The sequence below is a fragment of the Staurois parvus genome, unplaced genomic scaffold (assembly GCF_062004578.1).
Source record: "Staurois parvus isolate SC_StPar_1 unplaced genomic scaffold, SC_StPar_1.0 ptg000229l, whole genome shotgun sequence".
Lineage (NCBI taxonomy): Eukaryota > Metazoa > Chordata > Amphibia > Anura > Ranidae > Staurois > Staurois parvus.
Window position 1 is genome coordinate 758300 of NW_028318025.1, and position 1153433 is coordinate 1911732.

A 1153433-nucleotide genomic window follows, 5' to 3' on the forward strand; every position below is an offset into this window, starting at 1 on the left:
AACCCAAACCCTCATAAATACGCATATAAATGCGGTATGCAAACACGGCTAAACAGACGTTTTTAACCTATGTTTTCCAGTAGTTAGTTTCCATTGTTCAGAAGTGTCCCGTGTACATGGAGCCTTAGATGCAGAGCTAAATTTTAGACAATAAAATCCAAAATCGCCATGCAAGTTCACTGCAGTTAGTTGAAGTAGTAGAAAGTCAAACTGGTGTGGTTGTTTCACGTGGCACAATACGGCATACACTGCAGAGGAATGGCATGCATGGGTGTCATCCACGAAGGAAGCCTCTCCTAAAGCCCATGCACAAAAAAAGCCCACCTAGAACTTGCCAGGGCCCATGCTAAAAAAGAAGAAGGCTACTGGGACTCTGTACTCTAGTGATGAGACGAAGATAAATGATGTTGGAACTAATGGCTTCAAAACTTTACGGCGTCTCAAAAGTGAGGAGTACAAAGAAAATTTATGGTGCCTACAGTGAAATATGGTGGTGGCCGTGTCCTTCTGTGGGGCTGCATGAGTGGTGCTGCTAGTGTCCGGGAGCTGCATTTCATTGATGATATCATAAATTCACAGATGTACTGCTCTATATTGAAGAGAAGATGCTACCATCACTCTGTGCCCTTGGTCGTCGTGCACTTTTCCTACATGAAAATTATCCAAAACACACATCTAAGGTCACTGTTGCATTTCTGAAGAAGAACAAGGTGAAAGTGATTCAATGGCCAAGTATGTCTCCTGATCTGAACCCAACCAAACACCTATAGGGAATTCTGAAGAGACAAGATGAGCATCACTCTCCATCCAACATCTAGGCTCTAAAAGAGGTCGTTCTTGAAGAATGGAAAAAGATAGATGTTGCAATATGTCACCAACATGTTCATTCAATGCCTAGACTTGGTACTTTCCTTACAAATCATTGAGGTCATACAAAATACTAGAAGCACAGTAGTAGTATTTGTTGTGGGGTGTATTAATTTTTGCATCAACTAATTTGAGGAAATATTTTGTAATCTAAGTTATATTATTAACCTTACTTTTACGTAATGAGCAAAACAAATTTTTTATAAAACTCAGTTTTGTCAAGATTCTGAAAATAGTTTTTCAGTGAGAGAATTTTTTTTTAAATCTCAGGCACATGTAGAGATTAATGCTTCAGAGCAACTACATATATTTTTTCTTTGATGACAGGCTGTGAGAGGAGCTGCCCATATAAGACTTAGGAGGGGCAGCACTGACGGGGCTAAATATCCCTGGACTACACTACAAAAATCAATCAGTCTCACAAATACCAGCTTCCTAAAAATATTTACTCCATTCCCGTACAAGCCTTCAACAAATCCTGCAAACATAAAATGTGTATATTAGCTTTATGTTTCATTTAAAATTCACAGTAAAGTCTGCAAAGAGCATTTGTGCCTGGCCATTGTTCTCTTTAGTACATTTAGCTTTCATTCTTCAAACATTTCTATTTACAAGACACAAAAAAAGAAAAAGAAACATTCTATTCAATCATTATAAATCTATATCAACAGAGATGTGGGAACTATAATTGCAGTGAGCAATTACATATCATAGAAAACACTTTGTATGGATTTCAAACCAAAAAAAGATAATGTGAAATGATTTCCTAGAGACATAACAATACGATAAGGAAATGGCAACTTTGTTAAAACATTTGACGTGGGAACATATTGACCACTCATGCTTTCCACTGTTCCAGTCAGTCTATATATAATAGTTATAAAGGGAGGAAAAAATAGAATACAATAAACAGTGGAAGATAGACCTGACTTGATTTCATATATCCGGACTGCACATTGACAAGAGGAACTGAAGAAATATTAGTTACTGTAAGGAGCAATAAAATAGATTTAAAATAATGCTTACAAAATGAAAGCAGAAATAGGTCCACAGCTCTTTTGGCTCTACTTCTGCTGTGGGTCACATGAGTGCAGTTAGTTCGGCACTCTTCAGCCAGCAGCAGGCTAAAGTCTCCTGTTGACTGCTGTCATTCAACTGCTCCAGACTCTGGAGGGATCCCGACTTTAATGTTGGGATCTGCAGAGATTCCTGACCGGCAGCTGCTTCTGAGCCATGCTGATGAGAGCCTGAGCCAGCCATTCCTGCCCCCTCCACATTCTGGAACTCCAATGAGTGCTATAAGTGACTGAGTCCCTGGCTCTCTGATTAGAAGGCTGAGAACTGAGCGATCAGTGGTTTTTCATTGCTCATTTCTTAGTCTCAGAGGTGGCAGGGGACATATGCAGCATTGGATGGATGGTGTATCCATCTGAGTGATCTAAGTTTGTTCTTGAAATCCTGTGCTTCTCTTTTAATATAAACTGATGTTCTAAGACTTACAGTACAACCATAACCAAGGCTGTAGCAACAGTGGTCTCACTGATATGTTAGGTTCCATTGGTAGTTTAAAAAAAAAAAGCAAAATTGCTGGATATACCTTGTTCCCCTGATTCCTATTGCTCCAGAGACATCAGCTTGGGCAAAAAGATGGTGCACTGTTGTGTGGGCCAGTAGCATACAGAATGTGACAAATTGTAGGTGTGGCTTTATAAAAATGTTTTGTTTTGTTTTTTATGACATAATTCCATTTATTATTAAAGGATAAGTCATACTTGATGCCATCTATCCCTTGTGCCCTATGTAACCCTTTACATTTGTACCCCCATGACAGTTCTCAGTGGCATCATGCACCCCACTCTTTCCAGGAGCAATGTCTGGTGGCCTCTACAGCTTGTGCTCCACAACCATGAACATGGTCAGCAGAGCTCCTGTTATCTGCCAACCTCTAGTGGTTATCACAGTCTGGCACCCTGCATAAAAGAAATCTTCTTCTAGACTTTTACCATGCTGAATGTCCTTTGGTCTATATATAGTATGTGACAAATAAAAAACATCAGGAGATAAACTGTATGCAATTGTTGAATACCAGTTGAGGGTGGACAATTCCCCAACTATTTATTATTAATACTAAATGGTTAGCACTTCCACCTGGCAGTACTAGGGTCTTTGGTTCAAATCCCAACCATGACACCACCTGCTTGGAGTTTGCATGTTCTCCCTATGCCTGTGTGGGTTTCCTCCAGATACTCCGGTTCCCTCCTACACTCCAAATACATGTTGGGAGGTTAATTGGCTCCGGTCTAAATTGGCCTAGTATGGATATGTATGAATGTGAGTTAAAGACCTTAGACTGTACACCCCTTGAGGGTTAGGAACTGATGTGAATGTACAATATATATACGTATATATACACACATGTAAAGTGCTGCATAAATTGATAGCGCTATACAAGTACCTGTGATGAATAAACAGAAATAAACAGAAACATACCATTATTATTATTATTATTTATTGCAGACAAACCCCACTTATTCAAAGTATAGTACCGTATTTGCCGGCGTATAAGACGACTGGGCGTATAAGACGACCCCCCTACTTTTCCTGCTAAAATGTAGTGTTTGGGCTATATTCGCCGTATAAGACTACCCCTCTTCCAATGCACACCAGTGGGAGGAATAGTGCCCCATCATTGATGTCAGTGGGAGGAATAGTGCCCCATCATTGGTGTCAGTGGGAGGAATAGTGCCCCATCATTGGTGTCAGTGGGAGGAATAGTGCCCCATCATTGGTGTCAGTTGGAGGAATAGTGCCCCATCATTGGTATCAGTGGAAGGAATAGTGCCCCATCATTGGTATCAGTGGAAGGAATAGTGCCCCATCATTGGTATCAGTGGGAGGAATAGTGCCCCATCATTGGTATCAGTGGGAGGAATAGTGCCCCATCATTGATGTCAGTGGGAGGAATAGTGCCCCATCATTGGTATTAGTGGCAGGAATAGTGCCCCATCATTGGCATTAGTGGCAGGAATAGTGCCCTATCATTAGTATCAGTGGAGGAATAGTGCTCCATCATTGGTGTCAGTGGGAGGAATAGTGCCCCATCATTGGTATCAGTGGCAGGAATAGTGCCCCATCATTGGTATCAGTGGGAGGAATAGTGCCCCATCATTGGTATCAGTGGGGGGAATAGGTGCCCCATCATTGGTATCAGTGGCAGGAATGGTGCCCCATCATTGGTATCAGTGGCAGGAATAGTGCCCCATCATTGGTGTCAGTGGGAGGAATAGTGCCCCATCATTGATGTCAGTGGGAGGAATGGTGTCCCATCATTGGTGTCAGTGAGGGGTGGAATAGTGCCCCATCATTGGTGTCAGTGGGGGGTGGAATAGTGCCCCATCGTTGGTGTCAGTGGGGGGGGGGGAATAGTGCCCCATCATTGGTGTCAGTGGGGGGGAGGAATAGTGCCCCATCGTTGGTGTCAGTGGGAGGAATAGTGCCCCATCATTGGTATCAGTGACACCAATGATGGGGCACTATTCCTCCCACTGACACTTGCTGACCCTGTTCTCGTATGGTGCTGCTGCAGCCAGCATATGTGGTTGCAGCAGCACCTCTACACAGCACACTTACCTGCTGCTCCGGCACTCAATTTTCGCGGGGCCGCTCGGCTCTGCCCCCTCGCCGGTGATTGGCCGCCTGTGTGCCTTTCCTGAGCTACAGTTCTGGCGGCCAATCACCGGTGAGGAGGCGGAGCCGAGCAGCCGCACGAACATCCAGTGGCCGAACTGAAGGAGACGCCGCGCTTCCTGGACCGGATCGTCGTGGGACTGGATCCAGGTAAGAGACATCAGCCCCTGCAAACCCCTGTACTTAATGCCGCAGCCCCCCTAACATGTGTACCGGCGTATAAGACGACCCCCGACTTTTGAGAAGATTTTCAAGGGTCAAAAAGTCGTCTTATACGCCGGCAAATACGGTATATCACAACCCAGTACATTCATCATATATCAATGATAGTTTAGACACTTTAAAGACACTTATTGCAATATATGTTAATGTACAATATTTTATGTATTTATTCATTACAGGTATTTATATAGTGCTGTCAATTCATGCAGTGCTTTATATATATATATATATATATATATATATATATATATATAGTGTACTTTCACATTAGTCCCTGTCTTCAAGGAGATAAAATCTAAAGTCCCTAACTTACATTCATACACATACGACCACCAATTTAGTCAGGAGCCAATTAACCTACCAATATGTCTTTGGATTGTGAGAGGAAACTGGAGTACCCAGAGAAAACCCACACAGGCACAGGGATAATATACTCCAGGCAGGTAGTGCTATGATTGGGATTCGAACCAACTACTGTAGTGCTGCTATGTGGAAGTTGAAAGGCCTGTCAGCCAATGAGGCCCATCTTGGGTCTGTAGAAATTTGTTGTAAACATGTAGGAGCTGGTAACATCTGATACTACCAGGAAAAGTTGGAGCTTTACTGTTCAGAAGGGCCCAGCATTCAGACATGAGTGAGGCATTAGGTACTTCATAGTAACTTAAACTTCTAGGATTTTTAATAGCAAAGTTGCCTAAAGGTGTTTTCAACTTTACCTACTGATTTTTGCAATGTTCTCTAAAGTTCTTAAAATTCTAAAGAAAAAGCTTCACCTACAGGTTTTAGGATTTCTAAAACATATTACATGTTTACAACTTCTTATTGGCCGATTATTTATCAAAGGCAGTAACTTGTACAGCTTCAGAGCGCCTCATCCTTCTAGAGATAGAAGATGATAGAAGAAATTTTATAACTTGGTCTGTACAGTAGTCTTGCATGCAGCAATCATTTTCACAACAAAAGATGTAAAAAGTAATATGAATTGAATGAATGATATGAATGAATCTGTACAAAGAAATCTATCCATTTGCACAAATATTAAAATACATCTACCCACTCAATGGAACATTACCTTACACAGGACCAGTTCTAATGTGTCATGCATGGTTTATTTGATGGTCATAAGGGCATCTTTTTTGCTTAGAGCATGGTCTGTTGTGTTCTCTACTTACCCAGTTCTTCTCCAAAACATGTTCAGGTTTCCTCACCTCCTGTTACATCACCCTCCTTCTCCCCTTTACATCACCCCCCTTCTCCTCCACCAGTCTTCCATCCAATTGGTAAAGAAACTTCATAAGTATTTAAATAAAGGGATAAACTAACCACATTTAACAGTGTAATTCCCTTGTATTTTAATGGTGTCCACAGGCAGAAAGATCTTGTAGAATTGAGAGGCAGAATTATATTTATAGTAGCTTGAAATATTCTGTTCTCAAAAAAATTTTTGTGGAAGACGTTTGCTGCTTGTTGTATTGGGTTTGATAAATCCTTAAATTTACTAGATTATTTTACATAATCTATTCTATGTCAACTAAACAGTATTGGAAAAAGAAAACTCAATGGAGTCCCAAAGGGTCTGGTATGGCTTTTAGGGGAATCCCAAACACCTTTTAAAAAAAATGTACTGTGGGGTCCCTCCTAACCTTCCTACCAGACCTAAAGGGTCTGGTATGGATTGGGAGAGAACCCCCACGCTGTTTTTTTATTATTTTTATTTTATAAAAATGTCATATAAAAAAAATGTCAGTGCTGCTGCAGCAGGCCCTATACATTGTACAGATGTGCAACTCTGCAAATAGTTTAAGGGGACTCCCCCTTATACTTAAAGGAATTTTAAAGAAACTGATTTAAACCACTCAATGCCACATCCATAAGTAACAGATATATATCAAGACAACACAAAATATAGGACTTTACTGGCATTGAAGAAGAACCCACACATTTTTTGTACAAAAGTAAAAATTTTATTCATTACACCAGAACAACACTAAAAAAATGTTCCAATGCTTCCTACTGCTGACTCACTCTACCACAAAAATAGCAATACATATGTCAAAATATTGATAGTATGGTATCTACAGCAACCATCATGGTGGTGAGTCCTTATGAGTCAACGCGTTTCTCTCAGGCTTCCTCAGGATGCATGAGACTACAGCACTTAATTGAGCATGTATTTGCAACGTGGGTAGTCCCCTTGGGTGGATGTTTGCTACTACCAAAGAGGTCACTAAGGTTTTCTCAGAAGCCCGTCTCACTACCTTCCCCCTGGATCCTGTCCCCTCACAACTATTACGGTCACCCTCTACTTCCATCCTATGCTCCCTCACTCACATCTTCAATCTTTCCTTCTCTATTGGTGCCTTCTCCTCCCCTCTAAAGCATGCACACATCAGTCCCATATTTAAAAAGCCATCTCCCTGCTGCCATTTACCTCTAAACTCCTAGAACGCTTAGTCTACAATCGCCTGAGTTCCTACCTCACTGACAACAACCTTCTTGACCCTCTACAGTCTGGCTTTCGCTCACTCCACTCCACTGAAACTGCCCTACTAAAACTAACTAATGATCTACTAACTGCTAAAACCAATGTCCACTACTCTATACACTTACTACTTGACCTCTCTGCGGCTTTTGATACGGTTGACCATCCCTTCCTCCTCAAAAAACTCCACTCTCATGGCCTCAGAGACTCTGCTTTCTCCTTATTCTCCTCCTACCTATCGCAGCGCTCCTTCAGCATTACCTATAACGCTGTCTCCTCCTCTTCACTCCCTTTTTCTGTAGCGGTCCCTCAAGGTTCTGTCTTTGGACCCATTCTCTTCTCCATCTACACCTCCTCCCTTGGTCACTTGATAAACTCCCATGGCTTTAAGTACCATCTGTATGCTGATGACACACAAATCTATCTTTCTATCCCTCACCTCACCTCATCAGCCTCCTCTCGCATTACTAACCTACTAAGTGACATGGATGTCACTCCACTTCCTCAAACTCAATCTTTCCAAAACTGAGCTCTTAGTATTCCCTCCAGCCCGTGACCCCTCCTCTGACTTCTCCATCAAGATCAATAACACAATCATCAGTCCCTCCCCTCATGCCAGGGTACTAGGTGTAATCCTAGACTCCAATCTGTCCTTTCAGTCCCAAATCCATTTGTAGACTTCACCTCCGCAACATCTCCAAAATACGCCAGTTCCTAACCTCGGAAACCACTAAGCAACTTATTCACTCCCTTGTTATAGCTCACCTTGACTATTGTAACTCCCTCCTCATTGGCCTACCTAATCGCAGACTATCCCCTCTTCAGTCTATCGTGAATGCTGCTGCCAGACTCATCCACCTTACTAACCGTTCTGTATCTGCCACTCCTCTCTGTCAATCCCTCCACTGGCTTCCCATTGCCCAACGGATAAAATTCAAAACATTAACAATAACTTATAAAGCCATTTATAACTCTGCCCAAAATTACATCACTGATCTTGTCTCTAAATATCACCCAAACTGTACTCTCCTAGCAAGACCTCCTGCTCTCTAGCTCCCTTGTCTCCTCCTCCCATGCCCATCTCCAGGACTTCTCCAGAGCTTCCCCCATCCTCTGGAACTCTCTACCCCATTTATCAGATTTTCGCCTACTCTGCTCACTTTTAGGCAATTTCTGAAAACCTATCTCTTCAGGGAAGCCTATCCTGCCCTCAGCTAATAATGGAATTGTCAAGAGAACCAGAGAGCACCCAGAGCACACAGAGACAGGTTACACGGAACTCAACCTGCAGGCGTTTATTGGGGAGGCTTTTGGGGCACAGACAACAGTTCCTTTAGTCCACAGATCCACACCAGACACAGCAACACAGCAAAGTTCTTTGGAAGGCAATATGGAACAACAGGGGTATGGTAATCCACAGGGTTCAGTAAGGCAAGGGCGGGGTGGTTTTGTGGGACTTCGGGTTCCTGGGGAGAATTGGGCTCAGTCTTTTGGGCAGCATGGGGTTAGTCCACTTACTGGATGCGGGGAGCCAGACACAGAGGGCTATAGTCCACACCGGCAACACAGGGTTAATCCACACAGGCAGCTCCAGGCAGGGAAGGGTTAAGTCTGTTCGGCTCATGGGCAACAAAGAGTTTAAATCTAGGCAGTGAAGGGATTCCAGGCAGCAGAGAGTTCACCCCACACAGGAGGGGGATCCAGCAGCAGACAGGCAGTCAGGTCAGCCAGGGAGAGGAGAAGGGGAATGGGGGATGGTCGTATGAGAGAAACTGGCACTCAGCACAGCCTTCTCTCACACATGCAGCCAGGAGAACACAAAGGGGGGTTGCCCTGCTCTCTCTTAAGTATAGAGCTGGGCACCTGGCTGCTGCAGTGATAACCCGAGACTTCGTGTTGGGTTACCATGGCAACGGGCCCTGTCTCCCAGGTCTCCGGACCCAGCCAGGGAACACGGCCTTTGTCCCTGTCCGCCATGGAGCCAGGGAAGATGTGCAGAGGGGGCAGGGAGGGGGGGTGGGGGCCTGTTTGTGGATTCCCTCAGCAGGGGGCCAGACTGCCAGGGACAGGGGCGTGAGGGGCTGCTGAGGGGTGGGGGGTGGCAATCAGAAAGCCTAGAGGATAGGGGGGGAGGGTCAGCTCCGTGACAGGAATCTTCTACTCATCCAACCAGTCCATGCCCCACAGTTACTACCTTTTGTACCACTAGCCCCTCCCTCCTAGATTGTAAGCTCCAAGGAGCAGGGCCGTCCTATCCCTCTTGTATTGAACTGTATTGTTGCTGTATTGTCTCCCATTATATTGTAAAGTGCTGTGCAAACTGTTGGCGCTATATAAATCCTGTGTAATAATAATAATAAAGTAATAATGATCTTGTACAGGTTACCGGTCAGAGGAATTATGGTGGCCCTCATGCGGATTGGGTTGGCAAAGCTCTTCTATTTGGGACAGAAATATTTATGAAAAATCTTCCTCAAGTAATCTATGAAGATAGACTGGTTCCACTGTTGGACTATTGTATGGGTTTTGTCTTATGATGGACAAATTATACAAGTGAAAGCAAACACCTGATAGGCAGCATGTCTAATGGACTTTGTTTATTCAGGGGTGGGTTTATTGCCAGTCTGTGTTCTCCCTGATTAGTTAAAGCATTGTCTGGGTGCCTGGCTGTTGATTAGCTTACTGTTAATTAGATCATTAGATCCCTTTTAGCTGTTGGCTGTACTGTTTACCTTTTGCATTGTTTAGGATGATGTGATCAAGCTTTTACCTAATCAGTAGGGAATGCTTATTACAATGTGTAATAATTGTGGGGACTACCCCTATTTCTGAGTGTATAAAAATCTGCGTTTCTGTTTAATAAAGCAGTCCTGCTTGGCATCTAAGCTAGTCTCTTGTCTAGTCTTGGGTATAATGCCCAGCTATAATACCTTGGTCCTGTGTCCCAGTGGTGAGGAAGCAGTTCTCTGATTGAAGGCACAAGTTGGGTGCCAGGCGTTCTGTCACAACCACTACTCTCCCATTTAATCTTACCCAAAATAAGACAAGACATGTTAAATGGTCACAGTAGCTTTTTTTTTTTACAAATAAATACAACATTTTAAATAACAATAACATGGCAATAAGAAAAAACTATGATAAGGTTGCATGTGCTTGAAGGCACCATAGGAATATTACAGAATCCTTGTGTCATTGTCACAAGTTACCTATTTTAGGCCCCACCATCTGCAATACACTGCCTTGGGGTTGATGTCCGCTACCTGCAGACACATACTGGTCCCTAGTTACCAAGTCACTACAAGCTGACCACACTAAATAAATAAGTGAAATAACACCAAATTAACCATTTGATCTCCAGAAGGTTTTACCCCTTTCATGACCTGGGCATTTTTTTTGCTATTCAGCACTGTGCTACTTTAACTGGTAATTGCTCAGTCATGCAACACTGTACCCAAAATGAAATTTATATGAAATTTGTTAGGACAAATAGAGCTTTCTTTTGTTGGCAATTGATGACCGCTGGTTTTTTTTAATTGTTTAATTACATAAATGATAAAAGACCAAACATTTTGAAAAAAAAAACAATATTTTCTACTTTATGTTCTAAAACATATCCAATAAAAAAATCTTCATAAATGTAATGTAAAATGTATTCTGCTACATGTCTTTGGTAAAAAAAAAATCCCAATAAGTGTATATTAATTGGTTTGTGTTAAAGTTATAGCATTTAAAAACTATGATATATACACCAAAATGAAATGTATGCAATTATAGACACTATACTGGTAATGGTGGTGATCAGCAACATATAATGGAACTGTGATAGTGTGGCGAGCAATCTGGTGGACACTGACACTGGCTGGGAGGGACACTAACCGACACAGGCTGAGAAGGGGTTAACATCTAGGGGCAATCAAGGGGTTAACTGTGTGCCTAACAAGTGTAATGTGTGTAATATGTGTTGCTTTTACTCACAGATCTGGCTGTTTTTTCTCCCTGCCTTTCAGGAAGAAGAAACAGCCAGATCGCCCTTCTGTTTACACAAAGTTGTACTTGTTTGTAAACACAGAACTTTGTGCTGTGATTGGACAAATCTGATCAGCGGGTTTCAGCCAAAATCATTTGATGATACCTGCTGACAAACTTATGCTGTGCCCAATCACAGCATGGTTCAGCAGGGGGCATGCACACAAGCTCTCGAAACCTGGAAGGCAGGTGGCAGCATGTGGGTATGTCCCCTAGCCTGACTGTGCCACCTGCCTGCAGTATATGTATTGTGGGATAGCGGCAAGTGGTTAAACCACCTGCAAAGACCTCAAACTGCACACCAGCATCTGTGACTTTCATTCAGACTGTCTAATGGCAATATTTCAGGATGGATGTGAGGGAAGATCTCTTGTGTCTGCAGATTGCCAGCTGGACTTTTTGTCACTCCTCCCTACAGACCACCCCTTCACCCCTAGCTTCTCCTAACCAGCCCACATCTGTACAATCAGGAAAGTGAGCTTTATTTAACCATTTTAATCTGAACTTTGGGCTAGAACACAGTAATACCCTTTCAGGTGGATATCCCCACAGGCAGTATTACTTACCCTGTTCCCCATTCCAACAGACTTCAGTGCTGTCTTCTTCTCCATCAAACTTTACATTAACCCTGCATTGTATGCAGAGGGGGAAAGCACTGTGTGAAGGTAGCTTTGGACCAGTTACACAGATAGAGGAAACCTACGGGGAATAACTTAAAAGTGAAGTTTGTGAATTAAAAACACAAACATACATACTCACCTTGGAGGATTCAGCATTGATCTGACACTTCATTTGTCCCCTGCCACCTCTAAGACTGAGAACTGAGTAATCATAGAACTCTGAGATCTCAGTCTTCAGTGAGTAGAGAGACAGTGACTGTCAGTCACCGGCTCTCTGCTCTGCCCCTCCAGCACTCACTGGAGTGCAGGGCTGTGGAGGGGGTGGAAGTGTCTGGCTCAGACTCTCAGCATAGAGCCAACTGCTGGTCCAGTCAACTGGGTGGATCCCTACCTTAAAGTCGGAATCTTTCCAGAGCCTGGACTGGCTCAGTGACGTTAGCTGGCATCGGACTTTAACCCACACTGTCTGCTGAATATGGAGACACAGGAGAGGTAGGGACAAAAGAGCTTGGGCCCTACTTCTGCTTTAAGTATTTCTATTTATTCTGGCACCCCTAGACATAATAAGTATTTAACCTTTTGCAATGTGGGGGGAGGCACTGAAAGAGTATTTTTTGTTACAGCTTTAACCCTAGTTTCAGTTTTAACCTTTTGTTGCTTTGCTCTCATCTCACCAAGTCATATAGGTGCTTATTTTTTTCTTAATTTTTTTCTCTTTTAGCTCCAAGCTTATCTTTCAGTGTGTACCATGCTGAATTTTGCCATTCTCTAGGTAAAATACTTTGAGCCGCAATCTTAGTTAAATAGCACAGCAATAGAAAAACTAAAAAGAACAAGCCCATTTAAGGAAATATAGGTTGGCTTGTAAATGCTGAATGATCATAAAGCTATTTTCCCATTAAATATTTTTTTCCTATTCTCTAAATATCCTAGCTCATTCCAATGAGATTGTAGAATGTAAATATTCAGATTTTAGACAATTTTTCTATTTGATTGACACCATCTACTGAAGTGTTGCATGGGAACAACTCATGTTGAATGGGGACACTCATGACACTTTTACATTTTGGCATGAGAACTGAGCATAGCAGTTTATTTAATGTACATTTTTTACTTCCAATCTAGCCTGAGCAATAAACCCTATAACATAAAACTTAATGCTCATGTGCCAATCCTGTTTATACTGTAGTTTATAGCGTGATTAAAATTGGATTTTCCTTAACTTGATTAGAGGGCATATGCTATGGACAATGGGTCTTTATGGACAGGTTTATTAACTGTGCTGCAAATTCCACTATGCACTTGATAAATTTTGTTTACAGTTGACTGTTGTATTCAGATGAAAATATGACTGTGGTAAAGGATCTAACGCAGATTTGTAGTAGAAAATTTAAAGCAACATTCATTTTTTTTTTTTTTTTTTCAATACAAAGTTAAAATTTGTGCATGCATACATGCACACTTGCAAAAGTATCTCTAATATCTGCTGTGCAAGTGAAGTGCAAATCCAAGGATTCCCTATAACTTTTTGGCGTCACCTCTGGTAATATGCTTTCCAAGCTTTAGGTCCACACATTTGGACAATTGACTAATTTCCAACAGTTCAAAGACAATTTTATGATATGAATGCTTAGCACTCTGTTTTCACTTTTTGCCAGCTAAAAGCACTTCACATTATGTGACATCTAGGGGTCTATGCATTAAAAACTTGCTTTGCGAGCATCTCAACATTTGCTCAAAAGTCAAAAGTGAAATGTCAGTTTCTATTTGTTGTCTTTTACAGGGTGGGTGACATTCCCTTACATCTGATTCTAAAAGAAAAAAGCCTTAAAGCAGAACTAAACTCTCTTAGTCAACATTAAGTATTTTTAATCCTTAAACTGCTAGCATTAGCAAATAGATACTGCAGGAAGATACACTTACTTGTTTGTAACTTTTTTTTTTACATTTCTTCAGTTGCTTCCTGGGTTCTGACCTAGGCCAAAATGATGTCATACCTCCCAGGAGTCTTCATGGGAATATTTTTCTTTCATCTGGAGCAGGGGAGGAGGGGCATTCTCAGCTAAGCAAACCCTCCTACTTACATGCCTGGGTTGCCACACCCCAGTGACAGTGACAAAACATGCAAATATTACTGACAGAGCACATTTTTTTTAATGACAACATGAAATATGACAGATACTCCTATTATAAACTAAGACAACCAGGAAAAAAATGCGCATTTATTAATTTTTCCCACAAGAAAAGCATTGCACCCATGATTGGTGGATCACAGGTGCAGTTTCAGGCTCCTGCAGACACTTGTTTAGGTAGAAAGTTGGAGGAAGTGTCAAAGAACTACGAGGGCCCTGATCAGGGGGTGAGGGTTGGAGTGCTTAGCAACATGTTCCAAGTATGCAGCAAGATACTGCACAGCGTTTTTTCAAAAAGTTTGTTTGTATTCACTAAAAACACCACTAAAATACCGCATTTTATGAAGTCATGTGGTGTTTTAGTAGTAAAAATATGCAGGTTTCCCACTGACAGCTGTATGTAAAAAACTAATTCCCAGCAATTACAAATTTGCCTAATATGGTTTAGAAGGGGGCGCTAGCTCACCCCCCCCTTTCCTGACCTGCGGGGCTGATATGATAAAGGTCTGATATGGATTTTGGGGGGACCCCACAGCATTTTTGGCAAGATTCCCTTCAAAGGGCCTGGTAGGGATTGGGGGACCCCACGCTGTTTTTTTTCTTAATTTGTAATTGCCGGCAATTCTTTTTTTTTTCCATTCAACTGTCAGTGGAGAACCTCACTGACAGGTGGTGACTCATCGATTGTTAAGAAGGTGGCAGCCACCCCCTCCTTAGCAAGCATGACAGCTAGCAGTTGTTAAGGATGACAGCAGCCACCCACTCCTTAACAACCAGTACATACCACATGCTTTTTGCAGTAAATACAGCATACTAGCAATAGCAATAGTGAATTGACATTTTCAGTATTGCATGCGATATGTGGTCACATGACCAACATAACGCATTTGATAACCCTTGAATTGCCCCCATGATGTGTGCAAGATTGTGATTATAAAAGACATGGGGGTGTAATGGTAACACGTACTGAGCGCTCACAAAACTGTGTGAAAGGGTGCAATACACAACTGTTAACTGGTGCCAGAGACCAGGACAGATACAGGCCCTCTCATGCCTATTAGCCCAATCCACCATTGCAGCCTGGAAACCCTAATAAAACTGTTGCCCTCACTAGCTTAAGCTATCCAGAGACCTAACAGACATTGGACCTTAAATACCTTGGTGGAAGTCTGTGGAATACACATTCTGATAGACTGCTTATCAGCCGAGACTTCAAAACTTCAGCATGTTTCATAACTTCTGAAATTATAAAAGTATAGCCAGAATAAAGTAATATTCATCTTCATCAGTTATTGGATAGCTTTTTGAACCCAAACACCCCTATGCTAGGAGGTATCAGAGTGGAGTAGACCTCCACTCCCCTCCTATGAGGATCTCCAAGACCTATCAAATCTATATCAATTTTGAAGCTAATTTCATGCTGGACAATATTCTGCATAGTAGCAGACTTTAAATGGTAAGTATTCAGAAATATGAATGCATACATTGGTCTACAAGGAGAAAGCCTCGGAAATGAAGGTAGCTAAATTTTACCAGAATTAGGTCACTAATAAAGGAGAATTAAGTCCTGAGTATTAATTGGCTCCAATTTTCAAGATACAGCTTCAGGTCAAAATTGCATCAAAATAATTACAAGGGGCATGTGCGCTTATGCTCCATAACTTTTCTGAAAAATTTGATATAGCAATGAGAATGGTGCCACAGCAATCATTATAAATGTATCTTTTTATTCAAATCAACAACATAATTTTCCATTCATTTATTGGTTTTTCATGTAACATTTTCATGCTTTTTGCTGACATCCCCCTGCAAGAGGTTCCACTGTTGTGATCTGGAGCACAGTAGCTTTGCCTTACTCTTTTACTCAATTCCAGTTCCCTGATCAGGTCATTTGCTTCACTTTGTGAAATTAGATGTGGTTCAGGAGGAGCATGCAATGGGCTACACTTTGGCTCCGCTGACATAGATGGCTCCGGATCATCTGCATCCTGCTCATCATCTTTATCATGATCTGAGTCTAGAGAGCAGGATTCTGGTGGATCAGGAATTAGCAAGTCTTCACCATGGGGTGGTACAGGATGCAGTGCAGATGGAATGTTTGGATATTCCACGGTCCATGTCTTCTTTCTTGAGATCCCTTTTGCAATTGGGCCAACCATGCAAAAATAGCAGTTGCTACTATAATTGGTGGGTTCCCTCTACACCACTGGGACTGTGAAAGGCATGGACTTTAGAAAATAATGCAGATACGTTGCACATGTAATGCAACAATAATGAGGGCCCAGGTCTTGTCCTGATCCCCAATTTTGCATCCAAAATATAGGAGGTATGCTCTTTTCACCACTACCATCATACTGCACTTTTGAGATGAAAATGTAACCTTGCCACAAATGTAGCAGAAGTTATTTGCATTGTTCACAGTTTCAAGGCATCTTGGCTTCTGAGGAAAAATATTACCCAACTGTTCCTTGGAAATGTTAGGCAATGACACTTTCACAAGCCACCAGATTTAACTGAATGATGCATAGATCTTACCAAGACAAATATACCTTGCAATAAAAGAACAATACATTACAGTTAGGTAATAATCTTTAGTCTCAAAGTGAAGATAAATGTATACACTTCCATATGATACCATTTTCGTTGTACTACCGTTCTTTGTCGAGAAGTTATGAGGCATCATGATCATCAGACACTTCCCTCCCTTGTAGGCAAATATACTCACTTGTGTATAAATCCTTCTTTTAAATCATCTTGAAAACTTTAGCGAACCAGTACCTTTATCACCTGTTTTTTAATTCATCCAATCAAAATATGTAAGAATTAGCACATTTTATCTCAGAGGTCGATAATTTTCCAAAATTTGTAGATCAGTGTTATAAGAACTGTATTTGGGACTTGGTCATAAACATGCTAACCTCCCAGCACCTACCTCTTAAACTGGATGATTGTTCAGATGGTCTCTGTCAACACCAGGGGCGGACTGACCATTTGGAAACTCGGGCACTGCCCGAGGGCCCGGAGTCAGTAGGGGGCCCCATGAGATGCCCCTGGTACCTTTTTCATAGGCTTTTTTGAGTTTGGGCAAGGACACAGGGGCCCCATGATCCCCTATTGCCTGGGGGCCCCGTGAGTTGTCAGACCCCCCTTGATGTCAGATAAAAAAGAGACTGCAAGCATATTTGATAGCTCTGTTTTAACATCAACCAAGGAACACCGAACCAGACTTGAGAGAGCCACTGTACCATTTTTTCTTGATCGATTGGACTCTGCTAAAACCGAGGACTTTGCAAGTATTCATCATTTTCAACTATTTTTAATTCTCTGTTGCTTTATTGTCTCTTTGTTTCCTTGTAACACCCTTTTTTCTGTAAATATTTTATTTGCACCCCTTTGACCTTTTCATTATTAAACCCTATTTTTAAAAGTGTTGAAATTGTCCTTAAGGCTTTTAATGTAAATGAAAGAATCCCTGTCTCTTGAAGAGTGCTACTGTATATGATAAATCTCTGAACATACCTGTCTGTGGTGACAGTGTGTACAGTATTGCAAACATTTATTCTAACATCATTGTTGTTACTGCAATGACTGTGAGTTTCCTCCTTCTCAGTCAAAAGGCGGTGGTGATAGCTTAAAGAGTTAATTTCTTAGTTAAAATAACCCAGTGATAATCACTCCCAGGCTACTGGCACCTAGATTGTCTGGAAAATCTTTGCGCAGGGTACAGCTGAGAGGGGCATTGTTACATAAGTGACAGCACAGTGTGAGATTGTCTGTCCTTTGTCATGAGTTGGTGAGAAGGGCAGGAGTTGAGCACCCCATTCATCACAGAGAGCACCCTAAGAAACAACAGAAAAATAAGTTTGAACAATGGACATGGCCAGTGGTATTGCTTTAAAGGGGATTGAACATAATCTGTGCCTGCTGTATACACTGCACACATATACCACAGCCCTTGTACCATAAAATACTAATTATTGTGCTGCAAATTACAGTTTTACAGACACAAATAAATCTCAGGACAATTTTTATTTAATTAAAGAAGAACTACATTCATATCATCAACTGTTCAGAAAAAGAACACCTTCATCAGGCCTATGCACAGCAGGAGTAAGTAACTAACAAAGCAACACATGGAGTGCAGCAGTCAGGATGAGTGTTACGTTCACACCAGAGTCCTCTCTTATATCCTTGTCCCTAAAGTCCTACCTACATCAGCATCCCCAGAGTGTCACCTTGCATCACAGCATCCAGAGTGCCCACCCAAATCCAAGCCTACAGCTCCCCAGGAAACTCTTAAGCTGGCCATAACTGTGGAATTTTTTATTCAATTTCAATCAATTTACTATCCACCAGGACTTACAAATTTGATGGGTATTTGCCAAAACCCCAGCAATATACTACCTATAAATTCAACCTACCACCAGAATTCAGTTGACGTCAAAATTGGGCCTGTATCATTTAAATGCATGTTCCAATTTGTGAAGCTTAAATATTTTTAGCACCAATATTTATATCTATATGGTTGGAATATCATCTGCACTAAAGTTTATTGAAGGAGATGATGAAGGAAAATTGCAATCAAATGATCATTTCATGATAGTTATTATTAAATTGATCATTTGATCATATTCCCACATACATACAGTATGGCCAGCTCAAAGTGCTGTCAGATCGCCTGCCCTGGCCTCATCAGACTTCCATGAGGATACAGTCCATGCTACTACACACAGGAGTCTGAACCTTCTTGTTGGGTTTAGGGATCAGATACACGTTTGAAGCTGCTATAGGTTTGAGAGAATCTTGATTGTTTATGGTGAATTTTGCCGGGCCAAATTCTCTAAAACCATAATTCACTGCCAGGGTTTTTGAACTTAGGTCGGCTGGCTTATAGTGAGAATTTTGTTACGTGCCAGCCCCTTCACTAAAGCGAAGGAAGGGGGGGGGGCGCTGTTGCAGGGAAAGGATAGAAAAAGCTAACCGTGTTGGGAGTCACTTTGGGTGGGGGGCCCATGGAACACAGCCCCCTTTGGAGGGGTGGGGAGACCCCTGTCTCAGCTCCCCATATCCCTATTATGTGTAAGTCACCCTGTGCCTGTTAGGGGTACAGGGTGAAATGTTCTAATATTGGTGACGGGGTTGTTCATTGTTTACTGCCATGTGGTTGCATCCCATTGTTCTATTGTGTGCCTTGCTTGTGAGCAAACTATTATGGAATGTATGTGCTTGTGTATTGGCTTATTGGTGGGTGTTTCCAGCAGTCCTCCTGATGGGACTGTCTGCTGGTATGTGTCTCTTGTTGCTAAGTATAGATTGCCCCGCCCTGTGTAATTATGCAGGGAGGGGGGATTTGTCCCAAGTGTATAAAAAGCCAGTTCGAGTTTCAAATAAAGAGTTCCATGTTTATACAGACTGGTGTTGTCTAGTCTTGTTTGGTCAGCTGTGGAGTCTGTGGTCAGTGTTCGGACGGGGAAGCGGTAGTATAACGGAAATACCCAAGTGCAGACTGGGTCCGGTTCCATTACACTAATAGCATATGGTAAGATTGGGGTTAGTTGGGAAGCTGTACTTTATTTCTGATTGCTAGTTGTTTGCTTTCATTTTTTTTCTATTATTGTGGGCTTCTTTGTCTATAATTTTATTTTGTGCTTGATTTGACGTCAGCAGTTAATTTTAGCTGCTGCCTCATCCATAGCAACCTTTTTTTTTTGCAAGGGTTCCCTTAAAAAAGTGTGATTTTCTTTAGGGGGGTATTTTTGGGGGGTTTTCATTAATAATGAGACTTTGATAGAAATTGGACAATGGTGGGACAATTTTGCATCAGTGAGAATAAGGAGAGCCTTACTGGAGAATTGTTATCTTCTAGTCACAGCGTTCCTATTACCATAGAATGGTTGATCATAGAGTAAAACAATGTTTAAAAATTAAAATGGTAATACTCATTTATAACAGAAAAAAAGGCGTAGGGTTTCCCATAATATTTCAAACAGACTCTTATCCAGGCATGCAGTCTGGATGGCACGGGAGAAAAGGAGGGCTACTTTGCAAGAGAGAGTGGCAAAGCTTCTTCCCCTTTGCAAAGTACTCTTGTCTCAATGTTGAGGGACAAGATCTTCTAACCCAACTCTGGGGCGCCAAAAAGGAGGTCGACATGGGGGCACTTCTTTATAACAGTGGGACAACTGGATGTCCCTTCCCTCTCTGGGTAATGAGTAGTACAGGGGTAGTACTCATGGAGGTACCCTTCCCACATAAAGGTAAAAGTAAATACACACAACAAATTAAAAAATGTTAATTAAAATAAAATACAAACATATACTTACCTGCTTAAAAAATACACTTTATTAATGTCCCCAAAAATTAATTCAACATTCATGATGACCCATTGCCCGACGGTGTTAACACACCGCATTCCTGTCGCAAATAGCCATTGATGTTGCCCAGGATTCTCATATGTCAGTTTACATTACAAGATCTAGGAATCTGTCTTTTAATGGAAGTGCAATGCATTCATATCAGCAGGTAATATGTCATTGAAATGAATACTGGATTTACATACAGTAGCTGGATGTTTTGATTGTTGTGAATTACATCACTAGATGCCATGATTGATGTGGTATGTGGTATCTTGGGACATTTTTTGAAAACAGTTAAGTATGTGTTTCTGTTTTATTTTCAGTAAAGCACTTTTTAATGAAGCGGGTGTGTGATTATTTACTCTTGCAAGGAAACTCCCTATATTGAAAGCCATGCGGTCTGCTATGGTACCAGAAGGGGGGAGGGGGGTCCTGACCACACAGTCTGCCTTCCTTCCTGCCTTGCTGCCTGGAAAAAGGTCTGGTTGAAATGTTAAAGGGAAACCAATGCTGTTTTTTACATTATTTTGTTTCATTTTAATTACCAGATTTAATCTGAAGGGAATCAGATTTTTATACTGCTGCTGTATGCAAACCAAATTAATTGTAAAAGAAAAAAGAATAATTCCACAGCTAAACATGCACTGTCAAGGCATGCTGTTGTCCAGACTGTCCATGAAAATCAAACAGTTCTGTTAGGCTTCATTGACACAGGTGCCCCATTCTATACATCCTTGTAAAGGGCCGTCTTCACCAGCAGGGGAACAAAGACAGGTGGCAGGCTGCATGGATCTGCAGGGATCTCAAGCACATACTGAAGTGTACATCTGCGCAGCACCGGTGCAGGGGTTAGAATGCACACTGCATTCTGATCTCTGCATTGGTCCTCCACAGATACAGTACAGTCCAGTGAGACTGAAGATGGCCCTTTGCATGGGTGTATGGATCAGTACATTATTTTAGGAATTGGTGTACTTTCAATGTTTCCTTTGAAAGCACATGAAAAAACCTCTTCCCACTCTACTATATATATATATATATTTTTTTTTTTTTTTTTGCATTAGTACATGTACCCTATGGCAGTGCTCAGCATCTCATGTCTTTTTAACAGTAGTTAGCCTATTAGTCTTAAAAATGGCCAGAACCTACTAACAAGCTTGGCCTCCAATAGATTTTAATGTGGTTCAATGGTAAGTTCTGCCTTCCTGAATTTCAATAGGATTCTCTGAATGTTCAGAATCAGAGCCAGACAGTTTCTCTCATCCCTAGTTCAGTTTAGTTTTTCACTAAAATCCTCTTTAATAACTAAGAAACTGTAAGGATCTCATTATAGACAATGCTTTCCTGGATATGTCTGGCATATGTGTCATAATTCTCCTGTCTGAAACAGAAAATGCTGAGATTTCCTGAAAAAAGCGTCTGTCAATTTTTATGTAGTGAGAAAGAATGGTTATCTTCACATTTAATTAAAACATTGCATATGGTTTCAATATTACCATCAATTTACATACATAAGATGATTTTGTCTTCGTTGAACAGGGAAATTGTTGTAATCACTTGTGTTCTGTTCACATACTTCACACAGTACAATGGTTAATAAATATCTCTTCTATTTTTATCTCTTTATTGTAGCAAATGGTATGTACAGAGCTGGCTGTTTCTTTATGTAACCAATTGGACTTAAAGTAAAACTCCAGTCTCACCTGTTCCTGTCTCATCTGCTTTTGGCTCTGGTGCTTGCTGTAAAACTGCTTCTCTTTAATCTCATCATCTCTCCTCCTCATTGTGTGCCTTCAAATATGTTTAAGGGATATTGCACCAGGCACTCTTCCTGTCTGTGTGACATCCAGCCTCCCACAAGACACCGACTATCATAGACATACTCCCGGGGCATGGGGGCCAACAGCTGTTGAGGCCTCTGTGGTCCACACAACTTTCAAAGAATCAGTTTTATTTGGATCAGAAAGTGTTGCAGTGCAGATTATCATGATCACAAAAGATGAATATCAGAACAGATTTAGACTTAAAGTGGTTGTAAATCTCTGAAATTAAAAATGTACAAAGCATACCCTTTTATATATAATCAGCACAAAGCGCAAAATAATTTGATATAGTGCTGAATAAAATATATATAAATAATAATAAATAATTAATAAAAAATATATTAAACATATAAAGTTCCACTCCAAAATTCGTGAAAAAAATATATAAGTGAAAAATTGAAGAAAACTCCTTGGATATTCAGAAAGTCCTTTTTCCAAAGAAGTGTGCTTCCACCAAAAATTAGTGCTCAAACCATTAAATACCGCACTCATCAGATTATGGTGGCAAAAATGCCTTTTAGGTATTTATGGGATCCTAGACCCTTATAATATGCCTCCAGATCTCCACTCCACCACAGGAAAGCTTTCCTCCAATTTCCAAGACCACCAGATTTCACTTCCCAGAGATACTCAATGTAATGTAGGGAAAAAACAAAATAACATAGCGTAATACTGCAACACCTGGTTAAACCAATCATCAAATACCAGGCCACTCACATTTTTAAAGATAAAAACCAGCATTTTAATTCTATAAAGTTAATCCACAATTGTCACAAACTCCAGGGTAGTTTACAGAGATCCCACAGTCAGCAGCAGATGACAGCTTACAGAATCTCCCATACATAAGATGGCCCCCTGGAACACAGAACACCGGCGTGCATTCCACTCACTGGAAGTGACATAGTACGTAGGACCGTGGAACTGGAAGTTCGTCAATGCGTTTCGCCCCTCCCACAGGGCGTTTTCACAGACAGGTTTTTTCCCTACATTACATTGAGTATCTCTGGGAAGTGAAATCTGGTGGTCTTGGAAATTGGAAGAAAGCTTTCCTGTGGTGGAGTGGAGATCTGGAGGCATATTATAAGGGTCTAGGATCTCATAAATACCTAAAAGGCCTTTTTGTCACCATAATCTGGTGAGTGTGGTATTTAATGGTTTGAGCACTAATTTTTGGTGGAAGCACACATCTTTGGAAAAAGGACTTTCTGAATATCCAAGGAGTTTTCTTAAATTTTTCACTTATATATTTTTTTCACAAATTTTGGAGTGGGACGTTATATTTTTAATATATTTTTTATTAATTATTTATTATTATTTATATATATTTTAGTCAGCACTATATCAAATTATTTTGGGTTGTTTGTGTTGATTGTATAATTTTTGGTGTAGGTTTACACTCATGTACAGCAGCATTTAATTTTTGTTTTTATTTTAATTTTGGCGCTGGTGATTTATGTTTATACATACCCTTCTATGGTCTGTACATCCCCTCCAGCACAGCGAAGATTGACAGCCTCAGCTGTGCATGTTTCTCTATGAGACTGTATATCCCCTCCACTCAGATTTCAGATTACACTAAGCTTCCTGTTCTGTGCTGTGCAGGGTGTGACCTCAGATCCCCGCCTCCTGTCTACTGGAGCTGAAAAATAGCCATAGATCTGTATACTTTGAATGGCTGTAGAGTAGAGATGGCTGCAAATAAACAACAACTTATGTAGGAAGATTTGATTAATCTCTATGTATCACTTGAAGAAACTAGTCATTTAACTGGATATATGAAAGGGTCTACAACCACTTTAAGCTTGCCATAGACAAAGTAAAAATATGTATGATTACTGTTGAATCAGCTGAAATTCGACAAACTTCACTTGAAAAATCATCTGAGCGGAGTGGAAAACTGTCAGCTGAGCAGTGACTACATCCACACAGATGCAGTCATCTTACAGCTATCAAGCAGCCACCAGTGTTTCGGCTACTAAAATACAATGTCCGACAGTGCATATTCCTTCATCCATGCAGCTTAGTGTGGAACAAGAGAAAGAGATTTCTCTTGTTCAGCTATACATCTAAGCATATGCATGTATTGCTAGCCTTGTATTACTATAACTAGCTAATCCAGCACTTATTATTATAATTATAGTTGGAAAAGCCAATTCTAGTTTTTAAAAAAGGAATCTAATCAACATAATTAACTTGCACTGTTAGACATGACCAGCTCCAATCACCATTCCAATGTTGAGCCCTTTTCTGTGCTGCTGGCAGAATGGTTTCTTTTCAAGCTGTCACCTTGTCACTTGTACAGTCTGATAGGTGAGAAGCTAATTATAGAGGTTTTTATACTGACCTCTTATATATGTAAACAATTAATTAACTTTCTTCAAAGAACTCTATCTTTTTATTATCTCAAGCACTCCTACATGGCCCTCTCCATGTAGATAAAGGCCAAAAAGTGGTGCAGTGTATGCTGAAAGCAGTTTAACAAAGCTCATATGCAGTGGTAAAACTATATTTTACTGCTTTTTATTCAATTCCCCTTCTAATAAAACACATGATTTTGCTAGCTTTTGTAGCAGCTTCTCAAGATTGAGTACTGCTGTTCATCTTCTTGTATATGCAAACAGAAAGCTTTATCTGTTAGCAGAGTAGTTCTTAGACCAAAATGCCAATTTAACACCTGGGATTTTTGTTTGTGATTTTAAAACCTCATTCACAATGCTTTTTTACTAGATGTAAAAGCTATCGTCAGGTTTGAAAGTCACCCTAGCTTGTCATCTACGAAAATCAAAGCAAGGAACCATTTATCCGATGCTCCAGCAGTACTCATCACATATTACTGGACTTTATGATTATATGGAATATTTGAAAAATATTTACTTTATTAAACCCTTCCCACCTCCTCCTAGCCCTTTAAGATGTTCTAAATGTACAGAGACGGAGGTGGGCATTGACATTGGCTGTATATTTGGGGTTGTTGTCCTGCTGCAGAATAAATTTGGGGAAAATCATATGCCTCCCTGATGGTATGGCATGATGGAAAAGTATCTGCCTGTATTTCTCAGCATTGAGGGCACATAGATCCTGATGAAATCTACAACTTTATTTTAAGGAATGCAGCCCCAAATTTGCAAGGAGCCTCCACCATGCTTCACTGTTGCCTGCAGTTTCTCAATATTATACAGCTCTCTAGACCTTTGTGAACAAACTGCCTCCTGCTACAACCAAATCTTTCAAATTTTGATTCATCAGATCAGAGCACCTACTGCCATTTTTCTGCACCCCAGTTCCTATGTTTTTGTACATAGTTCAATCACTTAGCCTTGCTTCCATGTCGGAGGTATGGCATTGTGGCTGCAGTTCTTCCATGAAGACCACTTCTGGCTAGACTTCTCTGAATAGTAGATGGGTATACCTGGGTCCTACTGGTTTCTGACAGTTTTGTGCTGATGGCATTGCTGAACATCTTTCAATGACAAAGGAAAGTAAGCATGCAGTATCTTTCATCTGGTGCATTAAGTTCCCTTGGCTGACCATTGAGTCTACGGTCCTCAATGTTGCCTGATCAATGGTGTCTTCAATGCTGAGAAATATAGGCAAATACTTATCTATCATGCCATGAAATCAGGGAGGCTTGTGATTGGCGCCAAATTTATTCTGCAGTAGGACAACAACCCCAGAGATACAGTCAATGTAATTAAGAACTATCTTCAGTGTAAAGAAAAACAAGGAGTCATGAAATGATTGTTTTGGCCTAATCTCAACATCATCGAATCTGTTTGGGATAACATGAAGCAAAAAAAGGATTTGAGGCAATCTACATCCTAAAAATATCCGTGGTTAGTTTTCAATGATGTTTGGAGCAATCTATCTGCCGAGTTCCTTCAAAAACTGTGCAAATGTACCTAGAAGAACTGATGACGGTTTGGAGCCAAAAATTAGTCACGCCAAATATTGATTTGATTTAGATTTATCTTCTGTTCACTCACTTTGCATTTTGTTGATAAAAATAAGTTGATAAAAATAAACAATTAAAATATATAGTTTAGAAGCACTCTTACTTTACAACATGTCTTCACACCTGCCTAAAACATGTGCACAGTACTGTGTATATACATATATATATATATATACATACTGTGCGTGTGTGTGTATATATATATATATATATATATATATATAGTGACAGTAGGCAGGTGAAATCACCTGGTTGCTTCCTGGATGGACAATACATTTGTCCAAGGTTTAGCCTATATGGGGATTTGTTCCACTAGGGGGAAGTGCTGAGTCCTTCATCACTAAGGTAATGAGCCCAGCTGAAGGTAGTGGGCTCATTAAGGCCTTGATAAAACTTCCCAGCCTGCTTAGGGAGTTTCTCCAACCTGGAACCAGATCTGTGCCTGAACTGACTGGGGAGCAACCTACTATCTGAGTGCAGTGAGACAAAAGCCTGTGTGGCTAGCCTCCAACTAACAGGGACTAGGTATAGCATCAGGCTGTACCTAGTGGATAGCTAGGGAAGCTATTTGTACAGTAAGCAGCCAAGTTGGCCAAGAATTGCTTTGGTGTTTCTTTTTGGTTTGACGGTTTCCTGTAAATATTGCAAATAAACTGCACCTTTTTGTTTTTCACCTCCACTGTTGTTGTGCTGTGCCTGTGTTTTTGTGTTGTGCACACATCCAGGGGGTCACACACACCCACTGCCGAGCAAACCCTGTTTGTATATATATATATATATATATATATATATATATATATATATATACACCCAGGATTCTCAACAAGTCAGGTTGAGGGGCTCCAGGTGTTTGCTTGATTAGGAGCAAACTGGCTTTTCAGTTTCCTCATTGTTTAGAAAGTCCATTTTTGGGACCTGGAGCCTGGAGATTTCTTAGCAATCCGGGAGGAACAAAATCTCCAGTTCTGGGTCCAGGTTTCGTAACTTCCAGCACACTGATTGGTCATGTGTGTGCTGGGCTATTAGTAGTGACAGACCATAGTTCTGGGCTCCACTCTCCCAAAGAGTCCAGGTGTGCAAGGGAGCAGCCAGAGGGGCGCATGTCTGTGCTGGAAAAGAGAGAGACCCCAGCCTGAGGGCCAGAGCAGCAAGGGTTTGCTGTCTATGTGGACAGTGTGGACAGAAGAACATTTGTGAGGTCAGGCACTGATGTCTGACGAGAAGGCCTGGCTCATCGTCTCCACTCTAATTCATCCCAAAGGTGTTCTATCGGCTTGAGGTCAGGACTCTGTGCAGGCCAGTCAAGTTCCTAGACCCCAAACTTGCTCATCCATGTCTTTATGGACCTTGCTTTGTGCACATTTGTGCACAAAATGTTAATTTGTTAACATTTTGATTTGAGACATATAAATTTGGTGCATGCAATATACATATCACATTTCAACCTTTTGTTATTCATCACTAGCATAGGACTGACCAAAGAAGGAGCCATTTTGAAAGCTTTGGCCAACCTATTTCAAGCTGCAGCATGTAGAACAAAGTTTTCCTGTTGACATTATAATGGAAACGCAAATGGAAAAACCTTTGGTTTGGTTTTAGACATATAACAGAAAGGCTGCATCATGTGTCAGGTGTTCTAACTGTGCCCCTTCATTTCCTGCTCCATGACCACCAAGTCAAGGATGTCAGCTGAAATTCCTATTTAGACTCCATGAAGTGCAATTCTCACATGTTCCTTTGGAGGGATCGGAGACAGTATCACCAGTTCCTTGGTGGATTCGTCTTGGGTATATAAATGTAAAATATAAATAGAATGTACTCCAGAGAAAAGAAAGCATGGAAAGCATGACTCACATCAATATTACAATGGTCACTAGGAAAAAAAATAAGGGGTAATCTCCGCTCAATAATTGCACAGAAAGAAAAATTAGATACAGATTATACACTTTTAATCAGGTGCTGCAGGAGTCACTAGCAAGTGGTTTCACTCAGCATAGCCAGAATGGCATTGGGATTTCCCCCTCTGGGTGCTGATGAACGTGATAATTTCCTAGGAGTATAGGCTTGAGCTTAGCTATTCTTCTGCATTCAATGCAAAGCATTTCAGTAAGAACATGTCCTGTTCAGATGTTCTCCACAGTGTTTAAGAAAAACAACCAAGCATAATTTTAGCATAACAATAAAGGAAATTAGCTGAATTGGAGCTCTACTATGTGCACACACGTTCAAGTAGTACAGTCTATAGTTATATGTACACATGTCCGTATGAACCTGACAAAGAATCTAAGCCTTCTTTTCCGCACTTCAAGTGGAAAAAAGAATTCATTTTTTGCTCATATTTTTTGTGTGGCAGTCTACAGTGACACAGATCTTCTTTGTTGTTGTCACCTTTTGCTACCTGGAAGCAGCTGAATAGTCCTCTGTCATCGTCTTTCAATACGAAGCCACCAAAGCAAATGGATATACAGTAAATGTCACACAAATAAAAAGAAGACCATATTCTTACTAAGTAAGTTATATATGACTTTTTTGCACTTTCAAGCTTGCACGTAATCAGTAGGATAAAAGTAACCGAAAACATGCTTTCAACAATTAAATGTGACAAGTGCTAATTAACATTAGGGTCCTACACTCTTCTCAGAAGATGCCAAAGGCAATTTAACAAGCCGTGTTTATGTAAAATAAATACTTGCCAATGGGAGACATGTCACATACCATACCAATTATAGCAGTCATTTGCATCAAACTGTATAGTAACGGTGACAATTATACTATTATTATTAGGCTGTTACTTAACTCTTGTATAGAAATCAGCAAAAGAAACATAAACTGCTCAGATACTGAAAAGGTCTTGGGTGAGATGTGAAGGCATCTCAGTGCATTATTTTACATCTAAAACATAATAATGTTTGGAATAACACCAGTATTATTGTGCACATATCAGTTTTCGCTATCTATTCTTGTAGGAATTATTATTTATAAAAGAGTACTGCATATTTTTGGGGAAAGTATTGTGGGTGTTCAGTAAGTTTTAAAGCTCAGTTCCGGGCACAGTGTTTATTACATTTTTAAAAACCTTTAAATAATTTCTTTGGGTAAATCCATAACCTATTTATTACATAGCTGTTACTAAATCTCACTAATCTGTTGCCTTAGTACAGTACAAGGCACTGCTTCCCTCTCCCTCTACTGTGTCATCAGTGTGCTGTTCTGGACATTGATGAAACATTGGTGGAAATACTAATTACATAGATATTGCCTTCCAGACTGTGTATAACTGAACATAAATAGATTTTTCTAAATGACACACCCAAATTAATTGATCTCATTTAATGTAGCCATTTGCTTTTAATATTCATTGTGCAGTGCTCCTAGACAGGAGGCACAGCATGCCTATCAAACAATCAAATCTTCCTACATACTGTATACATATATTATTAACATTAAATAACAAAACGTTCTAAAAAAATCAACAAATGTCTTTGGTATTATTTACATTAAAATGTGTCTAAGGTAAATTTTTCTTATTAATCTTAAGATAAAATAGAGAATGGTTAATATCATATTTTTATTTTTATATAAAATAGGAAATGGTTAAAGACCACCTTAGTTTATTCCTTTTTTTTATTTCATGTTGGGAAGATTTTCCTGAACTTCCTTTCCTGGAAACACAACAGATTTCCCCTCACCTCTTGTTCCAGTGACAACTGTAATACAGTGGTTTTCTCATAACTTTTTGTTCCAAAGACAGCAGTCATCAGGAAAAATACAGAAGGTGAATCTGACAGATGTTCTAACCCTTCCCTGCCCTCAGGGCCGCTGTTAGAAATAATGGGGCCCCATATAGCCTACATGATGCGGCCCCCAAAATCCCACCCTGACCCCACCCACCCATCTAAAAAAAATGCAGCTTTGTCTTCAAAGGATAGTTATCTTTCTCCAGCCTGTTATAAATTTACAAGGAATACTGTTTTTAGATGAGAACAGACCTTTAATAATTACATATAATATCAACCATGAATGAGGCAGTATGAAAAAAAGTTTGGGAAATTAAACAAATTAAAAAGGTGGAAAAACACATCAACAAGCCAAGTCTGGTTAAAGATGGTTTACTGCACCTAAATCCAATAAAAGTGGCAGAGTACATAAAACGTATGAAAACACTTTCCCACTTAAATCACCAAATGAGGTGGGAAAGTAATAAATGTAATAATCACACATCCACATTGCCTCTCTGGAAGACGTCTGCAAATGAAAAATGTTAAATATGAAGAGAAAACAACCTGATATACAGAAAACACTGAGTGAAATCTCCAGTAGCTTGACATTACTCAGGTACCTTAAATGTGCCAAAATAAACTGAATAACAGGTGTTGTATAAACCAAATTCAGTTAGAGCTTCATATACTGTTAATTCTCAAAAAAAATTTGAGACACTCTGGTGCAGCCTTAATAAATCTAAATAATACTCTACAGAATAATACTTTAAATACAGGTGAAGCAAATGCCCAATTACAGTTTTTTGTTCCACCACCAAAAAAAAGCTCTATTTGTGGGAAAAAAGGACATAAATTTCATCTGGGTGCAGTTGCATCACCACACAATTGTCAGTTAAAGTAATGCAGTGCCATATCGCAAAAAATGGCCTGGTCACTAAGGAAGGTAATTCCTTTGGAGGGCAACGGGTTAAAGTAGTAATAAACATATAAGAAAACAGTCGGATGTAAATGGACAGTGGAGTCCATTTACTCCTGGCTATCCCATAGAGCAGAGAGGGCTCTGTCTGTGTCCGCTCTGTATAAACTGAGAGGACATGGACCAGTCATTCACCTGCTCTGCTGGGCAAAGCGGAGTCCATCCTGCGTGATAGGGGCATACAGTAGATGATGCAATTTTCTTTCTTGCAACCATGTGTTGAAGGAAAGAAGATCGCTCAATTCCCCCATCAACACAGTCAGTGTTGATGGGGTAATCCCTCCTGTGGAGACAATGGAGCTATTTTGTTCTCCTGGTGGGGAATAATTACTGCTAAAATACAGTTGCAAGAAAAAGTATGTGAACCCCTTGGGATTACGTGGAGTTTTGCATGAATCGGGCATAAAATGTGCTCTGAACATCATCTAAGTCACAACAATAGAAGAACACAGTCTACTGAACATAATACTACACAAACATTAGATGTTGCCATGGTTTAATTGCACATAACATGTAAACATTCACAGTGCAGGGAGGAAAACGTATGTGAGGCCCTAGCTTAATGACTTCTCCCAGAGCTAATTGGAGCCAGGAGTGAGCCAACCTTGACTCCAATCAGTGTGATGATATTGGATGTGTTGCTGACAGCTGTCCTGCCCTTAAAAAACACACACCTGTTTTGGGTTTACTGGTTTCAAGAAGCACTGTCTGATGTGAACCATGCCTCGCAGAAAAGAGCTCTCAGAAGACCTACCAACAGAGCTCTGATGAAGAAGGTATGGCCTTCGAAACGCGTCAGCTGAACTGAGTGTCTACCCCCACGATGGGACTCGCGCTGGCTCCTTATCTTTGAAGTCCCTGTGAGGACTTACAAGCCTGATTTTATTCGCTGTTTGTGAGTACCTTTTCTTATTAATACATTTTTGTTTATTGAGGTAATGCGCAAGGTCTGTGCGCTTCTCGTTTTTGTTTCGCTTTGTAGTGTTGGTCGGGCTTCCCCAGCCTTGTTTGGAGCTGCACAACCTTTGATGCACTGGTGGTCACTTTTTTCCAGTTTTGGTTCCATCTATTTGCCACCCGCCTGGGTCCTAGAGCGCAGAAGAAATCGTGTATGAAAGGAAGCCATCCATTGTTTACAATTGTTATGCGACCTGCTGTGATTGGTCACAGCGGTCACATGGTACTGGCAATGAGCCAGTACACAGATCTCGTTGCAGCGTGGCCCCCATGGGCACAAGCGAGGCAGCAATCCAGGAGGATGTCTACGAATGTCTCGCCTGGCCGTCATTTTACTATAGGCTAGGTGGGAACTGGTTAATATCATCGCTTTGACTTATCTGAAATCATAGCTAAAATATTTTTCTAAACTGTCACCCAAGTTCTAAAAAAAGTTGAACTGGCTTAGGAGTCTCATAAAGAGAAAGATTCTACACCCAGATGGATTCCCTATGGACTGACAGTGCTCCTGCTCAAAGTGTCTTCTCAACACTAAAGCAAATTTAAAGTAAGGAGTGAAGGGCAGGCAACTCGTCCTTCTGAAGAATTACTTTATAACGTCGAGTAGAGTTTACACGTAAAACTGGCTTATGTGTTTTGGAAATAAGCCTTACTCATAGCCATAAAAACATAGTTCAGGACACAACATTTATTGTATATACAACAGAAAGCTGAGAACAAACAAAAAATAGAGGTTAGTCAGTGAAGACAAGAGCTTACTGCCAATGGAAACTCCCTGGCATTTAAGGTAAAAAATAGAGATGAGCGAATTATTCAAAAATTCGGTTCGGCTGATTCGCCGAATTCGCGGAATAAATTCGCTGCGAGCCGAATATATTCGCTGCGAATTTAACTTATAAAAAGGGTGTTTCTAGGCTTCAGAGAGCCTTTATATTAGTGCAGAACACTGTACCTTTAATTTAAATGCCCTTGGAGTCTGCTGGGGAAGAGAAATAATACTGTCAGTCAGTATGACATGCAGATGAGTGCCGTCGATCTTAGAATCACCGCACACTTCACTCATTTGGGCAGTCACGGGGCCAAAACCAGAGTGTGGAGCCACAGTGTGGCGGTGGAGGCAGCAGCAATGGGAGGCCATACAGCACCCTATGACAAAATGGAACCCACCAGCAGTGTGAGGAGACATTGTGGGCCATTTGTGCCAAGGAATGCGAGGGACTCCCTGCCTCCATCTCCACAGCATACTGCCACGGTGCGTCTGGGTCATCTGTCTCCTCCTCCTCCTCCTCTACCAGATGCTCCTGCTCCTCCACTCCTGTCCGCTGAGTGGAAAAACCACCCATTTCACTCAATAATTCCTGAGCACCAATGTCCTTCTCTACCTCCTCCTCTTCTTCCTGTCCTGCCCCCACAGGGGTCATGTGGCGTTGAGATCTGTGCGCCACGTCTACCGCACCCTGACCAGCCATTGTTAACAGCATTTGTTCCAGGACGTGCAACAGAGGAATGACGTCGTTCATCCCATAGTCCTGCTGACTCACGAATAGCGTGGCCTCCTCAAAGGGCCTTAGCAAGCGGCAGGTGTCACGCATGAGCTGCCAATGGCTGACATCTAAGTTACACAGGGGAGTACCTTTATCCGCTTGTAACATCAGGAAATCGGTGATGGCCTTTCGCTGTTCGTAAAGGTGGTCTAACATATGTAGGGTTGAATTCCACCTTGTTGCAACGTCGCAGATCAGGCGATGCTGTGGAATTCCGTTCTGCCGCTGCAGCTCAAGGAGGGTGTGCTTTGCGGTGTAGGAATGGCTGAAATGCATGCAAAGTTTACGTGACATTTTAAGGATGTCTTGCAGTGGGATGGTGGATTTTAGGAACCGCTTGACAACCAGATTGAACACGTGAGCCATGCATGGCGCATGGCACAACCTTCCTTGACGCAGAGCAGACACCATGTTCTTTCCGTTGTCAGTCAACATGGTTCCTATTTTCAATTTGCACGGAGACAGCCATCTGTCGATTTCTCTGTTCATTACACTCAGAAGTTCCTCCCCTGTGTGACTACATTCGCCAAGGCATACCAGGTGCAGCACAGCGTGACACCGTTGCGCCCTGCACATGTGATATGCCGGTCGGGTAATGGGACTTGGCACGGGGGTGGCGGCTGAGGACACGGCGGAAGAAGAGGTGGTAGAGGCGGACATCTTTGCTGGACCAAGGACGTGCAAACGTGGAGGCAAAAGCGGCGTGACCTGTCCAAGTTGCTGGTGCGGCTGTGCCGGCACCACGTTCACCCAGTGGGCCGTAAATGACATGTACTGTCCCTGACCGTAGTTACAGCTCCACATGTCGGCGCTGCCGTGCACTTTGGCAGAGACCGACATGCTCAAAGACTGGTCCACCATCTCTTCTACATGTGAATGCAGGGCTGGCACTGCCTTTTTGGCGAAGAAATGCCGGCTTGGCACTCTCCACCGCGGCTCGGCACAAGCCATCATTTCTCGGAAAGGTGCTGAGTCCACCACTTGGAAAGGGAGGGACAGCAGCACCAGCAACTTGGACAGGAGGACGTTCAGCTTCTGCACCGTCGGGTGCGTGCTCTCAAACTGTTGTCTCTTGGAAACGGATTCCAAGAAAGACTGCTGACGGAATCCGTGAAGAGGAGTAGCAGGAGAAGGAGCATCTGAATGAGCGGAAGATGCCAACGAGCGACAACTCCCCTCAGCAGAGGTGTTGGAGCCTTGACTGGCTGATAGAGGGCGATTGACGTCGGGTGACGGAGCAAGTAACGGAGCGGGTGATGGAGCGGGGGCTGGGGCAGGCAGATCCGCCGTATCTTTATCACGGTTTTCCCAGGCCACCGAATGGTGACGCTGCATATGCTGACGCAACGCTGTAGTCCCAACATTGGCCCCCTGGCCACGCTTGACTTTCTGGCCACATAGTCGACATACGGCTAAGTTTACTTCCTCGGGCGGCTTGACGAAAAATTGCCACACCGCCGAGTAGGAAACTTTGCCCCCGCTACTCCTCACTGGCTGACTGCTACTTCCTCCGTGCACACCGGCACCACTACTGGCCGTGGTGGTAGGCTGCAGTGGAGCTGGTGCTCTACTCCATGGCCGTTTGGCTCCACTGACACTGCTGCGACCCTGCTGCCTCCTGGGCAACCCACCGACTGTTTTGCTCGCTGGCAAGCTGGCACCCTCTTCTCCTGATGATGCGAAAGCAATAGCCTGATGACGACGAGGCTGCCAAGTGCGATCAGCCTCATCATCATCAATTAGGGTCTCCGCGTCACTACTAGCCTCCTCGGCTGCGTGTGGGTCAGGAGACAGACCTGTCTCTAGACCGGCTACCGAGCCACTCTCCTCACCAGTACTTCTTCGCCTGGCTGCTGAAGAGGCGGATGTCTCCCCCCGTTCCTGACCGCCCTCTGTTAGCTCTGTTAGTGTCGAGGACACGTGATTTCAGTGGGCTTGCTCCCGGGCCATGCCAACTAACGGTTGTGTCTGACGTACCCACCGACCGTTGGCTGTAGGTGTCAGAGGTGACCTGGGAAGAGGAAGACGACCTAGTCAACCAATCGATGACGGCAGGGTTGTCGGTGGAGACACGACCGCTGGATGACACCGGGAGCACTGGCCTCTGGCTGCGACTAGTGCTGCCTCGACCCCTTCCTCTGCTGCCACGTCTGCTCGCTCCTGAAACATTGCCTCCTCTGCCACTCCTCTGCGTGTTGTCTGACATACTCTTTAATTCAATAAGCACCCCAAAAATAACTCTTTGAACGTACAATAGTGGTTGTGAAGCAGAAAGTCAGTTTATTTAGCACAATCGGTCAATTGCAGCTTGCCGTTGGCTGTAAACTGTACGTTTATGTCACTGGAATGCACTAATCACCCAAAAAATATTACCGCCACCCGGCGTGTATATGGATTTAACTCTTTGAACGTACAATAGTGGTTGTGAAGCAGAAAGTCAGTTTATTGTACACAATCGGTCAATTGCAGCTTGCCGTTGGCTGGAAACTGTACGTTTAGGTCACTGGAATGCACTAATCACCCAAAAAATATTACCGCCAGCCGGCGTGTAAATGGATTTAACTCTTTGAACGTACAATAGTGGTTGTGAAGCAGAAAGTCAGTTTATTTAGCACAATCGGTCAATTGCAGCTTGCCTTTGGCTAGAAATTGTACGTTTATGTCACTGAAATGCACTAATCACCCAAAAAATATTACCGCCAGCCGGCATGTAAATGGATTTAACTCTTTGAACGTACAATAGTGGTTGTGAAGCAGAAAGTCAGTTTATTTAGCACAATCGGTCAATTGCAGCTTGCCGTTGGCTGGAACTGTACGTTTATGTCACTGGAATGCACTAATCACCCAAAAAATATTACCGCCACCCGGCGTGTATATGGATTTAACTCTTTGAACGTACAATAGTGGTTGTGAAGCAGAAAGTCAGTTTATTTAGCACAATCGGTCAATTGCAGCTTGCCGTTGGCTGGAAACTGTACGTTTATGTCACTGGAATGCACTAATCACCCAAAAAATATTACCGCCACCCGGCGTGTAAATGGATCTAACTCTTTGAACGTACAATAGTGGTTGTGAAGCAGAAAGTCAGTTTATTGTACACAATCGGTCAATTGCAGCTTGCCGTTGGCTGGAAACTGTACGTTTCTGTCACTGGAATGCACTAATCACCCAAAAAATATTACCGCCAGCCGGCGTGTAAATGGATTTAACTCTTTGAACGTACAATAGTGGTTGTGAAGCAGAAAGTCAGTTTATTTAGCACAATCGGTCAATTGCAGCTTGCCGTTGGCTGGAAACTGTACGTTTCTGTCACTGGAATGCACTAATCACCCAAAAAATATTACCGCCACCCGGCGTGTAAATGGATCTAACTCTTTGAACGTACAATAGTGGTTGTGAAGCAGAAAGTCAGTTTATTGTACACAATCGGTCAATTGCAGCTTGCCGTTGGCTGGAAACTATACGTTTGTGTCACTGGAATGCACTAATCACCCAAAATATATTACCGCCACCCGGCGTGTAAATGGATCTAACTCTTTGAACGTACAATAGTGGTTGTGAAGCAGAAAGTTAGTTTATTTTGCACAATCGGCAAACTGCAGCACCAATTGTGCACGACAGCCACCAAAAAAAAAAGGGTGTATGTCAGTTTAAATTTTCAATTCTTTGATAGCTGTGGCCCTAAGTAACGATTCTGTGTCCCTGAGTAACGATTCTGTGTCCCTGAGTAACGATTCTGTGTCCCTGAGTAACGATTCTGTGGCCCTAAAGTCTCTGTGGCCCTAACTCTGTCCCTTAATACACACAGGTCTGTCTCTCTTGAATGACCGGAGGCTAATGGAGAATTCTAAGATGGCCGCGATTTATAGCTCCACCATTACACAGTGCTGGCTGGCTGCTGATTGGCTAATGCGATCACATGTCATGAATGCATTATGGGTCAGCGCGCCTTGTCTGCGCGCCTTCCCAGAGATCCCCGCCCCATCTTCTCTGTCCATTTTCTCCGTCGCCACACATGTCGCCGCCATTTTTGGGAAAATTCGATTCGTGCATTCGAATTTTGCTAATCTTCGAATTCGTCGCGAATAGAATTTTTCCAAATCTTCAGAACGAATTCCACTTCGTCATGTTCGATTCGCTCATCTCTAGTAAAAAACTCTGTCAAAAACTCTGTCCAATAAGAATGAGACTACATGCACCAAATATTCTTTTAATATTAGATCATAACTAGCATAGTGAGACAAGTGGTGTTGCAGTGCTTCAATGGCTAGATTATGAAGGATGTTAGAGTAAAAAGGGCTGACATTGTAATCCACACAAAGTTTCCATGCCATTCAATGTTCTGTACATGAGCCTGGTAACCTCACAACAAGGGGCTGTAGACACTGGTCCACCCACTCTCCCAGCCTTTTGAAGAGAGACCCTGCTATAGGTTGTCCATTCACAAGGATATTGCCTTTGCAAATTAAGGCTTAGGAGTCTTACGAATCTATTGAAGGCTAGGTTAAAATATCTGTGGGTGGAAAACACACACAAAATAAGTGCATGGGGTCCCCAAGCACTGACAAATGCAGTGCTTTTTGCCCACGTCATACCACATGGTGCAAAAGCAACATGCAGCTCTATATGGTGCAATTTAAAAAAAGGCTTGGGGACTTCTTTCTCCATGTTTTTGCTGGTAGGGCAGTCTATCAAAATAAATGGGCTGCCTACATGCAGTTCACAATAATCTGAACCGAGCATAAAACTACAGCTTTAGTACAACCAATGCTTTAAAGAAAAGGCATTCACACATTTATGAAGCTCCCATGGCCAGTAAGGCGAACATTAAAAAAGCACTTTTCTGGCTTTAGGAGTCCAAAGCAGGTGGAGATTAATAGAAATTAACAACATTTGTTACAAAAAAGAGATCTCCTCCAATCACAGTTCTTTCTCCTGCTATCAACCGAGATAAGTCAGTAGGTCATCAATAATTCCACACCATGACTCAAATTTAATGAATTGGCCATTAAATGCAGGCTGTGTTGTGAAGATCTCAGTAAAGTATAATGGAGAGTGGTTAGCAATATCTGCTTTCCATTATAACTTTCCCCCCTTCGAAACGTTGTCAGGATTTTACTGGTGTCTTTTTGTTATCTGTTGGTCCTTGTTAGGGAGATACAGTATATCCTCATTTTCTACCCTAGAGAAGGAAAATCTAAATCTGACAATTTTCAAATGATCAGGAGGGGCAAAATCCAAATGGGAAAACATGTCCTACAAATAATTTCACTTTGGAGAGTCTTGCTTTTCATTATGTTACCAGAACAGAACAAGAGAGATAATCAATCAGCTCATATAGTTTTCCAATCAATGTGCAGGTCTTTTGTTGCCACGATCTTTTCAAGTCTTTTCTTCTGACATATGCGAGCCTCCAGCTCCTACTGTGTAAAGCATTTCCCTGCGTCTGAGTGCCAGATGAGAAGGCTTAGACATTATCATGGGGGGGGGGGGGGGGTGGAGCAAGGTACTGTATGTATGTATTAATACATTTATCAATATCCAAGTAGCTGCGTTCAGTATTTGAATAGACACATGGGCAGGAAGGTGGGCAGAGGAGGAGCTGTACATCACTGGGAAAAAAGAATGTGCTAACTGCTTATGCCACCAGCTCCTAATCTGTATACCCACAGCTTGAAGAAAACATACTACAACTGAAATGATTAGTTGGATGATGTTCCAAAAAAGTTGGGATGCTCTGTAAAATCTACATAAAAACAGAATGCAATTATTTGCAAATCCCATAAACTCATATTTTAATTTATTTTATTTATCCATTTTAAGAAACAATAAGGTAATTTTGAAATTGATGGCAGCAACACATCTCAAAAAAGTCAAAATGAAAGTTAAGCCTTCGTCTGCTGTAGCACTCCTGTAGCCAGCTTTGTTTAAACTTTCGCAGGAGCGCTGATAGTAGCTTCTGTATAAAGGAATCAATCATTGCAAGCTTCGTTTATTCAGAAGCTGCAAGAATCAGGTATCTTTTTTGACAGCTGGATCTTAGTAAATGTTGTTGGAGCTCAGAAAGCTGCACCTGTATCGAAAAACATTGCAGACAGATTCTGTTTTATAAATACATTGCAATATTAATGTCACAATATATTTTTTCAATTCATTTCTTAATTTTCAAAATCAATCTTCAATTCAAATTTAAAATCTATCTGCACATAATGCCATTTAAAGCAGCCTGGTGAGTAAAAAAATGTTTTATTGTTTTTATAAAAATTGCATATACAGTATGTAGCCCACTATTAATTCTGCATTAACCTTAATCAGTCCTGTTTAACTTATTTCTCTTTTCCACTAGAATACAATTTCACATTTTATCTACAGTAGCACTAGTTGCTCTAAAGCTATGCCTGCATAGTGATGACATCGCACAGTTGAAAAAGACACTTGCTGAGTCGATGCCAAACAAAAGATACAGGTCGCATAAAGAAACAAATCACTGTAATCCACACAAAAAAAAATCCTAGCTGAAAAGTTTATATACACAACAAATACAAAATAGGTCACCCAACTGCAATTTGCAGTATAAGAATAGTTTCTGTGGCATAATAGTTTATAGGCTTACTCCAGATTTTACTGAAGTTTAAAGTAACTATTTACTTCACTAAAAAATGCAGTGACTGTGTGCACTTTTATAAAAACTGTGTAGCATCAGCTGCATACAATGTACAGTGCTGTGTTCTGGCAGAGGGATGGGAACGTCATGTCCCCCTCTTAAACAAAATCAAGGCGGGCTGAGAACTGCTCATCCATTAACAGGGAGCTTGTATTCTATGGGACTGGGGCTACATACAGTTTATATAGAGCACACAACTGCTGCATGTGTTGGTAAAAAGTACACTTGTACCAGCTTGGTCCAACAAACTATTTAAACTTCCATAAAACCTAGAGTTAGGCTTTAACTTTATAATGAATACAACTTTTTACTGCATTGCCCATTTACAGCTTTTCTTGCCTATTTTTATATCCAGTTGATATTTTGTTTGAGTGTGCTACAAATCATTTTAGTGTACAAGCATTGATATTATCAATGTTTACCATAAGAATTGTAGTTCATAGAGGATCAAGCATGCCATCCTTTCTATAGGGCTGCAGTTTGTAGCAGTCATTTGATGCTCAGCCACACAGGGAGTTTCCATTCACTCTATTCAGTCTGCAGGGCACCATGCTGATGATAAAGTGTGAATAGAAAAGCAAATACTCACCATTATCCTTATACACATTCACTGCAGAGCAGAGCTATGCCACAGCCTTGCAGTGACCTGACATGTAGACACCAAAAAAGAAAAAAGTTACAAGCGTGAAACCTTAGGCACCCCAGACTATTGATAACACAGTATTTATAGACTAGGGCACTACTATTGATAAGTGTAGTAAATATTCAGTATCACAAAGTACTGTGTTTATGTCTCAAAAACACAAACCTGAGAGGTTTGGTTTTCTTATGTTTTGGTGTGCTTACTGTGACAGTCAATTTCTGTTTCAAGATGAAAAATGAACAACCATGTTGGAAAGTATTTTTTGAACAAACAATTTTCTAATCATTTGTAGGTTAATTGTTCGAAAAAATGTATAAATAAGTGAAATAAATATTAGCAGGAGGTGTAATAGTAGAAATCGATCAGAAAAAAAATCATGTTTAATGTTGAAAACATTTGGAAAAATGTTAAAGTTTGGTAGAAAATTTCCTATACACTGATTGGGCCATAGAATGTTAGATCAAAATAATGTTTTGATTTTTGTTTTAATTGTTTGTTTTTCTTCTCATCTTTTGCCAGTTTTAGATGGATGTGCAATTTCAAATAGAAGTAATGAAAGTAAATGAGGAACACATTAAAAAGCGACTTCAGAGACACTTGCGGAATGTATGCACCCCTATGCATTCATTATGGGCTCCATATCTTCTGTTATCCTGTATTACTCATTTTTGAAATTGATGATGGTGATTTGTTGTATTATGTTAAAACTTCAATAAAAACGTATTGAAAGTAAAAAGTGACTTCAGCTAACTCTCTTAGTAATCACAGCAACCGTTTTTTCTCTTTAATCCATATAAATAAAAACTGACCATTGAAAGCACCAGCAGTATTAGATGGTTCATCTCTACCCTTGTAACTGCCACCTTTGCTAGATGGTTTGTTCTGCACTTCAATGCAGTAAAAATATTAGTGCAGGTATGTACAACAAAATATAATATATTGAATATCATCAATCTAGACATTAACCACTACTACCAGAATACCATATTTTTTATATAGTTGCCCTACAATGATTTTGAAAGATATATTCTTAGATAAAAACACAAACACAGTTAAAAAATGTAAACTACCTAGTAAATTAGCAACTAAAATTGTATTGCAAGTAGAATATTTATTTCTTTCAAATTGGGTATACAAAAGGTGTGGCCAGAGAGCTTTTAAACTACAGGTTTCAAGGCAGCTTGCTCTGCTCAAGAGGGCACTGATAAAATCAGGCTTGTTGACAGGTACTAGCATTGGAAGTTACAAGAAAGTAATTTTTGGAGGAATTTTTAAAGAGCTGGACCTTCAGACTACAGCTCCATAGGTATTTGTTTTTTTTATTTAAATTTACAATAAATAGTCCTGACTTTTTTTTGTGAAACTGAAGAAAATAAACACTTTTAATGAAGGTAGCTCTAATATTGTTTAAAAGTACAAAGAAGTACAATAAAATACACAGAAAACATATAAAAATAACCTAGTTTTTCAAAAGTTTATTTTAGGTTTGAAGACTAGACAATGTCATACTCATTTTACATCAACCTAAATGATTTAAATATTTACAAAACATATCAATATTATATAGCTTTAAAAGTTGCAAAGGTAACCGTTTTCGATATTTGTTGAATGGCTAACAAGTGAGATCCCTAACCCTCATCATATATTTTATATATTGTACAGTACCTTTTAGTCTTCAAAGCTTAAATATTTATATCAAAAGAGAAAGTCAACATAAAACTAAAACCAGTTTTTGTGACAAGCCCTTTGGGTAAGTGGATAAAATATATTGGGGGTCATAAAAGTAAAATAAACAGGCAAAGTAGAATGCATAAAATTATTTAGTAGTGTTTAAAGGTAATCTGGTCTTTATATTACCACATTATGTCCTGATTTTGATATATAGCTCCCATAATGTTTCTAAAACAAATCAATTATTTGTTTCTTTTTGTATTAAAAAAATACATAAACATACTTTACAAATGCAAACAATAATCTAACCTCATTCATTTTTTTAAATAGTTTATATAGAAAACTCTTCTTGTGATGATATGAACATATATTTTATTATTACACCACATGGTGAAATATTAAGTAACATAGAAGTAAACCTTCTTTCTGTATTCATACATAGACATTTATACTTAATCTACCATAAGTACTTCATTTGAGAGAACCTTTTCAACAATAAAGTGGACCTGAACTCAAGAAGTGAAGAATATTTAGAAATGTTAATTCGGCATTGGCAGTACCCTGAAAAATCTTTTTGTCTTAGATTCCTTCTGAAAAAGAGCAGTGTACTTTCTGGCATATGAGGGTGCCTAGGCACACCTGTACTTACAGCACCATAGCTGTATATATGCTGTGCAAAATTTAGGGCACTGCTGCCACTGTTGATATTTTAATCAGTTTTGGAGTAAATTGGATAATCTCACTATTGTGCTGCTCACTGTTCTCCTTTCTGTATTTTCTGAAATAAGGAAGCAAAGCCTCGCCTCTACCAGGATAGCTACCTCCGCACAGAGACACAGTGCAGAACATGGTTTGGTAAGTTAGTAATAGGAGAACAATCAGCTATAGGGAGCCCACAGATAATACTGGTGATCAGTTCATTACCCTTCCTGGCACAGCTTCCAGAGTTCAGATCCTCTTTTTGAACAAAAATAAAAACATTCACAATTTGATTAATCTGGAAAGTGCCATGTGGTGTTTTCTGCAGGAAAGAAACATGCTAATTAAAAAAGAATAATAATTTCATAAATAAGAGAAAAATCAATGGATCTTGCACAAACAAAATGATGAGAAAGTGCATTTGGTCAAAAAAAGCAACATTCAACAGCAAACGTAGTTGAGGAAAGTCACGACTAATGTTTGTAAGTACTATAGCATAAAGTGCATTGTATGGGCTGCTTTCTTAATGAATGATCTTTCATCATATTTTCTTTGCTATAGGTCATTATGTTTGACTTTCTCTTTAATATTGTTCACCAAGGTTGAATACAACATCATACACAATATATATCTTTTGAAGGACATTATACAGACAGACAGGACATTGACATCTAGCGGCATTTTGTATGCAGCACAATTAAAAATGAAACAAGTAAAAAGTTTTTGTTACACAGGACCTCACCATTTTTCCACAAGTGGACGCATTCTTTTAACAATGCAAGGGAATTGCTTCTGTTCATGTGAATTTGCAGGGCCCATGCACCCCTCCATCTCTTATTCGACTTCTAAACTCATCTTTGCATTTTAGAATGACTTAACAGATATAAAACAAGATTGCATACAACCAGTTTAAATGAAGAACACGTTGAGTAGGTATTACCACATTATCACAGTCTCTATCGACAGGTGTTTTCAAAAACCAGCATTTCCATCTACACCAATACATACTGTATGTAGGTCCACAGCTGTCAAAAAAACTGCACATTTTCCATACAATAAGTCTGATTTTCAACTATTGTATAACCCGAAAAATATGCTCCAGTAAACTGAACACATGAGACATATAATGACAAACAAAAGGTATGCACACAAACCTATCATTATTCTCATCTCCCTCCATGCAACATTATGATTCGTACCAAAAAAGATACATGAATATGTAATATTGCAAACTAAGTAAAATGGTTAGCACTGTTCTGATGCAGAAAAAATGTTTAAAGAACTATAATGCCTTGAGCGAATTCAGAAGAGATTTGCTAGTATAATAATCTTGGGCGTCAGTGCATTCTATGTGATAAACTAAACAGGAATGAGATATTGATGTATTGCTGTTTTTATGACATGCAGAAAAGAAAGCCTATTCTCGTAGTTTGCTCCTATTTAGTATTCAGGTCACTAAGGAAGGAAATGTCTCTAACACAAGTAATAACATGCCTCAAGAACATGCACAATAGGAATGAAATTAAGAGGAAAGAAACATTTAAAGTTTGCAATTTCATAGGTGTAAGTCAAATGGATTTCTAAGATCTGAGATGTAAATATTAATATTTTGATAGGCACGAGGGAAACAATTAGGATAATGCAGTCATCCCAGAGAAATCTTATTGCTAAGCCGCAGCATCACTTCTTACAACTAAATGTGTAATGTAGATAGGAAAACAGGTTTTCAGTTGGTGATATTTTTTTTTCTCTTTTTGGCTCTGAAGAGAATTGTTATAATTGCATTTTCCTGGCTCATAAACAAAAAAACCCCAAAAAACTGTAAAAAATAAAAATGATGCTGTCTTTCTTCCTCAACGTATTTCAACCAGTGTGAACAACTTAGAAGAAAATTAAAACATTTCATTACAAAGGGACAATATTTGAAGGACATAATCTGGTGGGTTCATTAAGGGCAGGCACAGACTACCTCGCAAAAAACAGTTACCAGCCTACCAAAAGGTGAGCACTTATTCAATGAAAATCCATTCATGTTCTCATTCAGGTTTTTCAGTTTTTTATTTTTCAAATGATGACTTCTTTTAAGTGGTTGTTTGATGGGTATTTTCAGTCCTCCTCAGTGCACCCTAATAGCTCAGCTCTTAATGTAATTCGGCCGTACCATGACCAAGGAAGGATCCTTATAAATCTTGCATAGATTGGTGGATCGATCACATTCTTTCTATGTGTATCATTGTCAAAATTTCCCTGAAATACCTGCAAATTAAAATAAAATCTGTTTTAATTGTCACATCACAAGAAGATATAAAGTCAAAGTGCTTTGTCAGAATATTATTAAAGTGACACTAAAGCTTTAGGTTTTTTTTTTTTAAATAACAAACATGTCTATACTTACCTGATCTCTGCAGTGACAAAGAGCAGCCCAGATCCTCTTCTTTTCAGGTCCCTGCTGGTGCTCCTGGCTCCTCGACCTTAAGCAGTGCCTCCAGGGACAGCATGCTCATCCCTGAGCCGGTGCTCTATGCATTTATAAAACACATAGAGCCTTTGCTCAGCCCCGCCCCCCCACTCTCTCCACATTGGCTCACTGGCTGTGATTGAAAACAATGGGAGCCAACGGGCTCTCACTGCTGTCTCAGCCAATGAGGGGAAAGAGTCCCCAGACAGCAGAGGCTGTCGAGAAGATCGCTAGATCGGAAGGGGTTCAGGTAAGGATTGGGGGGAGGGGGTGCACACAGAAGGTTTTTTACCATCATGCATAGAATACATGAAGGTAAAAAACCTTGAGCCTATACAACCACTTCAAGAATTTGCTCTGTTTTAATGGCTCACTTGCAGCACATTTTTCCATCTGTACTTTGAATAAGCAATGATGTGACATCATGTTTTCTTTTGGGCCTCTGAAATCAAAGAAGCTGTTTTCAGCAGTGGAATGACACCTGTTCTCAGACTATGACACTAGAATATTTACATATTCTGAACATGCAGCAGAAGCAAAACAAACCCCCCTCACCTCTGTAGCTTTAGACATTCCCAGGTCACCAATTTGTTGTAGCAGGAGACTTTCCAGGACAAATACTGTGTGTATATATATATATATATATATATATATATATATATAGTGTGTGGCACCATCAAACAAATTGAATCATAAAATATGTACCATTTATTATACAAATATTTGACTTCTTCAATAACGGGCACTTTCACCCCCTTCCTGCCCAGGATAATTTTCAACTGTCAGTGCTGTCGCACTTTGGATGCGAATCATGCAAAACTGTACCCATGTGAATTTTTTGGGCATTTTTTGAGACAGCTAGAGCTTTCTTTTTGTGGTGTTTAATCACCACTGGATTTTATATCTTTTCACTAAACAAACAAAAAAAGACCACAAATTTTGAAAAAAATTTTTTTCTTACTTTCTGTTATAACATTTTGCAAATAAGTAATTTTTCTCCTTCACTTATATGTGCTGAGGAAGCTGCACTGATGGGCACTGATGAGGCTGCACTGATGAGCACAGATGGGCATTGATGAGGCTACATTGATGGGCATTGGTGAGGCTGCATTAATGGGCAATGATGAGGCTGCACTGATGTGTACTGATGAGGCTGCACTGATAAAGTGGCACTGATGGGCACTGATGAAGTGGCACTGATGGGCACTGATAAGCTGCCCTGATGGGAACTGATAGGCACTTATGAGGAGGCACTGAGGGCGTGACCATCTGTGACGTCAGCACGCACGCCGGGACCACGTGGTGCAATCACGTAACCACTGTTGCTGGTAATCCACAGGAACCAGTGTGTGGTGAGACTGTCACCAGCCATACTAGCGGTGGTCATTTTATTGGAAGTGCTTGCTTACAATGTGCATTACTTTTTTACTCAATTTGAGTACATTTTAAAGGGGGGGTTTAAGGCAATAAATATGTTTATGGTATCACACTATGTGGCTGTTTTATTTTGCCCATATATGGATGGTTGTCACCTAATCGGGCTGATAAGGAGATCAGAGCATGAGCGATTAATAATCCATTGATTGAACGTTGTTTTTGGGTTGCTGGCTGATTAGCCAATTGTCATTTTCACAACCATTCAGTATTAAGGCGATTGATTTCGTACTGAGTTTCCACTGCTGGTTATTCACCAGCTTCTAATGAGTGTTGAATTCAATGGGGTGATAATCACTGCAGGACCACATTGATGGTGGATCAATGCTACTTTAAAGAGATATCACATCAGTGAAATGAACTGAACTTTTTCCCTTTTTCTATTTTTGGTGGAAGTTTCTTTAGTATTTCTTTGTTAATTTTTCTGATTGGATATTGTTTTATGTCAGATTCATTTCTTTATGACAATTTATTATGACAGAGCGCTGTTTATGTGAATCTTTCCAGTCACTGTATATTGATTTATTAGTTATTTAAAACGGCTGCTTTGTTTTACCATTTAATATTTGTGTGACACTTTCACCACCACTTTAGCATGGAGATATAGGCTGGGACCTCCAGCTTATATATAATGTCTATACTTACCTGATCTCTGCAGTGACTTTGCAAAGAGCAGCCCCGATCCTCTTCTTTTCAGGTCCCTGCCGGAGCTCCTATCTCCTCGACCTCAAGCAGTGACCCCAGGGAAAGCCGCTTGCCCTGGGGTCACCATTGCATGCTCATCCCCAAGCCACTGCTCTATGCATTTATAAAACACATAGAGCTGTTGCTCAGTCCAGCCCCCCACTCTCTCCTCATTAGCTCACTGGCTGTGATTGAAAACAATGGGAGCCAATGGGCTCTCACTGCTGTCTCAGCCAATGAGGGGAAAGAGTCCTCAGACAGCAGAGGATGTCCAGAACATTTGGATTGGAGGGGGTTCAGGTAAGGATTGGGGGGAGGGGGTGCACACAGAAGGTTTTTTACCATCATGCATAGAATACATGAAGGTAAAAAACCTTGAGCCTTTACAAACACTTCAAGAATTTGCTCTGTTTTAATGGCTCACTTGCAGCACATTTTTCCATCTGTACTTTGAATAAGCAATGATGTGACATCATGTTTTCTTTTGGGCCTCTGAAATCAAAGAAGCTGTTTTCAGCAGTGGAATGACACCTGTTCTCAGACTATGACACTAGAATATTTACATATTCTGAACATGCAGCAGAAGCAAAACAAACCCCCCTCACCTCTGTAGCTTTAGACATTCCCAGGTCACCAATTTGTTGTAGCAGGAGATTTTCCAGGACAAATACTGTGTATATATATATATATATATTATAGTGTGGCACCATCAAACAAATTGAATCAGAAAATATATACCATTTATTATACAAATATTTGACCACTTCAATACCGGGCACTTTCACCCTCTTCCTGCCCAGGCCAATTTTCAACTGTCAGTGCTGTTGCACTTTGGATGAGACTCATGCAACACTGTACCCATGTGAATTTGTTTTTGCATTTTTTGAAACAGCTAGAGCTTTCTTTTTGTGGTATTTAATCACCACTGGATTTTATATTTTTTGCTAAACAAACAAAAAAAAAAGACCACAAATTTTGAAAAAAAAATGTTTTTCTTACTTTCTGTTATAAAATTTAGCAAATAAGTAATTTTTCTTCTTTACTGATGTGCGCTGAGGAAGCTGCACCGATGGGCACTGATAAGGCTGCACTGATGAGCACAGATGGGCATTGATGAGGCTACATTGATGGGCACTGGTGAGGCTGCACTAATGGGCAATGATGAAGTGGCACTGATGGGCACTGATAGGCACTTATGAGGAGGCACTGATGGGTACTGATAGGAGACACTGATGGAGCTGCACTGATCATCAAAACAAAAATGTATTGACAGCTTTGCTTTCCTCACACAGACACAGCATGTGAAGAAAGGACTGCTTATAACTGGCAAGTCTGTTTACATGTGATCAGCTGTGATTGGACACAGCTGACCACAAGGTAAAGGACCACTATGATTGGCCCTTTTCCACGGTCTCTGATCAGCTGTGTAGGTAACAGAGCGCACCCGATGGTCTCCCCAGGGGGCATACGGACAGAGGGGTTCTGGGTGGATGTCCATGGACGCCCTTCCAGAACTGGAGGCCATGCTGTAGCCATCTTTTGGCTATAACGTGGATGGGAAGTGGTTAAAACATACACTATATTGCCAAAAGCATTGGAACACCCATCCACATCATTGGTATTAGGTGTTCCAATCACCTCCATGGCCACAGGTGTATAAAATCAAGCACCTAGGCATGCAGACTGCTTCTACAAACATTTGTGAAAGAATGGGTCACTCTCAGAAGCTCAGTGAATTCAAGCGTAGTACCATGATAGGTTGCCACCTGTGCAATAAGTCCATCTGTGAAATTTCCTTGCTACTAAATATTCCACGGTTAACTGTTAGTGGTATTATAACAAAGTGAAAGCAACAGCAACTCAGCCACGAAGTGGTAGGCCACGTAAAATGACAGAGCAGGGTCAGCACATGCTGAAGCGCACAGTGCGCAAAAGTCACCAACTGTCTGCAGAGTCAATAGCTAAAGACCTCCAAACTTTGTGTGGTCTTCAGATTAGTACAACAGTGCATAGAGAGCTTCATGGAATGGATTTCCATGGCTGAGCAGCTGCATCCAAGCCTTACATCACCAAGTGCAATGCAAATCATCAGGTGTAGTGGTGTAAAGCACACCACCACTGGAGTAGTGGAGACGTGTTCTCTGGAGTGACAAATCTCTGTCTGGCAATCCAATGGATGTGTCTGGGTTTGGCGGTTGCCAGGAGAACAGTAATTGCCTGACTGCATTGTGCCTAGTGTAAAATTTGGTGGAGGGGGGATCATGGTGTGGGGTTGTTTTTCAGGGGCTGGGCTTGGCCCCTTAGTTCCAGTGAAGAGACCGCTTATGGCATCAGCAGACCAAGACATTTTGTACAATTTCATGCTCCCAACTTTGTGAGAACAGTTTGGGGATGGCCCCTTCCTGTTCCAACATAACTATACACCAGTGCACAAAACAAGGTCCATACAGACAGTGATGAGTGAGTTTGGGGTGGAGGAACTTGACTGGCCTGCACAGAGCCCTGACCTTAACCCAATAGAACACTTTTGGGATGGATTAGAGCAGAGACTGCAAGCCTTCTCGTCCGACATCAGTGCATGACCTAACAAATGCGCTTCTGGAAGAATGGTCAAACATTCCCATAGACACACTCCTAAACCTTGTGGACAGCCTTTCCAGAAGAGTTGAAGCTGTTATAGCTGCAAAGGGTTGACCAACTCAATATTGAACCCTACGGACTAAGACTGGAATGCCATTAAAGTTCATGTGTGTGTAAAGGCAGGCATCCCAATACTATTCGCAAAATAATGTACATGAAACCAGGTCATACAACAATGGGTTAACCTAAATGTTCCACATCATTAAATAATATGCAGACTTATACCACAATATAGCTTGACACATTTTGTATGATGATATAGTATATCTTCATCAGCAGAAGTTGGACTCTCAGTGTATGAAGAATGCTTTCTTTAAGATTTTACTCTGACATCTGAAATAACCTTATGGGTTCTCTCCCTTTTGAAAATGTCCTGATCTTCAGTAGCTGTTTTGGAAGTATCCTTTGGGGTTTAACTACTTATTGCCACTTTTCTTTGCCTATATTTCAACCTGGGACCAAATCACTTAGAATATTACTCTGTTTTGTGAATTTACCATTTTTCAATAGTGGTTTTGGATGTAACCTGTGGGACAAGATTAGAGTGTGTCCAGCTCTCATTTTTGGGTCTGGCAGCTTCTAATGGGTATCCCTTGTGAATAGGCAGATTCTTTCTAGCTCTGTGCTGCTCCATGATGCTCCCCTGTTGGGAAATGATGGCCTTCATATTCCCCTTTTTGTTGAGTTTACTATATACATACTTGTTTTTCTGGGGTTGACCACATAAGATTTTATCCACAAATGCCCCTGATGAAGATTTATTATTACTTGAAATGCATTGAGATATATTGCAATATAAGTCTTTATACCATGTAATAATTTGGAACATTTAGGTTAACTTGTTGTATGACATGGTATTCATATATGTTTTTAATACTTGCATAATAAATGTAATATATTTTATTATTCTGTTTGTTTTGATGGTGCCACACTATATAGATATACCCTGGAAAAACCCCTGCAACAACAAACTGGCTACCTAGGTATGATATATGAGATGTAGGCATAGTTTGACACATAAACATTATAATATGCCTGTGTAGCTTTAGGCATTGTGGAGAAATTTAGGTTCAATAGCCACAGAAACCTATTTTCTATGGAGAGCAGAATTATGGTAGCTTGCCAGCCTTTGGATGTAAACACACAGAAGACATTTCTAAACTGGTAAAAAACAACTGAAACCTAACTGGAGAGTCCTTGTTGAGATGTTTAAGAATCTTTGAAAATTAATTACTTCATAGTACATGCAGCTAGAGAGATCAAACATTGCTTATGTTAAAGCTCATTTACTACTTGTTAAAATACTTGAAAATACCTTATTGTCCATAGTCTGGGCACAGGTAAACTTAAAGTTTCAGAGCAATAAAAAAGGACAATGTGACTTTTGATCATGTGTATGTAATTGGCACCAACTGAAATTGTGCACATCACTATTTGATGTATGTTAATTATAGCTGAAAACCCAGTACTTAACATCTTCAACTTAATGTTACACCTGAAAATAATCCCTAACCTTCAGTCAAAGCCTTGGCCCTCAAAGTGCAACCTAACAACTAATCTTTTTTTTAGCTTTATCCTATTCCCTTTGAGCTGCTAATACATAGAAATCTTTCCAGCCCTTAGAGAAGTGCATCCTTTCTGTTACAATCAAGGCAAAACACCTGTGGGAGATGCAACAGTTTTCTCTGGATTCTTATGCCGACAATCGTGTCTGGATCCACCTCTTTTCCTTCTCCTGTGTTTGATTGATATCAGCTCTGGGATGTCAGCTCTCCCCTTTTTCCCCCTTCCCCCTCCCTCATCCTCTCACACAACACACAGCTCAAATCAGTTCTCTTCCAGACCCCTTCTATCTGCACACTGGGCAGATGCCTGCTATTCTGCAGTTCTGACATGTAAAGATAAAAGCAGATGTGAGCTGTGTGTTGTGTGAGAGGGGGAGAGCAGACAGCCCCAGAGCCGACATCAATCAAACACAGGAGAAGGAAAGGAGGTGGATCCAGACAAGATTGTCGGCATAAGAATCCTAAGAAAACTGAAGACTTCCCCTCCTCCCTTGGATTTTAACAGAAAGGGTGCACTCCTCAAAGGGCTGGAAAGATTTTTATGTATTAGCAGATCACAGGGAATCGGATTAAGCTAAAAAAAAGAAAACCCATACTCTTTTACGTTTTTTTTTTACAAGTTGCCTTTCTTTTATTTTCTTTAAATGTGGCCCTGATGAGAAATTCTAAATCTATCGTTTTGTTGTGAGGGTTCAGAAGGATCATTGGAAGTAAATATTTTATGTGAATAAATAAATAGGGTGTAGTGCTACCTAATCTATAAATAATAATATGAAAGGCGGGAAATAATTGTGAAAAAGTGTAAATAAAACCTCCCCTTTACCTAGTGCGAGTGTGACTAAAATACTGTGAGCTGGGGGTGTGGCTTGCCGGTGTCACAGATAGCTGCCTAAGCCTTGAGCTCTGCCGACTAGAGAGATTAACACAGCAACTGTCAGCCTCTCCTGCACTCCTTGGTGTACAAACCGGCTGCAGTGACCCTCGAGCAGCGCCGAGCAACAATGTTTCGGAAAAGAAAGGAGGACCGCTGCCCATGGAGTTCTTCCTTCAATCTGCAGACAGAAGAGACTGCAGCCAAGATGGCGCTGCCGCCTCATCTTCTCACACTGCTGCCTCTTACACAGATCTCCCAGATGCAGATCATGACTCCACTGAGCTAACAGCTACACAGCTCTCCTTCAGCTATTCTCCACCTCACAGTCCAGGTCCCTGTAGCCCAGCAAAAGCCCACATAAGGCTAGAGCCCCCTGCATCAGCATCAGCTCCTACAGCATCGAGCCAGGAGTTTAACCCTCCAAGCCAATAATTTTTTATTGCAACATCCCAAATACACAACAAAGCTCTCAAATCATCTTTTTGAATTTTTTATTCAAAATGTGAACTCAGTCCCTGACCCCTTTGTGGTATGGAATTCACACAAAGCGTTTATTAGAGGTTTGTTAATACAAATGGGTTCTATGGAAGAGGTCACAGCATTAAGATTTCTTATTGAACTCTGTTAAAGATATCAAAACCCAGAATAAAGCACAGCCCACCCAAACTCTTAAAACAAAGCTAATATTGTTGCATCAGGAACTCAGATCTCTCCTATTAGATTCCTTTGAACACATGCAACATACAGTCAGGTCCATAAATATTGGACATCGACACAATTCTAACATTTTTGGCTCTATACACCACCACAATGGATTTGAAAAAAAAAAGGAACAAGATGTGCTTTAACTGCAGACTGTCAGCTTTAATTTGAGGGTATTTACATCGAAATCAGGTGAACGGTGTAGGAATTACAACAGTTTGCATATGTGCCTCCCACTTATTAAGGGACCAAAAGTAATGGGACAGAATAATAATCATAAATCAAACGTTCACTTTTTAATACTTGGTTGCAAATCCTTTGCAGTCAATGACAGCCTGAAGTCTGGAATGCATAGACATCCCCAGACGCTGGGTTTCATCCCTGGTGATGCTCTGCCAGGCCTCTACTGCAACTGTCTTCAGTTCCTGCTTGTTCTTGGGGCATTTTCCCTTCAGTTTTGTCTTCAGCAAGTGAAATGTATGCTCAATCGGATTCAGGTCAGGTGATTGGCTTGGCCATTGCAGAACATTCCACTTCTTTCCCTTAAAGAACTCTTTGGTTGCTTTTGCAGTATGCTTTGGGTCATTGTCCATCTGCACTGTGAAGCGGCGTCCAATGATTTGTGAAGCATTTGGCTGAATATGAGCAGATAATATTCCCGAAACACTTCAGAATTCATCCTGCTGCTTCTGTCAGCAGTCACATCATCAATAAATACAAGAGAAGCAGTTCCATTGGCAGCCATACATGCCCACGCCATGACACTACCACCACCATGCTTCACTGATGAGGTGGTATGCTTAGGATCATGAGCAGTTCCTTTCCTTCTCCATACTCTTCTCTTCCCATCACTCTGGTACAAGTTGATGTTGGTCTCATCTGTCCATAGGATGTTGTTCCAGAACTGTGAAGGCTTTTTTAGATGTCGTTTGGCAAACTCTAATCTGGCCTTCCTGTTTTTGAGGCTCACCAATGGTTTCCATCTTGTGGTGAACCCTCTGTATTCACTCTGGTGAAGTCTTCTCTTGATTGGTGACTTTGACACACATACACCTACCTCCTGGAGGGTGTTCTTGATCTGGCCAACTGTTGTGAAGGGTGTTTTCTTCACCAGGGAAAGAATTCTTCAGTCATCCACCACAGTTGTTTTCCGTGGTCTTCCGGGTCTTTTGGTGTTGCTGAGCTCACCGGTGCGTTCCTTCTTTTTAAGAATGTTCCAAACAGTTGTTTTGGCCACGCCTAATGTTTTTGCTATCTCTCTGATGGATTTGTTTTGTTTTTTCAGCCTAATGATGGCTTGCTTCACTGATGGTGACAGCTCTTTGGATCTTATCTCGAGAGTTGACAGCAACAGATTCCAAATGCAAATAGCACACTTGAAATTAACTCTGGACCTTTTTTTTTTTTTTTTTGTTTTACATTTTATATTTAAATGATTTTTATTGAAAGATTATAACATAACAAGGGTATATATAAACAACAGCTTAGAATGGTACACATTAGAGAGAACAGTAATAAAGGAAACAGGTAAGAGTGGAGGTTCTCCACCATCTGGCTGGAGAAACCATAAGTCTTGATTATGCTTACATGAGAAGTATGCTCAGTATTCTGTGTACCTTTTAAGAGCAAGTAAGTTGTAAATGGGGAAGGGCTATGAGGTGGGGGGGAGGAAGAGGGAGGGAAGATACACTTGTAGCATAGATAAGTACCTTATAGTATTATAGGGTAGTATTCAGTTTATGGAGCAATTAGGATTTTTCAACCATCGAGACCATTGTATTGCAAATTTCTGATATGATGAATTTTGAAGGGCTGTTCTTCTTTCCATCTCACACTGGAAGTTGAGATCAGCCATGAGGCGGGGCAGGAGTGGGATGGTAGGGGATCGCCACAATTTAGTAATGTTGGTCTTTGCAGCTGCTAGAATATGTATGATGATGGTGCGTGAGTTTATGGGGAAACTATCTATTCCGATGTGGAGGAGGGCTAAGGCCGGGTTTGGGGAAACTGGAATTCTTGTAATTGAGGAAATTATTTGGAAAACTTTGTTCCAGTAGGATTTGAGGGACTTACATGTCCATAGTAAATGAAGGAGGGAGCCAATTTCTCCGCAGTGTCTCCAGCAGGTCTGGGAGCGCTGAGGGTAATATATGGATAATTTAGTGGGGGTTAGATACCATAGTTCTTTGTCTGGAAGGTGAAATTTCTCTTGTGTTGTATGAAATGAGTTTAGTTTATGTATAGTATACAGATCTCGGATGTAATGTATGCCCCGAGCATTCCATGATGTCAGATTTAAGTGAGGAGAGATGAGGTGCAGGGATGAAAGTGGGGACAGAATATGTATGTTGTCTTTATGTGCTTGATTACAAGCTAGGAAGTCATGCCAGGCCATCAAAGAGGCTTGTATGCAGGGGTGATTATGCAAAAAGTGGGACTGAAATGTTTGAGGTATGAATAGTATATCTGATAATGAGTGAGGTAGGTGCAGGGAGGTTTCCATGACAGTCCAGGTTTTTTCAATAGTAGGGTGCCATCAGAAGAAGAGTTGGTCCAGTAAGGCGGCTTGGTAATATGATTTTAAATGAGGTAGACCAGCTCCACCTCTGGAGGGCGGGCGGATTAGGAGATTTGTATTGTACTTGGGTTTTTTTGCGTTCCAAAGAAATTTGTTCAGTATTTTTTGAAGTTTAGAGAAGAAAGAATAAGGAACTGGTATAGGGAGTGTACGAAATATATAGAGTATTTTAGGTAGTATGCACATTTTTATGGTTGCTACTCTGCCTAGTATCGACAGAGTAGTAGTGCGTAGGCTCTTAAGGTCCTGGGGGATTGTGTCAAGTAATGGTTTGAAATTAGAAGTGTAAAGTTGGTTAATTTTGGTTGTAATTTTAATTCCCAGGTAGGGAATGCTATGTTTTTCCCAAGTAAAAGGGAAGTGTTTAGAGATTAAATTCTGTGTTGCTATGGGCATATAGAGGTTTAGCATAGTTGATTTAGATTCATTCAATTTGTAGTATGAGACTGTTGCGTAGTTGTGGATTTGCGTGCGTATCGTTTGGAGCGATTTATAGGGGTTTGTGATCATTAGGATAATATCGTCTGCAAATAGACTAATTTTGTGTTCATTTTTAAGAAATTTAATTCCTGTAAAATTTGGGTCGTCTCTAAGGTTGGATGCTAATGGTTCAATGAGTAAGGCAAAAATAATAGGGGAAAGTGGGCAACCTTGTCTGGTTCCGTTTTATATGCTGAAGGGCTGTGAAAGTGTGCCATTGGTCAGTACTCTAGCAGTAGGGTTAGAGTATAGGGATAGGATCGCCGATAGCATCCAGTCTGTTATTCCATATTTCCGGAGTGTAAGTATCATGAATTGCCAGTGAATTCGATCAAATGCCTTTTCTGCATCGAGTGATAGAAAAAGAGAAGGATGGTTAACAGATTCTAGTTGGTGTATTAGGGATATAATTCGTCTAGTAGCGTCAGGGGCCTGTCTACCAGGTATAAATCCCACTTGGTCTGGGTGAATTAGTGTGGGTAGATATGGGAGTAGACGCAAGGCAATTATTTTGGCATATATTTTTATGTCCGTATTAAGTAATGAGATTGGTCTGTAATTCTGGACTAATTGGGGGTCTTTGCCCGGTTTTGGAATAGTGGTAATTAATGATTGTAGCATGTCAGAGGGGAATTGTCCATTAGAAGCAACGTGGTTATATAGGTCAGAGAGATGTGATGAAAGGTTAGATGCAAATGTTTTGTAAAATTCGTTAGTGAATCCATCGTTCCCTGGTGATTTGTTTAGAGGTAGAGAGTTTATGGTTTTTCCAATCTCTGTGGGTGAAATCGGCACAGAGATAGATTCAAGTTGTGGTAAGGTGAGCTGGGGGAGATTCGTGGTCTGTAGAAATTTTTCAATAGAGGGAATTGTTGGTTGGACAGTGTTCGGATCGTCTTTTATATTGTATAGGTTCTGATAGTAAGAAGCAAAAGCGTTGGCTATATCTAATGGGTTTGTCACTGGAGAGTGTGTGGTAGGGTGGTGAATCGTGAATATTTTAGATTTGAGTCGTCTTTGTTTGATGATTTTAATGAGGAGGGAGTTTGGTTTGTTACTAAGCGAGTAAAATTTGGTTTTCGTTTTTTGGAGATTAGTGTCATACGTGTGTAGTAAAATGGTGCGCAATTTATTTCTGTCAGTGTTTAGGGCTGCGGATGTGGAAGGATTTGGGTTCTTTTTGTTAATTTCTTCATTTATGTGGATGGAAGTCAGTAGTCTGTCAATTTGTTGGGACCGTTGTCTTTTGATTCGAGAGTTTAGTTGTATGAGGATACCTCTCATGTAAGCTTTGTATGTTAGCCAAAGTGTAGTAATAGAGATATCAGGGGTAGCATTAGTTTCAAAGAAAAGGTTATGGGCTTCAAGTATATGTTTCTGATTTTCTGGAGATTTCAGGATTGAAGAATCAAGTCTCCAAATAGGCGGGATCGTTGTGCGTCTATTGTCGTCTAAAGATATGTTGATTGGAGCATGGTCCGACCATGTTATAGTTCCAATAGTGGAGGATGTCACTTGTTGTAATGTCCATTTGTCGGTAACAAACATATCAATTCTTGAGTATGATAGGTGTGGGGGTGAGAAGTAGGTATAATCCTTTTCGGTTCCATGTTGACATCTCCAGATGTCGTACAAGTCATGGTTATGTAGGAACTGGTTAAAGTTAAGTTTGGCAGGTTTTTTATTGGAAGATGAGTCCATAAGAGGGTTACCCAGAACATTAAAATCACCACCTATGATGAGTCTGCCTTGTTTATACTGCGAGATGACTTTGTAGAGTTTGCTGTAAAATTGCATCTGTTTATTATTTGGACCATATATGTTCACCAGGGTGTGGGTTAAGTCATTTATTTGGCAAATCAAGACATGGTAGCGTCCTTGTGGGTCGGCTATGCTGGAAATAGTGCGAAATGAGAGAGAGTCATTAATGGCCGTGATAACTCCATTTTTCTTTTTGATGTTGGTAGCCATGAACAATTGAGAAAAACGGTGGAGATATAGCTTAGGGGTCTTCTCAGTAGCAAAATGTGACTCTTGTATGAAAAGAATGTCTGCTTGGGATTTTCGGGCTTCTCTGGAGAGCATTGATCTCTTGAAAGGAGAGTTTAGGCCTCGGACGTTGAGAGATGTAATGTTAATCATTAATAAATCTATTTGCTAGGTATCTGTTCAGTTGGGTTGTTGTTTGAGAGAGCATTGACTCAGTAGTTGTCTTGCTGAGGAGGAAAGTAATAGTGTAACTATGGTATATAGTAGGCTCGATTGGAGAGGCAGAATGCATTTTCCTTGTAAATTTGAAGGTTGTGGAACTTGTGGCATAGATGCGTAGCTGGTTGTGTCTTAAAGGGAGAAGGATAAGGAAGTAAAGAATGATAAAAAACCACTTGCGTAAGACGCAAGTAAACCGAGTAGCATGCATTGCTACTACAAAGATGGGGGGTATGAACAGGCTTTGACCTCCTGAAGGGTCATGCCAACTGTAAACTGGTGTAGTAATCTTCGTCGGATCTAGGCCGATCGCCAGATATTGATATATCAAAAGGTGGCCTCTGGAGGGAGATGCAGAAGCGCTTGATAACAGAAATTGTCCTGGTGCCCGTTATGATGCTTCCATATTTTGGATAGAGCCAGGTGCATTTTCTTGTGGGTCTGCGGGTAGGATATTCCAGACTTTGAGTAGGTCTAAGCCTGCTGCTAGGGATTTGATAGTATAGATCCTGCCTTGTTGTCGTACCGTTCGTTTTGTGGGGAAGCCCCATTGGTATGCTATACCATGGTTTCTCAAAGCTTTAGTAATAGAGACCATTTTTTTCCTGTGAAGAAGTGTGGCTTTGGACAGGTCTGCATATAATTTGAGGTTTGTGTGGGATGGCGGTAATGGTGGAGGGTTTCTGGCCGTCGTCATAATTTTCTCTTTGACGTGGTAGAAATGTATGTGGGCTAGTACATCTCTTGGAATAGATGCCGCCAAGAATGTGGGTTTAGGTAACCGGTGAGCTCGATCAATCGCCAGTTCTACATCAGAGAGTGACGGAATAAGGATTTTAATGAATTGCTGTAGGTAAAGTAGCAGTGAATCGTTGGTAACTGATTCCGGGATCCCTCTGAATTTAATATTGTTACGGCGTGATCGATCCTCTAAGTCGGCTAACTTGAGGTTGATTTGTTCTATATCAGATGAGTGGTCTGCATGCGCGTTAATCATGTCATTGTGAGCCGTGATTATGTTACCCATGCTAGATTCAATATGGCAAATTCTGTGTTCTTGTCGTTGTATTGCGTTAGTAATTTGATTTAATGATGCAGAGATGTCATTGTGCAGTGTTTGACGTAGTGACGCTAGCATATTTTTCATGCATATTTCTGTTAGTGGTTGGTCCGCTGCTGGAAATGCGTCTATGTGAGGCAGGCTTATTTGAGGTGACTGAGGAGGAAGGTTTGAGGCCTGATATGAGGGGTCAGGGTCCTGGTCAAGTCGTGGCCGAGATTTGGCAGGGCTGCTAGTCGTGGGGGACATTGGGGGTGACAACTCACCAGGGTCCCCTGGGTATAGCTGGTGTTGCAGCCTCGGATCCGCTTGCTGGGCCCTGTAGTCCTCCTCGTGGCCGCCTCCTTCCCCCTGCTTATGTGAATTGCGGGCGCCATCTTGGATTCCCGGCATGACAGCCGGGAAGAATTGAGTGAGTTTCTCCGGCTGCTCCGGTGTTTTCCTCCTGCGGGGCATGACTCGTGAGGTGCGGGCACGCTTCAGGGATGTAGCTGAGGTAATTTCCCCCTCCAGGGCTGGTGTGTGCCGCTACGATACTGGCAGATGGACGGAGCTCACTTTACAGCGCGTCCATCTCGTAGCCGGCCGCGCATGCGCCCCAACTCTGGACCTTTTATCTGCTCGTTGTAATTGGGATAATGAAGGAATAACACACACCTGGCCATGGGACAGCTGAGAAGCCAATTGTCCCATTACTTTTGGTCCCTTAAAAAGTGGGAGGCACATATGCAAACTGTTGTAATTCCTACATCGTTCACCTGATTTGGATGTAAATACCCTCAAATAAAGCTGACAGTCTGCGGTTAAAGCACATCTTGTTTGTTTCATTTCAAATCCATTGTGGTGGTGTATAGAGCCAAAAATGTTAGAATTGTGTTGATGTCCCAATATTTATGGACCTGACTGTAAGTTGCAAGTCTCCTTCTGCTCCACCTCTAACAAGCAGGAAGAGCCTTATCTCATAAACTTAAAGGTCGCAGAATCAAATCAAGAATACCTTTTCTTTATGACTCCACTTCCAATAACAACATTTTTAATCCCCAAAACATTGCAGATACCTTTAGTACCAACTATAGTTCACTATACAATATAAAACTGGATGATTTCATACACCAAGTCTCTCTAGACGAAATTACCACTTTTCTTGAAAAAATCAAACTCCTTACCAGGGGCGGACTGACAACTCATGGGGCCCCCGGGCAATAGGGGATCATGGGGCCCCTGTGTCCTTGCCCAAACTCAAAAAAGCCTATGAAAATGGTACCAGGGGCATCTCACGGGGTCCCCTACTGACCCCAGGCCCTCGGGCAGTGCTCTAGTTTCCAAATGGTCAGTCCACCCCTGCTCCTTTCCTTATCTGAGACACAACTCAGCTCTCTTAATGCGCCGTTCACCCAACAAGAACTGACCTCGATAATCCGAAATCTTCCCAATGGCAAATCTCCTGGGCCTTATGGCCTAACAAGTGAATACTACAAAAAAGTCCTCTCTATTCTAACACCTCATTTATAAGATCACTGCCTCCTCCTCATCATTTCCCCCAGAGATGCTCCAAGCCCTCAAAATAACATTTCCGAAGCAGGAAAGGAGCCTACCTCCCTGCAAAACTTTAGGCCAATTTCCTTATTAAATCTAGATATGAAAATTTATGCTAAACTAATAGCCATCAGATTGAACAATATTCTCCCACATTTGATACATCGAGACCAATCCGGCTTTACAAAATGTTGTCAAACCTCAGACGCAACCATATGATTAATAAATCTTATATATTACTCTGAGATCTCTTTCTATGTTGGAGGAACTGCAGGAAACCTGGGGACATTATTCACATCTTTTGGCTTTGTCCACTCCTAATCAACTTCTGGTCTACGATTTTCCAAATTATATCTACTATTTCACAGTCTCATGTTTCCTCTAATCCAGATCTATTGTTACTGAATTTACATATTGAAACTATTAATCCCCATGTCAGACACTCTGTCACTCACATCCTTCTGTCAGCCAGACTGAGCATCACGAGATCCTGGAAAAATTCTCACCTGCCCACAGTGTTTGATGCTCTTATTTGAGTTCTAAAAACACTGCTCTTATGAGCTTATGATGGCCTCCAGCAAAGGTAAATATAAAAAAGTATTCTCCCTTTGGCAACCATGGCTCAGATGGTACCAAACACACTCACCTGTGTAAACCCCTTACTCTTGTAGATTGTCCTCTGGCTGCTCCCTTTAACCACTTACCCTCCTTCCTGACCAGGCCATTTTTTGCGTTATGGCGCTGTGTTACTTTAACTGAGGATTGTGCAGTCATGCAACGCTGCACCCAAATTAAATTTATGTCCTTTTTTTCCCCACTAATTGAGCTTTCTTTCAGTGGCATTTAATCCCAATACGTGTAAATTAATTAGTTTATGTGAAAGTTATAGCGTTTACAAATGGCGGTATAGATACTGGGATATTTTTTTCTACTAGTAATGGCGGCGATCAGCGATTTTTAGCGGGACTGTGGGACTGCAGCAGACATTCTGACACTGGTGGGAACTGACTTGGTGTCACTGACATCTCCAGTGACACCAATACAGTCATCAGTGCTAAAAAAAAGCACTGACACTGTACTAATGGCACTGGGCAGGAAGGGGTTAATATGAGGGGAGATCAAAGGGTTAACTATGTGTAGGGAGTGTTTTACTAGGGGGCGAGGGGTGTGTGTTTCACTGTAATTACACTACTCTGGATGGTTGTGCTGTTAGTAAACAACACAGCCTTCCTCCCTGTCGGAAATGCTTGGTAATCACCATCCAAAACCCAGTGATTGACAGCCACGGCAGTGCGGTTAGGGCACGCACATGGCTTGCACGCTCCCCCTACCTGGAAGTGCAAAATCACATACTGTATATATGCGTGATTTTTCAATCCTTCCCCTGCGGGGAAGCGGTTAAGTTATGAAACACTGCGCCTTCCGGGTGGTGTGGGGTGTTTAGCAGCCACCGTAACTCATATATATATATGCACGCTTTTCAATATTCTACATTTTCCGAGTTTATTAAATATTTTAAGTGGTTTGGGAGATAGGAAAGGAAGAGAAAAGAGGCAGAACCATAGTCCTTGACATGCACAGGTCAATGTACCTGCCTGCCCCTAGACAGGAGAAATGTAAAACAGAGGGTTCTTTCTTAATGGAAGTTCTTGAGTCCTGCTGATTTGGCATTTTTATCTCCTAGCTATAAGCAAGTACTGCACAAATCTGAGTAAAATAGAAAACAGAATGTTTAAGGTATGTCCTGTTTATTGTCTCCTTGAAAGCTCAGCTTAAACCTAAATGTTTTTATTTTATTTTAAGCCAAGTAAGCAAGGATATGACCACTGTCAGTGCCCTATCTTCAGTTCTTGTGATGAATTTATGGGAACAGGAAGTGACAGCAAAATCCCTTTAATGAGAACAGCAACAAAACCATGTTGCAGCAGAGTGGGGAAGGTTACTTTTTATTATTTATTTATTTATCGAGTTCATATAGCGCCAAAGGGTTTGCTCAGCGCTGTACAATAGAGGGGGGGACAATACATGAAACAGTACTGTAACATCAACCAGGACACAAGGGGTAAGAGGGCCCTACTCTTTCGAGCTTACAATCTAGGAGGGAGGGGGTAGAGGTACAGGAGGAAATGGCTGTGGGGGATGGAGTGGAGGGAAGGGCAGCGGCTGTTAGGTGAGGGTGGGGTAGGCTTCCCTGAAGAGGTGGGTTTTCAGGGAGCGCCTGAAGGTGAGGAGGGAAGGTGACAGTCTGATGGATTGGGGTAGTGAGTTCCAGAGGATGGGGGAGGACCTGGAGAAGTCTTGCAGTCGTGCGTGGGAGGAGGAGACCAGGGAGCAAGATAGAAGGAGGTCCTGTGAAGAGCGAAGGGTACAGGTAGGGTGGTACCTGGGAATCAGGTCGGTGAGGTAGTTAGGGGCAGTGTTGTGAATGGCCTTATAGGTCAGAGTGAGCAATTTGAATTTAATGCGTTGGGCCATGGGGAGCCAGTGGAGGGAGAGGCAGAGGGGGGTGGCAGAGGTGGAGCGGCTGGTGAGGTGGATAAGTCTGGCAGCTGAGTTCAGGATGGCCTGAAGCGGGGAGAGTTTGCACTGGGGTAGGCCGGTGAGGAGGGAGTTGCATTAGTCAAGGCGTGAGATAATCAGGGAGTGTACGAGTAGTTTAGTGGTGTCTGGGGTAAGGAGGGAGCGTATCTTGGCGATGTTCCGGAGGTGGAGCCTGCATGTGTTTGTAAGTGATTTGATATGAGGTTGAAAGGAAAGGTTTGAGTCCAGACCTTGGCTTGGCTTGCTGGGCGGGATTGATGGTGGTGTTGTTGGTAGTGATGGAAAGGATGGGGGGGGGGCGCAGGCTGGGGGGAAGACGAGAAGCTCGGTTTTGGAAAGGTTGAGCTTGAGGAAATTGAGCGACATCCAGTCAGAGATGTCGTTTAGGAGGTGAGTGATGCGGGCGGAGAATGTGGGGGTGAGGTGAGGGGTGGATAGGTAGATTTGAGTATCATCAGCGTAGAGGTGGTAATTGAAGCCGTGGGAGTGTATGAGTTTGCCAAGGGAGGAGGTGTAGATGGAGAAGAGAAGGGGTCCAAGGACAGAGCCCTGGGGGACCCCAACAGAGAGGGGGAGGGAAGAGGAGGTGGCATCGTTGTAGGAAACGCTGAAGGAGCGTTGGGATAGATAGGACGAGAACCAAGAGAGAGCGGTGTCTCTGATGCCAAGGGAGAGTAGTTTATTAAGGAGGAGGGGGTGGTCGACTGTGTCAAAGGCCGCGGAGAGGTCTAGGAGAAGGAGGACAGAGTAGTCGCCTTTGGCTTTGGCGGTTAGTAGATCGTTGGTGATTTTGAGGAGGGCAGTTTCGGTGGAGTGTAGGGGACGGAAGCCGGACTGTAGTGGGTCAAGGAGGTTGCTGTCAGTTAGGTGGGTGCTTAGGCGATCGAAGACCAAGCGCTCAAGGAGCTTGGAAGTGAGTGGCAGCAGGGAAATTGGTCTGAGGTTGTTGAGGTCAGTGGGGTCCAGGGAGGGCTTTTTGAGTATGGGGGTGATGTGCGCATGTTTTAGGGGGGAGGGGAAGACGCCAGTAGAGAGGGAGAGATTGAAGATGTGGGTAAGGGAGCGGATGAGGGAAGAGGGGGGTGACCGGAGGAGTTGAGAGGGGATAGGGTCCAGGGGGCAGGTAGTGAGGCGGGCTTCTGAGAAGACTCTGGTGACTTCCTCAGTGGTGGTAGGGCTGAAGGAGTGCAGTGATGGTAGGCAGGGCCTTGGGTGTGGTGGGGGGCAGTGCCGTTGCGAGGTCAGAGGAGGGGAGAGATGAGGGGGTGATGGAAGGGGGGAGGCTAGATGGGGGGTAGATTGCAAGTTGACTATGTCCTTGCGGATTGCATCAATCTTGTTGTGGAGATGAGTGGCAATCTCGTGGGTGGTAAGTGAGGTACTGAGTGGAGGAGGGGGGGAGAGAGCAGGGAGTTGAAGGTGGAGAAGAGTCGGCGAGGGCAGGTGGAGAGGGTGTTGATCAGGTTAACGAAGTAGGCCTGCTTGGTGGCGTGGAGGGAGGAGGTGTAGGTGAGGAAGGCAGATTTGTAGAGGGAGAATGCATTAGGGGACCTGGTTTTGCGCCATAGTCTCTCCAGCGCACGACTGCGACGTTTGAGGCATTTAGCATGGTCGTTCTGCCATGGTTGGAGCGGTCTGGGTTTGATGTTGCGTGTGGTTAGGAGTGCCAGAGAGTCTAGGGTAGCTGATAGTGAGTCGTTTTACGCGGTGGTGGCTAGGTCAGGACATGACAGTGGAAGGATGCTGTCGTGTAAGCGGTCGGCAGCCAAGTGGAGGAGGGCCGGGTGCAGGTTGCGGAGGTTGCGGCTGGTGATGGTTTGGCGCTCTGGGGGGGGGAGTTAGGGGAAGGGGAGATGGAGAACGTGAGGAGGTGGTGGTCGGAGAGAGGGAAGGGGGTGTTAGTGAAGTGGTTAAGGGTACAGAGGTGGGAGAAGACGAGGTCCAGGGTGTTCCCATTGATGTGGGTGGAGGATTGAGTGTATTGTGTGAGCGCGAAGGAGGAGGTTAGGTGGAGGAGTTGGGAGGTAGCTGGGGTGTTGTCGTTGTCGTTGATGGGGATGTTGAAGTCCCCGAGGATGATGGTCGGTAGCTCAGAGGAGAGGAAGAAGGGAAGCCAGGCGGCAAAGTCATCCAGGAAGCGGGCTATGGATCCGGGGGGCCTTTAGATCACTGCGATCCTTAGGGGGGTGGGTGAGAAGAGTCGGATGCAGTGAGCCTCGAAGGAGGAGAAGATTAGGGAGGGGGGGTTAGGGAGGACCTGGAAGGTGCTCAGCGGTGATAGGAGCAGGCTGACACCACCACCTTTGTGACCGCTCAGTCTTGGTGAATAGGACCAGAGGAGACCTCCATGGGAGAGTGCCGCAGGGGAGGTAGTGTCAGTGGCCTGTACCCAGGTTTCGGTGATGGCTAGGAGGTTGAGGGAGTGGGAGATAAAGAGGTCATGGATGGCAGTTAGTTTGTTGCAAACCGAACGGGCGTTCAGAAGTGCAACCGAGAGAGGGGGGATGGATGCGGGGAGGAGGTGCACAGGTATGAGGTTGAGGGGGTTGCGGCGGCTGGCGGGGGCAGGGGGGTCCCTGGAGGGGGGGTTCCTGGAGGGGGGGAGAGGTGGTGAGGGGCCAGGGTTCGGGGAGATGTCCCCAGCGGATAGGAGAAGGGTGAGGAGGGTGGCATGGGAATGGGAGGTGCAGGAACGTGTGGGTCTGGTAGTGGTGGCACGTGGGTCGACCGGGGAGTGGAGTACCAGGAGGAGGTGGTGAGTGCCGTAGTGGGGAGAGGGCAGAAGTGAAGGGGCAATGTAGAGCTGTTTTGGGGGGTGTTATTGATATATGTGCTTTCCTGTGCCAGTTTACCAGTTTTTTTGCTTTTTGCTATGAGTTCATGACCCAGGGGGACATTGTGGAAATATGTCAGCACCTTGTATGATTCCAACTCTGTTTCTGCATCAAACTTTAGTGTATAACCTGTAGACAATCTCCAGTGAATGGTGAAAGAATCTGCATCCTTAGATAACCTTAGCTACACCAATACATTTACCTAATCTATTTAATAAGATTTAATTTAAAAATTATAATTAAACAGGAACATACTGTGTTTTACAAATCCCTTCTGCCTGTAACCTTTAAGGCCACTCCATTTGCCTTAATTAAAGGTCCAAACAGATGAACATGCAGTAAGTAAATCCACCATTGTGTGAACCAACAGTTTAAGCCTAATGATGAAATGATACAATACCCAGTAGAAAACAGTTGCTGTACTGAACCTTATCTTCAAAACAATCATAAGTTAGGCAGCAGCTGGCTTAAAACATACTGATGGGCCTGAGACATTAATATTTCTCATAGGATGTATAATTCTATTCTTAAAGACCATATGTTGACTAAATACACAAATCTACATGGCACTAATCCATCTATATGGCAATTATATATTGCCATGCAACGTTTTTAAGACACAATTCCTATTTAAGATACTGTCTTAAGCTAGTTACAAAATGCATTCACAAAAGGGCTTGATATGTACAGTAATTATTACCATCATCGTTTTTTTTTTTACTAAGACATTAGACTGACCTGTTCTATGTGACACTTCAGGCTTTGATCAGGGTAACACCACATGTGGCGTTTATTCAGTGGCCCCAGAGGAGCAATGTACAAACAGTATGTGGCATCCAACAATTCTTTTATGGAGCATAGGCTGGATTTGGATGTTTATTGGCATACATTTGATCAAGTTGTTGAGATAATGGAGCCAGCTAGTGCTGCAAAGTGCCAGAGGTACACCCAAGGATAATGCTGCTGAGATTGTGGATTTATTCCATCATTTATATATATATATATATTGATGCTATACTGACGTCCTATAGCATAGAAGTCTGCTTTCTGTTTGCACACTTGAAGGTGGTGGAGCACTTGGGGAGGCACTATCAGTGGCTGGAAATTTCACAGCACCAGCTTGGGATAATTTTGAGGACTATACATTTACTGTTGGACTTTTATTTATTTATTCATGCAGTATTGCACTTTATTTACTTTATATGGTGTATGAAATGTATTCATTTATGTATTTTCACATATATTTTTTAGTTCATGAATTGTTACATTTATTGCTTCCATCACATGCATGTATAAATTAGTTTGTGTGTTTATTTATTTATTTATTGAGTTTCACATCATATGATTGATCAGATTTCTATTGAGTTATCACATTATAATTAAAGAGACAGCACATCTCCATATCTTCTGTCCTATATTTTGCCAGAGTTAAATGCTACATAACAGATGCTCAAAACGTATACTGGGGCCTTTTAGCCTGACACAAAGAGGTCTACTTATAAAAAAAAGTCGTTGAATAGTAGTTCTCACAGTAAAAGTACATTTAAAGTACAATAAAAGTAAATTTGTTCTGTGCAGAAGGGGAAAAAAGAATGTTATTTGGCTTTCTTATGCTAGTCCAGTGTTTCTCAACCTTTTTTCAGTCAAGGCACCCTTTAAAATTATGGACAATTTCAAGGTACCCTCTAAAATTATGTAAAGTCCAGAGGCACCTTTTAAAATTATGGACAGTACTGAGGCACCCCATTCTAAAATGTGAAAAACGATTCTAGTAGTTTTATATAACGCAGCAACATCCACACATGTAGGACACCCATTGCTAGAGGTGATTTATTCTTCCAAATCAAATACACTTTTTCACACTGGTCCTGACTGGTATTATTATTATTATACAGGATTTATATAGAGCCAACAGTTTGCTCAGCGCTTTACATTATAGGTATTACAGTGTTTACTCCATCACTGAGCTAATGTGACCCCAGCACTGATGGAGAGGGGCAGGGGAGGGTCAAACAAGGATACTGTGCAGGCAACTGACATCTTATCAACTGCTGATGTCATTGGTTGTCAGGACGCTGGAGGCTAGAAGGTTGTAACGGCATACAATGAAAACTTGTGGCTTTGTGTAACTAAAAGTCAGGATTCTTCTACCCACTGGCTTGTATACAAGTTTTGAGCAACTTTTAGACATTTTGCCAAGGCACCCCTGAAGAAACATCAAGGCACCCCGGGGTGCCTGGGCACCCTGGTTGAGAAAGACTGTGCTAGTCAAATAGTTTTGATTTTTTCCATTTAAAATGGAAAATAGTACATTTACCACTAGATGGCACTCACTAGGGACCTAAATGTCCCTTTTTCCATTTTAAATCAATGAATAATAATAAATACAATTAAACCAGCACTGGAAACGCCTAATATTATTTTTTCCCCCATTTGAATAAATGCACCTGAACTTTCACAGGTAGAATTGCTATCCAATAGTTTTTTTTTTAAAACAGGGAGATGGTTAATAAGGTGGCAGTTTTGCTCTAACAAGGAAATACTACAACTAAATAACAGTACACAGTATTATACTTGAGAAGTAAAACTGCAATATTATAATAATGTAATGTAATGTAATGTGACTGGTTCTGTTTAAAGTATATGTCAAGGCAAAATATAAAAAAGATGCAGTACATTTCTGCGCTCCTTTCACATTTCACAATGTTTTATCCCTTAAAACACCCTTCAGGTAAGGAAGAATAATTGCTGATCTGCAAAGTATGCACTCAACTCCTGCATTCGATTGGGGGGCTGACAACACAGAGCATTTTGGTGAACTAAGTGGTGTCAGCTGTATGTGCTTTTGTTAAACTACTCAAACCCTCCCACTGTACTGTCTCTCAATAGAAATTAGAGTGCTAGTAAACTCTACTTTGTCACTTTTACCTACAGGTAAGCTTGTTAGGGCTCGTTCACACTAGGCTGTTTTGCCAACGCTTGCCAAACGCCCCTATAGCGTTTGGCAAGCGTTGGTCCGGTGTTTGCGGAGCGTTTTTAACGCTCGGCAAACGCTCCGCAAACGCCGCATGCACGGTTTAGCGGCGGTTGCTAGGCGTTTGCCGAACGTTAATAACGCCCCACAAACGCCTATAATGCATTTGAGTGGTGTTACCGCTCCGCAAACACCCCGCAACCGCGTCGCAACCGCACCGCAAACGCCGGCCGGGCGTTTGTGGAGCGGCACCATAGACGAGAATAGGAGGCTTCAAAGCCTCCTGACTCGACCAGAGGCGTCCGTTTTGCCGTGACACAACGCGACGCGACGCAAACGCTCCTGTTAGAACAGCACCATGTGCTGTAATGTGCAGAATTGGCAGAGGCGTTTGGGAAGCGGTAAAAACGCTTCCCAAACGCCTCTCTGCCGCCTGCACACAAGGCTAGTGTGAACGTAGCCTAATAAAGTTTACCTGTAGGTAAAATGAATATCTCCCAAATGTGCACTGTTTAGGAGATATTTGCATGTTCTGCAGCTGGTAACGTCACCAGCACATAAGCACTGCACTCTGAATTGAGGGCACAGTGAATGTGCTGTCAATCCAGAGCTCTGTGCCGCAACCATGACTCTAGCCGGAGCCTCAAACCTAGAAGGAAAACCAGGTGAAGATGGAAGCCCTGTCAGCGGTGACAGCTCTGCTGGAGGGCTTTGTTTTACAGGTAAGTCTTCATTGTGTTGTGATGCATACTAGCACATTATGCCATTAATTTTCAGGAGAAGTGGCTTTTTTTTATCTGACTTTATTACCTCTTTAATCATTCTGTAGTTTCAGAGAAAAACAAGGAGAAATACCTTTTCCCCTGGAGGTAATACAGGGAGAATGCACATGACAAAGGACAGCTTTGAATTTCTGATAAGATCAGCCAGGTTTTTATTTTGCACTTTTCAAACATTTTAAACTTATATAATGGTATATTTAACAAACCAAACGGGAGAAAATAAGAAAAGTTAATTGTTATGGCCTGGTAGCCATTGCCACCGGGACACAGGAGTTGATTTATTATTTGCAAGTAGGCTGTTCACTTTGCAAGTGCATTTTCACTTTTTTTTTGCCAATTTGCAGTTCATAATAACTCTCTTAATCCCTGAACTTATCTTGCAAAGCCTGTATGCCCAAGGTTTATTGTCTATGTTTACAAACTTTGTCCAGTGCTACCCTTCTATTAGATAATTTACTAAAGGAGATGAAAATGTTCCCTTTAAAGGAGTGAAGAGTGCCTTCAATTCTCCAATCACGTACAGATAGAATAATTGAACAAAAATGTGCTTTTTATATGATTGGATAATTGGGGAGAATCTTCACTCCTTTTTGTGTGAATATCCTTAACTTCTTTAGTATATCAGCCTAATCGTGTATCTAAAGCAAAAATGTTTTTTTCATTTTGTACATCATAGTTTTTTTTTCCATGTGTGTTCCATCACAGAGAAATCCCTTTACTTTCTTTCCTGAAGACCCTGTAGAAAGTGAGAGGATTCTATATTCTTGTACTAGAAAAACTCAAAACCTGGATAGAGAGGATGAATCTCACCAACAGCAACAGAAATAGAAAAAAAAACTGACAGGGATTCCAGTCCTTCCTCACACTGCCGAAACTGAAAAAAAGTTTTGCTGCTAGAATTAAATTCATGAACTTCATGAATGTTTAGTTCAAACCCAAGCATTTATTTATATTAATCCATTGCTTATTGAAACAGATAATTTAATCTAAATATAACTGTGATTAATGTTCAGTATTCAGACCAAGCAGGAAGGAGGGGTTGTTTATCTAGGAATATTTATGTTTGTTGTTAAACTAATTCAGCTCTAAAATCTCTTTGGATCATGTTCTATTTTGTTTGTAGCTTGGATTGTATACATCAAAGCAAAACCACAAACACATGATAAGGGAAAATGAAAAATGTAATTGAAAAGTTGCTTTTTGGCATATTACCATACTTCTTTAGGTTCCACCTTTTTTCTCCTAACCTGAACTGGTATTTAAATTCTCTTTGTGTATTGCTGTACTTCCTTCTGTGCTATTTGCTAAAAACCTGAACCTGCTAGACTTTAAAGCCCCTATTGATATTCACTATTTGGCATGATGAAGTTATATAAAATATATAGCATCAGAAATCTAGCATGCTGACACAGTTTATGTAACTAAAAGAACTTTGCATTTGTTGTAAAGGCAAATATTACAAGATCAAATGTAATGGTAAACTCAGTTATTCAGTAGATAGGCTATTCAGCTAATCGACCCTTTTATAAAGTTTCAGACTGCCCATAGACTGCCAAACATTTATTATGTAAGATTAATTTAATATATACTATTTTGAATGGTAGCACTAATAATAATACAATAATAATAATAATAATAATAATAAGAAGAAGAAGAATAGATAATAAGAACAATATTCTTTTGAATACTGTTGATACTTCCTCTTGATATCAGCATATGACCTTATAGTTGTTACAATGCTGATTGTTTAGTAAATCCACAGACATAAATTCTTTGGCACCACTCCTATCAGTATAAGTTTACTCACTAGAGGTCCAACAGAGTTTGTGATGGGGGTATTTAATGGATCCCCAACAAGTTTGAGGTAGATGTACTTACTGGATCTTCAACCAAGACTGAGGTGGGTGTACTCACTGAATCTCCAACAGAGTTTGGGTTGGTTGTATTTACTGGGTCTCCAACAGAGTTTGAGGAGGGAGAGTACACTAAGTACAAGAAGTGAACATGTAGGTATACTACCTACCTAGAAGGAAGGGTGTGGAAGGCCACAGACACTCAATAATGCAATGTGTGCTGGTAATCAAGGCCAGTAACAGCACACAGCTGAGTCAACTCCTGGCCACTCTCACTGGCAGCTGACCATCCAATGCTAGCCACCTCAGCTTCAGGATTAGGCATTGACTTGGAGCTCTACCAAGACCTCTAAAGATTAATTGTCCCCAACTGACTTTCCATCATTTATTGACAACCAACTGACCCCCAAACATTTACTAACAATATAGCAATATACTGTATATATATTATGCAAACTTGAGTTTGGGCAGCATCTTACATTTCTGAACCATATAATTCCTCTTGCTAAAGAGAAATGACAAGAGAAATGGAGTAAAACGTTTATATGCACAGCTACTGTTACAGTCAGGTCCATAAATATTGGGACATCGACACAATTCTAACATTTTTGGCTCTATACACCACCACAATGGATTTGAAATTAAACTAACAAGATGTGCTTTAACTGCAGACTGTCAGCTTTAATTTGAGGGTATTTACATCTAAATCAGGTGAATGGTGTAGGAATTACAACAGTTTGCATATGTGCCTCCCACTTGTTAAGGGACCAAAAGTAATGGGACAATTGACTTCTCAGCTGTTCCATGGCCAGGTGTGTGTTATTCCCTCATTAGCCCAATTACAATGACCAGATAAAAGGTCCATAGTTCATTTCAAGTGTGCTATTTGCATTTGGAATCTGTTGCTGTCAACTCTCAAGATGAGATCTAAAGAGCTGTCACTATCAGTGAAGCAAGCCATCATTAGGCTGAAAAAACAAAACAAACCCATCAGAGAGATAGCAAAATCATTAGGCATGGCCAAAACAACTGTTTGGAACATTCTTAAAAAGAAGGAACGCACCGGTGAGCTCAGCAACACCAAAAGACCCGGAAGACCACGGAAAACAACTGTGGTGGATGACCGAAGAATTCTTTCCCTGGTGAAGAAAACACCCTTCACAACAGTTGGCCAGATCAAGAACACTCTCCAGGAGGTAGGTGTATGTGTGTCAACGTCAACAATCAAGAGAAGACTTCACCAGAGTGAATACAGAGGGTTCACCACAAGATGTAAACCATTGGTGAGCCTCAAAAACAGGAAGGCCAGATTAGAGTTTGCCAAACGACATCTAAAAAAGCCTTCACAGTTCTGGAACAACATCCTATGGACAGATGAGACCAAGATCAACTTGTACCAGAGTGATGAGAAGAGTATGGAGAAGGAAAGGAACTGCTCATGATCCTAAGCATACCACCTCATCAGTGAAGCATGGTGGTGGTAGTGTCATGGCGTGGGCATGTATGGCTGCCAATGGAACTGCTTCTCTTGTATTTATTGATGATGTGACTGCTGACAAAAGCAGCAGGATGAATTCTGAAGTGTTTCAGCAATATTGTCTGCTCATATTCAGCCAAATGCTTCACAACTCATTGGACGCCGCTTCACAGTGCAGATGGACAATGACCCAAAGCATACTGCAAAAGCAACCAAAGAGTTTTTTAAGGAAAAGAAGTGGAATGTTATGCAATGGCCAAGTCAATCACCTGACCTGAATCCGATTGAGCATGCATTTCACTTGCTGAAGACAAAACTGAAGGAAAAATGCCCCAAGAATAAGCAAGAACTGAAGACAGTTGCAGTAGAGGCCTGGCAGAGCATCACCAGGGATGAAACCCAGCGTCTGGTGATGTCTATGCATTCCAGACTTCAGGCTGTAATTGACTGCAAAGGATTTGCAACCAAGTATTAAAAAGTGAAAGTTTGATTTATGATTATTATTCTGTCCCATTACTTTTGGTCCCTTAACAAGTGGGAGGCACATATGCAAACTGTTGTAATTCCTACACTGTCCACCTGATTTGGATGTAAATACCCTCAAATTAAAGCTGACAGTCTGCAGTTAAAGCACATCTTGTTCGTTTCATTTCAAATTCATTGTGGTGGTGTATAGAGCCAGAAATGTTAGAATTGTGTTGATGTCCCAATATGTATGGACCTGACTGTAACAGTAGCTGTGCATATAAACGTTTTACTACATTTCTCTTGTCATTTCTCTTTAGCAATCCCTGGGTATCACTGAGAAATTCTGTGCAAAAATATATGTGAGGTTTCTTATTTATCCAGGTCATAGTATAGCTAGTAGTTAGTCACTTTGGGGTTTATTTACTAAAGTCGGAGAGTGCAAAATCAAGCTCACTTAGAAACCAATCAGCTTCCAGGTTTTATTGCCAAAGCTTAATTGAACAAGCCGAGGATATAAGCTGAGTGGTTTCTATGCAGAAGTGAGCCTGCATTTTCCATCTTTAGTAAATAAACCTCAGTAACATGGACTTTTTTCTGTAATGATGAAGATGTTTTGTAGGAATCGATTTGGTAAGCTAGGAAATGTCTTCATTGCAAAAATCAATTTTTATACTTGTACCTTTTCTTCCTTCATTCCTCCTTTCCCCATTGGCCTAAAATAACATAGTTTTTATTGGCTGAACCTAACAAAAAAAAAAAAACAACACAAAAACAAAAAACAATTCTAATCTTGGAAAGGAAGGGGCCAACTAACTTTATGTCTAATTTATATAAGTCTAATTTCCAGTCTGGGATTTTACATCTGTTATCTAGGAATCTCTAGAGAGCTGTAAGGTGAGACTGTGAGCATTAAAACGCTCACAACAGTCTCTATGCACAGGTACTGTTATATGTGATATCAAAAGGGATAGCATGGTTTACTTTAAACAGCCTTTACACAAACACTGGGGTTAATTTACTAAAAGTAAATAAACTGTGCACTTTGGAAGTGCAGTTGCACCAAAGCTTAGTAAATGAGGTAAAGCTTCACTTTGTAAAGAATACCCAATAACATGCAAGGAAAATAAAAAAACACAATTTTTGCTTGCATATGATTGGATGATGAAAGTCAGCAGCACTTTCCCTCATTTACTAAACTCTGGAGCAACTGCACTTGCATTGTGCACAGTATTTTTGCCTTCAATAAATCAGCCCAACTATCTTTACAATGGACAAGCTGAAGGATAATGAGTTTATTTTTTTCTTTAAGTTTAAAAACTTTCCTTTGACCACCATCTTTATTGAAATACTTTACATTACTTGTTCCTCCACATCTGATTTTATTTTTAATATCACAGTTTAAAAGTTAAAATGCATAAAACCAATTTCTCCCACCCCTTCCCACAAAATGAATTTGTTCCCATGTTTAACATAAAAGTAACACGGTTGTAGAACATCATACAGCTTCCTCTGGGCTCCCAGTCCTTACTGATTTAGAAGCATTTGGCTGATTAAATTCATTTTTATCTATATCAAGCCAGTCACTCCTAACATTTATGGTTTCTGCAGTGTCAGCCGTCATCTTTAGCTTAAAAAGATTACTTTGTCTATTCTCACACTTGTAAAGGAACTTTGTGTTGGCACTTATCACATTCTGTCTAGACTGTTATGGTCCTTCCACATTCTCTGTTTTCCTATGTAACTACAGTATTTTTTCCTGAAATGTGCTTTAATGAAGAAAAAGAAGAGGTAGAATGTTTCCCCCTTCTTCTTATAATAGATCTTGGTTCATTTTTTTTAGAAGCCATCTGCTCTTTGCTGGCCAAGTTCACACAATACTCTAGTCTCTGACAGATTTATCGCAGTAATGTCTGACACACTGTAGATGCAAATTTAATTTATTAGCCAACATATCATCACCCTATCTGTATCCTTATATTACCTTGTCTTTTCTTTGTTTCTCATCTTGATAGACGGTCCAGTGTTCTCCATTATTACTGAAGGCGAGCTTGTAAGAACCTACAAACTGCACATGTCCAAAATCTTTAGCTCCTTGTGTAATGATCCCTGTGACCTTTGTAGGTCGAATGAGATCCACCTAGAAAGATACAAAGGCAATATTTCATTGTCAACAAAAACGTGGAATACAAAAACATGTCATTTTATGTTACAGATTTATTTTGGGTAACTGATAATGTACTTTATCTGCAGTGGCCATATTGCAGCACAGTACTGACAAGAGATATAGTGGAGACAGGTCAGACAGGAAGACAAAAAAGTGCCGACCATGAAACAGAGAGACAAGCAAAAAAGAAGAGATTAGAGATGAAGTATAGAGATGTAAAGGACAACGTAGACGAGAAAGATACCACAAATTCAGGCATACAAGTCAAAGGAAGTGGTAAAGGCATAATATACAATATACTGTTTGTACTTTACCTGTGACCTACCCAACTCTTTAAAGTGATCCTGTGTCATTGCTAAATGAACTAAAGTAACAGTGCAGGCAAAAAGCTGACAATATGAGCTGCGAGCACATATCTTTTCTGTCAGGTATTGTCCTACAAATTATGATCCCACAGGACAATGCCCAGGCTTGTTGACAGATAACTAAGGCACTGACCATTTTATTGCATGATGAAAGTTTAGGATTTTCTTCAGGACAAAACCTGCAAACGAATATATGTGCAGACAGCTTATGATATTAGATTTGCCTGCATTTCTACAGGATTTAGAATGCATATAAGTTTAGTTGTGAAGCAGACCTGAACACAATGTAAAGACTTGCTATCATATAGGGAACATCTCAAAATAATAATTGCGCTTAACCAGTGTCCTAAAAAAATAGACATTTTGTATTGAATTCCTCCTGAAATTAGCTTAGCACAGTCTGTGCCTTGAACCTTATAGCTGTATAGCTGCAGTGTGAGATCATTTAAGGCACTGATGCCTCAGAACTGCTAACTTTACTAAACTGTAAATGAAACTTGGAGATGCCACTACTTCTCTGCAAAAGAAGGTGTACCTGAGGACCTTCACTGTATGCATCACAATACTGTTTCATTATTTCTGCGGTTCTGTTCCTTTTTTATGTCGAGTCCTGATGCTTTCTCATCATGGCCCACCACTCTTTTATTCATCAGGGAAGCAAAGCCCTGCCTCTACTAAGATGGCCACCTCCCCGCATCCACACAGAGACACCATGCAGAATAACATACTATAAGTCAATAATAAAGAAAAAAATCAGCAGAAAGGAGCCTAAAACACTACTAGTGAACAGTAATTTTCCCTCTGCTTCCCTTTTTTTTGGGCACAGATGCCACAGTTTTGCCCTTCTTAAACTTGTTTTTCTCCAGAGGTCAATGATGCCTAGATGCCCAGCCCAAATTTTGCAGTGTCAGTTAAATAAACAATAGCTCTTACTGGCACACCTGAATACACCTATGTACTAGTATACATACAGTATTTCTGAAGAAGAGATAATGTTTTTATTTCATAAACTGTTTTAATAAAAAAACACTGCACTGTTGTAATTACAGGCTGACAAATGCTCACAAACAGGGGCGGACTGACCATTTGGAAACTCGGGCACTGCCTGAGGGCACGAGGTCAGTAGGGGGCCCTATGAGATGCCCCTGGTACCTTTTTCACAAAGGTTTTTTTTTTACATTATTAAAAAAGATAGCAATGCAGATGAACACTATTGTCTCAAAGTGGTTTATTTGAAGACTTTAATTTTCGTCAGTGGAGCCTTCAGCCTGCATGTGATCACCATGTTAGAACTGACATGGTGCTCACATGATCAGGAAACACTCTGACTGGTTCCTGATAGCCAGTTGGGACTGAGAGCCAGCAGCAATGGTAAGTGTGAGCTGCTGGCTCTCAAAAGGGAGAACATTTATTATTGTGTGGTCAGCACAGGGCATCATGCTGGGGTACATGAACAGACCTATAATTAGAGTTTACCCTTTTTCCATATGTTTGGCCTGTGCTGTGTTCCAGCTTTGCTTACATTTGAAACCTAGTTAGCATAGAATTTATCATATACAAGATACATAATTTCCCTCCCAGGGCTTTCGTTTTCCATCCAGGCATAGCTACAGTGTTACAGGGAACCACATAGCTTACAATCTACATAACCTGGTGCCAATCACAGACACACATACAAACACCCACACTTTAAGCTTCCTGCTGTTTTAGAGACAGGTGGAAAGAACAGATAATTGCTTGGCATAGAATCACATGTGAAGAAACTTTTGTCCCATTCAGAATGATAAGAAAAGCTTAGAGAAACTATCTTCAAAATAATACAATCTTATATAAAGACACCGTAAGTTGACTTTCTGATGTGGATATTGACAAAGGTTCCTGAATGCAATAAGTATAAAACTGACTGATTTCCTTCTTTCCTACTGTTGCCTTTTAATAAATAAGGAAGGCTGACTTTCAAATACATTTATTCAAATACCAGGAACCTGTAGCATCACAGATGTATTCTTAAAAAAAATGGGGTGACATAATCTGGAACATCTGTGTCATTTTGTTACGTCTAACATTGTGTGTGCACAAGACAGTCATGGTGGGCTCCCAAAGCTTACACAATTTCAGTATGCAGGGAGGAGGAAGACTGCTGAGGAAATAGGATACAGAACTGAGGAAAAAGCAAGCATGATGTGGAAAACGGGGTAGAAATTCAGAAGATTCAAATCACAAAATAAAGAGAAGGATCACAAGTAGAACAATAAATAGATAAATGTGAAAGATAAATGAGAAAGCAGGACCAAAGGAAAAGTCTGGGTTAAAGTATACATGAACCATCGCCTTAAAAAACAACCCATTCAGTTTAAAATAGAAATGAAAGGCAAAACATTTGTGTATAGATATAAAAACATTACAAATACCTTTTCCCCTTTTTATAGGTGATCACATGAGGATCACCTATAAAATGCATAGGGAAGCTCAGAGAGCTGGGGGAGGAGAAACAGGAGCACACCGATGAATTGTTTTGCGGGGGGGGGGGGAGATATTGTGTAAACACAATTCTGATCATTGGGGGAGAGGAGGTCTATTTCTCAGCACAGCTAGAGACCTGACCACTCTGTGCTCTCATGACTAGTGTGATCTGTTTTTTAAAAAGCAGAGGGACTAGCAGGAACACCAGGGATTTCACACAAAGGAAGCAATACAAAGAGAACAGGATACTTTTTCATATAAGTACATGTACAGCAGGCACGTATCAGGAATTTGAAATGTTGGGTTGGTTAAAAGAGAGTAGATTTATAAGCATTGATAGTTTTGGTTGAACACATGGGCAAGATAAAGATAGGTGAACAAACAGGTAAAGCAGGAGAAGGTGGGAAGTATTAAATAACTCCCACTTGTAAAGCAAAGACATTCACACACAGCAGCCAACAATTTGCTTGGTGGGTTTGGACATATGTTGCTGTTGTAATGGTGTTTGAGTGACAGTTGAAGCAATGTTTGGGTCATTAATCTAGGTTATTATTATACAGGATTTATATTGTGCCAACAGTATGTGCAGCTCTTTACAATATAAAGAGAGACAGTACAGTTACAATACAATAAAATACAGGAGGGTTAAGAGGGCCCTGGTCATAAGAGCTTACAATCTAATAGGGTGGAGCAAGCAGTAGAAAAAGTTATAACTGTTGGGGATGAGCTGATGGAAGTGATAAAAGTTCAGTTCCCTAAAGAAATTAGTTTTCAGGGATCGCATAAAGGCAGCCAGAGGAGGAGATAGTCGGGCAGACTGCTGTAGAGAGTTCCAGATGATGGGAGAGGCTCTGGAGAAGTCCTAGAGATGAGCATGGGAGGAGGAGAAAAGGGAACTTGAGAGCAGGAGGTCCTGGGAGGAGCGAAGAGGATGGTTTAGGTGATGGGGACAAGATTAGTAATGTTGCTCAGGGCAGAGTTGTGAATGGCTTTGTATGTTGTTGATAGTATTTTGAATTTAATATGCTGGGCAATCAGAAGCCAGTGGAGGGATTGGCAGAGAGGTGTGGCAGACACTGAGCGGTTGGTAAGGTAGATCTGGAATTTGTACTTTTCCACACCTGTGGAAGCAGATGGGTAGCCCTTACTGATGCTCTGACCAACGCTCACTTAATGAGTTAGAGCCATGCAGTATAACTATACTCCAGGGGGCAGATCCATAACAGCTTGGTCTCAGTGAAGGTGGGTTAGACAACAATGGCCATTAATCATCCCAGAAAATTGAGGACAACTAATGTCAGAAAAGAAGTACTGCAAGGAAAAGCTCCAGATTGAATGTCAGTATTGCAGAAAAGGGTGTTTTTACATTTTATCTTTTAAAGAGCTATTAATTTGTGATTTTTATGTTTGGCTAGAGGTCTGCTTTAAGTATTTGTTTTATTATTTTGCATTGCTATCAAAACAAAACAAACAATAAAAGACAACCTTCTGAAAAAAAGTGAAATCAGTCACTGAATTACTTATACTATCCATAAAGCTTTGTTTGGATACTAAATTAATGAAATAAATACATTTTGTGTATTGTATTTCATAGTGGTATGATGTTACATGACCGCACAATTGTCATTCAAAGTGTGACAATGCTGAAAGCTGAAAACTGGCCTGGTAAGGAAGGGGGTTTAAGTGCCCGGTAGGCAAGTGGTTTAAACATGATAGGTAAAGTTACACTTTGTAAAGGTTAAGAATGATTACCGCCATTATGGTGTTGTGAAGTGTGTTTGCCCTATACACATCTTGAACTGAAACTTATTGTTTATTATGTCTCATGAATATATATGAAAAGTTTCAGATATAAACACATGAATAAAATGACTAAACACTGTCTGCACAATAATTTGATTGATAGCTAAAAGTTGCTTCCAAATTCAGCTAATTTCAAAATTAATGTCTGTCTGTTTAATACATTGCAGTGAGTAAGTAGTAATGATCATGACATTTAAAGTGCAACTTTTATTCTTCAGGGTACCTGAGAAAATCAGTATTCAGGAGAGGAGACTTCGGGAAAAAAAAACATACCTTGAAATGAGTTAGAGAAAGTTGCAAACTCCCAACAGGTTTCTGGAAAGTGACATTCTCCCCCAATAAATATCATTATTACTGTACTGCTTCTCTCTTAGATAGATGGGCTAAATTTGTGCTGGCGCAGTTCACAGTTGGCATTTTTAAGCAAATTACATTATAAGCTAAAACCAATTTCCTTTCATGAAGAAAGGAATGATATAGCAGCTACATTTATTGAACCACTGTACTTTACACAGTTACAGCCTTCAGAAACACTCATAAATGCTTCTCTTGTTTTGCTCTGTGTTCGTGTGGAAAAACTCTCTCTCCGTAGATCAATACTTTAAGGAACAAAAAACATCTTTGTTGCAATGAAAGGCTATTACATGCCAGTACAAATGTATACATTATACAACCAGCTTCCCTTTACATGATCAATGAAGAATTCGGGTTTTAAATGGTCTCCTGAGAAATTAACTTGGTCATAAAGGATTTCACTGTACGCGTAGCTAAAATTTCTTTTCAAACGTTATCTTCCACACCATTTATAATTATGAAGCCAGATTTTGTGACGGTAATGTACTTGCTTTGCACTATAAAACAGGCATTAAACAACTTTTGAAATCAGGCACAGCATTTTGGGTAAGTAGCTCCAGGTTATTTGGCTGAAACTTTGTTTATAGTTGGAAAGACTACAGTGTAGTATACAGTTTTCAGGCTCAGGTTTCTTCATAGGAAGCTATATTACACCAAGTAATGGGAACCTTTACAATTCTCATTTGCATTTCCATCACCTATAAACTTTAACTTTACTTCTGTGGAAAAAGAAAAACCTGACTGGTGAGGCCACTTTTATGTACGCTCCAAAGCACTTTACTAATGAACAAAATAAAGAAAAAAAAGGTGCTTAGTTTGCATTTTAAAAATTGTGCCGTTTGCAATTCATGTAAAGTTATATATATATTTTTTTGTTTATTAAATATTTGAATATCTTATACATGTTCTAAACCTGGATGTCCTTTTGCATCTCTTTATTTTATTGCAACTGGGAAAATATATGAACAGCACATTTTTTAATACAATTGAGTTACGTTACTAAAAGAAAACATGCCATTCACTTTGCAAGGAAATTTTCCATTAGCTTAGTGAAGGAGGCAAATCTCTAATCACTTCAATCATCCAAACATGTGCAAGCAAAAATACTTTTTTATTTTGCTTGACTGTGAATGGGTATTCTTTGCAAAGTGAATTTTCACCACATTCACCAGGCTAAGGGCAAATTACCTTGCAAAGTGAACAGCCTATTTGACTATAGTAAATCGATCCCAATGTGTTAGGTGATTGAAAAATACAGCAGAATTGAAATAAAATATAAGAACATGACTCAGTACCTATAGTTTACTGAAATATTTAGAAATGTTTCAGAATGAGAGGTGTGGTGGGGAAGATAAGATAAGGGTAACAAAGTCATATGTCTGTTTCTTTAGGTGGATTGTTTTGGAGTTTTTTTCACAGCTAGGGGCTTAGTTTTCTACTGAAAAACTTTATCCAGCAGACCCTGTTCTGTTCATTAAAAAAATAAATTTCAATGCTCCTTGTGAGCTGGGAGGAACATAATCATTTCATATGGCACATGGTAAATTATTTGTAAGCCAGATACACCCAATAGAAGGGCAATAGCTCACCAATAATTATTATATTATATTATAATGAAAGGAAGTTGGGGATCCCCCCATATTCTTTTTGACCTCAGAAGCATGAAATTGTTGATTCCTCCTCTATGGAGCATGTATCTGTATGTGAAAATGATCACTTTCTAAGCTAAAAAGGACTAATTGTTATAATGCCTAATTATCATAATTAAAAAAATACATCTTTTTAACATTGACCTATGCATGCTTAAGCTAAGCTCACACAAACTAAAATATTTGTAGGTTAATGAAACATCTGATAACTCAAGATATCTCCCAATAGGGACTGTCTAATCATAGACATTCAAATCTTGATCTGCTTCTGGCTGAGGCCCAATAAGTTGTCAAGTAGTTGACAATTTAGCCAGCTATTCCATTTTGCATTCATTTTGTTATAGATGAACATGAAAGTTCAGTAGGGTAATCAGGCCACTGCAGTTCTGAGGACACACATACAGACATTTAAATGCCTACATGCCACTATCTAATGGTGTCAACCTAAATACATACAGTATGAAGTGGATTTAGCTTTCTTTAACCACTTCCCGCCCAGGCATCATTTAACTATATGATTTTGGTCCCTCTGGGAGGGGTTCATATGACGTCCTTCCCAAATCGCGCTTTGGGCATGCCTGCAGGGCCACGCTGTGGCAAGATCCGTCACCGGCTGTGTACCTTGGACACGGCAGATGACAGATCTGTGTACCGGCCCCACCAATCACAGCAGGTCACATAACAATTGTATACAATGTATGGCTTCCTTTCATGCCATCCATTGTATACAAGTGTGTCTAGCTGTGAATGGTCACAGTGATCACATGCACAGGTTTGGCCAGTCACAGCCCATCTGTGTCATGTGATTAGCCATGGCCAATCATAGATAATCACAACAAAAAAACCTGAATGAATTGATTTCATTCAGTTAAATGCTTGCTTATAGTAAAGAAATTCTTTGCTATAAGCGATCAAATTGTGTAAAAAAAAAATACAGATCACTTCCCCAAAGTAGTACAATGATACTCTGGTAACATTACACTACTTTTTTCATAGTATAATATGAAAACAAAATCTTAAAAAAAGAGAAAAAATTTAATAAAAAATTAAAAACATTTTTAAAAAATATTTTTTTTTTCGTACTGTCACCAGTCAGTGTCCCTGATCACCATCACACCAGTTATATGATGATGCTGTACTGCACTGGTGACAGTATGTAAAAAAAAATTGTGAAAATAATTTTTTTAATTTCTTCATTTTCCGAAAAATTATGACAAAAAGATTACAACTTCAAAAAACTCACAATGCCTCTTATGAATTACGTCGGACTGTCTACTTCACAGGGGGATATCTGTACTGTTCTGATATTTTTGGGATTCAAGAAATTAGATTGGCCGTCAGTACTTCAGGATTGATCAATTTTCAGATATATCCCATAGTTTGTGAACTCTATAACTTTCCTACAGACTAAATAATAAACACTGATTTAGGTTATTTTCACTAAAGAAATGTAGCAGAATACATCTTTGTCCTAAATTTATGAAGAACAGTTATTTATTTGCAAACTTTTATAACAAAGAAACGTGTTTTTTTTTCAAAATTTTTGGTCTTTTTTTTGCTAATTTAGCAAAAAATAAAAACCCCAGTGGTGATTAAATACCACCAAAAGAAAGCTCTAGTTGTGTGAACAAAATTATAAAATTTTACTTTGGGTACAGTGTTGCATGACCGCGCAATTGTCATTCAAAGTGGGAGGGCGCTGAAACCTGAAAATTGGCCTGGGCAGAAAGGGGGTAAAAGTGCCCGGTATTGAAGTGGTTAAACAATACTGGTTAACCGAAATCAAGTTGAGACAGGTAGTCCTTAGAATTAATCATTGACTGGTTACACTTTTCTTTCCCATAAAAACGGACCTTCCTTCAGACACTGTGCTAATGCTATAAGATACCATGAGTAAATAATAGAACATTCACTCTGACTGTGATTCAGTAGACCAGACCTAATTATTCACTTCACAGGGTCAATACTCAATTTCTCCAACGTGTACAGTAAGTGAATTGATAGAAGTGGTCCAAAAGGGTTCTGTAGAGTAGGAGTAAAACTCCTTCATTCCTGAAGAAGAAAATGCATGTTTCCTTTCCGCAAGGTGACCAGTTATGCCATAGGGAGTTGTGGTGTTGAAATGTTCACCCCCTGTAATGTAACAGGACAAATATGAAAGCAATATATCTCCTTATTATGTGCTATCTGAATAAGAAAATATATATTACTAGAAAGGGATGCCTTTCGTTAAAACAAATACACCTCATTTTAACTTTCAATGCTGAAATTAAAACCATTAACTGGTTCTTTGTGTTTCAGAGTGAACCAGATCCAACAATAAAACAAATTGGCACTTCCAGGCAAATGCCAGCTTAGAGCAAGGGAACCAGATTAGTGACATTAGTCTATCTCACGTGTATCAACTGATTCATCTCTAGCTATAAGCAAGTAGTTCATTTCAGCACAGGGCTTTCCGTGCTGACAGCTCAGGGTTGCAAATGGTATATATGTAATAACAGGAATTAAAGTACAATGTAGAATTAGGAATTAGGATGAGGGATAAAAAATGAGGGACAAAATAAGGCTGTAGCGAAGAATGTGGCTACAGGTGGGTAAAAACTGTGATTTGTTGGTGGAAATGAGTGGGGGTTGAAGAGACATTGATTATGGCTCATTTGGCTCTTTCACACCAGAAATGTATACTGTATTAATGTCAATATGTAAGGTACCACTATCAATCCAGTTCTGATGTTCTGATATCATGGATACCAATATCAAAGGAACGAGTTGGTCTCTCACTGAACTGTCAATATTCCTCTACTAAAATCACTTTCATTTTTCTTCTATTGATATTTTGTAATGTCTTTGCATAGAGGTATGACATGCATCACAATATAGACATCCTTTCTTATTATTTGACCATATGCCCCTAAAGAATTCTCTGAACAACCTTGCTGGTATAAGAACGTTATGATGTATATAGTTGATGCTGAATAAGGATTTGCAGTTTTCCAAAATGTATCTTGATATACTTTTGCATACTTGAGCTGTGCTGCGCTTCCCCCTGAATCTTTTTTTTTTCAAAACATTGTTTTCTCAAGTATGCTCAGTTAAAATAAATATATAGAACCTACTGAAATACAGAAACATGATATATCCCAAACCTTTATATATCAGATTTCATTGTTATGTTTGTGATATGGCTCCTGTTTGAAACTCTAATCTTTATTCCCTATATGTATATAGTGCTGACATATTATGTAATTCTTTATGGAAGTACACACTTCATTCACATCCGTCTGTGTCACTACACCAGCTTCTAATGTCCCTAACAATATACACTTCAGGATAAATAAGGTCAGACATAATTTAATCTAGCAATTGTTTTTTGGGTGAGAGCCCACACAAACACATGGAGGACGTCCAAACTCCATCATCATTGGGTGCTCCTTAGTGAGTTTCAATGTTTATCCCCTACACAGTCACACTGTTTCTCTATTATAAAGAGGATTATGTGCATAATGATCTAAGTCACTTTAATGTGCTACTTGGACAAGGTGGAATGAATTGATTAATGAAAATGGCAATTATGGCAACCCAGATATAAAACTTTCTGCACTGGGTTATTGGTTATTGGCAGGTAATCAGTATGGTTAGTGCCCCTACCACTTATTGACTGTGCGTAGCCAGCAAATCAGGGACACATAATCCCCAAAAAGGTTATAGAAAAACAAGTTATTATCTGTAAACAGGTACTGCGCATGATGCATTCAAAGCATGATGCAAACAAACAATATTTTTACTAAAGTTTTCCATAGCATGGGTCAAGCTTTTATTGTTGTCTGTGTTCTCATTGGGGAGATTTTCTTATGCTTCCTATACCATTATCACTAGGACAAGAAATGAGTTAGCACAGGTGGGCAAAAGGCAATAAAAACCTGACAGAAGTTCTAAACAATTTATTGTCTTTGCCCCCATCAGAGAGGTATCTAGTTACTTCATTTTCTGTCTAGCATTAGTCCTTAGGAAGTGAAAATAAATCTCCCCAAAAGGGGTGGCACAGACAGTCAATGGGTAGTGATGTTTCCATGGGAGACACCCACTCCGCTGTGTGTAATTCCTCTCCAGAAACTGCCCTGCCAACTACTAGTGAAATGAGCTCTGACAAGAGTAATTTTGATATTGATAAAAAGGGAAATGTATTGATGAATTTGGATTGTCTGATTACTGTGTGTGATAACAAAAAGAATAGTAGACCAGGTGGTCAGTTTGACATGGTAGCTGGTCATCCTGAAAGAGGTAATGAGTGCTTAACAGACACAAGAGAGGTTAAGAGTATAGTAATAGGCCCCCTACAGGTTCAGGAAGGTCACTCTGGAAAAGTTTTCCAAAGGTCCAGTAAACGCCCAAGTTGTAAGAATGAAAGGTCTAAGGGAACTGGCCCAAAGCTTAACAAGGGGATGTTAAAAGAGTTTGATGCCACAGTAAAAGAGCCCGTGTCTGTTACTAAAGGGTTTAAAAATATATCCCCTGTAAAAGTAAATGAAGCAAAAAGGGATGGCCTAGAGGAAATTGAGGGAGCACGTTGTAATATTACAGGTACCAGGCACTTAAAGCTTAGGAGGCAACCCCAGGTTATAAAGGGTACTGAGATTTGTAAACCCCCTAGTGGTAAAAGGACTAGCATAGTCTTAAGGAAATTAGAAAGACCGCGCTTTTGGAAGCGCACTCTTAAAAAGGCACGGGGATGTCGTAGAGCCCAAGTAAGGGGAGACAGGGGAAGTCACCTCTTGGGGCAGGGAGTAGTGTCTCCCTTTGATGAAAATGAAGTCAGCCAGGATTGGCCCTTTACAGGTGATAGCCCGCACAGAAGGTCTAAAGCAAGGGTTTTAGGTTTGTATGTTCCGCCCCCTATGGGGTCAAAACAAAGGGGGGGGATATGTGGCAGTGCGGTGTCCTGCCACGGTCAAAATAAAGCTGAAAACCCTGGATTCTCAACCAGGCAGGTTGAGGGGCTCCAGAGAGTTGATGTACTGCAGAGGAAACTGGCTTTTCAGTTTCCTCATTTATTCATTAAGTCTGTTTTGGGATCTGGAGCCTGGAGATTTCAAAGAGATCTGGGAGGGATGAAATATCCAATCCGGGGTCCGTGTTTTGAGAACCCCCAGCACACTGATTGCACAGGTGTGTGCAGGCCTTTTTATAGAGGCCTAACCATGGTTCTGGGCTCCACCCCGGCAGATAGGAGTCAGGAGGGCTCCACCCCGGCAGATAGGAGTCAGAAGGGCTCCACTTGGAAGACAGGAGGTCACTGCCTTGGAGTCAGGTGGGCTCCACCTAGGAGAGGTGGAAGCCAGACTAGCTGTGTGCTAGTGGCCATAATCTGGGAAGAGTCTGCAGGAGACAGACATTGAACTGTGTACAAGCCAGGAGGCTGAATACTGTTAATTTGCTTGATGTTGGATACCCCTGCGTGGGAAGCATTTTTCTTTATGGAACTTTTTTCTGTTAAATAAAAGTGGGCAAAAAAGCCCTTAAAGAAGCGAGTTGCTGTGTGCTTTAACAAGAAGAGCTCTACCATTTAAAGCGAGTTCCCACAATATATATACTGTATATTGTGACAGTGTGGTGATCTGTCACGATGTAAATAGGATATTTTGCTCAGGATTCTCAACAAGGTAGGTTGAGGGGCTCCAGGGTGCTTGTTTAAGTTGGTACAGCGTTTGTGTGTGAATGGTCAAGAGGACCGAGGCATAAAGCCTGAGCAGCGGTGCTGCTAAAGAGAGCCAGGAGGCTGAATCTTTTTCTTTTGCATTGATGGTAGATACCCCTGCGTGGGAAACCTATATTTGATTGACTTTTCTTGTTGTTTTTAATAAAAGTGGGCCAACAAGCCTTTAAACAATAATTTATGGTGTGGACTCACTGGTAAGCGCCACCCTGAGCTAAACAACCCCCAAATATCAATATATATATATATATATATATATATATATATATATATATGTATATTCTCAAGGAATTTAACGCAATACAAAATAATTTTTTTTATAATTCTATTACTAGCCTGCTCTCTATCCAGTTTCTTATACTTTAATCTTTGTTCAGCAATAAAAATACCTGACAGAGATGAAAAATCAAGATCAAAGTTTCCTGCAATAAAATAGATTTTATATTCACCTCTCCAACAGCCCAGGTCTCCTACCTCCCCTCTATTCCAGCACTAATCTCAGCAGCACCCTTTAGCATTTACTGCATCTGAGAGTGTTTGATGCCTGTTCTTCTGTCCTCTCACCCCTATGTCACTAACACAGCAGTGATGTAGGAATAGGAGGATGAAACCATAGCATGGCAGAGGATACAGGCATCCAAAACCCCAGAAGGGTTGAATCTCTAAAAGAATGTCAGAGGTTGCAGCACTGGATTGAATGTAAGATACATGGACCACCATAGTTATATAGAGGTTCTTCCATTGAAGGAACCTTTGCCACATGTCTCAACATGGGGAAGGTACTTGGCCAGGTCCCCCCGCCCCTTCCACAAAGCACCTTGTCCTTGCACTTTGTAACAAAGAAGTAGTAAATAAACACACGGCACATTTGTCAAAGTCCCGCCATGTAAATTAATCGTCAATCACAGCATCCACATCAATCATGATAAATGGCTGCCCGCTGACCCACCAAAACAATGAGCTCCCGACAGACTCTCGACATGCATGACATTTTCTAACCAGGTAGCTGGATGTAAACAAAGAAGCAGCCTGGTGATGAAATTGACCGAATATACTGCCACTAAATATATGACGTCCTGCAATATACGGAGGTCCATTTTATCAGACGGGTGAACAAGCCAGTTAGTTCACCCTCAGGACAAACAGTGAAAAGCCAGAGTTTGTTGGAAACCCTGTGTATCTGTGGAATTCTGACCTCATCACTATAGCCTATAGTAACCAATCAGAATTATCTAATTTTTATTTTTAGAAAAATGAAAGGGAAACCTAAATACTTCAGGTTTGTTCTAATTTTCTTCTTCCAGTTTTAATTTATCAGTCCCGGTGAGGAAACAGTTAATTAATAGCAGTCTTGTTCCGCTTAAGATAAAACGTTATTGTACTTTCCAGACTCCAGAGACATAAAATTTACAGTAGCTGTAACAATGACATTTTTGAAATGTAACTATTCTCCTATGATCTAATTACACAAGCTTCAAATACTGATTTTATTATGAAAGAGACAGTTTTCTGTTTATATAAATCAGGTTCTATGATACACTCATTAATATTCTGTATGAGATTCATCATTAGAGAAACATTTAGCTTTGGAATAAGCCCAGATTCAACAGCTTGACTGTATTAGGTGATAAATATACTTTTTAACCAGCTAATTTACCATAAAAATTCAGTTGCATTCTTTACTATATTGGACATACTGGGTGGACAAAGCACTGTTCAGTATGTTTATTAAAAAAAATTGGAAAGGGAAACAGGCTTTGTGTGTGGTTTACACTGCTATGTAAGGCTATCCAAAGCATTTTAATGCATGCAGAGCAACCACTGTACTGCAGGAGCAAAGGGCATTTATTTCAATGCACATTTAGAACAATAATACCTGCAGGGTATGTAAAGGATTTGTACCAATGGCTCCTGAGTGCGATCCAATGCTCAGAAATGTTGACAACTCTCACATAGCACACATCTCTTATGATTTATAGCAGCCATCTACACAATGAATGAAATAGAAGGCTGCTAAAAAGCATGATAAGTGCATCAGCCTGATCAAAATCACATCTAACTTCAACCAATATATGAGGACTCACTATGCAACATCTAAGATTGGCTCTGAAGAAGAGGGGATCTCCCCTCAAAATGCATCAGACATTTTAAAGGTCTTATTGTGTTTCAGACTCCCTCAGTTGACCAGCTCATTTAGGAAACTGTGAATATTGATGCGCCCTTAGGGGGCAGCAAAGTTTTGCCAACATTGAAGTAGCTGAAGAGCTATGGTCTATCATTACCAGTGCACTTCTCTGGAGTACAGGAGATTGTCTTCAACCGAGTAAGTTCAAAACAACTACTTATTATCCAATATAGTAAACTGCTAAATACCGTTTCTCATCAGCAGTTAGAGCAGTCTTGTGACTTCAGCTGAGCAGTGGATAAAGCCTGTAGGAGGAGTTTTCTTTCTGCTCTAGGAGGATGCAAAACTCCTGACCTCTGTCTGGAAAGTAATTATTGGCCCTGTGCTGATCACATGCACTCTCCCAAGGGAAAAAAAAACTCTCTAGCAATACGCACTAAACTGAGCGTGTGCAAAAGGGCTACGGGTTCAGTCTGTCTTATCAGCTTGAACATTTGAACAAGAGGAGGGGCAGAGAATTCAGGATCAAACAGCCTTTTTACTCAATGCACAGGATTAACCCCTTAGGTTCCACAGTGATTATAACAAGCATGCTTTAATGTATACACAGACTGATTTTATTGTTGTGAGTTTAGTAACACCTTAAGATAAACTTTTGTTGCAAAATATCATCCCCCCAGCCCCCTTTATACTTACCTGAGCCTGATCTCAATCCAGCAAAGTGAATGAGAGCAGTGTCTCTCCCAGCTCTGTCCTTCCTCACTGGGAAGATTGTTAGCAACTGTCAATCAAATCGTATGATGAGGGAGCAGGGCACAAGGGTCAATAGAGAACATAGTGTGAGTTTAGGATGTCACAGTTCTGCCCTCAAGGTAGCGTTACCACTGTGTAATGGTGCTGAGGAATTGTCAATTCAGTAGCACTCTCTGAATCACTGAGCACCTGATGCATCATTTGACCTGCCAGAAGACTTTATAAAGAGGTAATTGTAAAAAAGAAAAGTAGGGGGTATGGGGCGGTGCCCAGAGATCTATCTGTATATGGTATAACATTCATTTGGGTACAGTGTTACATGACTGGATAATTGTTAGGCAAACTATCACAGCACTGAAAACTGAAAACAGCCTGAACAGTAAGGAGGTGAAACATGCCAGTCATCAGGTGTTAAACTAGTCACAGACATTAGACATGAGCATGTTGATAATATTTTGTGACTGACCGGCACATGTATATGCACAAGTCAGTTGTACACACAAAACATAATAAACATAAAGATAGATAGATAGATAGATAGATAGATAGATAGATAGATAGATAGATAGACTGTACACTTCATACACTGTTTTACACTTTCCATTCATAGCTCTGCGATAATGGTTTCTGGCTGAAAACCCCCAATTTCAACCAGCAGACATACTCCTTGAAAAAGAATTGGGCAAAGATCATCGAATGGAACCGAAAGACAGCAGAAATTGTTTAGAAGAAATTCTAAATGTAAACTTCTAAGAATACTGTCTTGACAGCTTAGCAGTTTTGTTACTGCAAGTCAGAACGATCAGCAAACAGTTCAGCAGCTTTGACTTTTAGTTCAGAGATCAAATATTGTACCTTTTGATCTCATAGCTGCTTTTGATTCCAGCAAGCCTCTCAAATTCAGGCAAAAGTAAGAACACATTTCCATCTTTATTCAGTGAAACAAACAGTAAAGGAGAGCATACATTTCTGCCATACACATGCGATAGATCCCCGGAGACTTTGGTGACAAATTATTGACCTATCTATGGTACTACAACTGAATAGATAAACACCTGCCTTTTCTGTGCTTTAGGAATTTAACAGTGAAGTGATATTATCTGCAGTATCCATGCCCTTCATTTTAAGCAACCACCTTCACCAGAGAGCCTAACAGTTGTCACATGCACTGCATTAAATTATCTATAATTAACCAAAGGCTAAAATCCTGCATGTAACCAACAGCAACAGCAAAACAGACAGCACAAGGGTCAAAACTAGAAGCTTCATGCATTAAATGAAAATCACTAACAGATAGCAGTGTTAGGAATGCCAAGATTAGGTCAGACAGCACTGACCACAGATAAAGAAATAAGGAATGCAAGAGGATAATCATAAATAAAGGCCTTATCAAGCCCAAAGATCTACAAAGCTCCAGGACTTATAATTTTGATCATTCTTTTGTTGGTTCCCTGAACTGTGCTCCCACAAATTTAAAGTCTTGCAGAACCAATATACATTTTATGACCCTTGCAGTGTTCCCTTTATTTTGAACCATCCTCTGTAGCAGAAAATAGTATCTAATCAATTGAAACTGTCGGCCCAAAAGGTAACTTCAACAACTCTAGTACCCACTTTATGGCTAGACACTCCTTTTTTGTCTCTTTCCACAATTAATTAGTTTGTCTTTACAGGGAGTTAGCTTCTGCTGCTACTGGATGTACTTCTCCAATTTCCTGGGACAAGAATATTCTTAGCTAAACATCAGAGGAATCAGTTTGTACAATAAATTTTTTACTGGGGAAGTTAACACTGATCCCTTCCACAATAATGTCTTTAGCTCTTGAGAATCTCTCTTAGTCTATCCATTAAATTTTACCATGTGAGCTTGCTCCCTTTGGTGAGATCAGTAAGTAAAGCTAAAGTCAGGCACAAATCTCTGGTAGTATACTACAATCCCTAGGAAAGCACTAACCTGTTTTTCAAACTGTCTTAGGCCAACTTTGAATTATTTAATCTTGCCCATTACAGACTTTCTGATCTCCTGCCCACTGCTGTAGCCAAAATGCCAAGCTTCTTTGAGACCTGTTGCATATTTTTTGGATTGGCTGTTAACCCTGTCTTATGACAAGTATCTAAAACTTAGTCTTAGTCTTAGTCAATGCGCTCACTTTGCAAAAACCATAATGTAGGCAGCCTATGAGGAGGAGTCAAGTTGATGATGAAACGTGGCAGAAGGAAGTGATATCAGACGCCAACCGGACGTGCCGCGCTGGCAATTTTGGAAAAGGTTGTTTTGTATCCGGAATCCATGTAAGCACATCTTAATAAAGAAGCGTCATTTTATGCATACTGCTGCACTATGGGATTTTGTATTTGATTTTACATATTGGTAGGGAAGATGTGAAGAAATATAGAGAAGAGGTGACAGCGGAGACAAAATGGAGAATTTAAAGAGGCACATACTTATTCACGCAGGGTAAGGTGCATGCCCTAAAAGGGAAGTGAGGAGTCCGATTGAGGGCTTGAACACTGGAGGTGGCACCTTATACACTAAGAAGAGCGTGAGACGTATTGTTGAGGATATATATATATATATATATATATATATATATATATATATATGTTGCATGCATGGAATTAAATACTGGAGGGTAAGAGTACATATTGTGAATAGTGGTTGATGTTGATTACACGGTGAATTATAGTTTTGGAGCATGATATTGTTTTTGTACAGTGAGCACATTGTTGTATCATATCATAGATCCAATTAGAACATACTACACTATATTGGTTATTTTTTTTATTTTTGGGGAGTATGAGCAGTGGAGTGGACAGTAAAGAAGAGGAGAAAAGGAAGATTGAATTGTATACAACGCGCACTTGATATGATGAATCTCGTGATAGCATATGGAGATCTATGAATATGCCTTTGTGAGGTGTGGCTTCTTGCCATTAAGTTTCCTGGGCTATATCCAGAAGTCTCCAGGGACATCTACCTTACAAAATTCTAAACAGGGAAAACCCTGTGAAGGACTGAGGCACGTCCCTTATTGAACACATTAAATAACAGTTTGCGTGTCTAATGCACCACTGTATCTTGTGACCTTTCGAGCTAGGATTTCTGAAAGATACTTCTGGGAATCTGGAAGTTGTAAGTCAAAATAGGCTTTTTGGTGTTCTACTAGTAAAAAGAGTGCTAGCACCTTAACTCACTACTCCATGGATAGCTTTTCACATTCTGTGACTCTCTCATAGGTGCCAAGGTAGGCTTCAACATCATCCTTCAGGGAAAATTTCAATGAAGTACTCAGCACAAGCTGTGGAAATATACACGTTGGCTCTGTGCCACCATCTGCCAATCTAACAGGGTCTGTATCTACTGCTGTAGAGGCATAGTCAAATGGTTGAGTGGTTTGACTCTTGTAGCATCTTAATAGTCTGTGTTTGGTTAGTGTTTGCCAATAAAAGCTGTTTTATAAGCTTCTAAATTTTATTCATGCGTAAGGGGGGCTTAACTGGTATTGGCAATGCTAAACATGCAGGAGACAGGGATATCCAGCAGATAATTGTACAATCCAAACGCACACGTTCCTGCGTTAAAAATGGCTGTGTGTATAAGTGAGTGCTGCAGCGACCGTCGGCTGGAACCGAACAGAATCAGCAAGGGAGAATGTCACCAGAACACTGAGGATCACAAATATGGGTCCAAAAGTTTTAATAAATGATCACATAGTTACAGCAAGGGATATCCAGCAGGGGTGTCGCATCAGGGGTCACAGGGGGTTGCACTTGTGACCCTGCCTCATACTCCAAGGGGTCCATGTGGCTCCCCTGTACACCTTGATAGGAGGAACGGCCAGGGTGGCATATAAAGGAATCGATGCCCCCGAGGAGCAAAGGGGTTCAGTTCCTCTACATTTGAAAAGATGGCAGGAAGGAGGCCTGCTGCAGAACAAGTGAAAGCCTCCCGCTGAAGGACTGAGATAAAGGGCACAACACCTGTTTGTACAAGCCAATAACTAAACTCATCAAAACAAACTGACAGCACAGCATATATAACTTTACACACACACAAACGCACACATTCACATACACTACTGCTACATTTAAACGTTTAAAGCAATATTAAGCAATCATTTGTGGAATTACTGTGGGCATATAAAATGGGACACTATACAGACATTGGTGTGATGTCTTGTGCTTAAAAAAAAAAAACATAAAAAAAAAACCCTTTTAAAAATATGAACAAAATGTCCTATGACAAAGGAAGATACAAAAATGAAAAATTCCATGTGTTCCTGGCAATTTAAATTATATCAGTAACACATTTTCATTTGTTTGAAGTGAGACAACAATAAAATACATAGGTGAAAATCTGACAAGCCCTAGATGATATGATCCAGCATCTGAAATCAATCACAACAACAGCTTAAGGGCCCATTCACACCTGTCCATTCTGGTGTGCTGTACTAAAAGAGAATGCATTGAGAACTGTATATATTTTTTATGATTATTAATTCTGTTTTAAATAACAAAAATAATACTGTGTATATGCATATTTGCATATGACTATAAAACTGCACATACAGTAATTAGTCACTGCACAGGTATGTAATCATTATTTTTCATGAAATTGATATTGTAAGTCTTAGATTAAACTATGGCTGTGTAGTTTTCGCATAAATCAGTATGTTTTTCCTATGTAATGTCATTTTAGCTCTTTTTCACATGGCTTTACTCTCTGCTCTCCACATAAATACTTCATAAAACTTAACATATAATATCAGGCAGAAGACAGCAATATTTTGAAGAGTAAAAACCTGTGTGATATATTTATATACTGTATGTCTATTGCAAAAATGAATACTGTAAATGATCATGAATGCACTTGACCTAAAACTGCAGATTGTGAACTGAACAATTTCAATTGTAAAATTTCACAGATAATTCATAGTGGAGAAAATTACATCTTTATTGTTTAGTAATAATGAAATGACCTGTGTGCAGGATAAAACCTCCCGTACAGAAAATTCTTTGTAAACACTGCCTACATCATAAGTTTCCTATGTGGTCTAACTGGGCCTGAGCCTGATAATTGTTCTCATGGATAGCCATACAGGGTAAGAAATAGATATTGTACAACGTACTGTACTGTATATGATGTATTATATATGATAACAACTTGGTGACATCTAAACTGCTGATCTAGTTCTATTAAATGACTTTATCTTCTATAGTGTTCACTACTACTGCCAGACCAAAAGAACTATTGGCCTTATTCACCATAACTTGGTTACATCAAATTAGAAGAACAAAAAGTGCTGGAAGATATTTTCAGTTTTCCAGACAGTCTTGCTCTCAGAATACAGTGGTCAAGGAGAGGGGGAGGATGAATGAAAAAAAAGAATGATCCATGGCCAGCTTAAGTGCCATTCAAAATGAGTTGTGGTGCATTACTGCACACAAATTACAGTGCAGTATTTCAGGCAGTAAATGAATTGCAGTAAGGCAGCTAGCTGCCCACACACCACAATGCATCTTTTAATGGACAGAAGCTTTTTTTTTAATGCAATGCATCACACTGCACACAAGGCTCACATCTTTGCATTGTTGTTCATTAAAAAACTTGTGTGTAGGTGCACTAGGCTTCCATTTAAATTTAGTGACATCACCAAACTCTGTATTGTTTGTTAAGGTGTTTTACCACAATGCTTAGCCTGAATGGGCCTTTAAAGTTGAACTACACCCTCCAGTCTTTTACAGTCAACAAAGCTGACATTTTAACCTCTGTTTGTCCTGCAATTGCGATGTTACTGCACAGGTGATCAGTTGTGACACCCACCATTTGATGGCTTAATAATTTAGGGTGAGAGCACAAGCAACTGAGACAGTTAGCATTCATGGCATGCCTTTAATGAGGGGGCCAGCAACCAGTAGATCTCAGCCAGGTGACTGGTAGATCATGATCAGGGCTTGCTGAACCGCCATCCCAGAGCATCAAACAGAATGCAATGCAGAGGGACTGCCTGTAAAGTTGGAGCTGTGGGACAAAGCACAAGTCTCCTCTGTAGTGCTGCTCCTACGCCCTGTCATGGTTGGTGGGTGTAGAACCTGCCAAGCATGACCCATTCAAGTGGATGAGACCACTCTGCAAGTGTTCTGCAACCGTGTGCAATACAGCAAACAAGGGGCAGTGATGTGTTGCTTTCTCACCACCTGATTTAACCCCTTGAACCCCGCAGAAACATGCAGTTGAGGGCACTTGCAGTGTGGCCCCATTTACTTGAATGGGTCTCATTGGAAGGGCGATAGCACCCACCAAAAGCAACAGGGTGTGTAATTCCTGCTGTAGCATGTGTACACCTTTGGCTGCTGCCTCAGCAGCTAAAGGGGGTAGGGATTGGGGGCAGTAAAACTATGACTCAAGCGCAGGGTTTTATCAACTCCCCCCAACATTACATGTGAATGAGCCCTAAGAGTGCCACTGCCAGGTGCAACTAAGGGCTCATTCACAAGTGCAGCAGGCACTGCTGCTCCTTTGCAAAGCAATCCAAGTGTGTTTGACAGGTGGTGAGGAGGCGATATGTTGCCTCCTCACCACTTGATGTAAACCTATGATTGTTGTGCAGTGCACACAATTATTAAATGGTAGTACTGTAATTAGAGGTTTAAATCAGGTGGGAGGAGGTGACACTGGCCAACACTGTCCCAGTGATCTTTGACTTCTCTCATGGTGTTCAGGTAGATCTTTGCCTCTTTAAGGTTTCCATCTACTGCTCTAATGTATCTGTTTTTGAAAACCATTGGGTCAATGGGGTTACTTCTGCTTAAAGTGGTAGTAAACCACAGCTTAAAAAAAAAAAAAACCCTGCAAGGTACTGTCATAATGTGCTAGTATGCATTGTGAACTAGCACATTATGAAGGACTTACCTTAAAACAAAGCCCTCCAGTGACACGCTGTCATTCCTGCAGAGGCTTCAGTCTGACTGGCCAAGCCACGATTATGTCACTCCCACACATGCGCGCGGGAATCTTGGGCCACAGCACAGTGCTCTGAAGCACCTTCAGAGAGCATGCACTGGCTCTCAAGAAGAGCTAATATCTCCTAAAAGATGAATGTTTAGGAGATATTCATTTTACCTACAGGTAAGCTTTATTATATGCTTACCTGTAGGTAAAAGTATAAAAAAGAATTTTTACTACCACTTCAAGTTTATGTGTACTGGCTTAACGTTTGACTGGAACCCAGAAAGCCATAACAACATAACAGTCCCCTGCCCATAACTTAATTTCATCTTGAGTATTCCATTCACGTTTTGGTACTTAATGTGCAGAAAAGCATGTAGAGAAGGATTACTCTTTTATTAATGTCATGGATGACTTTATTTATAAAGATGAATTTCCAGAATTAAATATTTTTACATTAGAAAACATAGGAGATCCAATCATTGTGTATACATCTATAAAGGGCTTATATAGAAAAAATTCAGACACCATTGAAAAGGGTTCTTTACCATAAGTGTTTTGAAACACATATATACACACATAATAATATGTTGATCCACAAGATTTGTCTGTTGTCTGTTCTGGGGGTCAGTAAAGAATTTTCTCCCTATTATGGCAAATTGGTATATGTTTTAAATGGGCATTTGCTTTTCTCTGGATCAGCTGTGCTTAGATGTAAAGGTCAAATAGAATTTTATTTTGTTTAAGATTAAAGACTAAACTGTGTATTTATATGTCTTTTTTATTCAAACAAATTGTGTAACTACAGTACATAAAAAAAGGTTGGACCTCCCTGCCTCTCCTTTGCAGCTGGAATTTTCAGAACATCAGAAAAAGTTAATAAAACCATGATGCCATAAAGTGAAGAATTTGTACAAGGGAATGCATAGCAATTTTGTATATATTTTCTGTCTTTATTGAGTTTTTATTTCACAAACATTACCTGATAGCATAAGTAACTCACTGATTTTTTTTAAAACTTATGCCTAGCATTGCATTTTAAGGTAGAACCATATTAATTATATCTCTAAACAAAATGTATCCTGAGACCTTGATTACATTTCATTCATGTTCCAAACTCTACAAAGAAACTGTTAAACTGTAACATATCTAAGGCAGCTGTAAATTAAAAAAAAAAAAAACACTGTTTCTTCCATCAGAGAAGCAGCCATATGCAGGTGGCATGGTGTTGCAAATGTGATTAGTAGAGATGAGCGAATCGAACTTGGCGAAGTGGAATTCGTTTCGAATATTAGGAAAAATTTGATTCGCACCGAATCCGAAAATTAGCAAACTTCGGATGCACGAATCGAATTTTTCCCGAACTGCCGATTTTCATCCCTTCTACAGCCGGCAAAAAGTGTCCCTGCAGAGAGCTCCGCTATTTCTGACAGTTCTCTGACAGTTCCTTCACATTTACAGCGGTTGAAACATTGTATCTATTTGTTTCCATTTAGGATACAGATGTTTTTATTCGGAAACAAATAGATACAATGTTTCAACCGCTGTAAATGTGAAGGAACTGTCAGAGAACTGTCAGAAATAGCGGAGCTCTCTGCAGATACACTTTTTGCTGTACTGGAATTCTTCTTATTTTCATCCTACTTCTTCTTCTTCTTCTTCTTCATCCTCATCCTCATCCTCTTCTTCTTCTTCTTCTTCTTCTTCTTCTTCTTCATCCTCATCCTCTTCTTCTTCTTCTTCTTCATCATCATCCTCTTCCTCTTCTTCTTCTTCATCCTCATCCTCTTCTTCATCCTCATTCTCTTCTTCTTCTTCTTCTTCTTCTTCATCCTCATCTTCTTCTTCTTCTTCTTTTTCTTCTTCTTCATCCTCATCATCTTCTTCTTCTTCTTCCTCATCTTCTTCTTCTTCTTCATCCTCATCTTCTTCTTCTTCTTCATCCTCATCTTCTTCTTCTTCTTCTTCTTCTTCATCCTCATCTTCTTCTTCTTCTTCTTCTTCTTCATCCTCATCCTCTTCTTCTTCTTCCTCATCCTCATCTTCTTCTTCTTCTTCTTCTTCATCTTCTTCTTCATCTTCTTCTTCATCTTCTTCTTCTTCATCTTCTTCATCTTCTTCTTCTTCTTCCTCATCTTCTTCTTCTTCTTCTTCATCCTCATCTTCTTCTTCTTCATCCTCTTCTTCTTCATCCTCTTCTTCTTCTTCTTCATCCTCATCCTCTTCTTCTTCTTCCTCATCTTCTTCTTCTTCATCTTCTTCTTCTTCTTCATCATCTTCATCTTCTTCTTCATCTTCTTCTTCTTCATCTTCTTCTTCTTCATCATCTTCTTCTTCATCATCTTCTTCTTCATCATCTTCTTCATCATCATCTTCTTCATCATCTTCTTCTTCATCTTCTTCTTCTTCTTCTTCATCCTCATCTTCTTCTTCTTCTTCTTCATCCTCATCCTCTTCTTCTTCTTCCTCTTCTTCTTCTTCTTCTTCTTCTTCATCATCTTCTTCTTCATCATCTTCTTCTTCATCATATTCTTCATCATCATCTTCTTCATCATCTTCTTCTTCATCTTCTTCTTCTTCATCTTCTTCTTCTTCTTCATCTTCTTCTTCATCTTCTTCTTCATCTTCTTCATCTTCTTCTTCATCTTCTTCTTCTTCTTCATCTTCTTCTTCATCTTCTTCGTCGTGCCCCGTGACTGCCCAAATGAGTGAAGTGTGCGGTGATTCTAAGATCGACGGCACTCATCTGCATGTCATACTGACTGACAGTATTATTTCTCTTCCCCAGCAGACTCCAAGGGCATTTAAATTAAAGGTACAGTGTTCTGCACTAATATAAAGGCTCTCTGAAGCCTAGAAACCCTTTTAATAAGTTAAATTCGCAGCAAATAAATTCGCATCAAATCGAATTTATTCCGCAAATTCGGCGAATCAGCCGAATCGAATTTTTGAATAATTCGCTCATCTCTAGTGATTAGCTATGACTCCAGCTACTTGATGGCTTGACAAATTTAGTTGAGAGCTAACATAAGTACACTAGTAGCTGTAATGGTTACCATTCGCTTTACAGGCATATACATTCAGATCTTGAATGTATCTGTTTGGGAGGCATGTACATCAGTGGGTTTATTTCCTCCTAAATGCATTTTGATGCCTTTTCCCTATTCATTAGTTTACCGGAACATCAGCTGAATTGTTTTGTCTAACATTTTGCCTGATCCTGGAGCATCTAAATAACTCCAAACAAATCTAGTCTTAAAGTGGAACTTCATCCAAAAGGGGAAGTTCAGTTTTAAGTCCTCCTCCTCTCCCACCACCATTCCTCTCTTTTTTTGGGGGGGGCAGATACCTAGTTTTGACAGGTACCCGCTCCCACTTCCATGCAGGTCACCTAGGCCCCCTCCCTCCCCGCTGTCTTCTGGGACACTTCACAGGTCCCAGAAGACTATGAGACCATTCACAAAGCGCAGCTTGCTGTGAAGCTGAAAGCAGCATAGCTGGCTGCCCACAATTAGGATGCTGGTGCCGGGAACCTGAAGAACCAGTCCAGGTGAGGACGGCATTGGATGCCTGGACAGGTAAATGTCCTTTTATTAAAAATTAGCAGCTTCAGGATTTTTAGCTGCTGAATTTAAATTTTGTTTTGTTCTTTCTGGGGTCCACCAATACCAGAGAACCTGGAAGGACCGTGTCACTCCTCAGGTGGGTATCACCCAGGTATGGTTTGCCCTCTCCCGTACCTCATAGCAATGCCAGCTTCAGCTGTGAGGCCTTAGACTGTCCAATACTCACAATTACATAAGGAGATTACTGTTCTGTAATTGCTATGTGCTAATTATTTTGGAGTATCCCATGTCCTCACCCCTATCCTGGTAAAATTTCTTCAAGCAATAAATTCCCTAGACTGTGTTATTGGAACTGGTGTGAATAGACTGGTGCTTGCTGTGATGGGCAGCCTCTGTACTATCAGGGAAGAACCAGTTTTTACCAGCAGCTTCTTCAAGGGCAGCACTATACACTTGTTTTGGCAAATTTAAATTAAAATGCTATTAGTAAATCCATCTAAAAATCTTTAATAAGATGAAATATGACAAAATTGTCAGAAACATTACCCTAGTCTGGACCATACCTATTGTGCAAATGTTTAAAGCTACACCCTATATGTTCAATACTGGGGCAAAGGAAGTGAGACAGAATCAAAAGTGCTGTCCTAAACAACTAAATCTACTGAGTACATGCTGATACTGCATGGCAATAAGTTTAGAGTTTTTAGCAACTTTCAACTGCATAGCAAAAATAAAAATACATAAGAAAAATATGCAAAATAAATTAAAAAGGAAAAAAAAGCAGAGATTAGATATAAACAAGTAAAATTACCACATTAGGATTTTGTGCAGTTATTAAAGGTGCAGGTTATGGAATTCCAGTAGTAAAGACAAGGAATAGCCTAGGAAGTAACAACATATGAGAGCCTTGTTACTTCTGTCCATATTTTACATTTATTGAAAATAAAGCCCAGATAGTAGACATTCAAATTAAACTTGTCCTAATCAATATAAAATAAATAAATAAATGGAGACATTTGTACAAACTCCAATTACCATAACGAAAAATACTGTAAACCCTAGCCAGGTAAATGTAGATCACGTTGAGTTGGAAAACAAGACTTGAATTATGCATGTGGTTGCATTCTACGTTCTTGTGGAAATGAGGCCACAGGCATTGCTCACATGATTACTCCCCTGCCTCATTTCCTAAAGCCAACACAGAGTCAGTCCTCAAAAGCAGTCATGAAAAACATCATTCTGATGTGACTGCAGCAGTAATACAAAAAAAAAAAAAAACTGACCTACAAATCAATCCATGTATGTGTTCAACACACCCATGTTCTAATTAATGATGTTGTTCCTTTTAGAAAATTAAATTTCTCTCCCTAATTTAATCAAGCCACTCGCCTCTACTCCTTTATACCAGAAGGTATTACAAATTAGTTGAATTCTTAATAAACCCTTTACTTTTTTAATAATTGGCTGCAAGAATGGATGTGTGCACGGAAGAGCAGACTAATTATTCAACTGGAAACTACATTCAGTATTCCATCGGGATATAAAAGGCATATAAAATGTTATTCAATTGCTTTGAAGTAATAGTTTAAAAAAAAAAAAAGAATCGCTTCACAAACAAACTATGATATATTGCTAGAAGGTCGCTAGGGAAAATAGAACTGCACTCTGCAAGCTTGGTGTCAGAATGTGCAAAAGGGGTGAATCCTTCGGTATTTTCCCTACAGGGAAGTGAGAATTGAATAATTGTTATTCAGCATTAAATTGGTAAAATCAAGTAATTTATGAATTTATAATATGAACTCGATAGCACTGTAATGGAAGCTATAGTTTTTTTCCTTAACATATCTAATAAACGTATTAAATTTGCTTTTGCCCAGTATTTGAGTTTTAAAGGAGAGCATTATTTACGTGAAAAGTTAGCATTACATTTACATAGGATTACATTACTGCTAGCTTTTTTAGTTTAACATGAGCTTTAAAGTACTTTTATTAGTAATTTAAACTGAATAATGCCTAATAGGGAGAAGTGATATGGGGTTCCTGCTTTGTTTCAGCTCACATGCACATCTATATGTAACCTATTTGAACTAACCAACTAGAATATATTTTACAGTGGTCTGACTTTGGCAGAGTGATGTCTGATTGGTTTCTATGGGTTACCTTAGAGTGGACCTTGCATGAAATAGACCCATATCCCCTAAATAAAAAAAATTCTTACAAAAACGTACCAAAATTAGACATGGTTAAAAAAAAAACCCCAAACAAACAAAACTCCTTACATCCCTATTTTCGTCTATTTTATCACTGTGCTTTACTGCCTCCTTCTGGGAAGGCTGTGTGCTTGAAATCCCATGAGAATGCACTCTAGCACATTACAAATGCATAGTCCTTCAAGATTTAAAGTGCTCAGGGACCTAAAGGTCTTTGAAATAATGCTTCTCAGGGCAAAACATGTCAATGGTGACCCCTTCTGCAATTTAGTGAACAGCAAAAGTTGCAGCAACTCAAAGTGCAGTGATTAGTTTTCATTTCTGATTGATCTGACAGATTACAAAGAGCAGAACATCAGTGGAACCTGTAAGGATCCATTCAGCTTGAGCTGTATACATACTGTATATCTTTACCTGGGAGTCTTATTCGACAAGGCTTTGCCACTACTTACTCATTTTGAAGCCAGGCTGCGATAAAGCAGGGCCCTGCTTCTTAGAGCTTACAATTCAAAAGGGAGGGTAAAAGGACACAAAGAGTTTTACCAGTGGGGTATGTGTTGTTGAAGAAAATTAGAAAACAATTACAGTTGTTAGGTGGGGGCATGATAGTATTCTCTCAAGAAAAGAGTTTTCAGGATCAGGGGGACAGAATAAGAAATACAGTAGTCAGGTAGATTGGGATGGGGAGTTCCATAAGATGGAAGAGACTCGGGAGAAGTACTGGAGGCGAGCATGGGAAGAGGTGACAAGGAAGATAGAGAACAGGTTCTGGGAAGAATGAAGAGAAAGATTTGGTCGGTATTTTTAGACTAAGTTAGTGATGGAGCTGGGTCCAAGTTGTGGATGGGTTTGTAAATTATTGTTAGTAATTTGAACGTAATTTGTTGGGTGAGCAGAAGCCAGTAGAGGGATTGGCATAGAGGAATAGCAGACACTGAATGGTTGATGAGGTGGATGATTCTGGCAGCAGTATACATGATGGACTGACGGGGGGATAGCCTATAAAGCAATCCAATGAGGAGGGAGTTCCAGTTGTCAAGGTGAAAGATAACCAGGGAGTGAATCAGAAGCTTTGTGGTGTCAATGGTTAGGAAGGAGTATATTTTGGAGATGTTGTGTAGGTTGAGGCGGCAAGCTTTGAACAGTGATTGGATGTGGGGCCAAAATGAAAGTTCAAAGTAGAGAATTACAACTGATACATTGCCATATGTGGACGGATTGATAGTTGTGCCATTGTTCTTGACAGAAAAGTCAGGGGAAGGGGTACATAGAGGAAGAAATATTATGAGCTCAGTTTTGGATAGACTGAGTTTGAGGAAATGATGTGACATTCAGACTGAGATAGTAAATTAGTGATGTGTGATTATACTGATGGAGTAAGCTGAGGGGTAGAGAAAAATGGCATAGAAATAGTATTGAAAGCTAGCCCAGAAAGGAGGTGTAGAATGAAGATAGGAGAGGTCCAAGAACAGAACCTTGTGGGACCCCAACAGAAAAAGAAAGAGGAGAGGAGTACAGTCACAAAGGAGGAGATGGTCAACCATATCAAAGGCAGTCAAAAGGTCTTGGAATAGGAGTACAGAATAGTGTTAATTGGTTTTAGCTGTTAGTAAATTGTTTGTGAGTTTTAGGAGAGCAGTTTCTGTGAAGTGTTGAGAGCGCAATCCAGACAGAAGGGGATCAAGAAGATTATTCTCAGTGAGGTGGTCACTCAGTTGTATAACAGATGTTCGAGGAGTTTTAAGGAAAGGGGGAGCAAAGAGATGAGGTGTAGGTTAAGATTGGTGGGGTCCAATGAGGGCTTTTAAGTATGGGGGTAACTATTGCATGTTTTAGAAAGTTGAGGAAGATGCCAGAAGAGACAGAGAGATTTAAGATGTGAGCTAGAGGATAGAACAAGAGGGTAACTGTAGCATTTAAGAGGAAATAAAGTCCAGGAGGCAGGTGGTTAGGTGGGTGTTAGAAAAAAGTTTAGCAACCTCATTTATAGTAGTAGGTTTGAATGAGGGAAGTATTGAAGTATTGCCCCTGTGGGCATGGGGTGTTAAATGGGGGAGGCACAATATCTGTACAGTGGATATCTCTTCACAAATTGTATCAATCCTAATTTTGAAGTGATCGTTGATCTCATGGGCAGTGAGTGAGTTAGTGGGTGAAGGAAGTGGAGGGGGAAATGCAAATTTGAAGGTAGAGTCAACAGGAACTATATGAGAGGATGACCTACATCCTTCCCCACCTGGCTAACCATTCTTACCTTTGGTCTGTGGCTTTAATATTTGAGAATAAACTAATGTTCTCACAAAAATGCATTTTCTAGTGTGTCTTCCATTCCTCTGCCCAGGTGGGCACTCTCCCAGATAGCATACTCATTCCTAGGCTTCCACCATTACTCACATCAGAGGACTCTCTCCAGGCCTCCAAAGCCTTAAGCACCCTGCTGCTGGACCTACAATAGAAGGTCAGTCGAGGCAGGGCAACTACATCTGTTCCTACAACCTCGCCTGGGACTTCAGTCCTGCAAAGGGGCCTTTTGATCAATACTGCAAGATGCTACATTTTAGCATGTCTGGGATATCTGTCTCCCATGTCTCATTCACCCTGGGATCCACCCACCCCTGGCATTTATGTGGGCACTTATTCCACCCATACATCACTGGAGGAGGGATTACTCTAAAAGGGGAATTAACACCTAGTTACAACATTCTCCTGACCATACCATAATGTCAGCAGAGCCATCTAGTGCCTGGCAAGCTAACTGCACCTGCCAATAAGAGTATCTAATCAGACCCTATTCAGTTCCTCAACACACATAATTCTATTTTTTCTAAACACACCTGGACACATCTAAATACAAGTTGTGAATTATATCATTAAGTATATTCACACTATTGGCTTTGACACCAGTCACTGCAATGACCTATAGAAAACAATTGTTTTCTATGTGCCTCGTTCACACCACAATACTGATGTGATGTGTGGTATGGTGCAGTTCCAAAAAATGCAGATATGCTACTTTGTTCTGAAGCACACTGGATGGTACTGCATGTCATTGAAATGCAATGAACCAATCTGCTATGTGGATACAGGAGTGAAGTAAACAGTGTGATGTGCTGAAATGTGCACTGCCTCTTCCCCACAGTTCACTGCAGCATTTAGTGTGCAGGCAGTGTGAATGAACCTTAAACATCATGGTATATATTTATATGTGTTTAGAAATGTTCTGTAAATGCAAATAAATGCATGTATCCCACTGCCAGTGTGAATGAATTTTAAGGAAATATGTCTAGAAAAACCTCTGGCATGTACTTATATAGGGCTAAAATGATATATTATCATTATATTTATTATTATGTTATTTATAACAAAACGTTTTATTAGTCCTATTAATTATATTGATGATTATGCTTATAACATGCTTGTTTATTCACACAGATTCCATAATTCTTTTGCTGGTAAGCCATGCTTATTAAATAAAGCATACACATAAAATAGCATAAAACAATATAAACCACTGTATTCCAATGTTGGTTGTACACACTGCGTATCCTGAAGGCACTTGTACTCAGCTGTTATAGCCTCAGGTAGTTGAGTTGAACACAGCCCTGATCATGTCTTCTCTGCTTTTTCACAGGTAAATGCTGCTGTTTGCTGTCTAAATCCATTTTAACTGTTGCACTACTATGCACTGACTCTCTGCAACACTTAAGGTAATTAGTATAAGAGTCTGTTAGTGGTAACTGATTCTCACCTCCTTTTTGCCTTTTTGTGAAGAATCAATATCATCCTTTATGACTTTGCCCTGTGTCTGTGGCTGGTCTTTGACCAATCCTCCCCCCCCCCATTCATATGCTCCTTAGCAGTTCCTAATTGGGGCAGGGAAGGATTCCTCATTTGATCATCTCCCTATAAATTAAGATCAGCTCAGGGGGAAAGTCACAGCCAGGGGGCACAGTCACAGATAGGGCATTTTCCAGTGTGAGTGCTTTTTCTACAGGAGTGCCCAGCAGCAGTTGCACACAGCAGTTTAACTAAAGCAGAAAGAAGCCACAACAAAGAACTCTACTCCACTCTGGATGGACTGCAAGCAAATCACCTTGGAAAGCTTCTCTTGCAAGTTTGATTCCCACTCCAGATACCCTTAATATGTCACCTCTACTCTTTCTTCTCATACTCGTATCCTCTGTTCTCAAAATCCCATTTCTTTACCCTTATTCTTCACCCCAAAGCTTATATATATCACCCTCCCTATCCCCTCTAAAGCATGCTCAGATCACTCCCATACTTGAAAAGCCCTCACTGGACCCCACCAACCTGAACAACTTAAGACCCATATCCTTGCTCCCATTTACCTCCAAACACTTAGAATGCTTAGTCTACAATCGTTTGAGCTCTGACCTCACTGACAACAACTTTCTTGACCCCTTATAGTCTGCCTTTCGCTTGCAGCACTCCACTGAAACTGCCCTACCAAAACTCACTAATGATTTTACAACTGCTAAAACCAATAGACACTACTCCATACTCTTACTACTCAAACTCTCTGTGACTTTTGATACTGTTGACTATCCCCTCCTCCTCAAAAAACTCCACTTTCTTGGCCTGCGAGACTCTGATCTCTCCTGGTTCTCCTCCTATCACAGCGCTCCTTCAGTGTTACCTATAACTCTGTCTCCTCCTCTCCACTTCCTCTTGCTGTAGGGGTCACCCAAAGTTTTGTCCTTGGACCACTTCTCATCTCCATCTACACATCCTCCCTTGATCTGTCCTTTCATCCCCAAATCCAATCACTGTCCAAATCTTATAGACTCCATAACATCTTCAAAATATGCCCCTTTTAACCATTGAAACCACTAAGCACTAAGCACCTTATTCACTCCCTTGTTATCGCTCGCCTTGACTATTGTAACTCCCTCCTCATTGGCCTACATAATCGCAGGCTATCCCCTCTTCAGTCTATCATGAGTGCAGCTGCCAGACTCATCCACCTTACCAGCCGTTACATGTCTGCCACCCTTCTCTGCCAATCCCTCCACTGGCTTCCCATTGCCCAACAAATACAGTTCAAAACATTGATAATAACATATGAAATATGGCCCATGATGTGCAGCCTACTGGATTCTCTACAATTTTTACTGCAGGGCTACCCTGTCCTTTTCCTGTTGCTGACTTCACAGTTTGGGGTTTCCAGGCTCAGCTTCACTAAAGATGATTCAACCAGGACATGCCCCCTCCTGCCCTCTACTCCACTGAGCAAAGTTATTTTACTGATTACACTGCCTGGAGCACACTCTATGAACAAGGAGAGAGAATCCTGCAACTGATCAGAGTATTCCCCGGTCACAGATCATGTTACAGGCAAGGTAATCAGTGAAATAACTTTTCTCAATGGAGAAGAGGACAGGCGGGGCGTGTCCTTATCAGATCACTTTTAGTGCAGCTGAGCCCAGAGACTTGAAGCTTTTAACACCCGCAATGCCAGAACGTCAGCATCAGGAAAAAGACAGTAAGGACCTGCAGTGTAGATTATTTCCAGAATCCAGCAGCCTGCACATTGTGGGACATACTTCATTACAGGTAAGTAATGTAACTAAAGTTGCAGCAAAAAAAACATTCTTTAATTCTTTCGCTGCTAAGTATGGACATGACACTGGGATTGTGTGTAAATCTGACAAGCAGACTTCTACCTCCACATGCCCCCGGTAACAGCACCTCCCTGGCATGGCCTCGCCATGTATCCTGGGCTTCCCTTGCCCATCTGGGGGCGTGGGACAGACATAGCGGGTTCCATTGGGTAGAGGGGAGGGAACAGAGCAGACACACGTCCACTCTTCTCCCCTACTTCTTGCTAACACTGAAAGCATCGTGTTTGATGTCACTTCCGTGTCTACCTCTCAGTGTCCCCAGCCAATATACTTGGGAAAGAATGTAATGCAATGCAGTCTGCATTGCATTACAATCAGTGGGGCACTGGGGAGACATCCAGGGTCTTTTAGACCCTGGATGTCTCATTAAAGAGAACCTGTCACCGAAAAAGATATCACACAGGGGACTTTTTGTCCCCTTTTTGATGAAAAAAAAAGTTAAGCAATACATTATTTTTCATTGTAAAAAATTAAGGTTACACCCAAGCACATAAAATCCCCCCCCCCCAAAAAAAAGAACATTTGCCTCCCCCCACCCCCACATAACACATGTACGAATGTAAATGCACGTTCCAGGAGCGCCTATGCATGAAAACACTGTATTGGAGTGACAGAGATATTTCTAGCAGGTGTACAACCACCGCTGTATAAATATTACATATCCTTACTAAACTTTAGCTTTAATTTGTTATTGAATGAAATGTGAGACCTGATTGAATGCAATTGGCAGCATCACTACTTTTGTTCTCATATTTTTTTCTGCAGTTTTATTCAATCAGCCTTTTAGTATCTATTGACAGATATGGGTACAGGTGCGGTACTATTTATGTCTACCATATAAAAAAACTAGGCTGTAATAAATCAAATCAGGGAGATGATCTAAACAGTAATTTTGCAGATTGGTTCATTTATCTATCTACATTTGACATTTTGTAGGCATACTTTTTAATTATTTGACTAGAAAGGGCATGCTGGCTCCAGGACAAAACTGTTTTATTTTTCGTAATTTAATTTTTGTGCTTTTTGTTTGCAGTAACGAGCTGAGATTATAAAAATGAGACGTCACAGTAAACAAAGCAAACATTTAATACTTCAAAATCCTGGCATTAACGTTGAGTGTGTACGATTCTTTAACCTGTTTAAATCTCAACGCTGAATGTCTGTTTAAAAGAAATAATGAAGTTCAAGGCAAAAATAAGCTAAGAAAAGTATATTCTCAAAGAAACTATTTAAATCAACCTGGTGCACACATTTGCATTCTGATTGAGAAAACACTGGTCCTTGTATTCAGTTATACTGGAGTCTTGTTGCATTGGAGGAAATAGTTGTTTTTGTGAATTCCTAGCAGTTTTGTGGCTGTCTAGTCTTACTGGGGTGAGTTAGAAGTCTGCTGCCCTCAAGTGGCTGATTGTATGCAAATTGTGCTTATAGATTGCTTTTGAAAAATATTTAAAGTGTCTATACTCAAAAAGTAAAACCATATATTCATCTCCACAATGTATTTCAATTATTTCTAGCCTACTCCTATTAATCTGAATGATCTTGAAGTTTGTAAATGTACTTTGTGAAGATCCCCATATATTAAGGGCTCCTTTACACATGCATCCACCGCAGATTACTTTTCAAAGAGTGGCGAGGGGACAACTGGCAAGCATTTAGGAGGTGATTTTTGCAATATTTTGCCAGGTGAATGGGTTTTTGGTTGCAAAGCAGCACCATTCAGTTGAGTCGGTCTTGTTCGGCAGCAGTACTGCCTGCTGAACACGATGGAGGGGGATTTTTGCCATGCAGCATGTGTACACCCCTGTACAGCTGCCTTTGTAGCTTAAAAATGAACCTAATTTTTTCAAATGCTTGGAGTCTAGTGATGTCTTCCCACAGTCGATTTTTACCACTGAAAGTCCCTGGCACCAGCATCTTGGATATACGAGTTGGCTATGGCTTGCTATGAAACCACCAACTCCTCACTGTGCATGTGCAACCTCATACGGTGCTCTGTGAATGGTCATGTAGCCACTTTTAACATCTGACGTGTTCCAGGAGGCTGTGAGAGGGGAGAAGGTGGGGCAAGCAGCATCATCCTTTCCTAGGTGATGATTGTGGAAAGGGGGTGGGTACTGTTAAAAATTGGTATTTGCTGCCCCTTCCAAAAAAACTGCAACTCAGTTACAGGCTGTGAACGAATCAGCGGTAGTTCGGTTCTTAATTCTGATCTAAGAGGGGTTAGAGGTGGTAAAAATGCAGCTTAACTGTCTATTTTTACCAACCCCAGGTGAAACCTAGGCCTTGGTTTCTCAAACTTTGTGACACACATTCACTATGTCCTGCTAGTAAGCACTGCTGTGTCCCAGAATTCACAGAGGTTGCCTTCTGAACTACAGAGGTGCTGAGGGGAGAAGTTTCAGTACAGGAATCACTGCTTTCAGGCAGCAAGGTACTATATGATATGTAGTCCTAAAAAATTGAATGCAAGATGGAGAAGCTGCAAAGAATGCAGAGAATCAAGGAAGTTGTAAATGTCAGCAGACAAGCAACAATCACAATGTGAAATGAAATTTTTCTAGTAAGCTTATATTGGATTTTCAAAAACAGCTATTCTTTGTATTAGTATTAGTATTACAAGGCTGACGTTATAAAATTGAAGTGTATTGTGTGACCATAGATGTCCTTTAATTACCAGAAAGCAGTAGAATACTGTAACCAGATGTGTACTATCCAGAGTGATCTCCCTTTATTTATAAATATAATTTATGAATGCTTTAGAAAGAAACAAAGTGACTATACAAGGTAGATAGTAGTTGCATGGAAGATCGCTGGACAATCTTGCTATGTCTTTAACACTGGACCAGGGGCGGACTGACAACTCATGGGGCCCCTGGGCAATAAGGGATCATGGGGCCCCTGTGTCCTTGCCCAAAATCAAAAAAGCTTATGAAAAAGGTACCAGGGGCAGCTCATGGGGCCCCCTACTGACCCTGGGCCCTCGGGCAGTGCCCGAGTTTCCAAATGGTCAGTCCGCCCCTGCACTGGACACAAAGTGCGTTGGAGAATTACATCCAGTCTTTGCTTATAGGCAGAGGAAAGATGAATAGAGATATGGTGACAACATAGTAATGTTAGATCGTACAGTATGGACTTATTTGTAGATGTTAAAGTGAACCTAACATCAGATATATACACAATATATACAGGTTAAATGTATGCATGCTGAGTAATGTGTATATGTAGCACCTTCAGATATAAATGATATTTCACAGAAATCCCAGTATTCCAGTGTCAGCATCGGCCTCACTTAGTAAAGTAAGGCTCTGGTCAGTCTGAATCGCAGTCACATCTGGGGAAATTTATACAATCTGGATTTTGCTTTGCACATTATTAGATCATTGAAGTGAACACAGCTTTACTTTGCTAAATGAATAGTCATGCTGCTATGTAAAAATCAACCCCATCATGCAAATTGTGATGCTTGACTGTGTTCACAAATGTGAAGGAAATGATTCCACCTCGCTAAAGTCAGTGGGCTGTAGCTTAAGGTTGGCTTGAAAATGATGCAAGGTACAGTTTTTCTGCCTACGCTGACAGAAGCGATCTAACAGGTCTTAAAACTTGCATCTCAAATAAATTTAAAGTGAATTTCTGTTTTTGCAGTCAAATTTGAGAAAGCCTATGTTTGCTATGTGTTGTTAGTCACGCAGAATGTCTAAAAATGCTTTTTTTAAACATTTCTTACCTTTTATGTGTTTCTTAGGAGTGGGTGTCATTCCTGTCTGCAAGGTTTTTAGAACAATGCTAGAGTGAGCCTATCCCAAGTCTGTCCTCACTAACAAAAATGCAAGAAGCCCTGTCTCTACACCGCTAACCCTTTGTTAGGACCAACAGTGTTCAAATCTGTTTACAATTGATAATGACATTGACAGGGTTAATTATGGCAAACACAGATGTCCAATTTCCTCATAAATAAAGAAAACTACCTAGGATTGTTTCTTGCTGGAGGGTCCAGAATTGAGCATCTAAAAAAGGGAAGCTACATTTTTCTTAGGTTATGCTGTGTGAATGGGGACATGTGACAAACACATAGTAGGTGTTATCCTAATTAAGTAAGTGCTATTTTTCAATTTTGACATCATGTGTGGGGGGGAAGAAACCCCACCTGCTGTCATGGTGTGGGGAGATCAGGGTGTGCATGGTAACATGTTACACCCAAAATACAGGTGTAACATGTAACCCGTTACTAAAGGTGAACCTAACATCTAGGGCTCTTGCACACGGGCACCCTGGGTTCTTTCAACATAAATTCTAGCATATTTCCCCTGCCCAGGAAGCCCACCTGCCCATAGACATGAATGGCTGGACACGGCTGTACCCAGGTATATGTCAGTACTCACAAAAAAATAGTGAGTATAGCATATGGGCATTATCCAAGCATATAACATGATCTATTCTTGGAATACACTGGTATTATAGAAAATCATTTATGCATGTATAACCCAGTATAGCCTTGCAGTTATGGGTGGCTGTATGCATTGGCTGCATTTCCTATGCAAGGGAAATACACTAGAGATTACATTGCACTGGATCAGGGCGCTCATGTGCAGAAGCACTAAATATGAAATAATTCTCATAGATCCTACAAGTTCACAATAAAAAACGTTTGGTTTTAGACACTTCCTAACAGCTTAGAAACACCTGCTGTGTGTTTTAATTAGAAAACTGGCAGGCTGCCAAGATATACTCTTATAGAAAAAAGCTGAGATTTCAGTTCCTCTGTTGTGAACTTTTTAAAACTCAAATTCAACAATGCCTATAGCTACAGAGCTGAATGAGGGTTTGCTTTAAAGTAATTTTACTGCTTGTTCAGAATGTGTGGATACTTTAATGTGCTTTGTCTGGGCACAGCTTTACTTTATGTTAGCCAATATATATATATATATATATATATATATATATATATATATCAGGTATACTCCAAACTTTGAAGAACTATGGCTAACACAGTACAAGATTCTATCATTGTTGTAGTAAGTAGAAAATGCCTTTACAGGAAACCTATTATATAACTAATCACTAGCAATTTCTATAATAAAGAACCCTTATTTGGCCTGCCAATGGGGTTGATTTACTAAAGACAAATAGGCTGTGCAGTGAAAGTGCACTCCAGGGTTGATTTACTAAAGGCAATTAGACTGTGGACTTTGCAAAGTGCAATTGCACTCTGCAAGTACAGTTGCTCCACAACTTAGTAAATGAGCAAAAGCTCATCATCCATCATCCAATCATGTGCAAACAAAAATGCTGTTTTTTTTTTATTTTCCTTATATGTGTATGGTTATTCATGATAAAGGGAAGCTTTATCTCATTTACTAAGCTCTGAGCAACTGCACTTTCATAGTGCAATTGCACTTTGCAAAGTGCACAGTCTATTTGACTTTAGTACATTAACCCCTCCAAGAGCACCTGGAAGTGGATTGCAAGTGTACTGAAAGTTCACTTGCTCTAGGTCTGAGGGGAAGCTCTGAAATGAAGGGAAGCTCTGCTGATTTCTATCATCCATTTATGTGCAAGCAAAAATGCAGTTTTTTTTTTCTCGCATGTTCCCCTCAGATCTAGAGCAACTGTACTTGTAGTGCACTTGCAGTGCTCAGCCTATTTGCCTTTAGAAAATCAACCCCAATGTGTATTCCAGTCGGTACTTTTTACAGCTAAAGAACACCAACACTAGAGAAACTAGACTGCCATTGCTGACCTCTTTGAAAATGCTATTGGTCTGGAGATAATGCTGATTTTTTGGCCTCAGTCATTTCTGAATTGTAGAAACAGAAAAAAGACTGTTGACAATGAAATCAGTTATTGGTCAGTGTCTATTTAAATATTGAAGCTACTGGATTGGTATGACAGCAAAGCAAAAAACATTTTTAGCATTGGCAGATTCAGCATTTCACCACAGCTTTTCTTTATTCGCAAGAAAAAAAAAATTGCACCAATCTTTCACCGTTATATTTGTGATTCATTGTAGGTGTTACGAACATAAAGTATACCAAGTGGTAGTTCTAAAAGGACATGGACACCATATTATTGTTAAACTATAAGCCAGGGCTATTTATATGCATAGGTCAAAACTTCACTGTTGATTCCGCCTGTTAGCATTTATTGCCATCATCTGAAAGAAATGCTAATGTTGCCATTCTCTAATCCATCTTCTCGCCATTCTCATCCATATACAGCTGAACTGCTAGTTAAGGTGTTAAACGATACAGAAATGTATTGCTGTATTCCCCCCTTCTGAATTCAATTTATTAGAATCTTTTATCTATAACCTTCCCTACTGTTCATGACTTAGCAATATCATTCTCAAAGATTAAAATGTTGTATGGATATGATAAAAGTCACAATGACAGCGTTTGATTTATTGCACATATGTTAAGTGTTTATACTAACGCAGTAGACACAATTGCAATCACGCCACATTCCAAGGTTGCTTTATCACCAGCAAACAGTAGCCATAAATCAATGTAAATGTTTACAATAAAAGGGAGAAACACAAGCACAATCAACATATCACAGAAATACAGATTGCACATATAAACTTTAATTATATGCAGATGCAGAGGGAAACAACATTTCCTTAACCAGTCATTCTGTTCATGTAGCATGGGTCAGTCTCAGATCACTTGTGACTAAATGGTGACTCCCTGCGGACTACCAGGGAAATGGTTGTGTTTTTGTAGTGGAAAAAGTGAATCTACCATCCAGTGTTAAAGGTAAACATGAGTGCGCATGCAGCTACAATGGGTTATTCTTTGACAAACTAGCTCAAATTTCCAGAGAAGCTGAAAGCTCTCTCCAGAACATTTAATATGTGTAAGCACATAATGAAACACATTGAGGCTGATTTACTCAATCTGAAACTCTTCATTCAAAAATGTTTGTAATGCTGGCTATACATTGTTAGAAAATCATTTAAAAAAATGCTTCATACACTTGATCGTTTGACGTTCAAAACATTAGTGGCAAAGTGCAGAGTTTTATGGCAAAAGAAACAAAAAGTCATGTCAGATTTTTTGAGCCTAAATTACTGATTTTCTTTGAGCATTAGCAGTGAAATCGATCGAAAAGAGTTCGAAAAAATCTACAGCATATGCGCATGTTCAAATATAACATCGTAAGTGTAGTCAATCGATGAAAAATTTACCATTTATATTGTTATCCATTGATAATATGTCAGTAATTGGCGGCCAATTATTGATACAATTACATAGTTACAAAGTTAGTTTGGCTGAAAAAAGACAAAAGTACATCCAGTTCAACCATTAAAAAAAAAAAAAGTTATCCTATATCCATAGTTGAAGGCAAAAAACCCCCAGCAAAGCATGGTACAATTTGCTCCTGCAGGGAAAAAAATTCATTCCTGATCCCCAGAGAGGCAATTGGATATTCCCTGGATCAACTTTACCTATAAATGCTGGAGTTATTGCAAATCTTTATAAATCCAACCATTTTTTTTTTCAAACTATTTTCTAACTATATACAGCCAGCATTAATGTGAACAGGAATTTGCTTTTCATATGAATGATTAATTGAAATGCATGTGCACACAATTTTTTGAATGAAGATTCTAAACTGCTTTAGTAGATCAGCCTTATGTCTACTTGTAAAGCTAATATAAACACCAGGCATAAAAGACAAGCATTAATGCAGCTAGTTATTTGTTATTAAATTTATCAATTTCATTTTATAATCACAAAGTCCCAAAGGTTAACAACCCTAGGGATCCTAAATACTTCAATCATCTACAAAATATGAATAATATACTGTAAATAAAATTCCCATATAATAGAATATGACACAACCTAAAAAATAAAGTGCTCAGGGATGTGGATAGTCAAACTAAAATTTTGTGTCACAGATTTCTGTGATAGCAATATTGTGCTCTTCCCCTTCACCAAGTGTTTGCACACAGAAGCTGTTGACCCCTTTAATTACAAAGTAAGTCAAATGTGCTTTATTTCCTCAACTGGTAAGTTCCCATTCCAATCAATCTCCAATCCATCTCCTCAATCATCTTGTACACATGATCGAATGTATACCAGTGCATCTTTAAGCATTCCTGTGCCTCTAAGAAGCTTGATGGTAAGCCAAGTATTATATACAGAAAGAGATGGGGAAGCCTTTCATAGTGTAGTAACTTAGTTTAAAGGGAAAAACACTTAAAGTTGCACTTACATTAAAAAGTAGCACTCAGGCATAAATTACAGGATGGAAATGCCAATTTTCTCTCCATCTGCATTCCAAAAAGCGGAATTGACATATCCCAAAAGCCCCTTCCTACGCATTTCATCAGCAACTTGTGATGTAATCAGAACTCCTATGTCAATTTCACTTGCAATTCCCTACACAAAAGCACTGAGACTTGGAGAGGAAGGAACAAAATTAAGAGCCCATTCTATGTGCCACATGCAAATATGCTGACAAGGACCATGCTAAGTGGAAGAGAAAGCAGAGAGAGTAGAGACATAGCATTTGCCGCATGCTGCCATCTATCAATTTTAGGTGAACCTGTCTCTGGGTTCCAAATCTGAGGAAGTCAAAGTGAGCATGTGGAGGTAAAAGAGTTGGAAAGGACAGGGCCAAACTCAACTTTTACAAAAAAAAACTTCAGCTGAAATGGATTGTTAATTTGCATTAATTTAATTAAATTACAAATGGGTTGCTTATTAATTATTAATGCTATATAAATAGTTTAGCAAAGTTTTCTACCTATCTTGCATGCATAAAACATGATAACAAATGTTCTCTGGGCAAAGGTAATTTTGGTGTCCAAAGTAACTAGTGTCTGGGGAACTTAGGATTGGTCATATACAGTATCTATAGCATCAGATAGGGCTTTATGATACTGGCTTCCAAGTATTGATCCACTAACTATCCATCTATCACCTGTAGAACAATGTGACATCCCTGTCTTTATGAGTCATGACCTAGCATGCCTTTAGATGCAAAAAGCATCTAGGGCTTGATGAGCAGGGTCGTAAACGAAAACCCCAAAAGGTTTAGGAAATAACAACCTCATCTTTATGTTCCTTAGTATCAGGTGAGTGTGCTATGATATAAAATACAGTCTGCAGGCATTCTATTTATTTGGTGGGAAAACTAAGAGAGTTTATCGGATGGGGGATTCCAGGGAGTGATCCCAAAAACTCAAGGAGTAGCCTCTTTGGGCAGCACACTAAACAGGATTCTACTTTGGCTGCTTCTCTCTTATTTCATTGTATTTGAGATATAAAAACATGGATGGCCCACAATTTTCTTCAGTTAAACTTTGACAAGACTGAAGTCATGCTTTTTCGCATAGACTTTAAGATACTCTTGCTCACCTATAAGGCTCTTCAAGGTTTGGCATCTGTCTAAACATTCATCAACTTACTTCCCTCCTCGTAACCTCCTCTCCTCAAATTCTGGTCTTCTGTTTGTCCTTCCTACTCACCTACTTTCGATGAGAGACAAAGCCTTCTCCTGCTATGCCTCAAAACTCTGGAATTCACTTCCAAACAACAACAGGGAATCATATTCTCTAAACTCATTCAAATCAAATCTAAAAACATTTTTCTTTAGACAAGCTTTCACACAATTGTCCCTTTTTTCCTTTTTTTTATCCCGTATATTTTTTCTTTTCCTTGTAAAGCACTTTGAGAAGCTACAGGTATTATATAAAATAATGTTTATTATTATTATTATTTGTATTACTAGTGGGGTATTGAAATGATGAGTACTGCCTGAAACCATTGCATAATAGGGATGAACTGAACATTCACTCTGGTTGCTCAGGTGTTCAGATGAACGCCCAAAGATTAACCTGTTCGGTGGGACCCAAATGTCAAGCACAATAGCGGTATTACTTCGGGTAAGCAAGTGGTATTACTTCGGATAAGCAAGTCCTTAACAGCCTGTGACATCACCAGCCCTATTCCTTACATGCCTGAGGATCCCCAGCTACCATCCCAGATGTAATGGCCATAGCTGCACTGCAATTTACCTTTTGGGAATGTTTATTTACTGATCAAGGTGAGAATGGAATTTAGGGGAGGGCAGGACAAGCAGGGTTGACACTTTGTTTAAGAGTTGCAAGTATAAAAAAGGAGTCTTGGTAAAAATAGGACAATAAATTGTCCAACAAAATGATAAAATGAAGTCAGGCTTGGAACATCTGCATCAAACCTTTGCAATGTGTCTCTTTATGATGCAGTGTGCCTCATGGCATGAATAAATGCAAGCCCATGGAAGCAAAAGTTTATATATTCACAATCAACACTTCTATACTTGATTGCAGCAGAATATACTTACATAAATACATTTGGTCTTTCATAATATCTTACCCCATTCATTTATCTGTCATCTGTTAAAAATGATACACTCTTTATCTGAAGAAATATAATTCAGTAAAAGTGCCCCTTAATGAGCTATTATCAAGGTAGCACATTGGTTTAAATGGCCTATTGTGCTAAAGTGAAAGCAGTACAATACATACTATATGAGCTTTATTGTTCATCGTAAAGTGCATGTACAAATGATATCATCAGATATATTTGGATGATCATTATCTGGACAAACATCAATCTGCAATGTTGGATTATGTTGTTCTTTGTGTGACTGTATCTTGTACACAAACCTTGTCAGATCACCAATAATCCTACAGTCTAATACTTTCATATAAAGGGTACAAGTGAAAATTGGATGTGAGGATCTAAGGGCTGAAAATTGCATGTTTTTCCTGAATGCATACTTATTGCATACAATTTACCATTTCCAACATAATACTGTAAATGATAGTAATACTCACAATATAAAAAATCACAATGTCATAAAAGTATTTTTTCAGTATGGTTAGTATTGTCTCACTGCATACATTTTTCTTAAGCAAATCGATTAGTTAATATTTTGCAAATTTTCTCACCTGTAGATCCAGACAGTAACAGCACTTACCTGCTTTGCAGTTAGCAGTAGTGCTGTCAGCTTGCCATGTGCATTCCTCCAATTGGCTCTTGGGCTGCTTATCTTATCATAGCTGATAAGCAGCCCAACATCCATTTGAAGGAATGGTCATGCTAGAATGACAACACTGCTGACAATTGCCACAGTCAGCCTGCAACAGAAAGTTATGTTTTGCAGAATCTCCAGGAAAGTCAAAAATTATTTCATAAAAAATGCATATCATGACACATGTTTCAAATGGAATAATAGATGTTGGGCTTACATGCATTTGGGTATTAGACATTTAGGTTTAGGTTAAAACCAGTTTTGTATCAACCATCTGATACCGATCTGTGGCTGCTGCCCTTCTCTGCCAATCCCTTCACTGGCTTCCACTAATCCAGCATATCAAATTCAGAATACTAACCACAACATACAAAGCCGTTCATAACACTGCCCCCTGCTACATTATAGACCTCATCTCGAGATATCACCCAAATTGCTCCTACCAAAACATTTTGCTCCCTAGCTCACCTCCTCCCATGCTCACATTCAGGACTTTTCTAAAATTTTTCCCATCTTCTGGATCTCCCTAACCCAGTATGTCCTGTTAGCTCCTACCCTGACCACCTTTAGGTGATCGTTGAAAATGCATTTATTCAGGGAAGCCTAACCCACCTCCAAGTAAAAACTGCACTTCAACCACCTCCATCAGATCATCCCCTGCAGCTGTTACCTTGTTTAGCACTTCCCCCTCCCTTTAGATAGTAAGCTCCATGAGCAGGGCCCTCCAATTCCTTCTGTATAGAACTGTAACATAATTATACTGTCTCCCTTTATATTGTAAAGGGCTGTGCAAGCTGTTGGCACTCTATAAATCCTGTATAATAATACTTTGTTTTAAAAAAAAGAACATAAGTACTTTATTGTAACTCTCATTTTATGTGTACAAAGAAAATCTGTCACTGCTAGGCATACTTCTTTCTGTTGTGTTCATTGTAACAAGATATGAATGAAAATAAAGAGATAAGTGAAAGATATACATTCTATGTCCACAGTTACGTCTAAATGTACTCTAAGATAGTCATCAGTTTAAGTGTCAAACTGATCATCATAAATATGGAATGAAAAGAGCTTTGCTGCTTATCAACATCCAGCCAACAACTATCAAGTGTGAATATGATAACTACACTTGTTAAAGCATTGTTAGGATATCGAGTGTTGGTATCCAGCAACAGCAGGGGTAACTAGATCTGTGTGCTGCATGTAAAGAAGCTGGGACCAGACTGTGTATGATTAAAGTAAGGTTTATTAATAATAAAGTAAAAACCCATCCAACATAGCAAATAGTATTCAAGGCAAAAGTGAGAATATACGTGAACAGTGAAACAAGTGACAAAACACCTAGCAAGCAATCTAACTATAATACAATATACACACTGCTCAAAAAATTAAAGGAGCACTTTGAAAACACATCAGATCTCAATGGGGAAAAATATCATGCTGGATATCTATACTGATATGGACTGGATAATGTGTTAGGAACGTTAGGATGCCCCATTGTTTGATGGAAATTAAATATAACAACCTACAGAGGACTGAATTCAAAGACACCCTGAAAATCAAAGTGAAAAAATCATGCAGCAGGCTAGTCCATTTTGCTGAAATTTCATTGCAGCAACTCAAAACGGTATTAAGTAATTTGTATGGCCCTCAATGCTTGTATGCATGCCTGACAATGTTGGGGCATGCTCCTAGTGAGACGACGGATGGTGTCCTGGGGTATTTCCTCCCAGATCTGGATCAGGGCATCACTGAGTTCCTGGACAGTCTGAGGTGCAACCTGGTGGCGTGGGATGAACCAGAACATGATATCCCAGAGGTGTTCTATTGGATTTAGGTCAGGCGCGTGTGATGGGGCCATTCAATGGTATCAATTCCTTCACCCTTTAGGAACTGCCTGCATACTCTTGCTACATGAGGCAGGCATTGTCATGCACCAGGAGGAACCAAGGACCCACTGCACCAGTGTAGGGTCTGACAATGGGCCCAAAGATTTCATCCCAATACCAATACCTAATGGCAGTCAGGGTGCCATTGTCTAGCTTGTAGAGGTCTGTGCGTCCCTCCATGGATATGCCTCCCCAGACCATCACTGACCCACCATGAAAATGGTCATGCTGAACGATGTTACAGGCAGCATAACGTTCTCTGCCAATGAGTAGGCAAAAAAATGTCAGTGGTCTCCACCTGTAAAACCATTCCTGTTTCGGGGTTTGTCTCATTGTTGTCCATCTAGTGCACCTCTTGTTAATTTCATTAACACCAAAGCAGCTGAAACCGATTAACAACCCCCTCTACTACTTAACTGACCAGATCAATATCCCAGGAGTTTAATTGACTTGATGCTGTACTCTGATAAAAAAACGTTCCTTTAATTTTTTTGAGCTGTGTACACAAATGGGGGGGGGGCATGAATAAAAACAGGGGTAAGACAGGAGATGTGAGGAACAACCAGGGAGATGGATCAGGAAGGGGACCAGAACTGGGATCAGGAATCAGGGGAGCAGATATGCGGTAGCAGGGTACAGGTACTGGAACATCATCATGATTACAATCAAGGTTGAGGTCAAAAGCGGGATCAGGAACTGAGCATCAATAACCACGTATATGGCACACAGACAAAACACTGAGGCACTGAGGAAAGCTATGAGAGGGGTAATATACCTTTCCCATCAACCAGTATCATGTGGAGACTGATTAATGGGATTTGCTGGCTTCTGGGAGACACCAAGTGGAATTACAATCTTCAATAAAGCATATCTAAACCTAAACAAAATAATATATTGCAGTTTACCAGTCTTTAGATAAGGTAGCTGCATATGTTTTTAACATACGTCCTGTTTCTGTGTGGCGACCCTCACTGTATGTATGGAGAGAGCCATAGGTGCCACCCAGGCTGGACTTCAAATATATTAAATCTCCAGTACATGAAAATATACCAGAACTTGCTAAAACTGTTCTGATAAAAGGAAAGAAATGCAGGCACCTCATTTAAAGAGTGGTTAGTTGCAATATACTGCAACTTTGTTCTTAGGTTTAGTTACATTTTAAGAAAAATGTAAATGAGCAATGTAAATGCTTTATACATTATACTTTAACTGCTTCCTGACAGCCCTATAGCAGAGATACTGCTACAGGGCGGCAGGTCTGCGCAAAATCACCTATATGTATATGTCATTTTGTATTTCCAGGTAGGGGGCGTACCCGCACCCTGCCCTACCCACACCATCATTGGCAGCTACAGATGTCACTCACTGAGTCCCGGAAGGAGATTCCCCGCTGGCACCCAGCAATTGCCGAGTAACACTGACAGGGGAGAGACCTGTGTGTAAACAACATAGGTCTCTCTCTTTCCAGGAATAACATGCTGCTGTGTATTTCTCTGCACAGCAGAGAAATACACAGCAGCATGTTTCCCTAGTAAAACACACACAGCACATAATGTAAAACAGCACACAGTTAACCATTTGATCACCCCAGATGTTAACCAATTCCTGCTCAGTGTCTTTAGTACAGAGTCAGTGCTTTTTATTAGCACTGATCACTGTATTAGTGTCATTGGGATGTCAGTGGCAGTTAGCCAGTTCCATAGCAATATTTATTTATCTGAATTTTCATAGCCTGACCCCGGTTCTTTTTTCTATCTTCACAATTAAAGCCTCCATATTGTTGCTGTAACAGCCAGGCTGTATATGCTCTTCTTTCTGTGTAATTTTACAAAGCAAGTGCTGCAACAAGCTTTGAAATACACTGTGCTAGCAGCATGTTGGAGAAGTGAACTCAAACTCAAGATGCTACCCAGGTCCCTAGTGATCCAACTGCCCGCTGCATCCAGCTCCCTGAGCTTGTAAAATACACAGAAAGAACAGCATATTTATTATTGTATATGCAGCCTGACTAAACCTAAAGCAACTGATGATAAAAACGAAATGTTACTTTTAGATAGACTAAGCAGCATTGAATTAGCAGCGTTCCTGTAAACCTCACTTTTTTTGACCCATTGAAGCAGTTCCATGATAAATGGATGACAGCATGTGTTTGGAACATGGAGGACCTAATTAACACTGTACTTCAAATGTTATTTAGGTTTAATTCATCAGCTCAAATAAATTTATTAGTGGAACCATAGTGTATTATTTGAGCCACCTGCTCAATTCTCACTAGACAAACTAAAATAATAAACACACTGTAAATGTCATTTTACAGCTTACAGAATATTGACAATGGTCCAAAGTGATTTAATTGTCCCGGAATTCTCTGTTTTACCACCCTTCAGTTTACTCATGGCGCTGTGCTCATGCCACTGTGATCCTTTACAGTAAGATTCATTAAATATCCATTATGACCAAATGACTTATGTTTCTATACCATGGTCTGTTTTCGACATAATGTGAAAACATTTTCAATAGCCAACCTAGTGCAGGTCAACAAGTAAATCATAACTTTCTCTCTTCCATCCTCCTGCTGTTTGGTGTTTGTTGAGAATGTTTTTCCAGCACTGTAAGAATCCATCAATTTACAGGAGATGAATCATCCATCACATTCCTCCCAGATATCATTATTGTGGATGGCCAGAAAAATAGTTCCTAAATGTTAAGGTTTTGCAACCTCAAAGAGGTGCCACAGATGTATAAACTTGGTGTCCTGGTTTGCAGAATTTAGAGATGAAATTTACTTATTATTCGGATACACTGGGAGATATAAGCTAAGAGTTCTTATTTGAGCAAACCGAGCAAAAGTCACAATATTTTTTTTATTTCCACTTGCCATAGTCCAGCCTTGCAACAGGATGATGGACAGTAAACCAGCCCTTCATTTGAAAAGTTTGAGGACCCTTTTCCATTTACCTAATTTAAATTATCATCTGGAAAAACATTGGGGGTAAAAATAAACAATAAGTATAAATGTAATATTAAGTAAAGTTACCGGATTGTTTCATACGCTTTAAAGAATAATTCTCAGCATCAATGTGTTATCCATAGTTACAATGGCCCAGTTTGTATATACACTGTATACCATACCTGACTGATGTCCCTGGAAGTAGGATATCACTGAAACAGAAACTGCTAGACATGCGTGTTTAATTTTGATTTGCTTTTTTGGATAAAAATTTCATTTTCAGAAATTCTGATGCATACAAATCTCAGAATGGACATAGTAATGAATGTCAAAAAATCTGAAAAAAAATAAATTAAGGAATGCATTCATTTCATTCAGATGACGTCACATGATGTGATAGTAGTTTCGGGCCCATGGGGAAGTGAATTCAGTTTTCAAATTTGTTTGATAATTCGGATTCAGATAATGAATGGATCCAAATTTAACTCTATTCATTCATTCATTCATTCATTCGGATGCACATGATGCCAGTTGATAATGTCCAATCAGCTCATGCCATTTCTCTTGGTGGGTTGAATTAGCATCCAAAATTATGAAACCCGTCTGATTTGAATCCATCCACTTTGATAATATTTAGCAATCTTCCTGAAAAACTAACATTTATAGAATCCACCCAAACCATCGATTATACGAAATGAACGCTGCAGATACAAAACAATTTCAGAAAATGGGTCAACATAACGAATTTGACGAAATTAAATTCTTCAATGAACGAATGCATCCAAAATGCTAATTTCCAGAGTGCATGTCTAGATACTAATACTTCAGTGATCTCCACTTTTTTCGGGGTCCCAGAATGAATACAAAGCATCTCTGATTGGATGAGGTGGAAAGGCAGGGCAGTACAAAGAGTTTTGTGAATGGCGGCCAACAATCTGTATTAATAGTTCAGGAGAGCAGCCACTTATGCACAGGACCCAGAAGCAAGTGAAGATCAATCAAGCAGTGGTGTCTCTTTCAGTGATTTCCAGCTTCCATGGGCACCGTTCAAGTATGGTATATACAGTACTTAGTTCACTTGGTCCAAGCTCGGCAATAATTAATCTGCAGTCACATACTGTGTGGAATGAAAACTAGACATGGTTGTATCATAAATACAAATTAAATTACTTATGCCCTAATAATATAGAGTCCATCATCAAGGAACATTTGTTGGAAATGTTTTTTCTTCTTCTTTTTTTATCTTTCAGTTTCTCCTTTCAATTATTGAGTTTTCCCAGTGAGCTAAACATGCTCAGTGTGATGATCTTCCTTATGGATTGTGTTTAAATATTTAACCATGGCTTATGGTATGCTTTCTGTGCATTGTTTTATAATAACCAAGAACAATCAGACATTGGCATTGTATGTTATACAATTATTTCTTATATAGCTAACAGGAGGCAAAAATACTATGATGTGTCCTAATATATCCTGGACAGTGATGTCATACCTGTAAAACACATTAAGTGAATGTGTATAATGTTATTTAATAAGGCAGCAAAATAGAGGAATAGTCATTTTCGCCCACAGAAACCAAAATGAATGTTTCATTGTTATGACTTCAGTCTGTTGTTATGGACTATTATATGAACACCAACGTTAGTGTCATTAAATCTAATCTGCTGGGGATTTGATAGAGCAGAGGCTGACCTTTACTTTGCCAGGCATACATTCATCCATCCATTACACTTGTGGAGGGTCTAAAGAACCCTGTACTAGTTTACTCAGGGAGCCTTAGCATTGTTCCAGCATTTGGCATCCATATACTATATGTATCTTCTTTTACCCTAATAGGAAGTATGCTACCACCTTACTAGGGAATTATGACAGAGAAAAGTCATTGTGACTCATAATCCACTGCTTCATCTGCCAATCAATAAAAGTAGGATTCCCACTAGCAGTGGTGGGGGTTAGACAAGTGTATGTATCACTGAAATTAATGTAGTGGTTGTGGCATGTGCTGCAATGATTACAACCTTTTATCGAGGAATAAGAAACTTGTTTTAATTTGTGTTGGAAATTATGGCATCTTTGGTATATTTTTTTACTTAGACTTAGTTTACACTTGTGGTTGGGGAGCAGAAAAAAACGGTTGAGCAGTGTTTTTACTGCCCCCACCCAACCCCTAAGTGGCGAAAACAGCTGTATGAAGGTACACGCATGCTACGGCTGTGATGCTTGCATTGTAGCTTGGCAAAAATAATCCCCTGTTATGTTCGGTGGGCAGTACTACCTGTAGAATTATCAAGTGAATTGGGCGATCCCAAAACTATGTGCAGTGTATGGTTGTGGCACAGTGGTGTGGGCTTTTAGGGGTTAAAGCAGGTGGTGAGGAGGTAATATATTACACTCTACTTATAACACCCCCCCTTAGCATAATTCTGTGCATTGGTATGTGTTTGGAAAGGGATGGTTAGCTCTGATTAGAGAACTATAACCCCCTGGCTGGCTGTTATGTTGACCCACTATCTTCAGTACTTTCTGAACCTTTGACCTAAAACATGTACATCTGTATTTTGGTATCTTACTATGTCTGCACATTTTTTCCTTTTTTGGATTTATTTACTCTGTGTATGTTAGTAATTTTGCGACGCACTGGATACATCTTCTTTAGCCAGTGTTTTTTGTGTTTTTCTTTGTTAGATTTGTTTATTTGTCATACTGCCCTGCATACAACTGCCTCATATTCAGAATACACCAACATGTCTTTACGACTGTACTCATGTAATGTTAAATGTTTATTATTATTATTATTATTACTACGAGTTTATATAGCGCCAAAGGGTTTGCTCAGCGCTGTACAATAGGGGGGACAATACATGGCACAGTACAACAAAGACAGACAGCGTACGAGGGGTAAGAGGGCCCTACTCTTACGAGCTTACAATCTAGCAGGGAGGGGGTAAAGGTACAGTAGGAAGTGGCTGAGGGGGATGAAGTGGTAGGAGGAATGAGGGAGGATGGCCGTTAGGTGAGGGTGGGGTAGGCTTCCCTGAAGAGATGGGTTTTGAGGGAGCGCCTGAATGTGAATAGAGAAGGCGACAGTCTGATGGATTGGGGCAGTGAGTTCCAGAGGATGGGGGAGGACCTGGAGAAGTCCTGCAGTCGTGCATGGGAGGAGGAGACCAGGGAGCAGGATAGAAGGAGGTCCTGTGAGGAGCGAAGGGTACGGGTAGGGTGGTACCTGGTGATCAGGTTGGTGAGGTAGTCAGGGGCAGTGTTGTGAACGGCTTTGTAGGTCAGGGTAAGGAGTTTAAATTTGATGCGTTGGGCAATCGGGAGCCAGTGGAGGGAGAGGCAGAGGGGGGTGGCAGAGGTGGAGCGGGTGGTAAGGTGGATGAGTCTGGCAGCTGAGTTCAGGATGGTCTGGAGCGGGGAGAGCCTGCACTTGGGTAGGCCAGTGAGGAGGGAGTTGCAATAGTCAAGGCGTGAGATGATGAGGGAGTGTACTAGAAGTTTGGTGGTGTCTGGGGTGAGGAAGGAGCGGATCTTGGCAATGTTGCGAAGATGGAGCCTGCATGTGTTTGTGAGTGATTTGACATGCGGTTGGAGGGAGAGGTTCGCGTCAAGAATGACGCCAAGGACTTTGGCTTGCGGGGCGGAAGTGATAGTGGAGTTGTTTAAATGTTTAAATTCAATGAGCAAGAGGTCGATAGCTCTTAGGGAATTCCGTCAGTCTAAAACGGATATTATTCCTATCCAGGAAACACATTTCAAAAAGGGAAGCTCATTTAACTTTGCCCTCAAGTATTTTCCTGTAGCATACTCTGCCATGGATTGAACTGGTAAAGTAGGTGCCGCTTTTCTTATTAAGAAATGTTGCCCTGTCCGGGGGCTGTCTTCTGTACTAGACACCCAGGGCAGATTTATACTACTGCAGTGTCAATATGGTAATATCTATATTTCAATTTTTAACGTATTTGCTCCTGATACTAATCAATTAGAGATACTATCTCCCCACTTTTAGCATCTTCACTCCCTTTCACGATTATTGCAGGAGACTTTAATTTATCTATATCAACTGCTCGTGATAGGAGATCCCTTCGGGGCCAACTGCCCTCAAACCATGTTTTGAAACAGTCCACCTCCTTCCGTCCGTCAATGGATCAGAGGACATAAGCTGTTTGATATTTGGAGAATACAACACCCAAATACTAAACAGTTTACGTTCTTTTCCCAGGTACACCACATATACACCAGACTAGATTACTTTTTTTTTTAGCCCCCCTACTTAAACAGACAGTTGGCTCCAATATTGTCTCCACCTCCTGGTTAAATCACTCTTTTCTGGCTTTAGATCTGTTTGTAGATCGATTAAATTCACGCACATGCAATTGGTGCCTGAATGACACACTTCTAGCAGGAGTCAACACTTCTATTTCGAAAGCATTGCGTGAGTTTTTTTAACTCAATGCTGGATCTGTGTCAGCACAATCAACTTTGTGGGAAGCTCATAAAGAGTTTATTAGGGGTCATTTTATAATGGAAAACTCACATCTTAAGAAGTCCCTGCTTCATCAGAAAACTGACCTTATGAACAGATTGTCGCAAGCGGAAAAAAAACTCATCAATTAACCCTCTCTACCTAAACTTCGCTTAGTGGTACAACTTAAAGATCAACTTAAGACACTTAAGGCCAGTTCTATAGTGAGGAAACTGTTATGGATGAGACAGAAATTTTATCAATACGGTAATAAACCTCATAGGATGTTGGTTAATACATTGAAAACACATTTGACTAGTCACGCTCCTGACGTTGGTTTCAAATGGACGGCACCCCTACGTTCTGCCCCCAACAGATAGCCCATGTGTTCGGGACTTCTATTGTAAGCTTTACAACTGCTTATTGCCAGATGTACAACCCACTTTCCATATAGATTCTTTCGATACTTTTTTCTCAGCTTTTCATCTCCCTAAACTTAAAAGGGAAAACAGATTAATCTTAAACGCATCCATCACTATGGAGGAACTGTGTGCAGTTGTTAGGAAACTACCATCGCACAAAGTGCAGGGCCCAGACATGTTTTCCGACACATACTACAAGCAATTTATTGAGGATATAGGTCCTGCTCTATTGGAATTTTACTCTTCTTTGTTGAACGGAGAAGAACCTCATTCGCAATTCCAACATTCTCATATCACAGTCATTCTCAAACCAGGGAAAAACCTTACGACCCCAGCTAACTACAGGCCCATAGCTTTACTAAACACGGATTGTAATATTTTTACGAAACTCTTAGCAAATCGCTTAGCTCCTTTGCTTCCAAAAATCATACACAATTATCAGGTGGGATTTATCTTGGCGAGTCAGGCAGGAGACAACAGTAGGCGTACGATCAATTTAATGGATATACTTAATGGCTCACGAACACCGGCTCTGTTGTTAAGTTTAGACGCTCAGAAGGCATTTGACAGGTTGGGGTACTTCATGCGATTAACACAAGTTTGTCTGACAGGTGCTGGAGGTGCATGGGAGGAGCGTGCATCTTAGTACACATTTTTTGGTTTTGTCCACAGACTGCGGGTTATTGGGCCACGGTTAAAATGGTCTTATAGCAAGTACTCAATGTTACCCTTCCCCTAGACCCGCTACATTATCTTTTGGGACTACCCTTAAGGGGTATTTCTAAGCAATCTAAGAGGTTGGGAATACATATTCTGACGGCTGCTAGACGGGTGATACCACGATTCTGGAAATCAGTCGATGTCCCCACACTAAATCATCTTTTAAGAGCGATATCTGAAATTAGAGAAATGGAATATCTTACAGCTCTATTGGGTGACTACTCGATCTATTTGGGAACCATGGGATCATTCTTCCTTTGGCAGAATTTCTTCCCCCCCCCCCCCCCTTATTAGCTCAGATACCTCTTTACTTACCAAGCCTCTGACAACTAATGTAACCCAACAATGTGTAGGTTTATGTCGTCTTGTGTTTTTGTATTGTACAGTTTACCATACTGTCTAATTATGTTCATATTTCTTTTGTTTCTGTTCTCTTTTATATTAAATGTGTTTTTTTTTTTTACTGCAACGTGCACACCTAAAGTGTTGTTGTAACTTGAAAAAATGTTGAAACGTTGAAAAACTGGGCTTTGGACTTTAATAAAAAACAACCACAGCTATTCACAATTAATTAGGACAATTTTCGATTTAATTAAAAATTGATGTCATCTAAATGAAACAACTGCATTTATTTATTTTTTTTCATTATAACTTTATTTGGGTTCGTTTTCATTCATTTCTATGTCCATTCAGAAATTCGGATGCATATGAATCTCCAACAATGACATTTTCATCCAAAAAATTAATGTAAATGAACCAAATCTCAGTCTACCTACTGCATTTATCAAAGCAAATCAGATTCATATTGAAGTTTGGTATAGTTTATTGTGTCATTTCCCTTCCATGACCAACAGATGAATGATGTTTTCTTTTTATTCTTAGTCTGTTACCATGTAGGCAGTGGGACAACCACATTGGGTTGTAGATGTGTAGCACATTATTGGCTTTACACTTACAAGGAAGTGGGGGGGGGGGTTTTGGTACCCAACATGCAGGGTAAATCTATCCTGGTTGTGTTTGTTTATGGGTATGAATACAGTTTTTTTTATACATACATACATTGTGTACAGTAAGGATTGCTTTTTGTTTTCAGACATTTTGGTGATAGGTCTTGGCTCTAGCCTAAACCCTCCCTAACCCTTCATTTTTTTTAAGTTCCAGCCAAACAATTGTACTTTGTATATACAACAGGTGAGACTACACAAAAAGATCAGGGTGGTACAACACATATACTAAATTACATCAAAATATACCTGCCTGGATCTGAACACTAATGAAGGCCATAGACGGGTCAAAAATTTGCCAATTTTTTGCCCGAAAAAAATCGGACAATTTTTGCACCATTAGTGGGTTAATTGGTCGGCCATTTTTGGGGGTTTTGGCACATTTGTTTTATCAGTCAAGTTGGAAAATTTGCGGCCGATTTTGACAGTCGGCTGATTTTCCCGGCAATGATGGGCAAATCGGCTGATCGTTTTACCGATAAAAAATATACGCATGAGCCGTGACCTGCAAGAAGAAGAAAAAGAAGAAGAAAAAGAAGAAGGAGAAGAAAAAGAAGCAGAAGCAGAAATAGAAGAAGAAGAAAAAGAGGAAGAAAAAAAAAGAAGAAGAAGGAAAAGAAGAAGATGTAGAAAAAGAAGAAGAAGCAGAAAAAGAAGAAGAAGAAAAAGAAGAAAAAAGAAGAAGAAAAAAAGAAGAAGAAAAAAAAAGAAGAAAAAAAAAGAAGATGTAGAAAAAGAAGAAGAAGAAGAGGAAGCAGAAAAAGAAGAAGAAAAAGAAGAGGAAGAATAAGAAAAAAAAAAAAGAAGAGGAAGAAGAAGAAAAAGAAGAAGAAGAAAAAGAAGAAGCAGAAGAAGAAGCAGAAGAAGCAGAAGAAGAAGAAGTACAAGAAAAAGAAAAAGAAGAAGAAGAAAAAAGAAAAAGAAGAAGAAGAAAAATAATAAGAAAAATAAGTAGAAGAAGGAGAAAAAGAAGAAGATGAAGAAGAAAAAGAAGAAGAGGAAGAAGAAAAGAAAAAGAAGAAAAGAAGAAGAATAAGAAAAAGAAGAAGAAAAAGAAGAATAATAATTCCAGTCTGCTATTATATTATATATATGAAAAGTCTTGCGGTTGCAACAATGTATCAATTTGTATCCAAATAAAAACATCTGTATCCGAAATGGATACAAATGGATACATTGTTGCAAACGCAAGACTTTTTCATGTAAAATATAATAGCGGAGCTCTCTGCAAGGGACAGAAGTAATTAAATGCCAGCCGCAGACGGGATGAAAATTGGCCGATTTTTTTACCGGTGGTGGTAACGTTGGCCAATCGAACGACCGATTTTTCATTTTTTTTATTTAAAAAATGGACGATTTTCATCCCGTCTAGGGCCTGCATTAGACCCTGTTCGCACTTGAGCATTTTTCAGCTCAAAGCTTGACGCTCAGAAACACTCACCAAGTAAAATTCCATTATTTCCAATGGCCCCTTTTCACACTTGAGAATTCTGTCAACTGTCGCTCACAAAAGTACTTGCATTAGTTTTCAGGCAGATCTGAGTGTTTTGTCCCCATAGACTTCACCTCAAACAGCAAAACTGCTGAAGAAAATGCTCAAAAACGCCTGAAAAAACACTTGAAAAATGCCTGAAAAAATATTTTCTATGTTGTTGTCTTCGTCATTTCTTTCAGCGCATTCAAATGGTTTGTTGATAGTGCTGATTGTAATGGACAATCTGTTCAAGCTGCTCCTTTTGTATGAATACAATAATCAGTGCAAATCAAATAATTTTAGCAGTTGTTTAGGTCTCTTTTACATGGATGTTCTAATCGTGTTTTTAAGGCGAACCCAATCAAAATCTCCATTCTCCTCTATGGAGTGGCGGGTGTGAACAGACGTGTCCGTTTACACCTGCCGACATCCAATCTGATCTGACCCACAAAAGGGACGGATGGGGATCCAATTCCCCTTCTGTCCATTGGACTGGGTTGGGTGGAAACTGACAGACAGTTCATTTTTATCTGACTGCCCATTGAGGAGAGCGAGCTGCTCTGTGTCCACTCTGCAGCAGCAGAGAGGATGCAAACCTGTCATCTGCTTGCTCAGCGGGGATCAGTGAAGAGATTCCCGCTGAGCAGGCAGATCTATTAAATGGGTCCGCCCCATGTAAAAGGAGCCTAAGAACCTGAGCAATTAGACTCTAATACTCTTCAATGTCTGCAAACAAGGTAGGTACCAATTTGGCCTACAAACCTCCAGGGATATGTTGCGCCCAACGATATCTAGCCAACATTACACAAGTGACTGAGTGTTTTTAGCAGGAGTAGAATTACCTAAAAATGTACAGGATCCTACTGTCTCAGTTGTAAATTATTGCTCTTTCCTCTGTGGAGTGAAAAAACACACCACGTGTTGCCCCACCAGCTTCAATATTCATAAGGCAAACAGAGGTGCACAATCCACTATGGATGTAGATACAAATAGTTTACGAGTGTGAAGAGCACCAGCATGATATAATCAAAGGGTGTATGCATGCAACCAGGTGTGTTACCAGCAACCACCAAAATAAACAAAAAGAAGGAGATCTGAATAACAATTTTGATTTAGATTTGTTTCTTCAATGTATATTTGCTTATTTTCTCTGTTACAGATTTCTTCTAAATTAAGAAACATCTGCCTGAATCTATAACTAGATAAGTGGTTACATCTGGTGCAGACTGATGTTATTGTGTATCTTGTTGATGTCCAATGATTACTTCATTACATGTTATTTCCAGTTTCATATGTTATATGCTGATAATTGAATTGTTAACTTTATCTTAATAAAGGACAGGGATGCCTGAAACTTTGCTAGATCATATGTAATTTAACGAGCAACAAATATTACCACCTGTGCTGCAACGTCTTCTTCTTATTGTTTATTTTGGTGGTTGCTGGGAACACATCTGGATCTTGTCTATTTGATTATATCTTGCTAGTGCCCTCCACTCTAAAAAAAAAAATAACTATATATATATATATCCAACTCCTATATATAATATACATATATGGGTAAAAGGACGTAATCTTTACCTAATATGGCATTGGATCACTTTGGCATCCAAGATGGCCTGAATTCTCCTGGGAATTGACAAATATGAGTCTTGGATGGTAAATAATGGAATCTGATCCTACTCTTAATAGCTCTATGACATTGAGGTCAAGCAACTGCAGTGCCCTGGGAAGGTGAACGACTTCATCTGCATACTCATCAAACCACAATGTGACAACACCAGGTGTGTGAATCTGAGAATTAACGTGTTGCAAATGTCTTCTGGAAACGTCTGCACCATGGGGTACACATGGTCAGCCAAAATGTGTACATTGTCACTGGCAGTGACTCTACCTTTCAACAATTTGTCCTCTTTAAATCTTAGTAAGCTCTGACATGACTACATATGTCAAATTAATAGCAGCACCGCAGTGAGGAGTGACAATAGTGAGGCTTTCCACCTGTTAGCTAGGTGTCTCATCAAACAGCGGGAGCAAAAGAATGTAATATCACTTCCGCTTTCAATGCAAAACATGTCGTCACTTTCACAAATGAAAATAATGTAGTGTTTCCATATTTTTGTCCAACCTCTGTATATATATTTATATTACACCTTCACTATTTCAGCACAAACATCCCCGACTTTCACTCAAATGTTAGCAAGTACTAGGCATTGAGGTACATTTTCTGTTAACAAACATTGTCTGTAGCTTAGTAAATGCTTTATTTTCATGCAGATAGGCTTCTCTTACAACAAGTGGAGTGCCTATCTCATAAAAATTCATTGCCTTATTCTGGCTCTTTGCAGATACAAAACAAGTATCTCTTGTACTTGCATGCTTCAACTACTAGGCTTGTGTAACTACTGGTAAACAACCATTTAATTCAATTTAAACTGTAGGTAGAAAAGCCACAAAGAGCCATTTGACAAAATTAGTTCTTTTATGAAAACAAATAGGCATGCATTTGACAATGGCTTGCATTTTCTGCTTTTTGCCTTTTCATTCTGTTGGCTCACAAAAAAAAAAAAAATGTAAATGAGATTAACAATGGAAGACAAGCAGAAATTAGAACAAAAAAATACACACAGAATGGAAACAATTTAAGAAGTGCTACATGCTAATGCAAAGCAATCTTGCTTTTTCAGTTGCCGCCTAAAAAGTATTTCACCACCAGTACTTTCAGAGGTAAGCAACTAATTTCCTTGCTGCCTGATGCAGTCATCATGTGCTGTGCAATTTTATCATTATGTGATGTTCTAATTCTCCATTATATAAAGGGTGCATTGTTGGGCTTGTTATTCTACAGTCGCCAGTACATATTAGTGCGTACCAATGAGTAAGTCATTTTTACAGATTGGAGAGTGTACAAAGCAAACAGGCAAACCTATATTTCAAGCAATGCTGAGTCACCCAGTAAATCCATATATTTCTTGGAAACTCTAGTGAAGAGAACTTTATATCTTTGATCCTATCTTTACCAGCCTACCATAGCAATTATCAAAGAGTTTCAACCTCCATTCTGGATTTTGTATTAATGTTACTTTTTGAAGATTTTATATAACCTGGGTGGAAGCCAGACTCCAAGCAAAACAGCTAAATACACCATTAAAACATACAAGGGACCTGTCAAAGGTTTTGTAATTTTGTCCACCCAATCCTGAGAATTACAGCGGTCTACCAGAGTACAGCCAGCCTGGTGACAAAACCTCTACTGCAATTAAGCAATTCAGCTAGGTCACTTTTCTGCCTCCTGCTTGTGACTGTACAGTAAAGAAGCTAAAAAAGACTGATGAGCTTTTCTCTGTTATTTCTCCTCATCATTCACTAAAATTTCTTTACAAAGCCTAACTTCCCTTGCAAAGTGCACAGTCTATTTGCCTTTAGTAAATCAGCCTCAATGGGGACAATTCACTAAAGGTTATAGCATGCGTTATGTCAGTCAGGTGACCATATATATTGCATGTGATACTGAAAATGTCAATTCATTGAGAGAAAAGAGGAGACACTAGAAGAAGGGGAGGATCTGAGAAATCAGAATCGAAGAGTGTTTTTACACAATTTAGAGAATTAACCCATTAGGTTCCATAGTGAGTATATCAATTATGCTTTACTGCATATACAGACTGATTTTACTGTTGTGGATCTAGTAACACTTTCATATCACCAGTGGTGTATTTAGCTCCTGTGCTGCACTAGACAACACTAAAATTGGGCGCCCCCCCCCCCACCATCACCAGCACCCCCCCTCCAGGCCCCTCCGCCACTCTCTGCCAAACAAATCCCTCCAGCCCCTGTCACTGCCCGCAGAGAGAGAGAGAGATAGTTAGTCCAGCACTAACCTTAACCTCTCCGGAGCCAAGCCCAGTGTCCCATCCTCCAGTGGCATGTAACCTCCATGGATTCCATGGTGGAGCCTCACCAGTTCCTCAGCCAGTGCCCCCACCTCCCCAGTTTGTGAATACGCCACTGAATATCACTTTACAGACTGCATTCCCTACTCTCTAATAAAAGCCGGTATGCTCTTGAGAAAACAGTGCTCTGTCTATTAGGTACTAAAATAATAACACTGAGACCCTGAGTACAGATCAGGCAAGCTATTTCCTTATTTAGTAAATTTCACTTTGCACAGTGAAGATAAACTTGCCGTAAATCAACCACATTGAATCGGTAGATGTAAACCTAGCCAAAAAAGGCCTCAAATAATCTTTAACACACTAATTTATTTTCAAAAGTAATTTTTACTCTTTCTGAAACCTATACCTTTTATTAAAATAATTCTTGATCTTACCATGAAGTGTCTTCTCACACACGTCCTGTTATATTAAATTATGGAAAACATGTGAGCAATGCTTTAACAAAGTATATGTAATCTAGTCGGGGTTTACATCTAATTTAATATACCATATGAATGATTTAAGCAGATCATGCGACAATCTGCAAAATTCCACTTCTGGCCTCAAGACTCCATAAATGCCTCTGACAAAGATGGAAGGCAAAACTATTGGAAACAGAATTGATTGTCTGCCCTACTCTTTTTATACTACAATTGTGAGTTTAATAGAAGCTCTCCTTACTGTATGTATTATAATGTAGATAGAGGTTCTCTGTGTTCCTTTCTTGATATCTTCCATTCAGACTAAAGCAGCTCAGGATCCAAAACTCTTTCGGGGGGATTGGTTACCTATCTAAGATGCATGAATGGTGTTTTTTCTTTACATCTATATAATTTAGGCTGAAATGAAAGTGTATCTAAACCCAAAACCTTATTTTATTGCAGATTACCATATCTTAGGTGTGGTGGCTGCATCAGTTTTCTGTTTTTAGGCTTTTTTCTTTTTTTTCACCTGGTGATCCAGCCAATACCACATTTCCTGTCTTACAATGGCTCCTCTAGCTATGGAGGAGCAGCAAAGACATCTATAGCCAGCTACACTATCTTTAGAGGATAGTGGTAGATGGACTAATAGATTTAAATGGACTTTAAGATAGTAACTAACTTATTAAAACCCTCCAGCTCCACTCCAGCTAACACTTTTATTCCTTTTGTGATAAAGGTTTTATTATTAAATGGTTTGCCTTAGCCCTCTAAAGCTGGCCATAGGTGGATAGAAATTGTGCTAGTTCAGCATGAACCAGACAAATCTCCATCCATATATGGGCATTCTGGTTGTCCTGAAGTCAATCTGTTGATCGATTTAAGGACAACCAGCCTGTCTTTTTATTCACTTGAATTGTTATAGCCAAAATTAGTGATCATTGTATTCTGATAACTGGGAAACCTCCTGCTGTCAAAATACAATAGCTCTGTGGGAACATTCAGTGTTGCAGCGGGAACTGAGCAATTTTCTTTCCTTCAACCATGGGTTGACCATGACCAAAAATGTTGGTTAATGTACAGCCTGCCTAACTTTAATTTTTTCTGGAAAGAAAGTTTAAAAATAACAGCAAGACTGCCAGGTAAAAATTAAACTAAGGGGAACTCGGAAGCAAAGACGACTCCATTAATGCTAGTGACAGATGGCATCATATATGTCATTTCTTATTTTGCCCCTAGTACCACTAGTATCACTTTACCTATACTCTAGCCTGTATGACTGATGTTTTTTAGTAGAATCATTACACATGGGGAAGGTGACCAAGGCTTATTTGAACATTTAATGTGAAAGGTAGCCAAGCAGTCAATAATTGTCCATGAGATATATATATATATATATAAAACATTTTTTTTTTACACTTACAATCACATTTTCAGGACAAACTTGTGGACTGAGAAGACAGGAACACATCCAAAAGTCTGTCCTGAAAATGTAACTGTTCGTGCAAAAAAAAAAGGATCATGGACAGTACTTAAAGCAGATCTCCACTCAAAAGGGGATGTTCTGCTTTAAGTATTGGTCCTCTGCTCCCTGTGAGGAATTGACACCTTTGGGGAGTGGGTACCCAATTTCGACAGGTACCCTCTCCCACTTCCACTGCGATCTTCTAGTTGGTCGGAAGTGGAAGTTGTTCTCCTCTCTCCCCGTAGACTTCTGGGACATGTAACAGGTCCAGAAGACTATGGAACCATTCTCAAGGCGCAGCACTACTTGCCCATGCACAGTGGGCATTCGGCTGTGACAGCATGCCTACATGCCCACACTAAGATGCCAGTGCCGGGGAGAGAGGATGGCCGATGAAACTGGCTGCGGTGAGTACACCACTGGATCCTAGGTCAGGTGGAGGTGGCTGTTTTTTTTAAAGTCAACAGCTACAGTTTTTGTAGCTGCTGACGTTTCTTTTTGATAGGTTTAACTGGAGCTCCGCTTTAACTGTGTAATAGGAATACAGCAGATAAATACATGTTCCTAATCAATTTGGGAAATACAACAGTGGTGTTTTCCATTGTAAGTTACGAAGAAAATATGATTTTGAATGGTTCTTAGATACAGTATGTGCTCAAAATGTGTTCCATCTTATAGAACACTGATAAAGAATCCAAAACTGCACCATCTCAAAACACCTCCTGATGCACTTTGTTACACATATAACTTAGTGAGGCACTGGCAATAGAGGTTAATGTGGGTGAGACATAACAATCCTGAAATAAACTGCCTACATACTGCTTGAAAGTATGCAGTACTAACACAGCAAAAGCTGCCCAAATCCTCTACATTGTATCAGCTGGCAAATCTGTGCCAGAAGACTGCTTGTGTATCTAATTGTTTATGCATGAGAGCTATTGTGTAGGTAGTATGAAAGATCATGTCAACCATTTGTGTATTTAAGTGTGTATTAAAGGGCAACTGTATGCAAAGTAATCAAGTGGGAAGTGTCAAACAGTCTCAGATTTAATCATATCTTGACAATCATTCAGTATGGTATCAATAGCACATTCAATCTCACTGAACCCAAACGCAGTCCCAAATTTAGGCAATTCATATTTCAGTTTGCATAGACTTAGAAAAGTAAATACTCCTATCAAGTTTTTATCGCTATCTTATCAGGGAAATGTCACCTGATCTTATATCATATACATATATATATATATATATATATTTGACAGCCTGTTATAGCAGTACAAGGAGTACAGAGGGGAGGTTGTCATGTAACATGTTCCAGCTCCTGTTTGCAGTTCAGCCAATCCCCCCCTTAGTATGACAGTAGGCATGGGATCTTCTCCCCACACCTGCTGTCACTTTGTGAAAATAGCAGTGCGTGGTTCTGCCCACATGTATGCATCATCCATTCACCTGTGAATGAATGAAGTTCAAGTACTGTCAGTTAAGCACACTTGTAGTTCATTCGCAGGCCCTACAGCTTTCAAACAATCAGCCCGTATGGAGATGCAGGCAGAAGGCTACCTGACCCTACACCCCTGATGCACTGGTGACAAATGCAATACCTTCTAGGCCCCTCCAGTAAAAAATAATAAATGCACATTTTTTTTCATGCAAAACTGTGTGCATGTGTTATTTTTTCTGGAAAAGTTACCTTATCCTTTAAAGAAGAACTCCAGGATAGACAAAATAATCACTTATTAGTATACCCCCTACACAAAACACTAAACAGTGAATACAACTTTGAAAATCTTTACCATTTAGAAGAAAAGTCTAATTGAATGTTCATTACCCCATCTCTGTAATTCAAAAGATAACAGCATCTTCTCTGCCAAGGAGGAGGTGTAACAGCCGGGATTACATCATATCCTTTCCTTGTTCTCTGCAGTAAAAAGAAACTGCAGTTCCCTTAACCCCAGGGAATTGTAGTGAATGTGGATGGGTACACTAGGCCTGCACATGTTGAATGTGTTTGGAATTCTTGGTCTGCCCATCACTGCTTCCTGGAGAAATAACTACAGAAGGATTGTGTAAAGATCAGTGGCTGGGAGAATAGGAGGCATAGCAGCCACCGGTCTTACAACAGGAAACCAAAGAGAATTAACGATTTGATTTGAAAATGAATAGGCTATTTCAGAGCAAGTACTGAGTGAACCAGAAGATGGATGACATATTCAGTGAAGGTAGGAAATCAGCAAGGAGGACATGTAAAGAAATGTTTGCCCGGAGTTCTGCTTTAATTCCCTGAAAATGGAAAATCTTTTTTCAAACTAAGCCATGGATTACTATCTGTAATCTTTCTTTCTATTACATTTATATTACATTGATATATTTTACAATATATTTATCTTGTTACATGTCCTAATATCACTTCTGCTTTATTCACTAGACATGTTTTCAAGCCCATTTCCAGTCAAACGCTTCTTTGGGGGATAGAGCAGGTCACAAATAGAAATTCACTTTTGGCTTTTTTGACTATCTGTATCTCCACTGGAAATTTCTCTACTTCCTCTGCAATCCGTGGGACTGGACGTTAAGAGTCTCCACAACAGAGACGCAGACAGAAATAGAAACACAACTGAGGCTCTATTCCAGCTCCACTCCGACAAAACCAAAAAGAAAAAAAGTTTGCCTGGAGTTTGGTTTTCAATCATGATGACTTAGTAGCAGTACAACCGCTGGTTACTAAACACAATCATAATTATAGTCTCCTTTATGCAGCTGAAATTAGTTTCTCATCCATTGACAGTGGGTGAATTTGGTATCAAGGCAGCCTCAGAGTTCATACACAGGTCAGTATATTCCAGGAGGTGTAATAAGGAATCCATAGAAAAATGATTGTTATAGGCCTCAGATATCAAAGTAGAGAAGCCACGGAGAGCAGCAAGGACTGGCTGCAATGAAAGAGAAAATAATATAGGAAGGCATTTGGTATTTTAACTGTTTGAAAGTATGCCTTTTTATCTCTAGATAGCAATGTGTCTTTAAGAACTGGTTTATTATTCTCTTGAATATATACAAAAAATGGAAGTTTAAAAAAAAAAAAGTATTGAAAGAATAGAACAAATGAAAATGGAAAAGGCATTGAAACAGCCACAATGAGATTATTTAAGCATTATGTATGTATAGAACCTACCACACTACTATACTACTTTAGTTGCTAAAGCCAACATTATTAAACAATGGAACTTAATTCTTCCCTAGAGGATGCTTTTCTACTACATGTTATTTCAATGTTAGTAAATCTCCAGGATTTATATTGTTCTGTGCATCATGGGCTGAACAATATCCCAGCTCTATACTTTATATAGCATTTTTTGTCATTTTATGTGGTTACAGAGAAAGTCATGTGGGAAATGTACAATGCAAAGGAAGAGTGGGGACTGAAGAATATTTTAACACCAAGAAAATAGAGTAAATGAGCTACAAATCACAAGCTTAAATAAATCCCTTGCAGCCTTATAAAAATATAACAGGCTTATGCAAGCATAACTATCTGTCCCTGTTAAGCACAGAATATTCAGAAGTAGTTATAAACAACTGACATAAAAAAAGTTGCATAAGTGATATAGCTATATATATATATATATATATATACACAGTATATATATCAAGTTTGCAACAGGAACAGGTATAGTGTACCACCTATGTGATCATAAAATTGATTATGAGGATATGAAGATGCATCTAAAGAGTAGAGAGCCTCAAGGTTATTACACTGCAAGTTCTTACAGAGTTACTGATTGAAAAAAAGAAACTACAAAACTCTTCGATTGCCTCCATAGTTGGTCAAGAGAAAAAAATTAAGGGGTTAGATTAAGTTCACAAGGACGTTAAAAATGAAGCCTTGACTCAGGGATGAAGATGAGATAGTAATAAAAAGGGTTACATCAATTTTAGTGCAAGGTCCAAAGCTGGTTTACAGCAGCATAGACTGCATGCAAGTCAAAGCTTACAAATGCGCATTATGTTTAAATTTGATATCTATTTCTACATCCATGGAATTATAACTTAAGCCATGTAATTTTTTCCTTTCTTAGGAGGCGACTTCTGTTTAAGTGCTCTTATAGTACAACTGATAATTTGTATATACACATAATTTATGTAAAAAAAAAACACTTTTCAAGTAAAATATTTTCTGAAAAGAACACATTTTACATTAACAGAAATGAGGAAGCAGACATCTGGATTTAGCTTGCTAATAATCCTAAACCTATGCAAAGTATTTTTAATTTATTTTTACAGTGTGCAGTTTTACATCTGCTAGCAACCAATTAAACAAATCTAGTTTCTTGTGAACAGGCAAAGTCAACACTTAGCTTCAAAGAGCAGAAAATTTAAAAAGTGACACACAGAAGGTTATTTACTAAAACTGGAGTGTGCAAAATCTGGTGCGCCTCTGCATACAAACCAATTACATTCCAGGTTTTATTGTCAAAGCTTAATTGAACAAGCTGAAGTTAGAAGCTGATTGGCTACCATGCACAGCTGCACCAGATTCTGAGTGCACAAGTCTTAGTAAAACCCCCATCCCTCACTCCCGCCACTTTATACCCTCCAAAAATGGCATCATGTCTCACTCACCAGGATTTTACTTCTTTTCTTCTTTTCCTCTGCTATTTAACTATTTTAAGGCCCCGCACAGCTGTGTTATTCTTAAATTGTATCAGCTAGCGGGGAGGATAAGATTACCTGCTAGCTGTCACAATGGGGAGAGGGTAGAAGCGGGGGCTGGTCCGTTTGTAACTTATTACATGTTACACCTTTATTTATTTATTGCAAGTACTTACATAGCGCTGTCAATTTACGCAGCACTTTACATATATATTATACATTCACATCAGTCCCTAACCCTCAAGGGGCGTACAATCTACAGTATATGGGTGTAACATGTTACATGTTCGAAAGGTGAACATATTCTTTAAGGTAGCATTGCTAGAATGATGGATAAAAAGAACTGCTGAAATACTCACCTTTCCTAGAGAAAATATTTTCTAGACTCCTTCTATTACACGACACACATTTAAAAAGTATTAATCACATGAACTCTGATGAGATATAGCCAAGGTTGGATCCAGCCTGTCTGATGTGGGGGTGCAGTGAAAAATGTCAGGCAGGAAGAGGATACAAAGTCAGCAGGACAGTGCATAGGAGTTGGTAGGGCAGTGCACAGGAAGTCAGAGGGGTGGAAGATATGTTTAGCAGTTTGTAGGGCAGTGTACAGAGGCCTTTAGTTTGTAGGGCAGTGTACAGAGGCCTTTAGTTTGTAGGGCAGTGTACAGAGGCCTTTAGTTTGTAGGGTAGTGTACAGTGGGTTATCAGGGTAGTGTACACTGAACTCTTATCCTCTTCTTTAATGGAGATCATGTAACCAAATACCTAGGCTTTCATTCTTGTGATCTGTGCATAATGGAAACTAAAACAGCATTTTTTTTACAGAATAGTTAACATTTCAGCCATTGCATTGCTCTTTGCATATTTATCTTTAATTAAAATTAAATTACACCTTCCATGAGAAAAAGCTGGGGGCTGCTATAGCTGACATGTAAAATGCTAGCTTTCTAGTTCTAAAAATGCTATGTTTCTAGAAGAAAGTCAATAATCATACTGGTATAATGTTTGTGCGTCAGTACCTAAAACTATTGATGAAAGAGGATCAGGTTGATGGCCATATCAGAAGAAGAGGTCAGCATTAAAATACCTTCATGATTTTCTCATTTAGGGCTTCACTGTCCTAACCATGCATGATTCCTGGCCTAGCCTGAATTGACACTTGACTCTGTCTGAGTACCTGCACTTGCATTTTGTATCCTACAGTCCATGGTTGGTAACCCACATGGTTCTGAAACTATACTCTTCTATCACCTGCTCTGACTTTTGCTCTGATCATAAGTATAATTCTGCTTTACAACTTTACAGCTGACAATCCATTAGTGATGAGTTGCACACACCTGGGTTTGGTTTGAGGTGGGTTTGGGGAACATGATTAAAGTTTGGTGTAATGGTAACACGTACTGGGCCCCTCACAAAGATGTGTGAAAGGACAAGGATGCCATGTTGTTCAGAATTCAGCCATGACAGTTTCTAACACAAGTTGGTGAAGAACAGCAGTGATCCCCTTTTCTATAGATATCTGCCAGACTACCGCATTGAAAATACCTTAGCTGAATTTTTCAGAATACACATTTCTGTCTCTCAGCAGAATCCATAATCCCAGTATATTTCATAAATTTTGAAATAATGACAGTACAGCCATAATAATGACATGTTTACTTTCATCAGTTAATTAATAATGTTTAAAGTCCAAACACCCCTATATTGGCCAATATGGGGAGCTAAGGAGACACATTAACCATGCTAGGTAAAGTAGACAATCGAAACCTGTCCTATTTATATCCATTTCAAAGCTAATTTCATGCTGGACAATAATATGCATGTTAGCAGATTGTAACCTGTAGGTATTCAGAAATATTAATACTTATAGAAAACTGTACCTAGGATACAGTCATAAACACAAAGATATCCCAAGGACACTCCTCAGCCGCTTAATTGGCCAGGCAGTCTTTGTCAACACCCCTTTGATATCAAAGAAAAGTGTGCTGCAACCACATTGAACAGCTCTTGTTTAGCGTTTAACCAAGGAATACCTAACAGGACTTAAGAGAGCCAATGTACCATCTTGCTTATTCATTGGACTCTGCAAACGCTTGCAACTATTTTCATTTTTAACCCGTTTATCTTGCTGTTGCATTATTGTACCTTTATTTCTTTGTAATTCCTTTTTTTTGTAAATATTTTATTTGCACCATATTTTACCTTTTCATTATAAACTAGAAATATTTGAAAAGTGCTAAAATTGGCTCTAATGCCTAATGCAAGCTAAAAGAATCCCTGTCTCTTGAAGAGGGCTACTGTAGTGTAAATCTCAGAATACAACTGTCTGTGGTGACAGCATGTGTTACAGATGTTTATTCTAAAATCATGGTTGCTATTGCTAATATTGGGAACATGTCCTACTTCTCAGTAAACAGACGCAGGTGTTGGCAGTTTGAAAGGTTCATTGCTTAGTTAACAAAACCCAGTGATAATCACTCTCAGTCTGTTGGCACCTAGATTGTGGTCTCGTAAGCTGGAAAATCTTTGTGCAGGGTAGGACTGACAGTGTCAATGTTGCAAATCAGTGACAGTGCAGTGTGGAGTTGACCAGTCATTGGTCAAAAGGGCAGTGGTCTCACCCACGTTTGTCACATTTGCAAAATCCAAAACCAAAATAAAAATGGATAAAAATGTGAGCGCTCTAAAACACAATAAAAAGCCGCTGTGCACAAAAGGTAACCAAAAAAAAACCTTATAAAATATACTGTGAAAGGGGTGCAGCGCTTAAGACATATAAAATCAACTAAAAAAATATGTTTCAAATGCAAAGTTCATATATATATAAAAACAGTTCAAAAGTGACTTTTGTGCTCCTAAAGTGTTTGATATTCTGTAAGCGGTGTTCGTGCAGTATTAGTGTAAGTAATGCGCACTCACCGGACGCCCATATATAATGCACCTTTATATCAATACTCCAGGTGTCATCAAGGGGGGTCAGGAACTATGTAGCCTTCCCTCTAAGGGATGGATGGTCATCAGACAGGATCCTTATGGCTTTATTGGTGATCCACGTCCACCAGAGTTCCCCTTAAGGGGTTAAACGGGTGTTGTTCCCTTAATGTCAAATGTTGCTTTGGTTGCAAAGTCAGCATAGTTGCGGGATGCCACCATAACACGGACAGCAGTGAGAGGCTTGTGCGCCAAGCCCTGCAGCACCCAGGAGATCAGTGACAGAATCCTTTGCATGGGCGGCCGATCAGAAGCATATCTGGGTCACTTTCCAGGCCGGGATTCCAGTGCGGTGACACGGACGACCTCGAACCTAAACAGCCGCCTGTAACCTTCCCTGAGCTTCACTAGTGTTGGGCGCGTGACGTCATGTTGTGCCTGCCACCTTCCTTTGGAAAGTGGTGGCACAACATTAACTTCTTTAGAATTTGTATCTAAAAGATACATCATGAAAAAGATTATCACATTTTTTAGGACACATCTTTTATGCCCAGCTTCTTTCCTCTGCCACTGCCCCCCAACTATTACAGGTTGTAAAAATGACCTTTGGGAATTGTTTTGGCAAAATACCACTTGCAGATAGTCAGCATATGTCAGTGCGTAAATACAATAAACAATCTACAGTTTCTTTGTATTTAATATTTCATTATTATGACATTCATATGGCTTTATCTAAAGAAACTTTACATGCCTTTGCCATACTTTGTTTTTGCAAGACATTATTGCCAAACGATTGTCCAGTTGTCCCTAAAAAAATGTATGTCTTACTATGTTATCTTAAATAATTACAGTTATCACCCGTTAAACAGGGCAAATTAGAGCTGAAATGTTAGCAATGCATAACACCCTCTCAGAATGTTCTTTGCAAGCTCAAATGTAATACTAGTTAGCCCCTAGTACTGTCCTTTTTTCCAGGCTTAGTGCTATTGTACAGGGGATTAGAGGAGGCTAGTAAAAGTCAAATTCAGGTGCTTGCAGTAAACGTTGTAGTTGCATTTAAACATTTGTTTTTGTATTAAACATTAATTAATTGGTGTTTTTTTCTGCTTGGAGTCCAACTTTAACATGTAGAGGTGCCAATTACCTGAAGCCACTGTGACTGATCACTTCTTCCAGATGTCCAGGCATTCACCTTGCCTTGCTTGTCTAACCGGGCTTTCCTGGGCTCCCAAGTGAACATGTCCATGTTTAGTGTTCTGAAAACGCTGGAGGCTGTGACTTGGTAATCCTGTATATGTCCTGATTTCATTCCGAGCGGTTCCGAGCAGCCTGTGAAAACATTGAGCAAAAGAATGGATGAGAACAATGGCTTACAGGAAAACAAACATATTTGTGTTCTTTAAAAACCAAGAACTCTACCGGGAAAAAGAAGAGATATTACAGCAGGAGAGCAGATTACAGTAAATGAAATTTTCTTTCTAGAAAAGACTAGGAGATTGTGAATATGAAAAGTATTCATTATATTTGCCTTAGGAAAAATTCTAAAAGAAAATGAGCTAATTCCAAAGAAGTACTTTGTTGGCTGTCTTTCTATGATGCTCACTATCTTTTTAGAAGATAGCACTATTCTGTTTCTCACTGTATTTCAGAATTGGAAATCATTACCCAAGCGGAGAGCAGCTGTGATCTCGCTTTTCTCCCTCTTTATACAGTAATTTTCTTAAGTATAAAACTGGAACCAATCAGTATTACATTTACCTGCACATTATGCTCAACACTTTGTTTTCCAATCATGTGCACATTGTTATTTACATTTCTCGTATGCCTCTGCACTGAAAACTTTTTTGATTAAGATGACACAGGTGTAGCAAAAGCTGGTGAAACTCTTTAAATTGGATAATAATCATAGAATGAGATAGCAAAGAACTTGGCATGCTAGTTTCTGACTGATCTGCACTGCAGGTCTCTAAAAACCTGTAATAGAAAAGTATCAAAAATATGAGTCAAGTTTATATTTTGTCAGTTGGGTCCTTTACTGTTAAAGTGTATGTGCAGGTAAAACCTTATTATTTAGTTTTGGATAGATTAGGGAAGGGTTAAAACACTTGTATGGCTTTCATTTGTTGTGTGTGTTGTCCCATTGTGGAGATTTCCCTTCACTGTTCATTGTGAAGATATAAGAGAATGCAAGAGGAAATGTCTTAAAGGTGAGGAAATATTCCCTCTTAGACAGCTATCATCAGAACCTACTTCCATTCAGAAGGTTTTCCCTCATCTGTTTTGGAGATTTTTGGAAATTTTCAATCTTCCTTTACTTTCTGTCCAGTGCAATGGTCACTAGGACAAAAAGAGGTGATCCTCTCTAGTGATGACCCAGATGGCAATAAAAAGCTTCCTAGTTAGATCAAGTATTGATGGGTTCTATCACTTCAAAACATTATTCAAAGCAAAACAACTAAAAATACTTTTGCTTTAGCTGCACTTAATAATAAGAAATTGTGAAAGAAATACAATTTAGCTAGTACGTTGTTCCTCATACTTGTCTGAAGAATTCTCAGCAGCTTACTGCACTAAAATAATAAAGTATATAATTTGTCTATTACCTAGAAATGGCAATGACTGGCAGTTCTAAAGTTAATCATAAAGAAATCCTAGAAGGAGAGGGAAGGGAGGCAAACACCTTTTAGTTCTCCAAAGAGATCAATCCCTAAAGGCCTTTTTATATGTACTTCTCATTTTGTATCCCCATAGGATAACAGATGCTGGGGGTATGTATATTGACTGGAATATTGGGGATACTTTCTTGATATAACTGAACATGACATGAAACTTTGAGGTTTCCAACAATGTATTAAACTAACAACAGAAACTAACAACAACAGAAAAGGAAAAAGGGATGTGAGTCGTCTGGACATCGTAAAAGAACACTCATCCTATTGCATGGAAAAAATAATGTCTACTGTAATTTTGATGTTACGGGTTGGCCGTCTTTTAACCATACACTAGTCTAAACTATTTAGAAATGCTCTGATTAAGGAAATTTTTTAATGTTACAGAAAAAGCAAAGCCCTTACTTTATCAATCCCCCCCAGTACAACAAAAAGCAGCCTACTTGAGTCAAAAAGAGGACACGTTCAGCGTAAAATGCATTGAGACTTGAGCTGCACATCTCTCTTCCAGTTTCCTCTGACTTCACATCTGGTTGCTGGAACGCACGCCAGCCATGGGAATAGCAGCGGTGTAAGGAGAGGGATCCCCTTAGTGAACTGTTTTGCTTGGTGCTCGCTGTGACATCAGTAATATGTGACTGCATAATATTTATTCCTCTTTGTATCATTTAAAAAAAAAAAAACTACTGCACTATGAATATTTCTGTGGGCTTTTTCCTAAGGCTTATGCTGATAATGGAGAAGATGCTAAAGGGGTGCTTGATTGGACGGGCTTGGCAGGGTTCAGCAGAACTGGGCATCCCACCCAACACATGCAATATCTGATCTTATATGCTTGCTGGCTACTCTGCTGGTCTATGTAATCTGGTGAGTTTATGGTATTGCCACACACATAGATGGAACATGGTTGAAGTTGCAAGATGATTTGGTCACTGTCACTGTCATATTGATTTGGTGCTTGTGAACCCCTTTTTTTTTCATCCACTATTTTGGACTTTAAATTATTAATTACTTAATATATATGTTTGGGGGCTTTTTTCATTCACTATTTTTGGTCTAAAATATTTATTACATTGCATATAAATTTTTATTGTATATGGGAATATTTTGAATAAAAAGTATTACTGTGGTAGATTTGGTTAGCGCCAACTTTCACTTACTTCATGCAGAATGAAAGTGTATTTTTCACTTAAAGGGGCAGCTGCCTGTATTTATATATTTGAGTCTACAACTTTTCTGGAGTGGATTTTTTGGTGTGGGGATGGCACTTTGGCATGTTTAATTGGATACAAGTTATGAGCTGACATCATATGCTGTCAGTTAAAGCTGCTAGTTTGCATAGTTACACTAATCCACTAGTTTGCCATAATGTACACTTTTTCAAGATTTTTGCAATTTAAATTGTGCATAATAAAAGAAAAATCTATACAATATTACCATCAGTACAAATCACAAGTTATAATGATAAGCATTTTCCAAGAACTAGGCAGTTGCAATTAATTGGCAATCCTGACTTTTGCTATATCAGTTGAGTTTTGACCTTGATACCTGCAGAGCCCTCCTACTGACTATTTAATATAACTGGTGGTGGTAATCATGGACCAACAAGGAGGTTTGGAAGGTTGAAGTGTGTGAAGGTAACATCAACTGCCTATATCACAGTCTTCACTGGAGGTAACCTTTGCTCATTTTTATTTTCTTTTTATAATTTGATCAGTTTCAGATGTACAGAATTGTGGGCTTTTTTTGGCAATTCTAAATGGTTATAAATACTCAAGATAAATCAAAATAAGTTGAAAGAAAAAATAATAGAAACAGAGATACAAAAAGTAAAAACAGGAAAAAAGAAAATATGTCTATCATACTTGTTTGACAGATCCTAAAATATATTCTTTTCCAGTATTAACAGGCACTATATAGGTTGCACAGCTTTAAAAAAAAACAGTACGGTTCATTGTTATCAGGCTAACTGTTACATATTGTGTAATTATTTTATCTATTTTAATTATACAGCTATGATGCTGAATTACAGCACATAAAATATAAAAAGTCTAAAATGATATTCCACATAAACTGCTCTATAGCAGTAGTAAATGATGTAGAACACTGTGTGATACAAGACAGCTCTACAGGACGCACAACACACAGTCTTCCCTGCCTAGTTGCTATAGCTAATCCTGCCACTTCTTCGAAAAGCTCATATAAATATTGAATGTGTCTATAGGCATACTAAAATTACTTTAGGCCACATTATACAGTGCTTTCCATTAAACTGACTTTAGGTTTCTACTGTATAGGGATGTAGCCATCAGGTTAAATCAACGGTAATATAATATGGTTTCAAATTACTGTTTTTAAAACCAGCCTTCTATGCCTAATGACACAATCAGCTGTGAGATGTCATTTGTTTTTTAAATATACTGTCAGATTATACTCAGAGTAAAATCACTCAGACTCTCCATAGATCAATACTATAAATAACTTAGATACAAAAACACGTCGTATGAGGCAGAAGCTAGCATTGCCAGTTGGCTATGCCTCAACTTAACAAAGCCAAGAGCATCATTACATATGCAAAGCTGTAACAATGACTGTATAAATAAACTTTTAGTGCACGCACTGTATTTGTAATATCATACTTTTCCTAGCCAAATATTCACTGTAATAGACTGCATAGGTGATATAATAATAAAAGGGACTGTTCGATTACCTGGGCACATTATTGTAGTAAAAGGAGATTGAATATGTGGTTCATTTTTTTGGTTTTTAATATTTATTTTCAAATTATATTTAAACTCAATAACTAAAATCACATATCATCTTTAACATGTCAATGACCGTTCAAAATAACATAAATTTTTTTTAAATCTGCAGCTTTCCTTTAGATTGTAAAAAAGTCATCCTATTTCATTCAAATTGCAAAAACTTTCCAAGTCCATATCGTGTTAAGAGCACATGCTAGCACTCCTCCCATTTTAAATGGTGTCATTACAGATGCACCTGTTTGGGGGCCTCTCCACAAAACCATTGGCCCCTCATTTCTTTCTGTCCTTCCATTTGCAGGATGGGTTGAATGCTAAAATAATGCACCCCCTAGTCGCAGTCCTGGGCTGTTCACACTACACATCCTTGCAGTGTGCTCTCCCCTCTCCAGCTAATCTCAGTAGCAACTACTCCAGACATTCAAACTGCCTTCATGTGCAGTGCATGGTCTCCTTCTGTAGATGAGGTCAGCTGGAGCGGGGAGAGCGCACTGCGCAGGTGCATTGTTTGAGTGGCGCAGGGCAGCATCTAGGGGTGCATCATTGTAATGTTTAGCCTATTCTTCAAACAGGAGGATGGAGAAGGGGCCAGCAATTTTTGTGAAAAGGCCCCTCAACAGCTGCATATAAGACATGCACCACTTAAAACAGAAGGAACACTGATATGTACTGTTCACAGGATATGGAATTACATAGGGGGAGTTTTAGAAAATCATGCTAAAGGTGAGCTTACACTTTAAATAATATCTGGTGATCCTGCCATGAAGTTCCTTTTTCAGGCATTTTCTGTTATAGGGCAATAACACTCCATTCCTTGTTTTTCAATTGTGCTCCTGTATTGTCACCATGGGACATTAGGACATTAGGCTTCTGATGGAGACTACAAGTGGCCATTTCAACACACATTACCCAAGCATGGTGCACTGTTCCCACCATCAAATAATGCACTCTGACAAATGCCATACAGCCATTGCTGGAGAACATGTATGGACCGAAAGTGTTTGTATGTGGTGAACAGCACTGTGATGCTACAATTATGAAAAAAAGGTAAAAACTATGTTTAGTTTTTTTAATGGCAATAGTTTGATACACAATGACTTAACAACCTAAATGTCATTAATTTAGGGCAGTCGTTGATAACCTATGAACTAGGTTGAGTCCCTGACCTCACCAAAGGGCCTTGCATAATGTTCAATATATGTAATGCTTGAGAGAACTGTCAGAAACTGCAGACCTAATAAAGGAAAGGAGGGTCAGAGAGTGTGGACATGATACATTTTTGGCTGATGATATGCTGCGGAATACAATATGAAGCTGGAATTGTGTTACAAAAGGCTAGGGTAGATCAATGTTTTTACCCTAATCAATGTTCCTACTGCAGACTACTAAGATCGAGTGCCATTAAACATATACCAAAGGGCTGCATGTGGCCCTAGGGCAAGTAGGTTGAGGATTTAGGGTTTACTTAAATGTATTTAGTTAGAGAGTGTTTTTATATTGGAGTTTAGATTTGATGCACTATAAAAGCAAGCATGAAAATGTATTGGCGGGGCGGCATGAGTCTCCAGGCAGCCTAACCTTGTCACAGGAGATACAATATTAACTGGCCAAAGAAATCCATCTTGGTCAGTTGGCTATTCCCTGTATATCCTTTAAAGGGATAATCCTTGCACTGTAACCATGATGAATATAGTGAGGTGCTAAGAAACAACAGATTGACATGGGCAGATAATACAGGTACGATGAAGCCAAGGTAACCTTTAAAAGCTTTGTTGATTAAGCAAGAATTTAGCAAAAAAACAAGCCTGGAAATGCAAAAGTGGCTTTTATACCTTACTACTACAAAGTATTTCTCTGAGTTACTAGGCTGGGATACAAAAGCAAGCATTCTCTAGCAGCATAGCCTTTGTTAGATTTTTTCAAAATAAGCTCTTCACAAACAAATACTCTACTTACAATTTACAAAAAGCTATTTCAATACATCGTAAGAGGCAGGAACAATCTATACACATCTCTTGTATTTGCAGGTAAAGAGGAGCTACAACCTTTTAACTTTTTTTTTTCTACAATGAATTATAAATAACCTTTTTAGTAGAAAATAAAGCAGATGTAAACCCTAACTGAATTGCAATTAGTCTGCTAAAGCACTGTGTATCATAAGCATGTCCTTTTTTAATAAAATACTTGTGCACCCCTTTTTTTTCGTCCCCTGAATCCAACTCTCTTTATCCACACCAACCTTGAAAGAACAAGTAGAGAGCATCTAAATCAAGCCTTAGGTGGCACATGAGAGGGGGAAAAAGGCACCTGGGCATTACAGTGACTAAATAAAGTAAGACCTAAAAAAGAGAGGAAAAGAAATGCTACGGACACAGCTGATCACATGACTGGTAAAAGAACAATCACAGCAGCCTTTTAGCATATGATCAGCTGTATCCAATGACACTGCTGATCACAATGTAAATAGAGTTGCTGGTTATCGGCAGCACTTTCCTTGCGCTGTCACAGCGTGAAGAAAGTACTGCTGATAACCATCAAATGTCACAGAGCAGATCTGCACTGATATTCAGTGGTCAGCAGTGCCACCCAGCAGTGCCACCCATCAGTGCCCAGCAGTGCCACTCATCAGTGTTGCCCAGCAGTGCCGCCCAGTAGTTGCACCTGCCAGTGCCCAGCAGTGCCACCCATCAGTGCTGTCAGTCAGTGCCGCCAGTCAGTGCCACCCATCAGTGCCGCCTATCAGTGCCCATCATAGCTGCATATCAGTGTAGCATCATCAGTGCCTCCTCATCAATCATTAATACAAAATGCAGTGCTGAGAAAAGACCAAGATAAATCTAACGTGGGCGCTTAATAGCGCTAAAGGTGATTATTACGCATATAGTGAACCGTCATGTAATGACGCATGTGACCGTGATAATAAATAAATACATAAATAAATATAAAGTGACTTAAATGTATAAAGAATATTGACATAAATTTAGCAGGATAAAAAAGTCCAAAATTCCAAGTGATCCGTGATGGAAACCGATAATGTGATTGTACTCACCAGAAGCGCAAATTTAAAGCGCATATGTATATATATTATTCTATTGTGGTCATCAGGGTACAGGCAAGAATGGTGGAATCATCTGGCACATGGTCAGCATACAAGGCAACTCCAATCTCACTCACAGGAACCTCTCAGCATCCAGGGACAGCTCCAGGTAAACCTCAGACCATCGGATAAACTCCTCAAAGAAGTAAAGATCTCTCCACCTTGGAGGCTCGTTAATACCAAGCTAAAGACAATGAGGTACTAACAGTGTTGTATTTTTATTGAATTGAAGAAAATAACATTGCAGATCCCTTCAATAACGTGCTTGGGCAAAAAACGAGTCAGGGAGGAGCCTGCCATAGTGAGGTCACGCCGCAGATGACCGCATGGAAGGTCGGTGGCCATTTTAACTTTTCCCTAATGTGAGTGCTGCTTACATATTTTACTCTGCAATGTGATTTTCTTCAATTCAATAAAAATACTACACTATTAGTACCTCATTGTCTTTGGCTTGGTATTAACGAGCCTCCAAGGTGGAGAGATCCTTACTTCTTTGAGGAGTTTATCTGGTGGTCTGAGTTTTACTTGGAGCTGTCCCTGGATGCTGAGAGGGTCCTGTGAGTGAGATTGGAGTTGCTTTGTATGCTGACCATGTGCCAGATGATTCCACTATTCTTGCCTGCACCCAGATGACCACAATGGAATAATATATATATATGCGCTTTAAATTTGCGCTTTTGGTGAGTGCAATCACATTATCGGTTTCTATCACGGATATCACCAGCACGGATCACTTGGAATTTTGGACTTTTTTTATCTTGTTGAATTTATGTCAATAATAATCATACACTTAAGTCACTTTATATTTATTTATATCACGTTCACATGCGTCATTACATGACGGTTCACTATATGTGTAATAATCACCTTTAGCGCCATTAAGCGCCCACGTTAGATTTATCTTGGTCTTTTCTCAGCGCTGCATTTTGTATTTATGATTGTTTAGAGGGTAAGAGGTTTCACCTTTAATGCCAACAGCTATATAACCAATGCACTCACTTTTACCTCTTATACACATTTGCCACCTCATCAATGCCCACCAGTGCTGCCTCATCAGTGCCACCTCATCAGTGCAGCCTATCAGTGCCCATCAGTGCTGCCTATCAGTGCAGCCTCATCAACGTACATCAGTGAAGGAGAAAAATTACCTGTTTGCTAAATTTTATAATAGAAATAAAGAAAAACCTTTTTTTTTATTTTTTTGTTCTTTTTTTGTTTATACTGCAAAAAATAAAAACCCCAGTGGCGATTAAATACCACCAAGAGAAAGCTCTATTCGTGTGAAAAAAATGATAAAAAATGATGAAAATTTCATGTGGGTACAATATTGCATGAACACGCAATTGTCATTCAAAGAGCACTGAAAATTGGCCTGGGCAGGAAGGGGGTAAAAGTGTCCGGTAGGCACGTGGTTAATTACTGTGCTAGTTTAACAGACACACATAAACCATGGCACAAATGATAATTTTAAAAGAAGGAAAATCCATCTATCCATCATATATGCTTTTCTGCACACAGAATATAAACAGCTAACACTTTGATTCTACCTAAAAATAGAACTTACATTTGTTGAGATTGTTGTTGCAACCAGTTAAGAAAATAAACCCCTTGTTAAGAATTATGTAATGAGCAGCAAAGCACATAAATTGCAGTGATCAGGACTGTAACGTACAACACAGTGTAAATAACGGAGTGGTCAGGGCCATCTAATAGATACACAGAACAGCAGTTTGGTCTATGTAACAAACAAAATAGGATATAGAATGATTAGTACTAGCTAATGTACAACATAGTGTATATAATGCAACTCTCAGAACATTGTAACATACCACATATCATATGTGGTGCAGTGGTCAGGACTACATAACATACAACAAGGAGCATAGCAGCCAGGACTATGATCAGTGTGCCCCAATTATTCTGTGACATACAACAATGCATATAAAATAATTAGGGCAGAACTGTGTAGCATATAGATTGCAGGCATCAGGACTATGTAAAATATTAGATGTTCAGTGTGCCCCTTACATTGGTGGTCAGCACTCAGTTTAAACACTTATGTTGGTGATCAGTGCTTAGTGAGACCCTTTACATTGGTCGTCAATGCTCCCTCTTACATTGGTGGTCAGTGCGTGTTCTTGGGGCTCACTCAGACAGGTGGCTGGGGAGCAGTAAAAGCATGCAGTTGAGCTGTGGTATTACTGCCCCCTGACTGCCAACCAGAATAACAAGAGTAAGCCTTGTTTTGTACATGTTACAGCTATGATGTTTGCTTCACAGCTACAGCAAAAATTGAATGGCATGTTGATTCAGCAGATGGTACTACTGCTGAATGAAACCCATTTAAGTGAAAGGAGCCATGCCGGAACTGTCCATGTGCATTTATGGTTATGGCACAGTGGGTGCGCATTGTACCCCTCTCCTTATATTGGTGGTTGGCATGTTCCTCTTTATTGATGGGCAGTTTGCTCCACAAAAAAATTACAATATGCTGCTCCACCACAAACATTACAATATGCCTCTCTACAAACATTATGATAAGCTGCTTCACCAACAACATTACAGTATCCTCCACCACAAACTTTACAGTATGCTATTGCCACAAACACTACAGAATGCTGTTCCACCATAAAAAAATTACACTATGCTGTTCCACCACAAACATTACAGTATGCTGCTCCACCACAAATATTACACTATCATGCTCCACTACAAGCATTACAGGATGCATATCAGAATCTTCCATTACATAAGAGTCCCCCTTTACATCAGGAGTACCACCTTAGACTAAGCTGCCCATATAGATCAGGAATGTCCTCTTAGATTGCAGTGCCCATATGGATTAGGATTCCTGCTTAGACAGAGTGCCCAGATCAGCAGCACCCAATTAGATCACAATGCCCATATAGATCAGGATTCCCCCCGTATAGATCAAGAGTGCCCTCTTAAATCACAGTGCCATATATACCAGGCATTTCCTCTTAGATCATAGTGCCCATATAGATAAAGATTCCCTCTTAGACAGAGTGCCCCATTAGATTACTATGTCCATATAGATCAGGATTCCCCCTTAGACAGAGTACCCAGATCAGGAGTGCCCTCTTACATCCCTGTGCCCCTATAGATCAGGATTACACCTTACAGTAGATAGGGAGTGCAGATTAGGAGTAACCTTAGATCACAGTGACTGTCTATACAGTATAGATCAGGAGTTGCTGCTTGTCTTGGCCCTGTAAACCAATGATTTCTGCCTCACTGGCTGATGTTGTGGTGGTGAGGGGCAAACCTTCTTTAATGGCTTCCTTTGTGCCCAAATACAGTGGCGCCACATCTCACAGACCTCTTACAAGCTAGCTGCTAGCAGGGGTGGACTGACAACTCAAAGGGCCCCCAGGCAATAGGGGATCATGGGGCCCCTGTGTCCTTGCCCAAACTCAAAAAAGCCTATGAAAAAGGTACCAGGGGCATCTCATGAGGCCCCCTACTGACCCCGGGCCGTCAGGCAGTGCCCGAATTTCCAAATGGTGAGTCCGCCCCTGGCTGCCAGCTACCTGTGCACAGCAAGGCATATCAATGCGCCCCTGAAACAGATGCACCACCCAGGCCCCCTCCAGAACTAAGTAAAGATAATCGGCTTGTACATCCAGGGCAGCTGTACCTCTCAACACAAAGGAAACAATCCCCTGCCTGGCATCAAAGACACAACATTTTTTTTAGATTGCAGTGCCCATATGGATTCCCGCTTAGACAGAGTGCCCAGATCAGGAGCACCCAATTAGATCACAATGCCCATATAGATCAGGATTCCCTCCATATAGATCAGGAGTGCCCTATTAAATCACAGTGCCATATATACCAGGCGTTTCCCCTTAGATCATAGTGCCCATATAGATAAAGATTCCCTCTTAGACAGAGTGCCCCATTAGATCACTATGTCCATATAGATCAGGATTCCCCCTTAGACAGAGTACCCAGATCAGGAGTGCCCCCTTACATCCCAGTGCCCCTATAGATCAGGATTACACCTCAGATAGGGAGTGCAGATCAGGAGTAACCTTAGATCACATTGACTGCCTTTACAGTATAGATCAGTTGCTGCTGCTTGTCTTGGCCCTGTAAACCAATGATTTCTGCCTCACTGGCTGATGTTGTGGTGGTGAGGGGCGAACTCACTAGTGAAAGAACAAACCTTCTTTAATGGCTTCCTTTGTGCCCAAATACAGTGGCGCCACATCTCACAGATCCTCTTACAAGCTAGCTGCTAGCTACCTGTGCACAGCAAGGCATATCAATGCGCCCCTGAGACAGATGCACCACCCAGGCCCCCACCAGAACTAAGTAACTATAATCGGCTTGTGCATCCAGAGCAGCTGTATTTCTCGACACAAAGGAAATAATCCCCTGCCTGGCATCAAAGACACAACATTTACAGGTAAAATGATTTTTAAAAAAATATTGTGACATCATGCAACCACTGGATGATGAAATTTGTGGGTGTTATGTGGATGGTAAAATATTTTTGTGGGTGCTTCAGCACACCAAAGCACTCCCTGGCACCACCCCTGAGCGAATGCCTTTTTTTGTGAGTACCTGCTATCACATACTCAATCCTTGCCTAGGGAAGTATGAAGTCACCATCCCACCATCCTTCCCAGCTGCAGAGTCCTGGGACAAGTCACCCAGGGTGCAGGACCAGTCTCCCTGTTCCATACAATCTCACACATGTACAATGGGGAGCCATCAGAAAGTAACAGCCAGCCCGCAAATTCAAGATGGCAGCACCAAGATCCAGGAGTGGTGAGAAGAAGTGGCTGCAGGAAGATAGAAATGGGCTCCACGGGCTACTAAGTACCTGTTTTTAAAAGTCATTAGCTACAACATTTATGGCTGTTGACTTTTATTTTTACAATACTGGTGAAATTCCTTTTTTAATTCAATGAGATCACAAGGGAGCTCAAGAGCAGCCTTGTATTAAAGTAGGAGGTATTTATTTATTTATTTATTACTCAAAATAATAATTTTATCTGGTAACGCAGATCTGCCCTATTGAGATTAATAAAAAAGAATGAATTTTAAGTTGGTTTTAAGATGGCGCCTGTACAAAGGATGAAAAAAAACCTACTTTCCCAGGTTGTATGGAGATTGGATGAGCATTGACCAGGGCTGTATTGATAATTTATTCATTGGGCAATGCCTAGGATAGCAAGTTTAGAGGGTCATTGACATTTGCTGAGACACATCATTTTATTCCCCCTCCCACTGTGAACAGAATTCCAGTACAATTTAGTGGGGCAGCTAGTGAGGGGGATGCAAGTCCTTTCCAGTCTTGCGTCTGGGGAAGCCAGCATATTTCTCCCATATCAACTATAAGAAAATGTCAATATAATTCTTAGCAGTGAGAAAAACAAATAAAATAAATGGATTTTTTTAGGGTACTTGGAAAAATAAACTTTCTAAAAATACAGTTTCTTTTTCTAGCAAAAATATTTTTGAATTGCAAAACTCTGCTCTTCCAGGGAAAAAAAGCAAGCTGATTATTTCTGCTACATAGTTATAGCATTATCAAAGCAGAGAATCTCATAAAAAAAAAAAGCAAAAACAAAAAAAAACACCTCTATTTAGTCTCAATATGGTGGCACAACAGGATGCACAATTTTAGCAATCTGCAAATATACTTGCCTACAGCAAAATTCTGTGTTATAAAAAGCCCTATGGTTAGTTCAGGTTTGCATGGTGCTATGATTCTCAGTGTTACAACTGTAGCTGTGTTAGTGGAAATAATTTTTTTTCTGCAGAATCAAAGGATATCTCTGCTCAACTGTTAACACTGAGCTATTTAAATTGTCTTACAGGGATGAATAAATAATAAGTAATAAAAGTTCTAAAAAAAAATTACCTTTTCTGGAGAAAATGCTGCTCAGGGTTACTGTCAGTGCTAGCCACACATTTTAAGATCTAGGTACAGTATTTGGTCACGTGACCTCTGCTGAAGCAAAGATTTAAAGTGCAGACTGGCTGACCCTCCCCTTCATTGGAGATTAAATGACCAATTACTGGACTTATCATCAATATATACACTATAATGCCAAAAGTCTTGAGATGCCTGCCTTTACACGGATATGAACTTTAATGGCATCCTAGCCTTAGTCTGTAGGCGTCAATATTGAGTTGGCCCACCCTTTGCAGCTATAAAAGGTTCAACTCTTTTGGGAAGGCTGTCCACAAGGTTTAGGAGTGTGTCTATGGTAATGTTTGATCATTCATCCAGAAGTGCATTAGTGAGGTCAGGCACTGATGTCGGACGAGAAGGCCTGGCTCACAGTCTCCGCTCTAATTCTTCCTAAAGGTGTTCTATCGGGTTGAGGTCAGGACTCTGAGCAGGCAGTCAAGTTCCTCCACTCCAAAATTGCTCATCCATGTCTTTATGGACCTTGCTTTGTGCAATAGTGCACAGTCATGTTGGAACAGGAAGGGGCCATCCCCACACTGTTTCCACAAAGTTAGGATCATGAAATTGTCTAAAAGGTTTTGCTGACACCTTCAGAGTTCCCTTCACTGGAACTAAGGGGCCAAGCCCAACCCCTGAAAAACAACCCCACACCATAATCCACCCTCCATCAAACTTTACACTTGACACAATGCATTCAGGCAAATACCGTTCTCCTGGCAACCGCCAAACCCAGACACGTCCATCAGATTGCAAGACAGAGAAGCGTGATTCCTCACTCCAGAGAACACATCTCCACTGCTCTAGAATCCAGTGACAGCGTGCTTTACACCACTGCATCCGACACTTTGCATTGCACTTGGTGATGCAAGGCTTGGATGCAGCTGCTCGGCCATAGAAACCCATTCCATTAAGCTCTCTACGCACCGTTGTTGTCCTAATGTGAAGGCCACATGAAGTTTGGAGGTCTTTAGCTATTGACTCTGCAGACAGTTGGTGACTTCAACGCACTGTGTGCTTCAGCGTGCGCTGGCCCCTCTCTGTCATTTTAAGTGGCCTACCACTTCATGGCTGAGTTGCTGTTGTTCCCAGTTGCTTCCACTTTGTTACAATACCACTTACAGTTAACCGTGGAATATTTAGTAGCAAGGAAATTTCATGGATGTACTTATTGCATAGGTGGCAACCAATCACGTTACCACGCTTGAATTCACTGAGCTCCTGAGAGCGACCTATTCTTTCAAAAATGTTTGTAGAAGCAGTCTGCATGCCTAGGTGCTTGCTTTTATACACCTGTTGCCATGGAGGTAATTGGAACAACTGAATCCAATGATTTGTAGGGCTGTCCCAATACTTTTGGCAATATAGTGTATATTTCATGTTAAGTGTAACACGCTAAGTAATGAATCAGTGTCACTTCAAGGTATTTATAACCTCTTACAAAGATCATATCACACCCCTTTGTGATGCCCTTATCTTCTTTTTTCACTCAACAAGATCAGTACCAACCATCTTTGTTCAGGCATCACCCAAAGTCAACATCTGCTGACTATGTTCACAGATGTCTGACGCAAATCAACCTCTACTGCAGCATCTCATCATAATAACTTCTCAAAGTTACCATGTTGTAGTCTGATCACTGGTGAAGAAAATATACAGAACACGTTTCCTCCTGCATGCAGGAGACTGATATCTTCATATCAGCTTAGGGAAACTCAAAAGGTAAAGCTTTTGTTAAAAAAAGTACTGTTGCTGCATACTGTGACAATTCAGAAATTTATTTAGGCTCCATCCACACTTGTGCGACCTGTCATGTGACTTTGGTCACATAAAGTGGATTGACCATCCCACTGTTTTCAATGGAAACCGCTCAGATTGGTGCAACTTAAAGTCTCAGCGACTTTGAAAAGGTGCCTGCACTACTTTGTTGCAACTTTTGATGTGACTTAGTGGCAGAAAGTGTAAAGTCGGATCAAAGTCTCACTCAAAGTTGCATTAAAATGGTGCACAAGTGTGAATGGAGCCTTATGCAGACTTGTAATGTTACTAAAAAGTCCACTTTAAGCCATCACATATGCACAACATTAAAGGGAGCCAGGAACAGCTTTTTGTTAAAACAAAAAGTAATTGTTCAATAGCCATACTGCAAACCAATTTCAGCTAGACTGTTATATTTTTGGATAATCTGAAATACTGTTTCTGAACAATTTATTTCTACCTTTCTGCTAAACGTCACCTGGGCATACTCAAGGAATTCTTGAAACATTTGATGGGACACTAATTTTAATAGGAAAGAAAGAGAATAGTGCAGGAGCAGTGACTGTTGTACCTTACAGAGTCATGCTGATGGGTCTAACATAGCTGCATTTGAGCTAAACTCTGTTTTAAAATTCCAGAAGCTTACAAAATGACATACGTAAATCTTGACTAAATATTTGACTAAATTATACTACAGAATAATTTATTTACAGAAATTACCAACAGAACTAATACACAGCCCCAGGGCAGTGAACGATTAAGTCTTTCTAATCACGTTCTTCCGCAGTTCATTCTTTCTTGCTGTATTTCTTATTCCATGTTTTATAAATGCCAGGTCTTGGGTGTTTAAATCTCACAAGTCACCGTGTCAATATACTGCATAGCTCGGAGAGTTACCTGAGGTCAGAGGTCAGGCACCGCACAGCTTGTAATTCATTTTAGGAAAAAAATTGCAGCCATGACTCTATATTGTTTGTGCTTAAATTCTTAATATTTACGCAGCAATATGAACCCAGAGTGTCTGGTCTTCTGGAAAACTGCATATATTTATTTCCACATCCTCTTACTGGATGTAAGAAAGCTAAAGCAAATTTTTTCGTTTCTTGCAGCATATTTTAACCTTTAAAATGTACTAAAAAAAATCTTTCTGAAGTTTTAAAGCAAATATTTAATGAGAGAAGGCTGCCATTGTTGACCCCTACTTCCTAAAATGCTGGATACCTGTCTATCATGTTGGTCTTCACTCTTCATTACATTAAAATGGAACTGAAGCTTTCATATTTATTACTCTAATGCAGTGAGGCGACATACTGTATATATTAATAAATATGTTCATCTTTTGTGCTGTGTCAAGGGTTAAAATACCCTGTAAAAATACTTTCACCAATTCCACACTATGATCTATCTCACAATCATGCGGACAGCTGAATCAAACAAAATGTGTGCTAAAAATATATATATATATAGTGGTAAAAAAAAATAAAAGGTCAGCTGCTGTGCTTAATAAACATCTATCATATAATATCCTAATGGAAAAAACACTTCATAAAAGCCCAGCGCTAAACATTTTGGTCACATCCAAAAAACAAAACATAAAAATTCACAAAAAACATATATATTTAATTCACACATAACCAGCCACAGTTACAAAAAAATCACATCTATTTACAAGACTTCAGAATATGGTGCAGCTGTGCATGGTATCCAATCAGATTCAAACTACAGCTTGTTCAATTAAGCGTTGACAATAAAACCTGGAAGCTGATCGCTTTCTTTGCAGAATTGCATCAGATTTTGCTCACTCCAGTTTAAGTAAATCTCCACAAAATTGTCCTTTAAAACTTCAAGCATCCATTTAAACTTTACAATGAGAATAAACAGTGACAAAAGCTCCACCACATGATTTTCTGCAGCATGCAAAAGATCCACTATGTTCCCCTTCACTAGTGCACATGCCACACCAGATCACTATGACTATATGACTATCTTTCTAGAGAAAGGCATTTGAGCTTCATACCTCTTCCAGGGACATAGTCCCTCAGTCCGCATACAGCCTTACCTCACATTTGACAAAAAAATTCTTGATTATTCCCAAGGCTTTTGGGAAAATAATCCGTGGACTGATGAGAAAAAAGTTTAACTTTTTGGAAGATATGCATCCTGTTACATCTGGCATAAAACTAACACAGCATTTCATAAAAAGAACATCATATGAACAGTCAAACATTGTAGTGGTATTGTGGAGGTGTGGGGCTGCTTTAGGACCTGGACAACTTGCCATAATAGATGGAATCACTAATTCTGCACTCTACCAGAAAATCCTGACGGAGAATGCTCGGCCATCAGCTTGTGACCTCAAGCTCAAGCGCACTTGGGTTATGCAGAGGAACACTGATCTGAAACACATCAGCAAGCCCACCTCTGAATGGCTCAAAAATAAAAATAAAAAACAATATTAAAGTTTTAGAGTAGCCTAGTCAAAGTCCGGACTTAAATACGATTGAGATGCTGTGGCATGACCTTAAACAGGCCGTTCATGCTCAAAAACCCTCCAATGTGGCTGAATTAAAACAATCCTGCAAAGAAGAGTGTGCTAAAATTCTTCCACAGTGATGTAAAAGGCTCATTGCCAGTTATCACAAATGCCTGATTGCAGTGTTGCCACTAAGTGTGACACAACCAATCAGAAGATTGCTGGTGTTATGTAGGTCTCCAGGGGACCTGTATATCTGCTTGTCCATATGGGATGTATGGGCAAGGAGATATGCTGACAGGAAGAATCAATGAACTACCGCGGTCGCATTTTTAAAAAAAATTTGAAAGCTAGCGGGAGCGGAAGATCTCCCAGTAGCTGTCAAAGTGGGGGAACGGGGGCCAGTCTATTTATAACATGTTACATGCTACACCCTGAATATGGGTGTAATATGTAACATGTTATTAAAGGTGAACTTATACTTGAAGTGTGACAAATATGCAAAATCTAAAAAATCAGAAAGCAGCATATACCTTTTCACAGCACTGTATGTAATGTTTCTAGTCTAGCACCACTAATGTTTAGCTGACTGAAAAGTCAGCCTACAATGAACTAATATTTCAGTATGGGCGCCAGTGCACTGAACCAATTATATTATTAAAGAACTTCAGATACAACATTTCCTTGCCAAAGTCCCTAGTTCTGAATCTGAAAACCCTTCCCCCTCCACTATGAGATATCACTTTTTGCATATTCTTTTGCAGTGAGACACCCCAAGACATATAAATAAATGGTGAATAATTAAAGTGTCCCTATACTGTACATAGCAAAAATGCATTCAACAAAACTTGTGTAAATGGTAGAAATGTTCTTCTGTCTGCAGATGATAGTTACAATCTTCAATGTGCCTCTGTTGCACCCATGAAAAGTTCAGCATAGGATAGGCAAAGCATAGGTGCTAACCTATTACAGTGCAATTCAAGCACACCCCTATTGGTTTCAGAGTCACCCACAGTGCATTTTTGGGAAGCAGTGACTTTTGGAAACCGCATGGAAACTTTTCAGGGTGCAGCAAAGTAACAGGCACCATTCCACATTTTTGCAATTTTAGAAATGAACCATATGAGCTCTGGAAAGTTTTACCCCCTTCACGAACAGGGTTATTTTTTGCTATTCAGTACTGCCCTACTTTAACCGTCAAATGATTGTTTATGCAACATTTTTATCATCAATTTTTTTATATTAATTTTGTTAGAATTTTTTTTTTACAGAAATAGAGCTTTCTTTTGGTGGCATTTGATCACCACTGTTTTTTATTTTTTTGTGCTATAAATGAAAAAAGACCGAACATTTTGAAAACCAAAAAAAATATTTTCTACTTTCTGTTATAAAACATTCCAATAAAAAAAAATCTATTTTTTTCCAAAATTTAGGCCAAATTTTTTCTGCTAAAAACCCAATAAGTGTATATTAAATGGTTTGTGCAAAAGTTATAGTGTCTACAATCTATGTTTTATATATATATATATATATACACTTTACATTATTATTATTATTATAATAATATTATTATACAGTATTTATATAGTGCCAAAGGGTTTGCTCAGCGCTGTACAATAGCAAGGGGGACAGAACATGAGACAAGACAGTAACAATACAATACACGAGGGGTTCGAGGGCCCTGCTCTTTCGAGCTTACAATGTAGCAAAGTGTCCTTTCTTCAGTGCTGTCACATGCAAAGATATAATAAAATATTTACAAAAATGTGAGGGGTCTATTCCCTTCTGTGAGATACTGAATATATATACTAGGTTTTTTGCAGCTTTGACACTATACTAGTAATGGCAGTGACTTATAGTGGGACTGTGATATTGTGGCGGGCAATCTGGCACTAGCTGATGCTGGCTGGTACACTAACTGACTAACTGACATGAACAGTGACACTCATACAGTGATCATTTATAATACTGTACACTGTCACTGTGCTAATGACAATGGCTGTGAAGGAGTTAACATCTAGGGGCAATCAAAGGATTAATTGTGTACCTACCAATGTGTAATGTGTGTAATGTGTGCTGATTTTACTTTACTGTATGGTTGTTTATTCTCCCTCTGTTCCTTGTACATAAAGTTCTGTGTAAACACAAAATTCTATGTGTGTTATTGGACACAGCTGATCAGCTGAAATTTGCTGAAATTAGCTGTGCGCCCCAAACCTGAAAGAAAGATTGTGACATACAAGTACATCTCTCATCCTGGAGCTGCCGCTCCCCTGCAATACAATTACTGTTGGTGGGCGGCGAGAGGTTAATGTGTTTACAGTATAATACAGTTTGTGTATAGCATAGCATATAGCATGTATAGCGTATAGCCAATACTTTGTGTTTTGGATAGAGTTATTTTTTGCTGTCTGTGTACCAACCAATGGGGAGATCACATTTCACTTCCAGTCCCTGAGATGCAACAGGGAATTAGAGAAAATCTCCCAAAGTGAGAAATATTTCCCTCTTAACAGTTATGGAACAGGTAACCCAAGATTTTCATTCACCTCTGATTTTGGGGAGAACTCTAACATTTTTGATTGTACATCCCTTTCTGTCTCAGTAAAAATGGTCACCAGGACAAACAGAATGGGAAAGTTTTCCCAGTGAGCACACAGACAAAAAAAAATAAAAATGGAAGTGTTTCCATCCAAAACTAATAAGAAATATTTTGCCTTTACATACAGTTTACAGTGTTACTAAACCCAGGACCCTGCATTCACTACATCCAGTCTCCCACAGTACACAGAACATGGAAATGCAATTATTTTAGTAAATATAAACTCAGACATCAGATGTAACCGGAAGTGCCACGGTGCCCATGTTTGTACAGGTTGTTTGTACTTCTCTTTCATGTAAGAGCAATTTTATAATTAAATTGATCATTTTACATTACTGCTACACTATGGGCTTGTATGTTTGCTTTTTTATGGTCAGTGAGTGTTTATGAAGAGCGGGTGAGAAGAAAACGAAGATTACACTGAGTATTGAAAAGCACTTTTCAATGTAAAGTGCAGGGTAAGGTGCTTGTCTGAAGGGGAAGGGAACGAGCATGTGGATCTATTTGCACATTGGAGTTGGATGGAGCATGGTCACACTCTTATTTAGGAGGATAATTATAGTGATAGAGAGTGGTATGCACATTCTCACTCTGTGAGGGTAAGAGTAATTAGTATGGATAGTGGTGGATACGATTCACACAGTGTTCTATATTTTGCACGGGTGTATCACGTATTATATTATATGTGGAAATTACTACATTATATTAGTTTTTTTGTTTTGGAGATAGATGGTCAAGAAGAAAGAGAGAGGAGATCATATGATACATAACGTATTCTGATTGGGGAGACTCTGGTGAGAATATATGAAGACCTGTGAAGGATAGTTGTGCGCTCTTTATTTATATGAGACTTTTGTACCCAGGGGGGTTCGGATTTTCAGCCGCACACTGTTGACTTTGGGCGCTTGATTTTAAATATAAACTGCTGAATACCTTTTCTCATCTATAGTATATAGCAGTCTTGTGACTTCACTGGTTGATCTTGTAGGAGTAGTTTTCATTCTCCTCTGATTGCTCTATGAAGCTTCATAACCCCTGGCACTCTGTCTGGACAGTGCTGATTAGCCCTGAGGCAATCATATGCACCCTCCCCCCCCCAAAAAAAAACTTTCTAGCAATACAAACCAAACAGAGCATGTGCAGACTTGCCACTGCTGCTCTAACTATGGCAGATTGATTGGGGACAGCAAAAGAAGGGGAGGATCAGTGTCCAGCAGAGCATTGGTTTAAGCTTGTAGGAGGAGTTTTCATTCTCCCCTATGAGGCTGCAGGACCCCTGACCCTCTGTCTGGACAGTGCTGATTGGTTCTGTGCTGATCAAATGCACTCCCCCAAGAAAAAACTCTCTAGCAATGCACACAAAACTGAGCATGTGCAGGCTGCCTCCAAGCCTCTGTTATATCAGGAGACATATTGGGGACAGTAGAAGAATAGGAGGATCAGAGATGACAGGATCAGATAGCTTTTTTACACAATACAGAGGATTAACCCCTTAGGTTCCACGGTGAATATAACAAGCATGATTTACTGCATATACAGACTGATTTTACTGTTGTGGATTTAGTAACACTTTAACCTCCCTGACGGTATTCCCGAGTGTAGCTCGGGGTAACATTTCAGTACCAAAAGCGGTAACCCCGAGCTACACTCGGGCTTACCCTGAGGCACTGCTCCGGCATGTGTTCTTCACTTACCTTACCCTGCGCTCCCACGATGTGTCCCCTGCAGCGTCCCCGGCCATCTCCTCCGGCCGATGCCGGCATCCGGCTTCTGTGTCCTGTCCCTGTGACGTCGGGACGTACGGGCGCCGCTGGCGGCGGGAAATTTAAAAATTTTAAAAAATGTCATTTTTTTTTTTTTACATTTTACACAGTAAAACATTGCTGTTTCAACCTATTTCACATACATATTGTCCCTAGTGCTTTGTCCTGCGCCCTGCCTGCATTTTGTCTGTTCTTTCTGTCTGGAAACTGAGAAATGTCCATGGCGTCCAAAAAGTGTCCCTTTAGGTCAAAAGCGGTTTAGATCAGCTAGAGAACAGCGATAGTAAATCAGAACCACTTGCAGAATTGAGTGATAATGATTCGTGGGGGAAATTCGTCATCAGAAACTGAAAACGATTTTGCGACTGAGCTCAGCAATGTGCGAACTTGGCGCTCTATTTCACATTTCAGTGTTTTTGGTTTGATTACATTATTGAATTAAATTTTTTATTATTTTTATATTATTTTTATGATTATTTATTAAATTATAGTTTATGATTTTGTGTTTCAAATTTTATCATACCCGGGATGTTTACTAGACTCTTGTTCGGACAGATTTCAGTGAGTTTTTCCTAAAAATTACAGCCTACAATAAAAAAAATACATATTTCCATGCAAAAAAATGGTACCGCTTTCAGCACCAAAAATCTGAAATAATCATACCGCCAGGGAGGTTAAAGTCTCTTTCACACCTTTGGGGTCTGCTGTGATTGTTTTGTATTTTGTACATGGAAATATATTACATTCAGACAGCACACTCATTTTAAATCAGTGGGAAGCACATGGAAAAAATCAGGCACAGTATTTTTTTTAGTGCAGTGGACCATACTGCAAAACATGTGCTGGGCTACAGCAAGGGTCCTTTGGCACCTATTCTACTCGTACAATGGAGTGCATGAAAGTCTGAAAGAGCCTTTGAACTGAGGGGATATTCTTAAACTAGAAATGTCATTTTTAAATGCGCTGACCCTACAAGTAACTGTATAAAATATTCTGGAAGAATTCAGATTCTCTCATATAACCCCAAACTAAACTCCACAAGAAGACATCATTAATTGGCTGTCAGTTAGAGAACTATTTGAAATGTATTGGTATTTATGTGTGTTTTTTTCCTTTTTACTGCTATAATATTGGTCTAAGTACAATACCTTATCACAAAGGAATATCAGAGGACAGGTTCACAAGTGCACATTAGCTAGAAGTTTCTTGACATCTCTTTTTCTTCCCAACTAATTAGGAAGCTTTTCAGCCTTCAGCCAAAGGTGAGGAGATAATCTCAATGTTTTCTTTTGGCTGCCTCAGCATCAGTCACTTAGTCACATGACTGTAGCAGAAATCTTTCATTTAATAAGTGGAATGAAACATCTGAGTATGTCATGCAGATGTTCCTCATTATTCGGCTTTATCTAAACACAGCTTGCAGTTATCTATGAAGAAGTGTTGATCCTTTCAGCAGATTTTGTATCTAAAATTATTGACCTTGATGTTCTGCAATTATATCTCTAAGGAATAGAGCTCTAATTACATAATCTACTTTAAATCTTAAATTTGTTACACATAAAAACACAAGCAATCTGTTTGTCGGTAACATAATACACTGGGATTATTGAGAACAGATAACACATGATACAATGAATCTAACTGACATCTAAAGAAGTGATATGTTGAAAACTCTGAGCTTTTCCATTTTTTTGCAGGCTGTCAAGCTGCCAGAGCCTTCTTTAATTGTTAAATACCTATCTCAAAAACAACATAAATATAAATGTGGAAAAACACAAACAGTAATAATAACAACACATGACATTTGTGAAAAAGGACACATACTGTAGCTATTTTATCCAGCTACCTATCTCTTGGCTTACAACCCAACAAGACAAACTAAGATCTCCAGGGTCTGGACAAAATACAACAAACATTATATTAGAGCGCAATTCAAGGTATCAAAGGAACGCAAACAGCGAGCTACTAATGCAATCAAACACTGAAACTGTGTCTTAAATTTGATGTAGACCCTAACTGAATGAAATATTATTTGTTAAAGCAAAGTGTATCCGAAACAACTACATTTTCTTATAATAAAACACTTGTTTTCACCTGCTGACCTACTTCAGTTTCTTTGCAGCGCCTATCTGTCTAAAAACACTCCAATGATGGCTACATGGCATTCTTAGGATGGGTTTCCTGATAGTGACAACATGCCTGTGTAATGTGTGTTGAAACAGTTCCTTGTAGTCTCAGTTGGAAGCCCATGTGACAAGATGACAATGCAGGAGACAAGCAAAGAGCACTGCCGCCACATAGCAGGAAGTGCCCAAACAAGTACATTTTGGCAGGATCATTATTTTATAGATATTATTTTATTGATAGCTGCAGATTCAATCATATTAAAAATTACATTTTCTTATTACTTTAACATGTTAACTGTTACTAGGGATGGACTGACAACTCATGGGGCCCCCGGGCAATAGGGGATCATGGGGCCCCTGTGTCCTTGCCCAAAAAAAAAAAGCCTATGAAAAAGGTACCAGGGGCATATCATGGGGCCCCCTACTGACCCCGGGCCCTTGGGCAGTGCCCGAGTTTCCAAATGGTCAGTCCGCCCCTGACTGTTACCTAAAATGTTACTTATTGAGTTTGCACATACTTAAACATAATGCATATGGACAGCAGCAAAGAAGGCAAACTTTAACGCCCATGTGTTGCAGAAGTATGTGTGCTGAGAGCACACTTAATACGTGCTTCCAGCACAGAGACTGAGCTGTCAAAGACAGCTTCCAGTCTCTATAAGGCTCCATGCACACTGGGAGTTTTGATAACGCTGGTAATGTTAGCTGTGTAAAATCACATTAAAAACATGAGTTGTTCAGCTTTTTTAGTGTTTTTGCATTACTGTTTAGCAGTGTTTTGTCGCGATTAGCTGCGTTTTCCAGCATTTCCATTTTTTAGCTTTTTTTAACCATGAAAAAAAATTTTGAGGGGGGGACAAAAAAACATCCAAAAATGCTGGTTTGCTGTGTTTTACTGCGTTTTCAGCATTTTTACAGCTAAAAAAACTCCTCTAGAAACCCACTAGTCCTGTTTTTTTTTCAGTCAAAAAACATCCCTGCCAAAAACGTTGATTACAGTCTATGTGTGCATGGACACATAGGATAACATGCTGGGGAGTTTTCTGGCTGTTGAAAAAAAACATCAAAAGCCAAAAACAGCAGCTGGAAAAACATCAAGTGTGCATGAGGAGTTAACCACTTGCCCTCCAAAGGATTTACCCCCCTTCCTGACCAGGCCATTTTTTGCGTTACGGCACTGCATTACTTTAACAGACAATTGTGTGGTCATGCAATGCTGCACCCAAATGAAATTCACGTCTTTTTTTTTTCCACAAATTGATCTTTCTTTCGGTAGTATTTGATCACCTGTGCGTTTTTTATTTTTTGCGCTATAAAAAAAAAGACTGACAATTTTGAAAAAAAAAAAATATTTTGGACTTTTTGCTATAAAACATGTCCAGTAAAAAAATTAAAAGATCAAATTTCATCATAAATTTCGTCCAAAGTGTATTCTGCGACATGTTATTGCTAAAAAAAAAATCCAAATACGTGTAAATTAATTGGTTTACGTGAAAGTTATACCGTTTACAAATGGCGGTATAGATACTGAATTTTTTTTAATACTAATAATAGCGGCGATCAGCGACTTATGACAGCAATCAGCGACTTATGGCGGTGATCAGCGACTTAAAGCAGGACTGCGGCGGAAATTCTGACACTGGGGGGAAACTGACTTGGGCTCACTGACATCCCCAGTGACACCGATACTGTGATCAGTGCAAAAAAAACCACTGACACTGTATTAATGGTACAGGGGAGAGAGGGGTTAACATTAGAAGGCAATCAAAGGGTTAACTGTGATGGGAGTGTTTTACTAGGGGGCGGGGAATTTGTACTTCACTGTAAGCACACTGATCTGGAAGGCTGAGCTCAGCAATCCAGATCAGTGTGCTCAAACTGACAAGGAGGAGAGCTCCATTGAAAACAATGCAGCTGTGCTCCATGTCAGTGTTTGCCGGCAATCACCGGACTCCGGCGGGTAATCACCGGCCGAGACGCGGTGATTGCCTCACATGCGCCCCTACCCCGAAATCAGGATGATGTTTATAAACGTGATCCTGCACACAGGGGCCGCCTTGCCGCAGTATATGTACTGTGGGCAGACCCTAGTGGATAAGCAAGCAGGGTAGCCACTTAGCACAGGACCCAGAAGCTAGTGGTAATCACTGTAGTAATATAGTGATTCCCAGCTTCCACAGGAATTTGCCAGGTTTGAAATATGCACACTTACATTGTATTACCGATGTTACTTTGCAAATATATCCATAACTACTTTAAAAAGGTGTGCAAAACCAATATCTCTGTAGTGATCAATAAAATATATGTAAAGAAATAAGGTTAACACATATTAAACTCTAACTTTTGCGAGCATAGCTAATTCTAATAAATCATGTGGTTTTAACATACTACTCTACAGTCCTTTGTTCTTTCTCCTACCCAGTATTACTTTGAGGTGTTGGCTTTGGAAAATCAGTGAAGAACCACGGAGTCAGTGCTCTCCTGAGTGGTGGCCCCCCATGATTTCTACACTGTTGTTCTCTTATCACTTGGAGATCATTACTGTTTGGTAAGGGAACTGTCACCCTTGTCTTTGAGGTGGTTTGGGATTCTTACATGTGGACTTTCATCATTTTCAAGATTTCACATTTGGAATTTTCTATATTTTTCTCTGACATTTATTTTGTTATGCATAAGAGAGTTATATTATGGGGCAGCTATTTTATCATTTATTTGATGCACATTACTTAATATTTATTAGAGGTGCTTATATAGCAGTGTCAATTTACATATATATATATTGTACATTCACATCAGTCCCAACCCTCAAGTGGCATATAATCTAAACTCCCTCACTTACATTCATATACATACTAGGGCCAATGTAGACAGGATCCAAATAAGCTACCAGCATGTCTTTGGAGTGTTGGAGGAAACCCACACAGGCACAGGGAGAGCATGCAAGCTGCAGGCAGGTGCTGCCATGGTTGGGATTTGAACCAATAACCCTAGTGCTGCCAGGTGGAAATGCTAACCATTTAGCCACTGTGCTTCCCCTATTTTTGTAATTTCTTTGTACCTGGAATATAGGTTGCTGCATTACCTCTTTTTGCACTAAGTGCACAGTTTTCTCTGAATTTATATTTAAACATATCAATAGCTGGAGATCAGATTTATTTTTCAGTACTAACAATAATATCAGGAGTCTAATAAATAGCCAATAACTGCTGAATCATTTTTGACGTTTTTGAACAATGTATATTTGGATTAGATATTATTTTTTTTATCAAATACCTTCAAACTTTGCATTGTAGAACTTCTTCTAAAGGTTTAATAATGAATAAAGTGGTTGTAAACTTCAGATATTTAATATGAACAAAACATATGCCTCTACAGTGCGTGCTTGTCTCAGTCCAAAGCACTTAGTGTAATTTCCATCTGTTATCAGAATTTCTGTTGAGTTTTCCTAACACCTAGAGAAAAATGGTGATGGGGAGGGCTGTGACTGACAGCCTTGGCTCTGTTCCTGTGTGCTGTGTGAAGGGGGGTCCCTTCCATTCAATTTTCACTTTTCTTTTCACTGAGTGTAGTTTCAGCTCCCCACCCCCTGCTTTTCAGAGGCTGAGTAAATTCTCCACTTTGAATGTATGTAGAAGACAGTCGGCTGTAGATAAATAGGTACAATTTATGTAGGATGATTTATTTAATCTCTGCATATAATCTGAGGCATCACTTCATATGCTGCTAATGTTTTTATAAATGTATGTTTTAATGTAACTGTGAAGCACTTTGGGCAACAACATTGCAATTAAATGTGCTATATAAATAATTAAAAGTTGAAATGCATTTCTCACTCTATCAAGCTTGCCATGTGCACTTTTTAAATTTGATCAATCAATTGGTTAGTGTAATGTTTACTATCTTTACACACTCCACACAGTTACTCTGCCCACTCTATAAAGTTACTCTTCCCAGTCCAACCTTTTCACAGCCAGCCAATTCTTGATGATACTGATCCAGTGGTCTGACGCTTGCTTAGAGCTGTCCCTGCGAGCAGAGAGTGCCCTGTGAGTGATTGGAGTTGCCTTGTGTGCCTATGGTATGCCAGACGATTCTGCCATCCTTATCTAGGCCCAGATGACCACATTTGGATATTATATATATGCGCATACCTTTTGTGCTTCTGGTGAGTGCATTCATATTACTGGTCCACGTCATAGAGATCACTAGCACGAAGCACAGATCACCGTTATATTTGGACTTTTTTTCATTTTATCTGAAAACGCACTTTAGTCACTTTATATCAGTTGACTGTATTAGCTGGATGCATCATTTCATGATGGCTCACTCACTATTTAACACTTTTTAGCGCTTCATAGCGCCTCATAGCGCCCACTCCATTAGTATCATTAGTATTATTATTAATATTATTATTGTCTTTTATCATCTATATATTGCAACTTTTTAGCTCTGCATTTATATTTATTGGATTGTTTGGAGGTTAAGAGGTTTTACCGTTAATGTCAGCTGCTTTCCTGACCTTGCGCTCGCATGCAATTTTATAAAATTTTTATAAAAGTCTACACTGTTTCCACCTACAGTAGTTAGCTATGTAGTAATGCCGAAGACACAACCATACAAACAAATTGTATTTTTAATAGGAATAACCTAAAATGTAATTGTGCACAAAGCATATAAAAAGCAGCAAAATACATTGTTTATGGTGTATGGTTATATGTTTTAAAAACATGAAGGCTCCTTTCACACAACAGGTCTGATCAGGTCCACCTGTCAGTTTTTCAAGCAGACCTAAACGGATGGTCCATTCAACTCTATGGACTTCATTCTTTTACTCCTGCCTACCTCCAATCCAATCCAAAAAAAAACAAAAAACGGAAAGGGATCAGCTGCCTCCGTCTTGGCACACCAGATTGAAGGGCAGTCTGATGTAATTGGACAGCAGACTCTGTTTATTCCAACTGCTCATAGAGCAGAACTGGCTCTGTCTCTGACCTATCATCCACCCCTTCTGCTCTGATCAGGGGACAGATCCTATGGTGATCAAAATGAAGTCTGTCCCCTGAGAAACTGTTCCTAGGGGCATATTTATAAAAAAAAATGCATTTATCACAAAATATACACCTCTGTAAAAAGTGTTTATATTTATTTGATAATTCCCTGTAGTGTTCTCCAGACTTTTTACATTCCATCTGTGCAGATGTGCATGTATTTTCTATTGCAATAAATCCCAACTACTCTACTACAAGGCTCCCCTCACTGCTTACCCAACCAGAGGATCCAAAATGGTCCATAACCAGTTAGTATCAAATTCAGACAAAAAATGGATGGAGCTGCTCAACTTCAAAAAGTCCATGATACATTTATGAGTATCACCCAATACACGCATTTTACTACAACAGAAGCTGAGTCATAGAATGACTAAGGCCCTGTTGGAGTGAAGCATGTAAGTGCTGATTCACACATGCGCAGTGCGGATTGAAGATCAGGTTTCACAGCTAATTGATACAGTAGTTATTCAGCAGTTAAGGCTAGGATCACATCAGTGTACTGCACTGGTAACAATATGTAAAGAAAAAATTGTGAAAATAATTTTTTAAATTTTTTCATTTTCCAAAAAATTATGACAAAAAAAATACAACTTCAAAAAACTCGCAATGCCTCTTATGAAGTAAGTTGGACTGTCTACTTTGCAAAAAGTGGTCATTTGGGGGATATCTGTACTGTTCTGACATTCTCGGACCTCAAGAAATTAGATTGGCCGTCAGTACTTCAGGACTGATCAATTTTCAGATCTATACCATAGTTTGTGAACTCTATAACTTTCCTACAAACTAAAAAATACATCCTAATTTGGGTTATTTTCACCAAAGACATGTAGCAGAATACATTTTGGTCTAAATTTATGAAGAACAATTATTTATTTGCAAACTTTTATAACAGAAACAAAGAAAAACGTGTTTTTTTTTCAAAATTTTGGGTATTTTTTGTTAATTTAGCAAAAAATAAAAACCCCAGTGATGATAAAATATCACCAAAAGAAAGCTCTAGCTGTGTGAAGAAAATGATAAAATTTTAGTTTGGGTACAGTGTTGTATGACCGCGCAATTGTCATTCAAAGTGTGAGAGCGTTGAGACCTGAAAAATGGCCTGGGAGGAAGGGGGTAAAAGTGCCCGGTATGGAAATGGTTAAAAAACAAACTTTAATGACTTTTAGTGCACACAAGCACAATATAATACACAATTTTTGTTAACTATAAAAGATGATGTTATGTCGAGTAAATAGATACCTAACATATCACACTTTAAAATTGCATACATCCATGGAACAGCAACAAACTACAGTAACCCAAAATTTCCATAGGTGACACTTTAATAGCCATTATAGGTTACCAGTTTAGAGATACACAAGATATCTGGTGCTAGACCTCTGTCTATTTATCTCTTCTCTGCCCTGACAGCATCTGCTGAAACCAAGATCGGTTTGTTCAGTTCAGATGCTTTACAAGCCAGCAATGGCTTGTAAACTTTAAAACAGAACCAGAAGTGATGAAATCCTCATTACTTCCAGTTTCTTACACCACAGAGGGGAGGTGGGTATGGATGTACCTTCCTCCCCTCTGAGTGCACCAATCTGAGATCCAAGAGGTGGCGGTAGGGTTGAACCTCTTCCATGACCTGTAGAAGAAGCTATACAGTCAGCTGGATCATTTCTAAATAAAAGCCCATAACTAGATGAAAACTGTTGATACTGGGATGATACTTGCAGGTGCAGGCATCATCCCGGTATAACTGCTTTCTGAGGATGTATGGGTACGTCCTAAGGGGTCAAAGTGGTTAAATTGGTTAAACATCAGGATATTCCTGTTATAAACATAGTAAATTGTTTCTTTGTATGATGATATACCATTGTGAAGCACTTGAAGTAGAAGGAAAGACAAAGTGCACCAAGCATCTCCAAGCCACCTGACAATACCATTTCAAGTAAAAACATTAAAAACACTAAAAGATTTTAGGTGTTTTTAGTGGCAGTGACACAAGTGCAAACTTTTAAGTTACACATTCTTTTGCAAGCAGTGGGCAGAGCTAGTCTGTCATAGTGTTCAAAAGTAACATGTTCCAGAGAGCATTCAGAGCAGGTGCACTGGCGAAAGTGTGCAACATGTACAGACACTATACATAAAAAATTGGGAAAGCTTCTGGGTGCCAATAACACTAGGGGAATTATAGACTTACATGGTAGCTGCATAGCATTGTAGGTCTGGAACCAGGAATACATTAGTTAATGGGGAACTGGTAGGATCAACTAGTTATTGATTTATTATAACTAAGAATTTAAAACTGATAATATTTTTATTTTACACTCACCGACCACTTTATTAGGTACACTTGTTCAATTGCTTGGTAACAATAATTGCTAATCAGCCAATCACATGGCAACAACTCAATGCATTTAGACATCTAGATGTGGTGAAGACAATTTGCTGAAGTTCAAACTGAGCATCAGAATGGGGAAGAAAGGAGATTTAAGTGACTTTGAACGTGGCATTGTTGTTGGTGTCAGATAGGCTGGTCTGAGTATTTCAAAAACAGCTGTTCTACTGGGATTTTCATGCACAACCATCTCTAGGGTTTACAGAGAATGGTCTGAAAAAGAGAAAATATCCAGTGAGCAGCAGTTGTGTGGATGAAAATACTTAGCTGATGTCAAGGTTGTTGAGGTTAGAGGAGAATGGGCAGACTAGTTGCTTCGACATTCAGATGATAGGGTCAGAATTTGGCGTAAACAACATGAAAGCATGGATCCATCCTACCTTGTATCAACAGTTCAGGCTGTTGGTGGTGGTGTAATGGTGTGGGGGATATTTTCTTGGCATTAGCAAGGTGTACCTAATAAAGTGGCCTGTGAGTGTATATGGAACTATCCAGAGAAGACATTTTATTTTTTCCTGGAGAAACACTTTAAGCAGACTGTACAGTATCAGTTATTCTATCATTATTGCTACAGAAATAACCATAACACTGAAATAAATTGGTATATTTTCAGCTAGTTAGATGTAAATGGTTCAAGCATGGAAATGTTAGCAAGTTAATAAATGAAATGAAAGGTTAACTTCAGCTAAGCTTTTTTCTAGCTTTCAATTGAGTGGGGATGGGTTAGAAACCCTTAGTTATTTACTACTGTACTTAATGTCTTCATTGCCTTTTACGTTATTGGATAATTGAAGTGAACATTCACACAATTTATTGTGGAAAGATTCTTCATTCCTTTAGTAAATCAGCTTCAATGTGTCAAGTTATGACATGGCATCCCGAGATTACAAAGTGTAGGGGGATCTGTCCAACATGGACTCTGGAATCAAAGAAAAATGTTTGCTGGCTCTAACACTTCTCTACTCTACTCCACCCTTTTCAATTATTTCCCCACCCTATTCAAACAAAGAATAGATTGAACTTTAAATATGCTTCTTTTTTTCTATTTTCTTTTAGAAAGTCTCTTAATGTTTAACTGTAGTCACATAATAGTACCTGCACACACTTTTACACTGCGACCAATGTACCACAGATCTTTGGGTGCTTGTATGTGTCAATTTTAACACTTTCTTGCTTGCCATTTTGAGTGCTGTTCTGCCCTTTCTGCCTATGACACCTTCCTATTGGCTGGTCAGGTCATTATAGTAAAGGACCAATAGGAATAGGACCAATCCTAACATGTCAGAAGAGGATACTGATTGTGTATTGAAGGAGAACGATGCTCTGTGACAATGACTGCATTGAAGAAACATGTAACTACAGAGGTGGGGAAGACATATATAATTGGAGCAGTGCTGTACAAGAACCGTGAGCAGATTCTATGAAAGTACTGCAGCATTGGGCTGAACTAAGGTAGAGGGCCGGGTCAATATCCTGGAGGAGGAGGGCAGGAACAGGGTGCGTTTTAATGAGGTCAGCTGCTGAAGAACTGATCGATACCATGAAGTCATGGAGGAATTTTCTATAGAAGAAATCAAGGCTGAGGTGAAGCATGCTCCAGAACATAGGGACAGCTTTTGTGTTCTGCAACAGAGGTACAATAATAGATAAAGAAAGGCATACTTAGCCTTTTAATTTAGCTGTTATTAAAATAGGTCAAAATGTTTTTAAACTATATCCTTTATTGACTAACAAAGACTGATTTAATTGCAAGCTTCTAGGAGTCATTAATTTAGAACATTTAACTGTTAATATAACAGAGAGGATCAAAAAGCTGATTATCTACAACTGTCTAACTAGCCAATAAAAGGAACATTTTTTAAACCTATTTTTCCTCAAAATATATTGACTACTAATACTTACTGGGAATTTTCTTTCTTAGTTTCTCAAATTCCACCACATAGAAATCTGATAGACTATTTACTAGAGCTATTACAACCTTTGGCAGAAGGCACAAGGAATATAATTTGTAAAAATGCTTTGCGTTAGAAGACATAATTTGACTCATCCAGGTAAGGCTATCTAGCCAAGAGCAAAGTATAATGGTGTCATGAAGCAAAATGAAAGATATTTCTGCTTGCCAAAAACTAGTTGTTCCAATTTAAGGAGACCTGCAGCATCAGATATATCATTTAGGAAACTAATAAGAATTTCAAAGGCATCAGAAGATATATTATTGGATTATACTGTATGTCTCATATATGAAGATAAAATCATTTTTTTTAATGTACTTCTAGGAATTATGCCCTTTTGTTAGATTATTCCCCATTAGAGAATAATCTAACAGAGACCTTGAATGGTTATTTGGCACTTACCAGATCAACCCATATGTCTACATTGACTTGAACTATTAGAGACTGTTTTCATTAGCTATGGTATCTACAATTGTATCACATAAGCAAATCATAATTAAACTCTACTTCACCATTAAGGTTAGTATACTCTGATCATGTACGCAAACATGGACTGATAAACTTTATATGTCAATTAAGCTGTTTATTTTTTAGTTCACCTCATTCACATGTCAAGAGGCATCATTGTATCATTATATCATTATGTAATCATATTACATTTCTGAGTAGCCATCAAACAATTTTATTTATAATAACAGTTTTTACATATATGCTGTCGTACAGTTCTTGAATTTCTTTAGCGGTATGATGTGTTGCTTTTTTAGATTTTTTTTGTGCTTCACTTTGTCCCACAACTTTAATTTTAGTGGTTTCTTGATTCAACAGGTCTGGCAGTAATCTGGCCTGGCTGCGGCAAGTGAAATTTACCTCAGCTTCCAAACAAATGTGGATAATCACAGTTTGTTAATGATTTAACAAGGATGGCAATTACTTTTTCACATACAGCCAGGCAGATTTGCAGAGCATTTTTTTCTTTACTAAATTAAATCATCATTTAAAAACTGCATTTTGTATTTAGTAGGGTTATCTTTGTGTAATTATATGTAAAGTAGGCGCTATCCCTTTAAACCAAATACATAAATGCAAAATAATCAATATAAAGTCCACAAAATCTTGTGAAAAGTTCTCAATCACCGCTTTCTTGACAAAATAATTAAGTGATGACAAATCTCTCACCAGATTTATATGGTCAATATATGCCTTCTGAAATTCGAATTTTGACTAGAATGAATTTGAATTCGAACAGAATGCATTAGAATAGACTATAAAAAAAAGAAAAGAATAGAATAGATATACCATCAAAAACACATATGGATTGTGGAATATGTTAGAATTATTATCAAATCCATTGGAATCATTTTCGAATCTGTTGGAATTATTTTTGAATTCTTTAGAATTATTTTCGAATCCGTTAAAAGTATTTTTGAATCCGTTCAAAATTTTGAGTTCGGTCGAATTCGAATAAACAAAACGAACAGATGTTTTCATTTTGTGCATGTCTAGCACTCATGAAGCTAGGTGCCAATAGAGGGCACCAACATAGACAGCTCACTTGTAGGAAGCTCAGGCAAGTACCTACAGAGTCGGCATGTGTTTCATGGAAACCGAACATGCCGTCAGGGATAGGACTGGAAGTGATGGCATTTTGCGCTCTGCACATCATCAGGAAGTCATTTGGGCATGAAATGCTTTAAGGTCAAGAGTCTGACATCACTTCCTGTCCTAGTTCTGACATCACGTCCAGCTCCCATGGAACGCATGCCAGCTCTGTAGGTTCGAGCGGCGGTGCTTTCCTGAGGTTCCTATGAGTGAACTGTTCCTATTCCTATTTTTGTGTTTTGGGTGTATGATAGCTACTCAGTTACATCTCTGGTTGGACTGAATATGGCTTTTCTGGGTTATGAGATCTAAAGTGTGCAGGCTACATTGTTGGCCATATGAATCTGGTGGGTGAGCAATTCACCTATATCTGCACGTAGTGGAGCACTTTGTCCAAATGAAGATTTGTCATCACTTCATTATATTGTCAAGAAAGTGTTTGCTGGTAACCTTTCACAAGATTTTGTGGACTTTATATTGATTATTTTTGCACTTATGTATTTGTTATATGTGTGTTATTCAGTTTTATTTTGCTTCAAGATATTAGATTATAATTATTTTGGTTTAAAGGCCTAGCACGTACTTTGCATATAATTCTTCACATGGTGGAAAGTGTTTGTTATACTTTAAAAGGCAGCTGCCTAGCTGAATTTCACTTACACATTTTTAGGGTGGAGCCCTCTTAGTTTCTTTTATATATCTTTGTGTAATATTCAGATTTATTCGATGATATGAATCATTTAAGTGTGACAAATATCCATTGATTCTGCTTATTGGAAAACAGAACTTTAAATTTTGAGTACATCACGTACTATGTACACCTTCCCACATACCCTTCTACACTTTTTCAGATGCATTAGAAAGTGCATTCTTCAATCTGGTGGATTAATTCTAGAAATGTGACTCAGATGATCTGATGATCAATAATGCTTGTTGAAATAGACAGTTGGTTTTACAACATCCCAGTACAAGCATGAAAATACTATATTTCCATATCAGAATAGTATCTAAGTGGGTATAATCCTTATGCTATAACACAGAGCTGCATATCCCCTTTGATGCTTACTGCATACCCCCCCCCCCACCTTTGATGCTTACTGCAGAACTTAGATGATAAAAAAATACAGCGATTTATTACTTACATAATGGGCCTTAATGATACACTGTATTTTGGAAGCTGTACTCAAAAATACAGGAAGGGGGAAAAGACTATCCATCAGAATGGCCTGTGGTCTTCCCAGAGATGATCTTTTCCCATTTACTGACTTACCATGCCTTGTTCTGCACTGTGTCTCTGTGTGGAGTGCCATCTTGGTAGAAGCAGGACTTTTGCTTTCTCATGTCAGAGCCTCCCCCCAAAAAAAACAATAGCCAGCAGCACAGTAGTGGCATCACCAAATCTCATCCCAAATCTGGAGAGGCAAGCCAGTAGATCCTTAATTTCACACTGGGGATATACATACAATATACACGTAAAGCGCTGCATAAATTGATGGCACCATATAAGTACCTATAATAAATGAATAAATAATATTTTAATACATTTATATAATAACTTTGATTGGGGTATACCTTTATACTTTTTATTGTTGTGAAGCTTATAATACTGCCTTATATATTCCTAGTGGTGCTCATTAGTACACAACATGGTTGGCACTAAGTAAAAAGTCTAAGAAGAATGCTTTTTTTTAATTTGGAGAAGTAACTTAACAAATTATTAATTTTTAATTACATACTCATATTGTGTTTTCTTGTACTTACCTTGTGTAATAAACTTATCATTCCTTAACACGTCCTTAACACATATCTCTTAAAAAATCCAAATATTGTAGGATGTAAGAAAAAAAGGCTAGTCACCATACACACAGCCTGTTGTCTTATAGTTACAATATGTACTTTACTGGTTGCAATATACTACTGAACCATGATAAAATACAACCTTATAACTCTTCCACCTTCAACAAAATAATAACACCTTGCAGCAATACTGATAACCATTGACTTGATGTGGAATTACAAGTGTGACATGCTAATACAGCAAAGAATCCTTGACATACAACACTGCTTTCTAGAAAGAGAGGACAGGAAATTGTCTGAAGAACTCCATGCTACATAAATAGATCATGGACACTTAATCAGACACACTTAAAGTACTGAGGTAGGATTTTGTTAATGGCTGAGGCTTTAAAGTGTGTGATAAGAGATCAGAAACTAACACATAGTCTGTGGAGGGTTCCTATATGAAGTCATTAAGTTTATCATACACTTAGAAACCTCAGCCTGTAAACTGACTCATATATGTGACATGTGAGTGTTCATGGGAAATATAACTGCTGTAGAGCTCCTAGATAACTTACTATCATCTGTTCCTGGGAAGCAGAGAAATATCTCAAGGACATAAAAGCAACCATTATATACATTTATTATATCTGGCTACTTTGTCCACTGACATTATAGTAGGGGCTTTTATTGTGGTAATAGTGGAGAGGTTGGGAAATCGTCTATGTCTTTTGTGACTACTGTATCCAGTAAAGTACAATTTTTTATGGAAAACCATTTATGTGGTTATCTTTTGGCTGTGGATACATTTGGGAAGGACGACAGCTTCTGAAAAATTTGTTTTGTTGTCTTTGGCCTCACTGATGGGACTTCCTTTCAGATCCTTTCCTGGATATAACCAAGAGAGAAGTCAAAGGAAATATCAGTTGGGAACACAGATCTAAATAAATAAGTAAATAAACAATAAAGATAAATGAATACAGATAAGCCAGGCTGTGGACTGGGATGCAATACTTCTACAAGCTGGTTTTGGGTTTCTACTTCCATGCATGTAGAAAAAATGGAAGATTAATTTTGTGTTGGTGCTAAGTAAGTTATAACAGTATCTCTTTAATCATGGCGGAGGTCTCTAATATATCTGGTAACATGCAGCCTTCTCTGATCCGACAACCTCTTGAAACATTCAGAAGCCTTTTGCACATGCTGTCATCACTTCCACACATAACAGTATTATGTTATGTTTGGCTTTGATATAACATGGTAGCTAACTAAGCATTCTCCCAAATCACAGAAATAATAAAAACACATTTCCTTGCAGGTGCAAATATTATAAAGAAGGCTGGGCTTCAAAACAGGTTGCACATAAGGCTGTGGCTTGTTAATTGTGGGTATAGATCATGATTGTTTTTTCAGAACGGCACAGGTATACATTTTCATATTCTATAATAATATGGAAATTATATGTACCTGTATATAAAGCAATCAAATTATAGGAAAATAAACTATCAATTTGTATATTTATATAACTGAATGATCAGAAGTAGCTTAAAATATAACTGAGAAAAATAAACTTCAGAAATTCAGATTGTTTTGTGCCTTCAAGCGCATATCCTGGTGTCACACAGATGATGGGTAACATGCTGATCAAGGCTGAACTTCCTACAAAGTATTGATCAAAAGTGGATATGGCCCAAAGGCAGAGAAGAAAGCAGATCTGTTGTTATAGCACCTAGAGGCTGCATGCTATTTGAGTGTACACATTACAAGACTTAAAAAAACTTTACAGCACAGCTAATCTAGCTAACCTCAGTGCGCTAACCTCTACTATTGCACTGTGCAGCTGTCACTGGCACCACCCAGCCTGTCCCACTTTGCCTCTTTTTTTTGGTGACAGCTTTTTGTTCAGGTAGCAGCAGCACTGTCTATATATGACGTGTAGGGGAGATAATACCAAATGTATCATATTGCAGACAAGCAATGAGAGGATATAAAATATTTTAGAAAAATGAGGAACAGCAATTGTTTATTGATTGCAAGAAGTTTCTCAATGCAGGTTTCCTTGTCCAAGTAACAATTTTAAAGGCAGCACAGTGGCTAAGTGGTTGGCACTTCCACCTAGCAGCACTATGGTTGTCACTTCAACTCTTAACTGCAACACTACCTGCCTGGAGTTTGCATGTTGTCCCTGTGTTTGTATGGGTTTCTTCTGGGTACTTCGGTTTCCTCCTACATTTCAAAGACATTATGGAAGGTTAACTATATCCTGCCTAAATTAGCCCTAGTATGTATATGTATGAATGTGAGTTAGGGAGCTTAGATTGTAGGCTCATTGAGGGCAGGGACTGATGTGAATGTATAAATACATATGTAAATTGACATAGCTATATAAGTACCTCTAATAACTAAATAATAAAGACACATGCATGTTTGACTTTAGGTAACCTTTAAGTAAAATGTGCTTAAAAACCATAACATAGATGTATTTTCTAACAAAGCCAAAATATGTTGAGGTGGTAGGAGCTACAAGCTGCCATCATCCCTTAGAGTAATGCATGTAGGGAAATGGTCTCCCCTGGAGATGGGACTTTAAAGGGCAGCACTGATCAATGAGCCAAATATCAGAGACAAAAACATTATCCAAAAAGCACAATAGTTCATTGATACAAAAAATTTAAAATGAACAACAGTATTCAACAAGCATGATTACAGAAGATTGCATGCACAAGTACTGTGTATGGTCAGTTTAATAGTCATACATCCAACGCATTTCAAGATTACAACTTCTCTTCTTCAGGGATGTAATATATGACTATATTTGTATTCTATAGTGTAAAAATAGTACACATTGACATCTTCATAACACATTGGACAAATGTGCCACAAATGGACAGGGAAAATGTTGAAAAATGTTGACCCAAAGAACATTTTCCTACACGTATTTCTAACAAAGCCATGTGATTATCATGTCATTACTGATTTGGCAATCACATGGCTTTATTGATAGACAAAGGGTTAGGGTTAGCATTAGGGTTAGTGTTAAGGTTCCTCTGTTCCCCAATACTTAACAGCATGTTCCCTGCTACCAAGGGACAGATTTTTGGCACCAGGACAGGTCCAGAATAGTCTCAGAAGCCAAATAAAAGCTATTGTGCCATAGAAAAACTAACTTAATTTGCATGTTTCTCTTGACTCCATTGCATTTTGCTGAATGGCAACCTTTCACTGAAAGGTCAGTTTTTGCTGAAATATTGTCAATGTAAAAATTCCCATAGTTTGCTGATCCCTACCACCAAACATCCATGTCACCTTATAAAGCGCCTGCTGAAATACTTACCTTCCTTCTCACCTAACGAAATTAATATGCAGTAGGAAGAGAATCCAATGGGGGTGGATTGGTTAAAAAGGTAGTTTAGTACCAGACTGAGCTGCACAGTGAATATCCAAGGAATGACATTTTCCCAGGCATGCTGCACACATGGAGGTGGGTTAATACATAAAGAATCTATCTATCTATCTATCTATCTATCTATCTATCTATCTATCTATCTTTCTAATTCTATCTGTTTGTTCCATCTTGTCATTTAGTGTACCCCCTCTGTTTGCTATGGTTTAAAAACTTCTAAAAGGACGAGTATGTGAAAGCCCCACAGAAAATCATAATTCACTCTTATGTCCTTTCATGCCTATAAATCCAGGAATGAAAATTAAGTGCACTAAACCAATGCACAGAAAGCAGTGCAGGTACTTCTGCATTAGTATAAAACATCAGAGCTGACTTAGAGGTGAAGTGTCATGACCTTGAAAATAAAAACAAAGCAGAAATCCAATTAACTTAGCAAGACCATCACTGATAACTTGAGTGACTTTGGAATTAGGTGTCAAGAATGAAAGACAACAAAGAGCTAATTCACCAAAGTACCTTTATTAAACCTTTTGTTCACTTCACAAAATCCTGATCTACCTGAAATGGGAAGATTAATGTGGCATATTTTCAATTCTGAATCATTTTTTTGTGTGGCACTAGAAGGGCAAAAATCATTTAACGCAAATTGTTTTGCTGTATCACACTTGAACTCAATGACCGCCACTTATACAGTAAGAGAAGTCATCTAAAACGTTACCTGAAAATGGATTTGCTGCCTGCGCTGGCAAAAAAAATACAAATGTGGAAAATGAAATTGCTTTACTGTTTTAAAAGCAATATGTCCATGATACTCCGTGAGAAAGAGGTCAACCTACAGGTATTGTTTGCAAAACTTTGCTGGAAGGGTCAATGAGTTAGGTCATGTATCAATTTGTTTTTTGGCCAAAGTGCATTGAATAATAATAGTTTAGAATTTGAGCATAGGAGAAGGCATTTTTCAGTTGCTAAATGTGAACTCCAAAGAGGATAGTGGGAGAAAATTAGAATATACGAATATATGAATATTACTTGCCTCATTGTTGCAACAGTCCTCTTATTTAAAATGTCAGTTCCATATATTTGTGTACAGCATACACTGCCTATGCTGTATGTATAGGCTGGAATATGTAGACAAGCCTATCACAGTGGGGGTAGGTGAGACTTTACAAATAAATGTTTTTTTTTTGTTTTTTTTTAGGGCAGAGAATGTTGTTGTTCCACTTCAAAGAGGGGACATTTTTGTAACTGTACAAAAACTATTACACATCTGCCAGAATGTGGTCATGAGATTTGTTCTTTCATATGTCCATTTCAGCTTTTGTTGGTGAGGTTGGTGAGATATAGAACTCATTCAGAAGGTAGATGACTAACTGCTGCTAAACTGTGCATTGCCTCAAACCACAAAACCATGCAAAACACAACATAAAAGCTCCAAACAGTGTTTTACAACCCTGGTATTTGTGTGACTGCTCTCATCACAGTATAAAGTGGTTACACAGAAAAAAGCCTTAGACTGGACACACAAGGATTGTTTTATTTGTGATCAGCTGACAGGCTGATAAAAAAAAAATATCCTATCCACACAACTGAGGTGGAATCCCACCCACTGTGTCACTGTAATCTGACATCGGGACTCCTCTGCTGACAGGGGAGTCATGGCGTATTCCGTCAGCTTCTAAACTCAGTCACTTATATCTGTGTGTGGTGGCTGAATGATAGCGTGGATCCATCAAGCAGTGGATCCATCAAGCAGGTAGGGTGGGAGCACATTACATGTTGTTTTACATCTGAGTACTCAGGGAATCAGATAGTACTGATGAATTAAAACTTCCAGGCGATCAGGATTTAGCATCTGTCCATGTATTATCCAAGGGGAGGGTAAGGAGAGGATGTGGAAAGAGCAGGAAAGGAAGAGCAAAAAGAGAATGAGAAGGAATAGAGTGGAAGAAGAAAAAAAAACAAGGGGAGGAGGAAGTGGGGGTGGGGGGGACAAAGGGGGTAGAATGAATTACCAGAAAATTAGAAGGCGCACCAGCTCTGAGTGAAGTTGGCTTTCATGTCAAAAAGATCATTCAAAACCTCTGGACAGTTAGTATTGGCTGGCATGTGGTAAACTCAGCAGTACATATACCGGTATCACCGGGACATAGGGCAAACTCATCAGTCACAGTAAGGTAGTGTGTAAGCGGTGGATATATCTCCTGTCTTACCTAAGTAAACAGTGTGTCTATGGGTGTAGTCTCACCAAACGTGTAAGAGTGGACCAATCCCTTGGTGGTATCTCCACCAAGAGTTGGAAATACTCTGGTCGAATCTATGGAGATGGTATACTCTATACCATCTTGAATATAGTTTGTAGTTGTTTTCTTGGGTCGAGACGCATATTGAGCCTTTATGAATGTTACCGTGTATGCGGTCCCAATCGTTTAGTGATTAGTTTAGTTGCAAGTCCCTACTCCAGGCCACACATGTCTTTCTAGAGGTGACCTCATTTTTGCTTCCCAGAGAGGCAAATAACACCAAAACAATATGTCTCCGTGGGGTATCCGTGGAGCAGAGTTTTTCAAATTGGGTGAGGGGGCTTGCAAGTGCCCTCTTATGAGCTGGCTGTGTAGAAAATTATGAAGCTGCACATACGTCCATGGGGTCAGTTTGATGGGATCTCGACTGGGCAAGAGGCAAGGCTTCGGACATGAATGTATTGGACATTCCAAGGGAGAAATCTGGATTCATTTGGACAGGTGTAAGAAGACCCGGTGTTGAAGACAAGCCTGATTTCGCACAGACCAGTTGATATGAGGGAATCATTGATGCGGAAGAGGCGGTTTGCTATAGTAAGATTGCCGCTCGTCCCATGTAAGAAGCGGAAAGGCCGAATGGAAATTTCCAGCGGTATGGTATGCCACATGAACAAAGCAGCTCGAACAAGGAACGTTAATCCTTTTTGCATTGAAGGGTAATGTGTGAGAGATCTTGAAACAGCTTAATTTCTGCTCCATTGAAAAGGATGCGATTTCTGTTTCTTGCTCTGCATAATATCTCTTTCTTGAGCCTAAAATCAACTAGGCAACAGATTACATCTCACAGGGGTTCAGCTTCTCTACTTCATAGTGCCCTATGGAGATGCTCTATCGCGATAGGTGACTCCTGGTGTCTTTCAAGGAGTTCATTGCAAATTGCAAGGACGGTTTGCGATAATTGACCCACCTCCATCGCCTCAGGAATACCGCATACCTGTAAATGATGGCGTCTCCCCCTGTTACGATGATATGATGGTAGATTTTGCGTAGGTGGGTGGCATGGGTATCGACCAGCTGGCGGGTATCTTGTATGGCAAGATCCTGTCGGATTACCTTATCTTCCACATCTTAAAGCCTCTGTGCCACGGCCTGCATGTCTAGGTGCAAATCTGCTATGGCTGCAGATAGGGTATCTTTTATGTCCGATGCCACTGCCCTGAAGTCCACAATAGTGAGCGGGGACCCAGCAGGCATATTATAGGTAGCTGACTGCGGAGGGCAGGGTGTGGCCATGCTGCTACTGTGGGAGCAGAATGCTCCAGACGTGGAGTGGGAGGAATATATATGAGTCCGGAATGCTGCAGCTTTACTAGCTGTTTCGTTGGGCGGGGGGACCGCGATCGATTGGCGGTGACTTTGCGGTCTGCTTTCCCCATGATTAGGCAAGCTTTCCCTGCTTATACCTGCTGTCAGCTTCTCCGTGTGTCGGAGCGAGAGGATCAGGTGGCCATCATTCTCCGGTCTCAAGCCACGCCCCCATGTGTACCAAGCTTTAGGGTCTGTTAGCATTTTTGGTTTATATTTTGGGATAAAGATTACATGGCACTGGGGATTTTGGGGTTGGAAGGTAAAAGTTAGATTTCCCCTTTACCAAAATGCTGCCTATGTAAATAAAGGGCATCTTTAGATAAAAAAAAACTGCAGCATTGACCAAAGTTGAATAATGCTTTTGTTATCAGTGTAGCAGAGTTTGTTTTTGTTTTATATATATATATATATATATATATATATATATATATATATTTTTTAATATAGATTTAATCAAATTTTGGCATGTTTGCTCATCTCTAATCTATAGACACGATGGTGCCATTTATGATTAACCTTAGTAAAAAGATTTTTCTTTTGACCTGAATGGTTGATGAAATGCTTGAGGCAAAGCTTTTATATTAACATATCATGGAAATGACTAAACAGAGACAAATCATTATTACAATTTGCTTTTGTAAGTCCAGGTTCACATCTGAGTAAAAAAAAAGTATTAAGAGAAACCTAACAAGAAAGATTTGGGTGATAGGAAAAAACAAGATTTGTCGTCTGAATGGTTAGCATTTTCTTATATGATTTCTGACAACACACTACAGCTGGAAGAGAAGATGAATTACAAAATAAACAAAGGCAATCCAGGAGCTTCAAACTTCTTATCATCAACTAAAATAAATATGGACGATCTGTCACTTTCAGATGGTTTTTAACCTTTGACTGCAAATGTTCTACTCCTCATATGTATTTTCTAAGTTCCATCATCTCTATGCAATACTTCATTCTGTCACAGCAACAGCCCACCAGTCATCTGCTCTCTTAATTTCTTGTTTTATTGTGGAGAATGCATAGAATTAGGAATAATTTAAGTGGACCTTGCATTTAAAAGTAATACTCAAACAGTATTATCTACATTGTGCCTATATACAAAAGGTGAAATATGTAAATACATTACATGTTTTATTTTTCTGGAATACAGGGCCTGGCCTTACCCCAGAGGCATAACTAAAACCTTCAAGGCCCCAGTGCAAGAAACCATGAAGGGCCCCCCTGCCATCTGGTACTAGTGCCCTTCTCACTAATGCCGGGGACCCATTACTCCTGTTGCAGGGCCCTTTATTATGACCCCGCAGTGACCGTTTCACATGTCCTACAGCAGGCCCCCTTCCTTTCATCTTGCGTAGGGTTGCCACCTTTTCTTCAAGCCAAACTCGATCACTTTAGTGGCGCATGGCAATTTTGTTTTGTAGTAAACACTATACAGTTGCAAGAAAAAGTATGTGAACCCCTTGGGATTACGTGGAGTTTTGCATGAATTGGGCATAAAATGTGCTCTGAACTTCATCTAAGTCACAACAATAGAAGAACACAGTCTGCTGAACATAATACTACACAAACATTAGATGTTGCCATGGTTTAATTGCACATAACATGTAAACATTCACAGTGCAGGGAGGAAAAAGTATGTGAACCTTTGGACTTAATAACTGGTTGACCCTCCTTTGGCAGCAATAACCTCAACCAAACGTTTCCTGTAGTTGCAGATCAGACCTGCACAACAATCTGGAGTAATTTTGGACCACTCCTCTTCACAAAACTGTTTCAGTGTAGCAATATTCTTGGGATGTCTGGTGTGAATCGCTCTCTTAAGGTCATGCCACAGCATTTCAATCGGGTTGAGGTCAGGACTCTGACTGGGCCACTCCAGAAGGCGTATTCTGTGCTGTTGCAGCCATTGTTTTGTTGAATCACTTTGGTCCTCGCTTTGGGTCATTGTCCTGTTGCATCACCCATCCTCTGCGGAGCTTCAGTTGGCGGACAGATGGTCGTACGTTTTCCTGCAAAATGTCTTGATAAACTCTGGAATTCATTTTCCCATCAATGACAACAATCCGTCCAGGCCCTGAGGCAGCAAAGCAGCCCCAAACCATGATGCTCCCTCCGCCATGTTTTACAGTGGGGATGAGGTTTTGATGTTGGTGCGCTGTGCCTTTTTTTCTCCACACATAGTGTTGTGTGTTCTTCCCAAACAATTCAATCTTGGTTTCATCTGTCCACAGTATATTCTGCCAGTAGTGCTGTGGAACATCCAGGTGCTCTTTTGCAAACTTCAAACGTGCTGCAATATTCTTTTTGGACAGCAATGGTTTCCTCCGTGGTGTCCTCCCATGTACTCCATTCTTGTTTAATGTTTTCCTTATTGTAGATGTGTCAACAAAAATGTTAGCATGTGCCAGAGATTTCTGTAGGTCTTTAGCTGACACTCTGGGATTCTTCTTTACCTCATGCAGCATTCTGCGCTGTGCTCTTGCAGTCATTTTTACAGGACGACTGCGCCTAGGGAGAGTAGCAACAGTGCTAAACTTTCTCCATTTGTAGACAGTCTGTCTTACTGTGGACACATGAACATCAAGGCTTTTGGAGATACTTTTGTAACCCTTTCCAGCTTCATGCAAGTCAACAATTCTTGATCGTAGGTCTTCTGAGAGCTCTTTTCTGCGAGGCATGGTTCACATCAGACAGTGCTTCTTGAAACCAGTAAACCCAAAACAGGTGTGTGTTTTTTAAGGGCAGGACAGCTGTTAGCAACACACCCAATATCATCACACTGATTGGAGTCAAGGTTGGCTCACTCCTGGCTCCAATTAGCTCTGGGAGAAGTCATTAAGCTAGGGCCTCACATACTTTTTCCTCCCTGCACTGTGAATGTTTACATGTTATGTGCAATTAAACCATGGCAACATCTAATGTTTGTGTAGTATTATGTTCGGCAGACTGTGTTCTTCTATTGTTGTGACTTAGATGACGTTCAGAGCACATTTTATGCCCAATTCATGCAAAACTCCACGTAATCCCAAGGGGTTCACATACTTTTTCTTGCAACTGTATGTATATTTTGTGATTGAATAACATATGCATTTATTCACAAGAGTCCACCCTTACATCCACAGAGTTTCCCCTTTACATATGAATCCACAAAGTTCCTCAGACACACATAGGAGAAGAGGGGCAGGAAAAGGAGGAGAAAGTCCAGGTTTTTCTATCTCCTCTCCCATCTGTGTGAGGGAAGGAGGGGGCGGGCTGTCAGTGCTGGTTCAGGGCAGTGAGAGAGAGAGAGTGCAATAGACACACTCTGCTTATAACTGCAGCCAGCAATCCTGCCATGGAGCCACAATCCGTGCTCTTGGGGTCCCCCCACAGTGGCAGAACTTGAGGGCCCAGGTGCAAGCCTGGTAGTTCTGCCACTGGATCAGTATCAGCGGTGGTGAGGAGGAAGGGACCGTTGTCAGCAATGGTGGTGGTGGGGGGATGAGATCAGTAGCAGCAGTGGAGGGATGGGATCAGTGGAAGCAGTGGTAGTGGTGGTGGTGGTGAGAATGGGATTAGTGGCAGTGGTAGTGGGGGGATGGGATCAGTGGCAGCACTGGTGGTGGGGGTGTGAGTGTGTGATCGCTGGCATCGGTGGTGGGGGTGTGTGATCACTGGCAGCGGTGGTGGTGGGGTTATGGGATCAGTGGCAGTGGTGGTGGGGGGATGGGATCAGTGGCAGCGTTGATGGTGGGGAATGGGATCAATGGCAGTGGTGGTGGGGGGATGGGATCCATAGCAGTTCTGATATGGGGTCCCTCAGTCAGTGGCAGTGCTGATATGTGGTCCCTCAGTCAATGGCAGTGCTGATATGGGGGATGGGATCAGTGGCACTCACTTCGAGATCACTTGGTTTCCTCTCCTTGCTCAGTTATGTTTATCTCCAGCTTCCTTCCCTCATGTGTCTCCAGCTCCTCCCCTTCATTCTACAGGCCCAGCCGGGGTAAGCTGGCTTTCTCTTACAGTAGAAGAGCTTTCAGGTGGCAGGTAGCATTCAGCAGGCAGTGGGAGGAAGGGTGGGTGGCATGTAGCAGGCAGTGGGCGGTGGGGCCTCTTACAGTGGCAGACTTCCAGGGCCCGGTCGTAAGAGCAAACCTGGCAGTTCCGCCACTGTCCTACCCATTGCATGTCGCTGGCTGTATATCAGCAAATCTCTATGGTGGTAACCAGAGTTTGTGGTGTGCTGATCATGTGATGTGTAATGTCAGCAATCTCCATTCTCCTCAACCATGCTGCAGTAATATTTGTGTGGCTGAAGACTCAGGAGATTTCAAGGGTTGTGAGAAAGAGGGAGGAATCAGGAAGTAAGCATTCTCTAGGCAGTCTACACAAAAATGGCTGTTCCAGAAAGCTGTCCTCCACAGGAAGATGCAAGTAATATCTGACAGTGGCACTAGCAACTCTAAAATGTTTAAATATTAATTTTCAGGGATATAAATGAGATCATAATGCAAGGCTCACATTAAGTAGTATAGAAAATTGATGACAAGCCGTGTATTCAGCCATGTTGAAAATAGGACATACCTGATAGTTCACACCCCAGTAGCTCCATTCGTAGCGTACAATGCCGCCTGCACACCTGTGGGTATAAGCGAATGTACTGAGCTTCAATTGGCGGCGTGAAGGAGTTGGCATATGGCGTGTTGTTGTCCACATTACCCCGAAATACCTGCAAGTAAGGAAAATAAAGCTTGATTTTCCCATCTGTAATTTTTACCTTTTTCTGATGTCTCATGATTTCTTTCTCAGATGACTGAACCAGTTATCACCTTGTCAATGTGTACTAATACAGAAAAAAGTTACCAACATCATGATTACCCGAAGTCCTATAGAATTAAAGCTGACCTCTAGATGTAGAAGACAAGCAATTATTGCAACTCTGTATTCATTAATCCCTTCATGACCCAGGTCAAAACACAATTTAATGCCCAATCTTAAGTTTGCATCTTTGACAGGTGTTAGTAAAACTATACACATCATAGCAACTACTTTGTGTATCCAAGTGGATTGTTCCTTGTTGTTTCAAGATATATTATGCTTTCATTTGGTGGTAAATGTTAATAGATATCTCCTGATTTTTGTCCCAAAAAAGTAAAAAAAAAAATCATTTTTTTACATTTTAGCTGTATATTTTTATTCCATTACCGTGACCTTCCACTAAAAAATCCCCACAAAATAAGTTTTCCAACTCCTATCTTTACACACAGATGTGTGCAGCATTTATTCTTTATACTCACAGGGCCTAGAAACAATAGTATGCCTTTTTCCTAACTAAACACACTAACACTGATACTAACACTGACATATAATACCTTTTTTTGCCTACCTGAAACGCGCTGAACCTGATGCTGCCACTAACTCACACTAAGGAGCTGATTTACTAAAACTGGATAGTGCAAAATCTAATGTAGCTCTGCATAGAAACCAATCAGCTTCTTTTTTTTATCAAAGCTTAATTGGACAAGCTGAGGTTATAGTAGAAGATGATTGGCTGCCATACATGCACTTACTGTATACTGCCACACACTAAACTCAATCAATCCCTGATCTAGACAATAGACCTTTTTTTTTAATTTTTGCAGACTTTTCCTCTAGTGATTGGGGTAGGTCTTCACAGTAGTGACCACAGTGATTGGCTAATCACAGTGATCATATAATCTGGGAAAGTGAGTTCTCCCAGCTCCTGATTAGAACAAAACCAAAAGTTGTTGCCAACAGTGCAGTGAGCACGCTATTGAGCACGCTTCCAGCACAAACACATGAGCATTATAACCCTAACAAATACCTTCACGTGTTTTCTTCCTTTTGATCTGTTAATCATAACACTAAAACATAACATTGCACCTGCCTGGAGTTTGCATGTTCTCTCTGTGCCGGTGTCGGTTTCCTCCGGGTACTCCGGTTTCCTCTCAAACTCCAAAGACATGCTGGTAGGTTAATTGGATCCTGTCGAAATTGTCCCTAGTATGTGTATGTATGAATGTGAGTTAGGGACCTTAGATTGTACGCCCCTTGAGGGTTAGGGACTGATGTGAATGTACAATGTATATGTAAAGTGCTGCGTAAAATTGACGGCGCTATATAAGTACCTATAATAAATAAATAAATACTTTTTTTTTAAATTGTTTTATCTGCTCCATAAAGAAATTGGGTTATCTCACAGAGCATAATTAGCCCTCCCATCTTTTTATCTTTTGACTTGCCTGTTTTTTTACAAAATAATTAGTGTCTATGATCCAGAGAAGAGATTGGGAGGGTTTGAGTGGTTTAGCAAATGACAACTGGGCAAGGCTGACACCGTTCAGTCTACCAAAATTCTGTGTTATTAGCTGGCAACAGGATGAAGGAGCTGAGTGTATTTCTGGCAGATCAACAGTTTTGTGTACTTGCAGGATTTGTAACCGATTCCCACCGTGTGTACACGTATATGCGACCTCACAGAAGTGGGTCTTGTTCCATGGAGCTGCAGATATACGTACATGTGTTTCTGCTGGGACATTTACAGAACAGGAGAGAAGCCTGTAAAACTGAATGTAAGGCTGGGACTCAGCTTTAAACCAAGCAAGCACAAGAGCCTGTCAAATTTTCATGGAATCATTCAGCACAGGCTTTCATTCATAATGAGCTGTTCTCCATCTGCAGAACACAAGTCTCAGGAACACATGTAAATGCCCGGTCATTTTCTAATTCAATTTGCACCTGAAATTGCATCTAATGAATGTGAATGTCAGTGTCTTAACATGTGTGATTTGCTGCAGTGCAATTTCTAAAGTAGTCCTTCCATTACTTTTTCTCTAGTTTTGTTTCCTATTTCACATACATAGAATATAATAGAAATCTCACTGCAAATTGCAAGAAATTGTGATGTTTTCTAATAAATTAATTAAAGTGATTCTAAAGGCCCTGCCCCTCTTACTTCTCATTGGCTCACTGGCTGTGATTGACAGCAGTGGGAGCCAATGGCTCCCACTTATGTCTCAGCCAATGAGAAGAGGGACTCCTGGGATAAACGAGACTCCAGTGCAAATCGCTGGATCGGAGGGGGCTTAGGTGAGTATTAGGGGGTGCTGGGGGGGATGCTGCACAAAGAAGGTTTTTTACCTTCATACATAGAATGCATGAAGGTAAAAAACCTTGAGCCTTTACAACCACTTTAAATAATTAAAGATTGACAGTCAGTATCCTGGGGTATGTCTCAGAGACTCCCATATTTCAGGTATTTTAGTGAACTTTATTCAAGTATTTTGCTTCTCTCACCCAGAGGCTACTAAAAACAAAATGTTTACAGAAAATCTTTCTTATGCTGAAAATATACGTTATGATGATATATTCACATGTACTGTATACCTTAATGATGCGTGTGTGAACAGTTTTTAGACCTGCCACAAACATTGCAAATATAAACATTTTCAGTAATGTAGTGGGAGAAAAAAAGCACAGTGACCAAACTATACCACTTAGGCCTAGTACACTTGCAGTCGGGGGGGGGGGGGGGGGGGCAGTAAAAGCAGGCAGTAAGGAGCCAAATTTTTACTGCTTCCCAAAATCTAACACGAAAGCTGGAAGGGGTTGAACGTATCCCCCAGCTAAAATGCTTTGCTTCAATGTTATGGAAAAAACTATACTTCCTGTTGCACTAGACAAGCAGTAACACCACTCTGTACGACCATTGAACTGTCTGCCATTTTAAACTTTTAAAAGCTAAAATGTATGTAAACCCTAATAATAAACTTCTCGAATTTGCCCATTTTCTATCAGTTATATATACAATTGAAAGTATTTTGTTATATTTATTTAACAAGTGCAACAAACAATAAAACCTGTTAACCCCTTCCTGCCTGCCCACCATGGCCCTATAGCATAATATAAATCTTAAGGTGGGGTAAGCAGGGAGGACCTCTTGATAACTTGACCACTGTGATTGACTGTGACAGTGGTCACATGATCAGGAGCCTGTCATGCTGGCTCCAAATCATAACAAGTGACTGGGAACTGCCACTGACCGTGCTTCAAGCATAGAAACCTTAGCACCATGGAAGCGCATGTACAGGCCATCGGTATTAAGGACTACCCACTTTGCAGCCACACTAGAGTTCATTATTTCCTGTACTCTCTCTCTCTTTGCTGATGGCTATAAGTTACATTGTTCTAAGTTCTCTCTGTGGACTTTATAACACCTGACCCTGCGTTATGGAAAATAGGAGAGGTTGAGGTGTTCTGGAGGAGTACTTCTGTAGAGTGTGCAAGCAATATCACTCTAGGATAGGAAGTGTGTTACTGGTAGAATCACCAGGTGAAATAAAGGAAAAAAAAGCCAGAAAAAAAACTAATGCAGCTACATCATCTAAGGAAGTCTTTCTCAACCTTTTCAACACAGAGAAACCCCTGAAACAACTTTCTGCTTTCTGGGAACCACTGCTAAATATGACTATATCTACAACTCATAATTTATTAGTGTGATGGTCAATGGGAAGAATTACCCCCTTACAGAAACTTAATAGATCAATGGTGTCAATAGGAGCTTATCTGAGAGGCAGAAATTGCTCATTGGTCAGGGAACCCCTAGCAACCACTGGAGGAACCCTAGGGATCAATGGAACCCTGTTGGGAAAATCCTGATCTAAGGACTAGTAAGCTGCAATATATTCCATTTTTATTCTTGGGTTTATATATCCTTTAAAGTGTTACTAAACCCAGGACCTTACATTCACTATATCTGGTCTCACATAACATGGAACTGCAATTATTTTAGTAAATTTAGTTTAGTTGTTTTAGTATATACACTGCTCAAAACAAAATAATAGAGAGTCCTTACGAGGTGCGGCATTCTTATGGAGGATTTACTTCCGACTACTGTTCTTATCTGCAGTGCATCAGGATAGTGCACTTTCTTTGTGAGTGTGTGATTTTTACATATATTTTACAATAAATTGAATATACTGTTACATACTATGTTAGTATATGTTTTTCTTATATATACAGTTGTGGCCAAAATTATTCAACCCCCAATGCTGTAAAGGGGTTTAGGGACTATAGTGTACATTTGGAATTGTATTCAGAATCAAATCCTACAAGGACGTTGTAACTACCCAAATGCAACTAAAATGACATCAATTGTTTATGTAATACAGTAGTAAATGGTTCTTATGTGGTTTCTTCATTGCCACAATTATTCAACCCCTTAAAGACTACCACTCTGAAGAACAGAGGTTCATACAGGTGCTTTCCATCAGGTATTGAAAACACCTGTGGATGTCACCGAGCAGCAATCAAGCATAATAAGCACCAATTAGGCAGCTTTAAAATGACTGTGATACTCAGCTCCTTCTAGACATTTACTGGTGTGGTTACAAACATGGTGAAGGCAAGAGAATGGTCCAGGAAGACAAGAGAAGAGGTGATTTCTCTTCACAGGAAGGGCAATGGCTATAAGAAGATTGCAAAGATGTTAAACATACCAAGAGACACCTTAGGAAGCATCATTCGCAAATTCAAGGCAAAGGGCACTGTTGAAACGCTACCTGGTCGTGGCAGAAAGAAGATGCTGACTTCGACTGCTGTGCGCTACCTGAAGCGTAGAGTGGAGAGAAGTCCCCGTGTGACTGCTGAGGAACTGAGAAAAGATTTGTCAGATGTGGGTACAGAAGTTTCAGCCCAGACAATAAGACGCACACTGCGTAATGAAGGCCTCCGTGCCAGAACTCCCAGGCGTACCCCCTTGCTGTCTCCAAAGAATAAGAAGAGTCGACTGCAGTATGCCAAAAGCCATGTGGACAAACCACAAAAGTTGTGGGATAGTGTTCTGTGGACTGATGAAACAAAATTAGAACTGTTTGGGCCCATGGATCAACGCTATGTTTGGAGGAGGAAGAACAAGGCCTATGATGAAAAGAACACCTTGCCTACTGTGAAGCATGGTGGAGGGTCAATCATGCTTTGGGGCTGTTTTGCTTCTGCAGGTACAGGGAAGCTTCAGCGTGTGCAAGGTACCATGAATTCTCTTCAGTACCAGGAGATATTGGATGGAAACGTGATGCAGTCCGTCACACACCTGAGGCTTGGGAGACGTTGGACCTTTCAACAGGACAATGATCCCAAGCATACCTCCAAGTCCACTAGAGCATGGTTGCAGAGGAAAGGCTGGAACATTTTGGAGTGGCCATCGCAGTCACCAGACTTAAATCCGATTGAGAACCTCTGGTGGGACTTAAAGAAAGCAGTTGCAGTGCGCAAGCCTAAGAATGTGACTGAACTGGAGGCCTTTGCCCATGAAGAATGGGCGAAGATACCCGTAGATCGCTGCAAGACACTTGTGTCAAGCTATGCTTCACGTTTAAAAGCTGTTATAACTGTAAAAGGATGCTGTACTAAGTACTAAGATTGAATGTCACTTGGGGGTTGAATAAAACTGATAATGCTGTGAGCACAGAAAAGACATTTGTGGTTATTTCATTATAACTGTTATGTTATATTTGTCTGACCTACAAGTGCCTCTTTAATGTAAATGTAAGCAAGATGACTGAATGATCAAAAGCAATGTCAAACTGGCCAAAACACTCAATTTCAGTGGGGGTTGAATAATTTTGGCCACAACTGTACTTCGATTATTAACTTGCACCAGAGTCACTGAGCATAAATAGACCGAAATTCAGTATTCATATATATCAGGTGAGAGGCTGATGGTGACGGTATCTCACAAGTGGTGATTTCATTAGTTACAGCTTTGTGCACATGGATGGGATGGATTCAGTTTATATGGAAGTTGAAAAGAACTTTTCCCCATGAGGATTTGTATTATTGAGGATGCAGAGATATCCAGCAATTTCAGTGTTTACCTGACTTTTATGAGGATTTTAGCACTGAGATATAAATAGCGCTGTCCCAGACGTGGTATTGTAATGGGGAAAAACATCATGCTGGATATCTATACTGATATGGACTGACTAATGTGTTAGAAACATAAGGATGCCCATCATTTGATGGAAATGAAAATTATCAACCAACAAAGGATTGAATTCAAAGACACTCCTAAAATCACAGTGAAAAAATGATGCAGCAAATCAGTCCATTTTGCTAAAATTTCATTGCAGCAACTCAAAATGGTTGTTTGTATGGCCCCCACGTGCTTGTATGCATGCCTGACAATGTTGAAACATGCTCCTAATGAGAAGACGGATGGTGCCCTGGGGTATTTCCTCCCAAATCTTGACCAGGGCATCACTGAGGTCCTAGACAGTCTTAAGTGCAACCTGGAGGCGTTGGATGGACCGAAACATGATATTCCAGAGGTGTTCTATTGGATTTAGTCAGGCAAGCATGGGGACCATTCAATGGTATCAATTCATTTCATCCTCTGGAAACTGCCTGCATACTCTCGCCACATAAGGCCGGGCATTGTCATGCACCATGAGTAACCCAGGACCCACTGCATCAGCGTAGGGTCTAACAATGGGTCCAAGGATTTCATCTTGATACCTAATGGCAGTCAGGGTGCCATTCTCTAGCCTGTAGATGTCTGTATGTCCGTCCATGGATATGCCTCCTCAGACCATCACTGACTCACCACCAAAACAGTCATGCTGAACGATGTTACAGACAGCATAACATTCTCCACGGCTTCTCCAGACCCTTTCACGTCTGTCACATGTGCTCAGGGTGTACCTGCTCTCATCTATGAAAAGCACACGGCACCAGTGGTGGATCTGCCAATTCTGGTGTTCAATGGAAAATGCCAATGGAGCTCTATGGTGTCGGGCAGTGAGAACAGGGCCCACTAGAGGACATCGGGACCTCAGGCTACCCTCATGAAGTCTGTTCCTGATTGTTTGGTCAGAGACATTCGCACCAGTGACCTGCTGGTGGTCATTTTGTAGGGATCTGGAAGAGCTCATCCTGTTCCTTCTTACACAAAGGAGCAGACATCAACCCTGCTGATGGGTTAAGGACCTTCTATGGCCCTGTCCAGCTCTCCTAGAGTAATTGCTGGATTCTCCTAGAATCTCCTCCATGCTTTTGAGACTGTGCTGGGAGATACAGCAAACCTTCTGGCAATGACATGTATTGATGTGCTATCCTGAAGGAGTTGGACTGCCTGTGCAACCTCTGTAGGGTCCAGGTATTGCCTCATGCTACCAGTAGTGACACTGACCCTAGCCAAATGCAAAACTAGTGAAAAACAGTCAGAAAAGAAGAGTAGGGAAACAAATGTCAGTGGCCTCCACCTGTAAAACCATTCCTGTTTTGGGGGTCATCTCATCATTGCCCATCTATTGCACCTGTGTTAATTTCATTAACATTAAAGCAGCTGAAACTGATCGACAACCCCCTCTGCTACTTAACTGACTATATCAATATCCCAGGAGTTTAATTGACTTGATGCTATACTCTGATTAAAAAGTGTTCCTTTAATTTTTTGAGCAGTGTATAAACTGCTAAATACCTTTTCTCATCAGAAGTATATAGCAGTCTTGTGACTTATATCAGTGTCCAGCAGAGCACGTGTTGAAGCTTGTAGGAGTTTTCTCTCCTCATGCGCTCTCAAGAAAAAAAAAAAAACCTCTCTAGCAATGAACACCAAACTGAGCATGTGCAGAGTAAATCCTCATAATAGGCCTTATCAGGAGATAAGAGGAGGGCACTGGAAGAAGTGGAGGATCAGAGAAGTCAGGAGCAAACAGCAATTTTACACAATGCAGAGGATTAACCCCTTAGGTTCCACAGCAAGTACAGTAAGTATAACAAGCATGCTGTACTGCATATACAGACTTTAGTGTTGTGGGTTTAGTAACACTTTAAATTCCTTAGGGATAGAAACCATATGGATCCTAATATCACTTTTATTTGCCAAAAACCCACCGTCTAAATCTGTAACCCTCTATTGATTTAGATTTTCCTTCTCTTTGCTAATTTAGCATTTTGTAAATGAACATGGAATCAGCATAGAATACTCTTCTACCTCTAGTATAGTAGTTAAATTCAATCAATTTTATATCAATTTATATTATTTGAAAAGCATACATTTAAGACAAAAATATTTTTTTTTAGAACATAAAACAGGTAACAGTTTTGGAGATGGCAGATACAGATTACTTACATTTTTATTTTTAATTTGGAAGATCTGGGAAGAGCATTTGCAGCACTCTCTAATAATAACACAGCAGAGGTATATAAAACAGAGCTTGAAAAAGCCGCTCGCCCAATGCGAGGAGAAATTCCTCTGTGGCGAGCTGTGAGCAGCGAGCACAGATGAAGCATGGAGCAACTGCACCTGTGCTTCAAGCCTCATTGTGAAGCCGAGTTCCGGTTTACAACTTCCGGTTTCCAGCTTCTGCGGCACCGCCCCTGAGGGGACAGGTGCAGGAGAGGTCCGCTCTCCTCCGCTGAGAGGAGACACCCTCTCCACCGCCGCGGGTGACTCGGAGTAAGTACTGTATACAACATGTCATATTACTATAATGGAGTACAGGGAAGCTGGGATATACATTGCTCAGTAATGTATATCCCAGCTCCCCTGTACTCCATTATAGTGATATGACATGTAAACAGTAATGTATATCCCAGCTCCCCTGCACTCCATTATACTGACATGACATGTATACAGTAATGTATATCCCAGCTCCCCTGCACTCCATTATACTGACATGACATGTATACAGTAATGTATATCCCAGCTCCCCTGTACTCCATTATAGTGATATGACATGTATACAGTAATGTATATCCCATCTCCCCTGTACTCCATTATAGTGATATGACATTGATAGAGTAATGTATATCCCAGCTCCCCTGTACTCCATTATAGTGATATTACATGTATATAGTAATGTATATCCCATCTCCCCTGCACTCCATTATAGTAATGACATGTATACAGTAATGATTACTGTATATATGTCATATCACTATAATGGAGTACAGGGGAGATGGGATATACATTACTGTATACATGTCATATCACTATAATGGAGTACAGGGGAGCTGGGATATACATTACTGTATACATGTCATGTCACTATAATGGAGTACAGGGGAGCTGGGATATACATTACTGTGTACAGTTTTATATTTTGGACTCTTTATTCTAAAGAAAAATGTAATTTCATAAGGTTTAAGGTTTGAGGATGGTCCGGGGGTGGGGTTGGAGGCGGACCTGGGCAAGGTTGGGTTGGGCAACTGATGAAGTGTAAGGTTTGTGCCTGGCTAGTAGGTCTAGACTCGAAATTTTAAGCCCTGTTATAAGTGTAGCAGGAAAGATTAATCCTATCTGTGATGGCTGTGATCTGCTGACTGGCCTCTCCTGTGTAATCTGACTCTTGCACTGACACAGAGGAAGCATTGAGGGATTTCAGGCCCACTTCTCCTCTCAGACTGTAATAGAGAGAGAGAGCCAATCATAAGAGCCATTAAAGGAGCCAATGACAAGGACTTTCTCAAGCAGGGAGGTGCAGCTGAAAAGCATTGTGGAATATGTAGTCCTGAACAGAAATGGCCTGATAGGATTATATTGCAATGAAACTACAAAGGCCAGAATGCTGAGTGAGAGCAAAGTGAAGGACTCTCCATCTTGTTTCTCCTGAGGAGGGGGGACTGCATGTGGCAGGAGAGAGATTGGACCTGGCAAAGAAGTGCTTATGGGCAGTGCACTGCAGGCTTGATGATCTGCATCAGCCAAGGTAGCATCCAAACTGAGAGAAGTGGCCTACAGTACAGTGCCCACCCTGACAGTGTGAAGTGCTCATCATGAGGTGATCGGAGGAGCCTGTCATTTCCAGGACGATCGTTTGGGCCTTAGTCACAGGATCTGGTGAGAGGGATTTTTCCCACTGGCAGATGACAGGAACACTGCACACATACTGCATCATACCTTGCTCATATTCACCAGGCACTGGGTTGTGTAGATGGCCCTGCTGAACAGACACAGTATGCGCTTTGCTATACAAATACTGCCACAGGATTACAATTATACTTTAAGTGTTTAAGGAGTTTAAATGCACAAATGAAAGTGGCTAGCTGAAGACCCCAAGATTCATCCTGTTACCAAGAGACTGAAGTTACTGGTGCCATATGGGCCCGCGCATGCGTATTCAGGCCTCTATATTGCATGGTGTGTGAGGGAATAGCTTTACCTTGGAAAGTAGCTATTAAGCATCAGTTGGGTACAGTTATTGCCTATTGGGCTTGTGGTATCGAGGGTTAGAAGGGAGAAGTCTGACACAACAGAGGGTCATTTTTCTGCTCTCCTCCTGCTTGGACATCATAGAGCCGAATCTATGTAGAGGAGGTAAACCCACTTTGAGGTCGCCATTTAAGTGTTTCCTCTGCTCTTGGGGTTATTCACGGTTGGAATGCCCTGAAAGCAGCCTGAGTGTAAAAGTGAGCTATATTGCGTTCGGTCACAGTATTTGCTGTTCTTTTGATTCACCTAATGTATACCTGTTGTTATTGTTTATTACTTCCCATAGAGGTCTTACAGTAAAGCTGATCTGTGTGTTTTAATATAAAGTGTGTGCTTTTCATTGGTCCTTGCACTTACACTATTGCCAGGTGTGTCAGTTGGGGCTGAGACAGTTCTTGGGGTTGAGAGGCAGAGTGGCGGAGTGAACAAACTTAAGCAGCCCCTTCGGGGGTATCGCTGCATAAGGATATCCTCTTTCCATTGTTATTGCACAATATTGCATCTTTTTGAGCTCAATTTATTACTTGCCTCTATGTATGAAGCAGTATTGGTGGCTATTTTGAAACCACTAAGGATGCAACACATCCAGATTCATAGAACCTGATATTCTTTTTTACAGTAGATGTTAAATTAATAGCTACAATGTTAGCATATCACGTGGTTGCACAAATACATACTAGAATATATCCCAATCAGGCTAAGCTTGTCTAATAAATCTATGGTCCATATAATTTCACACTTTTTAAAATATACAAATACAGATAATATGGGAGCTAGGGCTATAATATTACTAAGGCTATATTATTTCTAAAGATTGATAGCATAAATGGTCTTATTTGTTGGTAGTGATAGAAAAATTTTATTTCAGACTAAAATTTATTAACTGTATTTCAATTTTATACCAGGGTCCTTGTATAAGAATTAGAATAGTTTGTCTCCACAATTTTACTACAGTGTGGCATTTTTCAAGGGTGCCTTCTATCTCCATTATTATTATTTATTACAATAGTTAATGAACCATTGGCAGCAATGATCAGACATTTCTTGAACATCAATGGCTTTAAATGAGGTCTAATAGACATAAATTAGCACTATATGTGGATGATGTTCTTTTATATTTAGGTAATACAAGTCACTCTTTGGAAAATGTAATAACTATAATTATAGCCTTTGATCATTTTCAGGATTATTAAAGTGGTAATAAACCCAAAAGCAAAAATGTATTATATTGCAGCTTACCAATTCTTAGATGTGATAGTTGCATTTGTTTTATTTTTTTAGCCTCTCTTTCCTTTACATTCATCTGGTGATCCAACCAGTAAGTCTGTTATTTTTCAACAGAACAAGCTGTCTTACAAATGTAGCCATTTGAGTATTGAGACAAACCATTTACTGCTGACAAAGGTACTTACAATGATTAGCTTTTACTTATTCATATAAAACATTTATCTAAAAAAAAAACCTGTTGCTGTAACAGCTTGTGTAACTGCAGCGTGAGCTGGAGTTTAGTTTCAATTTGTTAGTGTATCTAAATCTGCTAGTATATCTAACACTCCCCTCCCCTCAGACTGACAATGCTGCTGCCCAAAGGTGTCCCTGGGCCTGTGCAACAGGTGCATTAACAGCCAGACCACAAGCTAAAGAAGGAGGGAAAAAAGCCAAAAAAAAGAACACTAATGCAGCCATCACATCTAGAGATTGCAATATATTACATTTTGGTTTTAGGTTTTACGCCTGTTTATTTATTGGAGTAAGTCTGTATTGTTACTTATTGATTATTTACAATCATCCTTGCTTAATGGGAAGAAACAAACATTGGATAGCAGTAAATGGACTTTACAGGCACCACACCAATGTATCATAAAATATACTATTTTTTATTTGTTTGTGTATTTGATGCACAATTAACATAATTTGTTTAAAAACTATTTTACTTAAAACAAAATATCATCCTGCACCATTATGTTGATTAGGGTGGTGGCCATATATTTTAGAGGTGGTACATGATATCCAGACAGTACTACAAATATGATCATTTAAAAGATTTTAACGTTTACAGCCATAGTGATCTTGTTTCCATTCATTTATCATCATCCTTGCTTAGCACTACCGCATCAATTAAGATGTTTACCTCTTTTAAATATTTAGGCCCCATGTACACGGGACATTTCTGAACAATGGAAACGGACTGCTGGAAAATGTAGGTTAAAAAATGTCTGCTTAGCCGCGTTTGCATAACGCGTTTATGCTCGTTTGTGTGCATTTGCGTTTAGAAGTGTTTTTCAAAGATAAGCACAGGAGAAGCTCCCAATGCCCAGAATGCACTGAAAAGTGGTAAATTATTAACTATTTCAGACTATTTCAGAAAAACACAGAGAGTAGAAGCAGAGACAGCAGTATGTGTTGAAATTAGCTTAGGTATGAGTCATTAAGACCACCTGGCAGGGGGTCTTCATGAGGAATTTGAGGTATGAATGGTCATTAACATATCTTTTGTTTCCAAGGGTGGGAGAGGTCTGAGGTGTGAATTAGTCATTACAATGTGTGACAAGCTTGGTAGAAACATCCTGTTTTCAGTGTTTTGTCCATCTAAGTACCTTGAAAACACTTTGCATGCATTTTTCATGATGAAAAAAGGCTCTGGACAGCATCGGGAACTGGAAGAGTAAAAAAAAAATGTCAGATGCAAATGCTCATAAACGCGATTTTCTGCGTTTAGCCGCGTTTTCCTGATAAAGATCGACTGCTGAATGCAAGTTTTCTGCAGTCAAAAAAACAACTGTAAACTCAAATGCCTGTAAACGACTGTAAATGAAGATGTGTACATTGGCACATAGGAAAACATTAGGGTGAGTTCAGGAGCTGCTGAAAAAAACGCTGAACAGCTCCTAAACGTGAGTTCATCAGCTGCAGTGTACATGAACCCTTATTGAAAAAAGCTGAGATTTCAGTTCCTCTGTTGTGAACTTTTTAAAACTCAAATTCAACCATGCCTACAGCTACAGAGGTGAATGAGGGTTTGCTTTAAAGTGATTTTACTGCTTGTTCAGAATGTGTGAATACTTTAATGTGCTTTGTCTGGGCACAGGTTTACTTTATGTTAGCCAATATACAGTGTACATGAGCCCTTAGGAGTATGATTTCTAGGAATCCTAAAATGTATGCTTAACTAAATGTGGATCCAAATTACTAGCGCAGTGTAATCCATGGTGTAACTTTCTTTTCCTTTGTCTATAGCTAGCAGGTACAGTCTTGTAAAGAGGATCTGGATGCCTAATTTATTATACATACTGTATAATTCACCAGTGTGGATTGTAAAAAATACCTTTAGTAAAATAAGTAGATTTTTTTCAGATCTTATATTAAGAACCCCTTCTCCAAATTACATACAGATATATATCAGAATCTAAGTGATAAGGGCAGCTACATTAATCCATGGATATATTCTAGCCCTGTAGGTGCAACATTCTGTAGTCTGATGTAAATGGATCCACCCCTTATATTAGTTGATAACAGCATGTGTGGGAGGGATGGATTTGTTAGAAGTGTCAGAGAAGAGGATTTTCTTTTCCGTAGGTGAAGCCCCTATTTTCTAATTGTTGAATACATTTTGGAGATTGGTTATAGAACAATTACGTATACGGAAATGGCAAAGCTGAAGGGATTTGCCCTTTGGAAACAAATGCATGTTTTAGGATTCTAGCAATTCTATTGCAATAATTCTATAAAGTTATTTCATCATGTGATATTATAAGATGCATGTAATAGAGGATGTGGTGCAGTCAGGTTGCACTGGTTATTATTTCTTTTGTATACCTAATTAACTAACAAATATCTGATGAAATATCGCTTTAAATACGAAGAGCACTGGTTTTGAGACATACAGTCGGTTGTGTTGAAGAGGATAACTGGTCAGAGATATAAAGAGTGATTATGTCTGTCTTGATTATCAGCTTCTAAAAAACTCATTTATTCTCCATTGGACATTTAGCAACCTTTTCACTTTACAGTGAAGACCTGGGTGATAGACATAACTGTATCAGATGTGGACAGGCCCTGGAAGACTTTACACATCCTATCTGGAGATGTCCCAATAGAAAGATGTTGTTCAACATTTTAATGCTATTTTTAAATAAAATATTGTATGTAATCCACATATGTGTATTTTGGAATTTGTGTATTTAGAGGATTAAATTAACTTGAAACTGAAGGTTTCATACTAGACTATACAATTGATTGCACAAAAGTGGATTTTTCCACATCCACTGACAATGGAAGAATGGATATTGGAAGTCAATTTGATTTTGAGACTACAGCAGTTGACAAGGGAAGCTTTATATAAATTTTATTTGGAAGGAATGGCTTCAGATATCCGTTTTGGTCCTAATTAAGTGAGAATATGAACGATGCTACAGGTTTAGAAATGTAGGAGTATTTTTTTTATGGGAAAAATAGAAGGATGGGATAAAATAGAATGCGTAATGTTTAAAATGCATAATGCTGAGTTTAGTTTAGTGTTTATTTTTTTTATTTCCTAAATGTGGTTTGGTTGAGCTATTTGAAGCTATTATTGCTTTACATCCACATATCTGAAAGGTTAATCATAGGAACCTGTGAATAAACAAAAAAGCAATAAAGCTTAATTACTAATTAAACGGTGGTTTTGAAGTGTTTTTGCATTATTTTCAAAGAATAAACTTTCTTATAGTTTTAAGATTAACTGTGGCTGTTACTTCTATTGTTTATTTTAGGCCTATTAACCCTCTTTCAACCTGTAGGGTATTTTAACAAAAATGTGTTTGCTTTGTTAAATGTCCCCTATGGCAGTGCTCAGCTCCCCATGATTTTCTTTGATAATAGCTTGCCTATTAGTCTTGAGACAGGCCAGAATATAGTATCAAGATTCAACTACCTCCTCTATAGACTTCAGTACTGTTTGTTGCTATGTTTGGGTTTTTGCACATTTTAAGCAGGGTTCGACAAACCCCCACAAACTGAACTCGGGCAGATTTAATCATCCTTAAATAAAGCATACAGGGGTTGATTTATTTCCAAGATTTCCCCATTTTTAAATTGTATTCAATTGAACAGGCCAAGGATAATTGCATTAAACTTCTGTAATTCACGGGGACCATCTAAATCCCATTGCACCTTTATAAGCCCAAAACACCATATTTTTGTACTCCCCTTTGAACGCAACGGGTTTTGCCAAAACAATATTAAGTCAAAATATAAAAAAAGATAATACAATATTTTGTGCAAATGTTAAACTGTAAAAACAGCTCCAACCTTACTCTTAAAGACAAACCTAAAATGACCGGAATGTTCTGTATTTAACTGACATTCTATTCCCAATGCAAGCACTGGCTTCAATTACAGAAAATCATTAACTAATTTTTATACTGTCAATTTACCTTAACCAAGACAAAACTGATTACTTGGTATTAAAGCTGAGAGAAATATAAGAGCTGATTATGTTGAGTTGTTTTTGAAATGAAACATCCCATGGGGCTTATTAGAGGAGCTGAAATTTAGTTTCTTCTTAAAGTCGGATGATAATGAAAGAGAAAATGGTTAGGGCCACATTAACATGTAGGCATTAGAAACTGCCACACCCAAGTGAGAATAAGAGAGAAATAATGAGCAAGGTTATGGGAGAAGGAGTAGAGCAGTGATTAATTGCAATTACTAAAGAAATGAACTAAGAGATCTGCTGGAGATCTTTGTTCAAAATCAGGTTTAGTCAATGTATTCTACTATTCCTTCTTCCATTCTGTGACTTTTATCACAAAGCAGAGGTGATGACTAGGTTAAAATGTCTAAATCAAAATATCTTTGAAAAGAACTTCAGATGGGATTTTCAGGAGAAATGGAAAATATCAGTCTGATTGGAAACCCTCTTTTCAGTAACAGCACTTCCCACCGACTTTTGTCATGTGATCCCATTGCATTGTTCTTTACAGGATTTGATAGCTCAATGTGTGACTAGTGACTTACAATAGTTCTGTCAAGAAATAATTTGATTTTACTGCTGCAATGCATTTACTGTTACAATGCTTCTTGTTAAATGAACTAAAATGTCCCTGGTGTGATATTAAAGCTACATATCTGTCCCTAACATGTGATAGAAGGCACTTGCATGTGACTGTACACAATTCAAGCACTCTTCCAAAGCCTCCCATGCGATTTCTAACACCTGAAGCACATTTATATGCAACAACATCTTCCTCTAGGAAGACAAAACATGGACCCACCCTCTCCCACCCAACACAGCACCTATGAAGCAGCCATAACATTGCCAGATCAATGTTTGTTATTACACATGAGGGATAGATGACAAATGTTGTAATCAATACAGGTTTTGCTTTAAAGTGACTCCAGGGCTTCCAAAAAATATACCCTCTTTTATATTGAATACTTACCTTTCCAGTGGGTGGTATATCTGAACTCCACTGCCTTCGTGTGCTACAGCCTCCAGGATTGTTGAATGCCTAGAATCCCACTGTATTGATTGGTTCCTCCCATTGGCCCTTACATTAATACTGTGCCCTGTAATTACATAGGACTGAAGGATAAAACCACTATTGTAGGCATTCACCATTCCTAGAAGAGTCGAAAGCTAAATACTTTGTTGAAGTCTGTAGAGCTCCCCATTTGTGTACCAGCCTGCAATAACCCTTCATTACCAGTCCATTTTTCAGTTTTCAGTGCTCTGATAGTTTGATTGACAATTAATACATTGTGCAATGCTGTACCCAAATACATTTTATATTTTTTATTTTTTTTAGATGGAGCTGTCTTTTATTTAATACCGCTGGGATTTAGAATTTTTACTATAGAAAGAAAGCATGTTAGGAACTGTTTCCTTACCTTTTGTTAAAGGCTAAGTTCACCTTTGGAACATGTTACATGTTCCACCCACATTAAGAGTGAAGCATGTAATTTTTTTCTACTCCTGCCTCCTCTTTCCCTGGTTACCTGGACAAAAATGGCATTTAGAGGGTTGGGGCAAACCCTTTAACAGTGACAGGGGCACTTAAAATGGTCAGCTTATATTAATTTATGTAAAATCTTTATCTAAAAAAAAATGATTTATGTGACTGGTTTAGCAAAACCGCTGGAGTGCAATTTTTTAGCCAAGTCCATCCATGCTATTGTATCTAACACTATCCTTTCCCCAGATTGGTGATGATGCTGTCCAAAGGTGTTTCTGCTGCTCCTCTATCCAGAGTACACCCTAAGCCTGAAAGTGAGCTTGCAGGAACACCAGGTGGAAGTAAAGGAAAAAAGCATAAAAAATAAACCCAATGCAACAACCACATTTAAGGATTGGTAAACTGCAATATATTACATTTTTTGTTTTTGAGTTTAATACCACTTTAAAGATGGTGGAGTTCATATACACCACCCATCTGAGAGTCTGTAGTATGTAGAAGCTTCTATTGCAGGAAGCCTTTATTATACCTTACATTCTATCAGTAACAGGGCCACTTTAAGAAGCAAAGCATGAAAATTCTGATGTGTCTCCCAGAATGATTTGCTTCAATGACTCCATCAAACCTTAGTGAGATTCAGTAATACTGTGGCTGAAAAATATCACGTTTGGATCTTTATTCTCTCTTTAATCCTAGCCAGGGGAAGTGTCATGGACCAGGGAACACTGAAGAGCCTCTTTTTTTAGCTTAAAAAAAATGGTCAAAGAATTGGAGATGTTTGTTACATTTTTAAGAAACTTTTTTGAAAAAGCATTTCTTTAATGTTTGCCTATGCATTGTGTTGCGAGTGTAAGCTGTAATTTCTTTGTTAGGCAGGGTACGACACCTTAAATGCACACATGTTTAAATGGACAGGAACCCATATGCCTACGATACTCCATTAACCACTTGCCTACCGGGCACTTATACCCCCTTCTTTACCAGGCCAATTTTCAGCTTTCAGTGCTGTCGCACTTTGATTGACAATTGTGCAGTCATGCAAGATTATACCCATATGACATTTTTAGCTTTTTTTTCTCACAAATAGAGCTTTCTTTTGGTGGTATTTAATTGCCGCTGGGCACTGTACTTTTTGCGCTATAAACAAAAAAATTGCAAAAAATTTGAAAAAAAAAAAGTTTCTTTGTTTCTATTAAAACATTTTTCAAACAGGTAATTTTTCTCCTTCACTGATGTGCGTTGATGAGGCAGCACTGATGGGCACTGATAGGCGGCACAGATTGGCACTGATAGGCGGCACTGATGGGCACTGATAGGCAGCACTGAAGGGCACTGATAGGCAGCACTGATAGGCAGCACTAATGAGGTGGCACGGATAGGCAGCACTGATAGGCAGCACTAATGAGGTGTCACGGATAGGCGGCACTGATAGGTGACACTGATGATGGGTACTGATAGACAGCACTGATAGGTGGCACTGACTGGCATCACTACTGGGCACTGCTGGCGGCATCACTGGCGGCACTGCTGGGCACTGACTTTCACAACCGCTGGGCACTGACTGGTGCCACTGACTGGCAACACTGCTGGGCTGCACTGATGGGCACTAATGGGCACAGGTGGGTGGCACTGGTGTGCACAGGTGGGTGGCATTGCTGGGCACAGGTAGGTGGCACTTCTGGGCACACTTGTGTGTCACTGCTTGGTGGCACAGGTGGGTGCACTTCTGGGCACAGGTGGATGCACTGCTGGGCACAGGTGGGCGGAGCTAGTGGGTGCACTGCTGGGCACCGATCATCAGGGCATTGATCATCAGTGCCCTGATGATCGGTGCCGATCCCTGCTGTAACAACTGCCAGTTCTCGGCAGTACTTTCCTCACGATCTGACAGCGTGAGGAAAGTGCAGCCGAGAACCGGCAATTGCATTTCCCCAGTGATCAGCGTGTCATTAGACACGGCTGATCACGTGGTAAAAGGCCGCTGTGATTGACCTTTTACCACATCACGTGATCAGCTGTGTCCTACGGAAACAGCGATCACGGAGATCGCCGGGTGCGCGCCCCCAGGGGTGCGCAGGAGAGCGCGTTCTGGGAGGACATCATATGACGCCCACCCAGAACTGGCCGCCACAGTGCAGCCGTCATTCGGCTATCTGCGGTCGGCAAGTAGTTAATATGCTTCGGGGTAATACAAAGCCCCTTTTAAAGTTTATTTTTTCTTCTTTTAAGGTTTTGGGTTTAGAAGCCTTGTAGCCTGATGTAGAGATATTCTGCTGGCCATATACAAGCCTTTATGTTACTGTGACTTCCATTGCTTCTGTATGCTATTCTCAAAAGAAATACATTACAGGGTCTATTTTTTGCCGTACAGCAGAAACTGAAAAAACAGAGAGAGCACAGATAATGCTTATGCTTAGTTTTGCATTAAAGCAAAGTGGTTAGAAAGTTAAAATGTTTTTTACCCTAAAGGTTAAGTGTATCTTTTAACATAAAATAATAAATGCACATATTTTTTGCAGCTAAAAAATGTGCATTTACTATTTTATGTTTTGGGAACCTATAAAGCATTGCACCAGTGATCAGCAGATCGCTGGTGCCATGCCGGACTCCTGTAGATCTGTCAGTGTATCTGTGTGCTTGTACCTCGTATGGGCAAGCAGATACTCACTGACAAGAAGAGACAATGAACTACTTCCGTGCTCAACAGGGCCATGGTACTTTACTGAGAGCTACAAGCCGACAGCAGCAAAGGCAGGGGCTGGTCTTTTCGTAACGTTACCAGGGCTCTTTTTCTCAGAGAATAGGTGCAGGTACTCCTCTCTTCTGAGTCTTTCCTTGTCTCCACTCCCTACCCACCTCCAAGCACCGACCTTTGATCCCACCCCCTACTGACCTCCCGGTACCACCCCCTATAATTCAGAATTAAGTATCAATTTCTGGTGCTATGCTATTTGTATGGCATTTCTTAATGATAGCAAGTAAAGCAGTAAAATAGATGCCTGCAGGCAGCAACAATAGACCTCCCTTGCAATAATAGACCTCCCTAGCAACAATAGAACCCCCAGAAACAATAGATCGGCCCAGCAACAATTGACCCCCAGCAACAATAGACCCGTCAAGCAACGATTGACCCACAACAACAATTGATCATGTAGCAACAATAGATCCCCACTAGCAAGAATGGGTCTCCCCAGAAACAATAGATCCCCCAGCAGACAGCAACAATAGACCCTGTAGCACACCCCAGCACCCCTTGCAATTATATACATTCAGTGCTGGAGGTGCCGGAACTGCATTCCCCCACGTTCCTGCTGAAACAAAGCCCTGCATGTTACACCCTGAATATGGGTATAACATGTAACATGTCAGAGTGAACTTATCCTTTAATACAGTCCCTAAACACTAACTTGAGTCCTCTTTCAATGAAGTGCTGTGCCTGGCTGTAGCTCTTCTCTCCCCTCTTCCTAGTCTCACATGAGACTCAGGTAGCAGTAGGTGCCATTGGCTCCTGATGTCATTCAAATCCTATGAGGAGGGAGTGGGGGGGAGGGATTCGGCTGATCTGGACTCACGCAGCGCAGCTCGGGAGCGCACCTGCACATGTGCCCCTATAGCACATGGTTTGCTATGTGAACAATAGAGGAGGGGCAAACAGCACCAGTGGGTTACTCTGGCAAAGCAAGTAAGGTACAGAGCAGAAAAAAAACAAAGGATACTCAAGTGTGCTTTCAATAAAAAAAAAATGTAAGGCTAAAACAGATAAAAGACTACATCATTAGTCCAAACAAAAGTCCAAAAATATCATATCAGCAAAAATTTAAAAATGTGAAAAATTTTGATAAAAACAAAACAAAAACACCTAAATTCCACACGTGATTTTCTTAATATAGTGTCCAAATTAAATCTTCTTCATAATGTAATCTTCTTAATTATTATAAACCTTCACAAAAAGGTGAAGATGACAAAAAACAGAGCCACAGACCCAAAACAACATATTACGTATGCACAATATACCACTTCCAGTAATGACTAAGGACCGGAAGTCACATCACTCGCCTTCCGTTCAGACGCATTGCATCTCAATACCACGTGACTTATTCTGAGCGAAGTTCTTTTTGTCATCCTCATCATTTAATAAATCAATTGCACTATGAGAAGCGCTTCTTTTCCCTTTTTGAGTATTAATATGATCCTTGGGCTACTGGCTGTGACTGCTACTTAAAGGGATCTACACCTAATTCCCTTGGGGGACCCATCTATACAGCTTATACTGGGTTAGTAGGGCAAAAGGGGTTTTGCTGTTTCACCTTTAACCTCAGTTCATTATAATTGGAATGTGTATGTTTTTATGCATGTTTTATTTATTTATTATGTATGACTTTTTCACTTAATTTTGAAGTCACTGATTATGTGTCAGTTAAGCATGGGTGCTGTTATCACATTTGTGTTGATATTCTGTGTTACTTTTTAGACACTTATTTTGTATAATTGAGTGGTAGATGGTAAGGACTGTGTTTACTTACATGTTATTATTTGTGCAATGAGTGGTTGAAGCAGCACAGCACTATTTTTTTATTCAAGGTACAGAGCAGTTAAGTATACACTTCTTTATTTTACCTAAAAATAGGCTTCACAATCACTTTAAATGTATACATATGAATAGTTTACATGGGAATGCCTTTTATTTAAGAAAAGTATAATCAGATTTCTTACCATGTCTTCATTAGTTTTTTTTACTTTATATGTTGACCATGACTTTCCATCATCACTGTACGCAATCTTGTATGACTTGATATATTCTGGGCTGCCTATTCTTTTTGCTCCTTGTGTGATGACTCCAGTGACTCTCATCTTTCTCTGTAAATTTATCTGTAAAAAGGCAGAAAAATATTGGTTATGGCCAGCTTTTACCTAGTATCTATGTCCAATGGAGAACATATGCCAACTTCACATAGGTGCATTCCCAGTTAATTTAGATATTCAGCAAATGGGATGCTGCTGGAATAATGCTGGCATGTCATCATTGGACCCCAATGCAATTAGATTCATGATGGAGATAACATGAAAATATGATTATTTAGCTCTGTCAAGGATTCTTTGCGGAATAAAGGATTTCTTGCTCATAGCAGCAATCTACTAAGTGTACAAAACCTTTTCAGAAAAAAAAGCAATAGATCCAGTGTGTATTGTGTTTCTTACAACAAGAAAATCTTGAACATTTCCCAGAGAGTTTATGACATTTCGCAGGCATGAAGTAAACATGTTGACAATAAAGATTATTTCAAAAGTTCAGATTATCACTGCACCTGTCTGATAATATCAGATTAGTGAGTCAAAGTAGAGCTGAACTTTAAAGGCCAATTCCAGACATATTTTTAATCACCTGCTAACTGCTCACAGTAAATATACTGCGAGTGGGCGGCAGGTACAGGCACAATCACATATCTGTACACCGGGGCTTTCTTCGGGTTGGGGGTGAGCATGGGCGTGCCCCCTGCTTCAGTGTGTTACAATTGGACACAGCAAGAGTTTGGCAGCTGATTTCACAATCATTGATTCACAATGATTGTACACAAATGATGTGTACAATCATACAGAGTTCTGTGTTTACAAACACACAGAACTCTGTGTGCACAGGAACAGCCATCTGACTGTGTCTTCTCTCTGCAAAGCAGAGAAAAAACAGCTAGATCTGTAAGTAAAAGCAACACATATTACACACATTACACTTGTTAGGCACAGAGTTCACCCCTTGATTGCCCCTAGATTTTAACCCCTTCCCATCCAGGGTCATTATTACAGTGTCATTGTACAGTATTATCACTGATCCCTGTATTAGTGTCACTAGCAACATCAGTGTCAATGACCCTCCCAGATAGTGTCTGTTATCACCAGATTTCACGCCACCCTATCACAATATTTCCAATATACACTGCTCAAAAAAATTAAAGGAACACTTTTTAATCTGCGTATAGCATCAAGTCAATTAAACTCCTGGGATATTGATCTGGTCAGTTAAGCAGCAGAGGCGGTTGTTAATCAGTTTCAGCTGCATTGGTGTTAATGAAATTAACAACAGGTCCACTAGATGAATGAAATGACCCCCAAACCAGGAATGGTTTTACAGGGGGAGGCCACTGATATTTTTTTCGCTACTCATCTTTTCTGACTGTTTTTTGCTAGTTTTGCATTTGGCTAGGGTCAGTGTCACTACTGGTAGCATGAGGCAATACCTGGACCCTACAGAGGTTGGACAGGCAGTCCAGCTCCTCTAGGATGGCACATCAATACGTGCCATTGTCAGAAGGTTTTCTGTGTCTCCTAGTACAGTTTCAAGAGCATGGAGGAGATTCCAGGAGACAGGCAGTTACTCTAGGAGAGCTGGACAGGGCTGTAGAAGGTCCTTAACCCATCAGCAGGATTGGAATCTGCTCCTTTGTGCAAGGAGGAACAGAATGAGCACTGCCAGAGCCCTACCAAACGACCTCCAGCAAGCCACTGGTGTGACTGTCTCTGACCAAACAATCAGAAACAGACTTCATGACCGTGGCTTGAGGGCCCGATGTCCTCTAGTGGGCCCTGGCCTCACTGCCTGTCACCATAGATTTCAATTGCCATTATCCATTGAACACCAGAATTGGCAGGTCCACCACGGGCGCCCTGTGCTTTTCACAGATGAGAGCAGGTTCACTCTGAGCACATGTGACAGACATGAAAGAGTCTGGAGCAGCCATGGAGAATGTTATGCTGCCTGTAACACTGTTCAGCATGACTGTTTTGGTGGTGGGTCAGTGATGGTCTGGGCAGGCATATCTATGGAGGGACACACAGACCTCTACAGGCTAGACAATGGCACTCTGACTACCAGTAGGTATCGGGATGAAATCCTTGAACCCATTGTCAGACCCTACACTGGTGCAGTTGGTACTGGGTTCCTCCTGGTGCACGACAATGCCTGCCCTCATGTTGCGAAAGTATGCAAGGCAGTTCCTGGAGGATGAAGGAATTGATACCATTGAATGACCCCCATGCTTTCCTGACCTAAATCCAAGAGCACACCTCTGGGATATTTATTTATTATAGGTACTTATATAGCGCCATCAGTTTACACAGCACTTTACATATATATTGTACACTCACATCAAGGAGAGTACAATCTAAGGTCTCTAACTTACGTTCATATATACACATACTATGGCCAATTTAGACAGGATCCAATTAACCTACCAGCATGTCTTTGGAGTGTGGAAGGAAACAGGAGTACCTGGAGGAAACCATGTTTTGGTCCATGTGACACCGCTAGGTTGCACCTCAGTCTGTCCAGGAGCTCAGTGATGCCCTGGTCCAGATCTGGCAGGAAATACCCCAGGACACTATCTATCGTCTCATTAGGAGCATGCCCCGACGTTGTCAGGCATGCATACAAGCACATGGAGGCCATACAAACTACTGAGTACCATTTTAAGTTGCTGCAATGAAATTTCATCAAAATAGACTAGTCTGCTGCATCAAGGTGCCTTTGAATTCAGTCCTCTGTAGGTTGATCATTTTCATTTCCATCAAACGATGGGGAATCCTTACATTCCTAACACATTACCCAGTCCATATCAGTATAGATATGCAGCATTTTTCCCCATTGAGATCTGATGTGTTTTCAAACTGTTCCTTTAATTTTTTTTAGCAGTGTCCAGTATATACTATAGTTTGTAGATGCTACAACTTTTTCACAAACGAATTTATATACACTTATTGGAATTTTCTTTTACCAATGACATACATTTTAGCCTAACTTTATGAAGACATTTGATTTTTTTTTACTATTTTTTGGATATTGTTATTGTTTTTTTTCAAAATGTTCTGTTTTGGTTTCACTTTTTTAATTTATTTCATAAAAAATAAAAAACCCAGTGGTGTTCAATTATCAACAAGTTAAAGCTCTATTTATGTGAAAAAATTATAAAAATTTCATTTGTGTACAGTGTTTCATGACTACTCAGTTGCCAGTTAATGTAGAAGAGTGCTAATTAGCAAAAAAATGAAATAAGTAAAACTTTACGGAGGTCAAGTGGGCAAGTGGTTAAATAATTGTAGGAAACTAGGAAAGAGTTAAAGCAGAGTTCCAGCACTTTCTGTGTTTATTAAAAATCAGCAGCTACAAAAACTGTAGCTGCTGACTTTTAAAAAAAACCACATACTTACCTTCTCTCCATCCACGGCGCCGGCATCTTAACTGTGGGCACCAGGCTGTGACAGCTTGTGGCTTCACAGCCAGGTGTCCACTGCACATGCGCGAGTTGCACTACCCATCCTGATTGGTACGGCAGTCTACTGGGACCTGTGAAAGTTCCCAGGAGACTGCGGGTAGAAGGAGGGTGCCGAACGTCCGTTTCACTTTGCCGTGGCGAACTGAGCCGGAAGTGGGAGCGAATACTTGTCAAAGCCAGCTACCCGCAGCCCCCTCCCCCCCAAAAGGTACCAAATATGGCATGGAGGGGGGGAGGCAAACAAACAGAGTTTCCACTTTTGGGTATAATCCAATTCCACTTCCCATTCCAATTCCACTTTAATATTCCTTTCAGATGTTTATTTCTGACTGTTACACCATTACGGAATTGCTTAAAAAAATTACCAAAGTTCAAATCCTTCCCACACTTCACTGAAAATGTTTTTATTTTTTCTATGTTACCATTGGAGAAATGTCACATCACATCTTGTCCTGACAGGAAGTGAAAATAAATCTCTGCTATAAGGATATAGACTGCTTATACAGTATGTATGTACTTATATCATTAGACAACTGTAAGTGGGTATAAATACAAATGTTGGTTACAAACGTTTGTTATCAATTGATATGTTGTAAAATAATTAATGATTTTGTTGTAGATACTATATAGCATGTATATTAACAATGAAGAAGAAATTTTTCAAAGTACATTGGGTCTGTCTTGGCCTTATATATTTACAGAAACATCAACCATAATGCAGTGATTGCATGATCCCTTTCTGGGTCAAATTCAGACTGCACCACGTATGAAAAGTTGTCATGATGTACAAAATGTCAGCTGCTATGGGATTTTAATTGTGCTAATTCTTTATATAGTGTAAATTAAAAATTATGCATTTTATGATACACTGTGAATGTTAGTACCTAAAATGTCCTAATGGAGATGAAAAACCTGATTGAAGCTCTAACTCTTCTCTGTTCTATACAAAATTAAAACTGAACTCCAGCCCTACTTTGAGTTTTGCACAGTTATGTGGGTTCCTCTCCTGTACTGACTTTGTTTACATTGTATGCTTTTCACAGTGTTCAGTAGAAGCTGCAGCAAGTCAGATAGAACCAGTCTCATTTTCTAGCTGGAGGATGTCCAGCAGAGAGAAAAGAACTACTGTAGTTTTTTTTCCTCCATTCTTCCTGTCCCTATCCTGCTGCTTTCATTAATTGAATTTCAGTTCTTTCAATCATGGAGGCTTGGCATCATATGTGGGCATTTCTTAGTGAAGACTGTAAGCAAATCTATCCTGCCTTGGACTGCCTACACCTTTAGACTGGCATCAACCCATAAAGGTGATATTTTCATATTTGCATCCTTCTAGCAGCTTCCATTGCCCACACAAGACCTGTAGTGCCTAATAAAGGATGTGTTAGTTTGCTATGTTAATTGTGCACACAGGCATGTGTATCAGATGGCGGTCCACTAAACAAGAACATTGAGCTCCCTTGAGCAAACATGTTTAACTGAAGAGTAAAAGAAGGAAAAAGAGCAGGTGTACATCTTCAGATATCATTTACCTTGTGGGGAACAGCAAAGATCAGATGGGAATTTTTAAATTTACAAAGTGCACTGCAACATGTGCAAAACACATTAACATATGCCAACACTTGTTAACTTGTAATTTAATGTGTTTCCATTGATTTCAATAGAGAATACACCAGGCCTTAGCTAGTGTGTTAACTTTGTGAATTATTCTTAACCACTTGCCCTCCAGAGGATTTACCCCCCTTTCAGAACAGGCCATTTTATGCCTGCGATAACTGACAGTTGCACAGACATGCAATGCTGCACCCAAATTAAACTTTTTTTCTCACAAATAGAGCTTTCTTTCAGTGGTATTTGATCACCTCTGTGTTTATTTTTGCACTATAAACAAAAAAAAAATTTTTTCTTTTTGCTATTAACCACCTCCCGTCCAGCCGTTGTATATAAACGGCCAGACGGTGGCAGTGCAGGGTCGGGTGGCCGTTTATAAACGGCCTCCCTGCCCCCTGCTTGTGCGCGCTCCCTGGGAGTGTGTAGCACCGCAATCCGGTACCCGATGTGTCCTCCGGACACAGTGGAACACCGATCATCAGACAGGACCTCTGTACGAGGTCCCGATCATGTGATCACTGATTGGCCAATCAGTGATCGCATGCAGAGTAGTAAGCAAGATGTCACTTCTGACATCATTGCTTACTATGTGTGAAATCTGTGAATGATCACAGAGGTCACATAGTACAAGGCTATTCACAACAGCCTTGTACCATGTGACAAGCTGTGACCAATCACAGCTCACACAGTAGTTCTCAATGGCTGCAAGAATGCAGCCAGAGAGAAGGAGAAATGATTGCTTTTACAGCCTATATGGGTGTAAAAGCAATCAGTGTAAAAAAAAAAAAATCTTCATCAACCCCCACAAGTAGTACAGTGTCACCATGGTGACACTGTACTGCTAGGGTGACAGTATGTAAAAAAAACAAAAACAAATAATAATATAGAAAAAAATAAAAATGTAAAAAAAGTTTGAAAATTATAATTTTTGGTTATAAACTAATTTGGGTTATTTTTTGTTACTAAAAAAAATAACGGAATAAATTTTGGCCAAGATTTATGATGAAATATTATTTATTTGCAAAATTTTATAAGAAAAACATTTTTTTTCAAAATTTTTGGACATTTTCATTTACATAGCAAACAAAATAAAAATCCCAGTGGTGAATAAATACCACCAAAATAAAGCTTTATCTGTCTCAAAAAATGCTAAAAAATTCATATGGGTACAGTGTTGCATGACCGCGCAATTGTCATTCAAAGTGTGATAGCACTGAAAGCTGAAAATTTGCCTGGACAGGACGGGGGTGAAAGTGTCCGGACATGAAGTGGTTAAACATGTCCAGTAAAAGAATTTAAAAAATCTAATTTTGTCATAAAATTTAGCCCAAATGTATTCTGCTACATGTCTTTGCTAAAAATAATTCCAATACGTGTAAATTAATTGGTTTACGTGAAAGTTATAGCGTTTACAAATGGCACTATATATACTGGAATTCTTTTTTACTAGTAATGGCAGCAATCAGTGACTTATAGTGGGACTGCAGGACTGTGGTGGGCATTCTGATACTGGGGGGAACTGACTTGGTGTCACTGACACCTCCAGTGACACCAATTCAGTGATCAGTGATAATAAAAAGCACTGACACTGTACTAATGGCACTGAGCAGGAAGTGGTTAACATGTGGAGCGATCAAAGGGTTAACTATGTGCTGTGTGCTGTTTTACTATGAGGCTGTGTGCTGTGTTTCACTGTAAGCATGTTATGCAGAGCCATACAAAGCAGTGTGCAGGAGCTGACAGTGGAGAGATCTGTGTTTTTTATACACAGGTCTCTTCCCCCGTTGCTCCTACCTGGAACTGCAAAATCATGTATATATACATGTGATTTTGTTCACCCGTGCCACCCTGTAGCAGTATTTCTGTGGTTCCTGGAAAATTACACACTGACATTTCCAGGTGCAGAGTCTGCTTCTGACTGCCTAAGTGCACTTGTGCATTACAGTCATACAAACACAGTTATGGGTGCTACCTGCACAAAGATTTCTCTGCAGAATTATTGGAGCTATGCATCATTACAACCCCAATTGCAAAAAACGTTGGGAAGCTGTGTAAAATCTACAAAAAAAACAGAATGCAATGATTTGCAAATCCCATAAACTCATATTTTATTCACAATAGAAAATAGAAAATATATCAATGTTTAAACTTAGAAAATGTATCAATTTAAGAAAAAATAAGATCATTTTAAAATTAATGGCAGCAACACGTTTCAAAAAAGTTGGGATAAGGCCATGTTTACCATGATGTAGCTTCCGGTCTTCTTTTAACAACACTCTGTAAATTTCTTTGAACTGAGGAGACCAGCTGCTAGAGTTTTGGGAAAGGAATGTTGTCCCATTCTTGCCTAATAAAGGATTCTAACTGCTCAACAGTCCTAGGTCTTGTCATATTTTTAATTTCAAGATGCACCAAGGTCAAGTTTATCATAGTGACAACTGTGGCAGTACAGCAAAACATCACAGAAACCCCACTGCTCGTTTCTACTGAAAGGTAAGAACTGAACTGGTTTGAATCTTATTCAGATGTCTACTAGGAGAATCCTCTTAAGTATTTACAAGGCGCATTCAACTTGGAGGAGAACCTAATACAGAACTTGCATAAAATGACATTATTATCCATATTGACCTTGAAACACCCTGATATCCACATGCTGGGGCCTGTTGTCAGGCAAAAGTCTGCATCAGACAGCAACCATTACAGAGTTTAAGTCTTTAAATTGATAATAGTGCACAGTATATAGTGCTGAATAATTCTACAACATATTTGAACATTTAGCTAATTTAATTTGTTATAAAATTCAATTGGAAAAAAGTAATTAATCTAAATAGTTGTGTCAATATAGTTAAAAAGACAAATATTTACAATTATTTATAGTTAATGTTATGTGTTCTGAGTTGCAAAACAGCTTTGACTTTACAGCATAAACTTTATGACGTACCATTGACAGCATTAAAATTCTTTATTTATTCCAAATCTATTAACTTTTCACTTTTTACTTCTGTAATGTTATTTCATGTGATCTGAATTTATATACAAAGTTTAATCCCTAGAAAAAACACTGTTCTAATAGATAAGGTAAAGCTATATAAATAATCCTTTGTAACTGGTGCAGTTATACCAGAGAATCACAATCAATCATTCATATGGCCTTTGCATGGTGAACAAAGGCACGGTGTAACAATGACAGCACTTGTTACATGCAACAGTGTTCCTTGAGATCAGTGCTCAAGGGCAACCAACATGCACTATAAAGCCTTGCCCTGGTAAAAATTAGAAACCTTGCCACTTGTTCATTTTTAAGAAAGAAATAGAGGAACCTTGGAAGCATGGATGCAGCTGACTTGAATTTTCAATATAAAGTGAATGATCAATGATAGTGATAAATTGCTAAGAGGTGGACAACTGCCTTTCCTTTACAGGCGAGAAGTTTGCAAAACATCCACATAAATCATATACAAAATATTCTATGAGCAGAATCTGAATTCCTTTTTTAATGATGAATTGTTTTAACTTCCAATAAGCAGTATGCAGGACTTAATTTTATGAAGGATGTGAGCAGAATACATGAAATACAAGTTGTCTTAACATTCCAAAAGCATCATCTTAGCATAAAAGGCAAATTGCCAACTCTTGTGGGATTTTCTACCTTCTTCCAGCAGTTTAAAGCAGACTGTATGAATAGAAGTAAAGGAAGAATAACAATTTGTCTCTTTGCTCTGCAGTGAGACAGTTTACTGACATTAATACATCAAGGAAGAAGTTCTCTTGTTTTGAACAATATAAGCAGATTAGCAAGGGCTAAGTCAGGTCAGTACAGGCCTGAGGACAATATCAGTGGAAAAATAAATAAAAGAGGAAAACCCCTAAACTTGACAGGTCTTAAAAAGAAAATATTTATATACTAGGAAAAGAAAATATTACCGTGTATGGCTTAATGGTTAACAGGGAGAAAATGGCTGAAAAATAATAATCTTTGAACTTGAAACCAGGAATGTTAGATCACATAATGCTGAAAAATATACTTCTGGATTTATTTGGTGATTCCAAAGACTGAGCTACAAAGTAGACATTGAAAGAAAGAAAATCACAATCCAGCTTCCCATCCTTTTTTTCATATTTGAATTCCTGTATAAGCAAGTACACTTGGTTCACTTAAGTGGGGATGTTTATATCAATGGACATGAAAGAAAAAATGTGCCCAGAAACCACAGGGTGTTCTCTCAGGCAAAAGCAAGGGAAATAGGTAGAAATTACCCAGTGGAGGCTACAGCTATTTTCCTTGTGGGTAGTCCAACGGGTGTACCTGGTACAGTTTGCTAATGTCTGCAAATATGAGGATCATCTCAAGTTTATGGCCACCTATACCTGGGTAACCTTGTACACCAAGACTTAAGGCTTGATTTCTGGATTCATCCCAGCACAGGAATATAGAAATTACAGTTGTTGAGCTAATCAGACTATCAGAGGTCAACTGAAGCTGGATCTTGCTGGCCTATCCACAACCTCACCTCACAGAAAACCTCTTCCATCTTCTAAGGGTGTTAAGCAGTTGATAGACAGCAACTAACACTCTTGTTAAAGTGTCAGATTTTGAAGTAAAGCTAAATAAGGCACAATATAAATCTTTCCTAAATAAGCCGGCGCTTGTTATAATTATTACACACTAAGTCCAACACAAGTCTAGTCATTACAGGTTCTCTTCAAAATAATGAATCATCCATTTGTTTACCCTTTAACAGCTGACACTTTGCAGACCACCTAGGCCAAAATGTTTATTGAGCTTCAAACCCATTAATGCAAAAAAATCAACACAGCAACACTTATCATAATTAGAGCTGCTGTTCCCTGCCTTCGACCTTTTAATTAAAAGTCCAATATCTTGCAAAACAAATATGAAAACAGTTGCTTGTGAATGTTTATCAGTGTCACATGTGACAACGTGTTATATTGGATAATATTTCTGCAGGTACTCAGCCACTTCAATACAGCTGATGAGAATTAATGGCTGCTTTTGCGGCAAAAAAGAATTTTAGCTCAATATTTACAACATATCCGGAATGTTATTTTTATTTGCTAAAGTGAATAAATTGCTTTTAATACCATTACATTTCATCTTATAATAAAACCAAGGGGGGAACTATAGCAAAACATGTAAAAGAATAGGATCTTTTCTTGGCTCTGTTAGCATTTTTGTTTATGTCGTATAATGAGAGGCATCTGCATTTGAGCAAAGTTCAAATTACCCAACTGGATCTCCACAGACAGACTTAACTCTTTTGTAACAATATCCAGCCATTCTGCTTGTCATTAAAGTACAGATCGGGTCAATATCAAGAACATGGGGACATGACTTCAAACTAGCAGGAGGAAAGTTTAAAACTAACCTTAGAAAATATTATTTTAAAGGGCAGTTGATGCATGGAATAGACTTCCAGCAGAGGTAGGGAGTCAGTCAACAGTAAGTGGATTAAACATGCTTAGGACAACCAAAGATTTAAACTCAAACACAAAAAAGTAAAAAAAATGCATAAAATAAAAAAAAGGGGACAGACAACTTTGTCTTTTTTTGCCATCACTCACTCTTCTCTACTAGAGCACATTAAAACGTGATAAATAAGAAAACTGAAATATAAGAAACACACGGAGCATGGGACTGCACAGAAACATATGTTATTAACTAAAATAATATAGAAAAGTAATTGGAATTACAAAAAAAAAAACCTTGATTCAAGCATATCAACAGGCAGATACCCAAACAGATGTAGGTTTTTCACCTCCTCTCAGTCACCTTTTGCCCTACTATTTGCTAGCTAACAATGTTTTTTCCTGGATCCCTCTTAGCTTCGCCACATGTTTTGCTTTTCTTGTCTGCCTCTTCTCCTTTTTTCCTTCTTGTAAAATGTGATTGGTACATCTGAGTTATAACTAGCAGCAGAGCTCACTCTGAAAGCATCATACAAGACTACACTATACTCCCTGTCCATAACATGTCATCACTATAATTATTAATACAAAAAGGGAACTTAATCATTGCCCATCAGTCAGAGAGTCTATAAAAAACTATATATATATTGCTCAAAAAAATTAAAGGAACAAATTTTAATCAGAGTATATCATCAAGTTAATTGAACTCCTTGGATATTGTTCTGGTCAGTTAAGTAGCAGAGGGGTTGTTAATCAGTTTCAGCTGCTTTGGTCTTAATGAAATTAACAATGGGTGCACTAGATGGGCAACAATGAGATGACCCCCAAAACAAATAGAGGCCACTGACATTTTTTCCTTACTCATCTTTTTCTGCCTGTTTTTCACTAGTTTTGCGTTTGGCTAGGTTCAGTGTCACTACTGGTAGCATGAGGTGATACCTGTACCCTACAGGAGGTTGCACAGGCAGTCCAACTCCTCCAGGATGACACATCAATACGTGCCATTGCCAGAAGGGTTGCTGTGTCTCCCAGCACAGTCTCAAGAGCATGGAGGAGATTCCAGGAGACAGGCAGTTACTCTAGCAGAGCTGGACAGGGCTGTAGAAGGTCCTTAACCAATCAGCAGAACCGGTATCAGCTCCTTTGTGCAAAGAGGAACAAGATGAGCACTGCCAGAGCCCTACAAAGTGACCACCAGCAGGCCACTGGTGTCAATGTCTCTGACCAAACAATCAAAAACAGACTTCATAAGGGTGGCCTGAATGCCCAATGTCCTCTTGTGGGCTTTGCGCTCACTGCCCAGCACCATAGAGCTTGAATGGCATTTGCCATTGAACACCGGAATTGGCAGGTCCACCACTGGTGCCCTGTGCTTTTCACAGATGAGAGCAGGTTCACCCTGAGCACATGTGACAGCTGTGAAAGGGTCTGGAGAAGCAGTGGAGAAGTTTATGCCGCCTGTAACATCATTCAGCATGACTGTTTTGGTGGTGGGTCAGTGATGATCTGAGGAGGCATATCCATGGAGGAATGCACAGACCTCTACCGGCTAGACAATGGCACCCTGACTGCCATTAGTTATCAGGATGAAATCCCTGGACTCATTGTCAGACCCTACGCTGGTGAATTGGGTCCTGGGTTCCTCCTGGTGCACGACAATGCCCAGTCTCATGTGGCGAGAGTATGCAGGCAGTTCCTGGAGGATGAAGAAATTGAAACCATTGAATGGCCCCCGCGCTCGCCTGACCTAAATCCAAAAGAACACCTCTGGGATATCATGTTTCAGTCCATCTGACACCGCCAGGTTGCACCTTAGACTGTCCAAGAGCTCAGTGATGCCCAGGTCCCGATTTTGGGAGGAAATACCCCAGGACACCATCTGTCATCTCATTAGGAGCATGCCCCGATGTTGTCAGGCATGCATAGAAGCACATGGGGCCATACAAACTACTGAATACCATTTTGAGTTGCTGTAATGAAATTTCAGCAAGATGGACTAGCCTGCTGCATAATTTTTTTCACTGTGATTTCCGGAGTGTCTTTGAATTCAGTCCTCTGTAGGTTGATCATTTTCATCAAATGATGGGGCATCCTTAGGTTCCTAACACATTACCCAGTCCATATCAGTATAGATATCCAGCATGATATTTTTCCCCATTTAGATCTGATGCGGTTTTAAAGTGTTTCTTTATTTTTTTTTTAGCAATATACATATATACTGTATATATATATATATATATATATATATTTCTTTTATTTCTGTATTTACAAAACTGGACTTACAGGAAAAAAAAACTTGATTCAAGCATATCAACAGGCAGATACCAAAATAGATGTAAAAGTCTCCTGTGTCTAGATGTTGAACCCTCTACATCTGAAATTCTGGCAAAGGGAGAAATGAGGAGAGAGTTGGCACTGAGACAGAAACCTCATGACAAAAGATGAAAGAAGAAGCATGGGGTACCAAAACCACCACTGGTTTTGTAATGAGTACCTTGCTTTCTTGACTCCAAATACCCATTGGTGAATTACCGTTTTTTTGTCACCTCTGTCTCCTTTTAGCCCACTATTTACTAGTTAACAATTTTTTTCTGGATTCCTCTTAGCTTTACCAGATGTTTTGCTTTTCTTGATTGCCCCTTCTCCTTTTTTCCTTCTTTTAAAATGTGATTTGAGTTAAACTAGGTACAGAGCTCCCTCTGAAAGCATCATACAAAACAAAATTATACCCGCAGTCCATGACACCATAATTAATCATACAAAAAGGAACGCAAATCATTGCCCATCAGCCTATGTGATGTCTATAGAAAAAAAAAATATATATATATATATTTCTAAAGGTGCTACTGACATGAACTGTCCACCACATGTCAGTAACAACCCATGAGATTAATAAATACAAAGAAACCAAAACAAATAAGTTCAGAAATTAAGTTATGTGTAAAAAAAGGGAAAAAAAGTATTGAACACGCTAACTGAAATTTATTTAATACTTCATACAAAATCTTTTATTGGTAATGACAGCTTCAAGATGCTGCCTCCTATATGGAGAAACTAGTTGTATGTATTGATCAGGTGTGATTTTGGCTCTGTCTTCCACACAACAAACCTTGAAGGTTCCATTGGCCTCTTCTGTGAACTCTGATCTTTAATTCTTTCCATAGATTTTCTATTGGATTCAAGTCAGGTGATTGGCATCTTCATGATCCTGGTAGATGGCAGCAGATTTTTTATCAAGAATGTTTTGGTGCATTATTCCATTCATCCTTCCTTCAATGAAACTAAGTTTGTCAGTACCGTATGCTGAAAAACAGCACTACACCATGATGTTCCCACCTCCATACTTCACTGTTGGTATAGTGTTTTTGGGGTCATGTGCAGTGCCATTTGACCTCCAGACATGGTCTGTATTATGCCATCTAAAGAGTTCAATTTTGGTCTCATCTGACCAGACTATATTCTCCCAGTATTTCACAGGCTTGTCTAAATGTTATGCAGCAAACTTTAAATGAGTTTTAACATGCTTTTTCTTTCTTGCATGGTGAGCATGCATACAGGAGTGCATTCATAATTGTTTTCTTTGAAACAATTGTACCTGCTACTTCCAGGTCTTCCTGAAGCTCTCCACAAGTGGTCCTTGGCTCTTGGACAACTCTTCTGATAATTCTTTTCGCTCCTTTGTCAGAAATCTTGCGAGGAGCACCTGGTTGTGGCTGGTTTATGGTGAAATGATGTTCTTTCCACTTCCAGATTATAGCCCCAACAGTGCTCACTGGAATATTCAGAAATTGAGAAATCTTTCTGTAACCAATGCCATCAGCATGTTTTGCAACAATAAGGTTGCAAAGGTCTTGCGAGAGTTCTTTGCTTTTACCCATCATGAGATGTTTGTGTCACACCTTGGTAATGAAACACCTTTTTATAGGCCATCAGTTGAGACTGAACCAGATTATGTTAATTTGCACTGACAGGGGGCAGGATTGTTTTCTAATTACTGATAGATTTCAGCTGGTGTCTTGGTTTTCAATGTCTTTTTGTACCTCCATTTCTTCATGTGTTCAATACTTTTTCCCTGTGTCATTCCATTTTATTACACATAATTTACATAACTTATTTGTTTTGGTTTCTTTGTATGCATGGATTGCATGGGTTGTTACTGACATGTCCTGAAAATGTCATGTCAATAGCACCTTTAGAAATACAGTATATTTACCTAGAAAAGTGATGACGCGTTCTTCAATACTTATTTTACCCGCTGATATGTATATATATATATATATATATATATATATATACACACTTTCTGTTTTTACAACATTGCTATTCATTATAACTACTACATCTTTTTTATTGGTTGTCATTGAGTTATTTTTTACCTATTTAACTAAATGTACTGATGACATCCCTGTACTATTCCTTGAAATTCCATTTCTACAGAACCTGATGTTAGGATTCATTAAAAGTTATCTGTGTTTACTGTACATTTTGCCAATTCCAAAGAAATGCCATATTTCAAAGTAAATACAAAAGGTCATAGAGAGTCATATTGTCGATACTGCACCATATCTATTTTGATCTCTGCAAATGTTGGTAACATCATTAGCTTGTGTGGAGTGGCTCCCCCCAATAGTAATGGGTTGGGATACAGCAGCTAGTAAGCTAAAATACAACTGCAGGCCCTGAAGAGAATGCTGGTGCTTAGCCACACAGAAACAATTTTATTACTTTCCATGGTAGGTGACAGCATGCATTACTTGGCCCTCACTGGTAGTGATGCAACCCATATCTGTTCCCAGATGTATCCATGTGATTTAGGGCTATGCTATGTCACATATGAGGGTATGGAGGCATAACACAGAAATCCATTGAAGACAGCTAATATAATAACAGTATTTGGCATATTCCATGAAACAATGCAAGCAAAAAGTTTCCAGCAACAACCAATCAAAATTCAGCTTTTAGTGGTTAGGCTTTAGTAGTTCAAGTGAATTCTAAACAGATGCTATAGGTTTCTGCATATTGTAATTAATTAATTTGTTCTTTGTTTAGTTTATTAAAACAAAAAGGCCTTCTTTTTTTTCACATGCCTCAGGACCCAATTACAAAAAGCTATGCCTTAATCTGTGGACATTTGCCTGGTGAAAAGCCGTAATCCACGCAATTTTCTGTCTGAGATAACTGACAGCAGTAGGTTGTCTTTGTTGCTGTCTTCTGAACACTGCTACAATATATTCAGTGCCTGACTTCATTGCATACCTTTGCACTAAGTTATTCTAAGTAACATGCTGCACACTAACTGCTAACCAGAGAACCTGAACACCCTGATAAATATGTATTTTCGATAGCAAAATTGAAAATGTCCATCCTCAGATTTAGATACATATCTAAGCAGTGCTACTTATTTATTTCTTGTTTTTGTAACAGTAAATGCAATGTAACCACAGACTCAACACTGTCTTATCTATGTAAACAGCTGCTTCCACCCGCCTTGCTATTTATATCAAAGAAAAAGTTGCTGCCTAAAATACATTGTTTTCAGTTTCATTCTGTATTGTGTCTCTATTGTTTTGATATTATCAATAATGAATGTGGAGATTGTAGATGCTTTATTCAAAAATCTGCCTTAGATTGAATTGTACGGAATTATAAGAATGTTCCAGATAAGGTCAAATCTAGATTACTGTTGAAATGGAAATAAAGTGCCCAGAATAAAGGAATAGTTTAGAATAGAAACCCCTTTATAATGCATGTTATCAAGACCTTCATTTGTAAAAATAAACCATGAAACTACCATTTTTTTTAATCAGGTCACATGATTTTGATAACCTGCTAACTGCTAACCTGCTCATTTCAAAATGCAATGGCTCAAACTATTACCATGTTATGTAACTGACAATGGAAGGTTATTGGTAAGCTTAATGCAGGTATTATGTTGTCAGCCGGTCTTAGAGAGAATGTCACTAGAGGGTTCCATCCGTAATGTACAAGTGACAGAGTTGGTGCTATTTTTACTACGTATGTATTTATATATATATATATATATGTATATATGTATATATATATATATATATAATTTTGTAAAGCACTGCGCAAACTGTTGGTGCTATATAAATCCTGTATATATATAAAATGCAGCTGGTGTTTCTTATTGCTAAAGGACATTTAAGGAGTTTAAATTAAGTATTCTGTTCCTCTGTGAAGAGCCAAAGTTTAATTGATTAAGTATCTTCAGTTCAGTTCAGAGATTGGTTCAACTATCTTGATTACAAAAAAATATTGTTAGAGACTTTGACGCTTAGCTGATAATTAGAAATTGGCTCTGCTTTGTTCTTGGTTCAAGTTATTCATAGCTATTGTTACTAACGTTTTTTTTCCACTGATTTATCCGATAATTTAAGCCAGAATAGAACCATCAAGTACACAAGAGTGTTTGATCTTCATTCCTGCAATAAAGACGTCAGGATGAGAGAGAAAAATAGCCTTTTTTGTTTATGTCTCTTACTAGCTAATTCATCAAATTTCATAGAAATGAGACTCACAGTGTAAGATAATGCTGTATGGAGGTATAAATAAAAAGTGTCTTTTTGCTTTGTGTAATTAGGTAAACTTTGGAAAGATATAGAGGAAAGTTGCAAAGCCCCTTTATGCTAGAAATTCTTTTGTGTAGTACATAAAAGAGTATCAGCTATGGATTTATATTATAGCTGTCAGACCTCAAAATGCTTTGTTCTTGTTTTACTTGCTCCATGTCGGTCAGCCATTTGCTACCCTTTATATGGGTGCTATGAAGGGGGGGGGGGCTACCAGCAACACAAAGGGGGCGTAGTTAAACAAGAAATTTATATTTTTTTAAAGATCCCTGATTTTCTTTACAGTAGGCTTCAGGGGCAGATTGTACCCATCCAACACCTTGATCCATCACAAAAGTACCCAAATATTCCACACACCGTTAGAATAAGAATGAGATTCTGGTTTGCCACTACCATGGGTTTACGATAAATCCCTGGGATTCAGAAAGTTTGAAAATTGAGAACTTTTTGCCAAAAGGTTTGTAGGATCCCAGCAGAAATAAAGAAGAGCTGAGTCACAAAAGACAATTGTTTGAAGGATTGGATAACTCAGTCCCCTATCTATTAAAGTAAACCAAAAAATCGCTGTGCTGAAAGTAACAATTCTAATTATGATTGAGCAGCCACCACAACAAGCACAAGACACACTATACCAAAAGCAATAAATTACAAAAAAGTGCAGCACCTAAAACAAGTGAGATATAGAACATTAATATACAATATCCACAAAAACAATGAAATAAATATGAATAATCTTCTAATAGTCCACTGTGACATCTGTGAAAAACCAGTGGGTTCATAAGAGGCTAGTATATGTGATCTTCTTCTTTAAATCCACAATGAGTACAAGCAGAAACCAACTCGTGCCCTCACAACCACTCTGAGGCTTACCAGAGAAATTGTGACTTCACCTAAGAAATTTATAAGCGCTTGTTGTTATCAATATGCAGCAGCATGGAATTGGGTAGATCACAGGTCCACTTTATTCCTCCACGCAATTAAGGCCAGGAATATAGTATAAAAAAATAAAACGAGACCACTTCCCAAACTGTAAATCATATGGTAATTTATGCTACAATAGGTTAAGAACACTCACATAAATGCTCAGCATAAAAATGCATGTATACTACAACTCCTAGAATCCTTGAGGATGCACACTAGCGTCTTGGTCTCTAGCTCCACCTTACGTGTTTCATCATAAATGTCATCATCAGGGGGTAAGGAGGCTGCACAGAGTCAATCGCCTTATATGACAATAACAACAGGAAATTAGAGAAACCCAGGAACAGGTCATCTTTAAAAAGGGGTGTAGAAAAAATATGACCTAATCTTCCCAAAGGACACCACCACCAGAGAGACATCTAGTGGGGAAATAAGAGAATACAAAAATAATCCTATCAAAAATACTAATAATTGAACAGCCTTTTACAACCTTCAAATTAGACCTTAAAGAAGTATACTAACAAAATATATAACAATTGGTCATAAAAGGCTGTTCAATTAACAAAAATGGCCCCTATTATTAAGATGGCCATTATGGCTTCATGTGTTTCCTGTTCCGGTTCAAGGATTTTCGTTTAATATCCTGTGTTATTGCTATATAAGGCGATTGGGTCTGTGCAGCCTCCATACTCCTGATGATGTAATTTATGACGAAATGCAAAGGTCATGCATGTGCACCCATGAGGTATTTTGTTCAGCTTTTGATGCATTTGTTAATGGATCTATCAATTTTTGGAATTTGTGTTATACCTTCAGCATAAGTTTTGATTTATTTGAAATAATGGTTGTTAAGGAGCAGGCGACCACCGTTTCCTTAACTACCATGACTCATCTGCTGTTATCAGGAATTTCCTGCTGTCAGTACAATCAAAACAAGGGCCAATTAAAAAAAAAAAAAAAAAAACCCTGCATGTCTGTCATTCGGCCAATGAGGTGTCTCACGTAGAGACACTCGCCCAAGGACAGGTAGACATGGGGGGGCGAGGTCAGCTGGTGATGTCGCCTAGTGACCCCCATATTTAACTGTAATTTGGACAGGACACGTCATGTTTGGTGGTTGGTGTTTTTTTTCTCTGTGGGTTGGTGTTCCTTGTGATTGACATTGGATCTACTTCAGGGGACATTTATCTTTTTGAAGAGTTTTTTAATAAAGGATTTGTCAAACAGTGTCTCTGTGTTGTTGTTTTTTTTTACTTTTGACACTTTTTTTGGTCAATTCGCATGGGGGGAGGCTAGGATCTGGGGACCCCTTTATAAAGGGAGCTTCCAGATTCTGATAAACCCCCCTATCCACAGACCCCCACAACCACTGCCTAGGGTTGTGGGGAAGAGGCCCTTGTCCCTATCAGCATAGGGACAAGTTGCTTTGGGTGGAGCCCTTCTCCCCCAAAGCAACCCCCATGTTGAGGGCATCTGACTTGGTATGTTTCGAGGGGTGCGCTCACTTGTCCCCCCCTTTCCTGGCATGCTCAGATCTGGTAAGGATTTGGGAGAGATCCCACACCATTTGTTTTATTTTGACATGGGGTTCCCTTTAAAATCCATACCAGACCTAAGGACCCTGCCTCCTGTCCTTTGGTAGGGGGCCCAGGCAAACTTGGGGGCTTTGACAGCAGAAGAATCAGATGTGGGCAGGGCAGAGAGATGGATCGGTGTGGAGGGGGGTTGACAATTACAGGAACTATGTGTGTCTCTCCCTGCAATACCTGAAAGCTGGTTTCTCTCCCCTACCTCCTGCTGGCTTTCAACTGCTACAAGGAAAGACACAAGGCATTGTTCTTGTAATTGCCCTCCCACCACGCCGATTCCCCTCCCTATTCTGCCCACATCTGATTCCCCTTGCTCTGTGCCCCTTCATGTGCTGGCCCCCTTCCCAGTGAAATGTTGCTGACCATCAACTCCTAGGTACACAGGGAGATGTTTAGGATGGATACTGAGGAAAGGGGCCAGTAGGGAATGTACACAGTGAGTGATTAGTACCGACCATTCCAGTGTCCATTCATAACTGAAGCATAGTAAACTGTGTTTACTCTGCCTCAGTGTATAAATGAACAGGAACCTCTGTCTCTTGTTCATTCATCTTCAGTGCAGCAGCAGTTACAGAGAAAGGAATTTAAGAATTTGTGTCCTCATTTCTTTGTCTCAAGGGTGAGATGACAGGGGTTTAGACCCCTGATATTTCATCCAAGCCCCTTCCTCCTAACAGTATTATAAAGAATAAAAAGTGAAAACAAAAATTAAAACTGTAAAAAATAATAAGATTGTAAAAAAAATATGTTTTTAATTATAAAGAATAATTTATAAATGTTTTTAAAAATGATTTAAAAAAATTAAGGGCTCATTTACATGGTTTCACTAGCCCATACAGTGTGAATGAGTGCTCTGTGTGGTTAGAGCCATCTGTGATTCTATGAGGATACAGTGGCTGTACGAACACAGCTGCAGGTCCTAATTTGATAAATATGCAGGTGTGTTGGTAAGTGGCTCCAAATACACACTGTCATTGTTAGGAGGCCATACACCTGCATTCACATGCCTGTCCACCTATCAAATTAGGATCTGTGGCTGTGTTCATACAGATGCTGCATCCCCATAGCATTACATAGACTGCCTGCAAACAGAAATAGCCACATTAAAAAAAGACACTAGTTGACACTGTACAGGCCACAGCACCTATGTGAATGAGCTCCAAGACCTCATTAACACACATAACTTTATTTATTAACAAAGTACAGTTTTATCTTTTAGATTTAGCAGGAATTGTGTAAGTTGTTATGTTATTGTTTTGATATATTCATATTCAGACATTAGAATATATATATTTATATATTTCCAAAAGTATTAGATTCAGGTGTTCCAATCACCGCCATGGCCACAGGTGTATAAAATCAAGCACCTAGGCATGAAGACTGCTTCTACAAACATTTGTAAAAGAATGGGTCACTCTCTTGAGCTCAGTGAATTCAAGCTTGGTACGGTGATAGGTTGCCACCTGTGCAATAAGTTCATCCATGAAATTTCCTTGTTACTAAATATTTCACGGTCAACTGTTAGTGGTATTATAACAAAGTGGAAGCAACTGAAAACAACAGCAACTCAGCCACAAAGTGGAAAGCCATGTAAAATGATGCAGCGGGGTCAGCACATGCTAAAGAGCACAGTGTGCAGAAGTTGGCAACTGTCTGCAGAGTCAATACCTAAAGACCTCCAAACTTCATGTGGCCTTCAGATTAGCACAACAGTGTGTAGAGAGCTTTATGGGATTAGTTTCCATGGCTGAGCAGCTGCATCCAAGCCTTACAACACCAATTACCATGCAAATAGGACTCTAGAGCAGTGGAGATGTGTTCTCTGGAGTGTATAATCATGCTTCTCTGTCTGTCAATCCAATGGACGTGTCTGGGTTTGGCGGTTGCCAGGAGAACAGTACTTGCCTGACTGCATTGTGCCAAGTGTAAGTGTGGTGGACGGGGGATTATGGTTTGGGGTTGTTTTTCAGGGGTTGGGCTTGGCCCCTTAGTTCTAGTAAAAGGAACTCTTAAGGTGTCAGCATACCAAGACATTTTGCTTCCAACTTTGTGAGAACAGTTTGGGGATGCCCTCTTCCTGTTCTAACAGGACTGCGCACCAGTGCACAAAGCAAGGCCCATAAATACATGGGTGAGTGAGTTTGGGATGGAGGAACTTAATTGGCCTGCACAGAGTCTGGACCTCAACCCAATTAAACACCTTTGGAATGAATTAGAATGGAAATTGCAAGCCATGCCTTCTTGTCTGACATCAGTGCCTGACCTCACAAAAGCGGTTCTGGAAGAATGGTCAAATATTCCCATAAACACACTGCTAAACCTTGTGGACAGCCTTCCCAGAAGAGTTGAAGCTGTTATAGCTGCAAAGGGTGGGCCAACTCAATATTGAACCCTACAAACTAAGACTGGGATGCCATTGAAGTTCTTGTGCGAGGCAGGCGCCCCAATACGTTTGGCAATATAGTGTATGTGGAGACAGCAAGACCTTTGCATAACAGCATAATAGTGCATCAATAGTTCTAACACACTTCCTTCAAGCACATGTTGCAAAAACATAAACACATCCTAGGCTTGCTCTATATAATAGATTTGTCATCAACACAAGCTTTTCATATTCTACATGCCAGTTCCAATGTACTTATCAAAGTTCCAATGTAACAGAAAAATATTGTGAGATTTAAATGTGAATTATAAGGTGGTTGTTTGAGTATTAGCTAGGTTTTTATTCTCTCTGTTAGATTATTATAGTTTAGGAAAAATTAAGCATTTTTCTCTTTGCTTTACAAATTGTCTCTAATAAAAGTTAAATGTCAGGTTAATTATGTCTAATATATTAGGAGAGCTTTCAATTTTGAACATCAACAAAAATGTCACTAACCATCCAATCACAATATTAAGAAGCAGGAAAATTGTAACAATGGATGTTTTTTTTAACTGGCATTACATTTTTAATTTATTTTTTATAGCATAATAAAAATACTGTATCTTTCAATAAAATGTAAATGAACAACCACAAGCACATTCCATTTTGACTTAAACTCCAACACATTGAACTTACCCCCTTCTTACCTTTTCACCCCTCTTCATGAACCCCCAGTGACCCACACTGCTTTTAAGGGCAATTTTCACACCAGTCCATTTTGGTGTGCTATGTTGCATCAACTTGCATGCTAATGTGTGTTAAGCCTGGTACACACAAGACCAAATATCGGTTAGTATTGGACGGTTTAACAGAAGTCAGTCGACATTTGGCCTGTGTGTACAGCACCTGTTGTACAGAGGCTAGCCAAATATCTGGCTTCTGTCAAACAGGCATTCTGGAAAAAAAATCAGCATCCAATCAGTGTTTTCAGCCAATGGTTGTGAGTGCTGACTGGTGTGTTCTGGCAGTCCACCTCTTCTTACCATCTAATGATGTCAGCAATAATGACGTGTGAGTGATATTTTGTGCTACAGTATGGTAAACCCAGGCCAGAGTGATGACACATGACAGCCAGAGTAATGCTGGCCATCCTTCAGCTGAGAAGAAAAGACCCATCTAGTGGAGGAGAAAGATTTCTGTGGGGAACAGTCCATAGAATGAAGGCAAGTATTGCAGCCAAAGCTGTTTTTTTTCATTTTAACTTTTGTTACTTGGTTATTGTTTTTATATATATATATATATATATATATATATATATATATATATATATATTAATCCTGCTTTAACTCTTTAGTTTTTAGCCTTAACTGAATTTTTTAAAACTTGGGGTAAGCACCAGTTTACTACATTACAGGAACTAAAGAAAGAACACTGATAATGTAACTACCATTCTGTATACATATTTTTACTATGGTAATGTCTGTCATTGTTTGCATTGTGTTTAATCCAACCTGGATCTAAAGTCAATTCTTCTCGTAAAGGCAACTAATGTAAATATTGCTTAATATAGCACATGGGAACGTTATGCCTTACTAAAGCCTATTTCAACAGCCTTCTATCGTGATTTTTGTAGCTTGAATTGACATGATGGAACACTTGGTAAACCATACAGTCAGTTAAATGGACTATTGAGAATTCATTCAGTAGCAGTGATTTCCTGCAGTCAGAGAATTGTTAAGCCAACCTGTGTGTTCAGTTGATCCTCCGTACATTTATTTCATGTGTAAAAATGAAATATTTTGTTTCTAGTGTTGTTGAGATTTTACAATTAATAAAAAATGTTTCTTGCTTGTTTTAAAAAAAAAAAAGCACCAGCCGTAGATTTCTAAATACGAAGCCAACAATAGTTTTCATAAGGTTTTATACTATTTGTACTATTTTATACATTTATACTACTGATAAGGGCAAAAATGTCAGACAACATTTGCTGGCTGTGCATGAAAAAATCCCAGCAACTGTATGGCTGTGGACCAGTCACATCATCATACCTTCTCCAAAACAATCAAACTGGTCAGAGGGTTTCCCAGTAGCACAGTAGACAGCACAGAGGTATGGTCAATATCACTAGGCCTTTGTTAATGTGTTGTAATTCCAGCAGGTGTACTATCTGGATATATTAATAAAAGAAAAATATTAACTTCCCTTGGGTCCCATGGCAGTGACCTACATGGTAAGACATTTACAAAAGCCTCTTGCATTTGGTTTATTTAAATGCTGGGGAAATTATCTGGGAAGTCAAAACCAACTTTATGCTTCCCAGATCAAGTTCTATTGCATTTAAGGCTCCATGCACACTGGACGTAAAAAATGCCAGTTCTCAGGGTAGAAAAACGTTGCTATAGAGCATTTTTGTACACTGTTTAGGTGAGTTTAGGCAAGTGTAAGAGAGTTTGGCATTTTTTCTGCCAGAAAGCTCCAATCAAAAACACAAACCAGAAGGGTTTTTTCTGCCTATAATTGTCCTAATTTGCATGGACACATAAGATAGCACTGAGCTGCTTCTACAGGCAAAAAACAAAACTCCTTTAGAAGCAGCAATTTTTAAGCCAGTGTGCATGGGGCCTTAAAGTGCTAAAGTACATTTATTTTGATGAGTTTGTGTGGATTTACATGCATTTATGTGCATTTACATGTGTTTAGACATGTTCAAAGTATCTAATCTGCCCATGGATGCACAGAATTCTATTTTCTCTAAACTCAGCTAATCTGAATGCATCCAAATACATGTAAGTGTGGCACTACCCCCTTAAGAGTTGCAGACGTTTTGGGTCCCCCTATAGTGCAGCACAGCCAAGCAACATGTATTTCCACATCAAATTGCATCCAGGAGACAGTAACCAGTCCCTGAGCTTTGTTTGAAGTTTTATTAGGGGGGTTTTAACTGGGATAGGGTTAGGGGTGTATGGGATGCCCAATGGAAGAACTTCCTCGAACTATAGATCGATTTTTTTTACAGCAAAATTCTCTTCTTGGAGATCTAGCCAGCATCATCTCTAGTACCACCCAAGACCCCATATTCTCCTAATCTGGCTCCCTGAAGGAATTCCTGAGCAGGGGATCCAGTGCCTGACACTTTAAAGTAAGACAGTCCCGGGTAGTCGCTAATCTGATTTCCACCAGAGTGTTCTTTACCGTATCTGGCCCAGGGGGTGCAGGTTTACTTACTTAGTCCTTCTCTTGTGTTGCTGGTGGGTCGGTGGCTGCTACTAGGCCTTCTAGCTGGGCCGCTCCTTCCCTACCACACTAGTGGCCCTCTCTCAGGTGGTAAAATCATTACATGTGTTTTTATGCATTTAAAAATTCCCTATACATTATTATTATTATTATTATACAGTATTTATAAAGCGCCAATAGTTCGCTCAGCGGTGTACATTACAAAGGGGGACAGAACATGTGACAGAACAATACCAATACAATGCAAAACATGAGGGGATTGAGGGCCCCGCTCTTTGAAGCTTACAATCTAGGAGGGAGGGGATAGTGGTACAGGAGGAGATAGCTGTGGGGGATGGAGTGGTAGGAAGAGTGGAGGAGGTCGGCAAGTTAGCAGGGGGTGGGGTAGGCTTCCCTGAAGAGATGGGTTTCAGGGTGCGCCTAAAGGAGAGGAGAGTAGGTGATAATCTGATGGGTTGGGGCAGGGAGTTCCAGAGGATGGGTGACACCCTGGAGAAGTCCTGGAGGCGGGCATGGGAGGAGGAGACCAGGGAACTAGAGAGAAGGAGGTCTTGTGAGGAGCGGAGTGTGCGTGCTGGGCGGTACTTGGATATTAGGTCAGTGATGTAGTTCGGGTCAGTATGGTGGACAGCTTTGTACGTCAGTGTTAGGATTTTGAATTTGATCCGTTGAATTTGATCGGAAGCCAGTGGAGGGATTGGCAGAGGGGGGTGGTGGAAACGGAGCGGTTGGAAAGGTGAATGAGTCTGGCAGCCGTATTCAGGATCGACTGAAGCGGGGATAGCCAGCGGTGAGGCAGGCCAGTGAGGAGGGAGTTGCAGTAGTCGAGTCGAGATATGATGAGGAAGTGGATGAGCTGTTTAGTGTTTTCTGGGGTTAGGAACTTGCATATTTTGGCAATGTTCCGGTGGTGGAGTCTGCACAAGTTTGTTAAAGATTGGACTTGGGACTGGAAGGATAGGTTGGAGTCCAGAATGACACCAAGTACTCTGGCCTGCAGGGCGGGTTTGATGGTGGCGTTGTTGGATGTGATGGAGAAGTCAATGGGGGTGGTGTCCGGGCTGGGGGGAAGACAAGAAACTCGGTTTTGGAGAGGTTCAGTTTAAGGAAGTGGAGCTACATCCAGTCTGATATGTCGCTCAGTAGGTGTGTTATTCGGGCAGAGACTGAGGGGGTGAGGTGGGGGGTTGAGAGATAGATTTGTGTGTTGTCGGCATAGAGGTGGTAGTTGAAGCCCTGAGAGTGTATGAGTTGGCCAAGGGAGGAGGTGTAGATGGAGAAGAGAAGGGGCCCAAGGACAGAGCCTTGAGGGACCCCAACAGAGAGGGGGAGTGAGGGGGAGGTGGTAGCATTATAGGTAACGCTGAAGGAGCGTTGTGACAGGTAGGATGAGAGCCAGTAGAGAGCAGAATCTCTGAGGCCGAGGGAGTGTAGTTTTTTGAGGAATGCATGTATGTCATTGCCAGTGTGAAAGAGGCCTAAGCTTCTTTGTTGGCAGGAACAAAGGTGACTGGTACAATGAAACAATACCAGTGGAACTATAATTATCTTAAGAATTTTTCATACTGTGACTTTTACAGAAAAAGCTCTCATGTGACGCATACAACATGCCCATGCCCCTGTGTTTCCAAAGCCAGGCTACATGGGGGTCTTGTAATTTGGAATTCATGTTTGTGCAATCATTGACCTGGAACTCATAGAAACTGCAGGAAAACTGAAATATTTAACCTTTTGTTTATATGCAAACCATTAATAGCCAAACAGTGTTTTAAAAATCACCCACAGTTTGCTGAAAGATTTTTTTTTTAATTGGCAATTTTTAGAAGTCATCCATTCAATGTGTAGATGTTCAGTTAAGATTATAAACTGTCCCAAATATTTCAGTAGTTATCGATATTCTAAATGTTCAAAGCCAATATGAACTTATGTTAGCTTTCATAAACATTAAACATCCTAAATTTATACACTGAAAGCTTACTAAAAATGATGCATTGAAAGATTGTTCCTATTATTGATCTTCAAGAAAAGCAGAAGATAAGTGAGCGCTTATGTAAATATATAATAAAATAAGCAGCGGCTGTACACCAAAAAAGGCACCGTATCAAACCTTCAATGACATAAATATAAAAAAGGGGGGAGGTGCAGCGCTATATAACTTAGCAAAACAATAATGAATAACCACCGATAATACACAATAATAATAATAGTGACTGTGTGTTAATAACGCCACTGAATGGTGGCTATGGAGTGAGGGAAGTGAAACAGTCCAATGGAGGAGTGCTCTTAAGATCCAGGATGATCTTCAGACGTCCAATGCTAGGGACCGTCAGGTGATAAAATATAAAGACTGCGCACTCACCAGATACGCAATCTTTATGCGCATTTGTGTAAATATCACTAGATCTCCTGTGTCATCATCCTGGTCTGGTCAGATCTGGTCAGCCTATCCCTCATGGCCTGGTACCCGGATAAGTGCAGCTTTTCTGTGGATTTGGCCGGTTCTCACCAGAACTCAAATAAATAGAAAGGGCCACATAGTGTAATATCCTTGGGTATCTTTATTATTGGCACAGGATAGTAGAAAATCCAACATACAAAAATAGTACTCACCCAGATGCAAATCCAAGATGGCCGCCGGGGCCCCTCGTGGCGCCGGCGGTGAGGCGTCCAACCTGCTGTAGCTTTCTGACGCGTTTCGAGCGAAGAGAAGGAGAAATGATTGCTTTTACACCCTTTATGGGTGTAAAAATGATCATTCTAAAAAAAAAACAAAAAACAAATATTCATCACCCCCCACAAGTAGTAGTGTCACCATGGTGACACTGTACTGCTAGGGTGACAGTATGTAGAAAAAAAACATAAATAATAATATAAAAAAATAAAATAAAAATCTAAAAAAAATTTTTTAAAATTATAATTTTTGGTTATAAACTAATTTGGGGAATTTTTTTTTTTTGCTAAAAAGATAACTGAATACATTTTGGCCAAGATTTAAGATGAAATGTTATATATTTGCAAAATTTTATAAGAAAAACACTTTTTTTCAAAATGTTCAGACTTTTTCATTTATATAGCAAAAAAAATAAAAATCTCAGTGGTGACTAAATACCACCAAAATAAAGCTTTATCTGTCTCAGAAAAATGCTAAAAAGTTAATATGGGTACAGTGTTGCATGACCACGCAATTGTCATTCAAACTGTGATAGCGCTGAAAGCTGAAAATTGGCCTGGACTGGAAGGGGGTAAAAGCGTCTGGACTGGAAGTGGTTAACTAATCTAAATGGTATTTTAAATCATACCTATGGGATGCCACCCATTTTTACTGTATCCCCTGTCTCATATATTGGAAATTAAGCAATTTAAATATACATTTAATCCTTTGGGTTTCAAAGTATCGATCTCATATATCCAGAAAGCTTCATTTTTGGAAATCTCCTTAGTTTTGTTAGTCCCCCTCCAGTGGTTCTCAATCTTATCGATCCTACAAAACTTTAGCAGAGAAGGATCAAAATTGTGAACATCTCTAAAATGCTTAGATAAATTATGATCCTTTTTCCCTTTCCTAATACTCATCACATGCTCTCTTAATCTAATATACAATTGCTGTGTAGTTTGACCCACATACTGAAATTTACATGGACATTCTAATAAATAGGTGACACAAGGGGTAGTGCATGTTATACATTTCTTAATATTATATTCCTTACAAGTCATTTGAGATCTAAACATTTCTATATATCTTTTTTTAATTCCTGTTGTTCTGCAGATGTTATATTTCTTGCACGGAAAAAAAAACCTTTTAGATCAAACATCCTATTGTTACTTTTTTAGTTACGGTTAACTAAAAAGTTAACCAACTGGGTGTCGATACAGTTAGAGAACCCCACACCATAACTGTTATTTTCTATATGTTCCAGAAATAGGTTTAATGAGTCCATCACCCTCCCAAATGACTAAAATATCATTGATAAATCTTTTCCATAATTTTAACCCTTTTCATTCCTTTCCAAAAATTTCCTCATGCTCCCACCTAGACATAAAGATGTTCGCTAGGCTTGGTGCAAATTTGGCCCCCATTGCCACTTCCTTTTTCTGAATATAAAATTCACCACCATACCAAAAATAGTTGTTATATATTCCAAATTCTAACAGTTGGATAATGAATTTCCTTTGTTTTCTATGGATCTCTGTGTATCTCCTAAGTGCCCATTTTACTGCACTTACCTCATCTTCATGTTTAATGCTTGTATAAAGAGAGTTAACATCTATAGTGACCAATATCATGTTTTTCACATCCTCCATATTCTCAATTAAATCAATTATATCCTGTCCATCTTTAAGATATGCTGGCAGCTGTTTCACTATAGGCTGTAGAAATATATCCACATATTCCCCAATTCTGGAGTGTACAGAGTCTATACTACTTACAATGGGTCTACCCGGAGGCTGAGTTAGATTTTTTGTAGATCTTTGGCAAGTAATAGAATATAGGAACTTTGCAACACGAAGGAATTAGATATTGTGCTTCCTTTTCATTTATTATTCCCATATTCTTAGCTTTAGTTATTAAACTACTATGAATTGAGTGCTTGTATTGTTTGGATGCTGAAAAAGAACTGTATGTTTTGACTTCCTAGGGAAGAAGAGATTACTTGGTGACAAGGGACTGAACACGTTCGAAAATTTATTTTTATTGAGTATATGGTTGAATAATATTTAGGGTAAATTGATTTCACATTGTGTATAATTCTTTTATGTTTATTGGAAGAATTTAAACTAAATAAAAATTATTGAAAAAAAACAAAAATTATAAACTGTAACATACTGCAACAATCCAGTGCTCCAGAGGTATAAACATCCGAAAGGTATCGACCTTGTGAACAGTAATGATTCAATGATGCAGCCCTCCTCAGACAGGGGAATCTTGACAGTAAACTGTAAACACACACAGGAGGGTAAGAAACATCTAGTGTATTACCAAGCAAGCTTTATTCAAAATTCACACACCAAAATACTCACAAATGTATTGTGAATCTTGATCCAGCTCCGGAGCGACATAGCACTGCCCAAACTGTCAAGCAGATGGATAAGCTGTGCAAACCTTTGCTCTGCCTGCTCCCACTCCAGGTGGTAGTGGCCAATGCAATGGACAAAGTAAACAAAATGTCCCACAGAGCATACCATACTTTATAAAAATGCATTAGTAAATTTTGTTCTTTTTATAAAGTATAGCATGCACTGTGGGACATGGCATGGAAGTGGACAGAAAAAGCATTTGTACATCAGTCTATAAAAAAGAAAGATATGGATCTCAGATGGTTTTTCCTCTGGTGAAGGGGGAGCTCCCCTGAAATGCGTAAGCTTATTCATCTGCTTGAAGGTTTGGGCAGTGTGATGTTGCTCCTGTACTGGATAAAGATTATGTGTTGCAACACACTTGATTCACATTACATATGTAAGTATTCTGCCATGTGAATTTTAAACAAAGCTTGTTTGGTAATGCACTAGGTGTTTGCACCCTCTTCTTTGTGTTTAAAAGTGACAGATATGATTTAACCGATTCCCCTCTGCCCTATAGCAGAAGTACTGCTACAGGGCGGCACGGCTGCGCAAAATCACGTATATATACATGATTTACATCTCTGGTTAGGGGGCGCGCGTGCAGCCCTACCTGCACCACCATTGGCGGCTACGGATGTCAGTCACCGGGTCCCAGCTGGAGATTCCCAGCCGGCACATGGCGATCGCCGAGTAACACTGACAGGGCAGAGACCTGTGTGTAAACAACACAGGTCTCTCTCCTGCCAGCAAGTACATGCTGCTGTATATTTCTCTGCACAGCAGAGAAATACACAGCAGCATACTTCCTTAGTAAAGCACACACAGCACATGACGTAAAACAGCTCATGGCACACAGTTAACCCTTTGATCGCCCCAGATGTTAACTCCTTCCTGCCAAGTGTCATTAGTACAGTGTCAGTGCTTTTTAATAACACCGACTACTGTAATAAAGTCATTTGGATGTCAGTGGCACTTTGTCAGCCCTCCCCCCCCAGTGTCAGAATGCCCACCGCAATTGCGTAGTCCCGCTATGAGTCGCTGATTGCTGCTATTACTTGTATAAAAAATTAAATTAAAGAGATTTCAGTATATATACCGCTATTTGCAGACGCTATAATTTTAATGAAAACAAATTAACTTAACGTAACTTATATGTATTGGGATTTTTTTGTAGCAAAGACATGTAGCAGAATACATATTGGCCTAAACTTGTGATGAAATTTGATTTTTTTTTTTTACTGGATATGTTAAAAAATATGGATATAGCAAAAAGTAAAAAATATTGTTTTTTTTCAAAATTGTTTGTTTTTTGTTTATAGCGAAAAAAATAAAAACATACAGGTGATCAAATACCACCAAAAGAAAGCTCTATTTGTGGGACAAAGGACATAAATTTCATTTTTGTACAGTATTGCATGACCACGCAATTGTCAGTCAAAGTAAAGCAGCACTGTATCACAAAAAATAAGGAAGGGGGGTAAATCCAGGGGTGTATTTACCACAAGGCAAACAAGGCGCTTGCCTAGGGTGGCATTTTTCAGGGGGGCAGCACCTCCCCCCAGAAGAAGGGATGAAAGAAGGGACATGTGCACCATGAGAAATGGGTGGGATCTGATAGAGGCTGCGGGCGGCTTGATAGTGTATGTAGAGCCCGATTCTCATTTAGGGGATAGCTGGAACTGTGAAGATGAGTGTCTTTCTCTCTATCAGCAAGAGGGGTAGTGGAAGGCTCTCCCAGGTGGGGTGGCAGGGGTGTTGGTCGGTGTCCATGGGGGCAGACGATTTTTGTGTTGCCTAGGGCAGCACAAAACCTAAATACACCACTGGGTAAATCCTCTAGAAGGCAAGTGGTGAAAGTGTAACTGAGGACAAAAAATAGTTTGTGATTAGTATTAACACAGCAGTTTTTGTTTTTCGGAGTCCACATATGACATAGTTTTATAACCTGTTGATCTTGACAGTAAATCTTTTATTTTTCTATATCCTGTAAAAGACCAAGTTGTCCAGCAAAGATGTCAGTTACAGGATTATGAAAAATCATATTACACTTACAGGTGTGTTTTTAACTCTCAGCTTTTATTCATATAGGTTAACCCTTTTTTCAAAAGAAAAACAAAGTTGCTCTAACTCCATAAAAAGGATTAGCTTAAATTGGGTTTTAATCTGTTTATGTGATACTGAAAGTGTATCTGCCATAAAAATGAGAGGTCCACTCTACTCACAGACTTCCACCTCTTAATACAGATGGCTTAAATAAGCCATTAAGCTCAGGTTCACATATATGCATTCTGAAATCACTGCATTTTAGTAGTGCATTTCTTCCCTGTGAATCACATGAGGTTTATATTTTTGACACGATTTAGCAAGTTCTCCATTTTTGGATCTGCATTGTTTCTCTCTCTCTTCCTTTCTTCTATGCCAAAATGCATCTGAATTGCTCAAATCTAATCACTGATCTCAGAATGTCAATGTATTCTATGGCCTGCAAATTTGGAATGCACCACTCCAAACTCGCACAGGACCCTGTTTAAAATACACTTAAAATGCATTGCGGTTCAATCTCATGTATACTGTATGAACACAAGTTATCTGCAATGTCCATGGTCATGAAAACAAATGACAAATCGCATATGTGTGAACAAGGTCTTAAAGGATAAGTTAACCTTTTAACAAAAAATATTGAATGCACAGTTTTTTTGCAGGTAAAAAATGTGCATTTACTCATTTTTTGTTTTGGGACCCTGGAAAGCATTGCACCAGTGATCAGCAGATCGCTGGTGCCATGCAGGACTCCTGTAGACCTGCCAGTGTAATATGTCTGCTCATACCTCATATGGGCAAACAGATACACAGTGACAGGAAGAATCAATGAACTACCACAGCGCTCAACAGCGCTGCATCACCTGCATACAGAAGTGCTGGAAGCTGGGGTAATTTGCTTTTCACAATCTTTGTTTTTCAATAGCTTTTTTAAGTCATTTTTATTTAGGGGAGGGGTACGTAGAATTAGCATTTTCATAGAAGGTCAAATTAAAGCTACACGTCTATCTAAGACCACTATGCTTGGAGATAGTACTGTTGTTCAAACCCACTGTGGAACAAGTAGCGTTTCCACCATATTACAAAAAGTGGAAAAATACCAAATCTAATAGCAGGATAAACAGGCAATAAAACTATATTACAGAGGAACTTAGAAAAACAAAAACTTATGTAATGCTAGTGACAGGTTGCATCATATGTCATTTTTCAATTTTAGTTTAGGATTTAAGCATTAGTAAAAATTGCTTTTGGAATTTGTTGCTCCTTTAAGTGCCCCAAGAAGAGATGTTCTTTATTTCGGACTCATTCATTGAGTGCAACTTTGGTGCGAGCTGCTTGTGACTTTGGTGCAACTTGCTTGTGACTTTGAGACCTTGGCTTTGGCCGATCAACAATACAGAGTGTGACACATATTATTGAATTTACGAAACGCTGCGGAGTCACAAACAAATGAATACAAATTAATGTGTTATTTTAGTTATATTTTATTTCGGATTTGTTGAAATTTGTTACTATCAGGATTTGGAGATCCAGATACATCTGAATCTCCAAATAACAAACATTTCATTCATATTTCAATTTGTAACTAAATGAATTGCACATGTCAACCCATGAGCTTCTTAATTTTTGGCAGGTTTCAAATGATGCACATGTATACTCTTTACACTCTACAGACTATACTATTATATTATACTATATTATCATAAGAAAGCACCAAAGTAAACTGTAACTTTTTGCATACCATGGTCTTTCAGTCCAAGGACATTAAAGCTAAGCCCAAAACCAAAAATATAATATTTTGCATCTTACCAATCATTAGATTTGATGGCTGCATTTGTTTATTTTAGGCTTTTTTTTTTCTTTTCACCTGGTGATCTTGCCAGTAACACACCTCCTGTATTGTCTATACTCTGGATGAAAGAGCAAAGGGGGCACCTACCCATGTGGAAGAAAAATATATTTTAAATATATTTTTAAAATATTCTTTCCAGATATATTGACATATATTTTAAATACTACAATTTTGTCCATATTCAATATATTTCAAAATATATTTCAATATATATATACTGTATGTAGAAATATGTTTTTTATATTTAAAAAAAATATGAAAAATATTTTTAAAAATACATTTTCAAATATATGTCTTTGAAAATATATGCCTTTAGAAAATATATTTAAATTTACATTTTTTAGAATACATGTTAAAATATATTAGCGTAGGCCAACATATTGTAAATATATGTTAGATATATAATCTTTTTTCAAAATATATTGGAAATATATTTTTCTTCCATGTGGGTATGGGCATCAACATTGTCAATCTGAGGGGAGGGGGTGTTAGATGTTCTAACAGATTTATATACACTAACAAATTGAAGTCAAAGTCCAGCTCAAACATATATTCAGTTACAGCAGTGCTTCTCAATTATTTTCTGTCATGCCCCCCCTAGGAAGAAGAAAACATTTTGCGCCCCCCCCGCGCGACTGTAAATAGTATCATTTGTCTATAAAATTGTTATAAGTAGGAATAGTGCCCCATCATTGGTGTCAGTAGGAGGAATAGTGCCCCATCATTGGTGTCAGTGGGAGGAATAGTGCCCCATCATTGGTGTCAGTGGGAGGAATAATGTCCCATCATAGGTGTCAGTGGGAGGAATAGTGCCCCATCATTGGTGTCAGTGGGAGGAATAGTGCCCCATCATTGGTGTCAGTGGGATGAATAGTGCCCCATCATTGGTGTCAGTGGGAGGAATAGTGCCCCATCATTGGTGTCAGTGGGAGGAATAAAGCCCCATCATTAGTATCAGTGACACCAATGATGCGGCACTATTCCTCCCACTGACACCAATGACACTTGCTGACCCCTGTTGCAGTATGGTGCTGCTGCAGCCAGCATATGTGGTCGCAGCAGCACCTCTGCACTGCACACTTACCGGCTTTTCCCTCACTCGATTTGCGCGGGTCCGCTCGGCTCCGCCTCCTCGCCCGTGATTGGCCGCCTGTGTACCTTTCCTGAGCTACAGTTCTGGCGGCCAATCACCGGTGAGGAGGCGGAGCCGAGCGGCAGGAGTGAGGGAGTGGCCGGAGTGATGGAAGGAGCAGCGCTTCCTGGATGGATCATCGTGGGAGCCAGGTAAGAGACAGCAGCCCTCTGCCCACCCCTGTACGCGCCCCCCTTGACGGAGCCTCAGTATTTGAGAAGCACTGAGTTACAGCGAACATTTTTTTTTCTTTTGGGATAAAGGTTTTACATAAATAAAAAAAGGTTTTCATTGTAAGCACCCCTTTCATAGGTAAATGGTTTTTCTCATCCCTACAACTGCTACATCTGAAAGATAGCTTGTTCTGGTGAAAAACAAGACTTACTGGCTGGATAACCAGATGAAATCAGAAAAAAGAAAACATAAAATATGAAACTAATGCAGCCATCATATCTAATAATTAGTAAACTTCAATTTAATAAATACTTGCTTTTGGGTTTAATACCACTTTACCAACTTAAATGTCTAGAGCTGCCACTTTCCTGAGATGTCACTGCACTCCACACTACAGCAGATAGTATACTTTTCTGGTTTCAAGTAGGAGCATGCTGACAAAAGATCATGACTCTTCCTTTGACATCGATCTCCCACTGACATTAAAGGTCCGTTCCTAAACTAGTGTTCATATGTTAGGTCTGTCTATAAAGACAAACAAACCATACTAGGGTTCACCGCTGTACATGACTACTTCATACATACATAACCCTATGCGTGCTCTGTTTATTAAAACAGCCCTGTATCATTTTACATTTCCTTTCACAAGGACGACCGGCTGTGTATGAAATGCAATTGTTCCTTTGAATAAAAATAGATATCACAAAAGCCAGTGCTGACTGACTACACTTTCTGCTATTCTGCATGAGTGCTTCAAAGCATTAAAGACAGAGGAAGCCTGGTAGTCTATATGTTTCTCTTAGGTATACTTTCAACCTAGCGTTAAAAAAGTAATAGATAAAGCCCTATGGAATTCCAAGTTCATCTATGGAGCTCTGAACTAAAAAGAAACTGAGAGCATTTAAGATGCTTTCCAAATTACCATCTCTGCATAACTCTAAGCTAATATTTTAATATCATAGACAAGAAATTGTTTTCAGTTAATTTAATAAGAAAAATATTAATCTATGCTGTGCACATTACAGTCCACCTTTCAAGATGTTAAGTGCTTTTTGCCTGGCAGACAGGACTCTGGAATAAAACACTCCAGCACATTTGGATGATATTCTAGCAATACATACATATAATTATATGCTGAAGTGCTTTTATCTCACATTTTAGTGAATGTGCTGGAGATTTTGTAAATTAGGTTGCTAATATTCTGCGTGCATCACCTTATATAACAGTGCAAAAGTTCTCAGAGACAGAAAAAGAAATACATTTTTCCTCCCAACATTTTTTTCTCATCTTTAATACCATAAGGTCACAATGTTCTTAGCAGTTACTAACTATATATCAGGATATGTGCAACTGATTCTGTAGCGCTGAATGAAAAAGTGTGCAAATTACTGTCTTCTTGCTCATCAGTAAGCAAGAAATATATTTGCCTAGAAAAGTAATAATGGTGATAATTCTATGGAATGAGCATTATAATCTTCCCAGTCTGACATTATGTGCTAACACTGCAAGGATAAATGAATGTTTAGGTGATATAGACTAAAATAAGCATGTTTAACACTCATGAGCTGCAGGTAATGATCAGTTGGACATAAGGTTTGGATGAACGAAAATGAGGCTATTCATTTTCTCAGCCTAGATAAGACAATGGAGAAGAGACATTCTTAAAAAGCGGCTTGGTGAAATAAACAACGGTTAAAAGTTGTTTGTTTTTGTAATGTTTTACAAATCCAATTACAGGATTCTCTCTACAGGATAAACGATAGGCAGAAATATACAAAAATGCAAACAATGGCAAGCTGCCTCAGGAGTGGGGCTTGACAAATCTCTGCGCTGGGCTAGATTTTGTCAGACCTCTAGCACAGATTTCTCTTTTTTTTTTTAATCAGCTTTGCCTTTTACCGTGATCACACTGTAGCACAATCTTCCTTACACTTCCACCATGCCTACATTTGCATTTCCTGCACTGTAGCTACGATCAGTCCATATGCCAAGTTGTGATCAGCTCAGGATGATTTGTGCTCCAAAATAATCATAGTAAAAAGCAAATCTGAAAATAAAAACTCTGTAGGGCTTACAAAACTGGGCTTAGAGTCTTAAGTTTTTAAGCTCTGCTGTATGAAATCTGAAAGGGAAACTATAGTACGCATGTCCTCCTATTAACCTTGCAAGTCGATTGTGCTGTAAATGCAATGGAATACAGAGAACTCAAATAAAACAGAACTCCGAAACAAAATAGCAATAGAAAAATAAAAAGTCCATTCAAAGTTTCAATAACAAAACAAGCGTTGGATGCTATATTCAGCTTCAATCCAGAGATTTACCTTGAAGTACTTTTCTGCTGATAAATGTCCTCCATTTAAGAACCAGCATTATTCAACTCACCTTCCCCTAAGTTGAGGTCAACCTGGACCGCCCTAACCTGTGACTGGAAAGTGAAAGGAAACGCATCATTGTGAGGAGCTCCTCTCTCTGTCACTCAGCTTTCTACTTCTATCAGTATTACCCGTGTTGGTGAATCAACTGACTGGCTTTTTGCAATACTTTATCCTCTAAAGCATGCCATAAACGATGTGAAAACTGAACAAAAACTTTAAATTGTTCATTTTTCACATCATTATTGTGCCAGCTGCAACACATGATTTTCGTGTGGCAATCAAAAGTGCCTGATCCAACATGGTGGATTTTTACTAGAAAAAAAAACAATTGATGGCACAATCGTATGAGCTATTTTTGTTTTTTTCACAACAGCGAGTCATCTATGACCTGCCTTATACTCCACCCTTACTATATAGTGACAACAAAAGACTGATAATAGGTCATATTCAGCTACTTATACTGCCTACATTTAAAAAATCTTTTGATGACGTAATGATGTATTACCAATTACAGAGCCATTTCCATTTTCATCTTGTATATGTATCCAGAGTTCAGCTTTAGGGTAATTTAAATTAACCCTCAGATATAAAATACAAGTGAAATGCATTAGTAGCTCGCGGATTGGTTTGATTGTTGTCAGGAATTGCTCTTTATCTGCTTAATGTGAAATTATGGACAGAGTAAAAAAATATGATGGAGTCTGTCAGTAGCATTAACACAGCAGTTTTAGTTTAGTTACTAGTTTTCAGCCAACAGTGGGCTAAAGCCTACTGTTGGCTGACATCATAGAGCTGGTCCAGGTAGTTGGGATCCACCCAGATGTCTAGACTGGCAATTGACTCAGCCTCTCAGTGAGTTGCTGAGAGCCAAAGCTAGATGCTCCCACCCTCTCCACAACCTGGCGCTCACTAAAAGCTGAGAACTGAGGGATCAGCATTCTTTGATCACCTAGTTCTCAGTGTTAGAAGTAGCAGGGGACAGATGCAACAAAGGAGCAATGCTGAATTCACCTAGATGAGTATGTAGGTTTGTTTTCTTTCAAACTCATACTTCTCTTTAATGTTGATCTCATCAGTAGGTCAGTTACTTTTCAATTTTTTTTATAAGGGTAAGAATGCTGTTTGTTTTGTAAATAATTTATTATGCAGTGCTGTCAACCTGTGGACAGGGCAGTTTTACATGGTCTTTAGGTTAACAAATTTAAGCCCACATCTAGCTAACACAGTTTAAGCAGTTTTTGTTCTAAGAAAAATGGTTTAACTAGTTCAGCTGTACATCCAAAGAGTAAAGGGTTAAGAACAAGCACTCATTGATGACCTTCACCCCATCCCCCCCCCCCATGTGGTTCCTGGGCTCTTCCACTCTTACCAGGAGCTCTAGACCACATGAAATGGTAGGCAGGAGGAGACTAAGGAATAGCCAATCTCCAATCTCTTCGGCCCAGAATGAAACTGGAAGCAACAATGATCATCACTTACAGGTTCAGAGCCATCATTCTCTGGCTTATACAGCAAGAACCATGTAACTGAGAAGATCTCTGTTGGTTAGATGCTTTATAAAGCAGGGAGACATTAGAGTCCCTCAGACCCCAATGTCTCTGAATGTCGATAGCAATAATTTTAATACTTAAACTGATGAGCTGTAAATTCTTTTATAACATCACCTCTGGAGGTTTTTGGGTACCATTGTTTTTCCCAATATCATGGCCGCACACAATTTTTAAATTTGGGATGTTTGCTATCTATTTAATCGATGCAACTCCTTCTTTGAAATGTTATCAATAAAATTAGTATAATGTTGTGCTGCACTAAAATTAATTTTATTTTTTCCTTAAAATATGTGTTTAACACAAAATATGTGAACGGTTGCACATATATCGTGCAACATAAAAATTGCAACTGCTGTCCTTTTATTATAAAAGTCAGTTTTATAGCGAAAAAGCAGATTTTAGTGTGCAAAAAATGAAAAAATTGCTATAGAGTTGTTGTTAAATAATATAAACAGAAGAAACAGAAACTGACCATTTTAACAATCCCTGGCAGTTCTACTGTATATGTTAGTCCAACTCTGCAACTGTCACTTCTGCTGGATTGTTTAATTTGCATATAAATTAGTGAAAAATATAAATAAAGTAATATAAAACAAAATAAGCAATAATACTAAATACTGTTAACAGAATGCAATATTTTTCACTATAGTGATCCTTTTAGGCCTTGAACATCCCTGATATGTCCTTGAGTCCTTCTATACTATGCCCCGCTGTCAATGAGGTAGTTGAGGTCCTGACTTGTGTTGCAGATATGCTATTAGCAGCTGTATTAAAACTAATTGGCCGAAATAGATGTTTCTGCTCAGTGCTTGTTAAATTGTGAACAAACACTGCAGGAAACTTGAACTCTCAGAGCAGCTGAAACATATCTTAAACTTTTTATGTTTATAGAAAAACGTTGCGTAATAGAATAAATAAACACCATTTAAAAATGCTCAATTTAATTTCTAAATAACTATGCCATTATTTTTATCAGAAGCATATTTTTGGTGTCATTACAAATTGCAAAATAAAACTGACATTTCACGTCTATAATAGAAATCCTTGGAAAAATTTGGGAAAAAAACCCATAAATTAAATAGAAATAAAAATTTAATCCAATATAGTAAGTCTTTTTGTCCCACCCCCAAAAAATTTATATCTAACTTTGTTATCCTAAGTGATACCAAAGTTAATAATGAATTATTAGACGCATACTTGAAATTTCAACATTACACATTTCCATTAAGGGCAAGTTCAGAATGTGCCAGATTTACCAGATTTACCAGCTTTCTAGTAAAATTATGGCCATCATTGCAAACCCAGTATTTGGAATTTACTGTAAGGACCAGAAAAATAGCTGCATACTAAAGGTGTTAAAATATATTTGCTATAATATTGTTTCATAAATATAAGGATAAAAAATAAATCTGTACTGATACCAACACTGAAAAAACATCCATCTAGCAGTTAACCGAATAAAATTTCTTCTGAGCTTAGGCAATATTTCAGAGAATTAGTGAAATCTATGTTCAGATTCTCAGGAGGGAGGTTTGATATTTAATCTTCTTTTTTATGTGCAAAAGTACATTTAATTATGACATCCACAGGACAAAAATGATTACTGAGCAATAGAATGTATTTTATGTAAAAGCACCTCTTAAGTGACTATTCTACAGGGACCTGACACTTAATAGCACTACATTCCTTTCCACTGCTTTTAACATTTTTCTTCATAGAATTGGTTTGGATCCGTTAAATCACGTGTCAACCATTCATGCTTTTCCTATAAGTCAATGTTCCAGATAAAATAGCAGTTGGAAACCACATGAATGAAAAACTAGGACATGTAATTGAAAACTATGGACTATACCATTATTGACAGAAGAAAAGAAACAGGAGGCACCCGTCTCAGTGTAGTATACACTGTATTTAATAGCAAAGAATTAAAAAAACTCGCAAAGGAAGTAATAAAACAAGCTCATCTGTATATGAGAGATAACCATTCCTCAAAACGTCCTACAGGTGCCACCGATGGTTAGTGCAATAGCAGCTGGGCTGATGGAGATGGTGAGAGACACCGTAGTGGTCAATCCTACAGAGTGGCGGTGTTGTAGAGCTGATCCAGCGGTGTTTGTGCAGGAAGGAGCCTAGTAACCAGCCTAGAACACACCGGCAGGATGTGACATCACAGGAAGAGGCAGAGGATCAGTGGGGAGGAAGAGCACAGATGTGGGAAAGTCAGGCTCCACGCTTGGAGCATCTAGCTCCTTGTACAGGTCAATAGAAGGAGCTAGAGGCTCCGAGCATGTAGCCTGACTTTCCCACATCTGTGCTTTTGCAAAATCCAGGTACACCACATCCACAGGCCGTCCCTTATCTACATGGCAGCTCACATCCTCATAGAATGTTAACAGAGTGGTTTGGCAAGAATGACCTTTCATAAAGCAAAATCTTGGATATAGTCCCTTATCATCCTCTCCAATAGTTTACATTTTATCAATGTTAGACTGACTTGCCTATAGTTTCCAGGAATATACAGTATATTGCCAAAAGTATGGAGTTCAATATTGAGTTGGCTCAGCCTTTGCAGCTATAACAGCTTCAACTCATCCGGAAAGGCTGTCCACAAGGTTTAGGAGTGTGTCTATGGGAATGTTTGACCAATCTTCCAGAAGCCCATTTATGAGGTCAGGCACTGATGTCGGACGACAAGGCCTGGCTTGCATTCTAACTCATCTCAAAGGTGTTTTATCAGGTTGAGGTCAGGACTCTGTGAAGACCAGTTAAGTTCCTCCACCCCAAACTCGGTCATCAATGTCTTTATGAACGTTTCTTTGTGCATTGGTGTGTTGGAATAGGAAAAGGCCATCTCGAACTGTTCCCACACAGGAGCATGACATTGTCCAACATGTTTTGGTATGCTGACGCCTTAAGTGTTCTCTTCACTGGAACTAAGGGGCCAAGCCCAACCCCTGAAAAACAACCCATTGCCCACTGGGATATAAAATTGTTTGGTCCACTGTGGTATGTATTTAAATGTACCTAGCTTTGCTACAAACAATTCCAACGCTTAATGTGATTTTCCGCCATAATTAATTGATTTGGTATTGTAAGGCTGACAATTTTTTCTTTATCTTTTTAGGGGTTGTGGTATGATACCAGTTCCCCTGTTTGTTACTGTTGTCCCCTTTTCTTTAGGGTTTAGATGCACAACTAGTCTGGGGAGTAGGGGTGTAGTTTGGAATGCCCTGGGACTCTCTAAATTTTGTGATTTTGATGATGTTTCAGCCTTTCATTATGGATCGATTATTTAATCTGGCTGGCGGATCGATGATTTCACCTGGCTGGCGGATATTGATACCTTTGGTTGAAGGGTTCCCCTCTATCTATGTCTGAATCAGATGCTCGTCTCATTTCATTGGCCTTATATGAAGTCACTAATATCACCAACTGGTAAAAGCGAATACTGTTTGTGTCCTTTTTATTATTGTAACTTGTTACGCACTTATGGCTTATATTTTTGGCCTACTTTTTTTATATAATTTCAGAAATATATGCTTTGTCTTCCTGAAGAAGTGGGCTGAATCCCACGAAACGTGTCGGAGCAACTTAAAGGTATTAATTTGGGAAGGGTTATGTCAATTTGTTGTATGTGCCAGTAGGCCATTTCTTGCAGTAATGTTTGACAAATTTGTCCCAAGCATGTTATGCTTTTTAAATGAACATGTGTATATGTTATGTTCCACCATTTTGGTGGCTTATTTTTAACAATAAAGTGGTAATTGTTATACAAATTTTGATTTTCTATTCTTCGGTATGGTACCTTCAAAACCCCATTTGTTTTTTCTAGTTAGGGCCCCTATCTCCTGAATAACAACCCCACACACAGGCAAGTACCATTGTCCTAGCAACCACCAAACCAAGACACATTCATTGGACTGTCAGACAGAGAAGCGCAATTCGCCACTCCAAAGAACACATCTCCACTGCTCTAGAGTCCAGTAGTGGCATGCTTTACTCCACTGAACCAATGCTTTGCATTGCACTTGCTGATGTAAGGTTTGAATGCAGCTTCTCAGCCATGGAAATCCATTCCATGAAGTTTTCTACACACTGTTGTTGTGCTAATCTGAAAGCCACACGAAGTTTGGAGGTCTTCTGCACACTGTGCGCTGATCCTGCGCTGTCATTTTACGTGGTCTTCCACTTCGTGGCTGAGTTTCTGTTGTTCCTGGGTGGTTTCACTTTATTATAATACCACTAACAGTTGACCGTGGAATATTTTGGTAACAAGGAAATTTCACGGATGGACTTATTGCACAGGTGGCAACCTATCATGGTACCAAGCTTAAATTCACTGAGCTCCTGAGAGTGACCCATTCTTTCACAAATGTTTGTAGAAGCAGTCTGCATGCCTAGGTGCTTGGTTATATACACCTGTGGCCATGGAGGTGACTGGAACACCCGAATACAATGATTTGGATGGATGTCCGAATACTTTTGGCAATATAGTGTATCTCTGCCCTTTTTTAAATATTGGTACCATGTTGGTCCATTGCCAATCTGCTAGTACCATTCCTGTCAGTATGCTGTCCATAAAAATTAGGAATAATGGTCTGGCTATAACCTGACTGAGTTCTTTATGGACTTTTGGGTGTAAGCCATGTGGCCCTAGTGATTTATTTGCATTAAGCTGTCCAAGATTTATTTTCTGTTAGCTACAAGGGTACACTCTGTGATGTGTTACTAATGATACAGTCTTAATTACTATAACCCTCCTTTTCCTTAGTAAAAACTGAGAAGAGGTTATTTAGTAAAATTGCCTTCTCCTTGTCATTTGTAACCAACTTACCTTCATCATCCTCTATGGGACCAATATGTTCTGACTTCTTTTTTTACTATTAATATATTTAAAAACTTTTGGGGATTTTTCTTACTCTCCTCCGCTATGTGTATCTTGCTGACAATGACCCCCCTACCTTGTGTTTTTAAAGGTCATTTTTTTCTCTTTAATATGTCATTTTACATTAAAGTTTAGCCACCCAGCTTTAATCTAAGCTGTATTATATTTGATACCCATTGGAATACACTGGATAATACCCCTATTTAATATGTTCTTAAAGTGTAAATCACTTCATACTATACTACAAGAAAAAATTATGTAACAAGCGGTGTATATTCTTAATTAAATAAACTGGGCTTTTGGCACATACACAGGTCAACAACAACTTAATTCACAGGTGTATACCATAGGCAAACTAAAGAGACACAAATGGTATAGCTTGTCATAGATAGTCACATTCAACTAGACTTGTTTTGTAATGCTGAATATGTTATGTTTTTACCACTCATCCTGTTTAAAAGACAATGACAAATATGAAAACTATTTACCCAGGAAAGAGAATTAAAGAATAAGTTAACTTTTTAGAAAAAAAATAATAGATGCCCATTTTTGCAGGTAAAAAAAAAATTGCATTTATTTATTTTTTTTTAGCCTGGAAAGCACTGTACCAACGATCAGTAGACCGCTGGTGCTATGCAGGACTCCTGAAAACCTGTCAGTACATTTGTTTGCCCATTCATCACGTACAGGTAAGCAGATACAGTCTGACAGGAAGTCTCAATGAACTACCACAGCTCTCAACAGCCACTCAGAAGCCAGCAGCTGCAAAGGCTGTTGGGACTTGAAGTTCATTCATTCACAGAACTCTGTGAATGAATGATGTGCCCTGCACGGCCACGCTGCTTTCAAAAGATGACAGATAGTACGGGGAACTTTTGTTGCTGTCACAGGAAGAGAGGACAGCGGGCGAAGGCTGCAGCAGTGGGAACATGTTACATGTTCCACCCTAAAAACAAGTGTAACGTAACATGTTCCCAAAGGTGAACTTATGCTTTAATTTTGTACTTTAGATTTTTTTTTACCCATTCCAGCAAGACTGGTAATATAACTTTAAAGTAAATCTGTGGTCAGGCTATGGATGTTTAAATATTTTAATATTCTGTAAGAGGAACTATACCTTCTTAAGCTCTAGAGATGTGATGTCCGTTAGCTCCCTTACTGGCACTGATATCTTCCAGTAACCTTTCCTGGGTTCAATGTCTCTGGTCATCTTGACTGGCCAATGTAGGATGACATATTTCCCACACATGCACACAGAGTTCTAGGGATTACCTCCTATAGTTCTACTTTAATAAGCAGTACATGAGCTTTAAAACAAACCTTCATTGACCTATAGGTACTGTGAAGCAATTAACCCTCACATTTTACATGACTTTTACATGACTTACATGACATGACAAACTGTTTCCAGGAAAAAAGTAGACTCAAATTCATGTTAGTGCAAACAAAACACAATATAATGCCCACTTGTTTGTAGAATACAACATATGAGTTTTTATGGTGTAATATAACAAGCCTCAAAATTGTGGATACCTGTAAAATGCTGAAAAACTCATTCCACTGTAAGTGGCTATACCTAATATGTGTGCCACAATTGTCATTTTCATATGCGTGCACATCCAATGTGAGTATTTGCATTTGTACATCCTTGTATTTGGGGGGGCAGAGAACTTTTATTTTATTTTTTTTTTGGAGGAGGAGCTTTTTAATTTATTCGATTACATTTTTAATTTTTGTCTGTTTATGTGCTGTAACTGCCACCAATGTAATAGTTGTGCGGTGCCGGTGGCAGTGAAAGGATCAAAGATTTGTTAAAGGGTTTATAGCTGCAGTGAATTTGTTTTGTGTGTTTGCTTGTATGTTAAAACAATAAGAATGTGTATACAGTATCACTTTTTCCTTACAGATTCAAAAAGCAAAAGGTTAGTAGGTTAGGGACATGAAACATATTCCTTTGTTCTGTCTGACCAACCATGCTTTCACCAGTGCTAGTTTAGAGCAGAGATGCTCATTTTTAATGATGTAGGTCCCCCCAAGTAACCATATAACATTTTATCAAAACTCCAACTTAATTTTTGCTTTCATCTTGGGACCTTCAACGGAACACTAATGACTAAACACAATTTCTAACAATCTATGAACCACAACATTTCATATTGGTCATGTCCTCTTTGCAGGCTAGTAGGGATGCACACTGGGAAATGTTACATTGTGTTGCATATAACAGGCAGTATAGGTGTTGAACATACTGATTTACTTAGGGCAAATGGACTGCTCGCTTTGCAAGGAAAATTGCACTTTGCAAGGAAATTTGCTCCAGAGCTTAGTGAATGTGGTGAAGCTCTGGTGACATTCATCATCTAATCAAGGTGCAAGCAAACTGCTGCTTTTTTTTCCTTGCACATGATTGAATTTTATTTGCAAAATTAAACTTCAACACATTCTCTAAGCTCTATGGAAAATTTCAATGCAAAATAGAAAATAAGCAGTTGCCATGGGCAAAACTTTGTGTAAATTACAGTATTTAGTTCAATATAAATAAACAATAGGAGCATAAATTTTGTAACTACTAAGGTGTTAGATTAAGTAACATGAGTGTGTGATATGCAACACTAACCACCATATTAATTGGTATCAGATATTAGGATACGTTGCTAACAGTTTTCCTTGCCTTTTGTTATTTCTTATTAATTTCATGACCCAAGCATGGATTTTCAGTAAAAATATTGCTGGCCTAGCTTGTGACTATAAATTAAAAAACAAAAAACATATTATATATATATATATATACACAGTGGGGCAAAAAAAAAGTATTTAGTCAGCCACCAATTGTGCAAGTTCTCCCACTTAAATAGATGAGAGAGGCCTGTAATTGGCATCATAGGTAGACCTCAACTATGAGAGACAAAATGAGAAAAAAAATCCAGACAATCACATTGGCTGATTTGGAAATAATTTATTTGCAAATTATGGTGGAAAATAAGTATTTGGTCAATATCAAAAGTTCATCTCAATACTTTGTTATATATCCTTTGTTGGCAATGACAGAGGTCAATTGTTTCCTGTAAGTCTTCACAAGGTTGGCACACACTGTTGCTGGTATGTTGGCCCATTCCTCCATGCAGATCTCCTCTAGAGCAGTGATGTTTTGGGGCTGTCGCTGGGCAACACAGACTTTCAACTCCCTCCAAAGGTTTTCTATGGGGTTGAGATCTGGAGACTGGGACCTTGAAATGCTTCTTACGAAGCCACTCCTTCGTTGCCCGTTGTATGTTTGGGATCATTGTCATGTTGGAAGATCCAGCCACGTTTCATCTTCAATGCCCTTGCTGATGGAAGGAGGTTTGCGCTCAAAATCTCACAATACATGGCCCCATTCAGTCTGTCCTGTACATGGATCAGTCGTCCTGGTCCCTTTGCGGAGAAACAGCCCCAAAGCATGATGTTGCCACCCCCATGCTTCACAGTAGGTATGGTGTTCTTTGGATGCAACTCAGCATTCTCTCTCCTCCAAACACGACGAGTTGTGTTTCTACCAAACAGTTCTATTTTGGTTTCATCTGACCATATGACATTCTCCTAATCCTCTTCTGGATCATCCAAATGCTCTCTAGCAAACTTCAGACGGGCCCGGACATGTACTGGCTTAATCAGGGGGACATGTCTGGCACTGCAGGATCTGAGTCCCTGGCGGCGTAGTGTGTTACTGATGGTAGCCTTTGTTACGTTGGTCCCAGCTCTCTGCAGGTCATTCACTAGGTCCCCCTGTGTGGTCCTGGGATTTTTGCTCACTGTTCTTGTGATCATTTTGACCCCACGGGGTGAGATCTTGCTTGGAGCCCCAGATCGAGGGAGATTATCAGTGGTCTTGTATGTCTTCCATTTTCTAATTATTGCACTCACAGTTGATTTGTTCACACTAAGCTGCTTGCCTATTGCAGATTCAGTCTTCCCAGCCTGGTGCAGGTCTACAATTTTGTTTCTGGTGTCCTTCGACAGCTATTTGGTCTTCACCATAGTGGAGTTTGTAGTGTGACTGTTTGAGGTTGTGAACAGGTGTCTTTTATACTGATAACAAGTTCAAACAGGTGCCATTGATACAGGTAATGAGTGCAGGACAGAGGGGCCTCTTAAAGAAGAAAGTCCAGGTCTGTGAGAGCCAGAAATCTTGCTTGTTTGTAGATGACCAAATACTTATTTTCCACCATAATTTGAAAATAAATTCTTTCCAAATCAGCCAATGTGATTGGATTTTTTTTCTCATTTTGTCTCTCATAGTTGAGGTCTACCTATGATGCCAATTACAGGCCTCTCTCATCTTTTAAAGTGGGAGAACTTGCACAATTGGTGGCTGACTAAATACTTTTTTGCCCCGCTGTATATATACACATTATATCACAGGGGCACAGTTTTCCAACTGTGCAGGTATTTTGGATCATAAATCCCAAGAGTACAAGCATATTACTGTCTGAAAGACACAACGTTATTTTCCAAGCAAGAAATTCTTTTATCACCAGAAGAAAAAAATAAAATAAAAAGGGCTAAAAATAAACTGAATGGTAAATGTAATATATTCATTTTCTTCTTCTATAAAACAATATTTAATCCACCCCCTACTCTCTATAGTTTATTAACATTGCAGATTGACATAATTTCTCATCTGCTATTCTCCCACCACTACAACCTACCATACTTATTTTGCTAATATATGTTAATCCACCCTAAATTCCATTTAACATTTCCTGTGAAATTACTTTCTGGCCCGTCTCATACATTTAAATTAGTGTTTTTTTTCTTACCACAATGTGTTGGTTATATTAACAAAAAAATAATCTGCCTGTAAGGTTTAATTATGATAAAAGAAAAATTACAATCAGGTGAATAGAAAATACCAACAGTCATATTATGCCTGCTTAAGAGCTAGGCAGTTATGCCTAAATTATTACTGCTGGTGTCCTTTTTCTGTACATGGTTTCAATTGATGTCCATTCAAAACTATATTCTTATGCAGGCCATAGATGAGGAGAAAAACGGCAGATTTTTCTTTTAAAAAACGAAAATTCGGTCGTTCAAGCGGCCGACGTTACCATCAATGGTAAAAAAAAATCGGCCGATTTTCATCCCTTCTACAGCCGGCAAAAAGTGTCCCTGCAGAGAGCTCCGCTATTTCTGACAGTTCTCTGACAGTTCCTTCACATTTACAGCGGTTGAAACACTGTATCTATTTGTTTCCATTTAGGATACAGATGTTTTTAGTCGGAAACAAATAGATACATTGTTGCAACCGCTGTAAATGTCAAAGAACTGTCAGAAATAGCGGAGCTCTCTGCAGAGACACTTTTTGCTGGACTGGAATTCTTATTTTCATCCTACTTCTTCTTCTTCTTCTTCTTCTTCTTCATCCTCATCCTCTTCTTCTTCTTCTTCTTCATCCTCATCCTCTTCTTCTTCTTCATCCTCATCCTCTTTTTCTTCTTCTTCCTCATCCTCATCCTCTTCTTCTTCTTCATCCTCATCCTCATCCTCTTCTTCTTCATCCTCATCTTCTTCTTCTTCTTCTTCATCCTCATCCTCTTCTTCTTCATCCTCTTCTTCATCCTCTTCTTCTTTTTCTTCTTTTTGTCTTCCTCTTGCAGGTCACTGCTCATGCGCAGATTTTTTATCAGCAAAAAATCGGCCGATTTGTCCACTATTGCCGCGAAAATCGGCCGATCGGCAAAATTGGCCGATTTTTTTTCCAACTTTACAGAACAAAAAAAAAACGGCCAAAATACCGAAAAACGGCCAACCAAATAGCCCACTAACGATCCGAAAATCGGCCGATTTTATTTTCGGCCGAAAAATCTGCCGATTTTCGACCCATCTATGGCCTGCATTAGACTAGGTAAATATTGTAAATCTGTGGCAGCTTATCAGAAAATCATAGAATGACACAAGAGATATTTAAGAAAAAAATTATGTTAAAGAGGAATTTGAGCTAGTGCAGCTCTTATGAATAGATCTGGAGGGGTGAAAAGGGCAGTCATAGTCGTCATTCATTTCCGCAACACACCCTAGTGGAAACAAGCTCATAGGGAGAAACAAGAGTGGATGTGGGAATATAAACTATGGAAGATGAGTAGCAAATGGTGTGGATAGGTGTGTTGGATGTCAATAAGAAAGCTTTAACAGCTGCAGAATGGCATGGCCAACAAGGAAAGAACACGGAAGGAACAAGGAAGGAACAAGGAAGGAACAAGGAAGGTGGGAACAGAATGACTGATAATAGTGTTCTGGCTTGATCTATCAATGGCTTTCTGGCTGGACAGAGACAACCAGGAAGCAGGTCTATTTGTAGAAGGAGGAGCTGCTGTTCAGGCAAGTGAGGGGTAGGCAACACTGTGTCACACATTATTTTCCAACAAAAATTCAATATAAGGCACTTTAAACATTCTCACAATATTCTTAGCCTGGAAAATGATTAAATAGTTACCACACTTTTCTCAGATGTCCACCTAACCAATTGTCCCCTGGTTCCTGTTCCCTTGCAACTACTACAGTCACCCTCTTCTTCTGCCCTATGCTCTCTCTCTCACTCACATCTTCAATCTCTCTCTATTTACTGGCACATTCCCCCCCCTATAAAGCTCTAAAGCATGCACAGATTACTCCCATACTTAAAAAGCCCTCACTGAACACCACCATCCTGAACAGTTTAAGACCCATCTCATTGCTCCCATTCAACTCTAAAGTTTTAGAACGCTTAGTCTACATCTGTCTTAGATCCTACCTCACTGAAAACAACCTTCTTGACCCCTTTCTGTCTGGCTTTCCCTCACAGCACTCCACAGAAACTGCCCTACTAAAACTCCCTAACGATTTTCTAACTGCTAAAACCAATGGCCACTACTCCATACTCTTACTGCTAGACCTCTCTGTGGCCTTTGATACTGATGAGCACCCACTCCTTCTCAATAAACTCTACAGCCTTGGTCTCCAAGATTCTGCTCTATCATGGTTCTCCTCCTACCTATCACAGGGCTCCTTCAGTGTTACCTATAACTCTGTCTCCACCTCTCCACTTCCTCTTTCTCTAGGGGTCCCCTAAGGCTCTATTCTTGGACCCCTTCTCTTCTCTATCTAAACCTCCTCTTTTGGTCACTTGATAACCTCCCACGGCTTCCAATACCACCTCTATGCCGACGACACCCAAATCTATCTCTCTACTCCTCACCTCACTTCTTCAGTCTCTTCCCACATTACTAACTTACTAACCGACATATCAACATGGATGTTGCACCACTTCCTTAAACTAAATCTCTCTAAAATCGAGCTGATAATATTCCCCCCACTCTTGCCCTCTTCCATGACTTTTCCATCAAGAACAATAATGCAACTATCAGTCCCTCCCCTCAAGTCAGAGTACTAGGTGTAATTATAGACTCTGTAATGAACATTTGCCTGAAAAAATATTTTTTACAAAATCCCCGTGTTAGGAATTCTCAAGGATCCAATGACACTAGGTATTCAAATTTAAGAAATGCTTCTTTATTTAACCCTCCAGCTGGCAATAATCCCCACATTACTACTTTTAAAACCATGGTCCTCAAAGTTTTGGAAACTTTAAAGGTTAGAAATACAAAACAGACCCATAACGTCTCAATAGGCATTTTGAGCCTTTTGGATAGAAAAGACTTGGATATTAGACCGGCTGATAAGGGGGGAGGGGTAGTGATAAAACAGATTATGTGAAAGAAGCTTATAGAATCCTTGATGATAAAGATACCTATCAAATTTTACCAAAAGATCCTACAGCAATATATATAAAAAAAAGACTTAAAAAAGCTTACCAAATGTTATAACAACGGCATAATTACTAAAAGGGAAAGGGACTTTTCATGTCCGTAAGCCCCTAGACTCCCTATCCTTTATTGGCTTCCTAAGATTCATACAGACCCTGTCCATCCCCCTGGGCGACCCATTATTAATGGGATTGGCTCTTTGTTCTCTAGAGCTGGTGAATATATAGATGTTTTCCTGCTTTTCCTGCAACCTTTGGTAACTGAAACTCCAGCTTTTCTAAAGGACACTAAACAAATGTTGAGAGACGTCAAAGATATTGTCAGTACCCCTCCACTTTTTTGGTAACAGCAGACTTGCCTCTTCATATAGTAACAATGGACATAAGGATGGGATGGAAGCTGAGGAATATTACTTAATGGGAGCAGAAAACATTAATGATACACATAGATCTTTCATACTAAAATTACTTGACTTTGATATGTCCCATAACTATTTTTGGTTCAGTAATTTTATTTACAAATTAGAGGGGTGGCGATGGGCGCTAAATTTGATCCCAGTCTGGTCAATCTTTTCATGGCCAGATGGGAGGAGGATCTAATTTACTCTCGAGTTTGGCCTGAATTGACATTCTATCATCGATATATCGATTATGTTATATTCCTATAAAAAGGGGATGAGGAATCTTTGAATAATTTCATTGGTACCCTTAGTAATGACAGTTTGAATATCAATTTAACTCATACATACAGCCAAAGAGAAATTAATTTCCATGATCTAACGTTGATTAGCGATGGCACCATGATTATTACTAAGCCATATTTTAAACCTACGGATAGAAATGGTTTTATTCCTATTGACAGTTGTCATCATCCATTTTGGTTGAAAAACATACCTAGGGGCCAATTTATAAGGATCAGACGTAACTGTCAAGATATGAGAGATTTTTACTTACACGCTAACATCTTAAAGAGGAGATTTCTTGAAAAAGGTTATCAAACAGCCATCTTGGATAATACTATTGAACAGGTAGCTGGGTTAGATAGGGAGCCCTTATTAAGCATTCAGAGGACCAACATATGTTCTAAAATGATTTGTCCCTTTATTACTAAGTTTTCAGTTCAACATTCGCAAATTAAGAACATCATTACCAAACATTAGGGTATATTAGAAAACGACTCTGTTTTAGGAGACTGTTTACCAGAGAAGCCCGAAGTAATCTTTCGGAGAGCTCCAACTCTTAGAGATAAAATTGCACCCAATATAGTTAATCCCCCTAAGGAAATTTCCCTTTTTTCTGACCTTAAAGTTTTTTTTCCCTGCAACCATTGCATGATCTGTCAATTAAGGGGCAACAGGAGAAAAGAGATTGTCTCATTTGCTTCCAGTATTACCAAAAGAAGTTATAGCATCGATTCCTTTATCTCCTGTAATAACTGTTATGTGGTATACTTGCGGGAATGTTCCTGTAATAAACAATATATTGGAAGAACAACAAGATGCATGAGAGATAGGATAAGGGAACATTTGTATAATATTAAAAAAGGATTTAAAGAACATTCTCTATCCAAACATTGTAGAGATTGCCACAGGAGAAACCCACAAGGCATTAAGTTTACAGGCATTGATATTATACATCCCCACTGGCGAGGATGTAATAAACGTAGGGAGGTGTCCAAACTTTAAACTAAATGGATATATGAGATGTGTACATTGGTGCCCCATGGCTTGAATATAGATATCGATATTAACTGTTTCATAGATAATATCTGAGATATCTGGTATTAATTTCTTATTGTTAACATATTCATTTCTTACCGTTAATGTATTAATTATAATACAACAGTTTAAACAGCCTGTCTTTTTAATTTTTTGGTTACTAATAGTTTGATTTTTATTCACAGTATGATTGGTTTTATTAATCAGTGATGCATCCTATATGTTCATTGAGATATGTTCATGGATCACTGACTTAATAATTTTCTGATATTAGATTATACACAAGTATATATAAATATGTACTATTATACTGAGGTTTGGTACTTTGATAATATATAAATTTTTTAGGTTTATTTTTCGTTTATTTTTCATTTTTTTTTTTTAATATTGCCCACAATTAAATGGCACCTGAAAGGGTGCTGTCAACCTGAACTTAAAAAAAATGGTGCCCAATAATTCTGGATGTGCCTCGTGGGGTATTTAAATATTTCCAGTGTTTTATACTGATAGCAGTATGGTACCCAGTACAATCGAACAATCTTTTTATACGCTTATTTATTGTATACTCCGATTAATTGAGACCACTCTATTATGGACTATGAAAAAATGGCGTTCAGTAATTTCAGACGTGCTCTGCAGGATGTTTAAATGGTGTCACTTTCTGACGTTGGCAATGGGTGTACCCATGAGTATGTGCATTTCATGCTGACGTCACGCTGCCAGCTCTGTGCCTCAGAACAGCGGACATCTTGGTATGCTGCATGTCTATGTTGTCTAGCTTTTTCCATGTGGAATGTTTTTATGGGTGTTTTAAATAAATACTACACTATATACACCAACTCATTGAGCTCCGTGTGAGCTTTTCCCCTAGGAGTCAATCGGACCAGCGGATGTTGGAGAATGATTGCTACCTAACAAGTAGCCTTCATGTGAATGCATAGTGGTGGTGGATCACTCTGTGGATTCCAGAGCACTGTGTGGAACCAGACACTTGTTGTGACTAGCAATATCACATCACTTTTTCACCGATACACATTGGAAGTACTTTTCTATGCGATGTTTCATTGTTTGCACTGATATATATCTATTGTCATTTATACTTGTGACATATTCACTACTGTTTTATGCGCTGCACTCTGTATATATTTGTTTATTGACATTTATTTTCACTGTCTCAGGTGCTAGCTGCTTTTATTTATTAACGCTCACCGTTTTATTATTTTTTGAAATCCTAGATTCTGACTCAGTCCCAAATCCAATTGCTGTCAAAAGCTTGTAGACTTCACCTCTGTATCATCTCTAAAATTTGACCCTTTTTAAATAATGAAACCACCAAGCTACTCATTCACTCCCTTGTTATCTCTCATCTTGACTATTGCAACTTCCTTCTCATAGGCCTAATTCTCCATAGGCTATCCTCTCTTCAGTCTATCATGAATGCTGCTGCCAGAATCAACTACCTTATCAACCGCTCAGTGTCTGCCACCCCTCTCTACCAATCCCTCCACTAGCTTCCGATTGCCCAGGTAATTTAACACAAAATACTAACAACATACAATCTTGTCTCCAAATATCACTGAAACTATCCTCTCCATTCCTCTCATGACCTCCTGCTCTCAAGCTCCCTTGTTGCCTCCTCCCATGCTCATCTTCAGGACTTCTCCAAAGCCTTTCCCATGCACCTCAATCTGTCCGGCTATCCCCTACTCTGGCTGCCTTTAGGCGATTCCTAAAACAAATCTCTTCAAGGAAGCCTATCATGCCTCCAACTAAACTTATATCATATCCATCAGCTCATCCCCTACAGTTATAACCTTTTGTACCATTTGCCCCGCCCTATTAGACTGTAAGGTCCAATGAGCAGTGCCCTCTAACCCTCTTGTATTTCATTGTATTGTAGCTGTACTGTTTCCCTTTATATTGTAAAGCACTGAGCTTGTTTTGGCTAAAAAAACTGACAGAGGATACCAAGTGACATCACTGACCACAGCTTGTCAACAAGCATTGTTTACTGCAATTGACAAATGAGCAATGCGATTGATGAGGGATTTTCTTTGTGGGACAACTTTTTTGTGTTTTTGTTTTTATAAAAGACTTGACAAAAAGGGGTTTATTTACTAAAGCTGGAGAGTCCAAAATCAGACTCCCTTCTGCATAGAAACCAATCAGCTTCTAACCTCAGCTTGTTCAATGAAGCTTTGGCAATGAAACCTGGAAGCTGATTGGTTTCTATGCAGAAGAGAGTCTGATTTTGCACTCTCCAGCTTTAGTAAATAAACCCCAAAGTGTCAGTGTGTTTATTTACTGTTATTTTTTGTGAATTCACATGGGGGAGTTGGTACTGAAAGCACCTTTAATTTTAAAGGGGGCTTCCAGATTCTACTAAGCCCCCTGCCAAAAAATCCCCACCATCACCAGACCAGGCCCTTTTCCTCATCATCATGGGAGCAAGGTACTTTACCAGGGGAGTCTCTCCCCTATGTTGAGGACATGTGGCCATGTAGGGTTTAGAAAGAGGGGCACACACTCATCCCCTCCTTCCTGAACTGCCAGACTGCATGCTCGGATAGGGATTTGGTATGAGTTTTTGGAGGACCCCATGCTTTTCTACTTGTTTTGCATAGTGTTTGTCCCTAAAATTCAAAAAAGGCTAAAAGGATCTGTTATGGAATTTGAAATAGACCTCACGTGTTGTGTTTTTTTTTTTTTTTGGCATGGGTTCCTTGACATCAATACTAGAGCTTAATTTTTAGGGGAACCCCACAACATTTATTTTGTGCAAGGGATCCCACATTAACATCTATTTCAGACCCCCATCTAGGATTAGAGTCTAGTATAGATGAAGGGAAACCTTAGCTGTTTGTTTCTGAACAAAGGAAGCAGTCTGGAGCTGTCATTTACCAACAATTTAAAAGGCATTTTTTGTAAATGTCAGTTTTTCTGTAGTAGGTTGTATGCATTGCACAGATGAGCCACTTCAAGGGCATGTTTAAGACATTCCCCAGGGATGGATTTTTTATTGTTTCACGTTCAGCATTAATAACATCCTTGCAGCCTGCCAAACTGATTTAGATTTTTTTTGCGTTGGTACATGTCCTCCAGGGCAATGTGCAGCCCCACCTATGTAAAATGGCCAAAGTTCACCAAACTCGACCCAAACTAAATGCAGGTATATTTGGCTCATCACTAACAAAAAGTAAAAAAAAAGCAAGCCCTGCTGAATAGCTATTTCACCTGTACTAGTTTTACAGTATTCTCAGATATAAGAGCATTTAAAATACAGAACTCTTATATTAAATGAAATTATATAAGAGCAAGGCCTCCATGGGTGAAATTATAATTAATTTTATACGGGATTACATTGCTATATATAAAACATCACAAGGTACTGTAAGTATAATAAACAAAACATTATCACAGAGTATCAGAGATTTCCATTAGTAAAAGCCAGATTCAATTCAGACATAGAAAAGGTGAAAAAGTTTTTGCACCTTTTAGTGACTCACTAAAAATATAAAAAATGCCAAGCTTTCCAAGCTCCAAAACTCTTATTCGGTATTATGTTTGATAAAATAATGTCACAATACCTGAAGGAGCTTTACAGCTTCTAAAGCTTGTATTTTTTAACAATTTGAGTTCAACAACTTTTTTTTTTCCTTTTCTAAGGCGGTCGTTATCTTTTTATCTACAGTAACACTAGTTATTTATGTTTCAATATTTTTATTGACTTTTTCAGGGAAATGGAGAACAAGGGAATAAGACATTGTTCATTCATACCATAATGCAATAAAATAAAACATTGTACATTTGAGCAGTGTAGTTGTTATTCCACTCTTTAGGCAATGATGAAGTTGGTTTTAATTGGTTATATCATCAGAGGTATTTATATATGAATGGAAAACTTTGGTGAGGGGTTGGGATGCTAGGGGGGTTATTGGTAGGGGAGATGGAGGAGAGGGGGGCGGGGAAGGTATAACTAGGTGGAGAAGGATGTACCAGTCAGGGATTAGGTGATGTTTTTAAATGTTGAGTGTTATCAGGGTTGTACAGAGCATTTTGGGTGACTTAACCATCGGGTCCATTTGTGACTGAATTTAAGGAGGGAGGAAGTGTTGATTGCAAATTTTTTCTCCATTTCGCATTTGAAGTTGAGGTCTGTAATCAGTGAGGTGATTGAGGGGGCGTTTTTTGAGTTCCATAGTCTAGTGATGTTTATTTTGGCAGCAAAGAGAATGTGGGTGATAATTGTGAGGGAAATTTTTCAATCTCAATATTTAGGAGTGCTAATGAGGGATTAGGGGCAATCACACTTTTGGTTATGTCAGATATTAGTTGGAAGGTAGGTAGTATTCCAGAAGGAGCTAAGTGATTTACAAGACCACAGGATATGTATCGTTGAGCCTGTTTCCCCGCATTGTCTCCAGCAGTAGGGGAGTGTTTTGGGTAGTAGAGAGAGAGTTTGACCGGAGTCAGATACCATTGGTGGAGTATTTTTAGATATGACTCCCAGTTGGAGCTACATCGGGTAGCTTTATATGTATTTTTGAAAGCATTTTCCCAGCATTGTGTGGTTATTGGTTCTGGTAGGATTTTTTCCCAGTTGGTAAGAGAGGTAGTTTGTAGCGTGAATTGTAGGTTAGTGAGGTACACGTAAAAGGTAGAGATGCCTTTACCTGGGTATTTAGATTTGGTGAGAAAAAGGTATGCTGTAGATGGTAATTTGGTAGTGTGAGGTATTATTGTTGTTTGTAGGTAGTGAGTAATTCTTAGGTATGTGAAGTTTTCAGATATAGGTAGATTATAGTTTGTTTGAAGATCATGGAAAGGGCGTATAGATTGGTTGGTGTAGAGGTCTGAAATATTAATTATGCCTTGTTTTGTCCAATGCGATAGTTCTAACGAGGGTATAAACAGATGTAGTAAATTAGTTGGAGTAGGGATTTGTTTGATGTCTTTGAAATTGGTGGACAGGAGGTCATGCCAGGCTTGTAGGGAGGCTTGTATGCAGGGGTGTTTTATTTTGTGTTCTATGTGGTTGGTTGGTGGAATTATGGTTACATTTTGGGGTTTCAGGGGGTAAAAGGACAGGGTTTCCATTATGGACCAAATTTTTTCTTTCGATGGGTTCCACCAAAAATACATTTGATCCAAGAGAGTCGCAGTGAAGTAAGATTTAAGGTGTGGGAGTCCTGCTCCTCCTTTCATTGTAGGGCGTATTAAGAGGTTTGTGGTGCATCTGGGCTTTTTCGAATTCCATAGGAATTTTGTGAAAATTGTTTGTAGGCTAGAAAAGAACGAGTTGGGAATTGTTATTGGGAGTGTACGGAATATGTATAGGATTTTGGGTAGAATGAACATTTTTATGGTTGCCACTCGGCCTAATTTGGAGAGTTCCGAAGTACGCAGTGTGGTTAGTTCTTGAGGAATATTTTCAAGTCGAGTTTTGTGGTTTGCGGAATATAGTTGATCCATTGCTGGTGTGAGTTTGATACCTAGGTAAGGGAAGTGGTTTGTTTCCCATGAGAAGGGGAATTTGGTTGCTAGTAGGGTTTGGAGATGCGGTGGAATGTGAAGGTTTAGTATGGAGGATTTGGGTTCGTTGAGTTTATAGTATGATACTGTCGAGTAGTCATGGAGGTGTGAGCGAATCGTTTTAAGGGACGTTTTTGGGTTGGTTACCATCAGTATGATATCGTCTGCAAATAGTCTAATTTTGTGTTCTACGTCGAGATGCGTGATGCCTGAGAAAGATCGGTCTTCTCTGAGTTTGGATGCTAGGGGTTCAATAAGGAGTGTAAATATTATTGGGGAGAGTGGACAACCTTGTCTGGTGCCGTTAGAGATGTCGAAGGGGTCAGACAATGTGCCTCTGTCAAAACTCTAGCGGATGGTTGTGAGTATGATGATAAGATGGCATTAAGCATCCAGCCTGTGATACCAAATTTTTGGAGAGTGAGTTGCATAAATTGCCAATGTATCCGGTCGAATGCTTTTTCTGCATCCAGAGATAAGAGTAACGAGGGGTATTTGGTGTTTTCTAAATTGTGTATGAGGGAAATAAGTCTTCTGGTCGCATCGGGTGCTTGGCGACCTGGGATGAAACCTACTTGGTCTGGGTGGATAATAGTGGGGAGGTATGGGAGAAGTCTTTGAGATATGAGGGATTGTGTATGAGGGAAATAAGTCTTCTGGTCGCATCGGGTGCTTGGCGACCTGGGATGAAACCTACTTGGTCTGGGTGGATAATAGTGGGGAGGTATGGGAGAAGTCTTTGAGATATAATTTTCGCGTATAATTTTATGTCAGTATTGAGTAGTGAGATTGGTCTGTAATTTTGGACAAGTTAAGGGTCTTTGCCAGGTTTAGGAATGGTCGTTATAATGGATTGTAGCATGTCCTTGGGAAATGAGCTTGTTGCGGCGGCGTGGTTAAAAAGTTTGGACAGATATGGGGATAGGTCTGTGGATAGATGTTTGTAGTATTCGTTAGGGTATCCGTCATTTCCTGGAGATTTGTTGAGTGGGAGTGTTTTGATGTTTGTTTCTATTTCTTTGGGGGAGATAGGGATAGAGATGGCGTCAAGTTGGCCCGGGGATAATTGGGGGAGGTTGGTCATGTGGAGAAATTGTTGAATGGATGTGACGGTCGGTTGGGTGGTGTTTGTGTCATTTTTGAGGTTGTATAGGTTCTGATAATATTCTGCAAAGGTGTTAGCTATCTCTTGTGGGTTAGTGTGAAGGGAATTTGTAGACGGATGTTTAATTGAAGCTATTTTGGATTTTAAACATTTTTGTTTTATTGTTTTGAATAATAGTGAGCTGGCTTTGTTACCTGAGGAATAGAATTTGGCTTTCATTTTTTGGAGATTTAGATCATATTTGTATAGTAGGAGGGATCTTAGTTTGTTTCTGCCTGCAGTGAGGGATGCGGAGGTTGCTTCGTCTGGGGATTTTTTGTTTTTTTCCTTGTTTGATTTAATTGATGCGAGGAGTTCGTCTATTTGTTGGGTTCCATTTTTGGTAATACGGGAATTTAATTGAATCAAAATACCTCTCATGTATCCTTTATAGGTTAACCAAAGAATGGATATGGAAATATCAGGAGTATTGTTAAGTTCAAAAATGTCTTGTGGGCATCTAGTATTTGTTGTTTGTAGTCACGATTTTTCAACAAGGTCGCATTTAGACGCCATATTCGGGGAATCTTGGAATGTTGTATGTCATCAAGGGAGATGGTGATTGGAGCATGGTCTGACCATGTAATAGTTCCGATCTTGGAGGAAGTGACGTGTTGTAGGGTCCACTTGTCAGTGATGAAGGAGTCAATTCTCGAGTAGGAAAAGTGGTATAGAGAGTAATAAGTAAAGTCCTTTTCTGTACTGTGTTGACATCTCCAGATATTGTAAAGGTCATTGGAATGAAGAAATTGGTTAAGGGACTGTTTTAAAGCTCTTTTTTTTGATGAGGAGTCCAGAAGAGGGTTGCCGATGATGTTAAAATCTCCGCCGATGAGTATTCTGCCTTTTCTATGTTGAGCGATGATGGCATTAAGTTTGTTGAAGAATTGGAGTTGGTTGGTGTTGGGACCATAGACGTTCACCAGTGTGTATGGAGTATCGCTAATTTTGCAGATTAATATGTGGTAGCGTCCCTGTGGGTCTGATATTTCAGAGATGAGTTGGGATTCTTTTATGGCTGTAATGACGCTATTTTTCTTTTTGGGATTTGTTGCCATGTACATTGTGGAGAAGTGGAGAATGTTGAGTTTAGGAATTTTGGATGATGAAAAATGGGTCTCTTGTAGGAATAGAATATCAGGTTGTATGGAGCGGATTTCTCTTGAGAGCAAAGATCTTTTGAAAGGGGAGTTGAGGCCCTGGACGTTTAGCGAGGTTATAGTAATCATATTGTTGGTAGTAGATGGGTAGAATCTCGTTGCCGTGGTGATTCAGGAATTGTGAAGATGTGCATTGTTCCGCTTGATGGAGGTGGTGGACCGTTGAGTATGTAGTTTACTGGGTTTGGGTTGGTCTTGGTTGTAGTGAGAGTGTTCACTTGTGTAAGTGGGTTCGTTAAGAGGGGTGATGTTGGCGACTGTTGACTGGTAGGTTGGGGAAAGAACAGGGGTAAAAAAGACCTGTAAAAAACACAGGTAACATGTGTAGCAAAAACAGCTACTGTAGACTGAGGAGGCACGGATAAGCATGACTCACACGGGAGCTCATGCTTGAGATGAACTTGAAAGATTGACGTATTCGATCTAGGGCCGATCGCCAGCTAATGCTTTGGTGAGGCCCAGGGTATTGGGCTAGAAGAGAGTAGATTTGTGTGTGGGTTTATGACCATTCTGCTTCCATCCGTTGTGGCCTGTTGGGTGTTGGTTGGTGGGAGTCCACTGGAATGATGTTCCATGTTTTCAGTAACTCGATGCCTGCTTCTAGAGATTTGATTGTGTAAAATTTGCCTTGGTGTTTGACATTTAGCTTTGTGGGAAAGCCCCATTGGTATCCAATCCCATGGTTCCGTAAAGCTTTAGTTATGGTGACAAGCTTTGTACCGTTGGCGAGTGTGGCTTTGGATAGGTCTGCGAACAATTTAATGTTTGCTTGGTCTGAGGGAGTTGAAGTGGAATTTCTTGCTGCGAGCATAATTTTTTCTTTTACATGATAAAAATGTATGCGCGCCAGTGTATCTCTGGGTACCAACGCTGGTAGAAATGACGGTTTGGGGAGTCGATGTGCTAGATCTATTGCTAGCTCCACGTCTGTGAGGGCAGGGATTACATTTTTCATATACTGTTGTATATATGGGACGATGGTTTCTGAGGTGACGGATTCCGGTATGCCACGGAATTTGATGTTGTTTCGCCTGGAGCGATCTTCTAAATCTGCCAATTTGAGATTGATTTGTTCGATGTCATCTGTATGATCTGTGTGGGCATCTATGAGGTCATTGTGTGTGGTACACATTTCTCCTAGTTTGTTCTCGATATGGCGGATGTGCTTCTCATGCATTTGAACTGTATTTGAGATTTGCGATAATGATGTCATCATGTCGTTATGTATTGTTTGGCGCAGAGATAGGAGCATGTTTTTCATGGCAATCTCTGTGATAGGCTGGTCAGAGGCAGGGTAGGATTCAATTAAAGATGGAGCGCTTTCTGTCAGAATTGCGGCTGGTGGGATGACTGTCTATCAGGGGGTGATCCTGTGTCCACTCTGGGCCTGGATTTAGCAGGGCTACTAGATGTGGGGCACAGGGGGGGAGACAACTCAACCGGGTCCCCTGGGTATAAGGATCTCCTCAGCTTGGCATCTGGGTGATATGCTGTCTGTGATCCTGTGTTCTCCTCCTGCTGTGCTGTGAGACTGTTTACTGTGCATCCAGTACCATCTTGGGAGCCTGAGGAGATTGCAGGGAAGAAGCTCGTCATTTTCCCTGGACTCCCTGGGGTCTTGCGGTGGTGGGTCATCGCCCGTTCCGATGGCGAGGGGTAAGTGAGCAGTCGGCGGTGGTTTGATTCCCTGGGGTCTGAGTGTGCCGCTGTCAGGCTGGCGGGAGGACGGAGCTCTCCTCACTGAGCGTCAATCTCTGGAGCAGGCCGCGCATGCACCCCAACACTAGTTACTTAAAAGCATATCTGATACAACTAGAAAAAAGTATAATTTTTCATTTGTGTTTATCACTAAAATATTTAGCATTTTTGCAAAACAGTATCAGAAAAGGAAAGCTTTGTTTTAAAAATATACAGTATGTATTACCTTGGTATAATAAGCAATGCAAAGATATTTCAGTAGGATGTGGTAAAATGAAATATAAAAATTCCTCTGGTTCATAAGGGGTATACAGGTGTAAAAGCTAAAGTGGTTAATAGCAATGTCAACATTTTTCCAAAACTCCATAACTAAAGTACAAGATATTTATATAAACATATTTGCTTAAGGGCAGTTCACACCATGCCCGTCTGTATATTCCTGTGAGAATCACATGCAGTTCTGTGTGGTGCGAATTCAGCCCATTCATTTTGGGCTGAAATTGTACCACACTGCACCAAAAATCAGTGCATGGACTACTTTTTAAAAATGCATTGCATCTGGATTGCATGGTACAAAAGTACCATGCAATCCGGTACAGGCATGTGTGGGCGACTGATGATCTGCGCTTGGGGTGTCATTAACTTTTTATTGAAACCCGCTGCAGATCGCAAATGTAGTGCATTTTGCATGTAGTTTGTGTGATTCAGATGCAGGCATAGTCTGAACCAGCCCTAGCTCCTGGTTCACACTGATGCAGTACATTATTTGCAGCAATTCCTGAGTGTTTCCTGCACCGCATCACAATCGCACTCCATTCATTTTAAGTTAACAACCCCCAAAAACAGGTGGCAAAACACAGTGCAATTGGCTGAATCGGATCATATGGGTGTGAACACCCTTGCGATTTGATTCCAGTATGGCAAAAAAAAGGTGCCTGCACCTTTTTTGTGTGGGTGTGGTGCGATTTGAGCCATACAAAATGAAGTTTCTCACATCACACTGCAAAGTATCACGTGATTTGAACAGGAATGCAGTGCGATTCCTGTCCAAATTACATGCTGTTTCCCAAACCACATCAGTGTGAACCAAAACTTAACCCCTTGACGCCGACGTAACACAAATATGCGGCCTCACGGACCTGGGCTTTTTTCCGTGGGGCCGCATATTTGCGTACCTGTCTTTGTGCTGGGAGCGCGCCGCTCGGCGCGCTCTCAGCACCAAGACCGCGGTGTCACTGAGAGCCCCGGGTCCCGTTCTAACGATCGGGACCCGGGACTCCCGATTCCGGGTCACGTGATCGCTGTGATAGCCTCTGATTGGCTATCACAGTGATCAATCACTGTGCAGCCCGGCCCCCTTGTTTTCTCTCTCTCTATGAATGGAGAAGAGAGATACATTGTATCTCTCGAACTCCTGACATAGAGAGATAATTAAAAAGTTTGTAAAAAAAAAAAAAGATAAATAAATATTAAAAAATAAAATAAAAAATAAAGAAAAATACCTAGATCAAGGTTTGATCTAGTTCAGTACCAGGGTTAGTGTTTGGGTCAAGGTCAGGGTCAAAGGTCAGGGTCAAGGGGAAAGGTCAGGGTCAAAGGTCAGGATTAAAAAAAATTGGTATCAGTGTCAGTTAGTGTTAATGTCAATGTCAGTGATAGTGTGTTTTATGTAAAAAAAAAAAAAAAGACAAAAACAAAATGCGCACTGTTGTTTCTGGACTGTACTACGGGTACAAACAACAAATAACATACACATATATGGTATCGCTGCGATCGTCAAGAACTGGAGAATGTATTTTGGGTTGTTCTTTGGTGGTAGGTTATGGTCGTAACAAGAAACACACAGTTAAATTTAAAAAAAATGATTTTTTTTACTATTTTGGCCCAGTTTTCCTTTAATAATAAAAAAAAATTAGGAGCTATCCATTACCATTTACCACCAAATGAAAGCCCAATTTGTCCTGAAAAAAACAAGGTATAATCCACCTGGATGTACAAAGTAGTTGTGACGATATGTACGGTTTTACTAACACGTCAACGTTGCAGAATTGTGCTTAGGCATTTAGATTTGTTTTACCCTTAGGCGTGAAGGGGTTAAGCATAAAATTAATAAACAGTTTGCATGCACTGTAACCTTTGTCCACTCACACTGCAGATCTGTGTACTGTTTGGGTTTGCATTCCATCTGTATAGTTTGAGAAGGGTGATGAAAGGGAATTGTCACATGTGCAACAACAACTCAAATTCCTAAGAAACCCCAATGCAACATGGAGTTTTGCTGCAAGTAAGCCAAAAAAGTATGCAGAATTGACTATTTACAGTGTTAAGTGTTGGGTTATGGGTCACATTTTCCAAGGGGGTCATATGACAGATCTAAAAATGTTTTTGAACCTAAAAAGTCAGGTATGTTTAACCCCTTGATGCCGATGTAACACAAACACAGAACTGGGCTTTTTTCTGTGGAGCCGTATATTTGCATACCTATCTTTCTGCTGGGAGAGCGCTGCACGGCACTCTCCCAGCACAATGACCGCGGTGTCACTGTTCTAACGATCGGGACCCGGGACTCCCGATTTCCAGGTCACAACGGTCGCTGTGATAGCCTCTGATTGGCTAGCACAGTGATCAGTCACTGTACTTTTTGTTAAAAAAAAAAAAATCAAGGTTTGATCTAGTTCAGTGCCATGGTTAGTGTTTGGGTCAAGGTCAGGGTCAAATGTCAAGGTCAAAAGGTCAGGGTCAAAGGTCAGGATTTTAAAAAAATGGTATCAGTGTCAATTAGTTTCAATGTCAGTGTGTTTTAGGTAAAAAAAGACAAAAACAGAATGCGCACTATTGTTTCTGGGCTGTGCTATGGGTACAAACAACAAATAACATACACATATATGGTATCACTACGATCGTCAAGAGCTGTAGAATTTATTTTGTAATGTTTTTTGGTGGTAGATTATGGTAGTAACAAGAAACACATAGCTAAATAAAAACAAATATTTTTTTTTACTATTTTGGGCCAGTTTTCCTTTGATAATAAAAAAAATCAGGAGATATCCATTACCAATTTGTCTTGAAAAAAACAAGGTATAATTCACCTGGATGTCCAAAGAAGTTGTGATGATATGTACAGTTTTACTAACACATATCAATGTTGCAAAATTGTGCTTAGGCATTTAGATTTGTTTTACCCTGAGGCATGAAGGGGTTAAAGTTTGATATAACATAATTATTACTATGTCTAATATTTACTTTTAAAACAAGCCTACTCTACAAGTCCATCTGCACTGGAAAGAAATGGCAACTTTATGTAATACAGACAGCTTGGTTGATAATCTACCAGGTCATCTCTAGTCTGAAATAGAGTCTAGCAAAATTTGTTTCCATGCAGATAGTCTATCTTTGACCGAAAACTGGATGGAACCCCTCTGGGAGTGTTTGTTGGAGGAAGGGAGGAAAAAGAAGTAATTTCCTAATTTATGTAGCTTGCACTTCTGTAGGGGCCGCTGGAAATAACCCGGGTGTCCCTTACCTGTTCAGAGGCTGCCATGCCCAGTTTCCAGTTCCAAAACACTGACATAATTCAGAATCAGTCTCTGGGTGTCTTTTTGAATATTTATTCCAATACTTAAACACAGACGAGTAGAGGGAAAAGTGTGCAGGATACTTCAAAATGCTCACAGGCATTCGATAACAGATTCTCAAGCAAAGTCCTTCAGTAGCAGCCTTAACCACTTGCCTACCAGGCACTTATACCCCCTTCCTTACCAGGCCAATTTTCAGCTTTCAGCGCTGCCGCACTTTGATTGACAATTGCGTGGTCATGCAACATTGTACCCATATGAAATTTTGATAATTTTTTTCTCACAAATAGAGCTTTCTTTTGGTGGTATTTAATCGCCACTGGGCGCTTTACTTTTTGCGCTATAAATAAAAAAATTGCAAAAAATTTGAAAAAAAAAAAAGTTTATTTGTTTCTTTTATAAAATTTTTCAAACAGGTATTTTTTCTCCTTCACTGATGTGCGTTGATGAGGCAGCACTGATGGGCACTGATAGGCGGCACTGATGGGCACTGATAGGCAGCACTAAAGGGCACTGATAGGCAGTACTAATGAGGTGGCACGGATAGGCGGCACTGATAGACAGCACTAATTAGGGGTTACGGATAGGCGGCACTGATATGCAGCACTGATAGGCGGCACTGATAGGTGACACTGATTATGGGTACTGATAGACGGCACTGACTGGCATCACTGCTGGGCACTGACTGGTGGCACTGACTGGCACAACCCCTGGGCACTGACTGGTGGCACTGACTGGCAGCACTGCTGGGCTGCACTGGTGGGTGGCACTGGTGGGTGGGCACAGGTGGGTGGCACTGGTGGGCACAGGTGGGTGGGCACAGGTGGGTGGCACTGGTGGGCACATGTAGGTGGCACTTCTGGGCACAGGTAGGTGGCACTGCAGAGTGGCACAGGTGGGTGCACTGCTGGGCACAGGTGGGGGCACTGCTGGGCACAGGTGGGGGTACTGCTGGGCACGGGTGGGCGGAGCTAGTGGGCGCACTGCTGGGCAGAACTTGCGGGTGTCACTGCTGGGCACCGATCATCAGGGCACTGATCATCAGTGCCCTGATGATCGGTGCCGATCCCCGCTCTGACAACTGCCGGTTTTCGGCAGTACTTTCCTCACGATCTGACAGCGTGAGGAAAGTGCAGCCGAGAACCGGCACTTGCATTTCCCTGTGATCAGCGTGTCATTGGACACCGCTGATCACGTGGTAAAAGGCCGCTGTGATTGGCCTTTTACCACATCACGTGATCAGCTGTGTCCGTAGGACACAACGATCACGGAGATCGCCGGGTGCTCGCCCCCTGGGGCGCGCAGGAGAGCGCGTTCTGGGAGGACGTCATATGACGTCCACTCAGAACTGGCCGGCCGCGGTGAAGCCGTCATTCGGCTATGCGCGGTCGGCAAGAGGTTAAAGTGGAGTTCCAACCAAAACTAAAAGCTCTTCTTATCTTCCTCTGACCCGCCCCCTTCTCTGCCACATTTGGCAGCTTTTTTTTTGGGGGGGAGGGGGAAACCCCTAAATATTTATCTCAGCCACAGGTCATATAAGTAACCATAACCCAGTGGCTAACCCTCCTATCCTAGTTCTGGAAGCTTCTTCCATTGGCAGGCAGGAGCAATCAACCACCTGGCTTAGGGAGACGATGTCAGCCTAGGGTAGGACACTACTCATAATAAATTGTATATGTAACTTTTAGTTTAAACTATTGAGCTCTATAAACAAATATTTCTTCCACAAAAGTAAGGTGAAAAAGCATAGAACACCACCTGTTGGTTAGATATACAAATACAAAATAATTATGTGCAATGTTTAATATATTTTATTTTTTAGTCCTAACCATAATAGAGATAATATTCAGTATGTGCCACCTTTATGGAATGCTTTTGCTATAATAAAAAGCTTACATATATATTTAATTTTCCACTATTTTAGCTGTACTGCAGTTTACAGTTGTGTCCCATTAGACATCAGGACTGTAGCACTTTTTTCTATCATTCTAAATAAAATGAGTATTTTTTTCCATTTGGGATCACTTTGTGAAAAACTGGAAACTAAGCAGGAAATTAATCAACTGCAGTAACTGAAAAACCTGAGGGCCTTAGAAAATACTTAATTGCAGACCAGATATGCATTATGACCTACATTTTTTTATACTGCACAATTCTTTCGATGAGGCTAGCCATGTTAATTATTAATTAAAATATAGTTGCTTCGGGTAATTGAAATCCACTCAAAAATTATTTTGGTGACTTTTTCTGCTCTTCATAATCATTAGTATGCAGTATTATCATCGTCCAAAAAATAATTAGAAACTTACAAGCTATTGTCATATTACTCATTAATGATAGTGATATTTTTCCAAAGCTAGATTTTGCTGTGCTCTTAGCAATTTGTGATATAGTGGATCATTACAGTGCCTCAGTCAAAAAAAAAAGAAACAACACAAAAAAGAAAGAAAAGTTTGAATTGCAGTTAAAGGAGGAGTAACTCAAACAAAAATAGGCCAACTCACTGCAGTGTTTAACCACTTAAGCTCCAGAAGATTTTTATCCCCTTAATGATTAGGCCATTTTTTGCTATACTACACTGCACTAGTTTATCTGGTAATTGCGCAAGTTATGCAATGCTGTAACCAAACAAAATTTATATAATTTTTGTCACACAAATAAAGCTTTCTTCTGGTGGTATTTTATTATCCCTGGGTTTTTTAAAAACTTTTGAAAAAAAAAAAACACTTTCTGCTATAAAACATATCCCCATATTTTTTTTAATCTAATTTCTTCATAACGTTTGGCTAAAATATTTTCTGCTACAAGTGTTTGATAAACAAAATCCCAATAAGTCTATATTGATTGGTTTGTTGGAAAGTTATAGCACCTACAATCTATAGTATATATACTACATCTTTTTTTTAATACTACTAGTGTCGGTGATCAGTGACTAATAAGACTGCGGGAGTGCGGCGGGCAATCTGACACTGACACTGACTAACTGACACTGAGATCACCAGTGACATTAATACAGTGATCAGTGAAATACTACACACCATCATTGTACTAATGACACTGACTGGGAAGGGGTTAACATCTAGGGCAATCAAGGGATTAAATGTATGCTTAACTATGTGTAATGTTTGGAAAGTGTGTTGCTTTTACTAAACGATCTCTAAGTTTCTCATCCCTGCTTTGCACAGAGCTCTGCAGGTCCAGGCCGTGAATCATTGACCAGGACTTCCTGACAGGCTCCCACTGTGTACAATCACAGCAACTGCTGGTGGGGGGGCATGAGCACCTGAAATCTGGAAGTAGGCAGCGGTGTACTCGTATGTGTCCTTGCCTACAGTGGCTGCCCCTCTGCAGTACATTGCAGGCGGGCGTAAAGTGGTTAAAGTGTATATAAAGCGAAACAAAAAATGTAATATATTGCAATCTATCAATCCTCAGATGTAGTGGCTTCATTACTATTTATTAAGCTTTTGTCTGTCATTTTCTCCTTGTGATCTCTTAATTTATTTTCTCTCCAAATGACAATACCAACTCACTGCACTCTATCTACGTAGAAGCAGCATTATTGCCCTAGGATAGAGCTACAAAAAATACATGATACTGCCGCAAAAAACCTATTGTGCAGACAACTTCCTCTACACTCTGCCACTGCTGTTTCCAGTCAGCATTGTGCTCAGCTCACTCTGTTGACTACAGAACACCTCCTCTCTTATGTTACGGGGGGGGGGTGTTCTGTAGTCAACAGTGAGAGTGCTGAAGACAATACCAACTGAAATGAGCCAGAGTGCACATGAAGTTGGGGAAGCACAGGGGCTAAGTGGCTATCACTTCAGCCTAGCAACAGTGGTGCCGGTTCAAATCCCAACCATGGCACCAACTGCCTGGTTCCATGTTCTCTCGGTGGCTCCATAAGTTTCCTCCCACACTCCACAGATATGCTTGTAGGTTAATTGTCTCTTGTCTAAATTCACCCTAGTATATGTATATGAGCTAAGGACCCTAGATTGTGAGCTCCTTGCCGGTAGGGACTAATGTGAATGTACAATAAATATAGAGTATATGTAAAAGCTCTGCATAAATTGTTGGTGATATATAAATACCTATAATAAATAACTCAAGATTTCTGGCTGTATTTTTGCACAACAGGTATTTCATGATTTCAATGTATTATTTTTTTTAAATGGTATATTTAACAAGTCAAAAGGGGGCAAATAAAATGGCATACAATTTACATACATAATAAAGGTGATGCCACTATAACTAGAATTGAATGTCACCCTATCAACTGGGGATAAGAGCTGCTCTCTATTATCAGCCGTGAACCTTTCCTACAGAAGGCAGTCTCGGCTGTGTAAACACTGGCAAGAATGACTTGCTGCAGATTTTACTTCACCACACTACTTTCCCTGTATCAATAAGGGTGCAAGAAATTTGGAAGCCTGAAGGCAAGGTGAAATATGATAATATGATCTGCATCAAGGTTCTCACCTTGCCTCAAGGAAGAAATAACCCCAGTAAGCAGCATAACAACCTGTCAGATACCATTTTAATAAAGCCAATGCAGTAAAGATTTTGATTCTTAGCTATGGGTAAAGTACTTTACACTTCTTCAACTGTTATTACTTAGAGCACAGTTGTCAAATTGGTGGCCCTCCAGCTGTTGCCAAACTACAAGTCCCACGAGACATTGCAAGATTGACAGTTACAAGCATGACTCTCAAAGGTAGAGCTATGATGGGACTTGTAGTTTTGCAACAGCTGGAGGGCCGCCACTTTGACATCCCTGACTTAGAGTATTCTGTTCCTGTTAGGAATTGTTTTTGCAGAGGTGCAAGGGCTAACAAATACATGAGTCCACCTAGATGACAATAGATGTGAGATGTTAACAGTCTGCTAAGACCACTTTAACACTTACTGAACACCTAGGGGTCTCATAAAAAAATGCATTGCAGAAGTCTCAAAGTGTTAGTTCACTTTTTCAAAAAAAAAAGAAAAGAAGAACAAACACTGCACACCTACCCCCCACTTGGTCCCAATTTCATACCTCTGGGGATTCTGAGCTGTTAATGCCTACACAGCTGTTCCAGTGGTATGCAGATTTGAAATCTCCACTCTCCTCTCTCTTCTTTGTGCAGCACTTCTGAGACAATTCACTGTGCAGGCACTGACCAATGACAATCACCGTGGTCTGTCCCAAAAGTACTGCACAAAGAAGGAGAAGAGAGAAGATTTCATATCCCCAGACAACTGGAGTGGCTGTGTGAGCACTGACAGCTCAGAGTCACTGGAGGAAAGTACAGCGGGAAACACAGGTGCAATGAATGATCCCTGTATTCTTTGTAATAGGATCATCCCCTATGATCATCAGCTTAATTTAGTGGTCATAATGTAATACTTTCCTGAAAACTTCAATAAAATAAAAACAAACTGCAATATGACTACTTGAAGAAGACCCCTTAGCAAACTGATTATTCTTATGATAGCAAATCTAAAAGAAGGATCACATCCTTCTGCCATTTTACAACACTGTACTGATAATGCTATGATTGTTACCTATGTTTACCTATAATTTTACCTTGAAAATGCCTTAATCACTTTATTGCATCTGTATGGCCATCTGTGGATTTAACTGTTTGCTTGAATTTTAGCTTTAAATTATTACTAAACCCAGGACCCTGCATTCACTATATCTGGTCTCCCACAGTACACAGAACATGGAATTGCAATTATTGTAGAAAATATAAACCTGCTATAGCTAGACTTGTGAGTTCTAACAGTGTCCGGACGAGCACTGGTTAAAGCTTGTAGAAGTAGTTTTTATTCTGCTCTGACTGTAAAATGAGGCTGCATAACCCCTGACCCTCTGTCTGGACCCTCTGAGAAGACAGGATAAAACAGCCTTTTTACACAATGCAGAGGATTAACCCCTTTACTGCATATACAGACTAATTTTACTGTTTTATTACTTTTGGAGAGAGAGGAGAGTGATTAGAACACTTTTATTACGTCTAAACCCCTATTATGGAGGTTCATTATCTCTGTTTGTCATGTTTACGGTTATCAGCAAAAGTCAAAATGAAAAAGAATCCCAAATTGTGGCTAGTCACCAGAATAGGAAAAGAGGGGTAATCTTCAAATGGAGACACTAGTTCTAGTGACCCTTATGACAATCAGGGATTACTTCACTTTGGAAAGCTTTCTTCTCACTTCCTGTCCTGTCTATAGTAAAGGAAGTAAAGGGAAATCCCACCGATGGGACACAGATGACAAAAAAAAAAAACAAGGGTTATAACCCTCCTTTACTCTATGCAACATTTAACGCCTTCCCATCTGGCCTATTGTAGGATGACGGCCGAGCAGGATCCCAGTAATCCTGGGAGGATGTCATATGCACGATCTGTCACCAGCTGTGTCCACAGGACATCTCCGATGTCAGATCACTAAATTGGCTCACTGCCAGTGTCATTTGAGTGCTGTGACCAATCACAGCAGATCACATGATAGCTGTAAACAATGAATGGCTTCCTTTCATGCTTGATGGCATTTAATCACCACTTTTTTTTGCGCTATAAATGAAAAAAAGACTAAAAATTTAGAAAAATTTGTTTTTCTTTGTTTCTGTTATAAAATTTTGCAAATAAATAATCTTTCTACACAAATTTAGGCCAAAATGTATTTTGTTACAATTCTCTGGTGAAAATAACCCAAATCATTGTTTATTATTTAGTTGGAAAGGAAAGTTATAGAGTCCACAAACTATGGTAGTATGTATACTGTATATCTAAAAATCGATAAATCTTGATGTACGGACAGCCTCATCTCATTTCTTGAAGACTAAAAATGCCAGGACAGTACAAATACCCCCAAATGACCACTTTTCAGAAAGTAGACAGTCTGAGGTATTTAGTAAGAGGCATGATGAGTTTTTTGGTCATAATTTTGTGGAAAATGAAGAAATGAAAAAAAAAATACAATTTGTTTTTAAATACTGTCACCAATGCAGTACAGCGTCAGGGACTGGCGACAGTATGGAAAACAAAATAATAATAATAATTTACATTTTATTAATAAATTACATTTAAAAAAATGTTTTTGTGTTTTTTCTACTCCTGTGACCAGAGCAATACAATGTTACCCTAATAAAATTGTACTACTCTGGGCAAGTGATCAGTATTTTTTTTTTACACATTATGATTGCTTTACCCAAAGAATTTCATCTCAAAGGAAGCCATTCATTGTTTACAACTGTCATGGGATCTGCTGTGATTGGTCACAGTGATCACATGACAATGGGCCGATGTAGTGATCTGTCAACGGCCGTGTCCAGTGGACACAGCTGGTGACAGATTGCTCCGGAGCACAGTGAAGCATGATCCTGGTAGGACGGAATAGCAGGGATTCCGCTCAGCCTTCATCTTACAATAGGCCGGGCGGGAAGAAGTTAAACTACCAATCATAAGGCAGTAGCATTTTTATATAGTGAAAAAAGACCAGCACTGAGGAAACTAAGTGTTCAATAATGACCCCACAATGTGCCTCATAGGGGTAAAGATTTATTCCATGATAATTGATTATTTAAAAGCAAGAAACACATCCACAATTAAAGGTGGAACGCTGGCTTGGCTAGGTGGAATATCCACTCACCTAAGTCCCCAGGCCAGGATATTTGGTAACGGTGATCACTGTATGCAGCTGTCCCGACCGGGGACTTCAGTGCTCTGGAACTGAAGTCACAAGGTCCTGGGAGGAAGAGGAAGTCGGCCGCTAAGCCAGACTGGACCGCAAGCTCGGCTGGTAACCACGAGAACACGTTTCGCGCGCATGCACTTTCTCAAGTCATCTATACTCAAAAGATAATGTAAAGCTTACAATCTTGGTGAAAAAAAATAAATACTAGAAATATATTTAAGCCCATATTTTACTTTTTGTTTAACCATTACAGATTCGCTGTTAAAATTATACCAGCACAAAATGAGAAAAAATCTTCTCAACAGGAACACAGTAAATGATAAAAACTTAACAAAGATGTTATTCTTTCACAATTCTCCAAAGCATAAAAAAATCATTTAGAGTTCTATTGCAATTTAATATCAAAATATAGGCCCACTTTCAAGTCATTTATTTGACTGTATTGTCAATAAAGAAAATTAACATTGTCTTGCTGACTGCATCTAAATATACTTTTGCCTTTTATTTTTATTTGCCGATAATGGGACACAACACCAACTACCATTATAGACAGGAAGTGCATTTAATATTCAAAATGCATAACGGTTTAAAGTGAATTTCTTTTAAATAACATTCATTGACCCTTTAACTGTCTAACCAATTATCACTAATATAACACCATAACTAATTACATGCTTTGGATGAATATATAAATAAAGCTTTTAATTTACCTCGTATACAGTGAAAACAAGTTAATGGAATTATATGGTAATTGACTGATGTCTATCTCCAACAAAAAAAAGCTAAAAAAAAAATCAGAAATTAACTCAAGTGAAACACCAAATATCCTTGGATGTTGACCTAAAGTATATGCATTAGCAATAAAGCAAACTAACATGAAATAATAATTGTGACTTTAACACTTTAACATAACCTACAGTATGAATATACTAATAAAGTCATAAAAGATGCAATACATTCCACACAGAAAGTGCTAGCTCAATATTTTTCTTTCTCTTCTGATATGAGGAGCTCTGCAGACTCAATTAATGAAAAGTAAAATTTCTTACTAGATAAGCACATTCTCAAACACAGCAGACGACCAAATCTAAATCTAAATAAAATAAATACACCACCAGTAGCAATGCAAAGCATTGTTAAAGCCCAGCTCAGGACTTCATGCCCCCTCTCCTCCAAACTGACCTCCTTGTGGTCCCCAATGGCAGTATGTTATGCCTTTTGAATTTTAAAACTTATCAGCAAAACGCTGGTGCCATTCAGGTCTCCTGCAGATCTTTCAGTATATCTGCTGCCTATACGGGATGTACGAACAAGTAGATATACTTACGGGAAGAATCAATGAACTATCACGATGCTCCGCAGCGCCATGGTAGTTCATTGAGAACTACAAGCGACTGTTGGGACTTGTAGTTTCTGATTCACACAGGACTGCGAATGAGTGACATGGCTGACATGGCTGGGTGGGCGGAACCCTGAACAGCCACGTTTTTTTCTAATTTGACAGTTAGCAGGGGGAGAGAAAATGTTACATGTTATACCCTGAATATGGGTGTAACATGTAACATGTTATGAAAAGTGAACATATCCTTTAAAATGAATGTTGGATAGGTAACACTTTGTGCAACTCTCAAAGTGACAAAATCTGAGAAAAAAATCCAATATTACAATCCACAGTATACAGTATGAAATGCAGCAGCATTGTAGGCACATTCAGATACAAAATCAAAATAGCTCAAGTACAAATGCAGTGCTTCAACATACAATAATCTAAGTTACAGATATTTACAGATAAGTTTTACAGATACGTTACCGAGATTAATGGGGCTTAGGCCACAACCATGGAGGCCATAGCTTTTAAAACTTGCCTGAGCACCCCCTGTGCTGATAGAGAAATCATTCTAATCTGCAATAGTTGTTTTCAGCCACACTGCAGCTTGATCTGTTATGGCTATTTCCACTAGACAGCAATCACATGTCAGCTGTACACAATGAATGGCTTTCATTCATAGCCATTCACTGTTTACTATTGTGATGATCACAGTGATCAGTATTGGCAGGGCCAATCACAGTGCATCTCTATTATGTGATAGCTGTGACCAATCACAGCTATCACAATAGTACACAGTAGTTGCTATTCGTAAAAAATTATTGCTTATAACAGTGACCATCACTGGTATAAACCCTGATCACCTCCCCAGAGTAGTACAATATCACTATAGTAACACTGCACTGCTCTGGTCACAGTATGCAAAAAAAAGAAAAAAAATTTTTTTGTAGACTATAACTTTCACTCTGACTAAATAATATACACTGATTTGGGATATTGTTTACCAAAGAAATGTATAAGGATACATTTTGGCCTACATTTATAGAAAAAAAAATGTATTTGCAAAATTTTAGAGAAAACATGTTTTTTTCAAAATTTTGGGTATTTATTTGCTTACCTAGGAAAAAAAACAGTGGGGATTAAATACCATCATACGAACGCTCTGTTTCCAAAAAATGATACAAATGTAATTTGGGTACAATGTTGCATGACTAAGTAATTGTCACTCAAAGTGTGACAGCGCTGAACTCTGGAAATTAGCCTGGGCAGGAAGGGGATAAACGTGTCTGGCGTTGAGGTGGTTAAACAAAATAAAAATATATTATATGAGCAACAATATCTGTTCTCCACAAAGCTGAAATGTCACTTGAGAGTGAAGTTCCACTTTAAATAGGGAAAGGAGCATTTATATTAAATACACAGAGTAAATGTTAAAAAATAATTAAAAACTTTTAAAAAACACAGTCCCACTACTAGCATGATCCTGCTATGCTGTTACAAAATGTATTGTCTGGGATTACATTTTTTACTTCTAAAAAGTACCATTGCAAGCATTATAATTATCTGTCAACACCAACTTATGAAAGTCCATAAACAATAAGGCCATCCAGCAATCATTGTAGGCGCATTAATTATCTGATTTATTGCTGCAAAAATACAAGAGTCTGCCAAAAGTATGGTATGGACCCAAACTTATGAATAATTAATTTCAAAACAAGTCTGTTAGATCCTTTTATCTGAATAATGGACATGCATAAAACAGTTTTAAAGTCAGATCACATTCATAAGATCAAATGTAATATTGCAATTGAAATAGAAGAATACTGTAGATAGGAAATCCTCCCATGAGGACACTTATTCTGGTGGCAACAGCTTAAAAAAGGATATCCTTTACTTTGGAGTGATCGTTTCTAATTTCCTATTTAGAAGAGTTGAATAAAATCTCATCAAAGAGACACACAATAAATAAATACATAAAAACAAAATTGATAAGGATATCAGATATGTCCTAATCTATCCAAAACTGGCTTTAGATATACTTAATGGGCTATTTTAAAAAATTATTTTTAATTTTTAGGTGTGTAAAATTAGCATTTTGGGTGTTATAAATCCTGAGAGAATTATCACATATAGCATATCCATCACTGTCAAACACATACAAATGACAAAAAAACCTCATATAAAACTGCTTAGTGTCAAAAATTGATGTGATATAAATCTACCACCCACACACCCACATTAAAAACAACTATATACATTTTCAGAAACTGAAAAAACCGATACCACGATCATTGTAATACTAAATGACACTTCATATTTAGAACAGCAGAAACTAGGCAAAACTACATTATGAGTGAATCTGTCCAATCAAAAGGTCAATAAAAGCTACATGAAAACCCATTACAAGTGTGAAATTGACCATCCGAATTCACAGGCTAGCAAAATTTTTGTTTTCTATTGTAGGCTGTTCATGCTATAATTGCCCACCAAACAGAAGCTTCTTGGGATCACAATAGAATGACAAGATAACGTAACAAAATAATTCCTTCACATACATGTAATGCGATAAAGAAAAACATGACAAAAACCTGCAGTGTTGAACAAGATGCGATTTCAAAGCTATTTACAATTTTGCCCCAGAGCAGTAATAAAACAGATGTGTTTTGCTGAGGTCTCAGCCTATTCTGACTTTTATTGCTGTGTTTCTGTTTCTCTAGACCAAATCAGACTTGACATATAACACCAGCAGCATTTTCAGCAAAAAATATCTGTAGCATGTACATATAATAAAACTTTTTAGTTGACAAACTTTTTAGCCATGAAATACTGTTAAAAATATCTCCCAAGCCTTACAAAAATCATAAAAATTATAGAACAGTGCATTAAGATTGTAATGTCTCTGACTGCAGGAAATGGGAAGCTAATGGAATCATTTAGAGAGGGATTGAGAGAGATTAAGAGAGAGAACTAATATATTATATATGATAAAAATATTAAAAACTGACAAATATTTCAGATGTTGCTAGCTTCCACTTGTATTTTACCTGGCTATCCTGAGAATAACATTATTCTTGGGAGGCTACACTCACTCCTCCATTTATATACTATATGGAGGGAGCAACAGTTGCCTCCCTGGACAGACGTCAAACATATCTGCCTTTTTTCATCTCTAATATATGGGATTAGTGGTTTACACAAGAAAGATAAGATTACTTTTGCTTTCAGTTCATCTCAGAGAAAGAACAATGAATTTCAAGTAAGACCAGCAGGTATTTTCTGTATTTGTTAGAAATGTTCTTAGCAGAAAAGCATATGCAGCCGCCACATATGAGAACTGGTAAACCACATTATATTAAATGTGGATTACTCCATACAATAATGCAATCATACAATAATAGTCAGATATTAACCACTTGCCAACTGCATTATAGCTGAAATACTGATAAAATATGGAACAGCACTTGCTTGCACTAAAACCACAACCCACAATATATGTCACTCTTAAAATATATAATGTGTAAAACTCCAATCTCTATCCCTGTCAACAATACTCTCAAAAAATATCCTTAAACATACAAATAGTCAATGTGCAAATTATATATGACACCCCCATACATTATTAAAAGTGCAATGTACTAAAAAAAGTGCAATAAGTGCAGTAAATAATCAGCATTCATTACTATAAAGTGCAGAGGGTCATCAATTACCCTCATTTATAAAGTGCATATAAAAGTGCATAATAGTATATAACATCCCCTTATTTTTTTGTAAATTGTGCAATATACTGATATAAAGCCTAAATTGCTCAAATCAAGTGCAAAAAACTTATACAAATAACAATGCTAGATAAAAAAGATTATGAAGAGGAGATGGAGAGAACATTAGCAGTTAGGAATATGTATAAGAATTTATCTGGAAACCCTACCAGGAAGTTGAAACATCAACTGAAAAAAATCATAAAGAAGGGGAAGAAACTAGGGATCCTTACAGAAAAGGAAGCTAAGTATTTGATACCAAAGGTACCTTGGATACCAATAATTTATTACCTCCCAAAAATTCATAAAAAAACACGGAAAAACCTCATGGGAGACCCATTGTAAGTGGGATAGATTCCCTTTTTTCGAAGGATGGGGAGTATCTGGATTTCTTTTTACAGGGCATAGTAATTAAAAATGAAGACTTTTTAAAGGATAGTGGAAAACTTATTAAATTGTTAAGGGCTATTAGTATAAAAGAGGATTTTTTTTGTTACAATAGATGTTGATACACAAGTATTGACCCAGATGATGCTAGGAAAGCTGTAAAATAGGCATTAGAGAATAAAACGAATTTAAAGAGGAAACAGAGGCAATGTATTATTGTGCTGTTGGAGTTTGTCCGACAATTTTGATTGGTGATGGTTACATCATGCACATGGTGATGGTTACATCATGCAGAATAGCAGTGGGAGTGATTATATTGATTGATTTTTTATTGATTTTTAAGCACTATTTTTCCTGTGGCACATTTCCATAATATATTTTTATAGCTGAAATACGGATACATCGTGGCCGGCTAGTTCTGGGAGAGTGCATCAGGTGTGCTCTGTGACCGCTGTGTCCTTTGGACATAGCTGGTCACGGATCGCGGTAAAAGGCCAAGCGGCCCTTTGTCATGTGATCAGCTATGTCCAACCACAGCTGATCGCATTGTAAATAGACTTGCAGGCTATTGGCAGTCTATTCCTTACGCGCTGTTACAACATGGGGAAAAGAAAGCCAGTAACCAGCAATTCTGACAGGGAGCATTTACACCGATAATCAAGGCACTGATCATCAGTGAACAAACATCCACTATCTCCTGCGCTCAAGGACTCCGATCAATGGAAGATTATTTAAAGAACAGTGTGTTCATCCAATGCTGATCAAAGGTTGTGCAGCTCTATCATGAAGCTAGTTAAGCTTGATAAAACTGTAGAAAGGGATAAAAGAAAAGGCGCACCTACCTTGCGTATTACCTCAGTAAACAGTGAACAATTTTATTGAAGAAATATACTCACAAGAGTAGCGATCAAACAGGCATAAAATAACCATAGTCAACACAGGGTTACAGGTCTCTTCTTCATCAGAGCTGGGTTTGACAGATAGAAAACCTCAATTAGGTAGAATTCACATAGTTAGGAGGCATTCAGCCACTGAGTGTCAGTCACTCAGTGGCTGAATGCCTCCTAGCTATGTGAATTCTGACTAATTGAGGATGGAATTTGTACGTGACCTGTAACCCTGTGTTGACTATGGTTATTTTATGCCTGTTTGATCGCTACTGATCATCAGTGCCCTGATTATCAGTGTAGCCCCATCACTGCAGCCTGTCAGTGCCCATCAGTGCAGCCTATGCGTGCCTATCAATACAGCTTACCATTGACCATCAGTGCTGCCTATCTGTACCACCTATCAGTGCCTATCAATGCCTCCTCATCAGTGCTGCCTATTAGTGCGGCCTCATCAGCGCCCCCCTATCAGTGCAGCCCATCAGTGCTACCTATCAGTGTCCATAAGTTTAGCAAAAAAAAAAAAAACCCAGTGGTGATTAAATACCACCACAAGAAAGCTCTATCTGTCTCCAAAATGATAAAAATCCAATTTGGGTGCAGTGTTGCATGACCGTGGAATTGTCACTCAAAGTGAGAGCACTGAAAGCTGAAAACTGACCTGGGCAGGAAGGGGGTGAAAGTACCATTAGGCAAGTGGTTAAACCTCTTGAGTTCCTAGTTCACTGCCATCAAGTACAGATTTCTGCATAGTTGTAAGGGTCTCATCTGTTTTAAGAAAAAGTGGGACAACATTTTGTAATGCTATTTTGAACATTGAGAAACAGAGATCTCAATTTCAGAGAGTGGAGGGCCCAGAGTATTCTGGGTTGGAAGATGACAGGTTGAATGTGAAGGTTGAAAAGGAATAAATACATAGTGTAGGGATAACATAAGTGGGACAAGGCACAATGCGTGGTCAAAAAAGAAAGAAAAAAATGTTCTTTTCTGTATTTTGGTATATTGGTTCATACCTGGGCCTTGAAAGCATCAGTGTCCCTATAAAGAATCCATGGAATCCATTTGATTTGAAATGCTTTGTGCCTATCACATTGTTGGGCAAACAATTCCTCCATCCTCATCAAATTATAGATTTCAGCTAACCATTCTTCATTCGTACAGTTTATGGTTGGGTGCCAATGTCTAGGTATGCTTGTTAATAATATGGTAATGTCTGAATGTGTATAGCCAGAGATTCACTTTACACCAGTATTTATTCATGTATAATTACCCTTTCAGAAATGTCTTAAGGCCAGTTGCAGACCTCAATGTACTTTACAGTAAGGCAGCCCATTGTTATTGCTAATGCACCAGATTGTGTCCTGTGATGCACACGTGCCTTTATTTTCCCAGCAAATCACAATTGCTCACATCTGTGCCTTGTGGTGCATTAAGACGCGGGTCCACTGTGGTGCATTGTGTTATTCTTTTCATGTGTCACTGTGTTTTGTGATTATGCAGTGTACAACACTTATTTTGATGCATGTCACTGCCATGCAAATGTGAAGGGCTGCCCTAAAAGTACCCCTTGCTACGTTACCCTTTTATAAAGAAGTCCTTGACATGTGTACATTCTTTTTCAGTACCTTGTGTATAAATGTTTTCCAAATAATTCTTAATGCATGTAAATCATTACAAAAAACTTACAGGGATCTGACTTGTAGAATTACTATTTATTATAGAATTATTATTGGATGAATCTCTGTATTGGATGAATCTCTGTATTAATATAATTACATGTTTTTTTCACAAACAAGAAAACCCCTTGCCCTATTAGAAAATATCCTCTATATTACACTAAGTTTGAGAATTTATACTTTAAATCAGCAGAAATACTAGAAACTGGCACAAATGTATTCTTAGACTGCAGGCTATATGCAATAACATGTTACCAGTGCATTTATTTCTTATATTTATTTATTCCCTTAAGATTTACTTTAGTTTTCCTTTTGAGCTAGCCATTAACTAATGGGAGTTGTGTGCAATATGTTAAATCTTTTATCGAGTTTAAATTCTGCTGTTTCCATAGCAACCATCCCCTTTTGACACTTTTTAACAATTGCTAATCTCTTGACAACTGTATGTACAAGAATGTTTTCACCTACTATACTTTACTTCATAAATGATGACAACGTGCAGTAATTTGTATAAAGCTATAGGAAAATGAATAACAGCTACCAAATAATATTAAGTAAATAAGGCCAAAGAAGGGAAAAAATATTTAGCATTTTAAAAGGACATGTGGGATTTTTGGTGAACCTCACAAATAGCCTTTTCATTTGTATGCTATGTTGACAATTAGTATTAATAATGAGCTGCTAGAAATTTATAAAGGGCATATATGTGATGCTTATTACAAAAATGAAATCATCATTATTGTTCACTGTACAGTGAATAAAGAATATTTTCTTATGGGCTCCGCAATGTAATACATGATAGTCAATGCAATCAGTTCAGAGCATCAAGGTCCTTGCATGCTAAATTCTGTTTCGCCTTATCCCCAGGATGCTAAAACAGTTACTATTTTGTTACAAGTAGAAAGTAATTACAAATTTGTATTACTATTTTTTACTATTTTATAACAAAATAAAACAATGTTTAATGGCTGATAATTGATATTCTAAAATTGTAAGCCTTTTTAGGGTAAAGAATGCTCTGTTTTAGTTTGAATATTGATAATATGTCGGGTGGGAGTTAAGGATAGATGTTGGGAGAGTTTTGCCTAGAGTGAGCTAAACACACAATCATGTAAAAAGGAAATAAAAAAAACAGGGGTTCATCTTGAACATGTGTGACTGACTGAAGATAAAAGAACAAAGTTGCAGTTAACTAATGAACATGCTACAGTATATACATGAAACTTTTTTTAAAGTTCTATATTTCTTTATTTTCAGAAAGAAAAAGACTTACACAATACACCAAAAGGTCACATATTCCTTCTTTGAAATGTATACCAAGCAAGGAATTACAGAACAATCAAGTTTTGCATAGATAATAGGATCATTCAGAAATGACAAGAAGTGTTATAGAGTAATTGATCAGTAAGTGATCTAAATGGGGGGAAAAAGTGACCAAGATGGAGAGAAGAATGGAAAGGGACATGGGGGAGAGGGGCGAGAAGGCATAGGGCATTACAGGGGCGGAAAAAAGAAAAACGAAAAAAAACATGCCCAGGGTGACAAACAGTTAAGGAGAAGATTTAAGTGTCCTCAAACATGAGGGCTTCACCTTCTTTTGAAAATATAAAGTCTACCCCTTAAAACCAGGCCTTCTTAAAGGTTTCATGCTTATTCTGGGAGGAGAGAATAAGGTCCTCTATAATACAAATTACATCAACTCTGTGTAACCAAAGATAAACCACAGGAAAATCTGTGTATTTCCATTTTAGAGGAATGTATGATTTAGCAGTATTCAAGATATGATGGAGGATAGATTTTGTGTACATTTTGTTGGGATTTGAAGAATGACAAACAGAAAGAAGGCTTTTACATCTGGAAGTGTGAAATCCTTGAATTTCTGGAAATCCTTGAAATCTCTCATACTTTGATCCAGAAAGGGGTCAGTTCAAAATATGTGGAGGAGTGAGCCCATCTCTGAGTAACAATGCCAGCAGGTATTAGGAATTTTGTATAGGACAGAAGGGGTTCTGTACCACCTTGATATGATTTTATAGTTAGTTTCCTGGAGACTGCAGTTTATAGAGGTTTTTACAGAGAAACAGTATCCTTTGACTTTGTGAAGAGAGAAAATCATTTGTAGATCCTGCTCCCATTGAGAAAGGAAGGGAGCCTTGTAATGTTCCTGCAGTTGGAAGAACAGAGCACAGACCAGGGGGCAGTAGCATGCACAAAAGGAGGGGTCCTTTTCTGCTTTGGGAATAACAGTCACATTGGCTCTCAGGGAGTCTTTAGAAAAATGAGAATGTGAACTGAGCGACTGTAGTACTTTGGTTTGGTGAGGTACTATTTGAGGAAAAAGAGTTTAGTGAGTGGTGATGCCATGAGGGCCAGGAGATTTACTTGGTTTCAAAGAGTTAACAACCTGAATTTCCTCTTGTGAGACAGGGGCATCTGAGACTGAGTATTCCAGTTTAGACAAATTAGATGAGGTGATATATAGCCTTTGATTTTGGTATGTTGAGAAAGGGACTCGGTGGATAGAATCTGGAGATCGTAGAAAGAGGAGTAAACAGATTCAAATGCATTTGCAATTTTTTAAGGATTTACTATGGCTGGCACATAGGAGAGAAGGCTTTGATCTTTAAGGGCTGAAGCAAGAAGACAATCACACTTGTTACCTTGTTCATAGTATCATCTCCAGCAACGAGCTTTGACTTTATGGAATTAATGGGAGAAAGTTGGTTTTGCAGCAAGAGAAGCTCAACTCTCACTGTCAAGTGGAGTGGAGTTTTCTGTGCAAATTCAAAGCGATGGATGTCATCAAGAAGTTGTCTCTCTTTTTCTTCCCTTTCATGTTTAACCCTAGGACTTCATTCATGGGCTTATCATACGATCATGGGATAAGAGTCATCTGTGCAATTGTTTTTTAAAGTACAGGGCCAGTTCTTAAACAACATCTACCAAGATCAGTGGTTCCTAAAGTAAACTTTCATTCAGGCACCATTCCAATGCTTTGTTTGATTTGTTAAGCGAAAGAGTGGGCTCGACAGATATTGGGGAATGGTCCGACAGATTATAGAGATAATTGAGGAGGTATGAACTAAGGTGATGGCTCTGTGTGGGATCAGAAATAAGTCAATATGACAGTACTGATTGTGTGAAGGTGAGTGGAATGTATAATCGTTTTCATCCAAATGCTGTGGATGCCAGATATCAATCAGCTATGCTTTATGGAGTAACTGGAGAACATGCCTGCAAGCACAGTGTGGAACAAAAGAACTACCCGATGAAGCATCCTGGGACTGGTATAGAGGGATGTTCTAATCACCACTGAGAATTAGGGTACCTTCCATACAAGGCATCAACCGATTTATGAGAGATTCAAGAAATTGGTGTTGAGTTAGTGCTTGGGTCACAGAATGCCACAAGGTATTTGCCATTAGCTTTGCATCTTGTATCAAGGAGAGTAAAGGACTGATTTGAAAAATATCATTGAGACCCCTTTAGATTTGGATAACTATGGAAAGAGATGGGGAAATGATTATCACAGGGTGTGGGGGATTTTTCTTCTTTTTTTCAAATGTGTTTCCTGGATAAACACAAGTGTGTGAAATCTTTTCAGTCCCTAGAGCAGAGTTTTGTATTTTTCAGGGAAGTCAGATCTCCCCCTCGTGACCTGCACACCCGAGCAGATGGAGGATAAATAAGCTGGGGGGCAGGTAATAAGTAAGGGAAAATAAGTAGGAAAGGATATAGGTTAGAACTGAGGGGACCAAGGTGGCCTAATAGCAAATAGTGGAGTGTCTCAGCACCCAGACAATAGGTGCAGTGAGTACTCTTAAACCTAGGTGGGGCAGAGGTTGGCAATCAGGGGTGTTGAGAAGCCTCACGGTGACTGCCTACCTAAGGGAAACATGCAAATAATGAAAATAAACCCTTGTGCTGTGTAGGAAACTAACAAGTTACTATTGTGCAAATAAGGAGGAGAGGGTATGAGAGGTGCATAATGGAACTACCCATCATTCACAGAGAGTGTCAGCCATAGGGCAGATTGATAGGGCTCAGGTGAGAAATATCTAATGCAATTAACCAGTGTACCTTGGGTATAGAAATATGCTGCACCTTCATACAAGTTGTGATACAATCCACCACATGTAATCAAGTCCACATAGGCAGTTCAATTCAGTGAGAACAGATTGTGTGATAGCAGACATGCCCCTTTTGGGCACATGCTCACCTTATGCATTGGCCCTCATTACAAAGGTCTTATTGCACCTTTAATCAAATGAATCAGACTCCATAAACCCAGCTGGACTCTCCCAAGGCTCAAACAAGCCTCCCTAAAATACATACTCATTAAATCCAGCAATCCTCTCACTTTAGGTGAAAAGCAGGTTTCCTTGTGCCCCCTTGATGTCAGACCAATGAAACCCATAGGGCGTTACCTTGAGCGTGGCTTGGTAGCAACTGTTTGAGAGGTTTTCCATGCTGCTGGAGGTATTTGTATATTGCCAGTGTTACAGCCATCAACCTGAGCAGCATTGGAATGGTTTTAAACTGACATTGCAGATTTTATTATGTGAGTGCATTTTCTCCTTTCTTTTATCACAGTGAGCCCCATGTCAGCTTTTGTATCTTTTGGAGCACTGAGCCAAGCTTTATCACTTGATCCGAGAGGATTACATTTACCGTATATTTCTGTAACATAAATGTAATATATTGCAGCTTACCAATCAGATGTGGTGGCTGTATTAGTTTTTTGTTTTAGGCTTTTTTCCCTATGATTTCTATGGTGACCTGGCCATTAATGCAGTCGTAAAAAAAGAAAACAAATGCAACCCCCACACATAAGGATTGTAAGCTGCAAAAGAATAAACGTTTGCTTTTGGATTTAATACTGCTTTACGTGATCCTGACATTTGTCACTGACTTTTTTTGTCCCTCTAAGTGTTTTAGACTACATGAGATTGAGGCTAAACAAAAAGTGTACTTTTTGCTGCACAGGATTAAAGTGAAGAATGTAAGCAGGAAAGTCAGTCTACTGTACACCAATTACCTTTACTCCAGGGTTGGACCCTGTCACGTTTCGTTTCAGAAGAAATGTATTATATGAATTTGTATTTCCACAATCATTATAAACTAAAATACCAGAACATTTGTTGTATGCTATTGTGTTTGTAAATTAAAAAAAAAAACATTCAATGTTACTGACACTGCTAATTCCTATGGTGCCTACAGATATTAGACTATGATCATATTGTATTTAAATGTTTGTAGGTACCTCCACAACCCTGGAAATGCCTGCCTAGGGGAAAATTAATTGTTACTATTGTTACCACATAAATACGTAGCAGGTGCCTATCTATAGGAAAACAGGTAAGCTCACCTGATAAGCCATCTGCTGTTTGCTGGGATTGTTAGTGAATAATAATATATGCTAACATGATTAGTGAATAATTGTATGAAACAATTGCCTTTGCTGAATGATTTTTACAACTTCACAATATTCAAAAATACACCAGGTCAACCCATGTACAAGAAAAGTATAATTTCCTCTTTTATCAAGCAGGTCACATTATCGCTACACAATACCTGTAGAAACAGACAGTTGAAAGACACATCAATTAGGAAGCATCTAAAATGCAGTTAGACAGAATGAATGGATAGTGTGTCAGCAGTTCCTTAAATCAAGAAAAGATACATTCCAGAGAAAGCTCCAAACAAGGGTAAATGCAAGTGTAGAGATGGGAAGAAAAATAGAGATGACAATGAGCTAAGATTTTAGTTGTTACACTGCCAATTAAACAGCCAGACATATGTGTATGAGATGCTTAGAAGGAATGATCAAAAAAGAATTCTTAGATTACAGATATTGTTATCAGAGGTACATCGGCAGAAATTTTACAAGATAAAAGGGAGACAAATTTGAAACATACTGATCTAAATGGCATGCTTTGAAAAAGCAGCTGATTGTGTCTATGAGATTAAAAACTATTAAACAAAATAGGATACAAATTATAGAAAGTTTGGGATAGCATCACGGTTAGGTTTGATGACCACCAGTGTGAAGCTCATGGTAGCTTGACACTTGCTACATGTGTTCTTATTTGAAAAACGTAAACAGCTGTCAGCAGAAGCAAGAGAATTTCTGGTCATTCTGTAAAGAAGGGAGGCACACAATGACAGCCTGTTCTAGACACATACTGGTATACAGTATGAAGAGAACTAGATAAATATGTCTCACTCTTTGGATACTTGATGTTCTTCCTGCTTCAATTTTCAAACAACTACATGTCTACTGCCTTGATCAATTTTAATATTCCATATTGCTAATAAAGGCTGAACTCATGTCTAATGATCAAGAGGTTCAAGAGTGATTTAGATAAATCCAAAAAAACAAAAAAGTATTTTAAAAACTGATTTCATTCACACATATTTCTAAAAACACAAGTCAATGGTTAAGCCCGTTTTCAAAAGCATACTGTATATATACCTGTAACATACTCTGTAATGACCATTTTGCATAATCAATATTGGGTGATAAATAATTAATGACCAAAACATCATAAAGCTCCAGTGAAATGAAAAGAAGATTCTTGTGCTCTGTGATCAGCTAGATATATTCTAATCAACAAACATGGTCTGCAGTTGCAACTATCAGTAACCGGAGAGATCAAAAGGCTGTACTGCCCCACTAACCAGTATTTTATACAATTTTAATGAAGGGTTAGCCTGATACAGTTACATGTATTAATATATCCTAACTGATTGCCAATACACCTAAATTACATAAAATATGTACCCTGAAATCTCTTAATCCAAGAACAAACAAACTGCATTTTAGCATTATTTAGGTGCAATGACTCCATTTACTTCCTCTTTTCAACCATTTTTCTTTTATTGTCACCTGGTGATCAATACAATAACACAGTTCCTGACCTAGGGTAAAACACTGAATCACTGTATTGTATCTGTGGAGTAGCAATATTTGTCAGCTCCTATCTGGACTACAATACACACCTCATCTCCATAATTTAAAGGGGAGGTGTTCTTTAGTCAACTGAAGGTAACTGGGAAAGAATGCAACACTGCTTGAAACTTCAATGCAGCAAATGTACTGTGCAAGAACTTGTTGGACTTCATTTCCCATAAGGAAAAACAAATATTTTGGCACTTATTAAACAGATATAACAAAACACTTTCAATTTCATATTTTAAGTGGTTCTAAAGCCAGGACATTTTTTTACTATAATGCAGGGCTGGCTTTAGAACTACTTTAACAATGAAATTGAAAGTGTTTTGTTATATCTGTTCAATAAGTGCCAAAATATTTGTTTTCCTCTGGGAAATGAAGTTATCTCACAAGTTCCTTCACAATACCTTTACTGCACTGAAATGCCCCAGTATTTGTATCACCCCTTCACCCCCCCCCCACTTGTACTTACCCGAGTCTTCACTCGATCCAGCTCTATGCCCATCTCTAGTGGCTCTCTCCTAAACACCTACATTCACAGGACACATAGGCAGAAGCGGGAGCCATTGACTCCTGCTGTAGTCAATCAAAGACTGTAAGCAGAGAGTGGAGGGGCAGGACCTATGGATGCACACAGCCCAGCTTGGGAGCGAGTCTGCACGTAGGCCTCCATTGTAAGTGGCTTCTTATGGTGGCACACGGAGAAGAGAAGGAGCCAATATCACCAGTGGGGAACCCCAGAAGAGGAGGGTCAGGCTAAGCATAAAATGTTTGTTATTTAAAAAATATATATCTTAGTCTTTTCAATCACTTGAAGGAAAAGTTCATTCTTACGGTTTACATACAGTCAAAATCCAAATCCAGCAAGTTTATTTTTATTCTGAATAGAAGGGGGAGGGGGGAGGTTATAAAACTTTTGTCAGGTTTTGTTGCTCTCTGTGTACATTTCAGAGATTTCATCTTATGTCTTGTTCCTATGAAGGGAGCCAAGGGGTAAAAACTGATAAAATTCTCAATTGAAGATACAGAAAGCAGAAAATATATATTTCTGTAAATAGCAGTAGGCCCTTCCCTTTTCCAGGGTGAACCTGTTCCTTCCATTTCTTGCCCTGGTGGAAAAAAGGTGTGGCTAAGTCTCTTCATTACATTTACAAGAAACAAGTCATAATTCTTCTCCACCCTACTGAAAACTAAAACAATGGTTTTGCTTAAATTGAGTTTTAATCCTAATACAAATTGCTCATGATCTTTTATTGTATACATTTTGCATTCCTCAAAAACAGATTGCTTATGGAAAACAAAGTTGAGGATACAAATATTAGTAATAATTAGGGATGAGCTTAAGGTTCACCTTGGATGTTTGGGCATTTGGATGGACACCTGAACATTTTCTGTGGGAGCAGAACAGCATGAATAATAGCTGTATTACTTCTGCTCTTTTACATGACAACTCCCCGCTGTTAATGGTTGTCAAGGACGCTGGAGCTTTCAGGCAATATTTACTTAGCAACTGGAAGATGTTTTTCTTGTTCACATTTTTTATTAATTCTGTGTAAGAGGCTCAGTTTACAGAGTACAAAAGGCATAAATATAAGGCTAATAGCATATACACACGATAAGAAAATTGTTAGAAAAGTTTCATATGAGGACCAATTGTCTGATAATCTGATCAGTAGTACACAGCTTTCAAGAACCGATCACGACAATTCATGCGACAATATCCGAAGGGACATGTTTCTCGTACGATACCAGATCGTATGATTTTCGTTTAATCAGTACAGTAGTCGTCGGAAAATACAATACAAATACAACTCAATACATTACTTCACTTTCATAATTTTTTTCTTTCTTATGAGAATTTTCGTAAGTTTAGTACCCTTTTCATTTTCAATATCGAAACTAGCATGCAAAAATAAAAAACGATGCTCATTTGTTTGACATTCTTATCGTGTGTACGGGGCATAAGTCTAGCCATACATTATACAATTTTCTTGTGCAAATTTCCTTTAGATTTACCAAAACCATATAATATGAGGTCAAACCTAAACACTTTTAAACTGTATGCATTCAGTCAGGCCCTTACATTATATAAAACAGAGGGCGCACAGGCCTAGTGCATTACCATAAAAAATGTTTAATAAAAAATAAAGTATGTGTTGTACTCACAAACGACAATATAGTCAAGGCACATCATAAAGAACAGCTGGGTCAACACCGCGCTCAGTAACAGTCCGCAATAGGGAGTTTAGACATCCAAAAGGCTGACGCGTTTTCAGGACTTGCCTCTTCCTCAGTGCCCTATATTGTCGTTTGTGAGTACAACACATACTTTATTTTTTAGTAAACATTTTTTATGGTAATGCACTAGGCCTGTGCGCCCTCTGTTTTGTCTTTCCTCATTCAGTATATTTGTATTTCCCCGGTCCATTTGAGGGCAGCAAGGTGTGCATGTTCCAGGACATTCTTAATGTGGTTGTAGCCTGCATCGAGTCCATCCCCAAGTGCAGGAGCATTTGTGTTTGCTGGTCCTTACATTATATAGTTAAATCTGAGGGAAATTGAATAAGAAAAATTTATAACGTATGTATTGTATGTAGAGTACATGTAATGTAATGTATGTACTGTACATGTAATGTATTTAGAGTACAGGACAATCATATATTGAGACTTTGTCAATATCATTAGTCAGATAGCAAGGAAAGGTATGCTAGCTTACGTAGAAAACCATACAAAAACAGCAGTGCAGGGTTACTGGTGGTGCAAAGAAAGAAAATTTCATGATTTATGGACTGCTTTAGAGTAAAGGTTTTCACTACATTGCACACATCAGCACAGGTCCAATCACCATATATTATGTTAATTAAAATTGGCTTAACTTGTTCCTTTTCTGCCTCAAATCACATTACTAGTCTGGCTCTCTCTTTCACAATCACTGTCCCCCTTCCCCTTTAATCGGGTTCCAGTGGCCTTTCAGGCAGACTCAAATTCTGAACTCAATTTATATACTTTAGGAAGGGCCACTCTCTGTATATAACTACCCTTTGGGCTACCCAAGGTAGTTTGTCACAGCATATACAGGATTAAATGAACAAAATAGCACCTAATTATTTACTAAGTGGACGCTTACCCTCCCTTGAAATATTACATTTGTCAGCATTACATTGGTTATACTACACAAGAAAGTCATTAGCCAATGGGCTTTAAAACTTGCCTGCAAAGAAAAAATATATAGGTGCATTACCTGAATCCATGGCCACCTGTCATTTTCTGCAGAAGTCCAGGCATTGACAAGTCCTTTTTTATTCAGTCGGGCAAAATATGGGTACCATTTTTGTAATCCAAAAAGAGCTCTGTGAGTTGAGGATGCTGTTATTTGTTGGTTTGAGATGATCCCTCCTTCCATACCCAGTGGTCCAGAACACCCTAGTAAAAGTAAATTAAAGTCAGATTATGTATGAAACATTTATTTTGCTTACAGGGAATTCCTTCCTTAATTAAGAAAGGGGTGAAAGTACTTTGTAGACAAGGGAGGACTGAGAACATTTGGACTACTAGGAAAGCACAACAAACTAACCTTTTCATGGTATACATTAGATAGTTTTCTGTGAGCTAACGAATATGTACCTCACAAACGAGGGAATTCAGAGACAGGTACACAAATGTGTCCATGTCCCCAGTGAGTTTGCCAGTGTCCACAGTGAAAATTACCCAGTGCACTCACTTTTGCGCTACCACCTTGGCCACTGCTCCCATCACACTGATGAAAGATCCAGGAGTTGTGTACTAGGGGTGAACAAAGCTTGATGTGGAACTGGAAGACTAGTTCCCCATCATGTCTGCTTTACTTTTGATTGACAGCACAAAGGGATGGGTGAATCCAAAGCCGCTATTCAGTCCAATAGCTGGTTTACAATCCACCTAATGCTGTGCACTGTTAATCAAAAGTAAAGCAGAATTGATAGGAAACTAGTTTCTCAGTTTCCCATCAGGTTCCACTCACCCAGTGACAAATCATTTCCCAAATATTGGCATTGCCATATTTGAGTAATGATATCACATTTACTTACATTTAGCTTTTGGCTGGGGAATCTCAAAGCAAAAGCTAAATAGGGTAATGAATTCAGCCCTATTTAGGAAGCTGTCACATACGTGACAGCTTCCATGCACAGGGAAATCCTGCTTTTAGTACTTGTGTACCTCCTGTATATCAGTTCAGAGCTGTTCATATTTACAGTCAGTTTTGTAATATAAGAACTGGTGGTAATTCCTTTAAGAATTTGTTGAAGCCATAGGGACAGGTTATTAAAGTGGCAGTAGAAAAAATGCTTGCCTGAATTAGGTGCAGGTAGTTCTTAGGAGAACTACCACAACATATCTGTCAATAGGGCTAATTTGAATTCCCCTTTTAGTGTCCTGTGGTGCCAAGGTGACAAAGTGATTGTTGGTCATAGTAGAGGGTGGGTGTTGTCATAAAAATGTCCTCAATTGTAAGTTACCTTTTCACATACAGTATACATGTTTACAAAAAGGGGGATTATAGAGGAGGGAGTACACAGTAGGCAGCAAGTTGAACCAGATGACTGCTGCTCTCAGAAATAGATATGGATTCACCTAACTAAAATAACAATTAAAACACAGTGAAATCATCACAAAACATCCTCACTTGCAGCTTCCTTTGGTAACTGAGCACAACCCATTTTACAATTTTGCATTACACCATCATTGGCTTCCTTTGTATTTCACATACTCTGGGTCTGCACAGCTAAAACCAAACTGCTATTACTATAGCGCAACAGTTACAGTAAACTGGGTATACACGTTCATTATTTTTTTTTCCAACCAGTGGGTTGAATAAAATAAATAAATAAATAAACAGACCCCCCACATCAACACTTCAATGTGTGATACGGGAATCTTTAACACTGTGATATTGTATTTTGACCAGAGAGACTGAATACATTGATCAACTGCTGGTTTCCAGCAAGACCATTCGACAGAAGCTAGCCTTTAGACTGTCTTCTATTGAATAGACAGCAGTGCACATGTACTGTACCTGTACTGTACATGTGTACGAGGCTTTACTTTTCAAAATTGTAAATTAACGGACACAAAGTGGGTAAATTGTCTCTTTCAACCTCTCTACTTCATGATAGTGTACCTTGCATAGCTCTGACATCTACATTTTTTCCATGTGACACTAAGGGTAGTGAGTTGAATGTAGTAGGAGGGAAATGGCATAAGACAGTTAAACTAGCAGAGAAAAAAAGAATAAGTCTAGTTGTGTAGGCAAACGCTGTGATCATAGGTTTGAATAGGGAGCAGATTACTATACATGAGAAAAAATGTTTTGTAACTGATTGCAGCTGCAAAAGGCATGACTACAGTATACACAACATACTGTATACAGTATATAAATGCATATATCAATGCCCCACAATTCTAATAAAAATATGTTTATATCAAAATTTTAAAAACTCTTAGTTTCATAATACGGCAGCTAATGTATAATCCATCAGTGTACAGACTGTGCCAATAAAGCAACAATCATCACTATAATAAAAAAAAAAGGAACCAAATCAAATAAGTTGTAACATAAGTATAATAGGATAACATAAAAGTCCAGTAATCTATAGTCTCTGCAGTTGCTTGCAAATCCTCACTGCTGTGCAACAAAGAAACGGTGTATATTCTTGTAAATAATCATGATTCTTTACCACAATGGGATCCAAAACCAATATCAGTGTGAGTCCCAACACACTGTGCAAAAGAAGAACTCAACAGAACAGAATGAACTATGTATTGTAGGAAAGTCTAGCAGCGCTTGTTTGTTTTAATCCTCAGTTCTGATCTTAGAAGTTCTTGTCTTCCACTCTCCATCATGCCAACAGAATAAAAGAGCTCCTATAGTGTAAAACCTTCTTAAACCTTTTATTGAACATTAAAACCAAATGCACTCACTTGTATATATGCTACATAACTGTACTGATTTTAAAGCACATGTGTATATTAAATCTGCCAGTTAAATAAGATGACTCTCTCTCAATGCAGACTGGCAGAAACTGAGTCGTATAGCATGTGTTTTGTAGCTCCACTTTCTGATACATTACACCAGACCTCTGTGTCATGGAGTGTTCAACAATGGGGCTGAATTCAATCACCCACTGGCTTTTGTTGCTCATTTGTTGTCATTGCTCCCTCTTCTCCCCTGCATTAGTTACTCCCTGGCACAGTGGATCAGAAGCTTCTGCATCATGTGACTTCAACAGAGCACTTGACAACGGGGCTGAGTTGCAAGAGCAATGACATCACCCGCTAACTTTTATTGCTTATTTGTTTTTGGTGCTCCCTCCACTCCATGAGACAGAGGATCAGGCGCTTCAGCATCATGTGACTGCACCATAGCAAACTGAAAATCTGGATTTATATATATACTGATCTTGGCTGATATGCTGCACTTACTTTCTGAAAAGCAGAGGTCCACATAGTGATACAGTGGAGCAGATATTCAATGTTTTTATTTTCTAGTTTAAAGTTCCACTGTCATCTTCTGTCCTTTTCCCTGGTCTGATATAATTTGACAGAACTAAGTTTTCAAATTGAAAGGATACTCTAACATGCACAGGAGGTTTTTAGCTCTAAGGCAATTGCATAATGCCCATCAATCCCTCTAAAGACTATTGTTAGTTTAAAGTGATTGTAAAGTTAATAAATAAATGTCATGCTTAACAGTTCTGTGCACAGAGCAGCCCTGATCCCCCTCTTCTGGGGTCCCCCACGGGTTCTTTGGGCTTCTCCTCTTCCCCGTGTGCCACCATAGGAACCCGCTTCCTATGGTGACAGATGTGTGGGCTTGATGCCAAGCCATTCACCGCGTGTCCAGTGACAAACAGTGTGGCTCAGCCCCACCCCTTTGTCACTGGATATGATTCACAGTAACAGGAACCAATGGTTCCTGCTGCTCTCACTGAGTCCAGTGAGGAGGAAGAAAGAGAGCAGCGCCGTTGCTCTCGGGCACAGCGCTGGATCAAGAGGGGGCTCAGGTAAGTATTTTGGGGGGCTGGGGAGTGTCTGATCACAGAAGGATTTTTACCTTAATAGAGAATGCAGCGTTCAGCCTTTAAACCTGCAGCCTTTACAACCACTTTAAGGGATAGTAAGGCACATTTCCAATAAGCAGTAGGTATATAATATATATAGCAAATACAGTATATAGATATTATTGTAGTGTTTACCACGTTGGCTTTTAAATGCTTTTGTTCATACAATATTTTTGTTATTGTGTTACATGCAGAGTTTTGCTACTATAGGAAAGTCTCTGTAACTTACTAGAATTCATATGCCTCTGCATTAGATGTATTGTTTTCAGACAGCCAAAGGTTCCAGCTGTCTGAATACAATAGCTGGCAGGGAAGATACCCTGTGCTGAATGGGGGAAATCTATGTATGTGGAAGGATCACAGCTAGTGGACAGCATTGCAAAGCATGAAACCAATCCTACTGTAACATAATAGATGGGGGTTTTTTTTAACGCCAGGATGGTTAATAGCCAGCATTCTCCAAATATGCAAACAGTAAACAGAAAATATATGCAAATAATACACATGGGCATTTGATTTTAGTTGCTTAACACTCCTTCATTATTCCACCACCTTCTGGATTTACTCTACTGGATTGATGTGACCTCATAATAGGAGCTATTACATGCTTTTTTGATTTGTCCTGCATCACAGTGTATCCATCCATTTGTCAACTTCAATCCACTTTCGTTTGCTCTTTTCACTCCTTTGTCTCTCCTCTGCTTATGTTTCCAAAAATGATTAACTCCCATGCAGTAGTATTCCTAAATTTGTTAAAATTTCAGCTCAATAACCTATTTCAAAAAGTCTGTTTAGTTGTTGATTTGAATAAGAAAGGCTACAATATTATATTATTTTGTTCTTGAATTTAAATATGCTTTGTATATGTTCACAAGTACACGGTCACAGTTACCCCCACCATAAGTATGCACTTACAGTATCTGTATGTACTCTTTCTGAAAAACTATATAAACAGAGAGCAAGTAAATTTTGCTTAATGCATCCAGGCAGTACACTGTATATATATATATATATATATATATATATAAACTTATAAGCACGCATTCTTTATTAAACTGTCATAGTCCCCAGTAAAACAATTTTGAATTTGTTTTATATATCTGCAGCCACATAAAGTAGAAAAGATATATTATAACGTTGTTCTAACATGTCAGAACCACCAGATTTCTAAAATTGCTCAGTGAAGTTAAATATTACATATATTTAATGTACTGTAATGACTGAAAATTACAAGTTTCTGTTGTTCTTCTGACCTGAAACATTACGTATGACAGCTTTAGCGGAGCTCACAATTTCACTTGTCAATCTGATGCAATTGAGGGAATAAAATAATAAAAAGTAGCAAAGAAAATGCTTAATCACACAAAATATGCTAAATAAATGAATGATACTGTATGAACTGAACAAATAAAAGGAAAAGGAACTAGAGGACCTGATTTGTCTAATATATAGTCCCCAGCATAAATGAGTACACCCCTTTTGAAAAGTAAGATTTTAATCAATATCTCAATGAAAAATTTCCAAAATTCTGACAAAACTAAGTTCTATAGAGCATTTTTTTAGCTCTATACATGAAAGTAAGGTTAATAATATAACTTAGATTACAAAATCTTAATTTTTACTCAAATTAGTTGATGCAAAAATTAATACACTCCACAACAAAATCTACTACATCTAGTATTTTGTATGACCTCCATGATTTGTAAGGACATCACAAAGTCTTCTAGGTATGGAATGAACAAGTTGAAGGCATATTACAACATCTATCTTTTCCATTCTTCAAGAAGGACCTCTTTTAGAGCCTGGATGCTGGATGGAGAATGAAGCTCAACTTGTCTCTTCAGAATTAACCATAGGTATTCAATTGGGTTCAGATCAGGAGACATACTTGACCACTGAATCACTTTCACCCTGTCCTTCTTTAGAAATGCAACAGTGGCCTTAGATGTGTGTTATGGATAATTGTCATGTTGGAAAAATGCACGACAACCAAGGGCATGGAGTGATGGTAGCATCTTCTCTTTCAAAATAGAGCAGTACATTTGTGAATTCATGATATCATCAATGAAATGCAGCTCCCCGACACCAGCAGCACTCATGCAGCCCCACAGATGAACGCTGAAACCATGATGTTTCACTGTAGGCACCATGTATATGTCTTTGTACTCCTCACCTTTGCGACGCCATACAGTTTTGAAGCCATCAGTTCCAAAAACATTTATCTTAGTCTAATCACTCCAGAGTACAGAGTCTCAGTAGTCTTCTTCTTTTTCAGCATGGACCCTGGCAAATTCTAGGTGTTTTTTCTTGTGCATGGGCTTTGGGAGTGGCTTCCTTTGTGGACAACACCCACGCATGCCATTCCTCTGCAGTGTATGCCGTATTGTGTCATGGGAAACAATCACCCCAGTTTGGCTTTCTACTTCTTTAGCTAACTGCTGTGAACTTGCAAGGTGATTTTCTGCAACCCTTCTCATCAGAAGATGCTCCTGTCGCGCTGTTAACTTCCATGGACGGACTGGACGTCTGTGTGAGATGGTTGCAGTTCCATCTTTGGTAATGTTTTGTATCACTTTTGCTACAGTATTCTGACTGAAAAGTAAAGCTTTGCGCATCTTCTTGTAGCCTTCACCTTTTTTGTGTAAAGAAATGTTTTCTTTCTCAGGCCTTGTGACATTTCTACTCCATGTGGTGTCATTGCTGACAGCATGAAATAGGAAGGGGCTTTTTTTGTTAAGTAATGCCCTTTTATATTCAACTGTCTCCTAGACACCTGTTTAATGAATAACTAGACTATTTAGGATTTTGTTGTCTAAAATTTAGCTTTGCTCCTACAACTTTCACTGGAGTGCATTCATTTTTGCTACATGGTCTTGGAATGAATTTGTTAAGAAAAATACTTTTGTGTTCAAATTAACAAATCTTTTTTGCAACCAATGGCCCACATTTGTGGGAGTATTTTATAGCATAGTGTCCCATAGAAAATGTTGATTCTGAAAGGAAAGTAAAGGTTTTCTGATAAATCTGTTGGGGTGTACTCATGTATGCTGAGCACTGTATATATACACTCACCGTCCACTTTATTAGGTACACCTTGCTAGTGCCAAGAAAATATCGCCCACACCATCACACCACCATCCTGAAGCGTTGATACAAGGAGGGATGGATCCACGCTTTCATGTTGTTTAGGCCAAATTCTGACCCTACCATCTGAATGTCGCAGCAATCAGTCTGCCCATTCTCCTCTGACATCAACAAGGCATTTTCGTCCATACAGCTGCAACTCACTGGATATTTTCTCTTTTTTGGACCGTTCTCTATAAGCCCTAGAAATGGTTGTGCATGAAAATCCCAGTAGATCAGCAGTTTTTGAAATAGTCAGGCCAGCTCATCTGGTACCAACAACCATGCCACATTCAAAGTCACTTAAATCCCCTTTCTTCCCCATTCTGATACTCTGTTGAACTTCAGCAAGTGGACTCCACCACGTCTACATGCCTAAGTGCATAGAGATACTGCCATGTGATTGGCTGATTAGCAATTTGTGTTACTAAGCAGTTGAACTGCTCATATATATATATATATATATATATATATATATATATATATAGAGAGAGAGAGAGAGAGAGAGAGAGAGAGAGGGGGGGGGGGGAGAGAGATTTAAACTAAGGGGCATGGGCAAACCTTTAATTTCCCATAATACATTTTTTATTAAAAGCAAAATGCCAAACAGTTAAATGCAGGGTTAAAAGGCATATTGGTGTATCTGTTACTAACCAAAATATTGTCATTTTGTTCATCCCCTCTTTTTATACCTTAGCCACTCTATGTAGGAGGTGAAAGCACTGTTCAGAGCTGTTGTCTTTGCAGCTTCTTGCATAAACTCCCTGTCTTTAGCATGTTCACTGGACTATAAATAAGCATCACAACCCTCTCTTGGTTCACAATGCTGACATTCCCTTTTTTACCATTATTTTCAATGTTAAAAGAATTATAGAAAGTTTATTTCCTAAATAAATCAAGTAGAAATTTACTGTTGAATCTTGTGATGATGTAAACAAAATCCTAGGCTTTTGAACATCACAGGATCAATACTGGAGGCAGCCTAGAGGAACATTTTTTCCAGGAAAGTATTTTTTGCTCTTCATATTTCCAGCCCAGTAAGACATTTAACAAAGTTTTAAACCCCATGAAAAATCCACTAGGAGGGAAATGGATAAAAGGTTTATATATATATATATATATATATATATATATATATATATATATATATATTATATAAATATAATAATAATAATAATATATGAAGTTATTATTTCATATGCCACATGACTATGGGGTCACACAATTGTACTGGTTAGACTGTATCTGTTAAATTTGGAGAATCTGGCCAAATGTTCAAAACTGTTTGATAGATTCACATGCTCTGTGTGTATTAATCAATTTTTAAAGTCAAGAAAGTGATTTAGCATGTTTGTCCACGCTGTTATTGGGGGTAGATGTTGGGGATAGCTAATATTTAGTAAACAATGTTTGAAAGACAATGTTGGCATAACCATATGGATAAACATTTAACTCAATAGGAAACAAATCACAGGAAGCATACATCTCTGGTTTGCTGTTGCCACAAATAGTCACTTGATTATGTGATATAGGAGCCACTTACACCAGATTAGTAGATAGATTTTCAGTTCGGGAGCTTCTAGAGAGTCTTCCAAGTCCTATCCACTTAGTTCAAGAATATCAACTATATAGGCTTCTTTGTTTGGAAAGATGTTGTGTGGTAAATGCAGAGTATTTAGACACTTGTTCCCTTAGTAGCAGGTAATAGCACTATTAGTAGGCATGAATGTGTCAAACAAGGACTATGTAAGCTAACCCTTCATACGTAGTCTCCACCTGTAACTAGAAGTTCCCAATTCTTGTCCTCTAACCACAAGCCGTATACTTCAAAAAGAAGACCTGAACATCCAGGAAAGTATCAAAAGTGCATTTGTATTATATCCATTAAAAGTAATACAGTAGTGCTGTGTTCGACCCTGTTTAGTCAAAAGATGTTACTTAGAAGCATTGCCATATAGCTTTCTTTGATACACAAACCTCAACTACCGAGGATGCACTACTTATCTTTATAAAACATTTGAAGTGTGCCCTAATTGAAGGTATCTGTAATACAACTTGTGTGAAACAGATATTTTCAAAATGAAGACCTTTGAAAGATCTAAAAAATGTTTTTGTGGTAAAAAAAATAATTCAAACAGCACAGTGTATGTCAAAATTTCCAACCTTACTTGGATTAAACAGGGAATGAGATTTTCCTGTTATGGTGTATTGTATAAGGAACATTAGTCTTTTCTAAAAAAAATACATCATAGCGAGAGAATGGACTGCAATGTATTTTATTGTACTTGTCCTTTAGGTACATAAATCATAATGATATTGGTTCTCAGATAAGGCATTAAATTCATAGGTCCACCTAAAAAGCTGATACACATTGCCAGATGCAAAAAACAAACTACATAAATTTGGCAGTATAAGCCACCCTTTCGCCTCTCTTTCACACTCCCCTTTGCAAATGTAATTTTACATAGCTATGAAATATTTTTACAGCAGTCCCTTTTTATCTGTAGCTGCCTGATGGCCAATACCACTGCCTTGCGAAAGTAAATTTTATTTCAGCAAATGGCACTGGTTTTTGGCTTATTATCATTATATATATATATATATATATATATATATATATATATATATATATATATAACAAATTTCATCAATAGTATATAGTTTGATCAATAATATATATATTATTGTAAATGATTTCATCAGTTTTTAAAACCATGTTGCTCATGCCTACATGTTAGAGACTCAATGACCTGACAGGTACATCCTTGGCAAACAAACTCTAGAAAAGCATCACAGCTCCTCATCAGAGGAGGAGCCAGCCTTTTGGTTTCACTTTCACACTCATGTAACCATATGTGCAAACAGTAAAACAAGCCATAGGTTGAGAGAACTAAACTAAAATGTTTCCAGTTTCTCAAAAATCAGACACCCTATTTCTTACAATGGAATAAATCATAAAAAAATGTAAAAAAAGATCTTCTGGGAACCTTCTGAATAAACGTTATCAGAAAGTGGATGCCATTTAATTAGATATTCTACCAGTGATGGATGCAGCAGCAATGCGCCTGCAAAAAATGTTACCATCCTCTATGTCATTTGGAGATGTCCTAAACAGATCTGCACCTTAAAATAAACTATGAGGCAGCAGGTGGAGCATGCAAGACAGCCCTTGCCCTTACCCCAGTGGCTAATGTTACCCAATCTTGCTCCCAAAATGTAGAAACAGAAATTAATCAAGATCTGCAAAAAGTGGACATCATGCAAGCATTGGATAAGCTTAAACTCACAGCAAATTTTATGGAAGAAGCAACAATTGACACCAGCAGATGGTGCTTTATGCTGTTACTTACAAAAGGCCTCTGTGGCTGACATCCTGAGCTGCTGATTCCTCAGCTAAACAAAATTTGTGCACTTTTTTTGGAAAGAAATTAAAGAAGGCCATCTCTAGAGTCATGGGAGGAAAATCAGGGATGCTTTTAGAAGACAAAGGATTAGGAAGTATATCCATCTCAGACAGATTCCACAACCCTGTTTCAAAGAATCACATCTGTTTCCACAAGAAAAACATTTTAATAAATGCTGGAAGAGTACACAGATGATATTACTGAAATCACAGTAGTAACTGCTGGCTCTCAGGATCCTTGGAAGTAAGTTTGACCATCATTTTACACAGACAAGTGCCGCAGACGAATCCTACTGAATCATTTCATGCAGATATTGATGGACCTTTGCAAGCATCCTTGGGTGGTCTCAACAGTTACATTTGGCCACTTCTGGACATTCAAACATTCTCCACCTCCTCATTTTTTCCTACTATCAAGAATCCCAGAGTTGCCCCATAAGGCAGATATATTATTGAAAGAGTTGACAAATTTACTACATAGTGTATATCTCGAAAGTTTCAAAATGGAATCTCTACAGACCATAACTCAAGCAGTTCAACCTGGCAGCCAGATGCTGTCAGTGGATCTTCAAGATGCATACTTACTGTATACATTCCCATCTTTCCATCATTTCAAAAATACCTCAGGTTTGTGGTAGATAAAACTCATCTCCAGTTCCAGAGTCTAAGAGTGGGGTCTCTCAGCTGCATCTGTTTATGACTCTGGGCAACCAGTAATGACTAAAATTCCTGCAACAACTTCCACTTTATCTGTCTGATAAAGATGATTCACTGTTACCAGTGAAAGTGCAGTCTTACCTATGTTTTCATTATTTGCCTCCCATCATCTGATTCTTAACAAGGTTGCTGATGGAGGAGATGACAGTCATTGTCATTCTTCCCTACTGATCACTCAGGACTTGGTTTTCCCTAGTCCTTCATCTCAGTGTTTTCCCTCCAGTTCCTCTTTTGAGGAGGAGGATGGAAGACTTAGGCGGCTTGTCAGAAATCCTCCAAGAAGAGCATCTATAAAGAACATTTATTCAAAGATTTTAGATAAGTTGGTTTTCTTTGCAGCAGGTGAAAACTATGACCCCATCACTCTGTCCATATCACAATTTTTGTCCCTCCTCCAGACAAGCTTGAACATGGGACTTAGTCTTAGCTTTCTAAAGCATCAGGTTGCTATAATCTCAGCTGTTACCAAGAAGACATTTAGTAATGAACTTTTGTTGGTACAGTTACTCAAGACAGTCCTTAAAATCCATCCTCTTAGAAGAAGCCCCTTTCCCCAATGGGATCTGTTGCTTGTCCTGCTCATATTATCTAGAGATTCCTTTACTCCAACAGAGGAATGCTCTCTGTGGAACATCACCTATAAGGCGGTGTTCAACATAGCAATTACTACTGTCAGAAGAGCATCCGATCCTTGGACTCAGAGGAATCATACATCTATTCTTTTCAAATACAACAGAGCTATGACCAATACAGCACTTTGTCTTACCTTACTGCTGCAACTTCATTCAGGTCCTCAAACATACCATGTGTCTTCCCAGGAGGGAGATACCAGGGGAAGGAAGTCACTTCTAAGACTCTGGCATCATAGACAGTAAAACTAATCTAAATTGCATACAGGGCAGAAAGATGCCTTGATGACTGTTGGGTTTGGAAGAAGGACAATCCAACCCTGAAAGGCTAAGTTCACCTATAGTAAAAAAAAATAATAAGTGCACACTATTCTGCAGGTTCAGCAAAAAATGTGCATTTATCTTAATTTTTCCAAATCCAAAGAACCCTACCCACTGACGCAAGGGAGGCGGGGGGGGGGGGTGCAGGGGTACTGCATAGCAATATGTGATGTGTTAAACCCTAATTATTTGGTGTAACATGTAACATGTTACTAAAGGTGGACTTATTCCTTTAATTTCTTCCACATAATAAACCATTTTCCATACAACCCTCTTGTCAGCTAGTTGTTTACCACTAGTATGCAACCATGTAAGAAAATTGTATCAAATACTTTATAATTCTCCTATCCTGGTGCCCATCCACATCAGCATACTTACTCTTCTCAGCTTGGAGCTTTTCATTAGAATACCAGGGGTTCTTTATGTTTTCATTTTTAAGCTATTTGTTGGTCTTGTTGGAAGGGTTAGAGAAACTAGTATGCTGCAATGGATAGGAATCAAGAAAGGCAAATTAATGCCAATATTTGATACAAGTTTTCTTTTTTTTTGCTGCCTGTGTCCATTTGGAGAAATATACCTTCAGTTCCTATAGTGGAGACACAACAGCAAATGAGAGGAAATTTCTGCAAATAGAGGAAAAATCCCCCATTCGACACTCATCACTGAAACAGATGTCCATTTATTTCATCTAATGTTTGGGTGAAAATTTTAAATTTTGTCCTACTTAATAATGTCTTGTGATTGCGGCTGCCAGGGAAAATAGAGAAGGTGATTCTCTTTGGCATCAATCCAGACAGCAGTAAACATTTGACAAATGTTCTTATCCTTTACCATTCTATAAAAGAAAAGGTTTGGCTAAAGCTACACTTGAACAAAAAGATGCACTGGGGCAAATATGTAGGCTACCATTGCTAAAATGTTGTTCTGCATGCTCTCATGTTTTCAGTGTTTTAAAATCTCTACCCTTGAACATGCATGCAGATCAAGAATTTTGACTTCACTCTGTCTCTGCTTACTGTATGGTTTTTCAAAGTCAATTGCTCAAATTATTCAAGCCAATTGGTAAACAGCATTTCAGAAGGAAGTTGGCAATAAGAACAGTCAAAAATGGATAACCATTTAATGTTGGGATATCAGTTAAAGGCAAATCTGCTATTAAAGAGAATTTGTCATTTCTCCTATTCAAGACAAAATGGCAGGTTCTCTTAAAACTCAATCCAACTCACGGATACTCTCCGGATCATTCTGTTCCTTTATAGGAAATATATGGGGCTTTCAGATATGGGAAAGCATGAGAACTTATATAAAAAATAACAAATAGTAGTATCTGCTTAGAAATAAAGTGATTAAATGCAAGATCTGATGACAAATAACACCTCAATGGATAACAACTTCATTGTGTTCTCTCCAGTTAATTGGTTATTGATTCACTCTGTAGCATGGTATGTAAAAAGCAAAATCATCAATGTACAATTTATAGGTCCTTGCCTCTGTTATGATCACACGAAAGAGAGGCAGTTATCAAAGAGCAAAGCATCAAGCTGACAAAATCATATTGATGTTCATTCTAAAAAGGAACTACAGAAAATATATCTGGAAATCTATAGATCACATGCTATTTTGTTTTTAAAAAAAACCTTTTTGTTCTGAAATACTGTGAGATTTTATAGAGATATGACTTGTATTATAAACTCTACACTGTATATAGCTTTTGATTAAAAGAAATTTTGTGCCACATAAAATTTTTTGTCCAACTTTTAAAGTCCATCAACTATGGAGACATGGGAACGCACTTTTAACTCTACTTCCTTCTTACAATGGAGCTTAGCAACCGAAAGACCCCTCAAACTCTCTAAATGCATTTCTCACAGGGAATTCACCCAAAACAATTATTCACATGTGGTATTATCCCTCAGACAGTATAGCAATTTCCTAATCATTCTCCTTTCTGCTGGAGAAAATGTGGCTCAACAGGATCACTTGCTCAAGTGTGATGGAGATGTCTGATTTTCAGAGACTTTTGGAACTCTGTTTTTACTTTGTCCTCACTAATATTATACCTGTTCTGGATCTGACATTAACCCCACTGGGGGTAGGCATGGACATCTTGCTCTATGAATACTATATCTTTCTTACCCATTTATTCATATCAGCCAGACTATGCATAGAATTTGGAAACAATTAAAACTCCCAACTATTCTTATAACTATTCAAATAAATGACAAACAAGCACTCAGGAAAAATGTAAGCGGCTATGGTCTCCTTAGCTTGAAAATCCTTATTGCACTATCCCACCTTAAATCAACTGCATCATTGACCTTCTCAGTTCTCCCACCTTATTATAAAGAACACCTGCTAGTGTGTCAATGCCTAACATACCAGGATTGACTTAGAAAACCGAGACCTCTTCACCCATGCTTTTGAAGCCAACCCATATACTCACTATTTTGCTTATACTGGTTCTTATTATATTCCCTACTTTTTTGTTTCCTTTCCTTTCTTTTATTTCTATCCAGTTTGCTGTATGTTTGTACTGTTTGCATGTGATGTACATCTCAATACACCTCTGCTTTGTACCCAGGGATATGTGGTAAAACATCACTTCCACATACCCAATCTAATGTATTGTTTGTATGCTGGATTGGTTTACTATGTTCTGGCTATGTAAACTTTATTTCTTAGTAAAATACATTTTTAAAGTCTTCAAGTATTCCATAGCTTTGGTAAGTCTCCAAGGACTTCATGTTACAATATAATTATATATTAAGTAACATGTTGGATTGAGTTTTAAGTAACATGTGTCTGCCTTTATCATCTTAGAAAGTAAGGAGGTAAAGCCTTCAACAGAATTATAGGACTATGGAATGGCTTTATACAACACTGCAGGGGTTGGCAAATCATTAGTGTATGTGTATTATTTTACAAATCTTTGGATAAAGAAATCCACCACCACTTAAAATAAATGTGCAGTGTAATACAAAAGCCTAGTTATATGTTATAGGTGAAGAAGAGAAAATATGTAACAATCGGCTTCAACTAAAGACAATCCTGGTGGGAACAGAGTGGGCCTAATTTTCATTATATATATATATATATATATATATATATATATATATATATATATATATATACACACATACACACACTATATATATATATATGTTTATATATTGGGGCACCCCTTTGAATCATTGGATTCACGTGTTCTAATCACCTCCATGCCCACAGGTCTATAAAATCAACCACCTAGGCATGCAGACTGCTTCTACAAACATTTGTTAAAGAATGGGTCCCTCTCAGGAGCTCAGTAAATTCAAGCATGGTCCCAAGATAGATTGTGCAATAAGTCCATCTGTGAAATTTTCTTGCTACTAAATAGTCCATGGTGAACTGTTAGTGGTATTATAACAAAGTGGAAGCTCCTGGGAACAAAAGCAACTCCGCAGAGTCAACATATAAAGACCTCCAAACTTTGAGTGGCCTACAGATTAGCACAACAGTGCGTAGAGAGCTTCATGGAATGGGTTTCCATGGCCGAGAAGCTGCATCCAAGCCTTACATCACCAAGTGCAATGTAAAGTGTTGGATGCAGTGGTGTAAAGCACACCACCACTGGACTTTAGAGAAGTGGAGCCGTGTTATCTGGAGTGACAAATCATGATTTTCTGTCTGGCAATCTGATGGACGTGTCTGGGTTTGGTGGTTTCCAGGAGAACGGTACATGCCTAACTGCATTGTGCCAAGTGTAAAGTTTGGTGGAGGGGGGATTATGGTGTGGAGTTGTTTTTCATGGGTTGGGCTTGGCCCCTTAGTTCCAGTGAAGGGAACACTTAAGACGTCAGCATACCGAGACATTTTGGACAATTTCATGCTCCCAGCTTTGTGGGAACAGTTTGGGGATGGCCCCTTCCTGTTCCAACATGACTGCGCACCAGTGCACAAAGCAAGGTCCAAAAAGACATGGATGAGCAAGTTTGGGGTGGAGGAACTTCTCGCCTGACCTCACAAATGTGCTTCTGGAAGGATGGTCAAACATTCCCATAGACATACTCCTAAACCTTGTGGACAGCCTTCCCAGAAGAGCTGAAGCTGTTATAGTTGCAAAGGGTGAGCAAACTCAATATTGATCCCTACGGACTAAGACTAGGATGGCATTAAAGTTCATGTGCGTGTAAGGCAGGTGTCCCAATACCTTTGGCAATATAGTGTAGATAGATAGATATGAATATATACATATCTTTAATTAATGAGTAAGGATGATGGACCGTTGTTAATCATTTGTACTCCATACTGAAATCTTGAATGTTTTTTTTTTTAATCTAACCCATTTACTTTTAGTCAGCAAAGGGGCAGTTAACTTGAAGCATTGAGAATCTGGCTGTACATCTTTTCCAATTGTAATCTATAGACCTGGACTAGAGGTGCCCCCCTCTTTAACCATACAAATATATATTAAAAACTGCGTACAAACAATTTTAAAGTCACAAAGTTGAATTCACAAAGTTTTACCCAATGGTAAGAAACTTCAGTCATACGAGTGTAATTTTAAAATCTCATTGAACTTAGCTATTTTTTTTTCAAATAAGGAGCCTTTATCGGGTATTACCAAACAGCCACGATACTCTGACTTTAAACTACCCACCCACACACATTCTGCCCAGAAAAGGTAACTTAATTTAGAATGAGCGATGACATGAAAACCCAAATCAAGAGTTTCAAGAACACTTTGAATTAATCTTGAAGGGGAAATTTTATATGTTTTATTTAAATCATACTTACCTAGCTGGACACAGCTTCAATCCGATGCTGCATCTGTCCCCCTCTGGCTTTAAGAATGAGAACTCAGTGATCAGACACCACTGATTGCTTAGTTCTCCCTGCCACTCACCTGCCAGTCACCACTCTCTGGTCTGCCCCCCCCAGCACTCACTGGAATGCTGAGCTGTGCAAGGGGCAGGAGCAGCTGGCTCAGGCTCTCAGCGGCTCGCTGAGAGGCTGAGTTAGATATTAGTCCAGACATCTGGGTGGATCCGAAACTCTAAAGTTGGGATTTTTCCCCAGCCTGATCTGACTGATTGACGTCAGCCGACAGCAGACTTCCCACTGTCGCCTGAAAATGAGGCACAGGACAAGTACAGCTAAACAAGCTTTGGCTGTACTTCTCCTTTAACTCAAAGTTGAAATGATCTTGCTACAAAATATATATTTTTTTGAACAAGAATATAGCTTTATATCATGCATTGTAGATTTCATCAACAAAACATGTAAACTGCAATTCACTAGAAGATCTTTTAATTACAAACATACATCTACATATCTTGTTTTAATATTAAAAGCCAGCACTCTCAGTTACAACGTGTCCAATTTACTACAGGACTATTTTACCTGGCTCCATTGCTTTTGCATTTAATATGCCAGTCCCTGGTTCCATTAGATGTCCAATGCCATTCTCCTGATCTACTTAACATGTAGCCAACCACTGAAGCCTTATGGGATACAAGAATTGTTTGCAATGTCAACTGTCCCTCCTGCTGTCAAGCATGTGTGTCCATTCAGCAACCAATTAATAGAAGTGTCACCACTCAGTGACTTCCACTCTCTAGATGTTCTTAACTTACAATTACCTCCTGTACAGGCTAAGCAAATCAATCCCTTAAACTAAAGATAAAACCAGGTAATACCATAGCTAAAATGCTATATTACATATTACAATATTGGGTTGATCTACCAAGGGATCTGCATTAACAAGCAAAGAATATGGTCACATAATTTATTAAGTGCTCATAATGGGTGCAAACTTATATCATGAATTACAAGTTAAAGGGGAGTGGAGGCAACTAACCTCCCTAAAAAAGTCTAAAGTCATATGGGTACCACCAATGTATAATTGCAACTAAGATCCCTATAGACAAAACTACGCTGGACTTTTAAGGTGCCACACCACATTTAAAACATATATAACAATTTTATTACATCATAGAAAAATGAAAATCCCCAATAGTTGCATAGTATCAATTCCTAAGTTGCATTACACATGATTTGTACATGAGATAGCAAATGCATATTCGGTGTTAGAGACTCCACATGGAGTCATCTCACTTGTTCAATATGTTTCAAAGGTCAGCGCCTACTTCATCAGGAACATTAACACCCTAAAACATCTGCAACAGTAATAGGAGTAACTCAGTATAGAAGTTTGCTTTGCTATGGAATGCATGCCAACTAAGCTGTGGCATGCCTAAATAAAAATTAAATTTTCACCTCTGTTTTGGGTCTTACCATTGTTACCAATTTTAGTTGCACATATAGTATAGAAATAAAACAGCACCAAGTGGGTACAGATACCATTTAAACAGACTGTAAAAACCTTAATGTGTGAAAAGTTTAATTGAGCCATAACTACATACATGTGCACAGAAGTTCAAGCACTAGCTTGTGTACAAGATTACATAACCTGATGCTCAGAAAAGAAGCAAATACCTCTGTATATGCTGTTTTTTTCCTACAAAAGCATAGCATACAGGGTCTTTTTACATACCATTTAACTTTGCATGTGTGCAGTTCATTAATTAGCTAATTGCTTTATTTTTTATTTCAATTAATTTTCCATGTAGCTATGGTTCCTTTTTCTCCTACTGCTCCTATACTACTCCTACAATTTTATGCACTGAGCATTTTATTAACTGGTCATTTTATCAGAAAAAAGATGGGACTGTGTTTATTAAAATGACTTCATATGTATATTTATTTCCTGTGGGGTAATTGATGTGTTTTACATTGGTGTGGGTTATTATGTGTGGCATTTTCTTTTCTGGATGCAGTTACTTCATCTGAGCACAGCATGCTCTCCATTTTGTTTTGCTGTGCCAAATTTTTGCTGTTGTGATTGAAGTGGTTGTAAACCTCATACATGAAATATGAACACAAAGCATCCCTCTACAATGTGTACTTGTCTTAATTAAGAGTGCTAAGTGTCATTTGTCTCTGCTGCTTTGTTCTTCTGCTATCAGCATGAATCATTTCTTATAAGTTTTCCTGACACCAAGAGAAAAATGGTGACGGGGAGGGACCTCCAGCAATTGACAGCCTTGACTCTGTCCCTGTGAGCTGTGTGAAGGGGGTGTGTCCCTTTCCTTCAATCAGCTATCAGAGCTCTCTGTGACGATCGCGGCGTCAGACCTCAGCCCTTCTCACCAAACTTGTGACCGAAGGACTAGCCAATCTAAAACCGCGCTGTCACGTGCGTAACAATGCCACTCCCAGCTGCACCCTGCACAAAGATTTTCCAGCTAATGGACCACCAATCGATGTACTGGCAGCCTGGGAGTGATTGTTACTGGGTCAGGTTAATAATGCAATTAACCCTTCACACTGCCACCACCTCCTTTTTGTACAGAGAAAGAGGAAACTCGGCAATATCAGCAATAACACTATGATGTTTGCATAAGCGTCGGTATACCACTGATACCGCAGGCAGAGATAAACCGAAGCTTAAAACACGCACACAGTAGAGCTCTTCAGAGGCAGGGGTTCTTAGTTTGCATTGAAGAGCTGTAGAAACAGTTCAACACTTTTATAAAGTAAGATTTATTACTAAAAGGTCAAAAGGGTGCAATAAAAATATTTACAGAAAAATATGTAGCCAATATATATATATATATATATGTAAATATACAAAGAGCAATAGCACAGCAAAGAGATAACAGAAAGGAATTTAGGGAGGTAAAGTACTTGCCAAATGGCCTGGTTTAAGCAGATCAAGTTTCCTGAGCCAAAAAGGTGCTTTATCTCCCAAAGTTAGTTCCGATATTAAAAGGGAGAATCTTCAACTTCAACTCAACTCAGCTTAACTTAGCTTTTTCTAGGAACTCAGCAGGGTGTCTCCCTGAAGCCGAGAACCAATTGCCTCATTTGGGTGGGTGTTTGGGCAGGCAGAGACCCAAGCTATGACTAAAAACCCTCCCAGTTGATGTCATGGTTCATAACTTACCCTGGATACATATAACATTCTATCCACGAGTATATTAATACGCAGAATCTTCTGCTGAACGTCTGCATATGAAATATGACATACCTGTTGTGACGGTTAAGGAGATATCATTTCTGCTTTCCTGTATATGTCAGATAGGGGGTGTAATATATCAGACGACTTGTATTAAAGTGACCGGGTTGAATATCTGCCTGGTTTTTATGTAAGTCTCTCATATTCCAAGATATGTAATCATAGGAGAAAGTGGGTCTTGAATGTGATGTCTGCTTTATTGCTTATCTGGAATGTCTTTGAGGCTCAGTGAGGGACTTGGTTTATGGCTTTATGATCCCTTTCAAAGAAAGGGTCTCGCAGACATATGGGCACCAGCTAATTGGGGTTTATAGCCAGGACACCCTCCCAATGAGTTTGCTGCCTGTGATCTCTGCATCAAACAGACCACATGTCACTCAACAAAGAGGGAGGGGGATATCGGAGGAATCTGATTTGGGAGAGAGAGATACAAGATGGAGGGGTTTGGAGCAAAATGGATGACCGCATCCATCTCTTTGTGCACGATTGCTACACTCTCCTCACTGAGCTCTACAGGGTGTAACTTCAGCTCTCTGCCCCTTTTTTCTGAACTCTCAGACACGTTTTATAAATTCAGCACTTTGAACAAATGTAGAGAAGAGAAGACTATAGATATACAGGTACAACTTATGTAGGAGGATTTGTTCATCTCTGTGTATCACCTGAGGCCAGTCACTTCACTGGGTATATGTGAGGATTTGACAATAGGTACTCCAAGCTTATAGTTTTTAGCCATCATGATATTTTACATGGTATCCTCTGGGCAGGTATAAAACATAAAAACATATTAAAATGATCACTTTGAAGGAAAATGTATAAAAAAAGGGAACATTAAAAAAATTAATATAAAAAAACCTATCTTTAATACCTGAAGGGGCAGATGATCTTTATAAGCATGCCTGAAAAACTGTATAGCTTTAAATTATCTGATTATTTTATTTACAAACAAGTAAAATATAGAAAAAACACGAAATAAGATTCAGCGAAATGGTTATCCCATTATTCATACAAAAATAATTCACTTTCAATACCTTTTTTCATCTGGTTTATCAGAGATTTAATTAATATAGTAAAATTAACAATACTTAAAGTGTTTTCTAAACCCTTACATACACTCACTGGCCTCTTTATTAGGTACACCTGTCCAATTGCTTGTTAACACAAATTGCTAATCAGCCAATTACATGGCAGCAGCTCAATACATTTAGGCATCTAGACGTGGTGAAGACGACTTGCTGAAGTTCAAACTGAGCATCAGAATGGGGAAGAAAGGGTATTTAAGTGACTTTGAACATGGCATGGTTGTTGGTGCCAGGCGGGCTGGTCTGAATATTTCAAAAACTGCTGATCTACTGGGATTCTCATGCACAACCATCACTAGGGTTTGCAGAGAATGGTCCGAAAAATATCCAGTGAGCGACAGTTGTGTGGACAAAAATGCCTTGTTGATGTCAAACCTCAGAGGAGACTGGGCAGACTGGGCCGAGATGATAAAAAGGCATCAGTAACTCAAATAACCACTTTTTACAACCAAGGTATACAGAATACCATCTCAGAACAAACAACACATCAAACCTTGAAGCAGGTGGGCTGCAGTGGCAGAATACCATACCAGGTGCCACTTCTGTCAGTTAAGGACAGGAAACAGAGGCTACAATTCACACAGGCTCACCAAAGTTGGACAATATAAGATTGGAAAAATGTTGCCTGGTCTGATAGGTCTTGATTTCAGCTGCAACATCCAGATGGTAGGGGCAGAATTTGGCATAAACAACACAAAAGCATAGATCCATCTTGCCTTGTATCAACGGTTCAAGCTGCTGGTGGTGGTGTAATGGTGTGGGCCCCTTCGTACCAACTGAGCATCGTTTAAATGGCACAGCTTACCTGAGTATTATTGCAGACCATGTACATCCCTTTATGATTACAGTGTACCCATCTTCTGATGACTACTTCCAGCAGGATAATACATGCCACAAAGCTCAAATCATCTCAAACTGGTTTCTTGAACATGACAATGTGTTCACTGCACTCCAATGGCCTCCACAGTCACCAGATCGCAGTAAAAGAATCAGGAAATAAGAAAATAGGAGTCGATCTGGCACATGATTTGTTGATTAAGGTCCATTTATGATAACAGTGCATAGATCAATCAATAAATCAATCAACCCCAATACTGTTCCCTGACATCATTCATCAAACAGTGTCTGCACACAAATTTAGCTCTTTGAAGAAATTTGAATGTGTATTCTGAACTCAGAACACCAAAGAACAGTATGAGAGCCTTTTTATTGGTCATTTAAGCACCATATTTGATTATCATGCCAATCAATATGAAAGGGGTGGATACAGATGAAAACTTTTTGAGGGTGTCAAATATCAGCCTATATATTTATTGACTTACAGGCATAAAAGAGAAAATTGTTAATATGTGCCTGTGGTCACATGTGAAGTCATAGGTTTGATAGTATTCCACATTGCATTTCAATTATTTCTAGTCTACTATTAATCTGAATGATCTTGAAGTTTGCAAACTTACTTTGTACTGTTCCATGAATTCTGTGACACCTCTTTGGTATGCCCTATTGATAGGCACTGTGGTGTCACAGAATTTACAGACCCTGCCTTCTGAACCACAGAGGTGCTGAGAGAGGGAGTTCAGGAAACGGAGTTAGTACAGGAATCACTGCATTCAGGCAGCAGGGTACCAGGGGCGGACTGACAATTCATGGGGCCCCCGGGCAATAGGGGATCATGGGGCCCCTGTGTGCTTGCCCAAACTCAAAAAAGCCTATGAAAAAAGGTACCAGGGGCATCTCATGGGGACCCCTACTGACCCTGGGCCCTCGGGCAGTGCCCGAGTTTCCAAATGGTCAGTCCGCCCCTGCAGGGTACCATGGGACATGTAGTGCTTAGATATTGAAAGTAAACAGCAAAGGAGAAGCTGCAAAACATGCAGGGAATCCAGAAAAGTGTGTAAAAAGATGGCAAGCAGACAGACAGCACCAACATGAAAGGTGATTTTTCAAGTAAGCATATGTTGCATTCAAAAATAACTATTGTTTGTATTGTTATTACAATGCTGATGTTGAAAATGGAAGTGTACTCTGTGACCATATAAATCCTTTAACTGGACACAGAGTAAATGTTAATAGCTCTGATTTTAAAACAACCTCTTGCCTTTAAGTTTATAGCGGGAATTGTTTAAAGAAAGTCCTCTGTGGTAGAAGGAGAAGATCGGGAGTTAAAGAAGGAATATGATGCCTCCTGGGAATGTTATTTCAGAAGCCATTTGTTCCCATCATCTTAATGTTTGATTTTATTGTTTTTGGTTATGGACTAAATGTTACATCATGCTGAGAGGTGTTCAGCCAACCATCATTTGCAATAAAGAGCCTATTACCCTTTCAGACCATATCACTACATATTATGATATTCCTGTCTGACAGTGGGAACATTGAGAACTCCCAATAAAATTATTTCCTTTTTTGTTTCGATGGAGTCAAAGGAAAGCAGTGAATTTATTGACTTGAATGTAAATGAGTAACATCATAACGTACACACAGAAGAAGAACCATCACCAACTGTTTTATGACCTTTTATGCCTTTTTTTTTATATCATGCCCACAAATAAGACTAAAAGTAGTTGAATGTAACACTAATTTAAATTTACAATGTAGTAGAAAGGAACTGTTTAGAGAATGTTTATATACCAGACAGTAACCATATTCTGCACAGACCATGCTACATCTTTAGGGCCCAGCAGTACAAGGAGACCCATATTATATAAAGCTTTTGTCCAGGCTGCAATACAGGGGCTGCAATAATAACTGGCTACATATATATATATATATATATATATATATATATATATATATAGTAACAGGGTTTGCTCGGCAGTGGGTGTGTGTTACCCCCTGGATGGGTGCACAACACAAAAACACAGGCACAGCACAACAACAGTGGAGGTAAAAAACAAAAAGGTGCAGTTTATTTACAATATTTACAGGAAAACGTCAAACCAAAAAGAAACATCAAATCAAATACTGGCCAGCTTGGCTACTTACTGTACAAATGGCTTCCCTAGCTATCCACTAGGTACAGCCTGATGCTATACCTAGTCCCTGTTAGTTGGAGGCTAGCTACACAGGCTTTTGTCTCACTGCACTCAGATAGTAGGTTGCTCCCCAGTCAGTTCAGGCACAGATCTGGTTCCAGGTTGGAGCAACTCCCTAAGCAGGCTAGGAAGTTTTATCAAGGCCTTAATGAGCCCACTACCTTTAGCTGGTCTCATTACCTTAGTGATGAAGGACTCAGCACTTCCCCCTAGTGGAACAAACCCCCATATAGTCTAAACCTTGGACAAATGTATCGCCATCCAGGACACAATCAGGTGATTTCACCTGCCTACTGTCACAATATATATATATATATATATAAAAATAATGAGATTGGACAGAAAATGTGTGAGCTAATAGAGCTACACTGGGGCAAAGTGGCGGTGGTGGTGGTGGTGGTAGGGGTGGTGGGGGATTATAGGCACTTCAGATCTTCTCCTTGTGGTTGCAGTTCCTTTATGACACAGACAGCAGAGCTGATGTCATGCCAATAATACATTATGCTTCTCTCTGCATCCATACACTTTGAATGAAGGGCATCGTGGTGAAACTTCTTCGGAGGCGGGTCCATGATTCTATGCATTCATAGAATGTTCCGAGTCTTCCAGGTTAAATTAGTGAGAACATCTTGTTATGAAAAGCAATTACTGCAGGGGAAAACACCAAAAGTGAGGTAAGCCACAGCTTTTCTTAAATTCAAACTGCCAGGAGGACTTAAAAAAAAAAAAAAACAATTTTAGTCTGGAGTCAAATTTTAAAGAGCAATTGCAGGAAGTGGTGAAACCAAACCATACGCTGCTAATGCTACTCAGCAGATACTGAAATAGTCTAAATTTTTAAAGACCACTTGGTTTTCTGTAATCCCCCTCATTAAGGCTTACAGGTACATATATGGATTCTTATTCTGCTGGTAATGATATCAGACTTTCTGTATATGAGAGGCAGCAAAGGTTTTAAAAGGAAATATGTCTTCTGTATTACAAACAGATAAGCCCAGATCAGTAGAAAATAAGGGGCTGGGGAAGGTGTGTATAGCACAGCTATGTTTGGACAAAGACCTAAACTACTGAGAATGTTGGCTATGTTTCTTGTATGTATTTGAAAGCTTCCAGTTGAAGAATCTATATTCTTACTTTAATTTTGAAGTTCTTTGTGCCTTTCTTCCAGATCTGTGCAGTAGTCCAGAATGAAACAACTCCTGCCTCAGTGCAATAGTTTCTTGTAATAATGACCGGTCACTTCTGACCTCTCTCTTTGTGCATGGTGACTGATCTTGTATCTGCCCCCTATTCTAGTTTGTAGTTGGTGGAGTCTGCCCGGTTCTGATCACAGTTCCGCTCCCTGCACAGGCTATGTGCAGCACAATGATGATATCATTGCTACTAATATATGAGTTTACAATAAGATTTGGCACACACAAAGAAGATTTGTATTCTTTGTGACCATTGAAGAATATTTAAATGAATTTTACATATTTTGCTAGATTTCAACTTTCATGATCATTTATGATTGTAGAATGCCATTAATCTCACAATACCGTGCTGTTTCAGTCTGTTGAGCAAGTCCTTAAAGTGAAACCTAACTGTAATTGAGCACCACAAAACAAAAATGCTATTTAGCCACCTCCCGTCTGGTCGTTGTATATAAACAGCCGAACGGTGGCAGTGCGGGGGCGGGTGGCCATTTATAAACGTCCTCCTCGCCCCCTGCTTGTGCGCGCTCCCTAAGAGCACAGATACAATGGAACACCACCAGACACAGTGGAACACCAATCGTCGTATGGGACCTCTGTGTGAGGTCCCGATATGTGATCACTGATTGGCCAATCAGTGATCACATGCAGAGTAGTAAACAAGATGTCACTTCTGACATCATTGCTTATTACGTGTGAAATTTGTGAATGATCACAGAGGTCACTTGGTACAAGGCTATTCACAACAGCTTTGTACCATGTGAGAAGCTGTGACCAATCACAGCTCACACAGTATTTCTCAATGGCTGCCAGAGAGAAGGAGAAATTATTGCTTTTACAGCCTTTATGGGTGTAAAAGCAATCAGTGTAAAAAAAAAAAAATCTTCATCACCCCCCCCCCCCACAAGTAGTACAGTGTCACCATGTTTACACTGTACTGCTAGGGTGACAGTATGTAAAAAAAATAAAAATAAATAATATAAAAAAATAAATAATGTAAAAACATTTTTAAAAATTATAATTTTTGGTTATAAACTAATTTGGGTTATTTTTTTTTACTAAAAAGATAACTGAATAAATGTTGGTCAAGATTTATGATGAAATATTATTTATTTGCAAAATTTTATACATTTTTTTTAAATTTTGGGACTTTTTCATTTACATAGCAAAAAAATTAAAATCCCAGTGGTGAATAAATACCACCAAAATAAAACTGTATCTGTCTCAAAAAAATACTAAAAAATGCATATGGGTACAGTGTTGCATGACCGCGCAATTGTCATTCAAAGTGTGATAGCGCTGAAAGCTGAAAATTGACCTAGACAGGAAGGGGGTAAAAGTGTCTGGACTTGAAGTGGTTAATTTGTTTTTATTATTCAAAACAATATCACCCACCAATCCATGTCTCCATGCTTTATTTTCTTGAGAAAACATCTTCCTAGAATATTTAGCAGCGGCTACCATGAGAAAAGGCAAATGATTCATGCAGCATTTACTTCCTGGAATCCATCCACCCTTAGCTCAGGAATGCAGGAATGAGGGTGTGCTTAGCTGAGAAAACCTCTCCTTCAGAAAAAAAATCAAAGACTCTTGGAATGCATTACTTCATTTTGGTCTAAGCCAGAAACTAGGAAGCAACTGAAAAAATAAAAAAAAGTTTAAACGAAAGTAAATATAATATAACTCTCTATCTATTTACTAATGCTAGCAGCATAAGGATTAAAAGTTGTTAATGTTAATTGAGAGAGTAAAGTTCCACTTTAAGAAAGCTGAAACCCAACTTAATGTAGGGCGATAAAACTCTTAAGACTATGCAGCTATCTTACAAGAGGACAACATTTCCCCATGGATACACTGTATATCACTTACGTAGGTAATAGTAAGATTCAAAAATAAGAAGCAATGTTGCTGGGCCTAATTTTCATACAGCAAAAGGTATGATTTGTTAAATGCATTTTACACAATAGAAGAGCATATGCATACCAGGGAAATAGCTAGTTGTAGCTGGTCACATTCATCTCGACTTGTTTTGTAATATTTTAAGGGCTAGTAAAGTCAGTTTTTGTACTTGTACCTACAGGTAAACCTAAACAAAAGCATAACTGCAGGTACTGTAAATAACTAGTAAATGTGCACTGTTTAGGAACTATTTACCTGTGTAGAGCACTGGTGCATGCGCTCTGAAGGAACCCTGTGCCATAAAAAGTGACTCCCTAGCGCATGAGCAGGAGTGACATCATCTTAGCTTGGCCATTCAAGCCGCTGGAGCCCATGAACCCAGAAGAAACACCAGGTGAAGATGATAGCCCTCTCAGCGATGACAGAGCGCCGCTGGAGGGATTTGTTTTAAAGGATAAGTTCACCTTTTGGACAAAAATAATGAATGCACATTTTTTTGCAGGTAAGTGGTTCTCAACCTTCCTAATGCCGCGACCCTTTAATACAGTTCCTCATGTTGTGGTGACCCCCAACCATAAAATTATTTTCGTTGCTACTTCATAACTGTAATTTTGCTACTATTATGAATCGTAATGTAAATATCTGATATGCAGGATGTATTTTCATTGTTACAAATTGAACATAATTAAAGCATAGTGATTAATCACAAAAACGATTCTAATTATAGTTCATGAAGTGTCATTTTACCTCCAACACTGCCGCTTTCAACACAGTAGCTGCTTTTAACAGAGTAGCTGCTTTCTTCACAGTAGCTGCACTTTACATATGTGTGACTGGTCCACATAAGTACATTATGGCTCCAACCCTGTCACATACACCTGTATTTGTAAGGGTGTATGTGATGGGGTTGGCGTGATGATGTCATCACGCCGGGTACTCAAATGTGGGCGTATCTGCATGTGGGCGGGCCCACCTGGAGACGGATAGAGGAGCAGTGTCTCGGTTCCTAAGACCATCGGAAATATGTGTTTTACGATAGTCTTAGGTGACCCCTGTGAAAGGGTCATTCGACCCCCAAAGGGGTCGCAACCCACAGGTTGAGAACCGCTGCTGTAAAGCATTGCACCAGTGATCAGTAGATTGTTGGTGCCATGCAGGTCTCCTGCAGACCTGTCAGTATATCTGCTTGCCATATGGGATGCACAGCCAAGCAGATCTTCTGACAGGAAGCTTGAATGAACTACCATGGTGCTCCAAAGTGCCATGGTAGTTTATTGAAAACTACGAGCTGACAGCAGCTAAGGCTGCCAGGACTTGCAGGCACTCATTCCGAGAACTCTGTGACTGAGTCATGTGGCCGTGTTGGCGGAGCCCCTCATGGCCACACTGTTTTCAAATCTGACAGATAGTACGGGGACAATACAACCTGGAAGCTGATTGGTTTCTGTGCAGAGCTGCACCAGATTTTGCTCTCTCTAGATTTTAGTAAATCAACCCCATTGTGTAGCTTATCCAAGGCATTTCTTCCGTTCTAATGAGTGGCAGGAACATACCTTAGCATTTATATTCACACAGGTAGTACAGGCAGTTGATCATCCCAGAATAGGATAGATGTTGTGAATGTTGTGGAACTACTCTGTTCCAGTTACATAATCCCAGCTAGGGCATCATTCTGTACAGGTATCAATTATTTGAGTCACACAGCTGAAGGCATGAATTATTGTTAAATTGTGGGGGTTTGGGTATTATAATGGAACTATATGTGGAAGACAGATGTTTTTTAAACACTTGACCTCAAGTTTTACCCCTGTCATGACCAGACCATTTTTGCGCTACTTTAACTGGCAATTGCTCTGTCATGCAACACTATGCGCAAATAAAATTGATATAATTTTTTTCATACAAATACAGCTTTCTTTTGGTAGTACTTGATCACCACTGGGTTTTAAATTTTTTTTATTATATACATGAAAATAGACAGAAAAAAGCAATATTTTCTAATTTCTGTATAAAACATACCCAATAATAATACCCATTTTGCTACATGTCTTAAATTTAAAAACAAATCCCAATAAGTGTAGAATAATTGGCTTGTGTAAAAGTAAAAGACACTATCTTGGAGGGTCAGTAACTGACACTGACATCACTAGTGACACTAATACAGCGATCGGTGATAATAGTTTACACTGACACTGTACTAATGACACTGGCTGGGAAGGGGTTAACATCTAGGGGCAAGGAAGGGGTTAACTGTGTGCCTAACAATGTGTAATGTGTAATGCTTTTACTTTACTGTCTGGCTGTTTTTTCTCAGTCTAGGTCATTTAATACAGAATAGGTCACTGCTGTGATAACTCCTTGAGCTCTATAAACAATGGGCTTATGTTAGCATAGTGATACAATGCTTCATGTATAAAGAGGAGACAGGGACTCTACCTGTTGGCTGGATGGAAGACACCATAGTTTTAACAAGTAATACCTGATATTTATTCGAGTGAAAAACATTTTTTTAAAACAGTTTTTTAAGTCCTGACCATAATAAAAAATAAATAATAAAGACATGTACATGAGATGCATTGGATAGAGTGGAGGGGGATTAGCAAACTTGTTAGGTTTTTACTGCTGTCTGTGTCCCTGTTATGGAGATTCACCCTCTAAATTGCCCTATTTACTGTTATTCCCAAAAGTGGACCTAAAAGAAAATTCTGGGTTGGGTTGGGCTGCCACCACAACAGTAACATAAAAGACCAATGGGGACATTGGTTTTTGTGACCCTGGTGACAACCAGAGATTCCCTCACTTTGGAAGGATTTCCTCTTACATCCTGTTTTGGCTATGGGACAGGAAGTGATGAGAAATCTTCCCGATAGGACACAGATGGCAAAGAAACAAAAAATAAACAGAGGTTATGGCCCTCCCTGTACTATCCAAAATGAAGTAAAAAGTTTCACCTTTAGCTATAATTTAAGGAACAACCTCAAATACTTGGGTCAAATGTAACAAAATGTTGTTTTAATATCAAATCAAATTTTTGTTAAGCAAACCTGAAAGGATGAAAGAATAGAAGATAATTATTTTAGTTAGGACTCATATTAATATAGGACAAAATATATTGTTTGTATCAAGTAAAAGGGACTGATATTGCCATAGACCTGGCGTGTCTCCAAACCTATTAAACATAATAAGATATTGAAACATTTATGCGTTGCCTTAATTCACCCAAAACCCAGTATTTGCACAGCTATGCTTCCAAAAAGTGTGACTGTTTTGGCAAATTAAAAGCATTTTAGAGCTATGGTTGGCATTGGCAAAAAAGCCTTGGAAAAGCCCACACTGAAATCCATCCCTGTCAATTATCCATGCTTATTTTCTTCTTGGTTTCTCAGAACAGATTGAAATAAACATCTTCTGTTTTTAAACATGTGCATCATATAATGACAAGCAATATTTTAGAGGATGTGTGGACTCAAAAAGAGACTTAGGAATTAAAATTCACAGTAAAGACACCAATTATGACAACAAGTGAAAGACACATACTGCAAGCAATACATTAGCAATGTTTTAATCAACAATACTATTTTTGAAGCTAATTTACATACAGCACAATCTCAGTTTAAATAATGAACACAAACTTTCAGCAGAAAAAAGATTATTTTAGAGATCTATGACCGCAGTATAAACTTTCATTTTATAACATCCGCATTGTAATAACAATACAAACAATAGTTATTTTTGACATTTCAATATAGACTTACTTGAGAAATGTACTTTCCCTGCATGCTTTTCAGCTTTTCCTCTGCTGTTTACTTTCAATTTCTAAGGACTACATATTCTATGATACCTTAACCTGATGATCAGTGCCCAGCAGTGCTGCCCACCTGTTCCCAGCAGTGCCGCCCACCTGTGCCCATCTGTGCCCATCAGTGCCACCCACATGCCCTGCAGTGCCACCCACATGGCACCATCAGTGCCACCCACATGCCCTGCAGTGCCACCCACCTATGCCTAGCAGTGCCACCCACCTGTGCCCAACCTGTGCCCATCAGTGCCACCCACCTGTGCCCATCAGTGCCACCCACCTGTTCCACTCAGCACTGCCACCCACCTGAGCCCATCAGTGCCACCCACTTGTGCTCTGCAGTGTCGACCATGTGTGCCCATCATCAGTGCCAACCACCTGTGCCCATTAGTGCCACCCACATGTGCCCTGCAGTGCCACCCATCAGTGCTGCCCACCAGTGCTGCCCACCAGTGTCACCCATCAGTGCTGCCCATCGGTGCCATCTATCAAAGCAGCATCGTCAGTGCCACCTGTCAATGCTTCATGTCAGTGCCCATCAGTGCTGCCTATCCGTGCCACCTCATCAGTGCCCATCAGTGCTGTCTATCCGTGCCTATCAGTGCCGACTATCCATGCAGCCTCATCAACGCACATCAGTGAAGGAGAAAAATTACCTGTTTGCAAAATTTTATAATAGATACAAAGAAAAACTTTTTTTTCACATTGTTTGCTCTTTTTTTATTTATAGTGCAAAAAATTAAAAAAACCAAGTGGTGATTAAATACCACCAAAGAAAGCTCTATTTGTGTGAAAAAAATTATAACACTTTCATATAAGTACAATGTTGCATAACCATGCAATTGTCATTCAAAGTGCGAAAGCACTAAAAGCTGAAAATTGGCCTGGGCAGGAAGGGGGTATAAGTGTCCAGTAGGCAAGTGGTTAAAGAGTCATTAAGCCCACACCATTAAAATCAATAAATGATGTATAACCTGCTGTTCATACCTACCCAGTCACTATAGAATTTCATTTCTGTATTCTGCTATCTTGCTATTCTACATTTCTCCTTCTGTCCATGCCCCCACTGCAGTTTGGGATTTTGCAGAGCAGTGTTATCATGCTCAGTTCCAGTGTATTTTATCCTCAGCATTTCCTCCCTAGCATATCTGAGCAGCCCATGTGACTATAAAATCACAAATGTGGGTGTATACAATAAATGACAGCTCACTTCCTCCTCCTCCATGCCCACTAATCAGCTATACATAATGTGGGGGTGAGATATTACATCTTAATTGATGGAGGCTTCACCTCCCTTTTTATTCTAATACACAGGCTGCAGGGGCATGTCACAGCCTGTGACTGGCAGAAATCCACCCACATCATGTTATTGCCAAAAAATAATAAAGATTTGTTTTATATATATATATATATATATATATATATATTTGCATGACAAATTAAAACAGCGTATTGGTATTAATTATTTATTTTCACTTTGTATCCCGAAATCTGTTTTTTATTGTGAACATGTGACCAGAAGCAGAAGACTGGGAGCTTCCCCTGCCACTGTTTCCCTGCACACAGGCTGACAAAGAGCTGGGTCATGTGACAGCTGTATATCGATTAAAAAAAAGGTACTGAGATTTTTATTTTTGTCAAAATAATCACAGTGCCATCATCCACATACAGAAAGAGGACTAATGTAAATTAAGCAATGTGTGTTTAGTATCACTTTAGGATCATTCAGATTATTAGAAGTAGGCTAGAAATAAAAAGGAAAACCATGTAGAAATGATTATACAATTTTACATTTTAACCATAGATGTATTAAACTTTAGATGTAAACCTTCCACAAAACCACACTTTGAGGATCTGTTGGTCATCTGAGCATTGTTGTCCAGTACCAGCCTGTTTCCATGAGTGTGATGTGAACCATATCCTGTTCCAAATGACCTAATAAACCGAAACTTGGAAATCATAATGTGTACACTAAACCTTGGCAATCCCAAGCTTTTCCCTTGAACCATTAGAGATTAGAGAAGCACAGATCTTCCAGCATTCCAAACAGCAAAAATGACACAGTGGATCAGCAACATAGACCATTTTAATGACATTCACAGCCTGCAGCTGTCAAATCAATTGTTCCTATATGGTACAACTAAAACTGACAACAATAGAAACAGGGTTGTGACACTTTTCACCTATCAAAATGGAGGCTGGAAAATGGTATTTGTTATCACACCCAAGCCAAGAACTAGCACTATATTATATCCTCTACACAACATGCAGTATAGGAAAGCTGTCTCAATTCCTGCACTGAAATAACATACTGAATACATGTCACAGAATGCAAGGAAGTAAATGTGTAGGGATCTTCACAAAGTCCGTTTACAAACTTCAAGTTCATTCAAATGAATAGGTGTAGGCTATAATAATTGAAATGCAATGTAGAAACAAATATAAAATTTTATATTTTGACCATAGAAACGCTTAAAAACAGAAATATACAATGAAAGCAACATTTCACTTTAAAGAAAGTGTAAACCCAACATTGCATTAATATTAATTCATTGTTACACTGTGTTTAAAGCGGAATGTTGCTTTCATTGTATATGTCTGTTTTTAAGTAAAAAACTTCAGTGCAATTATCAAAAATATCTTCCTATAAATATTAATGCTGCTGACACTCGCATGTGTTCCCACATACGTATACAATAATATCATATATTAGTGCCGCGCACTTAGCAAACAACTGTGTGCAATATAAAATATCCATAAAGTGCATCAATGATGGTATCCTCATATACAGTATATACCATATATTCAAAAGAACTACAACCCTTTATGTGTGATAAATTCAGTGCATATAACTTAATCCTTGTGCAAATAGGTGCTCCTTTCTTCCATGTGCTCAAAAACCACATTTCTTTTGTGCTCCTCACCAATGTCATACATATGTGCTCTCACCCGCTTGTTTTACCCATACATAGGTCAAACAGCGCTTTTCCCTATTGACCTAGGTAGGTATAAGGCTTTCCAGAATCCACTCTCCTCCTCACTTTGCTCCAAATGGCTTCACCTGCTTCTTATCCACCATATCCTCCACATATGTGAATGAAAACGCTCAACATAGTGTAGCATATGAATACTATAATGTTTATTTAAAGCAAAGAGCACACTCACATTAAAAAGGGACACTGCAGTGAAAATGCCTGTATCTGTTATTTTCGGTAACATTACTGGGACACTGCAGTGTAAATGCCTGTATCTGTTATTTTTGGTATATTACTGGGACACTGCAGTGAAAACGCCTGTATGTTATTTTCGGTAACATTACTGGGACACTGCAGTGAAAACGCCTGTATCTGTTATTTTCGGTAACATTACTGGGACACTGCAGTGAAAACGTCTGTATCTGTTATTTTCGGTAACATTACTGGGACACTGCAGTGTAAATGCCTGTATCTGTTATTTTTGGTATATTACTGGGACACTGCAGTGAAAACGCCTGTATCTGTTATTTTCGGTATATTACTGGGACACTGCAGTGAAAACGCCTGTATCTGTTATTTTTGGTACATTACTGGGACACTGCAGTGAAAACGCCTGTATCTGTTATTTTCAGTACACTACTGGGACACTGCAGTGAAAACGCTGGTATCTGTTATTTTTGGTACATTACTGGGACAGTGCAGTGAAAACACCTGTAATCTGTTATTTTTGGTACATTACTGGGACACTGCAGTGAAAACGCCTGTATCTGTTATTTTTGGTACATTAGTGGGACACTGCAGTGAACATGCCTGTATCTGTTATTTTCGGTACACTACTGGGACACTTCAGCGAAAATGCCTGTATCTGTTATTTTCAGTGCACTACTGGGACACTGCAGTGAAACCGCCTGTAATCTGTTATTTTCTGTATACATTACTGGGACAGTGCAGTGAAAACACCTGTAATCTGTTATTTTTGGTACACTACTTGGACACTGCAGTGAAAAAGCCTGTAATCTGTTATTTTCGGTATACATTACTGGGACAGTGCAGTGAAAACACCTGTAATCTGTTATTTTCGGTACACTACTGGGACACTGCAGTGAAAAAGCCTGTAATCTGTTATTTTCAGTATATTACTGGGACACTGCAGTGAAAACGCCTGTATTTGTTATTTTCGGTACATTACTGGGACACTGCAGTGAAAACGCCTGTAATCTATTATTTTCAGTACACAATAGGGACACTGCAGTGAAAACGCCTGTATCTGTTATTTTCAGGATATTACTGGGACACTGCAGTGAAAACGCCTGTAATCTGTTATTTTCAGTACACTACTGGGACACTGCTGTAAAAACGCCTGTATCTGTTATTTTCGGTACATTCCTGGGACACTGCAGTGAAAACGCCTGTATCTGCTATTTTTGGTACATTACTGGGACACTGCACTGAAAACGCCTGTATCTGTTATTTTTGGTACATTACTGAGACACTGCAGTGAAAACGCCTGTAATCTGTTATTTTCAGTTCACTTCTGGGACACTGCTGTGTAAACGCCTGTATCTGGTTTTTTTTGGTATATTACTGGTACACTGCAGTGAAACGCCTGTATCTGTTACTTTTGCTACATTTCGGGAACACTGCAGTGAAAACGCCTGTAATCTGTTATTTTTGGTACATTACTGGGACACTGCAGTGAAAACGCCTGTATCTGTTATTTTTGGTACATTACTGGGACACTGCAGTGAAAACGCCTGTATCTGTTATTTTCAGTACACTACTGGGACACTGCAGTGAAAACGCTGGTATCTGTTATTTTTGGTACATTACTGGGACAGTGCAGTGAAAACACCTGTAATCTGTTATTTTCGGTACATTACTGGGACACTGCAGTGAAAACGCCTGTATCTGTTATTTTTGGTACATTAGTGGGACACTGCAGTGAACATGCCTGTATCTGTTATTTTCGGTACACTACTGGGACACTTCAGCGAAAATGCCTGTATCTGTTATTTTCAGTGCACTACTGGGATACTGCAGTGAAAATGCCTGTATCTGTTATTTTCAGTACACTACTGGGACACTGCAGTGAAAACGCCTGTATCTGTTATTTTCGGTATATTACTGGGACACTGCTGTGAAAATGCCTGTAATCTGTTATTTTCAGTACGCTTCTGGGACACTGCTGTGAAAACGCCTGTATCTGTTATTTTCGGTATATTACCTGGACACTGCAGTGAAAACGCCTGTATCTGTTATTTTCAGTACACTTCTGGGACACTGCTGTGAAAACGCCTGTATCTGTTATTTTCGGTATATTACTGGGACACTGCAGTGAAAACGCCTGTATCTGTTACTTTTGCTACATTTCTGGGACACTGCAGTGAAAATGCCTGCATCTGTTATTTTCGGTACACTGCTGGGACACTGCAGTGAAAACGCCTGTATCTGTTATTTTCGATACATTACTGGGACACTGCAGTGAAAACGCCTGTGTCTGTTATTTTCGGTACATTACTGGGACACTTCAGTGAAAACGCCTGTAATCTGTTATTTTCTGTATACATTACTGGGACAGTGCAGTGAAAACACCTGTAATCTGTTATTTTTGGTACACTACTGGGACACTGCAGTGAAAAAGCCTGTAATCTGTTATTTTCGGTATACATTACTGGGACAGTGCAGTGAAAACACCTGTAATCTGTTATTTTCGGTACACTACTGGGACACTGCAGTGAAAATGCCTGTAATCTGTTATTTTCAGTACACAATAGGGACACTGCAGTGAAAACGCCTGTAATCTGTTATTTTCAGTACACAATAGGGACACTGCAGTGAAAACGCCTGTATCTGTTATTTTCAGGATATTACTGGGACACTGCAGTGAAAACGCCTGTAATCTGTTATTTTCAGTACACTACTGTGAAAACGCCTGTATCTGTTATTTTCGGTACATTCCTGGGACACTGCAGTGAAAACGCCTGTAATCTGTTATTTTCAGTACACTTTGGGACACTGCTGTGTAAACGCCTGTATCTGTTTTTTTTTGGTATATTACTGGTACACTGCAGTGAAACGCCTGTATCTGTTACTTTTGCTACATTTCGGGGACACTGCAGTGAAAACGCCTGTAATCTGTTATTTTCAGTACACTTCTGGGACACTGCTGTGAAAACACCTGTATCTGTTATTTTCGGTATATTACTGGGACACTGCAGTGAAAACGCCTGTATCTGTTATTTTTGGTACATTACTGGGACACTGCAGTGAAAACGCCTGTATATGTTATTTTCAGTACACTACTGGGACACTGCAGTGAAAACGCTGGTATCTGTTATTTTTGGTACATTACTGGGACAGTGCAGTGAAAACACCTGTAATCTGTTATTTTTGGTACATTATTGGGACACTGCAGTGAACATGCCTGTATCTGTTATTTTCGGTACACTACTGGGACACTGCAGTGAAAAAGCCTGTAATCTGTTATTTTCAGTGCACTACTGGGATACTGCAGTGGAAAAGCCTGTAATCTGTTATTTTCGGTATATTACTGAGACACTGCAGGGAAAGTGCCTGTATCTGTTATTTTCAGTACACTACTGGGACACTGCAGTGAAAACGCCTGTATCTGTTATTTTCGGTATATTACTGGGACACTGCAGTGAAAACGCCTGTATCTGTTATTTTCAGTACACTACTGGGACACTGCTGTGAAAATGCCTGTAATCTGTTATTTTCAGTACACTACTGGGACACTGCTGTGAAAACGCCTGTATCTGTTATTTTCGGTACATTACTGGGATAGTGCAGTGAAAACGCCTGTAATCTGTTATTTTCGGTACACTACTTGGACACTGCAGTGAAAACGCCTGTATCTGTTATTTTTGGTACATTACTGGGATAGTGCAGTGAAAACGCCCATAACTGTTATTTTCGGTACATTACTGGGACACTGCAGTGAAAACGCCTGTATCTGTTATTTTCGGTATATTACTGGGACACTGCAGTGAAAACGCCTGTAATCTGTTATTTTCGGTATACTCAGAGAAATCCCAAGATGGCGGCTTGTGAACTTCCGGTATTACAGCTTGACGTCATTGGCCCACCCTACGCATTATATTCCTGATATGTGCCTGCTTTATCATGTACTTGTATAAAAAAGTATCCAGGTGCAGGTTAAGAGGTTCAGTGCACCCCCCCTCCTGGACGATTTCCATTGTGACTGGACAAAGTAGGATTTTGTCAACATGATTCATGTCTGAGACCTGAGATTTGCTGTGTCCAATCTCAGCCCAGAGCCCTGTGTTGACAAACACACAGGGCTCTATACAGAGGGAACAATCTGTTTGTTTCTTCTTGCAAAGCAGATATTCAGTAAAAAGCAGCACACATTACACGTATTAACACACTTGTTAGGCACATACTCGATTAACCCGATATGTTAACCCCTTCTCAGTCAGTGTGATTAATACAGTGACAGTGTATAGTATTAACACTGATCACTGTATTAGTATCACTGGTGAGGTCAGTGTCAGTTAGTCAGTTAGCGTACCTCCCAGCCAGCGTCAGTTAGTGTCAGATTGCATGCCACACTACAGTCTCACTATAAGTCACTGATCTCTGCCATTACTAGTATAAGATAAATAAATAAATAAAAATGCCATTAATTATACCATAGTTTGTAGACGCTATAAATTTCACACAAACCAATCAATATACACTTTTTTTTTTTACCAAAGACATGTAGCTGAATATATTTTGGCCTAAATTCATGAAGAAATTCTATTTTTAAATTTACATTTTTTATTGAATATGTTTTAGAACAGAAAGCAAAGTATATTTTTTTTCAGAATTTTTTTATCTTTTTTTGCTTATATAATAAAAAAGAAAAAAAACCCAGTGGTGAAGAAATACCACCAAAAGAAAGCTCTATTTCTGTGAAAAATATATATATAAATTTCACTTGGGTACAGCATTGCATGACTGTTACCAGTTAAAGTAGCCAGTGCTAAATAGCAAAAAATGGCCTCTACGACATTGACTTTTGCAATTATGTTTTCTGATTCTTTACAGATCTCTGGGGAGTGCTCCCCAATGCAGAGTTGTAGATTGTTTATTAATTATATTTATGTACCAATTTTGTATTTTTATTGGGTACTCTAATGTGGCTACTAATAGTCTGATTTTGTTATGTACATGTTTCCTTATATCTTTAACAATGTTTTTGTGGAACAAAAAAAAATGGTCTGGTCACGAAGGGGGTAAAACCATCTGGAGCTCAAGTGGATAGAGAAAAGGAAAAATATATTTATAATATTTTATATGTATACATATGTGCTTTGGTACTATGGGTACTATGTTCCCCTTATTCATTCATGAAGGGGGGAGGGGGTATTTCACTCTGCAATACTGCAGTATGATGACTGTCATCCTACCTTACAAACCTCTCATTCCTTAGTAGAAACTTTGGCTTCTGCTGCTAGTCACAGAACTTCAAATTGTCTTCTACACAAGCAAATAATCTAAAAATGTACAGTATTTCATCTGCTTATTTATTTCAATACCAATGTCAGTGAAAAAAATCCCTAACAGACAAGGCATATTTTCCCCTTAAGCAACAAAAATAATGTGTGTGTGAAGCAGGAATATGGAAGTAAAAGGCTGATATAAATACAATTTAAGGCCTATTAACATCCACACTCTAGTAGTATTAAACATTTGCATGTGTGCAACAACACATGAATAATAATTGGACTGATTCCACGCAATAAAGGTTTTATAATGGTCAGAACACAATGAGAACACAGCAAGAGCACAGCAGATTCTGCAGTGATATTTGCTTATAATATTAATAAACCAGCATTTGCCTCATTTATTTCTATATTTCACTACTTAAGCAACACCAACAAAAAATCACTATGACGAATTTAAAGAGCTCCTTTACTTGTCCTTAAAAAAAGCCACTCCGACCAAATTTAATATTTAAATTTTTCATAGATAGCTATAAAAGTAAACTGAATACCACCAAAAGAAAGCTCTATTTCTGTAAAAGAAATATGTATATAAATTTCACTTGGGTACAGCATTGCATGACTGTTACCAGTTAAAGTAGTCAGTGCTAAATAGCAAAAAATGGCCTCTATGACATTGACTTTTGCAATTTTGTTTTCTGATTCTTTACAGATCTCTGGGAGTGCTCCCCATTGCAGAGTTGTAGATTGTTTATTATTTATGTTTATGTACCAATTTTGTATATTATTGGGTACTCTAATTTGGCTACTAATAGTCTGATTTTGTTATGTACATGTTCCCTTATACCTTTAACAAAGTTTTTGTGGAACAAAAAAAATGGTCTGGAGCTCAAGTGGATAAAGAAAAGGGAAAATATATTTATCATATTTTATATGTATGCATAAATGCTTTGCATTTGTTTATATTTGAAAAATAATGGGTTGTTTTATAAGGTGAGGGTTTATTCTTTAAGATGAAGCATTATGCATATCACAATGAACAAGTCTAAAGGATAACTTTACTTTTTATATCATTTATTCCCAGCTAACCTTGATCACCAATTCATTAATTACCTTTAGATAGGAAAATGACCCTGTTCTGTAAGTTCTGACTTTTGGTGCTTTTTTCTTGGATCTGGGGGTTTACTTTACTGCACTCTACCTTATTATGCATTATGGACAGCTCATACAAATCACTGTCTCTACATTTGGTGTTTCCAACAGCAATATTTTTGAGAATGGGAAACCATGGGGGGGGGGGGGGGGGTACTATGTTACCCTTATTCATTCATGCGGGGGGATATTTCACCCTGCAATACTGCAGTATGATGCCTCTCATCCTACCTTAGAAACCTCTCAATCCTTAGCTGAAACGTCGGTTTCTGCTGCTAGTCACAGAACTTCAAATGGTCTTCTACAAAAGCAAATAATCTAAAAATGTATTTCTTCTGCTTATATATTTCAATACCAATGTCAGTGAAAAAAATCCCTAACAGACAAGGCATATTTTTCCCTTAAGCAAAAATGATGTGTGTATGAAGCAGGAATATGGAAGTAAAAGGCTGATATACAGTTGTGGCCAAAATTATTCAACCCCCAATGCTGTAAAGGGGTTTAGGGACTATAGTGTACATTTGGAATTGTATTCAGAATCAAATCCTACAAGGACGTTGTAACTACCCAAATGCAACTAAAATGACATCAATTGTTTATGTAATACAGTAGTAAATGGTTCTTATGTGGTTTCTTCATTGCCACAATTATTCAACCCCTTAAAGACTACCACTCTGAAGAACAGAGGTTCATACAGGTGCTTTCCATCAGGTATTGAAAACACCTGTGGATGTCACCGAGCAGCAATCAAGCATAATAAGCACCAATTAGGCAGCTTTAAAATGACTGTGATACTCAGCTCCTTCTAGACATTTACTGGTGTGGTTACAAACATGGTGAAGGCAAGAGAATGGTCCAGGAAGACAAGAGAAGAGGTGATTTCTCTTCACAGGAAGGGCAATGGCTATAAGAAGATTGCAAAGATGTTAAACATACCAAGAGACACCTTAGGAAGCATCATTCGCAAATTCAAGGCAAAGGGCACTGTTGAAACGCTACCTGGTCGTGGCAGAAAGAAGATGCTGACTTCGACTGCTGTGCGCTACCTGAAGCGTAGAGTGGAGAGAAGTCCCCGTGTGACTGCTGAGGAACTGAGAAAAGATTTGTCAGATGTGGGTACAGAAGTTTCAGCCCAGACAATAAGACGCACACTGCGTAATGAAGGCCTCCGTGCCAGAACTCCCAGGCGTACCCCCTTGCTGTCTCCAAAGAATAAGAAGAGTCGACTGCAGTATGCCAAAAGCCATGTGGACAAACCACAAAAGTTGTGGGATAGTGTTCTGTGGACTGATGAAACAAAATTAGAACTGTTTGGGCCCATGGATCAACGCTATGTTTGGAGGAGGAAGAACAAGGCCTATGATGAAAAGAACACCTTGCCTACTGTGAAGCATGGTGGAGGGTCAATCATGCTTTGGGGCTGTTTTGCTTCTGCAGGTACAGGGAAGCTTCAGCGTGTGCAAGGTACCATGAATTCTCTTCAGTACCAGGAGATATTGGATGGAAACGTGATGCAGTCCGTCACACACCTGAGGCTTGGGAGACGTTGGACCTTTCAACAGGACAATGATCCCAAGCATACCTCCAAGTCCACTAGAGCATGGTTGCAGAGGAAAGGCTGGAACATTTTGGAGTGGCCATCGCAGTCACCAGACTTAAATCCGATTGAGAACCTCTGGTGGGACTTAAAGAAAGCAGTTGCAGTGCGCAAGCCTAAGAATGTGACTGAACTGGAGGCCTTTGCCCATGAAGAATGGGCGAAGATACCCGTAGATCGCTGCAAGACACTTGTGTCAAGCTATGCTTCACGTTTAAAAGCTGTTATAACTGTAAAAGGATGCTGTACTAAGTACTAAGATTGAATGTCACTTGGGGGTTGAATAAAACTGATAATGCTGTGAGCACAGAAAAGACATTTGTGGTTATTTCATTATAACTGTTATGTTATATTTGTCTGACCTACAAGTGCCTCTTTAATGTAAATGTAAGCAAGATGACTGAATGATCAAAAGCAATGTCAAACTGGCCAAAACACTCAATTTCAGTGGGGGTTGAATAATTTTGGCCACAACTGTAAATACAATTTAAGCCCTATTAACATCCACACTCTAGTAGTACTAAAAATATGCATGTGTGCAACAACACATGAATAATAATTGGATTGATTCCACACAATAAAGGTTTTAGAATGGTCAGAGACTCGGAACACAATGAGAACACAGCAAGAGCACAGCAGATTCTGCAGTGATATTTGCGTATAATATTAAAAAACCTGAATTTTCCTCAGTTTTTTCTATATTTCACTACTTAAAGCAGAGTTCCACTCAAAAGTGGAAGCTCTGCTTATTTGCCCCCCCCCTCCACTGCCATAATTGGCACCTTTTGAGGGGGAGAGGGGAGCGGATACCTGTTTTTGACAGATACCCTCTCCCACTTCTGGCTCAGTTCGCTGTGTCGAAGTGAGCCAGAAGTTCCCCCTTCTCCCTCCTGCAGTCACCTGGGAACTTTCACAGGTTCCAGAAGACTGTTGGACCAATTAGGAGGCGCAGCACGACTTGCGCATGCACAGTGGGCACCAGGCTGTGAAGCTGCAAGCTGTCACAGCCTGGTGCCCACAGTAGAGATGCTGGCACCATGGAGGAGAGAAGTGGAGAAGGGACAGCGTGGGTGAGAACATCGCTGGACTCCGGGACAGGTAAGTGTGTGTTTATTAAAAGTCAACAGCTACAGTTTTTGTAGCTGCTGACTTTTAATAAACACAAAAATGGCTGGAACTCCTCTTTAAGCAACACCAACAAAAATTACTCTGTGAAATTTAAATAGCTCCTTTACTTGTCCTTAAAAAAAGGCAACTCCAACCAAATTTGATATTTTGGTTTTTAATAGATGGCTATAAAGTTAAACCACCTGACAGTTCCTTACATCTCTCAAGGACTCTGTTGGTCAGATATCTGAACCTAATTTCTTCTGTCTCTGACTGCACACCTGCTAGGGCAATTCATAATCTCCCTGTTTCCTGTTGGGGAGTTTACACCCAAGTGGTAAGGAACAGGGTCAAGAATGAATGCAGAGAGATTTCTCTTTTTAGTGGAGTGCAAGGTACAGTATCTGATGGCATAATTTGAATGTGTATTTGTGTTCCCATTGCACTGCCCCATGTGAGGGCCCATTCACACCTGTTGCGTTAACACATGTTTTACCATGAATCTGAATACAGCTAAATAGGTTAGGGATCCAATTGATTAGTTTTTTCTATAATTGACAGGGATAGCCAAGTTGCATATAATTCAGCATAGTTTGAATTCCCTGCATTTCATTGCTGACCTGAGCAAAGAAGTGGCATGCTTGCCATTTTTTGCTGTAAGGGAATACTCCTGCATCCCAGGAGCTTTGAAATAGGGTACAGTGAAAGGAAAAAATACATTTACATTATATATAGTCTATAGGTAGGATGGCAATATAACTGTTACTAGAGTACTTTACTTGTTATGCTATCTATTACCTTATTCCTTTCTTTCACAAAAATGCCTTCACTGCCTCTCTCTATGAAATAGTGACATCAGTGGAAAGTAACCAAGCCACTTAAGGAGGTGGCCCTTTCACAAGTGTGAACACATCTCAAAGATAATAGAAGGTTAGTTATCAAAATGCTTTAGTTTTTAATTGCATTCACTGTTGGCTCCTTAGTGCAAGCTTTACCATTCTATGCATAAAAGCAAGTCAATGTGTACCACAGCGTTGTAAAAATGTGGACACCAAGGGGTTGATTTACTAAAATTGGAGAGTGAAAAATCTGTTGCAGCTCTACATGGTAGTCAATCAGCTTCTAACTTCAGCTTGTTCAGCTAAGCTTTGACAAAAAAAAAAAACTGGAAGCTGATTGGTTTCTATGCAGAGCTGCAACAGATTTTGCACTCTCCATTTTAGAAGATCAGCCCCAAGCTGGCACTTTGCGACTATAGTTTCCATTTGGAATACACAAAACAGAATATGTTTTGGTAGTGATTTCACCCTATTTATAGGTCAGTCTCTCTAAATATGGGTTCCTTCAGAGGTTGCTAAGGATTCAGTGAGCAGTTGGCAATGGAAAGTTACAGCACCAATTACACTCAGCAAACCTAGTGACCAGTGGAGTCTCTTTTTTGTTCTCCAAAACAAGTTGTCTGTATGGCTGCCTTTTCCTAAATGACCACTAGTATGACCTTCAGTGTAACTCCCACCAAAGTAAGGGGGTATTACACTAGCCACTAAAATAAGGGGTAATTTTTCTTTGACTGCCAATAAAAGGAGGCACTTTTCCACTGACTGCCAATATGAGGGGGGGCACTAAATGTACCTCCAAATTAGGGGGATTCCACTGGCCTTCATTTAAGAGGGGGCACTACTGTGACCACCAGTATATAGGAGCGCTTTTCTACTGATCACCAATATGAGGAGACACTACGCTAATCAATAAAATAAGGGAGCATTTCTGCACAGAACATCAATGCAGTGGGGGCACTTCTCCACTGACCACCAATGTAGAGGGGCACACCAGCAATGACCACTAATATATGGGGGGCACTTCTACACTGACAATCAATTCAAGGAGGCATTACTCTACTGGGAAATTATGCAATGGAGCATTTCATCACTGACCACCAATAACCACCAATTTAAATAACCTCTTCAATCCACTGTATGCATTCATTGTTGTAATTATTATTTTTATTACATGATGATTACCTATACCTAACTAATCTTAAAAATGCTGTCTGCCCCCTCCTAAATATATACTTACAGTATGTGTTTTCAGGCCACAGTCCAGTCATGTGATCTCCTCCGTGTCAACCAGCAGTGGCTGCAGGGGAGTGGAGAGAGTGCTCGACAATGGCTGGTAATGCCTGGGAGTGATGACATCACCCATATACTCCTGTGGCCCATCTGTTGTTGGTGCTCCCTCCTCTCCACTGCAGCCACTGATGGTTGATCACATGACTGGACTGAAGCAAACTGAAAATATGTAAGTATATACATCTTTCCTACACTGACGTCTGCATAGGTGTTGGGGAAGGGGGGGTGTTGCATTTTAAAGATTAGTTAGGTATAGCCTGGAATTTTGCTTTAAATAGAATGTTAAACTAAAATGAGCAGCGGGTGTTAAAATATCTGCTTTTCTTTGTCTAATACTTTAAGTACACCACACTCCTTATTCTGACATTATCAATTTTCTGATCACACTAATGTACAGTGAGCTGTAGATATAATCATTTCTAGCAGGGGTTCCCTGAGACCTAAACATTATTTCAAGGATTCCTCTGTGGTAAAAAAAAAGGTTGAAAAGGGTGTTATACTGTAGGTTATGAATAATGTATGTTTTGAAACCAAGAAAGAAAGAAAAAAAAACACCATACAAGAGCTCAGAACTGGACTACCCAGCAAATATAAGCACTTACCAAATATTTAAAGCCTCATATCTTCTTTTACAGTAATATTAGTGCAAAGTACTGCTTGACATGATCGTCCAGTACAGTTTGTAATCATCATCTGCATCATTTTTACTTCAAAAGGAAACTCTAAAACTTTCTATTCACATTTCTACATTTCTTTAATCTTCAAGTGTATAACCATTTATGCCAGGGTGCAGTCATAATTCCAAAACATTCTGTTCTTTCCTATTAGGAAACCCAGCACTGCCTGCATGTTTTTGGCAGCCCCTGCAGATGGACATATTAGGCAAGCCATAGATGATTCGATTTTCTTTCCTGCAATCATGGGTTTCAAGAAAGAAAATCACTCAATTCTCCCATCAACACAGTCAGAGTAGATGTGGGAATCCCTTGTGCAGAAACATTGTGTTCTGCCAGTGGGGAGCCTTCTCTGAAGATGATCACAATGATAGCTGCTGGCAGCTATAGCTGCAGCAGCAATCACTTGCAGCCTTCTGATAGATGGATTGAATCTCGGCTGGTCTCTGCTGAACCAACTGAGATTCGATCCATCTATGGCAGGCATTAGGGTATTCCCATCTCTGCTAGGAGAGAGGGAAGGTTGTGTCGCTCTGACTCAGCTGTCTACTTTTATCAAAACTGCTAGAACAAAGAGTAAGAAAACATAGAGTTTGCACAGTTATATAAGAAAGATCCGTAGGAGGAAATAAAAAACTGCAAATGTTTTTGTTTAGTACTTAATGTATTAAATACTTGAGAAAAATATACAAAAATACATTTCTTTTAATGATTTTTTTGTATCATGTACCGGTATATTATAGCATACATTGTGTGAAATTACTTTTTATGTGTATACTCAACATCACAAGCTTTTTTCTATTTTGGATTATAATGTCCTATTAAACATGAAAAATGGGAATAAAAAATCTTTTGTGGCTGGCTGTGAAGATTTACATTCAATTAACAATACAGCTGTCCAAAAAAAAAAAAAACATCATCATAATAGATAAATCTAAGATTACAATAGGAAGCTAAAACAGATTAACAAAAAAGCATTTGCTTTAGTATACTAATAGGAAAATAGATGTGAGATGCTGGTCCCTATCATGGAAACAAGCTCTGATTTCCAGAGGAGATAGGAGCCTTCTGTTATGTTTGATATGCAGAACAGTTTGATAGTAATTTAAGCAGGCACCAGACTAGCGTGATTGATATCTCTTCTATTCTTTGGAAGCAACAGGCTTTATACAAAATAAATCACATTCACAGCCTGTTCATGTATTGAAAGCAGAATGCGTACAAAAGATGACCCCTACATCTGAGCAAAAGTGTAGATGTTTTTGATACACTTGTCTATTCACATTAAAAGCATACAGGTATAATTATATCAAACACATGATCAAGAAAGCTCTGCTTACTGTACTGGCAGTTCCTTCCCATGTATTCACCGGGGCATTCACACGAGTAGTTGGCGACCAGATCTGTACAGATTCCACCATTCCGACAGGGTTCCCTTTCACATTCATTGACATCTGTAGAAATGTTTAGACATGATTAAGACTGGTATGAAAACCAGATAAGGAATGTGCACAAGACAAATCCATAAATAAACAGCACATGCTGCAGATTATGTTGAAATGATTCCTGTGTATTAAAATGTAACAAGACAATCAAATATGTAATTAAAAGCTCCTGAACCTTGGTGCCAAATTTGCAACGTAAGTCAAGTAATCTAGATTGTAAGCTCCAAGGAGCAGGGCCCTCTAACTCTTCGTGTATCGCAGTGTATTGTTATTGTACTGTCTCATGTATTGTCTCCCATTGTAATGTACAGGGCTGAGCAAACTGTTGGCGCTATATAAATACTGTATAATAATAATAAATAATATTAATCAAAAGCGCCTATCCAAGGTGCATACACACTCCCATAAAATGTATAAATGATATTTTCACTCTACACAATGGGGTTTATTTACTAAAGCTGGAGAGTCCAAATCAGACTCCCTTCTGCATAAAAACCAATCAGCTTCTAACCTCAGCTTGTTCAATGAAGCTTTGGCAATGAAACCTGGAAGCTGATTGGTTTCTATGCAGAAGTGAGTCTGATTTTGGACTCTCCAGCTTTAGTAAATAAACCCCAATATGTCTACCTTGCAACAACCGTTTCCTTTCAGGTTCCCATTCCTTTATGCACATATACTGTATGCTAAGCTCAGTATGGGTAGGCCATTATTCTCTTTAGGCATGGTTGGCCCATGTATGGAGCAGAACGGGATAACATAAGTTTGAACCATTGCCTAGGTATAACATGCAAGCAAACCTCTGCAGGTATAATGTGCAAGGATCTCATGTGTAGAGTTGCAGCAACCTTTGACATTTTAGCCCCCCCCCCAAGTACACATTCCTACGGGCCCATCACAACAATGCCTCAATGGCCAATAGAGATGTGCAGAAAGTTGAGAAAAGCCAAAGAAAACGGCAATGTGCAGAACACTGGAAATGAGTTCATAGAGGGTGCTGCAGGTATGTGTAGGTAACTTTAGTTTTCTGGTTTTTATACCTATAGCATTTTTTTTTTTTAATGACAGATTTTCTTTAAGGTTTACCATTCTTATGGTAATATGCCTTCTTCTGCTTGTTTTCATTTTCAATAGACGAATATACTGTATCCTAAAAATTTTTGTTGCCCTATAAACAATCAATCATATTCAATTTCAAATGATGGCCTGCGGAGAGTTATTTTCTTGCAAGAAAAAACAAAAACAGTTTGACCAATATTTTACATTTGTATAAGTATTTGGTGATTGTTTTTGCACCAACAATGTTATGGATGTTTTATAGTCCCTTGACTTTTGGTCGAACATTCTAAAACATTGGCTCATATATGGCCAATCTAATAAAAAAATTATCATTAGCCCAAGTGGTGTTCCTTGGTTTGAGCCAGCTGCATTGGGTACCACTGCTTAGAGGTGCCCCATGTGGTTGTCAGCCACATGCAGAGTGGCTGTGGTGTGCCCTGTGTTGCAATGATTCTCTCTGCATCCCAGCATTCAGCACTGAAAGAAGCAAAACTGTCAGGCAGAGTGATCTCTGACTGACAGTAGAACTATAGTCCTTGGGAGAAAGAGCTCAGTTCAACTCAGGCTGTGTGTTTAGGTGAGTAAGCACTGGCACTGCTGTGGGGGGGAGGATTATTGTTCCAGTCATCCATTGCCCACCGGTACGGAGAGGGGGGTTTATAGTACCAGCAACTGACAATAAATACAAGGGTAAGATTTTATGTTGTAGCCACTGGCCAATAATACTGGAGGGGGGGAGGGGGGGTTGGTTATTGTTACAGTCATCTAGTGAACACCAATGCTGAAGAGAGGGTTCTTGGTAAAGCCAACCACTTACCACCAATGTTGGGAGGGCTATTGTTACAGCCAGGCACTGGCCATTAGGGATGACATGGGTTTGGATCCAAATGTGGTCCAAATCCAGCTTGTCTATACTTGTGGAAAGCTGTGACATCACCACTGGCCCAGTGATCTGTGGGTGGGGATTCCCCACCCTGCAGCTGCACATAATAAAGGAACATGCATTCTCATGACATCCTTGACCTAACAGCCATATTAGGTCAATGATGTAACAAGCTTCCCCATCCCTTTGTATACATGCAACTACATGGAATATCCCACCCACAGCTCATAGGCCCAGTAACACACCTAATTTCTGACTTTGGACTGAACACAATAATGCTGAGGGTGGGGAGGCTTATTTTTATAGCCAGGCAGGGGCCATCAACGTTGGGAGGCTAATGTTGCTACACATGTCATATTTCCTCCTTCTTACCTTCAAGGTATCCCTTTTATTTTCAAATGTTGACAACTATACAGGTGATGTCAATTCTCAGCTGCTGTACGTCAGAAGATTTGAAATGTTAAATTCTTCTCTCATTCCCCAGCATGCATGATGTTTAATTTCATAGTAATTGAAAATAATTTTGATATATGTGGGGGCATGTAAAGGAAAAGGGCATTTCCAAACTGGGGTTTCATACTAAAGGCTTTATACTAAAGGTGAGGCAACACAATTAAATTAATTAAAAGAAAATATTTTTATTTCATAATTTAATATAAAATATTGGGGTCCTTCAATAGTGCTTGAATGTAATAAATCAATATCATAAAAGTGACGCCTCTGAAGCCGCCCCCTGCCTTCTAGTGGTGGGAGTTGTCTGATGTGCCTTTTATGTGGTGTCCCCTTGGGAATATGGTGATCTGTGCAAATCTGACACTGAATTATATTGTGGTAAGCCTACAGATATACAGTATATTGGTGATGTATTCTGTGTATTTATTGTACAATAATTTCTGTACTGTGAATGCTTTTCAACTTTTTAGATGCTTCTCCGGTTTCTCTGATGAAGCATTTGTCAACTACAAAACGCATTAGTAAAAGACCAACGGGTTCTTTCCAGCATCAATTTTGAAAATTATCTACAAGCTTTTATGAGTTTTTTTTATGACATTGATTACAACGAAAAGGTCTTGAAGGACCTCAAATTTTTAAATTCAACTGTGAAATAAAATTATTTTCTTTTTTATTTAACTGTGTTGCCTCACCTTAAGTACGAAGCCTTTAAAGTCCTCAGTTTGGAAATGCCCTTTTCCTTTTTGTTGTACTAAGTATATTTTTGGGATGTGCATCGCACGTTTGTTCTGAGATATGGTGAATGGGGGAATGTTAAAAAAAAAAGAACCAACCCAGGTTCAAGACATGTTAGTGATGCCACTGACAAGCCCATAAACAGTAAATAGAGTAGCAGCAACACATTATCATGAATGTCAGATAAACAGGGAAATTCTTTTCTGAATGACTAAATCTCACATATTCGTCTGACTAATCAAAATCTCCTATGTTCTTCCAAAATGACAGCTAGAGCCTGATTGGTCATTAGAGACAACTCCTCTACGCTATTCCCCTAGGTTTGATTTAAAATTCCTACTATATTTATAAAGTATGTACTAGTCTATCCTATCTATCCATTATAGAATTATTTTCTTTGCAACAAGAAATCTTTAAATGTACAGTCAAGATATTGAATTCACCTACTTGACATTGTATTTATAATTATAGCCATTGTGTTCCATATTGGTTTGCAGTTTAAAAATGAGCTCAATAGAAACAGCTGACAAAGTCGGAAAAATGGTAGAAAGTGCTGTGTGCAGTGTATGCAGATTATGTTTCATGATAACATTTTCTACAGGTCTAGTGATTTAAAAAACTGAAGAGTGATTGTCACTTAATTACACAGTCAGTTTGTAAACCTGCCTGCTTTTATAAGTGGTGGGAGACACATGCTGGAAACTTGCAGATATATATTTATTCCTCTGCTATGTATTTGTGCAACATTATCATTATTCTTTGTATAATTACTCAGATTGTAAAGATGCAGGAAATTCAAAGATTTTTTTAACATAAAGGCAATTGCTATGCAGTTTTATTCTGCAAAAATATACCTGGAGGGCAATTCTTACCTATCATCTCCGGTGAACCTGATTAAAGTAATTGGCTATTTTTTTTTATCACAAGTGCTTTTCACAAATTGCTTAACTCAGTTATTCAGGAAAAAAATGTTCTTTAACTAAAATTGTCTGCAACAAGACAAGCTATTTAGAAATTATCATTATATGGTTTATTCAGTGAAATAAACCATATAAGTCACAGTACACTGGTCATTCTCATGTAACAAACACAATACATCTTGGACAGAGAGTGGCTTTATTTTACGGAAACGGTATGCATTGTGTTTAACAACTGCAGCCAATTTTGCCATACAAAAGAAACCACTGAATAGATACTGTAGATAAAAAGATAGATAGATAGATGGCGTGATCTGCTTTTTTTAAAATAACTGAGGGAGTTTTTACACACAGATCAAAATAGTATATCAGTGCATAGTGCTGCCAGTCTAATACTGGGATCTTCCAGACTTGGGGAGAATGCAAAGTGTTCTGCTGCTTCTTCTACAGCACAGGTGTCAAACACAAGGCCCGCGGGCCAAATCTGGCCCTCCAGGCCATTTCATGTAGCCCTTGCACCTCTTCTGCAGGTACCACTTTGTCTCTGACCCCACCTTGTCTCAGCAGTCGGCAGCAGAGAGGAGAATAGAACTACTTTGCAAAATCCTGCACCTCTCAGTGCAGCTGCAGCACCTCCTCATCTCTGCCTCCCCTGGTCTCAGCATTCAGCAGACACTGGTAACGGACTCCACTCCTCCTTTGGTCCTCCTCCAGACCCTGTACTTTCTGCCCCCCAAAGGGGGTGCACGGTGATGTTAGGGAGGGTGTGGAATTCTTGACATCTGATGTAATGGGGGGTGGGGTGCTCTGGACATCTAGTCTTACAGATAAATTGGCCCTTTGAGTGTAACCATAATGCTGATATGGCCCGTGATGAAATGGAGTTTGACACCCCTGTTCTACAGTATGTCCAGTTACAATCTGCATGGGGTTCAGTAGAGAGGGAGAACCTGGCTGTATCATCTATCAGTAATGCCTAAATCAGAAAACTGTCTGAAAAGGATTATGAATGCAAATCAGCTGACACTAACATATATGGATCTCAGCCATATATTTATCTGTTTGCCTCAACTTCATCTGAGCACAGCAAATCAAAAATGCTATTTAATTCATTTTTAATATTCAAAGCAAATTACCCATAAATCCATGTCTCCATGCTTTATTTTGGTAGGAAATCATTTTGACACCCCCCCCCCCCAGTATTTCTGGCCGTGGCCATCTTGAATAGGGGCAGATGATTTATGTAGCAATTATTTCCTGGAATTTGTCTGCCCTTAGTTCAGGCATGCAGGTGATAGGGTGTGCTTAGCTGAGAAAAACCCTCCACCCTCCTCCGCTACTGAAGACTACTGGGATGCATGACATCATTTGCCTAGACATGGAAACCGGGAAGAAACTTAAGAAATATTTAATAAACAAGGTTAAAACAAGTAACTATAATATACTTTCCCATCCATTTAATAATGCTAACATCATAAAGATTTAACATAGTCAATGTTGATTGAGAGAGTGAAGTTCCACTTTAAAGTAGTTGTAAACCTCTGAAATGAAAAATGAACAAAGCATATCCTTCTGCAGTGTGTACTTGTCTCAATCTAAAGCACATAATGAAATTTCTGTCTATTGTCTTCTTCCTCTGCTATCTACATAAGTCACAGCTTATACGTTATCATCACTCCAAGCAATCACAGATAACAGGAAGAGCAGCCCCAGCACACAGCTGACAGTCTCAGTTGTGCATGTTTCTCTATGAGCTTGTGTGGAAGGGGTTGTGTCCTTTCTCTCCAGGTCTCAGATTACACGCAGCTCTTCTCTCTGAGCTGTGCAGTGTGTGACATCAAATCCCCATCCCCCGCCTTTGGAAGCTCAGAAAAACTGTATAAATTATGCACTTTGAATTTATGTAGAGGCGGGAGTCACAGATAAACAGGTACAACTTATGTTTAATATGATTTGTTTCATTTCTGTGACTCATCTGATGGTAGTCATTTCAGCTGGTATATGTAAGGGTTTAAAACCACTTAAAAAAATGAATGTAAACTTATTTGAAATTTTTGGGCCATTTACCTCAAAGTGAATTTCAATATGACTCCATCTTGTGAACATAATACAGGTGGACAGTAGGTGAAAAAGATTGATAGTTTTTTCTAGTGTTTAGGGTAGAGTTTGGCTGCAGTATACATCCTGCCAAAGCTAGCAGAAATGTAATATATTTAAGTGGAGAAAGCCTTTAAAGATGTCACTTTTTTTTTAATCGTAAATTACTTATTGGTCACACGGTACCATTCTTTATTTGATAAATAATAATTCAAATGACAAAGAAAAATGACTACTTTTGTTTCCACCAGCCCAGCAGATGAATTATAAGCCCGTATGTAAAGGAAAATGATGGCCCAATATATTTGGAGCACTGTGGAAATGGGAGATAGCTGGAATAATGCAGCGGTGCCATCAATAAAGAATGTAATTGATGAAATATGCTGTATTACAAAAGTGTCCCTTGCTGCTCATATGAATAACAGTACATATTTATTCTATTCACCCTGGACTGTGTGTGATGGCTCATTCACTGCATACTTGTCCTACATCTAAGATTTACTGCTCTTTCAAGACAATTAAGCACACTCTATATTATTTTTCTTATTAGCAATAGCTCAAATGCCAATTAATTTAAGTTTACAGTTGCAGTCTAATAAAATGTCACGTTTTTAACACTTCTGCAAGCTTCTACAATATTTATTAAAAAGCCTACATCAGACAACTCCCTTTTGGCATGCATTGCATTTGTGCTATCAGCACCATGGATAGCTCAGGTTCTGGCTGGTATGTTTAGTCATTTAGACAGCTGTTTATCGTCAAGTATTTTATACAAATTCAGCAACTCATATATTGTAGATTACACAGGTTCTGTGGCTGAATAAATGCAACTAAGATGCTGACTCCAGTTAACCAGAACATCTTTATAATTTAAAACCCTGAAACAATGCAACAATGTTTACATGGCCACAGTCCAGCAAGTTTGAAAAGTAGGACCCATATCGGTAGAATAATTGCATTATTATTGCTTCCAGTTTATATAGCAGCCATAGAACATGAAGGACACTGCTATAGCCAAGGACTGCCTTTACCAAACAAGTAACAGATTTTACACATAGAGAGTCCTCAATATAAAAAAAAAAAAAAAAAATGAGATGTGTTGCATGGCAAAGAGGCTAGTGATACTTCTAGAGGCACTGGGGGGAATATTTGAAACTGGAGCAACCAGAATCTGGTGCAGCTGTACAGGGCCCAATCAACTTTTAATGTCAGCTCATTCAATTAAGCTTTGACAATAAAACCTGGGAGCTGATTGGTTTCTTTGCAGAGCGGCACCAGATTTTGCATGCCCCAGTAGGTTTAGTAAATACCCACAATTTACTGCAGACAGGCGGCACGTACAGGCACAGTGACATACCTGTATGTCACTGGCCTCTTCCAGTTTTGGTCTTTTTTGTTTATACAATAAAAAATTGATGACCCAGTGATGATCAAATAGGACGAAAAGAAAACTCTATTCATGTGAAAAAAAATTATATACATTTAGCTTGGGTACAGCCTTGCATGACCACACAATTACCAGTTAAAATAGAGCACTGCTAAATATAAAAAAAGTGGCCTGGTCATAAAGGTGATAAAACCTCCTGGAACTGAAGTGATTTAACCTCTTGCCGACCGCGCATAGCCGAAAGACGGCTTCACCGCGGCCGGCCAGTTCTGAGTGGACGTCATATGACGTCCTCCCAGAACGCGCTCTCCTGCGCGCCCCAGGGGGTGCGCACCCGGCGATCTCCGTGATCGCTGTGTCCTACGGACACAGCTGATCACGTGATGTGGTAAAAGGCCGATCCCACCGGCCTTTTACCACGTGATCAGCGGTGTCCAATGACACGCTGATCACAGGAAAATGCAAGTGCCGGTTCTCGGCTGCACTTTCCTCACGCTGTCAGATCGTGAGGAAAGTACTGCCGAGAACCGGCAGTTGTCAGAGCGGGGATCGGCACCGATGATCAGGGCACTGATGATCAGTGCCCTGATGATCGGTGCCCAGCAGTGACCCCCGCAAGTTCCGATCAGCAGTGCGCCCACTAGCCCCGCCCACCCATTCCCAGCAGTGCCCCCACCTGTGCCCAGCAGTGCCCCCACCTGTGCCCAGCAGTGCACCCACCTGTGCCACTCTGCAGTGCCACCTACCTGTGCCCAGAAGTGCCACCTACATGTGCACAGCAGTGCCACCCACCTGTGCCCACCAGTGCCACCCACCTGTGCCCACCAGTGCCACCCACCTGTGCCCACCCACCAGTGCCACCCACCAGTGCAGCCCAGCAGTGCTGCCAGTCAGTGCCACCAGTCAGTGCCCAGGGGTTGTGCCAGTCAGTGCCGCCAGTCAGTGCCCAGAAGTGATGCCAGTCAGTGCCGTCTATCAGTACCCATCATCAGTGTCACCTATCAGTGCCGCCTATCAGTGCTGCATATCAGTGCCGCCTATCCGTGACCCCTAATTAGTGCTGTCTATCAGTGCCGCCTATCCGTGCCACCTCATTAGTACTGCCTATCAGTGCCCTTTAGTGCTGCCTATCAGTGCCCATCAGTGCCGCCTATCAGTGCCCATCAGTGCCGCCTCATCAACGCAAATCAGTGAAGGAGAAAAAATACCTGTTTGAAAAATTTTATAAAAGAAACAAATAAACTTTTTTTTTTTTTTCAAATTTTTTGCACTTTTTTTAATTTATAGCGCAAAAAGTAAAGTGCCCAGTGGCGATTAAATACCACCAAAAGAAAGCTCTATTTGTGAGAAAAAAATGATCAAAATTTCATATGGGTACAATGTTGCATGACCGCGCAATTGTCAATCAAAGTGCGGCAGCGCTGAAAGCTGAAAATTGGCCTGGTAAGGAAGGGGGTATAAGTGCCCGGTAGGCAAGTGGTTAAGACAGAAGTAAATATTTCAGTAGTTACATTTCGGCAACTGTGTTGTATAGAGTAATAAACAGGGGCGGACTGACCATTTGGAAACTCGGGCATTGCTCGGGGGCCAGGGTCAGTAAGGGGCCCCATGAGATGCCCCTGGTACCTTTTTCATAGGCTTTTTTGAGCTTGGGCAAGGACACAGAGGCCCCATGATTCCCTATTGCCAGGGGACCCCATGAGTTGTCAGTCCGCCCCTGGTAATAAATCAAGAGAATTTTACTGACCACATTTAGACAACAATGAATTTTTCAATTCATTTATTATTTTCCAGATAGCTGTATCAGGGTATAATGGCCAAAATATAGTCATGTTTGATTGTCATGTCCATGGCTTTTGTTTTTCTGTCCTTTGACATTAAGTAGAAAGGATTATGTTCAGTGAACATACTACATCAAAGAGGATTCTAATAATAAGGACCTGAAAGCCAGTAAAACCATCTGATACTTGGATATACAGATAGTGGGTATCAAATAAAACAGCAAACCCTGGCATTAGTTTGAGATACAGTATGTTCCATAGAGTCACATTTATTATCCAGACTTTACTTACATCTTATTAAAAATATGCAAAGAAATTCCATCCACCACCTACATTTTATGAGTGGATGATAACATCCTGAAGGGTAGCAGTCTACAGCACCCCAAATGAGCATGTGGAAGGAACAAGCAATTGTTGACTCTCCTAATGAAATCAATATAAACAGAGTTAATTCCAAATCATGAAATTACGCAAATTATATACTGTATGCTGTGTTGTACATACAGTATTAGGAGTTGTATTGGGAAAGAATACAGAGGCACAAAATAGTGTCTATACTACTCACTATAGCTATATACTGGTAAGACTGTGTATACTTTTATGTTTGCTGCTGCAGTGTTTGTGAAATATTTGCAGGGGAAATTACCAGCAGAAGACCTGATTATACCAAAATGCTATTGGCACTTCTCAAAAATGAGTGTGCAGATTTGACACATGCTGGGGCTGAAAATATAAAACTTAAGATCTCTTAGCATATACTCATCTAAGAAAAAAATAAAATGAAGGGATGCCTAAATAGGAAAAGTGTGGGAACAGCACTACACAGGCTATATACAGTTGCAAGAAAAAGTATGTGAACCCCTTGGGATTACGTGGAGTTTTGCATGAATTGGGCATAAAATGTGCTCTGAACGTCATCTAAGTCGCAACAATAGAAGAACACAGTCTGCTGAACATAATACTACACAAACATTAGATGTTGCCATGGTTTAATTGCACATAACATGTAAACATTCACAGTGCAGGGAGGAAAAAGTATGTGAGGCCCTAGCTTAATGACTTCTCCCAGAGCTAATTGGAGCCAGGAGTGAGCCAACCTTGACTCCAATCAGTGTGATGATATTGGATGTGTTGCTGACAGCTGTCCTACCCTTAAAAAAAACACACACCTGTTTTGGGTTTACTGGTTTCAAGAAGCACTGTCTGATGTGAACCATGCCTCGCAGAAAAGAGCTCTCAGAAGACCTTCGATCAAGAATTGTTGACTTGCATGAAGCTGGAAAGGGTTACAAAAGTATCTCGAAAAGCCTTGATGTTCATGTGTCCACGGTAAGACAGACTGTCTACAAATGGAGAAAGTTTAGCACTGTTGCTACTCTCCCTAGGCGTGGTCATCCTGTAAAAATGACTGCAAGAGCACGGCATGCTGCATGAGGTAAAGAAGAATCCCAGAGTGTCAGCTAAAGACCTAAAGAAATCTCTGGCACATGCTAACATTTTTGTTGACACATCTACAATAAGAAAAACATTAAACAAGAATGGAGTACATGGGAGGACACCACGGAGGAAGCCATTGCTGTCCAAAAAGAATATTGCAGCACGTTTGAAGTTTGCAAAAGAGCACCTGGATGTTCCACAGCACTACTGGCAAAATATACTGTGGACAGATGAAACCAAGATTGAGTTGTTTGGGAAGAACACACAACACTATGTGTGGAGAAAAAAAGGCACAGCACACCAACATCAAAACCTCATCCCCACTGTAAAACATGGCGGAGGGAGCATCATGGTTTGGGGCTGCTTTGCTGCCTCAGGGCCTGGACGGATTGTTGTCATTGATGGGAAAATGAATTCCAGAGTTTATCAAGACATTTTGCAGGAACACGTACGATCATCTGTCCGCCAACTGAAGCTCTGCAGAGGATGGGTGATGCAACAGGACAATGACCCAAAGCATACAAGTAATTCAACAAAACAATGGCTGCACAGAATATGCCTTCTGGAGTGGCCCAGTCAGAATCCTGACCTCAACCCGATTGAAATGCTGTGGCATGACCTTAAGAGAACGATTCACACTAGACATCCCAAGAATATTGCTACACTGAAACAGTTTTATGAAGAGGAGTGGTCCAAAATTACTCCAGATCATTGTGCAGGTCTGATCTGGTCAAAACTCCACGTAATCCCAAGGGGTTCACATACTTTTTCTTGCAACTGTACAATATTGGGCAATGCTGTTTAGTTTCTAATAAGTGATGTGTTTTTTGGTGCTTATTATTTTGTACCTTCTATAGGAAGCAGTAATGATAAATTTGATTATTAGGGGAAAATACTAAGCTATTGTGAGTGCTCCACTCATTCTTTGCTGCTTTTTATGTAGAAAGGTGCTTGGCTAGATACAGGGAGCGATCTAGGACACTGTGCTGTAGTGCTGCCTGTGCTCCCAATGGACATCAGCTGAATGGGTTAACACTACCTCACCTCCATCCACCATGGGGAGCTGACAAGCAGAAGAAGCTCAAGAGACTTGATAATTGTCAGTACTGAATCATAGGAAATTATTTTCAGGAAATAAACTTTACTGTGGCAGTCTATGGACCCTAGGACTTCAATTCCCAATGTGACCCGGGTATAAGGGGAAAGAGAGTTGTATTTTCTCAGGCTGAATAGTAAGGAACTTTCTCTTTACTGTGAGGAGACTGAGGTGCGCACATTGCTGCTCATGTGTGCACATTAACCTGCCACAAGTCTTACAGTCATGTGTTGAGGACTGGAGTTGTGAAGAAGTGGAGAAATGAGCTGACAGTACAGTGGCTAAATGGTTAGCATTTCTGCCTGGCAGTACTAGGGTCTCTGGTTCGCATCCCAACCACAGCACCACCTGCCTGGAGTTTGCATGTTCTCCCTGTGCTTGCGTGGGTTTCCTCTGGGTACTCTGGTTTCCTCCCACACTCCAAAGACATGCTGGTAGGTTAACTGGCTCCTGTCTAAATTGACCCTAGTATGTATGAATGTAAGTTAGGGACCTTAGATTGTACAGCCCTTGAGGGTTAGGGACTGATGTGAATGTACAATATATATGTAAAGCACTGCGTAAATTGACAGTGCTATATAAGTACCTGAAATAAAAAAAATAAATTGTATCGCTGGGACTGATGACAGTGCTAGGAGAGAACATAGGGAGTGGCCATCAAACTAGCAGCATTATTTAGTGCATGCAAAATCTACTAGGACTGTGCACATGTGCATCACCATAAAGACTGGGCCCCTACACTAGCCAGCTGAAGAACTAGAGTTAAGACTGCTCACTCAGATAGCTGCTTCACAAAAACTTTGCCTATTGTCTATTGTCCCTAGTAAGAGGTGCCTTTTTAGGAGGTCTTACATTTCATTGCTGCCACTCATAGAGTGCGCTGTAAAGAGGAAATAGTATACAGTTTACAGAGGAGTTATCACGGTATTATTATTTCTGTTACTGTAATGTGGCAGTGTCCATTTGCTTAACGTGGTGTGTCAGTGGGGCTGAAGTTGCTCTAAGAGTCAAGGCAGAAGAATAGAAAACAGGGGTAGCGCTACATATACAATGAAAATATGAGTGTGGCATCCACCTGAAATCAGGGTGCTTGTGTGACCTCCATATGAGCAGTTTTAAAAACCGAGGAAAAAGAGTTCACCTAAGAAACACACTTTGATTTGTAGCTGTTGACATAAATATGAACAGACCATTACTTTTTTACATTTCACAGACAAAACAAATCCATAAAGATAGCAAAGCATATAATCAAATGGTATCATCTTTGGTTCATTCCTACACATCTGTGAATCCATTTTTCATCAGTATCGCATTTTATGTCCACAAAATTGATATCAGAGCTATATGTGGATGATGGGCAAGCCCCTTAATTCTTAAATCCCTTGAAGTTTCTGGACAAAAAAAACCCTTAGCTCCATCCATTAGCAACAGACATTATGGAGATGAAATGTCTATGAAAAGAGCACCAGTTGAAATTTGTGATTGAAAATATTATTTTATTTTCCATACAATCTCTAGACAAATAAAAGTAAAAAAAAAAATTTTTTTTTTGTTTACTTTGACCAATGTTAGTTACATGTATCCAATAATTTGTCTCCTCTATATTTACAATAAATGATGATTCTGGTATAAAGTATTGTATAGTTATTTATAAATTAAATAAAGACATTTTTCTTCAATGTTGCACTTTTTTTAGTATGACACAAAAAAGATTACTAAAAAAAACAAAAAGACAAAAAAAAGTTTAAATACAGTATTAGTGGTTAATAAATTAGTAATAAAAAGCTAAGGTGAGAAGGAGATGAGGGAGTTGAATGGAACTGATTAGGTTTAACTAGGAATTTAATAAGGTGTTAAATTGGACCAAATTTTACTTGAAAAATATATTTTTGTATGTAAGGTAGCTTTAATGACATCATATAGAGATCAAAGGTCACCCCCTGATCTGCATATGAATGAGTAAATACAGTGTAATTGTAATGTTGTTACATTGTATTTCTCAGTAAATCGTCTGAAAATTTTTTGGACACTGTTCAGAAGTGTTTTTTTTTATTTAGCAGTAGCTGAAGCCACTGCTGCAATACAAAGATAGTCCAAACTTGCTTTGTATTGCAGCAAATTTTTGACACCCAGATTCACCAGCAATAATGTTGGACAGAGTGGCCATGGGCATCAGCTACTAAGCTCCTTAATAAGATACTGTTCCACCTCTGGCCCTTGTATTCTGTGTATTATACACTAGTGACCCTTGCACTCTGTGCACTATGCACGCCTGAACTCCTGAATTCTGTGCATTGTGCATCCTGAGACCTGCACTCTGTGTGCTATGCACTCCTGACTCCTGAATTCTGTCAGGAACCCTGTACTGCAGACATTGTGTTGTACATTTCATACTGCTGACTACTACCGTATTTTTCGGACTATAAGGCGCACCGGATTATAAGACGCAGTATTAGTGAACGGATCTATTTTCATATATAAGACGCACCGGATTATAAGGCGCATAAAGCGAAACAAAATACCGGTAGTCGGATAAGTCAGACTTTATTCAAATCATTAACAATAACTGTCAATATTACACAATAGATCCAGTCAGACCACAATATTACACAATATTAAAGCGAAACAAAATAGCCGGATAGGTCAGATATTACACAAGAGTATGCTCACTTTTTCAATCATTCATATTCTATGAATCCATCAAATTCCTCGTCTTCGGTGTCGGAATTTAACAGTTGGGCGATAGCGGCATCAAGCAAGCCCGGATCCCTCTCGTCATCATCCGATTCAGTCTCATTGCTGTTGCTTGGCTGTTCATTGATGATTCCGGCCTTCGTGAAAGCTCGGACGACAGTTGAAACCGATACCTTAGCCCAGGCATCGACGATCCATTGGCAGATAGTGGCATAACTAGCCCGGCGTTGCCTGCCTGTGTTGGTAAATGTGTGCTCACCTTCTGTCATCCATTGCTCCCATGCGGCTCGCAATTTAGCCTTGAACGCCCTGTTGACACCAATATCTAGTGGTTGGAGTTCTTTGGTCAATCCTCCAGGAATGATGGCAAGCTCCGAATTGGTTTTCTTCACTTGGCTTTTGACAGTGTCAGTGAGATGAGTGCACATAGAGTCGTAGATCAATAAGGCCGGAGACTTGTGGAAGAAGCCATCTGGTCTCCTGACGTAAACTTCTCTCAGCCACTCACTCATTTTCTCCTCGTCCATCCAGCCTTTTGGATTGACCTTGACGATGATCCCAAGAGGAAATGTTTCCTTTGGCAAAGTCTTCCTCTTAAAAATGACCATGGGTGGTAGTTTCTGGCCATTAGCCTGGCAACCGAGAACTACAGTGAAGGATGATTTCTCATTCCCTGTGGTGCGTATAGATACAGTAGACGTCCCTGTTTTTTCTACAGTACGGTTCGCGGGGATGTCAAAGGTGAGAGGGATCTCGTCCATGTTTGTGATGTGGTCTGACTGGATCTTCTTTTCGATGATCTTGTCCTTGCAGTAAGTGCGGAAGATGGCCATCCTTTCTTCATAATCCTTTGGCAGTTGCTGCGAAGTGGTAGTTCTTGTGCGGATGGAGAGATGACGCCTTTTCATAAAACGGAAGCACCAAGAAGGACCTCCTTGAAATTCGTTGATCTTCATATCTCGTGCCATCGCTGTTGCCTTAAGTCGAATGGAGACTGTAGAGACGCTTCTACCTGCTGTTCTATGTTCAATAATCCACTGCTCAATTTTGTCCTCTAATTGTGGCCATCTTGCCTTGTTCCCTTGGAAACTCTTCTTCGTCTTCTTTACTTGACGCAGGTCATCTTCTTGTTTCCTCCACTTCCGTACCATTGATTCATTAATGTTGAATTTTTTCGCTGCTGCTCTATTCCCATGTTGTACTGCTTGGCTGATGGCCTTGAGTTTGAAATCCGCGTCGTAAGCATGTCTCTTAACGGGTCTCTTAACAGGTGCCATTTTGGGGTCCTTAATTTGGAAGCACAGTACATATCAGGAAATGTAGTTTTTGGTAAGTGAAAAAGCTTTGATTTGTTGTTGATTGCTTGGCTCTGATTGGTTTATCGTCGTTTATCGTCGCCAGGATAAGCTCGAATAAGCAAGGGGAGTGGCTTCGTCGCTTACCAAAGTCATAATAAAACATTTTGACAGATTGTTCAGCACAGTGTGAACATACACTGTTCATACATAAGGCGCATCGGAATATAAGGCACATTGCCGATTTTTGTACAAATATAGGGATTTTATGTGCGCCTTATAGTCCGAAAAATACGGTACTCTATGTACACTGGACTTTATATGACATGCTCCATATTATATTGAAGTTCTTCTCTGAATCACACCCATCCAGCCAATGTATATATACAGCCAGACAGAACAGCGTCAATGCGGTTGGACTGAACATACACCATCCTGCAATGCCTGTTCATAAGCACTCTCAAAAGCATGAAGCGGTGTGATCCACTAGTCCACTAGACTAGTCCACTAGGCACAGTGAATCACAGATCAAAGTACAGGGCCATTGATATTGATCTTGTACCAGGTGATTGTTGTGATTTTCACTTTCTTTCCACAAATACCTTAGAGTGTTTGCCCTCCAAAACTGGGGTAACTTTTTTGGCATTTCTCCTGTCCTGACACTTCAGGGACTCAAGAAATATGATAGGTAGTCAAGAAATTAAATGCGTAAAGTATGCTGGTTGAAAGCCCAAAGGGCCTCAAGAAAGTAGATAAGCAGTCAGTATATATACAGTGGATATAAAAAGTCTATACACCCCTGTTATAATGTCAGGTTTCTGTGATGTAAAAAAAATATAAATAATTTCAGAACTTTTCCCACCTTTAATGCGACCTATAAACTGTACAACTCAGTTAAACAACAAACTGTAATCTTTTAGCTGAAGGGAAGTAAAAATAAAAAACTAAAATAATATGGTTGCATAAGTGTGCATACCCTTAAACTAATACTTTGTTGAAGCACCTTTTGATTTTATTACAGCACTCAGTCTTTTTGGGTATGAGGCTATTAGCATGGCACATCTTGATTTGGCAATATTTGCCCATTCTTCCTTGCAAAAGCACTCCAAATCTGTCAGATTGTGAGGGCATCTCCTGTGCACAGTCCACTTCAGATCACCCCACAGGTTTTCAATTGGATTCAGGTCTGGGCTCTGGCTGGGCCATTCCAAAACTTTAATCTTCTTCTGGTGAAGCCATTTCTTTGTTGATTTGGATGTATGCTTTGGGTCGTTGTCATACTGAAAGATGAAGTTTTTCTTCATGTTCAGCTTTCTAGCAGAAGCCTGAAGGTTTTGTGCCAATATTGACTGGTATTTGGAACTGTTCATAATTCCCTCTACCTTGACTAGGGCCCCAGTTCCAGTGTTGTCACATGTATCACACAGCCAGTACTTGCCAGATATTCCTGCAGCTCCTTTAATGTTGTTGTAGGCCTCTTGGCAGCCTCCCTGACCAGTTATTCTTCTTGTCTTTTCATCAATTTTGGAGGGATGCCCAGTTCTTGGTTATGTCACTGTTGTGCCATATTTCTCCACTTAATGATGACTGTCTTCACTGTGTTCCATGGTATATCTAATGGCTTGAACATTTTTTTGTACCCTTCTCCTGACTGATACCTTTTAACAATGAGATCCCACTGATGCTTTAGAAGCTCTCTGTGGACCATGACTTTTGCTGTAGGATGCGACTAAGAAAATGTCAAGAAAGACCTACTAGAACAGCTGAACTTTATTTGGGGTTAATCAGAGGCACTTTAAATGATGGCAGGTGTGTAATGACTATTTAACATGATTTTGAATGTGATTGCTTAATCCTGAACACAGCTACATCCCCAGTTAAAAGAGGATATGCACACTTATGCAACCACAATATTTATTTTCCTATGTTTACTTCCCCCCTTAAAGATTTCAGTTTTTTTTTCAATTGAGTTATACAGTTTATAGGTCACATTAAAGGTGGACAAAGGTTCTGAAATTATTTATCTTTTTCTCATTTTTTTACATCACAGAAACCTTTAATGGGTGTGTAGATTTTTGTAAACTTTAGAACTTTTACACAGACTAAATAATATACACTGATTTGGGTTATTTTTACCAAAAAATATTTTAAAAAAAGTACTTGCCAAAAACTAACAAAAACAACAACCCCGGTGGTGAGTAAATACCACCAAAAGAAAGCTCTATTTGTCTCAAAAAATGATATTAGATTCATTTGGGTACAGTTTTGTATGGCTCAATAATTGTCATGCAAATTATGACAGCCCTGAAAAATGGTCTGGACTGGAAGGGTCCAGACTTGAAGTGGTTAAAGTGGCTGCAAATGCTGAAGGTTTTTCCTTCGTGCATTCTATTTATGAAGGTTAAAAAAAATTCTGCTCATAGCCCATCTAATACTCACTTGAGCCCATTCTTGATCCAGTGATGTGCATGAGAACCTCAGCTGTCTCAAGTCTCTCTCTGCTCATTGGCTGAGACACAGCGGCAGTAGAAATTGGCTCCCACTGCTATCACAACCAATGAGCCAATGAGGAGAGAGCATGGGGACAGGCCAAGCCACGGCTCTATGTGCCTTATGGATGCACAAAGTAAGGCTTGGGAGAGAGAACGCATCAGTGCCCCCATAGCAAGCAACTTGTTATTGGGGGCACTGGTTAAGGGGGAGGAGCCAGGAACCCCCGGAGCAAGACCCGAAAAGAAGGGGATGGAGCTGTGCAAAACCATTATACAAAGCAGGTAAGTATGACATGTTTGTTATTTAAAAAAAACAACAGAGCTATAATATCACTTTAAGGTAGGTTGTGTGCAGAAAAGCATATGTAATGGAAGAGTTTATTATTTTTTTTTAAATGATTGTTTTATGTGCCTCTTGCTTGTGGCACAGTAATTAAAGCACATTTTGTGGGTCAAAGGATTATGTCATGTGTGCTGTATATACAGTGAGTAGGCTTAGGTTTTATTTATCATGCCCCTTTTAACCCTTCCTACTACACAATCTGGACACACCTCCAATTCAGCATGCTGCCTCTTTATTACTACAGATAGTCGTTTGTGGGGAGGGGGGGGATACTTACTAACGCCAACTTAAAAACTATTGGCAGAAATGTCAGATATCAGAGAGGGGTATTCACAGTACAGTTAAGTCAAAGCACAGTTTTCAGAAATTTTGCTCTATTGTGCTGTATTAATGTGTATAGTACAATCAGCTCCATCCGCTCCTCAATAATCTGAGAAGCAGATTTTAAAATCCTGATGAAGTGATTTATATGCAACATAGCATGTGACAGTTAAATCAATAGACACCATGTCTGTTTTCAGTCTCATCAGAAAGTGGTTCCAAATGAGTGCAGTGAAAGGAGCCAATTCCTGGTCAGCAGTGCAATGACCCTGCTAAAATCAGCTTGTTCAATCTGTGCTTTCTGCCTCTGTATTTCTCTGGTGGATTGACAAACTGTGTAATGAATTACTTAATTATTCCACATCCCCTAAACAAAAAAACAAAGAAAAAATTATTTGCCTTGCATGATTTCAAAGATAAGGGTTTTCATATTTAAACATTTTGGAGAAAGGCATGTAGGCATGTAGTGTATATACATTTATAGAAATGTAAAATATGGGGCTTGTTTTCTATTTTTATTACAGGAGAGTTTTATGTCTGAAACACTCCTGGACACTGTATTTAAAATGAAAATTTTTTCTTTACACAATAATTCTGTAGGTCATAGAAAGTAGAATGATGTCACCAAGAATGTATACACCAACATTTACATTGTCACAGACTTACTGCTAAGGTTCTGCACTCTGCTTAATGTTCTTTGATACAGTTTTAGCCTGCCATCTTTGTCGAGAATACAAAATGCCATAAAATCTAAGTGCCAAACATGATGCAAAAATACCAGTATTTGTCCCTACTATCCAGTAAAAAGGACCTAACTAATAAATACATTGACCGCAAAGGTTCTTACCAATGGCAGATCCACATTGGGGAAATTCAGGCCACCACCAGGAGCCCAAGGTTTAGTGGCCAATGCCTGCCCATAGTTGGACCTTTGGAGTATAGAGGCATACCCCTTATACCCAGGGTTTCCTACCCTGACACAGCTATTATACTTGATAAAATTACTGGGATCAGCTTCATAATATGTGGCAACAAATGTGAAAAAACATTTTCTATATAATAAAAAATATTTTGCTTAAACGAAAAAAAAATTCTGTTAAAGTATCTAAAGGCTCTTGTGTGGTAGTTCAGACAGGCTCAGATATAGTTACTATGTGATGCAAGAGTCTCATAAATCAAATAAAAATAATGTTACCGCTATTGAGTCAAACAAATCTATTTGTGTCTCACAAGTCCTCCATCCCAGACACTGCACTTCACAGTGGGAGGATTTCAGCAGAAGTGATAAGCTAACCAAGCAAGGTTAATTCATTGGACATTTACTGATCATTTTAAAGCAAATGACATTTTAAAAGGCCACTTTGCAATCTTTTGTTAAACATTGGCATTTGCTGGGGAAGCTGGGTGATGTCGTTGACCACATTTGATCAGTGATGTCACTCTGGTTTCATGGCCTGTTTGTTTGTTTGTTTGTTTGTTTGTTTACATGCTAAAGGCAGCAGGGGCTGTCATTTGTTATGGGAGTGATAGAAGGAGGAGATCATTATGGTGGTGGATTATCAAGGCATAGCTCATTATGACTGATCAGAGGACACTGCTTATTATTTTATTTTTTTTAAGTAAAGGACCTTTTTCTATAGTGTCTGTATTTATTTACTATTTAACTTTTTGCTGTGAATGTGTAACAAGGGGTATCCTGGGAGCCACCTTATTGTAAGGGGGCTTCTAGATTCTGATAATTCCCGCTGCAGAGCCCCACATCTACTGTGCTAGGGTTGATAAGGAAAAGGTGCCTTGCAGACTAGAAGGTTTTACACCTTACCCACCCCACAAGTTACCCACCCATAGTTGAGGATGTGGGCCTGCTATGGTTCAGGGGTGCATCTTTGCTCCCCTTTCCTGGTGGGCCAGGCTAAATGCCTGCATAAGTGTCTGGTATGGATTTTGAGGGGGACCTCAGGTCATTTTTTTAAGCAATGGTAGAGATACACATTTTTGTATGCAATGGTGGAGATTTTCTAAAGCTGGTGCACATAGAATCTGGTGCAGCTGTGCATAGGAACCAATCAGCTTCTAACTTCAACTCGTTCAATTATGCTTTGGTAATAAAACATAGAATCTGATTGGTTACTATGCACAGCTTCACCAGATTCTGTGTGCACCAGTTTTAGTAAATCATCCCCAATGCATACTATCCTTTTCTGAGAAAAAACAGCATTGAGACTCCCTTAAAATCCATGCCAGAACCTATTCAGTAGATTGACCCAAACCAAAAGCCCATCCCTATTCTTCAGCACAGTAAGTTTTTCCAATCCAGAAAGCAGTGTTCAGGGCTATGTTGTCCCCTGCAACAGCTTCTCATCTCATTTTAGTGTAAGCAGCAACAGCTTACATTAGGGACAATGCTGCTTTGAATTCCTCAACAGTACTGTGGAGTTGGCCCCAGTGCCAGGTCAAGGTCATCTAGCACCCAGGGAAAAGGTGCCAAATGGCTCCACCCCCCAAAAAAAAAGTATGAGTATTATGTGTCAGAAATCCCCCCCCAAAATAAATGTGAGAACTACTCTTCACACTGACCCCTAACATAAATCCCCTTTGCAAAATTCTCCTCAAACATAAATTCACTTTCTTCCAGTACAAATCCCTCCTCTCAGCATCAAATCCTCACCTTCCACAAATCCCCCCTCCTAGCACAAATCCTCTACCCCTCATATTTTCCTATTGAACATAAATCCTCCCCCCTCTACAAATCCCCCTCTCACAGCACAAATCCCCCTAAATCCCCTAATCGCCTAGCACTAGCACTAATCCCCTCCCAAATTTCCCCTCCTAACCCCCCTCCCGGTCATCCCTACTAGCACAAATCCCACTTCCTAACAGAAATTTAGTTTTGGATGAAGAGCGGAGGGATAAGTACACTTGATGCAGTTTTTATTGCTGTTTATCCCCCCGTTAAGATGATTTACTCCCTCTATCCCTCTTGTCCTGTTTACCATTTTTATTGAAAGTAAAAGAAAAACCCACATTTTTTGTTTTCCCCAGAAATGTACTAGATGGGACATCTTCCAATGAAGACACTAGTTCTGGTGGCCTGGGAGTCCCCAATGAATTCTCTTAATTTGTAGGGATTTCCTCTCACTTCCTGTTTTGTTTCTGGGGTTATAACCCTCCCTTACTCTCTAATCTAAAATTAAAAAAAAAAGCTTTGCCTATAGTTCTACCTTAGGTGCTGCAGCTTTTTTTTAATAGGAAGCCATAGTTTTATTAATTAAAGAGTAAAGATTGACAAATGGAAGTGGACTGAACCCATTTACTAAAGGCTCAGAATTTAATAAATCAGTAGAGCATATTAACTTTTACGTGAATTTTCACTTGGTGTAGGGAAGCAGGCAAAGACAAAGTAAAATATAGTCAACACAGCTTCACGTCTTTTACTAAGCTAAGTGAAAATGTAGTTTGCAAAGTGAAAATTCACTTTGCTCAATCAACACCTGCCAAGCCTTTAGTAAATCAACCCTGCTGCTTATAAAGAGATTTCAAATTTGATTTTGGCTAGTATGTATTTTTTAAATGACTAAATATTTGTTTCTTCTACAAAGCACATTAACTACATGCATCTTTTTGATTTACATTGTATTCTACAATATTAAATAATCATGCTGCAGTTGTGGCTGAAAGGGACCACTTATTAATGTGATTTGGTATTATTTGGTTGCCTAGTGATGAATTTGTTATCTTTCATTAGCACTTACTTCATCGATGTCAGTGTCAGTCTATGTAAACTCTAACTGTGTGTTACTGTATGATGGAAGGATGTATGAGTCATTTTTTTTTACCTTACAATAATCTTCTCATCAACATAGTAAATTTACTTAAATATATAAAATATGTGATACATATCACATAGGTGTGATATTGTTATTTTGCATGATGTCATTTTTTAACTATTGCAAGCCTTTATTTCCAGCGAATGCCCATTTTTTCCATTCAACATTTTATTTCCATCAAAAATGGTTCCATCTTCATAAGTTACAACAGAAAAAGGCATACAAATATAATTAATGCCATTCAGAAGCTTGTGGTATTTGCAGCAGTATTAAACCCAAAAGCAAATAATTGCTATTTTGCAGCTTATTGATTCTTAGATGTGGTGGCTGCATTAGTTTTCCTTTTTAGACTTTCTTTATTTTCACTTGGTGATCCTGCCAGTATGTCTCTTGTTTTTTTAACAAGCTTTCCTGCAGATTAGATAGTGGGTTGAGACAAATTTACCACTGACAGATTTTATTTATTTATGTAAAACCTTCATCCCAAAAGGAAAAAAAACTGTTTGCTGTAACTGCTTAAAAGTGTTAGCTGGAGTTTGGCTTCAATTTTGTGTACTTAAATCTGCTAGTACATCTAACACTCCCCTCTCCTCAAACTGACAACGCTGCTTTTCAGTAGTGCCCCTGTGCTCCTTCATCCAGAGCATAGGCGCTCTAACACAGGAGGTGAGTTCCTGGCCATATCACCAGGTGAAATTAGAGGGAAAAAGCAAAACAAAAAGAAAACTAATGCAGCCATCACATCTAATGATGTGTAAGCTGCAATATATTCCATTTTTTAGTTTATGTTTCATACTGCTTTAAGGAGTGAAAACCTTTGTAATCATTATTTGATAACCTGCTATAGGACATGCAAATAGTAAATTATTCTAATTTGCATGATAAACCTTTAAAGAATTTAAAAAATATATTTTTGATTGAAAACATTAGAAACATGGCAATGAAAAGATTGTGTTACTTGTGATATTCTTTTTCTCCTAAAATAACTCACACACATTCACCACTTAAATGGAACTTCACTCTCTCAATAGACACTGACTGTTTTCAATCCTTATGCTGCTAGTATTAGTAAATAGATTTTTACATTTCTTCAGTTACTTATGGTTTGCAGGCCTCGTAAATGATGTCATACATCCCAGTAGCCTTCAGGAGAGGAGAAGGGGCTTTCTCATCTAAGCACAACCTCCTGTTTATATACCTGAGCTAAGGGCAGAGGGATTCCAGGAGGTAAATGCTACATGAATCATCTGCCTTTACTCAAGAAGGCCACGGCCAAAAATGTTAGGGGGTGTTTTTCAAAGTGATTTCTCAGCAGCATAAAGCATGGACACATGGATGGATGGGGGAGTTTGCTTTGAATATTACAAATGAATTCAATTGAGTTTTCAGCTTGTGGTGCTCAGATGTAGTGTAGTTCAACTTTAATGGCCCTGTAATTATTTTTATTGAAACATGCACAGCAAGTTAGTTGTGATCTACCCATCGCACACTACCCATCTCACACTCTATAAACCATAGTCCATCTCAGGATCGAGCAAGAAAGGGTGGCTACATTCTTACATACAATGTGACCTTAGAGAATGACTGTAGTCACCCACTAAGAGGAAGTCTGATCACAGCAGCAAGCAAAAGGAATATTGAGATTTGGAGGATGCTGTGAGAAATATAAGATACTTTTCTGAGTTAAGAGTGCATACCTAAAATTATTATTTTTTAAATCCGAGTTTAGTGTCACTTAAAGTCACTGATCCTACATATGTTTTTATCAGTAGGATCTTCCAAGATCCTGTCATTCATACCATAGAGTACCATAGAGTTTATCATTTTCTCTTCATTGATTGCTTTTTAAATTGTGTGTTTCATTCAAAATACCACAAAAGATGTAATACACATAAAATTCATACAGTGTTAATAGGCATCATACATAAACACTATTATTATTTTAACACTGTATTGAGCATCATTCTTTATGTGCGGATCAAACAGGATATCTTGAATCAAAATATGTATATGACATGTAAATAGTAATTTTAGATGATATGCGTTATAAAATCTTAAAGCAGAACCATACTACAAAACCAAAAACGCTATTTAATTCATTATTTAAAGAAAACTCCCTCATCCATCCATGTCTACATGCTTTATCGTGCTGAGAAATCACTTAGAACCCCCCCCCCTAGAATTTCTGGCCATGGTCATCGTGACTAAGAGCAGATGATACATGCATCATTTACTTCCTGGAATCCACCTGCCCTTAGCTCATGCATGTAGGCAGAAGCGTGTGCTGAGCTCTCCTCCTGAAGACTCCTGGGATGCATGACATTTGCCTAGGCATGAAACCAGAAAGTAATTGAAGAAATGTAAAATAAATGTTTAACTACTTGCCAACCGCAGATAGCCGAATGACGGCTACACTGCGGCCGGCCATTTCTGGGAGGGCGTCATATGTGCGCCCCCGGGGGATCGCACCGGCAATCTCCGTGATTGCTGTGTCCTACGGACACAGCTGATCACGTGATGTGGTAAAAGGCCAATCACAGCGGCCTTTTACCACGTGATCAGCCGCGTCCAATGACACGCTGATCACCGGGAAATGCAATTGCCGGTTCTCGGCTGCACTTTCCTTGCGCTGTCAGAGTGCGAGGAAAATACTGCCGAGAATCGGCAGTTGTCAGAGCAGGGATCGGCACCGATCATCAGGGCACTGATGATCAGTGCCCTGATGATCGGTGCCCAGCAGTGCCACCCACCAGTGCCACCCACCTGTGCCCAGCAGTGTGCCCACCTGTGCCCAGCAGTGCCACCCACCTGTGCCCAGCAGTGCCCACCAGTGCCACCCAGCAGTGCCACACACCTGTGCCCAGCAGTGCCACCTACCTGTGCCCAGCAGTGCCACCCACCTGTGCCCACCCACCTGTGCCCACCAGTGCCACCCACCTGTGCCCACCAGTGCCACCCACCAGTGCCCATCAGTGAATCCCAGCAGTGCTGCCAGTCAGTGCCACCAGTCAGTGCCCATCGGTTGTGCCAGTCAGTGCCCAGCAGTTGCGCCAGTCAATGCCTAGCAGTGCCGCCAGTCAGTGCCCAGCAGTGATGCCAGTCAGTGCCACCTATCAGTGCTGTCTATCAGTACCCATCATCAGTGCCACCTATCAGTGCTGCCTATCCGTGACACCTCCTTAGTGCTGCCTATCAGTGCTGCCTATCCGTGCCACCTTATTAGTGCTGCCTATCAGTGCTGCCTATCAGTGCCCATCAATGCTGCCTCATCAACGCACATCAGTGAAGGAGAAAAATTGCCTTTTTTGTTTATAGCGCAAAAAGTAAAAATTAAAAATGAAATACCACCAAAAAAAAGCTCTATTTGTGAGAAAATTGGCCTGGTAAAGAAGGGGGAATAACTGCTCGGTAGGCAAGTGGTTAAGGCAAGTAAATATGATATACGGACTTGCCTATCTATTTACTAATGCTAGCGGTATGAGGAATAAAAATAGTCAATGTTGATGTATTTTTTATAATATGAGTTTAGAAAATAAGCAGTAGGAATTTGTGACACCCTGTCATTTATGTTATATAGTTCATAATTTTTGTTTAATTAAAGCACACAATCTTTAAAACACATTTTACTATTGTGTGGGCATGCAGTGCAATGATAAAGTGTTACAGTTTTAAAAGGAAACTGATCCTTCCTAAATGTAAAAAGCAACAGTTCAGTTTGACATATTCGGTCATTTTACACACACACATATATACACACACACTAATTGTATGTGAAATCAAACAGTTAAAAGCCCCCACCGATATTAGTTCAACTTCTGATGAACTTTAATTAACTTCAGCCTCACTGGTCTGTGACATTTCATTTCCTATAGAGTATTGACTTATTCCAAGATTGGAGTGTCACTTCAAGTGTAAAAATATATTAAGCAATATAGTAAATCCTTTTTGTTGCCCCAAATCAATATACAGACTATTTTAATATCCACATCATGGCATGTATACATGTTAATGCACTGCTGACTTCCATTTGTAATATCATAAAATTCTTTATTAAATTTTGAAGGCAAACATTTCTTCCCTTCTCCACAAGCGTGTTATTTTTGTGCAAGTAATTCCATTCTCCTGATTAACACAAACTTCCTACTTATAGAGGTATAGGTCATTTATTTACTGTACTCATTTATATCGTAAATCAACAAAATAAGGATTTTTATTTTAAGGGTTTGTTTGGGGGAGGGTATTTCTTAAATCCAAAATGTATACATCCTTTATGTATTTGAAAGACTATGCACAGAGGAAGACTGAAGATGATAAGAATGAGGAAGTGGGATACCTTAGTAAAGTCTGTAAAGTCTTGTGAAAATTTTGGCCACAATGTCACTTCGGGGGATTTACTAAAATTGGAACACACAGAATCTAGTGTAGCTGTGCGTAATAATCAATCAGCTTCTAACTTCAGCTTGTTCAGTTAAGTTTTGTCAATAAAACCTGGAAACTGATTGGTTACCATGCACCAGATTCTGTGTGAACAGGTTTTAGTAAATCCCCTCCATGGTGTGGTACGGTAGGTAGGAGGACACCTGTACTGCAGATTTGGCCATTTTGTAGACCCAGTAATTCTTGAACATCATCAGTGGTTTTAGTGACCTTCCTTGTCCAGCTTAAGAACTAACATGATGCTCACAGAGTGAGTTGCACAAAGGTAGAGCAGCAAGATGGGACTCCTGAACACAAAAACAATTGGCACCATTCCATAGGCATTTACAAAGTAGGACTTACCATAAAAGATAAGTACGTTAGAAATTTAGTTAGCAAAGAAATAAACTTGTACCTTTTTAATGGAGTTTACAAATGTAAGCCTAGTACACATGATCAGAAGATCATACTAAAAATACCGCTTTCAAAGCAATCGTACGGTAATCTGATCGTTAGTACACAGCTTTCGTCCAAAATTATTTGAAGGGACAAGTACGAAAACGTTTATCGTTCAATACCAGATCGTACGATCTCTGTTTAATCAGTACAGTTTTCATATGAAAATACAATACAAATAAAGTACATCACTTCTGAATTTTTATTCTGTCGTACAAGAATGTTCAAAACTTTAGTAACCTCTTCATTTTTGATATGGGACAAGCATGCACTAGAAAAAAGATGATCATTTGTTCGATATTCTCATTGTGTGCACAGGGCTTTAGTCAAACCCTGACAGATCAGCAAGTCAAGACTGGTTTACAAAAATAGAGCTGGTACCTTTCACAAACAGTTTACAATGTGGTTCAAATCAAAACAGAGCTCTAAGTCAATGAATAAGAAAAAAATTATATCTTTAGTGAACTAAAAAATAGGTCACCTCACATAATGCTTTTTATATACATTTGATATAAAACACATTTTGGAATTCATGTTCAAGCTGTTGAGAATGATCAACTGGATGAGATTTCAAAAATGGTAAACAGTGAACAAACTGGGCATATAATGAACCCTCCTCAAAAAACTCCACTCTCTTGGCCTCCGAAACTCTGCTCTCTCCTGGTTCTCCTCCTATCTATCGCAACGCTTCTTCAGCATTACCTATAACTCTGTCTACTCCTCTCCACTTCCTCTTTCTGTAGGGATCCCTCAAGGTTCTGTTCTTGGACCCTCTCTTTTCTCCATCTACACCTCCTCCCTTGGGCAATTGATAAACTTCCATGGCTTTAAGTACCATCTCTATGCTGATGACATCCAAATCTATCTTTCTACTCCTCACCTCACCCCTTCTGTCTCCTGTTGCATTACTAGCCTAAGTGACATATCAGCATGGATGTCACTCCACTTCCTCAAACTAAATCTTTCCAAAATGGAGCTCATACTATTCCCTCCAGCCCATGCCCCCTCCCCTGACTTCTCCATCAAGATCAATAATACAACCATCAGTCCCTCCCCTCATGCCAGGGAACTAGGTGTAATCTTAGACTCCCATTTGTCCTTTCAGCCCCAAATCCAATCACTGTCCAAATCTTGTAGACTTCACCTCTCTCCAAGATATGCCCATTCTTAAACTCTGAAACCACTATGCAACTTATTCACTCCATTGTTATCTCTCGCCTTGACAATTGTAACTCCCTCCTTATTGGCCTATCTAATCGCAGGCTATCCCCTCTTAAGTCTATTATGAACACTGCTGCCAGACTCATCCACCTTACTAACCTTTCCATATTTTCCACCACTCTCTGCCAATCCCTCCACTGGCTTCCCATTGCCCAATGAATTAAATTCAAAACATTAACAATAACATATAAAGGCATTTATAACTCTGCCCCAAATGACATCACCGATCTTGTCTCTAAATATCACCCAAACTGTACTCACCGCTCCTTGCATGACCTCCTGCTCTCTAGCTCCCTTGTCTCCTCCTCCCATGCTTGTCTCCAGGACTTCTGCAGAGCCTCCCCCACCCTCTGGAACACTCTACCCCAATCTATCCGACTATCGCCTACTCTACCCACTTTTAGGCGATCTCTTCAGAGAAGCCTATCCTGCCTTCAGCTAATAACAGAATCTTTTATTCCTCCTATCAGTTCATCCCCCAGTTATTACCTTTTGTACCACTAGCCCCTCCCTCTTAGATTGAAATCTCCAAGGAGCAGGGCTCTCCTAACCCTCTTGTATTGAACTGTATCATTGCTGTATTGTCTCCTTTTATATTGTAAAGCAATGAGCAAACTGTTGGCGCTATATAAATCCTGTATAATAATAATAATTGCAATAACTAAAGACTGTAAAACACTTCAGGCTAATGCCAATCAGATTTTTACCAAAACATCAGCCACCACAATGTTCTTTAATTCTCCCTCTACACAACACATTTAATGACTCCTGCAAGGTTTTTATAGGGAGGGGAAGGAAGTGTTATCAGTTGAAAGTCAACTGACCTATCAGTATGTTTTTGAACTCTGGGAACAAACCAGTGAAGTAATTACTCCTTGTTACTAACTACAGAGAAAACTTGTGGTACCGCTCCAAGCCGGCAAGCAGAAAAGGATTACCCCACCAGTATACAGAAGGTGGGAGCCGGAGCCCGAAGTGTTTCTAGGGGCTCCAAAGTGACAGAGAAATGGATGCCAATCTAACCAGCACAATGAGTCAGGTGTATGAGATGGCCTCAGCCACTCCGGCCACACCCTCTGACACATTTCACTCTGTTCACTCTGTGACCAAGCCCCGATGGGTAGGGTGAAGCGCATCAGAGGCCGTGGCTGGAGTAACGGCTGAGGCCATCTCATAGACCTGACAACTCCTTACTGTTATTGTTAAAGGATAAGTTCACCTTTGGGAACATGTTACATATTCCACCTGTTTTTAGGGTGGAACATGGGACATGTTCACATAGCTGCAGCCGCACCCGCCGCACCCCCTCCCTCTGCCAGATAATACAGGGAGAAGTTTCTCCATACTATCTGTCAGATTTGAAAACAGCGTGGCCGTGCAAGGCTCCGCCCACACAGCAGCGTCATTCTTTCACAGACTTTCTTAGCGGCTGTGCGCTTGTAGTTTTCAATGAACTACCATGGCGCAGTGGAGCACCATGGTAGTTCATTGAAGCTTCCTGTCAGAAGATCTGCTTGTTCATACATCTCGTACGGCAAGCAGATATACTGACAGATCTGCAGGAGACCTGCATGGCATCAGTGATCTATTGAACTCTGGTGCAATGCTTCCTACATAGAAGAAAAATATATTTGAAATATATTTTAAAAATATTCTTCCCAAATATATTGCCATATATTTGAAATGCTACAATTGTGGCCATACTCAATATATTTCAAAATATAGTTTTATATATATATATATATATATATATATATATATACAGTATATATACACACACATATATATACACACATATATATACACACACACACACACATATATACACACACACACATATATATACACACACATATATACAGTGGGGATCGAAAGTTTGGGCACCCCAGCTAAAAATTTGTATTAATGTGCATAAAGAAGCCAAGGAAAGATGGAAAAATCTCCAAAAGGCATCAAATTACAGATTAGACATTCTTATAATATGTCAACAAAAGTTAGATTTTATTTCCATCATTTACACTTTCAAAATAACAGAAAACAAAAAAATGGCGTCTGCAAAAGTTTGGGCACCCTGCAGAGTTAATATCTTGTACTGCCCCCTTTGGCAAGTATCACAGCTTGTAAACGCTTTTTGTAGCCAGCCAAGAGTCTTTCAATTCTTGTTTGAGGTATCTTCCTTACAAAAGTCTTCCAGTTCTTTGAGATTTCTGGGCTGTCTGTCACGCACTGCTCTTTTAAGGTCTATCCATAGATTTTCAATTATGTTGAGGTCAGGAGATTGTGAAGGCCATGGCAAAACCTTCAGTTTATGCCTCTTGATGTAATCCCCCGTGGATTTCGAGGTGTGTTTAGGATCATTATCCATTTGTAGAAGCCGTCCTCTCTTTAACTTCAGCTTTTTCACAGATGGCATCAAGTTACCATCCAAAATTTGCTGAAATTTTATTGAATTCATTTTTCCTTCTACTTGTGAGATGTTCCCTGTGCCACTGGCTGCAACACAACCCCAAAGCATGATTGATCCAACCCCATGCTTAACAGTTGGACAGAGGTTCTTTTCATTAAATTCTGTGCCCCTTCTTCTCCAAACGTAGCTTTGCTCATTCCGGCCAAAAAGTTCAATTTTAACCTCATCGGTCCACAGAACTTGTTTCCAAAATGCATCAGGCTTGTCTATATGTTCATTTGCAAAGTTCAAACGATGATTTTTGTGGTGAGGATGTAGAAGAGGTTTTCTTCTGATGACTCTTCCATGAAGACCATATTTATACAAGTATCTCTTTATGGTGGAATAGTGTACAAAACATTATTTTGTCATTACAAAACAATTTGTTGTAGGTTTGGCATTGCCTAAATACAACGGTATTCACAATGAAAAAATACATTGGTAACAAATCCACTGAAAAAGTAGGAAGAAATATGTTTTTTTTAAATAGGTAATAACTGAAAGATTACATTGCTGCGTTTGCAGTCAAAACGACCCATTTTGTCATTTGGCATAAGAAAGACAAGGAACCGTTAAATCTTGGCAGAGGTGGATTCTCCTGCATTGCATGAAGCCTGTGCCAGGACCCCTGCAGAACCTTTAGTTGCTCAGAGGGGACTATTAAATAAAGATGTATAATCCTTGGATTTAACCTTTAATAGGAATGTTTTTTTTATTTGCTTTCGTTTTAGCCATATGCCAGACACTTCTAAAGCCTTTTCAAAAAGGCATCCAGAATGATAAAATCCCAACAAAAAAAAAGAATCTGAAAACAGATCTCCTACAAGTACAAGCACACTTGTTTTGCCAACATATTTTCACTACCTAGACTTTAGGTGAAATGAGGGGGGGGGGGGGGGGCTTGTTTTAGTCAAAATAATAAGTCCTATTTATTAATGTGGAGTGTGAATTTTAAAATAATCCTGTGCTGTGCACAAACAGGGCAAACCAAAATATTTACTTAAAGTGATTGTAAACCTCAGACATAAAATATGAAAAAAAATCTCTCTCTATAGTGTGTCTCAATCCAGAGCACTAAGTGTCATTTCTGTCTGCTGCTTCATTCCTCTGCTATATGTATGAGTTGGTTCTGATAAGTTTTCCTGACACCAAGAGAAAAATGGTGACAGGGGAGGGATCTCCATCAGATTGACAGCCTCAGCTCTGTTCCTGTATGCTGTATGAAGGGGGTGCATCCCTCCCCTCCAATCAGCTCTCAGAGCTCTCTTTACTGATGTGACTGCAGTTCCCCGCCCCCTGTTTTTTAGAGCTGAGTGATTCTGTGTACATTCTGTACTTTGAATGGATGTAGCTAAAAGATGGTTGTAGATAAACAGGTACAACCTATGTAGGAGGATTTGTTTCATCTCTGTGTATCACCTGGGACCAGTCACTTCACTGGGTATATGTAAGAGTTTCCAACCACGCAGTTCTTTTAAGAACTTTCAGCAGCTGATTTAATCACTTACTGAGTATGCAGCATCTTATCTTTTAATCTTTGTCTATGTTCCTGTTTAAGATGCCTTGATCGCTGCCCCAGGTTTCCTATTTCAGGATGACTCCTTTATATTGCAACATCTTATAGAGTCACCCTTGCATGCAGGGACTAAGGCTGGCTGTGTCTACCTACACTCTGTGCATCAATAGAAACACACTGGCTCATAGCTTAGGGTGGAAAGGCACTTCCTTCTCAACCCCCACCTCCCTTCTCTAAGCTAACAGACTGACTGAAGACTGCACTATCCAATGTTAACTTGTTCCTTTGAAAACAGGAAGTTCAGGGAAACAACACTGATTTAGCAGAAGACAGCATTTATAGTTGTAAACTGCAATCTGGTGGGTATAAATGTTAACAATTTACTGGTAAATGTTTATTTTATTGAGACCAAATAAAATAAAATAAAAAAATCCTGAAGATTTATATTACTTTGAATATTGCCAGGGACGGATTTACAGTACCACAAGGCAAACAAGGCATTTGCCTAGGGCGCCATTTTTCAGGGGGACAGCACCTCCCCCCGGAAGAAGGGATGGAAGAAGGGACATGCGCACCATGGGAACCAAGTGGGATCCAAGAGAGGCTGTGGGCTGCTTGACGGTGTATGCAGAGCCTGACTCTCATTCCTGGGGATATCTGGAGCTGTGAAGATGAGAGTCTTTCTCTCCAGTGCCGGAGGGGGGTAGTGGAAGGCTCTCCTGGGTGGGGGGCAGGGGTGTTGTTGGTCGATGTCAGGCTCTGTCCGTGGGAGAGGAAAGGGGGGGGGGGTAATGTTTGCCTGTGTCCGTGGGGACAGACAATTTGCCTAGGGCAGCACAAAACCTAAATACACCACTGACTGTTGCCCTTCCTAGCTGCACAGACTAAGAAGAAAAGGTACAGTAATGCACTGAGCTGACAGTCACACCTGATTAGTAAATTGTAGGCTATGCATATTTTATATTTTAACCACTGGTTTCTGTAAGATGATTGAACTTTATGGTTAAGGCTATTTAAAAATGTGTAATTTATTTAGAAAATACAGCTCGTCGGAAGGAAAATCATGAAAAAAACCCTCAGCCATAATACAGCCACATTTCTGCGCAATGTTCTGCTTACACAGCCCAGCCAATTGGTCTGCAGAGTGAATGGCCATCTCCCAGTATGTGGGTGCTATAACTGGAACATGGATTGCAATGCTGGCAATGCCCCTTACCACATTTCTTTTCTACAGCTCTAGCAATCAATCACAATGACTTCAACCATATAGTTATGTTCCAGCCTGCAAAGAGCTGCTCATATAATACTACTGTCCCACATATAAAACAGATGGATTTCTCTTCTACTGTTATTCTGTGGAGCTTTGACCATTGCCAATAAAAGACATTATTAATCATCTTTGGCGAGCGAAAATAAGGAAACTAAGCAGGGTTTCCTTGTGCTTCCTATTATGCTCACATTTCCATTTGTTCCCGCCAAGGGAGAAGGATTTGCTGTCCAGGAGTGAATCATTTGAGGTGGCTGTCCTAACCCAAATACTAACTATACAGTTTATGGAGTTAACACATTTCCCAACATACAAAAGGCTTTTATAAAACCACATACATCATTGCCTTAAAGCAGAACTAAACCCTCTCAATCAGCCATTAACTATTGTTAATCCTTTTGCTGCTAGCCTTAGTAAATAGATAGGAAGGTGTTTTACATTTACTTGTTTTAACCATTTTTTTACATTTCTGCATATGTTTCCTGGTTTCTGGTCTTGGTCAAAATTATCATACCTCCCAGGAGTCTTCATGGCATTTTTTTTCATCTGGAGCGAGGGAGGAGGGTCTTTCTCAGCTAAGCACACCATTCAGCCTGCATGCCTGAGCTAAGGGCAGAAGGATTCCAGGAATTCTACAAAAATCATCCGCCGTTACTCAAGATGTTAGTGGAGTGTTTTTCACATTGATGTCTCAACAAAACAAAGCATGGAGACATGGATGGATGGGTTTGTTTGCTTTGAATATTAAAATTAATGAAATAGCCCACATAGAAGAAAAATATATTTGAAATATATTATAAAAATATTATTCCCAAATATATTGACATATATTTGAAATGCTACAATTTTGCCCATATTCATTATATTTCAATAAATATATATAAATATGGAACATGTTCTCATAGCTGCAGCCGCACACCCTCCCTCTGCCATATAATACAGGGAGACGTTTCCCCGTACTGTCAGATTTGAAAACAGCGTGGCCGTGCAGAGTTCTGCCCACACAGCAGCGTCATTCTTTCACAGACTTTCTTAGGGGCTGTGCGCTTGTAGTTTTCAATGAACTACCATGGTGCTGTTGTACGGCAAGCAGATATACTGACAAATCTGCAGGAGACCTGCATGGCATCAGTGATCTATTGGTCTCTGGTGCAATGCCTCCTACATGGAAGAAAAATATATTTGAAATATATTTTAAAAATATTCTTCCCAAATATATTGCCATACATTTGAAATGCTACAATTTTTGCCATACTCAATATATTTAAAAAAAAAAAAAAAAAAATATATATATACACACACACACACACACACACACACACACACACACACACACACACACACACACACATATATATATATATACACACACACACATATATATATACACACACATACATATATATATATATATACACACACACATTATATATATATATATATATATATATATATATATATATATATATACACACACATATATATATATATATATATATATATATATATATTGCAGGTTGAAATGTGTTTTTATTACAAAATAAATAAAAATATTAAATACTTTAAAAGTACATTTCAAATATACAAAAATACAAATCTACATTTTTAGAATGCATTTACAAATGTAAAAATATATGTTAAAATGACTTTTTTATATGTTAAAAAAAATCTGAAGAATATATTTAAATATATATATATATATTGTAAATAATATTTTTTATATATTTTGTAACAAAATCACATTTTAACATGCTACACACACATATATATATATACATTTTATTTTTTTAAATATATTGAATATGGCCAATATTGTAGCATTTCAAATATATATCAATATATTTGGGGAGCATATTTTAAATATATTTCAAACATATTTTTCTTCTGTATGGGAGGGTTTTGTGGTGCTCAGATACAGTTTAGATCCACTTTAAAGCTGTAATCCGGGCAAACAAATTTGAAAACACCTAAGACAGTTAGGTTAGATTTAATTTTAAATGCAACTAGTAAGGTAAAGTAGTCCTGATATAGGACAGGAGCCAATGAGAATCCATTACCAGACCATTCATTTTAACATAAATCCTATTATAAGGTCATACAGTATGCGCAAATAACTGTCTGCTGCAGGGCATCACCAGCTTGGATGTGTTGTCTACAGCTAGAACAGACTCAGATTTGTCATTCAAGAGACACTCTATCATATTCCCCTTCACTCCCTCCCTGGAAGATACATAAAGGAGGTGAGGGATGAAACAGAAATGCTGGGTCAGCAGAGAGAATAGTTAGACACTTCCAGAAGAGGAGAGGGCTACGATGTGAAAGAAGGGAGAGCATGTGTCAGGAAAATGAATCTTCATGAATTAGTCAAATTTTCTTCTTAGTGCAAAGCATATGAAGTAATATTGCAAGTCAATAAAATTAATCTATGGAAAGAAATAACACAGCAAGTATGCCTTTAAGATACAAGATTTTCTATGGTTTTGCCTGCAAATTTCAGGAATTCCATCAAAATAGTCACTCTGTTAAAGTGTTAGTTTCTTTCCCTGGGCATTAAAACACCATGTAAAGTAATCTTACTTATGCAGTCACATTGTCTATAATGGTTAATAAGTGATGAAATGGAATATTCAGAGAACCCCTAGGGAACTTTTTGTAGCAGTCTTAAGCTATTTAAGGAACCAATGGATAATTAAACTGCATCCACCCAAAACGAAATTTTTGCACTTAATAGAATATAGCCTAAATAGAATGCATATTGGTTTCATAAGAGATTTTGATAATATAGTGTTTAGTAAGGTACATTGTCATAATATTATGTTATCTTATGAACCTTTTTCAATTCTTATAAAGAACATAAATCTTAGGCAAGCCCGTTACTGTAGCTGCTATCTTCCCTTTTCATTGGTATCCTGTTATAAACAGATGCAAGATTTGTAATGGTAACTGTGATTGGAAATGTAATACTTAGGAAAACCCTATTTCGGAGAAGAAACCTTTGAGTCTGTTTGCTATATCTTTATTATGAATGACACTGAGCTCTCCAGAATGTAAAAAATGTAAAAAGATTGTATAAATCTTGCAGTATAAACAGAATTTCTCTAGGTTTGGACTTTCCAACATATCTATAGATATATATTTACACTTTTGAATCCAAGCTAGGTTTAAGCAAGTGAGTGCAGGTACTATTAAATGAACTAGTGTGAGTTTAGTGATTCCAATCTTTTAATCAATATTCTTATTTCAATTGGGTCAGACCTGGAGAGCAGATATTGTGGATTTGCTGATTCCTGATTTACATGATGGTGGCACTGTGTTCTAGCAAGTGTCAGCCCGCTATCCCAGTAGCCACCAGCAGGTGTCTTCATGCAGTTTTTGCACCTTTTCAGTTTACTCACACCTGTGTCTGGTGCATTTTTATAACCACTTAAGCTCTGGAATGTATTACCCCCTTAATCCCTTTATGCCTAAGGGTAAAACAAATCTTAAAGCCTAAGTCAAATTTTACAACTTTGACATGTGTTAGTAAAACCATACATATCATCACAACTACTTTGTAAATCCAGGTGAATTATACCTTGTTTTCTTTCAGGACAAATTGGGCTTTCATTTGGTGGTAAATGGTAATGGATATCTCCTGATTTTTTGTTTTATTATTATCAAAGAAAAACTGTAACTAAAAATCATTTTTTTTAAATTTAGCTGTGTGTTTTTTGTTACTTCCATAACCTACCACCAAAGAACAACCCAAAATAAATTTTCCAGGTCTTAATGATTAATATATGTGTGTTGTTTGTACCTGTTCTACAGCCCAGAAATAATATTGCACATTTTGTTTTGTATACCTAAAACACACTGACACTGATAACAATGTAAAAAATAATCCTGACCGTTGACCTTGACCTTTAACCCTGACCTTTAACCCTGACCTTGACCCAAACACTAACCCTGGCACTCTACTAGATCAAACCTTGATCTAGGTATTCTTTCTTTTCTTTTTTTTATATTTATTTATGTATTTATTTATCTATTTTTTTTTACAAAGTTTTTTCTCTCTATGCAAGGAGAGAGAGATACAATGTATCTGTCTCCTCCATTCAGAGAGAAAAAATAAACAATAGGGGCAGGCTTCACAGTGACCGATCACTGGCCAATCAGAGGCTATCACAGCAATCATGAGATCCGCAATCAGGAGTCTCATGTCCCGATCATTAGAAACCCTAGTCTTTGTGCTGGGAGAGTGCTCCCAGCATAAAGACAGGTACACAAATATGTGGCCCCACGGAAAAAAGCTCAGTTCTGTGAGGCCACATATTTGTGTAACGTCGGCGTCAAGGGGTTAATAACCAGGCCATTTTTAACTTTTTAGCATTGCGCTACTTTAACTCGGTAATTGCATGATCATGCAATGCTGTACCCAAACGGAATTTATATAATTTATTCACACAAATAGAGCTTTCTTATGGTGGTACTTGATCACCACTGTGTTTTTTATTTTTTTGCGATATAATCGAAAAAAGGCTGCATATTTTGAAAAGAAAAACAGTATTTTTTTATTTTCTGTATAAAACATATCGAATAAATAATAAACATCTAATTTCATCATAAATTAGACCAAAATGTATTCTGCTACATGCTTTTGGTAAAAAAAAAATCCCAATAAGTGTACATTGATTGTTACAGTGTCTTCAAACTATGGGATATATATTAGAATTTTTTATTTATTTATTTAATACTGATAATAGCCGTGATCAGTGACTTTTAGTGGGACGGCGATAGTGCAGTGGGCTATCTGACAATGGCTGGGAAAGGGTAATCCACAGGTAAATGTGTGCCTAACAATGTGTAATGTGTGTATTATCTGTTGCTTTTACTAAAGACCTTTGTTTCTCATCCCTGCTTTGCAGGGATGAGAGACAAAGAGATTGTTCCCTCTGTACAGAGCTCTGTGCTGATTTTCAACACAGGGCTCTGGGCTGTGATTGCATATAGCTGATCAGCAGGTCCCGGTCATGAATCATTGGCCTGCTGAAAGACTGTACAATCCCAGCAGGTGTCGGCAGAGGGAAAACGCATGCACACACCCTAAACCTGGAAGCAGATAGCGACGTACCAGTATTTTGCTGTACCTGCATGTGCCTCTCATGTACAGTACAGGTCTGGAAGTGGATAATTTTGCAATAGTTCTTAGCAATCTTTAGCAGTCTTCATGTTCCCCTTAATGCATATCTTGTATTGTTGTGAGCTTTTGCACAATATCCTGTACCGTGCTTTGTTCATTACCAGTCTTGCTCAGTCTTGTTAGGGCCAATTTCTTCACTGCTTCCACTTTGCTTGAATATCGCGTAGATAATAAAAGATAAATGTGTTTCGGAAAGTTATAATAGAGGTGAGATTGCTGTTATGTTCCAAAACATTGCTTTATGCCGGGTTTTTTTAGCAGGGGTTGCCAAGCTTTTCAGTACAATATCCACATTAAATATTTTAAAAATATTCACCGGCTGGAAAAAAAATTGATTTAATAAAGGAATGAGTATCCCATTACATCATGGTTACCACCAGCATGTCACTTACATCAGGGACCCCATCAGCATCCCTCTAACATCCAAGTTCCAATAAAAGTCCTTATTATATCAGTGTCTCCCCTTTACATCAGGATCCCCATTGTAGTCCCCTCCTATTTCAAACTCCCCCCCTTACATCGGGGTCCCCATCCAAGTCTTCTATACATCAGAATCACCCTTACATCAGGGTCCACATCCACGACCCCCAGTACATCAGAATGTCAGAATCCGCCTTATAGCAAAGTCTTTCCTAATATCAAGGTCCCTTTCAGAGTCACTTCTTACATCAGGGCGTCCATCAGAATTCCCCTTTCCACTACAGGGATTACAGAATTCCTGCAGTAGCAGAGCAGGAGATGGGGGGCAGAGCAGGTCTGGACAGAAACAGTTCCATCTTCCTGTGAATGTCGGGACAAGCATGTCATTGGTTGGTAGGATCTCAGCAGTCCTAGCAGCCAAAGACAGGGATGACAACTCAGTGAGAGGGAACCTACACTGGAGAATCATGAGGGTTGGTGTGTGTGTGTGTGGGGGGTGTAGTTTTATCCTGTGGTCCATAATTTGGAGACCCTTTTTTACCAGAATGGAATTCAGTATGCTATCTAGTATCTTAACCCCCACCTTGTTTTTATATTTACTGGGCTGCTGGAGAAAAAGGACATGTTCTCCCTAGTACAGGGGTGGCGAACAAGTTAGACACAAAGAGCCAAAATTTTAAACTGTGAAAGTCAGAGAGCCACACCACGCAGTGACCTGCCAAAACAGACAAACACTCACACAAAAACACATAATTAAAACCATATTATTCACCATAACACTTTCTGCCCCTTACAAAACAACAATGTGTTCATTTCAAGGTAAGTGTCCACTCTCAACACACACATCAAATGCAACTTAGCCAGAGTTAACACATCAACTACCCTGGAGGTTGCTGTGGCACCTGTCTCTCTCTCTCTCCCTTCTCTCTCTCACTCTAACACACAAGTATACAAAAAAAAATTCTGAACTAATGGACTGCAGACACAGTACAGGAGATGACCAGAGACTGCGGACAGCACAGGGATGACCAGAGACTGCGGACAGCACAGGGATGACCAGAGACTGCGGACAGCACAGGGATGACCAGAGACTGCGGACAGTACAGATGACTGCTGACCTTTGGGGAGGTGGGGAACGGGTACCTGAATTTGACAGGTACCCGCTCTTACTTCCGCAGAGTTTTTGTTTGATCTTACCTGTTCCTTGATCCAGCCGCGCGCTGTCTTCCCGGCTTCTGTAATGGTGCTCGGCATGACAGCCGGGTGCCCAGTGCGCATGAGCGAGAAGCACTTGTGCTTTGTGATTGGTCCAGTGGCTTCTGGGATCTGTCATGTGTCCCAGGTACCGCATTACCATTCACAAAAAGCACCGCTTCTTGCGCATGCGCACTTGGCACCCGGCTGCCATGCCCAGTGCCCACACTACAGAAGCCGGAAGACAGCACGCCGCTGGATAGAGGAACAGGTAAAAATAAGAGAAACATGAAACTTGGCAAAGAGCCACAGTATACAAAATATGATAAGAGGCAAAGAGCCGCATTCATTTTGGCCGGGAGCCGCACGCGGCTCGAGAGCCGCGTGTTCGCCACCCCTGCCCTAGTACATTACAGTTTGCATTTGGTTTATGTCAAGTTTCCATTAAATCAGATTTTATAATAACATGAATACAGATTGCCAGACTGTCCACTTAAAATCTTGTAAATAATTTCTAATTACATCATGTGTTGTTTATTGGTTGCACTATTATTGTTAACTAGGCATTGTGCATTGCTTGATGCAGCACTTACACATTGCATACAGTATGAAACAAAACATAAATCACCAGTTTTATCCAGTTTTCCAAAAGGTCAGATTAAGAGACATCACTCACTGTTGTGCACAGGGGCGGACTGACCATTTGGAAACTCGGGCACTGCCCAAGAGCCCGGGGTCAGTAGGGGGCCCCATGGTAGATGCCCCTGGTATGTTTTTCATAGGCTTTTTTGAGTTTGGGCAAGGACACAGGGGCCCCATGATCCCCTATTGCCCGGGGGCCCCATGAGTTGTCAGTCCGTCCCTGGTTGTGCACTCTCAGTTTCTATAAAGAGCAAACTGATCAACCATCCCAGAAAACATGGATCGAAACAAACCAACAAGGGGAGGGGGAAGAAAAAAAAATTACATCTAGTAATGCAAAGATTACTAGTTTCAGTGCAATGGGAGTGGTGACATAAGAAAACCAAAAGAAAACTCCCCACTGCTAAAGCCTATGCACTCATTAGCCCCTGAAGGGTTTAAAAAGAGGGGTGTTTGCAGTTTATCTCACCAACAGATTTTCTATAAAATGTAAAAAAACAAACAAAAGAAAAATGTATTTATAGCTAGGTGGGAAGAGGACATACAGTTGTGACCAAAATTATTCAACCCCCAATGCTGTAAAGGGGTTTAGGGACTATAGTGTACATTTGGAATTGTATTCAGAATCAAATCCTACAAGGACGTTGTAACTACCCAAATGCAACTAAAATGACATCAATTGTTTATGTAATACAGTAGTAAATGGTTCTTATGTGGTTTCTTCATTGCCACAATTATTCAACCCCTTAAAGACTACCACTCTGAAGAACAGAGGTTCATACAGGTGCTTTCCATCAGGTATTGAAAACACCTGTGGATGTCACCGAGCAGCAATCAAGCATAATAAGCACCAATTAGGCAGCTTTAAAATGACTGTGATACTCAGCTCCTTCTAGACATTTACTGGTGTGGTTACAAACATGGTGAAGGCAAGAGAATGGTCCAGGAAGACAAGAGAAGAGGTGATTTCTCTTCACAGGAAGGGCAATGGCTATAAGAAGATTGCAAAGATGTTAAACATACCAAGAGACACCTTAGGAAGCATCATTCGCAAATTCAAGGCAAAGGGCACTGTTGAAACGCTACCTGGTCGTGGCAGAAAGAAGATGCTGACTTCGACTGCTGTGCGCTACCTGAAGCGTAGAGTGGAGAGAAGTCCCCGTGTGACTGCTGAGGAACTGAGAAAAGATTTGTCAGATGTGGGTACAGAAGTTTCAGCCCAGACAATAAGACGCACACTGCGTAATGAAGGCCTCCGTGCCAGAACTCCCAGGCGTACCCCCTTGCTGTCTCCAAAGAATAAGAAGAGTCGACTGCAGTATGCCAAAAGCCATGTGGACAAACCACAAAAGTTGTGGGATAGTGTTCTGTGGACTGATGAAACAAAATTAGAACTGTTTGGGCCCATGGATCAACGCTATGTTTGGAGGAGGAAGAACAAGGCCTATGATGAAAAGAACACCTTGCCTACTGTGAAGCATGGTGGAGGGTCAATCATGCTTTGGGGCTGTTTTGCTTCTGCAGGTACAGGGAAGCTTCAGCGTGTGCAAGGTACCATGAATTCTCTTCAGTACCAGGAGATATTGGATGGAAACGTGATGCAGTCCGTCACACACCTGAGGCTTGGGAGACGTTGGACCTTTCAACAGGACAATGATCCCAAGCATACCTCCAAGTCCACTAGAGCATGGTTGCAGAGGAAAGGCTGGAACATTTTGGAGTGGCCATCGCAGTCACCAGACTTAAATCCGATTGAGAACCTCTGGTGGGACTTAAAGAAAGCAGTTGCAGTGCGCAAGCCTAAGAATGTGACTGAACTGGAGGCCTTTGCCCATGAAGAATGGGCGAAGATACCCGTAGATCGCTGCAAGACACTTGTGTCAAGCTATGCTTCACGTTTAAAAGCTGTTATAACTGTAAAAGGATGCTGTACTAAGTACTAAGATTGAATGTCACTTGGGGGTTGAATAAAACTGATAATGCTGTGAGCACAGAAAAGACATTTGTGGTTATTTCATTATAACTGTTATGTTATATTTGTCTGACCTACAAGTGCCTCTTTAATGTAAATGTAAGCAAGATGACTGAATGATCAAAAGCAATGTCAAACTGGCCAAAACACTCAATTTCAGTGGGGGTTGAATAATTTTGGTCACAACTGTAACATACTCCAGAGAATGGCCAGAACTAATTTTCTACTATCGGTATATTGATGACATTTTACTGTTATGGCATGGGAGGGAGGAGTCTTTGATTCATTTCTTTGGCACTTTGAACAATAATGACCTAAACATACAGCTTACCTACACATATGATCTTTAAGAGATTAACTATCTTAATCTGACCTTAATAATTCAAGGCACTAGGATCATTACTAAATCATATTTCAAAGCGACCGACAGGAACAGCTATATCCCGATCGAAAGTTGTCACCATCCTTCTAGGCTACAGAATATACCAAAAGGCCAATTCATGAGAATCAGGAGGAATTGTAACAATATAGAGGATTTTCTCTCCCAGGCACAAGTTCTAAAGAGTTAATTTTCTGAAAGGGGATACGATGATGTAACATTAGATCGGGCAATCAGGCAAGTAGCAGAGATGGATAGATCCTCAATGCTAACTACCAGAAATGACAATAAGCCCACTAGAGTCTGCCCTTTTGTCACCAATTTTTCAATCCAACATAAGGAAATATCCAGGATTATAATGAAAAATTGGAGGGTGCTAAGGACTGACCCCATTTTAGCAAGGTTCTTACCGGAAAACCTGAAGTTACTTTTCGCAGGGATAGCCCACTGAGAAACAAAATAACACTGAATGTCATAGACCCTCCTAACACTACCTCTTTCTTCTCACATATGAAAGGATTTTATCCTTGTAATAAATGTATTATCTATAAGTGTGATGGGACATGCAAAAGGATGCTAGACACCTTTGAATCCCAATAACAACCTAATAACCACAATCCCCCCCTATCCACAATTGAGGGATCAAACACCCTCCAATGCAATAGTGCAAGTAACAGTGAATCCCCTACTAAGGGGATATAACCTATACAAAAGTGATAAGTGCTATAAAACACACTTAACTACAATGTCCACATAAATAAAAGTGTAAAATTGTTGTTTATAAACACAAAAATAAATACACAAAAATGGCCATAATTGCTGAAAACATACATGTGCGCCAACAACGAAATCATGCAAGTGATGAAGTGTATGCGTGGTTACAGCAATAGTGAAAATCCTCAAGTGGCCAAAATGCCCCCTCACCTCCTTACAGTGGCCACAAGGGCCAGCTCGCTTTTAGGATCACACTACGATCCTTACAGGTATTGATTCGTCACAGGACAATATCCTCACTCTATCCCATCAATGGTGGCACTTACTCCTCTCCTTTAAAAACTCCTTCAGCCACAGGTAGCAGTTGTATTTTGGCCACTTGAGGATTTTCACTATTGCTGTGACCACGCATACACGTCATCATTTGCACAGTTTCGTTGTTGGAGCATGTGTATATGTTTTCAGTAATTTTGGACATTTTTGTGTATTTATTTTTGTGTTTATGAACAACAATTTTACAGTTTTATTTATGTGGACATTGGATGTAGTTAAGTGTGTTTTATAGCACGTATCACTTTTGTATAGGTTATATCCCCCTAGTAGGGGATTCACTGTTACTTACTTGCACTATTGCATTGGAGGGTGTTTGATCACTCAATTGTGGATAGGGGGGATTGTGGTTATTGGGTTGTGTTTTCACGAATCTACAGGATTCATTCCTTCTTTGCACATTGTCACTGTATAATATTTCACCAATAGATTCTGGGAGGATCATACCACTTATTTTTGAATTATTTTACATTTATATTTTGGATTATTTTATTGTGTTATTAGCGCCACACTATATTTAATATTCCAATTTTTCAGCTATTCTATTCATGCAAACACCTTTTTTTATATCTTAGCTGATACATCTATATCACAAATTATACACTTTATCTTATCATGAGATTGACATTTATTATCAGACTGCTTATAGCCTATTTTTTTCATTTTTATTTTTGATTCTTATTTTTATGAATTTTATTAAGATATTGGTCTTATATTTATTAGGTTCAGAGTAGTTTTACGTCCAGGATTACATTCTATATCTTTCTCCCCTATTTTAGGAATTTTTACTGTATTAGATTGTTATGTTTTTATATACTACATAGCTCTTGCATTGTTATAATGTAACCAGCACATATGATGAGACTCATTTTGATCATCATAATTTGATTTTTTTCTTACATGCGGGTTTCCCTTAATAGATATATATCTACTTTTGAGATTTGCCTAGAGCACCCTCTTTTGAGGGAGGTCTATTCATATGGATCATTATGCTACCCATCATAAGGAAGTTTATATAGTAATTTTTTCCTTATCTCATTAGTACCATTAATGAAAAGAGGGAATGCTGTTGTGCTTAGGAAAAAAAAGCAACAAAAAAAATATATATCTATATAGCAGTAGTCCTAATTGTGAACTCGTATACACAAAATCGAAAATCGAAGATAAAAATATATATCTATATAGCAGTAGTCCTAATTGTGAACTCGTATACACAAAATCGAATATACACAATATGCAAATAATGGTGATAACAATAGACAAATGTGTCAGATATTGGTATTCAGTCCCAATATGTGAATATAGTGCAATGGTGCTTTATCCTTAATGGTGAATTTCCGTACTGAGGTGACAAGAGCTTCACTGTGCTCACCACCTATCTCTAGGTTGGTCAAATGCGCTTTTGGGTCTATCCCAGTATGCAACGTGGTATGGTTGACTGATGTTCCTTCACACCCTTAACAGTTGTTGCTAATGGTAACTGGTGATCCTCCACTGGGGCTGCATCAATGTCAGGAAGCTCCTTTCCTCCACAGGCAGTAATTCAAATTCTCAGCATGAAATAAAACAAAACCGGACATCCCATACTGTAAAACCATATAAGTGTTAAAAAAAAGTGCCTTTGCCTGGCACTAGGTGTATTCAGCCTTGTTGTATATGAATGGAAGTTAACATGGCCGCTGCGTTCCAGCGTGCGTTCCAAAGGGCATTCATATACAACAAGACTGAATACACCTAGCGCCAGGCAAAATCACTTTTTTTGTGAGTGGCATTTTTATTGTTTGACCCTACTATTAAAGCTTATACGGTTTTGCACTATGGGATGTCTGGTTTTGTTTTAGTTTATGCTGATAATTTGAAGTACTGCCCGTGGAGGAGAGGAGCTTTCTAACATTGCTGCAGCCCCAGTGGAGGATCACCGGTTACAATTAGCAACAACGGTTAAGGGTGTGAAGGAACGTCAGTCAACCATACCACGTTGGATACTAGAATAGTCCCAAAAGCGCATTTGACCAACATAGAGATAGGTAGTGATGGGATGAAGGTGAGTGTAAATCAATGTGGGGCACCAGTGTGAGCATAGTGAAGTACTTGTCACCTCATTACGGAAGTTCACCATTAAAAATAAAGCACCATTGCACTATATTCACATATTGGGACTGAATACCAATGTCTGACACATTTGTCTATTGTTTATCTCCATTATTTTCATATTGTCATTAAGTTGTTTGTTTGCACGACCTAAGCGCGGTCTATATGAAAATGACATTAGTACCATTGTTGTAACATTATAATGGCGATTACCTGATGATCTTACTTTTACAATAATTTTTCCCGTTTTAAGTACATGGCGTTTTACCTCAATGTAAGGGTAATCACCGGGTAGCTTTTTGTCATATAAACATTGAAAGCAATACTAGGAGAGCTTTTTTAGCATATATCCTTTCCCATTCCATTTATAAGGTTTTGGGTATTGTCTTTCCCTCCACCGAGGAGTCTCTGCCTATGTTGCTGATATGTTGGTTTCCGGGAAAATGGCGCCTGCTTACACGCGCAGGCTCCGGGAAAATGGCGCCCGCTGACGCGCACACGTTCTAGGCAATAAATAAGTTACATTGACATCAATCAGCAGGCATATCCCTTTGAAAACGTGTGCGCACAAAATGCATCAAGGAGAAGCCTGCCCATTGACGTCACGCCACCAGAGCCGCACTTAGGTCCAGCAGCCATCTTAATGAGTTGTTTTATACTTTTGTTTGTACTCTCCACGTGGATATACCTTACCTTTTAATAAAGTACTACACTATTAGCCGATCTTCTCTGGCTCTTTTGTGAGCTAACTCCTCAGGATTTCCTACCGCAGTTGTATGCTGTTTGGTGTCACCATCCCTATCTGAGATCACCTTGGCCTTCATGGTCCTATGACTGATGGGTGTGCTGCCTAACTGACCTGGGGAAGTAAACAGCTGTCCATGCGCATTTTATATGCGCTTCTGGTGAGTACATATAAAGGAATTCTTTTTAACGAATTCACCAACACTGGATGTCACCTGTTCATGGATTCTGGACTTTCTTATAATTATTGTTTATTGTTATTGTGCAATTTGAAATGTTCACTACCAGTCACTAATCCCCTCTACGCTTACCACTCAGTGTGACAGATACCATCACCATACTGATCAGTATATTGATTATTGCTATATTATTAATGTATTTACTTTCACATTTATTAGACTGCTAGCGCTGACCAGAGCACCTCACTGTGTCCATTTCTTAGTATCGCTACTATTTGTTTATTGCTCCTTCATTTACTGCATCATTATCTATTTATCCATATGCACATGCAAGGGCGGACTGACCATTTGGAAACTCGGGCACTGCCCGAGGGCCCGGGGTCAGTAAGGGGCCCCATGAGATGCCCCTGGTACCTTTTTCATAGGCTTTTTTGAGTTTGGACAAGGACACAGGGGCCCCATGATCCCCTATTCCCCGGGGGCCCCATGAGTTGTCAGTCCGCCCCTGCACACATGTCTTATTTGATTTTCATTTAGACTTACTCATTATTTTAGCACTGCACCTTTTATTTCTCATGTAGATATCTGCCAACAAAATTCAAGTTCCTACACAGTCTGATCCTTGCACTTGCATCATAACTAATCTTTGAACCAGGCATATCTCTTGGGCAATGTATAGGCACCCTGGGAGTTTCACTTCATTTCATAAAAGCACCAGTTATACTCTAAAAAACGTAATTGCCAAATTAGCCACGTGAGCATCATCATGTTTAAAATTCTGCTCTCATTTTGTTTTGGTCTGGAGTCTTGCTCATTAATGTTACAGCATGAGGTATGGTGTTGTAAAGAAGTAGTAAAGGCGAATTCTCATAATTTTATATACTGTACCAAAGCATGGCATTATATTCTCATGGGCATCGTGAACATTTGGAACAGCTGTAAATAGAACAGCTCCTCTCTGGTCTTTTGGGATGTGACCTATAACTTTTACTTTCAGAAGACTGTCATTAGTTTCTTCAAAATCTTTTTACTTCTGATAATGAAGAAGTTTTCAATAGGATTCCATAATCCTAAGCAAAGCTCAGCTAGGAATACACAATAAAGAAAAAGACACAGCAAGGGAGAATTTCTGAAACTATAGCAACATGCAGTATAAACGGAGTAAACCACACTTCAGCATATGTCATCTTGTTATGTAAGACTGTTTTGCTGTTACTTTTAAAAGAATGCAGTACTTACCACTGTATGCATTTTTCTATGTCTATTCTGGGCTATTTGTTCTCTATATATAGATGATAAATATTGCTATTGACTGAGGCTAATCAAAAAAAGTCAGCAGATGGTATTGTGTAATAAGGTGTTCAATAGTGGACAGGCAAAGGTAGGTAGCAAATGGGGCCCTGCAGTGGTAATGTTATTTGCTGAAACAAAGTTATAACTGTGATAGTAGGTTACTAAGAAAATGCCTTGTTAACACCACTGTAATAATTATGAGTGACAAAAATAACTACCATTTTTTTATTTAAAATACATGTTTTTGCCTTTTTTATAAGTTGTCTCATCTTAGGCCTAATTAATGATGCCCCCCCCCCGTTTAGTTTGTGGTCAAACATTCGAACCTAACAAAGGTTCAATCACGAACTTTGAACACAGGGGATAATTCATTAAGTGGCATTTTACCACATCCAAGTATGCACAGCATTTTTCCCCAAAAAGTTCTGCATGAGTTATTTTACTAAGTCATGCAGTATTATAGTGGTAAAAATATGCGGTAATGTTTCAGCTGTCATCGGGGTTCTCCACTGACAGCTGAATGTGAAAAGAATTGCCGGCAATTAAACATTTAGCAAAAAACGGCATTCATTTTTTTTTTTAAATGACATGGGGTCCCTCCCAAAATCCATTCCAGACCCTTATCTGAGCTTGAAGCCCAGCATGTCAGTAGAGGAGGGTGGGCGAGCGAGCACTCCTCCTGAACCATACGAGGCCACATGTCCACAACATGGGGAGTGCTTTGCAGTAGGAGGGCCCCCCAAATCACTTTGTCCCCATGTTCATGCATCTTCCCCACAACCCTGGCCTGTGGTTGTGAGGGACTGCATGCAGGGGGCTTATAGGAATCTGGAAGCGGGGCCCCCAGATCCCACCCCCCCATGTGAATGAGTATGGGGTACATGGTACCACTGGGAAAAAGAGACACAATTTGCTACAAAACAACATGATGTGCAGGAGCATGGAACTGTATGGCAGAATTTCCACTTATTATTTATTGGAATGTTGTAATGGTAAAATTATTGAAAAGACTTTTGAAATTACACAAGCAATTTAAAGGCTATAAGATTTTAGTGATCGGGTCTGCATTTAGGGTCTACTTTAACCATACATTTTAGTGCACACAAATATATATAATACCCAGTTTACTGTTAAAATATAAAATATGTTGTTTCATCGAGTAAACAGATACCAAACATGTCAAGTCTCAAAGGTGATGGAGCAGCTGTAGAGCTGCCCAAATCAATTTTACTGAACAGCTGATAGCTGAATGAAAAAAAAATGATAACAAGCTCATGGCTGCAGATGCACCCATGAGTGTGTTTTAACCACTTGAAGCCCAATATGTTAATAAAAGGCCTAAGTATGGCAACTAACCTCTTCACCACAGTTCACCTATGCATTTTTTTCAATGTCTCCTTCCTGTAAACCTTTTATATGCGCTGAGGACTACGCTGTACATTTCACGTTTATGTGTTTTGAGCCATGTCCATTGTTGCTTTGACCCCATAAAAATATTGAATAAGAAAAGGCCTAAGGAGAGCAAATGGTTAAAGAACCTGCCTCTGCTGCTTACAAAAACAATGAAAAAGTAGCCAAATATGCGTGAGCTCCTTAATATTAATATAGGTCCATACATATAATATACTCAAAAATGTAAATTTATATAGAGCTGAATTCACAGTGTAATAATGCCACAGAAGTCATATCAATAAAATAAATACGGGCAGCACAGTGGCTAAATGGTTAGCACTTCCGCCTGGCAGTACTAGAGTCATTGGTTCAAATCCCAGCCATGGCACCACCTGCCTGGAGTTTGCATGTTCTCCCTGTGACTGCGTGGGTTTCCTCCGGGTACTCCGGTTTCCTCCCATACTCCAAAGACATGCTGGTAGGTTAATTGGCTCCTGTCTAAATTGGTCCTAGTATGTGTATGTATGAGTGTGAGTTAGGGATTTTAGATTGTACACCCCTTGAGGGTTAGGGACTGATGTGAATGTACAATATATATGTAAAACGCTGCGTAAATTGACAGTGCTATATAAGTACCTTAATTAATAAATAAATACATTAAAGATAGTCTAACACATTCAAATCTTCCCAAAGAGTGCATTTGTATAGAGCTTATCATGAATCTCTAGTATATTTTGTGAGATCGGTGTGTGACTATAAGCTACAGAACCTAGGAGGTTAAAAAAAAAAGTTACAAAGGGTTCTCTGAGTCAGTTTTCTCGATTTTTATTTAGTAAGTTGTTGCACATTTTCCTTTTTTTATTATCATTGCTAGAGATGAGCGAATCGAAGTATCCGAAGTGGAATTCGAGTCGAATTTCGGAAAAATTTCGATTCGTGCCGAATCCGAAAAACAGCCTAATTCGGACGCGCGAATCGAAATTTTTCCGAAAATGGCGGCTGACATGTGCGGCGACGGAGCGGGGATGTCGGGGAAGGCGCGCAGACAAGGCGCGCTGCCCCATAATGCATTCCTCAACGACATGTGATCGCATCAGCCAATCAGCAGCCAGCCAGCCAGCACTGTGTAATGGTCGAGGTATATATAGCGGCCATTTTGGAAATCTTCATTTGCCTGCAGTCATTGAACAGAGGCAGACCGCTCTGTACTAGGGACAGGGACAGAGTTAGGGCCACAGAAACGAGAATTGGGGACAGAGAGAAGTTACTTAGGGACAGAGAACCATTACTCAGGGACACAGACTTGTTAATGAGGGCCACAGAATCGTTATTTAGGGACAAAGAAACGCTAGTTAGGGCCACAGAATTCATACTCAGGGACAGACAGAATTGTTACTCAGTGCCAGAGAATTGTTACTTAGGGCCACAGAAACGTTATTAGGGCCACAGAATTTTTACTCAGGGACAGACAGAATTGTTACTGAGTGCCAGAGAATTGTTACTCAGGGACAGACAGAATTGTTACTGAGTGCCAGAGAATTCTTACTCAGGGCCACAGAATTCATTCTCAGGGACAGACAGAATTGTTACTCAGGGACAGACAGAATTGTTACTGAGTGCCAGAGAATTGTTACTCAGGGACAGACAGAATTGTTACTGAGTGCCAGAGAATTGTTACTCAGGGACAGACAGAATTGTTACTGAGTGCCAGAGAATTGTTACTCAGGGACAGACAGAATTGTTACTGAGTGCCAGAGAATTGTTACTCTCACAGACACAAAATTGTTACTTGCACAGACACAGAATTGTTACTTGCACAGACACACAATTGTTACTCAGGGCCACAGAATTCATACTCAGGGACAGACAGAATTGTTACTGAGTGCCAGAGAATTCTTACTCAGGGCCACAGAATTCATACTCAGGGACAGACAGAATTGTTACTCAGGGACAGACAGAATTGTTACTGAGTGCCAGAGAATTGTTACTCAGGGACAGACAGAATTGTTACTGAGTGCCAGAGAATTGTTACTCAGGGACAGACAGAATTGTTACTGAGTGCCAGAGAATTGTTACTCTCACAGACACAAAATTGTTACTTGCACAGACACAGAATTGTTACTCGCACAGAGACAGAATTGTTACTCAGGGCCACAGAATTCATACTCAGGGACAGACAGAATTGTTACTGAGTGCCAGAGAATTGTTACTCAGGGACAGACAGAATTGTTACTGAGTGCCAGAGAATTGTTACTCTCACAGACACAAAATTGTTACTTGCACAGACACAGAATTGTTACTTGCACAGACACACAATTGTTACTCAGGGCCACAGAATTCATACTCAGGGACAGACAGAATTGTTACTGAGTGCCAGAGAATTCTTACTCAGGGCCACAGAATTCATACTCAGGGACAGACAGAATTGTTACTCAGGGACAGACAGAATTGTTACTGAGTGCCAGAGAATTGTTACTCAGGGACAGACAGAATTGTTACTGAGTGCCAGAGAATTGTTACTCTCACAGACACAAAATTGTTACTTGCACAGACACAGAATTGTTACTTGCACAGACACACAATTGTTACTCAGGGCCACAGAATTCATACTCAGGGACAGACAGAATTGTTACTGAGTGCCAGAGAATTGTTACTCAGGGACAGACAGAATTGTTACTGAGTGCCAGAGAATTGTTACTCTCACAGACACAAAATTGTTACTTGCACAGACACAGAATTGTTACTCGCACAGAGACAGAATTGTTACTCAGGGCCACAGAATTCATACTCAGGGACAGACAGAATTGTTACTGAGTGCCAGAGAATTGTTACTCAGGGAAGACAGAATTGTTACTGAGTGCCATAGAATTGTTACTCAGGGACAGACAGAATTGTTACTGAGTGCCAGAGAATTGTTACTCTCACAGACACAAAATTGTTACTTGCACAGACACAGAATTGTTACTCGCACAGAGACAGAATTGTTACTCAGGGCCACAGAATTCATACTCAGGGACAGACAGAATTGTTACTGAGTGCCAGAGAATTGTTACTCAGGGACAGACAGAATTGTTACTGAGTGCCAGAGAATTGTTACTCTCACAGACACAAAATTGTTACTTGCACAGACACAGAATTGTTACTTGCACAGACACACAATTGTTACTGAGTGCCAGAGAATTGTTACTCAGGGACAGACAGAATTGTTACTGAGTGCCAGAGAATTGTTACTCAGGGACAGACAGAATTGTTACTGAGTGCCAGAGAATTGTTACTCAGGGACAGACAGAATTGTTACTGAGTGCCAGAGAATTGTTACTCTCACAGACACAAAATTGTTACTTGCACAGACACAGAATTGTTACTCGCACAGAGACAGAATTGTTACTCAGGGCCACAGAATTCATACTCAGGGACAGACAGAATTGTTACTGAGTGCCAGAGAATTGTTACTCAGGGACAGACAGAATTGTTACTGAGTGCCAGAGAATTGTTACTCTCACAGACACAAAATTGTTACTTGCACAGACACAGAATTGTTACTTGCACAGACACACAATTGTTACTCAGGGCCACAGAATTCATACTCAGGGACAGACAGAATTGTTACTGAGTGCCAGAGAATTGTTACTCAGGGACAGACAGAATTGTTACTGAGTGCCAGAGAATTGTTACTCTCACAGACACAAAATTGTTACTTGCACAGACACAGAATTGTTACTCGCACAGAGACAGAATTGTTACTCAGGGCCACAGAATTCATACTCAGGGACAGACAGAATTGTTACTGAGTGCCAGAGAATTGTTACTCAGGGAAGACAGAATTGTTACTGAGTGCCATAGAATTGTTACTCAGGGACAGACAGAATTGTTACTGAGTGCCAGAGAATTGTTACTCTCACAGACACAAAATTGTTACTTGCACAGACACAGAATTGTTACTCGCACAGAGACAGAATTGTTACTCAGGGCCACAGAATTCATACTCAGGGACAGACAGAATTGTTACTGAGTGCCAGAGAATTGTTACTCAGGGACAGACAGAATTGTTACTGAGTGCCAGAGAATTGTTACTCTCACAGACACAAAATTGTTACTTGCACAGACACAGAATTGTTACTTGCACAGACACACAATTGTTACTGAGTGCCAGAGAATTGTTACTCAGGGACAGACAGAATTGTTACTGAGTGCCAGAGAATTGTTACTCAGGGACAGACAGAATTGTTACTGAGTGCCAGAGAATTGTTACTCAGGGACAGACAGAATTGTTACTGAGTGCCAGAGAATTGTTACTCTCACAGACACAAAATTGTTACTTGCACAGACACAGAATTGTTACTCGCACAGAGACAGAATTGTTACTCAGGGCCACAGAATTCATACTCAGGGACAGACAGAATTGTTACTGAGTGCCAGAGAATTGTTACTCAGGGACAGACAGAATTGTTACTGAGTGCCAGAGAATTGTTACTCTCACAGACACAAAATTGTTACTTGCACAGACACAGAATTGTTACTTGCACAGACACACAATTGTTACTCAGGGCCACAGAATTCATACTCAGGGACAGACAGAATTGTTACTGAGTGCCAGAGAATTCTTACTCAGGGCCACAGAATTCATACTCAGGGACAGACAGAATTGTTACTCAGGGACAGACAGAATTGTTACTGAGTGCCAGAGAATTGTTACTCAGGGACAGACAGAATTGTTACTGAGTGCCAGAGAATTGTTACTCTCACAGACACAAAATTGTTACTTGCACAGACACAGAATTGTTACTTGCACAGACACACAATTGTTACTCAGGGCCACAGAATTCATACTCAGGGACAGACAGAATTGTTACTGAGTGCCAGAGAATTGTTACTCAGGGACACCTAATCGTTGAATTAAATAGTATGTCAGACAACATGCAGAGGAGTGGCAGAGGAGGCAATGTTTTAGGAGCGAGCAGACGTGGCAGCAGAGGAAGGGGTCGAGGCAGCAGTATTCGCAGCCAGAGGCCAGTGCTCCCGGTGTCATCCAGCGGTCGTGTCTCCACCGACAACCCTGCCGTCATTGATTGGTTGGCTCGGTCGTCTTCCTCTTCCCAGGTCACCTCTGACACCTACAGCCAACGGTCGGTGGGTACGTCAGACACAACAGTTAGTTGGCATGGCCCGGGACCAAGCCCACTGAAATCACGTGTCCTCTACCTGCCCCTGTCCTTTGCTGTTCCCTCACCAAGCGAAGTATCGCATGCTGTGGGCTCAGCCCCACTGTACAGTGAGGAAGAGCTAACAGAGGGCGGTCAGGAACGGGGGGAGACATCGGCCTTTTCAGCAGCCAAGCGAACAAGTACTGGCGAGGAGAGTGGCTCGGTAGCCGGTCTAGAGACAGGTCTGTCTCCTGACCCAGACGCAGCCGAGGGGGCTAGTAGTGAGGCGGAGACCCTACTTGATGATGAGGAGGTTGATCGCACTTGGCAGCCTCGTCGTCATCAGGCAATTTCTTCCGCATCATCAGGAGAAGAGGGTGGCAGCTTGGCAGCGAGCAAAACAGTCGGTGGGTTGCCCAGGAGACAGCAGCAGGGTCGCATCAGTGTCAGTGGAGCCAAACGTCCACGGAGTAGAGCACCAGCTCCACTGCAGCCTACCACCACGGCCAGTAGTGGTGCCGGTGCGCACGGAGGAAGTAGCAGTCAGCCAGTGAAGAGTAGCGGGGGCAAAGTTTCCTACTCGGTGGTGTGGCAATTTTTCCTCAAGCCGCCCGAGGAAGTAAACGTAGCCGTATGTCGACTATGTGGCCAGAAATGCAAGCGTGGCCAGGGGGCCCATGTTGGGACTACAGCGTTGCGTCAGCATATGCAGCGTCACCATTCGGTGGCCTGGGAAAACCGTGATAAACATACGGCGGTTCTGCCTGCCCCAGCCCCCGCTCCATCACCCGCTCCGTTACTTGCTCCGTCACCCGACGTCGTCAATCGCCCTCTATCAGCCAGTCAAGGCTCCAACACCTCTGCTGAGGGGAGTTGTCGCTCATTGGCATCTTCCGCTCGTTCAGATGCTCCTTCTCCTGCTACTCCTCTTCTCGGATTCCGTCAACAGTCTTTCTTGGAATCCGTATCCAAGAGACAACAGTTTGCGAGCACGCACCCGACGGTGCAAAAGCTGAACGTCCTCCTGTCCAAGTTGCTGGTGCTGCAGTCCCTCCCTTTCCAACTGGTGGACTCAGCACCTTTCCGAGAAATGATGGCTTGTGCCGCGCCGCGGTGGAGAGTGCCAAGCCGTCATTTCTTTGCCCAAAAGGCAGTGCCAGCCCTGCATTCACATGTAGAAGAGATGGTGGGCCAGTCTTTGAGCATGTCGGTCTCTGCCAAAGTGCACGGCAGCGCCGACGTGTGGAGCTGTAACTACGGTCAGGGACAGTACATGTCATTTACGGCCCACTGGGTGAACGTGGTGCCGGCACAGCCGCACCAGCAACTTGGACAGGTCACGACGCTTTTGCCTCCACGTTTGCACGTCCTTGGTCCAGCAAGCATGTCCGCCTCTACCACCTCTTTTTCCGCCGTGTCCTCAGCCGCCACCCCCGTGCCAAGTCCCATTACCCGACCGGCATATCACATGTGCAGGGCGCAACGGTGTCACGCTGTGCTGCACCTGGTATGCCTTGGCGAACGTAGTCACACAGGGGAGGAACTGCTGAGTGTAATGAACAGAGAAATCGACAGATGGCTGTCTCCGCGCAAACTAAAAATCGGAACCATGTTGACTGACAACGGAAAGAACATGGTGTCTGCTCTGCGTCAAGGAAGGTTGTGCCATGCGCCATGCATGGCTCACGTGTTCAATCTGGTTGTCAAGCGGTTCCTAAAATCCACCATCCCACTGCAAGACATCCTTAAAATGTCACGTAAACTGTGCATGCATTTCAGCCATTCCTACACCGCAAAGAACACCCTCATTGAGCTGCAGCGGCAGAACGGAATTCCACAGCATCGCCTGATCTGCGACGTTGCAACAAGGTGGAATTCAACCCTACACATGTTAGACCGCCTTTACGAGCAGCGAAAGGCCATCACCGATTTCCTGATGTTACAAGCGGATAAAGGTACTCCCCTGTGTAACTTAGATGTCAGCCATTGGCAGCTCATGCGTGACACCTGCCGCTTGCTCAGGCCCTTTGAGGAGGCCACGCTATTCGTGAGTCGGCAGGACTATGGGATGAACGACGTCATTCCTCTGTTGCACGTCCTGGAACAAATGCTGTTAACAATGGCTGGTCAGGGTGCGGTAGACGTGGCGCACAGATCTCAACGCCACATGACCCCTGTGGGGGCAGGACAGGAAGAAGAGGAGGAGGTAGAGGAGGACATTTGTGCTCAGGAATTATTGAGTGAAATGGGTGGTTTTTCCACTCAGCGGACAGGAGTGGAGGAGCAGGAGCATCTGGTAGAGGAGGAGGAGGAGGAGACAGAGGACCCAGACGCACCGTGGCAGTATGCTGTGGAGATGGAGGCAGGGAGTCCCTCGCATTCCTTGGCACAAATGGCCCATAGCATGCTCGGTTGCTTGCGTAGCGACAGCCGAATAATAACCATCAGACAGAGGGATGACTTTTGGCTGTCCACCTTGTTGGACCCTCGCTACCGGTCCAAAATGGTGGCCTTTTTCACACCTGCTGAGAGGGAGGCCAAAATTACGTACTATAAAAACCACCTATGTAGTCAGTTGGTCTCTGCCTTTGTGCGCCATCGTCCATCCTCAGACACTGTGGGCCCTGTGCGCTCGCGTTCCGCTGGCATGGCAGCAGGGGAGGGGTGGGGTGGTAGGAGCAGTGGCAGCTCCACCAGCAGCGGCTGCCTCAGTCTGCAGTCGATGATGAGTAGCTTTCTTCACCAGCGCAGTGAGGAAACTACTAACCAGCCGCAGCAGCAGCAGCAGCATCAGGTGGACCTGGAGCAGGAGCTCAAACAACAGGCTTGGGCCTACTTGGACAGCACCCTGCCAACCGAGGTAGACAATCCCCTTGACTACTGGGCAACGAAACTTGACCTTTGGCCCCAACTAGCTGAATTTGCCCTTGAAAGGCTGTCATGCCCGGCCAGTAGCGTGGCATCGGAGCGCGTGTTTAGTGCGGCAGGAGGTATTGTAACTCCGCGGAGGACACGACTGTCCACCCAAAGTGTGGAGAGACTCACGTTTGTGAAAATGAATCAGGCGTGGATTAGTCTGGATTTCAAACCACCAGTTCCTGACACAACTGACTAAATCCGCCATGAATCATGCCTCAAACATGTGCCACTTTCAGGTCTCCTCACACTGCTGGTGTGTTGAATTTTTTGACATAGGGTGCTGGCAGATTACGGGCCTCCTATAGCTGCTGCCAGGCCCCTAATCTGCCATAGGCCCCTATATACCGCCTCCTCCTGCTGCTGCCAGGTCCAGAGTCTCTCATGGGTCCCTGTACGGCCTCCCATTGCTGCTGTCTCCATCGCCACACTCTGCTGCCATGTGCCACTTTCAGGTCTCTTCACACTGCTGGTGTGTTAAATTTTTTGACATAGGGTGCAGGCAGATTACGGGCCTCACATAGCTGCTGCCAGGCCCCTAATCTGCCATGGGCCCCTATATACCACCTCCTCCTGCTGCTGCCAGGTCCAGAGTCTCTCATGGGTCCCTGTACGGCCTCCCATTGCTGCTGTCTCCATCGCCACACTCTGCTGCCATGTGCCACTTTCAGGTCTCTTCACACTGCTGGTGTGTTAAATTTTTTGACATAGGGTGCTGCAAGATAACGGGCCTCACATAGCTGCTGCCAGGCCCCTAATCTGCCATGGGCCCCTATATACCGCCTCCTCATGCTGCTGCCAAGTCCAGAGTCTGTCATGGTCCCTGTACGGCCTCCCATTGCTGCTGTCTCCATCGCCACACTCTGCTGCCATGTGCCACTTTCAGGTCTCTTCACACTGCTGGTGTGTTAAATTTTTTGACATAGGGTGCAGGCAGATTACGGGCCTCACATAGCTGCTGCCAGGCCCCTAATCTGCCATGGGCCCCTATATACCGCCTCCTCATGCTGCTGCCAAGTCTAGAGTCTCTCATGGGTCCCTGTACGGCCTCCCATTGCTGCTGTCTCCATCGCCACACTCTGCTGCCATGTGCCACTTTCAGGTCTCTTCACACTGCTGGTGTGTTAAATTTTTTGACATAGGGTGCAGGCAGATTACGGGCCTCACATAGCTGCTGCCAGGCCCCTAATCTGCCATGGGCCCCTATATACCGCCTCCTCATGCTGCTGCCAAGTCCAGAGTCTGTCATGGTCCCTGTACGGCCTCCCATTGCTACTGTCTCCATCGCCACACTCTGCTGCCATGTGCCACTTTCAGGTCTCTTCACACTGCTGGTGTGTTAAATTTTTTGACATAGGGTGCAGGCAGATTACGGGCCTCACATAGCTGCTGCCAGGCCCCTAATCTGCCATGGGCCCCTATATACCGCCTCCTCATGCTGCTGCCAAGTCCAGAGTCTGTCATGGTCCCTGTACGGCCTCCCATTGCTGCTGTCTCCATCGCCACACTCTGCTGCCATGTGCCACTTTCAGGTCTCTTCACACTGCTGGTGTGTTAAATTTTTTGACATAGGGTGCAGGCAGATTACGGGCCTCACATAGCTGCTGCCAGGCCCCTAATCTGCCATGGGCCCCTATATACCACCTCCTCCTGCTGCTGCCAGGTCCAGAGTCTCTCATGGGTCCCTGTACGGCCTCCCATTGCTGCTGTCTCCATCGCCACACTCTGCTGCCATGTGCCACTTTCAGGTCTCTTCACACTGCTGGTGTGTTAAATTTTTTGACATAGGGTGCTGCAAGATAACGGGCCTCACATAGCTGCTGCCAGGCCCCTAATCTGCCATGGGCCCCTATATACCGCCTCCTCATGCTGCTGCCAAGTCCAGAGTCTGTCATGGTCCCTGTACGGCCTCCCATTGCTGCTGTCTCCATCGCCACACTCTGCTGCCATGTGCCACTTTCAGGTCTCTTCACACTGCTGGTGTGTTAAATTTTTTGACATAGGGTGCAGGCAGATTACGGGCCTCACATAGCTGCTGCCAGGCCCCTAATCTGCCATGGGCCCCTATATACCACCTCCTCCTGCTGCTGCCAGGTCCAGAGTCTCTCATGGGTCCCTGTACGGCCTCCCATTGCTGCTGTCTCCATCGCCACACTCTGCTGCCATGTGCCACTTTCAGGTCTCTTCACACTGCTGGTGTGTTAAATTTTTTGACATAGGGTGCTGCAAGATAACGGGCCTCACATAGCTGCTGCCAGGCCCCTAATCTGCCATGGGCCCCTATATACCGCCTCCTCATGCTGCTGCCAAGTCCAGAGTCTGTCATGGTCCCTGTACGGCCTCCCATTGCTGCTGTCTCCATCGCCACACTCTGCTGCCATGTGCCACTTTCAGGTCTCTTCACACTGCTGGTGTGTTAAATTTTTTGACATAGGGTGCTGCAAGATAACGGGCCTCACATAGCTGCTGCCAGGCCCCTAATCTGCCATGGGCCCCTATATACCGCCTCCTCATGCTGCTGCCAAGTCCAGAGTCTGTCATGGTCCCTGTACGGCCTCCCATTGCTGCTGTCTCCATCGCCACACTCTGCTGCCATGTGCCACTTTCAGGTCTCTTCACACTGCTGGTGTGTTAAATTTTTTGACATAGGGTGCAGGCAGATTACGGGCCTCACATAGCTGCTGCCAGGCCCCTAATCTGCCATGGGCCCCTATATACCGCCTCCTCATGCTGCTGCCAAGTCTAGAGTCTCTCATGGGTCCCTGTACGGCCTCCCATTGCTGCTGTCTCCATCGCCACACTCTGCTGCCATGTGCCACTTTCAGGTCTCTTCACACTGCTGGTGTGTTAAATTTTTTGACATAGGGTGCAGGCAGATTACGGGCCTCACATAGCTGCTGCCAGGCCCCTAATCTGCCATGGGCCCCTATATACCGCCTCCTCATGCTGCTGCCAAGTCCAGAGTCTGTCATGGTCCCTGTACGGCCTCCCATTGCTGCTGTCTCCATCGCCACACTCTGCTGCCATGTGCCACTTTCAGGTCTCTTCACACTGCTGGTGTGTTAAATTTTTTGACATAGGGTGCAGGCAGATTACGGGCCTCACATAGCTGCTGCCAGGCCCCTAATCTGCCATGGGCCCCTATATACCACCTCCTCCTGCTGCTGCCAGGTCCAGAGTCTCTCATGGGTCCCTGTACGGCCTCCCATTGCTGCTGTCTCCATCGCCACACTCTGCTGCCATGTGCCACTTTCAGGTCTCTTCACACTGCTGGTGTGTTAAATTTTTTGACATAGGGTGCAGGCAGATTACGGGCCTCACATAGCTGCTGCCAGGCCCCTAATCTGCCATGGGCCCCTATATACCACCTCCTCCTGCTGCTGCCAGGTCCAGAGTCTCTCATGGGTCCCTGTACGGCCTCCCATTGCTGCTGTCTCCATCGCCACACTCTGCTGCCATGTGCCACTTTCAGGTCTCTTCACACTGCTGGTGTGTTAAATTTTTTGACATAGGGTGCTGCAAGATAACGGGCCTCACATAGCTGCTGCCAGGCCCCTAATCTGCCATGGGCCCCTATATACCGCCTCCTCATGCTGCTGCCAAGTCCAGAGTCTGTCATGGTCCCTGTACGGCCTCCCATTGCTGCTGTCTCCATCGCCACACTCTGCTGCCATGTGCCACTTTCAGGTCTCTTCACACTGCTGGTGTGTTAAATTTTTTGACATAGGGTGCAGGCAGATTACGGGCCTCACATAGCTGCTGCCAGGCCCCTAATCTGCCATGGGCCCCTATATACCGCCTCCTCATGCTGCTGCCAAGTCTAGAGTCTCTCATGGGTCCCTGTACGGCCTCCCATTGCTGCTGTCTCCATCGCCACACTCTGCTGCCATGTGCCACTTTCAGGTCTCTTCACACTGCTGGTGTGTTAAATTTTTTGACATAGGGTGCAGGCAGATTACGGGCCTCACATAGCTGCTGCCAGGCCCCTAATCTGCCATGGGCCCCTATATACCGCCTCCTCATGCTGCTGCCAAGTCTAGAGTCTCTCATGGGTCCCTGTACGGCCTCCCATTGCTGCTGTCTCCATCGCCACACTCTGCTGCCATGTGCCACTTTCAGGTCTCTTCACACTGCTGGTGTGTTAAATTTTTTGACATAGGGTGCAGGCAGATTACGGGCCTCACATAGCTGCTGCCAGGCCCCTAATCTGCCATGGGCCCCTATATACCGCCTCCTCATGCTGCTGCCAAGTCTAGAGTCTCTCATGGGTCCCTGTACGGCCTCCCATTGCTGCTGTCTCCATCGCCACACTCTGCTGCCATGTGCCACTTTCAGGTCTCTTCACACTGCTGGTGTGTTAAATTTTTTGACATAGGGTGCAGGCAGATTACGGGCCTCACATAGCTGCTGCCAGGCCCCTAATCTGCCATGGGCCCCTATATACCACCTCCTCCTGCTGCTGCCAGGTCCAGAGTCTCTCATGGGTCCCTGTACGGCCTCCCATTGCTGCTGTCTCCATCGCCACACTCTGCTGCCATGTGCCACTTTCAGGTCTCTTCACACTGCTGGTGTGTTAAATTTTTTGACATAGGGTGCTGCAAGATAACGGGCCTCACATAGCTGCTGCCAGGCCCCTAATCTGCCATGGGCCCCTATATACCGCCTCCTCATGCTGCTGCCAAGTCCAGAGTCTGTCATGGTCCCTGTACGGCCTCCCATTGCTGCTGTCTCCATCGCCACACTCTGCTGCCATGTGCCACTTTCAGGTCTCTTCACACTGCTGGTGTGTTAAATTTTTTGACATAGGGTGCAGGCAGATTACGGGCCTCACATAGCTGCTGCCAGGCCCCTAATCTGCCATGGGCCCCTATATACCGCCTCCTCCTGCTGCTGCCAGGTCCAGAGTCTCTCATGGGTCCCTGTACGGCCTCCCATTGCTGCTGTCTCCATCGCCACACTCTGCTGCCATGTGCCACTTTCAGGTCTCTTCACACTGCTGGTGTGTTAAATTTTTTGACATAGGGTGCTGCAAGATAACGGGCCTCACATAGCTGCTGCCAGGCCCCTAATCTGCCATGGGCCCCTATATACCGCCTCCTCATGCTGCTGCCAAGTCCAGAGTCTGTCATGGTCCCTGTACGGCCTCCCATTGCTGCTGTCTCCATCGCCACACTCTGCTGCCATGTGCCACTTTCAGGTCTCTTCACACTGCTGGTGTGTTAAATTTTTTGACATAGGGTGCTGCAAGATAACGGGCCTCACATAGCTGCTGCCAGGCCCCTAATCAGCCATGGGCCCCTATACCGCCTCCTCCTGCTGCTGCCAGGTCCAGAGTCTCTCATGCCATGTGCCACTTTCAGGTCTCTTCACACTGCTGGTGTGTTTAATTTTTTGACATAGGGTGCAGGCAGATTACGGGCCTCACATAGCTGCTGCCAGGCCCCTAATCTGCCATGGGCCCCTATATACCGCCTCCTCATGCTGCTGCCAAGTCTAGAGTCTCTCATGGGTCCCTGTACGGCCTCCCATTGCTGCTGTCTCCATCGCCACACTCTGCTGCCATGTGCCACTTTCAGGTCTCTTCACACTGCTGGTGTGTTAAATTTTTTGACATAGGGTGCTGGCAGATTACGGGCCTCCTATAGCTGCTGCCAGGCCCCTAATCTGCCATGGGCCCCTATATACCGCCTCCTCATGCTGCTGCCAAGTTCAGAGTCTGTCATGGGTCCCTGTACGGCCTCCCATTGCTGCTGTCTCCATCGCCACACTCTGCCATGTGCCACTTTCAGGTCTCCTCACACTGCTGGTGTGTTGAATTTTTTGACATAGGGTGCTGGCAGATTACGGGCCTCCTATAGCTGCTGCCAGGCCCCTAATCTGCCATAAGCCCCTATATACCGCCTCCTCATGCTGCTGCCAAGTCCAGAGTCTGTCATGGGTCCCTGTACGGCCTCCCATTGCTGCTGTCTCCATCGCCACACTCTGCCATGTGCCACTTTCAGGTCTCCTCACACACTGCTGGTGTGTTGAATTTTTTGACATAGGGTGCTGGCAGATTACGGGCCTCCTATAGCTGCTGCCAGGCCCCTAATCTGCCGTAGGCCCCTATATACCGCCTCCTCATGCTGCTGCCAGGTCCAGAGTCTCTCATGGGTCCCTGTACGGCCTCCCATTGCTGCTGTCTCCATCGCCACACTCTGCCATGTGCCACTTTCAGGTCTCCTCACACTGCTGGTGTGTTCCATTTTTTGTCATAGGGTGCTGGCAGATTATGGGCCTCCCATAACTGCTGCCAGGCCCCTAATCTGCCATGGGCCCCTATACCGACTCCTCATGCTGTGACGTTGCAACAAGGTGGAATTCAACCCTACATATGTTAGACCGCCTTTACGAACAGCAAAAGGCCATCACAGATTTCCTGATGTTAAAAGCAGATAAAGGTACTCCCTGTGTAACTTAGATGTCAGCCATTGGCAGCTCATGCGTGACACCTGCGCTTGCTCAGGCCCTTTGAGGAGGCCACGCTATTCGTGAGTCGGCAGGACTATGGGATGAACGACGTCATTCCTCTGTTGCACGTCCTGGAACAAATGCTGTTAACAATGGCTGGTCAGGGTGCGGTAGACGTGGCGCACAGATCTCAACGCCACATGGCCCCTGTGGGGGCAGGACTGGAAGAAGAGGAGGAGGTAGAGGAGGACATTGGTGCTCAGGAATTATTGAGTGAAATGGGTGGTTTTTCCACTCAGCGGACAGGAGTGGAGGAGCAGGAGCATCTGGTAGAGGAGGAGGAAGAGGAGACAGAGGACCTAGACGCACCGTGGCAGTATGCTGTGGAGATGGAGGCAGGGAGTCCCTCGCATTCCTTGGCACAAATGGCCCATAGCATGCTCGGTTGCTTGCGTAGCGACAGCCGAATAATAACCATCAGACAGAGGGATGACTTTTGGCTGTCCACCTTGTTGGACCCTCGCTACCGTTCAAAAATGGTGGCCTTTTTCACACCTGCTGAGAGGGAGGCCAAAATAACGTACTATAAAAAACACCTATGTAGTCAGCTGGTCTCTGCCTGTCTGCGCCAACGTCCATCCTCAGACACTGTGGGCCCTGTGCGCTCGTGTTCCGCTGCCATGGCAGCAGGGGAGGGGTGGGGTGGTAGGAGCAGTGGCAGCTCCACCAGCAGCGGCTGCCTCAGTCTGCAGTCGATGATGAGTAGCTTTCTTCACCAGCGCAGTGAGGAAACTACTAACCAGCCGCAGCAGCAGCAGCAGCATCAGGTGGACCTGGAGCAGGACCTCAAACAACAGGCTTAGGCCTACTTGGACAGCACCCTGCCAACCGAGGTAGACAATCCCCTTGACTACTGGGCAACGAAACTTGACCTTTGGCCCCAACTAGCTGAATTTGCCCTTGAAAGGCTGTCATGCCCGGCCAGTAGCGTGGCATCGGAGCGCGTGTTTAGTGCGGCAGGAGGTATTGCAACTCCGCGGAGGACACGACTGTCCACCCAAAGTGTGGAGAGACTCACGTTTGTGAAAATGAATCAGGCGTGGATTAGTCTGGATTTCAAACCACCAGTTCCTGACACAACTGACTAAATCCGCCATGAATCATGCCCCAAACATGTGCCACTTTCAGGTCTCCTCACACTGCTGGTGTGTTCCATTTTTTGTCATAGGGTGCTGGCAGATTACGGGCCTCCCATAGCTGCTGCCAGGCCCCTAATCTGCCATGGGCCCCTATACCGCCTCCTCATGCTGCTGCCAAGTCCAGAGTCTCTCATGGGTCCCTGTACGGCCTCCCATTGCTGCTGCCTCCATCGCCACACTCTGCCATGTGCCACTTTCAGGTCTCCTCACACTGCTGGTGTGTTGAATTTTTTGTCATAGGGTGCTGGCAGATTACGGGCCTCCCATAGCTGCTGCCAGGCCCCTAATCTGCCATGGGCCCCTATACCGCCTCCTCATGCTGCTGCCAGGTCCAGAGTCTCTCATGGGTCCCTGTACGGCCTCCCATTGCTGCTGTCTCCATCGCCACACTCTGCCATGTGCCACTTTCAGGTCTCCTCACACTGCTGGTGGGTTCCATTTTTTGTCATAGGGTGCTGGCAGATTACGGGCCTCCCATAGCTGCTGCCAGGCCCGTAATCTGCCATGGGCCCCCGTACCGACTCCTCATGCTGCTGCCAGGCCCGTAATCTGTCATGGGCCACTGTTGTCGCTTGTTGGCATATTCCGCTCGTTCAGATGCTCCTTCTCCTGCTACTCCTCTTCACGGATTCCGTCAGCAGTCTTTCTTGGAATCCGTTTCCAAGAGACAACAGTTTGCGAGCACGCACCCGACGGTGCAGAAGCTGAACGTCCTCCTGTCCAAGTTGCTGCTGCCAGGCTCGTAATCTGTCATGCGCCCCTGTACCGCCTCCTCATGCTGCTGCCAGGTCCAGAGTGTGTCATGGGCCCCCGTACCGACTCCTCATGCTGCTGCCAGGCCCGTAATCTGTCATGGGCCCCTGTACCGCCTCCCCATGCTGCTGCCAGGTCCAGAGTGTGTCATGGGTCCCTGTACGGCCTCCCATTGCTGCTGCCAGGCCCGTAATCTGCCATGGGCCCCTGTACCGACTCCTCATGCTGCTGCCAGGCCCGTAATCTGTCATGGGCCCCTGTACCGCCTCCTCATGCTGCTGCCAGGTCCAGAGTGTGTCATGGGTCCCTGTACGGCCTCCCATTGCTGCTGTCTCTATCGCCACACTCTGCCATGTGCCACTTTCAGGTCTCCTCACACTGCTGGTGGTTTCCATTTTTGTCATAGGGTGCTGTATGGCCTCCCATTGCTGCTGCCTCCACCGCCACACTGTGGCTCCACACTCTGGTTTTGGCCCCGTGACTGCCCAAATGAGTGAAGTGTGCGGTGATTCTAAGATCGACGGCACTCATCTGCATGTCATACTGACTGACAGTATTATTTCTCTTCCCCAGCAGACTCCAAGGGCATTTAAATTAAAGGTACAGTGTTCTGCACTAATATTAAGTCTCTCTGAAGCCTAGAAACACCCTTTTTTAAGTTAAATTCACAGCGAATTTATTCGACTCGAATCGAATATTGTCCACGAATTCGCCGAATCAGTCGAATCGAATTTTTCATTTCTTCGCTCATCTCTAATCATTGCCAGCAGTTTGTGTAAGGAGTTACCAGAATTGTTTCGTAAGATTGACAGCAAAACTATTTCAAGAGAAAATGCACCATTTTTCCTTGTACATGCTTTCTAAAATTCACACCATTTCCTCTGTTGAAGCTCCTTTGTTCACAGCATCAATGACAAATTAAACACAGTCTTATGGCTTTTAACTTACAGAGCATTCAATGTGATCCGCATACCTTGTATGCTCAGATGACACTCTTTACTCTCTCGGCACAGATATCTAGATTTTTATTGCACAGTGACCAAGTAGTTACTATAGCCAGCTTTGAAGCTGGGTGCTTTGAAGTGGAATGATGATTGTGGTCTTTTTTTAACACCATTCACCATGCTGATGTTCCATGGCGGATAAATACAAAAAGTTTTGCAGTTACAAAAGTTTACCAGTTTTATTTAGTTCTAACAATGTCAAAAAAGCAAAAAAAAGCCCAGCTTGAAGGAATATTGAAGTACAGTGGCTAAGTGTAAAGCAAAGGATGTATCCCAGAGTGATAATGGCAGCAGTAGTAGCAACACTAGTAGCCTCAGGGCCAGTTCTCACCATAGAAACTCAGTCCAGATGTGTTCCGGATACGTTTTTGCATGCGCATTTTTGACGTGTTCCAGTTCATTTTTTCCCTTCTCTTTTTCTTCAATTGAAATAGGGATATGTGCCTTTCAGTGCGTTTTTGGTGCCTTTTGATGCATTTTGATGCAGTGCAGTTCTGTGCAGGAAAAATGCAGCCTGTTCTACTTTTTTTTTTCTGCAAACCGGAATGCACTGGAACTATAAGCACTGATGTGAACTATGACATTGATAACCATATAACCTAATTTCTGTGAGTTTTGGATGCAGAAAAAAAGCAACTGAAATGCATGTAGTGTGAACTGACCCTCAGTCTGTTCTTGTCCTGGCCACGCTTCTAACACATTTTGCTCTGCCCACAGGGCTTGCTTAATCATGTGAAACACATTGGGGGCATGGCTAGGATAGGGACAGACTGAGGTTGCTACTGTTGCTACTACTACTGCAATTACAGCTCTGATGAATTGGGATTGTTTGGTGTCCTGGTATGCATTTTTTGTCTTAGAATTCATATAGAGTTTGAATGGACTCTCTACCTTGCCAGCACTCTCAGTGGAACCCACTGTACTTGGCTCATGCAGCCGGAGTGGGGACCCATTGTTTATACCAGGTTTACAGTGGTTATAACTTCCACATAGCAGCACTACTGTCAGTGGTTCAAATCCCAACCATGACACTGCCTTCCTGGAGTTTGCATGATCTCCCTGTGCCTGTGTAGGTTTCCTTTGGGTACTCCGGTTTCCTCCCACACTCCAAAGACATGTTGGTAGGTTATCTGGTTCCTATCTAAATTCTCCCTAGTATGTGTACTGTATGTATGTAAGAGAGGGACCTTAGATTGATAGCTCCTTGATGACAGGGACTGGTGTGAAGGTATAATATATATCTAAATGCTGTGTAAACAAATGGCGCTATATAAGTGCCTATACTAAAATAAAAAAACGTTAGGGTATATTAGAACAGCTCAGTGATTGTCTAGCACACTGGTTCTACCACTTCACTTGAACTGGCTACTCTCTGCAGCTAAAAGAAAACCTTACAGTTGTTTGCCCACTGGTCAAGATTCTGGAGCAGCACTTTGTATTTCAGTAGCAGAAGCTCTCTTGTTCTGATCACCAAAAGCTGAAAAAGTCCTTGGAGAGAACCAAAGCTGCAACACTACCATAGTGCTATTTTGCCTTGCCAGGCTGCAGCCCAACCATGATGGGTTCTAACTGGTGTTAGGAGCAAAGCTGAGAATCTGTGACTTCCAGTGTGCTAGAGACAAACATTTTTTTACTTTAACCTCTTGCCGCCCGGCTAATGGCCGATTGGCAGCCGGAAAAATCCCTCAGCGTTCCAGGTGGACGCCATATGGCGTCCTTTCGGGCATGCGCAGTTTGTGCGCCTGCAGAGCCGCACAGCAGCGCAACCTGTCACTGGCCGTGTACCTTGGACACGGCCGATGACAGATCTGAGTACCGGCCCTGTTGCCGGTACCATGTGACCTGCTGTGACCAATCAGGGGGGGGATTTTAAAGATTAGTTAGGTATAGCCTGGAATTTTGCTTTAACCGGTTCCCACCTGGCCTATGGCCGAATGGCGGCTGGCAAACACCCTCGTCCCTTCCGGGTGGACGCCATATGGCGTCCTTTCAGGCATGCGCAGTTTGCATGCCAGCAGAGCCCTGCAGCGGTGCGATCTGTCACCGGCCGTGTACCTCGGACATGGCCGATGACAGATCTGTGTACCAGCCCCGTTGCCGGTACCATGTAACCTGCTGTGACCAATCACAGCAGGTCACATGACAGTTGTATACAATAGATGGCTTCCTATTATGCAATCCATTGTATACAAGTGTGTCTAGCTGTGAATGGTCACAGCGATCACATGCACAAGCTGGGCCAGTAACAGCCCAGCTGTGTCATGTGATTAGCCGTGGCCAAATCACAGCTAAGCACAAAAAAAACCCTTAATGAATCGATGTCATTCAGGTAAATGCTTGCTTATAGCAAAGTAATTCTTTGCTATAAGCAAATTGTGAAAAAAAAAAATTAAATACTGATCACTTCCCCAAAGTAGTACAATGTTACTATGGTAACATTGTACTACTTTGGTCATAGTGAAGTATGAAAAAAAAATCTAAAAAAAATAATGTAATAAAAAATTAACAATAATAAAAAAATAAAAAATAATAATTTTTTTTTCATACTTTCACCAGTCAGTGTCCCTGATCACCGCCATGGCAGTTCTATGATGACGCTGTACTGCACTGGTGACAGTATGTAAAAAAAATAGTGAAAATAATTTTTTTAATTTTTTCATTTTCCGAAAAATTATGACAAAAAAATTACAACTTCAAAAAACTCGCCATGCATCTTATGAAGTATGTCAGACTGTCTACTTTGCAAAAAGGGGTCATTTGGAGGATATCTGTACTATTCTGACATTCTTGGACTTCAAGAAATTAGATTGGCTGTCAGTACTTCAGGATTGATCAATATTCAGATATATCCTATAGTTTGTGAACTCTATAACTTTCCTACAAACTAAAAAATACATCCTAATTTGGGTTATTTTCACCAAAGACATGTAGCAGAATACATCTTGGCCTAAATTTATGAATAACAATTATTTATTTGCAAACTTTTATAACAGAAACCAAGAAAAACATGTTTTTTTTTCAAAATTTTTGGCCTTTTTTGGTTAATTTGGCAAAAATAAAAACCCCAGTGGTGATTAAATACCACCAAAAGAAAGCTTTAGTTGTGTGAAGAAAATGATAAAATTTTAGTTTGGGTACAATGTTGTATAACAGCGCAATTGTCATTCAAAATGGCCTGGGCAGGAAGGGGGTAAAAGTGCCCTTTATAGAAACGGTTAACATACAAGTGGCACACTAAAGTCATGTTAGAGAGAATCTTTATTGTAAGGTGACTTGTAAATAGGACAGGGGTGCAAATACCCCCAGATCTCTTCTGATTTTAAACATCAGAGATGGCAATTCTTACTGTACACATGCAGGTATAAAGCAAAGCTTGGCCATCGCATACAGAAATTATACATTAATAGTTACCAGTGTCTCATATAAACCTACATTTCTCTCTCTATATGTAACACTTTCTATAAATCATCTATTAACGATTTTATTCTTTTTTATTCATTCTATTTAACACATAATCAAAAGAAATACAATTGTAATGCACCAACCACTTGTGACACAAAGCTTGCTCATAAGATCAGTTCTGAATATTGATATTTGAAGAATACATTCTTAGATGAAGTGGACAATGTTACAAAGTGTGCGATAAAAGAGAAGACAGAAAAGTTATTCTTGTAACAAAGTATTCAGCATACAGGATTCTTTTGGGTCCAGGATATGTAGGTAGCTTATATATTACAACTTCTTACCAATATTGTAATACTTTGAAATGGCCTAATAATAAAAAAATGGAAAAGAAAAGGAAAGAAAAGAAAAGAAAAAGAAATATATACATTTTAGCCTTTCCCTATTTTACAAAAAAAATGTATCTACGTTTCTGATTGTGTTGCTGGAGATTTTGCCTCACTTCCTATCAAGTGAAAATGTTGTCACAATGAAAGGAAGTGAGGGTAAATCTCTCTAATAAAAAGTCTGCTATAGCAGCAAAACCTATCAGGGGTTCTAATTATTCTATTTAAAACAAAAAAAAGCAATTATTTGACTAAACATGTACTTTCACCACTTTAAGTCCACCTTTTAGCAGATTTACTGCTACAGGGTGGACGTTCTTTGCAAAATCACATATAAATGTGATTTTGCACTTCCGCCATAGGGGGAACGCACGTGCCGCCGGAGCGCCACTTCTGCTATTATTGGACACAGCAAAAACTGATCAACAGGTGCCAGCCAATGGATGCGTGCCGGCACTTGTTGATCGCCGAGGACACTGACAGAACACAGCTCTGCCTATGTAAACAAGGCAGTGCTGTGTTCTCTCAGCGGCAATCTGCTAGATTGCCTAGTAAAAACAGCACACACAGTACACAAATCACTGGCTAGGCACACAGTTAACCCTTTGATCGCCCCTAGATGTTTAACCCCTTCCCAGCCAGTTTCATTAAGACAGTGACAGTGTATATTTTTAGCTCCCACAAAGTATCAGTTAGTGTCAAACTGTCTGCCGCAATATCGCAATCTCACTATAAGTCGCTGATCACCACCATTACTAGTAAACAAAAATTCCAGTATATATACTGTAGTTTGTAGATGCTATAACTTTTGTGCAATCCTATCAATATACACTTTTTTTTACCAAAAATATGTATCAGAATACATTTTGGCCTAAATTTATGAAGAAATTTGTTTTTTTTTAATATTTTTATTGGATGTTTTCCTAGCAGAAGTGCAATTTTTTTTTAAATTCCTGTCTTTTTTTGTTTATAGCACAACATAATAAAAAAAAACAGAAGTGATCAAATATCACCAAAAGAAAGCTCTACCTGTGGAAAAAAATTACATAAATGTAATTTATGTACAACGTTGCATGACCACGCAATTGTCAGTTAAAATAACGCAGCGCTGTATTGCAATAAATAGTCTTGTCATGAAATCCTCTGGAGCTGAAGTGGTTAAAGTGAAATTAACCACTTTAATACCGGGCACTTTCACCCCCTTCATGCCCAGGTCAATTTTCAGCTTTCAGCGCTGTCGCACTTTGAATGACAATTACGTGGTCATGCAACACTGTACCCACATTTTTTCATTTTTTTATCATTTTTTTTAAACAGATAGAGCTTTCTTTTTTATCTTGTGCTAAATTAATGAAAAAAAGACTGAAAATGTTGAAAATAAATACCTTTTTCTTTGTTTCTGTTTTGCAACTGTGCAAATGAATAATATTTCTTCTTCACTGATGTGCGCTGAGGAGACTGCACTGATGGGAACTGATATGCTGCAATGATGGTCACTGATAGGCTCCACTGATTGGCACTAATAGGCTGCACTGATGGGAACTGATATGCTGCAACGATGGTCACTGATAGGCTCCACTGATTGGCACTAATAGGCTGCACTGATGGGAACTGATATGCTGCAATGATGGTCACTGATAGGCTCCACTGATTGGCACTAATAGGCTGCACTGATGCTGCTGCATTCATGGGCACTGATGAGGCTGCACTGATAGCCACTGATGAGAATGTACTGATGAGGCTAAAGTGATGGGCACTGATGAGGCTGCACTGATAAGCTGGCACTGAAGGGGCTGCACTGATGGGCACTGATATGCTGCACTGAAGGGGCTGCACTGATGGGCACTGATATGCTGCACTGGTGGGCACTGATATGCTGCACTGATGGGCACTGGTATGCTGATGGGGCTGTACAGATACAGGAAAGCCGATTATCAGATTTCCTTTCCTCAGACAGTGACAGCACTGAGGAAAGGAAATGTCAATAAGCATCATTTGTTTACATGTGATCAGCTGTGATTGGAAACAGCAGATCACATGATAAAGAGTTAAAGAGTCAACAACATTAGCTCTTTACCCTGATTGGTGATGCGCTGTGTCTAGGACACGCAGCACACCGACCCCTGCGCTTCGCACCCCCGGAGGTGCGCATGCATGGCAAGAATTGGAGGACATCAAATGATGTCCTCCCAGAATGAGAGCGGTCCTGTCCAGTCGTCATTGTACAATGATGACCAGGCAGGAACCAGTTAAAGTCCCTCTGTCACAAACAGCAAGCAGACAGGCTCTTTATTACAGAAGAGACTTGCAATGTCTCTTCTGCAAGTAGATGCACCAACTTGCTTGCTCGCTGCCTACTGAGGCATGCACAGTTCAGCTTAAAATCCCCTAGGCCGTAAAATATAACCTTCACCCTGGAAGTGAACAATAGATGTAAACAGTTACCGGTCACCCAATATAAACAGTGACAGTCACTCTGAATATAACCTAAATATACGAAAATGTTAAAAAAATTGTTCAAAAACGTTGCTTATACTCTGGGCCCAGAGTAAACTATGCAAGTGCTAATTGGAATCACCTGGACAGCTTGGAGGACACCTGAATTCAGTACTGGGAGCAAGAGTCTGGAGTTGATATTGGGTCTGAGTCAAGCCTGTATTACCTGTCTTTCTGGTAAGGTATATGGGTTGACAGGTGCGTTACTATTCAGACCACGGAGGATATTGACCACTTTTTTGGCGTAGCACGGGTTTACACTACATGAAGGACAGCTGACCCTGCAGCCGCAGCAGATTCCTGGAGCACTTTAATTTGGTTTATTTAGCTTGCACCACCTGTCGATTTGGTAAAGTATATGGATTGACAGGAGACACATTTGATTGTTTGCACTGTACGATCACCATACTCACTGCACTCACCGCACATACTCACTGTGTTTCAAGGAGGGTGAAGTATAAAGTCATTGTTCATGTTTTATGGGAGGAAATTATCACTGGATATAAATGATCATGGTGATTTTGATTGGGACACACATGCACCTATAATATTTGCATTTAAGGATAATGCACTGTGTTTAGTTTATTTGCTTTTGAGATACTGTGAATAGAAGAGGAAATATTGGTTTGATGTGTACAAAGAAGTGAAAGAACACCAAGCACTGGGGGACTATACGAAGATCTTGTAGGGTGTATGGACTCATATTGATAAGCCACGTTTTGAACATTTTTTGAACATTTTTGTACATTTTGGTTATATTCAGGGTGACTGTCACTGTTTATATAGGGTGACCAGTAACTGTTTACATCACAGCAGAAGATGCCAGTGACAGAAAGGGAAGGAACCACTAAAGTGAAGGTAAGTTTACTTCCACTTTAAGGCTGGAGTGTATTTTTTTTTTCTAGTGGGGGGGGGGGGATACAGCACAATACATTTAGTATTTGGTATGTGTAATAATGTGTATTCCATTACCTGCGGGCAGTTATTTCTGCTCAAAATACTCCATGCCGAATTATAATACTCCTGTGTAATAATGCTGAATTGAATGACAACATATCCTCTGTCCATTCACATAACTTAATGTATCATGGGAGTGTCGTAAGATGAGTTCTATGAATGGCAGAATAGCCAAGAGGGGACAGGTGGGAGGTACAATTTTCCTGATTAAAAGTCATTGCTGTTAACCTTCACAGCAAATTAGCTGACAGCTGTGAAGGGGGATGCAGCACAGAGGATTTTGAGCAGAGGCCGCCTCTAGCAGGTTAGGGAATACATACTATTACACAATAAAAATGTATATAGTGCTTTATCCCCCCGCAAAAAAATTATTAAACTTTGGCTATCTAATTTTTTTATGTTTCAGGTCACTTTCATTCTTTTTGTTCTACGCATTCCACAATATACAGTACAGGGGGTATTTCATTAACCCCTTAAGCTGGCTGTATGCAGGATATTTTGCTTATTTGGGGCAAATACACCTCTTTGCGTTTTTGTAAGGACATGTTTTCCTCTGGAGGAAAAAGCTAAAATGCTTCATACATCTTAATCTCAAACCCTAAAAAAAGACAGAAGCAAAGAGCAGGTGGTGCTTGCTCCTGACTCAGCAAAGGACTGAATTAACCTTTCAGAAGGACCTCGTGTATTCATACCTTGCTAATTTCAATAACATGTTTCAATTATCTGCATCTGCACTTCATTTTATACAAATAGCTTTGGAATAGTCAATGAAGTATGAATAATCCACTGCAGTTTATCTGTTCTGCAAAACTTCATAGTGATAATCAAGCCTTGACTGTCAATCTGGCACTCTGGACTGAAGCCAAAATGCACGGTGTGTCCTAGCATATATGAGAGGTATCTGTAATCAAGCATGATCTTAGCATTTCCTGACTGTGGTCAGTGTTGGGCTTCTAAAACTCAACATTTGTTCCAGAAGCAAATCCCCACCATTCAGGATTTCCTCTATGTCTTGCAAATCAGTTTATTTAGGTGCTGGGAACAGTACAGCTCCTGCTGTCCTCTGAGCTGGATGTAAATGCTGCAGGTGTCATGGAGTCCAGCACTGGGGTTGTGTCTCCTTCTTGCCATTCACAAAACATGTGACACCAGGCTTTGTGCTATGAATAGCCAGGAGGAGAGGGGGGTACAGCTGTACTAATCTGGGCCTCTAGACAAACTGATTTACAAAACATAGAAGAAAGCCTACATTATGGGGGTTTACTTTTGAGAAAAATACATGTTTTACAGGTAGAAATTTGCTAAGGTTATTATGTCCAGAGTTAAAATAAATGTGTTTACTTTAAAAGGTCACAACAACGTTTGTGGATGTCTTCAGATGAGACCAAACATGCATATATCAGCTTAATTTCTTGAAGTGTTAGGCACCTCCTTGACTACACTATTGGTTAGTGAGGCTGTTCTTCATATTAATCCATCAACTGAGAAACCTGACAACTGAGAAGGGGTCAACCTGTCACTGGGTTAAGGGTCTATCATCCTTATTTGCACACTCTGCAGGCATCAAAACTCTCAGGAAACTCAACAAGTAAGGTTACAGTGCATACATGTGGACCACAAAAGTAGATCTAAACCCTACATGAATAAATTATTTTTTTAGCAAATACTGTTTTCATTTTTTTGCAAGTTTTTTACATTTCATTGCTGCTGGTCCCTGCCAGTCTCTTTGCATGTACAGTCAGGCTCTGGGTCTTGGATGGGTGTAGAGGCATGCTTGGTATAAAGGTTTGTAAAACTTGAGGCTATATTTAAGACGTTTATTGAAGAGGAGTTCACAGATAATAAGCAAAGCCAAGGTGCTTTGGGGGAAATGCCTCTCCCTTCATCAGGGCTTTGATCATAGGTGTGGTCAGAACAGACCTTCAGTTAAGCATTTGGCCCATTAGCTATTGTCAAATTCTAGAGTGATGGCAAGAAACTTCCTAAATATAACCTCAAGTGTGATGAGCCTTCATACCAAGTGAACCACTACACCCATCCAAGAGTATTTAGCAGCGCATTTTTTCTGTTGCTTTCAGAGAGGCAGTAGGATGAGACCATAACAGGGTCCACCAACATCACACTGGTTAAAAGTCCGCATTGAAGGGCAACATAGCCCACATCAATATAATCAATTCCAGGCCATACACTGGTCAAGAGCTGTCACACACTTGGAGTGCTTAGGGAGGGCTTCCTGATGGTGGCACTCTAAAAAAGAATTGACAGATTTACCAGATATGATTTTATTCAGAGCTGCAGATTTAAAAAAAGACTGAAATCAATTTTTAGACAAAAAAAAACACACTGACTGGATAGGTAAGCAGGTAAAAATAAAGGAGAACAGGAAAGCATAAAAAGCTGTTTATATTTCATTTTTCTTTTGACTTTAGATGAAGTTTAAGTCCTATGTGGCAAGACACAATTATTTAAGTGGATTTAAAATCAAGTGAATTATTGCAGTTTATGATCTAATAATCATTGCTTGTGCAGTTTAACCATATTTTTTCTTTGAAACAATTTGCACAAGTGTCCAGTTTAACTAGTGTTTGTGTTATCCTTAATGGCATAGTAACAGAGTCACATTGTAATGCATGATTAAGATATATGTTTAAAGCTATCATATAACAAAAATACATGCTCGCATTTCAGACCCATGGGATATTAAAAGATATAATTATGTCTGTGCAATATTACTGTGACAGAGTAACATAATAGAATAAGAGTGATTCAGGGCCACCATTATTATACATGTTTTAAAGTACATATTTCTAAGGCAAAAGGGACATTGATACTAATGGTCTTGGCTGGAATGAAAAGAAAAGCCTGGCTTTATTGTATCACTCCATAAAAGAACATTTTCTATGTAGTTCAGGAAATGTGGCATAAAAACAATTCACCTTGGGAAACACTCGTCTTTATGCTCTTTAGAAAAAACTGCCCTGAGGATTGCTTAACATAGCCAAGCCAACAAACTATAGGGAACTCATTAGCAGGGCCTATACTCAGAAACCCTGAGAGAGTCTGCATCCTGGGAAGCATCTATATAGCAAAGAAATGGGAGGGCACATCATCAATGACTAAGTGTTTAATGAATATGTTTTAGAGACCTACTGCTCAAGTATAATACTGTAATTACCCTAAACACTCTATGATTCAGATCAAATATTCCAACATTTTCCTTAATAAACCTAGTGAAAGGCTTGAATCTGGGCAATGTCTGCTATGTAAGGGTCCTATAGCAAAATCATTACCACCCCCTCTAACTATTTAAATTTCATTTTAAAATCAATGCCACTACTGAGACCTCAGTCATTCTGTAAATCTAGCTAATGCCAACTGCAACGCAATAATTATTTTCTTGGCAATCTGACAGACCTGCCTCATTTGGACATACAGTATGTTCATTTTATTCTAGAATTATGTCCAACATACTACTGCTGCCTAGCCAATCTGGATCAATGGGTTTCTTAATGTTAGTGCAGGACAGCTAGCATTTGGTGGACAGTTAGCATTTGGTCTCCCGATAAAGATGTGTGTTTCTTTAGGAGTTAATTTAGTGTTAGGCATTAGGTTAAATGGTAATATCACTGGTTGGAGGTTAGAGTGCATATAAACCCTCACAGTAAGGTCTTCCTATTTGCTCCTTTTTGAGTCTGTCTAAAAATATTAAATTTAAAGTGTATGTTATTATCTGTGTTGTTACTGTCAAAAATCCTTTGAGCTGATAAATTCCTGTGTTCCCTGCATATCCTGCTCTTACTTAAGTTAGCATTGCTCCCAGCTCTCTTTGTATGCTAAAGAAGACCCTCCACCTCCATGTTATGGAGAAGATGAGACATATTCTGCGGTCTTAAGATACTTCCAATCCTTGGGTAACAACTTTACGAATTCAGGTACCAGTTGGAAACAATATTTGTTGCTTGGGGGCCAGCACTGAAACTAGACTGTCTATACTGAAAACTCAGTCCTCTGTGCAGCTCAGTAACAGTTCCTGCAGCCACTATGACTTTCACAAAGATGTGTGTAGTAGCCAAGGGGTTTTGCTGTTCGGTGGGCAGAGAAATGCAGAGATTCTGAGAGACTAAGTTCCCATCAGGTCCACCTGCTCAGTGATTAAGAACAAATGGCAGTGGGTAGATTCCATAGCCACTAGAAAGCCCACCAATCAGCTATAACCCCCCCCCATGGTCAATTTGTAATCAATTGCAAGGAAGGTGGACCAACTAGGGTACTAATACATTAACCTCCCCATCAGGTTGTGTCCACTGTCAGGGTTCAGACCCTTGTTAAGATATTGTCAGTCTGTTTCTTAGCATCCAATATGATAACTAATGATGGGGGGAGAGTGGGCGGGGCTCCTGTTCTTTAAATACACTGCACTTTGTTCACAGTATACAGCAAACACCTACTTATGGCCTGTCTCTGTACACCATATTTGAAGGGGGTACATGAGAACAACATGGATCTGAACCCGAATCTGTCACACATGTGGGAACTGTCAACAAGACTGTTAAAAAACCCCCGAAAACTAATGCAGCCGCCACATCTAAGGACATGTAAGCTGCAAGATATTATATTTTTGTTCTTGGAATTAGATACACTTTAAGGCAGGAGTCTCCAAATTTTCTAAACAAAGGGCCAGTTTACTGTCCTTCAGACTTTAGGTGGGGGGCTGGCTGTGGCCATTGAGAGTAGAAAAGGTCTTGACATCAGTGGGAAAAAACAATGCCCCATCTTTGGTGTCAGTGGGAGGGATTGTGCCCCATCGTTGATGTCAGTGTGCCACATTGTTGGTGTCATTGGGAGAAATTGTGCCTCAGCATTGGCGTCATTGGGATAAATTGTGCCCCTTCATTGGCATCACTGGGAGGAATTATGCCCCTTCATTGGTATCACTGGGGGAAGTATGCCCCATTGTTAGTATCAGTGGATGAAATAGTAATCCAAGATCCAGATAAAACCGAGCAAAGAGATCACATTTAGCCCTTGGGCCTGGGCAGTTTGGAGACCACTGCTTTAAGGGATGGATTCAGGGTTAATGGTTAAAGTGGTATTAAACCCAAAAGCAAATTCTTATATTTCAGTTCATCAATTCTTTTATTTTCACCTGGTGACCCTACCAGTAAGTCTATTGCTTATAAAAAAAAACAAGCAGCCCTGGAGATGTAGTGGTTAGAGGGTTAAGACAAACCATTTAACACTGACAGGGTCAGTCCTGCAGTGGTCAGCTATTATTTATATATGTAAAACCTTTATCCCAAAAGGAACACAACTCTTTGCTGTAACTGCTTATAAAGTATTAGCTAGAGTTCAACTTCAATTTGATTAGTGTAAATCTAAATTTGCTAGTGCATCTAACGCTAAACCCGAAAAATAAAAGGTTACTATACATAAAACCTGTCATGAGCGAAACAGGCTGTCATTGCTAACTGTCTTCTGAAAACGCTTCAGTAATTTGCCTTACTGTCAAGCTGGTCCACTGGCATCAATGACCCATGAAATGTGAGCACTTATTCTAGTTCATTTGATTTAATAACCAGCTATAGACAAAAAGTAGAAATCTAAATCTACTAGAGATGTATTGTCTATACTATGCAAACCATAGTTGTAAGCCATCAATTGTCATAGGACACACTGTATGCATTGCCATAAGCCATGGTGGATTAAAGCAGATAATACTTATCAGCCTCTGATGCATTTGGTGCTCTACTAGCAAAACCAGTCAGGCACTCTTTGTTCGCATGCTATTCTGGTGGCCCAGAGCTTACCTTGTGAAGGAAACATGGATTGAAAGTATTATCTACTTTAACCCACCATGGCTTATGGCAATGCATATGTCTTACAGCAATTGATGGCATACAACAATATCTACCAGGTATAGACTGACTTGCTTGATATCTGTGGGGATTTATCTGTGCTTGTTCTACTGTGGTTGATTATTTATACAAGGAACAGTCTAGATTCCAATCACCGTAGAAGACAGAGAAAGGCAGTCATTGGTTGCTGGACCGATGTTACACTGTGCAGCTGCAGACAGCAGGAGAAAAACTCATCATTAGCTCCGCCCCCCTCGACTCCGGCTCCCGCTTCTTGGCTCCAGGCTGCTTCTGCTGGTAAGGTAAGAGTCCCTTTCTGCCCCGTGGCCACTCCCACTGTTTAGCCTACCACAGCACAGCATATTCTCTGCCACAGCAGATTCCTGGCTCTGGAGGAATACACAGTGCCCAACTTTAGTGTGTGTCTAGGTGTTGTCCTCCATTCACATCCTGTGTCCCCCTCCTCTCAGAGAACCTCCCACAGCACCCCCCTCTTCTCACAGCACCTCCCACAGCACCCCCCTCCTCTCACAGTTCCTCCTCATCTTGCAGTGCCTCTCTCTTCTCCACGGCTGGGACAAGGGGTGAGCAGGTGGGTCCGCTGCCCTGGGCACAGCGGAACAAGGGGCAGATAATGGACACAGGACACTTGTACACAGTTTTTGAAGGAACTCAGCAGGTAGGTTGGTCCTAACATCTTGTAGAATTACAGTTCTTCTGTGAATGTAGGCTGTGTCAAATCCTTTTGTCTCTTAATGCTGTAAATTAAGAATGAAAGCATTCTTAAACTGCAATATTTTTTTGACACCTGCCTAAAACTTTTGCACAGTACTGTACATTTACCAGATACAGTGAGGTTATTTTGTGACTTTATTCTTGGCCAAGTTTTAAAAGAGAAGTATGGGTTTTAAAGAAAAAAAATTATACTCACCTAGGTGGATGCAGCATTGATCTGATGTTTCATCTGTCCCCCACCAGCTCTGCATTGAGAACTGAGCTATCAAACACCACTGATCATTCAGTTCTCTCCTCCGCTCTGAACAAAGAGCTGTGATTGTCAGTCTCTGGCTCTCTACTCTGCCTCTCTAGTGCTCACTGGAGCACTAGGCTATGGAGAGGGCGGGAAAGGCCGGCTCAGACTCTTGGCAAGTCAGCTGCCAATCAAGGATTCTGGGTGGACCATATGGCCAGGATCTTTACAGAACCTTGACTGGCTCTGTGATGTCAGCCAACAGCTTTAACCCTCTGTTGCCTGAAAATGGGTCAGAGGACTGCAGAACGAACTACACAGCTGTGATCTGTAGAAGTACAGCCAAAAAAGCTTTTACTATGCTTCTCCTTTAACCTCTTTATTTCATATTGTTTCTTGATTTTTTGATACTTTTCTTTTTAATAGCAGTTGATAAATATGATATTTTATATATGCACATAGGACTTTTGGTGTGTTTGGTATTATATTCTTTATGCATTTAGTGGGTTGATAGTTATAACCAGGCTACTCAATCCTTTTGTAAGCTGCAATAATATTATAATATTATATATATAAGTGGCTTGCTTTTGAGATATGTGTCCAATGCTTTTTGAGATGCTTTTATTTGTATTTCCAATGACTGGCATAGAGTAGAGGAAAGCAGTTGAAATGAGCACAACAGGATATGTTGTTCTTTTTTTTAAAAAAAGTAGAAACACAATGTATGGGAAAAGAAGTAAAAAACAGGAGTTAACAAAGCTCAAAGTCAAAATTCAAACAATGGATTTCTAGTTCTTCAAATATGTTTCACAACTGCATATTAGAAGAAAAGAACAAACTTCCAGGTTCCAAAAACTCTAAGGTACTCACAGATAAGTAGAAGTCACAAGGGAAAAAAAGACACCTGCCTGTACTCAATCCTAAAATTGGGTGACAAAGTCAAAAAGTGTGTGGCTAGAAATGTTCCCCTATTGGATGCTTATCAGTGCCCCTTCCCCACCCAGCTGCTGTGGGCAAAGTGTATGTCAGCCTGAGATCCGAAGATGGATACCTATTAATGAATAAATAAAATAAAACTGGTACAAACAATTTTTTTTTTCATTTTGGCTTCAGCTTAATGCAACTATACAATACAACACAAAAATAAGGATTCTTATACAATGACTGTATGATTCTAAAAGCATGCTTCATGCTTTCAATACAGAGCAAACACAAAATTCATCAAAACTATATAACACAAGGCACTCTGTAAAATTCAGAAAACAATACAGATTGCAATGACCCTTTCTGTATTTCTCTTATATGACACCATTAGTATACTCTTTTGAAATCTGGTTAAAAGTAAGTCCATTATTTCTAAACTTAGGAATAAAAAAAAGTAGGTCCACGTAAAACAGACAGACAGTATGTAAGGGAAAAGCTTTAATAGAGACAAAACCAGCAATAAAAAGCGACAGACAGTATACCCCTCCCATCCTCTACTAAAAAAGACAAATCTTTCTAATGGCTGCCTGGATAGCAGTAAAAACATAAGAAGGATTCTAATCCTTTCCCCACTCTATCCAAAGCTAAAAAGGGAGTTTAGGGCCACATATAACTTTTAACAGATCAAGAGCATTGGAGAAAAAGGCATAAAGACTGGCACAGATCCAGATATGTCCCATACTCCAAAAGCAGTTATTCTCTGCGATGAAGATCTTTCCCTGCACATGCAGTGTGTTTGGATCCCTTTTGATGTAAAGAAAGGAAAAAAGAGGGTTGGATAGGAGTTGGTACATACACAGAAGTGTATCTCTGGAAAGAATCCTGAAATAGATGAGCACGTAATGGAAGGCAAATTCTTTGATTCAGCTGTGTGTTGCCCAGAATTACTCTTTTTGCAAATGTTCAATTAACTTGGCATATTTGTGAACTGAAAAAAAAGCGTTTCAAAAGACCACATGCCTACCTGTTCATCTTAGGCCAACCCCCCTTATCTATAGGCATGGCTGAATTTACATAATAGCTTATTTGCACATTGTAAGAATAAAGTAAGTCAGGTTAGGGCTAACAATATCACATTGATATAAAACTAAGATAAAATATAATTTTATCAATAAAAGAAAAAAAAGGAAACCACAAGCGCCTGCACTTATTTATTTATTTATTTATTTATTTTCAGGTACCTATGTAGCACCATAACATATATATTATACATTCACATTAGTCTCTACCTTCAAGGAGCTTACAATCTAAGGTCCCTAACTCACATCCATACATTACTAGGGCCAATTTAGACAAGAGCCATATAACCTACATGTTTTGAAGTGTGGGAGGAAACCGGAGTACCCAAAGGAAACACAAGCAGGCACAGGGAGAACATGCAAACAATAGGCAGGTAGAGCTGTGGTTGGGATTCGAACTAATGAAACAATGACCTTAGTACTACTTACAGAATGAAAGGTGGGGGGTAGGACAACCTGTCCCTGACCCCACACCTAAGGGACCATGGTAGACTAGAAAAACTTCTGAGTTTTTTGATAGTTACATTTGCATTAAAGTCACTTTGCATAAATACCTGTAATTGGTTTTAACAGTAAAGAAACTGTGTCAGTGAACTGTCAGAGTGGTGGACAGTAAAAGAGAAGGTCATCCCTCCATCTCTCCCCGTTACTGGTCTAATTATGAGGCTTTATGGCCCACTCGGTAAAAGAGAGGAGATGGTATTGTACTTTGGTTCAACTCAAGCTTGGATAGATGAGTTGAGATTGGTGTATGTATGAGTATGTTGTGTGTATTTACAGTATAAGTAATATAAACTATATATTTAACATATTAAGTTACTAGTTTAACTTCAGCTTATAATAAAGAGCTGTGGTCTTTTTGATCCAAGCTTGGTGTTAGTGTATTACATATATTTTATTGATTCTTCCTACCAATAAAAATTCCTCCAAAGAATTTTTACTACACCCAGTAAATATATAATAAACACAACAACCTTTTCCCCCAACCTACACAAATATTACAATAGATAGATCTGTCTTAATGAACAGGGATACTCCACTAAAATATTAAGACTCCATATGATCCACGCAAATTACCAAAATTGCAGCCACTATCATAAAGTGTCCCATATATTGCTTTGCATAAGCATGACCTCTTCACAAATCTCCACTGTGTCATTGCTAGAGATGAAAAAAATTTGTTTTGTTTCAAAATCATTCTATAAGTTATTAAATTGGTTTCGTCATATTCATTATGTTAGAATGATTTGTTTTTGGAATTTGTTTCATATATTCAGATTCATTTAGTATATTTAGATTTGTTTTGTATATTTTGATTAGTTTTGTATATTCGGATTCGGCTAGTCTCACCCACAAAGAGAAATGGAATGAGCTCTCGGAAAGAATGAATGGAACAAATTAATTTTGGATTCATTCATTTATGCTATAAGTTGGACATTCTAATGAATCCACCTCCATCCATCCCAAACACAATAAGTAGGAATCATCATCTTATTTCACTTTTATACCTTACTGTATTTATTGCAATAATTTTTTCATTTTATATATAGTGCATTTTTTATAATAATGAAAAATTGTTAATGCAAAATATAAAACTAAATGGATCCAAAAGAATAAATGGAACAAAATTTCATTTTTAATTAATTTGTTATGCGTTTGCGTTACTTTGGATGCTTCAAACATTAACAAAAGGTCAAACTATTGCATCATGTCATCTGAATTAAACAAATGAATACAAACAAATTGGTTGTGAAATTCTTTAATATTGTGATTTGTAGATTCTTATACGTTGAATCGTTGAATCTCCGAATAATGATCATCTGAATTTTGATTTGTAACTAAACAAATCACACATGTCAAGTCATTGCTGAGATACAAATATATTGATTTATATTTATAAAAGTGAGATTGCTTGTCAAGCAAACGTATTCATAAATATGTTTAATTATCCTAACACATTACATGGATTTTACAGCATACATATGCCCTTCTTTAAATACATTCATATTGCAAGTTTTATTGAAGTTGTTATAAAAAGTCCAATATGCAAGATGCTTGTATTATAGCTGAAATGGCAATGCAAGAAACTGAAGAAAGTTGGCTACAAAGCATCCTATTCAGGCATGTGTGCACTAAATTGCCTCTTGTGGATAACATATGGAAACTTTTAGCAAGTCTGAGGCTCTCGGAACATGGACATGAATGTCAGACCATTTAATGCTTGACATCATACCACAGTAGTATCTTTCACTTGCATGCTCACTAGATGAGTAGCGTTCTTTCCAATGACACAAGTTCAACATGCGTCGCATAGGAATCAGCAAGTGAGCGAGACAACAGGACCTTCATCGTGTTTCCAGAGTACACCTGCTTGGTATCATATCATTGCCTAGTAGCCAGCAGCAGAAAGTCAAATATTTTGACTCCCTTTACATAAATCTCTGACACGCCAGAAGTTAATTGCAAAATAAATAGCAAAGAAACCACATTGAGTTAAAGCTTAGAACTGGTGCGTGCCTGGACACTGCAGATAAATATTCAGCATACCCAGTATCAATGTTAAAGCAGTCACAATCAATGTAGACACTAGAAGACTCAGTTGAAACAAACCAATTTAACTAATGAGTAAATTGACGCATGACCAGGTGATCTTTTCTTTTCTGTTGCGAATGTGAACGCCATTGAAAGCGATAATTGCCTAAATAACCTTTCCATAGAAAAGGGTATCTTCTGAACCCTGACTGACATAATCGAGGACAAAATTCTACCTATGAGAAGGTCTTGCAGAAAAAGCACTACTGTACTGTTCTAATGGAGAGATTATTCACAGATGCAGATTAATAGCGGCTTGACGCTGGAGGAGGTGTCCTGGATGAAGGCTCTTTTAATTTCAATTCCAACTTGTCATTTTTGTCTTTTGTGTCCATAGATAGTACTAATATAATTTTCATGTTTACAAAAATGTGGCTTTTCACTTTTTTTTTTCAATCCATAATGCATAAAATGAACACAGCACACAAAAGAAGACTAAAAGGGAATTCCTGTAAACTAAAGGCAAGGGATTGTTAGTGCGTGCCATTTGTAGCTAGCTAGTTAAACAAAAGACTTTATTACTACAGAGAATTTGAAGATCAGCTTGATTTTCTCCTGCAGGAAAACATGTCTTAGCAGAAAGCATATAGACAAATTAGCATCATGATTAAAGTCTGTATAATATTTTTATGATATCTGCATATTAAAGTTACTTTGTTGATATTTTTGGCATTCCCTGCAAAGCTTGAACTTAATACCAACCTATCCTGTGGCTTGTACCACCAAACTCCTCTATGTGGAAAAGATAATGTCAGTGGCCCCATGGGATAGCCCCAGCTCACCTCCATTTTTATCTTTAACAACTTTATTTTACTTTATAGCTAATAAGTAAAGTTCAGAATTTGGGTTGTTTTCTGAAGTCTTCCTGGCGATGCTTGGGAGAAACTGAGAGGTGATGCAGCTGCGCTGACTAGAGTTTACCCCTGATGAGGTCTTATAGGATGAAATGCGTTGGTTGGAGCTTTGCATAGTGACGCCACATGCTCTGGGCTGCTTCGAGGAGAAGGCGTTTCATGTGAGGTTTGATCTACCGGCTTTTAGCACTATTATTCTTCTATTGTAATTAAGGGGATTTTAAATAAAAACATAATTTCACTATTGGAGTAGTATATGTACACATTATTGGGGGGATCTATTTGTGGAAGACCGATGGTACTTTTACCCTTGCTGAGATCGCAAATTGACCTCTGTAAATGCAGTGACGACCTGGATTTCATTGAGTGTGCATCCTGATTCCTGTTGCGTCTGTAATCTGTTACAACTGTATTTTGGGCATTGGTCATAACTGGATTGCATATATCACTTGTGCACTTTGACCTCCTTTATTGTTTGAAGCCATTACATCTGGTGAGTGGTAATACTGAAAGTATGTAAAAGAGAGACTATATTTAAAGATCATTATTGTGCAGAAGAGGTCTTAGATCTACACAAGACCCCCCTACTGCAAGAATACATAGATCAGCACTGCAGCCATTGGCTGCATATGCTGATATAATTCTGGTTTTCCAGCTTGACCATTTAACAGAAGCCACTTGTTATCATGTACACAGACAGAAATTTGACTGGTTCCTGCTGTTCTGATTAATTTTTGGTATGTGCGTACCTGGCTTAAGATTGTTGGTTACACAGTGTTTCTAGTTATGTTTTATGCATTAATAAAGGTTCAAGCTAAAGTTTGATTTAAACCCCAATAAAAGATCATGACCAAAGGTTTTCTGCAGTCATCTGCCTAGCATTTTATTATTTTTATTTGTTGTTTATATTGTACAATTTGGGTTGGGGGGATAGTAGACATGTACAATCCCATGATGCTGAAAGCTCACCAGCATCCAGCACACTTCTGGATGTGTTAGGCATCTGCTCACCTTCTGTGGTTTCTTCTGCTGGCCCCTGAGTACTGCAGTGACATAGGAGTCAGCAGGTGGAATCAAAGAGCACAGTGGGGAATGCCAGACATACCACTTCCATTAGATATTCCAACAATATTACCAAGTTTGATGGTGGACAGCCAGAGAAATGAGCATTAGGTGCTGGCTTTGCAGGGAAAGCCACTGTTTAACTTTTAGAAATAGAAGCAAAGTGTATTTAAAGCATGGCATTGCTGTTTTTTTTACAGTGAGTCAACCACGCAGGATAGAGTTTTGTTTTGCAAAAATATAGGCAAGGCAGAATCTGGATATTTCTGATATGACACTTGCTTTAGATTGCAAATGATTTGCACGCTGCTTATTTTAATCAGCACTGGGTTAACTTATAATGCCAATCCAAATATGTTTGGCCTTTAGTGGACCTGAGCATCTCTTCGTTATTATATATCTTTTCTCACCGTATACACTATATTCAAATATTTTAATAAAAAAATGTAAAAGTACAAAAGAAAGAATGCAGGTTTCTTTATATATGGCACAGACATCACAGCATAGGGCAGCCTTTCTCAACCAGAATTCCTCCATAGATTTATTGGGGTTCCTTGAGCAAATTTCAACTTTTGCCTCTCAGATGAGTAACCACTGACAATGATGATCTTTTTAGCAATCTGCAAAGATCTGCAAAGGGGGACTCTGACCATAAACATAAAGAGCCTTCTTCCTATCAATGATCATACTAATCTACTGTAATCAGTAGTTATACAGTAGTTATTATTAGCAGGTGTTTCTTGAGCCCTGAAAGTTAGTTCAATGCTTCCCCCATCAAAAGCATTGAGATAGACTGGTATAGGGTGTAACAATAATAAAAAGGAGAGAACAGGGTGTGCTGCAGCATCTACCCATAATGACTGGGATCCTTAGCTTTCCCAAGGTCACACCTGAGGGTCCATAGCTTCACCCTCATCTAGACACCATGGGTGGAAGCCAGGGTGTAAGTAAAGTTTTGTAAAGTTGCTAATGTGTGATTATTGTTCTATTAGATGCAGAACCTTTACATGGGGAATCTAAGGATTAAGCAGACATTGCATTTTAATGCCAAGTTTGCTTTAAACTTGTTTTCTCTTTTGGCTGTTTTACCATGAAGCTCTGTACCCAGCCTAATTCAGGACTGTAAAAACAAACTATATGTGCTGGAGGTTTATTGGCAGCTGTTTTATAGCATACACATAGAACATTATTTCTAACTTATGAATACTGATCTAGTGTATATCAAATCAATTAGCAGCAAAAAAACCCCTCTTGAGTACGATGAACATGCTTATAGATAGCCATTTTACGACCTGTTTGACCAGGTTATCCTTAAGTTTAGTCAACAGCCTTCTTAAATATTTGAGTCACACAAAGGATATCCACATGTAACGTTACTTTATTTTCTACTTTTCAGGCAGTAGTAATCAGTGCTAAGAATTTTATTCAGTGTGTGAATTAATGAACTGATACTCATCTGCTGACAGTGATATTTTAATGGACGGATGTGGTACTTAGATTTTAAGTAAAGTCTCACTGACCTGAAAAAAGCATGCAGCCAATGAAAACACAAATCCTGTACTGCATACTTGTTCAGTGACTCATGAGGTCATAATGCAAGGATAGACATGACATCTAGGGAATTAGCAAAGGCAGAGACAGTGCTTAGAATTCTGTCACAACAGACAACATTTCTGTCTCTATTATGACAGGTTCACTTTTAAGGGCATAAAAGAGCATTTTTCTAGTCATTTCACAGTAGGTGGCCGTGGTTAATTCTCCTGTGCACAGGATATGTCAAGTTTTCACTGAAACCTCTTTAAATAGACTGCAGTTTGATGCATTAAATAAACACCAGTTTTCAGATTGGTATTTAACAACAACTTTTGATATCTTACATGCATTAATTGGCCTGTGATTACAATTTATGGTTAATTGGAGGCTTCTGATAAAGGTCAATGAATAATAATTGACATAAGCAAGAATTAAAATTGTTAAGCATTGAAATTACATAAAATGAATAATCCATAAAGCAAATTACTATCCATGCACACATAGTGAAAAGGTGAATTATTTGTTGAAGTTGAACTTCAGGCAGGAATACAAAAATACCATTTTGTGCAGTTATTTTCTCTTCAAAAACATGATTTTCTATAGAACTAGCATTTTGCTAGTAGAATAGTACGTACTGTATATATGTGATTTTAGCCTTGATATTAGCTCTCCAGACTGAGATACCGCCATTATAGTAGTGTGGATAGAATCTGTACCCTCTTAAATTTGAGGACTTCTCAATATAAGTACACTATTTTACTGATATATTGTGGATACCTGACCATCACAAGTCATAACTATATGAGTTTTGCTTTCTAAAATAATGGGTATTTAACAGGTATAACAGATTCCACTCTTCAGGGAAGGCTTTCAACAAGAGTTTGGACTGTGTCTGTGGAATTGTGTATCTATTCAGCCAATAAGTTTTTCCTTGGTTAAAGCGTAGCTTCAGGCTTCCCTGAAAAAAATTAAAGTCAGCAGCTACAAATACTGTAGCTGCTAACCTTTAATATAAGCACACTTACGTGTCCAAGGATCAGTTAAGTCCTCACCTTTGGAAATTCTTCAATCAGCTTCAGGTGCAGGCACCAGTATCGTAAGTAAGTAAGTAAGTAAGGCTTGCAGCTTCACAGCCTGTCGCCTACTGTGCATTCGTAAAGCACTCTGTACTGTGTGAATGGTCCGGCAGTCTTCTGGAACCTGTGAAGTGTCCCAGAAGGCTGCAGGGGAAGGAGAGGGGGCAAACTTCTGGCACAATCACTGCGGTGCATCTGACCGGAAGTGGTAGCAGGTTCCAGGTACCCGCTGCCCTCTCCCCCCCAAAAAGTGCCAAATGTGGCAGTGGAGGGGGGGGAGGAAGCAAACAAGCGTAACTTTTGGGTGAAGCGGAACCCCTTTTGAGTGAAGTTCCGCTTTAAGTAGTGATGTTATATGGAAGACCTGGATCTTCTGAGAAGGGTTTTCACACAATCTCACAGTGTTTGTGAATCTGTGCCCACTGAGCTAGGTATTGATGTGGTTGGTCAGGTATTGATTTTGGTTGAGAAGACTTTGTTCACAATCATCATTTCAGTTCTTCCACATGGTGTTTAATAAGTTTGAAGTTGAACCACTAGAGTACCGCTGCACAAAACTAGTAAAACCATGTCATTATGAACCTGGCTTTGTGCAAAAAGATACAGTCATTCTGGAACAAAAAATGGACTTCCTCAAAGTGTTTCAAACTTGTAAAACACACAGTTGTCTCAAATGTCTTTGTATACTGTAGAATTTACAGTACCTTTCATTGGAGACACCTGAACTTCCACATATTATGAGTACATATACAGTATATAAGTAGGTGTGATTGTTAGGTGTCCATTAACTTTTGGCCATAAAGTGTATGCCTGTATAATTCAAATATGTGTGGCCTTGGTAAGAGGAGCCTTAATGGTCTGTAAATTTTGGTGGATTACTGGATGTTATATTTAATAACACATATTGGTGGCAACAGGAAAACATATGCATCTACATCAGTCTAAGGTTGTGTGCTGACAGTGCACACACTACCCTCTCCCAGCACACTAACTGAGCTGTCTCTCAACAGAGAGCCAAACACAGAGCCATTCACAGAGGTCACATAATTGGGAAGCCATTCCACCTCCTGGCATTAAAACCCCTTAGCCCTCAGGAAGGTGTTAAAGACTCCATTGATGTGCTAGAGACCCTTTTGGTTTGTAGGCCACCCAGTTTGTCCCTTCAAGCACTTACTGATGAGACACCCCAAGTTTGGTGTTTAGTTAGGAATTCAACACCATAGGAAGGAAAACGAGTCGCAAAGGAAGAATAATAATAAGCTGAAGGTCAGGGTGTAATTCAAGTGAATCTGTGGCTTTATCCTGCACTGGCAAAAAATTAACTTTAGTAAAGTGTTCACTTTAAGCCCATAAAGGGCTGCATAGCCAAATCTTACAGCAACAATGTATCCATTTTTCTCTCGATTTTAGTAGTTGAGGTCAGAGGAAACTATAGCACTGCCATGTTATATCAAACCTTAAACTGCCTGCTGAGAATTGGATATCTAGGTCATCCACTATTGCACATTTTTTTAAGCAACTTCTACGTAATAAAACAACTCCAGGACACAAATGATACAGCAATTAGCTGCATTCTTCCCTTTTCTACTGTACCTGCAGGCAGAATTTGCCAGAAGAATGCCTTCTCTAAAACACCAATGAACAATGTAACGTGAGCTTTATCATTTTGCTGTGTTACCTCTTGCCTGATCAGAGAACTCGTGTACTACAGAGTCATTTCTCGTATTGATTACACAGAACATACCTAACTGCATATCAACTTGCACAAATAAATAGTTGTATTAGAGGTAACAAGAAAATATATTCTTATGTAATGAAGTCGAACTGTAGAATATTGAGGCCAGGAAATACAAGTATAATTCGTTTTTTTTTTCTCTATTTAATGTTCTGTACCATATGTTACCAATGTTAGGAATTTGTGCATGCGAGATTGCATGGTTTATTGGCAATGAATAATTTGGCAGCAGCCTGCTCCCAGAGTCTCTTTGCTGCAGGGAATAACAACCCAAAGGCAAACTGTAATAATCTCTGGCTCCATGGCTCCTCACCTTATGAATCTTAAATGATTATCACTGTCAACTATGCATACTTCTTTCTAATGTGACAGAATATAGAGAACACAAACACCCACAAAAGACGATATAAATACAGGCAAATGGTAGTCATGAGAACAGAAAGACAAGTTCAGGAGAAAGATTGTAGATTCAAACATATTAAAACCCAAAGAGTTAAAAAACAGGTTCCTGAGGAATAATCCAAAGAAGACACATTACAGAGCTGTCATTACTGGAGTGTTTGTATGCATTTATAGGGAATTTATATACTGTATAAGCATTAATGTGTCCTGTTTTATTAAAGTATATGTACATTCAGTCGTAAACACACATATAGGCTTTAAAATGTTAGTAATTTCAAAAATAGTTTTCACACATTTTGTAAAGTAGTATTAAACCCTCAATTGTGTTTAGCTCAACACATTAAGCACAATAAAGAAACATTATCCATTAAACTATTTGTTACAATTCTTACCCCAGCACTTTACAGCTTTCAATGCTTCTGCTCCCTCAGTGCAGCTTTCCTGAATTTTCTGTCTGCACAGGGAAGAGTTAACAGTGCACAATGCAGTCTCCAGTCAGTCTGTAAGCTTGGAGAAGGGAGGGAGGAGGAGCAGGAGGGCAGAGCAATGCCTTGCCATCTTAGGATATAGGGCCATGTGTTTCTATTGATACACAAAATGTAGGAAGACACATTTCTTGTCATTGCAGGAAAGGGTGGCTCCATAGGATACAGCAAAAGAAAGGAGCCACCATGAAACAGGAAACCTGGGGTTGCAGTCAGGGCACCAGCTTAAACTGGAACATAAGCCAGAAATAAGAGGAAAAGAAGCTGCATAACAGGTAAAGAAATAAATCAGCTCTTGAAAGTGCTTAAAATAAGTGATCTAAGGTGAAAAGTGTCACCTGGTTGTGCTATTCCATTGCCACCATTTCAAATTTTCTTCCAAAGGAAGTTTCCTTTAGGTGGATAAGTGCGAAGTTCACTGTTAGGCTGTAAAATGTCAGGAATTATGCAAAGTTTGCAACATTTGAAGCTCTGCCCTTTTTGGAAAGCTTAGCCCAATTGTTTTTTAGGACTTTGGGATTGATTTAAATAGGCTGTTCGCTTTGAAAGAGAAGTTGAAATCTGCAAAGGAAATTTCCCCCAAAGCTTAGTGAATGCAGTAATATTTCACTTTGCAAATATTACCCAATCATATGCAAGGAAAATAAGAAAACAACAGTTTTGCTTTCATATGATTGCATGGTGGAAGTCATCAGAGCTTCACCTCATTCACTGGGGCAAATTCCCTTGCAAAGCGCAACTTCATTTACAAAGTGAACAATCGATTTGCTTTTAGAGAATCAACCTCATTGAGTCAGGTGCAGAAGATTGTTCGGTGATAAGGTAGCCTGCTTTTTTATTTTGTACATTTCGTTCTACTTTAAGAAGGTGGATATAATTTCACTTTAATTTGTTCCTAAGTAAAGTTTGGACAGTACTAGATTTTATTTGGTTGTTTACTTGCCTATGCTTGGACAAAAATGTAAAAAGTCAGATTCATAACATTCAGCATAGTATCTGTTGTTTTCTGCAGTTCAGCAAGTGTGTGTGTGTGTCAGTGAAATGTTCTGGATGTTAGATGGTTTGCTGATAGATAAGTGCCAATGAACAGTCAATTAGGCTTCTTTTACTGCAAAAAAAGAAAAAAAGCCATATTTTATCCAAGATTTTTTTTCCTTTGTGGATCATAATCCTCGGAATCAACAGAGTTTTGGCTATATGATCTTGCAGCTGCATGTGCATGTGGGCAGTAATGCTATATGCCAAGAATATATAATGATAATACAGCAAGTGTAGGAAGTGGAATATGCTTCTCAAACATGAAAATGACAAGGGGAATTACTACAAAAGCTTTTCTTTCTCAGATGTGTATGAAGAGTGACTTCAAAGAAAAGTGCAGGTGGGAATCTACCCCATGGTGCACTGGGAAAGGATTACTGACACTATGAGCAACCAGTGACAAGATACAGACATATCATAAGGTTACTATTATAACCACATTACCAAAAACCCAGAGGGAGGAGATTTCTATAAAAATTTTAGTCGGAATTTGAAATCATGTTTTGCATTGGTGCAAGTTGTATGGAAATAAAGTGACTGTAGTATTTGTAAGGACAATAGCCAAAATCACAAATGTGGTGAATGTTAAAGCAGAGTTCCAGCCCTTGGACAAATAGAAATTCTGTAGCTGCTGACTTTTAATATAGGACCTATTCAGGGTCCAGCGATGTCCTCACCCCAATCCAATTCTTCAATTGGCTGTCGGGTGCTGGCACTGCCATCTTGACTAAGGGAAATTGGCAATGAAGCCTTGCGGCAGTCTTCTGGGACCTGGGAAATGTCCCAGAGGGCTGTGGGGGGGAGGAGCCTGAACTTCCTGCTCATTTCGATGCGGAAACCAAGTAACTGCTCCCACCTCCCTCCGAAAATGTGCCAAATGTGGCAGTGGAGGAGGATGGGAGAAGCAGATAACCGGAGCATCCACTTTTGGGTGAAACTCCACTTTAATAGCATGACAATTACCACCTTGCAGAATCAGCATATCTCCCACATGGCTCACAGTCAGAATCAAGAATCAAGAAATGTATTTGTCATTCTGCAATAACAATTATAAATTTAAAAAAAGTTGCAGTCACTCTACATCTTAAATATAACAAAACTGTATATAAAACACATATAGAAATGTATATTATATAGGGCGCGCTTGTTGGAGCCCAACCTCTGTAGCTGTAAGATAAAGGTGCCAGATGGATATCAGGGATGGATGGAAGCAGTAACACTGAGGCAGCTCTTCTTAGAGTGGAAGCAAGGCTCTAATGCAGTAACAAGAAAAAGAGAGGAAGGCGCCTCTAAGTGCAGTATTAACAATTTATTAGTAGACAATGGAAAATTTGCACTTACAAGATAAACCTCAAGGTCTGAAGAAGGAGCCTATTGAGCTTGCTCCGAAATGCATTACCGCCCCTTTCACCTGCTACATCTGACTCTGCTCTCCAAGTTTCATTTTTGATGCACAGGCACATCCTGGATTCTACTTCCTGATCCTATAGGCATAGCTTGCTGCTGGATGGCTGGATGTCCCACCTGGATCCAATTACCACACGATGAGTCTTTTTAACCGTTTATCTTGTAAGTGCAAATTTTCCATTGTCTACTAATAAATTGTTAATACTGCACTTAGAGGCGCCTTCCTCTCTTTTCCTATAAAACACATATAGCATATGAGATATAGAAGCACACTACAACATAAAAAAACCCATAAAAACACACACTGACCATTGCCATCTATTTTCTTCATTCATAACAAATACCCCCAGAAAAAAATTAAAACTCTGTAAAAGCTTCCCTTAATCATGCCCAATACTACATCCTATGCTATGTTACTAATAATCAATTTTAGGAAAGTTTAGAAATCAGGCTGTCCAGGGGAGAAAACTGTTTTGTAATATGGTAGTATGTGGTAGTACTGACTAAACTAAACAACTCAGGCTAATTAAATGTGTTAAACTTTTACTAGCTGCCACATCATAATTATTATGGCTGCACAGAAGTCAGCTGTGGACGTCAGTAGAGCTTCACCACACTCACTAAGCTCTGGGGCAACTTCCTTTGCAAATTACAACTTCCTATTCAAACTGAACAGTCTATTTGCCTTTAGTATATCAACCACACAGAATCAGATGGTCAATTGTATGGTTTTGGGTATATCACAACAGTCTGATATACAAAGTTAATTTGGATAACTCAGAATAAAGTGTTTGAATTTTTGGCACAAGATTTTTGATTATTGATGCGCGAACATACTTCTGCTTCAGTGGTTAATTAAATGGTTTTGTTTTGCCATTTCCATGATTTTGATTGCCCTGATTCAAATCTTGTTTGGGTTAACCAATCCACTAATTACTAATTTGAAATTTAAGTTAAGTTAAATTTAAGTTGAAATTTTGTTACAGTGCTTTCAAATCCAATATAGGCTATACATATACTATATATATATATATATATATATATATATATATATATATATATATACATATATATTTAAACGTATTGCATGCTGTTTATTAAATGCAATACCAATGTGTGCCTGTGTGCCTCAGTTGAAAATGTTTGTTGTTCCTTGTAGTGACTCACTTCTGTTTTGCGGTGGCAATGTCCTGTGGGCTCATCCAGTGTCTATAGTTTTGCTACCACATTGCACATGCTTCAGATTTGTATTTTAAAAATGCAGTTTCTATGGCTTACTATGCCCTGTGATATTTTCAGATGCCTACATCACATGTAGAACCATCTCACAGGAGGGATCAGAGCACCTAATTGAAAGCAGGTCCTCATGGGAGCCTTGCTTTCATTTATTATGGCAGTACTCTTGCAAAGCCAATCATCAATACCAGTATCCATCCCATGCTCTGGGTACCTAAGAGATAGTAATTGTGCTAATAAATCTAAAAATGATCATGCTATTTGTGTGGGAAGTCATAGGTATATTTCCCATAGATGCCAACATCCCTCAGACTATCCATACTATGGCATCTTGAAAAATATGGGACTTTTTAGGCATTATTTACATCATAGAATTATGTTTAAAAATAATTAATATTGATACATCCATGATTAAAATATGCTTAACATAAGAACATAGCTGACATCCCATTCCAGTTTGATCACCAGATCTATATACATTCTCCATATTTCCACTTAAATGTCAATATATGTTGATTCTAATGCAATAATTGTCTGTGTGGGAAAAGACTGACGCGTTTCAAAGAATCTTCATCGGGGGTTGGATTCAAGACTGTATTATAAATCTTTGGGGAAAAAAAGTATTATCTTTTATTTTTGAATGAATCTTCTTTTACAATGGTTACAGGAAGGTGTATAAAGGGCAGTTACTAATTGGCACCCTCTGGGTTTACAAATGCTTTGTAGTGGGGAATTAACAAAGGAAAATACATAAGTTTTGTAAAGTATGCTTTGACACCTTTGCCATGTACCAATTTAACAATGTTATATGACAAGTTCCAAGTGCCATGCAACGGTTTCTATTAAAGTGTTACTAAACCCAGGACCCTGCACACTATATCTGGTCTCCCACAATACACAGAACATGGGAGTACAATTATTTTAGTAAATATAAACTGCTAAATACCTTTTCTCATCAGCAGTTAAAGCAGTCTTGTGACTTCAGCAGAGAACTGGTTAAAGCTTGTAGGAGGTGTTTTATTTCTGCTCTAGGAGGATGCAGAACCCATGACCTCTGTCTGGAAAGTGCCTATTGGCCCTGCTTTCATCATATGCACTCTCCCAAGAAAAAAAAAACGTATCTAGCAACAAACACTAAGCTGAGCATGTGCAGAAGGGCTACGGGTTCAGTTTGTCTTATCAGCATAGGCATTTGAACAAGAGGAGGGGTAGAAAAGACAGGATCAAAAAGCCTTTTTACAAAATGCATAGGATTAACCCCTTAGGTTCCACAGTGAGTATAACAAGCATGCTTTACTGCATATACAGACTGATTTTACTGTTGTGGGTTTAGTAACACTTTAATGTCTGATAACATGATCCAAATTAATCATGTTCTTGTACCACAGTTCTAAGTTAAGATATGATCTAAATACTCTATGAAGATGCTACTTGTGAAGTGGCATATGTGGGCAATAATCTAAATAGAAGCAACTGTTATAATTTTCAGCACCGGAAGAGGGAGAGGAGAGCATACTTCTATTTCAAACAACCCAAGCGTCGTGCTCCACATACATTAATTTGGCACAAACTTGCCACATCAGTCTTCATTTACTGTAGAGCTGCACTTCTCTCTGTGTGACACTTTTTTTTATATCCCTGCAGGTATCTATGTTAGTGAGGTGAATTTCACGAATGATTTAGCATTAAAACATTTAAATAAAGTATATTTTAATCTGAGAAATTAAATCTCTGTCCCTCTACAGATGTTTGGGAAGTCACACTACTAATTTTCTGGGTGCCATACACACAAAGATTGGGCCACCTAACCAAACTCATGTTTAAAAATCTGGTCACTCCAGGAAAACCTATAATATGTATCATATATAGATAATAATAGATTACTGAGAGGACAGTCAGTCATGGGGCAGGTCTGGAGCACTATATACATAATTATTTTTGGTTATTAGTGCATGTATGGGCATCTTCTCCGGCACTACTATAATGCTACTCATATCTCTATAAACATCTCTCTAAATTGCTCTTTGTGCTCCTTTCAAATGCTTAAGAAAATACCCAAGCAGATTAGTCCAGAGAGCCCTTTAGAGCATTAGGACTTTCTTGGGTCAAAATACGCAAAGAGGTCTTATTAAATACTTCAAACAACATTTTGTATAGCACAATAATTAATGTAACCAATAAGAAATATTTTCTTTATTGTGTCTGCACTAAAAAAGACAAAATGTAAACTAAGGGTTCTAGATATAGTTTCTACTGCTCTTTGTAATGTGTAATTAACTGACAAGAGCACAATCACACATCTATTGACCAAGACTTCTCTTGAGATTGCTGCTATCAGCATCTTTTAACCAGTTGACCTGGAAGTCTGCATTAAAAAGCTTACCTTATTAGTTTGGAATATTTAATGCTTTGTAGAACTGTAGTTGGTGCGGACAGTCTTTTTCCAAGAGATCATAGGTTTTACACATATCCATATTTAACAAAGCTGAGACTTTAAAAGAGCAGTATGACCAAACCTTTTTTGAGGTTCTGCTTAATTTACATGTTGAAAGTAATTTTGTCATGAAAATACTTTTTTTACTAAGTAATTTACTGTATACAGTTATAAAAATACCAGATTTACAAAATGTTCTGAAATTCTGAAACAGCGTTCTTGCAACCATCAACAATTTTTGCAGCCGAGACCACTTGGGCCCACTTGTTGTATGGCTCATCATTAAAGTCATACCACAATTTAATAAGGTTTTTGGTTAATTGTGAGCATTCTTAATTCTAGGAATAATACAGAATCACAATAACATTACTTACTATGCTGGCAGTGGATTCCATTAAACCCACGGGGACATTTGCAGACATATCCAATAAACGTATCACCACGAAATGCTTCGCTGATTTCACATATTCCACCATTATGACAGGGATTTGGATTGCATAGATCTGAAATGCAAAACAAACAGATGGCAACACACATCAATAAACATAAGTGAATAATTACACAGAAAATAAAAATCTATTATATGCAAGTTTATTTAGTACTACAAGTCACTAAGAAATGTGTTACATATTAGGCATTATTTACCAAGGTGATTGCAATAACAACTGTTTGAGTTGCCCATGGCATTTGACTCTTTACTTTGAATTTTGAACCTGCTGAGCAGCAAAACAGGCAGTTCTTATTTCAGAAAAATACATGCCACATAAGTTGAGGCCCAACCCCAGACAAAACTTTACTCTTGTTTTGGACAGAATATGAAAATGTGAGAAATGCCGTCAACTTTTACACACTGCGTCTGTCCTTAATTTGGAGAATCTTGCTTCCTAAAAACCTTCAATGTAATATCATATAATCAATTATTTCCTAGGAGGATTTCCTATGATGTTTGATGTGGGGGACTGGCTTGTGTCAAATTGAACTGCATTTCATGCAAAGGCTAGTTTTTGGTCTACCACATACAGAAACTAGGAATAAAAGATCAACAATACCCAAGCACAAGCACTATTAGGCATATAGCAAAGAAAAAAATATTGTATATTCTATTCCACCAATAGTGCCTCCAATGAATTATATTAACACAACACTCATGTGTTCCCGCAAGTATAGGATATAAAAAATATATATAAACAGTGCTCTGCAGTACAATATAAAAAATGTTATTTGATAATATCATCACATGAACCATTGGTCAAAGGGGAGCTCAATGCATCACATAGATATACCATATTTCTATACACAGGTACAGGGAGAAGGGACTCTAATAAAGGAACTCTTAAAAATATAAAACATATGTAATATGGTACCGAAATCCGAAATCCAGAATATGTTATCTATAGATATACCATAGACAAGAAAAGAAATGCTTCAAAAGAGCTGGGATTTTAAGGTGCCAATAAAATACTACAGTGTTAGATAAAAAGCCACAGTTTTTGTTAATCCATACCAAGTATTAAAACACTTGTGTATCCATAAAACATCATAACAACATTTTCCATGAACAAAGCTTTTGATTGAAGTTTTCACAACACAATTTTACTGTAGATTCTCATGGTGTAGTTAAATCACAAGAACGTACAGTAACATTGTGTTGTGAATACTTCAATCAAAAGCTTTGTTCATGGAAAATATTTTTATGATGTTTTATGGATACACAAGTGTTGTAATACTTGATATAGATTAATAAAACTATGGCTTTTTATCTTACATTATTACTGGCACCTTAAAATCCCAGCTCTTTTAGAGCATTTCTTTTCTTGCCTATGTGACAATATCATAAAATATAACCATAAACAGAACAGAGAACAAGTAAAAATATATATCACAATTTAAAAATATGTGTGTGTTTCCTTTAAATAAATAATATATATCAAAATAAACCAAAACAACAAAAGTCCATAGTATCTGTGTGTTTTACTTTACATAATAAAGGTGCAACTATATATTAAAGGATAAATCCAAGAGTGTCTGTGTGTTCTATTTTAAATACCATTTGATACAGGAAAGTGCAAATAGTGTCCACGTGTTCCACTTTAAATACACTCTTACAGTGCAATTGCTCTCAGGATGTGCCAGCAAAACTCTTAAAAATATTCACTTTCTTCACAATTCCTACTGTGACTTCAAAATGTTTAGTTCACCATTTGTGCACATCCCATCACCATAAAACTTATGCTCTCGTCTTATACTTAGACCTAACAAATACTAGGTCATATGCATCTTCCCCTTTAAATGGGGTCTCATAAGCCAGAGCAGCTCTCCTCATTCCAGCATTCAGAATCAATCAGTTCAATCCTTTTCCATCTTCCATGCTGATTCGACCAAGAATAATATGGAACTCAAAAATAAGAACAATATATAGTGTTCTCCTCAAAAAATATACAATTTTTATTAAAACTTCATATACTTAGCTTAAATAGTACACATAACTTGGTGCACTGCAGTACTGAGCATTACAATGGGGAAAACCTCCAACAAGATGGCCGCCTGCACACTTTGGGATTACGGCATGATGTCACCTGCTCCTCCCTAAGGTGGGAGACAGAATGAATTTCTTGCCACAGGTCAAGAACTTTGTAGAGCTCAAACAAAAGAGCACAAGCATCATCTTGCAGATATTATGATAACACTTTATTTTTACAAGCATTCTCTTTAAATATCTTTGCGTTTTGTGCAAAGATTTTGATTTTGCATGTTCACAAGCTATTTACAGGCTTAAATTGAATTATGGTAGCAAAATATACATGTAGATTATAAACTCCAAGGAACAGGGCCCTCCTAACCCTTTTGTATTCAACTGTATCATTGCTGTATTGTCTCCCTTTATATTGTAAAGCGCTGAGCAAACTATTGGCGCTATATAAATCCTGTATAATAATAATAATACATATATTTTAGATATTATAAAAAACTGAATCAACTACGAGATAATATGTGTTATAATCTAGCTGAAGTACAGCACCTCAATGAAGAATGTATTATCATCATGAGGTGAACTAATTACTGCTTTATGGAGCTTCAGCTGCATTGTGCTATAATCAGCTCTGTTCCTGCAATCACCCATAATGTACTTGCTTCTCACAGAGCTGCTGTATTTAGCACAGCGTAAATACTGTAGTTCAGCCAAAGGGAAAGAGCATCTAATGCAGTTGGTAGCTAACATTCACTATCCTTTCTTCTTTAGGAAAAGTTTTGAGTGGATCAAAAATTAAAGTGATTGTAAAGTATTTTTTTTTCAATAACAAACATGTTATAAGGTACCTACTCTGTGAATGGAAGTGCACAGAGCTGCTCTGACCCTCCTCTTCTCCTCTTCCCCTGCCAGTGTTCTTGGTTCCTCTGCTTCTCCATGTGACCAATAGGAAGCAGCTTCCTACAGAGGCACTGCAGGCTTGATCCAGAGCCATGCTGCCTGCATCCATAGACACACAGCGTGGCTCAGCCCCGCTCCCTTATCACAAGATTCTGACTGACTGCCTCAGCATACTGCTACTTCCTAATGGCAATAAATACACTATATTGTCGAAAGTATTGGGACACCTGCCTTTACATTCACATAAACTTAAATGGAATCCCATTCTTAGTCCTTTGGGTTCAATAGTGGGTTGGCCCACCCTTTGCAGCTATAACAGCTTCAACTCTTCTGGGAAAGCTGCCCACAAGGTTTAGGAGTGTGTCTATGGCAGCAATGGGCAAACTACGGCCCGCAGGCTGTATACGGCCGGCGGACCTTTTAATCCGGCCCGCGGAGCTAGGCTCCCGCTAGGCTCCTCTCACAGTCCGCCCTGAAGACCGGTGTAGCATGAAAATCTGTCTCCTATGAGGATCTGTCTCCCTCGACGTATCTGCGCATGTGCCGGAGATCGCCGATCGGCTGGTAATGCCTGAAACTGGCACATGCGCAGATACGTCGAGGGGGACAGATCCTCATAGGAGACAGATTTTCATGCTACACCGGAACGGCGCGGGAACACGGCGAGAGGAACGCGCGGAGCAAAGGTAAGTGAATTGACACAGGGGGGACTTGGGGACTTAATATGGGGAATGAATTACTATAGGGGGGATGAATTACTATATGGGGGATGAATTACTATATGGGGGATGAATTACTATGGGGGATGAATTACTATATGGGGGATGAATTACTATATGGGGGATGAATTTCTATATGGGGGATGAATTACTATGGGGGATGAATTACTATATGGGGGATGAATTACTATGGGGAATGAATTACTATGGGGGATGAATTACTATATGGGGGATGAATTACTATATGGGGGATTAATTACTATGCTTACTATGGGGGAATATTACTATACTTACTATGGATGACACATACACATCATTCATCTACTCTTGGTCCGGCCCCCGGAACCCATTGCGGCCCTCAAGTCAAAAAGTTTGCCCACCCCTGGTCTATGGGAATATTTGGCCATTCATCCAGAAGCACATTTGTGAGGTCAGGCATTGATGTCAGATGAGAACGCCTGGCTCACAGTCTCCACGCTAGGAGGAGGTGTTCTGTCGGGTTGAGGTCAGGACTCTGTCCAGGCCAGTCAAGTTCCTCCACCCCAAACTCCCTCACCCATGTCTTTATGGACCTTGCTTGTCCAAAATGTCTTGGTATGCTGACGCCTTAAGAGTTCCCTTCACTGGAACTAAGGGGCCAAGCCCAACCCCTGAAAAACAACCCCACACCATTATCCCCCCTCCACCAAACTTTACACTTGGCACAATGCAGTCAGGCAAGTACCATTCTCTGGGCAACCACTGAACCCAGACACATCCATCAGATTGCCAGACAGAGAAGTGTGATTTGTCACTTCAGAAAACACATCTTCACTGCTCTATAGTCCAGTGGCAGTGTGCTTTACCACTGCATCCAATGTTTTGCATTGCATTTGGTAATGTAAGGCTTAGATGCAGCTGCTCGGCCATGGAAACCCATTCCATGAAGCTCTCTATGCACTGTTGTCATGATAATCTGAAGGCCACATGAAGTTTGGAAGTCTTTAGCTATTGACTCTGCAGACAGTTGGAGACTTCTGCACACTGTGCGCTTCAGCATGCACTGACCCTGCTCTGTCATTGTACGTGGCCTACCACTTTGTGGCTGAGTTGCAGTTGATCCTAGTTGCTTCCACTTTGTTATAATACACTTTTGGTAATACAGTTGACCATGGAATATTTAGTAGCAAGGAAATTTCACATACGGACTTATTGCATAGGTGGCAACCTATCACGGTACCACTCTTGAATTCAGTGAACTCCTGGGACCGACCAATTCTTTCATAACTGTTTGTAGAAGCAGTCTGAATGCCTAGGTGCTTGATTTTATACACCTGTGGAAATGGAGGTGCTTGGAATACCTGAATCCAATGATTTGGAGGGGTGTCCCAATACTTGTGGCAATATAGTGTAAGTCAATAAGGTTGCTAAGCCATTTTAAAGCTCAAATTGCAGCTGAATCCTGCTGAATCATCTGAAATCTGAGATGTGGATGGCCCTGCAAATACAACCTGGCTGGACAAAATTAGATTTTAAAAATCAACTGAGCCAGGTGGAAAATTATTGGTCAGACTGACTGCATCCTAATTGGTGTAATGGCTGCTTGAATACAATTGGTCATGCTGTTAGTCTAAATGGATTCAACTAATTTTCTCCCCATTTTCTGAAATAGAGAAAATTGAGAAGTGTATGGCTATCTTTTAGAAAACAAATATTAAATGTGCATATTTTTGCAATTAAAAAAATGTGCATTTTTTAAATTTTTTTACACGGGAGCCGGTAAAGCATTGCACTCATGATCGGCAGGTCATGGGTGCAATGCCAGGATCCTGCAGACTGTCAGTACACTGTCTGCCCGTACCTCCTGTATGGACAGATAGTCACTGAATTTCGGGAAGAATCAATAAACTGCAAGAGAGCTCATCAGTGTTCATTGAGAACTACAAGTCATTGTTCGAAATGGTCAACAGTACTTGTAGTTAATTCATTCACAGAATTATGTGAATGAATGATGCAGAAGTGTTGGTAGGGCCCCGCATCACCTTGCTGTTTTTAAATTGTGACACGGATGTCGGGAGAAGATCCCCCATTTGCTGTCACAGGGAAAGGGGGATCGGGAGGAGAGGAGCAGGATCTAGACCATGTTACATGTTCAACCCAAAAAAAGGTTGGAACATGCAACATGTTTCAAAGGTGAAATTACACTTTTAATGCAAGTCTCTAAAAATGCATAATGATGATAAACTTTTTTTTTTCATTTGAGAGCATATTAAAATATTATAATATTTTACAAATAAAAAAATCATCAATTTATAATAACAATTAATATGATTTTACCTGTAGCAAAGAATTTCATTGGTTGCTATAGTCAATTGATCTCTTAGTTTCAGGTGTTGCAAGTCTTCTCCTGTGTGTTTAAAGTGTATGCATATGGAGGTTTTTTTTCTCTCTCTTGCTCTGTTAAGTATACTGTACATTTGAAAACATTTTGTTATATCTGTTTGAAATGCGCAAATAAATACCCATAGATCCTGCAAGAAACCCAGTGAGCTTGTATGCTACTATTTATCTCTATATGTTTATCTCAGACGGGCTCATAAGCCCTGCCCAATACATATTTTTGAGCTATGGAACATCTCCCCCTTTGTTAGGTATGTGAAGAAAGGGGGAGGTGTTCTGTTGTGCTAACATGCACTGGGGTATATTTACTAAAGCTGGTTCACTCAGATTCTAGTGCACCTGTGCATGGTAACCAATCAGCTTATAAACTCAGCTTGTTCAATTAAGCTTTGGCAATAAAACCTGGAAGCTGATTGGTTTTTATGCAGAAGCAGGGGCGGACTGACCATTCGAGCACTCGGGCACTGCCCGAGGGCCCGTGCCAGTAGGGGCCCCAGAAAATGCCCCTTGTACCTTTTATAGTCTTTTTTGGGTGTGCTTTGAGTGTGGGCAAGGACACAGGGGCTCCATGATCCCCTATTGCCCAGGGGCCCCATGAGTTGTCAGTCTGCCCCTGTGCAGAAGTGAACCTGATTTTTCTCTTTCCAGTTTTAGTAAATAAACCCCTTTCTGTAGCAAAGTGAAGCATTCTGTAGTCCTAACACACCCCCTGTCCTAGGATGACAACGATGCAGTCCAGTGAGGGAGTGTTGTCACCCTACAACAGGAGGTGAGTTATTGGCAGGATCACTAGGTGAAAATAAAAAAAAACAAAGCTTACGAAAAGAAAGCAATGCAGCCACCACATCTGAGCACAGGTACCCTACAATATATTACAACTTTAAAAAACAAATAAAAAAACAACCATCTGTTTTTACTGTCCCCAACTGCAAATGTAAACTATAGCTAAGAGCTCAGCAAAGCATTCTCTGTATTAAAAAGCTGCAACTTCCTTGATGTCATTTTGCATCCAAAAGTAGGGCTGACATTTTTTCCCTGGCATTTTGCAGCACATTCTACAACCTTGCTTCATTCTATCTGTGTTTGTGTAGGTGAGATTTCCTCGTACTGTTCTGGTGACCTTATAGGAAGAGACTGAAATCTCCAATGAGGACACAAGCAGCATTAAAAAGATGATTCTTCTTCTCAATCTATAAAAAAAAAGTTTTGCTTGCATTTGGCTCTTTTCTCCGAACCTTCTAAATTCCAGAACCACTTAAAAAGCATTTCAAAACATTGACTGCTAACCAGGGGCAGACTGACAACTCATGGGGCCCCTGGGAATAGGGGATCATGGGGCCTCTGTGTCCGTGCCCACACTCAAAGCACACCCAAAAAAGCCTATAAAAGGTACCAGGGGCATTTCATGGGGCCCCTGTGTCCCTGCACACAGTCAAAGGACACCCAAAAAAAGCCTATAAAAGGTACCAGGGGCATTTCATGGGGCCCCTTACAAACCCTGGGCCCTCAGGCAGTGCCCGAGTGCTTGAATGCTTAGTCCGCCCCTGCTGCTAACTTACCATGATCCTGACAACACTTGTCTAAATCCTCATGCACACTTGACGTTTTTACAGCTGCTGTTTTTGGCTTTTGACATTTTTTTCTACAGCTAGTAAACCCCCCAGCATGTTATCCTATGTGTCCATGCACACATAGACTGTAATCAACGTTTTTTGGCTGGGACGTTTTTTGGTTGGAAAAAAAACCCAGGACTAGTGGGTTTCTAGAGGAGTAATTAAGGTTGTAAAAACACTCTAACGCTGCAAACCGCTGAAAAATGTGGTAAACCACTGCAAACCAGCATTTTTGGACATTTTTTGACCAAAAAAATGCTAAAAACTGCAAATGCAGGAAAATGCTGCTAAATGCGGCAAAACGCCACTAAACGCCAATACAAAAACACTAAAAAAAGCCTAAAAAACTCAGGTTTTTATCGTGACTTTACACAGCTAACATTACCAGCGTTATCAAAACGTCCAGTGTGCGTGAAGACTTAAAGAGACCCTGATAACAACAGTTATAGTTAAAAATCTATACATCTAAAGCTGTGATCTAAAGGTAATAAGCAACATTTTCTAGAACAGTATTTCCCATTGTCATTATTTCAGACATCCATATCATACAAAACAAGTCTTCTTCTCAGCAGGCACCTTTTTTCATCCCATTGTGAACATTCTACAAGCACAGCAGTAACACTGGGTATTTGTCTTAAATACAGATAATGATGTGCAGATCAGGGTGTACCAGAAGCGTAAATCATCAGCTAATTTCATTTGTACAGTAGCTCACTAAACACTAACTGAATCATTCAAGAATGGAATACAAAAGAACAACAAGGTTGTGAAAAGTATACAGCACTTCCATAATATCAGAAATAATCACTTAATTATCCTTAATCGTGTTGGTTGCTCAGGGTTTCTTAAGGCTCTGGTTTTGATTTACTAAAGGTCAACAGGCTGTTCACTTTGCAAGGGAATTTTCACTTAGCTTAATGAATGCGGTGAAAATATACTCTAAATACCTAGTTAAGTGCAAGGAAAGTAAAAAAAAACACAGTGTTTTTGCTTGCACATGATAGGATAATGGAAGTCAGCAAAGCTTCCTTTCATTCACTAAGCTCTGGGAAAATTCTCTTTGCAAAGTGCAAATTCCATTGCAAAGCCAACAATGTATTTGATTTTAGTAAATAAACCCAAAATAGTAAACAAAATGTACTTGAATGGTTGATTTATCAAAGGCAAATTGACTATTCACTATGGCTTTCAATATTCACACAATTCATACATGGACAACCAAATCAAAATCTTCCTGGTGTTTACCATACAAGGACAGGACGTACAGGTTATACCATATGGTGAATTGACTTACAATTGTGTTTTTCTATAGAGTGTGGGAATGAAGGCTGGCTAAGCGGTGGAATGCCTAAAAAACTGTATCCATAGTTATTACCAGCATGGTGTATGGCTTTTTTGACAAGCTGCTTTACCTGACATATTCACATTTCATTGCTTAGTGGGCTCGTCACTTTTTTCTTCAGGAAAAATGTTGACATTGACATGACTTAGTGCACCCTCACAAGAATGAAAGCCACATAGAATGCAATCATGGGTGCTCAAGATTTACTAGGACTACATTGTACATATGCAAGACCATGATGCACGCACATAATAGCAATGTATACCTACTTTAAAGGATAAGTTCACCTCCAGGGGCATGTTGCATGTTACACCCTTATTTCCCTTAGATCCTATGCACCCGCCTACCATTGCCAGAGCTTCCCTCTCTGTGATAGCAGATGTGACAGTGCCGTTTTTACTGTTTAAAAACAGCATGACTGTGAGTGACTCCATCTGCAAGGAATCTGTGAATGATTAAACCACAAGTCCAGTCTACAAGCATGCTGATCACCACACTCATAGTTCATTCACACTGCCTACAACTCAGGAATTGTCTGCCCATACAGAGGTAGGGGCAGAGAGCTCTAGGCAGTCTGTGCAGGAGCTTGACATTGCACCCACAATCCAATAATCACTAATGCAAGGCTCCAGTGAAAAAAAAAAAGAAATGCACATTTTTTTTCCCAGCAAAAATATGTGCGTTTATGATATTTTTTCACAAAGCTGAACTTAGCCTTTAAAGTGCAACTGCAGTTTTTTTTTTTTTTTTTTTTTTTTTTTAGGATAGAGTGGAGATGGATTAGAACTCTGTCTGTGTCCCTGTTAGGGAGATTCTCTATCTGTCTTGGTGATTAATGTTACTGAGACAGAAAATGGGGGAAATCCTGTGTTTTGAACTGGGGAATAGAGGATAATTTATCCAACTCTTCCAATAGGAGCAAGATAAATCACCCAATTTCCCCCAACCATGCTAAAGTGTGCCACAAATTCCCAGTGCTTGACCTAGCATATATGCTGGTGCAGTTCCATCTGCCTGGGTGTAGGTTCAGCCAGAAATTTTCTGGCCATCAATTAAAAAAATGACCTTTGTTAAGCCAGGTGGTACTGGCAGGACCACCTACAGAACTAATTTTGACAGCAGGAATTGGACAGAATTTGTTCTGTACATGGCCAGTTTAAGCGGGGATTTTTCTCACCTTGTCAACAATTTCCTGGTGCTATTAGGACAAGAAGTGAAGGGAAATCTCCCCATTGGGACTTAGATGGCAAAACTAGCTATCAAAACCATACTCTGTCAACTAGCCTCCCAATACTCTACCAAAAACACACAGATACTATGGACTTTTAGACTTTCAGTCTCTCTGAGTCTACTTTTCCTTAATAAATATCCAAACTGCCATTGCTTACCTCCTTCTAAAAATGGATGTTGCCCAGCTGTCCTAATATTTTCTGAGTCACTATCCTGCTACTGAGGAATAAATACACAATTAGTGACAATGCCAGGACAAGGTCATCCAGAGCCCAGGGTGAACATGTCAAGCCCTGCCCCCCCCCACTCCCGTGTTGTGCATGACCAATCATCACCTGATCACTATACCTATGTGCACACCAACATATATACATACACGTATGCATACAAACACTCACATATATACTTAAAACCATCCATTTATGTACCCCCACTCATTAGTGGGCAGCACAGTGGCTAAATGGTTAGCACTTCCACCTGGTAGTACTAGGGTCGCTGGTTCGAATCCCAACCCCGGCACCAACTGCCTGGAGTTTGCATGTTCTCCCTGTAACTGCGTGGGTTTCCTCCCACACTCCAAAGACATGCTGGTAGGTTAATTGGCTCCTGTCTAAATTGGCCCATGCATGCATGTATGAATGTGAGTTAGGGACCTTAGATTGTACACCCCTTGAGGGTTAGGGACTGATGTGAATGTACAATATATGTGTAAAAGCGATGCGTAAATTGATGGCACTATATAAGTACCTGAAATAAATTAGTCTAGGAGCACTGGATTAAGTTATACATACGTAAAGTTTAGGCTCACCTTTATTTAAAAAATAATAAATGTACATATTTTTGCAGACAAACATGTGCATTTAATATTATTTAAAACAGGAACCTGCAATCTGGCTCCTGCAGACACTACCTACAGCTTTGTGCCCATATCTCTGTACGGGCTGTCAGTTTCAGAGCAGAAGACACTGTGAATGAGCTATGGGTGTGCTGATCAGTGTGCTTGCAGTTCATTCAAATTACAAGTCTGCCTCCTGCAGTTTCTACATTCACAGATTCCTGCATCTACACAAGTAAGTTGGATGCAAGGATCCCCCCACTGGGACTTTGTATTCTGACAGTGGGGACTCTTCCATGTCAGCATACACTGATCATTGTTGCAGCTGACTAGCTACAAGCTGCTGATCGAACAAGGTTTTACAGCAGTTCAGCAGAAGCTGATCTAATGATTGGCTTCTGCCTAACAGGGAGGGCTACACACAGATCAAAATTTGGCTGGTCCCTGCTGAACCAGATGGATTTTGATCTGTGCGTACCCAGCGTTACCCTATTTCTTGCTCCAGTAGGCTCCTCCAGTGCTGTGACTGCTCTAGTATGCTTCACATACTAGCACATTATGAAAGACTTACCTAAAAATTAAGCACGCTGTCACCACTGACAGGGACTTCCAACTTCACGAGGTCTTCCTGCTGAGTCCACGATGATGTCACTCCTGTGCATGTGCACAGAGGCATGGAGCAGAACTCTAAAGGAATGGCCCGGGTATGTAGTTCCTTCAGAGCGCATGCACCGCTGATGTCACTGGCTGCTACTCGCTGGAATATCTAGTAAACAGTGCATGTTTAGGAGATATTCATTTTACCCAAGTTAAGCTTCATTATAATCTTACCTATAGATAAAAATAACAAAAACAAGTTTACTACCACTTTAATGTTCCTGTATGGAAAGTAATGGTGTGTAGGCTTTGGGTGGATGAGGGGAGCACTGGAGCTGGCAGGAACTTCCAGTCAGGTAAGTGAAAGAGGCTATTTGCCCCTAGCACTGCAAGGGTGGACTTTTTTTACTTTGCTGGAGATGGGCTGTTTAATGACACCACAGTTTATTAGGAATTAGTGGGACATTTCAGGTGCTACACACAGTAGATGTATACCACATACATGTTATATCTCATTAAAAAAGAATGTGTAATGAGTATTAGATGATTATGTGTTAGTGATGTGTTGGATTTTTGTAAAACATAATCAATAAATATATAACCAATAATAAAAGCATAGGTCAGGGGAACAAAAAAACAAAAAACAAAAAAAGAATGATTTTTAATAGGATATAATGTGTATGTGGAATACATCTACTGTGTGTAGCATCTCAAAAGTCCCACTAATTGATAACGTATTAAAAATATGAGCATAAACTGTAAATGAGCGTAAACAAGATGCGGGGAAGGTTTACAGCACAGCAAGGTACAGTAAAGAAGGCAGAGAAGGTGGGGACTGGCAAGGGAAGAAGATCTAGTCTTCCATCCGTGTTCTGACAGCTCTGGTGTGTGCTATGTGGGAAGCAATGATCGGGACAGCAGTTCTCTTCTTACTCCACTCACCTGTACTGCCTCTCTGACAGCCCCAATCTATCTGGCTGGACTGACAGGAGATTGAGCAGAGAGCTTGGGAGAGAACAAGATTTTCTCTCTGGAAAGGGGCATGGCTGCTGCTACAAATAGGAGGCGGGCAACAAGTAAGGACACATCCACTCCGTTTTTGGGCTGACAACACAAGGAATACCATGGTGTGACAGCTAAAATATTTTGTGGACTGATTTACCTGCATGCTCACAACTCGGTGCCCCCTCCACCCTGCGCCCAGGACAGTTGCCCCTCCTGCCCACCCCTGGTCAGTGAAGTCAGAAAAAAGTAAGAACTCCTGATCTCCATACTGGTCCGGCATGTATAAAATATTAAAGACACTGGCTTAGCATGTTAGCCGAGCAGCTTGCACTTTACGAAGGAAAGATCTGCAATTACCCTCACATGTTCCCTTGGTGGAGGTTCCTTTTAACCAGTGTTTGTAGTTTTTTGGATAGTCATGTATTTTTAAGTAAGTTTAATTTGCAATGAGAGAAAATAGTAGCAAGCTGACAAAGAATATTAACACACAAACTGGCAGCAGAAATCCCTTCAGCGCTACAGCTGGAGCTCCCATTGTTTCCATCTGGAAGCGGACCATGCAGACGTGTAAATGAAATACACAGCACAGGTTAAATATAGGTCACAACTAATACTAGTATATCCTACATACCAATACCAAGAACACAAGGGGCCCTGATTATAGGACTCTTAGTGTTGATATGGCCTAACAGCTGACATATCTACTTATATCTATTTATCTATTTAGAGCAGCTGACTGCTCTAAAAAAAAAAATAATTGCTGGCAGATTTATAAAGCACAGGAGTGCTACATAACAAATGTATGAAAGGAGGAGAGCTTGGTCAAGAGGCCCGCCACAGTCATGTGGCTGCTTTCTCTGCCAATTATGGACCACTCTCTGAAAAGAGCACTCAGAGGACACCACAGGCTCCACACCACAATTTACATGTTATGAATGAGTTGTAATTTGGAGGTGCAATGAGAAGTAAACAGCGCCCAGAGAAGATATAGATATTGACTGCGCTATAAATAGGCCTCAAAATTACAAAACCATTATCAGTTTTTTTTTGTTGCTGTATTTCCACTATAGAAGTTCCCCTCACATCCTGTCCTATTAATATTACACAGGAAGCACGAGAAGTTTATCCCATTGGAAAACAGAGATTTCTTCTTTTTTTTTTAGGTAGCATGGCAGGTTAGAATCCTATCAGGTTTTTATGGTTACACGTGTCCCCATTGTGGATATCTGCTCTCACTTTCACTTCAGGTGTTACTGGGGGAGTAGGTAAGGAAATTCTTTCCAGCTGGAACCCAATCTTATGCCCCATATACATGTTCAGAATATCATACAAAAAATATCGCTTTTATAGCAATCGTACGATAATCTTATCATTAGTACACAGCAATCGTCCAAAAAAATAGAAGGGACAAGCACAAAAATGTTTATCACACGATACCAGATCGAACGATTTCCACTTAACCAGCACAGTAGCCATCCAAAAATACAATACAAATACAATACATTCTGCAGAAATTTTATTCTGTTGTTAAAGAATTTTCACAACTTTAGTAATCTCTTCACTTTTGATATGAAACTAGCATGCAGAAAAAATGGACAATCATTCGTCCGATATTCTAAATGTGGATGCGGGCATTATGAAGGTCACAGCAATATGTTCAAGTTAAGGTGGACCTTTTACCCGAAAATCTACTCTAAATCTGATCTGAAATCTGAAATGTTTATCTATTGTATTGAATTATGCAGACCCATTCATAAAAACTGTACGCAGTGTTTAAAAATGATATTCCCACAAGTTTTGCCTCTACAAAGGGACAGCTGAGGTAGCTAATGACTCCCTATTGCCTAGCAAAACCTCATCTCTCCAATCCAGGAAGTTATTGGATTTCAATTGAGAAAAAGATCTCAGGTATTCCTGCACTTTTCTGCACAGATGACATAACAAAATGCAATAGATACTTTATATACTATGGATGAATTAACAAAAATCTGCAAAAACTCAAAAAAATTAGATATAGAATTGATTAAGCCCCGTGCACACAATTTTCAGATTTAGGGACCAGGAAGTAAAAGCCAGTTGCTGATGTGGGAAAAGAAGATGGCAGCATTGGTGGTTTTGGTGCCTGAGCATCAAATTGCTGATGCTGATACATTAACGGAAGGGTGGGAAGAAAGGGAAACATATGTTCCATTATACCTGGAACTACCAAATAAAGTGGACGAAGAGCAAAGTGAAGATAGGTGGGACTGTCATTAAAGACATCTGGCTGCTTTACCACACATAAAGTTTTTTTAAGGATATGTTTATACATGTAGAGCCTAATTATTTCAGAGGTTGTAAACCTCTGAAATAATAAATGAACACAGCCTGTGTGTACTTTCTTCTATACAAAGCACTAAATGTGATTTATCTCTCCTTTCTCACCCCTCTGCTATACCACAGTGAATGGAAACCACATGTAGACATGCCAAGCTGGCTAGCTGATGTGTTTCGGGGGAGCACCCCCTTCCTCAGAGCTAAGCTGGCCAGCATAAATCATGCTTTTATATATATATATATATATACACACTCTTTCATCACACTGGCCCCTCCAATTGCAAAATGAAGGGGAGGGTGGAGTCCGGCTCATGGGGTCAAAGGCCATAGATGTACATAGGTGTACAAGGTCTGCTATCTGCATGAGTTATTTTTGACAATGATGCCAACACCAGACAATCCCGGGAGATGGCCCTGCCCATGCCCTCCCAGCACACAGCAGGTGACGTACAGCCTCAGCTGTGTATGTTTCTATATAAGACTGTGTTGTTGGGGTGTGTATCTTTCCTCCACACCAATCTCAGCTCTCATTTCTGAGCTTTTCAGTGTATGACATTGAATCCCCACACCCTGCTTCTGGAAGCTAAGAAAAGCTGTGTAAATTCTGGACATGAGAGGAAATCTCACCAAAATGAGGGGAATTTTAATTTTGAACAGTAGTTATCAGAATATGTGCCCTCATTGGATGATTACCCCTCACCTCTAGCTCTGGGGACAATTCTCAGATCCCCCTTACGTTTTGTTTCAGTGACAGGGGCCAGCAGGACAAATATATTGTTAAATATTACCAGTAGAGATACAGGCCGCCAGGGGCGGACTGACCATTTGGGAACTCGGGCACTGCCTGAGGGCCCGGGGTCAGAAGGGGGCCCCATGAGATGCCCCTGGTACCTTTCATAGGCTTTTTTGGGTGTGGTTTGAGTGTGGGCAAGGACACAGGGGCCCCATGATCCCCTATTGCCCGGGGGCCCCATGAGTTGTCAGTCCGCCCTGAAGGCCGCAATTAAAAACTTTACATATGGTCTAACCAACACCCACCCATCCAAAGTTAAAAATAAATAAATGTTTGTTTTGACATGCACTCAAAGAGAACTTCTATATGTATGTGTTTTCATCACATGCTTAGTTAGTGTCACCCAGTTTTGTGACAGGTTTACTTTAAAGGTGGATTGATTATACCTTCCTATGCCTCTATTAGACAAAATGCTGCATAAAAGTATTTCCTTTTTACATGTAAAGATGAAATAATGTTTTAGATGTTCAGTCTTATGATCAATAATACAGTAATCTTTAAATAACTCCCAACACAATGAAAACAGTGATGCCCAATCAATAATAATGAGTGAATGAATTAAATACTGTGCTTTGAACGCATATTCGTGCATGCTTATGTGAATAGTGTCAAGAAGATTAATCTCTCTCTAAAAGTAATGGGTCTGTTCACTTCAATGACTTTTAAATTATACTGTAACATTCCTGGAGCTGATAACAGATAAGCATTCTCTGCATAACATTACACATTTACACACAAATTACCATACAATAATTAGACATTATCAAGCAGCTAACACTTTGGCTTCTTCAATGTTGCTGGATGGTTTAATGGATTTATAAGCAGTGGTATGTGCTCTTAAAATAGAAAAGTGCATCTTTGGGTCAAAGTATCAGGTTGCTATGATATTGATGTGTAATTTCTGTACAAGAACCGTACAAGAATATATACAATGTGCAAGCAATAATAGCATTTTGTAATTCAGCCAATAAAAGAAACTGCTTAGAAGAAAATGCATGACCTGAGTATTAAGTGAACACTGTAATTGCAGCAGACTGATCCATTAAAGTATAATAAATATGCAAATTATAGTCTTTAATTTTCACAGTCTAGTGTTATTATTACGTTTTAAGGTATCCATAGATATCAGAAAGTGGTTGCATTTTCAGACACAACCTGACTGCCCTCAGGCAGCCTGGTTCACAAAACACAAGCATTTGGCTTGTTTAAAATATTTGTTTAAAAGATTGGAGGGAGTAGAAGGAAGGGCAATGGGAATGACAATTGTGATTTCTAAGCAGGGAAATTAAAAATTAAATAGGCATGTTTGCATATAGTATATTTGTTTAAAATAGCTTTTTTTTTTTCAATTTTGGCGTTAAAGTGGCCAGCTTTAGATGATACTGTATAATTTCAGCAGGACTGTTAGAGCTTCTTGACAATTTTAAAATATGAAGCAGCTTGTGCTTAAGCTACTCTTTCTAAACCATCTTGGAATTCATTAACTGCAAGTCACATGGGCTTTGAGTGAGGAAAACAGCTCCACACCTTTATATTTTTACACCATGCTTCAAAATCTGGTCAATGTTCTAAAGTTCTTATGCAATGTTTTGAGTTTTTATACATACGTAAGTGTTCAATTTGTTCCTGTACCCATGGAACATTGTTCCAGTAGTGCTGTGTAATATATCAGTGAGTTTTAGCAAACCTAAGATGAACAGTGCCTCACTGATACCCTCCCATAACCACCACTCATTTTCAGAGTGTTTTCCTTGAGTCCATGAATCAAAAACTGCTGGGTGAATAAACTCTCCAAGTAACAGTTCTAGCTGCATTAACCATTTATTAAAACTGGAAGAAAAGCATAAACCAAATATAATAATTTAGAAATTGGATCACAAGAGTAAAACAGGACATATGTTACATGGACCTTCTTGGTTTTACTAGTAGGCTGGTTGCCTACAGGCTACTGAAGTACTGGTTCCCAGCTAGAGCAGACAGAAGAGTCCTGGCTTTAAACTGAATTTTAGACTGAAGATATCAAGTAAATTCCGAAGAAAAGCTGAGGTGTTAGCCTAGATTCTTTTCAGTTTTGGCAAAGACTGATACTCACTGTCCAAGACAAGATTGAAATAGCTGTAATGAAAGATTGCTACAATGATGTGCTTTCTGTTAATAAAGGAGCTTGACCTTGGCATAAGCAGCAAAATGTTTAGGATTATTGTGAGTGCCACACAAGTGGAAGAGTATTGAACATGACGTTATTGCAGAATGTGAAAGATTTTTGATTGCTGTACTAAAGGCAGCAGAGGCCCTTAAAGGGAAATTACAATGCATATTCACAGAACACATATTTTGAACTGCTGTCGCACATTTATTACCTGAGACAGCAGTTAAAATAGATTTACAGAGAGTAAATAAGTCATTTTCAGAATTTGATTGTTTGACAATTTGCCTCTGCCCATGGGTAACATTGAAGTTAAACACTTTATTTTTTAAATAAATCCTGTACTGAAAAAATATGGAATCTGCCATAGATAGTAGATAGATCAGAAGCTATGATTTTCTAATCTACATGATTTTCCCAGGTCATTGAATCCATTATACATATGGTTTCTTCACTATCCTAGATTGTAAACTCGAAAGAGCAGGGCCCTCGAACCCCTTGTGTATTGTATTGTTTCTGTCTTGTCTCATGTTCTGTCCCCCTTGCTATTGTACAATGCTGAGCAAACCCTTTGGCGCTATATAAATACTGTATAATAATAATTGGATAATCAGGAATACACACAAAATTTATTTACTATAAGTTATGCATAAAAATGGTCCATAAAAAAGTGTGCTTAAGAGTCCTATCCTATGTAAGCTATTCCAGACCTGTATGCCTCCAATCATATCCACCTACTCATAATGTTTACTATTGCATCTTGTTTACAAACTTTTATTAAGTAAAGACATAACAGAAATGACTCACAGCATATACCGAATTTATATAAATATATAACTGTGAGTACCGCTAAATAACATGCTTGACAGCTGTTAAAAAGAGGAATATAACATTAAAGGTACCATAATAAAGCTCATGTAGAGAGAAACTCACCATTTAGTTACACTATTTTCATATAAAAAAAGATGGTATATGATAAGAATGGTGGCGTAATATAAGATGGGAGGAATCATAGACAATAGTGGTTAATCTGAGACAAAAAGACAATATGAGACCCAGGGGCCCAATTTATCATCAAAACAAGATTTGGAGACATGGATAGTGTGAAATATTTTTGCCATTAGCATACTAGCATCTACTTTAGAAATTATGTAAACAAAGCCTCAGTGAATTTACAGTTGAATGAAATAACACGGCAACACAAATTGTGTGAATGAACTTTACAAAAAATATGTGAGCTCAGAAATATTACTAAGTAATAGGCAATTTGTCTAGGTCAGGTTAACTGGTTTACTGACCAATTTAGTAGACAAATTAAATATCTCCTATCAGAGAAGAGCAAGCTTCTCACATTCCCAGAATATATGGAAAAAAGAACCAGCTAGAGGACAACCACAGAAACAGGACTGAGAGGCCTGCAGGTAGAGGAAGTGTAGTTTAAGTGGGATATATTAATACCTTGTGCAAATTTTGAGTGCTGTTTCTCTGTCAGTAACTTGGTGCTGTCACAAGTTAGCCTGCAGTTTCTTGTTTGTGTATTCTTACCTCCCTGCTGCAGTGCTGTTCCTGATTCCTTTCACATGTGTGGATTGTCTGTGCTCACCTATGGGTGTCATTTGCTATTCTCTGGGTTTTATTTCCTTCCCTTCCATCACTTCCTGGCCCGCCTCCTAGTTTGCTTGTCTATATAAGACGTGCTCAGTCTAGCCCACTTTGTCTGAGCAACTTTTTAGTTCTCTGAGCTCCTGTCTGTTGCTATTCCTGTATCCTGTATCTGACTACCTATATACCGACCCTGGCTTTGTCCACTGGCTGTGCTTGATTTCCACCCGTCCTGACCTCGGCTTGGCTACTGGCTTCCTTGTTGTCTCCTGACACTGCATTCTACTCACGCAAGTGCTCTCCGCATCCTCAGCTGGGCATACCTGGGGGCCTGCTGCAAGTCCATCTCCACCATCAGGGGCTCTGGTGAAGAAGCAGGCTGGGGCTTAGACTCCACGCCCTGGGGAACCCCGAGTTGGCGGTCAACAAGGGCTCACTACCACAGGTTCGTGAAAGGTGCACTTTCATAGGTTAGACCACATGGTCTCCCACGCCTGGTCTGAGAACTGCTCTCCAATCTCCTCCTTCAATATATCAGATAGGGAATTTTTTTTGTGGAGTAAGCATCAACTATTATAGAGGTTGGAAATAATCCTTTCCCTTCAGGATTGGTATGCCAGATTTTTTCATAAATCGTATAAGAGGAAGATAGAGAGAGAAAGGTGTGTAATATAAAAATGTCTGATTTGCAGACAATGAAAACATTTTGTAGATGGTACAGATTTTGAACTTTGAAGATGAGGAAATGTCACGAAAGCAGAGCCGTCTTGAAAATTTGAAAGAGCAGTTATAGCATGAGCTTTCCACCAATGGAAATCACTAGGTTGAGAGAAAGCTTTTATAAATCTAGGATCCCAAAAATACAAGGTAAAGTATTACATCTTTAGATGTAAATGCTCACAAAATGGCCACAGTAGTTGATATTTCTATATACATTGATATCAACTTTATATTATAGGTCTGGAAAAGTTCACAACTGGGTAATCTGATGTCTATTTCATGAGAGTCTGATTCCTAATTTGCTAGTTTAATCTCGGTGGTTGCCACAGTTGCTTTTGCTGGTTCCTAGATAAATACAGTACTCTAAGTACAACAATAATTCACATTATAAACATCATTCTAGGAAATTAGGATTTTTCATCATTCATCATACAGTATGTGCTACTTGAGAGTTTCCCTTGTTTTTCCCTTAGCAGAGCTTCTTCTCATTTATTAAGCCCTTTAACTACTGCTCTTTTTATAGTGCAACTGCTTTTTGCAAAGTGCACAGTCTATTTGCCTTTAATAAATTAACGTCTATGTGTTTTTGTATTACCACTCTTTTCAATAGCTAGGCTACCGGAAATTGCATCTCATTGCTGTCATGCTTCTGCTGTACTATTTGTACTGCATAGCACATGTACATAGTTTATTGTTTGTTGAAAATTTCAATAAATCTTTTGTGACAAAAAATCCACACATGTCTTCAGTGTGCTTTGTTCCACTTTGATTGTATGATGCTATGCAACACAAGCATTAGAAATTTCATCATGGTGTGTTAAGAATTGTAAAAGGTCAGGTACCACTCTCTCTTCTTTTCAGGATCAAAAGACTTGTCAATGGGGTTTGTCTATTACAAGCTTGGTCCTGATGGCAACCAGGCAAAATGTTGAAACACAATGACATTACTTTGCCCAGAAAAGAAAACCTGTGAATATATTCTATATGCAGATCACTTATTGCACCTACTTTGTTTTTCCTTGTTTCATGGGTTTGGTTTATGTCACTTTCCCACCTGTGCTCTGTTTATTATGAATACACAATTAGACATCAGTAACATTTATGCATACAGAGTTTTCACGTTAAAATATATAAAACACTGTCTTGTAACACAGGTTTTCTGTTTTAACACTCCTGGGAATTAGGAATCTGACATTGTTCCCTTTTTTTCTCCATATCTCCAAATGCATGTCTTTGTATCAAGACACTGGAGCTTTCTGTTGATGACAAGACCTCTCTACAGACAGCCAAAGTGTCACTAGAACCTGCAGGCAATACCATGTCACCTCAAAGCAAATGTTTACATATAATCCACTTTTGAATATCAAAAACAGAGGATAGAAATCCATGTGCTAGTGTAGTATAGCATATATCTAAATATAATAGAATATGAATCACTCTTTAATTTGGAGCTTGTCATGACAGTGATGAAATGTAGTATTTTGCTGTCGGTGCCTTGTATGGTGCCATCTGTGGAGAAACTTTAATTACAAGCTAACCCTCCATATGGACTGGAGTAGAAAACTGACATCTGGAGGTTAAAACAGATTTACCAAAATACTAAGGATCAACTTCATTCAAAACAATATTTCCACAAAATATGATGGAAAACATAGTATATTCTGCATAACATTTCTTAACAGATAAAATAAAAATAATATTGAAATGCTCTTCATTTTCTTCAAGAAATGAGAAAAACACATAAGGTGTATCTAAAGCCAAAACAAAAACGAAATATATTTTCCCTATTTTTCCCTTTATTTTAGCTTGGTGATGTAGCCAGTAACACACTTCCTGTCTTAGGATGGCTCCACTCTGTGGAGCAACCATGGAGCCACCTTTGGACAGCCATGTTGTCAACCTATGGAGGCAGTAGTTTTTAGATGACTAGCAAATTTAGATGGACCTGAATAACTGTTCTGGAAATTAATACTGAAATTTTATAGGTAGGCAACTCCTATTCTCATATTGATTAGTGGTTCCAAATTAATAATAACTACTGCAATATGGAACAGAGACAAAAAGATCAGCATCTTTCCAAAATAGCTGTTCTGTTTATTTAGTGCATTTTAAGTTTTTTTTTAAATATGATATCACATTAATATTCAATTGTACTTTTATGGTAGCAAGGGGCGTTACATAGGCAGGCTAATTTCTAATCAGGACATGAAGGAATGCAAACATAATGAAAATATTATTAGGCAAAGCAAGGCATACAAAATAGAATACAATTTTATATAGAATTTATAAATGTCCTTTACAATCTCTGCTCTTTTTTTCCATGAGAAGTTTATTAAGAAATACAAGTAACGCATACCAAGTATAGCAGAATATAGGCACCTTACTCATAAATGCACAACTAAACAATGCCTTAAGAAAAACTAAGCACCACACAGAGATCCCATATGCATAAAACAAAAAAGGGAAGTAACGAATAATAGTCTGGAACATGAAAGTACACAGGACTCCTCCGAAAATGTAGAAACAGTCATTGTTCACATAGCCAAGAAGCAATATGTAGAGCCAAAGACCGCAAGGTTAGTGGAGAATAAGGAACGTTACTGTTGTATAATCATATACGTATTACTACCAAAAGGTACATGACTGTGCTGCTAAAATACTAAAAGCACACTTTTATAAACTAGTCAAGAGAAAAAAAGAGGAAAAACGAGCAACCAGAGGAAAGAAAGAAAACAAAAAAAAGAAAAAGAAAAGGGGGGTATAAAATGCCGGCGCTGTCACCCCCAGGAACGTAGGGTAGTAAAATGCATCTGAAGGAACAGAGTAACCACATAATGATCACTTACATCCCCCACAGTTAGGCCTCGGCCGTTGCCCTGAAGTGCGGAAAGGTATTCAGTTGTAGTCTGAAGCCAGCTCGCCCAAGTTTTTTGAAATTGTGAAATTCTATCCTGGAAGATGTGAATCAGTTCCTCCATGAGACATATTTTATCATTGCAGGCAAAACATTCTGCAACCGAAGGTAAGATGTCAGATCTCCAGTGAACAGGGACACTTAGCCTGGCAGGGTTCATTATGTGCATGGCTAAAGATTTGTGATAAAGACGTCTTGGAAGACTTGAGTGGTGTAAGAGAAATTGCACAGGAGTAAACTCCAGGGGGAGACTCGAGACAGCTACAGTGATGCGATGAACCTCTGCCCAGAAAGTGTTTAAGGCAGGACAGTGCCACCGGCTGTAGAATAGAGAGTCCACCTCCTCTCGACAGCTCCAACAAGTGTCTGGGACAGTAGAGAAAATTTTGTGTACCATAGATAGAGTGTGATACCTTGAGATCCCTTATGAGTCATCATAGAAATCACCTCACAATCTTCTGTGGAGAGTGATATAACCAAATTGTGCTCTCATTGCTCCCTGTGGTGGGAACAACAGGGAAGAGATAAATGAAATCATGTGAGATTGAGGCCTATGTGAAATGCAGGCAGATTCAAAAACAGTGCATGGTCTGGTGAGTAAGGCGTTCTCTGCTGGGGAGGTCAGAAAGTGATGGATCTGAAAGTAAACCCATAGAGGTATCTGGGAGCCCGGGGATGAAGTTGGAATGGAGGCACAGTCCAAAAAACAACTTCTTTCAAAAAAGTGTCCAGCTTGCATGGTAGGTTTAGGCCAGTGTTTCTCAACTCCAGTCCTCATGGACCCCCAACAGGTCATGTTTTCAGGATTTCCATTATTTTGCACAGGTGATTTGATCAGTTTCACTGCCTTAGTAATTACCACAGCTGTTTCATCTGAGGGAAATCCTGAAAACATGACCTGTTGGGGGTCCATGAGGACTGGAGTTGAGAAACACTGGTTTAGGCCAACAATGTCCCAAAAAGCTGTCTTTGAGACCAGGAGAAAAATCAAGGTTAAACAGAAGAGGTGTAAGAGGGCTCTTTTTAGAGGTAACTGCATATTTCTTACAGGTTAAACCAAAAATATGAAGCTTGTGACCCATCAGAGGATGACTGCACAATTGACGGTAAATCGGGGAGTTGGAGAGCCAAGGAAGCACTTTCAGAGGAGTAGAGGAGTAGAGCTGTTGAGCCCTAACCCATTGTTTCACTCTGGCAAGTACAACCCAGTTGACTACCCTAATTAATTAAAAAAAACATGCAACGTCAATTGAAGAAGAGAAGAGTTCAGAGTTCCAGAATTTTGTTCGAACATCTCTGCCTGGAAATGTGAGAGTCAAGGAGATACGATGATGATCCAAAAGGAGCATTGGTAGCAGATGATCTCTCTTTTTATCAATATTTTACATTTTGATCACATTCTACACCTGTTATCAACTTTAACCTTGAACCTCCCTACATTTAGGCGGAACTAGTTCTGGCCTAGAAGGCAAACTCCACTGAGGAAAATGTAATAGCTGAGAGCAACTATATCATTACAAAATTACCTTTCATTACGACTAAAACTTACATAAAAAGCAAATGATTGATAAAAAATATTTGGCTTTGGCAAATATTTGGCTGTACACTCAGATTCTGTGGTCAGAATGGCTTTGAATCTTTTTTGTGGACATGCTGACTTATCAGCATAGTTAAACACAGGTAATTCTACATGAAATGGAAGACATACAAAGGACAATATGTTTTCAACATGGTTGAACTACTTTTCAAATCAAATATACCGTATTTTCCGGCGTATAAGACGACCCCCTACTTTTCCTGTTAAAATATAGGGTTTGAGCTATACTCGCCGTATAAGATTACCCCTTTTCCAAGGCACACCAAATAAAAATGAAAAAACATCAGATTTGATTTCAATATGGTATGCTATTTCAGTATGGTAATCCAATGATGGGGTGCTATTCCTCCCACTGACACCAATGATGAGGCACTACTCCTCCCACTGACACCAATGATGGGGCACTATTTCATCCACTGAAACCAATGATGGGGCACTATTCCTCCCACTGATACCAATGATGGGACACTATTCCTCCCACTGACACCAATGATGGTGCCCCATCATTGGTGTCAGTGGGAAGAATCGTGCCCCATCATTGGTGTCAGTGGGAAGAATCGTGCCCCATCATTGGTGTCAGTGGGAGGAATAGTGTCCCATCATTGGTGTCAGTGGGAGGAATAGTGCTCCATCATTGGTGTCAGTGGGAGGAATAGCGGCCCATCATTGGTATCAGTGGGAGGAATAGCACCCCATCATTGGTATCAGTGGGAGGAATAGCACCCCATCATTGGTGTCAGTGGGAGGAATAGCACCCCATCATTGGTGTCAGTGGGAGGAATAGCGCCCCATCATTGGTGTCAGTGGCAGGAATTGCGCCCCATCATTGGTGTCAGTGGGAGGAATAGCGCCCCATCATTGGTGTCAGTGGGAGGAATTGCGCCCCTTCATTGGTGTCAGTGGGGAGAATAGTGCCCCATCGTTGGTGTCAGTGGGAGGAATAGTGCCCCATCGTTGGTGTCAGTGGGAGGAATAGTGCCCCATCATTGGTGTCAGTGGGAGGAATTGCGCCCCATCATTGGTGTCAGTGGGGAGAATAGTGCCCCATCGTTGGTGTCAGTGGGGAGGAGAAGTAGTGCCCCATCGTTGGTATCAGTGGGGAGAATAGTGCCCCATCGTTGGTGTCAGTGGGAGGAATAGTGCCCCATCATTGGTATCAGTGGGGAGAATAGTGCCCCATCATTGGTGTCAGTGGGAGGAATAGTACCCCTTCATTGGTATCAGTGGGATGAATAGTGCCCCATCATTGGTGTCAGTGGGATGAATAGTGTCCCATCATTGGTGTCAGCGGGAGGAATAGTGCCCCATCATTGGTGTCAGTGGGGAGGAGGAATAGTGCCCCATCATTGGTATCAGTGGGGGAGGAACAGTGCCCCATCATTGGTGTCAGTGGGGAGAATAGTGCCCCATCGTTGGTGTCAGTGGGAGGAATAGTGCCCCATCATTGGTGTCAGTGGGAGGAATTGCGCCCCATCATTGGTGTCAGTGGGGAGAATAGTGCCCCATCGTTGGTGTCAGTGGGGAGGAGAAGTAGTGCCCCATCGTTGGTATCAGTGGGGAGAATAGTGCCCCATCGTTGGTGTCAGTGGGAGGAATAGTGCCCCATCATTGGTATCAGTGGGGAGAATAGTGCCCCATCATTGGTGTCAGTGGGAGGAATAGTACCCCTTCATTGGTATCAGTGGGATGAATAGTGCCCCATCATTGGTGTCAGTGGGATGAATAGTGTCCCATCATTGGTGTCAGCGGGAGGAATAGTGCCCCATCATTGGTGTCAGTGGGGAGGAGGAATAGTGCCCCATCATTGGTATCAGTGGGGGAGGAACAGTGCCCCATCATTGGTGTCAGTGGGGAGGAGGAACAGTGCCCCATCATTGGTATCAGTGGGGAGAACAGTGCCTCATCGTTGGTGTCAGTGGGGGAGGAACAGTGCCTCATCGTTGGTGTCAGTGTGGGGGAGGAACAGTGCCCCATCGTTAGTGTCAGTGGGGGAGAGGAGCGGCTGCTCCTTCTTCCAGTTCGGCCGCTCGATTTTCGCGGGGCCGCTCGGCTCCGCCTCCTCACCGGTGATTGGTCGCCTGTGTGCCTTTCCAGTGCTGGCGCCCAATCACCGGTGAGGAGGCGGAGCCGAGCGGCCACGTGACCATCGAACGGCCGAACTGAAAGGAGGAGCAGCCGCGCTTCCTGGACCGGATCGTCGTGGGATCGGAGCCAGGTAAGGTACAGCAGCCCCTCTGCCCACCCCTGTACTTAGTGTCCGTTGGAGGAGGAGGGGGGGCGGCGCGGCGCCGCCCCTCGAAAAAGTGCCGCCCTGACACCTGGCGCCGGCTCGCACCGGCGTATAAGACGACCCCTGACTTTTCAGAAGATTTTCCGGGGTTGAAAAGTTGTCTTATACGCCGGAAAATACGGTACATATATCCCTTACTAATATATTTATTAAAGCATTTGAATAAATATTACCTCAGATTGTGATTCCAAGAGGAAACTAAATTAAACACAGATACGTTTATTTAGTCATTTTTACAGTGTCTGGTGTGGATCCAAGTGACTGTCCCTTCAAGTTTTGTAAACTGTACAAGAAATAGAAGCTGTATTGTGTCTCCAACTATTTTCTATAAATCTCATAGTGAGAGAGTCCAATATCCCCTTAGGGGCTTAAATATTATGAAGACATTCAGGCCATAGTTTTCTAGCTTCTGACATCCCCCTAGTTACTCTACTTTTTTCACTACATTGTAGACAGTAGGGGGTGGAAAATAAAACCTCAAACCTTCTTGTAAGAACTCTCCTATAAAATGTATTGCTCTGTTTTTCTTTCTAGCTTCTGGGACTCTGTACGTAAAAACTACTTCTGATAACACCCTTTACTGTGGCCTTTGCACTGGCCAACCTTCTGGCCATTCAGAAAACATGTCCATACAGACAAATGCATACTCATAAGATTCTGACTTGGGCATCTTAATATATCCCTTTTGATCCCTGGAAGGGATGTTCAGTTTTTGGTAACATCTTTGGTGACAGGTAAAACAAGTGGTATATTCAAACACAACTGTGGTTAACCTTGGTGCTATCCAATGCTCATTTACTAAGGCAGCCATAACTGCTTTTGACTGATGACATGGTCCATGTGTCAAGCTCAAGGGAAAAGAGTGGCTGGCAGACAAAATTTTCCAAAAAATTTCCAAATTTTTAGAGCTAATCATCAAGAGAAGACAAATAAAATGAAAGAAACTGGAATCTAAAATCAACGAATTGAAAGACATTATGGTGCCATTTAGAGATACTAGTGATTATATTGAGAGATCGAAATTAGTACATGAATATATAATGAAAATTGACAAAGATACCAAAAAAAAAAGTGAAAAAATATAAAGAGATTTGGAGGATTATAAAAATAATAAAGATTATAAATGGCAGGATAATATAATGTCTGACTCCAGTCTACTTCTGAAAAGGATAACTCCAAATTTCCAGTTTTTAACAAGATTTCTAACTCATCCCCTCCCAAACAAAAAGTACATTTTCAAGACCATCAGAAAGATCATTATGATGCTCCAGAAAAACCATATTCCACCCAAGGGTCCTACTATGAAGGACGAGGAAGATCTGGGAGAGGAGGTTCTTTTGGCTTTAGAAGAACAGGTGGTTATTGAGGTAATTGGCCTAGGAGAGGGGGTTTTCAGAACAATTTCCCTGGTCGGGGGGGGGGTTTCAAGGATACAACAGAGGATGGAGTTCAGGTTCAAGGAATCACAGACCCCCAGAGAGGGGTTAAAGAGATCAGGATATGTATGGAGCAGGAAGAGATTTAGGAGATACAGAGGCCAGAGAGGAGGTAAGGAAAAGAGAATAATAGGTGATGGTATTTTCAATTTAAGTGATGTTGTTCTAACAGAAAATGAATTAAAAGTTTTAGATTTACGTTTAAAATATGCACCTAGGACGAATTTTAAGAAATGCAATGTTTTTATTGACATTCAAAAATTCGTGAGAAAATTGAATATCAATAAGTTTTTTGAACTAAAGAAGGATAAAAATACTAATACGAAACAAGCACCAGATCTATATTCTCATAGTTTATTAAATAATTCTTTGACCTTTAACCCTAAAAATGCAGGTAATGAGTATATAGAAGTTTAAAAAAAAAATGGAAGAAGCTGAGAATAAAGATGTGACTAATAAAAAGGACTATACTCCAATAGAGATCATCCAAGGGATTAAAGATCTAGAGAGTAAGAAAAACATCATTATTAGAAGTGCTGACAAAGGGGATAGTATTGTCATTTTGAACAAAGTAGACTACGAAAAAGAAATGGATAGACTTTTAAATATTAAGGACACCTATAAAATATTACCTTCTAATCCTACTAGGAAATTAAAATGCTATTTAAAACAATTGATTAAGAAGGGAAAAGAATTCGGTGTTCTGAATGAAAAGGAGGCTAGATATCTTAATATCAAAAATCCTAGGATCCCGACAATTTATTACTTACCAAAATTACACAAAGATAAACAAAATCCCCCCGGGAGACCCATTGTCAGTGGGATTAACTCTATTTTTGCTCGTATTGGAGAATACGTAGATTTTTTTCTACAAACCATAGTAAGAAATAATCGATCTTTTCTTAAAGATAGTGGGGAACTTATTAATATTGTTAAAACAATTAGAGACATTAACGAGTGTCTTTTGGTCACTGTGACGGAGCGTAGGCAGGACAGAACACACAGAATAGATGGCAAACGCACAAAGCTTTATTGAGGCAAACAGATGACAGTCACCGAATAGAGGAGTTCACAGGAAGGGTGAATATGCCAGTCCAGGGTGACACGGAAGGACCAACACATTTAAAGTCCAACACCGAGAGCCAAGGGAGAGTCTCTGCAGCAAATAATCCAACTGGGAGTTTGGTGTGAGTCTGGATCTCTGGAGTCTAGCAATCAGTCTTCCCCAGCTCTGGGAGAAGGGGGGATCCTAGGCAGACTTGGGTCTCTGCCAAGCCTGGCCACGAAGGTCCCGGCCACAGCTATCGGGCTCCTTCCGTCAGCTACCCAGCGGTGAATACCTTGGGAGCTCTGCATCAGCTTCTTAAAACTGGTCGGACTCCCCTAGTCACCTAGGCAACTGGGGGGAAGGTAACGAGGCTCAAGCTGGCCTTAGGAATGCCTTTCCTCTTTGCAGGTGGGGGGAGAGGCACGGATGAGAGACTGCAAAGATAGAGCAGGGACAGAGCAAGGGCTGAGGGAGGGGGGGGCAGCTGTGACAGTCACCATTGATGTAGAGGCCCTTTATACGAGTATCAACCAGAAAGATGGTATTAGAGCAGTAAAGTGGTCTTTAAAACATAAATCCAAACTTAAAAAAGTACAAGGACAATTTATTGTGGATATTTTGGAATTCGCTATGTCGAATAATTTGTTTTGGTATAAAAATACCTTCTTTCAACAATGCAACGGGAGTTGCAATGGGAGCGAAGTACGCTCCCAGTGTTGCTAATTTAGTTCTAGACAAATGGGAGGAGGAATGTATTTTTGATAAATGGCTGGAGATGTTACTATATAGGCGCTATATTGATGACATCATTATGGTTTGGAAAGGTTCTGCAACAGATCTAGATTTATTTACTCAATTTATTAATGACATCATTTATGGCCTAAAGTTCACTGTCACTAGTGATCCTGAAATGGTTAATTTCCTAGATTTAACACTGTATAAGCATAATGGATGTATTTTGACTAAAACGTTTTTCAAAGATATAAACAAAAATAGCTTTATTCCCAAATCTAGTGGATATCATCCTAGATGGCTTCTTTCGACTCCAAGAAGTCAGTTTACTAAAATCAGGAGAAATTGCAGCACCAAAGTGACTTTTCAAATCAAACTGATATCTTGATTAATAGATTTGTTGATAAAGGTTATGATAGATCTTTTTTAGAACTCGAAAGAGAATTGATAAATAAGAGAGATAGAGACACTCTTCTATCAAACAACAACAAAAGAACAAACAATACTATGGATAATGTGGTTTTTATCACAGATTATAGCATCCAATATAAAACCATTGAAGCCATTTTCAAAAAACATTGGCCAATTTTGTTGAAGGATGATATTCTTAAAAAGATCATTCCTCCCAAACCTAGATTTGTCTATAGGAAGAATAAATCGTTGCGGACTAGGTTAGCTCATAATGTCATAGATCCTCCCAAAGTTATCAATTTCTTTTCGGACTTAAGAGGTTTTTTTCATTGTAATAAATGTAAGACGTGTAAAACAGTGAAAAAAGATCTTAGGATAAAAAGAAAAGAATTTTGTTCAACATCTACAAACAAAAAATGTAAGATCGATTCATTTATCTCATGCAGTACATCCTGTGTAGTCTATGTACTAGAATGTCCGTGCCATCTTCAGTATGTGGGAAGGACAGGCAAATGTCTGAGGACTAGAATAGGCGAACATCTAAATAATATAAGGAAGGGGTTTGATAAATATAGAGTCTCCAGACACTTTAAACTTAAACATAATAGTGATCCTAGTTTACTGACCTTCTATGGTATTGATAAGATTAACACTGGAGAGGCACTGACATGATTAATGAAACCTCTAAAAGAGAAACATTTTGGATTTATTCACTTAATACTTTAAAAACCAATGGATTAAACATCGATATTGATCTAAACTGTTTCTTGACCAATTTTTGAGGTCATTTTGTTTGTTCCAATTAGTTCAGATTATGGTGTATAATTTTTGTAGGTCGATCATTTTTTGATCAAATTTTTTGGTAGATTGATCATTTTTGATCTGATTTTTTATAATGATCATTCGATTGTTGGATTGTATTTTTAGATCTTAATATAACATCTTGCTTGTTCCATTTAATTCAAACTATGGTATACAATTTTTGTAAGTCGATCATTTTTGATCAAATTTTTTGTAGGTCAATCTTTCTTGATCAAATTTTTCCTAATGGATTATTTGATTGTATGATCGAATTTTAGATCAAATAATTTTGTAGGTCGATCATTTTTCTAAAAAAAATTTTAGGTCGATCTTTCTTGATTGAATTTTTCTTAATGGATTATTCGATTGTTTGATCAAATTTTAGATTGAATAATATTGGTGCATTTTTCAGATTGGGGATTTTCTATATCCCTTGGAGGTTAAGTTAGATTTTTATTGGGGATTTCCTTATACCTTTTTGAGGTTAGATTAAGGATGGTTAGATTTGTGGATGGGGCACCATTCCAATGTTTGGCCCTCTAAATGAGCAGATTATGAGTTATTATCCCCATAATATAAAAAATATTAAAAAAAATAAAAAAATGTTATCATCTTTATTGTTCGTCTCTGATTGGTGGTAGATTTCTATGCATAGAGTTTTATGTTTTGTTATTATTATCTCTATGATGTAGGTTTGAGATTATGTATATTGCTACTACCACTCTAAGCATATATATATGTTTAATACTCACCTATGTTTCCATAGGACCACTTGTGTATTTATATGTTATTTTCATTATGACCATTTGATTATGCCATACTAATTTGTTGTTGTATGTATCGCCACATATTCCTATTTGCTGCAGAGATTGAGCTGTAGTTTGGTATTAGATTGATGTGCTGATCGACTGCAGCTGATCTTGTATGCAGAATGGGTATATATTGTATGAGCAGACGTCTGATATCCACTCCGCCCCTTGAAGACGTCAAGGGACGAAACACGTTGGGCGTGGCCTAGTGGACGTGACGTCGGGACGTTCCTCCCAGCTGTCGGCTGTGAGATCGCGGTGCAGGAGGTTCGTCCCTTGGTTTTTCTCTCGTGGATGTGTTATTATAGAGGCTGTCATTGCTGGTGTCGGCTAGACACCTTCCTTGTGAGTGTTATACTTTACTAATAAAAGTTTACTGGTTTTAAACGTACTGCACCATCATACCTCTTCTGATTCCTCGAGCTTTGCCCATGTTATTGGAAGACCATTTGCTGCTTAGCTGTTCCATATGTGCTGATTGGATCACTATTGGCTGCTGTTCCTCTGCTGGGATATCCTGCAGATCATCGCTCCCAGAGCAAAATGCTATCATGTTGGTTTATAATTTAATCAGCATATAGCTCCGGTGAGTGTATTCATTTCATCTGGTGTCGGATTTGCACATGGGTGTTTGTTTCAAGATTGACATTAAATTGATATTGGATTGTCACTGTTTATGGTGGTTGGACTTATGTTTATATTTATGGATTTTATTTGTTATTTCTGTTATTTATCCTTGCATTTTTTGTGAATAATTTTGCACTTTTTATTTATACAAAATTTTCAAAAATCCTGTTTCATAAGAAGTTGCTCTCACTGTGGACCACTTGTTCTTTTTGTTCTGAGGTCTTAAAAGTTTAATTATTAATCCCAGCTCTACTGGGCCAGAACTAGGGCGGAATCTGTGAGTTGCATAGACCCAGAAAGTGTCTGGAATTGTAATAGAGCATTCCTAGTCCCCTGATCTGCTTCCAGTGTGTGCATTTTAATGTTAGTATGGTTACCTCAGCAAGAATCTGGAAGGCTGAAGACAGCCAATCAATGAATTTAGCATGCTTGATTGGTTAACCTGGCAAAGTAAAACACTTATAGCCCTTCAAATGGAACCAAAACCAAGCACCACACCAAACAGAGCTCAAATTCTCTAATATCTACAGTATATACATGTATACACTTTTGAAAGCTCACAGGCTTTGCTAAAGCATGGAGTTCTGATTCTTGAGCTGGGGAAGAAGGATCCAATTACTCTGAATACAGAGCCTCCGTTTGGGTGACAACTGTATATTCGGTATGTGACTTGCCATCCTCGGTATAAAACCGGGATCAAATCTGCAAAAAATCAAATATCTGGGTCTTCAAGGAGGGTGTCCTGCACTGGGCTCACAGCAGCTGATTTCTACAACATCAATTTAACATATGTGGTTTTTGCTTGTCTCCAGCTTCCTCCAACACAGGCAATACGGTGGCTGGGTTCAATGGTATGCCTTTTTCATTGCTAGATTTGTACATAAATAACAATTCATATTTTGTGAACCTTGCATTTGACAAATATTTAGTTGGGCCATTTGCTATAATTGCTGCACAGAATGTGGGACCATTAAAGCTGAAAGAATGTCTGTAGCTTAGTCTAGTAGTGCCTTTCATGCAGTTACTGCTCTTATATAGCCGTGTGAACCCGCCATTACTGGGTCCAGCTCGCATGAAATATACTATCTCAATAGCTTTAATTTTTCCTATCATGATCTTTGTGTAAAAACTCAAGTTTCATGTTCTAAAAAGACAACCTTTTCCTGGCAATATTATAATTTCTCTTTGCTTGTTCTGTTGTTAGTTTTAGCTAGATAATACAAGTCCTCAGTTTTACAAGTTTTTCCAAAGTCACAACATAATATATGATAACAATGTCGTGCGATCATGCAGAGATGTCTGTAATTTCAAGGTTTTCTTCAGCTTACCACTGCACTCACAAAGAAAAGAGACACATCAGTTCACAATCCACACATTCTGCTTTGGATTAAAAAATAACAGAAAATAAAAACAAAAAGTACCAACAATCTGTATATGTGTAATGCCTATGAAATGTGTTGGCCTTGGACCCTTTGTTTCTTGGGTTATTTTTACAATAAAGCATTGTTGCCCAAATGCCAGGACCATGTGAGGTAACCAATGTAATTCCTCTAAGCCAAAGGAACAGAGTCACAAGATATTCTGCTGAGAGCAAGATATATACTTGTTTATGGACTTTAACGTGTTTAAGACATCTACTGTAGTAACCTCACATTAGAAGATAAGAACTTGTTTAAAGATGTCTACTTGCTTGAGAAGTTAGAAATCTTTACGTTTAGGGTAGATGAGAAGAAGTTTATGGTAGATAAGAAACAAAAATTTGACTTTTCAGGTAATGATGTGGGATCAATATGGTGGTTGAGCGTGACTCTGTTATCCTCACTGAACCCTTCTGCTAGCTCCTCCTGTGGTGGGTGTGGCACCCGTCCACTATTGGAAAGCTTCCAGAAAAATGGTTTAAAAGCCAGGAGTCCAGGCGAGACTGATAGGAAGCCCCCAAGTTGCCAGGGGACACTCTGATGCCGGAATTTTTGCCAAGGCTATATGGGCTCACCAATTGGTCACGCTTATGGCTTCCCCGTGACCCCCTGGGCAGTATGGTTTCCATGGGATTTGTTCCTTCCAGCTTCTAACTTTGGTAATGTATTAATTCTATGTTGTGGCGCTGTCAAATGATGTGTCTATTTCATGATGTAATGCTCACATTATTATTGGTGTGTTATTATGCAGATTGTGATGACTATAAGATATATCATTCTGTGTGTCATGTTATAATAAAAGTGGAGGTTTTGACAGTGCAAGAATATTGCAGTTGGATTCTGTTATTTCTTGGAGTGCCGAGTGAATGCTATGATGTGCCAGGGCAGGTATTCATTTGGTAGAGGGTCTTTCACATGCGTAAAATATGTAATGGTATAAATGCTGATTAAAAGTACCTCTGTGTGACTACCTGTTGATTGTGTACATGTATAAGACTTGCTTATAGTTATTTCACCCAGCATTTTGTGTTAAAATAAGAAAGAACAGATAATCCCCAGCCAGATCAAAAAACTATAAAACAGCCAGCTGCAGGTGGCATGTATCCTTACAGAGTGTGTGGGCTTGGTGAGATGGGTCTGTAATTGTATTTATTACTCTCACATCAAGGACCACAGATCAAGTTATAATGATAACTTGGGATTTATTTATATAGATAAAGTTCTCTCGTATCCCATCTATCTAGGCTCTGTTAAGTATTAAGGCAGCTGTGATATAACCACCTCATGTTAATCTAAAGTAACCCTATATTACAAAATTTACCAATAACCTATATTCCATTTCCAACCAAAGGTTGTCTAAACGAGGTAAAATATATCCTTAATAAAATTGTTAACATCATATCAGAAGTTAATACTCGAGTGATAATGTCAATATCACACCCTAATTCCAATTACACAGACTAATCTCCTAAAGGAGGACTCTTTACCTTGTTTCCATTTTTTAAGTGCACTGTTTCCACTATTAAAAGATATTTAATTTGAGTTATTTTATACTATGTGTACTTTTAAATTTACTTTCAATTTACGATGTTTGGAAAACAGATTCAATATATCTATGATCACATTATTCATCAGATTAATTAAGTGGACACATGATGTTATGATTTTTTTTTTACCAGTAGTCATATCATCAGTGACCTTGCCAGTTTATCTCACATTTTGTCCCAGCACATTCTTCTCACGGGAAAGAGAAAGGGAGGGGGGAAATCTACACAGAGCTACAGGACACAGAAAAGAAGTAGGACTAAAATGCCCAGCACACACATTCACATACATACATGATTATCTCTCTAAAATCGCTTGCATTTTTCCCATTTTTTACACAACACATGCATATCATTCTCTCACTTTCTTTCAATTATCTTCAAAACCTCCCTGCTTAAATTAGTTTTACTTCCCTAAATTATGCTTTCCTTATTTTGTTCTCTGATATCCCTTGCATCCCATGTACTGTAATCCAGTACTCAACTTACTCCAGCTGTTATTATCAGAAGGGCAGCCATAGTGCTCATCCCATCTTCTCTCTCTGACCACATATAAAGTATTAGTTTAGGCCAGGACCAAGAAATAAAATATTCCTATACAAATTGACTCTCGTTTCTTTGTTTTGGCTTTTTCCCACGTTTTAGAATTCTTAGGTGTGGTGCCTTACCCTAAATTCATTACACAACTTAACATCAACATTTCCCTTTATGTCTAATGTTTCATTGTCTGTCACCCTTCATTCATACTGCTCAAATAGATAACTGTTCCTCTAGTTATTTAATCTGCATAATCCTTAGTCCCTGTAGACCCGATAACCCTGTTACCCACTGTGGATCTCTGCCCACTTTTGCTATTTATCTAGAGGTTCAGTATAGGCGGAACTGCACCTTTGGTTCATATATTCTCTAGCACTCTTCTTGTGCTGGGCATTTTCTGAGGTACCCACTTATCTTTCATTCCTTTACTTAATATAATTCCCATAATACAGTAGCTGACCAATCTTCTCTCTTCTCTTCATGTGCATATATCTTTTGCCTCTAGATCTATTACTGCAAATGTGTGCTTCATTTAACCTGTTAACCAGCACTATTCTTCCTTTTCTTACTCTGATATACATTAGACAGTGACAACATAACATATAACCAACAATCAATACAAATTGATTATGGGGAGTGAAATAGGTACCCTTTGTCCTGAAAATGCCTTACGATCAAGGAAGTCTGATATCTCAATTGCAAGCAAAGGGCTTACCTGATTATCAGAAATTCCCAGATCACCTCAGGCTCCTTTTTTCAGAATCTCAGGGTCACCTGTAAATCCTCTCCTAGGCAAAAGATCGCCATTTGTTCCTGAAATTATTACTGACATTTTATAGATAGCAACTCCTATCCTCAAATTGACTAGTGGTTCCAAATTAATAATAGTTACTGCAGTAGGGAACAGACACAAAAAGATACACTCAGCATCTTTAAAAAAAAAAAACTGTTATGTTTATTCGGCGCATTTGAAGTTTTTTTTATACACATGGTTAGGTAGGTATCACATTAATATTACAATTGTACTTTTATGGTAACAAGGGACATTACATAGGCATGCTAATTTCAAATCAGGACTTGAAGGAATGCAAACTTAATGAAAACATTATTAGTGGCATGTGCACAAGGAGTGCAGTGTACAATACATAGGCAAAGCATACAATATAAAATACAATTTTATACAGAATTTATAAATTTCCTTCTCACTAACAAATTAAAGCAGAATTCCAAGTAAAACCTTTTAAGCAGTTAAAACCAGTTTTTCATTTTTGGAATAAACATTTTACATAAATGGATAAAAGCTGACCAATGTAGGTACCACATACCAGTGGATAGCTTGGTCTGCTACAATAATGGTCTGACCACCAGGGGAAAATAAAATGAGAAAAAGGCCAAAAAAGAAAACTAGTCCAGCCTCAACATTTAAGGATTGGTAGGCTGCAATACACTTTAAATGTACTTACAAGGAGGTACTTATAAGGACCTAACCTACATCCGTTCTATAAAGATGAACCTACTTATTTTTACTGCATATGACCTGTATGCCCTGGAACTTACATACAACACAGGAGTCAGAGAGCAACCTTTATTGCTTCTATGAAAAATATTTCAATTAGTGAAGAATAACTTAAAGTGTAACTCGGTATACAAGAAATGATATTATCTGTTGATCTTGATCCTGCCAGTAGATTTGTTATTGTTTCACAGAATCAACAGGTAATAACACCTGATTAGGAAAAAAGGAAGAACAAAAAAAATTGCCGTATTAAAGTGTATCTGTTGTCAACATTTAACATAATTTCCACATAAAGTTTCAATTATTTCTGGTTCATTCCTGTTAATCTAAACGACCTTGACATTCGTAAAAACGTCTTTTGTGGAGATCTCTGCACATTTACTTTCTTGAATTCTGTGACTGCTATTCACTATGCCCTGTGAGAAGGCACTGCTGTGTCACACATTTTAGAGCCTGCCTTACTTGCCTGATGTAGGGACCCTAAGCGGCTCAAAAACGTTGCCATTGTTGATATTATGTGACCACTAAATAAAGCTTCTGACCCTTTGGAGGATTCCTTGGTGTGCTGGTGACACTTTTCTTTCTGGTTTGTTCCAGATCAGGGACAGTCCCTCAAAATCAGGGAAAGTTGGGAGCTATGCTACTGGAATCTGTTCCCCAAAGGCTATGTCTGTTTTTTAAAGCCACACTACAGTCAAAACTAAAATTAAGCCTTGAGTTGCTTACAGGGAGAACAATATACCTTTGTTTGTCACTAATTTAGCATTGTTATCAAATTCACCCATCCCAGCTTTCTTAATGTCCCCCGCATAAATCTGGTGTTTCAAAGTGTCAGCATTATTACAGAGGAGTTACTTCATTTTAATGGACTGAATTGCACCAGAGGTAGTGCATGCACTACTTTGCAAAAAGGCACTGCACCAGGGCGTATGATGCCATGTAATCTGTTGCAGCCAAATGAATAATGATTGCAATCTGCACTTCAAGTGCCAATAGGAAAACATTGTGGTAAAAAGAGTCAGCGTAAAATGGGCCCTTAGGTAGTTTGAATGGCAGAGGCACCCAATATGGTCGTTAAAGGATAGGCACGAGTTGTCTGCTTTAGTAAAAAATCCAAATACTTTTTTTCATCAAATAAAAAGTATTAAAGTATTTGTATGTTTGAGGCTGGGTTAACACTGATGTGGGGCGGAATTTGCAGGGTTTTCTGTGCGAATTTTGCACTGCATCAGGATCGCACCCGATTCATGCGAACTGATGCAGGTGTGTATGTTAACAACACCCCAAAATCGGTCCACAAAACGTGGTGAGATGTGCATAATCAGATCGCATAGGTGTGAATACCCATGCAATCCGATTCTAGTGCGGACCCAAAAAAGTCATGGTGTGGGTGCGGTGCAATTTGAGCCATACATAATGTATGGCTCCAATTGCACTGCACACAAATCGCATGTGATTTGCACAGGAATGCAGTGAGGCTCCTGTGCGAATCACATGCGATGTACCGCACTGCATTAGTGTGAACCTAGCCTGACTAAAGCAGACAACTTGTGCCTATCCTTTGAACAATCACATCGGTGCTTCTGCCAATCGAACAACCTAGGGTAATTTTTTCACTAACTCTAGCACTGTGTTCACCAACCTGAGAACCCCCCACAGAGTACCCAGGATGGGAATGTCCGAGGCATAGAGAGCGACTACACTGACCCTACGTGGAGACAGGTTTTCTCCACCAGTGCACTAGGAAGCCTGCATATTTTAACCTTTTTTTCCTTTTATTGCAGAAGCACTGTATCTTTGTTTCTGAATTAATCTACTACACTATAAGGGCTCTCCAACCTCCCTCTCTTTTCATTTTTGGTGGAACCTCTTAACTTTACCAGAAACCCCTAGCCAGTTCCTCAGGATCCTTCAGTCCACAATCTACCACCACACCCCAGATACTATTAGGAATACATTGACTCCTACAGCAGATCGCCCACCCAGTGCACTTTGAATGCGGTGTGGGAAACGCTCATGCTACGCGGGTTCACAGCAACATGTTCTGGTGTGAACGAGCCCTCACCTCAGTCCTTTCCATAAAGTGAGTGAGAGCACCCAGAAGAATCCCAAGCAACTGAAGAGGAAACATGAGTGCCATGATTGGGATTTAAACCCTTCTGCTGGCCCTAGTGGTTTTCTAAACGTAACAAAACATCAATGATTTGTAAAGTAATAATAGTTCTGAAGGTAAAATGCATTTTTAGAAGGTGTATGGAGCTATGCTATTACAGCATGTGGGTATTTTATGTCAAGTAATGCGTGCAATGTCTAGCTTTGGTCTTAATACACAAAGCCAGGGTGGAATTGCAGACAATTTCCTGTCTGTGTAGAAAGTTATTTTTTGGAGCAGACTTAGCTATACAGTAGAGCTACACACATAGAATACTGAAAAACTCATTTTTATGAGAGGCAATGCTAAGGTAAGCTAATATTTTTTTTTAGCATCCAAGTCAGTTGTGCCATGGGCCATAATATGCTTTTACTGCAGCTGGAACTAATGAGAGCTTGGGAAGCTACTGGAAGGCTGAGTGGATGCCAACATACAATATGACTGCCACTGCAGATGAAGGTGCACAGTAGACCTGAAGTAACAAAAAAAAATACAATTATACAAGAACTCTGCTAAGCACTGTTTGCATGGAAGCAACTAATCTATATACAGTAATATAGACCTATTTTAGAAAAAAAAGAGGTATACCTGAATCTTTATTTAGTAATAATCCATTTACAGGCACCTGAAATCAGATGACTAAAAATAAAATGAAAGCTGAATTGATACAATGGGATGCTGAACTTTGATTTACTGAAAAAACATGTAGAGGTTTGGGGAGCACCCATGTTTCTAGCACCCAATCACATACAGAGGAATAAAATATTGGGATCTTTGTGAAGTGTTGCTGCGTCTGTCTCCTGCCTCCTACTACACCAAGAACTGAGCGATCAAAGACCACTGATTGCTCAGTTCTTGGGTCAGCTCTGAGTTCAGAGTGGTGACTGTCAGCTCTGTGCTCTGCCCCTCCAGTGATTACTGAAGCACCAAGCTGTCTGGAGGGCAGAAGTGGCTGTCTCAGGCTCTCAGCGGCATGCAAAAAGGCTGAGCCAGCTGCTGCTTAGGCATCTGGGTGGATCTTGACACTATTGTCATGATCCCTGCAGAGCCTGGAAACTGTGAGATGTCAGCTGTCAGAGGGCTTTAGCTGCTGAATCTGGATCACTGCAGTGCAAAATACAGTGCACTCCTGTGACACATAGGAGAAGTGTGGCCAAAAGAGCTTTTGGCATACTTCTCATTTAAGACCTAAATTATATAAAACCCTGACAAAGATCTTCTCGTATTTTCTCCTCTTTGGTCTTTTATATATACCATTAAAAGCATACTCTTTGAACTTGCCAGAAATCTAAATAAGCTAATAACGTTCTGTGCTTTTAGCCTCTGCTGCAGTCTTGTTAGTTACAGTTGCAAGAAAAAATATGTGAACCCCTTGGGATTACGGGGAGTTTTGCATGAATTAGGCATAAAATGTGATCTGAACGTCATCTAAGTCACAACAATAGAAGAACACAGTCTGCTGAACATAATACTACACAAACATTAGATGTTACCATGGTTTAGCCGTAGCTTGATGACTTCTCCCAGAGCTAATTGGAGCCAGGAGTGAGCCAACCTTGACTCCAATCAGTGTGATGATATTGGATGTGTTGCTGACAGCTGTCCTGCCCTTAAAAAACACACACCTGTTTTGGGTTTACTGGTTTCAAGAAGCACTGTATGATGTGAACCATGCCTCGCAGAAAAGAGCTCTCAGAAGACCTTCGATCAAGAATTGTTGACTTGCATGAAGCTGGAAAGGGTTACAAAAGTATCTCCAAAAGCCTTGATGTTCATGTGTCCACGGTAAGACAGACTGTCTACAAATGGAGAAAGTTTAGCACTGTTGCTACTCTCCCTAGGCGTGGTCATCCTGTAAAAATGACTGCAAGAGCACAGCGCAGAATGCTGCATGAGGTAAAGAAGAATCCCAGAGTGTCAGCTAAAGACCTACAGAAATTTCTGGCACATGCTAACATTTTTGTTGACACATCTACAATAAGGAAAACATTAAACAAGAATGGAGTACATGGGAGGACACCACGGAGGAAGCCACTGCTGTCCAAAAAGAATATTGCAGCACGTTTGAAGTTTGCAAAAGAGCACCTGGATGTTCCACAGCACTACTGGCAAAATATACTGTGGACAGATGAAACCAAGATTGAGTTGTTTGGGAAGAACACACAACACTATGTGTGGAGAAAAAAAGGCACAGCACACCAACATCAAAACCTCATCCCCACTGTAAATCATGACGGAGGGAGCATCATGGTTTGGGGCTGCTTTGCTGCCTCAGGGCCTGAACAGATTGTTGTCATTGATGGGAAAATGAATTCCAGAGTTTATCAAGACATTTTGCAGGAAAATGTATGACCATCTGTCCGCCAACTGAAGCTCCGCAGAGGATGGGTGATGCAACAGGACAATGACCCAAAGCATACAAGTAACTCAACAAAACAATGGCTGCAACAGCACAGAATACGCCTTCTGGAGTGGCCCAGTCAGAGTCCTGACCTCAACCCGATTGAAATGCTGTGGCATGACCTTAAGAGAGCGATTCACACCAGACATCCCAAGAATATTGCTACACTGAAACAGTTTTGTGAAGAGGAGTGGTCCAAAATTACTCCAGATCGTTGTGCAGGTCTGATCTGCAACTACAGGAAATGTTTGGTTGAGGTTATTGCTGCCAAAGGAGGGTCAACCAGTTATTAAGTCCAAAGGTTCACATACTTTTTCCTCCCTGCACTGTGAATGTTTACATGTTATGTGCAATTAAACCATGGCAACATCTAATGTTTGTGTAGTATTATGTTCAGCAGACTGTGTTCTTCTATTGTTGTGACTTAGATGACGTTCAGAGCACATTTTATGCCCAATTCATGCAAAACTCCACGTAATCCCAAGGGGTCACATACTTTTTCTTGCAACTGTAAATTGTTTCCAACTATCTCTGTGAATTAAATCACAGAGGACTTACCCTTATGCTGTGGAGAAAAATAAAGTGGGATTTGTTTTATAGCCCCATCCTAGGGTGGAACACTGCTTCTCCATAAATACCGTTTAGTGTACCAGTGTCAACCTAGCACAGGAAGTATGTTGCTGGCAGGATCATCAGGTGAACTGCAAGGAAAAAAGGGCCTAGATAAAGAAAACGAATGCAGCCACCACATCTCAGGATGGGTAGGATGTAATATCTTACTTTTTGTTCTTGGGTTTAGATGCCTTTTAAAGTGGTTGTAAACCTTTGCCTATATCCAGTGAAGTGACTGACCTGAGATCATACACAGAGATAAAACAAATCCTCCTACATACGTTGCACCTGTTTACAGTATCTGCTGTCATATGTCCTGTACATCCTTGTAAAACTCAGAGATAAAAAGGACTTTTCACAGACTTGCAAACCAATGGGTGGGGAACTGCAGGTACGCACTGCACAAGAGATCTGAGAGCTGATTGGAGGAAAGGAACACACCCCCTTCACACAGCACACAGGAACAGAGCTGAGCCTGTCAATCTGCTAGAGGTCCCTCCCCTGTCACTTTTTTATCTCTTGGTGTCAATAAAACTTGGCAGAAGTTACTCAGAGGAACAAGACAGCAGCAGAGAGACATTACACTAAGTTCAAGTAAACACTATAGAAATACACTATATTGATAAGCTTATTTGAACACCCCTCCAAATCATTGGATTCAGGTGTTCCAATCACCTCCATGGCCACAGGTGTATAAAATCAAGCACCTAGGCATGCAGACTGCTTCTACAAACATTTGTGCAAGAATGGGTCACTCTCAGGAGCTCAGTGAATTCAAGGGTGGTACCGTGATAGTTTGCCACCTGTGCAGTAAATCCGTCTGTGAAATTTTCTTGCTACTAAATATTCCACGGTCAACTGTTAGTGGTATTATAACAAAGTGGAAGCAACCGGGAACAACAGGTCACGTAAAATGACAGAGCGGGGTCAGCACATGCTGAAGCACACAGTGTGCAGAAGTCGCCAACTGTCTGCAGAGACAATAGCTAAAGACCTTCAAACTTCGTGTGTTTTTCAGATTAGCACAACAACAGTCTGTAGAGATCCTCATGGAATTGGTTTCCATGGCCAAGCAGCTGAATCCAAGCCTTACATCACCAAGTGCAATGCAAAGCGATGAATGCAGTGATGTATAGCACGCCGCCACTGGACTCTAGAGCAGTGGAGACGAGTTCTCTGGAGTGACAAATCACATTTCTCTGGCAATCTGATGGACGTGCCTGGATTTGGTGGTTGCCAGGAGAATGGTACTTGCCTGACTGCATTGTGCCAAGTGTAACGTTTGGTGGAGGGGGGATTTTGGTGTGGGGTTGTTTTTCAGGTGTTTGACTTGACCCCTTTGTTCCAGTGAAGGGAACTCTTAAGGTGTCAGCATACCAAGACATTTTGGACAAATTCATGCTCCCAAATTTATGGGAACACTTTGGGGATGGCCCCTTCCTGTTCCAACATGACTGCGCTCCAGTGCACAAAGCAAGGTCCATAAAGACATGGATGAGAGAGTTTGGGGTTGAGGAACTTGACTGGCCTCCACCTGATAGAACACCTTTGGGATGACTTAGAGGGGAGACTGCGAACCAGATCTTCTCGTCCGACATCAGTGCCTGACCTCACGAAGCGCTTCTGGAAGAATGCTCAAACATTCTCTTAAACCTTGTGGACAGTTTTCCCAGAAGAGTTGACACTGTTATAGCTGCAAAGGGTGGGCCAACTCAATATTGCAGCCTACGGACTAAGACTGGGGTGCCATTAACGTTCATGTGTGTGTAAAGGCAGGCGTCCCAATACTTTTGGCAATATAGTGTATGTGCTTTGTTCAGATTTCATGTTTTAGGTTTGCAACCACAGACAAAAGATTATAAGCCCAAACAGACAAATTGTTGGTAATAAAAATACTGTTAACTATCAGTTTTTTTTCCCCTTCATTTAATAAATGTTGAGTTTTTCAATATTTCATCTGGCATCTTTCACTTTTCAGATTTTCTGGGTCAAATAAAAAACATTTATAGAAGATAATATACAACACAGAAATAATATGTTTTGGCCAAGGCTTTTCTTTAAGAATGTATTTATTGCATAACAATCCAAGCTCTTTTACTTGTAATTCTTTAAGAGGAGCTTCTATCTAAGTACGCCTAGGTAGTATGGCCTTTCCTAGCCCTTCACTAAAATAGCTCTGTCTATGAATAGCTTTTTTTTCTGCTTTTCTCTTAATTCTCAATAGCTTCTCAACACCTGTCTGCAGTCTTCTAGCAAGCTTGATGACAAGACCTGTACTTTCCTTTCTTTCATAGTGGTGAAACAGAGTGGGCATTCTTCCTGGACTATGAGCTCAGCCCATGAGTACCAGGAGTGCAGTCTGTGTACCCCCAGAGGGGTCAATGACAGGCTGGACTATCAGGCTGCTCTGTCTGAAGAGGACTGGCAGCTCTGGGAGGAGAGAGGTGCCTTTGGGAGGAGAGGGATGCCCTGTTCAACCACCCATCTAACCTTAAATACATTGTAGGAAGATGGGAAAACTACTACATGAGCACATTATTAAAAATCAAGATGATACATTTTCTTTAAAGTGTATGTTACCCCGAGATTTCATAATTCTGATATGTGTCAGTTGAAACATGCGCTTGTATTAAAAAGTATCTTGTTCTCTGTATTGCTTCCTTTTTGTGAAACACCTGGTGATCCTGAAGGTCCTGCTTTTCTGTTTCAGACTGGCCTCACCAGGCATAGAAACACATCCACTCATCCACTTCAGTGTGGTCAATTTTTTGGCTGTGCTGGGAGCACAACCGGCCTATTTCCAGTTGGAGTGGTTTCCCCGTCCACCTTGAATGTGTGGATGGGGGAATTGGCTCGTTTTGTTATATTTAACAAAAAATATTAATCATGTATAGTCAGCCATACTCTTAGGATGGGTTCACACTGCAGCACTGTGGTTTGACCACAGAATAGGTGCAGCGCAGTGTATCCGCAGTTTTTGTGGGTTTGTTGCCTACAGTTTCTCATACACTTTTATTAGATCACATTTTTTTAGAGCATTTTCTGAAAGCAAACCAAAGATGCAGCATGCATGACTTTTGGTACGTTTTCAGAAAAATCATAAAAAACAAGCAATCTAATAGAAGTCTATGGGAAAATGTGGGTAACCCACATGAAAACCACAAGTACACTGTGCTGCACCCATGCTCTGTCCAAACCAGCATGATGTGAAACCACCCTTAAAGTGGTTGTAAATCTCAGACATTAAATATAAACAAAGCATATCCCTCTATAGTGTGTGCTCGTCTCAATCCAGAGCACTAAGTGTCATTTTTATCAGCTGCTGCTTTCCTCTGCTATAGCCATTAGTCACTTCTGACAAGTTTTACTGACACCAAGAGAAAAATGGTGACAGGGGAGGGACCTCCATCAGATTGACAGCATCAGTTCTGTTCCTGTGGACAGGAGGGGGGTGTCTCTTCCCTCCAATCAGCTCTCAGATCTCTCACTAAGCTCTGCGGAGTGTAATTTCAGCTCTGGGTCCCCTATTTTTTGAGCTCTCAGGTATGCTTTTGGAAATTCAGCACTTTGAATGGCTGTAGAGAAGAGAAGACTACAGATAGACAGGTACAACTTATGTAGAAAGATTTGTTTCATCTCTGTGTATCATCTAAGGCCAGTCATTTCACTGGATATAAGTGCTATTTTTCCATACACTCATATACCCACCTTGGCCAACTTAAATTATGTTCTTCATCAAAGAAGAGCTGCTTTTCTTTGGTACACAACTAGAGATGAGCGAATTTCTCAAAAATTCGATTCGGCTGATTCGGCGAATTCCAGTGTGAAATTCGATTCGATGCGAATTTCTTCGCTACGAAGATGACTTATAAAAAGGGTTTCTAGGCTTCAGAGAGCCTTTAAATTAGTGCAGAACACTGTACCTTTAATTTAAATGCCCTTGGAGATGAGGAAAGAGAAGGAGAAGGAGAAGGAGAAGGATGAGAAGAAGGAGAAGGATGAGAAGAAGGAGAAGGAGAAGGATGAGAAGAAGGAGAAGGAGAAGGATGAGAAGAAGGAGAAGGAGAAGGATGAGAAGAAGGAGAAGGAGAAGGATGAGGAGAAGGAGAAGGATGAGAAGAAGGAGAAGGATGAGAAGAAGGAGAAGGAGAAGGATGAGAAGAAGGAGAAGGATGAGAAGAAGGAGAAGGAGAAGGATGAGAAGATGGAGAAGGAGAAGGATGAGAAGAAGGAGAAGGAGAAGGATGAGAAGAAGGAGAAGGATGAGAAGAAGGAGAAGGATGAGGAGAAGGAGAAGGATGAGAAGAAGGAGAAGGATGAGAAGAAGGAGAAGGATGAGAAGAAGGAGAAGGATGAGAAGAAGGAGAAGGAGAAGGATGAGAAGAAGGAGAAGGATGAGAAGAAGGAGAAGGAGAAGGAGAAGCAGAAGGAGAAGGATGAGAAGAAGGAAAAGGAGAAGGATGAGAAGATGGAGAAGGAGAAGGATGAGAAGAAGGAGAAGGAGAAGGATGAGAAGAAGGAGAAGGAGAAGGATGAGAAGATGGAGAAGGAGAAGGATGAGAAGAAGGAGAAGGAGAAGGATGAGAAGAAGGAGAAGGAGAAGGATGAGAAGAAGGAGAAGGAGAAGGATGAGAAGAAGGAGAAGGAGAAGGATGAGAAGAAGGAGAAGGATGAGAAGAAGGAGAAGGAGAAGGATGAGAAGAAGGAGAAGGATGAGAAGAAGGAGAAGGAGAAGGATGAGAAGAAGGAGAAGGAGAAGGATGAGAAGAAGGAGAAGGATGAGAAGAAGGATGAGAAGAAGGATGAGAAGAAGGATGAGAAGAAGGAGAAGGATGAGAAGAAGGACAGTTCTGTGACAGTTTCTGTCTATTTCTAACAGTTCTGGGACATTCACTCCATACAGCTGTTTCAACCGCTGTATGGAGGGAATGTCATGGAACTGTCAGAAATAGACTATTAATGACAGTTCTGGGACTGTCCTTCCATGCAGCGGTTGAAACATTGTATGTATTTGTTTCCATAAATGGATCCATTTATGGAAACAAATACATACAATGTTTCAACCGCTGTATGGAAGGACAGTCCCAGAACTGTCATTAATAGTCTATTTCTGACAGTTCTATGACATTCCCTCCATACAGTGGTTGAAACAGCTGTATGGAGTGATTGTCCCAGAACTGTCAGAAATAGTCTATTTCTGACAGTTCTGGGACATTCACTCCATACAGCTGTTTCAACCGCTGTATGGAGGGAATGTCATGGAACTGTCAGAGTCCCAGAACTGTCATTAATAGTCTATTTCTGACAGTTCCATGACATTCCCTCCATACAGCGGTTGAAACAGCTGTATGGAGTGAATGTCCCAGAACTGTCAGAAATAGACTATTTATGACAGTTCTGGGACATTCACTCCATACAGCGGTTGAAACATTGTATCTATTTTTTTCCATAAATGACATTCTGCAGATACACTTAGAGGAGCGCTGCAGATACACTTTTTGCCGGCTTGGAATTATTCTTATTTTCATCCTACTTCTTCTTTTTCTTCTTATGAGGATGAGGATGAAGAAGAAGAAGTAGGATGAAAATAAGATTAATTCCAAGCCGGCAAAAAGTGTATCTGCAGCGCTCCTCTAAGTGTATTTGCAGAATGTCATTTATGGAAAAAAATAGATACAATGTTTCAACCGCTGTATGGAGTGAATGTCCCAGAACTGCCATAAATAGTCTATTTCTGACAGTTCTGGGACATTCACTCCATACAGCTGTTTCAACCGCTGTATGGAGGGAATGTCATAGAACTGTCAGAAATAGACTATTAATGACAGTTCTGGGACTGTCCTTCCATACAGCGGTTGAAACATTGTATCTATTTGTTTCCATAAATGGATCCATTTATGGAAACAAATAGATACAATGTTTCAACCGCTGTATGGAAGGACAGTCCCAGAACTGTCATTAATAGTCTATTTCTGACAGTTCTATGACATTCCCTCCATACAGTGGTTGAAACAGCTGTATGGAGTGAATGTCCCAGAACTGTCAGAAATAGACTATTTCTGACAGTTCTGGGACTGTCCTTCCATACAGCGGTTGAAACATTGTATGTATTTGTTTCCATAAATGGATCCATTTATGGAAACAAATACATACAATGTTTCAACCGCTGTATGGAAGGACAGTCCCAGAACTGTCATTAATAGTCTATTTCTGACAGTTCCATGACATTCCCTCCATACAGCGGTTGAAACAGCTGTATGGAGTGATTGTCCCAGAACTGTCAGAAATAGTCTATTTCTGACAGTTCTGGGACATTCACTCCATACAGCTGTTTCAACCGCTGTATGGAGGGAATGTCATGGAACTGTCAGAAATAGACTATTAATGACAGTTCTGGGACTGTCCTTCCATACAGCGGTTGAAACATTGTATGTATTTGTTTCCATAAATGGATCCATTTATGGAAACAAATACATACAATGTTTCAACCGCTGTATGGAAGGACAGTCCCAGAACTGTCATTAATAGTCTATTTCTGACAGTTCTATGACATTCCCTCCATACAGCGGTTGAAACAGCTGTATGGAGTGAATGTCCCAGAACTGTCAGAAATAGACTATTTATGACAGTTCTGGGACTGTCCTTCCATACAGCGGTTGAAACATTGTATCTATTTTTTTCCATAAATGACATTCTGCAAATACACTTAGAGGAGCGCTGCAGATACACTTTTTGCCGGCTTGGAATTAATCTTATTTTCATCCTACTTCTTCTTCTTCATCCTCATCCTCATAAGAAGAAAAAGAAGAAGTAGGATGAAAATAAGAATAATTCCAAGCCGGCAAAAAGTGTATCTGCAGCGCTCCTCTAAGTGTATCTGCAGAATGTCATTTATGGAAAAAAATAGATACAATGTTTCAACCGCTGTATGGAGTGAATGTCCCAGAACTGTCATAAATAGTCTATTTCTGACAGTTCTGGGACATTCACTCCATACAGCTGTTTCAACCGCTGTATGGAGGGAATGTCATAGAACTGTCAGAAATAGACTATTAATGACAGTTCTGGGACTGTCCTTCCATACAGCGGTTGAAACATTGTATCTATTTGTTTCCATAAATGGATCCATTTATGGAAACAAATAGATACAATGTTTCAACCGCTGTATGGAAGGACAGTCCCAGAACTGTCATTAATAGTCTATTTCTGACAGTTCTATGACATTCCCTCCATACAGCGGTTGAAACAGCTGTATGGAGTGAATGTCCCAGAACTGTCAGAAATAGACTATTTCTGACAGTTCTGGGACATTCCCTCCATACAGCGGTTTCCGGCAAAAAGTGTATGTGCAGAGTTCCTCTATTCTGCAGATACACTTAGAGGAGCTCTGCAGATACACTTAGAGGAGCTCTGCACATACACTTTTTGCCGGCTTGGAATTATTCTTATTTTCATCCTACTTCTTCTTCTTCTTCTTCTTCTTCTTCATCCTCATCCTCATCCTCTTCTTCTTCTTCTGAGGATGAGGATGAGGATGAAGAAGAAGAAGTAGGATGAAAATAAGATTAATTCCAAGCCGGCAAAAAGTGTATGTGCAGAGCTCCTCTAAGTGTATCTGCAGAATAGAGGAACTCTGCACATACACTTTTTGCCGGCTTGCAATTATTCTTATTTTCATCCTACTTCTTCTTCTTCTTCTTCATCCTCTTCTTCTTCTTCTGAGGATGAGGATAAAGAAGAAGAAGAAGAAGAAGAAGTAGGATGAAAATAAGATTAATTCCAAACAGGCAAAAAGTGTATGTGCAGAGCTCCTCTAAGTGTATCTGCAGAATAGAGGAACTCTGCACATACACTTTTTGCCGGCTTGGAATTATTCTTATTTTCATCCTACTGCTTCTTCTTCTTCTTCATCCTCATCCTCATCCTCAGAAGAAGAGGATGAGGATGAGGATGAAGAAGAAGAAGAAGAAGAAGAAGAAGTAGGATGAAAAGAAGAATAATTCCAAGCCGTCAAAAAGTGTATGTGCATAGTTCCTCTATTTCTGACAGTTCTCTCACAGCTTCTTCACATGTACAGCGGTTGAAACATCTGTATCCTAAATGGAAACTAATAGATACAAATTGTATCTATTAGTTTCCATTTAGGATACAGATGTTTCAACCGCTGTACATGTGAAGAAGCTGTGAGAGAACTGTCAGAAATAGAGGAACTCTGCACATACACTTTTTGCCGGCTTGGAATTATTCTTCTTTTCATCCTACTTCTTCTTCTTCTTCTTCATCCTCATCCTCATCCTCTTCTTCTGAGGATGAAGATGAAGAAGAAGAAGAAGTAGGATGAAAAGAAGAATAATTCCAAGCCGGCAAAAAGTGTATGTGCAGAGTCCCTCTATTTCTGACAGTTCTCTCACAGCTTCTTCACATGAACAGTGGTTGAAACATCTGTATCCTAAATGTAAACTAATAGATACAATGTTTCAACCGCTAAACATGTGTTCCTTCTGTCAGAGAACTGTCAGAAATAGCGGAGCTCACCGCAGGGACACTTTTGCCGGCTGATCGGGAAATGTTCGATTCGCGCACCCGAAGTAGGCAAAATTTCGGTTTCGCCGCGAATCGAATATTTCCTGAAATTCGACTCGAATTCCGGTTCGCCTGGTTCGATTCGCTCATCTCTATACACAACATATACTCAACACAGTCGTTGACTCTGCTCCCAAGGACTGCAGACTGACCTGTTCTTAATGCCTGACTGCTACCTGCAATTATTCACTTGTAGTGGTTGACATAGTATAAATAGAAGTCATATGGAGGTGCATTACAGACTGTAAACATACATCTAAAAATTAGTGGTAAGGGGGTGTAATATAGTCCACTTACCAATGTTTTGGGTACCCGTCAAAATGTTGCTGATTATTTGTTTCACCTCTGTGTGTTGAGATGGGTCAGAAGACTTTCTATACTTCATAAAACATTGCTCCTTTTTCTTATATGTTAGTCTGTACAGTTAAAAAGTAGCAATAACTATACAGCAGACAGAATTTTCCCTCCTACAGCAGATTCTAGTATAATTTCTTTTTTTTTTACTAAAATAATTGCATTGCGCAAGGGGCACAGTCTGTACAAAAGGGCGTCGTGATTTAGGTGTACCAGGGCAGCAGGATGTCTAAATACAGCCGATGGCAAGCAATAGAGGTAAAAACATTCATACTTATATGTAGTTATTTTTTTAACAACATCATAAATCAGCTTTTCTATTAGACAAAAGTGTTTCTTCCGCTGAAACTTTTATTTATCGCTTTTCCAATAGCAGGAACAAAAGGTTATTTTAGGTAACCATATCTGTACATAGAGCCTTTTTAACATATTGTGCTCTATCACCCTCATTATATGTTTGGTATTGTTTTTACAGAATCACTGTCCATTAAGTATATTTGAAAGTTTGGGGCTAAACATGGTGAACTTTGCTAAACAATGAAAACACAGCAATGATCAATTCAATGAGACAGGTAGGAGTAGAAGCCCTGGAGTGTTCTGATGTAGCAGCTGCTGACATTGGCGAGATCTGTACTGCTGCTTTTTTCTTAAAGAGCTGAATATATCCTCAGCCGCCTGTTAATTATGATTGAGCAGAATCCTTGCAATTAGAAACGCAGGCAATAAACTGCCTATATTTTACTGTATATTTTTGCCTTTGTTTTCAGAATAGTTTCACTGGTAAAAAAAAAAAAAAAAGAACTGCACACTATGAAAATGTGACAGCATACTAGTTAAATATTAATGCTGTTTTCAAGCAGCAAATCACGCATTGTGCTTAAATTGTGCTGCGCATATTGAGAGGTTCACACCAGTTTCAATTAAAGGCAGTGCAAGAGGAGGCTCTCCATCACTGGGGACCAGATGTGCTGTTCAGCATACTGCAAAAAATCTGGGTCACAATTTTTTTTTTTGTCACATGTCTGCTGGGTCTGCCTTGCAGAGAACTTGTTTTATTTTATTTACTTAGATATATATTTTGTACTTACCTACAACACTTGCTGTGCCTGGTAAACCCATTAGTGTTATCATTATGGGAAAAATCAGCCACTATAAGAAACTCTGACAAGCACGATTTGCATCTAAATTGACCACATAACATAATCCCCAATCCATTTCAGAAAACCTTCTGTGGAAAAAAAAAGCTATTTTCTACTTAAAGAATTATTAAACCCAACAACAAAAATGAATTATATTGTAGCTTACCAATGTTAAATGTTGTTGCTTTATTTGTTTTATTTTATTTTATTTGGTTTTGTTTGTTTTCCAACTATATTGTAGCTTAGCAATTTTAAATGTGGTTGCTACATTTGTTTTATTTATTTATTTATTTTTTTGTTTTGTTCGTTTGTTTTTCCTTCATTTTCACCTTTTAATCCTGCCACTTCTTTTTGCAGACCAAGCAGCCCAGCAAAAATGGCAGTTAGAGGGTTGCAACTTTTTCACACTGACAGGTGAGTTTACAATGAACAGCTTTTATTCATTTAGTAATGAAAAACCTTTACCCCGAAAAGAAAAAGAAAAATCTGTTGCTGTAACTTCTGTGTCTGTCTAAATCTTCTAACACTACTCTCTCCTTTCTTGCCATGTGGTGACTCACTTTCACATACTTACTATTGTTTTCATTACACCCCAGACAAATCTGTGAATGGAGAGAAACATGTTGGGCTTGTTTTGTACATTGGTATACCACCAAGGTTGGCCCCGGTATCTTTTATATTATGCTTGAAAATATGCTCTTGTGGTCTTTGACTAATTCTTAATCACAGAGTGCTATTGGGCTGGAGTTGGAACAGCTAGCATGCTGGACTTCAGTGAGAGCAGTTGAGCCCTTCAGTAGCCACTCTATCCTTAGTCCAAGCCTATTGTTAGACCATAGGGTTACAATGTGTTAACCTTTTTTTATGTATGAAATTCCCCTTAAGCAGCACATGTTGCAGATATATTGTCAATTCAGACCATAGGATAAGGAGAACCTACTATATTGGTATTAGAGAGCAATTTCCCTTTGCTGTATACTGAGGTTTTAGTTTCTGTGCCATCCTTGCAAGTGAACACACATGCTCAACTGGTGCGTATGAGATCTTATTCAAGGCTTCGTTCACATGTGCCAAGGGGGACAGTAAAACCAGGCAGTTAAGCTGCGATTTTGCCACAACACTCCTCACTGACAGCCTGAAAATTAATATACAGCAGCTAACATCTGTACATATGCCACGGCCACAATTCTGTGCTTCACGGCTATTGAAAAAATTAACCAGCATGTCACTTTTGGTGGTCACTACAGCTGCCAAATTCAACTAATCTAGTTCAATGGGTCAATGCCGCAACCTCAAACAATGTATGCAATTACGCTGGAGCAGTATGGCAATTATTGGGTCAAAAATCTCTGAAATGTGATTTGAGCATAGAATGTCTTTCAGAGGAGCAGCAGTCCCTGCCGCACTTGACAACTAGCCCTTAAAGTAAACCTGTCCTGGGAAAAATGTGAGCTGCCACTGCTGACCTCCTTCTGCTATCTGGCTATTTGGCTGCCCATACTACTGAGTGAAAAACTTGGGACATATATGGATGAGACACATCAGTCTTACCTACAGGAGAGCAAGTGGGTCAGCATGATAGCCAGGCAAACTGGAATTTTTTAGGAGGTCCAACAATAGCTGCCTCCAATTCCCTCAAGGCAGGATTCCTTTCAGAGGAAGGTCCAGATTCTTGCAAGTCCAAATGTAAATAATTGTCTTTAATGTAAGCAATCTGACTTTAATGATTGTCTAAATTCAGCAAATGATCACACCTGTCATCTACTTGCTATTTCAGTGCTTCCTAAGGATTCATTTATCTCTAGTTCTTCTTCATCATCCCCTGCTGCTTTTGTGTTAATTCTGCACACACACATAGGGTGCTGGAAGGAATGGAAATAGGAAGCCAAGTTCATGTATCATGTATGAAAGCTACAATCAGGGAACACAGCAAGCTATTCCAGGATACAGTGATTAATGTGTTTCTTGTATATGCTCAGATACAGCTTCCATGCTTTGACTGTTAAGCAGTAAAATAAGCAAACAGCATGGGTATGATTACATAGAAATGGCAGCTCTTAACAATATAAAAATATGACCATTTTGTAGGACATAAGCATGGTTCCCAACATGATTAGAAAGAAATGTTCAGATTTTCTTTCCCTCATCAGAGTGCCATTGTGACCTTTAAAGGTTGAAACCCTTGAGCGTGCCTAGGTAACTGGCCACCAGGGCCATCCCCTCCATGAAACATTCAAAAGCTGGTATAGTCCTTGCTATACTGTGTCCTATGGACACTCTGGATGCCACCCTGTTTAATGACAATGTGACTTGGCCACCAGCATCCTAGCAACCAATGGTCGCTAAGATGACAACCGGCATCATTGATTGTTGGGATGCAGGCAGCCTGACCCTATATAACATCACTGGCAGGGGTGGACTGACCATTTGGAAACTCGGGCGCTGCCCGAGGGCCCGGGGTCAGTAGGGGGCCCAATGAGATGCCCCTGGTACCTTTTTCATAGGCTTTTTTGAGTTTGGGAAAGGATACAGGGGCCCCATAATCTCCTATTGCCCGGGGGGCCCCATGATCCCCTATTGCTCGGGGGCCCCATGAGTTGTCAGTCCGCCCTTGATCACTGGTCTCCAGTATGGACACTGCAGTCTTAGTGCCATCACCATTAAGTGCTGCCTGAGGTAGTTGCATCATTTTGCCTCCTTGGTTGTGCCAACCCTTCTGAATTTAACAAAAATGGTCTATTTAATGTGTTGAAAGTGTCCAGTGAATTGATTTTATATATGAATACATGAACAGAGCAACATCCACTATAACACCAATGTTGACTGTCATATTCCATAATTATATTTTCCAGGTTTACAATATTATTATTCAGTTACTTACTTCATTATTTTATATAGCAACAAATGTTTATGCAGCCCTTTACAATATCAATATAAATACAGTTACAATACAATAAAATACAAGAGGGTTAAGAGGGCCCTGCTCATAAGAGCTTACACTCTAATAGGGTGGGGCAAGAGGTACAGAAAGTAATAACTGAGGGATGAGCTGATGGAAGAATTAAATGTTCCGTTGTTGGGTGAAGGTGTGATAGGCTTTCCTAAAGAGATGGGTTTTTAGGGATCATCTAAATGTGGCCAGAATAGAGAGATAGCCAGACTGATTGAGATAGAGAGTTCCAGAGGATAGGAGAGGCTCTGGAGAAGTCCTGGAGCAGGAGGTCTTTGGAGCACAAATCCCACCAATCCTCCTTCCCAGCACAACAAAACCCACCAAAATTTCTTCTCCCAGAAAAAAATCCACCCCCCCCCCTTCAAGCATAACCTCCCTCCCCCAAATCCCTCTTCTACCACAGACCTTCCTGTCAGTGTAAATCTTTTTCCCATTTCTATCCCAAATCCTCTCCCCCAAATCCCCCTTTCCAGCTCAAATCTTCTTTCATGCTCTAAAATCACCCTCCCTACACGAATCCTCATCCCAGCACAAATACACCTCCCAAATCCCCTCCCAGCACAAGTCCTCTCCTCTTCTAGCACATATACACCCCCCACCTCATCCCATCACCTTTCTAATACATCCCCCCATCCCACCTCCCCTTCTAATACAAATCAATCAACAATACTTCCCAACTGTCCCACTTTTTGTTGGACCGCCTGAGATACGAACAAAATCCTGCAAATGAGAGCTACCTCACACCAGCACGCAGGGCAGGACGCCCACCTGTTTATGCTTAAGAAGGGAGGACGCTTTTGCCTTCTAGTGGCCTTGTGCATGTTTTGAAATGTATCGCATTGCATGCTGGTCTCTCCTATGTCATCACGCTGATGCCGACGTTGCGCTCCAAGGTGCACTCTAAACGCCATCTTCTGAGACTTAAACATGCCGGTCAGCTTCTCGTGTAAATCCAAAATTTCCCTCAGCGTGGACCACAGCTATTATAGCAAGGACTTGGCCATGTCTTCTATTTTATATACCTAAGCTTTCTTTTTTCTCTTCACCATGTGAGTGTTTTTTACATTGTTCCTCAATAAATGTTTTACATACTGTACTTAGAGGCGCTTTTTTTCTCCTTTTGTATCTTCACCCAGAGTCTGCTACAGCCACAAGAGCTTGCCCTAGTGCTATATGGACTCATTTGCATTGTATCATATGATATTGGACTTTATTGTGAACTTCTCCTGTGTCCCCTGGCATTAGGATTTGGGGAATCTATATGCACTGACTTTTTGTTTTTCAGGACACCCACATTCCATGTGTTTTTCCCTTACCACATTCAAAACACACTGAGAATGTCAGTGTTAACTCAATGACAACCCAAAAGGCAGGTTGCAAACATAACACATTTGCCTGCACTAAATGGCATGGTACAACAGTACCACAGGATTCGGTTCCTGTGCATTTTATAAAGTAGTGTATGCACAACTCTTGGTGTGGCACTGCATAAGTTCAACTGATTTAAATGAATGGGCTGAAATTGCACTGCACCTGGAACACATATGAACTGCATAGGAATGCACAGTGTGTTCTTCTGTGATTCATGGTGTAAACTGGCCCTGAGTCCTGGAGCCCAGCACTGAAAAAAGGTCTGCCACCTCGCTCCGCTAACTTGCCTGGCACGGGGGCACTAGTGTGGGCACCTGAAGTGAATGCCCCGCATCTCTAGAGGGGGTGCCCAGGGTCCCAGGTGCCATAATTGCCCCCTCTGTAGCAGTCAGCATCTTTTTGATTGGGGGGCTGGCATACATTAATGTAGTTCTTCTCAAAAGCAGAGGAGGATGGCTACATTCTTCTAACGTGAATCTCTGCAAGGGCCTGGGAAAAACAGGTGTTTTCTACGTTCACACAAGGCTGGCGTCATGTGCATTTTGTTTTGTGCAGACACATGCAACATAATTGCAAAAAACTGTTTTCTTTGTGTACTTGCAAATTTTTACAATAAATAAAACACACTTTGTGTTGCGAATCTGGAACACGAAAAAACTTTTTTTCTTTGTGCCTTTGCAATGACAGATGTGGAATAATGCAGGTCTCTGCACATGGTCTGAAGGAGACCTGAATCTGCTTACTGTATTTGCATCATCATTGCAGCCATGGAACTAGCATATTTTGAAGGAATTTAGCAATGGCACACCCTGTAGTTCTCTAGGTAGAGTTTTAACTTAAAAATGCATGATTTTTCAAGAAACTACAAGGAGATATGTACAGTATTTCACTGCAATCACAGCTTTTTTGATTAGCACTGTTACCCATTAGCCCTGGTTCACACCGCTGAAACTTCAGGTGAGACCTGTAATTTACAAATCGTATTTCTAAAACACTGTCTTAATAGGTGCGATTTCAAATAGTTCCTGCATCATTTTTTTACCACTTCAGTGTGATTTAACTCCCATAGATTATAAGGTAAATGGCACTGAAATCACACCTATGTGTCTATATGAGCACTACTTTGAAGTCAAGCTTTAAATGGGACCAAATTTCACCATTTTGAAATCGCATTTGGTGTGAACTAGGACTTAGATCTGTTTGTAGACTTATATTGTGCGAGGGGATCTATAAGTTACAACCATTGTGCAATACTGTGCAAGAAGCATAGCCTACATATGTAATGAGAAAAATGACTGAATCCATTTACAAATTATACATTACCTCTTATAGATAAGATTATTTACAATTGACTAGATAATTAGTTTAATTATAATTTTCTCTATCTTGGAAGATGAAAAGACTACAGTTTCTAAATCTACTAAAAACTAGCCATTTGTTCTTGTGTTTTTAATTTGTTGTACTGCCAATCTTTTTTTGCAGTGCTGTGCAAATAAATAAAAAAAATTGCCTGAAGCCTTCATAATACCATAAAAAGAAAAAAAGGAAAAAAAAGAAAAACATGACTACATTATATTAAATAGCGGGAGGCCACAGCAATCTGTACCCTACACATCTCAATTCAAACAATACTAAGAGGTTAGCAGGTCAGAGATAATAACAGCTATTCTGATAACTACAATGTAGATAATGAGCTATTGCTTTGTATCTGTAAATACTGTTCAAATTAAAGTAATGTACCCCAGTAATAACTATCAAATTGCCCATGGGGACATTTTAATTATCATTCTTTTCACAGTAGAGTCTATGTAAGAATACAGGAACCAAGTGGGATGGAATATTTAATATGACAGTGATTTAAAAATAAAAAACACTTTTTATTTTGAAAATTTCATCTGCTAGTGAAAGAGAGCTACCACAATAAAATAGAGCTCTAGGGATAACAGAACACAAAAGTGTCCTCTTCCTTCCTACTCTACTAAGCAATGTGGGTCCTTAGTTCTTAGATAGTGTACATTTGATTAGTGGAATTAAAGTGTATGCAAACTCTAACAATGACCTTTTCTCATTTGGTCCCCTTTGGTCTTGTAAATATACTATTGAAGGTGTTTTATTTTATCACTGATAAGGCCAAAAAATACCTATTGATCCTGCAAGAACTCCAGGGCTGTCCTGTATACTCTGCTTTGTTATTTAGACCACACATTCTGGTCTATTGCAATAATGCATGTCCATTGACCTGTGTTGCAGTATGACAGCCTATTCTATTTTGCATTAACTGAACTCGCCGTGTTTGGAGCAGGAGAAATGCTGCCTATGACCCTAAGAACACCATCCCAACTGTCAAACATGGTGGTGAAAACATTCTTCTTTGGGGGTGTTTTTCTGCTAAGGGGACAGGACAACTGCACCGCATCAAAGGGACGATGGACAGGGCAATGTACCGTCAAATCTTGGGTGAGAACCTTCTTCCCTCCAGAGTATTGAAAATGGGTGGTGGATGGGTGTTCCAGCATGACAATGACACAAAACACATGGCCAAGGCAACAAAGGAGTGGCTCAAGAAGAAGCACATTAAGGTCCTGCAGTGGCCTAGCAAGTATCCAGACCTTAATCCGACTGAAAATCTGTGGAGGGAGCTGAAAGTTCGAGTTGCCAAATGTCAGCCACCAAACCTTAATGACTTGGAGAGGATCTGCCAAGGGGAGTGGGCCAAAATCCCTCCTGAGATGTGTGCAAACCTGGTGGCCAACTATAGGAAACGCCTGACCTCTGTGATTGCCAACAGGGGATTTGCCACCAGTCATGTTTTGTGAAGGCGATCAAATAATTATTTCCCTCATGAACATGCAAATCAGTGCATAATTTGTTAGACATGCATTTATTTTGAATTTTTTGTTGCTATTCTGTCTCTTAGTGTTACAATACATCTACCATTCAATTTTTAGACTGATCATTTCTTTGTGAGTGGGCAAACATTCAAAATCAGCAGGGGATCGAATACTTATTTCTTTCACTATATGGCATTATCACCGATCACCGATGTATGAGTGTCATTGGTGATGTCAACGTCAGTTATTCAGTTACTATACCTCCCATCCAGCATCAGTTAGTGTCAGATTGCCCGCACTACAGTCCCACTATAAATCGCTGATCACCACAATTACTAGTATAAAAATATATATATAAACATTCTAGTATATATACTATAGTTTGAATATGGTATAACGTTCACACAAACCCATCAATATACACTTATTGGGATTTTTTTTTTACCAAAGACATGTAGCAGAATACATTTTGGCCTAAATTTATGATGAAATTAAGGTTTTATTTTTTTTTTAATTGGATTTGTTTTATAATGGAAAGTAAAAATATTTGTTTTGTTTTTCAAATTGTTGGTCTTTTTTGTTTATATAATAAAAAATAAAAAATGTGGTAATCAAATACCACCAAAAGAAAGCTCTATATGTGTAAAAAGGATATCCAGTAAATTTTATTTGGGTACAGTGTTGCATGACTGTGTTAATTACCAGTTAATGTAGAACAGTGCTAAATAGCAAAAAATGGCCTGGTCATGAAGGAGGTAAAACCTTTGCGAGATCCAGTGGTTAATATTACTTTAAGGCTCTTTGGAATTCACACATAAAGACCAGTCTGATAGCTCAAATGCAACTAGATGATATTAGTTAGTAAACTCCACTGCTCAGTCTCATTCCCCAAACCCTAAAATGCCACTCACAGAGCTGGTATATGAAGACACAATTTTTTCCTGCTAGTCTCAATGAAAGTGACATGTGAAAACATCTTCCCCAGTAAAAATACAGGACTCAAAACATTGAATTAGAAATTCTTTTAAATACGTGTAAGCCAAAATCCAGCCAAAAGTCTGATTTCTTTGAATAGAAAAGGTTTTGTACAACTGGCAATTTTCTATTAGTAGTTTTCTTGCCTTAGTGACCATCAATCCTTTCATCTTTTGCTGTTACATAGATAAAAAAAAATCAGGGGAAACCCCCAGACCTCTAATTTTATCAGTAGAACAATTCTCACACCTTATACAAGCAACTCCTTAATGTTTTATTTAATAAATTCTCTTTTACAATCCTTAAGGATATGTCACTAATATTTGTGGCCAACCTACAGTTAGGTCACTGATGTTAAATGCTTTGGACAACACACAAAAATTACAGTAATAAACAAATATGAATGCAGTATGTAGTTATCTCTGTTTTTAAGGATGTAATGCACCTAGTAACAATGTAAAAATTAAATCAGCGTGATAGTCATCGGAGGATTTTGTGCCTATTAAAGCTTTGCATTTTATTCAGATAAGGTTACACGCAGTATTTAACTATGCAGTAGGAACATCCAATGTATACATTAAGTCTATAGCTTTTATATTACATATTGAGCCACATTAAAAAATAATAACTTGCATTGAGGTGCACAATACAGTAGGTATCTTTATAAAACTAAACCAAACAGCTAACCTTCACTCCCTAAAAGCCCTTTTTCTCTTTGCAACCCTCCTCTCTTTCCAATCTTAAAAGGAGACTTCTTTTTTTCTAATTTATTAAATTTTTGTTATATTTCTTGCTTGCCTGAGGTAGCAGACCTGGCGGTGCATCATCAGGGGGCAAGAACCCGGAAAAGACAGCTGGATCCCAAAAACATAAGAAAGAAGATAGTGGTGCAGGGCCTTGTGTGCTGGGGTGGAGTGGCAGATCACAGGACAGTGCTGGACTCACTGAGAATGCAAGTATGGTATTTAGTATCTTGCTTCCTTTCCTGCCAACCGGCTTGGTGAGGTCCTGGGCAAGTGCGTCATTGGACATCCGGTGCAGGGGAGCCAGTCTCTTGTCTTTTCCGCCCAGGCCGTGTTTTGTTTCCATCAGCCGTGCTGCATGTTGGCAGCAAGGCTCATTTTACCTGAAAAAAGTCTGGAAGAGCGGAGGAAGGCGGCGCCGGGGAGACCATTACTGATGGAGAGTGAAGGTACAGTAGAGCTATAGAAGTGGAGTACATACAGCATGAATATGTTGTAGGATTGATCCCTTTACGTGCTTTTGAATTTTCATTAAATTGAGAGCCCAACAGTTCTGGCAAGGGCTCATTCACCTGTGGTAACCAGAATCTACCTAGAGTGTCACTCTCTCTTCAGCCCTGTTGGATAAGCAGGTCTTTCTCTTCTCTTATTGTTTGAAGCGCTATAGAAGTGGAGTATATACTGCATGAATACATTGTAGGATTGGTCCCTTTACGTGCTTTTGAATTTTCATTAAATTGAGAGCCCAACAGTTCTGGCAAGGGCTCACTCACCTGTGGTAACCAGAATCTACCTAGAGTGTCACTCTCTCTTCAGCCCTGTTGGATAAGCGGGTCTTTCTCTTCTCTTATTGTTTGAAGCACATCCATTATCAAGGACATTTCTTGATGTGACATTCATTTGATTATGGTGGACTGTCACTATTTTGAATATGGTGTTTAGCGTTGCACTTTATATATTATGTTATTTGAACACCAACCTAAGGTAGTATCAAACCCTCATACTTTTTTTAGCTTAACACATTGAGCTCAATAAAATAAACATTTCCCAGTAATCTATTTGCTAAAATTCTTTCCTCAGAACTTGCAGTTTACCATTGTCAATGCTACAGACCCCTGTCTCCGAGTGCTGCTTCCCTGAATTTCAATTTCAGTTTGAATTGAGGGTGTAGGAGGGAGGAGCAAGGGAGTGTTTTGCCATTCTATGCTATGGAGATGTGTGTTTCTATTGAAGCACATGGTGTAGGGAGACAAAACACTAGCCACTGCATGCAAGGGTGACTCCATAGGATATTACAGGAGAAGGAAATCACCCTGAAACAGGAAACCTGACCATGGCAGTGACTTAAACTTGGAATATGAGCAAGGATTAACGAATAAACAAGTGGCATGCTTAGTAAGTGAATAAATTAGCTGCTGAAAGTGCTCACACAACTGAGGGTTTATTATAACTTTTATTTTGCAAAGGGGGATGCATGTTGAACTTCCTCTTTAAAGACAACACAAAAACTGTGCAGAAAAATCCATCCTCATAATACAGATATCCCTGACTAACTGAAACTTACCCACAATCCCTCCCTCATTTAAATTGTACCCATCCATGTAGTACAGTAGTAGAAAGGTTCCCCAGCTGCTAATGGCTCCTTAGTACTCACAAAGCTGAGAACTCATATTGCATGAGCAATAGAATATGATATCAAGGTGCATTCATTCAAATACGGCTCAATTATTTCCATTACTTTTGCAGCTAAGATGTGTACAACAGAATGTGACAAGTACCTTGTGACAGGTGGAAACCCTTCAATTTTGCTATGCAGAAATGAAAATTACCGTGTTCATGAAAATTCTATTTAAACTAGATTTTGCTAGTATGTATATTACACAATATAAATAGTATAAATAGGAAACTACAGGATATTTAATTCCTACTTTGTGCTAGGTTGCATAGTTAGTGTGGCATCATTTATTTACCTTTCATACTTATAGCATAATAAGCAGTATTAAACATGTGCAAAAGTTTCTAGGCAGGTGTGAAGAAATGTTGTAAAGTAAAAAGGATTTTTATACTGTATGTTTATCTTTATCAATTTAAAAGAGCAAATAGAAGAAAAATCTGAATCAAATCAATATTTGGTGTAACTACCCTTAGGCTTCAAACCAGCATCAATTCTTACACATGCACACTTTGCACATTTGTACAAAGTAAGGGACTTTGTAGGATTAGAGTCAAGTGTAGAATTAATCAATTATGCCAAGCAGGTTCTAATGATCATCAATTTTATATATAGGTCATTAACTGAAACAGAGACAGCTGTGTAGGAGACTTAAAACTGGGTGAGTTTGAGATTTGGTCAGGATCAATGGTGTCCTCAATGATAAAAAAAATACAGGCAGATACTTTTCCATCATGCCATACCATCAGGAAGATTTGTGATTAGCCCAAAATATATCCTGCAACAGAACGACCCCAAACATACAGCCAATCATTAAAAAATATCTTTAACATAAAGAAGAACAAGGAGTTTTGGAAGTGATGGTTTGGCCCCCACAGAGCCCTGATCTCAACATCATTGAGTCTGTCCAGGATCACATGAAGAAACAAAAGGATTTGAGGCAGCCTACATCAACTTAAGATCTGTGGTTAGTTCTCCAAAATGTTTGCAATAACCACAACCCAATCATCTCAAAACACTCTCACTCTCCCTGGCTATACTAAAAATATATTCACTATTTGCAAAAACTATATAAAACAATAATACAACATAAGAAACATTTCATGGAAGTGATCAGGTAGCCTTTAACCGCCTCCCAGCCGCCATATAAGGAAATGATGGGTGGGGTGTGGCTCTCTAGTTGTGGGAGGACATCATATGACGTCCTCCCACTCTAACTGTGCATGCGCCCTGGCAATCAGGGTTGTGCTGTGTCCCTGAGACACACCAGATCACCGATCATAGTAAAGAGCCAATGACACAGGCTTTGTCATGTGATCAGCTGTGTCCAGCCACAGCTGATCGCATGTAAACAGGAAGTGACAGTTATTGGCACTCCTCTCCTCATGCTGAGAGCGCATGAGGAGATGAGAGCCGGTAAGTGGCATTCTTCAGAGGGGACATCTACACTGATCATCAGTGCCACCTGTCAGTGTCCATCAATGCCACCTGTCAGTGCCCATCAGTGCTGCCTTTCAGTGCCAACTATCAGTGCCAGTCAGTGATGCCTATCAGTGCAAGTCAGTGCCACCTATCAGTGGCAGTCAGTGCCGCCTATCAGTTCCCATCCGTGCCGCCCAGCAGTGCCTGTTAGTGCCTCCTAACAGTTCCAATCAGTGCCACCTAACAGTTCCAATCAGTGCCGCCTATCAGTGCCAGTCAATACCGCCTAACAGTGCCCATCAGTGCCGCCTATCATTGCCATATATGAGTGCTGCCTTTCAGTGCCCATCAGTGATGCCTGTCAATGCCCACCAGTGATGCCTCTCAGTGCCCATCAGTGCCATCTATTAGAGCCTCCTCACCAGTGTCACCTATCAGTTGTCATCAGTGCAGTCTATCAGTGTCCATCACTGCAGCCTCATTAACCTCCTTGGCGGTATTCCCGAGTGTAGCTCGGGGTAACATTTCAGTACCAAAAGCGGTAACCCCGAGCTACACTCGGGAATACCATGCGGCACTGCTCCGGCATGTGTTCTTCACTTACCTTACCCTGCGCTCCCACAATGTGTCCCCTGCAGCGTCCCCGGCCGTCTCCTCCGGCCGATGCCGGCATCCGGCTTCTGTGTCCTGTCCCTGTGACATCGGGACGTACGGGCGCTGCCGCCGGCGGCGGCGGGAAATTTAAAAATTTTAAAAAATGTCATTTTTTTTTTTTTTCATTTTACACAGTAAAACATTGCTGTTTCAACCTATTTCACATACATATTGTCCCTAGTGCTTTGTCCTGCGCCCTGCCTGCATTTTGTCTGTTCTTTCTGCCTGGAAACTGAGAAATGTCCATGGCATCCAAAAAGTGTCCCTTTAGGTCAAAAGCGGTTTAGATCAGCTAGAGAACAGCGATAGTAAATCAGAACCACTTACAGAATTGAGTGATAATGATTTGTGGGGAAATTCGTCATCAGAAACTGAAAACGATTTTGCGACTGAGCTCAGCAATGTGCGAACTTGGCGCTCTATTTCACATTTCAGTGTTTTTGGTTTGATTATATTATTGAATTAAATTTTTTATTATTTTTATATTATTTTTATGATTATTTATTAAATTATAATTTATGATTTTGTGTTTCAAATTTTATCATACCCGGGATGTTTACTAGACTCTTGTTCGGACAGATTTCAGTGAGTTTTTCCTAAAAATTACAGCCTACAATAAAAAAAATACATATTTCCATGCAAAAAAATGGTACCGCTTTCAGCACCAAAAATCTGAAATAATCATACTGCCAGGGAGGTTAATGTACATCAGTGAATGAGAAAAATTACTTATTTGCAAAATGTTATAACAGAAACGAAAAACTTTTTTTTTTAATTTTCAGTCTTTTTTAGTTTGTTTAGCAAAAAATAAAAAACCCAGTAGTGATTAAATTCCACCAAAAGAAAGCTCTATAGGTCTAAAAAAAAAAGATACAAATTTTGTTTGTGTGTAGTGTTGCATGACTGCGTAATTGTCATTCAAAGTGCGACAGCACTGAAAGCTAACAATTTGCCTGGGCAGGAAGGGGGTGAAAGTGCCCGGTAGGCAAGTGGTTAAACAAGTCAGAAGTCTACTAACACTAAGATGAGTGCAGCTGTCAGCAGGGCTTCCTCACTCCTGTTGATAGCAATCCCATGGGTCAGCTAAGGAAGAGACCTCAAAATGCGCTTTGTGATCCAGCACACCCGTGGGTAACGCCATCCACAGATTGCTGTCATCTAGAGTGAGGAAGCCAGACATTCTGTGCAACTCTACATCCGCTAGTTGGTTCATCCATCCATCCTGTCTGTGGGACTCTGGTGTGATGCAGTGGGCTTTCTTCACCTTTGAATGTATGTGTCATTGTGGTTACCCTTGTGGGTATATTTTATTTGTCTTGCAGTGCTTTGTGCTCCAAAATGTTTGGAACAACCTGCCTGCCGAGTTCCTTCAAAAACTGTGTGCAAGTGTACCTAGAAAAATTGATGCTGTTTTGAAGGATGGTCACACCAAATATTAATTTGATTTGGATTCCTCTTCTCCACTTCTATTTCTGAAACATTCTTATTTTCCAGAATATTTTCACACTTTCCTAAACCTTTTGCAAAGTTTTGCACTGTTTGCCATTCTACCTACGAAGGGGCTGCTGTAGATTAACATGTTCTTTCTTAAAGCAGTTCAATGGCAGCCAGGCACACAACAACCTTCCACTAACACCAGCTCATTGACCAGTCTAGGGGTTGTCTTTTAAAGTTTATTTGCTTGTAGGAACTTGTAACAGGAAAAGATTTGGGATGATGTGGGGTACACCAAAATGTTTAGGCATTGTTAGCAGAGGACACTTGTCTCTTAGCAACAGTAGACAAGTACAAGTAGACTGGAACAGTCTATGTGTTCATGGCTGGGGACCATAAAGCAGCTTTAGCACAGGTAAAGGTAGACTGGAACAGTTTACAGGTTCACTTCTGGGGACCATGAAGTAGGATTGATAACTGGTAAGGGCAGACTGGAACAGTCCATAGGTTTATGGATGTGGACCATGAAGTCAATTTTGAGAACAGAAAGTAGACTCTACTCACAGAATCCTGCAACGGGATCAGTCCATGCAACAAGAGATAGCCGCCACTCCAAGTCAGTTCACACTGCATATTCCTCACACACCTGACAGAAGGGTGCCCCCCCCAGCCTGCATGCTGTACACAAGGTAAGAGAGAAATCCCAGTAGGCCACACTCCAAACTTGATCCTCTTTATTACCATATACAAATCCAAAGGCAGTACACCATACAGTGGGGGAAAAAAACAAGGATGACACATTTCGCGCATTAGCACTTATTCATAACCTTATCACACCAGTTATGGAGCACATTTATACTACTCTACTAACAAATGTCACTAATCACATCAAAATGTGCTTGCTCCCTAAGACCTGTAAGCCCAAAAACCCGGCCCAGAAGTCCCATAACAGAACTTTATACATATAAAAACATTTAAAAAAACTAATTTATATATGTGAAATCTTTATCCCAACATAAACAACAAAAGTGAATAAATATAAAAACTATATCTACTGTATATGTATAAAATAAATATACTCATTTGCACAACTGCAGCACCATTAAAGTTGTACTTAAATAAGAATGTGGACATATGTGTAGGGAACCAAGACTGATCATAGTACATATAATATGTACAGGACAGGTATAACACAGGTCTGCAAAAAAATTTTTTTCAGGAGCTGTTTTGGTTATTCCACGTAATCTTTATGTTTTTTGGTGCGCTGAATCTGAAAATGGCCTCCATTTTCTCATGGGACATCACGTTTCCTGACAATTTAGGTAACTATGTTAAATAAGGCAATACCTCAAAATAAATGGAAATAGATTGAAGTTTTATTACAATTTTTTCATGAAAATCCTTTCTTGAACTGCAATGAGCCTACACACACTAAACCTCGATTCTTCTTCCCTGTGAGGCTCCTCTTGGTGCATTTACGCTTGTGAGTAGCATCTGGAATGTCTGTACGACTTCTTTAAATGCAATCCACCGTTCTTTTTGAGGATCCGTCATGGTATTGACAAACTCTTGATCAACTATAAGCCTTCTAATGTCTGGTCCGACGAACAGACCTTCCTTCAATTTTGACTCCGACAGGCCTGGAAACTTGGTGACCAAGTATTTGAAGCATTCTCCATCTCTTGGAAGTGATTTTACGAATTGCTTCATCATTCCCAATTTTATGTGGAGAGGTGGTAGAAGAACTTTATGGGAAGGTACCAAAGCTTCTCGGAGGACATTTTTTTCACCGGCTGTTAGCACCCTCGGCTGCCAACTCTTCTTGTTCCAGTGATTTTGTCGGTCTCGACTGTCCCATAGACACAGAAAACAAGGGTATTTGGTATCACACCCACTGGATTCTTCAGGAAAGATTAACCCCTTCTACCATTAGAAGCACAGACTCAGGGCTGAGGCTTACACATACAGCATGCTGCTCAGTATCCCAGTAGTCAGACATGTCACTCACAGCAGCACTGGTATTCACCCCCTTTGCAGGGGGGGAGGGGCAGAGATTGTGTACCTGCAAATACCAACAAAGGGCCAGAAGAGAACTAGGGAAATAAGGAAATATAATTTTTTCCCCCTAAAACTTGCTTAGCTTATGTATATATTGCTGACCATCAGATTTATAGTGCTATATTTTTTTTTACATAACTCAGACAACCCCTTTAAGGTTTTTTTGGCATTTTATATCTTACATGTACTTATATGAATTAATTAATAGTAATTTGAACTTTAAATTTGGTTAAAAACCCATAATATAAAAAAATACCAAAAACTAAAAAAATTTAATAAATTTGAAGACAATTTTGCATCTTGTGGCAAATCATGACGTCTAGGAGTTTTTTCAATATTTTATTTGTTTTCAGCACACAAAAATACATGGAAATTAGATGAAAAATAATCAAACAGCTTTTTAGTCGCAGACCTGTTTAATATATTTCCCAAATTCAGAGCAACATCACAAAAAGGAGGTAAGGAAAAAAAAAACATATCAAATCAGTTCATAGGTGCAGACTCTGTTAGAGTAGTCCACCATTCTTTCCAAAAGGGATCCAGAGGCAAGCAGCCCCCTTCTTTCAGCTCACAGATCCATGCCCTCAGAGGGGAGAAATACAATCTCCTCAGAGCTCCAACCCAGCCACCATCTGTGTACACCTCCCCAGGGATTGGCCCTGCTCAATATTTAGGATAGTCATTTGAATTCTCCCTCCCTAAGATCCATAAATTTATTCTAGGGGCAGGGGCAAGCAATCAAACTCTCAGAATGTGAAGCTCTGAAAAGACCAGAGCAAACAATCACTGCTCCCTTGATTTCCAAAAACTAAATTTACCTAGCAGCCTAAGAGCTTAGAGTATGGATCTATGTTTATTTCAAGCACGTTTTACTTGAATCACTGCCTTAGATTTAATAATATAAGTTAAAGATCATATGCAAGCATAACACACCCGGGAATAAATTAACCCTCCTGTATGTTTTTGGATAGTGGGAGGATTCCAACTTTTGAAATGTTACATATAATGGCTAAATACCATATTTTATTTCAAATGTCTATTTAAAAGAATAAATATAATTCAATGATAATATGACACTAAATAAACCTGATCTATCTATTGTAATATGTAATCTCAGTGTTTGCGAAAATTGCCTGAGCCAGGTCCCTCTAGCTTCAGCGACTAGTCCTGATTACAAGGTGATCTACCAGACAGAGGGTTAATGATATGGCCTTTATACTGTCTGAATACCTGTCTGATTAGCCTTTATTTAATTTCTGTATTAGCAATGCTCTACAAGCCTCTGTGACCCTCATCAGTAGAAGGGAGTCTCTCACACATGACGATAATACTTTGTCTCACAAGAGGCAGCAAATAATTTATACTTATGTTCTGTTAACTACTGAACAGAGCAGAACTTTTAATGGAATTAGCACTGTCAAGGTTCCTTCAGTGAAAGGAACCAGCACAGTGTCATCATCCTATTGTTATATTTCTACAGAACTCTAAGCGGTAATTCTTCTTACTGAATAGTCCTATCTATTCTTATTCTATAGACTGTAGCAAGTTAATATTTAATAAATGCAAATGTATGAAATAAATACCAAATTCGCTGAATATATAATGAAGCAGACTGGAATGGAATGGTAATGAACCCTCTCAGCAGTACAGTGTTCCTATATAATGTTGACAACTAGGAAATGTAAGAGGGATACTAACATTTGCATCAGTGATTTCTCTTTCTCCCTCTCTTAAATTGTCTCAACTGTTTATTCTCCATCGAATGTATAGGACCCCTGTGCAACTGTACCGGTGGGGCAGACGTGATTCACCTGATTGTCCGAAGTGTAGGGTCCAACTGGGCGATTTCATTCATATGCTCTGGCGCTGCCCCAAGTTACATAGATATTGGAGTGATGTTCTCCAGTTTATTTCTCTAGTATCGCAATATACTGTTCCCCAGGATCCCTTGCAATGTTTGCTGGGGGCACTGGACCAAGAACTGCTTCAACCAGGAGTGTATATTATGGTATCTAGACTGTTATATTTGGCTAGGAAGTTGATAGCAAGGTACTGGTTATTGTCGGCTTTGCCGACTAGTAAGAAATGGATAGATTATGTTAATTAATTATTCCTGTGGGAAAAACTCACGTACCAACATCGCAATGCTTATTGTAAGTTCCAGCAGGTATGGCAGGGTTGACTAGATACACCTGGGCTGGTCCCTCCTCAATTGATAGTAGACCAACTTTTACATGTGAGACATTTTAAATTAGGTGTGTGGCTCTACTCCTCCCCTTAGGGGAGATCATGTGCATCCCCCATTTCTTTCTGATGAGATGTCTCAGGTGAACCAGATGTTGTTGTTGTTGATGTAGTTATTTTCATTGTTTGAAGGCATGTTTTGGACTTTGTTCCTTACCCCCATTTATGTTTACATCTGGCCAAACCACAGCTCTATGTGTCTTATGGACAGATAGGGTGGGGCTCGGGAGCGAGCATGCACCAGCAAGCAAGTGGCTTGCTATTGCGGAGCTGGTCAAAGGGGGAGGAGCCAGGAATTCCGGCAGGGGACATGAGAAGAAGACGAGGATGGGGGAAGTCCTGGAGAAGTCCTGCAGTCGGGCGTGGGAGGAGGAGACCAGGGAGCTAGAAAGTAGGAGGTCTTGTGAGGAGCGAAGAGTACGGGTTGGGTGGTATTTGGGTATCAGGTCAGTGAGGTAGTTTGGGGCAGCGTTATGAATGGCTTTGTATGTCAATGTTAGTAGTTTGAATTTAATGCGTTGAGCAATCGGATGCCAGTGGAGGGAATGACAGAGGGGGGTGGCAGAAGCGGAGCGGTTGGTAAGGTGGATGAGTCTGGCTGATGAGTTCAGGATAGACTGAAGCGGGGATAGCCTGTGTTGGGGTAGGCCAGTGAGAAGGGAGTTGCAGTAGTCCAGACGTGAGATAATAAACGAGTTGTTTAGTAGTGTCTGGGGTTAGGAACATACGTATGACACGTTTGTTATTAAAAAAAGCTTTAATATCACTTTAAAGCAAAATAAAACATTGGAGGAAAAATAACTTACTTTGGGACTTGGATTCTTTCTGTTTTTTGTAGGTGTTGATGACGTTGTTGGGCCTCACCGCTGCCTCCTGGGAAAGCTGAGTAACTCAAATCCTGTTAGTTGGCTTTGACACTGTGCACATTGGCACCCATGTTTATCTGCTAGAAGTTTGTAGAGCATCTTGTTGGATAGCTGGATTTTGCGTGCATGGCTGGTCACCATCTGAAGCCTGTAGGGTGCTTTATCTACTGCCTGTTTGAACTTCATCTACCTGCTTTATGCTTCATCTGAAGCAAACAAAGCACAGCTTCCTTATGCAGCCTGAAAGGTTTATTGATCCCTATAGGGCAGTGTATCTACTGTGTACTTTAGAGGTGGAAAATATGGAAAACTGATGAAAGCACACAGAAGATTTTAAATTCACAAAGAACAGCTTCCATTCAGCAGCACCCTTTACATTGAAAGAATGCTTTCCTTAGAGTTCAGATAACTACAAACTACATCAGGAAGTTGAATACCAGTATACCATCTTAATGTTCCTGGGTGGGTTTTCCTGCCATCTGTGTCTCTTAAAGGTTAACTCCACTTTTGTGGAGAAAATATAGCATATAACAAACAATAGTATAGCATATACAATTGCTATACAAGCCATGTTTTAATTCAACGTTATTAAAAATTACCTTTCATTCTGCAGTCGCTGTATTTTTCTGTAAAGTTCAATGCAATGTGGCAACCTAGAGGTGTTCTGTACACAGTTGGTGTACAGTATGCCCCCATATATGTCATTTCCTGCTTGTGTGAATTTGACAGAAGTCTGCACTAAGTTATAAGTTACATTTTAGGAATTCACTGCCATAGGAATTTCAACTTTGGTTGAATACTTCTAGATGGTTGCAGACCCTCCAGCTTTTCTCATTAGAACACAGAGTGCACCCCGTAATTTTATTGAACCAAACACTCCCTTTCAAAATTAGTTTGCAAAGGACAAACATGGAGCAAACTTCAGAGCAACAAAGAGTAGGAATCTGCTACAAAGTTTGTTAAAATCCCTGCAATGTACTGTACATTGATCACCCAGGGGGAATAGTTTTTTTCCCAATAATATTGGCGTTATTCTTTAATGTTAGCGGATCCATGCAATTATGAATGCTGCTATCTTAAAATCCCTTGCTATTCACATAATAATCTTCAACTTCACATAATAATGTTCGAATATACCTACTTAAAGGAACACTGTCCGTATATAAAAATGTTAACATATCTGCATTCGAAAGTTCATTCACAATTTTTACCAGTCCATAATAGCCAGTCTTTGCTCTTTAGAAGGAGTGGTAAAATTTTCATCTTCAAAAATTTCAAGGAGTGTTGGTTGCCTACATCTCCTGCTGTGTGCTGTCATCTCCTCCCTCCTGACAATTGCTTGTAACTAATGTGTGTGTGTGTGCACTTGTAGAGGTACAGGGACACAATGGTGATGTAGTGGCTAGATGCCACTCTATACAGTGGTCAGAAGCTGGCACATGGTGTTTTTTCTTTTGTCCAATAGTGGTGGGATTCTATGTTCAGTTTGCACCAGTACTATTTCCATGTTTCACATCTATGGTGCTATGTTTTTTCCCATATGGCAAACTGTTAAGTTAATTAGCATTTCTAGGAGTTCTTGGTAAAGACACTGGTGGGGATTTACTAAAAGTGGACAGTGCAAGCTCTAGTGCAGCTTTACATAGAAAACAATCAGAGTCTTGGTTTTATTGTAAAAACGTAAGTGAACAAGCTGAAGTTAGAAGCTGATTGCCTACTATGTACAGCTGCACCAGATTCTAAATGCTACAGTTTTAGTAAATCTCCCCCAATGGGTTTTAAGTTTTTTGCTGCAAACACTGACATGAATAGGGCCATGTAGTCAGTAAAGCACTGTAGAACATACTGACACTTTATAAATACAGGAGATAAATAAGTGATAATGAACAAGTGATGTATTATACATAAAGCAGGCTATGAAAGTATTTATGCAGTGTGCATCAATATAAAGCAATTGTACTTGTTGGGTGTTTAAGTGTCCATATATGTAAATGCTATATGTGCTCCTATCCATGAAAGGTTGGAACGAATGTTCAAAACATCAGCATGTCAGATGGGCTTCTTTTCATTACACTTTTCTGAATTCTGTCTGAAAGTTACCTTATGAAATTTTATAACAACACATGTCACCTTTCTAATTGCTTGCCCATGTGAAAATGATTCCACAAATAGAGAAACGAAAAGCGAAGCCAGTAAGTGAAAAAAAATGAAGGTAAAAGTGATAACTCTGCTGCAAGCTGCTGGAGATGAAAGGAGAGGCAGGGATGTACTATTTCTGAGGTCAGCCGCCAACCAGAGCTTCAGATCAGAATACAGAAGGATATTTGTGAAATAATGATTCAGCCTTGTGGGTCAAAGTGCAAGCCTGACATAGAAAGTTATATCCCAGTAAAATAAATTAAACACAAGTTTAAATACTCAGTCAACACATTAAAAGGAATACAGTATATATACATACTGTGTGCACTATATTGCCGAAAGTATTGGGACACCTGCCTTTACACGCATGTGAACGTTAATGGCATCCCAGTCTTAGCTTGTAGGGTTCAATATTGAGTTGGCCCACTCTTTGTAGCGCTAACAGCTTCAACCCTTCTGGGAAGGCTGTCCACAAGGTTTAGGAGTGTGTCTATGGGATCATTTGACCATTTTTCCAGAAGCGCATTTGTGAGGTCAGGCACTGATGGCTCACAAAAAGGCCTGGCTTGCAGTCTCCTCTCTAATTCATGCCAAAGGTGTTCTATTGGGTTGAGGTCAGGACTCAGGCCAGTCACTGTGCAGGCCAACCAAATTCCGTCACTCCAAACTCGCTCATCCATGTCTTTATGGGTCTTGCTTTGTGCATTGGTGTGCAGTAATGTTGGAACAGGAAGGGGCCATCCCCAAAATGTTCCCACAAAGTTTGGAGCATGAAATTGCTCAAAATGTCTTAGTATGCTGATGCCTCAAGAGTTCTCTTCACTCTAAGGGGCCAAGCTCAATTCCTGAACAACAACCTCACACCATAATCCCCCTTCCATCTAACCTTCCACTTGGCCCAATGCAGTCAGGCAAGTACTGTTCTCCTTGCAACCGCCAAACCCAGACATGTCCATCAGATTGCCAGACAGAGACATGTGATTTGTCACTCCAGAGAACACGTCTCCACTGCTCTAGAGTCCAGTGGTGGCATGCTTTACACCACTGTATCTGACCCTTTGCATTTTTGCATTGCACTTGGTGATGTAAGGCTTGGATGTAGCTGCTCAGCCATGGAAACCCATTCCATGAAGCTCTCTATGCACTGCTGTTGTGCTAATCTGAAGGCCACACAAAGTTTGGAGGTCTTTAGCTATTGACTCTACAGACAGTTGGTGACTTCTGCTTACTGTGTACTTCAGCAAACGCTGACCCCGCTCTGTCATTTTACGTGGCCTACCACTTCATTGCTGAGTTGCTGTTGTTCCCAGTTGCTTCCACTTTGTTATAATACCACTAACAGTTGACTGTGGAATATTTAGTAGCAATGAATTTTCACAGATGGACTTATTGCACAGGTGGCAGCCTATCGCAGTACCACGATTGAATTCACTGAGCTCCTGAGAGCAACCCATTCTTTCACAAATGTTTGTAGAAGCAGTCAGCATGCCTAGGTGCTTGATTTTATACGTCTGTGGCCATGGAAGTGATTGGAACACCTGAATCCAATGATTTGGAGAGGGGGGCTCCCCCTTTAAAAGCACCATGTTGATGGGGACAAGGGCCTCTTCTGTGGGTGGGGAGCTTATCGGAATCTGGAAGTCGACTTTAACAAGGGGGCCCCCAGATCCCACACCCACAATGTGAATGAGTATGTGGTACATGGTACCGCTACCCATTCCCAAAAAAAAAGTGTAGTATAAAAATGACAGGAGACAGTCTTTGACAAGTCCCTTAATAAAAACAAAAATAAAAAAATGTCCCTCGAAGTAGATCCGACGTCAATTACGATGCCCGCCACCACCGCCGACCCCAAAAAAGAAAAAAAAAAAACGCTCTGTTCTCAATGCTGGCTCTCACTGTCTGACAGCTGCGCTGACAGTTCTTCATTACTGTGATGACGTTACAAGGGTCCGGGATTATGCCCGCCCCCTTGTGATGTCATCATGCGCTGTCATTGGCCAAATCATTGCACCTGACCCGAGGTCAGGTACATTGCTTTGGCCAATCACAATGCACTTCCAGGGCACAGTGCACTGTGGGGCGTGGTGGACGAACAGCCCGCCGAATGCAATTACCGTTCGTGTGTTCAGCAAACACACAAACAGCCAATATTTGAGTCGAACGTACGTTTGACTCGAACATAAAGCCCATCACTACCCAGCACAGTAAAAAGTAGGTTTTCTAAGTTGCTCTAGCTTTTCTGTCATCTTTGCCCATTCTCCTCTGTACAAGGTGTTTCCATCCACAGATCATTTTTTTTTTCACCATTCGAGATAAACTCTAGAGACTGTTGTGCATTAAAAAAAAGCCCAGAAAATCATCAGTTACAGATGTATTCAAACCAGCCCATCTTCCACAAAAAAATGCCACGTTTAAAATGACCAAGATCATGTTTTTCCCCAATGCTGGTGTTTTATGTGTATGCACACATACAAATTACATTCACATATGTGGGCTCCAACACCAACAATATGTCATAGCACGACAGGAAGTTCTCTTCATAAACAAAGGAAAAACTAATTCGGAAACAGTAACATTGATAACCTCATATAATAGACAACATTTGCAAATAAGAAATATATTACAGAATCTCAAATGTCTTGTATTTCAATAAAAATTTTTGGAAGAAAAAAAAAAAGAAATATATTACAGAAGCATTGGTATCTTCTGACTAATGACCCTATATTAAAGAAGTATGTTAAAAATCGACCAGAGATTACATATAGAAGAGGGTGGTCATTTAAGGACAGATTAATTAGCAGTCGTTTTGAGACCGCTCAGGATGCGATGGCCCCTCTAACCAAGGGTACCTGGAAATATGGCAAATGTAGCTATTGTAATTGGATTTGTGAAAATCAGACCTGTTATTTACCCAATGGTGAACGGCATGCCATTTCTCAATAGGTAGACTGTCAGACCACTGGCATAGTGTACATTATGTTCTGTGAGTGTGGGGCATTTTTTATCAGTAAAACTAATTGCCAATTTGGGCGTAGGATCAAACATCATATATATTACATTAATAACAATAAACTATCTACACTGATAGGCAGATATGTTGAGCTTAAACACAGACATGATACTAATGTGATTAGATTTGCGGCTCTGGAACATGTGGCCCCCCCAACCGAAGGGGAGGAGATTGGGATAAATATATTCTTCAAAAGGAATCCAGATGGATTTTCTCTTTAAAAGCCACATGCCTGCTAGGGCTGAATGATGCACTTAGCTATAAACCACTACTGTAACTACTGACATATGCTGATGGCTTACAGAAAATGTAATTCTAAACATGAACTTGAGCTACCTTTTTTCTTGTCCTGTTTAAGCTCTGTTAATTGTGTTAATTCATGAGGTTTATATGGAAGTTGGTGTAATTCAGTATATTGTCTATGTATTTCTATGTAATTTGTTTATTGGCCCATAGGTGGCTCTGTTTGTTGGTTGGTGGGTATATGCATCCTATATCCCATTTCATATCCACCTCTGGGTGGGGTTATGTATGAGTAATGCTCCTCCTTATGTATAAGAGGTGTGGTCCTGCCCCTCTGTCCATCTGTGGGCGGCCTGTCTACTTCGTGGAGGTGCGCACTCATGCTGATGGGTGGTGAGCGCAATCCATGAGGTCGGTGTTACACGCATTGCACAATGCGCATGTGCAATGATGTTGGAAGCATGCGCCACAATGATGTCACTTCCTGCCATCATTGTGCCCCCTTTTTGGACATGGTGTGGAGGTAGATAAAAGGGGCTGGGTTAGCCCCATTTTGGTGGCGTTTTGGTGGTGGAAGTTTGGAGAACCCAGAGGTTGGGTACATATATTTTAGTACATTGTTGTGGTGGTTTTTTTGTTTACAGAGATCCATGTTGGACCTTGTATGATGGGGATATAAACGTGGAAGGGGGTCTTTGATGCCCTTGATGCAAGAGGTTTCCAAATGTGGTCATTATGTTACGGCCTGGGGATGGTTGAAAGTGGTGATGGAGAGATATCATATGGAGCCATTTGTGGAATATATGTCTGTTTGATTTAGATCTTGAATAGATTTACAATTACTGGTATTTATGAGCATTATATGATTGCCCTAGGTGGAGTAACTGGACCCTTTAATACTTCTGGGTTGGAGCGGATGCATAATCTGCCTTTGGGCCTTTTTAGGGAATCTCATATGTATACTTGGAGCATATTAGCCCGAGGGTAGGTATTTGTTGTATCCCTCCTCCTCTTTCTCTCCCCTTTTGTTTTTCCTTTATCCTCATTGGCATGAGTTGTTAATCCTCCCTCCTCTCTTCACTCTTTTATATATATGTCACACAATATCGAATGATATTCCGAAAGATTTGAATATCTATGTTTTCAGATCCTTTCTTTCGATGACTGTCATGAACACCTCAATAATATTAAGGTCTTTCATTGTCAAGATTGGATGATTATATTTTGTGTATGTATTCCAACTAACACATTTTCAACATGGATATACTCCTGTATATTGACCTGTTTTTATGTGTGAGTATGGCTGAAGGGACTAGTTGTGATGAGGGCCTATAGGTTGTATTGTAATAATGAGATTACAACTTCTCTTTCAGTTAAGGTGTGTACAACCATCTCTACACAATAGACACTAGTGGAGAGGAACCTCCTGCTATCTATTCCCCAGTCCCTTAGTCTGCCTCTATATTCGCCTGCCAGACTTTTCAGAGCCATTACTATCCTGTGTGTCAGTATTCACATTGTAACATACTCTATATGTTTATATGATATGGGTTATACATGTAAATTGTTTGATGATTATATTGTGTATAAACTGTTATCTCTCTTTATATTTAGTCTGTACTCAACATATCCTCATATCCTGATGAAGCTATCTAATTGCGAAACGAGTTGATATGTCTGGATTTGGACAAGTGCATATACAATTATTATCCTATTGGAGTGTGTAAACAGATAAGGGCTAGCTGATGTACCAGTCCAGTAGACGGTAGTTGTAAAGAATCTGGTTTTAAGTAACTGTATGTGTATATTGTTTTTAATAATAATAGGATGTATCCACAATAAACTTAATTTTGTTTTATACATTATTGTCTTGTGATGTGCCTATAAAGTCCACGTAATAGGAGTTGGCGGTTTATTTTTGTTCTAATATACCATAAAAACAAAGCCATGACATCTCTTGACATTAAAAATCCTCCCATGTCTTTTCTTCCCCTTACTGGCCAGTTCCATAATATCCCCTTATCCAATTGTCACTCCTTCTGGATCCAAAGAGGAAGCTGCCACTGGACAACCAGTAGAAAATGTCCACATCATAAAGGCTCTGATGTGGGCTCTAGAAGAAGGACCCCACATGAAGTGGAAAAGAGAAGAGAGAAGGCTTGGCAATTCAGCATCACATGACCACAACTTTAGGTAAGTGAAAATGGGTGCATAGACATTTTTTCCCCTGCATTGATTGAGGGGCAGGAGGGATAGTATTATCTCCCAGACAGACTTTAACAAATACCTACATAGCAATGATGAAAACCACCACAGAGGCCATGTGTAGCTACCATTAGTGTGCTCCTAATATAACTGTTGTAAATCTAATAAAGTATATGTCTTTCCAACATGAAAAGGAAATGATAGTTTATCCCTTTTACAGACTACAAATAGCCTCTATGAACCATTTCCATGACATGGTTAATTATGGGCATACATAACAAGTAAACAAGTATTACATTCTGGAATAAAATTGCAGTTTCTAATAGTTTATGGGGTGTTACTAAAGGGCTAGAAGGTTGTACTTTGTAATAATATTTTAAACAGTTAGCTGCTTCTGCCAATTTCCCATTAGAAGCTCTGAAAACAAATTTATAAACTGCGTCAGTTCAATAGCTGCACAAACTTTATTTTACACTCGGGTTTTTTGAGTTCAGGTCAATATATTTCCCTGTTAGATTTTGAATAATTAAAAATAATTGTCAGTAGTGTAGCTCTGTAGGGGATTTGATCAAATTACCTGTCAAATTACAAAGATAAATATTCTGATAAAAATATTAATTTCAATTGTAAAGGAAATGGAAATCATTTGTACTAGAGTTTCTGTTTTATAGGTAAAGAAAGGGAGGGGCAGATACCAATGTTGCTTCAAAATAAGCAAGAAGCTTCCATGGGTGCTGCTTTGCTAGTTATTATAAAATAACCTTTAGCTTTCACTTATTAAAAAGAATATAATTTTGATTGCTTTATATTTTCTTCCTTTTGTGAAATTGCTGTTTTCCCTTAAAAGAGAAGTATAGCCAAATCTATTCTGGTTATACTTTCCCTGTAAGTTACAGGAGTGCACTTTGTTCTGCAGTTTTCAGTCGACATCAAGCTACAGCTCGCTGTCGGCTGACATCACTCAGCTGGTCCAGGCTCCTTAGCTTAGTGAAGGATTTGAAGCTCTGCTAAGGTCCATCAAATGCGTATTTTTTTTTTTTACTTGAAAATGGTTGGGTATTCTTTGTAAACTGAATTTTCATCACACTTGCTAAGCTAAAGGAAATTACCCTTGGAAAGGGAACAGCCTGTTTACCTTTAGCGAACCAAACTCCTCCATGTCATTATACTCTATAACTATGATAGGCTGCTTCACTGAACAATAGTAAGGCTCAGAAGACACTGAAAACCCAAGTGTGAATGAATCCCAAGTAATAGTGATGAGCAAAACAGACATAGTTTGGTTTGCTGGATGTTGGACGAATCCAATGGGAAGTTTGCAAAGCCTAAAAATAATGACAAACCCCAAGGAAGTCTATAGGAGGCTAATTTTTTTTTTCTGAATTTTTGCAAAACTAACTTGCATTTTCTTTCCTCAGCTGACGTAGCAGTGATGCATGGCACTAACTGCAATCCTCTGGAAAGGACTTTTTATTCTATCCCTCCTCCCGCTGATCTTATTGTAGAATAGAGTTATTCCTTGTAGGTAAGTGGTTACTCCTGCATACAATATTACACAATCCCAGATACATGACATTACATGGCTGGACCATGCTCCTATCACTATTACGTTTTCAGAGATGTTAAACTACAAACTACCCCCCCCCACACACACACACACACGCACACACATACACTTACCTATGGCACAACAACAATACTCAGCTGTCAAATTCCTCTTACTACTGACAGATAGCTTCCCAGTTGCAGAAGTATTTTGTTGTCAATGCAACTTCAGATATGCATATTTTTACAGTGCGGAATGACCATAAGGCATTCATAAAGGGGATTTTAATTAAAATAACCTCTTGGGACAGGAAATAAAGGATGCATCACTATACCAAGCTTCTAACCAGAATAAAACACTAAGGGTTTGAGATTTGTATAGTTATTCACTTAGTAAAAGTGCATGTACAGTATATACCTTCTATACCATCAAATGTTATTAGGCCATATTCCATGCTTTTCGATTGTAAATCATTTATTTTAAAAATCAATGACTGCATATGGCCACTAGATGGAGCAAAGTATCACGTGATACTTTGCTCCATCTAGTGGACACACACAGTATTTTCCATTTAAAATCATTGATTTATAATTGAACATCACAGGAAATAACCTAATAACATTAATTTATATAACATGCACTTTCACTGGTAGAAGGACTCTATGAATTCTTCATGAATCAACCACTTCATCAACCTGCCCATCCACCTACATAGCTAGCATACTCTTTGCTTGTAGAAAAATATACCAAACACCTGAATTTCAACTATTGATCCCAGGGAAACAAGGCAAGAAAATATTAGCAAACCGTATCAAAATGAAACAAGCTAAATCTAAAATATCTTTCTTGCCAGACTCCAAATCTAATTGTAAAATAATGCCCCCAGAGTATTTTTGGAGTATTATACATCACTATATAATCTGACTGGTGATCATACAGCTCAACTGCCTAGTAATGACATTTTTCTAAATTTTTCTCCATCATTTCTCTTTCTAAGCAGGAGGCTTCTGCCTTAGAAAAACTAAACACTTCCATTACCGAGCCTGAGTTTCACAAAATTACTAAATCTCTCCCTCTCCATATATCCCTCAATGCACATGGATTTTCAGGGGAAAGGTATCCTTATCCCCAATCTATTACTGGTCTACAAAAGAGCTGCATCCTTGGGATCTTTCCCTCCTGAAATATTGAAAGCTGTGATAGTGACCTTACCAGAGCCAGAGAAAGAGCTGGTATTTCTGCAAATGTCTGGGCCAATTTCTTTGCTTAAACGAGATCTGAAAATTGATGCCAACGCTATTGCAGTCTTGCTATGATTGATAGATTTAAAAACATAAGGGTGCGGCGCTTCAAATAAATATAGCAAATAAGTAGATAGAATAAAAGTCCAATTCATATATGATAAGGATGAAATAGGCCCCTCTTCATTGGGACATCAAAAATGTAAAAGTGGAAGGATAAACACCTGTTAAACTGATTCCAAAGGCACTGCGCATTTTGTCAGTATCTGGGGGTCATTTTGGTCTGGTAAGAGGCAGAATTTTTTTGGGTGTTAGTGATGGTGGATCCCCTTTATCTCCCTGACCAGATTGAAGCATTTATGACATTATTGATGTCCCAATGAAGAGGGGCTTATTTCATCCTTATCATATATGAATTGGACTTTTATTCCATCTACTTATTTTCTAGAGTTATTTGAAGCGCCGCACCCTTATGTTTTTTGTTTTGTGTATTGTTGTCTGCAATGCTGTGGTGGCTGCTCATGCTTTTTTATTGATTTATTTATGTTAAACAGTTATATTATACATACATACTGAGCTTCTAGTATTCCCCCCAGCCTGTGCCCCCCCCCTCGACTTCTCCATCAAGATCAACAACACTACCATCAGTCCCACCCCTCACGTCAGGGTACTAGGTGTAATCCTAGACTCCAATCTGTCCTTTCAGCCGTAGGTCCAATCACTGACAAACTCATGTAGACTTCACCTCCGCAACATCTCCAAGATACGCCCGTTCCTAACCTCGGAAACCACTAAGCAACTTATTCACTCCCTTATTATATCACGCCTTGACTATTGTAACTCCCTCCTCACTGGCCTACCGAATCGCAGGCTATCCCCACTCCAGTCCATCATGAATGCTGCTGCCAGACTCATTCACCTTACTAACCGCTCTGTATCTGCCACCCCTGTCTGCCAATCCTTCCACTGGCTTCCAGTTGCCCAGTGGATAAAATTCAAAACACTAACACTGACGTATAAAGCCGTTCATAACACTGCCCCAAATTACATCACCGATCTTGTCTCCAAATATCACCCAAACCGTACTCTCCGCTCCTTGCAAGACCTCCTACTCTCTAGCTCCCTTGTCTCCTCCTCCGATGCTCATCTCCAGGATTTCTCAGGGGCTTCACCCATCCTCTGGAACTCCCTACCCCAAGTTATCAGGCTATTGCCTACTCTGCTCACTTTTAGGCGCACTCTGAAAACTCATCTCTTCAGGGAAGCCTACCCCGACCCTGGCTAACTACTGGAATCCCCTACTCCCCCAACCACTCCATCCCCCACAGCTAATTACCTCTTGTACCACTATCCCCTCCCTCCTAGATTGTAAGCTCCAAGGAGCAGGGCCCTCTAATCCCTCTTGTATTGAACTGTATTGTTACTGTACTGTCTCCCTCCATAATGTAAAGCGCTGAGCTAACTGTCGGTGCTATATAAGTCTTGTATAATAATAATAATAATCATAGCGCAGAATTGTTTAAGTAATTTTCTATGATTGGTAGATTGCATCCATAAGCTAGTAAAACCAGACTGAGCTGGATTTGTAAAAGGCAGAAAAACATCTCACAGTATGGATGGGTATTAATATTGTTACACATGTTGAACTACACTGGAGGCCTTCCCTGCATTGTGTTCTGGACCCTGAGAAGGCCTTCAACAGGCTACACTGGGGCTATATGCAGCAATTACTTACAAAGTGTGCACTGCAAGGTACAATAATACAAGCAATTACAGCATTATACTTCACACCATCAGCACAAATGAATACGCTGGGTATGCTGTCTAGTGTATAACCATTAGCTATAATAAATGGTACTTGCCAGGGGTGTCCTTTAGCTCCCCTAAATTTTGTTTTAGCAATGAACCCCTGACAGAAGCAGGTAGGGTGCACTCTGATATACATGGGATAACAAACATATCAACTATACACAGAAAAGTTTATTTTCAGATGGTGTACTATTGTCCTTCACAAATCTGGCTTTTTTTCCCTCTTGTCAGTTTCTGCAGTGTTGAAATGTTTTGAATTTGTTTCTTACAAGGTAAATGTTCACAAGTCTCACATTTTAAGTATAGGAATTTTTAGTGTATTATCAACTCCAAGCTCCAATGGCAAGTTTCTTTCCCAGGAAATAATAAAAAAAAAAACATATTTAGGGTTCCACATTACAGCTTCTTCTTTTTTTACTTTACTCCTAGTTATTAACTCATGAATTGTCTTGGAGCATGGTGAATTGCAGCCTTTAAAATGTTGATTCTTCCTAAAGTACTTCCATATAGGCTTTTTACACCTTTAAAATCTATCTTGAGGTGATCCCTATGGAAAAAAAAAAATAGAACATGCTTCACAATCCTTACCAAACATAAGAAGGTGGTAGGGGTGGGTTCCCAGACATACACTACAAGACTATTACTGAGCATCAGTGTTAGATCAATATACGTTCTGGCTCCTGAAAGATTAATGGAAAGATGTCTGATCCCAATTATCAGTATAGTGATAAAAGGGCATGCCATCTAGACCATCTGATGAACAAGCAAAATGTGCACATATTGCGTAAAGCCCCAACATGTATACCTTTCTGCAAAAGCTAGTTCTAAATTGGGGTGGTTGCCATCTTTGTATAGCTTTCTCACTGGAATTGGTGTGGGGACACAAATGATGCCTCCAGCTTCCATTGTGCACTTGCTGGGCTTCTAGTGTGTCCGTGCACCTTACCTGCCCTTTATTAAAGGAGAAGTACAGCCAAAGCTTTTTTGGCTGTTCTTCTCCTATGCATCACAGGAGTGCAGTTCATTCTGCATGCCTGTGACCCATTTTTGGCTGACATGAAAAAACCAGTCCAGGCTGGGGAAGCATCGCAACCACATGGTCCAAATCCACCCCAGAGTCTGGAGCAGCATCTGGCTCAGCCTATAAGCAAGCCACTGAGAGGCTGAGCCAGCTGCTCCCTCCTCTCCACAGCTCAGGACTCCAGTGAATACAGGGGGGGGGGGCAGAGCAGAGAGCGGTGACTGACTCAGTGATCAGTGGTCAAGTGATTGCAGAGTTCTCACCCTCAAAGCCATCAGGGGACAGATGCAGCATCAGGCCAATGCTGTGTCCACCTAGGAAAATATGATTTAAAAAAAAAATGTTCCCATACTTCTCTTTTAATTGTTCTATATGCTTCAACTTGGAGACTCAAATTTAAGAGTTAGGACTGCACTTTAGAGGCAGTGCGGCTTCCACATTTGGTTGCAAATGTGTGCAACTAGAACATCTGCTTTTAAAGCTACATTTTATACAGTGACATTTACTTTTTTAATTTTTTTTTTTGCAGGCAAGTGAGTAAGAGTGTTGTTTTTTATATTGTTCCACAATTTTGGAGTGAAGAAAACATTTGATTCTACACATGGCTCATGCCCAGGTCATACAGGCTACATTTCAAGATTGCAAAGGAATAGTAAAATATACTTTATAACATGAATATTCCAAAGGCCGTAGTCAATCAAACACCTATAATCTGACAAAAGCCATGTCTGTCATCTGTTATCACTAATGATGCCATGGCAGCTATATGTATCTGCTTTTTTAAAAAAAAAGAGACTCTGAAAGAATAGGTAAGTATACTTTTTTGTCTCCCCTTTGCTTTCTCTCCCCCTTCCTGCTCATGGCCCTATGTTGCACAGTTACATTGGTCCACAATAAAGACAATCAAGTGGATCCTGAAGAAGCTATCTGCACACAAAATTCTCCGATCCACCCTAATCTGGAAATATCTATATTATATATTTAAGTGGCTAGTACTGATAGATTGTATTTAAATCCCCATTTCCCAGCTTTCCTGGATTGGAGGTTGGGAATGCACTTTTAGATATCTACTACTTAATAGGGGACGGTGCCATTGTATTTTGATATTGAAGTCTTCCACCTCCATATTTTGAAAAGTATAAAGTTAGGCTATGTTGTGAATTCTTTTTGAATGTGTTTGAGTGCAGGGGGTATGTTTTGGGCATAAACACAGTCTGTGTTCCTAGGGACTTTTAGTCCAAGATATTTTATTTTGGTTCTAAAATATACTGAGTATTAGTTGAATAGTGTGGAAGGGGTTTTCTTAGGGATGGAGATAAGTGACAACATGTCATCTGCAATGTTTGCAGTTTTGTGGTTGTTGAGCCTTTCTAGGTACCTTGAAAGTGAGGAGAAGTGTTGAGGAGGTGTAATAGGAGGTCAAGGGTCAAGTTAAAGAGAAGGAGGATAAAGGGAAGCCTGACTTGTACTCTATTTGATAGGTGGTTATTTATGGTTAGAGAAATTGTTTGAGAAATGTAGCGGTATTTGATGTATGAGAGCAAAATGGCACCAGAGTCTCTCATTGTCAGGAGGTGATTAATGAAAGGGCAAGAGATTTTATTAAAATACTTTTCTGCATCTGGGCTTAAAAGCATTTTTTTTAGAGGAACAGTCTTGTTGCTGATAAGTAGTGCAATCAGATGGTAAGCTCTTGTGGATTCTGGATTTTTGCTGGGTTTTATTATGAGGGAAGTGTAAGCCTTGTTAAAGGCTGGGGATGGCGTATTTTCAGGGAGAGCAATAAATTAATTACATGCATCTTTTAAAGCAAGGGTAGGCCATCTGTGCCTGGAAATTTGCCCTTAGGAGTGTTTTTGAGTGTAAGTTCTGTGAGGTAAATGAGTTGAGTTTTTTCTTTGTTCTCTTGTCAGTTTGAATATATACTGTATCTTGGGAGGAACTGTGGGGGAAGAAGGGATTTAATGATAGGGTTAAGGAGGGCTGGAGGCAGAGAGAAGATAAGGAATTCTGACTTACACTTGATGTATATTTGTTCCAAAGTAAGAATTATAGTCATCTATATTTCTGTAATGACTGGTTTAATTTAACATAAACCAGTCAGAAATAGGTAAAAGTGAAGGTTAGCATCAGTGAAACATGTCAAAGCAACCAGCAAATACAGACAACAGAAATTATATGTAAGTCTGGCCAGAGATGCTTTGTTTTTCAATTAGGAAGAACGATGTATTGAAAAATAAAGAACATATTCCCCCATCACACATGGGAATTGGATGGAAGAATCCTCCCCACTGTGCCACTATATTGTGACTATTAGCCTATTGGCTGCAACCACTGATTGACAAATGTTTTCCAACAGACCTGTTCAACAGAAGTCAATTGTTAGTTTGACTTCTGACGATCATAAACTGCCATAGATGGATCGAAATTCAGGCAGTCCCTGCTAAATCAGAAAAATTTCAACCTATCTATGGACAGATTATATCTCAACTTTCCCTGTAAAGTTTGGCTTAGTCTTATCTATTCCTGTCCTCCATACCTCGCTTTTGGTTCACCAGTGGCAGACTCAATGGCCAGCAGGAAATCAAAGAACTCAGATGTTGGAGATGGTGGATATAATCTTACATCTCTGGATCCAAAGATTGTTTTGAAATTTGGTTTCACTAGAGGTTACCTTGGTGTGTTTATATGTTCATCATATACTCCATATTACTCCAATTTGGGACAAGTTTGCTGCAATTTATGCTCCACTTCTTGCATATCCCAGAGGATCATGGTAACAAAGGGGGAATGTTAAGTCAGCTAAAAATTTCATTGAATCGCAGCCACAAACAATTGTAATGTCTGGAACTGTTCCTCTTTTATCTGGCCTCCTGAGCCAGTTTCACTTCTATAGTTGTTTGGCTTCAATATTTAATCATTACTCGGTATTAGGTTGTGGTCTCTTGACATCATTCAGAGGTTAGAAATATGCTGAGCTGTCACTGTGGAAACATGTATTATTGTCATTATAAATATAGCATAAAGTGTGTAATATCTGGAAATTTGTACCAGAAAACCTCAGCAGGGATCCTTTTCTTAAACCACATACTCTTACTGTAACAATAATCATGGGGGAAGGGCTGACTAATGATTTAGAACCCTCAATGTCAGATAGATTGTTAGCACAGGCACTCTAACACCATAATCATTTCTAGAAAATGCTTTCTAGCTCACTTACTGCACATCTTGGAGCCTTTCACAATTTGCCAGCCCTTCATTCAATTAATGAGACATTATTTTATTTTTACAAGCTCTACCCATCCACTTGTCCATCCATTTTTATTTGTTTTGTCTGTCCATTTATTCTTTTTTAAACCATTAAAATAAAATTTTAAATAAAATACATGAGAAATTGTTTAATTAGATAAATATTTCCTTGATTGAGCATTAGAAAGAACAGCACACACAAAATACAAATCTTTTAAAATGCAATCTTTGTTACCAATCTCTTAGTGAGATCTAGTTAGTGAGATACACCGTATTAAATGCAAATAGATTCAATGTACATTTTCTACAGAAAGGCAAGAGTTGTATCATGAGACTCAAGATATCTAAACAGTTTATTCAATTTTTCAGTAAAGAAATTGTGTTACATCTGCATATTGCATCTGAAACTGAATTGTCCTTGGCATGTGAACACTCACAATTTGAAGTTAATCAGCTAATGCTATCTAGGAAACACCGTGACAGTGCTGAATCAGACAAAATCTAGTCAATTTATCTTGTCTACATTTATATAATCTCTTGTGCAGCCAAACCTCTTGCACACAGATGCTGAAAAATGCAAAATTTTTTAGGTATTCAGGTATTTTGTTTTTTACAAAATCTACTGTAAATGTAGTCCACTGTTTTTAATGGGCCTTTTGAACTCTCTGCCCCAATCTATCCGACTATCGCCTATTCTGCCCAGTTTTATCTCTGAAAACCTATCTCTTCAGGGAAGCCTATCCTGCCTTCAGCTAATAACGGAATCTTCTATTCCTCCTATCAGTTCATCCCCCACAGTTCTTACCTTTCGTACCACCAGCCCCTCCCTCTTAGATTGTAAGTTCCAAGGAGCAGGGCCCTCCTAACCCTCTTGTATTGAACTGTATCGTTGCTGTATTGTCTCCATTTATATTGTAAAGCGCTGAGCAAACTGTTGGCGCTATATAAATCCTGTATAATAATAATAATATTAATGTCACATGATTCAGTGCTGTCTGCCCTCGCTATTGTGATGCAATGTATTGGAGCAAACATATTGCACTGAATTTGCTCTATATTAATGTGGACCATTCAAGTCTGCACCTCCAAATAGATTACTGCTATGACTCAATATATGTCATACTTTATATTAACCACTTCAATACCGGGCACTTTTACCCCCTTCCTGCCCAGGTTTTCACGATTCAGCGCTCTCACACTTTGAATGACAATTGCTCGGTCATGCAACGCTGTACCCAAACTGAATTTTCATTATTTTGTTCACACAACTAGAGATTTATTTTGGTGGTATTTACTCACCACTGGGTTTTTTATTTTTTGCTAAATTAACAAAAAAAAAACAAGACTTTGAACAACATATTTTTCTTTGTTTCCACAAACTATGGTATATTTCTGAAAATTGATCAATCCTGAAGTACTGATGGCCAATCTAATTTCTTGAGTCCCAAAAATGTTAGGACAGTACAGATATTCCCCAAATGACCCCTTTTTGCAAAGTAGACAGTCCGAGGTATTTAGTATTGGGAACAGGTTAAAATACTGTATCTTTAATTTTAAAAAAATGCAGTCTTGGAATTCCAGGCAAGGGATTTTGCCTAGGCTGAGAAGATGTCACCAGGCTGCTGTAGGTAGGAGGAAGCATGTTTTCAATCTCCACTCCCACAGCCATCATTCCGATTGCAAATTTGTAACTTTGTAAGGTGAGAGGTTGAAACACGGGCTAATCTGTGTCAGACATTTGTGAAAATAGTCAAGAACACACAGGCATCAAGATTTTCACAACTCTGTCATCTCTTAGCCAGCATCTCCAGGAAGTAGATGATGATCCTGGATTATTTTTGAATACAGATTTCTACATCTTTCTGGATGGAAAAGCTTATGAAGGTATTATCAGGAGTACCTGTAAGTGTTACACTTAAATATTGCTTAACCATAAACATTACATTAACTTAAAGTATTACAAAACCCACAAAAGCAAAATCAGTCTGTATTTGCAGTAAAGCATGCTTGGTATAATCACTCACGCACATCTGCCATAGTACAGAGCTGCAGTGGCAAGTCTGCACATGGTCTGTTTAGTGTTTATTGCTTGAGAGGTTTTTTTTTTTTTGGGAGGGTGCATGTGATCGGCACATGGCCAATCAGTGCTGTCCAGACAGAGGATCAGGAGTCATGCAGACTCATTGGACAGTCAGAGGCGAATGAAAGCACCTCCTACAAGATTAACCAGTGCTTAGCTGGACACCCATAGAAGTCTTACGACTGCTATATACTGCTGATGAGAAAAGGTTTTAAGCAGTTTATACTTACTGCAATAACTGCATTTCCATGTTCTATGTACTGTGGGAGATCAGATATAGTAAATGCAGGGTCCTGGGTTTAGTAACACTTTAACATACGTTCAAAGCATATCTGATGCTATGTCCAGTTCATTTCTAAAGGTGAGGGCAGTAAATATAGAATAAGTATTGGAGTTGTTTCTGGTTGCTGACTTGCTCTGATAGGTGTAAGCCCAGGGCAGTCATCCTTTTACTTCCTTCACCACTTAAAGTAATAGTAAACTTGCCCTAAAAAAAAAAAAAAATCTTCTCCTTGCAAGGCAATGGCATACCGTGCTAATATACATTGCATACTAGCACACTATGAAATGCTTATCTTAGAACGAAGCCCTCTAGCGGTGCACTGTCACCACTGACAGGGCTTCTATCTTCACCTAGTCTTCCTTCCGGGATGCCGCTTGATTGACCAAGCCGTAATGACGTCACTCTTGCACAGGTGTTCAAGAGTCTCAGCTGCGGTACAGAGCTCTGAAGGAATGGCATACCCGTACATGTGCCAGTAATGTCACTGGATGTAGGGACACTGAATATCTCCTAAACGGTGCACGTTTAGGAGATATTTCTTGTACCTACAGGTAAGCTTTATTATAAGTGTCCAGTGGGAGTTTACTCCCTCATTATTGAGTGGCAGACCTGAAGCAAGCCTATATACTAGGTGAGAGGACAGCTAATAAGTGCATTTTTCTGTTCTGTCTCAAGGACTAACTAAGGCTTCATGCACTCTGGACATTTTTAATGCTGCTCTTAGGGCCTTCTGGCTTTTTTTTATTCCTGCCTCTAAATGCCCCTGTGTGTTAACCTCAAGAGTTGGTTCTGGCCAGCTCAGTGGATTGCTTTAAAAAAGGCCTGGATTGTTTCTTAGATACACCGAATATAACTGGATACTAACATTTATAGGTAAAGTTGATCCAGGGAATAGCCTCTCGAGGATCAGGAAGGTATTTTTTCACTGCAGGAGCAAATTGGATCATGATTTGCTGGTTGTTTTGCCTTCCTCTGGATCAACTTTGGGTATAGGATTATAACGTTGTTTTTTTTTAATGGTTGAACTGGGTGGACTTTTGTCCTATTTTCAGCCAGACTATGTAACTATGTGTCCATGCACACATAAGCGTTTAGAGGAGTTTAGATTTAGAAAAAAAAAACAGTGCCAGCACGTCCAAAAGAAGCATTGATTTCATAGAAAAAATGTGTGACATGTGCAAACATGCCTAAACACAAGCTAATGCTAGACATGTTTAGACGCTAGTCCCGTGAAGACAGATTGAGCTCTGCAGTCACTTTTACAGCAGTTGTATTCTTATACCAGGTCACAATCTTGCGCAATGTCCTTTTCGTCTCTTCCAGTCAGTTGACTATGTTGGTCATGCTTATGTTTCTCAGATGACATTTTCCAAGAAATTGTATATGCCGTCATAACCTTTGATACTGCACAGCAAATACATTGGTAACTTCAATCACAGAGGTACCAGCTAAGCGGCACCAAGAATTTACCCTCTTTGAAGCTAACTAAGCTCTAACATAACTCCGTATAACTAGCAGCACATGCAGTGAATAACGGAAGTGAGGCTTCCCACCTGTTAGCTAGGTGTCTCATCACACAGCGGAAAAAAAAGAATGTTACATCACTTCCGCTTTTAATAGGAAACATGTCGACAAATCATGTAGTGTTTCCATTTCTTTGTCTAACCTATATATTATTATTATTATTATACAGGAATTATATAGCGCCAACAGTTTGCTCAGCGCTTTACATTATACTGGGAGACAATACAGTAACAATACAGTTCAATACAAGAGGGATTAGAGGGTCCTGCTCCTTGGAGCTTACAATCTAGGAGGGAGGGGATAGTGGTACAAAAGGCAATTAGCTGTGGGGGATGGACTGGTAGGAGGAGTAGTTGATTCCAGTATTAGCTGGGGTCGGGGTAGGCTTCCCTGAAGAGATGGGTTTTCAGAGTGCGCCTAAAGGTGAGCAGAGTAGGCGATAGCCTGATAGCTTGGGGTAGGGAGTTCCAGAGGATGGGTGAAGCCCTTGAGAAATCCTGGAGACGAGCATGGGAGGAGGAGACAAGGGAGCTAGAGAGTAGGAGGTCTTGCGAGGAGCGGAGAGTACGTTTTGGGTGGTATTTGGAGACAAGATCGGTGATGTAATTAGGGGCAGTGTTATGGACGGCTTTATACGTCAGTGTTAGTGTTTTGAATTTTATCCGTTGGGCAATTGGGAGCCAGTGGAAGGATTGGCAGACAGGGGTGGCAGATACAGAACGGTTAGTAAGGTGAATGAGTCTGGCAGCAGCATTCATGATGGACTGGAGTGAGGATAGCCTGTGGTGAGGTAGGCCAGTGAGGAGGGAGTTACAGTAGTCAAGGCGTGATATAATAAGGGAGTGAATGAGTTGCTTAGTGGTTTCCGAGGTTAGGAATGGTCGTATCTTGGAGATGAGGTGAAGTCTACATGTGTTTGTCATTGATTGGACCTGGGACTGAAAGAACAGACTGGAGTCTAGGATTACATCTAGTACCCTGGCGTGAGGGGTGAAGCTGATGGTAGTGTTGTTGATCATGATGGAGAAGTCGGGGGGGAGGGGGCATGGGCTGGGGGGGAATACTAGAAGCTCAGTTTTGGAAAGGTTGAGTTTGAAGAAGTAGAGAGACATCCAGTCCGATATGTCACTTAGTAGGCTGGTGATGCGATTGGAGACTGAGGGGGTGAGGTGAGGGGTAGAGAGACAGATTTGTGTGTCGTTGGCATAGAGATGGTAGTTGAAGTTGTGGGAGTTTATCAATTGGCCAAGGGAGGAGGTGTAGATGGAGAAGAGGAGCGGTCCAAGGACAGAGCCTTGAGGGACCCCGACAGAGAGAGGAAGTGAAGGGGAGGTGGCAGCTTTATAGGTAACACTGAAGGAGCGCTGCAATAGATAGGAGGAGAACCAGGAGAGAGCGGAGTCTCTGAGGCCAAGAGAGTGTAGTTTTTTGAGGAGGAGGGGGTGGTAAACCTTGTCAAAAGCCGCAGAGAGGTCAAGTAGTAGTAGTATATATACTGTATATATATATATATATATATATATATATATATATATATATATGTATGAAAACATTTGCAAAGTTGTAAAAATGTATTTGTTGATTCTTACCAGAATAAATAAAGTACAAAAGCATCATCTTAAAACAACAGGATGTTCTCGAACAATAACAAATCCCATACAGACAATCACACCTTGATTCACAGACATTTCATTCTCTCCAGCTGACTTTCTCTATAAAGGAATTCTTCCAACTGTCAGTTACCTTTTGCCTTATCAAAAGTCTTTTTTCTGACCTTCAAAATCTTACTTTATGATTTTCAAAAGTCCTTTTTTCTGACCTTCAAAATCTTGCTTTACGATTTTCCATGTTTTTCATTTTACTTCTGCCATGGCCTGTCCTCGGCACTAAGAATTGCCACAGACAGACAGATCTTTCATCTGACACAAAGGATGATCTATGATCATCCTATACTTGTCAAAATACACACAGACCATAAGCTCCAAAAAATTTCATTCCTATCCGTATTCTGCTGAACAGAACACACAGACCTTTGCAAGCATACTTACTGTTTGATTTTTATTATACACAATTTTTCAACATTGGGCATTCGTTATCCTATACAATTATGTCTAAATCAGTGACTTTTGAAAATTGAAAGTATTTAAAAAGCCACTATTTATCATTTGATTGATCCTTAACCACACATTTACCTGTTGGTTTGTTTGCCATAATTATAAAATACATTTGCCACCTATGTGTTCAACACATTGAGTCTCATTGACTGTACATTCCTTTTTCAATTCGTAATCCTGACTTCATTAACATTCACTGTATTTATAATGCAACAAATGTCACAGATGCCGGGCTTGAGTTGTGTTGTGAATCATTGATTTAACTAATAATTTGCCTGTTGAATCATATGAAACACCTATCAGGCCCTTGCAGCATCCTATGAAGCCACCTTTGCATGTGGGGATTAGAGATGTGTCTGACTATGATATCAGGGATATGACATCTTACAAATGTGTATTTTAGCCTTACAAATGTTACCCTAACATTTCATATTCTTGATATGCGTCTGTTACCTTTTCATACAAGTACCCTGTACTTGTATGAAAATGTATCTCTTTCTGTTTGCATTGCTTCCTTTGTGTGAAATACCTGATGATCCTGCCAGTCCCCCTGCTCTCCTATTTAAAACTGGCCATGCTAGACATGAAAGCACATCCATCCTAGTGTGGTCAGTTTTCATCTTTGTATTCTACCTGGGAGCTCAGCCTGCCTGTACTCTAATGGTCATACTTTTACGGTTTATTGTGCCAATGCCACAAAAACAGCCCAGTGAGGCATGTCAAGGCATTTTCGGGTATATGTAACCTGGGTTTTTGTGGCATTGTCACAGTAAAGGTTTCATTCTAGTAACCCAACCATGCCATTCATTTTTGTTTATGAATTGCTGTATTGTGCTCCTTATAAAAATCCACACCGTCTTTTTCTAGAGCAGCCTGTATTTCTCCTGAGGCTACCTGTGGGTTTTTCTTTGTATCCCGAACAATTCTTCTGGCAGTTGTGGCTCCAATCTTTCTTGGTCTAACAAACCTTGGCTTGGTATCAAGAGATCCCAGAACTTTCCATATCTTAATTAGTGATTGGGCAGTACTGACTGACATATTCAAGGCTTTGGATATCTTTTTATATCCTTTTCCATCTTTATAAAGTTCCATTACCTTGTTACTCAAGTCTTTTGACAGTTCTTTTCTGCTCCCCTTGGCTCAGTATCTAGGCTGCTCAGTGCATCCATGTGAGAGCTAACAAACTCATTGACTATTTATACACGGACATTAATTCCAATTTATAAAGCCACAGATGTGGGAAATTAACCCTTAATTGATATTTTAACCCGTGTGTGTCACCTTGTGTTTCTGCACCAAGGATATGTAAACTTTTCACTTTTTTCAGTAGCCAATAGGACCAGCTTCTGATCATGTAAGCACTGTGACAGTGGTCACATGATTGCTGGTTCTTTCTGGCCTCCAGGCTTTCAGAACTTTTTAATGAGATGACAAGGTGGGTGGGATGGAGTTAATACTACTTTAGAATGCTAATTTTTCTTCATTATTATTCAACCTCTCTACCCATCACTATGCAAGTTTATAATTTCCCTACAGGACAGGCAGTTAGCAACTGCAGGCATATATAGGCAACAGAATGTTCCTAGATCTGCCTGACAGTTACAATTAGGCCCCTGTATTCAGCTATATATATACATATAGATCTTGCAAATATACACTCAAATCCAGTTGTAATTTAACCCCTTCATGCCTAAGGATAAAACAAATCCTAATGCCTAAACACAATCTTGCAACTTTGATATGCGTTAATAAAATTATAGATATCATCACAACTACTTTGTACGTCCAGGTGAATTATACTTTGTTTTTTTTCAGGACAAATTGGGCTTTCATTTGGTGATAAATGGTAATGGATATCTCCTGATTTTTTTTTTTATTATCAAAGGAAAACTGGCCCAAAATACTAAAAAAAAAAATATTTTTTTTTAAATTTAGCTGTGTGTTTCTTGTTATTGCCATAACCTACCACCAAAGAACAACCCAAAATACATTTTCCAGCTCTTGTCGATCACAGCGATAACATATATGTGTATGTTATTTGTTGTTTGTACCCATAGTACAGCCCAGAAACAATAGCGCACATTTTGTTTTTTGTTTTTTTTTCTACCTAAAACACACTGACACTAACTGACACTGATACCAATAATTAAAAAAAAATTCTGACCTTTTATCCTGACCTTGACCCTAACACTAACCCTGGCACTGAACTAGATCAAACCTTGGTCTAGGTATTTTTTCTTTATTTTTTTTTTTAATATTTATTTATCTTTTTTTTTTTTTTAACAAACAGTTTTTTTCCCTCTATACAAGGGGAGAGATAGATACAATGTATCTCTCTCCTCCATTCATAGAGAAAAACCAAGAGGGGCAGGCTGTACAGTGACTAATTACTGTGATAGCCAATCAGAGGCTATCACAGCGATCATGTGCCCAGAATTGGGAGTCCCGGGTCCCGATCGTTAGAACGGGACCCGGGGCTCTCAGTGACACCCCGGTCTTTGTGCTGGGAGTGCGCTGTGATGCGCGCTCCCAGCACAAAGACAGGTACACAAATATGCAGACCCATGAAAAAAAGCCCAGTTCTGTAAGGCCGCATATTTGTATGATGTCAGCAGGAAGGGGTTAAAGTAAGTCCAACCCCTAAATTACATGCATTTTGCTAAAGCACTTGTAAACAATTGCCACTTTTTCATAAAATACCACTTTTTGTCACCCTCCAGCATTGCTGAGTTCGTCCAGCATTTTCACCCACTTCCCTTCTACATGCATGTGCTTCAACATTAGATGTATATTGTTGCTCTGGATCAGCTACCAATTAGTGACAGCAATGGACCATGATCGCCAGATGTGTGTTAGCATGGTTGTTTGCAGTCTCCATTAGCGGTTTATTTAGCAGCGTTAATTAGTAATAGTTGTCATCCCATAACAGGAAGTGCCTGAACATGGCAGGATCACCAGTCATTATTTTAATGCATCATGCATATTAGAAAAATAGTAAAGCAACTTAAAGCGGAGCTCCACCCAAATGGGGAAGTTCTGCTTTAAGGACTCATTCCCCACTCCCCGGTAAGAATTGGCACCTTTGGAGAGAGGGTACCCAATTTTGACAGGTACCTGCTCCCACTTCTGCTCTGATCCTCCCACTCCCCCACAGTCTCCTAGGACATGTGACAGGTCCCATAAGACTGTGGGACCATTCACAATGCGCAAGCTGTCACAGACGGCTGCCCATAGTTAAGATGCCTGCTCCAGGGACAAAGGACAGCCGGTAAACCCGGCTGCAGTGAGCACTCTGCTGCATCGTGGGACAGGTGAGTGACTGTTTTTTTTTTAAGTCAGCAGCTACAATTTTTTGTAGCTGCTGACTTTTATTTTTTTTTTTAATAGAGAGTGGCTTGAAATGTAAAAATAAAAGTTAAAGCTTTAGTGATTTCAGTGATTGACTTTAGGTCTACTTTGAGTAATTGAAACAGACATCATAATGAAATGATAGTAGTTATTTATTGTTATAATTTGTTTTACTAATATGGCTCCAACATATTCTGTGATGCTGTAGGGTCCATACAATATACGTGTACAATAATATACGTAGATATATGGGCAAAGGAGGGTAGTATCAGCGCTACCTCCAAGATAAATTACTTGGTGCTCCACACAAAAATATGTAGCAAGAGGCTTAGAAGGCATTCGGAGGGCTTGCTCAGATGAACAAGGAACCCTCCATGTTCATCGGTGAAAGCCCTTTGAGTGCCTACTATACCTTTTGCTATATAAATATGTATTCATATGCTCCAGAGACTACTGTAGGCTTACATTATGGAGCACAAATTCACCAAATATGCAGTTATTTTCCATAAAACTTGACCTACATGTGTTCCACCGTACACTTAATTCACACTCTTTCTTTTGCTTTTCATCTTTTTTGCATTTGATGTGAAAAACAAAATAAATGGAGCTATGAAAGACTACAGGTATGCCCATGAAACATGTTTACAGAGTGACGGAAATGTTTTGTGTTTTTTCTCGCACTTTGGCCTTGGGAAAAAGCTTATAAAAAATCACAAGGCAAGCACAAAATAAATGTGATGATACACAGATAAAAACCTTCCAATGTTATAGCAGTGCATCAGAGAATGCAGTAAATGTGTACTATCAACACAGATGCTTTTATGGTGCTTTTTATGTGCTTTATAACTGCAAGATAACCACCTTCTACTTTCTAAGTATTTGCTTAACCAGCAATTTTCCAGCCCACAGATGACTGCTAAAGAGGTTCATTGGCTCATTATTAGTCCACCTCTGCATCTTGTGTTATGGAAGGTTTCTTCTAGTCATGGAACTAACGGAAGTTCCTGTTTATATACAGTATTTGTCACAGCATGCAGCATTATGTGTGTGCAGCATTATCACTAGATATTGATGGGCTACATCCGTCACTGTAAAAAAAGTAGCATATTCCTTATGAGTACTCTGAACTATGTGTGTACCAAGGCGTCTTTTTTTTTATCAAGGTTTTAGTTCAGATTGTAACAACATTGCATAAATTTTAATTTAGGAACGGAGTCAAGTCTGCACATTTGTAAATAAAAGTGCAGCGCTAGAAAAATAACAAAAAATCAAAAATCAACGCACATAAAGTCAATAAAAATAAGTCCACAAAAAAGGGGGGAGGGGGGGGAGGGAGGGGAAAGGCCCTAGGCCAAAAAAAGTCTCAAAAAAGAAGGACGACTTCAAATGCCCATACACACTGATCAGAGGTGTATGCACTGTGGTAGAGATGGAGTTGAAGATGTAGTCAGGGAACAGAGGTAGATGTAATCCCCTGGATCAGTGAAGATCCCCAGATCAAGGAAGCACACGTTCCACAAGACAGCAAGGAAGCAGTCACAGCTCCACCAAAGAATACCACCACTCCTTCACTTCATATCAGCGGCATCTAGGAGGAGATACTCCTCATGAAAAGAAAAGCCCATGGTAAGATATAATAAAAAGCATTTAATGAAATAAAACAGGATGCATCCAGAGTAAGTATATGAAAATGCACACCGCTAGCAAATAAACATGAAAGCTAGCAGTGAAGGCGGAACAAGACTAACCGTCCTGTCAGATGTAGTGGCCGCCGGAGCTCCCCAATGCTCCGACGGCGTGGCGTCAAGGCGTGCGCAGGTTCCTCCTTACGCGTTACGTGCCAAGCACATCCTCAGAGGAAAGAACCAGTGTACGCCGTGGCGTGCAAATCAGAGCTAAAAAGACCAAAAGGCGCATGCGCAGTAGCCAGGCGCCATTTTGTCGTAGCTCTCAGAAGTCTGTGTGTCAATCCGGAATTAACAGGAGAGACAACAGATACTACAGCAATAAGACAGATATATAATTAGTACAAAGAGACATGTCATATCATTAGTGAATGATGTAACAAGTGAAAGGGGAAAAATATAATGCAGCCAAGGGCAATATCATGAAAACATGCCGGGTTAAAAGACGCAATAGCGTCGTAGTCATATGCCAATACACTCATAGTTCCAATAGGAACAAAGATGAGTTTATTATGCTTGTACTATAATAAACGGTAAAACGAAAAAATTATATCAAAGGATCAGAAATTCATAAAAGATCCCTCTAAAAAGGAGCAAAAAAAGGAGCAAAAAAAGGGGGGGTCATACATGAAGAGTAATTAAGGAAAAAGTAATAAGTAATAATAATTGCAATAATCATGACATGGGCCAGTGACTACATATACCACAACAAAATTATACATAGTGTGAACCATAATCACATAAAACAGAGAATTACATAAAAAACATAAGATAGGAAAAAAGGCGTGACCCCTTTGTGTTCAGCTATTGTCAATAAAGCAATTTACGTCAAGTTCGACGTTAAGGCCACGTGGATATAAAGTATCTAGCTGACAGATGTACCTAGTCTCTAACTGCGAAACAGCCCGGGTTTTATGAGTGCCCCTCCAATGGGGGACAACAATGTCGATTCCAGTGAATTTCAAAAGGGAGGGATCTCTCCCATGCTGGCGTCTAAAATGTAGTGAGAGAGAATGGTCTTTAAAGCCCTTTCTAATATTATTGATATGCTCTCTAAGCCGATCACGTAGCCTTCTTGTGGTGCGGCCTACATACTGCTTGGAGCAGGGGCATTCAAGCAAGTATACTACATGCTTGCTATTACAACATATAAATTTGTCAATGTCATAGGTATTGTTATTAGAACTGGACCGGAAAGCAGTAATTTTCTTTTTCCTAATGCCATCCACTTTGCAAGCTATGCATTTATTGCACGGATAGAAACCTTTAAAGTTAAACAGTGCTAGTGGTTTAGTAGGGGGATTAATCACATTGGGAGATATAATATCTCTCAAAGTAGACGGCTTACGGAAAATAACCTCTGGTGAGTGAGGTAAGATTTTGCTAAGGATGGGGTCAGCTCTCAGAATTTGCCAATTCTTCTTAATGATGTGACGGATAGATCTATGTTGGATGGAGAAGGTGGTGATGAAGGGGCATACTAAATTCTTGGGGGATTTAGGGTTAGAAGTAAGAAGTTGTTCCCTTCCCATATCTGCAACCATATTAATGGTGCCATCAAGCGTGGATGTATTATAGCCTTTTTCAATGAATCTATCCTTCAGAATTAAAGCTTGTGAATGATAATCCTTCAGGTCGGTACAATTCCTCCTGATCCTCTGGAACTGGCTTTTAGGGATGTTAGAAAGCCAGTTTGGATGGTGACAGCTATCAAGAGGAATATAACTACAAGAAGGCTACGTGATCGGCTTAGAGAGCATATCAATAATATTAGAAAGGGCTTTAAAGACCATTCTCTCTCACTACATTTTAGACGCCAGCATGGGAGAGATCCCTCCCTTTTGAAATTCACTGGAATCGACATTGTTGTCCCCCATTGGAGGGGCACTCATAAAACCCGGGCTGTTTCGCAGTTAGAGACTAGGTACATCTGTCAGCTAGATACTTTATATCCACGTGGTCTTAACGTCGAACTTGACGTAAATTGCTTTATTGACAATAGCTGAACACAAAGGGGTCACGCCTTTTTTCCTATCTTATGTTTTTTATGTAATTCTCTGTTTTATGTGATTATGGTTCACACTATGTATAATTTTGTTGTGGTATATGTAGTCACTGGCCCATGTCATGATTATTGCAATTATTATTACTTATTACTTTTTCCTTAATTACTCTTCATGTATGACCCCCCCTTTTTTTGCTCCTTTTTTTGCTCCTTTTTAGAGGGATCTTTTATGAATTTCTGATCCTTTGATATAATTTTTTCGTTTTACCGTTTATTATAGTACAAGCATAATAAACTCATCTTTGTTCCTATTGGAACTATGAGTGTATTGGCATATGACTACGACGCTATTGCGTCTTTTAACCCGGCATGCTTTCATGATATTGCCCTTGGCTGCATTATATTTTTCCCCTTTCACTTGTTACATCATTCACTAATGATATGACATGTCTCTTTGTACTAATTATATATCTGTCTTATCGCTGTAGTATCTGTTGTCTCTCCTGTTAATTCCGGATTGACACACAGACTTCTGAGAGCTACGACAAAATGGCGCCTGGCTACTGCGCATGCGCCTTTTGGTCTTTTTAGCTCTGATTTGCACGCCACGGCGTACACCGGTTCTTTCCTCTGAGGATGTGCTTGGCACGTAACGCGTAAGGAGGAACCTGCGCACGCCTTGACGCCACGCCGTCGGAGCATTGGGGAGCTCCGGCGGCCACTACATCTGACAGGACGGTTAGTCTTGTTCCGCCTTCACTGCTAGCTTTCATGTTTATTTGCTAGCGGTGTGCATTTTCATATACTTACTCTGGATGCATCCTGTTTTGTTTCATTAAATGCTTTTTATTATATCTTACCATGGGCTTTTCTTTTCATGAGGAGTATCTCCTCCTAGATGCCGCTGATATGAAGTGAAGGAGTGGTGGTATTCTTTGGTGGAGCTGTGACTGCTTCCTTGCTGTCTTGTGGAACGTGTGCTTCCTTGATCTGGGGATCTTCACTGATCCAGGGGATTACATCTACCTCTGTTCCCTGACTACATCTTCAACTCCATCTCTACCACAGTGCATACACCTCTGATCAGTGTGTATGGGCATTTGAAGTCGTCCTTCTTTTTTGAGACTTTTTTTGGCCTAGGGCCTTTCCCCTCCCCCCCCCCCTCCCCCCCTTTTTTGTGGACTTATTTTTATTGACTTTATGTGCGTTGATTTTTGATTTTTTGTTATTTTTCTAGCGCTGCACTTTTATTTACATTTATGTGAGGAACTCTTTTGGTTGTCCTATGTGTTTCAGCTGCTCGTCCTTTAAAGCGCTCACTCATTTTCATTGATTTATACGTTTATTTACCATTATATAGTTTGTAGCAGCTTTTTCTATTCTATCGAATCATGGGAGATATATTTGATATCAGAGCCTCTAGGATGGCGATCTCGGATGACATATACACACTCTCTCATGAATCCAATGACCTTAAGGGCATTTTTCTACATTTAAATAATCTCACTACCTCTGAACTTAAAACCATATGGGATGTCTCCTTCTTAGAGAGGTACATCAAAGAACAGATGGTACCTAGAGCTCTCAGATGGAGCATCCCACCTGATGCGGACAATTCAGTCACCCTTTCAGAGTGGTACCAATTTTTTAACTCGGTTGGTATTGAGTTGTTAAAATTTCTACTAACTAGAAAGAAGAAAAAATTGAGACTTTTGGATAATGAGATCAGTCTGGTTAAAGATAAATTGGTACCATTTATGAGTACGGAAGACTACACATTAGAATCCAATAAACTCAAAAAACATTTAGAGGATATCGATAACGAACAAAGAGTTAAGAAAAAGAAAAAGTATATTCGTGACAGCAATGACTATAACTCTAAATTGGTATTTAAGTGGCAACTGTCTCCCGAGGAGTTGCCACCTATTCCTACACCTTCTGTACCAGTACAGCCACCTTACTCACAACCCCCTAAACATAAGCGGGCTAAAAAGAGGTTTAACCAACCTTGGGTTGCACCTCTAGTTCCATTTATACCTACCCAGAATAGGTTTGAACCATTATCATACATACCTGAATCCAACATAGGCCCCAGGGACTCGAGATGGCACCCACAGGGTCACTCTATGCCCCATCAGCAAGCTTATCCTGGCTCTCATTACAGAGACTATCAGGATGCTCCACCTAGACAGGGTTACTATAGAGGCCCACCCCAATCTAATAATTATAATAGCCCCTACAGATCTAATCACCATGGCGGTCCTCCTTCTAAGGGGAATTATTACCCCAATCACCATTACCAACAATCAGGAACGCCTAGGAATGCTGGTCCTTCTAGACCATCCAACGGGTCCTATCCACCTCCTCTTAATAATGCAGTTCCCCTTATGCCACAGGGACCCCAGAATTATTACCCTCATGCTCCACAACCTGCGCATTTTTTAGGGACTGGTCAGGGGACAAAAAGAAACAAAGAGGGAAAAGAGGAGGAAGGAGAACGCATGTATACCCCCAAAAAGAGGAAATATTAAAAGGCAATGGAATTTTTAATCTCAGTAAAGTTGATCTCACTGGGGATGAGATCAAACTACTTGACAAAGGTCTCAAGTTTGCCCCTACCAGATACCTTAACAAATTTGAAGCTTTCATAGATGTTCACAAATTTTCTAGGAAACTGTCCATCAAGAGATATTTCCTCTCTAACCCCATTAGCAGGGAACCTGTCGCATCTAGTCACTCTAATTTGAGCAATGCTTCCACCTTCAATCCACCACCCCAAGCCAACTCTGCAGTGGGTCTTTTCCGTGAGCAGGTTCTTAGGGATTTGAACAGTCTTCCCACCAAAAAATACCACACTGACTTTTCAAGTAGAAAGGCTATGAGCTCTCTCTTGGAGAAGAAAGATTTGGTTATCCGCCCAGCGGATAAGGGTGGGGGTGTAGTCATTCTGGATAAGCAATATTATGTGGATGAGGTGTACAAAATTCTGAATGACACCACCACTTACCTACCTTTGAACACAAACCCTATTTCAAAATATAAGAAATCTCTCAAGAGCATCATCAATTCAGGGTTTGACAACAAGATCATTAACCAGAAAGAAAAGGCTTTTCTATGTCCGAAAGTACCCAAATTACCTATTTTGTACATTTTACCCAAGGTACATAAGGATGCTGTACACCCTCCAGGAAGGCCTATTGTAAGTGGGATCAATTCCTTGTGCTCCAAGATTGGAGCCTATATAGATCATTTCCTCCAACCTATAGTTGCTCTTACACCATCCTACTTAAAGGATACCAAGCAAGTATTAAACACTATACAAGATGTGGCCACTTACACCACCACTTACTTGGTTACTGCAGATGTGGAAGCTCTGTACAGTAGTATTAGCCACCACGAAGGGTTGCAGGCAGTTGAATATTATTTAAAAAATCATAGCTCCCTAACTACACCACATACGGGTTTTATCCTTGAACTGTTGGACTTTGCTATGAAAAAGAACTATATGTGGTTCAATGGTAATTTTTATCTGCAGATTAAAGGTGTGGCTATGGGGGCTAAGTTTGCCCCCAGCCTCGCTAACCTCTTTATGTCATACTGGGAGGAGGAGGTCATTTATGCTAGGGAGTGGCCTGAATTATCCTTCTACAAGAGGTATATTGATGACGTCCTGCTATTATGGAATGGCAGTGAACAATCTCTTATTAACTTTTTTGGGACACTGAATCACAATACTAGTAACATCAATTTAACATACACCTATAGTATGATGGAAGTCAATTATCTGGATCTAGTTCTTATGAATGTTGGAGGTAGGATTGTCACCAAATCTTACTTCCAAGCTTCCGATCGGAATAGTTATATTCCTCTTGATAGCTGTCACCATCCAAACTGGCTTTCTAACATCCCTAAAAGCCAGTTCCAGAGGATCAGGAGGAATTGTACCGACCTGAAGGATTATCATTCACAAGCTTTAATTCTGAAGGATAGATTCATTGAAAAAGGCTATAATACATCCACGCTTGATGGCACCATTAATATGGTTGCAGATATGGGAAGGGAACAACTTCTTACTTCTAACCCTAAATCCCCCAAGAATTTAGTATGCCCCTTCATCACCACCTTCTCCATCCAACATAGATCTATCCATCACATCATTAAGAAGAATTGGCAAATTCTGAGAGCTGACCCCATCCTTAGCAAAATCTTACCTCACTCACCAGAGGTTATTTTCCGTAAGCCGTCTACTTTGAGAGATATTATATCTCCCAATGTGATTAATCCCCCTACTAAACCACTAGCACTGTTTAACTTTAAAGGTTTCTATCCGTGCAATAAATGCATAGCTTGCAAAGTGGATGGCATTAGGAAAAAGAAAATTACTGCTTTCCGGTCCAGTTCTAATAACAATACCTATGACATTGACAAATTTATATGTTGTAATAGCAAGCATGTAGTATACTTGCTTGAATGCCCCTGCTCCAAGCAGTATGTAGACCGCACCACAAGAAGGCTACGTGATCGGCTTAGAGAGCATATCAATAATATTAGAAAGGGCTTTAAAGACCATTCTCTCTCACTACATTTTAGACGCCAGCATGGGAGAGATCCCTCCCTTTTGAAATTCACTGGAATCGACATTGTTGTCCCCCATTGGAGGGGCACTCATAAAACCCGGGCTGTTCCGCAGTTAGAGACTAGGTACATCTGTCAGCTAGATACTTTATATCCACGTGGCCTTAACGTCGAACTTGACGTAAATTGCTTTATTGACAATAGCTGAACACAAAGGGGTCACGCCTTTTTTCCTATCTTATGTTTTTTATGTAATTCTCTGTTTTATGTGATTATGGTTCACACTATGTATAATTTTGTTGTGGTATATGTAGTCACTGGCCCATGTCATGATTATTGCAATTATTATTACTTATTACTTTTTCCTTAATTACTCTTCATGTATGACCCCCCCTTTTTTTGCTCCTTTTTTTGCTCCTTTTTAGAGGGATCTTTTATGAATTTCTGATCCTTTGATATAATTTTTTCGTTTTACCGTTTATTATAGTACAAGCATAATAAACTCATCTTTGTTCCTATTGGAACTATGAGTGTATTGGCATATGACTACGACGCTATTGCGTCTTTTAACCCGGCATGTTTTCATGATATTGCCCTTGGCTGCATTATATTTTTCCCCTTTCACTTGTTACATCATTCACTAATGATATGACATGTCTCTTTGTACTAATTATATATCTGTCTTATCGCTGTAGTATCTGTTGTCTCTCCTGTTAATTCCGGATTGACACACAGACTTCTGAGAGCTACGACAAAATGGCGCCTGGCTACTGCGCATGCGCATTTTGGTCTTTTTAGCTCTGATTTGCACGCCACGGCGTACACCGGTTCTTTCCTCTGAGGATGTGCTTGGCACGTAACGCGTAAGGAGGAACCTGCGCACGCCTTGACGCCACGCCGTCGGAGCATTGGGGAGCTCCGGCGGCCACTACATCTGACAGGACGGTTAGTCTTGTTCCGCCTTCACTGCTAGCTTTCATGTTTATTTGCTAGCGGTGTGCATTTTCATATACTTACTCTGGATGCATCCTGTTTTATTTCATTAAATGCTTTTTATTATATCTTACCATGGGCTTTTCTTTTCATGAGGAGTATCTCCTCCTAGATGCCGCTGATATGAAGTGAAGGAGTGGTGGTATTCTTTGGTGGAGCTGTGACTGCTTCCTTGCTGTCTTGTGGAACGTGTGCTTCCTTGATCTGGGGATCTTCACTGATCCAGGGGATTACATCTACCTCTGTTCCCTGACTACATCTTCAACTCCATCTCTACCACAGTGCATACACCTCTGATCAGTGTGTATGGGCATTTGAAGTCGTCCTTCTTTTTTGAGACTTTTTTTGGCCTAGGGCCTTTCCCCTCCCTCCCCCCCCCCTCCCCCCTTTTTTGTGGACTTATTTTTATTGACTTTATGTGCGTTGATTTTTGATTTTTTGTTATTTTTCTAGCGCTGCACTTTTATTTACATTTATGTGAGGAACTCTTTTGGTTGTCCTATGTGTTTCAGCTGCTCGTCCTTTAAAGCGCTCACTCATTTTCATTGATTTATAAGTCTGCACATTTGATGCCACCGGGCGTTGTTCAAATCTTGTGGTGAGAAGGTAGTTTACTTTTAGGGTTCATGTACACTGCAGCTGATAAACTGACATTCAGGAGCTTTTCAGCATTTTTTTCAGCAGCCCCTGAACTCTCCCTAATGTTTTCCTATGTGTCCATGCACCAAACTTGCGTTCAGGAGTTGATTTTATTAGCGTTTCAAACGCCAAACGCTTGTAAACGCGCGTGAACGCGGCAAACCGCGTTTATAAGCGTTTGCGTTTAGAAGCGTGTTTTAACTGTTCCATAGCCAAATGCAATCCAGAGCCTTTTTTCATCATCAGAAATGCATGCAAATCGTTTTACATGTATTCAAATGGACCTAGCACACCAGCTCAGTCAGTTCCAAGTTTTGCGTGAAGGAAGAAATGGTAGAATGTGCTGCATTATGCTCATGATGGGATCCATAGTGAATACAACCAGAAAAGATAGGTAATCTCAACACATACAACTCTCTATGCGTCTGCTCTCTCTATTTCTCTCAAAATGTCTGAAATAGTTAATTTTTTACTGTTTTTCAGTGTATTCTGGAAGGTCTCCTGATATTATCTTTAAAAACGCTTCTAAACATAAACGCACATAAACGTGCAAAAATGCAGTACGCAAACGCGGCTAAACAGACGTTTTCCAGCAGTCAGTTTCCATCGTTCAGAAGTGTTTTCCAAACGTCCCGTGTACATGGAGCCTTATACTATGCACAGAACATCTGTTTGTGAGTGTCTAGTTTTGGATTTTTTTTAATTGTTTTAATACGTATAGAGAGTACTATTGGTTTTACTCCTTTTGCATGAGTACATTTTGCATGGAGACAAGTAGGTTGAACAGAAACCCCAGTTCATGTGATGGTGTCTTATGACTGTACCAGAAACCAGGAGCCAGCTGGAGTATAGTCTAGGGGAGAAAAAGTGCGTATGACCTTGATAATTGATTAAGGTGCAATCCAGGAGGTGAACACTTATGGTTCACTAGGTGTTATGTATGTGACATGTGGGTGATCCATAGAAATGAAGGCTTCTGGAATTCACTAGTGGCTGGCCACATATATATTGATGGACATTCTTTGTTTGTTTATTTGGGACTTGCGGAGCATCAATATTTGTATCATAATTTTCCTTATCAGTCCATCTAAAAATTAAAGAACCTCATTAGTTTACTCAGAACAGAACAGAAGTTTCCTAGGTGAACTTCAAAGGTTTCCAAAGACTGTAACCAGTTCATTGGGGGCAAGCAAAGTGAATGGACCTGCACAGTGGTTTGGTACATTTTGTTTTAGATTTTTAGAAATTTGCTGGCTATATGTCACATTGTGCTTAAAGAGGAATTTATTTTGCTCATTGTTATTGCTTACCCTTTGGGGACACAACTGCACTATTTATATCAGACCAAGTCTCCAAGGTGGCCGCAGGATATTAAAAAAAAAACAATTTTCCTTTCAACCTTCTTGTACCTAATCAATATGTTCCATGTTACATGACACATTAGGCCCAAAGTCTTTCTTCTGCTCTGTAATGTGGGGTCCGCAATGCACACATGGCCTCCTGCTGACATGGACCTGCCCATTGGCTGTCACAAAAGCTCATCATAGGATTCTCATATGGTCCTGCTGAATTCAAGAGTGACATCACACAAGGGGCAGAAACAACACCAGCTGGCTGAACTGGTAAAGAGAACAGGGAGCAGCTACTTAAAGAAGTTCCCCAGAGATTACAAGACTACAGAATCTGGTATGTTTTCACTGATTTCTGATGGTTTAAAGTGGACCTGAACTCAACAGGTGGTGAAGATCTCCTATGCTATAGGGGTAGCTAGAAATATTAATTATACCTAAGCAGTACACTGAAAAATCTACCTTTTGGATGGATTTTCTACTGAAAAATAAAGGTGAATGTCCCAATTTGTGAAGGTCCTATACCGTATCTGCATTTCCATATTGTGAGTTCTAAGGCACTGCTGCTTCTGACTGCTAGTTTCAGGAAATGTGGAGTAGATTTTGTAATGTCCCTACTGTCGTGCTCACTATTCTCCTTGCTGGTGGCTTTAACATGAGAAAGAAAATCCCTGTGTCTACCATCCCAACACAAAGACATTGAAGGATTAAGGGAGTTTCATATTAGCAGTTGTTTCTAATTAGTAAGTATTTAAGCTTTAAATGGGAACATAAATAAAATAAAAATAAGAGTGAATTCTCAGCTAGTTTCAGACTCACTACATATGCAAGCTGTTAATCTGTGATTGACTACAGCTTACGCCACCTAATGTTTAAATTTATAGAAATATCTCACTTGCTGGATAAGATTTTCATACGAGGATACACACCTGTGTCTCTGTCTTTATATGCCAGGCGCGGTGGTGTACATCTGTCAGGGATCCGGGTATGACCAGAAATGTGTGCACTGACACAGGGAAGTAACAGGCTTCAGGAATGATAATAACAATATAATTTATTGTTACCCGCCCAAATATACAAAACGCACAGTAACAAAACCAAACTTCCACTAATATCAGTATGTGTGGGAACACAGGCGTAGTCAGGGCTGGAGAGGTGGAATGGTCAGACAGACCGTATGGTTCTGTCAGATACCGCCTGGCAGTACCTCTAGCAATCCACAGGACAGGGTTCCCCAGAGCGCGGAGTCTAAGCCCCAGTCTGCTTGTTCACCAGGGCCCTTGATGGTGGGGATGGACTTGGAGCAGGCAGTGACCAGGTCGCGGCCCCTGAGTACACCCACCTGTGGTAGAGGGATCCGCCAGAGGTATACACTGGTAAGAGCCTGACATGAAGAGGCAAATAGGTCCGTGCAGGATGGATGGCAGAGAAGCAAACGTGGTCAGACAGGCTGGGTTGGTAACAGTGGGGACAGCACGGTACAAGGCAGCAGGCAAAGAGTAGTCAGGTCACTCGCCGGGTTCGGTAACAGGAGTTCAGATCAATAGGGATATCCAGAAGAGTAGTCAAACGAGCCAGGGATCAGAGCAGGAGAAGTCAGCAAGGTCAGGATCAAGCAGGGTCGGCAGCAAGGCAATCAGGAGTGCAGGACAATCAGGAACAAGATACAGGGGCTCATGGGACAACACCAAGGCGCTGATTGCAGGCCTGGTGCTGCTTAAATATACCTCCTGCAATCAGCCTCAGGTGATGGCTTGATTGCAGGAGTGAAATCCTGGCTGCTGAAAGCACCCACTGGCAAGCACCGGTACTGCAGCCCACACAGCAGGTGAACCCATTCCTGACACACCCACTGGCAAGCACCGGTACTGCAGCCCACACGGCAGGGGAGCCCATTCCTGACAACATCTGTAATCCCACTACTCGGGAGGTTGAGGCTGTTAGATTACTTAAAGTATTACTAAACATGTGAGATGGGGAAACAGCTCTCATTGTTTGAATACTGCTTGTGTGGAGTAAATTAAATGTTTTGACTGACATTCTGCAGTTTAGCCACAAGATGTCACTGTTTTTCTAACACAGCCTCAGACTGCATAGATATTTCTATATTCATGAAGAGGTGGAGTTTTCACATGGAGTTGAGGGAACAGGAAGAAGAGAGAGAGCAGCCATGTTTAGTGGATGGTAAATGCAGGGGCCGTGTGAGCTGAGAATCTGATGACATCCAGGTGTGAAAGCATCCCTCAGTAACCAGAGCTGCGGCTAAGTGAAGCTGATCGTGTCCAAGACCCTGATCCTGTTCAGAGAAAGGAAGATTGCTGCCAGGAATGCTGATGAGAGCAGAGGAACTAAGCAATATATACTGTGATACAGCATGCTTGTTGGAGAGACATTTGTTCTGTTCAGAGTCAACAGCAGATGCAAAGCAGACCCGGGTCGGTAAGGTCATGAACGCACCTCATTTCAGTGTTGGTGCCTTGAGACTAAGTCCAGGCCTATAGATAGTTAGTTAGGGTCTCTGTTTGTGTCAGGCCACAAGTGTTGTTACTGATCACTGGAAGGACTCCACAACTTAAAGTGACATTTCACATTGGAGAGCTGATAAAATCCTACAAACTCAAGCCAGACTGACGTTTTGCTCAGAAGGAATACTCTGGCACGTGCTACAGGAACAGTTATGGGAGAGCGAATACTGTAGATTTGTGTAAGATTGTAAGCTGTTGTGCTTCACCGCAGGCTAGCCCATACCATACACCCATACACTGATTCCTGCTCTTTTAGGGTAATAACGGGTAAGGTGTGGCAGCTTAGTTGTGCCCGCCAGTAGGTAAATTACTACTCTTTCTACCTTCATCATCAGAATGCGCCGTGCTGTGCAGCACAAGGGTCTCAGCCTTTGGGCTGGGTGTATGTAAATTTATTGTATGTTCTCAGCATTTGTGGTTGTGTTTATTTGCCAGATCTAAGTAAAATTCTGTTGTGGCAAAAGCTGGTGTTGGGGTTGCTTTCCTCGTTTGTGACTTCACTGTATCCTGGGGAGCCCACCCCGGTACACGGCCTACAAACCCACAACAGTAAAATCAGTTGGCATATGCAGTAAAGCATGCTTGTTATATTCACTGCGGAACCTAAGGGGTTAATCCTCTGCATTGTGTAAAAACGCTGTTTGATCCTGACTTCTCTGATCCTCTGCTTCTTTCTGCACCCCCCTCTTATCTCCTGATAAGACATATCGTGTGGATACACTCTGCACATGCTCAGGGGGTTGAGATGAGCACAGGTCCAATCAGCACTGTCCAGACAGAGGTCAGGGGTCCTGCATCCTCCTAGAGCAGAATGAAAACTCCTCCAACAAGTTTTAACCAGTGAGCTGATGGACACTAATAGAAGTCACAAGACTGCTCTAACTGCTGCATGCCAATGTTCTGTGTACTGTGGGAGACCAGATATAGTGAATGCAGGGTTCTGTGCTTAGCAACACTTTTAAGTCTAGGAGTTCTGGTCTATACTGCCCTATGCTGATTGGATGTCTACACTAAGCTCGGTATCAGACACTAATGAGCATTCCATTTTATTAAAATGATTATCCAAAATATACCTACACTGTTGAGTATTTTTTTAACTCAATATGATTAGAGTGAGCACAAGAGTTTAATAAATCCCTTTTATTCTACTTAAACAATAAACAGTCATCGGTTCTCATTACTCAATGCCATCCATTTCAATGACACATATTTAGATAAATGAGTTTAAAACATTTTACTTGTCATGTGAGTGAAGGGAGGTTTTATGTAACATTGGCTGTTTAAAACCTTTGCATTCTTTAGAGACCAAGCAAATTTATTTTGACGTTTTTTTTCTGACAAATACAAATTACTTATAGATTATCATATTCGCACGTGCACTGTGCTCAGCGCATTAAGCTGTAGATTGCTCTGCTCTGATTAATGACTTAGCAGGACTGCAGAAAGCCAGGAAAGAATTGGTCCTCGGGGACTGAGTCCAGTGAAATGGCCGAGCAGGTTAATTTACAGTCAAGCATGTTGCTACAGTGAATCCAGGAGTGGCATTTGATAAATCAGTTAATTCCCATTTGTTATCCACAGTCTCAGAATTTAAACACAGCACAGGGGCTTTTACAGCTGATAAATGCAATCGCCTGTAATGTATTCACATGTTGGTAAACTCCTGTCTTAGCACAATATATATGGTCAATCTTAGTAACAGCATTCTTTCCTTTTTATCCATTTATGCAATTCACATAATATACCCATTTTCTTTGGAAGTGATGTTTTAGAGTGAATGTTTACAAGATTACCATAATGCTGCTGCGGATGCTATTGTAACTGACTATTTTTACTGTAATCATGCAGAAAGCTACACTGCAATATAAATGTACAACAAATGTTTTTATTGCGTTTTATCTCTTGATTTGCTTCCCAAAAATGATCAAGATGTGAAAACATGTAATATAAAATCTGCCTAATACCAACAAATGCCATTCATTTTCCCTAAAAGCAGCATAGTACTGCTTCATAGAGACCAGTCTTTCTAATATTTAACCTACATATAGTGCATAGAACCAGAAAACACCTGAGAATTAAATCACAATAAGAACACGGACTGCAGAATTATAACAAATGGTGATATGTGAAGTTGATTGGCATAGAACCTTCAGTAAGTGATTCATTGTGATTGTTGCAGTGGGTTACTACACTTTGTATATTGGTCTTTACCCAAACATACAAGCGACTATGATCAAGTTCTTGATCCCTTCTACCTTTAATCTTTTGGCTGAAATAATGTCTCCACTAGCCCCTGATTTAGAATTGAAAGTGATCAAATTAAGGTGGTTTTGTTCCAATGCTGATCTTGATCCAGTCCACATATCTTTTCTAAGAAATAGAAATTTTGTGATAATGCAACACTTTAACTTTTCGATAAAATAATATTTAAAGTATAACTAAAAGCAAAGCTTTTTATAGTTTTGGATAGAGTGGAGAGAGATCAGAATGTTTGCCAGTTTTTAATATCTGTGCACTTTTTAAGGAGATTCACCCTCTCTATTTGTCCCGTTTACCATTATCATTGAAAGTGAAAGTAAAAGAAAATCCCAAATTTTGGGTGTCCCCAGAAAAGTAATAGAGTGGAAATCTTCCAACAGGGACAATAGTTCTGCTGACTTGGAGGTCCCCAAGGAATTCCCTTCATTTGCAGGGATTTTCTCTCACTTCTTGTTTGACTTTGGGACAGGAAGTGAAGAGAAATCTCCCCAATGGGACACAGATGGTGAAAAAAAATCTGACTGGGGTTATAACCCTCCCTTGCTCTATCCAAAATGAAAAAAAAAAGTTTTGCCTATAGTTCAACTTTAATCCACTTCCATTTTCTACCCTCTTAATGTGCTTTAAACGTTAATTACAACCAAAAATGTTTTGTAGTTTTTAGATAACAAAGTTGATGGCTAAAACTTCTTCACTCCCACTCCATAATACACAACAGGATATAAGGGGAAATCTATTTTTAGACAGTTTTCAAAAAGAAAGTCATCACTAGTGAAAAATGTACCCTCGCAATCAGTTATGGTGACACCTGTAAAATATAGGATTTCTTAATACCTTTTATCTCAGTTGTCACTAGACTAAACAGAGACCTAGTGGGGAAAGAAAGAGTAATACACATTTTTCAGAGGTTCTAGCCTTTACAATACTGATTACCCAAAACCCAGTATGTTCTGCTAGCTGTTTTAGCCTGGTAGACGGTACTAGATTTGTAGACCTATCTTAAGTGGTTGTCTACCTCAAATACAAAATTATAATTCCACAAAATATTAAAATATTACCCTTAACCAGCATATATCTTGATATTATCATACTTTATATAAAAATACCATCATTGAAATGATAAAGGCAAACATACTGTATATTGGGGATGAATGAAAAAAATGGTGCAACATCAGGCCAGTTCAGGTTTCCTCTTTCAGATGAAGGAATGAAGATGGTTGTTAATAACAACTGCTCCAGTTTTACTACATCTCTTTGTAAATCAACTTAAGGGCAGTTGATGAGGCAGTGTAATCTAGCTGGTCTGTATATATGGCAATACATGAGACAAAATTGCCATTTTGTAAACAGTTCTCATGCAGTGAAAATCTCTTCTTAACAAATCTATATTCCACCATGGTCTTTCTCATTGTATTCTATATGTAGCATTATGTGTTTACAAGATACACTCATCGGCCACTTTATTAGGTACACCTGTGCAATTGCTTGGCAACACAAATTGCTAATCAGACAATCACATGGCAGCAACGCAATGCATTTAGGCATCTAGACGTGATGAAGATAACTTGCTGAAGTTCAAACCGAGCATCAGAATGGGGAAAAAGGGGATTCAAGAGACTTTGACAGTGGCTTGGTTGTTGGTGCCAAAGGGCTGGTCTGAATATTTAAAAAAATGCTGATCTACTGGGATTTTCACGCACAACCATCTCTAGGGTTTACAGAGAATGGTCCGGAAAAGTGAAAATATCCAGTGAGCAGCAGTTGTGTGGATGAAAGTATTTTGTTGATGTCAAAGGTCAGAGAAGAATGGGGAGACTTGTTTAAGGTGAAATAAAGGCAACAGTAACTCAGGTCAATATAGACCAAAATCTCTGAGGGATGTGTACAACACCTTGTTGAATCTATGCCAAAGAATTAACAAATTCTTAACATAGAATTTAGGCAGTTCTGAAGTCAAAGGGGGGTCCAATCTGGTACTAGCAAGGTGTACCTAAAAAAGTGCCCGGTGAGTGTATTTATTACCTTAAATGCATATTTGCCATCCAATAGTTTATTACACTAAATGTAGTCACTGTTTACTATAAGTATTAATTTATGTAATTTATGACAAGTTGGAAGCCTGATCACCCAAAAAAGGAATATAAACATGTAGCAAAGCCTCTGCTAATCTAAAAGGGCAAGTGTACCTATACTAGAATTACACTGTGATTTGTCTCAACATGATGTCAAATGCTTCTCTTCCTCAGGTTCCAAACCCCCACTAGTGAGCTAGTGCTGACAGTCACAGGGCACCTGAAGAACTTGCTAAAACTGTTTGTCAGACCTCAGTTACAGGCAGCAGCAACAATTCAATGAGAAGGTTGACTCTCCTTAGCTCCCCCTTAGCTCTAGTTATATGACCGAGCCAAGGGAGGACATCCCTTCACTTGGAACTGCCTGATCTGATTAGTGGGTTTCATGGAGGGAAAGGAGCTGTAATTGAGGGAGATCCATACTAGGGGAAGGTCCGTTCTTGTGGAGAGATATGTACCAGTGGGAGAGACCTGTACTTTAAATGAGAGCTGTACTGGGGGTAAGGGAGCTTTATGGAGAAAGGAGGAGGAATCAGTACTGGGTGGTTAGTCTACTAAAAGGGAGCTGTACTATAGAGAGGGGGGAGATCTGTATGGTGGAGGGATTTTGGCTTGTGTGGATGAGGTATTTTTTCTGTTGTCTCCTGACCTGTGCATTATACTCTCCTCACTCTGTATTCTTTGTGTTAGGTGCCCCTGATCCCTCAGATCTGTGTTACATGCCCCTTATACCTGTTACATACTCCTGACTTCTGCACTCTATGTTATGCACTCCTGACCCCTGCACTCTGTGCCTTATGCACTCCTGACCCCTGCACTCTGTGCCTTATGCACTCTTGACCCCTGCACTCTGTGCCTTATGCACTCTTGACCCCTGCACTCTGTGCCTTATGCACTCTTGACCCCTGCACTCTGTGCCTTATGCACTCTTGACCCCTGCACTCTGTGCCTTATGCACTCTTGACCCCTGCACTCTGTGCCTTATGCACTCTTGACCCCTGCACTCTGTGCCTTATGCACTCTTGACCTCTGTGTTCTGTGTGCTATGCTCCTTACGCATGGGCTCTGTGTGGTATGCACACCTGACCCCTGCCCTCTGTTCATTATGCATTCCTGATTCCTGAACTATGTACACTATCCTGTGTATTTCATAATCCTGACCACTGCACTCTGTACACTGTGCTGTATATGACACTGCACTCTTTATACTTTTTACAACAGTTGCTGATTACTAATTAGTTACTAGTAATATGTTAATGAAGGTAGGCTGCGTGCTGCTAAGCATATGTAGTGGAAAAGTTTACGTTTCTACAAATGAATGTGCTGAAGTTTTTACATGTCTGTTAGATTCTCAAATTGACACAGTAATTAACGCATGTTTTTGGGGTACAAGGACTTATGTTGCATCGTACACAGTAAGCAGGCTCAGGTTCTGACTCTCCTCCCACTGCAATTTTGCCACCCAATCACCTAATTATTCTCTTTTCAATGCCCATAGCTGACCCCCCCAAGGAAAACAAATATCATAATTATGTTATTTCTATTGAGCTTCCATAGATACTGCAGAATAGTGGGTGTCGTATCTTCACTGCCAGTGGGTGCACAATCTGCTGGACAGCTGCAGGTGGTGGTACAATGGCTAGCTCAGTAAGGTATGAGTAAGTGGTGAGGCAATGTTATAGGGCCTTTTCACACCATAGCATTGAGCTAATAAGCATGCTCCTGTGTGATAAGCAAACATGTTGTAGCAATGCACAGCAACACGTGCTAGGTGTGTTGTGTTACCATCCAAAGTGTATGGAAACCCCAGCACTTCTGGGTATGAATGTACATGTGACCTCCTCTTCTGTGACAGTGCTCATGTCAAGCAGTCAGTTTTTAGGCACATTGCTGTCACCAGTGAATTTCTTCAAGCTGTGGTGCAAGAGGGAAAGGCAAATATAGGGAGGTCGGGGGGTGGGGGGGGGAGCATTTTTCAGATGCATTGTCACTTTGCTTTGCATGGACAAGGCAACAATTTCTGATACACAGCAGAGAATACATCACAGCATTGCATCTCCCTCCACTTCTTCAACTGTCTTCCATCAATGCTCCCCTTTTTGACTAGTGCAACCCCCTTCACCACTGCAAACCCTTCCACCTCCTCCTCCCCTTGCATCACTGCAACCACTTCCACCTCTACACTCCCTTCCACCCCTGCACCCCCTTCCTCTATTGAAACCTTTCCACCTCTACACATCCTTTTATTTGTGCATCCTTTTCTCCAATGCACCCCCGTTCACCCTTGGGCACAGCTTACTTGGATGGTGCTTGGGGTGAAGCCAAAGGATGCTGCCAGCGTTATTAACAACCCACACGTCTAGGACTTGTAAATGCATGAAGGGTAACAATGCCCAGAAACAACACAACATCTGGCTGGCTACAGCAGGCACATTTTAAAAAAAGAAAAAGAGAGGAAGGCGCCTCTATCTTATCTTATCTTACAGCTACAGAGGTTGGGCTCCAACAAGCGCACCCTATATAATATAAATTTTTAAAAAAGACAGGCAGTTGGGTGAGGGCCATGGGAGGGACAAGCACTGTCAGCCAAAACACATGATAACTGATTCAAAAATAGGAGGATGCAGGTGAAGTAACAAGAACTGTCAGTAGCGCTGCCTGCAAGTAACAGAATCGTGGAAGGTAGCAGCTCACCTTCATAGTCCCAATTGGGTCCCCCTCTGCTCTGAGTCCCACAGAGCTAATATGGTGGTTAAGGTGGTAGTTCTGTCACTGTCATTAATAGCATATAACCTGTATATTCTACCATGTTATTAATGCCCCATATGGCCTATATATTTCTCCTGTGGGAAAGATGACATTGCCAAGCATATCATGGGACTTCAGTAAATCATTTTTACAAAAGGTCACAAGAAAATCTAATACATTTTGGTGACTCATCTGTCCCTCTTCATATAGGCTCATGATGGTGGTAAGCTGAGCATAAATAATTATCCGATGTATCAAATAGTGTGTCAGCAGATCTGTTCAACATGTCAGACAAACAGCAAACATTCAAACAATGCTGTGTGACTGGTGCGCCAAGTGTCTCTGCTAATAAATTATTCCAGATATGATGTAATTATTCCCGCTCAGCTTACCACATAAGCCCATATGAAGGGGGGATGGTGAGCTCCTAAAATGCCTTGGCTTTTCTTGTGACCTTCTGACATGTGTAGTAAGAATTACTGGACTCACAATATATCCTTGGTGCTTCAATCCCTCTGACATTCTTTAGATTACTACAGGGACCCCAGAGAATATCCAGATTGATAAAGATCTGCCTCTAAAATCTGGATTTAAAGTATTTACCCCTTCTGTTTTGGGTCTAGTGCTCTATTAACATATTTATCATTTATCTGTGTTATTTACAGCACATTACGTTTTTGTTTATTGTTCACAATTTAGTACATACTGTAAGACTTGGTTTTCATCTGTTCTTTATTTAGCTTAGAACCCATTTTTCTTCCTGTTATTGCCATATTTCAAATGCTGGTAACTAGGACACTTGACTCTTTGGTGCCATTAGCATATCATTTTCACATGCAGTATTGTGATGCTATTCTCATGCATATACCATCTATCATAAGGCAAAATCTCCTTCAAGATACAGTTCAGGTTAGATTTTCTTATCTTCCCAGAGGCACATGGAAGTTTAAGCATTATTTAGTGAAACGTTTATTAAACAGTGCAAAAAGCAGTTTGATACAGATTCCTCCTTTGGGTATTAAACAACAGAAATTCAAGGACAGCATCTCATGGTCAAGCTGACAATATCTATGCTTAGAAGAGATGTAAAATATACTATATGGCTAGATGGCTTTATCTGATTCAGCTTGAGATGTCTGAGCAATGACAACATAAATCTAGCAAATGCTTCTAGGTGACACATTTTAAAAAAGTCAAACTAAGGTGATATATTTGATAACAGGCAATAAAGAAATTAATTTAAAGGTAAACAACATAATTTAATCCTAAAATTTAATGGTTTGTGCTTTGTGGTTTGGTCAATCTAATAACATGCCTTAAGGACAATCCAAAAATGAAACTCTCACTCCTTTGTCTTTGGATCCTACTTATTTGTAATCAGTTCCTTAGCACCTTACAGAGAAAATGAAACCAATAATGGGTTTTTCATTTAGTTCCACAAACACAATAGAAAAGGGGAGGACTGAGGGACAGGGAAGTATCTGGTCCCAAGGATAATAATAATAAAATATGTTGGGCTAGTGACCCTGAATGGAGATAAATGAGGAGGGGTTGTATCAGCGCAAACACTGCAGGAAGTCCTGGGTAATAATAGTATGGGGTGATGGTGGTGGTTGTGGCTGTTGTATGAAGAGCGTGGGAATCCATGTGGCACTGAGGGCAAGGCTTCCAAATAAGCTATAGCAGACTCTCTCCTTCTCTTACCCTGAATGGAGATGCTTCACCCTACAGAGACCAATAGACCAGGATTTGCAGTCAATAGTACATGCTGGGAAATAGCTAGCTGCAATCACAGTATTAGGCAGATTCAAGTCCTCCAGCACCAGCTTCCATTGCAATAGGTCATGTGACTGAATGCTGAGAGCTGCAAACAAAGCTAATGGTGAAAGATGGTAAAATGTGTGTCACAATAAACATTGTCCTTTATCTATTACAAGTACTTATATAGAGCTGTCAACTTACGCACCATTTTACATTCACATCAGTCCATGCCCTCAAAGAGCTTTCAATCAAAGGTCCCTAACTCACATACTAGGGTCAATTAAGACAGGAGCCAACCAACCTACCAGCATGTCTTTAGAGTGTGGGAAGAAACTCACAGAGCCACAGGGAGAACATGCAAAGTCTGTGCAGGTAGTACCATGGTTAGGATTCAAACCAGCGAACTTACTGTTGCTAGGTGGTAACCATTTAGCGACTGTGCTGCCCGTTTATAAACACCAACCTTTCACCACTCCCCACCAACCATTGTGGTACCATGGCGTATTTTGTGTGCTATGCTTTCTTTAGCCCACAGAAATTTGGCCCTCGCATGAAAAGGATATATACTGTAGTTGTGCCTGCCCCTCGGGACAAGGATCCCCAGTCCTCCTCTGAACTGACCTCTTTGAGGAATGAACACATAAATATCAAGAATATAGGGGCAGACTTACATTAAACAACAGCCCCTGAACACAGTTTTAACCACTGTTTTAACCACTGAGCCATGCTTTCTTTAGCCCACAGAAATTTGGCCCTCGCATGAAAAGGATATATACTGTATTTGTGCCTGCCCCTCGGGACAAGGATCCCCAGTCCTCCTCTGAACTGATCTCTTTGAGGAATGAACACATAAATATCAAGAATATAGGGGCAGACTTACATTAAACAACAGCCCCTGAACACAGTTTTAACCACTGAGCCATCGTAGTGTATGCTCTTATGTGAAGCAATCAAAGTCCAAACCTGTGAGAACATTATGCAATGAATTCAAAGTAAATCTATCAGATGCAAAGAAATCGTAGTATGCCCAAGTAAGGCTTACTTGCTGGTTTTCTCATGAGCATCAGTTTACACATGTGCGACTTGTCATGCAACTTGACAGATCAAAGTTGCATGACAAGTCGTACTCTATTTGCAGCTATGGAACCATTCAAATCGGCACAACTCTAAGTTGCACCGACTTTGAAATGTGTTCCTGCACTATTTTTTGCAATTTCATGTGTGGCTTGCATGGACATCTATGCAGGAAGTCGCACAGATGTTAGCAAGTCGCACATGAAGTTGCACTGATCGCCAGCTTTGAAATCACGCTGAAGTAGCGCAATTTCAAAGCTGCATTCAGCGTAAACTGGGGTTGAAAAGCATTTGAGGAAAACAAATATAAGGGGGAGGGGTAAACTGTTTGGCGATGAGATCACCACCATAGAAATGCAACAATTTCTAAAAAAAAAGGGTGAAAAGATTTATGAAAACTGGAGAGTGCAAAATCTGGTGCAGCTCTGTATAGAAATCAGCTTCCAGGTTTGATTGCCAAAACTTAATTGAGCAAGCTGAAGTTAGATTGGCTGCCATGCTCAGCTGCACCAGATTATGAGTACCCCACTTTTAGTAAATCTCCTCTACAGCTTTCTTTGCTTAACCCTGCAGAGAGAACCCCCACTCCTTTTATTTTTTTTTTAATTCAATCCATACATATAAATGTGTGTGTTTTTTTAATTCAGTGATATGGCTGTGGTAGGGCTATACTACGTCTTTGAGAATTTTCATTTATTTGATGATATCCACTCAAAGTAAATAAAGCAGCCCCCAGGAAAAATCCTTATCCTTCATTGCAGGCATTATTACTGAAGGAAAAGCTGAAAAACTTTAAAATAAGTGTTTTTAACTTAAACATAAATAAACCAGGGCACTAAAATTCATTCTTTTTTTTTCTAAAAATATGGAATTTTCTTTCTTCTTATGCACACAAATGGACTCAATTTTGGAGCAATGGAACAAATTTTCTTTTCAATCTTCAGAAATGTAAAAGTTGTAATTGTTATATAGAATACAGTAACAGCACTTATTTGAAATGGGATGGTAAACTGTCTTATTAACTTGCACTAAAGGCAAACTGCAAATTTTTCCTTTTATTGGTTTATTTTTCTTAATTGGCACTTTAATTATACCCGGTAGTCAGAAACATTTAGGTTTTTTTAAAAGTTATATTAATTCTGGTCATTAGAAGGATATGCTAGTTTGGACCCTAGTGCAAACCACTGACATCTGTTTTATGGATAAAGAATGTCCTTGGATTTTTTTTTTAAGGGTCAGTATTACAAGGTTTAAAGGATTTAGGGCCATACCAGGGTTCTCATGAAGTGAGTGATTATGTAGGAAATTCATGAGAATCATACTTTGAAGGATCACAGTTGATCAGTGCCAACTAGCTGGGTTTGGATCGGACAGGAATGAAAACCTTCAGATTATACCTGTTTTCTATTTTTTGGAGAAAGCAGAATTTGATGGCCTGGTCATTTCTTATGAAATAATTAGTAACCATTGTGCATGGCTGTCATCACTGCAATTGATCTGCAAGGTTCCTCGATGCTCACAGAGCAACCTTAAGCATGTTCTGCTCTAACAAAATCCTTCTCAATTCAGTTTATTGCTAAATATTTATCAAAATTATCATAAAAGCTAATGTTTTTAATAACTGCATGTGCATGGTCAATGACTGCTTGCATAAATTAGGACACCATATGATCTGCTTCTTGTACATAATACTGAAGACAGGAACCAATGATCTGATTAAGTTCATTAATAAACAGTTTAATCTCTGAAGGCTGGTGTTTTGGCTCACCCACGCAGATATAATCTCATTCTATGACTGTTATAACTGCATGGGTAGACTTGCTTGATTCTTCTAAGACAACATTAACATTAATAACAGGATGAGAGTTCTGCTGTTACCTAGGTGAGAACTGTTAAATTTGACGGAGAGCTTAAAGGGAAAGTATAATATTTTCAATATGTTTTTAGAAAAATGTGTAAAAGAGACCACCTCAAGGTAAGTGATATTTTCGATCTGTGGTAATGTTTTAAAGAATTCCAGTGCTGTGTGTTCTAAGCACTTGGCTTGATCTGCTGTTTTGGAGGCCAGAGAAGAGATCTGCGATCTCATAGACCCCAGATCTCTCCATAAAGAGGAGCTGTCATGGTCCATGCTATCACAAGGGATGTTGTTCACCCCTTATTATAGCAATAAAAGATAGAAAAAAAAATTAAAGGTACAGTGTAGGAATAAAAAATAAATAAAAAATAAAATAAAAATGTACAGCACTCCTGTTCCTCTGTGTTTAAATGCAAAGGTGAACACACACACGTCAGTCTCACACACATATATAAACAGTAATTGCACATGTGTATGTGAGGTATTACCATAAACATCTGAGTGAGAGTAATAGTTCTAGCATTAGACCTCCTGTGCAACTCTAAATTGGTAGTCTGTAAAGGCTTTTAAAGCGTCAATTATGAATAATAGTTCAACTGGCATGCAGAATTTTAAAGCGTGACATATTTGGTATCTATTTAGTCAGCATAACATTATATTTTGTATATTAACCCAAATTGGGTTTTATATTGTGTTTGTGTGCACTAAAATTTAATCAAGTGTATTTTTCCCAAAAAAATTGCAGCACAAATAGCGTATGATAAAAAAAAATTGCAACACCCACCATTTTATTTTCTGGGGCCTCTTTTTAAAACATATATGTTTGGGTGTTCTAAGTAATTTTCTAGCAAAAAAATGCAGATTTTTACATGTATGACAGAAATATCAGAATTGGCCCAGTAGGCAAGTTGTTAAGTAGGAGAGGTCTTTGTTGGATTATATCTGTTTATAGGCAGCCTGTACTGGGGCTATCATTAAGGACTATCCAGAAAAAAAACATGCAGATTACAAAGACAGAGGGAAGTCAGGGCCTCTTCATACTTGTTTTAGATCAGTACTGAAGCCATTGGATCAGCATCGTAGCCAGTCAGATAGCATATGCCAAATGAGAGAGGTCAGAAATTGCAGCCTCCATATTCTCTCAGTATAGGATTATTCTGATAATTGTAACTTTGTATATATTCCTCAATAACCACAAAGGCTATAAATGCAGTTTATGTGCACCAAATGCCTTTGCAAACTCAGATATTACCATGTACAATCATCATCGTGGTGGCATCATCACTGTGCTGTTCATAATCTGTGCAGAGGACAGGTTGTGGGTGGGACCCAGAAAGTCCTTTTTTTTACAGGCAAACAAACAACATGGGACCTATACAAGACCTGTTACGCTGTACAAAAGGAGACAGCAGCATAGGTTGGTCTATATTACAGGAAACTCCTGCACAAAGCAAAGTGTAGGAGTTGGTGCATGCTGGATTACTGCACAGATCTGGAATTAAGACACAAATGACACCGAGATTCAAGTAATAATACATATGGCTCTTGTATTTAGATAGTATTCATTTAGCCTGGAGTTCAGCTTTAAACTGTCAGTTTGAGCAATGCTGAATATAAAATTATAAATGGAGAACATCACATAGAATATATGAGCATTGTTTTAAGTGCATTTGCAAAATAATCCCACACTTTGAGATGCAAAATATTAGAATAATTTGAATATTCTGTTATCAGTAGGTTGCATACTTACACGTCACAATGACGTCACAAGTAAGATGGTGGCACGGGACCGAGCAATGTCTGTTGATAGATGGATGTTAGCGGGACAACGCTGGATCCGGTGGCTGGATGAGTATCTGTTCTGTGCCTACAACACCACCCGGTAAGCCATGGTATAGAAAAAAATGGGGGGTAGGCTATAGGCCATCTTTAAAAACTTTTACTTGTTAAGAATGTATAAATACTTGAATTGCATAGTCTGACCACAGATTCACGTTAAGGGAGTTTGACTGACTAGAAGAATGAGTGTTTCAGACCAATTCACTTACACCTATGATCTTTTAGAGCACTGTTTATTGAAGGCCCTGGTTCTGGTAAGTATAGAAGTACGTCTTCTATGTATAGACCTATTTTTTTCCTTAAATTTCCCAAAGAAAAAACCTTTAATTGAGCCTGATCCTATATAAGTATAGGCCATAGTTCTATATCCTTTAAAACTATAGGCTCCACAGCAAAAGTTAACAATATGAGGGCTAGATGGCAATCCTTTCTTGTTCCTCATTAAAGTTCTTGGTGTGGTGTGGTGTGGTGTGTGGTGGCTGCATTTGTTTTCTATTTCAAGCTCCTTTTTTACATAGTTAGTCTGGCTGAAAAAAGACAAAAGTCTATCCAGTTCAACCATAACAAAAATAAAAGTTACAATCCTACACCCACAGTTGATCCAGAGGAAGGCAAAAAAACCCAGCAAAGCATGATCCAATTTGCTCCTGCAGGGGAAAAAATTCCTTCCTGATCCCCTGAGAGGCAATCGGATATTCCCTGGATCAACTTTACCTATAAATCTTAGTATCCAGTTATATTCTGTGTATCCAAGAAAGAATCTAGGCCTTTTTTAAAGCAATCCACTGAGCTGGCCAGAACCAACTCTTGAGGGAGTCTATTCCACATTTTCACAGCTCTTACTGTGAAGAAACCTTTCCGTGTTTGGAGATTACATTTCTTTTCCTCCAGGCGTAAAGAGTGCCCCCTTGTCCTTTGTGTTAACCTCAAGGTGAATAACTCTACACCGAGTTCACTATATGACATATATATATATATATATATATATATATATATATATATATATATATATAACATATTCCCTGGATCAACTTTTCCTATAAATCTTAGTATCCAGTTATATTCTGTGTATCCAAGAAATAATCTAGGCCTTTTTTAAAGCAATCCACTGAGCTGGCCAGAACCAACTCGTGAGGGAGTCTATTCCACATTTTCACAGCTCTCACTGTGAAGAAACCTTTCTGTGTTTAGAGATTACATTTCTTTTCCTCCAGACGTAAAGAGTGCCCCTTGTCCTCTGTGATGACCTCAGGGTGAATAACTCTACACCGAGTTCACTATATGAACCACTGATGTATTTATACATGTTGATCATATCCCCCCTTAATCTCCTCTTCTCAAGAGAGAATACATTCAGTTCCTCTAATCTTTCCTCATAGCTGAGCTCCTCCATGCCTCTTATCAATTTGGTTGCCCTTCTCTGTACTTTCTCCAGTGAAAGTGAAAAACAATCAGAAATATGAACAATTTACCACCCCCTTTTCTGTTAATTTGTTCCAACTTTCAACATTCAGTATTGTGTTTTGTCCACAGGTGTTTTATGATTTTTTTGGTTGCCATTGGTGATCTGTACAGCCATGATGCCCTAGTATTAAAACAAAACTATTTGTGGAATGCAATTCATGGTAACCTCAAAAGACAATGGTACATACAGAAGGTATTAAGTATAACCACATACAACTAAAAAGAAAAGGAAATTTTACTACTCAAACAAAAAAGCCATTTAAAATATGTGAAAATGGAATACAGTTAAAATTCATTATATTTATAAATTACATGTATAAGCACATGCAATGTATCAATATATTTTTATGTTTTAAGCGGCAAAGGTAAGCTTACATTTTAATATATCCTTTTACGCTAAATCAGGTGGTAAATATATGATGGTGTTTGTAATATGTACATTCAAATTAGGACTGGTAAAAAAAATATTTTTTTTTTTCTAAAGATGCGTACAGAAAATTGTGTGCTCATATCAGACAAGCATGTCTACAGCATACTGTTTGCCTACATTCTTAACAGTAGTCAGCCAGGAAATTTCAATCAGTTGCCCTTTCACTCTAAAAAGGCCAGTTATAGATGAGTAAGCAACAAAGCTAAGAGACGCTGCATTAGAAGGTATTGTGCAAGGACAGCTGTGCAGTATTCAGGTGGAGGGCTTTTACTGGGTCCTCTTCTCCTTTTACAAAAGTCCTCGTAATGCAGCTTTTGAGTAGCTACCAATGTTCAGTGTCCTAACTTGATTCCTAATGTATACGAGTAGATGTCTGCAACAGCAAATAGCTTCTAGTGCTTAAAAGGTTTTCTCTCTGTAGCTTTTAAAGTGAACCCGTGCTTTCCTATTCACGGCAAAGCATTCACTTTTAATAGTGATGAGGGGTTCAGTGAGCGCTAACTGATACAGCAGCTGATACACTAAAAAGGAAAAACCATAAACCTTCAAATTGACAATATAACATAAATAGTGCAGCGCTAGGTGATATATGACTGCACCAGTATTTAAGGTGGTGCAAAAACCCTTGAATAAATATCAAATAGTGTAGGCCACATATATTGTATGTGACCTTCCCAAAAAGTGAAAAAATGAATGAAGTAATGATGTGTACCCCACACGGCTTCACTTCACAATAGAGACGCACAATATGAATGCACAGTAAAAAGATAGTCCAATAATAGTCTAGTAACCAAAAAAATCACAGATAGATGTGTTTGGATAAGATCCCTGTGACGCATATAGTCCGGCGCTGTGCAAAAAAATGAATAAATTGTGCACTCACCGGAAGCACAATTTAATTGTGCGTTTATATCTCATAAACCAAGGATCACTCCAGCTGTGGATGGAAGGAAGCTCAGAACAGGTGATTCCGTGATGGGGGGTGCCACATCTGGGGGTCCCTTATGGTAGACCTGGCTCCAAACTGGATCAGCTGAATACTACTCTGGGCCCTGGGGTAGTCACCTGGTGGTCCTGAGGGATTAAATGCTCGATGTGGAGCAAAAAGGAATACCCATAGTGTAGTATTTAGATCAAAATTTAAACTAATTTATTAAAGATTAGAGCAAAAAAAAAACACTTAACATGAGTATGAAAGTAAAATCAATCCTTGTGCACAAAGGATGTCATGAAATACACACTGACCAGCTGGTATAGGAGAGTGGCCGCCAGACCTCCTTGATCCGGCGGCTTGACGTCACGGCTAGCAGGGGCTCCTCCTTGACGCGCGTTTCGTATCACACGTACATCATCAGAAGGAATAAGAGCCATAGGTGCCGGACGTCACAGGAGCTATATATATAATGTGCTATGTGCCTGTATTCGAGGTAATTAGGTGCCATTTTGCCGAAGTCCCGCATACAGCGCATGCGCGGGCGTCCGCGCGCCATTTTCTTGTGGCCAAAATCATGTATGTATCCACCGCATATGCCCAACCGCGGTGGAACATAATATTCAAGAATGTACCGCTTGTAAGTAGCGAGTGGGTCTTTGGGTAATGGTTGATAGGTTTCTTTATCATCCAGTATTCATTGGACTTCTTTTATATAGTCTATCTTTTTGAGCAGAACTACCCCTCCGCCCTTGTCAGCGGGCCTTATGACTAAATCTTTCTTCTCAAGCAGAGATTTTAATCCCATATCCACGCCTATTTGGTGTGATCAGTAAGATCATTAGGAAAAATTGGGACGTTCTTAAGGCTGATCCAATCTTAGCTAGAGCATTACCTGATAGGCCTGAAATAGTCTTCAGAAGGGCTCCTACCTTACGAGATAAAATCTCACCAAACGTGATAGATCCCCCCTCCAGAACTACGTTCTTTGGTAATATGACGGGTTTTTACCCATGTAACAAGTGTGTTATATGTAAGTTAGATGGCATACGTAAAAAGAAGATTGAATCTTTCACTTCCACTACAACTCATAAAACATATAACATCTCTACATTGATCACCTGTCACAGCTGCTATGCGGTATACCTCTTAGAGTGCCCATGTAAACGGCAATATATTGGTCGAACCACCAGAAGGCTCAGAGACAGGTTCAGAGAGCATGTCAACTGTATCAAAAAAGGCCGGAAAGAACATCCTCTGTCTAGACATTTTAGATACCACCATAACCGAGACCCCACCTCTTTGAAATTCTCAGGGATCGATGTAGTGCATAGTCACTGGCGAGGTACAAATAAACTAAGACAAGTCTCCCAAATGGAGACGAGGTGGATATACGAGATGAGAACCTTATCCCTCTTGGCCATAATGTAGAGGTGGATATAAATTGCTATATAGACAACAGCTAGCACCCATGTTTTCACTTCCTTATGTGGCCTTTTTTCCTAAGTTTGATTATTCACACTTACATTGTGGGTCACCTGAGAATCACCATAACATTATAGATCATAAATATAGATCAAGACAGTCTTAGTGATTATGATAGTCCACTAATTTATTTGTCTATTTGTATTATGGCTTATGCAGAATATTTTTTAAATATGGTCTATTTAGGAATTTTATTTCATTTTTATTAATTATTATGACATCGTTTATTATACGTTTTATTTATTTGGGGTATTTTAATTTTAATTTTAATTCATTGTATTGAATTGGACTCAATGGGGACATATATTGCATTATTATCATTTATCATTTTTGATTTTTGATGGTATCGAGCAACCAGCTTTTCGTCTCCAACAGTCCTCATAAGCACTATGATCGATTTTATAGCAGTGTGGCTGAGGCATTTCTATAAAGGCATTGTTACTAATGCATTTTTCTGAATATTCAGCCAAGCCATACACATGTACGTTCATTTATTAGAGAATTCTTCTGGTTTTATGTGTCTTTTTAAGGCGACCTGTAATATGTATACATCTTCATACATTTCTGTATGTAACAATACTGTTTATGTATAATGAATGTAACTTTAGATTTAATCATATAGACTTCTGATCACCAAAGAGGGATCAAGGGTTTTCTGCATATAAGGATACATGTCATAAATGGGCATTATGAGACACCATATAGGACACTTTGTAACCTAGAACGATGTATTTAACTTTAGAACTAATGAATTATAGTTCCCCCTAGGTTAATGGGATAGTGTATCAATTTAGAGTATACCCCCAATCGATCTTTTACTGTCCCTGCACTTGCGCAGTGATTGTGTAGCCATTCAACGAGACTACACAAACATGGCGGTCCTATTCGCGCATGCGCACTGCTGGACCGACCCACGGCAAAATGGCGTCGGTCCGATGTGCTCACTCGCGCATGCGCACTTATGCAGTTTGCCCCTGGGAATATGGCGCCGGTCCGCAGTGATCGGCGTTTTTCCACTTTTCCTGAAGATACCACCTTGGAAAACAGCATGCAGGAGGAGGAGGTAGGCTTTCCTACTTCCAATTAATACATTCTTGAATATTATGTTCCACCGCGGTTGGGCATATGCGGTGGATACATACATGATTTTGGCCACAAGAAAATGGCGTCCGGACGCCCGCGCATGCGCTGTATGCGGGACTTCGGCAAAATGGCACCTAATTACCTCGAATACAGGCACATAGCACATTATATATATAGCTCCTGTGATGTCCGGCACCTATGGCTCTTATTCCTTCTGATGATGTACGTGTGATACGAAACGCGCGTCAAGGAGGAGCCCCTGCTAGCCGTGACGTCAAGCCGCCGGATCAAGGAGGTCCGGCGGCCACTCTCCTATACCAGCTGGTCAGTGTGTATTTCATGACATCCTTTGTGCACAAGGATTGATTTTACTTTCATACTCATGTTAAGTGTTTTTTTTTTGCTCTAATCTTTAATAAATTTGTTTAAATTTTGATCTAAATACTACCACTATGGGTCTTCCTTTTTGCTCCACATCGAGCATTTAATCCCTCAGGACCACCAGGTGACTACCCCAGGGCCCAGAGTAGTATTCAGCTGATCCAGTTTGGAGCCAGGTCTACCAGATGTGGCACCCCCCATCACGGAATCACCTGTTCTGAGCTTCCTTCCATCCACAGCTGGAGTGATCCTTGGTTTATGAGATATAAACGCACAATTAAATTGTGCTTCCGGTGAGTGCGCAATTTATTCATTTTTTTGCACAACGCTGGACTATATGCGTCACAGGGATCTTATCCAAACACATCTATCTGTGATTTTTTTGGTTACTAGACTATTATTGGACTATCTTTTTACTGTGCATTCATATTGTGTGTCTCTATTGTGAAGTGAAGCCGTGTGGGATACACGTCATTACTTCATTCATTTTTTCACTTTTTGGGAAGGTCACATACAATATATGTGGCCTACACTATTTGATATTTATTCAAGGGTTTTTGCACCACCTTAAATACTGGTGCAGTCATATATCACCTAGCGCTGCACTATTTATGTTATATTCACTTTTAATGTCTCTAACCAGTTGCACATGCTTTCATTCCCTCCCCCACTACTTCTTTTAGCAGTAAAGGAAGCCCTGTGCAGACACTATAATGCTCAATTTGGAGCTTACACAAGGATGTAATCACCAACCACCAACGCTGTCACATGGAACATGTCACCTGCCCCTCCATCTCCGGAAGTCTTGTTTATTTTTTTTCACTCCTGTCAGCTAAATGGAGCTGGGGGTGGGAGGGAGGAAAGGTGAGTGTGTATTACTGGGGAGGGGTTTATTAAAGAAAATCTGTTGCTTTGCCCTGCATGAGAAAAGACAGGTTTACTTTAAAGAACCCAGTGGGTGTGGTTTACTAAACAACTTGAGATTGTTAAAATAAATAAATACATAAATAAATAAATAAGTAAACACAAAGTTTTTAAAGTAATTAATTATTAAATTAAAGTGTTATCAAGCCCACTCACTGTGGAACCTAAGGGGTTAATCCTCCACATTGTGTAAAAAAGAATGTTTGATCCTGTCTTCTCTGATCCTTCTGCTGATAGAATAGAGCCTTGGGGGCAAGCTGCACATGCTCAGTTTGGTATGTATTGCTACAGAGTTTTTTTTCCTCTTGGGAGAGTTCATGTAATCAGCACAGGGCCAATCAGCACCTTCCAAACAAAGGGTCAGGGGTCCTGCAGCCTCAAGGACAATAGGGAGAATGGAAACTCCTCCTACAAGCTTTAACCAGTGCTCTGCTGGACACTGATAGATGTCACAAGACTGCTCTAACTGCTGATGACAAAGGTATTTAGCAGTTTATTTTTACTAAACTAATTCCATTCCCATGTTTTATGTACTGTGGAAGACCAGACAGAGTGATTGCAGGGTCCTGGGTTTAGTAACACTTTAAGATTAGATAGGTTTACCCTGAACTTCCACTTTATTAGGCAGACGTGGCTTCTTTAATGCATGCAACCCACTCACTAAAATCTCATATAAGCTTAAATATGTGAATGTAATTTCAAACGTCACTTTCAATATTTAAATCTGTAACTTTCATTAAAATAATGACTGGTAATCCTGCCCGAAAAGGCCTCATTTAGGCACTTACTTCTATAGGTTGGCAACATTCGGCCTTAATCTCCCAATTTTTTTTCCTGTGTTACTATCCTATCACTCATATTCCCAGAATGAAAACTCATCCTACAAGCTTTAACCAGTGCTCTGCTGGACACTGATTGGTGTCACAAGACTGCTCTAACTAGTGATGAGAAATTGTATTTAGCAGTTTATTTTTACTATAATAATTGCATTTCCATGTTGTGTGTACTGTGGGAGACCAGATATAGTGAATGCAGGGTCCTGGGTTTAGTAACACTTTAAAGATGGGATAAATAAGGTGAAGTCATGTTCAGTTTGCATACCTAATTATGTGTGAAGAAAAAAAAAAAACTGGATTTTTGCTAGGGCACATCTGGTTAAATTAAGTGATCATAGCTTTACCTTTTTTAATAGGCTCACTGAAAATTGCCAATACAAAGTCAACAACCTTCACTCTTTAGTAAATGAACCTCATGGTCTATGCACTATCACTACGTGTTGAATATTAAGCAAGGTATGTGTTAACTCCTGACTGTTTATTTTTGCATAGTGAAGTGTACCAATATATTGGCAGATATTTGTGATCAATTACTTCCTTCTATTCCAGAACAGTAAAGCGTATAGAGTAGAAAAATCACAGCATGTCCCTTTATAATTGATTAAAGGATCTGCCTGTTTACGATAGCCTTTTATTACAGATCTCAAACTGGGTTCAATTAGAATTCATCTTCTTACCTGTAGCTGTAGATTCTTCTTCTACCGATGCTGTTGAAAAAAAAGACAAGAAAAAGAAAGTCAGGATATCTACTATACACATGAGTGGACAAAAAAAAAATTCTCTTTCATTTTTCAAATTGCAAATGACAGTCAAAAAAGAATTGGTTGTTTTTCTTCAGTTTTCGTTGACAATTCCCATCAAGTTACAACACTGTGGCGTTGATGTACTCAGAATCTGGTGCAGCTGTGCATGGTAACCAATCAGCTTCTAACTTTACACTATAATATCAATGTGCAGCGCTAATAAAAATGTGTGTTATAATAAATGATGACCAGTGTGATTGTAAAAAAGAAAAGAAACATCATAAAAAAGAAATAGGACGGTATAGCAAATAACAAATGAAATAATATAAGTCCTCTAAATATCATAATAGTCCCAAAAATAATGATGTGATCAAATCAACAAAATGTAGTGACTTCTACACTGCACCTCCACCATAATGCGCTCACCAGAAGTAAGTAGCAAGCAAGCCCAGAGTGGAATGACACTAAGGGGTGTTCCTGCTTGTTCCTCCTGCCGGTGACCCGGTTGAAGGTGGGATCTCTCCAGAAGCCAGTGATACACCAAATAAACAATCAAAAGTAGAGTAGCCAAGTCTCCATCTCCAGCCCACAGTGAACGAAGGAAAGGGATTCCTCCTATAGGGCAACCTTATAGACCAAGCCCGGAGAAATCATATAGTGTAGTATGTTTTATTAAAAAGATAGCCACCACGTGGAACATAAAATCATTAATGGATAAAAAGCACTTACAAAGATGGCTGCCGGACCATCATGTGGACACGGCAGCATGACGTCAGCTAAGCTTTGACAATAATATCTGGAAATCTATTGGTGTCTATGCAGAAATGCACCAGATTTTGCAGTTCCAGTTTTATTAAATCTCCCTCTGTAGCTATTTAACACATCCTAAAAAGAGTTGTGGGCATCAGAAGGACCAAACGTGTTTCTTGGAATTCTCAGGGAATTTCCTATAATAAGAGAACATAAGATGTGGTACTAGTGTTGGGATGACACTTTACTTTTTATGGACCCTAGGTATCTCCTATTAGTAAAAACATTTGGAAAACAGCAGAAAGATACTGTTTTTTTTAGTACATATTATCAAACATAACCATAGTTAGAAATGGCTTGCAAGGTAAGCAAGAGTCTTAAGGATTGACTTACTAAAGGCAAACAGACTCTTCACTGTACAAATGAATGTGCTCATTATAGGAGTATTATTATTATATTATTCCCAGAACTTAAATGAGGTCAAGCTTTGCCCATCATCCAATCATGTCCAAGCAAAAATGTCATTTTTTTACATTTCTTGCATGTAACTGGGTATTTTTTTGAAACAAAAAAAAAACTTCTGCTGCAAGTGCACTGCCTATTTGCCTTTACTAAATCAACATCTTACTGCTCATCAGGAATGGTTCTGAGAACATTATAATTGGCTTTTGTTAAACGGGTCATGTAGACTTTATCTTTGATAATGGGCATTATTTAGCATCGCATGCAAATATGCCAGTGATTTTACAAAATGTTAGCAAACAGGAGTCTCCACAGAAGCTTAGCATAGTGTAATCAAACAGCGGGCAAAGGATTAGTCACCAGAATTGTTGAAGCAGATCCTTCCCCTTCACAGTGTCTTGCTTATGATTGTAATTTTTTACTTTTTGAGTTCAGGTCTGCTTTAGGCTACCAATATGTTTTTGAATGGTGGCAGATTTCAGAGTACACAGAGGAAACCCATTTATATACCTAAAGTGAAGCATGTTTTAAACTGTACACAGCCTGTGGCACATGCACAGTGCAGAAGCTGAGTGCCTGTATAATCCAACTCCAGATTCATTACCATGACAGCCACCCAATGGCTGAAGAGGGATGGGCTAGAAAAAGGATTCAAGAAGATGGCATCAGTGGTAATAGAGCAATGAGATGGTGCACACACCTGTCAGCACTGGAGAAGGCCAAACTAAGAGTTGCCTTTGCCATAATATGTGCATAATTGTGCACAATTGATCATTAAAGGTAAGTACTCCTGCTGTGCCGGAGACATTACTTTCCACTCCCTTACTTTGTTCAGGCCACTGAGTATTAAAAGAAATTAATGGGTACTTCATGGTATGGGGAACACATAACTCACTCTCCTTTCTCCAATTTACACCTCACATGGAGACAAGGTGAGAGTCCTCATCTCTGTTTAAGCATCAAATAGTTAAAGCTTAACTCCATGTTTTAGTGAACTTTAAATAGTTCTTTTAGACCAGGCTTGTCCAAAAAAATATTTCCTTCACTAACACATGTAGCACTATCAGCACTGTATGAACTGTATGTAGCCTCAGTTATATACAGTGTAGAGCGGTGTGTTCTGGCAGTGGGATAGGAACTTCCAGTTCTGCTCTCAAAACAAAAATCAAGTTGGGGTGAGTGCTACTCAACCATTCATGGAAAGCTTTGTATTTTCTGAATAAAGGCTTCCTCTGATTGGCTGAGGTGGAGAGGTGGGCGGATAATGTCACGATCTGTGGCTCAGCCAATCAGAAGAAGAATAGTATTCAGAAAATAGAAACCTTCACCTGAATGGCTAAGCAGTGCTCATTCTGACTCAATTTTGTTCTGGGAGTGGGATGGGAGCCTCAGCTACATACAGTTCATACAGCGCTGACATCCTGCATGTGTGAAGGAAATAGTTCATTTGGACTAGCTTGGTGCAAATTAACTATTTAAAGTTTACTAAAACAAGAAGTTAGGCTTTAAGTAAACTTCTTGCTTTGCCCAAGCCCAAATTCTCTTTAAGGCTGCCATTTGTTCTGGGTAAAAGTATTAGCTTTATGTTCTCCTTCCTAGTAATATCATCATCAAGTCCTGTTTTCAAATGTAAATGACAACCATACATACACTGGGAAGTAAGGAATTGGGAGAAAGCAGTTTCTTTACCTATGCTCACAGCCATATTAACAATCCACTTTCCGTCTCCACAGTCCAGCATCTGGCACCTGCTTCACAAGCTGAATAGTATACTGGGGTTTGTCATTGAACAAAAGATTCCTAATAATTTTTTTTATTTTATTATTCAGTGAACAGGCATACTTGTACAGTATCAATAAAAATAATACATCATTAAGCATGAAAAATGGTTAAAACCTGTTTTGAATCAAGCGATTGATGTTATTTATATTTAGCCTAATAGGCTCCCGCTCTGTTTAGCAAGATGTAAGCATCTAAATATATTTGTACCATTTTATTATCACATTTGGGGTTTCCGTGAGACATTTTAACCTCTGCTGCGGTTTGCTTTTATGGCTGATTTGCTCCAGGATGAAAAAATAAGAGATATTCCCATCCTGTATATTAGTCCTGCATAGCCCAGACTTTTTCATTTTGTGCTATTTTGGTCTAATGATTTATACCCAGATGCACTATGTAAAACTGCTAAGCCGAGACAAACAGTACAACATAAACACCTGCTAGATTTGTATTTTTAACAAATGAAATATAATAATGCATACCTGGATTTGTGCCCAATTTGGCAAACAGTGATTTTAAAATTGCATGTTTTAAGAAATCAACACGGGCTTTTTGCTTCTATAAATAACTGGAAGAAAATGGCTTGCTTAAAAAGGTATGAAATAGTTTGAAACCGCATGATTGCATTGATTAAAAAGCAATCTCCATGTTATGATTTTTTTCTTCTGTTTTGATTTGCTTAGACTATATTCCTCTAGTATGCTGTTTATGTGGCTTTACACAAATATACTGTAACATGACTGCGTATGCAAAAATGAGTATATTATATTATAATTATGTTCTCACATGTTATATTTGTAGACCAAATATATATCCAGTCTTCCCTAGGTTTGGTGCACCAAGACCCTTCTCCCACTTGGAAACGTACTGTAAGTATGACTCACATATTATATTTGTAGACCAAATTTATATCCAGTCTTCCCTAGGTTTGGTGCACCAAGACCCTTCTCCCACTTGGAAAAATACTGTAAGTATGACTCACATATTATATTTGTAGACCAAAGTTATATCCAGTCTTCCCTAGGTTTGGTGCACCAAGACCCTTCTCCCACCTTTTAGGGGAGAGAGTCTTATAGGAGCAGATATGTTCAAAAAGTGAGAGCTAGCTTGTAAGGTTCTTGTTAACAAAGGTGGAAGAGAGGCAGTATTTTATTTGCAATAAGCGCAAAAGCTCTCAGAACATTGAGAATTATGTTTTTCTGTGATGCTTCCATTAATGAAGGAGTAGATATAATAAAATTTATGGGAATGCCTCCAGTGGAAGGCAGTAGGGGATTCTAATCCTGGAGAGAACAAGGGATTACCCAGAAGGGGTATATGTAGCAAAATAAGTTTGCTAAAATATGTTTGGTGGTGTCCCAAATATTAAGTGCATGCCATATTAGGTAAATGTGGTCAATTGACCCAAAACTAACAATTTGAGTGCCTGATAGATGCTGGAGAGTTTAGCCCAGCCCAGACTTTCCTAGTGACATCTCTACTTGAGTTTCTAGACCTGCATATCCGATATAGCCATTACGAAGGGGCCCTAAGACCTTTACTCTACATTACGGAGGAGTGAAAATACCCCAGGGAAGGGAAAAAAACAATTAAAACTTCACAATGGTTGGACACAGGGCCAGAAACTATGCTGGTAGGATTTTGTCATTTGGGCACTCTACTGTAGACGAGTGTGCAGTAATAACACGTTACCAAAAACACAGTAACATGCATCCCTGTCTACATTCATTCCTATTCCCATTCATGTTCGCACTCCAGCAATTGCATTCCGCAGGCTGGGTTAACAGATAGTGACAACAGTGGGCTTTACTTACATAATGAGGGGAACTTATCAAGACTGGAACAGCCAGAATGTGGAGCAGCTGTGAATGCTAGCAAATCAGCTTCTATCTTTTATTTGCAATGCTTAACTGTGCAAGCTCAAGAAAAACGTGCTGGTCGCACAAAACATGTAAGGGGAATCCTTCCTTTTGATGCCCTATTACCCACTTGAGCCTATGAGGAAGGCCTGAAAGCCATATTGTGATATTTCATGTGAGTGCAATACCATTTATTTTGGATTCTTATAATAAAGCAATATTACACTATTGGTGCCGCTTTGTCCCCTGGCTCGTTTATTTGCGAGCCTTTCAAGGTGGAGCACCCTGCAGAACACTATCAGGAATCTGGACGACGTTGGACCCACCGGTGGATTTGAGGTGACCTCCAAGTGTGGATTACACCATCCCTGTGAGTCTGCCACAACACCGGATGTCGCCACAACCGATGACCAGACCTGCCACCACAGATCATACATACAACGCTCAGATTGTATGTACTTCTGGCAAGTGCATTACTGTACCACAATATTCACGCCAGAGGATTATATGTTATGGAATACCGAATTTGAGTACAGATTACTCGGCTCTTTGACGGTCACTACACTGTCAGTAAGTGGACTAACAGGCACAATATTATTTTTTGAGGACGCTTATATGCTATTTGATATTTGATTGTGTGGACATTTATATATTATTTGATACTATTATATTTTAGATTTCTTCCTTATCAGCGCTGCATATTTGTTTATTTATTTTGTGGCTGAGGATTGCCTTTTATGCTAGCAGCTCTCCATCATTTCCATTCTATATTGTCACTCATATCGGGTTGCGCTCGTTTATTTATTGATCATATCAAGAAAGAAGTTGATTGGTTGCCACTCACACATGCGCCAGATTTGATACATTCCACCCAATGTATGGTGAAACAGACACTTGCATACCTCTCAGTTTTCTGGACAGACACCTATTAGCCTAAACAACATAGGCAAAAGCTGCATTCCTGTTACAGGGAGCCATTACCGACTTGTAAGAGTATCAATTCAAACCGATCTCAGGTTGATCCGATGCTTTGGAGGCCAGAGGAGACATCTGGGGTCTAATATACCTAGATGTCTCCAAAAAGAGGACCTATCACTGCCCATGCTATCACAAGGGATGTTGTTCATTCCTTGTGATAGCAATAAAAGTGATCAAAAAATTAAATAAAATATATAATACATAAAAAAAAAATAAAGTGCCCCCATTCCTGAATACTCACATGCAAATGAGAACGCATGCATTGATCCTGCACACATATGTAAACGGCGATTGCACCACACGTGAGGTATTGCCGCAAAGGTCAGAGAGAGAGTAATAATTCTATCACCAGACCTCCTGTGTAACTCTAAACTAGTAACCTGTAAAGGTTTTTAAAGTGTTGTCTATGGAGGTTTTTAGATACTGAAGTTTGGCAGTGTTCCACAGGCGTACGCAATTTTAAAGCGTGACATTTTTGGTATCTTTTATTTGGCATAACATCATCTTTTTAATTTTTGCAAACAATTGGGTATTATGTTGTGTTTTTGTGTATTAAAATTCATTACAATGTATACTTTACAAAAAATAGTGTTTGAAAAACTGCTGCACAAATACCACATGCCATAAAAATATGCAACGCCCACCATTTTATTCTGTAGGATCTCTGCTTAAAAAAAAAATTCTATTTTATATATATATATATATATATATATATATATATATAAAATGTTTGGGAGTTCTAAGTGGTTTTCTAGAAAAAAAATGTTTTTACATGCCTGAGAGGAATGTCAGAATTGTCCCACTCTGGTACAGGCTAAAGTGGCTGTAAACCCTTAAATATACCAAAGTATGAAGTGACTAGCCTCAGTTGATACACAGAGATAAAACAAATCCTCCCAAGTTGTACCTGTTTATTTGCAATATTCTCTTCTCTACAACTGTTCAAAAGTGCACAATTTATACAGCTTGTCTGAACTTGCAGCATGCAGGGGAGGGCAGCTGAAGTTACACTCTGGAGGAAGTCACACTCTACAGACCTCAGTGAGGAGAGCTCTTAGAGATGATTGGAGGGAACGGACACACCCCCTACACAAAGCACACAGGAACAGATATACCGTGGAACTAAAAAAAGAAAAAACCTTTGCACTAACCCAAATGTGTACACAAAACTAATATGTTATGTTGCAACAAATACACTGTTGTGTGTTCAAACACCAGTGGACATATATCAAAATAACAAATATCAAAAATGCAGAGAAACTCAAATTATTGATGCAACTCAATAAAGATGTGCAAAAATATATATGTCAGTAAATATATAAACATCACAATCACAAATAAAAAAAAAAATACGAATTTATGATTTATGTGTTTACATGTAGTTATCACTATGTATGAAGTCCACATTGGACATCTTCATTGAGCTGCATAAATATTTTGAGTTGTGCTGTACATTTTGATATTGATTTCTATTGGTGTTTGAAAACACTGTTCAACAGGTAAAAAGTTTTGGGCATAAAATTAGCTAATCTTACATAATTTTGGGGTGCTGAAAACGAAAATGACCCTAAAAAATGTTGATTGGCTCTAGTTTCCATGATATATTCACCCATCTAATGACGTAAGCCATTCAAAATTGGCCATAGAAAATTGCATGTATACTGAGATGATGCAATATTAGCCTTTAATTGCATCACTTCACTGCATAAAAGCTGCAGTATCTGTAGCTGATTGTAGTTCGACAGCGTCTTTACATTTTGTTTTATGCTTATATAGACTACTCAGTAATGCCTCGAACTTGTGTGAATAAAGCAGATAATTTCTGCTATATCTGCGGTGAAATAACTTTTATCTCACAAAAAAGGAGGATAACAGGAATGATTAAGAAAGCCTACAACTTGTATTTTGGCTGCAAGATAGGAGACCAGGACAAGAGCTGGGCACCACATATATGCTGCAATTCTTGTGGGACGGCACTGGAGCAATGGTTGAATGGAAAAAAGGCATCTATGCCTTTCGCTGTGCCAATGATTTGGAGAGAGCCAACAGATCATGTTAGTAATTGTTACTTTTGTATGGTGCCTCCAATTGTAAAAGGGCTAAATAAGAAGAAAAAGTTATCTGTGCACTATCCAAATATTCCATCGGCAATACGTCCAGTTCCTCATGGAGAGGGGCTACCAATTCCTAAAGCACCAGAATCCTTCGTGGTTGAGTCAAGTGAGGAAGAACCTGAAGCGTGTAGTCACGTGCAGTTGTAAGAGATAGCCCTTTCCTCGAATACAAGAGAAAAGCCAAGAGAAGCAAAACCGACACAAACTGAAGACAAAACTAGTGAGAATCCTAAGTATTACAATGATTCAACTTAGCTTATGGCTATAATTTTTCTTGGTAATCCTATGCAATATATTATGCCATTTAGGCTTTGTTATGTAGTCAATATCACTTGCTTTATATTTGTGGAAAGACATCTATCTATATAATTATTGTGCATTATGTAGTCATTACGCCTATAGTAGAAAACTTTCCGTTTACAGAAAAACTAGAGCCAATTGACAAATTTCATTGTTATATATGAACTCAGAATGTGAAATTCATTAAGAAATGGATCCTTTTGTTTCCAAAACTGGCAAAAAATAAAAATTTGTTGAACAGTGAAATAGGAACAAAGCTGAGGCTGTCAATCACATGCTGTGTGCTGGAGCTCCCTCCTCCGTCACCTTTTTATCTCTTGGTCTCAGGAAAACCTTTCAAAAGGGACTCATGCAGAAAACAGAGGAATATAGCAGCAGACAGAAATGACACTTAGTGCTCTGGATTGAGACAAGTACACTCTATAGAAGGATATGCTTTTCTCATATGTCATGTCAGAGGTTTGCAATCACTTTTATGTAAGCTGTAGATTTAAAAATACTGAAAAGTACATTTTAAATTACATTAAAGAAATTCTAAAAGCATATTAAAAAAAAAATAACAAACATGTCTATACTTACCTGCTCTGTGTAGTGGTTTTGCACAGAGCATTTGCTCTTCTCGGGTCTTGCACTTCTGGCTCCTCCCTCCTGTTGGGGGCCCTTGCAGCAAGCAGCTAGCTATGGGGGCACCAACTGCACCATGTGTCCATTCACACATAGAGCCGCAGCTCGGTCCCGCCCATCTCTGTCTTCTCATTGGTTCACTTGCTGTGACTGACAGCAGCGGGAGCAAAAGGCTCCCCCTGCTGTTTCAGCCAATGAGAAGAAGGAGTCCTGAGATAGCCGAGACTCCAGTGCACATCGTTGGATCGAGAGGGGGCTTAGATGAGTATTAGGGGGGTTGGGGGGGGGTGCTGCACACAGAAGGTTTTTTTACCTTCATGCATAAAATACATGAAGTTAAAAAACCTTCAGCCTTTACAATCATTTTAATATGTGAATGATTGCATGAGATTGTGGGGTTTACATATAACTAAATAAATAAATTATTGAAAGCAGCAGATGGCCAGTCTCAACTTTTAACTGAAATACCAATTGTACTGCTTGGACCTTAAAGAAGGAGACACTCCCCGAAAGCTTGTCCTCAAAATTGTATGTTAGTGCAAATAAAAAAAAAATAAAAAAGGTATCACGGACAGTACTCAATTGATTCTTTGACAACAATGTCAACAATTATATTAGTGTTTTAATGCCTTAATTATATGATAGGTGTGTATGTATATAGGAGCAGAACATGAGCTCATTACATTTAAAGGTTTTGCACCATCCTTATTAGTATTGGATAATGATTGTGCTTTAATGCTCCTCTTTCTCGATCTGTCATCTCAGACTAACTGAAAACAGTACAATCTTTAGTTGTAACCGGCTTTCTCAGTGGCCATGCAGTAAAGTTGATAATTGTTTTTGACCAATATAGAGATAAACACCCAAAGGAAAAATTTAGAAATGTGTTCAAAATGATTGCCACAAAAATACACTAACAAGAAAATGACTTTAATGTGAATTTCAAAATAATAACATAAAATGCGTGCTTGCTGGCGTGCACTATAATTAACCTATAATGGAAAAACAGAACAATCCAAAAAGAGCATTTATTTCTATTTTTCTAAATGGTGGGCAGAGACACGTAAATGATTCCTTTATGCCCCAGTAAATTATTATGCATCCAGAATCTTTCTGTGTAAATATAAAGTCATTTATCCAACTTACATACAGCCATTTAGAGCTTGTTAGTACATATCATTTCACCACAGCTCACTAGTCCCCAAGTCTTGCTCCACAGACTCCGTGGTTTCATGTATTTTACTGATGAAAGACAACAAGCTGGGAACAATTAGATGCAAATTGGATTATTAGTTTTATATATTAGGGTACATCTGTGCTATAAATGCACATTTGTCTACGGGGATATAAAAGATTGATTTGCTTGACTCTACTGACTCTCCTAAAATAAGTTATTAACTGTTCCTTTTCTGGATCTACTCATACCACCTGACACCCACTACCTTTGTTCTGGATGCCAAACTGAAGCTTGCTGGGCTTGTCTACACATATGAAAAGATTGTGGTCCACAAGCAGGATTAGGCCACATGCATATTGCATTCTCTGTGACACCTTTTCTCCTACAAGAGTCTAGCTGCAGAAAAAAGCAGTAAAAAGCCACGTTTTTGCATGTAAGTTCAGGTATCCGGTGTTAATGCATTCTATTGGTCAGAATGTTCATTTATTCTGGTTATTAGAATGGAAAAACTCACTAGGTGCATTTATGCATATTTAGGCATTTTCTATGCTCAAAAGCTCCTCTCGGTGTTTTGTTTCTGCCTCTAAACACCCCTGCCTCTGAACTCCTGTAAATGCCTATATTGTGCATGGATATATAGGGGCTTATTTAGGAAAAACTGAACGGTGCAAAATCTGGTACAGATCTGCATAAATACCAATCAGCTTCCAGATTTTATTGTCAAAGCTTAACTGAACAAGCTGAAATTAGAAGCTGATTCTGAGTGCACCAGTTTTAGTAAATCTTCCCCATAGGCTAACATAGAGGGGCATTTAGAGGCAGAAAAAAAAAGCTAAAAAATGTAAAAGCAGTGTATTTGAACTCAAGTGTGCATATGCCTTTACTGACTCACGAAGTGTCATCATACAAAACGTTATGATTAATATGATTAATCACTTGATTGTGTTATTAAAGCTCACAGCGATGACCAGTTTGTGAGCTGTTTGTCTGATTCTAAATTAAGAAACTTCGTGACACAACAATGTTGTTATGTGCAGACCATCATTTTTCGAAGGTTTTTTGGGGGGTTTATGATGGAAGTCATTATATCTTAATATCTTTGATTTAATAAGACAATGTTCCACAACACTGCTTTTTTAATGGAAGGTCTTAAAATCTTCAAGGTCCACATGACCTTATATTTTAAGGAACAAACATACAATTATTATTGTAATGGAAGCAAACCTTTACTGCTTTCTAATGCGGTAAACATACACTTCCTTCCATTAGCTTTCTTATTATAGTATTGGCTGGCATATTCATTGCCTAGATGTCGCCAAGAGCACTAAAACCCAAGATATTCTATTCTCCAAACTATACTATTCTGCAAAAAAGTCTGCACAAAAATTCATCTACCACTACAGTTCCAGTTTAGCTTCTAGAAGAACATCGGTGAAGGCCTTATTCCTCCCTGTTATACACATATGCCTGTAAGTTCTTTCATTGTGTTTGCCAAAGTCACATACATAGCTAGTTCACATTGAAATGTATTCAATGTGATTTATAGGAGCTGTTTTCAAGAAATGTATTCATTTTAAGCATTTGTGAGAGACATGTATAAAACATATTGTAATTTCAGTTTATGTGATTGTATTGCAATTTTACAGAACTATTCACAGAAGTAAATTCAGTTTTGGAATGAAACACAATGCTGCGGGTAATGCAGGAACAGATGGAGAACTAAACAAAAGAAAAAAACCTTTACACTAACCCAAATGTGTACACAAAACTAATATGTTATGTTGCAGCTATTCATTGTTGTTTGTTCAAACACCAATAGACATATATCAGAATACCAAATATCAAAAATTGCAGCGCAACTCAAAATATATATATTTTTTTTTCCAAAAAACAAAGTTTATTGAAAACAAGATACAAATTATCACACGAAAATGTACAGATGAAGTGCACATAGGACATACAGCAAAGCATATATCATACAAAGGCAAATGAGGTCCAACGCAAGACCAAACAGTGTGGATGAACTAGGCCACGACAGGGTTGTGCCTGTAATATTTAGGTATGCTTGTCAAGTGCTAAAAATAAAGAGAAATCTGGCCTCCTACCATAATGTCTTGCGGTAAAAATCTGTAGGGGGGAGAAGAGCAAATACGATGCCTAGGTAAGAGTCAATACTACAGAATACGATGGTGGAATTGTGCGAATGTAGGAGTAATTGTCGTGGGAACCGCTAACAAATTGCGGGAGGTGATGCTGACAGCATACTCAGTGTTCTATTGGAAAAATTGTCCGAAACGTGTGTAAGCATATGAAAAGAAAAGAAAAGAAAAGAGAAGGCGAGAAAAAAGGGAAAGAAAGAGGAAGAGGAAGAGAGAAAAAAAAAAAAGGGGGGGGGAGGGGGGGGAGGAAGGGAAGCAAATAGGGAGGGTAAAATAAGAGAGGGGACAACCGTCAAAAATATCTTATCCTCAATACAAACAGTAGCGGGAGTGGGTGGAACCTAAGCTATCATCGGCGTCAAAAGAATGCGTGTGTAACACAGGGGGGAGTATGATGGCACCCTCAGGTCAAATACCACTAAATAACACTATCAGGAAGTCCAAATTAGATTCAGACAGATTGGTCCATGAGGGATCGATACTCCGGGGTAGTCATAAAATGGGTCCAGCAAGCCCATACGTGAGAGAATTTCGTAGGAGTGTGGAGGGCAGTCGCAACCAGTTCTTCCATGTCCGCCGTTTTACCCACTCGGGTGAGCCATTCACATATAGAGGGAGAGCGTGTGGAGCCCCACAGAACCGGAATACAGAGTCTGGCTGCGTTGATCATGTGCATGGCTAATGATTTAAAGTACTGAGCCCTGGGAAGGGAAGAGTGATGGAGGAGGAATTGAGCAGGAGAGAGAGCTAAGGGTAAGGTATTTATAGACACTACTAACCTATGGACCTCCTGCCAAAATGGTTGAAGAATCGGGCAAGACCACCATAGGTGAAGAAAGGACCCATCTGGGGTCCCGCATCTCCAGCAGCTGTTGGGGAAGGCGGGGTTAAAATTATGAATTCTTGAGGAAGTTCGGTACCATCTAGAGGCTAATTTGTAGCTGTTTTCTTGTGTCGAGACATTGAGGGAACATTTATGAGAGTATTGGAAGACCAGGTCCCAATCTGAGTCCGACAGCTCAGCATTAAGATCTCTCTTCCAAGCCCGACATGCGGGGAGGGAGTCATAAGACCGGCTCTCCACTAGAAGTGGGTAGATCTCCGAGATCAGATGTTTCCGCGGTTCAGCCTTCGCGCATGCAGATTCAAATGGGGTAAGAGAGCGATGCCAGTTATGAGGGGGTTTATGAGAGAGCAGATAATGTCTGATCTGGAAATATACCCAGAAAGGGAATTCGCGAATACCCAGGCTTTCCTGCAATTCTCGGAGTGTTTTCACCTTGCCCTTGTGGAGAAAATGTTTCACTAAGATCTGTTTGTGTGGCCAGTGTTTCATTAAAAAGTCTTTATGCATTCCAGAGGGGAAGTCAGGGTTGAGGCGTATGGGGGTCAGGGGGTTGGGTGTGCCAGAAATGGCTGCAGGTCTACAAGCCGAACGGAAAATTTTTAACGTAGGTCCCACCAAAGGATGGGTGAGAAGAGCTTGTGGCGTGTGTTTCGGCGAAAGCCAAGGGATCGATGCCAGGGGGAAGGGCGAGCAAGCATTCTCTATAGATATCCAGTCTTTAGAGGCAGTGTGAACGTGCCAATCAACTATCCGGGAAAGTTGACAAGCCCAATAGTAGCGGTAAAGATCAGGAAATCCTATACCCCCTTTAAGTTTAGAGAGGGTTAATTGGGAGTAGGCAATACGCGGACGTTTGTGGCTCCAAAGGAACAGTGAACACAGTCTTTTGCAAGAAGCAAAGAAAGCAAGAGGTAAGTGAATTGGTAATGTTTGGAAGAGATACAGGAGACGGGGAAGTACATTCATTTTAATGATCGCTGCCCTTCCAAACCACGAGAAACAAGGACGGTGCCATTTATTGAGGTCTTCTTGCATAGAGCGAAGAGCGGTAAGAAAGTTTTTCACATAAAGGTCATCAAGGTTACTGGTGAGCTGGATACCGAGATAAGTTAGGGAATCCCTTTCCCAGTGAAATGGGAATTGGGCCTCACAAGCAGAGACTAGCTCAGCAGACAAGGTAATGTTAAGGGCGGCAGATTTGGAAAAATTAATTTTAAAATTCGACAAATATCTGAAAAGGGCAAAGTCTTTCAGTAGGTTCGGAAGGGTGATGTGAGGGTCCGCCAGGAACAAGAGAATATCATCCGCATAAGCTGCAAGCTTATATTCCTTGTCTGCCACCGTGATTCCTTTAACATCAGGGTTTAAACGAATTTTCTGCAACAGGGGCTCAAGGGATAGGACAAACAAAAGCGGGGAGAGGGGGCATCCCTGACGTGTGCCGTTCCGTAGATGAAAGGAGTTTGACAGATGGCCGTTCACCCGGACCCGGGCAGTAGGGGCAGAGTAGAGGGCCATTATAAAGTTAAGCATCTTCTCACCCAGACCCAGTGCCACTAAAGACGCGTTCAAGTAATCCCAGGCAATCCTGTCAAAGGCCTTTTCTGCATCCAAGGAGAGGAAAAAACCCGGAGTGTTAGACCTGCGAAGCCAGTGGTGGAGATTAAGGGCCTTGATAGTGTTGTCCCTTGCTTCTCTACCAGGGATAAATCCTGCTTGCTCCAAATCGACCAGGGAGGAAAGCAAGGGAAGAAGACGATTAGCAATGATCTTCGCGAATAGTTTGACGTCCACGTTCAGCAAGGAAATGGGTCTATAATTGGAGACCTGGGTGTTGTCCTTCCCGTCTTTGGGGATAACTGTAATGTGAGCCTCCAACAGGTGGTTAGGCGGCCCTGAAGGTTGAGCGAGAGTGTTAAAAGCAGCAAGAAATGGAATACCCAGTATATCTAAAAAAGATTTGTAATAGGCTACTGAAAAACCATCAGGGCCCGGGCTCTTCCCCGGTTTCATCTGTTTTACTGCGGATTGCAGTTCAAGTAAGGTGAGATCATTTTCCAAAGCGTGCACCAGATCCTCGGAGAGGGCGGGTGAACCACAGAGATGGAGAAATTCAGAGATCAAGGCAGTTCTAGATTTGTCCGAATGTACAGGGGGACGTTCCGGAGGGAGGTTGTACAAAGATTTATAGTAGCGTTCAAAATGGGCGGCAATATCGGGGTTGGATGTAGCCTCAATGCCATCAGAGCCTCTGATTTTATGTACCGTCATTCTAGCCCGTTTCTCACGAAGAGCTTTGGCTAGAAATTTCCCGCTCTTATTTGCGAACTCGTAATACAGCTTATGTGAAAGAATGTATCTTTTTCTAACCACCTTACCCAGTTCCGTGAGAAGCTGTGTACGTGTATGCGTGAGTTCCGAAAGGGTCGACGCAGCCAGAGTCTGTTTGTGTACTCTTTCCAAAGAGCGGATCCTATCTGAGAGGAGCTTCAGACGCTCCTGTTTGGCTTTCTTACGTCTCGTCGCAATGGCTATGAGGCTGCCCCGAATGACACACTTGTGGGCCTCCCATTGTGTGATGGGTGAGGCGTCTGACGAGCTATTCAAGGAAAAATATTCAGCCATATTAGAGCGGAGCTCTTGAACAATAGCGGCATCCGCAAGAAGGGAAGCATCCAAACGCCAGTATTTGGAGCGCGGGTGCGAGATGGGGAACCGTAGCATCATGGTGATGGGATGATGATCGGAAAGGACCATCGGTTCAATAATAGCAGCATGGAGGAGAGGGAGATCTGGTTGCGACAAAAAAAAATAGTCTCTCCTAGAATACTTATTGTGTGGTGGGGAAAAAAAAGTATAATCTTTAACAGTGGGGTAAAGTGTACGCCAGGTGTCATGTAATTGTAGAAGCTGTAATTGTATATGTATTTGCCTGAGAGCCTTGTAGGGTAAAAAAGAACTACCCGAGGAGGAGTCTAGCAGAGGGCTCAAAGGGACATTCAGATCGCCTCCAAGTACCAGTAACCCTTCCTGGAAAGCGGCTAGGGCAGAGACGATTGAGCGCAGGAAGGAGACCTGTTGAACATTGGGGGCATAGACATTGGCAAATGTGATAGGTCTGTTAGCGAATACTCCCTTTATAAACAGGTATCTACCCTCAGGATCCACCATGGAATCTGTTATATGAAACTGGAGGTGTCTGGCGAACAGTATCGCAACCCCCTTAGACTTAGCCAGGGGGTTGGTGGCGTGGAGGACCGTGGGGAAGCAGAAATTGTAAAGCTTTGGAATGGAGTCTTGGCGAAAATGCGTTTCTTGTAAAAAGACCACATCCGCTTTCTGTTTGTGTAAGTAAGAGAGGAGCATGGAGCGCTTTTCGGGTATGTTCAGACCTTTGACATTAAGTGAAAGGAGTTTCAGAGACAATTGTCCCGGCTGTGAGGCGGAAGAAAGCATGGCTGCTGGAAGGCGGAGCCTGAGTCCGAAGCTTTGGTATGCCGAGGATCGGGGGGATGGGAAAAAGCAGGGGGGAGGGGAAAAAAAAAAAAAGGGGGGGTGAAAAAGAAGATTATAGATAGTATACGGCTTGAGGAACAGACCCGCTGTTCCACGTTAGAGAAAGAGAAACAGGAAGAGGGGAAAAGATCGGGGAAAAGGAAGAGGAGCACAAAGATAAAAGAGAAGCTCAGAAAAAAGATAAAGATAGAAGCCGAAAGAAAAGGATCAGTGGAAGCTCACCGAGCTCACTGTGTGGGGAACGAGGTCGGCGTAGTGCGCATCCGCCGGCCGGTAGCCCCCTATGAGAAATTATTTAAACAAAGGCAAGAACAAGGGGGCGGGGTTCGAGAGAGGTAAGTGGTGTCAGGAGTCCGCAGGGGTGGAGCACATAGAAGGTTTGGGTACCGGTCTTCCGTGGGGGATGAAGTGTTATGTAACATGCAGAGGAAGAAGACCTGGGCAAATTTAGTAGGTGTATCTCAAGTGAAATGTTGCCGAGCGAGGGGTCTAGCTACACTTAGTATTAAAGAAGTGTAAAGGCACATACAGAGTGAACGCATTGGGAAGGACAGCCTAAGCCAAGGTGAGCGCGAGACAGTAAAGGGGCACCTCACTGAACGGAGAATAGCGAAAGACCCCTGCACATATTACAGGCAAACCGCATCGCAAGGCAAAAACATAACAAGTCAACAATATCAAAACATGAATGAGCATGACAAAAACAGATAAAACGTCAATAAGCCCTTGTTCAGCAGTTACCAATGAAGCCCCCTAAGATCAAGGCCCGTCATCAATCCTACAAATATATAAGTATCAAGGGGACTAAATAAGACACAGGAAACCCCCCTCCCCCTTCCCCCACACACAAATACAGTAGCTGGCACTCCCAGGGAAGCAAAGGGGACGAGCCTCACCTATCTCGGAATGGCGTAGGAGTGGGGAGGCGGAGGGAAGTGAGCATGGGGGTGATCAAAGGCACACAGGCCCTCAGGTATGCCATTTCGGCCAAGTGAAAGCCGGGCTGGAGAGAGTGACATGGTTCCATTTTGGAATGTCTAACCAGTAGCGGGGAGAGGTGGTGCTCGTCCACACAATCAGATTCCACTGACTATACGAACAGTTACACTCCCCTAAAAAAGCAGTTACCCGTCCCCGCATACAATAACCATCTCCCCTCAAACCACCCCCTGGTGGAATTTTAGAGACACTAACATATTCACACAGAAAATATACGTTACAAATTGAGCAGGGATCACTGCCGAAGGATCGGGAAAGCCAAGCGTTCCAATGTCCACGGAGAGGGTGGGGGGGGGGCGAACAATTCATCACCGAACAGCCCCAAGAGAGCAGCAGGACGTCCGCAAAGACGTGAGGGCGAAGTTCAGAGCTTGCCAGGAAGACGAGGCTGGAGGACTTTCATCGCCCAGGATGCATCCGGATGGTAATAGGAGATAGAAGGCTGGGAGAAGGCACAAATCGATAACCAACTGGAGGCGGAGGACTCGCTGTGGGATGCGGAGAACTAGGTGACGATTAGCAAGGCAGAGCCCAGAAACTGTTCCCTCTTGTATGAGGACGAGTCAGCTAGAATGAGGCCAACGCTCGGCCCCTTGTAAGGCAGGAAGGAACTGTGGAGGCCCAAAATTTGCGTATAGGGCAGCGACAGAGTCCCATGGATCACAGGCTGTAATCTTAACAGATAAGTAGTAAAGGCAGTAAAGTAGGAGTCCGACGAGCATTGATCAGAGAGCGCAAGTGCGCAACTGGAACATTTGGGGCGAGTGGACGAAAAAAGGTGTGCAGTAGCAGTAGAACGTAAACACTCAGCAGGGTATGCATCGAAGTAGCAGTGTTGAGGGAAGAACAGGGACCATTAGGTTTCGCGTCGTGGCCTCCTGTACGCTGGAGAGGCCGTCGGGCTGAAGGTAGTCGTGGCGTCCCCTATGAGGGGTCTCGGAGGGGTCGATGAGGTCATCCGCCCTCTAGGATAAGACTGACCGCGCCAATCCATAGCACTATCCTCGGCTACCAAATCCTGGGATAGCGGTAGTCTCATGGAGCTGAACCAATCAGGCAGGTCAATCAGTGGGATGTCTATGGAGGCACAGAAAGAGGGCAGTTCTTCAGGGGTTCGCAGGTTGTAAGAACGACCACTAACTTGTACAGAGAGACAGAAGGGGAACCTCCATCTGTACGGAATGTTACGCAATCGGAGCGTATTCAGAAGAGGGCGTAAAGCGCGCCGTTAGCGCAGGGTGGTGCTGGATAAGTCCTGAAACAGTTGTATTTCTGTCCCCTCATATAGAAGGCGCCCTCTGTCTCTAGCACATCGGAGGACATCTTCTTTGAGCGGAAAACTTACTAGGCAGCAAACGATATCCCTGGGTGGGTCTGCATCTCCCCTCCTGGGGCGGATCGTTCTGTGCACACGTTCGATGTCAATCGGGGTTGCTAGCGGGCGACCAAGGAGGTTATTGAATATGGCCATCGCTGCCTTGGGAATATCGGTATTTTCTACTGATTCTGGGAGACCGCGGATTCTGATATTACGCCTGCGGCCACGGTTATCTAAATCCTCAATATGCCTGTGGAGTTCTCTGATAGTTGAAGCGTGTATCGTTGACTGATGTTGTAAATCAAGAATGGCGGATCCAGTTTGCCTGGATGCGGATTCCACGTGTTCCAATCGCGAACCCATGGCCCTTAAATCATTATGCAGATCCCCCAATGCTGCAGTGAGTGTGGCTGTCAGGGTGGCCTTAATGTCAGCGGCCACAGCCTGAAGATCCCTCAGGGACAGAGATTGTGAGGCAGAGGGGACATCATGCTGAGGCACTGTGTCTGGAGCTGCCTGCATGTCAGAGCAGGGAGGGTTAAGTGTGTCAGCAGCCAAAGAGAGGGGGGGGAGGGGGATGCAGCAGGAGAAGGAGATGGCTGCGGCCCTTCCCTTTGCTGCTGGGAGCGGAAGAGCTCCTGTATGTGTCTCCCCTGCACACCCTGGCCCCGTGGGGAGCGCGATCGGGCACCGGATGAGGTCCGGTCAGTCTTCCCCATGATGTGGCAGCTCTCTCTCACCCCGCTCCGTTGTGTGGCGATGCAGAGGGATCCGGCCGGCGGGAGCTCCCTCTCTGTGCGGCCATCTTCCAGCCGCGGCAGACCACGCCCCCAACTCAAAATATTTATGCAACTCAATAAAGATATACAAAAAATATATATACTGTATATGACAGTAAATATATAAAAACCTCTAATGTGGACTCCACATACAGTATAGTGATAAAAACAGCTGTATTGTTACTGTATTGTCTCTCAATATATTGTAAAGCGCTGAGCAAACTGTTGACGCTATATAAATCCTGTATAATAATAATAATAATATTAATAATAAAAAGCATGTAAACACATCACAATCACAAATGAAAAACAAACAAAAACCCAAAAATTATCATTTGTGATTTATGCATTTACATGCAGTTATCGCAATATATGAAGTCTACATTGGAGGTTTTGACACATATCATTTTGCACATGCTCATTGAGTTTCATAAATATTTTGAGTTGTGCTGAACATTTTGATATTGATTTCTACTGGTATTTGAACATAGGAACAGAGCTGAGGCTGTCAAGCACATGCTGTGTGCTGGAGCTCCCTCCCCGTCACCTTTTTATCTCTTGTTCTCTGGAAAACCTTTCAGAAGTGACTCATGCAGAAAACAGAGGAACACAGCAGCAGACAGAAATGACACTTAGTGCTCTGCATTGAGACACCTACACTCTATAGCAGATATGCTTTTCTTATATGTCATGTCAGAGGTTTGCAATCACTTTAATATAAGCCGTAGCATTAAAAATACTGAAAATTACATTAAAGTAATTCTAAAGGCATATTTAAAAAAAACCTAAAATATCTATACTTACTTGCTCTGTGTAGTGGTTTTGCACAGAGCAGCCTGGATTCTCCTCTTCTCGGGTCCCCCGCTGGCACTCTTGGCTTCTCCCTCCTGTCAGGTGCCCCCACACTATACTATTCTGCACAAAAGTCTAAGATTTTCATTGATTCTTGTCACTATCCTTACCTTCCTATTAGCCTGTGGATACTTTAATTGTTCAATAGGATTGCATGGCAAGTAAGAGGTGCAGAGACACACACTAGGTTGATTTACTAAACGAACAGAGACCGTTCACCTAGAAAAGTGAATGGCCCCTGTTCTGTATATTATATATCATCATTGTGTTGAGTAAAGAGCCGTTTATTGGGTGTTCACTGCAACTGCACCTGTTTTTATTATTTCCCTTCAACGAGAACAGGAAATGTTTGTTAAAAAAATAAATATTTCCCATCTACCACTGCAGTTCCAGTGTTGCTTCCAGAAGAACCTTCTTCCTCCCTTTGATGCACATACAGGTGAAACTCGAAAAATTAGAATATCTCATATATTAGTTTCACCTTTTAAGTTGCATTACTGAAATAAATGAACTTTTGCACGATATTCAAATTTTTCGAGTTAGCTAGATTGTGTTTAAATGTATTCAATGTGATTTGTAGGTAGCTGTTTGCAAGAAATATATTCATTGTAAATATTGGTGAGAGACATGTATACAAACATATTGTAATTTCAGTTTATGTGATTGAATTGCAATTTTACAGAACTATTCACAGAAGTAAATCCAGTTTTTATCAGCTATTAGTAGGACAGCATAGCATCCTATGGAACACTGAGTAGCAAGACTAAAAGTCAAGGAGCTGATTGTTTCAGCTCCTGGGCCTAGCTCTGGGTCCCAAGTGTAAATGACGGCATTATAGTTCTGGTCCTAGAGTTGGCGGGGGCCCACGGGCGTCTCTGAGTTTCAATGCCATTTTAAGACAGACACAAAGGGGTTTATTTACTAAAGTTGTAGAGTGCAAAATCAGGCTCACTGCATAGAAACCAATTGGCTTCTAACCTCAGCTTGCTCACTTAAGCTTTGGCAATAAAACCTGGAAGCTGAACTTGGTTTCTATGCAGAAGTGAGCCTGATTTTGCTCTATTCAGCTTTAGTAAATAAACCCCATAGCTGTTCTCCCTGAGCAGTTTTAAAATGGCACCTAGGTCTCAAGTGCTAAAGGTAAATAACTGATCTCTTGAAACTTCTTGATCGATTATACTAAGATGATACTATAAGCTTTGCGTTGTGTTTGAAATAGTATATGAAAGGTACAGGATATTATTATGTAAAATGTGTAGCATCTCCTTTGTCATAGTGTATTATGAATATATGTACATTTATTGTTCTGGCAAGTTTCTGTATAATTAAAAGTGAGTTTTCAAGATAAGGTAATGTTTCCAGCACCAGCACTTCTTGCAGTGAATGAAAGGATAGACATAGACATGTGCAGAATGGAAAAATCAGTTTTGTTTTGGATAAATTCGTTATGTTACCAATTTTGTTCTGCAGATTAGTTTTGGAATTTGTTTATTTTTGCTTAGTTTATTCATTTTCTAACAAATCTATTGACTGATTAAAATTCAGTTCTTAACAACCAATGACTTATCAGCTGTCAGTGGTTTTCCCATCGACAGCTGAATGTAAAAAAAAGAATTGACAGAAACGAAAAATTAAGAAAAAAAAAATGGTGTGGGTCCCACCCCCCCCCCATCCATCCCCCGCCTGAACCATACCAGGCTACATGATCCTCATCTCTTCTGTTCTGCGGGCGGGGGGCTTATCAGAATCTGGAAGTTCCCTTTAACAAACTCCCAGATCCTGCCCCCCCCATGTGAATTAGTAGGGGTACATAGTACCCCTACTCATTCACTAAAAAAAGTGTAAAAAGCTAGAAAAAACACAATACCATTTTTTGACAAGTCCTTTACTATTGACTAGCGTTACTTTACTTTTGACACGTTTGTGACTATGGAAATTTGGATGCACACGAACTTCTGAATAACCAAAAAGTTGACCGAATTAAGATTCGGACCAAACAAATTGTACACAGTACAAAGGCCCCTTCCATGTAAGGCAATTTGAAATTGCGTGCAGAACAGCTGCAATTCTGCCCACAATTACAAATTGTGGCAGAATACACGATGCAACATTTTTAATGGCACCCCAAATGCGTCCCAAGAAAGAATCGGACAGCAATTGTGAAAAATCACAAGGCTAAAATTCACGCTAAACTTGTCACCAAAAGGGAGCAGGAGCTTCTTTTGGGCAACAAATGTAAATAGGAAGTGAATTGGTGGCACTATGCAGGACACATGTTTCCTGTGTAAATCACTCCTGCTAAATGAGGTCTGAATGGAGTACTGTATAGCACAATTGGAAGGCCAGGAGCGAAATGTTTCAGCTTTTGCATGTAGCTATGGGTCCTACTGTCACTGACAGCCAGTGGTTTTAGCACTTGTGTCAGTGCGGCACCATTTTAAAATGGCACTGGTGCAAATACAAATAACTACTGTCCCTACACCATTTAAAAAAACATGTTTTTAAGACAAGATAGCGTTGATATTTTCAGCACCTGTTGCAGTGCCTAGATCTACATTTTTGCATGCTTGCTTGACAACAGAGGCCTTTTTTTTATAAAGGTCAGACAAGCTTTAGATATTTAGCACTTTGAACAGATTTAGAAAAGATAAGACTGCAAATAAACAGGTACAACTTATGTAGGAATATTTGTTTCATCTCTGTGTATTACAGGCCAAACACTTCACTAGGTACAGTATATGTAAGGGTTTACAAGAAGTCCCACTTACATGGCTGCCTTCTATCCAATAGTAATGCCTTTCTGTCCAATAGGAGTGCCCATAAAAGCCACTGAGGTTCTCACAATGGGCATGGCAAAGGCAGCAGGGCAGGGTTTAATCTAGAACTCAGGAAAGTTAGGCCTCTCATAACCAGGGCTTTTTGTTTCAGCTGGAACATGGTAGAAGTCAGTTCAACCACCTCTGGCTCAAGCCTTCTGCTCATCACTATCATTTGTAAATGCAGAATTCCGGTTTCTGTGTTTACAAGTGAAAGCTTGTCTCCCAATGGCTCTCAAAGATCTCATCTCCTGAGCAGCTACCACTGAACGCAGAATGGGGAAAATGGAGATACAAGTGCCCGGGCTGCAGTGCAGATGCTGACACCCTAACTGGATGATCTTCCCGCAAGTGAGAGAGGCGGAGCCACCTGCAGCGCCCAGGAACATACTAGAGCTGGTGGTGTGCTTCAGCTTAATACAGCAACAAAAGTAAGACATGTGGAAAATGGTGGAGATTTTAAGGAGGGAGGAGAAGATGGGGGCAGTGGAGGGGGGTTGCATGCAGAAATCAGAACTGAAGAAGGGTGAAAGTGAGATGTAGATGGGGGATTCAGAGCTAAGCAGCTGTAGAAGAAGGCTGAACTCTGCGTTCTGCATAATGGACACAGCGCACCCCTGAACTCTGCTCTCTATGTGTAACACTCTACCCCCCTACGAACTCTGTATTCTATACGTAGCACACTCCTGGCATATAATGCCCATTTATGACCCTCCCTCTGTTAGTGAAATTTGACCACACCCACTATTTGTTATGGTTTGGAGGGTGTGTGGGGGGAAGTGGGTTTTGGGGGCCGTGGTTTAGTTCCTGCACCTACTTTCTAAAAATAAATAAAATAAAAGCTCTGTTCATAACAAAGCATACTAAAGTGTTACTAAACCCAGGACCCTGCATTCACTCTAGCTGGTCTCCCACAGTACACAGAACATGGAAATTAAACTATTTTAGTAAACATAAACTGCTAAATACCTTTTCTCATTCAGTGTCCAGCAGAGCACTGGTTAAAGCTTGTAGAAGGAGTTTTCTTTCTGCTCTAGAAGGATGAAGAACCCCTGACTTCTGTCTGGACAGTGCTGATTGGCCCTGTGCTGATCAAATACACTCTCCCAAGAAAAAAAAAAACCTTCTAGCAATACACACCAAAATGAGCATGTGCAGAAAGACTTCACACAATATGTCTTACCAGGAGATATGAGGGGGACACTGGAAGAAGGGGAGGATCAGAGAAGTCAGGATCAGACAGTGTTTTTACACAATGCAGATGATTAACCCCTTAGGTTCTACAGTGAGTATAACAAGCATGTTTTTCTGCATATACAGACTGATTTTACTGTTGTAGGTTTAGTAACACTTTAAATCAGAGAGGCATTGAGAGGACTGATTACTCACTAATAATCACAATGTATTGCTGGTTCATAAAAATCTCTATACAGGCAAAACATTTTTAGATCTGGATAGAGTGGTGATGAGTTAGAACCATTGTAATGTTCTTATTGTGGTCTTTGTGCCCAATAAGCAGATTCACTGTTTTTATTGTCCCTGCCAATGTCACCAGGAAAGAAAATGAGAGCAAATTCAAAATGTTGAGCTGCCACAAAAACAGAATAGAGGGGAGAACTTTCAGTAGGTATACTTGTTCTCCTGACAATTGTCTAAGTGTGGATTTCCCTCACATTGGAAATATGCTCCCACTTGCGTCCTGTTCAGTCTATAGGACAGAAAGTGAATAGAAATCTACCTAGTTACACAAGGGGCAAAAAATGACAGTGGTTTTCACCTTACCATGTTCTATCCAAAATGGAAAAAAGTTAGATGTATTTTAAGTTATAATGTTCAAATGGATGATGGGTTCACTTTGCAACACACAATAATTAAGGCCAGTTGTTTGTTATGACAAATTTTGAAATATTTTGAGGCATTTCATGCTAGCACATTTATATTTTTTGCAGCATATGTAATAGCTTGGGAAGTAATAAGCATTTTCATAAAATACCTTTTTTTCTTTCTGTACAGAATTCATATACCACATAAAGAAAATGATCAGAAGCATGAATGTCATGGAATTGCCTGTATTATAGGACCTATTTTACAGTCTTTCATGTCTTGATCTATTTCTCAATTACAACATTCACTTTACTATTTTATTACTTTTATTTCTTTGAAGCTTAAACAGCAGTGCAGTTTTACATCATTAGCATATTATGCCATATATTCACCGTCATTTGTTCTAGGTAATAGCTGGTTTCACTTGCTGATTGCCATTTTATGTACAGGGGAGGGCAACATCAGGCACAGGAGAAACAAACAAAACATCTTGATATACAGAAGAATGTATTATTGAACTGACAAACTATTCAGACAAGCAGAACAATGGAAACACAATACACGATTTCAAAACAGTACTGAAAAGCAAATACACAAATGAACTAAAAGCAAAAAAAGTATATATGTTAGGTTGCCCTACAGAATATAATAGCCTAAGATACAGTAAGGTCCATATATATTTAGACACAGGCACAATTTTAGATTCTTTTAGGTATTTACCAAAACATATTTAAGCTATAGTTATATAATGGATATGGGCTGAAAGTACGCACTCTCAGGTTTAATTGGAGGGTATGTACATCCAAATTGGAGGAAGGGTTTAGGAATTACAGCTCTTAAGAGTAGTCATCCCCCTTTTTCAAGGTACCAAAAGTAATTGGACAATTGAATATAATCATAAATATAATGTTCATTTTTAATATTTTGTTGAGAATCCTTTACTGGCAATGACTGCCTGAAGTCTGGAACCCATGGACATTACCAAAGACTGGGTTTCCTCCTTTCTGATGCTTTGCCATGCTCTAACTGCAGCTGTCTTCAGTATTTCTTTGTTTGTGGGTCTTTCTGCTTTAGTTTTGCCTTCAGCAAGTGAAATGCATGCTCAAATGGGTTGAGATCAGGTGATTGGCTTGGCCATTGCAGAATATTCCACTTCTTTTCCTTCAAAAGCTCCTGGGTTGCTTTTGCAGTGTGTTTTGGATCATTGTCCATTTGTACTGTGAAGTGCCGTCCAATCAACTTTGCTACATTTGGCTGAATTTGGGCTGACAGTATAACTCTAAACACTGCAGAATTAATCCGGCTGCTTCTATCTTCTGTCACATTATTATTATTATTATTATTATTCAGTATTTATAAAGCGCCAATAGTTCGCTCAGCGCTGTACATTACAAAGGGGGACAGAACATGTGACAGAACAATACCAATACAATGCAAAACATGAGGGGATCGAGGGCCCTGCTCTTTCAAGCTTACAATCTAGGAGGGAGGGGATGGTGGCACAGGAGGAGATAGCTGTGGGGGATGGAGTGGTAGGAAGAGTGGAGGAGGTCGGCAAGTTAGCAGGGGGCGGGGTAGGCTTCCCTGAAGAGATGGGTTTTCAGGGTGCGCCTAAAGGAGAGGAGAGTAGGTGATAATCTGATGGGTTGGGGCAGGGAGTTCCAGAGGATGGGTGACACCCTGGAGAAGTCCTGGAGGCGGGCATGGGAGGAGGAGACCAGGGAACTAGAGAGAAGGAGGTCTTGTGAGGAGCGGAGTGTGCGTGTTGGGCAGTACTTGGATATTAGGTCGGTGATGTAGTTCGGGGCAGTATGGTGGACAGCTTTGTACGTCAGTGTTAGGATTTTGAATTTGATCCGTTGCGCAATCGGAAGCCAGTGGAGGGATTGGCAGAGGGGGGTGGCGGAAACGGAGCGGTTGGAAAGGTGAATGAGTCTGGCAGCCGTATTCAGGATGGACTGAAGCGGGGATAGCCAGCGGCGAGGCAGGCCAGTGAGGAGGGAGTTGCAGTAGTCGAGTCGCGATATGATGAGGGAGTGGATGAGCTGTTTAGTGGTTTCTGGAGTTAGGAACGTGCGGATTTTGGCGATGTTGCGGAGGTGGAGTCTGCATGAGTTTGTTAAAGAGTGGACTTGGGGCTGGAAGGATAGGTTGGAGTCCAAAATGACACCAAGTACTCTGGCCTGCGGGGCGGGTTTGATGGTGGCGTTGTTGGACATGATGGAGAAGTCAATAGGGGGTGGTGTCCGGGCTGGAGGGAAGACAAGAAACTCGGTTTTGGAGAGGTTCAGTTTAAGGAAGTGGAGCGACATCCAGTCTGATATGTCGCTCAACAGGTGTGTGATTCGGGCGGAGACCGAGGGGGTGAGGTGGGGGGTTGAGAGATAGATTTGTGTGTCGTCGGCATAGAGGTGGTAGTTGAAGCCGTGAGAGTGTATGAGTTGGCCAAGGGAGGAGGTGTAGATGGAGAAGAGAAGGGGCCCGAGGACAGAGCCTTGGGGGACCCCAACAGAGAGGGGGAGTGAGAGGGAGGTGGTGGCATTATAGGTAACGCTGAAAGAGCGTTGTGACAGGTAGGATGAGAGCCAGGAGAGAGCAGAATCTCTGAGGCCGAGGGAGTGTAGTTTTTTGAGGAGGAGGGGGTGGTCGACTGTGTCAAAGGCCGCAGAGAGGTCAAGGAGTAGGAGCACTGAATAGTGGCCATTAGCTTTGGCGGTTAGCAGGTCGTTGGAGAGTTTGAGTAAGGCAGTTTCGGTGGAGTGTAGGGGACGGAAGCCGGACTGTAGGGGATCGAGGAGGTTGTTGTCGTTGAGGTGAGAGCGTAGGCGGGCGTAGACTAGGCGCTCGAGGAGTTTAGATGTAAATGGGAGCAGGGAGATGGGTCTGAGGTTGTTCGGGTCATTGGGGTCCAGGGAGGGCTTTTTAAGTATGGGGGTGATGTGTGCATGTTTCAGAGGGGAAGGGAAAGTGCCGGAGGAGAGGGAGAGATTGAAGATGTGGGTGAGGGAGCGTAGGATGGAGGGGGAGGGAGGTTGTAGGAGTTGTGTGGGGATAGGGTCAAGGGGGCAGGTGGTGAGGCGGGCATCAGAGAGGATCTTGGAGACTTCTTCGATGGTAGTAAGGTCAAAGGTGCGGAGTGTTGGGGGAGCTTCAGTATGAGGAATGTAGGGTGGGGTGGGAGAGGAGGTCAGAGCAGTGGTGGGGCCGTGGGAGAGGGGTGTAGAGGGGGTAGATGAGTGAGGGGGAAGGGGGTTGGAGGGAGTTTGAGCAGCGACGAAGTCCCTGTGGGTTATGTCGAGGGGGAGGGGGGATGAGGGGGTAGCTGTGTGAGAGGGGACGGGTTGAGAAGGCGTGTGAGTTGCGGCAATGTCCTTGCGAATTGTGTCAATCTTGTTTTTGAAGTGATTGGCAATCTCAAGGGCAGTGAGTGAGGTGCTGGGTGGAGGTGGGGGTGGCGAGAGTAGAGAGTTGAAGGTGGAGAAGAGTCGGCGAGGATTGGAGGAGAGGGCCTTGATGAGGGTCAGGAAGTAGGCTTGTTTGGCAGTATGGAGGAAGGAGGTGTAGGTGTGGAAGGCAGATTTGTATCGGGTGAAGGCTTGTTGGGATTTGGTTTTGCGCCATAGTCGCTCCAGGGCACGACTGTGTCGTTTGAGGGTTTTGGTGTGATCAGTCTGCCAGGGCTGGAGCGGTCGGGGTCTGATGTTGCGTGTGGTTAAAGGCGCTAGTGAGTCAAGGGCTGTTGACAGCGCATTGTTGTAGGCGGTCATAGCCAAGTCGGGGCAGGACAGGGGGAGGATGCTGTCATGGAGTTGATCAACTGCGGAGTGGAAGGAGGCAGGGTTAAGGTTGCGGAGGTTACGGCTGGTAGTAGTGTGACATTTGGAGGGGTAGGCGTTGGAGGATGAGGAGATAGAGAAGGTGATCAGGTTGTGGTCAGAGAGAGGGAAGGGGGTGTTAGTGAGGTTGTGGGGAGCGCAGCGGTTGGAGAAGACAAGATCAAGGATATTACCGTCGGAGTGGGTGGTGGATTGTATGCACTGTGCAAGTGCAAAGGAGGAGGTTAAGTGGAGGAGACGGGCTGTGTCCGGGTTGTCGAGGTTGACAGGGATGTTGAAATCCCCAAGGATGATAGTGGGTAGCTCAGAGGAGAGGAAGAAGGGTAGCCAGGAGGAGAAGTCTTCCAGGAAGCGGGGTATGGATCCAGGAGGCCGGTATATCACAGCAATCTTCAGGGGGGTTGGGGAGAATAGTCGGACGCAGTGGGCCTCGAAGGAGGAGAAGGATAGGGAGGGGGGGTTTGGGAGGACTCGGAAGGTGCTCAGCGGTGATAGGAGCAGGCCAACCCCACCACCTTTACGACCGTTGGGCCTGGGTGAGTGGGTCCAGGTGAGACCGCCGTAGGAGAGTGCAGCAGGGGAGGTAGAGTCAGTGGGCTGGATCCAGGTTTCCGTAATCGCCAGGAGGTTGAGGGAGCGGGAAACAAAGAGGTCGTGGATGGCGGTAAGCTTGTTGCACACCGATCGGGCGTTCAGGAGTGCACATGAAAACGGGGGGGAGATTTTAGGGAGCAGGGGGACAGATACTAAGTTGCGGGGGTTGCGGCAGGACGTGGAGGCGGGAGGGTTTTGTGCGGGTGAGGGAGGTGGTGGAGGGCCAGGATTCGGGGAGATGTCCCCCGCGGTTATGAGGAGGAGAAGGGTGAGAAAGGTGGCATGGGAGCGGGATGTGCAGGAGCGTGAGAAACTACTAGTGGAGGTGTTGGGGTCAGTGGGAGAGTGGAGTAATAGGAGGAGGTGGTGGGTGCCATAAATGGGTGAGGGAAGCAGTGAGGGCACAATATACAAATGTTTGGGAGGAGCAGAGGGATATAGTGAATGGATTTTGGGAACAGAGGAGAGGAAAATGAGAAGGAGGAGTGGAAGAGGCATTTTGGGGAGGTGATGAAAGCAATAGTAGGGAGATGATAGCAATGAGGGGGAGATGTACAAGTTTTGGGGTGGAGCAGAGGGGTAAAGAAATGAGATTTGTGAACAGAGGATAGTAATATGAAGAGCAGAAGAGGGGTGTATTATATAAAAGGTACACGGAGTGGGACTCAGGTGTGTAAGAGATGTTTCCCAGGGTGTTTCCTTGCAGTCTGTCCAGCATGCAGTAGAGTTTCTTGCTGTTGTTGTGTCTTCCTGCTGCTTAAGTTCTCCTGCTTCAGTTCAACTGCTGTGTTTAACTGCTCTGCACTCATTCAAAGCCGCACTCCATCATAAGCAGCACCCCCATCAGAGACTGTGCCCCCCATCAGAGATCTCCCCCATGAGCTGAACTAAATTTATAGGGAGATGCTCAAATGAGCATTCAACTCCGCCCCAATTAGAAGCTGATAAGGCTCACATGAATAGGGGGGGATGATTCTTAGGAACCAGGCCACAGTCATAAACCTGAGTGCGCCTAGAGGTGAGGACAAGTCAACAGATACACAGATATAATTACAACATTTGGTGAGAATTTAACAGGAGTCAATGCGTTTGTCTGGTTAAGAGTGGAGGTAGCAGATAAATGCAGTTACCCAAAGAAGAACAGCAGGAGTCAATGCGTTTGTCTGGTTAAGAGTGGAGGTAGCAGATAAATGCAGTTACCCAAAGAAGAACAGCAGGAGTCAATGCGTTTGTCTGGTTAAGAGTGGAGGTAGCAGATAAATGCAGTTACCCAAAGAAGAACAGCAGGAGTCAATGCGTTTGTCTGGTTAAGAGTGGAGGTAGCAGATAAATGCAGTTACCCAAAGAAGAACAGCAGGAGTCAATGCGTTTGTCTGGTTAAGAGTGGAGGTAGCAGATAAATGCAGTTACCCAAAGAAGAACAGCAGGAGTCAATGCGTTTGTCTGGTTAAGAGTGGAGGTAGCAGATAAATGCAGTTACCCAAAGAAGAACAGCAGGAGTCAATGCGTTTGTCTGGTTAAGAGTGGAGGTAGCAGATAAATGCAGTTACCCAAAGAAGAACAGCAGGAGTCAATGCGTTTGTCTGGTTAAGAGTGGAGGTAGCAGATAAATGCAGTTACCCAAAGAAGAACAGCAGGAGTCAATGCGTTTGTCTGGTTAAGAGTGGAGGTAGCAGATAAATGCAGTTACCTGTGAAAGTAGAGAAGGCATAATTAAAGTGCTGTGTTTAACTGCTCTGCACTCATTCAAAGCCGCACTCCATCATAAGCAGCACCCCCATCAGAGACTGTGCCCCCCATGATGTCACATCATCAATAAACACCAATGACCCAGTGCCACTGGAAGCCATGCATGCCAATGCCATCACACTGCCTCCACCATGTTTTACAAATGACGTTGTGTGCTTTGGATCATGAGCTGTTCCAAGCCTTCTCCACACTTTTTTCTTTCCGTCATTCTGGTACAGATTAATCTTAGTTTCATCCGTCCAAAGAATGCGTTTCGATAACTGGTCTGGCTTTTTAGATGTTTTTTTTAGCAAAGTCTAGTCTGGCTTTTCTATTTTTCAGGCTTCTGAATGGTTTGCACCTTGTGGTGAACCCTCTGTATTTGCTCTTGTGTAGTCTTCTCTTGATTGTAGACTTTGACTTTGTCTGGATGTTGTGAATGGGTTTTTCTTTATCATAGAGAGGATCCTGTGATCATCCACCACTGTTGTCTTCCGTGGACATCCATGCCTTTTTTTATGTTGCTGAGCTCAACAGACCATGCTTCTTTCCTCAGAATGTACCAAACTGTTGATTTGGCCACTCCTAATGTTGCTGCTACCTCTCTGATGGATTTGTTTAATTTCTGAAGCCTTACAATGGCCTTTTACACTTGCATGGACAGCTCTTTTGAACGCATGATGTAGGTTCACAGCAATAGATTCCAAATGCAAATACCACACTTAAAATCAACTGCAGACTTTTTACCTGCTTAACTGATGAAGAAATAATGAAGAAGTAGCCCACACCTGGCCATGAAACAGCTTTTGATTCAATTGTCCAATTACTTTTGGTCCCTTGAAAAAGGGGGGATGGCTTTTCTTAAGAGCTGTAATTTCTAAACCCTTCTTACAATTTGGATGTACATACCCTCACATTAAACCTGAGAGAGTGCACTTTCAGCCCATTTCCATTATATAACTATAGCTTGAATATGTTTTAGTCAATACCTGAAAAATCTGAAATTGTGCCTGTGTCCAAATATATATGGACCTTACTGTATGAGGGGAAATGCATAAACAGAGACTACCTGTAGTGTCCATTCAAAGTGCTGCACTGCAGTAATGTACATTAAAGTGTATGTAAACCCAACATTTCATATTCCTGATATGTGCCTGCTGTGCCATGTCTTTGTATGAAAAAAGATCCTGTTCTCTTTGTATTGCTTCTTTGGTATGAAATCCCTGGTGATCCTGCCAGTCCCTCTGCGTTCTTATTAAAAACTGACCACACTAGGCATGAGAGCACAGCATGATCAGATCTGTAGCTGCATGGAGAACTCAGTGTGCTCTCCTCCAATAATCAGACTTGTCCTGACACCCCACCCCCACACAGCCATTCAGTGGGAAGGTCAGTGTACTGCTGTTTCTCCTCCCCCATCGCTCTGATCTCTTTATGCAGTTGAGAACAGAAGGTATGTAATCACTTTTTATATCTATGCACAAATGTTTTGCCTTTCATTTTATATTTAAACTGAATGGGTTGTTTTACAAGGTGAGGGTTTACATATATTTTAAGTGTTGCTGCTGCTGAATGTGCCTTCCCTTTTGAATGCCATAGCAATAAATATGAGTTGCACAGCACTGCAAAGTGTGGTAACGGCCATTTGCTGCCCAACACTATAGAGCTGAAGATCCAATATTTGGTTTGTTTTGGTGCATATGACTTAAGTATTACCCTACCCTTCCCAAAACAGAGATTTCATGTTGGTCATTGCACCTATCCATCATAGATCATAGGCTCAATAGACAGAAGGGCATGGAGCCAATCTTGACTTTAAAGTTTACATATAGCCATTTCTTTGTATAATGTAGAAAAGGATTAGAACCTCTGTCAGGAGTTCATTATTGTGTGCCCTGGCCAGTTAGATTCACCCTCTTGATTTGTCCCATTGACTATTGTCACCAAAACAGAATTTGATGGGAAATCCAAAACTTTACAGTTGTCACCAGAACAAGGGGATGGAAGGGAAAACCTTTGAATGGGGACATCTATTCTGGTAAAAATTGTCCAAGAGAGGAAGTCCCCTTAGTGATTTCCTTTGAAGTCCTATTGCATGTCTGGGACAGGAAGTGAAAGCAAATTTCCCCAATTTGATACAACAAATAATCTGACAGCAGTTTAGACCCTTACATGCTCTATCCAAAACTCAAAAGAGAAAAATGGCCTCTACATATACTTTAGGAGTGCATTCACATCTGCAAATGCACCCTATCTCTGATTAGATACAGGAAATCCAGCGGGGGTTCACACGATTAGCTGCGAGAGACAACATCATTGAAAACAATGGGAGGCTGCCTGCTCCAACAGCTAATAACTCTTGCTCTGCACCCAGGAACGATCATTCACATTGATTCCTGCATGAGAGTTTACATGCAAGTGGGCACAATTAGCTGCAGGCACTGGCAGCTTCCCATTGCTTTTAATGGGGCTGTCTCCTGCAGCTAATCATTGGAAACCCTGCTGGGGTGCAACTTTGCCCATAAAATCAGGAGCTAAAAACACTTAATCTTATTTGAAGGTTACCTCTGATAACATACTTTTTCATTATATGCTAATTTGAAACTGCTCAAATTGGTAAGTGGTTTAATGTAAATGTCCTCTTCACTGGGGACTTGTTCATCATGCTCCTACAACTGTTGAACCTGGACTGTTGGAATTTTTGCACAATACCATGGTCCATATGCTACTATTAGCCTCAAGTAGCTAGAAGCTAAACAGTTTTGGCATGGGACCTCTGTTCTCCAAAATATAGTCCTTGATAGAGAATTCTACATGAAGAACAGACCCACCATGGGGCGGATGAAGAGAAGACTCTTCAAATCTACACTCTCTAGCCACTTTATTAGGTACGCCTGAACAATTGCTTGGTAACACAAATTGCTAATCAGCCAATCACATAGTAGCAACTCAAGTTCAAACCGAGCATCAGAATTTGGAAAAAAAGGAATTTAAGTGACTTTGAACATAGTATGGTGCAGGCAGGCTGGTCTGAGTATTTCAAAAACTGCTGATCTGCTGGGATTTTCATGCAGTGGTAACCATTGACTCCTGCTGCTGTCAATCAAATCCTTTGAACAGAGAGAGAGGGACAGGGCTGAGCCATGCTGTGTGTGTCTATGGACACACAGAGCCTGGCTCTGGAGTCCACACATGCACCTCCCATAGGTAGCAGCTTCCTATAGTAGCACATGGAGAAGAGGAGGAAAAGCCAACAGTGCAGGCAGGAGACCTCAGAGGAGGAGGTTCAGGGCCACTCTGTTCAATACCGTTGCACAAAGCAGTTAAGCCTAACCAAATATCTTTAGCCTTTACCATCACTTTAACAATATATCTCTTGGTTGTTACTGTCTGGAATATACTTGAATGCGTTCATTCAAAATTCAATGATACGTTTTTTTCGAATGGGTGCCTCGCTGCTTCTGAATGCACAATAATAGACCTTGATGTATGATGTGTCTATGAAGAACACTGAGAGCAGAGAAAAAACATCTGAAAAGTGCATAGGGTGGGCTGTTTAATTTTTGCTCCATTTTGAGTAGGCAGCCTTTTTCCCTCTCTGTATAAATGGAAAATGACCTTTAGCATTGGTTATTAACTATTTATTTGTGGATAACGTGTAGCTCCACAGCTGGAGTACCTCACCTTACCCATAACAAACTCAATCTACAGCTCCGCACATCAGAAAATAATTTTATCAAGCTGCAAGAAGCAATGAAAATTGGTAATGTTGGTTGCTGAACACTTTCAGAATTCTGAAAAACGTTTGTAATAATTGTTTTTTTAATCAGATGAATCCTGAAAGCCAGGACCCATAGCAGAGCATTGGGAATGCAATGAAAAGTTGGTTAAAGCCATTTTTGATTGTTCTGCATTCCAACAAAAGACTAAGTAATATAGGGAATATTCTGGAATCACATTATTTTGGCAACACATGTTTAAAGTTAAAAATGTAACTTGTTACATTTAACTCGAACTTTGTGCGAAGTAAAAAATGAAATAAATGACGCAGTCTTTCCCTCACTAATATTTTGTGTCTTTCTAAATCACATCTATTACATCATTTTATTACCTGTTAATCCTGCCAGTAGATCCTGTAAAGGAGTTAAAATGCTGTTTGTTCTGCAGGGAAATTGCACAGCGGTGTTGCCACACTGTGAATAGTTTTAATTGGACAAGGTTTAAGGCCTTATGCACGCTGGAATTTTTTTTCAACTGCTCCTAGGGGTGTCTGGTGTTTTTTTTTTTTTTTCTGTTGCTAAACACCCCTGTACACTAATGTATGTGTTGATGCACACATGGACTTTTAAAAGAGGAGTTTAGAGGCAGAAAAAAAAACACTGCCAGTGCATCCAGAAGCAGCAGAGTTTTGCCAGAAAAAACAAATGATGCCTGTAAATGCTAGAAGTGTTTGGTTCTTGAACGTTAATTGATTTCTATGGGCAGAATAAATTATTATTCTGGCCAATTAAATTAATTAATGCCCAAGTGCTTGACGCTCCATAATGTGCCTAAATGTGCCTAAATCAGCAACATACTTATACAAGCATTTTTTCTGCTAAAACACTGCTGGCAGGAGGAAAGGCTTCTAGGAGAACTGATAAAACATCCTGTGTGCATGAGGCCTAAAATGGACAAACTACAGCAACAAGTTTTCTACTGGAAAAAAATGTTTAAACCATATAAAGCTGATCTTTGTAAGCAGCCGCAGCAATGTTACACGATTTGTACCATCCCTTGTAACTGTCACTTGCTGGAAAGCTCAGCATGCATAAATAGAGAAAATATAAATAAAGGCCTGTGAAATAAAAAATGAATTTATATATTGAATACTATTATAGTGGGTGTAAACCATGTACAATTGTATACAATATTTTGTACTATAGTGAGCCTTTAATATGTTGAATTTATCACAGTATAAAACAGCCTTGCAAGTAGCCCTTCAGATTGTATCTATTTCATTTGATTTTCTGGGTTCCTGGGAATTTTGTAGTTTTTATTTATATTAAGCTGGGTATACACTATGAAAAAATTGGACAACTGGTCATCCGATTTTCCACGAAGGTGCACATCATGATGTAGCCAACAATGGTATTAACCTGCATGAAAATTCTTGAATGACAAAGAAAAATTATTTTTCTTGTGTATGATTTCTATGTTTGTTGCCACCTTCTCCCAGGTCATTCTTTGTTTTTGATCATGCGCGTTTTTCTCTATTTGATTATTTCCATGTGAATACTGTAAACATTGCGTGAAAATCGGACGTTGTGTTCACTCTTCTTACGGAATTTTTCTTCTGATTTTCTTATAGTGTGTACATCTGAAGGGATCATATGAAGTCCAGAAGTGACGAAACGCGTTAGGGATGTGACGTCAAGACGCACGCACGCTAACCGGAAGTGTCGCTGCGGCCATTTTGTTGGTTTGAAACATTGAGATTTCAGCCATTGAATACTGATATATGAGACAAAGATTAACAGAGCTGGAAGTTACTGTTTTTGGATGTAAGTTGCTATTAAATGTAATTCTATGCCTTGGTAATCAGTCTAAAGAGTTTTCTTATCTTTGTGAGGACCTTGGAAATTTAATCCCAGAATTGAAGAAAGGAGAAGAGTTTTTGAATCCATAATGCATACAAATACTCATAGAGGGTAATAGTATTTGGCACTACTGTTTGCTGGGTCACAGAATGTACACATTGTTGGAATGTTCACGGAGTGTTCACAATTTGTGTATTATATAGAGATATATATATTTTTTTTTTTTTGCACATTTTTTGAATGGTTTGTGATTTGCACATAGTAGAGTATTATTATTTATTTAAGGGTAAAGCACTATAGTTTATTTCTTTGTTTTGAGGTGTTTCGTGGAAAATTAGGATTATTATCCTTCGTATTGGATGGAAACTTGGAATTTGGACTTTTTGGATTTTGTTGAACACATTTAGTTTTAAAATATTTATTGGACATTTTTTGATTTTTGATTGGGTGATAATTTAATTTTATTTTATTTTATTTTATTTAATTGTATTTAAATTTTACACAAAAAGGCTTTTTTATTATACTGTACTTTCTAGGGAGAAAGTGTGACTTTTTGGTGGGTTTTATGAGGTTACGTATTTCTTAATGTACTTAATTCTAGGTTTGCTAATGATTATTTGTGCACCACTGATTTTCAAATAAACCTTTATTTTAAAATTTGTACTTCTAAAATGTGTTCATTAGATCGTTTGATAGACTCCATCTTACTTGCTTGCATCATAGTGGATTTCTGGCTTTTCTTGGCTTTTCAAGGAACAAGGCAATAAACAGAAGAGAGAATACTGGAAAAATGATTTTGAGAAATGTCTCCAAATGTCTAAATGGTTAAGTTTTCAAATTTTGCAAAGTTCTGAAAAGTTGTTGGACAAGACTCCTGCTGTCTTTGTCTTTGTTAAGTTATCTTGTCTTCCCGTTCTTTCTTATAAAAGCTGTACATTACACAGATCCTTTGCTCTGTCACACCAGCAGCATTTCCAATATTCTCGGCGAGGTTAGCGCTACTGAATGAATGTCTTGCTGTCTAAGTTTTGTGAATTGATTAATGAGCATATGTTGAAGATTTCAAATTGCTGCTCCAAGTGCAACAGAATATAAATGCCACATTTGAAATGTTCCAAAATACAAACCGGAGCCAATATGCCATTTCACAGCTGCGTTTCAGCAAAAAAAAGTCACAAGGCCAGCCACCTGGATAAGCCCATTTCATGCCAGTGGTTTTATCTCTACCTATGCCCACTAAAACACAGAAATATCAATTACCAGAAAGGACAGCTCCCTTTTTTCTGTACACCTTAGAAATATTCCAAGCCCTGTAACAATAGAATACCAGTACATACACATATGACATTATCTTAACTTCTGCCAAATGCATGTTTGAAATGACAGCTTTTTAATTCAAATGCAATAAAATGGTTTACATATCAGAAATTGTAATACATTGCACTGCTCTTTTGAGGTTTTTATGAAATAATTTAATTAGAGAGAAGTAGATTTAATGAATATTGTGTGTCAGTCTATGAAATAAGTCACAGCAGTATACACTATTAGTGAACATTTCCATTTACAGTATTATAAAGTTTAAATAAGTACTTGCAATCTTCTTTGTTTGAAATTCCTTTTGTTTGCTTGATATTTGAAAGCATCTTGTTTAAAGTGAATCTAAAAGTGAAGAATCAATTGCTGCCATGGTGCAAGTGTTATAAAAGATACTGGGAGAGCAAATGCTGGTAAGTATCGATAAGCTGCCAGTTCAGACAGAATTTTGCTTTTTTGGAGATTCAGCAAACAAACTTAATTGGTATTTGGCAGAGACGAACCTCAGGCTGCATTTGGAAGTAATACATTTAGTAGCAGTATTACTGCTGCTGCTAAATTTGACAGCTTCTCCTCAGTCTTGTTGTTAGGAACCTGGCAACTGATGTCATCCTAACAACCACAACTCATTACTGCCTAGCTAATTCAGCTGTCAGCTGCGGATGGGGGGGGGGCAGTATCTGGGGGTCACTTATTGTTAAAAGGATACGTTTACCTGTCTTAACATATTCAGGGTGCAACATGTAACATGTTACAATCAGACCGGCCCCCACTCTCCCTACTCCCTCACTTTGACAGCTAGTGGGGGATCTTCTCCCCCCCGCAAAAGTTTTTTAAAATGCGGCCGGACAGGAGAAGTCCACCTGGCCACGGCACACATTCACAGTCAGTTTGTAGTCCTCAAAGAACTACCACGGCACTGTGGATCGCTGTGGTAGTTCATTCATTCTTCCTGTTAGTATACTGTATCTGCTTGCTTGTACATCCTGTCCAGGCAAACAGATATACTGACAGATCTGCAAGAGACCAGCATGGCACCAACAATCTGCTGATCACTGGTGCAATGCTTTACAGGCTCCTGTAGACAAAAATAATAAATGCACATTTTTTTAACTGCAAAAAAATGTGGATTTATTGTTTTTTTACTAAAAGGTGAACTTATCCTTTAAAGAGGGCTTCCAGATGATGATATGCTCTACCTGCAGCTCCCAAAAACCACCCAACCAGGTGTTATGTTCTTATGTTCTCATCAACGTTGGGTCAATGTGCCTAGCAAGAGTCTCCCCCCTATTAAAGCATGTGGCTTAATATTGTTCAGGAGTGGGAGGAGCACACTCATCATCTTCATTTCCTGGCCTTTCAGGCTGAATGGTCAGATAAGGGTTTGGCATGTATTGTTTTTATTTTTTATTTGCATGGGTTTCCTCCTTAAAATACATACCAGACTTAAAGGGACTCCACACTGTTTTCCCAATCCCCCAGACAAGTTAATTAAAGGAATTTTTATTGTTGTTCTTTGATCAATACCAAAATTACTGCTCCTCACCAAATCTTTTTTTTGCTTTGTTTCATGTTCCCTGGGCTGTGCTCAGTCCCCTGTGCCATTAATTTCAATAATCCCTTGTCTATAAGCCTAATGGCCTAAAATAGCCATTACTGGTTATTAACAATTGGCACCAACTGACTTGAGTTTTGGATTCGGCACCCGAGCTTTAGCAAAGATTGCCAAACTGACCTCAATCTGAACTCGGAATCTTTGCTATTGGTACCGAAAGTGCCTGAAAGAACAATTGGCAAGGTAAAGACAGGTGGGTTTCCTCCACAAATGCATTCACCTGTGGTTTTAGAGATGGCAGTTTCTGAATGTGATGGTGGAAGTTTATAGCCACAAGTTTCAAGAACCAATCATTGCACTTCAAGGAACTGTCACTGTGTTTCATTGTGATTTGGGCTGCTTCTAGTCAATTCACTACAAAAAAAGGAAACTAATGCATTTGTTAAATAAGTTGTGGTCTAGCCATAAGCTATTTAAGAAATGTGAATAGCTGGTTGTTAAGGAGCTGCCATGTCCTTGAAAACCATCCTACAATCTTCTGTTATCTCGGGCTTCCCTGCTGACAGCCGAATGTAAAAAAAATACAGACAGTAAAAATAAAGTGTATGCCCCCCCATCCAAACCTCACCAGGTTCTTCAGGTCTGGAGGTCTGGTATGGATTCTGGGGATAACCGCATGCTAAAAATTAAAAAAAAAATGTTGTGAGGGTTCCTCGCCCCAAAATTCATACCAGACCCTTATCTGAACATGCAGCCCAGCAGGCGAGGAAAGGAGGGGGACAAGCATGCACCCCTTGGTGAGGACAAGGGCCTCTTCCCCACAACCCTGGCCCAGTGATTGTGGACATGCATGGGGTGACGTATTGGAATCTGTAAGCTCCTTTAACAAAGGAGCCCCAAGATCCCACCATCCATGTGACTGAGTAAGGGGTACATATTAGACACTGCTTCCCCTCCACTGATATAAACAAAGGGGGCACCCAGCATCATTGACTATACATGGAAATGTCAATATATGTTCAATAACATCACTGGGTGGCCACACCCTCTTAGAACATCATTGACCAAATATGTACGGATGTGCCCATGTATGACTGAGCGATTGTGTCAGCAGGTGGTGTTTTGTTTTGTTTTTTTGCAGGCGTCATTTATCGTGATTGGCGATGGATGTACATCAGGGAAATTTTAAAAACTTTTTTAATAAAGGAATGTCAAAGGTTTTGGTGTGTTTCTTTCTACGGCACATTCTATTTTTTGATGCATGTGTAGGGGTACTATTTATGGTCAAAGAGGGCTTCCAGATTCTAATAAGTCACTTCCTGATCAACCACCAGACTAGGATTGTGGGGAAGAGGCCCTTGTCCTTATCAACATGGGGACACCGTGCTTTGCCAGGACCCAGCCAAGCCTTGTTGAAGGTGTGTGGCCTAGTATGGTTTTGGAGGGGGCTACATATAGGCTCATTCACAGGTGTCTTCAGTGACCAGTCTATGGGTGTTATTTTTGTTGTTTTTATTTTTGGAGAACTTGGAGAATGAGTAGGATATTCCGAAAACAGCTATGTACATTTGAGGACTAATATTAAGGATAAGCAATGTTGTAGTCCTTGCTTGAATCAAACAGTGGGCTTCAGCTTAAGTAGTAGTAGTAGTAATTTCTTTAGAGCCCTGGAGCAGTGTCCCTTTAAGAAGTAGTTCAGGTGAACAAAGTTCTTCGGAACACCAACCAGTGTTCCCTTTGACAGACCCACAGCTGACTTCCTAGCACCAGATTGGGGGGTTAAACAGCATAGTCTCATTTAGGGATGTCTGTACTCACAAAGCCCAAGAGCAGCTGGATGTCTTCCTCCATGATACCAGACCAGATCTTCAGAAGACAGGCCCTCAGTCAGCATAGCAGAACCTGGGTCTCAGCATTCAGGCCAACAGGTCACCCACCTGAGGCCGCATGGCAGTAGTTGCCTGGGAGGGCAATGTGCCCTCTCCCAGGCTGGACCAATCCTGGAAAGGAAAAGACCCCGAGTCCAGTGTGCTCACTGAATATATACAGTTACCCAGCATGCCATTAGAGCCAGTCTCTCTGGGAAAGGCTGAGGATGTCAATATTCATGCTCGCTGCTGCATAGCTCCACACATATGATCTAGAAACTTCCCAAGTTTCCTATATGGACAGGGAGCTATCAGCCTGACAGCAGCTGATCACACTGAACAGACCCAACTAACAGAACAACATATCACTGATGCAGTGTGCCAGTTATACTTTTACCTAGCAACAAATTGCAATCACATTGACTACAGTGTGTTAACTCATTTTACCTATCCAAAACTAAAGCTAACTATCTAAACCTAGCACCTACCTAGGAGGGTCCTACATCTGCATTTGGTATCCCTTACAATATGTGTATTAGCACAGTATAGGTAAACTTCACTTTTTGACCTCATCTCAGGATATATATATGACATTCCCATAGAACTCATTATCAGCCAGGGCTCAAAAGAATTGAATGATGCCCGCTATCATTCAACATGGAAGAGACCTGTGACAATGAACAAGGGAAGAAACAAGGAATATTGGTGCAGTGCACAGTGTATAAAGAGTGAGAACTGCTTGAGCGCCTTTTTATAATGAGGGACAGAGAGCCTATAACTAGAAATAAAAAACATTTGAAGTTCTACTTTAAATTTTTATCAATGAGCCAGCTCTCATTCAGTATAGCCAGTAATGTATTTTGCTTAATTAAATAGTGGTCATAGTATTCTAATGTAGCCTCAGTATCACAATGTTTTTTTCAAATGTATAGTAAACCTGTCAGAAGCATGGAAAAATCAAACTGAGCATATGATGGCAAAATACACAGGCATGAGTTACTTGCATTTCACAATGACCAGCAGATCTGGAGCTGGAGCCACAAGCAACTTAACGTTTCACGTAAAACTTGATCTTGCTCTGCCTTCCCCCATCTTTATCAGTGTCCATATTGGTCCATGGTGTCATCCTCACTGACGAATGTGGAGGTACAGAAGTTGGATAGGTGGTGCCAATTAGGAACTTTAAATGCAAAGTTTAAAGTAGAACTAAAATCAAAACTTTTTTTTTCATTTTGGACAAAGTACAGGAGGGTTTTATATTTCCTGTCACTTTTTTATGTTTGCTATCTTCATCCCATTAGAGAGATTTACCTTCACTTGCTGTTCCATAACCAAAACAGGAAGCAAGAGAAAATCCCTGCAAATTAAAGGTATCCCTTGGGCCCTCAGGTCACAAGAACAAGTACCCCATTTTGGGGACAATCCAAAATTTGGAATTTTCTATTACTTTCACCTTTGATGATAATGGTAAACAGAACAAACAGAGAAGGGGAATCTCCCTAAAAGGAGATTGCTATCTTCATCCCATTAGAGAGATTTACCTTCACTTGCTGTTCCATAACCAAAACAGGAAGCGAGAGAAAAACCCTGCAAATTAATGGTATCCCTTGGGCCCTCAGGTCACAAGAACAAGTACCCTATTTTGGGGACAATCCAAAATTTGGAATTTTCTTTTACAAACAGAATTTTCTGAACAAACAGAGAAGGGGAATCTCCCTAAAAGGGACATAGACAGCAATAAAAACCTAATAGGTTGTCTAATCCCTCTCCACTCTGTGCAAAACTAAAACTAAAAAATGTTGCCTTTAGTTACACTTTACATTTCCATAGACATTCAGTGGCTGTGGCCTTTAGCTCTGTCTCCACTGATCTTTGACATATTTATTCACTGAGAGTAGCCTCTTTGAGTATTTGTTTTCATGCATCAGATTAGTGACATTTTTATCATAGAAGAAAACTAAAGATAGCATATAGCTTCAAAAGGCTGTTTTAACTTGGTACAAAAAAAACTTTACTGATGGATTCAGTCAAATGATTAATCTTCAGGTGAAAGGAATTGCTCGAATTTGTTTTCTTTAAAAGTTTATCCATAGGAAAAGCCATCAGTTCATTATGCTGACATGCTGCCGAATATTCTAATCTGCTTTGTTCCATTAACTAACAGAGTTGGATGTTGCTCAAGGTTCCTAAGTCTGCAGGGCTTTGGTAACAGATTCTTTCCAGAAGTAAAATTAAAGTAAATCCAAATCATTTTCTTCAGCTCTATGACATTTTTCAGGCTTCTTATAGATTTGTGCCTTTGAATGGATTCAGTAAAAATACTTCTTGCATATTTGTAGATTTTTGAAAACCATAAAATATAAACAAATTACCCTTCAGCTTAAATTCTCCTGGTCTAATTCTGGGATATGTATACACAGAAATCACACAGAAATGTACAACGTATTCAGCAATCCCTGTCTGGAAAAGGTCAAACATAAAAAAAATTCCAAGCAGAAGACCCTTGTATGTATTGTGTATATGTATATGCTGTACATATATATATGTTTGCTCAAGAACATTTTACTGAGCAAAACCATATAAACGAGTGACCTATCCTTAATGCATTTATTATTTAATGGTTTAATAAACATGAAGGATAAAGGTAACGTCACTGAAAAAAAAAATCTGCAAAAAACGTTTAACCATTGGTTGAAATACTTTGTTTTGTGTAGATTTCCCTTAATCTGTTATGCTTATTGAAGCCTTGGAATATATATATTTTAAGTCTGTGGAGGTGGGAGGTAAGGAGTATTTTTTTTTTTACATACACTTTATCTACCCATCTGTTAGGGTTTACTGATAAAATGGAGGTGTGGGTGGAATTTTTTTTCATCTTTACAAACTCTGTATCTGTACAAAAGAATTGAAAAGCAATAACACTATACTTTACAAATGAAGGGTGATATTATTTCTAGACAGATCTAAACTATACCAGATTTTACTCAAAAAACTGTTATTAAACAAAGAGAAGCCAACATGATGGAGATGTATAAAAACACTTCTACTTTGAGAGATGTAGACAGCTAATGAGGCACACCAGCCTACATGTGCACATGACCTAACTTTGCTTAGCCTACTAAAACAAAAATATTCATAATGTGACCATTACTGACCCAGATCTATTGCACTGAATAATTATTTGACAGAGAACTACATTTAGGATTGAGGAACAACATAACGGCATGTCACACCACCAGGCTACTAGTGAATGCCCCTCGCCACATTTTTTTCAGGGTATGACTTTACCACTCAGCATCTTTAGTCATACAAATTCTCTTTTTGAGCATGAATAGGAATTTCAAGTAAACTCAAATTTCCTGGGCTATGTGAACTTCCGGATAGAACTATAGGCAAAACTTTTTTTTATCATTGGATATAGTAAGGGAGGGTGATAGCCCCTATCAGTTTATTTTTTGCCATCTATATCCTATTGGGGAGATTCATTTTCACTTCCTGTTCCAAAGCCAAAACAGGAATTGAGAAATAATCCTCACAAATTAAGGGAATTCCTTTCCCTCCTATTACTTTTCTAAAGACAACCCAAAATGTGGGGTTTTCTCTACTGTCACTTTCAATTATAATGGTAAATGGGACAAATAGAGAGGGTGAATCTCACTAAAGAGGGCACAAGCCGCAATAAAAACCCAATAGATGTTCTAATCTCCACTTTTTCCAAACTAAAAATAAAGTTCTGCCTTTAGTTATACTTTCAGTAAATTAACCCATCAAAATATCAAGTGCTAGTAACCTGTGGTGCTAATGGGACAAGATATGTGAAAAATAGGGATAAGCAAATTTGCGCTTGAGTTTGCATTTGAGTTCAGTTCTTCAACAGTCTCGGGAATCTCGCTTGAAGTTCAGGAAGTTTGTGCTAAATTTTATGGGGGGGGGCTTGCTATTCAATTCTAGCCATTTGTAGGGCTAATAAGCAAGCCTTTTTCAATCAAAAGAGATGTGATGCCAAGCACTGCCATGGAGGTCATGTACCAAAAAACAGTAATAAATGAAAAGAAAAAAGAAACGTATCTCTCCCGGAGAAAGTCTACACGATTAATCAAATCAGTGATATTGATTAATTAATTAATTAATCAACATACCACAGTGTCTCCAGCCTTTTATAGTGCTAATGAGCATGAAAAAAATTAATAAATATATCCACACTAACTTGTTTAATTTCCTGAATCCGTTACTCTATGTAGAGATTTTTAAGCATAATAAAATTGTATGAAAGTATGGATCACGAAACGAAAAAATAAAATTATTTAACAATCAAGTCATTAACAATCACATACTGTATATCAGTCTGAGTTACTGTAAAACATAGATAAAGTTAGATTAAAATACTCTAACTACAACAGTAATTAGTAGAGCTAAAGATTTAGGCCTAGGAACTAAGAGGCGTAAGATAATTTACTTCTTACTCTAAAAATTTACCGCCACTGTACAGAGTAAAACCATTTGGACTAAGGTGTCCTTTTATCAAGCAGCGGTAAATGACCACTGCTCAGTTCTCCGGCATTCTTAAAGCAGAGCGTTCTCTTCTGAATGCCTTTTTATGAAGCAGAGTAGTTTGCCTCTCTGAATGAAGAGAGAAGCGATCTACAAAAGCTTTGAACGCTGTTAAACGGCTGCTGTTACTATAATCTCACGAGATTACAGTAAGAGACCAGTCAAACACCATTTACTAAGCAGTGGTAAATTACCGCTGCTTCGTTTGTGGTTCCCCCGATTCTCCAGCTCTGGGCTGGAGAATCTGGAGAGAGAACACAGATCGCTAGTGAAGGGCTGACATCGCTCCTTCATACACTGGTCATCTGTGTGCTCAGATGATCAGAACATGTTTCCTAAACCACTAATAATCGGAGATCAGCAACGATCCTCAGGATCGTCGCTGATCTCTGTTTCAGAAAAGGACACCTAAACTAGCAGACAACCAGGTCCCCCCAAGTAGACTTTTTCCTCGGATTCTTCTGCAGAAGAATGAAAGAGGTCAAGTCTATGTTACTGGCTGTGCTAAAAAAGCTTCATTTAATTACAAGATTCTTAAGTGGGGAAGGAAGACCGGGGTGAAGATGTAATCCCTGTCAGCTGTGACATTATTATTATTATTATACAGGATTTATATAGCGCCAACAGTTTGCTCAGCGCTTTATATATAATGGGAGACAATACAGCAACAATACAGTTCAATACAAGAGGGTTAGGAGGGCTCTGCTCGTTGGAGCTTACAATCTAAGAGATTAGCATTCCTAAGTGAGGCCTAGTCGTTACTGCTCACCTCCACCATCACAAGACTGAGCTCTTTCTCTGATTCAAACCCCCTCACATGCTCTTTCTCTTCTCTGATGCAGTAGCTCTGAGCTCAGAGTTTGAGAGCTCACTCCTGTGATGGAAGAAGTGAGTATTAATGACTAGACCTCACTTAGCAATCTCTTAGCAAGATCCTGAGAGTATTCCAGGCAGGCCTCAGGAAGTACATAAATGGCCTACACCTAAAGCGAGAGCATTTCAACTTTAGTCAGAGCTGCACAGTTTGTTTTTATCTACAGATACCCCTTATTTGCATAAGCAGTTTTTTGGTAAAGGTGAACTAACAATTTAAGGGTGTGTGTGTTGATAACTTTCTGGATGTATAACCAGATATGTAGATTTCTATCTAATCTATATTTTAAGATAAGTGAGAAAGTATTACCAATTCACATTTTCTAATAAAAGTCAAATAATTTAATATGTTCAACACAAAAACTAAACACAGTAACTTATTTTCTTATATTTAAAAGTTAACAATTTACATTTTTTTTAAGGAAGATAAAAATAATCTTTATAATTGTGGATATGTTTGGATATAACCAAACCACTTTTAAACTACTAGTGGTTACCATGGTGACTGATTCATTCAGAGACTTTACAAAACGATAGAAAAATGACTTTCCTTTGCACTGAACAATTTATCACAATCGCAATGAACTACGGGTTACAGAGACTCCTGTTGTTAAAGCTGGGAAGGTTAAAGGGCAAAAGAGGTTGTGTAAAAGCAATTAGGTATATATTTGGCCATCATCTATCACTACTTAATTATCATATCGTGGCAGATTCTAGCTAGGATGGATGAAATGGTCTTAACAGCAGTAGGTAACTCATTATATTAAAGATGAATGTACTATTGGATATTCCAAACAATTCCAGAAACACAAAAGCAAGCATATGCAAAAGCTAATATATGAGAAGTGAGCATCACTGCCCTCTTTGTGCACTTTGCCATTTACGAAGTGCATGGTGACTCTTAGAGCAACCTCTCCAATGCAGAGGGAGCTAGAAGTACAGCTCCCATAATAATATCCAGGAATACGGAACATAAAGTTTGTAGGTACTTTTGGACAAGCACATTATTCATCAAAAATGGGTAGAAGTAAACATTTATTGAGATATTAGAATCTATGAAAATGATGGTGCTCAGATCTGGGCTTTAACTAATGCAGCTCAGTGTTCATTTGTGTCATTTTCATCCTCCAGGAATTCAGCATTAAAACAAGCATCCAGACAAAAATTACGGTATAAAAATTAATAGTACAATAAAAGATAAAATAAAAAAACTAGCATTTTTGCCTTCAAACTAAATATTTTTTTCTGCAGTACTTTTTTCAGTTGTAAGATTACCTCAATCTGATGTCCAGCATCATTAAATCTAGTGTGATCTAAGGTCATCCTGGACCCACCTTAGCTTGTTACTGGACAAGAGAATCAGCGCAATGATGAGCACATCCCTCTGTCATTTAGAATCCTCCTTCAATCTCAGCACATAAACTGATTGGTTCCTTGTGCTGCTTCTTCCTCTAACAGCTCTTCTTTAAAAGGACTGCAAAGGGCTGCTATCAAATTCAGGTACTTCTGTTTGCATTTAAAAATATATTTAAAAGAGAAGTATGGGAATTCCTTTTTTTCCCAAATCATATTTACCTAGGTGGATGCAGCAACGGTCCGATGCTGCATCTGTCCCCTGCCGGCTCGAAGGGTGAGAACTCAGTAATCACATGACTGCTGAGTTCTCACAGCCGCTGCGAGCAGAGAGCAGTGACTGTCAGTCACTGTCTACTCTGCCCCCCCCCCCTCCATGCTTACTGGAGCGCTGAGCTGTGGAGGGGGAGGGAGCAGCTGGCTCAGGCTCTCAGTGGATCGCTGAAAGGCTGAGCCAGGTGCCATTCCAGACTCTGGGGTGGATCCCAACTTTACATTCAGGATCTTTCCTCAGCCTGGACCGGCTGAGTGACGTCAGCCAACAAAGGGCTTCAGCCTGATGAACTGCACAGCTGTGATCCTCAGGAAAGTACAGCCAAAAGAGCTTTGGCTGTACTTCTCCTTTAAATTTTGTGGTGTATTAATGAGCGATCTGCATTCATTTGCGTATGTTATGTCTGTCTAGGGTACACCTTTAAAGGCATTTCACACTACATCTTTTTCAAGCCTTTAAAGTGGTAGTGAAGTTTGGTAAAAAATGTGCATAGCATACTAGCACATTGTGGAAGACTTACCTGAAAACAAAGTCCCCCCAGAGGCACAATGTCACAGCTGACAGAGATTACATCTCCGCTCGGTCTTCCTTCCGGGTTTGTGGACTCTGGCCATTTGGTTAGCCGAGCTGTGATGACATCACTCCTATGCATGCGAATGAGAGCCATGATTGAGACTCACTATACCATCCCTTCAGAGGGCAGTGCGCATGCACGGGTGACTGCACCGGCTGCAGAAATAGTGAATATCTCCTAAACAGTTCACACATAGCAGATAATTCTTGTACCTACAGGTAAGCTTTATTATAAGCATATAACTGTAGGTATAAGCCACCAAGCAGAGATTACTACCGCTGTAAAGGGCAAGTCTACTAAAGATTTATATTTAAGTGCCGGTTCACATATAGGTGGATTGGATGCAGTTTGAACCTAAGAGAAGATCGTGAGCTAATCCTGTCCTGAACCTAATGTAAACCCAAGATTTACCAGTGAACAACTTCTGTATCAATTAGATGTGAAACTTGAGCTTCAATCCACACTGCACATGTGTGAATCAGCTTAGTCTTTATTACGTTCTACTGTTCAAATTTTATCCATTGAGAAAAAAAGTTAAATCGCTTCCTGGTTTCTTTTACTACATTGAAAAGAAGCAAGAGCTCTCATGCAGTAACAAGAAGAGTGAAATTTTACTCTGGGCAGAAACAGAGCTGGAAGCTCTGTGAGATCTCTCTGCTGGTCTTGTCAAGAAATATAAGATTCCAGCAGGCATTTCAGCCCACCTGACTTCACCTATAACCAAACTATTACTTTTGAGTGGACTGAACTTTTAAACATAACATGAATCCATTTTCTAAAACACTAGTAGGTGGGCGTTCCCGCCACATGAACTTTAAGTCTGAAAGTAGTATAAAACTGCTCTCAGGCATTCAACATTTTCACTCTTTCGCTCTTTCACAATCCTCATTGCCATATAAATGTTCAAAAATGCTACTATACCTATCACTGCTGTGTCTGGATTATTGTTTTATGCTGACCTTAGAGCACTGTAATTCACATTGTACATGGAACAGTAAAAATACTCTAAGTCAAAACTTGCTACTTTAAACCCGGTGTACCACACCACCATTATTCTGATCCTATTTAAGTAAATATATACATGAAATTATAGCATTCCAGTCATAGGTCTTTTTCTCTGTATCTTGGCAGGCAAAATTACCAGCTGTCAGTAAACCTGGATCAAACATCTCGAGCAGGGTAGTCCCCTTGACAACAATGTATGCTCTAGCTTTCAAAGCCTGAAGACATAAAGTAAACCTAACATAAAAAAAATCTGTCCCAGATGAAAATCTAAGCTGTAGAAGAATATACAACATATCTACCCTTTAATCAATACATTTCCAGTCTTTGGAAGAGAGTAACTCCTTTAAAACTGTCCAAGTCACACCCCAGGGCATGTTAGCAAGGACTAAAGCTGTCTTTAGCATAAAACTCAATTTTTATATGGTGATTATAGGAACAGCTTAGTGCAGAAAGTTTGTACTTTCAATGATATCTTTTATTGGCTGTCTTAAAGTGATTGTAAATGCTGACATTTTTATTTAATAAAATAACAAACATGTTATATTTACCTGCTCTGTGCAATGACTTTGCACACAGCAGCCCTGATCATCCTCTTCTTGGGTCCCCTGGCTCCTCCCCCCTGCTGAGTGCCCCAATAGCAAGCCACTTGCTATGAGGGCACTTGTGTGGGCTCACTCGCAAGCTTTGCTCTGTATGTCCATTGGCACCGCCCTGCTCCCGCCTCACAGGCTGTGACTTACATCAATGGATCCTGCTGCTGACTCTGTCCAGTGAGGAGAGAATCCAAAGAACAAAGGTATACCGCTCAGGCAAACAATCCAGATCAATCCACAACAGGTGCAGGCTCTGGCTCGCCACCACACACGATGCAATAGGAAGAAGGGTCAGCCGCACACTGGAGGATAGATGAATAGAGTGTATATTTATTGATCCTTAGTGATTAAGCACAAGATCATGTGAAATGCGTTAACAGGTCCTGTATTCATGTCCTCATGTTTTGTGTGTGCTATGGATCAATACATACACACTATATCCATCTATCCTCCGGTGTGCGGCTGACCCTTCTTCCTATTGCAATGAGGAGAGAGAGAGCCAACAGAGCCAGTTGCACATGGCTGGTTTGAGATCGGGCTCAGGTAAGTATAAGGAGGGGGGGGGGTAGCTGCATGTGGAAGATTTTTTACTTGATTGCAGGAAATGCATTAAGGTAAAAAAAAACCTTCTGCCTTTAAGACCACTTTAAGTTATTAAATATTTCAAGTTAGCCAAAAAAGAATATCACTTAAATTCCAAACTTTCTAATTTATTTGATAGCCAACATGGTAAAGCACTTTGCTACTGGAACAGTTTAGTATAATTTACAATTTAAGATGCTGAAAAGCAAACAAATCTGTGAACCCTAACTGTGTAAACAGTACTGAGGAACACAGGAATAAGTGGGCTTTAGTTACTTTAAACATCTAAGACCCATTTTAATTTACTGAATCCACTGACAAGCAATCATCTGCAGGGCCCCTTCCTATTTAGCACTTGCTGCAAACATTACAGGTGTTTTCACTGCTTTTAACCCCTCCCCTGTCCCACCCAAAATCTCAAGTCCAAGATCTTCAACAGTTCCTAAATATATAGGCAAGTTCTTATGTGTGGTACACTGGTCTAGTACCCTTTAGGACATATACACATAATGCACAAAAAAAAATTACTTAACAATAGATAAAAAGAGAAAAAGGGAAAACGGCAGATCAGTGTGTATCCGAATTCTACAAACAACATCAGTCAATCAGGCATGTAGAATGAATTTTTTATTACATGCTCTTCTGCTTAAATATCACGGCTAGCTACATCTTCATTGATTCCAACTAAAAATGTATTACTGTAAACATTTATCCACCATCAATGACTCACTTCTACTGAGATCATGAATTACATGCCCTGTATTGCTTTCTTTCAAGGTTCCATGTAAAACATACACATATTTTTAGACAGCTTTGTTTCCAACTATTGCTAGAAGCCTTAACCCTTCAGCTAGACATAGACGTATTGTGTTAAAGGGAGGCTGTAGTAGTAACAACACACTCTCAAAACAACATGATCTGGAATATAGTTAAACACTTTTCAATGATTAATGCTTGTGCTGTATTCCGCTGCTGCCGTTCATACCTCCACTGCAAGAAGGTCTCTGTAGAATAACCCAATTCTCTTAAATATATCAGTACTAAGCTTCCACACATAGCTGCAACTTGTTTAACACTCCCTGCAGACAGCCACTGTCAAAGGTCGATAGCATAATATAGAGGTGCTATGGTAAACCATGGTATTACATTTCCTGCATCTATGAGAATATTCTTTTATTATGATGTTCCCTGAGAATAATAGTGAGGCAATATCGTTGGAGAAGGCAAAATCAAATTTGGAAGTAGGTAAAAGATTTGTTCTGTAATATCTATGTACAATTTTGAATATAATGCCCTATCTAAAAAGTAATCAGCATAATGCTATTGATTGCAAAAAAAACTTATATTCTAGGATAATGTTCCTTTACTTAGCATTAAGTCACAAGAGACATGCTGCTGCCTCATACTCTATATTAGCCCTCTTAAAGTGTTACTAAACCCACAACAGTAAAATCAGTCTGTATATGCAGTAAAGCATGCTTGTTATACTCACTGTGGAACCTAAGGGGTTAATCCTCTGTATTGTGTAAAAAGGCCATTTAATCCTGACTTCCCTGCTCCTCATCTTATTCAAATGTCCACGTCTTATTTCCTGATAAGACAGACTGAACCATAACCATTCTGCACATGCAGAATTAGTGTGCATTGCTAGAGAGTTTAGTTTAGTGTGTATTGCTAGGGAGTTTTTTTTCCTTGGGAGAGTGCATGTGATCAGCACAGGGCCAATCAGCACTGTCCAGACAGAGGTCAGGGGTTTTGCATCCTCCTAGAGCAGAAAGAAAGCTCCTCCTACAAGCTTTAGTCAGTGCTCTGCTGAACACTGATAGAAGCCACAGTGTCCCCCTCTTATCTCCTGATAACACATATTGTGTGGAGTCACTCTGCACATGCTCAGTTTGGTGTGTATTGCCAGGGAGTTTTTTTTTCTTGGGGGAGTGCATGTGATCAGCACAGGGCCAATCAGCACTGTCCAGACAGAGGTCAAGGGTCCTGCATCTTCCTAAAGCAAACTGAAAAATCCTCCTACAAGTTTTAACATGTGCTCGGCCGGACACTGATAGAAGTCACAAGACTGCTCTAACTGCTGATGAGAAAAGGTATTTAGCAGTTTATATTTACTAAAATAATTGCACTTCCGTGTTCTGTGTACTGTGGGAGACCAGATATAGAGAATGCAGGGACTTAAGTTTAGTAACACTTTAACACTATTAACTATAGCTTATGCCTGAATTAAAAAAACAAAACAAAAAACACATTACATTATACACTTATATGTTGCAGTGCCATCTCTAGTTGTTTTTAAAATGATAGCATATTTAATAACTAATCATGGACAAATCTACCAGATTGTTACATTCTGTCCATTTGTAGATCTAACAGGCAAACTACTGTAAAAAGGCATAGGCAGGTAGGAACTGCCATAAGGGACATATACCAATGAAAGAACATTTATAAAAATACCATACAACAGGCAGAGGGCCTTTTTATGTGGCTCTGACACTGAAAATACACAAATCCTTTAAAGAACATTCTTGGGGGATGCCTTAAAGCTGTTCATGGGTTTAGGGAACAGTATGATTTTCAAAGACCCAGCGACAGTATACAATGGCAGCTAATGCTGCAACTGAATTTGTTTCCTTTTACAATTAGTTTAGCTTACATACATGACCAGCACCCAGGGGCTTACTGACAACTCATGGGGCCCCCGGGCAATAGGGGATCATGGGGCCCCTATGTCCTTGCCCAAACTCAAAAAAGCCTATGAAAAAGGTACCAGGAGCATCTCATGGGGCACCCTACTGATTCCGGGCCCTCGGGCAGTGCCCGAGTTTCCAAATGGTCAGTCCGCCCCTTCCAGTACCCCAATCTGATTAATTTCAGTTAAAAAAAAAACCTTTATTTCAGGTAATTGTAGTTTAGCCAGGCATATGACCAGCAGGAGAACAGCTATGAATTGCAAGGCTAAGCCCAAATTGTATAGAGACAAAGAAAACAAGCTGAGAACTTACTGAAAAAATAAGTTACTGTAGAGGATACAGCAGTGTAAAACTGGTCTGTTGCAATACAGTCTTAATCAGGGATATTAGGCCAAATTGTACTAGAGATAAAAAACCCAAGCAGATGTTTTACTACAGGAGTGAAAATACTAAAGTTGATACAGTAGTGTAAACTCTGGACAGTAGAAGGGCAATTTTAATGAGCAAGGCTATGACCAAACTTACTAGAAACAAATAGCACAGGTTGTGATGTTACTATAAAAATTAAGATACTGCAGAGGATACAGCAGTGTAAAACAGGTTAGCAGCAGGACAGTTGTAATCAAAGATAACAGGTCTAACTGCTGTATGCCTAACTTTTATTTAATCTGTGGGAATAGAGCGGTGAGTTGAATGTAATTGATATAACATAAGGTGTTTTAAGTGCCCATCTCCACCTTAGGCTATCTCCACCTTTAGCAACATGTTAGATGTTACATCCAAATTTAGCATGTTGCTGAGCACTCCAACCCTCACCTACTTAGCAACAGCAACTGAGAACTTGTTGGCAAGATTGTATCTACAATTTCATATTTTTGTAGATGCAGCATCATCCTTTGCAGCTTATATGGTGCAGGTGAAAGGGATCGTGATCTGATTCTAAATTTGCCTGTATATTCATTTATAGAAGTATTCTCATCCAAACAGAATGTATATCTCTTTTCTATTTTTAACAGAAAAAAGGTGAATATGAATGCATAGTTTTTGTTTTATTTATTCTTGTTAGTTCTGTCTTTCCCTGTTTTTTTTTTGTACTTTATCTGCTTAAGTCATGAGTTTTAATTGTGTTTGAGCTGCTTCATGGGCTCTTTCAATATCAGTTGCTTTGCTTAGAGTAAGATCAGCATCTTGAATTATTAATTTCTTTTGCATGAGGTTGTTTGCTCCAAATACAATTCTGTCACTAATCATTTCATCAATATCAGCGAGGTCAATGCACAATCTCTGGCTTATAGTTTCAGGTATATCACAAGCTGTCCAACCGGTTAAATTACACCTTTTATATTGAATTCTGTTTAAGAATACATCATTATTATTATTATTATACAGGATTTATATAGCGCCAACAGTTTGCTCAGCGCTTTACAAAATAAAGGGAGACAATACAGCAACAATACAGTTCAATACAAGAGGGTTAGGGGGGCCCTGCTCCTTGGTGCTTACAATCTAAGAGGGAGGGGCTGGTGGTACAAAAGGTAATAACTGTGGGGGATGGACTGGTAGAAGGAATAGAAGATTCAGTTATTAGCTGAAGGCAGGATAGGCTTCCCTGAAGAGATACGTTTTCAGAGATCACCTAAAAGTGGGCAGAGTAGGTGATAGTCAGATAGATTGGGGTAGAGAGTTCCAGAGGATGGGAGAATGCATGCAGTATCTGGCTTAAAGTGATATTAAAGCTTCCTTTTTTAATTAAAATAATAAATAGATTATACTTACCTGCTCTGTGCAATGGCTTTGGACAGACCAGCCCCAATCTTCCCCTTCTCTGTTCCTCGCAGGCGCTCCTGACTCCTCCCCTCTGCCCAGTGCCCCTATGGAATGCTACATTCTGGCTCTCTCATCGCTGGATTTAATTGACAGGAGTGGGAGCCAAAGGCTCCTGCCGCTATCAGTTTGCCCAGTAAGGAGGGACAAGGCCCAGGGAGCCGCAGCTCTCGTGCACAACACTGGATCAACATCCGGCTCATGTAAGTATAAGGGGGGGTGAGGAGGGAGTGTGTGACACAGAAAGTTTTGTACCTTAAGGCATAAAATGCACTAAGGTAAAAAATCTTGAGGCTTTAGAGCCACTATAAATTACAGTTGCTTTATTGCTTAATAATTACACCTGCTGTAATAAGCACTGAGCTGCAGTAGGCTTTACCTTATATTTACACATATTTCCATGTTCTGCAATATTCCGTTTTAATGCAAGAATGATGTCAATAATTATCATAAAAGCAGTAGAAACATATTTTTCAAGAGCCATGACTGTCTTATAATGGCATCTCTGTGTACAAATGATATTTCTCATCACTGTCCAATTTTCCAGCAATTGCACTGGTGACAGGAAGGACTTTTTCCAGAATGCCTTTAAATACATTACCTATGAAGCTGAAAAATTGTGCTTAACATTTTTAACACAGAGACTAGAAGAGAAAATTATTTAGAAATGTGCCATCATAATACAAACATGATGAAAGGATAAGTTCAACTTTATTTATTATTATTGTAGGTAAAAAAATGTGCATTTATTATTTTTGTTATTAGGAGCCTGTAAAGCATTGCACCTGTGAGCAACAGATTTCAGGTGCAATCTCAGGCTCCTGCAGCCTGTCAGTGTAGCTGTCTGACCGTACCTCATACAGGCAGTCAGTTACTTAATGACAGTAAGTATATTTGGTGTAAGACCTGCACAATCACTTGCATGTTTTGTAACCATCCATAGAACCATGAATGTTTAGTTTAAGGTCTGCTCTAAAAATGGCCAAAAATGCACTGATTACTTCTATGCCTACATCATTGATGTCAAATGCTTCCTCAACCTCTTCCCTCTTCCTTTTCTTTTTAAGCATTTTAAGCAATTAGAAAGTAAAATAAAAACATTATGTACAATCCCCTTACCCCTCATTAAAAAAGGAAAATCCTAGGGATCCCTAGCTACAACTTGTATCCAGGCAGTCTCATCTCTGAATTCATAAATGTGCTCCCATTTCATTTGTATTCTCAGACGCTATAAAAGTAGTGATGGAAATTGCATTAAAACATTAGTAGCCTCTTCATCAGACTAAGGAATGCAATGGAAATGAGGTCTTTTACCCACTAATTACAATGGCCCTGGTAAATGTAACAAGTAGAATATTTTAAACAAAACCAGCACTCTTGTTTCAGTACTCTGCAAGAAAATCAGTGCATTCTACACAGGCCAAAGAATCAGATTTAAACAGTCATTATATTTGCCTGCTAAGTAACATGCTTTAGAGTTATTTTATTCTGGGAAAAAAATCACAATGATAATACATTATTATCCACGATTTGCATAGATGCATGCTAACAATATTTCATCTATGTAAAACCAGTATGAAGTCCCATTAAAATTTATTGAATCAGAAATGTCTTTCCATATACAGAGGTATAATTAAACTGCTAAATTAGTCTTCATGCTTTTTTTCCCTAAAACATCTTTTTAAATTGTATATCAGCGGGAGTGGTCTCATCTGTTAAATCTCAAGAAACTGACACATCTCTATGATTAAAGTATTCTATCTTTAGTCTGTACATGAAAGAGTGATGATGTTCACAAACTGGTTCAGCTTTAACAAGATACACTGTAGCATTCAACATGTTTGTTAACTGTACAAACTCAATCACAACAGAACTCAGATTTAATGGAAAAGCAATTCAATCCAGATAAAATGCAGTTCAAAAATGACCACCTGAAAATATTCTGTCTGTACTAACCTATCCACCACAACAAAGTTTCCAACTCATGCCCTACAGTCACAACTAGAGTTCACATTTGTGGATATCTAAATCACTTTGCTCAGACAGAAATGACTCCAGTTGTGCACGTTAGGGTTACCTTCAAAGTGTGCACTGTTGGTAGGATTAGACAAGTTTAGGACAACTACACTACATTGCCAAAAGTATTGGGACACCTGCCTTTACACGCACATGAACTTCAATGACATCCCAGTCTTAGCCTGTAGTAATATTGAGTTGGTCCACCCTTTGCAGCTATAACAGCTTCAGCTCTACTGGGGAAGCTGTCCACAAGGTTTAGGAGTGTATCTATGGGAATGCTTGACCATTCTTCCAGAAGCACATTGTGAGGGCAGGCACTGATGTCAGATGAGAAGGCCTGACTCAAAGTCTCCATTCTATTTCATCCCAAAGGCGTTCTATAAGGTTGAGGTCAGGACTCTGTGCAAGTCATTTAAGTTCCTCCACCCCAAACTCACTCATCCATGTATTTATGGACCTTGCTTTGTGCAGTGGTGTGCAGTCATGTTGGAACAGGAAGGGACCATACCCAAACTGTTCCCACAAAGTTGAGAGCATGAAATTGTCTAAAATGTCTTGGTATGCTGACATCTTAAGAGTTCCCTTCACTGGAACTAAGGAGCTAAGCCCAACCCTTGAAAAACAACCCCACACCATATCCCCCCCCCTCCACCAAACTTTACACCTGGCACAATGCAGTCAGACAAGTACCGTTTTACTGTCAACCACCAAACCCAGACATATGCATCTGATTGCCAGAGAAAGAAGTGTGATTCATCACTCCAGAGAACACATCTCCACTTCTCTAGAGTCCAGAGGCAGCGTGCTATACACAACTGCATTCGACGCTTTGCATTGCACTTGGTGATGTAAAGCTTGGATGCAGCTGATTGGCCATGGAAATCCGTTTCATGACACTCTCTATGCACTGCTGTTGTGCTAATCTGAAGGCCACATGAAGTTTGGAGGTCTTTAGCTATTGACTCTGCAGACAGCTGGCGACTTCTGCGCACTGCGCACTTCAGCATGCTCTGTCATTTTATGTGGCCTACCACATCATGGCTGAGTTGCTGTTGTTCCCAGTTCCTTCCACTTTGTTATAATACCACTCACGGTTGACCGTGGAATATTTAGTAGCAAGATAATGTCTGGGATGGACTTATTGCACAAGAGGCAACCTATTACGGTACCATGCTTGAATTCACTGAGCTCCTGAGAGAGACCTATGTATTCTTTAACAAATATGTTTAACAAATATTCTTTAACAAGTGTACATATTGAGAGTGACCCATTGTTTTGCAAATGTTTGAAGAAGCAGTCTGCATGCCTAGGTGCTTGATTTTATACACTTGTGGCCATGGAGGTGATTGGAACACCTGAATCCAATGATTTGGAGGGGTATCCCAATACTTTTGTCAATATAGTGTATATTGTATGAGGCTGTCAAAACCTGCCATGCCATTTCCTTGTTTGACATGCTGCTGGCACTCGTCTCCCATGGCAGTCAGCATGTGATCCTGGTAGCCACCAGCAGTTGTCTCCCTGCAGTCATTGAACTGGACTTTTGTCATTAGTCACCCCCCTGGTTGCTGGGTGAAATTATAGACCCAACCTTCGATTAAGTGATCCAACAATTTGCCTGTTTCCCTAATGCATTCTGCTACATCTCTTTGGCCTGGCGCTTTTTACCTTGCTTTACCTGCTCTTCTCTACTCCTGTTCAGCCCTGCTTGACCTCTGTTTTTTACCCTGCTCATATGGCATAGTTTGTACATAATATAACTTGCTGGAGTGTTGTATTAGATTGTTTTCCTGTTTTCCTTTTGTGTTTTGCTTGCTTGTTTCAATATTTGTTGCTCTGTTTGCCTTTCTCTTTCTCACTGTAAACAGTCATATTACACATATTCTAGATAATGCCTCATCCGGTAACAAGTCTGGTCACACCCGTTACAACACGATTCTAGCATCAGTTTCCAAGTCCTAATACTAGCATATAACCCTAAAAATAGCAAACTAGCAAAAAAAATGGAAAAAAGATAACAGGAATAAAAGTTGATGCCCGTATTGGCCAACTCATTCCATATTATAGTTTCAGAGGACATAAAAAAATAATTTAACAGATCACCAAAGATTGAAACTCTGATATCGAGCTAAGCCTTTTTCTACAATTTATACAAATAGCCATTCAATTAAAAAGGCTGTCGTTTTTCTGAAACTGCATTTGGGTTATGTTATGGCACATCAGATGAAAATTATTGAGTACAATCTTTGATACTTTTTTGATATTGGCTACAGTCACCTTAGACTCTGCGATTGTGTTTTATATGCATGCACTCAGGATAGTTTCTAGGGCTGTCTCTGCTCAAGGCATAACTAAAATATCCCTCCATTGGCAACCACTGAGCTCAAACCCTTCCGTATGTGGAAGCCTGAGATCACCAATCAGCCGACTTGGCAAAAGCAAAAAGAAGACAGCTTATCTTCAGCAGGGGAAAAAAACAAACAAAATAGTGCAGCCACTTTTGGCACACCACAAATAAATTATGGCTCACCATTAGTAACACTCATCCTTTTTAAAAACATTTTTAAAGCCCTCACCTGTTCCAGAAGTCCAGAAAAGCCACAAGAGCTTTGCAGAGTCTCAGCCGATCAACAGCCTACAGTCCTCTCACAACTGATACTGTTCCATCATGCACCTCATAGACACCTGCTAACAGTTTTTTTTTTCATTTTCAGCACTTCCAGGACAAACGTCCTTGCAGTTAGAGTTGGAGGCTCTTTCTCACCCACCCCCTGAACTTTCAAATTATGGGTCCTAAATGAGGACATAAAAGTTCTGAGAGAACTGAAATCAGTTTTCTCCTCTGCAAATGGACCACCTTGGAAGCCCTCATCCTGGTTAGTTTATTCCAAAAATGATTTTTTAAAATAATTTCCAGGACCCAGTCTTGGTATCCTATGTACTGTATACATATTCTACATCACTGTATACAGGAGTGGGATATGGTGTTAAAGAGACAAAAATGTAAAAAGTTTCACCTGAAATACTTCCAAATTGTTAGTCTGAGAATAGTATCCTAAATGTATCTCTTGCAATCATTTATCTCAAATGCAGAAGCAAGTCTCCGCTCCCCCTATATTTTACACCTCCCAAATGTAATCATTATTCTTTTCTATTGTGGTCATTAGTCATATATACTAGAGAATAAGTGGAATACCACACAATCTCAATAACTACATTATTTATCAGTATAGAATATTAAACTTTACCATAACTGCAAAGTAAATAATAAAAGATTACCACTGACAGGGCGCTAGTAGTAGCTGTACTCTGTGCATTGCTCTTCACCTTCATAGAAGCTAGTATGTGTTTAGAAAAAAAAAAAACCTTCCATGCTACCAACATGCCGAAAGCAAAAACCTTGCCTCCAAACTTTAAGTAGATAATTAATACAGTTCACTGAGTTTCCATTCAATTTTGCACCAAATCAAACAGAAACCACATTCTCAAAGTGTCATTATGCAAAAATAAAGATACTTGCATCAATACTTTGACATCCCATTACAAAGAGGCTCATTTTTCATAGATAAGGCTCATTACACAGAAGCGATATTATGTATTCGACTGCTTAAAAACATGGTTTAGGCGGTTATGCAAGATTTTTGATTATTCTATTGAGTTTAAACAGCATGCTGAGCTATTATTCATAATAAAACTACATATATTGAATATTTTTCCTCCTAATAGTATAGTTTAACCAACAACAAAGAAAACAGAAATATATTATGTGGCATTTCACAGAGACAAAACTGGCAGGAAGATTTACATGATTCATTTATTTGAGTGTCTGTGATGTGTTCCAAAATCAAACATCACTCAGTCTGGTGTAAATTACATAGCAGTTATCAAGTGAACAACATGGATATCAAATCCAATGTTATAATATGAGAAACTCTTGCCTTTTTATGAGCAGAATGTAAACATTAAACAAATAAAAGTCAGTTTGAAGTTAGGATCGTTAGTGTTTGTTAGAGGAAAAACAACCATTAGGGGTTTTTAATCTCTTAGTGCCTCTTCTGCCCAGAAGATGTGTATCTGTCTCTGCTACTCTAAAAGCTCCTTGACACTAAAAGATCAATATTTAACTGCAATATCTAAAAATGTATCTAAATATGTAAATATATAATAATATATGCTATCTAAATATGTTTCCGTTCACCTAAAGTTAAAACAATCCTAAGCCTGTGTCATGATTCATTGGAAATCCACCTCACCCCCACAGTTAGTCGATGGATAAATTCTCTCAACTACATTATGTACATGGAGGAGCTAGCCCGTTTCAAAAACTTGGTTTTACTGGACCCAATTCACCTTCTCTGATAAGTACAAAGAGCTCTTGGAGGGTGGCTCCACAGTAGTGAAATCCCCTGGAACCTGGGAAGAGAGTTCCATCCTTCCTCTTTCCTTTCCCTCCCTTTTTCCACCCCCCCCTTTTTTTTCTTTCTTCTCCTCTCTTTATCTCTCTCTCTTTTCTTGGTCCTTTCTTTCTTTCTCTCATTGTATCTCCAAAGATTTCTCTTTGGAAGGGTACCTGCAACCCCCTGCCAGCAACATCTGTTTTCCTTAGCCTCTTATCGTATCATTACCCCTTGGCAGATCTATGACACAAGGTCTGATTCAGGGCTAATTCTCTCTAGACAGCCTCATTCTTTTGAACCACATTCTGCCTACCCAATAGGATGTTCTATTTGTTTTAATTTTAGTTTGCATTCTGTATTGACCTTGGACTGTCATATTGGACACAACCAGTAGTTTTTCGTGGCCTTCTGTCACAATAATTATATTGGTCCAAGCTGGACCAATGTAACTATGTAACTGCCATAGCTTTAATAATCCAAAGTTTTAATTGCTGATCAGCCTGTATGTGCAGGTGTAATATGGACTTTCTATGTGAAAAAACAAAAATATCTGGGTTTTTTTTTTTACAGCAACCATACACTTCCTTTCATTTCTAAAGAATACTAGAACAATGACCTCTGAAAGCTGAATGGCTGCTGTACATAGCACACTTTTCTTGTCAATACTCTAGCCACCTACAATGGGTAATGAGCAGCAATGAAGATTTATCTCAGATACAGGTATAGTCTCTTGTGAGAAAGACAGCAACTCACACTGAAATAAATACATAGGCTGTGAATTGAACTGCAGTTTCAGAAAAGAGTCTTTCTGGTTTCTAGTACTCAACAATAAAGCCAGAACTATACCTTGTCAAATCCATTGTAGTTATCTTCTATGATTGTAAATATGTATGAGACTGAAGTTTTATTAAAATCCAACATTTATTCTGTGTCAGCACAGTTTTCACACCCTCCCCAGATTTGGCAGTGGCCATAAATCTAACATAATGAAAGAAAACTGTATGCTCACACACCATATTTTACATTTGTACATATGCAGCCAGTTTAACCACTTGTATGCATTACAATACATAAAAACAGAGAGAAAGAGAAGATAGCAAGATAGACGGGTGAAAAGATGGAAGCCTCATTCCATTATATGGGAAGATTAGACAAAATATAGATGTGCAAGAATAAAAAAGGATCCATTTGTAGATTAAACACACAGACATATCATTGTTTTAAAATTAATCTATCAAATATCTGATCATGAGACATAGTTTTATATGCTTAAAATGTGATATATCCCTATTCCATTATTTTACCCTGGTTGGACTTGGCTTGATACTATATATAAACCTCCTGGATAACTACCTTTAGGCCTGACTTATCTTCTTTTAATGCCACCGACGATCACCCTTTTTACTAACACTCACATTGAACATTCAGTTTGATAAGTGAACATTCAATATTGCTTTAGTAAATTAACCCCATTTAGTTTTGTAGCCACCCTGCCATAAGCAGAGGAGGTGGTAATCTGCTTAGGCTGCCTGACCACTAGTACGTTTATTTCCAGTTGTGCATACTGGGAGAGAAAATAAATATTTGAGAAATGGCCCGATGAGAAGTTTTTCTTCCCAAGGTTTCGCCTGAGGAGATATGTGTAGTAATATGTGCTGGCTAGGTTGGAAGTCTATTTGGCTATTCTGCCTGGTTGAGGAGAATACAGTATCTAGATGGAGTACCAAGGGAAGCTGTCCTGCTGGAGAGGGAATGAGTCTGACCCTCAGAAAATCCTGGTACTTACATGGAGACACCCACTGCTTGGCTGTGGAGCTCCAAAGACAGTGCTGATGGTTGCCTGATGGTTCATATTTTTTGCCATACACCATGGTCTATGTTTTATTTATGTACTTTGAAGGCAGAAGTGGGAACAAAGTCTGAAAAAAAACATGTTGATGGAGGTATTGGAAGCTCTAACCCTCTATCCCTTTGAGCTTGGAGCAAACAAAACATCTTTGAAAAAACAGGCATCCAACATTAATTTTCATCGTTCATTACAGCCCGTAATCCATCCTCAGGTAATGTTAGCCCACCCCAGCACTGGGGGTTCTCTTTCCCGCTGGGAAAATGTAGTGCAGGAAAATGTAGTGCAATTGAGGACAAAGAAGAGGTTTCAAGCAGGAACCATTTTTACATTATTATGAGTATACCTTTGAGTAATGCAACCATCTTGATGCCTCTGGTAAATTTGAGCTGATATTTTGGTCACTAGTTTGAACTGACCCCTTTGATCTGTGTACAAGTACTGGTTTCTGTATCTAAAATACACTTTCATTATACTGTAATTGTTTTAGAATAGTTTAAAGAGTCACATGTCACCAAAATTGCAGATAAAAGCATAAGTGACAATTCTGAATCTGCCTCATGGCTTCACATCCAAGAAGGAGGCACCCAGTAGCAGCAGCAGGACTTTTGGATGGCTACACAAGGGAGGCTTCTACAAGTGAATAACATGCATAAAATGTATTAACGGAATATGTAATTTTATGGGGATATTTTTGTTCGAATTAGTGGTCTGGCAACAAGTTGTCTTTAACCGCTTCCCTACCACCCTATAGCAGAACTACTGCTACAGGGAAGCAGGGCTGTGCAAAATAGCGTATATATATATGTGATTTTGCATTTCCGGGTAGGGGGCGCGTGTGTGGGCATGCCACCCTACCCGCGCCATCATTGGTGGCTTCAGATGTTGATCAGCGGGTCCTGGCCAGAGATTCCCCACCAGCACCTAGCAATTGTCGAGTATCACTGACAGGGGAGAGACCAGTGTGTAAAAAACACAGGTCTCTCTCTGGCTAGCAGTAACATGCTGCTGTGTATTTCTCTGCACAGCAGAGAGTATTATTGTCACTGGGGAAGCCAGTGTCAGAATGCCTGCCGCAGTCTCGTAGGCCCGCTATAAGTCGCTGATAGCCGCCATTACTGGTATAAACGAAAAAATAATCCAGTATATATACCACCATTTGTAGATGGTATAACTTTCACACAAACCAATTAATTTACATGTACTGGGATTTTTTTTTAGAAAAGACATGTAGCAGAATACATTTTGGCATAAATTTATGAAGAAATTAGATTTTTAAAATTTTTTAATGGATATGTTTTATTGTAAAAATCTAAAATATAGGTTTTTTTTTCGAAATTGTCGGGTTTGTTTTTAATAGCACAAGAAATGCAGAGGCGAAAAAAAGGATATACATGTCATTTATGGACAACGTCGCATGGCTGTGCAATTGCCAGTTAAAGTAACGCAGCGCCGCATCGCAAGAATGGCCTGGTCAGAAAGGGAGGTAAATCCTCTGGAGGGCAAGTGGTTAAACAATGCTATAGCATACAGAAAAACATCAGCAAGAAATGCAACTAAAGATAAACTGAATGAGAAATAGTTCTGCAGGCAGAATAAATTAGAGCTACAAGTGGTAAGCCTTAAGCAGAACTGACAGAAAGTTAGAAACTTTTAAAGAACTATTGATTCACTACAAAGTAATTAGTGAGAGAGAAAAGAACGAGATACACAAAACAGATGACAAAGTTTCACTAATGACTTCATTTAAACCAGTGCTGCTGACTCTAAAATACCGCTATGAAGATGCGCAAATAAGTAAATGCTCTGTAATTTGATTTTGATTAGGGGAGTATCAGGCCCAAGTGAAGAGCGATAATGTGGCAAGTTCAGTATCATACACCAAAAAAATCGAATCAATATTTTTGCTGATCTGTAAGCACTAACTTTGCTGTTGTGGCTTAAGGTACTTGCTCTACATAATCACTGCTCTATTAAATACACATAAACTAAGACTGTTTTACTACAAGAGAATTTTCACTTTGCAAGCACATGTTAAATTATTTTCTCACTTAACCTCCCTGGCAGTATTCCCGAGTGTAGCTCGGGGTTAACTTTCAGTACCAAAAGTGGTAACCCCGAGCTACACTCGGGATTACACTGCAGCGTTGCTCTGGGATCCCTTGAGCACTTACCTTGTCCTGCGGTCCCGCGATGTCCCCCCTGCAGCGTCCTCAGCCATGTCCGCTGGGCAATGCCGGCATCTGTCTTCCGGTGTTCTGTTCTCTGCAAGCGCCGGGACGTACGGGGAACAGAACCGGCAGGAATTTAAAAAATGTAAAAACTTGACATTCACTCAATACACTAAAATCTGATAGTATTACATTACTGTATCAAACCATTTCACATACATTTTGTCCTGTGCCCTGCCTGCATTTATACCACAATTTCTGCCTGAGAAACGTCCATGGCATCCAAAAAGCGTCCCATTATGTAAAAATCAGTTTTAGCCCAGCTAGAGAACAGCGATAGTAAATTAGAACTACTTGCAGAATTGACTGATAACAAATCGTGGGGAAATTCATCATCAGACACTGAAAACGATTTTGCAACTTTGCTCAGCGATGTGCGAACTTGGCTCTCTATTTCAAATTTCAGTGTTTTTTGTTTGATTACATTATTGAATTAAATGTATTATTATATTATTATTTTTTATGATTATTTATTATATTATAGTTTATGATTTTATCATATCCGGGATGTTTACTAGACAGATATCAGTGAGTTATTCCTAAGAATTACAGGCCTACAATAAAAAAACAACATATTTCCATTGAAAACAATGTACCACTTTGAGCACAGAAATACTGACATAATCAGACCGCTAGGGAGGTTAAAGTGTTACAGTATCTTGAAGCATTGTAGTTCTCCTAACTCCAGCCTTCCTCCCAGTCATATGCTCACTTTTCCCTGACACAAAGATATTGGTATCAATGTCTCAGGGCAGATTTCTCAATGGTGACAACATGCTAATGCAATTCACAACAGCATGACCAGTTGTAGTCTGCATTGGGAATATGTGTGATAGGATAGCAACACAGGAAAAACATTGGGAGACTAGGGCCGAATGTTGCCAACCTATAGGAGTAAGTGGCTAAATGAGGTCTTTTAGTGCAGGATTACCAGTCATTATTTTAATACAGATTTAAATATTGAAAGCGACTTTTGAAATGACATTCACATATGTAAGCTTATATAAGATTTTTGCGACTGGGTTGCATGCATTAAAGTCGCCAGGTCTGCCTAATAAAGTGGAAGTTCAGGGCAAACCTATCTAATCTTAAAGTGTTACTAAACCCAGGACCCTGCAATCACTATATCTGGTCTCCCACAGTACACAGAACATGAAAATGCAATTATTGTAGTAAATATAAACTGCTAAATACCTTTTCTCATCAGCAGTTAGAGCAGTCTTGTGACTTCTATCTGTTTTCAGAAGAGCACTGGTTAAAGCTTGTAGGAGGAGCTTTATTTCTGCTCTAGAAGGATGCAGAACCCCTGACCTCTGTCTGGACAGTGGTGATTGGCCCTGTGCTGATCACATGCACTCTCCCAAGAAAAAAAACTCTCTAGCAATACACACCAAACTGAGCATGTGCAGAGTGTCTCCATACAAAGAGGGGGACAATGGAAGACAGGGAGGATCATAGAAGTCAGGATCAAACAGCATTTTTACATAATGCAGAGTATTAACCCCTTAGGTTCCACAGTGAGTAAAACATGCATGCTTTACTGCATATACAGACTGATTTTACTGTTGTGGATTTGGTAACACTTTAAATCTGCTCACATCCCCATTCTAAGTCCTGTAATAACTAGCCTGTAGAGGGGAGATGTCTGATCACATGATTGGCTCCCGGGGCAACTTCATGGTAGAGGAGAGACCAGCAACAATGGCTGCAGTGCCTGGACAGTGACGTCACCCATAGGCTTACTATGGGGAATCTGCTGTCAACTTTCCCTCCTCTCCCCTCAAGGCGGATCTGGGAGCCAATCACGTGACCGGACTGGAGCGCCATTAGAATGGGCAAGTATAGACATCTTACTTCTACAGGCTAGTTAGTGATGTGAGTACACCTAAAATTAGATAGGTGTAGCCTGAACTTCCACTTTATTAAGCAGACCTTGCTACTTTAATGCATGCAACCCAGTCTCTAAAATCTCATAGAAAGCTCAAATATGTAAATGTCATTTCAAAAGTCACTTTTAATATTTAAATCTGTAACTTTCGTTAAAATAATGACTTGTTTAGTCTGGACTTCCACTTTTAGTGCATACCCCTACCTGATTTCAAAATGCTGCTGCTGCAAAAAAAAAACACCTGTACAGAAAATGAAGTTCTCTACAGAAGTATTATTGCACTGTGCAGTAAAGTCATCTAGTAAGATTTCAGGTACTCAGCATGCTATTGGATATCGCTGGAAAGATGATGATGTCACTCCTCCAGTGCAGAAGCCAAGAAATGATAAGTAGTTTACCTAATCCTTTTTTCTTCCACCGGAGATGTTTTATTTTCATGTTGGTTTAAGATGGGGGAGGGGGGGCCTTACTTATTAAGTAGACTTTGCATGGAATGCAAATTGTGCTTTATAAGAGTAAAGTGAAGCCATGTTCAACTTCACAATCCAACTAGCAATAAAAAAAACCTTCTTTTGTAACATTTCCATTTCACAATAATAATTTTTCAAAGTGAACACAGCATAGTAAACATTCTTTATTCCTTTAGTGAATTAACCCGTTATTGCTTTTTTTAAGAGAACATTACATTCAATGAAAAAAAAATTCACGAGTTACTGATTTGTATTATTTTGGTTCACAGTTGTATCAAAGTTTGCATTCCAATAATATGATACTTCATCTGTTTTATTTTTTATAATTACTATGAAAAAATGTATGTGATATAATCACACTGTGTTGATTTCAAATACCCTTCAGGTTCACATGTCATGGTATTTTACAATGAATCTACACTACTGCAAATATATTTCTTTATTTTTAACTATTTTCTTAAGAGTAGGCAATAAGAACTCATCAGGGGTGGACTGACCATTTGGAAACTCGGGGACTGCCTGAGGGCCCAGGGTCAGTAGGGGGCCCCATGAGATGCCCCTGGTACCTTTTTCATAGGCTTTTTTGAGTTTGGGCAAGGACACAGGGGCCCCATGATCCCCTATTGCCCGGGGGCCCCATGAGTTGTCAGTCCACCCCTGGAATTCATGTACCCCATAGTCGTTCGTTTGGGGTGTTGGATATGTGGAGGCCCACTTATTATAGTCATTATAATATTTAGTCAATTTCATCACCCAACTTCACCACCTGGCTTATTTACAAACAGCATTCTTTTGGGGATCTTTCATTTCCTAACAGAGCAAAATGAAAGATCCCCGGCTAGTTGATGTTTGTGAACAAACCAGCTGGGGATCTGTTATTTTGAAACTGTAGCGCTAGTAGTAGCACTGTAGTAGTGGTTCTGCTGCTAAATGAACAGTCAGGAATCCTGGGTGATGTCATTGACCAAATATGGTCATGTCAATATTTGATCAGTGATGGAACTCAGAATCCTTGGCTGGTTTCTTTACAAACACCAGTCACCCAGGAATATGAAATTTTACAGCAGTAGCTACATAGTTACATAGTTAATCTGGCTGAAAAAAGACAAATGTCCAACCACAAAAAAAGGAATTTCTTTAATGTCACCTTTAAAGGATTAATTTGTACTGTTCCATAATTTCATGTTCAGCTTTAAGGTATCCACCAAGCAGTTATTTAGATAAGATTAGATGGATAGATGAGATAAAATTATGTTGCCCTTTAAAACGGTAGTAAACCGCCAAAAAAGATGCATAACAATGTCCCCTGCAAAATAATAGCATAATGTGTTACGGTAGTATGCATCACATACTACCACATTTTGAAATACTTACCTTAGAACGAAGCCCTCCTCCCGTCAGCACTGACAAGCCTTCCATGTTTGCCCTTCCGGGTTTGCGGGCTTTGTCTATTTGAATGGCCAAGCCATGATGAAGTCACTCCCGCACATGCGTGCAGGAGTCATGGCCGCAGCACAACTCTCTCAATGGACGGCATGCCATCCATTGAGAGTGCAGTGAAGATGCACCGGTAATGTCATCAGCTGCTACTAGAGTAAATATCTCCAAAACAATGCATGTTTAGGAAATATTTACTGTACCTACAGGATTACTTGTAGGTACAAGTAAATAAGGTAGGTTTACTACCACTTTAAGCTTAAATAAAATACTCCCTCCCTGTTAGACATTTTTTTTTTACTTTTTTGCACTGGTACATGCCCCCCATGGCAGTGCCCAGCTATCTCAGCTGATTTTTAACAAAAGTTAGCAATTTTCTTTAAAAAGGCTATTAAAAAATGGGAAAATGTGGCTCCCATTAACTTTAGTAGGATTCAGAGCTATATTCAGGGTTTGCAGACCTCCCACTAAGTTCACCGATCCTTCTTCAAACCACGCTTTGCCTGGTTCACTCATCCCTTCTTAATGTATCTCCATGCCCCCCTATTAATGATGGTTAAACTATGTGGGAGTCTTTGAAATTATATATAAGTGGCGTTCAATTGTAAATAACAAACTTATGAATGCATGATTGGAGATAGTAACAGTGTAAGCCGGTTAAGAGAAAAATAACAGGTAGCCATTATTCATTAAGGACTCTGTTGCATTTAGTATGGAGTACTAACATTAGAAAACTGATAGCATTATAAATTATTGTAGCTATATTTTCAATTTCAATTAACATTAACAAGTCACCTCAAGAACAGGAAGGAAAAAAAAATGACAGTCAAAAATGAAACTATTACACACATGAGAGGTTATATTGCTCCAGTGAAATTTCACTTTAGCTGTGAGTTGGTTATTGATAAGATGCGTGACATGACTCCATTCTAATCTTTCTATTTATTGGTAAAAATAATAAATGAACAGTATAAACATAGAAAATCCTTGTTATTAGAATTATGTAATGATCAGCCTTAAAACAGAACTCCAGGTGCAAGAAAACAATGTTATTCAGTTCATTGGTTAGATAGTTGTGGTAGTGCATCCTTGTCATAGAGCATTCATTTTACACTTAGATACTCATGAGGGCCACAAGATTGAACAATAGGGCGCCTTTTCACACTGAGGTGGCACCTATTTCCTAGGAAGATGACCAGAACAGGAGTTTGGTTCACATGAACAGTGGGACTGGTCACATAACACTCTACTTTAGTTGAATGCAGGCACATTAACATCACCATGTCATTGGATACTGGTGGGGTTTGCACAGTCCCCCCGCACACTTTCCACAACTCCACCAAGCTGCTACTCTGCAACTAACAATTTAATCCAAAACTAGGTTTGTATCGGATCTTGGTTGTAAGGGCAATTGGAAGAATGTCTGAACTTTAGTTTATTTGGCCCCCTGTTTTGCAACAGGAGCTCTTTAGAGTTGTAGTCTGGAAGGGCACTGGAAGCCATGTAGGGTACCCTGCTAACTCCTCCCTTGCTGCTGCCCAGACATGTGATGTGATGACGTTACATGGAATAAAGTTAGGATTATCAAAACAAGTAGTGTGAGAAAATCCCTTTAGTGTTTTAAAAGTGGCAAGAAATGAGGTTTAAAGATTGTATATGTTGCCAAAGTTTATCTTTAAGTCTTTTCCATCTACTTGTCATTACGCAGCACAGCAGCACACCCGTGCCCTAATCAAGACACTTAAGCAGACTCCTGGACATTCATTTTGGACCTGGTCTCTGCTTAGTCTGTTTGCAAATGCTCTGGAATCAGCCCTGTCTGACTTTTGCCACCCTTGATTACTATTGCAATAATATAAACTGCATTTGTACTCAACTTTATGTGTGCTTATTCTGACAACCAGCTTATTACATCTGCAACATGTCTGGGATCTGGACTGGTTAAGGATTGGATAGTTTTTGCCATATCTTACCATCAACCCCATAACTTTGCCACTGTCTGTGTTTTGCTTTGACAATCTCTCTGAGGATTTGGATTGTTCTAGCTCAGTGGTCTCCAAACTGTGGCCCTTTCAGGCCTATAACTGGCCCTTAGGGCAGTATTCCTCCACCAGATATGAGGCACTATTTCTCCCACTGACACCAACAGTGGAGTATAATTCCCTCCACTGACACCCATGATAAGGCGCTATTCCTCCTCCTACTAACCATAAGAGCTATGGAATTGACCACCAACCTGAGGCAATGTTTATTTTCACTGATGCTAGGCCTTGACATTTTCTACCCCCACTGGCCACAGTCTGGCCTCCCTAAAGTCTGAAGGACAGTAAACTCTCCCTTTGTTTGAAAAGTTTGGAGACCCCCTGCTCTAGCTTATTTTCCTGTCTGTTAGTTGGCGGAAATCATTGGTGACACAGTGGGGTTGATTTACAAGAAACTGGAGAGTGCAAAATCTGATGTAGCTGTGCATGGTAGCCAATCAGCTTCCAACTTCCGCTTGTTCAATTAAGCTTTGACAAAAGAAGCAAAACAAAAACTGGAAGCTGATTGGTTTCTATGCACAGCTTCACCAGATTTTGCACTTTCCAGTTTTAGTAAATCATCCCCAGTGGGGTTACCAAATCATGAGGCAGACTGCTTCAATTCAGTAAGTGTGCACATACAAACCTTTATAAATGCAAGTAATTCATGAACTGCTTGTGGCAGTTTGCTGTGTGATTAATAAAATTGGAGCAACAAAGTGCATACGCTCATATCTACTTCTGATTTCTGACATGCTGTAAAATCTGAATGTGATTAGTAGAGATGAGCGAAGTATCAAAAATTCGATTCGGCTGATTCGGCGAATTTCAGGAAGAAATTCGATTCGATGCGAATTTATTCGCTACGAAGATGACTTATAAAAAAGGTTTCTAGGCTTCAGAGAGCCTTTAAATTAGTGCAGAACACTGTACCTTTAATGTAAATGCCCTTGGAGATGAGGAAGGAGAAGGATGAGAAGAAGGAGAAGGAGAAGGATGAGAAGAAGGAGAAGGAGAAGGATGAGAAGAAGGAGAAGGAGAAGGATGAGAAGAAGGAGAAGGAGAAGGATGAGAAGAAGGAGAAGGATGAGAAGAAGGAGAAGGAGAAGGATGAGAAGAAGGAGAAGGATGAGAAGAAGGAGAAGGATGAGAAGAAGGAGAAGGATGAGAAGAAGGATGAGAAGAAGGATGAGAAGAAGGAGAAGGATGAGAAGAAGGATGAGAAGAAGGAGAAGGATGAGAAGAAGGAGAAGGATGAGAAGAAGTAGAAGGAGAAGGATGAGAAGAAGGAGAAGGAGAAGGATGAGAAGAAGGAGAAGGATGAGAAGATGGAGAAGGATGAGAAGATGGAGAAGGAGAAGGATGAGAAGAAGGAGAAGGATGAGAAGAAGGAGAAGGAGAAGGATGAGAAGAAGGAGAAGGATGAGAAGAAGGAGAAGGAGAAGGATGAGAAGAAGGATGAGAAGAAGGAGAAGGATGAGAAGAAGGATGAGAAGAAGGAGAAGGATGAGAAGAAGGAGAAGGAGAAGGATGAGAAGAAGGAGAAGGAGAAGGATGAGAAGAAGGAGAAGGAGAAGGATGAGAAGATGGAGAAGGAGAAGGATGAGAAGATGGAGAAGGAGAAGGATGAGAAGATGGAGAAGGAGAAGGATGAGAAGAAGGAGAAGGAGAAGGATGAGAAGAAGGAGAAGGAGAAGGATGAGAAGAAGGAGAAGGATGAGAAGAAGGAGAAGGATGAGAAGAAGGAGAAGGAGAAGGATGAGAAGAAGGAGAAGGATGAGAAGAAGGAGAAGGATGAGAAGAAGGATGAGAAGAAGGATGAGAAGAAGGAGAAGGATGAGAAGAAGGATGAGAAGAAGGAGAAGGATGAGAAGAAGGAGAAGGAGAAGGATGAGAAGAAGGAGAAGGATGAGAAGAAGGAGAAGGATGAGAAGAAGGAGAAGGAGAAGCAGAAGGAGAAGGATGAGAAGAAGGAGAAGGATGAGAAGAAGGAGAAGGAGAAGGATGAGAAGAAGGAGAAGGATGAGAAGAAGGAGAAGGATGAGAAGAAGGAGAAGGATGAGAAGAAGGAGAAGCAGAAGGAGAAGGATGAGAAGAAGGAGAAGGAGAAGGATGAGAAGATGGAGAAGGAGAAGGATGAGAAGAAGGATGAGAAGAAGGAGAAGGATGAGAAGAAGGAGAAGGATGAGAAGAAGGGGAAGGAGAAGGATGAGAAGAAGGAGAAGGATGAGAAGAAGGAGAAGGATGAGAAGAAGGAGAAGGATGAGAAGAAGGAGAAGGATGAGAAGAAGGATGAGAAGAAGGATGAGAAGAAGGAGAAGGATGAGAAGAAGGACAGTTCTGTGACAGTTTCTGTCTATTTCTGACAGTTCTGGGACATTCACTCCATACAGCGGTTTCAACCGCTGTATGGAGCGAATGTCATGGAACTGTCAGAAATAGACGATTTCTGACAGTTCTGGGACATTCACTCCATACAGCGGTTGAAACATTGTATCTATTTGTTTCCATAAATGGATCCATTTATGGAAACAAATAGATACAATGTTTCAACCGCTGTATAGAGGGAATGTCCCAGAACTGTCATAAATAGTCTATTTCTGACAGTTCTGGGACATTCACTCCATACAGCGGTTTCAACCGCTGTATGGAGGGAATGTCATAGAACTGTCAGAAATAGACTATTTCTGACAGTTCTGGGACATTCACTCCATACAGCGGTTGAAACATTGTATCTATTTGTTTCCATAAATGGATCCATTTATGGAAACAAATAGATACAATGTTTCAACCGCTGTATGGAGGGAATGTCCCAGAACTGTCAGAAATAGACTATTTATGACAGTTCTGGGACATTCACTCCATACAGCGGTTTCAACCGCTGTATGGAGGGAATGTCCCAGAACTGTCAGAAATAGTCTATTTCTGACAGTTCTGGGACATTCACTCCATACAGCGGTTTCAACCGCTGTATGGAGGGAATGTCCCAGAACTGTCAGAAATAGTCTATTTCTGACAGTTCTGGGACATTCCCTCCATACAGCGGTTGAAACATTGTATCTATTTGTTTCCATATGGAAACAAATAGATACAATGTTTCAACCGCTGTATGGAGGGAATGTCCCAGAACTGTCAGAAATAGTCTATTTCTGACAGTTCTGGGACATTCACTCCATACAGCGGTTTCAACCGCTGTATGGAGGGAATGTCCCAGAACTGTCATAAATAGTCTATTTCTGACAGTTCTGGGACATTCACTCCATACAGCGGTTTCAACAGCTGTATGGAGGGAATGTCCCAGAACTGTCAGAAATAGTCTATTTCTGACAGTTCTGGGACATTCACTCCATACAGCGGTTGAAACATTGTATCTATTTGTTTCCATAAATGGATCCATTTATGGAAACAAATAGATACAATGTTTCAACCGCTGTATGGAGGGAATGTCCCAGAACTGTCATAAATAGTCTATTTCTGACAGTTCTGGGACATTCACTCCATACAGCGGTTTCAACCGCTGTATGGAGGGAATGTCCCAGAACTGTCAGAAATAGTCTATTTCTGACAGTTCTGGGACATTCACTCCATACAACGGTTTCAACCGCTGTATGGAGGGAATGTCCCAGAACTGTCAGAAATAGTCTATTTCTGACAGTTCTGGGACATTCCCTCCATACAGCGGTTGAAACATTGTATCTATTTGTTTCCATAAATGGATCCATTTATGGAAACAAATAGATACAATGTTTCAACCGCTGTATGGAGGGAATGTCCCAGAACTGTCAGAAATAGACTATTTCTGACAGTTCTGGGACATTCCCTCCATACAGCGGTTTCCGGCAAAAAGTGTATGTGCAGAGTTCCTCTATTCTGCAGATACACTTAGAGGAGCTCTGCAGATACACTTAGAGGAGCTCTGCACATACACTTTTTGCCGGCTTGGAATTAATCTTATTTTCATCCTACTTCTTCTTCTTCTTCTTCATCCTCATCCTCAGAAGAAGAAGAAGAGGATGAGGATGAGGATGAAGAAGAAGAAGAAGAAGAAGAAGAAGAAGTAGGATGAAAATAAGAATAATTCCAAGCCGGCAAAAAGTGTATGTGCAGAGTTCCTCTATTCTGCAGATACACTTAGAGGAGCTCTGCAGATACACTTAGAGGAGCTCTGCACATACACTTTTTGCCGGCTTGGAATAATTCTTATTTTCATCCTACTTCTTCTTCTTCTTCTTCTTCTTCTTCTTCTTCTTCTTCATCCTCGTCCTCTTCTTCTTCTTCTGAGGATGAGGATGAGGATGAAGAAGAAGAAGAAGAAGCAGAAGTAGGATGAAAATAAGATTAATTCCAAGCCGGCAAAAAGTGTATGTGCAGAGCTCCTCTAAGTGTATCTGCAGAGCTCCTCTAAGTGTATCTGCAGAATAGAGGAGCTCTGCACATACACTTTTTGCCGGCTTGGAATTATTCTTATTTTCATCCTACTTCTTCTTCTTCATCCTCATCCTCGTCCTCTTCTTCTTCTTCTGAGGATGAGGATGAGGATGAAGAAGAAGAAGAAGAAGTAGGATGAAAATAAGATTAATTCCAAGCCGGCAAAAAGTGTATGTGCAGAGCTCCTCTAAGTGTATCTGCAGAGCTCCTCTAAGTGTATCTGCAGAATAGAGGAACTCTGCACATACACTTTTTGCCGGCTTGGAATTATTCTTATTTTCATCCTACTTCTTCTTCTTCTTCTTCTTCTTCATCCTCGTCCTCTTCTTCTTCTTCTGAGGATGAGGATGAGGATGAAGAAGAAGAAGAAGAAGAAGAAGAAGTAGGATGAAAATAAGATTAATTCCAAGCCGGCAAAAAGTGTATGTGCAGAGCTCCTCTAAGTGTATCTGCAGAGCTCCTCTAAGTGTATCTGCAGAATAGAGGAACTCTGCACATACACTTTTTGCCGGCTTGGAATTATTCTTATTTTCATCCTACTTCTTCTTCTTCATCCTCATCCTCGTCCTCTTCTTCTTCTTCTGAGGATGAGGATGAGGATGAAGAAGAAGAAGAAGTAGGATGAAAATAAGATTAATTCCAAGCCGGCAAAAAGTGTATGTGCAGAGCTCCTCTAAGTGTATCTGCAGAGCTCCTCTAAGTGTATCTGCAGAATAGAGGAACTCTGCACATACACTTTTTGCCGGCTTGGAATTATTCTTATTTTCATCCTACTTCTTCTTCTTCTTCTTCTTCTTCTTCTTCATCCTCGTCCTCTTCTTCTTCTTCTGAGGATGAGGATGAGGATGAAGAAGAAGAAGAAGAAGAAGAAGAAGTAGGATGAAAATAAGATTAATTCCAAGCCGGCAAAAAGTGTATGTGCAGAGCTCCTCTAAGTGTATCTGCAGAGCTCCTCTAAGTGTATCTGCAGAATAGAGGAACTCTGCACATACACTTTTTGCCGGCTTGGAATTATTCTTATTTTCATCCTACTTCTTCTTCTTCTTCTTCTTCTTCTTCATCCTCATCCTCGTCCTCTTCTTCTGAGGATGAGGATGAAGAAGAAGAAGAAGTAGGATGAAAATAAGATTAATTCCAAGCCGGCAAAAAGTGTATGTGCAGAGCTCCTCTAAGCGTATCTGCAGAGCTCCTCTAAGTGTATCTGCAGAATAGAGGAACTCTGCACATACACTTTTTGCCGGCTTGGAATTATTCTTATTTTCATCCTACTTCTTCTTCTTCTTCTTCTTCTTCATCCTCATCCTCTTCTTCTGCTTCTGAGGATGAGGATGAGGATGAAGAAGTAGAAGAAGAAGTAGGATGAAAATAAGAATTCCAAACCGGCAAAAAGTGTATGTGCAGAGTTCCTCTATTTCTGACAGTTCTCTGACAGCTTCTTCACATGTACAGCGGTTGAAACATCTGTATCCTAAATGGAAAACTAATAGATACAATGTTTCAAACCGCTTTACATGTGTTCCTTCTGTCAGAGAACTGTCAGAAATAGCGGGAGCTCACTGCAGGGACACTTTTGCCGGCTGATCGGGAAATATTCGATTCGCGCACCCGAAGTAGGCAAAATTTCGGATTCGACGCGAATCGAATATTTCCTGAAATTCGTATCGAATTCCGGTTCGCCTGGTTCGATTCGCTCATCTCTAGTGATTAGTCATTCTTCAATGGCTTTTTCACGAAGAAAAGGAAAATAACATTTACTATACATCCACCACATCTATTCACCATTTGAGCCTTGGAGATGATCATGGACCGATCCCTAAGACAAAAGGGAGATCCCTTAAAAGTGCTTTATCTACAGCTACCCTAACCTAAAAAAGATCCATGCTTGCTGAAATATAAATCAATTTCACAGGTCAACTTGGAATACTGTCCAGGTCCTTCTTCTTGTATATGGGAATGGGTTATCTATATGACATCTAAATTCATTTATTTAGAGGAAGATTATTTCCATAATAATTTCCCAATATCCATTTTCAAACATATCTTCCCACAGTGCTTAAATAATATACATATACAAAATCTTGAATTTTTTCATTTCTTAAAGCATATTTTATTTTCTTCTCATTTCACATTCAGTAAGGTCCTGAACATCCATGTTATTAGTAACTTTATAAGATTAGGATGATGACCTTTCCTTTGCATTTGATCCAGTGACAAAGTAAATCCTTAATGCACATTTGCAATTGATAAAGAAAATGTTCTTCTCTTACTTACCTTAAAGCAGAATTAAACCCCAAACAAACATTTATTCTATTGTAGCTTACCAATTCTTAGATTTCTTCTTTTAGGCTTCTTTCTTTTATATTCATCTTGTGATTCAGCCAGCAATTCTGCTGTTTTTTAGAGGTTCAAGCACTCCAGCAGTATGTATTGGTTTACATGGATGATATATTCCATTTACCACTGACAGGGGTTATTAGAATGATTAGATTTTATTTATTCATGGGAAATCTTTTTTCCCAAAAGATAAAAAAAAAAGTTTGCTGCAACTGATTATAAAGTGTTAGCTGGAGTTTGGCTTCAATTTGCTAGAGCATTTAACACTCCCCTCCCCCCCCCCCCCAGACTGGCAATGCTGCTGTCTGCTGTATCCTGTACTCATTCCTCCAGGGTGGTGTTTCACTAATACAGGAGTTATTTTACTGACAAGATCACCAGGTGAAAAAAGCAAGAGAAAAGCCAAAGGAAAGAAAACAGATGCAGCAACCACATCTAGTGATTGATAAACTGCAAAATAATACATTTTTGGTTTTGAGTTTAATATTGCTTTAAGAATAGGGTTATGAACTGTTTGAGCAGAAAAAATTAGGCAAAATGATCATGAATAGAATTCATATGAATATGATTTTTATCAGTGTGACATGCATAAAGCCGGATATGCACATTACAATCTGACTGTACAATCTCTGTAGAATCTTCCTTAGATTTACCAAAACTATGTATGTGAGAACATAAATAAACATTTTTCTATATCAGTAACCTCTGTAAAATTTTTAATTCCCTCTTACTTTTTCTTCTGGTGACATGGTTCATCAGGACAAATAGTAAGGTTAGGTTCCTAGATTGTAAGCTCCAAGGAGCAGGGCCCTCCTATCCCTCTTGTATTGAACTGTATTGTTGCTGTATTGTCTCCCGTTATATTGTAAAGCGCTGAGCAAACTGTTGGCGCTATATAAATCCTGTATAATAATAATCACCCCAGTCGGGATGCAAACAGGTCTGAACCCTCCTCTATTATATTAAAAATAAAGTTGATTTTAACTATCTGCCAAAGGGTCTTATTCAAATTAAACTAATGAACCTCATTTAAAAAAAACAAGCATCAATGATATGTTAAGCTTGCACTTACCAACCTCCACAACACTAGAACAGTTGGGATCGTTGAAGCCGACTGGGCACTCACATGTATAGGTTTCATCAGACAAGCCCGATAAACATATTCCTCCATTTTCACATGGGCTGGGCTCACATACATCTCCTGCCAATCAAATATAAAAAAAAGTGCAATTAACAACTCATCCACACAGTCATCAAGGCCATTTTACATTTCTCAACAGAATGAACATCAAAAAGCAGAAAACATATCAGCTAGTCAGTCACTTCTAAAACAAGCCAGAGGGTACTGCTTCAATGTATATAGGCAGCACTATATTTAGACAATATCTTGCTAGAAAATGACTTTTTCTGTCTAGGTGTAAGGACAAAAACTCCCACACATTCACAGCCCCTTTAACAAGTCAAAGCTAAAGAAAAACATATGCTGATAGATATAAGGAAAAACACTTTATGCACACATACATGTGGTGTAACTAAATTCCCCCGGTCCTGAAGCAAAATGTGAGACAGAACCCAATTACATATCCTCATTATTCATGACACCTAGGGTAAACACAAATGCTTCATATGTAATACCAAACATGCAGGGCTGGTTTTATTGATCAGGGGCTTTCCAGACAACCTAAAGTACCTTAAACTTCTATTACTGTTAATAAAAAATGTAATCCACTCAAAAGACGCAATTGTATAAAGGAGTTATGTCACTAGAAATACTTTGGTACTAGAGCAGGAACCTTACTGGGGATCATGTGGCTTCAGCTGCCATTTTACCAGAAAGGCAAGGTTATTGGGAAGCATATTACTAGACAACCTTATTAGAAGATCAGTCATGTTACTACGGCTGCCATTTATCTTTTCAATGTTGGACATGACTAATATTTTTTTCTTAAACAACTACCAAAATAACTAGTACATGTAAAGAATTGTTTTTTGTTTTTTTGCTCTGATAACAGCGATATTATTACTATTGTTTGTATTAACCACTTCCTTCTCGTGCCAATTCTGACATTTCTCTCGTATATGTAAAAATCTAAGTTTTTTTGCTAGAAAATTACTTAGAACCCCCAAACATTATATATTTTTTGTATCAGAGGACCTAGAGAATAAAAAAGTGGCCAGTGCAATTTTCTTTGTCACACGGTATTTGTGCAGCAATTTTTCAAAATCATTTTTTTTGGAAAAATAAATAAAAAAATTTTTTTTAAACAAAAAACATTACATAACTCATATTTGTAAAATATGAAAGGTGATGTTATGCTGAGTAAACAGATACCCAACATGTCATGCTTTAAAATTGTGCACGCTCGTGGAATGGTGCCAAACTACGATACTTAAAAATCACAAGTGACGATTTAAAAATTTCTACAGGTTAACAGTTTAGAGTTACAGATGAGGTCTAGTGCTAGAACTATTGCTTTCACTCTGATGTTTGCGGCAATACCTCACGTGCGGTTTGAAGACTGTTTGGGGCGTGACTTATGTATACGTTCACCACTGTGGGCAAGCACATTTTTTTTTACATTAATTTTTATTACTTTTTTTATTTTTACACTTTTACACTTTAAAAAAAAATTTTGATCACTTTTATTCCTAACTTAAGGAATGTACACATCCCCTGTAATAGAAATAAGCAGTGACGGGTCCTCTTTATGGAGAAATCTGGGGTCACAGCTCTCTACAATGTAAAGCATTAGATGAAAAAAAACACTGATCTAATGCTATAAAAAAATGGCCTTGTTTACATTAGGAAGAGATGTAATGAAGTCGCTGCAGTCCTTTTAAGACATGGAGATGAGTGGAGGCTATCTTTCCTTCACTCATCTTTATGCCCAGCCACCGCAATCCTCAGATGGGTTCTTGGGCTCACCGATCTTCCAAGTAAGCTTGAGCCTTCTCTCCCACCGCTCCTAAAAGTGATCGAGCAGTGACTCCCCTGCTCAAAGCAGTTTTAGGAGGAATAGAATCGCCTTCTGAAAAAAACAATACTGGGATTATGGCACATTACTGCAGACATAACCCCCGCGTCCCACTCCCAACCCAGGACGTATATATAAAATACAACTAAAGGCAAAACCAACAGCAGACCTGAAAAAAGGGAATTTGAATATTGCAAACACATTCAATTGAGATCCTTCAGAAAGTTCCCCTGGTTACATGCTATCACCGTTGGTATGTAGCAGTTCTGTCTTCTTTCACGCCTGAGCAAGTTCCCACATTTATATTTTGTAACAACATTTCAGTAATTGATCAACATTCGTATGCATCTTAATATTATTGGTAATTTTTTGTGGCTTATACAGTGAGGAACAGAAGTATTTGAACACCCTAAGATTTTGCAAGTTCTCCCACTTAGAAATCATGGAGGGGTCTGCAATTCACTTTGTAGGTGCATTCCCCCTCTGAGAGACAGAATTTAAAAACAAAAATTCAGGAAATCACATTGTATGATTTTTAAAGAATTTATTTGTCCTGCACTGCTGAACATAAGTATTTGAACATCTGAGAAAATCAGTTTTAATATTTAGTACAGAAGCCTTTGTTTGCAATTACAGAGGCCAAAAGTTTCCTGTAGTTCTTGACCAGGTTTGCACACACTGTAACAGGGATTTTGGCCCACTCCTCCACACAGATCTCCTCTAGATCTGTCAGGTTTTGGGGCTGTCGCTGAGCAACACGGAGTTTCAGCTCCCTCCAAAGATGTTCTATTGGATTTAGGTCTGGAGACTGGCTTGGCCACTCCAGAACCTTAATATGCTTCTTACGGAGCCACTCCTTGGTTATCCTGGCTGTGTGCTTCGGGTCGTTGTCATATTGGAAGACCCAGCCACGACCCATCTTCAATGCTCTGACTAAGGGAAGGAGGTTGTTGCTCAAAATCTCACAATAAATGGCCCCATTCATCTTCTCCTTAATACAGTGCAGTCGTCCTGTCCCCCTTCGCAGAAAAGCACCCCCAAATCATGATGTTTCCACCCCAATGCTTCACAGTAGGGATGGTATTCTTGGGATGCAACTCATCCTTCTTTTTCCTCCAAACATGACAAGTGAAGTTTAGACCAAAAAGTTCTACTTTGGTCTCATCTGACCACATGACTTTCTCCCATGCCTCCTCTGGATCATCCAGATGGTCATTGGCAAACTTCAGACAGGCCTGGACATGTGATGACTTGAGCAGGGGAACCTTCCGTGCAATGCATGATTTGAAACCATGACAGCGTAGTGTTCTACCGACAGTGACCTTTGAAACTGTTGTCCCCGCTCTCTTCATGTCATTGACCAGCTCCTCCCTTGTAGTTCTGGGCTGATTCCTCACCTTTCTTATCATCAGTGATACCCCACGAGGTGAGATCTTGCATGGAGCCCCAGTCCGAGGAAGACTGACAGTCGTCTTTAGCCTCTTCCATTTTCTAACAATTGCTCCAACAGTTGATCTATATTCACCAAGCTGCTTGGCAATTGCCCCGTAGCCCTTTCCAGCCTTGTGGAGGTCCACAATTTTGTCTCTGGTGTCTTTTGACAGCTCTTTGCCCATGGTAGTAGTTGGTGTTTGACTGACTGTGGGGTGGACAGGTGTCTTTAAAGAGCTCAGACAGGTGCTACTAAGTTAGATTAATGAGTGGAGTAGAGGTGGACTTTTTAAAGGCACAGTAACAGGTCTTTGAGAGCCAGAATTCTTGCTGTTTCTTAGGTGTTCAAATACTTATGTTCAGCAGTGCAAGACAAATAAATTCTTTAAAAATCATACAATGTGATTTCCTGATTTTTTTTTTAATTCTGTCTCTCAGAGTGGGAATGCACCTACAATGTGAATTTCAGACCAATCCATGATTTCTAAGTGGGAGAACTTGCAAAATCGCAGGGTGTTCAAATACTTCTGTTCCTCACTGTATGTAACCTATGTACCATGGCTTGTTACTTGGACCAATGTTTATTATGTTTGACAACCATGTGTTGTACACAGTGGAAATATTTTACAATACATATATTGAACAAGAAATTCTATGGAAAGTTAAAAGACAGGGAAGGTTCTAGCACATGTGTGAGGAATACAGATACATGTTTGGGTTTTCAAAAGCAATCAGGAGGAATTTGCCATGTTGAAAGTAAGCACCAGCAGTGGAGTTATGGTTGCCCATGGTCTGTAACTTTGTAACAGAATGTTAAAGTCCCTGATTAGGTAATCGACAAGTAGATTGCACTGTTTTAAACTACTGCACAGGGTATCTCATTTGTTTCTTCTAATTTGATTTGCTTGACTGTCTGTTGGCTGTGACAGTGAGTCACTGACCTAGAATAAGTATTCAATGATTTGAATCAGAATATTTTTTCCAGGCCAGTGAATCAGAAGCTAATAAAGTCTTGGGCCAGCATTAGAACAAGGCAAGTAACATTTTCAGATTATGAGGTTTGCAATAGCAATATATATAGCTCTCCTGGTCATGGTTTGTACTAATAACCCTTTCAAGTATAAGTATAAATAGATAGAAGCAGAGCACAATAGTATGAAATTACTGTAAGACGTTACTGTAAATCTGTTCTTTATTTGGACCATACAGTGCTGCAAAATGTTAAAAACAGTGTGGTGCATACGTCCATCTAAAACATTGTGTCTAGTAAAACAAAGCTAAGAAAAGAAAACCAAAAAAGTCCAGTTTTAGTTTTCATTGGTCCAAGTCAAATGATACTCAGTAGCTAGTAAGTTCATTCAAAACCCCCACCAACAAGATCACTATAAACATAATATCAAACTAAAGTCTAAACAAATATTCTAATCTTTGACTACACCAGAATGAAAATATGTGCAAATGCTATAAATTCAGCTGTCAGACACATTGTCTTCTATCTTGAACACATGCTTAAGTGTTTAGTTGCTGCCAACATAGCAAAAAATGAATAGGCATCTGTTACGTCTCTCAGTGCAGTATGGATCACGTATCCTTTGTTTTTTAATGTAATGCCTTAGCTATCGATTTTCATACAACAGAACGTTCTTTTCATACAACATAACAATAATCAGACATTTAAGTTATCTAGTGCATGGTATAAGATACTTTAATAATTTGAATACATATTAAAACATGTAAATCAATTTGCAGTTGACACAAAAAATATTGGATGCCTTGTGTTTGGTGCTAAGAATGTACATCATGAAAGAAAACAAATGTCTCCAGTGATGTCCCCAGCTTCAGTTATTTCAGTTCAATTAAAGGAAAGCCTTAATGTGTTTTTCTCCTCTGGAACTCCACTGAGGACATGGGCAGGAACCTTACTGTAGAATTTGCTGCAGACCACACCACACTCCTATGCTTGGGGCTCTGGTAATATGGTGGAGGGAACAGAGCTTAGCTGTTTCCAGGGGGACCCTTTGCATGGTGCAGAAGTGGCTCCCAACTTAGAGCCATGACATCGGATGGATGTAAATGGCAACTGTTTGTGAGGGTCTCTGCTCGTTTGGGCCTTCCAATCACTGACCATCATCAACTGCCAACACTGGTCCAGAGGAAATAGGGATTTAGCCATACTAAAATCATGTAACACACTAGCCTGAACTGACACACTCTATGGACTTTTCAGACCTCCTGCATTATTTAATACTCTAACCTGTGCACTCAATGTTACTCAATACTCTGACCTCTGAACTCTGCTTTACTTTCTTCAGATCCCTGACATCTGCGCAGGGGCGGACTGACAACTCATGGGGCCCCCAGGCAATAGGAAATCATGGGGCCCCCTGTGTCCTCACTCACACTAAAACCACACTTAAAAAAGCCTATGAAAGGTACCAGGGGCATCTCATGGGGCCCCCTACTGACCCCGGGCCCTCGGGCAGTGCCTGAGTGGCTAAATAGTCAGTCCACCCCTGCATCTGTTTTATTTGCTACTCTGACCTCTGTGTTACTTACATCTGACCCTTGGACTGTTACTACTGACTCCTGTGTTACTTAATACTCTGACCTCTGGGCTCTGTGTTACTTACTACTGACTCCTTCACTCTGAGTTACATACTTCTAACCCCTGAACACTGCATTAATTACTCCTGACCCCTGAACTCTTCATTACTTACTACTGACCCATGCACGCTGTGTTGCTCCTAACAACTTATCTCTACATTACTTACTCCTGACCCCTGAACTCTGTATTACCTACTCGTAAACTCTGGGATACTTACTATTGACCAGTGCAGTCTGAACTCTGCATTACCTACAACTGACCCCTGAACTCTGTGTTAGTTGCTCTTGAACTCTACATTACTTAGTTCTCACTCCTGAACTCTGCATTACTTAGTTTTCACTCCTGAACTCTACATTACTTAGTTCTCACTCCTGAACTCTGCATTACTTAGTTCTCACTCCTGAACTCTGCATTACTTAGTTCTCACTCCTGAACTCTACATTACTTAGTTCTCACTCCTGAACTCTGCATTACTTAGTTCTCACTCCTGAACTCTGCATTACTTAGTTCTCACTCCTGAACTCTGCATTACTTAGTTCTCACTCCTGAACTCTACATTACTTAGTTCTCACTCCTGAACTCTGCATTACTTAGTTCTCACTCCTGAACTCTGCATTACTTAGTTCTCACTCCTGAACTCTGCATTACTTAGTTCTCACTCCTGAACTCTACATTACTTAGTTCTCACTCCTGAACTCTGCATTACTTAGTTCTCACTCCTGAACTCTGCATTACTTAGTTCTCACTCCTGAACTCTGCATTACTTAGTTCTCACTCCTGAACTCTGCATTACTTAGTTCTCACTCCTGAACTCTACATTACTTAGTTCTCACTCCTGAACTCTGCATTACTTAGTTCTCACTCCTGAACTCTGCATTACTTACTACTGATCCTTAAACTCTCTGCTGATTTCAACAGACCTCTACATTGCTTACTACAGATCTCTGCATTACATGCTACTGACCTCTGAAAACTATGTTACTTTCCCCTGATCTCTGAACTCTACATACTATTGACCTCTGCATTACTTATTACTCTAAACTAGGGGTGGCGAACAAGTTAGACACAAAGAGCCAAAATTTTAAACTGTGAAAGTCAGAGAGCCACACCACGCAGTGACCTGCCAAAACAGACAAACACTCACACAAAAACACATAATTAAAACCATATTATTCACCATAACACTTTCTTCCCCTTACAAAACAACAATGTGTTCATTTCAAGGTAAGTGTCCACCCTCAACACACACATCAAATGCAACTTAGCCAGAGTTAACACATCAACTACCCTGGAGGTTGCTGTGGCACCTGTCTCTCTCTCTCTCCCTTCTCTCTCTCACTCTAACACACAAGTATACAAAAAAAAATTCTGAACTAATGGACTGCAGACACAGTACAGGAGATGACCAGAGACTGCGGACAGCACAGGGATGACCAGAGACTGCGGACAGCACAGGGATGACCAGAGACTGCGGACAGCACAGGGATGACCAGAGACTGCGGACAGCACAGGGATGACCAGAGACTGCGGACAGTACAGATGACTGCTGACCTTTGGGGAGGGGGGGGAGCGGGTACCTGAATTTGACAGGTACCCGCTCTTACTTCCGCAGAGTTTTTGTTTGATCTTACCTGTTCCTCGATCCAGCCGCGCGCTGTCTTCCCGGCTTCTGTAATGGCGCTCGGCATGACAGCCGGGTGCCCAGTGCGCATGAGCGAGAAGCACTTGCGCTTTGTGATTGGTCCGGCGTCTTCTGGGATCTGTCATGTGTCCCAGGTACCGCCTTACCATTCACAAAAAGCACCGCTTCTTGCGCATGCGCACTTGGCACCCGGCTGTCATGCCCAGTGCCCACACTACAGAAGCCAGGAAGACAGCACGCCGCTGGATAGAGGAACAGGTAAAAATACGAGAAACATGAAACTTGGCAAAGAGCCACAGTATACAAAATATGATAAGAGGCAAAGAGCCGCATTCATTTTGGCCGGGAGCCGCACGCGGCTCGAGAGCCGCGTGTTCGCCACCCCTGCTCTAAACTCTTCATTACATACTACTAACCTATGAACCCTGCATTACTTACTCCTGACCCCTGAATGATATTGAATGTCAAGTTCCAAAGGCAGGAATATTTTTACAACAACAGTTGTAATTTAAAGTTTTACTAAACCCAGGACCCTACATTCATTATATCTGGTCTCCCACAGTACACAGAACATGGAAGTGCAATTATTTTAGTAAATATAAACTGATAAATACCTTTTTTCATCAGCAGTATATAGCAGTCTTGTGACTTCTATCAGTGTCCAGCAAAGCACTGGTTAAAGCTTGTAGGAGGAGTTTTTATTCTGCTCTAGGAGGATGCAGAATCCCTGACCCTGTCAGGGATCCCCTCGATCCCTGCCGCGATGGTCCCGGCGCAGGCGCACTGCTCCGCCCTGTACACGGGCACTAGGTCCGGGCCGGCCGCGGCGTTCGAGTTCGCGCATGCGCAGTAGAAGCCGCGGTCGCCCGCTGGGCACCAATGGCAGCGCAGGGCGGGATATTTAAAGGTCCCTGAGCTGTCATTTTGTTGCCTTCTGGTCTTACCTGCTTCCTGTGATTCTGTACCTGTGCCTTGTAAGTTTATTGACCCGGATTGTTCTTGACCTGCTGATTTCTCCTGCCCAGACCCTTGCTTGCCTGACCTCTCTCCCTGGATGCCCCTCATTAGATCTGACCTCCTGTTGCTGACCTGGCGTGTGACCCGACGATTCTCTGCCTGCTCCCTTGTACCTTACCGTCCTCTACGTTACCAACTCGGCCTGTCTGACTTCGCACTTGCTCAGCCATCCATCCATCCATCCCATCGGGGTCACCCGACCTCCTCACATCTGGCTCTCCCTGGTTGGAGCCCCTGGCAAACACCCCTACCACTGACAGGTGTGCTCAGTAGTGGCGACCTGGTCTCGGGGTACTACAAGTCCATCCCCACCATCAGGGGCCCTGGTGAACAAGTACCCTGGGGCTTAGACTCCGCGCTCTGGGCACGCCTGACCAGTGGAGTGCTAGTGGTGCCGCTCGGCGGTCCCTCACAGTACCAGAAGGCCATGACTGAGCCTCGAGGAGGACCCTCCCCGTTGGACGAGGTTTGCAGGCACCTGGCTACCCTGACGCAAGCAGTAAACACATTACAGGACAGATGTTTGCAGATCGAGAATCGGTTTCAGGCCTGCACCATATCTGCTCCTGTTTCACAGGCCCCGGCTCCTGCACCGCCGGTCGCAGCAGCCCACGGGCCGGCTTCTGGGCCTTCCACATCACTCCCTATGGCGGAACCCCGAGTACCCTTACCCGAGCGCTTCCATGGGGATCGCACACGCTTTCGGTCATTCCGTGACTCCTGTCTGCTCTACTTTGAACTGCAACCACGGACCTTTTTGACAGAATCGGTGAAAGTGGGGTTTGTTATCTCCCTGTTGCAGGGTGAACCCCAAGACTGGGCCCACCGACTAAGGGGAAATAATGATCCTCATCTGGTTACGGTTGACAACTTCTTTAACGCTATGGCCATCTTATACGATGACCCACAACGGGCGGCCTCGGCCGAGGCCACATTATACGCACTCCGACAAGGTCGGCGGGCGGCTGAGGAATACGCCTCTGACTTTAGGCGCTGGATGGGTGACACTCGTTGGAACGAGTTCGCACTTTTGCACCAGTTCCGTATGGGCCTTTCTGAGGCTCTGAAAGACGAGCTCGCCCGGGTGGAGGTGCCCGAGACATTAGAGGACTTGATTGCACTCACCATTAAAATTGACCGTAGGCTACGGGAGCGCAGATTGGAGAGGTCTGGTCAGGGTCGCGGAAATACCTGGGGGTCTTTCCAAGGATCCAGTCAACATTCTAGGCCAAACATCCAGAACCTGCCGCCTGAAGATGCTCCCGAACCCATGCAGCTAGGCCTGGCACGGCCTAAACTATCGCCAGAGGAACGCCAGCGCAGACGCTCCCAGAATCTGTGTCTCTACTGCGGTGAAGCGGGTCACATGGTACGTTCCTGCCCGCAGAAACTGAGTAAGTTCACCTCATCTTCTTTATCTATTGGCAATATGAATCTGTCCCAATACTTAGTTGTTCCCCTCTCCTTTCAGCTTTCAGAAAGGACCGTGGAGGTGACGGCCATAGTTGATTCGGGGGCATGCAGCTGTTTTGTGGATATCAATTTTGCTCACCAGCAGGGTATCCCCCTCCGCCCAAAGGAGAAGGGGTTTCACATCTTTTTGGCTGATGGCTCCCGGATAAAGTCAGGGGTGGTTAACCAGGAGACCCCTTCCATTGTGACTTCTATTGCCGGTCAGCACCGGGAACTCCTCCGCCTGGATGCTATTGCATCACCCCTTTTCCCAGTCATTCTGGGGCTCCCATGGTTGCGGGCCCATAACCCCCAAATTGACTGGGAAACTGGGGTTGTCTCGTTCCCTTCCCCATACTGTCGGGAACTGTGTCGAACTTCGGGCCCGGAGGTCCCCCAGGTCCTCCTGTGCTCTGAAGGGGATGCCAGCCTAAAACAAGTGATTCCTGCAGCCTATCATAAGTTTCTTGATGTGTTCAGTGAACGGGGAGCAGATGCTCTACCCCCCCCACCGCCCATATGACTGTCCTATTGATCTGTTGCCCGGTTCTGAAATTCCTTTCGGGCGAATTTTTCCCCTTTCTGAGCTAGAATTAGGGGCCCTGAAGGATTATATTGAGGACAGCCTCCGGAAGGGATTCATCCGTCCCTCCACTTCCCCAGCAGGTGCAGGGATCTTTTTTGTAGAAAAGAAGGACAAGACTTTGAGGCCATGTATTGACTATCGGGAGCTGAATAGGGTCACAATTAAAAATCATTACCCATTACCACTGGTACCTGAATTATTCCAGAGCTTAAAAGCTGCAGTAGTATTTACCAAGCTGGACTTAAGGGGAGCCTACAGCTTGGTTCGCATAAGGGAGGGGGATGAGTGGAAAACGGCCTTCCGCACCCGTTTCGGCCATTTCGAATACCTGGTCATGCCTTTCGGGTTGTGCAATGCGCCGGCCACCTTCCAGCACTTTGTAAACGACATCTTTAGGGACTTCCTGGACATCTTTGTCATCGTCTACTTAGACGACATTTTGATTTTCTCATCCTCCCTGGGGGAGCACAGGGTACATGTAACAAAGGTGTTGGGGCGGTTGCGGCAGCACGGGTTGTACGCTAAAGCAGAGAAATGTTGCTTTGAACAGGCTAGTGCTACATTTCTGGGTCTGATTATCTCCACCACGGGGGTCGCAATGGACCCTCAGAAGGTCTCTGCGATCCTTGATTGGCCTGAACCCACGGACAGGAAAAGCGTCCAACGTTTTATTGGGTTCGCAAACTTCTACCGGAAGTTCATCAAGAACTTCTCGGGTCTGGTCTCCCCCATCACTCAGTTAACCAAGCTTGGGACGCGATTCAGATGGACGCCAGAGGCACAGGAAGCTTTTGAAGCACTAAAGAAGTTATTTACCTCGGCACCCATTCTGGGTCATCCCGACGCCTCCCTGCCCTACATCTTAGAAGTAGATGCGTCAGAAAACGCGGTTGGCTCCATCCTTTCCCAGCGAAAGGGCGCCAAGGAATTACTTCACCCAGTAGCATTTTTCTCACGGAAACTTACCCCTGCGGAGAGGAACTACAACATTGGGGATCGAGAACTACTGGCTATCAAGACCGCATTAGAAGAATGAAGGTACCTGCTGGAAGGTGCCTCCCATCCCATCCTGATATTCACGGACCACAAGAACCTGGAATATCTGAGGACGGCCAAACGTCTGCGCCCACGACAAGCAAGATGGGCATTGTTTTTCTCGAGGTTCCAGTTCCACATCACATACAGGCCCGGTTCAAAAAACACGAAGCCAGACGCGTTGTCGCGCATGTACGAGGACACCAAGGAGATCCCAGTACCCGACACTATTCTTCCTGCAGGAAACTTCTTGGCTCTTCAGACGAACCTTCGCTCCGAGATCCTGAGAGCGTCCACAGCGATGTCTACCTCCGATGGGGCGCCCCTCCGGAACAAGGAGGGACTCCTATGGAGGGAGGACCGGATTGTGGTGCCGGAGGATGCCCGAATCTTAGTCTTGGGACATTGCCATGACCACCCAATGGCAGGACATTTTGGCCCGGTCAAGACCCTGGAACTTCTCCGACGTTCCTTCTGGTGGCCGGACATGGCCAAGGATTGTAAAAGTTACGTGGGCTCCTGTGCCATCTGCCAGCGGAACAAGCCTTCAAGAAATAAGGCGTGGGGCCTGCTACGTCCATTACCCATCCCTGAACGGCCCTGGCAGACAATCTCTATGGACTTTATAGTTGAGCTTCCACCTTCACTGGACCACACATCCAAGATGGCCCATTTCATTCCTTTACGGAAGACTCCATCAGCAGCCGAGACGGCGCAAGTTTTTATTCGAGAGGTCGTTAGACTGCATGGGGTTCCCGAAGACATCGTCTCGGACCGAGGGGTGCAGTTTACCTCGAGATTTTGGAGGGCATTGTGCAAAGCCCTGGATATCAAGCTATCCCTTTCCTCGGCATTTCACCCTCAGACTAATGGTCAGACCGAAAGGACCAATCAGACCCTAGAGCAATACCTGCGATGCTACACATCATTCTCTCAGGACGACTGGGTGCCACTTCTCCCTTTGGCGGAATTCGCGTACAACAACGCTTGCCATTCAGCAACTGGGCAGTCCCCGTTCTTCTCCAACTATGGGTTTCATCCTGTCTTCCTCCCGGATTTAGTCCCGGAATGCCCAATTCCAGCGACACAGGATGCACTAGTCTTCTTCACTTCAAACAATAAAAAACTACAGGAAGCCATCCGTCAAGCCCAAGAAGACTACAAGAGGGCTTTTAATAGGAAGCGAAGAGGGGATCTGGTGTTGCAGCCCGGAGAGAAGGTTTGGCTGGCTACATCGAACTTGAAGATGCTCTGCCCGTCAAAAAAGTTGGGACCTAAATTTATAGGCCCTTTTTGCATCAAACGGATGGTCAATGAAGTGGCCTATGAACTTGTTCTCCCTGAGACACTCAAGATCCACCCTGTCTTCCACGTGTCCCTGTTGAAGCCGGTAGTCCCTGATACCTTCCCGGAACGGGAATCCAGGCCCCCGGAGGCCGTAACGGTTGAAGAGGAAGAAGAATTCGAGGTGGAGGCAATCCTGAAGTGCCGACGAAGGGGGGGCCAGACCCAATTTCTCATCAAGTGGAAGGGCTACGGCCCTGAGGACAATTCGTGGGAACCAGCCCATAATGTCCATGCACCTAGACTTGTCCGGAGGTTTCTTTGTGATCACCCGTGGTGGAGAGATCGGGTGGGCATCCGGAGGTTGGGGGGGCAATGTCAGGGATCCCCTCGATCCCTGCCGCGATGGTCCCGACGCAGGCGCACTGCTCCGCCCTGTACACGGGCACTAGGTCCGGGCCGGCCGCGGCGTTCGAGTTCGCGCATGCGCAGTAGAAGCCGCGGCCGCCCGCTGGGCACCAATGGCAGCGCAGGGCGGGATATTTAAAGGTCCCTGAGCTGTCATTTCGTTGCCTTCTGGTCTTACCTGCTTCCTGTGATTCTGTACCTGTGCCTTGTAAGTTTATTGACCCGGATTGTTCTTGACCTGCTGATTTCTCCTGCCCAGACCCTTGCTTGCCTGACCTCTCTCCCTGGATGCCCCTCATTAGATCTGACCTCCTGTTGCTGACCTGGCGTGTGACCCGACGATTCTCTGCCTGCTCCCTTGTACCTTACCGTCCTCTACGTTACCAACTCAGCCTGTCTGACTTCGCACTTGCTCAGCCATCCATCCATCCATCCCATCGGGGTCACCCGACCTCCTCACATCTGGCTCTCCCTGGTTGGAGCCCCTGGCGAACACCCCTACCACTGACAGGTGTGCTCAGTAGTGGCGACCTGGTCTCGGGGTACTACAAGTCCATCCCCACCATCAGGGGCCCTGGTGAACAAGTACCCTGGGGCTTAGACTCCGCGCACTGGGCACGCCTGACCAGTGGAGTGCTAGTGGTGCCGCTCGGCAGTCCCTCACAGACCCTGTGCTGATCACATGCACTCTCCCAAGAAAAAAAAACTGTATGCAATACACACCAAATTGAGCATGTGCAACTTGCCCCCAAGGTTCTGTTCTATCAGGAGATGGATTGAGTACAGTAGAAGAAGGGGAGGATCAGAGAAGACAGGATCAAAAAAGGCTTTTTACACAATGCAGAGTTCTAACCCCTTAGGTTCCACAGTGAGTATAACAAACACGCTTTACTGCATATACAGACTGATTTTACTGTCGTGGGTTTAGTAACACTAAGTTTTCTTCAAACCTTCATCACTTCTTAAAAGAGCCCTGCTAGCTTATCTGTTTTTAAAAAGTGTGCTGCATCTTGGTGATCTGTGTATGTTATGTGTACTGTCATACTTCAATCTTTAAACCATGAAGCAACACCCACTTTATTGGCCATGTCTACAGCTGTTTACTCAGCGGTGTGTTTTGCTCTGCCTTTTTCTTCTTGATACCTTCAAGATGATCCTTCATAACTATGCATATCATTGCACCTCTTTATTTTTTAAATATGTTTATTTTTCCTTTATAATTTAAATGTTTGTCATTTGCTCCATTGTTTGAGGGTGTGTTAAACATGGGGGTGTGAGCTTGTAAGTGTAGCAACTAATGCGGGTGTGTTTGTTGTCAGTATGCTGTAACTGGATTTCAATTTTTAAAATCTGGTAACCCTATCTTGGCTTCACCATGTGGCGTTGGGTTAGAAGGTTATAATTTAAAATCTGAACATGGAAGATATATAGAGTAATAATAAGTAGCATAGAGGAATGGCCAAGTCATTTTCTGTCATTCATGAGTACTATGGGGGAAATTAAATAAAATTGGGGTAGGTAGGATCTGGAGAAGCATAGTAAACAATCAGCTTCTAACTTTAGCTTGTTCCGCTCTCATGGCGGTTCCTGCTTTCCTATTTGTAATGTCATCTTCTATGCAGTCATGTCTTTAAACAATACAGCCAAGGTAGATTAAAGATCTGTGATTTGCTTTGGCTGTAAATCTTAACTGTTCCAGGTGTATGAAGGTTTAAGGTCATAAGGTCTGTTTTTCTTTGGCAGACCTTTAATCCCATCTGTCGAAGCAATCGGTCTTCTCCTGCATATCACAGGAAGTAGAGAAAGCAAATTTATATCATTTACAAAGTTCATGCCCTCTAAAGTTGTATGAATTGTCTACCTGATAATTCACAGTAGCCAGTTTCATGACCTTATGAACGGCAAGGGTGAAAAGGACTTACATCAGTCTTCATTTCAAAGCACAAATATAACTCATACAAAGCGATTGTAAAGGTTTTTAGTAAGTGCGCCATCCAAGTCCTCATACCCACCAGACGTTTTAAAAGTGGTTGTTTTTGGCTTTTGGCGGTGTTTTCGACAGCCAGTAAACTCCCCAGCATGTTATCCTACTGTATGTGTCCATGCACACATAGACTGTAATCAACGTTTTTTGGCAGGGGCATTTTTTGGCTGGAAATAAAACCCAGAACCAGTGGGTTTCTAGAGGAGTTTTGTAGCTGTAAAAATGCTCTAATGCTGAAAAACGCAGCAAAACGCAGTAAAACGTGGTAAAACGCAGTAAACCGTAACAAACCTGCATTTTTTTATTTTTTATTTGTCAAACACGCGAACAAAAACTCCAAAGCACCGCTAAACGCTAATGCAAAAATGCTGAAACACTCACGTTTTTAACGTGACAATATGCAGCTAACGTTACCAGTGTTATTAACTTGGCCAGTGTGCATAGAGCCTAAGGATGAACCAAAGACTATCTCTGTTTTTTTCCTCAAACGTTAATGCTACTTTAAAAACGTTATGTATCCTTACCTTGCATTTGTTCTATGGTGTTAAAGTAAAGTATTTACCACCCACCCAGGAAGTCTCTTTATTGTCTCTTTATGTAATGTATCAGTTGTGATAATTGGCCTAATTTGTTGCTAGAATGGAGAAAAGTGTGATGTCATGCCATTTGTTGCAATCTATGTACAGTATCTGTATTTCTTGGGCCCTCTGGCGCTGTTCTTTACCGATATTGGTGAAAACTGGATAAAACGTGTGGGCTTTAAACACAGGATCTGCCAGAAAACTCAACATGCCATTATTATCATGATCAGAAGCCTTTACTTTTAACCACTTTACCCTCCCCCCTTCCTGACCAGGCCACTTTTTGCAGCGCTGCGTTACTTTAACGGACAATTTTGTAGCCATGCAACGCTGCACCCAAATGAAATATATGTCCTTTTTTCCCCACAAATAGAGCTTTCTTTTGGTGACATTGATCGACTCTGGCTTTTTTATTTTTTGCGCTATAAACAAAAATTCAAAAAATCAGATTTCTTCATAAATTTAGCCTTAAATGTATTCTGCTACGTCTTTGCTAAAAAAAAATCCCAATACATGTAAATGAATTGGTTTACGTGAAAGTTATAGTGTTTACAAATGGCGGTATATATACTGGGATTTTTTTTTTGTTATACCAGTAATGGCGGTGATCTGCAACTTACAGCAGGACTGCAGGACTGCGGCAGGCACTCTGACACGGGGGGGGGGGAACTGACTAACTGTCACTGACATCCACAGTGACACTAATACAGTGATCAGTGCAAATAAAAAACACTGACACTGTACTAATGACATTGGGCAGGAAGGGGTTAACATCTGGGGCGATCAAAGGGTTAACTGTGTGCTGTTTTACATTGTGCTAAGCATATTGCTTTGTATTGCTCTGCTATGTAGAGCAATGCAAAACAGTGTGCAGGAGCTGACAGGGAAGAGATCTGTATTGTTTACATACCGACCTCTCCCCTGTCAGTGATATGCAGCAATTGCGGGTGCCAGTGGGGAATCACCGGCCAGGACCCGATGACCGACAGTTGAGACTGACAACAGCGGCGTGGTTAGGGCACATGCACTCCCTACCCAGAAATGCGAAATCACGTATATATACACGTGATTTTTTGTAGCCCTGCCGCCCCGTAACAGCTTTTGTGGTGGCGAAAAAGTGGTTAAAAAGAAGTTCACATCTTCTATTCTTGTGGCTCTGTTTGTTGGAGCTGTGCTCATCCTCAAATGTCTTTCCTTAAATGGAGGTCTGTTTAAGATTTCCTCAAAATATTTTATCCATTGAATTTGCTGTTTCTTTTTGGTTCTAGGAAGGTGTCCCTATATTTGACCAGTGCAGGTGACGTTTTTGCACCTTTCCATCAATATGTTGACATCCATGATGCATTACATCTTGATTTATTTACTAACCACCTATTCTACCTGCAATACAAGGATGTCCATAGAAGCTCTTCTGTGTCTTCTCCCCATTCTCTGTTGCAACTTTTTGGGATTTACTATACTTCTTCAGTATTTTTTTTATACCTGTAGTCTGGTAGGCACAGCATTACTTGGTTTCACCTTAAAATTTGGGATGTGTCAATTGCCTTCCGGGTTTATTTTGTGATCAATTGCTATTCTATTTAAATCCTAAACATTTCTCACCACTCTTAAAGTGTTACTAAACCCAGGACCCTGCATTCACTATATCTGGTCTCCCACAGTACACAGAACATGGAAATGCAACAATTATAGTAAACATAAACTGCTAAATACCTTTTCTCATCAGCAGTTAGAGCAGTCTTGTGACTTCTATCAGTGTCCAAATGATTACTGGTTAAAGCTTGCAGGAGGAGTTTCCACTCTGCTCTGACTGTCCTATGAGGCTGCATAACCCCTGACCCTCTGTCTAGACAGCGTTGATTGGCCCTGTGCTGATCACATGCACCCCCCCCCCCAAAAAAAAAGCTCTCTAGAGAAAATGTCTCTAGCACACTAACCTGAGCATGTGCAGTGTGACTGCTACAGCTCTGTACTATCAGTAGATGGATTGGGGACAGTAGAACAGCCTTTTTACAGAATGTGGAGGATTAACCCCTTAGGTTACACCATGAGTATAACAAGCATGAGTTACTGCATATACAGACTGATTTTTACTGTTGTGAGTTTAGAAACACTTTAATGTATACCAATTACAACTCTTTTCCACTTCTTCCTAATATTAGTTGTGTCACATGATTTATTCTGAAGTTTCCAAATCCAGGTTATCTCTTAGCAAAAATAATTGCACTCTTTACTTTGAAGCCCTTTCATTTACCAGCATACAAATAACTCTGAATTTTGGTATGCTGTCAAACACTCCTTAATTTCACATAAGCGGATGCAAGGTAGAAGTCAATACCAAAATCATAATTTGGCCGAGAACCATCACAGCCTGAAAGCTGACAACCGATATGTACTAGGCTATAGCTGCAATATATAGCTTCAATCGCTTTCAGGCTGCTTTTTAGTAGGGGCATTATAATGGCGTTTAAAGAGAGAAGATAAAAGATTTAGAAGCACTTTATTTTATATGAGGCGGTCATGACTTAGCCAGTATCCATTTTAATTAAGATACTTTTGGATTGACTTACTAGAGACAAACAGGCTGTTTATTTTGCAAGAGAATCTTCATTTTGTAAGGAAAGTTTCCCTAGCTTGGTAAATAATTATGTGCAAGCAAAAATCCATTTATTTCCTTTCACATGACTGGATATTTTGTGCAAAGTTAAAGTGTTACTAACCACACAACAATAAAATCAGTCTGTATATGCAGTAAAGCATGCTTGTTATACTCACTGTGGAACCTAAAGGGTTAATCCTCCACTGTTTGATCCTGACTTCTCTGATCCTCCCCTTCTTAAGACATATGATGTGGAGTCACTCTGCACATGTTCAGTTTGGTGTTTATTGCTAGAGAGTTTATTTTTTCTTGGGAGAGTGCCTGTGATCAGCACAGGGCCAATCAGCACTGTCCAGACAGAGGTCAGGGGTCTTGCATCTTCCTAGAGCAAACTGAAAAATCCTCCTACAAGCTTTAACATGGGCTCAGCTGGACACTGATAGAAGTCACAAGACTGCTCTAACTGCTGATGAAAAAAGGTATTTAGCAGTTTATATTTACTAAAATAATTGCATGTCCATGATCTGTGTACTGTGGGAGACCAGATATATTGAATGCAGGGTCCTGGGTTTAGAAACACTTTAAATTACAACTGTAGTTGTAAAAATATGAACTATTCCTGCCTTTTTAAATTCAGCGAACTTGACATGCAATATCATTCAAAGTGCAGGGGTCAGGAGTAAGTAATGCAGAGTTCAGAAGTATGTAATGGAGAGTTTAGAGTAGTAAGTAATGCAGAGGTCATCCACATTCACTAAGCTAAGAGAAAATTCCCTTGCAAAGTGAAAATGACCTTGAAAAGGAAACAGCTTATCTCCTTTTCATAAATCAAACCTGTTGACATAATAAGGTGTTAGTGAAGTATCTGAGTACTAAGTCACTATATTTTTCAGCCTAATGCTCCATTTTATAGTTATACTAAAAGCATGGCATCTTATTCAATTATTAACTGAATACATTTATGGGTTTTAATACACAGAGAGTCAGGAGAAAAGGCAGATGTTTAAATACAGACAGCTTCAAAAGAAACCAAGGTTCGGGAACGGGTAGAACAATGGTGAAGATGACAATTACTTGAAAGCTTTGGGTACTGCAATGATCTCAAAAGGTTTACCTTCATGGGCAGCAGTGAAGCATTTTACCCGGAGCAGCAAACTTTGGTAAACAACCAGACATTGGGGGGGATTTACTAAAACCAGGGCCCACAGAATCTGGTTCAGCAGTGCATAGTAACCAATCACCTTCTAACTTCAGCTTGTTCAGTTAGGCTAGATTCACAAATGTGTGGGTGGTGCGGCTGCGGGTCCGCATGAAAATTCATGCAGCCGCACCACCCGCACAGAGGAATGCGGACTCGTGGGCGGGTGCCATTAGTTCTAATGGCACGCAGCCCGCACTGGAAAATTAAGCCGTACTGGGAACCGAGGTTCCTGTGCAAGCCGTGTTTTCAGAAGAAGTGCAGGGACTTCTTCCTGCGTGTCACGGGGCATGGGAATCCATTCAAATGAATAGGCTCTTGTGCCCACATAAACCGCGGCTCGCACGGCCGCATATATGTGAACCAGGGGTTAAGCTTTGACAATAAAGCCTAGAAGCTGATTGATTACTATGCACAGCTGCACCAGATTTGGTGTGCACCAGTTTTCGTAACTCTCCTTTAGGAGTCTTGGGGTCACTCGAATTCTTCATGGAAAGTCAGGGAGCTAAGAAGTAGCGGGGGTACATTAGGAAACTTCTTCACTAGGAAACACTGGGGGGACACATGGAAGCTTCCTCACTTGGAAACATTATGGGGACACTAGGAAACTTCCTCACTAGAAACCATTGGGGGGGGCAATAGGAAACGTCCTCCCTATGAAACACTGGGGGAACAGTAGGACCCAGTAGTAGTAGTAGCCCACCATTGTCTTCTTCATCCAGCATAGAATACCACTCAGTGTCCTTGGATGCACAGGTCCATAGGTTTCTGCCTGGTGATAAAAACTGTGCTTCACTCTGGGGTAGTATCAAGTATGTGGAATTACAAAGAGGTGGGGAATGTTGAACCAGTCAAACCCTAGAAGAACTGGGTAGCTAGTGGACTACAAGATTTATAAATGACATTAACGTTTTATGAGCATTTTCTGTTGTCAACAAAATGCATCTCCTGGTGTTTTAAAAGGAATCTATAATCTTTTTAGAGCACTATGAAACCTAAAGAAATATAGTTGAGAACACATTCTGAGTCATTTCCATTGTACATGTAAGGGTGTTTTCATATTGCTGTAATGGAATCCATTCATAATCATTTTTACATTTTTTCACACCAGAATAATAAAAATAATCATATGAATGTGTTCTCACCAGCACATCATGTGGATGGATAGATTACAGACAAGTACAACATTTCAAAAATTGTTGCAACAGAGGCAGATTCATGTACAGGGTGAAGCACCTTTTAGCACTAGCTACTAGCAATGGGTTGTTTTACAAGGTTAGGGTTTACAATCGCTCTAATTTTAGTGAGCAGCATAATCTATGATCTTGTATATAATGTACAAATATCAAAATATGGAAAGGAAAGCATATACAAACGTGGAAGTAAAAAAAATACCTGCAGATAAATTATAACTCAAAATGAGTTCTCAATATCATACTATGAGATCCCATTAAAATGCTTTCTGGTTTATCATTTTACAGTAGTCTGTCCCCCATGCATTAAATAATCATTTTTTATTTCGAATGATTATGTCCTTTAGTATTAAGAAGGAAGTGCTTTATGTGTAGATAATGTAAGTATGCAATATGGAAATACAGAACACATCGCAGGAGCTGGATCTGCAATGACTGCATTTAAAAACACTGAACAGCCTACAGTGGAAACAATTATTTACAGCCAGAGTCCTTGAAAAACATTATTTCTGCTAACAGCAAGATCTCTATCAGAAATCACATGAAGCTTTTTTATTTGTTTACATGTTTTTATTTAACATGATGTCTCTGGCTCTTTACCTACAGCTCCATGTTGTTGTTCTACAGCAAATAACATACAGCTTTTTTAATCTTATTTTTTTTACCATGCCAAGAATATATTCTATATCTATATAGTTGCTGCTTTCTTAGCTAGTCAATGATGTATGAAATGCATTATTACTATCAGGCAGTTAAAACAGATTCATGCTGTGACCTATCCATGAATAGTAAAAGTGATTTGAGGGACTATAAAAACACCTGATCATGTCTACAAGCTTGAAAAATAGGCTTCCCACTCCTGTGCTGTCTAGGTTTACAGTGCTGCAACACATTTTTTGTAAAAACAACTTTTGTAGTAGGACTCTTCTGCACTACAAAAGTTAAATGCTTGTTTTTATTTAGGGCGCAGGTGTCAAACACAGGACCCATGGGCCGAACCTGGCCCTCCAGGCCATTTCATGTGGCCCTTGCACCTCTTCTGCTGGTATCCCCTTGTCTCCGTCCCCCACCTTGTCTCAGCAGTCGGCAGCAGAGAGGAGAAGAGAACTCCTCTGCCAAATCCTGTTCCTCTCAATTAAGCAGCAGCACCCCCTCATTTCGGCCTCCCCTGGTCTCAGCATTCAGCAGACTCTGGTAACTGACTTCGCTCCTCCTCTGGTCCTCCTCCAGACCCTGCACTTTCTGCTTTCCAGCTCTGCTCCCAAAGGGGGTGCACAGTGATGTTAGGGAGGGTGTGGAATTCTTGACATCTGAAGTAATGGTGGGTGGGGTGCTCTGGACATCTAGTCTTACAGATACAACCGGCCCTTTGAGAGCAACAATAATACTGATAAATACTGATATGGCCCACGATAAAATGGAGTTTGACACCCTTGGTTTAGGGTAACATGAAAAAGCAGTTTCAATTAGCTTATCAGTTGCTCCATTGGCAGCTGGTAATGTCCTCTTCCTTCTGACACCTTGGGTTTTTGGCAGGACCTCGCTGTCCTCAGTTACAATGCAGGCCTGCTGGTCCTGCACTGAAGGAGCATAAAGGAGAAGCAGCCTTGAGAGATGGGTTGCTCAGAAAGGAGAAGCATGCAAGAATGAGGGCTAAAGTAAGAATGAGCATTTAACCTATGCTCTACAGGGAGAGATCCACTGCAAAAGTAGTTTTTAAATCTCCTTGGAGTTCAGCTTAAATTCTACATAGTTACATAGTTGGTAAGGTTGAATAAAGACACCAGTCCATCTAGTTCAGCCTGTGTGTGTGTGCTCATGTCAAAAACTCATATCCCATATCCATGTACATTGTGGTCACCAAGATGCCCATCCAGTAGTTTTTTTTTTTAACTACCAATACTTTCCACTGACACCAACGATTGTTGAAATGAGTTCTACATCATTACCGCCCTGACAGTGAAAAACCCCCTACACTGTTTAAGGCTAAACAGCTTCTCCTCCAATTTCATTGAAAGGCCCCATGTCTTCTTATACACGTCTAAGAATGCTGTTCTACTTGTATATTTTATTCAGTTACTTCCAAGACTTGGTTCAGAAACATTTCAGTGCAATGTAAATGTGGCTTTGATGCATGGCAAATAATGTAAGTTATGGATGTTAGGGTACTATTGCATTTTGCAGTCATAAGAATGTTTTTTTTCTGATCAAACAAGGCAAATACTTTACTTCTGTGCTGGGGATGGACTCAGCAGAGGCTAGGATGTCAATGTAAATGTTCTGGAATATGCACTGCTTGCTGCCCTCAACGGAACGGGGTAGTCCAAAGTCACTGAATGCAAAAGGAAAACAAAAAGAGGGTGCACCGGCCTAGTGCATTATCCTTTAAAATATTTAATGAAAGAATAAAAAAGTAGGTATCATACTCACAATTGGCATATAAAACACAGGCACATCACAATGAACAAAGGTGTTCAATCCATATAGCATCTGAGTCCACAACGATGGAACCCTGGATGACCAACTGGCTGACGTGTTTCGAGGACTCAGCCTCTTCATATGAAGAGACTGAAGAGGCTGAGTCCTGAGGAGGCTGAGTCCTCGAAACTTGTCAGCCAGTTGGTCATCCAGGGCTCCATCGTTGTGGACTCAGATGCTATATGGATTGAACATCTTTGTTCATTGTGATGTGCCTGTGTTTTATATGCCCATTGTGAGTATGATACCTACTTTTTTATTCTTTCATTAAATATTTTAAACGATAATGCACTAGGCCGATGTGCCCTCTTTTTGTTTTTCTTTTGCATTCAATGTTTTTTCTGCCCTGATGGCAGCCATAACTAAAAAATATGAGACTATACTGTACCTAAAAGTTAAAAATAATATGTAATGTTCAACAATAACTGCTAAGAACACACTCCCTGGTCTAATAAAAAGAAATTAAGCACATTTGTAGAGAGTGCTTAAATCTAGGCAGGTGCCACAATATGACTTCATAATTAAATCGATACCATTTGTTTTGAAGAATGCACATTTTTCGTCTTCAAGTTAGGGGTTGTGTGTCATCGCTCCTTCTACTCAACATCTTATAACTGTCAATGATCGTGGAGATGGAAAATCCCTGCAATCTTTAGCATAAGAGAAATATGCAAGCTGCCATTACTGACCTTCTAAAAATGTTAGTTTACAGGCTGTTATGCTGATCCTTTGTCTTTAATACTTTGAGTTACTGAGCTGCAAAAATGCATACAGATAAGGAGGATCCGAGCAAGTCAAAAGTCCACTTAATAATATTTCTTCGAGGATAAAAGTAAGTATAAAAGCAGGAATGTTACCATAGCCAGGCAACTATCTTGTTTAGAGAGAGAGGTTGGATTCTTTTATGATCTATGAGTAAGTTCCTAACCTACTGAAACATGTTAGTGGGTCCATATACTGGATGGATTAGTCTGTGTGTTGGAAGACTCAATAGACTGTTCCTGAGACTCTGATATGGTGAGAACTTCCGCTCTCATTCTTTGTAGCTTTGTGTAGACTTTTATAGTGGTCGATGACTATAGGAACTGGTTCCTGTTGTTGTTGGTGGCCCGGGGATCAAGTGTCTCAGCTGAATATCTGATTTTTCTAGACGATCTTTATTGACCTTGTTATCAGGCATCTAAAAATACCTAATTTGCATATTGTCAGCCCCTCCAGCTAAATAAACAGATAAAATGTGATAAAAGATTACAATTAGAGAGACTATTAAATTTAGCACCCGAAAAGTTGTTTCTGTTTAGACCAGAACTTTTCTTTGAGCTGAACTGATGACATCTTTATGAAGCTTTAATATTCAATTGCATTCTTACATAAAATACGCTAACACTGTGGTAAACAGCAGCTAATGAAATACCATAAAATGGTAATGTTAAAAGTCAAACACGAGTCTTTGCTTTAAACTTTCTGAGTTCCAAAGCAACAAGTCCGCTGCTCACATCCTACATTAATGCAGATTCAATTTTCCACTTCATTTCCCCCCTAGGTAAACTGAATCAGCATATTCTGTAAGACAGTGCCCCGGAAAGGCCTCCAGCAAGACTTAGGAGAAAGCAAATCATGGCAAAAAGATACAGCATGAAGGTTAGAAATTCTATTGCTAGAAACAGTCCCTGTAGCCTTTACGCTAGCATTGCCCTTTTCACTGTTCTCTAAACTCAGTGATGGAGCTGAAGCTACCTTGCTGCATTTGATGTCATGACAACATGCAAGGATAATTTTTATCCTGCTGCTCAGTGGTGAGGGGCTAAGACTGTAGTTTCAATGCCAAGTTTTGCTTCTCTAGAAACTAAATCTTTAGAGCTTCCTGTTATAATAAATCTATAAAAGCACATAGAGAAATCTGCTATTTAGCAGCTATGAAAATGCATACAGTACAATGCAAGGTGCAAGGCGACTGTCATAGATGATCGAGATCATGGACCTTCTGTGCAGCTTACACATTGAAGCAGGGGCAGACTGACAACTCATGGGGCCCCTGGGCAATAGGGGATCATGGGGCCCCTGTGCCCTTGCCAAAACTTAAAAAAGCCTATGAAAAAGGTAATAGGGGTATCTCATGGGGCCCCCTACTGACCCCGGGCCCTCGGGCAGTGCCCAAGTTTCCAAATGGTCAGTCCACCCATGCATTGAAGATACTTACAGCACTGGGGTGCAGGGCTCACAGGGAGACAGGAATATAGAAGTATCTTACAGCAGTGGGATGCTCAGCTTACAGGAATACAGGGGTAACAAGATGCATGAGGAACATTGAGGTGCACAGGGGTTCCAGGCAGGGCCGCTGATTAGGCAGTACAGCCGGATCTCCTGTACTGGGCTCAGGCCCCATCAGTTCATAAGGGAGAGCCTGTGAACCTGCTGAGAGAGAGGACTGACTGTACTGCGTTATCATTGACACTAATCCTCTTGTGGATCCCCTTACAGTTCTGTCAGTTTCTCCTCTCCCTCACTTTGGCTGCACTGCAGGGGAATTGGTTCTAGTATCTGTGCCTACCCTCACCACTCTGATCACTAGCAACCCTTTGCTGTCCAGGGCCCTCTTTGTGCCCCGTTTCACCTGCTGTCTGCCCACCTCCCCCATCTGCCCTTTCCCTCATAGTGCTGCTGGATTCTCTCCTCCCCCTCTTGGCTGCTGAGGGCACACAGGAGGGTCATTTAAGAATGAAGAGCAGGGGAAGGGGGACATCAGTAAATATGGCATGCTTACTGACCTCTTCCTTTCCTGAATGAACACAGTGAGGGATCAATGAGTTCCTTCTGAAAAGTGATCCACCTCCAGTGTCAAAGAGCATGAAGACTGAACGTTGGCAAAGGTACACATGGAAAAAAGGCACAAAGGCAATGGAATTCTAAAAGTGGAAGAATGTCACCAGCACACCAAGGAATCCTCAGAAGGGTCCAAAGCTTTATTTAATGGTCACATAATATATACAGTGGCAATGGAAGGCTCAAAGGACACAACATGTGCAAGGATACAGGTTATGAGCAGGAACACACTGAGAGCCACTGGGGACAGCTTGAAAGGCACTGAGAGACGCTTGCAAACATACACTAGGAACAAAAGGGATCCAAGTACAAGAGCACTAGGAATCTCAGGGTCACTAGGAGTCTTTCAGAAGTCAGTGACACTAGGAGTTTTGAGGTCACAACAAATCTCCTTGGAAAATTAGGGACACCATGGGAAATATTCACTAAAACTGGTGCACACAGAATCTGGTGCAGCTGTGCATGGTAGGCTTTATTGTTGAAGCTTAGCTGAACAAGCTGAAATTAGAAGTTAACTGGTTACTATGCACAGCTGCACCAGATTCTGTGTGCACCAGTTTTCGTAACTCTCCTTTAGGAGTCTTGGGGTCACTCGAATTCTTCATGGAAAGTCAGGGAGCTAAGAAGTAGCGGGGGTACATTAGGAAACTTCTTCACTAGGAAACACTGGGGGGACACATGGAAGCTTCCTCACTTAGAAACATTATGGGGACACTAGGAAACTTCCTCACTAGAAACCATTGGGGAGGGGGCAATAGGAAACGTCCTCCCTATGAAACACTGGGGGAACAGTAGGACACTTCCTCACTAGAAAACACTGATAGGACACTAGGAAACTTCCCCACTAGGAAACACTGGGGGGACAGTAGGAAACTTCCTCACTAAGAAACTCCGGGAGGACATTAGGAAACTTCCTCACTAGGAAACACTGGAGGGACACTAGGAAACCTCCTCACTAAGAAACTCCGGGAGGACATTAGGAAACTTCCTCACTAGGAAACACTGGAGGGACACTAGGAAACCTCCTCACTAAGAAACTCCGGGAGGACATTGGGAAACTTCCTCACTAGGAAACACTGGAGGGACACTAGGAAACCTCCTCACTAAGAAACTCCGGGAGGACATTAGGAAACTTCCTCACTAGGAAACACTGGAGGGACACTAGGAAACCTCCCCACTAAGAAACTCCGGGAGGACATTAGGAAACTTCCTCACTAGGAAACACTGGAGGGACACTAGGAAACCTCCTCACTAAGAAACACCGGGAGGACATTTGGAAACTTCTTGGAAATAGAGTCACTGAGGGACCTGGCACGGGGAACATTAACTCAGGCCAGGCTTGTGGGAATGAGCCCAGCTTAAATAGAAAAGGAGATGGCCTGGCTGGTCTGGGCATATAGCTAAATGAATGAACAGCAAATTCAGTTAACTTGTTGCTCAACAGTGTGGCAGTGGCACTGCTTCCTAACAAACCATTACACCATTAAGCAAATATTACACTGAAACTCCACTACGCAATCATGTTCTCATAATCTATTAAGGAGAAAAAACTTTTTTATGCATTACATGTGACACAGGTAAATGATGATAAATTCTCAGTGCTATAAAACTTGACTTCCTACTATATCAAACAGAAAAAAAATATTTTTCTTTTGTATGAAAAAAATTACACTGATGAAGTAATGTAATCTATGACACAAAGTGTTGGTTGGAGCTGGGTGATGTCACTTCAGGTGCAGTATTGAAACCCGAAGTTCGGATACATGGTGTTTGTTACACTGACCCTGCCTGTTAAAAAAAACAATTTGTCCCCCCACAGAGTGGGTATACTGTATAGTATATGGTGCATACCAGCACATTATAACAGACTAAAATGCATCCCTCCAGAGGTGTGCTATCACCGCTGATAGGGATTCCATCTTCACCCTGTATTTCTTCCAGATTCGCGGGCTCCAGGCCGTTTGAATGGCCAAGTCACAATGACATCTCTCCTGCAGCACATCTTTCTCAGTGGATGGCATGCTTACTACCTCTAACTGGATCCACCAGTTTACCCCGAAAGGGACAAGCCCTTGGACCTGTAGTTGTATGGGTCCAGTGTATGAAGTGAGCATTTAGTGTACATGGAGGTTGAGCACTGTGAGCAAATACTGTTTAGAGTGGAGCACAGGCATCATTATCTGAAAAATATTGGCTATATATGGACTTATATGTATGCTAATGTGGCTTTGGTTTACAACCAAAAGGTTTAATATTGATTTGCAGCACCGTTCTTTTAGAATCACCTACCATTTACTATAAATATGTTTGAACTGGAGCACTATTCACCATCACCTTGATGTATATTTAGGTTTGAGCTTACAACACTAAGATTGTGGCATTTTATTTTCTGTTTGATTTTTTTTCATGTTTTAAAGCTCTGGTAATTTGTCATCATTTACCTGTGTCACACGTAATGCACCAAAAAGTTTCTTTCTTCAAAGTTTATTTGACTGTGTGGTGGAGTTTTGGTGTATTATTCCTGATGCAGCTGTGTATAGTAACCAATCAGCTTTTAAGTTTTTTTGTCAAAGCCTAATGCAGGCTATACATGGGTCAAATTCTGAACAAATTTTCTTTATAAATTTAGAAATTTAGTGCATTTTGTAATCCGATGGTGCCACCGTTCATTTCAAAATTCAACCAACAACGCCTTCAATTTCACCTCATGTTGCTACAGAAAAGAATTTTCCAGGCCAAGAACTTTCCTTTCTTTCCAGGCACAGCTCATGCTCATTTCTTTTTCAATTACATTTCTCTCACGATTCTCCCATCGTTGATCCAAAATTTGTTAGTTTTCAAAAAATGTCCAAAATGTCTGATCACAAAAATTTGATGGTTACACAAAAATCGTCCGTTTCTGTGATCCACTAATAGTGCGAAATTCGAACAAAAATTATTTTGGAATTCGACCCATGTATGGCCGGCTTAAATTCTGGTTCACACTATTGCAGGTTTGTAGCCCCACTATTTCTGTTTAGGTGACAACCTAAAATTTGGGAATTTTCTTTCACTTTCACTCTCAATGATAACAGTAAACAGGACAAAGACAGAGGGTGAATCTCCCAAACAGGGGCAAAGACAGAAATAAAAATCTCTCCAATCCAAAATGAAAAAACATAGCCTTTATATATATGTTAACCGGTTTTAACTCAAATCCAAAAATGTGACATACGGCAGCTTTCCAATAATTTGATGTGGTGGCTGTATTAGCTTTTTTTTTTCCTTTCTGCTTTCACCTGTCCAGTAACACACCTCCTGTATTAGAGTGCCCCCACTCTGGATGAAAGAACACAGGGGGCATCTTTGGACAGCACCATTGTCAGTCTGGGGGGAGGGAAGAGTTAGATGTACTAGCAGATTTAGATATACTAACAAACTGAAACCAAATTCCAGTTAACACTTTTTAGGCTGTTACAGCAATTTTTTTTCCCTTTTGAGATAAGCTTTTACATAAATAAATAAAAATTAATCATTGTAAGCACCCCTGTCAGTGAAAAATGGTTTGTCTCAATCCTCTAACCACTATATAGCAGGACAACCTGGTCTGATAACAAATAACAAACTTATCGGGATCACCAGGTGAAAATTAAAGAGAGAAAACAAATGCAGCCACCACATCTAAAAATTAGTCATCTGTAATATGATTTTGTGTTTAATACTGCTTTAATTCCTCATTGTTTAAAATGGGTTTATGAACTTTGCACATTATCAATGTTTTAATAAATAAACTTAGAGGAAACAATATCCAGCACATTAGGTATTTCTAAAGCTCATACAAACAGATCTGTAAACAAATATAATATTTATTGAGTTACTGCCGTGCTTTACAACAAAAATTCTCAAAAATAAAAAAATTAAATTACAGTATAAAGAAAATCTTAAATAAACTGCTGATAAAAATTCTGTTTTCCTGAGCAGATGTTTTCCCAATACCAATGGTATTTAAAAGCATAAGTAAACCTAAAGCACCCAGAGATTAACAAAAACAGCTAAACAAAGGTAGATGTAACTTTAATAAAACACATTCATACATTTAAAAACTTCCTCTGTCTGAGATGGAAAGAGACAGCATCGCTCCATCGTCATAATAAAATATGTTATGGGAATCCTTCAGGCTAGCAAAGCAGCAGCGCTAATGATAATGGTCCAAAACACTTACTGCTTTATAAATATGCCCCTTAATGTCAATGAGGATTTCCATCTCCTGCCAAGAAAATAGCTGTGTAGGTCTATATAGAATAATCCGATTAGCTGTGTGCACTGTGAGCTGTGATTGATCACATCAACCATCAAGCAGCTTAAGTACTTTGGTATCTCCCAGCGTACTCATGTTCCCTACAATAAAGATACGGAACTCCTCAATTTGCAAGCTGAAACAAATCAGTTCCTAAAATGCTGGGTTATTAGTAAAAATATAAAACATAAGATGCATTACCTTTATATGAAATACACCAATAATAGATATGTACGCAAACTCTGATAGCTACACAATAGAGAATGTGTACTTTACATGAAGCACAGTAAGGTACAAGAAGGAGTTCTCCCCTTCTTTCTGGTCCCCAGATACTTCCTATGACAATAGAGCAATAATGTTGAAGTTGTGGGTTGTTTTACTAAAATTGGCAGCACAGTGGCTAAATGGTTAGCACATCTGGCGGTTAGCTCAAGGGTCATTGGTTCACAATCCCAACCATGGCACCACCTGCATGGAGTTTGCATGTTCTCCCTGTGCCTGTGTGGGGTTCCTCCAGGTACTCCAGTTTCCTCCTACACTTCAAAGACATGCTGGTAGGTTAATTGGATCCTGTCTAAATTGACCCTAGTATGTGTATGTATGAATGTGAGTTAGGGACCTTCATTTGTAAGCTTATTGAGGTTTAGGGACGATGTGACTGTTCAATATATACTGTATATGCTGCATAAATTGATGGTGCTATATAAGCACCTGTAATAAATAAATAATTAAATACATATAGTAAATAAAACTGGAGAGTGCAAAATATGGTGCAATTCTGCATTGAAACCAATCAGATTCCAGGTTTTTCATTAAACAAGCTGAAGTTAGAAGTTGATTGGCTGCCATGTAGAGCTGCACCAAATTCTGAGTGCACTAGTTTTAGTACATCTACCCCTTTGTATCTTCTTCTCTGGCCTATGTTTAGCACAAGAACTATAAAAGAAAGCCTTCAGAGAGCTAGAGCTGAAACAGAGCTCCACCTATCTGCTGAAAATGATATATATATATATGAAATATTCTTATGTTAGCAAATCACAGTACAATTGGGTGGAGCTAGCGGTGATGTCACCGCTAGCCACGCCTATTTGTTTACATCTGACTAGCAAATGTCTGACCTGTCATGTTGCAGAGAGTGCTCAGCAGGTGCGGATGGGTCAGTGGGCATTGTTTTTTATTTTTATTTCGGCGAGTCGGCGTCCTCATGAAAATGCTGGATGCTGTGATCGATGATGGATTACAATGATGGAATCATTTTGTTGGCTTTGTTTTTTTTTTAAAGGACTTGTAAAAATTGTTGTTTTGTTTTTTGTTCAATTAAAGGAATTTTTCAAAAGTCTGGCGTATTTATTTTTTCTAAATGTAACCCTTTAGTGAATGGGCAGGGGTACAAGTACCCCTTACTCATTCACAAGGGGGGACAGCATCAGGGTGCCCCATTATTTAAAGGGTACCCTAATGCTAATGAGCCCCCCTGCCCGCAGACCCCCATAACCACCCGACCAGGGTTGTAGGGAAGAGGCCCTTGTCCTCATCGATTTACTAAAACTGGAGAGTGCAAAATCTTGTGCAGCTGTGCATGGTAGCCAATCAGTTTATAACTTCAGCTTGTTTAATTAAGCTTTGACAAAAAAAAAAAAAAACTTGGAAGCTGATTGGTTTCTATACAGAACTGCACCAGATTTTGCACTCTCCAGTTTTAGTAAATCAACCACTAAGCATAGTAAATAAAATAATATGTAATAAGATTAGATTATAAGAGAAGTATGAAGATCTATAAAAAAAATTATACCCACTGTGACGGAGATCAGAAATATTATTTTATTTTGTGTTGTTTTGTTGAAATCCACAAGTGTGCCAAGCAGTCAGCTTGTCTGCTTAATTAAATCTTGGAGTTCCTGTGCCCGCAGGGGGTGGGAGATAAGTTTGATCTCAGCAGGCGGTACACACAGCACTATGTCCTGCAGCTGGGAAAAGCCAGACGTGTCAAAATCAGGTGTTTGGTTTGGTAGAATTGAAAGGGCAATATAATGTCCCTATGCTGGCAGAATGGGTCAGAAAACATGCAGAGCTGAAGTTAGTGATGGATAGAGGAGCTCATGGCTACAGACCTTGCTAGGAGATGTATTGAACTGCTGAGACAGATCTGTATGGGCTGTCCTTTGCTTTTTTCCTGGCTAGGACTTGTAGTTCTGCATTCTCTGTGTGGTTTTCCAGACACTGGGACTTTATTCTACCTTTTGCTCTTCCATCAACTGCTGCCTGTGTGGTCTTGAAGCTGCGGCCAGGACACACAGCCCTCCGAAGACCCAGGAGGAGTTGTTGAATGACCTCAGCCCAGAAACCTTTGCCCTGTGGGCTGGACTTAATCCTATTCTGCCCGGAACCATTTGCCCTGTGTGCTGGACTCAACCCTATTCTACTCGGAACCCTTTGCCTGTGTGCTGGACTTAACCCTATTCTGCCCATAACCTTTTGCCCTGTGTGCTGGACTCAACCCTTTTCTGCCCGGAACCCTTTGACCTGTGTGCTGGACTTAACCCTATTCTGCCCGGAACCCTTTGTCTTGTGTGCTGAACTTAACCCTATTCTGCCCGGAACCCTTTGCCCTGTTTGCTGGACTTAATCCTATTCTGCCCACACCCCTTTGCCCTGTGTGCTGAGGACTTACTGCCCTGTTGTGTTGTGAGATGGGGAAACAGCTCTCATTGCTTGAACACTGTTTGTGTGCAGTAAATTAAACGTTGTGGAGTGACATTCTACGGTTTAGGCACAAGATGTCACTGTTTTTCTAACACAGCCTCAGACTGCATAGATATTTCTATATTCAATAAGAGGTGCGGTTTTCACATGGAGTTTAGTGAACAGGAAGAGGAGACTGCAGCCATGTTTTGGACGATGCTGAATGAAGGGGCTGTGTGAGCTGAGAATCCGATGACATCCAGGTGTGAATGCATCCCTCAGTAACCAGAGCTGTGGCTAAGTGAAGCTGATGAGGAAGATTGCTGCCAGGAATGCTGATGAGAGCAGAAGAGCAACGCAACATATACTGCGATATCGTATGCTTGTTGGAGAGACATTTGTTCTGTTCAGAGTCACCAGCGGATACAAAGCAGACCCAGGTCGGTAAGATCGTGCACGCACCTCATTTCAGTGTTGGCGCCTTGAGACCGAGACCAGGCCTATAGTTAGTTAGTTAGGGTCTCTGTTTGTGTCAGGCCACAAGTGTTGTTACTGATCATTGGAAGGACTCCATAACTTAAAGTGACATTTTACATTGGAGAGCTGATAAAATCCTACAAACTCAAGCCAGACTGACGTTTTGCTCAGAAGGAATACTCAGGCACGTGCTACAGGACCAGTTATGGGAGGGGGAATACTGTAGATTTGTGTAAGATTGTAAGCTGTTGTGCTGCACCGTAGGCTAGCCCATACCATACACCCATACACTGATTCTTGCTCTTTTAGGGTAATAATGGGTAAGGTGTGTCAGCTTAGTTGTGCCCGCCAGTAGGTAAATTACTACACTTTCTACCTTCATACATCAGAAGGCGCTGTGCTGTGCAGCAGAAGGGCCTCAGCCTTTGGGCTGGGTGTATGTAAATGTATTGTATGTTCCCAGCATTTGTGGTTGTGTTTATTTGCCACATCTAAGTAAAATGCTGTTGTGGCAAAAGCTGGCGTTGGGAAGGCTTTCCTCGTTTGTGACTTCACTGTATCCTGGGGAGCCCACCTCGGTACACGGCTTACAGTTGCATCACTGCTCTGCCTTGTTTGCCCTGTGGACTACCTCCCATCCTGTTGCCATCCTGAAAATCATTCTTCATTGCGGTGTCTTGTGTTATCCTGTGAATGAGTTTTCTATTGTCTGCACCCCAAGTCTCCTCAACAAATGCCTGCACGTCGGGTTTTGTGTGATCTGCCTCTGTGTGCTCTCTCTCTCTGCGCTCCTAGTTCGTCACACTCACCTAGGTGGATGCAGCATCGGTTCGATGCTGCTTCTTTCCCCCGCCTCTTCTAAGAGTTAGAACTGAGCAATCAAAGACCATTGATTGCTTAGTTCTTGGTCTTCACTTAGCAGAGAGCCGGTGACTGTCAGTCACCAGCTCTCCTCTCTGCTGCTCCAGTGTTCACTTGAGCACTGGCCTGTGGAAGGGGCTGGAGCTGCTGGATCAGGCTCTCAGAGAATGAGAGGCTGAGCTAGCTGCCGGTCCAGGTATCTGGGTGAATTTTGACTTTTAATTTGGGATCTTTCCAGAGCCTGGACCGGCTGAGTGATGTCAGCTGGTCACAGGAGTGCAGAACAAAGTGAGAATGAAGAAGTAGGACCAGAAAAGCTTTGGCCATACTTCTCCTTTAAAAGCCAAATGAGCATCATAACATCCAGAAAACACAGTGTTTTGCTTGCACGTGATTAGTTGATGGAAGTTGGAGGAGCTTCACCTCCTTCACTAAGCTAAAGGGGAAAATTCCTTTGCAAATTATTGCCTTTGAGTCACTGACCTTGAAAAAAGATACAAATCAGGATGATTGATTTTGAATACTCTTTATAGCTCAGTGACTCCAAAACTATTGTAGCAAGTGTGTCAGCACAAGAGCCAGGCAACTAGAATTTTCCAATGGTCAGCATTTCACATGGCAGAATTAGTTATACATTTGTAGGCAGTTTACTAGCTCTTTAATATTTTTGCGATACTCAAAGTAATGTTTTATACATTTTGACAGTGAAATGAGGTAGTTTGTGATGGATAAATATAATCTTGTACTACACACGTATTTATTACAGTTGGTGCAAGAGGAAAATTGTAGGGCACAGAAAAGTTTCATTACTCGCTGTCAAAACATTCTTGACTCACCATTTTCATTTGGACAGTATCCCTAAAGAATAAAATAGGCATGATTCAACATATTTTTCATTTTGTGGCCATTTATATACATTCTCATATTTTTCTGTATTTATTTTTATATACACTGCCATCCCATAGTTCTATTTAAAGAACACGGAAAGTATAATGGCCATTTAGTTTCATTATGAAATGCAGATTTCAGGTTTATAAAAAATAAAATTAGATAAGCATTATATCAGTTATTTAGAGATAATCAATGCATGTGTAGTTGAATTCAAAAACAGTAGTTAAGCCAGCCATACTGTAGATGAGTTGAATCTTGACTGGTTCAGCAGGAACCAGCTGAGATTTGATCCAACTATGGGTAGGCTGGTTTTCCTGAAGTTGATCCATCAATTGACTTCAGTACATCCACCCTGTTGGATTTTTTCATGCAATTATCTCCGGTGGCTACAGCCACCAGCAGTGATCATTGTGTTCTGCTAGCAGGGAAAGCCCTTCACCAGCAGAACACAATAACGTTGCAGGAGGGATTCCCCCATCAACACGGACTGTGCTGATGGGCGAATTGAGAAATTTTCTTTCCTTCTACCATGACATTTGCATAATGCATGGGCTGCTTTAGAATTGGTCATTTTAAAAGAATATTATTATCCCCCTTGGAATCTTTTAAGAGGACATTGGGGTTCTGTCAGGGATCAATATGGTACATGCCTATCTCATTACTATAGTCTTAGATACGTAAGATGGTGCTTAAGACATTCCTATGAACCATATTTCCGCACATTCACAGTATGTCTAGAAATATTCTCCCATACAGATGAGCAGTGTGCAGTGTCCTGCTTCTACTGCTCCCACACTCGCTTTCATCAATATGGCGATGAGATCCCATACATGCATGATAGTGACCATTCTATACTGTTGTTAGTGCATGCATGGGGTTGCATCTCAGTATTGTGTTTTCCAATATGGTGGCAATATCCTATGCATGTGCAGTAGTGGCATACCAGACCTGTCATCACAGTGCATGCAAGATAGTGTACCATCTCAGAGGTTTCTAAGGTCACTATTGTGCATGCGTGAGTTCATAGAAGTGGTAACAGAAATAGAGAAAGGGGTAAGCGAAGGACTGAGGAGGCAGGAGGGCAGCAAAGAGAGAGAACACAGGAATATAGACAGAGAAGGGTGCAGGGAAAAGAGAGACATAGAGGACAGCAGCAGAAGACATAAGGACAGCAAGAGTGGAAATAGAAAGATGAAGACAGGTGTACAAAGGAGAAAGGGAGGCAACAGTAGAGGCAAAGAAGAAAAGAGTAGTGAGAATGACAGTAGTAGTGACATGGAATGGGACCAGGAGCAAAGAGAAAAAGGAAGGCAGTAGTACTGAGAGAAGGGAAAGCAGCACTCACTGCCACAACACCGAACATGCACTCTTAGGCCAGTTGCATATGGACATAATAATTTACTGATGTGTACACTCAGGAACTTGCTGACAGAATGATTCTCAGTAAAATGTGCCATAGAAATGTACACTGATTAGCCATAACTTTATGACTACCCACCTAATATTGAATAAGTCCACAAACAGACCCCTTTGCCACCAAAACAGCTCAGATTCATTGAGGCATGGACACCAGTAGACCTCTGGATGTATGCAGTGGTATCTGGCACCAAGCCATCAGTAGCAGATCCTTTAAAGTTCACCCACCTTTTAGAAAAAAAATAATACATTCACATTTTTGTACAGATAAAACAAATGTGCATTTATTATTTTTGTTCACACCAGATGCAGTCCAGTGCATTTTGTTTCTGCATCACAAATGCCTGCACAGCATTTTCTTTGTATTCCAATGGCCCTTGTTCACACCAGTGCAGTCAGTTTCAGTCAGTTTCCGATGCAGAAAAAAAAAATTAGAACATGCTGCATTTTTTCTACACAGAACTGTACTAGAACATAGCTAACTGCATCAAAACTGCACAGGAACAGAGTGTGGTGTGAACTGTAAGCAAAATCGTATGTGGAATGCATCATAAGTATGTTTTTGTGTTGTGAACTGACCCTTAAGGAGCCTGAAAAGTATTGCACCAGAGATCAGTAAATCCTGCTGCCATACAGGTTTCCTGCAAACCTGCCAGAATATCTGCTAGCTATACGGGATGTACAAGCAAGCAGATATTCTGACAGGAAGCTTCAGTGAACGACCACAGCGCTCCACAGAGCCGTGATAGTTCATTGAAAACTACAAGCTGACAGCCGCTAAGGCTGTCGGGAGTTGCAGTTCATTCATTCACGGAAGTCCATGAAGGAATGGTGCAGCCATGTGGGTGTTAAGATAAGCAAACAAAATGGAGTCAGATCACTATCATCTATACACGTATATATCTATATATTCAATGATATATTCCTTGTTCCTCTTGTATAACTTTTCTCTAAGTATTTTGTAACTTGTTTTCCTCTGTTCCGATTTCTTTTGGTATTATATAACCTTTGTACTATATATTGTTGTTGTTGTTGGGACAGCTGTGGTTTCTATTTTCTGAGAAATGGTTTGGCTGGACGGGAGTTGCAGTTCATTCATTCACGGAAGTCCGTGAATGAATAATGCGGCCATGTGGGCGGAGCCCCATAGGTAGCTGTGGCTATGGGAACATGTTACATCTTCCATCCTAAAAACCCATAGAACATGTAACATGTTCTCAAAGGTGAATTTGTCCTTTAAGTCCTGTAAGTTGCGAGGAGCGGCCTCCATGGATCGGACTTGTTTTTCCAGCACATTCCTCAAATGATCCATGGATTGAGATCTGTTGTGTTCCTCAAACTATTCTTCAACCATTTCTGCAGTGTGACAGGGCACATTATTCTGCTGAAAGAGGCCACTGCCACCAGTGAATACTGTTTCAATTGCCAAAAGCCTCACACTGCCTTCACTGGCTTGCCTTCTTCCCCTACTGCATCCTGGTGCCATCTCTTCCCCAGGCAAGTGACACGCATGCGCCATCATGCACCATGTGCCATCCACATAATGTACAAGAAAACGTGATTCATCAGACCAGGCCACCTCCTTCTCTTGCTCCGTGGTCCATTTCTGATACTCACATTTCTGACCTGCTCTTGAGGTGTTAACACTTAACACGCTGCAGATCACAACTGCAGTGCATATTGAACACACTGTGGGAAATGTGCATGGAATGTGGGTTTCCTGCACCATGTTTTGGTGTGACTTGGCCATGACAGTTTCCACCACTGCTCTTCACATGCATTGCATTGCAGTGTACATTCCTGCACTCACCGCAAGTGTACTGACATGCTCTTCTGTATTCAGCTCACTCAAAGAGCAGGCACAGTCTTGTTAGTATAATATTTCAGAGCTCGTTTGTAAATTTCTCCTCCTTTGTTCTCTCATCCCTCCTCTTTATTCTAAATTTGATTCGGTTATGCCAGAAACTCAATATTGTGATGAATTACAGCTGTATTTCTCAGATTTATGCTTTTTTCTGGATAGATAAAGAATATTAAAAAAAACAACATTCTTCTATGCGTTCATCTTTCACTGTGCTTTACCAGTGCTGGCAATGTGACCTAGCAAGCTGTCAAATTATTCTAACAAGTAAATTTGATTCTTTCACTCATAATCGGAAGCACAAAAGGTTCAGTAATTTCTAATTAGCAAATCTATTGAAAGTAAATGAGCTTAGCCAGATGCTGTACTTTGAAATAAAGCAAAACTGATAATGACTTTTTATCCTTTTGTGCTATCATTTATGTACTTAAATCATTCTGCGATGTGTATATGATGTACATGGAAACACAGTAGAAACATGGCAAAATTACTAGACCTTATTTAAACTGGAAATTGCCCTTTTGTCCCCTTTGTCTGTTTATATTGGACAGTACCCAATGATAGAAAGTGTGCCTGTAATGTAGTAGTGAAGATAATGTTTTTAAGGCTGATGAGGACTGGTAAATATTATCCATTGTTCTGGCAAAAGAAAAAGTTTTATTGCATTTTGGAGGTGTCTGCTTTAAAACAAATCAGGAAACCTACTCCCAGTTAGCATTACTGGGTTTTGGTATGGAAGGACTCCCTTCACAACTAAGTACAGTTATAGTACATATACTAAAAGCGGCACGCCTAACATTATTAAGCAAATAGAGAAAGGCGGAGTCGCCTAACTTGTCAAAAGTTATCCAATAAGTCCACCTACAATGTACACATGAATACATTTATGCTGCTCGTAACAGTAGACATAAAACATTTAGATATGATTGAGAACCTTGCATAACAATCTATAACTTTAAATATATCCTTTAAATCTTAATGTCGTCATGTGCATACTGAAATTAATCCAAGGCCCTCCTCTCTCCCTACTGATGGAAGGCACTGGTGGAGTAAAACAGTAGTTAGGCACTCTATTTGTTATTCCTTTTTTTCCTTTGTCTATATAGCATTCTTTTTTATCGCCATTTTTAAAGTGTAATACGATGATGGTTCAGCAGGAAATATTAAGTTACTTGTATTACACTGCTTAAAGGCTTTTGATTACAAGTTATGATTTCATTGTTTGATATACAAGATATGTACCCAGATTAATATCTGTTATAACATGGAGACTTTGTCATTTGAATAATGTTATTTTTTTCTCTCCTAATAAAAATCTAAAGTATTAAAAAAAACAGGGTTTTCCCATTCAGGGCAAAACAACAGGTTTATTTTAATCCCCCTATCCCCAGCAATATATACTTATTTTAATTTCATTCCCTTGCTAAACATGGCAGCAGTAATTGGGTCGGCATACTATTTTTTGGCAGTACACCATACTGCATGTTAGGTGCTCTGTACTTGAAAACATGCCCATCGCAGGTGTGTTAGGGTGCCGTTCAGAATGAATGACACCACTATGCACCAACACACTTAACAGTACTGCAAACAGATTGGATGAATAGGTTTTCCAATACCAAAATTAGCAGAAGACCCAGTATTAAAATATAAATGCCGAATTAAAGGTTTAAGTGGAAACATAAAGATTATAAGGAATAAAGTGAAAGGAAAGCACTAACAAATCTTAGATAATCAGGCAAAACAGGATCATGTTTTGGATCACAAAAAAGGAGAGAAATCCACAACTCAAATGTTAAAAAAAAAGAATTTTAACTGTTCTAATATATATTTAACATGCTTGTTGTGGTCCCCTTGTTAGATTCAAATGTTAGCTTATGAAGCCTGTTGTTACATAAAGCATATAACTTGGATGATCCTCTCTGCAGAAAGAGCATTTGTGTTTCAATCTTCATTAGGTATAGTATTCCCATTGTTTCTCACTAAATATTCAACAAACACCTTTTTCCAGGTGTCAAAGCTGACACTGAATTGAAGGTAGGAGGGGGTATGTGGAGAAATAGAGAAATAAAAGCAAGCACAAGGTATTAACCAGGATATAACCCTTTCTTAACTGACATCTGTTTAATCCCTTCACTTTCAGGGCCATTTTTTGTGTGTTTTTATTTACAACTTAAAAAAATTATTTTAGGTCTAAAACCTCCAAACAGTATATATGTTCTGACAGAAGAGACATTGGAGAATAAAAAGGTGGTATTAGTGCAATGGTTTATCAAGAGAAAATTCTCAGTAAACAATACACTATCATTAACTTTAGAGCACACAAATGCAATATATTACCCAATTTTTGCTAAAATATAAAAGATGAGGTTGCAATGAGTAAGTAGATGCCCAACATTTTAAGCCTTAAAATTGTGTGGGCCCATGAAATGAAGACAAACTTTGGTACCCAATAATTTCTATAGATGATGCTTTAAAAGCCCTTACAGTTCATCAGTTTCAGAGGTAACTTTGAATAATGACCCTAGACTTATTCTCACTGATCAGACATAGGTGCCACAGATGTGTGCATTTACATACGTATGTGAATGTACACAGGGGTGGGTTCATAAAATTTTATTTAAAGGGGGGGGGGGTCATTGCTTGGGTGTACTTTATTTTCACTTTTTTCCTTAGCTTTATTGCTATCACATAGGGGGCTATTGGGGGGGGGGGTATATCACATACAGTAGGAGGCTATTCATGGCAGTGCCTGAATGTACCAGGGATCCTTGTACGCTGGATCTGCCAGATCACTTCCACTTGAAAGCCTACAGTCAGATTGTCAGATATACACACACACCCAGCTGCTTTGATTCTGCAAAACCAGTAATATTATAATAATCCCAAAATGTAAAATCATTTTTTTGTTTACAAACGTATAAAAGAAATAGATTTAGAGTAATAAATTCAACTAGTGTTAAAATGCACAGAATAAAATTTGTTTCTCTTTCAGCCTCCAGGCAAAGGCATGCATAAGAACACTTATAGGTTAATTGTTTTCATTTTATTTATACACAAAATTGCATTAAGAGATTCTTCACTTTATTTTGGATTATCCATTTAGAGATAGAAATGCGACTCTGAGACTGTATCCCCCTCCAATTCCCAGAAAACCCACAAAATGTAATTTCACATTTTTAAGCATCTCCACTGACCTCTCTGCTACATACTACAGCAGAAAAAACTTGGCCACATTTATATTGAAATATATATACTACATTGCAGGTCTTCATTATTTAATCTTATGTTCATTTCAATCACATTTTATATCAGAGTTTTTGTAGTCCTATGTTGTTTTGTAGTCCTATATTGTAAAAGGCATTCTTAATGCACATTGAATTATAAAAAATTTAAAAAAGAATAAAACATATCACACAATTTATAAAAAACAGCACAGCAAGTGAACTCCATCCTGCCAGCCTACCTGTTGCCACTGGACACTCCATAATCTGTCCAGAGGCACACTCCCATTCATCAATGGACTAGATTGTGTCCAAGTATGAACATTTCAAAATCTCCCAACTGAGGTCCAAAGGCTGCAAATGTCCAGCTTCAAAGATGGGCAACATAGACCACACACCCTCTGACTATGCAGACTCCGATATGGAATGATCCTGGCCTACCAGCAACTAGCCAGTAAACATGTTAAGTCGTGGGTAGACTGTCAATTCTCAACCTGTAGTTCTTCAGCCCTTCATAAAACCATGGCATAAAAACTCAATGATCTTAAGAATTGTTTGAGGAGGAATAACTTAGGTTTGTACTCTTCAGGTGGAGCCTGAAGAATAGAAATCTGCAGACATCAAGAAACTCTTCTCCAAATCTATTCCTGATAATCCTGACAAATCCATAGACTAGGCCCTCCAAGACTGCATCACACTACCTTGTGTTCAAACATCAATCATCACCTGGACTTCACTGATAAATCTGAAATCCTGTGATCATACTGCAAACAGGGGCATCTGGACGTAAAGGACCACAGGCCCCTAGCCTTCTATGATTATTCAGCTGAGGTGACTAAGTGAAGCAAAGCCTTCATAAAGGTCTGTCAATGGTTAGTCAAAAATGGTTCTAGTTTACTCTTTTTTATTATCCAGCGTTTCTACACTTCCCACAACTGCCAGAAACCAATGTGCTTTTACAGATGAAACTGAAGCCTAGAACATTTTCCCATTATTCAACATTCAACCTGCATCTCTAATGTCCAGTTTTGTATGCTTTGATACCTCCCACTACCCACTACAGAATCCCCAATGAGCCTCACGGTCTCCAGTGGTTTCTTTTAACAACACACAATTGCTTTAGCATTTCCCCTCCACCTATATAATGAAGAAACCTTTGCTAAATATCCAAAGTATTGGTGGCTGGACTTCAGCTTTCATAATGCCCCCAAAGGAATGATCTGGTCCTTCACTGAGAGACAGCTAAAGCTGTTTTGTGGGAGTATAAAAATCAGGCTTACTTTCCTCTCTCTCAAGAAAGGTGATTAATGATTATATGACCTGGAAAGAATTCATAAAGCATAAAAAAATCCTATATATGTGACCCCACGTTATCTTTTATGGTCTTGTTGAACCCTGATTAAAACGCATGCTGTTCTCCCTGATTCAAGTTAAAGTGATATTAAAGGCATAAAAAAAAAATAGCATGTCAAAATTACCTGCTCTGTGCAATGGTTTTGCACAGAACAGCCCTGATCCTCCTCTTCTCAGGTCCCTGCTGATGTGCCTGACTCCTCCCTCCTGCTGAGCACCCCCAGAGCAAGCCGCTTGCTTTCGGGAGCACTTATGCATGCTTGCTCCCAAACTCCACTCTGTGTGTTCATAAGACACACAGAATGGGGGGTCGGCCCAGCCTGCTCCCTCCTCACTGGCTGTTATTGACAGCAGCGGGAGCCAATGTCTGAGCTAATGAGGAGGGAAAGATCCAGGAGAGCAGCTGCTCTTGCAGAGAGCTCTGGATTGCAATTGGGCTTGGGTAAGTATTGGGGGGGGGTTGCAAGGGGAGCTCTATAGAATGCATGAAGGTAACCCTCAGCTTTTAGAATCATTCTAAGCATACCATTCCATTTCTCATGCTATGAGTTATGCCAAGAGTATGGATCATATAAAAAGTTGGTGGGTCCATGCCCTGTGTTAATATTACATAAGGTTTGCAGGCATATATTTTTTTCTGAAACAAACGAGACACCCCATTTCAAATATCTAGGCTTCCTTAAGTAAAGCTCCCAAAGAAAGACTTTAAGTTCATTCTCAAGTTAGGGGCTGGGCACAGTTTTTGACTGATGTGCCAATGTTACATATCAGCTGACTGATAGCTAGAAAACATATGATCAGAGAAATCTGGTGAGAAATAAAATATTAGATCATACATAGAGCCTACTATGCATTTAACCTTTCTCCAAAAGCTCACGTTTCATGCCTTACAGCCCACCCAAAATAAAGACTACCCAAACTGGAATTTTGGGAATGCTCAGATATCCAAATTACTGGTGGCATGTATATTCCTAAATTGAGGACATGTCAGGCCATAGAACATTAGCTTCTCCCATGCTTGGTTTGTTTTGGACTACGACTCAATCACCCTCTGATACACAATCAAATACCTTCACTTATGTAGGAAGATTGGAAATATTAGCTCACTGGTTGTTCCAACTCTGAACAAACTCATGCTTATCCACAGGCTAGACACTGAAAAATCAAAGCAGTTTTTGTCAGTTTTGCAGAACACTGTCTTGTACCACAAAGGTAAGCTTGCAGGACCCTTTGTCCTCTACAATTGAATGGCAGTCAGACCATCAGTGATCCATTTCCTGACTATTTAGCTGTTTATACAAGCCTTTCGGGTAAGATGAGCAATATTTTTCCCACCATTGCCCCACCGCCTTAATGTTCTATACATTTTGTATTTTCATCACAAACTGATCTTATGATAAAGCCATCAGGGAAAGAATGACTGAGCTTACCTTCTGAGTTTCCATCCTACATTGTATTTTATAGTTACTTATTTTTTATGCTTGAAAGGTGCCTGGGTTTTTCTCCTGAATGTATGTTTTCCTAAGTTTATAGTGTTATATATTGTAAATGTTTAAACTAAAGGACTGTCAGGCTACATGCATATTGTATTATGGCATTGCCTTTGTGTTCATATGTTATTCTTCTGCTCACAAATGTGCTCTATGAGTATTGTAAATCATTCTACAAGAAAAAGTATATTATTAAGAAAGAAAAGAAAAAACTAACATCTAAAACCCATACATTGGGCTGTTAACATTTGACCCAATGGGAATGTTTACCATAGGAATAGACAATGTTCACTTTACAAAGCAAATCTTCATTTGACTTTGAGAAAAAAATTAATTCATATGACTGGATGATTAAGTGGTAGTAATTGTTTTTAATAGCTAACATGTTATTCTTACCTGCTCTGTGCAATGGCTCTCCCTTGCTGAGTGCCTTCATATCAAGCCACTCATGTGGGCTCATTCCCAAGCCATGTCCAGTGAGGAGAGAGGACAGAGAGAGGGAGAAGAGAGAGACGCTGCTCTCAAGCACAGCACTGGATCAAGTTTGAGCTCACATAAGTATTTAGGGGGGCTTGGGGTCGGAGCTGGACACAGAAGGTTTTTACCTTAATGCAGAGAATGCATTAAGGTAAAAAAAAACCTGGCGCACAAAATCACATATATACAGGGGCAGACTGACCATTTGGAAACTCGGGCACTGCCTGAGGGCCCGGGGTCAGTAGGGGGCCCCATGAGATGCCCCTGGTACCTTTTTCATAGGATTTTTTGAGTTTGGGCAAGGACACAGGGGCCCCATGATCCCCTATTGCCCGGGGGCCCCATGAATTGTCAGTCCGCCCCTGCATATATATATATCATGTGATTTTGCATTTCTGGGTAGGGGGCTCTCGTCCTACCCGGCTGCAATTCGTAGCTGCGGCTGTCAATCACCGGGTCCCGGCCGGTGATTGCCAAGCATCTCCGGTGGGGAGGAGAACTGTATGTAAACAACACAGTTCTCCTCCCTGTTAGCTCCTGCACACTGCGATGGATGTCTGTGCACAGCACAGCTATGCAAAACAGTGTGATTACAATGAAGCACACACACACAGACATAAGTAAAACAGCACACAGTACACAGTTAACCCTTTGATTGCCCCCCATGTTAATCACTTCCTGCCCAGTGCCCTTAGTACAGTGTCAGTGCTTTTATTTAGCACTGATCACTGTATTAGTGTCACTGGGGATGTCAGTGACACCAAGTCAGTTCCCCGCAGTGTCAGAATGCCCACCGCAGTCCCACTATAAGTCACTGATTACCACCATTACTAGTAAAAATTTAAAAAAGTAAAAAAGTCCAGTATCTATACCGCCATTTGTAAACGCTATAACTTTCACGTAAATCAATTAATTTACACATATTGGGATTTTTGTAGCAAAGACATGTAGCAGAATACATTTTGGCCTACATTTATGATGAAATTTAAGTTTTGAAATGTTTTAACTGGACATGTTTAATAGCAAAAGTGCAAAATATTTTTTTTTCTCAAAAATGTCAGTCTTTTTTTTTAATAGTGCAAAAAATTTAAAAACCGCACAGGAGGGCAAATGGTTAAGCACACAGACTCACTTTTTTTCTTCTTAGCTGAGTGAGCATTTGCAAAAGAAAATGATCTACTCCTTCAGCAAAGCAACTCTATACATTTATTGAGACGGAGCAGGAAAGCACATCTATTGTGTAGCACAGCACACCAGAACATGGAACCTGTATATGTAAATGTAAATATGACTGCCCCAATGTACAGTACATGTATTATTACATAAAGTCACAGTAGTTAAGTTTAAATAAACACATACTGCTGAGGCTGTGTACATCAAACTGATCTCTTTATGGTATTTAAAAGACTGAACATGCTATAGATTGCCTTTAAAAAAATGGCAGCTATAATGCAATGTATTTGCTTTTGGAAAAACTGTTGCATTCATATATAACTTTAGCTGTAAAAGATGCATGATATGGTATCGCAATTGTAGGGTTTTGTCTATAGCCTTGCAAAAATACTTTAATTTTAAGTTTTATTTTTAAAATACAGTACTATCTTTTTCTCATCATCTATCAAATGTACAAGCAACGCGAAATAACGGAAATAGCTCATCAATATCAACGACCTACTAAGGAATAAGACCACATTTTGTCTTCAGGGCAGTGTAATTGCTTGTTGGGATACTGTTATACAAATCCTAAAGTGTGTGTTTTGGCATTGTGCAGCATTCTTGGGAAGAAAAGTCTTAATTTCTGTTAGAGATAAAAGTGTTTTAAATCAGCTTTAAACTTTGCAGTCCTTGCAGTCCACCACTTGGTGACCATTGAAGGTATCTGGTAATTAAAAATACAGCATTAAAGAAAACCCTTAGCATTGAAAAGAGACACTTGATCCTGGAAAGAGCACTAAGGTCAGAATGAAAATATAGGAATATACTGTAACTACAGTAATTGTAGATGACAAAGGACAAAAAGGAGATGTACACTAAAGAAGACAACTAAGCAGTGGTAGCTCTAAACCTCTGTGTACTTAAGCACATCCAAAAGAGCAAGAGTGCCACAGCTTAATGTGTGTTATGTTACTAAGAAAAGCACTAGCCATATGCATTTCACGTGCCCACAAAGTTTAAAACAGAACTGAAGTCCAAAAAAAATTGCCGAAAGCACAGTTAATGTTGATAGAAGACACCTTTTATGCATTTTCTGCTGAAAAAAAACACTCTGCTCCGCATTTTTCTTTGTTTTGATTTGGATACACTGTCTTTGATGCATGCACTGTGCAGCTTTGACTCTTGGAATCTGTAATGAATCCATTATATGTCACAAAATATTACCATTTGATAAAAAGCATTTTTTTTAAAGGGAAGCCTTGCAGCAAAAAAAAGTTTGCTATGGACAGGACAGTGTGTAGGGGGTTAGTGACCTTTCCACGTGATGTGGCCAGGCGCCATAATGTGGGCTGATGCCAAGATGTCTATCCCCTGTGGGGTTCTTTGGGCTATGCTGAACAAGGCTAAGTCCATTTTTAAGGAATACTCAACCTTAAGGTTGGCCTCTGACTTTAGAGATGGCCGTACACCATGTACACTTGAACAATAACTGTCTTTCAGTTAACTTTCTCGTCCCCACGTCAATGTACACCTTCACTGTAGACTTTTGCATTTAGAAGGGACACACTGAGCCTATGTTCACTCCACCCATCCAGCATATCTCTGCTACCTCACTATCAGTAACAAAATGGAGCCCAGCCATGCAACTTGTGCACACCATACATGCACTCACTTAACCCTTGTTCTTCCATGCCTATGCACAGGCTAAGGATCTCTATGAAGCAGATCTGCTTACATTGCTATGGGAGACTAACCGATCATGGAAAGAGTTCAAACAACATCTCTCTCGCTGAAAGAAACTGTTCACCTATTACAGGTACATGCTTTATGACAGATTGCTTGTTAGATTCCCATTACTCTTGGTAACCAATTTGCTGTCTTCATACCCCAATGTTCTTTGACTGATCCACGCTATAGACTATGTGTAGTGCCGTTTAATTGCATTACACCTCTTTAGTAACTTCAGACCAGGCAAAAGCAAATTTTCAGTCCATTCTTGGTAGTGTCCATTATGGCAGAATCCAGGCTTGGCATCTTTTAGGGCAAACTAGTCCCAGAGTCCCAGCAGTCCAATAAAAGTGGAAGGTTTCAGATGGCAGAATTTCTAGAGGGAGTACTCCGGCATCAATGTCAGAAGGGAACCCCAATAGTGGCAGCGGCAACAGCAGACGGCAGGCTCTCTAAACTCCAGAGTCGGTTGGACCCCAAAAAAAAATGCCAAGACAAAGCCTGGGAAACACAGTTAACCCTAACCCTCCCGGCTGGGGCAACATCTAGCTAAACTACACATAGAAAACCTGCCTACATGTGCAAATTAAATGAAAGAGAAAAATGCCCCCAATAAGGACCAAAAAAGGCAGCAAGGGGTTTGACTGCCCAAAGAGCTAGCAAACAGAACTAAAGCAAAGTTTCTTAACTGACAGTAATCTCTCCCTGTGTGGCTTGTCAGCTTGTCATGGTGTCCTATGTTTTCCTTACAACAACTTCCAATCCACTGACACATATTTACGGGGGGGAGGTGATTGTCAGCAACTTTGCATGGTGACAATCAGCTTCATTTTTGTGTATAGGTTGGGCAAGATTATACTGGAACACAATCCTATGCTATACAATGACTGAAAATATTACATAGACCTGCACTAACTATTAGATTTAAACATAACTTAAAAGTTACATGGTGTATCATTAATTTTGTAAGGCCCAATCTATAAAGTGGATATAAAGTGGATCAGGTCACGAGATAAGAGGCTACTGTCCTATTTCTTAATTGCTGACGTCTACTTCTGAAATTGCAGACTCTCCTAAGAAACAGAATTTTAAGATAAAGAAATATTTGGACTGAGGGACCAACTGCATATAATCTACCTTGGGTTGGGTTGTTCTTCCCCAAAGATTAATATGGGCAAAATAAAAAAAAGAACCCAGAAGTCCGATATCATAAAAAAAGAAGCTCACTTTCAGTTTGTAGTCTGGAGCAAGTGAAGATAAACACAAAAGATTGCAATGTATTTAAATTATTTCTTACACAGGAAGCACATTCATTTTTTTTTCTTTGTATTGCATGTCACCAAATTGGATGAACAGGTTATTTTTAGGTGTAGGCTTTCTACACATGGTAATTATAAGTGCGCGTTTAATCTTTGAGATTTCTCTGCATATCATAGCGCCCTTTTCACTTTTTTATTCATTTGAAATTTCAATATTTTTATTTTTACAGAACTGGATGAATTACTGCTTTTCCTCAAGTTAGGGGTCATCACCTCTGTTACGTTTGAATCAGTTTTATCAACACATACACATATTGATTTGGAGAATTATGATTGTTTCTTGCTTCCTTAAACAGAAATGGAGGAAATTGTCCTCTTGCAGCTATATTTACCTTCATGAGCCTTGTCTCACTATCCAAGGGTTAGATCAATGGCCCTATGGCTTATCTCTGTGTGGCTTACTTCACTATCATTATCTGCTGATTTCCAATCTCATCAAAGAACCACTTTTCCTTTCAGATCTAGATCTCCCATCATTTTAACCTTTATTTAGCCCAGTGATTTCAGTCTATAAATGGACATTTCCCCTGTTGGGGACACTTTTGGACTATGTCATTCCTTACATGTGTTGTGTTAAATATTCTATAAAATACATTTGTGTATTATAATGGCTGTTACTAAACTTTCAAGCATGTTGAATTTGATTACTAATAATAATTCCATAAAAATAGTTTTTATTTTATATGTAAGCAACAGTTTTGTCTAGATGGGGTGTGAAAATGGTGTATACAAATATGTCTCATCTGCTTGCAGTGGATAGTTATTTTTAAATGCTAAGTTATTTTTAAAAACTAAGTGCAGCCAAAATCAAAAACAAAATCAGCACAAGGGACATAACTTATAGTAAGTAGGATGTGTTCCTTGTGTTGATTCCTCTGTTGTTATTAGTAATCTTCCTCTGTCTTTCTTTCTGCCCCTCCCCTGCTGTAATCCCATTTAATCCAATTAGGTTAATTACAATTAAATGTATGCTATGTTGTGCAAGGGGCAGCATGCAAGTACAAGTAAGTGCTTGTCGGGTGCTAGGGGTGGACCTAGCTTATCCGGGGGAAGGGCGATTGAAAATTAAATTTGTGTGTACATAAATAGTCAAGAAAAGAGATAAATAGGCTATTTGATCAATTTCCACTGCTTCTTGTTGTGTGCTGAATGTTTTTTTGCATGAAATTCGTAAGCCAACCAAAGATGGTGCTATTTTCTGTCCTGCAATTCCTGGTTCACTTGATTCCCATGGAGTCATTGTGTTCTCCCAGCATTGGGGAAGGGGGCAGGGGGAGCCACCCCCACCAGGAGAACACAGTGATTGCTGCTATTAGCAGCAATAATCACATGTAAAAATCCGACAGGCCGATTGTACCCAAGCTAATCGATCAACATACATTCAGCCTACCCATAGATGGTTTGAACCTCGGGGGGGGGGGGGGGGGGGGTCCCGCTGAACTAGCCAAGATTTGAACCATCTATGGCAGGCTTAAGTTTGTTAGTTTTCTCATAATTTACAGTGTAAGCACTTTCAATGATATGTTGTCACTCCATCACATCCATCACAACCATCACATCCATCACAACCATCACATCCATCTTTTCTTTGGAGATACACATAACAATAGCATTTTTGTTAATGAAAATTGGATAAGAATATGATAACTGGGGATGTTAACAGTTAAATAGGTTAAAAAAACTAATATACTGTAGATCTAGATGTCCAATAGGCTGTAATATTGAGAGAGTATACAGACTGTGGGTTAAATATAATTAATTGGTCTTTGGGTTGTGCGTTTACTCATTTGTTCACTGCATCAGATAATGTTCATATACTTTATATGCAACTGTAAATATATATCAGCTATACAATGCTCAATCAGGGCCGCTGATAAGGCAGTACCGCTGGCTCTCCTGTAAAGGACCTGGGTCCCATCAGTCCATCAGGAAGGTCATGGTGGTTGACAATCAGGAATTGAATTGTGGACAGAGAGGGTGATCAGGGGGGGGGACATTACTGCAACTGATTCCCCTGTGTGGCCCCCCTTCAGCAGCTGAGAGCCGGCTTCTCCTTCTCCCCCCCCCAGCTGATGCAGGGAGAGCCACACAAAGAAATCCTTTCCAGTATTGCACCCCCATCACACCGATCACCCTCTCTGTCCACAATCCAATTCCCCCTGCTTGTCATCTACCATGACTCCCCAGCTGTCTACAGATGTCTCATCTATTGGTCTCTGTCTTGCCCCCCCCTCACCCCAGCTACCATGACCCAACTGTGTGCCCCTTTCCTTTGCAGTGTTGCTGGTTTCTCCAACTCTCCCTCCCGCCGACTGCTGCAGGCACGCAGATGGTTCATTTAAGAATGGGGGAGAGGCAGTAAATACGGCCATATTTACTGCCCACTTACGTTTCTAAATGAACACAGTGAGTGATTGATACCGATTGCTCACTGTTTTCACTCATAACTGAAACATAGTAAACTAAGTTTATTATGCTTCAGTTTGTGAATGAACAAGAAGCCCCTGTACCGAGTGCTTCCTGTTCATTCATTCTGTAGTGCAGCTGAGTCTTCAGAAAAGGGATTGAGGAATCCATGTCCTCAATCTATTTCTTTATCTCAGAAGTGATCCGTTAAATTTCACCAAAGTACCCCCAACAACAAAAATAGTTTAAAATAAATAAATAAATAATAGTAAAACATAATTAATATAAATTAGGGCTCATTCACGCAGGTACTCTGGCTGTGTGAATGAGTGGCTTGTGCATGTGGGTGGAGCCACCTATTACTCTGTGGGGCACATAAACAAACTGCTGATTCATACTGTACAGGTCACAGTGCCCATGTGAATGATTTTAGTGTATTTTTAGTGAAAATATTGTTTAGGTATTGTTTTGGGGGGAAGGGGTTGGAGCAGGGGCGGACTGACAACTCATGGGGCCCCCCGGGGGATCATGGGTCCCCTTTGTCCTTGCCCAAACTCAAAAAAGCCTATAAAAAAGGTACCAGGGGCATCTCATGGGGCCCCCTTCTGACCCCGGGCCCTCGGGCAGTGCCCGAGTTTCCAAATGGTCAGTCCACCCCTGGGTTGGAGTCCCTGGCAGGTAGGCTGTAGGGGATGCCATGATTTCTAACAGCGGCCCTGCCCTCAATCACTTATTTTTCATTGAATGATGCAGAAATTGGGTGACAGATGAGTTACTAGACTGTGTTAGTTTTTTCCTTTTAAAATGTCAGTCCAGGTTTTTAATCAGGATATATGTTTTTGTCTATTGGCATTGGATACAAGTGGTTTCTGAATAGCCCTATCTTAAAAAAATGATGTCCATAATGAAATTAACAGTAATAGTTTGGTAGTTAGCTCCCCTTGCCACCCAATCTACTTACAGAATTTACAGGGAGACAATGATCATTATAATTGCAACAAACTAGTACAATCCTTTTTGACCAGAGAGTCCATTGAAGTCACATCTTCCATACATGTAACATAAAACATTGATAAAAGACATCGGATAATTTATATACAGCACAAGCTGACAGAAGACTGTTTCTGTGTTGTACTGACCTAAGGCAAGGTCACACATATGTCATACTAATGTGCTATAAAATATTTTATTTTCTGTTACTATGATATAATACCTTTTTAATCTTGTAACCTTGTTTTCATTGTGCTGCCAGCCTTCCATGTTCAGTTTTTTCCACAAATTAATAATTGACTTTTGTTCCAGTATTGTACTTAAATTCCTAGTGATTCCCAGTGACATCCAGGCCACACTAGGAAATTAGTGCTGTATTAAACATGGACTGGAAGGGCTCATTTATGCAGGTGAATAAATGCATCTTGACAAGCGTGTCTTAGCCCATGACTCACAGTTCTGTCCTTTACATTACACAGCTATAACATCTCTGGATCACCAGTTGTTTTGAAGAACAGAACTTTCAGGGATGTCTGTTGTTTTTTTGTGGAAAAAAAAAATCTGATCACATTGTAAACAGACTTATAGGATTTCGGCAGTCTTTTCCTGACACGCTGTCACAGCGTGAGGAGAGACAGTAACCAGCAATTCTGACACGGAACATTTACACTGATAATCAGGTTACTGATCATCACTGCCCTGATTATCAGTGCAGTGCCATCAGAGCCAATCAGTGCCTATCAGTGAAGCCTGTCAGTGCCTATCAGTGCAGCCTATGGCATAGAACATGACACAAACAAGTGGAAATCTTGAAGTGTACCTGTGCTTTGCCCATCCAAAGCATCTAGTTCTTTTTACTAACACTTTCAGTCCTCATGCACACTTGACATTTTTACAGCTGCTTTTTTTGGCTTTTGACATTTTTTCTACAGCCAGTAAACCCCCCAGCATGTTATCCTATGTGTCCATGCACACAGACTGTAATCAATGCTTTTTGGCTGGGTCGTTTTTTCGCTGAAAAAAAACAACCCAGGACTAGTGGGGTTCTAGAGGAGTTTTTTTAGCTGTAAAAACACTAAACGCTGAAAAACACCACAAAACTTTTTTGGACTTTTCTTGACCCAAAAAAAGTTTTGGTTAAAAAAAAGCTAAAAAACGCAAATGCGGGAAAACGCCACTAATTGCGGCTAAACGCTAATGCAAAAAACGCTAAAAAAAGCTGAAAAACTCACATTTTTAATGTGACTTTACACAGCTAACATTACCAGCGTTATCAAAACGTCCACTGTGCATGAAGGCATACTACCAGGCATAGGAATTGATTTACTAAAACTGGAGCACTCAGAATCTGGTGCAGTTGTACATGGTAGCCAAGCAGCTTCTACCTTCAGCTTGTTTAATTAGGCTTTGGTCGAAAAACCTGGAAGCTGATTGGTTTCTATATAGCGCTGCACCAGATTTTGCACTCTCCAGTTTTAGTAAATAAACAGCATAAACATCTTCCACTTACTCTCTCACTACAGCTTTTCACCTGTGAGCAAAGAGAAGAGGCCCTCCGTAAATTCTCAATTAAGCCCCTGTTAACACTGAATGTGACTCTAAAATTGTGCCACTTCACTTGAAGTAGTGCGATTTCAAAGTCACAGATCAATGCGATTTTAGGTTCAACTTACCTGACTTCTCTGCAACTTCAGCACAGATGTCTATGCAATTCGTACCTGAAATCGCCAAAAAATCAGAGCAGCATCAATTTGAAAGGTTCCATTGCCAACAATAAGGTGCGATTTGGAACTGGATTTGTGAACTGGGGCTCAAATGGGAAGTGTGGGACTGCGTTACTTTAACTGAGAATTGCGCGGTCATGCAATGCTACACCCAAAATAAATTTATGTCCTTTTTTCCCACATATAGAGCTTTCTTTTGGTGGTATTTGATCGCCTGTGCGTTTTTTATTTTTTTATGATAACAAAAAAAGGCCGACAATTTTTAATAATAAACAATATTTTTAACTTTTTGCTATTAAACATGTCCAGTAAAAAAATCAAATTTCATCATAAATTTAGGCCAACATGTATTCTGCTACATGTTTTCGCTAAAAAAAATCCCAATACATGTAAATTATGTTACGTTTCTGTAAAAGTTATGCGTTTGCAAATGGCGGTATAGATACTTGATTTTTTTTTATGCTGGTAATGGCGGTGATCAGCGAATTATAGCAGGACTGCGGCGGGCATTCTGACACTGGGGGGAACTGACTTGGCGTCACTGACATCCCCAGCGACACCAATACAGTGATCAGTGCTAATAAAAATCACTGACATTGTACAAATGGCACTGGGCAGGAAGGGGTTAACATGTGGGCGATCAAAGGGTTAACTGTGTGTGGTTTGCTGTTTCACAGTATGCTGTGAGAGTGCTTTCCACTGTAGGCACACTGCTTTGTATGGCTCTGCTATGCAGAGCCATACAAAGTAGTGTGCAGGAGCTGACAGGAGAGAGATCTGTGTTGTTTATACACAGGTCTCTCCCCCGCTGGAGATACTCGGTGATCACGGGTGCTGGCAAGTAATCACCAGCGATTACTTACCCGGTGATTGACAGCCGAGGCTGTGATTGGCGACACGAGTAGGACGCACGCTCGCCCCCTACCTAGAACTGCAAAATCACGTATATATACATGATTTTGTGCACACGTGCTGCCCTGTAGCAATATTTCTGCTATAGGGTGGCGCGGAAGCCGTAAACCATATATTTGCCACATCGGTCTAGGGCAGCAGCTGCCTTCCCTTGGTTCTAAGCCCAAAGAATTGAGGGATCATATGATCGCTGATTGCTAAATTCTTGAGTTCACTCTGAGCAGAGAGTGGTGACTGTCACTGAGAATCCTTTGACGTGTATTAATGTGTTTATTTGTAAAACAACGATTGTATAGGAATGAGAAGATAAGTATAAAATAAAAAGTTCAAAGTTAAAAAAATAACTTACCTAAAACCATTATAGTCTCATTTAAAAAGAACATGTTCTTATTTTATTACTTGGTGACCATCCTGAAAAAGTATGTGCATGTCACATGTGAGGACACATGTTATGCACATGTTTTCTGTGGCCAGTGACTAGCCAAGTAGTGAAGTATTTATAAAGATGATCAACCTGGAATTTGCACTTTCAGAAAATGGTATACCACAACAGCTCCCATATTTCTAACCCAACAGGTAACCAATTACCTGTAAATATGAGTCACCTATCGCCAGCCAGTGATGAATAGGATCATATTTTGCTTTTGAACAAGTCTAGTCTATAAAATTATTTGCACACAAGTCACATAAAATACTAATTGTCACCTGGTCTATTACAGTTATGAAATAGCTTAATTTTCCTTAAAGTGGAAGTAAACTCCCACTGGACACTTATACCATTTCAGTCTTTGCAGATGACACCAAGCTGTGCAGTGGAATAATGTCCTTACAGGATGTCTTCAATTTCCATGCTGACCTCAATGCACTGTTTAATTGGGCAACTATGTGGCAAATGAGGTTTAATGTTGATAAATGTAAGGTTATACACTTGGGGGCTAAGAATATGCATGCCTCATACATACTAGGGGGGTACAACTGGGGGAATCAATGGAGGAGAAGGATCCGGGAGTTCTGGTAGATCACAAGCTTAATAATGGCATGCAATGCCAAGCTGCGGCTTCTAAAGCGTGCAAAATCCTCTCTTGCATTAAAAGAGGTATAGACTCCAGAGAGAGAGATATCATATTACCCCTGTACAAATCATTAGTAACACCTCATCTGGAATATGCACTTCAGTTTTGGGCACCAATTCACAAAAAGAACATTGGGGAACTGGAGAAAGTACAGAGAAGGGCAACCAAACTGATAAGAGGCACGGAGGAGCTCAGCTATGAGGAAAGATAAGAGGAACTAAATTTATTCTCTCTTGAGAAGAGGAGATTAAGGGGGGATATGATCAACATGTATAAATACATCAGTGGTTCATATAGTGAACTCGGTGTAGAGTTACTCACCCTGAGGTCATCACAGAGGACAAGGGGCACTCTTTACGTCTGGCGGAAAAGAAATTTAATTTCCAAACACGGAAAGGTTTCTTCACAGTAAAAGCTGTGAAAATGTGGAATAGACTCCCTCAAGAGTTGGATTTGGCCAGCTCAGTGGATTGCTTTAAAAAAGGCCTGGATTCTTTCTTGGATACACAGAATATAACTGGATACTAACATTTATAGGTAAAGTTGATCCAGGGAATATCCAATTGCCTCTCGGGGGATCAGAAAGGAATTCTTTCCCCTGCAGGAACAAATTGGATCATGCTTTGCTGTTTTTTTTTTGCCTTCCTCTGGATTACTGTGGGTATAGGATTATAACTTTTTTTTTCTATGGTTGAACTGGATGGACTTTTGTCTTTTTTCAGCCAGACTAATTATGTAACTATGTAACCTACACAAGCAAGCTCATAATACAGCTTACCTATAGGTACAAGAAATATCTCCTAAAGGTGCACCGTTTAGTAGATATTCAGTGTCCCTTCAGCCAATGATGTCACCAGCACATGTGCAGGGGTATGCCATTTCTTCAGAGCTCTGTGCCATGGCCGAGACTCCCACATGCATGCACAGGAGTAACATCATCGCGGCTCGGCCAGTCAAGTAGCCATAGCCCATGAATCCAGAAGGAACACCAGGTGAAGATGGAAGCTTTGACAATGGTGAAAGCGAGCCGCTGGAGGGCTTTGTTCTAAGGTCAGTCTTTCATAATGTGCTATTATGTGATGCATACTAGCACATTATGGTATTATTTTGCAGGGGGTAATTTTTTCATGCTTTTGGAGGTTTTACTACCACTTTAAATAAAGTGGTTTGTTCAGACTATAGTACAATGCGATTATTGTTGCAATAGGAGTGAAGCACTTTCTTCAGTGAAAGAAATGCTTTTAAATGGGCACAAACATAGCATTCTAATAGTTTCTATAAATATTACATGACATTTCAGAAGCTCCCCGTGAACAAACAGCGTAACTAAAAAAATCTACACTTCTTTCCAAAACAATAACTGCCCTTGGTTGTTCCTATTTCAGCAGTGGGAAGAAACACAAATTATTTGTTTTTAGATAATTTATATTCAATGATGTGTGTCTTCATATAAATATACCATATATAAAGTATATAGTACACTTGAAAATCCAGGTGATTGATTTAAAGATTGGGACTATATTTCCCAGTTGTGACCCTCTTAATACTATACAGTATATGCTCAGTGCTCAGGGCTTTTTTTAAGTGGTAACGTGGGGGAACACAGTTCCGGCACCTCCAGCACTGAATGTATGTAATAGCAAGGGGTGCTGGGGTGTGCTGGAGGGTCTATTGGTGCTGGCTGCTGAGGGATCTATTGCTGCTGGAGAGATCTATTGTTGCATGGGGGCCTTTTATTGCTAGGGTTTTCTATTGTTGCAGGGGGGAGTCTAATGTTGCTAGGGGGGGTCTTATGTTCCTGGGTGGTCAGTTATTGCTGGGAGGGATCCATTGTTAAGGGAGAGGACTATTGATGCTGGATTCTTGGAGATCTGTTGTTGCTGCTGGGGGTTTATTGTTGCTGGGGTGGATCTATTGTTGCTGGGGTGGTATTTTGTTGCGGGGGTCCATTGTTGTGGGGCGGATCTATTGTTGTGGGGGGAATATAGTTTTTCTGGCTGCATCTATTGTTGTTGGGGGTCTATTGTTGTGGGGGATCTGTTGGTGCTGGGGAGATCTATGGTTGCTGGGGGCATCTATTGTTGCTTGCTGCATGAGATCTATTTTGCTGCTTTTCTTGTTAACTTTAACAAACGCTATACAAATTACTCAGCACCACAAAATGATACTTGGCTCTGTATTTTCTAAAAGGATTGGTACTGGAAGGTGAGTAGGGAGTGGAACCAAAGGACTGTGATTGGGGGTGGAGACAAGGGGAGACTTGGAATGGGGAGTTCCTGCACCTATTCTCTGAGAAGAAAAGCTCTGTATATGCTTATAGATAGGTTTGATCCAGGGGCGGACTGACAACTCATGGGGCCCCCGGGCAATAGAGGATCACGGGGCCCCTGTGTCCTTGCCCAAACTCAAAAAAGCCTATGAAAAAGGTACCAGGGGCATCTCATGGGGCCCCCTACTGACTCCGGGCCCTCGGGCAGTGCCCGAGTTTCCAAATGGTCAGTCCGCCCCTGGTTTGATCTAAATGCTCCACTTTCTAACCTCTGCAAATGCCTCACTTGAGTATTACTGTCTCTTGTTTAGTATCTGTAACAGACTCCAGAGCGCCTTTCTGCAGAGTACCCAGGACACAGGGCAGCACTGGATTTAAGGCAGGATCAACTGATATGTTCTTTTCAATTAGATATACAAATACATGTTTAATGGTCTGTCTGTATAATAATATAACAGTATAACAGAGCAAAGGGAGTAAAAAGGAAACTTTCATTCTTAGGGTTTACAGGCAGTCCCCGTGTTACGAACATTATTATTATTATTACATTACATTACATTGAGTTTATATAGCGCCAAAGGGTTTGCTCAGCGCTGTACAATAGAGGGGGGGACAATACATGAAACATTACAGCAGCTACGAACAGCACACGAAGGGTAAGAGGGCCCTACTCTTTCGAGCGTACAATCTGGGAGGGAGGGGGTAGTGGTACAGGAGGAAGTGGCTGTGGGGGATGGAGTGGTAGGAGGAATGAAGGAGAGCAGCAGTTAGGTGAGGGTGGGGTAGGCTTCCCTGAAGAGGTGGGTTTTCAGGGAGCGCCTGAAGGTGAGGAGGGAAGGTGACAGTCTGATGGATTGGGGTAGTGAGTTCCAGAGGATGGGGGAGGACCTGGAGAAGTCTTGCAGACGTGCGTGTGAGGAGGAGACCAGGGAGCAAGATAGAAGGAGGTCCTGTGAAGAGCGAAGGGTACGGGTAGGGTGGTACTTGGGAATCAGGTCGGTGAGGTAGTTAGGGGCAGTGTTGTGAATGGCTTTGTAGGTCAGAGTGAGTAGTTTGAATTTGATGCGTTGGGCGATAGGGAGCCAGTGGAGGGAGAGGCAGAGGGGGGTGGCAGAGGTGGAGCGGCTGGTGAGGTGGATGAGTCTGGCAGCTGAGTTCAGGATGGTCTGAAGCGGGGAGAGTTTGCACTGGGGTAGGCCGGTGAGGAGGGAGTTGCAGTAGTCAAGGCGTGAGATAATCAGGGAGTGCACAAGTAGTTTAGCGGTGTCTGGGGTAAGGAAGGTGCGTATTTTGGCGATATTGCGGAGGTGGAGCCTGCATGTGTTTGTCAGTGATTTGACATGAGGTTGGAAGGAGAGGTTAGAGTCCAGAATGACCCCAAGGACTTTGGCTTGCGGGGCGGGATTGATGGTGGTGATGTTAGTAGTGATGGATAGGATGGGGGGGGGGGCGCGGGCAGGAGGGAAGACGAGAAGCTCGGTTTTGGAGAGGTTGAGTTTGAGGAAATGGAGCGACATCCAGTCAGAGATGTCGTTTAGGAGGTGAGTGATGCGGGCGGAGAAAGTGGAGGTGAGGTGAGGGGTGGAGAGGTAAATTTGAGTGTCATCAGCATAGAGATGGTAGTTGAAGCCGTGGGAGTGTATGAGTTTGCCAAGGGAGGAGGTGTAGATGGAGAAGAGAAGGGGTCCAAGGACAGAGCCCTGGGGGACCCCAACAGAGAGGGGGAGGGAAGGGGAGGTGGCACCATTGTAGGAAACGCTGAAGGAGCGTCGGGATAGGTAAGAGGAGAACCAGGAGAGAGCGGTGTCTCTGATGCCAAGGGAGAATAGTTTATTAAGGAGGAGGGGGTGGTCAACTGTGTCGAAGGCCGCGGAGAGGTCCAGGAGGAGGAGGACAGAGTAGTCGCCTTTAACTTTGGCGGTAAGTAGGTCGTTGGTGATTTTGAGGAGGGCGGTTTCGGTGGAGTGTAGGGGACGGAAGCCGGACTGTAGTGGATCAAGGAGGTTGTTGTCAGTTAGGTGGGCGCTTAGGCGGTTGTAGACTAAGCGCTCCAGGAGTTTGGAAGTGAGTGGCAGCAGGGAGATGGGTCTGAGGTTGTTTGGGTCAGAGGGGTGCAGGGAGGGCTTTTTGAGTATGGGGGTGATGTGCGCATGCTTTAGGGGGGAGGGGAATACGCCGGTAGAGAGGGAGAGATTGAAGATGTGGGTGAGGGAGCAGATGAGGGAAGAGGGGGGTGACTGGAGGAGTCGAGAGGGGATAGGGTCTAGGGGGCAGGTAGTGAGGCGGGCTTCAGAGAAGACCCTGGTGACTTCCTCAGTGGTAGCGGGGCTGAAGGAGTGCAGAGCTGGTGGGGTTACGGTAAGCGGGGTCTTGGGTGTGGAGGGGGGCAGTGCGGTTGCGAGGTCAGAGGAGGGAAGAGATGAGGGGGAGATAGGGGGGGGGAGGCTAGGTGGGGAGGTAGATTGCGAGTTGACTATGTCCTGACGGATAGCATCAATTTTATTGTGGAAATGAGTGGCAATCTCGTGGGCGGTGAGTGAGGTACTGAGTGGAGGAGGGGGGGGAGAGAGCAGGGAGTTGAAGGTGGAGAAGAGTCGGCGAGGGCAGGAGGAGAGGGTGTTAATCAGGTTTACGAAGTAAGCCTGCTTGGCGGCGTGGAGGGAGGAGGTGTAAGTGAGGAAGGCAGATTTGTAGAGGGAGAATGAACGGGGGGACCTGGTTTTGCGCCATAGTCTCTCCAGCGCACGACTGCGACGTTTGAGGCATTTAGTGTGGTCGTTCTGCCATGGTTGGAGCGGTCTGGGTTTGATGTAGCGTGTGGTTAGGGGTGCCAGAGAGTCTAGGGTACCTGATAGTGAGTCGTTGTACGTGTTAGTGGCTAGGTCAGGACAAGACAGTGGAAGGATGCTGTCGTGTAGGCGGTCGGCAGCTGAGTGGAGGGGGGCCGGGTTCAGGTTGCGAAGGTTGCGGCTGGTGATGGTTTGGCGCTCTGGGGGGGGGGAGTTAGGGGAAGGGGAGATGGAGAACGTGAGGAGGTGGTGGTCGGAGAGAGGGAAGGGGGTGTTAGAGAACTGGTTGAGGGTACAGAGGTGGGAGAAGACGAGGTCCAGGGTGTTCCCAATGATGTGGGTGGAGGATTGAGTGTGCTGTGTGAGCGCGAAGGAGGAGGTTAGGTGGAGGAATTGGGAAGTAGCCGGGCTGTTGTCATTGATGGGGATATTGAAGTCCCCGAGGATGATGGTTGGTAGCTCAGAGGAGAGGAAGAAGGGAAGCCAGGCAGCGAAGTTATCCAGGAAGCGGGGTATGGATCCGGGAGGCCTGTAGATCACTGCGATCCTTAGGGGGGTGGGTGAGAAGAGCCGGATGCAGTGAGCCTCGAAGGAGGAGAAAGTTAGGGAGGGAGGGTTAGGGAGGACCTGGAAGGTGCTCAGCGGTGATAGGAGCAGGCCGACCCCACCACCTTTGTGACCGCTCAGTCTTGGTGAATGGGACCAGACGAGACCTCCATAGGAGAGTGCCGCAGGGGAGGTGGAGTCAGTGGCCTGTACCCAGGTTTCGGTGATGGCTAGGAGGTTAAGGGAGCGGGAGATAAAGAGGTCATGGATGGCAGTAAGTTTGTTGCAGACCGAGCGGGCGTGAGAGGTTCTGTAGGTTTGTTCTTAAGCTGCATTTGTATGTAAGGTGAAACAGGTACATCTTTTAAGTGTAACTTCAGCCAAACAATTATTTTTAGGTTTTGGATACCATAGGAAGGGGTAATGTGGGATTGCTGACAGGTCCGCCACACAGTAGGTGGCAGCATGTAGTGAGCAGCAAAATGGTCACCCTACGGTTTCCGGGACCAGTGTGACATCCCACTTCCTCTGCTCTTAAAGCGGAGTTCCACTCACTCTGTATAAAACTTTTAAAAAACAGTCACTCACTTGTCCCACAATCCTGCGTTGCCCCTGCCGCAGCCTGTTTCACCGGCCGTCCTGTATTCTAGGCGCCGGCATCTTCAGTCTGGGCACCCGGCTGTGACAGCTTGCGGCTTCACAGACGGGTGCCCACTGCGCATGCGTGAGTAGCTCTGTGCTTCCTGAATGGCCCCGTCGTCTTCTGGGACCTGTCACGTGTCCCACAAGACTTCAGCGAGGGAGGGTAGGAGGACAACTTCCATTTCTGATCGCCTAGGCGATTGCAGCGGAAGTGGGAGCGGGTACCTGTCAAATTCGGGTACCCGTTCGCCCCCCACTCCACAAAGGTGCCAATCCTTAATGGGGAGCAGGGACCAATCTTTAAAGTGGAACTTCCCCTTTTGGGTGGAACTCCGCTTTAAGTATCAGTCATATGTAAGTCGGATGTTTGTAACTTAGGGACTGCCTGTACATATACTTTAATGCCAACCTTTAGGCACAATGTCACCACACATCTCCCTAAATTTGGCTGACAAAGATCAGCAGATAAAGAATTATGGGTTCACTCAATAAAGTTGCACAAAGTGAAGTGACTATTTGTGCTGGGTATATTGAAGATTGTATTGTTTGTTTGCTGTACTCAACTTAGATAAGAGATGGTTACTTATTGATAGCTAAGGGTTATTTTACTTAGCATATTGTTATTAGAACAGGACTCCAAGGGGGAGATTTTCTAAAACTGGAGCATGCAATATCTGCTGCAAGTCATCATAGAAATCAATCAGCTTCCAGGTTTTATTGTCAAAGCTTAAAGTGGTTATGAAGGTTCAAGGTTTTTTCCCTTCACGCATTCCCCCCTAAAAAACCTTCTCTGTGCAGCATTACCCCAAGCCCCCCCTAACACTCACCTAGGCCCCCTTTTGATCCAGCAATGTGTATTGGAGTCTCAGCTATCCTGGGACTCCCTCTCCTCATTGGCTGAGACAGAAGCATAAGCAGGAGCCATTGTCTCCCACTGCTGTCAATCACAGCCAGTGAGCCAATGAAAAGAGTGAGGGGATGGGACCGAGCCACGGCTCCATGTATGAATGGATACACGGAGCAGCGGGTGTTCCCATAGTAAGCTGCTTGCTGTGGGGGCACCCGACAGGAGCGAGGGGCCTAGGAATGCTGGAGGAGGGCCCGAGAAGAGGAGAATCCAGGCTGCTCTGTGCAAAACCACTGCACAGAGCAGGTAAGTATGGACATGTTTGTTATTTTAAAAAAAGGAAGCCTATAGAATCACTTTAACTGAACAAGCTGGAGTTAGAAGCTGACTGACTACTATGCACAGCTGCATCAGATTTTGCATGCTCCAGTCCTAGTAAAGCTCCCCCCAAAGGTCTACTGTCTAGTCCAATGATGCATGAGCTTGTCCTCTTCTTATTCACTGGCATCAGTGGGTGGAATTAAATCCTGCACCAAACAGAGCTCACATAATCATGTGTGACATCATTCTGTGTTGTAATACTGTGAGTTCAGACCAGCATGATGACCCCCCCTCCCAAGGGCCATCATTCAAACCAGAAGCATGGTACAATCTGGTGGCGGAGCAGCTCTATATAAAGATGAGTATTACAGCAAAAGCAGATTCTTTAATTAAATTTTTTACTTTTTTTGGTTTTATCTCTGTTTGAAGGGCTGTAATAACTTTAAAAGAGTCTATAGTAACATAGTACAGTTATCCATAGTAACCAATAATAGAATGCATTGTTATTAAAAAGGTAAAATACGAAGGGGTATTGTTGGTCACTGCACATCACTTCAAATGTACTTCACTCATTAAACTCCTTTGTGTTACTATAAGGATATTTTTTTCTGTTTCGAAAGATCGGACTAATTCTTAGCTAGTAATATTGATTCTTTTAATTATAATGGTGTACAGCATTCATAGATATTTTTATATCAAAACTTTAAAATTATCTTTGAAATAGGATTTTACATGAGCACAATTTTCCTGGGAATAATCTGTTTTGCACAAATGTGCCTCTCTGGAGGACCCAGTGACAGGCTTTTACTGTAAGAGAACCATTTGACACATTTAGAAAACGAAACCCTCGCTTTTATCACCCACTGAACTGGAAACAAATTACTATGTGGTAACTGTCAAGTGTATGATGGTGTTTGACAGCAGGCAGATAAGAAGTCAAGGCATAATAGATAACCAGTCAAGACAAAATACACAATAAAAAGGTTAAACAGAAAACCATCTTTACCAAATAATATTACACTGGAAGCAATATCCACGTTTATCTTTAAATTTCTGCCCTCTCTGTAGGATTTTTACATTTTTTTAAATTGTAACAGGTGAAACAATTAATTGAGGAATTTACTGCACTATCCATCTCTTTTATATACTGTCTTTTAATAAAGTATTTAATACTTGATGTTTTCCATTTGTAAAATGACTTGTTAAAGCATACTTTTACTCACAAGTGAAAGTACCATTCATCCTCCTGGTCACCCCTAACACATCTGAAGTTTTTTTTCTTTCAGGGAGCCAGTATCTTTTTTGACAGGTTCCCTCTCCCACCTTCTTAATTCTCACCTAGGTAAGAAGAATGTCCACTTGGCAGTCCCTCAGCGAAGGTGTGCCTCACACATAGTGTAGTGAGGAGCCAGCTGTAAGATATCGGGAAATCACAGCCAGCTCAATTATCCAAGATGGCGGTGCTGGAGAGGAAAATTCTGGTGAAGAATCAATTGTGGGGAGGACAGCACTTGCCTTTTTGGGCTGGTAAGTGTTTGTTTCTTAAAAATCAAAAGCTACAGTATTTGTAGCTGCTGACCTTTATTTTTTTTTAAACAAGAGTAACGTCCTCTTAAAAGTTGACCTGAACTTAAAACATGTTGATTTCCTATGGTATACAGAACATCTAGAAATGTTAACTGTGCATAAGAATTTTGTCTGGATTTCCTCCTGGAAAGTAGCAGTGAACTTCCTGGCATGCTATCTATATATACAGTATGCAGTGTGAGATCTAAGGCTCAGATGATTTGGAGTGAAATTTGTAAATATTTTTTATTTTTGTAATTCCAAAAACAGCACAGGTGATGCTAGATCTCAAGTCTGTAATATTGGAGGCCAGTAAGAATCAAATAGGGGGGGGGGGGAGTAACAACAAATGTACAAGTACTGCCCCCATGAAATTTGTACATCTTTCTGCAATCTGTGCATACAACTTGTTTATATGCTACTGTAAATAAGGCAAGTAAGAGGGAGAACATATGTAAAACTGCCCAACACACAAGTAATGGGTAACCATACCCACAGACCTAGTTTAGGAATGACATCATCCTCAGCATACTAGGCTCCATGTATCAAAAGTAAGAACCATGGTTATTTAATCTTAATCTGCCCACCAATCAAAAGCAAACATGCCCAGTAAAATTAAAATTACAACTGAAATCTGTAATATGGAAGCTGAATGGTGGTTCTAGAAAATTATCTTACAGTTGGCTTCATGATATACAGTATGATGGGCAACACAGTGGCTAAGTGGCACTACCTGCCTGTACTTTGCATTTTCTCCATGTGCCTATGTGGTTTTCCTCCAGGTACTCTGGTTTCCTCGTACACTCCAAAGGCAAGCCAGTAGGTTAAATGGCTCCTGTCTAAATTGGCCATAACATGTACATGTATGAATGTGAGTTACAGACCTTAGATTATAAATTTATTGAGGGCAGGGACTGATGTGAATGTACAATATATATATATATATATATATATATATATATATATATAGCACTGTGTAAATTGTTGGTGCTATAAATAAATATGAGCCCTATAATTCTTCAACCATTATCTTGTTGTTTATTTGTAAATTGTCTCCCAGATTAAATCTAAAAATCTCAAAGCAGTAGCCTCCCTGGCGGTATTCCAGAGTGTAGCTCGGGGTAAACTTTCAGTACCACAAGCAGTAACCCCGAGCTACACTCGGGCTTACCATGCGGCGCTGCTCTGGGATCCCTCGATCACTTATCTTGTCCTGCGCTCCCGCGATGTCCCTCCTGCAGTGTCCCCGACAATGTAATCCAGCGGATGCCGGCATCTGTCATCTGGGTTCTGTCCTCTGCGAGCGTCAGGACGTACGGGGGACGGAACGGCGGGAAATTTGAAAATGACAAAAAGTGACATTCACAAAAATCACTAAAATATTATAGTAAAATATTACTGTATCAAACCATTTCACATACATTTTGTCCCGAGTGCTTTGTCCTGTGCCCTGCCTTCATTTTTACTGTTCTTTCTGCCTGGAAACTGAGAAACGTCCCTGGCGTCCAAAAAGCGTCCCTTTAGGTCAAAATTGGTTTTAGACCAGCTAGAGAACAGCGATAGTAACTTAGAACTACTTGCAGAATTGAGTGATAATGATTCGTGGGGAAATTCGTCATCAGAAACTGAAAACGATTTTGCGACTTTGCTCAGTGATGTGCGAACTTGGCACTATATTTCAAATTTCAGTGTTTTTGGTTTGATTATATTATTGAATTAAATTTATTATTATATTATTATTTTTTATGATTATTTATTAAATTATAATTTATGATTTTGTGTTTCAAATTTTATCATACCTGGGATGTTTACTAGACTCTTGTTCGGACAGATTTCAGTGGGTTATTCCTAAGAATTACAGGCCTACAATATAAAACACCAAATTTCCATGCAAAATAATGGTACCGCTTTCAGCACCAAAAATCTGAAATAATCATACCGCCAGGGAGGTTAAAGATATCCCCAATAATTTACGAATGACAATCACTGAGCAGGAAATGGGTGGTTCCAGCTATTGTGATTTCATATTAGCAATCTTTACTCATGGGTCTATTTGTAGCAGTGAATATAACTTTCACTAAACATTCCCTAGTAAAGAATCAATCAACATTATTTAAAACATACAAGCCTAGAAGAATAATCTTCAGAGAATTTTTACTGAATGTCAGATTCACTGCATCAAAACTATGTCCCTTACTGATAATAATACATAACAAAACAGTTTTCATAATTTTGTTCATACTTTTTGTGACTATGGTAATGGGGGCTATTCACTAAAACAAGAAAGTGAAAAATCTAGTGCAGCTCTGCACAGACACCAATAAGCTTCTAGGCTTAAAGCAGAATTCCAGGCAAATTATTTGGATATACTTACCTGACCTGCTGATTCTCCCTGAACAAGATCGGTCCCTTCAGCTTCAGCACCCCAATCTCCCCCCGTGAACGTCAGCACACTCAAAGCATGCTAAATAGACAGGAACAGACAACCGCTGAACCATGGGGGAGCACAGTTTTCTGGAGGAGTATGAGATTTGTGATCACCCCTAGAAAAAACGAGCAGCTGATTCATGCAGTGGGGGGCACAGCCCTACTACATGGTGAAATAAAAATTTTGACTGCTGCATTAATTGAACAAGCAGAAGTTACAAGCTGACTGGCTATATCTCACAGCTGCACCAGATTCTGAGTGCACCAGGTTTAGTAAATATCTCCCAATGTGTCTGAATAGAACAATTTCAAGGGCAACTGCAGATTAATTTTGAATTGTGGATTTCTCAAAAAAGAAAAAAAAGTGTATATATATACACACACACACACACACACACACACACACACACACACACTAATTGGCCACTTTATTAGGTACACCTTGCTAGTGCCAAGAACATATCCCCCACACCATTACACCACCACCAGCCTGAATCATTTATACAAAGCAAGGTGGATCCATGTTTTCAAGTTGTTTAGGCTAAATTCTGATCATCTAAATGTTGCAGCAACCAGTCTGCCCATTCTCCTCTAACCTCAGACATTAACAAGGCATTTTTGTACACACAACGTCTGCTCACTGGATATTTTCTCTTTTTTGACCATTCTCTGTAAACCCTAGAGATGGTTGTGCGTGCAAATCCCAGTAGATCAGCAGTCAGTTTTTGAAATACTCAGACCAGCCTGTCTGGCACCAACAACCATGCCACATTCAAAGTTCCTTAAATTCCCTTTCTACCCCATTCTGATGCTCGGTTAAAACTAAAGCATGCCGTCTTCACTACAGCTAGATGCCTAAATGTATTGAGTTGCTGCCATGTGATTGGTTGATTAGCAATTTGTGTTACCAAGCAATTGAACAGGTGTACCTAATAAAGTGGCTGGTGAGTGTATGTAAATATACTGCTCAACAAAAACTAAAGGAACACTTTGAAAACACATCAGATCTCAATGGCGAAAAATATCATGCTGGATATCTATACTGATATGGACTGGGTAATGTGTTAGGAACATAAGGATGCTCCATCGTTTGATGGGAAAGAAAATTATCAACCTACAGAGGACTGAATTCAATGACACCCCAAAAATCAAAGTGAAAAAATGATTCAGCAGACTAGTCCATTTTGCTGAAATTTCATTGCAACAACTCAAAATGGTACTCAGTAGTTTGTATGACCCCCCACATGCTTGTATGAATGCCTGACAATGTCAGGGCATGCTCCAAATGAAACGGTGAATGGGGTCCTGGGGTATCAATTCCTTTATCCTCCAGGAACTGCCTGCATACTCCTGCCACATGAGTCCGGGCATTGCCATGCACCAGGAGGAACCCAGGACACACTGCACCTGCATAGGGTCTGACAATGGTTCCAAGGATTTCATCCTGATACCTAATGGCAGTCAGGGTGCCATTTTCTAGCCTGTAGAGCTCTGTGCGACCCTCCATGGATATGCCTCTCCAGACCATTACGGACCCACCACCAAAACGGTCATGCTGAATGATGTTACAAGCAGCATAATGTTTACCTTGCCTTTTCCAGACCCTTTCACATCTGTCACATGTGCTCAGGGTGAACCTGCTCTCATCTGCGAAAAGCACAGGGCGCCAGTGGTGGACCTGCTAATTCTGGTGTTCAATGTCAAATGCCAATTGAGCTGTAGGGTGCCAAGCAGTGAGCACAGGGCCCACTAGAGGAAGTCGGGCCCTCAGGCCACCCTCATAAAGTCTGTTTCTGATTGTTTGGTCAGATACATTCACACCAGTGGCCTGCTGGAGGTCATTTTGTAGGGCTCCAGCAGTGCTCATCCTGTTCCTCCTTGCACAAAGGAGAAGATACTGATCCTGCTTATAGGTTAAGGGCCTTCTATGGCCCTGTCCAGCTCTGCTAGAGTAACTTCCTGCCTCTTGGAATCTCCTCCATGCTCTTGACAATGTGCTGGGAGACACAGCAAATCTTCTGGCAATGGTACATGTTGATGTGCCATCCTGGAGGAGTTGGACTGCCTGTGCAACCTCTGTAGGGTCCAGGTATTGCCTCATGCTACCAGTAGTGACACTGACCCTAGCCAAGTGCAAAACTAGTGAAAAATAGTCAGAAAAGATGAGTAGGGAAAAAAATGTCAGTGGCCTCCACCTGTAAAACCATTCCTGTTTTGGGGGGTCTTCTCACTGTTGCCCATCTAGTGTACCTGTTGTTAATTTTATTAACAAAACAGCTGAAACTGATTAACAACCCCCTCTGCTACTTGACCATATCAATATCCCAGGAGTTTAACTGACTTGATGCTATACTCTTATTAAAAAGAGTTCCTTTAATTTTTAAGAGCAGTGTATATATATACATATATATATATATATATATATATATAATGATGGGGCTACTGATTGAACAATATATTACTAGGGAGATGAAAGAGGTAGACTTGGAGTTAAACCAAATGTATTCACAAAATCAGTCAATATGTTCTCATCCTTGTTTTAGTGAAAAAGATAGGAATTTGAAAGAACATCTTGAGCACTTTTGTGCTGAAAAAAAATACATCATAAATAGTAAAAATGTGTAAGAGATAAGATGGCTTTTGGTAGCAACACAGCATATAGATGGCCAGTAGGGGGATTGAGACATTCTTGGGCACACCCAAAGTTTACACGTGAATATGTAAAACACAGGTCAATGAGGGATTAGTGTCAGATTGCTCTAACACAGGGGTAGGCAACCTGAGAGCCACAGGACTACAAGTTCCATCATGCCTCTGCAAGTCATAGCTGTAACTGTCAGTTTTGTAATCTTTGCAATGCCTCATGGGAAATGTAGTTCCAAAACAGCAAGAGAGCCACAGGTTGCCTACCCCTGCTCTAACACATCTGCCTTATCTCACATATCAGAGGAACCACGTAAATCACATTGGAGAAAGAAAAAGACCAAAAGAGGGTGATGGTTCTACATCACAACATGGTCGTGGTAAGAAATGTTTGGTGGAGGGCAACACCTCTAATATCAATCACGATGACATTTACACACAAAGTGACCGTACACAGACGGTGGAAGGTTCTTCTAATATAACCTCTCAAGATACAGACACACAGGTGACACAAGGTAAAACAATTTTCAATCAAGCACAGGGCGTTGGTGCCCAGGAAATGACTTCAATTTGAGATGGTGAAAACACAGAAACGTTTTTAGAAAGCCTCATACAAATAGATCACAAAAACGAGCAAGCTAAAAAACAAGTAAGCAAATTGGACAAGTTTGCAGTGTAGAAAGTCTTTAATCTTAACTTAATCTTTTTAATTTATCATCTCATATATTGACTGATATACAAAGGGAAATACTAAGCTTAGGTCTTACCTACAGTATTGTCCAACCCACGATATTGAGAGTTTTGAAACGATAAAGGATCTCAATCTTTTTGCACAAAAACTCACCTATAAGTTTATATTTGATGATGACCGTAGAAAATAGAAAACTGGTAGGGAATTGATGGAACAGTGGAAAAAATGTACCCCCTATGACTTTTCTGCTTTAAAGATTTGATGGATCTCTTAGAAGAAAACTAAGGTTTATCTGATCCCCCCCATCACCTCCTGGGTCTCCAATATTGGACTCTTGGGAAGGGATAGTACACCCTCTGACCCACATAGGTGTGATGGAGACCCTGAGGAGGGTCCCCTCTAACTCTACACCCACTGATACCCCAAGGGTTGAAAAGAAATCAGATAAATGTCCTCCTCTCCAAACATACAGTCATGGCCGAAATTGTTGGCACCCTTGATATTTTTCCTGAAAATCAAGTATTTCACACAAAAAAGGTATTGCATTAACACATGTTTTGCTATACACATGTTTATTCCCTTTGTATGTATTGGAACAAATATAAAACAGAGGCAGAAAAGCAAATATGACATAATGTCACACAAAACCCCAAAAATGGGCTGGACAAAAGTATTGGCACCCTTAACTTAATATTTGGTTGCACACCCTTTGGAAAACATAACTGAAATCAGTCGCTTCCTATAACCATCAATAAGCTTCTGACACCTCTCACCCGGAATTTTGGACCACTCTTCCTTTGCAAACAGCTCCAGGTCTCTCTTATTGGAAGGACACCTTTTCCCAACAGCAATTTTAAGATCTCTCCACAGGTGTTCAATGGGATTTAGATCTGGGCTCATTGCTGGCCACTTCAGAACTCTCCAGCGCTTCTTTGCCATCCATTTCTGAGTGCTTTTTGACGTATGTTTGGGGTCATTGTCCTGCTGGAAGACCCAGGATCTTGGACGCAAACCCAGCTTTCTGACACTGGGCCCTACAGTGCGACCCAAAATCCTTTGGTAATCCTCAGATTTCATGATGCCTTGCACACAGTCAAGGCACCCAGTGCCAGAGGCAGCAAAACAACCCCAAAACATCATTGAACCTCCACCATATTTTACCGTAGGTACTGTGTTTTGTTCTTTGTAGGCCTCATTCCGTTTTCGGTAAACAGTAGAATGATGTGCTTTACCGAAAAGCTCTATCTTGGTCTCATCTGTCCACAAGACGTTTTCCCAGAAGGCTTTTGGCTTACTCAAGTACATTTTGGCAAACTGTAGTCTTGCTTTTTTATGTCTCTGTGTCAGCAGTGGGGTCCTCCTGGGTCTCCTGCCATAGCGTTTCATTTCATTTAAATGTCGACGGATAGTTCGCGCTGACACTGATGCTCCCTGAGCCTGCAGGACAGCTTGAATGTCTTTGGAACATGTTTGGGGCTGCTTATCCACCATCCGGACTATTCTGCGTTGCAATCTTTCATCAATTTTCCTCATCCGTCCACGACCAGGGAGATTAGCTACAGTGCCATGGGTTGCAAACTTCTTGATAATGTTGCGCACTGTGGACAAAGGCAAATCTAGTTCTCTGGAGATGGACTTGTAACCTTGAGATTGTTGATATTTTGCCACAATTTTGGTTCTCAGGTCCTCAGACAGTTCTCGTCTCCTCTTTCTGTTGTCCATGCTTAGTGTGGCACAGACAGACACACAATGCAAAGGTTAAGTGAACGTCTCTCCTTTTTATCTGCTTTCAGGTGTGATTTCTATATTGCCCACACCTGTTACTTGCCCCAGGTGAGTTTACAGGAGCATCACATGCTTGTAACATTCTTATTTATCCGCAGTTGTGAAAGGGTGCCAATACTTTTGTCCAGCCCATTTTTGGAGGTTTGTGTGACATTATGTCGAATTTGCTTTCTTTCCTCCCTTTTTTTGTTTTGTCCCAATACACACAAAGGGAATAAACATGTGTATAGCAAAACATGTGTTAATGCAATACGTTTCGTGAGAAATACATGATTTCCTGGAGAAATATCAAGGGTGCCAACAATTTCGGCCATGACTGTATATGAATTTGTCACCCAGGTCAGTAAGAAAATGGAGCAAGTTCAAACACAAGGCTTCACACTGGGGAATCTATCTGATGTACAAAGACGTGCATTTAAAAAATTAAGTTCCAATCATGAAATTATTTATTATAAAACCCTCTGATAAGGGGGGAATGTGGTCTTGATGAACAGAGATCAATATAGAGACATGTGCCTTAAAATCCAAAAAAATAAGGAATGGTATAAAGAGATTCCAGAGGAGTTAATGACAAAGTTCCAGAAAAAAAATTCAGAACTTTTGATTCAAGCATACCATCAGGGTGCCATAAAGAAACATATGAAGATATTTTGGTAAAATATCCAAAAATTCCTACAGTCTATGCTTTACTTAAAATGCATAAATATCTTAAACACCTACCTGGACGACCTATTATTTCAGGGATTGGATCACAAACCGAAATGGCGAGTCGTCTAATAGATGCTAATTTGCATCCACATGTCATTTTCCTGCCATCTTACATCAAGGACACTCCAGACTTAATGAAACAACTAGAGAATATACAGGTCCTTGTGTGTACCCTTTTGGTAACCATTGACATTGAGACTCTCTATAGCAGTATTCCCCATTCTAGGGGCATTTCTGTTGTGTACAGTTTTTAAGGGAAAGACAACAAAACTGGAGGACATTCAGCTAATTTATCTTATCGATTCTTGAATTTATGCTCACGAGGGTTCTTTTTACATTCCATGGCTTCCACTACCTCCAGGTGCAGGGAGTAGCAAAGGAGACTTGATGTGCACCCTCATACGCCAACCTGTACATTGGGGGTTGGGAGGGAGTGGTTTTTTTGGGATGAGAGGTTTGCTGAATTTTGGAAATATATACTATCATACAAGACAATGGAATGACTGGCACTGCATTATTTCATAAACCAACTGTTGGCAATACCATTTTACATGCAAAAAGTGCCCACGCACAACCCACTGGTAAACAGTATCCCCTATAGCCAATATTTGAGGTTAGATGGATCCGTTCAGATGAGGAACAGTTCAAAAAGGAGGCCAATAACCTGCAGGAGAGATTATTCACTAGAGGTTCTTCACATACTATTCTAAAGAAAGCCTTTAATAGGTATACAGACAACTATGTCAGGAGGTCTTGTTTAAAATAAGGATAAAAATAAGGAAAAAATAAATTCAGATACAGTGAGATTAATAACTTCATATAATAGAAAACTATTACAAGCTACCAGCAGTGACACTGACCCTAGCCAAATGCAAAGTGAAAAACAGTCAGAAAAGATGCTACTTAACTGACCAGATTAATATCCCAGGAGTTTAATTGACTTGATGCTATACTCTGATTAAAAAGCGTTTACTTAATTTTTTTGAGCAGTATACATATATAAGCATACCCTGGTGTTATAAAATGTTTTATGTATAAATTGTTTTGATTTATTATGTATATATTATTATCATTGTGTTTTTCTTTGTTTATACTTAGTGCATATACCCTCATTGCCCTGATGAAGCTATTTATATGCGAAACGTGTTGATGTATCTGGATATGGACAAGCACGCATGCACATTTCATTGTATATTTCACTAGAGTGCGCATATTTGAATAGGCTTGCTGACACACTAATCCAGTAGAGGGTATTTGGTATACTTTTGATTTTATATGTACATGTCAAACTTTATGTTTTTTAGACTGTACCTTAATTAATACTGTTATATATCTTGTGTAATGTGCCTATAAAGTCCGCACTGGAAGCTGGTGGAGATATTCTCTTCCCCAGTTTCTTAATTTTTTCTTGTTTGAAATATTGGATGTGGCATTTGGAAGTCTTAGATTTTTGGTATATATATATATATATATATATATATATATATATATATATATATATAAATAACATGATGGGTCCGTTGCCTCTGTTCTTCCTCTTCGTCTGACATTACATAAAGCTTGAGGAAGAATTACACAGTTAAATCCTGCATACCTTACCATAGATTGATATAGATCCCGAAAATACTTTTGTGAGAGTCATAGATGCCTAGATTCAATTAACTATCATGGCTTATTGTTCTATTCACTTTAACAGAAACCCCCTTTCTCACTTGTGCTTCAGCTTCTTGAGTGTGTGTTATGTATTTCATTGCAGTGTCTGACATATTATGGATCAATAGTGCATTAAATGTTAAACCCTTTTTCCACTCTCACAATCCATTTGGAAAAAAGAACCAGAATGAAACAGCTTGAATAAAAATACAGTTCAGTCTGCTTTGAAGCTATATTACAGACAGTAAGAGCGCTAACAGAAAAGATGTAATCTTTATACAAAACTGGTATTACAAAATAAAGCTATTATTAATTGTAAAACTATTATTGTTATTATCTTATTTCATTCTCAATTTGCAGTCCTTAATATTGCCCTCAAATTGCCATTCTGCAGTAAGTGAAGGAAGTACAGAATTGAGGCCAATATGTAATGGGTCATGCAGTCTCATCGACTGCCACTTCCAAAGGATCAGAGGAAGCACAGCAAGTAAATCAACAAAAATAAATCAAGCAAAAATGACATTTATTGTCAAGTTAATTTACCATATGTGGCTATTTATTACTGTTTTAAAATTTACATATATATGTTTTTCAACCACTTGCCCTCGTACCATAGCAGAAGTACTGGTATAGGGCGGCAGGACTGTGCAAAATCACACATATATACGTGATTTGCATTTCCAGGTAGGGGGCGCCCTAACCGTGCCACTATTGGCTGATAGGGATGTCAATCACTGGGTCCCGACCAGCGATTCCCTGCCAGGACTCGGTGATCGTTGGCGGGGCTGAGAGGGGAAAGATCTGTGTGTAAATGACCGACCGAATGTTATCATGTAGAACTCAGATTACACACAGATAAAAAATTTTTTTTTTTTTTTGTACAGTTTTTTTGAGATGTTTGAGGTTTTTTTTTGTACAGTTACTATACTTTAGCAGTTTACTCAATTGACTTTATGAGTTCTTTTGTAAGTACTTTTTTGATATTGCCTTTGCAGTACAACACATTCCTATGCTGCTACAAAAGCAACATCTCTGCAAGGCAGTTATAAAGCTCAATCTCTGTTCACAGAGTCTTCTTTTTCTCAGTTGTCAGCTGGCAAGATGAATGGAGACTGCACACATCAGCAGATACGATTCAGGAACTAGGCCTCTATACTTAACTACCAGGAAAGAGGAAGCACCCATAACCCCAACTGATGTCTTTCAAGAGCACATCTTTAATAATGGTACTTCCAAATAAAGATAAAGAATTCAATATATGTATTTTTATTCTTTTGTAATGCTGCAATGCTCCTTTGAAGGAAAGTAGGTTACATTTTGCACTCACCTGTAATAATCAGTCTACTGGAGTGTCACTCTATTTACTGAGATATGTATCTCTTACATGTGGGGCACTTTCTTCTGAATAATGCAAATGAAACACCTTACTATGTCCATTTTTTATTTATGTGACTAATGCAGGAAGACAAACTATGACATGGTTGAAACATAAAATGACTTTCTCAGGTACTTTTCACAGGCAGGATTTTCAGATGATCCACATATCCAAATTAAGCAAATATGTGTCAAGAACTCCGTGCCTTAATTCTTAATTACTTCCGTACATTAAAAAGAGATTATGAAATTACAAGCTTGAGTGCCTGGTACTTACAGACTAATTTCATTTGCATTGTTTGCTATGGTGCAGAGCAAGAGTGTACAATAAGGTTGTGACCCTTTCATTCTATAGCACTGGCCTGTGTTGATCCCCTAGCCATTAAAAAACTGCAAGTCCAAGTACAATCTGTTTCCACCACATGCATATGCTGGCAGTGAATATTGAAACTTTATGTTTCTTTAATGCTTTCATAGTCAAATGTTGCTCATAAATGGTTTAAAATCCACGCTATTTAATGTTATGCTAACTTTTAATTTCCAATTTTTTTAATGGAAATTTTTATTGTGATTGGTCAATACAGTAAGGTATTTAACCAAAAACCTACGGTCTAAGGTTTTACCCAAACAAGGAGATATAATTAATTTCCTTTGCAGAGATACGTGTGTTTACTAATTTTGCTGTACAGCTATTCACATACAACCATTTCTATGAAATGATATTAAATGAAGAGTGTGGGCTGCAGTTCACCAGCTACTGTCAATCAATGTTTCTCAACCATCAGTGCCTCAACCACTATAGGTTGTCTTAGTTAGTTGAGCATAAAAAAATAATTCATGTAAACACATACATCAATGCCTTATCATTATCATTTTCAGGCCTCTCAACTCTATGGATCCAATAGAAAGCAGACTAATCATATAAACACAACTTTCCTGTACCAAGGTGCAAGTAGACAGTTATAGGGCATCCCCAGGCCAGTGGGGAAGTGGGTCATGCATCGAACTATGGCCCGGTTGTAATCTCCAATATACCCTTAATCAGCATATTGCTAAGTGTGAACCAGCAAGAATAAAGTCAAGTTTTCTCTCCAGTTTTGCAAGGAACATTAAATTTTTTGAATGTGATTAGATACAATGGGATCCTAGTCACAAGTGATGGAAGAAGGAAGAGTGAGATTGATAAGAGGATTGTTTCAGAGGCTGCTGTTTTGCTGATGATGTATGAGTCTGAAGCACAGACGCATGAGCTGTGTTTTTGGACAAGGTTGGTGGTTTATTGATCCACGTATATCCCTATCCTTACCTCTGAGCTATGTGTAATGACCACCAGAAAATGACTGTGGGTGAATAAATTAGGTTTTCTCCACAAGGCTGCTAGATGAACAATTGTGAACTATTTTATGACTTTTTTTTTTTCTTAACACCTGGACTGAATTGTAAATGTTTTGTCAGGTAATAAAGCTCACATATGCATTTCAGCTGTGTATTTGTCTGCCTGGCTGGAGTTCAAGCAGTAGAAATCATGGTATTGTCTGATATAGCTTTCTACCACTGGGCTCTGTCTGTATTTATTTGCGTTAAACTAAGACTGTCGCAAAGCTAGAAAATTAAATGGAAGCACGGGCAACTGAATAAACAAAGGTTACCCTTGATGAAAACCACAATTCCACAGTTCGAAATGATCAACAGTCTCAGAGATTATGCATTAGAGGTACTGTATTTATGTAGCACTGACAATTTATGCAATGCTTACATACTGTACAATAACATCAGTCCCTACATTAAAGGAGCTTACCTTCCAAAGTCCATATCTCACATGCTTATATACATGAACATGCTAGGGTCATTTTAGACAGGAGTCAATTAACCCTTTCGCTGCTAGAGCATATTTGCATTTTTTGCACATGTTTAATTATTGCTCTCACTCTTGATGCGCAGAAATATGTAACATGCGTATCGCAATCAATGTTTTCATGCATAGACTCCTGCATACGTGCGTATATCTAGGGCTGGGGGGGCCATAAAATGTTTTTTGGGGGGATGTTATGTTCTTTTGTGTAACTTTATTTATTTTTTAATTTTTTGCACTTTTTTTTCATCACTAGGGAACACAAAATCCCCTATGTGATGATTTTTATGTGACAGGTTCTCTTTAATGAGACATGCAGGGTCTAAAAGGCCGCGAATGTCTCCTCTGGGGTCCACTGGATGCATTGCAATACATCTCTCCCCAGTTATTCTAGCCAGGGAAAGTGACAGTGGTGACCTGACAGTGATGTCATATGTGTCGCTCTCTGGATCACAGCAAGAATGTAAGCAGAGCAGACATTTGTCACTCTCCTCTCTCCCATCAACCTGATGGCACCTGCCATATCAGCCCTGGGCTGCAGGCACTGGATTGTGTGTAAAACGCCCCGCTGTCAGGAAAACATTTTGGCCATTTTCACTGTAAAAATTGCAGTGAGCAATTTGCAGTCACTGCAGTGTTGTGTAGTACTCTTGCTTTCATTTCCTAACATACAGTACAGTCAGTGCCAGACAATGCTGAAACTTACAGTCCTAGCTGATGTACACTAGATAGTAGCTAGGATAGTTGCTGTGCAGGTCATCCATTCTCCTTTGCAGCCAGTCAACGAAAGCAAGGCTTTATGTGATTGAAGAAGGGGATCTGCATCTCCTCCAGTCACAGAATGTCTGGTATTAGTTGAAAATAAATTTTTAGAACTTCAGCTGGAACTGTAAGTTCCAGTGCTAGGCATTAAGCAATGACTGTATGAGACAAGCGCAAGTAAGAGTATTACATAACACAGAAGCGGCCACACATTCCACACACTTAATTAATGTTCAGTGTAAATTTCAAAAAATGGTTCTGGACAGAGTTCAGCTTAAACCTGTTGGTATGTCTTTGGAGCATGGGGGGAACTGGAAATTCCCAGAGAAATCCCATGTAAGAACAGGGAGATCGTGCAAAACTCACACAGACAGCATCCAGACCTAAATTCGAACTGAGGACAGTATTGCTTCCAGGCAGAAGTGCTAACCATTAACCTATGCTGCCCTCTATACTTATGAATTTATTTAGAAATCTTAACTATTCCTGTAGAAGTCAAGCTTGGCCCCATGCCTACCACCTCCTGCACCTCCATATTGGTCTTAATGTGACAGGTGGAGGAACTGGTCATTAGGCTAGGGCAGGGGTAGGCAACCTGCGGCTCTCTAGCTGTTGTGGAACTACATTTCCCATGAGGCATTGCAACATTACAAAACTGACAGTTACAGCTATGACTTGCAGAGGCATGATGGAACTCGTAGTCCTGCAACAGCTAGAGAGCAGCAGGTTGCCTACCCCTGGGCTAGAGAAACAGGAAAGGCTGCTTTCAAGCTCAGATTTTACAGGAAACGTTTTCATAGAAATGAATCTGCTGTTAGGTGCTTGCATTGTCCTGCAAAAGCATGTAACTCATTGGGGTTTGCCAAAGGCAAATAGATTGTGACTTTTCCAGTGGAGTTGCACTCTGCAGTGGAATTTGCCCCAGAGATTAGTAAATGAGGGAAAGCTCCAATTCAAACATTCCTTCAATCATCCAATCATGTACAAGGAAAATTTTTATTTTTTTTTATTTTCTTTGTATATGATCGAATTTTCTTTGAAACATGAAGCTTCATCTCATTTATCAAGCTCTAGATCAAATTCCTTTGCAAAGTGCACAGTCTATTTGCCTTTAGTAAATTAACCCCATTGCCATGCTTTGGTAATCCTGTCTGGCAAATGTCATAAATTACACACCTTTACCACACCGCATTGCTGGGTAAGTAACATATTTCTTGGTTCAGCAATGCAGTTATTATTTCACAAGTTTTAAAATTAAAAATTGTGATTTCACTATATATATATATTTATATATATAATTTATTGCATCTCAGTGCTGTCAACTTCCTGCAGACTCTTTGCAGCCATTTTCTGTCAACATGCATTCCAGGGGAGACAAGGCATTTCCTATGGTGGATTTCCTTCTTGCAACAATTGTGGGCCCTGCCTGCATAATGTGTGCCATCGCTACTTGTTGTCTCCATGGGAAGCCCACTTGTCAATGTGACGATGCAGTAGCACAGCTGGGATATAGGAACATAGTGTTGTCACACTACAATAGGAAACAAGGACTTTTATGTCAGGATCACCAAACTTTATTCAATTTAAAGCTTTGGATTTTCAAATATTGAATATTACTTTTATTGCACACTAACATGTTAAATTGGAAAATGTACAGACAATAAAAGGCACAGACATCTTTACAAATCCTTATGTGTTAAAACAGTTATCTCTCTGTGCAGGTCACCTCTGCTTGCTGTGCAATTCAAGAATTTGTATATACCAGATTATACAGCAGAGCTGGCTCTCATGCAAAGAGGCAGTCAGGTCATTTATCCACCTCTCTCCTTGTCCATCCACAGAACGCCTTGTATTCGTCGAATGATTTACAAAACTGGCATATACAAAATGTATGAATTGCACAGTTAAATAGAAGTTAATACACCTACCCAGAGGTAACTTTCTTTTACTTAACAATTTGTAACGATATCTGTGCCTGAGGTTACACTTTAAAGATTATGTGAGATGTACTAATTGGGTTTACATATATTTTAACATTTCGCTAAACTTCTGCATATCAGTGCTCTTGGGACTTAAGAAAGGAGTAGATCTCCTAACATGCTTGTCCTGAAAAATGAAGTTAGTACAAATAAACTAATAAACAGTACTCAACCTCTGCACTTCTCTCCTGCCCAAACTGCCTGTCATCAAGTCTCAACACTTAACACAAGCATTTGTTGGAATATCACAAAACTCTAGTGTGTTTTTGAAAGTATCTAGCTGTTTGCCTGGATCTATACTTTTAAGTTTTTCCATCTCTGAATTTCTTAGTTTAGCCTTCAAATTCCCCTTTCCTCATTATTATTTCTATTTTCTATATTTGAGGTTTTGCCTCTTTGCTTGTTATGGTTTTCAGATGTACTGTTCATCTTTTTGTTCCCTCCTTCCCTTTGTAGTTTAGGAGTCTCTCTTGGTTTAGCCATTTTCCCCTTGTTTGTTTTTACTTTATTTTGCTTTGTCACTTGTAAACGTTCCTCTAATGTTATATTTTCCTTTAGCCCTTCATACCTGTGTATGTTGCCTGGAGTGATGGGTGTGCTGTGCTTGTGATTTTCTGACTTTTCAAGAAGCGTTTTGTCTTCAGGATCTTAATTTCTGTAGGGCAACTCAAGTGTGGAAGACAGTACAAAATGAATGTTGAAATCATATGGAAAGTCATGTAGGATGCTTAGCAATTTAATCCAAGTAGAGAATAATGCATTAGAGTTTTTTCTGGCAATCATATACAACCTGAGATGAATTTGTATTCTCAGTTTTAATACGTTCAGTAATTCTCTGAAACATTTGTCTTCAAGATTCAAGAACATTTTTGCCTCATTTTTTTCCTTTTTTTACATCCAAAGGATCTATTTTCATTTCAGATATTTTTTATTTTTAGATTTTTGGTGATAATGGAGATATCCTGTCTTTGTTTAACAAAGTATGATCGTTTCCACTTGAAGATACTCTCTCTAAATGGGATGGATGAAATATCATTATTCTGAACCTTAAGATGACATCCTGACTATCATCAATTTCCAACAGTCATCAGCAGAGTTATTGGCATGGAGAGCTTGATTTTCCATTTCAGTACATATAAGCTTAGCTCTCACCTCAGAAGAAAAAGATACTTTACTCTTAATAGACAAACTCTACTTTTAAAGAAACTCCCTTTATAAAATGTAATCATTGTCCTGGAGGTTTCAAGCAAATTAGCATTAATATCTACATCACTATAGACAAATTCACATTGTGATAGGGATTAGTTAAGGGTTAAGGTGTCTTCTTGTTTGTCTTTTCTTTTCTTGAGTTTTCATTATGGTCCTAGCATCTATGCTCTACCAGGACTTTTGCTGATCTGCTGCAGTGACAACAGTTTTCTGAACTAATAGAAACAGGAACACTTTAGTTAAGTTCCTGCCATCATTTCCAGTTATTCACTCTGCATTCTTCACTGCTGAGCTTTAGAGCTTCATTTCCTTCTAGGAGAACATTATGACCTCAAACCTCAACAGCAGCAGGGAATAGAGGGTTCAAACAAAGTGATAACAGTTTTATTATTTAATAGGAACATGTCAACTTACTTAAGCTCTTGACATGATCTCAAGTTACTGCATTGGATCTCTTTCAGCTTCATGGAAGCTTTGGATAATGTCATAGATGGACATTTAAAAACAAGCACTCCCAAAATTGATATCTCTGTTATCACTGTGTGTCTCCCAAGGACTTTGGTGGTAAGATCTGTCTCTGAGTTTCTGTGTTTTCTGTAGAAAATATAGGAGCTTCCACTCTCTTTGCTTGAGTTTATACCCACTGATTTGACTGTTTCCCAAAAGAAAGCTCAGGTTAGAAATGTTAAATTATATTAAATCCATAGTCAAGCATGTCAATGGTGTTATCTGCAGTGTTTTCATTTACATTCTGCCTACTAGTGCATATGCAGGCATGCTTCTGGTGATTACTGTCACAGTTGTCAGTGTGCTTATGTCAGCTCTTAATTGAACTATTAAATTCTCATATTGATGTTGCTATAGCTGTTCACATGTGCAGCACCATGGCAACTGCTGATCTAAATAGAGCTAAGATGGAGTAGTCATTACTGCAAAAAGATAGGAGGGTTTTGTTTCACTTTCAGCAAATATTAACCTTAGGAAACAGTTTTAAATTTCCAGATAAATTTAAATTCCCCCCCCCAATACTTACTTGAGCCCCATCGGGATCCAGCGATGTGCACTAGAGCCTTGGCTCTCTGGGGACTCTCCCTCCTCATTGGCATTACAGCCAGTGAGCCAATGAGGAGAGAGAGGGTGAGGGGTCAAGCCCCCACTCTGTGTGTAAATGGATAGCTGCTTGCTCTGGAGGCACTTGGCAGCAGGGAGGAGACCCAAGAAGAAGAGGGAGGGGTTGCTCTGCGCAAAACCACTGCACAGAGCAGGTATATATGACGTTATTTTTTTTTTTTTAAATAAAGTTGTTAATATCACTTTAAGAAAAAAAATTCCACATACTTTTTTTGCTCTCTTTCAGTGAAACTGCAGTCTCAAATTAGATATGGGGTAAAGTTTTGGTTGGTGAGACCTTATATATCTTTTCTTCTAAGTACTCCTTTCCTCTTACACATTTTTTGTGCATGCGCCTTTGGTGCATCAACAGTATAGTGTGCACTCTCAGTCTGTAAATGTGTCAAAATTACATCTTCACTGCTAACCCAGGGGCCAGAGAAAGAGGAAGTCAGATTTATAAGGGGCAGAGAAGCAGTGGAGAAGACCGTAATGGGGATCATGGACTTGTCAGCAACAGAGAAAGGCCAACTAATTAGTAAATCTGCCATAACGTTTAAGTATGCAAACTTGCACATACAGTAATGATGAGAGTTGCTGCTCCTTGTACATGCAAATGTGTGCATTACAGCACAGGTTGCTGCCACAGATATGCTTTAAGTCAACTATCTGATGCTAACAACATATTACACATATTACAAAAGCAATAATGTGACAGGTCTTTAGGACAGATGGATTTTTATCAGTATGGGGCTTTTTACTGTTTGCGTACCCAACAATTTCTTGGGTTGGATGGATGAAGCCAAGTACTCAACAAACAATGGGTCTAAAAGTTCAACAGACTTAGGACAAATGTCATTTTCAGGGATGTGACATTGCAGTACAAGCTGCTTTTGATGCCCTTCCACAATCAGTGTGAAAACCTTATGGAGGTGGCCTGATTTAAAAATTGTGACCTTATGACAGCTGTACCAAACATGTACAATGCACAATGACCACATATATGTATTGACAGATGCAATTATCATTCAACTGTATTTTTAAATTTGGCTATCTTCAAACTGGATTCTATCCATCAAAGTGGATTCTATTCATCATAAACACTCCTCAAAGTATGTACTGTACATATCAGGTTAGCTGAATATAATCACTTTTTACAACTAAAAGCATGCATAATAAAATATCCTCAAAAGAGCTGGCCAACTAAACTGATACAAAACATAATACATGCTGGCAGCATAAAGCACAAAATGTTGGTACAGTAATTAACAACATGAAATCATTAAGTTTATCTCTACTTTTCTCTATTTGCTCAATTTTTAAATTTGATATTGAAGGCAATTAAGTTCAGCAGGCTTAATATTTTTTCCATTTCAGAAATTCTAACAATATAACTCTAAAGATAAGGTCAAAAATCTGTTTTTAATAATGAAGCAGTACAATTCTTTCATGAAGCATCATTACTGAACAATCTTGTTGGATAGTGCTGAAAATACTATAGTAAAGCATCCACAGATTGCCAAAATGTATTAGTCTTTGTTCGACAATAATCTAATCAAAAACACAATGGAAGATGCAAGTACATTTTTATACATACTCAGAAATAGCAATTACTACTGAGAAATTGATGACCAAATCTAAGCCTTAAGAGAATTGCAGCACTCTACATTTATATTGGTTTAGCTAAACTAGCAAAACATTATTGGGCTTAATGAATAAAATGGGGCAAGGAGAAATTGTGATGTGTACATTGCAGAATCATACAGCAACACATTAGATTCTTTAGTTTTGAGGGGTACGTCTTAACTTTATTAAGTACCAGACTGTGTAGGAGATAACTATTAGCTTGACAACTTTCCCCAGCCATTCAATTGACTGTAACATCACCCTAAATTTACTTTTCAATTTGTGACTTTCTGAAAACTAAAACCAGGGGTCTCCAATCTATGGCCCTCCAACTGTTGAAGTACTACACGTCCCATCATGCCTGTGCCTCTTGGAGTCTTGCCTGTGGCAGTCACAATCTTGCAAGGCCTCATGGGACTTGCAGTTCCTCAACACCTGGAGGGCCATAGTTTGGAGACCTCTGATCTAAGCAAACATACATATAAGTATAGCAGTGTTCGTAGGGTGCTCTGCGTAGGTATAACCTCCAGGAGAATAATATCTTGGGCATCAAGTGAAAGGAAAGGAATCCAGATGACATGGGAGCACAGAAAGTACTGGAGCAACTCTTCAAGAGTGGAAACAGACTCTAGTAACCAGCAAGGAATGCACCTCTAAGTGCAGTATGCTGCAGTTTATTGGATTATAAAAGCACTTACGAGACAGTAGTCAGATAAAAGCTCATCAGGTATAATGCCAAGGAAGCATGCTAAGCCGACCAGCGGTAGTAAGTGTGGCGGAATGCACAGGCAAGATGGCCACCATACTTCCGGGAGAGGCATGGAACGCACACACCGGACGTGACATCAAGGGGGCGGTAACGCATTTCAGAGCATGCACAAACAGTCCTTCTTCTATACAAATCCTAAAACCTCCACCTAGAAGCAACAAACAAGGCTACCCAGTTGTGCAGTAGTGTTCAAGTGCTTACAAAGAGAAGGCTGATAGGAGCAGAGAGAAGAGTGACAGAGAGTTGAGCTCAACAGACCAGTGCTTCTTCTTTTACTGTCTAGTTACCGACTAGGGAAGAAACAAGAACTGTGTTATTAACTGTAGCAAACCAAATCAGGTCCCTTGCCATGCCAGGCAAGACTTGCAATATGGTGAAGCGGAAGGGCAGAAACAGAAATCCTTTAACAAGTAAAAGAGCTACCATATACTGTATGTATTACATCTATGTATTTAGCTGTTTTGCCTGGAATTGAGCTTTAATGTTTCATTTTACCTTTCCGGCAAATGTGTACTATATTTTAGAGCAGAAAAAAACATCAGCCAAACCTAATAATTTTAGTCTGTATACACATTGCACTATGTATTTTATTAAAAAAGAAATATGCAATTGGAAAAAAGGAAACAGGGAACAACTGACACAATGGTGTTGATTTGCTACTAAAGGCAAATAGACTATTAACTTTCCAAGGGAAATTGCCCTAGAGTGTAGATGAAGCTCTGCTGACTTCCATCAACCAATTATGTGTAAGGAAAAAAAATTTTTTTTTCTGTTCATTATTATTTTCCTTGCCCATGATTCTTTTCAAAGTGAAACTTCACAATATTCAAGTTCCCTTACAAATTGCATCTTCCCTTACAAAGTGAACAGCCTATTTGCCTTTAGTAATTCAACCCCAATGAGACTACTGTACAGTGTATGCTAGCTGGTAATGTGAGGCCCTTTCTGCCAGTCTCTTCACTAATCTTTACTCAAGTTGAGTGTAAGGCTGGCCATACATTATACAATTTTCTGTTCAATTTCTGCCTATTTCCTTTAGATTTACCTTCAACTATGTAGTGCAAGGGCCCACCTAATAGGATACAATTGGAAGTGTTGTTTAGGTTTGACCTCTTTTTATATGGTTTTTGGTAAATCTAAAGCAAAAGTCTCAAGAAAATTGTATAATGTATGGCCAGCCTAAGTTACTATGCTTTCATTTCACAACACTTAACAGTTCATGAACCCCCATCACCTATGTTTCTGCCCACATCCCCAAATATATTCCTAGCCCTTGCTGAGCCTCTTCTAACTTAGTTATGTGCACCTTACTGCATGTAAAAGTGAAAGATTTCTTAAAGGAAGTGTCCATATGTGTACTTAAAGCACTTATTTTCTGCCTTGTGCTGTGCACAAAGAAGTGACCTCTAATGTTGGTTGCCCTAGGTATCCTTGGTACCTGCTGTGCATGGTAGAAATCCTAATTGAATTCACACTGAAAAAGTACAGCTAGTGCTAAATCTTCAGCATTGTAGGGATGAGAACTGCGGCTCTCATACAGTGAAGGGATCCTATCAATTATGTGCCTCTCCTTTCCCATTGTCCTTTTACATAAGTTTTTTTATTCTGTTTACATAATACAAGGCATTCTGTGAATGGACAAGGGTAGATCTTGTCATCCCCATTCCCTCTCGCCCACTGATAGAACACCTTGTATTGTGTGAACAGAATACAAGGTGTTTTTTTTTTAATGGCATAAGAAGAGGAAAGGAGCAAAAGACAGGAACCCTTCACTGTGTGAAAACCACTGCTCTTATATCTCTCATCCCTGCAGTAAAGTGCTGGCTATATATTCCAGCATAAATCAAACTAGGATTTACATTACACAACAGGGATCCAGACCTAGGAAAACAATCATTAAGGCCTGTTTCACAATACATGCATTTCAGTTGCATTTTTTCTGCATCCAAAACGCACAGAAAGTAGGTTATATGATTGTGAATGTCATAGTTCACATCATTGCTTCCAGTGCGTTTTCAGCGCAGAAAAAAAAAGAGCATGCTGCATTTTTTCTGCATTTTTTCTGCATAGAACTGTACTGGGACATGGTAAAATGCATCAAAAATGCACCGGAATGCACTGGAATGCTGCAAAAATGCACTGACACACACATGTCCCTATTCAAATTGAAGAAAAAGAGAGAGGAAAAAATAAACCGGAATGCATAAAAAACGCACTGGAACACGTCAAAAATGTGCATACAAAAACGCATCTGGAACGCATCTGGTCTGCCTTTCTATAGTGTTAACCAGCCCTAAGGATTGGTTCACACTAGATGCAGTTAATGTGTGCTTTTTTCTGCATCAAAAATACATGCACAGTGTTTTCCATGTATTCCAATGGCTCTAGTTCACACTAGTGCAGTCAGTTTCAGTCAGTTTCCGGTGCAGAAAAAAAAGTAGAATATGCTGCATTTTTTCCGCACAGAACCATACTGGAACATGGCAAACTGCATCAAAACTGCACAGGAACTGCGTGCGGTGTGAACTGTAAGCACAAATGTAGCCCTAAAGGTAACTTTTACTGTATGTACAATGAAAAAAGCTGAAAAATATGGTTTTTCCCCCAGAGTTTCACTTTAAACAGCTTCTCATTTTTATATTCAGGAACAATGGCCTAATTAAAAGCATTTTATTTTTACAACAGTTCACTTTGATCGAAATGTATTTGTAAATAGTATTAGTGCAGAATATTTATTTTCATGTGGCATAACAAAATCCGATTGGCTATGGTCCTCTGATCTATATTCCTTAGGGCTAGTCATTAGATTATGTAAAATGTTAAGGCTGTTGCACAGTGCAGACCCCTTCAGCACTGAATACATTTATAGATAAAGTTTATTTGTCACTGCTTTAAAACGGAAAACCTTTGGCAATTTTAAAAATGTGGTCAAAGTAGAGTTTGCATAAATGATCTCTTAATAACAGGAGCCTGATCACACTTTGGTGTAAATTACACATATCTGTAAACAAGATTTCTGAGAATCTTCCCTCTTTCAATTTGTTAACCTCTTCAGAGCTGTTTTCCCCATTTGGACTAGGGTAATACTTTTATTTACCGCATGGCTTGGCAATAGCTTTGTCAATACTTATAATACTAAGGTGACAAGTAAGAACAAATAAGTCTTCCAAAAATCACACTTTGATGTATTTCAAAGGCAAAAATAAGAAAAAAAAACACCAAAACAATGTTTTGCAATATGATCAATAATTTTTTACAGAAAGCTATTGCTTGTTATAAAAAACTGCACATTTGGCCAGATATTGGCAACACTAAAATGATGTTGCTAGCAACAATTATACTAAAGTTATCTACAAATGAAATAAAGATTTAAAGTTTTTCTGTATTTTTAATGGCTCTTTGTTATTTTTATTTTAAAAAAAACTAATTTATTTGTTCCTAATGTGTATATATATATTAACCCCACCATAAAAATGATAGTAAGTAGAAATAGTTGCCCACAAGCAGTTGGCAATCTTCCAGCAATGCCAAATCATATTCCAGACACCTCCAGGGATATCAACCGTATTGCACACCTTTGTGTCATCAGCAAAAATACATACCTTACCTTTAGTTATATCACATACAACCATTTCGACTTACTATCATTCTTATGGTGGGGTTAATATATATATATACATTAGGAACAAATAAAATTTGTTTTTTTGAATAAAAATTACAAAGAACCATTAAAAATAAAGAAAAACTTTAAATATTTATTTCATTTGTAGATAACTTTAGTAGAATTGTTGCTAGCAACACCATTTTAGTGTTGCCAATATCTGGCCAAATGTGCAGTTTTTTTTATAACAAGCAATAGCTTTCTGTAAAATATTATTGATCATATTGCAAAACATTGTTTTGGTGTTTGTTTTTCTTATTTTTGCCTTTGTAATACATCAAAGTGTGATTTTTGGAAGACTTATTTTTTATTATTTGTCACTTTAGTATTATAAGTATTGACAAAGCCATTGCCAAACCATGCGAGAAGTAAAAATATAGCCCTAGTCCAAATCTTCCACATTCTGGTATCCATCCTTTAGCCAACTGCATATCTACTGAACCACTCAAGTCCTAGCTTGTGCAACTTTTGTATTAGATCATTATGTGGAACTGTATCAAATGCCTTGCTGAAATTAAGATATACTGGGGTTTATTTACTAAAGCTGGAGAATCCAAAATCAGACTCCCTTCTGCATAGAAACCAATCAGCTTCTAACCTCAGCTTGTTCAATGAAGCTTTGGCAATGAAACCTGGAAGCTGATTGGTTTCTATGCAGAAGTGAGTCTGATTTTGCACTCTCCAGCTTTAGTAAATAAACCCCACTATGTCCACAGCACCACCCTGGTCCAAAACATTGGTAATATTGTCAAGCAAATTCAGATTAGTCTGACATGATCTGCCCTCACTAGAGCCATGCTACTGCTACTTTGGGATCAGCAAGTTGTGTGTTATTAAGTGACCAATGATCCTCCTTTCGAAGTTAAACTCACTGGCCTGTAATTGCCAGCTTCTTCCTTGCTGCCCTTCTTGTGGATAGGTACAATATTAGCTGTCAAGTCAGTCATAGGGAACATCTCCTGTTAGAAGAGATTGATTAAAAAGTTCAGTTAATGGTCCAACAACTGTAACTCAAAGTTCTCTAGGAACTCTGGGATGAATACCATCAGGGCCCATTGCTTTAATAAACTTTAATTGAACCAGTTCCTTTGCTACCTCTCTCTCCAGAAATCCTGAAAATGAACTATCATTACTAGAACCATTATGAAACAAGGCACAAGTTGCCCCTAGACATAAAAGCTCACAAAGATTATTGTCTAAACTACTTGCATCATTGCATTTGATGTGACAACTACTGCTATCTACTGCTTTATTTTTGGCACTCAAAATTTTAACTGAAGTGACTACCCCATCAGCCCAGTCTTTACCAACACAAACCCACAAACCCTCACACTTTTTTTAGAATGCTGTGGACAGAAATATTTCACAATAATTAAATATTTGCCCCCAGTTCTCATTAAATGCATTGTGTATGCATTGTTAGGGGGAAACCCGTGCCATTTTTTATTTTTGTGATGGGGTCCTCTGTTAGGCTTCATGTACACGAGCAGCTCCTAAACTCACGTTTAGGAGCTTTTGGCGTTTTTTTGCCAAAGCTCCTAAACTCAACTCCATAAAAGCCTACGTGTCCAGGTACACATAGGCTTTTAGCAGAGTTTAGGAGTTGCCATGTTTAGGTGAGGTTGAACCTCCCTCTCCTGAAGGCAGAAGAATTACGTAAAAAACCCCGCAAAACTGCTGGAAAATCACGGTACAGCAGTTACCGTGGTTTTTCCACAATTTCTGTTTTCCCGTGGCAGGTGGTCAGGATAGGCTCATGTACATGGAGCCTAAACATCTATAACAGACCCATCATCTAGGATTAGAGTCTGGTGTGGATGAAGGGAACCTAAGCTGTTTGTTTATAAACAGAAGTGAAGAAGCCAAAGCTGCCTGTCAGGGACCCTGTCGCCGTGCAGCCGTGTGACAGCGATGGATCCCCTCGGGCCGTGGCGGTGCAAGTGAGCAGGCGAAGGAGCGTGCGGGCGCGCATGCGCAGAAGCGTGGAAACTTGCGCATGTGCAGTAGCATACACATCACCGCTAGGTGGGCTATTTAAACCTGCAAAATAGTAAAATCATTGCCTTCTGGTCTACAACGTTCCTGCACATAATACCTGATCCTGTTGCCTGTATTCTGATTTGCCTAAGAAAGAACTCCGCCTGCACCGACCTCGGCTAACTCTGACCATCCGCTTGCCTGCTCCCTTGTACTTGATCTGCCTGCTTAATACTGACCCGGCTTGTCTGATTCTGCTACATCTACTTACCTGCACCTGGCTTGCATCCTGACGGCATTCATACTTACCTGCCACTGCACCCACGGTCCTGCATCCGGCCTGCATCCTGGTCACAGCCATACTTACCTGCCGCTGCACCCACAGTCCTGCACCCAGCCTGCATCCTGATTGCCGCCATACCTGCCTACTGCTGCACCTACGTTCCTGCATCTGCGCCTGGCCTGCATCCGGATCTCCCGGGTCTTCAGCTACCTGTCGTCAGCTCCAGATCTACCCAGCACTCGTGCCACTCCTGGCTCTGCGCCCTCTGTTCCCACTATCAGGGGCTCCGTGTGGGAGTCATAAGAGGACGCCTTCTCTCCACGTCAGGCTCCCCAACCAGGTACGTGACACTGCCATTTGCTGACAATTTAAACTGCAGTTTTTCTATGTAAGAGTCAGCTTTGCTGTAGTAGGTTGTATCTCACAGGCAGGTAAAGGGCATCCCCCAGGCATGTTATTTAAAGGAGTTTAGCATACCTAATGTTGACCATAAAGCATTATTAAGATCACAGCTCCCCACCAAATTGAATGTTTAAAACTTTTCATTTGCTTTGATACATGTTCCACAGAGCAGTGCCGTGAATGTCAGTCCCTTGCCTATTAGGCTAGAAAATGGCCATTACTGGTTTTTCACATGTGGCTTCAATTGACTTCAATGGGACTGAAATTTGGCATTTGAACTTCAGTAATGTTCAACGAACCTGACCCCAAACAAACCCAGGTATATTCAGTTCACCCTACATGACTGTACTTATTGGTGCTGTGTAAACATCTGCCTGGAGTTCTGCTTTAATTAGGCCAAATTATGGTTGGCTAGATTAGATATAAATCAACCAAATAGTAAAGCAGTTGTAAAGGTTCCCTTTTTTTAAATTAAAATAACAGACATGTTATGCTTACCTGCTCCATGCAATTGTATTGCAGAGAGCAGCCCCAATTCGCCTCTTCTCAGGTCCCCTGTCTGCACTCCTGGCCCCTTGCCACCCGCCAAGTGTCCTCCATAGCAAGAAGCTTGCTAAGGGAGCACTCGTGTATGCTCATTCCCAAGCCCTGTTCTGTGTGTCCATAAGAAAGTGTTAGGACTTGTTCATAAATCTTCATAAATAAATGTCTTTTCAAATACTATCTTTAGTTCCTTTCAACATAAAAAAAAAATGTGCTGCAATATTCCTCTGATATATCAGATGTGCCCCCATCTGGACTTCATATCATGTATGGTCAACAAAAGCTGTGTCTTTTATAATTGGTACTTTTTTTTCCTTGGATGGCACTGCAAACAGCATTTATATGGATGATCAATCTCTGTGCTGTCCCCTTTAGACATTCCCTTTTTTTCCTCCACAACTCAGAAACCATATAAAACTCCACATTGTGCTTTATCCTCAATTGAAATATAACGTGCTCTTGTAATGCTACTCACAGTGTTTCAATGTGCCAACAAACTTGATTAAAACTGTGTCACCACCACTGGATGTGTCCTCACCTGGATATTATGACCCTTCACTCTGTGTATGGTCCAGCCAAACTTTTGTTTAATTATAAACATAAAATACTTTGCTGTTTATTGCCAGAATGTGATCAGTTATTAGATCAATCTCTTTCTCTTCAATATTATCAGTACTGTCCCTTTAAGATGTTCTTCAGCTATCTCCTCTGCTCAACATACATGCATAAAAACAAATACTACATAGTCCTTTATCCATATACTGTAAATTGACCCAAAAACATGCCACCATAACCAGATGTGCCCTCAACTGGACCTTTTAATATGATATGTTCGTAGATGGCTATATAACACTTTAACCACTTCAATACCGGGCACTTTTACCCCCTCCCCAGGCCAATTTTCAGCTTTCAGTGCTTTCGCACTTTGAATAACAATTGTGCAGTCATGCAATACTGTACTCATATGAAATTTTTATAACTTTTTTCACACAAATAGAGCTTTCTTTTGGTAGCATTTAATTACCACTGAGTTTTTTTATTTTGTGCTAAATAAAACAAAAAAAACTGAAACTTTTGAAAAACAAATGCATTATTCTTCGTTTCTGTTATAAAATTTAGCAAATAAATAAAATTTCTTCATAAATTAGGGTCAAAATGTATTCTGCTACATTTCTTTGGTGAAAATAACCCAAATTAGTGTATATTATTTAGTCTGTAGGAACATTATAGAGTTTACAAACCATGGTACATATATCTGACAATTGATCAATCCTGATGTACTGATGGCCCACCTCATTTCTTGAGGCCCGAAAACACCAGGATAGTACAAATACCCCCCAAATCACCCATTTTTTTAAAAAATAGACAGTTCACAGTATTTAGTAAGTGGCATGCTGAGTTTTTTGGAGATTGTCATTTTTTGTTACAATTTGTTGGAAAATGTAGAAATTAAAAAAATAATAATCACAATTTTTTTAAATGTTTTACATATTGTCACCATTCCAGTATAGCGTGTGGCAGTGATCAGAAACACTGACTGATGACAGTATGTAAAAAAAAATAAAAAAATAAAAAAATAAATATTTTTTTTCCAAATGTTTCTATTATGATTTAAAATGGTATTACATTATTTTTTTATTGTTTTTACTATTTTTTTTTCAACACACTGTGACCAAAGCAATACAATGTTACCATAGCAAAATTGAACTACTCTGGGCAAGTGATAAGGATTTTTTTCTTTTTAACACATTATGATTGCTAATACCAATGTATTTCATTGATATTTGCAATCATTATTACTGAATGAAACTGATTCATTCAGTCTTTTGTTGTGAATAGCTGTGATTGGGAAAAGCTCATCACATGATACAGATGGGCTGTGATTGACCCTGTCTGAATCATGTGACTGCTTTGAGCAGTCACAACTAACAACCTAATTGTATACAATGGATGGCATGACAGGAAGTCATTCATTGTATATAATTGACATATGATCTGCTGTAATTGGTCGGTGTAGTGATATGTCATCGGCTGTAGTGATATGTCATGTATTCTATACATGAAGGTAAAAAACCCTCTGTGTGCAGTGACCCCTCCCCAATGCTTACCTGAGCCCCAGCAATGTTCTCGACAGCCTCTGTTGCCTGGGGACTCTTCCTCCTCATTGGCTGATACAGCAGCGGGAGCCCTTTGACTCTCGAAAGGAAGAGGGTCAGGGCACCTGTGTGCAAAATCACTGCACAAAGCAGGTAAGTATAGACATGTTTGTTTGTTTTTTTAAAATCAAGCCTTTAGAACCACTTTAAAGGAACTCTCCAGCTCACCCCTCCGCTCAGCAAACATATAAGGAAGCAAACCGCATATAGTGCTTTATCGTTAAAAACCATCTTTATTCAGCCACTCTTTAATTAAACATTCTCAAATCCTTTAAAAAAAATTGCCTCCAGTATATTATACAAAAAAAAAAAAAAAAACCCAAAGCTTTAATGTCACTTTAATCTCCAGATTCTCCGTCCTTCTGGCTATCTCAATGGTATTCCTTTAAAGTGGTTACAAAAGCTCAAGTTTTTTTACCTTCATGTATTCTATACCTGAAGGTAAAAAACCTTCACTGTTCGGCATTCCCCAGCCCTCCTAATGCTCACCTAAGCCCCCTCTCGATGCAGTGCTGTGCACTGAAGTCTTGGCTATCCCGGGACTTCCTAGTCTCATTGGCTGAGACAGAAGCAGGCGCCATTGGCTCCCACTGCTGTCAATCACAGCCAACGAGTCAATGAGAAGAGAGGGTGCAGTGCCGAGCTGCAGCTTCGTGTGTGAATGGACTCCCGGAGCACCAGGTGCCCCCATAGCAAGCTGCTTGCTGTGGGGGCACCCGACAGGAGGGAGGGTCCAGAAGTGTCAGCGGTGGACCCAAGAAGAGGTATGTTGTTAGTTTTTTTTCCTAAATCAAGCTTTTAGAACTACTTTAAGGCCCTCTCCAGCTCACCCTTCTGCTCAACAAACATATAGGGAAGAAAACTACATATAGTGCTTTATCCTTAAATATAATCTTTATTCAGCCACTCTTTCATTAAACATTCTCAAATGCTTTAAAAAAACATGCCTCCAGTATACAGTATAGCAAAAATCTAATGATCGCATGGATATCACTCCTATATTACACAGTGTGGTATATACTATATCATATTGGCCTTCCGATATTTCCTAATGTTGTAGCAAGCAAGCCTCACCCCTACATGTTTCATCACATCATGTGACTGCTTTAGGAGGATCTGATTGGATGACACATCACTTTATCCTGCATAGGGCTGTACGGATGCTATTTTGTTGTAGATCACTCCATATTGTTGTAGCTCATAGATGTAAACCTATTACGAGTGCCATTTTGTTGGAGATAGAACTAAATCTCAGAAGCAGCTGCCATCTTTCTGTGGATTTTGTCATTATATCTCCATGACTCTTAGACCGAAAGTATTACTCAGTATATATAAGTGATGGAATGCTATTCAATAAATATCTATCTAGCTAATCTGCTGGCATATATACTATACTCACATTAAACTGCTTACCTATAAGGAAGGGCTGGGGGGGGAGCTGTATGCTGAAGTTTTTTACCTTAATGTAGAGAATGTATTAGAAGTAACCATAAGTTGGCCCACAGGTTTCTAAGATAACAGCAATGCTGAAGTACAGGTGATGTCTACAGTATGATCTTAAATGACAGTATAAGTTTGCAGCTCTTTGGTCTCAGATCTTAGTGAGGCCTCTTGTCTTAAATAACCATGTAATTTTGTAGCTGTTTACAGTGTTACATTGAATAATCAATGTCACTGGCTCTTACAGTGATCATTCAAGCAGAAGCCATTATTTTTGACTCCTGCTTGTCAGATTATATGGAAACACACACTGCAGGGTGGAAGTAAAGTGGGCACAAAGAACAAAATTTAAATAAACCTGTCATGAGTCCATCAATTCAGTTGAGCATATGATGGACAGCCTACATGGGCAGAGGTTCTCTTCAGAGAAATTGTAAACTAGCAGAGCCAAAAATATACGTTGCTGAAATTATAATCAAATCTTTGATATTCCTGTCCATTCACACCACCCTATTGGTCCTTTTTTGTGACGGGCAACCCATCACAAACAGTGAGGCTTAGGAGATGACAGAAAACAATGTTTGGCATCAAAAGTCAAAATCTCCACTGAAACTCGCAGTTTTCACTGTGGATAATCCCTGATTATAACCATTTTCATTATATACTCCGAGTTGATCAGGTTTGTGACAAGTTCTCTGTAAATTCATTGTAAACTTATTGTTAGTCCTTCTTGATGTGAATATACTATATCAGTGTTCTGAACTGGCAAACAGCAATAAAAAGCCAAACTCTAGTCACATGGTAAATCCTTCAGACTGCAGACAATGCCAACATGTCTAAATACATACCCATTTGTCAGACTATAAAACCAAAGTGGCTTCAGGACCCACAAAACTCGGGTATGAACCTAAAATACTGACTATAGAGGATAATGAGTTCTGATCTCTCTCCCAGATTCTGACCATGTACTAAGATCCTTCTGTCTGTTTTCATACAGTGTATTATGGTCCATGGCTGCCTCATCAAGTCTTTATTTTGATTCATGGACTATTACATGGAAAATCAAACAAATAAAACTACCCAGTTCAACTTGCCAGCTAGCTAACCAACAACAGTGGTCAGCAGCCCAGTCTAAAATTGGCTTTTATCAGCAAGGAACATGGACAGGTTTCACATATCAAAAAAGGGGGAGAAGATACCCAGTTCAACTTGCCAGCCAGCTAGCCAACAACCAAATTAACCTGTCTAACAATATGCATTTAAAAACAAGGGTTTAGTTAGCACACATTTGCAAATACATACGTAAGCCACAGAGCCACATCATGGCACCCCGATATTCTGTGGTCCTAACTCTACAAATTTTTTGGCTAAATGGTTATCACTTCCTGGAAGTACTAGGGTCGTTGGTGTGAATCCCAGCCACGGCACCTTCTGCCTTGAGTTTACATGTTCTCCCTGTGCCTGCATGGGTTTCCTCAGGGTACTCCGGTTTCCTCCCACACTCCAAAGAAATGCTGGTAGGTTAATTTGATCCTGTCTAAATTGGCCCTAGTATGTGTATGTATGAATGTGAGTTAGGGACTTTAGATTGTACTCCCCCTGAGGGTTAGGGACTGATGTGAATGTACAATATATACGTAAAGCACTGCATAAATTGACGGCGCTATATAAGTACCTGAAATAAATAAATATTAAAATACATACACTTTAACTCTGAATGTGCAAAATCCTAAAACCACACAGAAGTAAATAGTAGAAGAAAATTTGGCAAAAATATGGATAAAAGTAACAAAAATAAAAACATAAACAATTACATACAGAGTCATTATTGTAATTAATAATAATATTGTGATCAGGCTGAACTTAATGCTGAAATAATCCTTTAGGGAAATACATTTAAAAATTGGCCATTAAACATTTTGATTCATAAAGAGCATTTATCTCAGTTCCCAATTACTTCTGTTTTTTCTATCTTTCATTTTTTTTTTTGTTTTGAGAATAAGTATAACATGCTGTGTTTTAGAGATCACAAGGGGCTCTTTGGATATAATTATTTTGTGCTCTAGGTAAACTCCCAAACATCGGAAATGCTCAGCTGAGACAAAACTACATGTAACTACAATGTAGGTTGCTGTAAAATAGACTCAGGTGATGTTTACTGGGATTTCAGGTTTCCTTACTGAACATTTTTCACTATGAGAATATTACCCATCACCTCTAGTGTTATCATTATCATTGGGTTTATTGCATATTTGTTCAACCTCTATGCCTGTTTTTAAAGTTAATCATTCAGGTTTTTTTTAACCACTTGCCCTCCAGAAGATTTACCCCCATTCCTGACCAGGCCATTTATTGTGATACGGCACTGAGTTATTTAACTGACAATTGCGCGGTCATGCAACACTGTACATAAATGAAATATATGTCCTTTTTTCCCCACAAATAGAGCTTTCTTTAAGTGGTATTTGATTACCTGTGCGTTTTTTATTTTTTTGTGCTATAAACAAAAAGAGACCAAAAATTTTGAAAAATACCAAACTATTTTTGACTTTTTGCTATAAAACATATCCAGTAAAAAAAATTAAAATCTAATTTCTTCATAAATTTGGGCCAGAATGTATTCTGAAAGTTATAGTGTCTACAAATGGCGGTATGTATGCTGGAGTTTTTATTTATTTTTATACTAGTAATGGCGGTGATCAGTAGCTTAAAGCGGGACTGCAGGATTGTAGTGGGCATTCTGACACTGGGTGGGAACTGACTAACTGCCACTGACATCCCAATGACACTAATACAGTGATCAGTGCTAATAATAAGCACTGACACTGTACTAATGACACTGTGCAGGAAGGGGTTAACATGTGGGTCAATCAAAGGGTTAACAGTGTGCTGTGTGCTGTTTTACACAATGTGATGTGTGTGTGTTTTACTAGGGAGACATGATGCTGTGTATTTCTCTGCTATGCAGAGAAATACACAGCAGCATGTGCTTGCTGGCAGGAGAGAGACCTGTGTTGTTTACACATAGGTCTCTCCCCTGTCAGCTTTGCTTGACGATCTCTGGGTGCCAGTGGTGAATCTCTGGCCGGGACCAGGTTTTTTGACATCCCTAGCCACCAATGGCAGCGTGGGTAGGGCTGTGCACACGCATCCCCCTACCCAGAAATGCAAATCACGTATATATACGTGATTTTGCACAGCCCTGCCGTCCTCTAACAGTAGTCCTACTATTGGACAGTGGGAAAGCGGTTAACGTACTTCAATATTTTCAATGTATTTTAGAGGTATAGAAAGAATCAACAGTTACAGGTCATTGTATTTATGTGCACTGTAGACCTTGAGCTCTCATTGCAACTTCATAAAAAATGCTCTATAGTACACAGGAGAAGGATACACGCAATGTTGGATGATGTAAAATTTTATTGCAGACACTGAGGGGTTGATTTACTAAAACTGGTGCAAAATCTGGTGCAGCTATGTATGATAGCCAATCGACTTCTAACTTCAGCTTCTTCAATTAAGCTTTGACAAAAATACATGGAAGCTAATTGATTTCTATACAGAGCTGCACCAGATTTTGCACTTTGCAGCTTTAGTGTTAGAGCAAGGAATGATTAGAACTTAGTTTTTCACTGCTCTCCAGGTCTATCAACTTCCAGTCCTGCTAACAAGACTTTCACCAGACAGGAAGTGAGGGAAAATCTGCAATGGGGACAAGGACGGAAACGGAATTCTGACAGGGCCTTGTCTTTTTCTACTCTACTAAAGAATACATGTTTATTTCTATTGTGTTTGGTTCTACTCATTACCTGTCTGGTATGGTCAGTACAGTGGCTTACTAGTTAGCACTTCTGTCTTGCAGCACTGGGGTCTTCAGCTTGGATCCAAGACACTATCTGCATGGAGATACATGTTGCCCTGTGCTTGTGTGAGTTTCCTCTTACGCTCCAGAGGCATGCTGGTAGATTACCTGGCACAGGTTCCTGTGTTAGTTGGTCCTAGTATGTGTGAATGTGAGGTAGGGACCATATATTGTGGGTTCCTTGAGGACAAGGACTGATGTGAACAAAGAATATTGTATGTACAGTATAGCTCTGCCTAAATTGCTGCTATATATCTGTACTAATAATGAAAAATGTCAGCAGGGCAGAAAGAAAAGGTAGATGTCTCTAAGTGTGCTCGAGTAAGATGCCGCACGGTGTTTTTCAAAAAGTTTTTTTTTAAATTGACTAAAAAACACTACTAAAATACCGCATAAGTTATTTTATGAAGTCATGCGTTATTTTAGTAGTGAAAACACAAGGTAATTTAACACCAGTGATAGCTACTGTATTTATTTACAGTAGTAAATACCAAGTTGTTAAGGAGCATGTGGCTGCTGGCGCCCTTAACAACCAGTAACTGTCATGTTTGTTAAGGAGTGGGTGGCTGCTGTGTCCTTAACAACTGAAGAGTCATCAGCTGTCAGTGGGATTCCCCACTGATGGCTTAATGTAAACAAAATAATTGTTGGCAATTAAACATTTTGTAAACAAAAAGCATTGGATCCCCCCATGGGTTTTAAGGGGAACCTCACGTGAAAATAAAAAAAAAACAGTGTGGGGTCCCACTCCAAATCTATACCAAAGCCTTAGGCAGCCCAGCAGGTCAAAAAAGGGGAGGATGAGTAAGCGCCCTCCCCCTTAATATTATATCAGGCCACATGCCCTCAAATGGGGGGTGCTTTGGGGGGCTCCACATGTTGATGAGGACAAGGTCCTCTTCCCCACAACCCTGGCTGGTGGCTGTGGGAGCCTGCGGGAGGGGACTTATCAGAATCTGGAAGCCTACTTTAACAAGGAGGTCCCCAGATCCTGACCTCCCACTATGTGAAAGAATAGTCCCCCCCGGTGTAGATCCTGTGTCAATCACAAAGCTGGTCGCCAACCTGAAAAAGAGAAAAAAAAAGGTCTGCTTCTGACGAAGGCTCCTGCGAAATGACAGCTCCGTCAGCTGCTGCTGCTAAATAAACTATGGGGTGGGGCCACCCTTATGACATCATCAACTCAGCATTTTTTAAAGAATTTTTTTAATAAAGGACTTGTCAAAAACCGTTGTAGCATTTTTATTTGCCACTTTTTTTGTGAATGAGTAGGGGTCTGGGGCCCCCTCGTTAAAGTGGGTTTCCAGATTCCGATAAGCCCCCTCCCACAGACCCCCACAACCACCGGTCAGGGAGGCAAGGTGCTTGGGGGGGAACCTCTGCCCCAAAGCACCCTCCCCATTTGAGGGCATGTGACCTGGTATTGTTCAGGAGGTAGGGTGTTCACTCGCCCCCCCCCCCTTTCATACGGGCTGCATGCTAGGATAAGGTCCTAATATGAATTTGGAAAGGGGGGCACGTCATTTTTTTAAAAGTTTTGGTTTGGGGTTGCCCTTAAAATCCATGCTAGACCCCAAGTGCCTGGAATGGATTAGGGGAGGCCCACCACACTGTTTTTTTATGTAATTTCTAATTGCCGGCAATTGTTTTGTTTACATTCATTCTAGCCTACTACTATCATTAATAATAGCCTTCTATAAACATGAATGATACTAAAGTCTGTAAATTTACTTTGTGAAGATCTCCACACATTTACTGTGGAAAGAGATGGACAGCAGACAAGCAGCACACACACCATGAAAGGGGATGTTTCAAGTAAGCTAATAGTTACCGTTTGTAATGCTATTTCAATGCTGATGTTATAAAATGATCATAGTACCCATTTACACTTATTTATTGACACTTACAAGAATGTACATTCATACGGTGGTTTTGTACTTAAGCCTAAAAAATACATGAAAAAAGGAGGCTTCTCATCTTTTTTAGTGTCAATGTTTGAAGGTATCTAGTGGTCATGCATAACTGTCAAGATAAACTGCCCCCTATGTTGATGTCATAGTATAGTTGTGGAGTGCATTCGGAAGGGTTCTGTAAGCTTTAGTTACCACTAGTTTTTGCTACTTTTCTATAAAGGGAATAAAAGTAATTTATTGAGGATATTTAGTGACTTATGATATCTGATATCTCTCTCATAGGGGCTTTATGTCACTCCCCTAAGACCTAACAGGAGAGGACTGAGTCCCCAGATAACATATGGAAGAATGCACATGCAGTCCCACAATATAAAGGCTACAGGGTTTGGAATAGAAGTAAATTTATGTTATTAAATGTGTATAACAGGATCTAGTCAAAGGTGCTATAATTTGTGAATTGTTATCACAGAATAATTACAAGGAAAAAAGTGATACCTATAAGTAGAGAACTAAACATTCACTGCAATGTGTGATATAAACTAAATAGACAAGCAAGCAGCAGTGACCGAAAGTAGAGCTGGATCATTAACAGAAAGAACACACATGAGCAATGTACCTCATTGGCAATGGAGAAAGACAATTTAATGTGCCACGGAAGAACTGCATTTAGAATTAGAATGAACTATTTTTTTTTCTGTAATCATTGGCGGACCCCATACATAACAGAGGTAGTTAAGGGTACTTAGCGGTCACACTGACCTTGCACAAATATTTCCAAGTAAACAGGTGCTCAATAATGAATGGTGCAGGTCATTGCTATTAACACTATTAAAACATCCAATACATAAAGCAGCTTGACTCACTGAAATGTAATTATAAGAACTGCTGTGTTCTGTATTTGATCTGACTTTGGAGGGCCTCTTGCACAGTAAGCACAAAAGTGCTAAATGGAGACCTGCTGGTTAAAAATAACTGCTTAGAAAATAGGTCTGTCTCGCCAGGTGTACTAATGTGTGTGTTTGTCTATCCGAGTGTTTTTAATGCAAGGTTACACTTTGTCAGAAGCAATTGCAGCTATTAACAATTGAACTAAGGTCATATCAAGAAATTAGCATTTAGTTCTTCTATGACGGTTCCCTATGGAAGTTTTCATTTTCTTGTGCACTATGTCAGACAATTGATTGAATTTTGGAAAAACTTCCCCATCTGTGTATGCCCAGCCAAAACTTTTTTTTTTGTTTACTTTTAAATAGAGTATGGAATATAGAACCAGACCCCTGTCTGGTTCTATTGCTATTTGGGACTCAATTAAAAAGATTTACTTTGAATTCCTGTCCTGAAGACAATGGTTTCACCACACAGGAAATTACAGTAAGGCTTGCCCTAGATGGATCATTTCTTTTTTGTTTTGTTCAACAAGCGCTGAATGGAAGAAAAATGAAGGATTTCGCCATCCACACAATCACCGTTGTCAGAGTACACTAATCAGCTGATCAGCAGCTGCAGCCCATTGGCTGCAGCTATTGAATGAGACAGAATATGATTGTAAATGGACTTCTGTTGAGCAAGAGTAGCCACACATGGATCAAAATTTGGCCAGTCCCTGCTAAACAAGCTGAATTTCAATCCACCTGTGCCCAGCTTCAATCTACAACACTAACATAGGCATAAATATATACATATTTTGTTTTTTTTAAGAAGAGTAGGAGAACATAGGAACCCTTGTCAGCATTTTACTGCAGTCTATGTTCCTGTTGCAGATCTGTCCCCACTTCCTGTGTAGTGAAACTGTTGTAAGAATAACAGAAAGTAAGAGGAAATATTTTTAATGGAATCCCTGATAGCAGCAAAATCTGAAGGGATTCTATCTAACCCTTTCCCCACTTCTACCAAGATTAAAAGGTTTTGGTTGGACATACACTTCAAGCAGCAGTTGTTTCAATTTTTGTTTATCTTCATTGGCCAGCTATCCCATTCAGGGTTCTGTGGAACCCTAGGTTTCCTCCAGAGGTTGCTAAGGGCCCTTGAGGAATTAAAGATTTCTTCCTCGCAAATGAGTAGCCACTAAAACCAATGATCTGAAATATCTCTCAGGGAATCATTCTTTCCACTGAACACCAAAGTAGGAAGATATCTTTCAAATGGCCACCACACTACTGGACAGTGAGTTGTGGATATGATAAATATTGGCAGTGGTTCTCAGAGACCTGAAAGTCATTTCAAGTTTTCTTCCATTGTAAAAAGTTTAGGAAAGGCTGGTGGAGACACTTTCTCTATGCAGTGTATTACAATTAAATAGGTCTGACCTAAAAAATCAGTAAAGATATAGTAGAAAGGCAGTAAACAGATGTAAATCACAAACGGAAGTCATGTTCTGGACTGCAATCTACCTAACTTCCCAGCACAGAGTAGATCATATTCTTATATGTGTCTACTTCCAGCAATAATTGTCAACAATGGATATATTTGTATTTGTAAAATTACTAATTCTATTGTGTAAAGGTACTGCAAACTTTTTAAAAAATCCCTATTTTTTAATGATCATTTTAAATAAAGGTGACCAATTTTTTGTCTGAAACAATAGATTTGCTAAAGCTGTAATTATTTAGCGAGCATAAGGATTTCAAAGCATATAGCCTTTAAATGAATGAATGATAAATCTGTATTGGAAGTGAAAGAATTAACAGCTGAGTAAAGTGTGAGGTTGACAAATTTGCTGGATGCTAACAGAAAACATTTCACAGGCAGCAAACACTTGAATACATTTTATTCTTAAAGAAAACCTGTACAACAATCAAATGGGGGCAACCAGCATTAACTATAAAATAAATAAAAGGTGCAGCGCTCTAAGACAAATAATAATGTTCATGAGTATGCCAATAAATGATAGTCAGTTAAGATCTGGGTGCACATAAGCTGTGGATTCTTGAATCAGTGCTCCAATAACGTATGGAAGAATTACGCACTCACCAGATGCGTAAAGTAAATACGCATTAAATATCACTGCGGAGGTCTTACCTAGATGTTGAATGGGGTCCTAATCCTGGGCTGTCCTCCTTCTGAGTATGGTGGTGCTTTTCAGGAGCTCACAGATGGGAATATGGTCCAGCTGGCCAGAGATCCCTTAAGGGGATGGACGGGTTGTAGAAGCCTGGATAAGGGACTCCCCTCTCTGGATACTGTGGATGCTGGATCATAGAGGGCTCTGGAAATATATTGCTCCATACAGGAGACCATAGAAAAAGCCTATAGTGTAGTTACTACACTATGGGCTTTTTCTAGATCTTAGTAGATAGCTCCAAATGTTTTAAAACCAGAGAATTCTAGGAAATTATGGTGCCTAAAGTAAGCCTGCTCTGTATTATAAATGCATTGATAGAAGGCATCTATGGTTGCTGGAAGTTTCAAAGTTATTATATCTCTATCCTTAATTTTAGGGTCCTTAAGGTGCTTGGTCAATTAACTAACCTAAGTATAGGCACTTGCTTCTTATTGCCATCGTATTACATATAAATAAATCCAGGTTTGATTTGAAATAAACAAACCAATTTTTCTCTAATTATGGATTAATTGTTAGAAATAGATTTTTTTTATTTTCTTGGTAAGTTCCATAGAACATGGTATAATCTAGTAGTGCAAGAAGTCAAGGACTAAGGTCTAAATTACTATTTGACAAGCACTTCATTATGAATATACACCACATACCGTTAATAATATTCTGTGGGAATAAATAACTCTCCAATAATAAAGAAGTTATAGCCACTGCTTATACCATTCTAAATTGTATGTATTAAATTCAAGAAATAATAGCTGCAGCCATAAAAATAAAATATTGTTTTAGTAAAAGTGATACAATTTTACATAGCAATTTATCCACGTATGAGACTTGTTTAAAATCAAATCTTTTCCACTAAAAAAAAATATGAATCACTTCTAGACAAGAATAATGTAATTGCATCAAACTGAGATACAGAAATTTTTCATTTCCTCTTATTGCTCTGTTCTTTTGCTAATGGGTTCATAGTCATGCATACTTGTAATTAGTGAAAAATTAAGGAGCCCTAAATGAGAGATCCACCTAAATGTTTTCTTCTTTTTCCCATTACCAACCAGAAATAAATTTGCATTTGAATTTTCATTACTTATTTATCACCTTCACTACAATCTATTATATGGCAAATGTGCATTTGACTATGTTGTACAAACGTTGTATTGATCAGTAGTTTGCAGAGACAGTAATGTCTGCATTAGAAAATGAAAAACAAAAGTGTGGAAGTACTTAGAGTACCTCTTTCTTCTTCATTAATAAGTCATGAACTCAATAATATTTTTTTTTCTGTTTGCAGGACTGGTCTCACCATGAGCTGGTGTAAGGTTACAGCATGTGTTCCTACAAAAAAAGTACAGACCACAACTGACACATGGAAACACTAGAGGAGCTTACTTTTGATGCCTGGATGGTTATGTTTCATGCTTGAAAGAAGGATAACACCAAAGCAGACTACTTGGGTTCTCCTGCAGCATGGTTGTACCTTCATATGTAAAGAGAAGGGATGAGGTTTTGGTTTTTCACTACTTTAAGCTCACAGTAAATCCCCAGGACTCCTGTATGCAAATTATGAACTTTGTCCAAACCTTAATGAGAACAACCTATCATACATTGCATACTCTTTGCTCTTGCTCAGATAAGTTACAATGGCCAATGATGTGAAGAAATGGGTTTAATTTTGTCATTGGTATGTGTTACTAATGGCAGTGGCTTCTTAAGCCTTTTTGTTTAACAATATCTTGCTTTTTAGCCCTACAAATGGCCAATAGAACAACAAATTTCGCATCTGACATACACTTCGAACTTACAAACTTGGAACAAGTTTCAAGAAATTGTTTGAATAACAAATTCAGTTCAATTTACTCATTTCTAGTGAACTGTCCATTGGCACTACCTATTATGGAAAAGCTCTTATGACTTCTGAAGAAGCTCTGAGGTCCAGTACAGATGTGAGCAAACTCACGTACCACTGAGTGGAGTGTATGTCACATGTTTTGTTGAACAGGGGAACATGTTCACAGAATATTGTTTGCACTGTTCATAACTGAAGGTTTTTGTTGGACTATTTCTTTATTGATTATAATTGTATGGAGAAGCTGACTAATTGAAGATTTGTAAGAGTCACATGTAGATGTTTTGGCCTAATAATTTTGATTTGAGCACATGATTTAGTTGTTCAGGTAGCGCTATACTATTTTATTCATTACATTGGCACTGCTGACATGAGATACACAAGTCATTAGAATGAATGGGTGATGGATGGAAGCAGAAGAACACTCTGGTTCTCAGAGTTTGATTCAGAGTTGACAACACCAGCACCTGTGACACCGCTATTGTTTAGGGGGACTGGAAGTAGTCACAAATTCCTGCTTAAGCAACTTTCAAAAATCAATATTTAAAGACTTGCCAGTAATCTACAATGCAGTGTACCTCAGGTGTCAATTATAGATACTCCACTGAGTGGAAACATGTAGCCTCAGCTAGGAAGAACCTTAAAGTACAGTTGCAATACCTAATAATAAATGATAAAAGTACAATTGTTATTCCTAATGGTTTCCTAGTATGGGAATACACGAACTAGAAAAAAGTATGTGTGTGTGTTTAGGGGGGGCAGTTTCCAGAACTTTCTACTGTACATCCTGTGGTGATGAGTGCACAGGACACTGGACCTGTATTGTCATTACTACACTCATTCTCCAATAGGGAATGAAAATTACCACCGTGTCCATGAGATTGACACCATACATTATTGCACAGTTGGCACAAAGGAACATTTCAGACCTTAGTATTTTTTATAAAATCGTTTTTGAGTCTTGTATTAAGATAATGATTACTCACTCAAAACCTGTGTTTATTATTAGACTGTATTTCAATCTGAACACCATCTGAATGCCCTCTGCCTACTGATTAGACAATCAGTAGTAGTAACACATTCATACATCATCAACTATGCTCACTCAACTTTCTCCTATCACCACAAAACTACATCTTTCTCCCCAACTCAAGACTGGATGCTGGCATGTGAACAGACCAAGATTTTATTGTATCTTAACAAAATGTGGGTTATTAGATTTTAAAATAAACCACTGCTATGAGTGCCTCCCCTTACCTGTCAAAGGATTTGTAATTCTGTACAGCAGGTCTTATGATTTATATACATCACCATACTGCATACTGGTTCAACGTCCAGTGTCTGACTCCAGTCTGCTCAATGGGCAGAGAGGTGATCCAGGAAGTAGTAGACTGATCTTTCTGGCAGTGTCACCTAATAGGATTGTGCAAAATACATCCATTGTCTGTAAAACTACAAATTAATTATTATTGTAGAATATATTTGAAATTGAGCAGGTAGGATCAAACACTAGATTGATCCTTCATGCAATAGCACAGAATGTTTTGGATGTGAACTTTACAGCGTTTATGGCAGCATCAGTTAAAAATTAGCTGGGAGATGTAGTCTATTGAATGATGTCATCACTCTGCTACAGGCAAGTGGAAGCAATTCTTAGTCTCCACTCCACCATTGATCACTCACTCATGTTGAGGACTGTAGAATTGTAACTTTAAGGCAAGCCACATGGTGAGATGTAAGAGTAGGGACTAATCTGCATACACATCTCAAAACATTAAGTTGTCATACAGGGGAAGTGGGTACAAGTTCCGAGTGATGCCAAAACAAAGATGCAACTTGCTTTCTTGGGAAAAATAGATGAAGGCATTAACAAAGGGAGTATTATGATACCTTTAAAGCGGAATTCCAGGAATTCAGACACTTTGTAAAATGTGTTGGCATACTACGATTAAAGTTCAGTGAGGTTCATGCCACCTTGTGGATTTATCTCTATAATTGACACTTAACAGTTTTAATGGCGCTCTGGGAGTACAGCTATTATTATACTCCTGGGGTGCTGAGAGGAAAGACACAGGATTTTGTGAATGAGTTCACATGATACAAAGCACTCTGTGACCAGGTAGGAGAAGGAGCGGGGTGTGCACAGCAGCTGCATGCAACTCTTTAACTGTAGCAGCCTGAGATCAGTGGGTACCACAATAAAGCACCGGAAGTATAGTGATAGCTGTACTCCCAGAACTAAGTAAAAATAAAAATTGTAAAAGAGAGAAGACCATGACGTGGTATTCATCCCACTGGACTTCTTCTCTAGTAATTCAGAACAATTTATAAAGTGGCTGAATACCTGGATGTAATACATATACCTGTATTATTAAAATATATTTAGCATGCATGTACATAACATAAATATGATAGCCAAAGCTAGGTCTAGGATGATAACTGCAATAAGATGTTACAGAAGACAAAACCAGTCTCGATCAGAAACAAAAGAAAAAACACATAAGAGCACCTTCAATTTCTTGATTTGTCAATCAAAACAGCCAAAATGTGTTTCCTACCTGCTCTACAGTTTTTTTAAACATAGGCTGTTTAAATAGACTTTATGCTGTCGGCAACTACAAATTTTCTTGAGATCACACAATCTGTTCATGCTGTTAGCAAATGTTTTGGAAATTCGCAATGTGAGCCTTAAATAATAAAATATCAGTAACTGCTTAGCCTACATTTAGATTTAATTGGCTGACACCAATATTCCTGTGTTTTCTTAAAAGAGCTTTAATGCCTGCCGTTTGAAAAGCACATTTACAAAATCATAGAGAATAGGTCTAATTACAATAAGTAATATGCACCTAATAAAAATGGATAAGAATAACATAAGTCACATAAGTCTTTTCTCTTCAATCAGAAACTCTAATTTTTAATCATGCCCTTAATGCTTACTTTCCATCTGTGATAAGAAGTTGGCATGCTATTATGCACACCACTGCAGGATACAACATGAATTAAAATAAATTTTAACTGAAGGAATAAGGAAGAAAAGGTCTCTTCCATACAGAAACAGAGGTAGCAGCAGTAGCTATGACAATCACTTCTGGAATTGTCAGGAGACAGAGACCTACCACCTCTCTCTGCTATATCACTTGTAACCCCTCTCAAAAGCAATTTGCCCACTATAAAAAGGCAAATGTATAAAAGCAAGAGATCTGACAACTTGTTATTTCATTGTGAAATTACATGCCCACCAAACAGTCAATCATGTAGTCAGGGAGATGCTTTTGAAACAATGATTGCTTAAAATAATTATAAATTAATTATGAAGATCTTTTCACCCCCAATTCTGCTCACATGATACTTCTCTCAGTGATTCTTTTCTCTTAAAAGAAAGACAAAAGAGGCATCCTTAGACATTTTCTGGCTGCAGCCTTTGCAATTATTCCACATCATTGGTGATCAGCACAGACTCCTAATTTACTGGAATGGGCTGAACTATATCCCAAAGCATGCATGTAATCACTCTTAACCCAGGTCACAGATGCTCAAAAATAATACATACAGATAGGGGCCTCTTGGTAGGTGTTTAAAAAAATCTCAGAAATTCAAAGACATCATTTAAGAATAATATAATCCCATGGATATATTCTGTCCAGCTAATCCATATTGAAGTCTCCCCATATCTTCCTATAATCCCTTCCCCCCTTTTTTCTTTTTTTTTCTTTATTGATCACCTCCTGTCCCTCATAGACTTTCATTTCCATCCTACCTTTACCTCCTAGACTAGACTTCCCCATTCCCTGCCCTCTCCCTTTTTTCCCTGCAGTATCCTTCCCTATTTTTACCCCTACTCTCCGTATCAAGTGAGTCAATACCCATTTACATAATGTTCTCTACTTTATACCAAACATCACTTATTTTCCATGGTGCCAGGCAAATGTACCCTTTAACTAAATAGATGTAATGTAAACGTTTTCCTCCATTTTTCATCTGATTGCTGATTTTCCATTGTAACTAATCATTCGTTATCTCTTGAGCTATGTTTGTATTCACGTGTCCTCTTGTATTTTCCTACAATCTAATAAAATTTGCTAATTAGAATTAGACTGAACTAAATTAATTATGAAAACTGAGCTCAAGCTAAGTACTGTAGCACAGAGGGAGGGGTGTTATTTAAAGATTCATCATGTAACTAATTGGGGAATCCTAAATGCACAAAATATAACAAGATTTTAACATTTAAAGGTAATAACACTGGAGATGGTTGATCCAGGAAAAATCCAATTGCCTTCGGGGGATCAGAAAGGATTTTTTTATGACCCCTGCTAAAGCAAATTGGACCATCCTCTACAGGGTTTTTTTTTGCCTTCCTCTGGATCAACTGTGACTATAGGATTCTGTATATAGAGGTTTTCCGTTTATTTCATTAATTATTTTTTTGATTGGTTGAACTAGATGGACAACTATGTAAGAAATAGTTATATCTGCTGAAATATGGACATTTGCTATATTTAGAATGTATCAATAGATGATATAGAACATACATTAAGGCCCCTTTCACATGGGGCAGAATCTGCTCAGCTCAGCAGCGGACCTGTTCGCTGATCCACTGCTAAGCAGAGCAGAGTGGGTGGATAACAGGTCTTTGTCCACTCAGTTTATGCAGGGCAGACACTGACAAAGCCCTCTTTGTTCTCTGGGCAGCTGGGTGTAAACAGTCCTGATATCTGTTTGCACCCGACTGCCTTCTGATCCACCTAGATGGAGGGGGATGGATCACTTTACATTTTATTTTAGCAGACCTGATCAGATCGGTGGTAGGCAGATACACCTGCTGGTCCATAGGCATACCTGGACCATCTGATCAGGTCTGCCTAAAAAACTGACAGGTGAACCTTATCGGATTGCCCATGTGAAAGGGGCCTTATAATTGTCTAACCCTTTAAGAAGTGTGAATGAAGTTAAATGTCAGCTGGTGCTGTGTTCTCTCCTACATTTATTGGAATCCCCTGGTAAGAGAACAATTGCATTTGGTTTAAGCATAGTAGATTTGAATAAAAAGCTGGGAAACAATAAAATAATCCTCTTCCATGATGATTTTCTGACAAGAGGCAAGCATGCTAATATACCATCTAGATAGAACTTGTAAAGGAAATTGTAAATTCTTTATAAAATTGTATTCTATTTTGTATGCACCGGATAAGCAGAACAGTTATTTGGAAAGATGCAGAGTGCATCTTTTCGTGTCTGTTCCCTATTGCAGTAGTTGTTATTAATTTGGAACCACTAATCAATAGGAGTCGCCTATCTATAAAATTTCCATATTATTGTCCAAAACTAAGTCTACAAAAAAGTGGTGGGATCACCAGGTAGTTTCTTTGTATAGTCTAGGGCTAGAAAAGATGAGCATATTTTTGGTGTGCATGTCTGATAGGAGCCTTGTAGGTGGGTGTTTTACTTTTTGGCTTGGAGTTTCACTTTAAACAATTTAGCTTTACCTAGTTTTTCTACAGCGAAGGCTTCTTCCTTATCACTCTGTAAACTGTTCTCCAAGGTTGACATCTCTGTATTCTATAAGTGTATCTGTCACACTCGTCTTTCGGCAAGAATTCTGTATTACATAGATAGCCACTGTACGAAAAATCTATAAATCTGAATAGCATACCATCATGAAAATAAACAAAGCAGAGAAGAAATATCCAAGAAAGCCATCCTTATACTTCCAGACATACCTCAATATAATAACTGAAAATGTGTACAGTCTTCAAATGCACTGTAGTTTCATTCTAACATGTTCGGCAGACAGGAAAAAGGTCAGAGCTCTGGTTTACTCTAATATGTCTAAGATGTAACAGGTGAATGCCATTGGGTCATTCATTAACATCTGACAAAACTACCACTGCACCTGCTTGCCAGGAACAGATTGAGGTCAGGCATACACACAGTGGAACCAGTCTATTAACTGAATACAGAATCTGTTGTGATCCTCTGTGAATGCTGAGTTGCAATATTCCGTTTGTCAGAAGGAGGACTGTGGTCGCTCCCAGCTTTTCCCCTTAGGATTGAAGCTTGGTATATAGAGTGTTAAAGACTATGGAGAGGTTAATTTCCGTTCTAACATGCTGTACTTCTATGAGAAGTCTGTTTTTGGAATCTGAAAACACACTATGAATTTTCCTCTACACTCCAGGCACTAGAAATAATTCAATAAGGCATTTTCAACACGTGGTACCGATGTGAGTATCAATGCACATGACAAATTTGAATAGTTCTTATTTGCAATCCTATTATCTCTTACAGGTATTGTATTTATATAGCACCAACAATTTAGGCAGAGCTTTACATTGTACATTCACATTAGTCCCTGCCCTCGAGGAACATACAATCTAAGGTCCCTTTCCCACATTCATACATACACATACTAGGGCCAATTAATCTACCAGCATGTCTTTGGCTTGTGAGAGGAAAACCCGAGTATGCAGAGAAAACCCACACAAGCACAGAAGAACATGCAAACTCCATGCATGAAGGTGTCCTGACTGGGATTTAAAATGGGGAACCCATTTCTAACCACTAAGCTGTCGTGCTGCCCTGTATGGCACTACTATTGTGGTGTGGCCCCATTGATCTCAGTAGAGTTTGATAGGCAATGCCTCCTGTCAAAATCTGCAGCAAGAGTTAAAATTTTTGCAAAGCATCCCAGCATGTGTACAACTCTGTCAGGCTGTGATGTTAAAATTTTGGAGGGGGGGCCTAGGGGCAGTAAAACCTTCTGCTTTTACCACCCCTGGCTGCCAGTGTGAAAGAGCTCTAACAGCTACATAGCTTTAACTCACCATACAACATATATGTATTAATGCTGCCTTTGTAAAAAATTATGACCATTTAAATTGTCTCATATTTTGTCACTAGTTGATACTATGATCCTTACAATGCCACATGGCCATCTTTGATCAATGTCATCCCTACTCAAAAGATTTAAGATAAAATCTGCTTCTAATTTGATTGTGCTTTGCTTGCTCCTTTTCCCAGATTATATGGGGGTAGATTTCTGCATATGATTGGGTACTCATAATGAATAAAGGCCCACCTAATTACATTTTGCAAAGTGAATGTTGACTAAGTCAATGGCCTTTGCTTGTTAATGAATTATCTGATGCATTTGGGTAGATTTACTAAAGGAGTAGTGAATGTTCACTGAGCTTAGCAAACAAGGTAGGTAGCAGCGTGCACTCTAATCATCCAATCATGTGCAAGAAAATCTTTTTTTTTTCTCCTTCCTTGTGATTGGTTAATGAAAGTGATCACAACTTCACCATAGTTACCAAGCTCAATAAACTTTCACTTATGTTAAGAGAACAGTCTCTCCATCTTTAGTACATCCACCCCATTGATTGCAGAGCCTTTCCTTGTCGCTGATTGCTTAGCAGCTGTTAAAAGTGAGACAAAGTTATGAAACTGAGCCACTGCGACCGCCATCTGGTGGCTAATATTCCAATCTGTATCTTAATTACAAAAACTAAAATATAGAAGAGAAAACTTGTAAAAAAAAGTCCAAGTTAAAATTTATTTTATAGTACATACTGTAATAGCAAAAAACATGCACTAGCGGAAAGTACAATCTACTGTTTAAATCTTGTCATGTCTGTTAGATAAAACAGTGAGAAAAACAGTATAACAAACATGTTACTGAATGTTTATCCCAAAAAATGTAATCCTGAGGGTGCAATTAGAGGCAGAAAGAAGCCTACTTTTTTGGACTGCCCATTCACCAACAGAGAAACCAAGAGAAAGAAGCATGAGCTACAGAAAATGGTGAGACCTCTCCCAATAGCACTGCACTTCTTAGAGCTGAATCCCAGCCAGATTTAAAAGACACTATTTCTTAATTATTAATACATTCTTAAATACAAACAGTGTAGGTACGTGCATTTTACCAGTCAGTTATTTTGCAGTGCAAGGAGCATGCTGATAGGATGAGAGAGCAGAGTGACAAAAGAATGAACTCATCAGTCTGCTGCTTCTCCATTCACTATTTTCCAGTCATACGTTGGCGGTGGGGAGTAGACCTGTAAGTGCTACTGAACTGCAGCAGGGAATAATCAGGTTTCTTGCCCTGCCAGACAGGGCTGTATGTGTGTGTGAAAGAACTTTGTAAATCACACAAAAGGATGGACAGAAATATATATCATTTGCAGTAATAATAGCTTCAATATATGTACTTCAGCTGTTTATTTAGGTGTTTACTTTGAGTTCAGTGGTAAAGCAAAACTATCAGTAACTTTACAATCAAACATGCTTAACCTCCCTAGCGGTATGATTCTTTCCGATTTTTTGTGCTGAAAGCGGTACCATTATTTTGCATGGAAATATGTAGTTTTTTATTGTAGGCTGTAATTTTTAGGAATAACTCACTGAAATCTGTCCGAACAAGAATCTATTAAACATTCCGGATATGACAAAATTTGAAACACGAAACCATAAATTATAATTTAATAAATAATCATGAAAAATAATAATATAATAATAATAAATTTAATTCAATAATATAATCAAACCAAAAACACTGAAATTTGAAATACAGAGGCAAATTCGCACATCGCTGAGCAAAGTAGCTAAATCGTTTTCAGTGCCTGATGACGAATTTCCCCACAAATCATTATCACTCAATTCTGCAAGTGGTTCTTATTTACTATCGCTGTTCTCTAGCCGGTCTAAAACTGCTTTTGACATAAAGGGACGCTTTTTGGACGCCATGAACTTTTCTAAGTTTCCAGGCAGAAAGAACAGTAAAAATGCAGGCAGGGAACAGGACAAAGGAGTAGGGACAAAATGTATGTGAAATGCATTGAAATAGCAATGACAGCAAAAATGACATGTTTTAAAAAATTCAAATTTCCCGCCGTCACAGGTACCGGAACACAGGAGCCGGATGCCAGCATCGGCCGGAGGAGATGGCCGGGGACGCTGGAGGGGACACATCGCGGGAGCGAAGGACAAGGTAAGTGCTGCAGGGACCCCCTGAGCAACGCCGCATGGTAAGCCCGAGTGTAGCTCGGGGTTACCGCTTTTGGTATAGAAATTTTACCCCGAGCTACACTCGGGAACACCGCTAAGGAGGTTAAAGAAAAACTCTAGGATAAAAATCACCCATTAGTACACCCCCCTAAACAAAACACTAAACAGTAAAATTTTGAAAATCCTTACCATTTAGGAGAAACTTCTAACTGAATTTTTATTACCTCATCTCTGTAATTCAAAAGCTAACAGCATCTGCTTTACCAAGGAGAAGGTGTAACAGCAGGGATTACATCATAGCCTCCCCACTCTTTCTGCAGTAAAAGGAAACTACAGTACCCATCAACCACAGGGAATTGTAGTGAATATGGGAGGGTACACTAGGCCTGTACATGTTGAATTTGTCTGAAAGTCCCAGTCCGCCCACCACTGTAAGTGGGGCTGAATTACATCACTGCTTTCTGGAAAAAGAACTACAGAAGAGATGTGCCAAGGCCAGTGGCTGGGGGAATAGGAGGCATAGCAGCCACCGGTCTTACAAATATGGAAGCAAAGAGAATTAACATATCAGCACACAAGGACCAGGAAAAAAGTTTTTGCCTGGAGTCCTGCTTTAAATTTGCCATGTCTTACAAAGTACACCCCCAGCATAATAAAAAAAAGCTGTGCTTTTTTACATTAAGAGGATTCAATCTATAATCTCTAATCAAATAATTGAATTCTAATCAAATTATTGCAGCTTTGAATTTGCACACACCCTAAAAACAATGACAAACTTCGGTACCTATATTTTGCATAGGTGATGCTATAATAGCCTCTGCAGGTCATCAGTTTAAAGTTAACTGTGAATAATGACTCTAGAATTATAGCTCTCACTCCAGCATGTGTTGTTATATGTAAAATGTGTATCATAAGCAATGTTTTCCTATGCAGGCATCCCTAACCAGGGCATTTACAATCATGTGTGTGTGCACTTGGGGGTGGGGTGAGCTCAACAATTTTTGGGTGGGGGTTTTAAGTGCTTGGGTGTAATTAAATTTTTTTACTTTTTTTAACTTTTACTAAAATTTTACTTATTTCACATAGGGGACACAACCTCCCTTATGCAATATTATATTTCTAAGACAGGTTCTCTTTAATGAGGTATCAGGGGTCTTTTAGTCATTGTAAGTGATTGCTAAATTATATAGGGACACCAGGGGGTTGATTTACTAAAACTGAAGAGTGCAAAATCTGGTGCTGCTCTGTATAGAAACCAATCAGCTTCCAGGTTTATTCCTCAAAGCTTAATTGAACAAGCTGAAGTTAGAAGCTGATTGGCTACCATACACAGCTGCACCAGATTTACATTCTCCATTTTTAGTAAATCAACCCCCAAGGGTTACTAGTATGTATTTTGACTTGTTACCTCCCTAATTACTATAGCAAAACTAAACTCCTAATCCAGTGTTTACCTACATGTATAATATTTTATATTGTTACAAAATTAATGGCATGCATGCTGTCTAAAAATTGAATTACTTTTCTCTGTGTGAATGGAGACAAGAATTTTGTAATGTACTTTTTTCCAATCAAAAGAGTCCTACCTGTACCACAGGCTCACTTCACTAATTAAAATATGTGAGACTCGGATAGATGAGAGCAGGATCTAAGGTTTCCCTTCGCAATCAGGTAGGGAACACAGGACTTCCTAAATTGGCCACCGTGGAGGTATAACCTATATCCACATTTAGCAGTACTTGCACTTAATGAAGCATCAGGGGTTGACAGAATCCACAACGTGGTGTAGCTGAAAAGTTCCAGTAATTACATTTACAGTAACATAGATACAGTACAACAGGTGCACAGAACTGACATTTTATAAAACCAAGACTTATAATAATGATATTTTTCAAAGAATGAAAAATACTGTAAACAGTTTCAACTACTCAAAGACAAGAAAGCGAAGCTAAAGATTGGAGGAAAATAGCATTAATGATGTTTCTTAATAAATACGTGTTTCTTTCTTTAACTCATAAATCTACAGATACATCCCTGAGCCACCATTATGAAAGTAAATGAGGAGCACTGTGGGGGACTCACCAGACACTGCATTGGTCCCGAGCACCAAAAGGAAAAAAAAAATGGACCCTTTGAAAGACTTTCAGCTATAAAAGTTGTGTACAAGGCAGCAGGCTCTTGTTTTACTGTTTTTTATATTGCATATAAGGAGTGAGGTGTTTAAGTAATTTAACGAGATGGATATGAGACCTCCTTGATCTGGATTGTCCTACCTGGTTTGTCTATGGTTTGGGGTGATGGATTAAGCCCCTCTATCTGCACTGCTCCACCTCCATGGGGAATTGATACTTACACCTTTTATTAAAAGCAACCTGACTCTTCCCTGAAGAAATGAAATACGCTGAATCCAAGAAACGCTTTGAGTTGTATGATCTACAACAACCACTATAGGAATATTTGATTATCATATGTGTATTTCCCATTATCTGTTAATACATGTTCTAGTAAAGTGGGTGATAGAGTCAGGCCAAATTTCGGGGTTCTTCCTGTCACATTGCTCTTGCCATTTTAAATTTTAAGCCACTGAATGTCTTTTAATACATTTTGTACCAATAAAATCACTTTTTTTTAATGCAAAAGTTACTGCTATCAAGTGGTGCCTTTAAAAGTTCTGCCTCCAAATAAAGTGTTTCTATAGATACAAATATCAGGGATGCGGCACAGAATTAACTTACTTCATGAACATTATGAAAGTAAAAGGCAATAGGCCTGATCGGCTAAAAGCAAACAGGCTGTGTTTTGTGCAAGGGAATGTTCCCTTTGCAAAGAAATGTTCCCTTAGCTTAGAGAATATATATATATATATATATATATATATATATATATATATATATATGTGCGTGATCCAATCAAAAAATGAAGCATTGCCTAACCCAACCAAATAGTGAACTGCGATAGTTTAGCAATTATATGCAAATAGATGTATAATATTCAATAGATTGCTGCCCCTTTAAGGGAAACTATCATAAAAGGTGCAATAAGTAAAGGTAGGTGCTCACCAAAAACATGCAATTGTGATAATCATAAGCAATAATTATAAATCAACATAACATATAATAATGTGTCAAAAACGTGAAGTTTATCAAAAATCACAAAAATCATTCACATGTGACAGTCCAACTAGTGACTACTTCTTGCAGCTCCAAAATTGTGTTCCCCCACCATGTATAGCCGAAATGGGAACTCACCAGATTTACTCAGCCAACAAAGTAGCCAGCAAGCTTGTACACAGATCATCTGCAGAATCCTTCAACCTCCTCCAATCAAATGATACTACACAACCTTCTCCATTCTCAATATCTCAGAAAAATACCAAGAAGGTAATCATAGTGCCGCAATTTTTATTTAAAAATACGTAAATGTAATGAAAGTCCACTCACATATTATAGATGCACCAACCCAAACAGCTCACTAGGGGGATATCTCCCTTCACACTGCCGCTTGTCCTGCGGTCAGCATGCATTCCAATGCCAGATGTGACATCAGAGGAACCGGAAGTGACGTATGCAGTTCAACCCTCGATGCATTTCGCACATAGCACGTCCTCAGGAAGCTTAGAACCACCATCATATTGCCTACTATTTAATGGAGGACCTCGCTCATGATTGGTCACTGAGGACATCAGTCATTCACAGCCAACATTTTACCAATGACAATCGGTACATTAAATAAAATGGACCAATTTACTAGTATATAGAACAGAAGGGACATATACATATATGTAGATGGATATGGCCAAATTAAAACCCCAAAGCCATCAAAAATGTAAATTTCCTTCACAGATGGTTGACAAACATAAAAAACAATGAAAATAAAAATAGAAATAAAACACATAAATATGTATAATCCAAATTTGAATGATTAGATGGTTTATGTAGAGGTTTCTATTATGTATGCTTACATGGGTTTTTTCTTGCCATCGTATTATACATATTTATGTGTTTTATTTCTATTTTTATTTTCATTGTTTTTTATGTTTGTCAACCATTTGTGAAGGAACTCCAACATACACAGCTTACTTACATTTTTGATGGCTATGGGGTTTTAAATTGGCCATATTGATCTACATACAGTATATGTATATGTCCCTTCTGTTCTATATACTTGTAAATTGTTCCATATGATGTAATATACCGATTGTCATTGGTAAAATGGTGGCCGCGAACGAATGATGTCCACAGTGACCAATCCTGAGTGAGGTCCTCCATTAAATAGTTGACAATATGGTGGCTCTAAGCTTCCTGAAGACGTGCTATGCCCGAAATGTATTGAGGCTCAAGGCACATATGTCCCTTCTGGTTCCTCTGATAACACATCTTGGCACTGGAACGCACGCCGACCACAGGATGAGCGGTGGTGTGGAGGGAGATATCCCTCTAATGAGCTGTTTGGGTTGGTGCTCCCTGTTGCACCTATAATATGTGACTGGATTTTCATTACATCCACAAATGTTTAAATAAAATTTGCTGCACTGTGATTATCTTCTTGACATTTTTCTGAGATACTGAGAATGGAGAACGTTGTGTATTATCATTTGATTGGAGGAGTTTGAAGGATTCTTCAGGATTGTGCGTCACACCTAAGGCATAGAGGGTCTGTGTACAAGCTTACTGGCCGAGTTGGACTGTCACATGTGAATGATTTTTGTGATTTTGGACTTCACGTTTTTGACACATTATTATATGTTATGTTGATTTATAAATATTGCTTATGATTGTCACGATTGCACGTTTTTGGTGAGCACCTACTTTATTTATTACATATATATATATATATATACACACACATATATACATATACATTGTAAAATATAAAATTTTATGTTATGCTAAGTAAATAGATACCAAACATGTCATGCTTTCAAATTATGTACGCCTGTGGAATGGCACCACACCATGGCACCTAAAAATTCCCATAGGGGACAATTTACAAGCATTTACAGGTTACCAGTTTAGAGTTACACAGGAGGTCGGGAGCTAGAATTTATTCTCCTACGTTGATGTTTAAGGCAATACTTCTACCTATGTGTGGTACAATTCCCATTTACATATGCGTACAGGACTGGTGTGTGTATTCACATTTATGCACAATCACAGGGAGACAGGGACACTTTTTTTATCTATTATTTATTTTATTCTCTGGCAGGTAATGGCCAGGTAAACAAAGAACTGGAAACAGAAGTGTCAAAATCCCCTTCTGCTGCCTGTAAAAGTAATTTAGCAGCTTTTTAGCCGCTAGTAATGCTTTTACCAGCTTCAGAATCGCTGGCTGCAAAAAATTATAACTCGTTCATCACACTAGCTGGAGCGATAACCAAGATATCACCCTTCCTATCCAGTGACTCACCGGTACTTTTCTGGATGGGGAGCAAGCGTAACTAAACCCCCTTGTTCTTTACAGCCAAGAAAGCTGCAATCTTGACCTCTGTTTGATCTACAGTTGGTGCTGCACATGTGAACAGTTATGACACCAACCCTTTGATGGCTTGATAGTTCAGTTGAAAGCACAAGCATCTTTGACAGTTATCATTCACAGCATGCTTTTAATGTGATTGATTTGAGTAGCTATTAAACCAATTGGTTTAGTTCCATTTTAATGCAAGCAAAAAAAAATAAAACTGTTTAGTAGTGAAAAAAATATACATATGTATCAGTGCAAACTAGCGGCCCAGGTTGGATGTCAGATGCATTTGGCATCCAGAACTCCAAAGTTTTTTAACCCCTTCACGTCTAAGGGTAAAACAAATCTTAACGCCTAAGCACAATTTTGCAACTTTGACATGTGTTAGCAAAACCGTACATATCGTCCCATCTACTTTGTGCATTCAGGTGGATTATACCTTGTTTTTTTCAGGACAAACTGGGCTTTCATTTGGTGGTAAATGGTAATAGATATGACCTGATTTTTTTTTATTACCAAAGGAAAACTGGCCCAAAATAGTAAAAAAAAAACCTTTTTTTAAATTTCGCTGCATATTTCTTGCTACTATCATAACCAACCACCAAAGAACAACCCAAAATAAGTTCTCCTGCTCCTGACAATCATAACGATACCACATGTGTGTATGTTAGTTGTTGTTTGTACCCGTAGTACAGCCCAGAAACCATAGTGCGCAATTTGCTTTTTTTTTTATTCTGCCACTAACTGACACTGATACAAATAAAAAAAAAAAAAAAAAACCTGACCCCCCCCCCCCAAAAAAAGAAACAAAAACAAACCCTGGCCTTGGCCTTTGACCCTGACTCTGACCAAAACACTAACCCTGGCACAGACCTAGATCAAACCTTCATCTAGGTATTTTTGTTTATTTATTATTTGTATTTATTTATTTAAATAATTTAGTTTTTACAAACACTCTGAGAAAGTAATTCAAAACTGTATTTTTGCAACTGTGTGCCAATGGACACTGACTCCAAATGTAGGTGACTGGGATTTTTTGTGTCCCTACAAACACACATAAGAAATGTGTGTTTCTACTCCTGATTTACCATAGGCTATTCCCATATTTTGTTTGTAAGAGAAGTGTAGGTTAAAGCGAGTTGCTACATTTAAAAAAAAAGCTTGCATGCAAGAAAAGAGTTAATGCTTTCCTCCCCTATCAGCCATCTCTGCTGTCTTTAAGTGTAGACTGGATTCTGCATTGGAAACGCTTCCAGGCGTGTTGGATGACTACTCCCCCCCTATGTTCCCTTCAGCTGGACCCTATGTTACTACTGTCCTGTAGTGAGTTAGGGGTGGCAGAAGGAACCACAGAGCAATTAGTAACCACAGGATAATTAGTAATCAGATACTCCTGTAGCTTTCAGATAAAGTTTTCTTTTTCTTTTTTTTTTTTTTAGCCAGAGTGGCGCTTAAAGAAAGTGAAGATTGGCAAAAGAGGTGTCGTAGTAACTTTTTTATTTTTAGCAAAGCCTTTTTGAAAAACTTTTAAAATCAAAGAAAGAGTTAAGTTAAATGTAGTGAATAAACACAGGGGCATCTTTGCATTTGGATTCAAATCATGTTATTTTTTAATTGGAGGTGTTCCCATGGAGATTCTTCAGAATATACTTTGCCTGTAAGTATTTAAAACTTTTCTCTATAATTTATAATTAAACCTTAACCTCTGAAAGGATTTAACTCCTGTGCTGGTAATTAAGTAATGCACTCTAGTTAAACCTACACATGTTATTGCTAAAAAAAAGGGCTACATTTTTTACCAGCCAAGCTGCGTTTAGGGCCACATTTAATGTAAAGCGGAGTTCTAGCTTTTTTTGTTTATTAAAAGTCAGCAGCTACAAAAACTTACCTGTCCAAGAGTCCAGCAATGTTCTCACCTGTGCTGTCCCTTCTCCCCTTCTCTCCTCCATGGCGCTGGCATCTCTACTGTGGGCACCAGGCTGTGACAGCTTGCCCACTGTGCCCACTGCGCATGCACGAGTCGCGCTGCGCCTCCTGATTGGTACAGCAGTCTTCTGGGACCTGTGAAAATTGCCAGGAGACTGTGGGAGGGAGGAGGGGGCTGAACTTCTGGTGCACTTTGCCATGGCGAACTGAGCCGGAAGTGTCAAAAACAATTATCCGCTCACCCTTCCCTCTCCAAAAGGTGCCTAATATGGCAGTGTGGGAGGAGGAAAACAAGTGGAGCTTCTGCTTTTGAGAGGAACTCCGCTTTAACAAAGTAATACATCTATGTTTTTTTTTCTCTCACAAACAGGACTTTTTTTCAGTGATACTCTCTTTCAAAAATTATTTTATTTTCTAAGCAATCTATAGACAAAAACATTTTTGTCTATAAATGTTTTAATATTTTGACCAGTGTTAGTCTGAAAACAACTGTAGATAAAGAGTATACTTTGTATATTGCATTTTTTCCTGTTTATAATGACACTAAAATAACAATGCTGGTACAAAGCATGCCAAAGGTATGATAGATACTTTAATAATTAAGGAACAAACTAAATGAAAATGAAAACAGCTAAAATATTAATGGTTAAAAAAAGAAATAAAAAAACAACAGGACAGTAACAGTTAAGGTTGAGAAAAGAGGAAAAGGCTAATTAGGGCTGATTAAAGGTTAATAAGGGAATAATTAAGAGCACATCTTATAAAAAAAAATAATAGGTAGGGTGGATTTAACTAATATTTTATACAGATTAAAGGTCCCCTCTTTGCTCTGAAGATGAATTAAAAAGTTGATAAGAACAGACTAAATACCGTATAATAATAATAATAATGTTATGTTATTACATGGCATTTCTGAATACTATACAATAATAATATTTTTTCCTGGCATTTCTAAATGAAGCTTCTAAACAGTGCCCTGAACACTGTTCAGAAGCTCTTTCTCACAAAGCAATGGCTATAGCCCCTACTGTGTTAGCAAAAAGATAGATAGCCCTGGTCTAGGGTCTATTGCGAATTGATTTTACCTCTATTCCACACAGGAAGAAAAATGAATATTTCAATTGATATTTTAGTTCTGCTGATGTCAGAAAGTCATTATAGAGAAGTCAAAAATGTTAGATTTGACTTCACACCTATGAGTTGAACTAACAGTGAAAATGTGCAATGCGTGCTAATGCATGTTAATGTGCACACACTAACACACGGCAGTGATCAGGGTTGTAGAGGGAAATCGGTCTGAACTTTTATCTGCTTACTCCCCCCTTCACCCCTCGTAACCTCCACTCCTCAAACACTTCTGTATATCCCCCTACTCACCTACACTCAATGGGAGACAGAGCCTTCTGCTATGCTCCAGAACTCTGGAATTCACTTCTAAGGAACATCAGTCATCTTCTCTAAACTCATTCAAATGAAATTCAAAAATTTTTTTTAGACAAGCTCACTTAATTATCCTTTTGTTTCTTTGTTTTATATTGTGTATTTCTTGCATTGTCTTTGTAAAGCTCTTTGAGTAGCTACCTTTAAAGGTGCTGTATAAAATCAAGTTAATTATTATAATTATTATTATTAATAATAATAATAATAATAATTAGGGGCACAATAGTAGCTCAAGATATAATATCTTGGGGAAGATGCCATCATAACAGTGACATTTTTGTCTATAGATGTTTTAATATTTTGACCAGTGTTAGTTTGAAAACAACTGTAGATAAAGAGTATACTTTGTATATTGCATTTTGTCCTGTTCATAATGACACTAAAATAACAATACTGGTGCAAAGCATGGCAAAGGTATTTGAGATACTTTAACCACATGCCGCCCAGCCACCGCATATAAACGCTCGTAGGCAAAAGCACGTTTTAAAACGTGTGCCTACAAAACAGGTAGGGGGCGCGCCCGAGGCCCTACCTGTCCCGCGGGTGTCTGCAGCGGGTCTCCGCCGCCGGGTCACAGCCGGTTTTTACCGGCCGTTTTCCCGCGATGAGCAGTGAACACTGACACAGAGCAAGGCTGCATTGTTTACACACAGCCCTGCTCTGTGACAGTTCGCCGCCAAGCTGCAGAGGGAGAGAACAGTTTCTCTCCCTCGATCAGCTCCCCCCTCCCTCCCCCCCCCCGTCCAGTACACACCCCCGCCCCCTAGTAAAACACTCCCCTTACACTGCAAATTCTAAAAATGTTAACCCCTTCCTCCCCAGTGACATTAGTACAGTTTCAGTGGTTTTTTATCACTGATCACTGTATTGGTGTCACTGGGGATGTCAGTGACCCCAAGTCAGCTCTCCCCCAGTGCCAAAATGTCCGCCGCAGTCCCGCAGTCCCGCCATAAGTCGCTGGTCACCGTCATATGTCGCTGATTGCCGCCATATGTCGCTGATCGGTGCCATTATTAGTATAAATAAAAATTAAAAATCCCAGTATCTTTCCCGCCATTTGTAAACGCTATAACTTTCACGTAAACCAATTAATTTACATGTATTGGGTTTTTTTTTTAGCAAAGACATGTCGCGGAATGCATATTGGCAGAAATTTATGACTAAATTTGATTTTTGCATTTTTTTTTTACTGGACATGTTTTATAGCAAAAAGTCCAAAATATTGTTTTTTTTTCCTCAAAATTGTCAGCCTTTTTTTATAGCGCAAAAAATAAAAACCTCACAGGCAATCAAATACCACCGAAAGAAAGCTCAATTTGTGGGGAAAAAAAGGATGTAAATTTAATTTATGTACCGCATTGCATGACCGTGCAATAGTCCGTTAAACTAGCGCAGCGCTGTATAGCAGAAAAATGGTGTAAATTGCAGTATTTATACCATAGATTGTAGACGCTATAACTTCCACACAAAGCAATCAATATACACTTATTGGGATTTTTTTTACCAAAAACATGTAGCAGAATACATTTTGGCCTAAATTTATAACCAACTTTGAGTTTACTATATATTTTTTATAGCTGAAAGTAAAAAATATTGTTTTTCTTCAAAATTTTTGGCATTTTTTTGTTTATAGCGTGAAAAATAAAAAGCGCACAGGTGATCAAATACCACCGAAAGAAAGCTCTATTTGTGTGAAAAAAAGGACGTAAATTTCGTTTGGGTGCAGCATTGCATGACCGTGCAATTATCAGTTGAATTAGTGCAGCGCCGAGTAGCAAAAAGAGGCGTGGTCATTAAGGGGGGTAAATCCTCAGGAGGGCAAGTGGTTAATAATTAAGGAACAAACTGAATGAAACTGAAAACAGCTAAAATACAGGAAAATAACAGTTAAAGGTGAGAAAGGGGGAAAAGGTTAATTAGGGCTGATAACTAAAGTTTAATAAGGGAATAAATAAGAACACATCTTATAAAAAAAAATAATGATTAAGGTGGCTTTAACTAATATGTTATAAAGATTAAAGGTCCCCTCTTTGTTCTGAAGATGAATAAAAAAGTTGATAAGAACAGACTAAATACCGTATAATAATAATAATGTTGTTACATGGCATTTCTGAATACTATACAATAATAATGTTGTCTCCTGGCATATCTGAATGAAGCTTCTAAACAGTGCCCTGAACATTGTTCAGAAGCTCCGTCTCACACAGCAATGGCTATAGCCCCTACTGTGTTACCAAAACGATAGATAGCCCTGGTCTAGGGTCTAATGCAAATTGATTTTACATCTATTCCACACAGCAAGAAAAATGAATATTTCAATTGTTATTTTAGTAAATTGTATTTTAGTATTTTGCTTAAATATTCTTAAGCAAAATAGTTATTTTGAAGATCCTTATCAAAACGTTTGAGTATATCTACCATTTTATTAGTTATTGTTCTGTTCAGTCAAAAATATAGTATCCTGACAAAAGATTCATCACATGTTTTAGAGACCTTGACAAATGGAAGGTCAATTGATATTCTGTTCTACATCATCAACCTTATTCCTGTATGTTCTGTACCTTAAATGTTCTGTGCAAAGTAAAAATGATCAGTAAAGTCTTACTAAACCAACAACAGTAAAATCAGTCGGTATATGCAGTAAAGCATGTTTGTTATACTCACTGTGGAACCTAAGGAGTTAATCCTCTGCATTGTGTAAAAACACTTTTTAATCCTGTCTTCTTTGATCCTCCCCATCTTCCAGTGCTCCCCTCATCTCCTGATAAGACATAGCATGTGGAGTAACTTTGCACATGCTCAGATTGGTGTGTATTGCTAGAGAGTTTTTTTTCCTTTTCTTGGGAGGGTGCATGTGATCAGCACAGGGCCAGTCAACACAGTCCAGATGGAGGTCAGGGGTTCTGCATCCCCCTAGAGCAGAAAGAAAACTCTTCCCAAAAGCGTTAAGTGCTCTGCTAGACACTGATAGAAGTCATAAGATTGCTCTAACTTCTGATGAGAAAAGGTATTTAGCAGTTTATATTTAATAAAATAATTGCATTTCCATGTTCTGTGTACTGTGGTAGACCAGATATAGTGAATGCAGGGTCCTGGGTTTAGTAACACTTTAATTTGTTTTTAATATCTTTGTTGGAAATATATAATTATCTTATTTACTGGTAGTGTTAGCCCAAAAATTCATTGAAATTGAAGCTGACAAAGCCAAAAACAGGAACAATGGCCATAAGTTTTATAAGGGTTGATCAAATTTCAAAGGCATAAATACAGTACGTTACATCAAAGTATTTCCCGCTTAATAAGATACAAAAATACTCATCAATGGCTCCATAATCAAATAGCCAAAGTACACAAAACAACAAGACATAAAATAAGGCCTCTTGCACATTGGCCTTTTTTACAGCTGCTCCTAGGGAAGTCTGGCGTTTTTTTGTTTTTTAATGCTTCTAAACTCATTTTAGTGTCCATGCACACGTAAACCTTTAGAGGCGTTTAGTGGCAGGAGAGTTTAGAAGCAAGAAAACAAAACCACACAGCCAGTGTGTCCAGGAAAAGCAGAGGTTTGGCATAAAAAAAGTTTGATGTGCGTAAATGAGTGTTAAAGCACGGTGTGTTTAGCGCTTGAGCGTTAATGTATTTCGATGGCCAGAAAAATGATTTACTTTGTTCAATGAAATTATTTAACGTGCAAATGCTTGACGAGGCTAAACACAGGTAAACACAGCTTGGCACATTAAACACCTTCACAAATGTCAGGCTTTTTTTTGGCCAAAATGCTGCTGCCGGGAGACAGTTTCTAGAAGAGTTAGAAAACGTCCAGTGTGCTTGAGGCCTAAAGAGTGTTCTCGTCTTTGGCTATTGTTAATCATAACGTCATGAGACAAAGATGATACAGTTTTGATATATGTGGTTGGTAATTAATTTAAAACTTTAAGGCCTGTTCACACTAGTTTAATTTATGATGTGACTTGTGTCGCACAGAATCAGAAATCACATTATTCTCTATAGTGACCATTCACTTCAATGCTGTACAGCACAGCACATTTTTAAAAAGAATCCTGTGCTAATTCGGAGCAGTTGCTGCATGATTTTAGCCTCATAGGCTTCAATGAAAGTGCACTGGAAATGCAAGTACATGCAGTTTTGGTGTGTTTTTGCCTGCATTTTGTGTTGGTTGTCATAAGACAGCACCTATCGGCTTCCTAACAACAATGTAAACAACGGAGAGCTGTCATTAAAAATAAAAAAGGGGGTCCTTCAGGTCTCGAATGGATTTTAAGAAGGACCCCATGCCAAAAAAACAAAAAAAAAATGGCATGAAGTTCTTCCTCCCAAAATCTCTTTCCCTCCTTCTCCCCATTTCTCCTGCATGCTCATATATGGGTATGGATTTTGGGAGGACTGTTTTTTTTTCAATTTTTTCAATTTTTAAATGCTGCTACAGGGCAGCAGGGCTGCGCAAAATCATATATATATATATATATATATATATATATATATATATATATATATACATATACGTGACTTTGCGTTTCCAGGTAGGGGGCCCTACCTGCACTGCCATAGGTGGCTACAGCTGTCGATCACTGGGTCCTGGCCAGAGATTCCCCATCGCCACCTGGCGATCACCGAGGAACACTGACAAGGGAGAGCTCTGTGTGTAAACAATACAGATCTCTCCCCTGTCAGCACCACCATGCTGCTTTGTATTGGTCTACACAGCAGAGCAATACAAAGCAACATGCTTACTGTACATAATAAAACACACAGGCCACACATTAAAACAGCACACAGTCAACCCTTTGATCGCCCCACATGTTAACCCCTTCCTGCCCAGTGTCAGTAGTACAGTGTCAGTGCTTTTTATTAGCACTGATCACTGTATTAGTGTCACTGGGGATGTCAGTGGCAGTTAGTCAGTCCCCCCCCCCTCCGTGTTAGACTGCCCGCCGTAATCCCACAGTCCCGCTATAAGTCGCTGATCCAGCCATTACTAGTACAGTCAGGTCCATAAATATTAGGACATCGACACAATTCTAACATTTTTGGCTCTACCACTATGGATTTGAAATTAAACGAACAAGATGTGCTTTAACAGCAGACTGTCAGCTTTAATTTGAGGGTATTTACAAATCAGGTGAACGGTGTAGGAATTACAACAGTTTGCATATGTGCCTCCCACTTGTTAAGGGACCAAACGTAATGGGACAATTGACTTCTCAGCTGTTCCATGGCCAGGTGTGTGTTATTCCCTCATTATCCCAATGACAATGAGCAGATAAAAGGTCCAGAGTTCATTTCAAGTGTGCTATTTGCATTTGGAATCTGTTGCTGTCAACTCTCAAGATGAGATCCAAAGAGCTGTCACTATCAGTGAAGCAAGCCATCATTGGGCTGAAAAAACAAAACAAACCCATCAGAGAGATAGCAAAAACATTAGGCGTGGCCAAAACAACTGTTTGGAACATTCATAAAAAGAAGGAACGCACCGGTGAGCTCAGCAACACCAAAAGACCCGGAAGACCACGGAAAACAACTGTGGTGGATGACCGAAGAATTCTTTCCCTGGTGAAGAAAACACCCTTCACAACAGTTGGCCAGATCAAGAATACTCCCCAGGAGGTAGGTGTATGTGTGTCAAAGTCAACAATCAAGAGAAGACTTCACCAGAGTGAATACAGAGGGTTCACCACAAGATGTAAACCATTGGTGAGCCTCAAAAACAGGAAGGCCAGATTAGAGTTTGCCAAACAACATCTAAAAAAGCCTTCACAGTTCTGGAACAACATCCTATGGACAGATGAGACCAAGATCAACTTGTACCAGAGTGATGGGAAGAGAAGAGTATCGAGAAGGAAAGGAACTGCTCATGATCCTAAGCATACCAACTCATCAGTAAAGCATGGTGGTGGTAGTGTCATGGCATGGGCATGTATGGCTGCCAATGGAACTGGTTCTCTTGTATTTATTGATGATGTGACTGCTGACAAAAGCAGCAGGATGAATTCTGAAGTGTTTCGGGCAATATTATCTGCTCATATTCAGCCAAATGCTTCACAACTCATTGGACGCCGCTTCACAGTGCAGATGGACAATGACCCAAAGCATACTGCAAAAGCAACCAAAGAGTTTTTAAGGGAAAGAAGTGGAATGTTATGCAATGATCAAGTCAATCACCTCACCTGAATCCGATTGAGCATGCATTTCACTTGCTGAAGACAAAACTGAAGGGAAAATGCCCCAAGAACAAGCAGGAACTGAAGACAGTTGCAGTAGAGGCCTGGCAGAGCATCACCAGGGATGAAACCCAGCGTCTGGTGATGTCTATGCGTTCCAGACTTCAGGCTGTAATTGACTGCAAAAGATTTGCACCAAGTATTAAAAAGTGAAAGTTTGATTTGATTATTATTCTGTCCCATTACTTTTGGTCCCTTAACAAGTGGGAGGCACATATGCAAACTGTTGTAATTCCTACATCGTTCCCCTGATTTGGATATAAATACCCTCAAATTAAAGCTGACAGTCTGCAGTTAACGCACATCTTATTCATTTTATTTCAAATTCATTGTGGTGGTGTATAGAGCCAAAAATGTTAGAATTGTGTCGATGTCCCAATATTTATGGACCTGACTGTATATAAGAAAAAAATAAAAACAATTTTCAAGTAAACCAATTAATTTACATGTTTTGGGATTTTTTTTAGCAAACATGTAGCAGAATACATTTTGGCCTAAATTTATGACCAAAATTAGATTTTTAAAATTTTATTACTGGATTTGTTTTATAGCAAAAAGTCAAAAACATTGTTGTTTTTTTTTTTAAATTGTTGTTTTTTTACTTTTTATAGCGCAAAAAATAAAAAACGCAGAGGCAATCAAATACCACCAAAACAAAGCTCCATTTTTGGGAAAAAAAGGACATCAATTTAATTTGGGTGCAGCATTGCATGACCACAAAATTGTCAGTTAAACTAACTCAGCGCCGTATCACAAAGAATGGCCTGGTCAGGAAGGGGAGTAAATCCGCTTTGTTTAAATTTTTCTGTCAGTCAGGAATCCACGGCTGACAGTGTGGATGAGTACCAGTTGTTGTTATAACAAGGTGTGCAGACTCCTTAACAACAAGCAACTATGAATTGAGCAGTTTCCTCCCCATAACAAGAAAAAACACAGCAGCATGAAAAATGCATCAAAACTTAACAATGTCGCAATACAAAATTGAATTTAGAATCGGATCAAGTTGTGTCATTTATTTTACCCAAAGATAAATATATGTTTTTTTAATATATATATATATATTTTAGAGGGGAAGAAATGCTACATTTTCCAAAAACCTACTTAATGGACTCAATAACTTGAATATACAAAAACTAAACCATAAACCACTTATGATCAGTATCAATATCATATAACAATTTTCACCTCTGTTGATGCCTAGACCCACCATTTAAAGGAAACTCCTTTGGATACCAGAATTCAACTATAAAAATATGTGTGTTGTTTACTTTTTGTATTTTACCAATTGATTAGGTTGTGGTGCATTGGGATGTTATCCGTATTAGGGTGTATGTTTACAAGTCTTATAAAAGTGTGTGTTATCCCATATGTTTTGTTGAATAAAAAACATGTGTATTCTCTTTTACTTTTTATACTATTCATAAGTGGCTCATGGTTTTATATATATATATTGTAACAGGGTTAGCTCGGCAGCGGGTGTGTGTGACCCCCTGGATGGGTGCACAACACAAAACAAAATAGGCACAGCACAACAATAGTGGAGGTGAAAACAAACAGGTGCAATTTATTTACAATATTTACAGAAAAAAATGATAAACAAAAAGGAACATCAAAATAAATCCTGGCCAACTTGGCTACTTACTGCAACAACAGCTTCTCCCTAGCTACCCACTAGGTACAGCCTGCTGCTATACCTAGTTGCTAGTACTGGGAGGCTAGCCACACAGGCTTTGGTCTCTCTGCACACAGGTAACAGGTCAGCTCCCCAGACAGTTCAGGCACAGATCTGGTTCCAGGGTGGAGCAACTCCCTAAGCACTCTGGGAGGTTTTATAGAGGTGTTTAATGAGCCCACTACCTTCAGCTGGGCTCATTACCTCAGTGCTGAAGGACTCAGCACTTCCCTCTAGTGGTACAAATCCCCATAAAGCCTGAACCTTGGACAAATATATCGTCCATCCAGGACGCAACCAGGTGATTTCACCTGCCTACTGTCACATACCCCCCCCTCTTGTTTCAACCTTGGGGTTGTAACACCAGTAGCCAGGCAGGCATGTACCCGGGATAAAGCATCCACATTTCCCATCTGAACACCAGGGCGATGCTTCACCGTGAAGGTAAATTCCTGTAGGGCCAGAAACCACCTATTTACCCTTCTATTGGTCTCCTTATTTTGAGCCATCCATTTCAAGGGAGCGTGATCTGTGATCAGGTCAAAATGTCTGCCCAGCAGATAGTACCGAAGGGAATCTAGGGCCCACTTCACCGCTAAACACTCCTTCTCAATCGTGGCGTAATTTTCCTCGTGAGACTTTAGCTTTCGGCTGAGATAGATTACTGGGTGCTCCTCCCCCTGCCAAACCTGGGACAGCACTGCTCCTAAGCCAACATTGGATGCATCCGTCTGGACCACAAAGTCTTTTGAGAAGTCTGGGGAGTATAGGACTGGCTGGCTACATAAGGCCCTTTTTAAAGACTGGAAGGCTGCTTCAGCATCAGGGGACCACTTAACCATGACAGGCTCCTTCCCTTTTGTCAGGTTGGTTAGGGGTACTGCCATAGAAGCAAAATGGGGAATGAATCGCCGATAGTAGCCAGCAATTCCTAGAAAAGCCCGTACCTGCTTTTTGTTATTTGGGCGTGGCCAATTCTGTATTGCTTCCACTTTGTTTATCTGAGGTTTTATTACCCCTCTCCCAATAGTGTACCCCAGGTACCTGGCCTCCTCCTGTCCAATCGTACACTTCTTTGGGTTGGCCGTAAACCCAGCTTTCCGTATTGAGTCTAGCACAGCCTGAACTTTTGGCAAATGTGAGGCCCAGTCTGCGCTATGGATAATCACATCGTCCAAGTACGCTGCAGCATACTTCTGATGGGGACGAAGAATCTGATCCATTTTTCGCTGAAAGGTGGCCGGTGCATTCTGTAACCCGAACGGCATTCTTTTATACTGGAATGACCCCTCTGGGGTTACAAATGCAGTCTTCTCCTTTGCCGACTTAGCTAGGGGAATTTGCCAATAACCTTTTGTCAAGTCTAGCGTTGTCATGTACCGGGCTGCTCCCAGTCGGTCGATTAGTTCATCTATCCTTGGCATGGGGTAGGTGTCAAATTTTGTAACTTTATTCAACTGTCGAAAGTCGTTACAAAATCGCCAGCTCCCATCTGGTTTGGGCACCAACACTATGGGGCTGGACCAGTCACTTTGGGACTCCTCTATCACCCCCAAATCTAGCATTCTCTGTACTTCCCCACGTATTGCCTCCCGTCGAGCCTCTGGGATTCTATAGGGTTTCAGTTTTACTCTTTCACCCGGTGGGGTGATAATGTCATGCTCCACCCCCGAGGTTTGTCCCGGCCGCTCAGAAAAAACATCTGTGTTGCGGAGCACAAACTCTTTAGCCTCCTGTTTTTGAACTGTAGACAGCGTGACTGCTATTCCAACCTCCGGAACCAAGCAGTTAGATGGCGCTGGTGACAAACCCTCAGCAACTAGGGATTCCCTGTCCCTCCAGGCCTTTAGCAGATTAATGTGGTAGATCTGCTCCGGTTTCCGCCTTCCTGGTTGTCTGACCCTGTAATTCACTTCACTCACTTTCTCAATCACCTCGTAGGGGCCATGCCATTTGGCCAGGAATTTGCTTTCAACCGTAGGGATTAGCACTAGCACTCTATCTCCTTCAGCAAATGACCTGGTCCGGGCCCCCCGATTGTACACCCTCTGCTGCGCTAACTGTGCTTGGGACAAATGTTCCTTTACGATAGGCATGACCTGGGCAATTCTATCTTGCATTTGGGCGACGTGCTCAATCACACTCCGGTGGGGAGAACTCTCACTTTCCCAAGTTTCCTTGGCGATATCTAACAGCCCCCTTGGGTGTCTCCCATAGAGCAACTCAAATGGTGAAAACCCTGTGGAGGACTGGGGTACCTCCCGGATGGCAAACATCAAATAGGGTACTAAATAATCCCAACCCTTTCCATCCTTATCTACCACCTTCCTTAGCATTTGTTTCAGGGTTTTGTTGAACCTTTCCACCAACCCGTCAGTTTGGGGATGATACACAGAGGTGCGCAACTGTTTGACCTTGAACAGTTTGCACAGCTCTTTCATCACCCGGGACATAAAGGGGGTTCCCTGATCCGTCAGCAGTTCCTTTGAAATACCCACTCGGCTGAAAACGAGGAATAGCTCCTTAGCTATTGTCTTGGCAGAGGTATTTCGGAGTGGAATTGCTTCTGGATAGCGGGTGGCATAGTCGAGTATGACCAACAGGTACTGATGCCCCCTAGCGGATTTCACCAGCGGACCTACCAAATCCATGGCAATCCTTTCAAAGGGGACCTCAATGATGGGAAGAGGTACCAGTGGACTACGGAAATGGGGCATAGGGGCCGACTTCTGACACACAGGGCAAGAGGAACAGTAATTTTCCACCTCCTTAATGACCCCAGGCCAATAGAACCGCTGCAGTACTCTTTCCCGTGTTTTCTCCGCCCCCAAATGACCCCCAAGGATGTGTCCATGGGCCAACTCCAACACCAACTTCCTGTAAGGTCTGGGCACCACCAGTTGCTCAATGGTTTCTTCTGCCCCTTGAGCAACTCGATAGAGTAGGTCCCTTTCCACAAGGAAGTATGGATAAGCAGCAGTTTTCTCGGGACTCACTAGTTGACCATCTACTTTTACTACATTTTCCCGGGCTTTTATCAGTGTGGGGTCTTTCAGCTGTTCGGTTGCAAAATTTTCCCTATGCACCTCTAAGTCCGAGAACTCCACAACCGGCAGATTTTCATCTGAGGAGGCGGGCTCCTCCTCAGTTCCTTGGGTCTCCCCAGCTAGTACCGACAAGGGGAACTTGGGAGAGACCTCACCACACTCAGACGCTTTCTGGGATTCACCTTCCTGGTCTGCAGGGGAGACAGTGGGGGGGTCAGAACAATCCCAGAGTTCCCAGAATTTTGGAAAATCCCTCCCCACAATGGCATCATGTGGTAAATGAGGTACCAATCCTACCTGATGAGACAGGTTACCTTTGGGGGTCTCAAAAAACACAGTAGCCACGGGATACTCCCTAGTGTCCCCATGCACACAAATCACCGCCACCTTTTTATGCCCAGAGACCTTTGTAGTGACCATCTCCTCTCTTATCAAGGTTACCAGGCTACCTGAATCCAGCAACCCCACAATATTATTTCCATTAACAGTCATTTTGCACAAATGTTTCTCAGTGCCCGGGCTGGCCGTGCATACCACTGTCGCAAACAGCGACTGACGTCTATTGCTCAGAAAGTCACACTGCATAGGCTCATCCACCACTGGGCAATTAGCTGCAATGTGTCCCTCTTGCAGGCAGCGGTAACAGACAATTTTTTTCACCGCTTCTTGCAGCCTTGGCCTTCCACCCTCTCACTCTCTCCACCCTCACCCCTTGTAGTCATCTTACCCGCCGCTGGGGATGGTCTGGTCTTAGGGTGGAAAGTCCGTGAGTCTCTGGAAGAGGAGGTCAGGTTCTCAGTAGCCAAGTATCTCTCCACTAGATCCACCAGCTTGTCTGCAGTTTCTGGGTCTCCATGGCTGACCCACTTTTGAATAGTAGTAGGCAGAGACCTTAGGAACCGATCCATGACGACACGTTCCACAATTTTTGGGGCGGTCAAAGTCTCTGGCTGCAGCCACTTCCTGCTCAGGTGAATGAGATCATACATCTGTGACCTGGGAGGTTTCCCAAGCCGAAAAGTCCAATTATGTACCCGCTGAGCACGGACAGCGAGGGTAACACCCAACCGGGCCAAAATTTCCACTTTTAGCACATCATAGTTTTTGGCTTGGTCCGGCTCTAGGTCATAGTAAGCTTTTTGCGACTCTCCAGTTAATAATGGGGCCATCAATCCAGCCCACTGTTCTTTAGGCCACTTTTCCCTTTCAGCAGTCCTTTCAAAGGTGGTTAGAAACACCTCCGGATCATCCTCTCCCGTCATTTTTGGCAATAAACGGCCCACAGAAAATGATGGTGTTTTACCAGAATCAGCCTCAGTCTGCTGCCTCTGCTGGAGCTGCTTCAAAACAGCCTCCATTTGTTGCTGGTGTTTCTGGTCCTGTTGCACCAGCAATTCCCTATGGCGGACCTCTGCTTGTTCCAAGGCCCTCTGCTGGGCTGCAATGCTCTGCTGGAAACTTGCATTTGCCTGTTGTTGATTGGCATTTGCCAGAGCCAACTGTCTGATTATCTCCTCCATGCTGGCCTTTAGTTACCACAACTGCCCGCCGTCCTCCACCATATGTAACAGGGTTAGCTCGGCAGCGGGTGTGTGTGACCCCCTGGATGGGTGCACAACACAAAACAAAATAGGCACAGCACAACAATAGTGGAGGTGAAAACAAACAGGTGCAATTTATTTACAATATTTACAGAAAAAAATGATAAACAAAAAGGAACATCAAAATAAATCCTGGCCAACTTGGCTACTTACTGCAACAACAGCTTCTCCCTAGCTACCCACTAGGTACAGCCTGCTGCTATACCTAGTTGCTAGTACTGGGAGGCTAGCCACACAGGCTTTGGTCTCTCTGCACACAGGTAACAGGTCAGCTCCCCAGACAGTTCAGGCACAGATCTGGTTCCAGGGTGGAGCAACTCCCTAAGCACTCTGGGAGGTTTTATAGAGGTGTTTAATGAGCCCACTACCTTCAGCTGGGCTCATTACCTCAGTGCTGAAGGACTCAGCACTTCCCTCTAGTGGTACAAATCCCCATAAAGCCTGAACCTTGGACAAATATATCGTCCATCCAGGACGCAACCAGGTGATTTCACCTGCCTACTGTCACAATATATATATATATATATATATATATATACACACACACACACACACACACACACACACACACACACACATGCATATTTAAGTCATTGAGTCCATTGACTGACCTATAGGTAGATTTGTTTTGCATATTAGGTTTGGAGTCAGTATTGCTTTAATTCTACTATAAAAGTTTAATATATATATATTATATATAAATATATTATAATATATATATATATCTTTTTTATTTTACAAATACTGTATACAAGGTATACCCATGATAACAGATTGCCTAAGCACTATGGGGTTTTAGTGAGTTACCACAGCAGAATATGTCTCCTTTCAGACAGTTCATTTACCATCGAAGCCTTGAACTGAGCCATAGAGAGGAAAGGGATGCATTTCAGCTTGAGCTATTGAGCTCTGTTAACAAAAGCCTTTTAAGACAATTCCTAGAGTGTAAGCTCCAAGGAGCAGGGCCCTCCTTTTCCTCTTGCATTGAACTGTATTGTCTCCTGTTATATTGTAAAGATCTGAGCAAACTGTTGGCGCTATATAAATCCTGTATAATAATAATAATAATAAGAGAAGATGAGGAGAGCCTAAAAAAAAGTAAAATGGGGCCTAAAGCTCCACCAGCTTGATGAATATACAAGTACATACAATCAATCTGTAATATTTCATATATGTCTGATAAAAAAAAATAAAAAGAATACAATTTTAATGTAATTTTTAAACCTGGCCATAATAAAGAATCAAAAGATAAATATATGTACAAAACCAATATTCCTATTAAAAATGTAACATGCCGAACACAGCAATATGGAAATGATATCAATGATGCACTTACTGTATCTCTAATAAAAAAGGACCAGTAACCTCAATTCTGCACTAAATTATGCATGGCATAGATGAGAATGGCTCAATGTATGCAAAAAATACATTCATTAGAGAAGATATATTATTCCATCATCTATTCTGCACTGAGTTTGTTAGTATAGCCTGTCCTTTTAAGTTAGTAAACGCATACTTAAAACTCATACTTAGAAGGACAATTCATGGTTGGACAAATCTTATGGAGAAGACATTGAACAGCATACTTGCTGCCCCCCTTGTTTCTTAATTACCTTAATTTAGCGACAAATCACTTTTGCTGCTCCTTTGACCGCGTGAGGTAAACAATAAATGTGCTGTCTCTGTGACTTTTATACTTGAACAACTATTAGGGCCTCATGTACACATGAACTCACCTGGTCGTTAAACTCTCCTGGTAGAAGAAAAACGCGAAAAGCAGCAAAAACACCTGTAAACGCGTTACCATGTTTAGCTGCGTTTGGCCGCGTTTACCCGCATTTAGCACTTGGATGTTTATTAATTTGACTGGCCAGAGTATTTTCCTTTGGAATGGATAAATGCCCAAGCACTAGACATGGATAGCGTTTTTCCCGCTTTTAACGGTTTTTGGCCAAAATGTTCCTCTCGTGAATGTGATTATTCAAGAGAAGAGAAATGTTTAACTGCCGCTAAACTCTGCTGCTCCTAAACTCTGGTAAAAGCCTATGTGTATATGGGTAAATAGGCTTTTAATGAAATGAGTTCAGGGGCTTTGGCAAAAAAAACGCCAATAGCTCCTAAATTCACATTTAGTACCAGCAAAAAGAGAAAATCATGACTATCACAGAGCTGTCCAGACTCAAAAAAGGCGTGGATCCAATTCTTTAGATAACAACAAAAAATAATCTCTGCTGTTAATCATACTTCTCAATAATCTTAATTTCCATTAAACTTAAAAAAATCCAGGAAAAGGATTTTTTGGCAAGTTTTCATTTTATTTTAAAGTTGTTGTAAACCCTTCCATATACCCAGTGAAGTGACTAGCCTCAGCTGAAACACAGAGATGAAACAAATCCTCTTGCACAAGTTGTACCTATTTACTGTATGTATCTGCAGTTTTCTCTTCTCTACATCCATTCAAGGTGCTGACTTTATAAAGCTTAGAGCAGTGGTTCTCAACCTTTCTAATGCCGCGACCCCTTAATACAGTTCCTCATGTTGTGGTGACCCCCAACCATAAAATTATTTTCGTTGCTACTTCATAACTGTAATTTTGCAGTGGGAGGACTAGCGCCCCATCACTGATGTCAGTGGGATGAATAGTGTCCCATCATTGGTGTCAGTGGGATGAATAGTGTCCCATCGTTGGTATCAGTGGGAGGAATAGTGCCCCATCATTGGTGTCAGTGGGAGGAATAGTGTCCCATCATTGGTGTCAGTGGGAGGAATAGTGCCCCATCATTGGTGTCAGTGGGAGGAATAGTGCCCCATCATTGGTGTCAGTGGGAGGAATAGTGCTCCATCATTGGTGTCAGTGGGAGGAATAGTGCCCAATCATTGGCGTCAGTGGGAGGAATAGTGCCTCATCATTGGCGTCAGTGGGAGGAATAGTGCCCCATCATTGGCGTCAGTGGGAGGAATAGTGCCCCATCATTGGCGTCAGTGGGAGGAATAGTGTCCCATCATTGGCGTCAGTGGGAGGAATAGTGCCCCATCATTGGCATCAGTGGGGGGAATAGTGCCCCATCATTGGTATCAGTGGGAGGAATAGTGCCCCATCATTGGTATGAGTGGGAGGAATAGTACCCCATCATTGGTATCAGTGGGAGGAATAGTGCCCCATCATTGGTGTCAGTGGGAAGAATAGTGCCCCATCATTAGTATCAGTGGGAGGAATAGTGCCCCATCATTGGTGTCAGTGGAAGGAATAGTGCCCCATCATTGGTTTCAGTGGGAGGAATAGTGCCCCATCATTGGTATCAGTGGGAGGAATAGTGCCCCATCATTGGTATGAGTGGGAGGAATAGTGCCCCATCATTGGTGTCAGTGGGAGGAATAGTGCCCCATCATTGGTGTCAGTGGGAGGAATAGTGCCCCATCATTGGTGTCAGTGGGAGGAATAGTGCCCCATCATTGGTGTCAGTGGGAGGAATAGTGCCCCATCATTAGTATCAGTTGGAGGAATAGTGCCCCATCATTGGTGTCAGTGGAAGGAATAGTGCCCCATCATTGGTATGAGTGGGAGGAATAGTGCCCCATCATTGGTGTCAGTGGAAGGAATAGTGCCCCATCGTTGGTATGAGTGGGAGGAATAGTGCCCCATCGTTGGTATGAGTGGGAGGAGTAGTGCCCCATCGTTGGTATCAGTGGGAGGAATAGTGCCCCATCGTTGGTATCAGTGGGAGGAATAGTGCCCCATCGTTGGTATCAGTGGGAGGAATAGTGCCCCATCGTTGGTGTCAGTGGGGGGAGGAATAGTGCCCCATTGTTGGTGTCAGTGGGGGGAGGAATAGTGCCCCATCGTTGGTGTCAGTGGGGGGAGGAATAGTGCCCCATCGTTGGTGTCAGTGGGGGGAGGAATAGTGCCCCATCGTTGGTGTCAGTGGGGGGAGGAATAGTGCCCCATCGTTGGTGTCAGTGGGGGGAGGAATAGTGCCCCATCGTTGGTGTCAGTGGGGGGAGGAATAGTGCCCCATCGTTGGTGTCAGTGGGGGGAGAAATAGTGCCCAATCGTTGGTGTCAGTGGGGGGAGGAATAGTGCCCCATCGTTGGTGTCAGTGAGGGGAGGAATACTGTCTCATCGTTGGTGTCAGTGGGGGGAGGAATAGTGCCCCATCGTTGGTGTCAGTGGGGGGAGGAATAGTGCCCCATCGTTGGTGTCAGTGGGGGGAGGAATAGTGCCCCATCGTTGGTGTCAGTGGGGGGAGGAATAGTGCCCCATTGTTGGTGTCAGTGGGGGGAGGAATAGTGCCCCATCATTGGTGTCAGTGAGGGGAGGAATACTGTCTCATCGTTGGTGTCAGTGGGGGGAGGAATAGTGCCCCATCGTTGGTGTCAGTGAGGGGAGGAATAGTGCCCCATCGTTGGTGTCAGTGGGGGGAGGAATAGTGCCCCATCGTTGGTGTCAGTGGGGGGAGGAATAGTGCCCCATGGTTGGTATTAGTGACACAAATGATGGGGCACTATCCCTTCCACTGACACCAATGATACTTACCTTGCTGACTCCTGCTCCAGCCTGGGCTCGCTCTCTCCCTCTCCCATCTACAGCCTGCATACCTGGCTGCAGCAGCAAAATTTGCACTTACCTGTCAGCTGTCTTCATTCTCTGGCCTCTCTCTTCACTCGTTCCTGCAGCTCCCTCAATCTTCTTCGATCTCCGCGTGCTGCCTCTCGGCTCCTCCTCTCCAAGCTCCACCTTCTCGCCGGTGATTGGCCGCCTGTGTGCCTCTCCTGAGCTACAGTTCCGGTGGCCAATCAGCGGCGAGGAGGCGGTGACAGGGGCAGCATATCATCCCGCCCACACATCGCCGGAGACAGCAGCGGTGTCTCGGTTCCTAAGACCATCGGAAATATGTGTTTTCCGATGGTCTTAGGCGACCCCTGGGAAATGGTCGTTAGACCCCCAAAGGGGTCGCGACCCCCAGGTTGAGAACCGCTGGCTTAGAGAGTTCAGAAAAAAGGGGGTGGATTGCTGAAATTACACAGTGAGGAAAGCTCTGAATGCTGATTGGAGGGAAGGGACACCCCCTCCCTCCACACAGATCACAGGAACAGAGCTGAAGCTGTCAATCTGCTGGAGGTCCCTCCCTTGTCACTATTTTTCTCTTGGTGTCAAGAAAACTTGTCAGAAATGATTCATGCTGACATAAATGACACTCAGTGCTCTTAACCACTTCTCATCCAGCCCATGTCTATAAACGGCCAGAAAGGGAGCGCTGCCGAAGCGGGTTGATGTTTCTAAACATCACCCGCATTCACTGGCTGTGCGCGCTGCCTGAATCCGCAAACTCGGATCCCTGTACGGGGCCTCTGTGTGAGGTCCCAATTCAGTGATCACATGAATAGTAGTAAACAAGATGTCACTTTCTGACATCATTGCTTACTACATGCTTATGTGTATTTGTATTTTTTATTCTTTTAGTATTAGCGCTTCACCAGTGTGTTTATAATATATTTTGTTAAACTACATATTTCATAAAGTTCTTCTTTAACCACTTCCCGCCTGGTCCATGTACATAAACGGCCAGATGGAAGCAGTGCCTAAGCGGGTTGCCGTCTATAAGTGGTCCCCGCATTCACTGCCTGTGCGGGACCTCTGTGTGAGGTCCTGATTCATGTGATCACTGATTGACCAATCAGTGATCACATGAATAGTAGTAAACAAGATGTCACTTGCTGACATCATTACTTACTACTTGTGAAATCTGTGAATGATCACAGAGGTCACATGGTACAAGGCTATTCACAACAGCCTTTTACCATGTGACAAGCTGTGACCAAATCACAGCTCTCACAGTATTTCTCAATGGCTGCAAGAATGCAGCCAGAGAGAAGGAGAAATGATTGCTTTTACAGCCTTTATGGGTGTAAAAGCAATCAGTGTAAAAGAAGAAAAAAAATCTTCATCACCCCCGACAAGTAGTACAGTGTCACTATGGGTGATGGTATGTTAAAAAAAAAACATAAATAATAATATAAAAAAATAAAATAAGAATGTAAAACAAATGTTGAAAAAATATAATTTTTTGGTTATAAACTAATTTGGGTTATTTTTTTTTTACTAAAAAGCTAGCTGAATGCATTTGGGCCAATATTTATGAAGAAAGATTATTTATTTTCTAAATTTTATAAGAAAAACATTTTTGTTTTAAATTTTTGGACTTTTTCATTTATATAGCAAAAAAATAAAAATCCCAGTGGTGAATAAATACCACCAAAATAAAGTTTTATCTGTCTCAACAAAATGCAAAATAATTCATATGGGTACAGTGTTGCATGACCTCGCAATTGTCAAAGTGTGATAGCACTGAAAGCTGAAAATTGGCCTGGACAGGAAGGTTGTGAAAGTGTTCGGACTTGAAGTGGTTAATTGACACAAGCACACACTATATAGGGATGTGCTTTGTTCATGTCTGAGGTTTACAACCACTTTATGTTTATTTTGCTTGATGCTGGAAGATGTTTTAAAACATTTATACATAGGCTTTATTATATAAAGATTCAATATAGGGTACCACCATAATATTGCAAAGCATGCTGGGATTTAAATTAAGAAAGCTCTGCACTGTTGCATGCTTAAAACATATCAAAACCCAACCCACCAAAAATGTAACATATTACAGCCTACAAGTCTTTAAATAAGGTAGTTGCATTCATTTTGTTTTTGCAGACTTTTTTTCCTTTATTTTTACTTGGTGATCATGCCAGTAGCCACATTTTTATCCTACAGTAACAACACTCCCTTAATGTACTGTATCTGCAAAAGAGTACTTGATTACTCATGATTTGGACTGCAAAATACCTCTCCATCTCCATAACATATTAGGACGGAGTTCTGTAGGATGTTACAATCTTGTTAGGGTTTACACTTTAAAGCCACACTTCAGGCAAACCTCTAAAAACTCAGATGGGAGCTGTTTTACCTGCCTAAGGATTTGTGTTTCTGTCTATTCAGTTCTGCCAAACAACACAGCCTTGCCTGTCTGGGCAGAAGACCTGATTTTTCTCTGTTGCAGTTATTCAAGATGGCCATACACTGCATGAATTTTGCCTGATTTCTGCTGAGTTAGAACTGTGGGTGGCCATGTCAGCAACATCCAGCTTGACCAAAGTTGAATTTTCAATATAATTTTGTTAACTTCTTTCTGCCACTGCCTCCCAGCCATTTAACAGATTCTAAATCCCGGGAGGCAGTATTCACATACTCCTTGGGGGTATATATAAACATCAAGTGGGGTGCCCTAGCCACGCTCCTGATGACGTCATACGACAAAACATGTAGAGCGGGGCTTGATAGCGCTACACTTGTCTTCTGAGAAGCAATTGCTTTTTGCTGGGATTTAAAGTGCCATACACATGGTTTTATGTAAGTGCAATTTTAAATGTTTTTTACCTAATAAATACGGTGTTAAGTTATGGAAGTTTCCCTTTGATGTTTTTACAGTAGTTGAGGAGTACTGTGGAGGTTGTGGAGTTTTGTCCCAAGCAATTGATCTAGAGGTGTTTCCACTATGGAGTCTGTCATCAGCATATAAATGTGTCAAGACCACACAGACGGCCAACTTTCCTGCAGGGGGAGCACTAATTGGAGCACTTCGCACAGAGAATTGCTATGGATAAGAAGATTTACTACTGTATCACTTAATATTCACACCAGATGCGGTTTCTTTGGGGTTTTTTGGAACTTTCAATTTTTTGGGAACTTTTATATGTTTGCACAATTATTAGGACGTTAATATATATATATTGTTTTATATAATTTCACTGTATACACAGTTTCATGGCATTATATATGTGCTATTTTCAGCACTATTGTCATTTAAGCACCTTGTATTTACTTATTGGTATATTTGGGATTTAGTCACTGAGGAGCAGGGATTTAATTGCCAGCCCACGGGGCATTATAGTACATGCACATTTGTGGAGACCCTTTGTGTAGTAGGGAGTTCATCCATTTATTTAATTAATTAATTAAAGTAGTTTTTAGGAGAGGCAGTGCAGCAATTTTTATGTTTGCACATGATCAGAAAGCTCCTGATAGCAAGTATGCATCGGGAGCTTTCTGGTACCCATTGGTTACTGTGCTAGGAGCAGGCACCTACACTCCTGGTATTTACAAATAGTACATTTTTTATTATAATCTTTATTTACATGTTTCAAGGACAAAACCGAAACACCTAATTACCACTTTGTTATGCTGAAATGTGGCACAGGAAAATATACAATACATATCATTTCACCATTTATCACATCAGGGCTTGATATACATTACATTGGGTGTCATTAAAAAAAAACAGATGCCAGAAGATCGAGCAGTGACATATTTAATATCAAGATAGGTCAGTGGGACCAAGTAATAGTATGACGTGTTGGAGGTTGAGATTAATTTACTCACTCAATTTGTATTACTATAGGTGCCAAGCAGAGCATAATGTATAAGGAAGTCGTAAATAAGTAGCCTGGGTTAAAGTGTTACTAAACCCAGGACCCTGCATTCACTATATCTGGTCTCCCATAGTATACACAACATGGAAATGCAATTATTTTAGTAAATATAAACTGCTAAATACCTTTTCTCATCAGCAGTTAGAGCAGTCTTGTGACTTCAGCTGAGCACTGGGTAAAGCTTGTGAGAGGAGTTTTCGTTCTGCTCCAGGAGGATGATAAATCCCTGACCTCTGTCTGGACAGCACTGATTAGCCCTGTGCTGATCACATGCACTCTCCTAAGAAAAAAAAAACCTCTCTAGCCATACACACTAAACTGAGCATGTGCAGAATGGCTACGGTTCAGCCTGTCATATCAGAAGATAAGACATGGACATTTGAACAAGAGGAGGATTTTACTGTTGTGGGTTTAGTAACACTTTAACTAATGTCTAAAAAAAACAAAGCCACTCTCCAGAATAAAACTACAAATAGTACATTTAATGATGGAAAGGAAAACAGATATTCTTGAGTATTTTACATCTGCCTGGAGGTCAGTTTATTGTAAGCCAGTAAATAAATGACTACACAAGATGTATTGCCCTTGTTAGGAGAGTGCAGTGGTGTCCTGTGGCAGGTGCGGGGGGTGCGCGCCGCATCGGGTGACACCTACCGCACGGAGTGACACCGGACCCGCTCCATGAAAAGGTATGTTGTAAAGCAAGCCAATGATCGCAACAGGATGGATCCAATCCATCCTGCGGGGATCATCGGCTTTCTTTACAACTTATCTTTTTGTGGAGCGGGTTCGGTGTCACCCCGTATAGGTTGCATGCCGACGATCCCCGCAAGATGGATCGGATCTATGGATTGGGGAGCATAATGGATTGGACTCCGATCAATTATGCTCAATCCGCAGATCCGAATCATCCTGCGGGGATCGTCAGCATGCAACCTATATGGGGTGACACCAGACCCGCTCCACGAAAAGGAAAGTTGTAAAGAAAGCCGATGATCCCCGCAAGATGGCTCGGATCTGTGGATTGGGGAGCATAATGGATCGGAGTCCGATCCATTATGCTCAATCCGCAGAACTGATCCATTCTGCGGGCATTGTCGGAGGGGGTGTCACCAAGTGTTACTGCACTGGGTGACACCAACCCTAGGGACGCCCCTGGGAGAGTGAGTGGAGGTATGATCCTACTGTAAGAAATACAGAGTATGAAATTTATTTAGATGTACTGTATTTTACAATAGTAGTTGAACAGCTGCTTGTCTGCTCAGAAGTCATAGGGAACATTCAGATGGCAGGTCAGTGGCATTTTCCATGCGGAGCAGCTGGCAGATGCATATGTATCCACCTCGGAGTTGCATGCCCATAGAAGCAGATGCACACGCAGTGCCAGAATGGACAAAACGCATGTCTGAATGCAGAGGATCCATGCACCCGCTCCTTCCTGCATATTCAATTTTAACATGTTCATGACAGCATGCAAACAATGTGTATCCACTTCTATGGGCTTCTATGGGCTCCCTGCACACAGCTCTGCGGTGGATGCTCACACATCTGCCAGCAACGCTGTACACTAATCTGCTGGTTAAAAAGTTCCCGTTAAAAAGTTGGCTGGTTAAAATGTTGTTAAGAGCTGGAAAAATGATTTTCTTTTATATTTATAGTAAATAGTCTAATAGTTTTTAATACACATATTCTCTTTGCAGGAAAGAAAGCTTCTGTACAAAGATCTCACTGCTTTTGCTTTATTTATTCTGTGGATCTGTGCTTCTTCCACTCTTCTAGCTGCTGCTTAAATTTTTCCCCCTCCCCTCATCAGATCACTCCTCATGGGTGGGTGGGTGAGTGGGGAGTTTATAGTCTTTGACACAAGTAAGCTAAGCCCTGCTAGTCTACCAAGTGACTGTCTTTACTGCCAGCCAATGTGCATAAAAAGGCATCGCAAGTTAGTGATTGGAAAAAGTTCAGTTGCAGGGAGAACACAGGCAATATTGCTGACTAGTATTATGACTGCCTTTATAGTTCTGGATTCTTTAGTGTTAAAATCTTTGTAGAAAAACAAACTATTTCAGAATATTTGTACATGAGATTTTCGCCTTCTACAGCAGCAGCAGTAGAAAGAGATGGAAATGTTCCTAGTAGCCCATCCTTTTACTATGAATATGCCATGCTGTCATGCAAGTACCTTTACATATACACACCTCGGAGTAATCTGTGCAAAGTTCTAAGAAAATAACATAAGAACAGATGCTGCTACATAGCTTATGTGCTAAATTTAACCCGGTACCAGAGGCAGAAAGTGATAAAACAGTGAAAAGCGTTTCCACTGCTGTTTGTGACACATGAATACTGATCTTTTATAGTCAAGCAGAACCTGAAGAGAATATTAATACAGAAAGAAAAACCACAAAAAATGTTTCGACAGATGGAAAATCCAAAACAATTGCTCCATGATTTTCTCCCCTTACTGAACTTGGTACAGATGAATGTTCATGTGCCAACTGGATAGCTTAGCTTTGTTTGGAGAGATGATTTCTAAGTGTTCCATGGAGCATTCTACACATTCATATCTACTGCACCAAAAAGTCTTTCAAGATTTTTCAAATAAAAAATGAGCAGCATAACAGAATTTTCTGTCTTATAGGAAACGTGTAGATATGTTTACTGTGTATAAACAATACTCTGAAACACTGTATCTACAATGTTGTACCACTTTTCTTGAAATCCTACAAATGGTAGTACACGTCCTTTGCCTACACTCTTGTACTTACAGCATCATACAGTAGATGTACACGCACCGCCCTCTTTATTAGGTACACCTGTTCAATCGCTTTCTAACACAAATTGCTAATCAGCCAATCACATGGCAGCAACACAATGCATTTAGGCATCTAGACCTGGTGAAGACAACTTGATGAAGTTCAACCCGAGCATCAGAATGAGGAAGAAAGGGGATTTAAGTTACTTTGAATGTGGCATGGTTGTTGGTCTCAGATGGGCTGGTCTGAGTATTTAAAAAACTGCTGATCAACTGGGAATGGCACAACCATTTCTAGGGTTTACAGAGAATGGTACAAAAAAGAGAAAATATCCAGTGAGCAACAGCTGTGTGGATGAAAATTCCTTGCTGATGTCAGAAGAGAATGGGCAGACTGGTTCGAGATGAGATAAAGGCAACAGTAGCTCATGTCAATATGAACCAAAATCTCTAAGGAATGTTTTAACACCTTGTTGAATCTATGCCATGAGGAATTAAGGCAGTTCTGAAGGAAAAAGGGGGTTCAACTCTGTACTAGCAAGGTGTAATAAAGTGGACGTTGAGTGTATATCTTCAATGTGAGATCATCTAATGCAGTACTAGTCTATCTAGGTTTAAGTGAAATTTGGTGAAATCACTACTGTGCTGCTCACTGTTTTCTTTGCTGGAGCGTACCTGTGGACCTGCAATGCAAAAATATACTTGCTTCTGCATTATTCTGTAAAACCGATTCCTCTATTGGATCTTCTTGATCATTACTCTAACAATTTATCTGAACACCAGTAATCAGGGGCAACTCTGATATAAGAAAGCAATGTCTTGCTCCATTACCAATATGGCTGCTTCAGAGAACAGACAGTCTTGTTTTTTAAAATAACAAATACGTTATACTTACCTGCTGTGTGCAGTGGTTTTGCACAGAGCACCCCGGATCCTCTTTTTGGGTTCCCCACTGGTGTTCCTGGCCCCACTCATCTGTCGGGTGCCCCCACAGCAAGCAACTTGCAATAGGGGCACCTAAGTAGGCACGCATCCAAGCCACCTCTCTGCGTGTCCATTCACACACAGAGCTGTAGCTTGGCCCTGCCCCCTCCCTCCCCTGATTGGCTCACTGGCTGTGATTGACAGCAGTGGGAGCCAATTGCTGCTGCCTCAGCCAATCAGCAGTGGGAGTCCCCAGAGAACCGAGGCTCTTATGGATATCACTGGATTGGAATGGGGCTCAAATAAATGTTAGGGGGGGCTGCTACACACTGAAGGTTTTTCTTACCTTTATGTACAGAATGCATGAAGGTAACAAACCTTGAGCCATTAGAACCACTTTAAGATTTAACTTTTCTCATCGTACCATTTACCTTCAGCATTTTAGCAATATTTATCTACACAATGGTCATTTTGAGTAAATATATATATATATATATATATATACTGTATATAATGTATGTATAAATGCCCCCAATCCCTCTGATGTAGAATACAACACATATTATACTACTGAATGATGTAATACAAATGAATATTTGCCTTAATCCATATCTTACCCTAATCCATTCAGCAGTGACTGCTAGTCTTGTATTGTATGTGATGACATCAATGGGAGGGGTATTGACAAGTCCAGGTGGGGGATTGGTTTTCCACTCATCACAAATGGAACTAGCAGGGAATAAGACTGACTATGCAATAGGATAAGTATTAGGCTCCATGCACACTGGCTTAAAAAAAATGCCCCCAGAGGCGTTTAGTGTTTTGCCTGTAGAAGCAAATAATGTTATCTTATGTATCCTTGCAGGAATTCTTTAAGCTCAGCCTTTAGAGGCAGAAAAAACCCTTGTGTTTTGCATTCCTGAGGGTGTTATTTTTGACAGAAAAACAGGCTAAACACACGTAAATGCTAGTACAAAAAATGCTCAAAATTGAGTATTTTTTTGCCAAGAGAACTGGCATTTTTTAAGCCAGTGCATGAAGACTTACTATCGATTACATCATCCACTAATAAGGGGAAGGTTTCTTCAGTACTGAGTCACTAACCTCAAACAAGATAGATATTGGGGGACACAATAAAGACATAACTTCTGATTTGCATACTTGTTCCCGGTCAGAGACTCAGAAGCCACTGATTTAAAATGTCAGCCAGACAAGTAGCATATTATTAGAAGATGAAGTTAGCAATGTCAGATTCTACACTTCACTGTTTTTTTTTAAATTTTTTTCCCAAAAGGCATATTACACCCATGTGCCTCTATTCTAGGAATGTTTCAGTGAGATATTTCATGTAAAACAGTAATTACACCAGGACGAATTTGTGAGAATAGAGTAATTAACCCAGCTCGTTATTTTTTTCTGGTGATCATTTGCACCTAAAATGTTCATTTCACAAACTTAAATATCACTTGCATGTTAAATCGTCATGTTAAATCTTAATTTTCCACATGAAAAGGTATTTCATTGTTGTTTAAAGGTTCACTGCATAATGGTGCGTAACATGCTTTATTTGGTCTGCTCTTTAAGTAGAGTTGCTTTACCTCTGTTAGGGCTATATAATATCACTGCCAGTGGGTTTTTTTTAGTGTCCGGTATTAACAAGTACACTCAGATCATGGACTTCAAAGCTGGTGATAACTGAGTTAAAAAAAAAAAAACATTTTTGAGCAAACAAAGATTTCATCAGTTACTTGTCTGTTAAATGCCCAATTCTTGTACAAAAATAATCATTACACTTATGGGTCTACTTTTAAAAATGAGAATGTGACTATAACAAACATATATTTTAGGTGAAACATTTTGAATATTATGTACTGAATATTGATATTTGAGCAAGGTTCCACTTAAAGGGAAGCTTATTGTTGGCCATACTTCTCTCGTGGGTCACAGGAATGCATTTACATGTTCTCTCCTGTGACCGAGAATCAACTGACAGAGGGCTAAAGTCTGTTGTCTGCTGACATCACAGAGCTGCCCCAGGCTCTGGGGATCCCGACATTAATGTCAGAATCCATCCAAATGCCTGGATGCCTCAGCCTCTTAGCATGCCTTTGAGAGTCTTAGCCAGCTGACAATCACTGCTCTTTGGTCAGAGCGAACTGAAAATTGAGCGATCAGTGGTCACGTGATTGCTCAGTTTTCAGGCTTAGAGCTGGCAATCAGTGCTACAGCATGGAGGTGGGTATATATATTTTTAACATTTTAATGACCCCATACATCTCTTTAAAATTCTACCATATATTTTTCAGTTCCATGACTTCTGTTATATTTTGTGTTGAAAGACAGGATTGTCTTCCAAACCACTGAAACAAATTAGAAACCACTAAAACAAGTTACAGTGATACCTCATTTTTCGAATTTTATGAGTTCTCTGGGACATTTTGTATTGCAAAAAAATTGTAAACCGAAACATGGTTTCCCATAGGAATGCACTGAAAACCAATTAATCTGTTCCGGAGGTCAGAAAAAAGTAAAAAAAAATCTTTTATCTGTTCAAAACTCTTTATAAAGTGCACTTTAAAGGCATAAATACTGTACAGGGACATGTTAAAAAATTTCCAGAATGGCTCCAAAACTCGATGCAAGAACCGCTCTAACACCTCCACACTCGACGCCACATGCTACCCACAGACTCCAGTATGCACGGGGGTGGCGTTATAAACTTCCCAGGAGCAATGCATCCTGCGGAAACTTGATTTGCATTGCGAAAAAAATTTGTAAACTGAGGCATTATTTCCAATGGATTTTCATTCGTAAACTGAAAATTACGTTAACGGAGGCGTTCGTAAACCGAGGTACCACTGTACTTTAATATTGGTGTGGAAAGAGGGGTTACCAATGAGATGTTTGCCCTGGGATCCCAAACATCTATTTTCAGCTCTTTGGTTAAAAGACATGGGTTTGCAACTCATAAATACAGTCATGAAGTCTATGTGGTCGATCTATAAAGACGATCCCTCCTTAAAATATAGATAGCTTTTAAAAGTGTAACAGTTGTAAGGTTCTACTGGTGAAATAATAAAATAGAGACAGTGATGTGGAGATAAAGTACCAGATATATGTGATTTCAATTATTAACTATCCATTTCATGCCAAGAAAATACCAATTCCACTTATCCAATATTTATGTTTGTAACTGAACATTTTGATGAGACAATTATTGTGAGGTAAGATAATGAACACAGGTTAATTAATTCATTTGTCTTAGTGAACCCTCAGATGTCCATCTAGCTTTTGACACTACTTGTACTTGCCTGTCTATTTCCACTGTCATTTTGCTTACCAATGTGTTGCCTCCCTTTGTATCTCCTTATTTCCCAGTTTCCTCTCTCATTCCCCAGTCTTTTTCCACTCCCAGCCTTTCCCTTTATTTATGTACTGTTCTCTACTGTTCTGTTCTCCCCCCTCTATTGTTTTCATACCTCCTCTTAGCTCCTTCCCTAGCTTTCAAAACACACATTTACTTATAACCACTCTACAACCCTGCCCCTACCCTTTACATCCAATGGGGACCACTATTCTTGAGGTCTACTCTAAGGTGGTTCTCTAGTGGATCAGAGGAACCTAGTACAGGTACGCTTTAGAAATAAAATAATATCATATTCCAAAAGACCACAATCTGCCCTTGTACATTGTAAGTGCTTCTTATTGAACATACTGAAAATAAGGAGTGCACTTCAACTTCAGCCATTACATAGAAACATCAAGAACAAGCTTGCATGAATAGATTGTATGGTTAATGCTTTATAGCTCTTTTTCATAGACAAAGCTCCTTATATTTGTTTGGTCTCTATTACCGCTTGAAGAAAAGAAAAATTTCATTGTACAACTGAGTGTACAAAGGTTGGCTCCTGTTGTCTGTACAAAACGCTGTTTATTGCTAACTTTTTCTGACATTGCCAGTACAGGAAACCCCCTCTTGGCCTGAGGCAATTTCCCGGCACACATCTGAACTTACAAGGTTGTTGTCATGGACAAGTAAAATGTCAGTCAATGGTCCGCTCATAAATAACAATACATGTGTGGCAATATTTTACTGCAATTATATAGTAGCTTAAGGCAGAAGATAGATAAGATACAATTGCATATTTATACTTTTCTTGATGAACAGGATATCAAATAGAAAAGTAATCCTCAAGAAATAAAAAATATTTCTATTGGTTATTAAGTTTTATATGCCTTTAGGCAGTTTATTACTATTTCTGAAAACAAACTGTATGCATACGAATTTATCATATATTTTAAATATTAAATTAGCTGAAAATATTCTGTGTGGCATAGAATAATAAGTAAAGGGTATAGGAAAATCCCTATAATATAAGAAATAAGGTACCTGGAAATTTGGAATTAGACACATATGGCAGTGTTGATCTCCTGGGTTCCCTGCACCTCTCACTAGGTCCAAGCATGTATAGCAGCATGGGCAGATAAAACTGTTCTTTTAAAGGTGTGCCTTCTCTGAGAGCAACTTGTGTAGCTGCAGTATCAATTTAAAGTGTGTCTATAACAAAAACTTTGAGGGATAAAGTGATGATGGGTCAATTTTTGTTCTTTAAGTCCTTGCTAAGGAGATTTGCTCTTTATCTTTACCTCGGTGTCCATGGTCATCAAAATACAAAATAAGAGCATAAAAAAAATGTAAGTTACCAGAACAGGTGGACCTTCCAACAGGGGCATTATTTTGGTGTCTCTTTTTGTTGTGTGCAGGACAAGGAATTAAAGAGAACCTATCCAAAGGGACAGAAAAAAATCTAACTGGGGGTTTAAGTCCTCCCTACTCTATACAAAATTTAGAGTAGAATTCCAGCTATGGATATTTTATTCATAGTTACATTGGTGCAGCTTTAATTGCCATTATGTATATTCCATACCTGGCCAATGCCACTGTAAGATGGAAATCACTTAAGTGGACACCGCTATTCCAGGGAATGCTGCTTCTGGGTCCCATACCGAGCAAACAGCCTGATGCATTCTGAAGCACAGAAGGTTGGGGGCTCAGCATAAGTGCCATTTACAGAATGCTTTGCATTTTCTGAATGAATGCAAAGCATTCTCTAAATGGACAAGGTGGAGAGCCTCACCACTTATATTGGCTGTACATAAACTTTAATGTAGGGAACAGAAAAATGTAGGGTACAGGTACTTTACAAATGAATCATATTTTCGTTTTTTAAAGGTTAATGAAAATGATCATGTTATTAACAATATTAGTTAATTTCTTGGCGTTTCCTTAAAGTTTTCTACAAGGGCTGTTTCTGGCATGTAAGTAAAGGATGTTTCTTTGTGTGCTTTGATCATGGCAAGCAAAAATAAAACCTGCCAGGTACATTGTTCAGTGCCTTAGGGTTTTCCCACACCACAAGGCTGCAAATCCTGAAGACAGGAATCTATAAGGAATATGCAGACAAGAAAAACTGAGGAAACACAGAGAAGCTCAAAGGCATCTTTTCATACATCATTTCCAAACTTCAAAAGTACATATTTCAATAACAAGTAATCTGCAAGTTTTCTGTTTTGCTTAAGTACCATTTTACTTTTAAATTGTGGCTGGCCAATCATTTCACGGCACTACATCTACAAGCTCCTGTAAAATGAACTCAGCTGTTCAGCATATAAATAATTATGGAACCACAACATACAACGGTACAATAACTTTCAGAAAGACTAGTCAAAGCAGAAGAAAGATTACTTCAATAGTATTGTTCACGTTTTTTTTTTATAATTACTTGGAAAATTAATTGGTTTTTCCAATTTAAATACAATAATTTGCTTTCTGTGTTGCATGTTGAAAATAGATTACAGTGTTCATTTTCAAATATTTATCTATATTTCATAATTATGCATATTAAAAGCCCATCTCTAGGCATGCCCATCTTCCCCTCCCATACCTCTGTGGCAACCATTAATATTTTTTACATACATTCTGCTACATTTTTTTACACCTAAGTTTACTTTGCATGTCCCTTGCTGCTCCAAAGCATGACATCTTTGTAATACAATATGCTGTGCAGCATTTTAGAGCCTGAAAGGACCAGTGAAGTGGACACCCAAAAAAGGACCAACCTTTTCCACAGCAAAGAAGAAAGATCACTTGGGACCTGGTTCATCACATGAGTATGGATTTAAGTACTGTGTTTAGTGGCACTGTCCATCAAATACACCAGTATAATTTTTGCCTTGACTGCAGAACATTGTGGCCATGGCATGTGTGTGTGGGAAGTCCATGAGGGTGAAAAATTAGAAATAAGGCCTAGCACTCAAATAGGTTCAGAGCAGGGGAGGACTGACCATTTGGAAATTCGGGCACTGCCCGAGGGCCCGGGGTCAGTAGGGGGCCCCATGAGATGCCCCTGGTATCTTTTTCATAGGCTTTTTTGAGTTTGGGCAAGGACACAGGGGCCCCATGATCCCCTCTTGCCCAGGGGCCCCATGAGTTGTCAGTCTGCCCCTGGTTCAGAGCTGAGGATTCCTGGGAAGTCATACCAGATAGCGAGAACCCTTACAGGGATCCTGAGTGATGCATTATGCACTGCCAATTTTCCAAAAATAAAAACAGTTTGGACAGACACATAAAATGAAGGTAGGATAGGAACCAAACAGGTGAGCTTAATGCAATTATGCTGAAAAGGATGAGAGAATAGAGTGAGCAGAGGTGACATATTTATCTTTTTCTTTTTGACTGTCCAGTAACAGGCAATACGTTTGGAGGTGTCAGTAGTGTATTCCTTTACTGAATCAGAGAAAGTGGTGTCATCTGCCTGGTTGTGCTGCATACCAGAGCTGTGTAAATCTCAGGACTAAATGGACAGAAAAACAGCTTTCATATAAACACATATACTGTATTCTGAATGTTTAATATTTTTGTCTAGAGTTTAGCTTTAAGAACATTTGTTGCATTTTTTAAAAACACATTGGTTAGCCAGATTAACGCAATCAACTTTCCTTTGCTGTCCAGCATCCAAACAACCCATCTATCAGTGAGATGTCTAGGCCAGTATTTATAAGATCAATGTTACTTATACCAGCTGTGATCACTTTTATTATTTATTTAAAATAGTTTTTACATGGTAAATCACTGATTTTATCAAACATCCCTATGAAAGATCAGCCACATTTGATCCTGTTCTCTTGACACTGAAAACATATCAAACATAAAGTACCCTGCTATCAAGGCAATTTGGCTAGAATCCTCATTTGCATAAGTACAATTTGGCCTCTGAACCCAGTGCAATAAAAAAGGCATATGAGGTCAAATCAAAGCCACAAGAATCAAAGGTCAAATATAGGCCACATTAATTTACAAATGTGTGACTATATATATATATATATATATATATATATATATATATATATATACACACTACTCAAAGAAATTAAAGGAACACTTTGAAAACACAACAGATCTCAATGGGGAAAAATATCATGCTGGATATCTATACTGATATGGACTGGGTAATGTGTTAGGAACGTAAGGATGCCCCATCGTTTGATGGAAACGAAAATTATCACCCTACAGAGGACTAAATTCAAAGACACCCCAAAAATCAAAGTGAAAAAATGATGCAGTAGGCAAGTCCATTTTGCTGAAATTTCAATGCAGCAACTCAAAATGGTACTCAGTAGTTTATATGGCCCCACATGCTTGTATGCAGGCCTGACAATGTCAGGGCATGCTCCTACTGAGACAACGGATGGTGTCCTGGGGCATTTCCTCCCAGATGTGGACCAGGGCATCACTGAGCTCCTGGACAGTCTTAAGTGCAACCTGGAGGCGTTGGATGGACCGAAACATGATATTCCAGAGGTCTTCTATTGGATATAGGTCACGCAAGCGTGGGGTCTATCAATGGTATCAATTCCTTCATCCTGGAACTGCCTGCATACTCTTGCCAAGTGAGGCCGGGCATTGTCATGCACCAAGAGTATCCCAGGACCCACTGCACCAGCGCAAGGTCTGACAATGGGTCCAAGGATTTAATTCCGATACCTAATGGCAGTCAGGGTGCCATTGTCTAGCCTGTAAAGATCTGTGCGTCCCTGCATGGATATGCCTCCCCAGACCATCACTGACCCACCACCAAAACGGTCATGCTGAACGATGTTACAGGCAGCATAGCATTCTCCAGACCCTTTCATGTCTGTCACATGTGCTCAGGGTGAACCTGCTCTCATCTGTGAAAAGCACAGGGCACCAGTGGCAGACCTGCCAATTCTGGTGTTCAATGGCAAATGCAAATCGAGCTCTATGGTGTCGGGCAGTGAGCACAGGGCCCACTAGAGGATATTGGGCTCTCGTGCCACCCTCATAAAGTCTGTTTCTGATTTTGTGGTCAGAGACATTCACACTAGTGGCCTGCTGGAGGTCATTTTGTAGGGCTCTGGCAGTGCTCATCCTGTTCCTCCTTGCATAAATGAGCAAATACCGGTCCTGCTTATGGGTTAAGGACCTTCTACAGTCCTGTCCAGCTCTCCTAGAGTAACTGTCTGTCTCCTGGAATCTCCTCCATGCTCTTGAGATTGTGCTTTGAGACACCAGCAAACCTTCTGGCAATGGCACGTATTGATGTGCCATCCTGTAGGAGTTGGACTGTCTGTGTAACCTATGTGGGTTCTAGATATTTCCTCATGCTATCAGTAGTGACACTGACCCTAGCCAAATGCAAAATGAGTGAAAAACAGTCAGAAAATGAGGGGAGAAAATGTCAGTGGCCTCCACCTGTAAAACCATTCCTTTTTTTGTGGGTCGTTTCATTGTTAATTTCTCATTTCATTACGTTCATTAACACCAAAGCAGCTGAAACTGATTAATAACCCCCTCTGTGACTTAACTGACCAGATCAGTATCCCAGGAGTTTAATTGACTTTATGCTATACTCTGATTAAAAAATGTTCCTTTAATTTTTTTCAGCAGTATATATATATATATATATATATATATATATATATATGTTTATAAACAATCGTGATTCCAATAGTAAGTGGCAGCAGAAAAAGTATGATTCCAACTACTGCTCTTGGGGCCAGGTGCCTCTATGTTGTCAAACTACACAAGTGCACAAATTTGGAATTTTGTTATTTGTGTTCAGTAAGTGCAAAAAATACCTGTTGATTTTGCCAAAATCTTGTGAGTTGCTAACTTCCTGTGCTCTCCGCCTGTGCACAAAGAGGGGTTATGTAGATAAGGAGGAGGGGAGGAGATGAAGAAAGGTCTGTGTTCCTTGTAATGCATCAGAAACAAAGTAGGCAAGGGCTGACACCAAGCGCTTAGGAATTCAGAGTTGTGTTGCCATGTCAAAGAAGAAAGCAAGAGAACACTGAAATTTTTGGACAACAATGGTTTTTTTTTTATGTGTGTGTTTAACAGGTTCCTGACCACGCTATAGCAGAACTAATGCTACAGGGTGTCAGGGCTGCGTAAAATCATGTATACAGTATATACGTGGTTCTGCGTGTCCGTGTAGGGGGCGCACGCACACTGCCCTACCCGCGCCACCATTGCCGGCTACAGCTGTTGATCACTAGGTCCCGGCTGGAGATTCCCCGTCAGCACCTGGCGAACGCCGAGGAATAGTGAAAGGAGAGAGGCATAGCAGAGCAATACAAAGCAGTATGTATCCCTAGTAAAACACACACAGCACACATAGTAAAACAACACACAGCACACAGTTAATCCTTTGATCACCCCAGATGTTAACCCTTTCCTGCCCAGTGCCATTAGTACAGTGTCAATGCTTTTTATTAGCACTGATCAGTGTATTTGCGTCAGTGGCAGTTAGTCAGTTCCCCCCCAGTGTCAGAATGCCCGCTGCAGTCCTGCAGTTTTGCTATAAGTCGCTGATCGCCGCCATTACTAGTATAAAAAAAATGTAAAATAAAAATTCCAGTATATATACCGCCATTTGTAGACGCTATAACTTTCACATAAGCCAATCAATTTACATGTATTAGGATTTTTTTTAGCAAAGACATGTAGCAGAATACATTTTGGCCTAAATTTATGACAAAATTTGATCTATAAAATTTTTTTACTGGATATCTTTTATAATAAAATGTCAAAAATATTTTTTTTTCTAATGTGGATGACTTTTTTTGTTTATAGTGCAAAAATAAAAAACGCAGAGGTGATAACATACCACCAAAAAAAAGCTCTATTTGTGGGAAAAAAAAGGACATAAATTTAATTTGGGTGCAGCGTTGCATGACTGCACAATTGTCAGTTAAAGTAACTCAGCGCCGTATCGCAAAAAATGGCCTGGTCAGGAAGGGTGGTAAATCCTCTGGAGGGCAAGTAGTTAAAGGGTAAAACATTAAGAAATGTGCATGTATTGCAGATATGTTTATTTATCCCCACTTCAGTCGTTCCTGAATACGGCGGCCAGACTCATCCACCTTACCAACCGCTCCGTTTCCGCCACCCCCCTCTTCCAATCCCTCCACTGGCTTCCGATTGCCCAACGGATCAAATTCAAACTAACACCGACGTACAAAGCTGTCCATAATTCTGCCCCAAACTACATCACCGACCTAATATCCAAATACCACCCAAAATGCACTCTCCGCTCTTCACAAGACCTCCTTCTCTCTAGTTCCCTGATCTCCTCCTCCCATGCCCGCCTCCAGGACTTCTCCAGGGCATCACCCATCCTCTGGAACTCCCTGCCCTAATCCATCAGACTATCACCCACTCTCCACTCCTTTAGGCGCACCCTAAAAACCCACCTCTTTAGGGAAGCCAACCCCACCCTCTGCTAACTGCTGATCTCTCTTCCTACCACTCCATCCCCCACAGATTTTCCTCCCGTACCACTATCCCCTCCCTCCTAGATTGTAATCTCCAAGGAGCAGGGCCCTCGAACCCCTCGTGTATCACATTGTATTGTTATTGTACTGTCTCATGTATTGTCCTCCATTGCAATGTACAGCGCTGAGCGAACTGTTGGAGCTATATAAATTTTGTATAATAATAATAATTTATTTATTAATGTATTATATATATATAATTTATTATTATATTTTATCTTTTAAATTTTCCCCTAACGTGCTTTAAAAATAAAATAAAAAAGGAAAGCAAAGTGATACAGAATGAACACATCCTTCTACAATATATACTTATTTAGCATTTTATTTTTGACTTTATTTCTTCTTGAATGATTACTGGGCTACAGTGCCATTAAATGCATGGTTGACTGGTGGTATGCATAGCAGAATGTCATACACATTTTTATTGTAAGTACAATTTTGAACATTTTTGCCAAGTCAGGCAAATCCAAACACACGTGCCAAGTGACTGGACACCCAGAGGGAACATAAAATAATGTTCTTCCAGTCTGGTATATGTTTCACTACTTCAAATTCATCGGGTGTACAAACACCAGTACATCATGACCTCTAAACAGGATATTTGCCAGCCTAGATTTACCTATACATGTGGAATTCATTCAACAAGCAGTGCAGGCCTCTACAGGGAATAACTGAAAAACACTTGAATTTAGCAAGTTCAGAATAACAAAGGTAAGAAGGTCAGTCTTGTAACATTTTTTCCCTTACAATACCAAGAATGTTACATTTAACAGCTTTCCCAGTTGAATAATTCTAAAATTCAGATGATCCAGGTGAATTTTCTTGGAATGTTCTGGAAAATAATAATGTTGAATAGCAGCTATAAATGTGTTGAATGATTTTCATTAAATGTGTAAGGAGTGTTCTGTTTTAAATGTCACTTTTTGCTGAAGACAAATATTTTTTACTACAACTGCATGGTGCAAAATCTGGTACAGCTCTGCATAGAAACCAATCAACTTCCAGGTTTTATTGTCCAAGCTTAATTGAACAAGCTGAAGTTAGATGCTGATTGGCTACTATGCACAGCTGCACCAGATTCTGAGTGCACCAGTTTTAGTCAATCTCCCTCATAGTTCTAAAACCCAGCTAGTGTGGACAGTATGGCAGCCTGCTGACTCAACAAGATCCACAGGCAGTGTCAACTCACCTAGAGGACTCCAGGATAGCAGGTTTAAAAAAAATCTGTTTCCAATCATTTCTTGCAGATGAAAAAGCATTTTGAGGTTGACGCCTTTTTATTCTCTAAAAGGACCATTTTTTTCTCTAAAAGGACAAGGCAAACTAAATCTAACTCTGGGGAAGCTGGAAGCATCTAACTAGTATACAGAGTTGGAAAAAGTTGAAGGTACCAAAACACTATCAAGAAATAAAAAACAGGCTGCTGTGGCAGCACACCAAATCTTGAGTCTGAGGTTTGACCCTTGATCACTGTGTCCTTTGTGTACATTATATATTGAAATTGCATTTTTAACCACTTGCACTCCTGAGGATTTATCCCCCTTAATGACCAGGCCTCTTTTTGCTACTCGGCGCTGAACTAATTCAACTGATAATTTTGCGATCATGCAATGCTGCTCCCAAACGAAATTTGCGTCCTTTTTTTCACACAAATAGAGCTTTCTTTCGGTGGCATTTGATCACCTGCGCAATTTTTATTTTTCATGCTATAAACAAAAAAAGACCAAACATTTTGAAGAAAAACACTATTTTTTACTTTCAGCTATAAAAAATATATAGTAAACTCGAAGTTGGTTATAAATTTAGGCCAAAATGTATTCTGCTACATGTTTTTGGTAAAAAATCCCAATAAGTGTATATTGATTGCTTTGCATGTATTCTGCTACATGTTTTAGTACAAAAAATCTTAATAAGTGTATATTGATTGCTTTGTGTGAAAGTTATAGTGTCTACAAACTATGGTATAGATACTGCAATTTACGCCATTTTTTTTTTCTATACAGCGCTGCGCTAGTTTAACGGACAATTGCGCGGTCATGCAATACGGTACATAAATCGAATTTATGTGCTTTTTTCACACAAATAGAGCTTTCTTTTGGTGCTATTTGATCACCTGTGCACTTTTTCTTATTTCGGTCATAAAAAATATCCAAAAAAAAGCTAAAATTTCTTCATTAATTTAGGCCAAAATGTATTCTGCTACATGTTTTTGTTTAAAAAAAATCCCAGTAAGTGTATATTTATTGCTTTGTGTGAAAGTTATAACGTCTACAAACTGTGCTATAGATAATGGAATTTACACAGGTTTTACTTTCTGACTGCTCATCACATTTCTTGAGGTGCTAAAATACCAGGATAGTACAAACACCCTCAAATGACACCTTTTTGGAAAGTAGACACCCTAAGCTATCTGCTGAGAGGCATATTGAGTCCATGGAAGATTTATTTTTTTTCCACAAGTTTCTGGAAAATGACAAAAACATTTTTTTTGTTTACACAAAGTTGTCATTTAAATTATTTATTTCTCGCACAAGCCATGGGTATATGTGGAATTACACCCCAAAATACATTCTGCTACTTCTACCGAGTATGGGGATACCACGTGTGTGAGACTTTTTGGGAGCCTAGCCACATACAGGAGCCCAAAATCCAATGATCACTTTTAAAGCCCGAGGGTGCGTAACTTCCTCATATCACTTTCTCAATACCTATCACAGTTTCGAAGGCCCAGACATGCCAAGATAGCACCAAACCCTCCCAAATGATCCCTTTCTGGAAAGTAGACACCCCAAAAAATTTAAAAAGAGGCATGGCGAGTATTTTGCAGATCTCATTTTTTTCTCACAAGCTTTTGAAATATAAAAAAAATAGAAAAAATATGTTTTTGTTTTTTTTCTTCATTTTCCAAATACTTGTGGCAACAAATGAGATCTGAAAAATACTCACCATGCTTCTTATCAAATTCCTTAGGGTGTCTACTTTCCAAAAAGGGGTCATTTGGGGGGTTAGGTGCTATCCTGGCATTTCAGGGCCTCTGAAACTGTGATAGGTAGTCAGGAAGGGTAATGAGGAAATAAAGCCCTTTAAAAGCCCGAAGGTGCTTATATTTGGGGTCCTGTACTTGGCTAGACTGCAAAAACGTCTCTCACATGTGGTACCCCCATACTCGGGAGAAGTAGCAGAATGTATTTTGGGGAGTAATTCCACATATACCCATGGCATGTGTGGGCAATAAATCATTTAAGAGACAATTTTGTGTAAAAAAAATTTTTTTTGTCATTTTCCAAAAACCAGCAAATAGCTTGGGGTGTCTACTTTCCAAAATAGGGTCGTTTTGTGGGGTGGGGGTGTTTTATGCCCAGCATTAGAAGTTTATTTCACACATCACTCACTCTTCACCTGAGATCAAGCCTTTTCTGACACTTTTTGCTCACATGAAAAAAATCTGTATTTTTTGCTAAGAAATCAATTTAAACCCCCAAAAATTAGTTTTTAAAGCAGACACCCTAGTGAATTAAATGGTGGGTACTACAATTTTGTATGGCACATAGTACTCGCGCAGCAATTTTTCAAAATAATTTTTTTTAAAAAAATACACTTTTTTACTTTTAATGCACAAAAACACAATATATTGGCCAATTATTGGGTAAAATATAAAAGATGATGGTATGCCGAGTAAATAGATACCAAACATGACATGCTTTAAAACTGTGCATGCCCTGTGTTTTTATTATTTTTACACCGTACCTTTCATTTTTTTTTAATCGCTTTTAATGCTATCACAGGGAATGCAAATATCCCCTATAACTTTAATGGGCATTGTCATATATTCTTTTTTCAGAAATCTGGGGTCTATCAGACTCTACAGTAGATATCTCCCCTTACATTATCTAATCAAACCAAAATTGGTGTGATCAGATGCTTTCCCAATTTACAAATGGTGCTGTTTATATCCTGCGAAACTCAAGTGATGAAATGCTCGTAGCTTCTGATTTCTTAGGCTATAGAGATGATTAGCACCATTCTGGTCTCCAATCAGCTCCATGGTCAGCTGGCAGAAACACCGGCTGCATTCTCAGGTTCCCCCGATGGCGCGGGACTGCCCAAGAAGGCTGTGGAAGGCAGCAGGGGAGGGGGTCATCATCTCCCGCTGCTTGTAAAAGCAATCCTACAGCTAATTAGCCACAAGGATTGCTCTTATATGAAAGCCGATCGCCGTCTGAAAAAAGTGATACCAGGATGATGCCTGCAGCTGTAGGCATTATCCTGGTATAACCAATCAAAGTCCAGTGATGTACCAGTACACCGCTGGTCCTTGTTGGGTGTATATGCTATGTTCTTTCTTTTTGTATGCAGCCTGTGGACTGAATGAAAAAAGAGAAAAAATCTCTGCCAGAAATAGTGTGTGGTATGCCCACCATTAGAATATACCGCCCTGCATCCACCCACTTCTATTGGTGGGCACACATTAGGTCACACTTTGCCACAAGTGCCAGTTCCAAGATTGAACAAATGTCTAAATAGTGGCACGCTTGAATAAAAATTGTCCTTATATAAGTGGTACCCCATATGGAAAAAGGATGACACCAAGTCCCAAACTATCTTGTCACTACTCCCCATGTAGACTGGGCATCCGGGGGGCTCCACGTGACTATTTTTTCCCTCGTAAATTTGAAACTTATAAGTATAGCCTGTTGCCCTCTCACAGATCTTCTACATCTTGACCCCATATCTGGCACGCTTGCTGGGGAGAAATTGTTTGAATGCAATTCGGCCAGAAAAATTAATCAGGGACTCATCAACGCAGATTTTTTGCTGGGGAGAATAGACATCTGCAAATTTTTGGTTAAGGTGATTTGCGAGGGGCTGAATTTTGTGGAGCTGGTCAAATTCAGGGTTACCCCAAGGATACAGAGTGCATTGTCGTTGAAATGCATAAAACACATTAAACTCTCATATCTATGCCTGGCCATGGCAGCAGAGAACACGGCATATGATGAATCAGGTCTGTGGACCAATACAACTGCAATTCATTTTTTTTAGTAATGCCCATGTTGAGGGTTAGGCCCACAAAAAATTTTAAATTTGGAAACCGTAATGAGTTTCCATGCGACTGGTCTGGCAAGGTTTGAATTTGGGTTGGTTGCGATAAATTGTTGTGCATATAAATTGCTTTGATCCACAATCAACGCATACAGATATTCCGTGAAAAACAGCTCCAAAAATCAAGGGGAGTAGTTAAATTTGCTATTTTCACCTGAATTCCGGGTGAAGAATGGGGGAAGTACAGATGCTGCAGAATTTGTGGGCTGTCAATCAGGATTTGCAAGCACATCCAGAAGGATACTAGGAGCTCTATGGGCCTGTGTGCAAATTCTTGGTGGCTGCGGGACAATACTTGTGCTCGCCACCGCACCGGCTTGTACTGGATTTATGGGACTCGCCACGTCACCAAGTTATACTGCAGTGCTGGTATTATTATTATACAGGATTTATATGGCGCCAACAGTTTGCTCAGCGCTTTACAGTATAACGGGAGACAATACAGCAACAATACAGTTCAATACAAGAGAGTTAGGAGGGCCCTGATCCTGGAAGCTTACAATCTAAGAGATATGTGAAAGACCAAGATGTACTAGACCGCTGGTGTTCGCCAGTTCAACAAAAGGTAGCGCGGCACTAGTACTGGCACTCTGCTGCATATGAGAGTCCTCAAAATTTACTGACAAGTGCTAACAGAGATCAGGTCTGATTCTGCGAACACTGCGGTTTTGTTTGCAATGTATCAAGTGACAGTGACCTACTGACACTGCACTTGCTGGGGAGATGGGGGGGGGGTAAGCGTAGGGGCTAAATGCAGGTGCTGGCAGGTGCCGGGGCTGATCCTGCTAACGCTGCGTTTTTGGGGACACTATACTACTATGAAGGCTGGTATAGTGCTGATCTGACCAAAGATATTGATCCGTTCAGACACTATACTAGCAATGGAGGTTTATTGTGTATGAGCGTGTTCCTGGCAGTCAAGGGTTTAAAAGTGATGACTGGTGTACTGACGGGCAATCTGACGCCATCTGGGAGGGGCGTGAAAACCACGGGAGCACAAATCACATTAATATATATATATATATATATATATTAATTTTGCGCACCTGTGCCGCCCTGTAGCAGTATTTCTGCTATAGGGTGGTCAGGAAGCAGTTACAGAAGCGGTTTGTGTTACGGCGCTGCGTTACTTTAACTGACAATTGCGCGGTTATGCAACACTACACACAAATTAAATTTACGTCCTTTTATTCACACAAATTGAGCTTTTTTTCGGTGGTATGTGATCACTTGTGCATTTTGTATTTTTTGCGCTATAAAAAAAGCTGACAATTTTGAGGAAAAAAAACAATATTTTGGACTTTTTGCTTTAAAACATGTCCAGTAAAAAAAATGTAAAAATCAAATTTTGTCATAAATTTCAGCCAAAATGTATTCTGCAACATGTCTTTGCTAAAAAAAATCCCACCCAATACGTGTAAATTAATTGGTTTACCTGAAAGCTATAGCGTTTACAAATGATGGGAAAGATACTGGGATTTTTTTTTTATAATAATAATGGCGGCGATCAGCGACTTATGGTGGTGATCAGCGGACAGTGACACTGTACTAATGGCACTGGGGAGGAAGGGGTTAACATTTTTATTCAATCAAAGGGTTAGCTGTGTGAGGGGAGTGTTTTACTAGTCGGCGGGGGGGGGTGTACTTCATAGAAACACACTGACCCCGAGAGATAAACTCTGCTCTCAGGATCAATGTGTTGGGAACTGACAGGGAGCAGAGATGCATTGAAAACAATGCAGCTGTGCTCTGTGTCACTGTTTGCCGGCAATTGCCGGGACCTGGCGGGTAATGACCGGCTGGGACCCGGTGATTGACACCCGCAGCCGCGACCAGCGGTGTGGGTAGGGCGGGTGCGCGCCTCGCGCGTGCCCCCAACCTGTTTTGCAAAATCACGTTTTAAAATGTGATTTTGCGCAGGGGTGCTGCCCTGTGGCCGTTTTAATACAGTGGCTGGTCGGCAAGCAGTTAAACAACATCCAGGGAACATTTGTATAGAAATGTAAACATTATTTATTTTTTTAACTTATTTATCAAAGTCTCTAGACGCAAATAGAGTAGAGTGATTTTAAAGCCCAACCTGGGGCAGAAAAAATATCCCTTACAATAGATTAATAGCTTGCGTGTCCAGGGGAGAGGAGAAACAGTTTTACTTACCTGATCCTCTGCTCCCTTGGCAGACAGGTCTCCCTGGCAGGGGACTGTCCCTCGGGGCCTTCATGTCCAGAGTAGGCCTATGAACCCTGCTCTGGACTTGGTGATTCTAGGACCCTAAACTTCTAGAGCGTGGGGTTGCAGAAGCTGCAAGGACCAGTCTAGCTGCAGGGAGGACTGGAGGTTCAGGTAAATATATTTACTTGTTTTGTTCCCCTAGACCACACATGTCAAACACAAGGCACAGCAGGCCTTGTCATGTGGCCCTCACACCCAGTTTTGCAGCTGGAACATGACAGATCTCTATTTTGCCACCTTCTGCTCCTGCTTCCTGCTGTCACTTTTGTTTGTGCTTGGCCTTTTGTTTGTGCTTACAAGGGACAGCTTTGTTCTCAGTGGCTCCCGGAACTATCATCTGGACATCTCTTCACTCCCTTCACAGGTAAACCTGCATTTATGTTAATGCTGTTTGGCATCCACCTTAAACTGAATACAGACTGACACCTCTCAGTGTCTTTCAGGTAAACCTGCATTTATAAACATACAAGAGATTTAAATTATTGTGGAGCCTAGGGCTAAAGTGCTTATAATAAAATCTAATAAAATTAATTATGTAAATTGTGCTACCCACCAGCAAGTCACTGTGGGTATACAGCTGCCCTTAAAAAGTCAAAATAATGACCCATTTAATAATATTATAAACCTGCATTTATGTTACTGCTGTTTGGTATCCATCTTTAGCCTTGTTCACATTATTGTGTTGTTTATATTGTCTTTAAGCTTCTTACCAAAATTATGACTGATCTTAATCTTAACAACCCTGCCCTCTTGGTTCTATTGCAGTTTCATTGTGGTGTGAAAAGTTTTCTCTGCTAGCTGTGTGCCTTAATTTAACTTCTGATTGATTAATTGGCAAACTCAACACCCACCCACCACAGTATAAATCTAGATCACCTCTATGGGGGAGGCACATGCTGGGGCGCACATACCAGGGTGGTGCATGTTGGGGTTCTCCCAATAAATCGGGGTTCATTCATTAAGTGGCACTTCCACTCTTGCACTTCAGTGATTGCACGAAGCGAAAATCTACAGCAAGATACTTTGCACAACACCAGATTTCAGGTGACCTCGCTATCCCATTCAGCTCTCTTTCCTCTGTGTAACATACGCTCTTTACCTTTCCCTTTCAGAATTGTGTCCTCTCTCCTCAAACTCTCTTTCGTTCTTCTCCACCCCACAATTTGTATATATCACCCTTGCTTCCGTCCTCCCCTTATCACTGCACTCAGCATGTCATCCTAATTCTAATCTCACATGCTAATAAAGCCCCCAGGATGCTGAGGCATGTACCCTCATATAAATCACACTCATATTACCTCTCTCACCCTTGTGCTTCCTTAACCTCTGGAGACATATCGCCAAACCTTGGGCCTCCTTTATTTTTCACTGCAACCAACACACCCATCACCCTGTGCCATCTGGCAGCAGCTGCAATCTACTAAATATAGTCTCCATTCCTCTTCTTCCCAAACCAGTCCACCCTTCTCCTGTGCTCTCTGAAATGCTCACTGTCTGCAAAAAACTCACCTCTGTTCATGACCTCTTTTTCACTGACTCCTTTCAACTACTTGCTGTCACCAAAACCTGGCTTTATGAATCCGACACTGCTTCTCTTGCATCCCTCTCCTACGGTGGTCTTCTCTGGACTCACTCCCCCAGACCCAGTGGATGCAAGGGAGGAATCCTCCTATCCCCACAGAGCACCTTTCAGGTTCTTTACTCTCCTCCTTCTCATCATTCGAAGATCCCTGTGTATGTCTATTTTCTCCAATTTGTTTAAGAATTTCTGTCATTTACCGGCCTACCCTAAACTTTACTCCCTTGGTATTTGTGACTGTGCTTTCCATTGGCTCTCATCCTACCTTTCCCACCACACCTTCAGTGTCACTTCTCTGCCCAGTTACCCTACTTTCTTTCTTCTGAAATTCCCACAATCATTCTCGGCGACTTCAACATCCCTGTTAATACTAACACTCCTGCTTCTTCTAAACTTCCTAGTCTAAGCTCCTCATTTGACCTGAAGCAATGGGTACATGCTCCTACTCACTATGAAGGCAACACCCGTGGCCAGGGGTGGACTGACCATTTGGAAACTCAGGCACTGCCCGAGGGCCTGGGGTCAGTAGGGGGCCCCATGGGATGCCCCTGGTACCTTTTTCATAGGCTTTTTTGAGCTTGGGCAAGGACACAGGGGCCCCATGAACCCCTATTGCCCGGGAGCCCCATGAGCTGTCAGTCTGCCCCTGCCTGTGGCCTTGGATTTTCCTACCTATGCACCCCATCCAACCTCTTGAACAATCATTTTCCTCTCTCTGATCACCTCCTTATTAGTTTCACTCTCTTCCTTTCTTCCACCACCTCTCCCTCCAACCACCTAACAATTACCTGTAAAGATCTTTGCCACATTAACCCTTATCCTCTCCACTGTGCAACTGACCACCTCTATGACAATATCTCACCCCTGTCCTGCACCAATCTAGCCACTTCTGTCTACAATAGATCCCTGTCCAACGCCCTGGATGAGCTTGCCCCTTTCACTACATACAGAATCACACAGAATCAGGCACCCGACCCCACAACCCTGGAAAACAGACAATACCAGTCTCATAAAATGCAGCTGTGCTCTTGAGCATCTGTGGCGTAAGTCTCACAAAGACTTCAACCAATATAAAACTGTCCTCCAAAAACTGCCCCACCAATCTTAACTTACACCCCATCTCTTTGCTCCCCTTTTCCTCCAAACTCCTTGAACACCTGTCTATAACTAAATGAGTGGCCACCTCATCAAGAATAACCCTTTGATCCCCTTCAGTCTGGATTTCGCCCTCAACACTCCACAGAAACTGCTCTCCTAAAACTCACAAACGATTTACTAATAGTAAAAACCAATAGACACTATTCTGTACTCCTAATCTGGACATCTCAGCTGCCTTTGATACGGTTGACCAACCCCTCCTCCACAAAAAACTTTACTCCCTTGGTATCCGTGACTGTGCTTTTCATTAGTTCTCATCTTACCTAACCTACTGCACCTTCAGTGTCACTTACAATTCTACTCCCTCCTCTCCTCTTTCTTCCTCCATTGGGGTCCCCCAAGGTTCTGTTTTTGGACCTCTCCTATTCTCAATCTACACATCCTCCCTGGGACAGCTGATAGCTTTCAATATCATTTCAATATCTCTCAACCCCTCAGCTCACAACAACAGTCTCCTCATGTATTACTAACTTACTGACTGACATATCAGCCTGGATGTCACACTACGCTCTCAAACTCAATGTATCCAAAACTGAGCTCATATTATTTCCTCCCCCACATGCTCCTTCCCCTGACTCCTCTGTCAAGACTAATGGCACAACCATCAACCCGTCCCCACATGCCAGGATGCTAGGTGTAATCCTGGACTCTGAACTCTCCTTTTAGCCCCACATCCAATCACTTTCCAAATTTTGTCAGTACAAGCTCCGCAACATCTCTAAAATACGTCCCTTCCTAACCAATGACACCACAAAGCTCCTAGTTCACTCCCAGGTTATCTCATGCTTTGACTACTGCCACTCACCCAATTAACTAAATTAAACAGGTAACAGGTATTAAAACATCAGAAAATGATAAGTTTTCATATAAATACATGAAAAAGCAGGCATATATCAGGAATATGAAATCCTGGATTTACATATTTAAAATTTTGCAATAGGGCCTCCTCAAACTGCAGGGGTTAAAGGATAAGTTCACCTTTCATAACATGTTACATGTTATACCCATATTTAGGGTGTAACATGTTACGAATGGACCGACCTCCACTCCTCCCAGCTCTGCATTGACAGCTAGCAGGGAATCCTCCCCCCACCCGATGTCACAATTTTTCAAAATGCAGCCATGCAGGGCTCCGCCTGTCCATCCGTGTTACTCATTCACAGTACTCTATGAATGAGAGCACTACAAGTTCCGACAGCCTTTGTGGCTGTCAGCTTGTAGTTTTCAATGAATTGCTATGGCGCTGTGGTGTGCCGTAGTAGTTCATTAAATCTTCCTGTCAGTAAGTATCTGTGCTGCTGCTGGGTGTCCTCTTTCAGACCTCCCACCCGGCCACCGGTGTCATCCTCACGGGGTGTGGGGGGCTGCGGGTCGGGACTGGGGGACAGGAGCTGGTGATTGCCTGGATTGTTGGTGTATGGAAACTTCTGCTCTCTGCAGCTGGAGGTGGCAGTCACTTACTTGTTGACATGGTGACTTGGGCAGCTCCCACCCCATCGGTCCCGATCTGTGGCTCCTCGTACCCCGCCCACTGTGGGGATGGCATTGGTGGCACCTTGGGGTGGCATGGCTGAGGTCCGGACGGGATTGTCCAGTTCCGGACCACGGTCCACCATTTAGTGACCACTGGTATATACTGTATGTTAACCAGAATTGTCCTATCATACACTTTTTCTGTGATATGGTTCCAATCATGTCAATATGGTATTATATTGCATCTATTTTCTTTATGCAAGTCACTGACTAATATGAAGGAATTATTTTTAAAAAATGCTCATCTCTGGGAAAAAGTCAACCCTTAAATAATAACTCAATTTAGCCTTCCCTATTAACTTTAATGAAAGGCAAAAAATCCTGCATTAGCAAAGTGAGAGCTCCTAGTTTCAGTTATCATTATTGACACTGGGCATTGTCCCTTGCAATACAACAGACTCACAGCTCCAGTAAAAATTGACAGCTGAAGAAAGCCGGAATCTGACAGCTGGCTATGGAACAGTACAGACAATTGTTATGAAAGACTTTTGAGTTCTTGGAAAGACTTGCCCTTCTATAGTAAGATAACTTATAAATGAGTTTAAAGAAACCTGTATTAAGAAAAAATAAAAGCTACTTGCCTTGTTCTGAAAGAACTGAAGCCAAATACAGAGCATTTTCTGAAAGAGGTCAGCAACAGCATACTATGTAGGTATCCATTAAATTATTTAAGAAACAGATGCTGAACTATTTTAATTACTCTGCAAGGTTTACTTTTAATGCTTAAATAAAGACTTTCCAAAAACATGTAAATACTATTCAGTTCACCAAATACTATAACTGCTTTAAGATAAATATTGACAGCAAAACCAGAATATAAATCAGTGCAACAGTAGCAGAATCCATTTCCATGCAGAATTTATACCATGATGCTTTATGTTAGATGCTTCTTCCACCCCACAATGAATCTGTCCATTACATTAACACATAAATTAGATAATTCATTATTGGAAATCTCCCCTGCCTCCTAAGGGACTGGATGAAGAGGCTTCAGCCATAAATTTTACTTTCATTTCCTCACCAAGTATATGCCTCTTGTTACACTTTATGTACACATTACAAATCACAAAATTTGACCCACATGGTTATTTTGTGATGTTTAGCTTATGAAAAAATGGATAAAAATACAAGAATTATTATGTATTATTTTATTTTATTATCATTTATATTATGCTTTAACTTGCAGCATTTTACCAAATGCAGAAAGTGACAATATTGGTCCCTGCTACCAAAGGAGCTTACAATATTAAAATGGATCCTTCATCTTGTAGAAACACAATGTTTATGTATTTTTGTACAACAACTGCATCAGTATCAGTATTCAGTAGATATATATTCTTCAACCAGTAGATGACAGTGTTTATAATGGATTATTATGGATTCTATGGACTAGTAAGTATGTACTTTCCAAATATAACTTATAAACATTTATTTTTGTGGCCAGTTTCGATTTTTGACATATAGATGTAAGGCCATCTTTAAAATGGACCTATACTCAAAAGCGAAAGTACCACTCATCCTCCTCTCCGCCCCAGCTTTTTTGTTTTTATGGGGACTTTTGTTGACAGATAGCCACTCTCACATGGATGTCAATGATATTGCTCATCCTGCTCCCCACCCTGTCTGCAGCCTCCTGGGATGTCCCAGGAGGCTTCAGGACCGGTTTCCTTGCACTGCATGATTTTAAACATGTGTAGTGGGGAGCCGGCTGTGATTCCTTTGGAATTTACACAATGTATAGGGTGGAACATGGGTGAAGTTCCTCTTTAAGTACATATCACAGTCATATGGACACATGTACACACTTGAGCCAGTCAGGAATGGAGAGAAGCTGATTAAGCAACTAAAATGTGTTTGAGTTGTAGAAAAAAAAACATGCAAACTCCTAAAAGAGTGTACAAGCTCCATGTAGATATTGTCCCTGGTAGGAACTGAACTCAAGAGCCTAACACAAAGTGTTAAAGTGTACGTACATCCAAAACTATTTTTTCAGCTATGGATAGAGCAGAGAATGGTAAGTGTCCCTGTTGGTGTTTTCACTTCTATTTAGAGCTCAGATGGAGATATTCTCCCTTACTTCATGTCCTGTTGAAAACATTTTAGCAGACAGAAATGAGAATTCACTTCAACATCAACACAGACAGAAATTACCGAAACCCCCCCCCCCCCCATTTTTTTCTTGAGCCGGCCATTCATTGAACAGATTACTCCATCCACAAATATGAGATGGATGTAAAAGTCCACCCTGCTGAGCTATTGTATTATGACAGAACACACTGATCAGCACTGCAGTCGATTGATTGGCTGCATGTGCTGATCAAATGAAATTTTACTATCCGCCCCATTCGAGAGAAGCCATTTATAAGATTCCTTTCAATTGGGAATGGCCATCGATGAATCAAAACGAATCTGGTCGCTGCTGAACTGGTCCAATTTTAATCCACTTATGACCAGCTTTACCTCTGTCAGATTTTTATTTCTGTCTGTTTCCTTGTAACAAATTTTCCCTCACATTTGACTGCTAAGACCAGTTTCACTAGAAATCTCTCCAAGAAAGCCCTGAACAGTAGCAAAAACAAGACAGTAGTTCTACACCATCCCCGCTCTACCCAAAATTTTGTGACATACTCTTTAACTATTTAAAAATGTGGATGAACCACTGAGGTACAATATTAAACACTCATTTACAAAGAGAAAGTATACATACATCATATAATCTTGTCTTTCTTCACTATATGAAGGTGTTATTTTATTGAAGTTTATGAGGTTGCTCTTTATTTTCTGTTCATTTTCACGCTCTATCACAGTGGCTCTCCAATTTGCCTTTGGGGAGCATTGAATGAAAGATTTAGTGATTAGTTAATTTAGCTCAAATATCCCCATCTGAGACCAATTACTGGGCTGATACAGAAGACTGGTTCGTGGGCCAGTGCTCCTACAGAAGATCAACTCATTCATGGATTAACAAAGGGTTTGATTAGATTGTGATTTCTCAGGGAGACTCAAATGAACAACGAACAGAATTTTTTTTCTCTCCACGCTTACATTTCCCAATTAATCATTCATGTGCTGTCAACGAGAGATTTTCAAGAACATGCAGGTATGACAACCCAGCAACTACTTACCAAAATGCTCATTATAACATTCAAAACCATGTTTAATAGGTAATAAGTTGTGAATTGATCTGGAGCCCATTGTTGTAGAAAATCTACAGGTGCGTGTAAGGTTAGTTAATGAAGGATTGTTTCCTATTCATCACGTCAGCTATTACAGCTGTAATGTAAATTCACTTGTTAATGCTTAAGAATATACACGTAGAATCTTCTATAAGAGGAAGTTATACAAAGACAATGCTAATGCCAAGTAAGATTTCTGAACTCTGTAGATACCTCTTTAGGGATCCTGTTACAGGCAGTGAGTGTCTTTAAAGCCCTACTCCAGACACAGCCCTCCCAGATCACACATAACCCCACAGTTTCCCCTTCTTTACATTTTGCTGCTTTTTTTTTAATACCTTTTTCAAAGGTTTTTAGGATGGTCACAACACAACAGGGTCTTATTCCTCTTTTGCCTTTTTCTGCTGCTTTGGGTGGCCTTCCATAATGCTGATAGTAAGCACTGCTCTCTACATTAAAAGAGAAATTCAGAATAAAAAAAACAAACATACATACTCACCTAGGTGGATGCAGCATCGATCTGATGCTGCATCTGTCCCCCGCCACCTCTAAGAACAAGAACTGAGTGATCAAATGACTGCTGATCATTTAGTTCTCGGTCTTCAGTGGGCACAGAGCCCCTTCAGCACTCACTTGAGTGCTGAGCTATGGAGGGGGGGCAGGCAGCTAGCTGAGACTTTAAGTGAGCGGCTGAGTTGTGGTCTCTCCAGAGCCTGAACCAGCTCAGTGATGTTAGTCGGCAGCGGACTTTATCCCGCTGTAGACTGAATATAGGTGCACTCCTGTGACCCACCGGAGAAGTAGGGCCAAAAGAGCTTTGGGTCTACCTCTCCTTTAATATACTGTGAATGAAGAGGGCAATGATGATACAAACCCATGATACCCTGCATTATCAGTAATGTCCTTGAAAGACTGACGTAGTTATATAATGGAAAAGAAGTACTGCAAGGGACAGATCCAGATTGAAGAGAAGTATTGCAGCCATAGCTGTTATTTTATAACAGAGAGACCATATAACCTCTCCCAGAAAATGAATGCCGTAGTTGCATATTTTTTTGTGATTTGCAGAAGTTGTGCAACAACCAGTCAAATGTGGTTTACTTTGCTGTTAGCCATACTTCAGTGTTTCTGTGTCAGAAGTGTTAATGGTCCAAGTTATGAATATTTATCAGCTCATCTAGTCACTAAGGAGATGATCCTTCTGATTTCAACTGAGGAGGTGAGGGTTCTCTCTTCCCTGGGATTCTGCCCAGAGGGTTTGAATGTTGGAGGAGTCTTTCCTTCTGGGAGACTGCTATCAGATATTGGCCTACTAAAGCTTTTACCTACATAAGTGGTGATTAACTGACTGAGGAAGTACTCAGACTCTGGAGTTTACTCAGTTATCAAGCTTTAGAAAATGGTTACCAAACTACCACTAATACCTTGGTCCCTAAGGAGCTGGAAATCAGTAACTTTGCTATTAACCAGCATAGACCATTAGAACAGAAAGTTTATTGAAGAATCCCTTAAAAAATATCAGAATACTGTATTTTTGGTCCAAGTGTGATCGGGGTATCCTGATTGTTCCTCGTCCTTCCTCCTGTTTTCTGCATGTATGCAGAATTTCTACAAAGTCATTAGCGTCCAACATTATTTTTACTAACTTCCTAAAGAAGGAGCCAGCCCTGAGGTAGAAGTGCTTACAGACTAATACTGCATTGAGGCAACAAAATGTGGCTTATTAGGCCATCTGGAGGTAATTTGGTGCAACTTCAGAGTAAATAGCATTATGGTTCCATTATACATAAAGCTCTATTAGAAGGTTCAGAATGTCTACGTAGGGGCAGAGAGGAATACATAAACACAGTCACCTTACTTACATCCCCAAAGTAGCTGCAGGGTTACAATAGCTGTGATGTAACTACATACAACCTACCACTCATTTCTCCAAGTCTAGGAAAACGGAAAATAGGGAATAGCTGTTGATAAAAGTGGGGGGGACACAGGTGTACAGAATGCACATTTTATAAACAGGTGGAGCTTTAAACACTGTATGAGGTTGACATATTGTAAACTGCTCCACCCCCCTCCTATCAGCCAGTGACATCTCTCATCACATTGAGCATCCCTTGGGGAGGTGCAGGATTTGGGAGAAAAGTGTTACTAAACCCACAACAGTAAAATCATTCTGTATATGCAATAAAACTTGCTTGTTATACTCACTGTGGAACCTAAGGGGTTAATCCCCTGCAGTGTGAAAAAGGACATTTGTTCCTGATTGCTCTGTTCCTCCCCTTGTTTAAGCAACCACCTCTTATCTCCTGAAAAGACTGAATGGCAGGCATTTTGCACAGGCTCAGATTGGTGTGTATTGCTAGAGAGGTGTTTTCCTTGGGAGAGTGCATGTGATCAGCACAGGACCAATCAGCACTGGTCAGACAGAGGTCAGGGGTTCTGCATCCTCTTAAAGCAGAAAGAAAAGTCCTCCTACAAGCTTTAGCTAGTGCTTAGCTGAACACTGATAGAAGCCATAAGACTGCTCTAGCTGCTGGCGAGAAAAGGTATTTAGCAGTTTATATTTACTAAACTAATTGCACTTCCATGTTCTGTGTACTGTGGGAGACCAGATATAGTGAATGCAGGGTCCTGGGTTTAGTAACACTTTAAAGTAAGGAAAAACATTTTTTGTGTTCTTTTGGATAGAATAATGGAGGGTTTTAACCCCTGACAGGTTTGTTTTTGCCATCTATGTCACATTGGAAAGATTTTCTTCACTTTCTATCCAAAAACCAAAATAGGAAGTTGGAAGAAATCCTTTCAAAGTGCAGGAATCCCTGGTTGTCACCAGGGTCACCCAATCTAGTGTCCCCATTGGAATATTTCCCATCTCTTACTGTTCTAGGGACTACCCAAAATGTGGGATTTTTGTTTTTACTTTCACTTTCAATGATAAAAGTAATATTACAATAGAGATGGTGAATCTCTCTAATTGGGGCACAGATAGCAATAAAAATTTTAAAGGTGTTCTGATTGCACTCCATTCTGTCCAAAACAAATGACCTTAGTAATACTTTAAATAGCACAGTAAATAAACATAAAATGAGATTTTGGCGTTCTGAAAATAAAGTGCACTTACAACTTACATGCAGTTACCTGGAGGTATCTGCTCTATATTCAAAGGTCCTATTCACCATTTGAAAGACACAGGCTTGTTTTATATACTTAGTTATTAAAGTGAATGTAAAGGCTGAAGGTAAGGTAAAAAAACCTTCAGTGTGAAGCCCCCCCCCCCCAGTATTTACCTGAGCCTGATCTCAATTCAGCGCTGTGCACAAGAGCAGTGACTCTCTCAGATTTCTCTCTTCTAATTGGCTCAGACACAGAGTAGGAGCCATTGGCTCCTGCTGCTGTCAATCACAGCCATTAAGGAGGGAGCAGGGGATAGGGCCAAGCCCCATTCTGTGTATCTTATGGACACACAGAGCAGGGCTTGGGAGTGGGCACTTAGCAGGAGGGAGGAGCCAGGAGCACTGGCAGGGGACCCCAGAATAGGAGGATCGGGGTTGCTCTGTACAATGTTTCAGGTAAGTATAACATATTTATTTTTTTTATTAATTATACCTTTAATATGACTTTAAGCGATCCCAGAACAACTGATTGCAAGTAGCATAATACATTTGAAACCAAAACCCAAACATAGCATTATATGAAACTGTTTCTAGTCATTTGAATATACTGTAGTATAATAATTAGTAAACAAGCTGACAAACAGAGCATTACATTTTGTTATTTTCATATGTAGATACTGAATGCAATTGTACATAACAAATTACTCCCATGTTCACAACCCTTTTTACTAGTTCCCTATGCGCATTTAAACTATTCACAATTAATACCTACACATACATATATTTATATGTCATTAACCATTTACTATTAAGCCATTCAATTTTTCCTTTATTTCCTCTTTAACACTCTGCAATTTTCTTTCCTACTTTCTATTTTTCCCATGGGCCCACTATAGTTATTTAGTAAATTAAAGGAGCGCTCCAAGTGGCTTGGATAATAAAAGCAGCAGGAAGTGGCTATAGTTTTTAGATTGTATAAATCTCCATGTGCTAGTCTGCAGAATCTGAACTGCTTTTATCTCTCTCAAATATGTATGGCAAGCACAATCAAATTTTACACTTTTAAATTGAGCGCCTAAAAACATGTTTTTGCATGGTGGCATACAGGGGCGGACTGGCAACTCATGGGGCCCCCGGGCAATAGGGGAATATGGGGCCCCTGTGTCCTTGCCCAAACTCAAAAAGGCCTATGAAAAAGGTACCAGGGGCATCTCATGGGGCTCCCTACTGCAGTGCCTCGGGCAGTGCCTGAGTTTCCAAATGGTCAGTCCGCCCCTGGTGGCATATGATCTTCCTCCGAGTCTGATACCCCATACTGTGGGTATAGAATTATAACTTTTATTTTTTTTAATGGTTGAACTGGATGGAATTTTGCCTTTTTTCAGCCAGACTAACTATGTAACTATATAATTTTGCCTGGAAAAAGCAAATCAAGTCCTTACCACACCTTCATCTCTATAGAGTGTTTAATCTATAAGAAAACATGTTGAACAGCGAACAAATATTTTTGATGTGCTTATCTTAAATCAGATTAGTTATCTGGCCAAGTATTTTTTATGTTCACGTTTTTATCACCTCTGTTCTTCATCCTTGCTAGAGAACACGGCTTTGCTCAGTCACTGTGCAGATGAAAAGATTGCATCAATTTGAAAAGGAATTCCCTAGATCTTGGACAATTCAGGAGGCAAATTACAGCCATATGTACAGTATATTTGTGACAATGAAGGTTAATTTGCTTGGTGTATACAACAGCCCTGAGCTGCCATTTTTCCCCAGCTGGGGATTGGTTCACTTGTGCAAGAATTCCCTTGACTTTTGCTCTGCCTGTTGCAGGAGAATCTCTTAAACCAAGACGGTCATGACCTCTCACCTGCCTTCATTCACAGAGCATGCATTCAAGGGAATTAATTGCAAATAGTAATGTGAAAAAAAAAATCTTACAGTGCGTTGTAATTAACATTATTTATATCACCAGAGATCACACTGAATCATACAGTGTCATAGATGACAGGCTAGTGTCGTAGATGACAGTACTTCGCAGTACTCTGACTGCTGAAAATTGCTAGTTATGCTATTACTGTTCCAGGGGTCTCCTTCAGTGCTATAGGCAGTCTACTGAGAACAAAGGGGGAATCTTCTTGCACTGCTGCGATGCAAAATATTTGTTCTATGCCAACGTATGCATTATAATGGTGTGTGAAGTTTCCCGTCTTTGAAGCTTTGTGTTGAAGCTGAGATATGCCTGCAGCTTGAGCTCCTAGTAACATGTCCTACTGCAGTGCTGATTGGAAAGCGCTCATTTAGTACAGGAAAAACACCAACACAGGCTGCTGCAATGAAGGTTTGTGGCTCATATTCTGTTAGGATAACACAGTAGGGCTCATTTATCAATATTCCTGACATTTCGTATATGCACTTTTCTAAAGACATCAACTTTATTGGAAATTTAGGGGAACATGAATGTCACCTTTGGTAAAATGCAGCAAAAACAGGTGCTGATGTTTTGTAATTCAAATGCAACTCCCATTTGACCATTTAGTTAAATAAAACAATAAAAAGCATCATTCACTTAAAGTGTATTTCTACCCAAAATTTTATTTATTTATTTATATGGATAGAATAAAGAAAATGTACAACCCTTGACAGATTTGATTTGCTGGAAATAGACAAATAGTGGATCTCTTAATGCTATAGGTATTTTTAGTCAAGTCTGTAAGTGATACTAAGCCCATTTGTACATGCTTTGACACGGGTAGTAAAAAGTAACAGTAACATCGTGCTCCACATAAAACATATTTTGAAGGATTCTTAATATCTTTTTAAAGGATAAAAAATCTCCAAAAAAAATGTTGCACTGCTCAAATCAATAAAAAAACCAACCAAATATAAAAATACTGCCAAACATATAGCATGTGATAGCATGTAAGCAATGTGTAACGAATTGGCATCAATACTCCTGAAATATTGCATCACACATAAAACATATGTAGACAACGTTGGGAATTAAATTGACATCAATAATCCACCTTAAACTGAACTTTGGGGTGGAGCACGTATGCAACATTTAAGTTTGGTAGTATTTTTCTTGCATTTGGTTATTGTATTGATTTGAGCAGCGCAACACTTTTTTGAGATTTCATATTATTGGTGTGGGACCATGTTTGCTGCAGCTCCGAGGGTTTTTGTTTGTGTGTTTGATTTTATTTTGTTGATTATGAGGTTAAGTTTTGGTAATACACGGGGATTTTCATTTACATTAGTTTTTTAAAGGATAAGTTCACCTTTACAGAAACAAAATAAATGTGCATATTTTTGCAGAAAAAAATGCGTATTTATTATTCTTTTGTATAGGAGACTGGAAAGCATTGAACCTAAGATCAGTAAATCATGGGTGCAACCTGGACTATCAGCCTATAACTCTGTATGGGCTTTTTGTTTGAAATCCAGAGGACATGTCAGTGGACTAGGGGGGCACTCATCAGAGCCCATTCAAACTACAAGCCTGTCTGTCACGGTGGCAGGCGGTACTTGTAGTTTATTCATTCAAAGGAATCAGTGAATAATTGATGTGGCTGTGTGGGTGGAGCAACGAAGAAAAAGAAAAATCCCCGCCCATTGCCACAGGGTGGGATTGGGGGGGGGGGTGGAGGGGAGTGGGCATAAACTGGAGTGTGTATATTATATAGGGTGCGCTTGTTGGAGCCCAACCTCTGTAGCTGTAAGATAAAGGTGCCAGATGGATATCAGGGATGGATGGGAGCAGTAACACTGAGGCAGCTCTTCTTAGAGTGGAGGCAAGGCTCTAATGCAGTAACAAGAAAAAGAGAGGAAGCGCCTCTAAGTGCAGTATTGACAATTTATTCAGTAAACAATCTGACTACATTTCACAAGGTACAATACTTAAAAATAAATTTATCAAGAAGGGCTACTCTTTGGATATTGTAGAAGAAGCCCACACACTTTATACCAATGGCCCTACAGCATCAGAACATCCTACTGACAATATGCTATCACAGATTAGATTTGTCACTCAGTTCCATAGTCATCATAAGCAAATGGAATATACTATATGCAAACACTGGCTAATCTTGCACCAAGACCTTTACTTCAATTCACTTTTACCACAACAACCTAAGTTTTCATACAGGAAAGCTCCCAACATAAAAGAGAAAATAGCACCCAGAAAACATAGAACTAAGAGAAAGAACACAGTTCCTCTCACACTTTCCCCTATTGTTGGTATGTATCAGTGCAAAAAACCCTTATGTAAGACATGCCAGTTTATTCACCATGGACAAAAGGAGTTTACTGTTAAAGGGATATCATATGAGATTAAGGAATTTTACACATGCTCTTCTGAATACGTGGTCTATTGTGTAATTTGTCCTCGTGGTCTGAACTATGTGGGTAGAACCACACATACCCTTCGTAAACGTTTTGGTGAGCACCGTCGCCTCATAGAGGATGGAAAAGATCAGCATAGTGTACCCAGACATTTCCTTGAATGCCACGAAAAATCCACTGACGGTCTTAGTGTGTGGATCATTGAAGGAATACCACGGGACCTCCCTCTGGCAGAGCGTTTTTTGTGTCTCTGTCAGAGGTAAACTTTTTGGATCTATACCTTGGATGTGTTATCCCCTGGTGGCCTAAATGAAGAGCTTGAAATAAGCTCCATTTTATAGAGCCATTCGCTTCCTTCCAAATGGTGGTTATGAATATCAACACAATATCCTTATATAGCTGTTTGTACTTTTTCCAACTAATTTAAGTATATCCCTTCCTTATCCCTCTCTCACTTAACTACGATCCCTTTTAGTACATCACAAAGGGATAATAAGGTGATACATGAAATTCACATACTATTATAGCAAGCCCATTTATTAAAATGCATTTTTATTAAAATGCGTTTTTATTAAAATGCGTTTTTCAAACTTTGTTTTTATTTTGCTTTTATATTTATTTATATTAATTTTTTATTTATCGTAATAATCTAACTTTTGCACTACCTCATTGATTTATTCATTATTATTATTTATTTTCAACTCCATTATTCCATTCTATTTATTTTTAGATTTAATTGTCATTTTCTATTTCCCTTCTATCGAATATGCCATTTTTTAGATATATGTTATTATATGTATACATACACACTCGTATACTTTTTAACCCAAAAGCATTAGAGCTATTCTCTCGTGTGTTTTTATTTCTATTTTTATTTCTGTTTTTATATCTTTTTTATACTTGTATTAATTCCTGTATGATGCAGGAAAACATGTAGGTCCTTAGGACCCAGGAATTACTTGCCTCCCTCCCATTCCCTTCACACTATAAAAATGGCAAGGTTCTACTGGGGCTGGTGTCTGAAGAAGGAGCCTATTGAGCATGCTCCGAAATGCATTATCACCCCCTTCGCCTGCTACATCTGACTCTGCTCTCCAAGCTTCATTTTTGATGCACAGGCACATCCTGGACTCTACTTCCTGATCCTATAGGCATAGTTTGCTGCTGGATGGCTGGATGTCCCACCTGGATCCAATTACCACACGATGAGTCTTTTTAACCATTTATCTTGTAAGTGCAAATTTTCCATTGTCTACTGAATAAATTGTCAATACTGCACTTAGAGGCGCCTTCCTCTCCTTTTCCTATAAACTGGAATATGTTTCCTAAATGCAGATGGAACATGTTCCAAAGGTGAACTTATCTTTTAGGTGAACTTATCTTCTGTAACCCAGTCACATGATAATTTCCAAATTTCTGTGTAACTCAATGGGCAGTATGTGCATACTTTCTTTGCCTGTGGCTGAAAAAAAAGGGCTGATTGGAGCTCTGGCAATCACATGCCTGTTTGTTAAAAAAGAAAAAAAATCTAACTATAAATGACATTTGTTATAAAAAACACTATACGTGTATAGTTTGCTCAGTTTAACTATAGTTCATTCACATGAAAGATGAATTCTTTATTATCTTCTCAGCTGCCCCACGTGACACACCTGCAGTTTTATATGGTATCCCCATCTTACAGCCTGTGATTGACAGCTTCAACTCTGTTCCTGTGTGCTGTGTGAAGAGGGGGAAGGGGTGCCTCTTCCCTCCAATCAGCTCCCCTAGCTCTGCAGAGTGTAACTTCAGATCCCCCACCCCCTGCTTTACAGAGCTGAGAGATCCTGTGTAAATTCTGCACTTTGAATGGATGTAGAGAAGAGAATGTTGCAGATAAACAGGTACAATTCATGTAGGAGGATTTGATTAATCTCTGTGTATCGCCTGAGACCAGTCCACCTAAATTTTCTAGTGCATCTAACAACATCCAGACCAGCAATGCTGCTGTCCAAAGGTGTCTTAGTTGTTTCTCCAACCAGAGTGGAGACACCCTAAGCCAAGCCATAGATTAATCAATTCTCTTTACTTTCACCACAGGTGGAAGGAAGGAAATCTTCTCGATTCCCCCATCAACACAGCGCTATTGTACTCTGCTGGTGGGGGGTGGGGAGCCTTCCTGGCTGGGAAAACACAATGATTATTGCTAGTCACTGTAGCCATGGGCTGTAATCGCATACTAAAAATCGTACAGACTGGTTATACCGAAGTTGATCCATGGATTGACTTGAATACAATCAGCCTGCCCATAGATGAATCGAATCTCGACCGGTTCCTGCTGAACTGGCTGAGATTCGATCCATCTATAGACAGCTTAAGACACAAAGCGTGTTACTAGTCAGATCACCAGATGAAAATAAAGGGGCAAAAAAAAGTTTAAAAATAAAACTAACGCAACCACCACATATAAGGACTGAAAAGTTGCAATATATTTTGTTAAACTACATATTTCATAAAGCTCTTCTTTAACCACTTCCCGTCTGCTGCATGTACATAAACGGCCAGATGGAAGCAGTGCCTAAGCGGGTTGCCGTTTATAAGTGGCCCCCGCATTCACTGCCTGTGCCGATCACTGTACGGGACCTCTATGTGAGGTCCTGATTCATGTGAGCACTGATTGACCAATCACTGATCACATGAACAGTAGTAAACAAGATGTCACTTGCTGACATCATTACTTACTACTTGTGAAATCTGTCAATGATCACAGAGGTCACATGGTACAAGGCTATTCACAACAGCCTTGTACCATGTGACAAGCCGTGACCAATCACAGCTCTCACAGTATTCCTCAATGGCTGCAAGAATGCAGCCAGAGAGAAGGAGAAATGATTGATTTTACAGCCTTTATGGGTGTAAAAGCAATCAGCGTAAAAAAAGAAAAAAAAAATCTTCATCACCCCCACAAGTAGCATAGTGTCACTGTGGTGACACTGTACTGCTAGGGTGACAGTATGTAAAAAAAAAAAAAGACATAAATAATAATATAAAATTAAAATAAAAATGTAAAAAACATTTTGAAAAATTATAATTGTTGGTTATAAACTAATTTGGGTTATTTTTTTTTTACTAAAAAGATAGCTGCATACATTTTGGCCAAGATTTATGAAGAAAGATTATTTATTTGCAAAATAAAAACACTTTTTTTTTTTAAATGTTTGGACTTTTTAAATTATATAGCAAAAAAATCCCAGTGGTGAATAAATACGACCAAAATAAAGTTTTATCTGTCTCAAAAAAATGCTAAAAAATTAATATGGGTAGAGTGTTGCATGACAGCGACATTCAAAGTGTGATAGCACTGAAAGCTGATTGGCCTGAACAGGAAGGGGGTGAAAGTGTCCGGACTTGAAGTGGTTAAGGTAGGCTCAGAGAAAGATAAACAGAGAATGGATGTTTCATTTTTAAAAAAGATAATTTGTCTTGTTTATTGTTGCACAATAATTAAAGCATATTTCGTGGAACTCCAGCATACTGTATGTGTGCAGTAAATACAGAAAGTATGCTCTATTTACACATGTCCTTTAAATCATCCCAGTTTTAAGTGGTCATGTGAAGAAGAGGTCTTTGGTGACCCAATCTGTAGCTGTGTAGGGCATACAATCATGTTTTGATTTTTTTTGTCTAATCCAGCAGCAAATGCCATTGCCTGGAGCTACTAAACCTTGTAGCCTTGCCTTGACTTTCTTCCTGAACCTAAACATATGGTAGTAAATCAGCTCCACTGGGTCACTAACTCAAAACAATTATACAGATCAGAAAAGTCAGATTTCCCTATTCACAGACTAGCTGGGGGTCAGGAACCTCAATCAGCACGCAAGCAATGGCAGTCTCCTTTTTTTTGTAATGACAAGATACCTATCATTTGTTTGGTAAATGAATTGGGCAGTGGCATCTCAGACAATTTTACACATTGTATCAAACCTAAAAATAAATATTTTGGCAACTTATCAAGGATATGCAAACCAGTCCAAAACTGAATATATATATCCCCAGCAAATATTCAGCTTCAGAATTTTTGGCCTTCAATATATGTAATGCTGGCATCAAGGCCATTTGCGGCTGCCACTGGCAACAAGCCAGGCGTCACATCATTCAGGAAATTTCACAGGGAAATGATTATTAAACATGTATGATATGCACACTATATATGACAAGATGAATCAAATGAAGAAATACATGAATTATTGAGTAATGGAATCTGTCCTGACAAATGAAGAAAGGTGTGACAGAGCTGTTCATGTCAAAAATAATTAAACTTGCACCCTGACTACATTTTGAACAACTGTACATTATTATTTTTACTTACTATACATTTCATTTTGACAATATCATGTCACAATAGCATATTATATTAATTAAACTGCTCCAAAAAAAATGACAATGACGGCATCAGGAAAACAAAGGTAAAATTCTTTAATTCACCATACTAGCTAATTCTGTCTGCAAGAATTATACCTGGCTAAACATCTTAAAATCTGATTGTACAATCTCCTTTGGATTGGGTAAGTCTCCAACAGCTGGGTAGGTCCTACCTGCTTCTCGCCAATACTTATTTTTTTGAACAATGTGGGGAACTGATAGAGCCCCAGTCATGTTTTTAGAGCAGTCTGTGTAAAAAAAAAAACTATATAAAATGAATTTGAGTACAGTGTTGCATAGTAATTGTCAGTCAAACTATCACAGAATCAGAAATGAAAATGTACTGGTAATGAAGGGGTGATACAGGCTAGTACTGACGGCTAGTTCTTAAAGGATAAGTTCACCTTTTAGACAAAAATATTAAATGCACTTTTTTTGCAGGTAAAAAAATGTGCATTTATTATTTTTGTCTACAGGAGCCTGGAAAGCATTGCACCAGCGATCAGTAGATCATTGATACTATGCAGGTCTCCTGCAGAGCGGTCGGAATATCTGCTACCTGTACGGGATGTATGGCCAAGCAGATATTCTGACAGGAAGAGTCAATGAACTACCATGGCACTCCACAGCGCTGTGATAGTTCATTGAAAAATACAAGCTGACAGCCGCTAAGGTTGTCGGGTCTTGCAGTTCATTCATTCACAGAAATCCATGAATGAATGATGTGGCTGTATGGGCGGAGCCTCGCATGGCTGCACGGTTTTCAAATTTGACAGGTAGTACGGGAAGACTTTTTGTCAGAGGGAGGGGTGGCAGCGGCTGGGGCTATGGGAACATGTTACATGTTCCACCGTAAAAATGGGTGGAACATGTAATATGTTCCCAAAGGTGAACTTATCCTTTAAAGTGGTTGGTGGTTCTAAAGGCTCACGATTTTTTACTTTAATACATTCTTTGCATTACAGTGTTAAAAAAAAAACCCACAACAGTAAAATCAGTTTCTATATGCAGTAAAGCATGCTTGTTATACTCACTGGAACCTAAGGGGTTAATTCTCTGCATTGTGTAAAAAGTCTGTTTGATACTTTCTTCTCTGCCCCTCCTCTTGTTAAAAAGTCCACCTGATATAGACTGAATCAGTGGTCACATGCACATGCTCAGTTTGGTGTGTATTGCTAGAGAGTTTTTGTTTTTTGTTTTTTTGGGAGGGTGCATATAATCAGCACAGGGCCAATCAGCACTGTCCAGACAGAGGTCAGGGGTTCTACATCCTCCTACAGAAAACTCATCCTACAAGCATTAACCAGTGCTCTGCTGAAGTCACAAGACTGCTCGAACTGCTGATGAGAAAAGGTATTCAGCAGTTTATATTTACTAAAATAATTGCATTTCCATGCAGGCGGGGGACCAAGAAGAGGAGGATCAGGGCTGCTCTGTGCAAATCCATTACACAGAGCAGGTAAGTATAATATGCTTATTATTAAAAAAAAAATAAAACCTGAAGATTTACTATCACTTTAAAGTAAATATGCCAACAATTCAAATTTTAGGAACAGGACAGCTAATCATATTTGGATTGAATTAGGCATGAGGCCAATTTAACCCCTAGAATAATAGTGTGGATATTTACCAAGTCTGCTACAATGTAACTAATAAACTCTATGTTTTTCTCTCTGTGCAATATGCTGCCTTGATTGTAAAATACCATATTTAGATGATTTTAACACATGGCCAGATTGTTTTGTTACACCAATCAATTTCTGCAATATAAACTCATAAATCTGCATAAAGAAAACAAGATAGATTGCGGTGCTTTTTTTTTCACATATATATACATATACATACGTTTTTTTTTTTTACACATGACACGTACTAAAAATTTACCATTAGGAAACAGAATGCTTAAACCAATCTGGTCAATGGCTTTTTATATATGTCCCTGAACCTGTGACCTTTGACATCCCCACTTTACTGCACGGAGCATGCCTCGTGATTCATCTGTAAGTATGAGCCTCAGAAAGGTTATGGTACACAGCTCCGCTGGATGGAAAGAGGGATATCTTTAGCACCAAAATGTTTTGACAAGACACTCTTTCCACAAGTGATGTCATATTGCGTCATTTCAGACAGAAAAATAAATTGATGCTTCAATACGCACAGATGGTACAGTTTTTCATATACTCTGAGGCAGAAAAATGAGAAAACATTTTATGCAGACCTTCACCCTTTTCTGACACCTTCCATCGTATTACTTCCTCCCCCACCTTTTTCACCATCGTAAATACATATTTTTTGTTGTAAATATCTTTTATAATAAAGCCACCCCAGCATTTCAGATCTCTCGCCTAGATGAGACAAACATAACACAGCTGGCCGCAACCTCCTGGAATGCTCAAGTCACGCATTCCAGGAGCCTTCAGGGCAACCTACAACACACCTAGCATGCGCCCGCCGTGCTGCAACATCGAGGAGCCGGCTTCAATGACCGAAGAGAGAAAGCTGGCTCCTGATGATGAGAAAAATGCAGCAGGCTCTAATATTATGTTATTCCTGATATGTGCCATGCATTTACTTGTATGAAAAGTATCCTGTTATCTTTGTATTGTTTTCTTCTTGTGAAATCCCTGGTGTTCCTGTCAGTCCCTCAGTCCTGTCAGTGCTTTTCTATTAAAAACTGACCACAACACTGAGCACAGCATGGTCAGTTTTCTGGGAACCCAGCATGCTCTCCTTCAATGATCAGACTTCTGCTGACACCCCCTCCCGCACAGCCATTCACTGGGAAGGCCAGTGTGCTGCTGTTTCACATCCCCTAGCTGTCTGAACTCCTTATGCAGCTGAGAGCAGTATGTGATCACTTATAGAGAAGGAAAAAAGGTATTATATATATATTATTATACAGGATTTATATAGCGCCAACAGTGTTTGCTCAGCGCTTTACAATATAATGCGAGACAATACAACAACAATACAATTCAATACAAGAGGGTTAGATTGTAAGCTCCAAGGAGCAAGGCCCTCCTAAGAGGAAGGGGCTGGTGGTACAAAAGGTAATAACTGTGGGGGATGGACTGGTAGGAGGAGTAGAAGATTCCAGTATTAGCTAAGGGCAGGAAAGGCTTCCCTGAAGAGATAGGTTTTCAGAGATCGCCTAAAAGTGAGCAGAGTAGGCGATAGTCTGATAAATTGGGGTATAGAGTTCCAGAGGATGGGGGAAGCTCTGGAGAAGTCCTAGAGATGAGCATGGGAGGAGGAGATGAGGGAGCTAGAGAGCAGGAAGTCATGCGAGGAGCGGAGAGTACGGTTTGGGTGATATTTGGAGACAAGATTGGTGATGTAATTTGGGGCAGAGTTATAAATGGCTTTATATGTTATTGTTAATGTTTTGAATTTTATCCGTTGGGCAATGGGAAGCCAGTGGAGGGATTGGCAGAGAGGGATGGCAGATATGGAATGGTTAGTAAGGTGGATGAGTCTGGCAGCAGCATTCATGATAGACTGAAGAGGGGATAGCCTGCGACTAGGTAGGCCAATGAGAAGGGAGTTACAATAGTCAAGGCGAGAGATAACAATGGAGTGAATAAGTTGCTTAGTAGTATATATATATATATATATATATATATACAGTCATGGCCGAAATTGTTGGCACCCTTGATATTTTTCCTGAAAATCAAGTATTTCACACAAAAAAGGTATTGCATTAACACATGTTTTGCTATACACATGTTTATTCCCTTTGTATGTATTGGAACAAATATAAAACAGAGGCAGAAAAGCAAATATGACATAATGTCACACAAAACCCCAAAAATGGGCTGGACAAAAGTATTGGCACCCTTAACTTAATATTTGGTTGCACACCCTTTGGAAAACATAACTGAAATCAGTCGCTTCCTATAACCATCAATAAGCTTCTGACACCTCTCACCCGGAATTTTGGACCACTCTTCCTTTGCAAACAGCTCCAGGTCTCTCTTATTGGAAGGACACCTTTTCCCAACAGCAATTTTAAGATCTCTCCACAGGTGTTCAATGGGATTTAGATCTGGGCTCATTGCTGGCCACTTCAGAACTCTCCAGCGCTTCTTTGCCATCCATTTCTGAGTGCTTTTTGACGTATGTTTGGGGTCATTGTCCTGCTGGAAGACCCAGGATCTTGGACGCAAACCCAGCTTTCTGACACTGGGCCCTACAGTGCGACCCAAAATCCTTTGGTAATCCTCAGATTTCATGATGCCTTGCACACAGTCAAGGCACCCAGTGCCAGAGGCAGCAAAACAACCCCAAAACATCATTGAACCTCCACCATATTTTACCGTAGGTACTGTGTTTTGTTCTTTGTAGGCCTCATTCCGTTTTCGGTAAACAGTAGAATGATGTGCTTTACCGAAAAGCTCTATCTTGGTCTCATCTGTCCACAAGACGTTTTCCCAGAAGGCTTTTGGCTTACTCAAGTACATTTTGGCAAACTGTAGTCTTGCTTTTTTATGTCTCTGTGTCAGCAGTGGGGTCCTCCTGGGTCTCCTGCCATAGCGTTTCATTTCATTTAAATGTCGACGGATAGTTCGCGCTGACACTGATGCTCCCTGAGCCTGCAGGACAGCTTGAATGTCTTTGGAACATGTTTGGGGCTGCTTATCCACCATCCGGACTATTCTGCGTTGCAATCTTTCATCAATTTTCCTCATCCGTCCACGACCAGGGAGATTAGCTACAGTGCCATGGGTTGCAAACTTCTTGATAATGTTGCGCACTGTGGACAAAGGCAAATCTAGTTCTCTGGAGATGGACTTGTAACCTTGAGATTGTTGATATTTTGCCACAATTTTGGTTCTCAGGTCCTCAGACAGTTCTCGTCTCCTCTTTCTGTTGTCCATGCTTAGTGTGGCACAGACAGACACACAATGCAAAGGTTAAGTGAACGTCTCTCCTTTTTATCTGCTTTCAGGTGTGATTTCTATATTGCCCACACCTGTTACTTGCCCCAGGTGAGTTTACAGGAGCATCACATGCTTGTAACATTCTTATTTATCCGCAGTTGTGAAAGGGTGCCAATACTTTTGTCCAGCCCATTTTTGGAGGTTTGTGTGACATTATGTCGAATTTGCTTTCTTTCCTCCCTTTTTTTGTTTTGTCCCAATACACACAAAGGGAATAAACATGTGTATAGCAAAACATGTGTTAATGCAATACGTTTCGTGAGAAATACATGATTTCCTGGAGAAATATCAAGGGTGCCAACAATTTCGGCCATGACTGTATATATATATATACACAAATGTTTTACGTTTCATTTCTATTTTAAACTGAATGAGTTTTACAAGGTGAGGTTCACATATACTTTAAGAGGAACTTCAGTGCTCTTACTGTTGGCCTGCCTTCCCTCTTACTGGTGGTGCCATCTTTGATGGTCTGGCAAACACACAAATGTGCCAAATCCCTCCTCCCATCCTTTGGGATCTGGCAGAGCCCTGTGGAAGATCTATACATGCATGGATGCATGAACATAGTGCAACTAGGGAGGTAGGAAATTATGTTCAGTCTTTGGCACATGTGAACTGAACACATAGGGGTTGATTTACTAAAAACAAATAGGCTGTGCACTGCAAGTGCACTCCATGTCCACATGCAAGGAAAATAAAAAAAATTTAATTTTTGCTTACACATGATTGGATGAGAGAAATCAGCAGAACTTTGCCTCATTTCAGAGCTTCGCTTGCAGTGAACAGTATATTTACTTTTAGTAAATCAACCCCCAGATCATGTACCTCCCTAATTGTGTTGTGTTTGCGTGCAGGTGCACCCGCACATGCGCAGATATGCCAAAGGTCTCTGCTAGGTACCTAAGGCCAGGCAGAGCCCTTCAGCACATCTGCGCATGCATGGATCAGACACAGCATAGTTCTGGTCTACGAAAGGCAGATGTGCTGCCCCCCCCCCCAGCACAAAAACAATAAATGTAAATAACAAAAAAATATCCATTTTGGGAGAGGGAGGGGGCTGGAGCCAGATACTAACAATGATTTTTTTAGGGTGAATGAATGAATGTCATTAAAGTGAACTTTTCATTCTCCAAGAATGTACATATAGTAGTAACCTCATAGTCCACTCCCTTTCCTTTCTCAAAAGCACTCTTTTTTTGCCCTAAGCCTGCAGCGTAAACAAACTAAACATACTGTAGCTCTTACCAATATGCCGTTTCCAATGTTTTTTGTCAACCAGCATCATTTAAGCCCATCATTAGCTGCTCCTCCTTGCCTCAGACACCTTTCTACTATCCTGCAATGAACAGTGACATGACTGTTATAACAAGGACAAAAGTGTCTTTGGCATGCAGGTTGTAATTGACAGCCCAGCTTCACCTTCTCTATGCTGTGGGAGAGACAAGATGTCAGAACTCAATGAGAGAATACTTAGATCTCTGGGGACAAACTGGATTACAAAATATAGCTAATCAATTCATATTTGAAAGGCATTTCTCTAAATACTAGTTAATGAAGGGATCGCTTTAAAGACCTGTATACAAAACCTGCAAAAAGTACAGAGAAAGTGGATCTCAAACATGGGCTGTTCCTCCAAAAGAAGAATGATTGGAAACTATAGTTAGTCAACAGTAGTATGGTCTGCCAACACTGCAAAAATTCCCTATTTTGTTGGAAACAGATAATTAATACTTTCTGTTGGACAGTATGTTCCTTTGAAATACAGCAGACTCACTGTATGAAACACCAGATGAGAATAGAAGAAGGTCTAAAAAAGAGAACGAATGCAGCTATCACATGTAAGAAATGGTAAGCCGCAATGTACTAAATGTTTGCTTTTGGGTTTTTTATACTTTCACTTCAATCCATGCCTTCAATGAGCTTACAATCTAAAGTCCCCAACTCCAAGACATACATACACTTATTAGCGCCATTTAGATGGGAGCCAATTAGCCCACCAGCATGTCTTTAGAGTGTGGGAAAAAAATGGAAGAACACCCACGCAAACCCAGGAATTACATGCAATCTCCGTGCAGGTAGTAGTAGGAATTTGAACCAAAGACCTAGCTGCTGCAAGGCAGAAGCCCTCTACAAAATTGCTCTCCAAGTTTTAGCAGTGAAAGTTAAAACATGTCCAACCAAAGGACACTCTTTCTTTGTGTAACTGGCATTCATTCCTTGATGCTTTGCTAAGAGGACCAACTTTCTCAATGATCTAGCATGCATTCCAGACACTGTTTTCCTCAAAATGGTCCTACGCTATTAAAAGTAGACAATTCCAGAGTGAGAATTAAATCAATATGCGAGAGAGCCCACAGACAAAGAGATACCTCCATGTAAACAACAGGTGGGGAGTAAATCAACCCATCCTGAAATGTGTCATTGGGCGTCCTGTGATTCTCACCCAAGACGGGTAGCAGAAAGTGAGCAGTACTACAGTCCTTTGCTCCTTTACATCAAATAGTGAAGGACATGGCCTCCTTACAGGAAGATTTGTTAACAAGAAGGAAAACGTTCCTTGGCAATAACTATCACATTTAGCTGCCAGAAGCCCTTGTTATTCCCTCCAGGAGGTCCAAAAAAGCCTGATTATCATAAGTGATGCTCACAACTAAGAACATTGGTTTCTAATTTCTTGGCTTTTATGGCCACCCTAATGTCTGCTGCAGGTAGCTAACAAACATCTTCTCCCAGCAGGCAGTAACTACTTAAATTACCTTCCAGTAACAGGAATATCCTGCTTACTTAGCCTTCATCCACACAATGATTGAATTACTGTAGGAGCACAAATTGAATGGTCACCAAGCTTAGTAAATAAAGTGAAGCTGTGTTAACTTTAATCACCCAGTCAGATTTTTTTTTTATTTCACTTGCATATCATTGGTTATTTAATGTCAATGCAGTTTATTTACTAAGCTCGGTGATCATTTGTTTTGCTACGTGAACTCCAATAGGCATTAAACGTTCACTTAACTACGGACATACTGTATTTATAAAGCAGTGAATGAGGCATTCACTTCAGGCACATCTTGTTGGAGCATGGGTTTTAGTGAAGGCTCACACTATTGTGCTGCTGTAAAGCATACTATATGCATTGGTGAATGGAACCCCATAGTGCTCAGATAATGCACATGCTTTTCAGGACACCACAGTGAACAGTAGTCCAATGCCATGCATCGCAGTCCTAAAAGGGCTGTTCTTTTAAAGCCCAACCCCGGGCAAAAAAAAGTTTTCCCTTGCTGTGGGTCTATGCCCACACTGGAAGGGTTAACTGCTCATTTTTGTGTATCGGATTGAAGAAGGGATATATACTTACTTAATCCTCCAATGCTTCCTGCACAAGACCGGACCCTGGGGCTCCTGCCCCCCATGTTCCAGTGGTTGTGTGCGGTGGACTGTTCCTGATGTCATCATGCTTATAGACTAGCTCTGGACAAGAGGATTTCAGGAACATTCCACTGCTGGATTGTGATGGGAGCGCTATTTGCCACTGGATCAGGAGATTGGCTGAGTATAGGCTTTCTGATTGCCCCTGGACAAAACAAGCACTTAACCTGTGCAGTGCAGGAACTACCCTACTGCATGGGAAAACTCTTTTTTTTTGCCTGGAGTTGGGCTTTAATTACAGTAATTGATTTACCTGTAGTAAATGTTGGGTGAATGTGACATTCATTGCTTTTTATGTAGGTCCCTAAATGAAAATTGTGAAATTTGTTCACTTAAAAGTGTATGCCAAGCTAAACTTTTTCTTAGTTTTGGATAGAGTGCAGAAGGGTTCGAACCCCTGCCAGGTTTTTATTCCTGTTCTTTAACCCTTTCACAGCCTCTAATGTAACAGTTACATTGGCAACAGTGGCAACATTTACGCATTGCTATAGCAGCCAGGAATGTGTGTATATTTCTTAATCCAGTTGTTGGCTTTTTTTTGTGTACAGCTGCCCCTTTACTTCCATAAGGGTGGCAATGTGCCACCCTTGACCCTCTCTGCTGCCATGTATGCCCTGAATCCGCTGCCTCTCCAGGGCACCCATAATGCCCATGGCCAGTGTCAACAGGGAGAGCGGAGGACATGCGCTGAATGACGTCTGCATGAAAAGCTGTCATTCACAGGCTACAGCGGCTAGAGAAGAAGCTAATCAAATATTCAAACAAACTCCTGATCTCTCATTAAAAAGAACCATGCCACTTGCATCGTGCTATCACATAGGGAGCTTGTCATCCCTCTATATATTAGCAAAAAAAAGAAGTTTGAATATTTATTAAAATTCACTTACAAATTCATATATGAATCGTAAGTGTTAACATGCATGTTAAGTGCTCCAGCATATGCCAATGACATTTGTGCTACACGTATTAGTTATCATCATACAGGCAGGCATTAAGGCAGTAATTTTAGGACCATCATTTACGGTGCGGTGCAGATTAAATTCATTGACACAGTAGTTTTTCAGCGGTTCAGGTCAGGTTTACATCAGGTTCAGGACATGATTTGGTCAAGATTTTATCCTGTTCACATATATGCAGTTTAGAAATGGTTCCCATAGAAGTCAATAGACTGTAATCCGCACCTTTACCGGAAGGCACTGCTCAGAAATCATACATGACTCTTTCAAACACTGAATCCACACTGAATCCACACTGCCAATGCACCAGATATTTGTGAACAGGCACCATAGGAAGTAATGCTATTTCAGATGTCATGGGGATTGAATGTGGTTAAAACTGCATCCAATCCGCATATATGTGAACTGTCACTAAAGGTTTTTAAAGTGTTTCCTATAGACAATTTGTGGTACCATAGTTTGCTGTGGTTTAACAAGCATAATGCCTGACATGTTTGGCACCTATTTATTCAACACAACATAATTTTACCAAAAAAAACAGTCAATATATTTTGTTTCTCTGCAGTAGTACACACTACACAGTAATACACTTTAATGTATTTTATACTGTAAATGTGAGTCTGATAAACAGTTGTGTTAATCTCATGAGACATAAGAACTGCAAAAAAAAACCCCTCCAAAAGCAATGAAAGGGTCCTGTCTGATAGAAAATTAGGGAAAAATGTACCTAATTGAGTCCTGGATAGCTGTCAAAACCAGGCAGAAATATAAAATCCATCCCCAAATCTGAAAACAAAATCTAAGAAAATAAAGGGTTTTTCTCGATATGCACTTTAAATATCTCATCACGTTCAAGGGAAAAAAATAATTTTGCTTGCTTGGGCTGGATTATTGAAATAATATCAGTTTTCCATGTTTCAATTGAACATTTACTTTGCAAATTAAAAATGTTTCCCACATTTTTTGGATCTATTTGTTTTGCTTCTCTAACTTGCTGTTTTTTTCCCCTGCTTCCTTAATCTCTAACTATGCATATACAGATAGATACTGTAAAATGCATATAAACGAAGAAAACTAACTTTTTTCGGTACTATAATGTTTGCAACAAAACACTGTATTTCCTAAGTTACAAAGCATATGGTTTCACTGTCCAGACAGTTAAGGCATTTGCTGAAACCTACATCCTGAATTCCTCACTAATGACATTACAAGATTTTCCTAAGATACATTTTGATCTTCTCCACTCTGCAACAGTGTATAAAGAAATCAATGCTTTGTAGAGAATATACTGTATTTTGTACCCTGCTCCATGCAATAGCTACTTTACCCCCCACATACATATTATAGAAATGATTGCTTGGACAACGTAAAGAGGTTATGATCTGCTTTAAAATATGTCACTGATAATACTGTATATTTGACACAAAATAGAACTATAAACAGCAAGCTCAGCTGAATATTTCTGAAAGTTTAGAAATATGAAACACCAAGTCTGACTTCCCTCTGGAACTCACTTACCTAGTTTAACCACCTGCTGACCTCTCACAGTAACTATACTGCAAGTGGGCAGCAGGTGCAGGCACAGCAACATACATGTACATGTACGTTGCAGGCTTTATTCCAAGTTTGGGGTGCATGGGTATGCCCCCACAGCATGAGTTTGGCAACAGATTTCAGCCAACGATTTTGAGTGAAACCTGATGATCGTCTGTGTCCAATCACAGCACGGAGTTCTGTGTTTAAAAACACACAGAACTCTATGTACAGAGAACAGTGTTCTGTGTGTTTCTTCTCCCTGAAAACCAGGGAAAAAGGCACATATGTTAATAAAAGCAGCCCTCATCATACATTACACTGGTTAGGCACACAGGCAACCCCTTGAGAACCCCCAAATGTTAACCCCTTCCCAGCCAGTGTCATTAGTAAAATGTACAGTATTATCACCGATCACTATTAGTGTCACTAGTGACATCAATGTCAGTTAGTCAGTTAGTGACGCTCCCAGCCAGTGTCTGTTAGTGCCAGATTGCCTGCCACACTATCATAGTCACACTATAAGTTGGTGATTACCACCATTACTACGAAAAGCTTCTATAGCTGCATGAATTTCAGTATACCTAGTTCACAGACACTATAACTTTCACACAATATATACTTATTGGGATTTTTAGTTACCAAAGACATTTTGACCTAAATTTATGAAGAAATTCGATTGTTTTAATTGGATATGTTTTATAACAGAAAGTATAAAATGTTGTGTTTTTTCAAAATGTTTGGTTTTTTTCATTCATATAATTGAAAAAAAAACAGTGGTGATCTAATACTACCAAAAGAAAGCTCTATTTCTGTGAAAAAAAAAATATAAATTTCATTTGCATACAGTGTTGCATGACCGCACAGTTGCCAGTGCTGAATACCAAAACATACCCTAGTCATAAAGGGGGCAAACCTTCTAGAGGTCAAGTGGTTAAAGTACACCTGTTCCATGCCCTGAGGGTGCTTCATCACTGTGTCTTCGGATCACAGTACTCGTGGACAGCGTGGTGCTTACAGTTCAATATTTGGGCAACAAGCTGTCCAGGAGGAAGGACCACCTACCACTATGGCTGAAGGAGAAGAAGAATGACCCATGATGTAATCAGAACAGCCAGAAGATTGTAGGAAAAAGTAATGTATAAGCTTACCATGCCTTGCTCTGCACTGTGAAGATTGTGGAGGCAGGAGTGAAACATCTTGCGTGAATAAATAGGCTAGGAAACTCCAAATGGTTGAAGCATAATGACCACTTTATTGGTGTATAATATTATATTTTTTGCCTTTGCAGTTGCAACAGATATTCCAGAACACTGATATCATATAAGGACACAGACTACAATCCCCACTACCAACAGATGTAACACTATCAAAGCTCTGAAGAAGGGGTTTTCAAATCCTTTGAAACATGTTGGCTGAATCTTATGTTGTCCATCAATAAAGTAATCATTGTTCTTCAACCAGCTTGAGTTTCCAAGATTTTCTATTCACATACATCGCTCTTGACTTATCTCAGCAATCCTCACATACCTGAATGGATCAACTCTAAGGACCCTCCACATACAGAACAAAAATGTTCTCTATAAAAAAAGCTAAATAATTTTTGATTGAAAACCCACTTTAATGTTTCAATTAGGGTACACTTTAATACTGTAAGATATAAAAAGCACATAATGATCTCTAACACAAAAGTTAAAGCAAAGAGGAGGATTTAAAAAAAAAAATGATGTGCATAATGTACTCTATTTGGTGAACGTTGTAGGAAGGGTTGCAAAACCCCAGCAAATAATTTACTAAAATGAATCCATACAATCGCATTTTAAAAGATATAACTTGTTGCATAAAACTTTATTCCTTAGATTATACTCACTAGAAATGAGATTTCATGCCTGACAATGTGCTAGAGTACTACAAACGTTAGTTAATGCTTTATTTCACGGATGTCAAGCAAGTTAAAGCCCAACCTCAGACAATTTTGTTTCTACATTTTGAACATAGTAAGGAGAGGTAGCAACCTGCGAACTTTGAATTGCTGTCCATGCTCCCATCTTCATCTTTCTTCCCTTTTAATGGGTGCTAGATAGAACATGAACTGAAATAAATCTTTCCGACAAGAACACTAAAAGGGGGGTGGTTAGAGCCTATTTCAAGTTTTTCTTGTTGACGTGAGAGGGAATCTCTCCAATGGGGACACATACACCATTTAAAAAAGTGACAGATGTCCTTACCTTTCCCCACTATATCCAAAACAAAAATAAATATATATGGAGGTGGGCTATTCCTATAAATGATGTGCCTGCTGCTTAACATGCAACAGTGTATATGTGTAATCTAGCCACCAGCTTAGAATGCTCATCTGATTATCCATTTGGGTCTAGCACTTCGAGCAGATGAACAAGCTTGCCTTGGTACACATTACAAATCAACAACTGAATGTCACTACTCCAATCATGAACAATTCAATTAGCTCCAAACTTTATTATGGAGGGAGACATATGAGAACAGTTGACGAGTTTCCCACTACAAAGAGAATTTGGTAATAGCTTTGCCTTGGGATTCAGACTAAGGATTCTGCAGCTCCAGAACATGTTCGTGATGCCTTATACTGGCCATACACTAATAGAATTTCTTTTCATTTTAAAAATGTTTGTTCAATTTTCAAATCATTTGTGGGGTCAAATCAACTTTCATTTTCGTCCATAGTAAAAAATAGAGAACATTTGAAGGAACAGGATGGAAATTCTCTATCAAATTTCTAACAGTGTTTGGGAAATTGCATTAATTTCACAAGGGAATATTAAAAGCAAACAAACTATTGAAACACTTTCAAATGACATTCGTCAGGCCATTGAATGTACTGAAAATGTTGATACCAAATCTCTTCGTGTCTTAATTTTGGACTTGAACTGAATCTTCAAATGGAACTGAGACTTAAACTGAGTCTGTCATCACTGGAATATTGCATTCATTTTTCATTGACAGGCATCGTGCTCATGATTATCATTTTCAAACAATTTATCTAGGAGGGTAAGCAATAACAGACTGACCTGACTTACATAACCAGGGGTGGACTGACCATTTGGAAACTCAGACACTGCCCGAGGGCCCGGGGTCAGTAGGGGGCCCCATGAGATGCCCCTAGTATGTTTTTTATTGGCTTTTTTTAGTTTGGGCAAGGACACAGGGGCCCCATGATCCCCTATTGCCTGGGGGCCCCATGAGTTGTCAGTCCGCCCCTGCACATAATTATAACCTAAAATTCAGCATCTTCCTTAAAGTAAACACGTGTACATTAAAAATTAGAATGATATGAACAAACATACCCAAGGTGAAGCAGTTGATATTATGTGCTAACCTTGAACTGAGCTTCATGATTCCTGCTCTCTATCAGTCTTGTAAAATGAGGGACAACCTTAGCAATTACAGAGGCTCAGCAGGCAGGGCTGATTTCAAAAAGTCAAAATCTACACATTAACATTAAAGGGTATATAAAGCCCAAACATTTTTTATTTTGGATTGAAGGTGGAAAAGTAAGAAGTCTGTATTACTGTCTGTGAACCCCCCCCCCCCCCCCCCCGGGGAGATTTACTCTCTGTGTTGGTCCTGGTGACCATTGTTTCTGGTACAAAAAGTTATAGAAAGGTAAAAAAATTTCAGGTTATCACAGGAACAGAAGGTGACAAGAACTGTTCTCAAAGGTAAAGCTGTTCTTGGTACAGCTGTCTAAGGAAGTACATCTCCACACTTTGAAGAGATCTCCTCTTGATTCCTGCTGGGTCTTTGGAGCAGGAAATGAATGGCAATGTAGACAGGAAAAAACTGATATGGGTCTTAACTGTCACCTACTTTATTCAAGACTAAAAATAAAGTGTTGGCTTTACTTAGATTTACAGCAATACATTTTCTATTCAATTTAATGTAATATTTACCATAATAGTCATAATTTATAGCCATGTCACTGTTATTACAATGGTTAGTAGAGCAAATAGTTGCACCCGGGACAAATTGATAGTTATGTGAGATACTCAGTAGGGCACAGCAAAGAGAATGGAAATTATGGAAAGTGCTGTAACCCACAGCAATCAATAAGAAAGTTTAATTTTACACCTCCAGTTAGCTAAGATCTGATTGGTCACTATTGTGCTTTACTTATCATCACTGTTCGGTGCACCCTACACTCTGCGATGATGGGTCATCTGCAGCAGGCATGGCTTAAATACTCATTCAAAAGCACGAGAGGCAAATAAAAGCATGGAAAAACACAGGTAAACCTTAAAAATACACACAAAAAAGTATGAATGACCAGATCAATTTAGCTAAATGCTCATTCGCTATTCTTAATACTATACTCATCAGTTTTGCACCAATAACTTTGTCCCTTTATAGCCAGGAACACAACTTGAAAAAGATATCTACAATATCAATAAATGCTAAATAGCTATTTTAAAATTAGATACTGAGCAGAGCATTCAGCTTCTTCTTTAAAGACACGTACCATTTAGAATCATTTAAATGTAAGGCTACAGTGGGCACCAACCATTCTAAAAAAAATCCATTAGTTTTCACTCATCAGGAAAACAGAAAATCATCCACACTTGTTCCCTAACGTAAATGTTAAAGCGCACTAAACCTGGAAGGCTCTGCAATTTGGCAAATAACACATTTTAAGGAAGGACGACATTCAATTTTACAGCTCGTTGGCCAGACTGTTGGCATTCCAATGTAGTTAAAAATCAGATATCATAATCTGAAACTTTGTAGTCATCAACTTTTGGTTAAAAAAATTGAAAGCTTATTAGGGAAAGAGGTCATTCTCATGGCTCCAAAGCCATTTTTTTTTTAAAAATGGGATTTTGTTAAACAAGTTTATAAGGAGCTATATTAAACTGATTGATTATCCTTAGAGAGAAGAGGAGAAACAAAAGACATGTTACTACTTTTGTAACTGTTACAACCGAGGCCAGTCCATTATCTTAAATGATCTATCTGTAAAATTAGAAAAAAAAAAAGATAAAAAAGTAGATTTTTCTTTTAATGAATATTTAATTGATGAAGGGTTACACAGCAAGTGAATTATATGAGCCATCTCTGTTTCAATAGTTCATTTGCGACAGAAAAGGGAATTGAAGCTACCCAGGCAAGTCAATCTGTAAAACAAATGAATTTGTCTAGACCTTAATGGGGTACATTTTGCTTAAAGGATTAAAACATGAGCGTTAGCCATTGTGACAGATGGCATAACGTCACGTGCCTCCTGCAACTGTATGAAATGCTATTGAATTTTTAGTATGGCCCATACCGATGCATTATTTATCAGCTGATACAATATTCAGTTTGAAGACTGATCCATTGGTTTCATTTTAAAAGTAAAACTGATTCATGGGTAGGGCCTGTAGTGGAAGGATTCCTATCATACCACTGGAAAAAAAAAACAAATCACAGGGAGGAATGCCACGTTATAGTATGTCTTGTGATGCTGGTAGCTAAGTGGCATCAAACAAGCTGGAAACATAATAATAAACCCAAACAGTTATAAAAACAAACCTCAAGCCCACATTGCATAAAAAAGACTGTTTGTATGTTAATGAAGCTCATTTTTCCTGTTCCAATCTACCAAGTCGCCTTTGTGTTTATACTGTGTAGCATCATTAAAATAACATCTGTCTAAATATGCTGTGATCGAACTAGCATCTGCCAGAGCATCATATAAAAGGAATATATATATTAAAGAAATAACACAAAAACAAGGACTGTTTTTAAGGACAGCTGTTAGGATGTGCTGCATCATCCTCCTTAAATTCTTTTTTTTTTTCCATAGAATGTGAAGAGAACAAGTGCATCACTTCCTAATCAGTACTCAAGGGATCACTGAGGTCAAAAGTCTGCATGATGGTTTTATTAAGGCATTTAAGTCCTGAAGACACCATCTGGGACTGTCTGGATGTCTGTGTACAGGTTAAATAACCACCTAAGAAGGAGTGTATCTGAGCTAAACAAATCTGGGAACCCTAATTAGACTTTTTTCTAATGACAGGACAATAGCCACAAGTGAGTCTGCAGTCTCTTCAGTAAAATCTGTGCTTCCAAGAACTGCTCTAATCCTCCAAACCCAGAGAGCAGAGGGATGTGGAGAGAAAGAAAGGCAGAGGGTGACTACAGGGGGAATACTACCAAAGCTAAGGATGGGTGCAGGAATCAGAATTATTTCAACTCAGGACCTAAGTGCAGGGACAATCGATACCTGCAAATGCACCGGAAAATATGTCTCTTAAAAGCAAAATAATTTGCTGAGTCCAAGTGCTTATTAAAGCTGTTCCGGATACCTTTTGACTTTTTGTTCCAATCTATAATCTAATGACAGCGATGTTGGCTTTACTGATTGCACACTTGTTTCCTTAGTAGATAAATCTATATGCTGCACACTGGCCAAATAAACAAAATGCATCTCCCTGTAGCTATACAATCTCTCTCGGTTAATAGTGCCTTTTTTTTTTCCCCGTAGATTGATACAGATGTTCTAAATCAGAACTGTTCATGGGAGCAGAGGTTGACACGGAGGAAATATGGAACAGCCTTTGTACTGAGGGAGAAAGGGATTTATTTTATGGATGCGGTCACTCCCATTGTGATATTTATATTAATTTGGGAGATCAGATCAGTGCCTGTTCACACAATTTAAAGCCCCAAAGGCTTCATTATCTTTCAGGCAAAGAAAACGAACTACACAGTCTAGTAAGCACTAATCTCATCCATTCCTTTCATCCATAGACCTACTCCTACAAGGCATGATGAATTGTCTGCATTTAACAAGACCTTTCCCCCCTAACAAGAGAAGTTAGGGAGCTATTCGATTCACAGAACAGATGCCAGCCACAAGAGCAGATAGATCTTCAGCAGAGGTGCAGAGCTCAGGAGCAGGCAGAGATGCAGAGATACACAGCAGGCAAGGAAACAGAGCCCCGCATCAGCTGCAGGTCAGGGATGCATCTAATATACAGACAACTAGGCACTTGATTAAGGCACCACTAGTCGGTTGGGGCATACAACTGTTACTAGGTGCATTGTGCTATTTTATTTAAATTTTTTGTGTCCCTTTACCTTTATTAACCAGTCCTGCAAAAACTGTGACAAAGAAGAAAAGCTGCACAGTGAGGGATGTGTGGGCTGCTAATTAGAATGCATTTAATCACAATGCCTAGGGCAGCATAAAATCAAAATATGATATAAAGTTCAAAAGAAAAATGGAGCAAGTGCAAATTGAAGAGAAGAGCTGAGTTAGGCTATAGTAAAGAAGCCCACTGGCAGTAGTGCAGCTCACAGCTGAAGGCTAGGGTGTAGAGCTTAGGTACAGGCTGGAGATTAAAGGCCAAGTGTGGGCTGCAATTAATAGAACAGACAGACTCTAAGTTGTACTGCCTGGGGTGCAAAGACTATGTATTGTCTGTTGTGCATAGACCAAGTACGGGGGGGGTATATAAGTCAGGTACAGTCTGGGGTGCATAGCTATGGTACAGGCTAGGGTGCATAACCCAGGCACAGGGGAGGGTGTACAGCTCAGGTTGGGATGTACAGCCCAGGTGCAGGTGCAGGGAAAGGTGCATAACCCAGGTATAGATTGGGGTTTATAGCCCAGGTACACAGTTGAGTGAATATCTCAGGTATAGAGTCTGAAAAAGCTCAGGTACATGGCGAGATGTATATACAAGGTACATTCTAAGGTAAATAAACTAAGTACATGCTGGGGTGTATAGACCAGGTGCAGGATGGGGTACACAGACTACGTACAGTCTGGGAAGTATGGGCCAGGTACAGGTTGGGAGGTATACCCCAGGTACAGGCTGGGGGCACAGACTAGGTACAGGCTGGGATGTATAAAACAGGTACATACTGGGGGCATAGACTAGGTACAGGCTGGGATGTATAACCCAGGTACAGGCTGGGGGCATAGACTAGGTACAGGCTGTGATGTACAACCGAGGTACAGGCTGGGGGCATAGATTAGGCACAGGTTGAGATGGATAACCCAAATACAGGCTAGAATGCATAGCTCAGGTACAGGCTAGGTGGTGTATTACAGGTATAGGCTATGATGTATAATATGAATAAAGAATAGGGTGGATAGTCCTGGGGCAGGTTGGGATGTATACCTCAGGTACAGGCTGGGGGGCATCAGCTACGTATGGGCTGTAATGTGTAAGCCAGGTACAGGCTGGGGGCATAGATTAGGTACAGGCTGTGATGTGCAACCCAGGTACAGGTTGTGTTGTATAACCCAGGTACGGACTGTGATGTACAACCCAGGTACAGGCTGGGGGCATAGATTAGGCACAGGTTGAGATGGATAACCCAAATACAGGCTAGAATGCATAACTCAGGTACAGGCTAGGTGGTGTATTACAGGTATAGGCTATGATGTATAATATGAATAAAGAAATGGGTGGATAGTCCTGGGACAGGTTAGGATGTATACCTCAGGTACAGGCTGGGGGGCATCAGCTACGTATGGGCTGTAATGTGTAAGCCAGGTACAGGCTGGGGGCATAGATTAGGTACAGGCTGCGATGTGCAACCCAGGTACAGGTTGTGTTGTATAACCCAGGTACGGACTGTGATGTACAACCCAGGTACAGGCTGGGGGCACAAACTAGGTACAGGCTGTGATGTATAACTCAGGTACAGGCTGGGGGTACAAACTAGGTACAGACTAGGATGTACAACCCAGGTACAGGCTGGGGGCATAGACTAGGTGCAGGCTGGAATATACAAACCAGGTATAGGCAGGGGGCACAAACTAGGTACAGGCTGTGATGCACAACCCAGGTAAAGGCTGTGGGCACAAACTAGGTACAGGCTGTGATGTATAACTAAGGTACAGGCTGGGGGCATAGACCAGGTACAGGCTAGGATATACAAACCAGGTACAGGCAGGGGGCACAAACCAAGTACAGGCTGGGATATACAAACCAGGTACAGGCAGGAGGCACAAACTAGGTACAGGCTGTGATGCACAAACCAGGTACAGGCTGTGGGCACAAACTAGGTACAGGCTATGATGCACAACCCAGGTACAGGCTGTGGGCACAAACTAGGTACAGGCTGTGATGTACAACCCAGGTACAGGCTGGGGGCATAGACTAGGTACAGGCTGGGATAAACAAACCAGGTACAGGCAGGGGGCACAAACTAGGTACAGGCTGAGATATACAAACCAGGTACAGGCTGGGGGCACAGACTAGGTCCAGTGTGGGATGTACAACCCAGGTACAGGCTGGGGGCAGAGATTAGGTACAGGCTGGAATGTACAACTCAGGTACAGGCTGGGGGCAGAGACTAGGTACAGGCTGAGATGTACACCCCAGGTACTGGCTGGGGGCAGAGACTAGGTCCAGTGTGGGATTTACAACCCAGGTACAGGCTGGGGGCATAGACTAGGTACAGGCTGGGATGTATAACCCAGGTACAGGCTGGGGGCACAGACTAGGTACAGGCTGGAATGTACAACCCAAGTACAGGCTGGGGGCACAGACTAGGTCCAGTGTGGGATGTACAACCCAGGTACAGGCTGGGGGCAGAGACTAGGTCCAGTGTGGAATGTACAACCCAGGTACAGGCTGGAGGCAGAGACTAGGTCCAGGCTGGGATGTGCAACCCAGGGACAGATTGGGGCAGAGACTAGGTCCAGTGTGGGATGTACAACCCAGGTACAGGCTGGGGACAGAGACTAGGTCCAGTGTGGAATGCACAACCCAGATACAGGCTGGGGGCACAGACTAGGTACAGGCTGGGATGCACAACCCAGGTACAGGCTGGGGGCACAGACTAGGTACAGGCTGGGATGCACAACCCAGGTACAGGCTGGGGGGCACAGACTAGGTACAGGCTGGGATGTACAACTCAGGTACAGGCTGGGGGCACAGACTAGGTACAGGCTGGGATGTACAACCCAGGTACAGGCTGGGGGCACAGACTAGGTACAGGCTGGGATGTACAACCCAGGTACAGGCTGGGGGCACAGACCAGGTACAGGCTGGGATGTACAACCCAGGTACAGGCTGGGGGCACAGACCAGGTACAGGCTGGGATGTACAACCCAGGTACAGGCTGGGGGCACAGACCAGGTACAGGCTGGGATGTACAACCCAGGTACAGGCTGGGGGCACAGACCAGGTACAGGCTGGGATGTACAACCCAGGTACAGGCTGGGGGCACAGACTAGGCACAGGCTGGGATGTACAACCCAGGTACAGGCTGGGGGCACAGACTAGGCACAGGCTGGGATGTACAACCCAGGTACAGGCTGGGGACACAGACTAGGCACAGGCTGGGATGTACAACCCAGGTACAGGCTGGGGGCACAGACTAGGTACAGGCTGGGATGTACAACCCAGGTACAGGCAGGGGGCACAAACTAGGTACAGGTTGTGATGCACAACCCAGGTAAAGGCTGTGGGCACAAACTAGGTACAGGCTGTGATGTATAACTCAGGTACAGGCTGGGGCCACAGACTATGTACAGGCTGGGATGTACAACCCAGGTACAGGCTGGGGGCACAGACTAGGTCCAGGCTGGGATGTACAACCCAGGTACAGGCTGGGGGCAGAGACTAGGTACAGAGTTGAGCACAGAGGAAGTTCTGTGCACAGGGTCAGGATAAGATATTGGAGTGTGGATCTGAGGCTGTAAAACAAATCCCTCTTCTGCTCATACACTTACTATTAAGAGAAAAAAAAACCTTCCATCATTTAGCTCTTTATGACCTAACTGCACCAATTTCAACAATTGCAAAAATTCCATTTAAACTTGAAATGATCCATTATCACCAATGCAACTTTTAAACAGAGAGGTGTATTCGTAAAGCCCCTGTCAGGGGATAAAGTTGCAGGAACAGTTGCGGGTCTGGAGGGAAAGCAATGCAGAAGTGGTCCTCAGCCTTCCCAGCCTAATTTCCAAGGCTTGCTGCATCTCCCATCATCACCGCCATGTAGACCGGGAGAGGAGAGGGATGGGGAGCGGTGCCTGCGGATCACCGCTGATCGGGATTACAATTAAGCCCTTTCCCTGTCATCTCATTAAGACCACTTGCAAAGCAGATGATGTGTGCAGATGGCAGGAGCGGTAATCCACTTGGCGATCCGGCTTCTCTCCCCGTGTTCAGAGCGGATCACGTCATCCATCGCCCGGTATCCCCGGTGCACAACTCCGGAGCTGTCACTCCATCTAGACAACTTGCTTCCCATGACAATGAAAAGTGCCGGACACATCATCATCATCACTTACCTTCCACTAGCAGAGGGACCCAAAAGCTGAGGCTGATCAGGAGGCGTGTGACCTCCTTAAGGATCATGGTTTGGGGGTCACTAAAAAAAAAGGTGGTGCAAAGGATGTCCCCAAAAAAGACACACTCCAGTCCCGGGAAGAGGTCCCAATGGTCCTTAGTATTCCTAGGCAGCAGCGATCGGCAGTATCCGGGCTGGAGGAGCCGGCAGATGGGTCCTGGAATGAGAGGCGGCTGAGAGGATGACAGCTGTCAGCCGGCCGGGCGGAGAGTGCTGTGTATACAAACACGGGGAGTCCCGGCTCCGCCGCCTGCCTTCCCTCTGCTCAGACAAGGAGCTCCTTCTGCTGGAAGAAAGAATGAAAAGGAGCAGGAGAGAGATCGCACATAGACACTGAGAATGGGAAGAAGGGAATGGATCGCACCGCCCAGACACCTGCTCCTCCTGCTGACTTAGTTCATCCTTCTCACTTGGGCTTTGCTACACAGCTCTGCTCTTAAAGGCTCTGTAACCCCAATGATTGTGTTAGTATTGGAGGACTGCTGTGGAGGCAGGTACTACTGAGCATCCTTCCTTCCTGGGCTGACCTGCTGGGGAAGGAGTCTCCAGGATGGATGAGATGTGCAGCAGGAGGAAGGAGCAACTCATTCCCCTATTTACAGCTTTAGTTTACAATACAGGGGCTTATTTACTAAAACTGGAGAGTGCAAAATGTGGTGCAGCTCTGCAGAGAAACTAATCAGCTTCCAGGTTTTATTCCCAAAGCTTAAAGTGTTACTAAACCCAGGACCCTGCATTCACTATATCTGGGGGTCCCACAGTACACAGAACATGGAAATGCTATTATTTTAGTAAATATAAACTGCTAAATACCTCTTTCTTCCCACTTCCTATTTTGTTTTTTGGATAGAAAGTGAAGGAAAATCTTTCCAATGTGACACAGATGGCAAAAACGAACCTATCGGGGATTACAACCCTCCATTATTCTATCCAAAAGAACACAAAAATGGTTTTCCTTACTTTAAAATGTTACTAAACCCAGGACCCTGCATTCACTATATCTGCTCTCCCACAGTACACAGAACATGGAAGTGCAATTATTTTAGTAAATATAAACTGCTAAATACCTTTTCTCATCAGTGGTTAGAGCAGTCTTGTGACTTCTATCAGTGTTCAGCTGAGCACTGGTTAAAGCTTGTAGGAGTTTTCTTTCTGCTCTAGGGGGATGTAAAACCCCTGACCTCTGCCTGGACAGTGCTGATTGGCCCTGTGTTGATCACATGCACTCTCCCGCCCTAAAAAAAACCTCTCTAGCAATACACACTAAACTGAGCATGTGCAGAATGGCTACAGTTCAGTCTGTCTTATCGGGAGGTAAGACATGGACTTTTGAACAAGAGGAGGAGCAGAGAATTAAGGATCAAATGGCCTTTTTACAATGCAGAAGATTAACCCCTTAGGTTCCACAGTGAGTATAACAAGCATGCTTTACTGCACATACAGACTGATTTTACTGTTGTATAACAAGCATGCTTTACTGCATATACAGACTGATTTTACTGTTGTATAACAAGCATGCTTTACTGCATATACAGACTGATTTTACTGTTGTATAACAAGCATGCTTTACTGCATATACAGACTGATTTTACTGTTGTGTTTTTTTTTTAACACTGTAATGCAAAGAATGTATTAAAGTAAAAAATCGTGAGCCTTTAGAACCACCAACCACTTTAAAGGATAAGTTCACCTTTGGGAACATGTTACATGTTCCATCCATTTTTACGGTGGAACATGTAACATGTTCCCATAGCCACAGCCGCCGCCACCCCTCCCTCTGACAAAAAGTCTTCCCGTACTACCTGTCAAATTTGAAAACCGTGCAGCCATATGAGCCTCATTCATTCTGTGAATGAATGAACTGCAAGACCCGACAACCTTAGCGGCTGTGGGCTTGTAGTTTTCAATGAACTATCACAGCGCTGTGGAGTGCCATGGTAGTTCATTGAATCTTCCTGTCAGAATGTCTGCTTGGCCATACATCCCATACAGGTAGCAGATATTCCGACAGCTCTGCAGGAGACCTGCATAGTATCAGTGATCTACTGATCGCTGGCTCCTGTAGACAAAAATAATAAATACACATTTTTTTACCTGCAAAAAAAGTGCATGTATTATTTTTGTCTAAAAGGTGAACTTATCCTTTAAGAACTAGCCTTCAGTACTAGCGTGTATCACCCCTTCATTACCAGTACATTTTAATTTCTGATTCTGTGATAGTTTGACTGACAATTACCATGCAACACTGTAAGTTAGAAGCTAATTGGCTATCACGCACAGCTACACCAAATTCTGAGATCAGATTCAGTTTTAGTATCTACCCTACTGTGTCTAGTTCTGGAGACCTCGCCTACAAAAAGGTATTGATAAGATGGAGTTTGCATGTGCCCTGAGCAGGGGTGCACTGAGAACTCATGGGGCCCCCGGGCAATAGGGGATCATGTGGCCTCTGTGTCCTCACCTACACTCAAACCACACCCAAAAAAAGCCTAGGAAAGGTACTAGGGGCATCTCATGGGGCCCCCTACTGACCCAGGGCCCTCGGGCAGTGCCGAGTGCCCGAATGGTCAGTCTGCCCCTGGCCCTGTGCCTGCATGGGTTTCCTCTGGGTACTCCAGTTTCCTCCCACTCTCCAAAAACATGCTGGTAGGTTAATTGGATCCTGTCTAAATTGGCCCTAGTATGTGTATGTATGAATGTAAGTTAGGGACCTTAGATTGTATGCCCCTTGAGGGTTAGGGATTGATGTGCATATACAATATATATGTAAGACGCTGCGTAAATTGACGGCGCTATATAAGTACCTGAAATAAATAAATAAATAGAAGTCCAGAGGGAGGCTTTAAAAATGGTGGATAAAACATATCCAGAAAAGGCTCCAGGAATGTAAAGTGGAACTAAACCCACTGATTTAACATTTTGGAAAAATCAGTTATATTTCTGTCGTGCTGTCACCTTTATTTGTACTTTCAACCAAACTGTCAAACCCTCAAATGGCTGGTGTCATAACTGATCACACGTGTCATACCATGACAGTTGCAGATCAAAAAAAGCTAAGATGGCAGCTTCCTTAGCTGAAACGAACATGAGGGTTTAGTTCCTCTTTAAAAAGTTTGTTAAGGCAATTTTTTTTTTGAGGTAGTAAACTGTAATAAATAAAAAAAAATCTTTTCCCTGCAAGTTAAGAGGATAAGGTGCTAGTATGTTCCGCATACTAGCACATTATGAAAGACTTACCTGAAAATGAAGTCCTCCAGTGGAGCGTTGTCATGGCTCCCCGAGGCTTCCATCTTCACATAGTCTTCCTTCAGGTTTTACAGCTGCAGCCATTTGACTGGCCGAGCCGCAATGACGTCACTCCTGCACATGCGTGCGCATGACACACTGTCCATTGAGGGATTGAGAGTGCAGTGCGCATGCGCCGGTAAAATCACCAGCGTGCAAAAATAAATATCTCCTAAGCGGTGCACATTTAGGAGGTATTTACAGTACCTACAGGTAAACCTTATTAACCACTTGCCTACCGGGCACCTTTACCCCCTTCCTGCCCAGGCTGATTTTCAGCTTTCAGTGCTGTTGCACTTTGAATGACAATTGCACAGTCATGCAATGTTGTATCCATATGAAATGCTATAATTTTGTTCACACAAGAGCTTTTTTTTGGTGGTATTTAATCGCCACTGGGGTTTTTATTTTTTTTGCACTATAAACAAAAAAGAGCAAAAAATGTGAAAAACATTTTCTCTTTGTTTCTATTATAAAATTTAGCAAACAGGTACTTTTTCTCTTTCACTGATGTGCATTGATGAGGCTGCACTGATAGGCAGCACTGATGGGTACTGATAGGCAGCACTGATGGGCACTGATGAGGTGGCACGGATAGGCAGCACTAACGGGCACAGATGGACTGCACTGATTAGGCGGCACTGGTGGGCATTGATGAGGAGGCACTGATGATGCTGCACTGATATGCAGTAATGATGGGCACTGATAGGTGGCACTGATGGCACTGATAGGTAGCACTGATGGTCACTGATTGGCGGCACTGACTGACGGCACTGATGGGCAGTACTGATGGATGCAACTACTGGGTGGCACTGCTGGGCACTGGTATGTGGCACTGCTGGGCACTGCTGGGTGGCATTGATGGATGTCAGTGCTGGGCACTGATGATCAGGGCACTGGTAATCAGTGCCCTGATTATCAGTGCAGATCTGCTCTGTGACATTTGCTGGTTATCGGCAGTACTTTCCTCACGCTGACACAGCGTGAGGAAAGTGCTGCCGATAACCAGCAACTGTATTTTCTTTCTGACAGGGGTGGACTGACCATTTGGAAACTCTGGCACTGCCCGAGGGCCCAGGGTCAGTAGGGGGCCCCATGAGATACCCCATGAGGTACCTTTTTCATAGGCTTTTTTGAGTTTGGGCAAGGACACCAGGGCCCCAGGATCCCCTATTGCCCAGGGGCCCCATGAATTGTCAGTCCGCCCCTTCTTTGTGATGTGCTATGTCAATGGACACAGTTGATCACATGGTAGAAGGCTGCTGTGTTTAGCCTTTTACCTAGTCATTTGATCAGCTGTGTCCATAGGACACAGCGATCACTGGCAGCGCTAGGAGCGTGCGGGGGGGGGGGGGGTGTTGTCATGCCATATGATGCCCTCCCAGAACTGGCGAACCGTGCTGTAGCCGTCTTCCAGCTATAGCGCGGTTGTAAAGCGGTTCAAGGCTTATCTGTAGGTAAAACATACAAAGTCGATTTTATTTCCACTTAAGTAACAAATTGGCACTCTAGCCAATTCCTCTTCTGCATGTGCCACCATAGCAAGCCATTTGATATGGGGGCCTGCATGCGGACTCTCTCCAGAGCCAGGTTGTGTGAGGCATACAACACTGCTCAGCCCTTCCTCTCGCTCTTTCCTCACAAGATTTGATTGGCAGCAGCAGGAGCCAGTGGCTCCTACTGCTGCTTCTATGTCCTGTGAATGCAAGGAGAGAGGAGAGAAAGCCGCTACAGGCAGGCACAGTGCTGGACTGAGTGATAAGTATTTTGTAAGCGCGGGGGATACAAATAATGGAACATTTTTCACCTTAATGCAAGTAATGCATTAAAGTGATTGTAAAGGTAACAAAACCCCATATATATATATATATATATATATATATATATATTACACAAAATAGCAGGAGTGCTGCCTCAAAGGATATATAACAAAGTATTGAGATGAACTTTTGATATTGACCAAATACTTATTTCCCACCATAATTTGCAAATAAATTCTTTCCAAATCAGCCAATGTGATTGTCTGGATTTTTTTTCTCATTTTGTCTCTCATAGTTGAGGTCTACCTATAATGCCAATTACAGGCCTCTCTCATCTGTTAAGTGGGAGAACTTGCACAATTGGTGGCTGACTAAATACTTTTTTGCCCCACTGTACTTTTCTCCTGGCAACCACCAAACCCAAAAATGTTAATCGGAATTGCAGACAGAAGTGTGATTCATCACTCTAGAGAACATGTCTTCACTGCTCTAGAGTCCAGCGGCTGCGTGTTTACACCACTGCATTAGATGCTTTGCATTGCACTTGGTGATGTAAGACTTGGATGCAGCTTCTCGGACATGGAAATCCATTCCATGAAGCTCTCTACACACCGTTGTGATAATCTGAAGGCCACATGAAGTTTGGAAGTCTTTAGCTATTGACTCTGCAGATAGTTGGCGGCTTCTGCACACTGTGCACTTCACGTCATTTTACGTGACCTACTACTTCATGCCTGAGTTGATGTTGATTCTACTTGCTTCCACTTTGTTATAATATCACTAATAGTTGACCGTGAAATATTTAGTAGCAAGGAAATTTCATGGATGGACTTATTGCACAGGTGGCAACTATCATGGTACCAAGCTTGAATTCACTGAACTCCTGAGAGTGACCCATTCTTTCACAAATGTTTGTCTGCATGCCTAGGTGCTTGATTTTATACACCTGTGGCCATGGAGGTGATTGGAACATCTGAATGCAATGATTTGGATGGGTGTCCCAATACTTTTAGCAATAGAGTGTGTGCGTATATATATATATATCATCTTATTACCAGGTCTGTGCAATACTTTTGCAGAAAGCCCTGATCCTCCTCTTTCAGGTCCCTCTTCGGAGCTCCTGACTCCTACCCCCTGTTGAGTGCCCTCATAGCAAGTCGCATTGACACACACAACGTGGCTCAGTCCCACCCCTGATCCCTCCTCACTGGCTGTGATTGACAGCAGCGGGAGTCAATGGCTCTAAGCCAATGAGGATGGAGAGAGCAGAAAGAACTCCTGCTCTCATTCACATTGCTGGATTTACATTGTGCTCTGGTAAGTATAAGGGGGGCTGATGAGGGGGAGTGATCTGCACACGGATGTTTTTTTTAACTTAATACATAAACTTCTGCCTTCACAACCACTTTAAGGTAAATAAATGTCTTACCTTTACAACAACTTTATTATGTACAATCTGGAGGAAAGGAGGGAAAGGGGAGACATGTTTGAATCCTTTAAATACATCAATTGGGTCAATAAGGTTCAGGAGGGGCAGTACTTTCAATATGAAGCCAAGATCAAGAACATGGGGATATGACCTGAAACTAGCAGGAGGAAAGTTCAAAACTAAATTTAGAAGGTATTATTTTACTAAAAGAGTAGTTGATGCTTGGAACAAACTTCCAGCAGAGGTAGTCAGGCAATCAATAGTAAGTGGGGTCAGATATGCTTGCGACAAACACAGATCTATACTAGGTCAAAAAAGTTAAAAAAAAAACATACACACACAAAATATAAATAAAATATACAAGTATAAAAACAAACAAACAAAGAAAAAAAAACAGGCAGATACACTGGGCCACATAGTCTTTACTGCTGTTACTTTTTTACATTTCTGTATGTTAGAAGGATGCTGGCTGGGGAGATCACCTCTGATTTCAATACACAGAACCCAGCTCTTTCACCGCTAGATATTCTGGGGGTTACTAAGTTGAAAAGCTCAATGCACTGCTGTCATAGTGGAGCAAATTCAGTAAGAAAACTGAAGCTGTCAAATCTCCCAGGAATTTTTGCAGATAATTGGGTTCTCTCCCAGCAACTGAACAAAAAATATGTAAATATATATATATATATATATATATATATTATTATTATTTATATTTTGCTAAAATAAAAAGATGTTATTGCACAGAGCAGTCCCTTACCTCCTCTTTGGCAGTCCTCCACAGCTCTCTCCGCTTCTTCCACTTCCAAGTATCCTTTCAAACTGTGGGGGTCCCTGGGAGATCAGAAAGAGAGGAGAGCGGTCCTGCAGCTGTGACAGCGCTGGATCGGTGAGAGAACAGGGTAAATGTTTAGTGATGGGGGGCTAGAACAGGCAGAGAATGCATTACAGTGTTTGTTACTCATTTTCCTGATATGCATCTATTGTACCATGTATCTATATTAGAAAAGTATCCTGTTCTCTTTGTATTTTTTCTTTGTGTTATCCTCCTCTGGGGATCCTCCCATTTTTAAACTGGCCACACTAGTCATGAGAGCACGTCCTTCTCAGCGTGGTTAGTTTTCTGGTTGTCTGGCTGTCTGGGAGCACAGGCTGTCTGTCCTCCAATGGTCTGACTTGTGCTGACACACCCCTCTGCCCACTCTTCACTAGGAAAATCAGTGCATTGCTGTTTCTTGTGAAAGAAGAAAAATAAGGTATTTGTACACATTTGCAAATATATGTGTGCACTGCAGTGGCCACGTCAAGGCACCCCAGTGTACTGCAGTCTTAACTCTATAACTTTAAGAGTCTCGCAGGTTGGATCACATATAGTAATGGATAGATTAAGGGCAGGTGTGCCTGGAGGGAGCCCACCCATCCTTAAAGGTAGAGGGATGCATGGAAAACCCAGCAAGGACACAATGTCAGGTGATGCATCCCCATACCAATTAACTCATTGCTGCAAAGGCTAGTTATAGGTTTGGATGGTTGCCATTTGTTTGTATAGTTGGTGAATTGGTGCGGGGATGCACTGGATACCTTCAGCTGCCATTGTGCCCTTGCTGGGTGTCCCATGCTTCACTGTACCTTTAAGGAGGGGTGGGCTTTCTCCAGGCAAACTTGCCCTTATTCTATCCATTACAATATGTGATCCAATTTGGGAGACTCTTAAAATTATAGAGTCAAAACTGCAGTACACTGGGGTGCCTTGACATGGGCACTGCAGCATACACATATTTTTGTCAGACAGGGTCAATTCTGTTTTGTTGCATCCTGGCTGGTTATTGAGTTTGGAATTTTTGGTTATTTTTGATGTGTGTTGCCCTTCCATGTGCTCCTTGCTGCAAAGGCTAGTTTTAGGTTGGGGTGGTTGCCATTTGTTAGTATGAGGGAGCTAGTTTCTGGGTGCCCCCTTATTGTTAAAAGGGGCTTCCAGATTCTGATTAAATCACATCAGTACATGTCCCCTATGGCAATGCTCCCCCATGCTTTTTTTTTCTTTACCTATGAAAATGGGCATTTTTAACTTGACAGATTCAGCAGTTATTGATTTAGACCAGGTTCAGGTTCGACATCCAAACTTCTTTGAAGTTCACCAATCCCTTGCAGAAGCAAACTCGGGATAGTTTGGCTCATCACCCCTCGTGTAGCATCCTTTATGTTCTGGATTGTGTGAGAACATGTATCATTTAAATTAGTCTCCTCTTGCTGCATCTCCCCTTAGGACCTACTACAATGTTGTAGTTTTACAGTGAAAATGATCATTGGAGGAGAGGAGGCTGACCCAAAATGAAATGGTGGTGACAACACACTGGTATCTTTATGACTGTATACTAGCCTTTCTCAACCTTTTCAACAGAGACAAACTCTTAAAATAACTTTCTGGACTCGAGGAGCCCCTACTAAAACTTAATATATCTGCAACTCATGATACATTAGTGTGATGGTCAGTGGGAAGAATGTTCTTTACACTTTTGGTCACTTCAAAGAACGATCCCCTTACAGATAGCTAAAAAGACCAATGGAATCAGGGGGAACTTATCTGAGGGGCAGATATTGCTCATTACTCAAGGAACCCCTAACAACTTCTGGAGCAACCCTTGGTTGAGAAACACTGCTGTATAGGGTTCAAATTAGGAAGCTCTGTACCATTGTTCCATCATATTCCTATATTTTCTGACATATACAAGGTTTGAATTGACGCACAACAGAAATCACCGCATGGTCCCTTCCTTACAGCATCCACTATGCAAAACATGCTTGTGGATTCCCCCATGTTGTGTATGCAATAAAGAACAGTGCTAGCTTATCTCTGTTTTATTTGACAACTGTTTCTGACCATATAATCTACTGTGGTGACAATATAAATGTTCAAGTTCCACTTGGAGTTTGTCAGGTGATTGTACTGAATCTGTCAGTGTTGTGTGACAAGCTCATGTGTACGGCCGGCCATAGTTCTAATTGGCATACTTTTCTGGGAAACACTATTGTAAATGATGCAAAATTGCTTCACCCACACAGTGTTATATTGTATCATTCACTGATCATTGGTTGTCACTGTGCTAGTGCTGTGCATAGAAAATCAATCATTTACATTGATCCCTGCCCTACAGGAGCTGACAGTCTAACATCCCTACCATACTCATTTTTCATCTGGCGTGATAAGGATATGATGTCAGAAATTAAATTGCTGAACTTCTAAAAAAATATATATTTTTGGATATTTGTATCAATAAATAATCTCTAATGAGGTATGTGTGGATGGTTGCTGAGTTACATAAAACTCTTAGAGCAGCATTTATAAACAACTTGCATAGTAATGCACTACATAAAGATTTGTTCTGTGCGAATGGAGAAAATATAGGCTATATCCTGTGCTGAACAAATGTTTTTCATTGATTTAACCGCTTGCCCGCTGCCCGGATTCCGGTTAGGGGGAGGGCATGCGCACCACCCTAGCTGCACCACCATTGGTGGCTAGAGATGTCAATCACCGAGTCCCGGCCAGCGATTCCCCACCGGCACTTGGTGATCATCGCGGAAAGCTGACAGAGGAGAGACTTGTGTGTAAACAACACAGGTCTCTCTCCTGCCAGCAAGGACATGCTACTTTGTATTTCTCTGCACAGCAGAGAAATACAAAGCAGCATGTCTCCATTGTAAAACAGCACATAATGTAAAACATACACAGTTAACCCTTTGATTGCCCCAGATGTTAACCCCTTCCTGCCCAGTATCATTAGTACAGTGTTAGCGCTTTTTATTATTTAATTCAGGTACTTATATAGCACCATCAATTTATGCAGCGCTTTACATATATACAATATATATAGTACATTCACATCACCTAACCCTCAAGGGGTGTACAACTGAAGGTCCCTAACTTACAGTCATACATACAAGGGCCAATTTAGACAGGAGCCAATTAACCTGCCAGCATGTTTTTGGAGTGTGAGAGGAACATGTAAACTCAGTCAGTTCATGCTGTGGTTGGGATTTGAACCAATGACCCTAATACTACCAGGCAGAAGTGCTAACCATTTAGCCACTGTGCTGCCATTATTAGCACTGATAAATCTATCAGTATCACTGGGGATGTCAGTGGCAGTTAGTCAGTTCCTACCCAGTGTCAGAAAGCCTCCCGCAGTCCGGCTATAAGTCGCTGATCGCTGCCAATACTAGTATAAAAAATGTAAATAAAAATCCCAGTATATATACTGCCATTTGTAGACGCTATAACTTTTACGGAAACCACTTAATTTACACGTTTTGGGAATTTTTTTTAGCAAAGACGTGTAGCAGAATACATTTTGGGTGAAATTTATGACGAATTTTTAAAAAATTTTTTATTGGGCATGTTTTATAGCAAAAAGTCAAAAATATTGTTTTTTTTTTTCAAAATTGTCAGATTTTTTTGTTTATCGCTCAAAAAAAAAACCCACAGAGGTGATAAAATACCACCAAAAGAAAGCTCTATTTGTGGGAAAAGAAGGGCATAAATTTAATTTATGTACAGTGTTGCATCACCACGCAATTGTCAGTTAAAGTAACATAGCACCGTATCGCAAACAATGGCCTGGTCAGGAAGGGGGGTAAATCCTCTGGAGGGCAAGTGATTAAAACAGAAAATTTGCCCATTGCATGGCTATATGTATCTTTGGAAAATCCTATGATACCTACTGCCATCTGGTGCCCAAATGCAGTATTTTCCATTTTCAATAAAAGAAAAACATTCGACCAGCACAGAACATAGCCTAATAACCCCTCCCTTTTTGACATACACCCCCATAGATACTGTTTTTTTTTTTTGGAAGACTACTAACCTTCAATACAGAACTAGAAATCTACTGACTATTATATTTATAGGATTATTTAATTTATATGGTATTTTTGATCTATATGTCATACTTCCCTAAATAGAGATTTTTATTCATCTTATTGCTATATATGTAATATAGTCATTTCTAAAGCTTGTATTTTACTAATATTTAATTTGTCAGGTTGTATTCCAATATACCTTAGAAAAATAAACATTTCATAAAAAAAAATAGCCTAATAACATTCTTATTTTGGACACAGAGCAAATTTAAATGCACTTTCACGGAGTGAATTGCTATGTAGATTGTTTTTTATAAAAACACCCCTTGCTGAGGCTTACAATTCCAGTTTTCATACAACACATGCAGTGAAGGCTATGTGGCTCCCTCACACTTCACTTAATTTCATGATTAGCATTGAAGATAATTTTAGTATACAGAGCTCTGAGGTGTTGTTACAGCAGAACTTAACTGCATTTGAGGAGCACAAACTGAAAACGCTATTTAATTCATTTTTATTATTCAAAATAAACTACCTCATGCATAGATGTCGCCATGCTTTATTTTGCTGAGAAATCACTTTGGACCCCCCCCTAGCATTTCTGTCTGAAACCATCTTGAGTAAGGGCAGATGATTTACTTCCTGGACTCCTTCTGCCTTTAGCTCAGGCATGCAGGCAAGAGGGTGTGTCCAGCTGAGAAAGCCTATTCTCCTCACCTCCATGGGATGAAAGAAAAAAATGCCCATGAATGGGTTGTATGAAATTATTTTGGCCTAGGTCAGAAACCAGGATGCAAGTGAAGAAATGAAAAAATATTATTATTCTACAGTATTTATAAAGTGCCAATAGTTCGCTCAGCGCTGTACATTACAGAGGGGGACAGAACATGTGACAGAACAATACCAATAAAATGCAAAACATGAGGGGATCGAGGGCCCTGCTCTTTTGAGCTTACAATCTAGGAGGGAGGGGATAGTGGTACAGGAGGAGATAGCTGTGGGGGATGGAGTGGTAGGAAGAGTGGAGGAGGTCGGTCAAGTTAGCAGGGAGTGGGGTAGGCTTCCCTGAAGAGATGGGTTTTCAGGGTGCGGGCATGGGAGGAGGAGACCAGGGAACTAGAGAGAAGGAGGTCTTGTGAGGAGCGGAGTGTGCGTGCTGGGCGGTACTTGGATATTAGGTCAGTGATGTAGTTCGGGGCAGTATGGTGGACGGCTTTACAAAAAATATGAATACAAGTAAATATAATGTACTTTTCTATCTATTTACTAATGCTAGCAACATAAGCATTAAAAGTAATTAATGTTGATTTAGAGAGTTTAGTTCCCCTTTAATATATCCCATTCTTTATTCTTTTATTTATACCTCTCTACAACTTACTGATCATACAAATGTACAAATGAGCTGGAAATAAAAATTTAACTGGGGGTTCACTGAGACTCAAAAACTTTTTCAGGGGTTTTTCCAAGGGGTAGTGCACACTGCACACAACAGGGGGTTGGGCTCCTCCAATAAAAAAACGTTGAGAAAGGCTACCAATTTCCCTCCACCCTAGAGCAGAAATACTGCTACAGGGTGGCAGGGCTGCGCAAAATCACACACACATATATATATATATATATATATATGTGATTTTGCATTTCCAGGTAGGGGGTGTGCACGGTGTGCACCCTACCTGCGCTGCCGTTGGCAGCTTCAGCTGTCGATCACCGGGTCGCGGCCAGTGTGTCAGGAATGGACTTGCCAGTAATGGTGGGACTCACCTGCCTTGTGGGCTGCAGTACCAGGGCTGGCCAGCGGGTGCTCTTAGCAATCAGAGACTCAACCCTGCAGCCAGCCAAACACCTGAAGCTGATTATGCAGGTGTATTTAAGGGATGGCCAGACCTGCAGTCTGTGCCTTGGTGTGTGTTTTTCCATGGGCCCCTGTATCTTGTAACCTGTGTTCCTGTTCCTGTTCCTGCTCCTGCCTCTGCCTCTGCCTGACTTGTTGCCGACCCGGTCTGATCCTGACCTCTGCTGACTTCTCCTGTTTTGATCCCTGGCTTGTGACCCTGACCATTCTCTCCGTCTGCTCCTCCTGTACCTACCTGCCCGATAGTTATCGACCTGGCCTGCCTGATTACATTGTGCTCTATATGTGTATGTACCTGTGTATCTGTATCAGTTTAGGTTTGGGTTTGTTTCACCTTGTTGTATGTATTTGTGTTAGCTTGGGGTTTGGTGCACTGCGTTTATGTTTGTATTGTTAGTCTTTAATAAATTGTCTTATTGTTTATAACATATCTGAAGCCTGCGTTTCCCTGCGTCAGTTCACATACCTCTGGTCATACCCGGAGCCCTGACACAGTGATTCCCTACCGGCCCCTGACGATCGCTGAGTATCACTGATGGGGGAGAGGACTGTATGTAAACAATACAGATCTCTCCCCCTTCAGCTCCTGCACACTGCTTTGTATGGCTCTGCATAGCAGAACCATACAAAGCAATGTGCTTACACAGTAAAGTACACACACGGCACACAGTTAATCCTTTGATTGCCCCTGATGTTAACCCCTTCCTGCCCAGTGTCATTAGTACAGTGTTAGTGCTTTTTATTAGCACTGATCACTGTATTAGTGTCATAGGGGATGTCAGTAAACAGTTAGTCAGTTCCCCCCAGTGTCAGAATGCCTACTGCAGTCCCGCTATAAGTCGCTGATCGCCGCCATTGCTAGTATTAAAAAAAACAACAAATTCTAGTATATATGCCGCCATTTCTAGATGCTATAACTTTCATAAAAAACAATTAAATTACATGTACTGGAATTTTTTTTTAGCAAAGACATGTAGCAGAATACATCTTGGCCTACATTTATGACAAAATTTGATTTTTCAAATTTTTTTACTGGACATGTTTCCATGTTTTTTTCTCAAAATTGTAATTTTTTTTGTTTATAAAAACGCAGAGGCAATCAAATACCACTGAAAGAAAGCTCTATTTGTGGGAAAAAAGGATGTAAATTTCATTTGGCACCATATCGCAAAAAATCCTCCGGAGGGCAAGTGGTTAAAGTACAACTAAAGGCAAAACTTGTTTTTCTTTTTTTTAGTTTTGGATAGAGTGGAGATGGTCTAAAACATCTGTCAGGTTTTTATTTCTGTCTATGCCCCTGTTAGGGAGAGTCACCCTCTCTTTTTGTCCTATTTACCATTATCATTGAAAGTGAAAGTAAAAGAAAATTGCACATTATGGGTTGTCCCCAGGAAAGTTTTAGGGGGGAACACTTCCAAAGATGATGCTAGTGCTGGTGACCTGGGGGTCCCCTGTTTTGCTATGGGACAGGAAGTGAAGGGAAATCTCCCCAGGACACAGATGGAAAAAAATAAACCAACTGAGTTTATGACTCTCCACTACTTTATCCAAAAGTTTAAAAACATATTTTGGCTATGGTTCTACTTTAATGTCTTATTCATGTGCATCACATTAAAAAAATGCAACTCAGTTCTTTGCAAGCAATGCGGCCCCTTTTATTTGAATGGGTCATGACTGACAGGAGGTAGTGCCCACTGCACACAATAGAGGGTATCCCTGGGGTCCTCCAAGATAAAAAAACATTGAGAAAGGCTACTGTAGGGCTCTTTCACACTACAACACAGTGCAGGAAAGCTGCGTTCCCGTGTGGCTTCCCGAACCTCACTCCAGTCGCACTGCCCTTGTGATCTTCTGCAGGTTACATAGTTACATAGTTAGTCTGGCTGAAAAAAGACAAAAGTCCATCCAGTTCAACCATTAAAAAAAAAAGTTATAATCCTATACCCACAGTTGATCCAGAGGAAGGCAACGCATAATCCAATTTGCTCCTGCAGAGAAAAAAAATTCCTTCCTGATCCCCCGAGAGGCAATCGGATATTCCTTGGATCAACTTTACCTATAAATAGTATCCAGTTATATTATGTGTATCCAAGAAAGAATCCAGGCCTTTTTTAAAGCAATCCACTGAGCTGCCCAGAACCAGCTCTTGAGGGAGTCTATTCCACATTTTCACAGCTCTCACTGTGAAGAAACCTTTCCGTGTTTGGAGGTTAAATCTCTTTTCCTCCAGACATAAAGAGTGCCCCCTTGTCCTCTGTGATGACCTCAGGGTGAATAACTCTACACCACGTTCACTATATGAACCACTGATGTATCGCAGGTCGCAAATACAGTGCGTTTGCCCGCACGGGTTCTCACTGGATCACATGGTACAAAAGTATCATGCAATCCGGTTGCCGTGCATTTCAAAAAGTAGCACGTGCACTACTTTTGGTGCAGTGCAGTGTGATTTCAGCCCATTCAAAATGAATGGGGCTGAAGTTGCACTGCACAGAACTACACGTGAATAGCACAGAAACCACACAGAGTTCCTGTGTGATTCATGTGCAGCTCCTAGTGTGAAAGGTCCATAAATGTCTCATTCAAATGCATCACATTAAAAAAAAAAAAAAAATCCTTCCATCCTCAGCCTTTAATCGCTTCTTCCCATGTGACTTTGGCATCACAGGTGCCCTTGGATAGTTACTACTTTGACATCCCCCAGTCACCTGTGAATAGTCCTTGTCCCTGTTGTATTCTCCAGGAACTCTTTCAGCATGATTGTTCTTTTTACCGTGTTTCTTCGAATGTTACATGAAAGTTCAAAGACTTTCCTATGCATGGAATTAAATCCCTTGTTAATGCATATTGGAAGCTTAATCCTACTAGCGCCAGAAGCACCAATATCTGAATCCTGCAACCTTTAATGCCCATCTGACTCTGAACGGATTATCTAGCCTCTTTTAATTTGATTTGTTTTAGTTGTGTGTTATTGCGGTTTGCTGGGATCTCGTACTATAAAGGTTTATGCAGTCATATCATTGTTTAATTTGGATGTCTTGGGATAAGTGTAAAGAAATTAAGTGAAACGACTCTCTCCCACAACAATTAGTGCACAAACATTGCTAAAAACGGGATGAGATTTCCAGATAGGCATTTAGCTTTTCATTCAAAGGATAGTAAATATAATCTGTGCCCAATAAATTTTATAATCTTATTTCATGGAACATATATCACAGACGGAACAAGAAGCTGGCTTGATTTGAATTCCAGCAGTCACATACTTTGTTTCAGAATGATTTCTTGGAAAATCCCCAGCAATGCAAAGTATTGAGAGATCCCCACTAAAGCGGTTCTTAAATCCATAGATAATTTAACCTGGAGATGACATTGGGGGTTTCTGAACTGGGTGCCTTATTAATATTCCTTGCAGGCTCTGCTTGTAAAAAAAAAAAATGTAGCAAGGCATGGTTCTGAATGAATTCTAACATTTGTGAAAGTTGTTTCTTCTTCAGAATTGCATATCAAATACTAAAAGTCAATCTGTCGCAGAGGAAGCAAAATCACAGTGTTGTAGACTTGACTTATAATGACAGAGAAATCACTCTTACCTTTTAAATTTCTGCTACAGTTGCCCAGTAATTAGCAGTTGAAAATCAGATGCTTGGGTGACTTCTGTTTAAAGGGCTGTTCCACCCAAAAGTGTTATTTTAGTTGCAGGCAGAGCTCAATGGGACTGAGAATGTAGGCAGGTGCAGTTAGCTATTCTGCCACTAGGTGGCTCTGTTTCAGAATATTGTCTGGTTACAGAAAGTAGTGTCATCAGGTGCCAGGCCCCTTGTAGTGATGTAATGGGTGTGTCAGTGTCTAGATTTAGGCCAGTTTGGGAGGAGCCTTCGTGCCGATGGAACATGAGAGCCAAACAACCCACACCAATACAGATGTAACCAGCATGTGGAGGCCCTGGACAGACCTGGAGGCTGGGGAGAAGTAGACATGCACCCAGGAGAGCAAGCTGTAAACTTCCTGACTCTAAGACTAGGTTCACATCTATGAAGGTTGCGTTTGAGCTGTTTCTGTATTGTGTTTTGTGTTGCATTTTTGCCGCATTTTTGATGCGTTATGCAGGTTTTTTTTTTATTGTTGCTAGGCAGTTTTAAAACTCAAAACACATCACAAACACAGCAAAAATGCAATACTTGCTTTTCTGCAGCATTTCCATTGAACTAAAACCACAACTTTTTGCATTAAAAAAAGTCCCTGACCCTTTCCAAAAAATGCACCGGGTGAAAATGCACAGGTGTGAACATGTCCCATAGGAAATCATGTTAAATGGACTGTACTGCGTTTCTGAAAAATGCTGCAGAAAATGGAGGTGTGGGCTAGGGTGGGTTGCAAAAGGCCTTTTAGGCCAGGCCAAGAATAACCTGAGTGAGGCTATTCCCCTGGACGGTCCTGGGATAAGTGTGCCTATGTAAGATCCTATTTCTGTAAGTACTAATGACCCCGTGGTGGAAGGAGAGACTGTCAGAGGGAGATGGCTGTATAAAAGTGCTGCACAATGCTTTCACATGTGCCTACTGCAGACCATCCACTGAATGTGATTTACTATGTATTGTCAATTGACTCCATAATGTATGTGATGTTACTGTGTATGCCAGTAAAGTGCAGCAACCCTATTCTTGTGTGGACATTCCTTCCTTGGGGGATATATAAGGTCAATGGCTAGGAATTTTATATGGAGGCCTCTATCGTGGACTGGGCAGGGTTCAGCCTTAGCAGGAGGGACAGTGTTCTAGCAGAGACAAGAGCAGGGCAGGGGCTTACGCTCTTGGCACCAACTTCTAGCCAATTGCAAAGGCCCTCTTACAAGCCCTTGGCTTCCTATGTGCCTTGGATACTATAGCATAATTTGTCTACTGTAAGTCATGCTGCATCTCTATTCTTGTTCACCCCTAAGCTTTGTGTTTTCATATCAACATTTGTGTGCTCCTACTCCTCCTGTTGCTTTCTCCATAATATAAAATAGAGATTAAACCTACTCATAATGATCAAAGCAGGAGGTCAAGCACAGAGATCTCATGAATAGGGTCCACAATGGGTATAACAATTATTAGGTGTGTACATTGTCTAGCATATAACTGGTGTGGAATGATCCTTTAAAATGTCACTTCTGTAACAATATGGTAACAACATGTAAACCCTAACAGTGAGCTTTCTCTTATGGCTCATTTACACTAGCATCAAGGACCACTGCTCCTCTGAAGTCATCTGCACTCAGATAGCTTTTTAGAGGCATTTGACAGGCCAGGAGGAGGTGATATGTCACCTCCTCCCTGCATGTGTTAACCCCTAAATGCAACACTACCACACCCCAATTGCATTCATTGTGTGCGGTTGCAGCATGACCCATTTCACTTGGAAGGGTCACATTTGACAGGCGGTAGTGCCAGGTGCACACGATAGGGGGTATAATTCCCGCCATGACTGTAAAACAAAGCAACTTTGCCATGGCATGTGTCCATCCCTGACTGATGCCTTTGAAGCTAAAGTGGAAGCAGTTGGGGAAGCCTTAGAAATACGACACAACCACATGGGTTTACCTCCCTCCAACCACTAGTGTGAATGAGCCCTTATTTGTTCCTTTTGATCTGGTAAATATCTCACTGAAAGTCTTGTGTTATTTTGTTCAATACCTGCAAAAAATATCTGTTGTTTGTTCAACAAATCTCATCAGCTGACAACATCCTGTGCTGCACCCTTAACAGCATTATTCACAGCTATCTCTGTGGAGGTGTTGAGCAGCAGAATTGGGCTTGAACACCTGTCGTGCCCCACAATTCACTGTGCCCTGACAGTGCATTGCAATTGGCCAATGCATTGCACCTGTCCACAGGTCAGGTGCATTGCTTTGGCCAATCACAGCGCATGATGATGTCACAATGGGGTGGGGCCAACCAGTGACATTAACCGGGTGCCCCTGCCCCCTTTTTACATCATCACAGTATTTAAGAACTACACAGCTGTCAGATGGTGGGAGCCAGCGTCGAGGGTGGGACAGTTTGTTTTTTTTTCGGGTCGGCGGTGGCATCGTGTTTGATGTTGGATCTACTTCAGGGGACATTTTTTCAATTTTTTTTTAATAAAGGACTTGTCAAAGACTGTCTCTTTCCATTTTTTACACTACACTTTTTTTTGTGAATGAATACTGGTACCCCATAACCACGGGGGGGGGGGGCAGGATCTGGGAGCTCCCTTGTTAAAGGGGGCTCCCAGATTTTGATAAGCCCCCTGCCTGAGGACCCCCACAACCACTGGCCATGGTTGTGGGGAAGAGGCCTCACAACATGGTGCTTTTGGGGGGAAGAGCCCCCCCTGCCCCAAAGCACCCCCCATGTTGAGGGCATGTGGTCTGGTTTCGGCTTGGGAGTTCCCCCCAAAATCCATACCAGACCCAAAGTGTTTGGTATGAATTGGTGGGGACCCCATGCTAGTTTTTAAAACCCAGCTGACAACTGAAACATTAAAGAATGTTTTCCCTACTAAAATACTGCATGACTTAATAATATAACCGATGCAGTATTTTAGTAGCTGTGCGGTATCTTACCATATACTCTTACCGCTTAGTGAATTGTCCCTGTTCGAAGTTTGTGGTCAAACTTTCATTAGGTTCGAGTGTTTGACTGCAAGCCGAACAGGTGGGTGTTCGGCCCATCACTATTGAGCAGTCCAATCCTAGGATGACAACACTATTTCCCTATATTATTATTATTATTATTATTATTATTATTATACAGGATTTATATAGCGCCAACAGTTTGCTCAGCACTTTACAATATAATGGGAGACAATACAGCAACAATACAGTTCAATACAAGAGGGATATAAGGGCCCTGCTCCTATGGAGTATGGTGAGTGAGCGTTGTCACCCTAGGACAGGAAGTGTGTGTTTTGGCAGGATTACTAGGAGAATAAAAAAGCCAGGAAGAAGAATGCAGCCACCATATCTAAGGACTGATTAGCTGTAATTAATTACATTTTATCCTTGGGTTTAGATATGCTTTAAGCTGGGGTGTCTTGACACATTACAGAATATTGCAGGTAATGTTTCAGGTTGACTTTTGTATAGCAACATAATTGAAGTGTGCATTCAGTACTGCACACCCTCAACCACAAGGCTGTCAAATTGGGAGCAGTGACTGTGTCCCAATTGAAATGAATGGAACTGCCTGCACGGAGTTGCATGGGAATCCTGTGCACCCTATGTGGGCAAACACAGCCCTCACACAGGCATATGATATAGTGAGCTCATGTGAATATGGCCTAACAATACATTTTTCCTATCTGCTTCCTTCTAGCCTATTCATAATAAAAGTGTTGACAAGTCCCACAAAATAGTTGCTCATTCAGCCAACTGATAACGTCCTGTACTCCTTGTCTCTGGATTGCTGGATTGATATCAGCTAGCATTGGTGCCTGCTATATCTGTGGACTATATTCCTAACAAATATCCTTTCCTAGGGTGACAAAGCTGCTCAGAACGGTTGTCACCGTAAGACAGGAGATGAGGTAATGACAGAATTGCCAAAATTTAAAAAAGGTAAAACAATTGTAGACACTATTGCTACTAGAAGCTTCTAAAAGTCTATATGTGCATGGACACATAAGACAACATGGAGGGCTGCCTAGAAGCAGTAATAAAAATGCCTGACACCCCTAAAAGTGGTTGTAAAAATGCCCTGTGTGCATGAGGCCTAATGCAGCCACCACATCTAGGGACCAGTAAGATGCAATACTATCAATTTTTGTTCCTGGGTTTAGATATCCTTTAACCACTTTCCAACCACGCTATAGCCAAAGGACGGATACAGCGCGGTTTTGTAATCCTGGGACGACATTCATGGACGTCATTCCAGGACACGCCCCTCTGCATGCCCCCAGCGGCGCACACCCGGAGCCGTCGGTGATCGCCATGTCCTAAGGACACAGCTGATCACGTGATATGGTAATCGGCCAATCACGGCAGCCTTTTACCATGTGATCAGCTGTGTCCAATGACACAGCAGATCACATGGTCAGTGCCTCACTGATCAGTGCCCTGACGATCAGTGCCACCCACCTGTGCCCTGGAGTGCCACCCACCTGTACCCAGCAGTGCCACCCACCTGTGCCCTGCACTGCCACCCAGGAGTGCCACCCACCTGTGCCCTGCAGTGCCACCCACCTGCGTCACCCACCTGTGCTCATCAGTGCCAGCCACCTGTGCCCTGCAGTGCCAAGCAGTACTGCCCATCAGTGCCACCCATCAGTGCCCAGCATTGCCGCCCATCAGTGCAGCATCATCAGTGCTGCCTATCAATTCCGCCTATCAGTGCCTGCTATCAATGCCCATCAGTGCTGCCTATCCATGCCACCTCATCGGTGCCCATCAGTGCTGCCTATCAGTGCAGTCTCATCATCACACATCAGTGATGGAGAAAAGTTACCTGTTTGCAAAATTTTATAATAGAAACAAAGAAAAACTTTTTTGCTCTTTTTTTGTTTATAGCGCAAAACATTAAAAACCAAGCGGCGAGTACATACCACCAAAAGAAAGCTCTATTTATGTGAAAAAAATTATAACAATGTCTTATGGGTACAGTGTTGCATGACTGTGCAAATGTCATTCAAAGTGCGACAACTCTGAAAGCTAAAAATTGGCCTGGTCAGGAAGGGGGTATAAGTGCCCAGTAGGCAAGTGGTTAACCCTTTCACCACCAGGTCCACACATCATATGGACCTTACAGCAGAGGGTTTTATATACAATCCGGTGGAAGCATTTGGGCGGCAGCACTGCTGCCCGATTGCTTCCACAGCCTCTGGTACCAGTGCCTCCCCCCCCGCGCACACGCTCTCGTCATATATCTGGGCCATACTTGCCCATCTGTGAGCCCAGGGATCTGCATTACCTATTGGAGACCAGAGGAGACATGCAGGATCTTTTAGACCAGGGGTGTCAAACTGGCGACCCTCCAGCTGTTGCAAAACTACAAGTCCCATCATATTTCTACCTAACACCCCCCCTAAAAATGTTTAAGGCCCCCCTTCCCCCACATATACGCACGTAGAACATAAATGCACACTTTGGGGCGCCTATGCATGAAAACATTGATTGCGATACACAAGTTACATATTGCGAGGCACGCCAGAGTGAAAGCAATAATTCTAGAACAAGACTTCCTCCGTAACACTAAACTGGTGACCTATAAAGGCTTTTGAAGCCTTGTCTATAGAAAATGTAAGGTACTGAAGTTTGTCATCATTTCATAGGTACACACAAATGTAAGGTTTGGCATGTTGGGTATCTATTTACTCGGTGCAACCTCCTGTTTTATATTTTACCAAACATATTGGTAATTTATTGTGCTTGTGTGCCCTAAAATTCACTTTAGTGTGTTTTTTACTGAAATTTGGAGTTTCCTAGCCCTCTGCGGTAATATTGTATGACATCAAAAATTAAAACTACCACAATTTTTTTCTTTAGGCTGCCTGCTTTCAGAAAATATATAATGTTTGGAGAGTTTGTATAATCTTCAGGCCTAAAGTGATTTTTTAAACATGTGTGCAAGAATGCAAAAATGGCTCTGGCAAAGTAAACGTTTTGGCAGTGTGGGCAGGTGCCAAGTCCTGCTGGAAAATGAAGTCAGCATCCCCATAAAGCTTGTCTGTGGAAGGAAGCATGAAGTGCTCCAAAATCTCCTGGTAGATGGCTGTGTTGACCCTGGACTTAATGAAGCACAGTGGACCAACACCAGCAGATGACATGTCTCCCCAAATCAAAACAGACTGTGGAAACTTCACACTGGACTTCAAGCATCTTACAGTGTGTGCCTCTCCATTCTTCCTCCATACTCTGGGTCCTTGGTTTCCAAATGAGATGCAAAAGTTGATCTCATCAGAAAAGAGGACTTTGGACCACTGAGCAACAGACCAGGTCTGTTTTTCTTTAGCCCAGGTAAGACGCTTCTGACGTAGTTTGTTATTTAGGAGCGGCTTGACAAGAGGAATACGACATTTGAAGCCCATGTCCAGGATCCATCTGTGTGTGGTGGCTCTTGATGCACTGACTCCAGCCTCAGTCCACTTCTTGTGAAACTCCCCATCACTTTTGAATGGCCTTTTCCTGACAATCCTCTCCAGGCTGCGGTCATCCCTGCTGCTTGTGCACCTTTTTCTTCCACACTTTTCCCTTCCACATAACTTTCTATTAATGTGCTTTGATACAGCATTTTGGGAACATCCAACTTCTTTTGCAATTACCTTTTGAGGCTTTTCCTCCTTATGGAGGGTGTCAATGATGGTTTTCTGCACAACTGTCAGGTCAGCAGTCTTTCCCATGATTGTGATTTCTACTGAACCAGACAGAGACCATTTAAAGGCTCAGGAACCCTTTGCAGTTGTTATGGCTTAGCTGATTAGAGTGGGACACTTTGTGCCTAGAATATTGCTCCTTTTCACAATATTCTAATTTTCTGAGATTGTGGATTTGGGGTTTTCATAAACTGTAAGCCATAATCATCACAATTATGACAAATCACATCTTGAACTATCTTGCTTTGCATGTAATGAGTCTATCTCATATATTAGTTTCACCTTTTAAGTTGCATTACTGAAATAAATGAACTTTTGCACGATATTTAAATTTTTTGAGTTTCACCTGTATATTGAATATGGCCAACATTGTAGCATTTCAAATATATGTCAATATATTTGGGAAGAATATTTCGAAAATATATTTCAAATATATTTTTCTTCCATGTGTGTATATTCAGAAGATCCAGTATATCTATATACTCTATATATCGCACGGTAGATAACAAGTCTCTAGGTGACATAGAAAGACTCAGAAAGACTCTTGTGCAGTTGTCAGACACTAATATAGAGGGGGTGAATTATTAAGGAATGGAGATTGTTCAATATATAAAGCTGGCCGTAGATGGATTGAAATTAAGCTGATTTAGCAGGGACCAACTGAATTTTGATCCATCTATAGCCGTTCCTGTTCATCATTAAGTCGACTTCTCATGAACAGGATTGTTGAAAACATTTTCTTTTATCAGTGCTGCCGGCAATTGTCAGGGCTGATCAGTGTATTCTGACAGCGGGGACTCCTGCAACAATAGAGCAGCAGGGAGGATTCCCACCTGCTTGTGTGAATAGAAATATCAATTCAGTTTTGTTTGGGCCGATTGAAGAAAACTGATCAATGTATGGCCAGCTTAAGTGAACAGCCCCTACTCTTTTAGAATATAAAGCCCAGTGCCTAGTACGTGAAGCAGAATGAATAATGTATTAATGCAGATGTAAGGAAGAACAATTAACTTAAATTGTATAATCTATCCTTTAACCACTTCTGCCCCGTTACAGTATATTTACAGTGAGAGGGTGGCAAGTGCAAGGTCAGCAACATAAATAAACGTTGCAAGCCTGCTTCCAGGTTTGGGGCACCTGTGCTGCAGTTGGACACAGCAGACCCTGACCAATGAGTTATGGCTGAGACTTGCTGATAACTGTGTCCTACCAAAGCACACAGCCCTGTGTTTACAAACAACACAGGGCTCTGGACAAAGAGATGTGATCTGGCTGTTTCTTCTCCCTGCAAACCAGGGAGAAAAAAAAATCAAATCTCTTAGTAAAAGCAGCACATATCACTCACATTACACTTGTTAGGCACACAGTTAACCCTTTGATTGCCCCTTGATGTTAACCCCTTCCCATCCAATGTCATTAGTAGAGTGACAGTGTATAGTATTAACACTGATCACTGTATTAGTGTCACTTTTGATGTCAGTGTCAGTTAGTGCACCTCCCAGCCAGCATCAGCTAGTGCCAGATTTCCCACCACACTATCACAGTCTCACTATAAGTCACTGGTCACTGCCATTACCAGCATAGTGACATAGCTGCACTAAATCCAGTATATACACCATAGTTTAAGACGCTATAACTTTCGCAAACCAATTAATATACACTTATTGGGATTTTTTTTTTACCAAAAGACATGTAGCATAATACAATTTGGCCTAAATTTATGAAGACATTTTTTTTTTATTGGCTGCAGACACTGTTAGTAGGGTTTCCTTTTTGCACAAGACCTTTGCCCTGGATATACTGTATCTAGATGCACTTGGAAAATCCATTATCCACTTATAATCTCTTTCCAGTGGAGTGCTTGGCAATCTTAACAGAATACATTCTGGCCTAAATTGAAGAAAATGATTTTTTTTGGATGTGTTTTATAACAGAAATTAGAAAATATAGGGTTTTGACTTGGTCATGAAAGGGGTAAAACATGCTTGTGATCACGTGGTTAATAGAAAAGTGTTATAATTGTTTTCTTAAGGCACCCCCCACTTCTGTCACTTTCTGTTGCCTATGTACTGTATGTATGTCATTTCATAAGTGGTCATTCTTTGTATGGGTGCATACTAAAGATCAGTAACATAACAATCTTTTTTTTTCACAGTAGTTCACTAGTATTGTCCTATAGTTTACTAAAGTTTAAAATGTAACTTTTCCTGCTTGACGTTGAATGGAAAAAAAGGGGAAAGCCTAGACAAAAAAAATGTAAATAGGACTACATGCACATAGGCAGTGTGTCATGTCATAGTCAAATCCCAGTGTTTTCAGGAAAAAGGCCAGACGCCTACCATAGCCTCTGAATTTGCAGTGGCTGGATGCAGCAGGACACTGCTCGGAGCAGTACTCTCGTTTAGAATTATATGCATTTAGGGACATATGTATGTCCAGAGCACAGAACCACTTTTAACAAAATTTAGCTTTCAAAAATTATATGCATTATTTATAATTATACAGTATACACACACACACAAAAAATTTTTTTTTTATATATATATATATATATATATATACACGTTTTTGGTTGATATCAATAAATATCGCTCCTACTGTCTCTAATTATTTGACACATTTTCAGCTTCTAGGGTACAGACCACAATCTATAAATCCATAGTCTTGACAATTCCGGAGGACTGTGCATAACTAATGATAATGAGAAATGAGTGGTAATTGAAAACAACCAATCATGCTGCTGATGAGATCAGATCAGTAAAGATAATTTCTATTTGCTATAGGTTACTAGAAATTTGCAAAGCTGCAATTAATTCTACACATCTTGTTCTCCCTCATTCACATTTAGAGGTATGTTTTTGAGAACCTCTATATAATATATATTGAACACATCCTGACCCAATGCTTACCCAATGTCACCAGGTTCAAGTAAAAAATACAGGAAACCTGCACCAGTAAACTATGCTGTTGCATATGCTGTTTGCCTAGCTGATATGCTGATTCATGCCCTTCAATACTTACCTTTTCATTGCCTTGGATCAAATATACAGAGCTGGAATGTACTCTTACTTCACTTGCTACATGCTTGTCCTGCACATGTAACTAAGAAATTCTTAAAGCCACAGACAGCCAGGTAATTAGCATAACCAACATTTTAAACTTCAGTTGATATTTGTTTTTTAAAGTAGTTTTAAAGCCAAAAGGTTTTTTTTTAACTTACTGCATTACTTGCATGAAAGTGATTGTCAAGGCTCAAGGCTTTTACCTTCATGCATTCTATGCATGAAGGTAAAAAACCTTTTCTGTGCAGCATCTCCCCCAGCTATCCCCAAATACTCACCTAAGTGCCCCCTTGATCCAGTGATGTGCACTGGACTCTCGGCTATCCTGGGACACCCTCTCCTCATTGGCTGAGACAGCAGCGGGGGCCATTGCCTCTTGCTGCTGTCAATAACAGCCAGTGAGCCAATGAGAAGAGAGAAGGGGGAATGGACACAGAGAAGTGACTGGGTATTGTGCATGCTGGGGTGCCCCCGTAGCAAGCTGCTTTGCTGTGGGGGCACCCAACAGAAGGGAGAGGCCAGGAGCGCTGACAGGGGACATGAGAAGAGGAGGATCTGGGCTGATCTGTGCAAAACCACTGCAAACAGGAATTAAATAGAACATTTTTTTTTTTTTTTTTTAAATTAAGCTTTTAGAATCACTTTAAGGTAAAACAACCTTCCACTAGTTGTTCCCCCCACCTCCTCAATAAAAATACTTACTAAGTCTAGGAACGATCCAGAGCTGTGCCTACCTGCAGCAGCGCTGGTTCTCTCTCTCTCCCCTCTCACAGGCTCAGAGACAGTAGTGGGAGTCAATGGTTCCTGCTGTTGTCAACCAAATACTGTAAGAGCAGGGCCGAGCCACTCTGTGTGTGTATGTGACAGAAGAGGAGGTTCTAATGTTATACTTAGTATAACAAGTTTGTTATTAGAAACAAATATATATATATATATATATATATATATATATATATATATACTTAATTGCCATTGGGTATTGGGACACCCCTCCAAATCATTGGATTCAGGTGTTCCAATCACCTCCATGGCCACAGGTGTATACAATCAAGCACCTAGGCATGCAGACTACTTCTACAAACATTTGTGAAAGAATGGGTTGCTCTCAGGAGCTCAGTGAATTCAAGCGTGGTACTGTGATAGGTTGCCACCTGTGCAATAAGTCCACAGTCAACTGTTAGTGGTATTATAACAAAGTGGAAGCAACTGGGAACAACAGGAACTCATCCAAGAAGCGGTAGGGCACATAAAATGACAGAGCGGGGTCAGAACATGTGGAAGCGCACAGTGCGCAGAACATGGCTGGATCTAGAGGGGTGCTGGAATGGGCTATGCCCTCCCAGAATTCTGTTGTGACCCCCTGGCTACTTCCCTCTAGCCCCGAACTCAGCGCATGTACAAGCCAGAGGAGGGCAGCCTGGAGCAGTGAAAGCCCAAAAAGGAGTGGCAGAGGAGGGGGAATTGGTTTTGGATTTGAGCTGGAAGGTGGGATTGGGGGGCAAATATTTGTACTTGGAGGGTGGATTTGAACCTAAGAGGAGGGGGAATTTTTGCATTTTTTGGGTGAAAGAATTTTAGCTTGCAGATGGAATGTATGCTTAGGGGGTGAGTGTGCTATTTATTTCAGGTTTTTTTTTGACGGGGAGGGATTTATGCTGAAACAGAATGCTTACACTTCAGGGGCACAGTTTGTCATCTTCACCCTAGGCGCTAGATGACCTTGTCCTAGCACTGCCCACACTACACACAGGGCACTCAACAGATCTCCTCCTCCCCACACAGTACAAAGCTTAGATCGGATTCCCTTACAGACACAGCCTCAATCTACATAGTGTAAAGCTGGCTGCTATGTTGCAGTTCTGACCTGTGAAATTCCCAGATCTGAATGGCAGCACAGCTGCGGTAGCCAGCTACAGACTGTGCAGAATGAGGCTATGTCTGTAATCCGATCCGAGCTGTGTTCTGTGTGGGGAGGAAGAGATTGGCTGAGTGCCCAGGTTACGTGGGGATGGGAGTAGAAGCTCTGTTGAGTGATCTGCCACCAGTAAACCCAGTTCTCTTCTCAGCTGACCCCTGTACACTGCCTCACTGACCCCATTCTCTACCCTGCAGACCCCCTGTACCCTGCCCTACTGACCCCTGTACACTGCCCTATTGACCCTTATCCTCCGTCCTGCTGACCCCTGTACAATGCCCTTCTGACCACTGTCCTCTGATCTGCTGACCTTCTTTCCTTTGCTCTACAGTATGTAGAGAGTTTTGTGGAATGGGTTTCCATGGCCAAGCAACTGCATCCAAGCCTTACATTACCAAGTGCAATGCAAAGAGCCGGATGCAGTGGCATAAAGCACGCTACCACTGGACTCTAGAGCAGTAGAGATGTGTTCTCTAGAGTGACAAATCACGCTTCTCTGTCTGGTAATCCGATGTATGTGTTTGGGTTTGGCAGTTGCCAGGAGAACGGCACTTGCCTGACTGCATTGTGCCAAGTGTAAAGTTTGGTGGAGGGGAGATTATGGTGTGGGGTTGTTTTTTAGGGGTTGGCTTGACCCCTTAGTTCCAGTAAAGGGAACTATTAAGGTGTCAGCATACCAAGACATTTTGGACAATTTCATGCTCCCAAATTTGTGGGAACAATTTGGAGATGGCCCCTTCCTGTTCCAACATGACTGTGCACCAGTGCAAAAAGTAAGGTCCATAAAGACTGGATGAGTGAGTTTGGAGTGGAGGAACTTGACTGGCCTGCACAGAGTCTTGACCTCAACCCAATAGAACACCTTTGGGATGAATTAGAGCGGATACTGCGAGACGGACCTTCTCGTCCAATATCAGTGCCTGAGCTCACAAATGAGAATGGTTAAACATTCCTATAGACACACTCCTAAACCTTGTGGACAGCCTTTCCAGAAGAGTTGAAGCTGTTGGATAGCCGATTGTCTATCCTGCCTAATTGTGAACACAGGAGGTCATTTAGCAAGGGTGCCATTTAGAGAACTCTTTGCATTCCCTCAATGAATGCAATGCGTTTCCTGATTGGATAAGGTGGAAAGGCGGGGAGTTGATCTCATGTGTTCAGTAAACAGCAGGGCAGCCATTCGGCACAGGACCAAATGCTAGCGGTGATCATTGTAAAGAGTGGCGTCTACTACAGTGATTTCCAGCGGGATCCCTCAGGTATGGCATGTACAGTACACACTTACGTTGCTCCAAGCTAGACCCATGTAACTATGTAAAAATTGCCATAACTCCAATTCAGCTTTACAGCCCAACTCCAGACAACATAAAAATTATCCCTTGCAGTGAGACTGTGCCTATACTGTATGGGTTAATAGTTTGCTTAGTCCAGCAAAGAGAAGTTTTACTTACCTCATCTTTCACTCCCCTGGCAACGTGCACTCCCCCGCTCTCTGGTGGTGGACTGTCCCTTGATGTCATCATGTCCAATGCAAGTCTACTGGAATTTGCTTTGGTCTTGATGATGTAAGGACCCTAGACCACTAGAGTGTGGGGGAGAAAAAGCAGCAAGGATTGGTTTAGCTGCGGAGAGTAATGGAGGATCAGATTAGTTAATAATTTTTTTCTCTAGACCAGTGGTCTTTCAATTGTGGCCCAGGGGCCAGATGCGGCCCTCTGCTTGCCCTTATCCAGCCCTTGGGGTACTTTTCCTCCCATTGATACAAGACACTGTTGTCCCCACTGACGAAAAACAATGGGGCACAACTGCTGCTACTGGCACCAGTTATGGAGCACTATTTCTCCCACTGACACCAATTATGGGGCAGTATTTCTCCCAGTGACACCAATGATGGGGCATTATTCCTCCCACTGACACCAACGATGGGGCACTATTCCTTCCACTGACACCAACGATGGGGCACTATTCCTCCCACTGGCACCAATGATGGGGCGCTATTCCTACCACTGACACCAATGATGGGTCCCTATTCCTACCCTTGACATCAACGATGGGGCCTTATTCCCCCACATGAAAGATGCATTGTTTACTCCCACTGATGTCAGTGCTATTTCTCCTCCCAATGGCCACAGTAGGGCCACCCTAAAGTCTGAAGGATAGTAAACTGGCCCTTTGCTTAGAAAGTTTGGAGACCCCCTGCCCTGGACAAAAACAAGCAATTAATCCTTGCAGTCCAGGTGCAGCCCCACTGTAAGGGATCATTTTTTAGTTGTTCAGAGTTGGGCTTTAGGTCTGAATGTTAATTGTTATACTGCATATATATATATATATAAAGATTTAAAAAAAGAAAGTTTTTTCTTCAGTCTCATTTTTCTTTCCTAATTTAAAAAACAAAAAAACAAAGTTCTTTATTGAGATCCATCTATTGCAGACAAGATTCATGAGAGTTTATAGAAGTGCTGGCAAATACAACATTTCCTAACAAATGAGTAAAGTGAATGGCTCCCTCCCTGGGTCTGTTTAGAATGGAATTATATTCACTTGTTTTTTGCTTGTTTTAAGTTTTTTTGTTTACATTTCTTCAGTTACTACCTGGGTTTTGACCTGGTTAAGTGTTATCACACATCCTAGGAGTCATCGGAAGGGGAGAAGGGGTTTTCTCAGCTAGCCACACCCTGCACACATGCCTGAGTTAAGGGTAGATTGATTCCATGAAGTAAATGCTACATAAATCATCTGCCCTTACTCAAGATGGCTACGGCCAGAAATGCTAGGGGGGTGTTACTCATATTTGTGCTATATTCTACAGCAGTGGTCTCCAAACTGTGGCCGGGGGGCCAGATGTGGCTTGCTTTTATCCGTCCCTTGGCGCACTATTACACCCACTGACTCCAACATTGGGACATCATTCCTGCCATTGACACCAACAATGGAGCGCAAATCCTCCCATTTACATGAATGATAGTATACAATTCCACCCAATATTACTAACAATGGAGAACAATGACACCAGCAGTTGGGCACTATTCCTCTGACACCAGAGCTGGGATACCATTCCTTCCAATGACACCAACCATTGGGCACTATTCCTCCAATTACCAACAAAGGTGGGGCACTGCTCCTCCCACTGACACTAATGACAAGCCACTACTCCACCCACTGACACCAGTGATGGGGCACAATTCCTCCCACTGACACCAACAATGGGCCACAATTCCTCCCATTGACACAAATGATGGTGCACTATTCCTCCCACTGACACCAATGATGGAGATCTATTCTTTCCACTGACACTGATGATGGGGTACAATTCCTTCCCTTTATTCCAAAGATTGGGCATTGTTTACTCCCAGTGAAGCCAGGACATTTTCTTCTCTGACGTCCCGCAGTCTGGCACACCTAAAGTCTGAAAGACTATTAACTGGCCCTTTATTTAAAAAGTCTGGAGACTCCTGCTCTACAGTTTACGGCAACACCTACCCAACCTGTCCTGAGGAAGCGAGGAAAGTTTGCGAAATGCATTGACAACTTGAGAATGAAGATGCTGGTGGCACTATCCAGAAAGATGTAAAATATTTAAGATCATCAATTTATGCTATGACATTATGTTTGGTATTTGATGTATATATATATATGCCTAATTCCAGTACTCCATCTCAGGGCTGGGTGTTTTGCTATCTCAGATTCATTAAGATGGTGTTGTATTGATTTTATTTTCTTTAATTTTTAACTATGTGTAAATCCACTTTGAGATTTTATGCCTCTTGTTATGCCGTTAAAATCCGCCTTTTTTTCTTGAAGAACATATGTTCCTAAGCAATATTTACTATTTTTTGGATGTGGCATGATGAGGGTCTACATATTTCTGTCCTCTGAATGGTAATATGGATACTGTATATAGTTCTCTTATAAGGGATTTTTTTTCTAATACATGAAATGTTACAGAGAAAGTTGACCAACAGAGGGCAGTCATTATCTTGCAGCACTTAAACTTTTAGGATAGACATTATCCGACTCCTGTTTGTATTTTTTGTGTAGTATATTTTTATGGATTTTTCATTGAACGTCTGATAATTCTACCCTCCTGTAATTATCACTCCTTTCAGAATAGTTTTTGTTCAGTCTGTTTTTAAGGTATTTTTTTTTCCATTTTGAATTACTATCCTTTCATAACCTCAGAGAGCTCCTCCGGCGTTACAAATTGAGTTGTATCTGGTCTTGCTATATCAGGAATGTTATTATTAAGCAATTTTTGTCTTACTTGAACAGAGAGCAGAGCACTGACAGAGCTAGATTGCTGTAAGAGGAATACCGAAAATCTTTTATACCACCTTTCCATTACATAGCAGGGATTCTACAATCAGCCAAGCCGAGCAGCATCACCTGATGTGCACATCCTAAGGCACAGTGTTAATAGCGGAATGTCATTTACACCGAACAATTACAGGATCACTCTTATAGAAGTCAAAGGAGAAGGCTGAATATAAACCACAGGGCTAGCCAGTCCATATTACAGGGATTATAACTGAGGAATGTCATTGCTAGTTCATATAGCCATCAACAGAAAAGGGAAAAACTCACTTTATAGTGATGCATTCAAGTTACAGCTCTTCTAACCGTTGCCTCTTTATTTGAAACAAAACAAAATGGGGATTGATTTACTAAAGGCAAACAGGCTGTTCACTTTGCAAGAGAAGTTGCACTTTGTACGGGAATCTTCCCTAGAGCTTAGTGAAGGTGGTGATGTTTTACTTTGCAAAGAATCACATGCAAGGAGAATTTAAAAAAAATGCATGTTTGCTTGCACATGATTGGATGATGGAAGTCACCTTATTCACAAACGTTCTGGGGCACATTCTCTTGCAAACTATCATTTCTCTTGCAAAGTTGTTGGCAGGTGTAGGTTGACCTCCCTACACTGGTGGCAGCAAGCACTGTGCAGGAAAAGTGAAGGACAGGAGAAACTCATGTTCCTCTTAGCCTATCAGGTGAGCTGCTGTCCATATGGACGATGCTGTCCCAGATGACCTCTGAGGCCATCTTTAGTAAGGGCAGTGCTTATAAAAAGCACTGGCTCACTGCTGATGGTGCGCAGTTTGCATGTGGTTAAGTCAGGGACAGGAACCCACATGATAGGAAGAATGTATCTAGTGTAGGGAAAGGTTCCAGAAAGGGAGGGACAAAATATGGACTGTTCATCAGCTCTTTCATGTGGAGCCTTTCTGCTACAAGTTCCTTGTTTCATCAATGCCTGCTAGTAGCCCCCTCTGCCAGCTGCCGTAGGCCTCTGAGCATCGCTCTCCACAAATGCTGCATAGTTATCTGTGAATGTCTCTGCCAGTTCTAGCCAGACTCTGTTACAGTGTGGCTAGAAAATTCTTGAAAATACACTTCCTTAAACTCTAGGACCTCCATGTGTCTTTCCTTCTCCTTTGGGTGCCCACCACCAGGCCCCACTCCTGCCAACAAAGTGAACAGCCTATTTGCCTTTAGTAATTCAACCCTATTCACTTTGCAAGAGATGTTGCACTTTGCACAAGAATCTTCCCTAGAGCTTAGTGAAGGTGGTGATGTTTTACTTTGCAAAGAATCACGTGCGAGGAAAATAAAAAAAACCAAACCCCGTATTTTCACTTGCATATGATTGGATGATGGAAGCTAGCAGAGCCTCACCTCATTCACATAGCTCTGGGGAAAATTCCCTTGCAAAGTATAATTTCTCTTGCAAAGTTGTAGGCAGGTGTAAGTTGACCCCCCTACACAGGTGGTGCTGTTGTCAGCCACTATGCAGAGAGAGTGGCCCCACTCCCACTAACAAAGTGAACAGCCTACTTGCCTTTAGTAAATCAACCCCATTGAGTTTAATGTTAGCTCATATATTTAAAATATGTTTTTGCTTTCCCTCTTTTCAGGAAATGTGCCAGTACTCTGAACATGAATGCCTTCTAACCCACAATCAGCGTGCAAATCTCAGACAAATAAAACAGCTATACTTGAAACCAACATTTCAGCTATCAAACACAACAGCAAATGAACCAGTTAAAGACCAAAATGGAGCATTCCCTTGTAAAACCACATTCTTTTGTAATTGTATTTGTTAATTTGTCTTTCCAAAGAGATCAAAAAGCAAAACAGTCAATTGATGGCATTGTTTGGTAGGAAACTACCCTAATTGCAAGCATAGCCAGTTCTAATAAGCACCTTAGGTGCTTTCATAATTACCAGTCAGTGTTATTTTTAAAAGTTGTTACATAAATCAACTTGTCATTTTATGTTTAATGAGCCTTTGCCTGCAAAAATGACAGATGGAAGGGGATCTAAAATAACTGGATCCATCAAACTCAAGGAAGATTGAGCAGATCAGAGGTGTATCTTTGCCTTCCTGTGTCCACAAGCTGTCATATAGGTTTCAAAAGAAAATGTTATTCCTGTTTCTTACTGTAATTAGATATACTTTTGATTTTGATTTAAAATTGGATTTTGAGTGCAAGTGAAAGAAAACAGCTAAATACACAGGTGAAGTATAAAATCATGAACTGTCTTACCAGCCGAAAAAATCTCTAATCAAGTCTCCCCTTCCAGGCACCATAACCCATTCCAAACCTTTAACTGCAGACAAACAACTTGTGGATGTGATTGCATAGTGATGAGGTCAGCTCTGTTCTCTCCACACATTAAATTGACAGGATTGACAGCAATGCACAATACAATAAAGCTTTATTGGAAGGGCTGAATTTATCTTTAGGCACTGTAGGCTTGAGCCTATAGGCATCAGGTTTAAAAGGAATGGCTGTTTCCTGCACAGTTATAGACAATAAATAATTAACATAAATACTGCATAGTCATCTCATATACTGTATATATTTATATAATTACACAACAGAATGTAAAAGATGTAATCCCAGTAGAGGGGTTTTGTTTTGAGTGCCAAAGTCTGTGTGCCTACAGGCTCCAGAGATGAAAATCCACTACTGCTTATTGGCTTACATGGAGTTACAGAAGGTTGGCAAAAAATCAGAGAGATGTGCTATTTAAAATACATTTAAATGTGTTAAATTAATAAATAAAACAAAATGGTAAACACATACCCAGTGAAGTGACAAGTCTCAGATAATACACAGAGATGAAACAAATTCTCCTACATAAGCTGTAGCTGGTTATCTGCAGTCCTCTCTTCTCCACAGCCATCTGAAACACACAGATCAAATGCTATTTGTCAGGTTCAGCAGGCATGGGGTGAAGATATGATTTTTCTAAACCTCATAGAGCGGAGAGCAGAGTGTAATCTGAGACCCGAGTGCACTGAATGGACACCCACCCCACATATAGTCTCACAGGTAAACATGCACAGCTGAGGCTGTCAATCACCTTCTGTGTGCTGGAGGGGGTAAAGGGGCCATCTCCCAAGGTTCTATGGTGTCGGTACAACCTGTCAGAAGTGACTAATGCAGATAACAGGGCGTCTGAAATCACACTTGGTGCTTTGGATTGAGGATAGTATACACGATAGAGGGATATGCTTTGTAAACTTTTCCTTTCGGAGGTTTACTACCACTTTAGTTAACCAAACGTCTTCTATATCTGTCTACACCAGTGTTTCTCAACTCCAGTCCTCATGGACCCCCAACAGGTCATGTTTTCAGGATTTCCATTATTTTGCACAGGTGATTTGATCAGTTTCACTGCCTTAGTAATTACCACAGCTGTTTCATCTGAGGGAAATCCTGAAAACATGACCTGTTGGGGGTCCATGAGGACTGGAGTTGAGAAACACTGGATTACACTGACATGTTAAGATAATTTGATATTTTTTTTAGTTTTGCATGAATGTTAGTATACCAATCTACTGTATAGCTATAATTGATCTTAGGCATGTAACTCAGGAATCGGCAATTGTCATCTTTTACAAATCTGTTAAAGAAAAGTAAAAAATGTACAGTTTCCCAATTTGTGAATTACATCCATGCTAGTTATAAGAAATAAATATGTAAATATTATTCACTTTATTTTCACATTGAGAGTATTGTTATTTTGCTACTTGCATAATTTTTTTTAATTTTATGATACATTAGTTAATTTAGCAGATGAATACTAATGTGCAGTATGAAAATAATATAAGTGAAGTGCAATACAGTAAGTGTTTGAAGATTTATTAGATAATGGGATTCCTACCCGCACAATATGGCCTGCACAGATTCCTCTTGGGAAGAACAAAAGCTAACAGTAGCACTCGAGAGTTGTCAGAATAATTACTCAGTGTTGATAACATGCAAGGGAAGTTATTGCATGAATGCTCCAATGTGGTGTGTTTCCATTTCAGTTTAGAGATACTTCAAGCTTGAATTAAAGCGTTAATAGGTTTATTAAATATAGAAATGTTCCTAGTATTAGATGCAGGTATTATATAATACAATAAATGGTGTGTTCTTTATACACTACACCCTGGACAGTCATGAAGTTCAGAATCAAAGCCTGTTAGTCTTTTCAAATATTTCACCTGCTTCGTACTTAAGGACATGGAGAACAAATATCTGGAGCTGCTAAGCTGGAAAAATTATTTGTGTCATGCTGCACTGTTTTTCAAAGTCTCCAGAAAAAAGATAAAATCCAAAGTCTGTGAAAGTATGTTCCACCCAGGCATCATCAGCTGAACAATAGCAGCAGCAAGTGTCATGATCTTCACTCGTCCTAGTAATAAATGACAACATAGATTATGTGATGAGAAGCTAGCCTGGGTTTCGGGTTTTGGAGGCTCCTAGGGCTGGAGCGAGAAAACCTTCAGACAAATGCATTGTAGAAGATACAAAGACAGAGTCACATATCAGGTTGAGCTAGAGCAGGCTTCAAGATTAGTCAGGGTGAGGAAACTTGAAGATCAAACTGGGACAGATAGCACATTTGACATGAATACAGGAGGACAGGAGGCAGACTTGGCAATCAACAAGGAATTCAGGAAATAGTTTACTGAGTCTTGTCTGTAAAATGCTCCTTATTCTTAGGACTTTTCCAGCGTCCCTTGGACATTCTATTGGATGAATTCATTCCTGTACCCGGGTGAGTGACGGTTCCAAAATTTGGAGGACATAAAGAGACAGACCCTAGGCAGAGGCACATAATGAATCTCTAGGAGATACATTTTTGAAAGATTTGCAAATACAGAGTTCATTTAAAATACAAATGGTTTATTTTGATTTACTGAATAACATGTTATACTGTACAGAAGATCTTTTTATCAGATCAGGTAGTAAAATTAATTTTACCTATTTTTTTTTTTTTTTTAAATTTAGTGTTACATTAATAACCTCCTCCCCCCTACCACATCCAGGCAAAATAATTCTGCCAAACTCTAAAGCCAAGTAGGTACTTACACCACAGACCAATGGTGCAGCCTCAACAGTGCCGCCTTATCAGTGCAGCCTAATCAGTGCCGCCTTATCAGTGCAGCCTCATCAGTGCTCATCAGTAGACATCAGTGCAGCCTCATCAGTGCCCATCAGTGCAGCCTATCAGTGCCCATTAGTGCAACCTCATCAAAGCACATCAAGGAAGAAGAAAAATTACTTATTTGCAAAATTTTATAACAGAAACTAGGAAAATACCGGGCAATTTTACACCTTCCTGCCCAGGCCAGTTTTCACGTTTCAGCGCTCTCACACTTTGAATGACAATTGCGCGGTCATACAACATTGTACCCAAACTAAAATTTTATCATTTTCTTCACACAACTAGAGCTTTCTTTTGGTGGTAATCACCGCTGGGGTTTTTATTTTTTGCTAAATTAACAAAAAAAAGGCCAAAAATCTTGAAAAAACACGTTTTTCTTTGTTTCTGTTATAAAAGTTTACAAATAAATAATTGTTCTTCATAAATTTAGGCCAAGATGTATTCTGCTATATGTCTTTGGTGAAAATAACCCAAAATAGGATGTATTATTTAGTTTGTAGGAAAGTTATAGAGTTCACAAACTATGGTATAGATCTGAAAATTGATATTTTTTTGTCATAATTTTTCGGAAAATGAAAAAAATTAAAATTATTTTCACTATTTTTTTTTTTACATACTGTCACCAGTGCAGTACAGCGTCATCATATAACTGGCATAGCGGTGAACAGGGACACTGACTGGTGACAGTATGAAAAAAAAAAAGATGTATTTTTTTTTTTTATTATTATTATTTTTAATATTTTATTATATTTTTTTTATTTTTTTAAGATTTTTTTTCATATTTTACTATGACCATAGTAGTACAATGTTACCATAGTAACTTTGTACTACTTTGGGGAAGTGATCAGTATTTTTTTTTTTTACACAATTTGCTTATAGCAAAGAATTACTGTGCTATAAGCAAGCATTTACCTGAATGGTAATGGTGTGAACCTCCTGCGCTCCCAAGTGTTTCAACTAAATACAAAAACACACCTAGAGAAGCTGCTAACATTAAATCATATACCAGTGATTGTGTTAAATAAATACAATAAAGAATGTAGCGCTACTCCTTAAGGTACATATACACATAAATAATAAATTAATAGGTGATGTGTGATCACAAAATTGCATCAATTTAAATAAAATAAAAATAAAATGTGAAAGTGATATCAATTATTATTAATTTGTGCCCATGATTCATTAAATCTACAAAAATAAATTAATAACTCAGAGCATGTAAAAATCACATTTACATATATACATAGATATATATAATACCGTGAATATAGAATCACACGTGCCTCTCGTGTAGTGAGAACACCCCAATATAACAATGCATAAAACAGTGCTCACAAAGTCCAATAGGTATTAATAGTGACAAAATGAAAAACATGCGCTTCCAATGACTACTGTTGGTGACCATAATTAAACAAAAAATCATGTGGATCTTTGGGTGAATGTGAATCTGACAATCCGACCACCATCTGGATAAGCCTCTCACCCAAATCTCTCAAGACTTAATATTCCACCAATGATGCTGCAAATTACCTGGAGAGGAGCCATTGGTGGAATATTAAGTCTTGAGAGATTTGGGTGCGACAAGGAGCAACATTTGGAGTGATAGCTATCTTGGAGGATCTGTGAGGGGGATCCACAAAAGCGCTTTGATCCGCAAGGGTTGAAGTGATGAGGTGAGAGGCTAATCCAGATGGTGGTCGGATTGTCAGAATTCACATTCACCCAAAGATCCACATGATTTTTTGTTTATTTATGGTCACCAACAGTAGTCATTGGAAGCGCATGTTTTTCGTTTTGTCACTATTAATATTTATTGGACTTTGTGAGCACTGTTTTATGCATTGTTATATTGGGGTGTTCCCACTACACGAGAGGCACGTGTGATTCTATATTCACGGTATTATATATATCTATGTATATATGTAAATGTGTTTTTTACATGCTCTGAGTTATTAATTTATTTTTGTAGATTTAATGAATCATGGGCACAAATTAATAATTAATAATAATTGATATCACTTTCACATTTTATTTTTATTTTATTTAAATTGATGCAATTTTGTGATCACACATCACCTATTAATTTATTATTTATGTGTATATGTACAGTACCTTAAGGAGTAGCGCTACATTCTTTATTGTATTCATTTACCTGAATGACATCGATTCATTCAGGTTTTTTTTTTTTTTGTGCTTAGCTGTGATTTAGCCACAGCTAATCACATGACATGTGCATGTGACCTGCTGTGACCATTCACAGCTAGGCACTAGTATACAGTGGATGGCATGAATGAAGCCATCCATTGCATGCAACTGTCATGTGACCTGCTGTGATTGGTCACAGCAGGTCACATGGTACCGGCAACTGGGGCCGGTACTCAGATCTGTCATCGGCCGTGTCCGAGGTACACGACCGGTGACAGATCGCGCCGCTGCGCGGCTCTGCAACTGCGCGGCTCTGCAACTGCGCGAACTGCGCATGTGCGGTGACAGATCGCACCGCTGCGCGGCTCTGCAACTGCGTGAACTGCGCATGTGCGGGAGGACACCAAATGGCGTATACCCCGGAAATCTACAGCATTTTTGCGGCCGCCAAACGGCTATAGGCCGGGCGGCTAATGGTTAATTGTAATTTTTTTTTTTTAAATGTTAAAAATTGTTTGAAAAAATTGTAAAAAATAATATTGGGGGCTAATTCACATGAGTTCTATGGCCCATACCATGTGAATGAGTGGTTTATTTGTGCAGCAGGAGCCATCTGCTATTCTATGAGGATGCAGCTGGTGTATGAACATAGCCACAAGTTCTAATTTGATAGGTCTGTAGGTGTAATTGAGTGGCCAAAATGCACACTGTCAATGTTTGGGGGTCCATACACCTGAGGTGTTTATACAGGTGCTACATCCCCATAGCGTAACCTACACTGCCTGCACACAGCAATAGCCACATTTAAAAAAAAAAAAAAACAGATTCACACAGTAAAGGCCCCAGCATGTGAATGAGCCCCAATACCTCATTTACACACAGAACCTTTTATTAACTCAATACAGTTTTTTAGAAACATAGAAAAGTGACAGCAGATAAAGGCCAAGTGGTCCATCGAGTCTGCCCTTTTTTTGTATGTGTGTGAGTGTGTGTTTGTGTGTGTGTGGGGGTTGGGTTGTTTTTTTTGTGTGTTTTTGATTTAATTTTTTTTAATTCACTTTTTTGTCTGAGTATAGTTCATCCTTTATATAGTATATAATTTACATTTAGCAGGAATTATGTTATGCTATAATTGTGTCCACTAATAATGATTTTAGTGTATTTGAAAATATTGTTTTGATATGTTTGGGGGGGAGCTTTCAGGTAGACTGTATGGTGATTTCTAACAGCAGACCTGCACAGGGTCCCTGATCACCTTCACACCAGTTGCAGTATTTCTGATCACCACCACACCAGCCATAGTGCTGCCAGACCAGTGTGACTAGATTCATTGTTCCTGATTGCCACCACACCATACCAGTGCAGCATGCAACAGTTTTCCTTATCACCACCACACCAGTCCCTATGTCACCAGACCAGTGTAGGCCAGTAGCAGTGTTCCTTTTTACCACCACACCAGTCACAGTGTCACCACACCATTGTAAGCTAACAACATTGTCCCTGATTGTTGCCACACCAATCTCCTCAATGTCATCAGACCAGTGTTCCTGATCTCCACTACAGACCAGTGCAGCCAGCAACAGTGTTCCTGATCACCGACACACCAGTGCAGCGTTGCTTCTGCTTGTCACTTGTACTAACCCTGGCCTGTTCATTGACCACATGTCTGCCTGCTGCCTGGACCAATCCTTTGCTTGCTGACCATGTCTCCGCCTGCAGTCTGAACTGACCCATCTGAACATCCCGCTGGCTAGGTTCCTGTGCGACACCAGTCCCAGCCATCCCCTGTGGAGTACTGCACTCCTGAAGCCACAGGAACTCTTTTGTTCTTCCTTCCTTTAGCCTGCTGTACCTCCTGGCCAGTGTAAATAGCATTCCTGTGGGCAACCATGTACCAGTATACTAGGCTTGCTTGGTTTATAGGAACTGGGGCTGCTATGCCCATGCTGTGTGTGAGAAATATTTTATTTAATTGTGAACTCTGTATAAAAATAATATTTACCATTTTCTTTCCTGCATCCAAAAACTCTGTATGCCTATTAGAAAATACCTGTTTGCTTTCCAAAATGCTGTCACTTTGTGGGTGTTTTGGTCCTGGTGCTCTAGGACCTTCAAAATATGGTAGGTGGTCAGGAAATTAAGTGTGTAATTTAAGCTCCTAGAACACCTGAAGGTGCTCCTTGGATGTGGGGCCCCTCTATGTATTTAGACTGTGAAAAAGTCCCACACATGTGGTATTTCCATACACAGGAGGCATAGCAGACTGTGTTTTGGGGTGTAATTCTAAGTATGTCTACAATGTGTGTTAGAAACTTGTTAGGAGGACTTTGTACAGAAAAAAAAATATTTAAAGTGGTTGTAAAGGCAAAGGTTTTTTTTTAACCTAAATGCATTCTCTTCATTAAGGTAAAAAATCATCCATGATTACCTTCCCCCAACCTTCCAAATACTTACTCAAGTCCAATCTCGAACCAGAACTGTTCCCAACCGCAGCTGCACTTGTCTGTGTTCCTTTCTTCCCAAAACACAGAGGCATAGCAGAAACCATTGGTTCCTGCGGCTGTTAATCAAGTCCTGTGAGTAGGGATATTAGGCAGGGGCAGGGCCGAGCTGTGCTGTGTGTGTCTATAGACACATACACAGCCTTGGCTTGGGATCAAGCTTGCATAAGTGCCCCCTCAGGCGGGGAGGAAAAGCCAAGAGTGCCAGAAGGGGGCCCCAGAAAAGGAGGAAAGTGGCCACTCTGTGCAATTACATTGCAGAGAGCAGGAAAGTATACAATGTTACAATGTTTACAATCACTTTAACCACTTGCTACCCACCCACAGTACATTTACTGCAAGTGAGCGGCACTGCCAGTCACCGTGACCTGTACGTCGCAGTGAACTTTCTGGTTTCGGGCTCACATGCCCGTCGCCTGCTAACATGTGCTGTGATTGGACACAGCACAGGTTTGTCAGCAGGTTTAAGCCAATGATTTTGTTGACACTATTCAACCACACCCCTTTAAGCCACTCCCAATATTTAGTGCATTTTTATTTTTCTCAATGCTTAGGGCCCACTTTTGATCTTGCACACGGGCCCACTGATTTCATGAAACACTCCTGTCCATTGCCATACTCAGTTTAAGAAGTAAGAGTATGCACAGATAGGACTGCCAGTATTTTACAATGTTAACAGGTAAAAATGGGTCTTCTTTGCAGTGATAATAATAGGAAAGAAACCATAAGGCCAGTATTTTTGTTTGAGAAAAGGTGGGAACCCTATGTACAGAAGAGGGAGCAAAAGTATAACATGGGGACAGGTTCAAAAGCAAAAGGTATAGCTAGGGAAAAGGATCAGAAGGCAAATATCCACACCACAGAAAAAAAAAAATATTTTTGAATGTATAAAGCAGAATTCCAGGTATGGATATCTTGCATAGTTACACTGGTCCAGCTTGAACCAATGTAAGTATGTATGTGTCATAACTGGACATTCCCCATGAAAGCTGAAAATTACTGTAGTAGGCACCACTACTATAGAGGTTGTCACTAGCTACAAGTTCCCATGCCAGATGAAGCAAAGAGTGTGATGTCACTGCCCTTCCTCTCCACTTCGTTAAAACATAGAATGCTTTGCATTCTTCACTAAGAAAATGTAAGCACAAAAAGAGAGAGAAACAGACACTCTCAGTGTAGCATTTCATTAGAACTGGATAAATTAACCACTTGCCAACCCGCTCAAAGTAAATCTGCTGCAAATCAGCGGCAAGTTCAGGCACCATCACATACATGTACTGTACATTGCCAGCCTGTTTCCAGGTTTGGGGTGCACGCTCCTTGCTGTTCTGTACTATGATTGGCTACAGCAGAAGTCAGTTGGATGGTTACAGCCAATGATTTTGCCTTTATACCAGCTGTTTGGCTGTGGCCAATCACAGAACAAAGTCCTTTTTTCACAAACACACAGGATTCTGGGTACAGACCATGATCTAGCTGTTTTTTCTCCCTGCTGAAAAACGGGGTGGGAGCCATATCTCTTAGTAAAAGCAGCACACATTACACACATTTCACTTGTTATGCAAACAGTTAACCCCTTGATTTTCCTTTAATGTTAACCCCTTCCTAGCTGCCGGTGTCATTAGTATAGTGACAGTATACACTGTCTTAGTGTCACTAGAAACGTCAATGTCAGTTAGTGTGCCTCCCAGCAAGGGTCTGTTAGTGCCAGATTGCCCGCAAAACTATCACAGTCCCACTATAACTCTCTAAATTCCAGTATATATACCATAGTTTGTGGACACTATAACTTTCACACAAACCAATTGGTTTGTACACTTACTGGGATTTTCTAAAGAAATTTAATTTTTTTATTTTTTTTGGATATGTTTTATAACACAATGGAGAACATTTTTTTTTTCAAAATTTTCGGTCTTTTCTATTTTTTATAATAAAACAATAAAAACCCCAGTGGGTGATCAAATACCACCAAAAGAAAGCTCTGTTTGTTTAAAAAAATTTTTTAATTACATTTGGATATAGTGTTGCATGTCCGAGCAATTTCCAGATAAAATATCACAGTGCTAAATAGCAAAAAAATGGCCTTGTCATGAAGGGGGTAAAACCTTCCGAAGGTAAGGTCAAGTGGCTAGAAATAATATTGAACTGACACATTCCAGTAGTACAAACAGCATTGATCACAAGCTCCTCGAGACGGCAGCCTTCTTCCTTGCATACACAGTGAATTGGAGGGTGAAGTCCTCTCTGTGTCTGGTGGTATGCATCCAATTGAAGTCTCACAGAGGCTGGTTTGGGAAACAAGCTTTAGAACTAAAATAGACTGCACTGAAATAATCAGGGTGGACAAGGCGCCATGATGACGTCATGTGCTCAGCAGTGGGCATGGCAACGCGTTTTAGTGTGGAGCTTCTTTCTCAAGACTAGCCCACTCCAACAGCAAGGCAAATTATATAGAGTTGGCGGTCATTCTAACTGTGGGACAACAAGCAGCAGCATTCCCAGAAGGGCACTTGTTGCTGACTCAGGAATTTTGTTTCTTCACCAAGAATATATTGGTTTCTGCTGAATGGGGCAGACTGTAGATACTGTTAGTGGGCTTTTCTTTTCGCACAGCTCTTTTACTCTTGATAGAGAATCCATTATCCACTTCTCCCAGGTGCAATTTTTTCCATTGCATCTGGGAGTAAGATATACATTACTAGTATACAGGGCTTCGTTTTACATGTATGTTTTTATTAAATTGAAAAATGGAAAGTATTATCTGAATGGCACCTGTGTTGAGCAAGCAACCTGCTGTGTTCACTAAGCAACATGTCAGCCGCTCAGCATGGGATTTAGAAGCTAGCAGTGATCACGTTATTAGTGGTGTCCATTGCAGTGATTTCAAGTTACCATGATGATGTAAATGTACAATATATATGTAAAACACTGCATAAATTGTTTCTGCTATATAAATACCTGTAATAAATAATAATAATAAATAATAAATGATCAGTCAGGTACAGTATAGAGATTTTGCACATGTTTCTATATTGTGTATTTATCTCCAGTTTTCTCTACTGATCTATCTAAATATTTTTTACACTGCTATCAGTGTGACACACTTTTTGCCATCACTGCTTCTGAAATATGACAAGGAGTATGTTTTTTGAACAATTGCAGAAAACAGTCACGATAAACAGAATGATTAGACTGAAAGCAAGGAAACATGATAAACAAGTGATGGACACATGCTGATCTAAACATAATGCAACATTAAAATTTATCATTTCAAAGGTTGTTGTGTAATGTCAAGTTGATTTTTTTCTCTTTTTTACATTTTGTCTTAGTGAATCTGTGTGTTGCCTATTTAGAACAAAGCAACATATTTGCTTGATACATTTCCCTGTCATTACTTATACTTACCATAAGTATATCACTCATTCTCATTATTTTACATTTTTAATAGAAAGAAAAAAACTGACAGGGAAAAAACTATGATAAAAAATAAAGTGACAGTACATAATAACTATAGAACAAAAAATATTTTTCCCCAGCACACTTACCAGTTAGCCAGCACAAAAACAAATTACACTGTCTAACATTTAAAAATTAATATTTAAAAAACTGCTGATCTACTGGGATTTTCATGCATAACCATCTCTAGGGTTTACAGAGAATGGTCTGAAAAAGAGAACATATACAGTGAGCTGTAGTTGTGTGAACAAAAATGCCTGGTTGTGGCCAGGGGCGGACTGAAAACTCAAGGGGCCCCCGGGCAATAGGGGATCATGGGGCCCCTGTGTCCTTGCCCAAAATCAAAAAAGCCTTTGAAAAAGGTACCAGGGGCATCTCATGGGGCCCCCTACTGACCCCGGGCCCTCGGGCAGTGCCCGAGTTTCCAAATAGTCAGTCCGCCCCTGGTTGTGTCTATGTCAGATGTCAGAGAAAATGGGCAGACTGGTTGCTGCGACATTCAAATGTTAGGGTCAGAATTTGGCGTAAACAACATCAAAAGCACGGATCCATCCTGCCTTGTGTCAACAGTTCAGGCTGGTGGTCGTGGGATAATGGTGTGGGGGATATTTTCTTGGCACTAGCAAGGTGTACCTAATAAAGTGACCGGTGAGTGTAATATTATTATTATTAAAAATTGTAAAAAAAAAACAATAGACCAGGGAAGTGAATGCGCTAGTGCAGGGGTAGGCAACCTGCGGCTCTCCAGCTGTTGTGGAACTACATTTCCCATGAGGCATTGTAACATTACAAAACTGACAGTTACAGCTATGACTTGCAGAGGCATGATGGAACTTGTAGTCCTGCCACAGCTGGAGAGCCGCAGGTTGCCTAACCCTGCCCTAGTGCAATAAACTCCTTTATTAGGCAAAGATAAAATGACACAAAATGCACTACAGGCAGCACCCCTCAAATGTGTCATAACTATGACAACTCTAACAGCCTTCTTCCTTCTTCCCGCCACTGTACTGAATATTTGCCAGTCACCATAATCCCGGCGACTTTCATATGCAAGCCACTATTATGGCTATTGTTATCTTTCCTTCCTAACACACAGACACAGGGAGAGGAGCTGAATGGATTACATCTAGTGGCATCTATATAGGGGTTCCCTGGTCTGGTTTTTTTTTTGTGTGTAGATTGCCCATAGTCCTTGTTTTGGCATTTCAAGAGATGGCTGCAAAGGCCCTGATATAGTGTAGGCGGTTTTGAGCTTTCTTGTCTGATCACACCTTGGTGTAAGAGTGGGATTAATAGTGATCTGGTTAATCAAAAATGTGAATGGGGATTGGTCTCACCAATTATGATGATTCTGATTATTGTTTAAAATCTTCTTTATGGTATTCAAAACTAAAAAATTCAAAATTCAGAACCATTTAATTTCATTGTGGCCTGCGACTGGTTACCAAATCACTTAAGTGGCCCACACTCTTCAAATAGTTGAGCACCCCTGCTCTATTCTATGATAGCTTCCATGTTGGAGCAAGTATAACAAAGGATAAATTGAGGTCAGGTATGCCCAGAGGCAGCCTATGCCTCCTTAACCGCCTCTCGCCCGCCATATAAGGTAATGACGGGCAGGCGACGGATTCTCATTCTGGGACGACGTCATATGACGTCCTCCCACTCTAACTGCGCATGCACGCCCTCTGGGGCGTGCGGTGATCGGTGGTGTGCTGTGTCCCTAGGACACAGCGGATCACCAATCACTGTAAAGAGCCCATGACATTGGTTCTGTCATGTTATCAGCTGTTTCCAATCAGCGCCACCTATCAGTGCCCATCACTGCCACATATCAGTGCCATATATGATTGCTGCCTTTCAGTGCCCTTCACTGATGCCTGTCAATGTCCACAAGTGATGCCTGTCAATGCCTATCAGTGCCTCCTCATCAGTGCTGCTTATCAGTGCCCATCAGTGCTGCCTATCAGTGCCCATCAGTGCTGCCTCATTAGTGCACATCAGTGAAGGAGAAAAATTACTTATTTACAACAATTAATAATAGAAACTAAGAAACACTTTTTGTCGTGATTAAATACCACCAAAAGAAAGCTCTATCTGTCTCAAACAAAGGCTAAAAATTTTGTTTGGCTGCAGTGTTGCATGACCACGTAATGGTCATTCAAAGTGCGACAGCGCTGAAAGCTGAAAATTGACCTGGGCAGGAAGGGGGTAAAAGTGCTCGATGGGCAAATGGTTAAAGACACAGGAACACACTAGAAAACCAGCACAATGCAATGGCAGCTGAAGGCGTCCACTGTATCTGCATAAAAGTGGCCACCCGCCCAAGTCTATAACTGGCTTATGAAGCAAGGACACATAAACAGGCATCACATAGTGAAAAAAAGGGGGAGAGAACAATGTTCTTGGACAACTTGCCAGCCAGCTTGCTAACAACCGAATTAACCTGTCTAACAGTATGCGTTTATAACAGGGGTTTAGTTAGCACACATTTGCAAATACATACGTAAGCCACAGAGCCACTGTATCTCCCTGACAATTCTGGCAAGATAAGCAAAAAGGGCAAACAGTCAACTTTATACATGGTTTTTAAAGTAAGTTGCACATGGAAGCACTTTGCATAGAGCAAATAAAATGAAATTTGCACCTTAATTCTGTTGGGTCCCTGCACACTTAAGAAGGAATGGGCTGCCCTCACCCAATGTTTAAGGCTAATATTAAAGGGATTGTCAGATCAAGAAAATGGGTTTCTGGGCACTGCCAGTAAAAATACAGTATGTTCTATTAATTCCTTCATATAACATGTTTTGGAAATACCCTAAACCTACCCTTATAGTGCGGTTACAACAACACACACTTCTTCTTCCTATTCACTTCAGAAAAACACTTATAATGACAAGCAGAACAATGATGGAGGGCTTACAGTACACACAGGAGGTTGTGTGAGGTGTGCATCTTTAAGCATTTTTACTGACAAACTTGCCTCCCATGCAACTTTTCCAGGGAAGTATGCCTTCCTGAGGCCAACTACCATGTGACGTTCCTCTCACCATCTAGGGCACTAGGTATATGAAATGTATCCTTCCTTCCACTGCTGCCTATTCTGTCCCTCCTGGCTTCTGTCCCTGTCTAATGTTCTCACATAGGATTAATGTGTCCTCTGATATGGGCTCCAGGGAGTGCCTGAGTCTAGACAATTGGACAGAGTTTTCTTGAGAATTTAGTGGACACAGGAAGCATATACTGTGTATAGAAAACTCTGTGCAATTGTCCAGACACAGGCACTCTCAAGATGGCCCCTGGAGTCCATAGAAGAGGACACATTAGTCCTATGCCAGGTTCCTTCATAGCACCAGTAATCACATGTGAAATTGTTTACTACTGCCAGCTAACGAGGGATCTGCTGCCTGATGAAGTAGAAGGACAGCTCATTGGATGTTGTGGTGGCTGCAGTCACTCACCTGCCTACATGTATTCCAAAAGGGGAGAATTCCTCTCTCTTGCTGTCCTGGAGATACCATGTGAGTCAGGGTGTTGAAAGGCGGTATTTGTGCAAGGAAAGAATCAATGCCCCACAACATTCTAGCTATACCATATACAGTACATTATAACTAGCAGTTCTAAGATCAGTCATATTAGCTTTGCTAATGAAATCTGGGCTCAAGACTCATAACCTTTGTCAGTGGTTGACAGAGTATGGATTGAAGTTCATGCTCCAGTCATTCTTTAGTTCTGCCATGGCCCTCTTCTACACAAACAGCAAACTTTTCCCTTTTTTTTTCTAGTTGTGACCCACATTGACAAGTATAGGAAACCTCATCTTGACATTTTGAAATGTTGTCATCATTCATCGAATCTAGCTCCTGGTCCTTGAAGGGCACTAGAAGTTTACAGCTGTGTTTGAATTGCTACAGGAAGAGACCTGTCATTTTGCTTCCTTGTTGCTGCTGACAGAGGGAAAAATGTCATCTCTAGTTAGTAAATGCTGGGAAACCCACAGGAGACAGCCACACAGATATTGCTGGGACAAGAGGATTCAAGTTATTCCTTCTACGAAGACAAAAACAAAGAAAAGTGCTTTCATTTTTATTGAACTAAATACATAATTGAATTAAATAACTATTTTTTTTGCAACTTCAATGTTATGCAACATTGAAAGAGGAAATATTATATTACCAATTTTAACATAGATTGATGGCCATTGCCTCACTTCTATCATACATGCACCAAACGTTTGGGCACCAATGTCACTTGTAACACCACCGGACATGATTCTATACTGTGTCATAATCAGGGTTGCCAATTCCCCCCCCCCAAAGTGAAATTTACTTATAGGGCACCCAAAATTTACAAACAGCACCAATTTTTTTTTACTGAGAAAAATCATGAAATGTACTGACAGCACAACATTTTTTACTGCCACTTAAAAAAAAGTACATAAAATGCACATTTTAAGTGCAAAACAGTGCAAATATCGATATATATATGTACAGTCAGGTCCATAAATATTGGGACATCGACACAATTCTAACATTTTTGGCTCTATACACCACCACAATGGATTTGAAATGAAACAAACAAGATGTGCTTTAACTGTAGACTGTCAGCTTTAATTTGAAGGTATTTACATCCAAATCAGGTGAACGGTGTAGGAATTACAACAGTTTGCATATGTGCCTCCCACTTGTTAAGGGACCAACAGTAATGGGACAATTGGCTTCTCATCTGTTCCATGGCCAGGTGTGTGTTATTCCCTCATTATCCCAATTACAATGAGCAGATAAAAGGTCCAGAGTTCATTTCAAGTGTGCTATTTGCATTTGGAATCTGTTGCTGTCAACTCTCAAGATGAGATCCAAAGAGCTGACACTATCAGTGAAGCAAGCCATCATTAGGCTGAAAAAACAAAACAAACCCATCAGAGAGATAGCAAAAACATTAGGCGTGGCCAAAACAACTGTTTGGAACATTCTTAAAAAGAAGGAATGCACCGGGGAGCTCAGCAACACCAAAAGACCCGGAAGACCACGGAAAACAACTGTGGTGGATGACCGAAGAATTCTTTCCCTGGTGAAGAAAACACCCTTCACAACAGTTGGCCAGATCAAGAACACTCTCCAGGAGGTAGGTGTATGAGTGTCAAAGTCAACAATCAAGAGAAGACTTCACCAGAGTGAATACAGAGGGTTCACCACAAGATGTAAACCATTGGTGAGCCTCAAAAACAGGAAGGCCAGATTAGAGTTTGCCAAACGACATCTAAAAATGCCTTCACAGTTCTGGAACAACATCCTATGGACAGATGAGACCAAGATCAACTTGTACCAGAGTGATGGGAAGAGAAGAGTATGGAGAAGGAAAGGAACTGCTCATGATCCTAAGCATACCACCTCATCAGTGAAGCATGGTGGTGGTAGTGTCATGGCGTGGGCATGTATGGCTGCCAATAGAACTGGTTCTCTTGTATTTATTGATAATGTGACTGCTGACAAATGCAGCAGGATGAATTCTGAAGTGTTTCGGGCAATATTATCTGCTCATATTCAGCCAAATGCTTCAGAACTCATTGGATGCCGCTTCACAGTGCAGATGGACAATGACCCAAAGCATACTGCAAAAGCAACCAAAGAGTTTTTTAAGGGAAAGAAGTGGAATGTTATGCAATGGCCAAGTCAATCACCTGACCTGAATCCAATTGAGCATGCATTTCACTTGCTGAAGACAAAACTGAAGGAAAAATGCCCCAAGAACAAGCAGGAACTGAAGACAGTTGCAGTAGAGGCCTGGCAGAGCATCACCAGGGATGAAGCCCACCATCTGGTGATGTCTATGCGTTCCAGACTTCAGGCTGTAATTGACTGCAAAGGATTTGCAACCAAGTATTTAAAAGTGAAATTTGATTTATGATTATTATTCTGTCCCATTACTTTTGGTCCCTTAACAGTGGGAGGCACATATGCAAACTGTTGTAATTCCTACACCGTTCACCTGATTTGGATGTAAATACCCTCAAATTAAAGCTGACAGTCTGCAGTTAAAGCACATCTTGTTCGTTTCATTTCAAATCCATTGTGGTGGTGTATAGAGCCAAAAATGTTAGAATTGTGTTGATGTCCCAATATTTATGGACCTGACTGTATATATGCAGAAAGATAGTAAGCGATCGCTATCTAAGACTTCAAAAATTAGCTGCTAGAACACCAAAAAGGCAACCAAAAACAAACCTTCCAACAGTATACATAAAAAAGGAGCAGCGCTAAATATGCATAAAGAACTAAACATATTAAAACAGCGTGTTAAATGAACATAAAATGATAGTAGCTATATAATCAAGTGCAAAGTAGTAGATCACACTGCGGTGAACTTGAGTGAGTAAATGTCCCAAATTAATAAACGCCCACGTGGGGATCCAACAGATCCTATTGAGTGCATAGGGGCGGGAATCCAGTGTGTCACACAGTGGATATAGGGTATAAAGAGTGCACACTCACCAGAAGTGCATCAAAAATGTGCATATGAGATTATCCTGTCTCATCAGGTAGTGGTCATATGCTGCCAAGGTAGGGTCAGGGTCATACACCATCCAATCTCATCTAGGGTAGGTACTCCAAGAGTACTGGGGTCCCTTTAAACAGGTTCTGCAAGTGGGGACTCTCAGTGAAGAGAGCCCAATAAGGGACACCACATAGCGTGATACCGTAGACACTTAGTTTATTGCTTCAAGGAGTAACAGATCAATATATAAGAAAATGGTGAAAATAAAACACTGACCATATAACATTCAGGATGGCCACCAGCGGTGGTCAGACGTCCAGAAACTGTAGCCCCCCCTGACGCATTTTGTGCGATGCACATCATCATAGGGTGCTGGGTTTATTAATTTGGGACATTTACTCACTCAAGTTCACCGCAGTGTGATCTACTACTTTGCACTTGATTATATGGCTACTATCATTTTATGTTCATTTAACACGCTACTTTAATATGTTTAGTTCTTTATGCATATTTAGCGCTTCACCTTTTTTATGTATATATGTATATATATATATCCATTCAGTTGTAGCCGACCCTTGGCGATTGCATGGACCGTCTCTCATAAGCGACTTTTTCCATGAATTCTCTTAGCAATTATTTTTACAGGGTAGGTTGCAAGGTCTTTCCCCAACCCCTACCATGCAAAAGATCCCGCATGGCCAGGGATGAAACTAGGACAATTTAGACAGGAGCCAATTAACCTACCAGCATGTCTTCGGAGTGTGGGAGGAAACCGGAGAACCTGGAGGAAACCCATGCAAGTACAGGGAGAACATGCAAACTCCATGCAGGAGGCACCATGGTCAGGAATTGAACCCATGACCCATTTACTGCAAGGCAGATGTGCTAACCACTAAGCTACTGTGATATATATATATATATATATATATATACACACTATAAACATACAGTTAGTGCTATTAGCAATGTTTTTAAGTTCTAACTAAAGTAGAAAATAATATTTCTTCATTTCCATGAAGGTCAGGTTAAAATATCCCTGCAGTTTGGTCACCTGCATCCGCTGGAGAGATTTCCCTTCAATTTCAGTCCCAGAGACAATTAGCTACCAGCACAGAAAATGAGGGGAAATCCCAGGATAAATAGAATAGAGGTCCCTCTCAAGTTTTGTTCTGAATTTGGATGGAATAGTAAACAAAGCAAGTGGAGGGTGAATCTCTCCAGCTGGAGCACATAGACATTATTAAAAAAGACAGTAATGCCAATCGATTGTTCAAATAACAATTTGTTAAAAGAGCTTGCAACAGTTTTCAGTTGAACAGGTGTCCTCGTGTGAGGGTTTTCCCTCACCACCTGTTCCAGTAAAAACTGCTACAAGAAATACATAGAAAACCATTCAGGCCTGGAGTGGCCATAACTGTAACCAATATTTTCAGAAGTCAAACTGTTTTCACTGGATCAGGTATCCATTTTGAGAAGTTTTCCCCTCACCAGCTGTTCTAGTGAAAACTGGTGCAAGACTGAGAAACACAGAAAACCATTGAGGCCTAGAGTGGACATAGCTATAACCAACATTTTCAGAAGTCAAACTGTTTTCACTGAAACAGGTGTCTCCATGTGAAGGTTTCCTCTCACCACCTGTTGCAGTGAAAACTTCTGCAAGTTTCAGATACATGGAAATTCATTTAGGCATGGAATGGCCATAACCGTACAGTAACTAACATTTTCAGAAGTCAAACTTTAACGTTATGCGTGTACAAGTATTTCCAATGCTGTTTCAGTATAAATGTACATAGCATTACCCCCTTAGGAGTTGCTGAGTTATTTTCGGGCTCCCTTTTGCTCTGGACCCCTCTCTGAAAGCCCAATTCCTGCTGACACCACAGTACTCTTCTGACTGGAGTAAATTATGATCAGAAAATAGACTCAGGCACAGATTAAAGTGAACTGATATGCTGTTTATATTAAACATGACTGTAAGCTAAGTCAAATAGCATAAAATGGAATATGTGTATGCAATGGCAACTCTAAGCAAAGAAAACAGCACATACAGCAAAATTTTAATCAGTGTTGGCAGGCCTGCAATTGAGAAGTTAACCCAAAACCTCAAACCTGAGGTATTTCTGATCCCCAGTGAGCAAGGAAACTATCACATGTTGAACTAGCTCACCTTGGGCCCTCAGGATCTGGTGGCAAGGTTTAAATCTGAGATAGGAAAAAGCTCTTTAATTAGGGTAGTCAACATCCCTTTTTAATGCAGTGAGGGACCTTCTGCACGCTTGTTGGGGCCCAGTTGGTACACTACAATGATCCAGACCTTTGAAGTGGGAAGAGATGAAGGTGACAGTCTCTCAAGTGATTAATACAAGAACAAGAAGAAAAGACAAGTACTATCCCTTTAAGTGGCACTTAACTTGGGTGGTGTCCCTTTTATGCACTAAGTAGGTTGCAAATTCTAGGCAAAAATGTGTCGGAAATTGGCAGCAGTACTTGCTGGCAAAGCGCAACTCCTCTTTGGACTGCAATAACTAATAGCAATGGTGATAGATGTTCCCTTAAGAGGGTAGTCCAATGGTAAAGGGAAAATTATGTGGTCTGGCCTGCAGAAGGTGTGCACTGCACTCAGCTCTGATGCTTGAACTATGCTACAAATGTGTTCAATAGTAGTGGCAGGGGGAACTAGTCCGCAACACGTGTTAACCATATTCAATATCCACAAATGTATGCAGGAAAATAGCAGATTTGAAAGGAATGTCAGTGTAGACTTGTATGGCTGTTGTATAAGACTCTCTCATCTGATCTGTGGCATCACTCAGGTCCCGGCATTCTCTCACTCTCTGTAGATGGGGACCCCCACAGATTCTCCGGTCCCACTTGCAGTGTTCTTTCAGGGCACCGTACTCTGGGTCACCTGCTTGCAGAATGTCTCACTGAACAGGGTGGCAAGGCTAGCGGTCAGCGGCTCCTCCTTGCATCTCTTCTACTAGCTCTGCAGCCTGGTCCAGTACTCCGGCAGTTAGCACAACTTTTTCTCTCCACTTCTGTTCTCTCCTCTCTCACTTCCTGTCCAGTCTCCCAGGCTTCTATATATGCCCCCTCCCACACACCATTTCCTCTGGGAAAACTAGTCCTTTGATACACTGCTCCCCTGCAAAGTCCTGCAGTTTATCATACAAGGTACATGGGGCTGTTCTGTGAGTGCCACTAATTGCAGGACACTGACATCTTGTGTTTCTCTTAACATCCTGCAATTTGCATTATAGCAGAGTGTTACACATATCATTCCTGTTGTGCAAATCATATGAAGAACCTTATGCTGGGAAGTTGTGACTGTCTGTAATAATCCTACACCATCAACCCCACATCATCATAGTCCACCCCGTTAGACATGTTATTAGCAGCAGCAGCAGAAGAAACATCCAGTGGTTTACGTTTAGCCTTGAAATTCTGAAGGACCCTCTGCACACTGGTATATACCCTTTCAAGCAAACTATGCAATAAATAGGGATATTTAGTTCACACATATTGCAATACATGCTTAAGCTGGCCAACTGCGTCAAAGTAATCCCTCTATGGCCAGTCCTACTCTGCCCTGCCTACGCAAGTGCTACTGTGGACACAATGCTAGCATAGGGGAAAAGACACAATGGGGAGAGCTACAAGGTTCAGGTCTGGCTACTGACCCAACAATACAACAAACAAGAGATCCCTGTGCTCAAATCCATACAGCTAGTGCATGCATTTATCCATCAGGTGCTAAAGGGGTGTAACCACAGTAGCACTTGCTACTGTGATTACTGTGGGGCTGGCCTGCACACTTAGAGGACTCTGGCCAATAATACCTTCCTAGTTCAATAATGTCCCAAGAATTTGCAATAGACCTGTTTGACAAATTTGGTAAAGCCAACAGCTGAATGATTCTTACCAACAGGAATGTGTTTTTTTAATGGCTGTTACTGCTCTTGCTCAAAATGTTATTGCTTGGACCATGAACAACTGACAAATCAACTACTCTAGACAGATGTTCCCTTGTTTGGTATCCAATGAAAATACTGTCTGTTGATTTGAAGTTAGCACAGTTAATGGGGTCAAAGGCAATCAGTGCATCATAAAGTAGCACATAAGACTTTTAAGCAATTGGCAGTACCTCAAGTACAAGTCAGGTAGCACAGGGGAAAATTGCTCTGGAAAATTTGATTAAACTGGGTGAAATTTGGCAAATCTGCTTGAAGGAACAGAAAGTAGCACTTAGTTATAGGATCCTGTAGCAAGAGACGTATCCCACAGTTAGCAAGCAATCTGCATCAACTTTACTGAAAGTAATGAGCTTGACACACTTAAACATAGAGAGCCATCTGGTAACACAAATCTGTAGAATCTTAAAACAATCTGACTCAACAATTTCCTGACATTTGTGATACAATTGTATGCATTTCCAACTATGTGAAAAGTGGTGATGTATGTCTCTGCAAAGTTGCTGAACAGTTTTAGGTATGGCTTTATTACAGGCATCTGCAGCACACAAGGCAGTAATATGGCAAAATGATTGTGAAAGATGAAAGGCTGCTCTATTTTGAAGCGGGATAGTACAGAGTATCTTGAACCAACTATTACACTTGCACCATCTGTACCAAGTGCTATAACATTTTTCAGGGGGATACCATCTTCCACAAAACATTATTTAATCTTCTCAAAAATTGCATCAGTAGTAGCTTCAGTGAGATCAACAAGGTGCTAGAACTGGTACTGGGTTTTACCAGAATCTTCTTTTTTGGTTTTCGAGATGTCTGTAGTTTCATCAATCAGTAATGAAAAGTGACAAGAGGAAAGTTTGTGGCACAACAGCTGTTTATTGTACTTGCCAATTACATTTTTAATTACAGTAGCATGGACCCTTTGGTATTCTTACAATAAAGGGAACTTGCAACTAGTGAGTATGGAAGCCAGTCAGTCATGTTATTAGTAAGATCATCTAGCAATAAAATTAGATATTTCCAACTTGGTTAAACAAATTTTTTTTTATGAGCCAACACTTCTGAGTTTGTGCTTTGTTTAGTAAACATTACAATTCCAGTGTTGGCTTTCCTGACTACAGCAAGAATATTGTGTTTTTAACTTGTGGGATGACTACCAGGGGCGGACTGACAACTCATGGGGCCCCCGGGCAATAGGGGATCATGGGGCCCCTGTGTCCTCGCCCACACCCAAAAAAACCTATGAAAAGCCAATAAAAGGTACCAGGGGCATCTCATAGGGCCCCCTACTGACCCCGGGCCCTCGGGCAGTGCCTGAGTGCTCGAATGGTCAGTCTGCCCCTGATGACTATGGACATCCTCGCTATGTGCTATGCTGAACAATTGTTTGCACCACAGACGCTTAGCATTTTATTTGGACTCATCAGCTGACAAGCAGTATTTAAACTGCAGATCTGTTAGCCATGAGCCTGAGAAGGAGCAATGCCTCAATTTCTTCTGTTTTTTTTACAGGCTCAGGCATTATCCCTTCCATTCGTAAAATGCAAATGCTGTCACCTTAAAGACTGTCACTTTAAAAAAAAAAGAAAACATTTTTACTCTTCTGTTGCCAACATCACTCAAAGAGCCATACTACTGACAAACCAGCCCTGAATAAGCCCTCTAAAATCTCAGTACAGTGAAATAAAGTACCAAGATATGGCAAAACCAACCCAGAATGAGCCCTCTTACATTTCATGAACTGACACTAACTATGTAAACTGTACTAGTAATGCCTTGTGTGCTGCAGATGCCTGTATGCATATACAAAAGTCAGGAAAGATATAGTTAATGAAAACTGATCTTTAGGAATTTGGTGAAGAATTTTACTAATAAAACATTCTAGCTGGAATTAGATAGAGGTGCATCACATGTGAAGATTGTTGTGGATGTGTCTTGGGGTGTCTAAAAAAGAAAAGAAAGAAGAAAAATCATGTAGTTTGTCTATGTTGCCCACTATAGTGGGCTGGAAAGACAAAGTGTGTTGGTGGGATGTATTTGTGTGAAGAATAGGCACTTACAGTTAGATGAGCTGGTTGTCTAATGCAGTGGTGTGGTGGTATCTGTAAAGTTATACAGCTGATTTCTCAATATTGTAGACTTTGCTAGGGAAGAAGAAACAAAAATATTATCATAATATGACCTCAATCCCCACAGACTCCTACTCCTCCCACCCAAGTTCCCTTCCCCACAGTAGCAGTCACATAAACATAGACATTCCAAAACAGGCTTCTATACTTACCAGAGGACAGAACTGCAAGAAAAGGGATCCAATCCAGATGGACTAGAGGCAGTGCCAGTGGCAGGTCGATAGTGTTTGGCATCAGACCAGGAGAACCTAACAGTATAAAGAGGGAGAAGGAGAAGAGGTATATGGGATGCCCAAGGAATTGTTAAAAGGAGGACAACTTCCTGTCTGGAGGAATCCTTGGACAAGGGGATCTAGAATCTGCAACTTTAAAGCACAGTCCAGTTAGGAGCTAGTCAGGTTTCCCACCCAAATGCCCTCTGCCCTACTCCAGTCCAGGGGGTGTAGAAGTACTCACTGTCCCTCTTCTGCAAGCTGCAGGTTGGTAGCTACTTTCAGGCTTTCTGCTGGGCTGGCTCCATTCTTAGCTCCACAGATGACCCTCGCTCAGTGGGCCAGTGAGGTTTAGCTTTTCTCCTGTCCAGAGCTTTCTTGGCGGCAGGCCCCTTCCCACTGGGCTCCCTCCCAGGCTACACAATGCAGCTCCTGCTCTCACATCTTCCATTCAAACTCTCCTGCCACTGAGCAGGGTCTATCTCTCTTAAGGACTGTCCTGACCCCATGTCAAGCCTCCTACTTGGAGATTGGTTAGGATCCCTCAAGAGTGCAGACTAGCTCCTTTTCACCCCCGTCCACTATGTTCTAGAGACTTCTCCAAGTTTTCTAGATCATTGGGAGGTATCATTGAGCTGATCTGCAGAGCCTTTCAACCCTGAATCAAATCTGACCCTCTGACTAACACCCAGGCTACTATTCAGCTACCTAACTAAAAAATAATCACTTAGCTCCCCCTAGCTAATTAGGAGTGTGCTACAGAAAAGAGATGGAAGGGGGGAGGGTGATGGAGAAAAGCAAACATGATAGTGGCCAGTGGCCACTGGGTTAGGCCCAATGGTCACTTTTATGTTTGCTTTTCTCTTTCACCCTCCTGGCCAAGCAAACTGAACTTATTGCACACAAAAAGCCTAACATCATCTCAGTGCTGCAAGTAGTGATAATAGTAGTACACATTCATAATCGCATATACTGCATGTGCTCTGTGCCAGCAAAAGTAGGCTTAGGCAGACAAGCAGCGTGACTTTTTTTGCACTCTCAAACTTAGTGCACAAAAAATGCCCCAAATAATCTCAGTAGTGGCAAACGTTTAGTAGTAGTACACATTCACATACATGTGGCTTAGGCAGGCAAGTGGCTGACCTTTTTGCGTTTTCTCAAACTGAACTTAGAGCAAACAAAATGCCCCAAATAATCTCAGTGCAGAGTAATACTAGCATACATATCAATTATGTGGCTTGTGCAAGCCAAGGGAATGCTTTTCATAGCTTGCAACGGGCCGGCATGGCCCGTACTTTTTGGGCAGCAGCAGTAGTGGCACTGTGGTATAGGAGATGGCGTAATTGGGAGTCAACAGCCCAGGCAGGGCAGGGCAGGGCATGCCAAACCTATTAGCACCAAAACAAAAGAGGATGAGGGAAGAGTAAAGGAGAAAAGTAAACATGATAGTGGACATGGGGCCAGAGCTAGTAGCCACTATTATCTTTGCTTTTCTCCTTCCCCCTCCTCCTGGCTGGCCAAGCAAACTCAGTGCATATAAAATGCCCAAAATAATCTCAGTGATGCCAGTAGTGTAGTAGTACACAGTCACAATCACAATCACACACATTTGGCCTCACCTATGTCAGCAGAGTTAGGCAAGCAAGCAGCGTGGCCTTTGGCATTCTAAAACTGAACTTAATGCGCACACATAATTCACAAAATAATCTTAGTGGTGGTAGCAGGGGCGGACGGACCATGTGGAAACTCAGGCACTCGGTCAGTAGGGGGCCCCATGAGATGCCCCTGGTACCTTTTTCATAGGCTTTTTTGAGTTTGAGCAAGGACACAGGGGCCCCATGATCCCCTATTGCCCGGGGGCCCCATGAGTTGTTAGTTGCCCCTGATCTGTATGGAATAAATTTGTGTGGGCAAACAGCCCACAGTCTGACCCTGGGTGGTAGTAGTAGTACACATTCATTCACAATATCTCATACATTATGTGGCCTGTGCCAGCAGAGTTAGGCAGGCAAGCGGTGTGGCCTTTTTTGCACTCTCAAACTGAAACGCAAGCCAAATCCTCAAAATAAAATCAGGGGTGGCAGTAGTTTAGCAGTACACACATTCACAATAAAAGACATGGAGCCTGTGTGAGCAGAATTAGGTCTTAGGCAGGAAAGCGGTGTGGCTTTTGCACTCTCAAACTAAATTTAGTGCACACAAAAATGCCCAAAATAATCTCTATGGCAGAGTAGTACTAGCAAACATACTGATTCTGTGGTCTTTTCGAGCAGAGTTAGGCTTAGGCATAGGCAGGCAAACGAATTTGCCTATTTACATTCTCAAACTGAACGTTCGAGCATGAAAATGGCCTAAAATACCTGTAGCAGAGTAGAACTAGCAAACATATTAATTCTGTGACCTGTGTAGAGTTCCGCAGGCAAGCATGCTGGAGCAGAGCGGGGGATTCATTTTTGCTCAAAGCTTGTGTGAAAATGGTGGCATTTGGGAAACAGGTGCACATTTTTATGGCTCTTAAGTGGTGTCTATGACGACATCATAAAAATGGCCAGTGCATATGCGCAAATCCGCAAAATGCGCATGCACACCAGAGATGATGCAATGTCATCATCCATCTCTGGCACTGCACATAAGCACATGTGCAGTGCGAATATAATTTTTTTCAATTATTTTTTACGAACAAAGTTTTTTATGAATGCCCAACGTTCGCAAACGGACATTTACAACCTGTAAATGGCAAAAATGTATGGACTGTCTGTAAATGTATGGACAATTGGCAACCCTGCCCATAATATATATGCATAGTTGGAATTGTTCAAAGTGCAGAAACATAGGTTCTTATTTTTAGGTATACTGTATGATGTTTGATGTGTGCACTTCAAGTGGATGAGAGTCCTCTGCCTGGATCATGGAACTGGTATTTTTGGTGCAGGAAGAAATGGTCTTCTGCACAGAAAATCCCAACAGGAGAGGTAAATATTTTAACAAGGGGTTAAGTTTTAGCATTGGGATTACAGGGGTGGTTAGTGTTACGGTTATGAAGGGGTTAGAGTTAGGATGGCCACACACATATAGCAGACTGAATGAGAGAAACATAATAGATACATGCTAAATAGCATGAATGGGGGAGTCTTCCCTGCTAGCTATTGTATTAAGACCTCCAGAACCAGCGGCTGTCTGAATACTCATTGGATGCAGTCACTGTTTAGCCAATAAGTTTTCCCCAGGTTCCTTTGATTTTCCTATCAAAGTTCGTCAAACTCAGTGGTGCAGACAGCATCACCCTCGGCTGAAATTTCTGCCAGTTCAGCAGGAATTGGACAACTATCAACACTCAAGGTCTTCATGGTATAGAAAGCTAATAATGTAGTGTAGTGCTACCCCTTTGAGGGCCACTGGAATTGATTAGGTCCCCCTAAGCTCTGTACAGAGGCAACACACATTTTCCACATTTTCTCTCTCTGAGGCAGTAGAACAGTGCTTGAACTTGTTTTTGTTGTTTTTATCAAACAACTTGGATGGAGTCTAGGGATATATGGCATGCCCAAGGACCTGTAAAACAACTTCTTAGCAAAACACTGTACACTGTACAAAAATGTGGACCAAAAAGTAGCAACTGTCTCTTTAAGGAGTACTGATGTCCCCTTGGGTGCACCTCAGATGAATTCTTCCTCTTTCACTGTCCTGAGGATATCCAGGGGCAAGGGATTCCAATATCTGCAGTTAAGTAGTCCCGGATTAGAACTAGTTTGGTATTGCACCTGACCGCCCTCTCCCTTCTCTGCCCCAGGGAGTGTAGAAGTACTCACACTGTCCTGTCCTGTTATCTAAATGGGTTGTAGCTGCTTTCAGGCCTTATACTGGGTAGGCTCTTTCCCTGCTGACAGGCTATCCTCCCAAGGAGACTTGTGGCACAGTGGATATTCTTCCATCCAACACCAGCCTGAAGGTAGAACCCCTCCAAGACTCCACGCTCCAGCACCTCCCTTCAGTCCATCTTGCACCTGACTCAACACTACTCCTGCTGCACAGATTTTGCCACATTCAGGGTTGTCCTTAGCCACCATGCCCGGCCTCCTGCCTGGGGATTGGCCAAGTTCCCTTAAACATGCAAATCTAGGCCTCCTCTCCTCCTCCAGAAAGTTCCTGCAATTTCTGAAAAGGAGGGAGGGCTCCAGAAGCCCTGACCTGTAGAGCCTCTCATGATGTCCTGAGGTAACCTCTTTACCTTGCTCCCAGAATGACTCATCCCAGGCTTCTAACAAATCTCATAAAACTACTATCTAGCTAAACTAGAGGGTGCTACAGTAGTTTAGTGCCTTTAAGAAAGAGCTCTACATCCACATTGTCAATTCTGGATTATTCCCTACTGTGAATCCTACTGTGAATAAAAAATAATTGTTCATAGAATCTGTAGGCCTAGAGCTCTACCTGTTGGCTGCTAGTGATAAATGTGCAATATCCATATACAATATTTCATACTTTGAGTTCTGTAGATAAAGCATTGGCATTTAATTTGTGCACTTGTGTTTTTTGTACTAATTTGTTGGCAAATCACAAGGTAATATATAGAACAAGGTGAAATTATCTATAAAACCAGTTAACAGACTATTTTTATAAGCACTAACTTGGCATAAACATAGTAACATCTAGCAGATGGCACCAGCGTAGTGGTTGGTTTTCAATTTTCACATATTCACAAACTTCAGTTCCAGCAAACTCAACCTGCCTGCACACCAGGCTCCAGAGCACTGTCTGTGAGCATGCTTAAGTCTTTTAAAGGAATTTATCTGACTATTGGCAGCCAGAGTTAAAGTGTTACTAAACCCAAAACAGTAAAATCAGTCTGTATATGCAGTAAAGCATTCTTGTTATACTCACTGTGGAACCTAAGGGGTTAATCCTCTGCATTGTGTAAAAAGGTTGTCTGATCCTGACTTCTCTGATCCTCCCCTTCTTCCAGTGCCCCCCTCTTATCTCCTGATAAGATACATTGTGTGGAGTCACTCTGCACATGCTCAGTCTGGTGTGTATTGCTAGAGATGTTTTTGTTTTTCTTGGGAGAGTGCATGTGATTGGCACAGGACCAATCAGCACTGTCCAGACAGAGGTCAGGGGTTCTGCATCCTCTTAGAGCAAAAAGAAAACTCCTCCTACAAAATGCTCTCTGCTGGTCACTTATAGAAACCACAAGACTGCTCTAACTGCTGATGAGAAAAGGTATATAGCAGTTTATATTTACTACAATAATTGCATTTCCATGTTCTGTGTACTGTGAGAGAGCAGATATAGTGAATGCAGGGTCCTGGGATTAGTAACACTTTAATTTGTTTTTAACATCTTTGTTGGAAATATATAATAATCTTATTTACTGGTAGTGTAAGCCCAAAAATTCATGACATTGAAGCTGACAAAGCCAAAAACAGGAACAATGGCCAGTGCATTTCTGGGGTGGATTAGAAACTCCAGGATGTATATGGAAGAAGCCTGAGTGATGTATTAACTCATATAGGACTTCCCTAGGCTCTTTGTGAGATATGTGAGATATGTAGCTGCTTTGTATTACCTCCATCTGCATATAACTATCATATTATCATGTGTATTTCCATTGCCGTTTTTGAATAATACAATTTTCGCCTTTTTGACCTTTCAGGACGCCCAATTACGCTGATATATTTTTCTTTATCACACTCAATCATTTGCAGCATTTTCAAGGCCAGTTGTATTATGCATGTGAATGCTAGACATGTGCAAAATGGAAAAATCTATTTTGTTTCTTTACGTTATTTGACTAATTTTGTTTCATTCGATTAGGTAAATTTGTTTAACCTCCTCGGCGGTATGATTCTTTCGGATTTTTTGTGCTGAAAGCGGTACCATTTTTTTGCATGGAAATATGTAGTTTTTTATTGTAGGCCTGTAATTTTTAGGAATAACTCTGAAATCTGTACTAACAAGAGTCTAGTAAACATTCCGGATATGATAATATTTGAAACACGAAATCATAAATTATAATTTAATAAATAATCATAAAAATAATAATATAATAATAATAAATTTAATTCAATAATATAATCAAACCAAAAACACTGAAATTTGAAATACAGAGGCAAATTCGCACATCGCTGAGCAAAGTCGCAAAATCGTTTTCAGTGTCTGATGACGAATTTCCCCACGAATCATTATCACTCAATTCTGCAAGTGGTTCTGATTTACTATCGCTGTTCTAAAACCGCTTTTGACGTAAAGGGACACTTTTTGGACGCCATGGACTTTTCTAAGTTTCCAGGCAGAAAGAACATTTAAAATGCAGGCAGGGCACAGGACAAAGCAGTAGGGACAAAATGTATGTGAAATGCATTGAAACAGCAATGACAGCAAAAATGACATTTTTTAAAAATTTCAAATTTCCCGCCGGTTCCGGCGCCCGTACGTCCCGACGTCACAGGGACCGGAACACCGGCCGGAGGAGATGGCCGGGGACGCTGCAGGGGACACATCGCGGGAGCGCAGGACAAGGTAAGTGCTGCAGGGACCCCCTGGGCAACGCCGCATAGTAAGCCCGAGTGTAGCTCGGGGTTACCGCTCTTGGTATAGAAATTTTACCCCGAGCTACACTCGGGAATACCGCTAAGGAGGTTAATTTAAGTTTATGCGAATTCAAATCAAATTCGAAATTTCGAACGGATTCGAAAATGAATCTAACGGATTCGAAAATGAATCTAACGGATTCTAAAACTATTCTAACGGATTAGAAAATAATTCTAATGGCTTCGATAATAATTCAAACATTACAATCCATAATCCACAATCCATATGTGTTTTTCAAGGTATATGAGCTATATGAAAAGTTGCGTGACCATATTGGAAATTTCCATTTCAGCAACATTTTCACAGTGCCTTTGTTGATCACTACCCGTGTCACCATAGCAAAGTATTTTTGTCTTTTCTAATCTATTCTATTCTTTTCCATTATTTTATATTCTATTCTAATGTAATCTGTTTGAATTCAAATTTATTCTATTCAAAATCTGAATTTCAGAAGGCAGTTCTATTTTATTCTATTCTATTATTTTTCTTTACTATTCTATTCTATTCTTTGATTCTCTATGCTAATCTTTTCCATTCTATTATTTGATGTTCTATTCTATTCTAATTGATTCTATTCCTTTATTTTCTGTTCTATTTTACCCTGTTTTACACTATTATTTTCTATTCTATTCTTTGATTTTCTATTCTATTCTTTGATTTTCTATTCTATTCTAATCTTTTCTATTCTGTTCTAACTGATTCTATTATTTTCTATTCTATTCTAATCTTTTCTATTCTTTTATTCTCTATTTAATTATTTCTATTGTATTCTATTCTTTTCTAGTCCTTAATTTTCTATTCTATTTTGTTCTGTTTTATCCTGTTATTTTCTACTGTATTCTGTTCTATTCTTTTATTTTCTATTCTGTTATTTTTTCCTCTATTCTTTTCTATTATATTCTATGCTTTTATTTTCTATTCTATTATTTTCTATTTCTTTATTGTTTGTTCTATCTTATTCTATTCTTGTTTTCAATTTTAAATTAGTTTTCAAATTAGTTTTCAAATTCAAACTGGTTTTTGAATTTGTTTTCAAACTTGAATTTGTTTTCGAATGTTTTCGAATTCGAATCTATTCAAATCCCAGCCAAATTTTGTTTAGTTATTTCAGATTCATTTCAATTCATTACTATTGTAATTTGGAATTCGGATAGGAAACAAACTGCACATGTCTAGTGAATGTAATAACCCATGATAAATTAACTCTCAAGTAAAAAGCTGTATGAAATATCTATGTATAAGGAATCTTGCCCATTCATACCAGGCTCTTTTTTAGTATTGTCTGTTATTCATGTTTAACTACCACTATACACATATGAATTCAGGTGTTTCAATCATAAGGTCCTTTTGAAAGTCAAGAAGTAGAGTAAAAATGACCACATGGAACTTATCAGAGGAAATTCTATTTGGAAGGTAGAACTGAAGGGGGAACTAGATAGAGCAGCTAAGGATGAGACATTTTTCACAGCTGATTGAGAGATAGCTTTAGAGAAAGTAGGGTCCTATATGTTAATGGGATCTGGTTGGCACAAATTCTGTGTTGGATGGCTAGAATGAGGTGAGATCCAAAATGTACACTGTAAGTTGTATATTAAAGTGCTGACAACCCATTTAGCCTTTACAAGCTTTCAGCATAACCATCCCCCAAATTACACCTTCATTAATTGGCAGTTTAAAAGATTAATGAGCCTGAGAAAATATCCTGCTGGGTTCAAATGAATTGAGAGGGTTCACAGAAAATGGGATTTAGCCATCACCAGCCTATGTCCCTTATGTCCCAGTTACTTTCCCTAGTACTATGTTATTTCTCTCAGTGTCTGGTCCTTCAAATCAGTGATGGAGCAGAGACCTGTCAGGCCAACAGTGGGAGATAATATGTAGACAGGCAGGGTGGTAACCAAAGACCATACATCACATTGCACCCCTGCACACTCAGCACTTTCTGCAATTCATCCCCAATACACTGAGCATGTAAATGTATTACATCTCATACTCCTACAGAACACCCATCAGTGGATCAGCAAAGATGATTCGATGCAGGCAGATATCCATCCAGTCTTCATTTTTCCCTTGGCTTCTCATGAACATGAAGCTTCAATTATGTTTTCTGCATCAATTTCCTACTCCATTGTAAATACATGCTTACCCTCTGTGCTGCTAATGCTGGAATACAGTGCACCTGTTATCAATCTGAAGAAGTTGGGAAAGAAAACCCTTAACCATGTTGTGGGTGCAGATTAGGGTCCCATCAGACGGTGGCTCAGCTTTCTCCTCCAAATGCTGCACCTGCTTTGAACCCACTGGGTCTTCTAATATCTTCATTACTGTATGGTCAATACCTGATACTGGCACACACATGATTAACACTTCTCGCGACACATGAAACCCTCTCTTAAATATGTGTAGCGCCCCTCTAGATAGCAAGGGGGAGATATTTAAATTTGTATTAATTAGAGAGTAGCAGCCTGGGAAAATAGTCAGCAGGGTCAAATTTGGGTCAGGGCTAAGAGACTCTGCAGGTCATTTCCCTAATACCTCTCCCTGCTCTAGAATCTTGGAGAAAATTCTCGAGGCAGTGGGCGGGGGTGAGGAGGGGCTGGCCTGCACACTTAGAGGACTCTGGCCAATACCCAAGCAGGAGGCTTGGCATATGGCCAGGGCAGCCTTTAAGTGTGACTGAGTCTGCTCAGCAGCAGGAGAGTTTGGGTGGAAAATGTGAGGAAGGCTAAGATGCAGGAGCCTGGGAGGGGGCCCAGTGGGAAAGGGCCTACCTACAGACTGGAACCTGGAAAAGATGATCACTCAGCCTCACCAATGCCCATAGGGAGGACCACCTGTGGAGCAAGGGAAGGAGCCAGACCAGCAGAAGGCCTGAAGGTAGCCACCAACCCAACCAGCTCACAGGCAAGGACTGAGTAAGTAATCCTACATCTCCTGGGCCAGTTAAGGGGAAAGAGCATTTTAGTGGGAAACCTGCCTGGCTCCTTACCCGTAACTGCTTAAATTACAGTGGCAGGCACTGGATCCCCTTGCCCAGGGATTCCTCCAGACAGCTGGGTAGAAAAGAAGATTTATCTGGGGTCTTGGGTGGTACACCAGGAGAAGCTGGGGAGCTCTCCAAGAAGAAAAGTTACTATCTTGGACTTGTATATAGTTTCCAGGAAGTTGTCCTCAGTTTGTTTTTCCTTGGGCATCCCATACACTTCTTGCCCCATCCAAGTTTATTACCCCTAAATGAAACAAATCCCAAAAAAAGAAGCTCAAGAACCTTTTACTGTCTCTGGAATACAAATCTGTGAAAAAATGTGTGTTGCCTGGCTCTGTCGGACTATAGGGGGACCCAAACCTTCAGCAACTCCTAAGGGGGTAGCGCTACATATGCAAAACAACTACTTTCTCTGATTGCCAGATCTGGCATTCAGCTCCCATGCCTAACTATTGGTTAGTGACCGGCCAGTCATAAGTATTAATACGCATTTTCCTAGGCTGTGGGTTTTGTGTTCATTCTGTCATTTCTGATGAGTCTACTTTTTCATCTGATATTTCTTTTTTTTTGTGCAGTATTAATACATCTTTGACAGAACAGACAGGAAGAAGATTAGCTGAATCAACTGAACAGCATATTGCAGAGATCATCTCTTAATGGAAGCTTTTGTCTGTGACAATAGTGGGAATGCTAACCTCGGCTTAGCTTTCCGCATTAACGGGTGAAAACATGAATACTGAACATGGAATCTGCTAATGCACTATTGTTAAGAAGTAATTCTGCACAGTATCTTTTTTAAACCAATAGCAAAAAGTGTCATCTTTTTTATATGAGAAAAATATTTTTCTTTCAACCAGGTAGATTCAATTGGCTATAAAAATATATTAATACTTATATTAGGCTGGACATGGGGTTGGGTTGTCAGCAGGAAGAAAAGAAGAAAAGAAGGAAAGGAAATATCCTCACTCACTCATTCTATGGAGTAGAAAAGGCATTGCCACTGCTATCACGTAAATATGTGCAGAGGAGTTGTTCCCCAAATCAGTATTTTAAGGACGATCCTTTATGGAGTAGGAGCCTTGAACTATTTTTTTGTTTTCTCCCCACAAAACACATCTTTTCTTTTTTGTTATGGAACTACCCCAGCTGTAATTCCACTAATTGTGAGATGCGTGGGCAACCTTGATATCTCCTGTGTATTTAACCTATTTTGTAGAGATAATCTTAGATTGTGTACATTGTTCACTGTTTTACAATGTCTAGTAATAGTAAAAAATGTTTAATAAACAAGAGGAAACCATAATTTATGTTCTATAATTCATTGGTATCGTTAATACTAATGCTTGGAACATTAAACATTGTTAATATATAAAGACATAAATGGAGCCATGCTGCTTGCTTTTGTTTTTTTTATTTTTTTGGGTTATTATTCAATATAAAGTGTGAATGTCACTCGCTCATTAAAAAGATATTGATAAAGTTCTACAACCAACCATAATTATGGTGAACAGACAAAATAAAATCTACAATAGCATATAGCTAGCAAAATATTGCACACTTGCTGCAGTCAAAAGGGGGATCTATTAAAAGGGAAATCTCATCTGATAACTTGTAACAGTAGTGGTGTGAACCCCCTGCGCTCCCAAGTGTTTCAACTGTATACAAAACACACCAGGAGAAGCTGCTAACATTAAATCATATACCAGTGATTGTGCTAAATAAATACAATAAAGAATGTAGCGCTACTCCTTAAGGTACATACACACATAAATAAATAATAAATTAATAGGTGATGTGTGATCTCAAAATTACATCAAATTAAATCAAAATAAATGTGATAGTGATATCAATTATTATTAATTTGTGCCCATGATTCATTAAATCCACAAAATAAAATCAGATAACTCAGAGCATGTGAAAAAACATTTACATATATACATATATATATATATATATATATATATATATATACTGTGAATATAAAATCACACGTGCCTCTCGTGTAGTGAAAAAAAACACAATATAGCAATATATAAAACAGTGCTCTCAAAGTCCAATAAATGCTAATAGTGACCAAAGAAAACATGTGCTTCCAATGACTACTGTTGGTGACCATAAATTAACAAGAACTCGTGTGGATCTTTGGGTGAATGTGAATCTGACAATCCGACCACCATCTGGATAAGCCTCTCACCTCATCACTTCGACCCTTGCGGATCAAAGCGCTTTTGTGGATCCCCCTCACGGATCCTCCAAGATAGCTATCACTCCAAATGTTGCTCCTTGTCGCACCCAAATCTCTCAGAAATTAATATTCCACCAATGGCTCCTCTCCAGGTAAGTTGCAGCATCAATCTTTAAAATAAGAAATAAGATAGATCCTCCCATAGTGCAGTATATTTTATTTAAGAAGTAGGGACAGATAACATAAAACTTTCTCACTCACGTGGCAGCCAATTCAAGACCTCATGCTTTCGGATGAGGGCATGTATGTATGGGTGTACAGCTCAGTATACAGGTGTACCAAGATGGCCGCCACGCTGGAAATACGTCACCACGTCCAGCCGACGCGTTGCGTCACAATGTCATGTGACTTCCTCAGGGCTCATCTGATAACTTATTACTAGGAGAAACGTAACTGGGCACGTTTTATTAAATATTTGAAGGATGGATCTTAACGTGTAGGATAAATATGCAATATGATGAATCCACAAGATTTGGTCTGGTAAGGTCTAAACTCAATACCTAAAATAAGTTTTAAAACAATAGTGTCACTCAAAAAGCTTTGTCCCGGTAATAAAGCAAAATAATACAGTACTTACACTATGGGTTTGATTTACTAAAATTGGAGAGTGCAAAATCTGGTGCATCTCTGCATAGAAACCAATGAGCTTCAAGTTTTTTGTTTGTCAAAACGAAATTGAACAAGCTGAAGTTAGAAGCTGATTGGCTACCATGCACATCTGAAACAGATTTTGCAGTCTCCGGTTTTAGTAGATCAACCCCACAGTCTCCTGCTGCCTGTGCCCATATCAGTTCAATGCTGAGCAATCCCAAACTGAAATTAATTCCAAAACCAACACTTCCAGGAGAGCTGATTTGCTCAGTCCTCTGCAGTGCTCAGTAAATTCTTCTCTTGACCTTCACTCATACAGTAGTGGCATAAAGGTTTGCAGGAGGAACCACTGAATGCTATGGAGGATCCAAGACATTACCAGAACTCAGTGTTGAATCAGTGTCCTGCAGTGCAGACCGCAGGAAGGGTAATTATCCCTTTGCTTTTTTACATATATAAAGTTAAAAAAAATTGTCAACAACATAGTTTTTTCAATATGTTTATGAGATTTTCAATGTTTTTAAATCTGCAGCTTTCATTAACCACTTTACCCCCCTTCCTGACCAGGCAATTTTTTGTGATATGGCGCTGCATTACTTTAACTTACAATTGTGCGGTCATGCAACGCTGTACATAAATTACATTTTTGTCCTTTTTTCTCCACAAATAGAGATTTCTTTCAGTGGTATTTGATTACTTGTATGTTTTTTATTTTTTGTCCTATAAACAAAAAAATATTGACAGTTTTGAAAAATAAACAATATTTTTTACTTTTTGCTATAAAACATATACAGTAAAAAAAAAGTAAAACCCAAATTTCCTCATAAAAAAAAATCCCAATACATGTAAATGAATTGGTTTACGTGAAAGTTATAGCGTCTACAAATGGCAGTATATATACCGGAATTTTTATTTTTATTTTTTTTATACTAGTAATGACGGTGATCAGTGATTTATAGCGGGACTGTGAGACTGCGGCAGGCATTCTGGCACTGGGGAGGAACTGATTAACTGCCACTGACATCCCAATTACACTAATACAGTGATCAATGCTAATAAATAGCACCAACACTGTACTAATGTCACTGGAATGGAAGGGGTTAACATCTGGGGCAATCAAAGGGTTAACTGTGTACTGTACGTTGTTTTACATCATGTGCTGTGTGTTTTACTAGGGAGACATGCTGCTGTGTATTTCTCTGCTGTGCAGAGAAATACACAGTGGCATGTCCTTGCTGGCAGGAGAGAGACCTGTGTTGTTTACACACAGGTCTCTCCCCTGTCAATGTTGCATGGCAATCACCGGGTGCTGGTGGGGAATCTCTGGATGGGTGATTGACATCTGTAACTGCCAGTGATGGCACGAGTAGGGAGGCGCATGAGCGCCACCTACCCGTAGATGCAAACCACGTATATATATATATATATGTGTGTGATTTTGCGCAGCCCTGCCGCCCTGTAACAGTACTTCTGCTATAGGGTGGAGGGGAAGCCATTAAAATAATACTTGAAACATGTCATGAAGGTCCTTTTTCAAGATTTATTACAGGGAGTGACAACGGTCTCTCAGTTGTGCTCCTGCATTGTCACCCTTGCACATGCACCTCTGGGGAAAACTACAAGCAGCTCGGCCAGCATACATTGTACAGGCATGGTCAGGTCAGGCACTGAAACTATTGGAAGACAATGATATGCAGTCAACACTGGAGCGAAAGCATGTAGATAAGAGGTATCTAAAAGAGCCTGGGGGAGATAGCAGCACTGAGATGCAAAAATGCGAAAATGAAAGTATTTACTGGAAGAACATTATGTAAGCACCATCCCTTGTGCTGTTTAAAAAATAACTAAGCCTTGGTTTTAAAACAGGTTTGCCATTAACCATTGTCTGTAATTGAAGGATGGCAGTTGTATCTTATAAGAGTTTATTTTCTAGCTGTTAAGCCTGACTTAGTAGGAAAGAAAGTTGAAATTTTTTAAACATATTTCATTTTTATTATCAAATGCTGAAAAAAACACCTTGGTTACAGACCTCTTTTGCCATTATTTTTGGGTTAAATTTTTTACAGTTCCTTATATAAAACTCTAAATATATTGTGGTATGCAAATGTCCTATATGCATAGCAAATTGTAGTTCAACACTTCAGAAACAAAAATTGTAGCTCAAAATCATTCTACACTGTAAGCAACGTATGCCCTTGTTGTTGTTTTCAACCTGTGATGTTATTTTCTGCTACTGCTTTATATTTCATTAATGATAATAATGATCTGACCTATACTGATATCTAGTGGCAATTCAGTGCTACAGCAACTTGTTATCTTCGATTGGTATCTCCCTCTTCTCTCCTACTGTTTAGAGCTAGTTAGTTTAGTTTTCAGAAATACCCTTTCTTCTTCTCTATGTTCCCTCAATTTGTCTCAAGTCTTCTTAGCGGACACTAAGCTGGGAAGATCATTGTCTTATTACACTTGAAGAGACTGGAAAACCATCCTCTGTACTGTACTATGAGAAGCTGCATTGGATGCAACTTCTGTGCCTTATTGGAGAGTTAAGCCCCATTCACATCTGAGCGACTTGCAATAAAAATCACACTAAAATTGAGGCAAAACCTGCAATACACATTGATTCTTAATGGCACGTCCAATGCACTAAAAAATGGGCATTTTGTTGCACACCAAAACATGCAAACCCTCCCCCCCCCAAAAAAAAATCGTACTGTCCAAAATGTGACAAAATCAGCTTCATAAAAGTGTACAGGAGCTACTTGGACTTGTTTTTTGAGTGGAAGGCAGCCCATTCACGTAAATAGTGTCCCCCCCCCCACATAATGCAGAAAAACATGACGCAGGAGGTGGTCATACTGTCTGGATAGATCAAGATCTATGTAGGTATGTCAATGCCTAAAGAGACATTAGAAACAGAACACTTGTACCATGTGGTGTTGTAACATGCAGCTTTTATTTCTTTAAAAAAAAATAAAAATTTTAAAGCATGCTTTCCAATGTTGGTGTTTTAGAAAACTGCTAAACAGGTGATTATTTATTTTGTCAGCCAACAGTCTTTTGCAACTAGTGTCATTTATCTCTTTTATTTTTAATAGACAACTTACCAATGATTTAGAAATTAGCACCTTTTCAAATTAAGTAAAAAAGTGAAATAAATAGTAAGAAATCTGAGAGCAATTTGTTTTCCTTTATGTGAGAATTGAGTCCTTGTTTAAAAAAACTAATACTGTTTGTCTAAAGGGTGGGGATGAGTGTGAAGCAAAGGGATTCCCTAATAGATGGAAACACAGAAACACAGGGGATGATTTACTAAAACTGGAGAGTACAAGCTCTGCCCAGAAACCAATCAGCTTCCAGGTTTTATTGTCAAAGCCTAATAGAACAAGCTGAGCTTAGGCTGGCCATACATTTTCTTGAGATTTTTGCTTTAGATTGACCAAAAACCACATAATGTCAGGTCAAACCTAAAAAACACTTTCAATTGTATCCAATTAGGCAGGCCCTTGCACTACATAGTTGAAGGTAAATCTAAAGGAAATTGGGCAGAAATTGGACAGAAAATTGTACAGTGTATGGCAAGCCTTAGAATCTGATTGGCTACCATGCACAGCTGCACCAGATTTTGCACCCTCCAGTTTTAGTAAATCAACCCCACAGAGTTTAAATGAACAGACTGGCTGAATGCTGAGCGGCATGCACAGGACTGTTGGCAGAATCAACAGGGCAACCTCCAACTAGATATCACAGCAGGGCTGCAGCTGAGGGCAAGGGGCATAGGGGGCAGAGAAGGGATTTTTTATTATCCATGGGGTGTAAGTGGAGTATTACTGTAGGCTGGCGCTCGCAGCATTTATAGTAAAGCTACCTGGATCCCATTAGTTCAGCAGGAAGGTTCAAGGCAGAGAGAGGGATATTTTGTTCTTGCCTGGCTTCTGACAGTCTGTCCTGATGCCTGCGTGTACATTGCATATTCCTGACCCTTGCACTCTGTATGTTACAAACTCCTGACCCCTGCACTCTGTATGTTACAAACACCTGACCATTTACAAAGAAAAAAATGCAGTTTAAAATAGTTGGTGAGTGACAGGTCCAGTCCACTTACTTCTGTTAATAAACAAATAACTGGGGACTCATTTATCTGTACCAGACCCTTATCCTAGAGTATTAATGGGGGATTAAACCCCAGGCAAAAGAAAAAAAAGAAAAAGTGTCAGGCATACCCTAAAAATACATGCCAGACCCCTATCCTTGGTGAGGTTCTGATATGAGCCCCATGCAAAAAAAGAAAATGACATTGACTAAATATGGTCATGTGGCCATATTGGGTCAAGGATGTCATAAGTATCCCTGCCCCTATGAGTATGTGTACCTTCAGGGAGAAGAATGTCGCAACCATTGCTGATTGAGAGTGAGAATGTGATCATGTCATGTGACAGCTTTCCACAGGTTCTGCAGAACTGGGATTGCACCAAGTTCAAACTGAACTCAACTCATCCCTGCTGATAGGAAGAAAACAGAGTGACAGATTCTTCTTACACAATCAGTAAAAGGATGGGGTGGGTCCAGGATGACCTAGGCTTAGAGAAAATGGGTTGAATGATGTTGAACATCAGACTGAGGACATCTACCAGTAGAAAAACGTAATGCAGGGTAAATCCCTGAATTGAAGCTTAACAATAAAACAAAAGCAGTTTTTGTGATTTTATCTTTTAACTGGCAATTTATTTTTATCGTGTTATTTTTGGCTGGAGTTCAGCTTCATTTAATACTGATGGCTAACATAAAGAGAAACTTCACCCTGTCTTCATAATATTTTTCTATCCCCTAATGCTTTTTTTGCTGTGTTATTCTTATTAAATATACTCACATGCCCAGCAAATCCAGTGTTATTTACTGTAATCTACTGCTCTGCTGTTGAAGACTATGTCCCCCATGGCCATCTTCATTTGTTACATCACCATTTAGGTGATGTAACATATGGAGCCGGCCGTTGCTTCTGGGTTCTTGCAACCAGCCCCCTGATGACACGTGGTGCATGCGCAGTATCTGTAGATTGCCCCGGAACTCCCAGGAATGCATGATATGAAAATCCAAGGAGGCTTCAGGCAGTTGAGGCTACATCATTCTGGCTTAGGTGAGAAAAACCGGACAATTAGGCTTATTCTTAACATAAAAAAACGCATTTACTAAAAAAGAAACAGTAAACTAATTTTTTGACAAGTCCTTTATTTAACCTCCCTAGCGGTCTGATTATGTCCATATTTCTGTGCTCAAACCGGTACATTTTTTTTGCATGGAAATATGTATTTTTTTTATTGTAGGCCTGTAATTTTTAGGAATAACTCACTGAAATCTGTCCGAACAAGCGCCTAGTAAACATCCCTGGTATGTTACAATTTGAAACACGAAATCATAAATTATAATTTAATAAATAATCATAAAAAATAATAATAGAATAATAATAAATTTAATTCAATAATATGAATTGAATATGATGAATTTCTCCACTAATCATTATCACTCAATTCTGCAAGTGGTTCTAATTTACTATCGCTGTTCTCTAGTTGGTCTAAAACTGCTTTTGACCTAAAGGGACGCTTTTTGGACGCCAAGGACATTTCTCAGTTTCCAGGCAGAAAGAACAGTACAAATGTAGGCAGGGCACAGGACAAAGCACTAGGGACAAAATGTATGTGAAATGGTTTGATACAGTAATGTTTTACTATGCGATTTTAGTAAATTTAGTGAATGTCACTTTTTGTCATTTTCAAATTTCCCGCCATTCCGTCCCCCGTACGTCCCGATGCTCGCAGGGGATGGAACCTAGAAGACAGATGTCGGCATTCGCTGGAGGACATTACCGGGGACACTGCAGGAGGGACATCACGGGAGCGCAGGACAAGGTAAGTGAAGAACAGATCCCGGAGCAGCGCCGCATGGTAAGCCAGAGTGTAGCTCGGGGTTACCGCTTTTGGTACTGAAACTTTACCCCGAGCTACACTGGGGAATACCGCCAGGGAGGTTAAAAAAAGTACCATAATGTACATTAAGGATCAAGGTTAAAAATGTTTTGTTGTGTTTTTCCTATTAACACTTGCCTACAGGCACTTATACCCCCTTCCTGCCCAGGCCAGTTTTCAGCTTTTAGTGCTGTTACACTTTGAATGCAACATGCAACATGCAACACTGTACCCATATGAAATTTTTATAATTTTTTTGAGACAGATAGTGCTTTCTTGTGGTGGTATTTCATCACCTCTGGGTTTTTTATTTTTTGCTAAACAAACCAAAAACAACTGAAAATTTTTTTTAAAAAAAGTTTTTTCTTACATTCTGTTATAAAATTTTGCAAATAAGTGGTTTTTCTCCTTCACTGATGTGCGCTAATGAGGCAGCAGTGATCGGCACTGATAGGCTGCACTGATAGGTGGCACTGATGGGCACTGATGAGGAGGCACTGGTAGGTGGCACTGATGGGCATTGACAGGCATCACTGAAGGGCACTGAAAGGCAGCACTCATATACGGCACTGATAGGCAGTACTGATAGGTGACACTGATAGGCGGCACTGATAAGCAGCACTGACTGGCACTGTTAGGTGGCACTGATAGGCGGCACTAACTGGCACTCATAGGCAGCACTAACTAACACTGATAGGTGGCACTGATAGGTGGCACTGATTGGCAGCACTGATAGGCAGCACTGACTGGCACTGATAAGTGGCATTGAAAGGCAGCTCAGATGGGCACTGATATGTGGCATTGGTGTGCACTGGTAGGCACTGATATGTGTGTGCACTGGTAGGCACTGATATGTAGCATTGATGTGGCACTGACAGGTGGCTTTGATGGACATTGACAGGTGGCACTGATGGGGCTACACTGATCATCAGTGCCCTGATGATCTGTGTACATGTCCCCTCTGAGGAATGCCGATTACCGGATCTCCTCTCCTCCCGAGCTGTCAGTGTGAGAGCTCATGAGGAGAGGAATGCCAATAACCGGCATTTCCTTATTTACATGCGATCAGCTGTGATTGGACACAACTGATCACGTGACAGAGCTGACGTCTTCAGCTCTTTCCATTGATCGGTGATTCGCTGTGTCCCCGGTTAGAGTGGGAGGATGTCATATGATGTCCTCCCAGAATGAGAAAACCGCCTTGCGACCCTTCATTTCCTTATATGGGAGGCAGGTAAACATACTCATACACCCAGACAATACATTGTTGTATAATATAATTCACCACTCTGTTGTCTTCCTAAATGTCATTAGACAAAAACATACTATTTTTTTTCAGAGGTTAAACTGCATTACAGGGGTAAGTGGAGAACGAGGGTATATGTTTGAGGCACAATGTGTTGACATGGCAGCTTATAGTGTCCACTAGGGGCGTATATACGACTTGTGACAATTTAATTTCCAGAAAGCCCTTGGTGTAGCACTATGGTGGGGAGTTCCACAGCCATTGGCACTCAAGCATGTTGGTGTGGCGCTTATTGTATTACTGACTTTAAATAAATAAGTTAATAACTTGTGTGTGTTGGGTTTTTAAAACATAATTCTATAGTGCCATGTATACATGTACCATCCATCCCATAATGATATGTGCTGTGCATTAATATATGAATTAATAATGAATAATAATAATGAGATATTAATATATGAAAGCAATATAAAGTCTCTTAAAGTATAGAAAGTCTCTGTATAAAGTGCAAATAAAGTCCAGTTTTCATAAAGTGCTTTATAAAGTGGCCAGTGCTCACAATTCTCAATTGTTAATGCATAGAAATCACTCTGTGCTCCCTTTCTTGTCCACCTCAGTCACTAGAGTTCCATGACTGGTCTACTGGAGGAGACAGTACACATCCTAAAAGCACTTAAGACCCACATATGCTGCATAGAACTCTGGTGAGTGAGGTGGACAAGAAGGGGAGCACAGAGTGATGTCTATATTTGAAGTGACTTTATATCTCTTTTATATATGTATTAATGCACAGCACACATCATGATGGGATGGATGGCACACATATACATGGCACTATAGATTTATGTAAAACAAAAACCCATCACACACAAGTTATTACATTATTCAACTAGAAAATCTACAATTTCTGGGGAAATTGTGTAAAGTGTTCTTGCAAGTAACCTTTACCAAGTAATGATGAAATGTAAGCAGTGCACATAGCAAGCCTGATAGTGAGAAATGCATTTCAGCTTGTATTTTGCAGCTCACAGTTAGCCTGCAGACTCAGCTGCCTCTTGAGTGACCTTTGGTTGCTATAGCAACTCACTCAGTCAGGAATGTCAGCAAGTCTGTTCTAAACACACTGTTTAAACTTGCCAACTTCACTGGCGATTGCCATCTTCAAACACTTGTAGTTTTAAAAGTATAAATGCTACTGCAAAGAGCTTGGTATTGCAAGAATCACAAGAAACCGAGCTAAATTTTGATGTATAGTATGTCTCTGAGAGATAAACAATGAAGGCACAGTCGCAGTTTAAAAACGTCCCTTAAAATTTCTTGTGTCTAGAGTGGAGTTTCAATGAAAGTCAATGGGAGGGGTGAGGTGCAAACAAATGGTCATATTGTGAAAACTATCAGGAGTGTGTCCTAGCCGTGAACATTTTTAGTGACAGCAGGGTTAGCTGAACGTTTTGATATAAGATATGTGTAGGTGGGCTTGAAAATGACAGAGTGATGGCAGTTTACAAATCATGTTCTGATTTTTCCTTTGCACACTCTAGCTGTGCTCTGCTGCCACTCTACATGCACCATTCATTCCTATGGGAAAATTTCGCCACAAAAACCGCAATATTTCTTGAACGATTCAGCGAAACATTCCACAAAGTAATAGCAATCCGATCGGGAACAATCCGCACGTTTTGATTTATTACTTGTCTTTGTAGTGTAAAAACTGTGGGAGGAGTTAGCGTGGCAAATTTGGCTATAATAAGAATAAGAATATACTTGTGAGATAACAATAAGTGCTCTTGCTATGCAAGAACACTTAATTATTTATTTACAGTGAGTAATATAGTGAGCACCACACCAATTTTATTTTAATTCTTTAGGTATATCCTACTTTGAGGACATTAGCACTACAAAGGCAGCTACACATGGACTTGACACTATAGCATGGAGTTTTGTGGTTATTTATAGTAGAGGAAATACCCCACGTGTGCATTGGGCTGTTGTTGGAAAATGAGTGACAGGAATCTGGAGCAGTGGATTAACATCAAATTATGCGTAAAAATTGGCAAAAGTGTGTGTGAAACTTTAGTCCTGTTATATCAGCCTTATGGTGAACAATTCCATGAAAAAATCAAGTGTTTTTGACAGACAAAGGCAGTTTATAAAGGGGAGGGAAGATGTCCATGATGATGCAAGAAGTGGGCATCCAAACATGCAAAGGATGGATGCAAATGTAGAGTGCAAATCTTTGTACATTCAGATCACGTATTGAGTGTGCGAATGATGGCATAAGAATTAAACATAAACAGGTAAACAGGGTGGCAGATTCCAACAAAGATTCCAATAAGAAAGAGTCCAACAAAGATGGTGCCTCGAATCTTGACAGAAAACCAGAAAGAACATTGTCTTCAAATTTCTATCTATTGAAAAATGCAGATTTTTAAAATTATTCTAACCACTTGCCTACTGGGCACTTATACTCCCTTCGTGCCCAGGCCAATTTTCAGCCTTCATCGCTGTTGCACTTTGAATGACAATTGCGCTGTCATGCAACATTGTACCCATATGCAATTTTTATAATGTTTTCACACAAATAGAGCTTTCTTTTGGTGGTATTTAATCACCTCTGGGTGTTTTATTTTTTTGCGCTATAAACAAAAAAATAGCAAAAAATTTGAAAAAATATTTTGCAAATCTACAATTTTTCTCCTTCACTGATGTGCATCGATGAAGCTGCACTGATAGGCAGCACTGATGGGCAGCACTGATGGGGTGGCACAGATAAACAGCTCTGGTGGGCACTGATAGGCTGCACTGATGAGGTGGCACTGATGAGGCGGCACTGGTGGGTATTGATAAGGAGGCACTGATGATGCTGCACTGGGTGACACTGATGGGCTCTGGGTGATACTGATGGGCACTGATAGGTGGCACTGATGGGCACTAATAGGCAGCACTGATAGGTAGCACTGATGGGCAACACTGATGAGCGGCGCTGACTGACGGCACTGACTGACAGCCCTGACTGGCAGCACTGACTGATGGCACTGACTGGAGGCACTGCTGGGCACTCATAGGCTGCACAGATGGGTGGCACTGCTGGGTGGCACTGTTAGGCACTGATGGGAGGCACTGGTGGGAGGCACTGCTGGGCACTGGTGGGTGGCACAGGTGGGCACTGATAGGAGGCACTGCTCGACACTGGTGGGTGGCACTGGTGGGCGGCACTGCAGGGCACTGATCATGATGCACAGTGCCCTGATGATCAGTGCCATCTCCATTGTGACAGCTGCCTATTATCGGCAGTACTTTCCTCACTCTGTGACAGCGTGAGGAAACCTCTGGCGTTAGCCAGCAACCGTATTTACTTTGTGATCTGCTGTGTCATTGGACACAGCTGATCATGTGGTAAAAGACCACTGTGATTGGCCTTTTACCTCATCACTTGATCAACTGTGTCCATAGGACACAGTGATCACGAAGATTGCGGGTGCACTCCCCTGGGGGTGCGTTATGGGAGGACTTCATATGACACCCTCCCAGAACTGGGTAACCGCGCTGTAGCCATCATTCGGCTATAGCGCGGTTACCAAGTGGGTAATTCTAGGAATTAAATTGTCACAACTTGTAATAGGTGAACAACATTGGAGCTCATAACAAGAAGTTCCTAAACAATGGCCTTTATTTTATGGTAGATTTACAAGGTATTTATTTATGTAGCAAATTGAAAAATCTTTTGAAATTCCATAAAGCTTATAGATTTTAGTGATTGGGTTTAGATCTACAATAATAGAGATTATCTGACACAGATCATCTAGTAATGCAAAAGTCTTTAAAATGTTCATTTAAAATTTGGAACCATTTCAGAAGCTGAATATTGTTGAATAAATTACTATTTCTGTCAAGATCTGCTATAGATTACTCAAAGAGGCAATGCTGGCTATGCACTGATCGAAATGTGTATGTTTCAGTAGAGACCAAGCAAATTTTGATCTGTGTGTGGCCATCTCTGCCCAACAGAAGTTCATAATTTGGGTCAAGAGTATGTAATGCACAGCATGATGGGGTAAGAAGTAGGTAATGAATCGAGAACAGGGGTCAAGAGTGCAAATTGTACAGCGTGCAGGGGTAAAGTGTATGTAATGCAGAGAGAGCAGGAGCCAGGAATGTGTATTGCACAGTGCAGTGGTCAGAAGTGTGTATAACACAGTATGCAGGGGTCAGGAGTGCATAACACACAGAGGGGTCAGGAGTTTGTAATGCACACAATGCAGGGGTATTCATCATACAGAATGCAGGGCTCGGAGAAGCACAACAGAGTGCAGGGGTCAGGAATGTACAGTATAGATGCACAGGTCACTGTACAGAATACAATCAACAATAACCCCCCCCCCACACACACACACACATAAACACATGCACACGCATGTCCCCCACAGTAGAGATATTCACCAACAGCCCCAATCCCCCCTTCCATTCAGTATCAATCTCCCCCCATAGCCTTCAATCTCCCCTCCCAGCTTATCACCCATGCACAGACCCTTCTTCCCAGGCTAACCTTTCAGTACATGAAGCGCCACTGATTGTGTTCTAAGTCAAGGGCATAAAATCTGTATGGGTCCCTTTTGCATTGGTTTTATAATGTTCATTAAATCCTATATGAAGGAAGAGACACACACACAAAAGAGCCAGAGAAGGAACACGCTATTATCCTAATCTTTTTAGAAGAGGCTTGTAAGCATTCAAACACAATTTCAAAATAAAATTGACCTAAATCTCTTTTTGTAAATCCAAGTATTATCTTTTTCACACCTACACTTAGCGAACCAATGGACACAAAACCAGCAAGTGTTATATACACTAATAAAATAAGTACATAGGAAATGGCTAGAGATTTACGACAGGTTACATTTTTAAATAAATCCTTTACTTTGATTTGCACATTTAAGTGGCAAAGCAAACCCACACACATTTCAACAGGCAAATAAATATAGACAGAACCAACTAATTTATTTACTGTCAACTTTGCATTCTATCTATATACTTAGAAGAGGGCTTCAATTACGCTTACAGGAAACTGTAACTATTTTACCTATAATTTTCCTAGCACTCAGAGCAAAATCTACATGTTCTATCAAGCCAACCCAGAATATAAATACCAGAATTACTTATGTGACATAAATAGTGGGTGTTTTCAAAGATCACTCCAGTAAAGCAGCTATTCGTAGTGTTTCTTATATCAAAAAGACACCAGATTTGAAACCATTGACAAAACAAAACTGATCATACAAGGAGCGGATGTATTAAACAGCTTCCCTGCGTATTGGTGGAGTTTAGGTAGTATTCCCATAAACTTTTTCCTGTAAAAAGACTGGTCATTGCTGGTCTCTCAGTCCTCCTGTAGTTTTGTGAAGGCAGACTTTAGTGGGTGGATCTGCTGTGTGGATTCTTCAGTCTGTCCCTGTCGCAGCCTGGAATCAGGCTTGGAGGTCAATATCTATAGCAGTAAAGAGCCTCCCACTGATTGACCAATAGGTATACAAACAGGTCGTCCTGGTGGATGGCTCACCCGAGGAGTGGGTTCTAAATACAAACCGGTGTTCACCAGAGCTCCTGATGGTAGAGGTGGGTTTTGCTGCTTGTTAGCACCAGGTTGCGGTCCACAGGACCATCCCACCAGGAGGTGAACAAGACGGGGTCCAGCAGCAAAGTGGTTTCAGGTTGGGCCCAAGCAGAAGCATAGTCGAGGAACAAGCCAAAGGTCAGTAACAAGTGATTGCAGGTTGGGACCAGGCAGAAGCATAGTCAAGGTACAAGTCAAAGCTTAGTAACAAATGGAAGCAAAGATGTGGATGGTAGCAGAAGTGACAAGTGCGAGATATTGACTGGAGAGGGTTAAAAAATCTGGCAAATAGGAAGTCCAATTCATGGCTACATAGGAAGTTCTTGTGAGGAGCAAAGAGTACAAGGTTCATGACAAATAAGGTGCAGGGCAAGATTATCTAATACATGAGTGCTCAACCCATGGCCCTTCAGGTTTTTCAGAACTACAAAACCCATGAGGCATTGCAAGGCTGACAGTTACAAGCATGACTCCCAAAGGCAGAGGCATGATGGGAATTGTAGTTCCACAACAGCTGGAGACTCACAGGTTGAGCACCCATGGTCTAATGGATGAGACAAGGAACTGTCCAGCATCTTAGGTGGCTCAGTAAGCAAAGTTACTGCGAGGCACAGTCCCCTACCTTTGAACGGTAGGATAAGCAAATAGGCAGAACAAACTTGACACTTCTGCTTTATTGCGTCAAACATACACCCCATGTATCTGGGTTTGTGAAGACATTCGGTAAACACACAGTGGCGTATACTTTGGAATATACTTTGTGGCTATTGAGAAACATATTTAAATGAAAGTACCTGTACCTAAAGTTCAGCTATAAGCAAGATCTGTATTTTTATTTTCACAACATTTTAAGGAAAGTTGTTTATTGTGATATACTATATCTTGCCTTCATGGAAAAAGGATGATAATGCCAGCCATTAATGCATTTACATGTTTACCTATTTTGCAGAATACTTATTATTGTTTTTGCCCCAGGAACCTTGGTTGCCTTTGAAGTATATAATTAAACTAGTATAATTAAAACATCTGCCATTAGGCAAATAAGAGGAAAAATCTGGTGTAAAAAATTAGTTGAAAAGAATTTGCTGAATGTTTTCATACGACACTTTGCTTCGAAAAAGTTCAGTTAAACAAACATATTTTTACCGGTATCAGCATTTGCATTGCTCTATTAGTTTGAACTGCCTGCTCACAAAATTTTAAAATGATGATGTTAAGCTACAAAATTACAATAAAACTAGTAATGTGTACCTTCCATCTGTGCTTTAGAAACTCAACATATGATCAAGCAACAGGATTTAAAGAAAACCTCTCAGCACTCTAAATTTTGTAAACATCAAACATAACATAAAACAGGATTAATATTATTTTTTATTATTATTTAATGCGAACATTCTGAAATTTCAATATAAAATAGCACACGCATACTGTATTTGCATTCAATGTGTAATGTGTCTTTCTCAATAGTAATGATGGGTGAATACACCCAGGTTCTGTTTGCCAATGTTTTTGTGGTTAATTACATTGAAGTCTATGGGGGGTAAATTTTGTTGTTAAATTTCAGACATTTATTGGGCTAATAAGCAAATTATTGTTAAAAAGGGCAAGGGGAGATGGACATGGGGGGACACTTAAGGTAAATCTTAAGGTAACCAAGGTTCCTCAAGGTAAATTCACTTATGCAAAATTGTCTTTTTGACAGCCAGTGAGTTAATGGCGAGAAGCTATTTTCAGCCCTTGGAAACATCATGAACATCCATTATGCCAAAGTGTGACCACTGCTGGGCTAATGGTAAGTAGTTAAATAGGTGCGAAGTGACATATCACACCACTGTCCAACATTGTTTGATCTTAGGACAAACCCAAAATGCACTTTACACAGAAGAATGAAGTAATGAGGCCCATAATGTAGGAGGAGTCTGGAAATATGCAGGAATGGTGAAAAAAACTTTAAATATTACTTCTTGGCATGTTGTAACTTTAACAAATCTCCAGGAAAGCTGCAATGATTTTAAGAGGAAACAGATGGAAAGGTTGGGAAGAGTCTGGGTCTATTTGCTAAGGCTAGTTGCTGCCTGGGAATAATCCAACCGAGTTCTATAACAAACATAGAGACTGTGGATATGCATAGAGAAAGGTCCCAAACACCGCACTCCTGGCAAAGCCATTAGTGAATGAAAGCAGCCTCAGCCAGCTTCATCCAAAGCCACACCCCCAACACATTTCACCCCACACATGGGACCTAATAATGGAGGTAAAGACATAGAGACTGGAAATAGCACGTAGCTCTGCTTTGGCGTACTACAAGAAAGTATTCAATGAGTTGGATCAGTCCTTTTGGAATATGTTTTTTAAATGTAAAGACAATATATAATCTAAAAAAAACCAAAAGGATCATTATATCATCTGGAAAATTTATTTTGGGTTGTTCTTTGGTGGTAGGTTATGGTAGTAACAAGAAACACACAGCTAAATTTAAAAAAATGATTTTTTTTTTTACTATTTTGGGACAATTTTCCTTTGATAATAATAAAAAAAATCAGGAGATATCCATTACCATTTACCACCAAATGAAAGCCCAATTTGTCCTGAAAAAAAACAAAGTATAATTCACCTGGATGTACAAAGTAGTTGTGATGATATGTACAGTTTTACTAACATTTGTCAATGTTGCAAAATTGTACTTAGGCATTAAGATTTCTTTTACCCTTAGGCATGAAGGGGTTATAGTACTAAATACAGTACCTTTATCATGCCAATGTTTGAGAATGGGAAGTCCTATAGATTCTGGAAGGTCAGGGTTGTGCCAAAGTGGAAGGAAAAGTGAGATGTGACTGTTCAAGAGACAACTTCCAAAGGCTTTATTCCAAGCAAGCCAAATGTCAAATAAGAGATGATTCAATAACATCTCCAGAGGTAAGAGATCCTTTTGGAAATTCAAAATGGAGGTAGCATACTTTGGTCAAAACAAGATTCATTGTACATGGAGAAACCATGAATCCAGACCCTTTTGTCAAGTTAGGAAAACTAACTAGCTAACAACTCAAGGTCAGGAATATTAAGTCCCCCCACTGGTAGAGTGCTGCAGCAAGGTAAAAAATGTTATAGTGGCTCTCTTTGTGTGGCAGGCTCTAGGTCCTTTAAATGACACAGCAGGGGTTAAAACAGCAAAGGGCTAATAAAGAGGAAGCGAGATTGAGTACACTGTGTTGGGAAGTCTGCTGATGGCTGCATCATCTCAGTTTAAGAGACAAAGGCCAGAAATCTCTGGTGTTTGCTGAGCCTTGTGATACCTCCGAGGGTTGGGCTTTGTGAGTATGGGAACTTTGTGGCTGAAGTAAACCAATTTCCTTAATAGTTAAGGGGGGCCTCCAGATTTCGTTAAGCTCCCTGCACACACACCCCCACAGCCACTGGATCAGGGTTGTGGGAAACTGGTCCTAGTCCTCATCAATATGGGGACAAGGGTCCTTGCCAGGGGAATTCTCCCTGAAAAGGTACATTTCCCATGTTGAGCAGCATGTGACCTGAGTTTGGTTCAGGAAGGAGGGAGGGGGGGCTAAGGGCGTCCGCTTGTCCCCCTTTTTCCTTGCTTGCCAGGTTGCATTCTTGGAGAAGGGTCTGGTTTATGGATTTTTGGAATGAACCCCAAATCTTTTTTCTTGTTTGGTTTTTTTTCTGTTAGGCTCCCCCTTATAGTTAAAGTAGAACTAAACACAAAACTTTTTTTTTTTCATTTTGGATAGAGCAAGGAAGGGTTATAACCTCTGTCAGATTTTTTTTGCCATCTGTGTCCCATTTTAGAGATTTTTCTTAACCTCCTGTCCCTTAGCCAAACAGGACTCCCCTGGGAACTCTCAGGTCACCAGAACTAGTGTCCCCATTGGACAATTTCTCCTCTATTACTTTTCTAGTGACAACCCAAAATTTGGGATGTTTTTTTTCTTTTACTTTCAATGATAATGGTAAACAGGACAAATAGAGAGGGTGAGTCTCTTTAATGGGGGCACAGACTGCAATACAATATGGCAGGGGTTTTAGTCCCTCTCCACTCCAAAAAAAAAGTTTGGCCTTTAGTTATACTTTAACACCAGACTCAAAGGGCCTGGTAAGAATTATTGGGGGTTCATGTGGTGGTGCATCTATGGCAGATTCTCATTTAGGATAAGTAGATGAATGGAAGCTGGGAGCTGTATTTGTGAATCTCAATGTTGCTATTGTAGTTTGTATACACCACACAGATCCACCACTTCACAGGAGAATCAGAGCATCCCCAGGCATGTTATTTTATAGAGTTTTGCATTTTTAATGTTTCACTTTAATATTTCTGCATCCTACTATTTATCCATTTGGAAGTTAAAGTGGCAAACCCAAACCAAATTCGGAATATACTGCAGCTTACATGGTGGCTGCATTCTTTTTTTAGTCTTTTTCCCTCTGTTTTCACCTGCTGATCTGGCCAGTAACATATCTCCTTTATTAGAGTGACCCCACTCTGGATGAATTAGTACACGGGGGCATATTTGGACAGCAGCATTGCAAATCTGGGGTGGGGGGAGTGTAGAATGTACTAGCAGATTTAAATTCACTAACAAATTGAAGCTGAACACCAGCTAACACGTTATAGTCAGTTACAGCAAACTTTTTTTTTCCTTTTGGGATAAAGGTTTTACATAAATACATAAAAGCTGATCGTTTTAGGCACTCCTGCCAGTATTAAATGATTTGTCTCATCCCTGTAACTGCAACAGGGCTTGTTCTTTTGAAAAACAACAGAATTACTGGAGGGATCTTCAGACGAAAATAGAAGAAAGAAAGCCTAAAAATGAAACTAATGCAGCTATCACATCTAAGAATTAGTAAGCTGCAATATAATAAATGTTTGATTTTGAGTTTAATACTGTTTTTTACATTTCTTTTATTTTTGATGTTCGTCAGCAAAGTGCCCCATGCCATTAGTTTGACAATCCCTTGCCTTTTAGCCTTAAAATTCCCATTGCTGTTTTTTTATTATTCAGCTCACACTGACATAAACAAGGTTTGGATTTGGCACACAAACTTTAGTCATTTTCATTGAACCCTGCTTGAACCAAATCCAGGTATGTTCAGTTCATCAGTGGTTTGTTATGGCAAAGCCTCATCCAAAGTTTTTTTTTTTGCATCCAGCTACCAGATTGCATTGTTGTTGTACTGGTTGTATTGAGAAAGGCAGGTTGTGCCCTCCCCAGGATATGGGGATTCAAGCACTCCAAGTGTCCATAAAATACGAGGGGCATTCAAGTCAAACCTGGACTTTCAATTTTACAGGTATAAAAAGGAATGCTAGCGTGGCTGTACTACACGCAGTAGTAATTGGAAAGTGTGTCCTATTACTGATAGGTGACGCACATGTTATAGGCCAGTCCAGAGACTGATGGCATCAAGATAGCAGACAACAGTGTTAGTATGTGCATGGAACAGCATGTGGTGATGGAGTTTTTGTGAATGAAGGCGTACAACCTGCAGGTATCTACAGAAGACTTCAAGCACAGTTACGTGATGAGAAACTCAGCTGAAATAAGACATTTGAATGGTGAAAATGTTTCCAAGATGGCCGTGCATCCATTAGTGACAGTCCCTTCCATGGTGGTTCCCAGGCTACAGCAATCATTCCTGTAAACATTCAGCATGTGGAACGCCTGATCCTGAATAATCGATGCATAACTTGTCGTGAAATTGTACAAGAGACAAATCTTTCTGTGGGAACGGTGAACACAATGATGATGGAGTAAAGCAGGCTGTCCTAGGATGATTCAGGTGTACTGACAAATCTTTTTATGCTGAAGCTTTCCAGGCATTAGTTAAAAGCTGGGATAAGTGTATAAATGTAGCAGGGGAGTATGTCAAAAAATGAATGCAGTTTCCAGTCCTTGAAATTTGTTCTTTTATATAAACTGAAAAGTCCGGTTTGACTTGAACTCCCCTTGTTCTGTATATGGAAAATTTGTCTATCATTGTAGTTGTATCTGCTGTAGATTAAAATGAGCACACCTCTGCTGATAACTCATGTTCCATGCTCTTTATAATTTATTAAATAAAATAATTTGAGCTGACAATTTGTTTAAACTGAATTTTAGGCTTATTGGTCCTTGAAGTGCAACGCAATTACTTTCTTTCCATAATACTGTCATACAATACACCATAGGAAAATACTTTTACACATTTAGAACGCACAGACAGAATCAATATATACAAGAAACTACCTATAGTAAATAGAACAAAAGTGTATTCACATTTCTATTAAATCAAGACATGACACCCTTACCAGTAATCCTGAAGAGGTAATCAAAGAATTTTGCTTCCATCTATCCAACCTTTATGTCCGAACTAGAAAATTCTCACAGGGAAAGGCACAAGAATTCTTTGAAAAAAATTGATCTTCTCCATATACTACTTTGAGACTTCAGGCGATAAGATAGGACAAAATCAATCTTTATTACAAACATGCTGGCTACATGCATCATCAAAAGCCCCAGGTTGCATACTTGCTAAAACTTTAGGCCTTTAAGGCTTTTGAATATGGACATTTAAATACTAGCAACGATCTTAGTGACCTCGCTGAACCAGTTCCTGAGTTCCTGGGTCAAGCAATCCACAGGAATCAAGTGAGCTTTGACCCTAACAGTGTCAAGCAGGTGATATTGTTTCTTGCATAACACAACTTATTAACTTTACTCACTCCTATTCATTCAAAGCTATGCTCTGATTGTTGAATGGGTAGAAGCAGGGGCGGACTGACCATTCAAGCACTCGGGCACTGCCCGAGGGCCCCGGGTCAGTAGGGGGCCCCATGAAATGCCCCTGGTACCTTTTTATAGGCTTTTTTAGGTATGCTTTGAGTGTGGGCAAGGACACAGGGGCCCCATGATCCCCCATTGTCAGGGGGCCCCATGAGTTGTTAGTCCGCCCCTGGGTAGAAGGTGTTTTATGCTTTCTCATGACAATGCTTACTTTTCAGAAACTAAGGATTCTGTGAACACTTTCATACATGGATTTCAGTCTTGTACTTATGTTCTAAGACATATGTCCACTATAGCAGGGAAATAGTCCAGGCCACCCCTTTGCTCTATACTCTTTATGCTTGCATTGGATCCCCTTGCGCTAGCTATTAAATTGAACCCAAATGTAAGAGGAACTGAAGTTGGGATATCCATCACAAAATAATGCTGTTTGTAGATGGCATTTTGTTACATTTTCACTCACCACATATATCTGTATCTAACGTATACACTTGTCTTCCTGCATTCTAAGATCTTCATGTCAAAGGCTTTAAATAATTCTTTGAACACCCATATCCTCTCTACCATTAAGACCAATGACCAGTTCACATAAACCTCTAAACTTTCCTACATAGAAGTGCATATTACCTCTACTTATTCTTCACTGTACAGAGCGAATTACAAATTCAACATTGCACTGTATTTGATTGCATTGCATTCACTTACAGGAACATTTCATGCCTGCATAGTGAACTCAAATGTCATCCAGATCATCTATCATCAACATTGGAACCTGGGGCTTAATATGGGGAGGGAATACTTTTTCTGTGTTTATTTAGTGTTATGCTTGAACAACCTATCTCCTTTGAAGTCATCAAAACGAATATACAGACTGAAAGCTCATAAGCATCCAGGCCCTCACGGCTTTACCAGCAATTACTACAGGAAATTCATCAAGCAACTTGCTTTTTTCCTAACAAAAAAATTCAATAGCATTCTAGAGGGCCAGAAATTCTGATAGAAATTTTCTCTGCCATAATCTCTATTATACTGAAACCCTGCATGGACTCTACTCCCTGGTCTGATTAGCGACTGATCTCATTGCTCAATAAAGATATCAAAGTTCTAGCTAAATCCCTTGCAACTAGACATAATCTAATGATGAGTACCTTCATAAAGAAATCACTTCCGATTCCGATTCTGGCTCGTCAGGAAGGTGATAACATTGAACATTTACTGCATTTCACCCATATTGTGTGACATTGTAGAAAAACATTAGTTACAGAATCCTGGAAGCATTTATCTTTTCTATTACCAAAATGGGGTCTGGGCCACAACCTTTGTCCCTGCATATCCTCCCTCTATGACTCCCCACATGCATACATCAAATACTCTGGGTTTAAATCCACTCTTTTTTCAGGAGAGTTGTGCAACAAGTATACCCACTTTCTCCACTGTCATTTGCTGTCACTTTAAAAACCTTAGCCATACTAATTAGGTATAAACCTAATATCACTTGTAACTCAATAGCTGATACTTTTCACAAACTGAGCCTCTTTGCTGATGATGACATCTTATATGCTACCAATATCCATGTTGAATTTTATGTCCACCCTATGTTAATTTGTTAAACTTTCTAGTGTGCACGTGAACCATAGAAAATTCAAGGCTATCTCCCTACCACAACAGTCAATTGAGCACCTCAAACAAACCTAGAGCTTTCAAAAGTTCTTAACTTCACTTCCCTGCCCCAGAACTCAACTAACTAATATCTACAATGGCCTATATGAAGCTAACTACCACCCTCTGTTGTAAAAATGAATATCACTATTATAGCAGTGGGAAAAATATCCAGTCCAGCAATCAAGATGACCTACCTTCCCAAACTATAGATGTGCACGTGTTACTCAACAGCAGCAATGTCAGTTGTAGATGTTCCTGCACACTTTGGTCAACCTTAGCTGGGACAGAAATGGAACAGAACCAACTGAGTTGAAGGACACCCTGAGCCAGGACTCCATTCCCCATTGATTCCAGTCTGGCTGAACTCAGCTAAAAATAAACATCACTTTTTTCAAACTAAGCATTCTTATCCTGGCGTTTCATCTTTGCAAATGGAACCTACACTGCATTTATATGTTTTGCATGGAGAGAAGCAATGCTTATGTTTATACAACCTAGTAGGTGAACTCAAATGCAATTACAAACACACACATAGCAATGTTGATTAACATTGGAGTCATATTTTATTATTCTTTTATTATTTTTCTTTCACAAAATGATGTATTAAAAATAATACGTAAATATTACAGTGCCAAGCTACTCAACAAATATGAGTGAATATTCTTTATTATCAGTACACCTCTTAGGAATGTATAGTTTTTAGTATTATGTATAGTTTAAAGGAGCACTGCATTTCAAAATAAAATGTAGTCACAAATAGATTCAATTTTGAAAGTGACTGAAGGCATGCAATGAGAACATAAAACATACTAAACCACATAACTGTAGATATTCATAAGATGTCTTCACTGTGATTTAGATAGTGTACAGTGTATTGCATGCAGAGCAGTGCAAAACACATTACATACCAACAGAGGGAGCTGCTATAAGGCAATTTTCAAGCACTCAAGAAATAAAGTTTTACAGCAGCAATAGTCCTCTGCTGACAATCAAACAACAAAATAAAAAGTGGTTTATAATGAATAAAATAACTACCACTGTGTGTATTAACATTAGTTATTAACTGAGTAAGTATGTTGTATTTTTTTGTATTAAAAAGTGAAACAATCAAATTATTTGTACAGATCGTTTTAAAATACTTTTTTTAAGCACAGTAATTTTAGGATTAGGAAATTCTCAGTAAAGCGAAAACATTATTATTTTTTTTAGTTTTGGAGAGAATGTAGAAGAGTTAGAACCACTGTCTGATTTTATTCGCTGTATATGTCTTCACTGAAGTGATTAACCCTATTGATTCTTGCTATGGGAAATCCGAAATTTCTGAGTTGTCAGAGGAGGTGAGTGGTAATATTTCAATGGGGAAACCTGTCCTGGCGACAACTAAAAGACATATCCTCTCAGCTTGGATAGATCTCCTTTTACTCCTTGTGTTGTCTCCAGAATAAATAGGAACACTCCTTGAGGGGACAAAAAAAAGAATAAGAAAACTTCAAACCAAAACAAAAATGTGTTGGCTTTTTTAGTAGACTTGAAATCACAAATTAAGCTCTCTTCCAAGTGTATTATTTTAAAATTAATTACTTTGTACATAGAATGTAAGGTTTTCATATTGTTATCTATATTCCTATCTATGTTAGACATATATACAGTATATATATATATATATATATATAAATATAAGACACTTACTCCCAGGTTCTTCCCTAGTGGATTGCCCCACAGCCAGGCACAGGATCTCAGCCAATATTTTCTTCAATAACCAGGGGATTGGGTGGGATACTCCAAAAACAGAGACTATGTACAGGCTGCGGACAGTGAACTCCTTTCTGTAAAGCAGAGGAAGAAGTCCTTGCCTATAGCAAACTGTGGACTTGGCTTGTAGTAGAAACAGTTAAATATAGAGATGAAGCAGAAGTCCTTGCTTATAGCAAGCTGTGGACATGGCTTGTAATAGAAGCAGTTAAAAGCACACTGGCTTCTTTCTTTAGAGCAACGAGAGCAGAGTCCTTTTACAAGGAATTAGATAGACCAGCCTTTCTCAACCAGGGTGCCCAGGAACCCTGGGGTACATTCAGGCTTTTTCAGGGGTGCCTTGGCAAAATGCCCAAAAATTGTATACAAGCCAGCAGGTGAATCAATTCTGCCTTTTAGTACACAAAGCCACATGTTTTCATTGTGCACTTTTATGACCTTCTACCTGCCAGCATCCTAACAACCAATGACATCATCAGTAGATAAGGAGGACGTTGGGTGCATGCACATCATCCTTGTTTGACCCTCCCCTGCCCCTCTCCATCAGCATTGGGGTCACATTAGCAGACTGAAGGAGAGAAAATGGGAGAGAGACACTGGAATACTAGTCAGTACCAGTGTGCAAAGGTGTAGTTTGCTTTGGAAGAATTAATCACCTCTAACATTGGGCGTACTCGATGTGTGTAGAATAGTTTTTTACATTTTAGATTGGGGTGCTTTGGGATTTTGCAGAATTTTAAAGGGTGACTTGAGATTATCCATAATTTTAAAGGGTGCCTTGACTGAAAAAAGGTTGAGAAACACTGATATAGACTAAGCTCTCCAGAACACCAACTGATGTTCCCTTCAAACAAACACACATACCAGACTCTCTAGCACAAGAGGGGTGGCAGTAGCCCAAAAAGTCTCTAAGAACTTTCACAGCAATCTGTACTCATAGAATGTCAAGGGACAGTAGGTTGCCTCCTTCGAACTTACAAGAGACACCTTTTCTTAAGTGATACCAGACTAGATCTTCAGGAAACAGGCCCCTCAGTCTGCTCACTGCAGCTTTAGCATCCAGGCTCTCAGGTGTACGAACAGCAAGCACATAGCAGTGGTGCCCTGGAAGGGACCAGGAAGAGACCCAGAGCTCAGTCTCTCAGAATATTTATGCAGTTACCCAGATTTCTTCAGGGCCCTGCTTCCTGGGATTTACCAGGGCTGCATAAATATTAATGCTGCTATCTGCATAACTCCAGACCTATGTTACAGAGAATTCTACAACTGTTTGGAAAGCAGAAAGAGCTATCAGACTAGCAGCACCTAATTAATCAGCTGCACTGGATACAGTGAGCACAGCTAAATTTACCTAACAGATAATTGAAGCCACAGTTTTACAAATACACAGAAAGATAGTCCAAGTAAATACAAAATGGAGTTTTGAAATAATTTTAATTTATTAACCTCTTCCCTAAAGATGGCTACAGCACGGTTGTCTAGTTCTGGGACGACATCCATGGATGTCATTCCAGAACACTCCCCCTGTGCGCTCCCAGCAGCGTGCACCCAGCGCCGCTGGTGATCTCTGTGTCCTACGGAAACAGCTGATCACGTGATACGGTAAACGGCCAATCACAGCAGCCTTTTTCCACGTGATCAGCTGTGTCCAATGAGACAGCAGATCATCGGGTAAATACAGTTGCCAGTTATCGGCTGCACTTTCCTCACGCTGTTACAGCATGAGGAAAGTACTGCCGATAACTGGCAATTGTCAGAGAAGTGATCGGCACTGTGCCCATCTGTGCCCATCAGTGCCGCCCATCTGTACCCATTAGTGACGCCCACATGTACGCATCAGTGTCACCCACCTGTGCCCATCAGTGCCTAGCAGTGCCACCCACCTGTGCCTGTGTCACCTGTGGAGCACTATTCCTCACACACTGACACTAATGATGGGGCACCATCATTGGTGTCAGTGGGAGGAATAGCGCCCCATCATTAGTGTCAGTGGGAGGAATAGCACCCCATCATTAGTGTCAGTGGGAGGAATAGTGCCCCATCATTGGTGTCAGTGGGAGAAATAGTGTCCCATCATTGGTGTCAGTGGGAGGAATAGTGTCCCATCATTGGTGTCAGTGGGATAAATAGTGTCCCATCATTGGTGTCAGCGGGAAGAATAGTGTCCCATCATTGGTGTCAGTGGGGGGAGGAATAGTGCCCCATCATTAGTGTCAGTGGGAGAAATAGTGTCCCATCATTGGTGTCAGTGGGAGGAATAACGGCCCGTCGTTGTCAGTGGGCAGAGCTCTAATAGGAAGAAGTGGGGCCTAACTAAGAAGGGGTGGAGTTTGCAGGTGAAAGGGTGGGACAGATTTAGCTGCGGGGGGGGGTGCCTGATTTTAGTCTTGCCTAGGGCAGCACAAAACCAAAATACACCACTGGTAGAGAATTCCATAGGATGAGCAGGAGGTCTTGCGAGGAGCGAAGAGTACGGTTTGGGTGATATTTGGAGACAAGATTGCTGATGTAATTTGGGGCAGAGTTATAAATGGCTTTATATGTTATTGTTAATGTTTTGAATTTTATCTATTCTACAATGGGAAGCCAGTGGAGGGATTTGTAGAGAGGGGTGGCTGATACAGAATGGTTAGTAAGGTGGATGAGTCTTGCAGCAGCATTCATGATAGACTGAAGAGGGGATAGCCTGCGATGAGGTAGGCCAATGAGGAGGGAGTTACAATAGTCAAGGCGAGATATAACAAGTGAGTGAATAAGTTGCTTAGTGGTTTCCGAGGTTAGGAACGGCCGTATCTTGGAGATGTTGCAGAAGTGAAGTCTACAAGATTTGGACAGCAATTGGATTTGGGGCTGAAAGGACAGATGGGAGTCTAGGGTTACACCTAGTACCCTGGAATGAGGGGAGGGACTGATGATTGTTTTATTGATCTTGATGGAGATGTCAGGGTAGGGGGCATGGGCTAGAGGGAATACTAAGAGCTCAGTTTTGGAAAGATTGAGTTTGAGGCAGTGGAGTGACATCCATGCCGATATGTCGCTTAGTTGGTTAGTAATGCTGGAGGAGACTGAAAGGGTGAGGTGAGGGGTAGAAAGATAGATTTGTGTGTCATCAGCATAGAGATGGTACTTAAAGCCATGGGAGTTTATCAAGTGACTAAGGGAGGAAGTGTGGATGGAGAAGAGTAGGGGCCCAAGGACAGAACCTTGAGGGAACCCTACAGAAAGAGGGAGCAAAGAGGAGGAGCCAGAGTTATAAGTAAAGCTGAAGGAGTGCTGCGATAGGTAGGAGAACCAGGAGAGAGCAGAGTCTTGGAGGCCAAGAGAGTGGAGTTTTTTGAGGAGGAAGGGATGGTCAACCATATCAAAAGAGAGAGAGGTTGAGTAGTAAGAGTACGGAGTAGTGGCCACTGGTTTTAGCAGTTAGTAGATCATTAGTGAGTTTTAATATGGCAGTTTCAGTGGAGTGGAGTGAGCGAAAATCAGACTGTAAAGGGTCAAGAAGGTTGTTGTCAGTGAGGTAGGAGCTCAGGCGATTGTAGACTAGACGTTCTAAGAGTTTAGAGGTAAACGGGAGCAGGGAGATGGACTTAAGTTGTTCAGGTTGGTGGGGTCTAGGGAGGGCTTTTTAAGTATGGAAGTGATATGTGCATGTTTTAGAAGGGAGGGGAAGGCACCAGTAGAGAGGGAGAGATTGAAGATGTGAGTGAGGGAGCATAGGATGGAAGAAGAGGGTGACCGTAGTAGTTGTGAGGAGACAGAATCCAGGGGACAGGTAGTGAGATGGGCTTCTGAGAAAACCTTAGTGACCTCTTCGGTAGTAGCAAGGTCAAAAGAGGAAAATTTTGAGGGAGGTTTAGTATAAGGTATGCTAAGTGGGATGGATGTCTGTGCAGTGGAGATGCCCCTACAAATTGCATCAGTCTTGCTTTTGAAAAGATTTTCAATCTCGTGAGCAGTGAGTGAGGTGCTGGGTGGAGGTGAAGGTGGAGAAAGTAGAGAGTTAAAAGTAAAGAAGAGATGACAAGGACTGGATGATAAGCTATTGATGAGAGTGACAAAGTAGGCTTGTTTGGCAGTATGGAGGGAGGAATTGTATGTTAAGAAAGCAGATTTATATAGGGTGAATGCTTGTTGAGATTTGGTTTTATGCCACAATCGCTCCAGCGCATGACTATGTCATTTAAGATTTCTGGTGTTGTCAGTCTGCCAAGGTTGTAACTGTTGGGGCCTGATGGTTCATGTTGTTAGAGGAGCAAGTGAGTCTAGTGTGGATGAAAGCAAACTGTTGTAGACAGTAGTGGCCAGGTGAGGGCAGGACAGGGGAGAGATTATATCATAGACTTGGTCAGTTGCAGAGTGGAAAGGAGCAGGGTTCAAGTTGTGAAGGTTTCTGCAGGTAATTGTTTGCTGCTTGGAGGGATAAGTGTTTGAAGATGAGGACACTGTGAAGGTGATGAGATTATTATCAGAGAGAGGAAAGGGGGTGTTTGTGAGGTTGTAGGGAGTGCAAAGATGGGAGAAAACAAGGTCTAATGTATTCCCATCAGAGTGAGTGGAGGACTGTATACATTGTGCTAATGCAAAAGATGAGGTTAGGTTGAAGAGTTGGGATGTAGCCGGGTTGTTGACATTAATGGGGATGTTAAAATCTCCAAGAATGATACTGGGTAGTTCAGAGGAGAGAAAGTAGGGTAGCCAGGTGGAGAAATCATCAAGAAAGCATGACACCGGTCCAGGAGGCCGATAGATCACTGCAATCCTCAGAGAAATGGGAGAAAACAGCCAGATGCAGTGAGTCTCAAAAGAAGAGAAACACAGAGAGGGAGGGTTAGGGAGGATTTGAAAAGTGCTCAGTGGGGATAGAAACAAGCCAACCCACCTCCTTTCCGACCACTGGGTCTGGGTGAGTGGGTCCAGAGAAGGCCTCCATTAGAAAGTGCTGTAATTGCTAGTAGGTTAAGGGAGCGGGTGACAAAAAGGTCATGGACAGAGGTGAGCTTATTGCAGACAGAGCGGGCATTCCAGAGTGCACATGAAAAAGGGAGGGTGGTTTTTGGGAGCATGGGAATTGATATTAAATTGAGGGGATTGCGGCTATTCCTGGAGGAAGGAGGGTGCCTGTTGTGGGGGTGAAATAGTGGAGGACCAGGGTTTGGGGTGATATCCCCAGAGGTTAGTAGAAGAAGAAGGGTGAGGAAAGTAACATGGGAGCGGGATGTACACGAGTGCACATGCCTTCCAGGCCTGGTGTTTGGGACAGCAGGAGAGTGAAGTGTAAGCAGGAGGTGATGAGAGCAGTAGTAGGGAGATGGTAGCAGTGAGGGTGAGATGTGTAATCTTTGGGGTGGAGCAGAGGGGTAAGGAAAGGAGATTTTGGAAATGCAGGATAGTAATATGAAAAGGAGGAGTAGAGATGGCATATTTAAAGGTAGGTGGAGTGGGAATCAGACTTGTAGGAGATATTTCCCAGGGTGTTTGCTTGCAGTCTATCCAGCATGCAGTAGAGTTATTTGCTGTATCTTTCTGCTGCTTGAGTTATCCTGCTTTAGTTAAACTGCTGTGTTCAACTGCTGCTTCGCACTCCTGCAAAAATCGCACTCACGCACAAAATATTTATATATATTATATATAGTGACAGAATGAGGCTCTGTCACTGTGGGAATATAGGAAAATGTGATACAGGATTCACATTAAGGCTCTGTGGGACATTACAGATTAGTGTCTGCCTAGTGTCTGCCTGTCTATTTGGCTTTCTCTGGATTCTGCAGTTCTGGATCGAAACATGCAATCCAGTGTCCAGGTTTTGCTAGATGCCTGCAACCCAGTTAACTACAAAGGTGTGCAGAGTCATTATATACTCAGGTCTGAGGATAGCTCAGGGCTCCTAGTTTGGAGACAGTGCCCAGTGTGGGAGACAGATGGTTTCATTGAGGGGTCAGAGGTAGGGTTGTCATCTCATCCCTTTAAAACTGCACACATATTATTTACACAGTTTCTGTGGCAGATTAAGGTGATAATTAAACATACTTAGTGTATTATCTGCATTAAATTAGCCTCATTGGCTGTGTAATTAATATGTATTTGGTTTTAAAGGGATAAGGTGGCTACCCTAGTAAAGGAACCAGACAGAGGACTAGTCAGCCAGAAACCAAGAGACAGAGGTTTTAGTTCCAGGAGTCAGATCAGCTCCTTTTGGGGTGTCAAAGGAACCCCAATCCATAGGCCACAGGTAGGCCATGCAGCAGAGTGCTGTTACTAAAGGCTAGAGAGTCAAGTATCCAAGAGAGCTGGACAACACAGTCAAAGAGACTGATAAGAGGTACAGTGTGGTACTGCCATTGAAGCTGAGTGAGCTGATGAGCTAAGCGGCTTGGCATTTTCTGGTATTTGTATTCTGCTAAAGCTGGAGAAGATGCCCTGCATGTGTGTGTATGTCTGTATATGTATATGTGTGTGTTCCTTAAAGACTTTAAGGCTTTTTGAAGATAAGATCAGCAAATTGTGCATGCTTTCCCCTTTCCTTGCTTTACATTGTCCCACTTCTTGATGATCCCCACTAATATAGTGTGCAGTGGGGAGCCTGGTTTTTTAGTGTGCACTACCCGATGCTATGATAAATGATATACCTTGTATATGTGATTGAACTGAGCTCAGTGTCTGGAGGACTATATGCAGACAGACCCTTGTTCTTGAAGTGATCACTCATGATAGTAACAGGGCCAGATCTAGCCTGTCTGATGTGGGGGTGCAGTAAAAATGTCAGGGGGCAGAGCATGGGAGGTCAGCAGGGCAGTGGATAGGGGGTAAGCAGGGCAGAGGACAGGGGTTGCTTCTGGCAGGGCAGAGGACAGGGGACACCTTTGGCAAATCAGATTACAGGGGTCACTTATGGCAAGGGGAAGGACAGGGGCTATTGTTAGCAAGGCACTCAACAGAGCTCCTTCTGCTATCTCTGAACTGCACATAGACTGGGTATAGGCAGCAGAGCTCCTCCTCCCCACACAACACTTAGATAAGTATGGTATCTGGCTAGGGAAGTATAGTGTCATTCTAGGGCAGTATAGTGTCATTCTAGTACAGTATAGATTGTATAGTGTCAGACTAGGGCAGTATAGATTAGAAAAAAGAGGGGTTGTGAAAAAGAGATTAACAGAAAGTGGTTACATCATGGACAGAATGCGATACTCAGAGTAATTCCCAAAAATGATGCTTTATTACACAATAATTATAGACAATAGGGTAAATACCCTGGTTCACCATCACCTCAGTATGAGATAATGCACAAAGACCTAAAATCACATAAAAGCAACATCAAGACCGATCTTTATATAAATGTGCTCCATATGCAATGACAGAAACCTGTCTAGTGCATTTGCAGCACCAACACATTGGTTACACCACCAGTAGGGGGTGTGTCAAAAAATTGTACCATCAGGGGCACCCTGATGGACACATGTGATGGAAAGGGGCAGTCTAATTGGCACATGTGATGGAAAGGGGCACTTTGATGGGGAATATGATGTAAAGGGGCACTCTGATGAGGAAATATGATGGAAAGGGGTACTTTGAGTGTAAGGAGGCACTCTGATGAGAATACCTGATGTGAGGTGGCACTGTGATGGGGATACCTGATGTAAAGGGGCACTCTGATTGGGACAACTGATGTAAAGGAGCACTCTGATGGGCACACCTGATGTGATGGGAATACATGATGTAAAGTTGCACTCTGATGGCGACACCTAATGTAAGGGGGCACACTGATGGACACACCCTATTCGGACCTCGGCCAGAAGAAAATTTTAGTGACCGAACCTCCTTGAATTTTAATTCAATACCCCTGCTTTAGACCATCTCAAGGGCAGTCAGATCAACTGCTAGGATCAAAATATTGTTAGAATACCTTTTAGTAATCATTCCTTCATATATTATTTATTGTAAGATCATTCATTCCTTTTATAAATTTCATTATTGTTTTTAGCAATGTTTTGTTGCAATGTAATTCACAGCTTAACTACTCTTACTGGCAAGCCACTCTATTTCCTAAACTGATGGTAAAATCTTCTTTCATATGTTTGCAACTGATGTCCTTTGTCCTCTGGACTGTCCTTGGGATAAAACTTATCAGGCAAATCTTTATACTGGCTTCAAGAGTTTCTGAGAGAATAAAGCCAACCATAGATGATGCAATTTTCTTAATTTTGAGAGTCTCCCAAGTGGGAGCACATATAGCAGTGGATTGATTAAGGGGATACCTTCAGCTGCCATTGTGCTCTTGCTGGGCATCCCATGCATCCCTGTGCATTTTAGGAGGGGTGGGCTCCCTCCAGGCAAACCTGCCCTTAATTTATCCAATGCTACATGTGATCCAGCTTGGGAGACTCTCAAAATTATAAAGTTAGGAACACAGTACACCGGGGTTCCTTGACGTGGCTGCAGCGGCTTACACATATGTTTGCAAATGTGTGTGACTAAACCCCTTGTTTTTAACATTAACTTAGACAGGGTCAATTTGGTTTTGTTGCAGGCTAGCTGGAAATTGAACTGGGAATTTTTGTTTGTTTTTGATGTGCCCTTCTATGTGCTCCTTTCTGCAAAGGCTAGTTTATAGGTGTTGCCATTTGTTTAGATCCTGGAAACACCCCCCTGTGTGCTCACAGCAGGTGGTTGGAGGGGGGAGGAAATAATCTGGAAGTGTTGTGGGGGGCACCCCGGGGGCCCAGGCAACAGAAGGGGAGTGGGCAGGGAGGATGATCAGTGTGTCAGGTGGAGTCATGTATGGGAATTAATCTGGTGTATTACCCTCTTGCAGCAGCTGAAGGTGGGTGGGAAAGGAGAGAAGGGAAGCCAGAAGCTGTGGGGGCACACAGGGGGGCCCAGACACCTGGAGGAAAGCTAGCAGGTGGAAGAGGGGAAGAACCCCCCCACACACACACACACACCAATCACTCTCCCTGCCCAAATCAAATTTCCCTAACTTATCCATGGCCCTTTTTTTGTACATCTGTGTGGCCCCATTTTGAAACAAGTCAGGGACTTTTTCCCATTTTACCTGCAGGCCCACGCATACCTGACATGCAGGAACAAGTATGAGCCTAGCCTAAAACTCAGGAGTCCTTTTCCAATGTGGTGACCTAAACTGGTCATCTAACTCTAAGTATGTCCCTGTAAGTGATCCCAAAATTGTGTTTGCCTTTACAGCTGCTACTTGACATTGAGTAGTATTTCTAAGCATTTTACTTTGGCCATTACAACAACATATGGCAAATAATATATAGTATAGCGTAATGAGAGAATGGAGCATTTTGTTTAAAAGCACTCATTTGTGAGCAATAATACAAGAAAGAAAGAAATGAAAAATGTTCCTGTTTCTGGTAAAATTAAATCTGAAACTTTAGAAATCGATTTTACTTAACTGTAATCAATCCTGTGCAATAACACAAGAGAACCCTAACAGCTAAATAATTTTCCTCTAGGAAACACATTTGTTTAGAAAGAAGAAAAAAATATTATTTTATAAATAGAATTTAAGTATCTTGTTTCACAGAAAAATACATCCAAATGACATTTCAACTTATTAATAATTCAGTATACTATTGTCAATAATATATTTTATAGAGAACATATAGGCTTGCACCATAATCTCGGGCTTCTCATCTATCAAGTGGCTTTCACTGTGATGTAAGTACTAAATATGATATCTATTACTAAAATTCATTATCCTTTTCTTTGGTGTCAGAGCTGAATATGAACTCATGGGATTTGAGCAAGTATGTCTCATAAAATGAAGAATGACTCCTTTTGTGCCACATTTTCCACATTTTAGTTTATACTTGTTCTGTATTTTGTGCTTCATAATGCATCTTTTTGATTTGAAAAATATATTTACTACTAATATATAAGCAATATGCTATGATTATTATCATTACTACAGATACTTAGTGCCGAAAATTCTCGCAGTGCTTTACTAATACATATGTTATACAATCACATCAGTCCTTGCCCTCAAGGAGCTTACAATCTAAGGTTCCTAACTCACATTCATAATGTACATACACATACTATTTAGACAGGCGTCAATTAACTTACCAGTATGTCTTTCGAGTGTGTTAGGAATCCGGAGTACCTAGAGGAAACCCACCCAGGTAAAGAGAGAACATGCAAACTCCAGGCAGTTCTAATTAAAACTGTGACACCCATTGTCCTTTTCAAACTGTATGCTGAGCAGGGATGCAGTGATATGTAATTGTGCCCCAAACTAAATATTTTGGAAACACAGGGGTTTTCAGTTTTTAAGTGGAACTCCATACCAAAAGCTAAATGTACAGTACAAATACAGTATAATTATAATTACTGCATTTACCATTGTATTTTGGTAATTTGATGATTCACGCAACCCTGTTATCTTGTGCAGTAAGAGAAATTACTCTAATACTTATTAGTTTTGATTTTTTCTTTCTGGATAACTTCCCTGATAACTGAGATGATGCTGATTCTCTGGGTCTGATTTACTAAAGAACTATTTTATTTGCAAAGGGAATGTTAGAACATAAAATTAAACTATATTCACTTTGAATACACGGTCATGTGCAGGATATATTAAAAAAAACAGACCAGCTTAATTTTACCCACCAAGATTTACTGAGTGAACAGTCACTATTCTTTTAACCTCACTATCCTATTCTCGGAATGTACTGTAAAAAAAAAAAATTAAACACCTCTACATTCTGGAAAAGATCGGATGACATTTGAGGATGATATTCTTCTTGGTCTTCTGTCAAGATTTGATGCACCAACTTTGTGGAAATCTTTCTCATTCCCAAAATTCTCCTTCAGAATCTGCTGCACTGTTTCCCTGTTCACGTTCAATTCTTCTGCCATCATTTGCACACTCTATATCAAGTCTGAGCGTAAGAGGGTTCACACTCTGCCCACATTTGCATTCATCTTTTGTCCTTTTTGGCTGCCCACTTCTTGCATCATCATGGACATCTTCCCTCCATAAACCGCATATGTCATTCAAAAACATTTCTTCATGGAATGTTCAAGCCTGTTGTAACAGAGCCAATGTTTCACACTTTTCACAAAAATTCTGATGTTATTCCGCTTCTCCAGGTTCCTTTCACTCATTTTCCACCAACAGCGCAACACACACTTGTTATTTCTTCTATTACTCTGCGAAGACCAAATCAGCTAGTTTGGGACCCAGGTGAGTGCAAGTTAGAACATGTCAGAACATGCTCAAGTGCAAATGGCTGTGTGATTCAGCACCATATTGCTACGCCGTGGGCATTCCAGGAATTAAATTGTATATACAGCATATATATATATATATATATATACACACCCACACAGTGTATGTATATATATATATATATATATATATATATATATATATATATATATATCTGTGTGTGATTGTGAAAGGAGAAAGCAGTGTTCTATGCTTTCTCCAGATTGGGGCCAGGAGCCTGAAGGTTCCAAAGAGCATTGGGTGGAGCTGGACCTTCAATCCAGTGCCCAGTCTTTTCTAATTGCCAGCAGCCTGTGAACAGGTGTCCAGGACTTTTAACAAAGCACTTTTGCAGTGTGAAACATGTTAACCTTTTTGCCTCCCCTATCTGCCATCTGTGGTGGTTTCTTTAAATTTTTTGCTACCATAAAGTCAATTTTAACAATTCATGTTTGGGTGTGCAACCATCCCAATTTTTTCTATGGAGGTGAGCAGGTGCAATATAAGCTTTAAGAGTTACTGCTGGTGGAGGCGTGCTCCTGTCCAGAGGCCAAGGCAAGATGCTCCTGACAGCACTCGAGGTTGGAGAGGTTCCAGGCCATTGGACCAAGAGTATTGGGCCAGTTGAGAGAGTGTGGATGACTGCAAGAGTCTAGGAGACTAGAGCTAAAGCAACTGGGAGAGAGTCCAGCTGACCAGAGAAATCTGTGAGTCTAGGAGGAGTAAGAGCACCTAGGGTATCAGGAGATCCTCTATCTAAGGGCTAAGAGTTGGCCTGTAGAGCAAGGTACTGCAATTAAAGCTGAGTGAGCTTAAGCCAGGTGGTCTATCATTTTCTATTAATTTGTATTTGCCGGATTACAAAAATGGTTTAAATGGGAAATAGGATTTTTAGGCAAACAAAAAGTTTCTGGTGGCTGCAGGTGTCTTTTCCCTTAATTTTGCGTGTGGTTTCAGTTTTCAGCTTTCAGCATGTTTATGCGGTTTCATGGAGCCTGCACACAGTGTGATATTGCTTGAGCTGGAAGTGATGCCAGGGACAGAAGTGTGCTGTGAGCAGAGGATGCAAGATGGGAGACAGTTACTCTCCCTTGCAGCTCAGTCCCAGCCCTTGGATATGTGGACTTTTAATCTGGCTCCATTTGTTGTAAATGGGATTGGCTGTAGTGGGTCACCTGATTCTAATGGTTTCCTTTATATGTTCAAATGCCTCACTTGCCTGGTTTGTATCCTCACACTAACTGGCTGTTGTGGTGGCTTTGATGAAACCCTCTTTTTTCACGGATTATCATTTATTGGTAAGCTTATTCTCTGTTACCCTTTTATACTGGTGGCTTTGGCTTTAAGTTGGTATTCCAATATGTGCTTTTTGACTTTTCACGCTCTCTATGGGCTTATGTTGTGAGTTCTTTATGTGCTTGATGTGCTTGATTTCTACCACTGTGTGCCCTTACTGTGGCACAATCCAGCATTCAGGAGTCAGCTGCTCTTTTGGTAAACTATTTGCATTAGATTGGTGGCGTATTTCCACTATTTTGGATATTATCCATACACATTTAAGGAGCTGCTACCTACCTCATTATTCTGTTCCATTTTGACAGAATTCTGACCAAACCTGCCTGGCCTATTGCTTATCACTCCTTTGCCAAACTATTATGCCCTGTAAGTGTCATTACTGGATTCCCATTACCATTGAATGTAGGCTGTTATTAGTATGGCATTTTTTGCCTATAATGTATTTTAGTTATTTGTTAGTAGGGCTGTTCTATCCAAAGCAGTTGTATAGGCATTCTTTGTGCTGTATCAGGTTTACACTTTGAGGCTGTTGTTGGTGAATGCACTCATCCTATCTTATGTATATTTGTGTTACAGAGTCCACCATTTTAATAACTCTCTGACGAAAACTAATACTCCTTGAGAGTTGAAATGCATTGGGACTTATTGCCACAAGATAGGCACTTTTTGTGATTATATTCATTCAGTGGTGGTTTTAAACTATGCTTTAAGCTTTGTCGTATATATGTTTCTTTGTATCACGATAACTAGACCTCTTGGTCTCTCTTGTATAATAATAAAAAAACTTTATATTTTCACACTATAATTGTGGTTAAGTTTTGGTGCCTAAAAATCCTATTTCCCATGTAAAACATTTTTGTAATTAACGCCAGGGATGTGGCACATTTTAGTAATATTGGTCTGGTAAAGACAAGAGTATAATTGAGTATATCTGGTGGAAACAGCTGTTTATACTGTATGTGGAATTTGTTCCTTCCTCAGACCCTTTTTTGAGCTGTCTTTATTATTAATTCTCTGTTTTGGTCCGTAAGCTTTTTAGTTAGCATGTCTTACTTCAGAGGCAGTGAATGGGATAACCTTATGTTGAGTTATCAAAAATAATAGAAAAGAAATGTGCATTTCACTGGTATTCTAAAACTTTTGAAAAATACTATAATAAGCGTTATAACCCCAAAGGTCTTTGGAAATTGTTCCTAACATTCCTAAAGTATCCAATGAGTTTAAAATGAAATGGAAGGAGAATCTCATGATTTGCTAAACAAAAATGATGATGTTATTACTGATGACTGATTTATAATAGCAAATGGAGAGTCTTGATACAGAAATACAACAAATACAGTCTTCCCTGGGTCCCCTATGATCTCATATTAAATATGAGGAGTATGAGACTAAGTTGAAGACTGATTTTGCAATTTTTTAACAATTCCTTGCTAAGAAAGATGAGAAATTTGAACAGGATAAATGGGCATTTATTGAAGGTAAGCATACAGGTGGGAGGCAGTAAAGGGCAAAAAAAGGGTCACCAGATATGCACAACCTCCACTCAATTACACTAATCAAAGTCACTACTCTTTTTCAGAGCCCTCTACAAAAACTTCCATATGAGATGTTACCAAACTTCGAGACAGTCTTCTGAAAATGATCACAAAAGGCACACTCTTGATTCTTTCTCTTTTCAAAAATTCACACCTCTGGTGTCAGGTAACACTGGTGATGGTTTACCTCAGAAACCGCTGACAGTACCTGCTGTCTCTGCCTGGTGATTGCTCTGCCCCTCCAGCTTCAGGAGTGGTGTCCAAGCACTCTATTACTGATGTTTCTTCTCTCTCTTCACCTGACTTCATTTTTTACAAAACATTCGGCTAGAGCCCAATCATTCAGCCAAAACAAGCAAGGGCATAGAATCCTATCTGAGGGGGAACCGTCCAACAAACAGAACTATAATGTGTAAATTTGTCCTCTTATGAATCGTCTGAGTAGGAAGCAGAGATCCTCTCTTTAGCTGCTTTTGCCTTCATCAGACCTAGAGTGATTTGAAATTATCAAAGATCTCCAACTTTTCATACGTAAAAATTATCTCATGGTCAGGGGTGGACTGACAACTCATGGGGCCCCTGGGCAATAGGGGATCATGGGGCCCCTGTGTCCTTGTCCACACTCAAACCACACCCAAAAAAGCATATGAAAGGTACCAGGGGCCCCCTACTGACCCCTGGCCCTCGGGCAGTGCCCGAGTTCCCAAATGGTCAGTCCGCCACTGCTCATGGTTATTCCATGACAAATCATCTGACAAGACCATTTCTGAAAAATCACATAACAAGAGTACAGAGCCCTTTGGGACCTAACTCTTCATGAAGAAGGTACTCATGTTGATTTCATTCCAAATTAATCTTAACAAGTTTCTTTTGGCTGCAATTGATCCAGTTAAGGCCAAACAATTAGCAGATTTAACAAGAAAATTTCAAATGTCCCCCCCCCATCTATTCCAACCCCACTGTGGTAGCATGTGTCACGAGGACCATTAAGGGGATCCCGTTTAAAAGGGCACCCAGAGACCCATCTAATGTCAGAACAATTACTGACTTTAAGAGAATTAGAATTCAATAGATCAATGGTGATCAAGTCAACAGACAAAGGGGGCATCACAGTGATCATGCACAGGGACGATTATCAGAAAATGTGTTTGGATATCCATAATAATAAAGAATGGTATTGTCCAAGTCAAATAGTTCAATGTTGAATTTTGGTCCTTGATTACTGAGGCCCTCAATTCTGGATTAAATTCCAAACAAACTTAGGAATTGATTAATAATAAATACCCTAAAATTCCTTAGTTTTATGCTCTTCCCAAAGTGCATAAATGCATTTCTAAAATGCTTGTAAGACCAATCATTTTAGGTAATCAAAGTATATCTGAAAATACCAGCAAATGGGTTGATACTTTTTTGAGACCTTATGGTAAAGACATGATTCATTTTGTTCAGTTGATTGAAAATCTTACTATTCCGGCAAATGCCCTCCTGGTGACTATTGACTATTTCTCCCCCATAAGGTATCCAAATAGTAGAACATCTTCTTTTGCCAAAGTAAAGCCTTTTTCAATTTTGTTTTGCAGGTTCTGGATTTTGTTTTGTATCACAGTGTTTTTGTTTTTTTAACACTTCAGAGGATTTACCCCTTCCTGACCAGGCCATTTTTTGCGATACGGCGCTGCAATACTTTAACCAACAATTACACGGTCATGCAATGCTGTCCATAAATTAAATTTATGTGATTGTTTTCCCTCAAATAGAGCTTTCTTTCGGTGGTATTTGATCACTTCTGCAGTTTTTATTTTTTGCACTATAAACAAAAAAAGACCGACAATTTTGAGAAAAAAAACAACAACATTTTTGATGTTTTGCTATAAAACATATCCAATAAAAAGATTTAAAAAAATCAAATTTTTTCATAAATTTAGCCCAAAATGTATTGTGCTATACGTCTTTGCTAAATAAAAATCCCAATACATGTAAATTAATTGGTTTATGTGAAAGTTATAGTGTCTACAAATGGCAGTATATATATATTTTTTTATTCTAGTAATGGCGGCTATTAGTGACTTATAGAGGGACTGCGGCGGGAATTCTGACACTGGGTGGGAAATGACTAACTGCCACTGTCATCCCCAGTGAGACTAATACAGTGATCAGTACTAAAAAAAAAAGAACTGACACTGTACTAATGACACTGGGCAAGAACTGGGGTGATCAAAGGGTTAACTGTGTGCTGTGTGTGTTTTACTTGGGAGACATGCTGTGCAGAGAGATACAAAGCAGCATGTCCATGCTGACAGGAGAGAGACTTGTGTTGTTTACACAAATGTCTCTCCCCTGCCAGCTCTACCCGATGATCGCTGGCTGGGATCCGGTGATTGACATTCCTAGTTACCAATAGCAGTGCGCCCCCTACCTGGAAATGCAAATCATGTATATATACATGATTTTGCTCAGCCCTGCTGCCCTGTAGTGGTACTGCAGTACTTCTGCTATAGGGCGGAGGGAGAGTGGTTAATGGTTCCCATTTCCTTCAGGTATAGGGCATAGCAATGGGGACTTGCTGTGCCCTGTCTGACACCAATCTGTGCCTGGGGGAATGGGAACGTTCATTTTTATTATCCGATGAATCATCATTATATATTTATACCATAGCTTGACTTGGTTGAGATATATTGACATTTTTCAAATTTGGGATGGCCCTATGAACTTGCTGTGTTACTGTCTAAAATGTTTTAACTTGAATGAATAAAATGTGTCTTTTACCAAGTCTTACAGTTACCAAAGGGTAACCTTTTTGGATGTTGGAATTCAGGCCACTCACGATAGCACACTGGTCAGTAAACTGTATAGAAAATCTACTGCAGATAACACAATTTTGATGGCCAATAGCTTTGATCCTGAGTTAATAGTTAATTAAATCTATTCCATACTGTCAGTACTTAAGGTCACGCTGTAATTGCAATGGCGATGACAAATTCAAACTACCAGCAGATGATTTAAGAGCTTACCTAGTGGATCAAGGCTACTCTAAAACTACGAAAAGCATATAATAAAACCCTTAGACAGTCTCATACTAATTTACTGTTTGGGAATAAGATTAGGACCACGGGTGGCCAACCTTTAAGAACAATAACTGCTTTAAATAGTCAACACAAGATGATTAGGAAATATATTACCTAACATTAACATCTGTTGACCTCCGATCCCAAAATATCAAAGATTACTCCTTCTGTATCTCAAATCACCTTTAGACGGGTGCCATCTTTGAAAGTTATGCTGGTATCAAGTTTCTCCGACTTCAGGGGTTGTTCTGATTCCAGTGGGGTGAAAGGCACTTACCTTGTAAGTAGAGATGAGCGAATCGAAGTATCCGAAGTGGAATTCGAGTCGAATATCGGAAAAATTTCGATTCGTGCCGAATCCGAAAAACAGCCTAATTCGGACGCGCGAATCGAAATTTTTCAGAAAATGGCGGCTGACATGTGCGGCGACGGAGCGGGGATGTCGGGGAAGGCGCGCAGACAAGGCGCGCTGCCCCATAATGCATTCCTCAACGACATGTGATCGCATCAGCCAATCAGCAGCCAGCCAGCCAGCACTGTGTAATGGTCGAGGTATATATAGCGGCCATTTTGGAAATCTTCATTTGCCTGCAGTCATTGAACAGAGGCAGACCGCTCTGTACTAGGGACAGGGACAGAGTTAGGGCCACAGAAACGAGAATTGGGGACAGAGAGAAGTTACTTAGGGACAGAGAACCATTACTCAGGGACACAGACTTGTTAATGAGGGCCACAGAATCGTTATTTAGGGACAAAGAAACGCTAGTTAGGGCCACAGAATTCATACTCAGGGACAGACAGAATTGTTACTCAGTGCCAGAGAATTGTTACTTAGGGCCACAGAAACGTTATTAGGGCCACAGAATTTTTACTCAGGGACAGACAGAATTGTTACTGAGTGCCAGAGAATTGTTACTCAGGGACAGACAGAATTGTTACTGAGTGCCAGAGAATTCTTACTCAGGGCCACAGAATTCATTCTCAGGGACAGACAGAATTGTTACTCAGGGACAGACAGAATTGTTACTGAGTGCCAGAGAATTGTTACTCAGGGACAGACAGAATTGTTACTGAGTGCCAGAGAATTGTTACTCAGGGACAGACAGAATTGTTACTGAGTGCCAGAGAATTGTTACTCAGGGACAGACAGAATTGTTACTGAGTGCCAGAGAATTGTTACTCAGGGACAGACAGAATTGTTACTGAGTGCCAGAGAATTGTTACTCTCACAGACACAAAATTGTTACTTGCACAGACACAGAATTGTTACTTGCACAGACACACAATTGTTACTCAGGGCCACAGAATTCATACTCAGGGACAGACAGAATTGTTACTGAGTGCCAGAGAATTCTTACTCAGGGCCACAGAATTCATACTCAGGGACAGACAGAATTGTTACTCAGGGACAGACAGAATTGTTACTGAGTGCCAGAGAATTGTTACTCAGGGACAGACAGAATTGTTACTGAGTGCCAGAGAATTCTTACTCAGGGACAGACAGAATTGTTACTGAGTGCCAGAGAATTGTTACTCTCACAGACACAAAATTGTTACTTGCACAGACACAGAATTGTTACTCGCACAGAGACAGAATTGTTACTCAGGGCCACAGAATTCATACTCAGGGACAGACAGAATTGTTACTGAGTGCCAGAGAATTGTTACTCAGGGACAGACAGAATTGTTACTGAGTGCCAGAGAATTGTTACTCTCACAGACACAAAATTGTTACTTGCACAGACACAGAATTGTTACTTGCACAGACACACAATTGTTACTCAGGGCCACAGAATTCATACTCAGGGACAGACAGAATTGTTACTGAGTGCCAGAGAATTCTTACTCAGGGCCACAGAATTCATACTCAGGGACAGACAGAATTGTTACTCAGGGACAGACAGAATTGTTACTGAGTGCCAGAGAATTGTTACTCAGGGACAGACAGAATTGTTACTGAGTGCCAGAGAATTCTTACTCAGGGACAGACAGAATTGTTACTGAGTGCCAGAGAATTGTTACTCTCACAGACACAAAATTGTTACTTGCACAGACACAGAATTGTTACTCGCACAGAGACAGAATTGTTACTCAGGGCCACAGAATTCATACTCAGGGACAGACAGAATTGTTACTGAGTGCCAGAGAATTGTTACTCAGGGACAGACAGAATTGTTACTGAGTGCCAGAGAATTGTTACTCTCACAGACACAAAATTGTTACTTGCACAGACACAGAATTGTTACTTGCACAGACACACAATTGTTACTCAGGGCCACAGAATTCATACTCAGGGACAGACAGAATTGTTACTGAGTGCCAGAGAATTCTTACTCAGGGCCACAGAATTCATACTCAGGGACAGACAGAATTGTTACTCAGGGACAGACAGAATTGTTACTGAGTGCCAGAGAATTGTTACTCAGGGACAGACAGAATTGTTACTGAGTGCCAGAGAATTGTTACTCTCACAGACACAAAATTGTTACTTGCACAGACACAGAATTGTTACTTGCACAGACACACAATTGTTACTCAGGGCCACAGAATTCATACTCAGGGACAGACAGAATTGTTACTGAGTGCCAGAGAATTGTTACTCAGGGACAGACAGAATTGTTACTGAGTGCCAGAGAATTGTTACTCTCACAGACACAAAATTGTTACTTGCACAGACACAGAATTGTTACTTGCACAGACACACAATTGTTACTCAGGGCCACAGAATTCATACTCAGGGACAGACAGAATTGTTACTGAGTGCCAGAGAATTGTTACTCAGGGACAGACAGAATTGTTACTGAGTGCCAGAGAATTGTTACTCTCACAGACACAAAATTGTTACTTGCACAGACACAGAATTGTTACTCGCACAGAGACAGAATTGTTACTCAGGGCCACAGAATTCATACTCAGGGACAGACAGAATTGTTACTGAGTGCCAGAGAATTGTTACTCGCACAGACACAAAATTGTTACTTGCACAGACACAGAATTGTTACTCGCGCAGACACAGAATTGTTACTCAGGGCCACAGAATTCATACTCAGGGACAGACAGAATTGTTACTGAGTGCCAGAGAATTGTTACTCAGGGACAGACAGAATTGTTACTGAGTGCCAGAGAATTGTTACTCAGGGACAGACAGAATTGTTACTGAGTGCCAGAGAATTGTTACTCAGGGACAGACAGAATTGTTACTGAGTGCCAGAGAATTGTTACTCAGGGACAGACAGAATTGTTACTGAGTGCCAGAGAATTGTTACTCAGGGACAGACAGAATTGTTACTGAGTGCCAGAGAATTGTTACTCAGGGACAGACAGAATTGTTACTGAGTGCCAGAGAATTGTTACTCGCACAGACACAAAATTGTTACTTGCACAGACACAGAATTGTTACTCGCACAGACACAGAATTGTTACTCGCACAGACACAGAATTGTTACTCAGGGCCACAGAATTCATACTCAGGGACAGACAGAATTGTTACTGAGTGCCAGAGAATTGTTACTCAGGGACACCTAATCGTTGAATTAAATAGTATGTCAGACAACATGCAGAGGAGTGGCAGAGGAGGCAATGTTTTAGGAGCGAGCAGACGTGGCAGCAGAGGAAGGGGTCGAGGCAGCAGTATTCGCAGCCAGAGGCCAGTGCTCCCGGTGTCATCCAGCGGTCGTGTCTCCACCGACAACCCTGCCGTCATTGATTGGTTGGCTCGGTCGTCTTCCTCTTCCCAGGTCACCTCTGACACCTACAGCCAACGGTCGGTGGGTACGTCAGACACAACCGTTAGTTGGCATGGCCCGGGACCAAGCCCACTGAAATCACGTGTCCTCTACCTGCCCCTGTCCTTTGCTGTTCCCTCACCAAGCGAAGTATCGCATGCTGTGGGCTCAGCCCCACTGTACAGTGAGGAAGAGCTAACAGAGGGCGGTCAGGAACGGGGGGAGACATCGGCCTTTTCAGCAGCCAAGCGAACAAGTACTGGCGAGGAGAGTGGCTCGGTAGCCGGTCTAGAGACAGGTCTGTCTCCTGACCCAGACGCAGCCGAGGGGGCTAGTAGTGAGGCGGAGACCCTACTTGATGATGAGGAGGTTGATCGCACTTGGCAGCCTCGTCGTCATCAGGCAATTTCTTCCGCATCATCAGGAGAAGAGGGTGGCAGCTTGGCAGCGAGCAAAACAGTCGGTGGGTTGCCCAGGAGACAGCAGCAGGGTCGCATCAGTGTCAGTGGAGCCAAACGTCCACGGAGTAGAGCACCAGCTCCACTGCAGCCTACCACCACGGCCAGTAGTGGTGCCGGTGCGCACGGAGGAAGTAGCAGTCAGCCAGTGAAGAGTAGCGGGGGCAAAGTTTCCTACTCGGTGGTGTGGCAATTTTTCCTCAAGCCGCCCGAGGAAGTAAACGTAGCCGTATGTCGACTATGTGGCCAGAAATGCAAGCGTGGCCAGGGGGCCCATGTTGGGACTACAGCGTTGCGTCAGCATATGCAGCGTCACCATTCGGTGGCCTGGGAAAACCGTGATAAACATACGGCGGTTCTGCCTGCCCCAGCCCCCGCTCCATCACCCGCTCCGTTACTTGCTCCGTCACCCGACGTCGTCAATCGCCCTCTATCAGCCAGTCAAGGCTCCAACACCTCTGCTGAGGGGAGTTGTCGCTCATTGGCATCTTCCGCTCGTTCAGATGCTCCTTCTCCTGCTACTCCTCTTCTCGGATTCCGTCAACAGTCTTTCTTGGAATCCGTATCCAAGAGACAACAGTTTGCGAGCACGCACCCGACGGTGCAAAAGCTGAACGTCCTCCTGTCCAAGTTGCTGGTGCTGCAGTCCCTCCCTTTCCAACTGGTGGACTCAGCACCTTTCCGAGAAATGATGGCTTGTGCCGCGCCGCGGTGGAGAGTGCCAAGCCGTCATTTCTTTGCCCAAAAGGCAGTGCCAGCCCTGCATTCACATGTAGAAGAGATGGTGGGCCAGTCTTTGAGCATGTCGGTCTCTGCCAAAGTGCACGGCAGCGCCGACGTGTGGAGCTGTAACTACGGTCAGGGACAGTACATGTCATTTACGGCCCACTGGGTGAACGTGGTGCCGGCACAGCCGCACCAGCAACTTGGACAGGTCACGACGCTTTTGCCTCCACGTTTGCACGTCCTTGGTCCAGCAAGCATGTCCGCCTCTACCACCTCTTTTTCCGCCGTGTCCTCAGCCGCCACCCCCGTGCCAAGTCCCATTACCCGACCGGCATATCACATGTGCAGGGCGCAACGGTGTCACGCTGTGCTGCACCTGGTATGCCTTGGCGAACGTAGTCACACAGGGGAGGAACTGCTGAGTGTAATGAACAGAGAAATCGACAGATGGCTGTCTCCGCGCAAACTAAAAATCGGAACCATGTTGACTGACAACGGAAAGAACATGGTGTCTGCTCTGCGTCAAGGAAGGTTGTGCCATGCGCCATGCATGGCTCACGTGTTCAATCTGGTTGTCAAGCGGTTCCTAAAATCCACCATCCCACTGCAAGACATCCTTAAAATGTCACGTAAACTGTGCATGCATTTCAGCCATTCCTACACCGCAAAGAACACCCTCATTGAGCTGCAGCGGCAGAACGGAATTCCACAGCATCGCCTGATCTGCGACGTTGCAACAAGGTGGAATTCAACCCTACACATGTTAGACCGCCTTTACGAGCAGCGAAAGGCCATCACCGATTTCCTGATGTTACAAGCGGATAAAGGTACTCCCCTGTGTAACTTAGATGTCAGCCATTGGCAGCTCATGCGTGACACCTGCCGCTTGCTCAGGCCCTTTGAGGAGGCCACGCTATTCGTGAGTCGGCAGGACTATGGGATGAACGACGTCATTCCTCTGTTGCACGTCCTGGAACAAATGCTGTTAACAATGGCTGGTCAGGGTGCGGTAGACGTGGCGCACAGATCTCAACGCCACATGACCCCTGTGGGGGCAGGACAGGAAGAAGAGGAGGAGGTAGAGGAGGACATTTGTGCTCAGGAATTATTGAGTGAAATGGGTGGTTTTTCCACTCAGCGGACAGGAGTGGAGGAGCAGGAGCATCTGGTAGAGGAGGAGGAGGAGGAGACAGAGGACCCAGACGCACCGTGGCAGTATGCTGTGGAGATGGAGGCAGGGAGTCCCTCGCATTCCTTGGCACAAATGGCCCATAGCATGCTCGGTTGCTTGCGTAGCGACAGCCGAATAATAACCATCAGACAGAGGGATGACTTTTGGCTGTCCACCTTGTTGGACCCTCGCTACCGGTCCAAAATGGTGGCCTTTTTCACACCTGCTGAGAGGGAGGCCAAAATTACGTACTATAAAAACCACCTATGTAGTCAGTTGGTCTCTGCCTTTGTGCGCCATCGTCCATCCTCAGACACTGTGGGCCCTGTGCGCTCGCGTTCCGCTGGCATGGCAGCAGGGGAGGGGTGGGGTGGTAGGAGCAGTGGCAGCTCCACCAGCAGCGGCTGCCTCAGTCTGCAGTCGATGATGAGTAGCTTTCTTCACCAGCGCAGTGAGGAAACTACTAACCAGCCGCAGCAGCAGCAGCAGCATCAGGTGGACCTGGAGCAGGAGCTCAAACAACAGGCTTGGGCCTACTTGGACAGCACCCTGCCAACCGAGGTAGACAATCCCCTTGACTACTGGGCAACGAAACTTGACCTTTGGCCCCAACTAGCTGAATTTGCCCTTGAAAGGCTGTCATGCCCGGCCAGTAGCGTGGCATCGGAGCGCGTGTTTAGTGCGGCAGGAGGTATTGTAACTCCGCGGAGGACACGACTGTCCACCCAAAGTGTGGAGAGACTCACGTTTGTGAAAATGAATCAGGCGTGGATTAGTCTGGATTTCAAACCACCAGTTCCTGACACAACTGACTAAATCCGCCATGAATCATGCCTCAAACATGTGCCACTTTCAGGTCTCCTCACACTGCTGGTGTGTTGAATTTTTTGACATAGGGTGCTGGCAGATTACGGGCCTCCTATAGCTGCTGCCAGGCCCCTAATCTGCCATAGGCCCCTATATACCACCTCCTCCTGCTGCTGCCAGGTCCAGAGTCTCTCATGGGTCCCTGTACGGCCTCCCATTGCTGCTGTCTCCATCGCCACACTCTGCTGCCATGTGCCACTTTCAGGTCTCTTCACACTGCTGGTGTGTTAAATTTTTTGACATAGGGTGCAGGCAGATTACGGGCCTCACATAGCTGCTGCCAGGCCCCTAATCTGCCATGGGCCCCTATATACCACCTCCTCCTGCTGCTGCCAGGTCCAGAGTCTCTCATGGGTCCCTGTACGGCCTCCCATTGCTGCTGTCTCCATCGCCACACTCTGCTGCCATGTGCCACTTTCAGGTCTCTTCACACTGCTGGTGTGTTAAATTTTTTGACATAGGGTGCTGCAAGATAACGGGCCTCACATAGCTGCTGCCAGGCCCCTAATCAGCCATGGGCCCCTATACCGCCTCCTCCTGCTGCTGCCAGGTCCAGAGTCTCTCATGCCATGTGCCACTTTCAGGTCTCTTCACACTGCTGGTGTGTTAAATTTTTTGACATAGGGTGCTGGCAGATTACGGGCCTCCCATAGCTGCTGCCAGGCCCCTAATCTGCCATGGGCCCCTATATACCGCCTCCTCATGCTGCTGCCAAGTCCAGAGTCTGTCATGGTCCCTGTACGGCCTCCCATTGCTGCTGTCTCCATCGCCACACTCTGCTGCCATGTGCCACTTTCAGGTCTCTTCACACTGCTGGTGTGTTAAATTTTTTGACATAGGGTGTAGGCAGATTACGGGCCTCACATAGCTGCTGCCAGGCCCCTAATCTGCCATGGGCCCCTATATACCACCTCCTCCTGCTGCTGCCAGGTCCAGAGTCTCTCATGGGTCCCTGTACGGCCTCCCATTGCTGCTGTCTCCATCGCCACACTCTGCTGCCATGTGCCACTTTCAGGTCTCTTCACACTGCTGGTGTGTTAAATTTTTTGACATAGGGTGCTGCAAGATAACGGGCCTCACATAGCTGCTGCCAGGCCCCTAATCAGCCATGGGCCCCTATACCGCCTCCTCCTGCTGCTGCCAGGTCCAGAGTCTCTCATGCCATGTGCCACTTTCAGGTCTCTTCACACTGCTGGTGTGTTAAATTTTTTGACATAGGGTGCTGGCAGATTACGGGCCTCCCATAGCTGCTGCCAGGCCCCTAATCTGCCATGGGCCCCTATATACCGCCTCCTCATGCTGCTGCCAAGTCCAGAGTCTGTCATGGTCCCTGTACGGCCTCCCATTGCTGCTGTCTCCATCGCCACACTCTGCTGCCATGTGCCACTTTCAGGTCTCTTCACACTGCTGGTGTGTTTAATTTTTTGACATAGGGTGCAGGCAGATTACGGGCCTCACATAGCTGCTGCCAGGCCCCTAATCTGCCATGGGCCCCTATATACCGCCTAATCATGCTGCTGCCAAGTCTAGAGTCTCTCATGGGTCCCTGTACGGCCTCCCATTGCTGCTGTCTCCATTGCCACACTCTGCTGCCATGTGCCACTTTCAGGTCTCTTCACACTGCTGGTGTGTTAAATTTTTTGACATAGGGTGCAGGCAGATTACGGGCCTCACATAGCTGCTGCCAGGCCCCTAATCTGCCATGGGCCCCTATATACCGCCTCCTCATGCTGCTGCCAAGTCCAGAGTCTGTCATGGTCCCTGTACGGCCTCCCATTGCTGCTGTCTCCATCGCCACACTCTGCTGCCATGTGCCACTTTCAGGTCTCTTCACACTGCTGGTGTGTTAAATTTTTTGACATAGGGTGCAGGCAGATTACGGGCCTCACATAGCTGCTGCCAGGCCCCTAATCTGCCATGGGCCCCTATATACCGCCTCCTCATGCTGCTGCCAAGTCCAGAGTCTGTCATGGTCCCTGTACGGCCTCCCATTGCTGCTGTCTCCATCGCCACACTCTGCTGCCATGTGCCACTTTCAGGTCTCTTCACACTGCTGGTGTGTTTAATTTTTTGACATAGGGTGCAGGCAGATTACGGGCCTCACATAGCTGCTGCCAGGCCCCTAATCTGCCATGGGCCCCTATATACCGCCTCCTCATGCTGCTGCCAAGTCCAGAGTCTGTCATGGTCCCTGTACGGCCTCCCATTGCTGCTGTCTCCATCGCCACACTCTGCTGCCATGTGCCACTTTCAGGTCTCTTCACACTGCTGGTGTGTTTAATTTTTTGACATAGGGTGCAGGCAGATTACGGGCCTCACATAGCTGCTGCCAGGCCCCTAATCTGCCATGGGCCCCTATATACCGCCTCCTCATGCTGCTGCCAAGTCTAGAGTCTCTCATGGGTCCCTGTACGGCCTCCCATTGCTGCTGTCTCCATCGCCACACTCTGCTGCCATGTGCCACTTTCAGGTCTCTTCACACTGCTGGTGTGTTTAATTTTTTGACATAGGGTGCAGGCAGATTACGGGCCTCACATAGCTGCTGCCAGGCCCCTAATCTGCCATGGGCCCCTATATACCGCCTCCTCATGCTGCTGCCAAGTCTAGAGTCTCTCATGGGTCCCTGTACGGCCTCCCATTGCTGCTGTCTCCATCGCCACACTCTGCTGCCATGTGCCACTTTCAGGTCTCTTCACACTGCTGGTGTGTTAAATTTTTTGACATAGGGTGCAGGCAGATTACGGGCCTCAAATAGCTGCTGCCAGGCCCCTAATCTGCCATGGGCCCCTATATACCGCCTCCTCATGCTGCTGCCAAGTCCAGAGTCTGTCATGGTCCCTGTACGGCCTCCCATTGCTGCTGTCTCCATCGCCACACTCTGCTGCCATGTGCCACTTTCAGGTCTCTTCACACTGCTGGTGTGTTAAATTTTTTGACATAGGGTGCAGGCAGATTACGGGCCTCACATAGCTGCTGCCAGGCCCCTAATCTGCCATGGGCCCCTATATACCACCTCCTCCTGCTGCTGCCAGGTCCAGAGTCTCTCATGGGTCCCTGTACGGCCTCCCATTGCTGCTGTCTCCATCGCCACACTCTGCTGCCATGTGCCACTTTCAGGTCTCTTCACACTGCTGGTGTGTTAAATTTTTTGACATAGGGTGCTGCAAGATAACGGGCCTCACATAGCTGCTGCCAGGCCCCTAATCAGCCATGGGCCCCTATACCGCCTCCTCCTGCTGCTGCCAGGTCCAGAGTCTCTCATGCCATGTGCCACTTTCAGGTCTCTTCACACTGCTGGTGTGTTAAATTTTTTGACATAGGGTGCTGGCAGATTACGGGCCTCACATAGCTGCTGCCAGGCCCCTAATCTGCCATGGGCCCCTATATACCGCCTCCTCATGCTGCTGCCAAGTCCAGAGTCTGTCATGGTCCCTGTACGGCCTCCCATTGCTGCTGTCTCCATCGCCACACTCTGCTGCCATGTGCCACTTTCAGGTCTCTTCACACTGCTGGTGTGTTTAATTTTTTGACATAGGGTGCAGGCAGATTACGGGCCTCACATAGCTGCTGCCAGGCCCCTAATCTGCCATGGGCCCCTATATACCGCCTCCTCATGCTGCTGCCAAGTCTAGAGTCTCTCATGGGTCCCTGTACGGCCTCCCATTGCTGCTGTCTCCATCGCCACACTCTGCTGCCATGTGCCACTTTCAGGTCTCTTCACACTGCTGGTGTGTTTAATTTTTTGACATAGGGTGCAGGCAGATTACGGGCCTCACATAGCTGCTGCCAGGCCCCTAATCTGCCATGGGCCCCTATATACCGCCTCCTCATGCTGCTGCCAAGTCTAGAGTCTCTCATGGGTCCCTGTACGGCCTCCCATTGCTGCTGTCTCCATCGCCACACTCTGCTGCCATGTGCCACTTTCAGGTCTCTTCACACTGCTGGTGTGTTAAATTTTTTGACATAGGGTGCAGGCAGATTACGGGCCTCACATAGCTGCTGCCAGGCCCCTAATCTGCCATGGGCCCCTATATACCGCCTCCTCATGCTGCTGCCAAGTCCAGAGTCTGTCATGGTCCCTGTACGGCCTCCCATTGCTGCTGTCTCCATCGCCACACTCTGCTGCCATGTGCCACTTTCAGGTCTCTTCACACTGCTGGTGTGTTAAATTTTTTGACATAGGTTGCAGGCAGATTACGGGCCTCACATAGCTGCTGCCAGGCCCCTAATCTGCCATGGGCCCCTATATACCGCCTCCTCATGCTGCTGCCAAGTCCAGAGTCTGTCATGGTCCCTGTACGGCCTCCCATTGCTGCTGTCTCCATCGCCACACTCTGCTGCCATGTGCCACTTTCAGGTCTCTTCACACTGCTGGTGTGTTAAATTTTTTGACATAGGGTGCAGGCAGATTACGGGCCTCACATAGCTGCTGCCAGGCCCCTAATCTGCCATGGGCCCCTATATACCGCCTCCTCATGCTGCTGCCAAGTCCAGAGTCTGTCATGGTCCCTGTACGGCCTCCCATTGCTGCTGTCTCCATCGCCACACTCTGCTGCCATGTGCCACTTTCAGGTCTCTTCACACTGCTGGTGTGTTAAATTTTTTGACATAGGTTGCAGGCAGATTACGGGCCTCACATAGCTGCTGCCAGGCCCCTAATCTGCCATGGGCCCCTATATACCGCCTCCTCATGCTGCTGCCAAGTCCAGAGTCTGTCATGGTCCCTGTACGGCCTCCCATTGCTGCTGTCTCCATCGCCACACTCTGCTGCCATGTGCCACTTTCAGGTCTCTTCACACTGCTGGTGTGTTAAATTTTTTGACATAGGGTGCAGGCAGATTACGGGCCTCACATAGCTGCTGCCAGGCCCCTAATCTGCCATGGGCCCCTATATACCGCCTCCTCATGCTGCTGCCAAGTCCAGAGTCTGTCATGGTCCCTGTACGGCCTCCCATTGCTGCTGTCTCCATCGCCACACTCTGCTGCCATGTGCCACTTTCAGGTCTCTTCACACTGCTGGTGTGTTTAATTTTTTGACATAGGGTGCAGGCAGATTACGGGCCTCACATAGCTGCTGCCAGGCCCCTAATCTGCCATAGGCCCCTATATACCGCCTCCTCATGCTGCTGCCAGGTCCAGAGTCTCTCATGGGTCCCTGTACGGCCTCCCATTGCTGCTTTCTCCATCGCCACACTCTGCCATGTGCCACTTTCAGGTCTCCTCACACACTGCTGGTGTGTTGAATTTTTTGACATAGGGTGCTGGCAGATTACGGGCCTCCCATAGCTGCTGCCAGGCCCCTAATCTGCCATGGGCCCCTATATACCGCCTCCTCATGCTGCTGCCAAGTCCAGAGTCTGTCATGGGTCCCTGTACGGCCTCCCATTGCTGCTGTCTCCATCGCCACACTCTGCCATGTGCCACTTTCAGGTCTCCTCACACACTGCTGGTGTGTAGAATTTTTTGACATAGGGTGCTGGCAGATTACGGGCCTCCCATAGCTGCTGCCAGGCCCCTAATCTGCCATGGGCCCCTATATACCGCCTCCTCATGCTGCTGCCAAGTCCAGAGTCTGTCATGGGTCCCTGTACGGCCTCCCATTGCTGCTGTCTCCATCGCCACACTCTGCCATGTGCCACTTTCAGGTCTCCTCACACTGCTGGTGTGTTGAATTTTTTGACATAGGGTGCTGGCAGATTACGGGCCTCCTATAGCTGCTGCCAGGCCCCTAATCTGCCATGGGCCCCTATATACCGCCTCCTCATGCTGCTGCCAAGTTCAGAGTCTGTCATGGGTCCCTGTACGGCCTCCCATTGCTGCTGTCTCCATCGCCACACTCTGCCATGTGCCACTTTCAGGTCTCCTCACACTGCTGGTGTGTTGAATTTTTTGACATAGGGTGCTGGCAGATTACGGGCCTCCTATAGCTGCTGCCAGGCCCCTAATCTGCCATAAGCCCCTATATACCGCCTCCTCATGCTGCTGCCAAGTCCAGAGTCTGTCATGGGTCCCTGTACGGCCTCCCATTGCTGCTGTCTCCATCGCCACACTCTGCCATGTGCCACTTTCAGGTCTCCTCACACACTGCTGGTGTGTTGAATTTTTTGACATAGGGTGCTGGCAGATTACGGGCCTCCTATAGCTGCTGCCAGGCCCCTAATCTGCCGTAGGCCCCTATATACCGCCTCCTCATGCTGCTGCCAGGTCCAGAGTCTCTCATGGGTCCCTGTACGGCCTCCCATTGCTGCTGTCTCCATCGCCACACTCTGCCATGTGCCACTTTCAGGTCTCCTCACACTGCTGGTGTGTTCCATTTTTTGTCATAGGGTGCTGGCAGATTATGGGCCTCCCATAACTGCTGCCAGGCCCCTAATCTGCCATGGGCCCCTATACCGACTCCTCATGCTGTGACGTTGCAACAAGGTGGAATTCAACCCTACATATGTTAGACCGCCTTTACGAACAGCAAAAGGCCATCACAGATTTCCTGATGTTAAAAGCAGATAAAGGTACTCCCTGTGTAACTTAGATGTCAGCCATTGGCAGCTCATGCGTGACACCTGCGCTTGCTCAGGCCCTTTGAGGAGGCCACGCTATTCGTGAGTCGGCAGGACTATGGGATGAACGACGTCATTCCTCTGTTGCACGTCCTGGAACAAATGCTGTTAACAATGGCTGGTCAGGGTGCGGTAGACGTGGCGCACAGATCTCAACGCCACATGGCCCCTGTGGGGGCAGGACTGGAAGAAGAGGAGGAGGTAGAGGAGGACATTGGTGCTCAGGAATTATTGAGTGAAATGGGTGGTTTTTCCACTCAGCGGACAGGAGTGGAGGAGCAGGAGCATCTGGTAGAGGAGGAGGAAGAGGAGACAGAGGACCTAGACGCACCGTGGCAGTATGCTGTGGAGATGGAGGCAGGGAGTCCCTCGCATTCCTTGGCACAAATGGCCCATAGCATGCTCGGTTGCTTGCGTAGCGACAGCCGAATAATAACCATCAGACAGAGGGATGACTTTTGGCTGTCCACCTTGTTGGACCCTCGCTACCGTTCAAAAATGGTGGCCTTTTTCACACCTGCTGAGAGGGAGGCCAAAATAACGTACTATAAAAAACACCTATGTAGTCAGCTGGTCTCTGCCTGTCTGCGCCAACGTCCATCCTCAGACACTGTGGGCCCTGTGCGCTCGTGTTCCGCTGCCATGGCAGCAGGGGAGGGGTGGGGTGGTAGGAGCAGTGGCAGCTCCACCAGCAGCGGCTGCCTCAGTCTGCAGTCGATGATGAGTAGCTTTCTTCACCAGCGCAGTGAGGAAACTACTAACCAGCCGCAGCAGCAGCAGCAGCATCAGGTGGACCTGGAGCAGGACCTCAAACAACAGGCTTAGGCCTACTTGGACAGCACCCTGCCAACCGAGGTAGACAATCCCCTTGACTACTGGGCAACGAAACTTGACCTTTGGCCCCAACTAGCTGAATTTGCCCTTGAAAGGCTGTCATGCCCGGCCAGTAGCGTGGCATCGGAGCGCGTGTTTAGTGCGGCAGGAGGTATTGCAACTCCGCGGAGGACACGACTGTCCACCCAAAGTGTGGAGAGACTCACGTTTGTGAAAATGAATCAGGCGTGGATTAGTCTGGATTTCAAACCACCAGTTCCTGACACAACTGACTAAATCCGCCATGAATCATGCCCCAAACATGTGCCACTTTCAGGTCTCCTCACACTGCTGGTGTGTTCCATTTTTTGTCATAGGGTGCTGGCAGATTACGGGCCTCCCATAGCTGCTGCCAGGCCCCTAATCTGCCATGGGCCCCTATACCGCCTCCTCATGCTGCTGCCAAGTCCAGAGTCTCTCATGGGTCCCTGTACGGCCTCCCATTGCTGCTGCCTCCATCGCCACACTCTGCCATGTGCCACTTTCAGGTCTCCTCACACTGCTGGTGTGTTCCATTTTTTGTCATAGGGTGCTGGCAGATTACGGGCCTCCCATAGCTGCTGCCAGGCCCCTAATCTGCCATGGGCCCCTATACCGCCTCCTCATGCTGCTGCCAGGTCCAGAGTCTCTCATGGGTCCCTGTACGGCCTCCCATTGCTGCTGTCTCCATCGCCACACTCTGCCATGTGCCACTTTCAGGTCTCCTCACACTGCTGGTGGGTTCCATTTTTTGTCATAGGGTGCTGGCAGATTACGGGCCTCCCATAGCTGCTGCCAGGCCCGTAATCTGCCATGGGCCCCCGTACCGACTCCTCATGCTGCTGCCAGGCCCGTAATCTGTCATGGGCCACTGTTGTCGCTTGTTGGCATATTCCGCTCGTTCAGATGCTCCTTCTCCTGCTACTCCTCTTCACGGATTCCGTCAGCAGTCTTTCTTGGAATCCGTTTCCAAGAGACAACAGTTTGCGAGCACGCACCCGACGGTGCAGAAGCTGAACGTCCTCCTGTCCAAGTTGCTGCTGCCAGGCTCGTAATCTGTCATGCGCCCCTGTACCGCCTCCTCATGCTGCTGCCAGGTCCAGAGTGTGTCATGGGCCCCCGTACCGACTCCTCATGCTGCTGCCAGGCCCGTAATCTGTCATGGGCCCCTGTACCGCCTCCCCATGCTGCTGCCAGGTCCAGAGTGTGTCATGGGTCCCTGTACGGCCTCCCATTGCTGCTGCCAGGCCCGTAATCTGCCATGGGCCCCTGTACCGACTCCTCATGCTGCTGCCAGGCCCGTAATCTGTCATGGGCCCCTGTACCGCCTCCTCATGCTGCTGCCAGGTCCAGAGTGTGTCATGGGTCCCTGTACGGCCTCCCATTGCTGCTGTCTCTATCGCCACACTCTGCCATGTGCCACTTTCAGGTCTCCTCACACTGCTGGTGGTTTCCATTTTTGTCATAGGGTGCTGTATGGCCTCCCATTGCTGCTGCCTCCACCGCCACACTGTGGCTCCACACTCTGGTTTTGGCCCCGTGACTGCCCAAATGAGTGAAGTGTGCGGTGATTCTAAGATCGACGGCACTCATCTGCATGTCATACTGACTGACAGTATTATTTCTCTTCCCCAGCAGACTCCAAGGGCATTTAAATTAAAGGTACAGTGTTCTGCACTAATATTAAGTCTCTCTGAAGCCTAGAAACACCCTTTTTTAAGTTAAATTCACAGCGAATTTATTCGACTCGAATCGAATATTGTCCACGAATTCGCCGAATCAGTCGAATCGAATTTTTCATTTCTTCGCTCATCTCTACTTGTAAGGCATGTAACTATTGCCAGTTCATTTGTCCTGAAAAAACTCCTCACCTTCCAAACGTCCATAAGTTCTTCCCCAAACACTTTGTAAATTGTTACACCCAGGGTGTTGTTTACAATATGACCTGCTGATGAGGGCTTTCTAAATCTGAAAAACAAAAAGGGAATTCTGGTGGAGAGTATATTAGCACACACATGCAGCCATAATGGGCAACATTTACTACCCCATTGGGAGACATGTTGCCATGGCTCACATGTACCATATGCCAAAACTTTTCTATTTCCTAATTCTAGAGGAGAGGATAGGAACAAACTAATACTACAAAAAAGGCACATTGGATCTATACTCCCAAGGCCATTTTCCCTCCAGGTCTCAATGAATGATTGAGTTTTAAACCCTTTTTGGAGGGTTTTGTGTCTGGCCAATCTAAGGACTTGATGTAGCATAATTCTTTATTATTCATTTATTTCTTACTCTTTTTCTATCTGGCCAATAGATCTTTGAAAGTTTATACTGATATTTAAAGGTTTGTTTGTACTATTTGTCTCTATGTTATTATGTATGTTTTTATATATATTTATTTGTTGATGGCTCCATTTTATTGTTATTGTAATATTCTAAAAAATGTTTTCCTGTAAGGCTCACTTGGGGTGGGTTTGGTTGGCACCCCTGGAGTAATTTCTGGGAGGAGCAGGGGGCTTCTTTCCTCTAGGGCCGGATGGCTGCTGGTAGTTTTTGCTATCTTTTTCTGTGTGGTTTCCCAGTTTTGCACCTGTTCCCTGGAAGCTATCACATGTCTTGGTGCCCTTCCCTAGTCCAAGATGGCCATAGTCCGCTTACTGTGTGGCACCAGAAGTGACGTTGCTTGTGCTGGAAGTAATGCAGCGAGCAGGTGGAAGTGTGTCGTCTGGACCAAAGTGGGTGGAGAATGCAAGATGGAAGATGGTTGCTCTCCCTTGCCACTCAGACCCAGCTCTTGGATTTATGGACTTTTGATCTGGTGTCATTTTTTGTGAACAGGATTGGTTGCAGTGGGTCAGCTGACTTTAACTCTTTCCTTTATATGCTCAAGTTTTTATACTATCATTGTGGTTAGATTTTGGTGAGTAAAAAAATCCTATTTCCCATGTAAACCATTTTTGCAATTAACGTTTGGGATGTGACACCTTTAAGTAATATTGGTCTGGGGAAGAGAAGGTTATAATTGTATTTGCTGGAAAAGAACCCCTGTATCGGCAGTCTGCATGTGTTGGACTGTTATTTTTGCTTTTCTTTTTTAATAAAATGGGCTACCAGGCCCTTAACTATAGTTCCTGCCTGCCAAGGCACACAGAGGTCACAGAACATGCCCAATGAGTGCCCCAGGGGGCCTGACTTCAGATCTTAATCATATGGTGCCATGCAAAAGTCTCAAAATTATTTGGCTAATAAAACAATTTATGTACCTATATATGTACCTATATATACAGTTGCAAGAAAAAGTATGTGAACCCCTTGGGATTACGTGGAGTTTCGCATGAATTGGGCATAAAATGTGCTCTGAACGTCATCTAAGTCACAACAATAGAAGAACACAGTCTGCTGAACATAATACTAACAAACATTAGACGTTGCTATGGTTTAATTACACATAACATGTAAACATTCAAAGTGCAGGGAGGAAAAAGTATGTGAACCTTTGGACTTAATAACTGGTTGACCCTCCTTTGGCAGCAATAACCTCAACCAAACATTTCCTGTAGTTGCAGATCAGACCTGCACAACGATCTGGAGTCATTTTGGACCACTCCTCTTCACAAAACTGTTTCAGTGTAGCAATATTCTTGGGATGTCTGGTGTGAATCGCTCTCTTAAGGTCATGCCACAGCATTTCAATCGGGTTGAGGTCAGGTCTCTGACTGGGCCACTCCAGAAGGCGTATTCTGTGCTGTTGCAGCCATTATTTTGTTGAATTACTTGTATTCTTTGGGTCATTGTCCTGTTGCATCACCCATCCTCTGCGGAGCTTCAATTGGCGGACAGATGGTCGTACATTTTCCTGCAAAATGTCTTGATAAACTCTGGAATTCATTTTCCCATCAATGACAACAATCCGTCCAGGCCCTAAAGCAGCAAAGCAGCCCCAAACCATGATGCTCCCTCCGCCATGTTTTACAGTGGGGATGAGGTTTTGATGTTGGTGTGCTGTGCCTTTTTTTCTCCACACATAGTGTTGTGTGTTCCTCCCAAAAAACTCAATCTTGGTTTCATCTGTCCACAGGATATTTTGCCAGTAGTGCTGTGGAACATCCTGGTGCTCTTTTGCAAACTTCAAACGTGCTGCAATATTCTTTTTGGACAGCAATGGCTTCCTCCGTGGTGTCCTCCCATGTACTCCATTCTTGTTTAATGTTTTCCTTATTGTAGATGTGTCAACAAAAATGTTAGCATGTGCCAGAGATTTCTGTAGGTCTTTAGCTGACACTCTGGGATTCTTCTTTACCTCATGCAGCATTCTGCGCTGTGCTCTTGCAGTCATTTTTACAGGACGACCACGCCTAGGGAGAGTAGCAACAGTACTAAACTTTCTCCATTTGTAGACAGTCTGTCTTACCGTGGACACATGAACATCAAGGCTTTTGGAGATACTTTTGTAACCCTTTCCAGCTTCATGCAAGTCAACAATTCTTGATCGTAGGTCTTCTGAGAGCTCTTTTCTGCGAGGCATGGTTCACATCAGACAGTGCTTCTTGAAACCACTGCACATTTTATGCCCAATTCATGCAAAACTCTACGTAATCCCAAGGGGTTCACCTACTTTTTCTTGCAACTGTATATAATTTATGTTCTTCTTTGCTTAAAATGTTTAAAACTAATAAAAACCATTGAAATACAAAAAAATAAGTCCATAAATCTCTTACATTCTGGCACATTGTATGGATTTAAACCCTCTATTTAAATTAAAATGAATAAGTTTCCTAGCATGGTTCACAATACACCGAGCATACATCTCATGTAAATATGATAAAGACCTATAGTTTCCCCAGCCAAATGGTGGGGATCCTCCACTCTTATTTTTCTTTTCCATGTACTATTCCTCTCAAATGTGAACCTTTATATGTTGATGTTCGTATATACTTTTTGTATGTTAAAACTTTTCAATAAAAATGATTTGAATATAAATTAAAATAAATAAATAAATATATAAATACTTTCTTTTATCCTCAAAGCAAAAATACCATGATAACAATGAATAGCCCCTTTAACCATAGAATAAAAAGAACAGCATTTGTTATGATAGTCTTCTTTACTCCAGATACATTCTTTACAGTGCTTTTTTGCTATAAGATGTCCTCAGTTTGATTGTCAGCATCATTCAACCCACTGCCTCTGAGCATAGGTCATCCTGGTCCCCCTTTCTTTACTTTTTCTCACAATTCAACTTTGTTCTACAGGGACTGTAAGAGGCTGATACCAAATTCAGGTACATACACTGCTTACATTTTAAAAAATACATGTAATGATGTGTTAATGATTCTAGAGCTGCAATTATTTATTCCTTTTATATCTGCCTAGAGCTTTAAGCCATTGTTTCTCTGTGAACTAAAAAAAATCTACATATTGCTGTAACTGCTTTGATCTAGAGTAATAAAGTTTGTTGTGTCCCATTATACAGCATGGAGACTTCTGCCCTGGAGCTGGTCAAGTCTTGCTCTCTGTGAGCGAATGAGGCGGAGAGAATTTCACAGCGTGATATGAGCAATGAGATGTTCTTTAAATGGAGATCAGAACTGGCAGTGATCAGTAGCACAGCTGTCCTGCTTACCAAGTCAGCAATTTGCTAAGATAACATCATTTCTAATTATGCAGAAAAAGAAACTCAATTGGCACATATAATTGTTATTTATATGTGTTTGCTGCTACATCAAGTCTGCAGAAGTCATACCAAAAGTTCATTTTAATCTAAACTGGGTCATTTGTTTGGTTTCCATCCTGAAATAATTTTAACATAAAAATGAAAAAAAATCATCTAAAGGTTGGGGTTACATTTTCCATTTCAAATATTTTTCAATGAACTGTTTACCAAGTGGACTGCAATGTTTATAAGTAAATAACATGAAATCAAATATTAATTATGGTTTGTAGATTTGTTTGTGATGTACTGCATATATTTTACTTTTTATATTAGCCAGAATTGAAGTAAGTTTGGAGAACATTACTAAAGTTTGGGTGCAGAATCAGAACCCTGTTGAAGTCAATGGGAACCAACAGTTAAAAACAAGTTAAAGCCATTTTCTGATCAGGGATTGACAAACAATTGGCATGGGAGATCTGGGCACTGTCCTGGGAAACATATTCAAGCACAAAAAACATGTTTTCTGCACTTGCTGCCTGTCTACATTGTACTGCGGATAGGCAGCAGCTACAGGCAGAACAAAGTACTCGTATGTCATTCTGCTCTTCCAGGTTCAGAGCGTGCATGTGCGTGCCCCCCCACTCACTCCCCTCACCATTTGCTGCAGGAGATGTATGGGTGGCAGCTACAGGTAAAGCAACATACCCATACGTCACTCTGGGTCACTCTTCTGGGTTTGGGGCGCGCATGCCTGCACCCCCCTGCTGACACCACCCGCAGTTTGCTGCAGGAGATGTATGTCAGCAGTTCCCGGCCCCTGATTCTCCTGCAGTGAGTGGAGAGGCAGAGCTGTACCTGTATTTGTAAATACAAGCACAGGATAAAACTGGATCTTCTTTCACTGGATTGCCAGCACGCTATCACACTCACACTATAGGCCGCTGATTACCGCCATTACTAGTATAGTGTTTGTACGGATCAATATATTGATCACAAACAGAACTATACCAGTGCCCCTTTAGTATTAGTGTCCTCAAAATGCAGTGTTAGCAGGATAAGCCCTATTCTATGCAAGCACATTTAGCCACTTTGCCCCCACCCCCTCACCCCCAACACGAAGTGTAGTGTCAGTGTAATTTCTGATCACTGTCACCTGTGATACATTGCGCACAAAACCGCAGTGTTAGCAGAATCAGGCCTGATCTCTGCTACCACAAACAGGTGAATTTTATTGGTAGTGGTTCAAGCAGTCACTGACAGTCAGGTGCTCTTTTTGAGTTCCACTAGGTACCTGTAAATTTAGTGCCCAAAATGTCCCAAAAGAGATACACCAGTGAAGAAGAGACCGTGGCAACCCGACAGGTAGCTCTGATGATGGAGAAGAGATCCCCTTTAAGATCAGGCCCCATGAAGCTGAATTGCCAGGATTGCATGACTTGTCATATGCAGCAGGGTACTAGTGGCGCACTACCTTGTTGTAAACTGGCAAGCACCAGCAGCCTAGTACATCCTGGCATTTTACATACCAACACTGCAGTATCACTTGGTGATGGGTGAGTCCCATAACTGCAGTACAAGCTGGTGCTAAAGCTAGCACAAGTAGCATCCCACAAGAATTCAAAAACAGGCCCATAGAGCCCATAGTGTTCTTTCGGATGTGCTTGCAAATCCTAATTAGCAGCTCACAGATTCTGCAGCACCTGTACTTCCCCATCCATTGCCCAACCCAGAATTCAGGTGGAAACAAAAATTTTACTACCCTCCTTGATTTTTTTTTAGATGTTTTTCATGGAAGATTTGTATAATTTGATTGTAGGCCAAAGAGGTTTATACACACAATATATCGCTTTAAAACCCAAATTCAGCTCTTGCCAGACCATTCACATGGAAACCTATAGCGATTTCTGAACTTAAAACTTTTTGGTCCTTGCCGTCAAAATTGGGCATTGCAAAAAAGAATGAATGGCGGTCATATTGGTCCACAGACTAATTCATCATATGCCCATGTTCCCTGCTGTGATGGCCAAAGACAGATATGAGATGATAATGCATTTCATGCATTTCACTGATAACACACTCTGTCGTCCTCAGGGTGACCCTGAACATGACCGGCTATACAAATTTTGACCCCTCATAAACCACCTCGCTAAGAAAATTTCAGATGTGTATAAGCCCCAGCAAAACATCTGTGTGGATGAGTATCTCATTAATTTTACTAGCTGCCTTGCATTCAAACAGTACCTCCCCAGCAAGCGTGCCAGATTTAGGGTTTATGAGGGAAGAGACAGTGAATTAGAGCCGCACGACTGCCAATACCACATCAGGAGCAGTGGCAAGATAATATGAGACTTGGTGTAGTCATTGTTCCACAAGGAGAACCACTTATATGTGGACAACGTCTACACAAGCATGCCACTATTTAGATATTTATACAATTTTGGAATTGGCTCATGTGGCACCTTGCTACCTAATAGCCTGGGTTTCCCCCAATGGCTTGTAAACACCCTGCTTAGAAATGGGGAGAAAGCCTGCTTGAGAAATGATAAATTGCTTGCAGTGAAGTGGAAGGACAAATGGGATGTTTTTGTCCTGTCTTCCATTCACACAGACACGATGGCCCAAATTAGCACGGCATCTTAACATGGGAGGAGTGGACTTCAACGACCAAATGATGAACCTGTATCTTGTACAAAGTTCAATACCTGACAATTATTGTATAGTGTTCACATCATCACAGCATCACAGCCGTATTATATCCAGAAGATGCTGTGGCCCAATCCCCAAACCCAGATGCAGTGAGCCAGCTGCTTGAGAGACATTTTCCGGATGTCCTCTCTGGTATCTCAACCCAAAGGTCACCCCAAAGAAGATGTTGTGTCTGTAGCAAAACATACCTCTCAGAAAATCCCTTGGTGTGTCTACTTTCCAAGAAATGTGATAGGCAGTCAGAAAGTAACAGCTGCATACATTTCAATATATATATACCATAGTTTGTAAAAGCTATACATTTCACACAAACCAATTAATATACACGTATTGGGACTTTTTTTTTTACCAAGGACATGTAGCAGAATACATTTGGCCTATATTCATGACTAAATTTGGAGTTTATTGGATATTTTTTAGAGAAAGCAGAAAATATTTTTTTTTCAACATTTTCGGTCTTTTTTTCTTTATATCGCAAAAATAAGAAACCTAGTGGTGATCAAATACCACCAAAAGAAAGCTCTATTTATGTTAAAAAGGACATATATTTAGTTTGGGCACAGCTTTGTATGACTGTGCAGTTACCAGTTGAAATAGCGCAGTGCCGAATAACAAAAAATGGCCTGGTCATGAAGGGAGGAAAACATTCCAAGGCTGAAGTAATTCAATTCTGTTTGGTAGGGAGCAGCGATTTAGTGGTGCTGAAAGTGAAACATTAAAAATGCAAAGTTCCTTTAAATAACATGCCTGGGGAATGTCCTGACCCTTCCATTGAAGTGGCACAGCTGTACAATGAATAAAACCTACTACAGCAACATCGATACAAAGGAAAAAGTGCTTTTAAATTGCAGAGAAAATGAAAGAGCCAAGACATGCTGTTCTGTTTGTAAACAAAACAGCTAGGAATTCCATTCAGGAATCTTAGATGAAAGTCTAAGAAAAAAAAAAAGGGCCAACACTGATTTCAAAGTGTTACTAAACCCATGACCCTGCATTCACTATATCTGATTTCCCACAGTACACAGAACACGGAAATGCAATTATTTAGTAAATATAAACTGCTAAATACCTGTACGTATCAGCAGTATATAGCAGTCTTGTGGCTTCTATCAGTGTCCAGCAGAGCACTTGTTAAAGCGTGTAAGATGGGTTATTATTCTCCTCTGACTACCCTATGAGGCTGCATAACCCCTGGCCCTCTGTCTGGACACTGCTAATTGGTCCTGTGCTGATCGCATGCACCCTCCCAAAGACAAAAAAATCTCTAGCCAAACACACTGAACTGAGCATGTGCAGAGTGACTCCTAGAGCTCTGTACTATCGACAGATGGATTGGGGACAGTAGAAGAAGGAGAGGATTGAAGAAGACAGGCATGCTTTACTGCATATACAGACTGACTTTACTGCTATGGGCTTAGTAACACTTTAAGGGGACACCTTACACAAAATCAAGAAAAAAAAAGTGAGGTTCCCCAAAAATATATACCAGACCTTTATTTGAGTATTCAGCCATAAAAATAAAGACAGTTTTTGACAAGTCCTTTAATAAAAATGTCCCATGATATATATTCAATAACGTCATCCAGCTATTTAGCTCCACACCAATCATGATGCCCAATGCCTGCAGACAGAAACAAAAAAAATCAACCACAGGTCTTCTCCTGTCAATTTGCTGCCACCAAATGACAGATTGACAGCTGAAAAAACAAAGGGGCAGCATCTCCCATGGTCCACGTTTTCATGAAATCAATTGAAACCAAATCAAGAAATCTGCCCTGAGAAATTTCATGTTGATATAAGTGACTGCTTGGAGGATGTATCAGATTCAGCAGGACTGACATGCAACAAAGGATGAAAAAGAATTAAAACAAGTGTTCTATTTAATAAAGCACATAATACACAATGTGTTAGCAGACTTAATGTCATCCCGTTTGCGTTTACATCTATTATAAATGTAAGTTTAAAGAACTTTAGATCATCTAATAGAATCCACCAGATGTTTTGGGTGGACTTTCTCCCTACAGAGTTGCTATGCTACAATACTACAGCTGTACTTTAATGAAAAATTTAAATTCATTTTTACATTTTGCCTTGGAGCTGTAGCATACGTACCCACTCCTAAAGTGTTACTAAACTCACAACAGTATAATCTGTCTGTATATGCAGTAAAGCATGCTTGTTATACTCACTGTGGAACCTAAGGGGTTAATCCTCTGCATTGTGTAAAAAGGCTGTTTGGTCATGTTTTTTCTGCCCCTCCTCTTGTTCAAATGTCCACCTGATAAGACAGACTGAGCCCGTAGTCACATGCACATGCTCAGTTTAGTGTGTATTGCTAGAAAGGTATTTTTTTTCTTGGGAGATTGCATGTGATCAGCACAGAGCCAATCAGTACTGTCCAGACAGAGGGTCAAGGGTTTTGCATCCTCCTAGAGCAGAAAGAAAACTCCTCCTACAAGCTTTAACTAGTGCTATGCTGAAGTCACAAGATTTCTCTAACTACTGATGAGAAAAGGTATTTAGCAGTTTATATTTACTAAAATAATTGCATTTCCTGTTCTATCCACTGGGTGAGACCAGATATAGTAAATACAGGGTCCTGGGTTAGTAACACTTTAAACTGGCCATACACATAAAGATCTCCCACTACCAGCTATTGTAATCTGACAGCCAACACCCACGACTGTCAGAATACCCAAATAATGATTGCAGTTGATTGGTTGTAGTCACTGTTCAGGAAACTTTTTTTTCTGCTTGGCTCCATTGGTTGATCAATAAACGTTTTTCACCAGGAATTGGCTGAAATTTGAGCCATGTATGGCTGGCTTTGATTCTTTGCTGAAGATATTGGCTTAAGTCCTCATGCACACTTGACATTTTTACAGTGACTGTTTTTGGCTTTTGACGTTTTTTTCTACAGCTAGTAAATCCACCAGCATGTTATCCTATGTGTCTATGCACACATAGACTAATCAACATTTTTTGGCTGGGATGTTTTTTGGCTGGAAAAAAACCCAGGATTAGTGGGTTTCTAGAGTTTTTTTAGCTGTAAAAACGCTCTAACACTGAAAAACGTGGTAAAACACAGCAAATCAGTGTTTTTGGATTTTTTTTAGTCCCAAAAAAATGCTAAAAAAGCAAACGTGGCTTTACACAGCTAATGTTACCAGCGTTATCAAAATGCCCAGTGTGCATGAGGACTAATACAATAGGAGTGTAGCATTGCTTCATACCATTAAGAAAGGTAGATCTACATCACTGTGAGAGCAGTAAGAATTAAAAAAATAACACTGATCTGCTGAATGGGAGTACACACCACTCAACACCAAGGTCCATATTTCTAGGTATGAATGTGCAGTTAAAGTGTTACTAAACCCAGGACCCTGCATTCACTATATCTGGTCTCCCCCAGTACACAGAACATGGAAATGCAATTCTTTCAGTAAATATAAACTGCTAAATACCTTTTCTCATCAGAAGTTAGAGCAGTCTTATGACTTCTATTAGTGTCCAGCCTGGCATTAGGTAAAGCTTGTAGAAGGAGTTTTCTTTCTGATCTAGGAGGATGAAGGACCCCTGACCTCTGTCTGGACAATGCTGATTGGCCCTGTGCTGATCACATGCGCTCTCCCAAGAAAAACAAAAACCTCTCTAGCAATACACACCAAACTGAGCATGTGTACATGCCTACGGTTCAGTCTGTCTTATCAGGCGATAAGAGATGGTCACTTGTAAAAGGGGAGGAACAGAGAAGAAAGGATCAAATGAACTTTTACACAATACAGAGGATTAACCCCTTAGGTTCCACAGTGAGTAAAACAAGCATGCTTTACCTCATATACAAGCTGATTTTACTGTTGTGGGTTTAGTAACACTTTAAGTGGCTTAAGCTGCAAGGTTTCTAGTGGGAGAGGAGTTCTTGCATGTCTTCATTAAAACAGGACTAAGGTATGTTTTTATGTCTGCAATCTGGAGAACCACAGGAAGTTCCCTGTAAATTTACTTCCATTCTTTTCCAGGAACCAGACATGTGATAGGGCCGTTCCAGCCCCAACCTTAACCGTCCCCTCTCCTGCTGATTCAACAGGCCCATGGTAGTTGTTTTATTCTAAATACACAAATTCTTTAGATAACATGCTTGGGCGATGGTTTAGCTACTTATCTACCGCTATATGTCTATCAACAGAGTATCAGTGGCCCTTCATTTACCCAGTGCTGCTTATGACTGATACTGGATAAGCAGATCTTGGGCAGTAGTTCTATAGAGTGATTGCTGTATACTGAGCTGTCATCAGATAGCTAGGTACACAAATTCACTGTGGCCTGGTAATGCAGGGGTATTACAGGATACAGGTACACAAGTGGCTAAAGATGTACTTGGTGCTCTGGAACAGCAGGATTTTCATGGACAATCTCATGGACAGCATTCTTTGGCAGTGCATATTTTGAATGAATGTGAGTGATATAATGTGAGGTAGTTTGGCTGCACAATGTTCTTGCACAATTTTATTTTTCCTTCAAATTATGTAGCTGTCTGCTGCAAACAAGACTCCTTCAGGAACATATGTTCAGTAACAAGTGAATGTTTTTTAGCAAACTAAAACAGGCCCTATCGACATAACATAAAAATCCAGAAACCTACAAAAGAAATGAAATCCACAAAACTACAAAACCTTAAATCCTATGTTTTTTTAAGGGAAGTCTTGCAGCAACGAAAAAAAAACGTTTGCTATAGAAAGGGCAGAACTAAATATGAACACTGACCTTAAACCAATCACAAAATAAAATTAAAGGCAAATAAGCCCACAATAACAAAACTGCAGTTTGCCAACTTTCCCTATCCTTCTTCTGCTACAGATTCCAAAACACTGACTCTGTGGCTGCCTTGTGCCCCCTTATAGTGAGGAAGCTAGCATATAAAGCTCCTATTATTGGCCTTTCTTAAGAAGCTGATCTAATTTCAAGGACCCTTGCAGTGCACTGTAGTTACAAAGAATTCAACCCAATGAAAATCACCATAAAAAACCCAAACAAAAAAAAATAAAAAACTACAAAACATGTTAAAACAAATGGGAAATTCAATGAAGCACTTAGACTTTTTCTTCCATCACTTTTATATGTTTCTATGTTTCTAAATTTGCTGGGACCGCAAATCTCGAATCCATGGTAGCATTAAACCCAAACCTCATCCGCAGTTACCACACTGTGCAATGTATATTTGTAGCCTTAGAAAAGGAATATACCTGAATAACTATGGGGGCACAGTATACTTTGTAGTATATGTATAAATGTATGCATGTATTGTATGTATACCCCAAGAGACTGTGAAAGCAATGTGTAAATACAGGCAACCTCAAGTTTTTAAGGGTTTACAACTAGCTTTGTTATATTCTCAACATCAAATGAACATGGCCAGCATTTCCAACTTTGAAAACAAATTAGGTACTGTCTCGGAAGAAAAGATAAATCATGGCCTGTCCAGCAATTACTATACATTCTAGTAGCTCTCTATAAGGGAAATTAAACCTTGTATCTGGCTCCTCAAAATAGTTTTTTTTTAATTTACAAGGCTACCATTACTCAATATCTATGCAGTCCAGTCCCCCAAGGACTGACAGAAGGTGGTGGTTGCTTCCTTTATAAAGGATAACTACAATACCACAATTAGATCAGATTTTAGTATATGTCTACCACTATATACAGTGTATATATATATATATATATATATATATATATATATATATATGTGTGCATGTGTGTGTTTGTGTGTGTGACAGTTAAACATAACAGCTGATATGCTATTCTTCAACAAATAAAGTAACTAAATTTGAATGCTAAATAACTCTGACAGCTCTATGGGGAGTTATTAAATTTTCTTTCTGGCCTTGGGCTTCATAAACAAGCTTTTTGTTTAATCATGCATTTTCTGGGAAAGCCTATATTGGTTTTTTAAGATTCCAGTAAACAGCACATTTTCTGTTTCAGGATTTCCAAGATATAGATCTTCCTTCTTAATAATTATATTAAGGAGAACATAAGAATCAAACATGTTATTATCCCTTGCATTAACTGTATATTTTTGCACCCAGAGACAAGACAACATGTAAAGGAACAATTTAATTGTACGTTGTCGCTCGTCTATTTGTCTGCCAGCTCTGCATTAGGACACTTAAAACCACAGAAAGGATTCAATCTATTTATCTCCTATGGCTCATTCAATAAACCAACATTATACCAACTTGACCTTTAGCACAAGCACTCCAGTTTAGAGAAACATGTTCTGCTGATTGAAATCCTTAATGATCTAAGTGAGGGAAGTGTTGTTAAATCTGTTCTTTAGGCATGATTAGCCCCCAAAGACTGCATTAAACGTGCTTTTTACATGATTAACCATATCTTTTATGTACACAAAGCAAATAGGTAACTAGTATAAGGAAAATAGAAAAATTCACATTGAAGCAACAACAAAGTATAGTCATTTTCTCTAGATACAAATGCAATATTCTGCAAACACAAAATTAATAGAATTTACAAAAGAAAAAACTGTGTGGTATCTTATCACTGGCATTTTTATATATTTACATCGCTGTAGAAGTACTGTTATCAAAATTACCAGTATTTTAGTGTAAATTATAGGGCTCTTTTACAACTGGAAAGGCATGTTTATAAATCATTAAAGGTAAAGTATAACACAACAACAGATGGGGTAACAGTTAAGGTATAATTATATATTACATTCACACTAAACGCTGGTTTAAAAAGAAAGAATTCTATTCAAGTATGTATTCCTAACCCTCAATATCTCCAAATTCCTGTTTCTTGTACTGTGATCTAAATTTCCATTAGAGGGTAGCTCCATTCATTCTCTATTGTCCTACTGTGTGTAGAAACATAGCCACTCTTCCTTGTTTACTCCTGACATGAACTAGGACTATGGACTAAGGGATTTGTACCGTGCATAGAGCAGTCCATATGAGCACAACTAACGTGCACTGCTCATTTCAAACAAAGAGGAGAGGTTCAGGAGCTCACAGAGGACATTTCAAGGAGGAAAAAAAAACACTGTAAGGCTTCATGCGCACTGGGCTTAAAAAAAATGCCTATAAAGTGATAAGTGATGGGCTATTGGTGCTTAATAATATTTGATAAGTGTCCTCATATTATGATAAAATAGTCCCAATAAGCCGTGCAAAGGTGGTTGACTCCGTGCTGAAAGGTGTCAAATATTATTGCTTAAAAAAAATGCCAGTTGCCTTGGCAGGAAAAAAAAAACACTGATATAAAGCATTTTTTTGTTCACAGTTAAGGTGAGTTTAGGAGAGTTTATGTCAGAAAGCTCCAATCAAAATTGAAAAGCAGAAAGGTTTTTATCTGCCTCTAAAAGTTGAATTTAAAATTTGCATTGAGCTGCTTCTACAGGCAAGGGAAAATGTCACCAGCACACCGAGGATCACCGATATGGGTCCAAAAGTTTTAATGAATGATCACATAGTTACAGCAAGGCAACGTTTCGAAGTATCGCAGGACCCCTTCATCAGGCATGTGATCGTCGGTGTGCTGGTGACATTTTCCCTTGCTGATTCTGTTCAGTTCCAGCTGACGGTCGCTGCAGCTCCCACATATACACACAACCATTTTTAACGCAGGAATGTGTGTGTTTGGATTGTACACTTGCTTCTACAGGCAAAACACAAAACACCTGTAGGAGCATGGAGCCTAAGAAACAATTTAATAAAAAATAGATTTCAGGTCCATTAAGTAATGGATGTTGTCGCAAACGCGCATCCCCGATGGACACGGTTCACCCATTTTGGTTTCAGACTCCATCTTGCTAAGGGTATCCATTTTCTCCCCTCATTCCTTCCCCCTCCCTTTCTGAGAAGCACAGTGACAGATGTGGCTGGTTATAGGTCACTGACAGGCCAAGGCACCTAGTTCAGTGCCTAGCAGTCTGTGGAAGTGTAGCTTTTTCTCACCTAGGCCAGGATAACTCAACTGTCCTAAGAGAATTGGAGACTCACTGTCCCAGAAGCTGTAACATTTCACACCTCGTAAGGAGATAAGGCAGCTCTCCCAGGAATTGAAAGAATTGTAACCTCATAAAACCCAGCTCAGCGTAGGTGACAGAATCAGATAACTTCTGGTAAAATCAGTTTTTCCCCTATGTTTCATATCTTGAAATATGGTAGACTTACATAAAAACCGGGCACCTTGTCAGATGGCCAATGCGCAGACGAACATTTTGATGGGTCACTCGTCCATCCCAGATCATCAGGGAAGCCAAAACATAGAACTCGTATACTGTTTAACGTACAATTTCATAATTCATATCTACATGATCCTTAGACTTATCTGCATAATAAAATACCCGCGGAGAGATTGTCGCTTGTGCAGCTGGGAAGTTATAGGCCAGAATATGAATTGTGAAAGATGCTGGTTCTAATTTTGGGTTCCGCCTGCCAATCCCTCCCTAAACAGAGTATTGGTCAGTTACTCAGAGCCACCCCCTGCTGGGGGACTTTAAAAAACAGGCTAGCAGGCCTAAAGAAGTTAGTTGAAGACATCTCCTATCTTTCCATCGTAACATAGGGAGATCAAATCCCGCTTCTGCTCTGCAACTTGGATCTGCTGACCCAGGGCTTTGGCAAGTACTTTAACTCTTCCCTTTCTCGCTCATATATCTTTGCTGTGCTATGGTTCTTTGTGTGTATATACACTATATATTTCTTAGTTACATCTTTTTTTTGTAAATATTTTTATTGCACCCTGTTTGACCTTTTAGTAATAAATCTTCCTTTCTGAAAGTGTTGAACTGTTTCTATAGCTTTTAACTGCAATTTACGAATTCCTGCCTTTAAAGAGATGCTACTGTTTGTTTAACCCTCTGTATAAAAGACCTGTGTTATGACCGTTTTATACAGACGATTATATCGACCATTATAGTGTCATAGCTGAAGCTGAGTTTCCTCTTTCTCTGTATGAAAAAGGAGGCGGTGGCAGTGAATGGTTAATTGCGTGATTAACCTGACCCAATAACAAGCGCATTTAGGCTGCAGGCACAGATTGTAGTCCATTAGCTGGAAAATCGCTGTGCAGGGTGAAGCTGGGTGTGGCATTGTTACGCACGTCACATCGCGATTCCCGATTGGCTAGTCCTTCGGTCACAAGTTTGGTGAGAAGGTCTGAGGTCTGACGCCGCGATCGTGACATATTGGTGGCAGTGGTCGTGGGATTGTCGCATGTTGGTGGTGGCGATCTTGCGATCCGTGACATATTGTTGGCAGCGTACGTGGGATAATTGCATTAAGAGCTTCAGTGCAGTGTTAAAAAATTGGCTCTGCACTGAAGGATTGTAACCTTTGTGGAAACAGTCCTTAGAAACAAGCGGTGCATATTTTTTTTATAGAGAGAGAGAGAGAGAGAGAGAGAGAGAGACATATAGTAACAGCTCCTGCCTTTTCCTACTTTCTCCTCTATCTTTGCTTGCAATTTTGTCTGGTGCAGCAGAAAACAAGAAAATGAGCAAAGGTGATTTGAGTGCGGAATGTGCCTCACGAGGATTGGACGTCGGTCGCAAAAATTGTGAAGATTTGATTAGTGATCTAGTGGAGTATGATATACAAGCAGATCAGAACTCGGGGGAACTTGAACCTGAAGGGGTTCCCTTTACCCACATTCCCAGTGGCTCAGAGACGGCCTCGCAGGATTGGCATACAGAGACTGACACTGGAAAATCACCAAATGTTATCGTCACACCACCGCCTGAGTGGGCCAGCACCAGAGTGCCTGTAACCAGCAGAGACTCTCCTCAGATGCAGGAAGCCCTGAAATGCCTCATGGAGACAGATCTTGAGGCATACCTGCGGTTCCTTGAACGCCAGGCTGACAGAGAAACTGCGGAACGCCAAGCAGCGGCTGACAGAGAAGCTGTGGAACACCAAGCAGAGGCTGACAGAGAAGCTGAGGAACGCCAAGCTGAGAGAGAGGCGGTGCAGAGGGAAGCTGATCGTTGGCATGAGCTGGAGATGGCAAGGCTCCAGCAGTGACCAGGTCAGAACCTCGGGTTCCTAGAGCACAGGGACGCCACTCTGGCCGTGGGCGCCGCCAAGTTTCCAGTGATGGAAAAGGATAGTGACATTGACACGTACTTATTGTCTTTTGAAAAAACGTGCCATCAGTACCATGTGCCCCCAACTCAATGGGCTTGGTACCTGACACCAGGGCTACGAGGCAAGGCTCTGAATGTGTTTGTTGAATTACCAGGGGGGCAAGATGATGATTACGAAAATTTAAAAGATGCCATCATCCGGAAGTACCAGATAACCCCGGAAGTGTACCGCAAGCGGTTCAGGTCCATGCAGGAGGGACCTGGGGACTCTTACACGGATGTGGCGAGTCGCTTACGCACCACATTCTGACAGTGGACTAAGGGACTGAAAGCTGACTCCTATGAGTCTTTGGAAGATCTCATGATACGAGATCAACTTATGCACATTTGCCTGGCAGACGTCAGACAGTTTGTCTTGGAGAGGGAGCCAGCATCTGCTAAAGCTGCAGCAGATCTGGCAGATACCTTTGTCCATACACGGGTGTCTGACCCTCGCAAGGTTCCTCCGAACGGCTGGAAAGGGGGGAAATCTCCCCTAGCAACCTCTCCTACTTCGGTGAGTCAAGCTTCTCCTCCGCCCACACCTGCAGCGCTTTGAGCCAAGCCATCCCTGCCTGACACCCGCAGATGTTCACCTGTGGGAAAGCCGGACATCTCAGGACGCAGTGTCCTGAGCAGAGGCAGACAACATCATCTGGCCAGCAACTCTTCTTTTGTGCTGTTCATTCACAGGAAGATGCGGGTAACCCCCGCCAACTTTCAGCAAGTCACCGTGGGCAACCGGTCTGTAACTGATTTCCGGGACATTGGGGCAGAAGTCACCTTGATCCAGCCAGAGCTGATTGAGCCTCATCCCCACTGTAAAACATGGCGGAGGGAGCATCATGGTTTGGGGCTGCTTTGCTGCTTTAGGGCCTGGACGGATTGTTGTCATTGATGGGAAAATGAATTCCAGAGTTTATCAAGACATTTTGCAGGAAAATGTACGACCATCTGTCCGCCAATTGAAGCTCCGCAGAGGATGGGTGATGCAACAGGACAATGACCCAAAGAATACAAGTAATTCAACAAAATAATGGCTGCAACAGCACAGAATACGCCTTCTGGAGTGGCCCAGTCAGAGACCTGACCTCAACCCGATTGAAATGCTGTGGCATGACCTTAAGAGAGCGATTCACACCAGACATCCCAAGAATATTGCTACACTGAAACAGTTTTGTGAAGAGTGGTCCAAAATTACTCCAGATCGTTGTGCAGGTCTGATCTGCAACTACAGGAAATGTTTGGTTGAGGTTATTGCTGCCAAAGGAGGGTCAACCAGTTATTAAGTCCAAAGGTTCACATACTTTTTCCTCCCTGCACTTTGAATGTTTACATGTTATGTGTACTTAAACCATGGCAACGTCTAATGTTTGTTAGTATTATGTTCAGCAGACTGTGTTCTTCTATTGTTGTGACTTAGATGACGTTCAGAGCACATTTTATGCCCAATTCATGCGAAACTCCACGTAATCCCAAGGGGTTCACATACTTTTTCTTGCAACTGTATCTTGGTTACATCTTTTTTTCTGTAAATATTTTTATTGCACCGTTTGACCTTTTAGTAATAAATCTTCCTTTCTGAAAGTGTTGAACTGTTTCTATAGCTTTTAATTGCAATTTACGAATTCCTGCCTTTAAAGAGACGCTACTGTTTGTTTAACCCTCTGTATAAAAGACCTGTGTTATGACCGTTTTATACAGACGATTATATCGGCCATTATTGTGTCATAGCTGAAGCCGAGTTTCCTCTTTCTCTGTACGAAAAAGGAGGTGGTGGCAGTGAATGGTTAATTGCGTGATTAACCTGACCCAGTAACAAGCGCATTCAGGCTGCAGGCACAGATTATAGTCCATTAGCTGGAAAATCGCTGTGCAGGGTGAAGCTGGGTGTGACATTGTCACGCACGTCACATCGCGATTTCCGATTGACCAGTCCTTCGGTCATGAGTTTGGTGAGAAGGTCTGAGGTCTGATGCCGCGATCGTGACATATTGGTGGCAGCGGTCGTAGGATTGTCTCATGTTGGTGGCGGTGATCTTGCGATCGTGACAGATGTGTATGGATCATTTTGGGCACATACAGATGTTGTTTAGTATCGCTTTAAGCTCGTGCTGCCAATGCTCACTGTCCCCTCCCAGCACAGTGGCTGAGCTGCCATAGACAGTTCCAAGGCTCTAGTAAAGATCAGGAGCCAGCAGGCACGATTCTGACCATGTGACCACTGTGACAGCCAAACACAGTAGTTACATGATCGGGAAGTCTCGTTCTGACCCCATTTAAAGAGTGCCAGGGCTGGGCTAAAGTCAAATTATGTTATCTGTCCTGTTTGGATGGCAAAACACAGAAAATAGAAGGGCTGAAATACTTTTCCCTTGCACTTGGTCATGTGATCTTTATCAAAGGGTGGATCAGAGTTCAGACTGGCTGATGTTCCCCTTGAACAGGTATCATGTACCTAAGCAGCTAGCCTTTCAGGAATGTGGACATTGGCCAGCACTTGAAAGTTCCCAAATAAGCCTTTTTTCCAGGGCAGATAAGGAAATTGCAATATGAGAGGGGTGGAGTCTGTACACAAAAATCATCATCCATATCATCGTCCTGTCATCGTGCTCTACATACAGTACATTTATTTACATGTATTTACTTTACATATATTTTAAAGACTACTGTTTCAACCAATGAAATCTAATATAGATCCAAACCCTAGAACTGGCCTCTTTGTGTTTTAAGGCTAATGTAGATATGACTTTATCAGTCAAGTTGTTGCTGGACACATGGCTGCACCCTTCTTGTTTTAATGATAACAACAGTGAGACTGGAAATCATAATGGTGTTGTTCTAGGAAACAATACCTAACAATACCTAATGACAGAAAAATTAAACACAGATAAAGTACAATAATGGTTGTTGCATCTACAGTATATCTATATAAACAGAATGTTAACACACCCACATCTTCAATCACCATCATTACAGTTCTTCAGACTTTGGTTTTGTTAGTGTTTATTTACACATCTGTACAAAAGTGACATGGCAGCCCTATAATATATCTGGACATGTAGTGCTTGCAATGTTTAAAAGTCCCCCCATTGAATTTCCATTGTTAGGTAGAAGATTTTCTCCTTCCAACTTTAGGTAAGCTATTTACAATGGTGTTCTTATACCTTGAAATCTGTAAATGCCAAAGCTTGAATCTGGTTGAGACGTCATCTCTTCATCTGCAGCTTTAAAAAAGAACTTTGGGAACAGGGGCGGACTGACAACTCATGGGGCCCCCAGGCAATAGGGGATCATGGGGCCCCTGTGTCCTTGCCCAAACTCAAAAATGGCAATGAAAAAGGTACCAGGGGCATCTCATGGGGTCCCCTACTGACCCCGGGCCCTCGGGCAGTGCCTGAGTTTCCAAATGGTCAGTCTGCCCCTGTTCAGGAATTATCTACTTGCAAGCTTACATTGGTCTCTTACAGTGATCATTGGTTCATAGTGCAGATTTTATTTTTACTTCTATTCATCCACATGCTTGCTTTAATATATTCCTGAGTAAGCTCATTATCTGGGTGAGCATCAAGTGCTGTTACAAATGTCTCATATCTGCGTAGCAGTGTTGCTATATGAAAGTCTTTTTTTCTTCTATAGCTTGCATCTCCTATAGCTATACATCTTAATCTGCATGTATTGGCCTTTCATCAGCTTTCTAATTACCGTAAGTACAGTTAATTGCTATGATCATTGTGGGGTGTCAGGAACTCCCCAGTTTCCCATCTTTGCCCTGAGCACTGGATGAGCTGTATCTATATCAATGTTAAGTAACGTATTGGAAAACTTATGCAGATGTGACTCTTACCAGTCTGTAAGCTGCTGGACACATGACTGGGCCCTTCCTGATTTATTGAAAAATGACACAAACAGAGATACAGGAAATTACATCATAACAATTTAGTTTTACGAGAAAGAAAATAAAAATTTTAGATATAAAATTATCACCTCTTGGGCAGAGCAGTAGTCACAGTACAATGTATGAGAATGGTTGTTACACCTATATTTTTATAAACAGCATGCCATATCTTTAGTATTTCTTTATAGGTATACATTGGGTGCACCTAGAAAAAAGAAATTAAAGTGGAAATTGCCACTAACATGAGTTTGTTGATCAACAGTGATAGACTTTGGCATAAATAACCTTCCTCTGAACACTTAACTATTGGCATTATTAGTATACCTCCTCTCCTCTATTTGACCAAATAATTTCCCATAATAATCATCCTCTGTTCCCTGGCAGGTGGCACTTTCCACAATCTGGATTGGACTGTGCCTCAGTATCCTCACTTCCAGTGTAGGGCTATGGATCCTACTTTGGTCTTGATAACATCAGGGCCCTAGACTGGTGGAACCTGGGGGTGCAGACACTGCAGGGCCTGATTTATTTGCGGGGAGGAGTGGAGGATCGGGTGTGTAAATCTCATTTTATTTTTCCCCTAGGCATAAATGAGCAAGTAGCCTTGCAGTGTGGGCACAACCCCACTGCACAGAGAATTTTTTTCATTTCCCGGAGTTGTGCTTTAAGTGACCGTATTGCTTCGGGTCATTTTAACTTAACAACTAAAAGAAGCCTTTAATATATAACTTTTACTGTGCATGAAATGAAAGATAGTTCTGATAGCCAAATGTCAACTTTCTATCACAAAACTATGTAAAATAAATCTATACAAACATATTTTTTAAGAGTGGTATAAAAAAATCTGGTTACAAAGGTTATTTCTATCAGAACATTAATACACTGTACATTTAAAGTATAATACAATTGCTTACTTACTAAGTAATTTCACTGCTTTAGAACAGAGTTCGAGAAAGAATGGAGTCACTAAGAGCTACTTCCATCCTAAAGGTTCCAGCACAAAGGATAAGTATAGTGGATAAATAAGGTTGTTTTTAGATCTGACACCAGGAATGATTATAATCACTAATGAAATAATAGTGGTGGTAAGAAAAGTGGTGGCAGCAGTGCATAGTGCTGTGACTCTGCTGCTGTCACCCTGAGGATCAACTATTGACAGCACCACTCTTTCTATTCATTAACCCCTCTACAACATTTACTCCTTATGCCAAGATCATGGTGGTAGGTAGGTGTTTCTACACTGTAAATATGAAATGCAGCTTTAGGCTAGGCTCACATCTCTGAGGGTGGTAAAGCATGCAAACATCATGCATTCTCGACCCACAGAGAAAAATCATGCATTCACGACCCACAGAGAAAAATCATGCATTCTTGACCCACAGAGAAAAATCATGCATTCTCGACCCACAGAGAAAAATCATGCATTCATGGCCCACAGAGAAAAATAATGCATTCATGGCCCACAGAGAAAAATCATGCATTCTTGACCCACAGAGAAAAATCATGCATTCTCCACCAACAGAGAAAAATCATGCATTCTCGACCCACAGAGAAACTTACTGTACTTTAGCAGAGATGCGGGGGTGCCATTAATTAATAATGGCATCCCCATGTATTGTCAACTGTGGCAAAATTTCGTAGGTGCTAAACTGCATGATGCCTTAGCACCATGCCAATCAGTGCCGCTTGTTTTAAAAAAAGGTAGGGGACTTGTTTCCCCACATTTCACATGGGTGGGCAGTGAATGGTCGACTGTATCAATGACGTGAATGCGCAAACGCTCACGCAAAGATGTGAACGAAACCTGAGAGTCCTTGTTCTGATCCTGTGAGGATCTTTGAGAAATAACAACTTCACATTAAAAGCATCTAAAGAGGTCAGAGGTGACTTGTTTCAATGCTCTTTTACGGTTGGTTATGGTTATGTAAAACGTTTAACCGCTATGTAAGAAAGTGCAGCACAAAAAAAAATGTAAATATATATATATATATGTATATATATTGCAGAATGGTAAAGTGCAAAAAAACAATAGCAAATGCAAAATCTAAAAATCAAACAATATGGTAAAGTGCATCATGAATGTAATGAACTGAGCGAAACAGTAAAATGCATCAAGTAAAAGCATGAAAATATCAGCTAAACAGCTCAAAAAGCTAATGCCAAACAATAAAGTATATGACCGGCAGAATCTACATACAATAATGCCCGTAGTGATCTGTGAAGTAAAGTGCAGTAGTAACTGATGTGACAATAAACATATAAAATCTGAGATATATAAATAGGATAAAACTCTACATCAATGTCCGTGTTTAAACGTGCTATTTATATAGTCAAATATCCATAAATGGAAGCAATTGTACGTTAAACCATAAGGCGCAGTATAATTAAGATGCATCACAGGAGCCAATAAGGCTATAGGCGTACCCCTGAGGACGCGCATGCTCATGAAACGCATTGGGTGGAGCCGCAATTTGCTGACATCACTCCCCCGCTGCCGATGGTTGGAGCGGTGGCCATCTTGGTACTCTTTTTATGCTTTTTGATTTCTGTCTTTAATGTTCTAATAAATACTACACTGTATGCAACCTTATTGGCTCCTGTGGTGAGCTATTCCCTCTAGGACAAGGGCTGACTTCCCATCCGAGTGCCCAGGATGAATTTGGTCCGGTTTAACCCTGTGCTCAGGACAAATTTGGTCTGGTTTAACCCTTTGGCTGCCTTCCATTCTCAGATGTTTAATGCTTGATTGCCTGTTACCAGTTTTCATCTGGTGATTGTACATCTGAGAGAGGTGGTGGATTCTTTTGTGTGATCATCAACACATTTCCACTCTGCACCTTAATTATACTGCGCCTTATGGTTTCATGGACAATTGCCTCCATTTATGGATATTTGACTATATAAATAGCAGGTTTCCCACGGACATTGATGTAGAGTTTTATCCTATTTATATATCTCAGATTTTATATGTTTATTGTAACATCATTTACTTCTGCAGTTTACTTCACAGATCACCACGGACATTATTGTATTTAGATTCTGCCCGTGATACACTTTATTGTTTGGCATTTGCTTTTTGAGATGTTTAGCTGATATTTTCATGCTCTTACTTGATGCACTTTACTGTTTCACTCAGCTCATTACATTTATGATGCACTTTACCAATGGCGTACCCAGGCAGGTGCGAGGGGTGCGCGGGGATCGTCGACTTTCTTTACAACTTACCTTTTCATGGAGTGGGTTCGGTGTCACCCCGTATAGGTTGCATGCCAGCGATCCCCGCAGGATGGATCGGATCTGCGGATTGGGGAGCATAATGGATCAGATTCCAATCCATTATGCTCAATCTGCAGATCCGATCCATTCTGCGGGGATCGTCGGAAGGGGTGTCACCAAGTGTTATAGCACCAGGTGACAACAACCCTAGGGATGCCCCTGCACTTTACCATATTGTTTGATTTTTAGATTTCGCATTTACAATTTTTTTTGCACTTTTATGTGTTGCACTTTACCATTCCGCAATATATATTGTGGGAACTAGCACCAAGGGTAGAGCTTTTGAAACACACAGGCACTCACTCTCTTCTTTTTAAAGGCCATTTTTTGCCCAATTTTATGTAAAAGAAAGTTCCATATAGTATAGGTTTCCCACACAGGGGTATTCACCATCAATGCAAACAAAAACATAGATTCAGCCTCCAGGCTCTCTTTAGCAGCACCGCTGCTCAGGCTTCATGCCTCGGTCCTCTTAACCATTCATGTGCAACACACTGCACCTGGGTTAGCGCCCTTTGCCAGCACTCCTGCTTCTCCATCCCACAGGCTTAGGCTTGGGCTCAGTCTCCTCTCAGACTATACTGTGCCACCATGCACACTTGTGGCTGCTTCCTTGCACACACATGGACTCCTCGGGAGGGTGGAGCCCAGAACCCTCTGTCCTGACTCTAGAAGAGAGCCATGCACACCTGACCAATCAGTCTCCTGGCCATTCCCAAAACCTGGTCCCAGGATTGTAGATTTCATCTCTCCCAAATCACTATGAAATCTCCAGGCTCCAGGTCCCAAAATGGACTTTACATACAAATGAGGAAAGTGAAAAACCAATTTCCTTTGCATTAACCTCCCTGGCGGTATTCCCGAGTGTAGCTCAGGGTAAAGTTTCAGCACCACAAGCGGTAACCCTGAGCTACACTCGGGAATACCTTGCAGCGCTGCTTCACTTACCTTGTCCTTCGCTCCCGCGATGTCCCTCCTGCAGTGTCCCCGGCAATGTCCTCCAGCCGATGCCGGCATCCATCTTCTGGGTTCCGTTCCCTGCGACGTCAGGACGTACGGGGACGGAACGGTGGGAAATTTAAAAATGTGAAAAAGTGACATTCACTAAATACACTAAAATCACATAGTAAAACATTACTGTATCAAACCATTTCACATACATTTTGTCCCGAGTGCTTTGTCCTGTGCCCTGCCTGCGTTTTTACTGTTCTTTCTGCCTGGAAACTGAGAAACGTCCATGGCGTCCAAAAAGCATCCCTTTATGTCAAAAGCGGTTTTAGACCAACTAGAGAACAGCGATAGTAAATTAGAACCACTTGCAGAATTGAGTGATAATGATCCGTGGGGAAATTCGTCATCAGACACTGAAAACAATTTTGCTACTTTGCTCAGTGATGTGCGAACTTGGCGCTATATTTCAAATTTCAGTGTTTTTGGTTTGATTATATTATTGAATTAAATGTATTATTATTATATTATTATTTTTTATGATTATTTATTAAATTATAATTTATGATTTTGTTTTTTTAAATTTTAACATACCCGGGATGTTTAATAGACTCGGACAGATTTCAGTGAGTTATTTCTAAAAATTACAGGCCTACAATATAAAAAATACATATTTCAATGCAAAAAAAGTACCACTTTGAGCATAGAAATATGGACATAATCAGACCGCTAGGGAGGTTAAAGTGGTCCTCGTACTTAAAAACCAGGGTCCAGTTATTTAATACTGCCTATGTCCTATTGCATTAAACTGTGGAAAGAAGTTGGAAACTATACTTACCTTAGCCCTCTTGTGCCTGTGTCTCTTAAGTAAGTGTTACACCACAATCCTTATGAGGAGATCCTAGAAATCCTGAGCATCTCAGATCTTGCCAAATGACAAACCTGCACTGTTCTGAGGAACCAGTTTATGAGATTTGGCATTCTTGCCATTCCCCATGATCTCACTGGAAGGATAGTGACATCACTATGATTAATTAATTTAAATTTAATTTTTTTGTTTCTCACAGGAGTGTTTTAGTAAGTTTTAATGCAGCAAATTGAGTGGGGGGAATGGGAGTGGCAGTATTTCAAAATCAGATTTGTATTTTAGTGAAAATCCCACCTAAACACTTAACAACTTTTAGGTGTGGTGGCTGCATTAATTTGCTTTTTACCTTTATATTCACCTGTTGATCTGGCAAGCAACGTAAAAATCACTTGTAGCCTGTAAACCTGTTGTTGGTCTTTCCTCGGCGGTAAAGGCAGTTTAAGGATAACAGCAAAGATCTGTGCAGAGAAGTGTAGCAGTTAGTAAAGCCTTGCTGGAAAATGATCACAGGGCTGATTTTTAATCAGTGCAGTAAAAGTAACATTTTACGTTAACATTCATACCACATACAGTGGGCCTGCTTTGGGTGCTTATTCCAGTGCAGTCCGTTGATAGGGCATATAGCCTATTTCCTATAGCCTATCATATAGCCTATGATAGGGCAAAATAGCCTTGTCTCTCTATCTTCCCAGTTCACACCACTGTGTTGCGGTGGTGTGCGAGCAGTATGAGTTGAAAAAAAGTACTGCATGCAGTACTTTTTTTTTTAGTGCAGCACAGTTTGAGGCAATCCACTGCCTTGCACCATGTCTGTATGACATTTCGATAAAGTTTTTTAAAAAACAAAAAGGAAACAATGCAAGGTGCCGAGATTGGTGCATCATCACTGCACTGATCTTGGCCGGAACATACCACACACCACCTAAATGTGGAACAGTGATATAAATACTGTATACATGAGTGAGGGCAGAAAAAAACTATTGGGTCCATTGAGCCTGCCCAAATATATATATATATATATTTTACTTTATTGTCTGCTTGTAGATCTATGTTTGTTCTAAGTATTTTTTAATTCACTTACTGTTGACTCATGACCTCTGCTGTAAGAGGTATTTCCAAGTAGCAACTACTCTTTTGGCAATTTCATATTGACAAACACTGATATAATATGGTTTTGCTTTGGCAGATAAGGTGTCAGATATGATAGAAGTTTTTCTACTGAGATGTGCAACTGTGTAGATATGTCATCCTTTACTTTAAAAACTGGAGAATTCCTATTTTCAGAAAATTCTACTTCCTTAAGGGAGAGGAGACTCAATACTTACCTGATTAATGGGGAGCAATGGCAGCTGTCTGATTCCTGACTCTGTGCCTGAATATCTAATAAGTACTTTCTAGTTTGAAATTAAGTACCAAGAAGGATTAATATACACAGATGGCAAGTGTCCCAGATCCTGTTTGACAGTCCCATAATTTTGGACACTGTCCCAAAGTGTTCATGTTCCAGACTGTCCCTCAAGATCTAGATCACTCTGCAGATTCATAGAAGGTGCCAGGTGATTTAAAATTTACACCCATGTTTTGTCTGTCCTGCAAATGGTCTTGCATTCAATGGGACAACTATTTACCATAAAATGAAACCATTAAAAAAATATTAAAGCTGAAGTATCATCTGTTTATTATTATTATTATATAGTGTTTATATAGCGCCAATAGGTTTACTCAGCGCTGTACATTATAGTGAGGGACAGTACATGAGACAATACAGTAACAATACAATACATGAGGGGTTCGAGGGTCCTGCTCTTTCGAGCTTACAATCTAGGAGGGAGGGGGTAGAGGTACAGGAGGAAGTGGCTGTGGGGGATGGAGTGGAAGGAGGAGTGGAGGAGGGTCGGCTGTTAGGTGAGGGTGGGGTAGGCTTCCCTGAAGAGGTGGATTTTCACGGAGCGCCTGAAGGTGAGGAGGGTAGGTGACAGTCTGATGGATTGGGGTAGGGAGTTCCAGAGGATGGGGGAAGTCCTGGAGAAGTCCTGCAATGGGGCGTGGGAGGAGGAGACCAGGGAGCTAGAAAGTAGGAGTTCTTGTGAGGAGCGAAGGGTGCGGGTAGGGTAGTATTTGGGTATCAGGTCAGTGAGGTAGTTTGGGGCAGCGTTATGGATGGCTTTGTATGTCAGAGTTAGTAATTTGAATTTAATGCATTGGGCAATCGGGAGCCAGTGAAGGGATAGGCAGAGGGGGTGGCAGAAGTGGAGCAGTTGGTGAGGTGGATGAGTCTAGCCGCTGAGTTCAGGATAGACTGAAGCGGGGATAGCCTGCTTTGGGATAGGTTGGTGAGAAGGGAGTTGCAGTAGTCTAGGCGTGAGATAATAAGGGAGTGTACGAGTTGTTTAGTGGTGTCTGGGGTTAGGAAAGTACGTATCTTGGAGATGTTGTGGAGGTGGAGCCTGCATGAATTTGCTAGTGATTGGACATGAGGTTGGAAGGAAAGGTTTGAGTCCAGGGTGACACTTAGGACTTTGGCTTGCGGGGTGGGATTGATGGTGGCGTTGTTAGTCATGATGGAGAGGATGGGGGGGGGCAGGCTGGGGGGGAAACTAGGAGCTCGGTTTTGGAAAGGTTTAACCTGAGGAAATGGAGCGACATCCAGTCTGATATGTCGTTCAGGAGGTAGGCGATGCGGGCGAAGAGTGAGGGGGTGAGGTGAGGGGTGGAGAGGTAAATTTGTGTGTCGTCGGCGTAGAGGTGATAGTTGAAGCCGTGGGAGTGTATCAGTTTGCCAAGGGAGGAGGTGTAGATGGAGAAGAGGAGGGGTCCGAGGACAGAGCCTTGGGGGACCCCAACAGAGAGGGGGAGTGAGGGGGAGGTGGCAGCATTATAGGTAATGCTGAAAGAGCGTTGGGATAGGTAAGAGGAGAACCAGGAGAGAGCAGAGTCCCTGATGCCAAGGGAGTGTAGTTTATTAAGGAGGAGTGGGTGGTCTACTGTGTCGAAAGCCGCGGAGAGGTTGAGGGGTAGAAGGACTGAGTAGTGGCTGTTAGCTTTGGCGGTTAGCAGGTCATTAGTGAATTTGAGGAGGGCTGTTTCGGTGGAGTGTAGGGGACGGAAGCCGGACTGTAGTGGATCAAGGAGGTTGTTGTCAGTAAGGTGGGCGCTTAGGCGATTGTAGACTAAGCGCTCAAGGAGCTTGGAAGTGAGTGGCAGCAGGGGGGTGGGTCTAAGGTTGTTCAGGTCAGTGGGGTCCAGGGAGGGTTTTTTCAGTATGGGGGTGATGTGCGAGTGCTTTGGGGGGGGGGAATGCGCCAGTAGATAGGGAGAGATTGAAGATGTGGGTGAGGGAGCAGATGATGGAGGAGGAGGGTGACCAGAGGAGTTGAGAGGGGATAAGGTCCAGGGGGCAAGTGGTGAGGCGGGCTTCTGAGAAGACCTTAGTGACCTCCTCGGTGGTAGCAGGGCTGAAAGAGCAGAGTGCTGGGGAGGTTATAGTGTGCGGGACATTAGGTGTGGTGGGGGGCAGTGTGGTTGCGAGGTCAGAGGAGGGTAGAGTTGAGGGGGTGATGGAGGAGGAGGCTAGGTGGAGAGGTAGATTGTGAATTGACAATGTCCTTACAGATTGCGTCAATCTTGTTTTGCGTCAATCTATATTTTGCCTTCCATAGTTCCTCCTTTCTCCCCTCATCAACATGCTAACAAAGTTCTTAAATTAAGCCTTTCAGCTTCCATTACGTACCCTACATTAGATTTCATTGATGTCATTGCTGGGTCTCTATGCTTCACAGGGTGATCATGGCTGATGGGAGGTGTGGCAGGTTCCTCTACCTAACTTCCGGAATGCATCACAACACCCTGCCTTGGTATTTCTTTAAAGAGCTCTGATGCAATCCCTTTGTAAAAATCCCTTGCTGGATGGAGAAGTGGACATTTCTAGGTTCACAGCTTTTGCATATAGACCCCCCCCGTAAATGCCACATGTAATGCTGAGCCTGCATGAGCTGAAATTGAATAAATGAAAAGGGTGGTCCTGGGACAGGTTGGGAAGTAAAGCACTAGATGATACTGAATGTCCACCAGCCAGGAAATGAAGCAGACTCTATCTGATCTACTGTAGATTTGAATGCACACTGTAAAAAGCTCACACCATGCAGTGAAATCAGAACAAGCAAATTCATTACAGAACAGGAGCTTGTACAACTGTGCTAGACTGTGCTAGACTGTAGTTAAGGGTGAAGTTTAGCTTTAAACATTTCAGCAAAGGTATAATAGAAGAACGGTTTTTAAAAAGCAGTTTTGGATTTCGTCAAGGGTTGTGCTCCTAAGTTATACGCAGTCACTATCAATAAAATGTAAGATATAGGCTTGACAGCCAAATGTCAATAGAAATTGCTATCATAAAAACAATGTAACATAAATCTATACAAACGTGTTTTTTAAGAGTGATATTAAAGAAAACTGCTTACAAAGGTTATTTCTCTCATAACTTTAATACACTTTATATTTAAAGTACAAGTTAAGACACACAGTTTAAAATAGAGCTGTTTATTAAATCACTGCACTGTTGAAGAAGAACAGAGCTACAGAATGAGAAAAGAAACTTAGAACCAATTCCACGCCTGGGACATCTCCTGGCCTGGGCACCAGGATGGCATAGTGTGTGCATGCCAACATCTTTACGATTAGTGAAGAATTCATTATGGGTTTATAGGAATGCATTTCTCTGCCTGTCTGCTCACCAGTGCAGGACTTTTCATCAGATCTGTATACAGGCAGTTACTATGGTTCTGAGAGTCTTCATAGGTTTCTGGGTTTGGAGAACACAGAGTCATGGTGGTTCCATGATCTAGGTGCTGCACTTTTTTGGTACAAGAAAAATACTGGCATTTCCTCCCCTGAGAACAGTAAGTTTGAAGTGGCAGTGCTGGAAGGGTAGGAAACATCTACTCAAGTTAATTAAATCATTATATATATGGAACCATGGCATGGGAAACACAGGCATTTGACACTCTGGAAAGTCTTATGAAGGTTGCAGTGCTGGAATAGAAACAAGTTCTTCTGTATAAAAGCTCTTCTATTGCAGGGACGTTTCATCTTGATTTTCTTGCAACTTGACAATGTTGCTTTAATTAGTTAAACATCATTTTGATTATCAAAAAATGTACATTTTACTTTGTGGGCTGTATGAACATATTACAGCTTCTCAAGTATGCATGTAAACAGTTGTTGAAATTGTTAATAAGGTTATATAATGTTATGTACTGTATATCTAATTAATCTTGTTAAGATTGTATAGATAATAATATATACAGGCGTTTTTAAAAAATGTCACATATTTGGCATACCTTATTCTTGTCAATAGTGGAAAGCTGACCATAGATTAATCTGATTTTTTTTTTTCAACCAAAGGATTGAATGAAAAAAACTGACCCAATTCCCCCACCCACATATTCGAGGAGAATGGGAGAATCCTCCCCACTTTGTATTTGTATTGTGACAACAAGGAGGCTTCCCCACCATCAGAATATTCTGATTAATACTGCAGTATATACTGTAATCTGCAATGCTGACCAAGCTGCTAAAATCCAACAGGGTGGTTGCACAGAAATAAAACTGTAGATCGACTTCTGTTCAGCCACATTGGCCATATATGGATCAAAGTCCCTGCTGAACTGGCCAAATTTTATCCATATATGACCAGATTAAATTAATGTATCTTTTTATGATTAAATTGCTAGTGCTAGAGATGATACACTACTGTATACATAAAAGAGTTGGATTAATATACTAAGGAGTGCAGCATGTCTCCTTTGCAAAGTCAATTTTCACTTAGCTTAGTGAATGAGGTCAAGGTAAGTGAAAATCCACTTTGCAAAGCAATCTCAATCATTTACACACACACATATATATATATATATATATATATATATATATATATATATATTATACTGTATATACTCTATATTGCCAAACGTATTGGGACACCTGCCTCTCCACACACATGAACTTTAATGGCATTAAAGTCTTAGTCCGTAGGGTTAAATATTGAGTCGGCCCGCCCTTTGCAGCTATAACAGCTTCAACTCTTCTGGGAAGGCTGTCCACAAGGTTAAGGAGTGTGTCTATGGGAATGTTTGACCATTCTTCCAGAAGCGCATTTGTGAGGTCAGGCACTGATGTCAGACGAGAAGACCTGGCTCGCAGTCTCCTTTCTAATTCATCCCAAAGGTGTTTTATCGGGTTGAGGTCAGGACTCTGTGCAGGCCAGTCAAGTTCCTCTATCCCAAACTTGCTCATCCATGTCTCTATGGACCTTGTTTTGTAAACTAGTCATGTTGGAACAGGAAGGGGCCATCCCCAAAACTGTTCCCACAAAATTGAGAACATGAAATTGTCCAAAATGTCTTGGTATGCTGAGTTCCCTTTACTGGAACTAAGGGGCCAAGCCAAACCCCTGAAAAACAACCCCACATCATAATACCCCCTCCACCAAACTTTATACTTGGTACAATGCAGTCAGACAAGTACAGTTCTGCTGGCATTGGCCAAACCCAGACATGTCCATCATATTGCTAGACAGAAAAGTGTGATTGGTCACTCAGCCATTGAAACCCATTCCATGAAGCTCTCTACGCACTGTTATTGTTCTAATCTGAAGTCCACGTGATGTTTGGAAGTCTTTAGCTATTGACTCTGCAGACAGTTGGTGACATCTGCGCACTGCATGCTTCAGCATGCGCTGACCCCACTCTGTTATTTTACGTGGCCCACCACTTGATGGCTGAGTTGCTGTTGTTTACAGTCGCTTTCACTTTGTTATAATACCACTAACAGTTGACTGTGGAATATTTAGTAGCAAGGAAATTTCATGGATGGACTTATTGCACAGATGGCAACCTATCATGGTACCAAGCTTGAATTCACTGAGCTCCAGGGAGCGACCCATTCATTCACAAATGTTTGTAGAAGGAGTCTGCATACCTAGGTGCTGGATTTTGTACACCTGTGGCCATGGAGGTGATTGGAATACCCAAATCCAATTATTTGGAGGTGTGGCCCAATAATTTTGGCAATATAGTGTGTGTATATATATATATATATATATATATATATATATACACACACTCACTGGCCACTTTATTAGGTACACCTGTTCAATTGCTTGGTGGTGTTGGTACCAGATGGACTGGTTTGAGTATTTCAAAAACTGCTGATCTACTGGGATTTTCATGCACAACCATCTCTAGGGTTTACAGAGAATGGTCCAAAAAAGAGAAAATATCCAGTAAGTGGCAATTGTGTGGATAAAAATACCTTGTTGATGTCAAAGGTCATAGGAGAATGGGCAGACTGGTTTGAGATGATAGAAAGGCAACAGTAACTTAAATAACCACTTGTTAAAACCAAGGTACGCAGAATACCATCTCTGAATGCACAACACATCGAACCGTAAAGCAAATGGGCTACAGCAGCAGAAGACCACACCGAGTGCCACTCCTGTCAGCTAAGAACAGGAAATAGAATTTACAGTTTGCACAGGCTCATTAAAATTGGACAATGGAAGACTGGAAAAACGTTGCCTGGTGTGATGAGTCTCAATATCAGCTGCAACATTCAGATGGTAGGGTCAGATTTTGTTGTAAACAACATGAAAGCATGGATCCATTCTGCCTTGTATCAACAGTTCAGGCTGGTGGTGATGGTGTAATGGTGTGGGGGATATTTTCTTGGCACACTTTGGGCCTTTTAGTATCAGCTGAGCATTGTTTAAGTGCCACAGCCGAATATGCCCAAAAATGCCACATTCCCTCCTGTTTATTTCGGTGGACTCCGAAAAGCGTTCGATCGTGTCCATTGGAAATTTCTTGAGGGTACCCTTTAGTAAGTGGGTCTTAGGCTCAATATGCTGAGTAAAATTTTGGCACTATATTAGGAACCAATGGCAAGGATACAGTCTGCTTGCCATCTTTCAGATCCAATATGGACATGCAGTGGTACCCGACAGGGAAGCTCATTCTCTCCTTCACTATATATACACTGCTCTAAAAAAACTAAAGGAACACTTTGAAAACACATCAGATCTCAATGGGGAAAAATATCATGCTGGATATCTATACCAATATGGATAAGAACGTAAGGATGCCCCATGGTTTGATGGAAATAAAAATTATCAGCCTATAGATGACTGAATTCAAAGACACCCCCAAAATCAAAGTGATGCAGCAGGCTAATCCATTTTGCTGAAATTTCATTGAAGCAACTCAAAATGGTACTCAGTAGTTTTTATGGCCCCGCATGCTTATATGTATGCCTGAAAATGTCAGGGCATGCTCCTAATGAGACGACGGATGGTGTCCAGATCTGGACCAGGGCATTTTAAGCTCCTGGACAGTCTGGGGTGCAACCTGACGGTGTCAGATGGACTGACCCATGATATCCCAGAGGTGTTCTATTGGATTTAGGTCAGGTGAGCGTAGGGGCCATTGAATGGTATAAATTTCTTCATTCTCTAGGAACAGCCTGCATGCTCTCGCCACATGAGGCCGGGCATTGTCATGCGCCAGGAGGAACCCAGGACCCACTGCACCAGCAATCTGACAATTTCATCCTAATGGCAGTCAGGGTGCCATTGTCTAGCCTGTAGAGGTCTGTGCGGCCCTCTATTGATATGCCTTCCCAGACCATCAGTGACCCACCACCAAAACGGTCATGCTGAATGATGTTACAGGCAGCATAACATTCTCCATGGCTTCTCCAGACCCTTTCACATCTGTCACACATGCTCAGAGTGTACCTGATCTCATGTGTGAAAAGCACAGGGCGCCAGTGGCAGACCTGCCAATTCTGGTGTGCAATGGAAAATGCCAGTCGAGCTCTATGGTGCCGGGCAGTGAGCACAGGGCCCACTAATGGACGTTGGGCCCTCAGGCCACCCTCATGAAGTCTGTTTCTGATTATTTGGTCAGAAACATTCACAACAGTGGCCTGCTGAAAGGTCATTTTGTAGGGCTCTGGCAGTGCTCATCCTGTTCCTCCTTGCACAAAGGAGCAGATACCGGTCCTAATGGTAGGTTAAGGTTCTACCGCCTTGTCCAGCTCTCCTAAAGTAATTGTCTGTCTCCTGGAATCTCATCCATGCTCTTGAGACTGTGCTGGGAGACGCAGCAAACCTTCAGATAATGGTACGTATTGATGTGCCATCCTGGAGGAGTTGGACTGCCTGTGCAACCTCTGTAGGGTCCAGGTTTTGTCTCATGCTTCCAATAGTGACACTGACCCTAGTCAAATGCAAAAACAGTGTCAGTGGTCTCCACCTGTAAAACCATTTCTGTTTTGGCGGTTGTCTCATTGTTGCCCATTTAGTGCACCTGCTGTTAATTTCTTTAACACAAAAGCAGCTGAAACTGATTAGCAACCCCCTCTGATACTTAACTGACCAGATCAATATCCCAGGTGTTTAACTGACTTGATGTTATACTCTGATTAAAAAGTGTTCCTTTAATTTTTTGAACAGTGTATACTCTGGCCTGTTTCCCCAGCAACAGCAAGTTGAGAGGGATTGTAAAAGAAGAGGCTAACTGAAAATAAATGGGGTGGGTTTCAGGGCTCTTAAAGTGACTCTGTTGCTAAATTAGAATTTTTGTTTTTGTAAAAACTTTGATTTTAATGTGGAACTCTGGGGAAAACAAAAATGTATTTGCAACGGTTAAATGCTTGTTTAGGTCTAGGGTACCAGTAGAAGAAGTAAGTTAGCTTACTCAATCTCATAGGCTTTCTCCATTTTGCTATATTTTATTATTATTATACAGTATTTATAAAGCACCGATAGTTCGCTCAGCGCTGTACATTACAAAGGGAGACAGAACATGTGACAGAACAATACCAATACAATGTGATACACGAGGGGTTCGAGGGCCCTGCTCCTTCAAGCTTACAATCTAGCTATATTGGTGCCAGTTGCCTTTTCTTCCCTCCACTTCCAGCGGATGCAGGTCCTCTGATATCATCAAGTACAATGCAGAGCCCATATTCTTTCATTGGATGTGAGGACACCAAGGAATAGTCCACCACCGAAACAAGGGGAAGAGAGTGTCGGAAGAGGAAAGTGCTTCTTCGGGTACCCTAGATCTCAATAATAATTTAAGCCATGCAGTGCAGGTGCAGCCCCACTGCAAAGAAGGGTTTTTCCTTTCCCCAGAGATAAGCTTTAACCACTTGCCCTCCTGAGGATTTACCCCCCCCCCCCCCCCTCCTGACCAGGCCATTTTTTGCGTTACGGCGCTGTGCTACTTTAACTGACAATTGTAACGCTGCACCCAAATGAAATTTACGTCCTTTTTTTCCCACAAATTGAGCTTTCTTCCAGTTATATTTGATTGCTTGTGCATTTTTTATTTTTTTGAGCTTTAAAAAAAAGACCGACAATTTTGAGAAAAAAACAATATTTTTGACTTTTTGCAAAGTTTACATGTCCAGTAAAATAATTTAAAAAATCTAATTTCGTCATAAATTTAGGCCAACATTTGTTTACGTGAAAGTTATAGTGCTTACAAATGGCGGTATAGATACTGGATTTTTTTTTTCTACTTGTAATGGTGGCGATCAGCTACTTTTAGCAGGTCTGCGGGATTGCGGCAGACATTCTGACACTGGGGGAACTGACTTGGTGTCACTGACATTCTTAGTGACACCAATACAGTGACCAGTGCGGAAAAAAAAGCACTGACACTGTACTAATGGCACTGGGCAGGAAGGGACAATCAAAGGGTTAACTGTGTGCTGGGAGTGTTTTACTGGGGGAGGTGTGTTAGTGCTTCACTGTAAGCACGCTACTCTGGATGGCTGTGCTGTGCAGAGCCATCCAGAGCAGTGTGTCCGAGCCGACAGGGAGGAGGACTGTTAGTAAACAACGCAGCCCTCCTCCCCATTGGAGATCCTTGGTAATCACCGGGCGCTGGTTGTGACAGCAGATTTGTAGTTCCTCATTAAATGGGGAAATACCCATGGTGTTTACTTGTGCATGGGATATGGATAAGCTGGCATGTTCTGGTTCCTGCATTGCATAGTGTTGGTTGGTAGCTCTTAATACTCAGTGGACATATATTAAAAGAATAAAAACTACAGAGTAAATGGTAAAGCCCATATCACACTAGCAACAAAAACAATCATAATTGTAATGAAAACATGTTCTTTATTACTTTGCATATTATATTTTATATTTATATAACTGTATTATATTTTTGTATCAAATAAAATGTAAACAAAACCAAGGTTATTTTAAAAGACACCGATCGATAAGCATATTCACATAAAGCTCATGCACTCCTTTTAATGAAATGCAGAATACAATGATTTACTAAAGAATTTGACCTTCTTCGCCTTACAAAATTATGTGAATATTCACTTAATTTGTCCAGTCATATGAAAAGCATTGGTACATGATTGGGCATTCAAACTAAACAGGAATTAACATTTTACTTGACTGGATAATTAAAGTGAATATTCACACTTTTTTTTTTCAGTGAAAATTCTGAACTACCCTAGTAATTCAGCCTCAGTGAGTCTGCACAAAGCACATTATGTCATAGCACCAAATTACATTGCAGCTTATTGCGTTCAAGTCAGTGAGGCTCCATGTGACTAATCTAACTGGTTAGGGGATATTTGTACTGAAGGTTACCTTTTTGGGATATATCACATGAATGGAAAGATGAGCAACGACTGGTGTATTGTTATCTACCTTTGATGTAGTGGTTTTTTTTGGGACACATAAGAGTGGAGGTTATCCCAACCATTGTGGAGGACCTTGAGACCACCAATGTATTTGGTAGGCCCACTCTCATTAGGTGTAGTTACTCCTTGTGGATAACATAATTTCCAGGTATGTGTGTATTGACTGATGCATCCATTATTTATTCTAGAACTGTGGACTGAACGGTCTGACCTGGGGGACTACCAGTTCAGACTTACTCAGCATTACACATATCATGTAGATATATAATTTCCTCCAAGGGTAATGTAATATAACATGATTTTAAGCCTCACTTATATGTTTATAGATTGTTCACCCTCTAATACTCCCAAAGAAGTGGACCATTGTGTCAATGAACATGTCTAGGCTAACCCCACCACCAAACACCAAGAAAGTTGGACTTCTGCACAAATATAGTTATGTATACCATTCTGTTGATGGGGTTATAGAGGGGCTTTTGTAGCAATTTGATACACACTAGGCATGAGAACACAGCATGGTCAATTTTCTGGTTATGTTGGGAACCCAGCCTACTCTCCTCCAATGATCAGGATTCTGCTCACATGCAACCCCCCCCCCCTCTCGCATGTCAATCACACAATCAGTGAGCCAATGAGGAGAGAGCGGGGGAGCGGGATGAGCCGTGGCTACATGTGTCTTATGGATGCATAGAGCAATGGCTTAGGGACGAGTATGCAGTAGTGCCCCCACACAGTATAATTAAAAATGTATTCTTCAGATTTTTTTTTTTAACATAAAAAAAAGTAATTTTAACATATATTTGTAAATGCATTAAAAAAATGTAGATTTGTATTTTTAAAGACATACAGTATATTTGAAATGTATTTTTATGAATATTTTTCATATATTTTGTAATAAAAACACATTTCAACATGCAGTATATATATTGTGACAGTGTGGCGATCTGTCACCCTGGATTCTCAACAAGGCAGGTTGAGGGGCTCCAGGGTAAAGGTTTGATATGGAGGAAAGTGGCTTTTCACTTTCCTCCTTTGTTTTTAAGGTCTGTTTTGGGATCTGGAGCCTGGAGATTTCAAAGAGATCTGGGAGGGATGAAATCTCCAATCCTGGGACCAGGTTTTGGGAATGGCCATTACACTGATTGCACAGGTGTGCATGGCTCTTTTTGTAGGGTCAGGACCAGGGTTCTGGGCTCCACCCTGGCAGATGGGAGTCAGGAGGGCTCCACCTGGAAGACAGGAGTCAGGTGGGCTTCACCTAGGAGAGGTGGAAGCCAAAAGCAGCAAGGGGCTGCTAGAGACTAGCTGTGTGCTAGTGGCCATAATTCTTGAAGAAGTCTGCAAGAGGCAGACTTAAAACTGCGTACAAGCCAGGAGGCTGAATACTGTTAATTTGCTTGATGGTGGATACCCCTGCGTGGGAAGCATTTTTGTTTATGGAACTTTTTTTTCTTTTAAATAAAAGTGGGCAAAAAAGCCCTTAAAGAAGCGAGTTGCTGTGTGCTTTAACAAGAAGAGCTCTACCATTTGAAGCGAGTTCCCACAATATATATATATATATATATATATATATATATATATAATATTGAAATATACTGAATTGTAGTATTTCAAATATGTGGCAATATATTTGGGAAAAGTATTTTTAAATATATTTCAAATTTCTTACACATAGGTTACCCCAATCTCTGATGCGCTGTGTCCAAGGGACACGGCAATCACAGACACCTCCGGATGACCGCTCCAGGGGGCGCCCTTCCAGAACTGGAAGACCGTGCTGTAGCCTTCTTTCAGCTATAGCGCGATCAAGTACCAGGTAATCTATAATTGTATATGTAATCAGAGTTTATGAATAGAAATAAATACTAAAAAGAAATCATTTGATATACTCCCTGCTCAGATATGTCACAATTGAACTATCCCACATATTAGTGTCTCCCGAGCAAGTCTGGCTGGTACAGTATTTCTAATAATGAAAGCTTACAGGTGCCTAGATGTGTTGGCTGCTTTAGCTGTCTTTTTCTGGACTTTACTGGGAAGTTCCCCGTCCTCGTCTATGATATAGCTGGCTGTGGTCATGTAGTCCTTTTGTACAATATAACTGAAAACAATACAACACAGACAGAGAGCACAGGAAGTTATCAGCTGACTAGATTTCTTACAAGATCAATGGGATTTTTTTGCACTTAGCTAACAGATGTAACACAATCAGGGGCGGACTGACCATTTGGAAACTTGGGCACTGCCGAGGGCCCAGGGTCAGTAGGGGGCCCCATGCGATGCCCCTGGTACCTTTTTCATAGGCTTTTTTGAGTTTGGGCAAGGACACAGGGGCCCCATGATCCCCTATTGCCCGGGGGCGCTATGAGTTGTCAGTCCGCCCCTGAACGCAATGCTTTTAAAATCATATAATTGACCAACATTGCATACCATTTAAGTTGGCTATTCTTTCCTAGAGGAGTGGCACTTCTTCAATAAACTCAAACTGTTCTTTGCTCTTTGAGAACAAAGGAAACTTCTTCTCCTGTGATGAGTTTTGCAACCACGCCATAAAAGCATGTTTGTCATAAACAATCAACTCCACTATAAGCCTTGCTACTCTTAGACTTAATGTGGCTACTCAATACTCACAAAAAAAACATGAAATGTTTCAAGGGACTTCATCAATACATTTTAAAGGCTAACTCTGGAAGAAGTAAAAATTCTCCTCTTTAGTGACCCCCAATCCCACCAGGGTTAAATGCTTGTTTGGTCTAGGAAGCAGGAAAAGCAGTTTTACTTACCCAATTCTCCACTCCCAGCAGATGGCTCTCCCTTATGATCTGGCACTGGTCTGTTCCTCGGTTCTCACATCTAAAGCCTTAATGATGTCAGAGGGCATCCAACACCTGGAGCATTGGAGAGAAGAGTCTGCAGGTGCCAGTCTTACAACACAAAGGAATCCGCAAGAGCAGAGGATCAGCTAAGTAGAAACTGCTCTTCCCAGTCCCTTAGATGTAAATGGGCATTCAACTATGGCAGTGCAGGGACAGCCCCACTACAAGGGAAGATTTTTACTTTCCCTGGAACTCAGATTTTAAAACTCACTGTTGATGGATTGGTTTAGATTAAGAGTATGGCGAATTAGATTAAGGGCAAAAGTAGATGTAAACCTCATATGCTTATATGCTTTTTTTTATGCTATTTTGATGTAATTTCAAGAGTCATATTCAAGATATTTAAATCTGTATCTTTAATCAATATGTTTAATTAAAATGATATCTGGTAGTCCTGCCATGAAGGTCCTTGTTCAAGCATTTCCTACAATGAGGTGAAAACACATTGTCCTTGCTCCCCTGTGTCATCTTGTTACATGGACTTCCAATGGTGGCTACAAGTGGTCACTATAACACACATGCAGACCAACCAGCCATTGCTGGTATTTCATGAAGTAGAATCGCTTGAAAATAGGCTGCTGGTAATCAATAACAGTGAGATACAACAGATGAAAAAAGGTGACAAAATTATTTTATTTAAAAAATGAAACTATCTTTTCTTTAGTAAACCAAATGTCATTCATTTACTTTTAATTTAACCACTTGCCTACCAGGCACTTATACCCCCTTATTTACCAGGCCAATTTTCAGCTTTCAGCGCTGCCGCACTTTGATTGACAATTGCGCGGTCATGCAACATTGTACCCATATGAAATTTTGATCATTTTTTTCTCACAAATAGAGCTTTCTTTTGGTGGTATTTAATCGCCACTGGGCACTTTACCTTTTGTGCTATAAATTAAAAAATTGCAAAAAATTTGAAAAAAAAAAAAAGTTTCTTTGTTTCTATTATAAAATTTTTCAAACAGGTAATTTTTCTCCTTCACTGATGTGCATTGATGAGGCAGCACTGATGGGCACTGATAGGCGGCACTGATGGGCACTGATAGGCAGCACTAAAGGGCACTTATAGGCAGTACTAATGAGGTGGCACGGATAGGCGGCACTGATAGGCGGCACTGATAGGCAGCACTAATGAGGTGGCACGGATAGGCAGCACTAATATGCAGCACTGATAGGCGGCACTGATAGGTGACACTGATGATGGGTACTGATAGACGGCACTGACTGGCATCACTGCTGGGCACTGACTGGCAGCACTGACTGGCACAACCGCTGGGCACTGACTGGTGGCACTGACTGGCAGCACTGGTGGGCAGCACTGGTGGGTGGGCACAGGTGGGCACAGGTGGGTGGCACTGGTGGGCACAGGTGGGTGGGCACAGGTGGGTGGCACTGCTGGGCACAGGTAGGTGGCACTTCTGGGCACAGGTGTGTGACACTGCAGAGTGGCACAGGTGGGTGCACTTCTGGGCACAGGTGGGTGATCTGCTGGGCACAGGTGGGCGGAGCGAGTGGGCGCACTGCTGGGCACAGGTGGGCGGAACTTGTGGGTGGCACTGCTGGGCACCGATCATCAGGGCACTGATCATCAGTGCCCTGATGATCGGTGCCGATCCTCGCTCTGACAACTGCCGGTTCTCGGCAGTACTTTCCTCACGATCTGACAGCGTGAGGAAAGTGCAGCCGAGAACTGGCACTTGCATTTCCCTGTGATCAGCGTGTCATTGGACACCGCTGATCACGTGGTAAAAGGCCGGTATGATTGGCCTTTTACCACATCTCGTGATCAGCTGTGTCCGTAGGACACAGCGATCACGGAGATCACCGGGTGCGCGCCCCCTGGGGCGCGCAGGAGAGCACGTTCTGGGGGGATGTCATATGACGTCCACCCAGAACTGGCCGGCCACAGTGCAGCCGTCATTCGGCTATCTGCGGTCGGCAACTAGTTAAAGTGATTGGAGATTTGGAGAATAACATTGGAGAATAACAATGAAGCAGAATTCCATGCTGCTTATATTACATGTTGCTCATAGAATTGATATTATAGGTGAGAACTGAATAACTGCATAGTTGTAATGAATTAATAGCATTTTAAGCACACAGCAGAAATAATGCAGCTTCCTTGACAATAGACTGTTGATTTAATTTATTTGTACATGTGGCTAATTATTTCTTTCTTTGTTCATTTTTGCTCATCAAAATTATTCAGTTTGAAAGGTTGATAACAGTTTTATCTTTTAATTACCTGTTAGCTATTTCATGCTATTCTAGTTTTATTATAGCAATATCTTTTTCTATATCTGAGTGGGTAGCATACGCAGCATGCATGATCTTTAAAAAGTCTAATGACTAAAGCTGGGATGAGAAACCCACAATTGTCTTTTTTCACTTGTAGTGGAGTTGCCTTTTTGATTGCTGATGTCTAAAAGACATGAAAAAAAGGTCAACATACTACAGAATTTCAGTTTTTGAAAAAACTAATTTTTTTCCTTGAAAACTGTTGAAATCTATGGGGGTTTTCTTCCTCCACCTCCCTATCCAGTATCCCAGCATTCCATTTCCTCTGCCTAATAATGGCAGCATCTGGCAGTACTGGCACACATGCAGAAGCCATTGTTATCTCTAAACTGGGTCCAGGCAGGTGTGGGCCTTTTTCAGTGTTTCTACGCCGACAGTACCCTTTTGGTTATCAGCCTCTGCTTGCAAGTGTGATAAGCAGATATTTTGCTATGGGGTCTATTTTCTTTTAAACCATGAATGGACTCAGGACATGCTAACAGTTTTTACTTTTCAGAATTTTTATACGTGTTAACAATTGCAGTGGAAAAAATCTATACTGTAACAACTGTTATTGGTAATATGATTTTTAGGCTTGTTGAAAGAACAAAGCCTTATATAAAGAAAGGCCTTAAAATTAAGAGAGGACAAATTCAGAGACGTGTGATAGGAGTTTACCTGCAAAAAAATTATAGCTTTGCAGCTGACACACAACTACTATATAATCTCCCAGTAAGAGGACGACATATGTAGCACTTTTTGGGGGGTTGTGAGAAACAGCCCTTTCCAGAACAGGATATTTTGCTAAATCTGTAGGTAAATACGAGAACCAGAACCTTCACTAAGTTGAAGAGTGGGTTTCATAATAACGTTGACAGTGCCTCCCCCCAGGACAGGGTCTCTGTGAACAGAGGGGATTGCCTTTCTGGGAAATTATTTCTGATTGACCATGTTGACCGATTTATGCTTATCAGACAACATTTTCCTGGAAATTGTATATGTTGTCATAACCTTTGATACTGTACCCCATGACACTGCAAATAAATTGACAACTTTAGTCACAGAGGCACCAGCTAAGCAGGCAACAACAATTTGCCTTCTTTGAAGCTCAATAAGCTCTGACATGACTGCGTATTACTAGCAGTGCATGCAGTGAATGACGAAAGTAAGGCTTACCACCTGTTAGCTAGGTGTCTCATCACACAGTGGAAGCAAAAAAATGTTACATCACTTCCGCTTTCTGATGGGAGACTGAAATGGCGAGGTCGGCCTCACTTGTGTCACTAGCCCTGACCCCGCTGGAAGTGTGACAGAGGATGTCTAGGGACCAGGGGGACAAGAGTGCCAGCAGATGTTGCCTGAAGAACCTACAGTTGGAGTCCTTAAAAGACTGGTGAACCACCCATTCAGGAACAGTAGCGATATGCAGAGCTGGTATGGTAGACCACCAGGCATGCCCCAGAGCAAGACAGAAAGCTGAGATGGAAGACAGGAGCAACGTAATAGGAATAGCCAGGTTCATCAACGGGCGGAAATCAAATCAAATCGTACCAAATCATAAGCAAGTCAGGATCAGAGCCGAGGTCAGGAACGAGTATCAAGCAGGAGAGGAATCAAGAGTCAGGTCAGGAACAAGCCGGGTCAGCAACAAGGGAATCACAGAGGAACACAGCAGGACACGGGGGACAGCTGAAGACCAGTCAGCACTAAGCACAGGCAGAGGCACCCTTTAAATATTATTATTATACAGTATTTATATAGCGCTAAAATGTTTGCTCAGCGCTGTACATTATAGTTGGGGACAGAACATGAGACAATACAGTAACAAAACAAAACACGAGGGGGTCAAGGACCCTGCTCTTTCGAGCTTATAATCTAGGAGCAATAGCCCGTCTGGCGCCAAGATTCAGCGTGCGTGTGCGCGATCGCGCATTTCTGTGTGCATGCGCACGTCTGGTCACTATTCTCCAGATATTTCCGTGTGCATGCACATTTCTATTTGCCAGCCATCTCACAGGAATTCCCTTACAGGAGGTGAGATTAAGGTGTGCACTTGTTTTTCAAGGGTTGGGCTTGGCCCCTTAGTTCCAGTGAAGGGAACCCTTAAGGCGTCAGCATACCACAACATTTTGGACAATTTCATGCTCCCAACTTTGTGGGAACAGTTTGGGGATGGCCCCTTCCTGTTCCAACATGACTGCTCAGCAGTGTACAAAGCAAGGTCCATAAAGACATGGATGAGCAAGTTTCGGGTGGAGGAACTTGACTGAGTTCTGACCTCTAGAATAGAACACCTTTGGATTGAATTAGAGTGGAGACTGCGAGCCAGGCCTTCTTGTCTGACATCAGTGCCTGACCTCACAAAAGCAATGCCCTGTGTTATAAACACAGCAGGCATCATGACCGGGGACAGTCCCTTCGGACTAGTCTGTAGAATAATAAAGGGTTAAGTGATGGCAGAAGGGCAGGATGGTGAAGGGGCATGATTTGGATTGTGGTGGCAGATTACTGGTAGGAGGGAAAAAAAGGAGGGGACTCCTGCATCACATTAAGTCCTGTGATATACTGGTCACTCAGTTGGCGCCCTTCCACAAGAAAGAATTCCCCACCTCCCTCCCCATGTTTTTGTTCCTGGGATTTGCTGTTATGGTTTTGCTTATGACATTTCTTAAAAAAAAATATATATATATATATACCGTATTTTTCGCTCCATAAGACGCACCTGACCATAAGACGCACCTAGGTTTTAGAGGAGAAAAACAAGAAAAAAAAATATTCTGAACCAATGGACTGCAGACACAGTACAGGGGATGACCAGAGACTGCAGACACAATACAGGAGATGACCAGAGACTGCGGACACAGTACAGGAGATGACCAGAGACTACGGACACAATGCAGGAGATGACCAGAGACTGCGGACACAGTACAGGGGATGACCAGAGACTGCGGACACAGTGCAGGAGATGACCAGAGACTGCGGACACAGTGCAGGAGATGACCAGAGACTGCGGACACAGTGCAGGAGATGACCAGAGACTGCGGACACAGTGCAGGAGATGACCAGAGACTGCGGACACAGTGCAGGAGATGACCACAGACTGCGGACACAGTGCAGGAGATGACCAGAGACTGCGGACACAGTGCAGGAGATGACCAGAGACTGCGGACACAGTGCAGGGGATGACCAGAGACTGCGGACACAATACAGGAGATGACCAGAGACTGCGGACACAGTACAGGAGATGACCAGAGACTACGGACACAATGCAGGAGATGACCAGAGACTGCGGACACAGTACAGGGGATGACCAGAGACTGCGGACACAGTGCAGGAGATGACCAGAGACTGCGGACACAGTGCAGGAGATGACCAGAGACTGCGGACACAGTGCAGGGGATGACCAGAGACTGCGGACACAGTGCAGGAGATGACCAGAGACTGCGGACACAGTGCAGGGGATGACCAGAGACTGCGGACACAGTGCAGGGGATGACCAGAGACTGCGGACACAGTGCAGGGGATGACCAGAGACTGCGGACACAGTGCAGGGGATGACCAGAGACTGCGGACACAATACAGGAGATGACCAGAGACTGCGGACACAGTACAGGAGATGACCAGAGACTACGGACACAATGCAGGAGATGACCAGAGACTGCGGACACAGTACAGGGGATGACCAGAGACTGCGGACACAGTGCAGGAGATGACCAGAGACTGCAGACACAGTGCAGGAGATGACCAGAGACTGCGGACACAGTGCAGGAGATGACCAGAGACTGCGGACACAGTGCAGGGGATGACCAGAGACTGCGGACACAGTGCAGGGGATGACCAGAGACTGCAGACACAGTGCAGGGGATGACCAGAGACTGCGGACACAGTGCAGGGGATGACCAGAGACTGCGGACACAGTGCAGGGGATGACCAGAGACTGCGGACACAGTGCAGGGGATGACCAGAGACTGCGGACACAGTGCAGGGGATGACCAGAGACTGCGGACACAGTGCAGGGGATGACCAGAGACTGCGGACACAGTGCAGGGGATGACCAGAGACTGCGGACACAGTGCAGGGGATGACCAGAGACTGCGGACACAGTGCAGGGGATGACCAGAGACTGCGGACACAGTGCAGGGGATGACCAGAGACTGCAGACAGTGCAGGGAATGACCAGAGACTGCAGACAGTGCAGGGGATGACCAGAGACTGCAGACAGTGCAGGGGATGACCAGAGACTGCAGACAGTGCAGGGGATGACCAGAGACTGCAGACCTTTGGGGAGGGAGGGGGAGCGGGTACCTGAATTTGACAGGTACCCGCTCCCACTTCCGTGGAGTTGTCCTTCCCTCTTCTTCCTGGGCCGGCTTCTGTGACAGCCGGGTGCCCACTTCGCATGCGCGAGAAGCGCTGCGCTTTGTGAATGGCCCGGCGCCTTCTGGGACCTGTCATGTGTCCCAGAAAACACCGGATCATTCACAAAGCGCAGCACATGCGCAGTGGGCACCCGGCTGTCACAGAAGCCAGCGCGGGAAGACTGTGCAGCGCTGGAGCGAGGAACAGGTAAGGCCCTGCAGGAGAGAACAGCTGAGCGGCCAGCCCGGTATTCTGACATGGTGGCGGCAGAAATACCGGACCGGCCGCTTTATATTCGCTCCATAAGACGCACTGACATTTTCTCCCCTTTTTTGGGGGGAAAAAAGTGCGTCTTATGGAGCGAAAAATACGGTATATATATATATATATATATATAATTGAAAAATAAGAAAAAGAAGGAAAAAGAATACATTCATAAATTAATAATGTATGTAATCTCAATGGCTGGGGGCTGAATTGGCTCCTGCTAAGGAAGAAAAGTGGAGATACGCCACTCAGCACTGCTAAAAGGGATTTTGGTGTTAGATATGTTTTATTGGTTGATTGTTCTTTATTCATAGATAGCAAGCTGTGGCCGATACTTAAAAAAAAAGTATCAACACAGTTAAAAGTATCTTTGTTGTCAGTGTGGCTATTTTAGTCAAGCTCAGGGAGAAGTGAACAGTGTACCAGTCATGTGCTTCTGGAAGAATGGTCAAACATTCCCATAGACACACTCCTAAACCTTGTGGACAGCCTTCCCAGAAGAGTTGAAGCTGTGATAGCTGCAAAGGGTGGGCCAACTCAATACTGAACCCTTCAGACTAAGACTGGAATGTCATTAACCACTTGTCTACCGGGCACTTTCACCCCCTTCCTGCCCAGGCCAATTTTCCTCTTTCAGCACTGTCGCACTTTGAATGACAATTGCGCGGTCATGCAACACTGTACCCATATGAAATTTGTATAATGTTTTTAGACAGGTAGAGCTTTCTTTTGGTGGTGTTTAATCACCTCTGGGTTTTTATTTTTTGCTAAGCAAACCAAAAACAACTGAACATTTTGAAAAAAAGCTTTTTCCTTTGTTTCTGTTATAAATTTTTGTAAATGAGTAATTTCAATGTCCTTCACTGGTGTGTACTAATGAGGCTGCAGTGATGGGCACTGATAGGCTGCACTGATGGGCATTGATGAGGGGGCACTGGTAGGTGGCACTGATGGATATTGACAGGCATCACTGGTGGGCATTGACAGGCATCACTGATGGGAACTGAAAGGCTGCACTCATATATGGCATTGATAGGCGGCACTGATAGGTAGCACTGACTGACACTGACAGGTGGCACTGACTGGCACTGTTAGGCGGCACTGATGGGCACTGATAGTCAGCACTGACTGGAACTGTTAGATGGCACTGACGGTGGGTACTGACTGGCACTGATCGATGGCACTGACTGGCAGCGCTGATAGGCTGCACTGACTGGCACCGATAGTTGACACTGAAAGGCAACTCAGATGGGCACTGATATGTGGCATTGATTTGCACTGGTAGGCACTGATATGTGGCATTGATGTGCACTGATGAGCACTGACAGGTGGCGTTTATGGACACTGACAGGTGACATTGATGGGGCTGCACTGATCATCAGGGCACTGATCATCAGTGTAGTTGTCCCCTCTGAGGAACACCGATTATCGGCTCTCCTCTCCTCACGATCTGTCAGCGAGACAGCTCGTGAGGAGAGGGATGCTGATTACCGGCATTTCCTTATTTACATGCGATCAGCTGTGATTGGACATATCTGATCTTATGACAGAGCCGACGTCATCGGCTCTTTCCGATGATCGGTGATCTGCTGTGTCCCAGGGACACAGCGCACCACCAGGGGTGTGCACACGCGGTTAGAGTTGGATGACATCATATGAGAGAGAACTGCCGCCCATCCGTCATTTCCTTATATGGCGGTTGGGAGGCGGTTAAAGTTCATGTGTGTGTAAAGGCAGGTGTCCCAATCAGGGGCGGACTGACAACTCATGGGGCCCCCGGGCAATAAGGGATCATGGGGCCTCTGTGTCCTTGCCCAAACTCAAAAAAACCTATGAAAAAGGTACCATGGGCATCTCCTGGGACCCCGTACTGACCCCGGGCCCTCGGGCAGTGCCTGAGTTTCCAAATGGTCAGTCCGCCCCTGGTCGCAATACTTTTGGCAATATAGTGTACTTATATTGCCTTCACCCCCTGTCATGTGTTCAGTCACTGGGAGCAAAGAGAATACCCAGTACTCATATATGAATGAGTATACTTACTATAATTACTATCTTGACTGTCAAGGCCTGGCCCTGTGTAAGCTTCAAGTTGATTCAGTTAGAGCTCTCCCAGGGCTTCCTTTCTCTACTCCCATTGTAAGAGTATGAAACCATGGTAGTGAGAGGAGGGCAGCTTTATGTTCACAGGCTTTTGTCTTCAAAATATTTCACAGAAAATGCTAGAAATGTTTAGTCTAAGTAAGTAATGTTATTAAAAAGTTGTCAAGATGGTCATTTACCTGTCCACTCGGGTATTCTGCATAAAAAATGCACTTTATTTGAATGGACTGTGCACAAAATTGGATTAAAACCAAGTAGAATATTTCCATTACATACATTTCATATATTCAAGGAGATGGCTTGAAGCAAGATGGTGTTCTAGCAACTACAGCCTGAGAACTGGTATCAATACCAATCAAAACACAATGCGGTACATTTTTTATGTGTTTTTTCACATTCTCCATTAATTTCGATCGGGATATGCGATTAAAGCAGCAAACTCGCAATAGATCAGTGTGAAGAATTCCATAGGATCAGTGAAGAAAAATGGATCAGTGTGAAAGCAGCCTTAAATGATAAGTTTGCCTTTGGGAACCTGTTCTACCCGTTTTGTTATTTAAAAAATAATTGCATTCTAAGTTTGTGATGATCCTGTAATTTGTAATTAAACTCACCTGTGTCAATTAACAGGTGTTGGCAATATAAAAATCAGACCGCCAATCAGTTGAAATGGTGAAAAATTTACCTTTCTGTTGTGTGTCTCTGTGTGCCACATGAAGCATGGAGAAGAGAAAGAGCAGCAAAGATTTGTCTGAGGATTTATATATATATATATATACAGTGCACAGCATAAATGAGTACACCCCTTTTGAAAAGTAAGATTTTATTCAAGATAAAAAACAGCAAAAGAACAATTTACTAAATTTTGAAAAAACTGAGTTTTAAAGAACATTTGTTTAGCTGATTACACAAAAGAAAGGTTGATAATATAACTTATATTACAAAATTGTAAGTTTTTAAAAAAATGAATACACCCTACAACAAAACCAACTACACTTAGTACTTTGTATGACCTCCATGACTTGTAAGGACAGCACCAAGTCTTCTAGATATGGAATTAATCAGTTGACGACATATTGCAACATCTACCTTTTTTCTATGCTTCAAGAATGACCTCTTTTAGAGCCTGGATGCTGGATGGAGAGATATGCTCAACTTGTCTCTTCTGAATTTCCCATAGGTGTTCGATTGGGTTCAGATCAGGAGACATACTTGGCCACTGAATCACATTCAGAAATGCAACAGTGGCCTTAGATGTGTGTTTTGAATCATTATCATGTTGGAAAAGTACACAATGACCAAGGGAATGGAGTGATGGTAGCATCTTCTCTTTGAACATAGAGCAATACATCAGTTAATTAATGATACCATCAATGAAATGCAGCTCCCCAGCACCAGCAGCACTCATGCGGCCCCACAGAAGAACTACTGTGTTTCACTGTAGGCACCATGCATTTTTCTTTGTTCTCCTCACCTTTGCGATGCCATACAGATTTGAAACCATCAGTTCCAAAAACATTTTTCTTGGTTTCATCACTCCAGAGTACAGAGTCCCAGTAGTCTTCTTCTTTTTCAGCATGGGCCCTGGCAAATTCTAGGTGGGCTTTTTTTGTGCATGGGCTTTATTAGAGGCTTCCTTTATGGACGACACCCATGCATGCCATTCCTCTGCAGTGTATGCCATATTGTGTCTTGGGAAACAATCACCCCAGTTTGGCTTTCTACATATTTAGCTAACAGCAGTGAACTTGCATGGTGATTTTCTTCGCCTTTCTCATCAGAAGACGCTGCTGCCAAGGAGTTAACTTCTGTGGACAGCCTGGACATCTCTGTGAGATGGCTGAAGTTCCATCTTTGTTTAATTTTTGTATCACTTTTGCTACAGTACTTTGACTGATAAGTAAACCTTTGATGATCTTCTTTTAGCCTTTACCTTTGTTGTGTAAAGAAATTATTTTCTTTCTCAGGCCTTGTGACATTTCTCTTCCATGTGGTGCCATTGCTGACTGCATGAAATGAGAAGGGGTTTTCTTTGTTAAGTAATGCCCTTTTATAATCAACTGTCAGCTGGACACCTGTTTAATGAATAATTAGATGCACCTTTAGTTGAATTCTTTAGTTGAATTTAGCTTTGGTCCTAAGACTTTCATTGGGGTGTATTCATTATTGCAACATGGTCTTGAATGAATTTGTTAGGAAAAATACTTTTTTTGTATGTGCAAATTTACAAATCTCATTTGCAGTCAATGGCCTGCATTTGTGGGAGTATTTTGTAGCATAGTGTCCAATAGAAAATGCTGATTCTGAAAGGAAAGTAAAGGTTTTCTGACAAATCAGTTGGGGTACTCATTTATGGTGAGCATTGTATATATACAGTCATGGCCATTGAAATTTGTAATTGCAACAAATTTCTGGGTGAAGTGGTGCATTATTTAACAGAAATGCGGCGGGGGGGGGGGCAATTATATATATATATATATATATATATATATATATATATATATATATATATATATATATGTATGTGTATAAATATATATATAACACTATAACATGAGTTTGAACCTGCCTGAGCTATTCTGCTAGGAACCTCTCAACAGACAATCATAGGCAGCAGAGGCATTCACCTCCCCACAGCTGTATCTATACATGCCCCTTGCATACATGGGGCTGCTGGGCAGGGTATGTCTCTGCTGCCTACGATTGACTGTCAACTATGACAGCTTCCTGGCGGGATAGCTCACACAGGTTTGGATTTGTATACGAACACAACTGAACTCATCTCTAACCACAATGCACATTTATGTTGTGATCAGCTGTGCTACAAAAATTGGTCAGAAAACAAAAGGTGTAAACGTTGCACACCAAAACCCAGTCACTATATAGAGAGGTGATAAATAGAGCTTTAGCTTGAACTCCTCCTGGCTTTACTTTTCTGAGAAGTTTCTCCCCACCTACGGGACTTAATTAGAGTTTAATCTCTCTGAATAAGTCCAGTAGACGGGGCGAAACAAGTCAGAGAAACATAACCAGGAGGCGTTCAGCCTGAAGCCATATTTTTACCTCTCTATATAATGGCTGGGTTCCAGTATGCAACATTTACACCTTTTTCCAATCAGTTTCTGCTAGCCTCGATGAAATTGGTCGAACGTCGACTCCTGATCTGTGCTTTGGACTAATGGGGGAAGTGTTGCAGTGCTTTGAGAGGTGCTCTAAGTTGTTTCTATATGAGTCACAAAAATTGGTCACTTTAATTTTTGGCTATGCTGTGGTCCAATTTGAATGGGTTGTCTTGTTGCAATGTTGGTGCATGACAGAAAAGTATATTAATGCACATATGTTGACGCACTGTAATGGCGTAACAAAGTGTAAATTAGCCCCAAAGAAACATGTAAAATAAAAATGATACAACTCCATTTTAATCTTTGTTTTATGCCACCTTACTACTTGTTTGTTAAGTAAATATACACTGCTCAAAAAAATTAAAGGAAAACTTTGAAAACACATCAGATCTCAATGGGTAAAAATCTCATGCTGGATATCTATACTGATATGGACTGGGTAATGTGTTAGGAAAGTAAGGATGCCCCATTGTTTGATGGGAATGAAAATTATCAACCTACAGAGGACTGAATTCAAAGACACCCTGAAAATCAAAGTGAAAAAATGATGCAGCGAGCCAGTATATTTTGCTGAAATGTTATTGCGGCTACTCAAAACAAAATGGTACTCAGTTGTTTGTATGGTCCCACGTGCTTGTATGCATGCCTGAAAACGTCAGGGCATGCTCCTAATGAGATGAAGGATGGTGTCCTGGGGTATTTCCTCCCAGATCTGGACCACGGCATTTCTGAGCTCCTGGACAGTTTGAGGTGCTACCTGGTGGTGTTGGACGGACCGAAACATGATATCCCAGAGATGTGCTATTGGATTTAGGTCAGATGAGCGTGGGGGTCATTCAATGGTATCAATTGCTTCATCCTCCAGGAACAGCCTGCATACTCCCACCACATGAGGCTAGGCATTTGCATGCACCAGGAGGAACACAGGACTCACTGCACCAGTGTAGGGTCCGACAATGGGCCAGAGGATTTTATTCCGATACCTAATGGCATTCAGGGTGTCATTGTATAGCCTGTAGAGGTCCGCGAGTCTCTCCATGGATATGCCGCCCTAGACCATCACTGACCCACCACCAAAACAGTCATGTCGAACAATGTTACAAGCAGCATAACATTCTTCATGTCTTCTCCAGACCCTTTCATGTCTGTCACATGGGCTCAGGGTGAACCTGCTCTCACGTGTGAAAAGCACAGGGTGCCAGTGGTGGACTTGCCAAGTCTGGTGTTTAATGGCAAATGCTAATTGATCTCTATGGTGCCAGGCAGTGAGCACAGGGCCCACTAGAGGACGTCAAGCTCTCAGGTCACCCTCATGAAGTCTTTTTCTGATTTTTTTGGTCAGAGACATTCATACCAGTGGCCTGCTGGAGGTCATTTTGTAGGGCTCTGGCAGTGTTCATCCTGTTCCTCCTTGCACAAAGGAGCAGATACTGGTGCTGCTGATGGGTTAAGGACCTTCTACGGCCCTAAAGTAACTGTCTGTCTCCTGGAATCTCCCCCATGCTCTTGAAACTGTTCTGGGAGACACAGCAAACCTTCTGGCAATAGCACATATTGATGTGCCATCCTGGAGGGGTTGGACTGCCTGTGCAACCTCTGTAGGGTCCAGGTATCACTCATGCTACAATTAGTGACACTGATCCTAGCCAAATGCAAAACTAGTGAAAAACAGAAAAGATGAGTAGGGAAAAAAATGTCAGTGGCCTCCACCTGTAATACCATTCCTGTTTTGGGGGTTGTCTCATTGTTGCCCATCTAGTGCACCTGTTGTTAAATTCATTAACTGACCAGATCAATATCCCAGGAGTTTAATGGACTTGATGCTATACTCTGATTAAAAAGTGTTCCTTTAATTTTTTTGAGCAATGTATTATTAGAGGTACTGTGATTGATTTCACAATAGAGAAAATCAGGTATAGCACAGTGTGCACATGTCAGGTGATCAATGTATCACCGTCACAGTAGTCTCCATCTAGTAATAACAAGGATGAGTTATCCTCCTCTGTGTTCTGCAGCTGTTCCTAACCACCTAATGATGGAGCTATAGTGCCCACTTCCAGGGATATGTTGCTCATGGTGCTGACTTCTGTCTGAGCAGGAAAGTACTATCTAACCGGCTGCTGAAATATGTGTGAATATACTGTATATGTAAATACATTTAAGTAAAATATACGCCTGTGTTAAAATACAAATAGCAAAGAAGGCATTTTTATTGTCAGAAAAGTTTTATTACACGAGTGATGCATCAAAGAAATTCTTAAGTCTAGTTTACATTTTCTCCACAGCAAAACAAAACACATTGTCAGATTTTATGAGTACTCTGGAGATAGCAACACAACAGCTATTTACATACAACAGATGTCGAGAATTATTTATTTCAAGAAGATGGATATTTTCCACACTCAGAGTCTCTACAGCTATATAAGATTAAACAAATATGTGAAAGTGTAGAATTCCTTGTCAATTTGAAAAAAAAAATGTAGTTGAATGAAAATTATATACTTCATAGGCCATGTATTATTCCATTACTTAGAGTGGTTATCAACCTTGTAAAAAAACGTGCATGTTAAAATTGGACTTCAGGCAGTTATAAAAAAAAAAAAGAACAAAAGTTACGGAAGCAGTTTTTATTCAGTCAAGAGCTTCAGGCATATGATGTGTCAGGAAATATTTGAAGCATATCTTAAAGGATAAGTTCGCCTTTTGTAACATGTTACATTTTATATGTTACACCCATATTCAGGGTGTAACATGTGACATGTTATGATCAGACTGGCCCCTGCCCCCCCCCCCCCGATCCCCGCTTTGACAGCTAGCGGGGGATCTTCTTTCCCCTCGCTAGCTGTCAAATAAAACAAAAATGTGACCGTGCGGGGCTCTGCCTGCCCGGCTGCGTCACTCATTTACTGTGAATGAGAGACTACAAGTCCCAACAGCCTTAGCAGCTGTCGGCTTGTAGTCCTCATTGAACTACCATGTGTGAAGGACTGTGATAGTCGATTCATTCTTCCTGTCAGTATATCTGCTTGCTTGTACATCCCATACGAGCATGCAGATATACTGACAGATCTGCAAGAGACCTACATGGCACCAGCGATCTGCTGATCACTGGTGCAATGCTTTACATGCTCCTGCAGACAAAAATAATAAGTACAAATTTTTTTACCTGCAAAAAATGTGCATTTATTATTTTGTACCAAACGGTGAACTTATCCTTTAAACAGTATCCTTATTCTCTGAAAATTATCCATAAAAGTCCACTACTCGAGTTAACTGTTTCCCAAAGCAGTTCCATTCAATGTGATGTTTTTAATACCTGATCATTAGGGGCCTTTCATCATTGATGATGAAATGTGTAGGGAGGAGTTATGGCATGTGACATCATCGAGCATCTTGTTGATTTGAAACAACACTGGTTGGATATACTACTGTGAGATTACACTGTGCTTTTTTACATGCTTTTAAAATGTGAGTTTATTTCCTGGATTAAATTCTATTTGTATTTACCTACTACACTATGAGATGGCCTCTCTTTTTTTGATTTAAGCATTGCCAATTGGTGTTACCCATCCGGTTGGAGCTGATTCATTCACTTAGTGTGGTGCCATTGTGACCCAAGTTGGAAATCCAACCAAGGCGTCTTATGGTGTATTTTTTCTGTGCACATTTACTCTTCCTGGATGGAAGGGATAGTCAAACTATTTGGTAAGACAGTTTATTCGGTGTGGTGGAGGCCCTGTCTTCCCTACACACCATCTGTCCGAATCCATCCATTGGAGACTAAGGATCACAGTTTTTTCCTTTATTTGCACCATCTAATTAGACTATTGTCCTTAATATGATGGACAAGGATTTAGTGTTTATATAATCTGAATTCAGCGCTGCATTGTTATTTTTTATATTCTGTTCATATTGTACCTACGGTATTGTGTCAGCTGCTTTTGCTTTACTATAGCTTGTGCTCTAGCGCGATTATTTTTAGTTTTATTTCGAGCATAATACTTTTTTATACAATACATTTCATGTTTCCAGTTTAATAAAAAGGCTATCAATTTGTAAAACTTTTTTTTTCCCATGGCTTCAAAATTTCTGGAAATTTTACATCTCTAGTGCTATGCTATTCCATGCTGAATTTCACTGGAGGCCAATCTGTGACCCAAGTTACCACCGTCTGGGCCTGCTACAGGAGCTGCTACAGGAGTGAACCACCAAGTTACCCACCATCTCACCTGCCATCAGTGATGGTCAGCGGCAAGAAAGGGGGTCCCAACCCTCTGCTACAGGAGAATCACCCGAGAGAGTGTCCGACAGTTAAGCTGAACCCTCGTTGATGTTTTGTCAGTCCTCATTTGCAAGAAATGCAGCTATAAACCCTACATCTACCATTGCACTAATTGTTTATGTTATTGCTAGGCTAGGCCCAATGGAGTCACTTGTTCTGCTCTTCAGACTGCTGTAACTGTATATATCTTAACATCGAATGACTACAACTGTGCACACTTAAAGGTTTAACTGCTGCAATTCTACCTGCCTTTGTCTAATGTACTCATCCACCTCCAAATATTCTCCTCCATTGCGCAAACCAACTTATAATACTGTGGCAGTCTACAGAAGCACCCTTATTTTTAATATTGTCTGCTACCTTTGTTTTTGGTCACCTGCGGTGGTTCATCTCATTCTGAGAACTACTGTTTATGCCATTGTAGTCACAGTACATGCTGGAATTTGACGTCCCTGTAGGGGACACTGTGAAGCTAATTGTGTATTTGTGAGTATTATCGTGTTCATGCTGGTTGACTTTATTGGGCCAATATACTCTGTGATACTTTTATGACTTCAACCTTCCAATACAATATGTTATTCTTTTACAGCGTTGTATCTAATTCTTGTGAGCCTGCTGAGGTTTACAGAAAGTTATATTGGTGATGGGTGAGGTTGAGTATTCACATACACCTGGACAAGAGTGGAGGAGGACCCAAATCAACCAACAACTCCTTCAGGGGTAGCACTACCTGGCGTTTTTGCTTCTATTATTATGTATATTCATTCTTTATACATTTTCATTTTATTTATTGGATTGATGTATTGATATTTATTTGCTGGATAGGGGGAGCACTTCACTTTTTATCCATCATTCATTTTATTAATTAATTTTTTTTTACATGGTGATCCTACCATTAATGCACGTCCTGACCTAGGGTTACAGTTTTTTGATTTTTGGAAAATTCAACAGGTATTTTTTAATAGAACAGATTTAACAAAATCCTTTCAATTTTATATTTAACTGATCAAAAGGGAGAAAATAAGAGACATTTTGTGTTAGGGTTTAGATCCTTTACGTTTAAATCAACAGTTAGATCACGTTCATATAAAACAGCAGCAGACTATTTTTCCAAAAAACAAATCAACACTTTAAAATGATAAACTGCAACAAATATTCACAATTAAACATATAATCTTCCAGCTGTCACATGTCCAATGCCATCTTAGTTTTTTTATTTCTTGAAACTGGCTTGTTGAGATGAGCTTCTAAATATATTTTGAAAGCAGATGCTATCTTCCCATCTGCAATTATAATGTGAAGAAAAAATCTGCGCAGCACACTTTTTAAATTAATCACTGTTGCAGAAATAGTTGAAAACATGAGTTGACAGTGGCCCTAAGGCTAATGGCGGCATTATTATTCAGTGATGATAAGGAATTATGAAAACATGTGTATCATAAAACAAACATCAAAAATAAAAGTTATTATTTCAGTTGGTAAAATGCCGCAAAATATATAAATGAATAATATTAATCAAGTCTTAAACAGCTATGTAATAATGTTGAAAATAATAGTGGCTGAAGGGGACAGTTGTTTTTTTTTTCATTACACTTCACTTTTCAGGATATAGTCAGCTGTTTGTTCTGCATATGGTTTGTTTTGCACTTGTCCTCTCCTCGGAATATCTTAAAAACAACTTCTGGTCCAGGTCTCACCTTCCCTGCCCTGACCCCCCAATGCTCACTTGGAGCTACCCAAGAAGAAAAATATATTTGAAATATATTTTAAAAATATTCTTCCTAAATATATTGACATGTATTTGAAATGCTTCAATTTTGGCCATATTCAATATATTATATACTGCATGTTGAAATGCATTTTTTATATATTACAAAATATATGACAAATATTTTTAAAAATATATTTTTTTAAATACATTCTTCAGATTTTTTTTAACATATAGAAAAGTCATTTTAACATATATTTTAACATATATTTGTAAATGCATTCCAAAAATGTAGATTTGTTTGTTTAAAGACATATAGTATATTTGAGATGTATTTTTAAAAATATGTTTCATATATTTTGTAATAAAAACACATTTCAACATGCAGCATATATTTATTTATTTATTGAAATATATTTTGAAATATATTGAATATGGCCAAAATTGTAGCATTTCAAATATAAGTCAATATATTTGGGAAGAATATTTTTAAAATATATTTCAAATATATTTTTTTCCATGTGGGTAACCCTGCACCATTATAAATATATACATGCATACATTTTTCCAGTAATGTTGGGTCCCATAACATTGCAAGTCCTCTTCACCCTCTTCTTGGGCAGATACTAAATGATATAGAGAGGGTACCACATACTAATGTGGTGAAGATCTTTATAACATTTTCCTGTGAGTCCAGGACAAGTAAATGGATCCTTGAAGGTCTGGGCTCACAGGAAGATGCCAGGTGACATTAAAACCCAAAAAGGTGTGCAGGTCAGGAGGCATATCAATGAGTCTGTGGGGAACAGTTCTTGAGATTGGCTGAATATAACTAGAGATGAGCGAATCGAACTTGGCGAAGTGGAATTCGTTTCGAATATTAGGAAAAATTCGATTCGCACCGAATCCGAATTTTAGCAAACTTCGGATGCACAAATCGAATTTTCCCCGATCAGCCGGCAAAAAGTGTCCCTGCAGAGAGCTCCGCTATTTCTGACAGTTCTCTGACAGTTCCTTCACATTTACAGCGGTTGAAACATTGTATCTATTTGTTTCCATTTAGGATACAGATGTTTTTATTCGGAAACAAATAGATACAATGTTTCAACCGCTGTAAATGTGAAGGAACTGTCAGAGAACTGTCAGAAATAGCGGAGCTCTCTGCAGATACACTTTTTGCTGTACTGGAATTCTTCTTCTTTTCATTCTTCTTCTTCTTTTCATTCTTCTTCTTCTTTTCATTCTTCTTCTTCTTCTTTTCATTCTTCTTCTTCTTTTCATTCTTCTTCTTCTTCTTTTCATTCTTCTTTTCATTCTTCTCATTCTTCTTTTCATTCTTCTTTTCATTCTTCTTCTCATTCTTCTTCTCATTCTTCTTCTTCTTTTCATTCTTCTTCTTCTTCTTTTCATTCTTCTTTTCATTCTTCTTCTTCTTCTTTTCATTCTTCTTCTTTTCATTCTTCTTTTCATTCTTCTTCTTCTTCTTTTCATTCTTCTTCTTCTTCTTTTCATTCTTCTTCTTCTTCTTTTCATTCTTCTTTTCATTCTTCTCATTCTTCTTTTCATTCTTCTTCTCATTCTTCTTTTCATTCTTCTTCTTCTTCTTTTCATTCTTCTTCTTCTTCTTTTCATTCTTCTTTTCATTCTTCTTCTTTTCATTCTTCTTCTTCTTCTTTTCATTCTTCTTTTCATTCTTCTTCTTCTTCTTTTCATTCTTCTTCTTCTTCTTTTCATTCTTCTTTTCATTCTTCTCATTCTTCTTTTCATTCTTCTTTTCATTCTTCTTTTCATTCTTCTTCTTCTTCTTTTCATTCTTCTTTTCATTCTTCTCATTCTTCTTTTCATTCTTCTTTTCATTCTTCTTCTCATTCTTCTTTTCATTCTTCTTCTTCTTCTTTTCATTCTTCTTCTTCTTTTCATTCTTCTTTTCATTCTTCTTCTTTTCATTCTTCTTCTTCTTCTTTTCATTCTTCTTTTCATTCTTCTTCTTCTTCTTTTCATTCTTCTTCTTCTTCTTTTCATTCTTCTTTTCATTCTTCTTCTTCTTCTTTTCATTCTTCTTCTTTTCATTCTTCTTTTCATTCTTCTTCTTCTTCTTTTCATTCTTCTTCTTCTTCTTTTCATTCTTCTTTTCATTCTTCTCATTCTTCTTTTCATTCTTCTTTTCATTCTTCTTCTCATTCTTCTTTTCATTCTTCTTCTTCTTCTTCTTTTCATTCTTCTTTTCATTCTTCTTCTTCTTCTTCTTTTCATTCTTCTTCTTTTCATTCTTCTTCTTCTTCTTTTCATTCTTCTTTTCATTCTTCTTCTTCTTCTTTTCATTCTTCTTCTTCTTCTTCTTTTCATTCTTCTTCTTCTTCTTCTTTTCATTCTTCTTTTCATTCTTTTCATTCTTCTTTTCATTCTTCTTCTCATTCTTCTTTTCATTCTTCTTCTTCTTTTCATTCTTCTTTTCATTCTTCTTTTCATTCTTCTCATTCTTCTTTTCATTCTTCTTTTCATTCTTCTTCTCATTCTTCTTTTCATTCTTCTTCTACTTCTTTTCATTTTTCTTCTTCTTCTTTTCATTCTTCTTTTCATTCTTCTTCTTCTTCTTTTCATTCTTCTTTTCATTCTTCTTCTTCTTCTTTTCATTCTTCTTCTTCTTCTTCTTCTTCTTCTTCTACTTCTTCGTCGTGCCCCGTGACTGCCCAAATGAGTGAAGTGTGCGGTGATTCTAAGATCGACGGCACTCATCTGCATGTCATACTGACTGACAGTATTATTTCTCTTCCCCAGCAGACTCCAAGGGCATTTAAATTAAAGGTACAGTGTTCTGCACTAATATAAAGGCTCTCTGAAGCCTAGAAACCCTTTTAATAAGTTAAATTCGCAGCGAATAAATTCGCATCGAATCGAATTTCTTCCGCAAATTCGGCGAATCAGCCGAATCGAATTTTTGAATAATTCGCTCATCTCTAAATATAACAGCTGAATCTATTGTATTATTTTTAGCCATTGCTCATGGATCCATCTTTTGCCTAAACTCTCAAATTGTAATTGGGCTTTTATAATAAAACTGCTGCCCAATACCAGGTATCACAAGGTGCTATTATCCCCCCCCCTTGTCCCCCAAAAAGCACCAAAAACTCTTTAATGGCCAACTTATGATTGTTTTTAGCCTTTTTGTAGAGTTGACCCACCATGTTGTTCCTCCAAAAAATGAGCTCTTACTGGAAGCAAGGCATTCTTATTGAACCAGAGGCTAGTGGTTCGGCTGAGCTTACCTCTACTGGTAGGGCTTAGGCTCCAAGTCAAGAAAGTTGTCTTGCAAGGGGCATTGAAGAAGAATGCCCTTTTGCCATATAGTAATAACTACTCTTAGTTGGAAATCTAGATATACTGTAGATACTCAGAGTTTCGGGAGGATTATTTATAGCAGATATGAAAAAAGTTAAATGTTTGGAGTAAATAATGATTTTCTTCAGGAAGTAACATGATGACCAGCTCACTTGACAAGAATCCTATCTAAAGCCTTCAGAGACTGGCTTAGTAGTCAACTACTAGTTCTAGACCACAGAATTTCTGTATCTGCACTGAAGTCTGTGTGGGAAATATAATATTGTTAGGGCAAGAGGAACTTGAAATTGACAACAAATTATTCAGCAGTACTATTAACCATTTGCCGCCCGCCCTATGGCCGAATGGTGGCCGACAAATGTCATCAGCGTTCTGGGTGGACGCCATATGGTGTCCTCCCGCACATGCATAGATTGCGCTCCTGCAGAGCCGCGCAGCGGCACGATCTGACAGATCTGAGTACCGGCCCCCGTTGCCGGTACCATGTGACCTGCTGTGACCAATCACAGCAGATCACATGACAGTTGTATACAATGGATGGCTTCATTCATGCCATCCATTGTATACTAGTGTCCAGCTGTGAATGGTCTCAAAAAACTCAAAAAACTCGCCATGCCTCTTATGAAGTACGTCGGACTGTCTACTTTGCAAAAAGGGGTCATTTGGGGGATATCTGTACTATTCTGACATTCTTGGACCTCAAGAAATTAGATTGGCTGTCAGTACTTCAGGACTGATCAATATTCAGATCTATAACATAGTTTGTGAACTCTATAACTTTTCTACAAACTAAAAAATACATCCTAATTTGGGTCATTTTCACCAAAGACATGTAGCAGAATACATCTTGGCCTAAATTTATGAAGAACAATTATTTATTTGCAAACTTTTATAACAGAAACAAAGAAAAACGTGTGTTTTTTTCAAAACTTTTGGTCTTGTTTTGTTAATTTAGCAAAAAATAAAAACCCCGGCGGTGATTACATACCACCAAAAGAAAGCTCTAGTTGTGTGAAGAAAATGATAAAATTTTAGTTTGGGTACAATGTTGTATGACCGCGCAATTGTCATTCAAAGTGTGAGAGCGCTGAAACCTGAAAACTGGCCTGGGCAGGAAGGTGTAAAAGTGCCCGGTATTGAATTGGTTAACAGCACAAATAGAGAGAAGAAACAAGAGGTAGGTGGAGGAAGAGGGGAAAAGACAGGGTTGGTTTCTGACTATGAGTAAAAAGGTTTGGAATTGTTAGCAGTTCTCATTTAAAAGTTGCTGTTTGATGTTATTTGATTGATTAGCAAACATTCTTATTTGAAAACAGCTTTTTATGTATGCTGCCTTTTTAATGGTATCACTGTAGCTATAAATACATCATAGCTGGAAATAAGTTTTTGATAAAAATAATTTTAAAGCTTTAACATGTGCTAAAGCTGAGAAAAGTTTAACCTAGGTAATAAAACATTCTACTTGTGCAATTTCAGAGGATCAGAGAAGTCAGGATCAAACAGTTTTTTTTTGCACAATGCAGAAGATTAACCCCTTACGTTCCAAAGTGAGTATAACAAGCATGCTTTACTGTATATACAGACTGATTTTACTGTTGTGGGTTTAGTAACACTTTCATTGTTTTGTGCCTAAGCTTAATCCCATTCCATTTTCCTATCTTTCAAGCATAACTGTACTTTCATACAGTTATCCAGTAGGGCCAGTTCACACCACATGCAGTGTGTGTTTTTATTTCTGCATCAAAAACACATTGATAGTAGGTTACACAGTGTCCAATGACATAGTTCACACCAGTGCGGGCAGTTCCAGTGCAGTCCAGGAAAAAAAAGTAGAAGAGGCTGCATTTTTTTGCACTGAACTGTACTGTAATGCAGTAAAACGCATAAAAAATGCACCAAAAACACACCAGAATGCACCTAAATGCACCAAAAATGCACCAGAACATGCATGTCCTCAAATTAGGTTGAAGACAACATGAGGGGGGAAAATGGACCGGGATCCATCAAAAATGTATTGTATCTCAAACACGTCAAAAACACGCATACAGAAACGCATATGAAATGCATGCAGACTGCATTTCTATGGTGTGAACTGGCCCTAAACTTACACCCTGAACCCCACTTCTCAGAAGCCCTACCAGGTTCTTATACTGGCCATGGTTAAATTTTTCATCTGACTGTTCTCACAAAATTCGGAAAAATCGTTTTCCATATGTATTAAACATGTTTTTAATTATTGCTTGTAAAATCAACAAATAAAATTGAACACAAAATTTATTTGATTGTATAAATATATTTTGGCTATTTAGATAGATATACAGTATATATATATATGGGGGTGGACTCACTGAAGGCAAATAGACAGTGCCTATTTGCCTTCAGTAAATGCACCCCATAAGTATATATATAGTATATACAGTATATATTATGAAGTGGATTTACTGAAGCCAAATAGACAGTGCACTATGTGCAGTTGCTCCAGAGCTTAATAAATTAAGGAATGGTCTGCTGATTTCCGTCATCCAATCATGTGCAAGCAAAAATGTATAATCCTTGTATGTAATTTGCAAAGTGAACTTTAGTAAATCAACCCCAATATGTACAAATTAAACCAATGGTGTTGTTGTAGTGTGTATATATATATATATATATATATATATATATATATATATATATATATAATGTAGAGAGAGTGAGAGAGAGATTTTTTTTTATTAGAAACTTGTAAAATGCAGTTCTGCATATACTATACAGAAACCTTTTGTTTGTATTGGTATTGCATACATTTCTATACCATACATAATAGCTTAAAAGTATGAATGTGCATGACCAGATAAAACTACTCCTAGTACATGTGCATTGCAATAAGTATAATTTTCCCCAACTTTTTGGATTCTTGAATACTGAATTCTACTGCTTGTACCCAATAAGCAATGAGGAAACAATATTCACTATGTACCATGTAGCATCAATGTAAAATTAATTTTGAACTTACACAAAAAATAGCCTTACATTTACAAATTGCCTTTGATTCCTGAATAGACACCAGCTTACTTCCAAAGCAGCTCCGGGGAAAAAAAACTATAAAGGTTGTACAAAATACAGTTCTCCCATAAACATCTCTCAGAGATATGTCTGTAATACCTTCTATGTTAGTGTGGATATGTAATCATGTTTAATAATTCAACCTATATATATTAGAACATTAATTCCCATTATGAGTCATAAGCAAAATAATTATAAAATTGTAATTGCATTCTAAATATATGCTATTAGTGTGCATTTAAATTCATTGCAGGTGAAACCCTTTTCCTGATCAAAACTGAATGGCTAGTTATGGTTAAAACAAAATTACAATAATTACATGCAATTTATGTTAACTATTAACAAGCTGCAGCAATAATACCCATTTTACAAATAAAATTACTATTTTATATATTACTGTAATTTTGTATTCACAATCTTCCTGTTGATATTTATTTTCCACTTTGCTTGTACATAAAAAGACTAATATAGTTTAGGACATCATAATTACTATGAGTAAAATCATTTGTCTTTGAGCATAAAGACCTCAAATCACCTTCTGCAACAAAAGAGGGAAGATTGTACTCCTAACTTTTGAAATATATAATCAAGACTGAAAGACTAAAAAAAAAAAAAACAGTTTACTATGCTTCAGTTATAAATAAACACAGTGAGTGGTTGGTGCCCATCACTCATTGTGTTCATACAGGAAAGCAAGGGGCTGGTAAATGTGACATTCACCGGAGCCTCTCCATTCTGAAGGATGCTATTGTGTGCATGCAGCTGCTGGTGGAAAGGAGAGGAGGGATGCCAGTAGCACTGTGGGGGGCCTAGGCAGCATGGGGAAACTTATGGTGCACAGGGAGGTTGATGGGTGCATCAGGGGGCAATTACTGTAACCGATCCCCTGTATGGCTCTCTGCAGCAGCTGAAAGCCAGCAGGAGGGAGAGGAGAAGGAGCCAGCTTTTAGCTTCTGCAGAGAGCCATACAGGGGATCAGTTCCAGTAATTGCCTCTCCTCCCGTGGTGTCGATCACCCTCCGTGCCCCCATCTGATTCACCCAGCTACCTGGGCCCTCCCTGCTGGTCTTGGCCCCATACAGGAGGACTGGTGGTACCCGCTTATCCACGGCCCTGTTTGTAATGCTGTAATGGTAAGTAGTTTTACTACAGATATCATAGGCATGTTAGCAGTAACCTTCCTTAAGGTGGCCCACCTTCCTTAAAGTGTGACTTAGGCGCTGTAAGGGCTCATTTACACATGCAGTTGAAGGGCCAGAAAAACAGGTGTCTGAGTTGTGTTTTTACTGCCTGACAACTGTCCTCCTTAAGCTGCAAAAGCAGGTGAATGGAGGTGTACACATGTCGTGGCCGTGATACCTTGCTTGCAGTTGCGGTAGTAATTATACCCCATGTCCTGTTTGGCGAACCGAGCTGCTGCTAAATGTGACCCATTCAATTGGATGGGGCCATGCCACAACCATCTTGCTACAACAATGACTGCACTCCTCACACTTTGTCAAGCGTCTCTGAAAATGATCCACTGTGGATTGCTTTTCAAGGCGCAGCAATGAGAGCCAACATGTTAATCAACATGTTCAGGGGTGGACTGACAACTCATGGGGTCCCCGGGCAATAGGGAACCATGGGGCCCCTGTGTCCTTGCCCAAACTCTAAAAGCCTATGAAAAAGGTACCAGGGGCATCTCATGGGGCCCCCTACTGACCCCGGGCCCTCGGGCAGTGCCCGAGTTTCCAAATGGTCAGTCCGCCCCTGAACATGTTACTTGGTGAGCACTACGTCTAGGGGATGGGTTACCTTATGAGTGTTTAATGGGAGTTAAGTCCCCTTTTGAGTTAACACTCACCTTTTGTTTTGGTAACAACTGTAAATGCTGAATTTCCACTTTCTGTCTATGCCCTGGTTCACACCAGTGTGACTTGTCATGCGATTTGACAGTTTCAAATCACATGACAAGTAGCACCCTTTTGTCAGCAATGGAACTGTTCAAATCAGTGCGACTCTGACTCCATCAGAGTCGCACCGATTTTGGAAGTAGTTCCTTCACTTTTTTGTGATTTCAAGTGCGACTTGCCTAGACATCTGTATATAAAGTAGCATCGATGGCTGCCAATTCACGCATGAAGTCGCACTGACTAGCGACTTTGAAACTGAGCGACTTCAAGTGAAATTGTATGATTTCACAGTTGGATTCTGTGTGAACCAGGGCTTAAAAAGAAAAGTGAAGGATTTAAAAAAAACAAACAAACAAACAATCATGCTCACCTAGGTGGATGCAACATTGATCCGATGTTGCAACTGTCCCCTGCTGCCTCAAAGAACGTGAACTGAGTGTTCAAAGACTGCTGATCACTCAGTTCTCATTGTTCGGAGAGCGTGTATCCAGAGAAAATCAGTCACTACTTTGTGCTCTGCCCCTCCAGCACTGACCGGAATGCCAGGCTGTTGAGGGGGTGGGAGCAGCTGACTCAAGAGAGCAGGTCTAAGCAGTTCACTGAGAGGCTGAGTCAGCTGCTGGGCCAGGCAACTGGAAGAAGTTCGGGTCCATCTAGTGTCTGGCTCAGTGACGTCAGCCAACAGTGGACTTTAGCTGAATACGGGTCACAGGAGTGAAGGAGGGCTTTGATCCTACTCCCCCTTTAATGACAGTGATAACTAAGAGAAAATCTACTTATCAGGGACAAAGGCTGCAATAAAAACCTGGCAGAGGCACTATCCACAAGAAAAATAAATGTCTGGCTATTTATACACTTAAAGCTTTAAGTTCCTGTATACAGAGACATAGCCAACTTAAAGCTTTGAGTTACTGTATACAGAGACATAGCCAACTTAAAGCTTTGAGTTACTGTATACAGAGACATAGCCAACTTAAAGCTTTGAGTTACTGTATACAGGGACATAGCCAACTTAAAGCTTTGAGTTACTGTATACAGGGACATAACCAACTTAAAGCTTTGAGTTACTGTATACAGGGACATAGCCAACTTAAAGCTTTGAGTTACTGTATACAGGGGCATAACCAACTTAAAGCTTTGAGTTACTGTATACAGGGACATAGCCAACTTAAAGCTTTGAGTTACTGTATACAGGAACATAGAAAACTTAAAGCTTTGATTTACTGTATACAGAGACATAGCCAACTTATAGCTTTGAGTTACTGTATACAGGGGCATAGAAAATGTAAAGCTTTGAGTTACTGTATACAGGGGCATAGTTAAATGAAAGCTTTGAGTTACTGTATACAGGGGCATAGCCAACTTAAAGCTTTGAGTTACTGTATACAGGAACATAGCCAACTTAAAGCTTTGAGTTACTGTATACAGGGGCATAGCCAACTTAAAGCTTTGAGTTATTCTATACAGGAACATAGAAAACTTAAAGCTTTGATTTACTGTATACAGGGGCAGAGCCAACTTAAAGCTTTGAGTTATTTTATACAGGGGCATAGAAAATGTAAAGCTTTGAGTTACTGTATACAGGGGCATAGCCAACTTAAAGCTTTGAGTTACTGTATACAGGGGCATAGTCAACCTAAAGCTTTGAGTTACTGTATACAGGGGCATAGTCAACCTAAAGCTTTGAGTTACTGTATACAGGGACATAGCCAACTTAAAGCTTTGAGTTACTGTATACAGGGACATAGTCAACTTAAAGCTTTGAGTTACTGTATACAGAAACATAGCCAACCTAAAGCTTTGAGTTACTGTATACAGGGGCATAGTCAACTTAAAGCTTTGAGTTACTGTATACAGAAACATAGCCAACCTAAAGCTTTGAGTTACTGTATACAGGGACATATCCAACTTAAAGCTTTGAGTTACTGTATACAGGGACATAGCCAACTTAAAGCTTTGAGTTACTGTATACAGGGACATATCCAACTTAAAGCTTTGAGTTACTGTATACAGGGGCATAGCCAACTTAAAGCTTTGAGTTACTGTATACAGGGGCATAGCCAACTTAAAGCTTTGAGTTACTGTATACAGGGGCATAGTCAACTTAAAGCTTTGAGTTACTGTATACAGAAACATAGCCAACCTAAAGCTTTGAGTTACTGTATACAGGGACATAGCCAACTTAAAGCTTTGAGTTACTGTATACAGGGACATAGCCAACTTAAAGCTTTGAGTTACTGTATACAGGGGCATAGCCAACCTAAAGCTTTGAGTTACTGTATACAGGGACATTGCCAACTTAAAGCTTTGAGTTACTGTATACAGGGGCATAGCCAACCTAAAGCTTTGAGTTACTGTATACAGGGGCATAGCCAACTTAAAGCTTTGAGTTACTGTATACAGGGGCATAGCCAACTTAAAGCTTTGAGTTACTGTATACAGGGGCATAGTCAACTTAAAGCTTTGAGTTACTGTATACAGAAACATAGCCAACCTAAAGCTTTGAGTTACTGTATACAGGGACATATCCAACTTAAAGCTTTGAGTTACTGTATACAGGGACATAGCCAACTTAAAGCTTTGAGTTACTGTATACAGGGACATATCCAACTTAAAGCTTTGAGTTACTGTATACAGGGGCATAGCCAACTTAAAGCTTTGAGTTACTGTATACAGGGACATAGCCAACTTAAAGCTTTGAGTTACTGTATACAGGGGCATAGCCAACTTAAAGCTTTGAGTTACTGTATACAGGGACATTGCCAACTTAAAGCTTTGAGTTACTGTATACAGGGGCATAGCCAACCTAAAGCTTTGAGTTACTGTATACAGGGACATAGCCAACTTAAAGCTTTGAGTTACTGTATACAGGGACATAGCAAACTTAAAGCTTTGAGTTACTTTATACAGGGACATAGCCAACTTACAGCACTAAGTTTGGTCCTCCAATACACACATACTAACCTATGTACACAAATGCAATGCTACACAGGGCATAAACTTTACAGTATTTATAAACATTAATTCTGGCAGACAAATCTTATATCTGTGATACTTAATGTAGTAAACCAACATTTATATATTATACACATTCAAGAATACCCTACTGTAAATACATAGTGGATGATTCATCTGAACATCTAACAATAAATGATCTGTAATAATAATATAACAATAGTTTGTAAATAATCAAATTATACTGATCCCCTAATCTCCTTGTTTCAAAAACACTTAGTGACTCCTAACCATGGGTTGCAAGAAAGAAAATCACTTGATTCCCCCATCTACATGGTCAATGCTGATGGCGGAATCCCTCCCGTGGAGTAATTGTGTTCTCTGGGAGGGAGGGAGGAAGGGTGGCAGAGCGAGTCATCCCTGCCAGGAGAACACAGTGATTACTGCTAGCCGCTAGCAATAACTGTATGTAAACCCCAAAGACTGGTTGTACCCAAGTTGATTGACAGATCAACTTGGGTACATTCAGCCTACCCATACATAGTTCAAATCTTGGCCAGTCCCTGCTGAACAGGTCGAGATTCGAACCATCTATACCCAGCTTTAAACTATAGTGTGTGCAGTGCTTCCAACTCCTCAAAGTGTCCTCATAGTGCTCAAAGTGTCGAGGCACTCACCTTTGAGCCATCTTTTCTAATACAGAGAGTGCAATGGATAGCAGAGTATATTCATTAACCCTCAAACGCAACTGAATTGTAACTACTTCAGCACTCTGAGGGCCGATTTACACCAGAATTGTGCAGAAAATTCATCTGTGTTCCCATGGGATCCCTGTGTATTCCCCTGCAGTGTGATTTGGCAATTTGAATAGGCTGCAAAATGAACCAGAATGCACAAAAAGTGGTGCATGCACAACTTTTGGAAAACTTGCTGAACCAAGTCGCATGGTGATGCGGTACCGTGCGATTTTGTGCCCACAATGCACTGCACTTGCAGTATGCATTTGGGGTGACGTTAATAAGGTATTGGTACCTGCAGAAGATCAAAGAGGCAGTGAGTTTTGAATGCAGTTGGGAAAAACACATGGAATGCACTTTTCTTGCATCGCGTTCTGGTGGGAACTGGCCCTCGGGGCTGAACTCAAGTTTCAGGAAACATCAGCTCAAATAGCAAGTATGATATGGAAACTCATATAAAATAAAAATGTTTCTCAAAATAATCAGTGACAATAATAAAAAATGTCACTTACATTTACAAGTTTATTTGGTAGGCAATGCAAGCAACAGCACACAGCTCCATACTCCACCTTACATTGGCAGCATGTCATCATCAATAGACTTTGTCAAGGGCCCTTATGATGAAACTCATCAAGAAAAGCTTTCTAAAAGCGAGTGTAATGTTTTATTGTTCTCACTGTTTGTTTTAATAAAAGTTTTTACACTATGTGAGTTTCAAAAGGGATCTTGTGGTTTGAGCTGATGTTTCCTAGAACTTGAGTTTGACCCTAAGTGAAATTCACATACAGGTGAAACTCGAAAAATTAGAATATCGTGCAAAAGTTAATTTATTTCAGTAGTGCAACTTAAAAGGTGAAACTAATATATGAGATAGACTCATTACATGCAAAGCAAGATAGTTCAAGCCGTGATTTGTCATAATTGTGATGATTATGACTTACAGCTCATGAAAACCCCAAATCCACAATCTCAGAAAATTAGAATTTTACATGCAATCAATAAAACAAGGATTGTGCATAGAACAATATCGGACCTCTGAAAAGTATAAGCATGCATATGTACTCAGTACTTGGTTTGGGCCCCTTTTGCAGCAATTACTGCCTCAATGAGGCGTGGCATGGAAGCTATCAGCCTGTGGCACTGCTGAGGTGTTATGGAAGACCAGGATGCTTCAATAGCGGCCTTCAGCTCTTCTGCATTGTTCGGTCTCATGTCTCTCATCTTTCCCTTGGCAATGCCCCATAGATTCTCTATGGGGTTCAGGTCAGGCGAGTTTGCTGGCCAATCAAGCACAGTAATCCCATGGTCATTGAACCAGGTTTTAGTGCTTTTGGCTGTGTGTGCTGGTGCCAAGTCCTGCTGGAAAATGAAGTCAGCATCCCCATAAAGCTCATCTGCTGAAGGAAGCATGAAGTGCTCCAAAATCTCCTGGTAGACGGCTGCGTTGACCCTGGACTTAATGAAGCACAGTGGACCAACACCAGCAGATGACATGGCTCCCCAAATCAACACAGACTGTGGAAACTTTACACTGGACTTCAAGCATCTTGCAGTGTGTGCCTCTCCATTCTTCCTCCATACTCTGGGTCCTTGGTTGCCAAATGAGATGCAAACGTTGCTCTCATCAGAAAAGAGGACTTTGGACCACTGAGCAACAGACCAGGTCTGTTTTTCTTTAGCCCAGGTATGACGCTTCTGACGTTGTTTGTTGTTCAGGAGCAGCTTGACAAGAGGAATACGGCATTTGAAGCCCATGTCCAGGATCCGTCTGTGTGTGGTGGCTCTTGATGCACTGATTCCAGCCTCAGTCCACTCCTTGTGAAAGTCCCCAACACTTTTGAATGGCCTTTTCCTGACAGTCCTCTCCAGGCTGCGATCATCCCTGCTGCTTGTGCACCTTTTTCTTCCACACTTTTCCCGTCCACATAAATTTCTATTAATGTGCTTTGATACAGCACTTTGGGAACATCCAACGTCTTTTGCAATTACCTCTTGAGGCTTTCCCTTCTTATGGAGGGTGTCAATGATGGTTTTCTGCACAACTGTCAGGTCAGCACTCTTTCCCATGATTGTGATTTCTACTGAACCAGACAGAGAGACCATTTAAAGGCTCAGGAACCCTTTGCAGGTGTTATGGCTTAGCTGATTAGAGTGGGACACTTTGAGCCTAGAATATTGCACCTTTTCACAATATTCAAATTTTCTGAGATTGTGGGTTTGGGGTTTTCATGAGCTGTAAGCCATAATCATCACAATTATGACAAATCATGGCTTGAACTATCTTGCTTTGCATGTAATGAGTCTGTCTCATATATTAGTTTCACCTTTTAAGTTGCATTACTGAAATGAATAACCTTTTGCACGATATTCAAATTTTTCGAGTTTTTATGTGTATATGCGGATTGGATGCACTTTGAAACCAATCCGCATGACATAATAAATAACATTGCTTCCTATGGTGCCTGTTCATATATGTCTGGTGCACTGCCGCTGCAGATTAGGTGTGGATTCAGTGTAGTTTAAAAAAAAGAGTTATGTACGACTTCTGAGCAGTGTGGTCCGGTTCAGGTGTGGATTATAGGCTATTGACTTCTATGGGAAACATTTCTAAACCTGACATGTGTGAACAGGATAAAATCCTGACCTAATCCTGTCCTGAACCTGATGTAATCCTGATCTGAACCGGTGAACAGCTACTGTGTTTATTAGCTGTGAAACCTGAGCTTCAATCCACACTGCACATGTGTAAATCAACACTAAGTGTGCTACAAATGTTACAGATGAGGTGTACGTAAGGGTTAATGTGTATAACCTAATACATGTTCTGCTTTCTGTAATACAAAAGATAGCCCTAAGGAGAGTTTGTCTCTACTTTGAGCACTTTGAGGACACTTTAAGAAGTTGGAACTGCACTGTGGTAAAATTTTATTTGCAAAGAATAATAAACCACGTCCAAGGAAAATTATGTTTTTTTCATCCATATGATGAAATTTTCAATATGTTTTTCAATATAAAGCCAAGATCAAGAACACACAGATATGACCTTAAACTAACAGGAGGGAAGTTACAAACTAATCCTAGAAAGTATTCTACTGAAAGAGTAGTTGATAATCTTCCAGCAGAGGTAGTGAGTCAGTCAACAGTAAGTAGACTCAAACATACTTGGGACAAACATAGATCTATATTCAGACAAAAAAGATACCCCCCCCTCAAAAAACCCCCAAAAAACACACACGTAAATAAAATGGGGCAGGCTTGATGGACCACTTTTTTCTGTCATGACTCTTCTATGTTTCTGTGATTGGGTGCTTGAAGTAAGCATAGCCTCAGCTTGCTTACTAAGCCAAGTAAAAATTTCCATGCAAAGTGAAAATCCACTTTGTTAAATGAGCAGCCCATGCTCCTTTAGTAAATCAACCCCACTGAGAGTGTTTGGAAATGTTGGGATTTATGTCATTTGGATGTTTATAATTTATTGATTGTCATACTATTATTACAGTTCATTTACTATAGGAAGTTAAGATTGTAAGGTGTGGGGTGGGGCAAACAATTGTCCTCTCCCCCCTCACCTATGGCACCGTGGCAGCAGGGACATATTTACCGCAAGGCAAACAAGGCGTTTGCCTAGGGCGGCATTTTTCAGGGGGCGGCGCCGCCCCCTGGAAGAAGGGACACGCGTGAAGATGGGGACATGTTGGGCTCAGTGTGTCAGTGCAGTGAGCCTTCCCAGTATACCGGCTACCGCCGAGGAGAATGAGGAGGAAGAAGGACATCCATGGTACAGTCCTGCAGTCATGGTGCAGCTGCTGGAGCAATGGGAAGTCAGCAGGTGAGGTGAGGATGGGGACATGTTGGGCTTGGTGTGTCAGTACGGTAAGCCTTCCCAGAGTATTGGCTTCCACCCAGGAAAAGAAGGAGGAAGAAGGAAATCTGGCGTACAGTCATGCGGTTGCTGAAATGGTGGGAGGTCAGAAGGTGAGGTGAGGAATTCAGAGAAACTAAACACAGAGACGAGGCTGGAAATGTACGATGATCGCTGTCATAATCTGTATTGTCGGTGTTCCTATCAGCCTGAATTTAGAAGTGCCAGGAACCATCAGGGTGTGTGTGTGTGTCTGTGTGTGTGTGTCATTGTATGTCTTTGTATATGGGGGCAGAGGGAGGGGGGAATCAGTGTATATGGGGGTAGTCTGTGTTTGGTGGGGAATCAGTGTATATGGGGGCAGCCTGTTGGGGGGGGCAGTGTATATGGGGTCAGTCTGTGGGGAGGGATTAGTGTATATGGGGGCAGTCTTTGGGGGGGTCAGTGTATATGGGGGCAGTCTGTGGGGGGATCAGTGTATATGGGGGAAGTCTGTGGGGGATCAGTGTATATGGGGGCAGTCTGTGCTTGGGGGGATCAGTGTATTGGGGGGGTCAGTGTATATGGGGGCAGTCTGTGGGGGGATCAGTGTATAGATTGTAAGCTCGAAAGAGCAGGGCCCTCGATCCCCTCATGTTTTGCATTGTGTTGTTATTGTTCTGTCACATGTTCTGTCCCCCTTTGTAATGTACAGCGCTGAGCGAACTATTGGCGCTTTATAAATACTGTATAATAATAATAATAATATGGGGGCAGTCTGTTAGGGGGGGTCAGTTTATATGGGGTCAGTCTGTGAGGAGGGATTTGTGTATATGGGGGCAGTCTGTGGGGGGATCAGGGGGGATCAGTGTATAGATTGTAAGCTCGAAAGAGCAGGGCCCTCGATCCCCTCATGTTTTGCATTGTATTGGTATTGTTCTGTCACATGTTCTGTCCCCCTTTGTAATGTACAGCGCTGAGCGAACTATTGGCGCTTTATAAATACTGTATAATAATAATAATATGGGGGCAGTCTGTTGGGGGGGGGGTCAGTTTATATGGGGTCAGTCTGTGAGGAGGGATTTGTGTATATGTGGGCAGTCTGTTGGGGGATCAGTGTATATGGGGGCAGTCTGTGGGGGATCAGTGTATATGGGGGCAGTCTGTGCTTGGGGGAATCAGTGTATATGGGGAAGTCTGTTGAGGGGGGCAGTGTATATGGGGTCAGTCTGTGAGGAGGGATCAGTGTATATGGGGGCAGTCTGTGGGGGATCAGTGTATATGGGGGCAGTCTGTGGGGGCGGGGATCAGTGTATATGGGGGCAGTCTGTGAGGAGGGATTAGTGTATATGGGGGCAGTCTTTGGGGGGATCAGTGTATGTGGGGCAGTCTGTGAGGGGAATCAGTGTATATGGGGGCAGTCTGTGGGGGATCAGTGTATATGGGGGCAGTCTGTGGGGGCGGGGATCAGTGTATATGGGGGCAGTCTGTTGGGGGGTCAATCAGTGTATATGGAGGCAGTCTATGGGGGGGGGAATTAGTGTATATGAAGGCAGTCTGTAAGGGGGGGGGGAATAAGTGTATATGGGGCAGTCTCTGTGGGGGGAGGGAGATCACTCTGGGGGGGTTCAGTCTGTGAGTCGGAGGGAATTTACATCCCACCATACCCTGCATACACCCATCCACTCCCTGTAGAGACCTGATGTCACCCAACACTTCCCATTACACCCATCACACCCCAACATACCCTGCCAGCATATCTCATAGATCCTACCCTACTATACTCTGCATACACCAATCACATCAACCCTCCTGCACCTCTCATCACCCATCACATTCCACAATTCCTGCTTACACCCATCACACCCTTCGTACAGCTATGGCTCCCCCATCACCCCCATAATACACTGTATACACCCCTTCTTTGTCACCCCCTTTTACACCCTAGTTGCTACTGTCACCATGCAACCTCTCTCTCACTGGGAAAGGAGTGAGGGGGCGCACAGTTTTTGAGTTGCCTAGGGCAGCAAAAAAACTAAATACACCACTGCGTGGCAGATTATAAAGGGAGCTTTATCGTGAAAGCTAAAAATCATGCTTTTATATTTTCTGATTTTAAAATACATATCTTTATTAGAAAGAAAATTTGCATATTTTGTTAACAATCGAAACATTTCCAAATGCCTATACCCATATTTAATATTATAATCATCATTCTTGTTTATACGTATATTCCATATGTTCAGAGAATATCATTGGAGTATAGGGTAGTCAGCAGATTGAAGCTGGGTATGTTTCACAGACAAAATCTGTGTCTTCAAGCAGAAATGGAAATATGTAGTGTATTTCTTATTAATCTCTGTGCAGCCTTAAAAAAAAGGGATGGCTAGATTCTATTCGGAACATGTAGCACCTCTCGAAATAGCCAAGGGGAGCAAGAGTTCAATTTTTAGTTAAGAGGGCTGAGTAGCAGCCTAGGTGTAATAGTTAGCAGGGTTAAATTGAGGTTAGGGCTGGGAGACTCTGCAGGTCAGTTCCCCAATACCTCCCCCTGCTCTAGAACCTTGGAGAAGATTCTAGAAGCAGTGAGCAAGGGTGAGGAGGGGCTGGCCTGCACATTTGGAGGACCTTGGCCAATCCCCAGGCAGGAGGCTTGGTATGGGGTCAGGGCAGCCTTCAGATGTGGTGAAGCCTGTTCAGTAGCAGGAGAGTTCAAATGGAAGATGGAAAGAGAGTGCTGAGGTACAGGAGCCTGTGAAGGGGCTCACCTCTAGGCAGTGGTGCTGGAAGGGAGAAAATCTCAGGACCTCATGGGCCCCCAGAGCGAGGACCACCTGTGCAGCAGGGAAGGAGTGGACCAGTAGAAGGCCTGACGGCAGATACCAGCCCATCAGCTCACAGACAGAGGACTGAGTGAGTGGACCTAAACCCCCTAGACCAGTAAGGAGAAAGAGACACTCTAGTGGGAAACTGAATTAGCTTTCCTACCTGGGCTGTTTCACACTGCAGTGGCAGGCACTGGTCCCCTGCCCAGGGATTCCTTCAGACAGATGGGAAAAAGGAGTATCTGGGGGCGGTACACTAAGAGAAGTTGGCTAGCTCTCCAAGAAGAGAATTTTCCTGTTTACAGAGACTTGTACTTGTTCCAGGAAGATTGTCCTCAGTTGGCATTACCTTGGGCACCCCATACACCCCTTACCCTATTCAAGTTATTCATCCCCTAATAAAATAAAGACAAATCTGGTGCCTAAAAAGCAAGCTCAAGGACTGGTTACTGTCTCCTGGATGCAAGTCTGTGTGGAAAATGCGTGTTGCCTGGCTGTGCAGGACTATAGGGGACCCAAATCTTCAGCGACTCCTGAGGGGGTAGTGCTGCAAACATTATACAGAAGAGTAGTGACATAGAATGTTATACTTAGGGCTCATGCACACTGCAGCTGCTAAACTCACTTTTAGGAGCTGTTCAGCATTTTTTTCAGCAGCCCCTGAACTCACCCTAATGTTTTCCTATGTGTTCATGTACACATCTTCGTTTACAGGCAGTTGAGTTTACAGTCTTTTTTTTAGCGCAACTAACTTGTGTTCAGACGTCAACTTTATCAGTGTTTCAAACGCAAAATTCTTGTAAACGCGGCTAAAAAAATATTTTAACTCTTCCAGTTCCCAGTGCTGTCCAGAGCCTTTTTTCATCATGAAAAATGCATGCAAAGAGTTTTCAAGTTGCTCAGATGGACAAAACACTTAACACAGGATGTTCCTACCAATCTTGTCACACATTGTAATGACCATTTCACACCTCAGACCTCTCCAACCCTTGGAAACAAAAGATATGTTAATGGCCATTCACACGTCAAATAACTCATGCAGACCCCCTGCCAGGTGGCCTTAATGACTCAGTCCACCAGACACCTTTCCACCCTCGGAAACAAAAGAAATGTTAATGAGCATCTCACACCTAATTATCTCAACACATACTGCTGTCTCTGCTTCTGGTGTGTGTATTTCTCTGAAACAGTCTGAAATAGTTAATAATTTACCACTTTTCAGTGCATTCTGGGCATTTGGGAGGTTCTCCTGTGCTTATCTTTAAAAAAACGCTTCTAAACGCAAACACGCATAAACGCGTTATGCAAATGTGGCTAAACAGACGCTTTTTAACCTACATTTTACAGCAGTCAGTTTCCATAGTTCAGAAACGTCCCGTGTACATGGGGCCTTACAACGCAAGAGTTAAAGCATGTAGCACTTTGGGGCACTTTCACCTGCATCACAGTGCAACACACCACACAAATAATCTGCATCTAAATTTGTAATTACAGTCCATTCATTTTGAAAACGCTGCCTAATGCAACATGCCACAATGTGCCTCAACTCTCGACGGCATGTGCATTGCTGTGCATTGCTTGCAGCTGTAAATGGGCCTTTATACAGTGGTACACTTTTACTACATAGAGCTTCATCAGAATTGTTGGGCCCATACTTACGTATCACTTTAAAAACCTTTTGTCAAATTACAATTTTAAATTACATTTATATAATGAAAAATATATTTTTTTAATTTCTGAACAAACAAGCAACAGTTGTAAACTACATCAATTAAATGAACCAAAAGATCTCTGTTAAATGGTTTTGCAACTATGTATCTAGTGATTCATGAAAATACTGAGATATGATTTTTACATTCTTTATTACAAATATATTTACTTGAAAGGAAGTAAGGGGACAGAACTAACACTGTTGTAGTGTGGATATTGTTGTTTTATTGAAGGTTGAATTTGCCAGAACGACAGATGCCAAGCATCAAAGTTTAGGAGGCAACATGAAATGTTTTGTTTCTATGTCTTTTCTTGTTTCCCTCCAGCATTTAATACTCACTGGTTTTTCATAATAAAACCCTTTTTTTCTTTCCCTGCAGCAAAACAAGGTTCCAAAAATGAAACTTTCAAATTCAGTGATACAAAGTAACACATTATATATCTTCCTGTTAATTGATTTAAAGGTTAAGTTCACCTTTTAAGGAAAAATAATAATAATTTACCTGCAAAAAAAATGTGCATTTTCTATTTTTTGTTTTGGGAGCTTGTAAAGCATTGCACCAGTGATCAGCAGATTGTTGGTGCCATGCAGGACTCCTGTAGACCTGTCAGTGTATCTGCGTGCTTGTACCTTGTACGAGCACGCAGATACACACTGACAGGAAGAATCAATTAACTACCATAGTGCTCAACAGCACCATGATAGTTCATTGAGAACTACAAACTGACAGCCACAAATGCCAAGTTTTCTTAAAAATTATGACAGCAAGATCTCCCACTAGCTGTCAAAAAGGGGGCTGGTCCTTTCATAGAATGTTACATGTTATACCCTGAATATAGTATACATGAACGTATCCTTTAAAGACATTTCCTATTGTAATTTAGCCTAATATTGTTGGAATGTTTGATAATGCTAGGAGGTCTACTTATAGATAGTTAAATAGAAGATTCACATGACTTTCACCCAAGATTCACTCATCTTTCAAGTTAATCTCAATTAAAAAGATGCATGAATTTTGGGTGAAAGTTGTGTAAATTTGTGTAAAACCTAAACCTCTATATGTTGTTTATATGTTGTTTGTATGCCATCCCTTCTTTTAGGAGAATAATCTGTCATATTTCATATGCTGTTTGTGTCCCCATAAAGCAGGTTTGCCTTCTTTACTTGTTCAGTCTGACACCCACTATCTGTCTACTTAGTACAGGCTGACTTTGATGCAAGAGGGACAGCAGCAGCACACAGTCAATGGGCTCTCACACACCAGTCTGTACTCACAAATATCTCTGGATAGTTGGATGCCTCCTTCCAATATCAGTCAGACATTTTTCCCGTGAACTCTTCAAACCATATCCCCAAAGGGAAATCCCTCAGTCAGCACCAGCAAAGTTCAGCAAAATAGGCCCACAGCTATCACAGCTGGGTCCTCGATGAGCAAATGAAGAAGCACAGTTGAACTGCCCAGAAGGGCAGCAGTCCTTCAGGCTGGAAGTTTCTCCTCCAGGATAATAAAAACCCCTCTACTCCAGGTCTCAAACGATGTATGCTCTCTCCAAGCCACCAACTGGGCACCCTCCCCCAGGGATTGGCTGGGGCCACATAAATATTCATATTGTAGATTTGACTCTCCCAGCCCACTACTTTCCAGAACCATCCAGAAGGCAGGGGGAATCAGCCAAACCCACATTCCACAAACTCAGAGCAGACCAGAATGATCACAAGCACCTCCACTGATCACAGGAGAGCTAAATAACTAAATTTACCTAACCTAGCACCTATCTAGAAGGGTGCTAAAACTAAAAAAAGAAATGTCATGTAGCCATCACATCTAAGGATTGGTAAGCTGCAATGTATTACATATTTGGTTTAGGGTTTAACCACTTGCCTACCAGGCACTTATACCCCCTTATTTACCAGGCCAATTTTCAGCTTTCAGCGCTGCCGCACTTTGATTGACAATTGCGCGGTCATGCAACATTGTACCCATATGAAATTTTGATCATTTTTTTCTCACAAATAGAGCTTTCTTTTGGTGGTATTTAATCGCCACTGGGCGCTTTACTTTTTGCGCTATAAATTAAAAACTGCAAAAAATTTGAAAAAAAAAAAAAAGTTTCTTTGTTTCTATTATAAAATTTTTCAAACAGGTATTTTTTCTCCTTCACTGATGTACGTTGATGAGGCAGCACTGATGGGCACTGATAGGCGGCACTGATGGGCACTGATAGGCAGCACTAAAGGGCACTGATAGGCAGTACTAATGAGGTGGCACGGATAGGCGGCACTGATAGACAGCACTAATGAGGTGTCACGGATAGGCGGCACTAATATGCAGCACTGATAGGCGGCACTGATAGGTGACACTGATGATGGGTACTGATAGACGGCACTGACTGGCATCACTGCTGGGCACTGACTGGCGGCACTGACTGGCACAACCGCTGGGCACTGACTGGTGGCACTGACTGGCAGCACTGCTGGGCTGCACTGGTGGGTGGCACTGGTGGGCAGCACTGGTGGGTGGGCACAGGTGGGTGGCACTGGTGGGCACAGGTGGGTGGCACTGGTGGGCACAGGTGGGTGGGCACAGGTGGGTGGCACTGCTGGGCACAGGTAGGTGGCACTTCTGGGCACAGGTGTGTGACACTGCAGAGTGGCACAGGTGGGTGCACTGCTGGGCACAGGTGGGCGGAGCTAGTGGGCGCACTGCTGGGCACAGGTGGGCGGAACTTGTGGGTGGCACTGCTGGGCACCGATCATCAGGGCACTGATCATCAGTGGCCCTGATGATCGGTGCCGATCCTCGCTCTGACAACTGCCGGTTCTCGGCAGTACTTTCCTCACGATCTGACAGCGTGAGGAAAGTGCAGCCGAGAACCGGCACTTGCATTTCCCTGTGATCAGCGTGTCATTGGACACCGCTGATCACGTGGTAAAAGGCCGGTATGATTGGCCTTTTACCACATCTCGTGATCAGCTGTGTCCGTAGGACACAGCAATCACGGAGATCGCCGGGTGCGCGCCCCCTGGGGCGCGCAGGAGAGCGCGTTCTGGGGGGACGTCATATGACGTCCACCCAGAACTGGCCGGCCGCAGTGCAGCCGTCATTCGGCTATCTGCGGTCGGCAACTAGTTAATACCACTTAAAAAGTTTTTGAATTCTTAGTAAGGAAATAAAGCTGGAGCTACAATTCTGGCTAGAAAAAGGTCCAGTTTTAAAGGCTATGGTTAGATCCAGTGTTACTAATTCCGAGAGAATAGTTTTGAGCATATAAAGAAAATTTAGGACTTGAAAGGTAACCTATTAAGTTCAAATCCAGCTTTCATATTTAGACATTTTTAGTTCACTGATGCCTATAGAAAGAAAATATTGAGCTTGCGGAATAAGGTAAGTCAAGTAATTCAACATTTGCATCATTGTCCAGCGCATTTAACCTTTGCAGTATGAAAGGACCTCACTTCAACAGTAACTTCTTCTCCAGTCAAGAGTTCGGTTTAATGTCTGTTCCTCCTTGTAGGACATTTATTATTATTATTTATTATTCTACAGTATTTATAAAGCGCCAATAGTTCACTCAGCGCTGTACATTACAAAGGGGGACAGAACAATACCAATACAATGCAAAACATGAGGGGATTGAGGGCCCTGCTCTTTCGAGCTTACAGTCTAGGAGGGAGGGAATGGTGGCACAGGAGGAGATAGCTGTGGGGGATGGAGTGGTAGGAAGAGTGGAGGAGGTTGTCAAGTTAGCAGGGGGTGGAGTAGGCTTCCCTGAAGAGATGGGTTTTCAGGGTGCACCTAAAGGAGAGGAGAGTAGGTGATAATCTGATAGGTTGGGGCAGGGAGTTCCAGAGGATGGGTGACACCCTGGAGAAGTCCTGGAGGCGGGCATGGGAGGAGGAGACCAGGGAACTAGAGAGAAGGAGGTCTTGTGAGGAGCGGAGTGTGCGTGCTGGGAGGTACTTGGATAATAGGTCAGTGATGTAGTTCGGGGCAGTATGTGTGTCATCGGCATAGAGGTGGTAGTTGAAGCCGTGAGAGTGTATGAGTTGGCCAAGGGAGGAGGTGTAGATGGAGAAGAGAAGGGGCCTGAGGACAGAGCCTTGAGGGACCCCAACAGAGAGGGGGAGTGAGGGGGAGGTGGTAGCATTATAGGTAACGCTGAAAGAGCATTGTGACAGGTAGGATGAGAGCCAGGAGAGAGCAGAATCTCTGAGGCCAAGGGAGTGTAGTTTTTTGAGGAGGAGGGGGTGGTCGACTGTGTCGAAGGCCGCAGAGAGGTCAAGGAGTAGGAGCACTGAATAGTGGCCATTAGCTTTGGCGGTTAGCAAGTCGTTGGAGAGTTTGAGTAAGGCAGTTTTGGCGGAGTGTAGGGGGCGGAAGCCGGACTGTAGGGGATCGAGGAGGTTGTTGTCGTTGAGGTGAGAGCTTAGGTGGGTGTAGACTAGGCGCTCGAGGAGTTTAGATGTAAATGGGAGCAGGGAGATGGGTCTGAGGTTGTTCGGGTCATTGGGGTCCAGGGAGGGCTTTTTAAGTATGGGGGTGATGTGTGCATGTTTCAGAGGGGAGGGGAAAGTGCCGGAGGAGAGGGAGAGATTGAAGATGTGGGTGAGGGAGCATAGGATGGAGGGGGAGAGAGGTCGTAGGAGTTGTGAGGGGATAGGGTCGAAGGGGCAGGTGGTGAGGCGGGCATCAGAGACGATCTTGGAGACTTCCTCGATGGTAGTAAGGTCAAAAGTGCGGACTGTTGGGGGAGCTGCAGTATGAGGAATGTAGGGTGGGGTGGAAGTGGAGGTCAGAGCAGTGGTGGGGCCGTGGGAGAGGGGTAATGAGGGGGTAGCTGAGTGAGGGGGAACGTGGTTGGAGGGAGTTTGAGCAGCGACGAAGTCCCTGCGGGTTATGTCGAGGGGGAGGGGGGTGAGGGGGTAGCTGTGTGAGAGGGGACGGGTTGAGAGGGCGTGTGAGTTGCGGCAATGTCCTTGCGAATTGTGTCAATCTTGTTTTTGAAGTGATTGGCAATCTCAAGGGCAGTGAGTGAGGTGCTGGGTGGAGGTGGGGGTGGCAAGAGTAGAGAGTTGAAGGTGGAGAAGAGTCGGCGAGGATTGGAGGAGAGGACATGTAGTGTAGTTGTGATACAATTCCCTGTCTTAGTGGTGCTGGTTTACTAAAACTAAAGAGTGCAACATCTGGTGCAGCTCTGCAGAGACACCAATCAGCGTCAAGGTTTCTTTTTGTTGTCAAAGCTTAATTGAACAAGCTGAAGTTAGAATCTGATTGGCTAACATGCACAGCTGCACTAGTTCTAGTAAATCACCCCAAGTGTGTTTTAATTAAAGAAGGCCTTATCGGCCATAATTTCAACACTATCTTGAATGGTAAAACTCATAAATGCAGCCAACATTCCAACATCATAGCCATCTACTTTTCACTCTGTTCACCCAAGATTCACATTATTAACATAAGATTTAAATATAAAAAGTGTGAATTTTGGATAAACGTTGTATGAATCTTTGGAGAAAACATTGACAAACAGACCACACGCTTTCTCTTTTAACAATTCCTGAGACAAGAAAGGAGCCACACCAAACTCACTGGAGTTGCATTACTCAAGGTAAACAGGCTGAAAATTTTTCAAGGGAATGTTCCCTTAGCTTAGAGGTTCTGTGACATCCATTGTCCAATGATGTGCAAGGAAAAATATGTTTATTATTGCCCTGACTGAATATTCTTTGCAAACTGAATTCTGATCACACTCACTAATGCAGGCCATAGATGGGTCGAAAATCGGCCGATTTTTCGGCCGAAAATAAAATCGGCCGATTTTCGGATCGTTAGTGGGCTATTTGTTCGGCCGTTTTTCGGTATTTTGGCAGATTTTTTTTATCGGTAAAGTTGGAAAAAAAATCGGCCGATTTTGCCGATCCATCGATTTTCGCGGCAATGATGGGCAAATCGGCCGATTTTTTACCAATAAAAAATCTGCGCATGAGCAGTGACCTGCAAGAGGAAGACAAAAAGAAGAAAAAGAAGAAGAGAAAGAGGAAGCAGAAGAGGATGAAGAAGAAGAAGAAGCAGAAGAAGAGGATGATGAAGAAGAAGAGAAGGATGAAGAAGAAGAAGAGGATGATGAAGAAGAAGAAGAAGAAAAAGAAGAGGATGATGATGAAGAAGAGGATGAAGATGATGAAGAAGAAGAGGATGATGAAGAAGAGGATGATAATGATGATGATGAAGAAGAAGAGGATGATGATGAAGAAGTAGAAGAAGAAGAAGAGGATGATGAAGAAGAAGAAGAAGAGGATGGTGATGAAGAAGAAGAAGAGGATGATGAAGAAGAAGAAGAAGAAAGAAGAAGAGGATGATGAAGAAGAAGAGGATGATGATGAAGAAGAAGAAGAAGAAGAGGATGATGATGAAGAAGAAGAAAAAGAAGAAGAAGAGGATGACGATGAAGAAGAAGAAGAAGAGGATGATGATGATGATGAAGAAGAAGAAGAAGAAGATGATGATGATGAAGAAGCAAAAGAAGAAGAAGAGGATGATGATGATGATGATGATGAAGAAGAAGATGATGATGATGAAGAAGAAGAAGAGGATGATGATGATGATGATGATGATGAAGAAGAAGAAGAAGAAGATGATGATGATGATGATGATGATGAAGAAGAAGAAGAAGATGATGATGAAGAAGAAGAAGAAGAGGATGATGATGAAGAAGAAGAGGATGATGATGAAGAAGATGGTGATGATGCAGAAGAAGAAGAAGAAGAAGAAGAGGATGATGATGATGATGATGATGAAGAGGATGATGAAGAAGAAGAAGAAGAGGATGATGATGATGATGATGAAGAAGAAGAGGATGATTATGAAGAAGAAGAAGAAGAAGAAGAGGATGATGATGACGAAGAAGAAGAAGAAGAAGAGGGTGAAGAAGAAGAAGAAGAAGAAAAGGGTGAAGAAGAAGAAGAAGAAGAAGAAGAAGAAGAAGAAGAAGAAGAAGAAGAGGATGATGATGACGATGAAGAAGAAGAAGAAGAAGAAGAGGATGATGATGATGAAGGAGAAGAAGAAGAAGATGATGATGATGATGATGATGATGAAGGAGAAGAAGAAGAAGAAGATGATGATGATGATGAAGGAGAAGAAGAAGAAGATGATGATGATGAAGAAGAAGAAGAGGATGATGATGACGATGAAGAAGAAGAAGAGGATGATTAAGAAGAAGAGGAGGATGATGATGATGATGAAGAAGAAGAGGATGATGAAGGAGAAGAAGAAGATGATGATGATGATGAAGAAGAAGAGGATGATGATGAAGAAGAAGAGGATGATGATGAAGAAGAAGAAGAAGAGGATGATGATAAAGAAGAAGAAGAAGAGGATGATGATGATGAAGAAGAAGAAGAAGAGGATGATGATGATGAAGAAGAAGAAGAGGATGATGAAGAAAAAGAAGAAGAAGAAGAGGATGATGATGAAGAAGAAGAGGATGATGATGATGATGATGATGAAGAAGAAGAGGATGATGATGAAGAAGAGGATGGTGATGATGATGATGAAGAAGAAGAGGATGATGATGAAGAAGAAGAAGAAGAGGATGATGATGATGATGAAGAAGAAGAAGAAGAGGATGATGATGATGATGAAGAAGAAGAAGAGGATGATGATGATGAAGAAGAGGATGATGAAGAAGAAGAGGTTGATGAAGAAGAAGAGGATGATGATGAAGAAGAAGAAGAAGAAGAAGAAGAAGAAGAGGATGATGATGATGATGATGAAGGAGAAGAAGAAGAGGATGATAATGAAGAAGAAGAAGAAGAAGAGGATGATGATGATGAAGAAGAAGAAGAAGAGGATGATGATGATGAAGAAGAAGAAGAAGGATGAAAAATAAGAGGAATTCCAGTCCGGCAAAAAATGTCCCTGCAGAGAGCTCTGCTATTTCTTTGACAGTTCCTTGACATTTACAGCGGTTGCAACAATGTATCTATTTGTTTCCGAATAAAAACATCTGTATCCTAAATGGATACAAATACATTGTTGCAACCGCTATAAATGGCAAAGAACTGTCAAAGAAATAGCAGAGCTCTCTGCAGGGACACTTTTTGCCGGCTGTAGACGGGATGAAAATCGGACGATTTTTTTTACCATTGCTGGTAACGTCGGCTGCTTGAACGACCGATTTTTCATTTTTTAAAATAAAAATTGGCCGTTTTTCTCCCCGTCTATGGCCTGCATAAGCCAGTGATAATTCCCATGTAAAGTAAAAATTCCCTTGCAACGTGATCAGCCTATTTTCTTTTAGTAAATCAACCCCACTGTTTTCAATGAGTTAGCATCTCATAGATTAGCATTGAAAATGAAACATCAATGCTCAACCAACACTGCAAAGCAGGTAGCAAAGTCTGCACATTTAATGGGCTAATATGGTTTCCCCATGTACATATAAAGTTAGGTCCATATATATTTGGACAAAAGGCACAATTTTAGATTTTTCAGGTATTTACCAAAACATATTCAAGCTTTAGTTATATAATGGATATGGGCTCTCAGGTTTAATTTGAGGGTATGTTCATCCAAATTGGAGGAAGGGTTTAGGATTTACAGCTCTTAAGAGTAGCCACCCCTCCCTTTTTCAAGGGACCAAATTTAATTGGGCAATTGAATCAAAAGCTGTTTCATGGCCAGGTATGGGCTACTCCTTTGTTATTTCTTCATCAATTAAGCAAGTAAAAGATCTGGAGTTGAATCTAAGTGTGGTATTTACATTTGGAATCTATTGCTGTGAACCTACATCATACATTCAAAGGAGCTGTCCTTGTAAGTGAAACAGGCCATTGTAAGGCTTCAAATCAAAACAAATCCATCAGAGAGATAGCAGCAACATTTGGAGTGGCCAAATCAACAGTCTGGTACATTCTGAGGAAAGAAGAATGCACTGGTGAGCTCAGCAACATAAAAAGTCATGGACGTCCACGAAAGACAACAGTGGTGGATAGTTACATAGTCTGACTGAAAAAAGACAAAAGTCCACCCAGTTCAACCATATAAAAAAAAAAGTTATAATCCTATACCCCCAGTTGATCCAGAGGAAGGCAAAAAAACCCAGGAAAGCATGATCCAATTTGCACCTGCTGGAAAAAAATTCCTTCCTGATCCCCCCAAAGGCAATCGTATATTCCCTGGATCAACTTTGCTTATAAATGTTAGTATCCAGATTCCAGTTATATTCTGTGTATCTAAGAAATACTCCAGGCCTTTTTTGAAGCAATCCACTGAGCTGGCCAGAACCAACTCTTGAGGGAGTCTATTCCACATTTTCACAGCTCTCACTGTGAAGAAACCTTTCCGTGTTTAGAGATTACATTTCTTTTCCTCCAGACGTAAAGAGTGCCCCCTTGTCCTCTGTGATCTCAGGGTGAATAGCTCTACACCGAGTTCACTATATGAACCACCACTGATGTATTTATACATGTTGATCATATCCCCCCTTAATCTCCTCTTCTCAAGAGAGAATAAATTCAGTTCCTCTAATCTTTCCTCATAGCTGAGCTCCTCCAGGACTCGTATCAGTTTAGTTGCCCTTCTCTGTACTTTCTCAAGTTCCCCAATGTTTTTTTGTGAACTGGTGCCCAAAACTGAACTGCATATTCCTGATGAGGTCTTACTAATGATTTGTACAGGGGTAATATGATATCTCTCTCTCTGGAGCCTACACCTATTTTAATACAAGGGAGGATTCTGCTCGCTTTAGAAGCTTGGCATTGCATGCCATTATTAAGCTTGTGATCTACCAGAACCCCCAGATCCTTCTCCACCATTGATTCCCCCAGTTGTACCCCCCCTAGTATGTATGATGCATGCATATTCTTAGCCCCCAAGTGCATAACCTTGCATTTATCAACATAAAACCTCATTTTCCACATAGTTGCCCAATTAAACAGTGCATTGAGGTCAGCTTGAAAGTTGAAGACATCCTGTAAGGACGTTATTCCACTGCACAGCTTAGTGTGATATGCAAAGACTGAAATGGGATTTTTAATCTCAGACCCTATATCGTTTATAAGTATATTAAAAAGTAAGGGTCCCAACACTGAATCCTGGGGTACACCAATGATGACCCCAGACCATTCAGAGTATGAATCATTCACCACTACTCTCTGAATACATCTTTTAGCCAGTTTTCTATCCATTTACATACAGATTTTTCCAGCAAGTTCTCATCTATGTGGTCTTTTATTAAACTCTCCAGTATCTTCCCAACTATAGAAGTTAAACTAACAGGTCTGTAATTACTTGGTAAAGATTTTGACCCCTTTTTAAATATTGGCACCACATTGGCCTTACGCCAATCCAGTGGCACTATGCTAGTCATTAAAGAGTCCCTAAAAATTAGAAACTGGTTGATCGCAGGATCCTCTCTATTGGAAAGGAAAACCCATTCACAGCATCCAGACAAGTGAACGACACTCTCCAGGAGGTGGGCGTATCGTTGTCAAAGTCTACAATCAAGAGAAGACTTCACGAGAGTAAACACAGAGGATTCATCACAAGGTGCAAACAATTCATAAGCCTGAAGAATAGAAAAGCCAGATTAGACTTTGCCAACAAACATCTAAAAAATCCAGACCAGTTCTGGAAAAGCATTCTTTGGACAAATGAAACTAAGATTAATCTGTACCAGAATGATGGAAGAAAAAAGTGTGGAGAAGGCTTGGAACAGCTCATGATCCAAAGCACACAACGTCATCTGTAAAACATGGTGGAGGCCGTGTGATGGCATGGGCATGCATGGCTTCCAGTGGCACTGGGTCATTGGTGTTTATTGATGATGTGAAAGAACACAGAAGCAGCCGGATGAATTCTGCCGTGTTTAGAGATATACTGTCAACCCAGAATCAGCCAAATGCAGCAAAGTTGATTGGATGGCGCTTCACAGTACAGATGGACAATGATCCAAAACACATGGTAAAAGCAACCCAGGAGCTTTTGAAGGAAAAAAAGTGGAATATTTTGCAATGGCCGAGTCAATGACCTGATCTCAATCCAATTGAGAATGCCTTTAGTTTTGCTGAAGGCAAAACTAAAGGCAGAAAGACCCACAAACAAAGAACAACTGAAGACAGCTGCAGTTAGAGCCTGGCAAAGTATCAGAAAGGAGGAAACCCAGTCTTTGGTAATGTCCAGGGGTTCCAGACTTCAGGCAGTCATTGCCAGTAAAGGATTCTCATTAAAAATGAACATTTTATTTATGATTATAATCATTCGTCAAATTACATTTGAGACCCTGAAAATGGAGAGAATGTGTATAAAAATGGTTGCAGTTCCTAAAATTTGTAATTGATATTTATGTTAAACCCTTTGAATTAAAGCTGAAAGTCTGCACTTCAAATTAACTTGGATTGTTTCATTTTAATTTGTTCTGGTGGCATACAGAGCCAAAAGTATGAAAATTGTGCCTGTGTCCAAACATATATGGCCCTAACTGTATAATCTAGACATGTGCATCTCATAACAAATCGATTTTCAGACGAAAATTTGATTTTCGGATATTATTATTATTATTATTACTACGAGTTTATATAGCGCCAAAGGGTTTGCTCAGCGCTGTACAATAGAATATGCGTATATGAATTGAAATGAATCTGAAAAAAGTTATAATGAAATTAAAAAAATGCATTAATTTTATTCAGATTACATCACATGATGGGACAGTAGTAATAAAATTTTCGAATTTGTTCAATAATTCGGATTCAAGTAAATTTTGATTTAAATTGAATTTGTAATTATCACAGTCAGTTTAGTTCCACAGTCTAATGTTTATACTGAAAAGCACTGTGCAAACTGTTGTTACTATATAAATCCTGTATTATAATAATAATAATAATAATAACAACAAAAACATTAATGCAATTGTTTGCTTTGAAAGATTGGGGACCGCCAAATTCTGCCTAATTTATTCTGTTGCCTTGGAAAATAATTAATCCTTCTGAATAGTTTTGATATATGAATAGCAAATCCACCCGAAATATATAGCAATCTTCTAAAAAAAATCCTGCAAATTGCTTTTAATCCACCTGGACCAACAAATATACGAAACAAAAGCCGAAGATTTGAAACAAATTCCGAAAATGAAACGGTTCACCATAATAAATATGAGGCAAGAAAATTCTTCAATGAACAAATGCATCTGAAATGAAATTAAAACTTAAAGCATGCACTTGTCTAATATAACCACTTACTTCAAGTGGTTCTGTTTTACATGTATATCTAGAAACCATATACAATGGATATACATTCCCTTTAAATATTTTTGCAAAGTAATTTATTCCACAACCCAGTTCTACAAGGCCAAATCAGGACAGAATAAGCTCAAAATAGTCTGTTTGTTCTTGCTAGGTTCAAGACAAGATATTTTTCCTTCAGATATTTTGTATGACTCTATTCATTTAAGAGCATATAGATAAAATCTCTCTTCACATCTTCTGCACAAAGAAAAATGTTATAAATCATACTGAATTTGTTCTGAGCAAACTCTTTTGATACTAGAGAAGTGTCCCTAAGGTATATTTTTCTACATATGGTGTGATAATAATAGTTATTATGCAGAGCCAACATCAGTAAATCAATATAAAATTCTGCAGGTGTCTTCACTTCTGGGCTGTGCACATGAGATTTATACACTCAATTAGTACATATAATTGTAGATTTGAGGACCTTAGTCATGTTTAATACTAAAAAAAATTGAAAACATCTAGTTGTTATAAATAAAACTAAATGTTTAAATAATAGTAAATGCTTATTTTAGAACAAGAAATTTTATATTATAAATAAACATAAAATGCTAACAGGGGTAACATATTTCCAGTCATGGAGCCCTAGCAGAAAGTACAAATATGGTCCTCTGACATTTTAGGTCTTTGTTCTAATTTACCCAGGTCAATTTTGCAGACTAATTACTTTGAAAAGCTGTCCTACCCTTTAAAGCAGGAGACTTCAATTTTGGCCAAAGCAAACCCAGGATTGCTAAGGGGCCAAAGCAAAATGGGCATTTTCTATAGTGAACTGTTTTTATCAAAGCAACCCAAAAGATATCATGTCAGCCCTCAATTACTCCAAGGTCACTTCTTCTAGCAGTTTCCAGGCTTGCCACACTGCCAGTCTGGGCTTGCCATTTGATCTTTGGCTACGTATATTGGGTAGTAAATATCTATACAGTTGTGCTCAAAAGTTTGCATAGCCTTGGAGAATTGGTAACATACTCTATAGTATTTACCATTTAAAAATAAAAACATGAGTGAGCATGCTAAACAGATTTCTTTTATTTCTTATGGGATTCATATTCAACTGTAGGTGATAACAGAATGGCACAATCATTCCTTTAGATTGTAAGCTCCACGAGCAGGGCCCTCATATTCCTTCTGTACTGAAATGTATTGTAATTGTACTGTCTCCCTTATATTGTAAAGTTCTGTGCAAACTGTTGGCGCTATATAAATCCTGTATAATAATAATAATAATAATAATAATAATAATAAAACAAAACACGGCAACAAGTAAACAAATTAAATGACCCCTGTTCAAATGCCTGTCATGTCCTTAGTTCTTAATACTGTGTATGGCTCCCTTTAGCATCAATGACAGCATGCAGTCTTTTGTAATAGGTGACTATGAGGCCCTGAATTCTTGAAGGTGGTATAGATGCCCGTTTGTCTTGGCAAAATGCCTCTAGGTGATTCAAAGTCTTTGGTCATCTTGCATGAACCGCACGTCTGAGGTCTCCCCAGAGTGGCTCAATGATATTAAGGTTAGGAGACTGTGATGGCCATTCATGAACCTTCACCTTTTTCTGCTGTAACCAATGCAGGATCCACCCTTGTGCTTAGGGTTATTGTCATGCTGGAAAGTCCAAGAGCGCTGCTTTCATGCAGAAGAATGCAAATTGCCTGCCAGTATTTTCTGATAACATGCTGCATTCATTTTGCCATCAATTTTAACAAGATTCCCTGTGCCTTTAGAGCCCACACACCTCCAAAACATCAATCAGCCACCACCATGCTTCACAGTGTGGATGGTATTCTTGTCACTATAGGCATTGTTGACCCCTCTCCAAACAGCACTACAGATTACAGTGTGCCAGAAGCTGTGAGGAGTGTCAAGCTGTTGTTGGGCATACTGTTCTGTCTTAAAAATGGGTGTAACATGTTACATGTTCAAAAGGTGATTTTCACTATTTTTTTTTTACATCCTGTCACCAGTGCAGTACAGTGTCATCATATAACTGGCATGGTGGTGATCAGGGACACTGACTGGTGACAGTACAAAAAAAAATGATATTTTTTTTATTATTATTTTTTATTACATTTTTAAGATTTTTTTTCATATTTCACTATAACCAAAGTAGTATAATGTTACCATAGTAACATTGTACTACTTTCGGGAAGTGATCAGTATTTTTTTTTTTTTTACACAATTTGCTTATAGCAAAGAATTGCTTTGCTATAAGCAAGCATTTACCTGAATGAAATTGATTCATTCAGGGTTTTTTTTTGTGCTTAGCTGTGATTTGGCCACAGCTAATCAAATGACACAGCTGGGCTGTGATTGGCCCAGCTTGTGCATGTGATCGCTGTGACCATTCACAGCTAAACACACCTGTATACAATGGATGGCATGAAAGGCAGCTATCCATTGTATACAACTGTCATGTGACCTGCTGTGATTGGTCACAGAAGGTCACATGGTACTTGCAACGGTGCCGGTACACAGATCTGTCATCGGCCGTGTCCGAGGTACACGGCCGTGACAGATCACGCCGCTGCACGGCGCAATGCGCATGGCTGAAAGGACGCCATATGGTGTCCACCCGGAGGGACGAGCTGTTCACCTGGCCGCCATCTGGCTATAGGCTGGGCGGCAACTGGTTAATAACTTATCAATATACCTGCAATTTGTATATAAAAACAAGGTTTTACAACTATTAACACACATTAACCCCTTCACGCCTTAGGGTCAAACAAACATTAATACCTAAGCACAATTTTGCAACTTTAACACATGTGAGTAAAACTGTAATATCATCACAATTACTTTGTGCATGCAGGTAAATTATACCTTGTTTTTTTCAGGACAAATTGGGCTTTCATTTGGTGGTAAATGGTAATTGATATCTTCTGCCTTTTTTTTTTATTATCAAAGGAAAACTGCCCCAAAGTAGTTTAAAAAAAATCATTTTTTAAAATGTAGCTGTATATTTCTTGCTACTACCATAACCTGTCACCAAAGAATAACCCAAAATAAATTATCCTTTTACTGACAATTGCCCACATGTTAGTTGTTGTTTGTACCCGTAGTACAGCCCAGAAACAGTAGTGTGCATTTTGCTTTTTGTATCCTACCTAAAACACACTGATACTGATACTAATTTTACAATTACAAAAAACACCTGCCCCCAAAAAATACTGACCCTGACCTTTGACCCAAACACTAACCCTGGCACTGACCTAGATCAAACTTAGATCTAGGTATTTTTTTTATATTTTTTTATTTTTGTTATTATTATTATTTATTTATTTTTTGACACACAGTTGTTTTTTTTCTCTCTGCAAGGAGAGAGAGATACAATGTATCTCTCTCCTCCATTCAGAGAGAGAAAACGGGGTGGGCTTCACAGTGACTTATCACAGTGGTCAGGTGACCCAGAATTGGGAATTCTGAGTCTCGTCCGTTAGTATGGGACCTGGAGCTCTCGGTGAGACCCCAGCACCATGGGGTACGCTCCCAACACAAAGACCATCACACAAATATGTGGCCCCACAGTTAAAAGTCCAGTCCAATGGGGCCGCATATTTGCGCATGCTCAATGCCAAGGGGTTAATACACTTATTGTAGTTGGACTCACTACAGTTGGACAAAGTTGGACAAGAAAAACCTTTGATTCATATGTAGCCACAATGGATATAAATACAGTTTATGAACACCAAATGCCTTTGCAATGTAATTTTGCTTTGTAAAAGTAGCAGTATCATCATCATTATGCTGAGTATAGTTTATGCAGAGGGCAGGGACCCAGCAGTTCCACCCACCACAGGCTGCCTGCAGAAAACTACAGGAGGGGGTAAATACAAGATCAGTCACCCTGAACAAGGAAAGAGAGCAGCAGTGAACGGTCTTTAATAAAGAATCTCCTGCACAAAGGTAAAGTGTAGGAGTTGTTCTATGATGGATTGTTGCAAATTGCTGCATCTGGAAGAAATACAGAGAGGATACCAAGATGCAAGAAAGAATACACATGGCTCATGTATTTGGACAGTATACTGTATGTTTAGTCCAAATTTCAAATTTATATTTAGGCTGGTCACTTGGTGACATGTAAATCCAAAAGTTTCCCTTTAAATCCCTTTCCTTTAACAGTTTTCTATACAGCGTGGAAATGCTAGAAATCCCTGTCTGGTTTTATGCAAATCTTCAGTTTCTTTAAACTCCTAATAACTCATTTTGAAGATTTTCGATTTGCAGAGCCAACTTTTGCCTTGGGGAGCAAGTTTTAGGGAAGAAACTCGCTAATCACCAGCTAAGTGGATTTTTAATTTGTTGATCAATTTATTTGAGAATGTCTCTCCTGCATCACAGCAGGGGTATGTTAGATTACAAAAAATAGGGAGTTAACAGGTCCTATGCGTGTAGTTTTCAGGGTGTGGAATCAGGCTAGGGGAGTCTATTGGGCACCCGCTACCTTCTACCTCCATCTTCCCCTGTGGGGAAACCCAAACCTACCCCATCTTTCCTCCATTTCTGATCTGCAAGTGTGGGCGACTAGAGGGGTGACAATGTTACAACACACCATCTCCAAAGGGAGGGTGATGGACTACGTGAATCTAAGACTAACATATTTATTTGCCTAACAATATGAGATTTGGCTATTGGCAGCTAAGACACACTTTTCAAGCCCAGTTTCTGGAGCCTATAACACTGGGGTCACTGACACTATTGAATGCCACCCTACCTCGAGAGTGAAGGGGATACTGTTATCCTCTATCTACCTTCACCTTTGGTAGCGTATGATACAAAATTGATCAGGATGTACGAGAGATGGTGTGCTGATATCCATAACCTTATGGAAGAAGACTGGGATGATTGCATATCTACTTATGTACCCTTCATGATTTCTTCTAAATACAGATTCATACAGTTGAAGTTTATCCATAGGGAATACTACAAAGGTTGGCTGGTATATAGCTGCAGACAAGTCCTTTATGGAATAGATGTGTTGTCTCCACTGGAACCTTTATGCACATGGTGTGGTCCTTTCCTTTACCCTTTGGTTGATGCTCAGTGATGTTTGTGATCTGATCATCCACATGGACCCCCTTTTGTTAATGTTGGGTATGTTGGAAGATGTAGAGGCAAGCAGGTATATTAAGCTGTTCATCACATACAGTATGCCATCTTTTAAGTGAGGCGTGAGATAGTATTACACTGGAATTCTACGCCTCCGACTGTGTCTTCCTGGAGGAAGGCTATAAATTCAGTTTCACCCTTGTATAAGCTTACGTATGAGAGTAGAAAATGTCCCAAAAAATTTGAAAAGATTTGGTTGGCCTGGATAGATGCTCAAGGACAGGATGCATCTAAAGATGCTTGATGACCTTTTTGTTCTGCCTCTCCCTCTTGCCCCCTTTCCCCCTCATAATCATTCCCCCTCCTTTTTCCCTCCCACTGCTCTCTTCCCTCCTTTTTTCACCCCCCCCTTTCCATTTATACCCTCCAGATCTGGGTTTGCGCTGTTTTTATTGTGCATACACTTCCTTTTGTACATGTAGAGTTAGTTTTACACTCTTTGTGGCTACTGGGGTATGATGGCGCCACCTGTATAGTATTTAGAAGAAGAATCCTTATAATCTGTGTTATCAGGACAAGATCTCTAACAAGCGCTAGTGCCTCCACTCAATTGGGGCTTGTGGATAACAAGTGAAATCCCAACTGAGAAATGTATCGTCCACATAGACAGTAATCCACACAGAATTGTATATGAAAGTCCATGTATTGAAGAAATAACATTCAGTGAACCATCAAACATAAAGTATTTTCCAAGCAGGAACATTAAAGTATTAACAGTCTTTTTTGCATCTCTGCATGAGGGGAGGCTGCAACACTTACAGTCTGAGCTCTCTCCCAGGAAATCCACATCTGCCTCTTTTCCACAAGTGTGCTCTCTACTGACCTCATCCTCAGTGCCCAGAGAGCATAACAGCCATATTGGAAAAGGGCAAAACAAACACTGCATAACAGAAGTATAAACTGGAAAATGGGCAAAGAATTTATCACGTTACTACATACATACTGGAGCATGTTAATAATCGTATGATTTATGTAATGCTGGACACTGATAACAGTACGACCTGCTTTGGAACGTGACTATTGTGATGTGAGTGGTAATTTACTTTACTAAACAACTTAATAAAGCATTTTCTGTAAAAAAAAAAAATAGGGAGTGGGGTAAACTAGTGGACTAGTGCAAAGCCTAGATGAAAAACAGAAGTACTGACCAAGCAGGTTGAGCTCTTATTATGCATATTAAGGTTTACATTTCTGTTTTGAATAAAATGGATGAGATTTACTAAAACTGGTGCTCTCAGAATCTGGTTCAGCTGTGCATGGTAGCCACCAGTTTCTAACTTCAACTTGTTCAATCAAGCTTTGGTAATAAAACCTGGAAACTGATTGGTTTCTCTGCAGAGCTGCACCAGATTTTGCACCATGCAGTTTTAGTAAATAACCCCAATGTATCTTTAACATAACTAAACACCAGAGTTGATAAACCCACATACATTGGAGCAGTGTGATACTTCAGTGACATTCCACCTTTTATGTTGCTTTATGTAAGATCACTGTTGGATTTACTTGTGTAGGGACCTTGCTACATACAATATGCAGTTAAACAGCTTAAATTGTTTATTGTTTTTTTATTAGCTGCTGTTAAGCATACTTTCCAGTAGTCTGGATCAGAAGGTTTTACTTCAAAATGATTTATATTTATCAAACCAACCAATTACTCAAGAGCAGGTTCTAGCAGTGTGAGCTGGGAAGGTGATAAATATTTGGGACAACTTTTCAGAGTGTTTTCATACCTTGGGCTTCTGTTCATTGGTATGGTGTGTTGAGTTCTGAATCCCCTGGATTTGGATCAAGGGGGTTGTGCATCAGATAAGTCTCAGTTTCTTGGAGATTGCTACAAGGTGCTGGCCTATGAAATGTAAAATGTTAAAATGTCAGCCTTGAAGAAGCAGCTGACCCCAAAATGAAGAGAGGGGGTGTGACTATTTAGGTAGAAGATAACACGCAAACTACCCTCAGCTCTTATTTTGTCTCAACTGCTGTTATATGAAATTGCATACCTCCATAGATCCCTATCTGTGTGAATGGGTCTTTTGCTCACTCAGCAGAATCTACAGACAACTGAACTCTCCAGTAATAAACTGAAGCCAAATTCAATGAACTTTTACATCACAAATTAAAGTACAGAGAATACTTTTTCAGACTTTTGATGTGTGAGAAGACAATAACTTTTTAAGCACTCTCTCTGCAATGAACAGAAACTATCTGAGTGGACATGAGGAAAGCAGGGAGGGTCTAGCTAGGACTGTACTAATTAGCATTGAATAAGAGGGGGGAAGTGGGAACCAAATGCACAATTCTAGTTGCTGTGGCACCAAACTACTACAATATATCTTTATTATGTGTCTCATGCAATAGAATGAAACATATAATAGATGGGACACATCAGCTGTCTTGCCTTTGGAAAGAACTACAAAGTTGCCACTACAACATTGGTCTTCAAGGAGCAAATGATCAGTGAGTTTCCAAGGCCAGGATAGTCTATGGTGATACAAACAGCTTATGAAGAAGATTACAAGTCATCTTGTATCCTGTTAGTTCCTTGCTCTCCATATATTCTGCAGTTTACAATAAATGTGTTCAAATTGTTCTACAACCTGACTCGCACCAAAGTTTTTTTTTATTAACACCATAGAGAAACCAAAAACCCTGAGGCAGATGTGCTTAGAAACTACAACCAAGTACACTCTGGTCTATTACCCTTCCTTGAGGTTATTTGTATGTATCTCAGGGTAAACAGAGTTACACGTCTGGCACTAGCAAAAAAAGGGCAGATATTGATAGTGCAAGTTGGTCACAGATATGGTCAACGTTGACTACATGCTCCATTAATATCCCCACTATGGAATTGGCTTTTAAAACTGAAACAAAATTGTATCTTGTCCCTTCCAATTTAGCCTTACTCTATCCATCCGCCCCTAACATTTGTTTCCGAGACTGTAATGCACCAGGCGATATTCTGCACATATGGCGGACATGCCCCTTGCTCTCCAGATTTTGGTCTAAGGTTTTTAAAATAATTATGTCACTACTCACCTGCCCCTTTTTGAGAGACCCCTGGTACACCCTCTTACATTTAAAACTCCCGGGCATATCTAAACACCAATTTAAATTGGTCACACATGTGCTACTGGCAGCCAAACAACCCATAGCTAAGCCAGGAAACAGCAGTTTGTGTCCTTTATGGAAGACCATCGCTGGCTACATTTTTTCTTGCTAAATGAGAAACTGTCCAGCATCCTCTCAGACACCCAAGAGAGATTCTTCAAAATCAGCAAACAGCTTCAACTCTTTTTAATCTGCTCAACCCTGCAAGGAGAATTCAGACATTTTAGATGTCCTTTCCCTTCAATATGCCTCTATATTTTTCTCTCTCTTTCTCCCTTTTCTCTTTTGATTTTTGTTTCTTGGCTCTCCCACAGGGATGCCCTACAACCTGAAAGACATTTTACACGCCCCTTAGTTAAGAATATATTAGTATTTCTAAAATGTTTTACTCCTTGACTAGTATCTGTAGTTGAGTTACTGCCAGACTCCTTTCTCTGTGTACTGGCTAACCAACCGGCACAACAGGGAACGCTTTATTTTTACCTTCTGATAAGATGATTTGAAAGTTACCTATTCTAACTACGTGCTGTTTGCACACAATTGTTATTGACAACTGTTTGTAATTACGCTCCCGTTTATGTACTTTCATGCAGTTGAAACTGTACTTTGTACTTAAAAAATACCAAAAATCAAATAAAAATTATTGAAAGGGGAAAAAAAGGGCAGATATTTGTTGAGAAAGAGCAATACATATTTGGATGTTTGCAGACACATTATTGAATATTGAATCTCACCTTCTTACTGTAGTAATCAATTCAATTACATTTCCGCTGACATTATATTATTTTTTGTGTTTAATTTTTTTTACATTCCAAAACAACATAAATTAATGTCTTTTTAATCTTTCTAACAAGCTTGCATATTAAGCTGTCTACTCCTATGACCTGACATATAATTCCAGTTTATGCCATTTCTAACCTATTTGCCTATTTGTTCTTGAGTGTTAGTAATTAAGCCAAGTTCACTGTCATAGCACCTATAACATCAGCCTCATAGATCTCAAGTAAACTGTTCATCTTGTGCTAGCAAAAATATTGATTTATATCAGCAGCTTAAAAGTTTTTTAATGATGTTTTATTTACATTTTTTAATTATGTTAGGAAAGCAGACACTTATACGTGCTACACAAAACTACCCTGCTTAGTAGTGTTGAAATGCAAATCTATAGTCATATAAACATAAACAAAGGTGGCCATGTTCCTGACTGATATCCAGGTGAACATCTAAAGGCCATGAAAGTTTGCTATGACCTGTACAGAGAAAGTTTATTGCTGAAAGAATCTAGAGTAAGGTTCCCTGCAGAATTTCTGCAGAGAACCTACATTTAGATTGTATTTGGCAATAAATATTAATGCAGCATTAAATGTATGACTATTCATTTAATGATGTGTTCATATAGAGCTGCAATATTATGTTTCCTTTTTATTCTGGCTTTGAGTTTATCTTTAAAAGGAACCTTTGAGAATACAAATGTGCACCTCTCAGGCTGTCATCCTCATCCTTGCTGCACAAGTCAAGTTTGTCACTGCCCTGAAACAAGTATACTCATATCTGGTGTACCAGAACATACGTATTGCGGACCAGTGAATCATTAAAGTGTATATAAACTCAAAATTATTATATAGTATTCTAACAGAAACTTAAAGTGGAGATCCACCCAAAAGTTGGTGTTCTGCTTATCTGCCCCCCCCCCCTTCGCTGCCATATTTGGCACCTTTTGCAGGGAGAGGGGAGTGGGTACTTGGTTTGTGATGCATACTAGCACATTCTGACATTAACTTTCAGGGAACTGGATTTTTTTTCCAAACTTTACTATTATTTTGAAGGCCGAGGACCCTACACCTCTAAACCAGTTGAGACATGGACTTCACTAGCCCTCTGAAGGTCTGCTTTGGTACTGGCACCAAGCCGTCAGTAGCAGATCCTTTAAGTCCTTTAAGTTGTGAGATGAGGCCTCCATGGATTAGACTTGTTTTACAGCACATCTCACAGATGTTCAATTGGATTGAAATCTGGAGAAATTGGACGCCAAGTCAACACCTCAAAATATTCTTCTTCAGTTGCTCTGTGATCCAGTTCTAATGTTCATATGCCCATTGTAGACACTTTTGGCTATGGACATGGGTCAACATGAGCACCCTTAACAGTGTACGACTAGGCAGCCCCATACAAATAAACTGATGCATTATGGGTTCTGACTAGAGATGAGCGAATCGAACCTGGCGAAGTGGAATTCGTTTCGAATATTAGGAAAAATTCGATTCGCACCGAATCCGAATTTTAGCAAACTTCGGATGCACGAATCGAATTTTCCCCGATCAGCCGGCAAAAAGTGTCACTGCAGAGAGCTCCGCTATTTCTGACAGTTCTCTGACAGTTCCTTCACATTTACAGCGGTTGAAACATTGTATCTATTTGTTTCCATTTAGGATACAGATGTTTTTATTCGGAAACAAATAGATACAATGTTTCAACCGCTGTAAATGTGAAGGAACTGTCAGAGAACTGTCAGAAATAGCGGAGCTCTCTGCAGATACACTTTTTGCTGTACTGGAATTCTTCTTCTTTTCATTCTTCTTCTTCTTTTCATTCTTCTTTTCATTCTTCTTATTTTCATTCTTCTTCTTCTTTTCATTCTTCTTCTTCTTCTTTTCATTCTTCTTTTCATTCTTCTTCTTCTTCTTTTCATTCTTCTTCTTCTTCTTTTCATTCTTCTTTTCATTCTTCTTCTTCTTTTCATTCTTCTTCTTCTTTTCATTCTTCTTTTCATTCTTCTTCTCATTCTTCTTTTCATTCTTCTTTTCATTCTTCTTCTTCTCATTCTTCTTTTCATTCTTCTTCTTCTTCTTTTCATTCTTCTTCTTCTTCTTTTCATTCTTCTTTTCATTCTTCTTCTTCTTCTTTTCATTCTTCTTTTCATTCTTCTTCTTCTTCTTTTCATTCTTCTTTTCATTCTTCTCATTCTTCTTTTCATTCTTCTTTTCATTCTTCTTCTCATTCTTCTTTTCATTATTCTTCTTCTTCTTCTTCTTCTTCTTCTTCTTCTTCTTTTCATTCTTCTTCTTCTTCTTTTCATTCTTCTTCTTCTTCTCATTCTTCTTTTCATTCTTCTTTTCATTCTTCTTCTCATTCTTCTTTTCATTCTTCTTTTCATTCTTCTTCTTCTCATTCTTCTTTTCATTCTTCTTCTTCTTCTTTTCATTCTTCTTCTTCTTCTTTTCATTCTTCTTTTCATTCTTCTTCTTCTTCTTTTCATTCTTCTTTTCATTCTTCTTCTTCTTCTTTTCATTCTTCTTTTCATTCTTCTCATTCTTCTTTTCATTCTTCTTTTCATTCTTCTTCTCATTCTTCTTTTCATTATTCTTCTTCTTCTTCTTCTTCTTCTTCTTCTTCTTCTTTTCATTCTTCTTCTTCTTCTTTTCATTCTTCTCATTCTTCTCATTCTTCTTTTCATTCTTCTTCTCATTCTTCTTTTCATTCTTCTTCTTCTTCTTCTTTTCATTCTTCTTCTTCTTCTTCTTTTCATTCTTCTTCTTCTTCTTTTCATTCTTCTTTTCATTCTTCTTTTCATTCTTCTTCTCATTCTTCTTTTCATTCTTCTTCTTCTTTTCATTCTTCTTCTTCTTCTTTTCATTCTTCTTTTCATTCTTCTTCTTCTTCTTTTCATTCTTCTTTTCATTCTTCTTCTCATTCTTCTTTTCATTCTTCTTCTTCTTCTTCTTTTCATTCTTCTTTTCATTCTTCTTTTCATTCTTCTTCTCATTCTTCTTTTCATTCTTCTTCTTCTTCTTTTCATTCTTCTTCTTCTTCTTTTCATTCTTCTTTTCATTCTTCTTCTCATTCTTCTTTTCATTCTTCTTCTTCTTCTTTTCATTCTTCTTCTTCTTCTTTTCATTCTTCTTTTCATTCTTCTTCTTCTTCTTTTTCTTCTTCTTCGTCGTGCCCTGTGACTGCCCAAATGAGTGAAGTGTGCGGTGATTCTAAGATCGACGGCACTCATCTGCATGTCATACTGACTGACAGTATTATTTCTCTTCCCCAGCAGACTCCAAGGGCATTTAAATTAAAGGTACAGTGTTCTGCACTAATATAAAGGCTCTCTGAAGCCTAGAAACCCTTTTAATAAGTTAAATTCGCAGCGAATAAATTCGCATCGAATCTAATTTCTCCCGCAAATTCGGCGAATCAGCCGAATTGAATTTTTGAATAATTCGCTCATCTCTAGTTCTGACGCCTATCAGAACGAGCTTTAACTTTTTCAGCAATTTGAGCTGCAGGGGCTCTTCTATTGGATCAAACTATACTAGTCAGCTTTCTCTTCCCACATGCATTAATGAGCCTTAGCTGCAACTTATCATCAGTGGCAATGATCACAGAAAAAGTACATGTGGTCAAATGAATAAGGCAGACTAGATATCAGATAACAATGTACCTCTGTGTATGGGTACCTTAACTCATCTTAATGGTAAATCTTCATGTACATCAAACAACAAATCAGATATGTATACTAAATAAGAAAATAAAACGTCCTGCTTGTGTTTTCATTAATTTCACATATAGAGTAGGTTAAGCAAGAGGACTGATATTGCTCCTGCTGAATCAGAAGTGAGTCTCCATGATACAGTGATAGAGCTGATGGAAAGAGATTGCTTCAGGAGTCTATAAGAAGCCTGTGCATGATTCTTCATACCAGCATCAGTCCATAATTAAAATATGCATATATAGGTGACAGATCCTTCTGTTTTATTTCTGAAGCCAATAATGTATTGCAAAATAGACATATTTTGGCTTGCTCTGAAGCAAACTACATAGTTTACACCTTGTAATCGAGTGTATTATTGTTGTTGATGATGAACAGCTTATTAGTGGTTTTGCAAAATTTAGCAGTAAAACTAAAAATCACATTTGACTTACTCATACATACATAAAACACCATTATCAAATGCACTGTCATGGACTTGGCAGCAGTCGTAATGGTCCATATAACCGGTACAGTGCTTTCACAAATTACATTTTGTCCCTGTTTGACCAGAATTTTCAATTTGCGATAGCCTAGCACAGTATGCAGATAGCTTCTCTCCCTCTGCCAGGACTAATGAAGGGATTGGCACTTAGTGGTATTATTTTATTTATTTTCAGAATTCACAATGCAGTAACAGATGCTTAAACAGATTCCTAGTTCTTTTGCAACATCAGTCCCAATGTGTTTGATTCCTTGGCTTGTTTGTTAAAAATCAAAAATACCAGCTGTTTCAAATTGAGAAAACACAGCAATCTTTGTTCACTAGTCCCACTTCTGTGCTCACCATAAAGCCCCAGAATAAATGCTGGACATGAAACCTCTCAGCCCACACAAAGTACAAACTTTAGGAAGCCGCTGCTCAGTGCCATTCATAGTAATCTGAACTGCATCGCATCTGTTACTGAGGCTGAGAACAACACCGAGACAATAATAGTAATTGAAGTCATTGTACACATCATATTGTGAGTATAAAGTTAGAAGAAGCATAAACATATTAAAATATCTCGAGAGTTTAAAAAAATGTTATTTTGTTCACTAAACCTTGTGGCTGAGATTCAATTTTGTGACAATTCAATGCCTGAAGTACAATATACATTTATATTCTTGCTTTGAATATTAACAAAATTTAGGCAATGGCTAGATGGAATACAACAGTTTTTTTTTATGATTTTGCCCTGAGAGCGGATTTATTTTATGCTCTGCAAATAACTTCATTGCGTCCAGCTTTACACAACATTTTCATTTTTAACAATGTATTGTTTTATGACCCTATTAAGGGATGAGAAGATGTTTAATGCCTTTCAGCAAATTGCAAATATTTTATTACTAGCCTCCTCAAATTACATATTAAATAGACATACAAAAAAGACAAATGAACTAAAGAAACTGGTGGAGAGAAAGCATGGAGGTTGCCATTACTCATCTCTTACAAAAATTCTTTGGCTGTCATGCTGATCCAGTGGTTTCAGCTTTTTCTAAGTTATTGTCTCTGAATATTTAGAAATAAGGAAGTCTGATTTTGCTCTGACTTTAGTGATCTGCATGCTTGCAGCATGTCAGCATCTCAAAGTGTTGAAGTTAGAGACAGCCAGGCAAATAGTTTCAGAAGTAGGAAAGAAATGCCATCTTACATATTTCTGAGTGCAGGCTTCTACAAGTGTATTTTATTTGAACTATGGTAAACCAGAATTAAAAAGGTAGGTTACTGTAAGTAAGGCCATGGGGGTCCCATAAACAGTGATTTTCTTCTCAGGAAAATTTTGCTTAACATGTCTATGAAGAAAGGTAGTTGATATATATCTCGTTCCGGCACAAACACAATGTTTTTCTTACTTGCCCAATTGATGCCTAAAGATGACAGCTGGCTGGGGAAGTTTGGGGCTTCATATAGACATATAGAGATAAAGATATGGATCGATATGATTATATCTAAATGCAGCGCTAACAAATATATGCAACAATGTCCATTAAAGTCCATATAAAATGTACCAACTCCAAAGAAAGAATCTCAGCACCGTCTCCAGTGTCATAAAAGATTCACACAGCATCACAGTGATATAGCCAATCCCCTTTTCGGACCACAATGACCCTCAATTTATAGAGTGGTCAATAGCGCTTATCAGATGTCCCACTCCACACTTCAACCACTCTTGGAGGGGGAGGTAGAGGTGGCTGGAGCAGAGTGAGCGATGTAACGGTACAATTCCACCTTTGCTGATACAAGTGATCCGTGTATTGTGTGGCCACTTGAGTGCTCTGGATACTTTGGAGGATCTCTGTAAAGACTTGGCTGGGTACATCAGGATCTGGGTGCCTTCATCTACAGAAGTCCAGAGAATAGTCCTATCAGAGCAAAGACCTGGAGTGTTACATTGACTACTCCTTATATTGAGGGTCATTGTGGTCTGGTAAGTGGATTGGCTCTATTACTATGGTGCTGTGTGTCTTTTCTGTCACTGGAGACAGTGCTAGGTTTTTTTCTTTGGAGTCGTAATATTTTATATGGAATTTAATTGATGTTATTGCATATATATTTTAGAGCTGAATTTAGATACATATTGTTATTGGTTCGTGATCAACAAATCTTGCTGGCTGCTTTGATTTTAGGGGTTGGAGTGCTGCTATTTATACAGATGCTGAATTAGCATTATAATAACCAATGGCCAGAGGTTAGCAACAATGAGTAAAAAGTCCTTACTGAAAAATAGAGATCTGGATAAGAACGTGGTCTGGTAAGTAGTGTGAAGCAGCCTTATTCTTGGTTACTTTATGCATGTGATTTACCATACATGAAATAATTATAGAAATAATGATTTGCTGTTTCTGTATGTAGCAAAAAGTTAACAAAAAGTAACTTGCACCCTTGTGTAGTAAGCTGGCCTCTCCAACAGTTGTTCAGATTTTTTTAAATCTTTATCACCACTAGTGGTGAATTCTGGTATTGTGCCATGTGCTGTTGCTGCATTATATCTATAGACTATATAGTAGTAGGTTGAGCAACTTCAAAAGCGTAGGAGCCAGGGAGGGGGGTATTGGGGCTCTATTTCATTACAAAGATGTGTCAGATAAGGTGGAAAACCTTTAATTTTGCCTGATAGAAAAAAGCATGAAATGTTTTTTATCTTCATAATTAGTTACACTTTTTTATTAATAAAATATCAGCTACATAAGCTAGATTTCACATAATTTAAATTTGTAAGGTGAATTTGTTTTTCTTTTGCTTTAAAACACATCTAATGGCCTGGTGACCCCTTTGAACCTTTGATGTTCAGATAGTCTGCAGAGGCATTATTCTATTGATCTTAGACATTCATATCAAAATCAAAGCAAAGCATGGTGTGATGTTAAGGTTATTGCATAACGCTTTTGTAGGAAGGCTTTATAATACAAATCATTCCTTTAGATTTATTAGCTAATTTACAAGGATAAAAGTTCTAAATATATTTTAACTACACCAATTGACAAAATGCTAATGTCATGTTCTTAGAGCAAGAATACATATTTCATAAGGATTAACATTTAATTTATTAAGAAATCTATAAAGTGCATACATGATCAAAATTTTTTTTATAAACAGTAACTTTTCTTTTCTTAATTATATTTATATATGACATCAACCAATTGCATTGAACAATTCACATTAGTTTAAGCCCCCACAGAAGCATACAATCTATTGCAGCCTTTCTTGACTAGGGTTCCATAGAACTCTAGGGTTCCTCAACCCCTGGGTTAAATTGGGAATGATGTGACAGATGAAAAGCCTGTCATTGCAAGGACATGCAGATAGTGTCTGTTTCAGCAGCGAAAAGGTCCCTGATCTAGTCTGAAACTCATTGGAGGCAGGTGGATGTTTCCCTCAAAGGAGAGTATCATTGACCTAGTTAGAGTTCCTGTTTCATGAGACAGTAGTGGACATGAGGTTGGTGCAGGAGCAGTGTGTGTAGATAGACACGCAAGAAACTTTTGTCTGTCTGGCCTTACAGACAAGCACTATACCCTATACCGGGACAATGCCTAAGGAAATTTCAGTCTGTGCTGTGCAGGCTGAGGGTCTAGGCAGACAAGAGTCTGAATACTTACTTTGTATCTGTGTGAGTAGACTGAGTTTCTGGAAAGTTCTCACTTAGGAGCTATATCTGAAAAAAAAAATACACACACACACATATACAGTATATACACACATCTACTAATCAAATAATTCGTTTTAAATATGCTTTTTGATAACAACAGCCATGCCAAATAATGCAATAGTAGAAAGCAAAATGCCTATTAAAAATGTTCAGTTTTTTGGTGGCTATTTGCCTTTCTTCGAAGTCACATAACACAAGAATATTCATCACTGCACGTTTGGTTGCTGCTTGCCTTTCTTCATAGTTATGAATGTTACAATGGCTAACCTACACATTGACACATTGATTGATTTTTCTGAATTTTCTGGCCAGTTGCCGTCCCTTGATGACTGTGCTGTGCAGCGATGTAACTGAAAGTAACAAACACACTGGAAAGATATATAATGCTCTTTTAAGTTACACGCTTGACTGGAAATGTGGTGGTGCTGCCAGACACAGAGGGACTTCATATTTGCAATTCTTAGTTCTGGTGAGCTTTCCTGGAAGGGTTCACTTAAATATTTGAACTTTCTGGTTTGCTTGTCAAAAAGTGTAAACTAATATTTTCTCAGAACAGACTGTTTAACCACTTGCCCTCTGGAAGATTTACTCCCTTCCTGACCAGGCCATTTTTTGCTATTCAACTGACAGTTGTGCAATCATGCAACCCTTTACAGAAACAACATTTATGTCCTTTTTTCCACACAAGTAAAGCTTTCTTTTGGTGGTATTTGATCACCTTTGGGGGGTTTTTTTGGGCTATAAACAAAAAAAATACAGAACATTTTGAAAAAAATATTTCCTACTTTCTGTTATAGAAAATATCCAATAAACTAAAATTTCTCCATACATTTAGGCCAAAATATATTTGCTATATGGCCTTCATAAAAAAAAAGAATCCCAATAAACTGGCTTATGTGAAAGTTATAGCATCTACAAACTATGGTATAGATACTGGAATTTACACCATTATTTGCTATACGGCGCTGCGCTAGTTTAACTGACAACTACGCGGTCATGCAATGCTGTACCTAAATTAAATTTATGTCATTTTTTTCCCACAAATAGAGCTTTCTTTTGGTGGTATTTGATCACCTCTGGGTTTTTTTTCTTTTTGCACTATAAACAAAAAATGACAGATACTGGAATTTACGCAGCTTTTACTTTCTGACTGCCTATCACATTTCTTGAGGTGCTAAAATGCCAGGGAAGTACAAACACCCCCAAATGACCCCTTTTTGGAAAGTAGATACCTTAAGCTATATGCTGAGAGGCATGTTGAGTCCATGGAAGATTTTTTTTTACCACAAGTTTTTGGAAAAATTAAATTTTTTTTCTTTTTTACACAAAGTTGTCAGTTAACCACATCAGCTCCAGAAGATTTACCCCCCTTCATGCCCAGGCCATTTTTTGCTATTCGGCTTTGCGCAATTTCAACTGTTGATTGCTCGGTCATGCAACGCTGTACCTAAACAAAATTTGTGTCCTCTTTTTCATACAAATAGAGCTTTCTTTTGGTGGTATTTTATCATCACTGGGTCTTTTTTTGTTTTTTTGCAATATAAGTGTAAAAAGACTGAAATTTAAAAACAAAAACAATATTTTCTACTTTCTGTTATAAAAAATATCTAATAATCTCAAAGTTAGTCAAAAATGTTGGCCAAAATGTATTCTGCTACATGTCCTTGATGAACAAAATCCTAATACGTGTATTTTAATTGGTTTGTGTGAAAAGTATAGTGTCTACAAGCTATGGTATATAAATTGAAATTTAGGCAGCTTTTAGTTTCTGACTGCCTATCATATTTCTTGAGGTGCTAAAATGCCAGAGCATTACAAAAGACCCCCAAATAACCCCTTTTTGGAAAGAAGATACTCAAAGGAATTTGCTGACAGGCATGTTGAGCCCATGGAAGATTTTATTTTTTGCCACAAATTTTTGGAAAATGACAAATTTTTTTAACACAAAGTTAATACTGAAATTATATAAGGCTCATGTGGAATAACACCCCAAAACACATTCTGCTACTTCTCTCGAGTATGGGGATACCACATGTGAGAGCCTTTTTATTAGCCTAGCCAAATACAGACCCTACAAAACACAATAACCACCATCAAGCTTTCAAAGGGCATATTTCCTTACATCACTTCCTTACTATCTTTTCACAGTTTTGGAGGCCCTAAATTGCCAAGATATTGCAAACCCTCCCCCCGCTGCCAAGTGACCCCTTATTGAAATGTAGACACCCCAAGGAATTTGATAAGGGGCAATGGTGACTATTTTGCAGGAAAAAAGGAAAATAAAAAATAAATTTTTGTTTTCTTTCTTCATTTTCAAAAAACGTGGCGGCAAATGAGATCTGCAAAATACTCACCATGCCCCTTAGCAAATACATTGGAATGTCTACTTTCCAAAAAAGAAGGTTTCTTGAACTATCCTGGTATTTCAGGTCCAACATTCGAAGCTTTTGCCAACATCACCCACCCTGCTAACCACTTGAAGATAAAGCACTTTTTGTTTACATGAAAAAACTTTTTTTGCTAGAAAATTACTTTGAACCCCCAAACATTATATATTTTTTAAAGACGGGGTGTAAGAGAATAAAACGGTGGGTGTTGAACTGTTTGCCAATTCATGTCACACAGTATTTGCATGGTAACTTTTCAATTATTTGGAAAAAAAATACACTCTTTTGAATTTTAATGCACAAAAACAAAGTATAATTCCAAATTGTTTAATAACATATAAAATATGATGTTACGACGAGTAAATACATACCAAATATGACATGTTTTAAAACTGCAGACGCCCATGCCATGGTGTCAAACTATGTACATTTTTAATATCGATAAGTGACTCTTTAAAAGCCTTTACAGGTCACTACTTTATATTTACCAGGAGGTCTAGTGCTAGAATTATTGCCCTTGACCTGACGTTGATGGTGATACCTCACATGCATGGTGCAATCTCTGTTTACATACCAACATGGGACCAACGTTTGCTTTTGCCTTTGTGCTTGAGCACAGGAAAAGGGGTGGGGGCAGAAGTGATTTTTTTTTTTAATTCATATTTTTTACTTTGTATTTACACTGTCCCTTTCTTTCTTTAGATCACTTTTATGGTTATCACAGGGAATGTAAATATCCACTGTGGTAGCAATAGGCAGTGGCAGTGATAGGTATTCTTTTCTGAGAAATCTGGGAACTATTAGACTCTAAATCTCTCCTCAACCCTTAAAGCATCTGATGACACCTAGATCAATGTGATCAGATGCTTTCCCAATTTAAATATGGCGCTGTTTATATCCGGTGAATGATGACAGAAATGATGAAAAGCTCATAGCTTCCAGTTTTTTAGACCATAGAGATGAAAGATGATTGGAGACATTCTGGTCTCTGATCAGGTTTATAGTCAGTTGGTGGAACTGCCGGCTGCAATCTCAGATTTCTCTGTGGGATGGAACCCGTGGTAGGGGGCTGGGGTTGGGAAACATCCTTTCCCACTGTTTGTAAAAACAATCCATCAGTTCATTAGCTGCTAGGATTGCTTTTATATGAAAGTTGACCCCCAGCTGGAAACAACAATACCATAATAATGTCTGTAGTTGCAGCCATCATCCCGGCATAACTACTCAAAGTCCAGTGATGTACAGCAGACAGCAGAGAAGTACAGTAACAGCAGAGAAGATGGGCATATGATGAAGTGGGCCTGTGGACCAATATGACCTGAAGTTATCTCTTTTTTTGTAATGCCCATGTTGAGGGTTAGGCCCAAAAAAGTTTTAAATTCAGAAATTGTAATAGGTTTTCATGCGAATTGTCTGGCAAGAGCTGAATTTGAGTGGGCTGCCATATATTGTTGCGTGTATAAATTGCTTTGGTCCACAAAAGTTGATACAAATCTTCCATGAAAAACAGCAGAGTGGCTAAATGCTAGCACTGGCAGCGAACGAGGCTAATCCTGCTAACACTGCATGTTTGGGAACATTATACTAAGGAGGCACTAGTATATTTCTGTTTGTGATCAATATATTGATCCATATAAACACTCTACTAGTATTGGCGGTGATCAGCAACCTATAGTGTGAGTGCAATAGTGTGCAGGCAATCTAACACCAGCTGACCCTGGCTGGGAGGGGAGCTTCCAAACCCAGATGTTATCTGACGATGCTAGTGGCAGTAGTACAGTGATCAGTGAAAAATTCTACATACTGACACTGTACTAATGGCACTTCTAGTGCTAATGTGCTAGTCTAACGTGTGTGTGAAATGCAGTGCTTTTACTCACAGTGTGGTGTTCTCTCTTCCCCCTCCTGGACTGACAGGGGGGCAGTGGAAGGAGCATGCACACCTATATTTTTAGAAAGCAATGTAAGGGTATGTTGCTTTGCCTGGAGCCATCACTCAACTGCGCATTGTAGGCGAGTGGTTGGCAAGTACTTTTTTTTGTTTTTCGTTACAGTTTGCATTGCAGGAGCAATAAAAATTATTGCTCTGCAATGCAAAGCTTGCTTTGAACTGTCATGAATAGGATATGTTCATGACAGTTCAAAATACAGTGATCTGTGATTGGCTCAAGCTGGTCACATGGTACAGAGTGCTGCTATTGGCTCCATTTATCATGTGAGAGCTGTGGGCCAATCACAGCTCATTAGGAAGAGAAGCAAAGCTGTTATGAATCAGATTGATTCAGATTGATTCATAACAGCTTTGCTGGCATTGTAATCATGTGATTGCATGTGATTGCATAGCGAAACAGCCACCAGAAATAGCGGACGTGCGGGGGGGGGGGGCATGCTGTGCCCCCTTGTGTTGGATGAGGCAGAGCGACATACCGATATGTCGCTTTACCTTTAGCTGCCGCCTGTCCGCAGTACATTGCGGGCGGACAGTCTTAGAGTGGTTAAATGGCATATTGTGTACAATAATCTGTACACTGTACTATGACACTGGTGACAGGGCAGTGAAAAGGTTAACTGGGGGGTAATGAGGGGTTAAATGTGACCTAGCTGTCCTTTTACTGTGTGTGTGTGTGTCTGTAGTGCTTTGACTTGATGATTGCATAATTGCCTGTGTCTGTATACTGTAAACACAGGCACAGGGAGACCTCTGATTCGGTACAGCAGATCAGCAGATCCAGGTCAAGCATCTTGGCTTGAATCTGGTGAGTGATCTGTGCTGCACCAAATCACAGCACCTCCGCGCCGGCGGGCACGTGTGCGCGTCCCCTGCCCATGAAAATGGGTTCCGTAAATATACGTGATTTTGCGCAGGGAGTCCACCCTGTAGCAGTAAAACTGCTATAGGGCAGAGGGAAACTGGTTAAACATATAGTACCCTATTTATCAAAGAGTCTGATAAAAGACCTGTATATAATAACTCACCAAAATCAAAACCTGCTGTGGAAATTCATAGATGATAACTGGAAGTTTGAATCTCATGAGCTTACATAGGGTGCTATAAACAACTTTTATTTTAGACACTTTGATCAGCAAGGTACAATGTGGTTTATCTTTCAAAAGCATCTAAAGGAAGTGTCTCTGCCTATAATAACAAATCATATTCTTAGTTATAGTGTCAGAATGTGCTGGAAACATTACTGAAATCTAATTGCTTACTATGGCCAGTATTATCAATTGTATGTAAACCCTAAATGTATGTTTGGAATTATGTCTAATTGTATTGAGTTTTTAAGCAAATTATAAAATTGGATAGACCTGACAATGTGACAAATATCAAACTAAAGCATTGTACATGGCAGGCTGATAATGCTGCTACCTATTGTGATGCAGTGATTAGGCTTTGCAAATCTGTAACAACAGTGTTATTACTGCCAGAATGTCAAGATAAGACGCTTCACAAAATATTCAAAATAAATTATTTGCTTAAGAAAACTGTATAGAGGGCGGCATGATGCCAAAAATGCTGAAAAATATATTTAGTGTTTACATAGACTTTGAGTTTCTGTTTAGAGGTTTATTAATAGTATAAATGGGTCATAAATGTAAGCAGGGGCTTCCCTAATGTATGTGACACTCATCAGAGATTATTTTTAACATCTCCTCTTTCATGTAAACATTATTTTTGGTTATAACTGTGAATAATCATTAAATTAACCAAAGAAAATGATGGCCACAGAAACAGAGTCTGTAAAATTTTACTTTATAGGAACATTATTTACTGTAAACAATTATGGCAGTAAAAATACAGAAATAAAATACAAGGCATTAATAGCAAATGTAGAATGGCATGGAACACATGGGGACAGATTTGACATAATACACACATTTTGACATAAAGAGAGGCCTCTGGAGTGCCCCCTAACCAGAATGTGCAGATACAACAGATCCCTATAGATATGGACAACTATTCCCAAAGCCTCAGGTGGCTATACTGATCAGAACAGTTTTTTAGCATACAATTCAACAAACTTTCCCAGGGTGGGAGGCACTCTAGACCTTTATCTGGTCCAGATGAATCCCAACATTTAGATGTGATTATTCTTTCCTCACAGAGACTGTCTGCCTTTTGTATCCAAGTTTTAAGCTTGGGTCTACTGTCCAGACCAACCCATGGGCATTTGAGGTGATAAAAGATTTATACCTTTTTGCTCACAGGCTTACATTTTAAATATCTCAATAACAAAAGGTAGAACAACAACAGAATAATCAAATTAACTTGGATGAGTTAAAAAACTACACTGTGACAGATTTCAGAGCTCTCAATGACCTAATTCAACTATTAAATGAAAATGAAACAGTCCAAATAGAGATTCGGGTAATATCAAGTGATGAGATGAAGGATCAAAGACTGGCACTTGTAGAACTGGGAAAGTTCAATTGTAAAACTAATACATTCCCCCCCCCCCGTCAGTCTTCACTAAGTATTTGGACATTCCTGATGCAAGCCATCAGGGAAATAGAGTCTTTGGTCCCATTCAATCATGGGGCAACAATGATTTCAATATAAAATTTACATACAATTATAAAGTAGCAAAGTTTCATTTTTGGACATTGAAATAAAAACTCAATCAGACGGTACATTGGCAAGCATGCTGTTTCACAAAGAATCAGCAGGGAATACAATTTTATGAGCATATAGTGCTTACCCCAAAGCACTTATAAGTAGTATCCCATATATGCAATACTTAACATTTAAAAAAAACTGTTCTAATAAATCTGATTTCCCAACATAATGCAATAAGGTTAAGAGGCTGCCTGCTTTCATGGATCTATAGTAAAATAATATTTTAAAAAAGCATATTAAAAGGCAACAGGGAGATCACTCTCTCAACTCCTTTTTAATACTTGTCTTAAATAAAAATAATAACACTGTCAAATTTATTACTAGATATATGTACCAACATCAACAAATTTATGAATCCTTAAAGAAATTCTAGTATTTGCTCAGTTCTGATAGTATAGTCCAAAAATATCTAGGACCCTACCCAGAAATAGAGTACAAAAGGGTATATCCCTACTTGATAAGCTAGTTAAAAACCATTGTGTGATTGACAAAGTCACCCTCAGATGTGGGGAATGTATGAGTGTCCATGGATTAGGGAAACAATTACCTATTTGCTATCTAATGGTGAACAGTTTGTCTTGAGGCATCACATGGAGTGAGCCACAGCTGGTGTCATCTATTTATTGACTTGTGACTGTGACACATTCTTCACAGGGAAGACCAAGAGACAACTCCACAAGTGTGTACGTGATCATATCTATTATAGAAGTAACAGTACAATCATATTACCAATTGGACTCCATGTTGGATTGAAACACAATTATTATGTCTCTGTCAAGCACTTCATGGCACTTGACAGAATCCACAAGGATCCCTGGGGAGAGATTTTGATAAATGTGTCCTATAGCAGGAAACACAACAGATGCAGCATTTGAAAAAGTATCTAGATCTTAATGGTGTCATCAATTATGAGCCATTTCTATAACCATATCAAAGTTTTTTGTAATATTTTAGTTATATATACCCCATTTGTACAAGCTCTGTGAAAGAACTAATGTCCAGATTAGTAAACAATAGATGAACTGGAGTTGATCTGTAATCTATTTATGTATTTTACTAAATACCCCATATCCTGTATAATGTTGTTTCATCACCAGGCTTGCTTCGCCAGAGCCATCATATTTTACTGTCTGGATGGATGCTGTTCATGGCTCTCCTCCCCTTCACTGTGGTTGGATGTCAACAGCCTTTAGGACAGTCCACTCTCTCCAGGTGAGAGTTATTAGTTGAAGGTGGAGGTGTGCACTTGCTTGCTTCCACAGCTTCAGGGGGTGCATGCGCACCTCCCGTGCCCAGCGTTACACTGAACATCTAGCTACAACATTAAATCACCTATCACCTACCCATCCCAGGATGAGCATGTGTCTGGAAATTCTGGGAATGGCAACTGACATCTTTGGACTCCCACACTCGTTGGTTCCAGGGAAACTATGTGCTGCCAAGTAGGGGTACATATAAGGTGGGGAGTGTTATCAGCTGAGTGAGACACGGCCTTGGTAACACCTTGAGCACTAGTTTGAATGGAAAATTTCATCTGAAGGTATACAATGGATCATATGCTGGTTGATTATTTTTAACATTAGTTTATCTTCTGTGTATTGCCTCTATGGGACTAACTTCCTAAAAGAATTCAGATATATTTTGTATTTTCTAGAATTATGCACTATTGCGTGAGTTGTGTGCAGCCATCTTTATGGGGAGCTTAACTGTTTGTATTTAGAATAAACTGAGGAATTCAATATTGAATATGGAGGTAACGATGATTACTTAAGGCAGTGCTTCTCAATTATTTTCTGTCATGCCCCCCCTAGGAAGAAGAAAACATTTTGCGCCCCCCCCGCGCGACTGTAAATAGTATTTTTGCAGCAGCACCTCTGCACTGCACACTTACCGGCTTTTCCCTCACTCGATTTTCGCTGGTCTGCTCGGCTCCGCCTCCTCACCCATGATTGGCCGCCTGTGTACCTTTCCTGAGCTACAGTTCTGGCGGCCAATCACCGGTGAGGAGGCGGAGCCGAGCGGCAGGAGTGAGGGAGTGGCCGGAGTGACGGAAGGAGCAGCGCTTCCTGGATGGATCATCGTGGGAGCCAGGTAAGAGACAGCAGCCCTCTGCCCACCCCTGTACTTAGTGTCCCTTCTGTCGGAAGGGGGGGGACGGCACCGCGCCGCGCCCCCCTTGACAGAGCCTCGGGGGCGCGCCCCACTATTTGAGAAGCACTGACTTAAGGCAAGTTTGCATATTTAAATGAAATATACTGTAAATACCTGAAAATTCTTTAGTATAACTTAATCATTTAATATCCCCTTTTAGATTTTTTGCCCCCCTCCTAACAACAGCCTGGCTTTGAAATGGGCTTCCGACTCTCTGGATGAAGGCGAGGTACCTTAGTATACTACACAAATTTAGAAATGCCACTATTCAGTTGTTTGTAATGGTATTAATGTATGTATTTGTTTTGATGTTTTAGTCTACTGATCCCCTTTGTTTCTCCTGATAAAGCAGAGTCATATCATTCAAAATACGCATTGAGCTTCCTAACATTCCATTGCATTTGCAACAGGAATACCTGAAAATTCTATATATGTCAGGATTCTGTACCTGTGTCCTTTATCAGTGTGCAATATTGTAAAAGGGGTTCAAACCTTTTAATAAATGAAATGTTGTTAAGACTTTGAATAAGAATGTTCCTTATTCGGTATTGGCAAAGTATAAATTAAAAAATTGATTTTATAAATCAGGTTTGTATTGTGCAGTGTTCAAGTCCTACCAACTTTCTTAGATCTCTTGAGTTAAATATTTGTTCGTTGGGATGTGGCATTTTATGTGGAGCCAACCTAGCCAATTACATTTCACATGGGGGTAAGAGTAGTTTGGTGTGATATTGACAGACCTACAGGGGATTCAATTAAAGTAATAGATTCCTCTAAAGAGAAATTACTTGACAATACATATGCAAAACAATTGAAAATCATGAAAATATATGGGCATCAAATGGGCAATTGCTAGAATATGTGAGGCATCATGACAATATATGGGCAAGCGTGACAATATGCAAGTAAAAAAGTACAATTGTGGCAAGAAGCAAGCAACAAATGGTCAATTGCCTGAATATGTGGGCAACAAATGGGAAAGTATGATAATGCATGGGCAAAAATATCAAAAATCAAGACAATGGAACTGATTTGCAAAAGGCAAATAGGTTCACTTTGGAAGGGAAATTTCCATTAGCTTAGTGAATGTTAAAAAAATCAATTTGCAAAGAATACTCAATCACGTGCAAAAAAAAAAAAAGTATATTTACTTGCACATTGCAGGATTGTAGGAATCCACAGAGTTTCACCTCATTCACTAAGCTAAGGAAGAATTTTTTTAAATTTTTTGCAAAATAAACAGCCTATAGTAAATCAACCTAAAAAAATCCTGACAATTATGCACGCAACAAATGTCCAATTGCCAGAACAAGTAGGTTACAAACTTGGAATCAACAACACGTGGAGAACAAATTGTCTATTATTACAATACGCAGGCAATTGTTAGAATTTATGGGTAACAAATGACAAATCATGTCAATATGCAGGTAATGATGATAGTACTGACAATAGTATCAATATCCAAAACCCTGCAAGAAGAAACACAGCTATATGGTCAGTGGGGAGTGCAGAGAGGCACAAACAAACATAACTGGTGTCAGTGACACTACTGTCTTTGGGAAAATATAGGCACTGCCAGCAGTTGTACTGGTGCCAATCAATATTAATCCACCTGCTGGTGCCTGCACTTCCATAACAACCTGCATCTGGCTTCACCCTGGGTAGGGAGCATGTTCACTCTACTTTCAGTATAACACTAGGGCATCTATGTATAAAAAAAGTGTGTGACACACACTCACACAGCTCCAACAAAACTGTATTGTGTATGATTGTAAGCCTCATCTAGTGGACAAAAGTCCTTTTTTTTCTTGAATGAGGAATTTAACAACAAATACTGCTTTCTGGCCACTATATGGTGCTTACGATTACTAGAGATAATTATATAATACAGAACACATCAAGTTTCATTGGAGCTGTGCCGACGTGTGTCATATTAAACCCGGTTTCTGTGCGATTTCCACACCGTCTCATGGTCGCACCCCGTTCATGTGAACCACTGCGGGTGTGTATGTTAAGTTAACAACACCCCGAAATCGGTTCGCAAAACACAGCGCGATGTGCGCAATCGGATAGCATGGGTGTGAATACCCATAGGTGTTAATACCCATGAGATCTGATTAAAAAAAAGGTCTAGCACTATTTTGGTGCGAATGTGAGTATCATCTCTGTGATACATATGCATACTCCACAGCATTGCAGTGTGCTGGTTTTAATGCTAGTTGTTGCAGGTTTTCCTTTTTGCTAAATGTATGGCTCAAATGGCACCACACAGAAATCGCATGTGATTTGCACAGGAATTTGGTGCAGCTCCTGTGCGAATCACATGATAGTACTGACAATAGTATAGATGCAGGGTTCGCACTGCATCAGTATATACCCGGGCTCAATCAGCAAACTGGTTATACATAGGTTGCTTTATGTAATCTATTAGAAAAAAATATTGTGAGGGTTTTTGTTATGAGCCTGTTCTGTTTCTCTCAATCACACCCACATTCATATTCTTACATTATGAGGTTGATTCACTAAAGCAGTAGTGGATGATCATTTTGCCAAGTTTTCACTAAACCAAGTAAATAAAGTGAAGCATTGTTCATTATGAATACTCAACCAAGTGGAATGGAAATTAAAAAAAAACAGGATTGTTTTAATGCACATTAGTTGAATGAATGAAGTAAACACAGCTTCACTTTATTTACTAAGCTCAGCCAACATTCTCTCTTCAAGTTATCCAGTTTTTCCGTGCCTCCTTTTGTAATAAGCCTGTTGTTTGCAGAGATCAATAGAATCACTCAAGCTTAAATATACGTACAATGAATGAATGAGTTGGAGCGGTGACATATTCTCCTCTTTCCCCTCCGTCACGTATGTGTTAAATGTTTATTTGTGAAACAAAGGTTCATTTCTTCATATAAAATAAATAAAATGTTACTTAAAAACTTAAAAAAAAAATTAAACAAAATCACATAAGAACTCTTTTATGTTTCCCCGTAAGAGGTTGCCTGAGGTCTGACAATATGGCTGCACTCTGCATGGCTGAAATAGCTCCCCACCAGCTTCTTAGAGGACTTAATGGACCCTACAAGCCTATGAAGTGCTACACCTGGCTAACTGTGTAGTGTAAAGAATCTCAGTGGGAACATGTACTATTATTGTAATAATTATTATTATTATTTAGGATTTATATTGCACCCATTTAAGTTTCCCTCTAAGAGGTTTCCTGAGGTCTGACAATATGGCTGTACTCTGCATGGCTGAAACAGCTCCCCACCACCTTCCTAGAGGGCTTAACGGACCCTACAAGCCTATGGAGTGCTACACCTGGCTAACTGTGTAATGTAAAGAATCTCAGTGGGAACATGTACTATTATTGTAATAATTATTATTATTATTCAGGATTTATATTGCACCCATCTAAATTTCCCTCTAAGAGGTTGCCTGAAGTCTGACAATATGACCGCACTCTGCACGGCTTAAATAGCAACCCACCAGCTTCCTAGAGGACTCAATGGACCCTACAAGCCTAAGGAGTGCTGCACCTGGATGAGGCCATAGACCAGCCTCATCCAACAGCGCCAGTAAACATAAAAAAAGCTATTCATTATAAATATGGATCTTTATAAAGAAATAATTTGAAGCAAATCATTGTGCCGTAACCTATAGTAACCAGTCATTGATTGACTTTTAAAAACGTGGCATGTCAAATGAAAACTGGCCTGTGATGAGTTGTTATGATTCCCACGCACCTTTTGCTATTTATGCTGCCTTCCATTATGTACCTTTTAACAAATTAAGTAAACACTTGCTCCATAAACCCATACTGTGCTATACTTCTCATATAAAGCCATTATATTCACTATTCTTCTTTGTGTACAAATATGTTCAATAGAGCCAAAACTTTGTGACAGCTCGTTTGTCTGGCGGTGGTATAAATGGAAGTGTGAAGGTTTAATGGGCTGCTTTCAGCATGATATATTTTTGAAAAGAAGCTGTGATATCAAATAGAAACAGCTTTGGAACAAAGCAGTGGTGCAGCAGGAGGCATCATAATTAATAAGGGGCAGCCACTGCCGTGATGTTTAATGTAACATGACAACTCTGAGCTTTGCCTAGTAAACAGCATGGGAACACGTTTTCAATGACAGACTTTGTCATTAATTCTATCTTGAAAATGAGACACTATTAGGTAGTTCAGTACGTATTGCCACATCTCCGCAAAACACATAGCATTACATCAGTTCTCTGAAGCATTTAGTACAGATGGGGTGTGATGTGAAAATGATTTGTGGATGTCTTGTACTCTTGTCCTTGTACTAATGTTTTAGTAAACAAAAAACTGAACATGCTTATGAATGTCTGTCATATTCCCTTCATCGTAAAAAATGTCAGGCTTTCAGGATTGATTGCCTAGCCCATAAAAGTGCCAATAAAATTATTTGCTTTTAAATCTTCGTCTACAATTTAATTTAAAATATTATCATAAGGTAATATATTTAATACAGATTTTTTTTTCTTAAAGGACACTGAAGGTGGTGGCATGGAGACATTGATTAACTCAAGTGATGCACATGTCTTAACCGCATGTCTTAACCTGCATGTACACAATATTTTACTTTCAAATACAATCAATACCAATATTATCAATACTATTACTATTGATATACAAACTATAACCTATTTCCTATTTAATTTTAGCCATATATTTGTCTTCTATAAAGGAGAAGCATATAAATATTTTATTTTTCTAGGGCTTGGTTTCCAAAGACAAACATATTTATCTGTCATCTTCAATGTGAATGATCCCTCATAGAGATGACTGAGCCAAGCATGTATCAGACAAAATGTGCATTTGAAGTCATCCAACGGTGCCATACACAACAGATTTCCTTTGCACAGCATGTTAAAAAGGAAATGATGACCAGAATACAAACAGATTTACCTGGTTGAGAATAAAAAATGCTTCCCCATAAAAGAAAAATGGCAATGGCTATACCATTATGACACATTGGGGTTGATTTACTAAAACTGGTTGAGAATAAAAAATGCTTGCCCATACAAAAAAAGGAATGGCTATACCATTATGAGACATTATGGCTGATTTACTAAAACTGGAGAATGCCAGTTAGCTTCCAACCTCAGCTTGTTCAAAAAAAAGCTGGAAGTTGATTGGATTCTATGCAGAGCTGCGCCAGATTTTGCACTCTCCGGCTTTAGTAAATCAACCCCATTGGATCAAACTATTTTATTTCACTATGTCCACCACTGCTTTCACTATCCCCTCTAGTTTTAATCTCTTAAATTGGCCATAGATTACTTTTTTTTATGTCATTGCATTTTGACAGCTGGACTTCTCAAATTCCAGAATACACAGAAAACACAAATTTTCCAACAGTCCTGTTTTGAGAGAAGTTGATCACTAAGTCAACTTCTTTCAAATGGGAATTAATATAGATTAATCAAAATTCATCTGGTCCTGCTGAACCAGTTAATTTTTTATCCATCTTTGGCCACCTGTAGGCTACATTCACATGAGAAATGGGCTGCGACCAGTGCCATGGTCTCATATAAACTGGTCGATTATCTGCAGCCAGTCTGTGTGTGGCCAGAGACCCTGCAGAAACGCCATCTTTGGATGCACACTGTCTGCGCCCAGAGTTATTCAGAGGTTCTATTTGAATGTCACCACTCAGATGAGCAGTTACATACTAACAGCCTTTGATTTGTACAAATCTGACAACAGACAGTGTCTGCTGTTTGCCCGCAGTGTGTACGTTAAGAGTTTAGAGTCGATACTGTACTGATTCTTGCTGGCAGCTGACCCTGGCTGCCTGTGTACAGTCCTAAACCTTAAAATAAACCTCTTGGACTGCCATTGCTGTTCTCCTTTTTAAACTTACAGCTTTCTGGTTGTTATATTAAGCCGTTGACATGAGTAGTTTTTAAATCACTGATCGGAATAAGTATATAGATTAGCAATGTCAAAGAAAAATCAGCAGACCTTATCTGTATATTATTTCATGGTCAGCCACTTAATTGGATCTTACAGTCAAAAGCCAGGTTGGGGTAAAAAAAATGTACATACTTTTGTTTTCAATGGCTATATTTTTAAACATTACATTTTATTAAATTTTTATGATATACAAAATAGATGTACAGCATCACTTATATACAGTATTTCCAGAAGAGATAGCACTCATATAAATCAAATGACCATAAGAACAGATCATTTGTTACAAAACATAATGAGCAAGTAAGTCTTTACAGTTTCGATTCAAAGATACATACTTACATAAAAAATAGAAAAAGTAAAAAGTAACGTGTACTTTTATTCATAGATATTGAGTAGCTTAAAGTGACATTAAAGCTTCATTTTTTTAATTAAAATAATAAACATGTTATATTTACCTGCTCTGTGCAATGGTTTCTCTTCTGGGATCCCCCGCCAGCAATCCTGGCTTCTCCTCTTCAGCCAGTGATCCAATAGCAAGCTGCTTGCTATGCTGGTTCTTGTGCATGCTCACTCCTGAGCCACCCTGTCTGCATCCCTCATCACAGCATTTGATTGACACCTGCAGGAAACAATGGCTCACGCTGCTATCAATCTGCCCAGTGAGGAGACAGACAGCAGTGAAAGCAGCTGCTCTCATGCATATCGCTGGATCGAGATTGGGCTCGAGTAAGTAAAAGGGGGCTGGGGAAATCTTACATCACAGAAGGTTTTTTACCTAAAAACCATTAAGGTTTTGGAAACAATTTAACCACTTGAAGACTAGGCCAATTCTGCCACTGTTTGTTTACATTTAAAAATCTGCATTTTTTGCTGGAAAATTAGGTAGAACCCCCAAACATTATATAATTTTTAAGCAGAGGCCCTAGAGAATAAATTTGTGGGTATTTGCAATTTTTTTTATGTCACATGGTATTTGAGCAGCGGTTTTAACATGCAATTTACATACACTTTAATTAATTTTAATGCATAAAACACAATATAATACCAAATTGTTTGGTAAAAAATAAAAGATGTTATGCTGAATAAATAGATACCTAACATGTCATGGTTTAAAATTGCACACGCTCATGGAATGGCACCAAACTATGGTACTTAACCCCTTCAATACTGGGCACTTCCACCCCCTTCCTGCCTTGGTCAATTTTCAGCTTTCAATGCAAGAGAGACGTGATATAGCTTGAGGGCAGCGTCTCTCTCATTGTGGGAGGATGTTATATGACGTCCTCCCACTCTAGCTATGCATGTGCGCCCCTGGCAATCGGTGGTGCACTGTGTGCCTGGGACACAGCGGATCACCAATTTCAGTAAAGAGCCAATGACACGGGCTCTATCATGTTATCAGTTGTGTCCAATCACAGCTGATCGCATGTAAATAGGAAATGCCAGTTATCGGTAGTCCTGTCCTCATGCTGAAAGGGCTTGGAGAGAGGAGAGCTGGTAAACGGCATTCCTCAGAGGGGACATCTACACTGATCATCAGGACACTGATCATCAGTGCCCTGATTATCAGTGTAGCCCTATGCTGCCTGTCAGTGCCCATAATTGCTACCTGTCAGTGCCCATCAATGCCACATACCAGTGCCCAGCAGTGTACATCAATACCACATATCAGTGCACATCAATGCCACATATCAGTGCCCATCAGAGCTGCCTTTCAGTGCCAACTATCAGTGCCAGTCAGTGCTGCCTATCAGTGCCCATCCGTGCTGTCTTTCAGTGCCGCGTATCAGTGCCCACCAGTGTTGCCTGCCAATGCCCATCAGTGCCACATATCAGTGCCTCCACATCAGTGCCACCTATCAGTGCCCATCAGTGCAGCTGATCACTGCCCATCACTGAAGGAGAAAATTTACTTATTTACAAAATTTTGTAACAAAAACAAAGAAAAACGTTTTTTTTTCAAAATGTTCAGTATTTTTTAGCTTGTTTAGCAAACAATAATAAAAACCCCAGCGGTGAGCAAATACCCCCAAAAGAAATCTCTATCTGTCTCAAAAATGCTAAAAATGTTGTTTGGGTACAGTGTTGGATGACCGTGCAATTGTCATTCAAAGTGCGACAGCGCTGAAAACTGAAAATTTGCCTGGGAAGGAAGGGGGTAAAAGTGGATAGTAGGCAAGTGGTTAAGAAACTCCATAGGTGACTCTTTAAAAGTTTTACAGGTTACCAGTTTAGAGATACAAAGGAAGTCTGGTGCTAGAATTATTGCTCTTGCTAAAAACATTCTTGTCAATACCTCCCATGTGTGGTGTGAACAACGTTTACAAATATGTGTGTGACCTATGTATGTGTTCGCCTTTGTGCACATGCACGGGGGCTTTACAAAATATTTATTTATTTTATTACTACACTGTTCCTGTCATTTTTGTTATCACTTTTATTGTTATCATAAGGAATATAAATATCCCCTATGATAATAATCAGTGGCAGGTCCTCTCTACTAAGACATCTAGGGTCTATTAGACCCCATATCTATCCTCTGTCCTTGAAAGCTTCAGATAAAACTCAGATTGGTTCGGTCCAAAGCTTTCCCTTGCTGGTAATGGCTGGTAAACAAATGGCCAAAAATGGAAGTTAAATGCTCACCGCTTCCTGTTTCGTATACCATGGAGATGATCGTGGATGTTCTGATCCCTGATCAGCTCTATGGTAAGCTATCAGATGTGCCGGATCCAGTCTGGGCTAACCGGCAGGATGGATGAGCCCAGAAAGGCACTGGAGCGCAGCGGGAGGGGGCACTAATTAGCCACTAGGATAGCACATCACTAGGATAACTAATTAGCCACTAGGGTGGCTTTTGCATAAAAAAGAATCATATTAAAAAAAAATCAATACCGTGATGATGCCTGTAGCTGCAGGCATCATCCTAATATACTATTTGAAACCTGAAGAATACAGTATATATAAACATCTTCAATACAACCATTAAATAAATCTAGAAACATATTTATTTTTAAAAAAATTTATACATGAGCTATGAAGGTCCTGCGCTATCAGATACAGTATTTATTATATTAGGACTGATGTGTTCAGTTCCATCATTAGGGTTCCTCTAGGTCATCCATAGTTTTTAGTGGCTTTTTAAGCCATTTGTGTTGGAGGGGTGGAGGCCAAGCATATTTTCTATTTTAATGGCACTTTAAGTTATTGAAACAAGGGGGTCAAAATGACAGTCAAGCAACTAACATTTTCAGAAAAAATGGTCAGCTATTGTGGGCTCCATAGTGTCTTGAAAGTTTCCTTTAAATCTGAACTCCAGGCACAAAAATGTTTATTTATATACATTCCCCAATAGCTACAAAGGACATAAATCCCCTTTTTGTGCACCAGATGCCTTTGCAAAAACACAAATATACCTTGTAAAAATAGCAGTGACATCTTCACTGTTGTATACATAGCCTGTGTAGAGACCAGAGCTGTGGAAGGGCGTCAGCAGGCTCCACCACTGTAGGCTACCTACATAATATAAAAGCCACATTCAGAGAGTCATGTTCAATGATTCACATTTATAAACAGTTATATATTTATATATTTTGTCAGGCTGAAAAAATGGTACATCTATTTCAACCAATGGAGAAGAAAAAAAATAGAAAACCTCTATATACACTTTTCTATATCAACAGTTGATCCAGTGGAAGGCAAAAAAACAACAAAGCATTATCCAATTTTGCTGCAGCAAGGGAAGAAAAAAATCCTTCTTGATGCTCCAGGATCAGCAATCAGATATTCCCTGGATCAATTACCCTGGTGTTATCTATAAATGATAGTATCCAGTTATATTATATGCATTTAGGAAAGAATCAAGGCCTTTTTTAAAGCAATATACAGACCTGACCAGAACTAGTTCTTGAGGAAGTCTATTCCACATTTTTATAGCTCTTACTGTGAAGTAGCATTAAATCTAATTTCTATTTGGAATAGTCTAAAAATGCAAGTGATGTGTCCTAGGGTTCATTTTTAGGACCATTGCTCTTAGTCCTATTTTTAAAGCCCAACTTCGGACTAAGCTATTTTTATTCTGCGGCAGTGAAATAGTGTCTATGAATGATACCAGTTCCAATGTTGGGACTCTCTCACTCTGCTATGCCATTTACATAGAACAGCACACTGATAATTGTTGTGCTTTGTGTTGTGAATGGCACAGAAATGTGTGTATTTGTATGTGACTTACATTGAGGGCAAATTCACACTACATGCGTTTCAGTGTGGTTTTTTCTGTATCCAAATGCACAGAAAGTAGGTTATATGGTTGTCAATGTCATAGTTCACATCAGTGCTTGCAGTTACAGTGTGTTCCGGTTGCAGAAAAAAAAGTAGAACAGACTGCATTTTTCCATTTTTCACAGAACTGTACTGGAACTCAATAAAATGCATAAAAAATGCACTGGAATGTACCAAAACATACTGGAACATACATGTCCCTATTTATATTGAAGAAAAAGAGAGGGGAAAAAATGAAATTGAACACATCAAAAAAGCACCGGAATGCATAGAAAAATGCATCAAAAACACACCTCGGGGCTGTGTTTCCATGGTGTGGACCGGCCCTGAAACTGTTCCAATGCAGTGGTGATTTCAGCAAAAATTTCAGTACATATATATATATATATACATACACACACACATATGCACATCAGGCATTCTCCTGGAGTTTAGTGAGCTCCTAGAAGAGTAAAAATGTGGATGTTAATGTGTGAATTCCAAAGAAAGAAAAAGAAAAATCTGTGTCCAGTGTGGGCTTTAAATAATGCAGAGTGTGAGAATAAATGTATATTTTCCATACGTGCCTTGGAATATATATATATTGGAGTACAGTACTTACAAGATGCTTCTAATATGTAAACAGATATAGATGCACAATTGTTTGGCTAGCTACCTGACAAATGTGTATCTGCATATGGACAATGTAAAGTTATGCACTTGAGGATAAAACATGCAAGTATCATACAATCTGAAAAGGGAGGAGGAAGGGGGTTGGTGAATCAATTATGGAAAAAGATCTGAGTGTCCTTGTAGATTGATGACTTAATAAGAGCATGCCATTCGATTTTCAGCTTTTAAAACAAGCAAGGTTCTGTCTTGTAATAAAAAAGACATAGACTCAGGAGAAAAGAGTTATTAGTAAGACCTCATCTAAATATGCTTTCAGTTTTGCAGTTCACATAAAGGGTGCCATTGAACTAGAGTGCATAGAAAGCCAACTAATTAAAAGGAGAGATAAATGACCTAAGCTATACCAGATTACCCAAACTTGGCCTGTTAAGGTCAAAGTGACAGTGATTCTTTATTGCTTGCCCTTGCCTACTTATACTTACCTAGCAGGTTGAGGAAGTGATGACACCACTGTTTTCCTTAACTGTTACATAGGAAGTGGTGTCATTCTCCTGGCAATGCATTGTGATTAGGCTGTGCAAATTTCAGAAATAAATAGACAGAAATGGCGATGTAAAACATTACTCCCTTATTTTATACGGTATGTGCATTTAAATATTTGACTAAAGTTCAAAGAGGGATTTTATCTCCATGTATTCAAGCATAGTAAATTTAGATGAACATTGTTTACTTTAGGGTAACTAAAAATGAATCACTCTTTGCCACTGAAAAAAAAAAAGAGTTTGAACATACACATATGTAAAGAGTTCATTACTGTGTAAGCTGTGAACATGTTGAATAATTTCACCAAGAACTGGCTAGCAGACTTAGTAGTTTCAAAGAAATGGCAATAAAAAAATATTAACTATATGCTTAACTATATCCTACAAAAAAGAAAAAAAGGAACTTTTCGCACTGAATGGTTCTTTAAAGTTGTAGTAAACTTTAAAAAAAATCCCTCTGCAAATGCATGCATACTAGCACATTCTGAAAAACTTACCTTGAAACAAAGCCCTCAAGCAGCGTGCTTTCACCACTGCAGAGACTTCCATCTTCACCAGGTTCTCCTTCTGGGTTCCTGGGCTGCGGACACTTGAATGGCCGAGCCACGAAGAGATCACTCCCATGCATGGGAATTACGGCAGAGCAACGGAGCTCTGAAGGAACAACATGGGTATGTTCCTTCAGAGCTCATGTGCCATTAACATCACCGGGTTCTGCTCACTAGAATAACTCCTAAATGATGCACGTTTAGGAGATATTCATTTTACCTACAGGTAAGCTTTATTATAAGCTTATCTTTAGGTAAAAATATAAAAAAAGAGTTTATTACCACTTTAGTTGTTATCTTTTTATGCAATATTTTTACATGATGTGTGACATCAGATCCCCCTGCCTCCGGAAGCTCAGAAAAACTGTGTAAATTCTGTACAGAAATAGAGAAGTGATGGCTTCAAATAAACAGGTACAAATTATGTAGGACAATTTATTTAATCTCTGTGTATCGACTGAGGCCAGTCACTCCACGGGGTAGGTGTAAGTGTTTACAACCACTTTAGAGCTACTCTGTTGTATAATTAAAAAAAGCTTAACCAAGCAAAATGCATGTAAAAATGAAACAGACATGCCTAGGTCTGACACATGACTACAGACTTTCTACAGAAATCAATGGAGATTTTTCTAGTCAAGAGAATAATGCAGTGGTGGTTCCAATACAAAGATCCTGGAAGAACATGAAAAGATACGTATAAGACTTACCTTGCATGTAGGTAAAGTCATTAAATGGACTTAAAAGTGCAGTTATGCTTTAAGTACATGGCATCCCAGAATACTCACTGGAGCCAGAGCCTGTAAACATGATTTGCCTTGGACAAGCTGGGATGTGTGTTTGAAGTTTATTCCAGGCATGCAGAGCCTAGCCAAGAGAATAATGCTGTGGTGGTTCCAATGCAAAGATCCCAGAAGAGAATGAAAAGGTACGTATAAGACTTACTTTGTATGTAGGTAAAGTCATTAAATGGACTTAAAAGTACACTTATGCTTTAAGTTCATGGGATCCCAGAATACTCACTGGAACCAGAGCCTGTAAACATGAATTGCCTTGGGCAAGCTGAGATGTGTGTTTGAAGTTTATTCTTATCACTCACTTTGATGAGAAGAGCTTTAGGGAGAAAGGCAGGTAGTAGTTCATACCTACATTTACACTTTAAGTGAGAATAAAAATATTTTGTGATAAGAGGCAAGCAAACACACTATGGATACACTGCCAACTGTTACATTTATAACTTCTGTTATGTTTGATTAACATCATTTTTGAGAGAGTCATCCTTGACAATGAGTGCACTCTGATTTAAATTTCTCTACTTTCTTTCAACTCAACTTTTTGCAGATTGACCTTTATGCACCCATGTCTTTCTTTCCCTGATAAAGCTATATGTATGGGTCTTTATTCACATATTTTGCAGCTATACACATGAATTAAGCATCCTTTATAAATTGTTCTATCTTTTACTCTGAAATCAAATCTGAAACATAGTATAAATCTATAATTAGAGCTTGAAATGTGAAAATGACTATATGACACATTCAATGAAGCTAACAAATGCATGACAGTCAAATGTAATGATGCATTTGATATAACTTCCTTGATATATTTTGATTACATGTTATATTCATTAAGTGGTTTTCAGTTGGTGTAAATTAATACAATTTTACTTTGTCGCTTTTCTAAATATTCTTGTAATGATCAGATTTAAAATATCTTGTCAGGTATCAATTATAGCTACAATGTTGAGAGGTGTGACATAACAAACACAGCTAGAAAAAAAATGTACATTTAATAAAGTGTGAAGAAATCATGAAATTCCTGACAAAAACACATGTTTTCATGGAAATTGTAACTCATACATATTTGTGTTAATGACAACTCATACTGGCTGCTCCTTTAGTTTTTAAAGAAATTTCCGGAGCTCAGCCTTCAAGTTCACAGCTTAAAAGGAGAGAGAGCACACTGTGCATGCGTGCAATTTGAACAAGTCAGAATGGCAACTAGGGGATACAAACTTGTGACATTCAGCCTGTTCTGCAAATGGCAGGATGGAGGCGGGGTGGGGGGTCAGCAGCTTCTGTGGAGAAGCCCCCCACAGGTGCATATGTAGCAAAGAAAAAAAGTAGGAGTAACATTGTAAAATGATAATTACTGGCATGTTTCATTTATGGGAGCTGGAATTGCATAAGGGGACGTTGTAAAAAGTTACTAAAAGTGAACTTACACTTTAAATGGCAGGATCATTGAGCATTCTTTAAGAGACTCGGTGAACAACTTTTCTCACCTGAAGGATGTCATATGATGTCCTGGACTCTCAGGGGTTGTACCTGGTATCTTTTTTCAGTCAGAAATTCCCTCTAAAGTAAAAGGCATCCTAGCAGCTAATTAGCTGCTGGATTGCTTTTACAGGCAGTGGGAGGTGATGCCCCATCCACTACCCATTGGCTTCTTTCTGGGCTCTCCTGTGCAATTGGGCAGCCCAGTATCCATTCCAGTGGTGCCACTGGGCTATCATAGAGCTGGCTGTGGACCGGATGGTCCTTGGCCATCTCTATGGTCCTAGGAGGCCGGAAGTGATGTCATGATGTCACTTCCAGTTCTGGCAAGTTCTGGAAAGCATGATATCAATGTTTTTTTAAATCTCATGCTTTCCAGGGTCTTGTAGACCCCAGATGTCTCCACGAAGGGGACCTATCATCACTTATTTCTATCACATGGGATGTTTACATTTCTTGTGATGAGAATAAAAGTGACAATGTAAAAACAAATAATTAAAGCACCCCCCTCCACCCCTGTGCTCACACACAGTGGCAAACGCATACATAGGTCACGCCTGCATATCTAAACGATGCTGGCACTACACATATGAAGCATTCCTACAAAGGTTATTGTAAGAGCCATAATTCTAGTGCTAGACCTCCTCTGCAACTCTAAACTGGTAACCTGTAAAAAATGTGAAAGCGTCACCTATAGAGATTTGTGAGTACTGTAGTTTGGTGCTATTCCACAAGCATGCACAATTTTAAAGCATGATATGTTAGATATCTGTTTACTTGGTGTAACATAATTTTTAATATTTTACAAAAAAGGGTTATATGTTGTGCTTTCTTGCATTAATATTAATTAAATTGTATTTTTAAAAATGAGTTTGAAAAATTGCAACAGCCCCCATTTTATTCTTCACAGCCTCTGTTTAAAAAAAACAAAAAATTATATATATATATATATATATATATATATAATTTTGGGGGGTTCTGAGCAACTTTCTAGCAAAAAAATAATATTTTTTCAATGTAGGAGGGAAATAGAAAAATTGGCCTGGGTGGGAAAGTTGCAGCAAGGTTCATGACTAACTATACATCATTTAGTATATTTATATGCCATCTTGGACTTGGCCCAGTTGGCTGTACCCTATACCATATCCTGCTTTTTTTCCTGCAAGTTGAAATGTTAAAAATCACAAGCAACAGAAAATTTCCCAGAACACTTGCCAGCTAGCCTGAGAAAAAAAATAGCCCATGTTAAAAAACTGAGGGTTTAGTTGCACACATTTACAAATTAATGCAAAAGCAACAGTGCCTCACCAAAGCTCCTCTGTATACTGGGGTCCTAACTCTACAGTTTTGAAAGTTTCCAAGTTGGAGCACATATAGCAGTGGATAAATTAAGGGCAGCTTTGCCTGGAGGGAGCCCACATCTCCGTAGAGGCACAGGGATACATTGGACGCCTAGCAAGAACACAATGGCAGGTGATGGCATTCAAAGTGTCCCCACGCCAAATTCAGCCTACAAGTTGTGCTGATAAATGGCATCCACCGCAATCTATAACTAACCTTTACAGTAAGGTGAACGTGGAAGGGTTTTGCACATAAAAAACAACAGTAAATTTACCAGCTAGCCTGCATAAAAAAAAAATAGCCCTGTCTAAAAGCAATAAATGGCACTCCTACTGGTTAATCACCGGCATGGGTAGATATGCATCTGAACAGCTATCTTCTCTGGAATGTTGGAATAAAAAGAAGGACACCACCATCAACATTTTAAAGGAGCCATACCACCAGAAAAGTGTAATTAGCCTTTATTGAATTCCCATCAGTAGTCTCCTACTCGCCTCTGGTTCTAGCCCTTTTCATATAGGTGGGCTAGCCCTCAGAGGACAGTACTAAAAACACACCAGTCATTAATTCACAGGTTTAAATTTAATGCCATTTAGAAGGTGAGGATAGCTGTTGTGGATTTAGCTAGTAAGGAAGGTGTATAAAATGAGTGCCAAGAATAAAGTTGGAGCTATTCATATTTCATACTGTTGCAGTGTTAATTTTTTATGTTTGACTTCAGTGTATTTTCAGGTTATACCTTCTAGTACTATACAGTGCTCTTTGCACCTTTGCTTTATAACCCAGAATACTTAAACAGCTGAACAGGAATTTAGAAGAACCAAATTTTATCTGCATGCAATAGAGTCAGTCAGAGCAGAATTCATTGTAAAACCACCCACTGCACAGAGTGACGTGTTAATTAGCTCAGTGTGGAGTTGGTTTGTTTTAGTATTATGTACATGTACTTTCCAGCAGAGTAGTGGGATTTCATAACCTGGATATTTAAATAAGTGAATACTCAAGAAACAATTACTTTACTTTGTTCTTTTTCCCTTTAACTGGATTCCAGCTTTTCACAGCACTGATCAAAACTTTTTCTTGATTAATTATGCTATTATTTGAATATACTTATAGGAGAGTTTGCCTCCTTTTTGTTCTCTAGGTTTCTATCTTGTATGCTATAATCAGATATAGATGTATTTTAAGATACTCTTCGTTAAACTCTTCCATGACTCTATTTTTTTCAGTAATGGGACATTTCAGAACATTATTTTACAATAAACACCCATTTTAACATGCATTACCACAATGCATGTCAATTTATGCATCCAAGTTTGGTGTGCCGAAGTGCCATGCATTGTAAATGGCACATGAACACTCTATACAATAGCAGACAATATACCCATACTGAACCACACCACAGTGCACAAACCGTGCTTTGTGATACTCAACTTTGAAAAAAGGTTTTGTTAGCATCAAGTGTGGACAAACTGCCTTAAAGTAGAACTTTACCCATAACAACTTGAAAAACAATAATGTTCTCTAGCAAGGAACATACATTCCACATTAATAATTATGCCACCAAAATTTGTGTGTTGTAAATTGCCTCCAACATTGCTGAAGCCCAGAGCCCCTGAACAGCATTAAGGCCTCGTTCACACCATTCATGCAGACAAATTGATGGAAACTGACGGACAGATTTCACTTGCAGAGACATCAGTTTACATCAGTTTTCATGCACGCTTCAGTTAGTTTTATATACGTTGCAGATTCCTGCACAGAAAAATCTGCATGTAATACCAGTGTTGTGGTGTGAACAGGGCACATAGAGAACTATTGATTTCATTGTGACCTTGCAGAACTCTGAAAAACTGATGGCTCTGCATCATGGTGTGAACAGGCCCTAAATCATAAAGCGGAACTAAACCCCTCAAATAATGGTTTAAAAAAACAGTTACATTCCTAGAATACGGGGAATGCTGTCACATTTGCTTTTGTCCTTAACCAACAGTCAAACCATCAAATGGCTGGTGTCATAACTTATCACATGTGCAGTACCATGGCAGTTGCAAATCAAACAGAAGCAGCTTCCTTGACTGCAAAGGATAGGAGAGTTTATTTCCGCTTTAAGTCTGTCAGCAGATCGGCCTCTACAAATTTGATAGTGCCTAAAAATGCCTAAAAATGGAGAGCAAATGAGCATGTGCAGAGCGCTATGAGACAGTGTAGTACTGGATTTTAAACAGTAGAGACACCTATTTTCACTTTCAATAGATTTTTATTAAGGTTTTAACAGAATACAATGAATAACCATCAACAATTCCAGTAATGAGTAACATAGAATAACAAAAGACAAGGAGCTCATAATGAATGCAAAGGGGTACATACAATCCACAAATGTCTGGCTATAACATCTAAATTCAAAATAAAAGCTAACGCAAACAATGGTCAATATCCTCTAAGCATCACTTAATAATCTCCCTAAAAGAGAAACGCTGGTACCAGAGACCTCAGGTGGCTGCTTCAAACACTCCTTGTAACTGGTAACAGACTACCAGAAAGAAGGGATAAAAAGAAGAAGAGGAGAAGAAAAAGACTCATATAAATAGAAAGAAATGTCCGGAGCCTGATGATCAAATGACATACATACCTCATCCCCACCAATCAATTATAAGGTAATTTTCATAAAATCAGCCCAGGGTTCCCATGTACTTTCAAATCTAACAATGGTATCATGAAGTATATTAACTGCGTTCTCCTGAACCATAATCCAAGTGATCTTCTTTGCTTGGGCAACTAAGACAGAGGGTTGCTTCCATGCCCTAGCAATAGTCATCTTTGCTCCCAGTAGAAAAAAGAAAATCAAGTGTTGTAGATGTCGTGGGGCATCCTTCACTTCTGCATTAAGCAAGGCCACTGATGGGGTCTGAGGAATAGTTAGCCTCGTATCTCTACATAAAATAATGAATACACCATTCCAAAAGCCTCTTAATCATGGACATTCCCACCATACATGAAACATGGATCCAGTCATGCCACATCCTCTAAAACAGAGAGGAGAAACCGATTGATACATTTTAGCTAGCTGTATGGGAGCCAAGTTCCAATGAGTAATTAATTTAACATTAGCTTCTATCAAAGATTCATTCATAATACCAGAGTATGATCTTAAAAAAACATTTGTACCAAACCTCAATCTCGACCTCCTCCCCAAGATCTTGTTCCCAGGCAAACATATAAGAACATTTGGAAGGAGAAGTCAGTAGCAGTCCATATACGAGAGAAATACCTTCTCTCTGGCCAGTGTCCTATGTGCACCATTTTTCATATGGAGAGACCTTGTGTTTTCCCAACTGGTTAGGTACGAGGGACCACAAAAATGTGAGATTTAAAGAAAATGAAACCATTCGGTTTGGGGCATTTCTAAAACCTCAACACAATAGCGTAATGTAATGGGCCCTCTATGGATAAAAAACTGTCCAATCCAATATAGCACTTTGTCGAGCCACCATTTAAATGCCTTAATATCCCGTCCCGGTGGAAAGTTTGGATTATTGAAAATATGGGCGACCAATGCTGAGTTTCCCAAAGTGAAACTGACTGGGACAGGGGCGTAGCCAATACTGGCGGACGATTCCAAAGGGGACACCAAAGCAAATAGTCTAGTGTAAACCCTGGGACTGCCATTTTTTCCATATAGACCCAATCTGGTTTATCCCTTCTCCTGTAGACCACTGAAAGTTGGGCCAATTGAGCTGCCTGATAATACCTATAAAAGTCTGGAAGTCCCAGCCCACCTCTGGTCTTAGGACAGAAAAGGATTCTTAGCAAAGTGACGGCCCTTATTGCCCCAAATGTATCCAATTATTGAAGATTGGAATTTCTCCAGCACTACACATGGAATAGGAATGGGGAAGAGACCATAAGTAATATAGAAGTCATGGGAGCAAGGTCATTTTAACAGAATGCAGTCTGCCCAGCCAGGAGAGAGAATGAGATGACCACTTCTGGAGATCTTCCTTAAGCTTACGAAAAAGAGAGATTCCATATTGGCCATCAGCTGTATACCCAGATATGGGATATGAGAGTCACTCCACTCAAAGGGAAAGGAATCCCGAAGTCGGGCAAGCAATCCTGATTGAGTGAGAATACTGTTCCTGTAAGCGAACCTGTGCTAACGGGGAAGAATAAAGAGCCTGTAGTACGTCTAAAAAACGTGGGACGAACCCCCAAATTTCCAAAATCCTGAAAAGATAGTGCCAGGACACTGTGTCAAAGGCCTTCTGTAAATCTATGGATAACATAAATCCTTACTGGGGGGGGGGGCATCATCCCATAGGATTGCAGTAGGGATACCACATCAATTCCTAGATTGTAAGCTCGAAAGATCAGGGCTCTCAATCCCCTCATGTTTTACATTGTATTGGTATTGTTCTGTCACATGTTCTGTCCCCCTCTGTAATGTACAGCGCTGAGCGAACTATTGGCGCTTTATAAATACTGTATAATAATAATAATAATACTTGCTCTATTGATCTGGTCTGGTCTCTGTCTACCGGGTATGAACCCAACCTGATCCTTGTGCATATATGCGCCTATGAAAGAAGATAGGTGATTAGCTAAGATTTTGGTTAGGAGTTTCAAATCATTATTGATTAGTGAAATAGGTCTATAATTACCCACATCTCCAGGATCCTTAGCTGGTTTGGGGATCACAGTAATATAAGCTGTGTTCAGGGAGAAGTCTAGAGATTCCCCACCGTGTAGGGAATTAAAAAACGAGCTAAATATGGGGAGAGGGTGGGAGCAAATTTTTTTAATAATATAGCGAAGAAAAGCCATCTGGGCCCGGTGAAAAGCCCCTCTTGGCAGATTTAATTGCCCGGATAACATCCTCCCCAGAAATAGGGGCCTCCAGATGAGCCCTGTGGGCCATTGTTAAATGGGGTAAAGGTCCTGCAAAAAGGCATCAACTGCCTCCCTGGAGACTGAGGATCCAGACTGATATAACTTGGAGTAGAAAGCATGATACTCCTCCATTAGTTTTTGAGGATTTTGGGTATATCTCCCTAGAGCAGATCGAATTTTTGGCAGTGTATGAGACCGAGTTTTGGGTGTCAGCTTATGAGCCATCATCGAGCTAATTCTATCCTGTTGGCAGTAAAACCATGTGTTGGTCCACCTCAAATCCTTCTCAGCCCTAGTTGTCAATGCTAAATTCAAGGCTAGCCTAGTCGATTCCAGTTTAACAAGGGTGTCCCTATTAGGTTTCCGTTTATGGAGTTTGCCAAGTGCTTCAATTCAGCATCTAATCTATCCGGCGCTCCCACTTAATCCGAGAGGAGATTTGTATTATCTTTCCCCTAACAGTAGCTTTATGAGCTGCATACGAGTGGGTCACTCAGAAGCGACTCATTCAATCGCCAACGAAAAGTACCTGGTTTCCCCTCAGGCTGTGAGAAGACCACACAGACCATAGAGTGATCAGACAACAACGTTTCTCGAATATGGGCCTTAAATCCCCCCGGGATGCTCATACGCTCATCACCAGAGAGTTTAATTCCTGAACGTTATGGGAGCAAATTCTCAATTGCAAATTATTTGGAGGATACATAATAACAGGCCAAGAAAAGGACACGCTCAGTCAATTGACCACCACTTACCACTCTCTTACATGAAAATTGCTAAACAGTGGACCAGTATGGGCCTCGAGCCATAGAAGAGATCCGTGGGGGGGTTCCTTGTCTCCAGACAAAAGGAAGAAAAAAAGAAACAAAATGGGAAGAAAGTACAAAGAGTATAAAGAAATACAAACAGACATTATACTGCAAATAGGAGGGGACCTGCCAACCCCCAGCATCCACATCCCAAGAAGGCGTGGTCCACCATCTAAGGACTAGTGTTTGCGCCACAGTGTCACAAGGCACAATGCCACCCCAGACCGGCCTACCAGCCACTATAATAGATACCGGTATTCCTAAATAACATTATACCTGTATGATCTAAAAAGTAGGTTAGGTTCACCCTCCCCTGAGGCCCCCACCGCCACCATAACAGACTGGCCCAGGGAGACCCTAGTAATTACACCCTCTTAAGCCTCCAGATCCCCGGGACCCCCCAAGTCAGTTGGGGATCCCCGAGCCCAGGAGGCCACACCTACATCCTCACTACTGAAGAACCCAACCACAATGCTTGGCCATAAACGTAAAAGTTAACATACAAAAACTGTTAACAGCAAAGTGAATCCCAGAGACACCTCTAGCATCATTGGTGTCTTAATCCAACTGGCAAGAAACCTGAGAGGAATAGTTAACCAAGGGAGGAGTTTGCAGATATTCATGGGGATCTAGAGTCCCTTGATCTTCTAGACTTGGATCTTTGCCACAATGGTGAAATTGGACGTGGTGGTAGACTGTTTAGATAGCCTGGGGGTACTTGGAGCCAGAAAAGAAGAAGGGGGTTCCTGAGCAACGAGACCCAGCTGTAATATGAGACATTCCCCCTCCTGGAATAATGAGAAGCTATAAGTCTTATTCTTGGAAGAAAAAGTTAAATGGAAAAGGAAGGACCAGTGATATTTAATGTGTTTAAAGAGCCTGCAGCTCTTTTCTGAAAAAAGTTCCACTTTAAGGGCCAGTTAACATATAGTGCAGTTACCAGCATTTTTTTTTGCAATGGAAGAATTCCCAGTCGCTGCCAGGGCACACAGAAAACAGTTGTTTTTATGTGTCCTATGCACATTGTAATGCAGCCTGGAGCTGCGATAAAATTCAGACATGCTCCATTTTATTGCAATGTACAGGACTTGATTGCATGTCACTGTATAGCAGCGAAGTACACCACGATGCTGTATGAATGAAGTGTCACTTTGTACACTTCAAATAAATTTGAGTTAAAAAAAAAAGGAACTGTGTGATGCATAGCCCCTTATTGCCAGCTCACTGCAGCCAGAATGGACAGCAACTGCATGCTACACCACTGTGGTTTATTGTTCGGCAGCCGTGAGAGTGGAGTGAATAGGCTCTAATGCTCAAAGAAATGTATTATTGCAGTACAATGCACCGCTTTTGAGTGAATCCAGCCTAATGATTGTAAGCTCTAACGAGCAGGGCCCTCTGTTTCCTCTTGTACCAAATTGTATTGTAACTGTAATGTCTACCTTCATTTTGTAAAGCGCTGCGCAAACTGTTGGCGCTATATAAATCCTGAATAACAAAAATAATAATAATGGAAGTCGGCCTAGGTAGCTCTATGCTAAAGAATTCTGGAATTATTTAATAATTTACTGTATTTGTGCATGCCAGCCATGGCTTAACCCTTTTGCTGCCAGGTCCGTACACTGTACGGACCTGACAGCAAGGGGAGTTATGCACAATCTGGTGGCTGCAGCCACTGGGATTGTGTAAAAAACTGACAGGCAGACTTCCATGCCTACACATGGAAACGTCGATTGCGATACACATGGAAACGTCGATTGCGATACACATGTTAAATATCGCCACACATGTTAGAGTGAGAACAATAATGCTAGTACCAGACCTCCTCCATAACACTAAACTGATGACCTATAGGGGCTTTTGAAGCATCGCCTATAGAAAATATAGGGTACTGAAGTTTGACTCAATTTCATAGGTGCACACAAATTTAAGGTTTGGCATGTTGGGTATCTATTTACTCGACTTTTATATTTTACCAAAAATGTGGGTGATTTATTGTGTTTGTTTGCCCTAAAATTCACTTTAGTGTGATTTTTACTGAAATTTGCAGTAATATCATGTGACATAAAAAAAATTGGAACTATGACTATTTTATTCTCCAGGGTTTCTGCTTTCAGAAAATATGTAACATTTGGGGGTTTTGTTAAACGCATGCAAAACAAAAGAGAAAATGCAAAATTGGCTCTGGCAGCGAAATGGTTAATGTGTATGTCCTATCATTCCAACAATGAATGTGCAAAACCAGGAAGGGGTATACAGTATATACTGTGTATATATGTATGTACTGTATATATGTAAATATATACAATATACAGGCAGCCCATTCAACTTGCTTCTTAGCAACAAATTGCCAGCGACTCTAGCGATTAGATTTCTAGCTTCAAAACACTATTATCACTGGCAACAGCACTGCTAAAAAATGGCCCCTTTGACATGGGCCATACTGTGAGTGCAGGGTGTCATGGTTCTGGCCCCTGAGGGGATGTCACAATATCACCCTAAACGTATAGTGTAATGATCCAGAGAGTGACGCTTTCGTCATTACATTAGTGCTGCTTAGTGCATCACTGAGGACTGTCCTCTGCTGAGAGAAGATGTAAAGAGGATGAGGACTCTGCGCAACATGGAGTTGGACCAAAGACTTCTTGAAAGAGAAGTATAACAACAAAATGCATGCAGGGAGGCTTCTGGGTAAATGGAGGACCTAAAACATGAACTTGGGGTTTAAATTGAATCATTTTTATACAATCATCTTCAAATCATTAGAACTTCTGAAACTTACGGATTTTGAAAATCTTATCCTTGGATGGAGCTACAGTAGGTTTATTAAATTAAAAAATGGTGAAATGTCATCAAATGCAGAAATGGGGAAAAGCGTATTACCTTTTCTGAAAATATTTCAGATTGATTGTATTTACTTGACTGTAGCTTTTCTAAATTTCATAATGATACACTGGTGGCTTGCTCACTAGTTGAACTGAATTCAATATCTATTTTATTTCCCTTAAATGTTTTATCACTTTGGTTTGGAAGCATGAATCAAATAAATTCATCTCTATGTCAAATTATATTATATTTCTAGACATTCAAATAAATTAGTTCTGTATCAGAATATTTCAGTTTGAAAATAGACATTTCATATAAAATTTGTCAACAGAAGCAGCATATGGAAATACTACAGGAACAACACTCCCTGAGAGATGCTTTTGGACTGTATTGGTCCTCTCCATGTTGTTCAGTGCCATTGTTAAGTTGAAAGCAGTGGTTTCCAAACCATGGCCATGGGGCCGGATGTGGCCTTTTGCCTGCCTTTATCTGGCCCTTGGGCCCTTATTCCCCCAACTGTCAGCAACAGTGGGGCATACTTCCTGCCACTGACAACGGGGTCCTATTCCTCCCAAACACACCAATGATGGGGCACTATTCCTCCCACTGATAGCAATGATGGGGCACTATTCCTCTCACTGATACCAATGATGGGTCACTATTCCTCTCACTGGTACCAATGATGGGGCACTATTCCTCCCACTGACACCAATGATGGGGCACTATTCCTCCCACTGATACCAATGATGGGGCACTATTCCTCTCACTGACACCAATGATGGGTCACTATTCCTCCCACTGATACGAATGATGGGACTCTATTCCTCCCACTGATACCAATAATGGGAAACTATTCCCCCTAATACCATGTTCTGCTCCCGCTGGTCAGAGTCCAGCCCTCCTAAATTTTGAAGCCCCTTTGTTTAGAAAGTTTGGAGAACCCTGGTTTAACCACTTGCCCTCCACAGGATTTACCCTCCTTCCTGACCAGGCCATTTATTGCAATACGGCACTGCGTTACTTTAACTGACAATTGTGCGATCATGCATCACTGCACCCAAATGAATTTATGTCCTTTTTTCCCACAGATAGAGCTTTCTTTTGGTGGTATTTGATCGCCTCTGTGTTTTTTAATTTTTGTGCTATACACAAAAATA

General features: G+C 40.5%; 1 protein-coding gene across 1 annotated transcript; it reads right to left on the minus strand.

Annotated features, from left to right (window-relative positions):
• Window positions 1-42130: 42130 nt before the first annotated feature.
• On the minus strand, window positions 42131-884073 carry EDIL3 (EGF like and discoidin domains 3). Its single transcript, XM_089679626.1, has 11 exons — window positions 883523-884073; window positions 674106-674234; window positions 593945-593974; window positions 460100-460228; window positions 359567-359680; window positions 312003-312184; window positions 219131-219286; window positions 196832-196976; window positions 148441-148625; window positions 76170-76325; window positions 42131-45296 (listed from the first exon to the last, which is right to left on the minus strand). The coding sequence occupies exons 1-11, from the start codon at window positions 883587-883589 to the stop codon at window positions 45147-45149; spliced, it is 1443 nt and encodes a 480-aa protein (XP_089535752.1). The 5' UTR covers window positions 883590-884073; the 3' UTR covers window positions 42131-45146.
• Window positions 884074-1153433: the final 269360 nt, after the last annotated feature.

Bases quoted from the DNA above. Each gene is read 5' to 3' on its own strand.
- EDIL3 (XM_089679626.1), bottom strand. From the start codon at position 883,589: ATGATCCTTAAGGAGGTCACACGCCTCCTGATCAGCCTCAGCTTTTGG. The intron at 460,229-593,944 runs GTAAGAAGATGA...TTTGCATTTCAG, and splicing joins AGAAGAATCTACAGCTACAG to ATCTATGCAATCCAAATCCC. The intron at 45,297-76,169 runs GTAATATAAGGA...TTTAATTTGCAG, and splicing joins AGAAACAAAGAAAAGACAAG to GTATTTCAGGGAAATTTTGA.